Source organism: Mustelus asterias, chromosome 6 (genome assembly GCF_964213995.1).
Source record: "Mustelus asterias chromosome 6, sMusAst1.hap1.1, whole genome shotgun sequence".
NCBI lineage: Eukaryota > Metazoa > Chordata > Chondrichthyes > Carcharhiniformes > Triakidae > Mustelus > Mustelus asterias.
The window spans coordinates 34,960,712-36,114,144 of NC_135806.1; the positions used below are offsets into that span (position 1 = coordinate 34,960,712).

At 46.0% G+C, this 1,153,433-nt stretch overlaps 5 protein-coding genes and 1 non-coding gene across 6 annotated transcripts in view; 4 read left to right on the plus strand and 2 right to left on the minus strand.

Annotated features, from left to right (window-relative positions):
- Nucleotides 1–19,817, minus strand: part of mboat4 (membrane bound O-acyltransferase domain containing 4) — a 22,458-nt gene extending 2,641 nt beyond the window's left edge. The window contains exons 1-3 of the mRNA XM_078213850.1: nt 19,756–19,817; nt 18,934–19,062; nt 16,623–16,847 (exon numbers count right to left, since the gene is read on the minus strand). Coding sequence (XP_078069976.1) covers nt 16,623–16,847; nt 18,934–19,062; nt 19,756–19,817 — 416 coding nt within the window. The remainder of the gene's footprint in view (nt 1–16,622; nt 16,848–18,933; nt 19,063–19,755) is intronic.
- Nucleotides 19,818–31,218: 11,401 nt separating this feature from the next.
- On the plus strand, nt 31,219–31,967 carry LOC144494795 (claudin-23-like). The gene has a single exon (XM_078214144.1). It carries the CDS (start codon nt 31,254–31,256, stop codon nt 31,950–31,952), a length of 699 nt encoding a protein of 232 aa, XP_078070270.1. The 5' UTR covers nt 31,219–31,253; the 3' UTR covers nt 31,953–31,967.
- A 114,865-nt stretch (nt 31,968–146,832) lies between these two features.
- On the plus strand, nt 146,833–387,145 carry LOC144494647 (paladin-like). The gene is made up of 19 exons (XM_078213851.1): nt 146,833–146,999; nt 158,549–158,651; nt 167,309–167,488; nt 179,021–179,185; nt 184,069–184,229; nt 188,803–188,878; nt 220,717–220,865; nt 234,821–234,917; nt 244,931–245,035; nt 248,430–248,525; nt 250,406–250,540; nt 261,631–261,747; nt 262,877–263,041; nt 267,210–267,407; nt 272,261–272,401; nt 280,896–280,967; nt 283,490–283,630; nt 357,279–357,434; nt 386,993–387,145. The coding sequence occupies exons 1-19, from the start codon at nt 146,833–146,835 to the stop codon at nt 387,143–387,145; spliced, it is 2,577 nt and encodes an 858-aa protein (XP_078069977.1).
- On the plus strand, nt 337,962–338,363 carry LOC144495214 (histone H2B type 2-F-like). The gene has a single exon (XM_078215285.1). The coding sequence runs from the start codon at nt 337,974–337,976 to the stop codon at nt 338,361–338,363; it is 390 nt and encodes a 129-aa protein (XP_078071411.1). The 5' UTR covers nt 337,962–337,973.
- A 48,354-nt stretch (nt 387,146–435,499) lies between the features above and the next one.
- On the plus strand, nt 435,500–935,569 carry LOC144494648 (A disintegrin and metalloproteinase with thrombospondin motifs 3-like). Its single transcript, XM_078213852.1, has 24 exons — nt 435,500–435,606; nt 439,125–439,221; nt 441,856–441,888; nt 472,404–472,431; nt 473,503–473,885; nt 549,925–550,084; nt 677,553–677,752; nt 737,588–737,671; nt 739,527–739,683; nt 772,947–773,052; nt 814,716–814,859; nt 818,441–818,573; nt 829,416–829,529; nt 837,171–837,316; nt 845,946–846,121; nt 846,216–846,349; nt 864,077–864,200; nt 871,783–871,866; nt 901,920–902,083; nt 917,902–918,067; nt 921,815–921,947; nt 923,328–923,535; nt 927,231–927,348; nt 934,355–935,569. The coding sequence occupies exons 1-24, from the start codon at nt 435,500–435,502 to the stop codon at nt 934,855–934,857; spliced, it is 3,702 nt and encodes a 1,233-aa protein (XP_078069978.1). The 3' UTR covers nt 934,858–935,569.
- Nucleotides 662,549–662,620, minus strand: trnae-uuc (transfer RNA glutamic acid (anticodon UUC)). The gene has a single exon. It is a non-coding gene; the product is annotated as a tRNA-Glu (tRNA).
- Nucleotides 935,570–1,153,433: the final 217,864 nt, after the last annotated feature.

Sequence of the window (1,153,433 nt, forward strand, 5' to 3'; positions counted from 1 at the left end):
ATCTCTACAGCCAGCCAGGTCTTAAAGGTACAGATAATGTGGGTGGAGGGAGCATTCAACACAGGTTAAAGAGATGTGTATTGTCTCCAGACAGAACAGCTAGTGAGATTCTGCAAGATCAGGGGGAAAGCTGTCCTGATCTTGTAGAATCTCACTAGCTGTTCTGTCTGGAGACAATACACATCTCTTTAACCTGTGTTGAATGCTCCCTCCACCCACATTATCTGTACCTTTAAGACCTGGCTGGCTGTAGAGATTTGCATTCTAATTAGTATTCTGTAACTTGATTTCTGTGTCTGTGCACTGTTGGAGAACAGATAACCACTCCATCTGACGAAGGGGCAGCGCTCCGAAAGCTTATGGTATTTGCTACCAAATAAACCTGTTGGACTTTAACCTGGTGTTGTGAGACTTCTTACTAAAAGAACAAACCAAACCTCTCCATCTCCCTACATAATTGAAGTCCCTGCTTGGATCATTCCAGTAAATCTCTCCTGCACACTCACTAAAGCATTGAAATACTTCCAAAGTGTGGTGTCCAGAAATGAACACAATACTCCACCTGAAACCTAACTGCTATTTTATAAAGCTTTAGCATAATTTACTTGGTTTGGTACTCCAATCCTCTGTAACTAAAGCCAAGAATCATATACTTTGATACCAACCTTCTCAATTTGTCCTGCTACATTCTAATTTTTTTGTACTTACACTCCAAGATCTCTCTGTTCCTGCACCTATAGTCCCTTATTCTGCAGTTGTGATCTAATTCAAAGTAGTGCTTAGAATTAATTCTTTTTAATTTAATGCAGACATTGATTTGGTTATGTAGACAAATTATACTGTAAATAGTGGATAGTCTGGAGGGATTTGGTTATGGAGGGACTGGTTATGTAGACTCGGTCTGGAGGGATTTGGTTATGCAGACAAATTACACCGTAAATTGTGGATAGTCTGGAGGGATGTCAGAAGTTACAGAGGGACATAGACAGGATGCAAGACTGGGCGGAGAAGTGGCAGATGGACTTCAACCCAGATAAATGCGTAGTGGTACATTTTGGCAGGTCAAATGGGATGAAGGAGTACAATATTAAGAGAAAGACTCTTAGTACTGTAGAGGATCAGAAGGACCTTGGGGTCCGGGTCCATAGGACTCTAAAATCGGCCCCGTAGGTGGAGGAGGTGATTAAGAAGGCGTATGGTGTGCTGGCCTTTATCAATCGAGGGATTGAGTTTAGAAGTCCAGGGATAATGATGCAGCTATATAAGACCCTCGTCAGACCCCACTTGCAGTACTGTGCTCAGTTCTGGTCGCCTCATTACAGGAAGGATGTGGAAATGATTGAAAGGGTGCAGAGGAGATGTACAAGGATGTTGCCTGGATTGAGTGGCATGCCTTATGAGGATAGGCTGAGGGAGCTCGGTCTTTTCTCCTTGGAGAGATGGAGGATGAGAGGAGATCTAATGGAGGTATATAAGATGTTGAGAGGCATAGATCAGGTGGACTCTCAGAGGCTTTTTCCCAGGGTGGAAATGGCTGCTATGAGAGGACACAGGTTTAAGGTGCTGGGGGGTAGGTACAGGGGAAATGTTGGGGTGAAGTTTTTCACACAGGGTGGTGGGCGAGTGGAATCAGCTGCCGTCAGTGGTGGTGGAGGCAAACTCAATAGCGACTTTTAAGAGACTCCTGGATGAGTACATGGGACTTAATAGGATGGAGGGTTATAGGTAGGCCTAGAAGGTAGGGATATGTTCGGCACAACTTGTGGGGCCGAAGGGCCTGTTTGTGCTGTAGTTTTTCTATGTTCCTAAAAGCAGGATTCCAATACAGTAACTGCAATCCTATTAATCTCAATCTTCAGTGAAGTGATGGAAGGAGTCAGCGCTATCAAGTGGCATTTAACATGCTCACCAATGATCATTTTGAATTCCATTAGGATCACTCTCCTCCAGGTTCACTTGATTTACAGCCTTGTCCAAATATGGACAAAAGAACTGATTCCAGAGGTGAGAATGATTGTCCTGATAGAAGGTGACGATATTTATCTTACTGTGACATTAAGGAGCAGGGCTTGCACAAGAGTATTTTCTGCCCTAGGTGAGTCTTCAGTCTGGCACCCTCACATCCCCACAATTAACTTCTGAAAGTAAATACAGTAAAATGGTCCCACTCTTGCACAACTAGGAGTTCTTGTGAAGCAATAAGTAGCGTCGCCCCCTCTGAGCCAGAAGCTCCAGATTCAAATCCTGCCTCAGGACTTGATGACCAAGGAAGGCACATTCATTACACAGTCAAATAGATCAAGTCTGTAAACCTACAAATCCTTCCAAACACGCTGGTGGTAAAAGTGAGAGAGCCTCTTGGTCAGCCACACTTGATGTGGAGTGGTGCCCCTTGAGCCAGATCAGCTGTCTACTGGATAGGTATTTACAAAGATATTGGGCCATAACTTCCTTGGAGTTGCAATCAGTATATCTGCACTAAAATTCTTAGGCGCTGTCTTGCCTGACCTTCCTGATTCAGTCCTGTTGTGATTCAGCAACACAGCCTCCAGTGTCAAAGTGTAAAAGAAGCAGAGTGATGGAGGACATGGCCCCTTTTACAGTACTAGCTGCCATAAAGAAAGTGAGTTCAAAGATCCCATTCAAAATGACTGGCCTGGAAGAAGATTAAGTGTCTATGGTAAGTTGATGGGATGTGGGATGGTGGAGGTATGGGGGAGGACCAGACATTCGGGGGGTGGGGAAGTGGTCAGACATTCAGGGGGAAACGTCAAACATTAGGTGGTGGAGAGGTCAGACGTTCGGGGGAGGAGAGAGAGGTTGGACAATTGGGGGGGTGGGGGGAGAGATTGTCAGTAATTCGGTGGGGGAGAGGTCAGACGTTTGGGGGGAGAGAGAGGTTGGACCATCGGGGGGGGTGGGGGGAGAAATTGTCAGACATTTTGGGGGGAGAGGTCAGACATTTGGGGGGAGAGAGAGCTCAGACATTGGGTGGGAGAGGGGGTCAAACATTCGAGGAGGGGAAGAGTTCAGACATTTGATGGGGGGGGGAAAGATCAGACATTGAACAGGACAGTGGCACAGTGGTTAGCACTGCTGCATCACAGCTCCAGGGACCTGGGTTCAATTCCAGCCTTGCGCCACTGTCTGTGTAGAGTTTGTACATTCGCCGATGTCTGCATGGGTTTCCTCTGGGTGCTCTGGTTTCTCCCACACTGCACAGGTGCACAGGTTAAGTTGATTGGCCATCTTAAATTGTCCCTTAGTGTCAGAGGGATTAGTGGGGTAAATACATAGGGTTACTGGGATAGAGGCTGGGTGGGATTGTTGTCGGTGCAAGCTCGATGGCCGAAAAACCTCCTTCTGTGTGGTTGGGTTCTATGATTCTAAGTTATAAGGCCCTGGCGACACCCTGGTGACCTGTTCCGTGAATTATTAACTATGGAAACAGATGAAAGTCTGCCTTAGTGAAGAGAATTGGGGAAAGAAAACTCTTGCACTCCTGCTAAGAAATGTCATACTCATGGGTAGTTGTTATCCGTGGCCTGCCCTCACTCTGGTCCCAGCCAAGACCTCAACTAACATCATCACCCAGCAGCTTACGCGAGACCTCAGTCCGCATCACAAGGTCATCCCCCGCAATGTGGGTAAGGATGGTCAACAAGCATGAGCATGGTGTCGTTTGGGAGACCATGAGCATGTGCGGGGAGGGGAATGCTGGGAAAGCTGCTCACTGCTCTTGTCTGCTGGAAAATCCCAGATGAACCGGCAGGAACAGAACTGAAACTGCATAGTGCCCTGTCGCCAGTCACTTTGTTAAGTTGCTCACATATGCTCATAAAATCATATCAATATCATTTTAATGTTTCAGACTTCAGTTTTTAACATGGCTGCTGATCCTTCCCCCCAACAATGGTGGCACTGTGCTCAGCAATGCTGCCTCACTGCGCCAGGGACCCAGGTTTGATTCCGGCCTTGGGTCACTGTCTGTGTGGAGTTTGCATGTTCTCCCGTGTCTGCATGGATTTCCACCAGGTGCTCGGTTTCCTCCCACAGTCCAAAGATATGCAAGTTGGGTGGATTGGCCTTAGTGTCCAAAGGTGTGTAGGTTAAGGAGAATAACCATGGTAAATGCATAGGGTTAAGGGGATAGGGCAGGGTGGACCTGGTTAAGATGTTCGGTTGGAGACCTGGTGCAGACTCAATGGGCTGAATAGCCTCCTTCTGCACTATAGGGATTCTATGATTCTAAATACTCTCACCCCAGACCACTGCCTAGTTTCCCTAATGGTTGCGCCAGCCCTGTCAAAGAGTCCTGGTAAAATGGAAGTGACTGGAGATCAGGGATTAGTTCTCCATTGCCTCAAATTATTTCTAACCCTAAGGAAGATGACTATGGCAGTTGGAGGCCAGTCATCCAGATCCAGCCATCACTATAGGAGATGGTCAAGACAGTATCCAAGACCTATCTAGCTTCACTGCTCCATCAATGAGACTCTGGTCACACGGTTGAATGCTTACATGGTTCTTCAGCTTTGTCAGCTTTAGCTACAGTCTGGGTCCTGACCAGATTGTTATGCCCTGGACTGAAGCACATTTTTCCATTGTTTTAGGATTGTTTGGTGACTGCCAACATTGTCGTTATTGCTTTGTCCTGCAATTGATGCTTACTCCTGGATCTTCATTCCAATAGAAATTCCTCCATTTATGTATCTTCTGACATATAACCCTTCAAATAGATTCTGGACTTCACTCATGTCACATCTGCCTCTGCAATTGTCTTAGGGTGTCCGGTTGTCACTGCCGGTATGCCAGGTGAGCACTGAGAATGTGCCACGTGGACACTGCCCAGCCATGCGCCCAACCACCTGTGGTCTGCAATAGCCTCCAATCCACCTCGGTGTGGCCATCATGCCTGGTCTCTGTTAGTGGCGACCAGTATTCATTCGCACCAGTGTGACGTCTCGCTGGAGAGATGTGAAGCATACGGGAGGACCATCAGAGGATACAGCAGGATATAGATCAGTTGGAGACTTGGGCAGAGAGATGGCAGATGGAGTTTAATCCGGACAAATGTGAGGTAATGCATTTTGGAAGGTCTAATACAGATAGGAAATATACAGTAAATGGCAGAACCCTTAAGAGTATTGATAGGCAAAGGGATCTGGGTGTACAGGTACACAAGTCACTGAAAGTGGCAATGCAGGTGGAAAAGGTAGTCAAGAAGGCATACGGCATGCTTGCCTTCATCAGCCGGGGTATTGAGTTTAAAAATTGGCAAGTCATGTTGCAGCTTTATAGAACCTTAGTTAGGTCGCACTTGGAATATAGTGTTCAATTCTGGTCGCCACACTACCAGAAGGATGTGGAGGCTTTGGAGAGGGTACAGAAAAGATTTACCAGGATGTTGGCCTGGTATGGAGGGCATTAGCTATGAGGAGAGGTTGGAGAAACTTGGTTTGTTCTCACTGGAGCGACAGAGGTTGAGGGGAGACCTGATAGAAGTCTGCAAGATTATGAGAGGTATGGACAGAGTGGATAGTCAGAAGCTTTTTCCCAGGATGGAAGAGTCAATTACTAGGGGGCATAAGTTTAAGGTGCGAGGGGCAAGGTTTAAAAGAGATGTATGAGGCAGATTTTTTACACAGAGAGTGGGGGGTGCCTGGAACTCGTTGCCGGGGGTGGTAATGGAAGCGGATACGGTGGTGACTTTTAAGGGGCGTCTTGACAAGTACATGAATGAGATGGGAATAGAGGGATATGGTCCCCAGAAGGGTAGGGGGTTTTAATTAAGTCGGGTAGCATGGTCGGTGCAGGCTTGGAGGGCCGAAGGGCCTGTTCCTGTGCTGTAATTTTCTTTGTTCTTTGGGAGGGGCAAACATGTGTGCCAACTTGAAATCCAGCTAATCTCATGCTAATAAGCTTCGCGTCCTTTCTGGGCACAAAGCAGTTTGCACCGTTGGAGAGGGGCTGGAAACTGTTTGGTGCCAGGCAGCAATCGGATTTTTACCTTTGCACACTAGTTTCCTGGTTTGCTGTACTGTTTGCCATGTGTGGTAGGTGGTAAAATTGCACCCATCATATTTGACCCCAAAACGAGCTTTCAACCACATCTCTACATTGTCACTAAGACCACCTATTCCCACTTCCGTATCATTACCCAACTCCAGCCCTGCCTCAGGCCCTTCTACTGTTGAAAGCCTCATATCTTATTTAGCTCTAGTCTTGACTATTCTAATGCACTCGCAGCCAACCTGCAATATTCTATTGTCTATAAACTTGGGGTCATTAAAACTGCCCGAGTCCTGACTTGCCCCAAATTCTGTTCTCCAATTACCCCTGTTCTTGCTGACCTATATTGGTTCCTAGTTAAGAAATACTTTGATTGTAAAATTCTTATCCTTGTTTTCAAAATCTTCCGTAACTTGGTCTCTCCCTATCTCTGTGATCACCTCCAGTTGCACCACCCTCTTAGGATAGCTCTACTTCTGGCCTCTCGAGCATCCCCTATTTTAATAATTGCACCACTGATGGCCATGCCTCTAGTTAGCTGAAGCTGTGAAACTCCGTCCCTAAGGCTCTCCAATTCTCTACCTCACTTTCCTCCTTTAAGACATTCCTTAAATCTTTCACCAAACTTATATGTCTTATTGCGGTTTGGTATCATAGTTTTATAATGCCTCTCTGAAGCACCTTGGCCATTTTATTACATTAAAAGCACTTCATTAATACAAGTCTTGTTGTTGAAAGCAGAAGTCAGAATGTTCACTGATGATTGCACAATGCTCATTTCAGTTCTCAACTCATCAGAGAAAGAAGCAGTCTGTGTCACATGGAGCAAAGCCTGGACAACATCAGATTTCAGCCTATAATTGGCAAGTAACGCTTACACTGACCATCTCCACCAAGAAAACATCTAACTACTCTCCTTGGCATTACCATTATCAACATCTCCATCAGCAACATCCTCGCAGGAGTGGACTGACTAGATTTCTCTATGGAGAACTGGCATTTACTTGATGGTTTGAGTGGCCTCCTTTGTTCTGTAAATGATTCTATCACTCTATGAAACACCATTGACCAGAAACTCACTGAGCCAGCACACACCTGCCATGCCACTGGCACAGATTAGAGACTAGGTATTCTGTGGTGACTGACTTCTCTGAATCTCCTGAATTCCCAAAGCCTCTCCATAACCTATAAGACAGAAGTTGGAAGTGTGATGGAATACTTTCTGCTTTCCTGGATTGGTGCAACTACAGCAGTACTCAAGAAGCAACAATTGGCTGCAGGGGTAGGGGGGCGGGGGGAGGGGGGCGGCGGAATTTCAAACATTGGGTGGGGGAGAGGTCAGACAATCGGTGGGGCGGGAGGGGAGAAAGTCAGGCATTATGTCACTATCCAAGGTATAGAAGTCCACTCCCCAGCCACTGTTTCAAGCTCCTTCCCCACTGGTATACTTTGGTAGCTGTCTTGACTATCCTCAGGATGAATTGCAGTAACTCACCAAGATTTAGCACTTCCCAACCCATGTACTCCACTACCGAGAATGATAAGAGAAGCAGGTGCATGGTATTATCACTTCCAAGTTCCCCTTTGGAAGGGAAGAAATCCTGATAGGTTAGTAAAGATGTTGAAACCATTAGACATTAAAACACTGACAGAACTATCAACTTTGAGTTAAATGACTTTATAACTGACATATAAGCTAACAAGAAAGCAGTTTACACACACATGAAATGCAGTAAAAGATTTAAACAATGATTATGATTTAAAAACACATATGCTGATATTTTGAATGTATTAATGTATTTTTAAGAATCATTGTTAAGTTTAGCCAAAGGCAGACTGCTGCAAAGCATCGTGGAAAAGAGCATTAGGACAAAGCCATATTCTAAGAGAATACCGTAACCTTGGAAATATGCAAGGTATTATCAGCAGTGTTTCTAATGGTAAGAACATTCAGAACACCTAATCAGACTTCAGCAAGATTGAGAACACCTAATCAGACTTCAACTGGATTTCAGCAAGGCCTTTGACAAGGTCCCTCATGGGAGGTTAGTTAGGAAGGTTCAGTTGCCAAGTATACATGGGGAGGTAGTAAATTGGATAAGACACTGGCTCAATGGAAGAAGCCAGAGAGTGGTTGTGGAGGATTGCTTCTCTGAGTGGAGGCCTGTGACTAGTGGTGTGCCGCAGGGATCGGTGTTGGGTCCATTGTTGTTTGTCATCTATATCAATGATCTGGATTATAATGTGGTACATTGGATCAGCAAGTTTGCTGATGATACAAAAATTGGAGGTGTAGTGGACAGTGAGGAAGGTTTTCAAAGCTTGCAGAGGGATTTGGACCAACTAGAAAAATGGGCTAAAAAATGGCAAATGGAATTTAACGCAGACAAGTGTGAGATATTGCACATTGGAAGGACAAACCAAAGAAGAACGTACAGGGTAAATGGTAGGACTCTGAAGAGTGCAGTTGAACAGAAGGATCTGGGAATACAGATACAGAATTCCCTAAAAGTGACGTCACAGGTGGATAAGGTCATAAAGAGTGCCTTTGGTACATTGGCCTTTATAAATCGGAGTATCGAGTATAAAAGTTGGAGTGTTATGGTAAGGTTATATAAGGCATTGGTGAGGCCGAATTTAGAGTATTGTGTACAGTTTTGGTCACCTAGTTACAGGAAGGATGTAAATGAGGTTGAAAGAGTGCAGAGAAGGTTCACAAGGATGTTGCCGGGACTTGAGAAGCTGAGTTACAGAGAAAGATTGAATAGGTTGGGACTTTATTCCCTGGAGCGTAGAAGATTGAGGGGAGATTTGATAGAGGTGTATAAGATTTTGATGGATATAGATAGAGTGAATGCAAGCAGGCTTTTTCCGCTGAGGCGAGGGGAGAAAATAACCAGAGGGCATGGGTTAAGGGTGAAAGGAGAAAAGTTTAAAGGGAATATTAGGGGGGGCTTCTTCACGCAGAGAGTGGTGGGAGTGTGGAATGAGCTGCTGGATAAAGTGGTAAATGCTATTGGGGTCAAAGGGGTCACTTTTAACATTTAAGAAAAACTTGGACGGGTTCATGGATGAGAGGGGTGTGGAAGGATATGGTCCAAGTGCAGGTCAGTGGGACTAGGCAAAAAATGGTTCGGCACAGACAAGAAGGGCCAAAAGGCCTGTTTCTGAGCTGTAATTTTCTATGGTTCTATGGTTCTATGACTTCATGAATATGGTTTATTCACTGTCCAGATAAGATGGATGCATGCCCAGATGTGGAATCATGTGGTAATCTGGTGACCTGTGGGGGAATTTATGAGAACTTTCACTTTGAAATTTGTGGCTGGCGTCTGAAGTTACTAGGCAACACAGGACATTGAATTAACCAAAATGGGAAGATATGTCTGGATTTAATAGACAAATAAAATGCAATTATGCCAGAGGATAAGATACGATTGGCTAAAGTACATGACATGTATGATTGTTGATTTATATATATTGAAGATGATTGATTTAAAGCTAATGAAAGGCGGGAGTAATTGAAAAGAAAATTGATAATTGATCTGTTTTGAGTTGTATTCATTAGAATTCATTGGAGAGGTCCAGCTGCTCCATCTCAGGGGCTGCCCTGACCTTTGATGATTTCTCCTAACAGCCAAAACAAACTGAGACACTGGCTTCATGAGTCTTGTATTGTCTGAAATTTCTGACGGTACCCGGCCACCTCAAAAACCCCACCAACACCCTCCAAGTCACACACAGTCCTGACTTGGAAATATATGATGTGGAGATGCTACTTGGAAATATATTCCAGTTCCTTTGTCACCACAGGGTTAAAATCCTGGAACTTAATATCTAACTGCACTGTGGGAGTAATTTCACCACACTGGCTTTCCCAATGTTATGCTAATGGTGTCTTTAAACTTTGATAGCGCATAAACAAAATATGAAAATAAGCTCAAACTGGTGTTTCTACTTAAAGGTTACACAGTATGGATAAATGATGGGAAATGGAAGATAATTGAAATCAAAAAGGTTTACTTAAATAGAACATTCCTTCCAAGTGATAAACAGGCCAGCTCTATATTGTGCCCAGCAACAGCTCATTAGTGGGATATAAATATATGCCTTGTCTTGAGTAAGCTATTTTGATAGACAGAAAGACCGAGATGTTAAGAGAAAAGAAGCATAGTTTGGCATGCCTATGTATTTATGCTTCATTAACTTGAGATCTTCCAGGGCCCTTAAATCGCTGTTAGAAATAATTGCCACTGGAAATAAAGCTTCTGAAGCATGTCTTACCCAGATTGGTCAATTTTCTTTGAATTTAAATTATGTAAGAGTATAAGAGTTTGGAACAACTCCTGGCAGACACACTCAGATTCTATATTTCTTTTTTCATAATCTTTGCTGAGCAGAGGTAAAATGGCACCTTTTACAAGCACAATATTGAAGACAGAAAACAGGAGGTGGTTATAGATTGTATGACTTTCGCAGCCAGTTACAGGCAGAGATATGTGTGCAAATTTGCCTGAGGTTTAGGAAGATGAGATTTAAGTCAGCAAGCTCCAAGATAGACACATGTAGGTAAGATGTATTCAGCCAAAGCAGAGGTTCCAAGTGGAACAGATAACCCTGTCGTGGTAGCGGCTTATCAAAGACAAAGTCACGCCATCTCTCTTGAAACATTGCTATACATCGAGAAATTCAGGGCAAGTGTTGAAATATTGAGTTGCTGGTATAGGGGATCCCTCCTCATGCAGCAATTGGCTGCACTGCACATCAGCAGATGAGAGATTTTCTTAATCTTAATCTCCCAGTATCTGGTCACCTATTAGACAGTTCAGAATTACACGGCAGTGTGAGAAACGTTGGGGACTGACTGACCTTCTGTAGAGACTAATGGGGGAGCCACAGCACATGAGTGAGTGAAGAAAAAAACAATAGTTACTGCAACTGCCCAACAGATATATAATTCTCCTCTCATTGGCTGATCGGTAGCAGAGCAGAAATACCAATCTCTAATTCAAGACCTCTAACTTAGAAACCAAAGAATCCCTACAGTGCAGAAGGAGGTCATTTGGCCCACCAATTTTGCACTGATTTTCCAAAAGAGCATCTTACCTGCAGCCCTTCCCATGACCAATCCACCTAACCTGTACATCTTTGGAGCGTGGGAGGAAACCGGAGCACCAGGAGGAAACCTACATAGACATGGGGAGAATGTGCAAACTCCACACAGACAGTTATCCAAGGCTGGAATTGAACCCGAGTCCCTGGCACTAGGAGGCAGTAATGCTAACTTGCTGCAATTTTATCCAGAGCCCTTATTAATTTGCACCAAGGCGTGAATCTCATCATTCATTCACATTAATACAGGCCTTCTGTACTCAGCACTTGTGTGTTTTTAATTATCATGTTCTTTGATTGTATTGATTTTGGACCATCACTTATTTTGGCTTTTTACTTTCATTAATGGTTTTATTTTCTCTTTCTTTCCCATTGGTGCTGGAAGGTATTTCCAGTGTTGCTGCGTCTGCAGATCCTGATATTTTCCTGTTGTTATTGGGACACATGCTAGAACATAGAAAATAGAACAGTACATCACAGAACAGGCCCTTCGGCCCACGATGTTGTGCCGAGCTTTGTCTGAAACCCAGATCAAGCTATTTCCTCCCTATCATCCCAAAGTACTCCATGTGCCTATCCAATAGCTTCTTAAATGTTCCTGAAGTTTCTGACTCCACTTTCCCTGCAGGCAGTCCATTCCACACCCCAACCACTCTCTGAGTAAAAAACCTACCTCGGACATCCTTCCTATATCTCCCACCATGAACCCTATAGTTATGCCACCTCGTTACCGCTCCATTCACCCGAGGAAATAGTCTTTGAACGTTCACTCTATCTATCCCCCTCATCATCTTATAAACCTCTATCAAGTCTCCTCTCAACCTCCTCCGCTCCAAAGAGAAAAGCCCAAGTTCCCTTAACCTTTCCTTATAAGACCTACCGTCCAAACAAGGCAGCATCCTGGTAAATCTCCTTTGCACTCTTTCCAGTGTCTCCACATCCTTCTTATAGTGAGGTGACCAGAACTGCACGCAATATTCCAAATGTGGTCTCACCAAGGTCCTGTACAGTTGCAGCATAACCCCACGGCTCTTAAATTCAAACCCCCTGTTAATGAACACCTACACACTATAGGCCTTCTTCACGGCTCTATCCACTTGAGTGGCAACCTTCAGAGATCTGTGGATATGAACCCCAAGATCTCTCTGCTCCTCCACATTCTTCAGAACCCTACCTTTGAGCCTGTAATCCACATTCAAATTTGTCCTACCAAAATGAATCACCTCGCATTTATCAGGGTTAAACTCCATTTGCCATTTTTCAGCCCAGCTCTGCATCCTATCTATATCTCTTTGCAGCCTACAACAGCCCTGCACCTCATCCACTACTCCTCCAATTTTGGTGTCATCAGCAAATTTACTGATCCACCCTTCAGCCCCCTCCTCCAAGTCATTTATAAAAATTACAAATAGCAGAGGACCAAGCACTGATCCCTGTGGCACTCCGCTGGTAACCGGTTTCCAGTCTGAAAATTTTCCATCCACCACCACCCTCTGTCTTCTGTTAGATAGCCAGTTACCTATCCAATCGGCCAAACTTCCCTCTATCCCACACATCCTTACTTTCTTCATAAGCCAACCATGGGGGACTTTATCAAACGCCTTACTAAAATCCATGTATATGACATCAACTGCACTACCTTCATCAACACACTTAGTTACTTCCTCAAAAAATTCTATCAAATTTGTGAGGCAAGACTTGCCCTTCACGAATCCGTGCTGACTATCCCGGATTAAGCTGCATCTTTCTAAATGGTCATAAATCCTATCCCTAAGGACCTTTTCCATCAACTTACCGACCACCGAAGTAAGACTAACCGGCCTATAATTACCAGGGTCATTTCTATTCCCTTTCTTAAACAGAGGAACAACATTCGCCACTCTCCAGTCCTCTGGCACCACCCCCGTGGACAGTGAGGACGCAAAGATCAAAGCCAAAGGCTCTGCAATCTCATCCCTTGCCTCCCAAAGAATCCTAGGGTATATTTCATCAGGCCCAGGGGACTTATCAACCTTCAGTTTATTCAAAATTGCTAGTACATCTTCCCTCCGAAAATCTACTTCCTCCAGCCTATCAGCCTGTGACATCCTCTCTTCCTCAAAAACATGGTCCCTCTCCTTGGTGAACACCGAAGAAAAGTATTCATTCATCACCTCTCCTATCTCTCCTGACTCCATGCACAAATTCCCACTGCCGTCCTTGACCAGCCCCAACCTCACCCTGGTCATTCTTTTATTCCTCAGATAATAGTAAAAAGCCTTGGGGTTTTCCTTGATCCGACCTGCCAAGGACTTCTCATGCCCCCTCCTAGCTCTCCTAAGCCCTTTTTTCAGCTCATTTCTTGCTAACTTGTAACCCTCCGTCGAGCCAACTGAACCTTGTTTTCTCAACCTTACATACGCTTCCTTCTTCCTCTTGACAAGACATTCAACGTCTTTTGTGAACCATGGTTCCCTCACTCGGCCATTTCTTCCCTGCCTGACAGGGACATACCTATCAAGGACACCTAGTATTTGTTCCTTGAAAAAGTTCCACTTTTCATTAGTGCCTTTCCCTGACAATTTCTGTTCCCATCCTATGCTTCCTAATTCTTGCCTAATCGCATCATAATTACCTCTCCCCCAATTGTAAACTATGCCCTGCCGCATGGCCCTATCCCTCTCCATTGCAATAATGAAAGACACCGAATTTATGCTCTTCTATCATTCCCCATAAATTACTTGCAATGTGGAGTAGAAGAAGCCTCATCTTAATTTAACGAAAAATTAACGAGAGCAAGCCTGCAGAAAGTAGGACACACACACATGTTAGTAAACATTATACTAACCAGCTTCCTGAAAGAAATGAAGAAAATAAATATTTGCAATCTTTATGCTAAACTATTAATTTATAGTTGGCCATTACATACAATTGTTCTTTTCTTGTACTGTATAATGAAAGGATCGATCAGAGTTAATTTGATCTTTCTAAACTTATTTGAACAGTTCCAGTGAACCGAGTAACACCTCAAACAGTTACTGGGACTTGTTGAATGAAAGTAAATTAACAATGAGCGTAACTGAAGCAATCAAATTAGCGTGTTTACATTTTGAATGCTTTCCTCCTTCGCGGCACAGTAGCACAGTGGTTAGCACTGCTGCCTCATGGTGCCAGGAACTCGGGTTCTATTCCTGGTTTGGTCACTGTCTGTGCAGAGTCTGCACGTTCTCCCCATGTCTGCATGGGTTTTCTCCGGGTGCTCTGGTTTCCTCCCACAGTCTGAAAGATGCGCTAGTTAGGTGCATTAGTCAGGTTAAATTCTCCCTCAGTGTACCTGAACTGGCGCCAGAGTGTGGCGACTAGGGGATTTTCACAGTAACTTCACTGCAGTATTAATATAAGCCGACTTGTGACAATAATAAATAAGCTTAAACTTAAAACAGTTTTCTTTCACAGATTGGAGGATAGCGAATGTGGTCCCGTTGTTTAAGAAGGGTAGCAGGGATAACCCAGGAAATTATAGGCCGGTGAGCTTGACATCCGTGGTAGGGAAGTTGTTGGAGAGGATTCTTAGAGACAGGATGTATGTGCATTTAGAACGGAACAATCTCATTAGTGACAGACAACATGGTTTTGTAAGAGGAAGGTCGTGCCTTACAAATTTGGTGGAGTTTTTTGAGGAAGTGACAAAAACGGTTGATGAAGGAAGGGCCGTGGATGTCGTCTATATGGATTTCAGTAAGGCATTTGACAAAGTCCCACATGGCAGGTTGGTTAAGAAGGTTAAGGCTCATGGGATACAAGGAGAAGTGGCTAGATGGGTGGAGAACTGGCTTGGCCATAGGAGACAGAGGGTAGTGGTCGAAGGGTCTTTTTCCGGCTGGAGGTCTGTGACCAGTGGTGTTCCGCAGGGCTCTGTACTGGGACCTCTGCTATTTGTGATATATATAAATGATTTGGAAGAAGGTGTAACTGGTGTAATCAGCAAGTTTGCGGATGACACGAAGATGGCTGGACTTGCGGATAGCGATGTCGGGCGATACAGCAGGATATAGATAGGCTGGAAAATTGGGCGGAGAGGTGGCAGATGGAGTTTAATCCGGATAAATGCGAAGTGTTGCATTTTGGAAGAAATAATGTAGGGAGGAGTTATACAATAAATGGCAGAGTCATCAGGAGTATAGAAACACAGAGGGACCTAGGTGTGCAAGTCCACAAATCCTTGAAGGTGGCAACACAGGTGGAGAAGGTGGTGAAGAAGGCATATGGTATGCTTGCCTTTATAGGACGGGGTATAGAGTATAAAAGCTGGAGTCTGATGATGCAGCTGTATAGAACGCTGGTTAAGCCACATTTGGAGTACTGCGTCCAGTTCTGGTCGCCGCACTACCAGAAGGATGTGGAGGCATTAGAGAGAGTGCAGAGAAGGTTTACCAGGATGTTGCCTGGTATGGAGGGTCTTAGCTATGAGGAGAGATTGGGTAAACTGGGGTTGTTCTCCCTGGAAAGACGGAGAATGAGGGGAGATCTAATAGAGGTGTACAAGATTATGAAGGGTATAGATAGAGTGAACAGTGGGAAGCTTTTTCCCAGGTCGGAGGTGACGATCACGAGGGGTCACGGGCTCAAGCTGAGAGGGGCGAAGTATAACTCAGATATCAGAGGGACGTTTTTTACACAGAGGGTGGTGGGGGCCTGGAATGCGCTGCCAAGTAGGGTGGTGGAGGCAGGCACGCTGACATCGTTTAAGACTTACCTGGATAGTCACATGAGAAGCCTGGGAATGGAGGGATACAAACGATTGGTCTAGTTGGACCAAGGAGCGGCACAGGGTTGGAGGGCCGAAGGGCCTGTTTCCTGTGCTGTACTGTTCTTTGTTCTTTGTTCTTTGTCTATGCTTTGGCAAAATATTGGTCTTGAGTGAGACTGGGCACATGGCTCAACCTGCTGCTGCTGCTTTTTACACTTGTTATCTTGCTTCCCGTCTTCTGACAGGTAATTGGAGATGGAATAATTGGCTACAGAATTGATTGGTGGTTTTTAGAACACTGCTTCTGGATCAGGGGATGCAGGAGTGCTTCCACCAGCCCCTCAGGCAAACTTTAGCCTGGGTGCCAATCCCCTGTCTAATCTCCAGTCTTTCATGATTGCCGGGGACCTGTAATGAAATAGATCTTCATTTGGACAGTGGGTCTGTGAAATCTGTGTCCACAAACTCTTGGCAGTCCTAATAGCCACGCTGGAGTCCATTGAACAGATGTCTGGATATTAGTGTTGGTTAGCTCTTCCAATACTTGTGTGCATAAAGGAGATCATGAAGATGAAGCATTAGTTTGGAGGCAAAATAGTAAAATAAAGAGGCCAGAAGAACCAGCAAAACAGCTACAAAGGAAAAGTAATAGGACCAGGCAAGATAGAACATAGTTATAACACCATCTGAGAGCAATATTTGACTGAGTAATGGACCAATTAATCACCAAGTGGTATTTGTAATAAGTTCTTATAAATTACATACTTACTTAATGTCTGTTGTTTCTTGTAAATAATAGTCTTTGTAGTGTAGCCAGAGATGGCACATTGTCTGCCATACCATCTGAGTGAGGAGGGTACATTTGTGAACAATTCTGGGCTCCAGAGAAAATATGAATACCACTGAGAGAACAGAAGGTATGAGAACCAGAACAGCATAAGGTCCCATGGAAACAATCGCCATGAGGAGTCCTCCGAACAATAGGAATATATATCTGGAGAAATATGACAAATTCTGTACTTTAAATTTGACCCATATGAACTTCTACTTAAGTGTGCACATCGGCACTTTTTAATTAATTGATTTTTCTAAAACAAATACAAACACAGAGATGCACATGTATGCCAACACATAACCAAACCCACACATACCCACACTGATATATCAAAGCATACACTCAAACATACACCAACATACACACACAGACTTTATGTAGTCACACATATAGACATAGTTACAAGCTCTTATATATACATGTATATATATTTGTTTATAATATACATGCTCTCATGGCAACTCATGTTCATTGACATACATGAACACACAGTGCTCAGCGGTAGCAACTCTTACTTCTAATGCAGGAGTATATCGGTTCAACTCCACTCCAAAGAATTAAACACACAAAGAATTAAACACACATTACCAGATAACATATCAATGAGTTGGGGCGGCACGATGGCACAGTGGTTAGCAGTGCTGCCTCACAGCACCAGGGACCCGGGTTCGATTCCCAGCTTGGGTCACTTGTCTGTGTGGAGTTTGCACATTCTCCCTGTGTCTGCGTGGGTTTCCTCCGGGTGCTCCGGTTTCCTCCCACAGTCCGAAGATGTGCAGGTTAGGTTAACTGGCCATGGTAAATTCTCCCTCGGTGTACCTGAACAGGTGCCGGAGTGTGGCGTCTGGGGGATTTTCACAGTATCTTCATTACAGTGTGAATGTAAGCCTACTTGTGACTAATAAATAAACTTTACTGAGAGAGCATTAAACTAAGGTCTGCCCTCACAGACCGGTGAGAAATCCTAACCAGTATCACTAACACTAGATTATCAAATCATTTATCTCATTGTTGTGTGTGGGTCTTTGCTGTGCACAAATTGGCTGCCAATCACTGTGACTACAATTCAAGAAGCCCTTTGATGCCTATGAAGCACTTCAGAATATCCTGCGGGTGCTACATAACAAAAATTATTTCTCTCGTAGATCCTCCAGAATTAAAATAGATGTCTGCTTGCTCTCACACAGAAAATCTCTATTTAAAACAAATATATAACCATTACTAGAATAAAGCTCATGAACATTTAACCTCTGGTTAATTAATCTTGAAAAATCACCAACATGTCATTGTATCGGTGGAGCTAACTACATAACCAAATTGAGTTTGTAACTTTGACTTACCATAAGGAATAACGCAGGAGAATTACTTGTATTTTATATGATATAATTCAAGCACTTTGAACAATTGAACAGTTTCACAATAATTTCAGCTGTCACAAAACAGCTGACTAAACTTACTTTTTTGGGTTTTTCTTAATATTAAATGAGGCAGCTGCTTGCAAAAGTGCGAGTTCCACTTAGGAAACCCTAATTTCCATTTTGATCAACACAAAAAAGATAATAAAGGACATAATTTACATTCAAATTAAAACTATTATTGTTTGTTCCTTAAATTCCTGATCTATTCTACATAATAACAAAAGAGTGAAAGAAACGATCTACTGTGCTAGATTTTTTTTCCCTACAGACTATTCTCCTTTGTCTTCACAACTCAATTTTTGTACGAAAGTATTGCAAATATTAGAAATCTGAAATAAAAAGACAGAAAATGTGGGATATACTCAGGATGTCAGGCAGCATCTGTGGACAGAGAAAGAGTGTTAACGTTTCAGATCAATAACCTTTCATCAAGGTTCAGAGGAAAGGTCATCAACCTGAAACTTTAACTCAATTTTTGTAGTTTTCTTTTGGATCGGTAAACACTCAAGCTAGTGATTTATAAATGGAACAATCTGCCTGCAAAATAAAGTTACAAGATACTCATCTTCCTTTTGTTCCATTCCAAGATATTTTAATTCAATTTGCCAACCAGACCTTTTATCTAGGAATGCATGTAATTGGATATTGCTGCTTTATTTCAACCTACCAAAGACATTTCACCCGTCCTGTTACCCAACAGTTAACTAAAAATGTACATGTTCACAACAATCAGGTTGTAGAGCGTATGGGGTGCAATTAAGAAATTTTAATGATTAAAAGAGTTAGGACTTGGTATTACTCATTACCGACAAACTAGGCATTCTTACCTTGCTGTCAGAGAAAGATGTCCTATGATGGACAGGTGATAGAACATAAGCGCAGGTGGGACACTCATAATCTGGTAGATGGTGACTGGGTAATAGTCTAACTCAAATTGTAAAAATCCTAAATCCATCCTGGGACACGATTTAAAGGTGTTGAGACGATTTAAACACAGGTCAAAGCAACTTATTCTTACAACTGCAAATATATTCAAGCACAAATGGCAATATTTAAATGGAACCCCAATTTGTACCACACAGCAGCAGCACGAAACTAATGTGACACAAGCTTGTCCATATGTAAACTGAACTTGAGAAAATATGCACCAAGAGAAATGTCAATTGATAAGAAAGGGGAAATGACTGATTACTGCACTCGTTTCCCAGTAACTGAGCAGCTCCAGACAGGAATTCAATCTGGGTGCCAGATAAGCAGCTTGCACTATTTGACACTTAGCATTCCTACTGCGAACAATTGGCACGCTAATTGGCTTCTAGCAATTATAGTATTTGCCTAAAGCTTACATTAAAAGCAAAATATTTTAGTTTCCTTGGCCTGTTTGGAGCAAACCTGTGTGTATCCAGGGAACGTGGGTCCATGCACCATTGGTCTTTCACTTGGTATTACATTCCCCACATTGCATCACCATGGATAAAAGGTAAATATAAATTCAAATTGAAATAATTCAATGTCCTCCATTAGGAGACTATACTTTACATCTGTGGTTCACTGTTTAAATGGTGGAACATACACTCTTGCAATAGACCACAGGTGAGAGATTCGTTTGTGTGGCATCATTAGCAGCAGTGCTACATAGGCCTACTTACCTTCCCTTGGGCAATAGGCAGCGGTGCAGGCCACTCACTATTGGTGTGGTCCACGCAGCCATGTCCCTTGTGTGCAATTCTATCCTGATGCAACAGTCCAACCAGCTGCTGTGATGCGAGGATACCAAACTTGGACAATGGTCGTCCTGGCAATACCTGCATTGTCCAATCCCGGAAAAAGATGCAGGAAGCAGCAAGATGGGCTCTGTGGAAGCACTATTTAAAGGATCAAGCATCCTCATTGCAGGGAACTGAAATCTTTGGATAATATCTGAAAATACTCTGGCAGGTTTTTGGAAGTGTTTTGATCCATTTGCCAGAAAGTATTGCTGTCCCCTTGCAGGGATAGCAGAGGAGTTGGTGACCTGTCCACAATAAGGCTGCAACAGATATGGGGGCAACAGTGACAATGCCCTCTGGATCTGCAGCACCACAGGGGAGCAGAGGCTGCAGAGAGGGCAAGATCCTTGTCTTGCTCTGCTAAGTTGGTGCCAGCCGCTCATGCTCCTTAACAGTGTCAGGAGTCTCACAGCTAACCTGTGTCCATATCTCCATTCAACATTCTCTTGCATGCTACTCCAGTTAGGTCATCATGCAAGTTCTGTGCAGTGGTATTTTCCTTCCACCTCCCTCTCCAGTGAGCTGGTAAATGAATTATCCTTTATCCTTGGCCTGCTTGCAGCCCACTTGTGTCCAGTGGCTCATCATGTGCTGATCCTAACTCTATACTAGCCTTGCCTAAAAGATTAAGTGCAGCCCTGGTACCTGAACTTCTGTGAGCATTAGATCATGTAATTGAGCTGTTTCATCAACACTGTCCTGTTGCTCTCTCCAGTTTTTTCTCCTTGCGCTGCTGTGGCAGTGCAATGGCAATTTGTGGGTTTTACTTAGAAGGGGGAGGTTGATGTGTAGGAATCAGGGGTGGGGTTGAAAACAAGAGATCAATCTGCATCATAATGCGAAATAGCGAATGTGCTCTGAGTTGAAATGGACGAAAGGCAGGGAGGTGCCATCATCCTCAATGTTCTCAGTGACATCAGATGCCATCTGGTTCCATTGCAGCCTGTGTTCTTGTGCCCTATCAATTCTGCTCTAATCCCCTTCTAGTATGTGTCACCTTATCCTGAGAGAGAGATGGCAGAATGTTCCTGATTATTTAGCATTGTGTTTGGTGATATGCCTACCACAGCTGAATAGCTCGTGGCATGTGGAGGCAGTGCAAAGTGGGTGTAAGTTTTGGTGTCTGAGGATGAATTGGAGTATATGGATGTTATCTGTTAGTCCTGACTGACAGTGATTGCTGCTCAGTGAATGAGAAGGGTGTGAGACATTGAGCAGTCTGAGAAGTTGGTTTCTGGTGGGTAGTGGGTAGTCATGTGAAGATGCATTCACTGACGCTAACCACCAATGTGTGATCATTAGATCTCTTGTAAAACTGCTACTGGATCCTTGTGCCAAGACTCTGGGAGTTGACTTAATTTGTTCCCGTTTCTTTTAGGGAGTGATCCTTGTGGGTCTTCTGGCCCTTGGTGAAACAATGTTGTCTCTCCTGCTGCCCAGCTAAATCACTAAATATCTCCAGCACTGCATCTGTCAGCCTAGGTTGCTGGTTTTTGTGATCTATATTAATGATCTAGACTTGGGTGTGCATGGCACAATTTTAAAATCTGCCAATAACACAGAACACGGAAGCATTGTGAATTGTAAGGAAGATAGTGGAAGACTGCAAGAGGCTAGTGGAATGGACAGACATGTGGCAGATGAAAATAACTGCAGAAAAGTGTGAAATGATATGTTTTGGTAGGAAAAAGAGAGGAAAAGCAATATATAATTCTAAAAGAGGTTCGGAACAGAAGGGTGTGTAGGTGCACAAATACTTGAAGTGGGAGGGAAGGTTGAGAAAATGTTAATAAGTTTCACAGGTTCCCGGGCTTTATTATTATAGGCATAGAATTCAAAAGCTTGGGAGTAATAAAACTACTTCATACTTTATAAAACAATGGTTTGGCCTTAACTGGAGCATTGTGTCCAATTATTGGCAGCACAGTTTAGGAAGCATGCAAATGCATTGGAGAGGATGCAGAAAAGATTTACAAGAATTCCAGAATTGAAGGAATTCAGTTACGAGGATAAATGGAGAAGTTAGACTTGTTCTCCATAGAGAAGGCTGAGAGAAGATTTAGTAGAGATGTTCAAAATCATGAGGGTTCTAGACAGAGTACATGGGGAGAAACAGTTCCAGTTGGTGGTGGAAGAGTTGACAACCAGAGGACACCAATTTAACGTGATTGATAAGAGAGCCAGAGGTGAGATGAGGACAATTATTTTTGAGCAGCAATTGGTTAGGATCTGCAATGCATTGCTGAAAGTGTGGTGGACGCAGATTAAATTGTGGCTTTCAAAAGGGAATTGGACATTTCCAGGTCTTTTGGAAAGACAGGCGAGTGGGACTAGCTGAGCTGCTCTCGCAGAGAGTTGGCACAGACACTGTGGGTTGAATGGCCTTTTGTGTTGTAACCATTCTATTATTCTAGATTTTCTGCATATAGGATTTACTGGCAAGGCCAACATTTATTGCCCTCCCAAATTACTCTTGAGAAGGTGAGCCACATTCTTGAACTGTTGCAGTCCATGTAGTGTGAGCACTCCCACAATGCTGTCAGGAGGAGAGTTCAAGCATTTTCACCCAGTGAAAGTGAATGAATAGGAGCTAGTTTCACATCTGCATGGTAACTGACTTGGAGAGAACTTGCAGGTGATAATGTTCTAATGCGCTTGCTGCCTTTGTTCTTCTAGATGGTGGAGGTCATGGGGCTTGGGAATACCCGTTCAAGCAGCCTTAGTGAGTTCCTGTAAACCGTTCCATTGGATTTTTTTTTAATTGATCATTTATCCACAGATATAACAATGAGTTACTTTATGTGGTCTGTTTTAAATGAAAGTAGTTCTGCACCAATTTGAAATCCTTCTTGCAGCCAAATATTGCAGCTGCCGAGATAACAACAAAGTAGATATTTTAATGAGCCCACCATTAAAGATGTGTTCAACAATCCCTTGGGGTAGGAAGTAATTGGCTATATGGCGTCAGCCTTCCATCAGATGTCCAATCTAACTAATGGGCAGACCAAGGGGTGGGAAAACCCAGCAAGCTCTACTGAGAATGCATTTCTGGGCTGGGGTGAGGGCAGAGTTGTGGAGGAAGCCAGTGAGAATGGGAGGTAAGCAGTTTTTGTTGATAGACCAACCTATGGTTGGGAAAGAAGTTACCAATCCTCCAGAATTTTAATGAAAATATTCTTGGAATTTAAGCAGCGCTGAGATTTACTGCCCATTCCATGTTGCCTAGTGACCTGGAAGACTTGCTAAGCTACTTCACAGAGCAGTTAAATGTCAGCTAGATTAATCTGAAACTAGAGGCCAATCCCAGTAAGAATAGTAGGTTTCATTCCCTAAAGACGATTAGTGAATGAGTTGTGTTTTCTTAGTTATCCAGCTGCTTTAGGATCACTTTTACTAATACCAACTTTTTATTTCCATTTTTTTTACTTGAATTCAAATTTTCTAATTGCTATGGTAAGGTTTGAGTTCAAATTGTTTGCATTATTAGTCCAGTAACATATGCTTATATCCTGATCTATGGTCTCCTGGAATTAAGGATTAACCAGCTGCAAGAAAACTCATAGGGTGTTAAAAATATATATTTATTCTTCAACACACTAGTTCTAAAAAAAATTGGAGGTAGAATAAAAGGCAGTTTGACTAATAATAATTGATGAAGAAAAAGTTTGCTTTCTAATCAATTCAGTGAGGATGGAGGTACTAAACAATCACCAATTCTGAGAGCGAGAAAGGAGGGTGGGGCTGGGCACAAAATGCCAGGAAACATGGAATGAACCATCGTGTGATGAACCAGAGTTGTCAATCTTAGGGATGCTCCTACTCACACCCACTTCATATGAATTCAGGAAGAAAAAGATTGAGGGTGGGATTTTCATGTCCCACCAAAATTCCTACCCAAAGTCAAAGTGGCACAATAGCACAGTGGTTAGCACTGCTGCCTCACAATGGCAGGGACCAGGTTCAATTCCCGCCTTGGGTCATTGTCTGTGCTGAATCTGCATGTTCTCCCCATGTCTGCATGGGTTTCCTCTAGGTGCTCCAATTTCCTCCCACAGTCCAAAAAACATGCTGCTTAGGTGCATTGGCCATGCTAAATTCTCCTTCAGTGTACCCAAACAAGGACCGGAGTGTGGTGATTCAGGGGATTTTCACAGTAACTTCATTGCAGTGTTAATGTAAACATACTTGTAACACTAATGAATCAATAAATTTTAAACTAAAAACTTTAAAATGGATGTTTATCTGCTTCTCCAAATCTTTCATCTCACCTACGATAGGTCCCACCACAAACAGAATTATAAAGTCCTGGCTTGAGAAACTGCTGTTAATAAGACACAGTAAGAAGTCTAACAACACCAGGTTAAAGTCGAACAGGTTTATTTGGTAGCAAAAGCCACTACCTGGTGTTGTTAGACTTCTTACTGTGTTTACCCCAGTCCAACGCCGGCATCTCGACATCGTTAATAAGACAGTCAGTTCCAACAAAAACTATAAATTCCTTGACGTACTAGTCCTCCCTGGCATCCCACATCTCAATATTGTTTGTCCCATGGTCCCCAATTAAAATTTTGTTGATTTTTGGAGATGAACAGATGAACTGCACTGTTTTCCTCTTACCACTTGTCTGTAAACAGAAAGTGTTTTGACTTAGTTGTTTTAAAGAATAAGCGGAGGTGATTTTTTTTCCAATCCCTTCATTTTTTTGTAATTCAATTTTACTAATCATCCCACATAAAACTCAAATTAAGATTAACTCAGATGGCAAATTTATTCACACATCCGAAGTCCACGAAAGGAGTGTGTGCAATGCCCCACTCCACATTCACACAGTAAAGGGAGGGGTAGAGAGAAGGAGGTTTACAGCACAAAGATCACAGAGAAACTGAACATTGGTTCACATACTTTTCAGAATCCCAAAGTCCGAGTCCAATGGGAAATTATTTCACAAAAGCATTTAGAATTTGGTTGGCTGGAGACCGGGGTTTTCAGGTGGTGTTGATGTCACAAGATGAAGTAGGCACGCAGAGATTGAGTCAGTTCTGCAGGTGATGGTACAAAATCTTTCAGCAGAGTCAGGATAGATGGGCCAGTTCTTTGGGGCATCTGGACAAATACATGAATAGGATGGGAATAGAGGGGTATGGTACCTGGAAGGGTAGGGGGTTTTAGTTCAGTTGGGCAGCATGGTCGGTGCAGGCTTGGAGGGCTGAAGGGCCTGTTCCTGTGCTGTAATTTTCTTTGTTCTTTGTCCTTTTTTAGTTATCCTGCCTGGACACAGCCAGCTTCTTTGTGGTTAGCCAATAGGAAGGTAAAACAGCAAAATGGGTGTGCAGCTCAGAAAGGTAATATGCAACTGTTCAGAAGGCCAGGGACTTTATAGAATCATAGAATACCCCTACTGTGTAGAAGGAGGCCATTCGGCTCATTGAGCTGGCCCCAACCCCAATCCCACCCAGGCCCTATCCCTGTAACCCCACGTAATTACCCCACTAATCCCCCGACATGACGGGGCAATTTAGCATGGCCAATCCACCTAACCATCTTTGGAGTGTGGGAGCACCTGGAGGAAACCCACGTAGACACGGGGAGAACGTGCCATCTCCACACAGTCACCCGGGACCGGAATTGAACCTGTGAGGCAGCATTGCTAACCACTGTGCTGCCCGTAATGTGACCTTCCTTCTCCTCAATGACTTCAAAAAAGGGGATGTTTATTCAATGCCTAGATTGACTTTGTTTTCAGGACTGATAATGTCTCATTTCTGTTGAGGGCCTGGCATTTGGCAGGTCTCAATAGGCCCACTGACTCCACTAATTAGATTGGCTTATCAAATGCAAATGGCCTTCTGTAATTGAAATTGGTCTACCAACCCCAGGTTGTCTATTACTAGCTCCTTAAGCATAACGAGGTGTGACATTTTCAAAACTGAGAGGAGAATTATTTTGTTCTTCAAACTACCAGTGATAACTTCAGGACAGAGAGTCAACCATCTTAAATGTCTTTGTTTAGCAGAAGGATCCAATTTAAAAATAAGTAATACCAATAAGAATAAATAAATAACATTTCAATATTTATAGTGTTGGTTTTCTGTTTTGTGTCAGCAGAACCCAACAGTAAATACGCTTGTTTATTTTGTTAAAAGTTCTACCTCACATTGTTTTGCAACTTAGTCCTCCATAATGCTCTATGTAGAAGGATTCTACAAAGGAAAAGGTGAATAGTGAGCTTCAAATTGAAAGCCAAGGCACTGCCAAAAGAATAATGGGGGCCTCTTGATTATTGCCCTATCTTTGTCCCATTACTGATGGCCAAGTCGTCAGCTACATAGGCACCCTGTTCTGGAATTAACCCCCCTTAGCTCTTTTGCTTTTGACCAAGTTTTTGCCCCTCCTCCTAATATTTTTTCCTTTGACATAGTGTTGATTTTTTAAAATTACATCTTTGAAGTACTTTCAATTTTTAAAAAATTTGTTCATGAGATATGAGAATCACTAGCAAAACCTGTGTATATTGCCCATCCCTAATTGCCCTTGAGAAGGTGGTGGGGGGCCATCTTCTTAAACCATTGCAGTCTGTGCCTTGAATGTTCTCCCACAGTACTGTTAGGAAGTTTCAAGATTTTGTCCCAGTGCCGATAAAGTAACAGATATATTTCCAAATCAGAATGGTTTGTGACTTGGAGGGGAACATGCAGAGGGGAACCTGTTGCCCTTGTTCTTCTTACTAATTGCTTGTCTCACTTAGTCCTCACTTGCCAGAAATGGCCATTGCCTGGCCCTTGTGTGTTACAAATGTTAGTTACCACTTATTAATTCAAGCCTTAATGTTGTCCAGGTCTGGCTGCATTCAGTCACAAACTGCCTTAGTAACCGAAGAGTTGCAAACACCATGCAATCTTAAACATACATCCCTATTCCTCACCTTGCATTGAAAGGAAGCAACTGAAGGTGGTTTGGTATAGGGAACTGCTCTGAGGAACACCTACAAGAATGTCTTGGCGTGAAGATTATTGGCCTCCAACAATTACAACCATCTTCCTTTCTGCCAGCCAATTGGAGAACTTTCCCCTCGATTTCCAATGACCTTAAATTTTGCCAGTGCTCTTTGATACTGCACTTGGTCAACTAGTGCCTTGATATCAAAGGCAGTAACTCTCATTTCACATCTATTCTTTTGTCCATGTTTCATAGAAATCATATCATAGAAACCCTACAGTGCAGAAGGAGGCCATTCGGCCCATCGAGTCTGCACCGACCACTATCCCACCCAGGCCCTACCCCCACATATTTACCCGCTAATCCCACTAACCTACGCATCTCAGGATACTAAGGGGCAATTTTTAACCTGGCCAATCAACCTAACCCGCACATCTTTGGACTGTGGGAGGAAACCGGAGCACCCGGAGAAAACCCACGCAGACACGAGGAGAGTGTGCAAACTCCACACAGACAGTGACCCGAGCCGGGAATCGAACCCGGGACCCTGGAGCTGTGAAGCAGCAGTGCTAACCACTGTGCTACCGTGCCGCCCCTTGTTTGGACCAAGGCTGTAATTTCAGTGGAGCTGAGTGGCTCTGACAGACCACAAACTGAGCATCTGTGTGCAGGTTATTTCTGAGTAAACATCACTTGATAGCGCGGTCAATGACAGCTTTCAGCATTTTTCTGATGATTGAGATTAGATTGATAGAACAATAATTGATCAGATATAGTTGTTCTGCTTTTTGTGTACAGGACATACCTGGGCAGTGTTCCACATTGCTGGGTAGATGCCAGTGTTGTAGCTGTGCTGGAATAGCTTGGTTAAGGGCATGGCTAATTCTGGAGCACAAGTCTTCAGTACTATGACTTGTGCTCCAGAACTAGCTAATTCACCTAACCAGCACGTCTTTCAGACTGTGGGAGGAAACTGGAGCACACCCAGGCAGACATGGGGAGAACATGCAAACTCTGCACAGCAGTGACCCAAGCCGGAATCAAACCTGGGTTCCTGGTACTGTGAGGCAGCAGTGCTAACCACTGTGCTACCGTACCGAGAAAAACTATTTTGTCTGGTGAGGGAATCCAGAACAAAGACTTTAAAATGAAACCTTAAACATACGGTTTAGGATCAGGAGTAGGCCACTCAGCCCCTCTAACCTGCTCCACCATTCAATAAGATCACGACTGATCTGACTTTAACCTCAACTACACATTCCTGACTACCTGGATAATGTTTCGCCCCCTTCCTTATCAATAGCCAATCTACTTCTGCCTCAACCATCTTTTGAGAAAGAAGGGCAGCATGGTGGCACAGTGGTTAGCACTACTGCCTCACAGCAGCAGGGATCCGAGTTCAATTCCCGGTTTGGGTCACTGCCCGTGCAGAGTTTGCACATTCTTCCTGTGTCTGCGTGGGTTCCTCTGGGTGCTCCGGTTTCCTCCCAGTCTGAAAGATGTGCCGGTTAGGTGCATTGACTATGCTAAATTCCTCCTCAGTGTACCTGAACAGGCATCGGATTGTGGCGACGAGGGGATTAACTCCATTGTGGTGTTAATGTAAGCCTGCGTATGACACTAATAAAATGAACTTTAAAGAATTCCAAAGTTTCACAAGCCTCTTGAGAGAAAATGTTTTTTCTCATCTCTGTCCTAAACGGGCGTCCCCTTATTTTAAAACAGTGAGCCCGAATTCTAGATTCTGTCATTCTAGGCCATTCAAGGCTGATGCCAGGAAGCTCTTCTTTGCACACAGGACAGTGAAAATACCGAAATTTCTCTCAAAAGATGTTGAAGCTTCAGATCAGCCATGATCTTGTCGAATGGCGGGGCAGGCTCGAGGGGCTAGATGGCCTACTCCTGCTCCTATTTCTTCCGTTCTTAAGGTAAGCCATTTGAAAATCTCAAAGCTGAATTTGTTAAGACTTTTGCTAAATAAGATGTGACGATATATTCGTGGAGGCTTCTTAAGTTCAATAAATGAATTTTATTTACAAGATTGCTTCATTAGCTGCATGTTTGGAGCTAGTCCAGAGTACACACTTTCTAACCAGAAAACTCCAGCCCGCCGCCCCAGAGATTGCCTATGCTAGGTGCTGATTGGTTGTTCAGGCCATGTGACCCTTAAGGTTGGTCTTACAGTGACCATCACCACAAAGTCACTAAGGGATTAGGGAACCAAGGTAAATGGATTTTAAGACACAGATCAGCCATGATCTAATTGAATGAGTGAACGGGCTCATGAGATTGACTGGCTGCACCTGTTCCTAAAAGACTTGCCCCCTCTATACCACACCTTTTGTCTTGTGCAATTCTTTTACTATTTAGCTCATACTGTGCATTTCAGAATGCAGATGAGCTATGCTTGTGTAAAAACAGGAGCAATTTAGGATGTTGACCTTCAAACTGGGGTGTTACTGACGTGACAGACAAAGTGACACCAACCAGATATTTTGTACAAATCACTCTTTATTAATAGTTTAAAGCACTCGATAAACACTGAACATTCATTAAATGAATTAAGTGATTCACTGAAATCACTTGTTAAACTACTTGTTATCTGTTTAAAGCACTTGACAAACACTGAACTGCTCTTTATTTCATTAGAATACTGACTATTTGTTAGTTACAATGAATCACAAGACTCATGGCTTGAATACTATCCATTGCAAGGTTTTTGATTTGATTTTTATCGCATTTGTTACTATACAGTGAAAAGTATTGTTTCTTGCGCACTGTACAGACAAAGCATACTATTCCTAGAGAAGGAAAGGAGTGCAGAATGTAGTGTTACAGTCATAGCTAGGGTATAGAGAAAGATCAACTTAATGCGAGGTAGGTCCATTCAAAAGTCTGATGGTGGCAGGGAAGACACTGTTCTTGATATGACCTCAGATTTTTGTATCTTTTTCGCAACGGAAGAAGGTGGAAAAAAGTATGTCCTGGGTGTATGGGGTCCTTAATTATGCTGGCTGCTTTTCCAAGACAGCGGGAAGTGTAGACAGAGTCAGTGGATGGGAGGCTGGTTTGCGTGATGGATTGGGCTACATTCACAACCTTTTGTAGTTTCTTGCAATCTTGGGCAGGGCAAGACCATACCAAGCTGTGATACAACCAGAAAGAATGCTTTCTATGATGTATCTGTAAAAGTTGGTGAGAGTCGTAGCTGATGTGCCAAATTTCCTTAGTCTTCTGAGAAAGTAAAGTCGTTGGTAAGCTCCCTTTGATGAGTCTCCCTCTGAGTCCTGAGCTCAGGGCGGTCTTCTTAAGCGATGGTTGATCCGAGAGGTCTTGCTGCTGAGGCTATTAACTTGTTCCTTTTTATCCAGTTTCTTCCAGCATGGAGAAAGTTATTTTGCCATGTACAGGGATGACCTTGTTACCTGTTTTCCTCAATGCTAGCTTGTAAAAGCAGCTTTCATCTGCTGGCCCTATTCTCTTTGTTGAGTAGAACTTATCACACTTGCAAGATTCAAGCCCTGTGTTGTGTAAGGTTGGCTACTTTTCCCATCATGCTTTGCAGAAGTTAATCAGGCTACAAGAGTTAAAACCAGAAAATGCTGGAAATAATCAGCAGGTCAGAAAGCTAACCTTTGGATTCATGAACTTTTCTTAGAATTGGAATGATTAGAGGCATGACAGTTTTTAAAGAATATTCTGTTATTGTTCTTTATTCTTGCCTTCTACCTCACTACAATCTTTCCTTTTTCTTCTTCCCTGTTCCTATTCCAACGGTTACATCTCTAACAACTTCCAGTTTTGACAAAGATCAGCAACTGGAAAGGTTAATCCTGTTTTTCTCTCATTTATTCAGCAGGTGCTTCCTGGTCTGCTGAGTATTTCCAGCATTTTCTCTTTTTAATTCCTAAATGATTGATTTGTTTTTAAATATTTAGAGGCAAGGTTGTGCGTTCTGAACTCTTCACTGCCAAATATGTGGTAAACCGGTCGATGCAATTCTCATTCCTCTCCGCATACCAGTTCAACATGAAATGTGTCGTGGAATGCAAGCCAGTATTGACCGAAACCTCAACAGCAACTTCTCATACTGGGACGCTGAGCTGTACATACATCCTGGGATAATGGCTGCACACTTTGATTAGATCTCCCTTCCCCCTACAATAAACATGACATTTCTCACTCAATAAATTTGACTTCATTTATTAACAAGACCCTTTTCCCGCTTTAATCGGGATTGCAATCCACCTGCGCGCTGGCATTGAAAGGGGAGAATGAGCTCAGCATTGTGTTGAGTGCCAGAGGGAAACCTGTCTTTCTGGTTTCTGTGTAATCTGAGAGTTGGGCTCGCCCTGCACTAGTATTTGGGGTTTTACACAGCTAGCTCACATCCTGGAGCGCCGGACTGAAGAGCTGAGTTGTTGGGGTTGACAGTTCTCAGCATGCGGACCCCAGTAGTGATGATCTTGGGGCTGGTCTTCGCCCCCTCGGGCTATGTGCTGATCCTCACCTGCATTGTGGCTCCTGCCTGGAGAGATGTGTCCGGCATTCCCAATGGGGCTCTGGATGAGATCCACCACCAGGGGCTGTGGGAGATCTGCAAGGACGAGCAATCGGTGCGGGAGTTGACCTGCGGACAGAGCGACGATGCCTATTTTAACTATCAAGTGATATCTATCGCCAGGGGCCTCATGATCGCCTCCATGGTGGTGTCTGCTGCTGGGCTCCTGGTCACAACTTTAGGAGTTCGCTGTTGGACGGAAGTTCCCAACTACACGGTCTCTGGAGTAGGAGGGATCATTCTTGTGATCGGGGGGAGCCTGACCCTGATTCCGGTCTCCTGGTATACAGATCGACTCAGGCAGATCCCCAACACTGCTCTTGGGACCCAGCTCTCTGTCGGATACGCCGTTGTCCTTGGCTTCATCGGCGGTTGTCTAATAGTCATAGCTGGTATTCATCTGCTGTTTAGTTTCGGCAAGTCGTTTAAAGGCAAGACTCCAGCGGAGAAGAACTATTACCCGAAAAGCTCAGCCTATCCTGCCAGCAAATATCCCACTGGGATTTCCAACCCCGTCACAGTCATAGATTTACCACAGAACAGTCCCTCAACTCCGAATCCATGGGATGACGATCTGTAGACAGACTTGATGATGGATGGTGGTTATCGGTATGGATTTAACAACTTTGAATTTAAATGTTTACACATAAACTGGCCCACCCTCCGGAGGAACCTCGTCATCTATCCCTTTCAAAATATCCTTTTATTCCTTTCCTCTTGCTGTTTGCCTGGTTTCCCCCTCCCCCACCCCGCCCCGCCCCACGGAAAGTTTCACATTCTAGTCACTGTCTTGGTTTAAAAAAAAAGTTCCTCCTGAATCCCTTATTGGATTTACTGCATTAGTGACTACCCAATATTTATTTAAAGCCCTTGGTTTTGGAATCGACCACATTTTCTCTGGCACTATCCTGTTTGTCATAAACTTAAAGGTCATCTTTCGGTCTTCTCATTTTACAGAAAAGAAACCCAGGCTGTTAAGAGCTTGTACCTATCAGTAAAGACTAAAGTATAGGTATCCTTCTTATAAATCTTCTTTGTGCCTTCTCCAGTGCCTCTATATCCTTTATATAATTTGACAACTAGAACAGCACACGTATTATACTTTGACAATAGATTGCCACTTACACACCCAATCTGCATCTGACTGTATTTATCACAGTCCTCGTTGTCCATATATCCCCCAATTAATTGTCATTAGCAGATTTTGAAATTGTACTTCTGATTTAGGAATCTACATCACTACCGGTGAACACCAATGATCGCAGCACCAATCCCTGTGGAACATGATTTCACACCTTAGCCATTTAGAGTAGCTACCCTTAAAGCCCAACTCTCTACTTGCTCTTTTGTGGTCAGCTAGCTATGTATTCTGCTGCCTGTGCCTTGGCTCCACATCTGATCTTATTCATGCAGCTGCTATACATTATCAGAGTCCTTTGGAAACACCAAATAAATTATACCTGCATTGCCTTTGCCGAGTCGTATCTGCTACTTTTTCAAAGGATTCAGTAAACTTGGTCAACTATGCAATCCATGATGACTATTTGATGTTATCATTTTTCATATTTTTAGATGTTTTTCCAACAGTACAATTTGAAGTGATTCAGTTGTGATTATCCTCTATTTCAGGGATCATTAGCATTTGTTCCCGTGGCTCAGCAGCAGAAAATAACTATATGTTTTCAGACTGTTTCTTCAGCAACATCTACCTAACATGATACCTCCACCATCCAGAAGAACAAGAGCAGCAGTTTCACCATTAACTCCCAAGTTCCCCTCCAAGTTACACATCTCAAATTGGACAGATATCACCCTTCATTGTTGCTGGGTCAAAATCCTGGAATACCCTATCTAACAACACCTTGGGAGTGCCTCCACCACAAGGCTAAAGGCAACTAATCATGATCTTCACTAGGACTACTTGAAATGGATAATACCAGCCTTGCCAGTGATGTGTGTAAATGAAAATTAGTTTAAAAAAACTTTACATTCATTGGTGAAGAATTAGGGTTAGGGAAGTAGCAATGAAATATATTTCTTCAGTAAATTCAGAGAGGAAGCAATCATTAGTCAGCATTTTAAAGTAACTGTGCCATTTTCACAAACATATAAGAAGCTGGCCAGTGTTTGACAATGTCATCCACCATTTGTCAGTACTTGCTCAATGTAATTTTTTTTATGAACACAAGCCAGAAGTTTGCATTAAAAACTAATGTGAATGATTAAAAAGACTTGTTGAAATCTAGAGCTGACAAGATCAAAATTAAAAGTTATTTTGCAGAATTGTAAAATTGACTCTGTGGCCAGTATAAGTGGAAGGTGGAAGAAATGGAATTTGAAATACATTTGGTCAGTGAATTCATGTTGAAATGCTGTTGTCATTAGCTCCAGTTATTCAGGCAAGCAAGATAGTGCATACGGCTTTTCTAACTACAATATCTAATGAGGGAACCACTGGGTTATGCGAACATCAAGCAAAACTGTTCCACCCCCTACCCTTCTCCCCGGTGAAGGGGCACAATTATTAAATAATAAACAGGAAGATGACAAAGAAAGTGCATAAAGTTAAATACTATTTCCAGTGCCCAGCATACACTTTAATCTCTGTGGAGCACACAGGTTACTGAAAGAATGTGTGCATCTGTCTAACATAGACTGGTACTGTCATAGTGTTAAGGGCTTAGATGGGGTAAAACTTGTTAAGTGTGTTCAGAAAAGTTTCCTCAGGCAATATGTCAAGGGTCCTACTCAGGAAAGGGCAAAACTTGACCTCTACTTGGGAAATAGGGCAGGGCTGCGGTGACAGTGGGGGACCACTTTGGGACCAGTGACCATAGTTCTATTAATTTTAAAATAGTCATGGAAAGGGACAAAACTGGTCCACAGGTGCAAGTTCTAAATTAGGGCAAGGTGAATTTTGATGGAATTAGACAGGAGCTTGCAAGGGTTGATTGGAGTAGCTTGTTTGAGGGCAAAGGGACCTCCGGCAAATGGGAGGTCTTTAAAAGTGAAATAGCTAGAGTTCTGGGTCTATATGTTCCTAGTAAGATGAAGGGTAAGGCTGGCAGGAGTTGGGAATCCTGGATGACAAAACATATTGAGGTTTTGGCCAGGAAAAAGAAGGCATGGCTCAGGTACAAGCAGCTGGAACCAAGGAATTCCCTGGAGGTGTACAGGGGATACAGGACTATACTCAAGAAGGAAATTAGGAGGGCAAAAATGGGGCATGAGATAGTTTTGGCTGAGAGGATTAAGGTGAATCCAATGGTGTTCTTTAAGTATATTAAAGGAAAAAAGAACTAGAGAGAGAATAGGACCCCTCAAGGACCAAAGTGGACACATGTGGAACCGCAGGAGATGGACGAGGTTCTCAATGAATATTTCTCCTCTGTGTTTGCCGTGGAGAAAGACATGGAGACTTGGGAACCTGGGAAAGCTAGTGGCATATATTTGGGACAGTTCGCATTACAGTAGAGGGGGTGATGGACGTATTCAAATGTTTGAAGGTGGATAAATCCCCTGGCCCTGACCAGGTATATCCAAGAACACTGCGTGCGGCTAGAGAAGAAATTGCTGGAGCCCTGGCTGAAATATTTTCATCATTGTTAGCTAGGGTGAAGGACCAGAAGACTGGAGGGTAGCAAATGTTGCGCCCTTATTTAAGAAGGGCTGCAAAGAAAAACCTGGAAATTATGGACCACTAAGCCTAACATCTGTGGTGGTAAGTTATTAGAGAGGATTCTGAGGGATAAGATATACAGACATTTGGAAAGACAGGGTTTGATTAGGAGTAGTCAGCATGGCTTTGTGCATGGGAGATCATGCCGTACAAATTTATTAGAGTTCTTTGATGAAGTGACCAGGAAGGTTGATGATGGCAGGGTGGTAAACATATCTATATGGATTTCAGTAAGGCCTTTGATAAAGTTCCACATGGTAGGCTGCTCTGGAAGTTTAGATCACATGGAATCCAGGAAGAGCTGGCAAATTGGATATACAATTGGCTTGATGGTAGGAAGCACAGGGTAATGGTGGAAGGATGCTTGTTGGACTGGAGGCCTGTGACTAGTGGTGTGCCTCAGGGGTCAGTGCTGGGCCCATTGCTGTTGGTTATCTATATGAATGATTTGGATGAGAATGTACAAGGCATGATCAGTAAGTTTGCAGATGACATTAAAATAGCTGGTATTGTATGTAGACAGTGAGGAAGGTTATCAAAAATTGCAACAGAATCTTGATCAACTGGGGTAGTGGGCCAAGAAATGGCAAATGGAGTTCAATACAGATAAGTGTGAGGTGTTGCACTTTGGAAAGTCAAATCAAGGTAGGATTTTCACGGTGAATGACAGGACCTTGGGGAGTATCGTGATACAGAGGGACCTTGGAGTTCAGGTGCATGGTTCTCTGAAGGTGGAGCCACAGTAGATAGGGCAGTGAAGAAGGCTTTTGGCATGCTGGCCTTCATCAGTCAGGGCCTTGAGTATAGAAGTTGGGAAGTTATGTTGCAGTTGTACAGGACGTTGGTGAGGCCGCACCTAGTGTATTGTGTTCAGTTTTTAGGAAAGATGTTATTAAACTGGAGAGAGTGCAGAAGAGATTTACAAGGATGTTGCCATGACACAAGGGACTAAGTTATAGGGAGAGCTTGGACAGACTAGGACTTTTTTCTTTGGAGTGTTGGAGACTGAGGGGTGATCTTATAGAGGTGTATAAGATCATGAGGCATGGATAGGGTGAATGCACTGTCTTTTTCCCAGACTTGGGGAAATTGAGAACTAGAGGGCATAGGTTTAAGTTAAGGGGAAAAAATTAATGAGAACCCGAGGAGCTGCTTTTTTTTATGCAGAGGGTGGTACGTATGTGGAGGAAATGGTTGAGGCAGGGGCATTGATAACATTTCAAAAGCATTTGGACAGATACATGAATAGGAAAGGTTAAGAGGGATATGGACCAAATGCAGGCAAAAGCGGTTAGTTTAGATGGGCATTTTGGTCGGCATGGACCAGTTTGGACTGAAGCACCTGTCTCCGTGCCGTAGATTCTATGATCTGTACTTATACCGGTATTCTCTGCAGGGATTGAAGGTCATGGAATTGGATCACACTCCCATCAATCGCAGAGTCACTGTTGAGAATGCAGATTTAGCCAATTAATGTATTTCTTTTACCCAGTATCTTTACAAAATAGCAGGCAGGTTTCAGGCAATATGTTCACTATGCCATCAACTGTGGTTGAAAACAGGCTCCAAGTGAATTAAAGTCACTTAAGTAACTTAAATTCTGAAGTGTGAAGGCAAGCAGACAATTTACTTTTAACTGCTCTATGGAGCGGACTGCAAATAGAGATGGTGTCATCAAAGTTCAAAGTGAAAGGGGGAAATTGGGTAAATTTGAGGGATCGAGAGATATTTAGAATGGCAATGCCTTTCAATTCTGTTGTGAGTGTGATGTCTACAATGTTTTTCATGTTGTACATTTTTCTGCATGTCTATTGTATATTTCATGTTAGAGTGACATTGAAGAAATAATGATGAGTTCTACCGCACCCTTGCCAGCACCAGGAAGTAGCTAAGTATACAGACAGAATTGAATGTATACGAGAACAGTTCCACAGTTGCAATGAATGTGAACCAATACTATAATGAACTGATATAATCTATTGTTGTAGCTTGTATCTGTACAATTGTCTTAAATAAATTCTATTATTCATTTTAGAATGACTGATATTTAATACCAAATGACATACAATGATGTAGAGAAAGGATGATAAAACGATAATTGTTGAGCCTATAACACCCCATGCCATTTGAACCATATACAACTTTTAATTCAAGGGCAATACTGTCTGCTCCTGAAAATGCCTTTTTGAGAAGAGTGGTAAGGAAAGAAGCCCCTCATTGTAACATTGGAGTTTGATATTCAGCTAAGAAAACCAAAGGCAGTGCACCATCTGATTCAAGTGGAGTGTTTAGTAGGAGGGAGACAAGAAGCAGATGCCAAAATACTGCAATAAGGTAGAGCTGGATAGGATGGCTTCCTAATTTTGCCAAATTTGAGCTGGAAGCAGTAATGGCCAATTTATTCCCAGCTTGACTTCAAATATTTAATAGAACAAGAAGAACAGAATAAAAGACAAAATGGTTAGTGTTGCTCACATAAGAAAGCTGACAAAATGGGTGACGTTAACAATACAACCTCAGCATGGTGGAAAACTAGAATTTATATTTGGAGAAGATAACTTTTCCTTTTTCTGGAATTACCTGTAAATGTAAGTGTACAATCAGGTACGGCTCAACAAAGTTATTAGGTGAATTTTGGTGAGAGCTAGACAACTGTTTCAGCAGCTGTAGGATAACTAAGTTTTTAAAAATCCATGCCTCTTACCCAATATCATTTTAAGCAAAGCAATATTTGGACAGTAGGAGGCTCAGGTGTGTAGCAAAGCAAATAATGGAGGTGTTGTGGGAAAAATGCCACTTCGGAGTCAGACTGGAGGTTTCAACAATACAGTTTTATTTTAACGAAGCTTCGTGGAGAAAAGGCACTGGCACTCCGCAGTGCTTCTAGACAGCTACCTTCTCTCAATGAGACAATAGGAGCGGTCCATCTTTATACCCTTTACACAATAGATGGACCGGACATCTAGCCATTATCACATCGTTGTCATCAAGTAGGTGATCGATCGTTAACACATCATTATAGACAAATACAGATATAAGCATGTTAACATCGCATTGTTCTATGAATGGAGACATTTCCTATGTCAGTGACTATCAATGGTTTGGTTTCGGTCTATTCATACAGTAATTGGTTTTCCTGCATTTATGTGTTCCCATTCCCATTTTTGGCTAATCTCTTTAACAGACCCTTTTGTCCCGGGACTGTCCTTTATCTAAAAGTGCCTCAAGCCCTGGCTTCCTGCAGCATTTGTTCCCTGCATGTTTTAACTTTAAATAACTGTCTGCACTAAAAGTCAGTGCCTGTTTAATGTCTCTTTTCCCAGGTGACCGTTTATCATAGAAATCATAGAAACCCTACAGTGCAGAAGGAGGCCATTCGGCCCATCGAGTCTGCACCGACCACAATCCCACCCAGGCCCTACCCCCACATATTTTACCCGCTAATCCCTCTAACCTACGCATCTCAGGATTCTAAGAGGCAATTTTTTTTTTAACCTGGCTAATCAACCTAACCCGCACATCTTTGGACTGTGGGAGGAAACCGGAGCACCCGGAGGAAACCCACGCAGACACGAGGAGAATGTGTAAACTCCACACAGTGACCCGAGCCGGGAATCGAACCCAGGACCCTGGAGCTTTGAAGGAGCAGTGCTAACCACTGTGCTACCGTGCCACCCGGTCCGGTTATGGGCCAGGCAGCCATGTTGTGTACTCCTCTCCATGTTTTCCCCACTTCAGAGGCATTTTGGGTAAAATAAAAATCAATACTCTGTTGACCTGACACCACCTGACCACCCTGTTAACCACCCGACTACCCTCACACTCACCCACATCCACCCACCCACTTGCCTGACCTGACAAGCACCCTGCTTGACTACTCATCTCCACCCTACCCACCTACCAACATACCCAGCTGTCACTGCAGTCACCTACCACCTCATCCACCTGCCACTTCACTCAACTGTCACTACATCCACTGGAGAGGCGATAGCCTAGTGGTATTGTCGCTAAACTATTAATCCAGAAACTCAGCTAATGTTCTGGGGACCCGGCTTCAAATCCTGCCACGGCAGATGGTGTAATTTGAATTCAATTTTTAAAAATCTGGAATTAAGAATCTACTGATGAGCATGAAACCATTGTCAATTGTTGTGGTTTAATAATGTCCTTTAGGGAAGAAAATCTGCGGTCCTAACCTGGTCTGTGATTCCAGAGCCACAGCAATGTGGTTGACTCAACTGTCCTCCAAGGGCAACTAGAGATGGGCAATAAATGCTGGCCAGCCAGCAACTCCAATAGTCAGCGACAATTGGAGGAGCAAATCAGCGGAGAGATAGCTGACAACTGCAAGAAACACAAAGTTGTGATAGTAGGGGATTTTAATTTTCCACATATAGATTGGGACTCGCATACTGTTAAAGGTTTAGACGGGGTAGAGTTTGTAAAATGTGTTCAGGAGAATTTTCTACATCAGTATATAGAGGTGCCTTCTGTGATCTTATGGAGCGGATCTCTAAACCTAAAATAGTTTTGTTCAGCTGCTCTGCATTTTCCAGCAGCCAGCATGTGGATGTTTCATTCCTGTTGTGGCATTGGTTTTAAAATAAGAGAGAATGAACTGGAAAGACTAGGTTATGTCTTCTAAAACTCTGCATTGTGGAAATAAACAGCAAATGTTCAAAGCCTACATCAAAAGAACAAGGATGAGGACAATTAAATCCACCTCTAGCAGGAGATGGGTGAAATTTTTAATGAATATTTCTCCTCAGTGTTTATGGAGGAGAAAATCATGGGTGCTAAAGAAATAAGGAAGGCAAGTGGTGATGTCTTGGGCCACATGCATATTACTTGGAAGGAGGTATTTGCAGCCTTAAAGCGCATTAAAGTGGATAAATCCCCTGGGCCTGATCAAGTGCATCCTCGGATCTTGTGGGAGGCTAGGGAAGAAATTGCAGAGGCCCTTGCAGAGATATTTGCTTCATCTCTTTCCACTGGTGAAGTTCTGGAAGACTGGAGGGTGGCTAATATTGTTCTGTTGTTTAAGAAGGATAGCAAAGACAAGCCAGGAAATTACAGGCTGGTGAGCTTGACATCATAGAAACCCTACAGTACAGAAGGAGGCCATTTGGCTCATCGAGTCTGCACTGACAACAATCCCCATTACCCCACACATTTACCCCACTAATCCCTCTAACCTGCACATCCCAGGACACTAAGGAGCAATTTTAGCACAGCCAATCAATCTAACCTGCACATCTTTGGACTGTGGGAGGAAACCGGAGCACCCGAAGGAAACCCACGCTGACACAGGGAGAACATGCAAATTCCACACAGACAGTGACCCGAGCCGGGAATCGAACCCAGGTCCCTGGAGCTGTGAAGCAGCAGTGCTAACCACTGTGCCGCCCACGGTTGTGGGTAAATTTCTGGAGGGGTTCTGAGGGACAGGATCTACTAACATTTAGATGGTCAAGGTCTGATTAGGGATAGTCAGCATAACTTTGTGCATGAGAAGTTTTTTTTGATAAATCTTTGAGTTTTTCAAAGAGGTAATCAAGAAGATGGATGCAGGTAGATCAGTGGATATTGTCTATCTGGACTTTAGCAAGGCCTTTGACAAGGTGTCGCATGGCAGGCTAGCCTGGAAGGTTATGTCGCATCGGATCCAGGGAGAGCTAGCTAATTGGATTCAAAATTGGCTCGATGGCAGGAAGCAGAGGGTGATAGCTCAGGAACAGGCCCTTCGGCCCTCCAAGCCTGTGCTGATCGTGTCCTATCTAGACCAACCATTTATATACCTCTATTTCCCATCTGTTCATGTGTCTATCCAGATAAGTCCTAAATGTCACTAACATATCTGCCTCAACCACTTCACTTGGCAGTGCATTCCAGGCCCCCACCACCCTCTGTGTAAAAAACCTCCCCCGCACATCTCCACTGAACCTTTCCCCCCATATCTTGAACTTGTGCCCCCTTGTAATTGTCAATTCTGCCCTGGGAAAAAGCTTCCAATTGTTCATCCTATCTATACCTCTCAAAAGTTTATAAACTTCTATCAGGTCGCCCCTCAGCCTCCGTCTTTCCAGGGAGAACAATCCCAGTTTATTCAATCTTCCCTCATAGCTATTACCCTCCGTACCAGGCAACATCCTGGTAAACATTTTCTGTACTCGTTCCAAAGCCTCCACATCCTGATGGTCGAAGGTTGTTTCTCAGACTGGAGGCCTGTGACTATTGGTGGGCCTCAGGGGTCGGTTTTGGGACCCTTGTTATTGGTTATTTATATAAATGATTTGGATGTGAATGTACAAGGCATGGTTAATAAGTTTGCGGATGATACTAAATTGGGAGGTATCGTTGATAGCAAAGAAGGTTATCAAAAATTACAGGGGGATCTTGATCAATTAGGGAAATGGGCCAAGGATTGGCAAATACAGATAAGTGTGAGGTGTTGCATTTTGGAAAGTCAAACCAGGGTAGGACTTATACAGTGGATGATAGGACCCCAGGGAGTGTTGAGGAACAGAGGGACCTAGGACTGCAAGTACATAGTTTATTGAAAGCAGTGCCATGGGTAGAAAGGGTGGTGAAGGAGGCTCTAGTAACACTGGCCTTCATCAGTCAGGGCATTAAATATAGGAGTTGGGACTACGTTACAATGTTATATGTCATTGGTGAGGCCACACTTGGAGTATTGTGTACAGCTTTGGTCACCCTGTTAGAGGAAAGCAATTGATAAACTGGAAAGAGTGCAAAGAAGATTTACGAGGATGTTGCCAGGACCAGTGGGCATGAGTTAAAGGGAGAGGTTTGCCAGGTTAGGACTTCACTCCTTGGAATGTAGGAGAATGAGGGGTAATATTAACTTAGAGCTTGGATTAGTATTTGGAACTACGCTGTTGTTGCTATTACAGAGACTTGGTTAAGGGAAGAACAGGATTGGCAGCTTAACATCCCAGGATACAGATGTTTCAGGTGGGATAGTGGGGGATGTAAAAGGGGTGGGGAGTTGCACTACTGGTTAAGGAGAATATCACAGCTGTACTGCAGGAGGACACCTCGGAGGGTTCATACAGCGAGGCAATATGGGTAGAGCCCAGGAATAGGAAGAGCGTAGTCACAATGTTGGGGGTTTACTATAGGCCGCCCAACTGCCAGCGGGAGATAGTGGAACAGATATTTAGGCAGATTTTGGCAAGGTGTAAAAGTAACAGTGTTGTTGTGGTGGGAGATTTTAACTTCCCCTATGTTGACTGGGACTCACTTAGTGCTAGGGAAGTGGATGGGGCAGAGTTTGTAAGGAGCATCCAGGAGGGCTTCTTGAAACAGTATGTAGATAGTCCAACTAGGGAAGGGGCTGTACTGGACCTGGTATTGGGGAATGAGCCCGGCCAGGTGGTCGATGTTTCAGTAGGGGAGTAGTTTGGGAACAGTAACCACAATTCAGTAAGCTTTAAGATACTGATAGATAAAGATAAGTGTAGTCCTCAAGTTAAGGTGCTAAATTGGAGGAAGGCTAATTACAACAATATTAGGCAGGAACTGAAGAATGTAGACTGAGGGCAGATGTTTGAGGGCAAATCAACATCTGGCACATGGGAGGCTTTTAAGTGTACACTGATAGGGATTCAGGACCAGCACATTCCTGTAAGGGTGAAGGATAAGTATGGCAAGTTTTGGGAACCTTGGATAACGAAAGATATTTTGAGCCTAGTCAAAGAGAAAAAGGAAGCATTTGTCAAAACTCGGATGTGGATGTAAATATGCAGAGTGTTGTTCAAATCGCGATGTTTTGGCGCCAGTTCTAGTATTTGAATGTGCGGTTAGTGCAGTCACGTGATGTTTTTGGCGCCAGTTCTGAAGCAGTATTTAAACTGTAAAAAGCGTGGGAACTGGGTTCAGTCTTCTCTGATGCCTGCAGGCTTTGGTGACCCGCACCATTACGGAAGGCTGACCCAACCAGTTACCTGGAGTTGAATCGATTTTTGTCGAAGCCAAGCTTGATATTTCAAGATTGACATTTGGTGTCAGAAGTGGGATTCCAATGGTCGCCGGACGACAGGAAACGGCGTTAGAGTCAGCAGCACCGAGTCCGGGACTGAGGAATTGGCCACCCAAGTGCGTACCGTTGATACAACCACTTGGTTTTTCTCTGCCCTGTAATTCTGGTGTTTCTTGACCTTTCGTTTGTTGTCGCTAGCCGCCCCGATGGAATAGCCTGTGATTTCATCAGCTTGTGCAACTCCAGGTCGGGTATTATTTGGGTCACTGTGAAAACGGTGAGGTAAAAATTAATTAGCCAGTGAATAATTGGCCAGAACCGTAATTCACTGAGGGTCGCCGTTGATCGGCGAGGGTCACCAGGGAACTGGTGAGGTGGTGATAGAATTGTTAGAGCTCCAATTGAATTTACCGGGGTATTGAGTGAATACAACAGTTTGTTTTAAAATGGGGAACTATTTGGATACAACCAATCAGACAAATTCAGCCTTACAAATGCTTTGCGAAAAATATCCGGATAAAGCCACCAAATTGAGACAATTGTCGGGGGCGTTGACCCATAAATTAGGGCCATCCGAATGGCCCCATAGGAGGGACCAAAAATATCCAACTTGTTAAAGCTGCGCAGCAACAAATTTGGCGAAAGAATATGGGAAGGAAGATGAAGGAGCTTATAATATTGGATAGTGGTGCGAAGGAAGTCTATTATAATAATACGGGGCAAGGACACATCGATTTGATACTTTAGGCGGTCAGTCGCACTTTGCAGAAGCCTGTTGATTTGTCCAAGATATTGGAATTGAAACCCTGGAAGAGTGAAGGAGCAGAAGAGTTCCTCGAAAGGTTCCACGAAATCTATGAAACTCAGTCAGGAGACCAGAGGTTTACGGAGGGGAACCCTTCGCCGCAGCGCTGCTCAATCCTTATGCATTGTCTCCCTTCCATGGTGGCGACAGCCATAAAGACCAATAACATCGATTGGGCAGACAGCTCCCCCATGCGGATGTCCCGTGCTGTCAAAGCCTTCTGGCCAAACTCACAAGGGGACACTAGAAGTGAACCTCAAGGCCTGAAAGAGGAACCTCAGGCTAAGGTCAAACCTGAAAAAACTGAATATGTAATGAAAGAGGAACCGCGGCAGCCTCCTATCAGAGGAGACCCTGATCAGGTGCATTATCAAATGGAACCTCACTTTTATCATCCAGGGTGGGTAGGCCAGCAGGAATATGGATATAGAAACCATCCAAGTGGCCCCACAGCTCCCTTCTATGGCCTGCCATATACTCATTACCCACCTTATAACCTGCATCGAGGACATGAGAGAACCCCACGGGGCCGGAATAATGCCAGATCTGGTGGCTGTTTTAACTGTGGCCGTCTGGGACATTACAGCAAGGAGGCAGACTATGGGAGGTGATAGATGCGGACCCTACACTCCATTTTCCCAGCAGAATCCCTTCTGACAACGTATGCTGTTACTGACGGAGTCCCAATCTGACCAAGAACCCTTATTGATGTTGAAGCTCTACAATCACTGGTATCCGTTTCTGGTAGACACTGGGGCAGCTGTGTCCTCCGTACAAGCCACCTTGAAGTTACCCCAATCGAAAAAAACCCAAACACTTTCCGGACTCCAGGGTCAGGTTCTGCAATATGCGGTGTCAGAAAAGGTCCCGGTGTCCTATCAGAGCGAAACCGTGGATCATCAATTTGTTATCACCACTGGAATCGATTGCAACCTAATGGAGAGAGATTTGTTGTGTTCCTTTCAACTTCAGCTCCGCTGTTCAGAGGCTGGTATCCAAATTGACATGTCACAATCTCCTCGAACGTGTTACGTCGCATCAGTTCCCCAGTGATGGACCTTAGATCTGGTGGGTGCCATGCGCCATGTGACCCTTGCCTACGATCGCTGTGGCCAGAATCACGATTTGGCAGAGTTTTTCAAGGATTTTGAAGGTACATCATGGACCATTGAGACCCGTGCCTGGGTTCAGGGACCGGAGGGTGAAGCTGATTATGTCAATGTCCCTCTCCAATTGTGGAAACAGCCGTCTGGAGTGGCCCCGCATATTACCAGATCCGTCACCCCACCCAATCATGCCAAAGATCTGGGCCCCATGGTGCACAGAGCGATGGAATTAGCTGACCCACGCAGAACGGACAAACAAGAGCTCCCTGGGAACCTGTATATCCAATTTTATCACCACCCGCAGGTCTCCACTGTGGTCCTCCATCGACACGAGGGAAAGGACATTATAGAATACACTAACCCCTCTGTATGGGCGATGGACTCTGTGCAGGTTGGATTTACAGATATTGAACCCATCGAGATCTTGGTGCAACCTAATGTGACTTTTCCGTCAATCCGGCAATATCCTCTAAAGGCGCAAGCTGTTCCGAGTATCACTCGACTGATCGATAGCCTTTTACATCGTCAGTCCCCATGTAATACCCCAATCCTTGCAGTCCCTAAACCAGGAAAGCCAAATGAATATCACCTCGTCCAGGATTTACGAGCCATTAATTCTATCGTCCAGTCTTTACATGCCTTGGTGCCCAACCCAGCCCATATCCTGGCCTCCATTCCAGCTAATGCTCGGGTGTTCGCGGTCATTGATTTTCAGCATGCCTTTTTCTCCATCCCATTACATTCAAATAGTCAGTTCTTGTTTGCCTTTTCCCACAACGGCCAACAATATACCTGGACTCGACTACCTCAGGGCTTTATTAACTCGCCTACCCTCTTCTCGCAGTGTCTCCAGAAACAATTACAGAATTTAACCCCTGCTAGTGGATCAACCCTCATCCAATACGTTGATGATTTCTTATAGCGAGTTCGGGCGAATGCAGTAATAGAGAAGATGCCGTTCAGGTCCTGAATGACCTGTCCTACTTAGGCTACGTTGTGTCTCCCGGTAAGGTCCTGATTGCTCAGACCACTGTTAAGTTCTTAGGGGTCCTGCTGTCCGCTGACACTCGTCACCTGGAAGAAAGCCGAATTGAACCAATAACACACTTCCCCAGTCCCACTGATGCCAAGCAAGTCCGACAGTGGTTGGGTATGATTAATTACTGCCGGCAGTGGATCCCCAATGTGACCTTGTTAACAAAAAAACTAACCCCTTATACGGCTAAGGAGGGATCCTTCGTCCTTTCTGCAGAAGCAGAAGAGGCTTTCAGTGAATTAAAACAGTCCTTAATACAGGCACCAGCCCTGGGGAGGCCTTTATACGATCGACCCTTTCAACTCTTCTGTACGATCATCGACGACTGCGCTACTTCGGTTTTGACTCAACTTCATGGTGACCGACACCGATCGGTTGCCTATTTTTCCTCTAGACTGGACCCTGGCGCTCGGATATCTACACTGCACCCAAATCCTTGCGGCTATTTACCTCAGCTTGAAGGCGGCTGCAAATCTGAATTTACAACAGCCCATCATCATATATACCACTCATGCGGTGGCAGCACTGTTGGGCCAGTTACAGACACAACATCTGACTGCGGCCAAACAGAACCGATATGAGATTTATTTGCTTAATAATCCTCAACTTACCTTTAAGTATTGCACTGTTATTAATCCAGCCAATTTCCTGACCCATCCTCCCCGGGTCGCTGATTCCTCTCCACATGACTGTTCCGTCCTTCTCAGGGAAGACACCACCGTGCGCCCCGATCTCTCTGAAATTCCCCTGATGAACCCCGATCTCATCATGTTCACCGATGGCAGTGCCTCCATTGACGAGAGAGGCCATTGGCTCTCAGGGTACGCTATTGTGAATGACCGGGGGTTATTTTGGAGTCAGCAGCTTTTGAGACCCCTTTCTCGACTCAGCAAGCCGAACTGTTTGCCCTCATCAGAGCTTGTGTCCTGGGTCGGAGTTTGAATGTTAACATCTACACGGACTCCCAGTATGCTTTTGGAGTTGTCCATGACTTTGGACAACTGTGGAGGAATAGAGGCTTCCTTACATCATCCGGCGCCCCTATTTCACACAAACAACTGGTGTCTGACTTATTACAGGCCCTTCTTCTGCCTGCACGCATTGCAGTGATTAAGTGCACCGCCCATACCGCCGGTAAAGACCCTGTCACTTTAGGTAACCATAGGGCAGATGAGGCGGCCAAATTGGTTTCTAAAACTTAACATAGAACATAGAACATAGAAAGCCACAGCACAAACAGGCCCTTCGGCCCACAAGTTGCGCCGATCACATCCCCACCTCTAGGCCTATCTATAGCCCTCAATCCCATTAAATCCCATGTACTCATCCAGAAGTCTCTTAAAAGACCCCAACGAGTTTGCCTCCACCACCACCGACGTCAGCCGATTCCACTCACCCACCACCCTCTGAGTGAAAAACTTACCCCTGACATCTCCTCTGTACCTACCCCCCAGCACCTTAAACCTGTGTCCTCTCGTAGCAACCATTTCAGCCCTTGGAAATAGCCTCTGGGAGTCTACCCTATCCAGACCTCTCAACATCTTGTAAACCTCTATCAGGTCACCTCTCATCCTTCGTCTCTCCAGGGAGAAGAGACCAAGCTCCCTCAACCTATCCTCATAAGGCATGCCCCCCAATCCAGGCAACATCCTTGTAAATCTCCTCTGCACCCTTTCAATGGCTTCAACATCTTTCCTGTAATGAGGTGACCAGAACTGCGCGCAGTACTACAAACTTGTCAGATGATTGTGCCCCGAATGACGAGGCAGGGGAAAAGTCCGGACGCAGATGGCCCTGCCTCTGAGAAACCCATGCCAACCATTGATGATGTTCTTAGATCGCAGCAAGAAGCCTCCCCTCGCGACAAAGATTCATGGAATGCACTGGGCTGTAGGGTGGACCCAGAATCCGGAGTCTGGATCACCCCTGCTAACCAAACCTGTATGTCCGATACTTTGGCTTTCTGGGTAATTGATTGTGTACACTTTGCAACTCACTGTGGTGCAAGGTCTCTTAGTGATTTACTCCTCACTTCCTGGTGGCATCCTTGCCTACAGGACATGGCACAAAGTCTAAGTGTCCACTGTTTGATATGCCAACAGCATAATCCGGGCAAGAGTGCGCCCTGTGATCTGGGTAAGACTCCCCTGCTGGCAGGCCCCTTCGAGACCTTGCAGATGGACTTCATTGAGTTGCAGAGATGTCAGGGGTATAAATATGTCTCAGTAATCGTGGATGTCTTTAGTAAGTGGATTGAAGCGTATCCTACATCAGATAACAAAGCAACAACTGTCGTCAGGATTTTACTGCGCGAAATTGTGCCTCGATTTGGCGTACTGACCTGCCTGAGTTCTGACAATGGCCCACATTTTATTGCATCGGTCAATAAGGAACTGTGCGCCCAGCTGAATATTCGCCAACAGCTCCATTGCGCTCACCATCCCCAAGCTGCTGGTTCGTCGAACGTTCCAATCAAACGCTCAAAACCAAGCTGGCTAAACTTGTTGAAACTTCAGGTCTGTCTTGGGTCAGACTGCTCCCTGTAGCTTTATTTCAAATACGAACCACCCCTGCAGGACCGCCCCGTCTCTCGCCCGCGGAGGTCTGGTATGGTCGACCCCTGCGGACCCCTTGGGATGATGGGTCAACGACGCCTGTTCATTTCCATCAAATGACGGATGAAATGACCTCATATATTCTCTCCCTTACCCACTCTTTACGTCATCTTCATTCGCAAGTCCGGGCTGCTTATGGTAAACCACCTACCTTATCCACTCCCACTCAAGTAAAACCGGGCTCATTTGTCCTTGTCAAAAATTGGACTCGCAAGCATTTAAAGCCGCGGTGGGAGGGCCCATTCCAAGTCTTGTTAATCACCCCTACAGGGGCTAAGGTGGCGGGACGCGAGGCTTGGGTCCACCTCCACCACTGTAAATTGATCGGACAAGCCGATCCCAAAAAGGATTTGACGGATGATTAGTATGAGAGGCGGTACCGGGTGACATGTTCTTTACTCTGTGGTTGTTATGCTTGTCGTTATGTTTTTGTCCTCTTCAGGTAGTGGTCAAGTAAGGACGAACCAACATGAAATTGACAAAAATACTCTTGGAGCTCATCAGCTTGATGTTCTGTGCTGTAAGCACAGGGGAATGTGAAATCAGCCAGCCTAATCAGACCCCTGTTCCTGGAAGAGATGTCCACAGTCGGAGACGAAGGAGCACCGGGGATAGTGTATTTCAGGTTGAAGGGTTATTAGAGAGACTGGACAATCCATCCCCAATTAAAAGGCAAGAGCACCCTCTGGGAAACTGGTTTGTACAAGCCCATCATACCATCCATGGAGCTTCTACTATAGCATGCTATCCTTTCCCCAAAGACGTAAATTCCCTGTTCACAATTACTCCCTCTTGTTATCGAGAGGGATGATCCTTTGAATGTGCAGAGCAAGATGCAACTCTCCCTCGGGGATAACTTTCCGGTACGACCCCGCCTGTGCCCCACCCACGGATTGCTACCATCCTCCTCGTGAGTCCAAGGTTAGGTAGGGGACTAATGACTGGTGGAAAATTTCCCTCTGGTGGGAACAACAGGCCAATGGGACAGCGGTTCCCGAGGATAATCAAAGCTATGAGAACTGCTTTAAAGGGAGGGGTTGGGGATGCTCCACAGTTTATGTGTGCCTGGATCACCCCTGCCTGAGCAAGCATTGCCATCAGCATAAATGTGGGTACGAAGTCCAGAGAGATGAGGTAATCTGTAAGTGTTTGAATTCAACCTGCATATGAATGGCACCCACCTCATGCTTACGGTAGGAACTTTACGATAGTACAGATTAATGCAGAAGGAAGACGGACGGTACCATCCTGTACAGGTTCCAGATCCCTGTTCTTGGGAACCGATGATACTTAACACCAGGTTCGAGCCAACGGGACATGGCAAAAGTGTTCACAGACCATGTACACTGAAACAGGGTATTTCTTCTTTTTCAATGGTACGGCCACCAATTATTTGTCCTACCCTTACCCCCAGGTGGTGGCAATAGGGACCATACTTCCCAGCATGGTTCCTTGTCCAAGCCATTGGGGGCCTTCATGTCATCACCACAGAAGGCCAGAGCGGGAGTTATCGGAGGATTTTTGCACTGACTACAAGGAAATAACTGCCCTCACTCCTGGTCAGGCTGCTGGCGATGGAGCAGCAGGTTTCTTTTCTTTTGGAGCCGTCCCAGGGCGAATGGCTGCAGATAATCGTAATTACATTGCTTGTGGCCTTACCGCCTTGGGGAACGCTACAACAGGGGCCCTCTGGGTCATCACCATCCAATTAGAGTTTTTGGCACCAGTTCTGAAGCAGTATTTAAACTGTAAAAAGCGTGGGAACTGGGTTCAGTCTCTGATGGCTGCAGGCTTCGGTAACCCGCACCATTACAGAAGATTGACCCGACGTCATTAAAGGGAATAAAGTAGTTAACTAGTTACCTGGAGTTGAATTGATTTTTGTCAAAGCCAAGCCAGATAAGGAGTACTTCAAGATTGACAAGGTGGCTGGGAACACACGAAGCAAGTGTGGAATACAAGGAAAGTAGAAAGAAACTTGAGTAAGAAGGGCTAAAAGAGGTCACGAAAAATCATTGGCCAGCAGGATTAAGGAAAATCCCAAAGCTTTTTATACTTATATAAAGAGCAAGAGGGTGGCCAGGGAAAGGGTTGGCCCACTCAAGGATAGGGGAGGAAATCTATGCATGGAGCCAGAGGAAATGGGCGAAGTATTAAATGAGTGCTCTGCATCAGTGTTCACCAAAGAGAAGGGCTGGTGGATGATGAGTCTGGGAAAGGGTATGCAGATAGTTTGAGTCACATTGAGATCAAAAAAGTGGGAGGTATTGGTGTTCTTGAGAAACGTTAAAGTAGACAAGTCCCTAGGGCCTGATGGGATATACCCCAGACTACTGAGAGACCTCTTTTTAGGGGCAAGGGAGGAAATTGCTGGGGCCTTGAGAGATCTTTGTATCCTCACTGGCTACAGGGGAGGTAATGATATGAGATGCCGGCGTTGGACTGGGATAAACACAGTAAGAGTTTTAACAACACCAGGTTAAAGTCCAACAGGACAGCCAGCGAGATTCTGCAAGTCCAGGAGGCAAGTCGTCCAAGTCCTGGACTTGCAGAATCTCACTGGCTGTCCTGTCTGGAGACAATACACATCTCTTTAACCTGTGCTTAATGCTCCCTCCACTCACATTGTCTGTATCTTTAAGACCTGGTTGGCGCTAGAGATTCGTATTCTAATCAGTATTCTGTAACTTGATTTTGTGTCTCTGTGCCCTGTTGAGAGCAGATTTCCACTCCATCTGATAAAGGAGCAGCATTCCGAAAGCTAATGGCATTTGCTACCAAATAAACCTATTGGACTTTAACCTGGTGTTGTTAAAACTCTTACAGGGAAGGTCCCAGAGGATTGGAGAATAGCCAATGTTGTTCATTTGTTTAAGGATAGCAAGAATAATCCAGGTAATTACAGGCCAGTGAGCCTTGCGTCAGTGGTAGGGAAATTATTGGAGAGGATTCTTCGACACAAGATTTACTCCCACTTGGAAATAAGTGGACATATTAGCAAGAGGCAACATGGTTTGTGAAGGGGACGTTGTGTCTCACTAACTTGATCAAATTTTTTGAGGAAGTGACAAAGATGATTGATGAGGGTAGGGCAGTGGATATTGTCTACATGGATTTCAGTAAGGACTTTGACAAGGTCCCTCATGGCAAACTGGTGCAGAAGGTGAAGTCGCATAGGATCGCAATTAGAGGAGGGGTCACCTGTGGTTGTCCCACTCCAAAACAAGTATATTGTTTTGGATAGTGTGGGGGAGGATGACTCTCCAGGGGTAAGCCACAGTGACCAGGTCACTGGCACACAGTCAGGCTCTGTGGCCCGGAAAGGAAAGAGGGGTTAGGAGAGCGATAGTGGTGGGGGATGCATCGGTTAGAGGCACAGACAGGCGATTCTGTGGGAGCGAACGGGACTCCAGGATGGTAGTCTGCCTACCTGGTGCTGGGGTCATGGATGTCTCTGAGCAGATAGGAGGCATATTAAAAAGGGGAAGATAAAGAAACGGATGTCATTGTACACATTGGTGCAAATGACGTAGATAGGAAGAGCAGGGGGATCCGACAAGAGCAATTCAGGGAGTTGGGAAATAGGCTAAAATGTAGGGCCTCTAGGGTGGCCATCTCTGGGCTGCTCCCAATGCCTCATGCCAGTGAGGCTAAGAATAGAGAGTTAGTAAAATTGAATGCTTGGCTAAAGAACTGGTCCAGGAGGGAGGGCTTCATTTTCCTAGATCAATGGGAAGTTTTCAGGAGAGGATGGCACCTGTACAAGAAGGACGGGTCACAACTAAGTTGGAAGGGCACGAATATCCTGGCTGGGAGTTTTGCTAGTGCAGTTCGGGGGGGGTTTAAACTAGTATGGCAGGGGGGAGGGGATCAAAATATTAGGTCTACAAGTGTAGAGGCTGGGGACGAGCTTGGGGCTGGGACAAGGCTGGCAAAGAAGAGCACTCTGGGGGAGGATGACCTCACTGGGCCTGGAGGTCTGGACTGCTTATACTTCAATGCAAGGAGCGTAGCAGGTAAGACAGATGAACTTAGGGCCTTAATGCTCACAAGGAATTTGGATGTGGTTGCGGTGACGGAGACTTGGTTGAAAAGAGGGACAGGACTGGCAGCTGAATATTCCAGGGTACAAGTGTTTTAGGCGAGACAGAGGAGGGGCCAAAAGAGGTGGGGGAGTAGCAGTATTAGTTGGAGAGCATATTACAGCGGTGCAGAGGGAGGACAATTCAGACGGGTCGTGTAACGAGTCACTCTGGGTGGAGCTTAGAAACAGGAAGGGCGCAGTCACTATGTTGGGGGTGTACTACAGGCCCCCCAACAGCCCAAGGGAAGTGGAAGAATGGATATGTCAGGAGATACTGGATAGGTGCAGGAAAAATAGGGTTGTAGTGGGAGACTTCAATTTCCCTGGTATAGACTGGAAATCACAGAGCAGGGACTGAATGGGGAGGAATTTGTAAAATGTGTACAGGAGGGTTCTTTGGAACAATATGTAGATAGCCCGACTAGAGAGGGGGCTATACTGGACCTCGTACTGGGGAATGAGCCCGGTCAGGTCTTCAAAGTTTCGGTAGGGGAACATGTGGCAAATAGTGACCACAATTCTGTTAGCTTTAGGATAGTGATGGAAAAGGATGAGTGGTGTCCCAAGGGTAAGGTGTTGGATTGGGGGAAGGCTAACTTTAGTGGGATTAGGCAGAAATTGGCAGCTGTTGATTGGGAGAGGCTGTTCGAGGGTAAATCCACATCTGGCATGTGGGAGTCTTTTAAGGAACAGTTGTTAGGGCTACAGGACAGGCATGTGCCTGTTAAAAAGGATAGGAAGGGTAGGATTCGAGAACCGTGGATAACCAGGGAAATTGAGGGACTGGTCAAAAGGAAAAGAGAGGCGTATGGTAGGTCCAGGCAGCTAAAAACGGAGGGAGCTCTGGAGGAGTACAAAGAAAGTAGGAAAGAACTCAAACGGGGAATTAGAAGAGCAAAAAGGGGCCACGAAACGTTCTTGGCAGACAGGATCAAGGAGAATCCCAAGGCATTTTATTCATATGTTAGGAACAAAAGGGTTGTCAGGGAAAAAAAAAAATCGGACCTCAGGGACAAAAGTGGGGAATTATGCTTGGAGCCCAAAGAAGTAGGGGAGATCCTAAATGAATACTTTGCGTCAGTATTCACAAAGGAGAGGGATGTGTTGACTGGGAGTGTCTCGGAGGGGAGTGTTGAACCGTTGGAGAAAATCTCCATTACAAAGGAGATTTGGTTTGTTAGAGAATTTAAAGATTGACAAATCCCCAGGGCCTGATGGAATCTATCCAAGGCTGTTCAGGGAGACGAGAGATGAAATCGCTGGGCCTCTGACGCAAATCTTTGTCTCATCACTGGACACAGGTGAGGTCCCAGAGGATTGGAGGATAGCTAATGTGGTCCTGTTATTTAAGAAGGGTAGGAAGGATAACCCAGGTAATTATAGGCTGGTGAGCTTGACGCCCGTGGTGGGGAAGTTGTTGGAGAAGATTCTTAGAGATAGGATGTATGCGCATTTAGAAAGGAATAAACTCTAACGATAGTCAGCATGATTTTGAGAGGGAGGTCATGCCTCACTAACCTGGAGGAGTTTTTTGAAGTGACCAAAATGGTTGACGAGGGAAGGGCCGTGGATGTCGTCTATATGGACTTTAGTAAAGTGTTTGACAAAGTCCCTCATGGTAGGCTGGTGAAAAAGGTTGGATCTCATGGGATAAAGGGGGAGGTGGCTAGATGGGTGGAGAACTGGCTTGGTCACAGAAGACAGAGGGTGGTAGTGGAAGGGTCTTTTTCCGGCTGGAGGCCTGTGACTAGTGGTGTTCCGCAGGGCTCTGTATTGGGACCTCTGCTGTTTGTGATTTATATAAATGATCTGGAAGAAGGTGTAACTGGGGTGATCAGTAAGTTTGCAGACAACACAAAATTGGCAGGACTTGCAGATAGTGAGGAGCATTGTCAGAAGCTACAGAAGGATATAGATAGGCTGGAAATTTGGGCAAAGAAATGGCAGATGGAGTTCAATCCTGATAAATGCGAAGTGATGCATTTTGGTAGAAATAATGTAGGGAGGAGCTATACAATAAATGGCAGAACCATAAAGGGTGTAGATACGCAGAGGGACCTGGGTGTGCAAGTCCACAGATCCTTGAAAGTGATGTCACAGGTGGAGAAGGTGGTGAAGAAGGCATATGGCATGCTTGCTTTTATAGGACGGGGCATAGAGTATAAAATTTGGGGTCTGATGTTGCAGATGTATAGAACATTGGTTCGGCCGCATCTGGAATACTGCATCCAGTTCTGGTCGCCACACTACCAGAAGGACGTGGAGGCTTTGGAGAGAGTACAGAGGAGGTTTACCAGGATGTTACCTGGTATGGAGGGGCTTAGTTATGAGGAGAGATTGGGTAAACTGGGGTTGTTCTCCCTGGAAAGACGGAGGATGAGGGGAGACTTAATAGAGGTGTATAAAATTATGAAAGGCATAGATAGGGTGAACAGTGGGAAGCTTTTGCCCAGGTCGGTGGTGAGGTTCACGAGGGGTCATAGGTTCAAGGTGAAGGGGGGGGGGGGGGGAAGGTTTAACACAGATATCAGACAGACATATTTTAGAGGGTGGTGGGGGCCTGGAATGCACTGCCAGGCAAGGTGGTGGAGGCAGACACACTGGGAACGTTTAAGACTTATCTAGACAGCCATATGAATAGAGTGGGAATGGAGGGATACAAAAGAATGGTCTAGTTTGAACCAGGGAGCAGCATGGGCTTGGAGGGCCAAAGGGCCTGTTCCTGTGCTGTATTGTTCTTTGATCAGAGGTGAGCTGGCAAGGGTGGATGCAGAACTGGCTCAGTCATAGAAAGGAGTTTAACAACACCAGGTTAAAGTCGAACCTGTTGGACTTTAACCTGGTGTCGTTAGACTCCTTACTGTGCTTACCCCAGTCCAACACTGGCATCTCCACATCATGTCGGTCGTAGAAGACAGAGGATAGCAGTGGAAGGGTGCGTTTCTGAATGGAGGGCTGTGACAAGCTGCGTTCCTCAGGGATGAGTGCTGGTACCTTTGCTGTTTGTAATATAAATAAATGATTGAGGAAAATGTAGCTGGTTTGATTAGTAAGTTTGCGGACGACAAAGGTTTGTGGAATTGTTGATAGCTTTGAGGACCGTCAGAAGATACAGCAGGATATAGATCGGCTGCAGACTGGGTGGAGAGATGGCAGATGGAGTTTAATCTGGACAAATGTGAGGTAATGCATTTTGGAAGGTTTACTAAAGATAGGAAATATACAGTAAATGGCAGAACCCTTGAGCATTGATAGGCAGAGGGATCTGGGTGTACAGATACACAAGTCACGGAAAGTGGCAACGCAGATGGAGGTGGTCATCAAGAAGGCATGTGGCCATCAAGAAGGCATGTGGCATGCTTGCCTGCCTTCATCAGCTGGGGCATTGAGTTTAAAAATTGGCAAGTCATGTTGCAGCTTTAGAACCTAACCTCGGCCACACTTGGAATATAGTGTTCAATTCTGGTCACCACACTACCAGAAGGATGTGGAGGCTTTGGAGAGGGTACAGAAAAGATTTACCAGGATGTTGCCTGGTATGGAGGGCATTAGTTGTGAGGAGAGGTTGGAGAAACTTGGTTTGTTCTCACTGCAACAACAACAGAGGTTGAGTGATGACCTGATAGAAGTCTACAAGATGATGGGCATGGACAGAGTGGATAGTCAGAAGCTTTTTCCCAGGGTGGAAGAATCAATTACTAGGGGGCACAGGTTAAAGTTGGAGCCCCAAGGTTTAAAGGAGATGCAAGAGGCAAGTTGTGTTTTTTTTTTAAATACACAGAGGGTGGTGGGTGCCTGGAATTAGCTGCCAGGGGAGGTAGTGGAAGCAGATACAATAGTGACTTAAGAGGCATCTTGACAAACACATGAATAGGATGGCAATAGAGGGATATGGTTCCTGGAAGGGTAGGGGGCTTTAGTTCAATTGGGCAGCATTGTCGGTGCAGGCTTAGAGGACCAAAGGGCCTATTCCTGTGCTGCAATTTTCTTTGTTCTTTATTATTGAGGTGGATAAAATCATGAATGGCATCATAGAAACCCTACAGTACAGAAGGAAGCCATTCGGTCCATTGAGTCTGCACTGACAATAATCCCACCCCAGGCCCTATCCCCACAACCTCTCACATTTACCCCACTAATCCCTCTAACCTATACATCCTGGGGCACTACGGGACAATTTAGCATGGCCAATGCACCTAACCCACACATCTTTGGACTGTGAGGAAACCCACGCAGACACGGCGAGAACGTGTAAACTCCACACGGACAGTGACCCAAGCTGGGAATTGAACCCAGGCTCCTGGAGCCGAGAGGCAGCAGTGCTAACCACTGCCACCCATAAATAGATAGGATGAACACAGTACTTTCTCTCTCTTCTCTCCTCTCTCTCTCTCTCTTCCACCCCCCCCTCTCCCACCCAAGGAGTAACTTCTTCACAGAGGGTAGTGTGTATATGAACTGCCAGAGAAAATGGTTGAGGCAGGTTCAATAACATTTTAAAAGCATTTGGATAAGCTCATGAATGGGAAAGGATTGGAGGGATCTGGGCCAAACACAGGCATTTGGGGCTAGCTGGGAAGGCACAATGGTTGGCTTGGACCAGCTGGACCAAAGGGCCTGTTTCTGTGCTGTATTGCTCTATGACTGACTGTATTTTCTTTGCTTCTTACCTTATCTTTCACAATGATGGTAGGAGGCGGGGGAATTAATTCTCGAGCCTGCTACCACCAAATCACCAACACGTACCTGCCCAATGGGTCTGGTATTAAAATCACAAATGACATCCTATGTGACTGACAAAAGTAAGCTTTCCCTCCTCCTCCACATCCTGTCTGCTGCCTTTAACAGTTGACTACACCATCTTACTCCAGTGCCCCTTCTATTATCTAGGCAGGGAGAATTGTCGTCACATGGTTCCATTCTTATCCATTAATTGTAGCCATAGAATCCGTTAGTGGCTTGTCTTCCTGCATCAAGCAAAGCTCTACTGTTGCCCCCCCTCCTATTTCTCACGAGTCTTGGAGCACAGCATTCAAAGGCACATCAGTTTTCACATGCATGCTGAGGACTCCCAGCTCAAACTCATTGCCATCTTTTGATTCCTCCACTATTGCTAAATCAGACTGCTTATCAAACATCCAGCACTAGTGAAGAGAATTTCATCAAGTTAAATCTTGGTAGATTTTTGGACCCTGCTCCCTTGCTACATCCCTATCCCAAGCAACAGGCTGAGATTAAACAAATCTGCTTGCAGCCTTGGGGTTGGATCCTTAGGTGACCTTTAAGCCATCACTAAGACCACATTTCTAACGCCACTTTATCTCCCGACACCCTGCTGCTTACTTTCCATGCCCCTTGACCCCTTTAGCTGCAAGGGACATGCCCAGCTCCCTCTTACATAACTGATTTGATTTATTATTGTCACATGTATTAGCATAGTGAAAGGTATTGTTTCTTGCATGCTATACAAACAAGGCATACCGTTCATAGAGAAGGAAAGGAGAGTGCAGAATGTAGTGTTACAGTCATTGCTAGGGTGTGGAGAAAGGTCAACTTAATGCAAGATAGGTCCATTCAAAAGTCTGATAGCCGTTTTCCAATCAGCTGGCACTACCCCAGAGTCCAGTGAATTTTGATAAATAACCACTAACGCATCCACTATTACCTGACATTTTTCAGTACCCTGGGATGCATGCCATCTGGGCCCAGGGACTTGTCCACCTTCAGTCTCATTAGTCTACCAAGCACTGCCTCTCTAGTAACAATAATTGTATTGAGTACCTCTCCTACCAACACTCCATTAATATTCAGTAAACTATTTGTGTCTTCCACCGTGAAGACCAAAAAACCTATTTAAAGTCTCAGCCATTTCCTCGTTTTCCACTATTAAATCCCCCCCCTCTCATCCTCCAAGGGTCCAACATTCACTCCAGCCACTATTCCTTTTTATACATTTGTAAAAACTTTTACTATGTTTAGAGCTAGTTTAGTTTCATAACCTATCTTTCCTTTATCACTTTGAGTCATTCTTTGTTGTTTTTTTAAAGCTTTCCCAATCTAAGTCTCCACTATTTGTGGCCACTATTTTTGCAGTGGGGGGGGGGGGGGTAGAGTTCACCAGACACCATAGCTCAGATTGCAGTCACGAACTGCAGGAAAAATGGAAAAAACAGCTGTGACTTGCCCAAACTGCCTGCAGCTGATCTGCCCCAAGGGAAAGCTCCATAAAACCCAAGAATGGACAGACTGGAAGTGTAGGAATGGCCTCTAGGAAGACAGCTCCCCATTTTGGATACTGACCTCACCAGGTTGCTGGAGGCAGGATGTCATCCGAGGAAGGGATGGAAAAACAGCCTGGGAGGCAGTGGCAGCATGCATTAGTGGCAGGGACTGGCCAGGAGAACTGGAAAGCAGTGCTGCAAAAACCTGAATGATTTAATCCAGGCAGGGCGAGTGTTTCACCTCATCTAGCATCTTCCCCCAAATAACCCCCAGATTTTCTTCACCCCTCTGCATGCTTTCAGCCTGACATCCAAGCAACTCCCTGCTCCCACCCAAGAGTATCACAACACTTGCCCTCTAGTTGCATCATGCCCAATTTTATGACATTTCCCCGCTGCAAAACAGATGCTGTTGTAAAATTCCACCTCGTCGGTGCAGCAAGTCAATCTAGACTTTATGACCATTGTTTGTTTCATGAATCTTTTTTCTACCCCTCATTTTGCAGATCAAGTTGACTGCTGTCTTGTTACTTGCCTGCAGCAGGACATGGAAGGTCATCCACAGGATCCATCTGCTGGAATGCTCCCACCACCAAGCTCACCCCAGGGAAGATTTCATCCATTGAGACAAGTTCCAAGAACCAGGAAGCCAGTTTGTATGCTAGGGGAAGTGAGCCAGGACATCCTAACAAAGCATTAAGTCAATTTCAGCCACAAGCAGATATTCATTGTGGTCATCCTAGTCAAAGATAGAGGCAATTCCAAAACTTGGGCCTTGAGGTAATTGAAATCAGATGGAGATTCAATTTAGAATTGTAAATGAAACATGGCAGGTTTTTGCCTTTGTTCTGTACAAGGCTTCACCATGTCCCTCAATGCTGGAAAGTCTCCAGTGTCAATTGGTATAAAGATAGCAGTAGGTGAACATAGTATCTTAATTTATTTGCCCCTTTAAGCAGAACTGAACCATCAAGTTTCAGCAGAAAGCTATAAAAATGATAGCATCCATTTTTGCTAAATATTTGGTGTTTAGGCTTAGAAATTACATGGCTACATATTGATTTGTATTTCAAATTAGAGGTCTATTACACACAGGAACCTGCTTCAAGGTGGATTTGCCTGAAGCCAACATCTGGAGGTATGTTACTGATCCCTCAAGGCAAGTTTGACAACAAGAGGGAAACAAGGATGCATTGCAGCAGTTTATTGAACAACCTTCCAGAAATTATATTGAAAAAGTTCGGATAAAAAGGTTCTGTAAGCTTCAGCTTGATGTCGGAGGTTCCTGCAGAAAGATAGCAATAATCAAAAAACCTGAATCCAACCCAAAACGACATTGAAGCAAGGAGCTTGTACAATCCTAACCCTGGGCTATTTCTACTATCAAACCAAAGAAAGATCCACATCCAGAAAGAGTTTTCCCCATTTGTATGCAAACATGGAAGTCAATTAAAGAATTTCCAATTAGTCAAGTTACAAGGTGATGGAAGTCAGTTTTGCCAGAGGTGGCCCCTTGTCAGTGATTGAAGGGTGAAGGTACAGCTACTGGCAGATTTAGAGGCCCACTGCCAGATGGATGCAGAAGCCACTACTGCAGGTGGTACTCATCTCCACACCCAACCCACCTACCAGGTGGCCTGGCTGCTGAAGCCATTGAATGCTTTGAAATTTTGAAATACCCTCCTTCCATTGTATACTGCTTTGATTAGCATTCCAAGCAAAAGCAAGAACCTGGCATTATGGGTCAATAAATGCTGGCCAGCCAGTGATGCCCATGTCCCAAAAAATGAATAAAATGAAATAAATGGATGATTAATTGGTCTCTGCTAAAATTCACATCCACTATGATTAGAACCAAACCCTTAATAGAATGCTAAATGGTTCCAAGTTCACTTTTACTTTACCTCTGGCACTTCTACAAAAGCGTCATTCCTATAGATCTGGCTCCCATGGCCTGTTGCAGTCAGTTGCAAGTTGGCTCTGGCTGTCCTGCATCAGAAAAATCAGAAAGTGCTGTTTCATTTAAGGCAACATGAATGGTTTGATACAATTTAATTGTTCCCTCCTACAGAGCAGTTAAATTTACTTTAACACTTGTGACCAAGGCAGTAGAGGGAAAACAGGCATCTTGTGTTTATTGGTCTTCTATCCTGGCTACCATGCTGCACTGGTTAGGAGCAAGTTACCCTTTACCTTGAAGAGGAATAGTCATGTGCCTATTAGTGTTCCCTTCTGAACACAGGAAAATATATTTGCTCTTGAAAAAGGTGTAACAGTTTAGGAGCTAGGATATTCTGAGTGATTCAAACCAAATCCATTTATCCTGTCCAATTTCTTGTTCTATTGGATTAGGAATTTGGGAACTGTTAAGTGAACATCCATCTAGTTTGCTATGCAAGTGGTTTTTGTCTACTAGTCAGTTTCATTATGTATATCTATACAAACCTTCTTGAAGCCACCTTCTTTCGATAGAAGATTGTTCCAATAGCAACAAGCAGTACTAAAATAAGTATTCCCACAATGAGGAAAACACTCATTCCTGGCATTGTTTGGTCTTCACAGAATTTTCCAGTGTAGCCCTCCTGGCATTTACACATTACCAAATCATTGGCCAGATAGCACCTTCCACGCATATTGCACATCTCAGCTGTACAGGAGCTGGATCTACCTGCATCTTCAGTTGCATGGAAATCACCCATTTGATCTGTTGAGACATTTTCTATTGCAGCAGAAATGTTAACATACTGCAGGGACATGCCATAACTTGTAGCTGTGACAGTATCTATATTACTGGGAGGAGAGTAGTACTGGCTTTCTCTATAGGATGTGGCAGTGATAGGAAACCATTTTGAAGTAGCCAAATGTTCTTGAGTGGAGGGGGAGACTTTGGGAGCTGCAGTACTAGGAAGTGCATGTGTTGCCAATGCAGATTGCTCCCATGTTCCATAACCTGTAAAAATAAGTTGAAGAAATTAGAATGCACAGAACAAGATTGATTTAATTCTGCAACTAAATGCTTTGATCAGGAGTGCATAAAATTAAGAACCCGTCACATTATCAGGAGTAAGGCTATAATATTTGAATCCAATACCAAGTAGCCTATAGTTAAATGTTTGTACTTCAATAGTACAAGTGTCCATGATGGCATACATTCCCTATCGGCCTCTTCAGAACAGTTAGTTTCAAGCCAGAATTCTGGCTTGGAGGACAATTCATGCCTAGCACAGATCAAAAAACAGAAGCAACCCGTAAAGGTTTTCCATTCCATGCAGCTTCACATCAAGCTGAAAACCATTCTGCATAGTTAACTAGCCCAAAGGGCTGCACAAGACAAGCATCCAATTTTCTGCCAAATTTACCTGGCTGCTGCCAACCTAAAATGAGGAATATTGCTGGTGTGGATTAACATGCATGCAGTTGCCAAAATATCACTAGAGCAGTCTCTGCCTGTAGTGTAGAGACTTTAGAAATTGGCAAGGAACACAGGAGATTTTTACACAAATTCAGTTTATAGCAACTTTTGAAAAGAGGAACTAGAGTTCAGAAACAGAAAATGCTGGAAAATCTCAGGTTAGACATCTGTAGGGAGAGAATAGAGCCAATGTTGAGTTTAGATGACCCTTCGTCAGAGCCATTTTGTGTTTGTTTCAGATTCCAGCATCCAGTATTTTGCCATTTTAATTAGAGCTCAGTTGCATGGCTCTTTCCAAGAACAAGCTGTGTTGAGTGGCCTCCTGTGCTATTTGAGGATGCCAAACGTGGAAGAAAGGAAGATTTAGATTAGATTCCCAAATTACAAGTGGAGACTTACATTCCATCTCATCTGATCCATCAGCACAATGTTTTTCACCATCACACACTTGTTCATTCAAGACACAGTTCAATCCATCTTTGCACTGCCAAGCCCCAGGAAGGCACTGCACAGCTTCACAATTGCTGCCATTGACGAGTTGATATCCTGTGGAACATCTACATGTTCTTCCTCCTGGGTGTGCTAGACACAAATGGTTGCAGCCACCATTCTTCTCAGAACAGAGATTGTACCCTGTGAATTTAAGAATGCACAATCTTTATAACCACATCAGGAAAATGCTCTGCATGCACTATTGTGGGATCACTGGGTTGCAAAGCAACATAGAGTTCATGCAACAATTCATTTCTAGCACATGGCTATGGTATGCTCATAGTTTTAAACTAGATTTCTAATTTGGAAACCATAAAGGGAGGTTCCACTAGTTCATGCTACAAGTGTTAAACTATTAATGTGCAAATTGGTCAGCATGTTCAAGGGGAATTGCCAATTTAATACTTGGACAATGAGTCACTTCTCCCCTAGCTTCCAAGTACATGCTTAACAGTTTGGTCTCAAGTGAATCTCAAGAAACTTGTTTAATAGCATTTCTTTATTCCAATTCTCATCTTCACCAAGATAACTTGATACACAAGACAGAAGGTGTTACATAAGTTTTGAACTGAAAGGTGCAGAAAAAACCAAACATGCAAGGTGATCCACTTCAGCAAGATTTGGCCCATTCTGTTACATGTGTGAACTGACCTTGCTGCTGATGTCCACTGTACAATTTCAAACCCACAATGTTCTGCTCAACTTCAAACCACTGTTGCTTCTGTCCCACCATACTGTACCACAGCCTTGTGTAACCTGTCAATTACAGCTTGGAGTTAGGATTGAGGCCACAAAACAGATTAGAAACTCATGGGATTGTTAGTTTACCATTGTGCACAGTTGTCCAGAAAAGGATGCCCTCGCCATATGTAAACATAGACTGGGCTTCAAGGTCTGCTTGAACTTCTCGGAATTCTGAGCCATCCACAAGGACACTGTCAATGACATTGTGATCTACAAATAGGACAAAGTTTGTCATGTCAAGATAGTAATGTGACAAACTTGACTAGTGTTCAGTGTTGGCCATTATATAGAACCCAAAACACTTCAGCCACTGATGCTTGGAAAGAAACATTACAGGGGAATAGTAGCATGCCACCCTATTGCACTTCTCATTTGCTCAATAGTTTATATTAATGCAAATTGGCAGCATATGAACAGAGCAGGTCACTTGACTCTTACCCAAATCAATCCAATAAAGCCGAGTGCCAGATTCTGCAAGGAGCAGACCTGTAGGGAGACGACACTTTTTCCACAGTACTTTTCGCTTTTGCCCATCCATATTGGAACATTCAATCCTTGGGCCACTTCTTTGGTCTTCTGATCCCCAGTCAGAGAAACACATGACACCAGTAGGTGGATGTAATGCAAGGGATGTTGAACGAGAGAGATTCTCTATCAGTACAAGCCTATAAGAGCCATTTGCAGATGCCACTTCAATTACACTAGGTATGCTGGTGATCCAATATAGATTACCACTCAACCAGTCTACTGTTAGAGATATTATGTCATCATTAACCTGGAGAATCATTTGACCAGAGGATACATTTGATCCCAGCATAAATTTTCCAATGAGGCCTTCATCTGAATCTGCAAAGTAGATTAGCTTCTCTTTCCAGATGTAATCTGCTGAAGACACTTGGTTGTTAATCAGCTGATGCACATGGTGTTCTGGTAAAGCCTTTAATCCTGTATCTGACTGTAGGTGCTTCAGGTATACCTGGGGGGCAGGGGGAAGAAAATAGGAATTGCAGTTGGAATAGGCAAACAACTTCAGCTTAAGCAACTAGAATAAGGAACAAGTACAATGAAAAAAGAAATGGGAAGTGCAGAAAGGTTGTATGATCAAAACACCACAGGATTGGGTACAAAGTCAGACAGTTCATGTACATTTGAGTTAGAGTTGAAATGAACATGGAAGTTGAGCTGCTTGTTGCTGTCAAGTTTTTTTAGGATTTGAGCAACTTATCCTTATTTGAATGCAATACAGTAGGCCAATTCGCTGAAAAAGGAATTAAAGGAATCAAAGATTACAGGAGAAGGCAGGAAGTGGAATGAGGATTATCACAGATCTATGATCTCATTGGATCTGCGCTGCCATTCAATGTGCTGAAAATTGTTACTTCCATCTCATGGAAAAGAAAATGCTACTAAGGTTGTTCTGTCTGATGACATTGTCGCCTTGCCTTTTGGGCAAGCTCAATTTGTTCAAAACAAACAAAATGGTTGCTTTTGGTCAGAATCTCTTTCCAATTCTACAACCCTCCCCAAAAATTTCTATAGCCTTCACGACAAAGCTCATTTTCAATTCAGGAAATCAAAAACAGTTAAGTGGCTTCTCAGTGAACACTACTTTTAATAAAAACAAATTTCAAAATAAAGAGGATTAATAAGAATCAGTTAATGTTAAAACAATTGAATTCACAGCAAGATAAAGTTTGAGAATAGTTTGCTTGGGGGACAAAAATTCAAATAAATTGTCCTATTATATTGCTGTTCAAATTGGATGCATTTTCTACAACAGCAAAGCACTTGGTCGTCAAGATGCTATAGGTTTTATCTTTCAGGTTTTACCTGGGTAAGGACAGTAGGAGATATCAAGAGGAGAAAAGGCTCATCAGTTGATTTCATACAGGTCACACCATCGTCAGCAAGCAACATGCCCTGTCCACATCGGCAGCTCCCCTTCAATCCAGGGCCTAACAAACAGGAGTGCTTACAACCCATTTCCTCACATGGATTCAAAACCTGTGGCTGCAGAACCTCATGCATCATCTGGAGGTAGAAATATAATATTGGCTTACTTTTGTTCAAAGTGTTACCTTCAGATTATTATTCTGCTTTGTTCACACCAGGATTCCAAAATCCCCTGGATTTAGAGCAATAATTTAAATGCAGTTACTCAGATGTTGAAATGCAGGCCAATTGTAAAATTAACTTTCTTCCTCACCTAATATGGGGGGGGGGGGGGGGGGGGAGAAGGAAAGAAAGCTTTCTCTATGGAATCCATTTGTTTCTTTCCCTGCAGGGAGGGATTGGCTAACTGGTTAGGCAAATGATAATAACCTAGTGCAAAGTTCAGGCGACAAGAATGAACATTTTGGTTAGTGACCCTTGTTCAAATTGAGCCATGTGTTCACAGCCAATTAATGTTTCATTCTTCCAACCCCATGTAACCAAATCTAAAAACTTCAACTTAACCAGAAATCCTCCTGGAACAAATCCTCAGCCCAATAACTACTCACTGGGTGTCTCTAGTCTGCTGAACAGCTACATTCCATTATAACTTGGCAAAGAGAAGCAAGACAACTTGAAGAATGGATAGGTATCAGATCCAGTATGGCAGATCATGAAGGCTATCCATCTTACCACAAGTTGGGTAATTTTGGCATATTCAAAACTGGTTTACTCATTAAATACATTTTTCTAGGCTGTATGCATTCTGCCACAACTAAATTACCTTTAATCCATATGGTTGAACATTGCGTTTCAGGAGGACAGTCCTGTTCTTTCCTAGTCTGTCAACTTTTTGAACAGTTCTCAATTCCACATCAGACCAGTAGATTCCATCCTCAAACACAGCTACAGCAAATGGTCTGCGAGTGTGCACAAGCTGAAACAGCTGATATAAACATTGTTATTCAATTTCATGGTTTAGTGACATTAGCATTTTAATAATTTAAATTCTGTACCTTCATAGCTGTGCCATCCAAATTAGCCACACCAATACAATGCAGCTTGCCATCAGCCCATAGTAACTTCTTGCCAATCAGGTCGAGAGTCAAGCTAGCTGGCCAACCAAGTCCACTTTTAATAAGGAGTTTCCTGTTCGTTCCATCCATGCCTGCTCTCTCAATGTGTGGCTCACTTCCAATTTCAGCCCAGTACATTAACCTACATGTACAACACAGGTTAGATGATCAGATTTTTGAAGAGGTAATCTCTCCCGTAGGGATTCTGGGCAAAAAGTTAACTGACCATTCACAATGGAATAGTCTGTTTGTATAAAAAGGCATCAAAGTATAGTAAAGTATAATTTATCTTGCAACTCCAGCTATAAGAGGAAACAATATGCAGGTACAGACCTGCATGTCCAATTTCACAATTTGTTTAATAGTCTCACCCGTTAAGTGGCTGCAGAACCAACGAATGAGGTTGATCAATAGCAGTGTCAAATACAACTGTAATATCTTGAGGTTTACTCCATGTGCTGTTCAAATTGACTGCCAGAATACAACCAGCAACTCCATCAGTCCAATAAAGGTTGCGGCCCACCCAGTCCACAGCTATGCAGTCTGACTGGATTCCTGCAGTGTAAAACAACTGAATTTTAAAGGATTGACAGAGATTATAGTCCTGTGTCTTCACTGCTCAAAGGTTTATTCTGTTCCCAGAAAAACCTTTTAGATGATCCTCCAGTTTTGCTATCAAAATATTTCCTAAAGAATCAGTTAAACAGCAATATAACCAGAATAACGTTCACCAGATGTGGCAAAGTTAAATCTGCACAGGTCTGACTGTGGCATGTTACTCATGTTGTTCTGGGAAGTGATGATTGTATCATGTCAGTTGACACGTTTTCCCATGTAATTCATCAATCCACACATCAAATCTGATTTAAATATCAGGAAAGTCTCTTCATATTCATCTACTTTCCCAATCAATTGGAATCTGCATGTCACCTCTATCACTAATGATGCACCTTCAATCTTAATCCCTTGCCATTGAAGTTGTTCAAAAATCATTTTCCAAATCTACCACTGAACATTTGCCTCTATTCCTTACACAACATCCTTTACTAACCAGTGGTCCTCATTCCTGAACTTCTTCATGACACAAGTTGCCAAGCCAAGGTTTGCTCCTCCATTTCATTTAGCCACTTATTCCCCAAGGAAAGCATCTTGATGTGGAGCAGGGGAAGATGACAACTACTGAAGATTGTGGCATCAAGTAGAAAATATTGGGAGCATTTCTGGTTAGGTAGCATCTGTTGAGTTAACCAAGGCTGATGGAAAAGTTATTGGATTAAATGTTGGCCTAGTTTTTGATTAAAAAAGCAACTTGTTCTTCATCTCTGGCTGCCTACATCAGGGATTGTGTTGATATTTGTACCAAAGATCAAGTTAAAGACATCTCCAGATGCCAAGTGACGTTAAATACTTCAATATTGAGTAGTCACACAGCAAGCCAGCCAAGAGAAAATTCATTTTCCAGGGCCAGAAAGGTTGTTCAGTGGTTCATGACATATTACATAGTTAACTTTTTCAATTTTAGTGCAAGGAAAGTTTGAGCTCTTGTTTAATGAGTTTCTGCATGTAACAAATTTCAGACTCCAAAGTGGTTACCAGATTAGGTCATACAGTACTATTACTGCGAAAACCCCAGCCATTAATTCTCTCCAGATGCTGACTTTTCTCCTCCTAGTATTGTTTACTCGGAAATAAACCTTTGCATAATGGAATCATGCAGACCAACTAGTAGAGCTATAGGCTGAAATCCTCTAGCTGGTCACACCAGTGGCACACCCCCTGCTGTGGTTTCCTGGCAGCTTGGGGTGACAGGACTAGGAGCTGCTGCTAGCAAACAGCATACTGTTTCTTGCCACTGAGAAAAACACCAGTGACAGAAAACCTCACCAAGTTAATCAGTAACAGACTTAGACAACTTTGGATGCTGCCCTCTTTTTAGGTCAAACCAAATAAACAAACTCAGATTAAGTCAGGTCAAAGTAAAAGGGGCAGCTTCCCAAAAGGAGGGGGAACAGCCCGAACAGAAATCAAAGTACAGGTAATGTTTAGAATTGGCATCTTGCTTTTGTCCAATTTGATTGGCTTGGTTGGAGTAAGCTAGCTCAATTTTATAAACTAACCTTTGATCAGTGTTCCCTTATCTTGTTGATCTAGCTTCATCCACTTTATACTTTCAGAATACGTGTCAACCCAAAAAACTACTCTCTCCTTCCAGTCATAGTCCATGGAGAAGATAGCATTTTTTGAAATAGCAGGAAGAATGTCCTTTTTAGCACTATGCAATCCATACAGCAGGAGATCATGGTGAATGGAGACAAGTAGAACTGGCTCAGCACCTGCATTTAAAATAGAAAAATGCAAGACAAAAATTCAGAAAGTTACTGCAAATATCCATGTTCCAAACCACAAACTTTTCTACTGGAATGATCAGAATGAGGTTCTGCCATCAAATGACAGCATTAAAAATAAGTCATAAGCTTTGTACCAAGCATCCAAGGGGTATACCATGAGAATTAAAAGCATAACGCGATTCAAACATTTTCCCACAAGTCTGCATAACATTTGGCATAAAGTACCGCCAGTAAATTAGCAGCCTGTTCAGTGCATGCAAAATCATGGGTTTACCAGCATAGTTGTCCTGCATTGTTGATTGGAAGAGTAGCAAGATGATCAACTCACTGGCAGGAATATGGCAATCAAATTTAAAACAAAGTATAGTTTATTTTCTCCACCTGGTGCTTAGTGTATCCTGATAGCCAAGATCTGATTGGTAAGTGGGAGGCCTTCAAAGGAGAAATTGAGTGCAGAGTTTGTATGTTCCTGTCAGGATTAAAGGCAAAGGAATCAGGAATAAGGAATCTTGGTTCGAGGGATATTGGAACTCTGATAAAGGAGAGAGAGAGAGAGAGAGATGTATGACAACAGGGAACAAATAAGATGCTAGAGTATAAAAAATGCAAGAAACTACTTAAGAAATCAGGAGGGCTAAAAGATGACGAGGTTGCTTTGGCAGACAAGGTGAAGGATAATCCTAAGAGCTTCTACAGGTATATTAAGAGCAAAAGGATAGCAAGGGATAAAATTGGTCTTGAAGATCAGAGTGGTCAGCTATGTATGGAACCAAAAGAAATGGGGGAGATATTAAATGGGTTTTTTGCATCCGTATTTACTAAGGAAACTGGCATGGAGTCTATGGAAATAAGGCAAACAAGTAGGGAGGTCATGGAGCCTATACAGATTAAAGGGGAGGAGGTGCTTGCTGTCTTGAGGCAAATCAGAGTAGCTAAATTCCCAGGATCGGACAGGGTATTCCCTCGGACCTTGAAGGAGACTAGTGTTGAAATTGCAGGGGCTCTGGCAGATATATTTAAAATGTCAGTATCCACGGGCGAGGTGCCCGATGATTGAGGATAGCTCATGTTGTTCCATTGTTTAAAAATGCTCAAAAAGTAATGCAGGAAATTATAGGCCAGTAAGTTTGACGTCAGTAGTAGGTAAATTATCGGAAAGAGTACCAAGATAGGATCTACAAATATTTGGATAGACAGGGGCTTATTAGGGAGTGTCAACATGGCTTTGTGCATGGTTGGTCATGTTTAACCAATTAGAGTTTTGAGGAGGTTACCAGGAAAGTGGATGAAGGGAAGGCAGTGAATGTTGTCTACATGGACTTCAGCAAGGCCTTTGACAAGGTCCCACATGGGAGGTTAGTTAGGAAGGTTCAGTCACTAGGTATATATGGAGGGGTAGTAAATTGGATTAGACATTGGCTCAATGGAAGCCAGAGAGTGGTAGTGGAGGATTGCTTCTGAGTGGAGGCCTGTGACTAGTGGTGTGCCACAGGGATCAGTGCTGGGTCCATTGTTGTGTCATCTATAATCAATGATTTGGATGATAATGTGGTAAATTGGATCAGCAAATTTGCTGATGATACAAAGATTGGAGGTGTAGTGGACAGTGAGGAAGGTTTTCAAAGCTTGCAGAGGGATTTGGACCAGCTAGAAAAATGGGCTGAAGAATGGCAGATGGAGTTTAATGCAGACAAGTGTGAGGTATTGCACTTTGGAAGGACAAGCCAAGGTAGAACATAAGGTAAATGGTAGGACACTGAAGAGTGCAGTAGAACAGAGGGATCTGGGAATACAGATACATAATTCCCTAAAGTGGCATCACAGGTAGATAGGGTCGCAAGGAGTGCTTTTGGTACATTGGCCTCTATAAATCAGAGTATAAGAGTTGGAATGTTATGGTGAGGTTGTATAAGACATTGGTGAGGCCAAATTTAGAGTATTGTGTGCAGTTTATCACCACCCAATTACAGAAAGGATATTAATCAGGTTGAAAGAGTGCAGAGAAGGTTTACAAGGATGTTGCCGGGACTTGAGAAACTGAGTTACAGAGAAAGGTTGAATAGGTTAGGACTTTATTCCCTGGGGCGTAGAAGAATGAGGGGAGATTTGATAGAGGTGTATAAAATGATGGGTATAGAGTGAATGCAAGCAGGCTTTTTCCAGAGGCTAGGGGAGAAAAAAAAGCAGAAGGCATGGGCTAAGGGTGAAAGGAGAAAAGCTTAAAGGGAATATTAGGGGGGGCTTCTTCAGAGTGGTGGGAGTGTGGAATGAGGGGCCAGATGAAGTGGTGAATGCAGGCTCACTTTTAACATAAAAACTTGGACAGGTACATGGATGAGAGGGGTGTGAAGGGATATGGTCCAGGTGGTCAGTGGGACTAGGCAGAAAAATGGTTCGGCACAGCCAAGGGGGGCCAAAAGGCCTGTTTCTGTGCTGTAATGTTCTATGGTTCTATCTGGACATAATACTTGGAATTTAAATGCATGGACTGAGATTAGACCCAATGACACTTGCCATTGCAGCCTGAATGCATTTACTGAAGTCAACCTGAAATGCATAAAAATAGTGGGAAAAGCAGTGAATTAATAGTATGGATCTGGTTGACAGGCAAGTAGTGGATACTGGACTAAAATGAAGACTGGTTTAGAACTAGAAATGCAGTAGATGGCATCTTGTTTGAGGGAGTGATTTTTTTAACACTAGTTTTTGGTCAAACTGATGGTTGGCTTTTAAATTGGGTTAAAGAAATCTTCAATTTCTGCAGAGTTATCTGCTTCTTCAGTGTAAACCCAAAGAATTAGTTTGCTGGTTAAGTTAGTAGTGAGGACAGGAAACAAACCTACGCAAATCATTTTGCTTAAAAAATGCCAAGATTTCTACCTTCAAGCAAAGTTAAACACCATATCTAGTATTTCTTAATTGGGATTAGTCCAGGTGTGATAAATCCTCGTTTAAAAAAAGGTGTTGCTACTTGTTATTTCAGATTTTGCTTCTATGCTATTTAGGTTTGTGCAACCTCCATTTCCTTGCCAATAATACCTGTAAATTTTATGCTGAATTATCCACATCATGTAGATTTCATAGAATCATAGAAACCCTACAGTGCAGAAGGAGGCCATTTGGCCCATCGAGTCTGCACTGACCACAATCCCACCCAGGCCCTACCCCCACATATTTACCTGCTAATCTCTTTAACCTACGCATCTCAGGATTCCAAGGGGCAATTTTTAACCTGGCCAATCAACCTAACCCACACATTTTATAGAAACCCTAGTGCAGAAGGAGGCCATTCGGCCCATCGAGTCTGCACCGACCACAATCCCACCCAGGCCCTACCCCCACATATTTACCCACTAATCCCTCTAACCTACGCTTCAGGACTTTAAGGGGCAATTTTTAACCTGGCCAATCAACCTAACCCGCACATCTTTGGACTGTGGGAGGAAACCGGAGCACTCGGAGGAAACCCACGCAGACACAAGGAGAATGTGCAAACTCCACACAGACAGTGACCCGAGCTGGGAATCGAACCCGGGACCCTGGAGCTGTGAAGCAGCAGTGCTAACCACTGTGCTACCATGCCACCCCTTTGGACTGTGGGAGGAAACCAGAGCACCTGGAGGAAACCCACACAGACATGAGAATGTGCAAACTCCAGTGACCCAAGCCGGGAATTGAACCCAGTTCCCTGGAGCTGTGAACATAGAACATAGAAAGTCACAGCACAAACAGGCCCTTCGGCCCACAAGTTGCGCCGATCACATCCCCACCTCTAGGCCTATCTATAGCCCTCAATCCCATTAAATCCCATGTACTCATCCAGAAGTCTCTTAAAAGACCCCAACGAGTTTGCCTCCACCACCACCGACGTCAGCCGATTCCACTCACCCACCACCCTCTGAGTGAAAAACTTACCCCTGACATCCCCCCTGTACCTACCCCCCAGCACCTTAAACCTGTGTCCTCTCGTAGCAACCATTTCAGCCCTTGGAAATAGCCTCTGAGAGTCCACCCTATCCAGACCCCTCAACATCTTGTAAACCTCTATCAGGTCACCTCTCATCCTTCGTCTCTCCAGGGAGAAGAGACCAAGCTCCCTCAACCTATCCTCATAAGGCATGCCCCCCAATCCAGGCAACATCCTTGTAAATCTCCTCTGCACCCTTTCAATGGCTTCAACATCTTTCCTGTAATGAGGTGACCAGAACTGCGCGCAGTACTCCAAGTGGGGTCTAACCAGGGTCCTATAAAGCTGCAGCATTATCTCCCGACTCCTAAACTCAATCCCTCGATTAATGAAGGCTAGTACGCCATACGCCTTCTTGACCGCATCCTCCACCTGCGAGGCCGATTTAAGAGTCCTATGGACCCGGACCCCAAGGTCCTTCTGATCCTCTACACTGCTAAGAATGGTACCCTTCATTTTATACTGCTGCTCCATCCCATTGGATCTGCCAAAATGGATCACTACACACTTATCCGGGTTGAAGTCCATCTGCCACTTCTCCGCCCAGTCTTGCATTCTATCTATGTCTCGCTGCAACTTCTGACATCCCTCCAAACTATCCACAACACCACCTACCTTGGTGTCGTCAGCAAACTTACCAACCCATCCCTCCACTTCCTCATCCAGGTCATTTATGAAAATGACAAACAGCAAGGGTCCCAGAACAGATCCCTGGGGCACTCCACTGGTCACTGACCTCCATGCAGAGAAAGACCCCTCCACAGCCACTCTCTGCCTTCTGCAGGCAAGCCAGTTCTGGATCCACAAGGCAACAGCCCCTTGGATCCCATGCCCTCTCACTTTCTCAAGAAGTCTTGCATGGGGGACCTTATCGAACGCTTTGCTGAAGTCCATATAGACCACATCCACCGCTCTTCCTTCGTCAATGTGCTTGGTCACATTTTCAAAGAACTCAACCAGGCTCGTAAGGCACGACCTGCCCCTGACAAAGCCGTGCTGACTACTTTTGATCATACTAAACTTCTCTAGATGATCATAAATCCTGTCTCTCAGGATCCTCTCCATCAACTTACCAACCACTGAGGTTAGACTCACCGGTCGGTAATTTCCCGGGCTGTCCCTGTTCCCTTTCTTGAATATAGGGACCACATCCGCAATCCTCCAATCCTCCGGAACCTCTCCCGTCTCCATCGACGATGCAAAGATCATCGCCAAAGGCTCCGCAATCTCCTCCCTCGCCTCCCACAGTAACCTGGGGTACATCCCATCCGGTCCCGGCGACTTACCAACCTTGATGCCATTCAATAGTTCCAACACATCCTCTTTCTTTATGTCCACATGCTCGATCCTTTCTGTCCTCCGCAATCCAGCAGTACAACCACCCAGATCCCTTTCCACCGTGAATACCGAGGTAAAGTATTCATTAAGCACCTCCGCCATTTCTAACGGTTCCGCACAAACAGTGCTAACCACTGCCACCCCAAACTATTTAAACTATCAATTTTCTTGCCAAATACCTGCATGTATAACAGGACTGTATTAACTTGCATTCCACAAGACCATAAGACATAGGAGCAGAATTAGGCCACTTAGCCCATTGAGTCTACTCTGCCATTCAATTATGGCTGATAATTTTTCTCATCCCATATCAATCAAGAACCTGTCTTACAGACAATGCCCTGGCCTCCACAGCCTTCTGCAGCAAAGAGTTCCAGATTCATTACTCTAGCTGAAGAAATTCCTCCTCATCTGTTTTAAAGGATCGTCCCAGAAGCCCAAGGATGTGCCCTCTGGTTCTAGTTTTTCGTACTAGTGGAAACATCCTCTCCATGTCCACTCTATCCAGGCCTCAGTATCCTGCACGTTTCAATAAGACCCCCCAATCCTCCTAAACTCCAACGAGACAGAATCCTCAACCATTCATACAAGCTCTTCATTCCAGGGATCATTGTGAGCCTCCTCTGGACCCTTTCCAAGGCAAGCACATCCTTAGATATGGGGCCCCAAAACTGTTCAGTACTCCAAATGTGGTCTGACAGCCTTATACAGCCTCAATGACATCCCTGCTCTTGTATTCTAGCCCTCAACATGAATGCTAACATTGCATTTGCCTTCCTAACTGCTGGCTGAACCTGCACGTTAACCTTAAAATCTTGAACAATGACTCCCAAGTCCCTTTGTTTGGTTTCCTAAGCATTTTCCCATTTAGAAAATAGTCTATGCCTCCCTTTCTCCTTCCTAAGTGCATAACTTCACTTTTCCACTTTGTATTCAGAAACCTTAGCCATACAAAGTGGCAAAGATTAGTGGGAACTCTTTAAAGGTCAGCAGAAAGCTACAAAAAAGCTATAAAGATGGATTATGAGCGTAAACTAGCTCAGAATATAACATAAAAGTTTCTACAAATGTACAAAATGAAAAAGTGGCTAAAGTAAACATTGGTTCTTTAGAGGACAAGAAGGGGAATGTAATAACTGGAAATGAGAAAATGGCTGAGGCATTGAACAGGTTGTGTGTCGGTCTTCAGTGGAAGCCACAAATAACATGCCAAAAATTGATGACAGGAAGGCTATGGCAGGTGAGGACCTAGAAACTATTGTCACGAAAGAGGTAATGTTGGGCAAGTTAATGGGGCTAACGGTAGACAAGTCTCCTGCTCCTGATGGACTGCATTCCAAGGTACCAAAAGATGGCAGGAGAAATAGCAAATGCAGTAGTGGCAATTTACCAAAATTCACTGGACTCTGGGACGGTTACCACAGATTGGAAAACAGCAAATGCGATACTGTTTAAAAAAGGAGGTAGACAAAAGGCAGGTAACTATAGTCCGGTTAGCTTAACTTAGTAGTAGGAAAAATGCTTGAGTCGATCAAGAAAGTGACATCTGGATATAAATTGTCCCATTGGTAAGATGCAGCATGGGTTCATGAAGGAGAGGTCATGTTTGACTAATTTGATGGAATTCTTTGAGAACATTACAGTGGACAATTGGGAACCTGTGGATGTGGTGTATTTGGATTTCCAGAAGGCATTTGGCAAGGTGCAGCACCAAAGACTGCTACACAAGATAAAGGTGCACAGTGTTACGGGTAATATATTAGCATGGATAGAGAATTGGTTAACTAACAGAAAGCAAAGAGTGGGGGTAAATAGGTGTTTCTGGTTGGCGATCAGTGACTAGTGGTGTGTCTCAGGGATCAGTGTTGGGACCACAATTGTTTATGATTTACTAGGACGATTTGGAGTTGGGGACCAAGTGCAGTGTGTCAAAATTTGCAGATGACACCAAGATGGGTGGCAGAGTAGTGTGCAGAGGACACTGAAAGTCTGCAAAGGGATATAGATAGTCTGAGTGGTGAGGGTCTGGCAGATGGAGTACAATGTTGGTAAATGCGAGGTCATCCATTTTGGTAGGAACAGCAGCAAAATTGATTTTTTTTAAATGGTAAAAAACTGCAGTATGCTGCTGTGCAGAGGGACCTGGGTGTCCTTGTGCAGGAATCTCAAGGAGTTGGTTTGCAGGTGCAACTGGTAATTAAGGCAGCAAATGGAGTTTTGTCCTTCATTGCTACAGGGATGGAGTTTAAAAACATCGAGGTTATGTTGCAGCTGTACAAGATGCTGGTGAGGCCACACTGGGATACTGTGTACAGTTTGTCTCCTTACTTGAGAAAGGATATACTGGCACTGGAGGGGGTGCAGAGATTCACTAGGTTGATTCCAGAGTTGTATTGGCTTAAAAGAGACTGAGTAGACTGGGGCTATACTCATTGGAATTCAGAAGAATGAGGGGAAGATCTTAGAAACATATTATGAAGGGAATAGATAGCAGGGAAGTTGTTTCCACTGGCAGGTGAAAGAACTAGGGGGTATAACTTCAAAATAAGAGCGCAAACTTAGGACTGAGTTGAGGAACTTCTTGACAAAGGGTTGTGAATCTGTGGAACTCCCTGCCCAGTGAAGCAGTGAAGGCTACCTCATTGAATGTTCTTAAGGCAAGGATAGATACATTTTTGAACAGTAAAGGAATTAAGGGTTATGGTGAGCAGGCAGGTAAGTGGAGCTGAGTCCACAAAAAGATCAGCCATGATCTTATTGAATGGTGGAGCAGGCTCAAGGGGCCAGATGGCCTACTCCTGCTCTAGTTCTTATGTTCTTACGTTCTAACATGCAAAATTGGTTTACTTTGGGTCCTACCAGGGGCACATGGCTTAGTATCCATGAAGGGTTCCTGTTACCAGTTGTGACATGGAACCAGTAGGTCTTTGGTTTTTTGCTTTCTGGCAAAAGCTTTAGATTGAAGCCTAGGTTGTTCCTACCTGTTACTTTACAGCTGTGTCCATCATTGTGAAGCAGAAAACCAGAGTGACAACTGCAGTGGTATGTTCCATTCACATTAAGACAGGTTTGACTGCATGGTCTGGTTGCTAGTTCTTTACATTCATTAACATCAACACATGTTAACAAGTCAGTCATAAGCTTAAAGCCATTCCCACAGCCACATTTCTGCAAAAAAAAGTTCAAATCTTATTCTAGTTATAGATCAACAAGATCCATGCAGCATTGTTTCAAGTTACTCATTGCTTTCCTTGACAATACTAAATGGCTGCCCAAGGGTCAGTAGAGTTAGACAAATTTGCCTTAGCATGTCCAGCTGCAAGATACACATTCCCTTTCTCCAACAGGTATTCTTTGAAGGAACGTGCAGGGAGGGGGTCTAAATTAAAGTTTGAGGTAGGGACAATAGATGCAAAGCTTGCTTGTGTTGGGAAGTGTTAGGGTTGGCAAACAAGCAAGATGCATCTTATTGCCATTCCACACCATCAATTCATCTCAATCCGTTGACAGAACTGGGAAATGAGCTTGTGGTTTTTGAATTTAGCAAAATATAACCAATAATCAAACCAAATTCAGGTTGGACTGGCCATTCATTTACCAAATAAAAGGACACTGAAGGAGTTGAGAAGCTCTCCCAGGATCTTTGCACCACACAAAGGAGGGGAATCTTGATCAAGATTCAACTATCTCGTCTTATTTGGACACATTGGCCTCAGTCATTTTAGTCCTCCATGGAGGTAGAACACCCAATTAAAATTCAGGCTATTTTTGCATCACCCTATACACTGGAAGAATTTTTGGATTTTGTTGCCCTTCAAAATACTTACAGGTCCATGTGGTGTCTTGTAACACATGTGGGTACAGTTTTTGCAATCTTGAGCACCACATTTGCCACCCTCATCTGAGCCATCTGCACAGTCATTCTCCTCATTACAGGCCAAGCTCATGTTGATGCAGTCCAACATGGTACATTGGAATTCAGAGCTTCTGCATGGTCTTGGTTGGCCTGTTAAGGGGCAGGAATTTTTACAAACCAATTCCTGTACACTACCATACAACTGTAAACTATGAGACAGACCTTGGTGGGAACTCACAATTAATCTCATCACTGCCATCTTCACAGTCTTGCTGACCATCACAATGCCAGAAATCAGGAATACACTGAGTGTTGTCTCCACATGGCCACTGAAATTCTCTGCATTTGACTGAAGATTTACAGTTCTGAGGGGGAAAGGAATAGTGAATCAACCTGTAATACGATTCCAAAAACATCAATACTCAAAACAAATTAGAATCCTACAGTGCAAGAGTCTGCAATGACCACAATGCACTTCAAATTTCAACTGCTCATTTGTGGAATTCAGCAATATGACTTTTGGGAGTGCAGTGTTGTGATTTCTCTAATTTTAACATAGTATTCTTGCTTCACTGTTGGCATTTATGGTTTGGGAATACCAATCAGGCATTTTTCTAGTAAGCTTCTGCAAGAGTTGTTCCTTGGCACCTCCAGGTGTCAATTTGCTGTTGACATGGTGCTTATGTGCTGCACAAACTCCACAAGCACTTTCAGGAATGAGTGAAAATTTCTGGCCCAAGTCAGCTAACATTGCTGAGTTGCATGGCTCTGCTTCACATTAGGTGACATCAGTTGCTTATCTGTACTGCATTTACAGATGCTCATCTGACTGAACAAGGCAAACTCTATTCTGAACACCAATGTGACTCAAATAATTACCCCTGGTTTATTTTGCCTGGAAAGCAAGGCAGATTATGCACAAGAGGTCCATGGACTATGTTTACCTGTTCATCCATCCCATCTTCACAGTCCAAATAGTCATCACACCACCATTCCTTTACAATGCACTCCTTGGTGACAGGGCACATCACCTCATCAGGCTTGCATAGAACTTGCTTAGGTTTTGGACAGTTGTGCTCATCAGAGTGATCCCTGCAGTCGTATTTCAAATCACAGCGGAAAGCTAAGGATATACATTGGCCATCATCACAGCTGAAGTCATCCCTGCCACATCCTATACAAACAAAGTTTTAAATGAATTATTTCCTGCAGTAAGCAGCATGTCAATAGTGAGATTTACTGAACACCAATAATAGTTGGATAAACAGTTTGACAGAATTGATCTTGCAAGTAACCTATGGTCTATGATTACTGAATAGCTAGCAGTGCACATTTCCCATGCGCAGTTGGAGACATCTGGAAAAAGCTAGCTTGCATCTAAGTCACTGAAACTATTTGAGCCCACCCAGGAGAAAGCCTACTGATTTACTCAATTAGTAGATCACCAACTTCAAGATACTGCCCATCTCACATCAGGTTAGACAACTATACTGCAACTAGTGAAACACCATACACAGTTTCCATTGCCTGAACATGTTGAGAAGGATGTTGGATGTTTCACAAGGATGTTGCCGGGACTTGAGAAGCTGAGTTACAGAGAGAGATTGAATAGGTTGGGACTTTATTCCCTGGAGCGGAGAAGATCGAGGGGAGATTTGATAGAGGTGTAGAAGATTTTGATGGCTATAGATAGAGTGAATGCAAGCAGGCTTTTTCTGCTGAGGCTAGGGGAGAAAAAAAACCAGAGGGCATGGATTAAGGGTGAAAGGAGAAAAGTTAAGGGAATATTAGGGGGGGGCTTCCTCACACAGAGTGGGAGTGTGGAATGAGCTGCCGGATAAAGTGGTGAATGCTTTTAACATTTAAGAAAAACTTGGATGGGTTCATGGATGAGAGGGATATGGTCCAAGTGCAGGTCAGTGGGACTAGGCAAAAAATGGTTCGGCACAGACAAGGGCCAAAAGGCCTGTTTCTGAGCTGTAGTTTTCTATGGTTCTATGAAATAGCGTTTGGACAAAAAGAAAAAGGGGTGGGGAAGAGAAAGATGGTGTTTGGCAGGCTATGCAGGGATATTCACTGATTAATGCTTACAACTTTAACCTGCACATAGGTTATTAGTTTAAGTCACTAAAGTCAAAACTGCTTTCTTTGCAATAACTGAAAGCTGAACCTTCGCACTTTAAGTTATCATAATGGGCGAGATATAACAGTAATGTCAGCTATATTTAGTGGTTATCCAGTAACAGGGAGCCAGTGAAAACAGCTTCTCTGCTGCCAGACTTCTGACGAAGGAGCTCTGCTCCGAAAGCTTATGGTATTTGCTACCAAATAAACCTGTTGGACTTTAACCTGGTGTTGAGACTTCTTACTGTGCTTACCCCAGTCCAACGCCAGCATCTCCACGCCAGACTTTTGAACAGTCCCATCACCCTATCTGTAACTGCAACACTATTCTGCACACACTCCTTCCCCGTGTACTTCATGAACATGTTTGTCTGTACAGTGCAAAAAATACTTGGTATCCCAAGACACATGACAATAGATTCATTCAATACTTGTGGGATCTGTACAAAACAGGGGATTTGTTGATTTCTATGCTAGCAATGTCTAGTCAGCAATTTATGCAAATAAGTTACTTATGGTTTATGATTAGTTAATTCCATAGCAGCAGGTATGCCAACATTTTAACTTTGGATGAAAAGAACTCTTCACTGGAAGGAGTCACTTCCTCCAAAGGTAGACAGTTAGAAGAGGTCATAGGTATAGGGTTGAGGGGCGGTATATTTAAAACTGAGATGCAGAGGAACTACTTCTTGTAGAGGGTGGTGAATTGGTGGAACTTGCTGCCCTGAAGCATGGAGGAATTTGAATAATGGTTTCAATGGGTTAAAGGGATATGGGGAACAGGGAGAAATCAGCCACGATCGGAGAATGTTCCTGTCTCCAAAAGGGAACAAAGACAAAACCACAACTTCAACAGGGTTAATACAAACTAGGCACTGTCAAGAAAAACGAGGTTAGGAAAATGTAGATCAAGTCAAAGCTAAAATCACAACTCCGTTACTAATTAAGAGATATTAAATGCCAAATAAAACAAACCTTAGCCCCAAGCTAATAGTTAACAGACTAGGGACCAACTTCCTAAATTGAGTGGACCACCACCTTGATAAATGGAGCTTGATGTTAACTGCTGGTCCTCATTTGAACCCTAGTTTCCAATCAGAAAGCAGCAACTGGATTGTAGGGGGAACCCCAATTAAATAGGGCATCTAGAAGGTGACACAGCAGCCTTCTGTGCTTGCAAGTAGATTAGGGTGTTTTTCCCCCCCTTGGTGTAGTCTTGCTTTTCCTGGCACCATTAAACATTTTTGTTGTGGCACAGGATTCAAATATTTGCATGACAGGCCTATTTGTATTAATACATATCCACTATAGTCTAGCAGGAGTTAGAACTCCTGCCAAAACTACAGGAGTCAAATTGGCATGAATATAGGTTCCCTTGCATAGATCAGAAAGATCACATACTTCCCGTTTTAGTACGAGCACGAGTTCATGTGCCCTGAACAAAATCTACATCCAACAGCTACAGATGAAAGCTTGTTGGAATGCATTAACTGCAGTGTTTAAGTTATCGCTCTAATGAACTTGATTCTAAAAAAGGACAGACAGCTCCATGTACATGCACTTAGTGGGACACAAGCAAATAAAGAAATGTAGTTCAAGTACTTTTAAAGTCGGAAAATACAACTGGCTCATCTTACCACATCCAAATTCATCAGTTTTATCAGTACAATCACTACTGCCATCACATATCCAATCAGAAGGGATACATCTCTGGCGATCATCACACCAGAAACCACAAGCATCTGTCACTTCAATGCAGTTCAGTTCATCAGATCCATCTGGACAATGCTCAATACCATCACAGCGTAGCTCCTCCTGAACACATCTGGTCCCAACTAAACATTGAAATGCATCTGAAGGAAAATATGTATAGAATGAAAAATGTGTTAAATGTGGAATAGGGATGGTGGATTGGAAAAATGGAATTAGATGCTCAACTATTGGCAGAACATCTTCCCTTTACCAGTACTTCCCAATTGCCCTGCCCTTCAGTATTTTGCAGAAGACAGCAAGAACAACAAACTAGCATTGTAAGGTGGTTTCAAACAATTAGATACCTGGTTCATCACATTCTTCTGAACACCCAATCTCATCAGACCCATCGGGACAGTCTTGGTCACCATCACATTTGTATTCAAGGCTGACACATTCAGTTCCATCTTCACAAAGAAAGGTGGTACGGTCACACTGCAATGTTGACCCAGAGTCCTGCTGAATGTCCTGTGTGTCTAGAGAACAAAACAATGTCATGCTGCACCTCATCCAGGCAACTGCATCTGGGGGTTATTTTTATATAGAAAAATGCACTAATCTGACAGTTACAGCAAGTTATGCAAAGAGCACAAGGTACTGTCAATATTTTAACCTAAATTTCTGTGGCTGACCATGGTGCACCAGCCTTTTGAATGGACAACTGACATCAAAGACCTCAGCTGCTGAATTCAAAACAGGCAAGGTCCCAATAGCCAGAACATCTACAGCAAGGACTTCATTTCCCCACTCCCAAGTATTCAAGGATCTCCATGTTCAGGAGATACAGAATGTTCCACGTTCAAACCGAATACTCCCAACTTGATCTTGCATGAGACATTCCTGGACGATTCATAATTTTCTCCTAGTTAAAAGTTGGAGATAATGAATGGACTACATAGCAGTTCAAATGCTTCAAATTTATAGTTTAAGTTTCAAATTGTCAGATGTGGCATGCAAGTCTGATTTTCAAGAACAGTTGATACAACTAAGTAATCGAGGAACGTTAGTGCTGTTCCCCCTCATTTTAGCACTGCACACATTGTAGGTTATGAAAGAAGACACTGCCTACAACCTTTTGAAAGGTGTGGTGACTCATTACATATCCACCAGTCAGAAAGCAGCCTATGGCCCTCTGGGGCTTTCATTTCAGAAAGTAATACAAATTTAGCCCAAGCAGCAAATTGTTGTTTCAAGTCTCACTTGGACTTGAACACAGTGAAGGCTGTATTGTAGGGCAAAGCAAAATACTGTGGATGCTGGAAAATCTCAGCAAGTCTGACAGCATCAGCTCTGATGAAAGGTCATCTAGACTTGAAACGTTGGCTCTATTCTTTGCCCACAGATGCTGTCAGACCTGCGGAGATTTTCCAGCATTTTCTGTATTCTAGGGTGTTTTGTTACAGTTAATAGGTCTGTCGTCAAGTCGTTGGGGTACAAGCTGGAAGACAGTTCCATGCCAGGTACACAGCTCTGTCCAAAACTGACTTTTGGTGCAGTCATCATGTCCTTCTACAATCACTGTGGGTGGGGTTGTTACTGTAGTAACGGTCTGGCACATATAGGGTTAATAAAACTGGAGGTTCCATCTTCCAGTTTGGATGTAGATGCCTTTTAAAAAAATGAATTATCCTAGTATCCTGGCCAATATTTATCCCTCAAATCAATAGTACAAAGATTATCTGGTCATTACCACATTGGTGTTTGCTCAGTGCAGATTGGCTGCTGTAACAAACAATGGAGACACAGCACTACATTGTTGACAGTTTACATTAGTCTACAGCGCTAATTTAAATGTTAGGTTAACTTGCTACATTCAAAAAGACATTTACCTGCAGAACAGTCCTCATCTGCTGGACAAAGACAGTAAACCCCATTAGTGTGTTGAACACAGGTGTCTTGTTTTGAACAGCCTCCATTATTAATTGTGCACAGAGAATGGTTTCCTAAAAAAGTGAAAGCATCCACACTGATTCTTTCAAATATTGTTAAAGGTGCAGGAATCACAGCCTCACTAAAGCATGAAATTGACAAACTATGGAAGGTCTAAAGATGGAAAGCACATGGATATGGACAAGCTGGTTTGGGAGTCAGAAATAAATTGAAGTTGAGAATTTATAATTCAATTGCATTGTATTGCAGAAAAGTGGAAAAAGTAGCACAACCCCAATAGACAAAAGCAATTGGAATGAAATTCATAAACTGGATATTGGAAGAGGGGTGATGCAAAAAGAATCAAGTTCTATGTCGAATAGGAAAAAAAAAGGTCAGGAGTTGAACTTTGTCCAATGATGCTTATAAGCTTCAAATCTAAACAAGGCAGTGGTGTCCATGTTTATTCTAGGCATCCAGAGGTAAACAAATCAGACCCAAAGGTGAAGGTGTTTTTTTTTGCTTTCAAGATGAGGAAAAGCAAATTTAAAGCTTTCAGACATCCTAAACACAACTTGGACATACAAATGTAGGAGGCAGTCAGTACTTGGACCAGGTTTCTACATTTATTGCAGTCAGTGATCCAGAAGCACTGCAAATAATGCAAAAGGTGGAAATGTTAGGAGTTAGATTGAACTATAGATAGCATACAAATAAGGCAAACTGGTGCTAGGCTAGTTCTGCCAACATTTTTATTGTTTATCCAAATATGGTTTAAAATAGCATTAGTTACTAAGAACTACACTAGCATTTCCAGTATTAACTCAAAATCCTTAAACCAGCACAACTTATCACATGGTGAACTTACCTTCACATTTTCCAGACAATAGAAATGTTCCTTGTGGACAAGCACACTTGTAGCCTTTAATGTTCACTGGAGAGAGCAAACATATGTGGCTGCATTCTGCTTTTTGACACTGATGATTACCTATAAAAGAGGATAAAGTGACATGAGAAGCTGCCTAGTGACCTGGAATGATTACCTAAAGACTACTTTGCTTCAAGTGCAAGCATGTGGGTGGCACCATGGCAAGCATTGCTACCTCAGCACCAGGTATCCAGGTTTGATTCCCAGCTTGGGTCACGTTTGAGTTGGCACATTCCCCCAGTATCTGCATGGGTTTCCTCCCAGTCCAAAAAAGCATGCTGGCTGTGCTAAATTCTCCATGTACCTGAACAGGTGCCAGAGTGTAGTGACTAAGGGATTTTCACAGTAACTTCATTGCAGTGTTAATGAGGGCCTACATGTGACAATAAAACTTAAACTTAGTCAGGTTTTGTAAATGGTTTAAATTATTGGGGTGGTTCCAAAGGATAACCAATTAGCATCTAGTTCAATAGAAGGTCTGCATGACATTTCCTTAAATGGAAGATTTCATAGAAGTCATTGTAGGATCATGTTACAGGTTGGGGTCCAAAAGCTGATGGAGCCTTGTTCACCCTCTGACGGTCAAAATTATGTTTATCACAAAATAGTGGAAATCTGTGCTCAGATTGGAGATCAAGTTGAGGGTTTAAAAGCTGGAAGATTGCCTAGCTCAGGGATCTCCAGGGTAAGTAGCACTGCAAATGTCAATGGCCTTGCTGGAAAGATGGCCACAGACTTGGACTGATTTCTGCAGAATGGAGTGTCTGCTTAAGGCTGGTCAAAGTGTTAAATGGGCTTATTTGGCAATGGATGTTTTGGGAATGGGGAAGTTTTTCATGCACATTAGCAACATTTAAGAAGCATCTGGAGGGTACATGAATAGGGAGGGAATAGAAACATACAGACCAAGGTTTTTGTTTAAGTTTGCTCATCCTCAGTTGACCATGCAGGAACTCAATATAACAACTATGGAGATGCAGTGATGGCAGCAGGTAGAAATGTTGCCAGAAATCCATTGCAGTTTAGCTCAAGTTGCAAGGGAACAGGACACTACATTGGCAATTGTCAGCTACATTGGCAGAAGGTGAACCAGAGACAAGTTCAATGCCCGTGATTGCACTTGGGCAAATAAAACAAAAATGGACAGAGGCAATTCAGAGTCAGGTTTACAGCATGGAAACAGGCCCTTGGGCCCATCTTGTCCATGCCACCCATTTTCTTTAAACCCCTAAGCTAATCCCAATTGCCTGCATTTGGCCCATATCCCTCTATACCCATGTAACTATCTGAATGCTTTGAGACAAAAAAATTGTACCCACCTATACTATCTCTGGCAGCTTGTTCTAGACACTCACCGGCCTCTGAACACTTCTATCTCTCCCCTTGAACCTATGCCCTCTAGTTTTAGACTCCCCTACCTTTGGGAAAAGATATTGACTATCTAGCTGATCTGTGCCCCTCATTTTATAGATCTCCATAAGATCACCCCTCAGCCTCCTACACGTGAGAAAATAGTCCCAGTCTATCCAGCCTCTCCTTATAACTCAAACCATCAAGTCCCAGTAGCATCCTAGTAAATCTTTTCTGCACTCTTTCTAGTTTAATAATATCCTTTCTGTAATAGGGTGACCAGAATTGCACACAGTATTCCAAGTGTGGCCTTACCAATGTCTTGTACAACTTCAACAAGGCGTCCCAACTCCTGTATTCAATGTTCTGACTGATGAAACCAAGCATGCAGAATGCCTTCTTCACCACTCTGTCCACCAGTGACTCCACTTTCAAGGAGCTATGAACCTGTACCCCTAGATCTCAGTTCTGTAACTCTCCAATGCCCTACCATTAACTGAGTAAGTTCTGCCCTGGTTCAATCTACCAAAATACATCACCTCACATTTGTCCAAATTAAACTCCATCTGCCATTTGTCAGCCCACTGGCCCAATTGATCAAGATCACGTTGCAATTGGAGATACTTTCTTCTGTCCACTATGCCACCAATCTTGTCATTGCAAACTTACTAACCATGCCCCCTATATTTTCATCCAAATCATGACTTTGACTAGCAAAGCATTGGGAGGTATGAGGATGAGTCATTGTTTGAAGTAGCTGCTTGAAATGTTCATTTGGTAAGAATTATACAACTATCCATGAAAAGGAATGCAGGACTTACTTTGGTGATGTTCATGTGTTATGGTCAATATAGAAACCAGTGCTGGTTTTAACAAGATCTCCTTTTGATTTTTCAGATGGTGAGATGTACGTAGCACACTATCTACTTCAGACCAATAGAACCAGTCTTCAAATGCTGAAAATCCTTGAGGTTGTTTAATGTCCAAGTCAGATAATGAGAACCTCCCAGTGCCATCTACCTTGACTGTTTCAACAGACTTTAAAATACACAATAAATAAAGTTTAGCCAGGTAGGATATTATTCAAGGATTCACATGACTTATTCTAGTGTCACAGGATTAAGTTTGCCAAGTCACTGGGCTAAGAATCAAACTAAATTGTACATTGCTCGCTTAACTTGATAGGTCTTTCCTTGCTGTACATTGTTATGCTTTCTGAACTTAAATAGCCTAGCCCTTTGGGAATCATTTACAGAGGTTATGGCCAGAGTTCTGACCTCAACCATGGCTGGGATTCTGTCCTGCTGTTGAGAATGGAGATTTGGCTGAGCACCAATTTCTCCATTTCATGGCAGGGTATGACAGAATTCTGGCCTATATTGACAACTACATCTGTCTACTAAGTGTCTCAATAGTGAAGTGTACTTACTTCTTGATCTTTATTGAACCAGTAAAGTCTCTCTTCTGCATAATCAAGAGTCAGTCCAATTGGTTTCTCTGAATCAAGAACCACAGCTACTTTTCTTCCAGAACCATCCATTCCTGCAGCCTCAATGTGCACCTTGGAGTATATATTATCTCTCTGGTTTACCCAGAACATGTGACTGAAAAACAAGTTCCACATTGATACATTTCACACCTTTAACTGAATTCAAGATTACTCCTACTTCTCTTCCCACCCAACTCCTTACTTGATCAATTCTACAATTGAAGGCACCAAGATTAATGCACTTTCAATTAACCCTCTGCTCAAGACAGTTGCACGCCTTAAAGTTCCTCTAGTGCCTTATCTTTAATGAAAAGCCTGTTCCTCAGCATTCCCTCTGTTCAAAGTTGCTAGTTCCATTTGGTCTATTAATTAAGTGGAAGTAACAGTCTATAGCAACACTGGGGACACCTGGCAGTTAAAGCTCTGTTGCTCTCTGCAAAATCAGCTAGACTTATTTTCCACCTGCTCAGTCAAGGGCAGCCATTGAAAATTCACCTCATTACTGTACAATTGTCCACACATCTCCCTCCATTCTTGGACATTAAATCCTCTAGTTGGTTTAAAGGAACATTTGGCCTCCATCCCTCCCCTAAAAAATCCTCGCTGCATCCTCAACCTTCCTTGCTCTAGTGGAAGGCTATCTTCATTTCCAGGAAAAGGAAATGCTCAATTCTAGGCAAAATTATAAAATAAATTAAATGAGCATGAATCAGAAATTACACAGGAGTTTGTCCAGTTTAAGAGGTAACTGCTGGCAGATCTGAGTATTTCCAGCATGCTTTAGTTAGAATCCAAAGCTGGCCAGCCTGCTGCTCTCCAAACCTTGTAATTATTCAACACCTCAATTCTCTGCAGGGGAAGAAAGCTTATTGAAGGAAGTAGAGCTTTGCTGCAGAGAATTATAAATTGGTGATTTACCACCAAGATACTCACCCTACCACTCATTAATTAAGATGCAATGCAACATTATTCATGAAACTTGAATGAAATTCATCAAAGAGCATGCAGAAAACAAAAGCATTAAATGCAAGGTTTGCATACCTGACAGCTTCTATAAAATGTAATTGGAAACCAAGTTAATAGAACCAGTGTCGAGTGATCAAAATGTTGGTTCTAGGCAGAATATCATACCTTTTTTCTGGAAAAAGAACCAATTGCTCTGGTTTTACATTCTTCTGTAGAATAGTCACAAAACCATTGCCATTTGACATGCCAGCACAAATTTTCTCCTCAAGGTGGTTTGTCCAGAAAATCAGCCCAGTGAACCAGTCAACAGCTATGCTGGTCACTCCTGTGGCATCTGGCAAGGAAGGAATTCAAATGTAGTCAATTAAAGTCACCATCATTAATTTGGATTAGACCAAGGAAATAATATTGCAGGCAAAATAAGTATGGAATGAGATTAAGGGATCAATGAGCATTCACTAACAGTTAAAAGCCAGTGGTCTCACTAGCAGAGATGGTAGTTTTCCCTCCTCCTCATAAGGATTGCGAAGCACAGAAAGGATCAATGATTAATGTAATATTGGCAGCTTTGAAATCAGGAACAGTTTGATCAATACAATTAGTTACAAATTTACACCAGCATCTTGGGGTCAACAATCTCCACCCTTTCCTCATGTTTGTTAGGCTCTGGTCAGGTGTGTGATTGCATTTTATTCATTTGCTCTACTAGTACAGCACACCATCTGCAAGATGTATTGCAGCAATTCACCAGGGTTCCTTCAACAGCAACTTCCAAGCTCATTAAATCTGGAACAAATAGGCATCAGGATGTATGGGTCGGAGTGGCAGGCAATGACCAGTGGGGTACTGCAAGGATTAGTGCTTTTCACAAATTATACACCAAACGTAATATTTCCAAGTTTGCTGATGACAACTTGGTGGAATGGAGGAGGATGCAATGAGACTTCAAGGCTATTTTTTGACAAGTTTAGTGATGAGGCATCATGTGGCTAAATGCAAAGTTTTACACCTTCATGGTGATACATTGGGAAGTGTGACAAAGTGCTCTGGGTGTCCTTACAAACCAACAAGTCAGTGGAGGCAGGTGCAGCAAGCAATTAGAAAGGAAAATGGTACATTGGCCTTCACTAAAGAGGATTTGAATTCAGAAGTAGGGATGCCTTACCAGTTATACAGCACTTTGGTGAGACCACACCGAGTATATTGCATGCAGTTTTGGTCTCCCTTAGGAGGGAATGCAGCAGAGTTTCACTAGGCCAATACCAGGGTTGGCAGGACTGATCCGAGAAGGGAGATTGGTTTGACTGGGCTTGTATTTACTAGAATTTAGAAGGACAACAGAAGATCTGATTGAAATGTATTTAATTCAAACAGGACAGTCTAGATATTTTCCCTGGTTGGGAATCAAGGGATAGTCTCTGGATACATGGTAGACCATTTAGGTCTATGGAATTCAAGGTTGTGGAAGCCAAGTCACTGGAAGTTAAATGGCATCATTTGGGGAAAAAAAGCAGAAATATAGCATTGAGGATCAGCTATGATCATATTGAATGGTCAAGTAGGCACAAAGGGCTGAATGACTTTCTCCTGCTCCTAATTTTCTAAAACTAATGACTGGACAAGGGAGTCAAGTACAGCTGGTGTTCCTGTCAAATACTTTTGACATTGTAACAAAACTAAATTTATGAATTGAGTTGTACATTGTTGATTTGGGCATTAAAGTGCAGTTAATTTATAAATATCACAATTCAAAATTTGTATGAGGCAATTGTGTACAAGCTACTCCAGCCTAATAAACCATTTGAAATTGGCGCAACTATTCCACAGGATGGAGACAAAGTCCTATACAGAAGTGAGCAATACTCATTCTTGCATGTATTGAAGTTAGAAAAAAAGTTACCTGTGTAAATTGGAGAGCTTGAATTCTCTGTTAACGAAAATATGGTCCCTTGTACATCTGCCCAGTAAAAAGCAGACTTTGCCTGGTCATATGCAATAGCCACAACTGTTTTAGCAACTGCAACTGAGGTATAACTCCTGCTGTTCAAGTCCAGTATTCCTAGATTTTGAGATCCTGCTGTCAAAATGAAAGCAGTGCCTTCTGGAAAACATATCACATTTGAATCAGATGCTGATTACTATTTGGTTTTCTGCTACATGGTATATTTTGTACACAGTTGAGGTGCAGGTGCATAATTACCTTCATCTGAAATCAAGAACATTGCAAGAGGAATGGTGGTTAATGCTAGACATGGCTATATTGAACCTTGTCAATTGCTCCCAACGGAAAATTCTCCACTCCTGCTCATTGCAGGCAGTTTGGCACTGGCATGTTGAATAGGCACAAGGGCCAACACTTGAATCCTGCCTGGTGTCAAGCCTGTTGCAATTCTCCTGGCCTGTCCCAAATCAGGTTGCCATCATGAATACAGATCAAATTAATATCTTACTGAATCAAGACCAGATTCTCTGGCTTCCTGATATGCTGCTACTCCATCCAATTCCAAACAGTATAGGTTCTGACAAGTGTGGACCTGGTGCCTTAGACTGGAGTGGGGGAGGGGGTGGGTCCTCCAAGAGACTTGGAGTGGAATTGACCTCTACTCCCCTGGGATGGGAGTCTTGCAGTTGGACTGCCCCTTTCAGCTATGGGAAAAGTGGAAGACAGTGGCAAGCACTGTTGCCTCAGCACCAGGGTCACTGTGCAGACTCCGCACATTCTTCCCTTGTCTGTGTGGGTTTCCTCTGGGTGCTCCAGTTTCTTCCCACAGTCCAAAACATGCACTGGTTAGGTGCATTAGCCATGTTAACGCTCCCTCTATGTACCTGAACAGGCACCAGAGGATTGTCAATAACTTCATTGCAGTGTTAATGCAAGCCTAATAACATTTAAACTTAGAATGGAGACCTTGGGTAACTTGAGAAAAAAATCTTAATTCTTGTGTAACCCATGAAGTGGTCTGGTCACTGATTTGCCCTCTGAAAGCCTTTAAGATCACTGCAGCATAAGGGAACCAGGGGGGTTGGCTTCTAAACTACATGATTTCCACTTCAGAACTCCTCTGATCAACAGCTCCAGGAGCAGATCAAAGTTCATTGTTGAACTAATACAGTAATTCCCTGCTCATCAGCCCTATTCTTTTCACTGTGTTAGAGTCAGAGCCTCCTTTCCAGCCACTTTACAAAATAGGCTTGTTCTGAATGACAGGTCCAGGCTATTTCACAGCCAGCAGGAATTTTCAGTGACCCTGGTGCTGAGTTATGTTATTTTCGATCTGAAGATCTTGGCTGACTCTTCTGTAGGGGAGGGGGGAAAACTAGCACTGCACTGATTTGGGCACCCTTTAAAACCCAGCATCCTGCTCAGTGAACCTAGGGTTGGCTGCCAAATGTTTTATATTTACATAAAGGGGCTGAATTCCACCTGATGGGTGCTGCCAACACCAGTGGAAAAGTCTTCCTGCTGGTGGCAGTACCTTGGGGAGAATTGTGGCCAAAAGTTCAAATGCCCAACAAGTGGCATACACTGAAAAGCCTAATGACCATTTGGAATCTTAACTGAAATGATTTTTAAAACAATTTGCTGTTAGAATTCCAGTTGACTCCACAAAGAGGGAACTCAAATGCACAAGCAATTTATACTTCAGGTCAGGCTTTATGCCATGTCAGTGCAGCCACAAAGTAGCATTGTGCAAGCATCATGGGAAGAGATAACTTGGGAGCCTCATTTCAACATGTACAGCTGGAGATCACAACTGTCTTGTGCTTAAAGCAAGCAGTATTATGGAAAGTCATTGCAGTCCAGGCATACAAATACACTTCTTGACAGGCAGCATCTGGTTAACATTAGAATACAGTATGCACTAACAGATACTAGCAATTAATTCAATCCACAAGTAGACCATTAACCCCCACTGGGGAGGTGCTTAATGTACCAGTCAAATAGTTCAAACTCTGGAGATCTGTTCTGACAAATGCAGTGTTGAAAGATGTAATGCAGAACTTGAACAGTAGCATACTGGCAAAAGTATAGGCATGGAGGTAAGTGAAGAAATTGAGCAAAATGTAGGCAGTGCAAAAGAGAACATGTGCCAGTTGCTAATGTAGGGTCACATTAGGCAAGATCAGGCAAAATGGTTCAGTCTACCCAATACCTCATCTTAGATAACCAGTTTAAATGCATAATGAGATCATAATACCATAAGATATAGCAGAGTTCAGCCCATTGAGGTTGCTCCACCATTAAATGAGTCAAGTTTACAGCATTGAAACAGGCCCTTCAGCTCAACCTGTCCATGCTGCCCAGTTTAATCATTAAGCTAGTCCCAACTGCCCACATCTGTCTATACCCATCTTATCCTGTAACTGTCTAAAATGCTTTTAAAAGACAATTGTACTTGCCTCCCACTACTGCTTGACAGCTTGTTCCAGATACTCACCACTCAGTGAAAAAAATTGCCCTTCTGGACATTTGTATCTCTCCCCTGAAACCCATGCCCTCTGGTTTTAGACTCTTCTACTTTTGGGAAAAGATATTGACTATCTAGCTGATTTATGCCCCTCATTATTTTATAGACCTCCAAGATCACCAAGCCTTCTACGAGAAAAAAGTCCTAGTCTATCCAGCCTCTTATAACTCAAACCATCAAGTCCTGGTAGCATCCTAGCAAATCTTTTCTGCACTTTCTATAATAGGGTGACCAGAATTGCACACAGTATTCTAAGTGTGGCCTTACCAATGTCTTGTACAACTTCAACAAGACGTCCCAACTCCTGTATTCAATGTTCTGACCAATGAAACCAAGCATGCCAAATGCCTTCACCACCCTGTCCACCCGTGACTCCACTTAAGGTGCTATGAACCTGTACCCCTAGATTTCTGTTCTATAACTCAATGCCCTTCCATCAACTCAGTAGGTCCTGTCCTGATTTGATCCACCAAAATGCATCACCTCACATTTATCTAAATTAAACGCCATCTGCCATTCATCTTTCCACTGGCCCAATCGATCAAGATCCCGTTGCAATCCAAGATAACCTTCTTCACTGTCCACTATGCCACCAATCTTGGTGTCATCTGCTAACTTACTAACCACCTCCTATATTCTCATCCAAATCATTAATGCAAACAAATAGTGGACCCAGCACCAAACCCCAAGGTACACCATTGGTCACAGGCCTCCAGTTTGAAAAAACAACTCTACATTCACCCTGTTTAAGCCAATTGGCTACCTCACCCTAGATTCTGAGAGATTTAACCTTATGCAACAACCTACCATGCAGTACCTTGTCAAAGACCTTGTTAAAGTCCATGTAGACAATGTCTACACTACCCTCATCTACCTTCTTGGTTACACTTCAAAAAAAAAGTAACATCTTGAGTGTACATACAACAGGAGGTGCCGGAAGTCTTAAAGTGCATAGAGATGGATAAATCCCTGGGACCTGATGAAATGTATCCCAGGACTTTGTGGGAGGCTAGGGAGGAAACTGCAGGTCCCCTAGCAGATATTTGAATCAACAGCCACAGGTGAGGTGCCTGAAGATTGGAGGGTAGCAAATGTTGTGCCCTTGTTTAAGGGTTGCAGGGAAAAGCCTGAACTACAGACCGATGAGCCTAACATCTTTAGTGGCTCAGTTGTTGGAAGGTATTCAGAGAGACAGGATCTACAGACATTTAGAGAGGCAAGGACTGATTGGGACAGTCAGCATGGCTTTGAGTGGAAAATCATGTCTGTTATATGTACACTCCTCAAGATGTTACGATTTATTCTCAAGCTCCCAACATCCATGCCTTCAACAGCAAGTACTGAAATATTCATTTAGAATCTGCCCCATCTCTTGCGGATCCACACATAGATGACCTTGTTAATCCTCAAGAGGCCCTACTCTCTCCCTAGTTATTTGTTTGGTCTTTATGCATTTGTAGAAGCTCTTTGGATTTTCCTCATCTGTCAAAGACATCTCATGTCCCTTTTTTGCCCTCCTCTCTCAATTCTACTTCAACCTCACTCTAAGGGATACACTTGATCCCAGCTGCCTATGCATATCATATACCTCCTTTCTTACCAGGGCCTCAATATCCTGAGTCATCCAGGGTTTCCTACTTCTACCAACCTGGACCTCGTTTGCCCTGAACCCTGGTTAACACTTTTGAAAGCCTCCCACTTATCAGACATCCCTGGGACACAGAATCATGGCTGATAGAATTCCTCCTCATCTTGTTCTAAAGGGTTATCCCTTTATTCCAAGGTTGTGCCCTCAGATCCTAGACTCTCCTGATGAAAACATCTTCCTCATTTCCACTCTATCCACACCTTTTAGTTTCAATGAGAACCACTCTCATCCTTCTAAACGTCATTGAGTACAGACTCAGTCCTAAACACTCATGTCAAACTTTTCATTCTTGAGCCTCCTCTGGGCCACCAAGGTCAGCACATCCTTCATAGAAATCCTTCCTTAGATACAGGGCCCAAAATTCCCAATATTCCAAGTATGATCTGATCACAGTCAGGGGGCAGAGGTAAATGCAGTGGCCATCACTAAGGAAAACTTACCCAAGTCCAAAGATGTGCAGGTTAGGTTGATTGGCCAGGTTAAAAAAAAAATTGTCCCCGAGATGCGTAGTTAGCGGGTAAATATGTGGGGGTAGTGCCTGGGTGGGATTGTGGTCGGTGCAAACTCGATGGGCCGAATGGCCTCCTTCTGCACTGTCAGGTTTCTATGTTTCTTTGGAGGAGTCTGGGTGAGTTTAGAAGGATGAGGGGGGATCAAATTGAAATTTACAATACTGAGGCCTAGATAGAGTTTCCACTAGTGGAGAGACTCGAACTCGAGAGCACAACTTCAGAGTGAAGAGATGCTCCTTTAAAAGCAGAGATGGAGGAATTTCTTCAGCCAGAGGGTGGTGAATCTGTAGAACTCATTGCATGTCTTTAAGACAGATAGATAGGTTCTTGGTCAAGGGTTATGGGGAGAAGGCAGGAGAGTGGGGATGAGAATCATATCAGCCATGATTGAATGGCAGGGCAGATTCTAGGCCGAATTGCCCAATTCTGATCTTATCTTAAAGTCTTACAAACCCTACAGTGCAGAAAGAGGCCATGTCAGTCCATCAAGTCTGCACTGACAATCCCACTTAGGCCCTATTCCTGTAATACCACATTTACTACACTAATCCCAGGATACTAAGGGGCAATTCATTCCTGCTCTTGAATTCCAGTCCTCTGGAAATGAATGCCAATGCATTTGCTTTCCTCTGTACTTCTGATTTGAATCCTCTCCCCATTTAGAAAATAGTCCATGCCTCTATTCTTCCTACCAAAGTGCATAACCTCACACTTCCACATTATATTCCATCTGCCACCTTTGCTCACCCTAGCCTGTTTAAGTCTTTTTGAGGCAGTATACCATTGATCCCTCCACCTATCTTTATCTGCCAACTTAGCCACAATGGCTACAGTTCCTCCATCTAGAAGATTGATGTATAGTGAAAAATTGTGGCCCCAACACTGACCCCTGCAGAAATGCCATCCTGAAAAGGACCCTTTTATCCCCACTTTCCTTCTGCCAGTCAGCCAACCTTCTATCCATGCTCGCCTCCTGTGGAGCACCTTGTCAAAGGCCTTCTGAAAATCCAAGTAGTGTCAATTGGTTCTTTGTTTAACCTGCTTGTTACCTCCTCAAAGAATTGGATCGTAGCATCAAACAATGCAGAAGGGGCCCTTCAACTGGAGTCTGCACTGACATGCAAGAAACACCTGAACTCCATCTAATCCCATTTACCAGCATTTAGCCCATAGCCTTGTGTTGTGCCAAGTGCTTATCCAGGTACTTTAAGCATGTAAGCAACTCACCTCTACCACCCTCCTAGGCAGCACATTCCAGACCATCACCACCTTCAGGTATAAAGATTTGTGATTTCCAACCATCCCCTCCCCCAGTTCTGCTCCCTGTCCACACACATCAATTAGGTCACCCTTAGCTTTTTCTGCTCCAAAAAACCACCCAAGCCTACCCAACCTCTCTTCATAAATATTCCTCCAAGACACCATGGTGAATCTCCTCCTCCAGTGCAATCACATCCTTCTGTGAATGTGGTGACCAGAACTACACAGTACTCTAGTTGTGGCCTCAAACTCCAACATGACTTCCCTGTTTTCTAACATTTGTCAGGCGTGACTGCCTCTTGGCAAAACCATGCTGATGCTACCCTATTTACCAAGCACTTCAGTACACCAAAATCTCTTTAATCTCTTTCTAAAATCTTAACTATTGAGGTCAGCTAACTGGCTTTAATTCTCCATCTTGCATCCCTCTTCTTAAACAGGGGTGTTACATTAGCAATGTTCCACTCCTCTTGGAGCCTCCCTGACAGATCACCTGCCTCCACTATCTTTTCAGCTATCTCCTTCAGAACGTGTGTAGTCCATCTGGTTCAGACAATCTATCCACCTTCAGATCTTTCAGCTTCTCTAGCACCTTCTCCTTAGTAATGGCCACCACTTAATTTTTGGTATGTTAGTGGTGTCTTCCACTGATGGAACTCACCAGTTCCTCCACCATCTTTGTTCCCCATTACTACTTCATTTTCCAGTAGTTCAATGTCCTCTTCTTCTTTATAAGATCTTGCAATCTTCTACATTGCTGGCTAGCTTATTTTTGATCTTCTTCCAGACAAATGTGAGGTAATGTATTTTGGAAGGTCTCATACAGATAGGAAATATACAGTGAATGGTAAAATCCTTAAGAGTATTGATAGGCAAAGTGATCTGGGTATACAGGTCACTGAAAGTGGCAATGCAGGTGGAGAAGATAGTCAAGAAGGCATATGGCATGCTTGCCTTCATCGGCCAGGGTATGGAGTTTAAAAATTGGCAAGTCATGTTGACACTTTATAGAACCTTAGTGATGCCGCACTTGGAATATAGTGTTCAATTCTGGTTGCCACACTACCAGAAGGATGTGGAGGCTTTGGAGAGGGTACAAAAAAGATTTACCAGGATGTTGCCTGGTATGGAGGGCATTAGCTATGAGGAGAGGTTGGAGAAACTTGGTTTGTTCTCACTGGAGCGATGGAGGTTGAGGGGAGACCTGATAGAAGTCTACAAGGTTATGAGAGGAATGGACACAGTGGATAGTCAGAAGCTTTTTCCCCAGGGTGGAAGAGTCAATTACTAGGGGGCATAGGTTTAAGTTGCAAGGGGCAAGTTTTAAAAGATGTACGAGGCAGATTTTTTTTTTTGAAAACAGAGTGGTGGGTGCCTGGAACTCGTTGCCATGGGAGGTAGTGGAAGCGGATACTGTAGTGACTTTTAAGGGGCGTCTTGACAAGTACATGAATGAGATGGGAATAGAGGGATATGGTCCCCAGAAGCGGAGGGGGTTTTAGTTAAGCCAGGCAGCATGGTCAGTGCAGGCTTGAAGGGCCAAAGGGCCTGTTCCTGTGCTGTAACTTTCTTTGTCCTCTTCCCCAAACCCCCCCCCCCCATTGCTTTAGTTGTCCTTGGTTGGTCGCAAGGTTTCCCACTAATCCAACTTCCCTTGTCAGCCATGGTTGCATTGTCCTCCCCTGGGATGAAATTCTGCTGCATCTCCCAAATTACTCCCAGAAACATCCACCATCTTTCCTGCTAGGCTCCTCTTCCAATCAACTCTGGCTAGCTCCCTCATGCCTCTAGTTACATTTATTCAAGATCCTCAGCCGTTATGCCTTTATTCAAGGTTCCTGGCAGTTGCATCTGATTCCAGCTTCTCCCCATCAAACTGAATGCTCTCATATTATGGTCACTGCTTCCTAAGGATTCATTTACCTCAAACTCCCTGATAAAGTCTGCCTCATTACACATCACCAATCCAGAATTCCCTGTCCAAGTGGGCTCTACCGTAAGCTGCTCACAAAAAAACCATCCCGTAAGCATTCCACAAACTCCTTTTCTTGGGATCCACTACCAACCTGATTTTCCTAGTTCACCTGCATATAGAACATAGAACATAGAACATTACAGCGCAGAACAGGCCCTTCGGCCCACGATGTTGCACCGACCAGTTAAAAAAAAAAACTGTGACCCTCCAACCTAAACCAATTTCTTTTCGTCCATGAACCTATCTACGGATCTCTTAAACGCCCCCAAACTAGGCGCATTTACTACTGATGCTGGCAGGGCATTCCAATCCCTCACCACCCTCTGGGTAAAGAACCTACCCCTGACATCGGTTCTATAACTACCCCCCCTCAATTTAAAGCCATGCCCCCTCGTGCTGGATTTCTCCATCAGAGGAAAAAGGCTATCACTATCCACCCTATCTAAACCTCTAATCATCTTATATGTTTCAATAAGATCCCCTCTTAGCCGCCGCCTTTCCAGCGAAAACAATCCCAAATCCCTCAGCCTCTCCTCATAGGATCTCCCCTCCATACCAGGCAACATCCTGGTAAACCTCCTCTGCACCCTCTCCAAAGCCTCCACATCCTTCCTGTAATGTGGGGACCAGAACTGCACACAGTACTCCAAGTGCGGCCGCACCAGAGTTGTGTACAGTTGCAACATAACGCTACGACTCCTAAATTCAATCCCCCTACCAATAAACGCCAAGACACCATATGCCTTCTTAACAACCTTATCTACTTGATTCCCAACTTTCAGGGATCTATGCACACATACACCTAGATCCCTCTGCTCCTCCACACTATTCAAAGTCCTCCCGTTAGCCCTATACTCAACACATCTGTTATTCCTACCAAAGTGAATTACCTCACACTTCTCCGCATTAAACTCCATCCGCCACCTCTCGGCCCAACTTTGCAACCTGTCTAAGTCTTCCTGCAAACTACGACACCCTTCCTCACTGTCTACCACACCACCGACTTTGGTGTCATCAGCAAATTTGCTAATCCACCCAACTATACCCTCATCCAGATCATTAATAAATATTACAAACAGCAGTGGCCCCAAAACAGATCCCTGAGGTACACCACTTGTAACCGCACTCCATGATGAATATTTACTATCAACCACCACCCTCTGTTTCCTATCCGCTAGCCAATTCCTCCCATGATCACTAACCTTGCCTTTTCTATCTCCTCGTGTATTTTGTGTCCATATCCTGACTACTGCTCAGAGGCATAAACATAACTTTCATTATGGTCTTTTTACCTTTGCTATTCCTCAACTCTACCCACAGATTCTACATCTGCTGACCCTATCACCACTTCTTGCTAATAATTTCATTTCTTACTAAGGTGGTTCCCCTCCCCCCACCAGCCATCTGTGATAAGATGTGTATCCTTGGATATTTAGCTCCCAGCCACATCTGTATCATACCTGCCAATTTCAATCTGCACTCCCAAGCTCATTTTGTATGTTGTGCACATTCAAATACAACACCCTCAGGCCTGCATCCACACCCCTTATCTGCTGTGCCTGAAGTTATAACTCCTGAGCTCTCCTTCCCTTCAACTTTTTTCATAATTTTCCATGCAATTGAACCCACTCCCTCTACTATTTAGTACAGCTCAATTATGTGATTCGCCAGGACTCTGATCCCAGCATGATTCAGGTTGAGCCCATCTCAGAACAGCTCCTCTTTCCCCAGTACTGGAGCCAATGCCCCATGAATTTGAACCCACTTCTCCCACAATCTTTGACACATGTTTACCCCTATCTTGTGCCAGTTTGTGGCTCAGTATTAATCCAGAGATTACCTTTTTGATGCTCATGTTCCCTCATCAAAACCTCTTATCTACCTGCTCTTTAAGGGCAGTACAGTTCAGTGCCTGTGTGGGTTTTCCTCCAGGTGCTCCAGTTTCCTCCCAGTCTGAAAAAGTTGCTGGTTAGGTGGATTGGCCATGCTAAATTCACCCTCAGTGTACCCAAACAGGCACCGGAGTGCGGCAACTAGGGGATTTTCACAATAACTTCATTGCAGTGTTAATAAAAGTCTACTTGTGACTAATAAATAAACCAACTTAGCTTGTTATATTCCCTCAACATATTCCCTTTCCTTTATCCATGTAAAAGATACCCATATGGATCACACCAACTGAATCTTCCCCTCCTACACCAAATTTCTCTGCAGCCCAGAGATGTTCTGAACCCAGGCAGGCTAGAAAGCCTTCAGGACTCTATCCCAGCCAGAGAAGCGTCTAATCCCCAAACTATACTATCCCCAATCACAACTACATTTCTCTTTTCTCCTTCTTGAATGGCTGCCTGAACCAGTGCTATGGTTAGGCTGCTCATTCTCCCTACAGCTCCTGCTCTCATCCACATGGATGAAGAATCTCAAACCTGCTAGAGCCGAGGCCCCTTTAACACTACCTGCCTTGCTTGCAGCCACACCCTCCTGTCTCTGACCCAATTTGATGTGATGCAGTTAATCCAAGGAGGGGTGGCTGCCTCCTGAAACAGTCCAGGTACCTCTCCCCGTCTGATGTGTTGGTGTCTGGAGCTCAGACCCCAGCTCATCAACTGAGCCACAGTTCAAACATTACTGATGCCACAATGGGCTCCACCTGGCCCTGTACCTCTACAGGTGTTTTTTTTAAAAAAAACCTTTAATTTCAGCACAGTAGAACTTTACCATATAGACATGTTCACTCCTGCAACTGATCTGTACACAATACAGATAAACAAGCCATAGCAATACTGCTCAGCTCCCACAAAATGACACTAGCAATTTTTAGTCTCTGCCTCCCCAGTTTAAATAAAGTCTAAACTGGTTTAATAACTGCTCCAAAATAACCCTCTGGCTAGTCCACTAAGGGTCTTTCAGATTCTTCAGATATAAAAAGGTCTTTCCTTTTATATCTGAAGAATTTACAAATTTCCCCAGCAGTTTGGAAACCAGGCAATGAAAATTCAAGGCCAATTCTTTTTAAATTCTACCAACCTCTGACACTTAACTCCCAAGGACACAAAATGGCATTCTGTGGAATGGCACTAGCAATCTTGTAGTATAGTCCCTGCCTTCCCTGTTTAAATAAAAGAACCCCCCCCATTTTTCCCTTTTATTGGAAGGTTCTCCACATTTTTCCCAGCAGGTTGTAAACCAGGCAATTTGTGTTGGTTTTAAATTTTATTCTTTAATTCAAGACCAATTCTCTTTAAATTCCACTAATCTCTCACACTTAACTCCCAAACACTCGAAGTTCACTGCAGGCAAAACAATTGGCTTCCTCCATTTAAATTGTTTGCCCCAAGAAATGCCACTCAATAGCTGGGAACAATATATTAAATGAACAGGTGTTTTACATTCCAGACACGTTTACACCCAATTAATTTTACATTTCCACACTGTACAAGAGACTGGAACCAAAGCCTTGGACAAAAAGAACTGGCTTGAATGATAAAGCAGCTTTCACAGCAACATAAACAACCCAATAATAAAAACAATTTCATGCAGACTATTTTGACAATAAACTAGTAATCCAGACTAATGTTTTTAAAGTGAAAGTCTAAATCCTACACTTCATGAAATTGGTCCATCTGATTGTCTTTAACTTGTCCTGCCTTTCAGTTGTAAAGTGATAAGCAATAAATGCTCACTCATCTTGCTAGTGACACAGGGAACATGGGCAAGGTCCCCTTCTTGAAAACAGATTGACTCAAACACCAGTGTCACACTTGGATTGGCAGATGGCAAGAGGAAAGATACATCCCAACTTGGTGCTTAGTAAATGCAGCCTCCAGTGAGTATCTGTACAGACAAAATTGACCCATTCATACCAGCTAGAAACCTATACTTTACTATAGACAAAAGACTCAAAAGGGTGTACACTACCAGATGCTCTAGGCTGTGCATCTTCCCACCCCCAATTATGTCTCTGCATCAAGTGGATAACTCTACTAGTTTTTACTCCTTGCTTTGAGGACTTGGAAATTTGTCAGCTACAGGTGTAGAATTCAGGTTACTCTTACTTTTGTATATTATGCCATTTATTTAGTGGTGTTCATTTTCTTCAGACTGGGAGGTAGACACTTGGAATAAGAACTGTTTACAAGAATGAAAAATCCATACAATATATAGTGACAGCCTTCAAACAGGAGCACAGAAGCCAGCTTAATAGTTTCACCATGTTAATTACTTACCAGAACAGTTTTTACCATCAGGCTGTAAAATCATGCCAGCTGGGCAAGCACAATGTGCACCCCAAATAGTTTCTTCACACAAGATGCTGCAGCCCCCATTATTGTCCCAACATTTCTTACCTAAAAAAGGTAGGATATCAAGTCAGACAATTTTGCACAACTATAAATTCAGACATCTTGTGATCAGCTATTTGGGTAGTGTAACCCTTTAAGATAGCACACAAGTTTAGTTGACATTAACCAAAGAAAGGTCAACAGTTAATGGAGCAAACAGTGGAACAGACCCATAGAATTGAGCCCTCCCTTTTAATGAATTTAAAATACAGATGGAGCAAGAGAAGGTAAAATCCAATACCAGTGTCTTGTGCTTAAACAAAGGAGACTACACTAAGATGAGGGAGGAGTTGGCTAAGGTAGACTGGGACAATTGAGGAACAGTGGAGGACTTTCAAAGTGATTTTTCAGTGCTCAGCAAGTATATATCAGTGTTAAAGTACATACTGTAGAAAGAGATCAGCCAAGGAGAAGGAAATAAAGGAGGGCATCAAATTGAAAGAAGGCATACAAAGTGGCAAAGATTAGTGGGAAACTAGAGGATTGGGAAATTTTTAAAGGTCAGAAAACCATGAAAAAAAGCTAAAAGCAAGATGGATGATGAGTAAACTAGCTCAGAATATAGAAACACAGCAAAAGTTTCTACAAATAAAACGAAAAAGAGTGGCTAAAGTAAACATTGGTTCTTTAGAGGATGAGAAGGGGCATGTAATACCTGGAAGAGGAAATGGCTGAGGCATTGAACAGGTAGTGTCAGTCTTCACAGTGGAAGACAAATAACATGCTGAAAATTGACAAGGTGGCTATGGCAGGCGAGGACCTAGAAACTTACCATGAAAGGGCAAGTTAATGGGGCTAAAGATAGATAAGTCTCCTGGCCCTGATGGAATGCATCCCAGGGTACTAAAAGATGACAGGGAAATAGCAAATGCACTAGTGGTAATTTACCAAAATTCACTGGACTCTTGCTGTTTTCCAATCTGCAGGAACCATGCCAATGTGACACCACTGTTTAAAAAGGGAGGTAGACAAAAGGCAGGTAACTGTAGGCCAGTTAGCTTAACTTAGCAAGACATCTATTGTCCCATTGGTAAGGCACAGCATGGGTTCATGAAGGGCAGGTCATGTTTGACTAATTTGGTGGAATTCTTTGAGAACATTACATGTGCAGTGGGCAATGGGGAACCTGTGGATGGTATATTGGGATTTCCAGAAGGCATTTGACATGGTGCTGCACAGTGTTACGGGTAATGTATTAGCATGGATAGAGGATTGGTTAACTAACAAAGCAATGAGTGGGGGTAAATGGGTGTTTTTCTGGTTGATGATCAGTGACTAATGATGTGCCTCTGGGATTAGTGTTGGTACTGGAACCGTTTACAATTTACATAGATGATTTGGAGTTGGGGACTAAGTGTAGTGTCAAAATTCACTGATGACACAAATATGAGTGGCAGAGCAAAGTGTGCAGAGGACGCCGAAAGTCTGCAAAGGGATATAGATAGTCTAAGTGAATGGGTGAGGGTCTGGCAGATGGAGTACAACATTGGTAAACGTGAGGTCATCCATTATAAATGGTGAAAAATTGCAGCATGCTGCAGTGCAGAGGGACCTGTGTGTCCTTGTGCAGGAATCACAAAAAGTTGGTTTGCAGGTAATTAAGGCAGCAAATGGAATTTTTCCTTTCATTGCTAGAGGGATGGAGTTTAAAAACAAGGAGTTATGTTGCATCTGTATAAGGTGCTGGTGAGGCAGCGAGGCCACAACTAGAGTATGGTGTACAGTTTTGGTCTCCTTACTTAAGGGCATACTGGCACTGGAGGGGGTACAGAGGAGATTCACTAGGTTGATTCTGGAGTTGAGGGTTGGCTTATGAGGAGAGACTGAGTAGACTGGGGCTATACTCATTGGAATTCAGAAGAAGGAGGGGAGATCTTATAGAAACATAAGATTATGAAGGGAATAGATAGAAACAGGAAAGTTGATTCCACTGGCAGGTGAAACCAGAACTAGGGAGCATGGCCTCAAAATAAAGGGGAAAAGATTTAGGACTGAGTTGAGGAGGAACTTCTTCACCCAAAGGGTTGCAAATCTGTAGAATTCCCTGCCCAGTGAAGCAGTTGAGGCAACCTCAGAATATTTTTTTAAGGCAAAGAGATAATTTTTTGAATAGTAAAGGAATTAAGGGTTATGGTGAGCATGCAGATAAGTGGAGCTGAATCCACGAAGATCAGCCATTATCTTATTGAATGGCAGAGCAGGCTTGAGGGGCCAGATGGCCTACTCCTAGGTCTTAAGTATGCCATACTGAAAATCTGAACAGAGCAAACAGATACAACTTCACATGGTGTTAGAGTTGTAAAAGGCATCAGGAGACAACAAAGGACAGTATGCAATCCATTATGGAGAAGGCACAAAGTTTAGGAAGTTGGACAGGAGGCCCAGATCAAAATCAATATTGGCAGCACTGCTGCCTCAGCGCCAGGGACCCATGTTCAATTCCAGCCTAGGGCTGTGTGGAGTTTGCACATTCTCCATGTCTGCATGGGTTTCCTCCCACAGTCCAAAGATATGAGAGTTAGGTTGATTGGCCGTGGCAAATTGACCCTAATCTCAAGGTTAGCTGGGCAAATGTGTGGGGTTATGGAAATAGGGCCTGGGTGAGATTGTGGTCAGTGCAGACTCAATGGGCCGAATGGCCTCCTTCTGCACTGTAGGGATTCTATGATTCTGATTTAGCTTCCAGAAAAACATTAACCAAAAATAAGTGTTAAATCTTTACCACAAGATGCAGGTTCATCTGTCCCATCAATACAATCTGGTATCCCATCACATATTTCATGCTCAGATAGACATTTGTTGCTGCACTGATATTCTGCACATGTTCCTTTATGCTCAACTTCTGCAATCAAGAGTAGATTAGAACTTTAGTTCACCAATATAAATTTGGGCTGTATAGTCTGACCATCAGCAAAGCATCATTTGATGTGTACAAGTTAGGACCACTATCTCCAATAAATAGTTTATACAAAATATCAAGGTTTGAATTTGGGATTTTGAGCAATGACTAAAGAGACAGCAATTTGAGATATTGCAAATGGCTCTCTATCATGATCATAGAAACTTAGATTGCTCATTCTTCTTGGCCAGGATTGTGTGTTGAATCAGGCCCAGGATGGGGTGCAGTGCCTTGTCAGCATCTCTGTGGGACCAAGAATTGGATTTGAGCAGGTAAGGAGTGGATTTGCATTTGCCTGATCCACTTGGGGAGGGGAGGTGCTATAATTGCTGGACCCAGTGAGGAAAGCTGGCCAACTACAAGTCCTTTTCTCCTCCCAATGTTCTGGAGAAAGTAAAGGACTAGATACCAGAATGTGGTTGCTATGACACCACCTCGGATCAGGCATAAGACAGAAAATTCTTGAACAGATTAAATTACTCCAATTGGAAAACTAAGCACTTGGAGAAATGGTCAGTTGAGTTCATCTGGAAATTTGAAAAGAAATTCAATTTATGAATCTCACTTCAATAAGGTGAATGCATTGAAAAACCTCTAATGATCATCCCATGATCTAGACAAGTCACTTGCTTTGGTGGTGGGGAAGAAATCCTTCGACATCCTGATTGTATTAAATCTCCTACTGTACTCAGGTCTTCAAACACCTGCAGGGAGTATGGCTGCCATTTACTACACGCCCCCCCAATCAATTCAAATTCTGGGTCATAATGGCCAAAAAGTATCACAAGTGTAATACAGGGATCTGGCACAATAAAGTTAAAGACTGAGTACAGTACTGCTGAGAGAGCACAACCTGTACCGAGTCTGTCAGCACTGTGTGCAGACTCCCAAATATGGAGACAGCTCCTTGTTTATACCATTAGCTCTTCAGTTAACCTGCTAAAGACTAAAAAAAAGCCAATGCTCTGCTCTTGTCCACAGATCCTAGAAGCCAATAAAGCCTCAATAGCCAATTAGGCTGAGCCCCATCTAAATGAGAAGCAGAACAAACTTCAAAATCCTCCACCATGAGAAGCAAGTCCACTCATTCAAATTGGTTCTCCCAATTAAGTGTTTTACAAAATTCCATTTACTCAAGTTTACAGCTTTAAATTGTGGGTGGGGAAAGAACCATCTGGTAACAGATCCACCAAAATACAATTGTGTTGTTAGACAGTAGTTTGACTAATGGGACTCCATCATAGCTGAACTGGATTCAGTTCAACACTTCAATGAGTAATCACAGCATTCAGGAGCCAGATTGCCAGTTGACTTTATATCCCCTAAACTTGAAGGCGCGATGATACTGCCATAAACCAGCAATGCCCCACCCAGATTTGAAATTACTATTCCTTCACTGATGGGTCTAAATCCTGGAATTCCCTCCTAACAGCACTGTGGGCATTCCTACACCAGACTAGCTCAACACCACCTGGGGATGGACATTAAATGCTGATGTAGCCAGTGATGTCCACATCCCATGAATGAATTTTAAAAAGTAACCAGTGTAAAATAAAACATGTTTCAGTTAATGTGTAGGCATTATGCTTCAGTTAATGTGTTGGCATTAAAATTAAGCTACTTGACCACTCCCACTTACTACTAATGTTTAAACATTAACCTGGACTGAAAGACTAATTCAATTTAACCAGGTCGCCAAGGACTAATTTTAATGCCAACATTTTAAGTGACATGGAAACAATTTTCTCCAGTGCAATCTGAGCATGCTTCAACACCTTCAAACCCCCAGTGGGTACTAGCGTCATGATATTTAATTCCAATATTGAGCTCACCACAGAATTCCTCATCAGAGTTGTCACCACATTCATCAATGCCATTACACTTAGCATCTTCAAAAAGGCATCGTTGGTTCCTGCATTGCATTCCAAAGCAGGTCTTTAGACAGTTAATTTCATCTGAACCATCATTGCAGTCCACCTTTCCATCACACAAATTCCATTCATCAATGCAGTAAGTGCCAGAGCACTGGATTTTCCCTTTACCACATTTTGAGTACTCTAGGATAGATGAAATCTTCAAAAGTTAAATCTCAACATTTCAGAAGGAAGCAAAAGTTTGATAGCATATTCATCTGTTCAAACCTTCTGGTTTAAATGTAATGAATTTTCCACTGTAATCAAGTACTGGTCATGCTGTAATACAATTTCTCAGCCATACATATAGTCAATGTAGCTGTCAGAGCCAGACTGGGTCAATGCATGAAATAATTTAAATCAAATATCCTGGCATCATAAAAAGATTGAGGTCATTGCACAGCAACAAAAACCATTTACCTCAAAGTTCATCCAGTAAACCCAATATAGCACTTGGTCACTTTAGAATGCTCAACATCTACCATCAAACTTCACTACTCCCTGCAAAACTTTTACTGAACTAACATCTGTGATCTTCTCACTTTTCTTCATGAACATTCCTATAGCCTATCAATTTCTAGTGATAGTTACAGAAGCTGAAATAAAGCCAAGGACCAAATAAGACAAAATGACTTTTGCTCCCATCTACATCAAAGTTAAATATCTCACTGTAAAAAAGGTTCAGCCCCATATACAGCATCATCAGATTTGACCAGTCAGCTAGTTCAGTGCAGTACACAAATTTAAAATTCAACTTACTTGAACCCAAACATGTTAGCTTGATTCACAATATGAGGGGACCAAATGTAAAATCTCCAAATGACAAAACTGGATGGAAGGGTGAGCAGAAATGCTTCAATGTGATTTGGACAAGATGTGGGTAATGCAGTATGTGGATATCCATTTGGTAATAAAAACAAGATGGAGTAGCTATAAATTGAGGAGAACGTGCAATGAGACCTGTGTTCTTGTACACCAGTCACTGAAGGCATGTATGCAGGTGCAGCAGGCAATGAAGGTAAATGGTATGTTGGCCTTCATAGTGAAAGGATGAGCATACAGGAGCAGGGATCCCTTGCTGCATTTATATAGGACCCTTTGATGGGGGTCACACAGAATTTGCATGCCAGAATATTGGGCACGTTTGATCATCTTATCTGAGGAATGATGTTCCTGCTCGAGGGGAAGTGCAGCAAATGATATTCTTGCTCTAGAGGGATGCAGCAAAGGTTCACCAGACTGATGCCTGGAATGGTAGGATTGATATGAGGAAAGATGGAGTCAGTTAGGATTATATTTGCAGGAGTTAAGAATGAGGATGATCTCAGAAACCTACAAAATTCTAACAGCATTAGGCAGGATAGTTGCAAGTGGATGTTCCTAATGGCATAGGTGCTCAATAAGAAGTTTAACAACACCAGGTTAAAGTACAACAGGTTTACTTGGTGTCAAATAAACCTGTTGGACTTTAACCTGGTGTTGTTAAACTTCTTACTGTGTTTACCCCAGTCCAACACCGGCATCACCACATCATAGGTGCTCAATACAGAGCAAGCCATTTAGGAGTGAAATGAGGAGAATTTCTCCACCCAGAGTGGTGGGCTTGTGGAATTCACGACCGCAAATCAGTTGAAGCCAGGACATTGTACCTTTGAGAATGAGGGAACTGAGTTAGATACAATTCTTGGGGCAAAGGGGGTCAAATATTTGGGGGGGGGCGGAGGGAGAAAAAGAGAACAGATCAGGCTAGAGTTAGATGATCAGCCGTGATCATAAAGAATGGTGCAGCAGGATCAAAGGGCCAAATAGCCTAATCCTTTTACTACGTTAGTCACCACTGCTCTTTTTACAGAGCCTACCACACCCACAACCTCCATGTAGAAAGATAAGGGCAACAGATGCAAGGGATCATCATAACCTGCAAATTCCCTCCAAACCACACATCATCCTTTACCAAAAGTGGGTAAAAATCCTGGAATGCCCTTAACAGGAATGTACCTACACTACCAAGACACGGGCAATAAATGCTGGCCTAGCCAGCGACAGATCACATTCCGTCAAATAATAAAAACAAGCTACTTAGTTAGGCCTGTCCAACAACATTTAGATTCTGCAAATGAATTCATTCCCTTCACATTGTGCTTACTAATGTTGTGCCTTCATTTGCTCCAGAAATCTCCAGACTATTCAAATCATCCTTCATTAAAGTGATTTCAAATGGCACTTTCCGTCCCAGCAACCTGTCTCACCTTGTCACCCCTCATTATGCTGCAATAGCTTGAACCACCATAGTACACGTTCCCTGACTCCCATGACAGCTAATTAATCCGCATTTGAACAGCATTGCTGTCCCGCATTTTCTGTTTTGCCCCATCGACGTTCTTCTCCACGCTTAAGCGCAGTAAGGTCATCGTTAAAATTTCAAATTCAACTCACTACATCGTTCGTCAACACCACCTGGGCAATCTTCATCCCCATCACAGAGCCAAGAAAGCGGGGCACAGCTATTTCCACAGGAAGTCTGGTGGAATAATCGACATCTATCTACATCTACAGAATAAGTCGAGATTCAGTGAAAGAGGTAAATAATCAGAAGCTAGCTACCAAAACACTTTAAAAACTTATGGCGTGTCTCACGGAGTATGAACGAGAAACAGTGACTATTAGATTAAACCTCAACCAGAGTGCAAATAAACTTTTCACCTTTTCCTAAATTAATCTACCGAGTGTCAGAGAATTGTCACTCAGTTTAGAGTCACCTTGTTTTTTTTGTGTCAATATCATAATAACTTACCCACGGTATTAACATTCATTTCAGAAAGAATCAAACAGTTTGTAACTATCCCCAGGCGTAACCACGTTACAATAAGCCAGTCCATTTTTTTTGCCCCCTTCCTGAGCTGACTTAAGCCAGCACCCAATTTATTGAATAAAAGCTACAGAAGGAAAGCCTTCATATAGGGAATCACTCATTAGCTCCGATTTCAACAGAAACCTGCTATTCGCCACATTTGTAAAGCGCCCTATTAACGCCAATTAGATAGTTTCGTCCGTTTACTTTAGTCTTTGTGGGCGGGAGAATCACCAGCATTTGGAGATCAGTTTATTTCACTGGTCTTCCGATAAAAGTATGTTAATGTTATTCTTCCGCTTAAAATTTAATTAGTTCAGAAGGATATTTATCATTGGTTTAAAGAGAAATAAATTGTTAATTGATGTCACGAGCATTATAGTTGCGCAACAGCCGCGTAATTACATCACAAGAATCAAAACTGAATTATACCATATAATCATTAATTGAATATCAATCACTGAAACCAATGAGCAGTCACAGAACAGCCATATATCATTACACCCTCTTTATTTTTGAATTATACTTTGTATAATTATACCATATCCTCCTGGGCCTGGCGAGACGCGCCATCAATAGGTCCAGGCAGCGGGCGATCGACGGGGCCGTCCACCCCGACTGTCTGCCCCTCTACCGCGGCTACATTCGCGGCCAGGTGTCTCTGGAGAGGGAGCATGCGGTGTCCACGGGCGCGGTTGACGCCTTCCGCGACCGCTGGGCGCCGCAGGGGCTGGGGTGTATTATCGACCCCGATAATCACCTTTTGGTTTGACGTTTTAAGTTTCCTTTCGACTTTGTTTTTGGTTCGGGCTGTTCCCCCCTTCCTTTTGGGGAGCTGCCCCTTTTACTTTGTCCCTAAGTTAATTTGAGTTAGTTTATTACGTTGGTACCTTAAAAGAGATACCATATCCCATATAAATACAACATATGTAAAATTACTTGTATGGTACCATCACAGCTATGAATGATTGCATCACAATTATGTTAATTTACAATGATATATTTGGGGCTTTTTGATCTTTTTTAATGGTAGATTTTCCAGTTATATTTTAGATCACTCTCACAGGATGAAATGTAACTGCTTAGGCCTTTGAGAATCTTCTCTAGCCTCACTTCTTCAGTTCTCTGCCCAAAGGCAGGTCTGACCCATAGCACCACAACAATCACCACAGGTAAGGCAAGGGGGCAGATCCCAAATCCATCACAAGCAGAACAGTGATTGAACTCTGTGCTGCTGGCACCCATTTGATCCACACTGCCCATCCAGCCAGCTACAATCCAACCAAGAATAGACTTTTACATGCATGTTGCCACCTGACTATCCATAGTGAAGGTAGAGGCTCCAATTTATTTCCTTCATTGGCACTGTACTCACCACCTTAAACATTCACATCCTTCGCCATCTTTGCCCAGTGGCAGCAAATGTATATATCTACAAGATGCATTGCAGCAACTCACCAAGACTCCTTCCAAGCACCTTCCAAACATACAATCTCTACCACCTCAAATAACAAGGGTAGCAGATGCATGAGAATACTGTTACCTGCAACTTCCCCTCCAAGCCACATCTCCATCATGATTTGAAACTATATCACTGGATCGCTCCACTGGCACGAGGTCAAAACCAACAGTGGGGGGAAGAGGCTTTAACAGACGCTGCCAGTTAGGACTCAGAAAAGCCCTCAGAGCCATTCAGTGCAACTATGGGTTGCAATTTGGATATTGTGTGGTTTACAGCTCATAGAGAAGCCCTGGGAGCTGTTTGGTACAGTTAGAGCTCAGAGGAAGTCCTGGGGAGCTGAGAAGGTGGTGGAAGGTTGTTGGTTCCATGCTGGAGACATTTAATATTCAGAGAAACCCTGGAGCCATTGATAGTTCTGTGCAGTCAGGGGACTGGAGTCTGGAAAAATCCAAACTAGTGCCAACTTAGTGAAGTTAGTGGTCTGCAAAAGAATTGCAAGTGTTTTGGTAATTAGAGGCAGGATTATAACTTTAATCCTGTGGGATGCAATCTCAGGGGGAGAGATTAAACTGTTGGAAGGTGAGCAGTCATTGAGGCAGCTTTTGAGGGTTTTCAAAGGCTTGATCTTCAAAAGTGAAATTTGGAATCCCTGATGAGGGAAACAAAGTTTTAATAAGATTTTGTGACTCACAGTTGTCACTGACAGCTGGGGCATTTGCTGACAAATGTGGGATTTGCCTTAATCACATCTGCCATTTAATGTGCAGTGTGCTGCGTTTAGCCACAGGCTGCCTGTTAATTCATATTTAACTCTTGTTAGTTCTGAATGTTGGAATATAAGCTAGATACTGACCCGAATTCTTCAACCTTGTCTGCAGTTGGGATTCTCCAGTCCGATTGCAGTGAATGGAATTTTGTCTGAACGCCAAATTCTCCCTTCTCTCTGGCAGCGATGGTGGAGTGAATGAGAGAGAAGAATTCTGGCCATTGTAATTGTTTTACTTTTAGAAGAAACATAGAAATGTAGAAAAACTACAGCACAAAACAGGCCCTTCGGCCCCACAAGTTGTGCCGAACATATCCCTACCTTTTAGGCCTACCTATAACCCATAGAACTGATGTTGTGGAGTAAAGTTTATTTTGTTTGTTTAAAATTGTGAAATCTTGTGGCTTCATTCTCCTGGTGGCTAACTGGGATTTCAAACTTTGTCTTCTTTAAACAAATAGGTACTGGTTCCTTAATGGATTGTAACATAAATTGGGGACTTGTCTGAAATTTCAAATCTGCTGACAGATATGGGCACATTTCCTAACCCACCAGTTTTTGTGTGATCCAATTTTATATAACGACACAGTAAGAAGTCTCACAACACCAGGTTAAAGTCCAACAGGTTTATTTGGAATCACGAGCTTGCAGAGCGCTGCTCCTTCATCAGGTGAGTGGAAGGGTAGGTTTCACAAACATGGCATATATAAACAAAGACACAATTGCAAGATAATGGTTGGAATACGAGTCTTTTCAGGTAATCAAGTCTTTACAGGTACAGACTGTGCGAGTGGAGAGAGGGGTAATCACAGGTTAAAGACAACTCTTTCAGAGCAGCGCTCCGAAAGCTTGTGATTCCAAATAAACCTGTTGGACTTTAACCTGGTGTTGTGAGACTTCTTACTGTGCCCACTCCAGTCCAATGCCGGCATCTCCATATCATTATATAATGACTCCACAGCAAACCCAAGATAGGAGGAACTCAAAGGGTTAGTTTATTTGCACACACTCAAAACACAGTTGGAGGGTCACAATGTTGCCTCCACACTCAGACAGTAAAGAGAAGGATAGAGAAAAGAGGGATTTGCAGTAAAAGATAAAAATGTCCTACATGAATCAGGTGGGTTTTTATGACAATCAACAATGGTTTCATGGTCATCACCAGATTTTTGATTCCAGATTTTTATTGAATTCAAATTTCACCATTTGCCATGATGTGATTCAAACCCAGGTCCCCAGAGCACCACCCTGGGTCTCTGGATTACTCGTCAAGTGATGATACCACTACGCCAGTGCCTCCCCATAAATTTAATTAAAGATTTACTCTTTCTTACACAGAAACATTAAATTAAACCCACTTAAAACTATACCTTATTTTTAATATTTACAAATTCAAAGATAAATCCCTTAAAACTACCTTCGTTTTCCTAACAGCTGACAGATGCTAGTTTGGCAGGGGGTGGGACACTGAGCAAGAGAGGGGCTAACGAGAGCAAGTTTAGTAGTCAGGATAGCCAGGGGCACCAGGGAGAGAAAAGACTTTTGGTTTAAACTGAATTTATTTCAATGCATAAGGCTTAACAGATAAGGCGGACAAGCTCAGGGCATGGATTGGCTCTGGGGACTAGGATGTTATCACCATACAGAAACATGGCTGAGAGAAGGGCAGGACTGGCAGCTCAATGTTCCAGGATACAGATGCTACAAGCATGACAGAGGTATGTGAGGAGGGGAAAGTTGCGTTTTTGATGAGGGAGGGCATAACAATGGTCCTCAGAGAGGATATTCTTGGGGGTTCATCAAATCAGGCCATATGGATAGAACTTAGAAATAAGAAAGGGATGGACTTTCTGATGCGACTGTATTATAGACCCCCCCAATAGCCAGCAGGAACGAGAGGAGCAGATGTGTAGTGATGTTGCAGATAGTTGTAAGAATAATAGGGTCGTATGAGTGGAGGATTTTAATTTCCCCAGTATCGACTGGACCATCCAGAGTGCAAATGGCCTGGATGGGGTGGAATTTGTTAAATGTATCCAAGCAAGTTTCCTGAATCAATATATAGAAGGCCCTACTCGGGAGGGTGCAACACTGGACCTCCTCTTAGGAAACAAGTGCAAGTGACTGAAGTGCCAGTCGGGGAGCACTTTGAGTTCAGTGACCATGACACTATTAGTTTTAAAATAGTTATGTAATAACAGGACCTAAGCAAGAGCTGGGCCAATTTTGGGGGCATTAGGCAGGATCTAGCAGAGGTTGATTGGGTGAGTCTGTTTGAAGGGAAAGGAATGACTGGAAATTGGAAAGCTTTTAAAAGTGTGATAGCAAGAGTCCAGGGCAGTATATTCCTGTTAGGGTGAAGGAAAAGACTGGCAAGTTCAGGGATCCCTGGCTGACAAGGGACATCGAGGCTCTGAACAGGAAAAAGGAGGAAGCATACATTGGGTTTAGGCAATCAGAGACAGGCATATAAAGACACAAACTCAATTTACAAAATAATGGTTGGAATGCGAATCTTCCAACCATTACGCACATTCCAACCATTATTTTGTAAATTGAGTTTGTGTCTTTATATACCCTGTTTGTGAACAGAACTCCCAATTACCTGACGAAAGCTAGTGGCTTGTGCTACCAAATAAACCTGTTGGATTTTAACCTGGTGTTGTGAGACTTCTTACTGTGCTTACCCCAGTCCAACACCGACATCTCCACAGCATGTCTGTGTGGAGCCATAGGAGATGGGTGAGATTTTTAATGAATATTTCTTCTTGGTGTTTACTGAGCAGAAAATCATGTGCGCTAAAGAAATAAGGGAAACAAGTGGTAATATCATGGACAACATGCATATTACTTGGGAGGAGGTATTTGCAGCCTTAAAGCACATTAAGGTGGATAAATCCCCTGGGCCTGATCAAGTGCATCCTCGGATCTTGTGGGAGGCTCGGGAAGAAATTGCAGAGGCCCTTGCAGAGATATTTGCTTCATCTCTTTCCACTGGCGAAGTTCCGGAAGACTGAGGGGGTCACTAATGTTGTTCCATTGTATAAGAAGGGTAGTAAAAACAAGCCAGGGAATTACAGGCTGGTGATCCTGACATCAGTGGTGGGTAAGTTACTGGAGGGAATTCTGAAGGATATGATCTATCAATGTTTGGATAGTCAAGGTCTGATTAGGGATAGTCAGCACAGCTTTGAATGTAGGAAAACACATTTGATGAATGTTTTAGAGCTTTTTGAAGAGGTAACCAAGAGGATGGATGAATATAGGGCAGTAGATGTTGTTTATATGGATTTTAGTAAGGCCTTTGACAAGGTCCCGCATGGCAGGCTAGTCTGGAAGGTTAGGTTGCATGGGATCCAGGGAGAGCTAGCTAATTGGATTCAAAATTGGCTCGATGGTAGGAAGCAGAGGGTGATGGTCGAAGGTTATTTCTTGGACTGGAAGCCTGTGACTAGTGGTGTGCCTCAGGGGTTGGTGTTGGAACCCTTGTTATTGATTATTTATATAAATGATTTGGATGTGAATGTACAAGGCATAATTAGTAAGTTTGCGGATGATACTAAATTAGGAGCTATCATTGATAGCAAAAAAGCTTATCAAAAATTACATGGGGATCTTGATCATTTGGGGAAGTGGACCAAGGATTGGCAAATGGATTTCAATACAGATAAGCGTGAGGTGCTGCATATGGGAAAATCAAACCAGAGTAGGACTTATACAGTGAATAGCAGGGCCCTGGGGAGTGTTGAGGAACAGAGGGACCTAGGAGTACAAGTGCATAGTTGTTGAAAGCGGCGTCACAGGTAGACAGGGTGGTGAAGAAGGTATTTAGCACACTGGCCTTCAGCAGTCAGGACATTGAGTATAGGAGTTAGGACATTATGTTACAGCTGTATAAGTTGTTGGTGAGGCCGCACTTGGAGTATTGTGTATAGTTTTGATCACCCTGTAATAGGAAAGACATTGATAAACTGGAAAGAGTGCAAAAATGATTTACAAGGATGTTGCCAGGACTAGTGGGCTTGAGTTATAGAGAGAGGTTGACCAAGCCTGGAATTTATTGTAGGAGAATGAGGGGTGGCTTTATTGAGATGTATAAAATCATGAGGGGAATAGATAGGATAAATGCACATAGTCTTTTTCCCAGGGAAAGGGAATTGAAAACTAGAGGTTTAAGGTGAGGGGGAAGATTTAAAAGGGACCTGAGAGGCAACTTCTTCACACAGAGGGTGATATACATATATGGAATGAGCTGCCAGAGAAAATGTTTGAGGCAGAGACAATAGCAACATTTAAAAAGCATTTGGATAAATGCATGGATGGGAAATGATTAGAAGGGCCAAACATGGGCAATTGGGACTAGCTGGGAGAGCAGCATGGACCGGTTGGGCCGAAGAGCCTGTTTCCTTGCTGTATTGCCCTATGACTCAATGGCACAGTTTCAATCAATATAAGGATTTTTGTTCCGTTTTTAAAATTTTAGAAGTAGCCATGAGATATACAGTGTGAGGTCTAAGCCCCTCACATTAGGTTAATCACTTCAGCAGAAGAGTTAAAGTTAGAGTTCAAAGCAGGGGCTAAGATAACAGACATAGTTGAGGGAATACCACAACTTCTGAAATTAGATCAAAAGCCTGACACAGGTATAATACAGATTGAGTTAGCTAGATGAAACAGCTTGAAATAGAAAAACAAAAAGAAATGAAGCAACTTGAGACAGAAAGATATAGAGAAAAGCCAAAACCTGAACTTGAACTCCAGAGAGAAAAGGAAAGAGAGCTTCAATGAGAGAGAAGCCAGACAGCATGGACTAGTTGAAGAAATGCTTCGGTTACGTGTTGTGAAAGTCTAATACTTCAAATGATGAGTAGGGTTCCACTCAAGCTTTGATATGATGAGGAATATTTCCTCGTGTGTAAATTCACTGTGGATGGAGTTGAGAGATATTTGATCTCATTTGAAAAGATCAAGGTGGAACTTTGCAGAGCTAAAGTAGTCAAAGGGCACATAAACTCTCATTCTGCAAAATGTTTTGATTGGGAAAACTATGGATGTGTATTCGAGACGATCAGAAGAATAACCCTCAGATTATGTGCGACTTTATGCTTGTCGTCAAAATATATCAGTTAAAATTTTGGACTTTATAGAAAAGACTGAATGGAATGTTTGCAGAATTTGCTCAGGAGAAAGGAATGTTGTGGGATTGGTGGTTCTGAGCACCAATGGACCCCAAAGCAAGACCTTGCCTCCAAGTGATCTGGTCAGCTGCAATGTTTCCCCAAGTGAGGTTGTCTTCAAGAGAGGTGGCTCTTGAGTTTGACATGTAACTTTGTTCATACCTAGCAAGTTGATTTATGATGTTTTGTCGAGATCTTTAAACTCAGCTTGGCATAATCAGGCAGTGGTCTATTCTGAAGTCAGCACTTTGCATGGCATGAATTATCTTGACATCAGCTTTTTCCTCTTGTTTGACAGAGCTAGTCAAAGAGATGTCAGTGGTTAGATTGTGGATGTTGCCGGGTTGTCTTTTATTTTCCTTTCAGATGGAGCATGGTATGGACTATGGCAAAGTCATGCTTGGCATGTGACAAAAAACAAAGAATTCTGTTTGATTTTTTTTTCCAATTTTATGTTGACAGAGAATGCCTGCATGTCCAACTTTGACATTGAAACTGCCAATAACGATAATATTGTCATCCTTAAGGATTGATGGTCCAGATCATCCTCAAATCTTTCCTTTTCATCATCACTGTTGGTCATGGTGGGGGCATTTGCTCTTATGAGTGTTGCATGTTTCCCATGTTGTTGCAGGGGGAGGTATGTACTCATCAGGTGATTCATTCATGCTTTTGTGACGTTTTTCAAAGGTTTTGCAGATCCAGGGTGGTTGGCATTGCTGCCTCACAGCACCAGCCTTGGCTCACTGACTGTGTGGAGTTTGCACATTCTCCCCATGTCTGCGTGGGTTTCCTCCGGGTGCTCCAGTTTCCTCCCACAGTACAAAGATGTGCGGGTTAGGTCGATTGGCCATGGTAAATTGGCCCTTAGTGTCAGGGGATTGGCAGGGTAAATATGTGGAGTTACGGGAATAGGGCCTGGGCGGGATTGTGGTCAGTGCAGACTTGATGGCTGGACTTGCAGATAGTGAGGAACATTGTCAGAGGCTACAGAAGGATATAGATAGGCTGGAAATTTGGGCAAAGAAATGGCAGATGGAGTTCAATCCAGATAAATGCGAAGTGATGCATTTTGGTAGAACTAACGTAGGGGGGAGCTATACGATAAATGGCAGAACCATAAAGTGTGTAGATATGCAGAGGGACCTGGGTGTGCAAGTCCACAGATCCTTGAAGGTGACGTCACAGGTGGAGAAGGTAGTGAATAAGGCATATGGCATGCTTGCCTTTATAGGATGGGGCATAGAGTATAAAAGTTGGGGTCTGATGTTGCAGTTGTATAGAACGTTGGTTCGGCCGCATTTGGAATACTGCGTCCAGTTGTGGTCGCCACACTACCAGAAGGACGTGGAGGCTTTAGAGAGAGTGCAGAGGAGGTTTACCAGGATGTTGCCTGGTATGGAAGGGCTTAGTTATGAGGAGAGATTGGGTAAACTGGGGTTGTTCTCACTGGAAAGATGGAGGATGAGGGGTGACCTAATAGAGGTGTATAAAATTATGAAAGGCATAGAACATAGAACATAGAACATAGAACATTACAGCGCAGAACAGGCCCTTCGGCCCACGATGTTGCACCGACCAGTTAAAAAAAAAAAAAACTGTGACCCTCCAACCTAAACCAATTTCTTTTCGTCCATGAACCTATCTACGGATCTCTTAAACGCCCCCAAACTAGGCGCATTTACTACTGATGCTGGCAGGGCATTCCAATCCCTCACCACCCTCTGGGTAAAGAACCTACCCCTGACATCGGTTCTATAACTACCCCCCCTCAATTTAAAGCCATGCCCCCTCGTGCTGGATTTCTCCATCAGAGGAAAAAGGCTATCACTATCCACCCTATCTAAACCTCTAATCATCTTATATGTTTCAATAAGATCCCCTCTTAGCCGCCGCCTTTCCAGCGAAAACAATCCCAAATCCCTCAGCCTCTCCTCATAGGATCTCCCCTCCATACCAGGCAACATCCTGGTAAACCTCCTCTGCACCCTCTCCAAAGCCTCCACATCCTTCCTGTAATGTGGGGACCAGAACTGCACACAGTACTCCAAGTGCGGCCGCACCAGAGTTGTGTACAGTTGCAACATAACGCTACGACTCCTAAATTCAATCCCCCTACCAATAAACGCCAAGACACCATATGCCTTCTTAACAACCTTATCTACTTGATTCCCAACTTTCAGGGATCTATGCACACATACACCTAGATCCCTCTGCTCCTCCACACTATTCAAAGTCCTCCCGTTAGCCCTATACTCAACACATCTGTTATTCCTACCAAAGTGAATTACCTCACACTTCTCCGCATTAAACTCCATCCGCCACCTCTCGGCCCAACTTTGCAACCTGTCTAAGTCTTCCTGCAAACTACGACACCCTTCCTCACTGTCTACCACACCACCGACTTTGGTGTCATCAGCAAATTTGCTAATCCACCCAACTATACCCTCATCCAGATCATTAATAAATATTACAAACAGCAGTGGCCCCAAAACAGATCCCTGAGGTACACCACTTGTAACCGCACTCCATGATGAATATTTACTATCAACCACCACCCTCTGTTTCCTATCCGCTAGCCAATTCCTGATCCAATTTCCTAGATCACCCCCAATCCCATACATCTGCATTTTCTGCAGAAGCCTACCATGGTGAACCTTATCAAACGCCTTACTAAAATCCATAGATAGGGTGAACGGTGGGAAGCTTTTTCCCAGGTCGGTGGTGACGTTCACGAGAGGTCATGGGTTCAAGGTGAGGGGGGGGAGGTTTAACACGGATATCAGAAGGACGTATTTTACACAGAGGGTGGTGGGGGCCTGGAATGCGCTGCCGGGCAAGGTGGTGGAGGCAGACACACTGGGAAAGTTTAAGACTTATCTAGATAGCCACATGAACGGAGTGGGAATGGAGGGATACAAAAGAATGGTCTAGTTTGGACCAGGGAGCGGCGCGGGCTTGGAGGGCCGAAGGGCCTGTTCCTGTGCTGTATTGTTCTTTGTTCTTTGATGGGCCGAATGGCCTCCTTGTGCACTGTAGATTCTATAATTCTTTGTAATCTTTATCTTGATGGCAAAGCAAACCCCTGCCTCTCTACATCTGTAGGAGGTAGGCTGTTCCAAAAGAAAGTGTACCCTGCTCCTTTTTCTTTAAGCTGGCCTTCTCCCATTAGCCTTGTCTCACTAAGAACAGTTGTGTTTACATCATACTGGCTAAGTTCCCTGTCTATTAGAGTGGAATGGCATTCAAGTTCACTGCTGGTTTGACATTCCAGCATGACGTTGTCATGATTGGTGACTTTTTGATGGTCTTTGCTTTCTTGCTGCTGGGTTGAGTTGCTCCAAGCTACCTTATGCAGGCAGTAACATAAGAGGCTTTATTTAGGCCTCCTTTTATCAGTGCTTCCATTGTAGATCAGCTCTACATAACAAGCAGGGTTACATAGTGCTGCCTGATGATGATGCTGCTTCAAGGTTCATGTAGCAACTGATTATCATCCAAGGACCTCCCACATGAAGATTCTGACTTTCAGTGTGACTGCATCTGTCACTTTATCCACTTTCCATCGCTATAGGACTTGGTTGTATGTCTTTAATTCACAATTCACAACTAACCGCTGAGGAATTTGATTATAGTGAAAGAAGTGTACCCTAGGTAGCTTTGTAGCTGTAATGGATGGTTGCTAAAAGTGTTTCTCATATTTTACCCTTTTTTGCAGTCCACCTTGATTGCCATTGAGCCACATCTGCAGAAAGCACCAATTAGTTGGAGACATTGCCTTCAAGTCACAGTGTACTTGTTTTATTCTTCCAACATCTGCTCCTCCAATGTGAGGTAGTGGTGAATAGGTTCACCGTGAGAAAATGTGGACGGAGTTGAAGTGCCTGAATGGGTGGTGAAATCAGATTTAATAGCAACTTTCAAGAAGAACTGAATTGAAAAGGAAACCCATCAGGTACCAACTTAGCCAGGAAATTTGCTCTTCCAAAGCCAATAGATAGAAAACCAAAATAATCAAAAGGCAATTACTGGTTTTTAAGACCTGTAGCAGATCCTAAATTTCTGCCCAGGTGATTGGCTTTGTTAAGACAGACTTTAGCTGAATCTGAAGAGGGATCCAGGCATCTTTAACAACAATTAACTCAGCTAGTATCATCAAACTGGTGCTGTTGGCCTGGAGGCAGTCTGTTGAAGTTGCAAATTGTTCTTGAACAGCCTGCATGTTGTGCCTAGGTAAGACGGTGCTGTTGGTTTTGTAGCTGGATCAGAATCGAATTTCTGGTCTCATTATTAGTGCTGCAGATGCTGAGCTTTGTTCATCGCCTCAGGGTACTGGCTTGGCAGCAAGCAGCTTGTGTTGTTCAATTGGCATTAGCTTGCCTGGAAATTCTTGCTTGTGCTACTGGACTAAGATAAACCTATGGTTGCTGACCTACCTTGCTTCCCAGTATATCAATGCCTTATATATTCTCACACTCATGTTCAAAACTATCCGTGGCCTTGCTCATCCCTATATCTCTGTAACCTCCACCAGCCCTCCAGCCCATATACATTTTTCCTACTCTGGTCTCTTGCTCTACCATTGGCAGCCACCTAGATCCTAAGTTCTGGAATCCCCTCCCAAAACCTCTCTGTTTCTCCATTTCTCTCTCGTTTAAAATGATCCTTCAAATCTACCTTTTTGAAAAAGCTTTAGGTCACCTCGTAATTCGGTGCAGTGTTAACTTTTTCCTTATTACACTCTGGTGAAGCAGTTTGATCTATTAATATGTTAGATGAATGTGTTGCTGTTGAAAACACAAATTTAATCACAGAAGTTGACCTATAGCGCAGAACTTAAGAAGTTTACAGCAATGGGAACATCACGGTAGCACAGTGGTTAGCATTGTTGCTTCACAGCTCCGGGACCTGGGTTTGATTCCCGGCTTGGGTCACTGTCTGTGTGGAGTTTGCACATTCTCCTCGTGTCTGCGTGGGTTTCCTCCGGGAGCTCCGGTTTCCTCCCACAGTCCAAAGATGTGCGGGTCAGGTTGATTGGCCATGCTAAAGATTGCCTCTTAGAGTCATGAGATGTGTAGGTTAGAGGGATTAGCGGGTAAATGTGTAGGGATATGCGGGTAGGGCCTGGGTGGGATTGTGGTCAGTGCAGACTCGATGGGCCAAATGGCCTCCTTCTGCACTGTAGGGTTTCTATGTCTGCTACCAGCTCCTTGCGAGAGCAATTGAAAACTAATCCCACTTTGAACTATTCCCTGCCATGACTAATTAGCCACTTCTTACTTAAAAGTTTTAAGTACTCTCTGTGATAGAAGATTCCAATATAGTAATAACTTTCTAGGGAGGCAGTGACATAGTGACTCCAGATCCACAGCAATGTGGTTGACTCTCAGATGCCCTCTGCAATGGAGGGCAGTTAGGGAGGGACAATAATTGCTGGCTCGGCCAGTGACACCCAGATCCCATAAATGAATTAAAAAATACTCTTGTAACCATTCTCCTCACTCTTTTAGAGACAGTTCTAAATTGTTCACTCCTCATCACTGGTACCCCATCTGGATAAAATAATATTTCCCTATTAACTCAATTAATTATAATTTTAAAACTTCAGTTATGTTTCCCCTTAGCTTCCTTCCAGCGGAAATAATCTCACCATTTTAAATCTACCTATGTAAACACGGAAAACTATATACTGCCCTATATAACATAATGTATGTATATACCACAGGGATAAACATTTATCCTGCACTCTACAATGTAATCATCAAAATACTAAAGAAGTGAACCTATATCTGACACTATAGATATATAGCGAACCTATATCATGCGCATATTGTACTTTAATATACACCGCACTGAGCTCATATCCTCCGTTTCATGGTATACTACATAATGTGTTGATTTTGCAGAGCCTATGTCCTTTGCTGCATAGTGTAATCCAGTGCCATACAGTCACTTTGTATCATCTCGTTTGATATATTGGTGATTCTGGTTGAAAATGCCAAACACAAATTTCACATAAAATTATTCTGTAGTATATTATGCCATATATTTTAGGATATATACAATGGATAAACGTTAACAATCCATTCACATCTGACATATGGGTTTGTGTATGTCTCACTGTGTATCAGTCAGATGTGAACTGGGTAAGTTATATGTTTGCCATATCGGAAAATAAAACTGGTTAGTGATGCATGTTACAGTTCAAGGTGGTGTCAAGATGACCAGCCGGGAAATGGGGGTTTAGGAACAAAGTTAATAGGGCAGAAGTTGGACATTGTTGTATTTATTTTATGGGCTTAAAGCGGGAGCAATAAGATCAGTTTTGCAGACAACTTTGCTGTGCCCAAATAGAATAGAGAGAAGTAGAACCAACATGGTAAGGTTCATTCAAAACCTTGTGCTTTTTTTCTTGCTTTACATACTATCTTGCCAAGTACAACATTTAAACTAAGTCTCGAAGGGCTTTGCCTCTTGATCAGATATTTTGTGAGTGCAGCGAAAATCTTTCACTCAAAGCACTGTTGCTACGATGGGTAATTTATGACTGACAGTTTGAAGAAAAATGCTGACTTGTGGAAACAAGTTGAGACTTGTTAGTTGATTTTATTTTTCACATGATTGAGTTCCGAACTGTGTCTCTGAGGCATTGCTGCAAATTATTTCTCTGACTGGGTAATCTAGTGATGTATTTTTTAATGATGGAACAAACTACTTAAATTTGTTTGTTCATTTGCCATAACACACCTCTTGCACCCACAGCTAGTTGAAGGAATAGGATTGGCCTTTTAATGATGAGAAGGCACATCTTATAAATTGGGGGAGTAAAGTGAAAGCCAAGAGTAAACAATGGATAAACGTTAACAATCCATTCACATCGGACATATGGGTTTGTGTATGTCTCACTGTGTATCAGTCAGCTGTAAACTGGGTAAGTTACATGTCTGCCATATCGGAAAATAAAACTGGTTAGTGATGCATGTTACAGTTCAAGGCGGTGTCAAGATGGCCAGCCGGGAAATAGGGGTTTAGGAACAAAGTTAATGGGGCAGAAGTTGGACATTGTTGCATTTATTTTATGGGCTTAAATCGGGAGCAATAAGATCAGTTTTGCAGACAACTTTGCTGTGCCCAATGATGCCTGAAAGACACTCAACCTGAAACAGGATTGGGCCTTTTTCCAGGTGACCCTATGGTTGTCAACAATGCAAGAAACTGCAGAAGATCATAGACAGGGTGAGGAGTGAGTAAGAAGTTTAAAAGTTTATTTATTAGTGTCACATGTTGGCTCACATTAATACTAAAATGAAGTTAATGTGAAAATCCCCTGGTCGCCACACTCTGGCGCCTGTTCAGGTACATTGAGGGAGAATTTAGCATGACCAATGCACCTAACATCTTGTGGACTGTGGGAGGAAACCGGAGCATCCGGAGGAAACCCATGCAGACATGGGGAGAAAGTGCAGACTGCACACAGACAGTGACCCAAGCTGGGAGTTGAACCCAGGTCCCTGGAGCTGTGAGACAGTAGTGCTAATCACCGTGCCATCGTGCTGTCCACAAGTTAGGAGAGTGAGTGGGTTAGGTGATTGAGCAGAGGGAGGAGTGGGTAAGTTAGGAGTCTGAGTGGGTTAGGTGATTGGGCAGAGTGAGGAGTGGGTAAGGTAGGAGAGGAGTAGGTTAGGTGATTGGGTAGATTCATGAAGTGGGCAGGGAATTTCCAGAGTTTAGGACCTTGGTAGCTGAAGGCATGACCACCAATGGTGCAGTGATTAAAATGGGAGATGCTCAAGAGGCTAGCAGCATTTGAGGAACATCGATACCTCAGGGTAACCTGGGACATATGTGATTAGAGGAAAGGAGGGGCAAGGTCATTGGAGGGGTTTAACATAAGGGTGGGAATTTTAAAATTGAATTTTTAAATATCAGGACCCAGTGTGGATCAGCATACATAGGGATGATTTGTTAATGGGACTTAGGGTCTAGTTCTCCCAGGCTGGCACTAAGTCCCGTGGTGAGACAGGAACATGAAGTGTTTGCCACTGTGGGGGCCAGCAGGGAAACACGCTAAATCATCTGGCCCTGATCTCATTAATTATGCAGTCAGGGATTTTGTGCCATAGTCCACGACAAGGCACACTTGATGGCACGAAGTCTGCTGTTGTCTCCAGGCACCATATTGAAAATATATCTAACATTACTGACCCATTATTGAGGAAAGAAGATGGATGCCCAGAAAATGCAGATGGGTCTCCTGAGAAAGCAGGTGGATCTCCAGGAGTATTCTGAGACTGGAAGATGGACCTCCTCCAGGACACCAAATCTGGAAGATCCAGCTGTAGATACTCCCCCTCCCCACCCCACTTCACTGCTATTCTGTTCCAGGGTACAAGGTGCTGGCAACCTCCACCCCAAACTCTGGAGGCAACCTCAGACATTTTCCAGGTGAGTCCCAACATCTGCACGCCATGTTGTTCCAGATGTGCTTTGCACCAGAGTGTTTTCCTGTTGATGTTGTGGAGAATCAAGCCTCGGGGGGGAAGAGAGGGATGCAAATCAGTTTCATGCCAGGCTCCAGTGGGTTTCCCGATCCGCCATGCTGGGCACCAGCGGAAGATCCTGCAGAAAATTCACGCCAGTGGAAAACCAATTTCTGGACCTCCCACCAATCTCCCCGCATCCCCTGCTATTGAACCCGCTAGTGGAGACATGGGAAAATTCCACCATCAGTGATAGGTAGGTTAAGTGATTGGACTAGTAAAGTGATTGGGTAAGTTAGGATAGTGAGCAATACAAGTGTTTGGGCAGATTAAGATAGCAGTATGGTTGACAAGTGGTGCATTTGGTGGTTATTTTATGATGTTTTGCGGATGATGAAAATCCAATGATATATTTACCTTATTTGCAATCTTATCTGCTGGGCATGAGTGCATTCCGAACATCCAGCAGAGATTTAAAAGGATGATTTTCCTATTGTAAATATTCGACTCGAGTAAAGAAACAACACAATCACAAAACAGGGAAAATTTCTTATTTCTTTAAAATGTTGAGATGTGGATTTTTTCAATTGTGATGTGACCAGGCTTAGTAATGTGCCCAGAACTTACATAGCAATGCACAGAACTCCCACCTTTCCATATTCGCAATGTTAGAATAGGACAAGAAGAAATTTTGGACTTACCTTTGTCGCAATTATACTAGCTGATCAATCATTCATTGTCGATGGCACAGAATGTTTGATGTGCCAGGAGGGGGAGCAAACAATGTCTATTGGCATGAGTGCAGATTCCATCTTCTGTAACCGGTGGATACAGGAGTGGCTTGAGTGAATCATTAACCCTGAAACCAAATTTTAATCAAATTGCTAAGTTCCATTTCATTAAAAAAATAATGTTTACTAGTTTTGCCCCTTTAAGGGTGCACTTGTTACCTAATAATGATGATGCTTAGGGGCTGCACAGTGGCACATGAGGCAGCACAGTGGTTAGCACTGCTGCCTTACAGTGCCAGAGATCAGTGTTCAATTCTGGCTTGGGTGGAGTCTCCATGGAGTTTGAATATTCTCCCCATTTCTGTGTGGGTTTCCTCCGAGGGCTCCACTTTCCTCCCACAGTCCAACAGTCCAAAGAGGTGCAGGCTAGGTGGATTGGCCATGTTAAATGGTCCCTTTGTGTCTCAAGATGAGTAGGTTAGATGGATTAACAATGGTAAATGCATGGCGTTATGGGGATAGGGCGGGGGAGAGGGCCTTGGTAACATATTCTGTCAGAGAGTTGGTGCAGACACGATGGGCTGCATGGTCTCTTCTGCACTGTAGGGATTCTATGGGCCCAATTTTACCATTTTGATTCTAAGTGCTGGATGGACTTGAATCTGGGAGTGTTTCAGATCCGACTTTTAAATCCGTTCTCCGGCGCCCCCATATGACTGCCATGTACATCACAGGCCACGGGGCGAGGTAGGCAGCTGGCCCCCTCCACCTCCAATGTACATTCTGGGGAGTCACTGAGATGTACTGGTAGGCCACATAAAGTTAGGAAGTTGTAGTTGCACTGAGATGGCACGGGTGAAGGGCTGCACCAGTTAGAAAGATATTTGGGGGGCACGGTAGCACAGTGGTTAGCACTGCTGCTTCACAGCTCCGGGGTCCCGGGTTCGATTCCCGGCTCGGGTCACTGTCTGTGTGGAGTTTGCACATTCTCCTCGTGTCTGCGTGGGTTTCCTCCGGGTGCTCCGGTTTCCTCCCACAGTCCAAAGATGTGCAGGTTAGGTTGATTGGCCAGGTTAAAAATTGCCCCTTAGAGTCCTGGGATGTGTAGGTTAGAGAGATTAGCGGGTAAATATGTGGGGGTAGGGCCTGGGTGGGATTGTGGTCGGTGCAGACTCGATGGGCCGAATGGCCTCCTTCTGCACTGTAGGGTTTCTATGATTTAAGCACCGTAACATTTTCTGTTCATAAGTTTTTATGTTAGAATGTCTTATTTTAACAATTATATGTTTTTTCACCGCCCACCTGTGACTAATTTGGTTCGAATAGGAATCCTCTTCCATTGATGATCGCCAGAACGATGCTTCATGTTGATGTCAGTTGGGGAGGCTCCTCAATGCTGTATCACTGAGAAAAGGAAGCCATTGGTTCCCCAGACCCCACGAGTGATTTCCTCCCATCCCCCACCCCACCCGCCCCATGGGGGTTTCAGATCCCTTACCCACTACAGAGACGTGGGCCCAGGTGCCAGCATGCATGTGGAGCTCAGGTAGGAATCAGGCTAGTTTGCATCAGGGCATCATCACAATGTGTCATTAGCCTCCTGCCTGCCAAAAAACTCGCTAACGCAGAGTACCCAGGCTCACCACTCTAGTGTGACAATGTTGCAGGATATAGAAGGAATTTGCGGGGTGAACAAAGAACAAAGAACAGTACAGCACAGGAAACAGGCCCTTCGGCCCTCCAAGCCTGTGCCGCTCCTTGGTCCAACTAGACCAATCGTTTGTATCCTTCCATTCCCAGGCTGCTCATGTGACTATCCAGGTAAGTCTTAAACGATGTCAGCGTGCCTGCCTCCACCACCATACTTGGCAGCGCATTCCAGGCCTCCACCACCCTCTGTGTAAAAAACATCCCACTAATATCTGAGTTATACTTCGCCCCTCTCACCTTGAGCCCGTGACCCCTCGTGAACGTCGCTTCTGATCTGGGAAAAAGCTTCCCACCGTTCACCCTATCTATCCCCTTCATAATCTTGTACACCTCTATTAGATCTCCCCTCATTCTCCGTCTTTCCAGGGAGAACAACCCCAGTTTACCCAATCTCTCCTCATAGCTAAGACCCTCCATACCAGGCAACATCCTGGTAAACCTTCTCTGCACTCTCTCTAACGCCTCCACGTCCTTCTGGTAGTGCGGCGACCAGAACTGGACGCAGTACTCCAAATGTGTCCTAACCAGCGTTCTATACAGCTGCATCATCGGACTCCAGCTTTTATACTCTATACCCCGTCCTATAAAGGCAAGCATACCATATGCCTTCTTCACCACCTTCTCCACCTGTGTTGCCACCTTCAAGGATTTGTGGACTTGCACACCTAGTTCCCTCTGTGTTTCTATACTCCTGATGACTCTGCCATTTATTGTATAACTCCTCCCTACATTATTTCTTCCAAAATGCATCACTTCGCATTTATCTGGATTAAACTCCATCTGCCACCTCTCCGCCCAATTTTCCAGCCTATCTATATCCTGCTGTATTGCCCGACAATGCTCTTCGCTATCCGCAAGTCCAGCCATCTTCGTGTCATCCGCAAACTTGCTGATTACACCAGTTACACCTTCTTCCAAATCATTTATATATATCACAGACACAAACCCCTAGCGAGCGAACGACCTGGTGATCAGAGCCTCCCTTGTCACCCTCGCATGCCTCATTTCAGCTGCCAGCCTTCGAGCGCCTGTTTGGTGTTCCTCGGCATGCTCTTCCTCATCTTCCTCCTCCTCCTCGTCCTGCTGGTCATCCTCCCCAGAGACGCCCAGCTGGTCAGCCTCCACGTCCTCCTCCAAGAGGTCACCTCTCTGTAGAGCCAGATTGTGCAAGGCACAGCATGACCACTATGCGGGAACAGATCACTGGGTTGTATTGGAGGGCCCGCCAGATCGGTCCAAACACCAGAATCTCATTTTAAGGAGCCCAATGCACCTCCCCACTATCGTGTGAGTGGCTACATGAGCCTCATTATAGTGGGTCTCCGCCGCTGACACAGGTCTGCGCACAGGCGTCATCAGCCATGTCCAAAGCAGGTAACCCATATCATCCACGAGCCTGGGTGCCTCCTCAAATGCCTCTGGGATGTCTGAGCTCCTGACAATGAAACTGTCATGCACGTGCATGATGGTCATACTATGGTCTCACACTAGCTGAATATTCAGGGAGTGGAACCCCTTCCTTTTTACAAATTTCTGCGGATTCTGTAGGAGGACCTTGATGGTGACATGTGTGCAGTCAATCGCCCCCTGCACGTTAGGATCCCTGCAATGGCTGTGAACCCTGTAGCCCAGGCTTCCTGCTGCGCTGGTAAGGTTGAAGTTGATGAACGGGCCAGCCTGGGCAAAGAGGGTTTCAGTGACCTGCCTCACACAGGTGTGCATGGCAGATTGGGAGATGCCAAATACATCTCCGCTGAGGGTCTGGAAACGGCCAGTAGCACAGAAGTTTAGAGTGGCCATCAATTTGACAGCCACTGAGAGTGGGGAGGGGAGCTGGAGAGGAACAGATGTAGAGGTTATGGAACACTGCTTGCCCCTAGAATCTCACTGTCTATTTTCCCAATTCCCCCAGCCACATGCTCCCCACAATCACAGCCCCCCCCCATTTCCCCCAGCCACATGCTCCCCACAATCACAGCCCCCCCCATTTCTCCCAGCCACATGCTCCCCATAATCACAGCCCCCCCCATTTCCCCCAGCCACATGCACCCCACAATCACAGCCCCCCCCCAATTCCCCCAGCCACATGCTCCCCACAATCACAGCCACCCCCAATTCCCCCAGCCACATGCTCCCCACAATCACAGCCACCCCCAATTCCCCCAGCCACATGCTCCCCACAATCACAGCCACCCCCAATTCCCCCAGCCACATGCTCCCCACAATCACAGCCCCCCCGCAATTCCCCCAGCCACATGCTCCCCACAATCACAGCCCCCCCCATTTCCCCCAGCCACATGCTCCCCACAATCACAGCCCCCCCCATTTCCCCCAGCCACATGCTCCCCACAATCACAGCCCCCCCCCAATTCCCCCAGCCACATGCTCCCCACAATCACAGCCACCCCCAATTCCCCCAGCCACATGCTCCCCACAATCACAGCCACCCCCAATTCCCCCAGCCACATGCTCCCCACAATCACAGCCACCCCCAATTCCCCCAGCCTCATGCTCCCCACAATCACAGCCCCCCGCAATTCCCCCAGCCACATGCTCCTCACAATCACAGCCCCCCCCCATTTCCCCCAGCCACATGCTCCCCACAATCACAGCCCCCCCCATTTCCCCCAGCCACATGCTCCCCACAATCACAGCCCCCCCCATTTCCCCCAGCCACATGCTCCCTACAATCACAGCCACCCCCAATTCCCCCAGCCACATGCTCCCCACAATCACAGCCCCCCCCCATTTCCCCCAGCCACATGCTCCCCACAATCACAGCCACCCCCAATTCCCCCAGCCACATGCTCCCCACAATCACAGCCCCCCAATTCACCCAGCCTCGTGCTCCCCACAATCACAGCTCCTTGCAAAGTTGAGAGGCTGCAGCAGTGCAATTTGCAAGGGCTTTGTGCACATCCTTCAGCTGGAAGTGCGCTGAGTGTACTATGACCCAGCAGCTCCGCAAGACCCGAGGTCAGTGCTGAGTCCCGGGTTCGTGCTGCAAATCAAAAATGGAGACCCTGCAGAGCAACAGCCCCCCACACCCCCCCCCCCCCCCCACGCAATCGCAGAGCTGCTACTGACTCGAGACAGAAAATGGCCGCAACAACAGGACACCCGTGAGTAACAGAGAGCTGTCGGACGCTATGCACTTACCTCCTCCCTAACCCTCACTGATGGAGCGCCGAAATTGGACTTTTATTGAGCATGTCTGATCCGCGCCGATTCCCGATTGGCGAACGCGGTGGTAAAGGGGGAAGTGCTGGGAAAGTTGGGCATTCAGCCCATTAATTCAATTTAAATACATTCAAATGCCATTTTCAGCCATTGGTAAAAGGGGAACTGGCATGGAGGCTGTTGTGGGAAATTTACCACTTCGGAGTCAGACTTGGGGGTTCAACAAAACAGTTTTATTCTGGATAAAGCTTTGGGAGAAAGCACTGGTACTCCGCAGTACTTGGCAGCTACCTTCTCAACTACACAATGGTAGTTGACCATCTTTATACCTTTTAGACAATAGGCAGTATGGACATTAGCCGTTAACACATCGTTACAAGTTGAGTAGACAGATATGGACATCAACAGTTAACACATCATTACAGGCAAACAGATACGGACATGGACAGTTAACATATCATTGTACGTAGACTGGATACATTTATGCAGTTATGTCCTCTATCGATGACTGGTTTTGATATATACATTCAGTGGCTGATCTTGTTACATTTATGCATTTATGTCCCCATCAGTGGCTGACATTATCAAACTCATTGTTCTGGGTCTGCTCTTATCTAAAGTGCCTCAAGCTCTGACCAGTTTCCTGCAGCAATTCAGATACTGCAGGTTTTAACTTTTTGTGTAATTGTCTGTGCCTAAAGCCAGTGCCTTTTAATGTCCCTTCCCTGAATCCATTTTGTGTGTCAGGTAACCATTTTGTGTCCATCACTTTAATTTCATCATAACAGCTCCCCCTTTTTGGTCAGGATTATTATTTAATAATCCCCTAGAGGTCCATCTTCTTCTTTCCTTCTTTGTAGTTCTCGACGTCTTCAGGGGTTGCCATCATGTATTCTTCCTCGATGGTTACACTGGCTCCTGGCACAATTCGTGTCACCATTGCTTTACACCAGACATTAAGGCATCCAACAATTAGGCAACAGACAATTACTATTGCAATGAGTATGATCAGTCCATGCATTAAATAGGATCCCTAGGATCCCCCCACTAGCCATTCCAGCCCTTTCTTGGGTCCATGTCTGAAGTTATCAAGCTGTTTTCTGATGTTATTAATGACTTGGGTAATGTTATAGGATTCATCTGTGACATGGGTTATGCATTTGTCTCCTATGATTGTACATACTCCCCCCTGTTGTGCTAGCTGGTAGTCTACTGCATATCGTGTCTGCTGTGCATACAATCTCAGTTCAGCCAATTCTTGGTTGACAGCCTCCAGTGCTTTTGATGTACTGTTTCCCAGGACTGTAAGTCCACAGACAATATGATTTCTATTTTTTGCACTAATTACTCCCCCCACCTAGAGATAGGGCTCCAAGGAACCCGTATCCCAGTGATGATCCCATTGTGCCCGGGGTTTCCCAATCAGCACAGAATTCTTTGCTGATCGCCCAGGTTACTATCTTTCTCCGGATATACCCCTTCTGAGGGCATGGAAAAGTGAGTGGTCCTATTGTTCCGACTGCAAAAAGGATCGGGAGGGTTGGTGTTGCTGTTGTGTAGGTACCATTGAAGAGGAATACAAATCCCTTCTTAGCCCAGTAGCATTTAGTGTCCTGATTATTAGTTTGTGTATACCGCCAATTGCTCGGTTTACTTGACTCCCCGTTTGATCCCACCACTTGGTAAGTATCAAATGGGTATGTCTATTCGGCTGAGCTGACATGAATCCCATTACACTGTCCACAAATGAGCTGCCTCCCCGTGGTTACATTCAGGCATTTCTGCTCATCACAGGTGCAAGTAAACTGACCCCTATTTACCCGACAGTGCTGATGGACACACTGTGTCTGTACGCAGGAATCATTCTTGGGGACCAAGGCATAGGCACATCCCCATCCCTGCCCCGAAAAACAAAGCGGATAGCTTTCATTATCCTCCCACCTCTTGGAGCCCCCTGCACACAGGATCTGTGGGATTTACAAGTTCCACAGATCTTCCCTGTATACCCCTTTTATATTTGCCAATTTGTCCCTTACAGGGTGTGTGTGATGTATCTACTGTATATAAGTCATGGGGGTCCACCCAGGGGTGGCCACAAATAGGGCTTCTACAGATTGGGCTAACGGGTAACATACAGTTCAATTCCCGTGTAAGTGTATATGAGCCTTGTAAAATAGATTATCCTCCAGCCCAGTCAAGTTTACAGTCGCGACAACACAAAGTAATACAGTTACATATGCGATTTCATACATGTCCGCAACAAGCAAGTATCAATCTTATTACTTCAAGTTATACAATTTTCAAAAGTTATACTGTCAACCCAAACGCATCAGTTACTCTTGCTTGCAATCATCACCTGTTTTGGGGAAAGCAATCTGGTCACTTTAATTCATTTATTCATTCCTTGTGTAATTTCAGCTGAGTCCAATGTTTCCAGATATCTTTCCCTCGTATGTCTAGACAGGCACAGGTGTCTCCATTAATTACAACTTCATATGGCCCAATCCATTTTGGTGCAAACCCTGGTTTTTCGGGTAATGTTTTTACTAGGACGCGACTTCCCGCTGTTGGGACGTCAGGGAGCATTTCAAGCTCTCTCTCAGTGCATCTCTTTCTTCCTGATTATCTTTTACCAATTTGCGCATCCCTTTTAGTTGGGCGCTTAGTTCCAAAACATATCTTTTGATTTTATCTTTTAGTGGACCTACATCGGTCCCACCTGTTATGATGCTTTCTGGTAATTGCATCGCCCGTCCTGTCATTAGCTCATAAGGGGTTAATCCGGTTGTCCGGTTTGTGGTGGCTCTGATTAGACCAGAATATGAAGCCTCTTCTCTCTGTCCATTCCTCCTCTATCGAAGTACAAAGCCAGGACAGTAAAACTTGAAAAGTTACAGATTCAGACATAAGAAACAGCAAGTCATATTAACTCTTAGAATACTGAACACTGAAGTAAAACTTAATTATAAAATCTTGCTCTTTGCATAATAATTTAAAGAAATATTCTCTAGCTCTGTACAATTCTTGATTAAACCCCCAGTATTTAAATTTGAAGTGGATCACTTTTACCAGCGTCAGGGAGAGGGACAGTATGTATTCAGTACTCGGAAGCTCCCCTCCCCCCCCCCCCCCCCCCCCCTCCATAGAAAGCTTAGTGTGAATCAAATAACACTTTGCACTCGCTTTTTGGCTGCAGCTAGACATCCAGTCATTTGTATATAATCCTATCAAAAGACATCGCTTTCCCCATTAAAATCACATGCCATACAGCTCCAATCTTTATATGATGTACTCTTACATTATATCTAATTTGATCATTTGTTTGCGTGCAAGCGCCGCATTACAGTACTTCACAAAATGCCACTACCCTACCTACAAAGAAGTGCATTGAAATGCTTAGCACCAACATTTAGCAGCGTTGTGCAAGTTATTACAAACTATGGGAAAGAGTGGTTAAATGCTTGGAATAAATAGCCTTTTCATGGAGGAAAACAGGAAGCTCCTACAGAATTATGTTTTGATTAATACACAATATATAATATATAAATATATTATATAAAATTGGTTAAGGTTTTTCAGGATTTGATTTTGTTCTCGGGTCTATATGGCAGTGCTATACTGTACAATAAAAATAAGCAAGCGGCAGTTGTATCATACCACTTTACACATCATAACCGTGATATCCAAACCCTTTTAATTTAAGTTGTTTCTATTTTTAACCTGAGTTCAGCTTTGCAGTGTTTTTATATTTGGCAAACATTGAACAATAGATGTCACATGAAATTCCAACGGCAGTACATAATTTTAACCAGTTACAGAATACTAAACTATCAGACGTTCGTAAATCACTATATTCTGTGGACCTTAACACTGCATTCTAACTGGGCAATTTGCATTGGTAAGACAATACATTTACCTCATTCTTTTGTTCCTGCTTTTCTACTTTTCCACAAAATTACTTATTTTCTTCTCCTAACTTATCAACTAACTCTCTCATAATTTCTACTTCAAGACAAAGGAAAGAGCACATGGTTCCCTCCAAGGTTTAAATCTTTTCTTAAATTTCAATTTACTTTCCAATTTTTATTTAAACGCTGTATCAAACCCACTGTTGTAAAATCACAATTAGGGGAAGAACATGAAAACATTAAATCAAACAATAAAAACATCCACGCAACCACTTTATTAAACACACACTGACACACATGGAAGCTTCCAACATTCATTCCACAGCACTTCCTCTTTCATTCAAACTTAACATTTTGAACTGGGTTGAAAGTAAAACATTTAAAGAGAATGCAGAAAGTTGATTAAGACAGTCGCTTTTATTCTTCTTTCTTCCAAACTGTAATTAAACTCAAAAACAGAAGTAAATTCAAGAAATCTTATACTTAAATCTTTAACAGTTTTAACACTTCTCCAGCCCACCCGAAGTTAAACCAAAGTGCAAAGCACCGCATCCACTGCCTGCAACAAACATTCCACAAGAACAAACAGGCTTCAACAACTCCTGCTCTCAATCTAATGCAACAACAATCACCTACATTCGACAAGCAACCAGACCACACAAACACACTGAAATACAAAAACTAAGGTTTCTCCTCTCCGCCTCCCAGTATGCCACTAGCCCATTCCACTAGTTCATCATAATCCTGGGACATAATCACTCCCATTTTTAGGATGGTTTGGTGAGCGCTAGTGAGCCCATCCTTGAAAGCCTGGATGAACGCTCGATCCCCACGACCTGGGTTTCCTTGCCCTGAGCATTCCTGGTATACTTGGAACAACCGTTCCCCATACTCAGAAACTCCTTCCCCCTTTAGCTGCTTGGTCGTTGTAATTCTGCTCCAGTTAGTAGGAGCATTTCCTAAAACTCTCTGAATTTCTGTCTTAAACTGGGTGAAGGGTGCCTGTTGGGCATCTATTTCTGCTGTTAGGGCGACTACATATGTCCAACGTCCCCCACTATAATCTTGTGCTGGAGGAGCGGCGCGTCTACCTGCTACCTGTCTCCACTTATCCGCTGGACAGGCTGCTTTGACCAGTTGGTGTACGTCTCTCAGGTGTAATTGGTGTCCGACCCAAATTGTATCTAATTCTTCCCAGAATTTAGTGTTTGCGCTTCTAGGTTGTAATTTACCCAGGGAAGCCATTATCCGCTGTCTTTCACTTGGGGTGAATGGTTTATAATTTGCTTTTGGCTGCGCATCTGTTCCCCCTCGGGTTACTGGCGTTAAGTTGTGTTCTAGCACTTCCCACTCCTCTGGAGGAGCGGTTGGTCCCTGTCGTGTGGACTCATAAGGAGGTAGAGGAACAGTTTCCCCTCCCCATCAATTCTCTTCTAACACTTGGTTTTGTTTCTCCAGTTCCCTTACTCTGGATTCTAACTCTCTAATCTTCTCTTTATCTTCACTCCACTTTTTAGTTTTTTGAAGAAGTGACCAGAATGGTTGACGAGGGAAGGGCCGTGGATGTCGTCTATACGGACTTTAGTAAAGCGTTTGACAAAGTCCCTCATGGTAGGCTGGTGAAAAAGGTTGGATCTCATGGGATAAAGGGGGAGGTGGCTAGATGGGTGGAGAACTGGCTTGGTCACAGAAGACAGAGGGTGGTAGTGGAAGGGTCTTTTTCCGGCTGGAGGGTTGTGACTAGTGGTGTTCCGCAGGGCTCTGTATTGGGACCTCTGCTGTTTGTGATTTATATAAACGATCTGGAAGAAGGAGTAACTGGGGTGATCAGTAAGTTTGCGGACGACACAAAATTGGCAGGACTTGCAGATAGTGAGGAGCATTGTCAGAGGCTACAGAAGGATATAGATAGGCTGGAAATTTGGGCAAAGAAATGGCAGATGGAGTTCAATCCTGATAAATGTGAAGTGATGCATTTTGGTAGAAATAATGTAGGGAGGAGCTATACGATAAATGGCAGAACCATAAAGGGTGTAGATACGGAGAGGGACCTGGGTGTGCAAGTCTGTGTGACGTCACAGGTGGAGAAGGTGGTGAAGAAGGCATATGGCATGCTTGCCTTTATAGGACAGGGCATAAAGTATAAAAGTTGGGGTCTGATGTTGCAGATGTATAGAACGTTGGTTCGGCCGCATTTGGAATACTGCGTCCAGTTCTGGTCGCCACACTACCAGAAGGACGTGGAGGCTTTGGAGAGAGTACAGAGGAGGTTTACCAGGATGTTGCCTGTATGGAGGGGCTTAGTTATGAGGAGAGATTGGGTAAACTGGGGTTGTTCTCCCTGGAAAGACGGAGGATGAGGGGAGACTTAATAGAGGTGTATAAAATTATGAAAGGCATAGATAGGGTGAACGGTGGGAAGCTTTTCCCCAGGTCGGTGGTGAGGTTCACGAGGGGTCATAGGTTCAAGGTGAAGTGGGGGAGTTTTAACACAGATATCAGAAGGACATATTTTACACAGAGGGTGGTGGGGGCTTGGAATGCGCTGCCAGGCAAGGTGGTGGAGGGGGACACACTGGGAACATTTAAGACTTATCTAGATAGCCATATGAACGGAGTGGGAATGGAGGGATACAAAAGAATGGTCTAGTTGGACCAGGGAGCGGCATGGGCTTGGAGGGCCGAAGGGCCTGTTCCTGTGCTGTATTGTTCTTTGTTCTCTTTGTTCTTTAGTAGAGGCGACTACTTGTTCAATTAGTCCAGCGAACTGATGTACTAATAATACCCGTCTTCTTTGTCTTGTTTCTCTTTTCCCCATCTATCCACTTTCTCTGCTGTTCTAAGGTCTGAGAAGCATCCCAGCCATCCCTTTGCTTCCTCTTTATTAACGATTGTCTATCTGTCATGTACACTTCAATAAGAGATCCTGCAGGTCCTCTCTTAACTTCTTTATCTGCCATCTCGCAGACTTCACTACCCCTGGTCACTATTGCCTCCTGGGCAATGTGTTTTAGGCACCGTACGGCCACGATTACTCCCTGGTAAAGTGTGCTCTCTACCGTAGGGACGTCACTACTCCCGGCCACTATTACTACTCTAGCACCGTGTTTCACTACCATCTCAGGGTTTCAATTTATACTCACGGCTCCACTATTACTGTCTCGGCAATGTGTTTCTCCACTGGAGTCCGGCTCTAGGTCAGAGTTGATCAGCTCCTTTTCCGCACCGCTGTACAACATTGACAGTCCAGTCCCCAACTATACAAACTTTCATGTAAACAGGTGGCAAACTCTGCGTTTGTTCGCCACTACAGAAACATAGAAACATAGAAAACTACAGCACAAAACAGGCCCTTCGGCCCCACAAGTTGTGCCAAACATATCCCTACCTTTTAGGCCTACCTATAACCCTCCATCCTATTAAGTCCCATGTACTCATCCAGGAGTCTCTTAAAAGACCCTATTGAGTTTGCCTCCACCACCACTGACGGCAGCCGATTCCACTCGCCCACCACCCTCTGTGTGAAAAACTTCCCCCTAACATTTCCCCTGTACCTACCCCCGAGCACCTTAAACTGTGTCCTCTCGTAGCAGCCATTTCCACCCTGGGAAAAAGCCTCTGAGAGCCCACCCGATCTATGCCTCTCAACATCTTATATACCTTTATTAGGTCTCCTCTCATCCTACGATTCTCCAAGGAGAAAAGACCGAGCTCCCTCAGCATATCCTCATAAGGCATGCCACTCAATCCAGGCAACATCCTTGTAAATCTCCTCTGCACCCTTTCAATCTTTTCCACATCCTTCCTGTAATGAGGCGACCAGAACTGAGCACAGTACTCCAAGTGGGGTCTGACGAGGGTCTTATATAGCTGCATCATTATCCCCGGACTCCTAAACTCAATCCCTCGATTGATAAAGGCCAGCACACCATACGCCTTCTTAACCACCTCCTCCACCTGCGGGGCCGATTTTAGAGTCCAATGGACCCAGACCCCAAGGTCCTTCTGATCCTCTACCGTACTAAGAGTCTTTCCCTTTATATTGTACTCCTTCATCCCATTTGACCTGCCAAAATGGACCACGACGCATTTATCTGGGTTGAAATCCATCTGCCACTTCTCCGCCCAGTCTTGCATCCTATCTATATCCCTCTGTAACTTCTGACATCCCTCCAGACTATCCACAAACCCACCAACCTTTGTGTCGTTATCACTGCTGCTGCACAGCTCCAGGGATCTGGGTTCGATTCCCGGCTTGGGTCACTGTCTGTGTGGAGTTTGCACATTCTCCTCGTGTCTGCGTGGGTTTCCTCCAGGTGCTCCGGTTTCCTCCCACAGTCCAAAGATGTGCGGGTTAGGTTGATTGGCCATGCTAAAAAATTGCCCCTTAGTGTCCTGAGATGCGTAGGTTAGAGGGATTAGCGGGTAAATGTGTAGGGGTATGGGAGTAGGGCCTGGGTGGGATTGTGGTTGGTGCAGACTCGATGGGCTGAATGGCCTGTTTCTGCACTGTAGGGTTTCTATGATGAACCCATCCCTCCACTTCCTCATCCAGGTCATTTATGAAAATGACAAAAAGCAAGGGTCCCAGAACAGATCCCTGGGGCACTCTGGGGCAGAGTTTGATGTTAACCGACCTTTGCCACTTGTGCTTCACAATCCTAAGTGCCCTTGGTGCCTCTACGCCCACTTCAGGGTCCTGACCTTCACGTGGGGGATTTCCCCTCTTAACAACCGGTCTAAGGCTGCATGTTTGAGACAGGCACTTCCTTGTCCTTTAGTCGGTCAGCACAAGTAACAGTAACTTATCACTATACCATCAGCAGTTAGTACTTATTTCTATAATACCATATTCAATCAATACTTATCACTATGAAGACCCCTTAATTTTACCCCTTTTAAACTGTATTATTGACCTCGTCTGACTCCCACAGATTCAGTGATCTCTACCCCGGCTTTCCGATCGTGGCCAATCGATCGAACTTACCAGCAATGAGATCCTTGCCGACTACGCCAATTATTGTGGGGAATTTACCACTTCGGAGTCAGACTTAGAGGTTCAACAAAACAGTTTTATTTCGGACAAAGCTTTGGGAGAAAGCACTGGTACTCCGCAGTACTTGGCAGCTACCTTCTCAACTACACAATGGTAGTTGACCATCTTTATACCTTTTAGACAATAGGCAGTATGGACATTAGCCGCTAACACATCGTCACAAGTTGAGTAGACAGATATGGACATTGACAGTTAACACATCGTTACAAACAAACATACAAAGGTGTAACAACCCCACCCTGTACCGGGTACACACGGGTTACAAACAAACAGATACGGACATGGAGGGCCGAAGGGCCTGTTTCCTGTGCTGTACTGTTCTTAACATATCATTGTACATAGAATGGATACATTTATGCAGTTATGTCCTCTATCAATGGCTGGTTTTGATATATACATTCAGTGGCTGATCTTGTTACATTTATGCATTTATGTCCCCATCAGTGGCTGACCTTATTATCAAACTCATTGTTCTGGGTCTGCTCTTTTCTAAAGTGCCTCAAGCTCCGACCAGTTTCCTGCAGCAATTCAGATACTGCAGGTTTTGACTTTTTGTGTAATTGTCTGTGTCTAAAGGCAGTGCCTTTTAATGTCCCTTCCCAGAGTCCATTTTGTGTGCCACATAACCATTTTGTGTCCATCACTTTAATTTCACCATAACAGAGGTGGTCATGGATCGCGCTACTCGCCTCACGCCCGACTTTGCCAAGTTTTCGCGCCCAAAAATGGCTGCAACTTGATGGTAAAATTGGGCCCTATGAGTCACTAATCCACAAATGAAACTTATAAAAGAGAAGTTGTATAGATTGTGTGTTCCAGCAACTGTAAATTGTGTGGCGTTGTTAGAAATTAACATAGCTGGCAGGGCACTACAGAACGGGTACACACTAATTAATCTGCACAATTTTCAACAAGAGTGGACTATAGATGTATACTCATAACCAGACTACAATGTGTCATGTTCAACAAGTTGCAGAAACAAGAAGTTTATTTTTTAAATAATCTTCACCCTGTGGGTGCTATGATCAGCAAGAAAGAATTGTCATGCTCTGGATGTTTAGAGTATGACAGTAACTGGTCTTACAACTTAAGCACCTCTGCTTGGTGCTTTCCATTTATCTGAATGTGACGATGACAGGAGATCATCAGCAATTTCCCTCACAAAGAATGCAGCTGTGGCTTGTCAGGACATGAAGTACTGGAATCAGTCAGTATATGTGTCTGACTCCTCTGTCCAGCTTAATAAGATGAACAATTGGCCACACATCAGACAAATGTTTTTAATGATATTCAGCTGACTAGTTATAGAGATGAATATGTACTTGTCGTTCACATGCATATCTCTGCTTTTATGCTATCAGCTCTCGCCACTGTGCCTTTACTTCTATTACAAGTGCTACTGGCTCATTCTTTAATTCTATTTCTTGCACCTGCATCTCAAATTCCATGTGTTTTCTTGCTTTGGTCCTGTGTTTCTACAGTTTTAGTCCTGTGTGCCATTAGTCCTGGTCTTATGTATCTTTAGCCCTAGTCCTGTGTACCTTTAGTCCCGGTTGTGTGTGTATAGTTCTAGTCTTTTGTACCTTTAGTTTTAGACCCAGGTATCTGTAGCTCTAGTCCCTGTGTGCCTCTAATCCAATAATTTCTCTTTCTAGTTGCAGTCTTTGTGCTTGGTTCTGTATCACCTCATGCCACTGGTTTAAGCCACATGCCTTAAACTGTTCACATCAATGCCTCTAGCTCTAATCCTTGTGCCACTTCAACCTTAAATTTGACTGCGATTCTCCCAAATTGGGACTAAGTGACTGCACCAGCAGGAAATCTGAAGGGTTTCCTACTGGCTTTAACAAAGTCTATTAGAATGGGATTCTGCCACCTGGTAGCTATTAATTTATGCATAGCGGACAAGCCACCAGCCAGCCCTGCAGTTTTATAAATGGCAACATGATCACTGTGCTTGGAGACAGGCCCCCTATCTACAAAAAAAATGATGGCCCCACACTGACTAGGGGAACACCACCAACCCCTCTCCAAAGAGAGGCATCCTTCCCCACACTCACAAATAATGGGTAACTACCCCCACATCATGCAGGCATGAGGGTGACCCGACCTGATGCAGGCATGATTTGACCTGATTCCACACCCACCAATCCCCCCCCGCCTCACTCAGACCCCTTCTCCCTCAGAACCCCCACTCAGCTTCCCTTCAGGCCACATGCCTTGGCAGTGTGAACAATGCACTGCCCACAGCACTCTGGCACTCACACCCTGGCCTGGCACCTTAGGCCCTGTGGGAGCTTGAGGAGGTAGGTCCAGTAGACATTTGCCCCTCTGCTGATGTCAGGCTGCAGAGGAAAGGTCCCCCAAAGATCCTGGGTTTTGGGTGCGCTTGGGCTGGGGGCAAGGGATTGACCTCCCCACAGTGATGGGGGTCTCATGGCTGGATCGCCTCTTCTAGTCCTGGCAGACCTGAAGATCATCTCTAGCATGGTGATTCCAGGCAGCTCTGTGATCAACAGCTGCATTCCTGTCTGTCAGCTGTGAAAATTCTGAAGTGGCCAGGTCACTTTAACCTTCATGTCTCCTGGTCACTTAGCAGGATTTTAAATTGCTGCAGTACTCCATTCTGCAGCAGAGACTTTCCTTTCTCCCTTTCAGAAGCTGCTGATGTGAGCAAACCCCTTTGAAGTCCTCTGAAGTGGGGTGTCTGAGGGTGAAGAGGAACTAAGCGGGGTATCTGAGGGTGAAGGTGGGCTGAGCGGAGTATCTCACAGGGAAGGGTAACTGAGTGGGGTTCTAATGGTGGAGGTGGCCTGAGGTAGGGTTTGGGTTGGATAAACCTCATGTCTGTGTCATTTGGGTCTGGTGGGGTGCCTCTCATTGCTGAGGTGTTTGTGGTGCTTCCTCGACCCTCAGGATCAAACACTCCAGGCTCTTGCGAGTGAGGACCTGTTTGAAAGCCCGTCCGGTGCCGATCCCGCTGGGGAGGCGGGTGAATAGCGAGAGCTTTTGGAATCAGGCTTCAAACTATGGGCAGGAACCTGATCGGGGCTGGCAGTGTAACATGGGAGGGTGGCAACGGATTTGGCGACCGGCGTGAAACTCATTTTTCCGCCGACGCGCGATACTCCAGGCCATCATGATACCTGCCGGGAGCTAACGGACCTGGTGAATCCCCCGCAAGGTTTCTCTCTTGCTCTGTTCAGCATTTTCTGTTTTTCCTGCTATTCATCTTGGCGTGAATCAAACCAGCAAACAGTTCGGAGGGCATCGCAGCTGAATGCAGTTTCTGACTAATCTACAGACTAACAACATGGACATTCCACCAGGGGTCACCAGACACAATCAGAGGTGCGATTATTTGTTGAGATTTTCTCTCCTCTGGCTAAAAACATTGAGATCAAAATGCAGAAACGTTGTTAAGATTACTGTCTGAACTGAGATAAGATTTCTCAACACCAGGTTAAAGTCCAACAGGTTTATTTGGTAGCAAAAGCCACACAAATAAAAGCTACCAAATAAAACCTGTTGGACTTTAACCTGGTGTTGTTAAATTTCTTACTGTGTTTAACCCAGTCCAACGCCGGCATCTCCACATCATAAGATTTCTCAGCAGAGACTCAGGACCAAGTTATGGGACATTTTAGTCAACAAGCCTAAAGACCAAACTATGTATTCCCTGCACTGACAAATCATTTGGGAACAACACATTTTTTCTGCTTGAGAACAATAACATTACTATCAGGAACTAGAGTAAGCCACTTATTTCTTTGGGCTTTTTTAAAATTCATGAGTGGGACATGGGTGTCACTGGCTGGCTAGCTTTTATTATGTGGAGATGCCAGCGTTGGACTGGGGTAAACACAGTAAGAGTTTTAACAACACCAGGTTAAAGTCCAACAGGCTTATTTGGTAGCAAATGCCATTAGCTTTTGGAGCGCTGCTCCTTCGTCAGAAGGAGTGGAAATCTGCTCTCAAACAGGGCACAGAGACACAAAATCAAGTTACAGAATACTGATTAGAATGCAAATCTCTACAGCCAACCAGGCCTTAAAGATACAGACAATGTGAGTGGAGGGAGCATTAAGCACAGGTTAAAGAGATGTGTATTGTCTCCAGACAGGACAGCCAGTGAGATTTTGCAAGTCCAGGACTTGGACGACTTGCCTCCTGGACTTGCAGAATCTGGGGTAAACACAGTAAGAAGTCTCACAACACCAGGTTAAAATCCAACAGGTTTATTTGGTAGCACAAGCTTTCGGAGTGTCGCTCCTTCTTCAGGTGAGTGAGGAGTTGTGTTCACAAACAGGGCATTTATAGACACAAACTCAATTTACAAGATAATGGTTGGAATGCGAGTCTTTACAAGTAATCAAGTCTTAAAGGTACAGACAATGTGAGTGGAGAGAGGCTTAACCCTGGCATTAAGACTCGCATTCCAACCATTATCTTGTGCTACCAAATAAACCTGTTGAATTTTAACCTGGTGTTGTGAGACTTCTTACTGTGTTTACCCCAGTCCAACGCGGGCATCACCACATCATGAGATCATCATGCCAGGGATAATCTTCAGGTCTGCCAGGGCTAGAAGGAGCAAAGAGGCCCTTCGGCCCATTGACTCTGCATCACCACATGAGAAACACCTGAACTCCCATCTAATCCCATCTACTAGTGCTTGGCCCATAGCCTTACTTTTTAAAGGATATGAGGCAATTCGCTTCTACCACCCTCCCAGGCTGTCAGACTGTCACCACCCTCTGGGTAAAAACCTTTTTCCTCACATCCCCCTCTAAACCTCCTGCCCCTCACCGTGAACCTTGGGACTGACCCTTCAACTAAGGGGAACAGCTGCTCCTTATCCACTCTGTCCATGTTCCTCATAATCTTGTACACCTCAATCAGGTCGCCCCTCCGGCTTCTCTGCTCCAACAAAAACAACCCAAGAGTATCCATCCTCGCTTCATAACTTAACTGTTCCATCCCAGGCAGCATCCTGGTGATTCTCCTCTGCAACCCCTCCAATGCAATCACATCCTTCCTGTAATGTGGCGATCAGAACTGTACACAGTAGTCCAGCTGTGGCCTCACCAAAGTTCTATACAACTCCAACATGACTTCCCTGCTTTTGTAATCTATGTCTTGATTGATAAAAGCAAGTGTCCCATTTGCCTTTTTACCACCCTACTAACATGCCCTTCAGAGATCTGTGGACAAACACACCAAGGTCCCTTTGTTCCACAGAACTTCCTAGTGTCCTGCCATTCATTAAGTACTTCTTTGTCAAATTACTCCTTCCAATGTGTATCACCTCACACTTTTCAGGGTTGAATTCCACCTGCCACTTATCTGCTCATTTGACCATTCTTTCTATATCTTCTTGTAGCCCAAGACACTCGCCCTCACTGTTAACCACCCGGCCAATCTTTGTGTCATCTGCAAACTTATTAATCCTATCCCCCACATAGTCATCAATGTCATTTATATAAATTACGAATAATAGTGGACCCAGCACACATCCCTCTGGTACGTCACTGGACACTGGCTTCCAGTCATTAAGTGGAGATGCCAGCGTTGGACTGGGGTAAATACAGTAAGAGTTCTAACAACACCAGGTTAAAGTCTGTTGGACTTTAACCTGGTGTTGTTAAAACTCTTACTGTGTTTTCCAGTCATTAAAGCAGCTTTCTGTCATCACCCTCTGTCTCCTACAACTGAGCCAATTTTGAATCCTGCTTTCCTTATTGTGTGACAAATTCTGCACCAGACACCAACCATTTTCTGTTAGAGGTATGTTCATTTGCTTTAACTAATGCTTTGGATTGAATGTAAAGATATTGACTAGTTATGTCACAGAGAAGCTGAATGTTATTGTTTAATTTCAGGACTGAAAAAGATAATTTTAAAAATTGTTTCGTTTAGCTACTAATTAACCATGGGCACCACTGCAAGTACCAACAAGCACGTTGCACCAGCAGTCCAAGGGCAATGTGACAGGGATGCCAAAGCATCTGGAGTTGACAGTCACACTGAAGATATCAACACTGCTGCAGGCTTGGCAAAGTCCATCATCACCAATAAAGTGGCACCCGTTGTAATTACGTAAGTAACAGCAGTCAAAAGTAGGACACTGCTGATGTGAAGGTTTAATGGCCAAAATAATATTTCATCCTGGTCCAATCATCTATCAGCCTGACACCACTGACCCCTTCCCGCAGCACCTGTGAGCACAGGAGATATAACTCCTGACCTTTCACCTCTTCTCTTTTCACCATCCTAAACATTCCTTCCAGGTGGACCAGTGATTTACATGTCACCAAAAAAGAAAATGCTGGAAAATCTCAGCAGGTCTGGCAGCATCTGTAAGAAAAGAAAAGAGCTGACTTTTCGAGTCCAGATGACCCTTTGTCAAAGCTAAAAGGCATAGAAAGGGGGAGATATTTATCATAGCCACAGAAACAAGGGGCCAGGCTGCTAATGGCAGCCCATAGAGAGAATAGAAGGTGTGAATGACCGTTCACTCATAATGGAGATGACTCGTCTTTCATTCTCTCACCCTACAATATAAATATCTCCCACTTTCTATGCCTTTTAGCTTTGACAAAGGGTCATCTGGACTTGAAACGTCAGCTCTTTTCTCTCCTTACAGATGATGCCAAGCCTGCTGAGATTTTCCAACATTTTTTCTTTTGGTTTCAGGTTCCAGCATCCGCAGTAATTTGCTTTTATCCAGTGATTTACATGTACTTCTTTCACTTTAGTTCCCTGTATTTACTGCTCACAATATAGTCTCCTTGACAATGCAGAGACCAAACACAGATTGGATGAATGTTTTGTAGGATGCTTCCATTCAGTCTGCAAGCATGACCATAACCTTCTGATGGCTTACCCTTTTAATTCTTCTCAATATTCCCTGTCATCTCTGTTCTCAACCTGCTGCAGCATCCAATGAGGCTCAACACAAACTGAAGGAACAGTACCTAATCTTTTGATTGGGTGTTTTACAGCTTTGTGGACTCAACATTGATTTCAACAATTTCAGAGCTAATCTCTGACCCGCATCCATACCCACACCCCATTTTGTTTCATTTTCTTTACATGTTTCAGTCTTAACCTTTGATTTGATTTGATTTATTATTGTCACATGTATTATCATACAATGAAAAGTATTGTTTCCTGCGCGCTATACAGACAAAACATACCGTTCATAGAGAAGGAAACGAGAGAGTGCAGAATGTAGTGTTACAGTCATAGTTAGGGTGTAGAGAAAGATCAACTTAATACAAGGTAAGTCCATTCAAAAGTCTGACAGCAGCAGGGAAGAAGCTGTTCTTGAGTCGGTTGGTATGGGGTGACCTCAGACTTTTGTATCTTTTTCCCGAAGGAAGAAAGTGGAAGAGAGAATGTCCGGGGTCCTTAATTATGCTGGCTGCTTTTTGAGGCAGCGGGAAGTGTAGACAGAGTCAATGGATGGGAGGGTGGTTTGCGTGATGGATTGGGCTACATTCACGACCTTTTGTACATCCTTGCGGTCTTGGGCAGAGCAGGAGCCATACCAAGCTGTGATACAACCAGAAAGAATGCTTTCTATGGTGCATTTGTAAAAGTTGGTGGGAGTCGTAGCTGACATGCCAAATTTCCTTAGTCTTCTGAGAAAGTAGAGGCATTGGTGAGCTTTCTTAACTATAGTGTCGGCATGGGGGGACCAGGACAGGTTGTTGGTGATCTGGACACCTAAAAACGTAAAGCTCTCGACCCTTTCTACTGCATTCCCATTGATGTAGACAAGGGCATGTTCTTCTTTACGCTTCCTGAAGTCGATGACAATCTCCTTCGTTTTGTTGACATTGAGGCAAGATTATTGTTGCCACACCAGTTCACCAGATTCTCTATCTGTCTTGTCCTTGTCTTTCTCCTTTTTGCTTTCAGATGACAGCTGTTCATAATTCTGCCATTTACACTTCCTCTAGACACATCTATTATTTCTTTCCTGGTCTCATTACAAACTCCCTTTGGCTATTTCAATCAACATTTTTGTTGGGTGGGGAGGACTGGAACATTTCGGGCCTCCCACTTTCTGCCCTATTACCGGTTTCCTCCCACACTCCAAAGATGTGCGGGTTAGGTTGATTGGCCATGCTAAAAAAAAATTGCCTTAGTGTCCTGAGATGCGTAGGTTAGAGGGATTAGTGGGGGAATTATGGGGGTGGGGCCTGGGTGGGATTGTGGTCGGTGCAGACTCGATGGGCCAAATGGCCTCTTTCTGTACTGTAGGGTTTCTATGATTTCTTTCTATGATTTTTATTACAGACCCTCCTTTTTTCTACACTCTTCCCCCATTCATCTCCTTAAAATCTAATACATTCCTAACGTTTCCCAGTTCTAATAAAAGGACACGACTGGAAATATGTAAGATTTTAAGGGTTGGCGGCTGGTGGATTAACATGGGTAGATTGGAACAAATTAGGTTATTCAGTCCTTGAGCATGTCCACCATTTAGTTAGGTTATGACTGGTCAATAACTTTATTGCACCTAGCCATCTCAGTTCTATATAACTCAATACCTTTACAGCTATCTCAGTTCTATATAATTCAATTACAGAACAAAACAAAACAAATCAGTGTTGAAATTTTCAATTAGCATGGCCTCTACAGCTTTTTGGGGGAGTGATTTCCAAATTTTATGAGCCTTTATGTCAAAAAGTACTTCTTGATATCACTCCAGAATGACTTAGCTCTAATTTAAAATTTGTCCTGAACTCCTCTATCTGAGGTAAGAGTGACCTTTTTTCTACCATTTCAACTCATTTAATTACCTTAAACAACTCAATTAGATTACCTCTTCATCTTCTATTCTCAAGGGGATACATGCCAAGTCTGTGCAATGGGTTGTAATATTCTAGAAAGGATGATGAAGTTGATGCAATATTGACTTTTAAAAGAGAATTGGATAAATACTTGAAAAATAAAAAAAAGCAGTGATTTGAGGGAACGATCAAGGGAGTGAGACTAATTGGATAACTCTTTCAAAGAACCAGCACAAGCACGATGGGGGTAAATGGCCTCCTTCTGCATTATTTTTGTGGTTCTATGAAATTATCCTTAGCATTTAACTCTTTAAGGTCTGCGCTAAATCTTGTATTGGGTAAATTTCAATGTGAGGTAAATTAGGACAGGCTGGGAAAAATGAAAAGACTATGGACTACATTAAACAAATATAGGATAAATGAACAGGGTATCAGGTAGATTGACAGAACAAGAAGTAAACAAACACAGAATTATGATAAAAGTAACATGAGCAAAATAAACTAACACTGTGAGGTAGATTAACACAGTGTAGGATAAATTAGCATAGTGCTGAGTAAATTAGCACCATAGGAGGTAGATTAACAAAGTATGGGGTAAATGAACACAATATAAGGTAATTTAAAGACAAAAGAAAATATGGCACCTCTCACGACCTCAGGGCTGCCCAAAGGGTGGGATTCTCTGGCCCTGCCCAATGCGGCGATCATTTGCCAAATCTCCTGCGGCGGTTCCCGTCACAACGGGGCCAGAAAATCCTGGCCAAAGTGTTTTATAGATAAAATTAATTATCTAGATTCATAGATTGTTTCAAACTATCACAGTGTAGCTGGAATTAATACAGTATGGGTTAAATTACCATGTTATAGGATGCATTAGCTTCATATAGACAGTTACTAACAAATTAGCATATGCTGCATCAATACAGTATCAAGGGAGCAGTGGTGGAGGAGGAATTATTTGAATGCTTTTGAGATAGTTTCTTAGAGCAGCATATTCTGGAACCAACCATAGAGCATAGAGGATTTGGCTTGTGTAATGTGACAGGATTAATTAATGATCTCAGAATAAAGGCATCCCCACGTAGGACTGACCACAATATGATTGAATTTTACATCCAGTTTGAAAGGGAGAAGAGTGGGTCTAAGACTAAATTTTAAAGCTATATAAAGGCAAAGATCTGGGTATGAAAGCTGAGCTAGCTAAAGTGAACTGGGACATAAGGCGAGAGAATGGATCAATAGAGAAGCAATTGCAGATATTTAAGGCACTGTTTCAAAATACTCAGGGTGGAATTTTACCGGCACATCCGCTGAGATTCGTACGATCCCACCTGAGGCCAATGGAGAATGTCTTTCTCCGAGCCGAGCCTGCTCCAGGAATCGGGGCGGGCACACTGGTAAAATTCTGGCCTCAAAATAAGTTTATTTCTACTATAAAGAAAAATCCTAAGGGATGGACCCACTATTTGTGGTTAATTAAAGAAGTCGTGGTTTGTGGTTAATTAAAGAAATTAAAGAAAGTAACAATCATAAGGAAAAAGTGTCTAATGGCACAAAGATAAGTGGCAAGCCAAATGATTGGTCAAAATTTAAAGAATAGCAGAGAATGACTATAAAAGATCAATCAGGAGAAATAAATTAGAATTTGAGAGGAAGATGGCTAGAAATGTAAGAAAGGATAACAAGATTTCCCACAGGTATTTAAAAAGGAAAAGAGTAGATAAAGGGATTGTTAATCCTCTAGAGAGTTAGAATGGGAGTTAATAATAGATATTAAGGAAATGGCACATGAAATGAATAAATAGTTTGTTTCTGTCTTCACTATAGGGGATAAAAGAAATTACAATAATAACTGTACCTCACGAGGTGGTGGAAGGGAGAGAGGAACTTGGTCAAATTATAATCACTAGGGAAGTGGTACTGAACAATTGATGGGCTGACAATTCTTGGGGTCCTGATGGAATTCATCCTTGGATCTTAAAATAGGTGGCGAGTGGCTAGAGGTGGCTCTGATGTTAATTTTCCAAAATTCCCTAGATTCTTGAAAGGTTCCATCAGAGTTAAACGAAACAAATGTAACCTATAACCCCTGTGTTCAAGAAAGGGAGGGAGGCAGGAAACTTTAGGCCAGTTATCTTGATGTCTGTCATGGCAAAGGTGTTAGAATCAATTATTAAAGAGGTTACAGTTGGACACTTAGAAAAACGCGAGGTAAATGGAAGGAGTCCACGTAGTTTTATGAAAGGCAAATCATGTTTAACCAATTTATTAGAGTTCTTTGAAAGAGTAACATATGCTGTGGATAGAGGAGCCTATACTTGGATTTCCAGCTTGGAGGTGGAGTCAGGAACTGGCCTGCCCCGGTGGAGTAATGAACAGAACATCAGGAGCAACGAAGTATTATGGCAGAAACATAGAAACTAGAAGCAGGAGTAGGCCATTCGGCCCTTCAAGCCTCCTCCCGCATTCATTATGATCATGGCTGATCATCAAATTCAATATCCTGATCCCACCTTCCTCCATATCCCTTGAGCCCTTTAGCACTAAAGAGTTATATCTAATTTCTTCCTGAAATCAGACAATGTTTTGGCCTCACTTACTTTCTGTGGTAATGAATTCCACACATTCACCACTCTCTAGGTGAAGAAATTTCTCCTCACCTCAGTTCTTATCCTCAAACTATGACCCCTAGTTCTGGGCTCCCCCACCTTTGGGAACATTCTTTCTGAATCTACCCGTCTAACTCTGTTAGAATTTTATAAGTTTCTCTGAGATCCCATCTCACTCTTCTAAATTCCAATGAATATAATCCTAACTGACTTAGTCTCTCCTCATATGATGGACCTGCCATCCCAGGAATCAGCCTGGTAAATCTTCGTTGTACTCCCTCTATAGCAAGGACATCCTTCCTCAGATAAGGACACCAAAGTTGCTCACAGTACTCCAGGTGTGGCCTCACTAATGCCCTATACAATTGCAGTAAAACAGCCCTATTCCTATATTTGAATCTTCTCATGATGAAGGCCAACATACCATTTGCCTTCTTTACTGCCTGTTGTATCTGTGCGCTTACTTTCAGTGACTGATGCACGAGGATACCCAGGTCTCACTGAGTTTCCAACTATCTTAATTTACACCCATTCAAGTAATAATCTGTCTTCCTATTATTGCCATCAAAGTTTGGCATGTCAGCTACGACTCTCACCAATGTTTACAGATGCATAATAGAAAGCATTCTTTCTGGTTGTGTCACAGTTTGGTATGGATCCTACTCTGCCCAAGACCGCAAGAAACCCCAAAATGTCGTGAATGTAGCCCAGTCCATCATGCAAACCAGTTTCCCACCCATTGACTCAATCTACACTTTCCGCTGCCTCGGAAAAGCAGCCAGCATAATTAAGGACCCCATGCACCCTGGACATAACCTTTTCCACCTTCTTCCGTCGGGAAAAAGATACAAAAGTCTGAGGTCACGTACCACCCGACTCAAGAACAGCTTCTTCCCTGCTGCCATCAGACTTTTGAGTGGACAAAGAACAAAGAACAGTACAGCACAGGAAACAGGCCCTTCGGCCCTCCAAGCCTGTGCCGCTCCTTGGTCCAACTAGACCAATCGTTTGTATCCCTCCATTCCCAGGCTGCTCATGTGACTATCCAGGTAAGTCTTAAACGATGTCAGCGTGCCTGCCTCCACCACCCTACTTGGCAGCGCATTCCAGGCCCCCACCACCCTCAGTGTAAAAAACATCCCTCTAATATCTGAGTTATACTTCGCCCCTCTCACCTTGAGCCCGTGACCCCTCGTGTACGTCACTTCTGATCTGGGAAAAAGCTTCCCACCGTTCACCCTATCTATCCCCTTCATAATCTTGTACACCTCTATTAGATCTCCCCTCATTCTCCGTCTTCCCAGGGAGAACAACCCCAGTTTACCCAATCTCTCCTCATAGCTAAGACCCTCCATACCAGGCAACATCCTGGTAAACCTTCTCTGCACTCTCTCTAACGCCTCCACGTCCTTCTGGTAGTGCGGCGACCAGAACTGGACGCAGTACTCCAAATGTGGCCTAACCAGCGTTCTATACAGCTGCATCATCAGACTCCAGCTTTTATACTCTATACCCAGTCCTATAAAGGCAAGCATACCATATGCCTTCTTCACCACCTTCTCCACCTGTGTTGCCACCTTCAAGGATTTGTGGACTTGCACACCTAGGTCCCTCTGTGTTTCTATACTCCTGATGACTCTGCCATTTATTGTATAACTCCTCCCTACATTATTTCTTCCAAAATGCATCACTTCGCATTTATCCGGATTAAACTCCATCTGCCACCTCTCCGCCCAATTTTCCAGCCTATCTATATCCTGCTGTATTGCCCGACAATGCTCTTCGCTATCCGCAAGTCCAGCCATCTTCGTGTCATCCGCAAACCTACCTCATACTAAGTTATCTTTCTCTACACCCTAGCTATGATTCGGTAACACTATTATTCTGCTCTCTCTTCTTTTCTTCTCTATGAACGGTGTGCTTGGTCTGCATAGCATGCAAGACACAATACTTTTCACTGTATATTAATACATGATACAATAATAAATCAAATCAAGTGGATAACCTCACATTTATCCACATTATACTGCATCAGCCATGCATATGCCCAAACACTCAGCCTGTCCAAATCACGCTGAAGCATCTCTGCATCCTCTTCATGCTCACCCTCTCACCATCTGCAAATTTGGAGATAATACATTTATTTCCCTTGTCCAAATCATTAATATATAATGTGAACAGTTGGGGTCCTAGCACAAATCTTTGCGGTACCTCTCTATTCACTGCCTGCCAATCAGAAAAAGACCCATTTATGCCAACCCTTTGCTTCCTATCTGCTAACCAGCTTTCTATCCATCCCAAGACATTACCTGCAATCCCATGCGGTTTAACTTTACATAGTAGTCTGTTATGTGAAACCTTGTCGAAAGCCTTCTGAAAGTCTAAATAAATGACATTCACTGGTTCTCCTCGATCAACTCTACCAGTTACATCTCAAAGAATTCCAATAGATCCATCAAACATGATTTCCCCTTTATTGATCCATGCTGACTTTGTCTGATTATACCACTGCCTTCCAAATGTTGAGTTATGAAACCCTTGATAATGGACTCCAGCAACTTCCCCTGTACAGATGTTAGACTCACAGGTCTGTAGTTCCCTGTTTTCTCTTTATGTCCCTTTTTGAATAGCGACTTACATTAGCTATCCTCCAATCTATAGGAAGCAGTCCAGAGTCCAAAGAATTTTGTAAAATAACCACCAATGGATCTACTATTTCTAGGGCCACTTTCATAAGTACTCTAGGCAGAATGATGTTGCACCCCAACCTGAAGTCTCTGGTGAACTGAGGACCGCCTTATGCCTGCCAGCAGGAAGAATGACCTGCCTTAAACTTGCTATTGGGAGAATTGCAACATGATTTTGCACTGGTGGCTTTCTGACATTTTGGCTCCTGCCAGATTTACTGCACTCACTGCCATATAATTCGCCATCGGCTGGTTGGGAAAAGTCCACCCAAGGAGTTTGCAGAGGGAAATAGATAGTTTGAAGGAATGGCAGATGGAGTATCATGTGGGAAAATGTACTTCAGCAGGAAGAATAAAAAAGGCAGAGTATTACTTAATCAGAGAACAGTCCCAGAATTCTGAGCTGCAAAGCGATCAAGGTTTTCTCATACAGGATTCACCAAAAGCTAGTGTACAGGTACAGTATTAATTAAGAAGGCTAATGGAATGCTATCCTTTATTATGAAAGTAATTGAACATAAAATTAAGGATATTATGATTCAGTTATAGGGCATTGGTGAGACTGCATCTCAAACACTGTGTGCAGTTTTAGTCTCCTTATTTCAGGGATAATGTAAATGCATTGGCGGTGGTTCAGAGAGGTTTAGATTGATACCTGGTATGAGTGGGTTGTCTTATGGGGATAGGACAGGCTGGGTTTGTTTACACTGGAGTTTAGAATAGTGGGGGTGGGAGGGGGGGGGGCGGCTGGTGACTTTAAGGGTTTAACTCTTGAATGGTCTTGAAAAGGTGGAGCTTGAAAGGATATTTCTTCTTGTGGGTGAGTCTAGATCTAGGGGACACTGTTCTAATAGGGCAGAGATTAGGATTTTTTTTCTCTCGAGGGTTGTGTAACTTTGAAACTCTCTGCCTCAGAAGGCATTGGAAGTGGATTCACTGAATAATTTGAAGGTGAGGTAGATAGAATCTTGTAAGGGAATCATATGTTATTGGGATAAATGGGAATATGGAACTCAAAACACAAACAGATCAGCCATGATTTTATTAAATGGTGGAACAAGCTCAGTGGGTCATATGGCCTACACCCACTCCTATTTCTTACATTTCTTATGAACTAGATTAACACAGTATGATTTACTTTTTCTGTGTATTTACTGTGAGATAAATATCTTATTATCCTTGTTCATTTATTTATTTTGAACACATTTAGCTTATGTGGGATTTTCACTCATTCACAATGCAGTTATTAATTTTATTTGGGATTACTTTGACTGGGTAGTGCCAGTGAGCTTGTGAATCACTTTACCTTCCAAAACAACAATAATTATAGATTATTGGTCGTGAAAGACTGCTACATAAGATAAAGGTGCACGTTGTTATGGGTAATGTATTAGCATGGATAGAGGATTGGTTGACTAACAGAAAGCAAAGAGTGGGGGTAAATGGGTGTTTTTCTGGTTGGCGATCAGTGACTAATGGTGTGCCTCAGGGATCAATGTTGAGATCACAATTGTTTACGATTTACATAGATGACTTGGAGTTGGGGACCAAGTGTAGTGTGTCAAAATTCACAGATGACACTAAGATGAGTGGCAGAGCAAAGTGTGCAGAGGACGCTGAAAGTCTGCAAAGGGAAAAAGATAGTCTGAGTGGGCGAGGGTCTGGCAGATGGAGTACAACGTTGGTAAATGTGAGGTCATCCATTTTGGTAGGAATAACAGCAAAATGGACTATTATTTAAATTGCAGCATGCTGCTGTGCAGAGGGACTGGAAGTTCTTGTGCATGAATCACAAAAAGTTGGTTTGCAGGTAATTGCCCTTCATTGCTAGAGGGATGGAGTTTAAAAACAAGGAGTTACATTGCAGCTGCATAAGGTGCTGGTGAGGCAGTGAGGCCACACCTAGAGTACTGTGTACAGTTTTGGTCTCCTTACTTTAGAAAGGGTGTACTGGCACTGGAGGGGCTACAGAGGAGATTCACTAAGTTGATTCCAGAGGTGAGAGGGTTGGCTTATGAGGAGAGATTGAGTAGACTGGGGCTATACTCATTGGAATTCAGAAGAATGAGGGGAGATCTTAATAGAAACATATAAGATTATGAAGGGAATAGATAAGATAGAAGCAGGGAAGTTGTTTCCACTGGCAGGTGAAACTAGAACTAGGGGGCATAGCCTCAAAATAAGGGGAAGCAGATTTAGGACTGAGTTGAGGAAGAACTTCTTGACACAAAGGGTTGTGAATCTGTGGAATTCCCTGCCCAGTGAAGCAGTTGAGGCTACCTCATTGAATGTTTTTAAGGCAAGGATAGATAAATTTTTGAACAGGAATTAAGGGTTATGGCGAGCGGGTGAGTAAGTGGAGCTGAGTACACGAAAAGATCAGCCATGATCTTATAGAATGGCGGAGCAGGCTCGAGGGGCCTACTCCTGCTCCTAGTTCTTATGAAAGACTTGGGAGGTCTGAAGGAGGTAATGAGGTGCTGTTATAATTGGAAGTTTTTTCTTACTGTACTTATTGAAATGAGGGATGGTGCTGGGAGAGGAAACTTTTGTTGTTCATTAACAACACCCTGAGCTCCCCAGACCAGCTGTGTTACTAGCGATGTGCATACAGTGGAATTTGTAATATTGATTTCTTGTCAGGAACATAGATAATGTGATTCATGAAGGCTCAGTCTTTATGAATTTGTCACATTGCTGGATTTAGTGCAATTCTACATGGCAGTTTTGTAACACTGCAGATTTTCCTCATTCAGCTGAAATTTGGAAGGATACTGGGCACTAGTGCCTTCCTTCTGTTGGGGATACTCAACAGACATGATAAAATGAATAAGTGGCATTTATACAGTCTTTCACAACCTCAGGATAATACAATTCACGTCACGGCGAAATAAGTAGCTTTTTGAAGTATAATCACAGCTGTAATGTAGGAAATGTTAAAGTCAATTTGTGAATAGATAGGTCCCACAACAACAATGAGATAATGGCCAGATTATCTGATTTTTAATGATGTTGTTTGGACAATATCAGTATGAGGTAACTTAACACAGTATGGCTATAAATAATGGTGTCAGTTAATACAATATTGGTTACTAGGACACCAGAGAGTTCCCTCCACCCTGCCCAACTTCAAACCTACACCATTGAATCTTTACCTGAGATGGCAGACAGGGCCTCAGTTCAACATCCCATCTGTTAAGCGGGACATCTGATAGTGCAACACACCTTCACTACTGCATTAGAGTTCAGTTGATACTACACTCGACATCAGGAGCAGGGTATCGATGAGGAAAGAGATCTCATGACATTTTTATGTGCAGGTCCATCGGCAAGCTTTTAGTACTCTTCTAACACAGGCCGTGATTGTGGCCCGGCAGAGACTGGTCCTGGAATGTACAGCAGGTAGCAATCAGCAGGTTACAGCCCTGAGCATCTTTCCAGTAAAGATTAGCCACTTTTCCTCATTCACAGGCCTTGTACAAAAACTTTCCTCCCCAAGCACTCTAATTTGTTTCTGCTGAATTCTCATATTTCTGCTTGTTTCCAAGGTACAATTTGAAGGAAGAATTTCAAGTTCATGATGACTTTCATAAGGCCCATTATGTCACTGGCCGAATGAATGACAGTTTACCTGAGCACTATCTTGTGCAGGTAAGTTATTGGGCCTTCTCTGCAGCATGTGCTGTACAGTTTGAACATTTATTAATTTCTCCAAGAGTAAAGTTACATTAGTAAATGTGGTAGTGTGGTCCCTTTTAGGGGACAACCGCTGAGGACCATGTGATCAGGCCAGACCCTATGGATAGCCAGTGCAGGATGCTGAACCAATCAGGAGCAAGAGCGCGTATCCAAGGCCAAGAAAGAACCTCAGTTGGAGCCAGGGAGTGGAGAGTGTAGTTGTGTCTTTAGTTCTGTCTGATCATTGCTTGAAATACATATTTATAATGTTGGTAATAAACCCTAACATAAAGTCACAATGAGGTGCCCTCAAAGTTATGATACTGGCGACAAAAAAAAAAATGTTTATAGTTGTCCGGCATTCACAATGTGCAGCTAGAGGGGGAGGAATGTCAAAGCTAAGATGAAGGAAGGTACAAAAGCCACATAAAAAACTTTTAATTGGAAAAATTAAGGGGGCGATTTTGAGCCCGCACTTGCTGCACAGGCGCAAAATCCAGGGAGATATGGAAAACGATATTCTCACCAGCGAGATTGCAATTTCCAATTTTCCAGCCCCTTGCTGGCAGTGTAGCATGAAACATGCCGCAGGATCCCAGGAACCTCATTTTAGTACATTAGCAAGCACTCTCTCCGGAACTTCCCCCCACACCGGATATTCAGTGGGCGCAGGTGTGATGTCATGCCGGCACCATTTACAACAGCTCTACATAAACATGAACCTGGTGCCTTCACCTCCGAGGGGGAATCTCGGAAGTGAGTGCTCATGCAGGCATCACCCTTCAGGGTATTCACTGCTCAGGGGGTACTGGAGAGGATGCAGAGAATATAGAAACACAGAAAACTACAGCACAAAGCAGGTCCTTCGGCCCCACAAGTTGTGCCGAACATATCCCTACCTTTTAGGCCTACCTATAACCCTCCATCCTATTAAGTCCCATGTACTCATCCAGGAGTCTCTTAAAAGACCCTATTGAGTTTGCCTCCACCACCACTGACGGCAGCCGATTCCACTCGCCCACCACCCTCTGTGTGAAAAACTTACCCCTAACATTTCCCCTGTACCTACCCCCCAGCACCTTAAACCTGTGTCCTCTCGTAGCAGACGTTTCCACCTTGGGAAAAAGCCTCTGAGAGTCCACCCGATCTATGCCTCTCAACATCTTATATACCTCTATTAGGTCTCCTCTCATCCTGCGTCTCTCCAAGGAGAAAAGACCGAGCTCCCTCAGCCTAGCCTCATAAGGCATGCCACTCAATCCAGGCAACATCCTTGTAAATCTCCTCTGCACCCTTTCAATCTTTTCCACATCCTTCCTGTAATGAGGCGACCAGAACTGAGCATAGAATATAAATAAGTTCAACTCTGGACTGGGGGTGGGGGGTCACAGAATCACCATCTCGGGGAGAGGGGTCACTTACAGGCCTTGCCTTCTCTTCATTTCGGGTGCCTCTTGCTCTAAGGGGGCTGTGAAGGCTGGTATGCAGGCAGCGCTTTCCGTGTCCTCCTTAGTGGGTTCCTGTCCATATTGCAGCTGAGGCAGCCTCCTTCCTTAGTGGGAACTGGCAATGGAATGGGAGGAGTCGAAAACAAGAGGCTGAGCACTGGGGATGACTGTGAGATTCCTGGGTGGGGTTCCATAAGAGACTGGGCTGTTTGGGAAGAATGGGGGATTCAGGAATGGGCTGCATCTCCTTTTATGCGGCCTGAAGGGGAGGATGGCTGCAGTGTGATTGGAACTCACACTCAAGCAGCAGGGTGAGGACAAAGGGGAGAAGCTGCCTAGAAGGAATGCTTGACTGGAACAGTAGATTTCTGTGGGTCATGGAAGGCTGTCAACTCTGCACCTCTCGTGACTGAGGGAAAAGGGTGTCCTCAGGAATGAACTTGACATAATTGTTGGCCTCACACGATTCAGCTGTACCTCATCCACCACAAGAGGGAGACACTTGGCTGAACAGACTCTTGGAAGAGAGTATTCCCAAGAAACTAACCGGTGCAGAAATTATGTATGTTTCCAAGATAATCAGAAGGGTCTTTGCGAGCATGGTGTAAAGTGAAGCAGTCAGCTCAGAACATGCAATAAAAATAACACTTAGTGCAACTCCATTAAAAAATCTAGATGAAGAGCCCGACAAGGGCCCCATTTGTATACCTGAAACCAGGTCCAGCTAAACAAAGTGCCTCCTATAGAGATAACTCCGATGATAAATCTCTTAAAAAGGAGGTCAACTCAGGAGCCAGGGGAACTCAGTCACAGGGGAATAGACATTTTGTTACCAGCAAATAGGCCTTCAACAATTGAGATTGAGTGATTCAGGAGCCATTTTGTCTCCTTATACAGGAGAGACATTGAAGACAATAGGGTCAGCAGTAGTTACTTTATCCTATAGAAACCAAACAGCTCGACAACCTGTTCTAGTAATTGAGGGTCATAGACCCTGCCTAATGTGTCAGAATTGGTTGAAACAGATTAAACTAAATTGGTTGGGAAATATTAAATCTACCAGATGGATGAGGATTCTCAGAAGATAGTTACTATCAACACCCATAAAGGACTACACCAGTACACACAATTACCTTTTGGAGTCTCATCTTGTGCCATTTTCCAACGTATGATGGAAAGTTTATTACAAGATATACCTAACATAGTGGTGTAACTAGACAAAGAACAAAGAACAATACAGCACAGGAACAGGCCCTTCGGCCCTCCAAGCCCGCGCCGCTCCCTGGTCCAAACTAGACCATTCTTTTGTATCCCTCCATTCCCACTCCGTTCATATGGCTGTCTAGATAAGTCTTAAACGTTCCCAGTGTGTCCGCCTCCACCACCTTGCCTGGCAGCGCATTCCAGGCCCCCACCACCCTCTGTGTAAAATATGTCCGTCTGATATCTGGGTTAAACCTCCCCCTGTCCTGATTATGGGAGCTTCACCTTGGGAACACGGGTCAAACTTAGAAGAAGTTTTAAGAAAATTTAAGGGAGCAGGAGTTCATCTGAAATGAGAGAAATGAACTTTTCAAGCGGATGAACAACAAAGAACAAAGAACAAAAAAAATTACAGCACAGGAACAGGCCCTTCGGCCCTCCAAGCCTGCACCGACCATGCTGCCTGACTTAACTAAAACCCCCTACGCTTCCGGGGACCATATCCCCTCTATTCCCATCTCATTCATGTACTTGTCAAGACGCCCCTTAAAGTCACTACCGTATCCGCTTCCACTACCTCCCCCGGCAACGGTTTCCAGGCACCCACCACTCTGTGTAAAACATCTGCTTCGTATATCTCTTTTAAAACTTGCCCCTCGCACCTTAAACCTATGCCCCCGAGTAATTGACTCTTCCACCCTGGGAAAAAGCTTCTGACTATCCACTCTGTCCATGCTTCTCATAATCTTGTAGACTTCTATCAGGTCTCCCCTCAACCTCCATCGCTCCAGTGAGAACAAACCAAGTTTCTCCAACCTCTCCTCATAGCTAATGCCCTCCATACCAGGCAACATCCTGGTAAATCTTTTCTGTACCCTCTCCAAAGCCTCCACATCCTTCTGGTAGTGTGGCGACCAGAATTGAACACTATCTTCCAAGTGCGGCCTCACTAAAGTTCTATACAGCGTCAACATGACTTGCCAATTTTTAAACTCAATACCCCGGCCAATGAAGGCAAGCATGCCGTATGCCTTCTTGACTACCTTCTCCACCTGCATTGCCACTTTCAGTGACCTGTGTACCCATATACCCAGATCCCTTTGCCTATCAATACTCTGAAGGGTTCTGCCATTTACTGTATATTTCCTATCTGTATTAGATCTTCACATTTGTCCGGATTAAACTCCATCTGCCATCTCTCCGCCCAAGTCTCCAACTGATCTATATACTGCTGTATCCTCTGATGGTCCTCATCGCTATCCGCAAATCCACCAACCTTTGTGTCGTCCGCAAACTTACTAATCAATCCAGTTACATTTTCCTCCAAATCATTTATATATATTACAAACAGCAAATGTCCCAGCACTGATCCCTGAGGAACACCACTTGTCACAGCCCTCCATTCAGAAATGCACCCTTCCACTGCTACCCTCTGTCTTCTTTGACCGAGCCAGTTTTGAAGTTACATACTTTTGAAGTTACATACTTGGTCTTCAGGATAAATGCTAAAGGTTTACATCATTAGGGGCGGCACGGTAGCACAGTGGTTAGCACTGCTGCTTCACAGCTCCAGGGACCTGGATTCAATTCCCGGTTCGGGTCACTGTCTGTGTGGAGTTTGCACATTCTCCTCGTGTCTGCGTGGGTTTCCTCCGGGTGCTCCGGTTTCCTCCCACAGTCCAAAGATGTGCGGGTTAGGTTGATTGGCCATGATAAAATTGCCCCTTCATTTCCTGAGATGCGTAGGTTAGAGGGATTAGTGGATAAAATATATAGGGATATGGGGGTAGGGCATGGGTGGGATTGTGGTCGGTGCAGACTCGATGGGCCGAATGGCCTCTTTCTGCACTGTAGGGTTCTATGATTCTATGATCCTTTGGAGGATAAAGTTAAAGCCATAAAGGAAGTACTTTAGCCTAAAAATGTGTCTCAATTAAAATCATTCCAAGGAATGGTAAACGTAGATTCTTGAAAAGTGTACTTACAATTTTAGCCCCACTGCCCCAGCTTTTGAAGAAGCGCCAGTGTTAGAAATAGGGGAAAGCCCAGATGGAAGCGTTTACAAAGTGAAGCAGGCCCTGAGTTTGGCATCAGAATGGCACAATGTTTGGGTGCCATTCTTACCATCATGGAAGCAATGGGCAATGGCAGTACTGCCAGGCTGATCCATGATGAAGCCCCTGCAGGCTTCTTTCACTGCAGCGCAGATGGAGACCCCCGATATCTTTGTGTTGCAATGGAAGCTCAGACAGAGGCCATAAAATCCCTGGCTGCCTTTTAGGGTCAGGTTGCTACCATTCAGTCTGCTGCCATTATGGATGCTGATCTCATTGCTCACCAAGGCATGCAGGCTCTCACAGCAGTCCAGCAACCTATGCTGCTCAGATTGAGAACTGCTGACATGCTGTCTCAAGGGATAGCAGTTGTTTGGCAGAGCACACTGTCCTCTCTCAGGATGAGTTTTAACAACACCAGGTTAAAGTCCAACAGGTTTATTTGGTAGCAAATATTTGAAACATAGAAACATAGAAAAACTACAGCACAAACAGGCCCTTCGGCCCACAAGTTGTGCCGAACACGTCCCTACCTTCTAGACCTACCTATAACCCTCCATCCTATTAAGCTCCATGTACTCATCCAGGAGTTTCTTAAAAGTCCCTATTGAGTTCGCCTCCACCACCACTGACGGCAAACGATTCCACTCGCCCACCACCCTCTGTTTGAAAAACTTACCCCTAACATCTCCCCAGTACCTACCCCCCAGCACCTTAAACCTGTGTCCTCTCGTAGCAGACATTTCCACCCTGGGAAAAAGCCTCTGAGAGTCCACCCGATCTATGCCTCTCAACATCTTATATACCTCTATTAGATCTCCTCTCATCCTCCGTCTCTCCAAGGAGAAAAGACCGAGCTCCCTCAGCCTATCCTCATAAGGCATGCCACTCAATCCAGGCAACATCCTTGTAAATCTCCTCTGCACCCTTTCAATCTTTTCCACATCCTTCCTATAGTGAGGCGACCAGAACTGAGCACAGTACTCCAAGTGGGGTCTGACGAGGGTCTTATATAGCTGCATCATTATTCCCGGACTCCTAAACTCAATCCCTCGATTGATAAAGGCCAGCACACCATACGCCTTCTTAACCACCCCCTCCACCTGCGGGGCCGATTTTAGAGTCCAATGGACCCGGACCCCAAGGTCCTTCTGATCCTCTACAGTACTAAGAGTCTTTCCCTTTATATTGTACTCCTTCATCCCATTTGACCTACCAAAATGGACCACGACGCATTTATCTGGGTTGAAGTCCATCTGCCACTTGTCCGCCCAGTCTTGCATCCTACCTATGTCCCTCTGTAACTTCTGACATCCCTATTTGCTACCAAATATACCTGTTGGACTTTAACCTGGTGTTGTTAAAACTCTTACTGTGTTCACCCCAGTCCAACGCCGGCATCTCCACATCATGACTCTCTCAGGATGACAGCATTCATGCTCTCACCAATGCCACTCTATCAAAGCACTTGCTGATGCCTCTCAGCCAGCCTACCAGCCCTGGCTGCTCCTGCCTCTGCTGAATTGGTGCAGTCTGAAGCCTAACTTCTTTGATGGTCAGCAACCATCTACCAGCCCATGCTGCAGTCATTGGGATAGAACTGTGCAGGATCAATAGACCAGATAAGGGCATCCTTATACACTGTGGCTGGTTAGGCCACATTTGGAGTACTGCGTCCAATTCTGGTCGCCGCACTACCAGAAGGACGTGGAGGCGTTAGAGAGAGTGCAGAGAAGGTTTACCAGGATGTTGCCTGGTATGGAGGGTCTTAGCTATGAGGAGAGATTGGGTAAACTGGGGTTGTTCTCCCTGAAAAGACGGAGAATGAGGGGAGATCTAATAGAGGTGTACAAGATTATGAAGGGGATAGATAGGGTGAACGGTGGGAAGCTTTTTCCCAGATCAGAAGTGACGTACACGAGGGGTCACGGGCTCAAGGTGAGAGGGGCGAAGTATAACTCAGATATTAGAGGGATGTTTTTTACACAGAGGGTGGTGGGGGCCTGGAATTCGCTGCCAAGTAGGGTGGTGGAGGCAGGCACGCTGACATCGTTTAAGACTTACCTGGATAGTCACATGAGCAGCCTGGGAATGGAGGGATACAAACGATTGGTCTAGTTGGACCAAGGAGCGGCACAGGGTTGGAGGGCCGAAGGGCCTGTTTCCTGTGCTGTACTGTTCTTTGTTCTTTGTTTATTTTTATCCACAGGATAGACACTAAGGAAATTTGAAACGTAATCAGTTTTTTTGTATTATTGATGTATTGCTGGATAAATCTGTTATGTGAAGGTTATTCTGTTTGTCCTTATTGAGTAATGTAGACCAAGTGAACTTTGTAATGGAGAATGGGAAGTGGATGTTTTGTAAGGGATGGTGGGTCCATGATGGGAGTGGGAAAGTTCCTTATAGCTGAGGTAAAGCTTCACTATATGATGCCTCTTGCTCTGTCCAGTTGCAGTTGGTCCATGTGATTTCCTTTCTTCCTCCTCTACCTGCTGTTGTTTCCTCTTCCATTGTTTCCTTCACCAAATCCCACAATGTCTCCCTTACAAAGGTTCCTTTCTCTTCCTGCCAATTCTACCGAAGGCTTAAACCTGAAATGTTGACCTATTCTTCTGTTTCATTTTCTGCTCTTATTTTGGATTTCCAACCATTATGCTTTTCCTTCTACGTTTTAAAACTCTTTATCCATGAGGTGTAGCTTTGCACTTAATTCCTATCCACTCTGTCTTCAACACTGCAGCTAGGGAGTTGGGCTCTGATACGAATGTTTGCGGCGTTTGGATTCAGAGAGAGGGCTTGTGAGCAAGCCACTGTGCTTACGAAATAACATCCAACAATCCTGGCAGCAGAATCCTAGAACAAGTTTTACACAAGCTAAAATTCCCAGCTGGAGGAGATTAAACTGTAGAATTTACAGTGGCAAGCATCACTATTGGTATTCAGCCACTTCCAAAGATGCCTTAAATAAGTTTGTGATGTGGAGATGCCGGCGTTGGACTGGGGTAAATACAGTAAGAAGTCTCACAACACCAGGTTAAAGTCCAACAGATTTATTTGGTAGCAAAAGCCACTAGCTTTCGGAGCGCTGCTCCTTCATCAGGTGAGCGGGATTTCAGTTCACAAACAGGGCATATAAAGACACAAACTCAATTTACAAAATACTGGTTGGAATGCGAATCTTTACAGGTAATCAAGTCTTAAAGGTAGACAATGTGAGTGGAGAGGTTAAAGCACAGGTTAAAGAGATGTGTATTGTCTCCAGCCAGGACAGTTAGTGAAATTGTGCAAGCCCAGGCAAGTCGTGGGGGTTACAGATAGTGTGACATGAACCCAAGATCCCAGTTGAGGCCGTCCTCATGTGTGCAGAACTTGGCTATCAGTCTCTGCTCAGCGACTCTGCGCTGTCGTGTGTCATGAAGGCCGCCTTGGAGAACGCTTACCCAAAGATCAGAGGCTGAATGCCCGTGACCGCTGAAGTGTTCCCCAACATGAAGAGAACACTCTTGCCTGGTGATTGTCGAGCGGTGTTCATTCATCCGTTGTCGTAGCGTCTGCATAGCCTCCCCAATGTACCATGCCTCGGGACATCCATTCCTGCAGCGTATCAGGTAGACAACGTTGGCCGAGTTGCAAGTGTATGTACCGTGTACCGTGAGGATGGTATTCTCACGTGAGATGATGGCATCCGTATCAATGATCCGGCAACTTAAATAAGTTTCACATGATACTTTCCCATTGAGTTTATTAGCACATTAAATGTACAATTGGAAATGCAGAAGTTGAACTCCATCTTTGATTGTCCCAGAGTTATAAAGAAGATAAAAATCCTTCTGTGCATCAATTTATTAGTGAACTATTTGCAAAACTCTCCAATAGTTGGTGTGTGTTGGGTGATACAATATTTTATTGTATTTGCTTACAGGGGAAATATTTCATGGTCAAAGATCTCAACAAGAAAGTTGATGCCCTTCTTACCATGAGTAATTATGGGGCACCAAACTTTCACCAGACTCACCTTGGTTATCCAGTGTATGGCATGGGACAGCCAACAATGAAAGGATTCTGCAAAGTATTGCAAAGACTGAAGGAGGAAGGACATCAGGTGAGAAATGCATTCAGTGCTAACCAGTGCTCCTCTCTTATGTATGACTGGCACCGCAAGTGCTAGACTGAAATGAGCAGAGTCATAAATGATGAGGCAGCTGTTTTTGGCAGTGCTGTGATTATATTACGGATTGGCTGAGGGCAAACATCCAGCAGACATCTACCCTCTGCCAAGTGTCTCATCACATCTGTCTTGTCCTGGCTGGGTGCTGTTTCTCTATCCTTTGCCCATATATTTCATTATCTGTCTCAACAAGTTGGCTGTCCTTTTATTTTTGCTTAGTGCTTTTCCCCTCCTATGAACCAAGACAGATACAATATTTTCCCTAGTATACAACTTTTTAGTGATTCCACTCCTTTAAATTTGAACAATGGTGAGGTAGTCACTGGTAAGGTAGCCAAATGGATACAAAATTGGCTTGATGACAGATTTTTCAAATTGGAGCCCTGTGACCAGTGGTGTGTCTCAAGGATCGGTGCTGGGTCCACTGTTATTTGTCATTTATATTAATGATGTGGATGAAAATTTAGTAGGCATGATTAGTAAGTTTGCCGATGATACCAAGATTGGTGGCATAGTGGACAGTGAAGAAGATTATCTAGGATTGCAACAGGATCTTGATCAATTGGGCCAGTGGGCTGACGAATGGCAGATGGAGTTTAATTTAAATAAATGCGAGGTGATGCATTTTGGTCGATCGAACCAGGGCAGGATTTACTCAGTTAATGGTAGGGCCTTGGGGAGAGTTATAGAACAAAGGAATCTAGGGGTACAGGTTCATCGCTCCTTGAAAGTGGAGTCACAGGTGAACAGAATGGTGAAGAAAGCATTCAGCATGCTTGGTTTCATTGGTCAGAACATAGAATATAGGTGTTGGGACGTCTTGCTGAAGTTGTACGAGACAATGGTAAGGCCACAGTTGGAATACTGTGTACAGCTCTGGTCACCCTATTATAGAAAGGATATTATTCAACTAGAAAGAATGCAGAAAAGATTTACTAGGATGCTACCGGGACTTGAGTTATAAGGAGAGGCTGGATAGACTGGGACTTTTTTCTCTGGAACGTAGGAGGCTGAGGGGTGACCTTATAGAGGTCTATAAAATAATGAGGGGCATAGATCAGCCAGTCAACATCATTTCTCAAAGGTAGGGAAGTCTAAAACTAGAGGGCATAGGTTTAAGGTGAGAGGGGGGAGGTACAAAAGTGTCCAGAGGGGCAATGTTTTCACACAGAGGGTGGTGAGTGTCTGGAACAAGCTGCCAGAGGTAGTAGTAGAGGCAGGTACAATTTTGTCTTTTAAAAAGCGTTTAGACAGTTACATGGGTAAATGCATATGCAAAGAACAAAGACAAAGAAAATTATAGCACGGGAACAGGCCCTTCAGCCCTCCAAGCCTGCACCGACCATGCTACCCAACTTAACTAAAACCCCTTACCCTTCCGGGATCCATATCCCTCTATTCCCATCCTATTCATGTACTTGTCAAGATGCCCCTTAAAAGTCACTACCATATCCGCTTCCACTACCTCCCCCAGCAATGAGTTCCAGGCACCCACTACTCTCTGTGTAAAAAATCTGCCTTGCACATCTCCTTTAAACCTTGCCCCTTGCACCTTAAACCTATGCCCCCTAGTAATTGACTCTTCCACCCTGGAAAAAAACTTCTGACTATCCACTCTGTCCATGCCTCTCATAATCTTGGAGACTTCTATCGGGGGATAGAGGGATATGGGCCAAACGCGGGCAAATGGCACTACCTTAGGGATTAAAAAAAGGGGTGGCATGGACAAGTTGGGCCGAAGGGCCTGTTTCCATGCTGTAAACCTCTATGACTCTATGACTCTAATCATTATCACTGTAAGTAGATAATTACATTTTCCATATCGTTGATGAGTCTCAGTTCTAGCATAAGACCAAAGCTGAATTGACAATTTCGGGCAAAATGTTTATATAATGTTTAGCAGGTGGGCAGAGAAAATTCACTACAGAGGGGTACAATGAAGTAAAAATGGAAAATATACTTAAGGTGGAATTGGCCAGGTCTCATAAACACCAACAATGTTATTCTGCTGATATCAGTGAATTTGAATGTTTTAGGGCTTTTTCAGATCATATTGACAATGAGTAGATTTTGTTGTAGCCTGCAATAATAGTTTGTGGTTTGATTATTGATTATTGACAGCTGTACATTCACCAGTTTAAACCCCAACCTCTGAAATTCCTCTCTATGTCTCATCCTCCCTCTTCCATTATGCTGGCCCTCAAAATTGACCTCTTTGACCAAGCTGCTTGTTACATGCCTCATCGCTCCTTATATGTCTCGCTGTCAAATTATTTCTGAGACTGTATGAAATACAATGGGACATTTTACAGCATTAATGATGCCATATAAATACAAATTCTTGATGTTTTACCTGGCAGGGTTACCTTCTGTACTTTACTCCTAGAAGCAATTATCACCGGTAATAGTAATTCCTCTAATTAAAAATTTACAATCAAGTGATTAAATGTCAAGGAGCAGAGGATCTCAAATTGCCCTGCTGATAGCTTACCTAGTGGCCTGAGCTCACTGACTGGCCATTGCAGGCCATGATTTAAATCACTCGTGATCATTGCCTGCTCATTGCAACCAATAAACTGACTGAGAACTAAGCTAAGGCCAAGGGTTTGTAGGATGGTGATTCTTTTGCAGAAACTCATTGAACTTTTTGGTTGAAAGCTCTTTCCTTGGCAGCCACTCCATTTATGTCAAACACATCAGTTCAGCTTGGATAATTACACATTGTTTAACACGGTGACCATGACCCCATCAACTATGACATCCATTAGATGTGAAAATATGTTTTTTTGAACCATTTTCAAACTTTACCATAATAAATGCAAATTACTGCAGATGAATCATAGAATCATAGAAACCCGACAGTGCAGAAAGAGGCCATTTGGCCCATCGAGTCTGCACCGACCACAATCCCACACAGGCCCTACCCCCATATCCCTACATATTTACCCATTAATCCCTCTAACCTATTCATCTCAGGACACTGTTTCTGATCTATTTATTTGGCGAGTCCAAATGCACTTAGGAAAAAAACAGTAAAAACCATCTCTCGCCTGTCGGGGGAGGGGACATGGCTTAAATCATCCAGAAGCCGGCAACTCGGTTGGTCTCGGTTGGGACTCAATGGTCAGAGGTACGGACAGGAGGTTCTGTGGTCGGGACAGAGACTCCCGCATGGTTTGTTGCCTCCCAGGTGCCAAGGTCAGCGATCACGTGCACAGCGTTCTAAAGTGGGAGGGTGATCAGCCAGATGTCGTGGTACATATCGGTACAAATGACGTAGGAAGGAAGAGTGAGGAGGTCCTAAAGAGTGAGTACAAAGAGCTTGGAAGGAAGTTAAAAAGCAGGACCCCGAGGGTAGTAATCTCAGGATTGCGACCTGAGCCACATGCCAGTGAGGGCAGGAGTAGAATGCTTGGGCGGATGAACACGTGGCTGAGGGACTGGTGCAGGGGGCAGGGTTTCCAATTCTTGGATCATTGGGACCTCTTCTGGGGCAGGTGGGACCTGTACAAGAGAGATGGGTTACACCTAAACTACAAGGGGACCAATATACTTGCAGGGAGATTTGCTAGTGTTATTGGGGAGCGTTTAAACTAGATTTGCAGGGGGATGGGAACCAGAGTGCCAGAGCAGATAGTGGAGCAGGGGTAAAAAGACAGCTTAGTTCGATAATCTTTTGAGGTGTGTCTATTACAATGCCAGGAGTATTGTGGGGAAGGCAGATGAGCTGAAGGCATGGATAGACACATGGAAATATGACATTATAGCCATTAGGGAAACTTGGCTACAGGAGGGGCAGGACTGGCAGCTCAATGTTCCAGGGTTCCAATGTTTCAGGCGGGATAGAGGCAGAGGGATAAAAGGTGGGGGGGTGGCATTGTTGGTCAGGGAAAATGTTACAGCGGTACTCAGGCAGGATAGATTAGGGAGCTTGTCTACAGAGGCCCTATGGGTGGAGCTGAGAAACAGGGAAGGTATGACCACATTAATGGGGTTGTATTATAGACCACCCAATAGTCAGCGAGAATTGGAGGAGCAAATCAGCGGAGAGACAGCTGACAACTGCAAGAAACACAAAGTTGTGATAGTAGGGGATTTTAATTTTCCACATATAGATTGGGACTCGCATACTGTTAAAGGTTTAGACGGGATAGAGTTTGTAAAATGTGTTCAGGAGAATTTTCTACATCAGTATATAGAGGTGCCAACTAGAGAGGATGCGATATTGGATCTCCTATTGGGAAATGAGTTAGGGCAGGTGATGGATGTGAGTGTGAGGGAACACTTTGGATCCAGTGATCATAATGCCATTAGTTTCAACCTGATCATGGATCTGGTCCTCGGGTTGAAGTTCTGAACTGGAAAAAGGCCAAATTTGATGAAATGAGAAGGGATCTGGGAAGTGTGGATTGGCACAGGCTGTTCTCTGGTAAGGATGTAAATGGAAAGTGGGAGGCCTTCAAAGGAGAAATTTTGAGAGTGCAGAGTTTGTATGTTCCTGTCAGGATTAAAGGCAAAGTAAATAGGAATAAGGAACCTTGGTTCTCGAGGGAGATTGTAACACTGATTAAGAGGAAGAGAGAGTTGTATGAAATGTACAGGCAGCAAGGAACAAATCAGATGCTCGAGGAGTATAAAAAGTGCAAGAAGCTACTTAAGAGGGAAATCAGGAGGGCTAAAACAAGACATGAGGTTGCTTTGGCAGACAGAGTGAAGGAAAATCCAAAGAGCTTCTATGGGTATGTTAGGAGCAAAAGGATAGTGAGGGATAAAATTGGTCCTCTTGAAGACCAGAGTGGTAGACTGTGTATGGATCCAAAAGAGATGGGGGAGATACTAAATGGTTTTTTTGCATCCGTATTTACTGAGGAAACGGGCATGGACTCTACGGAAATAGGGCAAACAGGTAGGGAGGTCATGGAACCTTTACAGATCAAAGGGGAGGAGGTGTTCGCTGTCTTGAGGCAAATCAGAGTGGATAAATCCCCAGGACCAGACAGGGTATTCCCACGGACCTTGAGGGAAGCTAGTGTTGAACCTGCAGGGGCCCTGGCAGACATATTTAAAATGTCAGTATTCACGGGGGAGGTGCCGGATGATTGGAGGGTGGCTCATGTTGTTCCGTTGTTTAAAAAAGGTTCCAAAAGAAATCCGGGAAATTATCGGCCAGTAAGTTTGACGTCGGGGTGGGCAAGTTATTAGAAGGTGTGATAAGGGATAGGATCTACAAATATTTGGATAGACAGGGACTTATTAGGGAGAGTCAACATGGCTTTGTGCGTGGTAGGTCATGTTTGACCAATCTATTAGAGTTTTTCGAGGAGGTTACCAGGAAAGTGGATGAAGGGAAGGCGGTGGATGTTGTCTACCTGGATTTCAGCAAGGCCTTTGACAAGGTCCCTCATGGGAGGTTAGTTAGGCAGGTTCAGTCGCTAGGTATACATGGGGAGGTAGTAAATTGGATTAGACACTGGCTCAATGGAAGAAGCCAGAGAGTGGTTGTGGAGGATTGCTTCTCTGAGTGGAGGCCTGTGACTAGTGGTGTGCCTCAGGGATCGGTGTTGGGTCCATTGTTGTTTGTCATCTATATCAATGATCTGGATGATAATGTGGTAAATTGGATCAGCAAGTTTGCTGATGATACAAAGATTGGAGGTGTAGTGGACAGTGAGGAAGGTTTTCAAAGCTTGCAGAGGGATTTGGACCAACTAGAAAAATGGGCTAAAAAATGGCAAATGGAATTTAACGCAGACAAGTGTGAGATATGGCACATTGGAAGGACAAACCAAAGTAGAACGTACAGGGTAAATGGTAGGACTCTGAAGAGTGCAGTTGAACAGAGGGATCTGGGAATACAGGTACAGAATTCCCTAAAAGTGACGTCACAGGTGGATAGGGTGGTAAAGAGTGCCTTTGGTACATTGGCCTTTGTAAATCGGAGTATCGAGTATAAAAGTTGGAGTGTTATGGTAAGGTTATATAAGGCATTGGTGAGGCCGAATTTAGAGTATTGTGTACAGTTTTGGTCACCTAATTACAGGAAGGATGTAAATAAGGTTGAAAGAGTGCAGAGAAGGTTCACAAGGATGTTGCCGGGACTTGAGAAGCTGGGTTACAGAGAGAGATTGATTAGGTTGGGACTTTATTCCCTGGAGCGTAGAAGATTGAGGGGAGATTTGATAGAGGTGTATAAGATTTTGATGGGTATAGATAGAGTGAATGAAAGCAGGCTTTTTCCGCTGAGGCTAGGGGAGAAAAAAACCAGAGGGCATGGGTTAAGGGTGAAAGGAGAAAAGTTTAAAGGGAATATTAGGGGGGGCTTCTTCACGCAGAGAGTGGTGGGAGTGTGGAATGAGCTGCCGGATAAAGTGGTAAATGCGGGGTCACTTTTAACATTTAAGAAAAACTTGGACGGGTTCATGGATGAGAGGGGTGTGGAGGGATATGGTCCAAGTGCAGGTCAGTGGGACTAGGCAAAAAATGGTTCGGCACAGACAAGAAGGGCCAAAAGGCCTATTTCTGAGCTGTAATTTTCTATGGTCCTATGGTTCTATGGTTTGGAGGCCCCAAATGCGCATATGCGCAGAAAGCACCAAAATGACCTCCCCCCCCACCCCCCAAACAAACCCCCCTGCACCCCACCCTCGCACACTCTCTCTCTCGTACCCCCCGATTGCAGAATGAGCCTTTCCTCCTCATCCGATTGAATGTGCACACTCTCCCTCTTCCCCATGTCCCCAATGAGTGTCTCTCACTCTCACCTTCTCCCCTCATGTCACTGATGACTGTCTTATGCTCCGCCCTCTCCCCTCCCATTTGCAGAGTCTTCCTGTCACCCCTCCCATCACCATAGTAGCATATTCCTCCCCTCCTCTCTCGCTCTCCCCTCCCCCACCCCCTCCATCTCCATCACCACATCTACAAGTGTTGCCTTGGCTTCCTCCTCAGTAGAACAAAGCAAGCTGCATGTAATCTTGCTGGAATGCCCCAACAACCATGATACTTGTCCAAACTGCTTGCAGCTGAACTGTCTTAACAAGGACGACCTGTATATAAGCTCCAAGGATGGACAGGCAGGCAGGGCAGGAAGGTGGCTTCCAGAAGGATAGCACCCAGATTCTCGGAGGGAGAGCTGGCACGGTGACTGGATGCGGTAGAGGAGAGATACTTTATTCCCCCTGGATGGGCGTCGAGCCAGAGAAAGGGAAGACAGACGGGCCTGGGAGGCAGTCACTGGCACGGAGAACCGACCACCAATGCAGAAAAATACTGAAAGACCTCATTTGGGCAGCAAGGGTGAGTGCAAATCCTGTTCTGGTATCGTTCCCCTACGTGATCCCTGCTGTATGGATCCCCCTCCAACACCCTGCAGGCTTCCAGCTTCTGACCTCCTAGCACCTGCCCCCGACCCCGGAGTCAACCCTCGAGTCTCCACACAACCCCTGCCTTCTGAGGCCCACCCCCTGACACCCTGCTGGCTTCCTGCTATCAGCATTTACATGCCTCCTTCTGTCCCCACAGGAGAAGAATGCCCATAATCAACAGGAGTGGCAGAAGACAGGGTGGTGTGCCCAATCTAAGAATCCTCATGCCCTTTGAAGAGCGTGCACTGGATCTGGAGGGGGAGGATGACGACTGTACCATCAGTGACAGCCAGGTCGGGCTGTGCCACAGACGTGAGCACCTGCTAGTCCTCCAAATGTTTGAGTTATCTCAATTACCTTGCATGCAGCCCAGATTGCTGTCCCTCTCTTGCACTCAACCGTGTGTCCTGTGTTGCAGGAAACAACCCTGATGCACTGGGCCCATTTGGCATCACCCCCCCCCCCCTCCCCGCCCCACCGCCCCCCCCACCGCCCCCGACCCCGCTGCTCCCGCCGAGACTCCTCAAGTCAGCTCGGAAGACATCTCGGAGGAAGGGCAAGAAGAAACCTCCAAGGCCAGCACCAGTTTCTCGACACAGACTTCCACATCACAGTTCACCTTCCTAGACTCTCACATCGGCAGGTCAAATTAGTGGTGAGGCTTCTGGGTCACTCTGTGGTGTGCACAACACATCCCACATCCATTGATGTACATTGGGTGGAGGAGAGAATGTCTGAGGCCTCTGGCTTGCGGAGCCTGCTGGAGGTGAGTACTCAGCTAGCCCCATGCCAGATGTTGTGATCTGTGATACTTCTCCCTCAGCTGCTGGAGATGCAGCAACAGAGCCCGGGAATACAAAGGGGCTGACAACCACACTGGACCAACTGTAAGGCTGTTGGGAGGAGCCCTAAAACTTTCAGATGGATCAGCTATTGCCGGGTATTGCGTGGTACCCAGGCCAACATTGCAAGGGTGTCATCCATGGTGGAAAGTCTGGGGAAATTATCGCCATGAGTGGCAGGGTCCAAGCCATGGTCGAGTCACAGCAGGCCACAGCTGAGGCACTCGGGAGACTTACTGAGATTCTGTGGCCCATGGCTGAGAGGCTTGACAGGTTGCAGGAGATGCAGCAGGACAGCACTGAGACACAGCGGGCTATGGCCGCAACACTTGAGAGCATGGCCCACTCACAGCAGGGCATGGCTAAAGGGCTGCAGAATGTGGCCCAGTCTCAGAGGCAGTTGCTGCTGCCATCGACAGTGGCCCCAGGCTCAGGGAACCATCGCAGAGGGCTCGACCACTATGGCGCGAATGCAGGTGGCCCTCCAGGACTGGCAGAGCCAGGTGACGCCAGAGCTTTTGGAGCTCAGTCCAGAAGCTCCACCATCCATGGAATGAGCCAGGGACCCATTGACACCCCAAGGGAGGAGGAAGAGCTGCAGCTTGTGCTAGGCCTTCTACCCAGGAGACAGCAGCCGTCGCTACTCCTTCTGACTCCTCCCCTCCCCTCCATTCCTGATTCTGGTGCAGCTCAGGGGCAGCGGGATGAACAGGGTGACAAGGATACATCTATGACACCAGAAAGCCAGCCTGGGCCCTCCAGGTCCCAGCCCTGCAGGGGACATCCGCCAAAGGCATCACAGGTCACGAGGCACAGAACGCAGCTGACCGCCTCCTCCTCTGTACATCCTGGGGACACCCTGAGATGTAGTGGGAGGCCACATAAGATTAAGAAGTTGTAGGGTCACCAAGAGGGCACGGGTGAAGGAGTGTACCAACTAGATTGAGGGAATTGGGTACAGTTAGGTTTCATGAGCACATGTTAAATACGATCACATTGAGTTATTGCACACTTAATGACAATAATAAATGTAATTGCACCCGATTATCCTCCAGCAGGCATTACCATATGCTAACCTTAGCTGGAGGGGATGTGAATGTTGTTGTGCAAGGGGGAGGGCCCTCGGCACCCCGCTACTGCGATCCCAAATTCAGGCGCATGTTACTTACCTGTCACTGTACTTACAATCGAGGCGCTTGAAACCATCAGTGCCAGTTCCAGGTGCCATGCAGGGCCTCTGAGTCACTGAAGCTGCCATGGCATCCCTAGAACCAAGCAGACACTGGATACCCCCCTTCCCACAATGTCCGGAGGCCCTACAGCGGCAGCTGGTGTTCCCTGACCCCCACCCAGATGTGGGCCCAGGTGCCAACATGCATGCAGAGTTCAGGTAGGAGTCAGACTTGTTTGCACCAGGACACCATCACATTGTGCTGTAAACCGAGTTGTTATCACCGTCCTACCTACAACAGGAGCTTGCTAACACAGCCCAGCCAGGCCCATCACACTGGTGTTACCATGGCATGGGAGAGTGATTAAAGTTATCGGGGGGAGGGAGGGCGGGGAATTGGTTTCCACCTGTTGCAACACACTAGTATGAGAACCTGGTATGGGGCTGCACAAAGGCACAGCGGTTAGCACTGCTGCCTCACAGCGCCAGAGACCTGGGTTCAATTCCGGCCTTGGGTGACTGTCTGTGTGGAGTCTGCACGCTCCCCCTGTGTCTGCATGGGTTTCCTCCGGGTGCTCCGCTTTCCACCCACAGTCCGAAAGACGTGCTGGATAGGTGCATTGGCTATGCTAAATTCTCCTTCAGTGTACCTGAACAGGCGCTGGAGTGTGGCGACTGGGGGATTTTCACAGTAACTTCAATGCAGTATTAATGTGAGGGATGATGAGATGAAGCCTTTACAGACAGAACCACATTCTTTGGAACAATGAAACCACAGAATGTACAGAAGTACTTATCAATGGAAGTTACTAACAATAAGGTTCTCAGAGCCCCTTTATGAATAAGGTTATTTACACTGTCCAGATAAGACAGGTCTTCGCAGACCTTTGTAGCGAAGCATCAGGGGTTGCTAGGAATAGAGGAAGAAGCATCAGCAATAGGGAGAAGAAGCATCCGGATTCTATGGACCATTGAAATCCCACGATGTCAGAGAATAGAATACAATTGGCTAAAGTATATGACAGGTATTAACAATGATTGATTTGTACTGAAAATGACTGATTCATAACGAATGGAAGGCAGGAAAAAGTAAGCTTGAGAAATGTATAATTGATCTGTCCGAAGCTTTGTTACCTCAGAATGGTATTGGAATATTTCAAGGCCTTCTCTTCTAGAGAGGCATTGGACTGCCCAGTGCTCAATCTCTCATTAGTCATTGGTCAAATAAAGATACGTCCTTAACTGGGACACTGGCTTTCGTGAGTCTTTGTATTGGCTGAAGTCTTTGGCGATACCTAACCTCCAGAGAACTCCACAACAACCCCTTAAACTCCCCTATTGTATCTGCCTGCACCAGCACTCCTGACAGCGTGTACCAGATACCTACACTCTCTGTATAAAAAAACTTACCGCTCACATCTCCTTTGAACTTTCCCCTCTCATCTTAAGTGCATGCCCACTAATATTCGACAATTCAACTCTAGGACAAAGATTCTGACTGCCAACCCTATCCACGCCTCTCATAATTTTATAGACTTATATCAGGTCTCCTCTCAGCCTCCGCTGCTCCAGAGAAAACAACCCTAGTTTGTCCAGCCTCTCCCTATAGCTTATACCCTCTAATCCAGGCAGCATCCTGGTAAACCTCTTCTGCACCCTCTCCAAATCCTCTACATCCTTCCTGTAATGAGAGGTGACCAGAATTGAAAGAAATACTCTAACCAGCGTAACTAAAATTTTATAAAGCTGCAACATGAAAAGGGTTAGGAAGAAAGAGCAGCAAAGAGAAACTGATTAGGTCATTTTTTACAAAGAACTGGCATAAGCATGATGGGCCCAATATTTCTGCTCCCAATATTTTTATGGACGAATGACAGCTTATGACCTACTCACTGGACAACATGGAAATTTGATGAGCTGGAGACTAAATGTAGAATTATTTTGCCAAAAGCTCCAGATTGTTTAACTGAAAGTTCTTTACGTGTGATATTGTTGAATGAATACTCTTTAAGACTTGAATATATATTTATAATAAATAATTTTCTTCACATTCATCTAAAATGCCTTTTTCCAAACCTTCAAACTCCAGGAAATCATTTGCTTCAATGTTCGAGAGGAACCTGTCATTTTGTTTCACCAAGATAATGATTTTATTCCTTACACCCCACGTGATCGCAGTGACCTGCAGGAAAATCTCTATAGCCTGACTACAAGAAGTCAAGTGGAAAATCTGGAATTAATCATTAAAAAGGAGGTATGAGATTTTCCAAAGTTCTCCAAAGTTTACTAAGTGTCACTTAATATCTGTCAGTTACGTTGATTGTGCAATTGTTAATTGAATTTAATTACTGTTTGGTTATCAGTAAAGTGAAGCTTTTAAAGCTTTTACGATTAATTGCATCTTGTTGCTCTAGTGGGACACAATCTCTAATTGTGGACTTGGTCTATACTGCGATGATCACTGTACTACTTCTGAAATCTGAAATGTAATTTGTTATTAATTTGTGGTATGTGGATGTTGCTGGCAAGGCCGATATTTATAATTCATCCCTGGTTGCCTTGAGAAAGTAGTGTTGGACCGGCTTCTTGAATCGCTGCAGCCATTCGGTGGCACGGTAGCACAGTGGTTAGCACTGCTGCTTCACAGCTCCAGGGTCCCGGGTTCGATTCCTGGCTTGGGTCACTGTCTGTGTGGAGTTTGCACATTCTCCTCGTGTCTGTTTGGGTTTCCTCCGGGTGCTCCGGTTTCCTCCCACAGTCCAAAGATGTGCGGGTTAGGTTGATTGGCCAGGTTAAAAATTGCCCATTAGAGTCCTGGGATGTGTAGGTTAGAGGGATTAGCGGGTAAATATGTGGGGGTAGGGCCTGGGTGGGATTGTGGTGGTGCAGACTCGATGGGCCGAATGGCCTCCTTCTGCACTGTAGGGTTTCTATGATTCTTTATTGCAGTTTGTTACAACTCTGTGGCTTTTGAAGTCACTTCAGATGGCAATTAAGAGTCAGTCACATGAACTGGAATCATATATAGGCCAGAGCTGATAAGATGAGCAGGCTTCCTTCCCTAATGGACATTGGTTGGAATGTAGGAACAGGAATAGGTCATTTAGCCCCTTGTACCTTCCTGCTGACCTGTCATCCAACTCCATAAGGCTGCCTTTGCCCCATATCTTAATCCATTTGGTTAACGAAAACCTAACTCACCTGGTTAGGTTGATTGGCCTTGCTAAATTGCCCCTGAGAGTCCCAGAATGTGGAGGTTAGAGGGATTAATGGGGTAAATATGTGGGGTTACGGGAATAGGGCCTGGGTGGGATTGTGGTTGGTGCAGACTCGATGGGCTGAATGACCTCCTTCTGCACTGTAGAGATTCTATGATTTAAAACTTGATGTAGCTTCAGTTGCTGTTTGCAATGTTTGATTCCCCAAACTTCCATCAATCTTTAGAACATAGAACATAGAACAGTACAGCACAGTACAGGCCCTTCGGCCCTCGAAGTTGTGCCGAACCTTTTCCGAAACCAAGATCAAGCTATCCCACTCCCTATCATTCTAGTGTGCGCCATGTGCCTGTCCAATAACCGCTTGAAAGTTCCTAAAGTGTCCGACTCCACTATCACAGCAGGCAGTCCATTCCACACCCCAACCACTCTGAGTAAAGAACCTACCTCGTACATCCCTTCTATATCTTCCACCACGAACCTTATAGTTATGTCCCCTAGTAACAGCTACATCCACCCGAGGAAATAATCTCTGAATGTCCACTCTATCTATCCCCCTCATCATCTTATAAACCTCTATTAAGTAGCCTCTCATCCTCCTCCACTCTGAAGAGAAAAGCCCTAGCTCCCTCAACCTTTCCTCATAAGACCTACCCTCCAAACCAGGCAGCATCCTGGTAAATCTCCTTTGCACTCTTTCCACATCCATCTTATAGTGAGGTGACCAGAACTGCACACAATATTCCAAATGTGGTCTCACCAAGGTCCTGTACAGTTGCAGCATAACCCCACGGCTCTTAAACTCAAACCCCTTGTTAATAAACGCTAACACACTATAGGCCTTCTTCACGGCTCTATACACTTGAGTGGCAACGTTCAGAGATCTGTGGATATGAACCCCAAGATCTCTCTGTTCCTCCACATTCCTCAGAACCCTGCTGTTGACCCTGTAATCCGCATTCAAATTTGTCCTACCAAAATGAATCACCTCACATTTATCAGGGTTAAACTCCATCTGCCATTTTTCGGCCCAGCTCTGCATCCTATCAATGTCTCTTTGCAGCCTACAACAGCCCTCCACCTCATCCACTACTCCACCAATTTTGGTGTCATCAGCAAATTTACTTATCCACCCTTCAGCCCCCTCTTCCAAGTCATTTATAAAAATCACAAATAGCAGAGGACCCAGCACTGACCCTTGTGGTACACCGCTGGTAACTGGTCTCCAGTCTGAAAATGTTCCATCCACCACCACCCTCTGTCTTCTATGAGATAGCCAGTTACTTATCCAATCGGCCAAATTTCCCTCTATCCCACACCTCCTTACTTTCTTCATGAGCCTACCATGGGGGACCTTATCAAACGCCTTACTAAAATCCATGTATATGACATCAACTGCTCTACCTTCATCGACACACTTAGTTACCTCCTCAAAGAATTCAATCAAATTTGTGAGGCAACACTTTACTTCATGAATCCGTGTTGACTAGCCTGGATTAAGCTGCATTTTTCCAAATGGTCATAAATCCTATCCCTCAGGACCTTTTCCATTAACTTACCGACCACCAAAGTAAGACTAACCGGCCTATAATTACCAGGGTCATTCCTATTTCCTTTCTTGACCAGAGGAACAACATTCGCCACTCTCCAGTCCTTTGGCACTATCCCCGTGGACAGTGAGGACCCAAAGATCAAAGCCAAAGGCTCTGCAATCTCATCCCTTGCCTCCCAAAGAATAATAGGATATATCTCATCTGGTCCAGGGGACTTATCGACCTTTAGGTTTTTCAAAATTGCTAATACATCTTCCCTCAGAACATCTGCCTCTTCCAGCCTATCAGCCTGTATCACACTCTCATCATCAAAAACATGGCCCCTCTCCTTGGTGAACACTGAAGAAAAGTATTCATTCATCACCTCTCCTATCTCTTCTGACTCTATACACATGTGTGTGAAGAAGTGTATCCTAAATTTACTCCCGAAAGGTATTGCTCTAATTTTTACACTATATTTCCTGACCTAGGGCTGGAATTTGGCTACGTAGGCAGGTAGCTCAAGGTAGCAAATCTCCCAGTTTGCTGGGCCTTGGTAAAAAATGTTCCAAATTTTGAGGTTTTCACTCCAAGGAAGTGGGTATGGGGCAGGTGTGGGATGCAGTTGGGCCTGCCAAAACCAGAAATACATGTTAGTAGGACATGGTGGGGTGGGTGCATGACTACACAGGCAGATTAGAAGGCCCATCATTGTCATGGTTGTATTAGAAGATCTTATGTTCTCTAGTCCTTAGCCCAACATCCCTTTATGCCTCCCCCAAGGGCCTTTATATCCCTCCTCCAACTCACTGCAGTTCATGCTTCTCACCCACCGCTATGGCCCCTCATAGCCCCATGCCAACTCAATGCCAATTTATCCAGTATCCACCATGAGTAAATATCAGGATCCATTAGAAGATGAAAAAAATTAAACTTCAGAAAATCAAATAGAGCTTTCACAGAGATTTGAGAGTGAAACAAACACCCTCTCATGAAAACAATAAAGCTTATAAAAAACAAACTTCTTCTCATATTCCTAATCATTTAATAGCCTCTTAGAATTGTAAATCAAACTGCGAAATTTGAACATTCCTGCTGAGATAATTGTAGCTTTTGCAATCCTGTCAAGCATTCACAATGAACAGCGCTTAGGGGAATGTCAACAAAGAACCTTATTGAACTGCTAGAACAAATTCTACACCAATTGTCTTGCCAATCAAAACAGGCCAGCAGAATTTTTTTAAATAATCATTGACAGTTGTAGCCAGTTTTGTTTTACAGTATTTCAAATGGGGGATATTTAAAAAATGCTTCAGATTATGATGGTTAAACACATTATCTGTCTTTCAAGAATGTTTATGTTTTTCTATCAATTTGTGATTCCAACACTGTGATTTAAGGTTCTTGGAACTACCAAAATGAGCTCTGTTTGAACTCAGCACAAGGCTTAAATGGTTCTACTCTGAGTATAGATTTCCTGCCTACATGAACCACATCTCAGTCCCTTTCCTATGCCAGCAGAAAATTGGATTTGTTGGAAATGGGAATGGTACTTCCATATCTGGATCCTCCATGCTATTTGTAAAGATCTGTGGAGTCTTCCTGACTCTGAAGAAATCCAGCCCATAGACTCCCTGATCAGTGAAAATAGTTCTTTACCATAACATCTTGAATATTTTGATTAAAATCACACCATTGAGCACTAAATTCTAGAGAATACAACAGTGGTTTGTGTAATCTTTCCTCATAATATAACACTTGAAATCCAGGTATCAATCATGTAAACTTATGCAGCACTCCCTCCAAGGCATATGTCCTTCTGAAGTTGTGGGGCCCAGAACTGCATTACTCCATGTGTGGTCTAAACAGACCTTTGTTTAGCTGAAACATAATAGGTGGAAATTTCTGCACTTACACCAGTACAACCACACTTGGTGTGAAACACCTGACACTTAGCAGGTAGGGCAATCTATGTACAATGGATCAGTTAATGTACTGCTGGCTCAGGCTCAGCTAGGATTGGAAACATAGAGAAATAGGAGTATCTACCTGTGCACTGTTTGCGATTCAGAACCATTTGAAAAAATGGGAATCTCATGACTATTATTGCTCATGAAGAGAAAATTTGAGTGAAGACTCAGAGTCAGGGAAAGGCTGGGAAGTTGAGAGAGTCAAAAGTAGGGGTACCCCAGGCAATGTGCCAAGTTCATCACACAGCCTGAGGCAGCAACCAGACTTTGGACTGAGGAGGATCCAGCGACAAATAGAATTGATAATGCCATGAAGGAAATATATTATAATTCTCTACCTTGTAGAGGAAACCTAGGTCTGAACCCTTGGAAAATCCATACAAGGCAAAGTAATGTTTCCTTTTCTGATACATTTAGCTGATGGATTTTGCCGCATTGAGCAACAAAACTTACTTTGTATATGATGGTACTGAGCAATTTGTCGCAGAGGCATTCCCAAGGACAATTGAGAATGAAGATGATGTTCGTATCTCAGAAGAGATCTATAGATGCCACACCTTTATGATGCCTTCCTTCAGGTAGTTTTTTTAATTTGTATTTTGGATACAATGTTTGAGATTCACCTCCAACTGACTCAACCTTTCTTACCTTTTCCCTGACATTTTCTGCTGCTACTGTTATGGGTTCTTCACCAGTTTGCAGCTTTTGCATTGTTTAACTACAGCGTCCTCCTCCAATGTCTCTATTCTGTCATACAACTATGTCGGGCTGCCCTCTCTTGATTTTGTTTTAATCTGCTGAATCATGACCAGATAATCAGCCACAGTGAGCTCTCTTCCTGCTCCCGCACTCTCTCTGTCGTCCCCCAAGATTCTATCCTGGGCTCCTCCTGTTTCTTGTCTTCATGCTGCCTCTGCAACATCATCTGTAAACAGAACATTGTGTTCCACTTATATGACACCCCACTTTACTGCACTACCACCTCTTTCAACTGTCCAAGGTCTCTGATTTGTCATGCTGCTTGTCTAGTCCTGGATGAGCAGAAATTTCATAGAATAACACCAAATAAACAGTATACAAACAGACCATTCAGCCCAGTCCAGTCCATGCTGGCATTGATGCTCCACTTGAATCTCCTCAGATCCTATCTTATCCACCTCTATCAGCATAATCTTCAAAACTCCTCTGCATCATATGCTTATCAAGTCTCCCCTTAAATGCATCTGAACTATTAATTTCAACCACTCCCTGTATAGCAAGTTCCAATCACTCATCTACTCTGGGTAAAAATCTTTCTTCTAAATTTCCTATTTCATTCCTTAGTGATTACATAGAACATAGAACATAGAAAGCCACAGCACAAACAGGCCCTTCGGCCCACAAGTTGCGCCAATCACATCCCCACCTCTAGGCCTATCTATAGCCCTCAATCCCATTAAATCCCATGTACTCATCCAGAAGTCTCTTAAAAGACCCCAACGAGTTTGCCTCCACCACCACCGACGTCAGCCGATTCCACTCACCCACCACCCTCTGAGTGAAAAACTTACCCCTGACATCTCCTCTGTACCTACCCCCCAGCACCTTAAACCTGTGTCCTCTCGTAGCAACCATTTCAGCCCTTGGAAATAGCCTCTGAGAGTCTACCCTATCCAGACCTCTCAACATCTTGTAAACCTCTATCAGGTCACCTCTCATCCTTCGTCTCTCCAGGGAGAAGAGACCAAGCTCCCTCAACCTATCCTCATAAGGCATGCCCCCCAATCCAGGCAACATCCTTGTAAATCTCCTCTGCACCCTTTCAATGGCTTCAACATCTTTCCTGTAATGAGGTGACCAGAACTGCGCGCAGTACTCCAAGTGGGGTCTAACCAGGGTCCTATAAAGCTGCAGCATTATCTCCCGACTCCTAAACTCAATCCCTCGATTAATGAAGGCCAGTACGCCGTACGCCTTCTTGACCGCATCCTCCACCTGCGAGGCCGATTTAAGAGTCCTATGGACCCGGACCCCAAGGTCCTTCTGATCCTCTACACTGCTAAGAATGGTACCCTTCATATTATACTGCTGCTTCATCCCATTGGATCTGCCAAAATGGATCACCACACACTTATCCGGGTTGAAGTCCATCTGCCACTTCTCCGCCCAGTCTTGCATTCTATCTATGTCTCGCTGCAACTTCTGACATCCCTCCAAACTATCCACAACACCACCTACCTTGGTGTCGTCAGCAAACTTACCAACCCATCCCTCCACTTCCTCATCCAGGTCATTTATGAAAATGACAAACAGCAAGGGTCCCAGAACAGATCCCTGGGGCACTCCACTGGTCACTGACCTCCATGCAGAGAAAGACCCCTCCACAGCCACTCTCTGCCTTCTGCAGGCAAGCCAGTTCTGGATCCACAAGGCAACAGCCCCTTGGATCCCATGCCCTCTCACTTTCTCAAGAAGTCTTGCATGGGGGACCTTATCGAACGCCTTGCTGAAGTCCATATAGACCACATCCACCGCTCTTCCTTCGTCAATGTGTTTGGTCACATTTTCAAAGAACTCAACCAGGCTCGTAAGGCACGACCTGCCCTTGACAAAGCCGTGCTGACTACTTTTGATCATACTAAACTTCTCTGATTATCTTATATTTATGGTCACTAGATTTGCTCTTCCTCATATGTAAAAAAAACCTTGGCTGGAATCTTTTACCTCGCTTGCAGCTGAGATTCCCCCATCCCACTGCAGTGAACGGAGATTTGGCTGAGCGCCAAATTCTTCTTCCTCTCTGGCAGCGGTGGTGGGGTATGAACAGCCAGAGAATTCTAGCCTCAATCTTCCTCTCTCTCAGTTCACTCCATCAATACCTTTCATAATTTTAGTGACATCTATTAGTTCACTCCTTAGCTTCCTCTTTTCTCGGGAAAAGATACCCAGCCTGTACATCTTTTTCTGACAAGTGCAGTCTCCTATGAATGTTTTCCACCCTCTCCAGTGTTTCTCTATTCTTTCTATAATATAGTGAACAGAACTGTGCACAGCATGCCAATTGTAGTCTAATTAAGCTTTGATGCAGACTTAGTAGAATTCTCTACTTTGAATTCTATCTCTCCAGAAGTAAACCCTATTAGTCTTGTTTTGCTTTTTTTAATGGGCTTATTAAGCTCCGTCATTTTTAGTGATTTATGCATTTGTATTCCCAGATCTTTTTGCATCTCTACACCAGTTAGATTCTTAGTTTCCAAGTAATATCAGACCTAATTATTTTTCTTTCCAGAATGTAATAACTTATCTATGTTGAAATTCATTAACCCTCAAGTATATACACATCCTGCGAGTGTGTTGATGTTTTCCTGTAATGTGTTGCAGTTCTTCGCAGTATTGACTATTCCCTCCAATTAGGTGCCATCTGCAACTTTGGAAATTGTCTTTTGGTCCCAAAGTCAAAATGGTTAATATAAATTGTGAACAACAGTGGTTCCAGCACTGACCCTTATGGAATCATAGAATCCCTACAGTGCAGAAGGAGGCTATTCGGCCTTTCAAGCCTGCACCAACAACAATTGCACCCAGGCCCTATCCCTTTAACCCCATGTATTTACTCACTAATCTCCCTGACACTAAGAGCAATTTAGCATGGCCAATCATCTAACCTATAATTCTTTGGACTGTGGGAGGAAACTGGAGCACCCGGAGGAAACCCATGCAGACATGGGGAGAATGTGGAAACCCAATTTCTACATTCCATCACACAGTAGCTACCTTTTGCCCCTACTCTCTACTTTTTGTCTTGCAAAAGCTAACTTATCCATTCTGTTACTTGGACCCTAACTCCACATGCTCTGACTTCATTCATTGGTCTATTACGTTGTATCTTATCGAAGGCTTCTGGAAATCAGGCTAAACTACATTTACTACCCTGGAACCTCTTGAAAGAATTCAATGAGGTTGGTCAAGCAAAACTTTCCCTTTTGAAATCAATGCTGACTATTCATTATTATGTCACTGTCTGTGTGGAGTTTGTGTCCCTGTGTCTGCACTGGTTTCCTCCCACAGTCCAAAGATGTGTGGGTTAGCTTGATTGGCCAAGTTAAATTAGTGCCCCTTAGTGTCAGGAGGATTAGCAGGGTAAATACGTGGGATTGTGGGGATGGGTCTGGGTGGGAATGTTGTCAGTCGGGCTCGATGGGCCAAATGGCCTTCTTCTGCTCTGTAAGGATTCTATGATTTCTGTGATTATAGTTTTGGTTTTTAGATCTTCTCAATTGGTACAGGTTCCGTTATTATTTCTCCCACATTGTTAAGCTGACTGATTTTAGTTCTCTAGACATCTCCCTTGAATATAGTTGGCACTATGTCTTTTTCTAATGAATTATTCAATATGTGTCTTCACTATTTTCCTTTAAAATGTGCAGATCTGATCCATATGACCTGGGGTTTTATCTTTCAGTTTGACTAGTTTATTCATTATTTCTCCTAATTTTAATTTGAATATGGTTATATTATTTCTGGTCCACCATTGTGACATTCATCTGATCTGTCTGTCTGATAAATGTTGAAGCAAAGTAATTAGTAGATACTTTTGCCATGTCACTATCACTGTGTGTGATTTTATTGTGTACATCCCTTCATGGCTCTATTCCCATCCTGACTCTTTTTATTAACCTGCGTATAGAATATTTTACGATTTTGTTTTATATTCCTTGATAAATGGCTCAGTTGGCAATATGCTGGTGTCCGAGTCAGAAATTGTTGAGTTCAAACTCCACTCCAGGACTTGAGTGTCTAATCCTTACTGACCTTCCAGTGTGAGGAAGTCCTGCATTGTGTAAGGTGGATGTGATGTTAAACTAAGACCTATCTGGTTCAGGTTAATGGCAAAAATCTCAGAGCACCTAGGAGTACAGTGGGAGTTCTCCTGATAGACCAACCTACATCCCTGTTTTAATTAGCATCATTAAAAACAGATTGACTGATCATTACTGTATAAAGGACCCTGTGTAAAAGGCAGCCATTTTTCTTATATAACAATCAGAGTAATGCAATGTGAAACACTTTAAAAATGATTAACTGCAACTTTATTTGGGCATGTAAATAAAACACATAATTGGCCAAAGTGCAGCTTACTATATTAATAACTGCTCTTATATTGTTTCCCAGATATAAACGGTTACCTTTGCCTGTTGATACTGCACTGGAAGAAGCAGACTTAGATGTCTTCATTAGTACAATCAGGGTAAGTCAGTGCATTTAAAAAGGATAATGAGAAATGTGATCAAATAAATAATGGTTTCATTTATTTTAGTTAGGATGGTTGCCAGACATGAAGCGATTAAAGATCTCCAGATGTCTCAGGCACAAAGAAATTACTACCTCACCAGATGTTGCAGGGTGAAAGATTAAACTTCACCAGATGTTCCAGGCTCAGAGATTGCAATCTCACCAGATGTTCTCAGCTAAAAGAAGTTGAACCCTGCCAGATGTTCAGGCACTTTGGGATTGAGTATCTGCTGCAGGTCTACATTCTGTTAGGCAAAAACAAAATTCAGAAAAGGAGCAAAAACTTCTTTCCAAATACAACATTGCAATCTAAGCAATTAACTGAATTTGTACACCAGAAAAAATGCATTATGACTTACCATCCCATTTTCAAGATAATAATGGTCACCATTTTAACTTCTCACCACAGTATGGTGACTGAGGAACGCAGCTCACTTGTTTATGCAAATTGCAGTCACATTACACCAATGTGATCCTGATTGAACCTGTATCCTGTTAATTGTATAAATTAAGGTTATGGGCAGAATTTTACGAGATTTTTTCTAAGTGTCGGGCGGGTGTGAGACTGGGAGAGTTCCAGATCCAATTTTTTGGGCACATTTTCAGGCCCAATCTTTTACACTCTGTCTTTAAAATTTTGACTGAGTCTGTTTCTTGCTACAGAAGACAATAGGCGAGGCTTAACGTGCCGGACAGTCTGTAGAGGGAGGTATTGTGTATGTGCAGACCTCTGATGGAGCACATGTGCATTAACAGTAGCAGGGGTCTGACAGACAAAGAGAGAGCTGTCAGGCCCTTACTCCTGCAGGCAGCCTCAACTAGCTCCCTTCCCCTCCCGCAATAGCGGGGGCCTGCAGCCCGAGATGCAGCCCCCCCCACCCCAGTGGTCATTGCCCAGGTGCCAGGCTGGTATTGCCAAGGTGCCAGGGTGGCACTACTAGTCTGGCACTGCCCAAGGGGCACCCTCGCCTTGCCCTCAGCCTCCCCAGGGGTACCTCAATGGCCTCCGGTTCCACTTGCGAGGCCAACACAACTGTTCCTGGTTCATGGGGAGCAGGTGTTTTCCTCGCTGGACAGAACCTCTCTTGGCGAGGCAATAAAGGCGAGCAAGCTCGAATGATTGAGCACCGAGCTCACTAGACACATTCAAAACCCTATTTTAATAAATTTAAATAAACTAATCAGCCTCTCGCCCATTTCCAGCGAGAGGCTGACCCTGCCGGAAATCTGGATGTCGTAAAATTGCGCCGGTCGCAAAGACCATTTATGCTAGCTAATTTATGTCCGATATTACAGCATTTTCTCGCCGCAAAACAGCGTAAAGCAGTGGTAAAATACTGCCCTATGTGTCTGCAGGTCCAGGCACACCTCAGATCTGATTTTATCAGAATAGTATAAAGAAGCACTCTGCATGGGTCTGGAATGCATCATCAGACCCCAAAATACTGAGCGTGATTCTCTGGTCTCATTCGTGGCAGGACCTATTGTGAGTGAGAATGGAAAATTTGGCGTTCCAGCTAAAACTCCATTCACTTTCAGGCATTGGAAATTCTCAGCTGTGAATGTGGATGGAAGATTTCGGCCATCATTTTAACTTAATTTTGCGAAAATTCCATGTAGTTTTTCCTTTGAGTTACAGTGACCAGTTAAGGGGCTGTCAATTTGTTATGAGTTAATTTGTTTTATTGGTATATTCAAAAGATATAAATAGACACTGTCTCTACATGGGAGTCCTCCCTTTTTCTATTGAGGCTTTGACGCCGAGGGTGTTGCACACAGCAGTTCCATGTAATGGAAGGTTTAGTCAGTACTCAGACTCCCAGGCTGCCTGCAATTTCTGTAGCCTTGAGGAGTCTGCGTTCCATGTTTATATAGGTTGTGCGAATTTGCAGCCCCTGTTCCACTATATGAGGGGACTACTCCTCAGGTTTTGGTTGCAGTTCAGCTCCAGGCTCCCCCGTGCTGAGAGGTTCAGGGTGGGCCCATTTGTTATTGTTCCAGGGCCTGGCAAAGGTGAAATCCCACTCACCTGATGAAGAAGCAGTGCTTCAAAAGCTAGTGGCTTTTGCTACCAAATAAACCTGTTGGACTTAACCTGGTGTTGTGAGACTTCTTAAGGTGGTCATAAACAGACCCAGATAGAGGGTGTCACTTGGCCCAACTAACTGCCTGTCCCACTTCCATGCATGCCTGGGTATCCTGGGGGAGGTTCCATGAGGTGTTCACTAGTATGCTTGAGGCCATCCACAATCATTGGATACTACATGGGCTGCTGTGCATCATCTCTCCCCAAAATGTTGTTTTAAGGGGTAGTTTGTTAATGAATTAGTTTATTTGTTTAATTGGTGTACTCTAGAATGTATAAAGAGACACTAAATGACACTGATGATGGGTTGGAGAGTTAGGGGCTTCACATTTGTAACGTCTCATATTGTGAATGAATTGAAAAGAGAGTAAAGATTGATCTTCTGGTCCCCCAGTTCATTGACTGGCTAGAAGAGGTTTAAAAGGGTTCTTTTGTGAAGAATGGCTGAAAGCAGGTGTAAATTGTCAGGGTATGATTACTCATCAATGCCCTCAGAGATGGAACTTTATGACCATTGAAAGAATTAAGCGAATATGTGGGCATGTATTATGCATATTAAAGAGTCAAAAATGTATGGCCTTGGCATGTCTTTTTCAAACAAATGTAAAATCAGAAGCAATGTATTTTGTGCTTTAGAAGCCTGTCAGTTGGATACTGAGGATAGTTTGGCTCTTCTATTATGTTTTATGCATGAAATTTAACCTGGAACAAATAATAGCATCTGTCCCAACTCAAGTTTGAGGGCCACATCGTAGAGTTATACTTAGGGAGCGAACTTATGAAAAAAATTCAAAGTCCAGAACAAGCGTGAAAATGGAAGATTTTTGGATCCATTGCGCATGTGCAGGTCTCTCTGCTCTGAGCAGCAGAGAAACTTGTCACACAGCCTCTGCTGCTTTCAGCAGGCATCCATGGCTTAAACCAGGCACCATCCCACGCTACCGCGGGGCCGCACGCCCAATCATGAGAAACCCCCACTGGTTGGACCAATCAAACCCTGGCTGGACCAATCGACTCCCGTACGCCCCTCCCCTTTCCCCCCCACCCGCAATGCTATGCAGATTGGCAGTGATATCATCATAGAAGAGGATATCATAGAATCCCTGCAGTACAGAAGGAGGCCATTCAGCCCATCGAGTCTGTACCGACCACAATCCCACCCAGACTCTATTCCCCATAACCCTCATTTACCTTGCCAATCCCCAGGACACTAGAGTCAATTTAGCATGGCCAATCAACCTAACCCGCACATCTTTGGACTGTGGGAAGAAACCGGAGCACCCGGAGGAAACCCACGCAGACACAGGGAGAATGTGCAAACTCCACACAGACAGTGACCTGAGGCCAGAATTGAACCCAGGTCCCTGGAGCTGTGAAGCAGCAGGGCTAACCACTGTGCCACCATGCTGCCTGATGTCCCCCCTCCCACCGATTACAACTGCAGAGTGCGCTGTGGGCCCAGTGGTCAGTGCCAGGGTACCTGACTGGCACTGCCCAAAGGGCACCCCACTTAGCCCCAACCTCCCCGGGGGCTTCAGTTGCCTCTAGTCCTACTGGCAAGGCCATCACATCTGGTCCCCGTTGCTGGGTTCCAGCTGGGATTCTTGCCGAAGAGAACCTCCCTCAGCGAGGCCGCACAGTCAAGTGATCTCAGACGATTGAGTCCTGGGCTCGTGATTTTCATTTAAATGATATGGTAATTCAATTCAAATAATTTATTCAGCCTTGCTCCAGAAATGAGCGCGAGGCTGATCGCGCCAGATATCCAAGCCAGTAAGATTGGGTGCGAACCCGATTTCTTGGCTCTCTTGCAATCTTACCAGCTCACTCCGCCCATTGGCCAGTGGGGCATGATTGTAAGATCGTCCCATTAGTCTCCAGGATATTGGACTGGTTAGGGAACTTGACATTAAAACTGTGATGACAGGTTCTGCTCCTAAAGCCACACAAGAGAAGACCATAAAGATAATCTTTTGGATACCTACAAGGCATTGTCAGGCTTTGATAGATTTTGAGAGATTGGACTGTCATTTTCTGGAGGAATATATCATGGCCCTTACAGACTGTATAAAAGATTGCAGTAATACAATTTGGAAATTCCTTGTATTGTGCTCACACTTAAATTACTAGATTGTACTAAGGTGTTGCACATGGACAGGCTCCAGGCATTGACTGAGGATCAGTTCTAGTAAAGAGACTCTTTTCTTGGAGTCTGCTGCCTTGAAAAGATTTCTAGGGAAGCAGACATTTCCAACAACCTTTCTAGCACAAATGTGCATTCTGCAGCTTTACAAAGGTTGGAGGACTCAATGGCTGTATTTTTGAGATTGTCCAGATTGTGGACACAGGTACGAGTATTAGGAAGTGTCTCAGGCAGAAAGAATGAGGTGGAAGCATTTTTAGCAAAACAGGATACCACAGCAGATGACAGAATTGGAACAGAAATGGTAGGCGAATGAACACCAGGAATGCCTGGGGAACAGTTGCTTCAGCTGCGACTCAAAATATCATAATGCGATGAACTGCCCAACATGGAACAGCAGAATTCTCAAAGTGATCCACGACACAGAATTTGTTGGCTAAAAATGTTGAGAATGAACAGTGTAAAGGAATTGTATTAGTCAAAAGAAGCATTCGCCTGATCATGAGTGTGTTATTTGTAGACTTATTTAACTGTGTGACGCTTGATAGTGATTGCACCTTGATATTGCGTAGAACAGACTTTCTCCATCCCACCAGTGATGTAATTCAGCTCCCACCCAAGAGGTCGGGGACCTTGGCCACGATTCTCCTATTGCGGCCCGCCACTTTTCTGGCGGGTCTGGCCAGGAGACGCATGTCTGCGGCCTTGAACGGGCATGCGCATCTCCCAGAACCGGTGTACAGTCGCCGGCCACACCATGCTGGAAACCGGCGGGAAGGCAGGTAAGTCATTTAAATCTGTTATTAATCTATTTTAAATATGTATATTTGTTAATTATCAGGACCTGAATCTCCCACCCTGCCAGGAGTACTTCATTCCAGCAGGGTTCAGACTAGCTCCCCATGTTCGGGGAGTTAGCGGGAGACTCCGCCGGAATGAAGGGGGAAGAAGGAGAAGGGGAGCGCAGACATGCGTCTCCTGGCCAGACCCGCCAGAAAAGTGGCGGGCCGCAAGAGGAGAATCGTGGCCAAGGTCCCCGACCTCTTGGGTGGGAACTGAATTACATCACTGGTGGGATGGAGAAAATCTGTAGATGGGTCTTTTTCAGCATGGAGGTCGGTCGCCAGTGGAGTACCCCAGGGATCTGTTCTGGGACCCTTGCTCTTTGTGATTTTTATAAATGACCTGGATGAGGAAGTGGAAGGATGGGTTGGCAAGTTTACTGATGACACAAAGGTTGGTGGTGTTGTGGATAGTGCAGAGGGATGTCAGCAGTTGCAACGAGACATAGATAAGATGCAAAACTGGGCGGAGAAGTGGCAGATGGACTTCAACCCAGATAAGTGTCGAATAGGATGAAAGAATATAATATTAAGGGTAAGATGCTTGGCAGTGTGGAAGATCAGAAGGATCTTGGGGTCCGGGTTCATAGGACGCTCAAAGCAGCGCCACAGGTAGAGGCTGTGGTTAAGAAGGCGTATGGAATACTGACCTTCATCAACAGAGGAATTGAGTTTAGAAATCGGGAGATAATGCTGCAGCTGTATAGGACCCTGGTCAGACCCCACCTGGAGTACTGTGCCCAGTTCTGGTCGCCACATTACAGAAAGGATGTGGAAGCCATAGAAAGGGTGCAGAGGAGATTTTCAAGGATGTTGCCTGGATTAGATGGCATGCCTTATGAGGATACGTTGAGAGAGCTAGGTATTTTCTCCTTGGAGAGGCGAAGGATGAGAGGTGACCTGATAGAGGTGTATAAGATGTTGAGATGTATTGATAGAGTGGATTCTCAGAGGCTTTTACCCAGGGCTGAAATGGTTGCCACAAGAGGTCACAGGTTGAGGGTGCTGGGGAGTAGGTACAGAGGAGATGTTAGGGGTAAGTTTTTCACTCAGAGGATGGTGGGTGTGTGGAATCGGCTGCCAGTAGTGGTGGTGGAGGCGGATTCGATAGGGTCTTTTAAGAGACTTTTGGATAAGTTCATGGAAGTTAGTAAGATAGAGGGTTATAGGTAAGCCTAGTAGGCGCCATGTTTGGCGCAACTTGTGGGCCGAAGGGCCTGTTTGTGCTGTAGCTTTTCTATGTTCTATGTTCAATCAGAGTCCCCCCAGCGGGTCGGGCGGCTGGGGGGGTGGTGCCCCCTAGGCATGGGCGTCCTGGCAGTGCCAGTCTGTGCCCCCTGGTACTGCCCAAGGGTCAAAGTGTCCATGCCCAGGGGGCACCTTAGCACTGCCCATCAGGCATTGGGCAGTGCCAAGGAGGCCTGCCTCCCGGGGAGGGGGGCATCTGCCGGGGTGAGGGAGGATCGCCACTGCTGGGGGGTGGGGCAGGGTTGGCCTGGGAATTGTTGTGGGGGCCGCGATCGGGCCATGGGGGGGCTGGAGGGGCAGCACTGCAGTGGTCCCAGGCTGGCCAGCGATTGGGCCACAATTGTCAAACTCCGGCCCCGCCCCTGGGTTTTTAATGAGATTCATGACTGGGACCTCTGTAATGCACAGTGTGCGGAGATTCAGGTGAGAAGCTGAACTGGCAGAACAGTTGGGATTTAGAACAGTTTTCCCACCAATTCAGCACTTTTGGGAGAATCGCCCCCCCCCCCTTATTTCAACACATTTAAATATAAATTGAGGTATTGTCGGCCCCCCGTAGTAATTTCCCCTATCCAATATGGCAGCATATTAGCAAGGTTTACAACTGATCTTTAAAACTGTGAACCAGGCAAAGGGAGGAGTAGAGTCCAGGGGGAGAGGGACATGGCACACAGAAACACCCCCACACACATGGGCAATCCCATTCCCCACAATGGGCTCCTCCAACCCCACAGACATGGGGCATCCCCACCTCCCCCCCCCCCCCCCCCCCATCCCTTGTGGATTAGGGGTTCACATATTTTTATTGGAGATTGGGATAGAACATAGAACATTACAGTGCAGTACAGGCCCTTCGGCCCTCGATGTTGCGCCGACCAGTGGTACCAATCTAAAGCCCCTCTAATCTACACTATTCCAATATCATCCATATGTTTATCCAATAACCACTTGAACGCTCTCAACGTTGACGAGTCCACCACTGCTGCAGGCAGGGCATTCCACGCCCTTACTACTCTCTGAGTAAAGAACCTACCTCTAACATCTGTCCTATATCTCTCATCCCTCAATTTAAAGCTATGTCCCCTCGTGCTAGCCAACACCATCCGAGGAAAAAGGCTCTCACTATCCACCCTATCTAATCCTCTGATCATCTTGTATGCCTCTATTAAGTCACCTCTTAACCTTCTTCTCTCTAACGAAAACAACCTCAAGCCCCCCAGTCTTTCCTCATACGATTTTCCCACCATACCAGGCAACATCCTGGTAAATCTCCTCTGCACCCTTTCCAACACTTCCACATCTTTCCTATAATACGGCGACCAGAACTGTACGCAATACTCCAAATGCGGCCGCACCAGAGTTTTGTACAATTGCAGCATGACCTCCTGGCTCCGAAACTCAATCCCTCTACCAATAAAAGCTAACACACCGTACGTCTTCTTAACAACCCTATCAACCTGGGTGCCAACTTTCAGGGATCTATGCACTTGGACACCCAGATCCCTCTGTTCATCCACAGTACCAAGTATCTTACCATTAGCCCAGTACTCTGTATTCCTGTTACTCCTTCCAAAGTGAATCACCTCACACTTTTCCGCATTAAACTCCATTTGCCACCTCTCAGCCCAGCTCTGCAGCTTATCTATGTCCCTCTGTAACCTGCCACTTCCCTCCGCACTGTCTACAACTCCACCGACTTTAGTGTCATCCGCAAATTTACTAATCCATCCTTCCACGCCCTCATCCAAGTCATTAATAAAAATGACAAACAGCAGTGGCCCCAAAACAGATCCTTGCGGTACACCACTAGTAACTGAACTCCAGGATGAATATTTCCCATCAACCACCACCCTTTGTTTTCTTACAGCTAGCCAATTCCTGATCCAAACCACTAAATCACCCTCAATTCCATGTGTCCGTATTTTCTGCAAAAGCTTACCATGGGGAACCTTACCAAACACTTTGCTGAAATCCATATACACCACATCAACCGCTTTACTCTCATCCACCTCTTTGGTCACCTTCTCAAAGAACTCAATAAGGTTTGTGAGGCACGACCTACCCTTCACAAAACCGTGCTGACTATCCCTAATCAAATTATTCCTTTCCAGGTGATTATAAATCTTATCTCTTATAATCCTTTCCAATACTTTGCCCACAACAGAAGTAAGGCTCACCGGTCTATAATTACCAGGGTTGTCCCTACTCCCCTTCTTGAACAAGGGGACAACATTTTCTATCCTCCAGTCTTCTGGCACTGTTCCTGTAGACAATGACGACACAAAGATCAAGGATGCCCTTTCCCCATCCTGGGATTCCCGATGTCATTGGTTTTTTCCAGCCCTGCCCCACTAGCTTGACGGTGTGGGTCATTCCTCCATTTGTTTTGTGCAGAGCGCTGCACAATGTGGTGTGAAAAGCAGGCAGAGCAGCCTGGTGAGCTACACACCAGTTTTCTCACCTCAGCCAGCACTCTTTGCAGAAATGGAAAAATTCCACCCTTTGTCTGTTCATCGTTAAGACAGTTTGTTCAGTCTTCTTGCCAAAGATTAAAACTCCTGCTGAAGGATGTAGGTATGAATGATAAGGAAAATAGAAAGCTCAAAAAGAGATTAATGCAAAATGGGAAATAACTAATAAGTATTGGAGGAACCGCCATGTACTATTCTAAGCCTCTCATTGGCATTTGACTTAAATGAGATGGCTGCTATGGATCTAAAGGTATGGGACAAAAACAGAAATATTGGCCCAAATCTCCCAGTTCTTTCGAAGACCCACCTTCCCCTGCAAAATGCACTAAAGGACTATCTGCAAGTCCCAGTGCACTGACTCTATGAGAATTGCCTGGGAAGTTTGAATTCTGTGGAATCCTCAAAATACCTCCATCACTGAGTTACGATCAAACTTTGGATGATTCCAATTTGCTTACCTGAACAATTGCTCAGAAATTGCTAGTCAGAAAATTCCTAGTATAACTCCTGGGTAACTATACAGCTGACCCCTTGACTAGATCTTCCTAACCCTCACACCTCCTCTCCCCAACAACATGGCCTGACTAGCCCTTCACACCGACTCCCTCCACTAAACTTGACTATCCTCAGACCTGTTGACTCCCCCATCTGACTAGCTCCCACCCCTTGACTCTCCTGATCTGATCTGACCCATCTTTCTACCACCCTACACAGCTGCCACCCTTCCCTCATCCACCCTTCCCCCTTGCCCACTTCTCTCACCCACCCTTACACATTCACAGAACATTAAAAAGCTGTTTTACTGTCCCAAAGTTATGTGGCGTGTTAGTGAGCCCTTGATGATTGTGGTGAAGCATTGTTGGTTCCCACTAGATAGTACTGAGCCAGGGTCTGGCCAGTACTACAAGTATGTATATATGTTGCTGTTGGGGTTAGGGATGGGTTGTTCTACTTGTTACTGTTGGGGTTAGGGTTGGGCTGTTACACCTTGTATTATAGTTATTGTGGTACATCCCAGTCGGGCTCCGCCTCCTGGGAGAGGTATAAAGGTCTCTGCTCTGTCTGGGACCCCTCAGTCTAGGATCGTGTATATAATTAGTAGCTTCGTTGTACAGCAAATAAAAGCCTTTATTTCCTGAGCATCTCAAGCCTCGTGTGTGATAACGCGCATCAATTTTATTTGCTGTAAATAAACTCTCGTCGGAAAAAAAAACGATATAGAGAGAGTATGGAGCAGATACTGAAGCCTGAACGCCTTACACTAGATCCACGTGCGGCGGGCGCCTCTAACACTGGTTGAAATGTTTTGAGGACAACCTGGCAGCCTCCGCAGCGGTCACCACAGATGATGACAGACTCCGGGTCCTCCATGCGAGGGTAAGCGACACCGTCTACCTCGCGATCCATGCGGCCACCGACTACACAAAGGCCCTCGAGCTTCTTAAGAAGCGTTATATTAAACCGCCCAACGAAATACACGCTCGTTACCTCTTAGCCACTCGACGACGGCAGTCCGGCGAAACGATGGAGGAATACGCGAACGAGCTCCTACAGCTAGCCAGGGGCTGTAACTGCAAAGCAGTGTCGGCAGAGCAGAATATGAACGACCTCGCTCGAGATGCGTTTGTGGCGGGAGTCGGATCATCTTACATCCGACTCAAACTACTGGAGAAAGGTAATCTTGACCTCACCCAGGCAATAGAACTAGCGGAGATGCTGGAGACGGCCTCCAAAAGCCTAGTATTGTATCCTGAAGACCACGTGGAGACAACGTGGCAGGAGCAGTCGCTGATCCCTCCTCGTCCCTCGGGTTCGAAAAGCTGCGTGATGGCATGCTCACACTCGGGCCAGACGACGGCAGCAGCTCCGGGCGGCCCGCGGTGTCACTTCTGTGGGGGAGCGAAGCATACTCGGCAACGGTGTCCCGCTAAAGCTGTGTTGTGCTCCGCCTGCGGTAAGAAGGGGCACTATTCAAAAGTGTGCTGATCTAAACCTGCTTCTCGGAACAGCAGTGCGGCCTGCAATTCCTCAGAGCCCGGTTCTTCGTCGTCGACATCGTCGAGGGTTTCATCCATGTGCGAGGCCAGGACGACGCCATTATGGTCGACGGAGTCGGAGATGTGTGACCACTAGGGGTCGCTGAGTTTGGCGCCATCACCCACGTGCGACCTATGGGAGCGGCCATGTTGGTCGGCACCGACCGCGAACGACCAGCAGGGGTCATCCTCGTCAATCTCAGCTGCCTGCAGTGGCGCTCATGAACCAACGGTGGCGTCGATCATCCTGGACCAGGCCAAGCCTCATAGACTTGACAAGTCTATGATGGACATTCAGGTAAACGACCACTTGATTTATTGTCTGTTTGACAGCGGGAGCACTGAGAGTTTTATCCACCCAGACGCTGTGAAGCGGTGTGGACTCCGGATTCAACCTGTCAAACAGACAATTTCTATGGCATCAAGGTCCCGGTCTGTCACTGTGCTAGGGAGTTGCGTGGTAACTTTAACGGTGCAAGGCACAGTTTACGAGCGTTTCAAGCTCCTGGTGTTGCCATACATTTGCGCGCCAATACTTCTCGGACTAAACTTCATGGTCCACTTGAGGAGTGTAACCCTACAGTACGGTGGGGCACTCCCTTCGCTTTCAGTGGGAGAACAGCAGCCTCCAAATTGCCCAACGCGCCCCGCCTGTAGCCTCTCGACGCTGAAGATTACCACACCCTCCCTGTTCCAGAATCTTGTGCCAGGCTGCAAGCCCATTGCGACTAAGAGTAGGCGTTACAGTGCTGAGGATCGGATCTTCATTCGATCTGAAGTTCAGCGGCTCCTCAAGGAAGGGATCATACAATCTAGCGCTAGTCCGTGGAGAGCGCAGGTCATGGTGGTCAAGAGTGGGAACAAACCCCGGATGGTCATTGACTACAGTCAGACCATTAATAGATACACGCAGCTGGATGCGTATCCCCTCCCGCGCATATCTGATATGGTCAATCAGATTGCGCAGTACCGGGTGTTCTCCACCATAGACCTCAAGTCTGCCTACCACCAACTCCCCATTCGTCCAGAGGACCGACAATACACGGCTTTTGAGGCGGATGGTCGCTTGTATCACTTTCTCAGGGTTCCCTTTGGTGTCACCAATGGGGTCTCGGTCTTCCAGCGTGCTATGGACCGAATGGTGGACCAGAGCGGGCTGCGGGCTACCTTCCCGTACCTGGATAACGTCACCATCTGCGGCCATGACCAGCAGGACCACGACACAAATCTCCTGAATTTCCTACGCACTGCATCTCGCCTGAACCTTACCTACAACAGGGAGAAGTGTGTGTTTCGTACGCGCCGTTTAGCCATCCTCGGATACGTGGTGGAAAACGGGGTCATTGGCCCTGATCCAGACCGTATGCGTCCCCTCTTTGAACTTCCCTGCCCACTAGTGCAAAAGCACTGAGAAGATGCTTAGGCTTCTTCTCTTATTATGCACAGTGGGTTCCCAATTACGCGGACAAAGCCCGTCCGCTCATCAAGTCCACTTCATTTCCCCTAACACCAGAGGCCCGATTGGCCTTTGATAAACTAAAAGCCGACATCGCGAAAGCTACGATGCACGCGGTTGATGAGTCCATCCCCTTTCAGGTGGAGAGCGATGCATCTGATTTTGCCCTGGCCGCCACACTTAACCAGGCGGGCAGGCCCATCGCCTTTTTTTCCCGCACCCTCCAAGGCCCCGAAATTCGGCATTCAGCGGTGGAAAAGGAGGCCCAGGCCATTGTGGAGGCCGTCAGGCACTGGCGCCATTACTTGGCGGGAAAACGGTTCACCCTGATCACGGACCAGCGGTCCGTGGCGTTCATGTTTAATAACACGCTGAGGGGCAAGATCAAGAACGACAAGATCTTGCGATGGAGAATTGAACTCTCCACCTATAACTATGACATCATGTATCGTCCAGAGAAACTCAATGAGCCCTCGGATGCCCTTTCGCGTGGCACATGCGCCAGTATACAGGAGGACAGTTTGCAGGCTCTCCATAATGACCTATGCCATCCTGGGGTCACTCGGCTCTACCACTTTATGAAAGCCTGCAATCTGCCCTACTCGGTGGAGGATGTCAGGTCCATAACAAGAAGCTGTCGGGTATGCGCGGAATGCAAACCGCACTTTTACCGACCTGACCGGGCACAATTAGTCAAGGCCACTCGTCCCTTCAAAAGACTGAGTGTCGATTTTAAGGGCCCCCTTCCCTCAACAGATCGGAATGTGTACTTCCTCAACATCATTGACGAGTACTCGAGATTCCCTTTTGTTACTCCCTGCTCTGATACATCCGCTGCCACGGTTATCAAGGCATTCCGTGATCTTTTTACCCTGTTCGGGTACCCCAGCTACATTCACAGCGACAGGGGCTCGTCGTTCATGAGCGATGACTTGAGGCAATACCTGCTCTCATACGGGATTGCCTCTAGTAGGACCACGAGCTACAACCCTAGGGGTAACGGACAGGTGGAACGTGAGAATGCTACAGTCTGGAAGGCTGTCTTACTGGCGTTGAAGTCAAAAAGCCTTCCAGTCTCCCGTTGGCAAGAGGTGTTCCCTGATGCGCTCCATTCCATACGCTCACTCCTGTGTACGGCAACCAACGCTACTCCCCATGAGAGGCTGTTTTCATTCCCTCGGAAGTCTTCCTCTGGGACCTCATTACCGTCTTGGTTGACGTACTCAGGACCTGTCCTCCTGCGGCGACATGTAAGGGCCCGCAAGTCCGACCCGTTGGTCGAACAGGTCCATCTCCTCCATGCCAACCCTCAGTATGCCGATGTGGCATACCCTGACGGGCGAGAGGACACGGTCTCGATCCGAGACCTGGCGCCAGCAGGGGACGTAGAAACCCCTGTCGCTCCCATACCCCCTGTTACAAACCCCATAACTCTTGTTTCCCCTCCGGACACGGCGCGGGCAGCATCGGGACCATTACTTAACCCTTTTACTCCCGTGTACAGCTTGCCTGAGTCCAGAGGATGGTCGCCACTTCAGGACGTGTCGGAACTCCATGGATTACCATCACCCCAGGGTCAACTGGTCCGTGAGTCTGTGGAGGAACAGTTGGACATCGCCTTGGGGAGAATGCCACCGCGAGTGCCTACTCCGGTGTCATCGCCGGTATTGAGGAGGTCACAACGACGGTGCGGTCCCCCTGACCGTCTGAACTTATAGACTGATGACAAATTATTCTGTTTTTTTGTACCCCGCCGGCCTTTGTCTTCAAAGGAGGGGTGAATGTGGTGAACCATCGTTGGTTCCCACTAGATAGTACTGAGCCAGGGTCTGGCCAGTACTACAAGTATGTATATATGTTGCTGTTGGGGTTAGGGATGGGTTGTTCTACTTGTTGCTGTTGGGGTTAGGGTTGGGCTGTTACACCTTGTATTATAGTTATTGTGGTCCATCCCAGTCGGGCTCCGCCTCCTGGGAGAGGTATAAAGGTCTCTGCTCTGTCTGGGACCCCTCAGTCTGGGATCGTGTATATAATTAGTAGCTTCGTTGTACAGCAAATAAAAGCCTTTATTTCCTGAGCATCTCAAGCCTCGTGTGTGATAACGCGCATCACTGATACACAGCAGTTGGTGCTGGACAAAGGGGGCATGGCTTCTGTGGGAATTTCTTCACTGATATGTTTGACCTTTCCTGTGCTGAGTTCTGTCAGATACTCCATTGGAAAATTGACTAGATAAATCGGAGGAAATTAAGTGGGTACATTTTTGTGCATCAGGATTGGAAATTGGGGTTCTGACGATGCTTGCAGATTTGAGCCACTTTCATTTTACATGTATAGTCGTGACAATCAGATTTAGGCTGCGATTTTCCTAAATTGAGACTAAGTGCCAGTGGGAAGCCTGGAGAGTTTCCTGCAAACCACTTCAAAGACGAAGTTAAACCACAGATCGTCAATCAGGCTTAGACTCAGTCAATATTGTGGTCAGGATCAATGGGGTACTTGAGATCCATTCAATCGTGAAAGGAAATAAAAATAAACATGGGAGATGGCGGCAGTGCCTGATCCACGGGATTCGCGCTGGGCCCTGAGCGCATCTCCCAGCACCGGATTTCCAGCGTCATCAGCTTCGCAACAGAAATAGGCACAAAGTTGAATAATTTATATTAATGCCAATTTTAATCTAATTTCAATGCTATTAGTGGGCACAGGACTGAAATCTCCGGCTAGCCTCTCCCTCCCCACCAGGAGTATTTCATGCCAGCAGGGTTTACAGTAGCTCCCCACTTTCAGGAAGCTGGCGGCCCGACCCCACTGGAGTGAAGTGGGGACAATCCGGGCCCCCGAGAGGGTCGGGAGCCAGGAGGGGTGCCCCTAGACGTTGGCACCTTGGCATTGTCAGCTTGGGCCCCCTAGGACTGCCCAAGGCACAAAGTGCCAATGCCCTGGGGACACCTTGGCACTGCCCACCAGGCATGGGGCAATGCCAAGGGGGAGGAGCCTCCAAGGGAGATCGGTGGGTGTGGGGGGTCCCGGTGCCACTCTGCACTTGGGCTGAGTGACAGAGGGAGGGAGGCCAATGATCTGGGCTGGCAATTGGGGTGGGGAACAGCCTGCTGGGAGGGGGGGGGGGGGGTTGGGGCTGAAAGGAGGGGGGGGGGGGTCGTCACTGTGGTGGGGGGGGGGCAGTATCAGGACTCCGTTGGGCGGTGTTAGGATATCTGGGGGGGGGGGGGTGGGGGCTCGGCAGGAGATTAGGAAGGGGTGTCGGAGCTGGATCCAGGCATGTTTGGGGAACTAGCAATCGGGCTGTTGGGGGGAGGCCGTATGGCTGGCGATGCGGGGGTCATGGGGCTGGCCAGCAATCAAGCTGGCCAGCGATCAGGAGGCGGCAGATCTCGGCACTGACTGATCGGTGCTGTGCAGCGGCCCTCTCAGCGCTGTGCTGCCAGACTCTCCAGTGGGGTTATGTCCCGCCCACAGATTTTTGAAATGTTATTTACGCTAATGCACTCTGCAGTGCACAGTGCGTGGGAGATTCTTCTCTGAACTCCCACTGAAAAAAACCAGCGTGATTAACTCCAGTTTTCACGTGGATAATTGGAACACATTCTGGGGAAGGTGGGACCTGTACAAACAGGACGGGGTGCACCTGAACCAGAGGGGCACCAATATAGAACATAGAACATAGAACATAGAACATTACAGCGCAGAACAGGCCCTTCGGCCCACGATGTTGCACCGACCAGTTAAAAAAAAAACTGTGACCCTCCAACCTAAACCAATTTCTTTTCGTCCATGAACCTATCTACGGATCTCTTAAACGCCCCCAAACTAGGCGCATTTACTACTGATGCTGGCAGGGCATTCCAATCCCTCACCACCCTCTGGGTAAAGAACCTACCCCTGACATCGGTTCTATAACTACCCCCCCTCAATTTAAAGCCATGCCCCCTCGTGCTGGATTTCTCCATCAGAGGAAAAAGGCTATCACTATCCACCCTATCTAAACCTCTAATCATCTTATATGTTTCAATAAGATCCCCTCTTAGCCGCCGCCTTTCCAGCGAAAACAATCCCAAATCCCTCAGCCTCTCCTCATAGGATCTCCCCTCCATACCAGGCAACATCCTGGTAAACCTCCTCTGCACCCTCTCCAAAGCCTCCACATCCTTCCTGTAATGTGGGGACCAGAACTGCACACAGTACTCCAAGTGCGGCCGCACCAGAGTTGTGTACAGTTGCAACATAACGCTACGACTCCTAAATTCAATCCCCCTACCAATAAACGCCAAGACACCATATGCCTTCTTAACAACCTTATCTACTTGATTCCCAACTTTCAGGGATCTATGCACACATACACCTAGATCCCTCTGCTCCTCCACACTATTCAAAGTCCTCCCGTTAGCCCTATACTCAACACATCTGTTATTCCTACCAAAGTGAATTACCTCACACTTCTCCGCATTAAACTCCATCCGCCACCTCTCGGCCCAACTTTGCAACCTGTCTAAGTCTTCCTGCAAACTACGACACCCTTCCTCACTGTCTACCACACCACCGACTTTGGTGTCATCAGCAAATTTGCTAATCCACCCAACTATACCCTCATCCAGATCATTAATAAATATTACAAACAGCAGTGGCCCCAAAACAGATCCCTGAGGTACACCACTTGTAACCGCACTCCATGATGAATATTTACTATCAACCACCACCCTCTGTTTCCTATCCGCTAGCCAATTCCTGATCCAATTTCCTAGATCACCCCCAATCCCATACATCTGCATTTTCTGCAGAAGCCTACCATGGTGAACCTTATCAAACGCCTTACTAAAATCCATATATACCACGTCCACTGCCTTGCCCCCATCCACCTCCTTGGTCACTTTCTCAAAAAACTCAATAAGGTTAGTAAGGCACGACCTACCTGCCACAAAACCATGCTGACTATCACCTATCAATTCATTACTCTCCAAATAACTATAAATCCTATCCCTTATAATTTTTTCCAACATCTTGCCGACAACAGAAGTGAGACTCACCGGTCTATAATTCCCGGGGAAGTCTCTGTTCCCCTTCTTAAACAATGGGACAACATTCGCTAACCTCCAATCTTCTGGTACTATACCAGAGGCCAACGACGACCTGAAGATCAGAGCCAGAGGCTCTGCAATCACTTCTCTTGCCTCCCAGAGAATCCTTGGATAAATCCCATCCGGACCAGGGGATTTATCTATTTTCAGACCCTCCAGAATATCCTGCACATCCTCCTTATCAACTGTAATACTGTCTATTCTACTCCCTTGCAACCCAGTGTCCTCCTCAGCTATATTCATGTCCCCTTGCGTGAACACCGAAGAGAAATATTGGTTCAATGCTTCACCAATCTCCTCCGGTTCCACACATAACTTCCCTCTGCCATCTATAACTGGCCCTAAACTTGCCCTAACCAACCTTCTGTTCTTGACATACCTATAGAACGCCTTAGGATTCTCTTTAACCCTATCCGCCAAAGTCTTCTCATGTCCCCTTTTAGCCCTTCTAAGCTCGCTCTTCATAGAACATAGAACATAGAACATAGAACATTACAGCGCAGAACAGGCCCTTCGGCCCACGATGTTGCACCGACCAGTTAAAAAAAAAACTGTGACCCTCCAACCTAAACCAATTTCTTTTCGTCCATGAACCTATCTACGGATCTCTTAAACGCCCCCAAACTAGGCGCATTTACTACTGATGCTGGCAGGGCATTCCAATCCCTCACCACCCTCTGGGTAAAGAACCTACCCCTGACATCGGTTCTATAACTACCCCCCCTCAATTTAAAGCCATGCCCCCTCGTGCTGGATTTCTCCATCAGAGGAAAAAGGCTATCACTATCCACCCTATCTAAACCTCTAATCATCTTATATGTTTCAATAAGATCCCCTCTTAGCCGCCGCCTTTCCAGCGAAAACAATCCCAAATCCCTCAGCCTCTCCTCATAGGATCTCCCCTCCATACCAGGCAACATCCTGGTAAACCTCCTCTGCACCCTCTCCAAAGCCTCCACATCCTTCCTGTAATGTGGGGACCAGAACTGCACACAGTACTCCAAGTGCGGCCGCACCAGAGTTGTGTACAGTTGCAACATAACGCCACGACTCCTAAATTCAATCCCCCTACCAATAAACGCCAAGACACCATATGCCTTCTTAACAACCCTATCTACTTGATTCCCAACCTTCAGGGATCTATGCACACATACACCTAGATCCCTCTGCTCCTCCACACTACTCAAAGTCCTCCCGTTAGCCCTATACTCAACACATCTGTTATTCCTACCAAAGTGAATTACCTCACACTTCTCCGCATTAAACTCCATCCGCCACCTCTCGGCCCAACTTTGCAACCTGTCTAAGTCTTCCTGCAAACTACGACACCCTTCCTCACTGTCTACCACACCACCGACTTTGGTGTCATCAGCAAATTTGCTAATCCACCCAACTATACCCTCATCCAGATCATTAATAAATATTACAAACAGCAGTGGCCCCAAAACAGATCCCTGAGGTACACCACTTGTAACCGCACTCCATGATGAATATTTACTATCAACCACCACCCTCTGTTTCCTATCCGCTAGCCAATTCCTGATCCAATTTCCTAGATCACCCCCAATCCCATACATCTGCATTTTCTGCAGAAGCCTACCATGGTGAACCTTATCAAACGCCTTACTAAAATCCATATATACCACGTCCACTGCCTTGCCCCCATCCACCTCCTTGGTCACTTTCTCAAAAAACTCAATAAGGTTAGTAAGGCACGACCTACCTGCCACAAAACCATGCTGACTATCACCTATCAATTCATTACTCTCCAAATAACTATAAATCCTATCCCTTATAATTTTTTCCAACATCTTGCCGACAACAGAAGTGAGACTCACCGGTCTATAATTCCCGGGGAAGTCTCTGTTCCCCTTCTTAAACAATGGGACAACATTCGCTAACCTCCAATCTTCTGGTACTATACCAGAGGCCAACGACGACCTGAAGATCAGAGCCAGAGGCTCTGCAATCACTTCTCTTGCCTCCCAGAGAATCCTTGGATAAATCCCATCCGGACCAGGGGATTTATCTATTTTCAGACCCTCCAGAATATCCTGCACATCCTCCTTATCAACTGTAATACTGTCTATTCTACTCCCTTGCAACCCAGTGTCCTCCTCAGCTATATTCATGTCCCCTTGCGTGAACACCGAAGAGAAATATTGGTTCAATGCTTCACCAATCTCCTCCGGTTCCACACATAACTTCCCTCTGCCATCTATAACTGGCCCTAAACTTGCCCTAACCAACCTTCTGTTCTTGACATACCTATAGAACGCCTTAGGATTCTCTTTAACCCTATCCGCCAAAGTCTTCTCATGTCCCCTTTTAGCCCTTCTAAGCTCGCTCTTCAACTCCCTCTTAGCCAATCTAAAGCTTTCTAGTGCACTACCCGAGTGCTCACGTCTCATCCGAACATAAGCCTCCTTTTTCTTTTTAGCCAACAAAGAAACTTTTTTGGTGCACCACGGTTCCCTAGCCCTACCAATTCCTCCTTGCCTGACAGGGACATACCTATCACAGACTCGCAGTAGCTGCTCCTTGAAAAAACTCCACATGTCGGACGTTCCCAGTCCCTGTAATCTCCTAGTCCAACCTATGTTTCCTAATTCTCTCCTAATAGCCTCATAATTACCCTTCCCCCAGCTAAAACCATTGGCCCGAGGTTCATGCCTATCCCTTTCCATCACTAAGGTGAACGTAACCGAATTGTGGTCACTATCACCAAAATGCACACCAACTTCCAAGTCTAGCACCTGGTCTGGCTCATTTCCCAGCACCAGATCCAATATAGCCTCACCTCTAGTTGGCCTGTCTACATACTGAGTCAAAAAACCTTCCTGCACGCTTTGAACAAAAACTGACCCCTCTAACGAGCTAGAGCTATAACAATTCCAGTCAATATTAGTCAAGTTAAAATCCCCCATAACAATTGCCCTATTACTTTCACTCCTAAGCAGGATTGACTCCGCAATCCTTTCCTCAACCTCTCTAGAACTTTTAGGAGGTCTATAAAATAATATACATCTGCATTTTCTGCAGAAGCCTACCATGGTGAACCTTATCAAATATCCTAGGAGGGAAATTTGTTACGGCTCTTCAGGGGGTTTAAACTCATTTGTCAGGGGAGTGGGAAAAGGAGTTGTAGTCCAGAAGTCAGTGAGGGTGGTGAGGTATTGGGGAAGGTATCAGGGTCAAGGGTGGGTACCGGTAGACAGGAAGATGGGTTGAAGTGTGTCTACTTCAATGCAAGGAGCATCCGGAACAAGGTAGATGAACTTGGGGCGTGGATTGGTACTTGGGACTACGATGTTGTGGCCATTACGGAGACGTGGGTAGAACAAGGACAGGAATGGTTGTTGGACGTTCCGGGGTATAGATGTTTCACTAAGTGTAGGGAAGCTGGTAAAAGAGGTGGAGGAGTGGCATTGTTAATCAAGGATAGTTTAACGGCTGCGGAAAGGCACTTCGAGGGGGATCTGCACACTGAGGTAATATGGGCTGAGGTTAGAAATAGGAAAGCAGCAGTCACGTTGTTAGGAGTTTACTATAGGCCCCCAAATGGTAATAGAGATGTGGAGGAAGAAATTGCTAAGCAGATTATGGATATGTGTGGGGGCCACAGGGTAGTTGTCATGGGGGACTTTAACTTTCCAAATATTGATTGGAGCCTTTGTAGGTCAAATAGTTTGGATGGGGCAGTTTTTGTGCAGTGTGTGCAGGAGGGTTTCCTGACACAATATGTGGATAGGCCGACAAGAGGTGAGGCCACATTGGATTTGGTACTGGGAAATGAACCGGGCCAAGTGTTAGATTTGGTTGTGGGAGAGCAGTTTGGAGATAGTGACCACAATTCGGTGTCTTTTGTTATTGCAATGGAGAGGGATAGGGCCGTACGGCAGGGCAAGGTTTACAATTGGGGGAGAGGTAATTATGATGCGATTAGGCAAGAATTAGGGGGCATAAGTTGGGAACAGAAACTGTCAGAGAAAGGAACTAATGAAAAGTGGAACTTTTTCAAGGAACAAATACTGGATGTCCTTGATAGGTATGTCCCTGCCAGGCAGGGAGGAAATGGCCGAGTGAGGGAACCATGGTTCACGAAAGAGGTGGAATGTCTTGTGGAAAGGAAGAGGGAAGCTTATGTAGGGATGAGGAAACAAGGTTCAGATGGCTCGATTGAGGGTTACAAGTTAGCAAGGAATGAGCTGAAAAAGGAAGAGGAGGAGGCGGCGGTTCAGGAGGTGGTGGGCGTGGAGAGACCACTGCAAGAGCAGTCACCACGAGATCCTCAGGAAGGAGGGCAGGGGGCTGCCGCCGAGGGCCAGGAGGTGGGTGAGCAGGCTCCCGAGAGGGTGCACAGAAGGTGGAGCGTGCCGAGGCCAAGGAGGTACAGGGCCCACAATTCCTTCGAGACCCTCTCGGAGGAGATTGCCGGCTGCGCTTGTCCAAAACCACAGTGCGTCACATTTGTGAGGTGCTCTCACACCTGGAACCTTGGGGGAGCGGCGGCCACCCGCTCCCTGTGGACGTGAAGGTGACGGCAGCCCTCAATTTCTCTGCCTCCAGGTCATTCCAGGCTCCCAGTGGCGGCCTAGCTGGTATCTCCCAGGCCTCACAGATGTGTGCGGCAGGTCGCCGATGCCCTGTGTGCCTGGGAGGGCAGTTCACTAATTTTGATGTGGGCTGTGCACAGCAGGAGGCCCAGGCTCTCAGCTTCGCCTCCACCGCCGGGATCCCGAATGTGCAGGGGGCAGTTAATGGCACGCACATCGCCTTGCGGGCAGCGATTTGTGAATCCAAAGGGGTTTCACTCCCTGAATGTCCAAATTGGCTGCGACCATCGGCTGAAGATCATGCAGGTCGATGGACGTCACCCAGGGAGTGTCCATGACAGCTTTGTGATCCGGCAGTCGGACATCCCTGGGCTCTTTGAAGACCAGCCCAGGATCCCGGGATGGCTACTGGGTGGCAAGGGTTACCCGCTAAGGTCATGGCTGATGACGCCTGTGCGGAGGTCCGAGACCGAGGCGGAGACCCACTACAGTGAGGCCCATGCAGCCACCCGTCCATCGTTGAGCAGTGCATCGGCCTGCTGAAAATGCGGTTCCGCTGCTTGGACCACTGTGGGGGGTTGCGGGGGGCGGTGGGGGGGGCGCCCTCCAGCATGACCCTGTGCGGGCTCCACGCATCATCATCGTTTGCTGTGCTTTTCACAACATTGCCCAGCAGCGGGGAGACCAGCTGGAGCAGGAGGAGGAGGAGCGGCGAGGGGGCAAGGTGGGCGCCCCACCACATGAAGAGCCGGAGGAAAGACAGTGGGCGGCGATGGCAGGTGTCCGGCAGGGAAGGGCAGTGAGGGATACCTTGATTGCAGCCCGCTTCACTGCTGTGCAGTGAGGGAGGGTGCAACCAACACACATCCACCACACCCCAGGAGCAAGTGTAGCCACTATTCCCCCTCTAAACCAACCTGGGCCCTCAAACCAGCACATCACCCTTCCCCTGTTCTTGTCATCCCACCACGCTTTCCCCCAGAAACATCCCACCCTATTAATGGGCCTGGGCTGGCAATGGTTGCAAGTCTTGGTTGAAGGTTGGAGAATGATGATGACTCGCTGTTGTGCATACTGGGATCCTGCTTCCGGTGCAATTCAAGTCTGACTCCTACCTGTACTCCGAATGCACGCTGCCACCCTGACCCACGTGGTTGTAAGGGTTGGGGACACATGTTTTTTGGTCAATGGTGGGGGCGGGCACTTGCACCAAGAGTCTGGTGGATGTTGGGGAAGGTAGGGCAGGCACTCTGAAACATGGGCTCAGTCTGCAAGGCTCAACAGACAGCATCTCTATGTTTGGGAGTTGGAAACACTGAGCTATGGGCGGGGGCATGGGAGCGAAGAGAATCAGAGACACATTAGTCACAGCTGTGAGGTGCAATTAATAGTTTATTGTGCTCTTAACATAAATGATTACCAAACCCTGACAGATGCTGACCTTAACCCGTGCCCTCTAGTGAACTACAACTTTCTAACTTCTGTGCTGTCTACTGCTTTTTCTGGGTGCTACCCCAGGATGCACATCGGAGGTGGAGGTGTCCAGCTCTTGGTGTCCTTGGCGGACGTCCCCTGGGTGACTGGGACCTGGAGGGCCCCAGCTGACTTGCGGGTGGCACTGTTTTGGTGCCACCCTATTCATTTTGCTGGCCCTGAGATGCCCCAGTGTGAGGAAGGGGGGAATCGGAAGGTCTCTGGACATCCGTGATCTCCTGGATGGAAGACACCATAAGAACATAAGAACATAAGAAATAGGAGCAGGAGTAGGCCATCTAGCCCCTCGAGCCTGCCCCGCCATTCAATAAGATCATGGCTGATCTGACGTGGATCAGTACCACTTACCCGCCTGATCCCCATAACCCTTAATTCCCTTACCGATCAGGAATCCATCCATCTGCGCTTTAAACATATTCAGCGAGGTAGCCTCCACCACCTCAGTGGGCAGAGAATTCCAGAGATTCACCACCCTCTGGGAGAAGAAGTTCCTCCTCAACTCTGTCTTAAACCGACCCCCCTTTATTTTGAGGCTGTGTCCTCTAGTTTTAACTTCCTTTGTGTCCTCTAGTTTTAACTTCCTTGGGCTCAAGCCCTTCCTCCTCCCTTGAGGTGCCCAGAGGCCCTGGGGGCACTCCATGGGATGCCAGGGGAGCTGGGCTGAGCTCCAGTGTCACCTGGCTCTGCCAGTCCTGGAGGCCTAGATGCGTCTGCCCATAATGTGTGATCCCTCAGCCCTGGCCCTCTGAGACTCGGCCAAGCTCCAGAGCCCCTCTGCTACAGCATTCTATAAGCAAGCCAGGCTTTGGAGCCCTTTAGCAGTCGCCCTCTGAACCTGGGCTAAGTTGTCGAGGCTCACAGCCACTGCCTGTTGTGTCTCCAGAATGCCAGCGAGAGTCCCAGCCATGGCCCGCAGTGTTTCCCACCTGATACAGACACCCATGGCCATCGAACGCTGTGCTTCCTGGATGCCGGAAACACACTCGCCCGTGGCCCATAGTGTCTCCAGGGTAGCCTGGACCCTGACACCCATGAGGACAGACCCCTGAGCCAGACTTTCCACTGCGGTCACCACCCTTGCAGTGTTGGCCTGGGTCTCATGCTGTCTCAGCACCACCTCCTGCAACAGCATTCTGTTTGACTCCCCTAAACAGCCTTGCAGTTGCAACATGGTTGCTGACAGCCCTTCCACAACTCCCCAGGTTTCCTGATGCATCTCCACCAGCTTTGGGAGGAACAAACCCAGAGGCCCAGCAGCTGGCTTGGGGACAGCTGAATCCTGGCCTCTGGCAGACGTCTGTGTGCCCGAGCCCTCGGATGTGCCCACCTCCACCCGATGTGCCCGCCTCCACCCGATGTGCATCAGCGGCTATGATATGCTCACCAGATCATGGCCTAGAAGGCTCAACACTTGTGGTGAACCATTGTTGGTTCCCACCGGGTAGTGCTGAGCGAGGGTCTGGCCAGTACTATGAGTCTGTATATATGTTACTGTTGGGGTTAGGGTTGGGCTGTTCTACATGTTACTGTTGGGGTTAGGGTTGGGCTGTTCTACCTGTAATATAGTTCTTATGGTACGTCTCAGTCGGGCTCTGCCTCCTGGGAGAGGTATAAAGGTCACTGCTCTGTCTGGGACCCTTTAGTCTGGGATCATGTATTATATATGGTAGCTCGATTGTTGTAGTCAATAAAAGCCTTTATTTCCCCGAGTACCTCTAGCCTCGTGAGTTATATCGCGCATCAATTTTATTGACTACAATTGAACTCTCTTCGTTGAAAAAAAAACGACACAGAAAACATGGAGCAAATGCTTAAACCCGAACGGCTTACGTTGGACCCACGTGCGGCGGGCGCCTCAAACACCTTCAACCACTGGTTGAAATGCTTTCAGGATTACCTCGAAGCCTCCGCAGCGGTCACCACTGACGCCGACAGACTCTGGGTCCTCCACGCGAGGGTAAGCGACGCTGTATATTTAGCGATCCGTGGGGCCACTGACTACAAAGGGGCCCTCGAGCTTCTTGAGAAGCGCTACATTAAACCGCCGAACGAGATGTATGCTCGATATCTCTTAGCCACTTGACGGCGGCAGCCCGGCGAAACGACGGAACAGTACGCGTGCGAGCTCCTACAGCTAGCCAGGGGCTGTAACTGCAAAGCAGTGTCGGCAGACCAGAACATGAACGGCCTCGCTCGAGATGCGTTTGTGGCGGGAATCGGCTCGTCTTACATCCGCCTTCAGCTGTTGGAGCAAGATAATCTCGATCTCACTAAGTCCATAGAGCTAGCGGATGCGCTAGAAACGGCCTCCAAAAGTCTGGCGACGTACCCCGACGACCAGGAACTTGAGGAGGAACTTGAGGAGGAACTTCTTCTCCCAGAGGGTGGTGAATCTCTGGAATTCTCTGCCCACTGAGGTGGTGGAGGCTACCTCGCTGAATATGTTTAAAGCGCGGATGGATGGATTCCTGATCGGTAAGGGAATTAAGGGTTATGGGGATCAGGCGGGTAGGTGGTACTGATCCACGTCAGATCAGCCATGATCTTATTGAATGGCGGGGCAGGCTCGAGGGGCTAGATGGCCTACTCCTGCTCCTATTTCTTATGTTCTTATGTTCTTATGACCACGTGGAGGCAGCGTGGCAGGGGCAGTCACAGACCCCACTTCATTCAGCGGGACCGAAAAACTGCGTGATTGCGTTCCCACCCTCGGGCCTGACGACGGCAGCAGCTCCAGGCGGCCCGCAGTGTTACTTCTGTGGGGGAGTGAAGCACCCTCGGCAGCGATGTCCCGCTAAAGCGGTGTTGTGCTCCGCCTGCGGCAAGAAGGGGCATTATTCGAAGGTATGCCGATCCAAACTTCTATCCAGGAACAGCAGTGCGGCGTGTGACTCCCCGGAGCCGGTTTCCTCGTCGTCGGCATTGTCAAGGGCTTCTTCCACGTGCGAGGCCAGGACGTCGCCATTCCAGACGACGGAGTCGCAAGAGACGCGCGACCACCAGGGGCCGCTGCTTTTGGCGCCATCGCCCACGTGCGACCTATGGGGGCAGCCATTTTGGTCGGCACCGACCGCGAATGACAGCAGGGGTCATCATCATCCATCTCAGCTGCCTGCAGTGGCGCCCACGAACCAACGGTGGCGTCGATCATCCTGGATCAGGCAAAGCCTCACAGACTCGACAAGTCCATGATGGACATACAGGTAAACAAACACACGATTTATTGTCTGTTTGACAGCGGGAGCACGGAGAGCTTCATTCACCCAGACGCCGTGAAGCGGTGTAGCCTCCGGATTCAGCCTGTCAAGCAGACAATTTCGATGGCGTCAAGGTCCCGGTCTGTCACCGTGCTAGGGAGTTGCGTGGTAAATCTGACGGTGCAGGACACGGTTTACGAGAGCTTCAAGCTCCTGGTGTTAACCGCACCTTTGCGCGCCAATACTCCTAGGACTAAATTTCATGGTCCACTTGAAGAGTGTAACCCTACAGTACGGTGGGCCACTCCCTCCGCTTTCAGTGGGAGACTCGCAGCCTCTAAATTGCCCAACGCGCTCCATCTGTAGCCTCTCGACGCTTAAGATTACCACACCCTCTTTATTCCAGAATCTCGTGCCAGGCTGCAAGCCCATCGCGACTAAGAGCAGGCGTTACAGCGCTGAGGATCGGATCTTCATTCGATCTGAGGTTCAGCGGCTCCTCAAGGAAGGGATCATACAACCTAGCGCTAGTCCTTGGAGAGCGTAGGTCGTGGTGGTCAAGAGTGGGAACAAACCCCGGATGGTCATAGACTATAGTCAGACCATTAACAGATACACGCAGCTGGATGCGTATCCCCTCCCGTGCATATCTGACATGGTCAACCAGATTGCGCAGTACCGGGTGTTCTCCACCATCGACCTAAAGTCTGCTTACCACCAGCTCCCCATTCGCCCAGAGGACCGACAATACACGGCTTTTGAGGCGGATGGTCGCTTGTACCATTTTCTAAGGGTTCCTTTTGGTGTCACGAATGGGGTCTCGGTCTTCCAGCGTGCTATGGACCGAATGGTGGACCAGAACGGACTGCGGGCTACCTTCCCGTAACTGGATAATGTCACCATCTGCGGCCATGACCAGCAGGACCACGATGCCAACCTTCTTAGATTCCTACGCACTGCATCTCGCCTGAATCTGACCTACAACAGGGAGAAGTGTGTATTTCGCACGCGCCGCCTAGCTATCCTCGGATACGTGGTGGAAAATGGGGTCATTGGCCCTGATCCAGACCGTATGCATCCCCTCCTCGAACTTCCCCTGCCCACTAGCGTAAAAGCACTGAGAAGATGCTTAGGCTTCTTCTCTTACTACGCACAGTGGGTTCCCAATTACGCGGACAAAGCCCGTCCGCTCATCAAGTCTACCTCTTTTCCCCTAGCACCAGAGGCTCGTTTGGCCTTTGAAAAACTAAAAGCCGACATCGCGAACGCCACGATGCACGCTATCGATGAGTCCATCCCCTTCCAGGTGGAGAGCGATGCATCGGATTTTGCCCTGGCCGCCACACATAACCAGGCGGGCAGGCCTGTCGCCCTTTTCTCTCGCACCCTCCAAGGCCCCGAAATTCGACATTCGGCGGTAGAAAAGGAGGCCCAGGCCATTGTGGAGGCCGTCCGGCATTGGCGCCATTACTTGGCGGGAAAACGGTTCACCCTGCTCACGGACCAGCAGTCCGTGGCGTTCATGTTCAATAACACGTTACGGGGCAAGATCAAGAACGATAAGATCTTGAGGTGGAGAATCGAACTCTCCACCTATAATTACGACATCATGTATCGTCCAAGGAAACTCAACGAGTCCTCGGATGCCCTGTCGCGTGGAACATGCGCTAGTATGCAGGAGAATTGATTGCAGGCTCTCCACAATGACCTCTGCCATCCGGGGGTCACTCGGCTCTACCACTTCATAAAAGCCCGGAATCTACCCTACTCGGTGGAGGATGTCAGGTCTATAACCAGAAGCTGCCGGGTATGCGCGGAATGCAAACCGCACTTCTACTGACCTGACAGGGCACAACTCGTTAAGGCCACTCGTCCATTCGAAAGACTGAGTGTAGATTTTAAGGGCCCCCTTCCCTCGACAGATCGGAACGTGTACTTCCTCAATGTGGTTGATGAGTACTCACGATTCCCCTTTGTCATTCCTTGTTCCGATATGACCGCTGCCACGGTTATCAAGGCATTTCGTGATCTTTTCACCCTGTTCGGGTACCCCTGTTACATCCATAGCGATAGGGTCTCGTCGTTCATGAGCGGTGACTTGAGGCAATTCCTGCTCTCATACGGAATTGCCTCTAGTAGAACCACGAGCTACAACCCTAGGGGTAACGGACAGGTTGAACGTGATAATGCTACAGTCTGGAAGGCTGTCTTACTGGCGTTGAAGTCTAAAGGCCTTCCAGTCTCCCGTTGGCAAGAGGTGCTCCCTGATGCGCTCCACTCCTCCACTCCATACGCTCACTCCTGTGTACGGCAACCAACGCTACTCCCCATGAGAGACTGTTTTCATTCCCTCGGAAGTCTTCCTCTGGGACCTCATTCCCGTCTTGGTTGACGTACTCAGGACCTGTCCTCCTGCGGCGACATGTAAGGACCCGCAAGTCCGACCCTTTGGTTGAACAGGTCCATCTCCTCCACGCCAACCCTCAGTATGCCTATGTGGCATACCCTGACGGGCGAGAGGACACGGTCTCGATTCGAGACCTGGCGCCAGCAGGGGGCTTGGAAACCCCTGTCACTCCCATACCTCCTGTTAGAGACCCCCCAACTATTGTTTCCACTCCGGACACGGCGCGGGCAGCATCGGGACCATCACTTAACCTTTTTACTCCCGTGTACAGCTTGCCTGAGTCCAGGAGATGGTCGCCACTTCAAGGCGTGCCCGAGTTCAGCGGATTGTCACCACCTCGGGATCTACCGGCCCGTGAGACATTGGAGGAGCCGTTGGACACCGCCTTGGGGAGAATGCCACCGCGAGTGCCTACACCGGTGTCATCGCCGGTGTTGAGGAGGTCACAATGACGGTGCGGTCCCCCAGACCGTCTGAACTTATAGACTGATGAACAATTGTTCTGTGTTTTGTACCCCGCCGGCCTTTGTCTTCAAAGGAGGGGTGAATGTGGTGAACCATTGTTGGTTCCCACCGGGTAGTGCTGAGCCAGGGTCTGGCCAGTACTATGAGTCTGTATATATGTTACTGTTGGGGTTAGGGTTGGGCTGTTCTACATGTTACTGTTGGGGTTAGGGTTGGGCTGTTCTACCTGTAATATAGTTCTTATGGTACATCCCAGTCGGGCTCCGCCTCCTGGGAGAGGTATAAAGGTCACTGCTCTGTCTGGGACCCTTTAGTCTGGGATTGTGTATTATATATGGTAGCTCTATTGTTGTAGTCAATAAAAGCCTTTATTTCCCCGAGTACCTCGAGCCTTGTGAGTTATATCGCGCATCAACACTAAAGGTACCCACCGTGGTGATCGTCTCTGTGTTGGTGGGTTGTGTGGCACATGCTGGTGACGTTTCTGTGGTGCTGCCCTTGGAAGATTCCTCAGTGCCTCCCTCCGAGGTGTCATCCAGGAAGTTGTGGGCAGTTTGTTCTAGAGCAGCAGGGGGTGGCGGCAACACCCGAAGGGCCAGGCTCCTCTAGGTCCAGAGTTGGAAGAAAGAACACACATTAGGGGGAGGGAGGCAAAACATTCCATGCAGCATCGCACTTACTTAAAGGAGGACCAGGATTGAGAATGCGCTTCTGCTCACTTGCATACTGTACACTGACCTGGCTGTCGGTGACCATTCGTTTTGGCCCATCACCCCCTACCAGATCCATGACACACTCCTCCATGCTATTCAGCTGCCGCAGGTCAGGCACACCGCCACCAGACTGTGTCGTCTCCCGTGCGATGCGGATTTTCTTTTCCTGTGGGAACATAAGGTGGATAGCAAGCATTAACATATTGCAGTGCACAGTGCGCAATGCGTGCCTGTGTCTCGGGTGTTGTGCTGACAGTTTTGGGGAAAGCGGTCACCACTGACAGGTGCTCATTGAGGGGTGAGGGGAAAGGGTTAGATTCTGTTCCTGGGGGAAGGGTAACCTGTTGCATGCCCTTCAGGTGTCTAAGCAGGGTTGGAGATCCGTGCCAAGCATGCGCAGGATTCCAAGTGGGATGCTCACTCACCCTTGCTGCTCGCAGAAGGTTGTACATTTTTTTGCGGCACTGCCTGTCAGAACGTGGTGTCAGCTCCTGGAATTCACCGCTTCTGCCACCTCCTCCCACAATGCCATGACAGATGTACCCCTTGGGTGAGGGCTCTGGCCAGGCAACAGACGATGACGCTTCTCCTCCACGGCATCTAGCAGGTGCTCCTGGTCTACCTCCGAAAATCTGGGAGCCGGTTTCCAAGCAGCCATCTTTGTGATGTGACTGGCTTTGTGTCCATTCCTGCAGCTTATACACAGCTCTGGCTTGTTCGGGGAGTGCAGGTGCAATGCGTTTGGCCAGTCAAGGGCCCCTTGGCAACAAATACTTGTGAGAGATTTTGTAGGCTGCATTCATTTGAGTGTCATTCATCTCTTGGGGTGCTGATTGGCTGCCATTCAATAGGCGGGTGGGGGTGGGGGTGGGGGTGGGGGTGGGAGTGTTTAATGATATTCATGACTGGGACCTCTGCAGTGCACAGAGTGCGGAAATTCGGGTGAGAAGCTGAACTGAGAAAACAATCGGGATTTAGAACGGTTCTCCCACCAATTCAGCACTTTTGGGAGATTCGCGGCCAGGTTTTCGCACATTGGGCTGAATTTTTCCAAATACCAGGTTGATCTGGCACTGGGACTGAAAGTGAGTCCTGAACCCGTATGGCGGTACCCTCGAAGGCCAGGTAAACTTTTCAATTTAATGTAACAAGATCAGGAAGAAAGAACCCAGCAATAACAGGCTGCAGGGCAATCCTTGCTGCTGGAGACTCCTCTGCCGGCTAAAGCACAGCCATAAAGGAAGGCCACTTGCCTGGGAACCCATTGAGAGACGTTTAAGGTTTACCTGGCAGTCTCCCCATGTGGTGGGGGCTTGTCTTAACATTAGTCAAATACCAGTAGAGTGGGAAATGACTGCTAATTGGCCAATTAATTGGTTTAATTGGCCACCCACCATTACGTCCGGTTCACTTCCCAATGTCTTCCACCACCATTTTATGAAGCCTCTCGTCTTTCAACCCATCTCCAGGGGCTGGTAACATTAACGTTTATTACCTCTCATTGGAATATCAAGTAAATAAATTATTTTGATATTTCTGGTGGTGTCTGTCTTTTCTGAGTTTTTTGATGTTCTGATTTTCCAGGAGTGTCCAAGCATCACCTTCAAGGACAGTTACAAAGCACCTCCTGCCCTACTCTTTAACTGTCAGACAGGAGTGGGACGTTCCAATCTTGGAATGATAATAGGTGCACTGATGATGGCTCACAGAACAGCATTTCCCCAGATAGAAAGGTAAGGCATTTGAGAAGATCTAACATCGTACAAAATAGTGATTGAAACATGTATTGTTCTTTACTCAAAGAGTACAAATTTTCATTCACGTCTTAGAACCTAATTAATCTGAGTAAATAAAATAATAATAAAAGCAGAGATTTGATCACGCTCTTTGAATTGCTGGAGAGGTTCTTCCAATATCCTGAAAAATACCACTTCCATGTAGAGCAGAGACATTTTCAACAGTTACTAAACCTTTGACAGGATTTGAACATCTCTTGAATTTGCAGCACCGATCCAAGAAATGCAATTGCAACACTTTTTTGGCAATTTTCATACAATCATTCCAAAAACAATGCAAATTGGATATTTCAACTAAGTAGAAGGATGAGATTAATTTATCTTGTGTACTGCATTCACCTCTTTTGCTGGAATCCAATAATTCTGCTAAACTGCTGGGAAGTTAAGAATTGTGTGTCTTGTTTGTCACATATTCCTGTCCTACCTCTGGGGTGGAAATGCTGGCGTTGAACTGGGATGACACAGTAAGAAGTCTCACAACACCAGGTTAAAGTCCAACAGGTTTATTTGGAATCACGAGCTTTCGGAGCACAGCTCCTGATGCACGATTAAATCACTCGGGAGGCTAGATCGTACCCGGGAAATAAAGGCTTTTATTACTAACAAGAATGGAGCTCACTATATACAATACAATCCCAGACTAAAGGGTCACCAGGCAGTGCAGTGACCTTTATACTTCCCCAGGTAGGCGAAGCCAACTGGAGTGTACCACAGAACAATATCAACAGGTAGAACAGCCCAACCCTAACCCCAACAGTGACAACAGTAACATATCTACAAACACCCATAGTGCTGACCATCCATGGCTCAGCACTCATAAGTGGTAACCATCTATGGTTCACCACATTCACCCCTCCTTTAAAACAAAGGCCGGCGGGGCAAAAAAAAACAGAACAACTGTTCATATATTCACAAATTCAGTCGTATTGGAGGACCGCACCGTCTCTGCGACCTCCTCAACACTGGCGGTAACGCCGGTTCTGGTAACCGTGGTGACCTTCTCTCCAAGGCAGTGTCCAGTGACTCCTCCAGTTCCTCACGGACAGGTGGACCTCGAGGTGGCGACAATCTGCTGGACTCGAGCACGCCTCGAGGTGGCGACAATCTCCTGGACTCAGGCAAGCTGTACACGGGAGTAAGAGGATTAAGTGGTGGTCCCGATACTGCCCGCGCCGTGTCAGGAGGGGAGATAAGGGTCAGGGGGTCCCTAACTAGGGGTGTGGGAGCGACTGGGGTTTCCAAGTCCCCTGAAGGCGCCAGATCTCGAATAGAGACCATGTCCTCTCGCCCGTCAGGATATGCCACATAGGCATATTGAGGGTTGGCGTGGAGGAGATGGACCTGTTCAATCAAAGGGTCGGACTTGCGGGTCCTAACATGCCACCGCAGGAGGACAGGTCCTGAGTACATCAACCAAGACGGTAATGAGGTTCCAGAGGAAGACTTCCTAGGGAAGGAAAACATCCTCTCATGTGGAGTAGCGTTGGTTGCCGTACACAGGAGTGAGCGGATGGAATGGAGCGCATCAGAGAGTACCTCTTGCCAACGGGAGACTGGAAGACCTTTAGACCTCAACGCCAGTAAGACAGCCTTCCAGACTGTAGCATTTTCTCGTTCAACCTGTCCGTTACCCCTAGGGTTGTAACTCGTAGTTCTACTTGAGGCAATCCCTTTTGAGAGCAGGTATTGCCTCAAGTCGTCACTCATGAATGACGAACCCCTATCACTGTGGATATAGCTGGGGTAACCGAACAGGGTGAAAAGATCCCATAATGCTTTGATAACCGTGGCAGCGGTCGTATCAGAACAGGGAATGACAAAAGGGAATCGTGAGTACTCGTCAATCACATTGAGGAAGTACACGTTCCGATCTGTCGAAGGAAGGGGGTCCTTGAAGTCCACACTCAGTCTTTCAAAAGGGCGAGTGGCCTTAATGAGGTGTGCCCTGTCAGGTCGGTAGAAGTGCGGTTTGCATTCAGCACATACCTGGCAGCTTTGGGTTATGGACCTGACATCCTCCACTGAGTAAGGTAGATTCCGGGCCTTTACGAAATGGAAGAGCCGAGTGACCCCCGGATGGCAGAGATCATTGTGGAGGGCCTGTAATCGATTCTCCTGCACACTTGCACATGTTCCACGCGACAGGGCGTCTGAGGGCTCATTGAGCTTCCCTGGACGGTACATGATATCATAGTTGTAGGTGGAGAGTTCGATTCTCCACCTCATGATTTTATCATTTTTGATCTTACCCCGTAACGTGTTGTTGAACATGAACGCCACGGACCACTGGTCCGTGAGCAGGGTGAATCGTTTTCCCGCCAAGTAATGGCACCAATACCGAACGGCCTCCACAATGGCCAGGGCCTCTTTTTCCACCGCGGAGTGCCGAATTTCAGGGTCTTGGAGGGTGCGAGAGAAAAAGGCGACGGACCTGCCCGCCTGGTTAAGTGTGGCAGCCAGGGCGAAATCAGATGCATCACTCTCCACCTGAAAGGGGATGGTCTCATCGACAGCGTGCATCGTGGCTTTCGCTATGTCGGCTTTTATCCCTTCAAAGGCTAAGCGAGCCTCTGTTGCTAGGGGAAAGGAGGTAGACTTGATGAGCGGACGGGCTTTGTCCGCATAATTGGGAACCCACTGTGCGTAATACGAAAAGAAGGCTAAGCATCTTCTCAGTGCTTTGATACTAGTGGGCAGGGGAAGTTGAAGGAAGGGACGCATACGGTCTGGATCAGGGCCAAGGACCCCGTTTTCCACCACGTATCCGAGAATTGCTAGGCGGCGCTTGCGAAATACGCACTTCTCCCTGTTGTAGGTCAGATTCAGGCGAGACGCAGTGCGTAAAAATCTAAGGAGGTTGGCATTGTGGTCCTGCTGGTCATGGCCGCAGATAGTGACGTTATCCAGGTACGGGAAGGTAGCCCGCAGCCCGTTCTGGTCTACCATTCGGTCCATTGCACGCTGGAAGACTGAGACCCCATTCGTGACGCCAAAGGGAACCCTTAAAAAGTGATAAAGACGACCATCTGCCTCAAAGGCCGTGTATTTTTGGTCCTCTGGGTGAATGGGGAGCTGGTGGTAAGCTGACTTCAAGTCAATGGTGGAGAACACCCGGTACTGTGCAATCTGGTTGACCATGTCAGATATGCGCGGGAGAGGATACGCATCCAGCTGCGTATATCTATTAATGGTCTGACTATAGTCTATGACCATCCTGGGTTTGTTTCCAGTTTTAACCACCACTACTTGCGCTCTCCATGGACTAGTGCTAGGTTGGATGATCCCTTCCCTGAGGAGCCGCTGAACTTCAGATCGAATAAAGATCCGATCCTCAGCGCTGTAATGCCTGCTCTTGGTTGCGATGGGCTTGCAGCCTGGCACGAGATTCTCAAATAAAGATGGTGGGGTGATTCTGAGTGTCGAGAGGCTACACGTGGAGCGCGCTGGACAATTTGGAGGCTGCTGTGCTCCCACTGAAAGTGGAGGGAGTGGCCCATCGTACTGCAGGGTCACACTCCTCAGGTGGACCATAAAGTCTAGTCCCAGGAGTATCAGAGCGCAAAGGTGCGGTAACACGAGGAGCCTGAAGTTGTCGTAAACTGTGCCCCGCACCGTTAGGTTGACCACGCAGCTCCCTAGCACGGTAACAGACCGGGACCTCGATGCCATCGAAATTCTCTGCCTGACAGTCCGTACTCGGAGACCGCACCATTTCACGGCGTCAGGGTGAATGAAGCTCTCCGTGCTCCCGCTGTCAAAAAAACAATGAATTTGGCGTCCATTTACCTCTATGCCCATCATGGACTTGTCGAGTCTGTGAGGCTTGGCCTGGTCCAGGATGATTGACGCCACCGTTGGGTCTTGGGTGCAACTGCAGGCAGATGAGATGGTTGATGAAGATGACCCCTGCTGGTCGTCTGCGGTCGGTGCCGACCAAAATGGCTGCGCCCATGGATCGCACGTGGTTGGTGGCGCTAAAAGTGGCGTCGCTCTGGAATCGCACGTGGTGGAAGACCTCAAAGACGCTGGAGACAAGGAGACAGGCTCTGGAGAATCACACGCCGCGCTGCTATGTTTGGAGAGTGGTTTGGTCCTGCAGACTTTGGCATAATGCCCTTTCTTTCCACACGCGGAGCACAATACCGTTCTAGCTGGACATCGCTGCCGAGGGTGTTTCGCCAATCCACAGAAGTAACACCGCGGGCCTCCTGGAGCTGCCGCCGTCGTCAGGTCCGAGGTTGGAAACACAATCGCGCAGTTTTGCGGGGCCGCTGAATAAAGTTGAGTCGGTGGCTGTACTTGCCACGATGTTCCCACGTGGTCGGTGGGGTACGTTTTTAGACTTCTGGAGGCCGTTTCCATAGCGTCAGCCAATTCTACTGTCTTAGCGAGGTCTAGATTACCTTGCTCTAGCAGCCGAAGGCGAATATACGACGAGCCGATTCCCGCCACGAACGCATCTCGGATCAAGTCATTCGTATACTGGGCTGCCGACACTGGCTTGCAGTTGCAGGCTCTGGCTAACTGCTGGAGTTCACACAGGTACTGTTCTGTCGTTTCGCCGGGCTGCCGCCGTCGAGTGGCTAGAAGGTGTCGAGCATGGATCTCGTTTGGCGGTTTGTTGTACCGTTTCTTAAGTAGTTCGATGGCCCCTATGTAGTCTTGGGCATCGCGGATTGATAAGTATACGGTGTCGCTTACCCTCGCATGGAGGACCCGCAGTCTATCGGCGTTGTTTTGAACGGCTGTTGAGGCATCGATGTAGTCTTGAAAACACTTTAACCAATGGTCGAAAGTGTTCGACGCTCCCGCTGCACGTGGATCTAAAGTAAGCCGCTCGGGTTTCAACATTTGCTCCATGGTTTTTTCAAAATTTTGTCAGTAATAAAATTGATGCGCGATTAAATCACTCGGGAGGCTAGATTGTACCCGGGAAATAAAGGCTTTTATTACTAACAAGAATGGAGCACATTATATACAATACAATCCCAGACTAAAGGGTCACCAGGCAGTGCAGTGACCTTTATACTTCCCCAGGTAGGCGGAGCCAACTGGAGTGTACCACAGAACAATATCAACAGGTAGAACAGCCCAACCCTAACCCCAACAGTGACAACAGTAACATATCTACAAGTACCCATAGTGCTGAACATCCATGGCTCAGCACTCATAGTGGTAACCAACTATGGTTCACCACAGCTCCTTCATCAGGTGAGTGGAAGTAGGTTCACAAACACGGCATGTATAGGCAAAGACACAACTGCAGATAGTTACAGACTGGAATGTGAAGAATGGTTGGAATGCGAGTCTTTTCAGGTAATCAAGTCTTTATGGGTACAAACAGTGTGTGCAGAGAGGGATAATCATAGATTAAAGAGGTGTGAATTGTCGCAAGCCAGGACAGTTAGTAGGATTTTGCAAACCCAGGCAGTATGGTGGTATGGTGGGGGTTACAGGTCGTGTGACATGAACCCAAGATCCCGGTTGAGGCTGTCCTCATGCGTGCAGAACGTGGCTATCAGTTTCTGCCTGGCGGTTCTGCATTGTTGTGTGCCTTGAAGGCTGTCTTGGAGAATGCTTACCCGAAGATTGGATGCTGAATGCCCTTGACAGCTGAAGTGCTCCCGACTGGAAGGGAACATTCCTGCCTGGCGATCGTTGCGCTGTGTCCATTCATCCATTGCTGTAGAATCTGCATGGTCTTGCCGATGTATCATGCCTTGGGACATCCTTTCCTGCAGTGTATCAGGTAAACACAGTAAGAAGTCTCACAACACCAGGTTAAAGTCCAACAGGTTTATTTGGTAGCAAAATAAACCTATTGGACTTTAACCTGGTGTTGTGAGACTTCTTACTGTGTTTACTCCAGTCCAACGCCGGCATCTCCACATCATGTGTATCAGGTAGACAATGTTGGTTCTTCCTTGGGGTCTTCTCCAATTTTCCTGTCTACTGCTGTTTTTGTTTCTTCTTGCTTTAAGTGCATTGTCTTATTAAATGTATTACCACTTTGCTGATTGCTGAGGCAATGCATTTAATCAGCAATCAGCAGCTGCTGATTCTCGCCATGTGCTTTTCCTGCGCTCTTGAAGTTTTGGCAGGAATCCTGGCTGCTCCTTTTTGAACTTTTTTGAAAACCTTTAAAACTTCTCTTTTGCTGGTACAAAGCCTTTCTAGTGATCCTTTTATTCCTTTGGCTGCATGGAGAGTCCATTCTCCTTCCTCTCACAATGTGTCAGTTTCGCTTGTCAATTTCAAAGCGAGATCCAGCATGTTCTGTTTGAGGCTGTTTTTTCAAAACTTTTAAACTTTTAAAAAAATTGGTTGGGGAATTCTCTTCTCCCCAAAACTTCAGAACCTCGCTGTCTGCAGTCCGTCAGTGCAGGAACTGCACAGGTCCTGCAGTTCCCTGGGGCATTTTTACCTCTTCACCTACAACACTGTTCTCTGTGCTCTTTTTTTCTTTAAAAAAACTCTGCAGCAACTCTTTTTAAACTTAAATTCCACTTTTTCTTAAAGTCAAAATCACAGCTCTTGCTTCTGAATATTATCCTCTCTTGATTCTTTTCTTCTATATGTTTTTAAACTTTTGACTGCATCGGCCAATTCAGGTTCGCTCTGCGTCCATCCTTCAGGTATTTCAACATCTCAAATGGGTCTGTTCGCCCAGACATTTTTCAGGTGATACCTTTGTTGGACCACAGGCATTGCCATCAATAATCTATTTTATCCTCATCGCCAATGTAATGACGCAAAAGGCATTTATTAACAAGAAAGAACTGTACGGAGACCTGCTGCCCCAGAGTGCCCACTTATGTCCCATTTGGACCCTCAAGCCAGGTGGTCCTCTTCTTCTGCAATCACCACAAGTCGTTTATCTAATTTGATGTTTGTGGATACAAATCAGCTGCTGCCCCTGCCTACAAAACATCAGTGACTGCATATGATAAATCTTCGTCCATGAGGCACCTTGAGGGCACTTTGTCCTGAGTCTTTTGAGGACTGACAATCATTGTCAGATTACCATTGCTGTTACCTTTCTGTGCCACACTGGAACTCTGCGCTTCTGGCTGGGACTTCTGATCCGGTTTCTCTAGAAATGCTGAGTGTACTGGAAATGACAGTTTCTTCATAGCACTGGATTGTTGAGGAAGGCAGGCCATGGCCCCTTTTTACAACACCAGCTGTCATATTCACAGTGGGGCGGCACGGTAGCGCAGTGGTTAGCACTGCTGCTTCACAGCGCCAGGGACCCGGGTTCGATTCCCGGCTTGTGTCACTGTCTATGTGGAGTTTGCACGTTCTCCCCATGTCTGTTTGGGTTTCCTCTGGGTGCTCCGGTTTCCTCCCACATTCTAAAAGACGTGCTGGTTAGGTGCATTGACCCGAACAGGTGCCAGACTGTGGCAACTAGGGGAATTTCACAGTAATTTCATTGCAGTGTTAATGTAAGCCTTACTTTTGACTAGTAAAAAACTTTAACTTTATATTCTGGTAAGTAAAGAGTTTAAATGTCCCAAAACTTTTTTAAAAAGCTACAGAGAGAATCTGGCTGGGTGAGGGGGTAGGTTATGTGAGGTAAGCGTGTAAAGGTGGCAGGTGGGTAGGTAGATAAGGGGCGCAGTCGGGCAGGGTTGCAGATGAGTAAGGTGATAGGTGGGTAGGTTGCCAGGGTGGCATCTGGCAGGGTGGGAGGTGGGTGAGGTGTTAGGTGGGTTGGGGTAGTTGGGTCAGGTGAGGAGGCTGTCAGGTCGTGGGCTTGTCGGATTGGGGGAAGTTGGGCAGCGGGGGCTAGTCAGTGTGTGGCAGGGGTTAGTCAGGTCTGGTTCTGGGGTTATCAAGCATTAGGAGGTGTTTATGGGGTCAGGTCAGGTGGTCAGGGCTAATCAGGTCAGGTTGGGGAAAGTCAAACAGATAGGGGGAGTCATGGGGGCTAGTCAGAGGGGCTTGGGGTGGAACTAGGCTACAGAGGGAATCGAGGGGTGAGTGATGGGGGGAAATGTCAGCTGTATAAGTACCCAGGAGTTAGATGAGTTTTTTTTTCTGTCTCACATTTCCTGCGTAACTGAAGCGGAGGTTTTCTCTCAGGTGCTAAGTATTGAGTTAAACACAAAGACTCGCGAACGACAGTCTGCTGGTTAAAGACATACTTATTGACCAACACGTGCTGGAAGAAAGACAGACAGACACGCCAACTTCTTTCTGAAGTTTATAATGCAAAACAGTTATACATTTTTAAACATTCACTTCTCATGCCTATCCTGTCATTCTAACTGGATGCTCCAATCGCATTAATACACTTTATTTACCTTGGCCAATTGCATTCTACCTCCTAGCAGAATTAGGAATTCATTGGTCTATAGCACCAGAAGGTCCTACCCACTGTTACTAAGCAACCTAATTTACATAAATCCATAAGGTTCAAAGGTTGCTTTCTCACTGTAAACCATAGAGTTGAAAAGGTGACATTCCCACTGTCTCGTTCTGCCTTATTATCAGTAAGAATTGAATATTTTAATCAGTGGAATTGAATACTTTATATACTTTGTGAATACTTCTATTCATTTTCTAAAGTATGAGAATTTGAACTCTCCATGACTTTTCTGATAACTTCACTGTATTCTGTGGCTTATTGTTCCCAAAGAATGTGGCCTGTCTAGTTTAGTTTCCCATTATGCTCCAGGGCAGTTTGTATTTTGACCAAGGTGCACAATACATTCAAAAATACTTGTTTAAATCTAAAATATGTTTAATTTCCATCGCAGTAGTTATGTGAGTGTCAATGCAAGTAGTACCTTTGTAGAAAATAAGTATAAGGCACATTGTGGTCCTTATTCTAAGCTAATTTCCCTTGTTTAGTAATTTTAATAGTTTTTAAATCCCAGGGTTTTCTGAACCCCTCTAACAGTAACTATCCAGGTGAGTCAGTCAGCTGTTCAAACTCTAATTCAGATTTCATAGAATCATAGAAACCCTACAGTGCAGAAGGAGGCCATTCGGCCCATCGAGTCTGCACTGACCACAATCCCACCCAGGCCCTACCCCCACATCCCTACATATTTACCCGCTAATCCCTCTAACCTACACATCTCAGGACTCTAAGGGGCAATTTTTAGCATGGCCAATCAACCTAACCCACACATCAGATTTGAAGACTTTTTTGGAGGGTCCTGGGCAGTTCAACTTCTGAGCACTTTGATCCAGAGACTGGAAGATCTACACACTTGAGTACATAAATGCTGCTAGATTAAGTTGAAAGCACTATCTTTCTGTACTTCATTGTTCACAGAGACACAGCAGAGACCAACATTGCTTCCTTTGAACTGAATAGATTCTTCATAATATAATCTTGCCTCAGTCCATCTGTTGCTGAAAATGTAATTTCAGCTTTTGTTATCTCCAATCTCACTAATTCCGATACTCTTCAGACCAATCACCCACCTTTCACCCTCCAGAAGCTTAAACACTGCTTCCTTGATCCTAAATCACAACAAGTCCTATTCACTTATCACCACTTTCTGTGCTCCTCGTCCAAAATTCTCATCCTCATATTCAAATCCTTTCATCGCCTCTGTCTTTTCCATATCTCTGTAACCTCCTCCAACCTGACAAACCTTCGAGGACAATGCGTTCCTCCAATACTGGGTTTTTGGAGCATCTCTACTTTCTTTGTTCCACCGTACCTTTAACTACCTGGGTCTTAAACTCAGGAATTCCATCCCTATATCTCCACTTCGCTCACCTTCTCAACAACACCCCTTTAAACTTACCTCTTTGGCCAAATTATGGCTAACCTGTCCTAATATTGCCGTCTTCTGCTCGTTGTTAATTTTTGTTGATTACCCCCATGCTTTGAGATGTTTCACTACATTAAAGGCACGAGGCTAGATAAATGCAGATAGTTGTTTTTGAAATCCTGCTGCAGGAATTTCTCCTCAGGAAGGCGATGGTATTTGAGATTGATGGTCCCTTCCAGGAGGCAGTTGAATGGAGGGTGGTCTCAGACTCAAACTTCGCAGTCACCCATGTCCCTTGTACCTGACAGCAAATGGAGAAGAAAGTATTGATATCAAGGATAAAGTGTTCCTCCATTTTTCAGAGCCCACCAAACCTGGCATAAACCCAAATTGGGAACTCCCCAAATCTTCTGGCAGTACCTTTGGAAGCACTGCCCACAACTATTGCTCCTTTCCATGAATTCTAATTTTTTTCTGGCGTCCTGAAAATAATTTGATCACCTTCCATTGTCTAGGTTGTCAAGTCAGGAACCATTTCTTTAGATTGGAAAATTGTGCATGTCATTTCTCTGTTTATAAAAGGTGAGGAAGGGAAACCAAGAATTATAGACCATTTAGCCTAACGTCTGTTTTTTGGGAAATTGCTGGGGTCTATGATTAAGGAGAGAGTGACTGAACACCTTGAAAATTTTCATCCAGTATGAATTTGTAAAGGGTAGACTATACCTGAAGAATCTGATTGCATTTTTTTTGAAAGGGTGACTAAAGTAGAGTCTATAGGTGGAATTTGTCAAAAAAATTCAAAGTGCCGAACATGCTAGAAAACAGTAGAGAATGGCGTTGTTTTTTTGGGTAAGTTCCGAGTCACAATCTTATGGCTCTTGTGCAAAAAAGGAGCCAGGATGCAATTTTCGCCAGTAGGGGGAAGGGTGGAGCCTAATCTCACCAGTAAACTGGCTGCTGAGCTGTTTTACCCAGTGTATCCCCAACTTGGGGACCCCCAACCCAAGTCATGTTGCAGCTTTATAGAACCTTAGTTAGGCCGCACTTGGAATGTAGTGTTCAATTCTGGTCGTCACACTACCAGAAGAATGCGGAAGCTTTGGAAAGGGTACTGATGCGCGATTAAATCACTCAGGAGGCTGGATCGTACCCGGGAAATAAAGGCTTTTATTAGTAACAAGAATGGAGCATACTATATAACAATACAATCCCAGACTAAAGGGTCACCAGGCAGTGCAGTGACCTTTATACTCCTACAGGTAGGCGGAGCCAACCGGAGTGTACCACAGAACAATACCAACAGGTAGAACACCCCAACCCTAACCCCAACAGTGACAACAGTAACATATGTACAAGTACCCATAGTGCTAACCATCTATGGTTCACCACAGGTCCATAAAAGATTTACCAGGATATTGCCTGGTATGGAGGGGATTAGCTATGAGGAGAGGTTGGAGAAACTTGGTTTGTTCTCACTGGAACGACGGAGGTTGAAGGGCGACCTGATAGAAGTCTACAAGATTATGAGGGGCATGGACAGAGTGGATAGTCAGAAGCTTATTCCCAGGATGGAAGAGTCAGTTACTAGGGGGCATAGATTTAATGTGCAAGGGGCAAGGTTTAAAGGAGATGTACAAGGCAAATTTTTATATGCAGAGTGTGGTGGGTACCTGGAAGTCACTGCCGGGGAGGTAGTGGATGCAGATACAATAGTGACTTTTAAGGGGAATCTTGACTGATACATGAATAGGATGGAAATAGAGGGATATGGTCCCCGAAATGGTAGGGGGTTTTAGTTCAGACGGGCAGCATGGTCGGTGCTGCTTGAAGGGCCGAAGGGCCTGTTCCTGTGCTGTAATTTTCTTTGTTCTTGCTGATTGCTCCCTGTGCCAGTGTCAACCCCCCCATTCTCCCCTTTGCAGTTCCCCCCATCGTGCCCTTTTCCAGAGTTCCCTTCCCTCTCCGAACGCTCCCTTTGCAAGTTCCCCACATGTCCCCAATCGCCATCCCTGCAGAGTTTCTCCCTTCCCTCCCCTGAACTGCAGAGCTCCCCCTTGCTTCTCCCCACCCCTCTCAGGCCCCATCCCCTTCGCACTGTCCAGTCTTGCCCCTGACCACCCGGGGGCTGCAATGGCCGTCAGTCTCACTGGTGAGGCCATCACGTCTGGTCCCCGTTGGTGGGGACCGTATGTGATTCTCACCGGTGGAGAGCTTGACTGGTGAGCAGGTAAGTTCAAGTAAGCTTGGACGATAACGTCCAAGACTCATTAATGACATTTAAATGATGTTTCAATATTGTAATCAGCTTAGTACAAAGTTGATTTTGCCAACAAAACAGTGCCCGTATGATTAGCAGAGGCAAGAAATTGGGCGGGAACCCGATTTTTCTTTTTTGCCACTTGCCCTGTTTTACTGGCTTGCCACGCCGATCAACCAGCATGGTGAGCCAATAAGATTGTGCCCATGAATATTATTCAGTTGGACTCCCAGAAAGCATGAGATAAAGTCCGTCATAGGAGACTTTCAGCTAAAGTTGAAGCTCATCGACTGAACTAAATAATTGACCTTGTTAGGAAATTTGTTGAGCACGTGAATAGGAGGTAGTGAATAATGGTCAGGTACTCTCAACAGCCAAGATCTGACTTGGTGTCTACTAGATTAGTATTGGGACTTTGACTATTCAATATATTTCCTAATTACTTAAATGATTGCATAGGAAGTTCCATCCAAGTTCACTGTTGACATAATGATGGGCAGTAAAGGCAGTGTGGATGGAAGCAGAACATTATTAGATACTAATAAATTAAATGAATGTAAAAATGAGGTAAATGGATTCCAATGTAGGCAAATGTAAGGTCGTCTACTTTGGATCTACAAAGGATAGGAGAAAGTACTTTTTAAATGGTGCAAAGCTAGAAACAATGGAGATCCAAAGAGTCTTGGGGATTGGGGATCCAACTACAAAGATCATTGAACAGAGATCATAAACAGGCGTAGAAAATATGCTGGCCTTTACATCAAGGAGAATCAAATACAGGGGGTTAGAAGTTACGTTACATCTATACAAAGCCCTGGGGTAAGTGGAGTGCTGAGATCACTTCTAGATAATAAACCTTAGGAAAGATATATCGGATTCAGAGACAGTGCAGGTCTGAAGTACAAGGAGGGATTACCCAAATAGATTATTTTCTCTGGCATTTAGAAGGTTAAGGAGTGATTTGATCTAAGTAGTCAAATATTAAAGGAAACTAATGATGTGTAGAGAAATGAATTATTTCTGTTCATACCTCTGAACTCAGAGGTATGGTCAGCAAAACTAAAGGTGGTCAGGAGTGAAGTGAGGAAATACTTCTACATGAAGAGAATTGTAGATATTTAGAACTCTCTCTGCAAACAGTAATTGATAGTTAATTTTAAATCTGAGATGGCTGGTATTAAGGAATATGAGTTATGTTACAGATCAGCTATAATCTCATTGAATAGGCTTGAGAGGCTGAATGGACTATTTCCATTCCAGTGCTCCTATGATGAAAGATTCATGTCCCTGGAGGCACAAGTTAAAATGAGGAAGTTGAAAATAGGAAGGGAAGCCCAGTAAAATACTTTCACCCAAGAGTTAATGCTTTGAATTAACTAAAAGAGAAGGATACTGAAGTGTACAATATACATGGTGGTCAAGAGACTTTTCAGTGAATTACCAGAGTGGGTAAGGATTGAGGAATATGTGGAGAAAGTTGGTTGGTTGGATGGAGCGATGTAGGAGAAGGTCAGTAGATGGAACGAACGTCAATAGATGAGATTGAGATTTAGGAAAAAAGTGGGTCGGTAGAGTTGGTATCAGAAAAATAAATAGATTTGTTACACTGAAGGGCCTTTTACTGTTTCTAAAAATGCACCTGTTCTGCTTTTATTTTAAAAATGAATGAATTATTTCCTGATATCATTCAGTTTCATACACCTTTCATCGAAATAGAATCGTTTTTAATTCTGTTCAAGGTAAACTACTTGGGCAAAATGTCCTTTGAGTTTAATTATATTATTAATAACTAATAATGTGCATTATTAAATCTTTTCAATGAGCCATCTCCTTAAACTGTAAACATATGGTTAAATGTTAATGAATGATTGATAATCATGTTGTTATAAAATTAGATCTGAAAAGAGAAGAATTCCTGGTCAAGAAAGCCACTTCCAGATCATTGAAAGCTACAGAACTTCATTCCCAAATGGAAGGAAAATTGTTGAAGAAGTGAGCACACTTTATTCTCTGTATTCTTATTATTTTCTGTGGGGTAATCTTGTGTCTGCATTATCCTATCATCTCATTAATCTACTGGTCCTATTTCAGCTGTGCCGCAACTGTCAGCTCACCTCTTAATCTTCTCACCTCCAGTGGAAGAAATCCTGAAGTCATTCTTCAATACTGTATATCTGTTCATACAGCATTTGGTAACATCCTGGTGAATCTATGGCTTGAACCCACAACCTTCTGACTCAGTGGCAAGAATGTTACCATTGAGCCAAGGTTGACAGGTATCTCGCTTGTCTGTACATTGCAACTGGTGAAATATGGAACAAAATATGAAGATAAGCTTGGAAAACAAATCTGAACTACTCTTTATCTTGACTGAATTTAAAAAAACAACCACCAACTTAAAACCTCATGGGCCCTATTTTACCATTCTCATTCTAAGTGCTGGGTGGACTTGAAACTGAGAATGTTTCAGATCTGACTTTTAGACCTGTTCTCAGGTTGTCAGGGAGAAAATCGGAGCTCTCAGGGACAAAGGAGGGGAATTATGCTTAGAACCCAAGGGAATAGGGGAGATCCTAAATGAATACTTTGCATCGGTATTCACGAAGGAGAGGGGCGTGTTAACTGGGAGTGTCTCGGAGGGAGGTGTTGACCCGTTAGAGAAAATCTCCATTACAAGAGAGGAAGTGTTAGGTTTTTTAGGGAACATTAAAACTGACAAAGCCCCAGGGCCTGATGGCATCTATCCTCGACTGCTCAGGGAGACGAGAGATGAAATTGCTGGGCCTCTGACGGAAATCTTTGTCGCTTCTTTGGACACGGGTGAGGTCCCTGAGGATTGGAGGATAGCGAATGTGGTCCCGTTGTTTAAGAAGGGTAGCAGGGATAACCCAGGAAATTATAGGCCGGTGAGCTTGACATCCGTGGTAGGGAAGTTGTTGGAGAGGATTCTTAGAGACAGGATGTATGTGCATTTAGAACGGAACAATCTAATTAGTGACAGACAGCATGGTTTTGTAAGAGGGAAGTCGTGCCTTACAAATTTGGTGGAGTTTTTTGAGGAAGTGACAAAAACGGTTGATGAAGGAAGGGCCGTGGATGTCATCTATATGGATTTCAGTAAGGCATTTGACAAAGTCCCACATGGCAGGTTGGTTAAGAAGGTTAAGGCTCATGGGATACAAGGAGAAGTGGCTAGATGGGTGGAGAACTGGCTTGGCCATAGGAGACAGAGGGTAGTGGTCGAAGGGTCTTTTTCCGGCTGGAGGTCTGTGACCAGTGGTGTTCCGCAGGGCTCTGTACTGGGACCTCTGCTATTTGTGATATATATAAATGATTTGGAAGAAGGTGTAACTGGTGTAATCAGCAAGTTTGCGGATGACACGAAGATGGCTGGACTTGCGGATAGCGAAGAGCATTGTCGGGCAATACAGCAGGATATAGATAGGCTGGAAAATTGGGCGGAGAGGTGGCAGATGGAGTTTAATCCGGATAAATGCGAAGTGATGCATTTTGGAAGAAATAATGTAGGGAGGAGTTATACAATAAATGGCTGAGTCATCAGGAGTATAGAAACACAGAGGGACCTAGGTGTGCAAGTCCACAAATCCTTGAAGGTGGCAACACAGGTGGAGAAGGTGGTGAAGAAGGCATATGGTATGCTTGCCTTTATAGGACGGGGTATAGAGTATAAAAGCTGGAGTCTGATGATGCAGCTGTGTAGAACGCTGATTAGGCCACATTTGGAGTACTGCGTCCAGTTCTGGTCGCCGCACTACCAGAAGGACGTGGAGGCGTTAGAGAGAGTGCAGAGAAGGTTTACCAGGATGTTGCCTGGTATGGAGGGTCTTAGCTATGAGGAGAGATTGGGTAGACTGGGGTTGTTCTCCTTGGAAAGACGGAGAATGAGGGGAGATCTAATAGAGGTGTACAAGATTATGAAGGGTATAGATAGGGTGAACAGTGGGAAGCTTTTTCCCAGGTCGGAGGTGACGATCACGAGAGGTCACGGGCTCAAGGTGAGAGGGGCGAAGTATAGCTCAGATATCAGAGGGACGTTTTTTACACAGAGGGTGGTGGGGGCCTGGAATGCGCTGCCAAGTAGGGTGGTGGAGGCAGGCACGCTGACATCGTTTAAGACTTACCTGGATAGTCACATGAGCAGCCTGGGAATGGAGGGATACAAACGATTGGTCTCGTTGGACCAAGGAGCGGCACAGGCTTGGAGGGCCGAAGGGCCTGTTTCCTGTGCTGTACTGTTCTTTGTTCTTTGTTCTTTGTTCTCAGGCGCCCCCATATACACTCTGCCTGCAAAAATATCAGCGATTTCGAATCGCGCTGCACAAGTCTGTGGGCGGGGATTTAAGCTCCCGAAATTCTGCAGCTCCAATCGGCACCTCCAGATGCGCATGCGTAAAAAAAATGATAGAATAACACTCCCAGCCACATCCCTCCTGGGCCGGATAATGCCTCCCCCTGGCCCTGACAGATATTGCCCCATCCCCACAACATTAATGCCCCCTTATGCCCCCACCACCCAGACCGACTGCAGGCCCCTCCCCCTTCCTCCCCACTGATCTGAGGCAGAGTGGCAGCGGACTCCCCTTCCCTCCCACCAATCTCAGGCAGAGTGGCAGAGGACCCCCATTCCGCCCCCCCCCCTCCCCCCCCACTGATCTCAGGCAGAGAGATCCACCCTCCGCGCTCCACCCTACAGATATCAGGCAGAGAGATCCTCCTCACCCCCACCCAGGACCCTCCTGCACAAGGCCCCTTTCTCCTCCGGAATCCAATGGCTGGGTGATACCTCCTTCTCTCTCCTCCGTCCCCAATCATTGACACACTGATCCACCACCCCCGCCTCCCCATCAGCACACCTGCAAGTGCTCATTGCCTTCTCCTCAATGGTAACAAGCAAACTGCTGGAATGTTCTGCCAAACTGGCTGCAGCTGGTCTGCCGTAACGAGGGGCAGCTCCATTAAAAACTCAAGAATGGACAGGCAGGCAGGCATTCCTGCACAAGATGTGCGCACGACCAGCCCCCCAATTTACTGAGGGCGACCTGGGGCGGTTGCTGGATGCAGCAGAGGCGAGGCGGGACCCCTCTTCCCCCGAGGAGGACGCAGACCAAGGGGGGCTGATGGAAATGCAGCCTGGGAGGAAGTCACCATCTCGGTCAGTGCCAGGGCATTGGCCCCCCCGAACCCGGAAGCAGTGCTGGAAAAAAGTAAATGACCTCATCCGTGCAGCAAGGGAGAGCGATGAACCCCATCTTGCATCTTCCTCCAAATCTCCCCCAGATCCTCCCATCCCCAGCACCCTGCATATTTCCAGCCCCTAACCCCCAAGCAGCTCCTTCCTTTCCCCCCAAGAGCCCCACTGCGCTTGCCTTTTAAAGGCCACGACTTGATACTCTGCAGGAATCAAGCCACCGTTTCTTTCATGGCTCCTTCTGTCTCTACAGGAGAAGACCGAGCATAACACCCGTGAGAGGGCGAAGACAGGAGGTGGTGAGCCAGACCTCTGGGTCCTCACCCACTTTGAGGAGCGGGTGCTGGAGCTCTCAGGAGAAGGGGAAGTGTGGGCTGTCAACAACAGCATGGTCGGGCTGCCGTCAAGCTGTGAGCACCTGTCATTCCTCCACTCACTTTGAGGTAACTTCTCGGGGGCATGAGTTTCGGGTGCAAGGGGCAAAGTTTAAAGAAGATGTATGAGGCATGTTTATTTGCACAGAGAGGGTAGTGGGTGCCTGGAACTGCTGCCAGGGGGAGTTCATGGATGCAGATTTGATAATGAACTTTAAGGGGCATCTCTACAGCTATGTGAATGGGATGGGAATAGAGGCATACGGTTCCCGGAAGGGTAGGGGGTAACAAATCAGATGGGCAGCCTGGTTGCCACAGGCTTGGAGGGCCGTAGGGCCTGTTCTTGTGATGTAATTTTTTTGGTGGTTTGTTCTATGTTCAATGGAGAAATGTGAATCACGTGTTTGGCATCCCGGATTCCTCTCCCTCCCTTGCACTTAACCTTGTGTCCTGTGTTGCAGGGACACATCTGGATGCTCCGGGGCCTTCTGGATTCTAAACCCGCACTGCAGATCCCACCCATCTTGGTTCAGACAGCACGGACGAGTCCTCGGAGGATATGGGTGAAGGGGCCTCTGAGGGTGGCACCGTTTATCTGTCAGCTTCCACCTCACAACTCACCATCCCAGATACTGACACGTCGGTGGGTCCAGTTAGTGGTGAGGCTTCTGGGTCACTCTCTGGTGAGCACGACACATCTGATAACGCACATCGGGTGGAGGAGGGAACGTCTGAGGCCTCTGGCATGTGGGGCCCTGCCGGAGGCGAGGACGCATCTGGCCCCAGGCTACATGCTGGGCCTCTGAGATCACTTCCCCCTCAGCTGCTGGAGATGCAGCAACAGAGCCAGGGAATGCAGGAGGGGCTGATAACCACACTGGACCAACTGCGAGGCAGTTGGAAGGAGTCCCAAAGCTTTCAGGCGGACCAACTATTGCCTGTCTTGTGTGCTTCCCAGGGCAACACTCCCTCTGTGGCCTCTGCTTACCTCAGGCGGGACACCCTCTTCCCCCGAGGAGGACGCAGACCAAGGGGGGCTGATGGAAATGCAGCCTGGGAGGAAGTCACCATCTCGGTCAGTGCCCCCCCCCGAACCCGGAAGCAGTGCTGGAAAAAAGTAAATGACCTCATCCGTGCAGCAAGGGAGAGCGATGAACCCCATCTTGCATCTTCCCCCAAATCTCCCCCGGATCCTCCCATCCCCACTCAGGTGGCCTCTGAGGGACTGAACAAGATTCTCGAGGTTCTGCGGCCCATGGCTGAGAGGCTCGAGAGCTTCCAGGAGACCCAGCAGGACAGCGCTGAGACACAGCAGGCTATGGCAGCAGCCATTGAGAACGTGGCCCAGTCACAGAGGGTCATGGCTGAGGGGTTACAGATATGGCCCAGCCTCAGAGGGCCATGGCTGAGCTATTGCAGAGTGTGGCCCAGTCTCAGGGGCAGCGGGATGAAGAGGGTGTCATGGAAACATCCCAGACACCTGGAAGCAGGCCAGGGTCCTCAAGGTCCAGGGCCTCCAGAGGACGCCCGTCATGTGCATCACAGGCAATGGGGCGAGGTAAGCAGCTGGCCCCCTCACCTCCGATGTACATTCTGGGGAGCCACTGAGACGTAGTGGTAGGCCATGTAAGGTTAGGAACTTGTAGTTGCACTGAGATCGAAGGGCTGCACTACTTAAAAAATAACATTTTTTGTTCACACATTTTAACATTAGAACGTCTGAATTAAACATCTTTATTGCAATTAAAGTGTTTTTTCACCACCCACCTGTGACTAACTTGTCTCGAATAGGAATCGTCTTCCAATGCTGATCGCTGGAACGATGCTTCATGTTGATGTCAGTTGGGGAGGTCCCTCAATGCTGTGTCATTGAGGAAAGGAAGCCATTGATTCTCCAGACCCCACGAGCGATTCCCACCCGCCCCAGTGTCCTGTATGGGGGTTCAGATCCCTTACTCACCACACACACGTGCGCCCAGGTGCCAACATTTATGCGCAGCTCAGGTACCAGGGCATCATCATAATGGTGATTAGCGAGTCGTCATCACCTTCTTGCCTGCCAAAAAACTCGCTAACACAGAGTACCCAGGCCCACCACTCTGGTGTGACAATGTTGCAGGAGATAGGAGGAATTTTGGCAGGGGGGAGGGAAATGGAACCCACAGACACAAACCCCTAGCGACTGAACCGCCTGGTGATCAGGGTCTCCCTCGCATGCCTCATTTGATCAGCAAGCCCTCCAGTGCCTGGGTGGTGTTCCTCGGCGTGCTCTTCCTCTTCTTCCTCCTGTTGTTCATCCTCCCCAGCGACGCCCAGCTGGTCAGCTCCACGTCCTCCTCCAATATGTCACCTCTCTGTAGAGCCAGATTGTGCAAGGCACAGCACACGACCACTATGCGGGAAGAGATCACAGGGCTGTATTGGAGGCCCCACCAGATCAGTCCAGGCACCGGAATCACATTTTGAGGAACCCAATGCCCCTCTCCACTATCGCGCGGGTGGCTACATGGGTCTCATTATAGCGGGTCTCCGCCTCAGTCACAAGCCTTTGCACAGGCATCGTCAGCCATGTCCAAAGCGGGTAACCCATATCACCCACGAGCCACTCCCGTAGCCTGGACTCCTCCTCAAATGCCTCTGGGATGTCCGAGCTCCTGACAATGAAGCTGTCATGCACACTACCTGAATGTCTTGCGCAGACAAGCATAATGTTCATCTTATGGTCGCACACTAGTGGACCCCTTTCTGTTGATGAATCTCCGTGGATTCTGTAGGGGGGGCCTTGAGGGCGACGTGTGTCCAGTTGATGGCCGCCTGTATGTTAGGTATCCCCGCAATGGCTGCAAACCCTGCAGCCCGGGCTTCCTGATGGGCCTGGTCCAGGTTAAATTTGATATACTGCCCAGCCCAGGCATACAGGGCTTCTGTGACCCGCTTGCCACAGGTGTGCATAGCTGATTGGGAGATACCACAGACATCTCCGCTGAGAGTCTGGAAGGAGCCAGTCGCATAAAAGTTCAGAGCGGCCGTCAATTTGACAGCCACCGAGAGTGGGTGCCCCCACCCCCGCTTCTAGGTGCCAGGTCCTACAACAGGTTGCACTGTCTGTTTTCGGAGGCAAAGACATCGGTGGCACACTATGCCTGTAAAAATATCAGCGATTCCAAATCTCGTTGCACAAGCCTGTGGGCGGGGATTAATGTGCTTGGAACCCTGCAGCTCCGATCGGCACCTCCAACCGTGCATGCACAGGAAAAAAAATGATAGAATGCTGCTCCCCTGCCACATCCCTCCTGGGCCGCATAATGCCTCTCCCCGGCCCCCACAGACATTGCCACACTCCCCAAAATTACTGACCCCCTTATCCCTCCACCCCCATTGATCTCAGGCAGAGTGACAGCGGACCCCCCCATTCTCCCTCAGTGATCTCAGGGAGAGTGGCAGCGGATCCCCCCTTCCCCCTCACTGATCTCAGGCAGAATGGCAGCAAACCCGCCCCCCCCCCCCCCCCAATCTCAAGCAGAGAGCCGTCAGACGCTCAGCACCTATCTCCTCACTAACTGGAGCGCCCAAATCAGACTTTTGTGGAGCATGTCTGTTTCACGCTGATTCTGGATGGGCGAACGCGGTGGTAAAGGGAGAAGTGCTGAGCGTGCAGCCCATTAAGTCAATTTAAATGCATGCAAATGCATTTCTCCAAATACTCTGTCCAGATCCCTCATGATTTTGAATATCTCTGTCAAATCTCCTCTCAGGATTCTCTTCTCCAAGGAGACAGTCCGAACTTCTACAATCTATCTATGTAACTAAAGTTCTTCATCCCTGGAACAATTCTTTTCTGTGCTCTCTCTGATGCCTTCACATCATTCCTAAAGTATATACAAACATAAAAATTGGAGCAGAAGTAGGCCATTTGGCCCTTCAAGATTGCTGTGCCATTCCATAAGATCATGGCTGATTTGTTTGTGTTGAGTGCAATATTCCCATCTACCCAGATAACCTTTGATTGCCTTGCCTATCAGGAAGCTATCTACCTCTGCCTTAAAAATAGTCAGTGGATCCACTTCCACCACCTTCTGAGGCAAAGAGTTCCAAAGTTTAACAACCCTCTGAGAGAAAAACATTCTCCTCATTTCTGTCCTCTAAGGATACCCCCTAATTTTAAAACAGTGCCCCTAGATCTGGACTTGTCCACAAGAGGAAACATCCTTTCAATGTCCACCTCACTGTTTAAGATATAACTGATGCGCATCAATTGGACACAAGGCACAAAGCTTCGGTAAAAGAAGGCTTTTATTAACTAACAATGGAACTATCAGAACTTTAACACACTATCCCAGACTGAAGGGGTCCCGCCCGAGCAGGGGATCTTATACCTCTCCCAGGAGGCGGAACCCGACTGGGATGTGCCACAACAGTTACAACCACAGGTGTATCAATCCCACCCTAGCCCAACAACAACATTAGAACAACCCAACAACAACATTAGAACAATCCCACAGTGGGAACCAACGATGGTTCACCACAATAACATACTTCAATCAAGACACCCCTCGCTCTTCTACGCTCTAAAGGAAACAAGTCCTTCCTTTCCAAGTCGGAATGGCCTGGGACTGGATGAAAAATTCCGCTTGAGGCCAAACCTATGTTTCATACAATTTTAACATAAACTCCTTGCTCTATATTCCATGCCATTTTTAATAAAGCTTAGGATATTGTATGCTTTATTACTTGTGCTCTGAACCTGCTCTGCCACATTAAGTGACTTACGCACCCGTTCACCCAAATCCTTCTGCTCCTGAATTGTACCCTTCATTTTACATTGTCTCTCCATGGTCTTCCTGCCAAATTTAATCACTTCACATTTCTCTGCCTTGTATTTCATCTGTCATTTGTCTGCCCATTCCACCAACTGTCTATGTCCTTTTGTAGCTCTACACTATCCTCTTCACAGTTCACAAAGTTTCCAAGTCTCATTTGATTCACAAATTTTGAAATTGTACCCCCTGTACATCAGGTCCAGGTCAGGGTTTCCCAAACTTTTTCGGCCATGGAACACTTTTGGCCTCCCAACAGTCGTGAAGGAACCCTAAGAAACAAACATTCTTATTATGTTCAAGAGTTAAACCACAAAAAATTGATTGTTTTTGCGCACTAGGTACAAACATTGTACAAAAACAAATTTATAAAATGTTTCTATGCATACATTTTTTATAATTAAAAGTTCTCTCATTTAACAAAGCAGTTATGTCTCATCTTTTTGAGATTTTTGATGGGAGAATGATATTGCTTCTTTTGTTCACAAATTTGTTTAATATTAGGGGAGCTACTGGAGGACTAGATTCTCATGTCAGATATATATGCATACACATGTACTCTCTCACACACAAACACACATTCACACTCACTTCTGTCTCGCCCATACACACTCACCTCTCTCCACATGCATCCCTCTCCACACATACACACACATGCCTTTCTCCCCACACACACACACACACACTCACGCCTCTGTCCACACACACACATGCACATTTGTTTGCCTTTGTTACGCTGCTCACTCAGCTTAGCTCTATTGTCTACTCATCTTCACTGCATTGCTGACTCTCCTTCACTCTTGCCCTTCCCTAGGATTTTGAATACTCACATTGCCACTATTTCCAGCTCATCTAATCAGAGACTGGCTTCTCAGTACATTAGCTGTTGGTAAGCTGACCAGTCCACCAACAGTAGTGAATGCAGGGTGAAAACCGCCGCCAATTGGACAAGTTGGAAGGACTGCTTTTCTCAAATTTACAAAAGGTCAGATCTACTGCAGGACCCCTGGATGTTTCCTACAGAAGCCCAGAGCTCTGTGGAATCCAGTTTGGGAAAAGCCTGGTCTATTAATGTATATCAGGAAAGGAAAGGGTTCCAAAATCGAATCCTGGGAAACTACACTACAACCTTCGAATCATAGAATCTACAGTGCAGAAGGAGGCCATTTGGCCCATCGAGCCTACACTGACAACAATCCCACCTAGGCCCTATCCCCGTAACCCCATATATTTACCTCCTAATCCCCCTGGCACTAAGGGGCAATTTATCATGGCCTATCAACCAACCCGCACATCTTTGGACTGTGGGAGGAAACCGGAGCACCCAGAGGAAACTCACACAGACACTGGGAGAATGTGCAAACTCCACACAGATAGTGACCCGAGGCTGGAATTGAACCCGGGTCCCTGGCGCTGTGAGGTAGCAGTGCTAACCACTGTGCCACCAACCTTCCTCCAGTCCGATTCAGTCTCTTCATTATTTGCCAATTACTGTCATTTAAGGAAGATGGGGACTGAGGAGGAAGAGTCCTCCTCTAATATGGTGAACAATGAAAGTTCTGTTGTAAATACAACAGGATAACTTTAAGAAAATTGAATTTGCAGGTGGACAGCATTGTGAATATTTGTTCAGAAATGCATGATTTGATGGAAACGATCTACTTGTACAAAGATAAAGTAAAAAAGCTCTCAGAGGAACGTCAGAGCCAGGTAATTTTCTACAATTCAAATTACTTTTCTCTTATAAATTGAAACAAATCAATCTGTTGTTTTGTGGAGATAGGATTAGAATCTAGTTCTCTGTGATTTGGAGAGTGTTGAGGGTCATAGTTCTAGCATACTGCAGGATTGGACAACTCAGGAGGTTTATCAAGCAAAACAAACAGTTTAAAGTTTATTTATTAGTTTCACAAGCAGGCTCACGTTAACACTACAATAAAACAGTACAATTAAACTGGACAATAATGAAATACAAAGGAGTGAATTTTCACTCTCTGGACAAAGTAGATAGATCAATTGCCCAGGGCAAAGTAGATAGACCAATTGCCCAGAAGATGCTGTGAACAATTCACTCTGTTTCAATAGCCAAGCCTCATTTAAGTGTAGTGTGTGAGGTGCCCACTCAGTTTATGCATCCAGAGGCAGATCCCGCAGTTCCAATTCTCACCAAGAGATTGATACCTGAAAAATCAATTTGTCTTTACTATTTACAGATGCTGCTGAGTGTTTCTAGCTTTATCTGGTTTTGTTCACTAAAGGCATCAAGGGGCATGGGGAGAGAACGTTGAGATAGAGGATCAGCCATGATCACATTGAATGGCAGAGCAGGCTCAATGGGTCAAATGGCCCACTTCTGCTCCTATTTTTTGTTTCATTTTTTCAAGTTTTGCCTTTGTACCTCTTTTATCAAGCTTTTGGACAAGTCCTCCTAATATCTCCTTCTCAATCTCTGTCCATTTAAAAAAATCTGGTTATGCCTCTGTGAAAGAGCTTGACATAGTAAGAAGTTTAACAACACCAGGTTAAAGTCCAACAGGTTTATTTGGTAGCAAAAGCCACACAAGCTTTCAGAGCTGCAAGCCCCTTCTTCAGGTGAGTGGGAATTCTGTTCACAAACAGAGCATATAAAGACACAAACTCAATTTACATGAATAATGGTTGGAATGCGAATACTTACAACTAATCAAGTCTTTAAGGAACAAAACAATGTGATAGTTTGTAACACTAAGGACAGAGAAATTGATATATAAATGAAGCATCTGAGCTATGAGGAGAGCTCAGGTGTCCTGCGAATCTTTACCCTGGGGAAGGGTGGATTCAGAGGTAATGTTACTCAAATAGTCATGATTTTTAAGGGAAAGGGTACATTGATTTTATCAAGCTTTTGGACAAGTCCTCCTAATATCTCCTTCTCAATCTCTGTCCATTTAAAAAAATCTGATTATGCCTCTGTGAAAGAGCTTGACATAGTAAGAAGTTTAACAACACCAGGTTAAACACCAGGTTAAAGCTCAGATGCTTCATTTATATATCAATTTATCTGTCCTTAGTGTTACAAACTATCACATTGTTTTGTTTCTTAAAGACTTGATTAGTTGTAAGTATTTGCATTCCAACCATTATTCATGTAAATTGAGTTTGTGTCTTTATATGCTCTGTTTGTGAACAGAATTCCCACTCACCTGAAGAAGGGGCTTGCAGCTCCGAAAGCTTGTGTGGCTTTTGCTACCAAATAAACCTGTTGGACTTTAACCTGGTGTTGTTAAACTTCTTACTGTGTTTACCCCAGTCCAACGCCGGCATCTCCACATAAAGAGCTTGACATGACAGTGCTATGACAGGCTACTCATGGGAATGCTGTTGTTTCCATTAAAGAAAAAGCTATAAACTCACTGTATAATGGAAAAGAGCCACAATTGTTTATACCATTAGACACTGGAATAAGAACAGAGAACTCATTAATGTTTGTCATGCAGTATGAGATAATATGTCAACATGGGGAAAATACAGCACTAGAAAAGATTGCTGGCCAGCTCCAAAAACTTAATTACCTCAAATATCCTTCCAACCTTTCTGTACTATTTGCCTCCCTGGCCAGTCTATTTCAGCATTCACTTCCTTCTGTGTAAATCTAAACTGTCTACACAGCTTTCCTGCTCAATGTTTGCAATCTCTAACATATTAGGAATCAATGTACCCTTTCCCTTAAAAATCATGACTATTTGAGTAACATTACCTCTGAATCCACCCTTCCCCAGGGTAAAGATTCGTAGGACACCTGAGCTCTCCTCATAGCTCAGATGCTTCATTTATATATCAATTTCTCTGTCCTTAGTGTTACAAACTATCACTATCAGCCTTGGTTTGGTGGTGATGCTTTCACTGTTGAGTCAGCAGATTGCTTCAACTCCAGTGCCTTGAGCACAATACCAAGGCTGACAATTCGGTGCAGTACAGCAGGAGTGTTGCATCACTGAAGGCACTGTCTTTCGGATGAGCAGTGGGATTTTATAGCCTCCTTCGTCCTGAAACCGTAAAATCCCGCCTGAGGTCAATGGACCTTTCCATGGTTCCCCCCCTCACCTGCTCTGATTCCCGTGGCTGGCGGATGGTAAAGTTCCGGCCGAGATGTTAAGCGATCCCTCGGCTTCCTCCTCATATGAATGTAAACAATCCCAAGGCACTGTTCAAAGGAGCTTTCCTAGGGTACTGCCAATGAATATATAATCCTAAAATAACATCACTTAAAAAGGTTACCTGGTCTTGTCTCATTCATGTTTCTGGGACCTTACTGTGTACGAACTGGCTGTCATGTTTCCTCACATTATAACAGTGACTGCCTTTCAATAAATGCTCCATTGGGTATAAAGTATTTAGGGTGGAATCAAGGTGGGGAAAGGCACTGTACAAGTTATTTTTGTCTCTTGATCTTTTTCAAGATCCATATTGTTTTTCCCATTCTCCCTGGCTTTATTCTCCTCAAAACATGTTCATCAGTTTAAGGGTAGATCAGTCTGTAGTCATTAGAGCTACTAGGGTAACCAGCTCAAAGGACTTGATCGTCTAACTCTGTTCCTCTGGTCCTAATCTTTCTTTAGTCTATGCTAAAATAAAAGCAGAAAATTCTGGAAACACTCAGCAAGCCCTGCAAGAACTGTGGAGAGAGGAACATAGGGTTAACTTTTTCAGCATTTGTAGTATATTGATATTTATCTTCTCCCCTGCTAATCCCACTCTCATACTTTCTTTGGACTATACCCAAGCCTCCAGATAATGTTAATCTGTTTTTCAGATGTGAAAAATAAATTGCAGTAAGTCTCCGGAAATTCAATGGCAATCAAGTTCTGTATTTTTAGTGCTTATATAATGAAATGTATGCACTAATTCTTTATACAATAATGTTGGCATGTTATTTGTGATATTCTTGGCCTTGTATATATTGGGTCTTGGAGATATGACTGATGGATGTTAATAGTTTGTGTTCAAGTCAGAAAGCTGCCCTCAAGAATGAATAGTGAAATCTCTTCAAAACTGTTCAAACATATTGTGTAATTTTGTCAAAACTAACATGAATATTTGGAAAAATTGTCTCGCACTGTTTTAGGAAATCAGCTCACGAGAAAACTTGATCAGCAAAACTTTCCAGATCTTTCAGAGATATTTTTACCTCATTGCTTTCAACAGCTACCTCCATGAACAGGTCAGAAATATTACTTTGTATACGTATCTCAATATGGATCGAGACATTATAGTGTGGATCATATTGGTAAGAAGTTGAATGCTCAAATTAATTCACAAACAATAAAGATACAGAGGCCTCTGAGATTCCACCTGAAATGGAATAGGATTAGGATGGAAAAATAAAAGATAAAAGCATAGGCTTAGGATGGATTACATACATGGTGCATCAAAAATTTTGATGGATGAGACTTGCTGGGAGCAAGAAAGAAAGAGTTTACATGTATAGCAGCCTCTGGGAGTGAAATGACCACAGGATGTCCCAAAGCATTTTACAACCAATCAATTACTTTTGAAATGTAGCCATTGTTGCAAAATATGGCAGCTAACTTAAATATGCACCCAGATGTCACAAACCAACAATAAGATAATGAAGTGGAGATGCTGGCTGGACATTGCTGTGAGCGATTGGACCTCCTGCTTCCCTCTCTGCCTGCCGTCCTTAATTACAGCACAGTGGTTAGCACTGCTGCCTCACAGTGCCAGGAACCTGGGTTTGATTCCTAGCTTGGGTGACTGTGCAGACTCTGCACCTTCTCCCTGTGTCTGCATGAGTTTCCTCCGGATGCTCCGGTTTCCTCCCGCAGTCCGAAAGACGTGCTGGTTAGGTGTATTGGCCATGCTAAATTCTCCCTCAGTGTACCCAAACAGGCACCAGAGTGTGGCAGTTAGTGGATTTTCACACTAACTTCATTGCAGTGTTAATGTAAGCCTACTTGTGACACTGATAAATAAACTGAATTGGATGGGGATTCTGCAGGCGACTTCTTTCTGGGAAGATTGCAACCAATGTCTTGCCATGGCCATTTCTGGGTTCCTGATGCAGAATTGAAGCCAGCTTCAAGATTAGAAGTCAACTTGAAAAATTCAATCTAGGTTCTTGGTTTAATTTCTCATCAAAATACAGCACCTCCATCTGTATAAAACTCCATCAGTACATTGGAGCATCAATTTAGATGGTGTGTTCAAATCTCTGGTTCGGGGCTTGAACCTACAACCTTCAGACTTGGAGGTAAGAACAAAGAACAATACAGCACAGGAACAGGCCCTTCGGCCCTCCAAGCCTGCGCCGCTCATGTGCCCACTAGACCATTCTTTTGTATCCCTCTATTCCCAGTCTGTTCATGTGGTTATCTAGATTAGTCTTAAACGATCCAAGCGTGTCCGCCTCAATCACCTTGCTTGGCAGTGCATTCCAGGCCCCCACCACCCTCTGTGTAAAATACGTCCCCCTGACATCTGTGTTGAACCTTGCCCCCCTCACCTTGAGCCCGTGACCCCTTGTGTTCGTCACCTCCGACCTGGGAAAAAGCTTCCCACTGTTCACCCTATCTATTCCCTTCATAATTTTATACACCTCTATTAGGTTGCCCCTCATCCTCCGTCTTTCCAGGGAGAACAACCCCAGTTTACCCAATCTCTCCTCATAGCTAAGACTCTCCATACCAGGCAACATCTTGGTAAACCTTCTCTGTACTCTCTCCAAAGCCTCCACGTCCTTCTGGTAGTGTGGCGACCAGAACTGGACGCAGTATTGCAAATGTGGCCTAACCATCGTGCTGTACAGCTGCAACATCATATGCCAACTTTTACATTCTATGCCCCGTCCAATAAAGGCAAGCATGCCATATGCCTTCTTCACCGCCCTCTCCACCTGTGCTGCCACCTTTAAGGATCTGTGGACTTGTACACCCAGGTCCCTCTCTGTGTCTATACTCCTGAGTGCTACCACTAAGCCAAGGCTGACATCTTGGAACATAAGGTGATTCGGAAGACATTAATCATTCCGTGTCTTTAGTGTATGAAAATGTTTTTATGTGAACTGCTTTTATCTATTTCCAGTATCGATTGGCTTTCTCAGTCATGTTCAGTACTTGGATGCGTAGGAAACCTTTCTTCTACAAGTTACTAAGTGCTATGCCCAGATTGGAGATGAAGGCTCCTGCTAATCTCATCAGTGACCGACTTTGTGTTCTAGTAAGTCAGTCTCATTCATTGAGAACTCAAACAGCTGTTTTCAAGTTAGACTAATTCAGTGACAGGGAAACATCTGTGTACATACTATGTATGAGCGTGGGGTATTAAGGAGATACGTAACACTATTTGTGTATGTACATACATGTTGAGTTTGTGCACTGTACCTATGTACTGAAAATGAAATGTTGCCACAGTCTCAGAGGCTGGCTGTGATTTAACTTGAGGATCACCACACCTCAGGGCAAGGTTGAGAAGACATGGCCTTCATGAATAATCTCAGCTGGTACGAGAATTGAACCTGTGCTGTTGGCGTCACTCCGCAGCATGAACCAGCTGTCCTGCCACCTGAGCTAACTGATCCCCTCACATATGTAGCATGTGCAGATGCAGTGTATAAATGCTGATTTTGTGCATGAGTTGTGTGGCATGTATGTGTTCTGTGTGTATTCTGTATATATATATATATATATATATATATATAGAGGTGTTGACTTTCATCTACATGTGACCTCTCAGCCACATCATTCAAAAACAGGTCAGATTTCACAATTATACTGAGACCACCTAGCTCTATGTCACCATCACCTCTCTCAATCTTTTGCTTGTATCTGATTTGTCACAGTGCTGGTCTGACATTCAATATATTGTATGACCAGGAATTTCCTCCACTTAAACATAAGAACATAAGAACATAAGAAATAGGAGGAGGAGTAGGCCATCTAGCCCCTCGAGCCTGCCCCGCCATTCAATAAGATCATGGCTGATCTGACGTGGATCAGTACCACTTACCCGCCTGATCCCCATAACCCTTAATTCCCTTACCGATCAGGAATCCATCCATCCGCGCTTTAAACATATTCAGCGAGGTAGCCTCCACCACCTCAGTGGGCAGAGAATTCCAGAGATTCACCACCCTCTGGGAGAAGAAGTTCCTCCTCAACTCTGTCTTAAACCGACCCCCCTTTATTTTGAGGCTGTGTCCTCTAGTTTTAACTTCCTTACTAAGTGGAAAGAATCTCTCCGCCTCCACCCTATCCAGCCCCCGCATTATCTTATAAGTCTCTATAAGATCCCCCCTCATCCTTCTAAACTCCAACGAGTACAAACCCAATCTCCTCAGCCTCTCCTCATAATCCAAACCCCTCATCTCCGGTATCAACCTGGTGAACCTTCTCTGCACTCCCTCCAATGCCAATATATCCTTCCTCATATAAGGGGATCAATACTGCACACAGTATTCCAGCTGCGGCCTCACCAATGCCCTGTACAGGTGCACCAAGCCATCCCTGCTTTTATATTCTATCCCCTTCGCAATATAGGCCAACATCCCATTTGCCTTCTTGATCACCTGTTGTACCTGCAGACTGGGCTTTTGCGTCTCACGCACAAGGACCCCCAGGTCCCTTTGCACGATAGCATGTTTTAATTTGTTTCCATTGAGATAGTAATCCCATTTGTTATTATTTCCTCCAAAGTGTATAACCTCGCATTTATCAACGTTATACTCCATTTGCCATATCCTCGCCCACTCACTCAGCCTGTCCAAATCTCTCTGCAGATCTTCTCCGTCCTCCACACGATTCACTTTTCCACTTATCTTTGTGTCGTCTGCAAACTTCGTTACCCTACACTCCGTCCCCTCCTCCAGATCATCTATATAAATGGTAAACAGTTGCGGCCCGAGTACCGATCCCTGCGGCACGCCACTAGTTACCTTCCTCCAACCGGAAAAACACCCATTTATTCCGACTCTTTGCTTCCTGTCGGATAGCCAGTCCCCAATCCACTTTAACACACTACCCCCAACTCCGTGTGCCCTAATCTTCTTCAGCAGCCTTTTATGGGGCACCTTATCAAACGCCTTTTGGAAATCCAAAAACACCGCATCCACCGGTTCTCCTCCATCAACCACCCTAGTCACATCTTCATAAAAATCCAACATGTTCGTCAAGCACGACTTTCCCCTCATGAATCCATGCTGCGTCTGATTGATCGAACCATTTCTATCCAGATGCCCTGCTATCTCCTCTTTAATAATGGATTCCAGCATTTTCCCTACTACAGACGTTAAGCTGACCGGCCTATAGTTACCCGCCTTTTGTCTCCTTCCTTTTTTAAACAGCGGCGTAACATTAGCCGTTTTCCAATCAACCGGCACTACCCCAGAATGCAACGAGTTTTGATAAATAATCACTAACGCATCCACTATTACCTCTGACATTTCTTTCAATACCCTGGGATGCATTCCATCCGGACCCGGGGACTTGTCCACCTTCAGTCCCATTAGTCTACCCAGCACTGCCTCTCTGGTAACATTAATTGTATTAAGTATTTCTCCTGCTGCCAACCCTCTATCGTTAATATTTGGCAAACTATTTGTGTCCTCCACCGTGAAGACCGACACAAAAAACTTATTTAAAGACTCAGCCATATCCTCATTTCCCACTATTAACTCCCCCCTCTCGTCCTCCAAGGGTCCAACATTCACTCTAGCCACTCTATTCCGTTTTATATATTTATAAAAACTTTTACTATCATTTTTTATCTTAATTGCTAGCCTAGCTTCATAGTCTATCCTTCCTTTCTTTATCGCTTTCTTAGTCTCTCTTTGTTGTTTCTTAAATTTTTCCCAATCACTTGTTTCTCCACTATTTTTGGCCACTCTGTACGCAGCTGTTTTTATTTTAATACTCTCCTTTATTTCCTTCGTTATCCACGGCTGGTTCTCCCTTTTCTTACAATCCTTGTTTTTTGCTGGAATATATTTTTGCTGAGAACTGAAAAGGATCTCCTTAAAAATCCTCCACTGTTCCTCAGCTATCCTACCTGCCAGCCTGCTCTCCCAGTCTACCTTAGCCAATTCATCCCATCATATTTCCCTCTGTTCAAACAGAGGACACTGGTTTGGGACCAAACTTTCTCCTCTTCCATCTGAATCAGAAATTCGACCATATTGTGGTCACTAGACCCAAGAGGGTCCTTCACAATAAGATCCTTAATTCTACCTACCTCGTTACACAATACCAGATCCAAAATAGCTCGTTCCCTCGTCGGTTCCGTAAACATTGGGAAGACCAAAACCATTTGTCTTTCTCTCCTGCCACAATCTCTGTTCCTTAGCCAACCAGCAACAGCAACTTTCACTTATACCTGTCAAGTGCTTTTAATGTAATGAAACATCCCAAGAACATTATGAAACCAAATATGACACCAACCACATAGACATATTAGGTAGATGATCAAAAGATTGGCCAAAGAGGTTGGTTTTAAGGAGAAAAGCCAAGGGAATTCCAGAGTTTGGGGCCTAGGCGACTGACGGCATGGCAACCAATGATGGAGCAATTATAATTGGGAATGTACCAGAGGCCAGATTTAGAGGAGTGCAGATATATCAGAGGGTTGTAGAACTGGAGGAGATTACAGAGAAAGGCCAAAAGGATCTGAAAACAGAGATGAGAATTTTAAAGTCATGACGTTGCTTGAATGCAAACTAATGTAAGTCACTAAGCACAGGGGTGATGGAGGAATAGGATTTGCTATGAGTTAAAACACAGCAGCTGGGTTTTGGATGACTTCAAGTTTACAAAGAGTAGAATACAGAAGATTAGCAAAGAATGTTCTGGAGTAGTTAAGTATAGTGTAACAAAGTGATGCGCGTTATCAAACACGAGGCTAGATGCTCGGGAAATAAAGGCTTTTATTTACTGTAATGAAGTAGCCAATAATTATATACACGATCCCAGACTGAGGGGCCCCAGCCAGAGCAGGGACTTTTATACCTCTCCCAGGAGGCGGAGCCCGACTGGGATGTACCACAACACTACAGTACAAAGGTATAACAACCCTAACCCCAACAGCAACAAGTAGCACAACCCAACAGTAACATTTGTACATCCTTGTAGTACTGGCCAGACCCTGGTTCAGCACTATCCAGTGGGAACCAACGATGGTTCACCACATTCACCCCTCCTTTGAGAACAAAGGCCGGCGGGGTACAAAAAAACAGAATAAAGTGTCATCAGTCTATAAGTTCAGACGGTCAGGGGGATCGCACCGTCGTTGTGACCTCCTCAATACCGGCGGTGACACCGGAGTAGGCACTTACGGTGGCGTTCTCCCCAAGGCAGCGTCCAGCTGTTCTTCCACGGACTCACAGGCCGGTTGACCCTGAGGTGACGGTAGTCCATGGGGTCCTGACACGCCCTGCAGTGGCGAGCATCCTCTGGACTCAGGCAAGCTGTACATGGGAGTAAAAGGGTTAAGCAATGGTCCCGATGCTGCCCGCGCCGTGTCCGGGGGAGAAACAAGAGTTAAGGGGTTTGTTACAGGGGGTATGGGAGCGACAGGAGTTGCTATGTCCCCTGCTGGCGCCAGGCCTCGGATCGTAACCGTGTCCTCCCGCCCGTCAGGGTATGCCACATAGGCATTCTGAGGGTTGGCGTGGAGGAGATGGACCTGTTCGACCAACGGGTCGGACTTGCAGGCCCTTACATGTCGCCGCAGGAGGACGGGTCCTGAGTACGTCAACCAAGACGGTAATGAGGTCCCCGAGGAAGACTTCCGAGGGAATGAAAACATCCTCTCATGGGGAGTAGCATTGGTTGCTGTACACAGGAGGGAGCGAATAGAATGGAGCGCATCAGGGAGCACCTCTTGCCAACGGGAGACTGGAAGACTTTTTGACTTCAACGCCAGTAAGACAGCCTTCCAGACTGTAGCATTCTCACGTTCCACCTGTCCGTTACCCCTAGGGTTGTAGCTCGTGGTCCTACTAGAGGCAATCCCGTATGAGAGCAGGAATTGCCTCAAGTCATCGCTCATGAACGACGAGCCCCTGTCGCTATGGATGTAGCTGGGGTACCCGAACAAGGTAAAGAGATCACGGAATGCCTTGATAATCATGGCAGTGGATGTATCAGAGCAGGGAACAACAAAAGGGAACCTAGAGTACTCGTCAATGATATTGAGGAAGTACACATTCCGATCTGTTGAGGGAAGGGGGCCCTTAAAATCGACACTCAGTCTCTCGAAGGGACGAGTGGCATTGACTAAATGTGCCCGGTCAGGTCGGTAAAAGTGCGGTTTGCATTCCGCGCAAACCCGACAGCTTCTTGTTACGGACCTGACGTCCTCCACCGAGTAGGGCAGGTTGAGGGCTTTTATAAAGTGGTAGAGCCGAGTGACCCCAGGATGACATAGGTCATTATGGAGAGCCTGCAAACGGTCCTCCTGTATGCTGGCGCATGTTCCACGCGATAGGGCATCCGAGGGCTCATTGAGTTTCCCTGGACGGTACATGATGTCGTAGTTATAGGTGGAGAGTTCAATTCTCCACTGCAAGATCTTGTCATTCTTGATCTTGCCCCTCAGCGTGTTATTAAACATGAACGCCACGGACCGCTGGTCCGTGATCAGGGTGAGCCGTTTTCCCGCCAAGTAATGGCGCCAGTGCCTGACGGCCTCCACAATGGCCTGGGCCTCCTTTTCCACCGCTGAATGCCGGATTTCGGGGCCTTGGAGGGTGCGGGAAAAAAATGCGACGGGCCTGCCCGCCTGGTTAAGTGTGGCGGCCAGGGCGAAATCAGATGCATCGCTCTCCACCTGAAAGGGGATGGACTCGTCAACAGCATGCATCGTGGCTTTCGCGATGTCGGCTTTTAATTTATCGAAGGCCAACCGGGCCTCTGGCGTTAGGGGAAAAGTCGTGGACTTAATGAGCGGACGGGCTTTGTCCGCGTAATTGGGAACCCACTGCGCATAATAAGAGAAGAAGCCTAAGCATCTTCTCAGAGCTTTTGCACTAGCAGGCAAGGGAAGTTCAGAAAGGGGGCGCATACGGTCTGGATCAGGGCCAATGACCCCGTTTTCCACCACGTATCCTAGGATGGCTAAACGGCGCGTACGAAACACACACTTCTTCCTGTTGTAGGTCAGGTTCAGGCGAGATGCAGTGCGTAGGAAATTCAGGAGATTCGTGTCGTGGTCCTGCTGGTCATGGCCGCAGATGGTGACATTATCCAGGTACGGGAAGGTAGCCCGCACCCGTTCTGGTCCACCATTCGGTCCATAGCACGCTGGAAGACCGAGACCCCATTGGTGACGCCAAAGGGAACCCTGAGAAAGTGATACAAGCGACCATCCGCCTCAAAAGCCGTGTATTGTCGGTCCTCTGGGCGAATGGGGAGTTGGTGGTAGGCAGACTTGAGGTCTATGGTGGAGAACACCCGGTACTGCGCAATCTGATTGACCATATCAGGGGCGGCACGGTAGCACAGTGGTTAGCACTGCTGCTTCAGAGCTCCAGGGTCCCGGGTTCGATTCCCGGCTCGGCTCACTGTCTGTGTGGAGTTTGCACATTCTCCTCGTGTCTGCGTGGGTTTCCTCCGGGTGCTCCGGTTTCCTCCCACAGTCCAAAGATGTGCGGGTTAGGTTGATTGGCCAGGTTAAAAATTGCCCCTTAGAGTCCTGAGATGCGTAGGTTAGAGGGATTAGTGGGTAAATATGTGGGGGGTAGGGCCTGGGTGGGATTGTGGTCGGTGCAGACTCGATGGGCCGAATGGCCTCCTTCCGCACTGTAGGGTTTCTATGATTCTATGATCTATGATTTCTATGATATGCGCGGGAGAGGATACGCATCCAGCTGCGTATATCGATTAATGGTCTGACTATAGTCAATGACCATCCGGTGTTTGTTCCCGCTCTTGACCACCACGACCTGCGCCCTCCACGGACTAGCGCTGGGTTGTATGATCCTTTCTTTGAGGAGCCGCTGAACCTCAGATCTAATGAAGATCCAATCCTCAGCGCTGTAACGCCTACTTTTAGTCGCGATGGGCTTGCAGCCTGGCACAAGATTCTGGAACAGGGAGGGTGTGGTAATCTTCAGCGTCGAGGGGCTACAGGCGTGGCGCGTTGGGCAATTTGGAGGCTGCTGCTGTTCTCCCACTGCCAGTGAAGGGAGTGGCCCACCATTCTGTAGGGTTACACTCCTCAAGTGGACCATGAAGTTTAGTCCGAGAAGTATTGGCGCGCAAAGGTACGGCAACACTAGGAGCTTGAAACGCTCGTAAACTGTGCCTTGCACCGTCAAAGTTACCACGCAACTCCCTAGCACAGTGACAGACCGGGACCTCGATGCCATAGAGATTGTCTGTTTGGCAGGTTGAATCCGGAGTCCACACCGCTTCACAGTGTCTGGGTGGATAAAGCTCTCAGTGCTCCCGCTGTCAAACAGACAATAAATCACGTGGTCATTTACCTGGATATTCATCATAGACTTGTCAAGTCTATGAGGCTTGGCCTGGTCCAGGATGATCGACGCCACCGTTGGTTCCTGAGTGTCACTGCAGGCAGCTGAAATCGATGAGGAGGACCCCTGCTGGTCGTTCGCGGTCGGTGCCAACCAACATGGCCGCTCCCATAAGTCGCACGTGGGTGATGGCGCCAAACTCAGCGACCCCTGGTGGTCACACACCTCCGACTCCGTCGACCGTAATGGCGTCGTCCTGGCCTCGCACGTGGACAAACCCCTCGATGATTTCGATGACGAAGAGCCGAGCTCTGAAGAATCGCAGGCCGCACTGCCGTTCCTAGATTTAGATCGGCACACTTTCGAATACTGCCCCTTCTTACCGCAGGCGGAGCACAACACAGCCTTAGCAGGACACCGTTGCCGAGTATGCTTCGCTCCCCCACAGAAGTAACACCGCGGGCCGCCCGGAGCTGCTGACATCGTCTGGCCCGAGTGTGAGCACGCCATTACGCAGCATTTCGAACCCGAGGGACGAGGAGGGATTGGCGATTGTTCCTACCACGTTGTCTCCACGTGGTCTTCCGGATACAATACTAAGCTTTTGGAGGCCGTCTCCAGCATCTCTGCTAGCTCGATTGCCTGGGTAAGGTCAAGGTTACCTTTCTCCAATAGTTTAAGTTGAATGTACGACGATCCGACTCCCGCCACAAACGCATCTCGGGCGAGGTCGTTCATGCTCTGCTCAGCCGACACAGCTTTGCAGTTACAGCCCCTGGCTAGCTGTAGGAGCCCGTTCGCATATTCCTCCATCGTTTCGCCAGACTGCCGTCGTCGAGTGGCTAAGAGGTAACGAGCATGTATTTCATTGGGCGGTTTGATATAACGCTTCTTCAGAAGCTCGAGGGCCTTTGTATAATCGGTGGCCGCACGGATCGCGAGGTAGACAGTGTCGCTTACTCTCGCATGGAGGACCCGGAGTCTGTCATCATCTGTGGTGACCGCTGCGGAGGCCTCCCAGGTAGTCTTCGAAGCACTTCAGCCAGTGGTCGAAGGTGTTAGAGGCGCCCACCGCACATGGATCTTATGTAAGGCGTTCCGGCTTCAGGATCTGCTCCATACTCTCTTTTTTTTTCCGACGAGAGTTTAACAACAGTAAATAAAATTGATGCGTGTTATCAAACACGAGGCTAGATGCTCGGGAAATAAAGGCTTTTATTTACTGTAATGAAGCAGCCAATAATTATATACACGATCCCAGACTGAGGGGCCCCAGCCAGAGCAGGGACTTTTATACGTCTCCCAGGAGGCGGAGCCCGACTGGGATGTACCACAACACTACAATACAAAGGTGTAACAACCCCACCCTAACCCCAACAGCAACAAGTAGCACAACCCAACAGTAACGTATGTACATCCTTGTAGTACTGGCCAGACCCTGGCTCAGTACTATCCAGTGGGAACCAACGATGGTTCACCACACAAAGGCATGAATGAAGGCTTCAGCAGCTGATAAGCTGAGACAGTGGCAAAGTCGAGAATGTAATGGAGGTGTCAGGAGGTAGTTTTAGTGCCGGCATGAACACATGGTTGGAAGATCATCTCAGGTAAAATCTTACACCAAGACTGCGAACACACTGATGAACATAAGAACATAAAAAATAGGACCATGAATAGACCATTTGGCCCTTCAGATCTGCTCTGCCATTCGATAAGATAATGGCTGATCTGATTGTGACCTTAATTCCACTTTCCTGTCTGCTACTGACTCTCTTGTAGATCAACTTCAGACTGCTGCTAGGGAGAGGAATGCATTCAGTAGCTAGGAGACTGTTCACAATATTTGTGTTATATTTGACCTGAAAGTGCAACCTTATGTTGTCTCCATCAGCAACACTGCCTGCTTCCTGCTTAGTTGTTTGGTAGCACTAACCTTGAATACTGGTGAAGAGAGAGACATGTTGCTGAAGTTTTTCATCTTGCATTCATCAGGACAAGTGCAAGAATGCCAAATTTCAAACAATCACAAAAATGTATACTATATGAGAAAAGGCCTGGCAAATTATCTCTGATTGGCTGAGGCATTGCTAACCCATACCCTTGAAATCCTTATCATGCTGCTGTCATCTCCATACTCAACTCATTCAATGCCCTCTTGGTTAAGCCTTTCATTTTCCATTGTCCATGAACTTCAATTTATCCAAACTTTGCTGCTTATATCTTAACTTGCACCAAGTCTCATTCACCCATCCTCACCTACATTGGCTCCTGGTTGAGCAATGCCTCAAACATAAAATTTTTGCGGTCCCACATCTGCTTAATATCTGTAATCTCCTTCAACTTTCTAAGAACTCTTTTGTTTCTCCAATTCTGGTCTCTTGCACATCCCAATTCCCTTTGTCTCTCCATTGTCAGCTGCGCCCTCAATTGTTTAGGCCCTTACCTTTGGAATTCTCTATTTAAACTTTTACACATCTTTCTCTTCCCACTTTAGATGATCTTGAAGACCTATCTTTATGCCAAGCTTTTGATTTTCTGTCTTTACCTCCTTTGATAGTTGGGTGCCAAATTTTGTCTGATAGTGCTCATATGAAATACATGGGATATTTTGCTGTGACAAAGGAGCTAAATCAATGCTAAAGGAGCTAACTCAATTCAAGTTATTGTTGTTGTTTGACATTGGAAATGCACTGCATAGTAGAGATCATGAGCAATACATTGAAGAATTGGATCAGTGTTGCATGATGCACTCCAAACTTACCACTAATGCCTAAATGTAGATCTTTCCACATTGTCACCCACCATTTTCCAATATGGTAACAGAAAACACTCAAAAGATAATTATCTTATAAAATTCCTAACAATACCTGAAAAACAGTTGTGCTTTGGTCACTCTGAATGATTCAAACGTATGAATGCATTTGGATGCATTTTGGAGGATCACATTTAGCTGTGAATTTAAGGCAGAACCCTTAGGAACATTAACCTGGGCGTGCAGGTCCACAGTTCTCTAAAGGTGGTAACACAGGTTGCCAAGGTGCTTAAGAAAGCATGTAGCATGCTTGCCTTCATCGGCCGGGGCATTGAATACAAGAGTTGGCAACTCATGTTGCAGCCATATAAAACCTTGGAGTATTGTGTGCAGTTCTGGTCACCACACTACAAGAAGGGTGTGAAAGCATCGGAGAGAGTGCAAAGAAGGTTCACCAGGATGTTGTCTGGTCTCGAGGGCATTGGCTATGAGGAGAGGTTGAATAAACTAGAATCTTTTTCACTTGGAAAGACAGAGGCTGAGGGGAGACCTGATAGAGGTCTACAAAATTATGAGAGGCATAGACAGGGTGGATAGTCAGAGGCTTTTTCCAAGGGTGGAAGTGTCAATTACAAGGGGAAAAGGTTTAAGATGAGAGGGGGAATGTTTAAGGGAGATGTGCGGGGGAAGGTTTTCATGCAGAGAGTGGTGGGTGCCTGCAACGCACTGCCAGAGGAGGTGGTGGAAGCAGACACACTAGCAACATTTAAGAGGCATCTGGATGAGTAGATGAATAGGAAGGGAATAGAGGGATATGAACCAAGTAAGGGCAGAAGGTTTTTTTTTAGTTTAGTTAGGGCATCATGATTGGCATGGGCTTGGAGGACCGAAGGGACTGTTCCTGTGCTGGAACTTTGTTCTCTTTGTTCATGAATAGAACATAAGAACTAGGAGCAGGAATAGGCCATTTGGCCCCTGGAGCCTGGTCCACCATTCAACAAGATCATGGCTGATCTTTTTGTGGACTCAGCTCCACTTACTCACCCGCTCACCATTACCCTTAATCAACTTTCTGCTTCTCCCCTGCAGCTTGCTGACGAGTCCCTGGATCTTGATGAAATGAGCAGTCTAAAACAGATGAAAGTGGCAAACTACAGGAAAGTTTCCAAAATGCCTGTGTGTGGAATGGCACAACCCAATCCAGAGGTCAGCAGTGCCATTCTTTTCACCATGATTCAGATTCAGTAGAACAGCCTCATTAGACTAATTGAAAGCTCTGTTCTACAGCTCCTTTATAAATTCCTCCACAATCCTGTATATATTGTATGCTCAGGCAAAATCTCTATATACTATCAGCTGCTCCCTTGAATGGCGCTTGTTGCAATATATAAAATTGTGGTAGGTTGATTTACTGGTGGTAGATTTGCATTCGGGTTGAAACTCCTTCAAATACTAGTCTTTAACCCCTGAATAAATTTGTGGACTCTATTGTGGTAGAGAGCTTATCTGGCTACAGCTGGACAGATTTAATATGTAATGGCCAAAGGCTCCTCTAAGTACCTGTCAGCAGTGTTGCTTATCTATTGACTGAAATGTCCTCTAAATACTGGTTAGCAGCTCTGCTATATAATTGTGGATGTCTCCTCTATATCTTGATGAACACCAGTGTGTTGTTTAATTCTGTATTCTAGCAGTTAATACCCCATATATATTAATGAACAGTTTCTCTACACACCAGTATGGACTGCCCTCGATATATGGGTGGATAGTTAATTTACATATTAGTGGGTAATGCCCTTTAACAGCTCCTCTACCAGTGGGTAGGTCTTCTAAATATTGGTCATTTTAGATACTCATGGGCTACTCCTTATAGACTGATTGCCAAATCCTCTATACATTGGAGGACATTTGTTTCTGGGAGCTTAAGGACTTAATTGTGGGTTGAATGCTAAATAACAAGAAAACTGGGGCACACGGTAGCACAGTGGTTAGCACTGCTGTTTCACAGCACCAGGAACCTGGATTCGATTCCTGGCTAGGGTCACTGTCTGTGTGGAGTTTGCACGTTCTCCCTGTGTCTGTGTGGGATTCCTCCGGGTACTCTGGTTTCCTCCCACATTCTGAAAAGACGTGCTGGTTAGGTGCATTGACCTGAAAAGGTGCTGGACTGTGGTGACTAGGGGAATTTCACAGTAACTTCATTGCAGTGTTAATGTAAGCCTTACTTGTGACTAATAAATAAACTTTAAACTTTGAAATACTGAGGCACTTATGCTAAGATAAGTCGGAGAACAGAGTAACCTGAGACTTGAAAATAAAATAATTTTGATTACAGGGATTGGCACATATTCTGTCTTACCTGTCAGATGATCGCAGGAAGTTTACCAGAGTTTTGTGTCTGAACCTGCGAGAGGAGGCAGTACTGGAAGGAGATGGCAAAACCTACTCACTCAGGGAGGCCAACAACCTCCAACAGGAGATCATCATTCCAGCTGCAACAGTAGGACAACTAGAGGTGCATACAAATTGTTTTTACTTACTAAGTAAATGGTGTTTTTTCATATTAATACCTCCAAAAGCAGGTTGGCTACATTGAGACGCTGCTGCTTATAAACAGCTTTCAGATAAAAGTTAGATTTGCTTACATTGGATATCCTTAATTTCATTCCACACATTCATTAACAAGACTGGTTACCTTTTCTATAACTGAGTCCCGTGAATACCAGTAATAGACCCTATGATTCTATTCTGCACCATTTCCAATCACTAAAACTTAATGCAGCCGACAAGATGCTACCTGCCCAGATCAGCACACTTCACAACCACCCCATGATGCCTAGGATAATAAAGCTCTACTCTGCTGACTAATGAGGCTCCATGCTAGCAGCAGAATCATAGGCCATAAAATAAAATAATTTTATGTAGGACCTGAAAATAGGTGGAGGAATCACATGTGACTAACCCCACACCACCCATTGCGTCCAATGCAGCCAAGCACAAACTTTTACAGCCTGCTCTTTTAAATGATTGTAGTGTGCAATCCATACTAAATGTGCTGTTGAGTAGTCACATGATTGAGCAGGCGCCATAAAATCGTGAGAGGCCAGCATGAATTCAAGTTAGTCTGTACTATTTAAAGCCAACCTGCAACATTTAAAGGGGAGATGCATGTTGCCTCGGGCAGTGTTGGGAGGCATTTTAAAAATGAGTTTGACCTGGGAAAGACACAGAATAGTGCAGCATGACAGACAGCAAGCCAGACAGCAAGCTCCAAGGTTATCTGAGTTGCACTGAATTCTTTGGTTTTGGAGGTGCAGAGGAGTATGGAGTAGGTGGACCTCAACAGACATAAGGCAATGGGACCAGATATCTCTGGTGGTCAATACTGGGAGTTCAGCCTGGACCTGAATCTAGTGCCGCAAGAAATTCAATGACATCACACAAGCGATGAAGGTCAGTAAATGCATCCTCAAATGCCACATACTGCCAACTGCACCACTATCATCACACACTGATCAATGAACCACAATTCCATCACTAACCTACCAAAGATTTCCATTAATCATCACTCACAACTTACCGTTTATATCTTCACGCTCATACATTCAGCATTGCTGCAAGCCTCACTCATATTTACACAGATGCCAGTTATTCAACCATGATGGCCACATCACACATCAGGGAGATGGTGGTGTAGTGGTAATGTCACTGGTGATACAGGTTCAAATTCCACCATGGCAGCTGGCAAGTTCAATGAATAAAATCTAGTCCCAATAATGATGACTTGGAAACTATCATTGATTATTATAAAAGCCCATCTAGTTCAGGAAAGAAGTCTGCTATCTTTACCTGGTCTGGCCGACATGTGAGTCCAGATGCATAGCAACGTAGTTGACTCGTGAGCGTCCTCTGAAATGGCCTAGTAAGCCATTCAGTACAAATGCAATTCAGCCCATTGAGCCTGTGCCACTATTCAATATGATTTGGACTGATCATCTTTTTGAATACCGTTTAGACCCACTATCACCATAACCCTTTATGTTATTGTTAAGCAGAAATATATCCATCTCTGCTTTATAAATATTCAATAACTGAGCTTCCACAGCCCTCTGAGGTAGAGAATTCTGTGGAAAGAAATTTCTCTTCGTCTTGGTCCTAAGTGGCAACCCCATTATTTTGTAATTGTGTCACCTGGTTCTAAACTCCCCAACCAAGGGAAACATCTTACCAGCATCTACCCTGCCTATTCCTATAAGTATTTTGTAGGTTTCTAAAGGTGAAATTTTGTAAAGGTGCCCATTACACTTGCAGACCTTAGAGTTCAGGTTATGTCACAATGATCGAAATACTTAATCAGGCCAGCGAGTTACCCTCATCTACTGTCCGCTTTCTGAAAGACACTGAGGTCAATTATGGGGTAAAATATGGTGAGGGTTAAGGGGGGGTGTGGGAGTGGAAGTGAGGGTTGAGGTGGATTGGTGTGAGGGTGGGGGGGTGGATTGGGGGTGAGGGTGGGGATGCAGGACGGGAGGTGGATTGGGCTAAGGGTGGGGGTGCAGGGTGAGGGGTGGATTGGGCTAAGGGTGGAGGTGCAGGGTGAGGGGTGGATTGGGCTAAGGGTGGGGATGCAGGGTGAGGGGTGGATTGGGCTAAGGGTGGGGGGTACAGGGTGAGGGGTGGATTGGGGTTGAGGGTGGGGGTGCAGGGTGAAAGGTGGATTGGGTGTGAGGGTGGGGGGGTGCCAGGTGAGGGGTGGATTGGGCTAAGGGTGGGGGGTGCAGGGTGAGGGATGGATTGGGGGTGAGGGGTGGATTGAGCGTGAGGGGTGGATGGGGGTGAGGGGTGGATTGGGGGTGCAGGGTGAGGGGCGGATTGGGGGTGAGGGTGGGGGGGTGCAGGGTGAGGGTGGGGGGTGCAGGGTGAGGGGTGGATTGGGCTAAGGTTGGGGGGTGCAGGGTGAGGGATGGATTGGGGTGAGGGGTGGATTGAGGGTGAGGGGTGGATTGGGGGTGAGGGGTGGATTGGGGGTGAGGGTGGGGGGTGCAGAGTGAGGGGTGGATTGGGGGTGAGGGTGGGGGGTGCAGAGTGAGGGGTGGATTGGGGGTGGGGGATGCAGGGTAAGGGGTGGATTGGGGGTGAGGGTGGGGGGTGCAGGGTGAGGGATGGATTGGGGGTGGGGGGTGCAGGGTGAGGGGTGGATTGGGGGTGAGGGTGGGGGGTGGGTGGGGGGTGGATTGGGGGTGGGGGGTGGATTGGGGGTGGGGGTGCAGGGGTTTGAGAAAGCTGAAGAGAAACCACTTCAAGGATGTGCGGGTTAGGTTGATTGGCCATGCTGGGTTGCCCCTTAGTGTTGGGGGACTAGCTAGGGTGAATGCATGGGGATGGGGCCTGGATGGGATTGTGGTCAGTGCAGACTCGATCGGCCAAATGGCCTCCCTTTGTACTGTAGGGATTCAAGAGGCAACTAGATAGATACATGAATAGGCAGGAAATAGGGATATGGACCACACACAGGCAAGAAAATATTAGATTAGAGAGGCATCTGTATCGGCACAAACTTGGGCCGAAGGGCCTGTTCCTGTGCTGTACTTTTCTTTGTTCTTTGTTCTTTGTTTCAATGAGGTCACCTCTCATTCTTCAAAAATCCAAAGAATACAGGCCCAGTTTGTCCAATCCCTCTTCAGACAGTCCCGCCATCCACGGAACAAGTCTGGTGAACCTCCTTTACACTCCTATAGAGCAATAATATCCTTTCTGAGATAAGGGGACCAAAACTGTACACAGCTCTCCAGCTTTGGTTGAATCGAGCTTCTGTACAATTGAATCAATATCTCATTACTCCTGTACTCAAATCCTCTTGCAATAAAGGCAAACATTCCATTAGTCTCCTAATAGCTTGCAGCACTTGCATGCGAGTTTTCAGTGATATATGGACAAGGCCACCCAGGTCCCTATGTACATCTATAGTTCCTAATTTCTTAACATTTAGGAAATACTCTGCATATCTGTTCCTTCTACCAAAATTGATTATCTCGTATCTTTCCACATTATATTCCATCTGCCATGTTCTTGCCCGCTCACTAAGTTTGTCTAATTCCTCCTCTAGCTGCTTTGCATCTTCCTCACAACAGACATTCCCGCCTAGCTTTGTATCATCTGCAAACTTGGAAATATTACATTTGGTCCTCAAAACAGGTGCACAACTTTTAATAATGTTGATAAAGGCCACAATCTCACTGGCCATTCATGCCTTGCTGCTACTGCAAGTGAGGACAAAGAATTTGACGCCCAGCCAAATCTCCATTCACTGCAGTGGGACTAAAAAATCTCGCCGGTGTGAACGGCCAGAAAATTCCACCCAGTGTGTGTTTCTTTTGAAGTCCAGATTTGCAACTTGCTGTTTGGACAAAATCATCATTGCAGATCGATTGACAGTTTTAAGAACTGCTGAAATTTGTTTTCCATTGAAACCAAATGGTCACTGAGCCAAAATGAAGATTAGGCCCAGGTGGCCAGTTGAAAATCTACTCCTTTACTTTGTGACTTGGGTATCAAAGAAGCAATCTGCTGCTTGTAGAAGTCATGAAGAGCTCCAAGTAAGGAGTTGTCCTCTGTCTTATGATGGTTGAGGCTTCAAGTTCAACTTGTTTCTCATTTGTGTGGTGCAGGAAGTTGAGGATGCTTCCAAAATGGACGTGTTGAACTCCAAGAACGCCATAGAGACATGGCATGAGGCAACAAAGCAGATGAAGCAGTTCACCTCCTGCAGCACTCTACAGGAAGTTTATTGTCAGATAGCCATGCAGTATCCTCAGCTGCAGTATCAGCGTATTCCAATAACAGACTGTGCAGCTCCCAGAGAAGAGGTACATTTGTGCGGCTTATTCACCTTAGTTGATTTTCATTCTGTTTGCGGTTGCTAATCTTTGTTTTCCCAAAGAGTAAAGAAGAGAAGACTTGTGCTTTGCAACCTCAGCATGCCTCAAATATTTTCACAACCAATTAGATATTTTTGCATTGCAATCACTGTTGTACTAGGAAACACTGCACCCAATATGCACACAGAAGGATCCCACAAACTGTGCTGGATGACTGATCAGATAATTTTAGTGCTGTTGGTTGAGGGATACATGTTGGCCAAGACATTGGGGAGAATGACGCTACTCTTTGAACATAAGAAATAGGAGCAGGAGTAGGCCATCTAGCCCCTCGAGCCTGCCCCGCCATTCAATAAGATCATGGCTGATCTGATAGTGGTTTAGTTCCACTTACCCGCTCGCTCACCATAACCCTTAATTCCCTTATTGATCAGAAAACTATCTACCTGTGACTTAAACATATTTAATGAGGTAGCCTCCATTGCTTCAATGGGCAGAGAATTCCAGAGATTCACTACCCTCTGAGAGAAGAAGTTCCTCCTCAACTCTGTCCTAAACTGACTCCCCCTTATTTTGAGGCTGTGTTCTCTAGTTCTTGTTTCCTTTCTAAGTGGAAAGAATCTCTCTGCCTCTACCCTGTCTAGCCCCTTCATTATCTTATATGTCTCTATAAGATCTCCCCTCAGCCTTCTAAACTCCAGCAAGTACAAGCCCAATCTACTCAATCTCTCCTCATAAGATAACCCCCTCATCTCCGGTATCAACCTGGTGAACCTTCTCTGTACTCCCTCCAAGGCCAATACATCCTTCCACAAATAAGGGGACCAAAATTGTACACAGTACTCTAGTTGCGGCCTCACCAGTACCTTGTACAATTGCAGCAAGACCTCCCTGCTTTTATACTCCATCCCCTTCGCGATAAAGGCCAACATTCCATTTGCCTTCTTGATCACCTGCTGCACCTGCAAACTGAGTTTTTGCGATTCATGCACAAGGACCCCCAGGTCCCTCTGCACAGTAGCATGTTGTAATTTTTCACCATTTAAATAATAGTCCATTTTACTATTATTCCTTCCAAATTGGATAACCTCACACTTGTCAACGTTATACTCCATCTGCCAGATCCTCGCCCACTCACTTAGCCTATCCAAATCTCTCTGCAGACTTTCCGCATCCTCCACGCAATTCGCTTTCCCACTCATCTTTGTGTCATCCGCAAACTTTGTTACCCTACACTTGGTCCCCTCCTCCAGATCGTCTATGTATATGGTAAACAGTTGAGGCCCCAGCACCGATCCCTGCGGCACGCCACTAGTCACCAACTGCCAACCAGAAAAGCACCCATTTATTCCAACTCTCTGCTTCCTGTTAGATACAGTAAGAAGTTTAACAACACCAGGTTAAAGTCCAACAGGTTTATTTGGTAGCAAAAGTGTGGCTTTTGCTACCAAATAAACCTGTTGGACTTTAACCTGGTGTTGTTAAACTTCTTACTGTGTTTACCCCAGTCCAACGCCGGCATCTCCACATCCTGTTAGATAACCAATCCTCAATCCACGCTAACACTTTACCCCCAACTCCGTGTACCCTAATCTTCTGCAGCCACCTTTTGTGAGGCACCTTATCGAACGCCTTCTGGAAATCCAAAAACACCACATCCACCGGTTCCCCTCTGTCAACCGCACTCATTACATCTTCATAAAAATCCAGTAAATTCGTCAAACATGACTTTCCCTTCATGAATCCATGCTGCGTCTGCTTGATCAAACCATTTTTTTCCAGGTGTCCTGTTATTTCTTCTTTAATGATGGATTCCAGCAATTTCCCAACTACGGACGTTAAGCTAACTGGCCTGTAGTTACCCGCCTTTTGTCTACCTCATTTTTTAAACAGTGGCATCACATTAGCTGTTTTCCAATCAGCTGGCACTTCCCCAGAGTCCAGCGAATTTTGATAAATTACAACCAACGCATCCGCTATTACTTCTGCCATTTCTTTCAGTACCCTGGGATGCATTCCATCCGGGCCCGGGAACTTGTCTACCTTTAGTCCCATTAGCCTACCAAGCACCACCTCTTTAGTAATAGTAATCGTTTTAAGGGCCTCACCCCCTACAGTCCCACGAACATCAATTTTCGGTAAGCTATTTGTGTCCTCTACCGTGAAGACCGACACAAAACACTTGTTTAAGGCCTCGGCCATTTCCTCGTTTCCCATTATTAAATCCCCCTTCTCGTCTTCTAAGGGTCCAACATTTACTTTAGCTACTCTTTTCCTTTTTATATATTTGTAAGAACTTTTACTATCAGTTTTTATATTTTGTGCTAGTTTAGTTTCATAATCTATCTTTCCTTTCTTTATCGCTTTCTTAGTAGTTCTTTGTTGTTTCTTAAAGCTTTCCCAATCTTCTAATTCCCCACTAGTTTTGGCCACTCTGTACGCATCGGTTTTTAATTTAATACACTCCTTTATTTCCTTAGTTATCCACGGCTGGTTATCCCTTTTCTTACATTCCTTCTTTATCATAGGAATATATTTTTGCTGAGTACTGAGAAAAATCTCCTGAAAAATCCACCACTGTTGCTCAGCTGTCCTACCAACTAGTCTGCGCTCCCAGTCTACATTAGCCAATTCTGCCCTCATTCTATTGTACTCCCCTCTGTTCAAGCAGAGGACACTGGTTTGGGACCCTACTTTCTCACCCTCCATTTGTATTAGAAATTCAACCATATTGTGATCACTCATTCCAAGAGGATCCCTCACAAGAAGATCATTAATTTTACCTGTCTCATTACACAGGACCAGATGCAAGATAGCTCGCTCCCTCATAGGTTCTGTAACATAGAACATAGAACATAGAACATTACAGCGCAGTACAGGCCCTTCGGCCCTCGATGTTGCGCCGACCAGTGCTACCAATCTAAAGCCCCTCTAATCTACACTATTCCAATATCATCCATATGTTTATCCAAGAACCACTTGAATGCTCTCAACATTGACGAGTCCACCACTGCTGCAGGCAGGGCATTCCACGCCCTTACTACTCTCTGAGTAAAGAACCTACCTCTAACATCTGTCCTATATCTCTCACCCCTCAATTTAAAGCTATGTCCCCTCGTGCTAGCCAACACCATCCGAGGAAAAAGGCTCTCACTATCCACATATCCAGTAACATACTGAAAGATATGATAGGATTATTTACATCCACCTGAGAAGGTAGATGGAGCCATGGTTTAGCATCTAATATAAAAAATGGTATATTTGACAGTGTTGCACTAATGTTAGCCTAGATTATGCACTGGAGTCATTGGAGTGGGTTTTGAGCCTCTAACCTTCTGAATTAGTGGTAATAAAACTATCACTGATCCAAGATTGACAGCTTGTGGCCTTTCTTTCATTGCACAATGGCACAGTGGTTAGCATTGCTGCCTCACAGCGCCAGGGACCCGGGTTCAATTCTGGCCTTGGGTGACTGTGTGGAGTTTGCACATTCTCCCCATGTCTGAGTGGGTTTTGTGGGTGCTCCAGTTTCCTTCCACAGTCCAAATATGTGCAAGTTAGGTCGATTGGCCATGCTAAATTGCCCCTTAGTATCCAAAGATGTGTAGGTTAGATGATTAGCCGTGGTAAATGTGCGGGATTATGGGGATAGGGTAGAGGAAATGGCCTGGGTAAGGTACTCTGTCAGAGAAAGTCAGTGCAGACTTGATGGGCTGAATGGCCTCCTTCTGCACTGTCGGGATTCTATGAATCTAAGGGGTTGGGATTCTGTACTTCTTCAAGGGATAGCATGAGAGTTGTATCACTCACTCATGCTGCTGTTCAGACCCTCTGTGCCATTCTTTTGCAAAACTTCCTTCAAACTTTCATGTGTGGTTGAAATATTCCCTTTAAATCGTAACCTTAAGAGTTGTGCAGGATACAATACCCCCAAATTGAGTGGAAGCAGGCCCAATCAAAGCAAAGAGAATAACATGAGTGATTAATTAAGTCTGTCCATAAGGTCAGCCATTCAAGCAAAAATCTCACAATACTCTGGTTTCACCAACTTTGAACTAGGGCTAGAAAAGAATTGCTACTGTGTTTGCCTCTCAGACAAATCCATTAGATTTGCATAGTGACCTACCATTAAGCCATAGAAATGTTGGCTGTCAGTAAGAATTGGTTTTCACCCAGGCAATTCTTCTCTGGTTTATGGAATTTTAAGGCCTGGTTCTAAACCCTTCTACCTCCTGGAACTGTATGGGCAGGAAGGCAGTTCAAATCAGGGTAAAAACTTACCCCCTGATTCAGGTTTTTTGACTCATTACAAGACTGCAGGATTCAGTTTTAAATATGTAGATTCGAGCCCAACGGCCATTTTAATTCCAGGGCCTATAAGAGGAAGTGCTCTGCTGGGCCCCATAAGGAAACCTTAGACCTCCCCCATATCACCTCAATCCTCTCCTCATCACTTACTGGAGGAATTAATCTCTGGTTAAATCTGGCCCCAGTGGTAACCTTGTGCCATTCACATTGAGGGGCCAGCTGACGATGTCTGATGTGTAGGTTAGATGAATAGCCGTGGTAAATGTGCGGGATTATGGGGATAGGGTAGAGGAAATGGCCTGGGTAAGGTAACATAGACTGGAGCCTAAGCAGATGTGCCCTCCAGAGTAACATTTTCACCTTCCTTAGTCAGCGGAGGGTTCCATGTATCCCTTAGCATCTGAATCTGCATGAGACCTGTTGGGAGTTAAAATCCAGGCTTGCAATGCCCTTTCTATTTCAGACAAGGCCTGAAATGAGATAAAATCTAATTTATCTGATTATCACTTTGATAGTTTTTTTTGTATTTACAGGATTTTGATGACTTCCTTAAGGTCGTGAGATCAAATTTAACCATAGATCAAAACTCAGCCATTGTCTTAAACTGTCACAATGGCAAAGAAAGGACCACAGTCGGCATGGTCATTTGCCTGCTTCTGACCTGGCACATCATTGTGAGTTTGAGCATTCCTGCAGAGCACTTTTAGATTTGTCTGTTTAACATATATATATCTATATATTTTTTTTTAGATTCTTGTTTGGAAATAGAAAGTGTCATCAATGCATACGACAGCTGCATCTTTCATTGTCACCTGGATATTCAATATATTTGAGCTAATGCTGTTTTTATTTAGAATTTTCTGTAGTTTGACTTAAAGAAACACAAAAAAGTGGTGCATATAAACGAAAGAAACAGAATTTAACCGAACAGAGCAACATACTGTGAGCCGTTCTATCATGGAGAGGCACGAAATCACATTTGCTGTTAAAATGGCCTTACAAAATAGTTTATTTCATGTTCAATTGTTTTGCTTTAATATCTTTTCTATAGAGGTCTAGGGTGGTAGTGTTCCTGCCTCTGAACCAGACATTCTGGGTTCAAATCCCATTTGATGACCAAGAATTGGTGCTTTTATATTGTAACTAAATGTCAATGGCAGGTGGTGAGAATGGGTATGATTCCTCGTCAGTGTGCTGAAAAGAAATTGGAGCATCCACCATTGCTATCCCTAGCCGCCAGATGACAACATGCTTGCAAAAAGTGTACATTGCCACAGCAACTTGGACTCCTTGGGGGTCTGGATGGCTATTATAGATGTGGAGATGCCGGCGTTGGACTGGGGTAAACACAGTAAGAAGTTTAACAACACCAGGTTAAAGTCCAACAGGTTTATTTGGTAGCAAAAGCCACACAAGCTTTCGGAGCTCCAAGCCCCTTCTTCAGGTGAGTGGGAATTCTGTTCACAAACAGGGCATATAAAGACACAGACTCAATTTACATGAATAATTAGCGGTCACGGGCATTCGGCCTCTGATATTCGGGTAAGCGTTCTCCAAGGCGGCCTTCACGACACACGACGGCGCAGAGTCGCTGAGCAGAAACTGATAGCCAAGTTCTGCACACACGAGGACGGCCTCAACCGGGATATTGGGTTCATGTCACACTATTTGTAACCCCCACAGCCTGCCTGTACCTGCAGAGTTTCACTGGCTGTCTTGTCTGAAGACAATACACATCTTTTTAGCCTGTCTTGATGCTCTCTCCACTCACGTTGTTTGTATCTTAAAGACTTGATTAGCTGTAAGTATTCGCATTCCAACCATTATTCATGTAAATTGAGTCTGTGTCTTTATATGCCCAGTTTGTGAACAGAATTCCCACTCACCTGAAGAAGGGGCTTGGAGCTCCGAACGCTTGTGTGGCTTTTGCAACCAAATAAACCTGTTGGACTTTAACCTGGTGTTGTTAAACTTCTTACTGTGGCTATTATAGGTCAGATTGGTGTCAACAGTGATGCGCGTTATCATACACGAGGCTAGATGCTCGGGAAATAAAGGGTTTTATTTACTGTAATGAAGCAGCCAATAATTATATACACGATCCCAGACTGAGGGGACCCAGCCAGACAAGGACCTTTATACCTCTCCCAGGAACCCGACAGCTTCTTGTTACGGACCTGACGTCCTCCACCGAGTAGGGCAGGTTGTGGGCTTTTATAAAGTGGTAGAGCCGAGTGACCCCAGGATGGCATAGGTCATTATGGAGAGCCTGCAAACGGTCCTCCTGTATACTGGCGCATGTTCCACGCGAGAGGGCATCTGAGGGCTCATTGAGTTTCCCTGGACGGTACATGATGTCGTAGTTCTAGGTGGAGAGTTCAATTCTCCACCGCAAGATCTTGTCATTCTTGATCTTGCCCCTCTGCGTGTTATTAAACATGAACGCCACGGACCGCTGGTCCGTGATCAGGATGAACCGTTTTCCCGCCAAGTAATGGCGCCAGTGCCTGACGGCCTCCACAATGGCCTGGGCCTCATTTTCCACCGCTGAATGCCGGATTTCGGGGCCTTGGAGGGTGCGGGAAAAAAATGCGACGGGACTGCCCGCCTGGTTAAGTGTGGCGGCCAGGACGAAATCAGATGCATCGCTCTCCACCTGAAAGGGGATGGACTCGTCAACAGTGTGCATCGTAGCTTTCGCAATGTCGGCTTTTAATTTATCAAAGGCCAACCGGGCCTCTGGCGTTAGGGGAAAAGTCGTGGACTTAATGAGCGGACGGGCTTTGTCCGCGTAATTGGGAACCCACTGCGCATAATAAGAGAAGAAGCCTAAGCATCTTCTCAGTGCTTTTGCACTAGCGGCCAAGGGAAGTTCAGAAAGGGGGCGCATACGGTCTGGATCAGGGCCAATGACCCCATTTTCCACCACGTATCCTGGGATGGCTAAACAGCACGTACGAAACACACACTTCTCCCTGTTGTAGGTCAGGTTCAGGCGAGATGCAGTGCGTAGGAAATTCAGGAGATTCGTGTCGTGGTCCTGCTGGTCATGGCCGCAGATGGTGACATTATCCAGGTACGGGAAGGTAGCCCGCAGCCCGTTTTGGTCCACCATTCGGTCCATAGCACGCTGGAAGACCGAGACCCCATTGGTGACACCAAAGGGAACCCTGAGAAAGTGATACAAGCGACCATCCGCCTCAAAAGCCGTGTATTGTCGGTCCTCTGGGCGAATGGGGAGTTGGTGGTAGGCAGACTTGAGGTCTATGGTGGAGAACACCCGGTACTGCGCAATCTGATTGACCATATCAGATATGCGCGGGAGGGGATACGCATCCAGCTGCGTGTATCTATTAATGGTCTGACTGTAGTCAATGACCATCCGGGGTTTGTTCCCGCTCTTGACCACCACGACCTGCGCCCTCCACGGACTAGCGCTGGGTTGTATGATCATTTCTTTGAGGAGCCGCTGAACCTCAGATTGAATGAAGATCCGATCCTCAGCGCTGTAACGCCTACTTTTAGTCGCGATGGGCTTGCAGCCTGGCACAAGATTCTGGAACAGGGAGGGTGTGGTGATCTTCAGCATCGAGAGGCTACAGGCAATTTGGAGGCTGCTGTTCTCCCACTGACAGTGAAGGGATTGGCCCACCGTACTGTAGGGTTACACTCCTCAAGTGGACCATGAAGTTTAGTCCGAGAAGTATTGGCGCGCAAAGGTACGGCAACACTAGGAGCTTGAAACGCTCGTAAACTGTGCCTTGCACCGTCAAAGTTACCACGCAACTCCCTAGCATGGTGACAGACCGGGACCTCGATGCCATAGAGATTGTCTGTTTGGCAGGTTGAATCCGGAGTCCACGCCGCTTCACAGTGTCTGGGTGGATAAAGCTCTCAGTGCTCCCGCTGTCAAACAGACAATAAATCAAGTGTTCATTTACCTGGATGTTCATCATAGATTTGTCAAGTCTATGAGGCTGGGCCTGGTCCAGGATAATCGACGCCACCGTTGGTTCATGAGCGCCACTGCAGGCAGCTGAAATCGATGAGGAGGACCCCTGCTGGTCGTTCGCGGTCGGTGCCGACCAACATGGCCGCTCCCATAGGTCGCACGTGGGTGATGGCGCCAAACTCAGCGACCCCTGGTGGTCACACACCTCCGACTCAGTCGACCGTAATGGCGTCGTCCTGGCCTCGCATGTGGACGAACCCCTCGATGATTTCGACGACGAAGAGCCAAGCTCTGAAGAATCGCAGGCCACACTGCCGTTCCTAGATTTAGATCGGCACACTTTCGAATAGTGCCCCTTCTTACCGCAGGCGGAGCACAACACAGCCTTAGCGGGACACCGTTGCCGAGTATGCTTCGCTCCCCCACAGAAGTGACACCGCGGGCCGCCCGGAGCTGCTGCCGTCGTCTGGCCCGAGTGTGAGCACGCCATTACGCAGCATTTCGAACCCGAGGGACGAGGAGGGATTGGCGACTGCTCCTGCCACGTTGTCTCCACGTGGTCTTCAGGATACAATACTAGGCTTTTGGAGGCCGTCCCCAGCATCTCCGCTAGCTCGATTGCCTGGGTAAGGTCAAGGTTACCTTTCTCCAGTAGTTTAAGTCGAATGTACGACGATCCGACTCCCGCCACAAACGCATCTCAGGCGAGGTCGTTCATACTCTGCTCAGCCGACACAGCTTTGCAGTTACAGCCCCTGGCTAGCTGTAGGAGCTCGTTCGCATATTCCTCCATCGTTTCGCCAGACTGCCGTCGTCGAGTGGCTAAGAGGTAACGAGCATGTATTTCAATGGGCGATTTGATATAACGCTTCTTCAGAAGCTCGAGGGCCTTTGTGTAATCGGTGGCCGCACGGATCGCGAGGTAGACAGTGTCGCTTACCCTCGCATGGAGGACCCGGAGTCTGTCATCATCTGTGATGACCGCTGTGGAGGCTGCCAGGTAGTCTTCGAAACACTTCAGCCAGTGGTCGAAGGTGTTAGAGGCGCCCACCGCACGTGGATCTAGTGTAAGGCATTCCGGCTTCAGTATCTGCTCCATACTCTTTTTTTTTCTTCGACGAGAGTTTAACAACAGTAAATAAAATTGATGCGCGTTATCATACACGAGGCTAGATGCTCGGGAAATAAAGGCTTTTATTTACTGTAATGAAGCAGCCAATAATTATATACACGATCCCAGACTGAGGGGTCCCAGCCAGAGCAGGGACCTTTATACCTCTCCCAGGAGGCGGAGCCTGACTGGGATGTACCACAACACTACAATACAAAGGTGTAACAACCCCACCCTAACCCCAACAGCAACAAGTAGCACAACCCATCCCTAACCCAACAGTAACATATGTACATACTTGTAGTACTGGCCAGACCCTGGCTCAGTACTATCCAGTGGGAACCAACGATGGTTCACCACAAACAGCATGGGCTTTGATTCTTGTTCAGGGTGGATTCAGAACCTGCCTCCTTGCCCTCCCCACGGTGAAGGTTGTAATGCTGTGAGTCAGACTGGCTTTTGACAGAGAACTCAAGATATCCTTTTGGTGCGGCTGTTTCTAATTTTGTGTTGACACTATTGTCAGCTTGCTTTGAACTGTCTTCTGTGACGATACACTAGCAGCAAATGATGCCAACATTTATTTGCATTTGTGAACATACATTAAATTAAATAAGACATTTTTGAAGGCAGTGGGTTTAAAAGTGGTGGTCTGTTATCATAGAAAATCATAGAAACCCTACAGTGCAGAAGGAGGCCATTTGGCCCATCGAGTCTGCACCGACCACAATCCCACCCAGGCCCTACCCCCACATATTTACCCGCTAATCCCTCTAACTACACATCTCAGGGACAATTTGTAACCTGGCCAATCAACCTAACCCGCACATCTTTGGACTGTGGGAGGAAACCGGAGCACCCGGAGGAAACCCACGCAGACACGAGGAGAATGTGCAAACTCCACACAGACAGTGACCCGAGCCAGGAATCGAACCCAGGACCCTGGAGCTGTGAAGCAGCAGTGCTAACCACTGTGCTACCATGCCGCCCTTCTATCCTCCCAATTCCATTCGTCCAATCCCAACCCCTCAATCCCAATCCCATTCACCCAATCCAAAAACCTGCAATCCCAATCACCCAATCCCATCCTCCCAATCCCAACCCCTCAGCCCCAACCTCTCAATCCCAACATCCCAATTCCATTCACCCAATCCCAACCTCTGAATCCCATTCACCCAATTCCAATCACCCAATTCTACCCTCCAAATCCCATCTACCTAATCCCAACTGTCCAATCCCAATCTTCAAATCCCATTTACCCAATTCCAACCCCTCAATCCCAATTGTCCAATCCCAACATCCCAATCCTATTCTCCCAATCCAATTATCCCAATCCCAACTGTCCAATCCCATTCTCCCAATCCCAACTGTCCAATCCCATTCTCCCAATCCCAACTGTCCAATCCCATTCTCCCAATCTCATTCTCCAATCCCAACATCCCAATCCCATTCATCCAATCCCAACCTCTGAATCTCAATCACCCAGTTCTACTCTCTGAATCCCATCTACCTAATCCCAACTGTCCAATCCCAATCTTCAAATCCCATTTACCCAATTCCAACCCCTCAATCCCATTCTCCCAATCCCAACTGTCCAATCCCAGTCGCCCAATCCATCCAGCCAATCCCAGTTTCAGCTGTGCCTCATGGTAGCACTTAAGTCTCTTAGGCAGGATTAAAGTCCCACTCTAAAGATCTGAGCATGGGTTTCAAGATGAAACTTTAGTGGAGCATTGCTGTCCGGAAGGGAATTCCAGGGTGATGACCTTGTGCCAGTGAAGGAATGGTGGCGCTATATTTCCAAGTCTGGATGGCTTGGAGGGAACATGATGGTGTTCCCATGGATCAGTTTCCCTTGTCCTTCTGGGTAGTAAAGATTGCAGGTTGAAAGGTGCTGTCAAAGGAACCTTGGTGAGTTGCTGCAGTACATCTTATAGGTGGCACACAGCTGCTGCTGTGCATTGGTGTTGGAGAGATTGAATGTTTAGGATGCACATAGAGTGCCAATCAATGGGCTGCTTTGTCTTGGATGGTGTCGAGTTGCTTGAGTGTTGTTAGAGCTTGTTCAAGCAAGTGGAGAGTATTTCATCACATTCCCAATTTGTGTCTTGTAGATGGTGCTTTGGGGAGTCAGGAAGTGATATACTCACGTCAGAATTCCCAGGCTCTGACCTGCTGGTGTAGCCATAATATTTATATGACTAGTCCAGTTCAGTTTCTGGTGGGAAGTTGATAGTGGGGGATTCAATGACAGTAATGCCATTCAATGTAAAGGGAAGATGGTTGATTCTATCTTGGAAATAGAATTTGTCTGGCACGGATGTTACTTGCCACTTGTCAGCCCAAGCCTGCATATTGTCCAGGTGTTGCTGCTTATGAACAAGGACTCCTTCAGTATCTGAGGAGTTGCAAATGAGTCTGAACAAAATGCAGTCACCAGCACACATCCTGACTCCTGACCTTGCGATGGAAAGGGAAGATCATTGATGAAGGAGCTGAAGATGGCTGGGCCTAGGACACCATCCTGAGGAACTCCCTTAGTGATGGCCTGGAAATGAGGTGATTGACCTCCAATCACCACAATATCTTCCTTTGTGCCAGGTATGACTCCAACCAGTGGAGCGTTTACCCTCGATTCTCATTAATTCCAGTTTTGCTAGTTTTGCCCCTTGATGCCACACTCGGTCAAATGCTGCCTCGATGCTAAGGGCAGTCACTCTCTCCTCACCTCTTGAGTTCAGCTCTTCTCTTCATGTTTAGACCAAGACTGTAAAGAGGTGAGAAGCTGAGTGACCCTGGCAGAACTCAAACTGGACATCAGTGGACAGGTCATTGCTGAGTAAGCGCTGCTTGACACTTTACATCACTTTGCTGATGATAAGAACATAAGAACATAAGAAATAGGAGCAGGAGTAGGCCATCTAGCCCCTCGAGCCTGCCCCGCCATTCAATAAGATCATGGCTGATCTGAAGTGGATCAGTTCCACTTACCCGCCTGATCCCTATAACCCCTAATTCCCCTACCGATCAGAAATCCATCTATCCGTGATTTAAACATATTCAACGAGGTAGCCTCCACCACTTCAGTGGGCAGAGAATTCCAGAGATTCACCACCCTCTGAGAGAAGAAGTTCCTCCTCAACTCTGTCCTAAACTGACCCCCCTTTATTTTGAGGCTGTGCCCTCTAGTTCTAGTTTCCTTTCTAAGTGGAAAGAATCTCTCCATCTCTACCCTATCCAGCCCCTTCATTATCTTATAGGTCTCTATAAGATCCCCCCTCAGCCTTCTAAACTCCAACGAGTACAAACCCAATCTGCTCAGTCTCTCTTCATAATCAACACCCCTCATCTCTGGTATCAACCTGGTGAACCTTCTCGCACTCCCTCCAAGGCCAATATATCCTTCCACAAATAAGGGGACCAATACTGCACACAGTATTCCAGCTGCGGCCTCACCAATGCCCTGTACAGATGCAGCAAGACATCTCTGCTTTTATATTCTATCCCCCTTGCGATATAGGCCAACATCCCATTTGCCTTCTAAATGATAAAGAGTAGGTTGATGGGGGGTACTTGGCTGGGTTGGATTTGTCCTGCTTTTTGTGGACAGTACATACCTGGGAGATTTTCCACATTGCTGGGTAGATGCCAGTGTTGTAGTTGTACTGGAACAGCTGGAACTCGCCGCTCTCCCTGTGGAATGATTGCGATCCAGACCACGCCTGACAGACTGGCATGGATCACTCCAGTTTTTTCACCATTATGGTTTTGGGAAAATCACAGCCAGAGTTTTGTCTTTTTCCTTTGTACAATCGTATACATACATAATTACCTTGTATGTGATGTGATAATCTCTGTCCATTTTGACTTATGGTAAAGCATTCCATGTTTAAAACACCCTCTGTGTAAAAGTGGTTCCTCTAACTTCCCTGAGTATTTTAGGACTTAACTTCCATGGAACATGGAAACAGTCTTTTACTACTTAGCCTCCATTTATTCTCCTTCTTTCAAGCATTAATATTTTTTACGTGGACTTCATTTGAAAACAATATGTAATTTTTGTTTAAGCTGAATTAACTTTGAATTTGATTACTTCTGTCCATAGGGGTTTCCAGAGCCTTTTGTTGAGGATATGGTCAGCATCCCTGATGCCAAGTATACTAAGGGTGAATTTGAGGTAAGAAGTTACAATATTTCTGAATATGATTATTCAGAAGATTGCCAACCTTCATTAAAGTATAGATTTAAGGTTCAGTTTTCATTGGTCAGGCTGAGAGCAAGGAATTTTGCTGTGACTTTTGATCTCTGTTGGTGACTTACTGGTAATTGCTCACCACTGGTAAATCCTTTAGATTTATCATAGAATCCCTACCGTGCACCGACTATTACTCAGGCTTACCCCGTAACCCCGCTAACCTAAGGGACAATTTAGCATGGCCAATCAACCTAACCTGCACATCTTTGGACTGTGAGAGGAAACCGGAGCACCCGGAGGAAACCCATGCGGACAAGGGGAGAACGTGCAAACTCCACACAGGCAGTCAACCAAGGCCGGAATTGAATCTGGGTCCCTGGTGCTGTGAGGCAGCAGTGCTAACCATTTAGGCCACAATCTTTAAAATAAAGGCATCTAAAGTTACAAATGATTCCTGCTGCTATTAAAAGACAGATAATGATAACATTTCAGTCTCTTATCCTCTGATGGAGGTGTTAACCCAGTAAACACAATCCAGTTAATGCCTGTGCTAAAACACACCAGGAATAACTTACATTTCTATAGTACTGTTAACTCTAAAAGATCCAAGACACTTTTTGGGAGCATTATCAGGCATAATTTGACTCTGAAACACACAAGGAGATTTTAGGACAAGCAACCAAAATCCTGGTCAGAAAAGAGAGTTTTAAGTAGCAAATTCGAGACTCAGGCAGAGTCCACTCATCAGGCAAGCTGGAGTACTACTGCTACAGCCCAATCTAAACTGGCTCTTTAAAAATACAACTTTCTTCTAATGCTTACCTTTTCCTTTCATAAAGTACACGTAACTTGAATTGTATCAGGCAGTATTAAACTTTTCCTCCACATCAAAAGTCCTCATGCTGGCTATGTCACTGTCTGAGATGTTCTCATTGGCATACTACCTTCTACAAAATGAGAGCTATAAACAGAACATCTCGTGTTTTGTTTGAACAGGATCACAGAACATCCCGCATTTTTTTTTAAACAGAACATCTCTGAAGACTAGGAATAATGGCAACGCCGGAGATATCAGAGGCCACTGAAGTCGCCAGGTGGTCGGTGGAATGGTCTGGCACTGCCCATCTGGCCTGGCAGTGCCAGGTTGGGCACCTAAAGTGTGCCAAGGGCAGTGCCAGGGGTGTGGCCTAAGTGGGGTGTGAATGGGGCTATGAGCAGGGGGGGGGATATGGACAATGACAGGGGGCCTTATGCGGGCGGGGCTCATGCAGGGTGGGTCCCTGCAAAGCAGGGCTGCGTAAGGGGGCTCTATGCAAGGGAGGTGTGTGCAAGGGGGGAGGCATGGGGAATCTGCCAGCGAATTCATCGGGACGATCCTGATGCCCTGATGCTGGTGTGGGGGGAGAACATGCCATCGATGGGGGTCCGATGTCCGTGGGGTTGAGATGGGAGGAGGTCCCTCAGTGCACTGGAAGATAGGGGCTCCCTGGGCAATGGTTCCCAAGAACTCTGAAGCCTGTTTCCCTGGCTCTGATATTAACATTATGGCTGGAATTTTACCACCTCGCACACCCCAGAATCGGGACGGGTGAGGCTCCCAGAACGAAATTCTCCGTTGGCCTCAGGCGGGATTTTAGGAGCCTCGTCCGAGCAAGGTCATAAAATCCTGGCCATTGTCCCCTCATTCTTGATTCCCCCAAAAGAGGAAATAGTTTTACCCTACTGAACATGTTTAATATTTTAAACATCCTGATCAAATCATCCCTCAATCTTCTCATTGAAATTAATAGAGGAACCTGTTAAAAGTATGATCAGAGGGCAAAGGACTTAAAAAAATACAGTTCCCGAGGTAAATGTAACAGGCGCTGTTAACAGAAGATGCAGTTAACAAGTGTGAAGTCGCTATATATCTGGGAACAGAGGAAACTGTCAGATCCAGCTAGTTCTCCAGCTATTGATACAGATCTCGAGCAGCCAGTTAGAAGAATGGGGAATCTCAAAACTGGATAAAATGTCCATTCTTGTGTGGCCTTTTTGCAACATAATACCAAAAAACAATGCATTTATGATACAATTATATAAGAGTCAAATCCTCGGTCTTCGTAATCTGTATATTCATAGCTTCAGTAAATTGGCTGTTATTAGAATGTTGAATATCAATGTAAAATATGGAATGAAGAGTCACATGATTTTCCAAAACAATAACGTCTGAAAATATGAACTAGATGACCTCCACCGTTTGCACTTGCCTTTGTGACAGGATTTTGGGTAAGATTAGGAAAGATAATATTTTATGGTTTGGTAAATATTAGACTGTAAAGTAATCATATTGCAAATACAGACCAAAGGAAAATATGTCCCCATGATCAGATATGTGAAAAATCACTAACAGCATGCCCACGATTGCCTATACAGCGAGTGGTCGAAATTTGTCATTGGTGCAGAGGCAGAAAATGATCCCCTGAGCTTCATTTTTTTGTACCTCCATCTATTTTTTCCCACAGGCCATTCTTAATCTGGTTCGCCTTCTTCCCAATGGTGATGAGATGAAGAAGGAAGTGGATAGAGCTCTTGATGCAGTAAGTGATTCAATGACTCCCATGATGCATCACCTAAGAGAGCTCATTATCAACACATATAAGAAGGTAACACTTTACTTGTCATTTCTATATTCTAAATGGCAGTGTGCCACTTATTACCAGCAAAGAATTTCATGTGTTTATTTCTCATTTTCTATTATTTTGACAATTTATTAAAATTAACATATTGGGCTGATTTTCACTTTCTTTGCCTGGCATGAACACTGTCAAAGTGCCCGACTCCATTTTGAAAAGGGCCTACCCCCAGTGTCCAAAGCACACATCTGTTTTGGGTGATTGTTCCTTTTTGTTAGGGAAATTGGGATGTCAAAATCACGGGGCCTCTTTGTGCCACTGAAATGGATGGTTGACCTGTGCACTCTCCCAGTCAGAAGTCAAATTATACACAATTTGACAACATTTTCTAGTTATCTATAGTTGGTGTGAAAGCAGAATGATTGGCGATTTTGCACAGAAAGTACATTAATGTTCAAAAGATTTGGTTTATATTACGCAAAATCAGAGAAATCACAATTAAACCAGCCAAATGGTCAAAGCAAAGATGCATTCTCCGGAACCCCCTGCTTCTGTTATATTTTTAGAGCAATGATCTAAGCTCTATCCCAATATTTTTAAGTTTTGTGCACAGCAAAGAGACAGTTTCTGTCGGAAACCCCACATTTTCTATAAAATAAAACGTGCGAATGACACGAACTGATGGACTGCCACGGGACAAATAACGATCCTTTCACACCAGAGGCAATGTGACCACTTTGGATGGCCATTCCAAAATGTGATAAATGTCACACAGTCAGATGGTTACATTCATACTAAATCTGAAACTTTATTTACAGTGAGTTAATTACACTCAGCAAGATAATAGGAACATAAGAAATGGGAACATAAGAAATAGCACCTGGTTAAGGCCACTTGGCCCTTGGAGGCTGCTCCTCCATTCAATACAATCATGGCTGATTTGCTTCCTCAACTCTATCTTCCCACATTATCTCCTTATCTCTCAATTTCCTTGCTATTTAAAATCTATTAATCTCAACCTTGAATATACATTTGCGCTGAGCGTGAACCGGTCTCATGCCAAAAGCCATCTTCCCAGTTCTCTTTCTGCGATCGATTTAAATATTAATGTAATCACAACCATGATACTTACCCGTCTGATACGGCCATTTCTGGCCTCCCTCTTGCCGACAAGAATCACTCACGGTCCCCATCAACAGGAACCAGACATGATGGCCATACTGGGAGGATTAGAGGCCATTGATGCTCCCAAATGGTCAGGGGCATGGCTAGGCAGTGCCCATCAGACACTGCCAGCTTGACAGTGCCCAGCAGGCACCATAACCGTGCCACGGCAGTGCCAAGGGGATGGGAACTGAGTGGGGTGGAGCTATGATGGGGGGAAAAAGAAGATGGGGAATTCTGCAAGGGGGGAGCTCTGCAGGGGGTGGGGAGTATGCAAGGGGAGGAGCTCTGTGGGGGGTATACAACAGGGGGAACTCAGTGGGGGTGGGTATGCAAGGGGGAGAGTATGTGTGAGGGTATGCAAGGGGAGTGATCGGCTGACGGGGGGGATCATCGGCAGACGGCGGGTGATTGGCAAGGAGAGGGATATACAGGGGGGTCTGCAGAGGGGTGAGCCGTGGAGGGGGTCGTGAAGGGGGACTGATTCCCCAAAGCTGGTGACCCGTGTTGCTATTTGTGGGATCTCACACTGCTGCTGATGAGGGGGTTGAGGGTAGGTGGCAAGAGGTCTCCCAGTGCAATGGGAGATTACGGCACCAGTCCAATGGCGCCCGAGCACTCTGCAGCCAGCTTCCCCAGCTTGCATAGGCTCCGCCTCCTCCCCCACACCTTCTGGCGTGAATCTCCCAACTGCCAAAAAAAGTTACGGAGTGTGGAAAGATTGCACTACCAAACTCGCTCAAAATACCAGAGTGAAAAACTTCGATTTGCAGACTTTTTTTGCCACTTTTCTTGTTACGATTGCGCCCTTAGAATTTTTTTGGTAAGATTGTGCTCCTTATATAAATACAAGTTGTAATTGTTGTTTGATTCTTCCACTAACACTTTTGACTCTCATCAAATATACAGTGTGAAGCAGAGAACTATGAGTCCTTGAGCTCACAACCATTATATCCCTTTCTCTGTATGATTTTTAAGCAGACTTATTTAAAGGTTGAATAGATTCCTGTCAAAGTTCAGGCAATTAAGAAGTTAACCATTTTCCAAACCTGACATTTCTCACCTGGTAATCTTGACAAACATTCATTTATTTACTATACCCATGTGGCGAACCATCGTTGGTTCCCACTGGATAGTACTGAGCCAGGGGCTGGCCAGTACTACAAGGATGTACATATGTTACTGTTGGGTTGTGCTATTGTTGCTGTTGGGGTTAGGGTGGGGTTGTTACACCTTTGTACTGTAGTGTTGTGGCACATCCCAGTCGGGCTCCGCCTCCTGGGAGAGGTATAAGAGTCCCTGCTCTGGCCGGGACCCCTTCAGTCTGGGATAGTGTATATAAGTTCTGGTAGCTTCGTTACAGTAAATAAAAGCCTTTCATTTACTGAGCTTCAAGCCTCGTGTTTGAATAGCGCATCAACCCAGTCACAAGTTCAATCATAGTGTATTATCTTTAAAGATTCAGAAAAATAAAGCTGGAAGGTTATATAAAAATGTATGTAAAACATGAGGGAACTTTGAACAAAGAACAAAGAACAGTACAGCACAGGGAACAGGCCCTTCGGCCCTCCAAGCCTGTGCCACTCATTGGTCCACTAGACCATTCGTTTGTATCCCTCCATTCCCAAATTGCTAGTTGCTTCCAATTGCTGCTAGCAAAAAGAAGGTGATGGCAGAAAATGGGAAGAACTAGCACACAGCAGGTCCTTGTTCTAAAAATAGCTAAGAAGTTCTTCCCATGATAGAAGAACTGGGTTGCAGTTTTATCTGCCACATGAAAGCCTGATATCACAAAAAGAAACAAGGCAATGTAGTAGCAAATACAAACAGAAAATGCTGGAAATACTCAGCAGGTCTGGTAGCATCGAAAGAGAAAGAATGGCATGCCTGGTAGTGCAGTTCTCCTAGCACTGACAAAGGGTCATTTCAAATTGATGACCTTCTGTCAGATTTAATGAGTTTACACACATGAAAGAGGGAAGGCTGGGGGCAAAAAGTCCAAATGGGAAGGTCTCTGATCAGGTGGAAGGCAGGAGAGATTGAATGACAAAAGGGTTTGTGGTGCAAGGCCAAATGGAACGGTAATGGGACTTGTAAGGAAACAAAAGATATGTCTAGAGGAGATGTGAGTGGCAGGATCCTGAAAGCAAAAAGAGAAAAACAAGGGAAAAAAAGTCAAAACCAGCAAAGTAAAAGGGAACAAACTGGGATCACAGGTTGAAATTTCAATTCGTTGAACTTAATGCTGAGTCCGCAAGGTTGTAAAGTGCCTAATTGAAAGATGAGGTGCCTTTTCATCCAGATGAGGTGAATATTCCTTTATTCACCAGGACACAGAAATAACTTTTCTACTCCCCTTTCGAATAGTGCTGAGAGACCTTTTATATTCAACTGGAAAGGCAACAGAGCATCAGTTCAACCTTTCATCTGAAGGATAGCATGCCTGGTAGTGCAGTTCTCCTAGCACTGACGAAGGGTCATCCAGACTTGAAATGTTGGCTCTGTTCTGTCTCCACAAATGCTGTCAGGCCTGCTGAGATTTTCAGCATTTTCTGTTTTTCTGTTAATGCAGTTCTCTCTCCTTTTCGCATCACAGTGTCAGTCTGAATAATGTGCTCAGGTTTCTAGAGTAGGACACACAGTCTTCTAATATAGAGCTAAGGTTAAAATTTTAGTACCACACTAACCCTCAGTCATCCCCTGATGCAGATTCCATTCCTTGTGAATATGCCAATGGATTGTTTGGAGCAATTTCAAGGCTTTTCTCTGTACTGCATTCAGACTTTGAATGTCTCACTGTGTCTTCATGGCTATATTTTGTCTCTGTAAAGAAAAGTAACTTCTGCTGCAATTTCTGCTCCCCCTCCCCCCCCCCCCCCCCCCCACCCCTCTTCTTCCTTTGCCCTGAATATACTGGATACTGATTCAGTACAGTCAACCATTATAAGTGGGGGCCACAGAAGTGTTCAAGCCAGGGCCATGGAGCGCAACTCTCCGGATAAGAAAAATCTGCCCAGCATAAAATCAGCCATCACTGTGGTCAACTTAGCAAAAAAGAAAAAAATATGATACTACTTGTACAGGGACTACAAGCCAGAGAAAGTCAAGCTTCAACTGCACAATACTTTGAGTACTGTATCCAGTCAAGGCCATGGAGACACAAAGAGATATTCAGGACCTGAATGAAGTACAGAGAAAAGCCACAATTACTCCAAATAATCCATTGGCATCTTCACAAGAACTGAATATATATCAGTTGAGGAGGAGGACTGAAGGTTAGTGTGGTATTAAAATGTTACAGTAAGAAGTCTCACAACACCAGGTTAAAGTCTCTCCAAGAGACCACTCCATCTGACGAAGGAGCAGCAAGCTCCGAAAGCTTTGGTATTTGCTACCAAATAAACCTGTTGGACTTTAACCTGGTGTTGTGAGACTTCTTACTGTGCCCACCCCAGTCCAACGCCGGCATCTCCACATCATTAAAATGTTAACCTAAGCTCAATGGTAGTATTCTGTATTAGAGAATTGTGGGTCCCACTCCAGAAACTAGAGCACATTATTCAGGCTGACATTTTGATGTGATACTGAGGGGGAACTCCACTGCTAGGTATGCTGTCTTTCAGATTAGCTGTTCAACCTTTGCCCCATCTGCCCTCCCAGGTGAACTATTTCATAGAATAGGAAAGTTCTCCTGGCCAATCTTCATCCTTCAACAAACTTAAATGAAACAAAAACCTTTCCATTATCATCCTTCTGGGAACTTGATGTGGGAAAGTGGTCTGCTGTGTTTTGCAATTGTAGAGTGCTTGAGGTGTTCTGAGGTTAACAAGGGCTCTGTATAAATGCAATTCTTTCACTTCTTCATTTCTTTAAAAACACTAGTTGATTGTGTTTTCTCTCAGGAGAGGCTGAGAAAGGAAAGTAGTGTTCCCTGAAGCAGTGAGCTAACTCTGTCTGGAAGGGGAGTTATTGATGAATAGTTGGAGATAGTTATTAAATGCAATCACATGATCAGTTGAATGAATGACTGATCACACATGGAGTCTGGAGAGAGCTGAGCTGAAAAGTGTTGTCTACATGGACTTTAGCAAGGCCTTTGACAAGGTACCGCATGGTAGGTTGTTGCATAAAGTTAAATCTCACGGGATCCAGGGTGAGGTATCTAAATGGATACAAAATTGGCTTCTTGACAGAAGGTGGTTGTAGAGGGTTGTTTTTCAAACTGGAGGCCTGTGACCAGCGGTGTGTCTCAGGAATCAGTGCTGGGTCCACTGTTATTTGTCATTTATATTAATGATTTGGATGAGAATATAAGAGGCATGGTTTGTAGATGACACTAAGATTGGTGGCACAGTGGACAGTGAAGAAAGTTATCTCCAATTGCAACGGGATCTTGATCAATTGGGCCAGTGGGCTGACAAATGGCAGATGGAGTTTAATTTAGACAAATGCGAGGTGATGCATTTTGGTAGATTGAACCAGGGCAGGACTTACTCAGTTAATGTTAGGGCGCTGGGGAGAGTTACAGAACAAAGAGATCTAGGGGTACGTGTTCATAGCTCCTTGAATGTGGAGTCACAGGTGGACAGAGTGTGAAGAAGGCATTTGGCAAGCTTGGTTTCATGAATACAGGAGTTGGAATGTCTTGTTGAAGTTGTACAAGACATTGGTAAGGCCACACTTGGAATATTGTGTGCAATTCTGGTCACCCTATTATAGAAAGGATATTATTAAACTAGAAAGAGTGCAGAAAAGATTTACTAGGATGCTACCGGGACTTGATGGTTTGAGTTATAAGGAGAGGCTGGATAGACTGGGACTTTTTCTCTGGAGCGTAGGAGGCTGAGTGGTGATCTTATAGAGGTCTATAAAATAATGAGGGGCACAGATCAGCTAGATAGTCAATATCTTTTCCCAAAGGTAGGGGAGTCTAAAGCTAGAGGGCATAGGTTTAAGGTGAGAGGGGAGAGATACAAAAGTGTCCAGAGGGGCAATTCTTTCACACAGAGGGTGGTGAGTGTCTGGAACAAGCTGCCAGAGGTAGTAGTAGAGGCGGGTACAATTTTGTCTTTTAAAAAGCATTTAGATAGTTACATGGGTACGATGGGCATGGAGGGATATGGGCCAAATGCGGGCAATTGGGATTAGCTTCGGGGTTTTAAAAAAAAGGGCAGCATTGCCAAATTGGGCCGAAGGGCCTGTTTCCATGTTGTAAACCTCTATGACTTCTATGACTCTATGTCAGGTACACAGGGCGATATGAATTGAACTATTCATCATATTTTAACGAGAGAAAATACATCAACATCTCCTTGACTAAAAATAGCAAAATGAGAAAAACATAATCCTAAAAGGGCCTTACCCTTTCTGTCCTGCAAAGACCTTCTTAAATGCCTGTTGTTGATCATTTTTCAATGATCTGTCTCCATTATGTATGCAATTTTCCAATGAAAAACATTGTGCAATATAATTTAAATAATCAGAATTACAGTAAAAGCAACCTTCATTATACACCTATAAAAATGATCATTTCACTTTTTTCAACCATCTAAATAAGGTGTCTTTTTTTAGCGCTGTTCATGACCCAGGACATCCCAAGGTACTTCACAGCCAAGGGAATACTAGTTAAAGTGATAGTGGAGTCAGACACTTTAGGAACATTTAAGCGGTTATTGGATAGGCACATGGAGCACACCAGGATGGTAGGGAGTGGGATAGCTTGATCTTGGTTTCAGATGAAGGTCGGCACAACATCGTGGGCCGAAGGGCCTGTTCTGTGCTGTAATGTTCTATGTTCTATGTTCTCTATGTTCTAAGTGCAGTCGCTGTTGCATTGTAGAAAATGTGGCGGCTAATTTGCACACCCAAAGATTCTGCAAACAGCAATATATTAATGGCCAGATAATCTGATTTAGTGAATATGGGAGAGGGATAAATATTGGCCTGTTTTTCTTCAGTTAATGCAATAGAATGTCCACCTGAAAGGCCAGACTGTGCCCCGTTTTGATCCCTAATCCAAAAGGCAACACCTCTGTCAGTGCTGCACTCCCCCAATACTGCACTGCAACGTCGGCCTAGATTATCTTTGGAGCAGGACTTGAACACACTCAGAGGTGACAGCATTACCAACTGAGCCACGCTGGCAGATAAAGTTTCAGTGCTGAGGTTCAGCCCCATGACAGTGGCATAGACTCCATGGAAGGGGATTTTTCTGCTCTCTCAGCTTGAGAAGATGCCTAGCCCCATGCTACGCTCTCACACTTGTTTGTGCCAGATCAGAGTCTGATTGTCACACAGGCTGCTGAGGTATGACATTCTGCAGGTAGAGCTGTTCAACAACTTTCAATGGAAGTTCAATGGCCTTCCAGCTCCAAAGCTGTGTCTTCATTGCCACTCTTTAAGCGAAAACTGGAAGTGGGCTGCTAAGGAGTCTGGGAAGGGTTGTTATTTTAACGTTAAAAGTCAGTTACCTGGGAGGTTCCCCCTCATTGTTCCACTGGAGCAAGCTGAGAGGGAGTGATTGGAGGCAGGAGTGCTGGTGAGAGATTGATTGAATTAATTATTTATTTAATCAGTCAGTTAGTGTGGTTTCTTTTTGGCCTTTACTTTTGTAGTAGTATTTTTCTTAAGTTCAAAGTGAAAACTGGAAGTGGGCTGCTAAGGAGTCTGGGAAGGGTTTTTTAAGCACGCGAAGTATAAAAGGTAGGCTGCAGTATACAGCGGGCAGCGTCGGGAGCGGGCAGTGTAGTGTGTGGGAAGCAGAGTGTGAGCTATAAGGGCTTTGGCTCACAGGGCTTCAGGGGATAGGGCGAGGCAAGGTAAGTTATTTTTATCCAAACCTATATAGGATAAGGGTACCTATGAGTGGTAGGCCAGTTCGGCGCTTCCGGTGTGGGATGTGGGAGTTCCTGGAAACACCTAGCCTCCCGGAGGACCACATTTGCGCCAGGTGCATGGAACTGCAGCTCCTGAGGGACCGCATCACGGAACTGGAGCTGCAGATTGCTGACCTTGGTCCAGTCAGGGAGAATGTGAGAATAATTGACATGAGTTATAGGGAACTAGTTACACCGGGGCATCGGGAGGAAGACACATGGGTCACAGTTAGGAGGAGTAAAGGTCAGAAGGGTAACGTACCAGAGAGTATTCCAGTGGCTGTCTCTCATAATAGGAAGGGCTCGGCGACAGGTGTGAGAGGGGAGGGGAGTGAGCAATTAGTGGAGGAGTCACCTGTGGTTGTCCCACTCCAAAACAAGTACATTGTTTTGGATAGTGTGGAGGAGGATGACTCTCTAGGGGTAAGCCACAGTGACCAGGTCACTGGCACAGAGTCAGGCTCTGTGGTCCAGAAAGGAAAGAGAGGTGTTAGGAGAGCAATAGTGGTGGGGGATGCGTTGGTTAGAGGCACAGACAGGAGATTCTGTGGGTGCGAACGGGACTCCAGGATGGTAGTCTGCCTACCTGGTGCTGGGGTCATGGATGTCTCCGAGCGGATAGGAGGCATCTTAAAAGGGGAAGATAAAGAAACGGATGTCATTGTACACATTGGTGCAAATGACGTAGATAGGAAGAGCAGGGGGATCCTACGAGAGCAATTCAGGGAGTTGGGAAATAGACTAAAAAGTAGGGCCTCCAGGGTGGCCATCTCTGGGCTGCTCCCAATGCCTCGTGCCAGTGAGGCTAAGAATAGGGAGTTAGTACAATTGAATGCTTGGCTAAAGGACTGGTCCAGGAGGGAGGGCTTCATTTTCCTAGATCAATGGGAAGTTTTCAGGAGAGGATGGCACCTGTACAAGAAGGACGGGTCGCAACTAAGTTGGAAGGGCACGAATATCCTGGCTTGGAGTTTTGCTAGTGCAGTTCGGGGGGGTTTAAACTAGTATGGCAGGGGGGTGGGGATCAAAATATTAGGTCTACAAGTGCAGAGGCTGGGGACGAGCTTGGGGCTGGGACAAGGCTGGCAAAGAAGAAGAGTACTCTGGGGGAGGATGACCTCACTGGGCCTGGAGGTCTGGAGTGCTTATACTTCAATGCAAGGAGCGTAGCAGGTAAGACAGACGAACTTAGGGCCTTAATGCTCACGAGGAATTTGGATGTGGTTGCGGTGACAGAGACTTGGTTGAAAGAGGGACAGGACTGGCAGCTGAATATTCCGGGGTACAAGTGTTTTAGGCGAGACAGAGGAGGGGCCAAAAGAGGTGGGGGAGTGGCAGTATTAGTTGGAGAGCATATTACAGCAGTGCAGAGGGAGGACAATTCAGAGGGGTCGTGTAATAGTCGCTCTGGGTGGAGCTTAGAAACAGGAAGGGCGCAGTCACTATGTTGGGGGTATACTACAGGCCCCCCAACAGCCCAAGGGAAGTGGAAGAACGGATATGTCAGGAGATACTGGATAGGTGCAGGAAAAATAGGGTTGTTGTAGTGGGAGACTTCAATTTCCCTGGTATAGACTGGAAATCGCTGAGAGCAGGGACTCTGAATGGGGAGGAATTTGTAAAATGCGTACAGGAGGGTTCTTTGGAACAATATGTAGATAGCCCGACTAGAGAGGGGGCTATACTGGACCTAGTACTGGGGAATGAGCCCGGTCAGGTCTTCAAAGTTTCGGTAGGGGAACATGTGGCAAATAGTGACCACAATTCTGTTAGCTTTATGATAGTGATGGAAAAGGATGAGTGGTGTCCCAAGGGTAAGGTGTTGGATTGGGGGAAGGCTAACTTTAGTGGGATTAGGCAGAAATTGGCAGCTCTTGATTGAGAGAGGCTGTTTGAGGGTAAATCCACATCTGGCATGTGGGAGTCTTTTAAGGAACAGTTGTTAGGGCTACAGGACAGGCATGTGCCTGTAAAAAAGAAGGATAGGAAGGGTAGGATTCGAGAACCGTGGATAACCAGGGAAATTGAGGGACTTGTCAAAAAGAAAAGAGAGGCGTATGTTAGCTCCAGGCAGCTAAAAATGGAGGGAGCTCATACGTTAGGAACATAAGGGTTGTCAGGGAAAAAATCGGACCTCTCAGGGACAAAAGAGGGGAATTATGCTTGGAGCCCAAAGAAGTAGGGGAGATCCTAAATGAATACTTTGCGTCGGTATTCACAAAGGAGAGGGATGTGTTGACTGGGAGTGTCTCGGAAGGGAGTATTGAACCGTTGGAGAAAATCTCTATTACAAGGGAGGAAGTGTTAGATTTGTTAGAGAATATAAAGACTGACAAATCCCCAGGGCCTGATGGAATCTATCCAAGGCTGCTCAGGGAGACGAGAGATGAAATCGTTGGGCCTCTGACGCAAATCTTTGTCTCATCACTGGACGCAGGTGAGGTCCCAGAGGATTGGAGGATAGCTAATGTGGTCCCGTTATTTAAGAAGGGTAGGAAGGATAACCCGGGTAATTATAGGCCGGTGAGCTTGACGTCCGTGGTGGGGAAGTTGTTGGAGAAGATTCTTAGAGATAGGATGTATGCGCATTTAGAAAGGAATAAACTCATTAACGATAGTCAGCATGGTTTTGTGAGAGGGAGGTCATGCCTCACTAACCTGGTGGAGTTTTTTGAAGAAGTGACCAGAATGGTTGACGAGGGAAGGGCCGTGGATGTCGTCTATATGGACTTTAGTAAAGCGTTTGACAAAGTCCCTCATGGTAGGCTGGTGAAAAAGGTTGGATCTCATGGGATAAAGGGGGAGGTGGCTAGATGGGTGGAGAACTGGCTTGGTCACAGAGGACAGAGGGTGGTAGTGGAAGGGTCTTTCTCCGGCTGAAGGCCTGTGACTGGCGGTGTTCCGCGGGACTCTGTATTGGGACCTCTGCTGTTTGTGATTTATATAAACGCTCTGGAAGAAGGTGTAACTGGGGTGATCAGTAAGTTTGCGGACGACACAAAATTGGCAGGACTTGCAGATAGTGAGGAGCATTGTCAGAAGCTACAGAAGGATATAGATAGGCTGGAAATTTGGGCAAAGAAATGGCAGATGGAGTTCAATCCTGATAAATGCGAAGTGATGCATTTTGGTAGAAATAATGTAGGGAGGAGCTATACGATAAATGGCAGAACCATAAAGGGTGTAGATACGCAGAGGGACCTGGGTGTGCAAGTCCACAGATCCTTGAAGGTGACGTCACAGGTGGTGAAGAAGGCATATGGCATGCTTGCCTTTATAGGACGGGGACTTTATAGAGTATAAAAGTTGGGGTCTGATGTTGCAGATGTATAGAACGTTGGTTCGGCCGCATTTGGAATACTGCGTCCAGTTCTGGTCGCCACACTACCAGAAGGATGTGGAGGCTTTGGAGAGAGTACAGAGGAGGTTTACCAGGATGTTGCCTGGTATGGAGGGGCTTAGTTATGAGGAGAGATTGGGTAAACTGGGTTTGTTCTCACTGGAAAGACTTAATAGAGGTGTATAAAATTATGAAAGGCATAGATAGGGTGAACGGTGGGAAGCTTTTCCCCAGGTCGGTGGTGATGTTCACGAGGGGTCAGAGGTTCAAGGTGAAGGGGGGGAGGTTTAACACAGATATCAGAAGGACATATTTTACACAGAGGATGGTGGGGGCCTGGAATGCGCTGCCAGGCAAGGTGGTGGAGGCGGACACACTGGGAACGTTTAAGACTTATCTAGACAGCCATATGAACGGAGTGGGAATGGAGGGATACAAAAGAATGGTCTAGTTTGGACCAGGGAGCGGCACGGGCTTGGAGGGCCGAAGGGCCTGTTCCTGTGCTGTAGCGTTCTTTGTTCTTTGTTCCTCCACTACCTCGCTTGGTTGACTGAAAGGAAAAAAACACAAGTGTAAGGCTGTCATGAGACGGATGGGGGGGCGGTGCGGGGAGCGGTAAGAGATATATACTTACTCCATCTGCAGCTTGTAAATTGTAGGGGAATATAGGATAAGGGGGAAGTTGGATGTGAGAAGGATTTAGTATGAGGACACTGAATTTTCAATGGTTTCAGCTCTGCTGAAAGTTGAGCAACACTCTCTCCTTCGACAGAGGGAAGTGTGTCAGTGAATGTGATGCAGTCAGCTTGGATGATGTGCCTGTCATGGTTAAAGCTGGCAATAGATGCAACATGTAAGATGTGGCGGCAGTGCTAAGTGTGTGAGGGTGAGATGAAGCATCTTTATGTTAGCTTTCAGTTCTGATTGATGAAGATACAAGATCTGGAGAGTTTAATGTACATCAAGCAAGCTTTAAACATACCTGGAGTGCAGTTGCAAAGAGAGAACTTCGAAAGTCTGGCTGGAAAGGGTTATTTTTAGATTCCTTCCTGCCAATTGGAATTTACTGTGTGCTCAGCAGGGCAGGGGCTGTGGATTGCAGCTCTGTCTGCAAACTCTCTGTTCTTTTTTCACCCAAAAAAGGGTGACTTAAAGTGGGAAGCAGGAGCCACTGAGATCCCTCTATGTGTCTCTCCTCTCCAACTCTTCCACGAAGACCTCTAGTGCTGCGTCCAAACATCTTGCTCTCCTCTGGTGTGTCATTTTTCAGTCTTACCTCATCAAATTCCCTTAAACCATGACTCCAGCAACTGTTCCAGCCCTAATGCAGATCTCCTTAAAGAGGTGCAGGCTAACTTTAAGCAGAGCAGGCTAAATTTAAATAGTGCTAGCCAGTAGTGATATTGCCCCCTTCTCCCACTGAAATGTGCAGCCATTGAACTGTGCCTTTAGCACTGATTGGACCAAGAGACTGTGGAAATGAGCAGGCAACATGAAGCTTGCGTGCAGCCTGCATTGCAATTAACAAACCCCATTCTTGTTCTTGGGGGCTCTCTCATTTATGGGTGCAATTGATCTTTGCTGGAAGTACAGGATGTGGAGTAACATTTGGAAGTACATTGAACTTTAGTGGAAAAGAAATCCGTACCAAGTGATGGAATCCTTATTGGCCATTTTGCCCAATCGCTGAAATCCAATTTCATCCTGGAGATGTCTTACAATACTACACCAATAGATGGCAGTGTTACTTCACACACATTCCATTCTCACCGAAGATTCCGATCATTTGCAGATAGATGATCAGCAGAATTTTACATAGTTCATGTTAACTCCAACTCTTACAAAAATCATGTCATGAATAGAAAAGCAAAATACTGAAGATGGAAATCAGAAATAAAAATCAGAAATGTTGGAAATACTCTGCCAGTCAGGCGGCATCTGTGAAGATAGAAAAACAGAATTAACATTTCAGGTCAATGACGTTTCATCAAGAACTGGGAAAAGTTAGAAATGTTAACAGGTTTTGAGCGGGTGAAGAGGGGAATGTGGCAAAAATAATGAAAGTGAAGGTCTGTGAGAGGGCAAGGGAGATTAAATGACACATATTGGTGGTGAAAGGCCAAAGGCCTTGAGACAAGTAAAGAAACAAAGAGCCGTAATATCACCCCCGTAGTTTCCTTTATCTTTACATATTTTGGTTTTATTCTCATCTTTACAATAACATCTTAATAAAACATCTGGAATTAAAACTCTAATGATGACCATGAAACCATTGTCGATTGTTGCAAAAACCCAACCCATTCACTAATGTCCTTGCGGGAAGGAAATCTGCCATTCTTACCTGGTCTGGCCTTTGTGACTCCTGATCCACAGCAATATGGTTGACTCTTAAATGCCTTCTGAAATGGTCTCGCAAAACTGCTCAGTTATATTCAATTGCTACAAAGAAAACAAAGGATCACCCAGCATCAACCTACGCACCAGAAGTGACAATGGCAAACCCAGCCTTGCCAACCCTGCAAACTGCTTTTTACTAACATCTGGGGTCTTGTGCCAAAATGGGGACAGCAGTCTCATAGACTAGTCAAGCAACAACCTGATGTAGTCATACTCGTGGAATCATACGTTTACAGATAAAGTCCCAGATACACCATCACTATTCCTGTGTATGTCTTGTGTTACCAACAGGGCAGAACCAGCAGAAGTGGCAGCATGGTGGTATACAGTCAGGAGGGAGTTGGGCTGGGAGTTCTCAACATTGACTCTGGACGTCATGAAGTCTCATGGCACCAGGTCAAACATGGGCAAGGAAACCGCCTACTGTTTACCATGTACTATTCCCCTCTCAGCTGAATCAGTACTTCTCCATGTTAAACACCACTTGGAGGGGAATCAAAGATGGCGCTGGTGTAAGAGGAAGCATGATCCACAGGTGACAAGATCCTTCTTGAAATCCGGCTCTTGGTTGAGATCTGGAGAGTTTAATGTACATCAAGCAAGCTTTAAACATACCTGGAGTGCAGTTGCAAAGAGAGAACTTTGAAAGTCTGGCTGGAAAGGGTTATTTTTAGATTCCTTCCTGCCAGTTGGAATTTACTGTGTGCCCAGCGGGGGAGTGGCTGTGGATTGCAGTTCTGTCTGCAAACTCTCTGTTCTTTTTTCACCCAAGAAAGGGTGACTTAAAGTGGGAAGCAGGAGCCACTGAGGTCCTGCTGCAAATTGCAAGCTGCTATTTCTACTTTTGGATTGCTTCATGTTGGGACTTGCAGTTCAGCCTGGAACCATCATGTAGTTTTTTCACTCAGTCAAGTGTGAATTGGTTTAGGATGGGGGGCAGCTCAGGGAAGAATTCTTGTGTCATAAAAACTGCAACTGTCAGATCAACCTGGGGACACTGCTGTTTCTTTTTTCACCCAACCAAGGGTGAATTAAAGTGAGGGAGAAGAGTTGCAACTTCCAGCTCAGCTGGGAACCCTTTGCTGCTTCTGTTCACCCAGTTAAAGGTGAAGTAAGATGTAACAATTCTGGTAGATCGAACAGCAAGACAACTTGATACATGGACCAAGAAATAGCGCTCCAGGCTAGAGGAAATGGGTAAGCCCACGGGCGCTGGCAAAATGGCAGGAGGCAAACCAAAATCGAAGAGTGGAACCACAGGGGCAGAGGGGGGGACCCTGCCATGCTCTCCTGGAGGTGTCCCTGAAGAGAACATGCTGAGTGAAAGGACAGGAGAAGCTATTATGGAGGCCATGCAAAAATTGGACCGTAAGTTGGACTGGTGGACCACTGAGTTGCAGGCCAAGATAGACGAGCTGAGAGAGGAGCTCGGATCATCTGTTAAATCTCTCCAAAGTGTCACCGTCGTCCATGAGAACTGCTTGAAGGAGCTTGAGGACTCGGAGGCATTTAGTGGAAACACTATCTCCGAGCTGAAGAGCCAATTTCCCATTTGACATTGGAGGTTAAGTCCCTAAGGGAGAAATGTGATGAGATGGAAGGACACCAAAGACAAAATAACATCCGTCTAATAGGCCTTCCAGAGGGAATCGAGGGCCCAAATATCACAGACTTTGTCACCTGGCTGTTGAAGAATGTGCTGGAACTTGAGGATGAGCTGCTTCTGGATCGCGCACACAGAGTTCTACAGGCAAAGCCCAGACCAGGAGAAGCTCCTCGGCCCATTATTGCATGAGACAGAATTCTGCGTAAGCAGCACAGGTTACCACTCTGAGGTACCAGGAAAATAAGCTATTGATATTTCCAGATAATTCCAGTGGTGTCAAGGAGAAGGGCGGCCTTCACTGATGTCAAACGACTTCTGTGTGACTGTCTTGGGGTCAGGTTTGGGTTCGCTTTCCGGCCTGCTTGAGGACTACTCTCAACAATGGAACCGAGCACAAGTTCATGGATCCGGCAGCGACGATGACATTTGTGGAGCAGACTTTTGAATCGGGTGACCACACGGTGGATGTAACCTGATATTTGTTTTTTATGAACCTGCATTCTATACCCGGATCGAATTGTCGGCCAGGAAAGGATAATGGGGTTTGCGACTATTAGGTTAAGTGTTTGGTATTTATACAGACCTTTTCAGGTTGTAGCACCTGTGACCGCGATGGGAATGGAGGTGGAGATCGTGTCCCATGCGGAGTGCTGTGAAAGCGCCGCGATGAGGAGGTGTTGGAGGCACAGGCGCCCTGTTTGGGAGGGTGCGTGTTGGGGGGAGGGGGACACACACCGTGTTTGTGGGTTTGGTCTGCGTGGGTGTTTCTGTGTCTTTGCTATATCTTTTTTTCTCTGTGGATGTGGCTTGGCCTCTTCCACCTTCTGTTTCTCGTGGTTGGTTCCCCACGGCTGGTGGGGAGGATGGGGGGTGAGGCCCTGGGGTGTGGCATCTGCCAATGTCAGCGGTTAGAGGGAGACTCCCCAGTGAGGAGGGATACCAGGCTACTGTTAGGAATGTGGGATGCTGGCTAGGAGGCCCTTAGGATACAGATGTTTCAGGCAGGATAAAGGGGGATGTAAAAGGGGTGGGGGAGTTGCACTACTGGTTAAGGAGAATACTGCGGGAGGACACCTCGGAGGACTCATACAGCGAGGCAATATGGGTAGAGCTCAGGAATAGGAAGGGTGTAGTCACAATGTTGGGGGTTTACTATAGACCGTCCAACAGCCAGCGGGAGATAGAGGAACAGATATATAGCCAGATTTTGGCAAGGTGTAAAAGTAACAGGGTTATTGTGGTAGGAGATTTTAACTTCCCCTATATTGACTGGGACTCACTTAGTACTAGGGGCGTGGATGGGGCAGAGTTCGTAAGGAGCATCCAGGGGGGCTCCTTGAAGCAGTGTGTCGATAGTCCAACTAGGGAAGGAGCCTAGTTTTGGGGAATGAGCCCGGCCAGATAGTTGACGTTTCAATAGGGGAGCAGTTAGGGGACAGTGACCACAACTCACTAAGCTTTAAAGTACTGATGAATAAAGATAAGTGTAGTCCTCAAGTGAAGGTGCTAAATTGGGGGATGGCTAATTACGACAATATTAGGCAGGAACTGAAGAATGTAGATTGGGGGCAGATGTTTGAGGGCAAATCCACATCTGGTATGTGGGAGGCTTTTAAGTGTAAGTTGATAGGGATTCAGGACCGGCACATTCCTGTAAGAGTGAAGGATAAGTATGGCAAGTTTTGAGAACCTTGGATAATGAGAGATATTGTGGGCCGAGTCAAAGAGAAAAAGGAGGCATTTGTCAAAGCTAGGAGGCTGGGAACACATGAAGCAAGTGTGGAATACAAGGAAAGTAGAAAGAAACTTAAGCAAAGAGTAAGGAGGGCTAAAAGAGGTCATGAAAAGTTATTGGCCAGCAGGATTAAGGAAAATACCAAGGCTTTATGTATTTAAGAACAAGCGGGTCACCAGGGAGAGGGTTGGCCCACTCAAGGACAAGGGAGGGAATCTATGTGTGGAGCCAGAAGAAATGGACGAGGTATTAAATGAGTACTTTGCGTCAGTATTCACCAAAGAGAAGGACTTGGTGGGTGATGAATCTGGGAATGGGTGTGTAGATAGTTTGGGTCATGTTGAAATCAAAAAGGAGAAGGTATTGGGGCTCTTGAAAAACATTGAGGTAGACAAGCCCCAGGGCCTAATGGGGCCCAGAATACTGAAAGAAGCAAGGGAGGAAATTGCTGGGGCCTTGAGAGAAATCTTTGTATCCTCACTGGCTACAGGGGAGGTTCCAGAAGATTGGAGAATAGCCACTGTTTGTTTAAGAAGGGTAGCAAGAATAATCCAGGTAATTACAGGCAGGTGAGCCTGATGTCAGTGGTAGGGAAATTATTGGAGAGGATTCTTCGAGACAGGATTTACTCCCACTTGGAAATAACTGGACGTATTAGCGAGAGGCAACAAAGTTTTGTGAAGGGGAGGTCGTGCCTCACTAACTTGATCGAGTTTTTCGAGGAAGTGATGAAGATGATTGATGAGGGTAGGGCAGTGGATGTTGTCGAGAACAAAGAACAAAGAACAATACAGCACAGGAACAGGCCCTTCGGCCCTCCAAGCCTGCGCCGCTCATGTGCCCACTAGACCATTCTTTTGTATCCCTCTATTCCCAGTCTGTTCATGTGGCTATCTAGATAAGTCTTAAACGATCCCAGCGTGTCCGCCTCAATCACCTTGCTTGGCAGTGCATTCCAGGCCCCCACCACCCTCTGTGTAAAATACGTCCCCCTGACATCTGTGTTGAACCTTGCCCCCTCACCTTGAACCCGTGACCCCTTGTGTTCGTCACCTCCGACCTGGGAAAAAGCTTCCCACTGTTCACCCTATCTATGCCCTTCATAATTTTATACACCTGGATGAGGTCGCCCCTCATCCTTCGTCTTTCCATGGAGAACAACCCCAGTTTACCCAATCTCTCCTCATAGCTAATACCCTCCATACCAGGCAACATCCTGGTAAACCTTTTCTGTACTCTCTCCAAAGCCTCCAAGTCCTGCTGGTAGTGTGGCGACCAGAACTGGACGCAGTATTCCAAATGTGGCCTAACCAGCGTTCTATACAGCTGCAACATCATATGCCAACTTTTATATTCTATGCCCCGTCCAATAAAGGCAAGCATGCCATATGCCTTCTTCACCACCCTCTCCACCTGTGCTGCCACCTTTAAGGATCTGTGGACTTGTACACCCAGGTCCCTCTGTGTGTCTATACTCCTGATGGTTCTGCCATTTATTGTATAGCTCCCCCTTAAAAAGGGCTTACCTTGGAGGTTTCAGCCTCACTGTTCCACACAGAGAGCTGAGGGTAAGAGAGAGTGTTTTTTAGTGGAGATTCATTGATTTATTTTTCAGTTAATTTTGTGTGTAAAATTGGAGGTTTTTTTTCAAAACCAGAAGTAGGCCTGGGGAGGTTTGTTGCTGGCTGTAAAAGGCGGGCAGCGTCGGGAGTGGGCAGTGGAGTGAGTGGGAAGCAGAGTGAGAGCTGACAGGGCTTTGGCTCACGAGGGCTTAGGCGGTAAGGGCGAGGCAGGGTAAGTTATTTTTATCCAAACCTATAGAGGAAAAGGGTAACTATGAATGATAGGCCAGGTTGGTGCTTCCAGTGTGGGATGTGGGAGTTCCTGGAAACACCTAGCTTCCCGGAGGACCACATTTGCGCCAGGTGCATGGAACTGCAGCTCCTGAGGGACCGCGTCACGGAACTGGAGCTGCAGATTGCTCACCCTGGTCTAGTCAGGGAGAATGTGAGAATAATTGACATGAGTTATAGGCAACTAGTTACACCGGGGCATCGGGAGGAAGACACGTGGGTCACAGTTAGGAGGAGTGAAGGTCAGATGGGTAACGTACCAGAGAGTATTCCAGTGGCTGTCTCACATAATAGGAAGGGCTCGGCGACAGGTGTGAGAGGGGAGGGGAGTGAGCAATTAGTGGAGGAGTCACCTGTGGTTGTCCCCCTCCAAAACAAGTATCTTGTTTTGGATAGTGTGGAGGAGGATGACTCTCCAGGGGTAAGCCACAGTGACCAGGTCACTGGCACAGAGTCAGGCTCTGTGGCCCGGAAAGGAAAGAGAGGGGTTAGGAGAGCAATAGTGGTGGGGAATGCGTCGGTTAGAGGCACGGACAGGCGATTCTGTGGGTGCGAACGGGACTCCAGGATGGTAGTTTGCCTACCTGGTGCTGGGGTATTGGATGTCTCCAAGTGGATAGGAGGCATCTTAAAAGGGGAAGATAAAGAAACGGATGTCATTGTACACATTGGTGCAAATGGCGTAGATAGGAAGAGCAGGGGGATCCTACAAGAGCAATTCAGGGAGTTGGGAAATAGACTAAAAAGTAGGGCCTCCAGGGTGGCCATCTCTGGGCTGCTCCCAATGCCTCGTGCCAGTGAGGCTAAGAATAGGGAGTTAGTACAATTGAATGCTTGGCTAAAGGACTGGTCCAGGAGGGAGGGCTTCATTTTCCTTGATCAGTGGGAAGTTTTCAGGAGAGGATGGCACCTGTACAAGAAGGACGGGTCGCAACTAAGTTGGAAGGGCACAAATATCCTGGCTGTGAGTTTTGCTAGTGCAGTTCGGGGGGGTTTAAACTAGTATGGCAGGGGGGTGGGGATCAAAATATTAGGTCTACAAGTGTAGAGGCTGGGGACGAGCTTGGGGCTGGGACAAGGCTGGCAAAGAAGAAGAGCACTCTGGGGGAGGATGACCTCACTGGGCCTGGAGGTCTGGAGTGCTTATACTTCAATGCAAGGAGCGTAGCAGGTAAGACAGACGAACCTTAATGCTCACGAGGAATTTGGATGTGGTTGCGGTGACAGAGACTGGGTTGAAAGAGGGACAGGACTGGCAGCTGAATATTCCGGGGTACAAGTGTTTTAGGCGAGACAGAGGAGGGGCCAAAAGAGGTGGGGGAGTAGCAGTATTAGTTGGAGAGCATATTACAGCGGTGCAGAGGGAGGACAATTCAGACGGGTCGTGTAACGAGTCACTCTGGGTGGAGCTTAGAAACAGGAAGGGCGCAGTCACTATGTTGGGGGTATACTACAGGCCCCCCAACAGCCCAAGGGAAGTGGAAGAACGGATATGTCAGGAGATACTGGATAGGTGCAGGAAAAATAGGGTTGTTGTAGTGGGAGACTTCAATTTCCCTGATATAGACTGGAAATCGCTGAAAGCTGAGACTCTGAATGGGGAGGAATTTGTAAAATGCGTACAGGAGGGTTCTTTGGAACAATATGTAGATAGCCCGACTAGAGAGGGGGCTATACTGGACCTAGTACTGGGGAATGAGCCCGGACAGGTCTTCGAAGTTTCGGTAGGGGAACATGTGGCAAATAATGATCACAATTCTGTTAGCTTTAGGATAGTGATGGAAAAGGATGAGTGGTGTCCCAAGGGTAAGGTGTTGGATTGGGGGAAGGCTAACCTTAGTGGGATTAGGCAGAAATTGGCCGCTGTTGATTGGGAGAGGCTGTTTGAGGGTAAATCCACATCTGGCATGTGGGAGTTTTTTAAGGAACAGTTGTTAGGGCTGCAGGACAGGCATGTGCCTGTAAAAAAGGATAGGAAGGGTAGGATTTGAGAACCGTGGATACCCAGGGAAATTGAGGGACTGGTCAAAAAGAAAAGAGAGGCGTATGTTAGGTCCAGGCAGCTAAAAACAGAGGGAGCTCTGGAGGAGTACAAAGAAAGTAGGAAAGAACTCAAACGGGGAATTAGAAGGGCAAAAAGGGGTCACAAAATGTCCTTGGCAGACAGGATTAAGGAGAATCCCAAGGCATTTTATTCATACGTTAGGAACAAAAGGGTTGTCAGGGAAAAAATCGGACCTCTCAGGGACAAAAGAGGGGGATTACGCTTGGAGCCCAAAGAAGTAGGGGAGGTCCTAAATGAATACTTTGCGTCGGTATTCACAAAGGAGAGGGATGTGTTGACTGGAAGTGTCTCGGAGGGGAGTGTTGAACCGTTGGAGAAAATCTCCATTACAAGGGAGGAAGTGTTAGGTTTGTTAGAGAATATAAGGACTGACAAATCCCCAGGGCCTGATGGAATCTATCCAAGGCTGTTCAGGGAGATGAGAGATGAAATCGCTGGGCCTCTGATGCAAATTTTTGTCTCGTCACTGGACACAGGTGAGGTCCCAGAGGATTGAAGGATAGCCAATGTGGTCCCGTTATTTAAGAAGGGTAGGAAGGATAACCCGGGTAATTATAGGCCGGTGAGCTTGACGTCCATGGTGGGGAAGTTGTTGGAGAGGATTCTTAGAGATAGGATGTATGCGCATTTAGAAAGGAATAAACTCATTAACGATAGTCAGCATGGTTTTGTGAGAGGCAGGTCATGCCTCACTAACCTGGTGGAGTTTTTTGAAGAAGTGACTAGAATGGTTGACGATGGAAGGGCCGTGGATGTCGTCTATATGGACTTTAGCAAAGCGTTTGACAAAGTCCCTCATGGTAGGCTGGAGCAAAAGGCTGGATCTCATGGGATAAAGGGGGAGGTGGCTAGATGGGTGGAGAACTGGCTTGGTCACAGAGGACAGAGGGTGGTAGTGGAAGGGTCTTTTTCTGGCTGGAGGCCTGTGACTAGTGGTGTTCCGCAGGACTCTGTATTGGGACCTCTGCTGTTTGTGATTTATATAAACGATCTGGAAGAAGGTGTAACTGGGGTGATCAGTAAGTTTGCGGACGACACAAAATTGGCAGGACTTGCAGATAGTGAGGAGCATTGTCAGAGGCTACAGAAGGATATAGATAGGCTGGAAATTTGGGCAAAGAAATGGCAGATGGAGTTCAATCCTGATAAATGCCAAGTGATGCATTTTGGTAGAACTAATGGAGGGAGGAGCTATACGATAAATGGCAGAACCGTAAAGGGTGTAGATACGCAGAGGGACCTGGGTGTGCAAGTCTACAGATCCTTGAAGGTGACGTCACAGGTGGAGAAGGTGGTGAAGAAGGCATATGGCATGCTTGCCTTTATAGGACGGGGCATAGAGTATAAAAGTTGGGGTCTGATGTTGCAGATGTATAGAACGTTGGTTCGGCCGCATTTGGAATACTGCGTCCAGTTCTGGTCGCCACACTACCAGAAGGACGTGGAGGCTTTGGAGAGAGTACAGAGGAGATTTACCAGGATGTTGCCTGGTATGGAGGGGCTTAGTTATGAGGAGAGATTGGGTAAACTGGGGTTGTTCTCCCTGGAAAGACGGAGGATGAGGGGAGACTTAATAGAGGTGTATAAAATTATGAAAAGCATAGATAGGGTGAACGGTGGGAAGCTTTTCCCCAGGTCGGTGGTGACGTTCACGAGGGGTCATAGGTTCAAGGTGAGGGGGGGGGAGGTTTAACACAGATATTAGAAGGACATATTTTACACAGGGTGGTGGGGGCCTGGAATGCGCTGCCAGGCAAGGTGGTGGAGGCAGACACACTGGGAGCATTTAAGACTTATCTAGACAGCCACATGAACGGAGTGGGAATGGAGGGATACAAAAGAATGGTCTAGTTTGGACCAGGGAGCGGCACGGGCTTGGAGGGCCGAAGGGCCTGTTCCTGTGCTGTATTGCTCTTTGTTCTTTGTTCTTTGTACATTAGATCTACCGAAATGCATCACTTCGCATTTATTTGGATATCTACATATCTACAGGCTAATAGGCTGGAGGAAATAGATGTTCGGAGGGAGGATGTACTGGCAGTTTTGAATAAACTGAAGGTCGATAAGTCCCCTGGGCCTGATGAAATATATCCTAGGATTCTTTGGGAGGCAAGGCATGAGATTGCAGAGCCTTTGGCTTTGATCTTTGGGTCCTCGCTGTCCACGGGGATGGTGCCAGAGGACTGGAGAGTGGTGAATGTTGTTCCTCTGTTTAAGAAAGGGAATAGAAATGACCCTGGTAATTATAGACCGGTTAGTCTTACTTCGGTGGTTGGTAAATTGATGGAAAAGGTCCTTAGGGATGGGATTTACGACCATTTATAAAGATGCGGATTAATCAGGGATAGTCAGCACGGATTCGTGAAGGGCAAGTCGTGCCTCACAAATTTGATTGAATTTTTTGAGGAGGTAACTAAGTGTGTTGATGAAGGTAGGGCAGTTGATGTCATATACATGGATTTTAGTAAGGCGTTTGATAAGGTCCCCCATGGTCGGCTTATGATGAAAGTGAGGAGGTGTGGGATAGAGGGAAAGTTGGCCGATTGGATATGTAACTGGCTATCTGATTGAAGACAGAGGGTGGTGGTGGATGGAAAATTTTCGGACTGGAGGCAGGTTGCTAGCGGAGTGCCACAGGGATCGGTGCTTGGTCCTCTGCTCTTTGTGATTTTTATTAATGACTTGGAGGAGGGGGCTAAAGGGTGGATCAGTACATTTGCTGATGACACCAAGATTGGTGGAGTGGTGGATGAGGTGGAGGGCTGTTGTAGGCTGCAAAGAGACATAGATAGGATGCAAAGCTGGGCTGAAAAATGGCAAATGGAGTTTAACCCTGATAAATGTGAGGTGATTCATTTTGGTAGGACTAATTTAAATGTGGATTACAGGGTCAAAGGTAGGGTTCTGAAGACTGTGGAGGAACAGAGAGATCTTGGGGTCCATATCCACAGATCCCTAAAGGTTGCCACTCAAGTGGATAGAGCTGTGAAGAAGGCCTATAGTGTGTTAGCTTTTATTAACAGGGGGTTGGAGTTTAAGAGCCGTGGGGTTATGCTGCAACTGTACAGGACCTTGGTGAGACCACATTTGGAATATTGTGTGCAGTTCTGGTCACCTCACTATAAGAAGGATGTGGAAGCGTTGGAAAGAGTGCAGAGGAGATTTACCAGGATGCTGCCTGGTTTGGAGGGTAGGTCTTATGAGGAAAGGTTGAGGGAGCTAGGGCTGTTCTCTCTGGAGCGGAGGAGGCTGAGGGGAGACTTAATAGAGGTTTATAGAATGATGAAGGGGAAAGATAGAGTGAACGTTCAAAGACTATTTCCTTGGGTGGATGGAGCTATTACAAGGGGGCATAACTACAGGGTTCATGGTGGGAGATACAGGAAGGATATCAGAGGTAGGTTCTTTACGCAGAGAGTGGTTGGGGTGTGGAATGGACTGCCTGCAGTGATAGTGGAGTCAGACACTTTAGGAACATTTAAGCGGTTATTGGATAGGCACATGGAGCACACCAGGATGATAGGGAGTGGGATAGCTTGATCTTGGTTTCAGATAAAGCTCGACACAACATCGTGGTCCGAAGGGCCTGTTCTGTGCTGTACTGTTCTATGTTCTATGTTCTACATGGACTTCAATAAGCCCTTTGACTGGCAGAAGGTGAAGTCGCATGGGATCAGAAGTGAGCTGGATACAGAACTAATTCAATCATAGATGTCAGAGGATAGCAGTGGAAGGGTGCATTTCTGAATGGAGGGCTGTGACAAGCTGCATTCCTCAGGAATCAGTGCTGGGACCTTTGCTGTTTGTGATATATATAAATGATTTGGAGGAAAATATAACTGGTTTGATTAGTAAATTTGCGGACGACACAAAGATTAGTGGATTTGCGGATAGCGATGAGGACCATCAGAGGATACTGCAGGATACAGATCAGTTGGAGACTTGGGAGTAGAGATGGCAGATGGAGTTTGATCCGGACAAATGTAAGGTAATGCATTTTGGAAGGTCTAATACAGATAGGAAATACAGTAAATGGCAGAACCCTTAAGAATATTGATAGGCAGAGAGATCTGGGTGTACAGGTACACAGGTCACGCAGGTGGAGAAGGTAGTCAAGAAGGCATACGGCATGCTTGCCTTCATCGGCCAGGGCATTGAGTTTAAAAATTGGCAAGTCATGTTGCAGCTTTATAGAAGCTTAGTTCGGCCACACTTGGAATATAGTGTTCAATTCTGGTCGCCACACTACCAGAAGGATGTGGAGGCTTTGGAGAGGGTACAGAAAAGATTAACCAGGATGTTGCCTGGCATTAGCTGTGAGGAGAGGTTGGAGAAACTTGGTTTGTTCTCACTGGAATGACGGAGATTAAAGGGCGACCTCATAGAAGTCTACAAGAATATGAAGGGCATGGACAGAGTGGATAGTCAGAAGCTTTTTCCCAGGGTGGAAGAGTCTAGGGGGCATAGGTTTAAGTTGTGAGGGGCAAGGTTTAAAGGAGCTATACGAGGCAGATTTTTCACACAGAGGGTGGTGAGTGTCTGGAACAAGCTGCCAGAGGTAGTAGTAGAGGCGGGTACAATTATATCGTTTAAAAAGCATTTAGATAGTTACATGGGTACGATGGGTATAGAGGGATACGGGCCAAATGCGGGCAATTGGGATTAGTTTAGGGGTTTAAAAAAAAAAGGGCGGCATGGGCAAATTGGGCCAAAGGCCTGTTTCCATGCTGTAAACCTCTATGACTCTATACACACTATGAGCATGGGGACAAGGCAAGCAAGCTACTAGATCTTCAGCTGCGCCAATTCTCTGCCAAAAGTCTAATATCACAATTGCAGACTCCAAATGAGGTCTCTACTGATCCACAGCGGATAAATGAATTGTTTAGGGACTTTTACTCAACCCTCTAAAGCTTGGAGAGTACCGCCAATGAGGTGGACTTTTAGGAGTTCTTTGGGGCACAGAATCTCCCCGTGGTGGACAGGGCTGCAGCACTGGACAAACCAATCGACGTTGAAGAAATTGTTAGGGCAGCCAGAACTATGCCAAGTGGGAAATGTCCGGGACCAGATTTCTACAGAACATTTATGGATAGGTTGGCTTCCCTGCTACTGCACATGATCAATGATTCATATGAGAACCGCTCTCTCCCGCAGACTTTGAGACAAGCGACAATTTCACTTATCCTTAAAAAGAATAAGGACCCACATCTGCAGCTCTTATAGACCGATCTCATTGCTGAATGTGGATCTCAAACTGATCTCTAAGATTCTGGCCATTTGCATGGAGGACATTCTGCCCTCTATCATCTCGCCTGACCAGTCTGGGTTCATTAAAAATAGGCATATGTGCTCGAATATTTGGCAGCTGTTTAACATTATGTATATACCTGCCACCTCCAAGCTACCAGAGATGTTAATCTCGCTGGACGCTGAAAAAGCGCCTGATCGGGTGGAATGGGATAATTTATTTTATGCTCTCGGGAGATTTGGGTTCGGCCCAAAACTCATCTCCTGGATCAAAATACCGTACTCCGCCCCTCTAGCCTCAGTCCACACAAACAATGTGCATTCCGCTTTTTCCCTTTGTCCTGTGGCACTAGGCAAGGATGCCCCCTCTCCCGCCTGTTATTTGCCATTGCTATTGAACCTCTTGCTGTGGCTTTTCGCAATAGCAAACGAGTGGTGGGGATTGGTCAGGAGGGAATCGAACGGAGAGTATCGCTGTATGCGGACGACCTACTATTGTATGTCAGTGACCCGTCCAACTCGATTCCCGAGGTCTTATCTACACTAGAGAGGTTTGGTCGTATTTTGGGGTACAAGCTTAACTTGAATAAGAGTGAGCTCCTTCTTAGAAACTTAGAAACTTAGAAACCCTACAGCACAGAAAGAGGCCATTCGGCCCATCGAGTCTGCACCGACCACAATCCCACCCAGGCCCTACCCCCATATCCCTACATATTTACCCGCTAATCCCTCTAACCTACACATCCCGGGACACTAAGGGTAATTTTAGCATGGCCAATCAACCTAACCCGCACATCTTTGGACTGTGGGAGGAAACCGGAGCACCCGGAGGAAACCCACGCAGACACGAGGAGAATGTGCAAACTCCACACAGACAGTGACCCGAGCCGGGAATCGAACCCAGGTCCCTGGAGCTGTGAAGCAGCAGTGCTAACCACTGTGCTACCGTGCCGCCCTTCCTTTGAAAGCAGCGGCTCATAGCCTCCCGCTCCACACCCTGCCTTTCAAGATTGTCACTAGGCAATTTACTTACTTGGGAGTGCAAGTGATCAGCAAATTTAGTGGGCTCTTTGGAGCTAACTTTACTTCATTCATGGGGCGGATGGAACAGGACGTCAAACGTTGGTCCATCCTCCAGTTATTGTAAGCGAGTCGTATCAATGCAGTGAAGATGAACATGCTACCTAAGTTTTTATGTCTTTCAGTGCATCCAGGTGTTCATCCCCAAATCCCTTCTCCACAGACTTGATCGGCTCATTTCAAGCTTTGTCTGCAATAGGAAAAGCCCAAGAATGCGGAGGACAGTCTTGCAAAGCCCTGAGCGGGAGAAGGGTTTGGGATTGCCCAATTTTCTATTTTATTATTAGGCAGCCAATATGAGAGCGGTAGTGTGCTGGGTACAGAGAGAGAGGCAACAGGAGGTTCCTTGTTGGCTGCAGTTAGAATCCTCCTCCTGTGCTCAGTCTTCCCTGACTGCCTTGATATGTTCCCCGTTAAATTTTCCCTCCTTCCAGTATACTAGGAGTGCACTTGTCAAGTCAACTCTTAGAATTTGAACGCAATTTAGACGCCACTTTGGGTTTCAGGCCTGGTCACTGGCCTCTCCAGTATTGGCTTACCATTTATTCCCTCCATCTGTTTTGGACGGTGCCTTCAACATATGGGTCAAGCACGGGATTAGAACATTCCGGGACTTGTATCCGGACGGCGTATTTGCGTCATTCCAGCAGGTGGCGGATAGGTTTGCTTTACCTGCAACGCACTTTTTCAGGTATTTGCAAATTCGAGACTTTGTGTGTTGGGCCTTCCCCCAATTTCCGACGCTCCCACCTTGTGCCCCCATTGACATCTTCTTAGTGCCTTCTATTACTATGCATGATATAATTTCTGTTCTTTATTCTCAAATTCTGTCCCAACAAAACTCTCTCAGCGGTTAAATCTTTCTGGGAATGAGATCTGGGGGAGGAGTTCTTGGAGGAGGATTGGGACATAGTGCTGCATCGAGTACACTCCTCCTCAATATGTGTCAAGCTGGGTGTGATACAATGTAAGCTCCTTCACAGAGCATACTTAACTAGGGTTAGACTCTCTAGAATGTACCCAGGCACAAGCCCCATTTGTGAATGGTGCCAGCAAGCTCCCGCCACCCTCTTACATATGTTCTGGGCTTGCCCGTCACTGTATAACTACTGGACATCGATAGTTGAGATGATTGCGGCAACGCTGGAGCGGGACATAAGTGCATCCCCCCCGGCTGCCCTGTTTGGGGTCATGTCTCTAAATCTGCCGCTGCTGAAATTTCAAGCGGATTTTGTAGCTTTCACTACACTCATGGCAAGACGACTAATCCTGTTTAGGTGGAAATCAGGTGCACCCCCGATGTACTCAGTGGGTGAAGGAGGTGGTAGAGACCATTAAGCTAGAGAAGACGAGGTGTACCCTACATGGGTCCACTGCTAGGTTCTATAAGACCTGGCAACCATTTATAGTCAGAAGTTTAACAACACCAGGTTAAAGTCCAACAGGTTTATTTGGTAGCAAAAGCCACACAAGCTTTCGGAGCTCTAAGCTCCTTCTTCAGGTGAGTGGGAATTCTGTTCACAAACAGTTCTGTTCACTGTCCTGTTTGTGAACAGAATTCCCACTCACCTGAAGAAGGGGCTTAGAGCTCCGAAAGCTTGTGTAGCTTTTGCTACCAAATAAACCTGTTGGACTTTAACCTGGTGTTGTTAAACTTCTTACTGTGTTTACCCCAGTCCAACGCCGGCATCTCCACATCATGACAGCCATTTATAGCCCATGTTGGAACACTGCAGTTGGAGCCGAGTGAGGAGATATCCAATGGCCCCAGGACCCCGGTTGCTCCCACAGAACCTCCCCCCCCCCCCCACACCACCCCCAATTGGTGGACGCGCCCTGGCCCTTTACCTGAGTACGGCCGTCCACCCTGCCGAGGTGTGGGGACCAACACAAGAACTTTCCTCTTTTCCCTCTCACTCTCTTTCTTCTCTCTCTTTCTTTTTTCTGCTCGCTAGTTTATAGCCTGGGCTGTTTGGGTGCTCAGTTGGTTCTCCAGCAGTGTTCCTCTGCCTTTTTGTTTTTATATTATAACCGTCATTACTGGTGCAATCAGACGGGACTTGGGCGGGGTGGATGCCGGAGGTACCGGGGCTTGTCCCCTGGCCACAGGGAGCTCTGTGGCCAGTCACATTGGAACGTACACGTGAGCATTGTGTGGATCTGCATCTGTATTTGTTTGCTACGTAAAATATAAGAACATTTTCAATAAACATATCAAAAAACACATCAGTTGGAGGAAGCACTGTGGGTGGCAAGTGTGCAGAATGTATTCTGGGTGGGGGACTTCAATGTCCAACAGTTGCTTGCCGAGCTGGCTGAGCCCTAGAGGACATAACAGCTAAACTGGAGTATGGCAAGTGATGAGGGAACTAACAACAGGGAAAAACATGCTTGATCTATTCCTCACCAATCTGCCTGCCGCAGATCTATCTGTCCATGACAGTATTGCTAGGAGTGAACAATGCACAGTTCTTGTAGAGGTGAGGTCAATGAGGCACAGTGGGCTATCGGCAGCACCAGAATTATACTCAACCACAATCTGTAGCCTGATGGTCTGGCATATCCCCAACCAAGCCAGGGAATCCACCCTAGTTCAAAGAAAAGTGCAGGAGGGCATGCTAGGGGCAACAGCAGGGATGCCTAAAAATAAGGCGTCAACCTGGTTAAACTACAAAACAGGACTACTTGCATGCCAAACAGTATAGGCAGCAAGTAATAAACAGTGGTAAGTGATCCCACGACCAACAGATCAGATTTAAACTCTGCAGTCCTACCACATCCAGCCGTAAATGGTGGTGGACAACTAAACAACCTACTGGAGGAGGAGGAGGCTCCACAAATATCCCCATCCTAAGTGATGGAGAGCCCAGCACATCAGTGCAAAAGATAAGGCTGAAACACTTGCAACAATCTGCAGCCAGAAGTGGATTATCCATCTCGGCCTCTTGTGGAGGCCCCTAACATCACAGATGTCAGTCTGTAGGCAATTTGATTTACTCTACGTGGTATCAAGAAACAGCTGAAGGCACTGGATACTGCAAAGGAAATGGGCCCTGCCAATATTTTGACAATAGTCGTGAAGACTTGAGCTCCAGAACTTGCCACAGCCCTAGCCAAGCTGTTCCAATACAGTTATTGCACTGGCATCTACCCGACAATGTGGAAAATTGTCCAGGTATGTCCTGAACACAAGAAAGAGGACAAATCCAACCCGACGAATTACCGCCCAATCAGTCTACTCACAATCATCAGCAAAGTGATGGAAGGGATCATCAATAGTGCTATCAAGCAGCACCTGCTCACGGACGCTCAGTTTGGGTTCCGCAAGGGCAACGCAGCTCCTGACCTCATTACAGCTTTGATCCAAACATAGACAAAAGAGCTGAATGCCAGGAGGTGGTGAGAGTGATTGCCCTTGACAACAAGGCCAAAATCAAAACAAAACCAGAATCAATTGGAATCAGGGGAAAACTCTCTGCTGGTTGGAGTCATACCATGGCACAAAAGATGGTTGGAGGTCAATCATCTCAGCTCCAGGACAGTACGACAGGAGCTCCTTTGGGTAGTGTCTTAGGTGCAACCATTTTCAGCTGCTTCATCAATGACCTTCCTTGCATCAAAACACCAGAAGTGGGGATGTTCGCTGATGACTGCACCATGTTCAGTACCATTTGCAACTCCTCAAATACTGAAGCAGTCCATGTCCAAATGCAACAAGATCTGGACAATATCCAGGCTTGGGCTGACAAGTAGCAATTAACATTCGTGCCACACAAGTACCAGGCAACAACCATCTCCATCAAGTGAGGATCTAACCATTGTCCCTTGGCATTCAATGGCATTTCCACTGCCGAATCCCCCACTATCAACATTCTGGGGTTATCATTGACCAAAAACTGAATTGAATTAGCTATATAAATACTGTGGCTACCAGAGCAGATCAAAGACTAGGAATCCGATGGAGAAAAACTCACCTCCTAACCCCCCCCCCAAGATCTGTAGGAACTCACTAAAGCTCTTTAGGAAGCACCTTCCAAATTCATGACCATTACCTTCTAGAAGGATAAGAGAAGCAGATACCTGGATGTTCAACACCACCTGGATGTTCCCCTCCGAGTTGCTCACCATTCTGCCTTGGAAATATGTAGCTGTTTCTTCACTGTTGCTAGGTCAAAATCCTGGAATTCCATCCCTTATAGCACTGTGGATATATCCACAACCTCCAGGATTGTGGCTGCTCAAAACCACTTTCTGAAGGGCAACAAGGGATGGGCAATAAATACTGGCCTAGCCAGCGATGCCCACATCCTGTAGATGAATAAAAACAAATTATTTTTGTGCTGTTCACCATCCTGTGATATGTACCCCCTCCAGGCACAGGTTTTGCTTCTTTACTTGTCCTATTACCACTACATGTGGCTTGAAAATACACAATTGGCCCTTTGTTGAGGACCAGGAGGAGTTGGAATGCTTTTCCAAGCCTCATAAAGAAGCCTTGAGCTCCCAAGCCCCATCTTCACTACTTAGCTAACTGTTGGGCACCTAATCTCCTGCCATTGAATTCCTGCTCCCTCCTGTTGGACAGGTAGTGAAATTGGCTACATTCAGGTGGGAGTGGGAGAAAATTTATACTGACTGCTTGTGGAGTGGGGGTTGTAGTTTAGAATAAGTAATAAAAGAACGGAAAATCCATGATAGCTTTTGAAAGATAAACAGGTAAATAATTGATGAAAATAACTTCATGACGATATAAAAAATGCTATTAAGTGTGTAGCTCTTTTAGAGAGCCAACACAGATGTGATCAACTGAATGACCTCCTTTTGCACTGTAAAATTGTATATAGGATGAATTTATCCTGTTATATTCCTTGTGTTTCTACGGTTCTCCTGGCACAGTTATGGTGGATGAGTGTGAGAACCCTTCTGAAAATTCAGTTGCAATCAATTCATTTGATTCCCAGTGACCACTTGATATCTCACTGAAGTGACCTGATGGTTTTTTGCTACACAATAGTGCACTTTGACATTTTTACAATTAATTCTTGAGATGTAGATGCCACTGGAAAGCTGCCATTTGCTGCCCATTCCTAGTAACCTGCTAGGCTGTTTATTTTCCTTTATTCTTTCATGTATTGTGAGCATCCCACTGGCAAAACCAGCATTTGTTGCCCATCCCAAATTGCCCTTGTTAGGAGTCAACCAAATTGCTGCGGAGTCACATGTAGGTCAGACTATGTAAGGATAGCAGATTTCCTTCCCTTAAGAACATTGGTGAACCAGCTGGATCTTTACGATATTCAGTGATAGTTTTGTCACCATTACTGAGACTAGCTTTCTATTCTAGCTTTAATTCATTAAATTTAAATATCATCAGCTGCTGCCACCACCTGGGCCTCTGAATTACTAGTTCAGTGACATGATCACTACACCACCAGTGATTCAGACAGCAATTAAAGTTTAATAATGTTGATGTCAGACTGGAGTCAGATTTTGGCCAGAGTGAGTTTTTACTTCCAGGTTTGTTTTTTTTTAAAAACTGTATTCAAACTCTCAAACTGTCACATTCTTTGTATTGTCAAGATGTCAACTTATCATAGTTAGTAGTTCCCTTTTGCCATGAGTTATCATGGTGTGGGAGAAAGTTCCAAACTAGATACTTGAGCACATAACCCAAGCTGGCATCTGAAAGCAATATGAGGGAGTGCTGCACCATTGGAGGTGCTGTCTTTTGCTTGAGGTGATAAACTGTGACCCCTGTCTATTCTTGCAGGTGGATGATATAGCACTATTTAGTCAGAGAGGTTTACAGCATGGAAACAGGCCGTTCGGCCCAACTTGTCCATGCAGCCCTCTTTTTTTAACCGCTAAGCTAGTCCCAATTGCCCGCATTTGGCCCATATCCCTCTATACCCATCTTACCCATGTAACTGTCTAAATGCTTTTTAAAAGACAAAATTGTACCTGCCTCTACTATTATCTCTGGCAGCATGTTCCAGACACTCACCACCTTCTGTGTGAAAAAATTGCCCCTCTGGACACTTTTGTATCTCTCATCTCTCACCTTAAACCTATGCCCTCTAGTTTTAGACTCCCCTACCTTTGGAAAATGATGTTGACTATCTAGCTGATCTATGCCCCTAATTATTTTACAGACCTCCATAAGATCACCCCTCAGCCACTCCCTGGTGGCCTAACCAATATTTATCTCCCAGTCAACATCATTGAAATAGATTATCTTCTCATTATTGCATTGCTTCTGGAGTCTTGCTGTGGGCATATTGATTGCAATATTGGCTGCTGTATCTCCTACGTCACGACAGTAACTAGAATTTGAAAATACATAATTAGCCGTAAGGTACTTTGAGGTGTCCTGAGGCACTACATGAATTCAAGTTTTTATTCTTTCTCCCCTTTTTATTTGTCTGGGTCTCTGGATTACTTGTTCAGTAATATGACCACTATATTACCATACATGACATTCAATCTCAGTGTCAAACTAATCAAAACGGGTTTTGTAAATGCCTGCAAATACACAGTTCACATCTGTATAGGGAAAAGATAGATTATGATGTTTCGGGTATGAACCCTTCCACAGAACAGAAATTCCAGTATTTACAGTCTTTTTATTTTATTTGCACTTTTGCTTAAAGGCTACCCTGTTGAACCGAGGAGCAGTCTTCTGGCCAAGCAATGAATGACATATTTTGTTTCAGTTTACAAGAGTAACTTGTATTATCAACCCTCTATAATCTTTGAGTGTCACAGTACTTTATTTTCTGAATCATCTCTATAATTTATAGTGACCTGAAGACTATTTCCCTGAATGAGGCCCTGTACTTCAGTTGTTTTTTATGAGGCACAGTGGTTTACTTTGGATCTGCACTCACTGAAGTCAGCAAATGTTTTCACACATGAAAATTAATCCAACAGATGTTGACTATGTTGATAACAGTCAATGGTTCAGTTGTGATGAGAACACCCTGTGATGTAGGAATCAAAAGTATTTTTGGTGCAGTTAAAAGATTGAGATTTAAAAGCAGAATTCTTTTTTAAGAGGTCAGCAAATTCTCTGAAGTTCACTTACAGTTGAATCAGCTCCATGAATGGGGACAGTAACATCGTGTTAATGTTGCTGGACTAGTGCTCCAGAGGCCTGCAGCTAATACTCCGGGGACATGAGTTCAAATCCCACTACAGAAGCTGGAGAAAATTTAAATTCAACTGATGGATAAATTTGGAATAAAAAGCTACTCATTAGTAATGATGATCAAGAAACTACTGGCTTGTTGTGAAACTCACCAGGTTAACTAATCTCCTTCAGAGAAGGAAATCTGCTGTTCTGTCTGACATGTGACTCCATGTGGCTAAGGGAAAGACAGGACTGGCAGCTCAATGTTCCAGGGTACAGATGCTATAGGAAAGATAGAACAGGAGGTAAGAGAGGAGGGGGAGTTGCCCTTTTGATTAGGGAAAACATCCCGGCAGTACTGAAAGGGGATATATCCGAGAGTTCGCCACTGAGTCTATATGGGTTGAACCGAGAAATAAGAAGGGGGAAGTCACTTGATGGGGTTGTACTATAGACCCCTAAATAGTCGGCGGGAAATTGAGGAGCAAATATGTAAGGAGATTACAGATAGCTCCAAGAAAAATAGGGTGGTAATAGTAGGGGATTTTAACTTTCCCAACATTGACTGGGACAGCCATAGTATTAGAGGCTTGGGTGGAGGGAAATTTGTTGAGTGTATTCAGGAGGAATTTCTCATTCAGTATGTGGGTGGCCCGACCAGAGAGGGGGCAAAACTTGACCTCCTCTTGGGAAATAAGGAAGGGCAGGTGGCAGAACTGTTAGTGAGGGAACACTTTGGGACCAATGACCATAATTCCATTAGTTTTAAGATAGCTATGGAGAATGATAGGTCTGGGCCAAAAGTTAAAATTCTAAATTGGGCAAGGCCAATTTTGATGGTATCAAACAGGAACTTTCAAAAGTTAATTGGGGGAGTCTGTGCAAAGGCAAAGGGATGTCTGGTAAGTGGGAGGCTTTCGAAAGTATGTTAACCAGGGTTCAGGGTAAGCACATTCCTCTTAGAGTGAAGGGCAGGGTTGATAGAAGTAGGAAACCTTGGATGACTCGGGATATTGAGGCTCTGGTCAAGAAAAAGGAGGCGTATGACATGCATAGGCAGCTGGGATCAAGTGGATCCCTTGAAGAGTATAGAGGGTGTAGGAGTAGAGTTAAGAGAGAAATCAGGAGGGCAAAAAGGGGACGCGAGATTGTTTTGGCAGATAAGGCAAAGGAGAATCCAAAGAGCTTCTACAAATACATAAAGGCCAAAAGAGTAACTAGGGAGAGAGTAGGACCTCTTAAGGATCAACAAGGTCATCTATGTGTGAATCCACAAGAGATGGGTGAGATCCAAAATGAATATTTCTCATCAGTATTTACTGTTGAGAAAAGCATGGATGTTAGAGAACTTGGGGAAATAAATAGTGATGTCTTGAGGAGTGTACATATAACAGAGAAGAAGGTGCTGGAAATCTTAAAGCACATGAAGGTAGATAAATCCCCGGGACCTCTTCAAGTGTATCCCAGGAGACTGTGGGAGGCTGGGGAGGAAATTGCGGGTCCCCTAGCAGAGATATTTGAATCGTCGATAGTCACAGGAGAGGTGCCTAAAGATTGGAGGAGGGTGGCAAATCTTGTGCCTTTGTTTAAGAAGGGCTGCAGGGAAAAGTCTGGGAACTACAAGCCAGTGAGCCTCACATCTGTAGTGGGTAAGTTGTTTGAGGATATTTTGAGAGACAGGATCCACAGGCATTCAGAGAAGCAAGGACTGATTAGGGACATCTTTTAGAGAGTCGCCATGGCTTTGTGAGTGGAAAATCATGTCTCACAAATTTGATTGAGTTTTTTGAAGGGGTAACCAAGAAGATAGATGAGGGCAATGCAGTTGATGTTGTCTATACAGACTTTAGCAAGGCCTTTGACAAGGTACCACATGGTAGGTTGTTGCATAAGGTTAAATCTCATGGGATCCAGGGTGAGGTAGCTAAATGGATACAAAATTGGTTTGATGACAGAAGACAGAGAGTGGTTGTAGAAGGTTGTTTTTCAAACTGAAGGCCTGTGACCAGTGGTGTGCCCCAGGGATTAGTGCTGGGTCCACTGTTATTTGTCATTTATATTAATGATTTGGATGAGAATTTAGTAGGCATGGTTAGTAAGTTTGCAGATGACACCAGGATTGGTGGCATAGTGGACAGTGAAGGAGATTATCTAGGTTTGCAACGGGATCTTGATCAATTGGGCCAGTGGGCTGACGAATGTGTGAGGCAAGTTTTTTTTACACAGAGGGTGGTGAATGTCTGGAACGCGCTGCCTGGGGAGGTGATGGGAGCAGGTACGATTGTGGCATTTAAGGGGCAACTAGACGAATACATGAATAGGATGGGAATGGAAGGATATGGACTCCATAAGTGCACACGGTTTTAGTTTAGGCAGCATCATGATTGGCGCTGGCTTGGAGGGCCGAAGGGCCTGTTCCTGTGCTGTACAGTTCTTTGTTCTTTGTTTTAACACCGACAAATTCCTGTGCTGTACACTTTTTACTCTGTGCTGCTCCTGTCTATTACCTGCTTTGAATTTTCCCTCAGGTTCCCATCCCCCTTACAATTTAGTTCAACGACCACCACCCTCCCCCCAACTCCCCACCCACCCAATAATACTTGCAACCCTCCCTGCAAAGATATCCCAGTCCTGTCTGACTCAGTTCTCCTCTATGTTGAACACCATTTGGAAAAAACAGAGGGAGGCATAGGCACAGAATGTGGTCTGAGTGGGAGACTTCAATTTCCATCAACAAGAGTGGCTTGGTGGGACAACCACAGACTGAGCTGGCTGGGTCCTAAAGAACAATGCTGCTGGACTGTGACTGCGGCAAGCGATGAGGGAACCCATAGGAGGGAAAAACAAACTTGACTTCATCCTCTCCAACCAGTCTGCCACAGATGCATCTGTTCATGACATTATCAATATAGTGACCACTGCACAGTCCTTGTGGAGATGAAGTCCTATCTTAACATTGAGGATACCCTCCATTGTGTTGTGTGGCACTACAACTGTACTAGATGGGATAGATTTTGCATAGATCTAGCAACTCAAGACTGGACAACCCTGAGATGCTGCAGGCCATTACAAGCAGCAGAATTGTACTTAACCACAATATGTAACCTCATAGCCCAGCATATCCCCCAATCTACCATTAGCACCAAGCCAGGGATCAACGCAGGTTCAAAATACAGTGCAGGAGGGCATGCCAGGAGCAACATCAGGCATACCTAAAAATGAGGTGTCGACTCAGTGAAGCTACAACACAGGAATCCTTGCATGCCAAACAGCATAAGCAGCAAGATAGACCGAGGTTGCCAATTCCACAGCCAATGGATCAGATCTAAGTTCTGCAGTGCTGCCATATTCAGCCATGAATGGTGGTGAACAATTAAAAAATTCACTGGAGGAGGAGGCGCCACAAATATCCTCCATGATTGGAGAACCCAGCACATTAGTGCAAAAGATAAATCTGAAGCATTTGCAACAATCTTCAGCCAGAAATGCTAAGTAGTTGATCGATCTTGGCCTCCTCCGGAAGTCCCTAGTATTACTGATGCCAGTCTTCAGCTAATTCAATTCACTCCAGGTGATATCAAAAAACAGCTGAAGGCACTGAATAGTGCAAAGGCTATGCGCCCTGATAATATTCTGGCAAAAGAACTATAGAAATGATGCAGCACAGAAGGGGGACATTCAGCTTATCTTGTCCATGCCGACCCAAAGAAACCCAGGTGCCTTTTCTAATCCCATCTTCTTGCACACGGCCCAAAGCTATGCAGTTTACAGCACTTAAGGTGCAGAGTTTAGGGTCTCTGCCTCTACCACCAACTCAGACATACGAATTCCAGACACCCACCACCCTCTGCATAAAAAGATTTTCCTCATGTCCCCTCTAATCCTTCTGTCACTTAGCTTGAATCTATGACCCCTGTTTTTTGAACTCTCTGCCAAGGGAAACAGGTTCCTCCCATCTACTCTATATCTACCCTTCACAATTTTCTATACCTCAATCATGTCACCCCTCAGCCTTCTCTGTTCCAAGGAAAACAACCCAAACTTCTCCAAGACTTGTGCTCCAGAATTTGCCACGTCCCTAGGCAAGCTGTTTCAGAACAGCTACAGGACTAGCATCTACCACTGTGGTTAACCAACCCAATCACCACTCCATCAGTTTACTCTTCATTATCAGATATGAGATGGAAGGTGGTCACCAACAATGCTATTAAGTGACATTTGCTTACATATGACCTGTTCACTGACACTCAGTTTGAGTTCCAGCAGGGTCACTCAGCTCCTGATCTCATTACAGTCTTGGTTCAAACACAGACAAGAACTGAACTCCAGAGGTGAGGTGAGAGTGACTGACCTTGACAACAAGACAGTATTTGGCTGGGTATGGCATCAAGAAGCCCTAGCAAAACTGGAATTAATGGAATCAGGGGAAAAACTCTCCCCTGGTTTGAGGCATAGTTAGCATAAAGGAAGATGGTTGTGGTTGTTGAAGGTCAATCATCTCATCTCCAGGACATCACTGCAGGAGTTCCTTTGGGTAGTATCCTAGGCCCAGCCATCTTCAGTTGCTTCATCAATGCATGAAGACCTGGACAATATCCAGGCTTGGGCTAACAAATGGCAACTAACATTCGTGCCGCACAAGTGCTAGGTGATAACCATCCCCAATGAGACAGGATCTAACCAATGCCACCACATTCAATGGCATTACCATTGCTAAGCCCCCACTATCCAAACCCTGGATTACTATTGACCAGAAATTGAACTGGACTAGCCATATAAATATGTTGACTACCAGAGCAGGTCAAATGCTAGGAATCCTAATAACTCACCTCCTGACTCCCAAAGCCAGTCCTCCAGCTACAATGAGTGTAATGGAATAGTCTCCACTTGCCTGGATGACTGCAGCTCCAACAACACTCAAGAAGCTTGACACCATCCAAGACAAAGTAGCCCTTGCTACCCCTTCCACAAACATTCAAAACCTTCCATCACCATGAACAGTGGCAAATATGTGTACCATCTACAAGATGCACTGTAGAAACTCACCAAGGCTCCTCAGACAGCACCTTCCAAACCCATGACCATCTAGAAGGACAAGAGCAGCAGATACCTAAGAACACCACCACCTGGAGGTCCCCTTAAAGCCATTCATCCTCCTGACTTGGGAATATATTGCTGTTCCTTCACTGTTGCTGGGTCAAAATCCTGGAACACCCTCCCTAACAGCATTGTGGGTGTACCTATACTACCTGGACAGCACTGGTTCAAGAAGGCAGCTCACCACTCCCTTCTCTAGGGCAACTAGGGATGAGCAATAAATGTTGGCCTAGCCAGTGATGTTCACATTCTGTAAATGAATTTTTGAAATAAATGCAAAGACAAGGCTGAAGCATTTGTAACCATCTTCAACCAGAAGTGCTGAGTGGATGATCCATCTTGGTTTCCACTTGAGACCCTAACATCACAGATGCCAGTCTTCAGTTAATTTGATTCACTCCATGTGACATCCAGAAGCTGCTGAAGGCATTGGATATAGTGAAGGCTATGGGCTTTCTTTGCATTGAGCTTACCTATCAGATTCTAGTGGAAAGCTGATGAGGAAATCAAACAATTTTATGTGCTACAAATCCACATTATTAACATAATCAGTAACTGATAACTTACACTATTATCTTGTATGAAATAAAATAAATTTGTTGTCTCAGTTGAAACCAAATGAAGAATACACTTGGCATATGGACAGTTGCTCATTTTGGATTAAACGATAGGGAGGTGATGGTGCTTGAATGAATCCTCCATAGCGTTCTCTTCATACCAACATGAACAATATACTAATCAGTTGAATATGGTGTTGCATTATGATTTTGCATGGCTCAAAGGGGTCTTGAAGGTATTGGCTGTCAGATATAAGGACCACCTGTCCAAAACATATCAATATCTCACATCCAGGTAGGTACCATCTCCAGCCCAGTCTTTGGTGATTGTACTAAGAAAGCTTTGGTTTTTCACATTTGTCTCCAATAACAGCTCAGTCTAAGTGGAGGTTAACCTTTTGAGTGAATAAACTACTCCACAGAGCTGTTTAAATGGTACAGAACTGGCCATGTAATGGAAAGGCTTCTTTCAGCTTTTGTGCAAAGCTGCAAGATTAAAATATCAGGTTGATTTGGTTTGATTTATTATTGTCACGTATTAGTATGCAGTGAAAAGTATTGTCTCTTGCGTGCTATACAGACAAAGAATGCTGTACATAAAAGGTAGATTTGTGGCAGAAAGGAAGAGAGACTTTTTGTCATTGTAAGATGTCAGCCTTGATTTAGAAGAAGCATACCTACTGCTGAGCCAGCAGGTCAAGATATCAAGCCTCGCTTCAGAGTCTTGGGCACATAGCCTAGGCTGTACCGAGGGTGTGTTGCATTGTTCAAAGAGCCATCTTCTACACGATAGATTAAACTGAGTCAGCTCTTTCAACGAGACATAAAGAATCCCAGGGCACTATTCAAAGAACAGGGTGTTCTCTCCTGGTGTCCGGGCCAACATTTATCTCACAACAAAATCACTTGGTCATTATTATCTCATCGTTGTTTGTGGCAGTGTGCTGTTTGCAAATTGGCTGCAGAGCTTCCTAATTTACAAAAGTAGCTACACTGCAACATTAGCTGTCATGCATTTGTGGACATCCTGAGGTTGTGAAATGCATCAGCAAAATGTAAGTCTGTATCTTATTTATTTCTTCCTGTCGGTCTTGTAAATGTCTAAAAATCCCATGTTGAACAGACAGTGCACATGTAATAGTGTCTCATCTACAGTCTCTCATTATTGATCTCATGTCCAACTGTCAGGAAGGAGGTAGGAGGAGGGCAGTTTGTGGTGTTGCTCAAAGACTAAGCTATTAATTACATCCCTTAGAATGATTATCCATATTTCATTTGTTTCTTCGATTGCATATCATTCAGCAAAACAGAAACAGATGTTCAGCAAAAACAGACTTTAAACCAGAAAAAATAACATATTGGTCTGGCTGTGGGATGAGTCGGGGGAGTCCATTGAGTGCTTGGGCTGCTGTACCCAGGCCCAGGTATGTTCCTTTGGCCTGGCTGTGGGGTGAGCTGGGGAAGTCCAATGTGTGCTGGGATTTTTTGGGGGTGGGGAGGGGGGGTTTGACGTGCTGCTTGAGGGCTCCGCAGGTCGGGGAGCAGCTATACCCAGGCCCAGGGATGTTACCCCAGGGGGTGCCACATGAGTTGCACCACCAACCCCATGACTATTGACCTGCTTCCCGCAATCTGTATGCTGGACATGCACTGTGGATGTCTCCAGAACTTAGATCCCAGGGCCCACTAACAGTAACAGGCAGCAGGTCTGGGAGCTGCTGCCCCAAGCAGGGGAACTCACCAGGTGTTACCCTTAAGAAGGGTAGCAGGGATAACCCGGGTAATTATAGGCCGGTGAGCTTGACGTCCGTGGTAGGGAAGTTGTTGGAGAGGATTCTTAGAGACAGAATGTATGTGCATTTAGAACGGAACAATCTCATTAGTGACAGACAGCATGGTTTTGTAAGAGGGAGGTCGTGCCTTACAAATTTGGTGGAGTTTTTTGAGGAAGTGACAAAAACGGTTGATGAAGGAAGGGTCGTGGATGTCGTCTATATGGATTTCAGTAAGGCATTTGACAAAGTCCCACATGGCAGGTTGGTTAAGAAGGTTAAGGCTCATGGGATACAAGGAGAAGTGGCTCGATGGGTGGAGAACTGGCTTGGCCATAGGAGACAGAGGGTAGTGGTCGAAGGGTCTTTTTCCGGCTGGAGGTCTGTGACCAGTGGTGTTCCGCAGGGCTCTGTACTGGGACCTCTGCTATTTGTGATATATATAAATGATTTGGAAGAAGGTGTAACTGGTGTAATCAGCAAGTTTGCGGATGACACAAAGATGGCTGGAATTGCGGATAGCGAAGAGCATTGTCGGGCAATACAGCAGGATATAGATAGGCTGGAAAATTGGGCGGAGAGGTGGCAGATGGAATTTAATCCGGATAAATGCGAAGTGATGCATTTTGGAAGAAATAATGTAGGGAGGAGTTATGCAATAAATGGCAGAGTCATCAGGAGTATAGAAACACAGAGGGACCTAGGTGTGCAAGTCCACAAATCCTTGAAGGTGGCAACACAGGTGGAGAAGGTGGTGAAGAAGGCATATGGTATGCTTGCCTTTATAGGACGGGGTATAGAGTATAAAAGCTGGAGTCTGATGATGCAGCTGTATAGAACGCTGGTTAGGCCGCATTTGGAGTACTGCGTCCAGTTCTGGTCGCCGCACTACCAGAAGGACGTGGAGGCATTGGAGAGAGTGCAGAGAAGGTTTACCAGGATGTTGCCTGGTATGGAGGGTCTTAGCTATGAGGAGAGATTGGGTAGACTGAGGTTGTTCTCCTTGGAAAGACGGAGAATGAGGGGAGATCTAATAGAGGTATACAAGATTATGAAGGGTATAGATAGGGTGAACAGTGGGAAGCTTTTTCCCAGGTCGGAGGTGACGATCACGAGGGGTCACGGGCTCAAGCTGAGAGGGGCGAAGTATAACTCAGACATCAGAGGGACGTTTTTTACACAGAGGGTGGTGGGGGCCTGGAATGTGCTGCCAAGTAGGGTGGTGGAGGCAGGCACGCTGACATCGTTTAAGACTTACCTGGATAGTCACATGAGCAACCTGGGAATGGAGGGATACAAACGATTGGTCTAGTTGGACCAAGGAGCAGCACAGGCTTGGAGGGCCGAAGGGCCTGTTTCCTGTGCTGTACTGTTCTTTGTTCTTTGTTCTTAACACAGTCCCTCACATTGCATGGATTCTGCAGTGCTGCTTTGAATGGGAACCCATTTTGTGATAGTCAGGAGGCCGTGAGGCTGAACTGCAGCACATACCCAGCACACCCACCTGTATGCTTCCCTGCCTGCCATGGGCAGGTTGTCAATGGTAGGCAACCCATTCAGGTAACGCATGGCACCCGGATGGCATTGAGTTGCCAACGTCCACACATGGGGACACCCGGGGAAGGAGGAGGCAGAGACCCAGGGTCTACAAGACAAGGAAGTCTTTCTCTTTTTATTATTTTATTATGTAAGTAGACTTACATTAACACTGCAATGAAGTTACTGTAAAAATCCCCTAGTCGCCACAGTCTGGCACCTGTTCGGGTACACTGAGGGAGAATTTAGCATGACCAATGCACCTAACCAGCATGTCTTTTGGATTGTGGGAGGAAACCGGAGCACCCGGAGGAAACCCACGCAGACACGGGGAGAATGTGCAGACTCCGCACAGACAATGACCCAAGCTGGGAATCAGACCCAGATACCTGGCGCTGTGAGGCAGCAGTGCCAACCACTGTGCCGACCTTTCGAGGGCATGCCAGAAGCCATGTGCCGGTATGGGCTCCGGCTAAGCAAGGAGACAGTGTGGCACCTGTGTCAGGTCGTCGCAGACGTGGCACCTTAGTGTCAGGAGATTAGCAGGGCAAATAAGCGAGGTTAGGGGGATAGGGCCTGGGTGAGATTGTGGTTGAAGTAGACTTGATGGGCCAAATGGCCTCCTTCTGCACTGTGGTTCTATGATTCTATGGTTCACCTCGGGGACGGGAGGACACCCGCTCCGAGTTTAAGTTAAGATAATGTTGGGCCTCAACTTCTATGACACAGGCTCTTTCCAGGCATCCAATGGGGACATATGTGGCATTTCTCAAGCATCCATGCAGAAGTGTGTCCGCCAGGTCACAGACGCCCTGTACACCCAGGCTGGCCAATACACTTTGATGTTGCCCAGGCCCAACAGGAAGCCTGGGCTGTAGGCTTTGCTGCCGTCACTGGCATGCCCCTTGTGCAGGAGGTTGTGGATGGCACGCACATCACCCTGCAATCCCCACAAGATGAGGGACAGGGCTTGATTAATAGGAAAACGTTCCACTCCCTCAATGTACAGATTGTGTGCGACCACAGGCTCACTATCATGCCTAGTCTCCAGGGAGCAGTCGGAGGGGGGAAGCAGAGCTGTACAGTGAGTATCAAACTAACTTATCTCGGGGATCTGCGGCCTAGTCTCCAGGAAGCAGTCGGAGGGTGGAGCAGAGCTGTACAGTGAGTATCAAACTAACTTATCTCGGGGATCTGCGGCCTAGTCTCCAGGAAGCAGTCGGAGGGGGGAAGCAGAGCTGTACAGTGAGTATCAAACTAACTTATCTCGGGGATCTGCGGCCTAGTCTCCAGGAAGCAGTCGGAGGGGGGAAGCAGAGCTGTACAGTGAGTATCAAACTAACTTATCTCGGGGATCTGCGGCCTAGTCTCCAGGAAGCAGTCGGAGGGGGGAAGCAGAGCTGTACAGTGAGTATCAAACTAACTTATCTCGGGGATCTGCGGCCTAGTCTCCAGGAAGCAGTCGGAGGGGGGAAGCAGAGCTGTACAGTGAGTATCAAACTAACTTATCTCGGGGATCTGCGGCCTAGTCTCCAGGAAGCAGTCGGAGGGTGGAGCAGAGCTGCAGAGTGAGCATAAAACTAACTTCCTGAAAAGTGTCACCACAGGAAAGCTGTGACCTGATTGGCTGGGAGGAAATTTGTGTTAAATTTGAAAAAGAACACTGCAAAACTAATTAATAAATGAATTAGCAAAGTAGGCTGGACAGGTGATGTGCTGTAGTTGTATGATGTGGGAGCTGACAGATTCCATTGCGAGCTACAATGACCCCATCTGCAGCAAGTGTTGGTTGCTCAAAGAACTTCGGCTCAGAATTAATAAGCTGGAGTCTGGGCTTCTCACGCTATGGCACATCTGGGAGGGGGGAATTACCTGGACACTTTGTTTCAGGAGGCGGTCACACCCGGTAGATTAAGTACCTAAACTTCGGCCAGTAGTCGGGGACAGCAGGGTGCAACTTCAAGTAAGGCAGGTAGGGGATCCTAAATTCAGGAACAGAGGAGCCTCAGCTCTTGACCTTGTCCAACAGGTATGAGGTACTTGCTCTCTGTGTGGATGAGGAAGAGGGCTGTAGGGAGGATGAGCGAGCCGACCACTGCACCATGGTACAGGAGGCCATTCAAGAGGGGGGAGCAAAAAGACAAGTGGTAGTTGTAATTAGGGGGATTGATAGCATCCTTTGTAAGCCGGGTCATGAGTCCCACATGGTATGTTGCCCGGTGCCAGGGTGAGGGACATCTCTGATCGGCATAGAACATAGAACAGTACAGCACAGAACAGGCCCTTCGGCGCACGATGTTGTGCCGAGCTTTATCTGAAACCAAGATCAAGCTATCCCACTCCCTATCATCCTGGTGTGCTCCATGTGCCTATCCAATAACCGCTTAAATGTTCCTAAAGTGTCTGACTCCACTATCACTGCAGGCAGTCCATTCCACACCCCAACCACTCTCTGCGTAAAGAACCTACCTCTGATATCCTTCCAATATCTCCTACCATGAACCCTGTAGTTATGCCCCCTTGTAATAGCTCCATCCTCCCGAGGAAATAGTCTTTGAACGTTCACTCTATCTATCCCCTTCATCATTTTATAAACCTCTATTAAGTCTCCCCTCAGCCTCCTCCGCTCCAGAGAGAACAGCCCTAGCTCCCTCAACCTTTCCTCATAAGACCTACCCTCCAAACCAGGCAGCATCCTGGTAAATCTCCTCTGCACTCTTTCCAGCGCTTCCACATCCTTCTTATAGTGAGGTGACCAGAACTGCACACAATATTCCAAATGTGGTCTCACCAAGGTCCTGTACAGTTGCAGCATAACCCCACGGCTCTTAAACTCCAACCCCCTGTTAATAAAAGCTAACACACTATAGGCCTTCTTCACAGCTCTATCCACTTGAGTGGCAACCTTTAGAGATCTATGGATATGGACCCCAAGATCTCTCTGTTCCTCCACAGTCTTCCGAACCCTACCTTTGACCCTGTAATCCACATTTAAATTAGTCCTACCAAAATGAATCACCTCACATTTATCAGGGTTAAACTCCATTTGCCATTTTTCAGCCCAGCTTTGCATCCTATCTATGTCTCTTTGCAGCCTACAACAGCCCTCCACCTCATCCACCACTCCACCAATCTTGGTGTCATCAGCAAATTTACTGATCCACCCTTCAGCCCCCTCCTCTAAGTCATTAATAGAAATCACAAAGAGCAGAGGACCAAGCACTGATCCCTGTGGCACTCCGCTAGCAACCTGCCTGCAGCCCGAAAATTTTCCATCCACCACCACCCTCTGTCTTCGATCAGACAGCCAGTTACCTATCCAATCGGCCAACTTTCCCTCTATCCCACACCTCCTCACTTTCATCATAAGCCGACCATGGGGGACCTTATCAAACGCCTTACTAAAATCCATGTATATGACATCAACTGCCCTACCTTCATCAACACACTTAGTTACCTCCTCAAAAAATTCAATCAAATTTGTGAGGCACGACTTGCCCCTCACGAATCCGTGCTGACTATCCCGGATTAATCCGCATCTTTCTAAATGGTTGTAAATCCCATCCCTAAGGACCCTTTCAATTTACCAACCACCGAAGTAAGACTAACCGGTCTATAATTACCAGGGTCATTTCTATTCCCTTTCTTAAACAGAGGAACAACATTCGCCACTCTCCAGTCCTCTGGCACCATCCCCGTGGACAGCGAGGACCCAAAGATCAAAGCCAAAGGCTCTGCAATCTCATCCCTTGCCTCCCAAAGAATCCTAGGATATATTTCATCAGACCCAGGGGACTTATCGACCTTCAGTTTATTCAAAACTGCCAGGACATCCTCCCTCCGAACATCTATTTCCTCCAGCCTATTAGCCTGTAACACCTTCTCTTCCTCAAAAACATGGCCCCTCTCCTTGTTGAACACTGAAGAAAAGTATTCATTCATCACCTCGCCTATCTCTACTGACTCCATTCACAAGTTCCCACGACTGTCCTTGACCGGCCCTAACCTCACCCTGGTCATTTGAGCCATCAATCGAGCCATCTGAACCTTGTTTCCTCATCCCTACATAAGCTTCCCTCTTCCTTTTCACAAGACATTCCACCTCTTTCGTGAACCATGGTTCCCTCACTCGGCCATTTCCTCCCTGCCTGACAGGGACATACCTATCAAGGACACGCAGTAATTGTTCCTTGAGAAAGTTCCACTTTTCATTAGTGCCTTTCCCTGACAGTTTCTGTTCCCAACTTATGCCCCCTAATTCTTGCCTAATCGCATCATAATTACCTCTTCCCCCAATTGTAAACCTTGCCCTGCCGCACGGCCCTATCCCTCTCCATTGCAATAACAAAAGACACCGAATTGTGGTCGCTATCTCCAAAGTGCTCTCCCACAACCAAATCTAACACTTGGCCCGGTTCATTTCCCAGTACCAAATCCAATGTGGCCTCACCTCTTGTCGGCCTGTCCACATATTGTGTCAGGAAACCCTCCTGCACACACTGCACAAAAACTACCCCATCCGAACTATTTGACCTACAAAGGTTCCAATCAATATTTGGAAAGTTAAAGTCCCCCATGACAACTACCCTGTGACCCCCACACATATCCATAATCTGCTTAGCAATTTCTTCCTCCACATCTCTATTACTATTTGGGGGCCTATAGTAAACTCCTAACAACGTGACCGCTCCTTTCCTATTTCTAACCTCAGCCCATATTACCTCAGTGTGCAGATCCCCCTCGAACTGCCTTTCCGCAGCCGTTAAACTATCCTTGATTAACAATGCTACTCCTCCATCTCTTTTACCAGCTTCCCTACACTTACTGAAACATCTATACACCGGAACATCCAACTACCATTCCTGTCCTTGTTCTACCCATGTCTCCGTAATGGCCACAACATCGTAGTCCCAAGTACCAATCCACGCCCCAAGTTCATCTACCTTGTTCCGGATGCTCCTTGCATTGAAGTAGACACACTTCAACCCACCTTCCTGTCTACCGGTACCCACCCTTGACCCTGATACCTTCCCCAATACCTCACCACCCTCAACACTGACTTCTGGACTACAACTCCTTTTCCCACTCCCCTGACAAATTAGTTTAAACCCCCCTGAAGAGCCGTAACAAATTTCCCTCCCAGGATATTGGTGCCCCTCTGGTTCAGGTGCACCCCGTCCTGTTTGTACAGGTCCCACCTTCCCCAGAATGTGTTCCAATTATCCACGTGTCTGAAACCCTCCCTCCTGCACCATCCCTGCAACCACATGTTTAACTGCACTCTCTCCCTGTTCCTCAACTCGCTATCACGTGGCACCGGCAACGTACCAGAGATGACCACATGTTTTGTCTTGGCTCTCAGCTTCCAGCCCAGCTCCCGAAATTCCTGTTTTAAATCCCCGTCCCTTCTCTTACCTATGTCGTTGGTACCAATGTGTACCATGACTTGTGACTGTTCCCCCTCCCCCTTAAGAATCCGGAAAACACGGTCCGAGACGTCACGGACCTTGGCATCTGGTAGGCAACATACCACCCGTGAGTCTCTTTTGCTGCCACAGAACCTCCTATCTATCCCTCTAACGAGTCCCCAATAACTATTGCCCTCCCGCTCTGCCCCTTACCCTCCCGAGCCACAGAGACGGACACAGTGCTGGAGATCCTCTCACTGCGGCTCACCACTGGTATGTCGTCCCCCTCAACCGTATCCAAAGCGGAATACTTGTTGCAAACGGGGAACGACCACAGGGGATCCCTGCACGGACTGCTTCCTCCCAGCCCCTCTCACCGTCACCCATCTGTTTTCATTCCTCGGAGTAACTGTATCCCTAAAGCTTCTGTCTATGGCCACCTCTGCGTCCCTAATGATCCTAAGTTCATCCAACTCCAGCTCCAGTTCCCTAACATGGTTTTGGAGGAGCTGCAGATGGGTGCACTTCCCACAGGTGTAATCAGCAGGGACACTGATGGAGTCCCTCACCTCAAACATAGTGCAAGAGGAACATAGCACTGCCTGTACACCCATCCCCTCGAGATACCTTGCCAGTACCAGGTAGAAACAACAAAAATGAATTAAACTCACCCCTGCTCGCCCTGTCCCCCGAAGCCCTGTGAGCCAAAGCCCTTATAGCTCACACTCTGCTTCCCACTCACTACGCTGCCCGCTCCCGACGCTGCCCGCTGTATACTGCAGCCTACCTTTTATACTTTGCTCGCTTAAAAACCCTTCCCAGACTCCTTAGCAGCCCGCTTCCGGTTTTCACTTTAAACTTATGAAAAATACTACTACAAAAGTAAAGACCAAAAAAAAACACAACACTAACTGACTAATTAAGAACATAGAACATAGAACAGTACAGCACAGAACAGGCCCTTCAGCCCACGATGTTGTGCTGAGCTTTATCTGAAACCAAGATCAAGCTATCCCACTCCCTATCATCCTGGTGTGCTCCATGTGCCTATCCAATAACCGCTTAAATGTTCCTAAAGTGTCTGACTCCACTATCACTGCAGGCAGTCCATTCCACACCCCAACCACTCTCTGCGTAAAGAACCTACCTCTGATATCCTTCCTATATCTCCCACCACGAACCCTGTAGTTATGCCCCCTTGTAATAGCTCCATCCACCCGAGGAAATAGTCTTTGAACGTTCACTCTATCTATCCCCTTCATCATTTTATAAACCTCGATTAAGTCTCCCCTCAGCCTCCTCCGCTCCAGAGAGAACAGCCCTAGCTCCCTCAACGTTTCCTCATAAGACCTACCCTCCAAACCAGGCAGCATCCTGGTAAATCTCCCCTGCACTCTTTCCAGCGCTTCCACATCCTTCTTATAGTGAGGTGACCAGAACTGCACACAATATTCCAAATGTGATCTCACCAAGGTCCTGTACAGTTGCAACATAACCCCACGGCTCTTAAACTCCAACCCCCTGTTAATAAAAGCTAACACACTATAGGCCTTCTTCACAGCTCTATCCACTTGAGTGGCAACCTTTAGAGATCTGTGGATATGGACCCCAAGATCTCTCTGTTCCTCCACAGTCTTCAGAACCCTACCTTTGACCCTGTAATCCACATTTAAATTAGTCCTACCAAAATGAATCACCTCACATATATAAATAAATAATTCAATCAATCAATCTCTCACCAGCACTCCTGCCTCCAATCACTCCCTCTCTGCCTGCTCCAGTGGAACAATGAGGGGGAACCTCCCAGGTAACTGACTTTTAAAGTTAAAATAAAAACCCTTCCCAGACTCCTTAGCAGCCCACTTCCGGTTTTCACTTTAAACTTAAGAAAAATAGTACTACAAAAGTAAAAACCAAAAAAAACCACACACTTGAAAGGATATTGGAGTGAGAGGGGGAGAATCCAGTTGTTGCAGTCCACAATGGGACAAACAACATAGGCTAGACTCGGAAAAAGGATTTATTTGGGGATTATCAGGCACTAGGAGCTAAATTAAAGAACAGGTCCTCAAGAGTTATAATCTCTGGATTACTATCTGAGCCACGTGCGAATTGGCATAGGGATGAGAAAATTAGGGAAGTGGACATGTGCCTAAAGGAGTGGTATGGGAAATAGGGATTCCATTTCATGGGCGTTGGTATCAGTATTGGAACAGGAGGGATCTGTACTGTTGGGACGGTCTTCACCTGAACCAATCTGGGACCAGCGTTCCAGCGGAAAGGATAAATAGGGTGATCACAAGGACTTTAAACTTGCAAGCTGGGGGAAAAGGAAGGGTAAAACTTTCGGAAGTATAATGATTAATAGGAAGCAAAGCAGCAGGTTAGCCTATGGGGAGGAGATTTCAACTACATGGGAAATTACAAAAAAAGTTAAAAGGGAGAACTCAGGAGATATTATTAATGGAGATGTTAAGATTCAAAAAGAAGGTATTAAAAACTAGCATAAGGGCACTTTACCAAAATGCTCGTAGCATTCGAAACAAGGCAAATGAATTGACAGCACAAATCATCACGAATGAGTATGATTTAGTGGCCATTACAGAGAAATGGTTGCAGGGTGGTCACAACTGGGAATTTTCTTTGTTCTTTTCTTTGTTATTTCTTTGTTCTTTTCTTTGTTTTAGTTCAGTCGGGCAGCATGGTTGATGCAGGTTTGGAGTGCCGAAGGGCCTGTTCCTGTGTTGTAATTTTCTTTGTTCTTAAATATCCAGGGGTATCAAACTATTCGGAAGGGCACATAGGAAGGTAAGGGAGGTGATGTAGTTCTGATATTTAAGGATGGCATCAGCACAGCAGTGAGAGATGATATAGGTTCTATGGAGAAAAGCGTTAAATCCATTTGGGTGGAAATTAGAAATAGTAAGGAGGAAAGGTCACTGCTAGGCGTGGTCTATAGGCTGCCAAATAATAACATTACGGTGGGATGAGCAATAAACAAGGAAATAACTGATGCATATAAAAATGGTATGGCAATCATCATGGAGGACTTTAATCTACATGTCGATTGGTCAAATCAGGTCGCTCAAGGCAGCTTGAGGAGAAGTTTATAGAATGTATCCACGATAGTTCCCTCGAACAGTATGTAATAGAACAAAAGAACAAAGAACAGTACAGCACAGGAAACAGGCCCTTCGGCCCTCCATGCCTGTGCCGCTCCCTGGTCCAACTAGACCAATCGTTTGTATTCCTCCATTCCCAGGCTGCTCATGTGACTATCCAGGTAAGTCTTAAACGATGTCAGCGTGCCTGCCTCCACCACCCTACTTGGCAGCACATTCCAGGCCCCCACCACCCTCTGTGTAAAAAACGTCCCTCTGATATCTGAGTTATACTTCGCCCCTCTCACCTTGAGCCCATGACCCCTCGTGATCGTCACCTCCGACCTGGGAAAAAGCTTCCCACTGTTCACCCTATCTATCCCCTTCATAATCTTGTACACCTCTATTAGATCTCCCCTCATTCTCCGTCTTTCCAGGGAGAACAACCCCAGTTTACCCAATCTCTCCTCATAGCTAAGACCCTCCATACCAGGCAACATCCTGGTAAACCTTCTCTGCACTCTCTCTAACGCCTCCACGTCCTTCTGGTAGTGCGGCGACCAGAACTGGATGCAGTACTCCAAATGTGGCCTAACCAGCGTTCTATACAGCTGCATCATCAGACTCCAGCTTTTACACTCTATACCCTATAAAGGCAAGCATACCATATGCCTTCTTCACCACCTTCTCCACCTGTGTTGCCACCTTCAAGGATTTGTGGACTTGCACACCTAGGTCCCTCTGTGTTTCTATACTCCTGATGACTCTGCCATTTATTGTATAACTCCTCCCTACATTATTTCTTCCAAAATGCATCACTTCGCATTTATCCGGATTAAACTCCATCTGCCACCTCTCCGCCCAATTTTCCAGCCTATCTATATCCTGCTGTATTGCCCGACAATGCTCTTCGCTAATGGAACCTACGAGGGAGAAAACTATCCTAGATCTGGTCCTGTGTAATGGGACAGGAATAATTAATGATCTCACGGTTAGGGATCCTCTCGGAAGGAGTGATTACAGTATGGTTGAATTTAAAATACAGATGGAGCGTGAGAAGGTAAAATCCAATACCAGTGTCTTGTGCTTAAACAAAGGAGACTAGAATGGGATGAGAGAGGAGTTGGCTCAGGTAGACTGGGAGCAAAATCTTTATGGTGGGACAATTGAGGAACAGTGGAGGACTTGCAAAGCAAATTTTCACAATGCTCAGCAAAAGGGTATACCAGTGATAAGGAAGGACTGTAGAAAAAGGGATAATCGGCCATGCATATCTAAGGAAATAGAGGATATCAAATTGACAAAAATGCATACAAAGTGGCAAAGATTAGTGGGAAACTAGAGGATTGGGAAATCTTTAAAGGGTAACGAAGTTTGCAGAAGGGTAACGAAGTTTGCAGACGACACAAAGATAAGTGGAAAAGTGAATCGTGTGGAGGACGGAGAAGATCTGCAGAGAGATTTGGACAGGCTGAGTGAGTGGGCGAGGATATGGCAAATGGAGTGTAACGTTGATAAATGCGAGGTTATACACTTTGGAGGAAATAATAACAAATGGGATTACTATCTCAATGGAAACAAATTAAAACATACTACCGTGCAAAGGGACCTGGGGGTCCTTATGCATGAGACGCAAAAGCCCAGTCTGCAGGTACAACAGGTGATCAAGAAGGCAAATGGGATGTTGGCCTATATCGCGAGGGGGATAGAATATAAAAGCAGGGATGTCTTGATGCACCTGTACAGGGCATTGGTGAGGCCGCAGCTGGAATACTGTGTGCAGTATTGGTCCCCTTATATGAGGAAGGATATATTGGCATTGGAGGGAGTGCAGAGAAGGTTCACCAGGTTGATACCGGAGATGAGGGGTTTGGATTATGAGGAGAGGCTGAGGAGATTGGGTTTGTACTCGTTGGAGTTTAGAAGGATGAGGGGGGATCTTATGGAGACTTATAAGATAATGCGGGGGCTGGATAGGGTGGAGGCGGAGAGATTCTTTCCACTTAGTAAGGAAGTTAAAACTAGAGGACACAGCCTCAAAATAAAGGGGGGTCGGTTTAAGACAGAGTTGAGGAGGAACTTCTTCTCCCAGAGGGTGGTGAATCTCTGGAATTCTCTGCCCACTGAGGTGGTGGAGGCTACCTCGCTGAATATGTTTAAAGCGCGGATGGATGGATTCCTGATCGGTAAGGGAATTAAGGGTTATGGGGATCAGGCGGGTAAGTGGTACTGATCCACGTCAGATCAGCCATGATCTTATTGAATGGCGGGGCAGGCTCAAGGGGCTAGATGGCCTACTCCTGCTCCTATTTCTTATGTTCTTATGTTCTTATGTAACAGAAAGCCATGAAAAAAGCTATAAAGAAAAGTAAGATAGATTATCTTTGTCTCTGAAGTTAACTGTGACAATGGTTGAAGAGAAGAAGGCGCCGGTTTCCAAGAAGGGTGCCAAGAAAGCGCAGAAAAAGGTGCCAGCAAAGGGCGGCAAGAAGAGGAAAAGATCGAAGAAGGAGAGTTACTCCATCTACATCTACAAAGTGATGAAGCAGGTTCACCCTGACACCGGCATGTCCTCCAAGGCCATGAGCATCATGAACTCGTTCATGAACGATATTTTCGAGCACATCACAGGTGAGACTTCTCGCCTGGCCCATTACAACAAGCGCAGCACCATCAACTCCCGGGAGATCCAGACCACCGTGCGCCTGCTGCTGCCCGGGGAACTGGCCAAGCATGCCATGTCGGAAGGAACAAAGGCGGTAACCAAGTACACCAAGTACAACTCAACAATGGACTGAAAAGCACCCCAAACACAACAAACTAGCTCAGAATATAAAAACAGATAGCAAAAGTTTCTACAAATATGTAAAAAAAAAGAGTGGCGAAGGTAAATATTCGTCCTTTGGAGGATGAGAAGGAGGATTTAATAACGGGAAATGAGGAAATGGCCGAGGCATTGAACAGATATTTTGTGTCGGTCTTCACAGTGGAATACAGAAATAACATGCCAAAAATTGATGACAGGAAGGCTATGGCAGGTGAGGACCTAGAAACGATCATTATCATTAAAGAAGTAGTGTTCGGTAAGCTAATGGAAATAAAGGTAGACAAGGCTCCTGGCTCTAGTGCAATGCATCCTAGGGTCCTAAAAGAGATGGCAGGGGAAGTAGCAAATGCACTAGTGGTAATTTACCAAAATTCACTGGACTCTGGGGCGCTTCCAGCAGATTGGAAAACAGCAAATGTGCCGCCACTGTTTAAAAAAGGAGGTAGACAAAAGGTTGGTAACTAAAGGCCGGTTAGCTTAACTTCTGTAGTGGCGAAAATACTTGAATCTATCATCAAGGAGGAAATAGCGAGACATCAAGATGGAAATTGTCCCAAGACACAGCATGGGTTCATGAAAGGCAGGTCTTGTTTGACTAATTTGGTGGAATTCTTTGAGGATATTACGAGCACGATGGACAACGGGGAACCGGTGGATGCGGTGTATCTGGATTTCCAGAAGGCATTTGACAACATGCCGCACAAAAGGCTGCTGCATAAGGTAAAGATGCATGGCATTACAGGTAATGTATTCGCATAAATAGAGGATAAGTTAACTAACAAAAAGCAAAGAGTGGGGGTAAATGGGTGTTTTTCTGTTTGGCGTTCAGTGACTAGTGGTGTGCCTCTGGGATCAGTGTTGGGACCACAATTGTTTACAATTTACATCGATGATTTGGAGTTGGAGACCTAATGTGTCAAAGTTCACCGATGAGTGGTAGAGTGAAGTGTGCAGAGGACGCTGAAAGTCTGCAAAGGGATATAGATAGTCTAAGTGAGTGGGCGAGGGTCTGGCAGATGGAGTACAATGTTGGTAAATGCGAGGTCATCCATTTTGGTAGGAATAACAAAAAATGGACTATTATTTAAATGGTAAAAAATTGCAGCATGCTGCTGTGCAGAGGGATCTGGTGTCCTTGTGCATGAATCACAAGGAGTTGGTTTGCAGATGCAGCAGGTAATTAAGAAGGCAAATGGAATGTTGTCCTTCATTGCGAGAGGGATGGAGTTTAAAAACAGCGAGATTATGTTGCAGCTGTATCAGGTGCTGGCCACACCTGGAGTACCGTGTACAGTTTGGGTCTCCTTACTTGAGAAAGGATATACTGGCACTGGAGGGGGTGCAGAGGAGATTCACTAGGTTGATTCCAGAGTTGAGAGGGATGGCTTATGAGGAGAGACTGAACAGACTGGGACTATACACACTGGGCGGCACGGTAGCACAGTGGTTAGCACTGCTGCTTCACAGCTCCAGGGCCCCGGGACTGTCTGTGTGGAGTTTGAACATTTTCTTTGTGTCTGCGTGGGTTTCCTCCGGGTGCTCCGGTTTCCTCCCATAGTCCAAAGATGTGTGGGTTAGGTTGATTGGCCATGCTAAAATTGCCCCTTAGTGTCGTGAGATGCGTGGATTAGCAGGTAAATATGTAGGGATATGGGGGTAGGGCCTGGGTGGGATTGTGGTCGGTCCAGACTCGATGGGCCAAATGGCCTCTTTCTGCACTGCAGGGTTTCTATGATTCTATACTCATTGGGATTTAGAAGAATGAGGGGGTATCCTATAGAAAAATATAAAATAATGAAAGGAATAGATAAGATAAAAGCAGGGTGGTCGTTTCCACTGGCGGGTGAAACGAGAATTAGGGGGCATAGCCTCAAAATAAGGGGGAGCAGATTTAGGACTGAGTTGAGGAGGAACTTCTTCACCCAAAGAGTTTTGAATCTGTGGAATTCCCTGCCCAGTGAAGCAGTTGAGGCTACCTCGTTGAATGTTTTTGAGGCAGAGATAGATAGATTTTTGAACAGTCAAGGAATTAAAGGTTATGGCGAGTGGGCAGGTAAGTGGAGCTGAGTCCAAGAAAAGATCAGCCATGATCTAACTCAAACAGGGAGTTAGAAGGGCAAAAAGAGGTCACGAAATGTTCTTGGCAGGCAGGATTAAGGAGAATCCTAAGGCATTCTATTCATACGTTAGGAACAAAAGAGTTGTCAGGGAGAAAATCGGGCCTCTCAGGGACAAAGGAGGGGAATTATGCTTAGAACCCAAGGGAATAGGGGAGATCCTAAATGAATACTTTGCATCGGTATTCACGAAGGAGAGGGGCGTGTTAACCGGGAGTGTCTCGGAGGGAGGTGTTGACCCGTTAGAGAAAATCTCCATTACAAGAGAGGAAGTGTTAGGTTTTTTAGGGAATATTAAAACTGACAAAGCCCCAGGGCCTGATGGCATCTATCCTTGACTGCTCAGGGAGACGAGAGATGAAATTGCTGGGCCTCTGACGAAAATCTTTGTCGCTTCTTTGGACACGGGTGAGGTCCCTGAGGATTGGAGGATAGCGAATGTAGTCCCGTTGTTTAAGAAGGGTAGCAGGGATAACCCAGGAAATTATAGGCCGGTGAGCTTGACGTCCGTGGTAGGGAAGTTGTTGGAGAGGATTCTTAGAGACAGGATGTATGTGCATTTAGAACGGAACAATCTCATTAGTGACAGACAGCATGGTTTTGTAAGAGGGAGGTCGTGCCTTACAAATTTGGTGGAGTTTTTTGAGGAAGTGACAAAAACGGTTGATGAAGGAAGGGCCGTGGATGTCGTCTATATGGATTTCAGTAAGGCATTTGACAAAGACCCACATGGCAGGTTGGTTAAGAAGGTTAAGGCTCATGGGATACAAGGAGAAGTGGCTTGATGGATTGGAGAACTGGCTTGGCCATAAGAGTCATGATGTGGAGATGCCAGCGTTGGACTGGGGTAAGCACAGTAAGAAGTCTCACAACACCAGGTTAAAGTCCAACAGGTTTATTTGGTAGCAAATACCATATTTTTTGCTACCAAATAAACCTGTTGGACTTTAACCTGGTGTTGTGAGACTTCTTACTTGGCCATAGGAGACAGAGGGTAGTGGTCGAAGGGTCTTTTTCCGGCTGGAGGTCTGTGACCAGTGGTGTTCCACAGGGCTCTGTACTGGGGCCTCTGCTATTTGTGATATATATAAATGATTTGGAAGAAGGTGTAACTGGTGTAATCAGCAAGTTTGCGGATGACACGAAGATGGCAGGACTTGCGGATAGCGATGAGCATTGTCGGGCAATACAGCAGGATATAGATAGGCTGGAAAATTGGGCGGAGAGGTGGCAGATGGAGTTTAATCCGGATAAATGCGAAGTGATGCATTTTGGAAGAAATAATGTAGGGAGGAGTTATACAATAAATGGCAGAGTCATCAGGAGTATAGAAACACAGAGGGACCTAGGTGTGCAAGTCCACAAATCCTTGAAGGTGGCAACATAGGTGGAGAAGGTGGTGAAGAAGGCATATGGTATGCTTGCCTTTATAGGACGGGGTATAGAGTATAAAAGCTGGAGTCTGATGATGCAGCTGTATAGAACGCTGGTTAGGCCACATTTGGAGTACTGCGTCCAGTTCTGGTCGCCGCACTATCAGAAGGACGTGGAGGCGTTAGAGAGAGTGCAGAGAAGGTTTACCAGGATGTTGCCTGGTATGGAGGGTCTTAGCTATGAGGAGAGATTGGGTAAACTGGGGTTGTTCTCCCTGGAAAGACGGAGAATGAGGGGAGATCTAATAGAGGTGTACAAGATTATGAGGGGATAGATAGGGTGAACAGTGGGAAGCTTTTTCCCAGGTTGGAGGTGACGATCACGAGGGGTCACGGGCTCAAGCTGAGAGGGGCAAAGTATAACTCAGATGTCAGAGGGATTTTTTTTACACAGAGGGTGGTGGGGGCCTGGAATGCACTGCCAAGTAGGGTGGTGGAGGCAGGCACGCTGACATCGTTTAAGACTTACCTGGATATTCACATGAGCAGCCTGGGAATAGAGGGATACAAACAATTGGTCTAGTTGGACCAAGGAGCGGCACAGGCTTGGAGGGCCGAAGGGCCTGTTTCCTGTGCTGTACTGTTCTTTGTTCTTTGTTGTTGTTCTTTGATCTTATTGAATGGCGGAACAGGCTCAACGGACCAAATGACCTGCTCCTGTTCCTAGTTCTTATGTAAGTGTGCGCACGCCAACCGGGAAACATGCAAGATGGTTACATCCTCTGGAATTTGGACATCCCTGGGCTCTTCAAGGACCGGCCCAGGCTGCCGGGATGGCTCCTGGGGCACAAGGAATATCCATTAAGGTCACGGCTGATGATGCCTGTGCGGAGGCCCAAGACCAAGGCGGAGACCTGTTACAATGAGGCCCACACTGCCACCTAGTCCATCGCGAAGTGGTGCATCGGGCGCCTAAAGATGCGGTTCCGCTGTCTGGACCACTCTGGGGGTGCCCTCCAATACAGCCTCCCGCATCATTGTTGTATGCTGTGTGCTCCACAACTTGGCACAGCAGTGGGGAGCCCTCCTGAAGGAGGAGGACGAGGAGCGCCACCCTCAGGATGCGGAGGAGGAGGCCGATGAAGAGCCGGAGGATGGAGGACAGGCGGTGTTTGCAAGGGTGGCAAGGGAGGCATTCATCACCGCCAGGTTTACTTGCTAGCTGTCGTGCAGTACAGTAGCTGCTGCCATCACCCACCCACCACACCCAGAGAGATGTTACAGCCCCACCCCCGCAAACCCAACCAGACCCCCGACCCCCCTCCATTAACCATCCCCTCCATCCTTTTGAACCCCACCAATCCCCCCCATGGGTCTGAGTCACATCACAATGGGGTGAGGGGCCTGGGTTGGCCGTGCTCGCGAGTCTTTGGTCAAGGCTGGAGGATGATGATGACTTGCTATGAGGCACTCTGGGATGCTGTCCTGGTGTCAGACAAGTCTGACTACGACCCGTTCTCCGACCGCACACTGGCGCCTGAGCCCATGTATGAGTAAGGGTTGTGGGCACAACCCGTGGCCATAGACCGATGTGCCTTCAGAATGCCTGTGCCGAATCACTGGTGCTATGCTTGGAGGATTCCACATGCCTCCCTCCGAGGTGTTATCTGAGCTGTCCTGGAGCATCTCAGCAGGAGGAGCCAGTGGTTTGGGGAGGGTTGGTGCACGGGCGCGACCCCAGAGGTGCCTGTGCAATTGGGTCATCTCCTGTAACAAAGGACACAAGTTACTGGAAGGGAGGACAAGTGTCTGGCCAGCATACCACTTACTTCTAATAAGTCCTTGGGTCCAGAATTCAGCTGATGTTCACTTGTATGCTGGACACCGACCTGTTGGTCCATCACCATTCTCTCCTCTGCTTCCCCAGCCAGCTCCATGTCACGCTGCTCAAAATCAGTGAGCAGGCGAAGCCCGGGACACCACTGCCAGTCTTCTCTGGTGGGTTCAGGCACCGGTGGGGGGGGGGGGGGCGGATGCGCATGCACACAGGCCACCTCAGCGCTCTGCTGCCGGCTTCTCTGGCGGGTTCAGGCACTGCCTACCCCCATCACTGCAAATCCCCTGACTCTGCGATGCACATAGTGCGGAAATTCATTGTATTACGCTCACCCTCAAAACGGGCCTGTTGGCATCGCGCCCATAATATCTGGAACAAAATGGTGTCGGATATATTTCTGTGAAATTCCTAGGTATACAAATCATGATTTTCCATTGTGCTGTATTTTCAATTATATTAAATTTCAATGAAATTTTTAATGAAACAGGCTGTTTAACTTGTATGGACTGTAATTAACACAGGAGCATAAGAAGGTAAGAATTAGGAGCAGGAGTCGACCATACAGCCTGTCAAGCCTGCTCTGCCATTCAATATCGTCATGACTGACCTTGGGCTTCAACTCCACTTTCTCACCTGCTCCCCATATCCTTTAATTCCCTGACAGTCCAAACATCTGTCTATCTCGGACTTAAACATATTCAATGATGGAGCATCCACAGCCCTTTGAGGTAAAGAATTCCAAAGACCCGTAACCCTTTGAGTGAAGAAATTTCTCTTCATCTCAGTCCCAAATAATCAGCCTCTTGTTCTGAAACTGTGTCCCCTTGTTCCACATTCCCCAGCCAGGGGAAACAACTAACAGTATCGATTCTGTCAAGTTCCTTCATAATCACAATGTTTCATTCTGTCAAGTTCCTTCATAATCACCTCTCATTATTGTAGACCAGGAATTATAGACCCAGGTTACTTAGCCTATCATCAGGACAACAGTCTCATCTAAGGGATCAAACTAGTGAACCTTCACTGTACTACCTCCAATGCTGGTATATTTTTCCGTTAATGTGAGACCAAATTGCTCACAGTATTCACAATTGTAGCAGGAATGATGACAAGTAGTTAGCACTGCTGCCACAGCACCAGGGACCAAGGTTCAATTCCGGCCTTGGGTGACTGTGCGGAGTTTAGACATTGTCTGCGTGGGTTTCTGCATGGGTTTTCTACAGGTGTGATGCGCGTTATCACACACGAGGCTTGAGATGCTCAAGGAAATAAAGGCTTTTATTTACTGTTACAACAAAGCTACCATATATAATACACAATCCCAGACTGAGGGGTCCCAGACAGAGCAGTGACCTTTATACCTCTCCCAGGTACTATCTAGGGGGAACCAACGATGGTTCACCACATTCACCCCTCCTTTGAAGACAAAGGCCGGCGGGGTACAAAAAAACAGAATAATTTGTCATCAGTCTATAAGTTCAGACGGTCAGGGGGACCGCACCATCGTTGTGACCTCCTCAACACCGGTGATGACACCGGAGTAGGCACTCGCGGTGGCGTTCTCCCCAAGGCGATGTCCAACGGTTCCTCCACAGTCTCACGGGCCGGTTGACCCCGAGGTGATGATAATCCGTTGAGTTCCGACACGCCCTGAAGTGGTGACCATCTCCTGGACTCAGGCAAGCTGTACACGGGAGTAAAAGGGTTAAGTGATGGTCCCGATGCTGCCCGCGCCGTGTCAGGAGGGGAAACAATAGTTGGGGGGTCTCTAACAGGGGGTATGGGAGCGACAGGGGTTTCTACGTCCCCTGCTGGCGCCAGGTCTCGAATCGAGACCGTGTCCTCTCGCCCGTCAGGGTGTGCCACATAGGCATACTGAGGGTTGGCGTGAAGGAGATGGACCTGTTCGACCAACGGGTCGGACTTGCGGGCCCTTACATGTCGCCGTAGGAGGACAGGTCCTGAGTACGTCAACCAAGACGGTAATGAGGTCCCAGAGGAAGACTTCCGAGGGAATGAAAACAGCCTCTCATGGGGAGTAGCGTTGGTTGCTGTACACAGGAGTGAGCGTATGGAATGGAGCGCATCAGGGAGCACCTCTTGCCAACGGGAGACTGGAAGGCTTTTTGACTTCAACGCCAGTAAGACAGCCTTCCAGACTGTAGCATTCTCACGTTCCACCTGTCCGTTACCCCTAGGGTTGTAGCTCGTGGTTCTACTAGAGGCAATCCCGTATGAGAGCAGGTATTGCCTCAAGTCATCGCTCATGAACGACGAGCCCCTATCGCTGTTCGGTACCCGAACAGGGTGAAAAGATCACAGAATGCCTTGATAACCGTGGCAGCGGATGTATCAGAGCAGGGAATAACAAAAGGGAATCTCGAGTACTCGTCAATGATGTTGAGGAAGTACACATTCCGATCTGTCGAGGGAAGGGGGCCCTTAAAGTCGACACTCAGTCTTTCGAAGGGACGAGTGGCCTTGACTAGTTGTGCCCGGTCAGGTCGGTAAAAGTGCGGTTTGCATTCCGCACATACCCGACAGCTTCTCGTTATGCACCTGACACCCTCCACCGAGTCGGGCAGATTGCGGGCTTTTACCAAGTGGTAGAGCCGAGTGACCCCAGGATGGCAGAGGTCATTATGGAGAGCCTGCAAACGGTCCTCCTGTATACTGGCGCATGTTCCACGCGACAGGGCATCCGAGGGCTCGTTGAGTTTCCCTGGACGATACATGATGTCGTAATTATAGGTGGAGAGCTCGATTCTCCACCTCAAGATCTTGTCGTTCTTGATCTTGCCCCGCAGCATGTTATTGAACATGAACGCCACGGACCGCTGGTCCGTGATCAGGGTGAACCGTTTTCCCGCCAAGTAATGGCGCCAATGCCTGACGGCCTCCACAATGGCCTGGTCCTCCTATTCCACCGCTGAATGTCGAATTTCGGGGCCTTGGAGGGTGCAGGAAAAAAAGGCGACGGGCCTGCCCGCCTGGTTAAGTGTGGCGGCCAGGGCAAATCAGATGCATCGCTCTCCACCTGAAAGGGGATGGACTCTTCAACAGCGTGCATCGTGGCTTTCGCGATGTCGGCTTTTAGTTTATCAAAGGCTAATCGAGCCTCTGGTGTTAGGGGAAAAGAGGTGGACTTGATGAGCGGACGGGCTTTGTCCGCGTAATTGGGAACCCACTGTGCATAGTAAGAGAAGAAGCCTAAGCATCTTCTCAGTGCTTTTGCGCTAGTGGGCAGGGGAAGTTCAAGGAGGGGACGCATACGGTCTGGATCAGGGCCAATGACCCTGTTTTCCACCACGTATCCGAGGATGGCTAAACGGCGCGTACGAAATACACACTTCTCCCTGTTGTAGGTCAGATTCAGGCGAGATGCAGTGCGTAGGAACTTAAGGAGATTTGTGTCGTGGTCCTGCTGGTCATGGCCGCAGATGGTGACGTTATCCAGGTACGGGAAGGTAGCCCGCAGTCCGTTCTGGTCCATCATTCGGTCCATAGCACGCTGGAAGACCGAGACCCCATTGGTGACACCAAAAGGAACCCTGAGAAAGTGATACAAGTGACCATCCACCTCAAAAGCCGTGTATTGTCGGTCCTCTGGGCGAATGGGGAGTTGGTGCTAGGCAGACTTGAGGTCTATGGTGGAGAACACCCGGTACTGCGCAATCTGGTTGACCATGTCAGATATGCGCGGGAGGGGATACGCATCCAGCTGCGTGTATCTATTAATGGTCTGACTATAGTCAATGACCATCCGGGGTTTGTTCCCACTCTTGACCACCACGACCTGCGCTCTCCATGGACTAGCGCTAGATTGTATGATCCCTTCCTTGAGGAGCCGCTGAACCTCAGATCGAATGAAGATCCGATCCTCAGCGCTGTAACGCCTACTCTTAGTCGCAATGGGCTTGCAGCCTGGCACAAGATTCTGGAACAGGGAGGGTGTGGTAATCTTTAACGTCGAGAGGTTACAGGCGGGGCGCGTTGGGCAATTTGAAAGCTGCTGTTCTCCCACTGAAAGCGGAGGGAGTGGCCCACCGTACTGTAGGGTTACACTCTTCAAGTGGACCATCAAATTTAGTCCGAGGAGTATTGGCGCGCAAAGGTGCGGTAACACCAGGAGCTTGAAGCGCTCGTAAACCGTGCCCTGCACCGTTAAATTTACCACGCAACTCTCTAGCACGGTGACAGACCGGGACCTTGATGCCATCGAAATCGTCTGTTTGACAGGTTGGATCTGGAGGCCACACCGCTTCACAGCATCTGGGTGAATAAAACTCTCAGTGCTCCCGCTGTCAAACAGACAATAAATCAAATGTTTGTTTACCTGAATGTCCATCATAGACTTGTCGAGTCTGTGAGGCTTGGCCTGGTCCAGGATGATCGACGCCACCGTTGGTTCGTGAGCGCCACTGCAGGCAGCTGAGATAGTTGAAGATGACCCCTGCTGGTCGTTCGCGGTCAGTGCCGACCAACATGGCTGCTCCCATAGTTCGCACGTGGGTGATGGCGCCAAAATCAGCGACCCCTGGTGGTCACGCATCTCTTTCGGCTCCGTCGACTGTAATGGCGGCGTCCTGGCCTCGCACGTGGACGAAACCCTCGACGATGCCGACGACGAAGAACCGGGCTCTGGGGAATCGCAGGCCGCACTGCTGTTCCTGGAAGTAAGTTTGGATCGGCATACCTTCGAATAGTGCCCCTTCTTACTGCAGGCAGAGCACAACACAGCTTTAGCGGGACATCGCTGCCGAGTGTGCTTCACTCCCCCACAGAAGTAACACCGCGGGCCGCCCGGAGCTGCTGCCATTGTCAGGCCCGAGTGTGGGCACGCCATCACGCAGCTTTTCTAACCCGAGGGATGAGGAGGGATCAGCGACTGCTCCTGCCACGTTGTCTCCACGTGGTCTTCGGGATACAATACTAGGCTTTTGGAGGCCGTCTCCAACGTATCCGCTAGTTCTATCGACTTAGTGAGATCAAGATTACCTTGCTCCAACAGTCTGAGTCGGATATAAGATGATCCGATTCCCGCCACAAACGCATCTCGAGCGAGGTTGTTCATGTTCTGGTCTGCCGACACTGCTTTGCAGTTACAGCCCCTGGCTAGCTGTAGGAGCTCATTCGCGTACTCTTCTGTCGTTTCGCCGGCCAGCCGTCGTCGAGTGGCTAAGAGGTATCGAGCATGCATCTCGTTTGGCGGTTTAATGTAACGCTTCTTAAGAAGTTCGAGGGCCCTTGTGTAGTCGGTGGCTGCACGGATCGTGAGGTATACGGTGTCGCTTACCGTCGCGTGGAGGACCCGGAGTCTGTCGTCGTCTGTGGTGACCGCTGCGGAGGCTGCAAGGTAGTCCTCAAAACATTTCAACCAGTGGTCGAAGGTGTTAGAGGCGCCCGCCGCACGTGGATCCAGTGTAAGACGTTCGGGTTTTAACATCTGCTCCATACTCTCTGTATCGTTTTTTTTTTAACGACGAGAGTTTAATTAACAGTAAATAAAATTGATGCGCGTTATCACACACGAGGCTTGAGATGCTCAAGGAAATAAAGGCTTTTATTTACTGTTACAACGAAGCTACCATGTACAGTACACGATCCCAGACTGAGGGGTCCCAGACAGAGCAGTGACCTTTATACCTCTCCCAGGAGGCGGAGCCCGACTGGGATGTACCATAATAACTATAATATAGGTGTAACAGCCCAACCCTAACCCCAACAGCAACATGTAGAACAACCCATCCCTAACCCCAACAGCAACATATATACATACTCGTAGTACTGGCCAGACCCTGGCTCAGTACTATCTAGTGGGAACCAACGATGGTTCACCACAGGGTGTTCCAGTTTCCTCTCACAGTCCAAAGATGTGCCCACTCCATTAACCTATCTATATCTCTTTCAGTCTCTTTGAGGGGAATTTTCCCATCCCACCTGCCACAGGAATCGTAGCGGGCGGGGGGCAGACCATGCACAGGTCTGTTGACCTCAGGCTGGAATTTCCGGTTTTGGGGTGAGCGCAGCCGGAAAATCCCATCTTTTGTGTCCTCCTCACAGTTTGAATTCCTGCCTAGCTTTATGTCATCAGCAAACTTAGATACCTTTTGTAAGTAATTAATATAAATTGTAAATAGATGAGGTCCCAGGACTATTCCTTGCAGCACTCCAGTAGCCACAGTCATTAACTTGAAAATGCCCTATTTATCGCTACTCTCTGCTTCCTGTCCGTTAACCAATCTTTTCTCCATGCTAATATATCACTCCCAACGCAATGAGCCCTTGTGTATAAACCTTTTATGTGGCACTTTATCAAATGCTTTTGGAAATCCTTGGAGAAGAGAGTGTTGAGTTATTGGCAAGTGGACTCTATAGCAGCAACACATCACCTGTCCTAGTATCTTTATTGTATTTTATTCAACTATTTAGGTTTCAAGTTTAAAAATATCACACAACTATTGTCTATTATATTAAATGGTTAACTGATTAAGCTATACATTTTGTACAATTTTTACTCTCCTATTGGTTTAAACTACTGCTCCCATTTAGAGAGAGAAAATCTTAAAATTCCCCAATCATTCACCCACCTACTCAGCCAATTAATCCCTTTGAACACTCATCAGATACTGGAGGCTGAGGAAAGATATGAAAAGCAGCACATCCTTCCCCCTCTAAGCCAAATTCCCAAGTTCACACTTGTTCCTTGTGACACACAGCCTCTCCATCTCCATTCTGTGCCCCACTCTCCATGTTGTCCAAAGTCCAATTTTACTGTGATTATGTTGCATTTTCTGTTATGATATCTGTTGATTTTCTTTCATTTAAAGGAAACAAGCCATTGAGTGATGGTTTCAGGAAAATAAATCCCATTCCCTAATTTGAAACCATATAATTTCCCTGTCCATTGCTTACAGTACCGATATTATACTCTGTTTTGGTTGCCACAAATATCTCTTTTACTTTCGAAATCTAATTTGAAAACTCTTTTACTCAAAAACAAATAGAAAATTAAGAATAGCACAATACTCGACAAAGGATCAAATCCATTCAAACTTCAGAAATGTTCTTTTCCCTCTGTCTCTTTACCATAATTTTCTTGCTTTCTATCAGCAATCACAACTTGCACTATATAGCATCTTTAAACATAATGGAATTTCCTGTGGCACTTCAAACAAAATTTGACACTGCTTCATACTAGAACAAGTGACCAAACACTTCATCAAAGAGGGAGATATTAACATTACCTTAAAACAAGAGAGAGAAGTAGACAGGGGGATAGGTTAAAAGAGGGAAATTCATGGCTTAGGCAGCAATAAAGAGAGTGGACAAGAACAGAGTAAATGGAGTATGATGTGGGAGAATATGAAGTTTCTTGGAAGGGAGAATATGAAGTTTCTTGGAAGGAAGAATAGAAAAGCAGGGCATTTTTAAATGATGAGAGACTGTGAGACATTGATATCCAGAGTGACCTAGTGTCATTGCATGCAAATTGCAGGACGTTAATATGCAAGCCTAGCAAGCAATTAGGATAGCAAATTGTATCTTAGCTCTTATTGTAAAGGGATTTGAGTAAATAAGTGAAGACAACTTACTGTAATTGTATAGGGCCTTGGTGAGGCCATACCTGGAGCACCATGTGCAGTTTTGATCTCCTTACCTACAATAGACTGATTCCCTGGGGAGTGTAGAATTAGAAGACAGTCTCAGAATAAGGGATTGACCATTCAAAACTGAGATAAGGAGAAATTTCTTAACTCAAAGGATGGCGGATCTTTTGAATTCTCTGTCCCAGAGGACTGTGGATGCCTCGTCATTGAGTATTTTCAAGACAAGATGATAGATTTTTGGATACTAAAGGGATTAAGGGATATGAGAATGTGTGAGAACGTAAGAATTAGAAGCAGGGGTAGAATATTTTGCCCCTCGAGTCTCCTTCACCATTCAGTAGGATCATGTCTGGTTTCATTATGGCCTCAACGCCACTTTCCTGTATGCCTCCCATAATCCTTGACTCCCTTGTGAACAGCTTACCTTATGTAACTTAAGTAACTGAGGCCTGTCAGAGCTTACCATGCAGATGTTACTTTCTTGTCTTATTATCTTTGTTACCATCAAGTAATCAGAAGGGCGCTCACACCATCTATGGTAGAATGGTCAACATCCAAGAGGAAATGTGAGGTGTGACATTAATGTTGAATAAAAATATAGTAGCTTGAGACCCCAGATTATAGCAAGTCTGGAAACATCTACTTAAAAGCCTTCTGAAAATAAATGTTTACCTTATTTATCACATTTCTTCATCTATCCAGTTTGTCCTTTTTGAAAAAATATTGGGTGGAATTTTCCCCCAAAACTTTCCCCCAAAACTGTGAGAGGGTGAGAGTGGTTTGCGGTGTTAAAGGTATGTTTATATTCAATGAGGTTCTTCGCTCTGGTCGGTGTGCGAATGGAGGATTTGTTGCCTTGCTTGCAGTTCCTGCGACCAACGACCATCAAAGAATCCATCAAAGAAAGTCGTGCAATGTTGGTCTGAGAAATCAGATGATCTCCTACTGGGCTGCTTAGAGTCAGTGGACTTGTCAGTATTTAAAACCTCTGCGACCAGCCTGAACGAGTACGTCACTATAGTAACTGATTTCATTAGTTAGTGTGTAGAAGACTGTGTGCCAAAGAAGCAAATCCGTGTGTTCCCCAACCGGAAACCATGGATGAACAGGAATATCCACTGCTTGCTGAAGTCCAGGTCTGAGGCATTTAAGTTAAGCAACACTGACCTATACAAGAAAGCCAGATACGATCTAAGGAGATCCATCAAAGATGCCAAAAGACAATACCGGACCAAGCTAGAGTACCAGGCTAGCCACACCGACCTCCGCTGACTATGGCAAGGTCTGCAAGACATAACAGGCTACAAGATGAAGACATGTAAAATCGTTGGCTCCAACGCACCCCTCCCTGATGAGCTCAATGCATTCTACGCCCATTTTGAGCAAGAAGTCAGCGAGAGCATGCCCTCCTCCCTGGAAGCCCTGGAAGAACCTGTATCTAGGGTCACCATTGCAGATGTCAGAGCAGCTTTCTTGAAGGTCAACCCACGGAAAGCAACTGGCCTGGATGAGGTATCCAGATGTGCACTCAGATCCTGCGCAGATCAGCTGGCAGAGGTATTCACAGACATCTTGAACCTCTCTTTACAACAATCTGAGGTCCCTATCTGCTTCAAGAAGACGACCATCATCCCGGTACCTAAGAAAAACCAAGCAGTGTGCCTTAATGACTATCGGCCGGTGGCTCTGACACCCATCATTATGGAGTGCTTCAAAAGGTTAGTCATGGCATGAATCAATTCCAGCCTCCCGGACCACCTGGATCCACTACAGTTCGCCTACCGCTGCAACAGGTCCACAGCAGATGCCATCTCCCTGGCCCTGCACTCAACCCTGGAACACCTGGGTAACAAGGACATCTATGTCAGACTCCTATTTATTGACTACAGTTCAGCCTTCAACACTATTATTCCCACAAACCTCATCTCCAAACTCCGTGGTCTGGGCCTCGGCACCTCCCTCTGCGACTGGATCCTGAACTTCCTAACTCACAGACCACAATCAGTAAGGATAGGAAGCAACACCTCCTCCATGATTATCCTCAACACCGGTGCCCCACAAGGCTGTGTTCTCAGCCCCCAACTATACTCCTTATACACCTATGACTGTGTGGCCAAATTCCCCTTCAATTCAATTTTTAAGTTTGCTGACAACACCACCATAGTGGGTCGGATCTCAAACAATGATGAGACAGAGTACGGGAATGAGATAGAGAACCTGGTGAACTGGTGCAGCAACAATAATCTCTCCCTCAATGTCAACAAAATGAAGGAGATTGTTATCGACTTCAGGAAGTGTAAAGGAGAACATGCCACTGTCTACATCAATGGGGACGAAATAGAAAGGGTCGAGAGCTTCAAGTTTTTAGGTGTCCAGTTCACCAACAACCTGTCCTGGTTCCTCCCATGCCAACACTAGTTAAGAAAGCCCACCAATGCCTCTACTTTCTCAGAAGACTAAGAAAATTTGGCATGTCAGCTACGACTCTCACCAACTTTTACAGATGCACCATAGTAAGCATTCTTTCTGGTTGTATCACAGCTTGGTGTGGCTCCTGCTCTGCCGAAGACCGCAAGGAACTACGAAAGGTTGTGAATGTAGCCCAATCCATCACGCAAACCAGCCTCCCATCCATTGAGTCTGCCTATGCTTCCCGCTGTCTCTGCAAAGCAGCCAGCATAATTAAGGACCCCACGCACCCTGGACATTCTCTCTTCCACCTTCTTCCTTCGGGAAAAAGATACAAAAGTCTAAGGTCATGTACCAACCGACTCAAGAACAGCTTCTTCCCTGCTGCTGTCAGACTTTTAAATGGACTTACCTTGCATTAAGGTGATCTTTCTCTACAACCTAGCTATGACTGTAACACTACATTCTGCACTCTCTCATTTCCTTCTCTATGAACGGTATGTTTTGTCTGTATAGCGCAAGAAACAATACTTTTCACTGTATGTTAATACATGTGACAATAATAAATCGAATCAAAATCTAAATGTCATAATGGTGAGAAACATGGGGTGAATTGCGCCAGTCTCTCAGATGCGCTCTGCATCGCAATCTTTCGACAGTCACTTTTTTTGGAGAGTTGGGAGCTAAACATGCCGGTGAAACTGGCTTCAGAGCGCTTGGCTGCCATTTCGCAAGGGCACCCTGATCTCATGGTGCACTTGGAGACCCCTTCCCACCCCTCCACCCTTCATCGGCGGCATGTTTTCCTTCTACCCTGACATGGACCACCTGCATTGGGGCATCAGGGATCTCCAGTTAACCCCCAACATGCCCCCCATCATGACACCTGAAATGCCCCCTCCTCTTGACCCCCTTTGCCATCCACTGTGCCTGACCCGCAGTGCATAGCCTTCTCCCCTTGCCACCATCATTGTCCCCACCAGCCTGATATCCATTGCCAGGGTGCCTGATGGGCACTGTCAGGGTGTCTGTTGGGCACCGTCAGGCCATACTCCCAACCACCTGGGGGCTTTGATGGCCTCCGAGCCCCCTGCCATGACCAGCTCACCATGTTTGCGTGAGTGTAGACCAGTAGTGATTTGGGCCAACGTGATGTGTCGGAGGAAAGATGGGAAGCATCCAGGAAGGGGGAAGCTTGCGTGCTGAACCCCTAATGATAATGAACTCCAGTCAATCTCATGCTAATAAGCTTTGTAGCCTTTTTGGTCATGAAGTGGCTTGTGCCATTCAGAAGGGGCCAGGAAGATCAGAAACAGTTTCGCGCCAAGCGCGAATCGGATTTTTAGCTTAGCACGCTATTTCCCCAGCTCGCTACGCGGATCGCCGGCTGCAGCAAGGTGGTAAAATCACACTCATTATGTTTGTCATTCACAACTTGCTTTTAACAAGTCCATCTGTCCTTGATTTCTCTATGTATTTCCAAATCTTGAAAGATAGATTCTAATTCTTTGTTCACTATAAATAGCCACATTATCCTGCTCTCTCTTCATGGGCAGAGGTGGAACATGTCGTCTATATGGACTTTAGTAAAGCGTTTGACAAAGTCCCTCGTGGTAGGCTGGTGAAAAAGGTAGGATCTCATGGGATAAAGAGTGGAGAACTGGCTTGGTCACAGAAGACAGAGGGTGGTAGTGGAAGGGTCTTTTTCCGGCTGGAGGCCTGTGACTAGTGGTGTTCCGCAGGGCTCTGTATTGGGACCTCTGCTGTTTGTGATTTATATAAACGATCTGGAAGAAGGTGTAACTGGGGTGATCAGTAAGTTTGCGGACGACACAAAATTGGCAGGACTTGCAGATAGTGAGGAGCATTGTCAGAAGCTACAGAAGGATATAGATAGGCTGGAAATTTGGGCAAAGAAATGGCAGATGAAGTTCAATCCTGATAAATGCGAAGTGATGCATTTTGGTAGAAATAATGTAGGGAGGAGGTATACGATAAATGGCAGAACCATAAAGGGTGTAGATACACAGAGGGACCTGGGTGTGCAAGTCCACAGATCCTTGAAGGTGACATCACAGGTGGAGAAGGTGGTGAAGAAGGCATATGGCATGCTTGCCTTTATAGGACGGGGCATAGAGTATAAAAGTTGGGGTCTGATGTTGCAGATGTATAGAACGTTGGTTCGGCCGCATTTGGAATACTGCGTCCAGTTCTGGTCGCCACACTACCAGAAGGACGTGGAGGCTTTGGAGAGAGTACAGAGGAGGTTTACCAGGATGTTGCCTGGTATGGAGCGGCTTAGCTATGAGGAGAGATTGGGTAAACTGGGGTTGTTCTCACTGGAAAGACGGAGGATGAGGGGAGACTTAATAGAGGTGTATAAAATTATGAAAGGCATAGATAGGGTGAACGGTGGGAAGCTTTTCCCCAGGTCGGTGGTGACGTTCACGAGGGGTCATAGGTTCAAGGTGAAGTGGGGGGAGGTTTAACACAGATATCAGAAGGACATATTTTACACAGAGGGTGGTGGGGGCCTGGAATGCGCGGCCAGGCAAGGTGGTGGAGGCGGACACACTGGGAATGTTTAAGACTTATCTAGATAGCCATATGAACGGAGTGGGAATGGAGGGATACAAAAGAATGGTCTAGTTTGGACCAGGGAGCGGCACGGGCTTGGAGGGCCGAAGGGCCTGTTCCTGTGCTGTATTGTTCTTTGTTCTTTGTTCTTTGTTATTAGCAACATGGGATACTATCCAGTCTCCTGACAAAACTTGACTATCAAAGGATTGATAATTTATAATCAGAGCATCAACTGTCTTTTCTGTGACATCCCTCAGTGCATGCCATCAAGATTACCCACCTTGAATTGTGTTGATGTTTTGTGAAGGAATTGCTTTTTAAGGACCTAGGATAAAGATTCACCTCTTTCACCATTAAAATTCTGGTAGCCACATCATACAACATTAATGATTCTGCTGAATAATCATAGCAATCAATTCATATTAATTGCTGTGGTTGGGTTTATCACTGGGAAGATGCTGTTTAAAGATGGTTTCAATCTCCTCTATAGGAGCTGTTCACGTAGGAGTGGCCCTTTTTACTATTTGGACCCTTTGTTGGGCACAGGGTGCCTGAACAAGAGGGACCCCACACCCACCTCCTTGAGCCTGCAGCCAGGCTATACGAGTGGTCTTGCCGTGTGTTTTGAACACCCCTCAGCGGGGGCTGGAGGGCATCATTTGGTGGTCAGTAATTGGGCCATATTGGCCTAAAGGCAGGTGGGCTGCCTGACACCTATCCTGACACTGGTATTCAATTTCATGATCACCTCTCCCCCCTCCATACTTGCAGTTCTGCACTTTAAGTGGAATGCGCATCCTCCCCCATATCCCAGTGCTCTCTAGCGATATCTACATGAACAACTCCACAAGTGAGGTGCTAGCATTAGTACAAATGGTACAGAGTTGAAAATTGATCCTGTAACAAGTATTAATCAGCATTGCTAACTTTTCAAAATATTATTCATTTCCTTTATTTCAGTCGAAAGGGGCAAAGGATAAAGATATTGCGGCAGGCTTACACTTACGCAGCTTGCAGTACTTGGAGAGATACTTCTACCTTATTCTTTTTGACACTTATCTACACCTAGAGAAACCAGGGAAATGGGAAAGATCCTTCAAAGAATGGATGGCTGAGGTATGAGGTCAAAGTACTGTTTGATTTCTGTTTAATAAATTCCCCTTTTTTCCTGAAGTGTAAATTATTGTGAACCTTTGAAATTTGGCATTCCAATGTTTGTCCTGAGTGCAAGATGAAACTAGTCTCTCTTTTTCTTCTTCCTAACTAACCTCATGGGAGGTTAGTTAGGAAGGTTCAGTCGCTAGGTATACATGGGGAGGTAGTAAATTGGATTAGACACTGGCTCAATGGAAGAAGCCAGAGAGTGGTTGTGGAGGATTGCTTCTCTGAGTGGAGGCCTGGGACTAGTGATGTGCCGCAGGGATCAGTGTTGGGTCCATTGTTGTTTGTCATCTATATCAATGATCTGGATGATAATGTGGTAAATTGGATCAGCAAGTTTGCTGGTGATACAAAGATTGGAGGTGTAGTGGACAGTGAGGAAGGTTTTCAAAGCTTGCAGAGGGATTTGGACCAACTAGAAAAATGGGCTGAAAAATGGCAAATGGAATTTAACGCAGACAAGTGTGAGATATTGCACTTTGGAAGGACAAACCAAAGTAGAACGTACAGGGTAAATGGTAGGACTCTGAAGAGTGCAGTTGAACAGAGGGATCTGGGAATACAGGTACAGAATTCCCTAAAAGTGATGTCACAGGTGGATAGGGTCGTAAAGAGTGCCTTTGGTACATTGGCCTTTATAAATCGGAGTATCGAGTATAAAAGTTGGAGTGTTATGGTAAGGTTATATAAGGCATTGGTGAGGCCAAATTTGGAGTATTGTGTACAGTTTTGGTCACCTAGTTACAGGAAGGATGTAAATAAGGTTGAAAGAGTGCAGAGAAGGTTCACAAGGATGTTGCCGGGACTTGAGAAGCTGAGTTACAGAGAGAGATTGAATAGGTTGGGACTTTATTCCCTGGAGCGTAGAAGATTGAGGGGAGATTTGATAGAGGTTAAAAATTGCCCCTTAGAGTCCTGAGATGCGTAGGTTAGAGGGATTAGTGGGTAAATATTTGGGGGTAGGGCCTGGGTGGGATTGTGGTCGGTGCAGACTCGATGGGCCGAATGGCCTCCTTCTGCACTGTAGGGTTTCTATGATTTCTATGAGGTGTATAAGATTTTGATGGGTATAGATAGAGTGAAGGCAAGCAGGCTTTTTCCGCTGAGGCTAGGGGAGAAAAAGACCAGAGGGCATGGGTTAAGGGTGAAAGGAGAAAAGTTTAAAGGGAATATTAGGGGGGAGGCTTCTTCACGCAGAGAGTGGTGGGAGTGTGGAATGAGCTGCCGGACAAAGTGGTAAATGCATTTAAGAAAAACTTGGACGGGTTCATGGAAGAGAGGGGTGTGGAGGGATATGGTCCAAGTGCAGGTCAGTGGGACTAGGCAAAAAATGGTTCGGCACAGACAAGAGGGGCCAAAGGGCCTGTTTCTGAGCTGTAATTTTCTATGGTTTCTGTGGTTCAGCAATTTTCAGGTTCTGTACCACCAAGTAACTTCTATCTGTGTGGATAGGAAAATTATGTACGCTGTACAGTGGGCATTGTTGTGTGTGCCATCAATAAACCGATGGGGTACTTGAACATTTCAAACTACTTTTGTTATTCATTCTCAGGATATGGGCATTTCTGGCACAGCCAATATTTACTGGCCATTCCGAGTTATCCTTGAGGTGGTGGGAGTGGAGTTTCTTCTTGAACCATTGCATTGCAGCTTCTTTGGCCTCTTTGGAGGACAGTTATTAATCATCCACATTAATATGGAGGTGGAGTCACATACAAGCCAGATTGGACAAGGACACAAGGGATGATGAACTGGAGAGTTGGGGATTGGGCAATGTTGATGGGGAAAAAGAGTTATGTGGCAATTGGCAGAGGGGAAGTTGTGGGGGCACGGCTAATTGGTGAATTATATGAACTTGCATTCAATCTCACTGGATTACTAACCAATTGCATAACCACTGCACTACTGTACCCATATTCTAGCATTATATATGATGCAGGCATCATATGGGTTTGTATATCATTGGCATAGGGGATGGCTCAGTTGATGAGGCCAGAAAGTGTATTAAATGGATTAAAGTGCAAAATCAGCGACAAATGGGTTCTGACCAATGCTTACCAATGCTTACATAAGATAGCAACATAAATACTGTGAGAGAAATATTTCATATTTTAAGAAACCCTGACCTAATTCTCTGAGACTCCTTGGAAAATCACAGAATCTTCAAAGTGCAGGAGGCCATTCAGCCCATTGAGTCTGCGCTCTCTTTCAGAGCATTTTAGCTAGTCCCCCTCCCCTTCATTATCCCTGTAACCTTGCAAATTCTCTTTTCAGATAGCAATCTAATTCCCTTTTCTGATCAAACCTGCTTTGAACACCCTCTCACAAAGTTTGTTTCAGACTCCAACCACCCTCTGGGTAAAAAAGAAATCCACACATCACTTTTACTCTTTTTGCCAATTATTTCGAACCTGTGTCCTTTAGTTTTTGATATTCATAGAATCCCTACAGTGCAGAAGGAGGCCATTCGGCCCATCGAGTCAGCACCGACCACAATCCCACCATTCCTAGCCTTCCTTGTTAAACTCTGGCCTCTACTGCTGTGTCAGTCTCAAGTTTAACAACACCAGGATAAAGTCCAACAGGTTTATTTGGTAGCAAAAGCCACACAAGCTTTCGGAGCTCCAAGCCCCTTCTTCAGGTGAGTGGGAATTCTATTCACAAACAGAGCATATAAAGACACAAACTCAATTTACATGAATAATGGTTGGAATGCGAATACTTACAACTAATCAAGTCTTTAAGAAACAAAACAATGTGAGTGGAGAGAGCATCAAGACAGGCTAAAAAGATATGTATTGTCTCCAGACAAGACAGCCAGTGAAACTCTGCAGGTCCAGGCAACTGTGGGGGTTACAAATAGTGTGACATGAACCCAATATCCCGGTTGAGGCTGTCCTCGTGTGTGCGGAACTTGGCTATCAGTTTCTGCTCAGCGACTCTGCGCTGTCGTGTGTCACGAAGAACGCTTACCCGAATATCAGAGGCCGAATGCCCGTGACCGCTGAAGTGCTCCCCAACAGGAAGAGAACAGTCTTGCCTGGTGATTGTCGAGCGGTGTTCATTCATCCGTTGTCGCAGCGTCTGCATAGTTTCCCCAATGTACCATGCCTCGGGACATCCTTTCTTGCAGCGTATCAGGTAGACAACGTTGGCCGAATTGCAAGAGTATGTACCGTGTACCTGGTGGATGGTGTTCTCACGTGAGATGATGGCATCTGTGTCGATGATCCGTCACGTCTTGCAGCGGTTGCTGTGGCAGGGTTGTGTGGTGTCATGGTCACTGTTCTCCTGAAGGCTGGGTAGTTTGCTGCGGACAATGGTCTGTTTGAGGTTGTGCGGTTGTTTGAAGGCAAGAAGTGGGGGTGTGGGGATGGCCTTGGCGAGATGTTCGTCTTCATCAATGACATGTTGAAGGCTCCGGAGGAGATGCCGTAGCTTCTCCGCTCCGGGGAAGTACTGGACAACGAAGGGTACTCTGTCCACTGTGTCCCGTGTTTGTCTTCTGAGGAGGTCGGTGCGGTTTTTCGCTGTGGCGCGTTGGAACTGTTGATCAATGAGTCGAGCGCCATATCCTGTTCTTATGAGGGCATCTTTCAGCGTCTGGAGGTGTCTGTTGCGATCCTCCTCATCCGAGCAGATCCTGTGTATACGGAGGGCTTGTCCGTAGGGGATGGCTTCTTTAACGTGTTTAGGGTGGAAGCTGGAGAAGTGGAGCATCGTGAGGTTATCCGTGGGCTTGCGGTACAGTGAGGTGCTGAGGTGACCGTCCTTAATGGAGATGCGTGTGTCCAAGAATGCAACCGATTCCGGAGAGTAGTCCATGGTGAGTCTGGTGGTGGGATGGAACTTGTTGATGTCATCATAGAGTTGTTTCAGTGATTGTTCACCATGAGTCCAAAGGAAGAAAATGTCATCGATGTATCTAGTGTATAGCATCGGTTGAAGGTCCCGTGCGGTGAAGAAGTCTTGTTCGGACCTTCAACTGATGCTATACACTAGATACATCGATGACATTTTCTTCCTTTGGACTCATGGTGAACAATCACTGAAACAACTCTATGATGACATCAACAAGTTCCATCCCACCATCAGACTCACCATAGACTACTCTCCGGAATCGGTTGCATTCTTGGACACACGCATCTCCATTAAGGACGGTCACCTCAGCACCTCACTGTACCGCAAGTCCACGGATAACCTCACGATGCTCCACTTCTCCAGCTTCCACCCTAAACACGTTAAAGAAGCCATCCCCTACGGACAAGCCCTCCGTATACACAGGATCTGCTCGGATGAGGAGGATTGCAACAGACACCTCCAGACGCTGAAAGATGCCCTCATAAGAACAGGATATGGCGCTCGACTCATTGATCAACAGTTCCAACGCGCCACAGCGAAAAACCGCACCGACCTCCTCAGAAGACAAACACGGGACACGGTGGACAGAGTACCCTTCGTTATCCAGTACTTCCCCGGAGCGGAGAAGCTACGGCATCTCCTCCGGAGCCTTCAACATGTCATTGATGAAGACGAACATCTCGCCAAGGCCATCCCCACACCCCCACTTCTTGCCTTCAAACAACCGCACAACCTCAAACAGACCATTGTCCGCAGCAAACTACCCAGCCTTCAGGAGAACAGTGACCATGACACCACACAACCCTGCCACAGCAACCTCTGCAAGACGTGCCAGATCATCGACACAGATGCCACCATCTCACCATCCACCAGGTACACGGTACATACTCTTGCAATTCGGCCAACGTTGTCTACCTGATACGCTGCAAGAAAGGATGTCCCGAGGCATGGTACATTGGGGAAACTATGCAGACGCTGCGACAACGGATGAATGAACACCGCTCGACAATCACCAGGCAATGTTGAGGTGGGGAGGGCTATAAACAAGCAGATAAGGGATGCGTGTAAAAACGGAACGGCAATAATCATGGGGGACTTCAACATGCACATTGACTGGCAGACTCAAGTCGGTAAGGGTGGAATGGAGGAAGAGTTCTTAGAATGCTGTCGGGATAGTTTCCTTGAACAGCATGTTACGGAACCGACGAGGGAACGAGCTATTTTGGATCTGGTATTGTGTAACGAGGTAGGTAGAATTAAGGATCTTATTGTGAAGGACCCTCTTGGGTCTAGTGACCACAATATGGTCGAATTTCTGATTCAGATGGAAGAGGAGAAAGTTTGGTCCCAAACCAGTGTCCTCTGTTTGAACAGAGGGAAATATGATAGGATGAGGGATGAATTGGCTAAGGTAGACTGGGAGAGCAGGCTGGCAGGTAGGATAGCTGAGGAACAGTGGAGGATTTTTAAGGAGATCCTTTTCAGTTCTCAGCAAAAATATATTCCAGCAAAAAACAAGGATTGTAAGAAAAGGGAGAACCAGCCGTGGATAACGAAGGAAATAAAGGAGAGTATTAAAATAAAAACAGCTGCGTACAGAGTGGCCAAAAATAGTGGAGAAACAAGTGATTGGGAAAAATTTAAGAAACAACAAAGAGAGACTAAGAAAGCGATAAAGAAAGGAAGGCTAGACTATGAAGCTAGGCTAGCAATTAATATAAAAAATGATAGTAAAAGTTTTTATAAATATATAAAAAGGAATAGAGTGGCTAGAGTGAATGTTGGACCCTTGGAGGACGCGAAGGGGGAGTTAATAGTGGGAAATGAGGATATGGCTGAGTCTTTAAATAAGTTTTTTGTGTCGGTCTTCACGGTGGAGGACACAAATAGTTTGCCAAATATTAACGATAGAGGGTTGGCAGCAGGAGAAATACTTAATACAATTAATGTTACCAGAGAGGCAGTGCTGGGTAGACTAATGGGACTGAAGGTGGACAAGTCCCCGGGTCCGGATGGAATGCATCCCAGGGTATTGAAAGAAATGTCAGAGGTAATAGTGGATGCGTTAGTGATTATTTATCAAAACTCGTTGCATTCTGAGGTAGTGCCGGTTGATTGGAAAACGGCTAATGTTACGCCGCTGTTTAAAAAAGGAAGGAGACAAAAGGCGGGTAACTATAGGCCGGTCAGCTTAACGTCTGTAGTAGGGAAAATGCTGGAATCCATTATTAAAGAGGAGATAGCAGGGCATCTGGATAGAAATGGTTCGATCAATCAGACGCAGCATGGATTCATGAGGGGAAAGTCGTGCTTGACGAACATGTTGGATTTTTATGAAGATGTGACTAGGGCGGTTGATGGAGGAGAACCGGTGGATGCGGTGTTTTTGGATTTCCAAAAGGCGTTTGATAAGGTGCCCCATAAAAGGCTACTGAAGAAGATTAGGGCACACGGAGTTGGGGGTAGTGTGTTAAAGTGGATTGGGGACTGGCTATCCGACAGGAAGCAAAGAGTCGGAATAAATGGGTGTTTTTCCGGTTGGAGGAAGGTAACTAGTGGCGTGCCGCAGGGATCGGTACTCGGGCCGCAACTATTTACCATTTATATAGATGATCTGGAGGAGGGGACGGAGTGTAGGGTAACGAAGTTTGCAGACGACACAAAGATAAGTGGAAAAGTGAATCGTGTGGAGGACGGAGAAGATCTGCAGAGAGATTTGGACAGGCTGAGTGAGTGGGCGAGGATATGGCAAATGGAGTATAACGTTGATAAATGCGAGGTTATACACTTTGGAGGAAATAATAACAAATGGGGTTACTATCTCAATGGAAACAAATTAAAACATGCTACCGTGCAAAGGGACCTGGGGGTCCTTGTGCATGAGACGCAAAAGCCCAGTCTGCAGGTACAACAGGTGATCAAGAAGGCAAATGGGATGTTGGCCTATATTGCGAAGGGGATAGAATATAAAAGCAGGGATGTCTTGATGCACCTGTACAGGGCATTGGTGAGGCCGCAGCTGGAATACTGTGTGCAGTATTGGTCCCCTTATATGAGGAAGGATATATTGGCATTGGAGGGAGTGCAGAGAAGGTTCACCAGGTTGATACCGGAGATGAGGGGTTTGGATTATGAGGAGAGGCTGAGGAGATTGGGTTTGTACTCGTTGGAGTTTAGAAGGATGAGGGGGGATCTTATGGAGACTTATAAGATAATGCGGGGGCTGGATAGGGTGGAGGCGGAGAGATTCTTTCCACTTAGTAAGGAAGTTAAAACTAGAGGACACAGCCTCAAAATAAAGGGGGGTCGGTTTAAGACAGAGTTGAGGAGGAACTTCTTCTCCCAGAGGGTGGTGAATCTCTGGAATTCTCTGCCCACTGAGGTGGTGGAGGCTACCTCGCTGAATATGTTTAAAGCGCGGATGGATGGATTCCTGATCGGTAAGGGAATTAAGGGTTATGGGGATCAGGCGGGTAAGTGGTACTGATCCACGTCAGATCAGCCATGATCTTATTGAATGGCGGGGCAGGCTCAAGGGGCTAGATGGCCTACTCCTGCTCCTATTTCTTATGTTCTTATGTTCTTATGTTCTTAAGACTGTTCTCTTCCTGTTGGGGAGCACTTCAGCGGTCACGGGCATTCGGCTTCTGATATTCGGGTAAGCGTTCTCCAAGACGGCCTTCGCGACACACGACAGCGCAGAGTCGCTGAGCAGAAACTGATAGCCAAGTTCCGCACACACAAGGACGGCCTCAACCGGGATATTGGGTTCATGTCACACTATTTGTAACCCCCACAGTTGCCTGGACCTGCAGAGTTTCACTGGCTGTCTTGTCTGGAGACAATGCACATCTTTTTAGCCTGTCTTGATGCTCTCTCCACTCACATTGTTTTGTTTCTTAAAGACTTGATTAGTTGTAAGTATTCACATTCCAACCATTATTCATGTAAATTGAGTTTGTGTCTTTATATGCTCTGTTTGTGAATAGAATTCCCACTCACCTGAAGAAGGGGCTTGCAGCTCCGAAAGCTTGTGTGGCTTTTGCTACCAAATAAACCTGTTGGACTTTAACCTGGTGTTGTTAAACTTCTTACTGTGTTTACCCCAGTCCAACGCCGGCATCTCCACATCGTGTCAGTCTCTGTCAGGGTTACTAATCTCAGCACTCTGTTCTCTGTTAACATAAATTCGGTCACAGATTCATGACCTTTTTCTGGGTCCACAAGTGCTCACTGATTCATCCTCAAAACTTAAATCTTGCTTTTTTGGTTTCTATGTTTCCACCCGATTTTCCCAAACTATAGCTTTTGCTTTTTGCCCTTACTCTTGGACGTTGAGCCAGTGTTTATATTTTCCTGAGGCTTTTCCGATTATAATGGCATCCCTCCACTCACTTAACCCTTCGGGTATATCATAGAAATCATAGAAACCCTACAGAACAGAAAGAGGCCATTCGGCCCATCGAGTCTGCACCGACCACAATCCCACCCAGGCCCTACCCCCACATCCACCCACTAATCCCTCTAACCTATGCATCTCAGGACACTAAGGGCAATTTTTAGCATGGCCAATCAACCTAACCCGCACATCTTTGGACTGTGGGAGGAAACCGGAGCACCCGGAGGAAACCCACGCAGACACGAGGAGAATGTGCAAACTCCACACGGACAGTGACCCAAGCAGGGAATCGAACCCAGGTCCCTGGAGCTGTGAAGCAGCAGTGCTAACCACTGTGCTACCGTGCATATATACCACTATGCCCACTTTGGGTAACTGAACCTTTGAAGTAAGTAATTTCCTGCCTTACTGTTCCTTGACTAATCGTCAGATTTTCTCTTGTCTATAGCTATCTGATCATCATAGCTGCTCAAGGTATGTGTATGTGAAGTACAAAGTGCTTCTTGTATTTCTACATCTTATTCAGATGCTCCAAATTCGTAATCAGTTCCCATTACTCTCGCAGAGTGGGCTCGTACTATTTGGTTACCGTGTTGTGGTACCATCTGTCCCTATCACTTTACCCAGTCCTTTCCACTCTTTTAGGCCCTCTCTTTTATAGTAGACCACATCCCCTTTTTCAAAATGTACTCCCAAAGGTCTTACGTGATGCCGTAGTGCTCGTCGTATCCACTCTGAAACCTCGACCTTAGTGAAGGCCTTTTTCCCTGCATGCATGGCATTCAGATGTGTGCTCTCTCCCTGGTTTCAGAGAGGGAGCGAGGAGGACAGAGGAGCAGGAGGGAGAACGAGAGACAAAGCACTGAGGTGAGCTAGTGCCCCAGGTCAGGAGGAGAGGAGGGCGGGCGGGGTGCCGGTGTTGGGGGCAGCAGCAATAGGTGGCGGACTTTTAATCTTCAGCCCTTTGAGCCTAACAAAAAGTCCAGGGTGTCTGCACCCCCCATCCCTGTAGATGGGAAAGATTTTCTGTCTTCCGCCGCCCGCCACCCCCCACTCCATTTCAGGCACCGACCTTTGATGAATGGGGGCACCAGCCTACCAACTCAGTCCTTTGATGCTACTTTCTTTGCTTTGTTGGCTGTTTCCTCCCTCCTGCAGATGAAAGCTGGGCCTTGAGCCTCTAGGCCCAAGGCCTCTGATCTTTTTGGCCTCTCTCTCTCTCTCCCTCTGTCCCTCTCCTCTCCCAGGGAGAGAGCACCAGTGGCTGGAGGTTTTGGGGGGATGGCTTTTCCTTCCTCCTTCCGGTTGAACACTCCACGGAGGCAGAAGTCCCGTCACCAAGTTACTTTATTTACACCATACATCTGTACACAGCCAGCCCTCCAGTTGCTCCCTGCTGAATGCAGGCTGGGAGTCTGACATACTTTAAATAGGGAGCATGAGGCTCCCTGATTAACCATCAATACTTATCAGGTATCTCTTTTAAGGTACCAACGTAATAAACTAACTCAAACTAACTTAGGGACAAAGTAAAAGGGGGAGCTCCCCAAAAGGAAGGGGGGAACAGCCCGAACCAAAAACAAAGTCGAAAGGAAGCTTAAAACATCAAACCAAAAGGTGATTATCGGGGTCGATAATACACCCCAGCCCCTGCGGCGCCCAGCGGTCACGGAAGGCGTCAACCACGCCCGTGGACACCGCATGCTCCCTCTCCAGAGACACCTGGCCGCGAATGTAGCCGCGGTAGAGGGGCAGACAGTCGGGATGGACGGCCCCGTCGATCGCCCGCTGCCTGGACCTATTGATGGCGCGTCTCGCCAGGCCCAGGAGCAGGTTCACGAGGAGGTCGGCATCCCGACCCGCCCCTCTCTGCACAAGGTGCCCATAGATCAGGAGCGTGGGACTGAAGTGCAAACAAAACATCAATAAGAGGTGTTTGAGGAAACCAAAAAGGGTGTGCAGCCTAAAACACAGAACGTAGACATGGTCCACGGACTCCACGAGGCCACAGAAAGGGCAGTCTCGGGAGCCCGTGTACCGGAAAAACCTACGGTTGCACAGCACTGCTGCGTGCAGCACCCTCCACCCCAGGTCCCCGAGATAATTGGGGGAGATCCCTCCGTAGAGGGACCTCCACTGGGGACCTCCGCCGCCCGGCGGCAACAAGGCCCGCCAAGGTGTATCCGGGCGACAGGCGAGGACGCGGTAGTGAAAGGTGTGCAGCAGCAGCCCGTACAGGAAACGCCTCCGCGCGGTGGAAAAGGGCACGGAGGGCATTTCCGCGAGGCAGCACACGCAGTGGGGCACCTGACCCGGGGGGGGGGGAGGTCTAGGCTTCGGGCCAATGTGAAATTCCGTCCGAGCAGGGGAACGCTCGGGCGGGATCCCACCGCACGCCTGCGCCGCCTCCAGACCGCGTGCGCACACGGGGCCGAGCACGACTGTCCTAAGGTCTTAGATGGCTTTGGCCGCGCGCCAGACGGCGGCCCCCGCGCGCTCAGCCAGCACGTCGGGGCTCATCCAGCCCGCTCCTCCGCCATCCAGCACGTCCCCGATCCTGGTCACCCCGGCGTCCACGGCCCTCCTCTCCGCCAGCCACCTGAAGTTATACGGCTGGAGGTGCAGATTCCTGAGCAGCGGCTCTCGCACGAGAGCCACTACTCCTGACGGGGGAGAGCCGCGTCGCGAGGCGACCGTGTTCCAGACCGTGAGGAGGTCCTGGTAAAAGACGGGCAACGCCTGCAAGGAGGTCGGAATACGCCCCAGGTTGATCTGCAGGAGCTGCACATCGTAATTCAGGCCGTGCAACTGGCGGAAGAAATACGTCGCCAGGGCACACCATCGTGGAGGAGGCTCGACGTAAAGGTATCGCTGCAGGGTCTGGAGGTGGAAGGTCGCTACCTGTGTGCGGAGACACACCAGACCTTGTCCGCCCTCCTCAAGCGGGAGATGCAGAACCTCGGCAGCGACCCAGTGCAGTCGGTTGTCCCAGAAAAACCGCATGAGGGCTTTCTGCATGTCGGTGACAAAGCCGGGGGAGGGGTCAAAGGGGCCGATACCACAGCATGGAGGAAAGCAGCTGGTTTATGACGAGAACGCGCGCCCTGTAGGACAGCACTCGGAGCAGTCCTGTCCAATGACTCAGACGGGTGGAGGATTTGGCCTCCAGCTCCCGCCAGTTCGCCGGCCAGGATTCCTCGGCTGGGCAGAGATGGACCCCCAGGTAGAGGAGGTTGGTCCTGCTCCAGGTGAAAGCCCTGAGTTCCTCTGGAAGGAGGTCCGTCTCCCACGGACCGACCAGGAGTCCGGAGCACTTGGCCCAGTTGATCCTGGCGGAGGACGCGGCGGAGTACACCGCCTGGCATTCTCGCATCCTCCGCAGGTCAGCCGGGTCCGTGAACATGAGGAGCACGTCATCGGCGTAAGCCGACAGGACCACCCCTACGTCCGGGCCATGCAGAGTCAAACCCGACAACTTCCTCCGCAAGAGGTGCAGGAATGGCTCCACGCATATAGAATACAGTTGGCCGGACAAGGGGCAGCCCTGCCGCACTCCTCTCCCAAAGCGAAGGGGTGCCGTCAGGGACCCGTTAACTTTAATCAGACACTCTGCGGCAGAGTACAGTAATCGGATCCGGGCGACAAAATGTGTCCCGAACCCAGATGCCCGCAGAGTTCTGAGTAAATACTCGTGCTCCACCCTGTTGAACGCCTTCTCCTGATCTAAAGACAAGAAGGCGCTCGACAGACCAGCCCTCTGGGAATGGTGGATCAGGTCCCGGACCAGATGGAGATTATCATGTATTGATTGGCCCGGGACTGTGACGGACTGGTCAGGATGGATCATGTGGTCCAGCACGGGTCCAGAGCGTGAAGCCATTGCCCTGGCAAAGATTTTATAATCCGTGCTGAGGAGGGAGACCGGGCGCCAGTTCTTTAAAAGCATGGGATCCCTCTTCTGACAGGACTGGCAACTGAATATTCCGGGGTACAAGTGTTTTAGGCGAGACAGAGGAGGGGCCAAAAGAGGTGGGGGAGTAGCAGTATTAGTTAGAGAGCATATTACAGTGGTGCAGAGGGAGGACAATTCAGACGGGTCGTGTAATGAGTCACTGTGGGTGGAGCTCAGAAACAGGAAGGGCGCAGTCACTATGTTGGGGGTATACTACAGGCCCCCCCAACAGCCCAAGGGAAGTGGAAGAATGGATATGTCAGGAGATACTAGATAGGTGCAGGAAATATAGGGTTGTTGTAGTGGGAGACTTCAATTTCCCTGGTATAGACTGGAAATCGCGCAGGGCTGGGAGTCTGAATGGGGAGGAATTTGTAAAATGCATACAGGAAGGTTCTTTGGAACAATACGTAGATAGCCCGACTAGAGAGGGGGCTATACTGGACCTAGTACTGGGGAATGAGCCCGGTCAGGTCTTCAAAGTTTCGGTAGAGAACTGGCAAATAGTGACCACAATTCTGTTAGCTTTAGGATAGTGATGGAAAAGGATGAGTGGTGTCCCAAGGGTAAGGTGTTGGATTGGGGGAAGGCTAACTTTAGTGGGATTAGGCAGAAATTGGCAGCTGTTGATTGGGAGAGGCTGTTTGAGGGTAAATCCACATCTGGCATGTGGGAGTCTTTTAAGGAACAGTTGTTAGGGCTGCAGGATAGGCATGTGCCTATAAAAAAGATGGATAGGAAAGGTAGGATTCGAGAACCGTGGATAACCAGGGAAATTGAGTGATTGGTCAAAACGAAAAGAGAGGCGTACGTTAGGTCCAGGCAGCTAAAAACGGAGGGAGCTCTGGAGGAGTACAAAGAAAGTAGAAAAGAACTCAAACGAGGAATTCGAAGGGCAAAAAGGGGTCACAAAATGTCCTTGGCAGACAGGATTAAGGAGAATCCCAAGGCATTTTATTCATACGTTAGGAACAAAAGGGTTGTTAGGGAAAAAATCAGATCTCTCAGGGACAAAAGTGGGGAATTATGCTTAGAGCCCAAAGAAGTAGGGGAGATCCTAAATGAATACTTTGCGTCAGTATTCACAAAGGAGAGGGATGTGTTGACTGGGAGTGTCTCGGAGGGGAGTGTTGACCCGTTAGTGAAAATCTCCATTACAAGGGAGGAAGTGTTAGGTTTTTTAGGGAATATAAAGACTGACAAATCCCCAGGGCCTGATGGAATCTATCCAAGGCTGCTCAGGGAGACGAGAGATGAAATCGCTGGGCCTTTGACGCAAATCTTTGTCTTGTCACTGGACACAGGTGAGGTCATGATGTGGAGATGCCGGCGTTGGACTGGGGTGAACACGGTAAGAAGTCTCACAACACCAGGTTAAAGTACAACAGGTTTATTTGGTAGTGATGCGCGTTATCATACACGAGGCTTGATGCTCAGGAAATAGAGGCTTTTATTTGCTGTAACGAAGCAGCTAACAATTATATACACAATCCCAGACTGAGGGGTCCCAGCCAGAGCAGGGACCTTTATACCTCTCCCAGGAGGCGGAGCCCGACTGGGATGTACCACAACACTACAATACAAAGGTGTAACAACCCCACCCTAACCCCAACAGCAACAAGTAGCACAACCCATCCCTATCCCAACAGCAACATATGTACATACTTGTAGTACTGGCCAGACCCTGGCTCAGTACTATCCAGTGGGAACCAACGATGGTTCACCACAGGTAGCAAATATCATAAGCTTTCGGAGCACTGCTCCTTCGTCAGATGGAGTGGAAATGTGCTCTCAAACAGTGCAAACAGACAAAATCAAGTTGCAGAATACTGATTAGAATGCGAATCCTACAGCCAGCCAGGTCTTAAATGTACAGACAATGTGGGTGGAGGGAACATTAAATACAGGTTAAAGAAATGTGTATTGTCTCCAGACAGAACAGCTCGTGAGATTCTACATGCCCAGGAGGAAAGCTGTGGGGGTTACTGATAATGTGACATAAATCCAACATCCCGGTTTAGGCCGTCCTCATGTGTACGGAACTTGGCTATCAGTTTCTGCTCAGCGACACTGCGCTGTCGTGTGTCGTGAAGGCCGCCTTGGAGAACGCTTACCTGAAGATCCAAGGCTGAATGCCCGTGACTGCTGAAGTGCTCCCCCACAGGAAGAGAACAGTCTTGCCTGGTGATTGTCGAGCGGTGTTCATTCATCCGTTGTCGTAGCGTCTGCATGGTTTCCCCAATGTACCATGCCTCGGGACATCCTTTCCTGCAGCGTATCAGGTAGACAATGTTGGCCGAGGTGAGATCCCAGAGGATTGGAGGATAGCTAATGTGGTCCCGTTATTTAAGAAGGGTAGGAAGGATAACCCGGGAAATTATAGGCCGGTGAGCTTGACGTCCGTGGTGGGGAAGTTGTTGGAGAGGATTCTTAGAGATAGGATGTATGCGCATTTAGAAGGGAATAATCTCATTAACGATAGTCAGCACAGTTTTGTGAGAGGGAGGTCATGCCTCACTAACCTGGTGGAGTTTTTTGAAGAAGTGGCTAGAATGGTTGACGAGGGAAGGGCTATGGATGTCGTCTATATGGACTTTAGTAAAGCGTTTGACAAAGTCCCTCATGGTAGGTTGGTGTAAAAGGTTGGATCTCATGGGATAAAGGGGGAGGTGGCTAGATGGGTGGAGAACTGGCTTGGACACAGAAGACAGAGGGTGGTAGTGGAAGGGTCTTTTTCCGGCTGGATGCCTGTGACTAGTGGTGTTCCGCAGGGTTCTGTATTGGGACCTCTGCTGTTTGTGATTTATATAAACGATCTGGAAGAAGGTGGAACTGGGGTGATCAGTAAGTTTGCGGACGACACAAAAATGGCTGGACTTGCAGATAGTGAGGAACATTGTCAGAGGCTACAGGTGGATATAGATAGGCTGGAAATTTGGGCAAAGAAATGGCAGATGGGGTTCAATCCAGATAAATGCGAAGTGATGCATTTTGGTAGAACTAACGTAGGGGGGAGCTATACGATAAATGGCAGAACCATAAAGGGTGTAGATACGCAGAGGGACCTGGGTGTGCAAGTCCACAGATCCTTGAAGGTGACGTCACAGGTGGAGAAGGTAGTGAATAAGGCATATGGCATGCTTGCCTTGATAGGACAGGGCATAGAGTATAAAAGTTGGGGTCTGATGTTGCAGTTGTATAGAACGTTGGTTCAGCCGCATTTGGAATACTGTGCCCAGTTCTGGTCGCCACACTACCAGAAGGACGTGGAGGCTTTAGAGAGAGTGCAGGGGAGGTTTACCAGGATGTTGCCTGGTATGGAAGGGCTTAGTTATGAGTAGAGATTGGGTAAACTGGGGTTGTTCTCACTGGAAAGACGGAGGATGAGGGGTGACCTAATAGAGGTGTATAAAATTATGAAAGGCATAGATAGGGTGAACGGTGGGAAGCTTTTTCCCAGGTCGGTGGTGATGTTCACGAGGGGTCATAGGTTCAAGGTGATGGCCGGGGGTGGGGGGAGGTTTAACACAGATAGCAGAAGGACGTATTTTACACAGAGGGTGGGGGGGGGCCTGGAATACGCTGCCGGGCAAGGTGGTGGAGGCGGACACACTGGGAACGTTTAAGACTTATCTAGATAGCCACATGAATGGAGTGGGAATGGAGGGATACAAAAGAATGGTCTAATTTGGACCAGGGAGCGGCGCGGGCTTGGAGGGCCGAAGGGCCTGTTCCTGTGCTATAGTGTTCTTTGTTCTTTGTTCTTCGGCAGCAGGGCAATAATCGCCCAGCAGCACGAAAGGGGCATCTCCCCGGTAGCTATGCTCTCCCCCAGGACCCCCGTGTAGTCGTTCCCCAGGACATCCCAGAGCACCCTGAAGAACTCCACGGTCAGCCCGTCCAGCCCTGGGCCTTGCCCTGTTGGAAGCTGTTGAGGGCGCTGGTCAGCTCAGCCATGGTGATATTGGCCTCAAGCCTGCCGACGCCCTCCGGGCTGACCTGCGGCAGGTCCTGCCACAGAACTCTATGGGCATCCTCGCTGGACGGATCCGGAGAGAAGAGGGAGGTGTAATAGTCCTGGGCAATAGCCCGGATGCCCTCCGGATCCGAGACGGGGGAACGGTTGTCGGCCAGCAGCGTAAGGAGCTGCTGACGGTTAGCCCGCCCTTTTACCAGCGAGTAGAAGAAGGGGGAGGCGCATTCCTCGAGCCTGGATTTCCGCCTCCTTTTCGACCCCCTCGCGTACTCCTGACAGAAGGTACGGATGTGAGTCTTGCCCACATCCCACCATAGCCTCAAGGAGGGGAAGCCTCCCCGCTTCCTTCTCCAGCCGGCCCAGAATCGACGAAACGAGTCCTGGAAACGCTCGTCCTCCAGCAGCGTGTTGTTAAAGTGCCAGTACGCGGACCCCCCCCCGGATGCGAGGAACAAATTCCACCCACACCAGGTGGTGATCCATGCACGGCACCTGCCGCATGGAGGCCGACAGGACGCTGGACGTGTCCGCCCTCGAAATATAAAGGAGGTCGAGTCTGGATGCTCCGCCTCCAGAGAGAGAATGAGGGGGGGTGGGGTGGGTGTGGGTCTAGGTGCTCTCTCCCTCATTTTAGAGAGGGAGACGGAGGAGCAGGAGGAAGGACGAGAGACAAAGCACTGAGGTGGGCTCGTGCCCCAGGTCAGGAGAGGAGGGTGGGGGTGCGGGGTGCCGGTGTTGGGGGCAGCAGCAGTGGGTGGGCGGACTTTTAGTCTTCAGCTCTTTGAGCCTAACAAAAAGTCCAGGGTGTCTGCAGCTCCCACCCCTGTAGATGGGAAAGATTTTCTGTATTCTTCCCCGCTCCCACCCCCCCCCCCCCCCCCTCCCTTTCAGGCACAGACCTTTGATGAATGGGGGCACCAGCCCAACAACTCAGTCCTTTGATGTTACATTCTTTCCTTTGTTGGGTGTTGTCCTCCCTCCAGGCCCAAGGCCTCTGGTCTTTTTGGCCTCTCTCTCTCTTTCTCCCACTGTCCCTCTCCTCTCCCAGGGAGAGAGCACCAGTGGCTGGAGGTTTTGGGGGGATTGCTTTTCCTTCCTCCTTCCGGTTGAACACTCCACGGAGGCAGAAGTCCCGTCACCAAGTTACTTTATTTACACCATACATCTGTACACAGCCAGCCCTCCAGTTACTCCCTGCTGAATGCAGGCTGGGAGTCTGACACACTTTAAATAGGGAGCATGAGGCTCCCTGATTAACCATCAATTAATAGTCATCGTGTACTTTTTGGGGCTTCTTTTTGGGAAGACTCATCAGGTAGTTCATACACTAGCAAGCCAATTTCATTAGCCTGGCTGAGGTCACCACATATAGCTAAAGGCAAAACAAGCTCAAGAGGCCGAATGGCCTACTTCTGATCCTATATTCCTATCTGCTACCCCTCTGCAGCATTATCTGACAACACATCAGGATCCACATGGGTGCTGATGACGTCCAGCTTTGCCTCACTGCCATCTCAGCCAAGCCCTCCATTACTTTCTGTGTTGTTGTGTTGCTTGTCTTACATTGATCCTAAATAAGCCTCGATTTTCATTTGATTAAACATTGAGAAAACCAAAGCCATTTTATTTCAGCCACCACCATAAACGTCATTCCCTTACGGATTCCATCTCCCCTCTCGGGCAATTGTCTGAGACTAAGTCCGATCATTCACAATCGGCGGCACGGTAGCACAGTGGTTAGCACTGCTGCTTCACAGCTCCAGGGTCCCGGGTTCGATTCCCGGCTGGGGTCACTGTCTGTGTGGAGTTTGCACATTCTCCTCGTGTCTGCGTGGGTTTCCTCCGGGTGCTCCGGTTTCCTCCCACAGTCCAAAGATGTGCGGGTTAGGTTGATTGGCCAGGTTAAAAATTGCCCCTTAGAGTCCTGAGATGCGTAGGTTAGCGGGATTAGCGGGTAAATATGTGGGGGTAGGGCCTGGGTGGGATTGTGGTCGGTGCAGACTCGATGGGCCGAATGGCCTCCTTCTGCACTGTAGGGTTTCTATGATTCTATGAATCCCACAGGGTTCTATTGGACCCTAACCTGAGTTCTGAGTTCACACCCTCTCCATCACAAAGATCACCTACTTCCATTTCCATTATGCAATCTGTCCCCAAACCTGCTTCAACTCATTGAAACACTCATCTATGCTTTGCTAACTCCAGGCATGACTACTTCAATGCTCCATGACCAGCCTTCCATCTTCCACCCTCAATAAACTTCAGCTAATCCAGGAATTTAAGAACTGAATTATTTCAGTGTAATTTTCATGGAGATCTGAATCGTTGGAGGTGCTATATTTTGAATGAGATGTTAAATTGTGGCTTGGGCTGCCATCTCGATTGGATGTAAAAGATTTCAGGCACCATTTGAAGAAGAAGTGGAGAGTTCTCCTGATGTTCTGGTCAATATATATCCTTCCACCTGCGTCTCCAAAACAGATTAACTGATTAGCTATCTGACCCGAAGGCTTGCTGTGCACAATTCAGCTACTCTGATTATCTACAAAGCAAGGGTAAATACACTTCACAAATTATTCATCAATGGTGAAGTGCTTTGGGGTGGCCTGAGGATAAGAAAAACGCAATATAAATGCAAGTTTATTTCCTTCTTTCATTGCTGTCCATGGGTCCCGCTGTGTATATATTGGTTTCCACAGTTGCCTAACGAACAACAGTGAGTGCACTTCAGAAATACTTCAGATTGGTTGTAAGTTTATATGTGGAGGTGATGTGGAATGAACTAATGTTGAATTTTCAATAGACTACACATTACTATCACGATAAGGTTTTTCAAATCCGATGAATACATTCTGATTGAATTTCTTGGAGTGACTGAGAGCCCCATTGTGGAATGTGATGTGTGTGGAATTGGTTTCTACTGGAGCCTCTGTTACTTTAAAGACTTTGTATATAATAGTTCAAACCCTTCAGTGGTTTGAAGCTATAATGGTTCTGTTGAAGCCTGTTTCATGCTTTCTAAATATAAGAAAACCAACCCAACCTCAGAGATCCTTCAAAGTCCCAAGTATATTTTGAAAGAATAAGATATTTTTTAAGTTTTTAAGTTTATTTACTAGTGTCACAAGTAGGCTTACATTAACATTGCAATGAAGTTACAGTGAAAATCCCCTAATCACCACACTGGCGCCTGTTCGGGTACACTAAGGGAGCATTTAGCATGGCCAATGCATCTAACCAGCACGTCTTTTGGACTATGGGAGGAAACCAAAGCACCCAGAGGAAACCCACGCAGACACGGGGAAAATGTGCGGACTCTGCACAGACAGTGATCCAAGCCAGGAATCAAATTCGGGTCCCAGGCACTGTGAGGCAGCAGTGCTAACCACTAATATAGAACCATAGAAAATTACAGCTCAGAAACAGACCTTTTGGCCCTTCTTGTCTGTGCCGAACCATTTTATGCCTAGTCCCACTGACCTGCACTTGGACCATATCCCTCCACACCCCTCTCATCCATGAACCCGTCCAAGTTTTTCTTAAATGTTAAAAGTGACCCCGCATTTACCACTTTATCCGGCAGCTCATTCCACACTCCCACCACTCTCTGCGTGAAGAAGCCCCCCCTAATATTCCCTTTAAACTTTTCTCCTTTCACCCTTAACCCATGCCCTCTGGTTTTTTTCTCCCCTAGCCTCAGCGGAAAAAGCCTGCTTGCATTCACTCTATCTATACCCATCAAAATCTTATACACCTCTATCAAATCTCCCCTCAATCTTCTACGCTCCAGGGAATAAAGTCCCAACCTATTCAATCTCTCTCTGTAACTCAGCTTCTCAAGTCCCGGCAACATCCTTGTGAACCTTCTCTGCACTCTTTCAATCTTATTTACATCCTTCCTGTAACTAGGTGACCAAAACTGTACACAATACTCCAAATTCGGCCTCACCAATGCCTTATATAACCTTGATGTGGAGATGCCGGCGTTGGACTGGGGTAAGCACAGTAAGAAGTCTCACAACACCAGGTTAAAGTCCAACAGGTTTATTTGGTAGCAAATACCATAAGCTTTCGGAGCGATGCCCCTTCGTCAGATGGAGTAGTTATCTGTTCTCCAACAGTACACAGACACAGAAATCAAGTTACAGAATACTAATTAGAATGCAAATCTCTACAGCCAGCCAGGTCTTAAAAGGTACAGATAATATGGGTGGAGGGAACATTAAACACAGGTTAAAAAGATGTGTATTGTCTCCAGACAGAACAGCTAGTGATATTATGCAAGATCAGGGGGAAAGCTGTGGCGAGCTGTGGGGGTTACTGATAATGTGACATAAATCCAACATCCCGGTTTAGGCCATCCTCATGTGTGCGGAACTTGGCTATCAGTTTCTGCTCAGCGACTCTGCGCTGTCGTGTGTTGTGAAGGCCGCCTTGGAGAACGCTTACCTGAAGATCCAAGGCTGAATGCCCGTGACTGCTGAAGTGCTCCCCCACAGGAAGAGGACAGTCTTGCCTGGTGATTGTCGAGCGGTGTTCATTCATCCGTTGTCGTAGCGTCTGCATGGTTTCCCCAATGTACCATGCCTCAGGAAAGGATGTCCCGAGGCATGGTACATTGGGGAAACCATGCAGACGCTACGACAACGGATGAATGAACACCGCTCGACAATCACCAGGCAAGACTGTTCTCTTCCTGTGGGGGAGCACTTCAGCAGTCACGGGCATTCAGCCTTGGATCTTCAGGTAAGCGTTCTCCAAGGCGGCCTTCACAACACACGACAGCGCAGAGTCGCTGAGCAGAAACTGATAGCCAAGTTCCGCACACATGAGGATGGCCTAAACCGGGATGTTGGATTTATGTCACATTATCAGTAACCCCCACAGCTCGCCACAGCTTTCCCCCTGATCTTGCATAATATCACGAGCTGTTCTGTCTGGAGACAATACACATCTCTTTAACCTGTGTTTAATGTTCCCTCCACCCATATTATCTGTACCTTTTAAGACCTGGCTGGCTGTAGAGATTTGCATTCTAATTAGTATTCTGTAACTTGATTTCTGTGTCTGTGTACTGTTGGAGAACAGATAACTACTCCATCTGACGAAGGGGCATCGCTCCGAAAGCTTATGGTATTTGCTACCAAATAAACCTGTTGGACTTTAACCTGGTGTTGTGAGACTTCTTACTGTGCTTATATAACCTTACCATAACACTCCAACTTTTATACTCGATACTCCGATTTATAAAGGCCAATGTACCAAAGGCACTCTTTACGACCCTATCCACCTGTGACGTCACTTTTAGGCAGCCTTCACTGTACAAAACTCAAAGTTTATAGTTATTGTGTGTTGAATGAACAGCTCTGAAGTCTCAAGGGCTGATGAGTTAGGAGAGCATTACCATTAGCCATGGGGGAGAGTTTTGAATTTGGAGTGTAAGTTCCAGGAGATTGTACTTTTTGTAATAGCAATGTTTTTTGGTTTTGCGGCAGGATTTTGCCTTTTGGGTTGGGTTTCTGACATCAGAGTCAGATGGGAGTCACAACCCCACACTATGATTTACTTTGGAAGGAGTAACAAGAATACAGAGTACTGGGCAAATGGTAAGCTACTTGATAGTGTGGATGAGCAGAGAGATCTCGGTGTCCATGTGCATAGATCCCTGAAAGTTGGCACCCAGGTTGATAGGGTTGTTAAGAAGGCGTACAGTGTGTTAGCTTTTATTGATAGAGGGATTAAGTTTTGGAGCCATGATGTCATGTTGCAGCTGTACAAAACACTGGTGCGGCCGCACTTGGAGTATTGCGTACAGTTCTGGTCGCTGCATTATAGGAAGGATGTGGAAGCATTGGAAAGGGTGCAGAGGAGATTTACCAGGATGTTGCCTGGTATGGTGGGAAGGTCTTATGAGGAAAGGCTGAGTGACTTGAGGCTGTTTTCGTTAGAGAGAAGAAGGTTAAGAGGTGACGTAATAGAGGCATACAAGATGACCAGAGTATTAGATAGGGTGGACAGTGAGAGCCTTTTTCCTCGGATGGTGATGGCTAGCACGAGGGGACATAGCTTTAAATTGAGGGGTGAGAGATATAGGACAGATGTCAGAGGTAGGTTCTTTACTCAGAGAGTAGTAAGGGCGTGGAATGCCCTGCCTGCAGCAGTAGTGGACTCGTCAACATTAAGGGCATTTAAAGGGTCATTGGATAAACATATGGATGATATTGGAATAGTGTAGGTTAGATGGGCTTTAGATTGGTTTCACAGGTCGGCGCAACATTGAGGGCCGAAGGGCCTGTACTGCGCTGTAATGTTCTATGTTCTATGTTGGAAACTCACTTGGTGGTCATTTCTTCTGAATTGGCCAAATAGTGACCGGAGGGCAAGCTCGCCTTCCAAGTAAGAACGGCTGGTGGGCGTTCAAAGCTGGAGGAGTAATAGGAGGCCCCCCATCTTGAAGGAGATAAAGCCTGCAGTTCAGAGAAGAGAGCGTGGCTCATTTAAAAACTTTTAAATAAAAAATGGACTCAGCAGCTGTGCCGCCATCGAGAAGATGAGCCCCTCCATGAGGATGCCTGTAGATTTAGCTGATGTCTGGCAGGTGGGGAGGGCCTCAAAACCTCCTGGAACACTGGTTTCTCAGTCTGCAGCTGGGAGGCCTCCTTCAGGCAGATGCCTCTTTCCTGCATCCTCCATCAGTCAGTAGGCCAAATGGAAAATTCTAGTTGGTCCCGATCATAGCCATTAAGTATCATTAATTGTTTACCCACCACTTGCACGTGGTTAGCTTTTGGCCACCAATTTAGTTTCCAGGAAAATGGTCCAGGGTGGCATAGTGATAGCAACTCAACACATTGGCTTGCAACACAAGGTTTCATGTTCTCCCATTGCTATCTCTATCCCTGTTATAATCGGCATGCTTCCAGCTGTGATGATAGATGATTGATTATATTGATTGGAACCTTTATAGGTCGAATAGTTCGGCTGGGGCAGTTTTTGTACAGTGTGTGCAGGAGGGTTTCCTGACACAATATGTGCATAGGCCAACGAGAGGTGGGGCTACTTTGGATTTGGTACTGGGTAATGAACCGGGTCAAGTGTTAGATTTGTTTGTGGGAGAGCACTTTGGATATAGTGACCACAATTCGGTGTCTTTTACTATTGCAATGGAGAGGGATAGGGCCATATGGCAGGGCAAGGTTTATAATTGGGGGAGGGGTAATTATGATGCTCTTAAGCGGGAATTAGGGACCATAAGATGGGAACAGAAACTGTCAAGGAAAGGCACAAATGAAAAGTGGAGCTTGTTCAAGGAACAAATACTGCATGTCCTTGAGAGGTATGTCCCTGTCAGGCAGGGAGGAAATGGACGAGTGAGGGAACCATGATTCACAAAAGAGGTTGAATGTCTTGTCAAGAGGAAAAGGGAAGCGTATGTAAGGATGAGAAAACAAGGTTCAATTGGGTTGCTTGAGGGTTACAAGGTAGCAAGGAATGAGCTAAAAAAAGGGCTTAGGAGAGCTAGGAGGGGGCATGAGAAGTCCTTGGCGGGTCGGATCAAGGAAAACCCCAAGGCTTTTTACTCTTATGTGAGAAGTAAAAGAATGACCAGGGTGAGGTTAGGGCTGGTCAAGGACAGTAGTGGGAACTTGAGCATGGAGTCAGAAGAGATAGGAGAGGCGATGAATGAATACTTTTCTTCAGTGTTCACCAAGGAGAGGGGCCATGTTTTTGAGGATGAGAGTGTGATACAGGCTGATAGCTGGAGGAGGTAGATGTTCTGAGGGAAGATGTATTAGCAATTTTGAAAAATCTGAGGGTCGATAAGTCCCCTGGGCCAGGTGGGATATATCCTAGGATTCTTTGGGAGGCAAGGGATGAGATTGCAGAGCCTTTGGCTTTGATCTTTGGGTCCTCACTGTCCACGGGGATAGTGCCAGAGGACTGGAGAGTGGCGAATATTGTTCCTCTGTTCAAGAAAGGAAATAGGAATGACCCTGGTAATTATAGGCCAGTTAGACTTTCTTCAGTGGTCGGTAAGTTAATGGAAAAGGTCCTGAGGGATAGGATTTATGACCATTTGGAAAGATGCAGCTTAATCCGGGATAGTCAACATGGATTCATGAAGGATAAGTCTTGCCTCACAAATTTGATTGAATTCTTTGAGGAGGTAACTAGGTGTGTAGATGAAGATAGAGCAGTTGATATCGTATACATGGATTTTAGTAAGGCAATTGATAAGGTTCCCCATGGTCGGATCATGAAGAAAGTAAGGAGGTGTGGGATAGAGGGAGATTTGGCTGATTGGATAAGTAACTGGCTATCTCATAGAAGACAGAGGATGGTGGTGGATGGAAAATTTTCAGACTGGAGACCAGTTACCAGCGGTGTACCACAGGGATCAGTGTTGGGTCCTCTGCTATTTGTGATTTTTATCAATGACATGGAGGAGGGGGCTGAAGGGTGGGTCAGTAAATTTGCTGATGACACCAAGATTGGTGGAGTAGTGGATGAGGTGGAGGGCTGTTGTAGGCTGCAAAGAGACATTGATAGGATGCAGAGCTGGGCCGAAAAATGGCAGATGGAGTTTAACCCTGATAAATGCGAGGTGATTAATTTTGGTAGGACAAATTTGAATGCAGATTACAGGGTCAACGGCAGGGTTCTGAGGAATGTGGAGGAACAGAGAGATCTTGGGGTTCATATCCACAGATCTCTGAAGGTTGCCACTCAAGTGGATAGAGCCGTGAAGAAGGCCTATAGTGTGTTAGCGTTTATTAACGGGGGGTTTGAGTTTAAGAGCCGCGGGGTTATGCTGCAACTGTACAGGACCTTGGTGAGACCACATTTGGAATATTGAGTGCAGTTCTGGTCACCTCACTATAAGAAGGATGTGGAAGCATTGGAAAGAGTGCAAAGGAGATTTACCAGGATGCTGCCTGGTTTGGAGGGTAGGTCTTATGAGGAAAGGTTGAGGGAGCTAGGGCTTTTCTCTTTAGAGCGGAGGAGGATGAGAGGCGACTTAATAGAGGTTTATAAGATGATGAGGAGGATAGACAGAGTGGACGTTCAGAGACTATTTCCTCGGGTGGATGTAGCTATTACTGGGGGGCATAACTATAAGGTTCATGGTGGGATATACAGGAAGGATGTCCGAGGAAGGTTTTTTACTCAGAGAGTGGTTGGGGTGTGGAATCGACTGCCTGCTGTGATAGTGGAGTCGGACACTTTCAGAACTTTCAAGCGATTATTGGATAGGCACATGGAGCACACCAGAATGATAGGGAGTGGAATAGCTTGATCTTGGTTTCGGACAAAGCTCGGCACAACATCGGGGGCCGAAGGGCCTGTACTGTGCTGTACTGTTCTATGTTCTATGATAAGACATGCAGCAAATCAAACCTGTGGGGATGGGGTAGCTTCAACAAGGCACACTTTTGCTGATGGCTGAAGAGACCAATTTATGAGAGGCAGATACGCACAAATAGAACATAGAACAGAGAGCATAGAGCAGTACAGCACAGGAACAGACCCTTCGGCCCATGGTGCAATGCCGAACATGACGCCCAATTAAACTAATCCCTTCTGCCAGTCCTTGGTTCATATCCCTCTATTTCTTGCATATTCATGTGCTTATCTAAAAGCCCGTTAAACACCCCTATCATATCCGCCTGCACCACCACCCCTGGCAGTACGTTCCAGACACCTACCACTCTGTGTAAAAAAACTTGCTCCTCACATCTCCTTTGAACCTCTCACCTTAAGTGCATGCCCACTAGTATTTGACATTCCAATTCTGGGAAAACGATTCTGATTGTCAACCCTATCTATTCCTCTCATAATTTTATAGACTTCCCCTCAGCCTCCGCCGCTCCAGAGAAAACAACCTTAGTTTGGCCAGCCTCCCCTTATAGCTCATACCCTCTAATCTAGGCAGCATCCTGGTAAACATCTTCTGCATCCTCTCCAAAGCCTCCACCTCCTTCCTGTAGTGTGGCGACCAGAATTGAAGGCAATACTCTAAAGTGCAGCCTAACCAAAGTTTATAAAGCTGCAACATGACATCCTGACTCTTTTTCTCAAATGTAGTGTTACAACGCAGAGGTTGACCCCCTTTTGAGAAACCTTGCCGAATTCCCCCAAAAGATGAAAACCTTGCTTCGTAATCTGTTAAAAGTGTTTGGTAGGGTGTGGGAACTGTTCTTCATTAACGTTTAGAGGTTCATTAACAGAAGTACCTGACACTTGCTTTAAGTGAACAATTAACAAGTTATTTATTTAACCAACCGGGAACTTTAACTAAGTAAGTAACATATGGATTAAAGTAAGATACTTTTGGAATGTTGTCCAAATAAATACAAGGTCCATTCACTACCCAAAAAAAAAGAAATTTAGTCACTCTCAAAAAATATACAACCAGCTGTCTTGGCTTTGGAAAAACCTTTGGAGTTCTTCTGTCAATTCTGCTAACTGTAAGCTCTTTCTGATTTTGGTACCCTTCATTAGATAGATGGAGAGTTCTCTTAAGAGATTTTCTAAGCTGGCAGGAGCCATTCTTGCCCTCTCTAGGTGTTTAGAGATGGCTCTTCAATTGAACTAACTGAACTGTAGGCAGGCAGTTGAGTTCCTCTTTATAATTATGATGATCTAATCAACTTTCCTACACCAGGATTGGTCTGATTTTGTCAACAACAGCAAATTCAAATTTGATAGGTTCCTGATAGCTGAGTATCTTCTTTAAACTGATAGGCTGTCAAAATTCAAAAGCCTGCAAAACCTGTTACCAAGGCAACCTTTTATATCCATAACATCTTCCAAAATCATTTCATTTGACATGTGGTCTCTGTTCTCATGTCAGGAAACACAGCAGGAAAATTGCACACAGCAAGATCCCACCAACAGCCATGAGGTAAAGGAACTGACCAACTGTTTTGGTAGCACTAATTGAGAGATAAACATTATGCAGACTGAGGGAATACTCCTTTGATATGCTTTGAAATAGTGTTATTCAAATTTGAATCTTGTTCTGCCTACCTGAGAGGCTGACAATGCCTTAACCGTTACAGATAGCACAGCACTCCCTCACACCAAAGTGCCAGTTTAGATTGTGAGTGCCCAGGTTTCTGGCAACTCAACTCTCAGCCTTCTGACTTGAAAGTGAGGCGTGGGAGCACTGACATGAAGAAGGAGATGCTCTTTGGATGATAATCAAGATGTTACAGTGGTCACCAAAACTGGATATTCTCAATCTTTAAGAAATCTGGTGTGATTAATTTCTTGGCAGAAAACAAATTTGTTCAACACTGCTCATTTATGATCAAGCCTGATTTCAGACAGTCTGCTCTCAGGAAACTTTGCCCTGGCAATCAGTGAAAGAGTTTTCATTGCTAAAGTAAAGAAACATATTTCGCCGTCTAATTTTTCCCGGGTTTAGACAACCATTTCAGTTGCAGTTTATTTGTACCACTCTATATACTTTAATCTGTGACAAAGGACACTTATACAGAGCAGCAGTCCTCCTGGAAACACCAAGCACCGGGAGCTCAATTCATACTTTCAGGGCCTCTTTGGTATTAAATATCAGTCTCTCATTATGCAAACTGTGAAGGCCAGCTTGAAACCTCATTATAAATGATGGAGGATTCGTGTCCGTGCTGCACACATGGAAATAAATCTCATTTCACTCTTAGTCTTTTAATAATTAATATTTTTCCAGATTTATTATTTCTAGCTGTGACTGAGAAAACTTGTCACCATTTTGTGTGTCTCTAGATTTGTCAGCTAGTATTTACCAAACGTCAGGGATGTTTGCAGATGAACGTTCTCAAAATATCATCACAGATTGGTGCTTGTTATTTTTTGAAGGGGAATGTATTGTGTAAATTTAATTCTGTTTGCAAAAAGCTGCAGCTACTTCACATTTCGTTGATATGTGAACTCCTCCTGCATGACATCAGAACAACATGTTCACAGGGAAGACAAACCAGTACCCCAGAGACATGAACCTCTGTCAACATTAATCTAGTGTAAAAATTAAAGTACTTGTATGTTGCATGTGGAAAATTAAACAACGGGGGTAATTCTCCTAAAAAGATTCTAAGTGCCAAATCTCATGAAAACTGAAGTAACTCCCGCCAACCCTGCATCGCTGCCCCAGCAACTCCTCCACCCCCCCACCGTTGGCCTTCTGGACCAATCCAGGCTAGCTCCGATGTCTTTCTCCACCCCCCCCATCCCTCCAGTCCCAATCTCCCCGATGCACCCCCCCCCCCCCACCCCTGCCAGCAGTCCTTACACACCCTCCCCCCAGCAGTCCCAACCCGCCGACCCCTCCCAACGCACCCAGATGGCCAGTCCCGGTCACCCTCTTCCTTTCCTCTGCCACCGATCCTTCTGCAGAGTAGAAGCAGGACCCCCACCGATCGCCCCCCCATAGGCCCTGCTCACCCAATAGGCCCCGCCCCCTTGGCACCACCCAATGCCCAGTGGACAGTGCCAAGGTGTCCCATAGGCAGTGCCAGTCTGCCCCTTGGGCAGTGCCAGGCGGTCAGGATGGCACTGCCCAGAGGCACCCCCTTCCTTGCCCCCAACCTCCTGGGGCGGCCTCCATGGCCTCTGTTCCCTCCAGCAGGTTAGGCCACCACTTCCCCATTGGGGGAGGGGGAGAGAGGGAAGCAACGCTAGGGGGTCCGGAAACTTCAGTCCCGAGCCTGCTAATTGGATGTAAATAGGAATTTAAATATGGAAATCAGCTCCGTGCTGGAAATCGGCGCAGAGCTGGTTATGCGAAAAATCTTCATCTGGGAAACACATGAAGTCCATGGCGCCAAGCGGGGAGCCCGTTAAACGACTTCCGCTGATGTCTCCTGGCATCTGCTGGGAGAATCACCCCCAACATACTAATTTCATCATTATTCCAGGAAATTCATCATGAAGCTGAGTGTGTTTCCCAGAAAGTGGTGGTGATACTCTGGAGGTTTCCCACGACCTTGTCTGTGGATTCCTTTTCCCTGTAGTCGACTCCAAACAGGCCCCCTGAGCTGAGGCCTTCAGTGGGACAGTTCTGGTCAGCTTTGGGGTGCTTCTGCCCCCTTTAAGGGCCAAGCTGTCATATCACTGAGATTCTTCTGCCTGGTACTGGGAGGCTCCCTCTTGATGACGATGGAGCCTGGCTACAGGCTTGCAGCCACAGTTAAAGAGCCCGTGCACAGAAAGATGGGTCAAAGCTGGGATGGAAGAAGTAGCACAGGCCCAAACCTCCATTCCAACTGGGACACTTCGCCACTCATAATTCTATGTCTCATAATTCCTATATTTGTTCATTACAGGTGGCGGCTCCAGCAGGTGTCTTTGAAATCTTGGACAGGCTGGGATTCTCTGAGTTTGAGGACCCAGAATCTACACCACTATGCAGGATGCGCTATAGATGGCAACAGCAGCAAGGTTACAAGGTCCCTACCTTCGGGGATATGATTGAATAATTTGCAACTAAGCAAAGTAACCATCAATTTTTATTGTCTTTCCAAATTGCAATATCTTTCAGCTTCCCACTTTCATTACAGGGAACTATTAAAGTCAAATAGTGTGGCAGGAGTAGGAGGGGTTGTTAATTCAGATTACTTAAGCGAGAAGGCTAATAATTGTCATTGGTTTTCTGTATACACATTCCCAGATGCACCTATAATCTGGATGCCAATCAATTGCGTAGCTTAAAAAGTCATGGGTATTTGGGTGTAAGTGAATTCTGCGCGGATGTACAATACACCCAGGTATCCATGATCTTTTATGTCTGTCCATCAAACCCTCTATTCAACTGAATCTCGGTCCACAGGACTGACCATGTCCACCTCTTAAATGCAAATATCCTCCAACTGACCATACTCAGAAAGGGGTTTCTCAACATTGACAGATGTTCAGGCATAGCAGGAAAGAAAGTAATTTTTCTGCTCCTTGAGTTGCAATCTTTCTTCGCTTGGTCCTCACTGAGACCCGCTCTATCTTTTTTGCATCTTTCAATGCATCAACAAAGGCACATTAAAAATCCAAAAGCTTCCCAATTGCAGGTTACTAAACATGTCCCTGACGCACATGAATGATATTGAAATGAGTTGAAATATATACTTTAAGTCTCCAAGAAGAGATATGTAGTATGGATTCAGTCTTTTATTGGGTCACAATTGTTCATGGTGATTATGTTCATTTAAAGTTTAGGTACATTCTAATGAGATTGGGCAGATACTTTAATTTAATTTGGCATGACTTTAAGTGCATTTCGACCTATTGTACGGTTATCATAGAATCAGAGAATCCCTACAGTGCAGAAGGGGACCATTCAGCCCATTGCGTCTGCACTGACCACAATTCGACCCAGGCCCTATCCCCATACCCCCATGCATTTACCCTAGCTAGTCCCCCCTGACACTAAGGGGCACTTTAGCATGGCCAATCCACCTAACCCACACATCTTTAGACTGTGGGAGGAAACCAGAGCACCCAGATGAAACTCATGCAGACACAGGGAGAATGTGCAAACCCCACACAGACAGTGACCCAAAACAGGAATCGAACCCAGATCCCTAGCGCTGTGAGGCAGTAGTGCTAACCACTGTGCCACCATGCCGCCCTAAGGCATGGTGTAATATAAACACAGAGGTATTAAACTCTTCCCAGTGTTTTTAATTTTCATTTGCATCCACCATGATATATTATGCCAGCTACATTCATCGCATCCAATTAAATGCTCTGAAATGAGGCTGATTGATATTGACATTACCCTCAATATGTATGGAATTACTTCACTATTTTAGTAAAGGCAACACCCATTTAAAATAACTATGCAGCACCTTTGCTAAAATGGTGGACTTATTCTAAAACAGTATTTTGAGACTTCAGAATATTCAAAGATAAAGATACATAGCGCACTTATGCTATTGACTGAAAACAACCACAAAAGAGGCGGAGGAGACAGAGAGAAATAGAGGGTGATAAATAGAAGGAAATTTGGATCGGTGGAGAGGGAAGGAGGATGACAGAAAGAAAGGAGAAAGAGAGAAAGAGAGAGGAAAAAACATGTGGAATGGAAGGAAGGAAGGATCAAGGAAGGGAGCAATAGTGATGGGTAAGAGAGGGAAGGCAGGAGAAGGTAAAGAAGGCAGGAGGGAGAGAAGGGGAAGCAAAAGCTATTAGAAAAAGGCAATAACAAAGAATTACAAGGTGTTGGGATAAAATTGCAATTCTATTTTCCTAATCTGCATTTATTGTTTCGCAAATAGCATTTCAGTCAGATAATCTTAATTAGTTGCAGCAGTTACATTTTGCCTTTTGTAATTTTACCTTTTGCAAATTGCTGTTTTGTGTGCATCATATTTTCTCTCTAAAGAATGTGGACGATTGACTAGTACGCAACACTAGGAGGAGTGAAAGCTTGTTCGGTTTACAGTGACCTAAGTTAACATACGCTGAATTTTTCAATGTAAAAAATGCTTTACATGGGGCTAAGCCTAAGTACTTAAAATTTATTGTGTTACAGAACACATGTCCAGTTAACCTGTTAAAAAACTTGAAATGTGTTTCGCAAGTCAGGTGGTTTAGTAGTGGAAAATATTAAAATTGGCAGAGGTCAAAATTAGTTTTAAATGATGTCTGAATGTGTTGTGCAATATTTTCAACTGAATTGTATCACTACATCAAAAAGTGTGCAAGGAATGCTTCCTACTCCTTCCTTTATTAGGTTCACCTTAACTCTTGAGTCTTGGCATGATTAGAGAAGCTAAGTTTGAAGCATTCCTGATACCTGTGGACTCTGGACTCATTAGGCAGCCAAGTTGGCAGAGAAGTGCCCAGGATGTAAAAGATTCCATTCAAAGGTCAGAGAATTCTTCTGGTGCTCTGGCTGTTGTGGGGAAATTTCAAGAGGTGGCCAATTGTGTCCTACGACAATTCAAAACTCACAAGACAAATATCTCTGTGCAAAAGATGTAACAAATTTATTTAACATGAAACATGAAAACACAAGACAATACAAATGTAGAGCTGACCGGAGTCTCATGAAGGGTAATACAGCTCTAAAGACGGAGCTACAGAACCTCTCCGGAAGAACTGAGCTATGGAGTCAAATACAGATCAGTTATACTTTTTCATAATCAATAATTCCACCTTCCATTAGCTTAGAATCAATTTCCATTTAACAGTCATACATCAATACAAATCTTTGTCAAATACCTCTGCCAATCATAAAATACTTAACAGCATGGTGATATCTTATTTGTCCAATTGATTCCGGAAGTAGCCTCCCCTCTTGGCACTAACTACATCCCTGTCACTCGGTAACGGCAGACGCTATCGCAAGGTGAAAATGGATGTTCCCACCGGCTCACTGCCAAGTTGAATAGACATGTATTCCTGCGTTCGGGTTCATATCTATTTCGTGTCTGGGCAATGAATACGTTTATTCACAATGTTGCATAATGTGTTCCCTCTAGGAATGCCACTCGATAAGACTTCCTGACTGACCTGTTTCCAGACCTTTGGTTTCAAACTATTGACTTCAACCGCCATGCCTTTCAGTAACTTTGCTTGACCAAAGTGAACAATGCATTTGAAATAGTTAAAATATCAGCATATATATTTTAAAATCATAACTATTTGTTTGACTCATTTACTGCATCCACAAATGCTGTAAGCTGTCTGTGTTAGCTTGCCCAATAATCATTTAACTCTTTACTGATTCCTTGTCCTCTGAAAGACTGCATTCTGCTTATAAATCTCATTAGCGAGTTAGAAATCCCCTTCCACACTGGCAAACATGTATCCCTCAAGCAACATCACTCAAAAACATGATCTGGTTATTAACTCTTGCTGTTTGTGGATCTTGTGTGCTGCATTTCCTATATATTTTTCCTTTATTTTTTCATGGGATGTAACCTATCTCTTATTGTCTCGCTCATTTCACAAAGCATTTATGGTTCATTAAAATGGTTCATAGCATTGTACCTCATGCATTGTATATGCCTCATGTTTCTGTTATAGATTGGTGCAATCGCATTAGAATTGAAAATGATAACTTACAGCAGCAGGTCTCTTGCTACTAGTGGGAATGAGAAGGTGGACTTCAGGATGGGTGGGCATGATGCAGAAATCGATTCACGTGGGGGAAGTGGAAAGAAATGTGATAGTAACAGGGACTTATGACAGGGCTACTCAGCTCTAGACGTTATTGCAGCCTTGGTACAAAGATGGAAACAGGAGCTGAATTCAAGAGATGAGGTGAGAGTAAATGCTCTTGATATCAAGGCAGCATTTGACAGAGTGCGGCATCAAGGAGCCGTGGCAAAACTGAAATAAATAGGAATGGAAAAAACTTTCCACTGGTTGGAGTATTACCTTGCACAAAGGAAGATGGTTGTGGTTATTGGACACTGATCATTTCAACCCCAGGACATCACTGTGGCAGCTCCTCAGAGTACTGTCCTTTGTCCAACCATCTTCAGCTGCTTCATCAATAACCTTTCTGCCATCATGAGTCATTGAGTAATACAGCAAGAAACAGGGCCTTCGGCCCAACCGGTCCATGTTGACCATGGTGCCCTCCCAGCTAATTCCAGTTGCTCACGTTTGGCCCATATCCCTCTAATCTTTTCCCATCCATGTACTTATCCAAATGCTTTTTAAATGTTGTGGAGAACATTTTTAAATGTTGCTATTGAACCTGCCACAACCACTTTCTCTGGCAGCTCATTCCATGTACAAACCATCGTCGGTGTGAAGAAGCTAATTGGCACACTGTCAAAAAGATTAAGGAGGTAAATGCGTGGCTCAAAGATTGGTGTGGGAGGAATGGGTTTGAATTCATGGGACATTGGCACCAGTATTGGGGAAGAGGGGACCTGTTCCGATGGGACGGTCGTCATCTGAATCGTGCTGGGACCAGAGTCCTGGCGAATCATATAACTAGGGCTGTAGATAGGGCTTTAAACTAAATAGTGGAGGCGGGAGGGTTCAGTTGTATGGAGAATTAGAAAATCAAAGTTAAAGGAGAGCGTGGAAGTTCAGGTTAATGGAGCTGAGAGCTCAGGAGAGATTAGTAAAGTTTCCAGACCATGTAATAGAACAGAGAGTATAGAAGGTGGCAGGAATCTAACCTCAGGCAGAGCAAAAAAGATGATAAGTATGAGAAGGGAGGTGGTCAATGCGGGACTGAGGGTGTTGTACCTAAATGCGCACAGTGTATGGAACAAGGTAAATGAGCTTATTGCGCACATTGAAATTGGCCGGTATGATGTTGTGGGCATCACAGAGACGTGGCTGCAAGGAGATCAGGACTGGGATCTAAATATTCAAGGATATGTGTCCTATCAGAAGGAAAGCCAGATGGGCAAAGGGGGCAGGGTTGCATTGTTAATAAGGAATGAAATTAAATCGATAGCAAGAAGTGATATAGGATCAGAAGGCATGGAATTTCTGTGGGTAGAGTTGAGGAATCGCAAAGGTAAAAAGACCCTGATGGGAGTTACGTGCAGGCCCCCTAGCAGTAGTCAGGATGTGGGGCAGAAAATAAATCAGGAGATAGAAAAGGCATATAAACAAGGCAATATTACAATAATCATGGGGGACTTCAATATGCAGGTGGACTGGGAAAATCAGGTACGTAGTGGATCCCAAGAAAAGGATTTTGTGGAATGTCTAAGTGATGGTTTTTTGGAGCAGCTTGTGACAGAGCCTACTAGGGAACAGGCAATTCTGGATTTGGTGATGTGTAATGAGGCAGAATTGACAAGGGAACTTAAGGTGAAGGAACCCTGAGGACGCAGTGACAACAATATGATAGAATTTACCCTGCAGTTTGAGAGGGAGAGGCTGGAATCAGATGTAACGGTATTACAATTAAATAAAGGTAACTACAAAGACATGAAGGAGGAGCTGGCCAGAGTTGATTGGAAAGGAAGCCGAGCAGGGAAGACAGTGGAACAGCAATGGCAGGAGTTTTTGAGAGTTATTCAGGAGGCACAACAGAAATTCATCCCAAGGAGGAGGAAACATGCTAAGGGGAGGACAAGGCATCCATGGCTGACGAGGGAAGTTAAGGACAGCATAAAAGCAAAAGAAAAAGCATACAAAGTGGCGAGGATTAGTGGGAGGCCAGAGGATTGGGAAGCCTTTAAAAGCAAGCAGAGGATAACTAAAAAAGCAATAAGGGGGGAGAAGATGAAATATGAGTGTAAGATAGCTAGTAATATAAAAGAAGATAGGAAGAGTTTTTTCCAATATATAAAAGGTATGAGAGAGGCAAAAATAGCCATTGGACCACTGGAAAATGAGGTTGGAGAAGTAATCATAGAAAACAAAGCAATGGCAAAGGAACTGAATAGTTACTTTGCATCAGTCTTCACGGTGGAAGACACCAGTGGGATGCCAGAGCTCCAGGAGAGTCAGTGGGCACAGGTGAGTGTAGTGGCCATCACTAAGGAGAAGATTCTGGGGAAACTGAAAGTCTGAAGGTGGATAAATCACCTGGACTGGATGGACTACACCCCAGGGTTCTAAAAGAGATCGCTGAGGAAATTGTGGAGGCATTGGTGGTGATCTTTCAGGAATCACTGGAGGCAGAGAGGGTCCCAAAGAACTGGAAAGTAGCTAATGTAACGCTGCTGTTTAAGAAGGGAGGGAGGCAGCAGACGGGAAATTATAGGCCGGTTAGCCTGATTTCAGTCATTGGCAAGATTTTAGAGTCCATTATTAAAGATGAGATCGCAGAGTACTTGAAAGCGCATGATAAAGTAGGACTGAGTCAGCACGACTTCGTCAAGGGGAGGTGATGTCTGACAAATCTGTTAGAGTTCTTTGAGGAGGTAACAAGGAAGTTAGATAAAGGAGAACCAGTGGATGTGATTTATTTAGATTTCCAGAAGGCCTTTGACAAGGTGCCGCATAGGAGACTGTTAAATAAGTTAAGTATCCATGGTGTTAAGGGTAAGATCCTGACATGGATAGAGGATTGGCTGACTGGCAGAAGGCAGAGAGTGGGGATATAGGGGTCTTTTTTAGGATGGCAGCTGGTGACTAGTGGTGTGTCTCAGGGGTCAATACTGGGACCACAACTTTTCACAATATACACTAACGATTTGGAAGAAGGAACAGAAGGCACTGTTGCTAAGTTTGCAGATGATACAAAGATATGTAGAGGGACAGGTAGTATTGAGGAAGCAGGGGAGCTGCAGAAGGACTTGGACAGTTAGGAGAGTGGGCAAAGAAGTGGCAGAATGGAATACAATGTGGAAAAGTGTGAGATTATGCACTTTGGAAGGAGGAATGGTGGCATAGACTATTTTCTACATGGGAAAATGCTTAGGAAATCAGAAACACAAAGGGACTTGAGAGTCATTGTTCAAGATTTTCTTAAGGTTAACGTGCAGGTTCAGTCAGCAGTTAGGAAGGCAAACACAATGTTAGCATTCATGTCGAGAGGGCTAGAGTACAAGAGCAGGGATGTACTTCTGAGGTTGTAAAAGGCTCTGGTCAGACCCCATTTGCAGTATTGTGAACAGCATTGGGCCTCATATCTAAAGATCTGCTGGCCTTGGAAAGGGTCCAGAGGAGGTTCACAAGAATGATCCTTGGAATGAAAAGTTTGTCACAGGAGGAACAGCTGAGGACTCTGGTTCTGTACTCGTTGGAGTTTAGAAGGATGAGGGGGGATCTTATTGAAACTTACAGGATACTGCGAGGCTTCGATAGAGTGGATGTGGAGAGGATGTTGCCACTAGTAGGAAAAACTAGAACCAGAGGGCACAACCTCAGACTACAGGGACGATCCTTTAAAACAGAGATGAGGAGGAATTTCTTCAGCCAGAGAGTGGTGAATCTATGGAACTCTTTGCCGCAGAAGGCTGTGGAAGCCAGGTCATTGAGTGTCTTTAAGACAGAGATAGATAGGTTCTTGATTAATAAGGGGATCAGGGCTTATGGGAAAAGGCAGGAGAACTGGGATGAGAAAAATATCAGCGGAGCAGACTCGATGGGCCAAGTGGCCTAATTCTGCTCTTATGTCTTATGGTCTTACGAAGAAGTTGCTCCTCAGGTCCCTTTTAAATCTTTTCCCTCTCACCTTAAACCTCTGTCCTCGAGTTTTCAATTCCTCTACCCTGGAAAAAAGACTATGGTGGGGTTTTACGACCTTGCTCCGATTCCCATGGCGGGTGGGACGATAAAATTCTGGTCTATGTGTGTTCATCCTATCTATGCCCCACATGATTTTATACACCTCAATAATGTCACCCCTCATTCTCCTATATTCCAAGGAATAAAGCCCTAGTCTGGCCAACCTCTCCCTATAACTCAGGCCCATTAGTCCTGGCAATGTCCTCGTAAATCTTCTATGCACTTTTTCCAGTTTATCGAAGTCTTTCTTCTAACAAGGTGGCCAAAACTGTACACAATACTCCAAGTGCAGCCCCACCAATGACTTATACAACTGTAACATAATGTCCCAACTCCTATAGTCACTGTCCTGACTGATGAACGCCAGTGTGCTAAATGCCTTCTCCACCACTCTGTCTACCTGTGACGCTGCTTTCAACGAACTATGTACTTGTATTCCTAGGTCCCTCTGTTCCTCAACAGGGCCCTACCATTCACTGTATAAGTCCTACCCTGGTTTGATTTTCCAAAATGCAACAACTCACACTTATCTGTATTGAAAACCATCTGCCAATTCTCAACCCACTTCCCTAACTGATCAAGATCCCTCTCTAATTTTTGATAGCCTTCTTCACTATCAACGATACCTCCTAATTTGGTATAATCCACAAACCATTAGATCAGAAGTGGGGATGTTTGCTGATGATTGCACAATGTTCAGTACAATGTGCAACTCCTCAAATACTGAAACCGTCCATGCCTACATGCAGCAAGACTTGGACGTCATTCAGGCTTGAGTTGATAAGAGGCCAGTAACATTTGATCCATGCAAGTGCCAGGCAATGACCATTGGTATGATTTTCATGGAGGCCAACGGCAACTGGCGCGGATGGGGTACCTGGCCGAGCACTCAGATCCTGCGCAGATCAGCTGGCGGGGGTATTCACAGACATCTTCAACCTCTCTTTACAACAATCTGAGGTCCCTATCTGCTTCAAGAAGACGACCATCATCCCGGTACCTAAGAAAAACCAAGCAGTGTGCCTTAATGACTATCAGCTGGTGGCTTTGGCATCCATCATTATGAAGTGCTTCGAAAGGCTAGCCATGGCACGAATCAATTCCAGCCTCCCGGACTAGCTGGATCCACTACAGTTTGCCTACTGCCACAACAAGTCTACACAGTAAGAATTTTAACAACACCAGGTTAAAGTCCAACAGGTTTATTTGGTAGCAAATACCATTAGCTTTCGGAGCGCTGCTCCTTCATCAGATGGAGTGGAAATGTGCTCTCACACAGGGCACAGAGACACAAAATCAAGTTACAGAATACTGATTAGAATGCGAATCCCTACAACCAACCAGATCTTAAAGATACAGACAATGTGGGTGGAGGGAGCATTAAGCACAGGTTAAAGAGATGTGTATTGTCTCCAGCAGACACCATCTCCCGAGCCCTGCACTCAATCCTAGAACACCTAGATAACAAGGACACCTATGTCAGACTCCTATTTATTGACTACAGCTCAGCCTTAAACACCATTATTCCCATGAAATTCATCTCCAAACTCCATAGCCTGGGCCTCGGCACCTCCCTCTGCAACTGGATCCTGAACCTCCTAACTCACAGACCACAATCAGGAAGGATAGGCAACAACACCTCCTCCGCGATCATCCTCAACACCGGTGCCCCACAAGGGTATGTTTTCAGCTCCCTACTATACTCTTTATACACCTATGACTGCGTGGCCAAATTCCCCTCCAATTCGATTATTAAGTTTGCTAAGGACACCACCGTAGTGGGTCAGATCTCAAAGAATGATGAGTCAGAATACAGGAATGAGATAGAGAATCTGGTGAACTGGTGAGGCAACAATAATCTGTCCCTCAATGTCAACAAAACGAAGGAGATTGTCATCGACTTCAGGAAGCGTAAAGGAGAAAATGCCCTGTCTACATCAATGGGGATGAAGTAGAAAGGATCGAGAGCTTCAAGTTTTTAGGTGTCCAGATCACCAACCACCTGTCCTGGTCCCCCCATGCCGACACTATAGTTAAGAAAGCCCAGCAACGCCTCTACTTTCTCAGAAGACTAAGGAAATTTGGCATGTCAGCTACGACTCTCACCAACTTTTACAGATGCACCATAGGAAGCATTCTTTCTGGTTGTATCACAGCTTGGTATGGCTCCTGCTCTGCCAAGACCGCCAGGAACTACAAAAGGTTGTGAATGTAGCCCAATCCATCACACAAACCAGCCTCCCATCCATTGAGTCTGCCTATGCTTCCCGCTGTCTGGGCAAAGCAGCCAGCATAATTAAGGACCCCACGCACCCTGGACATTCTCTCTTCCACCTTCTTCTGTCAGGAAAAAGATACAAAAGTCTGAGGTCATATACCAACCGACTCAAGAACAGCTTCTTTCCTGCTGCCATCAGAATTTTGAATGGACTTACGTTGCATTAAGTTGATCTTTCTCTACACCCTAGCTATGACTGTAACACTACATTCTGCATTCTCTCGTTTCCTTCTCTATGAATGGTATGCTTTGTATAGCGCACAAGAAACAATACTTTTCACTGTATGTTAATACATGTGACAAATATAAATCAAACTAAATCATTAGAACAGTACAGCACAGAACAGGCCCTTCGGCCTACAATGTTGTGCCGAGCTTTATCTGAAACCAAGATCAAGCTATCCCACTCCCTATCATCCTGGTGTGCTCCATGTGCCTATCCAATAACCGCTTAAATGTTCCTAAAGTGTCTGACTCCACTATCACTGCAGGCAGTCCATTCCACACCCCAACCACTCTCTGCGTAAAGAACCTACCTCTGATATCCTTGCAGTATCTTCCACCACGAACCCTATAGTTATGCCCCCTTGTAATAGCTCCATCCACCCGAGGAAATAGTCTTTGAACGTTCACTCTATCTATCCCCTTCATCTTTTTATAAACCTCTATTAAGTCTCCCCTCAGCCTCCTCCGCTCCAGAGAGAACAGCCCTAGCTCCCTCAACCTTTCCTCATAAGACCTACCCTCCAAACCAGGCAGCATCCTGGTAAATCTCCTCTGCACTCTTTCCAGCGCTTCCACATCCTTCTTATAGTGAGGTGACCAGAACTGCACACAATATTCCAAATGTGGTCTCGCCAAGGTCCTGTACAGTTGCAGCATAACCCCACAGCTCTTAAACTCCAACCCCCTGTTAATAAAAGCTAACACACTATAGGCCTTCTTCACAGCTCTATCCACTTGAGTGGCAACCTTTAGAGATCTGTGGATATGAACCCCAAGATCTCTCTGTTCCTCCACAGTCTTCAGAACCCTACCTTTGACCCTGTAATCCACATTTAAATTAGTCCTACCAAAATGAATCACCTCACATTTATCAGGGTTAAACTCCATTTGCCATTTTTCAGCCCAGCTTTGCATCCTATCTCTGTCTCTTTGCAGCCTACAACAGCCCTCCACTTCATCCACTACTCCACCAATCTTGGTGTCATCAGCAAATTAACATGAAAGAATCAAACTTTCCAAAGGAGCCCAATGACAGAAACCAATGGACAAGATTTCACTTTTAAAAACTTTTACTGTAACAATCATACTAAAATGAACGTAGATTAAACCTGATCTGGCAAGCAAATCGTATTCAGTATTCAGTCGAGCGAGGGAACCGTGGTTTACTAAAGAAGTTGAATCTCTTGTGAAGAGGAAGAAGGAGACTTATGTAAAGATGAGACGTGAAGGCTCAGTTAGGGCACTTGAGAGTTACAAGTTAGCCAGGAAGGACCTGAAGAGAGAGCTAAGAAGAGCCAGGAGGGGACATGAGAAGTCTTTGGCAGGTAGGATCAAGGAAAACCCTAAAGCTTTCTATAGGTATGTTAGCAGTAAAAGAATGACTCGGGTAAGATTAGGGCCAGTCAAGGACAGTAGTGGGAAGTTGTGCGTGGAGTCCGAAGAGATAGGAGAGGCGCTAAATGAATATTTTTCATCAGTATTCACACAGGAAAAAGAGAATGTTGTCGAAGAGAATACTGAGATACAGTCTATTAGACGAGACGGGATTGAGGTTCATAAGGAGGAGGTGTTAGCAATTCTGGAAAGTGTGAAAATAGATAAGTCCCCAGGGCCGGATGGGATTTATCCTAGGATTCTCTGGGAAGCTAGGGAGGAGATTGCAGAGCCTTTGGCTTTGATCTTTATGTCATCATTGTCTAGAGGAATAGCCATGATGTGGAGATGCCAGCGTTGGACTGGGGTAAGCACAGTAAGAAGTCTCACAACACCAGGTTAAAGTCCAACAGGTTTATTTGGTAGCAAATACCATAAGCTTTCAGAGCGCTGCCCCTTCGTCGAAGGGGCAGCGCTCCGAAAGCTTATGGTATTTGCAACCAAATAAACCTGTTGGACTTTAACCTGGTGTTGTGAGACTTCTTACTAGAGGAATAGTGCCAGAAGACTGGAGGATAGCAAATGTTGTCCCCTTGTTCAAGAAGGGGAGTAGAGACAACCCTGGTAATTATAGACCAGGGAGCCTTACTTCTGTCGTGGGCAAAGTTTTGGAAAGGATTATAAGAGATAGGATTTATAATCATCTAGAAAGGAACAATATGATTAGGGATAGTCAATACGGTTTTGTGATGGGTAGGTCGTGCCTCACAAACCTTATTGAGTTCTTTGAGAAGGTGACCAAAGAGGTGGATGAGGGTAAAGCAGTTGATGTGGTGTATATGGATTTCAGTAAAGTGTTTGATAACGTTCCCCATGGTAGGCTATTGCAGAAAATACAGAGGCATGGGATTGAGGGTGATTTTGCGGTTTGGATCAGAAATTGGCTAGCTGTAAGAAGACAGAGGGTGGTGGTTGATGGGAAATGTTCATCTTGGAGTTCAGTTACTAATGGTGTACCGCAAGGATCAGTTTTGGGACCACTGCTGTTTGTCATTTTTATAAATGACCTGGATGAGGGCCTAGAAGGATGGGTTAGTAAATTTGCGGATGACACTAAAGTCGGTGGAGTTGTGGACAATGCGGAAAGATGTTGCAGGTTACAGAGGGACATAGATAAGCTGCAGTGCTGGGCTGAGAGGTGGCAAATGGAGTTTAATGCGGAAAAGTGTGCGGTGATTTACTTTGGAAGGAGTAACAAGAATACAGAGTACTGGGCTAATGGTAAGATACTTGGTAATGTGAATGAGCAGAGAGATCTCGGTGTCCATGTGCATAGATCCCTGAAAGTTGGCACCCAGGTTGATAGGGTTGTTAAGAAGGCGTACAGTGTGTTAGCTTTTATTGGTAGAGGGATTGTGTTTTGGAGCCATGATGTCATGTTGCAGCTGTACAAAACTCTGGTGCGGCCGCACTTGGAGTATTGCGTACAGTTCTGGTCGCCGCATTATAGGAAGGATGTGGAAGCATTGGAAAGGGTGCAGAGGAGATTTACCAGGATGTTGCCTGGTATGGTGGGAAGGTCTTATGAGGAAAGGCTGAGTGACTTGAGGCTGTTTTCGTTAGAGAGAAGGTTAAGAGGTGACGTAATAGAGGCATACAAGATGATCAGTGGATTAGATAGGGTGGACAGTGAGAGCCTTTTTCCTCGGATGGTGATGGCTAGCACGAGGGGACATAGCTTTAAATTGAGGGGTGATAGATATAGGACAGATGTCAGAGGTAGGTTCTTTACTCAGAGAGTAGTAAGGGCATGGAATGCCCTGCCTGCAACAGTAGTGGACTCGTCAACATTAAGGGCATTTAAAGGGTCATTGGATAAACATATGGATGATATTGGAATAGTGTAGGTTACATGGGCTTTAGATTGGTTTCACAGGTCGGCGCAACATTGAGGGCCGAAGGGCCTGTACTGCGCTGTAATGTTCTATGTTCTATGTATATGCTATGAATTACATTTTAAATAGCTAATACATGAGAGATAAATCTCTCAGGTTTCACAAGCAGCACTCTTAGCACATATGGGTGGAGCTGAGAAACAGGAAAGGTATGATCACATTAATGGGGTTGTATTATAGACCACCCAATAGTCAGCGAGAATTGGAGGAGCAAATCAGCGGAGAGATAGCTGACAACTGCAAGAAACACAAAGTTGTGAGAGTAGGGGATTTTAATTTTCCACATATAAATTGGGACTCGCATACTGTTAAAGGTTTAGACGGGGTAGAGTTTGTAAAATGTGTTCAGGAGAATTTTCTACATCAGTATATAGAGGTGCCAACTAGAGAGAATGCAATATTGGATCTCCTATTGGGAAATGAATTAGGGCAGGTGATGGATGTGAGTGTGAGGGAACACTTTGGATCCAGTGATCATAATGCCATTAGTTTCAACCTGATCATGGATAAGGATAGATCTGGTCCTCGGGTTGAAGTTCTGAACTTGAAAAAGGCCAAATTTGATTAAATGAGAAGGGATCTGGGAAGTGTGGATTGGCACAGGCTGTTCTCTGGTAAGGATGTAAATGGAAAGTGGGAGGCCTTCAAAGGAGACATTTTGAGAGTGCAGAGTTTGTATGTTCCTGTCAGGATTAAAGGCAAAGTAAATAGGAATAAGGAACCTTGGTTCTCGTGGGAGATTGTAACACTGATTAAGAGGAAGAGAGAGTTGTATGAAATGTACAGGCAGCAAGGAACACATCAGATGCTCGAGGAGTATAAGAAGTGCAAGAAGCTACTTAAGAGGGAAATCAGGAGGGCTAAAAGAAGACATGAGGTTGCTTTGGCAGACAGAGTGAAGGAAAATCCAAAGAGCTTCTATAGGTATGTTAGGAGCAAAAGGATAGTGAGGGATAAAATTGGTCCTCTTGAAGACCAGAGTGGTAGACTGTGTATGGAACCAAAAGAGATGGGGGATATACTAAATGGTTTTTTTGCATCCGTATTTACTGAGGAAACGGGCATGGAGTCTACGGAAATAGGGCAAACTGGTAGGGAGGTCATGGAACCTTTACAGATTAAAGGGGAGGAGGTGCTCGCTGTCTTGAGGCAAATCAGAGTGGATAAATCCCCAGGAACGGACAGGGTATTCCCACGGACCTTGAGGGAAGCTAGTGTTGAACTTGCAGGGGCCCTGGCAGACATATTTAAAATGTCAGTATTCACGGGGGAGGTGCCGGATGATTGGAGGGTGGCTCATGTTGTTCCGTTGTTTAAAAAAGGTTCCAAAAGAAATCCGGGAAATTATCGGCCAGTAAGTTTGACGTCGGTGGTGGGCAAGTTATTGGAAGGTGTGATAAGGGATAGGATCTACAAATATTTGGATAGACAAGGACTTATTAGGGAGAGTCAACATGGCTTTGTGCGTGGTAGGTCATGTTTGACCAATCTATTAGAGTTTTTTGAGGAGGTTACCAGGAAAGTGGATGAAGGGAAGGCGGTGGATGTTGTCTACCTGGATTTCAGCAAGGCCTTTGACAAGGTTCCTCATGGGAGGTTAGTTAGGAAGGTTCAGTCGCTATACATGGGAGGTAGTAAATTGGATTAGACACTGGCTCAATGGAACAACGATGTGGAGATGCCGGCGTTGGACTGGGGTAAACACAGTAAGAAGTTTAACAACACCAGGTTAAAGTCCAACAGGTTTATTTGGTAGCAAAAGCCACACAAGCTTTCGGAGCTGCAAGCCCCTTCTTCAGGTGAGTGGGAATTCTGGTCTATCAATGGAAGAAGCCAGAGAGTGGTTGTGGAGGATTGCTTCTCTGAGTGGAGGCCTGTGACTAGTGGTGTGCCTCAGGGATCGGTGTTGGGTCCATTGTTGTTTGTCATCTATATCAATGATCTGGATGATAATGTGGTAAATTGGATCAGCAAGTTTGCTGATGATACAAAGATTGGAGGTGTAGTGGACAGTGAGGAAGGTTTTCAAAGCTTGCAGAGGGATTTGGACCAACTAGAAAAATGGGCTGAAAAATGGCAAAAGGAATTTAACGCAGACAAGTGTGAGATATTGCACTTTGGAAGGACAAACCAAAGAAGAACGTACAGGGTAAATGGTAGGACTCTGAAGAGTGCAGTTGAACAGAGGGATCTGGGAATACAGGTACAGAATTCCCTAAAAGTGACGTCACAGGTGGATAGGGTCGTAAAGACTGCCTTTGGTACATTGGCCTTTATAAATCGGAGTATCGAGTATAAAAGTTGGAGTGTTATGGTAAGGTTATATAAGGCACTGCTGAGGCCGAATTTGGAGTATTGTGTACAGTTTTGGTCACCTAGTTACAGGAAGGATGTAAATAAGGTTGAAAGAGTGCAGAGAAGGTTCACAAGCATTTTGCCGGGACTTGAGAAGCTGAGTTACAGAGAGAGATTGAATAGGTTGGGACTTTATTCCCTGGAGCGTAGAAGATTGAGGGGAGATTTGATAGAGGTGTATAAGATTTTGATGGGTATAGATAGAGTGAATGCAAGCAGGCTTTTTCCGCTGAGGCTAGGGGAGAAAAAAACCAGAGGGCATGGGTTAAGGGTGAAAGGAGAAAAGTTTAAAGGGAATATTAGGGGGGGCTTCTTCACGCAGAGAGTGGTGGGAGTGTGGAATGAGCTGCCGGATAAAGTGGTAACTTTTAACATTTAAGAAAAACTTGGACGGGTTCATGGATGAGAGGGGTGTGGAGGGATATGGTCCAAGTGCAGGTCAGTGGGACTAGGCATAAAATGGTTCGGCACAGACAAGAAGGGCCAAAAGGCCTGTTTCTGAGCTGTAATTTTCTATGGTTCTATGGTTGTATATGTCGTACCACTTGCAGTCTCAAGGTTCTTTCCAGTGTTCTGGTGGAGTTCAACCACTGTTTGCCATGCCAGGTTTAATCTTCAAGTTGCGTCTGACAACCGCTTTACTCCATCTGATATCCACAGTTAGGATTTTCACCAACAAGGAATACTTTTGTGGGACCTCTCACTCAAGTCATGACAGATCAGAATGTACATAGCTTTCCCAAAATCCCCTTCATCTGACTACTCAACAATGCCCTAGTATATGGTATGGTTGGTTCTGATAAAACCTACTCAGTTCTTCAGATACCTAGAGTTCACATAGTTTTTTTTAGCTAGCTTGCACACTGCTTCACCAAAAGCCCCTGTTTCTGCTCTCGTTCTGCTGAACATAAACCAAGCTTTTTGACTTTGTCTGTTCTAATTGCACCCCAAGGCTTGATTCTTCTTCCAATTCACTCTTTTCTTAGCAATGGAAGACACTGCTTCATTTCTCAATGGCTCTTACGTAACAGCCAGAAAAACTAAGATAGCGCTTGCTCAGAAATCTGGACCTGGTCCCTATTCCAACTAAGAAACTCAAAAAATATAGACATTGAAACAATTTCTTTGCACCCTCTCTGCCAAGAAAAAATCCAACCATCTCCCTTTGATATTCATGGCATTATGCTCTCGGAATCCATCACCATCAGGATCTTGGGGCATTATCATTAACCAAAAATTTAACTGGACCAGTCATAGTTGCTACAAGAGCAGATCAGGGGCTAGGAATTCTGCAGTGACTAACCCATCTCCTAATGCCGCAAAGCCTGTCCACCATTTACATGGACCAAGTCAGGAGTGTGACAGAATATCCTCCTGTTACCTGGATGAATGCAGCTCCAACACTCAAGGCACTCAATATGGTCTGGAGCAGAGCACCATGCTTGATCAGCACCCCATTCACCACCTAAACATTCATTTGCTCTACAACTGATGCACAGTGTGTCCCATCTACAAGATGCACTGCAACAAACTGCCAAATCTCCTTTGATAGTACCTTTCAAACTCAAGACCTCTATCACCAAGAATAACAAGGAGGAGGTGCATGGGAACGCCACCAATTGCAAGTTTGTCTCCAAGTCAAACACCAACCTGACTTAGAACCATTACTATTGCTGTGTCAAAATCCTGGAACTCTCTCCATAAAAGCACAATGGATAAACCTAAATCACATGGACTGCGACAATTTGTCTCAAACACCTTCTCAAGGGCAATTAGGGATGGGTAATATATGCTGGCTTGGTCAGTAAGAATACTGTCAACGAATAAAAGAAAATTTAAGGGATGAGATACTGCAGTCATGACTGGGAGTTTTGAAGATTATGTAACCTGCCTGGTGTCAGCGTTAAAGACACCTGACTACTGAATAAGAAGAAACACGGAGCGGACAAATTCAGTTTTTGTGGCGATTCTTTTAATTCATTTCTGTGATGTGGGTGTCACTAGCTGGGTCAACATTTATTGCCCATCCCTCATGTGCTTCATCTGAGTTGCCTGCTCAGCCATTTCAGAGTCAATCATATTGCTGCAGATCTGTAGTCACATGTAGGCCACACCAGGTAAGGATGGAAGATTTCCTTCCCTAAAGGACATTTGTGAACCAGATGGGTTTTTACAACAATCAATTCATGGTCATAGTTAGACTTTTAATCCAGATTTTTATTGAATTTAAATATCCTTGGGTCATTTGAACTTAGATCTCCAGATCATTACCCTGGGTCTCTGGATTACTAGCCCAGTGACAATACCACTGTGCGACCGCCTCCCCCCATCCATAAAGGAACTGAACACGTGGGAATCATGCTCAGCTGAGAGAGTTTGGGAAGTTATGGTCTACCTTTTTTTTAAAAACTCAAAAGTAACAATACTTTGGTTTGTTACCCGAGCCACCACCAATTGGCACAGTCTTAGAAGTTAACTGTTTGTCTGAAAGAGTGGAATGGGAGGCAGGGGTTTTGTTTTATCGGCCACTAGCACCAATACAAGGGAAAAATGGAGACCTGGTGCTGAACATGGGCTCCACTTAAATCAAGCTGGTACGAGTAGCCTGGTGATTCAAATAGGGAAGGCAGTAGACAGGACTTTAAACAAAGAATGGGGTTAAGGAAGAATTTCAGGCAAGCATAAATTTAAAAGCAGCAAGAAAAATAGCAAGAGATTAGATCAAGGCAGTGGTTTGGATAAAACTAAGCAGAGTGGCTCAGAATGGGACAGAGTAACAAAGTTAATAGTGCATGAATGATTCAGGTGACATCAGAGAAAAATAGCAAAAAGCCAAAGCTAAAAGTAATATCTAAATGCATGGAGCATTTGCAACAAATCAGATGAAATAGCACATCTAGAAATTAAATAGGAAGGTAAATTGTATAAAAGCAAAATACTGTGTTCAGATGCTGGAATCTGAAACAAAAACTAATTGTACATTGGTGTAAAGGTATTTGTTCATCAGTTTAGGAAAAATGCAACTCATTTATTTACAAGTTAAAACTATACAGAAGCTTTCAGCCTCATGGTTGCAATTACTTCCTGAGGTGACACTGAGGACTGAAGCCTACGCTTAACAGAGTGATCCCCCACTATGCTCACCGATTGGTTCCTTGGATCATGTGACCCTTACACTGCATATTGATCCTTAAAGGGACAATCACCACATCCTTTCCTTATACATTATACAAATGTCAAAACTCAATTTATTCAGTCCCAGATAATTAAACATTAGTACACACTTTACTCATTTATGAATTAAGTCCTTCGGTTGAGGGGATTTCCTGAATCTTTGGTGGAGTGGAGTAACTCCTCTGTCTCGTATGCTTCCATAGGATTGCTGTCTGCCAAAACCACAGGTATCTCCTCCACACAGGCAGTGCAGTTCTATCTGTTTCCATGGAGACGTTGGTTATGCCTGCCACAGAACAACCAGGTATTTCAGTTAAAACAGTCAGCAACATTTCTTGAAGTCAATATGCCTCTTGGTGGTAAAATTAGCTGCTGGGGCATCTGCTTTTTTCTCAAATGGTCTATGTGTTTTCAGAGAATCCTTCCTTCTACATCTACTTGATAAGACAGGGCCAATAAGCTATGTTTCAAGAATCCTCAGAGGCCGAAAAAATTGAGAAAGAAGGTTATCAATAGTTTTTGGTGTCAAGAAATTCCACCAGTACTTTGCCATCATTTTTGACCACAAGTCGCACTTCGATCTTTTTAAAGAAAACAAGGCTATTCCGCCAATTGCATCGGCAAGAATTCAACATTGAGCGTTGATTCTGTCCACTTACAAATATATATTCAAACATTGACCTTGAACATGCGTAGCAAACATGGATACACTTAGCCACCTACTTTTACAAGAAAGTGTTCCAGCTGCCCATGTACCACAGGGAATTGTCATGGCATTGAATTTTTGTTGCCAGTCTCAGCAAAGCAATCAGGCACTGGACCAGTTGGGATCCACTTCTGTCCAAAGTGAGACACAAGATACTTACGGGTTGGACCAATAAGTCAGTTTCTGAAGAAATTAAACCATTTGTACCACAAGGATATATTGAGTTGCCAGGATGACATCATACTCTGGGGAGCAAGAGTAGTTGGCGCTGAACTAAGCAGAGAGCTGCTTCTAATGGAATTACACAGTACTCATCTGGACATCTCAAAGATGAAGATGCTTACCTGAAGTTATATGTGGTGGCTTGGCATTGATACCAGCATCGAGAGCCGAGTCAAGCATTGTTAACAGTGCCATTTGCAACAAAGTTCGCCTGATGCAGCCCACTACACCCTTTGGAATGGCCTGACCGGTCATGGGTACGAGTCCATATTGATTATGTTGGTCCATTTATAGACACAATATTTCTGCTCATTGTTGATGCACATTTGAAGTGGATGGTCATTTTTGAGATGAAGTCTCCGACATCACATGCTACCATTGAAAGATTACACCAATGTTTTTCCACCACATTAGAGCTGAGTTTCAAAACTTCACCACATTCAATGACATAAAGCATAGTAAATTGTACCTTACCACCCAACATCCAACAGACTAGCTGTACAAGTTATCCAAACTTTTAAGTCTGGCCTAAAGAAGTAGTCAGGAGGAACTCTGGAGACCAGATTCTCATGCTTCCTTCTTGGCTACTGGACCAATCCACATGCAACAACGGGAGTCCTTCCAGCAGAGTTGTTAATGAACCGTAATTTCAGAATGAGATTGAGGCTTGTATTTCCAAATTTGCCAGGGAGGGTAGAGGCCAGCCAAAGCAGTCAGAAGGCAAGACATGATTCATGTCATTCAGGTTCATGTATGTTGAATGACGGTTTACATGTGAGGAATTTTGGTCGAGGGCAATTTGGGTCCCTGGAATCATTGTATCTAAAACATTGCATCTACACAGTACCCTAGGTAGGTTGACACCGTGTATTGAAAAGTATATTTCTCCTCTTGAGGTGAATATTCTGTCCAGCCTTTTGAAATCTCTTCAGCTAAGTTTGCTAGATGTTCAGCTTCTGTTAATCCAGTTATGAGAACATCATCAAGGAATATCACAACTTGAGGCAATCCCTGCAGCAGACTCTCCATTGTCCTCTAGAAAATTGCACATGCTGAAGACATACCAAAAGGCAGGCATGTATATTTGAACAAGCCTTTGTATGTATTACCACTTGGGCGGCACGGTGGCACAGTGGTTAGCACTGCTGCCTCACAGCGCCAGGGACCTGGGTTTGATTCCCGGCTTGGGTCACTGTCTGTGTGGAGTTTGCACGTTCTCTCCGTATCTGCGTGGGTTTCCTCCGGGTGCTCTGATTTCCTCCCACACTCCAAAGATGTGCGGGTTAGGTTGATTGGCCATGATAAATTGCCCCTTAGTGTCCCAAGATATGTGGATTAGGGGGATTAGCAGGGTAAATACTTGGCGTTACGGGGAACAGGTCTGGGTGGGATTTCCCCTTACTGTCAGGGGATTACGTGGAGTTACAAGGGTAGGGCCTGGGTGCGATTGTTGTCAGTGCAGTCTCGATGGGCCGAATGGCCCCCTTCTGCACTGTAGGGATTCAATGTATTCTATGTATAACCTATGCCTTAAGTCACCTCTCCAATGACAAAAAACACGAGCCTTCTTAGATCTGCAGGCTCAGAAGAATGGTTACCTTCACATCAGTAACATTTGATTCAAACTTGGCTGTTTGATTGCCTCTTCTAAATCTTGTCTTATTTGTGGCTGAACTAGTTTCCTGCCTCACGGCTACTTCTTCAGTTTTGAGGCCACTTCTGACTGCAGGTTCCCAACCTAATTGGGGAATGGCAATTTGCACAATCCATAACTCTTGTGCACCCTTTCAATGCTTTCCATTGCCAGAGCAATCGCCACTTCTTGTTTAAAATTTATATCAAACTCTGCAAGTAATCTCCGTTGAATCACCTCGTTATTCACCCCATAGACTAATCTGTCCCGTAACATGTCATTGCAATACTCTCTGAAAGCTGTTACAATTTAGTCATGTCAGTTGCAATTGATTCACCTCGGGCTTTCCCCCTTGAATTAAACTTGAATCTCTGGAGTATGACTGATGGGTTTTGGTTGGAAATATGACTTCACCTATTCCACGAGCTCACTGAATGATTTGGAGTCGGATGGCTTGGGGCTGTGAGCCTGTGAATCAGACTAAAAGTTTGGGTTCCATGCGCATTCAGAAGAATTGCCTTGCACTTTGCCCCCTCCCCTATTTTATTCATATGGAAGTAATACCCAAGGCTAGCTACTTATTGTGCCCAGTCCTCTGCAGAGGAGTAAAATGGATCTATCCATTCAAATGGAGACACCTTGTTAAGTTCTCTTTTCTCAGCCTCATTCAACTTCAATGTAAACTGGATACTCACAATCTGAGGATATTTTTATTTTTATTTTCAAAGAACAAAGAACAAAGAAAATTACAGCACAGGAACAGGCCCTTCGGCCCTCCAAGCCTGCACCGACCATGCTGCCCAACTTAACTAAAACCCCCTACGCTTCCGAGGACCATATCCCTCTATTCCCATCTCATTCATGTACTTGTCAAGACGCCCCTTAAAAGTTACTACCGTATCCGCTTCCACTACCTCCCCCGGGAACGAGTTCCAGGCACCCACCACTCTCTGTGTAAAATATCTGCCTCATACATCTCTTTTAAAACTTGCCCCTCGCACCTTAAACCTATGCCCCTGATGCGCGATTAAATCACTCGGGAGGCTGGATCGTACCCGGGAAATAAAGGCTTTTATTAGTAACAAGAATGGAGCATACTGCTTAACAATACAATCCCAGACTAAAGGGGGACCAGGCAGTGCAGTGACCTTTATGCTCCGACAGGTAGGCGGAGCCAACCGGAGTGTACCACAGAACAATACCAACAGGTAGAACACCCCAACCCTAACCCCAACAGTGACAACAGTAACATATGTACAAGTACCCATAGTGCTAACCATCTATGGTTCAGTACCCATAGTGGTAACCATCTATGGTTCACCACATTCACCCCTCCTTTAAAACAAAGGCCGGTGGGGCAAAAAAAACAGTACGAACTGTCCATATATTCACAAGTTCAGTCGTATTGGAGGGCCGCACCGTCTCTGCGACCTCCTCAACACTGGCGGTAGCGCCGGTTCTGGTGACCGTGATGGCCCTCTCTCCAAGGCGGTATCCAGTGACTCCTCCAGTTCCTCACGGACGGGTGGACCACGCGGTGGCGACAATCTCCTGGACTCAGGAACGCCCCGAGGTGGCGACAATCTCCTGGACTCAGGCAAGCTGTACACGGGAGTAAGAGGATTAAGTGGTGGTCCCGATACTGCCCGCGCCGTGTCAGGAGGGGAGATAAAGGGCAAGGGGTCCCTAACCAGGGGTGCGGGAGCGACGAGGGTTTTCAGGTCCCCTGCAGGCGCCAGATCTCGAATAGAGACCGTGTCCTCTCGCCCGTCAGGATATGCTACATAGGCATATTGAGGGTTGGCGTGGAGGAGATGGACCTGTTCAACCAAAGGGTCGGACTTGCGGGTCCTAACATGCCGCCGCAGGAGGACAGGTCCTGAGTACATCAACCAAGACGGCAGTGAGGTCCCAGAGGAAGACTTCCTAGGGAAGGTAAACATCCGCTCATGTGGGGTAGCGTTGGTTGCCGTACATAGGAGGGACCGGATTGAATGGAGCGCATCAGAAAATACCTCTTGCCAACGGGAGACTGGAAGACCCTTAGACCTCAACGCCAGTAAGACAGCCTTCCAGACTGTAGCGTTTTCTCTTTCGACCTGCCTGTTACCCCTGGTGTTGTAACTCGTAGTCCTACTTGAGGCAATCCTTTTTGAGAGCAGGTATTGCCTCAAGTCGTCACTCATAAACGACGAACCCCTATCACTGTGGATATAACTGGGGTAACCAAACAGGGTGAAAAGATCCCGCAATGCTTTGATAACCGTGGTAGCGGTCATGTCTGAACAGGGAATGGCAAAAGGGAATCGGGAGTACTCGTCAACCACGTTGAGGAAGTACACATTCCAATCTGTCGAAGGAAGGGGGCCCTTGAAATCAACACTCAGTCTTTCAAAAGGGCGAGTGGCTTTAATGAGGTGTGCCCTGTCAGGTCGGTAGAAGTGCGGCTTGCATTCAGCACATACCTGGCAGCTTCGAGTTATCGACTTGACATCCTCTACGGAGTAGGGTAGATTCCGGGCCTTTACAAAATGGAAGAGCCGAGTGATCCCCGGATGGCAGAGATCATTGTGGAGGGCCTGTAGCTGGTCCTCCTGCACACTGGCACATGTTCCACGCGACAGGGCATCTGAGGGCTCATTGAGCTTCCCCGGACGGTACATGATATCATAGTTGTAGGTGGAGAGTTCGATTCTCCACCTCAAGATTGTATCATTTTTGATCTTACCCCTTAACGTGTTGTTGAACATGAACGCCACGGCACCGCTGGTCCGTGAGCAGGGTGAATCGTTTTCCAGCCAAGTAATGGCGCCAATGCCGTACGGCCTCCACAATGGCCTGAGCCTCTTTTTCCACAGCGGAGTGCCGAATTTCAGGGCCTTGGAGGGTGCGAGAGAAAAAGGCGACGGGCTTGCCCGCCTGGTTAAGTGTGGCGGCCAGGGCGAAATCAGATGCATCACTCTCCACCTGGAAGAGGATGGACTCATCAACAGCGTGCATCGTGGCTTTCGCGATGTCAGCTTTTATCCCTTCAAAGGCTAAGCGAGCCTCTGCTGCTAGGGGAAAAGAGGTAGACTTTATGAGCGGACGGGCTTTGTCCGCATAATTGGGAACCCACTGTGTGTAATACAAAAAGAAGCCTAAGCATCTTCTCAGTGCTTTGATGCTAGTGGGTAGGGGAAGTTCAAGGAGGGGACGCATACGGTCTGGGTTAGGGCCGAGGACCCCGTTTTCCACCACGTATCCGAGAATTGCTAGGCGGCGCTTGCTGAATACACACTTCTCCCTGTTATAGGTCAGATTCAGGCGAGACGCAGTGCGTAAAAACTTTAGGAGGTTGGCATCGTGGTCCTGCTGGTCATGGCCGCAGATAGTGACGTTGTCCAGGTACGGGAAGGTAGCCCGTAGCCCGTTTTGGTCCACCATTCGGTCCATTGCACGCTGGAAGACCGAGACCCCATTCGTGACGCCAAAGGGGATCCTTAAGAAGTGGTAGAGACGACCATCCGCCTCAAAGGCCGTATATTTTCGGTCCTCTGGGCGAATGGGGAGCTGGTGATAGGCTGACTTCAAGTCGATGGTGAAGAACACCCGGTACTGCGCAATCTGGTTGACCATGTCAGATATGCGCGGGAGAGGGTACGCGTCCAGCTGCGTGTACCTATTAATGGTCTGACTATAGTCTATGACCATCCGGGGCTTGTCTCCAGTTTTAACCACCACGACTTGTGCTCTCCATGGGCTAGTGCTAGGTTGAATGATCCCTTCCCTGAGGAGCCGCTGAACCTCAGATCGAATAAAGATCCGATCCTCAGCGCTGTAACACCTGCTCTTAGTTGCGATGGGCTTGCAGCCTGGCATGAGATTCTCAAATAAAGATGGCGGGGTGATTCTGAGTGTCGAGAGACTGCACATGGAGCGCGCTGGGCAATTTGGAGGCTGCTGTTCTCCCACTGAAAGTGGAGGGAGTGGCCCATCGTCCTGCAGGGTCACACTCCTCAGGTGGACCATAAAGTCTAGTCCCAGGAGTATCGGAGCGCAAAGGTGCGGTAACACAAGGAGCCTGAAGTTCTCATAAACTGTGCCCCGCACCGTTAGGTTTACCACGCAGCTCCCAAGAACGGGAACAGATCGGGACCTCGACGCCATAGAAATTGTCTGTCTGACAGTCTGTACTCGGAGACCGCACCGTTTCACAGTGTCAGGATGAATGAAACTCTCCGTGCTCCCGCTGTCAAACAGACAGTGTATCAGGCGTCCGATAACCTCTATGTCCATCATGGACTTGTCGAGTCTGTGAGGCTTGGCCTGGTCCAGGATGATTGATGCCACCGTTGAATCTTGAGTGCAACTGCAGGCAGCTGAGATGATCGATGATGATGACCCCTGCTGGTCGTCTGCGGTTGGTGTCGACCAAAATGGCTGTGCCCATGGATTGCACATGGTCGATGGCGTTGAAAGTGGCGGCACTCGCAGGTCGCACGTGTCTTGCGTCGTCGTCCTCAGGAATGGCGGCGCTCGTGAATCGCACGTGGTGGAAGACCTCGACGAAGCTGGAGACGAGGAGACAGATCCTGGAGAGTCACACGCCGCACTGCTTGGCTTCGAAGGTGGTTTAGCTCGGCACACTTTAGCATAGTGCCCTTTCTTCCCACACGCGGAGCAAAATACCGTTCTGGCTGGACATCGCTGACGAGGGTGCTTCGCCAATCCACAGAAATAGCACCGCGGGCCACCTGGAGCTGCCGCCGCCGTCAGATCCGAGGTTGAAAGCACGATCGCGCAGTTCCTAGGAGCCGCTGGGTAGAGTTGAGTCGGTGGCTGTACTTGCCACGATGTTCCCACGTGGTCGGTGGGGTAAGTTTCAAGTCTTCTGGCGGCCGTTTCCATCGCATCAGCCAATTCCACCGTCTTAGCTAGGTCTAAGTTACCTTGCTCTAGCAGCCGCAGGCGAATATAAGATGAGCCGATTCCCGCCACGAACGCATCTCGGATCAAGTCGTTCGTATACTGGGCCGCCGACACTGGCTTGCAATTGCAGGCTCTGGCTAGCTGCTGAAGTTCGCGCAGGTACTGTGCCGTCGTTTCGCCGGGCTGCCGCCGTCGAGTGGCTAGTAGGTGCCGAGCATGAATCTCGTTTGGCGGTTTGTTGTACAGTTTCTTAAGTAGTTCGATGGCCCCTTTGTAGTCTTGGGCATCGCGGATTGTTGCATACACAGTGTCGCTTACCCTTGCGTGGAGGACCCGCAATCTATCAGCGTCGTTTTGAATGGCTGTTGAGGCGTCGATATAATCTTGGAAACACTTCAACCAATGGTCGAAAGTGTTCGACGCTCCAGCTGCACGCGGATCTAAGGTAAGCCGATCGGGTTTTAACATTTGCTCCATGGTTTTTTTTTCAACCAAAAATTGTTACTAATAAAATTGATGCGCGATTAAATCACTCAGGAGGCTGGATCGTACCCGGGAAATAAAGGCTTTTATTAGTAACAAGAATAGAGCAAACTGCTTAACAATACAATCCCAGACTAAAGTGTCACCAGGCAGTGCAGTGACCTTTATACTCCTACAGGTAGGCGGAGCCAACCGGAGTGTACCACAGAACAATACCAACAGGTAGAACACCCCAACCCTAACCCCAACAGTGACAACAGTAACATATGTACAAGTACCCATAGTGCTAACCATCTATGGTTCAGTACCCATAGTGGTAACCATCTATGGTTCACCACAGCCCCCTAGTAATTGACTCTTCCACCCTGGGAAAAAGCTTCTGACTATCCACTCTGTCCATGCCTCTCATAATCTTGTAGACTTCTATCAGGTCTCCCCTCAACCTCCGTCACTCCAGTGAGAACAAACCAAGTTTCTCCAACCTCTCCTCATAGCTAATGCCCTCCATACCAGGCAACATCCTGGTAAATCTTTTCTGTACCCTCTCCAAAGCCTCCACATCCTTTTGGTAGTGTGGCGACCAGAATTGAACACTATATTCCAAGTGCGGCCTCACTTTTCATTGCCAAATGTAAAGATGCTAATTCACCAGTTCAGGGAAAACAAAGCTCCTTTACTTACAGGTTAAAACTATGTAGAGGCTTGCAGCCTCATTGCTCCAATTATCTTCCAAGATGACTCAGGGTACAAAGTACACGCTTACAGGAGTTATCCCCACCCTGCTCCCCTATTGGTTCCCCAGGTCATGTGTCCCTTATTCTGTAGATTGATCCTTAAAGGGACAATTGCCACAGTTGGCCTTTACTGCAATATTTGAGGAGTAAGGTGGTCTTTCTGCAATCGCATAGATCCTTGGTGAGAGTGCGCCGGGAGTTTTGTTCACAGTTTTGGTCTCCTTACATAAGGAAAGATATACGTGCCATAGATGGAGTGCAGCAAAGGTTCACCAGACTGATTCCTGGGGTGACAGGGTGAACGGCTAGTTTCTTTATTTTTTTCTTTTTTTGGCCTGTGTAGGTACAAAGGGCTGGATGGCCTCTTTCTTGCTGTAACTTTCCTATGATTCTCTAGCTATTATAGAGGCATGGTTGCAAAGGATACAAGGTTGGGAACAAAATATTGCAGAATACATTACCTTTAAAAGTGATAAGCAAAATGGAAAAGGCAGAGGGGTAGCCCTGATAACAAAGCATATGATAAATATAGGAGAGAGAAAAGATTTTGACTCAGAATGTTACAAAATAGAAACAGGTCAGGTTGAGCTAAGAAAGGGCAGAAAACATTGTTGGGTGCTGTTTATAGGTGCTGTAACAGTAGTTGTAGTGTAAAAAAGTGTATACATCAGAAAATCCAAGCTGCATGCAATAAGTGTAATACTGTAATCATGCGGGACTTCAAACCTCATTCAGACTGGGCAATATTGTGGAGGATGTATACAGAATGGAAATAAGATAGCTATCTAAATCACTGAGCCAACTGGGAAACTAGTTATTTTGGATCTAGTATAGTTCAAAGAGAAAGGATTAACGAATCAATGAGTCTGCACACGCCAGTGGGAGAGAGACTGCAGTCGAAGTGAGTTTTAGCCAGTGTGAGGGTATCGGGAATTTGGAGCTGAGTGGAAATTCGGTGCTGAGGGAAAGAGGTGCTCATCTTCTGGGGGAGTGGAGAGACGGACCTGTGAGGGAGATTCGAGGGCATGTAAGAGGAGAAAGAAATCGAACCAGACGTCACAACCAGCATGTAAGTGATTGGCTGGTGACTGACTTCAGGAACGGAGCTGAGTGTGGGCAAGCTGGAGTGCAACCTGAGAAGGGAAGGGATTCTGAGTGTTTCGACTGGAGGGGGAACTGAAAAGTGACGTCACATTATGGCTGACATTTGATTGGCTAATAGGGAATCTGCAAAATTTGAATCTGTGTAAAATTACTGGTTATGTAAGTTGTGTTTAGATTGAGATAATAAGCAGATATAAAAAACAGTTAAAAAATTTAAAGAACCAAATTCAAAACTAATTAAAATAAGGATGGAGGGTCAGGTGATCTGTTGTTTCTGCATGATGTGGACCCCATTGTGGTTCCCAGTGACCACATCTGTAGTAAGTGTTGGTTGCTTGAGGAACTCCGGTTCAGAATTGATAAGCTGAATTCTGAGCTTCGGAATCTGCGACACACCAAGGAGGGGGAGAGTTACCTGGGGACGTTGTGTTTCAGGAGGCAGTCACTCCCCTTCGACTAACTAACTTGAATTCGGCCAGTGGAAAGGGGCAGGAAGGTGTGGCTGCAAGTGAGGCAGGTAGAGGGACCCAAGAGGTAGGGTTGCAGGAGCCTCAGCACTTGTCCTTGCCCAACAGGTTTGAGATTCTTGCTCCCTGTGTGGATGGGAATGGGTACTGCAGGGAGGATGAACCAACTGACCACAGCACCGTGGTGCAGGGGGGAGAGAAAAGAAATGTAGTTGTAATTGGGGATAGTGTAGTTAGGGGCATAGACACTGTTCTCTGTGACCAAGATCGAGAGTCCTGAAGGTTGTGTTGCTTGCCTAGTGCTCGGGTTCGGGATATCTCATCAGGGCTACAGAGGAACTTCGAGTGGGAGGGTAAATATCCAGTTGTTGTGGTCCAGGTCGGGCCCAACGACATAGATAAAACAAGGACAGAGGTTCTCCTAAGGGAGTATGAACAGCTAGGAGCTAAATTAAAAAGCAGAACCAAAAAGGTAATAGTCTCTGGATTACTACCTGAGCCACGAGCTAATTGGCACAGGGTCAATAAGATTTAGCCATGCAGGTAAATACGTGGCTAAAATGGGTTTGAATTCATGGGACATTGGCACCAGTATTGGGGAAGAAGGGACCTGTTCCAATGGGACGATCTTCATCCGAATCATGCTGGGATCAGAGTCCTAGCGAATCGCATAACTAGGGCTGTAGATAAGGCTTTAAACTGAATGGGGCGGTGGGGGTGGGGGGGGGGGGGGGAATTAGAGAACCCAAATTGAAGTTGGAGATAAGAGTGCAGGTTAGCAATCTGATTGATGGTTACCAGACAATAAAAGAGAGGGACAGAATGGGTGAATGTCTTTATGCATCAAGGAATTATAAAAGAGTAGGGAAATTTACCAGTAGACCAAATTTAAAAGCTTTGTATCTAAATGCACGAAGCATTCGGAACAAAATTAATAAGTTAATGGCGCAAATAGAAACAGATGGGTATGATTTGGTGGCGATTACTGAGACATGGTTACAAGGAGACCAGATCTGGGAATTGAATATCCAAGGGTACTCAGCATTTCAGAAAGATAGACTGAAAGGAAAAGGAGGTGGTGTAGCTTTGCTAGTGAAGGAGAGGATCAGTGCTGTCATGAGAAATGACTTAAGCACAGGAAATCAAGATGAGGAATCAGTCTGGGTAGAAATAAGAAATAGGAAAGAAGTACTTGGTAGGTGTAATCTATAGGTCCCCAAGTAGTAGTTCTGCAGTGAGGCACAGTATAAACCAGGAAATACTGGGGGCTTGCAAGAAAGATACGGCGATAATCATGGGTGATTTTAATATGCTCATAAATTGGAAGAGGGTAGCCTGGAGGCAGAGTCCATTGAATGTGTTAGAGACTGTGTCTTGGAGCAGTATGTTGTGGAACCAACCAGGGAGCAGGCTACTCTCGATTTGGTATTGTGTAATGAGGAGGGATTCATTGATGACCTCATAGTTAAGGATCCTCTAGGGCGGCATGGTAGCACAGTGATTAGCACTGCTGCTTCACAGCTCCAAGGATCTGGGTTCAAATCCCAGCTCGGGTCACTGTCTGTGTGGAGTTTGCACATTCTCCCTGTGTCTGCGTGGGTTTCCTCCGGGTGCTCCGGTTTCCTCCCACAGTCCAAAGATGTGCGGGCTAGGTTGATTGGCCATTCTAAATTGCCCCTTAGTGTCCCGGGATGCATAGGTTAGAGGGGTTAGTGGGTAAATATGTAGGGATATGTGGATAGGGCCTGGGTGGGATTGTGGTTGGTGCAGACTCGACGGGCCGAATGGCCTCTTTCTGCACTGTAGGATTCTATGATTCTATGAGTAGTGACCATAGTATGATAGAATTCAAAATTCAGTTTGGGGGTGAGAAAGTGGAGTCCCACTAGTGTTCTGGAATTAAACAAAGGAAATTACATCGGCACGAGGCCAGATCTGGCCCGAGTAGAGTGGGCAGGAAGGCTGAAAGGTAGGACAGCGGATGAGCAGCGGCAGTTGTTTAAGGAGATACCCAAGTCCTCACAACTAAAATATATCCCAGTGAGGAAGAAAGATGGTAAGGGAGGTAAAAAACATCCATGGCTAAACAAGGAGGTCAAGGACAATATGCACAGTAAGTCGTCTCACAACACCAGGTTAAAGTCCAACAGGTTTATTTGGTAGCACGAGCTTTTGGAGCGCTGCTCCTTCATCAGGTAACTCACCTGGTATTAAAAAGTGGTGGCGGAGATAATGGATCCATTGGTTATAATATTCCAAAATTCCCTGGACACAGGGAAGGTTCCAATGGATTGGAAAAATACCCTTATTCTAAAGAGGGAGGGAGGCGAAATGTGGGAAATTACAGACCAGTTAGTTTAACATCTGTTGTTCAGAAAGTGTTAGAATCAATTATCAAGGAAGCAATATCAGGATATTTGGAAAGTCAAAACACTATCCATCAGAGTCAGCATGGTTTTATGAAAGGCAAATCATGTTTGACTAATTTGCTAGAGTTCTTTGAGGATGTAACAAGCAAAGTGGATAATGGGGATCCTGTAGATGTAGTATATCTGGACTTCCGGAAGGCGTATGATTAGGTGCCACACAAAAGGTTAATTCACAAGGTTAGATCACAGGGGATTAGGGGCAATTTATTAGCTTGGATAGGTGACTGGCTGATGGACAGAAGACAGAAAGTCAGGATAAATTTTTTTTTCTGGATGGCAAGAAGTAACTAGTGGATGCCACAGGGTTCGGTCCTTGGGCCCCGGCTATTTACAATCTATATTAATGACTTGGATACAGAGATATAAGGCTCTACAGCCAAATTTGCAGAAGACACAAAAATAGGTGGGACAGTAAGTTACAATGAGGAAATAAGAATCTTACAAATGGATATAGATAGGTTAGGAGAGTGGAGTTTAACGTGGATAATGTGAGGTCATGCATTTTGGTCGCAAAAATGGGAAGGCGGCTTATTATCTAAATGGGGAGAGACTTCAGGGTGCTCTGATGCAGAGGAATCTGGGTGCCCTCATTCATGAATCACAGAAAACTAGCATGCAGGTACAACAGATAATAAAGAAAGCAAATGGAATGTTGCCATTTATAGCTAAAGGAATAGAATATAAAGGTAAGGAAGTATTGTTCCAACAATACAAGGCATTGATGAGGCCGCACCTGGAGTATTGTTCACAGTTTTGGTTCCCTTATTTGAGGAAAGATGTAGTGGCGTTGGAGACAGTTCAGAGGAGGTTCACTAGATTGATTCCAAAGAACAAAGAACAATACCTCACAGGAACAGGCCCTTCGGCCCTCCAAGCCCGTGCCGCTCCCTGGTCCAAACTAGACCATTCTTTTGTATCCCTCCATTCCCACTCTGTTCATATGGCTATCTAGATAAGTCTTAAACGTTCCCAGTGTGTCCGCCTCCACCACCTTGCCTGGCAGCGCATTCCAGGCCCCCACCACCCTCTATGTAAAATATGTCCTTCTGATATCTGTGTTAAACCTCCCCCCCTTCACCTTGAACCTATGACCCCTCGTGAACGTCACCACCGACCTGGGGAAAAGCTTCCCACCGTTCACCCTATCTATGCCTGTCATAATTTTATACACCTCTATTAAGTCTCCCCTCACCCTCCGTCTTTCCAGTGAGAACAACCCCAGTTTACCCAATCTCTCCTCATAACTAAGCCCCTCCATACCAGGTAACATCCTGGTAAATCTCCTCTGTACTCTCTCCAAGGCCTCCACGTCCTTCTGGTAGTGTGGCAACCAGAACTGGATGCAGTGTTCCAAATGCGGCCGAACCAACGTTCTATACATCTGCAACATCAGACCCCAACTTTTATACTCTATGCCCCGTCCTATAAAGGCAAACATGCCATATGCCTTCTTCACCACCTTCTCCACCTGTGACGTTCACCTTCAAGGATCTGTGGACTTGCACACCCAGGTCCCTCTGCGTATCTACACCCTTTATGGTTCTGCCATTTATCGTAGAGCTCCTCCCTACATTATTTCTACCAAAATGCATCACTTCGCATTTATCAGGATTGAACTCCATCTGCCATTTCTTTGCCCAAGTTTCCAGCCTATCTATATCCTTCTGTAGCCTCTGACAATGCTCCTCACTATCTGCAAGTCCTGCCAATTTTGTGTCGTCCGCAAACTTACTGATCACCCCAGTTATTCCAGAGATGAGTAGTTTGTGATATGAAGAGAGATTGAACAGTTTAGGCCTATACTGTCTGGAATTTAGAAGAATGAGGGGAGATCAAATTGAGGTATTCAAGATGATAAAAGCTATGGATAAAGTAGATGTGGAGCGAATGCTTCCGCTGGTGGGGCATTCTTGGACGAGAGGTCATAGTCTTAGGATAAGGGGTAGCAAATTTAAAACAGAGTTGAGGAGAAACTACTTCTCCCAAAGGGTTATGAATCTGTGGAATTTGCGACCCCAAAGTGTGGTGGATGCTGGGACAGTGAGTAAATTTCAGGAGGAGCTAAACAGATTTTTAATTAGTAATGGATTGAAAGATTATGTGGAGGAGGCAGGAAAATGGGGATGAGTAGCTTATCAGCCATGATCGAATGGTGGAGCAGATTTGATGGGCCGAATGGCCTAATTCTGCTCCTATATCTTTTGAACAATCTTATAGTAAAGAAGCGCCTAGAGAAGGCTGAATATAACATGGTAGAATTTTAGAGTTTAAAAGTGAACCAGAACAAGCAAATACAGTAATAAATGAGGGCTCTCCCATTTAAGACTGAGATGTGGAGGAATTTCTTCGCCCGGGGTTGTTAATATTTGGAATTCTCTTCCCTAGTGAGCAGTGGAGGCTGGGTCTTTGAATATATTCAAGACTGAGATTTCTAATAGACGAGGAAGTCAAAGATTATGTAGGATCGGCAGGACCGTGGATTTAAGGCCACAGTCAGATCAACCATGATCTTATTGTATAGAGGAGCTGACTCAAAGGGCCAAGTGGCCTACTCCTTTCCTTATTTCTTAAGCGTAAACAAAGTTAACTCGATAATTAGTTGGCGAAGGTAGATTTTAAAACCAGATTTAAAATGATGGCAGATAAGCAACTGCTAACATTTCAATAATTAAACACTATATTTCCAGCAAATGTACAGAAAAATGGTCCTACGGCAGCTGACAAGAGAAATTAACGGTTGCAGTCTTCAAAAGAAGGACCTTATGATGTTAACAAAAAGAGTAGTCAGACAGAGGATTGGGAAACTGTTAGAATGCAGCAAAGGAGGACCAAGAAATTAATAAGGAAAGAGAAAAAAGATGAGAATAGATGAGCGGCAGGGTAGCACAGTGGTTAGCACTGCTGCTTCACAGTGCCAGGGACCCGGGTTTGATTCTCGGCTTGGGTCACTGTCCAAGTTTGCACATTCTCCGTGTCTGCATGGGTTTCCTCCGGGTGCTCTGGTTTCCTCCCACATTCTCAAAGACGTGCTGGTTAGGTGCATTGACCCAAACAGGCACCGGACTGCGGTGACTAGGGGAATTTCACTTAGAACCATAGAAAATTACAGCTCAGAAACAGGCCTTTTGGCCCTTCTTATCTGTGCCGAACCATTTTATGCCTAGTCCCACTGACCTGCACTTGGACCATATCCCTCCACACCCCTCTCATCCATGAACCCGTCCAAGTTTTTCTTAAATGTTAAAAGTGACCCCACATTTACCACTTTATCCGGCAGCTCATTCCACACTCCCACCACTCTCTGCGTGAAGAAGCCCCCCCTAATATTCCCTTTAAACTTTTCTCCTTTCACCCTTAACCCATGCCCTCTGGTTTTTTTCTCCCCTAGCCTCAGCGGAAAAAGCCTGCTTGCCTTCACTCTATCTATACCCATCAAAATCTTATACACCTCTATCAAATCTCCCCTCAATCTTCTACGCTCCAGGGAATAAAGTCCCAACCTATTCAATCTCTCTCTGTAACTCAGCTTCTCAAGTCCCGGCAACATCCTTGTGAACCTTCTCTGCACTCTTTCAATCTTATTTACATCCTTCCTGTAACTAGGTGACCAAAACTGTACACAATACTCCAAATTCGGCCTCACCAATGCCTTATATAACCTTACCATAACACTCCAACTTTTATACTCGATACTCCGATTTATAAAGGCCAATGTACCAAAGGCACTCTTTACGACCCTATCCACCTGTGACGTCACTTTTAGGGAATTCTGTACCTGTATTCCCAGATCCCTCTGTTCAACTGCACTCTTCAGAGTCCTAACATTTACCCTGTACGTTCTTCTTTGGTTTGTCCTTCCAAAGTGCAATATCTCTCACTTGTCTGCGTTAAATTCCATTTCATTGCAGTGTTAATGTAAGCCTGACTTGTGACTAATAAAATAAATTGTAACTTTGAGTAAGAGACAACAAAAATGTAAATAAGAGATGGCTGAAAGTAAAATTGGGCCCACTGCAGGCAGTGAGATGTGAAATTAAAATGGAAAATAAGGAACTGGCAGGGACATTAATCCGTTACTTAGGCCGAGACTTCCATCAATTTGGGACAACTCAGGAGAACTTTAAAAATAAAGGTGAAACCCAATTCCAGCATTCTCATTTCCAAATATTTTTGCCGGCACAGGGTAAAAGTATGGGTTCACTGCCAGCATGCAGCATTCCCACCCCTGCTGGCTCCATTGTGATGGTGTAGGCAGTTTAAACTAACCTACAATTTTAGTTGAGTTGAGCCCCTTCAATAACATAGAAACATAGATGGTAGGAGCAGGAGGAGGCCATTTGGCCCTTCGGGCCTGCTCCGCCATTCATTCCGAGCATGGCTGATCATCCAACTCGATAGCCTAATCCTGCTTTCTCCCCATAATCTTTGATCCCATTCACCCAAGTGCTATATCTAATCGCCTACATTGAATACATCCAATGTTTTGGCATCAACTACTTCCTGTGGTAACGAATTCCACAAGATCTCCACTCTTTGGGTGAAGAAATGTCTCCTCACCTCCATCCTAAATGGTCTACCCCGAATCCTCAGACTCCCCCACCATCGGGAATATCCTCACTGCATCTACCGGTCTCGTCCTGTTAGAATTTTATAGGTCTCTGTGAGATCTCCCCTCATTCGTCTGAACTCCAGCGAAAACAATCCTATCCTAGTCAATCTCTCCTCGTACATAAATCCCACCATCTCTGGAATCAGCCTTTGATGCACTCCCTCGAGAGCAAGAACATCCTTCCTCAGAAAAGGAGACCAAAACTGCATAAAATACTCTGGGTGTGGCCTCACCAAGATCCTGTATAACTGCAACAACACATCCCTGCTCCTGTACTCGAAACCTCTCACAATGAAGGCCAACATACCATTTGCCTTCTTTACTGCCTGTTGAACCCACATGCTTGCCTCCAGCGACTGGTGCACAAGGACACCCAGGTCCTGCTGCACACTCCCCTCTCCCAATTTACAACCATTCAGGTAGTAATCTGCCTTCTTGTTTTTGCTTCCAAAGTGAATAACGACACATTTATCCAAATTATACTGCATCTGCCATTGATTTGCCCAATCAACCAACCTGTCCAGATCATGCTGAAGGATCTCTGCATCCTCATCACAGTTCACCCTCCCACCCAACTTGGTATCATCTACAAACTTTGATATGTTACATTTTGTTCCCTCATGCAAATCATTAATATAGAGTGAATAGTTGGGGTCCCAGCACTGATCCCTGTGGCACACCAGTAGTTACCAAGTCTCTATGAGATGACTGATTTGAAAAGGACCCATTAATTCCTATTCTCTGTTTCCTCTCTGCCAATAGTTTTCTATCCATCTCAATACACTTCCCCCAATCCCATGCGCTTTAATCTTGCGTGATAATCTCTTGTGCGGGACTTTGTCAAACGCTTTCTGAAAGTCCAAATATACCATATCGACTAGCTCCCCCTCGTCAACTCTACTAGATACATCTTCAAAGAATTGCAACAGATTTGTCAAGCATGATTTCCCCTTCACAAATCCACGCTGACGCTGTTTGATCCTGCCACTGCTTTCGAAATGCTCCGCTATGAAGTCCTTGATAATGGATTCGAGAATTTTCCTGACTACCGATATTAGGCATACTGGTCTATAATTCCCTGTTTTCTCTCTACCTCCCTTTTTGAATATTGGAGTGACATTAGCTACCCTCCAATCTGCAGGGACTGTTCCAGAGTCTACAGAATCCTGGAAGATGACCACCAATGCATCCACTATTTCGAGAGCCACTTCCTTAAGTACTCTGGGATGTAGATTATCAGGCCCTGGGGATTTATCCGCCTTCAATCCCAGCAATTTTCTCAGTACCATTTCTCTACTAATAATGATCTCCCTCAGTTCTTCCCTCTCACTAAATCTTGCATTCTCCAACATTTCTGATATCTGATTGTGTCCTCTTTTGTGAAAACAGAACAGAGACAGCATGTATTCAGTTGCTCAACCATTTCTATTTTCCCATTTCTGTCTGTAAGGGACCTACATTCGTCTTCACTAAACTCTTTCTCTTCACGTATCTATAGAAACTCTTGGGGGCGATTTTACCATTGTGTTGCACCCATTTTCAGGCACGAAAACGTGGTAAAGTCGGGCGTGAGACAAATAGGGCAATCCATGCCTGTGCCGAATCCCCCTTTACCAAGGCCTGAAAATGGCCACCATCAGCACCGTGCCCGAAACAGGCACAACGGTGATTTAAATGCATTTGCATGCATTTAAACTGAATTAATGGGCTGCCCACCCAACTTTACCAGCACTTCCCCCTTTACCACCACGTTCACCAATCCCGAATCGGCGCGAAACAGACATGCTCAATATAAGTCCGATTCGGGCGCTTCATCAGTGAGAAGGTAGGTGCATGGCGTCCGTTGGCTCTCCGCTACTCACAGGTGTCCTATTGTTGCGGCCATTTTTTGTCTCGGGTCGGTGGCGGTTCTGTGAGTGTGTGGGGGGTTGGGGGGCTGTTGCTCTGCAGGGTCTCCGATGTTTGTCTTGCAGCACGAACCCAGGTCTCAGCACTGACCTCGGGTCTTGCAGGTGGTGCTGGGTCCTAGCGCACTCAGCTCACTTCCAGCTGAAGGATGTGCACAAAGCCCTTGCAGAGTGCACTGCTGCAGCCTCTCAACTTTGCAAGGAGTTGTGATTGTGGGGAGCATGTGGCTGGGGGATTTGGGAGGGGGGCTGTGACTGTGGGGAGCATGTGGATGTGCTAAGGGCAAGCAGCGTTGCATAATCTCCACATTTCTTCCTGTCCACCTTCCCCCCCCCCCCCGCCCCTTCAGAGTGACAAGATGGCTTTTGCGATGCAACCAATCGATCTTGCTGTTCTTTTGGTTGCTGCTGGAGCTGAGGAGGAGAAGCAGAAGGAAGAATTGCGAGCACAGGAGGCCCAGGCCTTACCACTTCCAGGACCAGAGGGAGATGACCACCAGAAGCAGGAGGCGTCCACCATTCACCCAAGGGGTGGGGGGTAGAGCAGAGACCCCGGCAGTTCCATGCAAGAGTGTCCTTCAAGCAGATGCCAGATACTGTGTGCCGCTAACGTCTCCCACTCCAAAAGGAGACCGTGCGACACCTGTGCAACCTGTTGCAGGACCTGGCACCTAGAGGCGGGGGGGGGGGCACCCACTCTCGATGGCTGTCAAATTGACGGCCGCTCTAAACTTCGACGCGACTGGTTCTTTCCACACCCCGAGCGGAGATGTTTGTGGCATCTCCCAATCTTCCGCGCACACCTGTGTGAGGCAGGTCACTGAAGCCCTGTATGCCTCGGCTGGCCAGTTCATCAACTTCAACCTGGACCAGGCCCATCAGGAAGCCCTGGCTGCAAGGTTCGCAGCCATTGCTACTCCTCAATCTCCTCAAGGCTTGAGGAGTAAGCCATTGCAATGCCGAACATGCAGGGGGGCGATCGACTGCACACACTTCGCCCTCAAGGCCCTCCTACAGAATCCATGAAGGTTTGTTAATAGGAAGGGGTTGCACTCCCTGAATGTTCAGCTAGTGTGCAACCATTACATGACCATCACGCACGTCTGTGCCAGACATGCAGGCAGCGTGCATGACAGCTTCATCATCAGGAGCTCGGACATCCCGGACGCATTCGAGGAGGAGCCCAGGCTGCGGGGGTGGCTCCTGGGTGATATGGGTTACCTACTTTGGACGTGGCTGATGACACCTGTGCGGAGGCCTGTGTCTGAGGCGGAGACCCGCTGTGGTGAGGCCCTTGTAGCCACCTGTACAACAGGGGAGAGGTGCATTGGGCTCCTCAAGATGCGATTCCGGTGCCTGGACCGATCTGGAGGGGCCCTCCAGTACAGCCCCCTTATTTCCTCCCACATTGTGGTGGTGTGCTGTGCCTTGCACAATCTGGCTCTACAGCGAGGTGACCTCTTAGAGGAGGAAGAGGATGTGGAGGATGACCAGCCGGTGTCACTGGAGAGGATGACCAGCAGGAGGAGGAGGAGGAAGAACACCAGCCAGGTGGTGGAGGGCCGACAGCTCAACTGAGGCATGCGAGGGCAGCAAGGGAGGCCCTGATCACCAGGCGGTTCAGTCGCTAGGGGATGGTGTTTGTGGGTTCCATTCCCCCCACCACCCCAATGTCTTCTATATATCCTGCACATTGTCACACCAGAGTGGTGGGCCTGGGTACTTTGTGTTAGTGAGTTGTTTGGCAGGCAGGAGGGTGATGACGACTCGCTAAGCACCATTATGATGATGCCCTGGTGCAAACTACTCTGATTCCTACCTGAGCTCCGCATGCACGCTGGCACCTGGGCCCACGTCTGTGTAGTGGGTAAGGGATCGGAAACCCCCATACATGGCCCTGAGGTGGGTGGGAATCGCTCGTGGGGTATGCGAGACCAATGGCTTCATTTTCTCAGGGACACAATTTGAGGGGCCTCCCAAACTGACATCAGCATGAGGCATCCATCAGGTGATCATCAATGGGACAGGAATCATAATCAAAGAACAGCAAAGAACAAAGAACAATACAGCACAGGAACAGGCCCTTCGGCCCTCCAAGCCCATGCCACTCCCTGGTCCAAACTAGACCATTCTTTTGTATCCTTCCATTCCCACTCCGTTCATGTGGCTATCTAGATAAGTCTTAAACGTTCCCAGTGTGCCCGCCTCCACCACCTTGCCCGGCAGCGTATTCCAGGCCCCCACCACCCTCTGTGTAAAATACGTCCTTCTGATATCCGTGTTAAACCTCCCCCACCTCACCTTGAACCTATGACCCCTCGTGAACGTCACCACCGACCTGGGAAAAAGCTTCCCACCGTTCACCCTATCTATGCCTTTCATAATTTTATACACCCCTATTAGGTCTCCCCTCATCCTCCGTCTTTCCAGTGAGAACAACCCCAGTTTACCCAATCTCTCCTCATAACTAAGCCCTTCCATACCAGGCAACATCCTGGTAAACCTCCTCTGCACTCTCGCTAAAGCCTCCACGTCCTTCTGGTAGTGTGGCGACCAGAATTGGACGCAGTATTCCAAATGCGGCCGAACCAACGTTCTATACAACTGCAACATCAGACCCTAACTTTTATACTCTATGCCCCGTCCTATCAAGGCAAGCATGCCATATGCCTTATTCACTACCTTCTCCACCTGTGACGTCACCTTCAAGGATCTGTGGACTTGCACACCCAGGTCCCTCTGCGTATCTACACCCTTTATGGTTCTGCCATTTATCGTATAGCTCCCCCCGACGTTAGTTCTACCAAAATGCATCACTTCGCATTTATCAGGATTGAACTCCATCTGCCATTTCTTTGCCCAAATTTCCAGCCTATCTATATCCTATCTATATCGAGACAAATTAGTCGTAGGTAGGTGTTGAAAAAACATTTATTTACAATAAAGGTGTTTAGATAAGCTGTTGTAACATAAAACTTGTGAACAGAAAACGTTAAGGTGCTTACATTTCTTTCTAACTAGTTCAGCCCTTCACCCGTGCCATCTCAGTGCAACTACAACTTCCTAACCGTACGCGGCCCAGCACTACGTCTCAGTGACTCCCCAGACTGTACATCAGAGGTGGTGGGGGCCAGCTGCCGACCTCGCCCCGTGGCCTGTGATGCGTGTGGCGGGTAGCCTCTGGCAGCCCTGGACCTTGAGGGCCCTGGCCTGTTTCCAGGTGTCTGGGATGTGTCCATGACCCCCTCTTCATCCCGCTGCCCAAAATGCCCCAATGTCAGGAAGGGGAGAGTCAGAAGGTGTTGCCACAGGCACAGTCTCCTGGCTAGAAGGCCCTGGCATGGGCTCGAGCCCTTCCTCCTCTCTTGTGGTCCCTGTTGGCCCCTGAGTCACTCCATGGGACAGTGGTGCTTCTGCAGTGAGCTCCAGAAGCTCCGGCGTCACCTGGTACTGCCAGTCCTGGAGGACCACCTGCATCCTACCCATGGTGGTTGACCCCTCTGTGATGGTCACTTGAGTCTGGGGTCATCTCTCAGAAGCAAGTGCCTTCTGAGACTGAGCCATGCTCTGCAAGCCCTCAGCCATGATCCGCTGAGACTGGGCCACGTTCTCAAGGGTTGCTGCCATAGCCTGCTGTGTCTCAGTGCTGTCCTGCTGGGTCTCCTGCAAGCTTTCGAGCCTCTCAGCCATGCGCCATAGAATCTTGAGAATCCTGTTCAGTCCCTCAGCTGTGGCCTGCTGTGACCCGGCCATCGCTTGGAGCCTGCCACTCATGTTGAGGATCCCCTGCCCCAGGCTTTCCACTACAGATGCCACCCTTGCAGTGTTGCCCTGGGAACCACGCAAGACAGGCAATAGTTGGTCCACCTGAAAGCTTTGGGACTCCTCCCAGCAGCCTCGCAGTTGGTCCAGTGTGGCCGTCAGCCCTTCTTGCATTCCCTGGTTCTGTTGCTGCATCTCCAGCAGCTGAGGGAGAAGTGATCCCAGAGGCCCAGCATGTAGCCTGGGGCCAGCTGAGTCCCTACCTCTGGCAGGCCCCCGCTTGTCAGAGGCCTCAGACGTTCCCTCCTCCACCTGATGTACATCAGCAGATGTGTCGTGCTCATCAGAGAGTGACCCAGAAGCCTTAACACTAACTGGACCCACCGACATGTCAGTTTCTGGGATGCTGAGTTGTGAGGTGGAAGCTAACGGATAAATGGTGCCACCCTCGGAGATCCTTCACCCATATCCTCCGAAGAGTCGTCCGAGCTGTCGTGCTCAGGATGGGTGGGAGCTGTAGCCGGGGCCTGTGGTCTAGAAGGCCCCGCGGCGTCCGGATCTGTTTCTGCAACACAGGACACAAGGTTAAGTGCAAGGGAGGGAGAGGAATCCGGGATGCCTAACACATGATTCACATTTCCACATTGAACATAGAACAAAGCACCAATAAAATTATATCACATGAACAGGCCCCTCAGCCCTTCAAGCCTGTAGCGAACAGGCTACCCATCTGATTTGTTACCACCTACCCTTCCGGGAACCATATGTCTCTATTCCCATCCCATTCACATAGCTGTAGAGATGCCCCTTAAAGGTCACTATCGTATCTGCATCCACAACCTCCCCCGTCAGTGAGTTCCAGGGACCCACTACCCTCTCTATGCAAATAAACATGCCTCATACATCTCCTTTACACCTTGCCCCTTGCACCCGAAACTCGTGTCCCCGAGAAGTTGCCTCAAAGTGAGTGGAGGAATGACAGGTGCTCACGTCTGGATGGCAGCCTGACCATGCTGTCACTGACAGCCCGCATCTCCCCACATCTCCCCTTTACAACAGACCGATTACTTGAGGAGATTAACATTTTTGAATGGGTTTTATAAATAAGAGTTTGTCTCAGTAGAAAATGTGATCAAGTGAGAGTTCTATTAGTTAGAAAAAACTTCCCACCTCTATTTCAAAGGCAGATGAAGGGTATAGATAGAGTGAACAGTGGGAAGCTTTTTCCCAGGTCGGTGGTGACGATCACGAGGGGTCACGGGCTCAAGGTGAGAGTGGCGAGGTATAACTCAGATATCAGAGGAACGTTTTTTACACAGAGAGTGGTGGGGCCCTGGAATGCGCTGCCAAGTAAGGTGGTGGAGGCAGACACGCTGGCATCGTTTAAGACTTACCTGGATAGTCACATGAGCAGCCTGGGAATGGAGGGATACAAATGAATGGTCTAGTTGGACCAAGGAGCGGCACAGGCTTGGAGGGCTGAAGGGCCTGTTTCCTGTGTTGTACTGTTCTTTGTTCTTTGTTCTTGTTCTTGGCATGGTTCTTGTGGTCTGCCCACAGTGGATACTGAGTGACTATTGTTGCGGACAGTATGATTCAAGTGACCCACAAACAAAGTTTGTTTAAGAACACAGTTAGAATATAATAAAAAGCATTAGCATAACTTTTACCAATTACAAGATTTAAATATGACATAGGATAACTACTCCTAACAGCTAGCTATCTCTGTTGTTCCAAGTTAAAACAATATCCTACAGACATACATCCTTCTTCAGAGTTAGTTAGCACAAACACAAGTTTGCTCACGTGATGCAGGATTTTTCCAGCTTTGTAATACCTATGGACAGAAATCCAAGCCAGCAGTTTTCAGAAAAGGATATATCCTCAAAAACAGCAAAATCTCAGAAGCAAACCCAGCCTCTGGCAGTTCTTATTCTCCGGCTTCCAGAGACATAAAAGGATACCTCTCCATCCGCAGCTTCAAAAGCAGCAATTCTCATGCAGCAGAATCTCCAAAAAAGATTTATTTCCTGGCAGATTCTAGTCTCCAACTTCAGAGTGGGGTAAAGAGAGAGACTTCCCTCTCAACTGAAAAGCAGCATCTAATCTGGAATATTCTGTGAAAAAGCCCAACTTCCCCGTCACATGACCTTACCTACCAAGCAGCCCATGAAGCCCCACTCCGAAAAATCCCAGGGAAAAACTGCAGAACAGCATTAGTTCAGATTAAAACTAACATTCTAGACATTAGAAACAATTAGGCTGCTGCAACAACAATACAGCATGCTGGTGGGCACAATGGGTGGGATGTTACGCCTCGCTCATCCCGAAACCGTAAAATCCCACCCAAAGTCAACAGACCTTTCCATTGTCTGCCCCTCGCCCGCTCTGATTCCCGTGGCAGGCGGGCGGGGCGGTAAAATCCCGGCCTACAGCTGCGAGTGCATAAAAACTGCTACAACAGATCCTGCCCAAGAACATGGCTCAAATATATTTCTCAAAGGCATAGTATTGTCACAAGTTATCCTCATGGAAGGTAAAGTAAACACAAACCGAATATGCTGAAATAACGCGAGACTGAGAAATGTTTGCATTCAAAGGAACCTCAGTGTTCTTGTACATGAATTACAGAAGATTAACATGGAGGCACAACAAGCACTGGAAAGGTAAATCATATGTTAGCTTTGTTACAAACGTTTAGAGTAGAAGAGTAAAGAAATCTTATCACAATTATACAGGGTGAGACCATGGAGTACTGCATGCAGTTTTAGTCTCTTTACCTTGCTCGAGAGACCAGGGTGGGGAGAATGGTAACAATAAGGTGGGGAGGACAATATAAATTGATAATGGATACCAGGTTGAGGAAGTGGATGAGTAACGGGTTAGAAAGTTGTGAAAATTGTAAGTGATTTAAGGGTTAGTAGCTTAATCATGTCTGAAAACATGGCCAGTAACCTGCATTGCTATATAAGGTCAATGCTACTCAAGTGAATTAAGGCTAGCTGATGTTCTGAGGTTAATCCACTTTTTTTGAGTTAAGTGCTCTATTTGAAGAAAAATAATGGGTGGCATTTTCCCATCTTGCCCGCATGGGAATCCTAGCGGGTGGGACAGAAAATATGGCAGACCAGGTAAAGATTTGTTGACCTCACGTGGGAATTTCCGGTCTTGGGGCACATCCGGTCGGAAAATCCCATTCAATGAATGCATTTTGCTTGAGATATTATTCTGCACCTTGGTAGAGATGTTGGCAATCCGCCTGTTTCTTTGATGATGTTGACCATGATAACATCAATTGTCACAACAATGAAACTGAAAGAAATTACTGGAGGCAGTCTAGTCTGGATATTGTCTTAAATTTATCATAACAAGTGCTTAAAACAATGAAGTTGCATGAACAACAAAAAAATATTTGTACAGTACACGTTGCAATAGATTGACATATCAGAGCTTCACAATATGGTCAGCAAGATTGGCACGGTAGCACAGTGGTTAGCACTGCTGCTTCACAGCTCCAAGGACCTGGGTTCGATTCCCGGCTTGGGTCACTGTCTGTGTGGAGTTTGCACACTCTCCTCGTGTCTGCGTGGGTTTCCTCCGGGTGCTCCGGTTTCCTCCCACAGTCCAAAGATATGCGGGTTAGGTTGATTGGCCATGCTAAAATTGCCCCTTAGTGTCCTGAGATGCGTAGGTTAGAGGGATTAGTGGGTAAAATATGTAGGGATATGGGGGTAGGGCTTAGGTGGGATTGTGGTTGGTGCAGGCACGATGAGCCGAATGGCTTCTTTCTGTACTGTCGGGTTTCTATTCTATGAAAAAAAACAGAGGGAGAGGAAAGAGAAAAGGTGGATGGTAAAAGTGCAATACAAAAAAAATAAAGCACCTTAAGAATTATTTTAAAAGCAGGGAGGGCTATAACAAGGAGAAATCGAGACAGCTCCAAAGGTTGGGACATGGTAGCTGAATGAGTTGCTGCTAATAGTTGGATGGGATTGTAAAGACAAGGCAAAAGATCTTCAAATCACGTTATTAGTGCAGAGCCAATGGAACTTGGGAAGATTTGGAATTCTGAGCCTGAGAGCCTTTATATCATGATGTCAGAGGGTTCAATGTTTGGGTTAAATTGTATTTCAGGGAAGCTGAAAAAGGATGTAACCAAGCAAGGACAGCACTGGAAATTCCATGCATCAAGGCATTGTTACAAACATAGCAGAACCCACCGTGGTAGTAATTGTCCATTCATTCGAAAATAGTGAGTTGTGCCTGATTGAAACCTGGCAACTTTGAGTGAGAAAATAATCGAGTTATATCTGATTAACGTGTGTAGTAGGAGCATGTCTTAAACTATTGATTGGGGGGTGCAGTTCATTGTTGCAGTTTCTTCCATAAATTAACCCTTCACTGGTCTTTGAACATAATGGGTGGGATTTTACAGCCCAGCTCGTCCCAAAACCGTAAAATCCCACCCAAGGTCAAAGGATCTTCACATTGTTTGCCCCTCGCCAGCTCTGATTTCCGTGGCGGGCGGGGCAGTAACATTCCAGTGAATGTCCTTTGTAATCATTCTGCTGTCCTGTTTGAATTATTCACACTGATATATACGGAAGACACAATCAGCTTTCACAAAAATGAAAATTGAACTCTTCAAAATTATTTTTCCAAAAAATCTTCAGCAAAAACTCTTTAACACTTACTAACATAGAGAACATCGAATTAGCATTGTAAATTATAGTTGGAGGAAGTTTATCTTACTGTAACACTATGTTAAAGATTATGGCCGGGATACTCCCAAAAAAACCAAGTTTCCAACGTGCGGGAAAATGGGAGTATTTAGCGCCCGTTTTTTTGGCTTACTTACCAGAAAGAATCTCCGACACTCTGTGCATCACAGAGTGCCATCGCGTGATTCACTCTGAAAAGTGGCGATTGGGGCCTCATCCTGCCAGAGAGGCTGGAATCAGCGTGCTGAGCGGGCCACTGCGCATGTGTTGATCTCGCAGTATACTGGGAATTCAGTCCTCACATCCTCCCCGTGATAATATTGCTGGCTCTCACACCACCGCCCCCGCCCTCTCCACGGACATCACTGGCCTCTCACACCCTCTAACCTGGACATCGCTGGCCTCCCAACACTACAAACGACACCACCACCCCCAACAACCGAGGCTCTCCCACTCTGTGCTGTGCTGCCAGGCTCCCCTTCACCCACAATGTGCTGGCCCCACTGCTCCCTTTCACCCACAGTGTGCGGGGCTGCCATGCACATGTCCTCCCTGCGAGCATTCCTCTTTGCTGAGTGAGGCCCCTGAGCATTGGGGGCCCCTCCCCCCAAACACATTACCTGGTTGAGTTAACCCAATTAACGCCTTTGCAGATGGCTCCCCCTTTACTGAAAGCAGGCAGCCTGTACATTATTCTCAATGAAATATACTTAATGGCTGCATGAGTGGCCCGAACCGCCTGCACCTGGACTCCCTTAAGAACGTAAGAACATAAGAAATAGGAGCAGGAGTAGGCCATCTGGCCCCTCGAGCCTGCCCTGCCATTCAACAAGATCATGGCTGATCTGAAGCGAATCAGTTCCACTTACCCGCCTGATCCCCATAACCCCTAATTCCCTTACCGATCAGGAATCCATCTATCCTGATCGGATTAAGGCGGCAGAGCACTATAAAAGTTATAAGGATGGACACACAGGCAGTCACACCAGGATGATGGCACAAAGAAGAAGTTCCCCCAGGTTTTCAAATGGCGAGCAGGCCGGCTGTTGGGTGCCGATGAGGAGAGACGCGAGCTGCTCTACCCAACGGAGGGACGTCATCCAAGGGGTTGCACAGCCAATACTGTCTGGGACGCTGTGGCTGCAGCTGTACATCAGACCAGCAACCAGTGACGCAAAAAAAAAGACCTTGTTCAGGCAGGAACGGCGAGTGTGCATCCCATTCTGAATCCCGTCACATTTGTTGCACTTGCAATGTGAAGCCATCCCCAGACACCCAAAGGGCCTCCACCACCGAACCCTCCCCCCCGCCACTGCACGCCTCCAACCCTGGTGGCATCCCCCAATCAATACCCCATCAGTCATGACTTTAGCAGGTAGCCCTTGTCCCCCACGAGCCATCCCTGCAGCTAGGCTGGTCTTCAGAGAGTCCAAGAATGTCCAAACTCCTCAAGACGGAGCTATCATGGACGCTCCCTGGGTGCTCACACCTGCATAATTATCATTCTGTGGTCGCAGACTATCTGCACATTTAGTGATTGGAAGCCCTTCCTGTTGATAAGTGGTTGTCCCTCACCTTGCAGGACTGCAGGGCGATGTCCGTCCCATCCACAACCTCTTGCACATGGGGCATGCCAGCGACGGCAGCAAAGCCTGCAGCCCGGGCCTCCTGCAGCCCGGGCCTCCTGCTGTGCCTGGCCAGCATCAAAGTTGATGTACTGGCTTGCCCGGGCCATCTGTAACCTGGTGGATAAACCTGTGCACAGATGCCTGTGATATGCCACAGATCATAGAGTCATAAGACCATATAGCGCAGAAGAAGCCATTCAGCCCATCGGGTCTGCACTGACACATTAGAAACACCTGAATTTACATCTAATCCCATCTGCCAGCACTTGGCCCACAGCCCTGAATGTTATGATGTGCCAAATGGTCATCCAGATACTTCATAGAGGAGGAGGCAATCCACCTCTACCACCCTCCCAGGCAGTGCATTCCAAACCGTCACCATCCTCCAGCTAAAACGTTTTTCCTGACATCCCCCCTAAATCTCCTGCCTCTCACCTTGAACCTATGTCCCTTTGTGACTGACCCTTCAACGAAGGGAACAGCTGCTCCTTATCCACTCAGTCTATGTCTCGCATAATTGTGTACACCTCAATCAGGTCACCCCTCAGTCTTCTCTGATCCAACAAAAATAACCCAAGCTTATGCAACCTCTCTTTATAACTTAAATGTTAAGTAACTTAAACCCCCGTCCCAGGCAGCATTCGGCGTGAAAACTCACCTGAAAAACAGATCATGAATTATCCCGTTTTCACGTGAGCAGGATACTTAGAAAAAAAATCTTGTAAAATTCCGTTCCCCCCTTTCATAAAGAAGGAAAGGAGAGGGTGCAGAGTGTAGTGTTAGCTTAATAGTAGAGAAAGATCAACAAACAACAAAGAACAAAGAACGATACAGCACAGGAACAGGCCCTTCGGCCCTCCAAGCCCGCGCCGCTCCCTGGTCCAAACTAGACCATTCTTTTGTATCCCTCCATTCCCACTCCGTTCATGTGGCTATCTAGATAGGTCTTAAACGTTCCCAGTGTGCCCGCCTCCACCACCTTGCCTGGCAGTGCATTCCAGGCCCCCACCACCCTCTGTGTAAAATATGTCCTTCTGATATCCGTGTTAAACCTCCCCCGCCTCACCTTGAACCTATGACCTCTCGTGAATGTCACCACCGACCTGGGAAAAAGCTTCCCACCGTTCACCCTATCTATGCCTTTCATAATTTTATACACCTCTATTAGGTCTCCCCTCATCCTCCGTCTTTCCGGTGAGAACAACCCCAGTTTACCCAATCTCTCCTCATAACTAAGCCCCTCCATACCAGGCAACATCCTGGTAAACCTCCTCTGCACTCTCTCTAAAGCCTCCACGTCCTTCTGGTAGTGTGGCGACCAGAACTGGACGCAGTATTCCAAATGCGGCTGAACCAACGTTCTATACATCTGCAACATCAGACCCCAACTTTTATACTCTATGCCCCGTCCTATAAAGGCAAGCATGCCATATGCCTTCTTCACCACCTTCTCCACCTGTGACGTTACCTTCAAGGATCTGTGGACTTGCACACCCAGGTCCCTCTGCATATCTACACCCTTTATGGTTCTGCCATTTATCGTATAGCTCCTCCCTACATTAGCTCTACCAAAATGCATCACTTCGCATTTATCAGGATTGAACTCCATCTGCCATTTCTTTGCCCAAATTTCCAGCCTATCTATATCCTTCTGGAGCCTCTGACAATGTTCCTCACTATCTGCAATTTCGTGTCGTCTGCAAACTTACTGATCACCCCAGTTACACCTTCTTCCAGATCGTTTATATAAATCACAAACAGCAGAGGTCCCAATACAGAGCCCTTCGGAACACCACTAGTCACAGGCCTCCATCCGGAAAAAGACCCTTCCACTACCACCCTCTGTCTTCTGTGACCAAGCCAGTTCTCCACCCATCTAGCCACCTCCCCCTTTATCCCATGAAATCCAACCTTTTGTACCAACCTACCATGAGGTACTTTGTCAAACGCTTTACTAAACGTAATATAAGTTAGGTCCATTCAAAGTTCTGATGGCAGCAGGGAAGAAGCTGTTCTCGAGTTGGTTGGTACGTGACCTTAGACTTTTGTATCTTTTTCCGGATGGAAGTAGGTGGAAAAGAGTATGTCCAGGGTGTGTGGGGTCCTTGATTACGCTGGCTGCTTTTCCGAGGCAGAGGGATGTGTAGACAGAGTCAATGAATGGGAGGCTGGTTTGCGTGATGGACTGGGCTTTGTTCACAATCCTTTGTGTAGTTTCTTGCGGCCAGGGAGATGGTGTGGAGATGCTGTGGACCTGTTGAGGTGATAGGTGAACTGTAGTGGATCCAGGCAATCTTGGAGGCCGGGACTGATCCGTACCATGACAAACCTTTCAAAGCACTTCATAATGATTGATGTCGGAGTCACCGGGCGGTAGTCATTAAGTCACGCAGGCTGGCTTTTTGTTGGTACATGGATGATGATTGTCTTCTTGAAGGAGGTAAGGACCTCAGATTGGTGCAACATACTTTGAAACCAAAAGATCCAGCTAGAACCAATGATGATACCATGGAGCTATGAGGAAGGATTCATGTTCTTGAATGTAAATTAAAACATGATGAAAGTCACTCGTTCATGAGAATAAATTGAAAAAACGTGCTTCATGGGAAGGTGAAAATCAAAACTTACTTTTTGAAAATTCCTGAGTTGACTAGAAATGAGTAATGAGATTTTTTTTTCTAATCACCAAAATAACCTTAATGTCATATAGCAGCTAAGGAGGATTCTATTTGGCAAAAAAATTAAATATTGGAACAGAAAGAGACAGTGTTAAACTTGCAGTGCTGGAAAAGAACACTGAAAGTTTAAATCAAGAAAATAAACTTACAGATAAATGTAATCCTACATTTAAACAGGAGGAGGACTTTCTTGATATACTTGGACACTCAAAAAAACTGCAGAGATAGAAGGGACTGGAAATCAGGGTGGTTCAAAGACAGCATAATCTTGCTGCCAAAATTATTCTGACAAAGTTAAGCAGACCAAACCAAGGACAATGTTCTAACCCAGGACATGGAAATGTTGTAAAAGAAAATATGCAAAATAAGAAGGGAAATTTGTCATGACAGTGTATCCATCAGTAGTAAAGTGGACACTTGTTTGCAAGTGTGTTGAACAAACTGAACTTTAAATTCTAACTGTCACATGAGATTGGATATAACAGGTTAAACACTATCATGATGCCAAGATAGACTGCTTAATGGTAAAATGTGGTAACAGTGAAGAGAATATTACCTGAACTCTGTGTAGTGAATTAGTTGCTAAGGTGTTTACAATGTTATATATTGACAGTGTTGTAGAAAAATTCTTACTGTGGGGGAGCTATAAGTGTGGGATTTTATAAGATGGTTATGTTTTAAACGATGTTTGAATTCAAGATAAAATGGAGCATGTGATCTCTGACTAGTTCTGTCTGGCAACAAGCCGTTATGATCTGCTTGCCATGAGGGACTAGGTTAAGTCCACTGAAATTCAAGTGCCAGCTTTCACATCTGAACACAAAAGAAAGATAGGTTGTTCTTGCTGCTTGTGGAATTACTGACTCAGAGTCCCTGGTCAAAGACAGAGTCCCGGAAAAAATACTATTGTGGCCAACAGGAGAAAAGGCTGTTCTCTGTTAACCACCAGGCAGAAGTGGATGGAAGCATATTCCCCGGTTGAGGAGATGGAACCAGTGGACACTGGAAGATTCACCCAGGTGTGGCTGGGAGAACGAATCACTGGGGTAGGCCTTGCTGCTGGAAGTTACTTTGGGATTCTCAGAAAACTAAAGGAAATTTTAATGACCAATTCTGGACATTGTGACTCAATGAAATGGGAAGTCTGTTGGAATCTGAGTAACTTTGGACTGACTCCTTTAAAGATTGCAATTCTGTGGAGAATGCAGTGCAATATGCAAACACAGCATGTTTCCAGTTGTCGTAGGAAGTTAAGTGGGACATCTTTTTTGTACTTCACTGCATTAGTTGCCCACTAAGTGATATTTAGTCAATGTTAATTTTAATTTGTTTGTGACAGTAAAAATCTTGAAACCTGAAACCTTATGTGATCCTTTGAGTAGTTCACTGGGAATTTAAATCTGTTTTTTAAAATATTTTTGATCTCAACACTAAACATAACACAACCAACATCAATAAAACAGATAGACTGGTCACTTACCACATTGCTGCTTGTGTGACCTTGCTATGTGTAAATTGGTTACTGTGCCTCTACATTACAACAGTGACTACACTTCAAAAGTAATTCATTGTTGCAAATTGCTTTGAAATGCTTTGAGATCATGAGGAGTGCAATGTTCATAGAGTTACATAACATGTACAGTGCAGAAATAGGGCATTTGGATTGTTTATGTTCCATATGGGCTTCTTTCTATCCATCTTCATTTAACTATATCAACATTTTCTCCTATTACTTTTCACCCAAATTTGCTTTTCTAGCTTCCCCTTGAATGCATCTATCCCGTGGAAGCAAGTTCCACATCCTAAACATCCTCTGTGTAAAATTGTTTCTCTTTAATTCCTTACTAAGTATTTGTCTGTTGAATGACACAATGCAAGTTGTTGGCTCTTTTTAATAGTTACCGTTTCTAATGTTAGAAATATAGAAACATAGAAAAACTACAGCACAAACAGGCCCTTCGGCCCACAAGTTGTGCCGAACACATCCCTACCTTCTAGACCTACCTATAACCCTCCATCCTATTAAGCTCCATGTACTCATCCAGGAGTCTCTTAAAAGACCCTATTGAGTTCGCCTCCACCACCACTGACGGCAGCCGATTCCACTCGCCCACCACCCTCTGTGATGAAAAACTTACCCCTAACATCTCCCCTGTACCTACCCCGCAGCACCCTAAACCTGTGTCCTCTCGTAGCAGACATTTCCACCCTGGGAAAAAGCCTCTGAGAGTCCACCCGATCTATGCCTCTCAACATCTTATACACCTCTATTAGGTCTCCTCTCATCCTTTGTCTCTCCAAGGAGAAAAGACCGAGCTCCCTCAGCCTATCCTCATAAGGCATGCTACTCAATCCAGGCAACATCCTTGTAAATCTCCTCTGCACCCTTTCAATCTTTCCCACATCCTTCCTATAGTGAGGTGACCAGAACTGAGCACAGTACTCCAAGTGGGGTCTGACGGTGTTATTGATGTTAATTGTATACTTAAAATGTACTAAAGAGAAGGTGAGGGAAAACATTACAGAAGTTTTGGCTGTTGTGTGAAATCAAGCATTACAGGTAGCACCTGTTGACAGGGTCAGAGCTTTCACATGCTCAGTGATATCTCAACAGCGCTTCGGGAGCACAGATGTGCCAACTGTGTCAAAGTTGTGTCACACCATCTCTACCAGTAGTACATTTGTATGAAACCAACTCCAGCAGTACAACAATGTCACACCACCTCCACTAGTGCAATGCTGCTGCCCTATCTTCAGCAGTACAGTTAAATACATGCTCTTTTTTTTCCCCCTCGGAAAGGTAGACCAGTTCTTTTACTGTCTTTCCCCTGGGCCTGCACTGAGCCCCATCAACTTCCCAGCACTGTCACTCCATCCTCTCTCCCAGACAATTGCACAGCTATTAACGTCTTGTACTCAATCCTTTTATTTAAACAGTCAACATGGTTAAGCACATAAAAGTTTTGCACTGAAGTCCTGCTCCATCGCTATCATGGTGGAGGTCTGAGATCTCAGACCTGCAGTTCACTAAAAGAAAAGGACTTTATCTTGCTGACTCATTGCATATTTCCAACATTTTCTAGTTTTATCTTTGATTTCTGGCATTTTGTTCTTTGTGTTTATATGTTTTCAGCCTCTCTGATACAGAGTAAAATATTGAGTGCAGGCAATGCAATATCTGCAAGAATTCTGAACAATTAAAAATAGGAAACAAAAATTAGCATGATTTTAATGAAGCCCAGATTTATTTGATAATATTTAATCAAATCCCAATCTGCTTTACAACAGGAGCTAAAGACCCCAGGAAGCTATCCATAAATTGTAAGTCGGATTAGATACAGTTTCATTACTAGTTTCAACAAGGATTTCCATAAAACTGATTCACATTTTCTCCACTCCAGATGCACTAGTGATTATTTGATTAAAAATTCTTTGCAGGTCAGATTTCTCTCTCTCCTCATTTGTATCTGCATTGCACTCACCCACTCAAAAACTTTCAGACAAACCTTGTTGCCTACTGCTCATTAATTCAATTCCTTTGTGCAACATGCGAATGCTTGTGCTCCTTGTTAGTATAGTGCCTTGCTGCTGAGCTGGGCGCTTCTGTGTGTTTTGAACCTAACTCCACTGTTCTCCCCCATTTCTGAACTTTTCTCTGTTTTTTGTCCCTATTTCATCAGTCTTTTGGCAGAGAACCCCAAAAGAAATTCCAGGTACTTAATTGCCAGATTCCATTCAAAGTAAAAGAGAAGGTCCTCCTTGGTGCACTGGCCATTATTTATCCCTTGACCAATACCTGAAACAGATGATCTGGTCATTTATTTAATTGCTGTTTGTGGGAAAATTGGACATCACGTTTCCCTGTATTACAATAGTGAACATTGGTTGTGAAGTGCTTTGGTAATGTATTTCTTTTTCTCTCTCATTTACTCTCTTCTTTCCTCTTTCTATCTTTCTTTCCTCCCACACTCCTCCCTTCTTCCAATACCAGTAGGTTGAGACTGGCAGGATCTGACCCAGCAGGCAGACTATTACTAAGTATTGTCTGGATTTACTCACAATATCTTTCAAAAATCACATCAACAAAATTCATGTCCAAATTAAACTGAGACCAGCAGCACAAGGCTCAAGTTTAGGGCACTTCAGCAGTATGGGTACAACTTCAAAAGCACATGGAGGAGAGTTATAGGTCATGCTACCAACAAACTAATTCCAGCGCAGCTGTAGTTGATTTCAATGGGGAAAAAAGCAGCCTAATGATTGTTCAGGGTGGATCCCCTCAGTATCATTGGCCAGAATTTTTCAGCCCTGTCCCACCCAGGGATCTTCCGGTCCCATCAAAAGCCAATAGGCAATGGAAAGTCCTGACCATTGTCTTTAGGCTCAACAGCAGCACTGGGCTTATTTCAATCTAGCAACTTGACCTAAGCAGTACCTAGAGGAAAGTGTGAGAGGAGGACACTGGGACAGACAGCAGCACCTAGAGGTGAGTGCGAGAGGAGGACACCGGGACAGACAGCAGCACCTAGAGGTGAGTGCGAGAGGAGGACACCGGGACAGACAGCAGCACCTAGAGGTGAGTGCGAGAGGAGGACACCGGGACAGACAGCAGCACCTAGAGGTGAGTGCGAGAGGAGGACACTGGGACAGACAGCAGCACCTAGAGGTGAGTGCGAGAGGAGGACACCGGGACAGACAGCAGCACCTAGAGGTGAGTGCGAGAGGACACCGGGACAGACAGCAGCACCTAGAGGTGAGTGCGAGAGGAGGACACTGGGACAGACAGCAGCACCTAGAGGTGAGTGCGAGAGGAGGACACCGGGACAGACGGCAGCACCTAGACCTGAAGTAGAGGTACAAAGGAGAGAGCTGATTGTCTGGAGATTGAAAACAGTGCGAGACTGCGAGGGGAAATCTCAGTGCTAGCTTGGAGTTTGAAGCTTCTGATTGGGTGAGTACGGTCAGGTAAGTATTTACTACTGTCATTGCTTATACTTTATAAGGTCTTTATTTTGTGGATTAAAGTTTTAAGGGCTATATTCTGTAGTAAAGAGGATCAGGGCCTTAGACTAATTTCGTATTAATTCGTTTCAAGTATCCTCCAAATGTTTAATTTAAAGGGGTAAGTAATGGCAGAAGATCTCAAAGCTGTGGTTTTCTCCTGTTGCTCTATGTGGGACACTGGGAACCTATCCAATGCCTGGGGCCAGCATGTGTGTAGGCAATGTCACCAGCTGCAGTTGCTGAAAGCCTGGGTATCAGAGCTTGAGCAGTGGCAGGGGACACTGTGGACCATCTGTGAGGGGGAGAGTATCATGGATTGCATGTATAGAGATGTGGCCACATCATAGGCTAAGATTCCATAGGCAAGAAGGGAATAGAAACATAGAAGATAGAAGCAGAAGGAGGCCATTTGGCCCTTCGAGCCTGCTCCGCCATTCATTAAGATCATAGCTGATCATCCAACTCAATAGTCTAATCCTGCTTTTTCCACATAATCTTTGATCCCATTTGCCCCAAGTGCTATATCCAGCCGCCTCTTGAATGCATTCAATGTTTTGGCATCAACTACTTCCTGTGGTAATGAATTCCACTGGCTCTCCACTCTTTGGTTGAAGAAATGTCTCCTCACCTCCGTCCTAAATGGTCTACCCTGAATCCTCAGACTGTGAGCCCGGATTCTGGACTCCCCCACCACCGGGAACATCCTTCCTGCATCTATCCTGTCTCGACCTGTTAGAATTTTATAAGTCTCTATGAGATCCCCCCTCATTCATCTGAACTCCAGCAAAAACAATCGTAACTTAGTCAATTTCTCCTCATACATCAGTCCCGCCATCCCCGGAATCAGCCTGGTGACCACCAGGCAGAGCAAGAGGACTGACTAGGCAGGCAGTGCAGGAAGCACCTGTGGCCATTCCCCTGCAAAACAGATATACAGCTTTGGATACTGTTGTGGTGAATGGCCTCTCAGGGGAAAGCACAAACAGACAAATTCATCGCACTATGGTTGGCTCTGCCGCATCGGAGAGGAGTAAAATGTTGCGAATTCAATTGTTATAGGGGATTCAATTGCAAGGTGAATCATAGAATCAACTGTGCCGAAGGAGGCCATTTGGCCCATCGAGTCTGCATCAACAACAATCTCACCCAGGTCCTGTCCCCGTAACCCCACATATTTACCCTCCGACTCCCCTGACATTAAGGGCAATTTATTGTGGCCAGTCAACCTAACCCGCACATCTTTGGACTTCAGGAGAAAACCGGAGCACTTGGAAGAAACCCATGCAGACATGGGGAGAACATGCAAACTCCACGCAGACAGTGACCCAAGGCCGGACTTGAAAATGGGTCCCTGGCACTGTGAGGCAGTAGTACTAACCACTGTGCCCCATCGAATCGGTACGAATTTCTGTGGCCACAAATGAGACTCCAGGATGGTATATTGCCTCCCTGATGCTAGGGTCAAGGGTATGTCAGAGCAGCTACAGGACATTCAGGAAAGGGAGGGGAGCAGCCAGTGGTCATGGTACATATTGGTCCAAACAACATAGGTTAAAAACAAAAGGATGAGATCCTAAAAGCAGAATATCGGGAATTAGGAAGTAAGTTGTAAAGTAGGAACTCAAAGGTTAGTGATCTCAGAATTACAACCAGTGCCATGTGCTAGTCAGAGCAGGAATAGCAGGATATATCAGATGAATATGTGGCTGAAAAGATGGTGCAAGGGGGATGGTTTCAGATTCCTGGGACTGATTCTGGGAAAGGTGGAACCAGTACAAACTGGACGGGTGGTATTAGGGCAGACCGGGTCTGATGTCCTCGGATAGGTATTTTCTAGAGTGGTTGGGGAGGGTTTAAACTGGAATAGCAGGGAGATGGGAACCTATGCAAGGAGTCAGAGAAGGGGAAACAAGAATAAGAACAAAAGACAGAAAGGGGAAGAAAAGAGATAGGCATTGGGCCAGAAACAAACAAGGCCACAGTGATGGGAATGGGACATAGAATGTTAAAAAGACAAGTTTTCTGCCTTAATGCGCAGAGCATTCACAATAAAGTGGGTGAAGTGATTATACAGATAGATGTAAATGGATGTTATAACCAGGATAATGGAGACATGGCTGCATGATGACTAGGGATGGGAACTGAACATCCAGGGGTATTCAGTATTTAGGAAGGACAAGCAAAAAGGAAAAGGCAGTGGGGTTGCATTGTTGATTAAGGAGGAAATTAACGGAATAGTGATGAAGGATATTAGCTCTGACAATGTGCAATCTGTATTGGTAAAGCTGAGAAACATCAAGAGGCAAAAAACCTTATTGGGAGTTGTATATACACCCCCCATTGTGGTGGTGATGTTGGAGATGGCATTAAACAGGAAATTAGAGATGTATGAATAAAGGAATAATCTGTAATTAAAGGTGACTTTAATCTGCATATAGATTGGGCAAATCAAATTAGTAACAATACCGTAGAGAGGAATACCTGGAGTGGATATGGGATGGTTCTCTGGACCAATGCATTAAGGAACCAACTAAAGAACAGACCATCCAGGGCTGGACATTTTATACTGGGAAAGGAATAATTGGCAATCTAGTTGTATGAGGCCCCTTGGGGATGAGCAAACATAATATGATAGAATTCTTCGTCAAGATGGTGAGTGATGTAGTTCATTATGAGACTAGGCTCCTGAATTCAAATAAAGGAAACTACAATGGTATGAGGCACGAGTTGGCTATGATGAATTGGGGAACATTATTTAAAGGGATGATGGTGGATAGGCAATGACAAAAATTCAGTGAGCATATGGGTGAACTCTCACAATTATTCATTCCGTCTAGTACAAAAATAAAATGGGAAAGATGGCCAAACCATGGCTTTCAAGGGAGAGATAGTATTAGATCTAAGGAGAAGGCAGACAAATTGGCCAGAAAAAGCAGCAGACCTGAGGTTTGGGAGCAGTTTAGAATTCAGCAAAGGAGGACAAAGGGAATGATTAAGAAGGGGAAAAGTATATTTTGAGAGTAAGCCTACAGGGAACATAAAAACTGTTTGTAAAACTTTTATAGGTATGTGAGGAGAAAGAAATTGGTGAAGACAAATGCACATCCATTGTTGGGTCCATTGTTGTTTGTCATCTATATCAATGATCTGGATGATAATGTGGTAAATTGGATCAGCAAGTTTGCCGATGATACAAAGATTGGAGGTGTAGTGGACAGTGAGGAAGGTTTTCAAAGCTTGCAGAGGGATTTGGACCAACTAGAAAAATGGGCTGAAAAATGGCAAATGGAATTTAATGCAGACAAGTGTGAGATATTGCACTTTGGAAGGACAAACCAAAGAAGAACGTACAGGGTAAATGGTAGGACTCTGAAGAGTGCAGTTGAACAGAGGGATCTGGGAATACAGGTACAGAATTCCCTAAAAGTGACGTCACAGGTGGATAGGGTCGTAAAGAGTACCTTTGGTACATTGGCCTTTATAAATCGGAGTATCGAGTATAAAAGTTGGAGTGTTATGGTAAGGTTATATAAGGCATTGGTGAGGCCGAGTTTGGAGTATTGTGTACAGTTTTGGTCACCTAGTTACAGGAAGGATGTAAATAAGGTTGAAAGAGTGCAGAGAAGGTTCACAAGGATGTTGCCGGGACTTGAGAAGCTGAGTTACAGAGAGAGATTGAATAGGTTGGGACTTTATTCCCTGGCGCGTAGAAGATTGAGGGGAGATTTGATAGAGGTGTATAAGATTTTGATGGGTATAGATAGAGTGAATGCAAGCAGGCTTTTTCCGCTGAAGCTAGGGGAGAAAAAGACCAGAGGGCATGGGTTAAGGGTGAAAGAAGAAAAGTTTAAAGGGAATATTAGGGGGGGCTTCTTCATGCAGAGAGTGGTGGGAGTGTGGAATGAGCTGCCAGATAAAGTGGTAAATGCGGGGTCACTTTTAACATTTAAGAAAAACTTGGACGGGTTCATGGATGAGAGGAGTGTGGAGGGATATGGTCCAAGTGCAGGTCAGTGGGACTAGGCATAAAATGGTTCGGCACAGACAAGAAGGGCCAAAAGGCCTGTTTCTGAGCTGTAATTTTCTGTGGTTCTATGGTACAGTCAACAATAGGGGAATTTATAGGGGAACAAAGAAATGGCTGACCAACATACTTTGGCTGTGTCTTCACAAAGAAGAACACAGATAATGTCCCAGAAATGTTGGGGAACTCAGGGTTTAGTGAGGGGCGGGGAGAAACTGAAGGAAATCAGGATTAGTAGGAAATTGTGTTGGGAAAATTGATGGGATTGAAAGCCAATAAATCCCTGGGACCTGATGATCAACATGTCAGAATACTTAAGGAAGTGGTGCTAGAAATAGTGGATGCATTGGTGGTCATTTCCAGGATTCTATAGACTCTGGAACAGTTCTACAGATTGGACGACAGCTATTGTAACTCCACTATTTAATAAAGGGAGATAAAGAGAAAACAGGGAATTATAGACCAATCAGCCTGACATTGGTAGTAGGGAAAATGCTAGAATTCATTATACAAGATTTAATAGCAGAGCACTTGGAAAATAGTGGCAGGTTTAGACAGAGTCAGCATGGATTTACAAATGGGAAATCATGCGTGACAAATCTACTGGAATTCTTCGAGGATTTAACTAGTAGAATTGATATGGGGAAGCCAGTGGATGTGATTTATTTGGATTTTCAGAAGGCTTTCAACAAAGCCCCACATAAGAGATTAGCACATGGGATTAGGGGTAGTGTATTAAGATAGATAGAAAGCTGGTTGGCAGATAGGAAACAAATAAACAAGTCTTTTTCCAAATGGCTGGCAGTGATTAGTGGGGTATCGCAGGGATCAGTGCAAGCACCCCAGCAATTCACAGTGCACATCAATGACTGAGATGTGAGAACAAGATGTAATCGCCAAAATTTTACCATCCCGCCATGGGAATCTGAGCAGGCAATAACGTTCCCCAATTCATCATAGCCAAGGAAAGCTCCTTTGACATCGGGTGAGATTTTACGGTTTTGGGATGAGCAAGGCTGTAAAATCCTGCCCAAAATCTCCAAATTTGCAGATGATGCAAAATTGGATTGGAGGGTGAGCTCAGAGTAGGATTCAGAGTTGCTTCAGTCTGATTTGGACAAGTTGAATGAGTGAGCAAATGCATGACCTTCACCCCATTTCCATGTATTTTATTTAATTTCTTTCTTTATCCCATTCATCTATTTTTATCACTTTTTATACTTCTTCTATTTTCCCACTTCTCCAAATTCACTCTCCAATTTGTCTCGCATCGCCCCCCACCCCCCGTGCTCTAATATCTCTCACACACACGCTGAAACTCTCACACACACAATCCTCTGAATCTGGTTTTCTCCCTTCCCAAAACTAATTAAGAGTGAAGAGACATTGATTCCGACTGTGTACGTACATTTACCAGCCTCAAAGCACCCGTGGGACAGATTAGTATTTCTTACCGGCCACTCACATACTTTTAAAGGTGGGTGGCGCTCTATTTACTCGACATGACTTTGAACAGTGTTTCTCTTTCCATCTCATAACACAAATCCCAAAGCCAAAAACGGGGTCTAGTTATTTGGCAGTGCACCCGGCACGTTTGATCCCAACTTCCTGAGAAACAATATGGGGAAATCGGAAATGTTTTGAATTTTAAAAGTTTTCAAATAGTGATTTTATTAAGTTTAAACAAACCAATTGCAGCGGTGGAAGAGAGCAAGCTGTAATTTTGAATGGGTGCCATCAAGATCTAGGTACACAACATTTATTATCGCTGATAATCTGTCTATTATTGGCACACATCAAAGGGGTTCCATAGCCTGAGCATACGTTCTCTTTGCCAGCCTTCATTAAGTGGGCAGAAGGAGCTGAAACAATTTTTAAAAACGTTGATGGGGGCAGCTCCGAACGCCAATCACTCCAAATTTACCAAAATGGGGAAATACAGCAGGGGACAAGAGTCCTTGGTTGTAATAATCTCAATTTTGGTCCACTCGTACAGTAGTGCAGTTTCCTTCGCTGAACAGTGCCTTGATTCAGTGAATCTGATTTGGATTTAATTCGGTGCCTAATTGACACTGTTCGGACAAAGGCAATGGTTATGCCGGAAGCTAAAGAACACTTGTCAATTTGGATAATCGCACTTGACCTGGGTTGACCACCCAATGTTTCTGATGGCACAGATTAATAATGTTGCCCAGTGTGATTGTTCAAAACTATACTACACCCATAGATTGCTCAAATCTCGAATTCAAAATTGGACAAAATAACCTTACTGATTTTTAAACAGACACTATTCCTTTGATATAGTCATGATGTGGAGATGCCGGCGTTGGACTGGGGTAAGCACAGTAAGTCTCACAACACCAGGTTAAAGTCCAACAGGTTTATTTGGTAGCAAATACCATAAGCTTTCGGAGCGATGCCCCTTCGTCGGACTACTCCATCTGACGAAGGGGCATCGCTCTGAAAGCTTATGGTATTTGCTACCAAATAAACCTGTTGGACTTTAACCTGGTGTTGTGAGACTTCTTACTGTCCTTTGATATAGCACAGAACATAGAAAACATAGAAAACCACAGCACAAAACAGGCCCTTCGGCCCCACAAGTTGTGCCGAACATATCCCTACCATTTAGGCCTACCTATAACCCTCCATCCTATTAAGTCCCATGTACTCATCCAGGAATCTCTTAAAAGACCCTACTGAGTTTGCCTCCACCACCACTGACGGCAGCCGATTCCACTCGCCCACCACCCTCTGTGTGAAAGACTTCCCCCTAACATTTCCCCTGTACCTACCGCCCAGCACCTTAAACCTGTGTCCTCTCAGAGCAGCCATTTCCACCCTGAGAGTCCACCCGATCTATGCCTCTCAACATCTTATATACCTCTATTAGGTCTCCTCTCATCCTACGTCTCTCCAAGGAGAAAAGACCGAGCTCCCTCAGCCTATCCTCATAAGGCATGCCACTCAATCCAGGCAACATCCTTGTAAATCGTCTCTGCACCCTTTCAATCTTTTCCACATCCTTCCTGTAATGAGGCGACCAGAACTGAGCACAGTACTCCAAGTGGGGTCTGACGAGGGTCTTATATAGCTGCATCATTATCCCCGGACTCCGAAACTCAATCCCTCGATTGATAAAGGCCAACACACCATATGCCTTCTTAACCACCTCCTCCACCTGCGGGGACGATCTTAGAGTCCTATGGACCCGGACCCCAAGGTCCTTCTGATCCTCTACAGTACTAAGAGTCTTTCCCTTTATGTTGTACTCCTTCATCCCATTTGACCTGCCAAAATGGACCACTACGCATTTATCTGGGTTGAAGTCCATCTGCCACTTGTCCGCCCAGTCTTGCATCCTATCTATGTCCCTCTGTAACTTCTGACATCCCTCCAGACTATCCACAACCCCACCAACCTTCGTGTCGTTGGCAAACTTACCAACCCATCCCTCCACTTCCTCATCCAGGTCATTTATGAAAATGACAAACAGCAAAGGTCCCAGAACAGATCCCTGGGGCACACCACTGGTGACCGACCTCCATTTAGAAAAAGACCCATCTATACCCACTCTCTACCTCCTTTGGGCAAGCCAGTTCTGGATCCACAGGGCAGCGGCACCTTGGATCCCATGCCCTCTCAGTTTTTCTAGAAGCCTTGCATGGGGGACCTTATCAAACACCTTGCTAAAATCTATATAAACCACACCTACCGCTTTCCCTTCGTCAATGTGTTTAGTCACATTTTCGAAGAACTTCACCAGGCTCGTAAGGCACGACCTGCCTTTGACAAAGCCATGCTGAGTATTCTTGAGCATACTAAACCTCTCTAAATGCTCATAAATCTTGTCCCTCAGGATCTTCTCCATCAGCTTACCAACCACTGAGGTTAGACTCACTGGTTGGTAATTTCCTGGGCTATCCCTATTCCCCTTCTTGAAAATAGGAACCACATCCGCAATCTTCCAATCCTCCGGCACCTCTCCCGTCTCCATTGACGACGCAAAGATCATCGCCAGAGGCTCTGCAATCTCTTCCCTCGTCTCCCACAGTAACCTGGGGTACATCCCATCTGGACCCGGCGAATTATCTATCTTGATGCCATTCAAAGATTCCAGCACATCCTCTTTGTTAAAGTCCACATACTCAATCTTTTCAGTCCACAGCAAGCGCCGCACTATATCCACCCAGGTCCTTCTCCTCTGTGAAAACCGAGGCAAAATACTCATTAAGCACCTCTGCCATTTCTACTGGTTCCGTACTGATTTTCCTGCCTTCACCTTTTATAGGCCCTATTCCTTCACGTCTCATCCTTTTACTCTTCACATATTTATAGAACGCCTTAGGGTTTTCCTTAATTCTACTTGCCAAGGCCTTCTCGTGACCCCTTCTGGCTCTCCTAATTTCCTTCTTTAGTCCCTTCCTACAAGCCGCATACTCATCTAGATCCCTATCTTCGCCAAGCTCTCTGAACCTTTTGTACACTTTCCTTTTCTTCTCGACTAGGTCCCGCACAGCTTTCGTGCACCACGGTTCCTTTGACCTACCAACTCTTCCCTGTCTGCTCGGAACATTGTCCTGTAGAACCCTAGACAGACATTCCTTGAAAAACTGCCACCTCTCTTCAGTAGATTTCCCCGAGAATACCTCCTTCCAATTTACCCCTCTAATTTGCTGCCTTATGTCTTCATAGTTCCCCTTACTCCATATAAACGCTTTCCTAGCTTGCCTGATCCTCTCTTTTTCCAATGCAAGCATAAAGGAGAGAGAGTTATGATTGTTATCCCCAAGATGCTTTCCCACTGAGAGATCTGACACCTGGGAGGGTGAGGGCAGGAATGGAGTGAGGTGGAGGATGAATGTGTGGCTGAGGGACTGGTGCAGGGGACAGGGATTCAGGTTCCTGGACCATTGGGACCTCTTTAGGGGCAGGTGTGACCTGTGCACAAAAAACGGGTGGCACTTGAATCCCAGGGGGACCAATATCCTGGCGGGAAGGTTGGCTAAGGCTACTGGGGAGAGTTTAAACTAGATAGGTTGGGGGGAGGGGATGAGACGAGGTGACTGGGAGTGAGGAAGTTAGCTCGCAAACAGAGAAGGGTCATAGACGGTGCAAGAGGGAGGATGGACAGGGGATAGAGAAGGGGAGAGCTCAGACCAAAGGATTGAGATGTGTTTACTTTAACGCCAGGAGTATAGTGAATAAAGGGGATGAGCTCAGAGCGTGGATCGATGCCTGGAAGTGTGATGTGGTGGCCATTACGGAGACTTGGATGTCTCAGGGACAGGACTGGATACTACAGGTGCCGGGATTCAGATGTTTCAGGAAGGACAGGGAGGGAGGCAAGAGAGGTGGTGGAGTGGCACTGCTGATCAGGGATAGTGTCACAGCTGTAGAGAACGTGTATGCTGTGGAGGGATTGTCTACAGAGTCTCTGTGGGTGGAAGTTCGGAGTGGGAAGGGGTCGATCACTTTGCTGGGAGTTTTCTATAGGCCGCCCAATGGTGACAGGGAGGTGGAAGAGCAGATAGGGAAACAGATCCTGGAGAGTTGCAATAATAGCAGAGTTGTTGTGATGGGAGACTTTAATTTCCCAAACATAGATTGGAATATCCCTAAGGTAAGGGGATTGGATGGGGAGGAGTTCATTAGGTGTGTTCAGAAGGGTTTCCTGACACAGCATGTGGACAAGCCTACAACAGGAGAGGCTGGACTTGATCTGATACTGACCAATGAACCTGGACAGAATAGTTAACCTTATTTCTGACAGATCACTGCACAAAATACTACAATTTAACAGTAAACTGTCGATGAACGAAATGGTCCAGACACTGGACAAATTTATGTAATTTTTTTCACACCAACCAGAATTACAACCAAATTAAGGTATAAAGAACAGCTAAGGCTGGATCCGAGCAATACCGCCCAAATTGTATTGGAAATCAGAGGACTGGAGACTTCGCAACAGCAACACAACATTAAATGAGCCAACACTTTCTCTGCTCAAATGTAATTTAGATGATGAGAGCTCAGGTTGGAAGTACGATCCGCAATCTTCAAAACAACTTTGAGAATAGACACACACGTAGACAACACAAAACCACTTCTTTGGGGCTTTTAACCACGTTTCTATCAAGATAGAACTCCAAATGCCATTTAATCTCATACATTTAACAGACACAAAATGGATTCAGTACCTCCATCCTCATTTCGATCTCTTCAACCAACATCCCGTGGTCTTCTATCTTTAAGAGCCCATGTGGCAGGCTCGTTACCCGGGTGATGCTGAGAGCCTGCAAGGGGCCGTGCGGGACATGCTGTGCTCATTCTTCTGCTGCGACTTCTCAGTCCTGAGGTTTTATTCGGCGGAATTTCATAATTTTGTCTTTTTTTAAAACACAAAGCCAGATCTAAACGATTGCTTTAGATGTGAATATAAATGACACAACTGTTATTTAATATCGCCGTGGAAAAAATCTTACCCTGAACAAAATCATCTCAACGACTTTGGATCAGTTTTTTCCCGCTCTAAGGAGACTTGACCAATCAGAGCACGACATTGCTCTGCATCGTCCGCTGATCGGCAAGCTATCAGGGCCTGATTGGAGCCCCCAGGTAACGGCCAGTGCCCACCCGAGTTGGTGGGGCCCCTTTGTAAGTCCTCTTAGAAACATAGAAAAACTACAGCACAATACAGGCCCTTCAGCCCACAAAGTTGTGCCAAACATGTCCCTACCTTAGCGATTACTAGGCTTCCCTATAAGCCTCTATCTTACTAAATTCCAGGTACTTATCTAAAAGTCTCTTAAAAGACCCTATCGAATCCGCCTCCACCACTGTTGCTGGCAGCCCATTCCACGCACCCGCCACCCTCTGAGTGAAAAACTTACCCCTGACATCTCCTCTGTACCTACTCCCCAGCACCTTAAACCTGTGTCCTCTTGTGGCAACCATTTCAGCCCTAGGAAAAAGCCTCTGACTGTCCACTCGATCAATACCTCTCAACATCTTATACACCTCTATCAGGTCACCCCTCATCCTTCGTCTCTCCAAGGAGAAAAGGCCGAGCTCACTCAACCTATCCTCATAAGGCATGCCCCCCAACCCAGGCAATATCCTTGTACATCTCCTCTGCACCCTTTCTATGGCTTCCACATCCTTCCTGTAATGAGGCGACCAGAACTGAGCACAGTACTCCAAGTGGGGTCTGACCAGGGTCCTATATAGCTGCAACATTATCTCACGACTCCTAAACTCAATTCCTCGATTGATGAAGGCCAATACACCATACGCCTTCTTAACCACAGCCTCAACCTGCACAGCTGTTTTGAGCGTCCTGTGAACACGGACCCCAAGATCCTTCTGATCTTCCACACTGCCAAGAGTCCTACCATTAATATTATATTCCGCCATCCTATTTGACCTGCCAAAATGAACCACCTCACACTTATCTGGGTTAAACTCCATCTGCCACTTCTCCGCCCAGTCTTGCATCCTATCAATGTCTCGCTGCAACTTCTGACATCCCTCCACATTATCCACAACACCTCCAACCTTTGTGTCATCAGCAAACTTACAACCCATCCCTCCACTTCCTCATCCAGGTAATTTATAAAAATCACTAAGAGTAAGGGTCCCAGAACAGATCCCTGGGGCACTCCACTGGTGACCAACCTCCATGCAGAATATGACCCATCTATAACCACTCTTTGCCTTCTGTGGGCAAGCCAGTTCTGGATCCACAAAGCAATGTCCCCTTGGATCCCATGCCCCCTCACTTTCTCAATAAGCCTTGCATGGGGCATCTTATCAAATGCCTTGCTGAAGTCCATATATACTACATCTACTGTTCTTCCTTCATCAATGTGTTGAGTCACATCGTCAAAAAATTCAACCAGGCTTGTAAGGCAAGATCTGCCTTTAACAAAGCTATGCTGACTACTCTTAATCATATTATACCTCTCCAAATGTTCATAAATCCTGCCTCTCAGGATCTTCTCCATCAACTTACCAACCACTGAGGTTAGACTCACTGGTCTATAATTTCCAGGGCTATCTTTACTCCCTTTCTTGAATAAAGGAACAACATCCACAATCCTCCAATCCTCCGGAACCTCTCTGCCTCCATTGATGATGCAAAGATCATCGCCAGAGGCTCAGCAATCTCCTCTCTCAGTAGCCTGGGGTACATCTCATCCGGTCCCGGCAACTTATCTAACTTGATGCTTTTCAAAAGCTCCAACACATCCTCTTTCTTAATATCTACATGCTCAAGCTTTTCAGTCCGCTGCAAGTCTGCACTACAACCACCAGGATCCTTTTCCATAGTGAATACTGAAGTAAAGTATTCATTAAGTACCTCTGCTATTTCTTCCGGTTCCATACAAACTTTCCCACAAAGTTTCCAAACAAACTTTCCTCTTCTGTTCAAAAAAGTGGTTTGGCATATTCAGAAGCCAGGAGAGGCACAATTTAAATGCAAGCCTTTTTTCTTTGCATTTCAAATGTTCTCTGAACACCATTAAAAGGAAAATTGGAACTTTGAAATTGTCAGTCAGGTTAATCTGCCAGTGAAATAGTAAGGTGCCATGTTTAAATCTAGCCAAAGCCATGGGATGAAAATGCAGTCACACTGGTGCAGGCTGTCCACATTAAGATGTGACACTGGATTACAAAGGACCTAATTGGGCAGAAGACTTCTTACTACACAACCGTGACATTAATTAATTTGAGTGAGTGTTTTAATATTGAGGACTTAGATCTCTAACTTGCCAATCTATGTCCAGCATTAGTTTAATGATGAAACGAGATAAGGAGAGATTGAGAAAGTTTATATGTATTTAAAAACATCACATACATTACTGAACAATTTCTTGAATATGGAATCCTTAAGTCTATACCACATTTTTCCATTGATACTATTTATTGACAGTATAGTATAATAAAGCGTATCCTTGGCAGTTCACGGTTCCATGATGCATTCTTCCTGGCAACACCTCTACCAATCAGATTCCAACTGGGTCAATTAGCATCCTCTTCTCATGCAGCATAAATATTGTTCCCTTTGAGATTTGGTCTTAATCAGCAGACTATATTACGGATATAAATATTGTGAAATGCATAATCTTTTTGCATAGGAACGTAGCAGCTGGTAATGGAGAAATAGGCCATCCGGCCCCTTGTGCCTGAGCTGAGTTGTTCAATTAGATCGTCACCTCCCTTCTCTTTCTCCATAGCCCTCCATTTCTTTTCCTTTTGCAGTATATATTCAAGGCTCCTGTGAAAGTTAGGACTTAATCAGTTTCCCTCGCCCTTTCACCTTTTGCATTCTCATCTCTCAGAAGGTCGTAAGTTCAAGTCCCACTCCAGAGACTTGAGCATAAAATTCTGGCTGACAGTTCATCGTTGTAATGAAGGAGTGCTGCACGGGTGGCGGTGCTGCCTATTAAAACATTCTGTATTCCTGCTCAGGTGGGTGCAAACGATCGTGTGGCAGTATTAGAGAAGAACTAGGTTTTTTTCCCCCCTATGTCCTAACCAATATTTATTCATAAATTAACCTCAGGGAAACATTTATCTGTCCTTTATCACACTTCTGGGATACTGCTGTGTGTAAATGTGCTGTCAGCGTCTCCTATTTTCCAACAGTAAATGTACTTCAGTAAAATACTTCAGTGGTTGTAACGCGCTCTGGGACGCCGTGAAAAACTTTCAGTCAATCCAAGTTATTTTTTAACTCTCTCAATTCTACTTGTCCCTGCAATCCGTTCTGCTGCAGGGTTTAAGAGCGCTTTCCCCGTTTAATGGTGGGGTGGGGTGGTCCTTGGGAGTGCAGCGTGCTCAACGGCAAGTAAGCGATCCTTATCCATCTTCTGTCTGAATCAAGTCTGCCTTTTTGGCAGCTCAGTGTGAGCATGTGGTTACACTCTGGAGTGCTGACGTCAGGCTTCTGGTGCTTTGGAGTTTATTACCCGGGTACGGAGAGCAGGGGCAGGGCTGGGCTGGGAGCGGAGCGCCAAGAGCCGGCGTCTGGAAGTGGTGTGAGTTCGAGACTTTCTCAACATCTTTGTGTGGGCTCCCTTCAAACACACCCTCAACATCGCCAGCCCCGGAGACCGGCACAGTCATAAAATCCCCACCGGATCCTTTTTTTTTCAAAGAACAGTCTTGATATTAGAAATTAATCGACGCGGTTATGGTTTTCCTGTCACTCTGGTTTGTAGCTGGGATATTAGTGGTGAGCTTGACTACATCGGGACGTGTAAGTTACATGTATCTTTCTTTCATTTGCCGAGTTCGAAGAATAACAATTTACCGATTTCTGGGATATTTCATTGAAGATTAGAGTTCTGGACACCGAATAGAATATATCAAGAAGTCTGTGTAGTGTAACTATTTCAGCTTTTTGAGATAGTGTAACTTTTAAATAGTTCTGGGGTATGCAGGGGTAACAATTTAAAACTCTGGACATAAAAAGGGTAACTTTTTAAAAAAATACTTCATTGAATGTGGACATTGCTGACAAGACCAGCATTTGTTTCCCAACCCTAATTGCTTTCGAATGGAATGGCTTGTTAGGGTATTTCTACAGACAGTTAAATTGTTACCCAAAGGATTCCAGAACTTTTAAAAGGTGGGTCTAGAGATATTTGTAGATAAGGATGGCAGATTCTTTTCCCTAAAGGGTATGAGTGAACCAGATGGATCTTTACAACCATAGTTGCTATGGTCACCATTACTCAGACCAGCTTTCAATTCCAGATTCATTCATTGAATTGAAATTCCACTAATTGCTGTGGTGCAATTTGAACCTGTGTCCCCAGAGCATTAGCCTGGGTCTCTGGATTACTAGTTCAGGTGTCATTACCACCACACCACTGTCTCCTCCTGATCTGTCGTCTCGCCCCTTTTACTCAATGGTCTGCTGCTTTCAGAGTGGAGACGGTCTAAAGCTACAGATGGATGATCTATCTGTTCTTCTGGAGATGAGCTGTAAGGTTCAATTCTTTCTTTATAATCTCTCTCTACAGATGCTGCATGACCTGCAGAGTCTTCCCACCCAGCTTTTTCTGTTTATATAACAGTTTAAAAGCTCCTTGGGTATTCAAAATATCAATGTCAGTAACTAACCAGGTGGTAACTAAGGGTGTTTTTAAAAATTGATTTAGGATATAGGTGTCGCTAGTTAGGCCAGCATTTATTGGCAGTGGATTTTATTTATATGGACTTCTAGAAGGCATTGGAAATGATTACGCCTCAGACTGTTAACAAAATGTTCATTGAATTGTAGGCAGCCTGTTTAGGGTCAGTAGGATATTTTAAGACCACAAGACATAAGAGCAAAATTAGGCCATTCAGCTCATTGAGTCTGTTCCACCATTTGATCATGGCTAACATGTTTCTCAGCCACATTCTCCTGCCTTTTCCCTGAAACCTTTGACCCCCTTACCAATCAAGAACCTATCTATCTTTGTCTTAAAGACCACAACTATACAGAGGGAGGACACCTTCGTGGAATGATGCAGAGAGGCCATATGGGTAGAACTCGGGAACAGGAGCAGTGCAATCACACTGTTGGGGTTGTACTACAGACTTCCTAACATGAACGTGAAGTGGGGGAACTGATATGTCAGCAGATTATGGGAAGATGTAAAAACAACAGGGTTGTTGTGATGGGCGGTGGGCAATATATACTGGGATTCCTTTAGTGGGCTTGGATAGGGCAGAGTTTGTTCAGTGTTTCCAAGGGAGCTCCTTGAGGCAATATGTAGATAACCCCTCCCCAAGTTGGACTATCTTAGACCTGGTCTGGGAAACGAGCCCGGACAGGTGATTAATGTTTCAGTGGGGGACCATTTTGGGAGCAGTGACCACAATTCTATAAGTTTCAAGATACTTGTAGAAAAGGATAGAAGTAGTCCCAGAGTGAAAGTACTAAACTGGGGAAAGGCCAACTACAGCAGTATTAGGCAGGAGCTAGGGAATGTAGACTGGGGGCAGCTGTTTGAGGATAAATTCACATCTAATATGTGGGAGTCTTTTAAAAGTCAGTTGTTAACAATTCAGCACAAGTATGTTCCTGCAAAAATGAAGGATAAAGATGGCAAGATTCAGGAACCCTGGATGACGAGATATTGTGAGCTTAGTGAAAAAGAAGGAGGCATACATAAATTTCAGGAAATTGAAAACTGATAAGGCTCTTGAGGAAAACAAAGATAACAGGAAAAAGCTTAAACAGGGACTTAGGAGGTCAAAAAAGGGCAATGAAATGTCCTTGGCAGACAGGATTAAGGAGAATCCCAAGGCATTTTTATGCATATATAAGGAGGAAGAGGGTAGCTGAGGAAAGGGTAGGTCCACTCGTACAGTTGAGGGAATTTGTGTGGATCCAGATGAGGTGGGGGAGGTCCTTAACGAGTACTTTGCATCAGTATTCACAAAGGAGAAGGATGTGGTGGATGGTGAGTGTAAAAAGGAGGATGTTGAGATAAAAAGGGAGGAGGTTTTGAAAAACATTAAGGTAGGCAAGTCCCCAGGGTCAGATAGGGTCTATCCCAGAATACTGAGAGAGGTGAGGGAAGAAATTGCTGAGGCCTTGGCCAAAATCTTTGTATCCTTGTTAGCTATGGGTGAGGTACCAGAGGATTGGAGAGTAGCTAACATTGTTCCTCTGTTTAAGAAGGGCAGAAGAGATAATCTGGGAAATACAGGCCTGTGAGCCTTACATCAGTGATGGGGAAAATATTGGAGAAGATCCTTAGGGACAGTATGTACTCGCATCTGGAAGAGAATAGGCTTATTAGCGATATGCAGCATAGAGTCATAGAGGTTTAGAGCATGAAAACAGGCCCTTTGGCCCAACTTGTCCATGCCGCCTTTTTTTTTAAACCACTAAGCTAGTCCCAATTGCCCATATCCCTCTATACCCATGTAACTGTCTAGACACTTTTTAAAAGACAAAATTGTAACTGCCTCTACTACTATCTGTGGCAGCTTGTTCTAGACACTCACCACCCTCTGTGTGGGGGGGGCGGGGGGAAATGCCCCTCTGGACCCTTTTGTATCTCTCCCCTCTCGCTTTAAACCTATGCCATCTAGTTTTAGACACCCCTACCTTTGGGAAAATATATTGACTAACTAGCTGATCTATGCCCCGTGTTGTTTTATAGACCTCTATAAGATCACCCCTCAGCTCCCTATGCTCCAGAGGGAAAAGTCCCAGTCTATCCAGCCTCTCCTTCTAATTCAAACTAGCAAGTCCTGGTAGCATCCTAGTAAAGCTTTCCTGCACTCTTTCTTTCTAGTTTAATATCCTTTCTATAATAGGGTGACCAGAATTGTGCACAGTATTCCAAGAGTGGCCTTGCCAATGTCTTGTACAACTTCAACAAGACGTCCCAACGCCTGTATTCAGTGCTCTGACCAATGAAACCAAGCATGCTGAATGTTGTCTTCACCACTGTCCATCTGTGACTCCACTTTCAAGGAGCTATGAACTTGTACCCTAGATCTTTGTTCTATTACTGTCCCCAATGCCCTATCATTGACTGAGTAAGTCCTGCCCTGGTTCGATCTACCAAAATGCATCAGCTCGCATTTACCTAAATTAAACTCCATCTGCCACTTGTCAGCCCACTGGTCCAATTGATCAAGATCCCGTTGCAATCCTCAATAACCTTCTTCAGTGTCCACTATGCCACCAATCTTGGCATCTGTAAACATACTAACCATGCCTCCCAAATTTTCACCCAAATCATTAATATAAATGACAAATAACAGTGGACCCAGTACTGATCCCTGAAGCACACCGCTGGTCACAGGCCTCCAGTTTGAAAAACAACCCTCTACAATCACCCTCTGTCTTCTGTCATCCAGCCAATTTTGTATCCATTTGGTTACCTCGCCCTGGATCCCGTGAGATTTGGGAACGGTGATCACAATTCTATAAGTTTCAAGATACTTGTAGAAAAGGATAGAAGTGGTCACAGCATGGTTTTGTGAAGGGGAGGTCTTGTCTCTCAAACATGATTGAGTTCTTTCAGGAAGTGACAAGAAAAATTGGGTAGGGTAGTGGATGCTGTATACATGGACTTTAGTAAAGCTTTCAATAAGGTTCCTCATGGCAGGCTGACGCAGAAGGTGAAGTCATGAAGGTAGTGCAGTTGATGTCATATACATGGATTTTAGTAAGGCGTTTGATAAAGTCCCCCATGGTCGGCTTATGAAGAAAGTAAGGATGTGTGGGATAGAGGGAAGTTTGGCCGATTGGATAGGTAACTGGCTATCTAACAGAAGACAGAGGGTGGTGGTGGATGGAAAATTTTCGGACTGGAAACCGGTTACCAGTGGAGTGCCACAGGGATCAGTGCTTGGTCCTCTGCTATTTGTCATTTTTATAAATGACTTGGAGGAGGGGGCTGAAGGGTGGATCAGTAAATTTGCTGATGACACCAAGATTGGTGGAGTAGTGGATGAGGTGGAGGGCTGTTGTAGGCTGCAAAGAGATATAGATAGGATGCTGAGCTGGGCTGAAAAATGGCAAATGGAATTTAACCCTGACAAATGCGAGGTGATTCATTTTGGTGGGACAAATTTAAATGTGGATTACAGGGTCAAAGGTAGGGTTCTGAAGAATGTGGAGCAACAGAGAGATCTTGGGGTTCATATCCATAGATCTCTGAAGGTTGCCACTGAAGTGGATAGAGCCGTGAAGAAGGCCTGTAGTGTGTTGGCGTTCATTAACAGGGGGTTTGAGTTTAAGAGCCGTGGGGTTATGCTGCAACTGTACAGGACCTTGGTGAGACCACATTTGGAATATTGTGTGCAGTTCTGGTCACCTCACTATAAGAATGATGTGGAGACACTGGAAAGAGTGTAAAGGAGATTTACCAGGATGCTGCCTGGTTTGGAGGGTCGGTCTTATGAGGAAAGGTTGAGGGAACTTGGGCTTTTCTCTTTGGAGCGGAGGAGGTTGAGAGGAGACTTGACAGAGGTTTATAAGATGATGAGGGGGATAGATAGAGTGAACGTTCAAAGACTATTTCCTCGGGTGAATGGAGCTTTTCCAAGGGGGCATAACTATAGGGTTCATGGTGGGAGATATAGGAAGGATGTCTGAGGTAGGTTCTTTACGCAGAGAGTGGTTGGGGTGTGGAATGGACTGCCTGCAGTGATAGTGGAGTCAGACACTTTAGGAACGTTTAAGAAGCTATTGGATAGGCACATGGAGTACTTCGGGATGATAGGGAGGAAATAGCTTGGTCTGGGTTTCAGACAAAGCTCGGCACAACAACGTGGGCCGAAGGGCCTGTTCTGTGCTGTACTGTTCTATGTTCATGGTATCCGGGGCGAGCTGGTAAGATAAATACAAAACTTGCTTGGGCATAGAAAGCAGAGAGTAGCAGTGGAAGGGTACTTTTCTAACTGGAGGTCTGTGACAAGCAGTGTTCCACAAGGATCAGTTCTGGGGCCGCTGTTGTTTGTAATATATAAATGATTTGGAGGAAAATGTAGGTGGTCTGATTAGTAAATTTGCAGATGATACAAAAATTGGGGGAGTAGCGGATAGCAAGGAGAATTGTCAGAGGATCTAGCAGGATATAAATCGGCTGGAGACCTGGGCCAAAAAATGGCAGATGGAATTTAACCTGGACAAGTGTGAGGTGATGTAATTTGGAAGGTCTACTGCAGAAGGAAAATGTACAGTAAATGGTAGAGCCCTTAGAAATACTAGCATACAGAAGGATCTAGGCATGCAGATCCACAGTTCCCTGAAGGTGGTAACTCGGGTGGACAAGGTGGTCAAGAAGGCGTATGGCATGCTGGCTTTCATCAGTCAGGGCATTGAGTATAGGAATTGGAAAATCATGTTGCAGCTGTATAAGACTTTGGTTAGGCTGCATTTAGAGTATTGTGTACAATTCTGGTTGCCACACTACTGGAAGGATGTTGATGCATTGGAAAGGGTGCAGAAGAGATTTACGAGGATGTGCCTGGTTTGGAGGATATGGACTATGAAGAAAAGTTGAACAAACTTGGATTGTTTTCATTGAAGGGTTGGACGATGTGGGGGGATCTGATATGTTTACAAGATTATGACAGGCTTAGATAGAGTCTTTTTCTCAGGGTCGAAGGGTTAATTACTCAGGGGCATAGGTTGAAAGTGAGGGGGCAAGTTTTTCAGAGGATGGTGAATGCCTGGAACGTGCTGCTGGAGGAGGTGGTGGAAGCAGATTCTATAACAACATTCAAGAGGCATCTGCATAGATACATGAATAGGCAGGGATATGGACCATGTAAGAATAAGAAAATATTAGATTAGAGGCATTTGTCGGCCCAGACTTGGTGGGCCGAAGGGCCTGTTCCTGTGTTCTACTGTTGTTTGTTCTACTCAATGACCTGACCTCTGCAGCCTTCTGTGACAATGAATTCCACAGACTCACCACCCTCTGGATGAAAAAATTCCTCCTCATCTCGGTTTTAAAGGGTCAGCTCTTTATTCCTAGGCTGTGCCTTTGGATCCTAGTCTCTTCTACTCATGGAAACATCTTCCGCACATCAACTCTATCCAATCTTTCAGTATTCTGTAAGTTTCAATGAGATCCCCCATCCATCAAAAGTTCCTCATAAATGTCAAGCCTTTTATTCCCGGGATCATTCTCGTGAAACTCCTTGGACCCTCTCCAAGGTCAGCACATCTTTGCTTAAATACGGGGCCCAAAATTGCTCTCAGTATTCTAAATGTGGTCTGACCAGAGCCTGAAAAAGCCTCAGCAGTACATCCCTGCTTTTGTATTCTAGTCCTCTCGTAATAAATGCTAACATTGCATTTGTCTTCCTACCATCTCAACCAACAACTTAACCTTGAGAGAATCTGAACTAGGACTCATAAATCCCTTTGTGCTTCCAATTTCTGAATTCTCTCCCCATTTAGAAAATAGTCTCTGCCTCTATTCTTCCTGCCAAAGTGCATAACCTCATACTTTCCCACATTGTATTCTATCTGCCACTTTGCCAACTCTCCTAACCTGCTGCCTCCTCAATACTACCTGTCCCTCCACCTATCTTTGTATCATCTGCAAGCTTAGCCACAATGCCCTATGTTCCTTTGTGTAGATCATTGATGTATAAAGTGAAAAGTTATGGTCTCAACACTGACCCCTGCAGAACTCCACTAGTCACCGGCTGCCATCCTGAAAAGGATCCCGACTCTCTGCCTCTGCCAGTCAGCCAATCTTCTATCCATGCTAGTACCTTGCCTCTAACACCCATGGGCTCTTATCTTATTCAGCAACCTCCTGTGCGGCACCTTGTCAAAGAACAGCTGGAAATCCAAGTTGATAATGTTCACTGGCTCTGTTTTGCCTAACCTGCTTGTTACCTCAAAGAATTCTAACAGATTTGTCAGGCATGACCTCCCGTTGACGAAACCATGTTGACTTCACCCTATTTTACCAAGCACTTCGAGTATACTTCTTATCTGTATTAAACCTTTCAAAATGCATTACCTCACATTTGCATTATTATAGGTAATTATAGGCTGGTGAGCTTGATGTCCGTGGTGGGGAAGTTGTTGGAAAAGATTCTTCGAGATAGGATGTATGCGCATTTAGAAAGGAATAAACTCATTAACGATAGTCAGCATGGTTTTGTGAGAGGGAGGTCATGCCTCACTAACCTGGTGGAGTTTTTTGAAGAAGTGACCAGAATGGTTGACGAGGGAAGGGCCGTGGATGTCGTCTATATGGACTTTAGTAAAGCGTTTGACAAAGTCCCTCATGGTAGGCTGGTGAAAAAGGTTGGATCTCATGGGATAAAGGGGGAGATGGCTAGATGGGTGGAGAACTGGCTTGGTCACAGAAGACAGAGGGTGGTAGTGGAAGGGTCTTTTTCCGGCTGGAGGCCTGTGACTAGTGGTGTTCCGCAGGGCTCTGTATTGGGACCTCTGCTGTTTGTGATTTATATAAATGATCTGGAAGAAGGTGTAACTGGGGTGATCAGTAAGTTTGCGGACGACACAAAATTGGCAGGACTTGCAGATAGTGAGGAGCATTGTCAGAAGCTACAGAAGGATATAGATAGGCTGGAAATTTGGGCAAAGAAATGGCAGATGGAGTTCAATCCTGATAAATGCGAAGTGATGCATTTTGGTAGAAATAATGTAGGGAGGAGCTTTTCGATAAATGGCAGAACCATAAAGGGTGTAGATACGCAGAGGGACCTGGGTGTGCAAGTCCACAGATCCTTGAAAGTGACGTCACAGGTGGAGAAGGTGGTGAAGAAGGCATATGGCATGCTTGCCTTTATAGGACGGGGCATAGAGTATAAAAGTTGGGGTCTGATGTTGCAGTTGTATAGAACATTGGTTCGGCCGCATCTGGAATACTGCGTCCAGTTCTGGTCGCCACACTACCAGAAGGACGTGGAGGCTTTGGAGAGAGTACAGAGGAGGTTTACCAGGATGTTACCTGGTACGGAGGGGCTTAGTTATGAGTAGAGATTGGGTAAACTGGGGTTGTTCTCCCTGGAAAGACGGAGGATGAGGGGAGACTTAATAGAGGTGTATAAAATTATGAAAGGCATAGATAGGGTGAACGGTGGGAAGCTTTTCCCCAGGTCGGTGGTGACGTTCACGAGGGGTCATAGGTTCAAGGTGAAGGGGGGGAGGTTTAACACAGATATCAGACGGACATATTTTACACAGAGGGTGGTGGGGGCCTGGAATGCGCTGCCAGGCAAGGTGGTGGAGGCGGACACACTGGGAACGTTTAAGACTTATCTAGACAGCCTTGATGCACCTGTACAGGGCATTGGTGAGGCCGCAGCTGGAATACTGTGTGCAGTATTGGTCCCCTTATATGAGGAAGGATATATTGGCATTGGAGGGAGTGCAGAGAAGGTTCACCAGGTTGATACCGGAGATGAGGGGTTTGGATTATGAGGAGAGGCTGAGGAGATTGGGTTTGTACTCGTTGGAGTTTAGAAGGATGAGGGGGGATCTTATGGAGACTTATAAGATAATGCGGGGGCTGGATAGGGTGGAGGCGGAGAGATTCTTTCCACTTAGTAAGGAAGTTAAAACTAGAGGACACAGCCTCAAAATAAAGGGGGGTCGGTTTAAGACAGAGTTGAGGAGGAACTTCTTCTCCCAGAGGGTGGTGAATCTCTGGAATTCTCTGCCCACTGAGGTGGTGGAGGCTACCTCGCTGAATATGTTTAAAGCGCGGATGGACGGATTCCTGAGCGGTAAGGGAATTAAGGGTTATGGGGATCAGGCGGGTAAGTGGTACTGATCCACGTCAGATCAGCCATGATCTTATTGAATGGCGGGGCAGGCTCGAGGGGCTAGATGGCCTACTCCTGCTCCTATTTCTTATGTTCTTATGTTCTTATGTTCTTATGAACGGAGTGGGAATGGAGGGATGCAAAAGAATGGTCTAGTTTGGACCAGGGAGCGGCGCGGGCTTATCATAGAATCATAGAAACCCTACAGTGCAGAAGGAGGCCATTCGGCCCATCGAGTCTGCACCGACCACAATCCCACCCAGGCCCTACCCCCACATATTTTACCCACTAATCCCTCTAACCTTCGCATCCCAGGACTCTAAGGGGCAATTTTTTTAACCTAGCCAATCAACCTAACCTGCACATCTTTGGACTGTGGGAGGAAACCGGAGCACCCGGAGGAAACCCACGCAGACACGAGGAGAATGTGCAAACTCCACACAGACAGTGACCCGAGCCGGGAATCGAACCCGGGACCCTGGAGCTGTGAAGCAGCAGTGCTAACCACTGTGCTACCGTGCCGCCCCACTTGGAGGGCTTGGAGGGCCGAAGGACCTGTTCCTGTGCTGTATTGTTCTTTGTTCTTTGTTGCCACTCACTATACTGACTTGAAAATATCTGTCACTGGGTCTAAATCCTGTAACTCCCTCCCTAATCGCACTGTGGGTGCATCTGCAGCCCATGGACTGCAGCGGTTCAAGAAGGCAACTCACTACCAGCTTCTCAAGGGCAATTAAGAGATGGAAATAAATGCTATCCTAGCTTGCAATGCCCACATCCCATAAATGAATTTTTAAAAAATGAAATTCTCCAGAATACAGAGATTGTAACACTAAATAGTCCAGACCATTGGGACATAGCAAAATAATAGGCAGAGACCTTTCAGCCCCTTGACCTTATTCCTCTACCTCACTGATTCCTGCTGTAACTCATTTTTTTTGCCTTCTATCTATCTTGTTTAATATCCTTGTCTCTCAAAAATGGTCAATCTCAGTTTTGAATTTTTATTTGCCTTAGCCTCAACACCATTTTGGCATTAGCATTCCAGTTTTCCACCACCCATGTGTGAAGAATTGCTTCCTGACTTCTCCCCTGAATAGCTCTAATTTTAATGTTATGTAACTTTGTTCGGGTCTCCTTCACCAGCGAGTGGTATCATAGTTAGAAGGAAACTACCAACTATTAAATCATCTTAAATGCCTCAACTAGATCACTCAATATTCCATTCCCAATGAAATTCAAGACTCATCTTTGCAGCCAGTCCTCTCACATTTAATCCTTTTATCCTTAATTTGCATTGTATTCCCTCAAAGGGGGAATCCTGAGATGTGGTACCCAGAACAGAAAACCTCTAAGTGAGGTCTATCTTTATGTAATAGCAATATAACCGGGCAGCACAGTGGTTAGCAGTGCTGCCAGGGACCCGGATTCGATTCCCGTCTTGGGTCACTGCCTGTGTGGAGTTTGCACATTCTACCCGTGTCTGCGTGGGTTTCCTCCGGGTGCTTTGGTTTCCTCCCACAGTCCAAAGATGTATGGATTAGGTTGATTGGCTATGCTAAATTGCCCCTAGTTTCGGGGGAATTAGCAGAGTAAATATGTGAGATTATGGGGATAGGATGGGATTGTTGTCAGTGCAGGCTCGATGGGCCGAATGGTCTCCTTCTCTACAGTAGGGATTCTATGATTTTATAACTTCCTCCCATTCTATTCTAGTTCCCTTGAGATAAAGGCCAGAATTTCATTAAACTTATTAACCAAGGGGATAGGGCCTTGGTGGGATTGTTGTCAGTACAGACTCGATGGGCTAAATGCCTCCTTCTGCACTGTAGGGATTCTGTGAATTATTTTTTGTACCTGTTCACTTGTTTTTACTGATATCAGGTCTTGAACCCCTAAATCGGTCTGCTGCTCATAGTTCATTACTACTTCACTACCTAGTAAATATTTGGATCATTCTTCCTTGGGCCCAAAGTGGATAACATTATGCTTCCCTGTTTTGAACTTCATCTGCCAGAATTATCCCAATGGCTCTTTGCAACTTTCTATTCCCATTTACACTATTGATTGTCACCTGACTTTAGCATTATCGGTTAAAGTCATGTAGGAGGTCTTTATGTTGCGGTAGAGAACCCTTAAGAGTATTGATAGAGGGATCTGGGTGTATAGGTACACAGGTCATTGAAAGTGGCAAGGCAGGTGGAGAAGTTGTCAAGAAGTCATATGGCATGCTTGCCTTCATCGGCCGGGGCATTGAGTTTAAAAATTGGCAAGTCATGTTGACGCTTTATGGAACCTTAGTGAGGCCACACTTGGAATATAGTGTTCAATCCTGGTCGCCACACTACCAGAAGGATGTGGAGGCTTTGGAAAGGGTACAGAAAAGATTTACCAGGATGTTGCCTGGTATGGAGGGCATTAGCTATGAGGAGAGGTTGGAGAAACTTGGTTTGTTCTCACTGGAACGACGGAGGTTGAGGGGTGACCTGATAGAAGTCTACAAGATTGAGTGGATAGTCAGAAGCTTATTCTCAGACTGGAAGAGTCAATTACTAGGGGGCATAGATTTAAGGTGCGAGTGGCAAGGTTTGAAGGAGATGTTTGAGGCAAGTTCTTTTTACAGAGGGTGGAAGGTGCCTGGAACTCGCTGCCGGGGGAGGTAGTGGAAGCAGATACGTTAGTGACTTTTAAGGGTTGTCTTGACAAATACATGAGTAGGATGGGAATAGAGGGATACGGTCCCCGGAAAGGTAGGGGGTTTTAGTTCAGTCGGGCAGCATGGTTGGTGCAGGCTTGGAGGGCTGAAGGGCCTGTTCCTGTGCTGTAATTTTCTTTGTTCTTTGGAGGGGAACTTCCAGGTGATGGTGTTCCCATCTATCTGCTGCCCTTGTCTTTCTACATCATGGGTGGTCATGGGTTTGGAAGGTGCTGCCTAAGGAACCTTACTGAGTTCCTGCAGTGCATGTTGTAGGTGGTACACACTACTACCATTGTTCATCAGTGGTGGAGGGAGTGAATGTTTGTGGCAGGGTGCCAATCAAGTGGGAGACTGTAGTGACTTGAAAATATATCACACTTGCTTCATTGTCACTGCATCTAAAATCCTGGAGCTCCCTCCTTAATAGCACCACGGGCATATCTACAGCTCATGGACCGCAGCAGTTCAAGAAGGCAACTCACTACCACCTTCTCAAGGGCAATTAAAGGTGGCCAGTAAATGCTGGCTTAACTTGCGATACCTATATTCCGTAAATGAATTTTAAAAAAACTCCTGGAGCTGGGATGAACAACTTCCAGCCACCATAACCATCTTCCTTCACGCTAGGTATTACTCCAACCAGTGGAGGGTTTTCCCCCATATTCCCATTGACTCCAGTTTTTCTCAGGCTCCTTGATGCCATATCTGGTCAAATGCTGCCATGATGTCAAGAGCAGACATTCTCACCTCACCTCTGGAACTCAGCTCTTTTGTCCATGTTTGAACCAAGGTTGTAATGAGGTCAGTAGTTGGGAGACCCTGTCAGTGAGCAGGTTGTAGCTAAGTAACTGCCACTTGATAGTGTTATTGATGACCCCCTTCCGTCACTTTACTAATGATCGAGAGTAGATTGATGGGGTGGTAATTGGCTGGGTTGGAATTGCCTTGATTTTTGTGTACAGGACATACCTGGGCAATTTTCTACATTGTGGGGTAAATGCCAGTGTTGTAGCTATACTGGAACAGCTTGGCAAGTTCTGGAGCACAAGTCTTCAGTACTGTTGCTAGAATATTGTCAGGGTCCATAGCCTTTGCAGTATTCACTTCCTTCAGCCATTTCTTGAGATCTTTTGGGGTGAACTGAATTCGTTGTGATACTGTGGACCTCCGGAGGAGGCAAAGATGGATCATTCACTTGGCACTTCTGACTGAAGGTTGTTGCGAATGCTTCAGCCTTATCTTTTGCACAGATGTGCTGGTCTCCTCCGTCATTGAGGATGGGATATTTGTGGAGCCTCTCCTCCAGTGATTTATCTAATTGTCCATCACCATTCATGACTGAATGTGGCAGGGCTGCAGAGCTTAGATATGATGTGGCGATGCCGGCGTTGGACTGGGGGAGGCGCAGTAAGAAGTTTCTCACTACCAGGTTAAAGTCCAACAGGTTCATTTGGTAGCACAAGCTTTTGGAGCGCTGCCCCTTCAGGTGAATGCAGGATTTGGTTCACAAACGGGGCATATGTAGACACAAACTCAATTACAAGATAATGGTTGGAATGCAAGTCTTAACAGGTAATCAAGTCTTTACAGGTGCAGACAATGCGAGTGGAGAGAGGAATAATCACGGGTTAAAGAGGTGTGAATTGTCTCAAGCCAGAACAGTTCGTGAGATTTTGCAAGCCCAGGCAAGTCGTGGCGGTTACAGATAGTGTGACGTGAACCCAAGATCCCGGTTGAGGCCGTCCTCGTGTGCGGAACTTGGCTCTCAGTTTCTGCTCGGTGATTCTGCGTTACCGTGTGTCGTGAAGGCTGCCTTGGAGAACGCTTACCCAAAGATCAGAGGCTGAATGCCCTTGACTGCTGAAGTGTTCCCCGACAGGAAGCGAACACTCCTGCCTAGTAATTGTCGAGCGGTGTACACTCATCCGTTGTTGTAGCGTCTGTATGGTCTCCCCAACGTACCATGCCTCGGGACATCCTTTCCTGCAGTGCATCAGGTAAACAACGTTGGCCGAGTCGCAAGAGTATGTACCTTGTACCTGGTGGATGGTGGTTTCACGTGAGATGATGGCATTCGTGTCGATGATTCGGCACGTCTTGCAAGGTTGTGTGGTGTTGTGGTCACTGTTCTCCTGAAGGCTGGCTAGTTTGCCGTGTACAATGGTCTGAGGTTGCATGGTTGTTTGAAGGCTAGTAGTGGGGGTGTGGGGTTGGCTTTGGTGAGATGTTCGTCTTCATCGATGACATGTTGAAGGCTCAGGAGAAGATGTCGTACCTTCTCCACTCCAGGGAAGTACTGGATGACGAAGGGTACTCTGTCCGCCGTGTCTTGTGTTTGTCTTCTGAGGAGGTCAGTGCAATTTTTCGCTGTGGCACGTCGGAACTGTTGATTGCTGAGTTGAGCGCCATATCCTGTTCTTATGAGGGCGTCTTTCAGCGTCTGGAGGTGTCTGTTGTGATCATCCTCCTCATCTGAGCAGATCTTTGTGTATACGGAGGGCTTGTCTGTAGCGGATGGCTTCTTTAACATGTTTAGGGCGGAAGCTGGAGAAGTGGAACATCGTGAGGTTATCCTTGCAGTGTAGTGAAGTGCTGAAGTGACCATCCTTGATGGAGATGCATGTGTCAAAGAATGCAACCGAATCTGGAGGGGTGTGTGTGTGTGTGTGCCTGTGTACATGTTAAATCAAATCAAACATTGCTGTCGGTCTGAATTCACATATACTCTAAAGGACATTAGTGAGCCAGATGGGGTTATATGACAATCATATCATGGTCATCATTTGACTTTTAATTCAAATTTATTTTCTTCAACTCAAATTCCACCACCTGTATGGTGGAGAACTCAGTGTTACAGTCACAGTATTCTGAGCTATGTTCAGTGTTATAATTTTAGTGTTCTAGGGTCTTCAGTTTAACAGTCACAGTATTCCGCACTTTTCAATGTTACAATCCCAGTGTTCTGGGATATTCAGTGTAATAGTTTAAAAACGTTGGGGTTTTCAGAGTAACTGAGTGCTCTGCTTTCTGGGTTCTGAGATATTTAGGGGAGACTTGTGGCCTATTCAGCTTCTTGGGGTAATGTTTTATATTTATACAAATGTTAGATATTCAAGGTGAAGCCTCAGATTTGTATTTAAAGTTTTTTATGGATTCTGTTTCATAGCATAGACCTTTAGTTTGTGTCTGATATTTTTGGTTTTTTATTTCTGCAGGCTGGATCAGATGTAACTGAGAGTGCAGGTAGGTGTGTTAACGTTTCATTGCCATTTCTCCTGATTACTCTGGAATAGGGGAAAATAAACAGGAACATTTCACAGTACCATTAAACACAAGGCAGCAAGGAAATTTTGTAAGATTGATAGGGGAGGATTTGATGGACAGGATGAGAAACAGAAAGGAGTGTTTAATTGACATGAGAGAGAGACTAGTTAGCAAGAGGGAGTGAATAATCATAGGTCATTGCTATCGAGGGAGTTTAGCAAAGGTTTACCAGACGGATGGCGGAACAGACATGAGGAGGGACTGAATCAGTTAGCATTATATTCGTTGAGTTCAGAAGAATGAGGGGGATCTCAGAGCAACCTATAAAATTATAACAGGACTAGACAGGGTAGATGCAGGAAGGATGTTCCTAATGGTGGGAGAGTCCAGAACCAGGGGTCATGGTCTAAGGATACGGGGTAAACCTTTTAGGGCTGAGATGATGAGAAACTTCACCCGCAGAGTGGTAAGCCTATGGGATTTGCTACCACCGAGAACAGTTGAAGATAAAGCATATGTTTCCAAGAAGGAGTTAGATGCAGCTCTTGGGTGAAAGGGATCAAAGGATATGAGGGAAACGTGGTATCAGGCTTTTGAGCTGGATGATCAGCCATGATCATAATGATGGAGCAGGCTCAAAGGGCTGAATGGCCCTGTCCTGTTCCTATTTTCTGTGTTTCCACCAACATGAGGGAAGGAGTTGTTACCGATGACAGAAGCAATTGATGGGCATTAGTGATTGGTTAATAGAGATTGGTTAATGAATGGGAGGAAATGATTGAAGGGCAGAAGTGTTTGATTAAGTAACAGGAAAGAGTGATTGATAGTAGGGAATGATGATGGATTGGAGGGAGTTATTGACAGTAAGGACTAATTAACTGGTGGGGGTAATTGATGGGCACATTTGATTGTTGGGCAGGAGACAGAAAGTGATAGATGGATAAGAGGGAGAGTGATAAAGAACAGTGAATGACTAACAATCACTATGTTTAACGGATTACTTGGTAATTGCAGCATTGGCTGAATTTTTTCCCTTGGTTCATTCTGCAGCAATTTTGCGGAGGTTCGCTGCTCTGGGACAGGAGTTCGGGCTGGTCACTCCACTCAGAACAGACTCTCGGGGTCGCTTTGTGTCTCACCTGGTGTCAGGCTCCGGAGTCAGGAGGAAAAGGCAGAGTGGCCCTGAGTCCATCATCCCTGGGGAGGAAGAGGAGACAGAGATCCACCCTCTTTTCTTCAATGTCACTGTCTTTGGCCAGAGCTGGCAGCTCAGATTGGAGCCCAGTCACCGGCTGGTGGCCCCAGGAGCAGTACTGGAGTGGCAGGGGGATGGGCAAAGCTACACTGAGTTGCTGAGTGAGGACTGCATCTATACTGGAGATATCAGCCACATCCCTGGAGCCACGGTGGCCGTCAGCAACTGTGATGGACTGGTAAGGAGTTAATGGCTCATCTCTCACTTCGGGGAAGGAGCAGTTGAGTGTCTGGGTACATTGGTCTCTGGGGTGGAGTATAAAGCCTGAGGAGCTACTGGGGTTTTGGGAGGGGAGAGACATTGAGGTGTTAAAGGGTGTAAGGGTCTCAAAGATGGTAGCAAAGTCTTTGGAAGACATTGCGGTCTTAGTGGGAGGTCATTAGGGTTTGAAGGAAAAAGCTTAAAGGTGGAAAGAGGAATGATGCTAACATGAATTACAGGGTAAGGATAACTAGCTAAGGTCTATATTATCCATATACATGTTGTGATTCATGTAAGAGAAGCACTAAGGTGTAATACTGAGTTTTGGTATCAATTAGAACTTATACAGACAACATTACAGCCAGGTGCTCGGATGGAGAGCAATTTATTAGATGTGTCCAGGAGAGCTTTTTGATACAGTATATTGACAATCCAACCAGGGAGGGCGCCATAGTAGACTTGGTATTGGGGAATGAGCCGGGCCAGGTGATCGATGTTTCAGTGGGGGAGCATTTTGGGCTGAGCGACTATGATTCTGTGATTTTGGGTAGTCATGGATAAAGACGAGTGGCCCTTGGGCGAAGGTGCTAAAATGGGCGACGGCCAATTACATCCAAATTAGACAGGAATTGGGGAATGTGGATTGGGAGCAGCTATTTGAGGACAAATTCACTTCTGGCATGTGGGAGGCTTTTAAAGGCCAGTTGATTGAAATGCAGGGCAGGTATGTGTCCGCAAAAATTAAAGATAGAAATGGCAGGATTCAGGAACCATGACAAGGGAAATTGTAAGCTTAGTAAAAAGAAAGCATACGATAGATCTAGCATCTAACAACTAATTAAGTCCTTGAGGAATATAGTGAAAGTAGGAAGGAACTTAAACGTGGAATTAGGAGGCTAAAAGGGGCCGTGATATGTCTTTAGCAAACAGGGTCAAGGATTTGGAGTTGGGACCAAGTGTAGTGTGTCAAAGTTTGCAGACGACACTAATATGAGTGGTACAGCAAAGATCATCGCCAGAGCCTCAGCAATCTCTTCCCTCGTCTCCCACAGTAACCTGGGGTACATCCCATCCGGACCCGGCGACTTATCTATCTTGATGCCATTCAAAGATTCCAGCACAACCTCTTTCTTAAAGTCAACATACTCAATCTTTTCAGTCCACCGCAAGCGCCGCACTATATCCACCCAGGTCCTTCTCCTCTGTGAAAACCGAGGCAAAATACTCATTAAGCACCTCTGCCATTTCTACTGGTTCCGTACAGACTTTCCCGCCTTCACCTTTTATAGGCCCTATTCCTTCACGTCTCATCCTTTTACCCTTCACATATTTATAGAACGCCTTAGGGTTTTCCTTAATCCTACCTGCCAAGTCCTTCTCGTGACCCCTTCTGGCTCTCCTAATTTTCTTCTTTAGTCCCTTCCGACAAGCCGTATACTCATCTAGATCCCTATCTTCGCCAAGCTCTCTGAACCTTTTGTATGCTTTCCTTTTCTTCTCGACTAGGTCCTGCACAGCTTTCATGCACCACGGTTCCTTTGACCTACCAACACCTCCCTGTTTGCTCGGAACGTTATCCTGTAGAACTCTAGACAGACATTCCTTGAAAAACTGCCACCTCTCTTCAGTAGATTTCCCCGAGAATACCTCCTTCCAATTTACTCCTCTAATTTGCTGCCTTATGTCTTCATATTTCCCCTTACTCCATATAAACGCTTTCCTAGCTTGCCTGATCCTCTCTTTTTCCAATACAAGCCTAAAGGAGATAGACTTATGATCGCTATCCCCAAGATGCTCTCCCACTAAGAGATCTGACACCTGTCCAGGTTCATTGGTCAGTATCAGATCAAGTACAGCCTCTCCTCTTGTAGGCTTGTCCACCTGCTGTGTCAGGAAACCCTCCTGAACACACCTAACGAACTCCTCCCCATCCAATCCCCTTACCCTAGGGCTTGAGAAGCTGAGTTACAGAGAGAGATTGAATAGGTTGGGACTTTATTCCCTGGAGCGTAGAAGAATGAGGGGAGATTTGATAGAGGTGTATAAGATTTTGATGGGTATAGATAGAGTGAATGCAAGCAGGCTTTTTCCGCTGAGGCTAGGGGAGAAAAAAAACCAGAGGGCATGGGTTAAGGGTGAAAGGAGAAAAGTTTAAAGGGAATATTAGGGGGGGCTTCTTCACGCAGAGAGTGGTGGGAGTGTGGAATGAGCTGCCGGATAAAGTGGTAAATGCGGGGTCACTTTTAACATTTAAGAAAAACTTGGACGGGTTCATGGACGAGAGGGGTGTGGAGGGATATGGTCCAAGTGCAGGTCAGTGGGACTAGGCATAAAATGGTTCGGCACAGACAAGAAGGGCCAAAAGGCCTGTTTCTGAGCTGTAATTTTCTATGGTTCTATATTCCAATCTATGTTTGGGAAATTAAAGTCTCCCATCACAACAACTCTGCTATTATTGCATCTCTCCAGGATCTGTTTCCCTATCTGCTCCTCCACCTCCCTGTTACTATTGGGCGGCCTATAGAAAACTCCCAGCAAAGTGATCGACCCCTTCCCACTCCGAACGTCCACCCACAGAGACTCTGTGGACAATCCCTCCACAGCATACGCCTTCTCTACAGCTGTGACACTATCCCTGATCAGCAGTGCCACTCCACCCCCTCTCTTGCCTCCCTCCCTATCCTTCCTGAAACATCTGAATCCCGGCACCTGGAGTGTCCAGTCCTGTCCCTGAGACATCCAAGTCTCCGTAATGGCCACCACATCACACTTCCAGGCATCGATCCACGCTCTGAGCTCATCCCCTTTAGTCACTATACTCCTGGCATTAAAGTAAACACATCTCAATCCTTTGGTCTGAGCTCTCCCCTTCTCTATCCCCCGTCCATCCTCCCTCATGCACTGTCTATGACCCTTCTCTGTTTGCGAGCTAACTTCCTCGCTCCCAGTCACCTCGTCTTGATCCCCTCCCCCCAACCTATCTAGTTTAAACTCTCCCCAGTATGATTCAAATAACTCACGAGGGAGCTTTAATTAAACAAAGTTTATTTAAGAACACAGTTAACCCATAGAAGGAAAATTAGCAATAACTTTTACCAATTACAAAGAGGCAAAAAAAACCAACCATGATATTGTATAAGCCTCAACTGCTATGAATACTGTTCCAGGGTTTCCTCCCACAGTCCAAAGATGTGCGGGTTAGGTTGATTGGCCATGCTAAAAATTGCCCTTAGTGTCCTGAGATGTGTAGGTTAGAGGGATTAGTGGGTAAAATATGTAGGGATATGGGGGTAGGGCGTGGGTGGGATTGTGAGCGGTGCAGACACGATGGGCCGAAGGGCCTCTTTCTGTACTGTAGGGTTCTATGTTTCTCTGTAACACAACATTCTTACCAACAGAGGGGCACCAATATCCTGGGAGGGAAATTTGCTACGGCTCTTCAGCGGGGGAGCGGGGGGGGGGGGGGTTAAAATAATTTGTCAGGGGGATGGGAAAGCGAGCTGTAGTCCAGAAGCCAGTGTTGAGTGTAGTGAGGTACTGAGGAGGGTATCAAGGTCGCAGGAGTGTACCGGCAGACAGGAAGGTGGGTTGAAGTGTGTCTACTTCAATGCAAGGAGGATCCGGAATAAGGGAGGTGAACTTGGAGCGTGGATTGGTACTTGGGACTGCGATGTTGTGGCCATTATGGAGACATGGTTAGAACAGGGACAGGAATGGTTGTTGGAAGTTCCGGGTATAGATGTTTCAGTAAGTGTAGGGTAGCTGGTAAAAGAGGTGGAGGAGTAGCATTGTTAATCAAGGATAGTTTAACGACTGCAGAAAGGCAGTTCGAGGGGGATCTGCCTACTGAGGTAATATGGGCTGAAGTCAGAAATAGGAAAGGAGCGGTCACGTTGTTGGGGGTTTTCTATAGGCCCTCAAATAGTAATAGAGATGTGGAGGAAGAAATTGCAAAGCAGATTATGGATAGGTGTGGAGGTCACAGGGTAGTTGCCATGGGTGACTTTAACTTTCCAAATATTGATTGGAACCTTTATAGGTCGTATAGTTCGGATGGGGCAGTTTTTGTACAGTGTGTGCAGGAGGGTTTCCTGACACAATATATGGATAGGCCGACAAGAGGTGGGGCCACATTGGACTTGGTACTGGGTAATGAACCGGGCCAAGTGTTAGATTTGTTTGTGGGAGAGCACTTTGGAGATAGTGACCACAATTCGGTGTCTTTCATTATTGCAATGGAGAGGGATAGGGCCATACGGCAGGGCAAGGTTTATAATTGGGGGAGGGGTAATTATGATGCGATTAGGGAGCATAAGATGGGAACAGAAACTGTCAAGGAAAGGCACAAATGAAAAGTGGAGCTTGTTCAAGGAACAAATACTGGATGTCCTTGATAGGTATGTCCCTGTCAGGCAGGGAGGAAATGGCCTAGTGAGGGAACCATGGTTCACAGAAGAGGTTGAATGTCTTGTCAAGAGGAAAAAGGAAGTGTATGTAAGGATGAGGAAACAAGGTTCAGTTGGGTTGCTTGAGGGTTACAAGGTATCAAGGAATGAGCTAAAAAAAAAGGGCTTAGGAGAGCTAGGAGGGGGCATGAGATGTCCTTGGCAGGTTGGATCAAGGAAAACCCCCAAGGCTTTTTACTCTTGTGTGAGAAATAAAAGAATGACCAGGGTGAGGTTAGGGCCGGTCAAGGATAGTAGTGGGAACTTGTGCATGGAGTCAGAAGAGATAGGAGAGGTGATGAATGAATACTTTTCTTCAGTGTTCACCAAGGATATAGGCTGGAAGAGGTAGATGTTCTGAGGGAAGATGTATTAGCAATTTTGAAAAACCTGAGGGTCGATAAGTCCCCTGGGCCAGATGGGATATATCCTAGGATTCTTTGGGAGGCAAGGGATGAGATTGCAGAGCCTTTGATCTTTGGGTCCTCACTGTCCAAGGGGATAGTGCCAGAGGACTGGAGAGTGGCGAATGTTGTTCCTCTGTTCAAGAAAGGAAATAGGAATGACCCTGGTAATTATAGGCCGGTTAGTCTTACTTCGATGGTCGGTAAGTTAATGGAAAAGGTCCTGAGGGACAGGATTTATGACCATTTAGAAAGATGCAGCTTAATCCGGGATAGTCAACACAAATTTGATTGAATTCTTTGAGGAGGTAACTAAATGTGTAGATGAAGGTAGAGCAGTTGATGTCGTATACATGGATTTTAGTAAGGCGTTTGATAAGGTCCCCCATGGTTGGCTCATGAAGAAAGTAAGGAGGTGTGGGATAAGGGAAATTTTGGCTGATTGTCTTCTATGAGATAGCCAGTTACTTATCCAGAGGGTGGTGGTGGATGGAAAATTTTCAGACTGGAGACCAGTTACCAGCGGTGTACCACAGGGATCAGTGCTGGGTCCTCTGCTATTTGTGATTTTTATTAATGACTTGGAGGAGGGGGCTGAAGGGTGGATCAATAAATTTGCTGATGACACCAAGATTGGTGCAGTAGTGGATGAGGTGGAGGGCTGTTGTAGGCTGCAAAGAGACATTGATAGGATGCAGAGCTGGGCCGAAAAATGGCAGATGGAGTTTAACCCTGGTAAGTGCGAAGTGATTAATTTTGGTAGGACAAATTTGAATGTGGTTACAGGGTCAACGGCAGGGTTCTGAGGAATGTGGAGGAACAGAAAGAGATCTTGGGGTTCATATCCACAGATCTCTGAAGGTTGTCACTCGAGTGGATAGAGCCGTGAAGAAGGCCTATAGTGTGTTAGCATTTATTAACAGGGGGTTTGAGTTTAAGAGCCGTGGGGCTATGCTGCAACTGTACAGGACCTTGGTGAGTCCACATTTGGAATATTGTGTGCAGTTCTGGTCACTGCACTATAAGAAGGATGTGGAAGCATTGGAGAGAGTGCAAAGGAGATTTACCAGGATGCTGCCTGGTTTGGAGGGTAGGTCTTATGAGGAAAGGTTGAGGGAACTTGGGCTTTTCTCTTTCGAGCGGAGGAGGATGAGGGGGCGACTTAATAGAGGTTTATAAGATGATAAGGGAGATAGATAGAGTGGATGTTCAGAGACTACTTCCTCGGGTGAATGTAGCTGTTACTAGGGGGCATAACTATAAGGTTTATGGTGGGAGATATAGGAGGGATGTCCGAGGTAGGTTCTTTATTCAGAGAGTGGTTGGGGCGTGGAATGGACTGCCTGCTGTGATAGTGGAGTCGGACACTTTAGGAACTTTCAAGCGGTTATTGGATAGGCACATGGAGCACACCAGGATGATAGGAAGTGGGATAGCTTGATCTTGGTTTCGCACAAAGCTCGGCACAACATCGAGGGCCTGTACTGTGCTGTAGTGTTCTATGTTAACATTTCCCCCCACTCCCCGGTTTTGGTTTAGCACAGAAAATATGTATGCTCATGTGATGCTGTATCTTGCAGCTCTGCAACACCTGCTGTGAATTAGTCCTTTGGATGGAGAATTGAAACTCTGACTTCCCCATCCTGGAGCCCCCAGCACATCTCAAGACGGAGATAGAGCCACTTTTTGCCTCTAGCTAGCAAACCACCAACAGCAAAATTTTCACTCCGGAAAGACTGCTTCCAATTAGCCAGTTGAATTTCTAATACCAGGGAGAGACACAAAAAACATTGCATCCAGCCTGGAATCCAAACACCTTCACACTAAAATTGAAAGTAACTCGGGATTTCCCTATTGGAAAAAAAACTGTCCAAAGTACCTGACCTGCCAAACAGTCGTAAATCAACAATTCAAAAAGGTTGTAAACTCCAGGAGAGTGCATTAGGCCCAAATTAAAAATAAAACACCCATTATATACTCTAACAACAATAAAAGGACATCAGCTCAGACAGCTTGGCAAGCAACACAAAAGGCCAGGCAGAGAAACATGATTAAAATACATGTCTTGAAGGCACAGTAGTGTCATGAGAGGGATGGGATTGTGTACTCCATGGATCAGTGTGAGAATGAGGGTAGGGGTCATCGTTACTGTTGGTGAACTACACAAGCCAATTTCAGGTGATGGGGAAGGTGGACGTTACTCTTGGACTGATGGGAAAGTGTAATGGTATTGGACCAGCGGGTAGGTGTTGTGCTGTTTCCCTTGAATGTCAGGTTAGGTTAGCTGTAATTCTGAATGCTCGATAGGCCAAATGTGCTTCTCTCATTTTTCTCCATTTTCTTTCATTGTTAATGTTTAATATATAGTAGAGGTAAACACTATACTCCCAGCCAGGAAGATCCACTCAAACGGAGGGTGGGTGGGTGGATGAGCTACTGTAGAGTTTTTACAATTCTTTAACCTGTGCTTCCTTACAGCATTGCAGCCTTCTGGGATTGTGGGTTTGTCAGCCTTCAGGACCTATGTAACAAGTTACTCATAACAGTTGTTGCTGTCATCACTCACTCATATTGTATACTGTGAATAAATAATTTATAGATTTTTGGTATTTGTTCTATGAATTGGGTTTAAATGCTACCACCCAGTGATACTGAATCACATTTTAGAATTGTAGAAACTATACGTCTATGAAGGTGGTTGGCCTCACACTGTCAACAATTTGTTCTTCCGTCTCTACCTATAGTGAAAAGCTAACTTCTAATTTCCATTCTGTTGTGGGAAATTTACCACTTCGGAGTCAGACTTGCAAGTTCAACAAAACAGTTTTATTTCAGACAAAGCTTTGGGAGAAAGCACTGGTACTCCACAGTACTTGGCAGCTACCTTCTCAACTACACAATGGTAGTTGACCATCTTTATACCTTTTAAACAATAGGCAGTACGGACATTAGCCATTAACACATAGTTACAAGTTGAGTAGACAGATACGGACGTGGACAGTTAACATATCATTGTACGTAGAATGGATACATTTATGCAGTTATGCCCTCTATCAATGACTGGTTTTGATATATACATTCAGTGGCTGATCTTGTTACATTTATGCATTTATGTCCCCATCAGTGGCTGACCTTATTATCAAACTCATTGTTCTGGGTCTGCTCTTATCTAAAGTGCCTCAAGCTCCGACCAGTTTCCTGCAGCAATTCAGATACTGCAGGTTTTAACTCTAACTGTCCGTGTCTCTTAATGTCCCTTCCCAGAGTCCATTTTGTGTCCATCACTTTAATTTCACCAGAACAATTCCAACCTCATTATTTCCCTTGCTTGCCCACCTACAATGTGCCAGAATGAACTGTGGTAAAAGCTAAAAAATATCGGAGGCCTGTGCATTCCTTTTGGAATTGCGTGGTCGCTCATCATTCCATTTCACCAAGGTCTGCTGTTACTTTAGTTTCGTTAAGTACTGAATGAATAAACTGCTGTTCTATATTTTTAAATGGACTCTATTCTCCAGATCAAATTTCCATGCTAGTAAACCAGGAAGCAACTTTATGAATGGAAAAGCAGTGTGGTGTACATTGATCCCATCGCAGTTTGGTTTTACAGGCGCTGCTCAATGGCTCAACTAAATGTCAGACTGCTGAGCAACTTTAAAGAGACGCAGGCTGCCAGGCTTCACTGCTGGCATAGAAACACAGCTGAAGCAAGCATAGATCAGAGACGGGACTGCAAATTATCAAGGCTCCAATTCTGCCTGTACCTCCATCAACTCCCCCACATCACACTCAACCTTTACTGTGGAGACCAATGAAACCTCATGCCAGCAGACAATTTCTGCCCTTAACTGTTCTATGGATGTGAGAGATTGTGCCCACTTGCCAGCTTTGCAATTAAATGTGGAAGCAGTCAACAGTAGCTTGACTAAGAAAATTATAGCCTTTAATCCCTTTGAAATATTGTCAGCCTCTACTTATCTTTTGTTAGTTATAAAACTGTAGAAGAAAAGAACTTGTGTTCACAGAACAACTTGTCGCTTTTCTCAGGAAGAGCAAAAGTACTTAATTTACAATAATTTCCTTCTGAAGTTCTGTTGCTGTGATTAAACTCTGGACATTTTGACATGAGACAGTAAACTAGATCCTGTGATACATGGCAAATAAAATAAAATGTAGATGCCTCGGACATACAGCTGCTGAAACCTATATTCAGGGTTTTGTTACATAGAGACTAAATTATTGCATTGCTTCCCTGACCAGCCTGCCATCTTCCACCCTTCATAAACCTGAACTCATCGAAAATCCTGCTGTCCATACCTCGAATTGCACCAAACCCCATTCACCCATCACCCCGTGCCTGCTGATTTCATTGGTTCCCAGTCAAGCAATGTCTTGAGTTTAAAATTCTCATTGTTGTGTTCAAATCCCTCTCTCTGGTCTCACCCTTCCCTATTTCTGTTACCTCTTCTGACCATAAACTTTCTGATACCTCTGTATTCCTCCAAGTCTGGTTTCTTGTGCAGCCATTGATTCTATTTCCCCACCGTTACGGCCACACCTTCTGTTTATTTAAGCCCTAAAGGGCTGAAATTCTTTCTTTAACCTTCTCCAAAGCTTCAGCTCTTGCTCCACCTTTTAAGATGCTCCTTAGAACTTAACAATGTGTTCAAACATTCGGTCACCTTACCATGCGTCTCCTTCTTAACTCAATGTTAATTTGATGAGCACATTGGGACATTTTGTTACTTCAAAAGCACTATATTAATACAAGTTGTAAATGCTCAGAATATCTCATAGCTTCTCCTCATTGGTGGATGATCAGTGCAAACAGGATTTCCACTGATGTTTTGACTAACGATCATGGAGAAATCCCAAGGAAAGTTCAGATTTTCTTTCAATCATTCATGGGGTGTAACTGCTCCCAAGGCCAGAATTTACGTCCATCACTCATTGACCTTGTGTTGTTAGTGGTGAACTGCTGCCTTGAACCGCTGCAGCCCATGTCGTATAGGTGAACCTGTTGTGCTGTTAGTAATAGAGTTCCAGGATTTTGGCTCAGACACTGAAGGAACATGATTCCAAGTCAGGATGATGAGTGACTTGAAGGTGAATTTGCAAGTGATAGTGTTCCCATGCATCTGCACCCTTGTTTTTCTGGATGCAGAGATGACAAATTTGAAGTGCCATTGAGGAGCCTTGGTGAAGTGCATCTTGTGGAGGGTGCACACTGCTGCCACTGTGTACTGATGGTGAAGGGAGGGAATCTTTAAGGTGGTAGATGGGGTGACAATTCAATGGGCTGTTTCAACCTGAATAATATCTAGCGTCTTGATTGGTGTTGGAGTTGTACGCATCCAGGCAACTGGAGAATATTCCATATCACACCTTGTGTCTTGGTGAAAAGGCTTTGGGGAATCAGCAAGTCAGTCACTTATTGCAGGATTCCCAGTCTGACCTATTATTGCAGTCATGGTATTTATGTGGCTAGCCCAGTTAGGTTTCTGGTAAATGATAACCTTGGGATGCTAATGGTGGAATCATGCAATATAATGCTATTGAATATTGTGGAGAGTTGGTCAGATTCTCTCTCATTAGCGATGGTCATTGTTTGGCACTTACATGGCTCAAACTGAAATAATGTCCAGGTCTGGCTGCATAACGGCATGGACTGCTTCAGTATCTGAGGAGTTGAAAATGGTACTGAACAATATGCAGTCATCAACAGACATCTCACTTCTGACCTTATGGTGAAGCGAAGGTCATTTTGAAGCAGCTGAAGATGGTGACAGGATTTTTAGGGTTGCACAGAATTATTGATGGATGGCACCAATATCGTTCGCAATATTTCAGATCAACATTGATATAATCATTGCAAAGAATAATATCGGGATACCCTCTCCAGTGACCCACCTTGCTGATAAATAAAAGAAGGAAATATTTGTGTTAATATAACACTTTTCATAGTCTCCAGATGTTTGAAAGTCATTTTTAGCCAATGGAATATTTTTGAAGTGTAGTTAATTGTTGCAATGTAAAACATTTGACAGCTAATTTACGCATAGAAAATGATAACCAGATCATCTGTTTTGTGATTGAGGGATTAGGATTGGTCAGGATACCAGTGATCGGAGATCTTGTGGTGCAGTGGGTGGGTTCCTGCCTCTGAGCCAGAAGCTCCAGGCTTGAGACCCACCCCATGACTTGATGGTCAATAACACAGCCAAATTGGTTGAGTATCAACCTGCAAATCCTTCCAACGCACTAATGGCAGGCAGTAAGAACGGGAGAGACTCCTGGTCAGCTACGTTTGATGTAGAGTGGCGTCTCAAGCTATATGCCTCTGGTGACAGCTAAGCGAACTGTTCCGGGAATTACTAGCTCTGGAAACATGAAAGTCTGCCTTAGTGCATCACTGAGTGCGGGAAGAGAACGGGAATGATAAATCCCCCTGCTCACCTTTGAAATTCTGCCATAGAATCTTTTACATCTCCCCAGGCTGGCAAAGTGGTTAAATGTCTCATCTGACATGACAGCACCTGGATTAACACTGCAACTCTGGAGAGTCAGCCTAGATTTCTGTGCGCAAAATCCTGGAATAGGTCTTGAACAAAGCACATTGTAATGTAAATGGTGGTGGCATCAATCTCCACTGATACAGCTTTTTAATTGTTGGTTAAAAGATTGTAACTTGGTTTTGCATTATTGCTTAAAAAACAAAGACTTGCATTCAAAACTTCTTGTCTTATTCTCATCAGTACAGCTCTCAAGAAATGTCCATCAGTAAGGGGGGAACAACAATTAGTACTGCTTGAGAAGAGTGCTGATTGTAACTCAGAGGCAAGAGTGCTACCTGCTGATCTAAATCTGACACAAAAGGTGTAGGCCATTCTGCCCTTCTGGCCACATCCTGTGGTGTTCTCGCGTGAGATGATGGCATCCGTGTCGATGATCCAGCACATCTTGCAGAGCTGTGTGGCAGGGTTGTGTGGTGTCATGGTCACTGTTCTCCTGAAGGCTGGGTAGTTTGCTGTGGACAATGGTTGTTTGAAAGCAAGAAGTGGGGGTGTGGGGATGGCCTTGGCGAGATGTTCGTCTTCATCAATGACATGTTGAAGGCTCAGGAGAAGATGTCACAGCTTCTCCGCTCCGGGGAAGTACTGGACGACGAAGGGTACTCTGTCCGCCGTGTCCCGTGTTTGTCTTCTGAGGAGGTTGATGCGGTTTTTCGCTGTGGTGCATCGGAACTGTCGGTCGATGATTCGAGCGCCATATTGTGTTCTTATGAGGGCATCTTTCAGTGCTGAATCTCACATGAGAACACCATCCACCAGGTACACGGTACATACTCTTGCAACTCGGCCAACGTTGCAGGAAAGGATGTCCAGAGGTGTGGTACATTGGGGAGACCATGCAGACGCTACGACAACGGATGAATGAACACGGCTCGACAATCACCAGGCAAGAGTGTTCTATTCCTGGTTGGGGAACACTTCAGCGGTCACAGGCATTCGGCCTCTGATCATCGGGTAAGCATTCTCCAAGGCGGCCTTCACGACACACGACAACGCAGAGTCGCTGAGCAGAGACTGATAGCCAAGTTCCGCACATGTGGACGGCCTCAACCGGGATCTTGGGTTCATGTCACACTATCTGTAACCCCCATGACTTGCCTGGGCTTGCAAAATCTCACTAACTGTCCTGTCTGGAGACAATACACATCTCTTTAACCTGTGCTTAACGCTCTCTCCACTCACATTGTCCGTACCTTTAAGACTTGATTACCTGTAAATACTCACATTCGAACCATTATTTTGTAAATTGAGTTTGTCTTTATGTGCCCTGTTTGTGAGCAGAACTCCCACTCACCTGACGAAGGAGCAGCGCTCCGAAAGCTGGTGGCTTTTGCTACCAAATAAACCTGTTGGACTTGAACCTGGTGTTGTGAGACTTCTTACCGTGAGTAATGTGTACAGCAGGTCACTGACTCCTGACTGTAGTATACTGGTGTATACAGCAGATCACTGATCCCAGTCTAGTGTATACTGGTTGGCTTCCTTATTTATGCTAGCATCAGTATGGAAGAACCAGGACAGGTTGTTGGTGATCTGCACACCTAAACTTGAAGCACTCAACCATTTCCACTTCATCATTGCTGATGTAGACATGGACATGTCCTCCACTATGCTTCCTGAAGTCGATGATTATCTCTTTCATTTTACTGACATTAAAGGAGAGAGTATTGTCATTGCACCATTTCACCAGATTCTTTGACTGGAATTTTCCCATCCCACCTGCCACCGGAAGCGTAGCAGGCGGGATACTGACCATGCAAAGGTCAGTTGACCTCGGGCAGGACTTTCTGGTCTTGGGGCGAATGCAGCCAGAAAATCCCACCCTCTATCTCTTTCCTGTACTCCATCTCGCCATTGTTTGAGATCCGACCAATGCTTCTTTGCCAATTGTCATCAGAAAACTTGAAAATGGGGTTGGAGTCAAATTGACTAAGGGGTTGAAGACACAGCCTTGCAGAGTATCAGTGTTAAGGAGAATTGTGGAAGAGGTGTCAATGTCTATCCTAACTGATTGCGATCTGTGGGTCGGACATCTAAGGAAGCCCACCAACGCCTCTGCATTCTCAAGAGACTGAAGAAAGTCAGCATGTCAGCTACGACTCACCAATTTTTATCGATGCAACATAGAAAGTATCCTTTCTGGATGTATCACAGCTTGGTATGGCTCTTGCTCTGACCAAGACCAAAAGAAACCATACAGGATTGTGAACATAACCCAGTCCATCATGCAAACCAGCCTCCCCTCCATTAACTCCGTCTACATTTCCCGCTGCCTCGGAAAAGTAGCCAGCATAATGCGTAGATAAATGCGTAGTGGTCCATTTTGACAGGTCAAATGGGATGAAGGAGTACAATATAAAGGGAAAGACTCTTAGTACTGTGGAGGATCAGAAGGACCTTGGGGTCCGGGTCCATAGGACTCTAAAATCGGACCCGCAGGTGGATGAGGTGGTTAAGAAGGCGTATGGTGTGCTGGCCTTTATCAATCGAGGGATTGCGTTTAGGAGTCCGGGGATAATGATGCAGCTATATAAGACCCTCGTCAGGCCCCACTTGGAGTACTGTGCTCAGTTCTGGTCGCCTCATTACAGGAAGGATGTGGAAAAGATTGAAAGGGTGCAGAGGCGATTTACAAGGATGTTGCCTGGATTGAGTGGCATGCCTTATGAGGATAGGCTGAGGGAGCTCGGTCTTTTCTCCTTGGAGAGATGTAGGATGAGAGGAGACCTAATGGAGGTATATAAGATGTTGAGAGGCAAAGATCGGGTGGACTCTCGGAGGCTTTTTCCCAGGGTGGAAATGGCTGCTACGAGAGGACACCGGTTTAAGGTGCTGGGGTGTAGGTACAGGGGAAATGTTAGGGGGAAGTTTTTCACACAGAGGGTGGTGGGTGAGTGGAATCGGCTGCCGTCAGTGGTGGTGGAGGCAAACTCAATAGGGTCTTTTAAGAGACTCCTGGATGAGTACATGGGACTTAATAGGATGGAGGGTTATCGGTAGGCCTAAAAGGTAGGGATATGTTCGGCACAACTTGTGGGGCCGAAGGGCCTGTTTTGTGCTGTAGTTTTCTATGTTTCTATAATCAAGGACCCCATGCAGCTTGGACATACTCTCTTCCACCACTTTGACTGGGTTGTACTATTGGCCCCAAATAGTCAGCAAGAAATTGAGGAGCAAATATGTAAGGAGATTACCAATAGCTCCAAGAAAACTAGGGCGGTAATAGTAGGGGATTTTAACTTTCCCAGCATTGACTGGAACAGCCATAGTATTAGAGGCTTGGATGGAGAGAAATTTGTTGAGTGCATTCAGGAGGAATTTCTGTGGATGGACCGACTAGAGAGGGGCCAAAACGTGACCTCCTCTTGCGAAATAAGGAAGGCAAGTGACAGAAGTGTAAGTAAGGGTTCACTTTGGGACCAGTGACCATAATTCTATTAGTTTTAAGATAGCTATGGAGAATGATAGGTCTGGCCCAAAAGTTAAAATTCTAAATTGGGCAAGGCCAATTTTGACGGTATCAGACAGGAACTTTCAAAAGTTAATTGGGGAATCTATTGGCAGGCAAAGGGCATCTGGTAAGTGGGACGCTTTCAAAAGTGTGTTAACCAGGGTTCAGGGTAAGCACGTTCCTCTTGGTGAAGGGAATGCTGGATAACTCGGGATATTGAGGCCCTGGTCAAGAAGAAGGAGGAGGCATATGACATGAATAGGCAGCTGGGATCAAGTGGATTCCTTGAAGAGTATCGAGGGAGTAGGAGTAGAGTTAAGAAAAATCAGGAGGGCAAAAAGGGGACACGGGATTGCTCTGGCAGATAAGGCAAAGGAGAATCCAAAGAGCTTCTACAAATACATAAAGGTCAAAAGAGTAACTAGGGAGAGAGTAGGGCCTCTTAAGGATCAACAAGGTCATCTATGTGTGGATCCACAAGAGATGGGTGAGATCCTAAAAGAATATTTCTCATCAGTATTTATTGTTGAGGGAGCCCGGGAGGAAATTGCAGGTCCCCTAACAGAGATATTTGAATTATCGATAGTCACAGGTGAGGTGCCTGAAAATTGGAGGGTGACAAATGTTGTGCCTTTGTTTAAAAAGGGCTGCAGGGAAAAGCCTGGGAACTACAGGCCAGTGAGCCTCACATCTGTAGTGGGTAAGTTGTTAGATGGTATTCTGAGAGACAGGATCTACAGGCATTTAGAGACGCATGGTCTGATTAGGGACGGTCAGCATGGCATTGAGTGGAAAATCATGCCTCACAAATTTGATTGAGTTTTTTGAAGGGGTAACAAAGAAGGTAAATAAGGGCAGTGCAGTTGATGTTGTCTACGTGGACTTTAGTAAGGCCTTTGACAAGGTACCGCATGGTAGGTTGTTGCATAAGGTTAAATCTCATGGGATCCAGGGTGAGGTAGCCAATTGGATTCAAAATTGACTTGATGACAGAAGACGGAGGATGGTTGTAGAGGGCTGTTTTTCAAACTGGAGGCCTGTGACCAGCGGTGTGCCTCAGGGATCAGTGCTGGTTCCACTGTTATTTGTCATTTATATTAATGATTTGGATGAGAATTTTGGAGGCATGCTTAGTAAGTTTGCAGGTGACACCAAGATTGGTGGCATAGTGGACAGTGAAGAAGGTTACCTAGGATTGCAACGGGATCTTGATCAATTGGGCCAGTAGGCTGACGAATGGCAGATGGAGTTTAATTTAAATAAATGTGAAGTGATGCATTTTGCTAGATCGAACCAGGGCAGGACTTACTCAGTTAAAGGTAGGGTGTTGGGGAGAGTTATAGAACAAAGAGATCAAGGGGTATAGCTCCTTGAAAGTGGAGTCACTGGTGATCAGAGTGATGAAGGCTTTCAGCATGCTTGGTTTCATCGGTCAGAACATTGAATACAGGAGTTGGAATGTCTTGTTGAAGTTGTACAAGACATTGGTAAGGCCACACTTGGAATACTGTGTGCAATTCTGGTCACCCTATTATAGAAAGGATATTAAACTAGAAAGAGTGCAGAAAAGATTTACTAGGATGCGACCGGGACTTGATGGATTGAGTTATAAGGAGAGGCTGAATAGACTGGGACTTTTTTCTCTGGAGCGTAGGAGGCTGAGGAGTTACCTTATAGAGGTCTATAAAATAATAAGGGGCATAGACAAGGTAGATAGTCAATATCTTTTCCCAAAGGTATGGGAGTCTAAAACTAGAGTGCATAGGTTTAAGGTAAGAGGGGAGAGATACAAAAGGATCTAGAGGGGCAATTTTTTCATACACAGGGTGGTGAGTGTCTGGAACAAGTTGCCAGAGGTTGTAATAGAGGCAGGTACAATTTTGTCTTTTAAAAAGCAATTGGAAAGTTATATAGATAAGATGGGTATAGAAGGATATGGGCCAAATGCAGGCAATTGGGACTAGCTTAATCGTTTTTTAATAAAAAGGGGTGGCATGGACCAGTTGGGCCGAAGGGCCTGTTTCCATGCTATAAACCTCTGTGGCTTTTGTTACATGTAGGATAGGAAATATACAGTAAATGGCAGAACCCTTAAGAGTATTGATAGGCAGAGGGAACTGAGCGTACAGGTACACAGGTCACTGAAGTGGCAATGCAGTTGTAGAAGGTGGTCAAGAAGGCATACTTGCCTTCGTTGGCCGGGGCATTGAGTTTAAAAATTGGCAAGTCATGTTGCAGCTTTATAGAATCTTAGTTAGGCCGCACATGGAATATAATGTTCAATTCAGGTCACCACACCATCAGAAGAATGTGGAGGCTTTGGAGAGGATACAGAAAAGATTTACCAGGATGTTGCCTGGCATGGAGAGCATTAGCTATGAGGAGAGGTTGGAGAAACTTGGTTTGTTCTCACTGGAGCGACGGACGTTGAGGGGCGACCTGATAGAAGTCTACAAGATTATGAGAGGCATGGACTGAGTGGATAGTCGGAAGCTTTTTCCCAGGGTGGAAGAGTCAATTACTAGGGGGCATAGGTTTAAGGTGCAAGGGGCAAGGTTTAAAGGAGATGTACGAGGCAAATTTTTACACAGAGGGTGGTGGGTGCCTGGAACCCGCTACCGGGGGAGGTAGTGGAAGCAGATACGATAGTGAGTTTTAAGGGGCATCTGGACAAATACATGAATAGGATGGGTATAGAGGGATATGGTCCCCGGAAGAGTTGGGGTTTTTAGTTCAGTCTGGCAGCATGGTCGGTGCAGGCTTGGAGGGCCGAAGGTCCTGTTCCTGTGTTGTAATTTTCTTTGTTCTTTGACACTCTGACCTCCCATTGAGGAAAAAAGATACAAAAGTCTGACAACATGCACCAACCATCTCGAGAACAGCTTCTTCTCTACTGCCTTTAGACTTTTGAATGGACCTTCCATTTATTAAGCTGATCTTTTTCTACATCCTGTGACTGCAACATTATATTCTGCACCCTCTCCTTTCCTTCTCTCCTTTGTACTCTATGAACAGTGTGTTTCGTCTAGCATGCAAGAAAGAGAATACTTTTCACTATCCCAATACACGTGACAATCAATCAAATCGCTGATTCCTTACCTGCACTGATCTGGTTCATACGTGTGTGTTGCTCTCTTCAGTTTACTCATGCAATCTGCAGACTTTTTGATCCACATGGAAACTGATTATACCTGTCCAAAGAAAGCAGCCAAGAGTGGTGAGGTTGTTGAATCTCCTCAAGAGATCAGGGCTTTATTAATGTAACCACTATTAATGGCCAACAGGATCTGCTCCTCTTCTTTACCTCACTTCAGCAATGATTTTGCTACCTGCTAAAGTTCATCTATAGCTATCCTTTGCCTTGGATAGATGTCACTGTGCTCATGTGTGAAAACTTCTGTGAGAATGTTACTGGTGACTGGGTGCTGCGGCCTATTCTGGACCCCTGGAAGTGTTGATAGGCTGTTCTTCCAGATCTGTCATGAAAGGAAAATAATAGTTAAAATGCCAGCTTCAGTGCACCCTTGAAGCAGAGGTGGAAATGCAAGAATCTGTTTACCAGTGTGAACATGAGCAAGAAAGGGACAGAAGAGCAGAATGAGGCCTGAGCTTGAGCAAAAGAGTTTGATGTTTGGAGCCCTGCACCTTCACTACTTTCTACTTGTTCCCCATTGTGATATCAGATGTTTCTGGGGATTTCCATGGGAATGAAACTCCAGCATAATACTGAATGCTGGTTCGAGGAGATAAGATTTTAAACCAAGAGCCTGTTCTGCCCCTTCAAATGGATATAAAATGTGGATGGAATTATATCAAAAAGAGCACCCGGATGTCCTGCTCAATGTTTACATCTCAAACAGTGTCAATAAACAGATTATCTGGTCGATTTCATAATGTTGTTTGTGGGACCTTGCATTGCGTAAATTAACTGCCACATTTTTACATTACAACAGTGAAGTGCTTTGCAATTTCTTGAGGTTTTGAAAAGGGCTGTGAAAATGCATATTTATTTAATAGTGTGAAGACGTGGTGTGGATGAGCAGCAAAATGCATTAGCAGGCTACAACCTTGTCATGTAGTCTTGGGCCTTTGACTTAGAGTCAGAGGTTTACAGCATGGAAACAGACCCTTTGGCCCAACTTGTCCATGCCGCCCTTTTTTTTTTAAAACCCCTAAGCTAATTCCAATTGCCCGCATTTGGCCAATATCCCTCTATACCCATTATACCCATGTAACTATCTAAATGCTTTTTAAAAGACAAAATTATACCTGCCTCTACTACTACCTCTGGCAGCTTGTTCCAGACACTCACCGCCCTCTTTGTGAAAAAATTGCCCCTCTGGACACTTTTGTATCTCTCCCCTCTCGCCTTAAACCTATGCCCTCTAGTTTTAGACTCCCCTACCTTTGGGAAAAGATATTAACTATCTAGCTGTTCTATGCCCCTCATTATTTTATAGACCTCTATAAGATCATCCCTCAGCCTCCTATGCTCCAGAGAAAAAAGTCCCAGTCTATCCAGCGTCTCCTTATAACTCAATCCATCAAGTCCCAGTAGCATCCTGGTAAATCTTTTAACATAGAACATAGAACATAGAAAGTCACAGCACAAACAGGCCCTTCAGCCCACAAGTTGCGCCGATCACATCCCCACCTCTAGGCCTATCTATAGCCCTCAATCCCATTAAATCCCATGTACTCATCCAGAAGTCTCTTAAAAGACCCCAACGAGTTTGCCTCCACCACCACCGACGTCAGCCGATTCCACTCACCCACCACCCTCTGAGTGAAAAACTTACCCCTGACATCCCCCCTGTACCTACCCCCCAGCACCTTAAACCTGTGTCCTCTCGTAGCAACCATTTCAGCCCTTGGAAATAGCCTCTGAGAGTCCACCCTATCCAGACCCCTCAACATCTTGTAAACCTCTATCAGGTCACCTCTCATCCTTCGTCTCTCCAGGGAGAAGAGACCAAGCTCCCTCAACCTATCCTCATAAGGCATGCCCCCCAATCCAGGCAACATCCTTGTAAATCTCCTCTGCACCCTTTCAATGGCTCCAACATCTTTCCTGTAATGAGGTGACCAGAACTGCGCGCAGTACTCCAAGTGGGGTCTAACCAGGGTCCTATAAAGCTGCAGCATTATCTCCCGACTCCTAAACTCAATCCCTCGATTAATGAAGGCTAGTACGCCATACGCCTTCTTGACCGCATCCTCCACCTGCGAGGCCGATTTAAGAGTCCTATGGACCCGGACCCCAAGGTCCTTCTGATCCTCTACACTGCTAAGAATGGTACCCTTCATTTTATACTGCTGCTCCATCCCATTGGATCTGCCAAAATGGATCACTACACACTTATCCGGGTTGAAGTCCATCTGCCACTTCTCCGCCCAGTCTTGCATTCTATCTATGTCTCGCTGCAACTTCTGACATCCCTCCAAACTATCCACAACACCACCTACCTTGGTGTCGTCAGCAAACTTACCAACCCATCCCTCCACTTCCTCATCCAGGTCATTTATGAAAATGACAAACAGCAAGGGTCCCAGAACAGATCCCTGGGGCACTCCACTGGTCACTGACCTCCATGCAGAGAAAGACCCCTCCACAGCCACTCTCTGCCTTCTGCAGGCAAGCCAGTTCTGGATCCACAAGGCAACAGCCCCTTGGATCCCATGCCCTCTCACTTTCTCAAGAAGTCTTGCATGGGGGACCTTATCGAACGCTTTGCTGAAGTCCATATAGACCACATCCACCGCTCTTCCTTCGTCAATGTGCTTGGTCACATTTTCAAAGAACTCAACCAGGCTCGTAAGGCACGACCTGCCCCTGACAAAGCCGTGCTGACTACTTTTGATCATACTAAACTTCTCTAGATGATCATAAATCCTGTCTCTCAGGATCCTCTCCATCAACTTACCAACCACTGAGGTTAGACTCACCGGTCGGTAATTTCCTGGGCTGTCCCTGTTCCCTTTCTTGAATATAGGGACCACATCCGCAATCCTCCAATCCTCCGGAACCTCTCCCGTCTCCATCGACGATGCAAAGATCATCGCCAAAGGCTCCGCAATCTCCTCCCTCGCCTCCCACAGTAACCTGGGGTACATCCCATCCGGTCCCGGCGACTTACCAACCTTGATGCCATTCAATAGTTCCAACACATCCTCTTTCTTTATGTCCACATGCTCGATCCTTTCTGTCCTCCGCAATCCAGCAGTACAACCACCCAGATCCCTTTCCACCGTGAATACCGAGGTAAAGTATTCATTAAGCACCTCCGCCATTTCTAACGGTTCCGCACAAACTTTTCCCCCTTCACCTTTTAAGGGTCCTATGCCTTCACATCTCATCCTTTTACTCTTGACATATTTGTAGAAAGCCTTGGGATTCTCCTTAATCTTACCCGCCAAGGTCTTCTCATGACCCCTTCTCGCTCTCCTAATTTCCTTCTTAAGCTCCTTCCTACATCGCGTATACTCCTCTAAATCCTTAACACCTCCTAGCTCTCTGAACCTTCTGTACGCCTCTCTTTTCTTATTTACCAGGTTCATCACAACCTTCGTGCACCACGGTTCCCGTACCCTACCAACACCCCCCTGTCTCATCGGAACGTTGTCATGCAGAGCTCCAGACAAACATTCCTTGAAAATCCTCCACTTTCCTTCGGTACTTTTCCCCAAGAATGCCTCCTTCCAATTTACCCGTCTAATTACCTCCCTGATGACACTGTATTTCCCTTTACTCCAGAGAAACACTTTCCTAGCCTGCCTGACCCTATCTCTTTCCAATGCTATCGTGAAGGAGATAGAATTATGATCGCTATCCCCAAGATGTTCACCCACCGAGAGATCCTCCACCTGTCCAGGTTCATTAGCCAGCACCAGATCAAGAACAGCCTCTCCTCTAGTAGGCTTATCCACATACTGTGTCAGGAAACTCTCCTGGACACACCTAACAAACTCCTCTCCATCCAAACCCCTAGCCCTAGGGATATTCCAATCTATGTTTGGGAAATTAAAATCTCCCATCACGACAACTCTGTTATTCCTACATCTCTCCAGGATCTGTTTCCCCATCTGCTCCTCAACATCTCTGTTACTATTGGGCGGCCTATAGAAAACACCCAGCAAAGTTACCGACCCCTTCCTATTCCTAACCTCCACCCACAGAGATTCCGTAGTCAGTCCCTCCACGGCGTCCACCTTTTCTGCACTCTTTCTAGTTTAATAATATCCTTTCTATAATAGGGTGACCAGAATTGCACACAGTATCCCAAGTGTGGCCTTACCAATGTCTTGTACAACTTCAAGACATTCCAACTCCTGTATTCAATGTTCTGTCCAACGCCGGCATCTCCACATCATGACTGACCAATGAACACAGTAAGGAGTCTAACAACACCAGGTTGAAGTCCAACAGGTTTATTTGGTAGCAAATGCCACTAGCTTTCGGAGCGCTACTCCTTCGTCAGGTGAGTGGGACTGACCAATGAAACCAAGCATGCCGAATGCCGCCTTCACCATTCTGTCCACCTGTGACTCCACTTTCAAGGAGCTATGAACATGTACCCCTAGATCTCTTTGTTCTGTAACTCCCCCCAATGCCCTACCATTAACTGAGAAAGTCCTGCCCAATCTACCAAAATGCATCACCTCGCATTTGTCTAAATTAAACTCCATCTGCCATGACTTGGTGCAGAGTACTGCTTGCTAGCCTTACCTTACCACATCACTTAAAGAACACAGTTTTGTTTTTAACGTTGGAGTGAATTTACATTAAAGTTTGTTCAATATTTTCACCTTGCTTGCAGCAGAGATGAATATGGTTTTGGAAATCCTTTAGTGTCTTAAGTAAAAGTCGAGTAAAGTGTGTCCTGTAAAATCTTTGCAAATTTTAACGACATACTTCATTATTGGGAAGTGGTATTTATTTCAGTTGCCCTGTAGTTTGCCATTGAATTTCTATCTGTTTCACTGTCTTGGTGTATCACGTCCTTGCATCAGTTCAGTGGCTGGTTTTTCTAGGATTCTGCAAAGCAGCTAAGAGAAACTGAAATAATGTTTCTGGCACTCCACAGTTATTACAAATTATATATGCCCAGACTCCCTCCTGACCAAACGATGCATGAAAATCGTGAACATTGACAAACAGCGCAACAAAACCTTGAAACTACTCCTCGCATTATGTAGAAGCAAATAACTGAACAAATGCCATTTGCACCATAGTGAATGTATTGTCTATCTTGGTTTCTAATGTCGTCATCATTCAATGGATACTTGTGTGGTCCCCACAGACATTTGGTGGCTAGATCGACATAGATAATGGAAGCATTTTATTTTCGCTTCATAGTCACAGATTTTTCGGAGCATTTCTGATACAAATAGTTAGGGGTGGCACAGTGGTTAGCACTGCTGCCTCACAGCGCCAGGGACCGGTTTTTGATTCCTGGCTTGGGTCACTGTCTGTGTGGAGTTTGCACATTCTCCCCATGTCTGCGTGGGTTTCCTCCGGGCGCTCGGGTTTCCTCCAGGCGCTCTGGTTTCCTCCCACAGTTCGAAAAATGTGCTGATTAGGTGGATTGGCCATGCTAAATTCTCCCTCAGTGTACCTGAACAGGCACCGGAGTGTGGCGACTAGGGGATTTTCACAGTAACTTCATTGCATGTTAATGTAAGACTACTTGTGACTAATAAATAAACTAACTTTAACTTTAGCAGCTCAGTGGCAACGCTCTCACCTCTGTGGTTGGAGATTGTATGTTCAAATTGTATTCTTAAACTCCTTGCCCCTGCTTGCTCCACCTTCACCTCTTTTGTGGCCTAGATTGAGACCATCCAGCCAAGTGCAGCCTCTGCAGATTCCCTCTCTTCCTTTACCCCAACAAGCTACATTTCCCCTAACGTACCCCCAGCTCCCCCAATCTAACCTAAGCCCTGAACTTTTATCTTTATCTCTTTATCTTCCCACTTGCACTCTCCAGGCTCATTGTGTCTGTAGGTCCACCTTCTTCTGCTTCCTCAATTCTATTCCCATCAAATAGTTCACCACCCACCATCCCTTCCTTTCTAGGGGTGATGTTTAATATGGAGTAATATGGTTTTCAGCTGGTCTGTCCCTTTTGTAGTTCTAGATGCCATAAAATTCCACAACTTTTATTTTGAAATACCCAACCACTATGAACTGTAATTAAACATTATATTGTTTACCTTCCTTAGATAATATCAGTGTTTATTTCAAATTGCAATGATATATGATCACCCAGGAATTCAAAGGAAGAAAATAAAGCAGAGGGGAAATAGAAATGCAGTCTCACTGATTAAATACTTTTGCAGTTTGTGGAAGAAGGGGAAAATCCCATTGGGCCAGTGTTGCAGTGCAGCTGTATGTCAGCTTCCCCAGGAACTGAAAGTGACATAGGTTTTGTGTTTCACTGGGGGAGTGAACAAAGAAAATTGCAGCACAGGAACAGGCCCTTCGGCCCTCCAAGCCCGCACCAACCATGCTGCCCGACTGAACTAAAACCTCCTATCCTTCCAGGGACCATATCCCTCATTCCCATCCTATGCATATATTTGTCCAGGTGCTCCTTAAATGTCACTATCGTATCTGCTTCCACTACCTCCCCCGGCAGCGAGTTCCAGGCACCCACCACAGTCTGTGTTTTTTAAAAAAAACTTACCTCGTACATCTCCTTTAAACCTATGCCCCCCAAGTAATTGATTCTTCCACCCTGGGAAAAAGCTTCTGACTATCCACTCTGTCCATGCCCCTCATAATCTTGTAGACTTCTATCAGGTCGCCCCTCAACCTCTGTCGTTCCAGTGAGAACAAACCAAGTTTCTCCAACCTCTCCTCATAGCTAATGTCCTCCATACCAGGCAACATCCTGGTAAATCTTTTCTGTACACTCTCCAAAGCCTCCACATCCTTCTGGTAGTGTTGTGACCAGAATTGAACACTATATTCCAAAATGAAACTAACATACAAAACACAAGTCAGAATCTCTCTAAGATTAAGATGCTTGTACTGAACAGGGGTCCTTGGAAAAAATATTTTTTTGGTGTATGTAGGTCTTAACACCCAATGTGATTGGGTATCTATGCAGGCAAGTATGCCTTCTTGACTACCTTCTCCACGTGCATTGCCACTTTCAGTGACTTGTGTACCAGTACACCCAGATCCCTCTGCCTATCAATACTCTCTTAAGGGTTCTGCCATTTACTGTATGTTTCCCATCTGTACTAGACCTTCCAAAATGCATTACCTCACATTTGTCTGGATTAAACTCCAGCTGCCAAGTCTCCAACCGATCTATATCCTCCGGTCCTCATCGCTATCTACAATTCCACCAACCTTTGTGTCGTCCACAAACTTACTAATCAAACCAGTTACATTTTCTATATAAACAGCAACTGATCCCTGAGGAACGCCACTAGTCACGGCCCTCCATTCAGAAATGCACCCTTCCACTTCTACCCTCTGTTTTCTATGACCGAGCCAGTTTTGTATCCATCTTGCCAGCTCACCTCTGATCCTGTACCAGTCTGCCATGAGGGACCTTGTCAAAGGCCTTACTGAAGTTCATGTAGACAATGTCCACTGCCCTACCCCCAATCATCTTTGTCACTTCCTCGAAAAACTCAATCAAGTCAGTGAGACACTACCTCCTGTTCACAAAACCATGTTGCCTCTCGCTAATACGTCCAGTTATTTCCAAGTGGGAGTAAATCCTGTCTCGCAGAATCTTCTCCAATAATTTCCCTACCACTGACGTAAGGCTCACCGGCCTGTAATTACCTGGATTATCCTTGCTACCCTTCTTAAACAAAGGAACAACATTGGCTATTCTCCAATCTTCTGGGACCTCCCCTGGAGCCAGTGAGGATACAAAGATTTCTCTCAAGGCCTCAGCAATTTCCTCCCTTGCCTCTCTCAGTATTCTGGGGTATATCCCATCAGGTCTTGGGGACTTGTTTACCATAATGGTTTTCAAGACTGCCAATACCACCTCCTTTTTGATCTCAACATGACCCAAACTATCTGCACACCCTTTCCCAGACTCATCATCCACCAAGTCCTCTTTGGTGAATACTGATGCAAAGTACTCATTTAATACCTCGCCCATTTCCTCCGGCTCCACACACAGATTCCCTCTCCTGTCCTTTGAGTGGGCCGACCCTCTCCCTGGCTACCCTCTTGCTCTTTATATATCTATAAGAAGCCTTGATATTTTCCTTAATCCTGCTGGCCAATGACTTTTCGTAAACCCTGTTAGCCCTCCTGACTCCTTGCTTAAGTTTCTTTCTACTTTCCTTGTATTCCACACTTGCTTCATGTGTTCCCAGCCTCCTAGCCTTGACAAATGCTTCCTTTTCCTTTGAGTAGGCTCACAATATCTCTCGCTATTCAAGGTTTCCCAAAACCTATCCTTCATCCTTACAAGAATGTGCCGTTCCTGAATTCCTATCAACTTACACTTGAAAGCTCCTACATGCCAGATGTTGATTTGGCCTCAAACATCTGCCCCCAGTCTACATTCTTTAGTTCCTGCCTAATATTTATTGTAATTAGCCTTCCCCCAAATTAGCACCTTCACCTGAGGACTACACTTATCTTTATCCATCAGTAAGGTGACCAAAGAGGTGGATGAGGGTAAAACAGTTGATGTGGTGTATATGGATTTCAGTAAAGCGTTTGATAAGGTTCCCCATGGTAGGCTATTGCAGAAAATACGGAGGCATGGGATTGAGGGTGATTTTGCGGTTTGGATCAGAAATTGGCTAGCTGTAAGAAGACAGAGGGTGGTGGTTGATGGGAAATGTTCATACTGGAGTTCAGGTACTAGTGGTGTACCACAAGGATCTGTTTTGGGGCCACTGCTGTTTGTCATTTTTATAAAGGACCTGGATGAGGGCGTAGAAGACTGGGTTAGTAAATTTGCGGATGACACTAAAGTCGGTGGAGTTGTAGACAGTGCGGAAGGATGTTGCAGGTTACAGAGGGACATAGATAAGCTGCAGAGCTGGGCTGAGAGGTGGCAAATGGAGTTTAATGCGGAAAAGAGAGAGGTGATTCACTTTGGAAGGAGTAACAAGAATAGAGTGTACTGGGCTAATGGTAAGATACTTGGTAGTGTGGATGAGCAGAGAGATCTCGGTGTCCATGTGCATAGATCCCTGAAAGTTGGCACCCAGGTTGATAGGGTTGTTAAGAAGGCATACGGTGTGTTAGCTTTTATTGGTAGAGGGATTGAGTTTCGGAGCCATGATGTCATGTTGCAGCTGTATAAAATTCTCTGGTGCGGCCGCACTTGGAGTATTGCGTACAGTTCTGGTCGCCGCATTATAGGAAGGATGTGGAAGCATTGGAAAGGATGCAGGGAAGATTTACCAGGATGTTGCCTGGTATGGTGGGAAGGTCTTATGAGAAAAGGCTGAGTGACTTGAGGCTCTTTTCGTTAGAGAGAAGGTTAAGAGGTGACTTAATAGAGGCATACAAGATGATCAGAGGATTAGATAGGGTGGACAGTGAGAGCCTTTTTCCTCGGATGGTGATGGCTAGCACGAAGGGACATAGCTTTAAATTGAGGGGTGATAGATATAGGACAGATGTCAGAGGTAGGTTCTTCACTCAGGGAGTAGTAAGGGCGTGGAATGCCCTGCCTGCAGCAGTAGTGGACTCGTCAACATTAAGGGCATTTAAAGGGTCATTGGATAAACATCTGGATGATATTGGAATAGTGTAGGTTAGATGGGCTTTAGATTGGTTTCACAGGTCGGCGCAACATTGAGGGCCGAAGGGCCTGTACTGTGCTGTAATGTTCTATGTTCTAAGGCGGCCTTCACAACACACGACGGCGCAGAGTTGCTGAGCAGAAACTGATAGCCAAGTTCTGCACACATGAGGACGGCCTCAACCGGGATATTGGGTTCATGTCACACTATCTGTAATCTCCACAGCTTGCCTGGACCTGCAGAATCTCACTGGCTGTCCTGTCTGGAGACAATACACATCTCTTTAACCTGTCTTAATGCTCTCTCCACTCACATTGTTTGTACCTTTAAGACTTGATTAGCTGTAAGTATTAGCGTGTAAGGGCGGCACGGTAGCACAGTGGTTAGCACTGCTGCTTCACAGCTCCAGGGACCTCGATTCGATTCCCGGCTTGGGTCACTGTCTGTGTGGAGTTTGCACATTCTCCTCGTGTCTGCGTGGGTTTCCTCCGGGTGCTCCGGTTTCCTCCCACAGTCCAAAGATGTGTGGGTTAGGAACTCGTTGCAGTGGGAGGTAGTGGAAGCGGATACGGTAATGACTTTTAAGGGACGTCTGTCTCACTGTCCACGGGGATACTCTGTGTAGAAAACCTGCCTCGTGTATCTCCTTTAAACCTTGCCCCTCGCACCTTAAACCTGTGCCCCCTAGTAATTGCCTCTTCCACCCTGGGAAAAAGCTTCTGACTATCCACTCTGTCCATGCCTCTCATAATCTTGTAGACTTCTATCGGGTCTCCCCTCAACCTCTGTCGCTTCACTGAGAACAAACCAAGTTTCTCCAACTTCTCCTCATAGCTAATGCCCTCCATACCAGGCAACATCCTGGTAAGTCTTTTCTGTACCCTCTCCAAAGACTCTACATCCTTCTGGTAGTGTGGCAACCAGAATTGAACACTATATTCCAAGTGCAAGGGAAGTTCAACGCAGTGTCCAGGTGACTTCCCATCAGTTGGAAACACTGGGGGAAGGGATTAACTATATGCTACTGTCATTAAATTCTGAATCCCACAAACAGTCCAATTAGAGTGCTTAATGAATCCATGTTAGATGTCCACAGGTGTGTTTGTATTGCAGGGCTTGTCTTGCTCACCAATCTGAAATCTACAGTGTTTATCACCTATTCCCAAAGACAATTTCCATGTTATAATGAGAGTGCCATCTTGTGACATTATGCTAATTACCTAATTAACTTTGATATTTGTCATAGGCCCTCTCCCCCGTCCTATCCCCGTAACCCCACACATTTACCATTGCTAATCCATCTAACCTATATATCTTGGGACACTAAGGGGCAACTTAGCCAATCCAGCTAACCTACACATCTCTGGACTGTGGGAGGAAAGTGGAGCACTCGGAGGAAACCCACGCAGGTATGGGGACAATGTACAAACTTTACACAGTCACCCAAGGTCAGAATTGAACTTGGGTCTCTATAGCTGTGAGGCAGCAGTGCTGACCACTGTGCCACAGTGCTGCCCTTTGACCTATTTTAACCTGGCCTTTTGTTTTAGTTCAGGAGGTATAAGCTTCTGACATTTCCTTTTTTGATCAGCAAGGACATTGTTCCTGTGAGGATCCATCACAAACAAGAGCTGGAAGTTCTTCAGATTTCATATTTGAGGAAACGGTATAGGACAGAGCATTTCCTTATGGAACCTGTAGACATCAGCTTTTCATATGTCTTGTCTGCGGTTGCAGCCACCTAAGAATACAACACCTGCACATCTACACATAGTTGGCTGATTGTTCAGTGCTGTCTGATGTGACTTCGTTGACTTTCATCCAGCTGTTACTTGGAGATGTAATTTCTTTACTGGAAGTCCTGACATGTGCATTCACAGGATCCTGTGTTCGTAGGATGATAGCAATCTCAGCACAGGAGATGACTTAGAGTCATAGAGGTTTACAGCATGGAAACAGGCCCTTCGGCCCAACTTGTCCATGCCGTCCTTTTTTTTAAAAACCCCTAAGCTAATCCCAATTGCCCGCATTTGGCCAATATCCCTCTATACCCATCGTACCCATGTAACTATCTAAATGCTTTTTAAAAGATAAAATTGTACCCGCCTCTACGACTACCTCTGGCAGCTTGTTCCAGACACTCACCACTCTGTGAAAAAATTGCCCCTCTGGACACTTTTGTATCTCTCCCCTCTCACCTTAAACCTATGCCCTCTAGTTTTAGACTCCCCTATCTTTGGGAAAAGATATTGACTATCTACCTGGTCTATGCCCTCATTATTTTATACACCTCTATAAAGATCACCCCTCAGCCTCCTACACTCCAGAGAAAAAAGTCCCAGTCTATCCAGCCTCTCCTTATAACTCAATCCATCAAGTCCCAGTAGCATCCTTGTAAATCTTTTCTGCATTCTTTCTAGTTTAATAATCACCTTTCTATAATAGGGTGACCAGAATTGCACACAGTATTCCAAGTGTGGCCTTACCAATGTCTTGTACAACTTCAACAAGGCGTCCCAACTCTATATTCAATGTTCTGACCGATGAAACCAAGCATGCTGAATGCCTTCTTCACCACTCTGTCCACCTGTGACTCCACTTTCAAGGAGCTATGAACATGTACCCCTTGATCTCTTTGTTCTGTAACTCTCCCCAACGCCCTACCATTAACTGAGTAAGTCCTGCCTGGTTCAATCTACCAAAATGCATCACCTCGCATTTGTCTAAATTAAACTCCATCTGCCATTCGTCAGCCCACTGGCCCAATTGATCAAGATCCCGTTTCAATTGGAGGTAACTTTCTTCACTGTCCACTATGCCACCAATCTTGGTGTCATCTGCAAACTTACTAACCATGCCCCCTATATTCTCATCCAAATCATTAATATAAATGACAAATAACAGTGGGCCCAGCACTGATCCCTGAGGCACACCGCTGGTCACAGGCCTCCAGTTTGAAAAACAACCCTCCACAACCACCCTCTGGCTTCTGGATCCTATGAGATGTAACCTTATGCAACAACCTACCATGAGGTACCTTGTCAAAAGCCTTGCTTAAGTCCATGTAGACAACATCAACTGCACTGCCCTCATCTACCTTCTTGGTTACCCCTTCAAAAAAACTCAATTAAATTTGTGAGACATGATTTTCCACTCACAAAGCCATGCTGACTGTCCCTTATCAGTCCTTGCATCTCTAAATGCCTGTAGATCCTGTCTCTCAAAATACCTTCCAACTTGAACAATTGTGTCTGTGCCAGTTCCAGGGAAATATTAAACAGGTTCCTCCTGCATAACTTTGCTGGAAAATAGAAAGAAAGGACTTAGATTTACATTGTGTTTTTCATTACCTCAGGATATCCCAAAGTGCTTTCCAACTAATAAAATACTTCTGAAGTTTAGTGACTGTCTGCTACGCAGGAAAGATGACTTCAAATTTCTGGATGGGTCAGGGACAATATACTGCACAACTCCTTTTGAATTCCAAAATGATTAGTTGTCACTGGCTGCAAACTCCATTCATTTTTTGTACATGGCAGAGTAGGAGGAGGATCTAGAAACATTGAGAGCAGGAAGTAGATTATGATCACATGGAGCCTCTTTGCCTGTGAGTCACAAGGTTGTGAGTTTCAGTCCAGGAACTTCAACACAAAATCGAGACCAATATTTTCAACAATATTGAGGAATGCCCTGTCAAAGGAGTGGTCTTTTAGCTGAGATATTAAACGGAGGTCTATCAGCCCTCTTAGATTTAAGATTTCGTGGCATAACTTTGAAGAAGAGCAGAGAAGTCCTCCCCAGTCTCTTGATCAAAAGAACAAAGAACAGTACAGCACAGGAACAGGTCCTTCAATCCTCCAAGCCTGCGCCGATTATGATGCCTGCCTAAACTAAAACCATATGCACTCATGGAGTCCTATCCTTCCATTCCCATCCTATACATGTATTCTTGTATACATCTATACATGTATGCCCTTTAAATGCCGCTATCGTGCCTGCTCCCACCACCTCCTCGGGCAGCGCATTCCAGACATTCACCACTCTGTGTAAAACAACTTGCCTCGCACATCTCCTTTAAACTTTTCCCATGCACTTTAAACTTATGTCCCCTAGTCTTTGACTTTTCTATCCTAGGAAAGAGCATCTGACTATCCACACTGTCCATGCCACTCGTTATCTTGTAAACCTCTATCAGGTTGCCCCTCAACCTCCGTCGTTCCAGTGAAAACAAATCGAGTTTATCCAACCTCTCCTCATAGCTAATACCTTACAGTCCAGGCAACATCCTGTCAATATTTATTCCTCAAACAACATGATTATTGCAGTTGATCTGGTCATTGTCAAGCTCCTGTTTTTGGAATCTTGCTGTGTGTGGTTTGGTTGCCATGTTTCTTACAATAAGAGAGTGTTTACAATTTTAATGCATTTTATCATGTTCAAAATGCTTCAGGACATCCTGAAGTTGTGAAAAGTATATATATATATATTCACAAATTCTTCCTTTTTATACTAACAGCAACTCCTACACTGAAGCATTTGCCTAATTAAGTTATTTCAATCATCATCTTTTCATTTCCAGACAGTCTTAGAAGTAGTTTTTCATTTCTCAGACAGATTCCTAATGCCATGTAGAAAGGTTCAGACTCTTTGGGCAGTCAGAGGGCACTGGGTGCGTGCATGGGTTTGGGTGTTGGTGAGGTGAAATCCTGGAAAGATGCTGGGTTGTTGCCTCCAACTCACCATCTTTCACATTTTACTTCATTATGTTATGCAGCTTATGTGCAACCCCTTTGGGAGTGATGGATCGTCAATTTCAGTCAGTTAATTGCTCAGTTGGAGTGATGTTGACATGAGTTTTGTAATTTAACTTTAGTTCTGTGTGTCTGCTGGGCCCCCTGGAACTCGCCAGTGAACTGGCAGGTGAGAACTCAGTGGCAGTTGTGGGGGAAGGACACATGACAGAAAAACCTGTCACTAAGTACTGAGACCTCAAAGCTGCTTTCTAACCCTTCCGTGGGGAAAGGATTAGTTCACAGTTGCTGAGAGGTTAATTTTCTCACTTTGGAGGTGTCACCATTGGAGGTTTGATCTGCAATTTGGAACTCTGATCTACCAGAGAAGCATGTCTGGATGAGGATCAAGATGACCAGCAGCAGGAGCTGTGCTAACAGAAATTCTTTCACAGAATCACAGAATCCGTACAGTGCAGATGGAGGCCATTCGGCCCATCGAGCCTGCATCGACAACAATTTCACCCAATCCTTATCCCATAATCCCACATATCTACCCCCCCTGACATTAAGGGGCAATTTAGCATAGCCAATCAACCTGACCCGCACATCTTTTGGAGTGTGGGAGGAAACTGGAGCACCCAGAGGAAACTCATGCAGACACAGGGAGAACATGCAAACTCCATGCAGACAATCACCTGAGGCCGGAATCGATCCTGGGTCCCTGGTGCTGTGAGGCCACAGGTCTGCAGCTCCACAGGAGAGAGGGGATCAGCAGAGAAGTGCACCACTCAAGAGGCCATATGTAGACACAGGGTCAAAAGGTAGAGGATAAGCTTCTTTACTATGTTGGAACACTAATGTTGAGGAGGCTCATGAAGTTACATCAGGTGACATCAGCAGATATTGCAGCTGGGGCAAGAGGATGAGGAAAACTAGGAGGAAGGAATGGAGAATGGAGCAGAGGAGTAGGAGAAGGAGGTGGAAGGTGATGCATCACCGGCAAGGCACATTACTCTCTGGGATGTCCTCCTTATTGTGAGGTTCCACCTGTGCACCCATCTAACAACCACATGCAAAAGCCATCTTTTTGCAACTCAATCTTTCACTGCCACTAACATAAACGGTTCTGCAGACATCCAAGCCTCCATTTCACAGCCCCCATTTCTTGCCATTAGTACATATTTCCCCATTCATTAGACAACTGAAAGGTCACATGACAGACAACAACTAAAAATGGGCAAGATGGAAAAGTATTAAAGAGTAATATTGATGTGGCTCAAACATAAACCTGAAATTTACCAACCTACTGTTGTGTAGCACATGTAACACACCTCTAGGCATACACTTGTGTAACTACAATTTCTACTTCTCCTTTTCCTACCAATTCTCCCTGTGGCTCTAGCAGGAGTAGAGGCAGGTAGCTCAGGAGGTGGTTAAGAAGGCGTATGGTGTGCTGGCCTTTATCAATCGAGGGATTGAGTTTAGGAGTCTGGGGATAATGATGCAGCTATATAAGACCCTCGTCAGGCCCCACTTGGAGTACTGTGCTCAGTTCTGGTCGCCTCATTACAGGAAGGATGTGGGAAAGATTGAAAGGGTGCAGAGGAGATTTACAAGGATGTTGCCTGGATTGAGTGGCATGCCTTATGAGGATAGGCTGAGGGAGCTCGGTCTTTTCTCCTTGGAGAGACGTAGGATGAGAGGAGACCTAATAGAGGTATACAAGATGTTGAGAGGCAAAGATCGGGTGGACTCTCAGAGACTTTTTCCCAGGGTGGAAATGGCTGCTACGAGAGGACACAGGTTTAAGGTGCTGGGGGGTAGGTACAGGGGAAATGTTAGGGGGAAGTTTTTCACAGAGGGTGGTGGGTGAGTGGAATCGGCTGCCGTCAGTGGTGGTGGAGGCAAACTCAATAGGGTCTTTTAAGAGACTCCTGGATGAGTACATGGGACTTAATAGGATGGAGGGTTATAGGTAGGCCTAGAAGGTAGGGATATGTTCGGCACAACTTGTGGGGCCGAAGGGCCTGTTTTGTGCTGTCGTTTTTCTATGTTTCTATCCCTGCTGTGATTGCTGGGATGCTCCTGGCTAAGATCTTCTGGGGTTTGAAGTCCCTGCTAAAGACTGCTCCAACTGCTCCTCCGCAGAGTTAAACTCTGGCACTGGGTTACATTAGTCGCATATGTCAGATTCTCACTGAGCTGAGGACAATGGGTGCGAAGTGGCTGTTTATTGAGTTCACTTCTCACTTCCACTATCCCTTTCAGCATCTTCCTTATGGTTCAGCTCCCACTACCTGTAAACACTGGAGAACACTGCTGAAGATCAGTGGGGCAATGAATGGCCAAGGCTAGGATAACATTTTAAATTGGCATTCATAGTGTGTAAGCTATAATAAAAATCCTGCATGAATGGAGCATCATTGTTAATGCTCCTTGCAGGCGGACACTCAAAAACAAAGACATCATCGCAAAGACCTGCGACATCATGGCACTCCTGTTTGAGACCGTTTTCTCCAAAATTGTCTTCAAGAATAGAGTGCAGCTGGGACACCTGGCAGTATTGTACATTCTCTGCTGCTGTTCCAGAGTATCCAGTTTGTCGACAGCCCCGAGAATCAACACTCCATCTGGCTGAGCAGAGCTTCTTCCCCTGACGTGGATCTCCACTGCATGTTCTGCCTCTCTGATGTGGAGATGCCGGTGTTGGACTGGGGTAAACACAGTAAGAGTTTTAACAGCACCAGGTTAAAGTCCAACAGGTTTATTTGGTAGCAAATGCCATTAGCTTTCGGAGACATTGTTCACTTAATGGGAGACATTGTCTGTATCTTTAAGACTTGATTAGCTGTAAAGATTCGCATTCCAGTCAGTATTCTGTAAATTGATTTTGTGTCTCTGTGTGCCTTGTTTGGGAGCAGATTTCCACTCCATCTGACGAAGGAGCAGCGCTCCGAAAGTTAATGGCATTTGCTACTAAATAAACCTGTTGGACCTTGACCTGGTGTTGTTAAAACTCTTACTGTGTTCTGCCTCTACCAGCTACTCTTGTTCACTGGCAATCTGTGAATCAGCAAGTGACTACCCAGGTGAAAGTCTTTTACTGTTCCCACTGAAGTGTGAGTATCTGAGGATGGGATTCACGCCAATGGGATTCTCTGGTCCCCCTGCAGCGAACGGAGATTTGGCTGAGCGGCAAATTCTCCGTCCTTGCTGACAGTGGAGACAGGGCATGAACAGCCAGAGAATTCCAGCCGGAATTTCTGCATGGCCAGCAGGAGTCCTGAAATGGTGCATTCGCAGAATATATGACCATCAGTAAACATATACAGTAAATGGCAGAACCTCTAAGAGTATTGATAGGCAAAGGGATCTGGGTGTACAGGTACACAGGTCACTGAAAATGGCAATGCAGGTGGAGAAGGTAGTCAAGAAGGCATGCGGCATGCTTGCCTTCATCGGCCGGGGTATTAAGTTTAAAAATTGGCAAGTCATGTTGACGCTTTATAGAACCTTAGTTCGGCCGCACTTGGAATATAGTGTTCAATTCTGGTCGCCACACTACCAGAAGGATGTGGACGCTTTGGAGAGGGTACAGAAAAGATTTACCAGGATGTTGCCTGGTATGGAGGGCATTAGCTCTGAAGAGAGGTTGGAGAAACTTGTTTTGTTCTCACTGGAGCGACAGAGGTTGAGGAGAGACCTGATAGAAGTCTACAAGATTGAGAGGCATGGACTGAGTGGATAGTCAGAAGCTTTTTCCCAGGGTGGAAGAATCAATTACTAGGGGGCACAGGTTTAAGGTGCGAGGGGCAAGGTTTAAAGGAGATGTACGAGGCAGATTTTTTTTACACAGAGAGTAGTGGGTGCCTGGAACTTGTTGCCGGGGGAGGTAGTGGAAGCGGATACGGTAGTGACTTTTAAGGGACGTCTTGACAAGTACATGAATAGGATGGGAATAGAGGGATATGGCCCCCAGAAGGGTAGGGGGTTTTAGTTAAGTCAGGCAGCATGGTCGGTGCAGGCTTGGAGGGCCGAAGGGCCTGTTCTTGTGCTGTAATTTTCTTTGTTCTCCGAGGAGTCGTTGTACCACGGTACCACGGGCGGCACGGTAGCACAGTGGTTAGCACTCCTGCTTCACAGCTTCAGGGACCTGGGTTTGATTCCCGGCTTGGGTCACGGTCTGTGTGGAGTTTGCACATTCTCCTCGTGTCTGCGTGGGTTTCCTCCCACAGTCCAAAGATGTGCGGGTGAGGTTGATTGGCTATGCTAAAATTGCCCCTTAGTGTCCTGGGATGCGTAGATTAGGGGGATTATCGGGTAAAATATGTAGGGATATGGGGGTAGGGCCTGGGTGGGATTGTGGTCAGTGCAGACTCGATGGGCCAAATGGCCTCTTTCTGTACTGTAGGGTTTCTATGATTTCTATGATTATGTGCCAAACATAAGACACCTAAAGGTTCTGTAGGAGATTAAAGACATGAAATAAAACTGTCAAGGGAAGAATCTTTTAAGTGAACATTATATACATGAACATATTTCATTCATCACTGTCATCAAGTTAACATGAGTGAATATTGTCCGTCATGTGGCCGATTGAAATTTAATTCTGCCACCAGGTAGAACATAGAACATAGAACATTACAGGGCAGTACAGGCCCTTCGGCCCTCGATGTTGCGCCGACCAGTGGTACCAATCTAAAGCCCCTCTAATCTACACTATTCCAATATCAACCATATGTTTATCCAATAACCACTTGAACGCTCTCAACGTTGACGAGTCCACCACTGCTGCAGGCAGGGCATTCCACGCCCTTACTACTCTCTGAGTAAAGAACCTACCTCTAACATCTGTCCTATATCTCTCACCCCTCAATTTAAAGCTATGTCCCCTCGTGCTAGCCAACACCATCCGAGGAAAAAGGCTCTCACTATCCATCCTATCTAATCCTCTTATCATCTTGTATGCCTCTATTAAGTCACCTCTTAACCTTCTCTCTAACGAAAACAACCTCAAGCCCCTCAGCCTTTCCTCATACGATTTTCCCACCATACCAGGCAACATCCTGGTAAATCTCCTCTGCACCCTTTCCAACACTTCCACATCTTTCCTATAATACGGCGACCAGAACTGTACGCAATACTCCAAATGCGGCCGCACCAGAGTTTGTACAGTTGCAGCATGACCTCCTGGCTCCGAAACTCAATCCCTCTACCAATAAAAGCTAACACACCGTACGCCTTCTTAACAACCCTATCAACCTGGGTGCCAACTTTCAGGGATCTATGCACATGGACACCCAGATCCCTCTGTTCATCCACACTACCAAGTATCTTACCATTAGCCCAGTACTCTGTATTCCTGTTACTCCTTCCAAAGTGAATCACCTCACACTTTTCTGCATTAAACTCCATTTGCCACCTCTCAGCCCAGCTCTGCAGCTTATCTATGTCCCTCTGTAACCTGCCACTTCCCTCCGCACTGTCTACAACTCCACCGACTTTAGTGTCATCCGCAAATTTACTAATCCATCCTTCCACGCCCTCATCCAAGTCATTAATAAAAATGACAAACAGCAGTGGCCCCAAAACAGATCCTTGTGGTACACCACAAGTAACTGAACTCCAGGATGAATATTTCCCATCAACCACCACCCTTTGCTTTCTTACAGCTAGCCAATTCCTGATCCAAACCACTAAATCACCCTCAATCCCATGTGTCCGTATTTTCTGCAAAAGCTTACCATGGGGAACCTTATCAAACGCTTTGCTGAAATCCATATACACCACATCAACCGCTTTACCCTCATCCACCTCTTTGGTCACCTTCTCAAAGAACTCAATAAGGTTTGTGAGGCACGACCTACCCTTCACAAAACCGTGCTGACTATCCCTAATCAAATTATTCCTTTCTAGGTGATTATAAATCCTATCTCTTATAATCCTTTCCAATACTTTGCCCACAACAGAAGTAAGGCTCACCGGTCTATAATTACCAGGGTTGTTCCTACTCCCCTTCTTGAACAAGGGAGCTGGGAGGTTCCCCGTCACTGATGATCAGGCACACAGACTCCATTGGTTTTCAGTGCTTGCTCTACAGTTGTTAGCTGTGAGATGATAGAAAGGTCAACTCAAAATCCCTGGCCCTCCCTTGTGTTCCTTTCTCATGCAAGTAAGAAGAAACCTATGGGTTAGAGTAATGACATGTTAACCAGCCAAATGGAGAGCCTCTGCTGAGAGTGAAAGCGAGGGAGAGGCATGGTAATGCATATGGATGGAAAATGAGAATGTGAGGGAGTACAAAGACAAAGGGATGGGGGCACCTGCAGGGTAAATTGATGTGAGAAGTGATGTCCTGGAGTTAGCTTAAGAAGGCAGTGCGAGGGTGTTGGGGTGGTACACACTCAAGAGTTTAGAAGGCTGAGGGGTGATCTTATAGAGACATACAAGATAATGAAGGGGCTGGATAGGGTAAAGGTAGAGAGATTCTTTAGAGAGAACCACGGTGGCACAGTGGTTAGCACTGCTGTCTCACAGTTCCAGGGACTTGGGTTCGATTCCCGGCTTGAGTCACTGTCTATGTGGAGTCTGAAGGAGCTTAAGGCTCCGAAAGCTTGTGGCTTTTGCTACCAAATAAACCTGGTGTTGTTAAACTTCTTACTGTGTTTACCCCAGTCCAACGCCGGCATCTCCACATCATGCGGAGTCTGCACAGGTTTCCTCTGGGTACCCTGGTTTCCTCCCGTAGTCCAAAGATGTGCGGGTTAGGTTGATCGGCCATGCTAAATTGCCCCTTAGTGTCTCAGGATGCGTAGGTTAGAGGGATCAGCAGGGTAAATTTGTGGGGTTACGGGGATTTGTGGGTTGTTGTCAACACAGTAAGAGTTTTAACAACACCAGATTAAAGTCCAACAGGTTTATTTGGTAGCAAAAGCCATTAGCTTTCGGAGCGCTGCTCCATCGTCAGATGGAGTGGATATCTCTAACGGGTTGTTGTCAATGCAGACTTGATGGGCTGAATGGCCTCCTTCTGCACTGTAGGGATTCTATGATAGGATTGTTTTCGCTGGAGTTCAGATGACTTAGGGAGATCTCACAGAGACTTATAAAAATTCTAACAGGACTAGACCAGGGAGATGCAGGGAGGATATTCCCGACAGTGGGGGAGTTCAGAACCAGGGGTCACAGTCTGAGGATTCAAGGGAGACCATTTAGGACAGAGGTGAGGATTCACATCTTCACCAAAAGAGTGGTGAGCCTGTGGAATTCATTACCACAGGAAGTAGTGGATGCCAAAATATTGAGTGTATTCAAGAGGTGGCTGGATATAACACTTGGGGCGAATGAGATCAAAGGTTATGGGGAAAAAGCAGAATTAGGCTATTGAGTTGGATGATCAGCCATGATTGTAATGAATGGTGGAGCAGGTTCAAAGGGCCAAATGGCCTCCTCCTGCTCCTATGTTTCCATGACCCATTTATCCCAACCCTCTGCTTTCAATCTGTTAGCTAATCCTCAATCCAAGCCACTACTCTACCCCCAACCTCTTGATAGCTAACCTTCTGGATCAGTCTCTTGTGTGGTACCTTATCAAATGCCTTCTGGAAGTCCAGATAGATCATATCCATAGGATCCCTGTTATCCACCTTGCTGGTTACATCCTCAAAGAAGTCTAACAAGTTTGTCAAACAAGTCTTGCTCTTCTCAAAACCGTGCTGACACTGATGTATTGAGCTTTGCTTTTCCAGATGCTCAGTCACCTCCTCAATGATTGACTCCAGCAACTTTCCCACCAGAGGTTAAGCTGACTGGTCAATAGTTTCACATTTTTTGCCTCTCTTCTTTCTTGAATAAGGATGTCACATTAGCATGTTTCCAATCTACTGCTATCTTTCTGGAAGAAGTTTAACAACACCAGGTTAAAGTCCAACAGGTTTATTTGGTAGCAAAAGCCACACAAGCTTTCGAGGCTCTGAGCCCCTTCTTCAGGTGAGTGGGAATTCTGTTCACAAACAGAACTTATAAGACACAGACTCAATTTACATGAATAATGGTTGGAATGCGAATACTTACAACTAATCCAGTCTTTAAGAAACAAAACAATGGGAGTGGAGAGAGCATCAAGACAGGCTAAAAAGATGTGTATTGTCTCCAGACAAGACAGCCAGTGAAACTCTGCAGGTCCACGCAACTGTGGGAGTTACAAATAGTGTGACATAAATTCTGATTCTAGGATCGCATGATAAAGACTCAGGAGGAAAAAAGCAGAAATATTTATGTGAAATAGTGTGACATAAACCCAATATCCCGGTTGAGGCCGTCCTTGTGTGTGCGGAACCTGGCTATCAGTTTCTGCTCCGCGACTCTGCGCTGTCGTGTGTCGCGAAGGCCGCCTTGGAGAACGCTTACCCGAATATCAGAGGCCGAATGCCCGTGACCGCTGAAGTGCTCCCCAACAGGAAGAGAACAGTCTTGCCTGGTGATTGTCGAGCGGTGTTCATTCATCCGTTGTCGCAGCGTCTGCATAGTTTCCCCAATGTACCATGCCTCGGGACATCCTTTCTTGCAGCGTATCAGGTAGACAACGTTGGCCGAGTTGCAAGAGTATGTACCGTGTACCTGGTGGATGGTGTTCTCACGTGAGATGATGGCATCTGTGTCGATGATCCGGCACGTCTTGCAGAGGTTGCTGTGGCAGGGTTGTGTGGTGTCTTGGTCACTGTTCTCCTGAAGGCTGGGTAGTTTGCTGCGGACAATGGTCTGTTTGAGGTTGTGCGGTTGTTTGAAGGCAAGAAGTGGGGGTGTGGGGATGGCCTTGGCGAGATGTTCGTCTTCATCAATGACATGTTGAAGGCTCCGGAGGAGATGCCGTAGCTTCTCCGCTCCGGGGAAGTACTGGACAACGAAGGGTACTCTGTCCACTGTGTCCCGTGTTTGTCTTCTGAGGAGGTCGGTGCGGTTTTTCGCTGTGGCGCGTTGGAACTGTTGATCAATGAGTCTAGCGCCATATCCTGTTCTTATGAGGGCATCTTTCAGCGTCTGGAGGTGTCTGTTGCGATCCTCCTCATCCGAGCAGATCCTGTGTATACGGAGGGCTTGTCCGTAGGGGATGGCTTCTTTAACGTGTTTAGGGTGGAAGCTGGAGAAGTGGAGCATCGTGAGGTTATCCGTGGGCTTGCGGTACAGTGAGGTGCTGAGGTGACCGTCCTTAATGGAGATGCGTGTGTCCAAGAATGCAACCGATTCCGGAGAGTAGTCTATGGTGAGCCTGATGGTGGGATGGAACTTGTTGATGTCATCATAGAGTTGTTTCAGTGATTGTTCACCATGAGTCCAAAGGAAGAAAATGTCATCGATGTACCTAGTGTATAGCACCGGTTGAAGGTCCCGTGCGGTGAAGAAGTCTTGTTCGAACCTGTGCATGAAGATGTTGGCATATTGAGGTGCAAATTTGGTCCCCATGGCTGTTCCGTGTGTCTGGATGAAGAACTGGTTGTTGAAGGTGAAGATATTGTGGTCCAGGATGAAGCGGATGAGATGTAAAATTGCATCTGGAAACTGGCAGTTGTTGGCGCTGAGCACTGAGGCCGTTGCAGCAATGCCATCGTCATGGGGGATGCTGGTGTAGAGTGCTGAGACATCCATTGTGACGAGGAGCGCTCCTGGTTCAACTGCTCCATGTGTGCCGAGTTTCTGTAGGAAGTCCGTCGTGTCGCGACAAAAGCTGGGGGTTCTTTGTACAATGGGTTTCAGGATGCCCTCGACGTAGCCGGAGAGGTTCTCGCACAGGGTCCCATTGCCCGATACGATGGGACGGCCGGGTGTGTTTGCCTTGTGTATCTTCGGGAGGCAGTAGAGATCTCCAACGCGGGGAGTACGTGGGATGAGAGCACGGAGGGTGTTCTGAAGGTCCGGATCAAAGGTCTTGATCAGAGTGTTGAGTTGACGGGTGTGTTCTTTGGTCGGATCTGCAGGTAACTGTCTGTAGTGTTCCTCGTTGTTGAGTTGTCGGTACACTTCTTTGCAGTAATCCGTTCTGTTCAGTATGACGATGGCCCCTCCTTTGTCTGCTGGTTTGATGACAATGTTGCGGTTGGTCTTGAGAGCGTGGATGGCGTTACGTTGTGCTTGGGTGATGTTCGGGGCTGTCTTGTGAGTGCGGCTGATGAATTTGGTGTTGACGCACCTCCTGACGGCTTGGGCATACACGTCAAGTCGAGGGCAGCGGCCTTCCGGAGGAGTCCAATTCGACTCTTTCCTCTTCGGATGCACTGCGGATCTCTCTGTCGGCTGTTCCAGTTCATTGGCTGTCTCATTGTGTTCGTTGTTGGCCTCTTGGGGTTTGTGGAAGAACTCCCTCAGCCTCATTCGCCTGATGAATTCCTCTGTGTCTGCTGCGAGACTGATGGGGTCTATTTTGGTGGTGGGGCAAAAATTAAGCCCTCGGCTGAGAACTTCGATTTCATCTGGTTGAAGTGTGTAGTCGGACAAGTTGACAATGGACTTCCCTGCAGTGGGACTGTTTCCTACTGTGGTACCGGGGGAGGCTTGGTTGCTGTTGGTGGTGATGCCGAGTTTCTCAAGTTTCCTGTTCTTGGTGTGCATGTAGATGGTGTAGTTCCTTTGTCTCGTCTGCTTGGCAGAGTTTCGCAGCTGGTCTGCGTCCTGAGCGCAAGTTGAGAATATGGATTCGATCTTGGTTTCCAGGCTGCGGCGTTTGCTGTAGAGTTGGTGTATGAGGTGGTTGAGGAGGGTGAGAGAGGTGCGACGGCAAAGTCTCTCAGCGTAGTCTGTGTTATAGGTTGACCTGAGTGGGTTCGTGATCTGTAGTCCTTTCGGTATCTTGTCTGCTTTCTTGCATCTTTGTAGAAACTTGATGTCTGTGTCGATATGCGCGATCTTCTTGTCGATCCTCTCCACTTGGAGCCGGCAGTTTGCGGTGTCTATGGTAGTCATGATGTGGAGATGCCGGCGTTGGACTGGGGTAAACACAGTAAGAAGTTTAACAACACCAGGTTAAAGTCCAACAGGTTTATTTGGTAGCAAAAGCCACACAAGCTTTCGAGGCTCTGAGCCCCTTCTTCAGGTGAGTGGGAATTCTGTTCACAAACAGAACTTATAAGACACAGACTCAATTTACATGAATAATGGTTGGAATGCGAATACTTACAACTAATCCAGTCTTTAAGAAACAAAACAGTGGGAGTGGAGAGAGCATCAAGACAGGCTAAAAAGATGTGTATTGTCTCCAGACAAGACAGCCAGTGAAACTCTGCAGGTCCACGCAACTGTGGGAGTTACAAATAGTGTGACATAAATTCTGATTCTAGGATCGCATGATAAAGACTCAGGAGGAAAAAAGCAGAAATATTTATGTGAAATAGTGTGACATAAACCCAATATCCCGGTTGAGGCCGTCCTTGTGTGTGCGGAACCTGGCTATCAGTTTCTGCTCCGCGACTCTGCGCTGTCGTGTGTCGCGAAGGCCGCCTTGGAGAACGCTTACCCGAATATCAGAGGCCGAATGCCCGTGACCGCTGAAGTGCTCCCCAACAGGAAGAGAACAGTCTTGCCTGGTGATTGTCGAGCGGTGTTCATTCATCCGTTGTCGCAGCGTCTGCATAGCTTCCCCAATGTACCATGCCTCGGGACATCCTTTCTTGCAGCGTATCAGGTAGACAACGCTCAGGACGCAGACCAGCTGCGAAACTCTGCCAAGCAGACGAGACAAAGGAACTACACCATCTACATGCACACCAAGAACAGGAAACTTGAGAAACTCGGCATCACCACCAACAGCAACCAAGCCTCCCCCGGTACCACAGTAGGAAACAGTCCCACTGCAGGGAAGTCCATTGTCAACTTGTCCGACTACACACTTCAACCAGATGAAATCGAAGTTCTCAGCCGAGGGCTTAATTTTTGCCCCACCACCAAAATAGACCCCATCAGTCTCGCAGCAGACACAGAGGAATTCATCAGGCGAATGAGGCTGAGGGAGTTCTTCCACAAACCCCAAGAGGCCAACAACGAACACAATGAGACAGCCAATGAACTGGAACAGCCGACAGAGAGATCCGCAGTGCATCCGAAGAGGAAAGAGTCGAATTGGACTCCTCCGGAAGGCCGCTGCCCTCGACTTGACGTGTATGCCCAAGCCGTCAGGAGGTGCGTCAACACCAAATTCATCAGCCGCACTCACAAGACAGCCCCGAACATCACCCAAGCACAACGTAACGCCATCCACGCTCTCAAGACCAACCGCAACATTGTCATCAAACCAGCAGACAAAGGAGGGGCCATCGTCATACTGAACAGAACGGATTACTGCAAAGAAGTGTACCGACAACTCAACAACGAGGAACACTACAGACAGTTACCTGCAGATCCGACCAAAGAACACACCCGTCAACTCAACACTCTGATCAAGACCTTTGATCCGGACCTTCAGAACACCCTCCGTGCTCTCATCCCACGTACTCCCCGCGTTGGAGATCTCTACTGCCTCCCGAAGATACACAAGGCAAACACACCCGGCCGTCCCATCGTATCGGGCAATGGGACCCTGTGCGAGAACCTCTCCGGCTATGTCGAGGGCATCCTGAAACCCATTGTACAAAGAACCCCCAGCTTTTGTCGCGACACGACGGACTTCCTACAGAAACTCGGCACACATGGAGCAGTTGAACCAGGAGCGCTCCTCGTCACAATGGATGTCTCAGCACTCTACACCAGCATCCCCCATGACGATGGCATTGCTGCAACGGCCTCAGTGCTCAGCGCCAACAACTGCCAGTTTCCAGATGCAATTTTACATCTCATCCGCTTCATCCTGGACCACAATATCTTCACCTTCAACAACCAGTTCTTCATCCAGACACACGGAACAGCCATGGGGACCAAATTTGCACCTCAATATGCCAACATCTTCATGCACAGGTTCGAACAAGACTTCTTCACCGCACGGGACCTTCAACCGGTGCTATACACTAGGTACATCGATGACATTTTCTTCCTTTGGACTCATGGTGAACAATCACTGAAACAACTCTATGATGACATCAACAAGTTCCATCCCACCATCAGGCTCACCATAGACTACTCTCCGGAATCGGTTGCATTCTTGGACACACGCATCTCCATTAAGGACGGTCACCTCAGCACCTCACTGTACCGCAAGCCCACGGATAACCTCACGATGCTCCACTTCTCCAGCTTCCACCCTAAACACGTTAAAGAAGCCATCCCCTACGGACAAGCCCTCCGTATACACAGGATCTGCTCGGATGAGGAGGATCGCAACAGACACCTCCAGACGCTGAAAGATGCCCTCATAAGAACAGGATATGGCGCTAGACTCATTGATCAACAGTTCCAACGCGCCACAGCGAAAAACCGCACCGACCTCCTCAGAAGACAAACACGGGACACAGTGGACAGAGTACCCTTCGTTGTCCAGTACTTCCCCGGAGCGGAGAAGCTACGGCATCTCCTCCGGAGCCTTCAACATGTCATTGATGAAGACGAACATCTCGCCAAGGCCATCCCCACACCCCCACTTCTTGCCTTCAAACAACCGCACAACCTCAAACAGACCATTGTCCGCAGCAAACTACCCAGCCTTCAGGAGAACAGTGACCAAGACACCACACAACCCTGCCACAGCAACCTCTGCAAGATGTGCCGGATCATCGACACAGATGCCATCATCTCACGTGAGAACACCATCCACCAGGTACACGGTACATACTCTTGCAACTCGGCCAACGTTGTCTACCTGATACGCTGCAAGAAAGGATGTCCCGAGGCATGGTACATTGGGGAAACTATGCAGACGCTGCGACAACGGATGAATGAACACCGCTCGACAATCACCAGGCAAGACTGTTCTCTTCCTGTTGGGGAGCACTTCAGCGGTCACGGGCATTCGGCCTCTGATATTCGGGTAAGCGTTCTCCAAGGCGGCCTTCGCGACACACGACAGCGCAGAGTCGCGGAGCAGAAACTGATAGCCAGGTTCCGCACACACAAGGACGGCCTCAACCGGGATATTGGGTTTATGTCACACTATTTCACATAAATATTTCTGCTTTTTTCCTCCTGAGTCTTTATCATGCGATCCTAGAATCAGAATTTATGTCACACTATTTGTAACTCCCACAGTTGCGTGGACCTGCAGAGTTTCACTGGCTGTCTTGTCTGGAGACAATACACATCTTTTTAGCCTGTCTTGATGCTCTCTCCACTCCCATTGTTTTGTTTCTTAAAGACTGGATTAGTTGTAAGTATTCGCATTCCAACCATTATTCATGTAAATTGAGTCTGTGTCTTATAAGTTCTGTTTGTGAACAGAATTCCCACTCACCTGAAGAAGGGGCTCAGAGCCTCGAAAGCTTGTGTGGCTTTTGCTACCAAATAAACCTGTTGGACTTTAACCTGGTGTTGTTAAACTTCTTACTGTGTTTACCCCAGTCCAACGCCGGCATCTCCACATCATCTTTCTGGAATCCAGGGAATTTTGGAATATCATAACTAATGCATCCACTATCTCTGCTGTCACCTCCTTTAATGACCTCGGGTGTATGTAGGCCATCAGGTCCCAGGAACTTATCTACTTTTAAACCCTTCAGTTTACTGAGTACCTTCTCCCTGTTAAAATAATTTCACCAAGTTCCATTGTAGGGGGCTCATCCGAGCCCAAGGATGTTGCTACTATAGATCTTTGCAGCTCTTGCGCACCTTTCTCCATATTTTTCATGAGATAAGACCAGCTCTATGGTTTAACTTTATCAAAAGCCGTCTTTGGGTTGCAAGATCATTTATGCCACATACTAAATGGTCTCAGCATTAATGCTGGGCCAACTTCACAATGTTCTGCCAGTTTTCTTAGTTGCATCAGGAAATCTGTCACTGATTTCCCTGCAAATCTAGTAGTCATATTAAACCTGTACTGTTGCAAAATCACAGAAGGTTTAGGATCGTAATGATTTTCCACCAACTCAAAGATCTTGGAATCTGATGTTGCTGGATATGTCAGACTTTTATAATACTGAATGTTGCAACTCCACACACAGTCATTAGGATCCTGATTATCTCCTTCCCTAGCCTAAAAGAAGTACCTCATCCTCTCAGCATATTGTGGCCAGTCCTCATTACTTGCATTGTATGGCTCCAATTTTCCGAAAAATGGCATTGCAAAAACTGAACGATACAGGCTTACCAGGATCTGATGAGCAGAGTTACTGAAATGTTCCTTTCACCTTGTTGCCAGTATAATAACTCCAGAAGTCAGCTATAAAGGAACAGTGCTTTATTGTACAAAATATAGCAAAGCCACAAGCCTGTGGTGAACACAAACGGGTCACAACTGGGACAGTGCAATAACGGACCCACTCAGGAGCCTGCTTTATACAGGAATCAGTATGCGAGTTCCACCTGGTGAGTTAATTACCAATCCCCAGAGAGCTTGTATTCAACAAGTTCTACAGTGAGGTTAATCAGTGATACCCCATGCAAGCCCTGAGATTTATCATAGGGGTAGAGAATTCCAAAGACACACAATCCTTTGAATTAAGAAATATCTCCTCATCTTAATACTAAATGATTGACCCCTTATTCTGAAACTGTGCCTCCTTGTTCTAAATTTCCCACGATGTGGAGATGCCGGCGTTGGACTGGGGTAAACACAGTAAGAGTTTTAACAACACCAGGTTAAAGTCCAACAGGTTTATTTGGTAGCAAATGCCATTAGCTTTCGGAGCGCTGCTCCTTCGTCAGATGGAGTGGATATCTGCTCTCAAACAGGGCATACAGAGACACAAAATCAAGTTACAGAATACTGATTAGAATGCGAATCTCTACAGCCAACCAGGTCTTAACGATACAGACAATGTAAGTGGAGGGAGCATTAAGCACAGGTTAAAGAGATGTGTATTGTCTCCAGACAGGACAGCCAGTGAGATTCTGCAAGTCCAGGAGGCAAACTGTGGGGGTTACTGATAGTGTGACATAAATCCAAGATTCTGGTTTAGGCCGTCCTCATGTGTGCGGAACTTGGCTATCAGTTTCTGCTCAGCGACTCTGCACTGTCGTGTGTCTTGAAGGCTGCCTTGGAGAACGCTTACCCGAAGATCAGAGGCTGAACGCCCGTGACCGCTGAAGTGCTCCCCACAGGAAGAGAACAGTCTTGCCTGGTGATTGTCGAGTGGTGTTCATTCATCGGTTGTCGTAGCGTCTGCATGGTTTCCCCAATGTACCATGCCTCGGGACATCCTTTCTTGCAGCGTATCAGGTAGACAACGTTGGCCGAGTTGCAAGAGTAGGTACCGTGTACCTGGTAGACGGTGTTCTCACGTGAGATGATGGCATCCGTGGTCGATGATCTGGCACGTCTTGCAGAGGTTGCTGTGGCAGGGTTGTGTGGTGTCGTGGTCACTGTTCTCCTGAAGACTGGGTAGTTTGCTGCGGACAATGGTCTGTTTGAGGTTGTGCGGTTGTTTGAAGGCAAGAAGTGGGGGTGTGGGGATGGCCTTGGCAAGATATTCGTCTTCATCAATGACATGTTGCAGGCTCCGGAGAAGATGTCGTAGCTTCTCCGCTCCAGGGAAGTACTGAACGACGAAGACTACTCTGTCCACCGTGTCCCATGTTTGCCTTCTGAGGAGGTCGGTGCGGTTTTTCGCTGTGGCGCGTCGGAACTGTCGATCGATGAGTCGAGCGCCATATCCTGTTCTTATGAGGGCATCTTTCAGCGTCTGGAGGTGTCTGTTGCGATCCTCCTCATCCGAGCAGATCCTGTGTATATGGAGGGCTTGTCCGTAGGGGATGGCTTCTTTAATGTGTTTAGGGTGGAAGCTGGAGAAGTGGAGCATCGTGAGGTTATCCGTGGGCTTGCGGTACTGTGAGGTGCTGAGGTGACCGTCCTTAATGGAGATGCGTGTGTCCAAGAATGCAACCGATTCCGGAGAGTAGTCTATGGTGAGTCTGATGGTGGGATGGAACTTGTTGATGTCATCATATAGTTGTTTCAGTGATTGTTCACCATGAGCCCAAAGGAAGGAAATGTCATCGATGTATCTAGTGTATAGCATCGGTTGAAGGTCCTGTGCGGTGAAGAAGTCTTGTTCGAACCTGTGCATGAAGATGTTGGCATATTGAGGTGCCAAATTGGTCCCCATGGCTGTTCTGTGTGTCTGGATGAGGAACTGGTTGTTGAAGGTGAAGACATTGTGGTCCAGGATGAAGCGGATGAGTTGTAAAATTGCATCTGGAAACTGGCAGTTGTCGGCGTTGAGTAGTACTGAGGCCGTTGCAGCAATGCCATCATTGTGGGGGATGCTGGTGTAGAGTGCTGAGACATCCATTGTGACGAGGAGTGCTCCTGGTTCAACTGCTCCATGTGTGTTGAGTTTCTGTAGGAAGTCCGTAGTGTCGCGACAAAAGCTGGGGGTTCTTTGTACAATGGGTTTCAGGATGCCCTCGACATAGCCGGAGAGGTTCTCGCACAGGGTCCCATTGCCCGATACGATGGGACGGCCGGGTGTGTTTGCCTTGTGTATTTTCGGGAGGCAGTAGAGATCTCCAACGCGGGGAGTACGTGGGATGAGAGCACGGAGGGTGCTCTGAAGGTCTGGATCAAAGGTCTTGATCAGAGTGTTGAGTTGACGGGTGTGTTCTTTGGTCGGATCTGTGGGTAACTGTCTGTAGTGTTCCTCGTTGTTCAGTTGTCGGTACACTTTGCAGTAATCCGTTCTGTTCAGTATGACGATGGCCCCTCCTTTGTCTGCTGGTTTGATGACAATGTTGCAGTTGTATCTTTAAGACCTGGTTGGCTAACGAGATTCGTATTCTAATCAGTATTCTGTAACTTGATTTTGTGTCTCTGTATGCCCTGTTTGAGAGCAGATATCCACTCCATCTGACGAAGGAGCAGCGCTCCGAAAGCTAATGGCATTTGCTACCAAATAAACCTGTTGGACTTTAACCTGGTGTTGTTAAAACTCTTACTAAATTTCCCAGCCAGAGGAGACAACCTCTCAGTTTTTACTTTGTTAAGTCCCTTCATTGGATGTTTCATTGAGATCACCTCCATAGAATATAGACCCAATTTATCAGCCTCTCTTCAAAGGACAATATTTTCATTCCATGGACCAATTTAGTGAACCCTTGGTGTAAGTGCCATCAATATGTATAACCTTCCTTAAAAATTGAGACCAAAATTACTTAGTCATCCAAGTGTGGTCTCACCCTAAAATGGAGGGATTTGTCAGATTTTAGTCTTTTAAGTTTCTTCAGTACTTTTTCTCTGCAGATATCAATTGTAGGAAGACTTGTTATTCCTGTAGTCCAATTCCTTGCAATAAAGGCTAACATGCCACTTGCCTTCCTAACTGCTTGCTGTACCTGCATGTTAACATGGTGTGCTGGTTAAAAGAATTAAATCTGTTGTTAACTGAAGGACTCTCAGCAGTGAATTTGACTTACCTGACTTGAGTTCATTCGGGGTATAAACTCTAATGGGTGTAGAAGGAAATGTGATTTCAATAGGTCAGTTTCGAATATAAGTAACTGAGTTCATTACTTTTGTTATCTTTAATATAACTATTCAAGAAAGATGCTGCAAATTTGTGCCCATGTTCACTGTGAGCCCACTGTCAGTGGCATAATGAGGTTCCCGCCCATGAAAGGGTGAAATAAGTGAAGGGAACACAGGAAAGTAAATCCCCCAGGGGGAGAGGTGCTTGTGCGGTCAGTACACTGGCATTGCCCCTGCCACAGTATCAGGCGGCAGTGCCGGGGCCCCTCTGGAGAGTCCAATTAGGGGGGTTCATAGAACATAGAACAGTACAGCACAGAACAGGCCCTTCGGCCCACGATGTTGTGCCGAGCTTTATCTGAAACCAAGATCAAGCTATCCCACTCCCTATCATCCTGGTGTGCTCCATGTGCCTATCCAGTAACCGCTTAAATGTTCCTAAAGTGTCTGACTCCACTATCACTGCAGGCAGTCCATTCCACACCCCAACCACTCTCTGCGTAAAGAACCTACGTCTGATATCCTTCCTATATCTCCCACCATGAACCCTATAGTTATGCCCCTTTGTAATAGCTCCATCCACCCGAGGAAATAGTCTTTGAACGTTCACTCTATCTATCCCCTTCATCATTTTATAAACCTCTATTAAGTCTCCCCTCAGCCTCCTCCGCTCCAGAGAGAACAGCCCTAGCTCCCTCAACCTTTCCTCATAAGACCTACCCTCCAAACCAGGCAGCATCCTGGTAAATCTCCTCTGCACTCTTTCCAGCGCTTCCACATCCTTCTTATAGTGAGGTGACCAGAACTGCACACAATATTCCAAATGTGGTCTCACCAAGGTCCTGTACAGTTGCAGCATAACCCCACGGCTCTTAAACTCCAACCCCCTGTTAATAAAAGCGGAGAAGCTACGGCATCTCCTCCGGAGCCTTCAACATGTCATTGATGAAGACGAACATCTCGCCAAGGCCATCCCCACACCCCCACTTCTTGCCTTCAAACAACCACGCAACCTCAAACAGACCATTGTCCGCAGCAAACTACCCAGCCTTCAGGAGAACAGTGACCATGACACCACACAACCCTGCCACAACAACCTCTGCACGACGTGCCGGATCATCGACACGGATGCCATCATCTCACGTGAGAACACCATCTACCAGGTACACGGTACCTATTCTTGCAACTCGGCCAACGTTGTCTACCGTATACGCTGCAGGAAAGGATGTCCCGAGGCATGGTACATTGGGGAAACCATGCAGACGCTATGACAACGGATGAATGAACACCACTCGACAATCACCAGGCAAGACTGTTCTCTTCCTGTGGGGGAGCACTTCAGCAGTCACGGGCATTCAGCCTTGGATCTTCCGGTAAGCGTTCTCCAAGGCGGCCTTCACAACACACGACAGCGCAGAGTCGCTGAGCAGAAACTGATAGCCAAGTTCCGCACTCATGAGGATGGCCTAAACCGGGATGTTGGATTTATGTCACATTATCAGTAACCCCCATAGCTTTCCCCCTGGTCTTGCAGAATCTCACTAGCTGTTCTGTCTGGAGACAATACACATCTCTTTAACCTGTGTTGAATTCTCCCTCCATCCACATTGTCTGTACCTTTAAGACCTGGCTGGCTGTAGAGATTCGCATTCTAATTCGTATTCTGTAACTTGATTTCTGTGTCTGTGCACTGTTTGAGAGCACATTTACACTCCATCTGACGAAGGAGCAGTGCTCCGAAAGCTTATGGTATTTGCTACCAAATAAACCTGTTGGACTTTAACCTGGTGTTGTGAGACTTCTTACAATAAGAGCTAACACACTATAGGCCTTCTTCACAGCTCTATCCACTTGAGTGGCAACCTTTAGAGATCTGTGGATATGGACCCCAAGATCTCTCTGTTCCTCCACAGTTTTCAGAACCCTACCTTTGACCCTGTAATCCACATTTAAATTAGTCCTACCAAAATGAATCACCTCACATTTATCAGGGTTAAACTCCATTTGCCATTTTTCAGCGCAGCTTTGCATCCTATCTATGTCTCTTTGCAGCCTACAACAGCCCTCCACCTCATCCACCACTCCACCAATCTTGGTGTCATCAGCAAATTTACTGATCCACCCTTTAGCCCCCTCCTCTAAGTCATTAATAAAAATCACAAAGAGCAGAGGACCAAGCACTGATCCCTGTGGCACTCCGCTAGCAACCTGCCTCCAGTCTGAAAATTTTCCATCCACCACCACCCTCTGTCTTCGATCAGATAGCCAGTTACCTATCCAATCGGCCAACTTTCCCTCTATCCCACACCTCCTTACTTTCATCATAAGCCGACCATGGGAGACCTTATCAAACGCCTTACTAAAATCCATGTATATGACATCAACTGCCCTACCTTCATCAACACACTTAGTTACCTCCTCAAAAAATTCTATCAAATTTGTGAGGCACGACTTGCCCTTCACAAATCCGTGCTGACTATCTCGGATTAATCCGCATCTTTCTAAATGGTCGTAAATCCCATCCCTAAGGACCTTTTCCATCAATTTACCAACCACCGAAGAAAGACTAACCGGTCTATAATTACCAGGGTCATTTCTATTCCCTTTCTTAAACAGAGGAACAACATTCGCCACTCTCCAGTCCTCTGGCACCATCCCCGTGGACAGTGAGGACCCAAAGATCAAAGCCAAAGGCTCTGCAATCTCATCCCTTGCCTCCCAAAGAATCCTAGGATATATTTCATCAGGCCCAGGGGACTTATCGACCTTCAGTTTATTCAAAACTGCCAGGACATCCTCCCTCCGAACATCTACTTCCTCCAGCCTATTAGCCTGTAACACCTTCTCTTCCTCAAAAACATGGCCCCTCTCCTTGGTGAACACTGAAGAAAAGTATTCATTCATCACCTCGCCTGTCTCTACTGACTCCATACACAAGTTTCCACTACTGTCCTTGACCGGCCCTAACCTCACCCTGGTCATTCTTTTATTCCTCAGATAATAGTAAAAAGCCTTGGGGTTTTCCTTGATCCGACCCACCAAGGACTCCTCATGTCCCCTCCTAGCTCTCCTAAGCCCCTTTTTCAGCTTATTCCTTGCTAACTTGTAACCCTCAATCGAGCCATCTGAACCTTGTTTCCTCATCCCTACATAAGCTTCCCTCTTCCTTTTCACAAGACATTCCACCTCTTTCGTGAACCATGGTTCCCTCACTTGGCCATTTCCTCCCTGCCTGACAGGGACATACCTATCAAGGACACCTAGTATTTGTTCCTTGAAAAAGTTCCACTTTTCATTAGTGCCTTTCCCGGACAGTTCCTGTTCCCAACTTATGCCCCCTAATTCTTGCCTAATCGCATCATAATTACCTCTCCCCCAATTGTAAACCTTGCCCTGCCGTACGGCCCTATCCCTCTCCATTGCAATAACAAAAGATAACATAAGGTTCCCCTCATACATTGCGGTAGATTGCTCTTCTACGCCCCTTCCCCCTGTTCCCTCTCAGCTACAGAGTCAATAATAGCAACACACACACACGGCATCCCCAGCTCCCATGTTTGCTCCCCGCCACCACCACATAACAGCGAAATCTCCCACTTCCCCCTTGAGCCTCCCGTTGGGGGTCTGCCCCTGGTGCTGCCCCCTGGCACAGGTTGACACTGCCAGCTTGACATGGGCATAGTGCCAACCTGTGCCAGGGATAGTACCAGGTGGCATTGCTAATCACAGCCTGGTCATGTCCCTATTTCCCAGGAATTATACTCACCTTTACGCTCCCCAGGGAATACCCTAAACAGGTTCACTAATGGATGAAGGGTGACGAAAATCAGAAGTCGTGATTTGGCCGGCGAGATCCGCAGCTCCTTTGAATCCCTTCCAGTAATCTCAAGGTATAAGAAGTAGTATTTCCTGCTCCGTCACACTCAGTCCTTGTTGTTTCCACTCTGTGATGTCACTCTGCGCAATCACAAGATCTGCCCACTTTTATAGAGAGCTGGAGAATCACTCCCCAAGCTGAAACTGCTAAGTCAGATTCTTGCTACAGTAACTAACATTTGTTCAGGCAATCACTTTCAATTGATTGATAGATAAGTGCCACTACTAAGCAAATTCTATTAAACTCGGGTATTTTACTAGTTTGCAGCTTTAAACTTCTAAGTCACAGTCTGACTGTCAATCTAAATTAAACTTGAGAAAAAACTACCAGAGAAATCTCACCTGCACTAAATTCCCAAGCTAGCACTTTTTTCTCGCTACACTCAGTCCTTGACATCATCACTCTGTGCTACCCATCTGACGGGGAAGGAGATGAACACCTTTTCACTTCTCTATTGCAAATGCTTGAAATAATTGTTCCCGTAGGGTGTTGAATTTAGTTTGGTCCTTCACAAAGTTATGTACTTCTCTTTTGAGTGAATGCAGACTTGAGACCAGAAGTTTACAATTTATCTTTACTATTTATTCGTAGGAGGCAGGGGTGCGGGTGGGGAATGCTGATGAGCTCCCAACCACTGATCAAACTTACTTTATTAATTCTTACGCTTCAATCTCAGTTTCTGCCAGAGATGGTTTCTGATCTTACTGTTTGCTGTTGTTTTCTTTATTTATCGAGCTTCAGAAGTGGAATAGAGATTCCACCCTGTGATCTGAACTGACATTAGTTCTTAGGGCTCCAAGATTCAATCAGATGTTTGCACTTTAAAGACAGCTTGCTCATGGAATTTCAATTTCCAAAAATGGGCTTACAGGCAAATGTGTCCAACACTGATAATATCCAGCAAGGAGAAAGTAGTCAGGAATTGTTAAGCATCATTGCTTAGGACAGCTATGTGTTGAGGTAGCATCAAAGATTTATTCAGAGAGCATGATGAAATGTTTGTACTTTAGGTACAATCAATGATTCAGGTGCAACTGCACTGGTTTTAAGAATTTTATTTCCTAATACTTTCTAACTCGATCTTATTTGTATATTGCCAAACATAAATTTTCCATTAACCATTACATTTAAGTAATGTTTATGAATGTAACTTTTTGCGAAAGAATTTATTTGCATTGTAAGATATTTCTTCAAAAGCTTAAGAGCTTAAAGTGATCACCTCGTGCAGCTTTATTAACTCCGATTTATTACAAAAAATTTTTTCATGTCAGTTTCTAATCCATTACCTGTAACAGTGTTTGAAATAGTGAGAATGACATTAAAGAACTATACAGAACCATTCACTAGTTGCATTCATAGACACTCAATTTGCGCAATATTAAAAGGATTATGGTTTATTATGGTTTTTAAAAATGCCTGTTGCATCTTCTGGTAAGAAGTCTCACAACACCAGGTCACCCCAGTCCAACGCCGGCATCTCCACATCATGACTAGCATCTTCTGGTTCCCATTAGTTTGAAGTAAACACACTTTAGAGTCAAAAACATTGGAGCTTATCGAGTGCATTTCTTGCAGTCCGCCATGTAGATTCATACATTTGTTACAAGCCAGGTTGGGTATTTCAAGGTGTTTTATGAAGCTCGCCTGACCTGTAATGTTTTACATTGAATTTGGCTAGGATGAGCATGAGAAGTTTCATTTCAGATGTGTTTCAACTGACCCACGAGCAGCTTTTATCAAAAACAAAGTTTAATTAAGAGTATTGTTGACATGTATAGTAAGACACTTAGCAAGAACTTTTAACAATTACAAACAGGAAACACAACAACCACAATAATGTATAACTCTTAAGGAAATATCCCTAATGTGTTCCAACCAAAGTCAACATCCAATACACAAACTCCTCCAAATAAACACAATACAGCATAGATTAATGCCAATTTGTTACAGGAATCCCGCCTCCTGGGTTGAATGCTGAAAATCCCTTATGAAGAAACTCAGAAGAAATTGTAGTCAAATCTATTTCCCAAAACACAGCTTCTTTAAGGCAGAACCAAACAAAGAGGAGAAGAACAGAGATAGAGAGACTAGTTCTTAGCTTGCTGCTAAACTGCTTCCAAAAACACACTGCCCAAAACAAAAACTAAAAGCCCAAAGGAAAAAAACCCCCTATCACCTGACTGCTACAAACGAAACTGAAAGCCCTATCACCTGACTGCTACAAACGAAACTGAAAGCCCTATCACCTGACTGCCACAGCTTAGCTCCACCGCCCCCCCCCCCCATGACATTGCTGAAGCTGTAAGCTGCATGATTTTAAAAAAAACTTAAAGGTACACTCACCTCCCCCCTTAAGAAAAAAATGAACCATCAACATTCAAAAATGCTTTCATTTTTCAAACCCTTTCAGTTTGACATTACTTGTACTCTCCAATATACATACGTTTTTCAAAAAATCAAAATATGCAAACGTAACAGTAACATAGTCCATATTAGTCCTTGTCTTCCATCATTGAACCTTCCTTCACATTATCATATTAGTGACAAAGCATCAGCAATCACTTCCTGCCACATGTATAATTTTTTAATTAAATGGCTGCAATAATAAACTCCATCGAAACAGTCTGGCATTTTTAGTCTTAAATTTCTTCAAAAACGTCAATGGATTGTGATCAGTATACACCAGTGTCTCTGACGAATTACTGGCAACATAAATGTTAAAATGTTGCAAAGCCAGCACTAAACTTAAGGTTTCTTTTTCAATCATTGAATATTTCTTCTGGTGATCATTCAATTTTTTGGAAAAATACTCAATAGGCAACTCTATTCCTTCGTTGTCTTCTTGCGAGAGAACGGCACCTACGCCCATATCACTCGTATTGATAGCCACCTTGAATGGTTTTGTGTAATTCGGTGTAGCCAACACAGGAACAGTGGTTCGCACAGCCTTCAGGCCATCAAATGTCTGTTGACACTCCGCCATCCACTGAAATTTGCTATGCTTCTTCAGCAAGTCAGTCAGTCAGTGGAGTAACTATGCTGCTAAAATTCAGCACTAATTTACAGTAAAAACCACTCAGGCCCAAAAATCTCATTATTTCCCTTCGTGTCGAGAGTATTGGGAACTCCACAATAACATTTGTTTTTACATCTTGTGGGGCCATCTGTCCATGTCCAATGGTATGGCCAAGAAACGTGATTTGGCCTTTTTCAAACTCTCACTCAGCCAGATTTACCACCAAACCCGCCTCTTGAAGTCAGTCGAGTAATTTCGCCAGATGCTTCAAGCGATCTTTCCATGTCTGACTAAAAATCATCAGATCGTCTATGTGCACCGCACAATTGGGTAATGCTGAAATGACTTTGTCAGTTAACCGTTGAAATGTGGCTGGGGCGTTTTTCATGCCAAATGGCATAACTTCAATGATATAAACCATTTGGTGTCACGAAAGTTGAAATCTACCTTTTGGATAAAGGTACCTGCCAGTAACTTTGAGTAAATCCAGTTTGGAGATAAAGGTTAATTGGTCCAACCTTCTCAATGCAGTCCTTCAGCCGTGGAATAGGATAAGAGTCTGTTTTCGTAACTGCATTAACTTTCCTTTCGTCCACACACAATCGTTGGTTACCATCTGGTTTCGGTACCATCACTATGGGTGAGCTCACTGCAACTCACTTCAATGTCATTCCTAAGCATGTCTTTGTCTTCCCTTTGAACTTGTGCCAATTTTAGAGGGTTAAGTCTATAAGGATGTTGTTTAATTGGAATAGCATTTCCCACACCTACATAATGCATAGTCATTCTAGTACTTCCCAACTTATTCCCACATACTTGTCCATGTGATATTAACAACTCTTTCAGGTCAGTTCGATTTTCCTCTGGAAGGTAACTCAATACTTTATCCCAAATTTTAATAACGTCCTCATTTTCCAATTTAATTTGCAGAATATCAAATTTAGAGTAATCTGGATTCAGTTCTTCCCTCTGGGTTGTAATCACCAAAACTTCCTCCTTCTGCTCTCCTTTCCTATCAAAATATCTTTTAAGCAGACTTACATGACATACTCTGTGAGTTTTCCTTCTATCTGGCGTTCTTGTCAAATAATTCACCTCACTCAATTTCCTTTCAATTTGATAAGGCCGACTAAACCTTGCTTTTAAAGGTTCACCTGCCACTGGTAACAGTACTAAACCTTTATCTCCACTCGCAAAACTATGACTCTATGATTTCTTATCCGCTTCCTGTTTCATCACATCCTGTGCAACTTTTAAATGTTATCTAGCCAATTCACCTGCTCTATTTAACCTTTCCCTAAAATTTGACACAGTCCAATAATGTCGTCTCAGAATGCTCACTCACCAATTTCTCCTTAATCAATTTAAGTGGTCCCCTTACCTCATGACCAAAAATCAATTCAAATGGACTGAATTTGGTTGACTTTCTTAAAGGTACACGCACATAACACATTGTTATTCTGCACATGACTTCATACAGCAATTAGTTCCTAACTCCTGGTGAATATTGACCCCCGTCATATATTGACACCACTTTGGTGTGGTTTACAACAGGTTCACCTGGACATGAACCTGGTGTTGGGGTCTCCCTGGGGTTATAAAGATAGGTATAGCTCTCAGAGGAGAAGGACACGGCCAGACAGTGGACTGGCAATGTCTTCTGGCACTGTTCCTTGGCACAGGTTGGCACCATGGTAACCTGGTAGTGCCAACCTGGCAGTATCAACCTGCACCAAGGGGTGGAACCCAGTGGGAGCCTCATGATGTGGACTTTGTTTCATTTAGATGTGGTGGTGGTGACCGGGAGTAGTTGGAGGAGCTGGGGATGCTAGGGATGGCTGTTTTGGGGGGTGAGCAGAGCTTGGTGCCGGCTGAGACTGAGGTGAGGGGAAGAGAAGGTGGGAAGGTGCCAATGATTGGGGAGGGGGGAAGGTGCTGATGATCAGGATGGGATGGTGGAGAAGTGCCAAATCTGATCAGGGGTGGGTGGGGAGTGAGAGAGAGAGAGGGACCTCTGAGACCTTTGTGGAGGACTGGGGGGAGATTTAAGCAGGTTATGATTAGATGCCTTTTTATAGATGATGCCCTGATCACTGAACAGCTAGGTTTTGCTGGTGTGTTGAGGCCCTGCCCCCCTGCATGACAGCGTGAAACACACCCCTTAATTTTTTTTTGGCTAAGTGACGTAGGATCTGGAGATAAACACGCCCATTTTCTCATCAGAAACACACACTGCTATTTCCTGGTAAGATTTAGCCCAGCGGATTTGACAGCATTTGTTTGAGAGAGAAACAGAGTTAATGTTTCAAGTCTGTATGACTTCTTCAGAGCTCTAAAGGAATGTGATATGGATTTGAAAAGTTAATTCTGTTTCCCTCGCCACAGATGCTGCCAGACTTGCTGAGTTTTTTCAGCAGTTTCTATTTTTATTTCAGATTTTGAGCATCCACAGTATTTTGCTTTTATTCCGCATGCTTTGCCAATGCTGGAATAAAGCAGCTGATGTTATATTCCAGAAAGCACAGAACTGAAATCAATCTTTAGACACTTTTGCAAGCATTTGTTTACTAAGTTGCACAATACAAGCATACATCTGCTAACTCAACAGCCACTGTTTCAGTTTGTGTATATTTCTAGGGGCACCAATGAATCATTAATGCCTGTTAGTGCCACTACTTGTATATAATTAAACATAAAATTCAACTAACATCAAACTGAATGTTTTCTCACCTTGTATTGTAGAAGAATGAGGGGCGACCTGATCGAGGTGTATAAGATTATGAAGGACATGGACAGAGTAAATAAGGAGCAGCTGTTCCTCTTAGTTGAAGGGTCAACCACAAGGGGACATAGGTTCAAGGTGAGGGGCAGGAGGTTTAGGGGGATGTGAGGAAAAACTTTTTTACCCAGAGGGTGGTGATGGTCGGGAATACGCTGCGTGGGAGGGTGGTGGAGGCAGGTTGCCTCACATCTTTTTAAAAGATATCTGGATGAGCATTTGGCATATCATAACATTCAGGGCTACGGGCCAGGTGCTGGCAGATGGGATTAGGTGGGAGTTCAGGCGTTCCTAATGTGTCAGTGTGGACCTGATGGGCCGAAGGGCCTCTTCTTCTCTGTATGATGCTCTGATTCTATTGTCTGCCTTTGGAAAGATCAAAGGAGCAAATGACTGGACTGCTTTAGGGAATGACCTCCACCAGAATGAATGGACCCACTAATCTGAGAGCTACTGTGGTGCTATCAGTAGTCCAATCTTACAGTATTCTTTGGTTCCATGATAATGATGTTGAACCTCAGAGCCTTGTTGCACACCATTCAGGCACAGTGTATACACCCTGGACTGTGCATGCCCAAATGTATACTCACTGTGACTGTAAAGCCATGTTATTTTTTGCTACATGTTCCTATTCGTATGAAATAATTTGTGTTTTGTCTTTGTGTTCCTTACTCAAAGCTGCCAATGGTCACAATCGATGAATGTTGGTGGAGGCTGGGTCATGAAATATTTTTAAGGCAGGGTAGATCGATTCTTGTTAGACAAGGGAATCAAAAGTTATCAGAGGTAGATGGGAATGTGAAATTTGAAACTCAGACAAATTAGCTGTCTTCTTATCTAATAGTGGAGCAAGCTCGAAGGACTGAATAGCCTACTTCTGCTCCTATTTCATATGTTCCTGTGTTTTTATGTTGTTTGAATTAGTAAAGAAAATATTTTGAAAATTATTCGACATATTGCAACTTCATAATCTTTGGAAATACTAGAGTATGAAATTCCTTAAAGATTTAGTAAATTAATGTTTGACGTGGCTTTTCGTCATCTCTGCTGCCCATTCTATAATTTGTACCAAATCCTGCTCAATCATCAGCCATGTACTCATTGACCTACATTGATTCCTGGAATGCTTTCCGAAAGGGGCTATGTAAATTCAAGTTGTTATGCCACAAGGCTTGGTGACCATTTTTGTTCCCTGGATTCAATTTATCTCTGGACTATTGCTATTGTACAGTTGGCAGTGTCTCTTATTAACTGACAGGGAGCAAGTCAGGACTGCTCAATATTTTGCTTACCCCTGTGAGCAGATGTCTGGTCTTTGCTCAGTGTCTCCCTTGTAGTAGTACAGATGAGATTCGGACCTTGGCTGAGTGAAGGGTTGGGGCCTGCATTTCACTGCATAAACCATGACATTGCTTTGTTATGAACAGCTTAACCTCATATGGTCAGTAGAATTAAACATCCAAAATAATTACAAAATCAAAAAGATGCTGTACCTGTCTGTAAAATCGGGATACAAGATTGAGAAAGACTGTTTATCAGACTGTGACTGTGTGCAGTTGTTACAGTGGTGAAAGATACGTTTCCATGTTTTCCCCTTTCATATAAGTCAGACAGCTGTCTGTGCTTCTGAAGGTTTCTGTCTGCAGCTTAGTGATGGGATTCAGCAGGTAAACCCAAAGAAATCATGCACAGGTTCTGCTTAAAAACGGTCCCACGCCCAAGACAGTGAAAGGTGCCAGTGTTTAAGTTGAACCTGTTTTGCAGTGTAACTCCACTTTGTTAATAAATGCACATTTATACCAGCTCCTTAAAATGTTTGGACTGAATGACCCGTCTCTGAAAGTTGGCCTCTCTGGCTGATTCCCACATGTTTGTGTTGGCAGGGCTGCAGTGTCTGGTTGGCTGACACTGATTCTCGGATACTAAAGCTGATGGAACACAGAGCTCTTGATCCTTTTCAGAATGACTTTATTTTTGGGCTAATGTCCCAAAGCTGTCCTTGGCACCTGTGATTCCTCGAAAACATTATACATGTGCTGTGAAAGTGATCTCATTAGTCCCTGAGGAAAGACTAGCAGCAGGACTTAACTGCTAGCATTTGTAATTGTGAATTCAGGAACACCTTTTGCTAATTGCCTTCATAGTTTTATGCAGCAAAAATATGTAAACCTAAGAGTTACATATTCAACTGTAACTTGCAAAAAGGAGTTGCATATTTCTTGAACAAGAATATTCAAGGGAGTAATGAGGAAAGAGCAGGAGAGTGGGACTAAATAGAAAGTTATTTCAAAGAACCAGCACAGGAATGAAGGGCCAGAATGTAGCCATGCAGAACAGGGACTGGAAAAAAGCTTGATTAATGATTGCAGTAAAGTAAGAATCTGGTGGGCTAGGAAAGTAGTTAAAATATGCTAATAACAACCCATACAACAAGTTTCTTGAAGTTAAAGTTCATAAGATCATTTGTGATAGACCATAGAAGATGAGAAACTACCTTTATTGGCCAACCTGTTTATCGAGAATGATGTGGATCCATCACAAGTCACACAGCTTTATGGACAGATTACTCAGGGTAGTAATTTTGCTAAGGGCCCTGTTAAAGACCATTCTGTGACCTTTCTAGTGTAGATTGGTTTTCAGTCAGGATTTTCATGATTTTCTTTAGAACAAACTTTGGGACTCTAGCTATGATTCCAGTTTTGTTGACTTATATCCATCTGGATCATTGACTTTGTTAAAATCTTTGTTCTTTGTTCTGATAGCTGAGCCTGTTTCTGGCTGGGGCAGAGATTACAAAATGCAGATACTGAATAGAATTCAGTGCCAGAACAAAACCAGTGGAGTCTTTTAGACTAGTTTTAGTTGCCTACATTTTCCTGTTTTAAGAGAATCAAGAGTGCTCCTCCTAGCCCATCCTGACCAACTGTCAGCATACTCAAAGTCTCTCAGTATCGATCTTCTCCCACTTCTCCCATCAGCTCAACATTCTCCAGGACCTGACCTGCCTGTACTGTAATCATTATTGTGGGTCTTAGAGGGGGGGATTATTCATGATTTAGACTTACAGATAGTGGGCGACATGATGGCACAGTGGTTAGCACTGCTGCCTCACAGCGCCAGGGACCCGGGTTCAATTCTGGCCTTGGGTCACTGTCAAAGAACAAAGAAAATTACAGCGCAGGAACAGGCCCTTCGGCCCTCCAAGCCTGCACCGCCCATGCTACCCGACTTAATTAAAACCCCCCACTCTTCCGGGGACCATATCCCTCTATTCCCATCCTATGCATGTATTTGTCGAGATGCCCCTTAAAAGTTACTATTGTATCTGCTTCCACTACCTTCCCCGGCAATGAGTTCCAGACACCCACCACTCTCTGTGTAAAAAATCTGCCTTGTACATCTCCTTTAAACCTCACACCTTAGACCTGTGCCCTCTAGTAATTGACTCTTTCACCCTGGGAAAAAGCATCTGACTATCCACTCTGTCCATGCCTTTCATAATCTTGTAGACTTCTATCAGGTCACCCCTCAACCTCCATCGTTCCAGTGAGAACAAACTAAGTTTCTCCAACCTCTCCTCATAGCTGATGCCCTCCATACCAAGAAACATCCCGGTAAATCTTTTCTGTACCCTCTCCAAAGCCTCCACATCCTTCTGGTAGTGTGACGACCAGAATTGAACACTATATTCCAAGTGCGGCCTAACTAAGTTCTATAAAGCTGCAACATGACTTGCCAATTTTTAAACTCAATGCCCTGGCCGATGAAGGCAAGCATGACTAGCTTCTCCACCTCCATTGCCACTTTCAGTGACCTGTGTACCTGTATATCCAGGTTCCTTTGTCGGCAAGATGTTGGAAAAAATTATAAGGGATAGGATTTATAGTTATTTGGAGAGTAATGAATTGATAGGTGATAGTCAGCATGGTTTTGTGGCAGGTAGGTCGTGCCTTACTAACCTTATTGAGTTTTTTGAGAAAGTGACCAAGGAGGTGGATGGTGGCAAGGCAGTGGACGTGGTATATATGGATTTTAGTAAGGCGTTTGATAAGGTTCACCATGGTAGGCTTCTGCAGAAAATGCAGATGTATGGGATTGGGGGTGATCTAGGAAATTGGATCAGGAATTGGCTAGCGGATAGGAAACAGAGGGTGGTGGTTGATAGTAAATATTCATCATGGAGTGCGGTTACAAGTGGTGTACCTCAGGGATCTGTTTTGGGGCCACTGCTGTTTGTAATATTTATTAATGATCTGGATGAGGGTATAGTTGGGTGGATTAGCAAATTTGCTGATGACACCAAAGTCGGTGGTGTGGTAGACAGTGAGGAAGGGTGTCGTAGTTTGCAGGAAGACTTAGACAGGTTGCAAAGTTGGGCCGAGAGGTGGCGGATGGAGTTTAATGCGGAGAAGTGTGAGGTAATTCACTTTGGTAGGAATAACAGATGTGTTGAGTATAGGGCTAACGGGAGGACTTTGAATAGTGTGGAGGAGCAGAGGGATCTAGGTGTATGTGTGCATAGATCCCTGAAAGTTGGGAATCAAGTAGATAAGGTTGTTAAGAAGGCATATGGTGTCTTGGCGTTTATTGGTAGGGGGATTGAATTTAGGAGTCGTAGCGTTATGTTGCAACTGTACACAACTCTGGTGCGGCCGCACTTGGAGTACTGTGTGCAGTTCTGGTCCCCACATTACAGGAAGGATGTGGAGGCTTTGGAGAGGGTGCAGAGGAGGTTTACCAGGATGTTGCCTGGTATGGAGGGGAAATCCTATGAGGAGAGGCTGAGGGATTTGGGATTGTTTTCGCTGGAAAGGCAGCGGCTAAGAGGGGATCTTATTGAAACATATAAGATGATTAGAGGTTTAGATAGGGTGGATAGTGATAGCCTTTTTCCTCTGATGGAGAAATCCAGCACGAGGGGGCATGGCTTTAAATTGAGGGGGGGTAGTTATAGAACCGATGTCAGGGGTAGGTTCTTTACCCAGAGGGTGGTGAGGGATTGGAATGCCCTGCCAGCATCAGTAGTAAATGCGCCTAGTTTGGGGGCGTTTAAGAGATCCGTAGATAGGTTCATGGACGAAAAGAAATTGGTTTAGGTTGGAGGGTCACAGTTTTTTTTTTTAACTGGTCGGTGCAACATCGTGGGCCGAAGGGCCTGTTCTGCGCTGTAATGTTCTATGTTCTATGTTCTATCAATACTCTTAAGGGTTCTGCCATTTATTGCCTTTTTGTATTAGACCTTCCAAAATGCATTACCTCACATTTGTCCAGATTAGACTCCATCTGCCATCTCTCTGCCCAAGTCTCCAACTGATCTATATCCTGCTGTATCCTCTGATGGTCCTCATTGTTATCTGCAAATCCACCAAACTCTGTGTGGAATTTGCACATTCTCCCCGTGTCTGCATGGGTTTCCTCCGGGTGCTCTGGTTTCCTCCCACAATCCAAAGATGTGCGGGTTAGGCTGATTGGCCATGCTAAATTGACCCTAGTGTCAGGGAATTAGCAGGGTAAACATGTGGGGTTACGGGAATAGGCCCTGGGTGGAATTGTGGTCGATGGGCCAAATGGCCTCCTTCTGCACTGTAGGGATTCTATGGCCAGAATTCTCCCCAAAAAATTCTAAGTGTCGAATTCGTGGGAAAACTGGAGTAAATCACGCTGGTTTTTTCAGTGGGAGTTCACACTAGAATCTCCCACACTAATTTTAAAATCCTATAACAATTGGCTCTTCCAGTGATTCTGCACTCTCAATAGAGAACCATGTTTGTGATAGTCCCATAGCTTTCCATTTGATTCCAAGCATGGCATGCCACTACATGTGAACAAATACTAACCCACCTTGGAGATGGTTTTGTGATATTGAGTCTGAGTGAGGCTTGGATGCCACAATAGATTTAGACTCCTATCTTCACTCTCATTATGAACTCTCACTGGACAGAAACAAGGAGAACTGATTCAAACAAATCCTTCCCAAACAAACCCTGATCCTGACCCATGCTTCCACTCAGCGGGACTCAATTCTTGTGAGTGCAGCCTCACCAAATGACGCTTGAGATTGTAATGACCAGAGTGCTGGGTTGTAAAATATGTTACAACCAGATGAAAAGGGCTCAAGGCTGCCCTCTATTCAACCTCCTTTGCCCTCTATTCAACCTCCTTGGTTAGTCACAAGAATTTTTTTTCACGAGGGTATGTCTTTTCTAAATCGGAACTATTAATTGTTTAAACTGTGAGCAATAAGAGCCAAAGTAACAAGATTTTCATAAGTTAAAGAAAGAGTAAATTTAACCACTAAATCTGACAAGAATAATAAAAGCACAACGTCAAGCATTTGGCCTTCATGTAATCAGTCAGGCCCACACATTCACACATATGCCCACATCGCACATACACACACACACACACACCGGAACTAAGGAGAGTCAGAGTCTATTAAAAAAAGGTAAAAGAATATACAGCTAAGTGTCCTTTGATTGTCATTGAAGCATAGATTTTAAACACTATGATTGATTTAGATTAGATCAGGTCAGACGTGGAAGGTATTGTAATTATTACAAGGTTTTGGTCCTTTGGTAGAGATGGCTTCTCGAAACAGGTGATGCTCTTATTCTAAAAGAGAGAAGGGGAGAGAGCAGCCTTTGGTCTGTTTCCTTTGTTGAAGACAATCCTGACACTGCCTGTGTCACTTGCTATCTCTCTTAAGTGGCTGGGCAGCAATGCCTTGAAATACTTCACCCATTGTGCATTTACAATGGCTTTGGGTGGGCCTGTCTGTGACAGCCATTGTTCCAATCTCCAGTACTTTAATGTCTCTTCTTTAGTCAGTTCAAAGTTTTGATGGGTGTCTGGATTATAGGAAATGTCTCTCTCTTCACATTCCCCTGTGGGTGATTTGTTGATTTCTCGCCTTCACCTTAGAATGTGGCCTTGCATGATTAAGCAGTTTGCTATGTCTTAGTTCAAATTGCAAAATTACTAATCAGTTGAAAGTTATAAAATTAAAACCAAAGGGGCCCGTCCTCATGACAAATGGTTCTTCTAATGAAGACTGGAATAAAATGAATCGGTCGTTTCCTTTTCCCAACAAGAGTTTTTATCTCGAAAACTCAGAGTTTCTGCTCTGCCGTCAGTAGTTTGACAGATGGACATTTAATGCTGGTAATGACTGATATGGACCTAGTGTGCTGAACTCCAAGGAGGTTCAAAGAGCTCCAGTGGCCAGTTGCCCCTCTGCTGCTGGGAGGCTGCAAAGGGAGTGTCCTCAAGAGTCCTGAGGTTGGGTGGCCTTGAGCTGGGGGGCAAAGGGATGACCCCAACAATCTCCCCCGGGATGGGGGTCTTGTGGCTAGACTGCCTCTTTTAGCCCTGATGTGGAGATGCCGGCGTTGGACTGGGGTAAACACAGTAAGAAGTTTAACAACACCAGGTTAAAGTCCAACAAGTTTATTTGGTAGCAAAAAGGCTCTGAAAGCTTGTGGCTTTTGCTACCAAATAAACCTGTTGGACTTTAACCTGGTGTTGTTAAACTTCTTACTGTTTTTAGCCCTGACAGATCTGAAGATTATAGTGATTTCAAGCAGCTCTGTGATCAGCATTGTCATTTCTGCCTGCCAACTGTGAAAAATTTGAAGTGGCCTGCTCACTATAATTTCCATGTCCTTGGACAGCTGGCAGGCTTTTAACTCACTGCAGCTCTTCATTCTGCAGCAGAGATTTCCCTTTCTCTCTGTCAAAAGCTGCAGATGTGAGCAGACCGCTTTGAAGTCCTCTGGCAGAGAGGAGATGTCAGTTTTACTGGGACCGGAGTTTCCTTCTCTACAGCTATTCATTCAGCCCCAATATATTCACACAGTTTTTATCTGAAGTCTCTGAGCCTTCCTAGAAAGGACAAATGCTTTGAACCTCTCTCTATTCCATTGAAAACTTTTGGGCCAGTATTCTCTGGCTGTTCATGCCAGCGGGATTCTCTGGTCCTGCTGCAGTGAATGGAGATTTGGCCGAGCACTCAAAGGGCCCTATTTTACCATTTTGATTCTAAGTGCTGGGCGGACTTGAAACTGGGAGTGTTTCAGATCCAACTTTTAGAGCCATTCTAAGGCCGCCCCCCCCCCCCCCCCCCCCCCCCGCTCCCCACATGCACTTTGCCTGCAAAAAATATCAGCGATTCCAAATTGCGATGCACAAGCATGCGCAGAAAAAGAAATGATAGAATGCTGCTCCCCTTCCACATCCCTCCCGGGCCGGATAATGCCTCCCCAAGGCCCTCAGACATTGCCCCACCCCCACAACATTATTGACCCCCTTATCCCCCCACCACCCAGACAGATCGCGGGCCCCTCCCCCCACTGACCTCAGGCAGAATGGTAGCGGACCCCTCTTTTCCTCCCCCACTGATCATAGGCAGAGTGGCAGTGGACCCCCTTCCCCCCCAATGATCTCAAGCAGAGTGGCAGCAGACCCCCCTTCCCCCCCCAACGATCTCAGGCAGAGTGGCAGTGGATGTCCTTTCACCCCCACTGATCTCAGGAAGAGTGGCGGCGGACCCCCCTCCCCCCCCCACCGATCCGAAGGGGAGTGGCAGCAGACCCCCCTTACTCCCCTCCTCCCCCACCGATCCCAAGGAGAGCGGCAGCGGACACCCATTTCCCTTCACTGATCTCAGGCAGAGTGGCAGCGGACCCACCTTCCTCCCCCACCGATCTCAAGCAGAGATCCGTCAGACGCTAGGCACCTACCTCCTCACTAACTGGAGCACCCGAATTGGACTTCTATGTTTCGCGCCGATTCTGGATGGGCGAATGCGGTGGTAAAGGGGGAAGTGGTAAAATTGGCTGTGCAGCTCATTGAATCAATTTAAATGCATGCAAATGTATTTAAATATCCGTCGCGCCTGTTTTGGGTGCAGTCCCAATCGCAGCCATTTTCAGGCCTTGATAAAGGGGGAACTGGCGCGGATCGCGCTACTCGCCTCATGCCCGACTTTACCAAGTTTTCACGCCCAAAAAGGGGCACAACGCAATGGTAAAATCTGGCCCAAATTCTCCGTACTCGCTTCCATTGAAGGCAAAGTGTGAACAGCCGGAGAATTCTGGCCCCAGTCTCTCAATTTCTTAATGTATTGCTTTGAAATAGGTGTTGACTGACAGTTTAGTGGTTTTCTACTCCGACTCCCATAAGCTGTGTTTATTTACCTTTCCCTTCAGGCTTGAATGATCTCAAGTACCCCCATTGTTTCTAACTGCAATGTTTACAAATATCCTAAGCATCATTGACAGATGTGGTTTCTTCAAAGGGGTTAAGTGGCTTCACTTCCTCTTTTGCAGACCACTTAAAGTGGTGCCCTGATCTCTGAACAGCCAGGCTGATTCATGGGATGCATAAATTTGCCTGTCAAGTGGGTTAATCCCACCTGACAGACACACTCAGTGCCAGTGCAAAACCCTCCTGTTTTCATGCCAGCAGGAGCATTTAGCTTGAAAATGGGATAATTGGGCCCCTAATCTCTAACCCCTAGAAACTCCAGGGTAACAGGTACATAGGACCATCTTCAATATCATCTCCAAGTCACATGCCATTTGATTTGGATATACATCATTATTCTTTCACTGTTACTGGATCAAATTCCTGGAACTCCCTATCCAACTGCATTGTGGGTCAACCTTCGTTTTACAGCCTGTAGCAGTTCAAGGTGAAAGTTCACCATAGGGATGATAGGAATGGGTCATGGTGGTATTGCCAGCAACACCCATATTCAGGAATGAATAAAAATGACTTGTTCTGCTTCAATTATTATAAAAGAAAAGGAACAAGGGATCGTGCTGTAACTTAGCAACTGCAGAGAGTATACCCAATCATACCAGTGAAGAAAGGAGCAACAACTATGACATTTAGCTTGGAAACACCTTGTGCATGCAACAATGATTCCGATCAGAGGGGAAATTTCAAAGCAAGTGAAGTGAACCATGACAGTAATTCATTAAACCTTTGACATAAAAGTAATGAAATGAATGCAGAAGAAATGCAAGTTCTAAACCATGTTGACCAAATCTATTTTTAAAAAGAAAATGATGAGTGAAATATTCCGCTGGTGGCACCGGTGTCGCTGGGGTGGAGTGGCAATCGTTGAGAAACTTGGGGATGAGCCATTTCTTCAATGGTGTTGGTGGGAGATGAGTCTATGCAGGGGGCAATGGAAGTGTTTGGTATAACCTGCTGCGATGTGCAAGGTCTGTGATTTCATTTGCTCTGATCTCATCTTGGAAAAAGTCTATAATAAACAGAAAAGGAACAAGTTTTGCAAAACTTCTCCTGAATACTACCTTAAATAAAGAGCTAAAACTGCAAGGTGATTTGTGCACTATGCCCTTGCTCAGTGAATATAGTGCCTGCAGTGAAGATTAAAGAAATGAGAGGACTTAAAATAATAGGGGGAATTTGCTGGTTTGGTGCAAGCCTCGTTTTAAAGCTATAACTCTCACCTCTGAAGCAGAAAGTCCTGGTTTAAGTCATATTTCAGAAAGTTGAGCACATAATCAAGGTTGATATTTTTGACAGAAAAATAAATTCCAGCATTTAGCACCAGAGTTGTCGTTTTTGAATGGATTTCGGTAATGGTGGAAAATGTTCATAGAAACATAGAAAATAGGAGCAGGAGGAGGCCATTCATCCCTTTGAGCCTGTTCTGCCACTCATTATGATCATGCTGATCATACAATCCAATAACCTGATTTTGCCTTCCCCACCCCCATATCCTTTGATCCACTTCATCTCAAGTGCTTTATTTAACTGTTTCTTGAAAACATACAGGGTTGAATTTTCCCATCCCACCCGCCACGGGAATTGTAGTGGGCGGGACATGGACCATGCAAAGGTTTGTTGACCTCAGGTAGGATTTTCCAATCTTTGGGTGAACGCGGTCGGAAAATCCTTCTCACAATGTTTTGGACTCAACTACTTTCTGTACTGACAAATACCACAGGCTGACCACTCTCTGGGTGAGGAGATTTCTCCTCATCTCAGTCCTAAACAGTCTACCCGGTATCCTCAGACTGTGACCCTTCGTTACATCATCGTCCATCATCGGGACCATCTTCCTTGCGTCCAAACCTGTTAGAATTTTATAGGTTTCTATGAGATCCCCCGTCATTCTTCTGAATTCCAGCAAATACAATCTCAACTAACTCGGTCTCTCCTTATACGTCCCAGGAATCAGTATGGTAATCTTTCTCTGCATTCCCTCTGGAGCAAGAACATCCTTCCTCAGATAAGGAGACAAAAACTGCACACAATATTCCAGGTGTGGCTTCACCAAGGCCCTGTATAATTGCAGGAAGACATCCCTGCTCCTGCACTCAAATCCTCTCACTATGAAGGCCAACATACCATTTGCCTTTTTTACTGCCTGCTGCACCTGCATGCTTACCTTTAGCAACTGGTGTACAAGAACACCCAGGTCTTGTTGCACATTCCCCTCTCCTAATTTATGGTCATTCTGATAGTAATCTGCCTTCCCATTTTTGCTACCAAACAGGATAGCCTCACATTTATCTAAATTATACTGCATCTGCCAGTCATTTGCCCACTCATTCAACTTGTCCAAATCACACTAAAGGATCTCTGCATCCTCCTCACAGCTCACCCTCCCACCCAGCTTTGTGACATCTGCTAATTTGGAGACATTCCCTCATCTAATGATGTGTTGACTGGGAGTGTCTCGGAGGGGAGTGTTCAACCGTTGGAGAAAATCTCCATTACAAGGGAGGAAGTGTTAGGTTTGTTAGAGAATATAAAGACTGACAAATCCCTAGGGCCTGATGGAATCTATCCAAGGCTGCTCAGGGAGACGAGAGATGAAATCGCTGGGCCTCTGACGCAAATCTTTGTCTCGTCACTGGACACAGGTGAGATCCCAGAGGATTGGAGGATAGCTAATGTGGTCCCGTTATTTAAGAAGGGTAGGAAGGATAACCTGGGTAATTATAGGCCGGTGAGCTTGACGTCCGTGGTGGGGAAGTTGTTGGAGAAGATTCTTAGAGATAGGATGTATGCGCATTTAGAAAGGAATAAACTCATTAACGATAGTCAGCATGGTTTTGTGAGAGGGAGGTCATGCCTCACTAACCTGGTGGAGTTTTTTGAAGAAGTGACTAGAATGGTTGACGAGGGAAGGGCCGTGGATGTCGTCTATATGGACTTTAGTAAAGCGTTTGACAAAGTCCCTCATGGTAGGCTGGTGAAAAAGGTTGGATCTCATGGGATAAAGGGGGAGGTGGCTAGATGGGTGGAGAACTGGCTTGGTCACAGAAGACAGAGGGTGGTAGTGGAAGGGTCTTTTTCCGGCTGGAGGCCTGTGACTAGTGGTGTTCCGCAGGGCTCTGTATTGGGACCTCTGCTGTTTGTGATTTATATAAATGATCTGGAAGAAGGTGTAACTGGGGTGATCAGTAAGTTTGCGGACGACACAAAATTGGCAGGACTTGCAGATAGTGAGGAGCATTGTCAGAGGCTACAGAAGGATATAGATAGGCTGGAAATTTGGGCAAAGAAATGGCAGATGGAGTTCAATCCTGATAAATGCGAAGTGATGCATTTTGGTAGAACTAATGTAGGGAGGAGCTATACGATAAATGGCAGAACCATAAAGGGTGTAGATACGCAGAGGGACCTGGGTGTGCAAGTCCACAGATCCTTGAAGGTGACATCACAGGTGGAGAAGGTGGTGAAGAAGGCATTTGGCATGCTTGCCTTTATAGGACGGGGCATAGAGTATAAAAGTTGGGGTCTGATGTTGCAGATGTATAGAACGTTGGTTCGGCCGCATTTGGAATACTGCGTCCAGTTCTGGTCGCCACACTACCAGAAGGACGTGGAGGCTTTGGAGTACAGAGGAGGTTTACCAGGATGTTGCCTGGTATGGAGGGGCTTAGTTATGAGGAGAGATTGGGTAAACTGGGGTTGTTCTCCCTGGAAAGATGGAGGATGAGGGGCGACTTAATAGAGGTGTATAAAATTATGAAAGGCATAGATAGGGTGAATGGTGGGAAGCTTTTCCCCAGGTCGGTGGTGACGTTCACGAGGGGTCATAGGTTCAAGGTGAAGGGGGGGAGGTTTAACACAGATATCAGAAGGACATATTTTACACAGAGGGTGGTGGGGGCCTGGAATGCGCTGCCAGGCAAGGTGGTGGAGGCGGACACACTGGGATCGTTTAAGACTTATCTAGATAGCCATATGAACGGAGTGGGAATGGAGGGATACAAAAGAATGGCCTAGTTTGGACCAGGGAGCGGCACGGGCTTGGAGGGCCGAAGGGCCTGTTCCTGTGCTGTATTGTTCTTTGTTCTTTGTAAATCATTAACGTATATAGTGAATGGCTGGGGTCCTAGCACTGATCCCTGTGCCCCACTGATCGCTGCCTGCCATTTCAATACACTAATCCCATGTGCTTTAATATTTGCACGCTAATCTCTTATGTGAGACTTGTCAAAAGCCCTCTAAAAGTCCAAATGAACCACATCCACGGGCTCCCCCTCATCAACTCTGCCAGCTATATCCTCAATTGTTAAGCATGATTCCCCTTTCATAAATCCATGCTGACTGTCTGATCCTGCCACTGTTTTCCAAGTGTTTTGTTATAAAATCTTTGCTAATGGGTTCTAGAATTTTCCTCACTACCAACATCAGGCTTCCTGGTCTATAATTCCCTATTTTTCTCTACCTCCCTTTTTAAATAGTGGGGTTACATTAGCTGTCCTCCAGTCTGTAGGAACTGTTCCAGAGTCCATAGAATCTTGGAAGATGACCAGCAACGCATCCACTATTTCTCAGGCCACTTCCTTAAGTACTCTGAGATATAGATTATAAGGTTCCGGAGATTTATTGGCCTTCAATCCTATCAGTTTCCCCAACACGATTTTTCTACTAATATTGATCTCCTTCAGTTCTTCTCCCTGAACCCTATTTTGCCCAACATTTCTGATATCTTATTTGTGTCCTCCTTTGTGAAGACAGAATCAAAGTATATATTCAGTAGCTCAGCTTTTTCTTTGTTTCCCATTATAAATTCCCCTGTTTCTGACTTTCACCAATCTTTTTCTCCTTACATGCTGACAGAAACTTTTAGTCAGATTTATGCTCCCCTGCAAGCTTGCTCTCATACTCTATTTTTCCTTTCTTGATCAGTCCCTTGGTCTTCTTTTGTTGAATTCTAAACTGCTCCCAATCCTCAGGTCTGTTGTTTTTCTTGGCCAATTTGTGTGCCTCTCCCTTGGATCTAATACTATCTCTAATTTCCCTTGTAAGCCATGGGTTGGCCACCTTTCCAATTTTACTTTTGTGCTAGACAAAAATAAACAGTTGTTGCAGTTCACCCATGTACTCCTTGAATGTTTGCCATTGCCTATCCACCATCATCCCTTTAAGTAATGTTTCCCAATCTATCATAGCCAACTCGCGTCTCATATCATCATAGTTTCCTTTATTAAGATTCAGGACCCTAGTCTCAGAATCAACTCACCATCTTGATGAGAAATTATATCATGCTATGGTTACTCATCAATTGTCGAATTCACTACCACAGAAAGTAGTTGAGGCCAAAACGTTGTCTGATTTCAAGAAAAAATTAGATAGCTCTTGGGGCTAAAGGGATCAAGGGATATGGGGGGGCAAGGGGGGGAGAATTATATATTGAATTTGATGATCAGCCATGATCAATAAGAATGGTGAAGCAGGTTCGAAGGGCCGAATGACCTACTCCTGCTTCTCGTTTCTATGTTTCATTGCCAAGAGGTCTCGCACAACTAGATTGCCAATTATTCCTTTCCCATTACACGATACCCAGTCTAGAATGACCTGTTCTTTAGTTGTTTCCTCAACATATTTGTCCAGAAAACATCCTGTGTACACTCCAGGAATTCCTCCTCTGTGGTATTGTGACTAATTTGATTTGCCCAATCTATATGCGGATTAAAATCCCCCATAATTACAGATGCTCCTTTATTGCATGCATCTCTAATTTCCTGCTTAATGCCATTCCTAACATCACCACTACAGTTTGGGGGTCTAGATACAACCCAATGACACCATCAAAACTCTCCATAGGTAGAGTTACCAATCCAAAAATATTGATTAATGCTTCCACCAAAAGTGTTGAGTGAACAAGTTCAGATGTGTTTTTAAGCTGATATCCCCTAATTTCAGAGGTTAATTTAACTATGCCAGTTACACAAATTTCCCACATGTAAATTGGTGAATAAGTTCTCCCAAGAAGAAAAATTAAATAGCTATAAATATTTCTGAATCAAATGAAATTTGCAGATATTTTTAATTTTCATTTGAAAAGTAATAATTGGGATGAGCACTTCTCTGTGCTTTGAATTTTATTACCCTTCGCCACATCAGTATTTGACTTAGAAAACCTGCTTTGGATTTGTTCATAACATACTTTTGACTCTCCCATCAGGCTGGAATGATCCGAACGGACCAGGAGGAATATTTTATTGAACCACTGGAAAAGGGCAAACAAGCAGAGGAAGAAGAGAATGGCCGAGTTCATGTGGTGTACCGTCGATCATCAATACAGCATTCAAATCCTGAAATCCCTGTTGACTTCTATCAAACAGGTTGGTATCTGATCTAATCTTTGGAATAATGTTAATTCAGTTTGCTTGTTCATCCGGAAACAATTAGTGAGCAGATGATGAGACCCAGCAAAGAGTCTTTATTTTTGGTGGGTTTAAAAAGGGCTTACCTTGGCAGTTTCAGCCTCATTGTTCCACAGGAGCAGGCTGAGGGTAAGAGAGTTTGTTTCTAGACTTGATTTATTTATTTATTTTTCAGTGGTTTTTGGGTTTAAAATCGGAGGTTTTTTCCAAACCCGGAAGTAGGCCCAGGAGAGGCCTGGGAAGGTTTTTGGTAGGTTTAAAAGCAGGCCGCACTTTTGAGCGGGCAGCGTTGTAGCGGGCAGTGGAGTAAGCAGGGAGCAGAGTGAGAGCTGTAAGGGCTTTGGCTCACAGGGCTTCGGTGAAAACAGGCGGAGGCAAGGAAGGTTGTTGTTGTTTTTTTCCCACAACTATAAAGGAAATGGCAGGTATGAGTAAGAGGCCAGTTCACTGCATTCAGTGTGGGATGTGGGAGTTCCTGGAGACGACTTGCCTCCCGGAGGTCCATATCTGTGCCAGATGCATGGAACTGCAACTCCTGAGGGACCGTGTAAGGGAGCTGGAGCTGCGGCTCGATTACCTCAGTTTAATCAGGGAAAGTGAGAAAATAATAGATAGAAGTTATAAGCAGGTAGTCACACTGGGGCCTCAGAAGGAAGACAAGTGGGTCACAGTTAGGAAGGGTAAAAGTCATAAGGGTCATGTACCAGAAAGTACCCTAGTGGTAGTCTCCCATAATAGTAAGGGCTGGGCAACAGATGGGAGAGGGGAAGGGAGTGAGCAGTCAGTGGAGGTATCCCCTATGGTTGCCCTCCAAAATAGGTATATTGTTCTGGATTCTGTGGAGGGGGATGACCCTCCAGGGGTAAGCCACGAGGACCAGATCGCCTGCACAGAGACAGGCTCAGAGGCCCAGAAGGGAAAGAAGGGGAGAAATAGTGGTGGGGGATGCGATGGTTAGAGGCACGGACAGGCGGTTCTGCGGGCGCGAACGAGACTCCAGGATAGTAGTCTGCCTCCCTGGTGCCGGGGTACTGGATGTCTCTGAGAGGGTGGGAAGCATATTAAAAAGGGAAGGTAATCAAACAGATGTAATTGTACACATTGGTGAAAATGATGTAGGTAGAAAGAGCAGGAGGGTCATACGAGAGCAATTCAGGGAGATGGGTGCTAGGCTAAAAAATAAGGCCTCTAGGGTAGCAATCTGTGGAGTGCTCCCAGTGCCTAGTGCTAGTGAGGCCAGGAACAGGGAGATTCTACAATTGAACACGTGGCTAAAGGACTGGGGGGGGCGGGGGGGGGCGGGGCAGTAAGTACTGAGGTTGGGGTCGAGCTGGGGTCCAGGGCAAGGCGAGCTAAGAAGAAGAGCATCCTGGAGCAGGATGACCTGAGTGGGCCTCAAGGTCTGGAGTGCATCTGCTTCAATGCGAGGAGCGTAACGGGTAAGAGAGACGAACTTAGGGCCTTAATGCTTAAGCGGAATTTGGGTGTGGTTGCGGTGACGGAGACATGGTTAAAAGAAGGACAGGACTGGCAGCTGAATATTCCGGGGTATAAGTGTTTTAGGCGAGACAGAGGAGGGGCTAAAAAAGGTGGGGGAGTAGCGGTATTAGTTAGGGAGCATATTACAGTGGTGCAGAGGGTGGACAATTTAGAGGGGTCATGTAATGAATCGCTGTGGGTGGAACTCAGAAACAGGAAAGGTGCAGTCACTATACTGGGGGTATACTACAGGCCACCCAACAGCCCACGGGAAGTGGAGGAAAGGATATGTCAGGAGATTCTGGATAGGTGCAGAAAAAATAGGGTTGTTGTAGTGGGAGACTTCAATTTCCCTGTTATAGACTGGAAAGTGCTTAAGGCTGGGGGTCTGGACGGGGAGGAATTTGTAAAATGCGTACTGGAAGGTTCTTTGGAACAGTTTGTAGATAGCCCAACTAGAGAGGGGGCTATACTGGATCTAGTTCTGGGAAATGAGCCCGGTCAGGTCGTCAAAGTTTCGGTAGGGGAACATGTGGCAAATAGTGACTACAACTCTGTTAGCTTTAGGATAGTAATGGACAAGGACGAGTGTTGTCCTAAGGGTAGGGTGCTAAATTGGGGGAAGGCTAACTATAGCCGGATTAGGCAGGAATTGGTGGCCGTTGATTGGGAGAGGCTGTTCAGGGGTAAGTCCATGTCTGGCATGTGGGAGTCTTTTAAGGAACAGTTGATAAGGCTGCAGGACAGGCATGTGCCTGTAAAAAGAAAGGATAGGAAAGGTAGGATTCGAGAGCCGTGGATAACCAGGGAAATTGAGGATCTGATCAAAAAGAAAAGAGAGGCGTACGTTAGGTCCAGGCAACTGAAAACAGATGCGGCTCTGGAGGAATACAGAGAGAGTAGGAAAGAATTCAAACGGGGAGTTAGAAGGGCAAAAAGCGGTCACAAAATGTTCTTGGCAGATAGGATTAAGGAGAATCCTAAGGCATTTTATTCATATGTTAGGAACAAAAGAGTTGTCAGGGAAAAAGTCGGACCTCTCAGGGACAAAGGAGGGGAATTATGCTTAGAACCCAAGGGAATAGGGGAAATCCTAAATGAATACTTTGCATCGGTATTCACAAAGGAGAGGGACTTGTTGACTGGGAGTGTCTCGGAGGGAGGTGTTGACCCGTTAGAGAGAATCTCCATTACAAGGGAGGAAGTGTTAGGTTTTTTAGGTAACATTAAAACTGACAAATCCCCAGGGCCTGATGGCATCTATCCTACACTGCTCAGGGAGACAAGAGATGTAATTGCTGGGCCTCTGATGGAAATCTTTGTCTCTTCATTGGACACAGGTGAAGTCCCTGAGGATTGGAGGATAGTGAATGTGGTACCGTTATTTAAGAAGGGTAGCAGGGATAATCCGGGTAATTGTAGGTCAGTGAGCTTGACATCCGTGGTAGGGAAGTTGTTGGAGAGGATTCTTAGAGACAGGATGTATGCGCATTTAGAACGGAACAATCTCATTAGTGACAGACAGCATGGTTTTGTAAGAGGGAGGTCGTGCCTTACAAATTTGGTGGAGTGTTTTGAGGAAGTGACAAAAACGGTTGACAAAGGAAGGGCCGTGGATGTCGTCTATATGGATTTCAGTAAGGCATTTGACAAAGTCCCTCATGGCAGGTTGGTTAAGAAGGTTAAGGCTCATGGGATACAAGGAGAGGTGGCTAGATGGGTAGAAAACTGGCTTGACCACAGGAGACAGAGGGTGACAGTCGAAGGGTCTTTTTCCGGCTGGAGGTCTGTGACCAGTGGTGTTCCGCAGGGCTCTGTACTGGGGCCTCTGCTATTTGTGATATATATAAATGATTTGGAAGAAGGTGTAACTGGTGTTATCAGCAAGTTTGTGGATGACACGAAGGTGGCTGGACTTGCGGATAGCGATGAACACTGTCGGACAATACAGCAGGATATAGATAGGCTGGAAAATTGGGCGGAGAAATGGCAGATGGAATTTAATCCAGATAAATGTGAAGTGATGCATTTTGGAAAAACTAATGTAAGGGGGAGTTATACAATAAATGGCAGAGCCATCAAGAGTATAGAAACACAGAGGGACCTAGGTGTGCAAGTCCACAAATCCTTGAAGGTGGCAGCACAGGTGGAAAAGGTGGTGAAGAAGGCATATGGTATGCTTGCCTTTATAGGACGGGGTATAGAGTATAAAAGCTGGAGTCTGATGATGCAGCTGTATAGAACGCTGATTAGGCCACATTTGGAGTACTGCGTCCAGTTCTGGTCGCCCCACTACCAGAAGGACGTGGAAGCTTTAGAGAGAGTGCAGAGAAGGTTTACCAGGATGTTGCCTGGTATGGAGGGTGTTAACTATGAGGAGAGATTGGGTAAACTGGGCTTGTTCTCCCTGGAAAGACGGAGAATGAGGGGAGACCTAATAGAGGTGTACAAAATTATGAAGGGTATAGATAGGGTGAACAGTGGGAAGCTTTTTCCCAGGTCGGAGGTGACGATCACGAGGGGGCACGGGCTCAAGGTGAGAGGGGCGAAGTATAACTCAGATATCAGAGGGACGTTTTTACACAGACAGTGGTGGGGGCCTGGAATGCGCTGCCAAGTAGGGTGGTGGAGGCAGACACGCTGGCATCGTTTAAGACTTACCTGGATAGTCACATGAGCAGCCTGGGAATGGAGGGATACAAACGAATGGTCTAGTTGGACCAATGAGCGGCGCAGGCTTGGAGGGCCGAGGGGCCTGTTTCCTGTGTTGTACTGTTCTTTGTTCTTTATTCTGCTGAAAGGAGGAGTCGATAGTTTGTGGTGGTTAAAAATAACTATAAAACATGTTTTTGCAGCGTGGGGAGTGCATTACATATCAACAACATGGTAATAAAAGAATTTTTCCATTGCATGTCTTTTTTCTAATATGTAACAAAACAATGTTTCCTTATGCTGCTGGAAAACCTTGGGTTTTATTATTGCCGTGTGACTGAATTGCAGTGTGTTTCTCAGTTCAGAAGGCTGCCATTGGGATCACTCGGCAACGTGACTGAGATAGAGTCACTGACAATGACATAATTATGGGATAGGTAGTCTTGGAAGTGGCATTAATGGGATGCATATTCTCAGAATGAATGCTCCGGTTAGAGTGCTCACAGGATAGGCATTCAAAAATTGGATGCCCAAAGGAGGGATGTTCATTGGACCATTATTCATGGGTGTTCATGGAAGTGCACATGTTGAATCTGTTTGGTACTTATAGGATGGCCATTTGTGGGAGGGTTGCTCATAGGATTGGCACTTAGAGAATGGGTGATCACACCTCCTGTGCATGAGTGAAATTTATTGTTTCAGTCTGTACGTCAATTACAAACCAAGCACTTACATGATGAAATAAATCCTTTATCCTGGGCTTAAAAATAGATGCTGGACAACCATTCTTTTTGATAGGGAGGCCTGATACCTAAAATGACTATTGTTGCAGAGAACAATAATTAAATAGTGCAAAGATCAACAAGTGTTCAAGTTCCATTTTGCCTATTTGCAGGCCTATTCTTTAATTCGGCCTCAGTGCATGTACAATATTATTAAAAGTACTGACATTACTTCACACAACAGATCAGCAGCATTTTGCAATCTTCTTTACATTTTCCAGCAGTTATTGCAAGACTCTGGCAGCACAGAGCACCTTATTGGGGTTTCATTTCCGAATTCCAATAAAGTGATGCCTGTGGCCACTATGACCTACAATTGGACATAATTACAATCACTGCACTGCATGCTATTTTAACTTCTTAGCTTTTTCTAACCAACTGTGGTGGTGTTGGCAGCCCAGAAATATGGCTGACAGCAGAGCATGTTTCATGGAGGAGCAATACACAAAGTGCTTCACTGAAAATAAATTAACTTTCAAGTCTACAAAGGGTTGGGATAGCAGTAAGAAGAATTATGTCATGTGTGCTCTGCCTAAAGGCAGGTCCTTAGCTCATTGTCTGCTGACGTTGCATCCTAAGCCGTTTCTCTTGGCAGTTTGTGTCAGTGGTGGTTTGCCATTGCCCCTCCTAGGGGCAGGAAGAGGAGGAGGAGGTAAGTCCCAAACCTACATCAGCTGGAAGGGGATTTGAACCCACACTTGTTGGCATTATTCTGAGCCACATGCTAGCCATCAAAGCTAACCTACCCCGAAGGATGTGTATAATAATTATAAAAGGGGATGAGAAATGATACAACATTGATTTAAAAAAAATTTGTATCTGGAATGACAAAGCAACTGTCAAAAGAGTGGTGATAACAGGAAATATGTGAGAAAGATAATTCATCAGTTATTGAAAGAGTAGGAATAGCAGCACAAGGGGATAGATTGAAACAATTTGGATAGATCTGAGTAAGAGTAGATGGATGGGGGAGGAATTCCTAGTTATAACTGGGTTAGTTGAACAGCTGGATGGGAAGCTGTTTGCCAGATAAAGAAACTGTCAGACATTATGCTGCATAAATTTCAACATCAGCGAGGTCAGGGCCAATGTGAAAAGAGGCAGTGAGACTAAAGACAGATTCACTGAGACAAGCAACATTTAACTGATTTTGGACAAGGATCTCTTGCTCTTATAAATCTGTTTTCTCTAGTAATAAGTGTGTCGAGAGGGAAAGTGAAAGGACTTAAAACTAATTAGAGAATAAAGATATTGAGCAGAATTTTCAGTCTTATTTCAAAGTGTAGTTGTGGGTGAAAAAGTGGAGGAACCTGTCCTACTTGGGCTGAAACAGTGCCCTGATTTTAAAAAATTAAAGTAAAACCACAAATACCCCAGGGGAAACACACCAGAGGAAACACCCCCCTCCACCCCGGGAAGCCCCACACAGAAATGGGACCACTCCCCCCCTCCCCCCACCTCCAGGGAACACCAGCCTCCACAGCCATAGGGTGTCCCCCACCGTGGAGCCCTCCAAAATTACATGGGACACCCCCTAGAAACCCCGTCACCCCCAAGCCTTCCCAAAATAGCCCCTCCCCCCTAGAATTAGCAAGAGGCACGAAATGAATGTTTCAACTCTGCTAGATTATAAGTGGGTCTATTAAAGAATAAATTGGTTGCTGATATTCTAGATGATCAGCATAGAGAATTTCTATTGAATGAATACTTTACATCTTTAGACCACTCTACCTAGAAAGAACTAGAAAGAGTGCAGAAAAGATTTACTAGGATCCTTCCGGGACTTGATGGATTGAGTTATAAGGAGAAACTGGTTAGACTGGGACTTTTTTCTCTGGAGCGTAGGAGGCTGAGGGGTGATCTTATAGAGGTCTATAAAATAATGAGGGCCACAGATCAGCTAGATAGTCAATATCTTTTCCCAAAGATAGGGGAGTCTAAAACTAGAGGGCATAGGTTTAAGGTGAGAGGGGAGAGATACAAAAATGTCCAGAGGGGTAATCTTTTCACACAGAGGGTGGTGAGGCGAGTACAATTTTGTCTTTTAAAAATAATTTAGATGGTTACATGGGTATGATGGGTATAGTGAATAGAAAGGGCTTTTACTCTCTGAATGTGCAGGTTGTGTGTGACCAAAAGTATGAAACACTGCAGGTTTGTGCCAGGTATGCAGGATCTGCCAAGATGCTCCTGCATCACTCCCAAATGTGGGCAGTTGGGACTAGCTTAGGGGTTTAAAGAAAAAAAGGGCGGCATGGACAAGTTGGGCCAAAGGGCCTGTTTCCATGCTGTAAACCTCTATGACTCTATAACCTCTCAGTTTTATTACTCACTACCTCTCTCAATCTCCGTTCCACTCTATCTCATGGGCCAGAACTTTACCTTTGCCATGGACATGTGGCAGGCAGGAGCATCACAAAATGGGGTGTGATGATGTTGGGAGCCTTCCTGATGTTTTTTGGTTGGTGGGTTTGCTTGCAAATTGGAGGTGCGCCCACCAACAATTAAAGAGCCAATTAAGGCCATTAAAGTTCCAACACATTGTGGTTTTGAGTGGACCGTGCACTTTTAAGTATGGCACATGGGCTAGTTGGCCAGGCAGCCTTCACGTTTCTCATTCATTCAAATCCAGGTTGTGATAAAAGGCCCAGCAGCTAAAGGCCAGCCAGGCAGAGTGAGCCACAGGTTTGGCTGCAAAAGCAGAATTTCCACAAATTCAGGGAGCCGTTGACATGTGCCGATCAAGGCACTAGTGGGGGAGCTTTGTGAATAGAAAGGGCTTTTACTCTCTGAATGTGTAGGTTGTGTGTGACCACAAGTATGAAACACTGCAGGTTTGTGCCAGGTATGCAGGATCTGCCATGATGCTCCTGCATCACTCCCAAAGGATGTCCCGAGGCAAGTTCTGCACACATGAGGACGGCCTCAACCGGGATCTTGGGTTCACGTCACACTATCTGTAACCACCACGACTTGCCTAGGCTTGCAAAATCTCACTAACTGTCCTGTCTGGAGACAATACACATTTCTTTAACCTGTGCTTAACGCACTCTCCACTCACATTGTCTGTACCTTTAAGACTTGATTACCTGTAAAGACTCGCATTCCAACCATTATTTTGTAAATTGAGTTTGTGTTTTTATATGCCCTGTTTGTGAACAAAAGTCCTCACTCACCTGATGAAGGAGCTTGAGACTCAGAAAGCTAGTGCTGCCAAATAAGCCTGTTGGACTTTAACCTGGTGTTGTGAGACTTGAAATGATTAGCCTCTCGACGCTGGACAAGTTGGCTTGGAAGAGGGCACTGCTGTTAGACTGCCATTCTTGCCATTATATTTGGAGCATCATGTGCAGGCACCTTTGATGGTAGTTCTCCAGCGCTTTGGGTTGCCTGCTGTAAATTGGCCAAGTCGCTCGGGGAACGTCAAACCCAGCTCATGAACATTTTAATTACCTCAGTCACTTTGAGCATTTTTTGGCTTGTCTGAATACACTATGCTTTGGAGCATTGCACAAAGACATTTGCATTTATATAACACCTTTATGACCACAGGATTGACCAAAACCTTAAATGAAGTACTTTTGAAGCATAATCGCAGTTGTAATGTAGGAAATATGCCATTACCAAGTTCCACATACAGCAATGAAGTAACTGAGCAGGTAAACTGTTTTATGTGTTGGTTGAGGGGTTAACCAGGACATGGACCAAATCTCCTGCTCTTTGTATAGTGTTGTGGGATCCTTTACATTAATCTAAGAGGGCAAATTGGCCTCAATTTAACATTCCATCTGAAACAGCACCTACGGTAGTACAGCAGGAAACCTGCGTTGATTATATGCTTAAATTTCTGCATGGAGTTTGAATTCACAAATTCAGAGTTTGGATGGCATTGTGGCATTGTTGACATGCAATTACTAGAAGTACTTGTTCCAAACCTTACCTGTGGAAAAAAAAGGTCAAGAGATCACAAAGTGTGACAGTTCTTTATTCAGTCTCTTGTGTTGCAGTCCCTTTAAGGGCTGGGTGTTTGTAGGTCACAGGACACTCCTGGTGCCTATTGAGAGGAATCGCGCAAACAGTGTTAGGGCGTGGATCCTGGTAGGAGGGAACCTCTCATGTGAGACTGGAAGTAGATGGAACTAGACATGTACCTGCATTGAGTTTGTTTGTATATAGTTTTTCCTTCAATAAATCATTGTTGTGATTCAAGGCTTCCTTGTTGTGATACCTTGTGCAGTTACTGTTGACAATCGAGTATGATAAAAATTTGAGCTTTATCAACAGAGACAGGGCGCTCTATCACAATTTCAACTCGTTCTCTCACTCACAGTTCTAGACATTCAGCTGGTGGGGTAACTTAAAAGTTGCTGCATTGGCATTCAAAAACTGAAGAATGAATAAGCAAGATGCCCTGTTCTACTTTGTCTTTAGCTGAGAGGTGAAAATATTGAAAGCAGGATAGTGTATGCATACGCTGGTAGACCACCCACACTACTGTGCCTGACTGCTCTAATTGCATCTGTTTTTAAACTTCTCAAATTGCAGACATTTTGTGATCCTTTATCCCTCTGTTAGATTCCCAGGAAAGGTATGACATGTATCATGGAATTCTTGTAGGATGGCATGCTTTACAAACCTGTCTATGATACACTGGTGAGAGTATAAAGGAAAACCTCTTCCTTAGTGAATCCCCTTATGAAATCCCTGCGATCCAAAGGAATTGTTCCCTTTTTTCCCCAGTATTCTATTTTATGCAGGAACTTTGCAAAACAAAGTTAAATGGTTGAGAATGTTTGTTGGCGCAATTCCAGTAAACAGTTATACATCAGCCAGAAATACGTGGACAAAGTTGCTGAAGGAAGAATACTTTTTACTGAATATGCAGATTTACTTTTAGTGAAAGAACACTGCACATTTTAAAATGAAGTAAGACAAGACTTTGTAACAGTTCAGAGGTTCATTTTAGTTGTCCAATATTTTAAGTGCATTTTGAGTAAGATGTTGCTTTCATTAGTTCTGACATGAAAATGGGGTAAATTCAATGAGACGAGGTGCAGGAATTTTGAGAAAACTTCGCAGAGAAACATGTGGCATGGGCTATCTTAATTAATAGGTCTCATAGGAATTGCTCTAGAATTTATCCCCTGCCAAAGTGAGGATGATGTTAAAGCGGATTAAAAGTGGAAAAGGTTGGATGCATTCATCAAATCAGCTGGAATCTGTGGAGAGAAATAGGTTCTGGTGAAAGGTTACTGACCTAAAATTTTAATTATTTTCTCTTCATAGATGCAGAAGACCTGCTAAGTGTTTCCAGGATTTCCAGTTTTTATTTCAGATTGCCAGCTTTTGCAGTATTTTGTTTTTGTTCATGACATAAATTTGATTGTGGGGAAAGGAGGTGGTCATTTTCAAATGGGATTCGATGCTGGAAGACAGAGGGAAGCCCACAGGTTCCCTGTGTGAGCCTGAAGTAGTACCAATACTCCTCTTCATCCATAACGAATCCTCACTGAAATTATAAGAACAATTATTTTCTTTGCCTCTTCTAGTCAGTCTGCCTTCTGTTAGGTATTGTGCAGGCCTTAAGATTTTTCTAGTTAAAATCTTATTGAGGTGCTGATAACATCACTGAGTCACGACTTTTAAACATTAAGCATGTCTCCCACTGCCAGGCACTGGTTGTCCTCCTGAACAATTTTCTTGCTGAATAACAATGGGAGGTGGCAGAAACTCAATGTAAACCCTCCCAACTGCCATCTACCTGCCTGCCCTGTTTGGGCCAATGCTGGATTAATTGGGGTTACAGTTTCCATATCCATAGCCAAGAAACTATGTTGCTACTCTGGGTTACTAACATGGGGAAATTCTAATCAAATCCCAGGAACTGAGATTTTTCCTCAGGCTTCCTCAGGGCGGCACGGTAGCACAGTGGTTAGCACTGCTGCTTAACAGCTCCAGGGACCTGGGTTCGATTCCCGGCTTGGGTCACTGTCTGTGTGGAGTTTGCACATTCTCCTCGTGTCTGCGTGGGTTTCCTCCGGGTGCTCCGGTTTCCTCCCACAGTCCAAAGATGTGTGGGTTAGGTTGATTGGCTATGCTAAAATTGCCCCTTAGTGTCCTGAGATGCGTAGGTTAGAGGGGTTAGTGGGTAAAATATGTAGGGACATGGGGGTCGGGCCTGGGTGGGATTGATGTCGGTGCAGACTCGATGGGCCGAATGGCCTCTTTCTGTACTGTGGGGTTTCTATGATTTCTGAATAAATGGCTAAGCCTCCTACTCAAACCTGACTCAAACAGCAGCCAAATAATCTGTTCTTTTTGCTGGTGTTGGTTATGAGATACATATTAATCCAGACATCAGCCCCTGCTCTACTTTGAATAGTGCTGTGGGATCTTTTACATTCACCTGAGTGGACAGTTTAATATCTCACCCAAAAGATGGCCCTTACAACAATACAAAATTCCCTCAGGTACTGTTTGCCTAGATTATGCACGTAAACTCTGGAGTATGACTTGATGCGATATCCCTCTGACTCTTGGGCAACAGCGCCACAGGTTTCATCCTCCAAATTTAAAGTGTTTCAATAGTTTGGGTGTGGATAGATATCATAAACATTTATTTGTATCTTCATTCAAAATGATCAAGTGTTTATGTCAAGTCAAGGGGCGAAACAGTGGCTAGCACTGCTGCCTCACAGCACCAGGGACCCGGTTCAATTTCGGCCTCGGGTGACTGTGTGGAGTTTGCACATTCTCCCTATGTCTATATCTGGTTTCCTCCCACAGTCTAAAGATGTGCGGGTTAGGTTGATTGCCCGTGCTAAATTGACCCTAGTGTCAGGGGGATTAGCAGGGTAAATATGTGGGGTTACGGGAATAGGACCTGGGTGGGATTGTGGTCAGTGCAGACTCGATGGGCCGGCACGGTAACGCAGTGGTTAGCACTGCTGCTTCACAGCTCCAGGGTCCCGGGTTCGATTCCCGGCTCGGGTCACTGTCTGTGTGGAGTTTGCACATTCTCCTCGTGTCTGCATGGGTTTCCTCCGGGTGCTCCGGTTTCCTCCCACAGTCCAAAGATCTGCGGGTTAGGTTGATTGGCCAGGTTAAAAATTGCCCCTTAGAATCCTAAAATGTGTAGGTTAGAGGGATTAGTGGGTAAAAATGTGGGGATAGGGCCTGGGTGGGATTGTGGTCGGTGCAGACTCGATGGGCCGAATGGCCTCCTTCTGCACTGTAGGGTTTCTATGATTTCTATGACTCGATGAGCCGAATCGTCTCCTTCTGCACTGTAGGGATTCTATGATTCTCAACTTTGCAGTGGGCAGGCAACAAATGGAATCAAAGGTTCAGATTGGTATTTTAGCATCTTACTACCAAATAATGCTTCTGATGTTCACAGTTCTACCAATAGGATCTAGTTGTGAACAGATTGACAACCATGCTCTTCAGGGTAATGCCTGAGACCTGACTTCAGTGAGAGGATAGTACTGAATTAACAGCTGGAATAAAGCAGCCTTGGAAAACATGGCCCCAAGATTTATGGAAAGATTTCTACTAAGCTAGCCATTCAGTTTTGTATATTCTCCTTACTCTCCTGCCATTATTCTCATTGACCATTAGTTTACTCTACACCTCTCCCACTTCCCACAATATCCCATCAAGGATGGACAACAGAAAGCTGGAGAAACTGGGTGATGGGTGAATAAGACTTGCAGTGAGTTAGGCTCTGGGCAACAACATTATGGATGATCTTAAGTTTCTAAGGGATAGGAGATAAGAGGTCAACCAGGAAAATATTGGAATAATTTAACATGGAGATAACAATAGTATGGATGAAGGAAAAGCCACTGAATTTACATATCGTAATGTACAGCGGGCTGGAGGCAACAATTTGCTCTAAGATCAATCAATATAAAAACCGGCTGACCTCAAGCATATTATCAGGATGACGGATAGATCACTCGTGTTTTATTTGTAATATGGACATCACAGAATTGTTTCAGTGCAGAAGGAGGCCTTTTAACCCATTGTGAATGCACCGGCTTGCCAAACAAGCATCATGACTTAGTGCCATTCCCCTGCCTTTTCCCTGCACCTCTGCATATTGTTTCTATTCAAATAATCATCTAATGTCCTTTGGAATACCTCGATGGAACCTGCCCCCACAACATTTCCAGGCAGTGCATTCCAGACCCGAACCACTCGCTGTTTGCACCAACTAGTATGCTTTTAAAAAATCGGAACTGTGTGCTGTGGTGTAAAAACCAAATGAGCCTGGAATTATGCTGTTTATGGACATTCAATACTTACCTCTGATGTCAGAAGCTCAATAATCAGAACTGGTATCTGGTTGCAATTTATGAATTGATCTAGAGACTCAAATTATTATTTTTTCATGGGATGTACACCTCACTGGAAATGTCAGCATTTGTTGTCCATCCCTAATTGTCCTTTGAGGTACTTAAGACTCAACCACATTGATGTGGGTCTGGGGTCTGGGGATGACCTTACCTGGTCTAGCCAGACCAGGTAAGGTCATCAGATTTCTTTCCTTAAAGGACATTAATGAACCAGACATTCAATGAAGGTTTCATGGTCACCATTACGCAGACTTGTTTCATTCCAGATTTTTTTTGCTTACTTAATTGATTTTATTATTTGAATTTTAATTCCACCAGTTGCTCTGGTGGGATTTCAATCCACATCCTAGAGCTTAACCCTGACAAATGCGAGGTGGTTCATTTTGGTAGGACAAATTTAAATGTGGATTACAGGATCAAAGGTAGGGTTCTGAAGAATGTGGAGGAACAGAGAGATCTTGGGGTTCATGTCCATAAATCTCTGAAGATTGCCACTCAAGTGGATAGAGCCGTGAAGAAGGCCTATAGTGTGTTGGCGTTCATTAACAGGGGGTTTGAGTTTAAGAGCCGTGGGGTTATGCTGCAACTGTACAGGACCTTGGTGAGACCACATTTGGAATATTGTGTGCAGTTCTGGTCACCTCACTATAAGAAGGATGTGGAGACACTGGAAAGAGTGCAGAGGAGATTTACCAGGATGCTGCCTGGTTTGGAGGGTAGGTCTTATGAGGAAAGGTTGAGGGAACTTGGGCTTTTCTCTTTGGAGCGGAGGAGGTTGAGAGGAGACTTGGTAGAGGTTTATAAGATGATGAGGGGGATAGATAGAGTGAACCTTCAAAGACCATTTCCTCGGGTGAATGGAGTGGTAACTAGGGGGCATAACTATAGGGTTCATGGTGAGAGATATAGGAAGGATGTCCGAGGTAGGTTTTTTACTCAGAGAGTGGTTGGGGTGTGGAATAGACTGCCTGCAGGGATAGTGGAGTCAGAAACTTTAGGAACATTTAAGAAGCTATTGGATTGGCACATGGAGTACTTCGGGATGATAGGGAGGAAATAGCTTGATCTGGGTTTCAGACAAAGCTCGGCACAACATCGTGGGCCGAAGGGACTGTTCTGTGCTGTACTGTTCTACGTTCTATGTTCTATCCCCAGAACCTTAATCTGGGCTTCTGCTTTACTCATCCAGTGAGGTTACCTGTCTGCCACTGTCTCCCCGTGATAGATTAGCAACATGCAGTTCATAGCATATTAAGTAGTTTTCTTCTATTTGTGTGTGGCAATCAGAACTGCAGCTGCTTGTGAACAGAAGGAAGTTGCCTACAATAATTATATGCATGCTTTTAGAGGTCCAAGGGGAACCCTGGGCTTTCTGAAACTTGGCAAAACATAGGACTTGTTAGACCTTAAGAAGTAACAGCTTCTGTAATTGATTGAATTTAGGTCAGATTTCCATGGCAACATTTTATTCTGGCTAACCAGCAACACTGCATTGTTAAAAATAAATGTTTGTTCCCACTTTGTTATCAATCAGTCATAGTTTACCTCCCTTGACAACAATGATGGTGTTGTGGCATTCCTTGAGAAAAATCACAACCAATTCAAGATTACAACAATAAAAATCTTGACTTGCTGAGCGAAAACGATTTGGATTGTATGGCAAACATTTGTTTCACCTTTCTGGAGCAGATATTTTAGGTTTGTTTAGGATTTGTAAACTACTTGAAAGGAAAATTCAGCAACGTTTTAATTCCTTGTATGAAGTATGAGTCTACGCTCAAGGATAAAAATCTGTATGAAGACGTTTAGCATTCTTTACACACAGTGACCAGATGAAATAAATATGAACACATTTACCTTTTTTGTCATATTTGTTGCATCATAACTATGGTACAAATCAGAAATTACACTTGGCAGTCCAGGAATATCTGTGGGAAATGTATTTACATGTCGACATTAATTTAGTTATTGCCACGCACAAATTTGAACTGAAGCATTACTAATCCATTCCCGTGGGCAGCACGGTGGCACAGTGGTTAGCACTGCTGCCTCACAGCGTCTAGCACTGCTGCCTCACAGCGCCAGGGACCCGGGTTCAATTCCGGCCTCGGGGACTGTGTGGAGTTTGCACATTCTCCCCATGTCTACGTGGATTTCCTCCGGTTTCATAGTCATAGAGTCGTAGAGGTTTACAGCATGGAAACAGACCCTTCGGCACAACTTGTCCATGTCGCCCTTTTTAAAAAAAACTCCTAAGCTAGTCCTAATTGCCCGCATTTGGCCCATGTCCCTCTATACCCATCTTACCGATGTAACTGTCTAAATGCTTTTTAAAAGACAAAATTGTACCTGCCTCTACTACTACCTCTGGCAGTTTGTTCCAGACACTTACCACCCTCTGTGTAAAAAATTGCTCCTCTGGATCCTTTTGTATCTTTCCCTTCTCATCTTAAACCTATGCCCTCTAGTTTCCCTCCAGACAGATAGTTTCCCTCTAGACAGGGAAATTATTGGAGAGGATTTAGGGAAATTATTGGAGAGGATTCTTCGAGACAGGATTTATTCCCACTTGGAAATAAGTGGACATATTAGTGAGAGGCAACATGGTTTTGTTAAGGGGAGGTCGTGTCTCACGAACTTGATCGAGTTTTTTGAGGAAGTGACGAAGATGATTGATGAGGGTAGGGCAGTGGATGTCGTCTACATGGACTTCAGTAAGGCCTTTGACAAGGTCTCTCATGGCAGACTGGTGCAGAAGGTGAAGTCGCATGGGATCAGAGGTGAGTTGGCAAGGTGGATACAAAACTGGCTCAGTCAAAGAAGACAGAGGGTAGCAGTGGAAGGGTGCGTTTCTGAATGGAGAGCTGTGACAAGTGGTGTTCCTCAGGGATCAGTGCTGGACGGGACCTTTGCTGTTTGTAATGTATATAAATGATTTGGAGGAAAATGTAACTGGATTGATTAGTAAGTTTGCAGACGACACAAAGGTTCGTGGATTTGAGGATAACGATGAGGACCATCAGAGGATACAGCAGGATTTGAATCAGTTGGAGCCTTCGGCGGAGAGATGGCAGATGGAGTTTAATCCGGAAAATGTGAGGTAATGCATTTTGGAAGGTCTAATACAGATAGGAAATATACAGTAAATGGCAGAACCCTTGGGAGTATTGATAGGCAAAGGGATCTGGGTGTACAGGTACACAGGTCACTGAAAGTGGAAATGCAGGTGGAGAAGGTAGTCAAGAAGGTATACGGCATGCTTGCCTTCATCGGCCGTGGTATTGTGTTTAAAAATTGGCAAGTCATGTTGACGCTTTATAGAACCTTAGTGATGCCGCACTTGGAATATAGTGTTCAATTCTGGTCACCACACTACCAGAAGGATGTGGAGGCTTTGGAGAGGGTACAGAAAAGATTTACCAGGATGTTGCCTGGTATGGAGGGCATTAGCTATGAAGAGAGGTTGGAGAAACTTGGTTTGTTCTCCCTGGAGCGACGGAGGTTAAGGGGAGACCTGATAGAAGTCTACAAGATTATGAGAGGCATGGACAGAGTGGATAGTCAGAAGCTTTTTCCCAGGGTGGAAGAGTTGACTCTTCTAGGGGGCATAGGTTTAAGGTGCGAGGGGCAAGGTTTAAAAGAGATGTATGAGGCAGATTTTTTACACAGAGAGTGGTGGGTGCCTGGAACTCATTGCCGGGGGTGGTAGTGGAAGCGGATACGGTAGTGACTTTTAAAGGGCGTCTTGACAAGTACATGAATGAGATGGGAATAGAGGGGATATGGTCCCCGGAAGCGTAGGGGGTTTTAGCTAAGTCAGGCAGCATGGTCGGTGCAGGCTTGGAGGGCCGAAGGGCCTGTTCCTGTGCTGTAATTTTCTTTGTTCTTTGTTTTAGACTCCCCTACCTTTGGGAAAAGATATTGACTATCTAGCTGATCTATGCCCCTCATTATTTTATAGACCTCTATACGATCGCCCCCTCAGCCTCCTACGCTCCAGGGAAAAAGGTCCCAGTCTATCCAGCCTCTCCTTATAACTCAAACCATCAAGTCCCGGTAGCATCCTAGTAAATCCCTTCTGCACTCTTTCTAGTTTAATAATATCCTTTCTATAATAGGGTGACCAGAACTATATACAGTATTCCAAGTATATGGCCTTACTAATGTCTTGTATAACTTCAACAACATGTCCCAACTCCTGTATTCAATGTTCTGACCAATGAAACCAAGCATGCTGAATGCCTTCTTCACCACTCTGTCCACCTGTGACTCCACTTTCAAGGAGCTATGAACCTCTGTGCGGGTTAGGTTGATTGGCCATGCTAAAATTGCTCCTTCGTGTCCTGAGATGCGTAGGTTAGAGGGATTAGTGGGTAAATATGTAGGGATATGGGGGTAGGGCCTGGGTGGGATTGTGGTCGGTGCAGACTCAATGGGCCAAATGGCCTCTTTCTGCACTGTAGGGTTTCTATGATTCTATGAACCTGTACCCGTAGATCTCTTTGTTCTGTAACTCTCCCCAACGCCCTACCATTAACTGAGTAAGTCCTGCCCTGGTTCAATCTACCAAAATGCATCACCTTACATTTATCTAAATTAATCATAATTTATCTAAATTTTCATAAATGACCTGGATATTTTCATAAATGACCTAGATGAGGAAGTGGAGGGATGGGTTGGTAAGTTTGCCGTCGACACGAAGGTTGGTGGGGGTTGTGGATAGTCTGGAGGGATGTCAGAAGTTACAGAGGGACATAGATAGGATGCAAGACTGGGCGGAGAAGTGGCAGATGGACTTCAACCCAGATAAATGCGTAGTGGTCCATTTTGGCAATTCAAATGGGATGAAGGAGTGCAATATAAAGGGAAAGACTCTTAGTACGGTAGAGGATCAGAAGGATCTTGGGGTCCGGGTCCATAGGACTCTAAAATCAGCCCCACAGGTGGAGGAGGTGGTTAAGAAGGCGTATGGTGTGCTGGCCTTTATCAATCGAGAGATTGAGTTTAGGAGTCCGGGGATAATGATGCAGCTATATAAGACCCTCGTCAGACCCCACTTGGAGTACTGTGCTCAGTTCTGGTCGCCTCATTACAGGAAGGATGTGGAAAAGATTGAAAGGGTGCAGAGGCGATTTACAAGGATGTTGCCTGGATTGAGTGGCATGCCTTATGACGATAGGCTGAGGGAGCTCGGTCTTTTCTCCTTGGAGAGACGTAGGATGAGAGGACACCTAATAGAGGTATGTAAGATGTTGAGAGGCATAGATCGGGTGGACTCTCAGAGGCTTTTTCCCAGGGTGGAAATGGCTGCTACGAGAGGACACAGGTTTAAGGTGCTGGGGGGTAGGTACAGGGGAAATGTTAGGGGGAAGTTTTTCACACAGAGGGTGGTGGGCGAGTGGAATCGGCTGCCGTCAGTGGTGGTGGAGGCAAACTCAATAGGGTCTTCTAAGAGACTCCTGGATGAGTACATGGGACTTAATAGGATGGAGGGTTATAGGTAGGCCTAAAAGGTAGGGATATGTTCGGCACAACTTGTGGGGCCAAAGGGCCTGTTTTGTGCTGTAGTTTTCTGTTTCTATGTCTATGTTTCTAAACTCCATCTGCCATTCATCACCCCACTGGCCCAATTGATCAAGATCCCGTTGCAATCCGAGAGAACCTTCACCGTCCACTAAGCCACCAATCTTGGTGTCATCTGCAAACTTACTAACCATGCCGCCTATATTCTCATCCAAATCATTAATATAAATGACAAATAACAGTGGACCCAGCACTGATCCCTGAGGCACACCGTGGGTCACAGGCCTCCAGTTTTTCCTCCCATACTCTGAAAGATGTGCTGGTTAGGTCCATTGGCCATGCTAAATCCTCCCTCAGTGTACCTGGACAGGCGCTGGAGTGTGGCGACTAGGGGATTTTCACAGTAACTTCATTGCAGTGTTAATGTAAGCCTACTTGTGACGCTAATGGATAAACTTTCTGAACCAGAATGAAGAGACTACAATACCTTAAAACCACCAGTCCTAAGTTACAGGGCCCTTATTTCGAGTCTGAGTTTGCTGCTGCCTGTTGTTTTTTGTCTTGCTTCAGCAGTATTGAGATGTTAAGACATTTGAAGATTGACTGGAGTGACATACACCTGCAATCCAGCTGGTGTGAGAGGACCTGAGCAAGTATCTTGCAAGTAAGGCTGCATTCTGAGGTGTTTTTGAGATTTTATAAATGGTAAAGTGATAACCATTTAATTTGAAGTATAGATGGCACACAGTATCTCTTTGTGCCACCTGTACACACATGTAAAGAATGGAAAGAGCTGCTTTCTGAGGGCTCAGTATTCAATTTGAATCATGGTTTAACTTAGTGACAGTAAATGCTTTGTGCAATGCAAGCTTTGCTCATCCCCTTGGTATGATGAAATATTGCCGAGACACAGCTTGACTGACTTCCTGAGGTCATTAACCTTTATTTCTCATCTGCTCTCATATCCTTTGACTGCCTTACACACTACTTACTGTGTCTTTTAGTCCTATTCTTCCAAGAGTTATCCAAACAGTATCTCCTTGAAATAATAAGAACATTGTGAAATGTCGGCCAATGAAATCGTCATGGCTGGTTCTAGTTTCTTGGACTTGAAATCCCACATGGCCGTTTGCCCTGATGAGCTAGAACTTCCATCCATCTATGTACTCCAGCGGTGACCTCGCTCAGCCAAGGTCACTGGATCCAATGTAACACAGGAGTACTGTGTGGAGGTGGTGGTGAGTGGTGGGAGGGAGTTGGGGGTGACATTTTAAACTGCTGCTTTCAAAAATCCAAAAATATTTGATGATTTCATCCATGGGCTGGAGAGCAGCAGGGTAAGTTGTGTTGTCAAAGGTATAATCTTTCCCTTAGCATATTCCTGTTGGCTCTCCTGTCTAGACCCATATTGTATAAGTGGCTAATTTTCACCCAGATTATTGTTTCTAGAAGCTTCCCCACCATTGATGTTAAAGTGACTGTCTTGTAATTGCCAATAATAACTGAAGCAAAATTAGTCGTCAAGTTGGAAAAATATGGCTGGGAGCTAACATGTTAATGGTTGACCAATCTGATTGAGTCCTTTAAGTAAAGGTGAGGGTTGATGTTGTGCACATAGACTTTCAAAAGATGTTTGATAAACTTCTGCATAATGAGTTTGTTGGCAATGTTTAAGGCCAGGACTGAAACTGCAGTAACAGTGGGGATATAAAATTGGCTAAGAGATAAAAAGTAGAGAATAGATTTCTGGTGGGGGCCAGTGGAGAGTGGGGTGAGGAGAAGTGGAGTTTGTGTTTGGGGGGAGGGGAGAGGGGTGGTGTTATGTCCCCAGGGGTCAGTATGAGGATCAGTGCTCTCTCTCTCTCTCTATCTACATATATAGACCTGGATTTGAAAATACACAGATTAATTCCAAAATTTGGAGATGACACAAAAATTCAAAATGTATTTAACAATAAGGAGGACAGTAATAGATTCTATGAGGGCATTGACAGACTGATGAAATAGTAATGACTTGGCAATTGCAATTTAATGTAAAGAAGTGTGAAGTGATGGGGGTGTCCAAGTCCGCTAGCTCTGAACACGAATCACGATGGCCCAGAGAATTGGGAGTCGATGGAAAAACAGGTTCTGTTCCTGGTTCCAAACCCGCTGCAACCCCCCCAGGCCGTACTGTGGCCCCAATTGGGCTCTTGCCCGCCAATGCATATTCAAAAACAGACATTTAAATATAATTAATGTGTTTGCAGCCCAAGTCAAATGGTCCTCGCTATTCACCCACCCCAACAGCAGGATTTGCAATGGACAGGCTTTTGTACAGGTCCTCACAAGCGAGAACCTGGCGAATTGGACTCCAAGAGCCAAGGAAGCACCACCAACCTATCAGCAATGAGAGGCATCCTTACCACCCCTCACTGCAATGAGATTTATCCGACCTGACACCCCACTAAGGCCTCCTCCCCCCTCAAAGGCTCCACACAGCCCTCCTCCCCCTCAGAACTCCCACACAGACCCTTTCCACCTTAGACTCCCTACACAGTTGCCGTTCCCCCTGAGACCCCCCTCAAGCTCCCTTCAGGCCAAGCACCTTGACAGTGCCAACATTGCACTACTTCCTGGCACCCTGATCTGGTGCCTTGGGCCCTGTGAGTGCTCATGGAGGCAGGTCCAGTGGCCATGTGACCCTCTGGTACTGGTCCATCAAGGGTCCTGGGGCTCAGCTGGGGGCAAGGGATTGACCTCACCACCCTCCGCCGAGATGGGGGTGTCATGACTTTTTTGCCCCTTCTAGCCCAGGCAGACCTAAAGATCATCCCTAGCATGGTGATTTCAGGCAGCTCTGTGATCAATTTCTGCATTCCTGCCTGTTAGCTGTGCAAATTCTGAAATGACCAGGTAATGTTAGCCTCCATCCCAAGCACCCCCCTACCCCAGTCACCTAGCAGGACTTTAAATCATTGCAGCATTCCATTCTGCAGCGGAGATTTTCCTTTCTCCCTATCAGACGCTGTAGGTGAGAGCAGACCCCTTTGAAGCCCTCTGACAGAGAGGAGATGTGAATTTCATCCGGGAGAGGGCGGTTCCAGTTTGCCTAGATCTGTACTCAGCCCCAGTGAATGCACACAGCTTTGATTTGAAGTTGTTAAGGTTTCCCAGCAAGCAGGAATTGTTGAAACCCTCTCCATTGCACTTGAAGCCTTTGATCTGTAACAGTGGGGGGTGGCACGGTAGCACAGTGGTTAGCACTGCTGCTTCACAGCTCCAGGGACCTGGGTTCGATTCCCGGCTTGGGTCACTGTCTGTGTGGAGTTTGCACATTCTCCTCGTGTCTGCGTGGGTTTCCCCCGGGTGCTCCGGTTTCCTCCCACAGTCCAAAGATGTGCAGGTTAGGTTGATTGGCCCATGATAAAATTGCCCTTAGTGTCCTGGGATGCATAGGTTAGAGGGATTAGTTGGTAAATATGTAGGGATATGGAGGTAGGGCCTGGGTGGGATTGTGGTCGGTGCAGACTCGATGGGCCGAACGGCCTCTTTCTGTACTGTAGGGTTTCTAAGATTCTAAGAAATTCAAGGTTCAGTGCCTCATAAAAGATTCAGCTGTCAGATCAATGGATTTCTATAATCCTCCAGTTACCTGTGTTTATTTTGATTTCCCTTCATGATTGACTGTATCTCAAGTACCCCACTGATCCTGACCACAATGTAGATTGACAGCCTGTGGTTTCACTTCTTTTGAAAACCAAAAAGGGGCCTAAAGGGGAAGGAGAGCTACTGAGTGGACAATCTGACGGGGAAAGGGGGACTGAGTGGGGGTCTGAGAGTGGAGTGGTGGTCTGAGGGGGGAAGGGGGGGCTGAGTGGGGGATCTGACATAGAAAGGAAGCCTGAGTGGAAATCTGAGGAGGAAGGGGGGCTGAGTGGGATGGGAGAGCCAGGTTGGGTCACTCTCATGCCTGCATGGTTTGGGGAGGGTTACCTGTTACTTGGGTGGGGACGGGGAGGATGCCTCTCTTTAGAAAAGGGTTGGTGATACTCTCCTGGTCTGTGTGGGGACCACCATTTTCTTTGTGGGGGTTGCCTGTCTCTGAGCGCGGAGTTTGGGTCGCCCTTTAACATTGCTGGCGGGTTGTCCGATATGAATAAATTAGCATCTATTACGTGGGAGAATCCCTAGTCCCAATTCAGGAGAATCGTGGATGATATATCTTAGCAGGAAGAAAGAGGAGAGGCAATATTAACTAAATGATGCAATGTGGTTGACTCTTCACTGCCCTCTGAAATTACTTAACAAGGTCAATTGAAGGGCAGTTAGGGATGGGCAATAAATGTTGGCCCTGCCAGCAATGCTCTCATCCCATGAATGAATAAAGAAAAAGGCAATTAAAAAGGTATTTAGAACCTTTAGCTTCATAGAATACAAAAGTAAAGGAAGGAAATTATGCTAATATTTTATAAAATTCTAGTCAAGCCTCTGCTGGAGGAGTGTGTCCAATTCCATCCACCACACTTTAGGGAATATTAGGTCTTGTGAGGGGTACAGAAGAGACTTACGAGGATAGTGCCAAGATGGGTTAGACCTTTAAGCTTAACATCGGTAGTGGGGAAAATTCTTGAATCCATTATCAAGGGCTTTATAACAGAGCATTTAGAAAGCATTGGCAGGATCAGACAGAATCAGCATGGATTTATGAAGGGGAAATCATGCTTGACAAATCAGTTGGAATTCTTTGAGGATGTAACTAGTAGAGTTGACAAGAGAGAACCAGTCGATGTGGTATATTTGGACTTTCAGAAAGCGTTTGACCAAGTCTCACACAAGAGAGTATCGTGCAAGATTAAAGTGCATGGGATTGGAGGAAGTGTATTGAGATGGATAGAAAACTGGTTGGCAGAGAGGAAACAAAGAGTAGGAATTAATGGGTCCTTTTCAAATTGGCAGACAGCAACATGTGGGGTGCCACAGGGATCGGTGCTGGGACCCCAGTTATTCACAATATATATTAATGATTTGGATGAGGGAACAAAATGTAACATCTCAAAGTTTGTAGATGATATCAAGTTGGGTGGGAGGGTGAACTGTGATGAGGATGCAGAGATCCTTCAGAATGGTATGGACAGATTGGGTGAATAGGCTAATCAATGGCAGATGCAGTATAATTTGGATATGTGTGAGGTTATTCACTTTGGAAGCAAAAACAAGAAGGCAGATTACTACCTGAATGGCTGTAAATTGGGAGAGGGGAGTGTGCAGTGGGATTTGGGTGTCCTTGTGCACCAGTCACTGGAGGTAAGTATGCATGTGCAGCGGGTGGTAAAGAAGGCAAATGGCATGTTGGCCTTCATTGCGAGAAGTTTCGAGTACAGGAGCAGGGATGTGTTGTTACAACTGTACAAGGCCTTGGTGAGGCCTAGAGTATTGTGTGTAGTTTTGTTCTCCTTTTCTGAGGAAGGATGTTCTTGCTCTCGAGGGAGTGCAGTGAAGGTTTACCAGGCTGATGGTGGAATGATGTATGTCATAGAGGTTTACAGCATGGAAGCAGACTCAACTTGTCCATGCCGCCTTTTTTTTAAACTCCTAAGCTAGTCCCAATTGCCTACATTTGGCCTATGTCCCTCTATACCCATCCTACCCATGTAACTGTCTAAATGCTTTTTACAAGACAAAATCGTACCCGCCTCTACTACTACCTCTGGCAGCTTGTTCCAGACACTCAGCACTCTCTGTGTGAAAAAATTGCCCCTCTGGACCCTTTTGTACCTCTCCCCTCTCACCATAAACCCATGCCCTCTAGCTTTAAACTCCCCTACCTTTGGGAAAAGATATCGACTATCCAGCTGATCTATGCCCCTCATTATTTTATAGACCTCTATAAGATCGTCCCCTCAGCCTCCTACGCTCCAGAGAAAAAAGTCCCAGTCTATACAGCCTCTCCTTATAACTCAAACCATCAAGTCCTGGTAGCATCCTAGTAAATCTCTTCTGCACTTTTTCTAGTTTAACTTCAACAAGACGCCCAACTCTTGTATTCAATGTTCTGACCAATGAAACCAAGCATACTGAATGCCGCCTTCATCACTCTGTCCACCTGTGACTCCACTTTCAAGGAGCTATGAACCTGTACCCCTAGATCTCTTTGTTCTGTAACTCTCCCCAACGCCCTACCATTAACTGAGTAAGTCCTGCCCTGGTTCGATCTACCAAAATGCATCACCTTGCATTTATCTAAATTAAACTCCATCTGCCATTCGTCAGCCCACTGGCCCAATTGATCAAGATCCCGTTGCAATCCGAGATAACCTTCACTGTCCACTATGCCACCAATCTTGGTGTCATCTGCAAACTTACTAACCATGTCGCTATATTCTCATCCAAATCATTAATATAAATGACAAATAACAGTGGACCCAGCACTGATCCCTGAGGCACACCGCTGGTCACAGGCCTCCAGTTTGAGGAGAGATTGACTAGGTCAGGATTGTTTTCACTGGAGTTCAGACGAATGAGGGGGGATCTCATAGAGACTTATAAAATTCTAACAGGTCGAGACAGGATAGATGCAGGGAGGATGTTGCCGATGGTGTGGGAGTCCAGAACCAGGGGTCACAGTCTGAGGATTCAGGGTAGACCATATAGGACGGAGGTGAGGAGACATTTCTTCACCGAAAGAGTGGTGAGCCTGTGGAATTGATTACCACAGCAAGTAGCTGATGCCAGAACATTGAATGTATTCAAGATGCGGCTGGATGTAGCACTTGGGGCAAATGGGATCAAAGATTATGGGGAAAATGCAGGATTAGGCTATGAGTTGGATGATCAGCCATAATCATAATGAATGGCGAAGCAGGCTTGAACAGCCAAATGGCCTCCTCCTGCTCCTATCTTCTATGTTTCTATGGCAGGGCTAAAGTTATGGGGAGGGATGAGACAATCCAGGGTTGTTCTCTTTAGGGCAGGAAATCTGAAGAGGAGTGTTCAAAATCATAAAGTTTCTCCTTACTCTCTCAATATTAAGGTAATTGGCAAAAGAATCAAAGGTAAAATCACCGAATCCCTACATCAACAACAATCCCACCCAGGCCCTATCCCGACAACCGCAAGTATTTATCCTGCTAGTCCTCCTGATACTAATGGTCAATTTAGCCTGGCCAATCTTTGAGGTGTGGCAAGGAAACCGGAGCACCAGGAGGAATCCACACAGACACAGGGAGAACGTGCAATCCACACAGACAGTCACCAGAGGCTGGAATTGAACCCAGGTCCCTTGTGCTGTGAGGTAGCAGTGCTAACCAGTGTGCCGCCCAAAACAGGATTTTGTTTTATTCAGTTAGACCTGATTTCGAAGCAGGAGATTTATTTAATTTATCCTGTGAATTTTTGTGATCTGGAATGCACTGCCTAATAAGCTGGTGGAAGGTCATTCAATAATAACTTTGAGAAGGGAATTGGATAAATACTAGAAGGGGAAAATTTTGAAGAGCTGTGGGGAAGAGGCAGAGGGATGAGGCTAATTGAACATCGAATGGTCTCCTTCTGTACAACAAGACTCTAACGATATTGACGTTAGATCCATATCATGAAGGAGTACAGTTTTTAAACACCTTGCATCCTACTCTTATACAAGAGTGAGACAATTTTCATAAATGTTAGATGCATATAGAGGGATAATGGATGGCAGTAGGCCCAAAAATCTACCAATGATGGGCCTGAATTTGTGACAATATATCCCTTCTGTTTTAAAAGCCATCTTGAATGCTTTTAAAGATGTCTGCACAGATGTTAGAGCCAGTAAGAAGTTTAACAACACCAGGTTAAAGTCCAACAGGTTTATTTGGTAGCAAAAGCCACACAAGCTTTCGGAGCTCTAAGCCCCTTCTTCAGGTGAGTGGGAATTCTGTTCACAAACAGAGCATATAAAGACACAGACTCAATTTACATGAATAATGGTTGGAATGCGAATACTTACAACTAATCAAGTCTTTAAGAAACAAAACAATGTGAGTGGAGAGAGCATCAAGACAGGCTAAAAAGATGTGTATTGTCTCCAGACAAGACAGCCAGTGAAACGCCGGCATCTCCACACACAGATGTTAGAGCAGCAGAGCAGTATGTTCCTTACACTAATGCACAGTGAACTCACAGGACCCTAGATTTCATAAAGAATTCATAGTGCATGATGGTGTAGTTTAATACATCATTGTTGCTCCTCCCTTGTGTTCACCCAAAGTGCCTGAAATCTGATCCTCATGAAGTGAAACTTTCTTTGTGGGATCTTTCATAGTTGATAGGTCAGGGTGTGACAGAGCTGCTTCCTGCTCCGCTCTGGTGCCAGCATCCATGACTTGGGAGTTTCGATTTAGAGTAAAATTATCCAGTTAGTACTAATTTTGTGGTCAATAGTGTCTCAGTCCTTTAATTACTGAATGAGCTGACCCAGTAAGTAGAATTCAGCAGTGCTGGCTAACACTATTGTGAACAATATATGTGCACTGCACACCGTGAACACAGCCTGTTTTTGAAACCAAATGAGTAATTGCCCTTAATTAGTCCAGTTTTCTGCCACCACAACTTTCTCATAATAGGATTTGCTCTTTATGCACAATGGGATCTTCTTGTAGTATTGTAACGTTGCATTCTCTTGTACCATTGTATTAAGTGAGATATAGAAACACAGAAACATAGAAAAACTACAGCACAAACAGGCCCTTCGGCCCCACAAGTTGTGCCGAACATATCCCTACCTTCAAGGCCTACCTATAACCCTCCATCCTATTAAGTCCCATGTACTCATCCAGGAGTCTCTTAAAAGTCCCTATTGAGTTTGCCTCCACCACCACTGACGGCAGCCGATTCCACTCGCCCACCACCCTCTGTGTGAAAAACTTCCCCCCAACATTTCCCCTGTACCTACCCCCCAGCACCTTAAACCTGTGTCCTCTCGTAGCAGCCATTTCCACCCTGGGAAAAAGCCTCCGAGAGTCCACCCGATCTATGCCTCTCAACATCTTATATACCTCTATTAGGTCTCCTCTCATCCTATGTCTCTCCAAGGAGAAAAGACCGAGCTCCCTCAGCCTATCCTCATAAGGCATGCCACTCAATCCAGGCAACATCCTTGTAAATCTCCTCTGCACCCTTTCAATCGTTTCCACATGTTCTTTGTTCTTTGTTTATAGAGATCCTTTCGTACTTGAGTGCCACTGTTCTGTCCATTGCTCTAAAAGGTCAGGTATAGATATTTTAAAAATAATGCCTGATTTGTATCTTTCTGTGATTGCATCGCACACATTCCCAGTGCCCATCAAAGGAACTGGAGCCCGAGAGTCATGACTTATCTTTATATTAAAAATTTTTGCTTCCTCTTCCCAGTTTAACTTTTCTCGATTGCTTTTGAAATATCTCTCCGAAATATCCTGAGTAAAGGCAAATTAATTTACTTCTTCTCGGTGGGAAAATAAGGAAAGTAAAGTTTTTTTGCGTTTCTCAATTTTCCCTATAGAACCAAGAGCTCTTTTTACTGTTTATGTTTCCATGGCATTATCTTTGTTCCAGGGGGAAACATGCAGGACTATTGCATATTTTGTAGTTGCTTGTAGTTGCTAGGGAATTCAGGCTGTGGAACACAAGGAGAGACAAAGGGATGACTGTGGGTTTCTGTGAGACTGTAGGAATTTCTCAGAGCAACAGCTAGTCACAGTGACTGCAGAATGGGTGGTAAGGCTAACAAGTTATTTTCAAAGCTTTCAGTTGTTCAAATTAAAAGCCTTGAAATACATATGAATTACAGTGTGCAATTTGAATGACACTGAGCCCCATTTAGAGACGTAACTTTAGAAATAAAAAGTAGAACATGTTCCATTTGTAAACCCGTTGCATACTGACTGTATAAAAGCAAATTAATGCATTGAGGGGAAAATTCTTACCTTCACAAAAAAGCAAAGTATCATTAAGCTCTCAAAGCACTTCATAACCAACGGATTATCTTTGATGTGTGGTTAATTTCTCAATCAGATAGGGAAATTGGGCAGGACACTTGGAGAACTTCCATACTCTTCAAATAGAGCCATCCACTTCAACAGACAGACAGCGGGGGGGGGGGGGGGGGGGGGCACAATTCACCTGAATCGGCTCTAAGTGCCCATGCTAGAGGGAAAACCGGAATGTTTCCTGCTGTCTTTTAGCAGTGAATCTGGTAGGATTCACCTACCTGATCGATGCAAATTTATGCATCACGGGGAACAGGACAGCCAGCCCAGCATTTCTGAGATTGGGGCGCCCTTTTTAAAGGATGTCCCGATCTTGGTGTTCAACAACAAGTCCCCTTATCCCCACCAACAGAAAAGGCAGCCCACCCTCTGCTGATCAGGGGAGCACCCCCAAACCCTTAGCACAGGCAGTGACCCTCCTCTACATTACTGAGAGAATGGATCAACCCCCACATGATACAGACATCAGGGTGACCCAACGCCCCTCCACACCCCAAACAGACAAAGACTCTGATATAGGGTCCCCTTAGGTCCCTTCCCCACTTCAGGGCACCGTCCCTGCCTCCCAGCCCTTGTCCCCTCCCCCGGGTCCCCCACCCCTCCGGGTCCCATTCATTGGCAGTGCCATCCTTGCATTGCTCCCGCACTGACAACCTGGCAGTGACACCCTGATCTGGCATAGTGAACCCCAAGAAGGGTCAAGGAGGTTAGTACTCTGCCCATGTACCTTTTTGCCATTGTCAGGCTGCAGACAGCAAGTACCCCAAGGGACCTGGGGATTGAGGGGGCTTCGGTTGGGGGAAGGGGGTTAACCTTGGGACTCTTCCCCGGGTCTCGTGGCTGGGCTTCCCTTCTAGCCCTTGGTAACCTGAAGATAAGAGGAAAAGTGGAAGTAAAAGCTCTTAGCTGCTTTGAGGTTGCCTGCAGCTGTCAAGCAGAACTAGAATGTTTATAAATATTGTGGTTAGGAACAATGGGGTACTTCAGATATATTCAATTGTGAAGGGAATGGTAAATAAACAAATCTCAAGCAGGCTGTTTATAAATATCAAAGGCTAGTTTAAGGTACTGGACCGTGAAATTGAATGAAAGGAAAGTTTTTCAAAGGTCAGCAATGGATTTCTAAGGACGTGGCAAAGGATTTGATTTCCGCTTTCTCGGAAGACTCAGAAATTTGATAAAGTGCAGTGTTAAAAGAATGGGGCTGAGTGAACAGCTGTGGGGAAGAGAATTCCACCCCTATTGAAAGTTACTTCTCCTGTGATTAGAGAACTTCAAAGGGGTCTTCTGACACCTGCAGCTTCCTAGAGAGAGAAAGGGGAGTCCCTTCTGCAGAATGGAGTGCTGCTGTGATTTGGAAGACTCCCAAATTATGTCCAGGTTAAATTAAACAAGTCACTTTAAAGTTTTCACAGTACACAGGCAAGAATGAAGATTTTGATCAGATAGTACCTGAAATCATCAGGTCAAAAGTGATCGTGTGGTTTCCCAGGGTTAGAAGTGCAGTTCATCCATAAGACCCTCATCCCGGGGAAGAGTCCCGAGGTCAACCCCTTGCCTCCAGACTGAGCCTACAAAATCCCCCAGGTCCATTAGGGGTCCTTGCCTCTGTAGCCTGGCAATTGCAGAGGGGCACATGGGCACTGCATTTACTTTCTTGTCCCTCCTTGGAATCCACCGCGTCAGGTCCACGATTGTCAGGACCATCCCCTAAGTCCTTCTGGTGCAGTTCTCGCTGGAAGGTGGGTGCATTGCAGGAGGGCTTGAATTGGGCTTCAAGACCGATGAATACATTTAAACAAGGGGTTTTGCAAAGGGCAAGAACCTGATTGGGGCCAGCGTTGAATGGCAACAGGTTTTCAGCCTCGCTGGGATCCGGATTTAGCATGTTGCCCAATTCAGCAGGCCATTGGTATTCTCACCAGCAGTGAACAGGACCGGTGAAGCCCCCAAGAGACTTTACTTAACAGCCAGAATTTGCTGGCTGTTCATGCCGGTGGGTCCCCACCACAGTGACAGAGGGTGGATGCAATGGGAAACCACATTGATAGCTGCAGGACCAAAACATGCTGCCACTGGCCAACAGCAGGCTGTTTTCCCTTGCCAAAAAATATGCTGCAGGGGAGGGGGCCTGAAAATCCCACCGACCATCTTTTTTCTAAAGATGGCACCTTAAACACCTTTCACAGAGGAGAAAGACCTGGGTGGATGTACTGCGGGCGTGCGGTGGACTGAAAGGATTGAGTATGTGGACTTTAAGAAAGAGGTTGTGCTGGAATCTTTGAATGGCATCAAGATAGATAAGTCGCCGGGTCTGGATGGGATGTACCCCAGGTTACTGTGTGAGGCGAGGGAAGAGATTGCAGAGCCTCTGGCGATGATCTTTGCGTCGTCGATGGAGACGGGAGAGGTGCCGGAGGATTGGAGGATTGCGGATGTGGTTCCTATTTTCAAGAAGGGGAATAGGGATAGCCCAGGTAATTACCCACCGGTGAGTCTAACCTCAGTGGTTGGTAAACTGATGGAGAAGATCCTGAGGGACAGGATATATGAGCATTTAGAGAGGTTTAGTATGCTCAAGAATACTCAGCATGGCTTTGTCAAGGGCAGATCGTGCCTTACGAGCCTGGTGGAGTTCTTCGAAAATGTGACTAAACACATTGACGAAGGGAAGGCGGTAGATGTGGTTTATATGGATTTTAGCAAGGCGTTCGATAAGGTCCCCCATGCAAGGCTTCTAGAAAAAGTGAGAGGGCATGGGATCCAAGGGGCTGCTGCCCTGTGGATCCAGAACTGGCTTGCCCAAACAGGCAGAGAGTGAGTATACATGGGTCTTTTTCTAAATGGAGGTCGGTCACCAGTGGTGTGCCCCAGGGATCTGTTCTGGGACCCTTGCTGTTTGTCATTTTCATAAATGACCTGGATGAGGAAGCGGAGGGATGGGTTGGTAAGTTTGCCGACGACACGAAGGTTGGTGGGGTTGTGGACAGTCTGGAGGGATGTCAGAAGTTACAGAGGGACATAGATAGGATACAAGACTGGGCGGACAAGTGGCAGATGGACTTCAACCCAGATAAATGCGTCGTGGTCCATTTTGGTAGGTCAAATGGGATGAAGGAGTACAACATAAAGGGAAAGACTCTTAGTACTGTAGAGGATCAGAAGGACCTTGGGGTCCGGGTCCATAGGACTCTAAAATTGGCCCCGCAGGTGGAGGAGGTGGTTAAGAAGGTGTATGGTGTGCTGGCCTTTATCAATCGAGGGATTGAGTTTAGGAGTCCGGGGATAATGATGCAGCTATATAAGACCCTCGTCAGACCCCACTTGGAGTACTGTGCTCAGTTCTGGTCGCCTCATTACAGGAAGGATGTGGAAAAGATTGAAAGGGTGCAGAGGAGATTTACAAGGATGTTGTCTGGATTGAGTGGCATGCCTTATGAGGATAGGCTGAGGGAGCTCGTTTTTTTCTCCTTAGAGAGACGAAGGATGAGAGGAGACCTAATAGCGGTCCATAAGATGTTGAGAGGCATAGATCGGGTGGACTCTCAGAGGCTTTTTCCCAGGGTGGAAATGGCTGCTACGAGAGGACACAGGTTTAAGGTGCTGGGGGGTAGGTACAGGGGAGATGTTAGGGGTAAGTTTTTCCACACAGAGGGTGGTGGGCGAGTGGAATCGGCTGCTGTCAGTGGTGGTGGAGGCGAACTCAATAGGGTCTTTTAAGAGACTCCTGGATGAGTACATGGGACTTAATAGGATGGAGGGTTATAGGTAGATCTAGAAGGTAGGGATGTGTCCGGCACAACTTGTGGGCCGAAGGGCCTGTTTGTGCTGTAGTTTTTCTATGTTTCTATGTTAAACAATGCACCACTTACTCAGCACTGGGGTTTCATTATTATACCAGAAAATCTTCACAAAGTCATTTACAAAACACATTCCAGATGATAATTTTCATATGGATTGGACTCATCAAATTGTAAATGGCTTGCAAGGGAATTAATTCATAAAGTGCATTCGGGATGGTTTTCTGGAGCATTTTGTTATGGGGACAACTAGGGACCAGGCTGTTTTGGATCTGGTAATGTGTAATGAGATAGGTTTAATAAATGATCACAAGGTTAAGGATTCCCGAGGAAGTACTGATTACAGTGTGATAGAATTTAGCATTCAGTCTGAATGTGAGAAAATTGAGACTGAAATATCAGTGTTAAACCTAAAGAAGGGGAATTACAAAGGTATGAGGGTGGAATTGGCCAAAGTGGATTTGTCGGTAGGTAAGACAATAGTTCAGCAGTTGCAGACATTTAGGGAAATAATTCATGACTTCTTGCAAATTACATCCCACTGAGGAGGTAAAACTTTAAGGGGAGGAAGAACCTACCATGGATAACCAAGGAAGTTAAGGATGGTACATAGAACATAGAACATAGAACAGTACAGCACAGAACAGGCCCTTCGGCCCACGATGTTGTGCCGACCTTCATCTGAAACCAAGATCAAGCTATCCCACTCCCTACCATCCTGGTGTGCTCCATGTGCCTATCCAATAACCGCTTAAATGTTCCTAAAGTGTCTGACTCCACTATCACTGCAGGCAGTCCATTCCACACCCCAACTACTCTCTGCGTGAAGAACCTACCTCTGATATCCTTCCTGTATCTCCCACCATGAACCCTATAGTTATGCCCCCTTGTAATAGCTCCATCCACCCGAGGAAATAGTCTTTGAACGTTCACTCGATCTATCCCCTTCATCATTTTATAAACCTCTATTAAGTCTCCCCTCAATCTCCTCCGCTCCAGAGAGAACAGCCCCAGCTCCCTCAACCTTTCCTCATAAGACCGACACTCCAAACCAGGCAGCATCCTGGTAAATCTCCTCTGCACTCTTTCCAGCGCTTCCACATCCTTCTTATAGTGAGGTGACCAGAACTGCACGCAATATTCCAAATGCGGTCTCACCAAGGTCCTGTACAGTTGCAGCATAACCCCACAGCTCTTAAACTCCAACCCCCTGTTAATAAAAGCTAACACACTATATGCCTTCTTCACAGCTCTATCCACTTGAGTGGCAACCTTTAGAGATCTGTGGATATGGACCCCAAGATCTCTCTGTTCCTCCACAGTCTTCAGAACCCTACCTTTGACCCTGTAATCCACATTTAAATTAGTCCTACCAAAATGAATCACCTCACATTTATCAGGGTTAAACTCCATTTGCCATTTTTCAGCCCAGCTTTGCATCCTATCTATGTCTCTTTGCAGCCTACAACACCCCTCCACCTCATCCACTACTCCACCAATCTTGGTGTCATCAGCAAATTTACTGATCCACCCTTCAGCCCCCTCCTCTAAGTCATTAATAAAAATCACAAAGAGCAGAGGACCAAGCACCGATCCCTGCGGCACTCCGCTAGCAACCTGCCTCCAGTCCGAAAATTTTCCATCCACCACCACCCTCTGTCTTCGATCAGATAGCCAGTTACCTATCCAATCGGCCAACTTTCCCTCTATCCCACACCTCCTTACTTTCATCATAAGCCGACCATGGGGGACCTTATCAAACGCCTTACTAAAATCCATGTATATGACATCAACCGCCCTACCTTCATCAACACACCTAGTTACCTCCTCAAAAAATTCTATCAAATTTGTGAGGCACGATTTGCCCTTCACAAATCCGTGCTGACTATCCCGGATTAATCCGCATCTTTCTAAATGGTCGTAAATCCCATCCCTAAGGACCTTTTCCATCAATTTACCAACCACCGAAGTCAGACTAACCGGTCTATAATTACCAGGGTCATTTCTATTCCCTTTCTTAACGTATTAAGTTGAAAGCAGCAAAGGTTAGTGGGATAGATTCAGAATGCAGCAAAGATGGACTAAAAGAATTATCAGGAAGGAGAAAATTAGCTATGAGGGGAAGTTAACAAGAAACATAAAACAGACAATAAGAGCTTTTCTTCTGTACATTAAAAGAAGAGAAAAGTAAAAGAAAACATTGGCTCCTTAGGGAATGAAACTGGGGAATGAATAATAGAGGAGTTAAATAGATATTTCACATCGGTCTTTACTGTAGAGGATACTACAAGCACCCCAGAAATAGTAAAAAATACAAGGGGAGGAATTAAACATAGTCACCATCACCAGAGAATTCGTCTTAGGCAAACTAATGGGGTTAAAGACTGGCAAGTCCCCTGTACATGAAGGTTTGCACCCCAGGATCTTAAAGGAGGATCGTGGATGTATTGTCATTTTCTGAAAATCCTTGGATTCTGGAACTGTGTCAAAGCATTGAAAAACTGCCAATGTGATACCCTTGTTCAAAAAGGGAAGGAAGCAAAATGCATCAAACGATAGGTCAGTTAGTCTAACTTCAGAAAAATATTAGAATCATGACCTGATCAGGCAGATGGTTTCATGAAGGGGAAATCATGTCTGACAAATTTACTAGAGTTCATCAAGGAAGTATCAGCCAAGGTAGATAGTGGAGAACCAATCAATGTTGTATATTTGGATTTTCAAAAGGGTTTGATAAGGTGCCACACAACAGGCTGTTATGCAAGATAGGAGCTTATGGTATTCTGGCATGAATGGAGGATTGGCTAAATCCAGAGGAAGCAGTGAGCAGCGATAAGGGGCCCTTTCTCAGGTTGGAGAGCAGTAACCAGTAGAGTGCCACAGAGATCAATGCTGGGACTGCAGCTCTTCACAATAAATATTAATGACTTGGAGGAAGGAACAGAGTGTACTGTTGCCAAATTTGCGAATAATACAAAGGTGGGGGTGGGGAAAGCAGGTTGTAGGGAGGATATAAATAGCATACAGAGATATTGATAGGTTAAGTGAATGGCCGGAAATTTTGTCAATGGAACTCAATGTTCATTTTGGAAGAAATAAAAGGCGGCATAGTGGCACAATGCTGCCTCACAGCGCCAGGGAGCCGGGTTCAATTCCAGCCTCGGGTCACTGACTGTGCGGAGTCTGCACATTCTTCCTGTGTCTGCATGGGTTTCCTCCCACAGTCCAGGTGCACTGGCCATGCTAAATTCTCCCTCAGTGTACCCGAACAGGCACCAGAGTGTGGTGACTCAGAGATTTTCACAGTCACTTCATTGCAGTATTAATGTAAGCCTATGTGTGACACTAATAAATAAACTTTAAAAAGCTTTAAAATAATGAGAAGGAGTATTATTTAAATGGAGACTACAGAAAGCTGTAGCACAAAGGGACTTAGGGGTCCTTGTTCAGAAAACTAGCATATAGGTGCAGAAGGTAATAGGGAAGGCAAGTGCAATGGTGATTTTTATTTCAAGGAGACTGAGCGTAGGGTGGCACGGTAGCACAGTGGTTAGCACTGCTGCCTCAGCGCCAAGGACCTGGGTTCGATTCCCGGCTTGGGTCACTGTCTGTATGGCGTTTGCACATTCTCCCCTTGTCTGCGTGGGTTTCCTCCGGGTACTCCAGTTTCCTCCCACAGTCCAAAGATGTGTGGGTTAGGTGGATTGGCCATGCTAAATTGCCCTGAGTGTCAGGGGGACTAGTTAGGGTAAATGCATGGGGTTACGGGGATAGGGCCTGGGTCGGATTGTGGTCAGTGCAAATTCAATGGCCGAATGGCCTCTTTCTGCACTGTAGGATTCTATGATTCTAAAAAAGAAAAGAGGTGTTGCTGTACCAGTACAAGGTACTAGTGAGGCCAAATTTAGAATATTGTGCACAGTTTTGGTCCCCTTATTTAAGGAAAGATATATTATCAATAGAGGCAAAACAGAAGAGATTTACTGGGATGATCCTGGGTATGGAGGGACTGCAATATGAGGAAAGATTAAATAGGTTGGTTCTGTATTCCTTGGAGTTCAGAAGAAAGAGAGGTGATATAATTGAAACAAATATGATTCTTAGGGAGTTAGACAGGGTAAATGTTGGGTGGATGTTTCCACTCATGGGAGAGTGTGGGACCAGAAGGCAAAGTCACAGAATAAGGGGTGCTCATTTAAGATGGATTTGAGGAAGAATTTCTTTTCTCAAAGAGTGGTGAATCTTTGGAATTCTTTACCACAGGAAGTGTTTGAGGCCGAGTCCATGAACATTTTCAAAGTTGAGATCGATAGGTTTTTAATTAGTTGGGGAATTAAGGGTTATGGAGATAAGGCAGGAAAGTGGACATAGTGAGCGTTAGATCACCATGATCTTGTTAAATGGTGGAGCAGGGTCAAAGGGCTGAATGGCCTACTCCTGTTTCTATTTCTTATGATCTTATGATCTAATCATACACCATGGGAGGCATGGTAGCACAGTGGTTAGCACTGCTGCCTCACAGCCCCAGGGACCCGGGTTCAATTCCTGGCTTGGGTCACTGTCTGTGTGGAGTTTGCACGTTCTCCCCGTGTCTGCATAGGTTTCCTCCGGGTGCTCCGGTTTCCTCCCACAGTTCGAAGATGTCTGGGTTAGGTTGATTGTCATGATGTAGAGATGCCGGCGTTGGACTGGGGCGAACACAGCAAGAGTTTTAACAACACCAGGTTAAAGTCCAACAGGTTTATTTGGTAGCAAATACCATTAGCTTTCGGAGCGCTGTTTGAGAGCACATTTCCACTCCATCTGACAAAGGAGCAGCGCTCCGAAAGCTAATGGTATTTGCTACCAAATAAACCTGTTGGACTTTAACTTGGTGTTGTTAAAACTCTTGTTAGGTTGATTGGCCATGCTAAATTGACCCTAATTTCAGAGGGATTGGCAGGGTAAATATGTGGAGTTACGGGAATAGGGCCTGGGTGGGATTGTGGTCGGTGCAGACTCGATGGGCCTCCTTCTGCTCTGTAGGGATTCTGTGATTCAATTAGAAAATAATTGGGTTTGTAAACAATTTGAAGATTCCAAAAGAATCAGCATTCAAATGAGATGATATTATGGAATTTGTAGATCAGTTATACTAACATTTATGAAGAGATATTACTGTATTAAGTTATTTACATTGGAATTGTGACAGTTTTGGTGGGCCTCCCATCTTGCACCCTCAGTAAACTTGAGTTCGTTCAGAAATCTGCATCATTAATTTGCACCAAATCATGCTCAACAATCAGCTCACTAACCTATAAGCTTCAGATCAACCAAAGCTTCAGATTAAAGCTTAAAACATTCATTCTCATGGTCATAAATCTCCATGGCCTTCCCCTTCTTTATCTCAGTGAACTCTTGCAGCCCTACAGGAACTCTGCATTTCTTCAACTCATGCCTGTTGAGTATCCCCATTTTCATCACTGAACCATTGTCCGCTGTACCTCAAGCTGTCTAGGCCCTGAGCTGTGGAATTCTTTTCCTATTCTTGTCTACCCTTCACAGTAACTTCATTGGATTGTTAACGTATGCCTACTTCTAACTAATAAATAAACTATTAACTTTTACCTCTCGACCTCTCACTCCAGCTTTAAGATGCTCCATTAAATCTACCTCTTTGACCAAGCATTTCACATGTCCTAATGTTTTTTTTTGTTTATATCCGATTCAATCCAATCATAGTCCAATTCAAAGTCTCAGCAAGTGAGACATTCCAGATCCAAGCTGACAAGACAGGCTGGCCGCTTCCTGTCTTGGGCTTGACCTACATGATCCAAGTTGGTTGGAGCAGGCATTGCATCTCCTCAAGACTTGATCTCATTTGCATCTTAGCCAAAAGGCCTAGATGCCGCTTTAAAAAATTGCTTCAAATGAAGCCTCAGTGTAACCTCATGACTTCAACCAAGTGCAGGACAACAAAACAGGGATCTGTTTTGGGGCCACTGCTGTTTGTAATATTTATTAATGATCTGGATGAGGGTATAGTTGGGTGGATTAGCAAATTTGCTGATGACACCAAAGTCGGTAATTCACTTTGGTAGGAATAACAGATGTGTTGAGTATAGGGTAATTCACTTTGGTAACTCACTTTGGTAGGAATAACAGATGTGTTGAGTATAGGGCTAACGGGAGGACTTTGAATAGTGTGGAGGAGCAGAGGGATCTAGGTGTATGTGTGCATAGATCCCTGAAAGTTGGGAATCAAGTAGATAAGGTTGTTAAGAAGGCATATGGTGTCTTGGCGTTTATTGGTAGGGGGATTGAATTTAGGAGTCGTAGCGTTATGTTGCAACTGTACACAACTCTGGTGCGGCCGCACTTGGAGTACTGTGTGCAGTTCTGGTCCCCACATTACAGGAAGGATGTGGAGGCTTTGGAGAGGGTGCAGAGGAGGTTTACCAGGATGTTGCCTGGTATGGAGGGGAGATCCTATGAGGAGAGGCTGAGGGATTTGGGATTGTTTTCGCTGGAAAGGCGGCGGCTAAGAGGGGATCTTATTGAAACATATAAGATGATTAGAGGTTTAGATAGGGTGGATAGTGATAGCCTTTTTCCTCTGATGGAGAAATCCAGCACGAGGGGGCATGGCTTTAAATTGAGGGGGGGTAGTTATAGAACCGATGTCAGGGGTAGGTTCTTTACCCAGAGGGTGGTGAGGGATTGGAATGCCCTGCCAGCATCAGTAGTAAATGCGCCTAGTTTGGGGGCGTTTAAGAGATCCGTAGATAGGTTCATGGACGAAAAGAAATTGGTTTAGGTTGGAGGGTCACAGTTTTTTTTTTAACTGGTCGGTGCAACATCGTGGGCCGAAGGGCCTGTTCTGCGCTGTAATGTTCTATGTTCTATGTTCTATGTTCTAAAACTACATTTGATCTTAGCCAAAAGACCGAGAAGCAACATGTCCTAATGTCTGCTTCTTTGCCTCAGTGTCAGTTTTTAGTTAATCATGTTCCTGTTAAGCGCCTTCAACATTTTGCTATGCTTAAACACGTTATATGTAGTGATTGTTGCTCATGTTAACACTCAGGGGATTTGATTTCAGTAGAATTTGAAATGATGGACAGTGTGACCTTTTCATGGTTCATGCTTTCTGATATTTACAGTATTACATGTTGCTTCTTTTTATTAAAAGAAAATACCCCATAGGCCGTGATGTTCTTATGTTCTCATTACCCTTTGTTTTGTTTCTGGTCCGTTCATTCGAGATCTTTGCTTCATGCAGCATTTTTCCAGAGAAATTAATCAACAAAGCATTAAGCAACGTTGCTGGAATTTTGATCCACTGCATAGTTCACTCTTGCATTACACTTTGGTTGAACATTTACTTTTGTCGTTTAGATCTGTAGTCACTCCTATTAAGCTACAGTTATGTTGGGCTGAATTTTCCCACTTTGAAACATTTTGTCTATCAAGATCATTTCCGGATCTCTAACCCCAGCCGACAGAGCAGCATGCCTTCCGGGTCAATTTCCCAAAGGGCAAGCAATTATCAAGCAATTACTAGGGTCACCATCCAGTCATGAATAGCAGGCGGCTTGATGAGGTGCGTGATGGCAGGGTATTTTCACATTAGGTTGTGGGTGATTAGTTGGCTATAGAATTGGACATCAAGTTCTTTCCTGGCCTTCGATTTGTCAGGTAGAAGGCTGAAACAGCAGCCTTGGTAGTGTTTGGATGAAGTCTCCATTTTCTGAGGTAGTCTTCCAGTGAGTATTTTCTCAATGTCCTGAAGTTCTTTAGCCTTGAAAGCCAAAGTCAATCTGTCAGTATATGTGAAGGGCCATCACTGTGTGGAAGGAGATGACCGGTATATATATTGAAAAAAGCTGATGTGAGGACTGATCTCTGGAGCCTGTTGTTTGTTATTCATGAAAGGCTGATTTGATCTCCAAGGTATGCAGTTGCTGGTTGTAGGGTTTTTCACTCTGCTGATTTTAGAGTGTTTCAATAGCATGTTCCAACAGCATGCTGTATGTCACAGGGGAAGTCAACACAAGTGATTCCTGCCTTCAGACATTTCTGCAAAGCAGCCTTGATGTGTGAGGTTTGCGTCAGGACCCACTCAGAGCAGTTGTTGGCTGATAACTGCCTTTTGAGGCAAGGTCATGAAAAGTCCTTGGCAATTAGGATTAAGGAAAATCCTAAGGCATTTTATACTTATGTAAAGAGCAAGAGGGTAGCCAGGGAGAGGGTTGGCCCACTCAAGGATAGTGGAGGGAATCTATGCATGGAGCCAGAGGAATTGGGGGAGATACTAAATGAATACTTTGCCTCAGTATTCACCAAAGAGAGGGACTTGATGGATGAGCAGCCTAGGGTAGGGTGTGCAGATATTCTGGGTCATGTCGATATCAAAAAGGAGGAGGTATTGGGTGTCTTAAAAAGCATTAAAGTAGATAGGTCCCCAGGACCTGATGGGATCTACCCCAGAATACTGAGGGAGGCAAGGGCGGAAATTGCTGGGGCCTTGACAGAAATCTTTTTCTATCCTCATTGGCTGCAGGTGAAGTTCCAGAGGACTGGAGAATAGCCAGTGTTGTTCCAGTGTTTAAGGAGGGCAGCAGGGATAATCCAAGAAATTATAGGCTGGTGAGCATTACGTCAGTGGTAGGGAAATTATTGGAAAAGATTCTTAGGGATAGGACTTACTCACATTTGGAAACAAATCCACTTATTAGTGATAGACAGCATGGTTTTGTGAAGGGGAGGTCATGCCTCACTAACTTAATCGAGTTTTTCGAGGAAGTGACGAAGATGATAGATGAGGGAAAGGCAGTGGATGTTGTAGACATGGACTTCAGTAAAGCCTTTGACAAGGTACCTCATGGTAGACTGGTATAAAAGGTGAAGTCACATGGGATCAGAGGAGAGCTGGCAAGATGGATACAGAACTGACTTGGCCATAGAAGACAGAGGGTATCAGTAGAGGGGTGCTTTACTGAATGGAAGGCTGTGACTAGCGGTGTTCCACAGGGATCAGTTCTGGGACCTTTGTTTTCGTAGTATATATAAATGATTTGGAGGAAAATGTAGCTGGTCTGATTAGTAAGTTCGCAGACGACACAAAAATTGGTGGGGTTGTGGACAGTGAAGAGGATTGTCAGAGGATACAGCAAGATATAGACTGGTTGGAGACTTGGGCGGAGAAATGGCAAATGGAGTTTAATCCGGACAAGTGTGAAATATTGCATTTTGGAAGGTCCAATGCATGTAGGAATTATACAGTAAATGAAAGAACCCTTAGGAGTATTGACAAGGCAGAGAGATCTGGGCGTACATGTCCACCGACCACTGAAAGTGGCTATGCAGGTGGATAAGGTAGTCAAGAAAACATATGGCATGCTTGCCTTCATCGGTTGGGGCATTGAGTATAAAATTTGGCGGGTCATGCTGCAGCTGTACAGAACCTTAGTTAGGCCTCATTTAGAATATTGTGTACAATTGCTCTCCAAAGTATCCACTACCAGAAGGATGTAGATACTTTGGAGAGGGTACAGAAAAGGTTTACCAGGATGTTGCCTGGTCTGGAGGGATTAGCTATGAGGAGAGGTTGGATAAACTTGGTTAGTTCTCACTGGAATGATGGAGGTTGAGGGGTGACCTGATAGAGGTCTACAAGATTATGAGTGGCATGGATAGAGTGGATAGTCAGATGCTCTTTCCTAGGGTAGAAAAGTCATGTACTAGGGACATAGGTTTAAGGTGCGTGGGGAAAAGTTTAGAGGAGATGTGCGAGGCAAGTTTTTTACACAGAGGGTAGTGAATGTCTGGAACGCGCTGTCTGGGGAGGTGGTGAGAGCAGGTATGATAGCGGCATTTAAGGGGCAACTAGACGAATACATGAATAGGATGGGAATGGAAGGATACAGACTCTGTAAGTGCATACGGTTTTAGTTTAGGCAGCATCATGATCGGTGCAGGCTTGGAGGGCCGAAGGGCCTGTTCCTATTCTGTACTTTTCTTTGTTCTTTGCTAGGGGTGGTGGTGGGACATTGCTGCTTCCAGTGTGGGACTAAGTCTATATATTCAAGTTAATTTGACATTCCCTAAAGATAGGAAGAAAGGCAAAGGGGAAGGGGACCCAGTATCCAGCATCGGAAAATCTGGAAGGATCTGAAAACTGGATCCTGTCCTGGAAACTACAATTCCCATCAAACATTGCTGATCAGGTCATAGCACACTCAACCCTGCCACCTGAATTAACGATGGAAACCAGACTAGTCTGCCCTTCGTCCCTTCCTCACTGGCAAGGTCCAGCACTGTGGAGAAGGCATTAAATTATTCCATTCTTTCTACCTCCCCACCCCAGGGCCCAAAATCCAAAAAATCCCCAGATCTGGTACAAATCCGGTCCCGAGCTTCCCGAATATGGGGTCTATAGTGATTAATTGCAAGGAGCATTGGATCCCTCTGCACATGCGCCCTCTGCTAAGGGCGCAATAGGTAGAATACATGCATCTTCTCAGACTTGCAAGTGCCAACAGGAAGTGATAACTGGAAGTGGGATCTGCCTGCCGATGTATTTTGGTTTTCCATGGCTGTTATATAAATGGGTCTGAGGCATTGCTTGGTAGAGAATAAGAACCAGGTGATAAGCTGACGCTTCCTGCCTTCAGGCTCAGCTAAGCAATGTAACAGGCTTGGGAACAACATGCTTTGGAACAGGGAACCAAAATGGGAAGCATATTGTTGCTGTTTCTGGCCTTGTTGCATTGCTGAGCCTGGAGCCTGAAAATGAGGTCTCCCTGCTGAAGCACATCATTCTCAAGCTTGGAGTCAAGAGGCTGTAAACAGCTGGTGAAGCTGCACATCTCCAACTGGTGGTATAATATTATCATACTGCAGTCCAATGGGTAGCAGTAATGCACTCATGCATTTAATAGTGTATTATGTTGCTTTTCAGGGTACGTAGTTTGTGGTTCCCACCAAGGGAAGTTCCTGATCTACATTGATGAGCTTTGTCATAACAGTTACTGGTTATTCTCTTTGTGGCAGCAGTGGGGATAAGGTGGAAGGGGATGAGAGGGGGAGATAAGCATTTTGAGATTGATGCTGTTCCAATATGACAATGGTGGACACAGTGATATCTAAACCATGGGCAGAAATTTTCAAGATTGAACTGAACGCTGGAAATTCATGTGCTGGGAAATACAAGAGCAGAAAACCCCAAACACGGATTGAAATTGATACCTTCAAGCCAAGTGACCAACATTGATGTAACTAGGAGTTTCATCAGAGTGTGTGACGAAGGGTCATCTAGACTTGAAACGTTGGCTCTATTCTCTCCCCACAGATGCTGTCTGACCTGCTGAGATTTTCCAGCATTTTCTGTTTTTGTATCAGATTCCAGCATCCACAGTATTTTGCTTTTATCATCCTGGAGATGAAGCGGGCCATGAAAGAGACAGTTGCTGGCATTTTGGAGGTACATCGGGCCATAGCCAAGGGTGTCGGATGCATGTTGGAGACTCAGCTGGTAATGGCTGAGGCTCTTGCAGGCATTCTGGAGACACAGCAGGCCCTGGCTGTGGGCCTTGCCAACTTAGCCCACTCTCATGGAACTAATGCTGAGAGACTTCAGAGCTTGGCTCGCTCACAGAATGCTGTAGCAGAGGGGCTCCAGAGCTTTAGAGCTTGGCCCAGTCTCAGAGGGCCAGTGCTAAGGGATCTGATGCATCTGAGCCTCCAGGACTGGCACAGCCAGGTGTGCCAAGGCTTCTGGAGCTCAGTCCTGCTGCCCTGGCGTCCCATGGAGTATCCCTGGGCCCTATGGGCACCCTGAGGGAGGAGGAAGTGCTGGAACCCATGCCGGGACATTTCACATAGGAGACTCCAGATGTTGTCAGACCTTTCGAATCTTCTCTTCCTCACACTGGGGCATCTCGGGGGCAGCTGGATAAATAGGGTGGCATGGAAACATCAGTGCCATCCACAAGTCAGCCAGGGTCTTCCAGGTCTTGGCAACCCCAGGGGACGCTTGCCAAGGGCATCACAGGCCACGGAGTGCAGATCACAGCTGGGTACCTCCACCTCCAATGTGCATCCACAGGGGATCAACTAGATGTAGCAAGAAGCCTTGTAAGATAAGGAAGTTTCAGGGTCACTAAGAGGGCAGGGGTGAAGCTCAGCACTAATTTGTACACGTTAAAATCACTATTAAATGTTTCTTGCACCCCACAGCTGGGAATAATCTGTCTCTGATTCTCCCCCCACAGGGATGACCATGCCCTGACCCTGCGCATCAAGGCATTGAGCGTTGTGCTGCGTGATATCGGCCCTTTGGTCAAACGTGGTTTCCCCAGCATCCACCGGACCCAGTGTCAAACACCACCCCCCAGGCATCTGCCTTCTTTCCCAAGCCCCTGGCCCATTGGCCCTCAACCCTTACTCAAACGTGGGCCCAGGCACCAGTGTGCAGTCGGAGAACAGGTCGGAGTCAGGCTTGTGTGTAGCATCCCAGCATGCCTCGCAGCGAGTTGTCATCACCCTCCAGCCTTGACCAAAGATTTGCTCGCATGACCAACCTAGGCTCCTCACCCTATTGTGCTGCACACTGGAGGGTTGGGTGGGGTGAGAGGGTGGGGGAGTGGAAGGATAATGGAGGGAGGTTGAGGGGGCAGTTTGGGGTTGGAGTGGTGCAGCTGCAACATCTCCTAGGGTATGGTAGGAGGATGGTGGTAGCAGCCGCCGCATTGCACGACAGCAACCAAGTGAACCTGGCTGCAATGAGTGCCTCCGCCAACACCGCCTATCCTCCATCTCCTCATCGGCCTCCTCCTCCACATCCTGCAGTTGGTGCTCCTCCTCCGCCAGCTGGTCTCCCCACTGCTGCGCAAGATTGTGGAGCATACAGCACACAACGATGATGCGGGGGGCCCGCACGGGGCCGTGTTAGAGGGCACCCCTGGAGCAGTCCAGGCACCGGAACCGCATCTTCAGCAGGCCGAAGCACTGCTCCACAATGGACTGGGTGGCAGCGTGGGCCTCATTATAACGGGTCTCCGCCTCAGACTCGGGCTTATTATAACGGGTCTCTGCCTCGGTCTCGGGCCTCTACACTGGCGTCATCAGCCATGGCCTTAGTGGATATTCCTTGTCTCCCACGAGCCATCCCGCAGCCTGGGCTGGTCCTCAAAGAGCCCAGAGATGTCCGAACTCCTCATGATGTAACTATCGTGCATGTTGCCTGGGTGCCGTGTGCACATTTGCATAATGACTAGCCACAATGCTGGCCATCTCAATATTGAGCAATCCGAAATCCATCTGTGCGGTGGGGTTACAGAAAGAGAGAGAGATGTTTTTCCTTTTTATTATCCCGGGACCGCCCACTCCCTCACAGGGACCAGTGTCCCCACTTGTGGATGCTGGCAACACAACACCATGGGGGTGCCATGCGTCACCTGAATAAGTTGCCTACCATTAGCATCGTGGTCATGGAAGCCAGGGACAGCACACAGGTTGATGTGTGGGTGTGGCTATTGTGCACCTTTGAGCCGTTACCATGGGTGCTACTGCTGCATTGCCTTCCAGGTATGTGTTGCAGTTCAGCCACATGGCTTCCCATTCAAGCAGCACTGCAGAATCTATGAAGGCTGATTGGCTGTGTTAACATGAGCTCCCCTGCTTGGGTCATCAGCTGCCTGACTTACTGAGCTCTCAAGCAGCACATGGCGCCCTGCTCCCCCCGACCTCCCCAAAGAAACCCCCCAGCACTCAGTAAAGTCCCTCACCCCACCCCACAGCCCGGACAATGGAATAGCCCTGTCCTGAGAACAGCAGTCCTTGCACTCAATAAACTCCACCACCCCATCCAGCAACTTTGCAGTGCCTGCCTCCACTTCGCCTCACACTCTGGAGGTCTGCAGCTACTCCTCACTCCTCTTCAGTGCCGACTTTAATTGAACAGTTGTAAACGACCCTGAGGGGGGGGGCGGGGGGAGACGCTAACCGGGGCATGTGGGGGGGGGGGGGTAAGAGGAGACTGCTGTCATGAACCTGATGATACATAAATGTATGTAAATGCATTTAAATTCCCATCGCATCAATTTACGAATTTACGGCACGATCCTGGTCATGCTAAAAACACACAGTGGGCTGAAAGAATCGAGCCCAGAGCCTTTTATTTAATCAGGCAAGGACAACTATAATTACTATTGCAGGAGATTAGATAACAGAAGATTTTCACAAAACTAACTATAGTTCACTTTGCGCAATTCTCTCATAAGAACATAAGAAATAGGAGCAGGAGTAGGCCATCTAGCCCCTCGAGGCTGCCCCGCCATTCAATAAGATCATGGCTGATCTGATAGTGGTTTAGTTCCACTTACCCACCCGCTCACCATAACCCTTAATTCCCTTATTGATCAGAAATCTATCTACCTGTGACTTAAACATATTTAATGAGGTAGCCTCCACTGCGTCAATGGGCAGAGAATTCCAGAGATTCACTACCCTCCGAGAGACGAAGTTCCTCCTCAACTCTGTCCTAAACTGACTCCCCCTTATTTTGAGGCTGTGTCCTCTAGTTCTTGTTTCCTTTCTAAGTGGAAAGAATCTCTCTGCCTCTACCCTGTCTAGCCCCTTCATTATCTTATATGTTTCTATAAGATCTCCCCTCAGCCTTCTAAACTCCAACGAGTACAGGCCAATCTACTCAATCTCTCCTCATAAGCCAACCCCCTCATCTCCGGTATCAACCTGGTGAACCTTCTCTGTACTCCCTCCAAGGCCAATATATCCTTCCGCAAATAAGGGGACCAAAATTGCACACAGTACTCTAGTTGCGGCCTCACCAGTACCTTGTACAATTGCAGCAAGACCTCCCTGCTTTTATACTCCATCCCCTTTGCGATAAAGGCCAACATTCCATTTGCCTTCTTGATCACCTGCTGCACCTGCAAACTGAGTTTTTGCGATTCATGCACAAGGACCCCCAGGTCCCTCGGCACAGTAGCATGTTGTAATTTTTCACCATTTAAATAATAGTCCATTTTACTATTATTCCTTCCAAAGTGGATAACCTCACACTTGTCAACGTTATACTCCATCTGCCAGATCCTCGCCCACTCACTTAGCCTATCCAAATCTCTCTGCAGACTTTCCGCATCCTCCACGCAATTCGCTTTCCCACTCATCTTTGTGTCATCCGCAAACTTTGTTACCCTACACTCGGTCCCCTCCTCCAGATCGTCTATGTATATGGTAAACAGTTGAGGCCCCAGCACCGATCCCTGCGGCATGCCACTAGTCACCAACTGCCAACCAGAAAAGCACCCATTTATTCCAACTCTCTGCTTCCTGTTAGATAGCCAATCCTCAATCCACGCCAACACTTTACTCCCAACTCCATATACCCTAATCTTCTGCAGCAACGTTTTGTGAGGCACTTTATCGAACGCCTTCTGGAAATCCAAGAACACCACATCCACCGGTTCCCCTCTGTCAACCGCACTCGTTACATCTTCATAAAAATCCAGTAAATTTGTCAAACACGACTTTCCCTTCATGAGTCCATGCTGCGTCTGCTTGATCAAACCATTTTTTTCCAGGTGTCCTGCTATTTCTCCTTTAATGATGGATTCCAGCAATTTCCAAACTACGGACGTTAAGCTAACTGGCCTGTAGTTACCCGCCTTTTGTCTACCTCCTTTTTTAAACAGTGGCATCACATTAGCTGTTTCCCAATCAGCCGGCACTTCCCCAGAGTCCAGCAAATTTTGATAAATCACAACCAACGCATCTGCTATTACTTCTGCCATTTCTTTCAGTACCCTGGGATGCATTCCATCCGGGCCCGGGGACTTGTCTATCTTTAGTCCCATTAGCCTACCAAGCACTGCCTCTTTAGTAATAGTAATCGTTTTAAGGACCTCACCCCCTACAGTCCCACGACCGTCAATTTTCGGTAAGCTATTTGTGTCCTCTACCGTGAAGACCGACACAAAAAACTTGCATAAGTCATATCACCATCCTCACAAGATTTGTTACATTCTCAGTCACAGTGTTTAATCACAACACTGTGAACTCTGAAGTTTGCCTGCCTTGACAAGGACTGGATCAAATTATACATTAGAGTCAATGTGTTGGGTGTGTCTTCCCCTCCAAGGAAACCATTCAGGAATTTGGCCCAATCCACTCCATCGCGACCATACATGTGGGCCAAACTTGTTTGATGCAGAACTAAATTCATTTTGTATATGTCTTATCCATGTAGGTCCCAATCACTGTAGGTTGTAACAATCAGCACTTCCCTCCGGCTGTTCACATTAGGTTTTTTTAATAGAATCTCTCCAGTACAGAAGAGACCATATGGCCCACCGCGTCTGCAGTGACTCTCTGACGGAGTATCTTACCCAGGCCCTAACTCCCGCTCTTTGCCTGTAACCACACATTTATTTTGGCTAATCCATCTAACCGACACATCTTAGGATACTAAGAGGCAAATTAGCATGACCAATCCGCCTAACCTGCACATCTTTGGACAGTGGGTGGAAACTGGAGCACAAAGAAGAAACCAGTGCAGACATAGAGAGAACATGTAAACTCCACGTAGTCACTCAAAGCCAGAATCAAACCCGGGCCCTGGCACTGAGGCAGCAGTGCTAACCACTGTGCCACCATGCCACTCTGACCTTACTTAACCAACCTGTGCTTGCAACTCTCAGAATATGAATATGCTTCCACAATAGGGAAACACTTGCAATTCTGAGAATTACACCAATAAAATGCACCAGATTGAGCAACTTCTGCCCAGGCAATATCTGATTTTGATGCCAGGATTACAATGGCAGAAGGTGCCAGGATTACCATGGCAGAAAGCATCAGAAAGCATGGTGGAGAAGAGCATGCTGAAGTGGATTAGCCATGATGTGGCGATGCCGGCATTGGACTGGGGTAAGCTCAATAAGAAGTCTCACAACACCAGGTTAAAGTCCAACAGGTTTATTTGGCAGCACTAGCTTTCGGAGCCTCAAGCTCCTTCTTCAGGTGAGTGAGGACTTGTGTTCACAAACATAAAGACACAAATTCAATTTACAAGATAATGGTTGGAATGCGAGTGTTTACAGGTAATCAAGTCTTAAAAGTGGCAATACAGGTGGCCAAGGTGCTTTCAAGAAGGCTTATGGCATAAAGTCATAGAATCCCTACAGTACAGAAGGAGGCCATTTGGCCCATCAAGTCTGCACTGACCACAATCCCACCCAGACCCAATCCCCGCAACCCTACATATTTATCCTGCTAATCCTCCAGACAGGAGGGTCAATTTAGCATGGCCAATCTGACCTGCACATCTTTGGACTGTGGGAGGAAACCAGAACATCCGGAGGAAACCCCCACAGACACGGGGAGAATGTGCGAACTCCACACAGACAATGACCTGAGGCTGGAATTGAACCCAGGTCCTTGGCGCTGTGAGGCAGCAGTGCTAACCATTGTGCCATCATGCTGCCCTTGCCTTCATTGCCTGGGGCATTGAGTACAAGAGTTGGGAAATCATGTAAAATCATGATTTTTACCAAAGAATTTGGTCATCTGGACTCGAAACGTCAGCTCTTTTCTCTCCTTACAGATGCTGCCAGATCTGCTGAGATTTTCCAGCATTTTCTCTTTTGGTTTCAGATTCCAGTATCCGCAGTAATTTGCTTTTAGAACATAGAACATAGAACATAGAACATAGAAAGCCACAGCACAAACAGGCCCTTCGGCCCACAAGTTGCGCCGATCACATCCCCACCTCTAGGCCTATCTATAGCCCTCAATCCCATTAAATCCCATGTACTCATCCAGAAGTCTCTTAAAAGACCCCAACGAGTTTGCCTCCACCACCACCGACGTCAGCCGATTCCACTCACCCACCACCCTCTGAGTGAAAAACTTACCCCTGACATCTCCTCTGTACCTACCCCCCAGCACCTTAAACCTGTGTCCTCTCGTAGCAACCATTTCAGCCCTTGGAAATAGCCTCTGAGAGTCTACCCTATCCAGACCTCTCAACATCTTGTAAACCTCTATCAGGTCACCTCTCATCCTTCGTCTCTCCAGGGAGAAGAGACCAAGCTCCCTCAACCTATCCTCATAAGGCATGCCCCCCAATCCAGGCAACATCCTTGTAAATCTCCTCTGCACCCTTTCAATGGCTTCAACATCTTTCCTGTAATGAGGTGACCAGAACTGCGCGCAGTACTCCAAGTGGGGTCTAACCAGGGTCCTATAAAGCTGCAGCATTATCTCCCGACTCCTAAACTCAATCCCTCGATTAATGAAGGCCAGTACGCCGTACGCCTTCTTGACCGCATCCTCCACCTGCGAGGCCGATTTAAGAGTCCTATGGACCCAGACCCCAAGGTCCTTCTGATCCTCTACACTGCTAAGAATGGTGCCCTTCATATTATACTGCTGCTTCATCCCATTGGATCTGCCAAAATGGATCACCACACACTTATCCGGGTTGAAGTCCATCTGCCACTTCTCCGCCCAGTCTTGCATTCTATCTATGTCTCGCTGCAACTTCTGACATCCCTCCAAACTATCCACAACACCACCTACCTTGGTGTCGTCAGCAAACTTACCAACCCATCCCTCCACTTCCTCATCCAGGTCATTTATGAAAATGACAAACAGCAAGGGTCCCAGAACAGATCCCTGGGGCACTCCACTGGTCACTGACCTCCATGCAGAGAAAGACCCCTCCACAGCCACTCTCTGCCTTCTGCAGGCAAGCCAGTTCTGGATCCACAAGGCAACAGCCCCTTGGATCCCATGCCCTCTCACTTTCTCAAGAAGTCTTGCATGGGGGACCTTATCGAACGCCTTGCTGAAGTCCATATAGACCACATCCACCGCTCTTCCTTCGTCAATGTGTTTGGTCACATTTTCAAAGAACTCAACCAGGCTCGTAAGGCACGACCTCATAGAAATCATCATAGAAACCCTACAGTGCAGAAGGAGGCCATTCGGCCCATCGAGTCTGCACCGACCACAATCCCACCCAGGCCCTACCCCCACATATTTTACCCGCTAATCCCTCTAGCCTACGCATCCTAGGACTCTAAGGGGCAATTTTTAACCTGGCCAATCAACCTAACCCGCACATCTTTGGACTGTGGGAGGAAACCGGAGCACCCGGAGGAAACCCACGCAGACACGAGGAGAATGTGCAAACTCCACACAGACAGTGACCCGAGCCGGGAATTGAACCCGGGACCCTGGAGCTGTGAAGCAGCAGTGCTAACCACTGTGCTACTGTGCCGCCCTTGACCTGCCCTTGACAAAGCCGTGCTGACTACTTTTGATCATACTAAACTTCTCTAGATGATCATAAATCCTGTCTCTCAGGATCCTCTCCATCAACTTACCAACCACTGAGGTTAGACTCACCGGTCGGTAATTTCCCGGGCTGTCCCTGTTCCCTTTCTTGAATATAGGGACCACATCTGCAATCCTCCAATCCTCCGGAACCTCTCCCGTCTCCATCGACGATGCAAAGATCATCGCCAAAGGCTCCGCAATCTCCTCCCTCGCCTCCCACAGTAACCTGGGGTACATCCCATCCGGTCCCGGCGACTTACCAACCTTGATGCCATTCAATAGTTCCAACACATCTTCTTTCTTTATGTCCACATGCTCGATCCTTTCTGTCCACCGCAAACCAGCAGTACAACCACCCAGATCCCTTTCCACCGTGAATACCGAGGTAAAGTATTCATTAAGCACCTCCGCCATTTCTAACGGTTCCGCACAAACTTTTCCCCCTTCACCTTTTAAGGGTCCTATGCCTTCACATCTCATCCTTTTACTCTTGACATATTTGTAGAAAGCCTTGGGATTCTCCTTAATCTTACCCGCCAAGGCCTTCTCATGACCCCTTCTCGCTCTCCTAATTTCCTTCTTAAGCTCCTTCCTACATCCCGTGTACTCCTCTAAATCCTTAACACCTCCTAGCTCCCTGAACCTTCTGTACGCCTCTCTTTTCTTATTCACCAGGTTCATCACAACCTTCGTGCACCACGGTTCCCGTACCCTACCAACACCCCCCTGTCTCATCGGAACGTTGTCATGCAGAGCTCCAGACAAACATTCCTTGAAAATCCTCCACTTTCCTTCGGTACTTTTCCCCAAGAATGCCTCCTTCCAATTTACCCGTCTAATTTCCTCCCTGATGACACTGTATTTCCCTTTACTCCAGAGAAACACTTTCCTAGCCTGCCTGATCCTATCTCTTTCCAATGCTATCGTGAAGGAGATAGAATTATGATCGCTATCCCCAAGATGCTCACCCACCGAGAGATCCTCCACCTGTCCAGGTTCATTAGCCAGCACCAGATCAAGTACAGCCTCTCCTCTAGTAGGCTTATCCACATACTGTGTCAGGAAACTCTCCTGGACACACCTAACAAACTCCTCTCCATCCAAACCCCTAGCCCTAGGGATATTCCAATCTATGTTTGGGAAATTAAAATCTCCCATCACGACAACTCTGTTATTCCTACATCTCTCCAGGATCTGTTTCCCCATCTGCTCCTCAACATCTCTGTTACTATTTTCAGAGACATCCCGGACCCCTGCACCAGGGAGGCAAACCAGGATCTGTTTCCCCATCTGTTATTCCTACATCTCTCCAGGATCTGTTTCCCCATCTGCTCCTCAACATCTCTGTTACTATTTTCAGAGACATCCCGGACCCCTGCACCAGGGAGGCAAACCACCATCCGAGAGTCCCGTCTGTGTCCGCAAAAACGCCTATCTGACCCCCTCACCGTAGAGTCCCCAATTAGCACTACCCTCCTTTCCTTACCCTTTTGCACTACTGGGCCAGGCTCAGCTCCAGAGACACTGCCACCGCTGCTTCCCCCAGGTGGGCTGTCCACCCCAGTAGTACTCAGACAGGAGTACTTATTATTAAGGGGCACATCCACCGGGGTGCTCACCATCAACTGAGCTTTCTCCTTCCTCACTGTTACCCAGTTACCCTCCTCCCGTGGTCCCGGTGTGACCACCTGCCGATAGCTCCTGTCAATGACCTCCTCACTATCCCTAACCCGGCGAAGGTCCTCGAGCTGCAATTCCAGTTCCCTAACATGGTCCCTTAGGAACCGCAGCTCAACACACCCAGCACAGATATGGTCGTCCGGGAGGCTAGGAGCCTCCAGGACCTCCCACATCCTACATTGGGAACAACATACTGGCCTCACACTCATAATTGCCCCTTTAAACACACAGGGAAAAAAAAAGTGAATGAAAATTTTAAACTTACCTTTCCTCCTCCTGTTTTCTCCAAAGCCCTGCTCTCACTGGGTCTTTTTTTTTAGGTTAGAGGAGGAGGGAGGGTGGGATACTCTACAAGTGTAGAGTATCGGGATTCCTCTCTGTTCCAATTTATTGGGGAAAAAAAAAAATCTCTCTCTCCCAGACCTCCCTGCGCGACCACTTCCGGGTTTAGATATTTTTAAAGAAAAAACCCGCGAAAAAGTAAGTTAAAAATAACAGCGCTTACCCGCAGCACTCCTCTCGCGAATCTCTCCCTCTCTGCTGCACTTCCAAGACTTTTATGCTATATAAAACCTTTGTTCGGCCGCATTTGGAGAATTGCATGCAGTTCTGGTCGCCACACTACCAGAGGGACATGGAAGCTTTGGAGAGAGTGCAAAGAAGGTTCACTAGGATGTTGCCTGGTCTTGAGGGTCTTGTCTATGAGGAGAGGTTGAATAAACTTAGATTGTTTTCACTGGAAAGACAGAGGCTGAGGGGAGATCTGATAGAGGTCCACAAAATTATGAGAGGCATAGACAGGGTGGATAGTCAGAGGCTTTTTCCCAGGGTGGAAGTATCAATTACAAGGGGACACAGGTTCATAGTGAGAGGGGGAAGGTTTAAGGGAGATGTGCGAGGGAAGTTTTTCACGCAGAGTGGTGAGTGCCTGGAATGCACTGCCAGAGGAGGTGGCGGAAGCAGGCAAATTATGAACATTTAAAAGGTATTTGGATGGGTACATGAATAGGGAAGGAATTGAGGGATACGGACTGAGTAAGGGCAGAAGGTATTTTTGTAGTTTAGTTCGGGCATCATGATTGGCACGGGCTTGGAGGGCTGAAGGACCTGTTCCTGTGCTGTACTTTTCTTTGTTCTTTAATCTCGCTCAGTAACTCACTGTACAAACCAGCATATTTATTTATAATTTAAAAAGTGGTATGTATATTCAAGTTATGTAAGATAATTTAATATTAACATCTATTAAAATTTCACAATGCCTCTTTAGAAGTGATTGGCATTCAAAGCAGAGGAGAACTTTATTAAAAGTAAAATTTGCATGTATTTTCGTGTGTGTTGAAATGTTATACAATGTACATGTTTACATTCTGCGAACCAGTTTAAAAAGTTCTCATACAATCTTTTCAGAAACTCTTGCCTTGAACTAAGTTCAGGATTTTCTGTATTGCCGTTTTCTTGCTGCCTTTTCTTCTTGCATTTTGGCAGGAAGTAAAAGATTTTTCTCTTTCTTTATCCTGGGCGCTCTGCCATTTGAGTCTACACTGTACATATATGAGATTCATTATTTTTATTCCTGTCTGTCCCCACAATGAAAACCACATTGGCTAGGATAGAAATGTGCCCTTTTCCACAGATAATCTTTTTCTTAGGAGGATGGTTCCAACATTATTCAGTTTGAGAGAACAGTGCATTCTTTGTCGGGAGCTGATGTGAAATCTTGAGGTCAATTTTAACTCTCAGCCAGTTTTCGGCAGTAAACCAAGGGAGTCGTTTACTATTGAACCTGCCCTTGGGAAGCATAAGTCCATGTCAATTTTAACCACCAAGCCTTATTACCATGTTGGTGGTCCTTTTCTCCATTTCTCACCAATATTGGGAAAGCAATATATAATTGAATATCTTTTAGCTGTTTATACCATCTTGCAGTTCCAAGTTTTGAGGAGGGGTCATCTAGGAAGCAAAGGGAAGGGGCTGTGGAGGTATGTCAGCCTATAGTCTTACTCCTTTTGGCTCCACAGGAACCAGGGCCTCTTCATGTTTGGATTCTCTGCATTTGCTTGAGTATAATGGCTTCCCCATTCAGGCCTGAGCAAAATTCACAGCTTGTTGCTTCAGAATAGCAGGTTAAAATAAGGATTTGCATGTCTTTTCAGAGGTTCAACTTTCTCTCATCTGAAATGGCTTTGTGAAAATTCTAATGTAACGTATCAGATAACATGGGTTTGGGCAAGGATGTCACAGCAGCAATTTGGTCAACGGTAAAGAGTAAATTTTTTAAAAATCCGAACTTTACTGAACTGAAATGTAATTCTCAGGCCTGACTTTTCATGCAGGCAGTGAGGCTCCCAGTCTTTGCAGAAATGCCAGTGGAGACTTAGATCTGGGAGGCCTAGATCTGACAGTCCCGCCTCCAAACCCGACCCCAGTTTTTGCAGGGTGGGGATGGGGACAGGTTCTAATTTGCATGGAAGGTGTGAGGGGTCATTGGGGGTAAGTAAAGGGACATGGAGGGTATGAGGATCCATTGGGAATGGGTGGGGGGGCATGAGGTGGCATACATGGGCATAAATAGGGCATGGGAAGGGGTGTGAGGAACGAGGGCTGGAGGGCAGATTTTGCTTTATTGTTTATTTTAATAGTCTTGACAAAATGTGGGTGCACGAAGGCCAGTCTTTTGTCCAGCAGCCTCAGATCTCTTTCTGGGCAAGTTCAGGTTTCAGTTTATATTCATTTCCAAAGTGAACAAAAAAAACGTAACAGCAAATCAACCAACAGAATATACAACCGTATTCGGCAACCAATGAAATGCACCTGTGTATTCAAAAATTGGTCAGATACATCACTGGATACAACACCAGCAAAATGCATGCTTATATTTCCTCCCCGTCTCAGTTCATCGTTCCTGCTCGCCCATGCCTGTTGTCTCTAAACCAGTGGGTCTCAACCTGTGGCCTGCAGACCACTAGTGGTCCACTACAGATTGTCCACAGGGTAAAAAATGCAATTACATGTACATTGTGTAGACTAATACTTTTTTGAAGACATACAAAAGTGAGATGAAAAAAAAAAGTTACAAAGGTATTCAGCGTACCTGATGTTGTGTGACAAGGAGTGAGTCTCAAAGATTCAATTGCTGAAGAATTAAGCAAGACAGCTGGAAAGGCCTTCGACTGCAGACTTAAGAAATACGATAAGTATTATGAAAGGTACGAGAATGAGCCCAGCCTTGACAAGTGCTGCAGTGCCATCGTGCCCAGATATCATGATGTTGCTTATCCATGTACCTCACCTGGTTATGCAGGAGGAGCTACAAAGCCCTGCTCCTGTGTTCTCACACTTGGAGGTGGTTCCACTGGCTCCAACACTGAGCCAGCCTTTAGTGCCACTGCTGTCTGTTCCTCGGAGTCTAAGGGACACAGACAAACTGAAACCTATCTGATTCAAAAGGGATGAAGGATAAATGGATGGGAGGTGTGTAGAGCTTCACTGCAGTGGCAGACGATCAGTGATGTCATTTGAGTTAAGCTGCCAGTGGGATCTTGCACAATATAGAGGATTTAACTACAGAGATTTGACCTGACTAAGAAATTGTTCCTGTGATGAGCAATACAGTTGGAGATAGAAGAGAGCTGCAAAGCTCCCTTGATAATAACTAAACAATCATGGTTGAAGATGCATCATTGGCTATCAAGTACCAGAGGCAGATAGAATTCCCGTCTATTACCTGCAAAAGCACATACAGGTAAGCAATGAGTCAACACAGCTCAACTTCCTCAGCACTGTTGATCACTCATCTGATCAAAATGTGAAGATTACATGAGGGCATGAGGTGCCTACAATACTGGAGATCTCCAAGGGGTTAAATGACAGATTGTTTTCCACCTTTCAGTTGGTGGACGTCATCTCAAGTAAATACACAGATGAAGCTCATGACAAGCCACCCAACCTTGACCTTTTGCTCGATTTCTATTTGAAAGGTCAAAAGAGAATGAGCTGGAAGCAGGTCCAGAACTGGCCACAGCAGCCACATTTCCCAAGAGCTTTTGTCAATATATTCCATCTCCAACAGAAATTAAATTTGGTCAACTCACTCGTCATTGTTCAGAGATTGCTAATGGTGATGAAAGGACCCAATCCGTGCAAAATTATCAACCTGGGTAGTCAAACAGCGATTCCCAGTCTGCGAACAACATCAGCCTTCTCACGAGGTAAGCGTTATCTGTTTCCACTGATAGGCCTACTGCATTTAAATATGCTGTGACGAGTGCAATGTATTTATGAGTGTGAATCATAAACTATTAGAAACAGCTGCGTCTTTAAATACCCGCTGATAGAAGTTTGACACCTGTCATCCATAGGCTGTGTAAAAAAATGTTTAAAGTGGCTTGCGTACATTGTGGTTCACAAAAACATTTGATGATGATCTAGTGATTCACATAAAGGAAAATGTTAGGAACCACTGCTCTCAACTCAATTACTCCAATGCGCTCCTGTCTGGCCTCCCATCTTTCAACCTGCATAAACTTGAGGTCACTCAAACCTCTCTGCCCATATCCTAATACATACTTATCCAGTGTCCTGGCACAATACCTCAATTCTCAGCCTGTATTCAAATTTTTCTATGGCCTCACCCTCCCGATCTGTAACCCACTGGCCTTCAGCTGCCTGGAACCTAGGTTCTGGAATTCCTTCCCCAAACATGTTTGTTTCTCAATGTCTCTCTCATCCTTTAGAATGATCCTTAAAATCTATGTCTTTGACTACGCTTTTTGTCAACTGTCTTAATATCACCCTGGTGTCACATTTTGTTTGATACCCCCCCCAACTCCCTGAGTGATGTGGGGTATTTTACTATCTTAAAAGTGCTATATAAACGCAAGTTGTTGTTGATATAACAACCAGTAAAAACATGACTAGATGCAGCAACAGATGATTAAAAGTTGCATCGGGAGGTAAGTTGGGAAGAAGATACAGAGAGATGCAAAGGGATATAGACAAGTTAAGTGATTGGGCAAGAAGGTAGCAGATGGAGTATAATGTTAGAAATGTTAAATGTATCCACCTTGATAGGAAGAATAAAAATGCAGATTTTTCTTTAAAAGGTGAAAGATTGTTAAATATTGGTATGCAGAGAGATTTGGGTACACAAACCACAAAGAGTCAGGATTTGAAATTAAGAAGGCAAATTGTATGTATTTATTACAAGGGGGTTGGAATACAAGAATAAGGAAATCTTGTTGCGACATTGTGACATAGGATGGAATTTTCCAGTCCCGCCTGCCATGGGAATCGTAGCGGCTGGGTGACGGACCATGAAAAGGTTTCCAGTTTTGGGCGAGTGCAGCTTGAAAATCCTGCCCAGAGTTTTGGTGAGATCACTTCCAGTGTACTGTGCACAGTACTGGTCTCCTTAGCTGTGAATGGATATACTTGTCTTAGAGGTGATGCAATTAAATTTCATAGAATCCCTACCATGCAGGATGCCATTCGGCCCATCAAGCCTGCACTGACAACAATCCCACCCAGGCCCTATCCCTGTAACACCAAAAATTTACCCTGTTAATTTCCCTGACACTAAAGGGCAATTTACCGTGCCAATCAACCTAATCCACACATCTTTGGACTGCAGGATGAAACCGGAGCATCCGGAGGAAATTCACGCAGACACAAAGAACAAAGAACAATACAGCACAGGAACAGGCCCTTCGGCCCTCCAAGCCCGCGCCGCTCCCCGGTCCAGGATTGAATCCAGAATCCAGGATCCCCGCCCAATTTTCCAGCCTATCTACATACCAATATCCTATCCACCGAGCTGTCCCTCACAGCTACGATGCTTTGTTCATTACAACCTATTAACTCACCCCCACCCCCCCATTCCAGACCATGTGATCTCCAGGGAGAGGCGAAAACCCAGAGTGAAAAACCCCAGGGCCAATATGGGGAAAAAAAAAATCTGGGAAATTCCTCTCCGACCCCCTGAGGCGATCGAAACGAGTCCAGGAGATCACAATGGCCCCGATCGGAAAATGCTTCCCAACCCTAGTCATTTCCACTTCCACGAACACCATATGAATTCCCTGCCCCTGAGACAGGTTCCCAACTATCCGCAGTCTCGCTCTGTACTGGCACCAGCAAGATGATCATAGAATGAAGCCTTGAAACGAGAAACAAGGAACAATTAGCCCGCGCCGCTCCCTGGTCCAAACTAGACCACTCTTTTGTATCCCTCCATTCCCACTCCGTTCATATAGCTGTCTAGATAAGTCTTAAACGTTCCCAGTGTGTCCGCCTCCACCACCTTGCCCTGCAACACATTCCAGGCCCCCACGACCCTCTGTGTGAAATATGTCCTTCTGATATCTGTGTTAAACCTCCCCCCCCACACGGGGAGAACGTGCAAATTCCACTCAGTCACTAAATTGATTCTTGGAATCAGAGGATTTTTCAGCGAGGGAAGGTTGATTAGAATGAATTTATATTGCCTTGAATTTAAAAGAGTGAGAGTAGACAAACCAAAGTAGAACGTACAGGGTAAATGGTAGGACTCTGAAGAGTGCAGTTGAACAGAGGGATCTGGGAATACAGGTACAGAATTCCCTAAAAGTGACGTCACAAGTGGATAGGGTCGTAAAGAGTGCCTTTGGTACATTGGCCTTTATAAATCGGAGTATCGAGTATAAAAGTTGGAGTGTTACGGTAAGGTTATATAAGGCATTGGTGAGGCCGAATTTAGAGTATTGTGGACAGTTTTGGTCACCTAGTTACAGGAAGGATGTAAATAAAGTTGAAAGAGTGCAGAGAAGGTTCACAAGGATGTTGCCGGGACTTGAGAAGCTGAGTTACAGAGAGAGATTGAATAGGTTGGGACTTTATTCCCTGGAGCGTAGAAGTTTGAGGGGAGATTTGATAGAGGTGTATAAGATTTTGATGGGTATAGATAGAGTGAATGCAAGCAGGCTTTTTCCGCTGAGGCTAGGGGAGAAAAAGACCAGAGGGCATGGGTTAAGGGTGAAAGGAGATAAGTTTAAAGGGAATATTAGGGGGGGCTTCTTCACGCAGAGAGTGGTGGGAGTGTGGAATGAGCTGCCGGATAAAGTGGTAAATGCTTTTAACATTTAAGAAAAACTTGGACGGGTTCATGGATGAGAGAGGTGTGGAGGGATATGGTCCAAGTGCAGGTCAGTGGGACTAGGCAAAAAATGGTTCGGCACAGACAAGAAGGGCCAAAAGGCCTGTTTCTGAGCTGTAATTTTCTATGGTTCTATGGTTCTATCTCATTGAAATGTGTAAAGTTCTTACAGGACTTGATAGGGTAGATGCTGCGAGGCTATTTCCCCGAGCTGGAAAGTTGAAACGAGGCATCATGTGGGGTAGAAATGCTTTTAGGTCATGGCAGAAAATTGATGATATTTGATGGTCCGTTCTTTATGTGCAGGGCCATAACAATCTACGTCTCGAGTCTCGCAATTTAGAGCATGAATCTATGGAGTAAATAACTTTACAGCACTGCTTATGGACATGGAGGAACAGAAAGGTTTCCTCCAGACCCAACAAGGTATACCCCCATTCCCCCAATCAACTATCTGTCCACTCCCGAGCTCTCTTCCACCCGACCAACAGTCAAAGCCTCCTGGATTTCCATTGGATTCCCTATCCCGGGCCTATGATTAGGACTAAGATAGGAGAGTTCATAGTCTGAAGCTGTTGAACCCAATGTTGAGTTCAGAGGCTTTAAAGTACCTAATCGAAAGATGAGGTTCTGTTGGACTTCATTGGAACATTGCAGCAGGCAATTCTCAAAGAACAATACAGCACAGGAACAGGCCCTTCGGCCCTCCAAGCCCACGCCGCTCCCTGGTCCAAACTAGACCATTCTTTTGTATCCCTGCATTCCCACTCCGTTCATATGGCTGTCTAGATAAGTTTTAAACGCTCCCAGTGTGTCCGCCTCCACCACCTTGCCTGGCAGCGCATTCCAGGCCCCCACCACCCTCTGTGTAAAATATGTCCGTCTGATATCTGTGTTAAACCTCCCCCCCTTCACCTTGAACCTATGACCCCTCGTGAACGTCACCACCGACCTGGGGAAAAGCTTCCCACCGTTCACTCTATCTATGCCTTTCATAATTTTATACACCTCTATCAAGTCTCCCCTCATCCTCCGTCTTTCCAGGGAAAACAACCCCAGTTTACCCAATCTCTCCTCATAACTAAGCCCCTCCATACCAGGCAACATCCTGGTAAACCTCCTCTGTACTCTCTTCAAAGCCTCCACGTCCTTCTGGTAGTGTGGCGACCAGAACTGGACGCAGTATTCCAGATGCGGCCGAACCAACGTTCTATACATCTGCAACATCAGACCCCAACATTTATACTCTATGCCCCGTCCTATAAAGGCAAGCATGCCATATGCCTTCTTCACCACCTTCTCCACCTGTGACGTCACTTTCAAGGATCTGTGGACTTGCACACCCAGGTCCCTCTGCGTATCTACACCCTTTATGGTTCTGCCATTTATCATAGAGCTCCTCCCTACATTATTTCTACCAAAATGCATCACTTCGCATTTATCAGGATTGAACTCCATCTGCCATTTCTTTGCCCAAATTTCCAGCCTATCTATATCCTTCTGTAGCCTCTGACAATGCTCCTCACTATCTGCAAGTCCTGCCAATTTTGTGTCGTCCGCAAACTTACTGATCACCCCAGTTACACCTTCTTCCAGATCATTTATATAAATCACAAACAGCAGAGGTCCCAATACAGAGCCCTGCGGAACACCACTAGTCACAGGCCTCCAGCCGGAAAAAGACCCTTCCACTACCACCCTCTGTCTTCTGTGACCAAGCCAGTTCTCCACCCATCTAGCCACCTCCCCCTTTATCCCATGAGATCCAACCTTTTTCACCAGCCTACCATGAGGGACTTTGTCAAACGCTTTACTAAAGTCCATATAGACGACATCCACGGCCCTTCCCTCGTCAACCATTCTGGTCACTTCTTCAAAAAACTCCACCAGGTTAGTGAGGCATGACCTCCCTCTCACAAAACCATGCTGACTATCGTTAATGAGTTCATTCCTTTCTAAATGCGCATACATCCTATCTCTAAGAATCTTCTCCAACAACTTCCCCACCACGGACGTCAAGCTCACCGGCCTATAATTACCCGGGTTATCCTTCCTACCCTTCTTAAACTAAATTAACTCTGTCATCCATCTTTTAGCCCTCTTTTTGTCCCAATGTTGACCTCTTCCAACCAGAGGGCCATCTGTCAGAATGCTGATCTTTATTCTGCTGTTAACACATTCTGCTGTCTTAACTTTATGCCATTATCAGCACCATCTTTTGTCTTTAACACTACCATTAACACTCCCTTTGTTTGTGCCCATAGCAACTTTGTCAAATTTCTCCTACCTCTCACCTATCACTAACCTTCTACTCTGCTCTACCCGCTCTTAAACAATATAAAATTCGTCACATTTCTCCCTCTCTTTCACTCTGAAGAGTCATACTTGAAACATTAACTCTGTTTCTGTCTCTACAGATGCTGTAAAAAGTTTAACAACACCAGGTTAAAGTCCAACAGGCTTATTTGGTTGCAAAAGCCACAAGCTTTCGGAGCGCTGCTCCTTCATCAGGCGAGTGGGAATTCTGTTCACAAACAGGGCATATAAAGACACACACTCAATTTACAGAATAATGGTTGGAATGCGAATACTTACAACTAATCAAGTCTTAAAGGTACAAACAATGTGAGTGGAGAGAGCACCAAGACAGGTCAAAGAGATGTATATTGTCTCCAGACTGGGCAGCCAGTGAGACTCTGCAGGTCCAGGCAAGCTATGGGGATTACAGGTAGTGTGACATGAACCCAATATCCCGGTTGAGGCCGTCCTCATGTGTGCGGAACTTGGCTATCAGTTTCTGCTCAGCGACTCTGCGCCGTCGTGTGTCGTGAAGGCCGCCTTGGAGAACGCTTACCCGAATATCAGAGGCCGAATGCCCGTGACCGCTAAAGTGCTCTCCAACAGGAAGAGAACAGTCTTGCCTGGTGATTGTCGAGCGGTGTCCATTCATCCGTTGTCGCAGCGTCTGCATGGTTTCCCCAATGTACCATGCCTAGTGACATCCTTTCCTGCAGCGTATCAGGTAGACAATGTTGGCCGAGTTGCAAGAGTATGTACCGTGTACCTGGTGGATGGTGTTCTCACGTGAGATGATGGCATCTGTGTCGATGATCCGGCACGTCTTGCAGAGGTTGCTGTGGCAGGGTTGTGTGGTGTCGTGGTCACTGTTCTCCTGAAGGCTGGGTAGTTTGCTGCGGACAATGGTCTGTTTGAGGTTGTGCGGTTGTTTGAAGGCAAGGAGTGGGGGTGTGGGAATGGCCTTGGCGAGATGTTCGTCTTCATCAATGACATGTTGAAGGCTCTGGAGGAGATGCCGTAGCTTCTCCGCTCCGGGGAAGTACTGGACGATGAAGGGTACTCTGTCCACCGTGTCCCGTGTTTGTCTTCTGAGGAGGTCGGTGCAGTTTTTCGCTGTGGCGCGTCGGAACTGTCGATCGATGAGTCGAGTGCCATATCCTGTTCTTATGAGGGCATCTTTCAGCGTCTGGAGGAGTCTGTTGCGATCCTCCTCATCTGAGCAGATCCTGTGTATACGGAGGGCCTGTCCGTAGGGGATGGCTTCTTTAACGTGTTTAGGGTGGAAGCTGGAGAAGTGGAGCATCGTGAGGTTATCCGTGGGCTTGCGGTATAGTGAGGCGCTGAGGTGACCGTCCTTAATGGAGATGCGTGTGTCCAAGAATGCAACCGATTCCGGAGAGTAGTCCATGGTGAGTCTGGTGGTGGGATGGAACTTGTTGATGTCATCATATAGTTGTTTCAGTGATTGTTCACCATGAGTCCAAAGGAAGAAAATGTCATCGATGTATCTAGTGTATAGCACCGGTTGAAGGTCCTGTGCGGTGAAGAAGTCTTGTTCAAACCCGTGCATGAAGATGTTGGCATATTGAGGTGCGAATATGGTCCCAATGGCTGTTCCGTGTGTCTGGATGAAGAACTGGTTGTTGAAGATGAAGACATTGTGGTCCAGGATGAAGCGGATGAGTTGTAAAATTGCATCTGGAAACTGGCAGTTGTCGGCGTTGAGTAGTACTGAGGCCGTTGCAGCAATGCCATCATTGTGGGGGATGCTGGTGTAGAATGCCGAGACATCCATTGTGACGAGGAGCGTTCCTGGTTCAACTGCTTTGCATCTTTGTAGAAACTTGATGTCTGTGTCGATATGTGCGATCTTCTTGGAGATCCTCTCCACTTGGAGCCGGCAGTTTGCGGTGTCGATCGTAGTCATGATGTGGAAATGAGAACACCATCCACCAGGTACACGGTACATACTCTTGCAACTTGGCCAACGTTGTCTACCTGATACGCTGTAGGAAAGGATGTCCCAAGGCATGGTACATTGGGGAAACCATGCAGACACTGCGACAACAGATGAGTGGACACCGCTCAACAATCACCAGGCAAGACTGTTCTCTTCCTGTGGGGGAGCACTTCAGCGGTCACGGGCATTCGGCCTCTGATATTCGGGTAAGCGTTCTCCAAGGCGGCCTTCACGACACACGACAACGCAGTTGCTGAGCAGAAACTGATAGCCAAGTTCCGCACACATGAGGACGGCCTCAACCGGGATATTGGGTTCATGTAATCCCCACAGCTTGCCTGGACTTGCAGAATTTCACTGGCTGTCCAGTCTGGAGACAATACACATCTCTTCGACCTGTCTTGGTGCTCTCTCCACTCACATTGTTTGTACCTTTAAGACTTGATTAGCTGTAAGTATTCGCATTCCAACCATTATTCTGTAAATTGAGTTTGTGTCTTTATATGCCCTGTTTGTGAACAGAATTCCCACTCGCCTGACGAAGGAGCAGCGCTCCGAAAGCTTGTGGCTTTTGCTACCAAATAAACCTGTTGGACTTTAACCTGGTGTTGTTAAACATCTTACTGTGTTTACCCCAATCCAACGCCGGTATCTTCACATCATGTCTAGAGATGCTGCCAGACCTGCTGTGCAGTTCCAGCATTTTCTGTTTTATTTCAGGTTTCCAGCATCCACCAGTCTTTTGCTTTAATTTTAGTGTATAGATCAGAAAAAGGTAACAGAGCAATCTGTTCCATCAGATGAATACAAGGGATGAAGAGGAAAATTATTCCCAAGAAGTTTCAAATGTGCAGCAGGTTGATTAGCATCTAAAAGAGGATTGACAGACTCATTATTGACATATATGTCAGTTCATGCCAGACAATAAACGGTGTGGTCTATGTCTTCATATTTCTGTCCTTTCTAAACTCACCAGCGCTGTGTGCTCAACTTTTATGCAGCTCAAATTTTTCCTCTGCAATCAACTGAGGATTTGTCAGACATAAACATAGTTTAAGTAATGCCTAGTTTGTGTCCTGCTGCACATCTAATCTAATTCCTTACTCTTAATGTGTTGGAACATCCAAATTCAGAGCTCTTTCTATCCCATAGGACCATATCGAAGAAAAACAGGAATGTTCTACCCAGTTTCCTTGCCAACTACTACCTCTAAACGAATGATCTGGTTATTTATCCATTTGCTGCAGAAAATTGATTGTTGTGTTTGCTACATTATCACCACAATTATACTTCGAAAGTACCAATAGTTTTTTTGCTATAAAGCACTTTGTGGGACATCTTGAGGCTGTGAAAGGTGCTGCATAAATGCAAGTCCTTACTATTTGTAGAAGGAGGGTGCGGGCTTGTATATGCAACTCGTGCAATTTATAATGGGAACACGTGTGTGAAGTTTAGTTCAGATCAGTTTACATGGAGGAATTTAATGAGCTGGCAGGAAATACCTGAAAAGGATATTTAAGAAATTAAATGAAAAAAATTAAGAATGAAACAGCTGTCTATGATATTCATTCTGTTCAAGCTTCGTTGTTTCTGTTTGACTTTGAGAGGCTACTTAGGTTGCACACATAAACACCCCCTTGACCTTTACTACTACTTATGATCTACATAACAACTAAGAACATGCAGAATCGTGCCTTTTTCTCACTCACTATTTACATGTTAACACAGCAGTGGCACTTTCTGTTGATGTAGGGAAGACTGCATCCCTCAACTGCACAAATAGTAACAAGGAAGGGCACAGTGCAAATGCCATATAAATCAACAAAGCTGTGCCTGCATTATACACTGGTCCGATATCCTTTATTTGTTCACAAAGCTGCTGGCTCTTGTGGTGAACTGTCATTGTTCATATGTTTGTAATGTTTTGACATTTGGCATCTGCCATGTAGTATTTACTCAAGCTCATCTGGACTCAGTCAACGATGTTTCCTGTTGGTGTCTTGAAATACTCAGATGTGTGGAAATCAAACAAAATGGTCTTCTTCACTTCCTCCATGTTATGAGCTAAAGCAGTTTGCTAATTCAATGAAACACATCTTCATTTTTTTCCCCCATCTCTCATTTAGCAAACACATGGGACACAGGTTAAGTTGGATTGCAGTAAGCATACTGCAGGGTATTGTTTCAGATTATGCTATTGGACTAATAATCCAGAGGCTGGATTCAGAATCCAGGAAATATGAGTTAGATTCTACCATGTTTGCAAATTTGAATTCAATTAGGAAAATATGGCTCCTGCATTACCCAAGACTGCAAGAAACTACAAAAGGTCATGAATGTAGCCCAATCCACCACACAAACCAGCCTTCCATCCACTGACTCTGTCTCGGAAAGGCAGCCAGCATAATTGAGGACCCCATGCACCCCGGACATACTCTCTTCCACCTTCTTCCGTAGCGAAAAAGACGCAAAAGTCTGAGGTCATGTACCAACCGACTCGAGAACAGCTTCTTCCCTGCTGCCGTCAGACTTTTGAATGGACCTACCCCGCACTAAGTTGATCTTTCTCTACACCCTAGCTATGACTGTAACACTACATTCTGCACTCTCTCCTTCCCTATGAATGGTATGCTTTGTCTGTATAACATGCAAGAAACAATACTTTTCACTGTATACTAATATATGTGACAATAATCAAATCAAAGTCAAAAGCTTCTGCTAGTTAAATGACCGTGAAACTTGTCAAAGCTCAGCTAGTTCAGTAATGTCCACTGAACAAATGCTGTTTTTCAGATGAAGGATTAAGTTGAGTTTGCTCTCAGTTGGATGCAAAATGCACAATGACACCATTTGAAGATGAGCAGGAAATTTCCTGGTTCAGATTTATCCCTCAACCAGCAATGTGCAAATTGTCGGTCAGGTTTCCTTTCTTTCTTCTAAGGCAGGATTTCCAGCCGCGCTCACCTCAAAACCAGAAAATCCCACCCAAGGTCAACGGACCTTTGCATGGTCTGCCCCCCCCCCGCTACGATTCCCATGGCAAGCAGGACAGAAAATTCCCCCAAATGTATTTAACTAGCTGTTAAAGGTTTTGGGACATCTTGAGTTTAAAGAGATGCTAAATAAAAAGGTACGGTTTCTTTTTTTGTGGAGAAAATTGATTTTCTCTGGGGTTGATTATCCATGGTTTCTGAGATTTATACAGTAAGAAGTGTAACAACACCAGGTTAAAGTCCAACAGGTTTATTTGGTAGCAAAAGCCACACAAGCTTTCGGAGCTCCAAGCCCCTTCTTCAGGTGAGTGGGTTAACCTGGTGGTGTTAAACTTCTTACTGTGTTTACCCCAGTCCAACGCCGGCATCTCCACATTCTGAGATTTATGTCAGACTTTCCTAGCATCTTAGCTGCTGTGTGCTCCTCTCAGACCTGCCTAACCAGTATTATGTGTAATTCCCAGAATAGCCATGAAACTCATTGAGACGCCATGCTTTTTTGGGTGGGAGAGAGAGGATAGAACAAAAAAAACACACGATAACCTCCCCCTCCCCTCAACCCCCACAAAACTCTCCCTTACCATGGTGAGATGGTTCCAATGATAATCTCACATTTTTAACCAGGGCTTGACTGCATTATCGGTCCCCTTATTATTGAATTTGAGAAAATGATTGGCTGCTGATTTGCTAAATGTACCTTTTTGTTTCGATGGTAGGTTTTGCTAATTCCTGGTTTGTTGTAGCTCATTCCTGTCACATTTGTGCGGGATCACAACACGTCAGAAATCACCTAAAGCACAAGACAGTGCAACGAGCACAGATAAGTGACACGGGAAACTCTGCCCCATGCTTTATGCCTGGGAGCTTAGTATTCCTCAGATGTAAACTGGAGAGATCTGCAGCATGCTCTTTTAAGTCCAGCGTTGAATTTATCACTTTTCTGTTGACAGGCTGAAGGGAGTTAACAGCCACGGCATTGCAACAGTTTTGAACACACGCAGCGTAGAGAAATTCTAGCGTGAATCACTCTGCAAACTACGAAGATTATTTCTTCTCATTTTTGTTGATTTTTATTTCCAAGTGAGTTCAAACAGCTTGAGTTTTTCTGAGAGAAATTACTTTACAACAATTGTTTTAACCTCTAGGCAATACTGAGACCAATTCAAGTGTTTGTACTGTTGTCGTTGGCTGGGGCCAATGCAATCAACAGAGAATGCAGACTGAATCTTGGCTTTCCCAGTTCCCTGTAGCTCACGGCTGCATCACTTAATGCATTCTGAAGTCAAATGTATGGGGTATTCACAGGTATGGCACGATAATTTAGAATTTCATGGGTTGTAACAATAGACTTGTGTGTTAATGATTGCGAAAATTTGCTTTTGTAAATGCAGTTTAAAAAAAACTACTCCTCTGAAAGTGATATTCTTTTTGCACTTTCTTTCTGAGAAGGAAATTGCCTCTCTTTATAGCTACTTGCTTTGAGGCCATTTCCTCTCCTCTTCCAACAAGAAATGGATGCTTTAATGAGCTGAATAATATATTTTTACTGGAACAGAACTTACTTCATGCAATAACAAAGGGGAAGAAATGCTTTGAGGTGCAGTAGGTTGGGAGTCATGCCGAATTTGTAACAAGATATTGACCCGCTTTTTATGAATGTTGAGGTCCACAAGACAATAAAACAGTAGTGGGTGAGCAATAAACTGAGCTTGACAGGAAAAGCTTGGGCAGGCGATGACTGTTGTCATTGATTAGTTTCAGGTATTGAATTCAGCTGTGTGGAAGGGGCGGAGTTTGGCCAATAACCAGCAGCAATTATTATAGTTCCAAGGCCCATAGTCTGATCTGTCTTCAAGTGTTAATAATATGGGGTGGATTTGGATTGAACATCAACTTTCATTGTCACGCATCACGTTACCATTGCCAATGCCTTGCTCGTGACCGCTATGTTCTCAGTGCCAAAATGATTGTGATTAACAATGGTGAGACTACGGCCATTGAATAGAGTATCCTCCAAAGTGAAAATTATTCCAGTCTGGCACCGAGACTTAAATTAAAATTAATATTGACATTGGCGGGGCTGGAAGATCCCACCAGCGGGAGAGGCTGGAAAATGCCACCTTTCTCTTACTGTGAGCCTCTCTCCACTTTTTGGCTTCTACAAGATTGCGAATCATGCGTAAGATTAAATGATCTGGCTTAGTGCCATCTGGATCTTTCAAAGTTAAATAAGATCTGTCAATCAGAAATAGGTGATTTGTTGCTAGGTCATTTCCCTTGGTCAGATGGTCAAATAATTCAAGGCTTGTTGTTGATATCACTGGGTGGATTGGGCAGTAGGTTATTAAGAATCACATGCTTAATTGAGGGGCAGTACTGGCAGCTCAATGTTCCACGGTACAGATGCTGTAGACGGAAGGGGGAGTTGCGTTTTTGATTAAGGAGAACATCACGGCAGTACTGAGAGGGGATATATCTGAGGGTTCGCCCACTGAGTCTATATGGTTAGAACTGAAAAATAAGGGAGACATCAATTTGATAGGATTGCACTACAGGCCCACAAATAGTCAGCGGGAAATTGAGGAGCAAATATGTAAGGAGATTACAGATAGCTCCAAGAAAAATAGGTTGGTAATAGTAAGGGACTTTAACTTTGCCAACATTGACTGGGACAGCCATAGTATTAGGGGCTTGGATGAGAAAAATTTGTTGAGTGTATTCAGGAGGAATTTCTCATTCAGTAAGTGGACGGCCCAACTAAAGAGGAGGCAAAACTTGACCTCCTCTTGGGGAATAAGGAAGGGCAGATGACAGATGTGTTACAGGGATCACTTTGGTAACAGTGACCATAATTCCATTAGTTTTAAGATAGCAATGGAGAATGATAGGTCTGGCCCAAAAGTTAAAATTTAAAATTGGGGCAAGGCCAATTTTGATGGTATGAGACAAGAACTTTCAAAAGTTGACCGGGGAAGTCTGTTGGCAGGCTGGTAAGTGGGAGGCTTTCAAAAGTGTGTGAACCAGGGTTCAGGGTAAGCACATTCCTTCTAGAGTGAAGGGAAAGGCTGGTAGAAGTAGGGAACCATGGATGACTCAGAATATTGAGGCCCTGGTCAAAAAGAAGAAGGACGCATATGACATACATAGGCAGCTGGGATCAAGTGGATCCCTTGAAGAGTATAGAGTTGTCAGAGTAGAGTCAAGAGAGAAATTAGGAGGGCAAAAAGGGGACATTAGATTGTTTTGGCAGATAAGGCAAAGGAGAATCCAAAGAGCTTCTACAAATACGTAAAGAGTAACTAGGGAGAAAGTAGGGCCTCTTAAAGATCAACAATGTCATCTATGTGTGGATCCACAAGAGATGGGTGAAATCCTTAATGAATATTTCTCATCGGTATTTACTGTTGAGAAAGGCATGGATGTTAGGGAGCTTGGGGAAATAGATAGTGATGTCTTGAGGAGTGTACATATTACAGAGAAGGAGGTGCGGGAGACTTAAAACGCATCAAGGTATCCCTGGAACCTGATGAAATGTATCCCAGGATGTTGTGGGAGGCTAGGGAGGAAATTGTGGGTCCCCTAGCAGAGATATTTGAATCATCGACAGCCACAGGTGAGGTGCCTGAAGATTGGAGGGTAGCAAATGTTGTGTCTTTGTTTAAGAAGGGCTGCAGGGAAAAGCCTGGGAACTACAGACTGGTGAACTTAATATCTGTAGTGGGTAAGTTGTTAGAAGGTATTCGGAGAGACAGAATCTACAGGCACTTGATTTGATTTATTATTGTCACATGTATTAACATACAGTGAAATGCATTGCTTCTTGCGCACTACACAGGCAAAGCATACCGTTCATAGAGAAAGAAATGAGAGAGTGCAGAATGTAGTATTATAGTCATAGCTAGGGTGTAGAGAAAGATCAATTTAATGCAAGGTAAGTCCATTCAAAAGTCTGACAGCAGCAGGGAAGAAGCTGTTCTTTTGTCGGTTGGTACGTGACCTCAGACTTTTGTATCTTTTTCCTGATGGAAGAACGTGGAAGAGAGAATGTCCAGGGTGCGTGAGGTCCTTAATTATGCTGGCTGCTTTGCCGAGGCAGCAGGAAGTGTAGACAAGAGTCTGTGGATGGGAGGCTGGTTTGCGTGATGGATTGGGCTACATTCACGACCTATTGTAGTTTCTTGCAGTCTTGGGCAGAGCAGGAGCCATACCAAGCTGTGATACAATCAGAAAGAATGGTTTCTATGGTGCATCTGTAAATGTTGGTGAGAGTCGTAGCTGACATGCCAAATTTCCTTAGTCTTCTGAGAAAGTAGAGGTATTGGTGGGCTTTCTTAACTATAGTGTCAGCATGGGGGGGACCAGGACAGGTTGTTGGTGATCTGGACACCTAAAAACTTGAAGCTCTTGACCCTTTCTACTTCATCCCGTTGATGTAGACAGTGGCATGTTCTCCTTTATGCTTCCTGAAGTCGATGACAATCTCCTTCATTTTGTTGACATTGAGGGAGAGATTATTGTTGCCGCATCAGTTCACCAGATTCTCTGTTTCATTCCTGAACTCTGTCTCATCATTATTTGAGATCACTTAGAGAGGCAAAGACTGATTAAGGACAGTCAGCATGGCTTTGTGTGTAGAAAATTAAATTTCACAAATTTGAATGTGTTTTTGAAGGGGTAACCAAGAAGGTAATTGAGGGCAGTGCAGTCGGCGTTGTCTACATGGACCTTTAGCAAGGTCTTTGACAAGGTACCGCATGATAGGTTGTTGCTTAAAGTTAAATCTCACGGGATCCAGGGTGAGGTAGCCAATTGGATACAAAATTGACTTGACATCAGAAGACAGAGGGTGGTTGTAGAAGGTTGTTTTTCAAACTGGAGGCCTGTGACCAGCGGTGTGCCTCGGGGATCGGTGCTGGGTCCAATGTTATTTGTTATTTATATTAATGAGTTGGATGAGAATTTAGGAGATATGGTTAGTAAGTGTGCAGATGACAGCAAGATTGGTAGCATAGTGGACAGTGAAGAAGGTGATCTAGGATTGCAACGGGATCTTGATCAATTGGGCCAGTGGGCCGATGAATGGCAGATGGAGTTTAATTCATATCGATGTGAGGTGATGTATTTTGGTAGACCAAATCGGGACAGGACCTACTCAGTTAATGGAAGGGTGTTGGGAAGAGTTATTGAACAAAGAGATCTAGGGGTACAGGTTCATAGCTCCTTGAATGTGGAGTCACAGGTGGAAAGGTGTTGAAGAAGGCATTCGGCATGCTTGGTTTCATTGGTCAGACCATTGAATACAGGATAAAAGCAAAATACTGCGGATGCTGGAATCTGAAACCAAAAGAGAAATTGCTGGAAAATCTCAGCAGGTCTGGCAGCATCTGTAAAGAGAGAAAAGAGTTGACGTTTCGAGTCCAGATGACTCTTCGTCAAAGCCGCTTTCACAAAGGGTCATCTGGACTTGAAACATCAGCTCTTTTCTCTCTTTACAGATGCTGCCAGACCTGCTGAGATTTTCCAGCATTTTCTCTTTTAGTCATTGAATACAGGAGTTGGTCCGTCTTGTTGAAGTTATACAAGACATTGATGAAGCCACACTTGGAATACTGTGTATAGTTCTGGTCACCCTATTAAAGAAAGGATATTATTAAACTAAAAAGAGTGCAGAAAAGATTTACTAGGATGCTACCGGGACTTGATGCTTTGAGTTATAAGGAGAGGCTGGATAGACTGGGACTTTTTTCCCTGGGACATAGGAGACTTGGGGGTGATCTTATAGAGGTCCTGTATCCTTGTTTCTTGTACCCACTATAGAAACATAGAAAACTACAGCACAAAACAGCCCTTCGGCCCCACAAGTTGTGCCGAATATATCCCTACCTTTTAGGCCTACCTATAACCCTCCATCCTATTAAGTCCCATGTACTCATCCAGGAGTCTCTTAAAAGACCCTATTGAGTTTGCCTCCACCACCACTGACGGCAGCCGATTCCACTTGCCCACCACCCTCTGTGTGAAAAACTTCCCCCTAACATTTCCCCTGTACCTACCCCCAGCACCTTAAACCTGTGTCCTCTCGTAGCAGCCATTTCCACCCTGGGAAAAAGCCTCTGAGAGTCCACCCGATCTATGCCTCTCAACATCTTATATACCTCTATTAGGTCTCCTCTCATCCTACGTCTCCCCAAGGAGAAAAGACCGAGCTCCCTCAGCCTATCCTCATAAGGCATGCCACTCAATCCAGGCAACATCCTTGTAAATCTCCTCTGCACCCTTTCAATCTTTTCCACATACTTCCTGTAATGAGGCGACCAGAACTGAGCACAGTACTCCAAGTGGGGTCTGACGAGGGTCTTATATAGCTGCATCATTATCCCCGGACTCCTAAACTCAATCCCTCGATTGATAAAGGCCAGCACACCATACGCCTTCTTAACCACCTCCTCCACCTGCGGGGCCGATCTTAGAGTCCTTTGGACCCGGACCCCAAGGTCCTCTACAGTACTAAGAGTCTTTCCCTTTATATTGTACTCCTTCATCCCATTTGACCTGCCAAAATGGACCACTACGCATTTATCTGGGTTGAAGTCCATCTCCCACTTCTCCGCCCAGTCTTGCATCCTATCTATGTCCCTCTGTAACTTCTGACATCCCTCCAGACTATCCACAACCCCACCAACCTTCGTGTCGTCGGCAAACTTACCAACCCATCCCTCCACTTCCTCATCCAGGTCATTTATGAAAATGACAAACAGCAAGGCTCCCAGAACAGATCCCTGGGGCACACCACTGGTGACCGACCTCCAATTAGAAAAAGACCCATCTATACACACTCTCTGCTTCCTTTGGGCAAGCCAGTTCTGGATCCACAGGGCAGCAGCCCCTTGGATCCCATGCCCTCTCACTTTTTCGAGAAGCCTTGCATGGGGACCTTATCGAACGCCTTGCTAAAATCCATATAAACCACATCTACCGCTTTCCCTTCGTCAATGTGTTCAGTCACATTTACGAAGAACTCCACGAGGCTTGTAAGGCACGATCTGCCTTTGACAAAGCCATGCTGAGTATTCTTGAGCATACTAAGCCTCTCTAAATGCTCATAAATCTTGTCCCTCAGGATCTTCTCCATCAGCTTACCAACCACTGAGGTTAGACTCACCGGTCGGTAATTTCCTGGGCTATCCCTATTCCCCTTCTTGAAAATAGGAACCACATCCGCAATCCTCTGGCACCTCTCCCGTCTCCATCGATGACGCAAAGATCATCGCCAGAGGCTCTGCAATCTCTTCCCTCGTCTCCCAGATGTGTTTCATACAGACCTTAATGGGCAGGTGAGCAGCTTAATGGCTGGCAGTGAGCAACAGTTATTGACTACAAGCCCACCAACTCCCACAACTACCTCAACAATAGCACTTTGCACCCGATGTCCTGTAAGGACTTTATCCCATTCTCACAGTTCCTGTGGCTCCATTGCATCTGTTTCAAAGATGCCACTTTCCAAAATGGCACTGCTCATATGTCTTCCTTCTTTTTTAATTGTGGTTTCCCACCCACTGTGGTTGACAGGGTTTTTAACCGTATCTGACCCATCTCCCCTGCCATTGCTCTCAACCCCTCCCCTCCATGCAGAACCAGGATAGGATCCCCCTTGTCCTCACTTTCACCAGCTTTCGCATTTAAAGGATCATCCTCTGCCATTTCTGCCAACTCCAGCATGATGCTACCACTCAATACATCTTCCTCTCGCTCTTCCTATCGGCATTTCACAGCGACTGTTCTCTCTGGAATACCCTGGTCCACTCCTCCATCACGCCCAACACTCCAGCCCCTTCCCATAGCATCTTCCTATCCAAATGCAGAAGGTGCAACACCTGTCCCTTTATCTCCTCCCTTCTCACCATCCCATGCCCCAAACACTCTTTTCAGGTGAAGCAGTGCTTGACGTGCACATCCTATAATCTGGTCTATTGCATTCGCTGTTTGCAATGTAGTCTACTCTACAACGTAGAGAACAACGCAGTCTGGTGCAGAACACCTACAAACATGATCGAGACCTTCCTGTTGCTTGTCATTTTAACACACCATTCTGCTCTTCTGTCCACATGTCCATCCTTGGCCTTTTGCAATGTTCCAGTCAAGCCTAATATAAACTGGAGGAACAACACCTCATCTTCCAATTAGGCAAGTTGCAGCCTTCTGGACTGAACAATGAGTTCAACAACTCTCTCCTCCACTTTCACCCCATTTCCACCAATTCCTTTTATTTATTTTTTAATTGATTTTCATTTTTTCCATTGTTTTATTTTTCAATTTTTAAATCTCGTTTTCCACCATTATTCCCTTTCCCACTGTCTCCCCTCCCCCCATCCCTTTAGCGCCATCTGTTACCTGTTTCAAGTTGTCCTTTGGCACTCTGCTTACCTTTGTTCTGCCATTTACACATTTGGATCTCTTAATGACTGCTATTAACACCATTTTTATGCCATGATCACCACCATTTACATTCCCTTTGTCTTTTTGTCTATGACATCTTTGTCAATCTCTTCCCCAACCTCTGGCTCTCTCTCTATCCAGTTCCTACAGCTTCTGCCCCTCCCTACCTCCTCACCACAACAGTATAAATCTCATCCTATTTTCTTTGTCTTCAGCTCTGACAAACGGTCATTCAGACTCAAAACATTTGCTCTATTTCCTCTCCATAGGTGATGTCAGACCTGATGAGATTTCCCAGCATTTTCTGTTTCGTTGCTTGATATTTGCATGTTTTCTTCCATCATTATTGCCTCTATGTGACTAGTTGATAAAATCATTCACTGGTAATTGTTTTTAGTCTAAAAGGCCTCATGGGTTAGAAATTGTTGCACTTGGTGATTTGGTTATTTGGCATTTGATTTGACAGTTCCATTTGAATTTGCCCATTTAACCAGCCAATAAATGAATTTCAAACATTTCAAACTCTCAAGACAGTGACAGTTGGTGGTTCTCCAGTCAGGCAGCTCCTGATGAGCATATATGTGCATTTCAGTAAAAGTAGTCTTTTTACTTCATTGACACGTAATACCTGAACTAAGCAGTCAGATCAGTGAATAGGATTTTGCTAAGAATTAGTGAGGATAGGGCGAATGCAGGGTGTTTTCTGACTTGTATGTGATAAGAGTGTGCGTTTATTTGAGTCAGTGAAAGTATGTGTCTATGTGTGACAGCTAGGGCTGATTTTTCAGGTCCCTCTACCCCAGGGGCAGGAACGGAGGCATCAAAAAATGTCAGCACTGACCAATATGACACTTTCAAGAAGCTATTTCCAGATCTTTCGATGTTCACCAGGGTGATGGTGTTCACCTCTTCACCGAGGCCTATTAAAGTACTTAAAAAGTTTGTTAGGAGCAAAAAAGGGGGATGATGGAATTTTTGAATGTGGCGCGTGCACTTCAGGAGCTGTCCATTATAGATCAGCTGAAGGGAGATGGGGACAGAGTGGAGGGCAGTCATGGCTGCCCCAGGAAATTACTCTGGGACCATAAGGGAATCAGAGTGCCACAGGCAGACTCAACATTTGATAAGAAGGTGCCCTTGGTGCTGTGCAGGTGGCAGGGAGAGTGGGCACTTAGTGTTCGGGAATTGAACACCAGTTCCCACCATCGCGGGAGTAAGGTCAATTGAGTGATCATGTGTCCACAAGGAGCCACAGCTGGATATGGGGACACAACTGTCAGACTTTGGGCCCAGTGGTGATGAGGGACAACATCCTCCACAAGAAGAGTGGAGCCTTGAGCATCAGGGGAGCATGGGAAAAGTAGGAGGTGCAGGAACGCAACAGAGGCCATACCCTCAATGCAGGGTCGATCGCCGAAGGCTGAGCTACTTGGAGATGACCAAGAACCAGTGCCACAGGAGGTGGTGACTCTGCAGGGAGATGGACGGCACGGTGGCGCAGTGGTTAGCACTGCTGCTTCACAGCTCCAGGGTCCCGGGTTCGATTCCTGGCTCGGGTCACTGTCTGTGTGGAGTTTGCACATTCTCCTCGTGTCTGCGTGGGTTTCCTCCGGGTGCTCCGGTTTCCTCCCACAGTCCAAAGATGTGCGGGTTAGGTTGATTGGCCAGGTTAAAAATTGCCCCTTAGAGTCCTGGGATGCGTAGATTAGAGGGATTAGCGGGTAAATATGTGGGGATAGGGCCTGGGTGGGATTGTGGTCGGTGCAGACTCGATGGGCCAAATGGCCTCCTTCTGCACTGTAGGGTTTCTATGATTTCTATGGTCACAGACATGTGACCCCATCACTGAAGTTTTCACAACAGTAAACTCCCCTATTAAGAACACACTGCCATAGCTACATGCTTGTCTGATTTCTGCATTTGTATAAACTACCTTGTACAAATTCCCCTCCAAGTCATGCACCAACCTGACTTGGAAATATGTCGATGTTCCTTCATCATTGCTGGGTCAAAATCTTGGAACTCTCTTCCTCACAGCACCTTGAACACATGGACTGCAGAGGTTGAAGAAGGCAGCTCACCAGTCACTTCCTAAGTGCAATTCAGGATGAACATTAAATGCTGACTTTGCTACCCGCCACCCACTTCATGGCGCGTCCAATGAATAAATAAAAATAGTTACAGAAAAGCTAATCACCTAAGCATGCAATGAAATATCATTTTGGTTGATTATAGTTTTAAGAAACATGAAGAGATGATGATTTCAACTCAACATTCTTATAAAAATTATCTTTGAAAATCAAAATGTCAGTCAACATTTGACAACTAATTGAAGAGTAGAACTGAAACTTGTACTTGGAACTGGGGCAAATGATTCAAGGCCTTGCTCCAAACTTTCATTTGATTCATATTAGCATCTGGGAAAACCAAAGGGTCAGGAATAGGCTGTGTTGATTGCTATGCCCAAATCTCTGACCTACACTCTCCCTAAGCAGCAACATATCATATTTTATTTGTTACACGTTCCTGGCTTGATATTGAATTTTTAATCCAGAATATCTTTTAGATATATCTTTGCCAAATTATGTAATTTTAAGGAGAGACTAAAAGTGAGTGCGTGAAATGCTGTTATCATAGAATCCCGACAGTGCAGAAGGAGACCATTCGGCCCATTGAGCCTGCACCAAGAACAATCCCACCCAGGCCCTATCCCTGTAACCCTACATATTTACCCTCCTAATTTTCTGTGACACAGAGTGTCTTTTATCTGCTGAGCATGAGTTAGCGCATGACAAGTGTATCCTTGTTAGGTTTCTATTTTTCAATTAATCCCCAACATCATGAGAACATATTATCTAGTCATAATCTCACTGTGGTTTGTGGGAGCTAGCAGTACACAAATTGGCTGTCACCTTTCCTCCATTACAACATGCCTACTCTTGAAAAAGAATGGTTGTGAAGCATTTTGGAATGTCCTGAGGTTTTTTTTTAAGTGTATTTTCACACACACCCTTTTTCCCCTTTGGGGAATACTGGGAAAGTGATGGAAGGATTTCCAAGATGATTATCAGCCCATTAAACATTGATATGAATACACCTTCCATGGCCAACAAGTCCTGCCATTGGACCTGAACCTGGAACTTCTGGTCCGAAGATGGGCGATGCTACCACTGTGTCCCGAGGTTGTGAAAGGTATCAAATAAAATGCAAGATCTTTCTTTTATTCAATCATACACTTTACTATATCATGCATTTGAAACTTTTACCCAAGGAACTACAGCCTCTCTATGAATGCTGCAGGGCCTCAATTGCATATATCCTCACTAAAGATTTTCCATAATAAATATCTGCTTTGAATTGGATGCAAGGCAGCTGGTACTGAAAATTTTGTCTGCATTTGCTCCACCACTGGATCTGAGGTTGCAGGATGCTAGGGATGCAAGGAAAGAGGCATTAAATCTTCTGCAATCTCAGGAACGTGCACTTGGAAGTGTGGGAGAAAACACACTTCTCTGTTGGATTGAGCCACAGTGGGCTTCTTACTCCTGTGTTCACTACTCTTCGTATCGCCTGTAGGATCAATGAGCTGGGGTCAAGGCCAAGACCTGGGTTGTGATTAGGCTATGCAAAATGCATTCCCTCAAATTCTGTGACCTGGACAGATGCAGTGAACGTCAGGTATGTTCTGTCCATCCAGTGTCCTGGCAAAAGTGAGGGGCAGGGAAGGTTAGGATATCAGTTAAAGCTCTTGAAATAAATATTGTGTTATTATTTCTAAGTAAATTATACCTAACTTACCATTTTCCTTCACAAAATGGTTATTAAATGAGATCAGAGTGAAATCAAGCTTGATGGCGGCCTTTTTCACTACTACAGGGCTCATTAAAGTCCAAAATGATGTGCCCTGCATTGCAGGTGTTAGACATCACATTGCTTGTGCACACCTGATGTCAGCCAAAAGTGTGCAGAGTAAACACATCCCCCGGAACTCTACCGCCACGGACTGGGAGCGGGCGAGGGACGGACAAAGGAAATGTCCGTTGATCTCGGGAGGGAATTTCCGGTCTCCCTCGAGCGAGGCCGTGAAATCCTGCCCATCATGTCAATCAGCATGCAACACTGCGTTGATATCAATATTGCAAATTTAGAATTTCACACCCAACCTTCTATATACTCTGCACAACTGAACATGTGTTCAACAGCATAAAGAACTCCTTCCCCTCCTCCCTGTGCTATTTAAAGAGATAATCAACTACCGACAGGTTAGTTGCTAGATATTTCTTCCAACTTGCTGGTTCAATTCTACACATTTTGGGTACTTTCCTGTGTTAAATGTTTCACAAGTCTTGTAGGTGCTGAAATATTTATTTGGTAATTTAAGCTGCTAGACGAGGAAGGAGGAGAAAGGCTCTTAGGGCCCAATTCTCCTCTCTCAACTGTTAACAACAACCAAGGTTTGAGTTAGCCACACTTTACGAAAGAGATTATCATCTGATAACTGCTGCAGTCACAACTAAAATTTCAGAGCAGAATAAGGACGACATTACTAATGGCTGTGAAGGTTTATGCATCTGGGTCCTTCTAGGTTCATGCAGGAGAAATTAGCTACAGGTTGCAGTATGCTGTCGCATTAGGGAGATCATGTGCTCTCTATGCAAGAAGAAATTAATTTCATTCTCTATTATCAGGCAGAAGCATGTGGAATGTGCATGAGAGTTTATTAAAGATTACAAGCTAACTCATGCAGGATGCCTTTACATTGCTTGTGCCTCATGTCAACAGAGGTATATCTGAACCAACAGAAATTCCACTTCCTCAATGTGTCATTGGCATGTGACCAAAATGCCAACATGCTAACAAATGGCTGGTATCCTGGCAGCAATCAGGATATCCTCATTCTCCAAAAGTCCTCAGTTATTCCCACCAGAAATAGCTACTAGGTAACTAGGAGTACCCACTGATAACATTGCTCATGACTCTGGTTTGCAACTCACACAGGTATGTAACAAGAGCCATGCAAGCACAGGAGATCTAATAGCGCAGACCATTAGTGCCCTGAAATGATTCCACAGTTCCACAGCCTCAGCTGAGTGTGTCTCAAGATTTGTCATTGTGAGCTCCATGCAGCACAACCTGGCCATCATGAAGGAACAGCACTTATCGAGACCTATCAGATGAGGAGCGAGTGGAAAAGGAAGGAAACGAAGGGAAGCTACAGCTTAGATATGCATTTCCTGGTCAGGCTGTACATGGACAATTAATATAATATAATACAATAGTATTACCAGTGCCCCAAACTCAATTTCCCAATTCACCACAACCTCACACTCCTTACTGTTTCTTTGACACTGACTATGGCTGGTGGAAAGCAGTAAATTCACTGGAGAAGACTGCAAATAGCCTTAGAGGATGATCTTAGGGAGTTCTGGGCCTATATGCACTGCTTCAGCCTGCACCTTCTCAGCATAGGCAGCAGCTGACTGGCCTGGTTGGCTGTCAGGCAACAGCAAAGTCACAGGTGCAGTGGCAAGGGTGTTTGCACAAATGCTGCCATACTCCATAGAAGCAAAGCCAATCTCCCAGGCTAATGCTTCAGCAATGCTAGTAATCCATTGCAGACAGGTTGATGAGTTGCTATGACATTCTACAAGCCCATTTGCTGCCTTCATGGTTCTGGATACCAGCATTTAATCTGAGCTTCCAGTGTAGCACTCTGACAATGGGTGGGTGCTGCCCCTAGTACAGGAGAAGTAGAGACATCAGCTATTAGATGTTGCATCACAGTTGGTTCGACAAGCATGTTGATGGAGTTGACCAGCCTTTCCAGAAAGAATGGGCTTCAAGCTCAGCAGAAAAAAAAGGCCTAGATCTTTCAGTGTCCGGATGGTCATACCCCAAACCTACACCTGAAGATGCCCTGGAGGACTCCTTGGAAGTTCTAACACAAGGACTCTATGGGATGTTTAAAGGACAATTCCCCTGCATCCAGAAAAATGACGTGGCTGTCATGTTGAATAGCTGGCAGTGTGTATAAGTTGTGAAATCTGGATCATGAGGCTTGTGATAGTCCTAACTTGATTTGATTTATTATTGTCACGTATTAGCATACAGTGAAAAGTATTGTTTCCTGCGTGCTATACAAAGCATACCATTCAAAGAGAAGGAAACGAGAGAGTGCAGAATGTAGTGTTACAGTCATAGCTAGGGTGTAGAGAAAGATCAACTTAATGCAAGGTAGGTCCACTCCAAAGTCTGATGGCAGCAGGAAAGAAGCTGTTCTTGTGTCGGTTGGTTTGTGACCTCAGACTTTTGTATCTTTTTCCCGACAGAAGGAGGTCGAAGAGAGAACGTCCGGAGTGCGTGGGGTCCTTAATTATGCTGGCTGCTTTGCCGAGGTAGCGGGAAGTGTAGACAGAGTCAGTGGATAGGAGGCTGGTTTGCGTGATGGATTGGGCTACATTCCCAACCTTTTGTAGTTTCTTGCGGTCTTGGGCTGAGCAGGAGCCATGCTAAGCTGTGATACAACCAGAAAGAATGCTTTCTATGGTACTTCTGAAAAAGTTGGTGAGAGTCGTAGCTGACATGCCAAATTTCCTTAGTCTTCTAAGAAAGTAGAGGCATTGGTGGGCTTTCTTAACTATAGTGTCGACATGGGGGGACCAGGACAGGTTGTTGGTGATCTGGACACCAAAAGACTTGAAGCTCTCGACCCTTTTCTCTTCGTTTCCGTTGATGTAGACGGGGGTGTTTTCTCCTTTATGCTTCCTGAAATCAATGACAATCTCCTTCATTTTGTTGACATAGAGGGAGAGATTATGGTTGCCGCACCAGTTCACTAGATTCTCTATCTCATTCCTGTACTCTCTCTCATCATTGTTTGAAATCCGACACTATGGTGGTGTCGTCAGCAAACTTGAAAATCAAGCTGGAGGGGAATTTGGCCACACAGTCATAGGTGCATAAGTAGTATAGGAGGGGGCTGAGAACATAGCCTTGTGGGGCATCGGTGTTGAGGATGATCATGGAGGAGTGTTGTTGTTGCCTATCCTCACTGATTGTGGTCTGTGGGTTCGGAAGTTCAGGATCCAATCACAGAGGGATTAGCTGAGGCTCAGGCCTCGGAGTTTGGAGATGCGTTTCGTAGGAATAATGATGTTGAAGGCCGTGCTGTAGTCAATAAATAGCAGTCTGACATAGATGTCTTTGTTATCTAGGTGTTCCAGGGTTGAGTGCAGGGCCAGGGAGATGGCATCTGCTGTGGACCTGTTGCGGCGGTAGGCGAACTGTAGTGGATCCAGGTAATCCAGCAGGCTGGAATTGATTCGTGCCATGACTAACCTTTCAAAGCACTTCATAATGATGGATGTCAGAGCGACCGGACGATAGTCATTAAGGCACGCTGCTTGGCTTTTCTTTGGTGCTGGGATGTTGGTTATCTTCTTGAAGCAAATAGGGACCTCAGATTGTTGTAAAGAGAGGTTGAAGAAGTCTACAAATACCCTTGCTGGCTGATCCGCGCAGGATCTGAGTGCTCGTCCAGGTACCCCATCCGGGCCAGTCGCTTTCTGCGGGTTGACCTTCGAGAAAGCTGCTCTGACATCTGCAATGGTGACCTTAGATACAGGTTCATCCAAGGCTTCCAGGGTGGAGGGTATGCTCTCGCTGACCTCTTGCTCAAAACAGACGTAGAATGCTATGAGCTCATCGGGGAGGGGGGGAGAGGGAGGGCAGCGATTTTACATGCCTTCATCTTGTAGCCTGTTGTGTCTTGCAGACCTTGCCATAGTCGGCGGGGATCTGTGTGGCTAGTCAGGGACTCTAGCTTGGTCCGGTACTGTGTTTGACTTCTTTGATGGATCTCCTTGGATCATATCTGGCTTTCTTGTGTAGGTTAGGGTTGCCTGACTTGAATGCCTCAGACCTGGACTTCAGCAAGCAATGGATATCCCTGTTCATCCATGGTTTCCAGTTGGGAAACACGCAGATTTGCTTCTTTGGCACACAGTCTTCCACATCCTTACTAATGAAGTCAGTTACTGTAGTGATGTACTCGTTCAGGCTGGTCGTAGAGTTTTTAAGTACTGACCAGTCCACTGACTCCAAGCAGCCCCATAGGAGATCATCCGATTTCTCAGACCAACATTGCAGAATTTTCTTTGATGGATTCTCCCGCTTCAGTTTTTGCTTGTAAGCCAGGAGCAGGAGCACAGCCTTGTGGTCTAATTTGCCAAAGTGTGGGCAGACAATAGTGCGGTAGGCTTGTTTGATATTTGCGTAGCAGTGGTCGAGGATGTTTGGGCTTCTGGTGGAACAGGAGACGTGTTGGTGGTAACTTGGTAGTACACTCTTGAGCTTGGCCTGATTGAAGTCCCCGGCCACGATGAACAAGGATGTTTTGTTTCAAGGCTATTTGTGGTGGTGTATATTTTGTCCAGCATGGTCTTTACATCTGCATGGGTTGGGATGTAAACTGCCATCAGGATAACGGAGGTGAACTCCCGTGGAAGGTTGTAGGGGCGGCATTTTAGCATCAGGTATTCTAGGTTTGGGGAGCAGAAACTCACCAGTGTTGCTACATCTAGGCACCACGAGGTGTTGACTAGAAAGCTGACCCCACCTCCCCTAGCTTTGCCTGAGGCCGCTGTACAGTCCATTCGATGGATTGAGAAGCCCTCTGCTTGTAGGGCACAGTCCGGTGAAGCAGGAGTGAGCCACATCTCTGTGAAACAAAGCGCACAGCAGTCCCTCAGTTCTCTTTGGAAAGTGAGCCTGGTTTTAAGTTCGTCTAGCTTGTTTTCATACATAAGTGTATGTGGGTGAGGTGAAACTATTAATATTAGTTATGAGTCCTGACTGATAGACACCGATCATTAAGCCATGGGAATGTGGTGAATTGAGTAGTGACTAATGCTAAGAGTGCAGTTGGTAGGTTCTGGCATTTGAAGAAATAGGCTGCAATTCTCCAGCCCTGCGCGCTCATGTGCAGATTGTGCATGAGTGTGTGAGGGACCGGAGAATTCAGGGTCCAAGGCGACAGGCCAGGGTATCAGTGCCAGGGTGCCTGGGGACATTGTACTATTGGCACTGCCAAGGGGTCAGGGCTGAAAGGCAGGCCTGATGGGGATCTGAGGACTATGGGGGGCTAAGGAGGGAGGAGGTCTGAGGGGGAAGGGGAGCTGAGGGGGTCAGGTGAGGTCACCCTCCTGCTTGCATAGTGTTGGGGCGGAGGATGCCCCTCTTTGTTAAGGGTTTCAGTGGTGCTCCCCTGGTCAGTGGAAAGGGGGGTCACTATTTCCATTTTTGGGGGGAGGGAGGCCTAAGTGTCAGCATGGAGATGGGGTCGCCATTTAAATCTCTGAACAGTGGGGCTGGCCGACGTGATTCCCAAAATGCATTTATTTGCATCTTTTGGGTGTGTGAATCCACTTGACAGATGGTTTTCTTGCTGGCATGGGCACTTAGAGTCAATTTGGATGAATCGTGCCCTTAGAAATTGTTTTGGACAAATTGTGCCCATATCACTGGTTTTGACCACTTGTGTGGAGTCATTAAAATTCTGATGCTGCATGCAGGTCCTTGTGTCTTGACTCTGGCAATTATTCTTCATGGCTCTCAGTTTCCACTACTGTTTCATTGGAGGCTCCTGACTCCACGAGGATATAGGACATCTCTCCTTCTTTTGCGCCCCTCCAACAAAATCTTCAGTGCAATGCAGTGACCAAAAATCTGGGGGGGGGGAGGGGCTGCACTTTGACATGGCTAACCATTCTTCTTTCTTACCCAGGTTAGGCCTGTTTCAGTATGATTCCCGGCACTTGCTATAGCAACAATGCACCTCCCCTTTAGGAGACACAGGCTAACTGTAGGTAGTACAAGTTAGTAATGATACTGAGCCCCTGCTTGACCTGTGCAGTCAGTGAACTGTATGGGGAATGCTGGCTGCACACGCAAATCATTGTAATTGGCAGGCAACTTGAACTTGGTGTGTTGCCTGCATTCCACTCAATAGGCTCAGGTTTATTGCACATTGCAACCCCCAAGGCCATTTCTGAGTGCTAATCAATTTATCATTTAGTATATCTGGAATATCTCAAAACTCTTCTTTATCTGGATAATATTTTCCAACTACAACATTGTTATGAATTCCAATCTGTCGCTATTCAGATTCAGTGGTACCAGTTGCACCTTTAAACTGTCTGATTACTTGTCATTTTTTTCTACATAAATTGGCTTAATCTGTCCCTGTACCTACTGGAGTGGTCATCTGACAGTAAAAACCTCCTTGTTATCTGTGTCCTAAGCATGTATTTGATTCCTCCAAAGGTGGATTAAGTGAGTGATAAGCTATTTGTTTTGGTTGGTGCATTGCTTCAGATAAAATTGACAGAATGCTGATTATGATAAGATGCACTCAGTATATTTCTGATTGTGCCCTGTTATAGGTTATGGATTCTGTTAGATTCTCGTCTCTGGATTCTGTGTTACAAAAAAAAGGGGCATTTATTCCATTAATCCACTTTGGGGAATCTTAATGTAAAATGGATAGTACTCCCTCTCACACATAACAGGGATGAAGTTATTTTTTTCCCTCAGTCTTGCTGATGGCTTGATTGCCTACAGTCAAGATACTCGAGATGCTGATTTTGCAAAACCACATTCCTCCTGTGAGAATAGACTAGTTGTGAATTTAGATGCAGCTAGCCACGATTTTCTTTCTGCCCTAGGTAGGATTCGATGGAAAATCGTGGGATGGTCTGCATTCCTAATTTCCCTGAGCAAAGCTTCCCTTAGAGTGCAGTTGTTTAAAGCTGGTCTGACCTGAAAGGAACTGTATTGTGTCGCCTTTTGCTTTAGAAATGGCTGTTCAGCTTTAATATGGAACTATTTTCCACAAATTTATCCAAGGAAAATGCCTTCATTATTCATTGGACTAATCAAATGTAGTGACAGTTTCTGTGAAATGGGGGGTCCCATCGTCTTCTCAAAGCGGGAGGTCTGCCAGACACTCAGTGTGGCTTTGTGCCAGAGCGGTGGTGGAAGTTACCCAACTAACAGAGGCTTCTCATGGTTTAAAATTATTTCATTAGCATGAAGACACAAAACATATTTTGTTTTACTTTCACTGATTCAGTGCTTCAGTAGAGACTGGAATAGTTCCAAATAGACATTCTTTCGTAAGTCACCTGACTATTAAAGAGGAAATGGTTAGTTCTGTGAAGTGACAGGGGCTCTTCCCCAAGGGGGTTACTGTGTTGGCTTCAGTTACAGTGGGAACAATAAATAATATTTCTTGATCACATAAGGGAAGCTCTGCTCAGGAAAATTAGGAATGCAGATATTCCACGATTTTCCATCGTATCCTACCTAGGGCAGAAAGAAAATCGTGACCAGCTGCATCCAAATTCACAGCTAGTGTATTCTCACAGGAGGAATGTGCTTTTGCAAAATCAGCATCTCAGGTATCTTGACTAGGCAATCAAGCCATCAGCAAGACTGAGGGAAAAAAATAACTTCATCCCTGTTTGTGAGAGAGAGTAGCTATCCATTTTACATTAAGATCACCCATTGCTTACATTTGCAATATAATGTTTGGTTACTCTGCCAATGTTTGATCCTAACATTTGTTGTTTCTATTGCTTCACTATCCCACTTCTCAACGTTTGTTGAGAGAAAGTTTGTAATTTAAATTCACCAACTGCCTAGCCATTTGCCTCAGATCTTCCAAACTGTTCTGAAATGTTCACTCCATAGTTGTAGAACTTATACACAGATTCATTTCCCCCCAGTGGCTCCTAAAGACTGGAAGGCAGAATCATAATAATAGTTTGTTTGGAATTCTGTCCTTTGCTTTCAGGTGTCAGCCTTGGCTCAGTTGGTAGTACTTTTGAATTTGTGTCAGGTGGTTACAGGTTCAATTCATAGCAGAGGCCAGATAAAGGCCAATCAACCTCATGGAACAAAAAGCATCGATGAAGAATTAGTCCATCATACCACTCCTCTGGTATTTCCCCATACCTCTATAACTATTTTCCACTTCAACTGTTTATTCAATTCCCTTTTGAAAGTCAACTTTAAATCTGCTTCTGCAGATGCGCATTCCAGATCACAACTTGCTGCAACAAAAATGATTCTCATCTATCCCTTATATTCTCTGCAATTTTCTCAGATCTGCAACTTCTGGGTGTCAATTCCACAGACCTGAAGGATCGTGTAAGGGAGCTGAAGCTGCGGCTCGATGACCTCAGTTTAGTTAGGGAACATGAGAGATTAATAGATAGAAGTTATAGTCAGGTAGTGACACCAGGGTCTCGGAAGGAAGACACATGGGTCACAGTTAGGAGGGGTAATAGTCAGAAGATGTGATGTGCCAGAAAGTACCCCAGTGGCAGTCTCCCATAAAAGAAAGGAATGGGCAACAGATGGGATAAGGGAAGGGAGTGAGCAGTCTGTGGAGGGATCCCCTGTGGTTGCCCCCTCCAAAATAGGTATATGGTTTTGGATTCTGTGGAGGGGGAAGACCCTCCAGGGGTAAGCCACGAGGACCAGATCGCCTGCACGGAGACAGGCAAGGGGGACCGGAAGGGAAAGAAGGGGTCTAGGAGAGCGATAGTGGTGGGGGACGCAATGGTTAGAGGCACGGACAGACGATTCTGTGGGAGCGAACGAGAATCCAGGATGGTAGTCTGCCTCCCTGGTGCCAGGGTACTGGATGTCTCCGAGAGGATAGGAAGCAAATTTAAAAAGGAAGGTAGTCAAACGGACGTAATTATACACATTGGTGAAAATGATGTAGGTAGGAAGAGCAGGGGGGTCATACGAGAGAAATTCAGGGAGATGGGTGCTAGGCTAAAAAGTAAGGCCTCCAGGGTAGCAATCACTGGACTGCTCCTGGTGTCTAGTGCAAGTGAGGCTAGGAACAGGAGATTCTACAGTTGAACGCGTGGCTAAAGGACTGGTGCAAGAGGGAGGGTTTTAAATTCATAGATAACTGGGAAGCCTTCAAGTCAGGATGGCAACTGTACAGAAAGGATGGGTTACACCTTAACTGGAAGGGAGCAAATATCCTGGCTGGGAGTTTTGCGAGAGTGTTTCGGCAGGATTTAAACTAGTGTGGCAGGGGGGTGGGGAACAAAACAGTAGGTCAGTAAATACTGAGGCTGGGGTTGAGCTGGGGGCCAGGGCAAGGCTAGCTAAGAAGAGGAGCACTCTGGAGGAAGATGACCTGAGTGGGCCTGGAGGTCTGGAGTGCATCTGCTTCAATGCGAGGAGCGTAATGGATAAGACAGACGAACTTAGGGCCTTAATGCTTACGTGGAATTTGGATGTGGTTGCAGTGACGGAGACTTGGTTAAAAGAAGGACAGGACTGGCAGCTGAATATTCCGGGGTATAAGTGTTTTAGGCGAGACAGAGGAGAGGCTAAAAAAGGTGGGAGAGTAGCGATATTAGTTAGGGAGCATATTACTGCGGTGCAGAGGGTAGACAACTTAGAGGGGTCATGTAATGAGTCACTGTGGGTGGAACTCAGAAACAGGAAGGGTGCAGTCACTATGCTGGGGGTGTACTACAGACCACCCAACAGCCCACGGGAAGTGGAGGAAAGGATATGTCAGGAGATTCTGGATAGGTGCAGAAAAAATAGGGTTGTTGTAGTGGGGGACTTTAATTTCCTTGGTATAGACTGGAAAGTGCTTAGAGCTGGGGTTCCGGATGGGGAGGAATTTGTAAAATGCATACTGGAAGGTTCTTTGGAATAGTATGTAGATAGCCCAACTAGAGAGGGGGCTATACTGGACCTAATTCTGGGAAATGACCCCGGTCAGGTCGTCAAAGTTTCGGTAGGGGAACATGTGGCAAATAGTGACCACAACTCGACTGCTCAGGGAGACGAGAGATGAAATTGCTGGGCCTCTGACGGAAATCTTTGTCGCTTCTTTGGACACGGGTGAGGTCCCTGAGGATTGGAGGATAGCGAATGTGGTCCCGTTGTTTAAGAAGGGTAGCAGGGATAACCCAGGAAATTATAGGCCGGTGAGCTTGACGTCTGTGGTAGGGAAGTTGTTGGAGAGGATTCTTAGAGACAGGATGTATGTGCATTTAGAACGGAACAATCTCATGAGTGACAGACAGCATGGTTTTGTAAGAGGGAGGTCGTGCCTTACAAATTTGGTGGAGTTTTTTGAGGAAGTGACAAAAACGGTTGCTGAAGGAAGGGCCGTGGATGTCGTCTATATGGATTTCAGTAAGGCATTTGACAAAGTCCCACATGGCAGGTTGGTTAAGAAGGTTAAGGCTCATGGGATACAAGGAGAAGTGGCCAGATGGGTGGAGAACTGGCTTGGCCATAGGAGACAGAGGGTAGTGGTCGAAGGGTCTTTTTCCGGCTGGAGGTCTGTGACCAGTGGTGTTCCGCAGGGCGCTGTACTGGGACCTCTGCTATTTGTGATATATATAAATGATTTGGAAGAAGGTGTAACTGGTGTAATCAGCAAGTTTGCGGATGACACGAAGATGGCTGGACTTGCGGATAGCGAAGAGCATTGTCGGGCAATACAGCAGGATATAGATAGGCTGGAAAATTGGGCGGAGAGGTGGCAGATGGAGTTTAATCCGGATAAATGCGAAGTGATGCATTTTGGAAGAAATAATGTAGGGAGGAGTTATACAATAAATGGCAGAGTCATCAGGAGTATAGGAACACAGAGGGACCTAGGTGTGCAAGTCCACAAATCCTTGAAGGTGGCAACACAGGTGGAGAAGGTGGTGAAGAAGGCATATGGTATGCTTGCCTTTATAGGACGGGGTATAGAGTATAAAAGCTGGAGTCTGATGATGCAGCTGTATAGAACGCTGGTTAGGCCACATTTGGAGTACTGCGTCCAGTTCTGGTCGCCGCACTACCAGAAGGACGTGGAGGCGTTAGAGAGAGTGCAGAGAAGGTTTTCCAGGATGTTGCCTGGTATGGAGGGTCTTAGCTATGAGGAGAGATTGGGTAAACTGGGGTTGTTCTCCCTGGAAAGACGGAGAATGAGGGGAGATCTAATAGAGGTGTACAAGATTATGAAGGGGATAGATAGGGTGAATGGTGGGAAGCTTTTTCCCAGATCAGAAGTGACGTTCACGAGGGGTCACGGGCTCAAGGTGAGAGGGGCGAAGTATAACTCAGATATTAGAGGGATGTTTTTTACACAGAGCGTGGTGGGGGCCTGGAATGCGCTGCCAAGTAGGGTGGTGGAGGCAGGCACGCTGACATTGTTTAAGACTTACCTGAATAGTCACATGAGCAGCCTGGGAATGGAGGGATACAAACGATTGGTCTAGTTGGACCAAGGAGCGGCACAGGCTTGGAGGGCCGAAGGGCCTGTGTCCTGTGCTGTTTTGTTCTTTGTTCAACTCTGTTAACTTTAGGATAGTAATGGACAAGGATGAGTGCTGTCCTATGGGCAGGGTGCTAAATTGGGGGAAGGCTAACTATAGCCGGATTAGGCAGGAATTGGTGGACATTGATTGGGAGAGGATGTTCGAGGGTAAGTCCACGTCTGGCATGTGGGAGTCTTTTAAGGAACTATTGATAAGGCTGCAGGATAGGCATGTGCCTGCAAAAAGGAAAGATAGGAAAGGTAGGATTCGAGAGCCGTGGATAATCAGGGAAATTGAGGATCTGATTAAAATGAAAAGGGAGGCATACGTTAAGTCCAGGCAACAGAAAACAGATGGAGCTCTGGAGGAATACAGAGCGAGTAGGAAAGAACTCAAACGGGGAGTTAGAAAGGCAAAAAGCGGTCACGAGATGGCAGGCAGGATTAAGAGAATCCTAAGGCATTCTATTCATACGTTAGGAACAAAAGAGTTGTCAGGGAGAAAATCGGACCTCTCAGGGACAAAGGAGGGGAATTATGCTTAGAACCCAAGGGAATAGGGGAGATCCTAAATGAATGCTTTGCATCGGTATTCACGAAGGAGAGGGATGTGTTAACCGGGAGTGTCTCGGAGGGAGGTGTTGACCCGTTAGAGAAAATCTCCATTACGAGGGAGGAAGTGTTAGGTTTTTTAGGGAACATTAAAACTGACAAAGCCTCAGGGCCTGATGGCATCTATCCTTGACTGCTCAGGGAGATGAGAGATGAAATTGCTGGGCCTCTGACGGAAATCTCTCTCGCTTCTTTGGACACAGGTGAGGTCCTGAGGATTGGAGGATAGCGAATGTGGTCCCGTTGTTTAAGAAGGGTAGCAGGGATAACCCGGGAAATTATAGGTCTGTGAGCTTGACGTTCGCGGTAGGGAAGTTGTTGGAGATGATTCTTAGAGACAGGATGTATGTTCATTTAGAACGGAACAATCTCATTAGTGACAGACAGCATGGTTTTGTAAGAGGGAGGTCGTGCCTTACAAATTTGGTGGAGTTTTTTGAGGAAGTGACAAAAACGGTTGACGAAGGAAGGGCTGTGGATGTTGTCTATTTGGATTTCAGTAAGGCATTTGACAAAGTCCCTCATGGCAGGTTGGTTAAGAAGGTTAAGGCTCATGGGATACAAGGAGAAGTGGCTAGATGGGTGGAGAACTGGCTTGGCCATAGGAGACAGAGGGTAGCGGTCGAAGGGTCTTTTTCCGGCTGGAGGTCTGTGACCAGTGGTGTTCCGCAGGGCGCTGTACTGGGCCCTCTGCTATTTGTGATATATATAAATGATTTGGAAGAAGGTGTAACTGGTGTTGTCAGCAAGTTTGCGGATGACACGAAGATGGCTGGACTTGCGGATAGTGATGAACACTGTCGGACAATACAGCAGGATATAGATAGGCTGGAAAATTGGGCGGAGAAATGCCAGATGGAGTTTAATCCAGATAAATGTGAAGTGATGCATTTTGGAAAAACGAATGTAGGGGGGAGTTATACAATAAATGGCAGAGCCATCAAGAGTATAGAAACACAGAGGGACCTAGGTGTGCAAGTCCACAAATCCTTGAAGGTAGCAACGCAGGTGGTGAAGAAGGCATATGGTATGCTTGCCTTTATAGGACGGGTTATAGAGTATAAAAGCTGGAGTCTGATGATGCAGCTGTATAGAATGCTGGTTAGGCCACATTTGGAGTACTGCGTCCACTTCTGGTCGCCGCACTACCAGAAGGACGTGGAGGCATTAGAGAGAGTGCAGAGAAGGTTTACCAGGATGTTGCCTGGTATGGAGGGTCTTAGCTATGAGGAGAGATTGGGTAAACTGGGGTTGTTCTCCCTGGAAAGACGGAGAATGAGGGGAGATCTGATAGAGGTGTACAAGATTATGAAGGGGATAGATAGGGTGAACGGTGGGAAGCTTTTTCCCAGATCAGAAGTGACGTTCACGAGGGGTCACGGGCTCAAGGTGAGAGGGGCGAAGTATAACTCAGATATTAGAGGGATGTTTTTTACACAGAGCGTGGTGGGGGCCTGGAATGCGCTGCCAAGTAGGGTGGTGGAGGCAGACATGCTGACATCATTTAAGACTTACCTGGATAGTCACATGAGCAGCCTGGGAATGGAGGGATACAAACGATTGGTCTAGTTGGACCAAGGAGCGGCACAGGCTTGGAGGGCTGAAGGACCTGTTTCCTGTGCTGTACTGTTCTTTGTTCTCCTACTATTGGCAATAATCTTTCCTTATCTGCTGAACAATAAGGATTTTTTTTTCACGTTGCGAATCTGTGAAATTCTTTACCATGGCAACGTACGGATGCTCAGTTGTTGAGTATATTCAAGACTAAGAGCAATGTGAGGATAATGCAGTAAAGTGGAGTTCAAGTCAATGATCAGGCCTGATCTTTTTGAATGTTGGAGTGACCTCAATGTGCTGTAAGGCATACTGTCTCTTCTATTTCTTATGTTTTTACATGCTCTGTCAAAATTCCTCCTCAATTGGTGGTGGAAGCTTGCTTTCAATGTGCTAACATGCTCTTAAGGAATTGTTACGTTCAGCTGAGGAGGAGTCAAATGACTCCTCTTTTGACCACAACAGTTTTTGTTGTGCCAATTCTGAGAAATTGTTTAACCATTTATGTGCTGTGACTGTAAAGGACATGGCCAACAGGTTTTCTTGAGCTTTTTCAAAAAGGAAAGAGAATAGTTTTATTGTACTAACCCAGTCTAAATGTTTTAGAACATAGAACATTACAGCACAGAACAGGCCCTTCGGCCCACGATGTTGTGCCGACCTTCATCTGAAACCAAGATCAAGCTATCCCACTCCCTACCATCCTGGTGTGCTCCATGTGCCTATCCAATAACCGCTTAAATGTTCCTAAAGTGTCTGACTCCACTATCACTGCAGGCAGTCCATTCCACACCCCAACCACTCTCTGCGTGAAGAACCTACCTCTGATATCCTTCCTATATCTCCCACCATGAACTCTATAGTTATGCCCCCTTGTAATAGCTCCATCCACCCGAGGAAATAGTCTTTGAACGTTCACTCGATCTATCCCCTTCATCATTTTATAAACCTCTATTAAGTCTCCCCTCAATCTCCTCCGCTCCAGAGAGAACAGCCCCAGCTCCCTCAACCTTTCCTCATAAGACCGACACTCCAAACCAGGCAGCATCCTGGTAAATCTCCTCTGCACTCTTTCCAGCGCTTCCACATCCTTATAGTGAGGTGACCAGAACTGCAAGCAATATTCCAAATGCGGTCTCACCAAGGTCCTGTACAGTTGCAGCATAACCCCACGGCTCTTAAACTCCAACCCCCTGTTAATAAAAGCTAACACACTATATGCCTTCTTCACAGCTCTATCCACTTGAGTGGCAACCTTTAGAGATCTGTGGATATGGACCCCAAGATCTCTCTGATTTTCTTTTAAAACACATTCTGACTTACACACACACACACACGTTGGTGACTTTTTTGGCTTCTGGCAGAACAGCCTTGCTTAAGTTTATGAATCTTTTGATAGCAGAATGAGGATTGTCCCTAGGTGAGTTCAAGAGAAGAAATGAGTTTGGCATTGAGACATATTAAAGCTATACACAGATAATATATCTGTTCTTCAGGAGACAACAGCTTGAGTTCTTTGGAAATTGGTCAGCGAAAGTCAAAATCAGCAGGCAGGGTTCAAAACTTGAAAGTTGGATGGAGAGAGAGAGAGAACCCACTCAGTTTTGTTGCTTCAACATCTCTTGCTTGTCCAGTTCTGCAGAGAACACAGGTGGTTGAACACACAGGATTGGCTTGTCACATGATCTTCTTTCTCCAACTGCCCAGTGATTTGGATGGTCATGGCTAGTTTACTCCAGTTGTAACTGAATTAGACTATGGCTGGGAATTTCTCTGTCAGCTGGAATTTCATTATTCAAGTGACTATGATGGTTTGTGTCCACTCATTTGAGTATCCTGGTGATTGTGTGCTTTGTGCTGCTTTGCTAACAAAATATGAGATGGCACCCATCATACATCTCCAAAGCAGCTGTCCATGGTGTGGTTTTATAGACAGATTGACTCCATTTCAATGGTTGAACAGTCGGGCTGAATGATTTCCTCAACCGTCTGCTGCCTGGACCTGTTTATGACAACCGAGGGGAGTAGGAGACCCTCCTATCTGCCTGTCGCTCTCTGCACCAGGTGGCCAAAAATCAGAGGCATGGAGCTGAAGTGCAACCATCACGGGCAAGGAGCTGAAGTGCAACAAAAATAGTCATAAAGAGGCTGCAACCTCACGCAAACTAAATAAATATAGAACATACATTCCTGGAGGCTGCAAAAAAGATAAGCAGTCTGGGAGTCTGTGAACCACTTTAGCCTTTAGTTGTACAGGACTGCTGGATGCAACATCCTCCATATCATTATTCCCAGTGGTAAAGGGAGGACCCTGCTGTCGAGAGCTGAGCCGCCCCACCATGGACCATCACCAGGCGGGAGGATAGAACATCATGCCATGTCTGGATGATCGATGAGGGTGAGGAGGTGAAGAGTGTGCAGCAATAGCACATACAGGAAACGCACACAGGAATGGAAACTTAACTAACTAAACCAAACGTCATTCCCCAGGGTAATGATGCATCCCAGCCCCCCGCTGTGGGGCCCACTGACCAAAGAAGGCCTGAAGCATGCCGGTGGACACCACAACCCCCCTCTCCAAGACCACCCAGCTGTATTAACACCGAGTGAGGATTATGCACGTTAAAAGTTTCACTCTTCAATTTATTCACACTGCTCCCTCTCAGTCACATTTTGGTTTGATATTTTAAATTTCCTTTGTGATTTGATTTTTCTTTATGCAGTATCCCTTTAAGGGACTGCTCTTTTCATTCGCCCCTCAGATTGTTTAATTTAGTTTAACTGACTGCATTCAAAAGAGGAAGGTCATCCAACCCGATTGTAGCCACAGTAGAGGGGCAGACAGTTCGGTTGGATGACCACCTCAGCTGCATGCTCCCTCAAAGATTCTCTTTTTACGCTCTTTAAATAAACAAATGGTCAGTAAATTAAACTAAAATGATAAGGGAAGACAGCCCCTCATGGGGCACAGTAACTGAAACAAAATGTCAAAGGAAATCTAGACTAACTAAACTAAAATCTTGTTCCCCGGGTGATGATGCACTTCAGCCTCTGTGGAGCCCACCAGTTACGGCAGACCTCAGTGTGCATGTGGTGTCCACTGGGACGAATCTCCAAGACTACCAAACCATGAACATCGCCACAGTAGAGGGGCAGACATTCGGGTTGGATGACCCTCTTTTGAGTGCAGCCAGTTAAACTAAATTAAACAATCTGGGGGGCAAATGAAAAGAGCAGCCCCTTTAAAGGGACACTACATCAAAGAAAATTGAATCACAAAGGAAACTTAATACATCAAACCAAAATGTGACTGAGAGGGAGGGGTGTGAATAGATTGAAGAGTGAGATTTTTAATGTGCATTATTCTCACTCAGTGATGATACAGCTGACTCTTAATCAAGTCTCTTCTCTGCGAGGCTGTACCACATCCACTAATTTTTGAGGAATTTTGTTTATTTCTATCTCATCTCAGTCTTGCTTAAGTTTATGAATCTTTTGATAGCAGAAAGAGGAGTTCAAGAGAAGAAATGAGTTTCCTTTAAATTAAGCAACTTATATGTGATGGGGAATCAGAATCCATGATAGAATAATTAGGTAATGCGCTCTGGATGGAGGATGAATAACACACTTATCAGACACCCAGTGAGACTGATGTGTTGAAAAATATAATAATCAGATTCAGGGATACTGTTGAGCTGAATGATATTATAATCAGACATAGAACGTGACTGAAGAGTTTGAATGATTCAGAGAATACAAAATAAGGAGGTTATGGTGAACCTTTCTGGAACACTGGTTCACCTACAACCTTTTTATTCTTTCATGGGATATGTACAATGCTGGTAAGATCACCATTTGTTGTCCACTAATTGCCCTTGAAATGAGTGACATGCTCAGGCATTTCAGAGGGCAGTTAACAGTCAACTTAGACTCTTGACTCTTAGAGTCAAAAGAGGGGCACAGTGGTTAGCACTGCTGCCTCACAGCAACCAGGGACCCAGGTTCGATTCCCAGCTTGGGTCACTGTCTGTGCGGAGTTTGCACGTTCTCCCCGTGTCTGCGTGGGTTTCCTCCAGATGCTCCGGTTTCCTCCCACAGTCCAAAGATGTGCGGGTTAGATGGATTGGCCACGCTAAATTGCTCCTTAGTATCAGAGGGATCAGAAGGGTAATACGTGAGGTTGTGAGGTAGGGCCTGGGTGGGATTGTTGTCAGTGCAGACTCAATGGGCCAAATGGCCTCCTTCTGCACTAGGGATTCTATGGGTTTGCTATGAGTTTGAGTCATGTGTGGGCCAGGTAAGGACAACAGATTAACTTCCCTGAAGGGCAATAGTGAACTAAATGGATTTTTATGACAAACAATGGTGGTTTCACAGTCACCATTACTGAGACTAGCTTTTAATTCCAGATTTTTAAAAATTGAATTCAAATTCCACCAGCTGGCATGGTAGGATTTGAACCTATATCCTGGACCTCTGGGTTACTAGTCCAGTGGCATTATGACACCATCTTCCCTACCTGGAATCCAAGGCACCAAAATTTAGGAAAAATGTGAAGGTATTAGAAAGAATGTAGAAAAGATTTACAAGAATGGTGCAGTGATGAGGGACTTCAGTTAGGTAGATAGATTGGAGAAGCTGGGGTTGTCCTCCTAGAGAAAAGAAGATTGAGAGTTCAAAATCATGAGGTATCTGGACAGAGTAGATAGGGAGAAACTGTTCCCATTGTGGAAGGATTGAGGTGATTGCAAGTGGTCTGTATGTGTGTGCATGCGCACAAGTACGTGCGGGATGCGCCGAGAGTGTGACCAGATGGAAATAATAGGAGAGTTGCTCTTCCAGAGAGCTAGCAGACAGGACAGGTTGAATAGCCTCCTACTGTGGTATACCATTCTCTCTATAATAATTAGATACAGAGCAGGACTGATAGGCTGAATGGCCTTTTCTTGTTCTTCCCTTCCCTTTATTGTGAATCTGAAAGAATAACAGCCTTATGTAGAGAACAGCTGAGCTCTAAACCATGTCAAATGACCCAATATCCTCATGAACTAGTCTTTTGTGAAATGAAACCAAAGATTTATAAATGGTCTGGATTGTGAAACATATGTAAGTCCATCCTTTTCTGTGTATTAGTTTGTGGCCTTTCAGACTTGTGAATTCCCTTTGATAAACTATGTTGTTTATTAAAATCAAATCTGAATTTTATAAACCATCTTTCTTGGAACAAAATCTTGGCAAAATCTTCCACTAATATCAGAAAGAAAACAAATCATTTAACTGTGAGACTGAAAAGAAGTTCTTTACATAAAAAAATGTGCTTTGGATTGCACTTGATGGGAAACTGTGAAAGAGGACATATGGACATACAAACAAGGAGCAGGAGAAGCCATTCAGCTCCTCGAGCCTACTCTGACATTTAGCAAGATCATGGTTGATCTGACCTCTAATCTGCACTCTGCCTGCTCCCAATAATCTATCACCCCCGTGCTTACCTAGGACAAGTTACTGCAAACTGTTACTGTAAGAAAGCATTCTGGTATGTTTTATATATAATATTATAAATATACACACACATATCTGGTTATCACAAACTTATATATTGACATAAGTTCAGAATTAAAATTTAATTATAGATTTTCAAGTGTACAGATAAGTACTTTCATCTGCTTATGGGACAAATGCTGGGCTTAAGTACTCTTGGCACAGAACCGCACAGCAAGAGTGAGTACGAGGTGCAGAGGGCGGCAATAATCCTAATGTTTCCTCATCTTCTCTGGAATCTTGGGTTTAATATATAGAGGAATTGTGTGCAAAAGCAGAAAGCAATGCTGAACCTTAAGAACAGTAAGAAGTCTCACAAAACCAGGTTAAAGTCCAACAGGTTTATTTGGTAGCACAAGCCACTAGCTTTCAGAGCGCTGCTCCTTCATCAGGTAAGTGGGAGTTCTGTTCACAAACAGGGCATATAAAGACACAAACTCAATTTACAAAATAATGGTTAGAATGCGAATCTTTACAGATAATCAAGTCTTAAAGGTACAGACAATGTGAGTGGAGAGAGGGTTAAGCACAGGTTAAAGAGATGTGCATTATCTCCAGCCAGGACAGTTAGTGAGATTTTGCAAGCCCAGGCAAGTCGTGGAGGTTACAGATAGTGTGACATGAATCCAAGATCCTGGTTGAGGCCGTCCTCATGTGTGCGGAACTTGGCTATCAGTCTCTGCTCAGTGACTCTGCGTTGTCGTGTATCGTGAAGGCCGCCTTGGAGAACGCTTACCCGAAGATCAGAGGCCGAATGCCCGTGACCGCTGAAGTGTTCCCCAACAGGAAGAGAACATTCTTGTCTGGTGATTGTTGAGCGGTGTTCATTCATCCGTTGTCATAGCGTCTGCATGGTCTCCCCAATGTACCATGCCTCGGGACATCCTTTCCTGCAGCGTATCAGGTAGACAATGTTGGCCGAGTTGCAAGTGTATGTACCGTGTACCTGGTGGATGGTCTTCTCACGTGTGATGATGGCATCCGTGTCGATGATCCGGCGCGTCTTGCAGAGGTTGCTGTGGCAGGGTTGTGTGGTGTCGTGGTCACTGTTCTCCTGAAGGCTGGGTAGTTTTGCTGCGGACAATGGTCTGTTTGAGATTGTGCGGTTGTTTGAAGGCAAGAAGTGGAGGTGTGGGGATGGACTTGGCGAGATGTTCATCTTCATCAATGACATGTTGAAGGCTCTGGAGAAGATGTCGTAGCTTCTCCGCTCCAGGGAAGTACTGGATGACGAAGGGTACTCTGTCCGTTATGTCCCTCATAAGAACAGGATATGGCGCCCGACTCATCGATCCACAGTTCCGACGCGCCACAGCAAAAAATCCGACCTCCTCAGAAGACAAACAGATACCGAACATCCCCACTTCTGACCTTATGATGAAAAGATGGTCGGGCCGAGGACATTACCCTTGGTGCATATCAAAGTGTTTTTTAAAAATGTGTATTAAATGTCGATTTCTGCCTCTACCATCTTTTCAGATCCCCATAATCCTCCGAGGGACCAAATTATTTCTCAATGCCCCTCTAATCACACCACTGCTGCATTTTTTGCAGTGTAAGCTGACTTTTTTCACCGGTAGATCAGGCATTGTCTTATATCTTGCTTTTACTGACCTACCGCTTACTCATTGAATCAGATCAGACTTGTATCTTAGTGGATTTTAGACATCCACACCTTTTGAATTGTGAGAATAAATATAAGCAAGCCCCATGCCTCATAGCAGAGTGCCTCCAGTCAAGTCACGACCATCCTATACTGCACCATTCAAACTGAATGTCGTGCACTACGCAGAAGAAAATGGCGGGAACAAGGCTGTTCACCATAAATATGGAGTCAGCGAGAAAATAGAATTGGTCAGACTGTGCATGGAGCAGGCTCTGACAAGTCCCAAGGAGGCTTGCTATTTAGGCTGTAAGATCTTGATTTCATAAAATGAGTCCTTTTGCCTGTATTGGGCCTATTTTTGAGGCTGTTATCAAGCGCTTATCACCACGTTATGTCAGTGAAGGTCCAGTAGAATTTTTCCTGGTTTTCAATATTCAGGAACAATTCTGTGAAATGGCACTCCTCCTTCCTGTTAAGCTGTGATTACACACTGTTGTTGTGATGCCACAACAATTCCAAAAATCTAGAAGGGCAACCCAGCAGAGCAAGGGTCACCTAGCCTGGGGGACCAATGGGGACTCAGAGTAGGAATCACCCCAGGGGGTGGAGTTCTCTGAGAAAAAGAGACTTTTTGGAGCTAGCTGCAGCCATGCGGCTGTTAATAAATCCTTTTTATGTTCACTAATAGAGTCTATGAAATGATTAAACAATCAATTTTCCAAGTGATTTTCCTTATTTCATACAAAGTATTATCTATGTTAAGGATACAAGTTGGCCAATGAAGGAATTACTTTTTTGAAAGCAAGCCAATGTAACAATTTGAGCAATGTCATTGAGTTATTGACAGCACAGACAGAGGCCATTCAGCCCATCGAGTCAATGCTGGTTCCTGGTGCAGGAAGTCAGTCAGTCCTCTGCTTATTTCCCAGATTCTGACAAGTACCCATCCAGTTTCTTTTGGAGATAATTTTCTTCATATCCGTCATGGGCAGAGTTCCAGGTCATTACCACTCGCTGCATAAAAAGGTTCTTCCTCACATTCCTCTTGCATCTCGTGCCCAAAATCTTAAATCTTTGGCCCCCTTCTCCTTCTACTATTTGCTAATAGGGGAAACTCCCTCTATCACATTCCTACTTCAGTGCTGAAGAAAGTCATCATAGAAGTCATCATAGAAACCCTACAGTGCAGAAGGAGGCCATTCGGCCCATCGAGTCTGCACCGACCACAATCCCACCCAGGCCCTACCCCCACATATCTACCCGCTAATCCCTCTAACCTACGCATCTCAGGACTCTAAGGGGCAATTTTTAACCTGGCCAATCAACCTAACCCGCACATCTTTGGACTGTGGGAGGAAACCGGAGCACCCGGAGGAAACCCACGCAAACACGAGGAGAATGTGCAAACTCCACACAGACAGTGACCCGAGCCGGGAATCGAACCTGGGACCCTGGAGCTGTGAAGCAGCAGTGCTAACCACTGTGCTACCATGCCACCCTAGTTCATACTGTGCGTTAACTCTGCTTCTCTCTCCACAGAAGATGCTGGTACTGTGCGATTTTCCAGCACATTCTGTTTTTATTTCAGATTTCTACCATCAGGAATGTTTTACTTTTAATTAAAAGTTTTGCCATGTGTCCCTTATCTAAGCCTATCAATCTTGTATGCTGCTATTAAATCACCCCTCAATTCTGTTTGTCCCAGACTTTCCAACCTAACCTTGTAACTTAAACTCCCTTAATGTACTGAAGTTGTGCAATTTCTTCATGGAAGTCACTCAAAAATTCTCGGAATTGTTTAGCAACCTATGGTACATAAGCAAGTAGGCTTATGGCAAAGAAAGTTACTACCTTGTTAAATGCACAAGAATTACACATTGTGGCATTGAGATGCCCAGCAAAATGATGTCTCAGACTTTTGCTGATGTAGTTATTCAGGAGGACATATTTAGTGGAGGAGATAGTCTGGGCTTTTTCATACAAAGCTGCTGATATTTAAGAAAAAAATCCAGAGACTATTAAAAATCCCATTATTTTAGGCAAAACACCTAAAAACATAATTTCTCTGTAAAAAGCTGCAAGTTCAGAGTGTGTTCCCCCATATGAGGAACAAGCTTTCCTTGTTCCTCTTTCAAACTTCCACTGTCACTAAGTTGTCAGACTGTTTGCTCTGAATCCAGTACTGGATGAGCAGAAATTTCCTCCAATTCAATATTGAGAAAAACAAGGCTACTGTCTCTGGTGCCTGCGACAAACCCCACGCCCTAGCCACAGTCTCTATCCCTCTCCCTGGTATATGCCTGAGGCTGAACTAGACTGTTCACAACCTTTTTTAAAGTTTTAAAGTTTATTTATTAATGTCACAAGTAGTCTTACATTAACAATGAAATTACTGTGAAAGTCCTCCAGTCGCCACACTCCGGCACCTGTTCCGGTACACTGAGGGAGAATTTAGCACAGCCAGTGCACGTAACCAGCATATCTTTCGGACTCTGGGAAGAAACCGGAGCACCTGGAGGAAACCCACATGGACACGGGGGAGAACGTGCAGACTCCGCACGGACAGTGACCCAAGCTGGGAATCGAAACCGGGTCCCTGGTGCTATGAGGCAGCAGTGCTAACCACTATGCCTCCTTGATGTCATCCTTGACCTGAGACCAGCTTCCAACCCTACATCAACGCCATCACTAAAGTTACCTATTTCTACATCCGCAATAGAATCTAACCCCGACCCTGCCTCAGCTCAGCTGCTGCTGAAACCCTCATGCATATCTCTGTTAACCTAAACTTGACAATGCTTTCTTGGTCATCTTCTCACTTTCCATCATCCATAACTTAAGGTAATCTAAAACCTCGTTGCCCCGTGGCCTAACTCGCGCCAAAGCCCATTCCATTAGTGAGTCTGTCTTCAACTTTCTAGACCCTAAGCTCTGAAATTCCCTCCCTAAATCTTTCTGCCCCATTGCCTCACTTTTAACTCAATTCGGAGAACCTACCTCTTTTTGATGATCGGAGTTAATATCTGGTTATGCGGTTCATTATCACCTTTTTTTGTATAACACCATGGCACATTTTATTACTTCAAAATGTGTAAGTTGTTGTCTCACATTCCTTTTACAGAATAAATCATAGAATGGTTACAGCACAGGAGGCCATTCCACTGGCTTTTCCATGCCAGCCCTCTGCAAGAGCAACTCAGCCAGTCCTACTAACCTGCTCTTTACCCCCAACTCTGTAATTTCTTTCCTCTTCAGATAATTGTCTAGTAACCTTTTGAAAGCTATGAATATATGTGCTTCCGTCACACTCTCTGACAGAGCAACCCGGATCTTAATCACCCATTGTGTAAAATGGTTCCGCCCCAACATCACCATTGGTTCTCTAGCCATTCATTAAAAAGTCAATGTCCTCTGTTTCCTTTCTACCTAGTCTGTTTAGAGCCCTCATGATTTTAAACATCATTATCAAACATCCTCTCAACCAAAAACAAAAACTGCGGCTGGATGATGGAAATCTGCAGTAAAAACAGAAGAGTCTGGAAATATTCAGCCAATCTGGAAGTGCTTGGAGAAGGAAAAATAGTTAATGATTGGGATTTTCTGGCCCAAGCCACAGCTGGATTTTCTGTTCTTGCTGAAAGGCAATGGTCTTTAGGCTTCCTCTCCAAATTTTCTATTCCCTGCTGTGACAGTTCCTGCTGCGAGTGGGACTGTAAAATCCCCACCAATGTTTCAGGCCATTAGTTCTGATGAAAGGTCACAACGTCAAATGTTAATTCTGGCCTGGATATTTACACTCACGTTGGAAGTATAGTGTTGGAGAAAGCCCCAATGCCAAACCCCAACTCAGGAGAAACTGCCGGATGTGCTAGTTCTCATTCTGATGGAGCGGAGATTAATGGGAGTTGGGCCCGCCACCCCTGGAAATAGTATGGAGGCAACTACAGGTGTGTAGGTGGGCTGTGAGAAAGGTCCACCTTAGTGATATGGGAATTTGTCCCAGGTGTAACACATTAGCTATGATGGAAAATTGGCTGGCTGGTAGAAAACACAGTATTTATAAATGGGTATTTTTCTGATTAGTAGGATGTGATGAATAAAGTCCCAGAGTGGTCTGTGCTGGGGCCTCAAACGTTTACATCAATAACTTAGGTAAGCATTGCAACAGCTTGGTAGTTAAATTTGCAGATGACAAGATAGGTAGGGACGTACGTTGTGAAGCAGACATAAAGATATGCAGGCTGGGTGAATTGGTCATGCTAAATTACTCCTTAGTGTCCAAAGATGTGTAGGTTAGATGGATTAGCCATGGTAAATGTGTAGGGTTACAGAGATAGGATGGGGGAGAGGGCCTGGGTAAGATACTCTGACAGAGAGACAGTGCAGAGTGGATGGGCTGAATGGTCCCTTCAGTACTGTAAGGATTCTATGATAAGGAGTCTGTAAATAGATATAGATAGGTTGAGTGAGTGGGCAAAATCTGGGAGATGGAGTATAAATGTGGGAAACCGTGAAGTTGTTGATTTTGGCAGAAAGAATCAAAAAGCAGAATACTTCTTAAACAACTGCAGAATTTCGGGGTACAAAGGGATCAAGTTCTAGCGTATGAGTCACAAAAAATTAGTATGCAGGCATATCATGTAGTCAAGAAGGCTAATGGAATGCTGTCCTTCTTTCTGAGAGGAATTGAACATCAAAATAATGCATCTGTTATATAGGACAATGATGAGACTGTACCTTGAATACTGTGTGCAGTTTTGGTCTCCTTATTTAAGGAAAGATAAAAATGTGTTGGAGGCAATTCAGAGGAGGTTTACTAGATTGACACTTGGAATTAGTGGGTTGTCTTATGAGGAAAGGTTGGACAAGTTCGTCTTATTCCATTGAAGTTTAGAAGAGTGAGGGATGACTTGATTGAAGTATGTAAGATCCTGAGTGGCCTTGACAAGGTTGAGAGGAAAGGATGTTTCCTCTTAACCTTGATGTTGCAGCTGTACAGCTGTATAGAACGATGGTTAGGCCACATTTGGAATACTGCGTCCAGTTCTGGTCGCCACACTACCAGAAGGACGTGGAGGCTTTGGAGAGAGTACAGAGAAGGTTACGAGGATGTTGCCTGGTATGGAGGGTCTTAGCTATGAGGAGAGATTGGGGTTGTTCTGGGGTTGTTCTCCCTGGAAAGACGGAGGATGAGGGGCGACCTAATAGAGGTGTATAAAATTATGAAGGGCATAGATAGAGTGAACAGTGGGAAGCTTTTTCCCAGGTCGGAGGTGACGAACACAAGGGGTCACGGGTTCAAGGTGAGGGGGGCAAGGTTCAACACAGATGGGATCGTTTAGGACTTATCTAGATAACCACATGAACAGACTGGGAATAGAGGGATACAAAAGAATGGTCTAGTGGGCACATGAGCAGCGCAGGCTTGGAGGGCCGAAGGGCCTGTTCCTGTGCTGTATTGTTCTTTGTTCTTGTTCTCTTGTGGGTGAGTCCAGCATTAGGGGTTACCCATTTAGGAGAGAGAAAAGGAAAAACATGTTCTCTTTGAGGGTCTGTAACTTCATAGGTCTGCCTCAGAAGCTGGTGGGAGCAGGGTCATTGAATATTTTTAAGGTAGAAGGAGCCAGATTCTTGATAGGCAAGGCAATCAGAGGTTATTGTGGGTAGATGGGAATGTGGAACTCAACACAAACAGATCAACCATGATATCACTGAACGGCAGAACAAGCTCAAGGGGTTGAAAAGTCTACGTAGAACCATAAAAAAGTTACAGCACAGAAGGAGGCCATTCAGCTCATCTTGTCCATGCCAGTCCGAGGACAATGAGGTGTCCTCCCTAATCCCACCCTCCTGCACTTGCCCCAGAGCCCTGGAGATTACAGCACTTAAGGTGCAGATCCAGGTACTTTAAGAGTTTAAAGACTCTGCTCCACCACCAATTTGAGCAGCAAATTCAAGACATCCACCACTCTTTACATAAAAAAAGTTCTTCCTCATGTTCCCTCTTCATCTACTGCCACTCATTTTGAATCTATGTCCCCTGAATTCTCCACAAGGGAAACAAGTTTCTGTTCATTCTGTCTCTTCCCCTCATAATTTTGTACACTATTAAGTTATCCCTCAGTCGTCTTTGTTCCAAGGAAAATAACCTCAAATGTATCCAATCTCTCCTCATAGCTACACTTTTCTAGCCCTGGGAAAATTCTTTTAAAGCTCCTCTGCACTCTCTCCAGAGCAATTACGTCCTTCCTACAATATGGTGACTAGAACTGCACACAATACTCCAATTGTGACCTCACCAGTGTTTTACATGATTCCAACATGATATCCTTACTTTTATATTCTATACATCTATGCCAATGAAGGAGAGAATTCCATATGTCTTCCTTACCACCTTGTCTACTTGAACTACTGTCTTTAGGGACCTGTGCATACCAAGATCTCTCACTTGGTATAGAGGGATATGGGTCAAACGTGGGCAATTGGGACTTGCATAATGGTAAAAGTTGAACATGTTGGGCCGCAGGACCTGTTTCTATGCTGGAAACCTCTATGACTCCATGACTTATCTACCCCCTTAGTATATTTCCATTTATTCTGTATTCCCTATAATTGTTTGACCTCCCTAAGTGACCTCACATTTCTCTATGTTCTCCATGAGCGGGCCACTATGCATGTGCCAATCTCCCAGTAGGGAGATGAGCACATGTGAGCTGGCCCCCCCTAGCCTACCTCCTGGTGGCTTCCAGCTGCCTCCCCCTCCCCCCGCACCGGCCTCAACAACTCAGTGTGCAGAGGGCGCATCAACAACTCAGTGTGCAGAGGGCGCAGCGGCCCCCCCCCCCCCTTGAAAGCCCTGTCCCCTTGGCACTGCCTGGTGGGCAGTACCAGGGTGCTGAGTGGACAGTGCCAGTGTGCCAGGCTGGCAGTGCCCCTGATCTCCCAGGGAGGCCTCGGTGGTCTCTGCCCCCACCAGCAAGGCCATCACGCCTGGTCCTTGTCACTGGGGACCAGCTTTAAACCCTGCTGGTGGAAACCTCCCCCGGCAGGGTGGGAAGCCCGAACGATGCCACCCTGGGCTCGCTAATGACATGGAAATGTCAATTTTCGTATGATAATCAGCCTTGCACGGTTTCCCAGCATGAAGCTGATTATGCCATAAAAAATGGCCTGGGAAAGTTGCGAGCAGCTGGACACCGGTCATGAATCCCGTTACAACCCTCCAGCTTACATTTCCTACACTGCTGCACTACTCGAGCTGTAAGAAGTTTAACAACACCAGGTTAAAGTCCAACAGGTTTATTTGGTAGCAAAAGCCAAACTCGAGCTGCGCAGCAGGCCGGGAAAATCACACCCTACCACTTTTGAGGTGCCGCATGTCAGTCTCCTTCCTTTCTCTAAGAAATACCCTGAAGATGTGTAAGCTTTACAAAGATAAACTCTTAAGTGCAGTCACCATTGTCACATACACAAATCCAGCACCAAATTTGTTGGTCTGAGGAATCGGATGATCACCTACGGGGCTGATTGGGGTCAGTGGACTGGTCAATATTTAAAAACTCTGCGACCAGCCACGATAGTAGCTGACTTCATTACTAAGTGTGTAGAAGACTGTGTGCCAAAGGAGCAAATCAGTGTGTTTCCCAACTGGAAACCATGGATGAACAGGGATATCCATTGCTTGCTGAAGTCCAGGTCTGAGGCGTTCAAGTCAGATGACACTGACCTATACAAGAAAGTAAGAAGTCTCACAACACCAGGTTAAAGTCCAACAGGTTTATTTGGTAGCAAATACCATAAGCTTTCAGAGCACTGCTCCTTCGTCAGATGGAGTGGAAATCTGCTCTCAAACAGTGCAAACAGACAGAATCAAGTTGCAGAATACGGATTAGAATGCGAATCCTACAGCTAGCCAGGTCTTAAATGTACAGACAATGTGGGTGGAGGGAACATTAAACACAGGTTAAAGAGATGTGTATTGTCTCCAGACAGAACAGCTAGTGAAATTCTGCAAGTCCAGGAGGCAAGCTGTGGGGGTTACTGATAATGTGACATAAATCCAACATCCCGGTTTAGGCCGTCCTCATGTGTGCGGAACTTGGCTATCAGTTTCTGCTCAGCGACTCTGTGCTGTCGTGTATTGTGAAGGCCGCCTTGGAGAACGCTTACCTGAAGACCCAAGGCTGAATGCCCGTGACTGCTGAAGTGCTCCCCCACAGGAAGAGAACAGTCTTGCCTGGTGATTGTCGAGCGGTGTTCATTCATCCGTTGTCGTAGCGTCTGCATGGTTTCCCCAATGTACCATGCCTCAGGACATCCTTTCCTGCAGCGTATCATTCATCATCTCCACATCATGACTATACAAGAAAGCCAGATATGATCTAAGGAGATCCATCAAAGATGCCAAAAGACAATACCAGACCAAGCTAGAGTCCCAGGCTAGCCACATTGACCCCTGCTGACAATGGCAAGGTCTGCAAGACATAACAGTCTACAAGATGAGGACATGTGAAATTGCTGGCTCCAACGCACCCCTCCCTGATGAGCTCAATGCATTCTATGCCCGTTTTGAGCAAGAGGTCAGCAAGAGCATGCCCTCCATCTTGGAAGCCCTGTATGAACCTGTATCTGGGGTCACCATTGCAGATGTCAGAGCAGCTTTCTCGAAGGTCAACCCACGAAAAGCGACTGGCCCAGATGGGGTACCCGGATGAGCACTCAGATCCTGCGCGGATCAGCTGGCAGGGTTATTCGCAGACATCTTCAACCTCTCTTTACAACAATCTGAGGTCCCTATCTGCTTCAAGAAGACGACCATCATCCCGGTACCTAAGAAAAATAAAGCAACGTGCCTTAATGACTATCGTCTGGTGGCTCTGACATCCATCATTATGAAGTGCTTCGAAAGGTTAGTCATGGCACGAATCAATTCCAGCCTCCCGAACTACCTGGATCCACTACAGTTTGCCTATCGCTGCAACGGTCCATCTCCCTGGCCCTGCACTCAACCCTGGAACATCTAGATAACAAGGACACCTATGTCAGACTCCTATTTATTGACTACAGCTCAGCCTTCAACACTATTATTCCCAGGAAACTCATCTCCAAACTCCATGGCTTGGGCCTCAGCACCTCCCTCTGCGACTGGATCCTGAACTTCCTAACTCATAGACCACAATCAGTAAGGATAGGCAACAACACCTCCTCCACGATCATCCTCAACACCGGTGCTCCACAAGGCTGTGTTCTCAGCTCCTATACACCTATGAATGTGTGGCCAAATTCCCCTCCAATTCGATTTTCAAGTTTGCTGACGATATCACTGATGCGCGATATAACACACGAGAGGCTGGATGTACTTGGGAAATAAAGGCTTTTATTGCCAACAATAACAGAGCTACTATATACAGTATACGATCCCAGACTAAAGGGTCACCAGGCAGAGCAGTGACCTTTATACCTCTCCCAGGAGGCAGAGCCAACTGGGGTGTACCATAGGACTATATTAACAGGTAGAACAGCCCAACCCTAACCCCAACAGTAACATATCTACAGACTCATAGTACTGGCCAGACCATGGCTCAGCACTACCTGGTGGGAACCAACAATGGTTCACCACATTCACCCCTCCTTTGAAAACAAAAGCCGGCGGGGTACAAAACACAGAACAATTGTTCATCTGTCTATAAGTTCAAACGGTCCGGGGGACTGCACCGTCGCTGTGACCTCCTCAACACCGGCGATGACACCGGTTCAGGCAATCGCGGTGACGTTCTCTCCAAGGCGGTGTCCAGCGACTCCTCCAGTGCCTCACGGGCCGGTAGACCCCGAGGTGGTGACAATCCGCTGAACTCGGGCACGCCTTGAAGTGGTGACCATCTCCTGGACTCAGGCAAGCTGTACACGGGAGTAAGAGGATTAAGTGGTGGTCCCGATACTGCCCGCGCCGTGTCAGGAGGGGAAATAATGGTTGGGGGGTCCCTAACAGGAGGTGTGGGAGCGACAGGGGTTTCCACCCCCCTGCTGGCGCCAGATCTCGAATCGAGACCGTGTCCTCTCGCCCGTCAGGATATGCCACGTAGGCATACTGAGGGTTGGCGTGGAGGAGATGGACCTGTTCAACCAAAGGGTCGGACTTGCGGGTCCTAACATGCCGCCGCAGGAGGACAGGTACTGAGTACGTCAACCAAGACGGTAATGAGGTCCCAGAGGAAGACTTCCTAGGGAATGAAAACATTCTCTCATGAGGAGTAGCGTTGGTTGCCGTACACAGGAGTGAGCGTATGGAGTGGAGCGCATCAGGGAGCACCTCTTGCCAGCGGGAGACTGGAAGACCTTTAGACCTCAACGCCAGTAAGACAGCCTTCCAGACTGTAGCATTCTCTCGTTCAACCTGTCCGTTACCCCTTGGGTTGTAGCTCATGGTTCTACTAGAGGCAATCCCATATGAGAGCAGGTATTGCCTCAAGTCATCGCTCATGAACGACGAGCCCCTATCGCTGTGGATATAACAGGGGTAACCGAACAGGGTGAAAAGATCACGAAATGCCTTGATAACCGTGGCAGCGGTCATATCAGAACAGGGAATGACAAAAGGGAATCGTGAGTACTCATCAACCACATTGAGGAGGTACACGTGCCGATCTGTCGAGGGAAGGGGGCCCTTAAAGTCCACACTCAGTCTTTCGAAGGGACGAGTGGCCTTAACGAGGTGTGCCCTGTCAGGTCGGTAGAAGTGCGGTTTGCATTCCGCGCATACCCGGCGGCTTCTGGTTATGGACCTGACATCCTCCACCGAGTAGGGTAGATTCCGGGCCTTTATGAAGTGGAAGAGCCGAGTGACCCCCGGATGGCAGAGGTCATTGTGGAGAGCCTGCAATCGATTCTCCTGCATACTAGCGCATGTTCCATGCGACAGGGCATCCGAGGGCTCGTTGAGCTTCCCTGGACGGTACATGATATCATAATTGTCATCATAGAAATCATAGAAACCCTACAGTGCAGAAGGAGGCCATTCGGCCCATCGAGTCTGCACCGACCACAATCCCACCCAGGCCCTACCCCCACATATTTTACCCGCTAATCCCACTAACCTACGCATCTCAGGACTCTAAGGGGCAATTTTTGTTTAACCTGGCCAATCAACCTAACCCGCACATCTTTGGACTGTGGGAGGAAACCGGAGCACCCGGAGGAAACCCACGCAGACACGAGGAGAATGTGCAAACTCCACACAGACAGTGACCCGAGCCGGGAATTGAACCCGGGACCCTGGAGCTGTGAAGCAGCAGTGCTAACCACTGTGCTACCGTGCCGCCCTAAATCGACATTCCCTGACCGGGAATCGAACCCGGGCCGCAGCGGTGAAAGCGCCAAATCCTAACCACTAGACCACCAGGGTAGGTGGAGAGTTCGATTCTCCACCTCAAGATTTTATCATTCTTGATCTTACCCCGTAACGTGTTGTTGAACATGAACGCCACAGACCGCTGGTCCGTGAGTAGAGTGAACCGTTTTCCCGCCAAGTAATGGCGCCAATGCCGAACGGCCTCCACAATGGCCTGGGCCTCCTTTTCCACCGCCGAATGTCGAATTTCAAGGCCTTGGAGGGTGCGAGAGAAAAAGGCGACGGGCCTGCCCGCCTGGTTAAGTGTGGCGGCCAGGGCGAAATCAGATGCATCACTCTCCACCTGGAAGGGGATGGACTCATCGATAGCGTGCATCATGGCTTTCGCGATGTCGGCTTTTATTCTTGCAAAGGCTAAGCGAGCCTCTGTTACTAGGGGAAAAGAGGTAGACTTGATGAGCGGACGGGCTTTGTCCGCGTAATTGGGAAACCACTGTGCATAGTATGAGAAGAAGCCTAAACATCTTCTCAGTGCTTTGACGCTAGTGGGCAGGGGAAGTTCGAGGAGGGGACGCATACGGTCTGGATCAGGGCCAAGGACCCCGTTTTCCACCACGTATCCGAGGATAGCTAGGCGGCGCATGCGAAATACACACTTCTCCTTGTTGTAGGTCAGATTCAGGCGAGATGCAGTGCGTAAGAATCTAAGAAGGTTGGCATCGTGGTCCTGCTGGTCATGGCCGCAGATGGTGACGTTATCCAGGTACGGGAAGGTAGCCCGCAGCCCGTTCTGGTCCACCATTCGGTCCATAGCACGCTGGAAGACCGAGACCCCATTCGTGACACCAAAAGGAACCCTTAAAAAATGGTACAGGTGACCATCCGCCTCAAAGGCTGTGTATTGTCGGTCCTCTGGGCGAATGGGGAGCTGGTGATAAGCAGATTTTAAGTCGATGGTGGAGAACACCCGGTACTGCGCAATCTGGTTGACCATGTCAGATATGCGCGGGAGGGGATACGCATCCAGCTGCGTGTATCTGTTAATGGTCTGACTATAGTCTATGACCATCCGGGGTTTGTTCCCATTCTTAACCACCACGACTTGCGCTCTCCAAGGACTAGCGCTAGGTTGGATGATCCCTTCCTTGAGGAGCCGCTGAACTTCAGATCGAATGAAGATCCGATCCTCAGCACTGTAACGCCTGCTCTTTGTTGCGATGGGCTTGCAGCCTGGCACAAGATTCTGGAATAGGGAGGGTGTGGTAATCCTAAGCGTTGAGAGACTACATGTGGAGCGCGTTGGGCAATTTAGAGGCTGCGGTTCTCCCACTGAAAGCGGAGGGAGTGGCCCATCGTACTGCAGGGTTAAACTCTTCAAGTGGACCATAAAATCTAGTCCTAGGAGTATTGGCGCGCAAAGGTGCGGTAACACAAGGAGCCTGAAGTTCTCGTAAACCGTGCCCTGCACCGTCAGATTGACCACGCAGCTCCCTAGCACGGTGACAGACCGGGACGCCATCGAAATTGTCTGCTTGACAGTCCGAATCTGGAGACCACACCGCTTCACGGTGTCCGGGTGAATGAAGCTCTCTGTGCTCCCGCTGTCAAACAAACAATAAATCGGGCGTCTGCTTACCTGTATGTCCATCATGGACTTGTCGAGTCTGTGAGGCTTGGCCTGGTCCAGGATGATCGACGCCACCATTGGTTCGTGGGTGCAACTGCAGGCAGCTGAGATGGTTGATGACGACCCCTGCTGGTCATTCGCGGTCGGTGCCGACCAAAATGGCTGCCCCCATTGGTCGCACGTGGACGATGGTGCCAAAACCTGCGGCCCCTGCAGGTCGCACGTGTCTTGAGACTCCGTCGTTCGGAATGGCGACGTCCTGGAATCGCACGTGGTAGAAGACCTTGAAGACGCAGAAGACAAGGAGGCCGGCTCCGGGGAGTCACACGTCGCACTGCTGTTCTTGGATGGAGGTTTGGACTGGCATACTTTGGAATAATGTCCCTTCTTGCCGCAGGCGGAGCACAACACCGCTTTAGCTGGACATCGCTGCCGAGGGTGTTTCACCCCCCCACAGAAGTAACACCGCGGGCCACCTGGAGCTGCTGCCGTCGTCAGGTCCGAGGCTGGGAACGCAATCGCGCAGTTTTTCGGTCCCGCTGAATGAAGTGGAGTCTGCGACTGCCCCTGCCATACTGTCTCCACGTGGTCGTCGGGGTACATCGCCAGACTTTTGGAGGCCGTTTCTAGAGTGTCAGCTAACTCTATGGTTTTAGTGAGATCGAGGTTACCTTGCTCCAACAGCCGAAGGCGGATGTACGACGAGCCGATTCCCGCCACGAACGCATCTCGAGCTAGGTCGCTCATGTACTGGTCTGCCGACACTGACTTGCAGTTGCAGGCTCTGGCTAGCTGCTGAAGCTCGCACGCGTACTGTTCCGTCGTTTCGCCGGGCTGCCGCCGTCGAGTGGCTAGAAGGTGTCAAGCATGGATCTCATTCGGCGGTTTGTTGTATCGCTTCTTGAGAAGCTCGAGGGCCCCTTTGTAGTCGGTGGCCCCACGGATCGCTAAGTATACAGCGTCGCTTACCCTCGCGTGGAGGACCCGGAGTCTGTCGGCGTCGTCGGTGACTGCTGTGGAGGCGTCGAGGTAATCTTGGAAACACTTCAACCAGTGGTCGAAAGTGTTCGATGCTCCCGCCGCACGTGGGTCCAACGTAAGCCGTTCGGGTTTAAGCATTTGCTCCATGTTTTCTTTTGTCGTTTTTTTTTCAAAAAAAAGAATTTACTTGTTGGCAATAAAATTGATGCGCGATATAACACACGAGAGGCTGGATGTACTCGGGAAATAAAGGCTTTTATTGCCAACAATAACAGAGCTACCATATACAGTATACGATCCCAGACTAAAGGGTCACCAGGCAGAGCAGTGACCTTTATACCTCTCCCAGGAGGCGGAGCCAACTGGGGTGTACCATAGGACTATATTAACAGGTAGAACAGCCCAACCCTAACCCCAACAGTAACATATCTACAGACTCATAGTACTGGCCAGACCATGGCTCAGCACTACCTGGTGGGAACCAACAATGGTTCACCACAATCACTGTCGTGGCTCAGATCTCAGAAATGACGAGGCAGAGTACAGGAATGAGATAGAGAATCTGGTGAACTGATGCGGCAACAATAATCTCTCCCTCAATGTCAACAAAACGAAGGAGATTGTCATTGACTTCAGAAAGTGTAAAGGAGAACATGCCCCTGTCCACATCATGATGTTGAGATGCCGGCATTGGACTGGGGTAAGCACAGTAAGAAGTCTCTCAAACACCAGGTTAAAGTCCAACAGGTTTATTTGGTAGCACAAGCCACAAGCTTTCAGAGCGCTGCCCCTTCATCAGGTGAGTGGGAGTTCTGTTCATGAAGAGGGCATATAAAGACACCAACTCAATTTACAAAATAATCGTTGGAATGCGAGTCTTTACAGGTAATCAAGTCTTAAAGGTACAGACAATGTGAGTGGAGAGAGGATGAAGCATAGGTTAAAGAGATGTGTATTGTCTCCAGTCAGGACAGTTAGTGAGATTATGCAAGTCTTTCCCACTCACCTGATGAAGGGGCAGCGCTCTGAAAGCCTGTGGCTTGTGCTACCAAATAAACCTGTTGGACTTTAACCTGTCTACATCAACAGCGACGAAGTAGAAAGGGTCGAGAGCTTCAGGTTTTTAGGTGTCCAGATCACCAACAACCTGTCCTGGTCCCCACATGCCGACACTATAGTTAAGAAAGCCCACCAATGCCTCTACTTTCTCCAAAGACTAAGGAAATTTGGCATGTCAGCTATGACTCTCACCTCCTTTTACAAATGGACCATAGAAAGCATTCTTTCTGGTTGTATCACAGCTTGGTATGGCTCTTGCTCTACCCAAGACCGCAAGGAACTACAAAAAGTCATGAATGTAGCCCGGTCCATCACGCAAACCAGCCTCCTACCCATTGACTCTGTCTACACTTCCCGCTGCATCGGCAAAACAGCCAACATAATTAAGGACCCCACGCACCCTGGACATTCTCTCTTCCACCTTCTTCCGTCGGGAAAAAGGTACAAAAGTCTGAGGTCACATACCAACCGATTCAAGAACAGCTTCTTCCCTGCTGCTGTCAGACTTTTGAATGGACTTACCTTGCATTAAGTTGATTTTTCTCTACACCCTAGCTATGACTGTAACGCTACATTCTGCACTCTCTCACTTCCTTCTCTATGAACGGTATGCTTTGTCTGTATAGCACGCAAGAAACAACACTTTTCACTGTATGTTAATACATATGACAATAAATCAGATCAAGTAAATCAAATCAAATTGTTCACAGGAAGGTTGCACAAGGACAGTGAGGTATATTCCCATTTAATACTGTACATCTTTGGCTGTGCTGATTATTTTTAGGATTTTTGTTGAGAAATCATGGGGATTAGGTAGCTTGAAGGCACGGAGCAGGGAATCCGTATTTTTAGAGCACATGGCCATCGATTCACCCTCGTACTACAGTGCGTCCCCATCATTGGCTACCACTCCTGCTGGTGCTGCTGACCTACCAACTATCTGATTGTCCGGCAGCTCTTGGGGCAAGTGACCATCCTTAATAGAGAAGGAAGCTCAGGAGATGTGGTCCTGGGTCCCACTGGCCACTGAAGTGGATTCGCGCTCCCCACCCCCACTTTCAGCCTCAGAGGGAATGCCTGGCATCAGTATTAAATTCAGCTCTTCACTCTCCATTGCTGAGCCTGACAGGAGCTGACTAATCTAAATTGCGTTCGACATGCAACTGTGGTGTTTTTGTGGTCTTCCATCACTCTGCTAACACATGTTCAGTGCTCTTAACTGATGGGAGTGTTTATCTCAATGTTGATATTTTTGTGTAGAAGAAGCAGAGCAAAGAGGCCTGTTTCTTCTCACTCAGCTTCTGTGTAGATTGCTTGTTCAGGCGAGAGCCCCTGCTACATATAGGAATGATCATCGACCTCAATCCCAAAAGGAGAAAAATATTTGACTTTATATTGTGAACAATGAATGTAAAATGGTTTTGAAGAATACTTTTATTTCTCCTGAGCATGCCTACATTAACCTTGTTGATTTGTGCAGTTTTTGGATGCTGAGATGATTAATCTTCTTTCCACATGTGTGCAATTATCACACTGAACTGTTGAACTAATCGTATCAACACCGAGGCTGAGTTATACTAACACTCCAGTCTCCTATTTGACTCTGGCTGAGCTTGCAAAAGAGTTCAGGCAAACTCACATATTTGATTTGATGTTACTTGTGTAGCATGTTCCAGTCTGCGCTGCTGGAACTCAGGAGAAATTTGCAATTTGATTCTCTTTTTGCTGCAATAGCCAACGAAAACAATGTATCAGCTGTAAACAGACAGTGACCCTTTGGCACACCCATTCAGCCAGCTGCTAATGGGAGGACCCCTCGCAGACACCACTCCTCATCCCTAACCCAGTCAGCGGGGAGTGAGGCATTATGAAAGGTGGGGGTGAATTTTCCCATTCCACCCGCCACGGGAATCATCGCAGGCGAGGAGCTGACCGTGGAAAGGTCCATTGACCTCAGGTGGGATTTTCTGGTTTCGGGGTGAGCACGGCTGGAAAATTCCGCCCGTGGTGTCATCTGAGAAACATTCCTATATTCCAACAGTAACTATACTTCAAACATATTTCATTCGACATTAAGTGTTTGGAATATGCTGAGGTTGAGAACAACACTAAATGCAAGTTCTTTCTGTAGAATATGAAATGCTTTTGGGTGTACTGAGGTCCTGAATAGTGCCTTAATGCCAGTTTTTCTTTCCTTAATTTATATATTAACAAAAACAGTAAAGAGATCAAAGAGGAAGTATTAAAGAAAAGGGAAAGAAAATCACATTGGAATAATGTTGCAAAAGAAACAAATGTGATGTGAAAATAAACTTTTCCACACGAGTGGTTTGGGTCTGGAATGCGCCACCTGGAGGTAGGTTCAATCGAGGCATTCAAGAGGGCACTAGATAATTACTTGAATAGAAACAGTGTGCAGGGGTATGGGGAAAAGGCAGGAGAATATGCTCTAAGCCACGATGCTCGTTGAGAGAGCCGGTGCTGGCAGATGGACCAAATGGCCTCCTTTTGTGCCATAATGATTATGTGATTCTGTAATAATGAAGCTAATGTTGGGGGTATTCAAAAATGAATATGGTGATGTTTTTAAAAATTGGTAGTGTTGCTTAATTAATACATTGCTCTCCTTTGCAAATACTGAAGCAAAGGAAATCTTCAAGGGTTATGGTTGAGCAGATAGAAGCTAAGCAAAAACAGATGGCTTAGAAAATAAGCAAGTCTTAAGGGTCTGAGAATGTTTAGCCATGCTAAATATCCAGGTACAGATATTTTGCACCCATGAATAAGGGCCGGGATTTTCTGCGCCACCCCTCCTCCCCGACAGCGTGTTTCTCGACGATGGGAGGTGGCTCGCCATTGGCCGGTGGCAGGATCTTCTGGTCCCAATTTGATTTCCCATTGAATCCAATCCCCGCTGCCAGGAAACCTATGCCATCAGTGGAACCAGGAGATCCCGCTGGTGTGAACAGCAGGAAGATCTCGCCCATTGAAGAGAGTGAACAATGAGATTTACAGTGTTTTTTCAGAAATGAATTTGTGAGTAGTATTAAAGTGCTACAGGTGGCACATTTAACCCCTTGTTGACAAAATAGGAAAGGGCAATGATCAACCAGCTAACCTTGTGTCACAAATTTACAATTAGGGGCAAAATAAATGAAAATTAGAAGGGCACAAACTGATGAGAGACAATCAATGTGGGATTGCAAAATATAGTTTATACAAGCAATGGGTAGCTATAGTTCATATGAATTTCCAGAAAGCAACAGCAACAACTTGCATTAGATCACCACAAAGGTGTTTAAGTCGGACATTATGGCTGGATTTTCTATTCCCACCCGCCCTGGGACTGAAAATCCTTGCCCGAGGGCCCACCCTTGCTGATTGGTCATCCTACTGCCTCACCCACCAACCTGCCACTGTACCCCACCACCCACTCCCCCTCCCCACTGTCAACTATCCACTCAACCACTTACTTGGCAAACTTACATTTTTTGTATATTCTCAAAATAGCTTTGAGATCTTTAAACTCTCTGCTTACTGGAATAATACAGCGAGAGTGGTAAAAATTGGGCGTGGTGAGGCTTCTCCTGACAATTGCCCTATGAAGAAAGACTCCAGATCAGGTATGCTCTGCATTCACAAAGAAACACAGTTCAGAAGTCTGGGCAGGAAATGTAGAGCTCTGGAATAGTAAGAAAATAGGTCTGAAAAGGCAAGTGACAGCCAATCTTTGGAAAATTCAGCCCATTGTTTAAGTCTCATGCATCACCAATGGACCAGATTTTGCTTCAGTAGCAATAAGAAAAGTGTTAGCTTTTGCCATCATCATTCCTTTGAAACTGACAAATTCAGGAGTTTGTACATCACAATTAAATACAGTAAGAAGTCTCACAACACCAGGTTAAAGTCCAACAGGTGTATTTGGTAGCAAATACCATAAGCTTTCGGAGCACTGCTCCTTCGTCAGATGGAGTGGAAATGTGCTCTCAAACAGTGCAAACAGACACAAAATCAAGTTGCAGAATACTGATTAGAATGTGAATCCTACAGCCAGCCAGGTCTTAAAGGTACAGACAATGTGGGTGGAGGGAACATTGAACACAGGTTAAAGAGATGTGTATTGTCTCCAGACAGAACAGCTAGTGAGATTCTGCAAACCCAGGAGGCAAGCTGTGGGGGTTACTGATAATGTGACATAAATCCAACATCCCGGTTTAGGCCATCCTCATGTGTGCGGAACTTGGCTATCAGTTTCTGCTCAGCGACTCTGCGCTGTTGTGTGTCGTGAAGGCCGCCTTGGAGAACACTTACCTGAAGATCCAAGGCTGAATGCCCATGACTGCTGAAGTGCTCCCCCACAGGAAGAGAACAATTGTCTACCTGATCCGTTGCAGGAAAGGATGTCCCAAGGCATGGTACATTGGGGAAACCATGCAGACGCTGCGACAACGGATGAATGAACACCGCTCGACAATCACCAGGCAAGACTGTTCTCGTCCTGTGGGGGAGCACTTCAGCAGTCACGGGCATTCAGCCTTGGATCTTCAGGTAAGTGTTCTCCAAGGCGGCCTTCACAACACACGACAGCGCAGAGTCGCTGAGCAGAAACTGATAGCCAAGTTCCGCACACATGAGGACGGCCTAAACCGGGATGTTGGATTTATGTCACATTATCAGTAACCCCCTCAGCTTGCCTCCTGGGCTTGCAGAATCTCACTAGCTGTTCTGTCTGGAGACAATACACATCTCTTTAACCTGTGTTTAATGTTCCCTCCACCCACATTGTCTGTACCTTTAAGACCTGGCTGGCTGTAGGATTCGCATTCTAATCAGTATTCTGCAACTTGATTTTGTGTCTGTTTGCACTGTTTGAGAGCAGATTTCCACTCCATCTGACGAAGGAGCAGTGCTCCGGAACCTTATGGTATTTGCTACCAAATACACCTGTTGGACTTTAACCTGGTGTTGTGAGACTTCTTACTGTGTTCACCCCAGTCCAACGCCGGCATCTCCACATCATCACAATTAAACACAGCAATCTGAAAGCTGCTGTCACACTTCTCCTAATGTGCACTGTTGAAGTGCTCACATTTTGCAATCAAGTAGAAATTACAAAGTTGATGAGAACATGCCGCCAGGCAGCAGTGGTTAGCACTGCTGCCTCACAGCGCCAGGGACCCAGGTTCAATTCCGGCCTTGGGTAACTGTCTGTGTGGAGTTTGCACATTCTCCCCATGTCTGCGTGGGTTTCCTTCAGGTACTCCAGTTTCTTCTCACACACCAAAGAGGTGCAGGCTAGGTGGATTGGCCATGGTAAATTCCCCTTAATGTCAGGGTGATTAGCAGGGGTAAATATGTGGGGCTTTGGGGATAGGGCCTGGGTGGGATTATTGTTGGTGCAGGCTTGATGGGCTGAATGGCCTCCTTCTGCACTGTAGGGATTCTATGATATCAAACTTCCTGTAAAAACTTAGGATAAGTTACATCTTGTTGAATCAGGTGTAACTGGTGTTTAGTGGCACACTGGCTTCATAATCACTGCTGAACAAACTTTGAAAACTAATACAACTGTGGAATGTCAATTTTCTCATGACAAAAAAATCATATTGATAGTTTTCATTACAGGTTTGTTTATATTTCAGCTTTGACCTTGTGCATTCCCCAACCATTTAATTTGCTCTATCTAAAATGTTAATTTACAGTGAAGAGTGATCAACACAATTACTTGCTGTCTGTTAGAATACTTCAATGTTATTAGCTCTTTGCCCTACTTGATGACATCACTGTCATGGGACTCGTGCAGATTCCCTTAACTTGGTGCCAGGTTCAAACTTGCGTTAGAAAAGGGAGCTCCACTGAGCTTGCTTCACCTTTGAGGGAAGCGTCCTTTGAATTTAGTGGCAAGTGTCATCACTTTGCTGTTGACCACAAAATGTAGGGGATGGGCACAATTGAAATGTGGAGCTTGTTCAAGGAACAGCTACTGCATGTCCCTGTCAGGCAGGGAGGAAGTGGTCGAGTGAGGGAACCGTGGTTTACGAAAGAAGTTGAATCTCTTGTGAAGAGGAAGAAGGGGACGTATGTAAAGATGAGACGTGAAAGCTCAGTTAGGGCACTTGAGAGTTACAAGTTAGCCAGGAAGGACCTAAAGAGAGAGTTGAGAGCCAGGAGGGGACATGAGAAGTCTTTGGCAGGTAGGATCAAGGAAAACCCTAAAGCTTTCTATAGGTATGTCAGCAGTAAAAGAATGACCAGGGTAAGATTAGGGCCAGTCAAGGACAGTAGTGGGAAGTTGTGCGTGGAGTCCGAAGAGATAGGAGAGGCACTAAATGAATATTTTTCGTCAGTATTCACGCAGGAAAAAGACAATGTTGTCGATGAGAATACTGAGATACAGGCTGTTGGACTTGACGGGATTGAGGTTAATAAGGAGGAGCTGTTATCTATTTTCACACTTTCTAGAATTGCTAAGTCCCCTGGGCCGGATGGGATTTATCCTAGGATTCTCTGGGAGGCTAGGGAGGAGATTGCAGAGCCTTTGGCTTTGATCTTTATGTCGTCATTGTCTACAGGAATAGTGCCAGAAGACTGGAGGATAGCAAATGTTGTCCCCTTGTTCAAGAAGGGGAGTAGAGTCAACCCTGGTAATTATAGACCAGTGAGCCTTACTTCTGTTGTGGGCAAAGTTTTGGAAAGGATTATAAGAGATTGGATTTATAATCATCTAGAAAGGAATAATTTCATTAGGAATAGTCAATATGGTTTTGTGAAAGGTAGGTCGTGCCTCACAAACCTTATTGAGTTCTTTGAGAATGTGACCAAAGAGGTGGATAAGGGTAAAGCAGTTGATGTAGTGTATATGGATTTCAGTAAAGCGTTTGATAAGGTTCCCCACAGTAAGCTATTGCAGAAAATACAGACACATGGGATTGAGGGTGATTTAGCGGTTTGGATCAGGAATTGGCTAGCTGTAAGAAGACAGAGGCTGGTGGTTGATGGGAAATGTCCATCCTGGATTTCAGTTCCTAGTGGTGTACCGCAAGGATCTGTTTTGGGGCCACTGCAGTTTGTCATTTTTATAAATGACCTGGATGAGGGCATAGAAGGATGGGTTAGTAAATTTGCGGATGACACTAAAGTCGGTGGAGTTGTGGACAGTGCGGAAGGTTGTTGCAGGTTACAGAGGGACATAGATAAGCTGCAGAGCTGGGCTGAGAGGTGGCAAATGGAGTTTAATGCAGAAAAGTGTGAGGTGATTCACTTTGGAAGGAGTAACAAGAATACAGAGTACTGGGCTAATGGTAAGATACTTGGTAGTGTGGATGAGCAGAGAGATCTCGGTGTCCATGTGCATAGATCCCTGAAAATTGGCACCCAGGTTGATAGGGTTGTTAAGAAGGCGCACAGTGTGTTAGCTTTTATTGGTAGAGGGATTGAGTTTCGGAGCCAGGAGGTCATGTTGCAGCTGTACAAAACTCTGGTGTGGCCGCATTTGGAGTATTGCTTACAGTTCTGGTTGCCGCATTATAGGAAGGATGTGGAAGCATTGGAAAGGGTGCAGAGGAGATTTACTAGGATGTTGCCTGGTATGGTGGGAAGGTCATATGAGGAAAGGACTCAAGGTTGTTTTCGTTAGAGAGAAGGTCAAGAGGTGACTTAATAGAGGCATACAAGATGATCAGAGGATTAGATAGGGTGGGTAGTGAGAGCCTTTTTCCTTGGATGGTGATGGCTAGCACGAGGGGACATAGCTTTAAATTGAGGGTTGATAGATATAGGACAGATGTCAGAGGTAGGTTCTTCACTCAGTAGTAAGGGGGTGGAATGCCCTGCCTGCAGCAGTAGTGGACTCGCCAACATTAAGGGCATTTAAATGGTCATTGGATAAACATATGGATGATATTGGAATAGTGTAGGTTAGATGGGCTTTAGATTGGTTTCACTGGTCGGCACAACATCGAGAGCCGAAGGGCCTGTACTGCGCTGTAATGTTCTATGTTCTATGTGTATTTGAACATTGGTGCATCAAATTTTACAGAAGTGAGACAATTTGTTAGATGCTATTTGCTGGCCTGCCATATTTTCAGTATATAAACACAACTGTTAAGAACCTTGCCAAGCATGTGTTGCGACACGGAGGTGATTTTTTTCCTCTGCTTGGTTTTGGAACCATCCAAAGGGATACTCCTTACTTTGTAATCTTTTACGAGTGTGTGTGAGGTAATAGAAAGTTACTGTTTTTGGTAAATTAAAGCAGGATCTGACACTCTTTATCATGAACAATTAACAGGTCTTTATTTTTAAACAGGTGACAACCTTATTAAAACAATTAACAAACTGAGTAAAATCCCAATAGAACGCTGTTCAAGTATTACAAGACTCCTTTAGGAATAATGAAATAAATCAATACAGAATTCAGTCACTCTCAATTAATATACAAACAAGAGTCTTTTGGAAGTAAGAGGTTTCCCTTTCTGGAATAGTTATGAGTTGGTATCTCTCTCTATTTAGATGGTGATTTTATGAAGACATACATGAAAACTGCAGGATTTACACGAGAGCCTCGCCTTCCCTCTTTCCGACTCAAGAGGTGGCAAGCATACTCTTGACAGTTACCCCCTTCTCTGGGTTTATATACCTGGAATTACCTCAATATTCCTGTGATCTGAGTGATTTATGGCTGCCAACAACCCTCACATTTGAATTCCATTGGTTCTGTGTCTCTGCGTGCTTGCTTTAAACTCATTGGTCCAATTCAAAAGCCTGTTTTGTTCGGTTGGAACACTGATTATTAGGCTTTAATGCAAATGTTGCAAAAACCTGCTTCTGCAGCTTACACTCTGCAATTTAAAATCCATGCATAAAGACACCTGCTTTTTAAAGAGACAATGATATATGATTTCTTCTTTTGGTTTTGGCATTTCTTTTCACTACTTACATTTGTCAAACACCACATTTTTAACCTTTTTAATACAGCTTCACAGTACATGTTAACGCAACCTTTTGCTTTTGACACAAATTCGTAAATAAAACCTGAGAATTTTAGGAATTTGAAACCACAGATGATAAATATGGTTAAATAACTGATCAAACCTCTGTGTTCAGCCTGACCTCAACAAGCAGAATTGATAATTTTTCTGGCCTAAATTGTATGTTATCACTATCTAAAAATGAAGTCAGATGTTTAGATCTATTTTGCTAAAGATCTTGATACCTGACAAAGAGAATGAGCTAATGACAACAATGTGATGGTGGGTTAGGTTGGGATTTCTGAGCAGGTATATTAAAATCATTTATCTGGGTCCAGAATTTCACATGAACTCACAAAAGACAGCTGGCACGTTTGTGCACAATGACTTTGCCTGGGATTTCTGGGCAGCATGGTGGCACAGTGGTTAGAGCTGCTGCCTCACAGCGCCAGGGACCCAGGTTCAATTTCAGCCATGGTGACTGTCTGTGTGGAATTTGCACCTGTGTCTGCGTGAATTTCCTCCCACAATCCAAAGATGTGCAGGTTGGGTTGATGGAGGCAATTTAATATAGCCATAGTGGCCCAAGATGTGTAGGTAAGCAGGGTAAATATGTGGGGTTTCAGAGATCGGGCCTGTGTAAGGTCCTCTGTCCGAGAGTTGGTGCAGACTCGATGGGCCGAATGGCCTCCTCCTATACTGTAGGGATTTTATGATTGTCTTTTCACCTAGGAGTCAGGTTTACAGTGCATTGAGCAAGCCCTAATGGAGTGCTTGAGGAGTATGGGTGCAGCATCAGGCCAGTTAGAAGGCCCACTTCTGTTCCCCAACAGGGCATCTCAGTTCCCAACATCATTTAAAGACCTCCTAATCCACATCCCTACCCTCACCCCAATGCCAAACCATTCCCCCTCATCACCCACACCACCTCCACAAAGAGGTTGAGAACCCCTGAAATACAACACCATGCACAATTGTAAGGGTCGATTAGTTTCCATTTGTTGTCATATTCAAGCAGCTGAATGTTTGTTTTGTGAGTGGGAAATAGGAGCTGGGACTCTGTGGGTCTGAACCCACCCCCAGAAGGAGAAGCAGCCATTCTTTAGGATTGCGATAGGTTTACTGCGGAAAGAAAGCTAACAGGTGGGCTGTCAAAGCTGGAGGGCCATTCAGAGAAAAAAAAACTATTTATACCTAGTAAAGGAAAAGAGAACAACTGGTGCCAGCTGTAAAAGGGAGTGGGTGGGTGTCCTCACTAGTTGATCTGGGGATGAATTTTCATCATGGAGGCAGGAATTGTGCAGAGTTCCAGACTCTGCTGAAAACAGTCAGAATTGGAAATGGGAGCACAAAATCAGGCCCCTAATCTTTGGACTGTGGCCAAAGCTTAGGCACTGAATCCAGTGACACTTACTTTAGCACTGCTGATACTATGTTGCTAATGATTCCCATAGAACAAAATGGCAATGATGGAGTAACATCAAGGCAGTGAGAGAAGTCAGGACACAAGAGGAAACATGAAAGCAAATTTAATTCACCTAGACCCTAAGATTGGTGTCCAATCTTGCCTCATCCTGTCCCTTGGGTAAAGAGATGAGATGCTGAGTGCGAGAGAGTATGAATGTGAGTGAATATGAGAGTGAGAGAGAGATTAGGTCAAGTCTAAGAATAAGTGAGCCTGAAAAAAAGTAGTGAATATGAGTGTTAAAACATTGGCTTACTGAATGAAGGGAAGGTACACATGAGCGAACCATTGAAAGAGCGAGTGAGTGAAAAAATAAGCGGTTGATCTAAAATGAGGTGTATAAAATGAAAATGACTTAGTAGAGAATAGATTCAGAGAAACTATTTCCCCTCGTGGATGATTCAACAACAAGGGAGCACATTCTTCAAATCAGAGTCAGCCATTTAAGGAAAGTGAAAATTTGGAACTCCCCCCCCCCCCCCCCCAAAGTATGTTGAATCAAGGTTTTCTGATATCAATTGATTTCTATTAGGTTAGGTTAAGGATATTGAACAAAGGTGGGCAAATGGACTTGTGGTGGAGATCAGCCAAAGTGAAAGGCAACACAGGCTCACGGGGCTGAATGGTTTACTCTCTTATGCTGTTTAATTTTTTTTTAGCCATTTCCTCCAATTCAACCCCCCCCCCCCCCCCCACACCTTAGTTTGGGCATCTGGAAATATGACTGCTTTTTACTGACGTTCATGTTACTGAGACCTACCACATGGAGATGCATGGAGCGTGTTATCTATATAACACTCAAATGTGAGCTGCAAAATACTTCATATCTGGTAAGGTTACACTCAAATTCAGGTTGTACTAAACACAGCTCTTGTTTGTTGACAGGATCTCAGTTTGGTGTGGCTGCTGACCTGGACAACATGTATGACAACATTGGCAAGCAGTTGGATGAAACCCTGAGGCGACGTAGACATGCAAAAGATGGTGACTACAACATCGAGGTGCTGTTGGGAGTGGATGACTCGGTGGTGCGGTTTCATGGGAAAGAACATGTCCAGAACTACCTATTGACCTTAATGAATATAGTAAGTGTCTGTGGTGTGTTAGTGTTTTCAAAACCTCTGAAGTCAGGGATAAAACAAAAAAGAAGTCCAAACTCTGAATTCACATAGGCAGTGCAGTAATTTGCATGAGATTCAAGGCCATGTTGGGAGCTGGATTCACTAGTTTTTTTGGGGAATATTATATAACAGTTAAGAACATAAGCAATAGGAACAGGTGTAGTCCACATGATCCATTGACCCTATTCCACCATTCAAGAGAATCATGTTTGAACTTTTCCTATTCTATCCCTATATCTATTGATTTCCTTAATGCCCAAATATCTCTCAATCTTTAGTGTTAGCTGGACTCAGTGGTTGCAATCTTATGTCTCAATCTTTTCTAAAACTACAGATTTACAGCACACAAGATTATTTGGTCCATTGCTCCCGTGCCAGCTCTTACTAGATCAATTCAAATCATCATATGACCCTATTCTCTCCCCTTAGCCCTGTTTCTCCCTCTGCTTTGAATATTTAAACAGTTTTCCCCTTTAAATCAGAGAGCTGAACCATCTCTGCCTCAGCTCCACACAGCAAACCATTTCAAGGTTCAAAAACTTTGTAAACGGGTTTCTAACTTCCCTTAGTCAAAATTTTAAATGGATGATCCCTAGTGAGTTTTCGAAATTATTTCATGGAATGTGAGCATCACTGCCAAAGCCACTGTTGCTTATCCCTAATTGCCCTAGATATGGTGGTGAGTTGCCTCCTTGAAACTCTGCAGTCCATCTGGTGCAAGTACACCTACAGTGTTGTCACGGAGGGAGTTTCAGATTTCAGTAACAGTGCAGGAACAATGATATAGTTCCAAGTTAGGATGGCGTATAGTATGTCCTGGAAAGGATTTTGAGGGGGAAATGCTCCCATGCATTTGCTGACCTTGTCCATCTAGCTGGTAGGGCTCACAGCTTTGGAAGATGCTGTTGAAGGTCTATAAAATAATGAGGAGCACAGATCAGCTAGATAGCTGTCGTATCCCGACAGATTTACCCACTAATCCCTCTAACCTACACACCTCAGGACACTAAGGGCAATTTTTTTTTTAGCACGGCCAATCGACCTAACCCGCACATCTTTGGACTGTGGGAGGAAACCGGAGCACCCGGAGAAAACCCACACAGACACGGGGAGAATGTGCAAACTCCACACAGACAGTGACCCAAGCCGGGAATCGAACCCAGGTCCCTGGAGCTGTGAAGCAGCAGTGCTAACCACTGTGCTACCGTGCCGCTCCGAAAGCTTGTGGCATTTGCTACCAAATAAACCTGTTGGACTTTAACCTGGTGTTGTTAAACTTCTGACTGTGTTTACCCCAGTCCAATGCTGGCATCTCCACATCATGTCCCTGGTGGCCAGAGAAGAATTAAAAATTTGGGTCAGAGCCCTTGCAATTTCCTCCCTCACCTCCCACAACAGCCTGGGACACAATTCATCTGGACCTGGAGATTTGTCCACCTTTAAGCCCGCCAATACATCGAATACCTTGTCACTCCCTATGACAATTTGCTCTCGTACCTCAGTCTCTCCCAGAGTTCCATCACTATCTCTTCATTCTCATGGGTGAAGACAGATGTGAAATATTCATTTAACACCCTACCAATGTCTTCTGCTTCCACCCAGATTTCCCCCTGGATCCTACTCTTTCCCTGGTTATTCTCTTCCAATTGATATACTTATAGAATATCTCAGTATTTTCCCTACTTTTACCAGCCAGAGCTTTCTCTTATCCCCTCTTTGCTCTCCTAATTTCTTAAGCTCCGTCCTGCACTTTCTGTACCCCACAATGCCTCCGCAGACCTATTCCCCTTATACTTGTTCAAAGCCTCTCTTTTCCTTTTCATTGTATCCTGAATGTCTCTGGTCATCCATGGTTCTCTGGGTTTGTTACACCTTCCAATTACCCTAGAGGGAACATGTTGGGCCTGTACCCTCCCCATTTCATCTTTGAATGCCCCCCACTGCTCACCCCCACTGCTCTTCCCCACAAGTAACTCATTCCAGTCTACCTTGGTCAGATCCTGCCCTATTTTGTTAAAATCAACTCTTCCCCCAATCCTAAACCTTTTTCTGTCACTTGTCTATTTCTTTGTCCATACAAATTTGAATTGAACCATGCTGTCGTCACCATCACCAAAATGCTCCCCCACCCACACATTAACCACTTGTCCGGCTCATTCCCCAGAATTAGGTCCAGCACTGTGCCATCCCTTGTTGGATCCTTTACATATCGACCCCAAATATTTTCCTGTGTACATTTTAAGAACTCTACTCCATCCAAGCCCTTAACATGATGGCTATCCCAATTAATGTTGGGAAAGTTGAAATCACTTAATATAATTACCCTCTTATTATTTTTACACTCCTCCGCGAATTGCAGACATATTTGCTCTTCAATTTCCTGCCGACTATCTGGGGGTCTATAATAAACATCTGTCAATGTAGCTGAACCTTTTTTATTCCTAAGCTCCACCCACAGAGCTTCATTTGTTGCCCCCTCCAAGATATCATCTCTCCTTACTGCAGTAACTGCCTCCTTAACTAATAATGCAATGCCTCCTCCTCTTTTACACCCTCCCTACTGAACAACAGACCCAGCTGTGGTGCCACTGCACTGGCTGCTGCCTTTGCCTTTGTTTTCCCCCTATAGGCCATCCACCAGAACAATATCCAAAGTGGTATACTGTCAGAGGGGGACAGCCATGGGGGAATTGCTTCACTGACTGCCTGCCCTTTCTAGTGGTCACCCATCTATCTGCCTGCACCTTGGATGTGACCACATCTCTAACTCCTGTCTATGATGCTTTCCGCCACCCAAGTGCATCCACCAGCTGCTCCAACTGAATCACGCAGTCTGTGAAGAGCTGCCATTGGGTACACTTCCTGCAGATGTAGCCATCTGGAACACTGGAAGTGTCACGGATCTCCCACATCTCACAGTTAGAGCACTGCACCCTGCTGACTGACATTTCTAGTGTTAATCAATGTCAAAATAAATAGTTATTAAATTTATTACTAATTAAACCCTTCTTTCCTGGCCCTCATCCAACCAATTCCAGCCCTTACAGATTATGAATCACAATTCAAATCATAAAAAGTGATAATAGTTGTAAAGACTTACCAACCTGTTCCACTACTTACCAATCCATATTCTCCCTTGCAGCCTCTGCTGCCTGTTTCATCTAATTCCCTGTTTCCACCCAACTCCAAAAGCACTCTCACTCAGCCAAGCAGCACTGAGAGGCGTCTGTTTTTATAGTTTTCAACTTATGATGCCCTGTAACTGGTTTGAACCAGTTGTACAATTAACCAACCAGAGCTACAGGAGAGCTAACTCCTCTTTCAGGAATGCACAAACTAAAGTGCAGTGTTTAACTACCCAATTAAGGAACTAATTAAGCTAACCCTGAAAGCAAGTTTAATGACTACTCACCCCTTGTAACTCACCATTGAACTCCATTTCCACCCAACTCCTAATGCACTGTCACTGAGCGAAGCAGCACTCACAGTGCAGACGAATAAAACTGATGTCCTTATGTTGCTGGTGCAGCTCCGGCTCAAAGGAAGTGTCATCTCTCTTTGGGTGGCACAGTAGCTAGCACTGCTGTCTCACAGCTTCAGGGACCAAGGTTCAATTCTGGCCTTGAGGGACTGTGTGGAGTTTGCACATTCTCCTCGTGTCTGTGTGGGTTTCCTCCAGGTATTCCAGTTTCCTTCCACACTCCAAAGATGTGCAGGTAGAGTTGATTGACCATGCTCAAGTGTCCCAAGATGTGTAGGTCAGGTAGATTAGCCATGGGAAATGTGTGGAGTTACGGGGATAGTACAGCGGGGAGGACCTGGGTGGGATGCTCTTTCAGAAAGTTGGCGCAGACTCGATGAGCCGAATGGCCTCTTCTGCACTGTAAGGATTGTAAGAACAAGAGATTTTAAACACATTGGAGAGTGAATTAATCAGATACCAGGACAGAGAAAAGCTCAGACACGAGGAGAGAGAAATTAAAACAAAGATTGAGTATATGGACTTTAACAAAGAGGTTGTGCTGGAATTTTTGAGTGGCATCAAGATAGATAAGTCGCCAGGTCCGGATGGGATGTACCCCAGGTTACTGTGGGAGACGAGGGAAGAGATTGCAGAGCCTCTGGCGATGATCTTTGCGTCGTCGATGGAGACGAGAGAGGTGCCGGAGGATTGCAGATGTGGTTCCTATTTTCAAGAAGGGGAATAGGGATAGCCCAGGAAATTACCGACCGGTGAGTCGAACCTCAGTGGTTGGTAAGCTGATGGAGAAGATCCTGAGGGACAAGATTTATGAGCATTTAGAGAGGTTTAGTATGCTCAAGAATACTCAGCATGGCTTTGTCAAAGGCAGATCGTGCCTTACAAGCCTCGTGGAGTTCTTCGCAAATGTGACTGAACACATTGACGAAGGGAAAGCGGTAGATGTGGTTTATATGGATTTTAGCAAGGCGTTCGATAAGGTCCCCCATGCAAGGCTTCTAGAAAAAGAGAGAGGGCATGGGATCCAAGGGGCTGCTGCCCTGTGGATCCAGAACTGGCTTGCCCAAAGGAGGCAGAGAGTGTGTATAGATGGGTCTTTTTCTAATTGGAGGTCGGTCACCAGTGGTGTGCCCCAGGGATCTGTTCTGGGAGCCTTGCTGTTTGTCATTTTCATAAATGACCTGGATGAGGAAGTGGAGAGATGGGTTTTTTTTTTAGAACAGTACAGCACAGGAAACAGGCCCCTCGGCCCTCCAAGCCCGTGCCGCTCCTTGGTCCAACTAGACCAATCGTTTGCATCCCTCCATTCCCAGGTTGCTCATGTGACTATCCAGGTAAGTCTTAAACGATGTCAGCATGCCTGCCTCCACCACCCTACTTGGCAGCGCATTCCAGGCCCCCACCACCCTCTGTGTAAAAAACGTCCCTCTGATGTCTGAGTTATACTTTGCCCCTCTCAGCTTGAGCCCGTGACCCCTCGTGATCGTCACCTCCAACCTGGGAAAAAGCTTCCCACTGTTCACCCTATCTATACCCTTCATAATCTTGTACACCTCTATTAGATCTCCCCTCATTCTCCGTCTTTCCAAGGAGAACAACCCCAGTCTACCCAATCTCTCCTCATAGCTAAGACCCTCCATACCAGGCAACATCCTGGTAAACCTTCTCTGCACTCTCTCTAACGCCTCCACGTCCTTCTGGTAGTGCGGCGACCAGAACTGGACGCAGTACTCCAAATGTGGCCTAACCAGCGTTCTATACAGCTGCATCATCAGACTCCAGCTTTTATACTCTGTACCCCGTCCTATAAAGGCAAGCATACCATATGCCTTCTTCACCACCTTCTCCACCTGTGTTGCCACCTTCAAGGATTTGTGGACTTGCACATCTAGGTCCCTCTGTGTTTCTATACTCCTGATGACTCTGCCATTTATTGTATAACTCCTCCCTACATTATTTCTTCCAAAATGCATCACTTCGCATTTATCCGGATTAAACTCCATCTGCCACCTCACCGCCCAATTTTCCAGCCTATCTATATCCTGCTGTATTGCCCGACAATGCTCTTCGCTATCCGCAAGTCCAGCCATCTTCGTGTCATCCGCAAACTTGCTGATTACACCAGTTACACCTTCTTCCAAATCATTTATATATATCACAAATAGCAGAGGTCCCAGTACAGAGCCCTGCGGTTGGTAAGTTTGCCGATGACACGAAGGTTGGTGTGGTTGTGGATAGTCTGGAGGGATGTCAGAAGTTACAGAGGGATATAGATAGGATGCAAGACTGGGCGGAGAAATGGCAGATGGACTTCAACCCAGATAAATGCGTAGTGGTCCATTTTGGCAGGTCAAATGGGATGAAGGAGTATAATATAAACGGAAAGACTCTAAGTACTGTAGAGGATCAGAAGAAACTTGGGGTCCGGGTCCATAGGACTCTAAAATCGGCCCCGCAGGTGGAGGAGGTGGTTAGGAAGGTGTATGGTGTGCTGGCCTTTATCAAATCGAGGGATTGAGTTTAGGAGTCCGGGGATAATGATGCAGCTATACAAGACCCTCGTCAGACCCCACTTGGAGTACTGTGCTCAGTTCTGGTCGCCTCATTACAGGAAGGGTGTGGAAAAGATTGAAAGGGTGCAGAGGCGATTTACAAGGATGTTGCCTGGATTGAGTGGCATGCCTTATGAGGATAGGCTGAGGGAGCTCGGTCTTTTCTCCTTGGAGAGGCGTAGGATGAGAGGAGACCTAATAGAGGTATATAAGATGTTGAGGCATAGATCGGGTGGACTCTCAGAGGCTTTTTCCCAGGGTGGAAATGGCTGCTACGAGAGGACACAGGTTTAAGGTGCTGGGGTGTAGGTACAGGGGAAATGTTCGGGGGAAGCTTTTCACACAGAGGGTGGTGGGTGAGTGGAATCGGCTGCCGTCAGTGGTGGTGGAGGCAAACTCAATAGGGTCTTTTAAGAGACTCCTGGATGAGTACATGGGACTTAATAGGATGGAGGGTTATTAGGTAGGCCTAAAAGGTAGGGATATGTTATGTTCGGCACAACTTGTGGGGCCGAAGGGCCTGTTTTGTGCTGTAGTTTTCTATGTCTATGTTTCTACAACAGGAGAAATAGTAAGAGAGAAGCAAAGGCATATAGAGAGAGAGAAGGATGAAGGTTTAAGGTGCGAGGGGCAAGGTTTAGAGATGTACGATGCAAATTTTTTTTTTTTAAGAACAGAGGGTGGCGGGTGCCTGGAATTCATTGCCGGGGGAGGTAGTGGAAGCAGAGAGTGACTTTTAAGGAGTGTCTTGACAAATACATGAATAGGGGGGAATGGAGGGATATGGTGCCCGGAAGGGTAGAGGGTTTTGGTTCAGTTGGGCAGCATGGTCGGTGCAAGCTTGGAGGGCCGAAGGGCCTGTTCCTGTGCTGTAATATTCTTTGGTTCACTTGTATGCAGAATGGAAATAGTTAAGAGTGATATGGAGGGATGTTCAGCCACTGTCATAGTCAGAGAAGTACAAAGGCTCTGAGCAGTGAAGTGGTAGTTATGACAGGTTCAGAAGCAGTAGGAGGAAGCTTGAGGTCATGGGAAAGAAGAGAAATAGGAATAAGAAGGGGGTCGTCACAATGTTGGGGTTTACTATAGGCCACCCAACTGCCAGCGGGAGATAGGGGAACAGATATGTAGGCAGGTTTTGGCAAGATGTAAAAGTAACACTGTTGTTGTGGTGGGAGATTTTAACTTCCCTATATTGACTGGGAATCACTTAGTGCTCGGGGAGTGGATGGGGCAGAGTTTGTAAGGAGCATCCAGGAGGGCTTCTTGAAACAGTATGTCGATGGTCCAACTAGGGAAGGCGCCCTACTGGACCTGGTATTGGGGAATGAGCCTGGCCAGGTGGTTGACGTTTCAGTAGGGGAGCAGTTCGGGAACAGTGACCACAATTCAGTAAGCTTTAAGGTACTGATGGATAAAGATAAGTGTAGTCCTCAAGTTAAGGTGCTAAATTGGGGGAAGGCTAATTACGACAATATTAGGCAGGAACTGAAGAATGTAGATTGGGGGCAGATGTTTGAGGGCAAATCAACATCTGGCATGTGGGAGGCTTTCAAGTGTAAGTTGATAGGGATTCAGGACCGGCACAGTCCTGTAAGGATGAAGGATAAGTGTGGCATGGATCTCCCACATCTCACAGTTAGAGCCTTGCATCCTGCTGACTGACATTTCTATGAGCCTAGTCAAAGAGAAAAAGAAAGCATTTGTTAAAGCTGGGAACACACGAAGCAAGTGTGGAATACAAGGAAAATGGAAAGAAACTTAAGCAAGGAGTAAGGAGGGCTAAAAGGGGTCACGAAAAAGTATTGGCCAGCAGGATTAAGGAAAATCCCAAGGTTTTTTATGCATATTTAAAGAGCAAGAGGGTAGCCAGGGAGAGAGTTGGCCCACTCAAGGACAAGGGAGGGAATCTATGCGTGGAACCAGAGGAAATGGGCGAGGTATTAAATGAGTACTTTGCGTCAGTATTCATCAAAAAGAGAAGGACTTGGTGGTTGATGAGTCTGGGAAAGGGTGTATAGAGTCATGTTGAAATCAAAAAGGAGGTGGTATTTGGAGTTCTTGAGAAACATTAAGGTAGACAAGTCCCCAGGGCCTGATGAGATATACCCCAGAATACTGAGAGAGGCAAGGGAGGAAATTGCTGAGGCCTTGAGAGAAATCTTTGTACTGTGATATTGGGTTCATGTCATCTACATGTAACCCCACCATTCTGTTCGGTGGGGGGGGAAATCTCCATGACCTGTTTTGACATCATGTACACCTTGATTATAGGTGATGATCTCTCTACCTGAATTAGTTTGCATAGTGTTTAGCACCATCTCATTCTTTGATTGGCTACAGGGGAGGTCCCAGAATATTAGAGAATAGAGAATGTTGTTCCTTTGTTTAAGAAGGGTAGCAAGAATAATCCAGGTAATTACAGGCCGGTGAGCCTTACATCAGTGGTAGGGAAATTATTGGAGAGGATTCTTCAAGACAGGATTTATTCCCACTTGGAAATAAGTGAACGTATTAGTGAGAGGCAACATGGTTTTGTGAGGGGGAGGTCGTGTCTCACTAACTTGATTGAATTTTGAGGAAGTGACGAAGATGATTGATGAGGATAGGGCAGTGGATGCTGTCTACATGGACTTCAATAAGGCCTTTGACAGACTGGTGCACAAGGTGAAGTTGCATGGGATCAGAGGTGAGCTTGCAAGGTGGATACAAAACTGGCTCGGTCAAAGAAGACAGAGGGTAGTAGTGGAAGGATGCGTTTCTGAATGAAGGGCTGTGACAAGTGGCATTCCTCAGGGATCAGTGCTGGGACCTTTGCTGTTTGTAATATATATATTTGGAGGAAAATGTAACTGGTTTGATGAATAAGTTTGCAGACGACACAAAGGTTGGTGGATTTGTGGATAGCGATGAGGACCATCAGAGGTTACAGCAGGATATAGATCAGTAGGAGACTTGGGCAGAGAGATGGCAGATGGAGTTTAATCCGGACAAATGTGAGGTAATGCATTTTGGAAGGTCCAATACAGATAGGAAATATACAGTAAATGGCATAATCCTTCAGAGTATTGAGTAAAGGGATCTGGGTGTACAGGTACACAGGTCATTGAAAGTGGCCTCGCAGGTGGAGAAGGTAGTCAAGAAGACATACAGCATGCTTGCCTTCATTGGCCGGGGCATTGAGTTTAAAAATTGGCAAGTCACGTTGCAGCTTTATAGAACCTTAGTTTGGCCGCATTCGAAATATAGTGTTCACGCTACCAGAAAGTTGTGGAGGCTTTGGAGAGGGTACAGAAAAGATTTACCATATGGAGGGCATTAGCTACGAGGAGAGGTTGGAGAAACTTGGTTTGTTCTCATTGGAACGACAGAGGTTGAGGGGCGACCTGATAGAAGTCTACAAGATTATGAGAGGCATGGACAGAGTGGATAGTCAGAAGCTTTTTCCCAGGGTGGAAGAGTCAATTACTAGGGGACACAGGTTTAAGATGTGAGGGGCAAGGTATAAAGGAGATGTACGAGACAGATGTTTTACAGAGGGTGATGGGTGCCTGGAACCCGCTGCCGGGGGAGGTAGTGGAAGCGGATACGGTAGTGACTTTTAAGGGGCGTCTTGACAAATACATGAATTGGATGGGAATGAAGTGATATGGTCCCCGGAAGGGTAGGGGGTTTTAGTTAAGTCAGGTAGCATTGTCGGTACAGGCGTGGAGGTCCGAAGGGCCTGTTCCTGTGCTGTAGTTTTCTTTGTTCAATCCACAGAGAGAAATAGCTTATTTAGTGAGAAGAATGCAGGGGAGGCTGGTATCTATATCTAGCAAATGGAGGAAAGACATGTTGGTTAGGTGCATTGACCATGCTAAATTTTTCCTCAGTGCACCCAAACAGGCACTGAAGTGTGGCGACTAGGAGATTTTCATTGCAGGGTTAATGTAAGCCTACTTGTGACACTAATAAATACATTTTAAGAGGGCGAGAGAGAAGACAGAAACAGAAGACAGAAACAGAGAATTCCCAGGATATGGATGATGAAGGAGCAAGTGGGAGGAACAACATGATGGGAAGAATCAATGGAGATAAAGCAGTTGTAGAAAATTGTGGCAGGTGTATTAGATGGACTGACTGCATTAAAGATATTTTTCCTCTCAGATATCTACATTGTTTCCCCACCAGCTGCATAAATAGCTAATGTAGATGTAAGTAAAATGTTTTCATTTTCAAGCTATAACCTTTGGGTCTAAGCTACCTTGTTCACACTTGCAAATCAGGTGTTGGCAGATGTGGTAAAGGCAGCAAATGCCAGATCACCAGCATTGTAGCAACCAATTTTTGTGGACCTATAGTGGGAAGGACTTCAGTTGTCTTTTCCACAGCCAAAATTGTATTGTCTGTTTTCTTTGTTCCATGATGTGGAGATGCCGGCATTGGACTGGGGTAAACACAGTAAGAAGTCTCACAAACACCAGGTTAAAGTCCAACAGGTTTATTTGGTAGCAAACGCCACAAGCTTTGAGCACTGCTCCTTCATCAGGTGAGTGGGATTTCAGTTCACAAACAGGGCATATCATGACAAACTCAATTTACAAAATAATCGTTGGAATGCGAGTCTTTACAGGTAATCAAGTCTTAAAGGTACAACGTTGTCTACCTGATACGCTGCAGGAAAGGATGTCCCGAGGCATGGTACATTGGGGAGATCATGCAGACACTATGACAATGGATAAATGAACACTGCTCGACAATCACCAGGCAAGAGTGTTCTCTTCCTGTTGGGGAACACTTCAGCGGTCACGGGCCTCTGATCTTCGGGTAAGCGTCCAAGGCGGCCTTCACGACACACGACAACACAGAGTTGCTGAGCAGAGACTGATAGACAAGTTCCGCACACATGAGGACGGCCTCAACCGGGATCTTGGTTTCATGTCACACTATCTGTAACTCCCACGCCTTGCAAAATCTCATTAACTGTCCTGTCTGGAGACAATGCACATCTCTTTAACCTGTGCTTAACCCTCCCTCCACTCACATTGTCTGTACCTTTAAGACTTGATTACCTGTAAAGACTCGCATTCCAACCATTATTTTGTAAATTGAGTTTGTGTCTTTATATGCCCTGTTTGTGAACTGAAATCCCACTCACCTGATGAAGGGGCAGCGCTCCGAAAGCCTGTGGCTTGTGCTACCAAATAAACCTGGTATTGTGAGACTTCTTCCTTTGTTCCACTCAGTGATCTGGGTATTAAGAAGAGCCAAGCATATGGAATGCTGTCAGGGCAGATGTGAACCCACCAGCATTTCCAGCCTGCATCCTAATCAAAAAGAATCCAGTTATGCGATCTTGATCAACCCTCTTAGTGATTACTAGTAAGCTCCCCTCAAAAAAGGCTCTGTACGTGGTTCTGCCTTACAAATTTTGCCCTATATCTTAGAGTCAGCTGTGTTTAATTCTGCAGGGAGAAAGGGTTGACTGACATTGAGAAGAGATTGAGAGCTACATTGCAAGGTGAATAAGAGATGATCACTCAACAAAGGAAGAGACATTTTGTAGTGAGAATGTTAGTACAACCTCTGAAGCTATTCATGGTTTTTGCATAAATTCATTCCTTGGTGAATAATGCACCCAAACAAAGAATGGGTTGATGTGAACCAGAACATCCTTTCAGCTAATTTGACATAAAAACAGTTGCGAATGAATGCAGTTCAGTACCTCCAGGATGGAAGTCATTATGGTCAGCTGACTGTTGGGAATGTAACACAGGAAGCAGGGAATTGCTCTTTACTGGCCAGGAAGGGGTTTATACTGTGGAATGATTTACAAATCTATGTTCCTTTAACATTTTGCAGTTAACAAAAGAACTAGATCATACTTTTGAGAATTTTGTGAAAATTGGAATTGTGAAAACACCACATGAATGGCAGTTTAGATTGATGCCATTTCATTCTGACTATTTTTGGTTGCTAGGTACAAATCCAGACATGATAATTAAATACAGCCTGTTTCACATAGCATACAGAAGCTTTAGTATTTCCTCTCGTGGTATGTTTTCAATTATCTGTCTTAGATCTGACCTTGTTAAAAAAGTTACACATCTTGGATTTTTCCCTTTTCAGATTTTCCTTTTCAACATAGGCTTAAGCCTCAGTAGAAACTATAGTCAGAATTTTCCTGCCCTCCGAGGCAGGGTTTCCAACTGCAGAGGCCACACTAAATTGACCATTGGCAGGATCTTCTAGGCTTGTCCATCCCATTGCCAGGAAACCCATGGTTGGGATTGATTTCAGCAGGACCGGAAAATCCTGCCTTAACAGCCTCATTATGTCTCTGCTGCCCCAGCTCAATTCATAGAATTAACACTGGGTTTATCATCTCACGTAGAAAGAGTACTTTAAAAAACTTAGGAAAAGAATATAATGACCGGATTTTGCAGCTGTAATAAGGATGTCGCTATCAACATTCACTGTTACTGCTCAACTGAAACTGACAGCAACTTTGGGAGTTCACATGCTCACAAAATAATTCAATTTACTGTCAGTAGGCAGGATGTTCTGGCCACACTCGCCCCAAGAACAGAAAATCCCACCTGAGGTCAATGGACTTTTGCATGGTCCGCGTCCTGCCTGCTATGATTCCCATGGCGAGCGGGACAGGAAAATTCTGCCCAGTGCGTCTACCCTCTTCCATAGACTGCAGCAGCGGGATTCTCGCAGATAGCAAAACGAAGGAGATTGTCATCGACTTCAGGAAGTGTAAAGGAGAATGTGCCCTTGTCTACATCAATGGGGACAAAGTAGAAAAGGTCAAGAGCTTAAAGTTTTTAGGTATCCAGATCACCAACCTGTCCTGGTCCCCCCATGCCGACACTATAGTTAAGAAAGCCCACCAACGCCTCTACTTTCTCAGAAGACTAAGGAAATTTGGCATGTCAGCTATGATTCTCACCAACGTTTACAGATGCACCATAGAAAGCATTCTTTCTGGTTGTACCTCAGCTTGGTATGGCTCCTGCTCTGCCCAAGATCGCAAGGAACTACAAAAGGTCGTCATTGTAGCCCAATCCATCACGCAAACCAGCCTCCCATCCATTGACTCTGTCTACACTTCCCACTACCTCGGCAAAGCAGCCAGCATAACTAAGGACGCCACACACCCCGGACATTCTCTCTTCTACCTTCTTTCATTGGGAAAAAGATACAAAAGTCTGAGGTCATGTATCATCCGACTCAAGAACAGCTTCTTCCCTGCTGCTGTCAGACTTTAGAATGGACTTACCTTGCATTACGTTGATCTTTCTCTACACCCTAGCTATGACTAACAGTACATTCTGCACTCTCTCGTTTCCTTCTCTGTGAACGGTATGTTTTGTCTGCATAGCTCGCAAGAAACAATACTTTTCACTGTATGTTAATACATGTGACAATAATAAATCAAATCAAAAGCAATCACTATTGCAAACAGGATTTGATGAAAATATTAAACCAAATTGATTGAGGCATAGCGGTCTTTAACTGTATTTGTTTTATCCAATGTTGTCCCAATTCAGGAACCATCCCTTTATATTGGAGAATTGGGCATGTCACTTCACTATTAAATAATGTCGTGAGAAAGAAACCAGGGAATTGTAGACCAGTTCGCACAATGTAATAACTCCAGGAGTCGGCTGTGAAGGAACTGTGCTTTTATTGCACAAATGAAAATAAACAATAACCACAAGCCTATGGTGGACACAACAGGGACTAAATGGTTAATGGACCCTCCCAGGATCCTGCCTATATAGGGCTCGGTGTACAAGCTCTACCTGGTCGGCTAATTTCCAGTCTGCAGGGAGCTTGTATCCAATGAGCCCAACTGGGAGGTCAATTAATGATTCCCCATGCAGATCATTGGTGTTATCACACATAACATATGTTGCCGGACAATTAGTAGAGTCCATATTAGAATTGGATGACTGAAAATTCACCTTGAGGTTTTCAGTTGATCAGAGAGCCATTTGTAAAGGCTAGGTTATGCCTAATGAACCGGATTAAAATATTTTGGAGAGGTGACTAAAGTAATGGACAGGAGAATGTCGATGGATGTTATTCATGTGGATTCCTTGGAGTCATTTGATAAAGTTCATCATGTGACAGTACTGTGCCTTTAAGAAATGTATTTTAATCATGTTTCTCTGCAGAATGTTTTATCAGTACCGTTCTGTCTGTAGCCGATATCCTTTCTTGTTACTGAAGCAGTATAATTGATATTACGTTGATTTTAATCTGAACTGATGCAGTGTTCTGTGGTTTAAAAATTTCCCCTGGGATTGCAGAGTAGAGTTTGATTTGGGATAATTGACAGGTCAGGTGACATGTCTGGAGACAACTATTTTTCACAGAGCATTCCAATTTTTAGTTTAGCTTTCAGAAGCAGCTTGAAGCTGAAAAGCAACAATTTTTTTTTCTCTCTTTGGAATTGGAGTTTTTGCTGTTTAAATGTTGCTGTGTTGGAAGCTGCCAGAGACTGCGTTTACCTCTGAGGTTGTGCTATTTTGAGGATACATCCATCTCTGCAAACAGTTGGCTTGGATTTCTGTCCATCGGTGTTACAAAGTTGAAAATCTGCCATCACATGAGCATACTTTGATTTGTTATTGTCACATATATTATTATACAGTGAAAAGTATTTTCTTGAATGCTATACAGACAAAGCATACCATTCATAGAGAAGGAAAGGAGAGAGTGCAAAATGTAGTGTTACAGTCATAGCTAGGGTGTAGAGAAAGATCAACTTAGTGGAGATAGGTCCATTCAAAAGTCTGATGGCAGCAGGGAAGAAGCTATTCTTGGGTTGGTTGGTACATGACCTCAGACTTTTGTATCTTTTTCCAGAAGGAAGATAGTATGTTTGGGGTGTGTGGGGTCCTTAATTATGCTTGTTTTTGTGCTAACTAATGCTGGAGAAGTGGGTATGTCTGTGGGATATTGCTTGATGTTGGAACAACAGAAATAACTAGCTCTTAGGAGTTATACTGTGTCATATTTAAGTCTTGTGATTGGAAAATATGCTAATCTTTTGTTATATTTTAACTGGAGGGCGAGCTGTGAGGATGATGCAATGTGATTTGGACAGGCTGAATGTGTGGGCATGTGCACGGCAGATGCAGTATAATGTGGATCAATGCGAGGTTATCCACTTTGGTAGCAATAATAGGAACTCAGATTATTACTTGAATTGGTGTAAATTGAGAGAGGTGGATACTCAGTGAGACCTTGGTGTCCTTGTGCATCAGTCACTGAAAGTAAGCGTGCAGGTATAGCAGGCAGTAAAGAAGGCAAATGCTAGGCCTTCATAGCGAGAGGATTTGAATATAGGGATGTTTTGCTGCAATTGTATAGGGCAAAAGGGAGGCCACACCTGGAGTAGTGTGCAGTTTTGGTGTCCTTATCTGAGGAAGTCTGTACTTGCTATAGAGGGAATACAGCGAAGATTTACCAGCCTGATTGCTGGAATGACAGGTCTGTCATATGAGGAGAGACTAAGTTGGTTAGGATTATATTTCACTGGAGTTTAGAAGAGTGAGGAGATCTCATACAAACTTATAAAATTCTAACAGAGTAGATTCAGAAAGAATGTTCCCAATGGTGGGGGAGTCCAGAACTAGGGGTCATAGTTTGAGGATAAGGGGTAAACCTTTTAGAACTTGAGGCGAGGAGAAATTTCTTCGCCCAGAGGGTGGTCAATGTGTGGAATTTACTACCACAAAATGTAGTTGCGGTCAAAACGTTATCTGATTTCAAGAAGAAATTAGATATAGCTCTTGGGGCTAAAGGAATCTAGGGATCTGGGAGGAAGGGGTGATCAGCCATGATCAAGATGAATGGCAGAGCAGGCTCAAAGGGCCGAATGACCTACTCCTGCTTCTAGTTTCTATGTAACTCCTGGGTATCTATATGCCTGGGGCGGCACGGTAGCACAGTGGTTAGCACTGCTGCTTCACAGCTCCAGGGTCCTGGGTTCGATTCCCGGCTCGGGTCACTGTCTGTGTGGAGTTTGCACATTCTCCTCGTGTCTGCGTGGGTTTCCTCCGGGTGCTCCGGTTTCCTCCCACAGTCCAAAGATGTGCGGGTTAGGTTGATTGGCCAGGTTAAAAATTGCCCCTTAGAGTCCTGGGATGTGTAGGTTAGAGGGATTAGCGGGTAAATATGTGGGGGTAGGGCCTGGGTGGGATTGTGGTCGGTGCAGACTCGATGGGCCGAATGGCCTCCTTCTGCACTGTAGGGTTTCTATGATTTCTGACCACCTTCTCGCTCCCCATGAGACTCCCCTCACACCCCCACTCCCCAACTCATCTTATACACACCCCCTCCAACTTCTCTCCATAGAGTGTGAAAGTAGCTGGGACATTTAAATACACCAGCTTGTGTCACAAATAGGGGATGTGACTTCGTTCCCTTGATACACTCACACTCTTGAGAGAAGAACTCCAGAAGGAGTTATACTGCATATTTCTCAGCAGGCTCGGGTCAGAAACCCTGGCGAGAAATGTGGAGCTCGGTTGTAGGTAAGAAAATAGGAGCAGAGCTGCAGTTCAATAATAATTGCCATGCCACGGAAGATGCAGCCTACTGGTGGATTTGGTGAAGGGTCAAACATTTGACAAATAGATTTTAGTGTAGGTAGCATAAGGTCGCTCAACTTTGGACGGGAAAATGATAGAACCCAATACTTTCTAAAAGAGAAAAAGCTGGAAACAGTGGCAGTCCCAAGAGTCTTAGGGGTTCAGATACACAGAATGTTAAAATACCATTAACAAACACAGAAAATAATCAAAATGGCTCACAGAATGCCGGCCTTTGTATAAAAGGAATAGAAATTGTGCTTTACAAAGCCCTGGGGTTTGACTGCCCCCTAAGGAGTGTACCTTAGATTTACTGCAATGATACTGAGAGTCCAAGGACTAAATTACGAGGAGAGTTTACACAAACTAAGATTGTACTCCCTGGATTTGAAGGTTAAAGGATAATTTGATCCAAGCTTTCAAATATTGAGAACTAAGAAGATAGATAGAAGAGAAGCTATTTTTGCTAGTTGCAGAGTCCAGGACAGGAGGCACAGTTTGAAAAAATTGGTGCTAGACCTTTCAGGGGTGAAATTCGGAAACACTTTGGCCTCAGTTTGCGCTCCTGGCTCTGCCAACCTGACCAGGGAAGAGGGGCCCAGAAAGTTGAACTTTTGTTCTGGGGTGGGCTGGTTTAAATATCGGGCCTAATGCCCCCGGAATGTGTGTGAAGGTTGCTAGGTGTGGAGGCAGACAGGCCTGCCTCTGTGCTCTAGCACTTCGTTGAAGTTCATTAAAAAATGACCAAAACAAAAATCCATCCCTCCTTTGGCAGTTTGACTAGTTCCAATAAATCTGTGCACATTTTACGCACAATGTCTGATTTTAATCTTCCCAAAGGGCATCTGCCCTGTTCCAAATTGGAACTTACCTCTCTCAAAGGTGTCCAGGAACCATATCTCAAGAGGTACGTTACTTCAAAATAACTTTAACATCTGTCCCCATTACTTTCCTGGGTCCTTTCCACTCTTTTAGGCTAGACCATATCCCCTTGAAGTATACCCCCGACAGTTTTAGGGCCTGTCTTATCTGTTCTGAAACCTCAACATTAATAAAAACATTTCTTGCTGCATACATAGCGTTTAAGTGTGCAGAAAACATGGAATTAATGCTTGTCCTTCCTAGTGCTGCAGGAGCATCTGATAATACTGATGGCAATTTTGGATTTCTCCCGTACACCAACTGCCCCCCACCCACCATTTGCAAAGAATTTTTCGCTTGCAATGCCTATGCTAATGCAACCTGCAATTCACAGCCTGGTTGATCTGCCAAAGTTTTATCATAGAAACCCTACAGCGCAGAAAGAGGCCATTTGGCACAGAGTCTGCACCGACAACAATCCCACCCAGGCCCTATCCCCATATCCCTACATATTTACTCACTAATCCCTCTCACCTACACATCCCAGGACACCAAGGGGCAATTTAGCATGGCCAATCAACCTAACCCGCACATCTTTGGACTGTGGGAGGAAACTGGAGCACCCGGAGGAAACCCATGCAGACACAGAGAATGTGCAAACTCCACATAGACAGCGACCCAAGCTGGGAATTGAACCCAGGTCCCTGGAGCTCTGAAGCAGCAGTGCTAACCACTGTGCTACCGTGCCACCCAACATGTCACCTATAACTTCCTTTCAGAGGCCATTGCTGAATGGGTTCTCTGCTGCAATGTGCATTATTACAATATTTAAATTTGATTTATTATTGTCATATGTATTAACAAACAATGAAAAGTATTGTTTCTTGCACGCTATACAGACAAAACATACCGTTCATAGAGAAGGAAACGAGAGAATGCAGAATGTAGTGTTACAGTCATAGCTAGGGTGTAGAGAAAGATCAACTTAATGCAAGGCAAGTCCATTCAAAAGTCTGACAGCAGCAGGGAAGAAGCTGTTGGTGCGTGACCTCAGACTTTGTATCTTTTTCCCAAAGGAAGAAGGTGGAAAAGAGAATGTCCGGGGTACGTGGGGCCTTTAAATATGCTGGCTGCTTTGCCGAGGCAGCGGGAAGTGTAGACAGAGCAGTGGATGGGAGGTTGGTTTGCGTAATGGATTGGGCTACATTCATGACTTTTTGCAGTTTCTTGTGGTCTTGGGCAAAGCAGGAGCCATACCAAGCTGTGATACAACCAGAAAGAATGAGTTCTATGGTGCATCTGTAAAGGTTGGAGAGAGTCATAGCTGACGTGCCAAATTCCCTTAGTCTGAGAAAGTAGAGGTGTTGGTGGGCTTTCTTAACTATAGTGTCAGCATGGAGGGGGAAACCAGAACAGGTTGTTGGTGATTTGGACACGTAAAAGGTTGAAGCTTTCGACCCTTTCTACTTCGTCCCCATTGATGTAGACAAGGGCATGTTCTCCTTTACGCTTCCTGAAGTCGATGACAATCTCCTTCGTTTTGTTGACATTGAGGGAAAGATTATTGTTGCCGCACCAGTTTCTCTATCTCATTCCTGTACTCTGCCTCGTCATTGTCTGAGATCCGACCCACTATGGTGGTGTCGTAAGCAAACTTGAAAATCAGATTGGAGGGGAATTTGGCTGCACACATTGATGTATAAAGGAGTATAGTCGGGGGCTGAGAACACAGCCTTGTGGGGCACCGGTGTTGAGGATGATAGTGGAGGTGGTGTTGTTGCCTATCCTTAATGATTGTGGTCTGTGAGTTAAGAAGTTCAGGATCCAGTCGCAGAGGGAGGTGCTGAGGCCCAGGCCATGGAGTTTGGAGATGAGTTTCGTGAGAATAATAGTGTTGAAGGCTGAGCTGTAGTCAATAAATAGAAATCTGACATAAGTGTCCTTGTTATCTTGGTGTTCCAGGGTTGAGTGCAGGGCCAGGGAAATGGTGTCTGCTGTGGACCTGTTGCGGCGATAGGCAAACTGTAGTGGATGCAGGTAGTTCGGGAGGCTGGAATTGATTTGTGCCATGACTAACCTTCCGAAGCTCTTCATAATGATGGATGTCAGAGCCACTGGCCGATAGTCATTAAGGCACACTGCTTGGTTTTTCTTAGGTACCGGGATGATGGTTGTCTTCTTGAAGCAGATAGGGACCTCAGATTGTAGTAAAGAGAGGTTGAAGATGTCTGTGAATACCCCCACCAGCTAATCCACGCAGGATCTGCGTGTACGTCCACGTACCCCATCCAGGCCAGTTGCTTTTCGTGGGCTGACCTTCAAGAAAGTTGCTCTGACATCTGCAATGGTGACCCCCAGATACAGGTTCGTCCAGGACTTCCAGGGTAGAGGGCATGCTCTCGCTGACCTCTTGCTCAAAACGGGCATAGAATGCATTGAGCTCATCAGGGAGAGGTGTGTTGGAGCCAGTGATTTTACATGCCTTCACCTTGTAGTCTGTTATGTCTTGCAGACCTTGCCATTGTCGGCAGGGGTTGGTGTGGCTAGCCTGGGACTCTAGCTTGGTCCGGTATTGTCTTTTGGCATCTTTGATGGATCTTCTTAGATCGTATCTGGCTTTCTTGTATAGGTCAGTGTCGCCTGACTTGAAAGCCTTAGACCTGGACTTCAGCAAGCAGTGGATATTCCTGTTCATCCATGGTTTCCGGTTGGGGAACACACGGATTTGCTTCTTTGGCACACAGTTTTCTGCACACTTACTGATGAAGTTAGTTACTGTAGCAGCGTACTTGTTCAGGCTGGTCGCAGAGTTTTTAAATACTGTCCAGTCCACTAACTCCAAGCAGCCCAGTGGGAGATCATTAGATTCCTAAGAACAACATTGCACGACTCTTTGATGGATTCTCCCGCTTCAGTTTTTGCTTGTAAGCTGGGAGCAGGAGCACAGCCTTGTGGTCTGATTTGCCAAAGTGTGGGCGGGCGATAGAGCGATAGGCATGTTTGATATTGGTGTTGTGGAGATGCCGGCGTTGGACTGGGGTAAACACAGTAAGAAGTCTCACAACACCAGGTTAAAGTCCAACAGGTTTATTTGTAGCAAACGCCACTAGCTTTCAGAACCGGCTGTTCCTTCGTCAGGTGGGTGGCGTTTGCTACAAATAAACCTGTTGGACTTTAACCTGGTGTTGTGAGACTTCTTACTGATATTTGTGTAGCAGTGGTCTAGGATGTTTTGGCCTCCGGTGGAACAGGAGACGTGTTGGTGGTAACTTGGTAGCACGATCTTGAGCTTAGCCTGATTGAAGTCCCCAGCCACGATGAACAAGGCCTCGGGATATTTTGTCTGAAGGCTATTCGTAGTGGTGTATATTTTCCGCACACATCTTGAAACTCCATTTGCAAATTCACCCCCACTGTCCGTCAAAAATATTGATGGTGCCCCTAACCATAATGCTGCAGCTTTATAGGACCCTGGTTAGACCCCACTTGGAGTACTGCGCGCAGTTCTGGTCACCTCATTACAGGAAAGATGTTGAAGCCATTGAAAGGGTGCAGAGGAGATTTACAAGGATGTTGCCTGGATTGGGGGGCATGCCTTATGAGGATAGGTTGAGGGAGCTTGGTCTCTTCTCCCTGGAGAGACGAAGGATGAGAGGTGACCTGATAGAGGTTTACAAGATGTTGAGAGGTCTGGATAGGGTAGACTCTCAGAGGCTATTTCCAAGGGCTGAAATGGTTGCTACGAGAGGACACAGGTTTAAGGTGCTGGGGGGTAGGTACAGAGGAGATGTCAGGGGTAAGTTTTTCACTCAGAGGGTGGTGGGTGAGTGGAATCGGCTGACGTCGGTGGTGGTGGAGGCAAACTCGTTGGGGTCTTTTAAGAGACTTCTGGATGAGTACATGGGATTTAATGGGATTGAGGGCTATAGATAGGTCTAGAGGTGGGGATGTGATCGGCGCAACTTGTGGGCCGAAGGGCCTGTTTGTGCTGTGGCTTTCTATGTTCTATGTTCTATGTTCTAACCCTATTCCAATCCAGTGGGTCATAATTTTATCTATAATAGTCTTTTTATCTTTTCTGTAAATCACCGTGGATATGCTAAACCAGGTGGCCATACCCATGAAATGCAATAGATAGACACCTTTGTCCTTGTCCCATATCTTTTGATTCATCGCCACTACATCATTAAAATCTCATGCTAATGGTAGACTCACGACTGGATGCGGGGGTGTCCTTCTATATTTTATGCAAATTTCACACTGGGCTGATTTGTTCTATGACATAATTATATCCTTTATTCAGCACACCTCCAGCAGTGCTCTGTCTCTATGATGCTGGATGACCAAACTGCTTATGGAATTTCAGAATAATCTTTTTGACCATCATGCTGTTGTCTGTAAGTGACACTAATGTGTCATGAATCCTTTGGTCTGATAATTTCAGTTCGCTTAAGGGAAGACAGTTTTGGACAGATCTTGTAAAGTGTAGGTCCACAGTTTTCCCCAAATACCATGGCTTTATCCTGTTTCAAATCAATGGTCATCTGAGCTTTTTTCATTGCAGTCCTGCTTAATAACAAGGGTATATCACTGAAAACTACATCTGTACTTATGAATAAACTGATTCCCGCAATTCTACAGGGAAGTCCATCCTTTTGGAAGATGTTAAAATGTTGTTATCGCCAAACCTAAAAGCAGGTAGAACTATCATGTTCTTTCAATCTTTATGATCAGGAAACCTTGAACAACAATTTAGTCAATCTTAGCTGCAGACAGTGGATGTACATCCACTATCTAAAACAGCACCGTTGAAAGAGTCCTTCAGGACGCTCATTATGGGACTCAACTTTTCTGCCATCAAAACAATGCCTTCCTGGTCCTTATCCTTGTCACTGTCGGTTTCCCCATATTCTGTGTCACATGTAGTTTCAAAGACACAATTTTCTCTTTTCAGGCGGTTTATTATATAGTGGTGAGGGGAAATCGCATTGGAAACAGCGATTCACAATCCCTTTAGCATTCCTTTGATTTAAACATCTTTTATCAGTTCCTATTTACGTTTTTTTCCTCCATTTTCAAATCAGTTATATCCAGTTTCAACACTAAGTCTGTTATTAGCATAACTGTCTCTGTTCAAGGGCCTTCGTGAACCATTTGGTTTGGCATGCGGCTGAGTTACCATTGACCCCTCCATTCTGGGCACTATGGCATTCCAGTCTGTATTGAACAAGGTGGTAGGGAACAATTGTTTCTCAAAAAACTTTAATGATGTTTTCATTTGATCAAAGAGGGGCTCTGTTCCCCTTAATTGTATTCCAGTCATTACTAAAAGAGTGTCCATTTGCAAAAGACATGCACAGTCCAACAACTTAAAGGCCAGGACTGCATCTGGAATCTCCAAGTTAAAGTTCATTAGCCTATTTCAGCCCCTATCAAAATCCATGATGCACTCTTCCATAGACTGGGCATCTTGTCTCCTAATCCTGTCAAGATCATCCATCCTTCATAATTCTCCAAGAACTCACCTTTTTGGTAAAATATATTTAAGTATCGTAGGAGCTATAGCCCTTCTTTATTTAGAGCATCTGCCGTCCAATCGGAAAATACTTTGCTCCTTATCGTAAATGACAAAGATAATAAGAACATAAGAACATAAGAAATAGGAGCAGGAGTAGGCCATCTAGCCCCTCGAGCCTGCCCCGCCATTCAATAAGATCATGGCTGATCTGACGTGGATCAGTACCACTTACCCGCCTGATCCCCATAACCCTTAATTCCCTTACCGATCAGGAATCCATCCATCCGCGCTTTAAACATATTCAGCGAGGTAGCCTCCACCACCTCAGTGGGCAGAGAATTCCAGAGATTCACCACCCTCTGGGAGAAGAAGTTCCTCCTCAACTCTGTCTTAAACCGACCCCCCTTTATTTTGAGGCTGTGTCCTCTAGTTTTAACTTCCTTACTAAGTGGAAAGAATCTCTCCGCCTCCACCCTATCCAGCCCCCGCATTATCTTATAAGTCTCCATAAGATCCCCCCTCATCCTTCTAAACTCCAACGAGTACAAACCCAATCTCCTCAGCCTCTCCTCATAATCCAAACCCCTCATCTCCGGTATCAACCTGGTGAACCTTCTCTGCACTCCCTCCAATGCCAATATATCCTTCCTCATATAAGGGGACCAATACTGCACACAGTATTCCAGCTGCGGCCTCACCAATGCCCTGTACAGGTGCATCAAGACATCCCTGCTTTTATATTCTATCCCCTTCGCAATATAGGCCAACATCCCATTTGCCTTCTTGATCACCTGTTGTACCTGCAGACTGGGCTTTTGCGTCTCATGCACAAGGACCCCCAGGTCCCTTTGCACGGTAGCATGTTTTAATTTAGAACATAGAACATAGAACATTACAGCGCAGAACAGGCCCTTCGGCCCACGATGTTGCACCGACCAGTTAAAAAAAAAAACTGTGACCCTCCAACCTAAACCAATTTCTTTTCGTCCATGAACCTATCTACGGATCTCTTAAACGCCCCCAAACTAGGCGCATTTACTACTGATGCTGGCAGGGCATTCCAATCCCTCACCACCCTCTGGGTAAAGAACCTACCCCTGACATCGGTTCTATAACTACCCCCCCTCAATTTAAAGCCATGCCCCCTCGTGCTGGATTTCTCCATCAGAGGAAAAAGGCTATCACTATCCACCCTATCTAAACCTCTAATCATCTTATATGTTTCAATAAGATCCCCTCTTAGCCGCCGCCTTTCCAGCGAAAACAATCCCAAATCCCTCAGCCTCTCCTCATAGGATCTCCCCTCCATACCAGGCAACATCCTGGTAAACCTCCTCTGCACCCTCTCCAAAGCCTCCACATCCTTCCTGTAATGTGGGGACCAGAACTGCACACAGTACTCCAAGTGCGGCCGCACCAGAGTTGTGTACAGTTGCAACATAACGCTACGACTCCTAAATTCAATCCCCCTACCAATAAACGCCAAGACACCATATGCCTTCTTAACAACCTTATCTACTTGATTCCCAACTTTCAGGGATCTATGCACACATACACCTAGATCCCTCTGCTCCTCCACACTATTCAAAGTCCTCCCGTTAGCCCTATACTCAACACATCTGTTATTCCTACCAAAGTGAATTACCTCACACTTCTCCGCATTAAACTCCATCCGCCACCTCTCGGCCCAACTTTGCAACCTGTCTAAGTCTTCCTGCAAACTACGACACCCTTCCTCACTGTCTACCACACCACCGACTTTGGTGTCATCAGCAAATTTGCTAATCCACCCAACTATACCCTCATCCAGATCATTAATAAATATTACAAACAGCAGTGGCCCCAAAACAGATCCCTGAGGTACACCACTTGTAACCGCACTCCATGATGAATATTTACTATCAACCACCACCCTCTGTTTCCTATCCGCTAGCCAATTCCTGATCCAATTTCCTAGATCACCCCCAATCCCATACATCTGCATTTTCTGCAGAAGCCTACCATGGTGAACCTTATCAAACGCCTTACTAAAATCCATATATACCACGTCCACTGCCTTGCCCCCATCCACCTCCTTGGTCACTTTCTCAAAAAACTCAATAAGGTTAGTAAGGCACGACCTACCTGCCACAAAACCATGCTGACTATCACCTATCAATTCATTACTCTCCAAATAACTATAAATCCTATCCCTTATAATTTTTTTCCAACATCTTGCCGACAACAGAAGTGAGACTCACCGGTCTATAATTCCCGGGGAATTCCCGGGGAAGTCTCCATTGAGATAGTAATCCCATTTGTTATTATTTCCTCCAAAGTGTATAACCTCGCATTTATCAACGTTATACTCCATTTGCCATATCCTCGCCCACTCACTCAGCCTGTCCAAATCTCTCTGCAGATCTTCTCCGTCCTCCACACGATTCACTTTTCCACTTATCTTTGTGTCGTCTGCAAACTTCGTTACCCTACACTCCGTCCCCTCCTCCAGATCATCTATATAAATGGTAAATAGTTGCGGCCCGAGTACCGATCCCTGCGGCACGCCACTAGTTACCTTCCTCCAACCGGAAAAACACCCATTTATTCCGACTTTTTGCTTCCTGTCGGATAGCCAGTCCCCAATCCACTTTAACACACTATCCCCAACTCCGTGTGCCCTAATCTTCTTCAGTAGCCTTTTATGGGGCACCTTATCAAACGCCTTTTGGAAATCCAAAAACACCGCATCCACCGGTTCTCCTCCATCAACCGCCCTAGTCACATCTTCATAAAAATCCAACATGTTCGTCAAGCACGACTTTCCCCTCATGAATCCATGCTGCGTCTGATTGATCGAACCATTTCTATCCAGATGCCCTGCTATCTCCTCTTTAATAATGGATTCCAGCATTTTCCCTACTACAGACGTTAAGCTGACCGGCCTATAGTTACCTGCCTTTTGTCTCCTTCCTTTTTTAAACAGCGGCGTAACATTAGCCGTTTTCCAATCAACCGGCACTACCCCAGAATGCAACGAGTTTTGATAAATAATCACTAACGCATCCACTATTACCTCTGACATTTCTTTCAATACCCTGGGATGCATTCCATCCGGACCCGGGGACTTGTCCACCTTCAGTCCCATTAGTCTACCCAGCACTGCCTCTCTGGTAACATTAATTGTATTAAGTATTTCTCCTGCTGCCAACCCTCTATCGTTAATATTTGGCAAACTATTTGTGTCCTCCACCGTGAAGACCGACACAAAAAACTTATTTAAAGACTCAGCCATATCCTCATTTCCCACTATTAACTCCCCCCTCTCGTCCTCCAAGGGTCCAACATTCACTCTAGCCACTCTATTCCTTTTTATATATTTATAAAAACTTTTACTATCATTTTTTATATTAATTGCTAGCCGAGCTTCATAGTCTAGCCTTCCTTTCTTTATCGCTTTCTTAGTCTCTCTTTGTTGTTTCTTAAATTTTTCCCAATCACTTGTTTCTCCACTATTTTTGGCCACTCTGTACGCAGCTGTTTTTATTTTAATACTCTCCTTTATTTCCTTCGTTATCCACGGCTGGTTCTCCCTTTTCTTACAATCCTTGTTTTTTGCTGGAATATATTTTTGCTGAGAACTGAAAAGGATCTCCTTAAAAATCCTCCACTGTTCCTCAGCTATCCTACCTGCCAGCCTGCTCTCCCAGTCTACCTTAGCCAATTCATCCCTCATCCTATCATATTTCCCTCTGTTCAAACAGAGGACACTGGTTTGGGACCAAACTTTCTCCTCTTCCATCTGAATCAGAAATTCGACCATATTGTGGTCACTAGACCCAAGAGGGTCCTTCACAATAAGATCCTTAATTCTACCTACCTCGTTACACAATACCAGATCCAAAATAGCTCGTTCCCTCGTCGGTTCCGTAACATGCTGTTCAAGGAAACTATCCCGACAGCATTCTAAGAACTCTTCCTCCATTCCACCCTTACCGACTTGAGTCTGCCAGTCAATGTGCATGTTGAAGTCCCCCATGATTATTGCCGTTCCGTTTTTACACGCATCCCTTATCTGCTTGTTTATAGCCCTCCCTACCTCAACATTATTATTTGGGGGCCTATATACCACACCTACTAGTGTCTTTCTCCCTCTACTATTCCTCATCTCTACCCATAATGATTCCACGTTTTGTTCCTCAGAGCCTATGTCATCCCTCAGTACTACCCTGATATTATCTCTTATTAATAGCGCGACCCCACCACCTTTTCCTTCCTGTCTATTCTTCCTAAACGCCTGATACCCCTGGATATTCATCTCCCAGTCCTGGTCACCTTTCAGCCACGTTTCTGTAATGGCCACTAGATCGTACCCACTCGTGCTGATTTGCACCATCAACTCATTTACCTTGTTCCGAATGCTTCGTGCATTCAGGCAAAGTGTCCTTATTCCAGCTTTTATCTGGACCCGCTTTGATGAGTCGCGAACACCCTCTCCCTCTACTCCCTTATCTAAATTACCGCCTTCATTAATTTTGTAATTCCCCTTACCCCTGCATCCTCCACCCCATCAATTAGTTCCTTGATCCTAGTCAACTCTTCTAGCTCCCCTCCTTGCCATACCTTGCTTTTTTTTCAGTATTGTGGTGACAAGAGTCCACATTTCCACTCTGCCTTCCATTGTCGATATTGTTCAGCATTTGAAAAGACAGGGACAATCAAATCCCTTCAGTTTACTTCAACCTTCTGCCATAGTTGCAGTACTTCTTCAAAGACAAACACCAAGTTACAATTGGCTCTCCTCTGTTTCCAATGTTAATCCAGAAAGAACTCTTCAAATGTAGACAATGAAAATATAACAAAACTTACTCCAACTTATAAATCAAAGAAAAGGTTTAATTAAGAAACTTCATTACTCCAAACTTGCAGCCTCACTCTGAGCCATTCCAAGTTCCCCACAATTCCCAACTTGTTCTAATTTATACTGAGTCAGTTGGTCAGCTGATCATCACATCATTCTGTCATTGGTTACATGGTTTACTGTTTCAGCTGACCCTTACAGCTTGTTACCATTGGTCACATTACAACAGATCCAATATTATCACTGGTTACATTCTAACATTCACTGCTTGCTGGGGAGAGAATTACAAACAATAATGACTCAGAGAAGGAATCCCTTCCCATCCCCATTTCATCTCAATTATTAAATGAGAAACCGCTTATTTTGAAACTGTGCCCCCAGTACTAGGTTCCCCCACCAGGGGAAACCTCCTCTCAGCATCTATCCTGTCAAGTCCCTTCAGAATCTTATTTGTTTCAATAAGATCCTCTTCATTTTTATGAATTCCAATGAATATAACCCTAACTTGCCTAACTTTTCCTCATGAAATAATCCCTATTCCAGGAACCGGCAGAGTGAATTTTCTCCCAACTGCTTCCAGTATGAATATGTCCCTCCTCAAATAAAGCGACAAAGACTACATAGTCCTGTAGGTAAGGTATCAGCAGTGCCTTACACAGTTACAGCAAGATTTCCCTCCAACCATCTGCCTTGTAAGAAAGGCCAAATTTCTTGTTGGACCCATATGCTAACATTTTGAGATTCGGGTACAAGGGACCCAGATTGCTCTGTACTGCAGCATGCTTCAGTCTTTTTCAATTTAAATAATATTCTGCCTTTCTATAATTCCTACCAAAGTGGAGAACCTCACATTTTCCCACCTTATTTTCCATCTGCAAAATCTTTGTCCACTCGTTTAACCTATCTATAATTTCTTTGCAGACATTTTGTACCCTCCTCACAATTTGCTTTCCTACTTCTCTGTAGGCTATGGGCCAAGTGCTGGCAAGTAGGATTAGGTGGGCAGGTCAGGACCTTACATGCACCGGTGCAGACTCGATGGGCCAAAGGGCATCCTCTGCACTGTAGGATTCTCTCTTTGTATCATTAGCAAATTGGTTTGCAATACAATCACTCCCTTCATCTAAGTAATTAATGTGTATCGTAAAGAGTTGAGACTCCAGCACTGATTTGATTTGATTTATTATTGTCACATGTATTAACATACCGTGAAAAGTATTGTATCTTGTGCGCTATACAGACAAAGCATACTGTACACAGGGAAGGAAAGGAGAGAGTGCAGAATGTAGTGTTACAGTCATAGCTAGGGTGTAGAGAAAGATCAACTTAATACGAGGGAGGTCCATTCAAAAGTCTGATGGCAGCAGGGAAGAAGGTGTTCTTGAGTCGGTTGGTTCGTGACCTCAGACTTTTGTATCTTTTTCCCGATGGAAGAAGGCGGAAGAGAGTATGTCCAGGATGCATGCGGCCCTTGATTATGCTGGCTGCATTTCCCAGACAGCTGGAAGTGTAGACAGACTCAATGGATGGGAGACTGGTTAATGTGATGGACTGGGCTTCATTCTTTGTAGTTCTTTGTGGTCTTGGACAGAGCAGGAGCCATACCAAGCTGTGATCAAGCCAGAAAGAATGCTTTCTATGGTGCATCTGTAAACGTTGGTGAGAGTTGGACCGGACATGCCAAATTTCCTGAACCTCCTGAGAAAGTAGAGTAGCGTTGGTGGGCTTTCTCAACTATAGCATCGGCATGGAGAGCCCAGGACAGGTTGTTGGTGATCTGGACATCTAGAAACTTGAAGCTCTCGACCATTTTCACGTCACCCCCAGAGATGTAGACAGGGGCATGTCCTCCACTACACTTCCTGAAGTCAATGACTTTCTCCTTTGTTTTGTTGACAATGAGGGAGAGATTATTGTCGCTGCACCAGAGTCTCTATCTCATTCCTGTACTCTGTCTCGACATTGTTTGAGATTCGACCCACTACGGTCATGTCATCAGCAAACTTGAAAATCGCGTTGGAGGGGAACTTGGCCACACAATCATTGCTGTATAAGGCGTATAGTATGGGGCTGAGGACACAGCCTTGTGAGGCACTGGTGTTGAGGATGACGTGGAAGAGGTGTTGTTGCCAATCCTTACTGATTGCAGTCTGTGGGTTAGGATATTCAGGATCCAGTCGCAGAGGGAGGAGCCAAGCCCCGGGCCATGGAGTTTGAAGACGAGTTTTATTGGAATAATGGTGTTGAAGGCTGAGCTGTAGTCAATAAATAGAAGACTGACATAGGTGTCCTTGTTATCTAGCTGTTCCAGGGTTGATTGTAGAGTCAGGGAGATGGCATCTGCAGAGGACCTGGTGTGGCGATAGGCGAACTGTAGTGGATCCAGGCAATCTGGGAGGGTGGAATTGATTCATGCCATGACTAATCTTTCGCAGCACTTCATGATGATGGATGTCAAAGCCACCAGACAATAGTCATTAAGGCACACTGCCTCACTTTTCTTAGGTACCAGGATGTCTTCTTGAAGCAGATAGGGACCTCAGACTGGTGTAAAGAGAAGTTAGAGATGTCTGCGAATAACCCCTCCAGCTGGTCCGTGCAGGATCTGAGTGCTCACCCGAGTACCCCATCCGGGCCAGTGGTGTATATTTTGTCCAGCGCGGTCTTCACGTCCGCATGGGGTGGGATGTAAACTGTTGTCAGGATAACAGAGGCGAATTCCCATGGAAGGTAGTAGGGGCGGCATTTTAGCATCAGGTATTCTAGGCCTGGGGAGCAGAAACTCGCCAGTGTTGCTACATCTAGGCACCAAGAGGTGTTGATTAGGAAGCAGACCTCACCTCCCGTAGCCTTGCCTGAGGCCGCTGTACGGTCCATTCAGTGGATTGAGAAGCCCTCTGGTTGTAGGGCAGTGAATCAGGAGTGAGCCATGTCTCTGTGAAACAGAGTAAACCACAGAATCTCACTGATCCATGTGGCCCTCCATTATTTATTGTGTGCCATTTTGAAAATGACTCATTGATCCTGACTTTGTTTCCTGTTAGTTTGTCAATCTTCTATCCATACTAATACCCACAACACTAAAAGCTATTCCGTTGTGCAATAACTTTAAATGTGGCATCTTATTGAATGCCTTTTAGAAATCCAAATATACCACATATAGTGGGCGGCACGGTAGCACAGTGGTTAGCACTGCTGCTTCACAGCTCCAGGGTCCCAGGTTCGATTCCCGGCTCGGGTCACTGTCTGTGTGGAGTTTGCACATTCTCCTCGTGTCTGCGTGGGTTTCCTCCGGGTGCTCCGGTTTCCTCCCACAGTCCAAAGATGTGCGGGTTAGGTTGATTGGCCAGGTTAAAAATTATCCCTTAGAGTCCTGGGATGTGTAGGTTAGAGGGATTAGCGGGTAAAAGAAATATGTGGGGGTAGGGCCTGGGTGGGATCGTGGTCGGTGCAGACTCGATGGGCCGAATGGCCTCCTTCTGCACTGTAGGGTTTCTATGGTTTCTATCTACTGGTTCCCCTTTATCCACCCTGCTTGTCACATCCTCAAAAATGTAATAAATTAATCATTCATGATTTCCCTTTCACAAAGCGATTTTCAATCTTCTTGATTGTATTGTTTTTTAAATGTCTTGTTACTACCTCCTTAACAATGAATTCTAGCATTTCCCAATTACAGACATTAGGCTAATTGGCCTATATTTTCCTGCTTTCTGACTCTTCTTCTTTGACTAAAGGTTCATTTGTAGTTTTTCAATCCACTGGGACCTTCCTGGAATCTAGGGAATTTTGAAAGATTACAGGGGAATGTTCCTGTCCTGCTCACCATGGGAATCGTAGCAGGTAGGGGGCAGATCATGCAATCCGTTGACCTCTGGCAGAATTTTCCGGTTTTTGGGCGAGCATGGCCAGAAAATCCCACCCAACATGTCTGCGTGGGTTTCCTCTGGGTGCTCCAATTTCCCCCCACAGTCTGAAAGACGTGCTGGTTAGGCGCATTGGCCATGCTAAATTCTCCCTCAGTGTATCCGAACAGGTGTCGCAGTGTGGCAACTGGGGGATTTTCATTGTAGTATTAATGTCAGCCTACTTGTGACACTAATAAATAAACTTAAACTTAAGCAATGCATCCAATATCTCTGCAGTCACCTTCCTGCCCACCCCTGTCCTGTCTTCAACTTATAGGGAGGGGGTGAAGGAGGCATTGGGTGGTCTGCTCATACTTGGATCTTTTGAGGCCCTTAAATGACCAATCAATGGCCTCTTGGGTACCTCATCTCAACCCTGTCACTGTTTTACCCGCAGCAAGTGGAGGCCCAGGCCAAGTAGGTAGCCCAACAGGTATTGTTAGGTGGGCTAGTGTTGGGCATGAAGGAGCGGGGAAACATCTTTTGGGAAACCCATTTGCCCATTGGGGTCATCTGACCCCAAGGTTCCCTCCCCTTTCATCCTCCCCCCACAAAGCCTCTCAATTCCCACCTCCCACCTCCCTCATCCCCCGCACTGGGCCTGCCAGCCTGACATAGCAATATTCCAGACTTTCCTGAAGTCTGCCCTCCATGAGGGAGGGTCCAATCACAATATTCAATATTATTACCTTAGCCAATAACGTTCCACCTGTCAACAGGAATAGGAGATTATTAGCTTATTGCCTATGTAGGTGCCTTCCCCTTTACCTAGGAAACCAAACCCATGTACCGGGCGGGACGGTAGCACAGTGGTTAGCACTGCTGCTTCACAGCTCCAGGGACCTGGGTTCGACTCCCGGCTTGGGTCACTGTCTGTGTGGAGTTTGCACATTCTCCTCGTGTCTGCGTGGGTTTCCTCCGGGTGCTCCAGTTTCCTCCCACAGTCCAAAGATGTGCGGGTTAGGTTCATTGGCCATGGTAAAATTGCCCCTTAGTGTCCTGGGATGCGTAGATTAGAGGGATTAGTGGGTAAAATATATGGGGGTAGGGCCTGGGTGGGATTGTGGTCGGTGCAGACTCGATGGGCCGAATGGCCTCTTTCTGTACTGTAGGGTTTCTATGATTCTATGATCTATGATGACTTCCTTTTCTTCAGGTTCTGACTGTAGTCCCAGAAGTGGCTACAACTTGAACCTGGTGCTGCAGGGTCTACAGAACTGCTGGCCCCAATTTGTTGGGCCGGCAGCTCTCTGAGGCAGAACTTTGTCACTAGCTGGGGACAGAAGTCTTGCCTCGAGCCAATTAATGGCCCTCTAAGTGTAAAATGGCTGTGGGCATCTAATTTTTTCATGGGTGGGCTCCCAACTGACATTTATTTGGGGGAGTTGGGGGGCGGTGGGGGGGGTGGGGGGGGGGGGGGGGAGCGGGGGAGTGGAATGAGGGAAAAGACATCCTATAAAATTGAGCTGCTGGAAATGACAGGGAATCAGTGCCAAAAGAGACTGACTCTCTGGATAGATGATCACAGACATTTAGGGGCGGCATAGTGGCACAATAGTTAGAACTGCTGCCTCACAGTGCCAGGGACCCTGGTTCAATTCCAGCCTGGGTGACTCTGTCTGTGTGGAGTTTGCACGTTCTCCCCGTGTCTACATAGAACATAGAACAGTACAGCACAGTACAGGCCCTTCGGCCCACGATGTTGTGCCGAGCTTTGTCCAAAACCAAGATCAAGCTATCCCACTCCCTATCATTCTGGTGTGCTCCATGTGCCTATCCAATAATCGCTTGAAAGTTCCTAAAGTGTCCGACTCCACTAACACAGCAGGCAGTCCACTCCACACCCCAACCACTCTCTGAGTAAAGAACCTACCTCGGACATCCCTCCTATATCTCCCACCATGAACCTTATAGTTATGCCCCCTAGTAACAGCTACATCCACCCGAGGAAATAGTCTCTGAACGTCCACTCTATCCCCCTTATCATCTTATAAACTTCTATTAAGTCACCCCTCATCCTCCTCCGCTCCCAAGAGAAAAGCCCCAGCTCCCTCAACCTTTCCTCATAAGACCTACCCTCCAAACCAGGCCCGGTAAATCTCCTCTGCACTCTCTCCAATGCTTCCACATCCTTCTTATAGTGAGGTGACCAGAACTGCACACAATATTCCAAATGTGGTCTCACCAAGGTCCTGTACAGTTGCAGCATAACCCCATGGCTCTTAAACTCAAACCCCCTGTTAATAAATGCGAACACACTATAGGCCTTCTTCACGGCTGTATCCACTTGAGTGGCAACCTTGTCTGTGGGTTTCTTCCAGGTGCTCCGGTTTCCTCCCACACTCTAAAGATGTGCAGGTTCGGTGGATTTGTCATGGTAAATTGCCCCTTAGTGTCAGGGTGATTAGCAGGGTAAACACATGAGGTTACAGAGATAGGGCCTGGGTGGGATTGTTGATGGTGCACGTTCAATGGACCTAATGTCCTCCTTCCACACTATAGGGATTCTATGATTTGTGACCTTATCAGTGTAGACCTCAACGGCATCTCAAAGGTAGCTGGACCCTGATGCATCACCTAGCTGACAGATGCATAGCAGACCACCACAATGACCAAGACGCTTGCAGGAATGTATTGCAGAGCACCAGTCCAAAGTGACAGATGCCCTCTTCACTATGGCTGGCCCAACACATCAGATTCATACCTAATGGGGCATCACAGCCATTGGTTCTGCTGCTTGCTCCTGGTCATTGTGTTGGTCTGCTGCCCATACACGGCCTGCCAGAGATTCGTGGACTTTGAGGGCAGCGAGACCCTTGAAACATAGAAACCAGGAGTAGGCCATTTGGCCCTTTGAGCCTGATCCGCCATTCAATGTTATCATAGCTGATCCTTGTCTCAAAGCCATATTCTTGCTTTCTCTTCATGCCCCTTGATACCATTAAAATCTCCAAAAAAATCTTTCTTGAATACACTCAGTGACTTGTCCACCACAGCCTTCTGTGGTAGAGAATTTCATAGGTTCACTACCCTTTGAGTGAAGAAATATTTCTCCAACTCAGCCCTAAATGGTCTGCCCCGTGTGCCTTTGTTCTAGGTTCCTCAACCAGGGAAAACATCCTTCCTGCATCTAGTCTGTCCAGCTTTGTTAGAATTTTATACATTTCAATCAGATCTCCTCTTATCCTTCTGTGAACTTCTGCTGTACTCCCTCTATGATAGGGAGACCAAAACCGCACTCAATACTCCAGGTGTGGTCTCACCAAGGCCCCATATAACTGCAGTAAGACTTCACTTTCATTGATTAGTGTATAAGGACACCCAGATCCCTTTGTACCTCTACACTTCCCATATGTCACTGTTAAATAATACTCTTACTTTTTGTTTTTCACATTGAAGTGTATAACTTCACATTTAGCCACATTATACATAAAACTTCCATGAGTTTGTCATGAGTGTCTAAATCCCTTGAAGCCTCCTTGCATCCTTCTCACAACTCACAGTTCCACCCAGTTGTGCGTCATCAGCAAACTTGGAAATTTACATTTGGTTCCCTCACCCAGGTCATTTATATATATCATGAACAGCTAGGGCCCCAGCACTGATCCCTGCGGTACTCGACGAGTTACTGCCTGCCATTCGGAAAAAGACCCATTTGTTCCCTGAAGGGCAACTCATCGGGGGAGGAGCAGGAGGTAGACTGGGAGGCAGAGGGAGATGTTACTAAACAGAGAGGTGCCCTTGCCACAGGACGAGATGGCCTACCATCCATTAGGAAGAGGATCTCCCTTCTCTCCTTCATGAGTGTTAGGTCTTTGGCTCCCTTGTGACATCTCACTTACCTGTGGTGTAGTGGCAGCTTTGACACAAACTCACTCTCTCATGACAACCAGCCTCAATGATGGCTACCTTGGGGGGGTCTCAAACCTGGCTCCATTCCTGACCCCACCAGTTTTAATTGGACAAGAAACTAGTCCCCATTTCAATGGAGGGATCATCCCCCGAAAAAATCAGTTTTCACTGGAAGCAAGTTTCTGACACAGAAACAGAGCATAGCCATGGTGAAAACCATAGAACCATAGAAAATTACAGCTCAGAAACAGGCCTTTTGGCCTTTCTTGTCTGTGCCAAACCACTTTATGCCTAGTCCCACTGACTTGCACTTGGACCATATCCCTCCACACCCCTCTCATCCATGAACCCGTCCAAGTTTTTCTTAAATGTTAAAAGTGACCCCGCATTTACCACTTTTTCCGGCAGCTCATTCCACACTCCCACCACTCTCTGCGTGAAGAAGCCCCCCCTAATATTCCCTTTAAACTTTTCTCCTTTCACCCTTAACCCATGCCCTCTGGTTTTTTTCTCCCCCAGCCTCAGCGGAAAAAGCCTGCTTGCATTCACTCTATCTATACCCATCAAAATCTTATACACCTCTATCAAATCTCCCCTCAATCTTCTACGCTCCAGGGAATAAAGTCCCAACCTATTCAATCTCTCTCTGTAACTCAGCTTCTCAAGTCCCGGCAACATCCTTGTGACCCTTCTCTGCACTCTTTCAAGCTTATTTACATCCTTCCTGTAACTAGGTGACCAAAACTGTACACAATACTCCAAACTCGGCCTCACCAATGCCTTATATAACCTTACCATAACACTCCAACTTTTATACTCGATACTCCGATTTATAAAGGCCAATGTACCAAAGGCACTCTTTACGACCCTATCCACCTGTGACATCACTTTTAGGGAATTCTGTACCTGTATTCCCAGATCCCTCTGTTCAACTGCACTCTTCAGAGTCCTATCATTTACCCTGTACGTTCTTCTTTGGTTTGTTCTTCCAAAGTGCAATATCTCACACTTGTCTGCGTTAAATTCCATTTGCCATTTTTCAGCCCATTTTTCTAGTTGGTCCAAATCCCTCTGCAAGCTTTGAAAACCTTCCTCACTGTCCACTACACCTCCAATCTTTGTATCATCAGCAAACTTGCTGATCCAATTGACCACATTATCATCCAGATCATTGATATAGATGACAAACAATGGACCCAACACCGATCCCTGCGGCACACCACTAGTCACAGGCCTCCACTCAGAGAAGCTGGCTCAAAGAGTCTGCAAAAAATTATAGATAGGTTAAGTAACTGGGGGAAAAAAAGGCAGATAGAGAAAATTGTGGGGAAAATGTGAGTTTGTTTACTTTGGCAGAAACAATATAAAAACAAAATATAATTTAATTGGAAAAAGACTGCAGAATGCTCTGGGAAAGAGGGATCTGAATGCATTCAAACATGAGTCACAAAATGTTAACACACTGGTACCATAAGTAATTGGGAAAGCAAATTGAATGTTGGGTTTTATAGCAAGGGAGGATAAAATGAGGGAACTCTTGCTACAACTATGGAACTGCACCTTGAGTTTATATTTTGGTATCCTTATTTAAGAAAGGTTCTACTTGCATTGGAAGCAGTTCAGAGATGTGTCACTATGGGGGGGAGGGGGGTGGGGGGGCTTTCCCAAAAAGAAACTAAGTGCCCAACAGGTGGAAAAATGGGAGATTTTCTCGCCCGTTTTTTGAGCGTAATCTCTTGAATTTCCAGCACTCTGCATCACAGAGTCCGCTGGGCTTTTAACACTAGTGAGCGGGTCGGGGGGGCAGTGCCTAATCCCGCCTGAGATGCCAGCATCAGCGTGCTGAGGGGGCCGTTGCGATGTGCAATCTGTCAGTAGGGAGATCAGTGCATGTGCACTGGCCCTCCTATCACTGCCCTCCCGATCGCCGGCCTCCTGATGGCTTCCCCAAACCACCTACCCCCAACCCCCACAATGACCAGTCCCAGTTACCCCTCCCAACCTCGCTGATCCCCAATGTGGAGTGTGCAGCAGTCCCTCCCACACTACCTGCACCAATCAGCTCATCCCCTCAGGCCCTGCCCTCTCGGCACTGCCCAATGTGCCCAGCTGGCACTGCTAAGGTGCCAGGCTGGCACTGCCCAAGGGCCACCCCCTGCCCCCAACTTCCCATAGTGGCCCAATGGCCTCTACCCACACCAGCAAGGCATCACACCTGGCATCCCCGTTGATGGGGACCAGCTTTAATCCCAGCTGGTGGGAACCTCTCTCAGCGGGGATGGGGGGAACATAAGTGAGCCCGGAAAGATTGAAATTAAGATTTAAATATGGTAATCAGCCTCGCACTGTTTTCTGGCATGAGGCTGATTACGCCATAAAAATGCCCCAGGAAAGTCACAATCAGATGGATGCCGGTTGTGAATCCTGCTACACCCCCCTGCAGATACGACCATGACTTTTAAGGGGTGTCTGGACAAATACATGAATAGGATGGGAAGAGAGGGAAATGATCCCCGGAAAGGTAAGAGGTTTTAGTTCAATCAGGCAGCATGGTCGGTGCAGGTTTGGAGGGCCAAAGGGCCTGTTCCTGTGCTGTAATTTTCTTTGTTCTTTGAAGAGGCTTTCTAGCAAGTCAAAACCTTTGAAACCCTTTCTATTCCATTGGAAACCTTTGATTTCTGTCAATTTCAATGGACAGTGCTTTGAAAGAGGCCTCCATGGACAGCTTAATGGATTTTTACTCCTACTTGAGTCAGCTGTGTTTCTTCACATTTCTCTTCATGCCTGAAAGCATCTCAGCTATCTCCAATGATCCTAACCACAATGTTTACAACGATTCTAAGCCTGATTGACAGCTGTGGTTTCTTCAAAAGGAATAAGTGCTTTGCAAAAGAAGAAAGAAAACCACGTATTTCTTAAATAAGCATTTAAATTTCATGCCAGACTCTCCCTGCTCTGGGGATTATCTGACCCTTGCAATGGGAACCTTGTGTGAACCACTACTGGTCTGCAGAAATGGAGAACAGGCATAATGGCCACACAGGGGGGGATCCGGGGGCCACTGAAGCACCCGGTAGGTTGGGTACATGGCTGGCCCATGTCATGTCCATCTGGCACTGCCAACCTGGCAGTATTACCTGGCACACTGGCAGTGCCAACCTGGCAATGCCAATGTGCACCTTGGCCAGGGTTGCAGTGCCACAGTGGGAGTGCCTGGGGTTGCAGCACTAGAGGGGCAGTACCAGGATGCTGGGGACAGTGCCAAGGGGGTGGAACCTGAGAGGGGTGAGGCCTGAAGGGGATCATGAATGGGCTGGAGCATGAAAAGAGGGTATAAAGGAGGTAGAGTATGAAGGGGACATGTAGGGGCGGATGAAGCGGACCATTTGGGAGGGCCCCAATGTGAGCAATCTGTTGGGGAGAAGTGGGGAGAAGCAATGGGGGGGGTGGTGCCCCAATGTCTGTGGGCAGAAGGAGGGGGTCTTCAATTTCACTTTGAGATTGGTCCACCCTTTAAAAACGGCACCTGATCTCTGTGATACCGGGCTTGCCGGCGTGTTTAGGCCCCGTTCCCCTCAGAACCAGTGCAAAAATCACCCCTCTCCCAAAATCTTAGAATCCCTACAGCACTGAAAGAGGCCATTCGGCCCATCGAGTCTGCACCGACCACAATCCCACCCAGGCCCTACCCCCATATCCCTACATATTTACCCACTAATCCCTCTAACCTACGCATCCCAGGACACTAAGGGCAATTTCTTTTTATTTTAGCTTGGCCAATCAATCTAACCCGCACATCTTTGGACTGTGGGAGGAAACCGGAGCACCCCGGAAGAAACCCACGCAGACACAAGGAGAATGTGCAAACTCCACACAGACACTGACCCAAGCCGGGAATCGAACCCAGGTCCCTGGAGCTGTGAAGCAGCAGTGCTAACCACTGTGCTACCGTGCCGCCCCAAAAAATGACTAAGTGCAGGAAAATCGCAGTCTGATTTGTGCTGGACATACCATTAGTCATTTTTTGGGAAAATTCCACCTGCTGTTTGTACATTAAGTTACTCCTACATCAATTTGCAGATTTGAAGGTTGCTTTCTTCATTGTGCATCCTGCACTCATGCTGGAGTGAGACAGTTCCTGGAGATGATATTTTTTTAAAAATCACATGAAATACAAATTTAAGCTAATAAAAAACAATTAAAGGGAAGTTTTTGAAACATCATTCCTTTGGGCTGGCTAGAATATGACATTTTCTACCACAAATTGTCATTAAAACAGAGTCCATGAATTTGAAAGGAAATTAAAGAGTTACTTGAAAAAGATTAGTATCAAAGAGCATGAGAGTATGCAGGAGAGTGAAGTTAGACTGGGTCATGTGAAGGAAAGTGCCGAGCACATATATAGGTGAGTATGTTTCTTTATGGAGGATGCTGTCTTAAAAGAAAGATAGGCCTCCTAACACCAAGGACTAATCTTTCTTTTCCATTTCTGCATGAAGTGCACATTGTTGCCAAAGAAATGCGTTATGAACCTTCCATTCTTTTTAAAAATTATTTGTTCATGGGATGTGGGCATCGTTGGCTGGGCTTGCATTTATTGCCCAACCCTGTTTACCCAGAACTGAGTGGCTTACTAACGCATTTACGAGTCAATCACATGAGTGTGAATCTGGAGTCGCACGTAGGACCAACTGGGTAATTCTTTCCCTGAAGGACTTGACTGAACCATGGGTTTTTCTGACAATTGGCAATGATTTTATGGTCATCATTAGATTTTGAATTCCAGATTTTTATTTCAAAATTCACATTTCAACATCTGCCATGGTGGGATTCAAATCGAATTCCCAGATCATTACCCTAGGTCTGGAGATTACTAGTCCAGTGACAATAATGTTTTGACATTGCCTCCCTTAAAGTTACTTTCTAAAAATTCATTTATAGGTTGTGGACATCGCTGGCTAGGCCAGCATTTATTGACCATCCCTAGTTGCCCTTCAGAAGGCAGTGGTGAGCTGCTTCTTAAACAGCTGCAGTCCTTAAGGAATAGGTACACCCACAGTGCTGTTCAGGAGACAAATCCTAAATTTTGACCCAGCAACAGCAAAGGGACAGCGATATATTTCCAAGTCAGGATGGTGAATGATGGGGACCCTTCAGGTGGTGATGTTCCCAGATATCTACTACTCTTGTCCTTCTGGAGGGCCGTCGTAGTTGGTTGAGAGGGTGCTGTCTAAGGAGCCCTGGTGAGTTCCTGCAGTGCATCTTGTAGATGATACACACAGCTGCCATTGTTCATCGGTGGTGGAGGGATTGAATGTTTGTGGAAGGCAAAAATCCTCTTCAAGCAGGTTGCTGTGTGCTGGATGGTATGTTGAGCTTCTTGTATGTAGTTGGAACTGTGCTCTTCCAGGCAAGTGGAGAGTATTCCATTACACTACTGACTTATGCCTTGTAGATGGTGGACAGGGACAGGCTTCGGGAGGGGGGGGGGGGGGGGGCGGGCAGGACTCCTAGCCTTTGACCTGCTCTAGTAACCACAGAGTTTATATGGCTAGTCCAGTTTTGTTTCTGACCAATGGTAACCTCCAGAATGTTGATAATGGGGGATTCAGCGATGGAATGTCAAGGAGGAATGGTTAGATCCTTTCTTGTTCTAGATGGTCATTGCCTGACACTTGTGTGGCACATATGTTGTTTGCTATTTGTCAGCCCAAGCCTGGATATCGTCCAGATCTTACGACGTTTGGACATGGACTGCTTCAGTATCTGAGAAGTCATGAATGGTGCTGAATATTGTGCAGTTATCAGTAAACATCCCCATTTCTGACCTTAAGATGGAAGGAAGGTCATTGATGAAGCAGCTGAAGATGATTAGGCTGAGGACACTAAGTTGAGAAGCTCCTGCAGTGATGTCCTGGAACTGAGATGATTAACCTCCAACCATCGAAGCCGTCTTCCTTTGTGCCAGGAATAACTCCAGCCAATGGAGAGTTTTCCCTTTGAATCTTTTGTGTTCAGTTTTTCTAGGGCTCCTTGATGCCACACTCAATCAAATTCTGCCTTGATGTCCAGAGCAGTCACCCTCACCTTATCTCTGGCATTCCGTTCTTTTGTTCATGTTTGAACCCAACGCTGTAATGTCGGGAGATGCATGACTCTGGCGGAATCCAAACTAGAGTGTCCATGAGCAGGTTATTGCTGAATACGTGCTGCTTAATAGCTCTGTTGATAACTTCTTCATCGCTTTATTGATTAGAGTAAATTGATGGGGGGGGGGGGGGGTGGTAATTGGCCAGGTTAGATTAGTCCTGCTTCTTGTGTACAGGACATACTTCGACAATTTTCCATATTGCCTGGTCGTTAGCAGTGTTCTAGCAGTACAGGAACAGCTTGGCTAAGAGTGCGGCAAGTTCTGGAGCACAAGTCTTCAATATTTTTGGTGGAATATTGTCAGGACCCATAACCTTTGCGCTATCCAGTGCCTTCAGCCATCAATATCATGTGAAATGAATTAAATTGGCTGAAGACTGACATCTGTGATGGTTGGGACCTCTGGAGGGAACCGTGATGGTTCAGCCACTCGGCAATTCTGGCTGAAGAGTCATAGAGGTTTACAGCATGGAAACAGACCCTTCGGCCCAACTTGTCCATGCGCCCAGTATTTACCACTAAGCCAATTCCAATTACCCGCATTTGTCCCATATCCCTGTATACCGATCTTACCCATGTAACTGTCTAAATGCTTTTTAAAAGACAAAATTGTATTTGCCTCTGCCACTGCCTTTGGCAGCTCATTTCAGACATTCTCAACCCTCTGAGTGAAAAAATTATCCCTCTGGATCCTTTTGTGTCTCTCCCCTCTCACCTTAAACCTATGCCCTCCAGTTTTAGACTCCCCTACCTTTGGGAAAATATGTTGACCTTATCTATGTCCCTCATTATTTTATAGACCTCTATAAGATCACCCCTAATCCTCCTACGCTTCAGGTAAAAATGTCCCAGTCGATCCAGCCTCTCCTTATAACTCGAATCCGGGTGCATCCTAGTAAATCTTTTCTGCACTCTTTCTAGTTTAATAATATCCTTTCTATAATAGGGTGACCAGAATTGCACACAGTATCCCAAGTGTGGCTTACCAATGTCTTGTACAACTTCAACAAGATATCCGAACATCCGTATTCAATGTTCTGACCAATGAAACCATTCATGCTGAATGTCTTCTTCACCACTCTGTCCACCTGTGACTCCACTTTAAAGGAGCTATGAACCTGTACCCCAGATCGCTTTGTTCTATAACTCTCCCCAATGCCCTACCATTAACTGAGTAGGTCCTGCCCCAATTTGATTTCCCAAAATGCATCACCTCACATTTATCTAAATTAAACTCCATCTGCCACTCATCAGCCCACTGGCCCAATTGATCAAGATCCCATTGCAATCCTAGATAACCTTCTTCACTGTCCACTATACCACCATTCTTGGTGTCATAGAATCATAGAAACCCTACAGTGCAGAAAGAGGCCGTCTGGCCCATCGAGTCTGCACCGACCACAATCCCACCCAGGCCCTACCCCCTTATCCCTACACATTTACCCGCTAATCCCTCTAACCTACGCATCTCAGGACACTAAGGGGCAATTTTAGCATGGCCAATCAACCTAACCCGCACATCTTTAGACTGTGGGAGGAAACCGGAGCACCCGGAGGAAACCCATCTGCACACTTACCAAACATGTCTCCTAAATTCTCATCCAAATCATTAATATAAATGACAAATAACATTGGACCCAGCACCGATCCCAGAGGCACACTGCTGGTCACAAGCCTCCAGTTTGAAAAACAACTCTTTACAACCGCCCTCTATCTTCTGTCGTCAAGCCAATTTTGTATCCAATTTTTGATTTGATTTATTATTGTCACATGTATTAGCATACAGTGAAAAGTATTACTTCTTGCATTCTGCACAGTAAAGGCATACCATTTATAAGAAAGAAACGAGATAGTGCGGAATGTAGTGTTACCGTCATAGCTAGGATGTCGAGAAAGATCAACTTAATGCAAGATAGGTCCATTCAAAAGTCTGAAAGCAGCAGGGAAGAAGCTAAATAATAAGAACATAAGAAATAAGAGCAGGAGTAGGCCATCTAGCCCCTCGAGCCTGCCCCGCCATTCAATAAGATCATGGCTGATCTGATAGTGGTTTAGTTCCACTTACCCGCCCGCTCCCCATAATCCTTAATTCCCTTATTGATCAGAAATCTATCTACCTATCAAGCTGTTCTTGAGTCGGTTGCTACATGACCTCAGACTTTTGTATCTTTTTCCCAACGGAAGAAGGTGGAAAAGAGAATGTCCGGTGTGTGTGGGGTCCAAAACTATGCTGGCTGCTTTGCCGAGGCAGCAGGAAGTGTAGGCAGAGTCAATGCATGAGAGGGTGATTTGCGTGATGGATTGAGCTACATTCACGACATTTTGTAGTTTCTTGCAGTCTTGGGCAGAGCAGGAGCCATACCAAGCTGTGATACAACCACAAAGAATGATTTCTATGGTGCATCTGTAAAAGTTGGTGAGAGTCATAGCCAACATGCCAAATTTCCTTAGTCTTCTGAGAAAGTAGAGGCGTTGGTGGGCTTTCTTAACTATAGTGTCAGCATGGTGGGACCAGAACAGGTTGTTGGTGATCTGGGCACCTAAAAACTTGAAGCTCTCGATCCTTTCTACTTTGTTCCCATTGATGTGGACAGGGGCAAGTTCTCCTCTACGCCTCCTGAAGTCGGTGACAATCTCCCTCGTTTTGTTGACCCTGAGGGAGAGATTATTGTCACTGCGCCAGTTCACCAGATTCTCTATCTCATTCCTTTACTCTGTCTCGTCATTCCCTACCTCACCCTGGATTCCATGAGATTTAACCTCATGCAACAACCTACCATGCAGTACCTTGTCAAAGCCTTGCTAAAGTCCATGTAGACAATATCGATTGCACTGCCCTCATCTACCTTCCTGGTTACCCCTTCAAAAAACTCAATCAAATTCATGAGACATGATTTCCCATTCACAAAGCCATGCTGACTGTCCCTCACCAGTCCCTGCCTCTCTAAATGCCTGTAGATCCTGTCTCTCAGAATACCTTCTGACAACTTACCCACCACAGATGTTAGGCTCACCGGTCTGTAGTTCCCCGGCTTTCCCCTTCAGCCCTTCTTAAACAAAGGCACAAAATTTGCTAGCCTCCAATCTTCAGGCACCTCATCTTTGGCTATCGATAATTTAAATATCTCTGCTAGGGGACCTGCAATTTCCTCCCTAGCCTCCCACAACATCCTGGGATACATTTAATCAGGTCCCAAGGATTTATCTACCTTATTTACCTTAGAGCAATAGTTATAGGGGACTCTAGTTAGGGGTGCAGATAGGCGTTTCTGTGGATGTGAAAGAGACTCCAGGATGGTATGTTGCCTCCCTGGTGCCAGGGTCCAGGATGTCTCTGAACGGGCAGAAAGCATTCTGAAGGGAGAAGGTGAACAGCCAGAGGTCGTGGTATATATTGGTAGTAACGACATAGGCAGGAAGAGTGATGAGGTCCTACTTCAGCAGTTTAGGGAGTTAGGTAGAAAGTTAAAAAGCAGGACCTCTAGGGTTGTAATCTCAGGATTACTCCCTGTGCCACGTGCTAGTGAGGCTAGAAATAGGAAGATAATGCAGCTCAACACGTGGCTAAACAGCTGGTGTAGGAGGGAGGATTTCAGATATCTGGACCATTGGGGTCTCTTCCGGGGCAGATGGGACCTGTACGAGAAGGACGGGTTGCATCTAAACTGGAAGAGCATAAATATTCTGGCTAGGAGGTTTGCTCGTGTCACACGGGAGGATTTAAACTAGTTTGGCAGGGGGGTGGGAACGAAAGCAAAGGTGAATTAGCTGAAGGGGAGCCAGAGAGTAGGGCCAGTAAGACTCAGAGAAACAGCAGGCAGGGTGGGATTGCTAATCAGAGAGGGTCTGGTGGACTGAAGTGCATTTGTTTCAATGCGAGAAGTGTAACAGGTAAGGCAGATGAACTTAGAGCTTGGATTAGTACTAGGAACTACGATGTTGTTGCCATTACAGAGACTTGGTTAAGGGAAGGACAGGATTGGCAGCTTAACATTCCAAGATACAGATGTTTCAGGTGGGATAGACGGGGATGTAAAAGGGGTGGGGGAGTTGCACTACTGGTGAAGGAGAATATCACAGCTGTACTCCGGGAGGATACCTCAGAGGGCTCATACAGCGAGGCAATATGGGTAGAGCTCAGGAATAGGAAAGGTGTAGTCACTATGTTGGGGGTTTATTATAGGCCGCCTAACTGCCAGCGGGAGATTGAGGAACAGATTTGTAGGCAGATTTTGGCAAGGTGTAAAAGTAACAGGGCTGTTGTGGTGGGAGATTTTAATTTCCCCTATATTGACTGGGACTCACTTAGTGCTCGGGGCGTGGATGGGGCAGAGTTTGTAAGGAGCATCCAGGAGGGCTTCCTGAAACAGTATGTAGATAGTCCAACTAGGGAAGGGGCCATACAGGACCTGGTACTGGGGAATGAGCCCAGCCAGGTGGTCGATGTTTCAGTAAGGGAGCAGTTCGGGAACAGTGACCACAATTCAGTAAGCTTTAAGGTACTGATGGATAAAGATCAGTGTAGTCCTCAAGTTAAGGTGCTAAATTGGGGGAAGGCTAATTACAACAATATTAGGCAGGAACTGAAGAATGTAGATTGGGGGCAGATGTTTGAGGGCAAATCAACATCTGGCATAGAAACATAGAACAGTACAGCACAGAACAGGCCCTTCGGCCCACGATGTTGTGCCGAGTTTTGTCTGAAACCCAAATCAAGCTATTTCCTCCCTATCATCCCGAAGTACTCCATGTGCCTATCCAATAGCTTCTTAAATGTTCCTAAAGTTTCTGACTCCACTATCCCTGCAGGCAGTCCATTCCACACCCCAACCACTCTCTGAGTAAAAAACTCACCTCGGACATCCTTCCTATATCTCCCACCATGAACCCTATAGTTATGCCCCCTAGTTACCACTCCGTTCACCCGAGGAAATAGTCTTTGAACGTTCACTCTATCTATCCCCCTCATCATCTTATAAACCTCTATCAAGTCTCCTCTCAACCTCCTCCGCTCCAAAGAGAAAAGCCCAAGTTCCCTCAACCTTTCCTCATAAGACCTACCCTCCAAACCAGGCAGCATCCTGGTAAATCTCCTTTGCACTCTTTCCAGTGTCTCCACATCCTTCTTATAGTGAGGTGACCAGAACTGCACACAATATTCCAAATGTGGTCTCACCAAGGTCCTGTACAGTTGCAGCATAACCCCACGGCTCTTAAACTCAAACCCCTTGTTAATGAACGCCAACACACTATAGGCCTTTTTCACGGCTCTATCCACTTGAGTGGCAACCTTCAGAGATCTATGGATATGAACCCCAAGATCTCTCTGTTCCTCCACATTCTTCAGAACCCTACCTTTGACTCTGTAATCCACATTTAAATTTGTCCTACCAAAATGAATCACCTCGCATTTGTCAGGGTTAAACTCCATTTGCCATTTTTCAGCCCAGCTCTGCATCCTATCTATATCTCTTTGCAGCCTACAACAGCCCTCCACCTCATCCAGTACTCCACCAATCTTGGTGTCATCAGCAAATTTACTGATCCACCCTTCAGCCCCCTCCTCCAAGTCATTTATAAAAATGACAAATAGCAGACGACCAAGCACAGTTCCCTGTGGCACTCCGCTGGTAACCGGTTTCCAGTCCGTAAATTTTCCATCCACCACCACCCTCTGTCTTCTGTTAGATAGCCAGTTACCTATCCAATTGGCCAAACTTCCCTCTATCCCACACATCCATACTTTCTTCATAAGCCGACCATGGGGGACTTTATCAAACGTGGGAGGCTTTCAAGTGTAAGTTGATAGGGATTCAGGACCGGCACATTCCTGCAAGGATGAAGGATAAGTATGGCAAATTTTGGGAACCTTGGATAACGAGAGATATTGTGAGCCTAGTCAAAGAGAAAAAGGAAGCATTTGTCAAAGCTAGGAGGCTGGGAACACACGAAGCAAGTGTGGAATACAAGGACAGTAGAAAGAAACTTGAGCAAGGAGTAAGAAGGGCTAAAAGGGGTCATGAAAAAGCATTGGCCAGCAGGATTAAGGAAAATCCCAAGGTTTTTATACAAATATTAAGAGCAAGAGGGTAGCCAGGGAGAGAGTTGGCCCACTCAAGGACAAGGGAGGGAATCTATGCGTGGAGCCAGAGGAAATGGGCGAGGTATTGAATGAGTCCTTTGCGTCAGTATTCACCAAAGAAAAGGACTTGGTGGTTGATGAGTCTGGGAGAGGGTGTATAGATAGTTTGAGTCATGTTGAAATCAAAAAGGAGGAGGTATTTGGAGTTCTTGAGAAACATTAAGGTAGACAAGGCCCCAGGGCCTGATGGGATATAGAACATAGAACATAGAACAGTACAGCACAGAACAGGCCCTTCGGCCCACGATGTTGTGCCGACCTTCATCTGAAACCAAGATCAAGCTATCCCACTCCCTACCATCCTGGTGTGCTCCATGTGCCTATCCAATAACCGCTTAAATGTTCCTAAAGTGTCTGACTCCACTATCACTGCAGGCAGTCCATTCCACACCCCAACCACTCTCTGCGTGAAGAACCTACCTCTGATATCCTTCCTATATCTCCCACCATGAACCCTATAGTTATGCCCCCTTGTAATAGCTCCATCCACCCGAGGAAATAGTCTTTGAACGTTCACTCGATCTATCCCCTTCATCATTTTATAAACCTCTATTAAGTCTCCCCTCAATCTCCTCCGCTCCAGAGAGAACAGCCCCAGCTCCCTCAACCTTTCCTCATAAGACCGACACTCCAAACCAGGCAGCATCCTGGTAAATCTCCTCTGCACTCTCTCCAGCGCTTCCACATCCTTCTTATAGTGAGGTGACCAGAACTGCACGCAATATTCCAAATGCGGTCTCACCAAGGTCCTGTACAGTTGCAGGATATACCCCAGAATACTGAGAGAGGCAAGGGAGGAAATTGCTGAGGCCTTGAGAGAAATCTTTATATCCTCACTGGCTGCAAGTGATACAGACAATGTGAGTGGAGGGAGCATTAAGCACAGATGCTTAATGCTCCCTCCACTCACATTGTCTGTATCTTTAAGACTTGGTTGGCTGTAGAAATTCGCATTCTAATCAGTATTCTGTAACTTGATTTTGTGTCTCTGTATGCCCTGTTTGAGAGCAGATATTCACTCCATCTGACGAAGGAGCAGCGCTCTGAAAGTTAATGGCATTTGCGACCAAATAAACCTGTTGGACTTTAACCTGGTGTTGTTAAAACTCTTACTACAAGGGAGGTCCCAGAGGATTGGAGAATAGCCAATGTTGTTCCTTTGTTTAAGAAGGGTAGCAAGAATAATCCAGGTAATTACAGGCCGGTGAGCCTTACATCTGTGGTAGGGAAGTTATTGGAGAGGATTCTTCGAGAACAGGATTTATTCCCACTTGGAAATAAGTGGACGTATTAGTGAGAGGCAACATGGTTTTGTGAAGGGGAGGTCGTGTCTCACGAACTTGATCGAGTTTTTCGAGGAAGTGACGAAGATGATTGATGAGGGTCGGGCAGTGGATGTTGTCTACATGGACTTCAGTAAGGCCTTTGACAGACTGGTGCACAAGGTGAAGTCGCATGGAATCAGAGGTGAGCTAGCAAGGTGGATACAAAACTGGCTCGGTCAAAGAAGACAGAGGGTAGCAGTGGAAAGCTGTGTTTCTGAATGGGGGGCTGTGACAAGTGGTGTTCCTCAGGGATCAGTGCTGGGACCTTTGCTGTTTGGAATATATATAAATGATTTGGAGGAAAATGTAACTGGATTGATTAATAAGTTTGCGGATGACACAAAGGTTGGTGGATTTGCAGATAGCAATGAGGACCATCAGAGGATACAGCAGGATATAGATCGGTTGGAGACTTGGACGGAGAGATGGCAGATGGAGTTTAATCCGGACAAATGTGAGGTAATGCATTTTGGAAGGTCTGATACAGATAGGAAATATACAGTAAATGGCAGAACCCTTAAGAGTATTGATAGGCAAAGGGATCTAGGTGTACAGGTACACAGGTCACTGAAAGTGGCAATGAAGGTGGAGAAGGTAGTCAAGAAGGCATATGGCATGCTTGCCTTCATCGGCCGTGGCATTGAGTTTAAAAATTGGCAAGTCATGTTGCAGCTTTATAGAACCTTAGTGATGCCGCACTTGGAATATAGTGTTCAATTCTGGTCATCACACTACCAGAAGGATGTGGAGGCTTTGGAGAGGGTACAGAAAAGATTTACCAGGATGTTGCCTGGTTTGGAGGGCATTAGCTATGAAGAGAGATTGGAGAAACTTGGTTTGTTCTCACTGGAGCGACGGAGGTTGAGGGGACTTGATAGAAGTCTACAAGATTATGAGAGGCATGGACAGAGTGGATAGTCAGAAGCTTTTTCCCAGGGTGGAAGAGTCAATTACTAGGGGGCATAAGTTTAAGGTGCGAGGGGCAAGGTTTAAAGGAGATGTACGAGGCAGATCGTTTACACAGAGAGTAGTAGGTGCCTGGAACTCGTTGCCGGGGGAGGTAGTGGAAACGGATACGGTAGTGACTTTTAAGGGGCATCTTGACAAGTACATGAATAGGATGGGAATAGAGGGATATGGTCCCCGGAAGGGTCGGGGGTTTTAGTTAAGTCAGGCAGCATGGTCGGTGCAGGCTTGGAGGGCCGAAGGGCCTGTTCCTGTGTTGTAATTTTCTTTATTCTTTGTTCTTTATTGCGCTTTCAGACTTACAGCATCTCCTTCTCTGTAATATGTATACTACTCAAGACATCACTGTTTGTTTCCCCAAGCTCCCTAACATCCATGTCTTTCTCAATAGTAAATGCAGATGGGAAATATTCATTTAGGATCTCACCTATCTCTTGTGGATCCACACACAGATGACCTTGTTGATGCTTAAGAGGCCCTACACTCTCCCAAGTTATTGTTTTGCCCTTTATGTATTTGTAGAAGCGCTTTGGATTCTCCTTTGCCTTATATGCGAAAGTAATCTCATGTCCCCTTTTTGCCCCCCTGATTTCTCTCTTAACTCTACTCCAACAAACTTTATACTCTTTAAGGGATCCACTTGATCCCAGCTGCCTATGCATGTCATATGCTTCCTTCTTCTTTTTGACCAGAGCCTCAATATCCTGAGTCATTCAGGGTTTCCTACTTCTACCAACCTTGCCGTTCACCCTAAAAGGAATGTGCATACCCTGAACCCTGGTTAACACACTTTAGAAAGCTTGCCACCTACCAGCCATCCCTTTGCCTGCCAACAGACTCCCCCAATCAACTTTTGAAAGTTTTGCCCCCTCTCTATTCGGGCCATCCACATACTGAATGAGAAATTCCTCCTGAATGCACTCAACGAATTTCTCTCCTTCCAAGCCCCTAATGGTATGGCTGTCCCAGTCACTGTTGGGAAATGCTCTCCTGCACTCTTCATTGAACCAGGTTGATCCCCTGCCTCGGTTGTAATGGTAGAGTGGGGAGACGACAGGCCATGAGATTGCAGATTGTGGTTGAGTGCAATTCTGATGCTCTGATGGCCCACAGTGCCTCATGCGTGCCCAGTCTTGAGTTGCTAGATCTGTTTGACGTCTATCCCATGGTGGTAGTGCCACATAGTGCAACGGAGGGTATCCTCAACATGAAGATGGTACCACAAGGACTGTGCAGTGGTCACTCCTACCATTATTGTCATGGACAAATGGAGTAGGCAGGTTGGTGAGGAATAGTTTTTTCCCTCTTATTGATCCCCTCATCACCTGCTGCAGTCCCAGGCTAAGCAGCTATATCATTGAGGACCTGGCCAGAGCGGTCTATTGTGGTACTATCATGCCACTCTTGGTGATGGACATTGAATCCTCCACCCAGAATACATTCTGTGCCCTTGCCAGTCTCAGTGCTTCCTCCAAGTGGTGTTCAATATGGAGGAGTACCGATTCATCAGCTGAGGGGAAACGGTATGTGGTAATGTGCAGGAAGTTTCTTTGCCCATGTTTGACCTGGTGCCATGAGACTACATGGGGTCCAGAGTCAATGTTGAGGACTCCCAGGGCAACTCCCTCACAACTGTATACCACTGTGCCACCACCTCTGCTGAGTCTGTCCTGCCGGTGAGACAGGAAATACCCAGAAATAGCGATGGTGGTAACTTTGAAAGATATTATATTTCCATCTAACTTGATTCCCTTATTGATCAAAAATCTATCTATCTCAGCCTTAAATATGCACAATGACTCTGCCCACACAACTCTCTTGAGTAAAGAAATTCTTCCTCATCTCAGTGTTAAATTGGTGCCCCATAATTCTGAGACTATGCCCTCTGGTCTTAGACTCTCCCATGAGGCGAAACATCCTCTCAGCATTTACCCCGTTAAGCCCCTTAAGAATCCTATAAGTTTAAATAAGATCACCTTTCATTCTTCTAAATTCTAATGAGTGGAGTCCCAACCTGTTAAATCTTTGCTCATTAGACAATCCCTCCATACTGGGGATCATCCTCGTGAACCTTCTTCAACTGCCTCCAATGAAATAATATCTTTCCTTAAATAAGGACATTAGGAAAGAGGATGTGTTGGAGCTTTTGAAAAGCATCAAGTTAGATAAATCGCCGGGACTGCATGGGATGTACTCCAGGTTACTGTGGGAGGCGAGGGAAGAGATTGCTGAGCCTCTGGCGATGATCTTTGCGTCATCAATGGAGACGGGAGAGGTTCCGGAGGATTGGAGGATTGCGGATGTGGTTCCGTTATTCAAGAAAGGGAGAAGAGATAGCCCGGGAAATTATAGACCGGTGAGTCTAACCTCAGTGGTTGGTAAGTTGATGGAGAAGATCCTGAGAGGCAGGATTTATGAACATCTGGAGAGGAACAGTATGATCAGAAATAGCCAGCACGGCTTTGTCCAAGGCAGATCATGTCTTACGAGCCTAATTGAATTTTTTGAAGATGTAACTAGACAAATGGACGAGGGAAGAGCGGTAGATGTAGTTTATATGGATTTCAGCAAGGCGTTTGATAAGGTGCCCCATGCAAGGCTCATTGAGAAAGTGAAGGGGCATGGGATACAAGGGGACATTGCTTTGTGGATTCAGAACTGGCTTGCCCACAGAAGGCAAAGAATGGTTGTAGATGGGTCTTTTTCAGCATGGAGGTCGGTCACCAGTGGAGTGCCCCAGGGATCTGTTCTGGGACCCTTGCTCTTTGTGATTTTTATAAATGACCTGGATGAGGAAGTGGAAGCTTGGGTTGGCAAGTTTGCTGATGACACAAGGTTGGTGTGATGTGGATAGTGTAGAGGGATGTCAGCAGTTGCAACGAGACATAGATAAGATGCAAGACTGGGCGGAGGAGTGGCAGATGGACTTCAACCCAGATAAGTGTGTGGTGGTTCATTTTGGCAGGTCGAATAGGATGAAAGAATATAATATTAAGGGTAAGGCGCTTGGCAGTGTGGAAGATCAGAAGGATCTTGGGGTCCGGGTTCATAGGACGCTCAAAGCAGCGTCGCAGGTAGAGGATGTGGTTAAGAAGGCATATGGAATACTGGCCTTCATCAATAGAGGAATTGAGTTTAGAAATCGGGAGATAATGCCGCAGCTGTATAGGACCCTGGTCAGACCCCACCTGGAGTACTGTGCCTAGTTCTGGTCGCCTCATTACAGAAAGGATGTGGAAGCCATAGAAAGGGTGCAGAGGAGATTTACAAGGATGTTGCCTGGATTGGGTGGCATGCCTTATGAGGATAGGTTGAGAGAGCTAGGTCTTTTCTCCTTGGAGAGGCGAAGGATGAGAGGTGACCTGATAGAGGTGTATAAGATGTTGAGGGGTATTGATAGAGTGGATTCTCAGAGGCTTTTGCCCAGGGCTGAAATGGTTGCCACAAGAGGTCACAGGTTTAGGGTGCTGGGGAGTAGGTACAGAGGAGATGTTAGGGGTAAGTTTTTCACTCAGAGAGTGGTGGGTGCGTGGAATCGGCTGTTTAACATGTCAGCTTCCCTATAACTTGGTTTCTTAGGAATCTTAGAAACCCTACAGCACAGAAAGAGGCCATTTGGCCCATCGAGACTGCACCAACCACAATCCCACCCAGGCCCTACCCCCATATCCCTACATATTTACCCACGAATCCCTCTAACCTACACATCCCAGGACACTAAGGGCAATTTTAGCATGGCCAATCAACCTAACCTGCACATCTTTGGACTGTGGGAGGAAACCGGAGCACCCGGAGGACACCCACGCAGACACGAGGAGAATGTTCAAACTCCACACAGACAGTGACCCAAGCCGGGAATCGAACCCAGGTCCCTGGAGCTGTGAAGCAGCAGTGCTAACCACTGTGCTACCGTGCCGCCCTTGTCATTTAATTTTTTTCTTTGATTGACTGCTCAGCCATCTGTTCAAACTTTGAAGAGTTGAAAAGATGACTGAGATATTTTTTTAAAAACATCAATGGTTTTAACATAGCCAGCTCTGGAAATTTTATTGACACTGCTGTGCAGTGGAATTCCATTATGAATACTCGTTTGAGATCCAAACCGACTAATAGATTTAGCTCAGCAGGGGATGTTGACATAGCTTTCAAGAGATGTGAGCTTTGTTTTGATTGGAAGTTTTATGAGAAGTAAACATGTTTAAGGTTTTCGAAGACGTTTTTTAATGTCTGTTTGTTTTGACAGTTTTATAACCACTTAAGAAAAGTAAATTTTTTTCATTTGAAGTTTGAATGCTTGTGCATTTGAGTGACAGTTTCATGAACTCTGAAGGGGATTTAGTTTCTTGAAGAAATTTTGAAGGCTGTAATAAACAGACTTAAGAAAGGACATAGACCAGTGATATGTGGTGTCAGGCGTGTGGTGGATGCAACTTAATGTAGAGAACTGTGATGGGATTCTTGAATGAAGGAATAAGGGGGCAATTCAAACCAAAAGATATAATTTTTAATGAAATGTAGGAATGGACAAAAGTGGGAAATTAGGTAATAAATCTTAGAAGGTAGCAGGGCAAGTTGATTGGGCTGTTAAAAACATTGGCATCTAGTTCTTGGAAATGAATGGGGAGCAAGTTGGATGTATTACAGTGGCAAAAAATGGATAATAGTGATCACAATGTAATTTTGGTTTATAGCAGTTAAAGAAAGGAAACAAATCTCAAATGGAAAAGAATCAATTTCGGTGACTTGAGTAAAAACCTAACATAAATGAACTGGAAACAAAGATTGCCTTCAAGATCTGCTTTGTTCATGAACTGATTTTGTAGCCAGAGGTACTTCAGGCACAAACCAAGCTCCTTGAATGATAAAGGAAATAGTGGTTAAAATATCACAGAAAAAGGAATTTATGGCAAATGTTAGGTCGAGAATACAATAGAAAACCAGACAATAATCAGGGAGTGTAGGTAGAAACTGAAAAAGGCAGAGATAGCTAAGAAGGTATATGGGACACTTGCTTTCATCAGTCATGGAAAGACTATAAGAGCAAGGAGGTAATGTTGGAATTATTCAGAGCATTGGTTAGGCCACAGCTGGAGTACTGTCTGCAGTTCTGTTCACCTCACTATATGAAGGATGTGGTTGCACTAGAGAGGGTACAGAAGAGGTTCACCAGGAATGGAGCATTTAAAGTTAAAAGTTTATTTATTAGTCACAAATAAAGCTTACATTAACACTGCAATGAAGTTACTGTGAAATTCCCCTAGTCGCCACAGTCCGTCGCCTGTTTGGGTCAATGCACCTAATCAGCGCGTCTTTCAGAATGTGGGGGGAAACCGGAGCACTTGGAGGAAACCCACGCAGGTACGGGGAGAACGTGCAAACTCCACACAGACAATGACCCAAACTGGGAATCGAACCAGGGTCCCTGGCACTGTGAAACAGCAGTGCTAACCACTGCTACCGTGCTGCCCCATTTGAGCTGTAAGGAGAGACTAGATAGGCTTGAATAGTTTTCTTTAGAGCAGAGAAGGTTAAGGGGGGGGACATGATTGAGGTGTATAACTTTATGAGGGGTGAGTCGGGAGCAGCTGTTTCCCTTGGTTGAAGGGTCAATCACAAGGGGGCGTAGTTTTAATGTAAGGGACAGGAGATTCAGAGGGGTTTGAGAAAAAACTTTTTCTCTCAGCCGGTGATGGGAATCTGGAATGCACTGCCTGCAAAGGTAATCGAGGCCGGAAATCTTACAACCTTTAAAAAATATTTGCACGAGTACTTGAAATATCATAATATTCAAGGAAATGGAAGAAGTGCAGGAAAGTAAGGCCTTTAGTGGTAGATATTGTCGGTGCAGACTTGATGGGCTGAAGGGCCATTTCTGCACTGTATGACTCTATGATTCTATAAGGGCAATTTTCGGCTGTTGGAGAATGGTGGGAAAAGGACAGAAGTTGCAAAATGGTTCTATGCTGGCAGGATTTCCCTACTGGATTGTCCCCACACCCTGCCTATGACGTAATGGGATCCCAACTTTAAAAGTCCCCAGCTGGGAGAGGGTCACGCTCAGGTAATAAGCTGGCACTGCCTGGGCAGTGCAAGGGGCAGTGCCTGGGAGGCTTCCGGGGGTGTAGGTGTCAGGGTTTCCGTGTGCGGTGGGTGGCATGAACATGTCATTGATGGGGAGGGCATTATTAGTTGGGGGATTCTTTTTCTATTTTTATCAAGAGCCTGCATGATGTTGTCTTCAGTTTTTTTTCAGAATGTCTAAAACTATGGTGGGAAAAGCCAGCAGTGCAGGTAGCAGCTACACTCAGCTTTCCCTGCCTGAGTTGGCACTCTGAAAAAATAAACATAAAATTCTGACTGAAGTCCTTGAAAAGGTGAACAAGTATTGTAAAATTGAACCAAAAATATATTTTATTAACAGAGGAAAGTAAATGGAAAGTTAACTGAATGCTATGACCTATTAGGGACAGAAAGGGAAATCACCTTTTGGAGGCAGAGGGCATGACTGAATATTGATTGAGTACTTTGCACAGCCTTCACAACGAAAATAAAGTTAATGGGTGGGATTTTCTGGTCAATCCTACCAGCAGGATATTCTCTATGCCCTCATGCAGCTAGACATTCAGGCTTGGGCTGAAAAGTGGCAATTAATGTTTGTGCCACACAAGTTCCATGCAAAGACCATCGCCAACAAAAGAGAATCTAACCATCTCCCCTTGGCTTTAAATGGTCTTATTATTGGAGAATCCTCCAACATCAATATACTGGGGCGAGGGGGTTGCCATTTAGCAGACACTTAAAAGGACCAACCACAAGAATACTGTGGCTACAAGAGTAGGCTAAGTATTCTGCAGCAAGTAACCTACCTCGACTCATTTACAAGGTATAAGTCAGGAGTGTTATGGAATACTTTCCACTTGCCGGGATGAGTGCAGCTGCATTAAGGCTCAAAAGGCACAACAACATCCAGGACAAGGTAGCCCACTGGATTGACATCCCACCCATTACTTTAAACCTTCACTCCCTCCACAACCAGCACGTCATGGTTGCAGCATGCCTACAAAAGGCATTGCAGTAATCTTATTATAGCTGCATTATCGTGATCCTTGAGGATATTATTACCAGTAAGAAACATCTCAAATACGCACTAACACCTTTTGGTCATGGTTATACACTCCAGTCACTCAACACTATCTGACACAGCCATCTTTGAAGGTCAGTCCACCCATGTGTATAAAAAAGCCTTTTCTCCAAGAGCAGGTTTTTAAGTCTATTTCTCAGCTCGAAAATCTCACAGTTCCTCTGCCTTTCGAGCCCAAACTTATTCAGTTGGGCAAACCTATAGTCCCTCTCTTGTCACCAGATTGTGATATCTTTGCATGACAGACACACTGGTGCCTAAAACATATGTCGACATTCCACCACCCGCCGCCAAGGAATCGGAGCAGGTGAGGGGTGGACAACGGAATTGTCTTGACCTCAGGCGGGAATTTCCGATCTTGCTCGAGTGAGGCCGTAAAATCACGCCCATAGTTCAAATACTCAGTTGAACTGGTTTATTTCAGTTTTGGTTTAGATACATAGCTACACAAATGGCCAAAGGAGGGTGCTATCACAATGATCATGATCTGGAATATATTTCCTGAAAGGGGAGTGGAAGCAGATGCAATAGAAACCTTCACAGGGAATCAGATAAATACTTGGTCGGGGGAAACAGTTAAAAAACTGGGGAAATGAGCAGGGTAAAGTCAAGGGCTGCACTCCTGCTCTTCCTGACTTGACAACAATTTTAAAAATCTACATTTTTTGGCTGATCAAGGCTTAGGGACTGTTAAAGAATCCTTAGTGCATGAGGCTTCAATGCACATTGGATTTCAATTTAACAAAGGAATTCTATATCAACTGATAGCTCCCTAATTTATTTATATAATGGGCTTAATGTTCACTTTGGGCAGCTAGTCAGGAAAGACTGAATAATAGCACGACTCTCTATTGGGTTGGACATCTGTCTTTTTTATTTATTCATTCATGGAATGTAGGCATTGCTGGCTCGGTCAGCATTTATTGCTCATCCCTAATTACCTTTAAGGGGAGGTGGTGGCATGATGGTATTGTCTCAGGGCTAGTAATCCAGAGACCCAGAGCAAAGCTTTGAGGACCCAGGTTCCAATCCCACTGCAGATAGTGAAGTTTGAATTCAATAAAAATCTGGCATTAAAAGTCTAATGATGAGCATGAAATCATTGTCAATTGTCGTAAAAATAAATCTGGTTCACTAATGTCCTATCTGTGTTAGGGATTGTGGGTTTTAGAAAGAAAAGAATGTGGTTTGCACATGTAGATTCAAATAAAAACATAACAGGTTTTATTGAAAGCTGTTCACTGCTCTGCATCAGTACTGAACACACACATCAAATCATGTGATTAGCTCTTTAAGCAACCTGCAACCCTTTTTAAATACATAACAGAAGGGAAATCTGTCATCCTTACCTGGTCTGGCCTACGTCTGATTCCAGATCCACAGCAATGTGGTTGACTTTAATGCTGATTCAGCCAGCGATGCCCATATCGCATGAAAGAATAAACAAAAATTGGTGGTGAACTGCCTTCTTGAACGGCTGCAGTTCATGTGATATAAGAACACCCAAAGTTAGAGTTAGACATCCTACTGATGTGTTTTGCTAGCGACCAAAATCCGCCCTTTTTACATTGGTTTTATGACCATAAAGTGGGTGCATTAAGTTCTAATTTTTACTATCTTGTGCCTTTGTGGTCTTTCTCAAGTTGGACCATTTCTTCTGAACCAGTCAGAGCCTCCAAGTGGATTCAATGAAAGATATGCAATATGCAATGCATCAATGAACTCAATCATCATTGGCCAATGCACTGCAGCACGTCACTACTTAAACAATATCATAGAAATCATAGAAACCCTACAGTGCAGAAAGAGGCCATTTGGCCCATCGAGTCTGCACCGACCACAACCCCACCCAGGCCCTAACCCCATATCCCTACATATTTACCCACTAATCCCTCTAACCTACGCATCTCAGGACACTAAGGGCAATTTTTAGCATGGCCAGTCAACCTAACCCGCACATCTTTTTGGACTGTGGGAGGAAACCGGAGCACCCGGAGGAAACCCACGCAGATACGAGGAGAATGTGCAAACCCCACACAGACAGTGACCCAAGCCAGGAATCGAACCAGATCCCTGGAGCTGTGAAGCAGCAGTGCTAACCACTGTGCTACTGTGCCGCCCAGTTCAATATTCCATGGGGTATAAAAATCCGAGTTGCTCGGAGAAATGTCACAGGAGATACTTCAATTATTTAACAAAGCTTGACCTGACATATGTATTTAAATTGGTGAGTCATAAAATCGTTCTATTTTAAATTTAAGAATGGGTTAACACTTGTGTAGGGGGATCCAACTAAGATCATGCCGTAATGAGATCAATTATTTTAAAGCTGACATTTGCATTTAAGCGTGAAATTGAGGTTCGGCTGAAAATTCAGCAGGAAATAATGATGCAAACAGCTCCCAGAAACAATTGGGCAATTTGCAAACTGGAATAACGTCAGTTCTGTTCTCTTTTTTCACTGCCAGGTTAATGAGATTTACCACGATAAATCATTGGGAGCTCACGTGAATGTAGTACTGGTGCGAATGATCATGCTGGGATATGCAAAGGTAAGACTAGATCGAGGCTGTTCACAGTCTATCACATTTTAAATATTTTCCATTCTAACAAGGTGCTGTAGAAATGGTCTAGAAAGAACTTGACATATGAAAAAGTGAGAGCTGTTTCTGTCCCATCTTGAGATATCTTTACATTTCAAATTGGGACATCGTTCATTCTTCACCTCTCTGTGTGTTGTATTTGTTTGCACATTATTTGGATATTAAAAAAATGCCCAAAGAGCAAAATTTATGGGAGCTGGTAGCTATATTGAGAAATTCTGTTCAGAAAATAGTTGACTAATAAAAATATCCAATCAATTCACCCCTCTAGCTTATTTGAAAAGGTGCAATATCACAGGTGGAAAGTGATTCCATCTTTTGCGGAGCCTCAATTATTCAGGGATTGGTGACACGCCTCGATTGTAAAGTATCTAAGCAAAGAATGCTGCTTATAATTGTGGTACATTTTTGCTCTTCAGCCAGAAAGAGGAAATATGGCTGGGCCTTGTCATTCGGACAGGCTGCTGTCCTGAGTTCTGACATACTCCTTCTGTGGTTTGCTTATAAAGTAACTGCTAGTACACACCTCTTTGTGGCTGATCATACAATGAATCTATCTGAGAAAAGAGCATCAAAACCTCTGCGATTTCCCCATAGTGAAGATCTTTCTTTCTCCAAGTTGATTGAGTCTAAAATGGCAGGTTTCCTTGGATAGTTGACCCGGGGCGGCATGGTGGCACAGTGGTTAGCACTGCTGCCTCACAGCGTCAGGGACCCAGGTTCAATTCTGGCCTCGGGTGACAGTCTGTGTGGAGTTTGCACATCTTCCCCTTGTCTGCATGGCTTTCCTCCGGGTGCTCCGGTTTCCTCCCACAGTCCAAAGATGTGCGGGTTAAATTGATTGGCCATGCTAAATTGCCCCTCAGAGTCAGGGGGATTAGGAGGGTAAATATGTGGGGTTACGGGGATAGGACCTGGGTGGGATTGTTGTCGGTGCTGGCTCGATGCTCTTTCTTCATAGAATCTCTACAGTACAGAAGGAGGCCATTCAGCCCATCAAGTCTGTACTGACCACAATTCCACCCAGGCCCTATTCCCGCAAAAATGTGACCTCATGCCATGATCAGGAAAAATCAGAGCATTGTACAAAAAAAACCCATACTGACCAGTGACCTGCCCATTGGGATTTCCACTTCAACCAAATGATGGTCCGCCATATTATGAATTTGAATTGATGGAGGTTTTTATCCCACGGATGTATGTAATCAGTTACTTCTCCTAACTTTGAGATATATGTCTCCATCCTGTCCAGCTTCCTTTCCACTGACATTGGCCACTTCAGTCTGCCAATGCTACTGAAGTTTGATGTTTGGTTCATTGTTCTGTGTGCCAATGTGTCTCTTATTTGATGCTCTCAGACTGTTGACCCACTCACTGCCCTCTCCAAAACACTTCCATTCAGTGATGATTGTGTCCCATGGGTCCTTGGTGAGTGTTCCTGTCCTGGTGACTCAGTAGGCTGTGGAGGCACAGGTGACTCTTTGTCTGCATGGTTTTGTTTTTCAGTAGTGGTACAGGTGGTTGGGGTTTGTATCTTTCAATGTTGTGCATGACATACTAGTACTCGGGAACCTGGATGATCCAAGATGTTCTAAGAGGAAAATTTGAGAATTTCCAGCCTCCTATTTATTGTAGGAACCGTGAATACTAAGTCTCGCAGGTTGCCTGAAATATGTCAGAAATGTTGATCTGAATTATGTTGGTGAGGGTCAATGTTGCCAAGCAGCAAATCTTGGTCCATCCACTTAATTTTGAGTGCAACATCTCAGCGACTGAACACTTAATGAAATCAAAATACTCTCAGTCCATTAGCTTGATCGAAAGAGGCAATCCATCTCGAAGTTTGGAGAATGTCTGTCGTTGGGCTAACTCTCAGCAAAAAGCAAACCCAAATCATTCAGAGCACCACGACCATGCCATCTTTTTAACAAGGCAAGATTTCGGTCCGGCGGGTATGCAAGGTACTGTATAAGACTACTGACAGGTATGGTGAATACAGCAATAAGAATTACAGTCCAGTTCAAAAAAAATGCTATTATTGACCATTCCTTTTAAATTCCATTAAATTTAAATGAAAAATGAAGAAATCACATTTCTTTCACCCAGAGTCATAAGCAAAACTAAATCTATGCCTACCAAGACAGAATCTCATCCCAAAGTGACAGGACTGGTTAGGTGCATTGGCCATGCTAAATTCTCCCTCAGCGTTCCTGAAGAGGCGCTGGAGTGGGGCGACTGGGGGATTTTCACTGTAACTTCATTGCAGTGTTAATGTAAGCCTACTTGTGACACTAATAATAAAAAAGAAAATGACAGAATTGGTCTGATAATGACAATCATAGAATCAGAGAAACCCTATAGTGCAGAAGGAGGCCATTCAGCCCATTGAGTCTGCACCGACCACAATCCTACCCAGGCCCTATTCCCGTGTCCCCACTACCCTGCTAATCCCCTGACAATAGGGTCAATTTAAGCATGGCCGATCAACCTAACCCGCACTTCTTTGGATTGTGGGAGGAAACTTGAGCACCCAGAGGAAACGCATGCAGACACGGGGCGAATGTGCAAACCCCACACAGTGGAGTGACCTGAGGCCGGAATTAAACCTGGATCCCTGGCGTTGTGAGGCAGCAGTGCTAACCACTGTGTCACCTTGCCGCCACAAAATTCAGGGAGAATTTTACAGCCACCTGTCAGCAGATTTGAAGGTGAGGGGGGCTCGTAAAATGCAGCATCTAACCTGCCTGCTGCCTACCTGACATTTCCCTGACCTGTCTTCCATTTTACATGGACATGATAGAAGCATTAGCTGGCCCACCCACCTTTGGGCCTATTGATCAAGGCCCTTAAGTAGCCAATTAATGACCAGCTAAGTCATTCTACCCCTGCCACTATTTTACCTACTGTAGGGGGACGCTCATGCTAAGCATGCAATCTCTCAGCATTAACAGCCTGGCTAGAATCAGGTAAAGTGGGTGTGTACATCCCTTATGAAGCCCCTGTGGCCATCAGAGGCATCGCCCTAGGACATAACCCCCTTTAACCAACCACCCCTCCCCCAATGCCAGAACTTTGATGCCGTAACACCAGTACCTGGTCACCATAACACTGGGACCTGGTCACCATAACGCCGGGACCTGGTCACCATAACGCCGAGACCTGGTCACCATAACGCCGAGACCTGGTCACCATAAACCCGTGACCTGGTCGCCATAACGTGGGGACCTGGTCGCCATAACATGGGGACTTGGCCCCTATAATGCCGGGACCTGGTCCCTATAACTCCAGGACCTGGCCCCTATAATGCAAGGACCGGGTCACTAAAATGCCAGGATCGGGTTGCTAGAATGCCAGGACCGGGTCGCTAGAATGCAAGGACCGGGTCACTAAAATGCCAGGACCGGGTTGCTAGAATGCAAGGACCGGGTTGCTAGAATGCCAGGACCGGGTCGCTACAATGCCAGGATCAGGTTGCTACAATGCCAGGACCGGGTTGCTAGAATGCCAGGACCGGGTCGCTACAATGCCAGGACCAGGTTGCTAGAATGCAAGGACCGGGTCACTAAAATGCAAGGACCGGGTTGCTAGAATGCCAGGACCGGGTCGCTAGAATGCCAGGATCAGGTTGCTAGAATGCCAGGACCGGGTTGCTAGAATGCCAGGACCGGGTTGCTAGAATGCCAGGACCGGGTTGCTAGAATGCAAGGACCAGGTTGCTAGAATGCAGGACCGGCTCGCTAGAATGCAAGGACCAGGTTGCTAGAATGCAAGGACCGGGTTGCTAGAATGCCAGGACCGGGTTGCTAGAATGCAAGGACCGGGTCGCTAGAATGCAAGGACCGGGTTGCTAGAATGCAAGGACCGGGTTGCTAGAATGCCAGGACCGGGTTGCTAGAATGCCAGGACCGGGTTGCTAGAATGCAAGGACCGGGTTGCTAGAATGCAAGGACCGGGTTGCTAGAATGCAAGGACCGGGGCACTAAAATGCCAGGACCGGGTTGCTAGAATGCAAGGACCGGGTCACTAAAATGCCAGGACCGGGTCGCTAGAATGCAAGGACCGGGTTGCTAGAATGCAAGGACCGGCTCGCTAGAATGCCAGGATCAGGTTGCTAGAATGCCAGGACCGGGTTGCTAGAATGCCAGGACCGGGTTGCTAGAATGCAAGGACCGGGTTGCTAGAATGCCAGGATCAGGTTGCTAGAATGCCAGGACCGGGTTGCTAGAATGCCAGGACCGGGTTGCTAGAATGCAAGGACCAGGTTGCTAGAATGCCAGGACCGGGTTGCTAGAATGCAAGGACCGGGTTGCTAGAATGCAAGGACCGGGTTGCTAGAATGCAAGGACCAGGTTGCTAGAATGCAAGGACCGGGTTGCTAGAATGCCAGGACCGGGTTGCTAGAATGCCAGGATCAGGTTGCTAGAATGCAAGGACCGGGTTGCTAGAATGCCAGGACCGGGTTGCTAGAATGCCAGGACCGGGTTGCTAGAATGCAAGGACCGGGTTGCTAGAATGCCAGGACCGGGTTGCTAGAATGCAAGGACCGGGTCGCTAGAATGCAAGGACCGGGTTGCTAGAATGCAAGGACCGGGTTGCTAGAATGCCAGGACCGGGTTGCTAGAATGCAAGGACCGGGTTGCTAGAATGCCAGGATCAGGTTGCTAGAATGCAAGGACCGGGTTGCTAGAATGCCAGGATCAGGTTGCTAGAATGCAAGGACCGGGTTGCTAGAATGCAAGGACCGGGTTGCTAGAATGCAAGGACCGGGTCGCTAGAATGCCAGGATCAGGTTGCTAGAATGCAGGACCAGGTCGCTAGAATGCAAGGACCGGCTCGCTAGATTGCCAGGATCAGGTTGCTAGAATGCAAGGACCGGGTTGCTAGAATGCAAGGACCGGGTTGCTAGAATGCAAGGACCGGGTTGCTAGAATGCAAGGACCAGGTTGCTAGAATGCAAGGATCAGGTTGCTAGAATGCAAGGACCAGGTTGCTAGAATGCAAGGACCAGGTTGCTAGAATGCCAGGATCGGGTTGCTAGAATGCCAGGATCAGGTTGCTAGAATGCCAGGATCAGGTTGCTAGAATGCCAGGATCAGGTTGCTAGAATGCAAGGACCGGGTCGCTAGAATGCCAGGATCAGGTTGCTAGAATGCCAGGATCAGGTTGCTAGAATGCAAGGACCAGGTTGCTAGAATGCAAGGACCAGGTTGCTAGAATGCCAGGATCGGGTTGCTAGAATGCCAGGATCAGGTTGCTAGAATGCCAGGATCAGGTTGCTAGAATGCCAGGATCAGGTTGCTAGAATGCAAGGACCGGGTTGCTAGAATGCAAGGACCAGGTTGCTAGAATGCCAGGATCAGGTTGCTAGAATGCAAGGACCGGGTTGCTAGAATGCAAGGACCAGGTTGCTAGAATGCCAGGATCGGGTTGCTAGAATGCCAGGATCAGGTTGCTAGAATGCCAGGATCAGGTTGCTAGAATGCCAGGATCAGGTTGCTAGAATGCAAGGACCGGGTCGCTAGAATGCCAGGATCGGGTTGCTAGAATGCAAGGACCGGGTTGCTAGAATGCAAGGACCGGGTCGCTAGAATGCAAGGACCGGGTCGCTAGAATGCCAGGATCGGGTTGCTAGAATGCCAGGATCAGGTTGCTAGAATGCAAGGATCGGGTTGCTAGAATGCCAGGATCAGGTTGCTAGAATGCAAGGATCGGGTCGCTAGAATGCCAGGATCAGGTTGCTAGAATGCAAGGACCGGGTTGCTAGAATGCCAGGACCGGGTCGCTAGAATGCCAGGATCGGGTTGCTAGAATGCAAGGACCAGGTCGCTAGAATGCCAGGATCGGGTTGCTAGAATGCAAGGACCGGGTTGCTAGAATGCAAGGACCGGGTCGCTAGAATGCCAGGATCGGGTTGCTAGAATGCAAGGACCAGGTTGCTAGAATGCAAGGACCAGGTTGCTAGAATGCAAGGACCAGGTTGCTAGAATGCCAGGATCGGGTTGCTAGAATGCAAGGACCGGGTTGCTAGAATGCAAGGATCAGGTTGCTAGAATGCCAGGATCGGGTTGCTAGAATGCAAGGACCGGGTCGCTAGAATGCCAGGATCAGGTTGCTAGAATGCAAGGACCAGGTTGCTAGAATGCAGGACCGGGTTGCTAGAATGCCAGGATCAGGTTGCTAGAATGCCAGGATCAGGTTGCTAGAATGCCAGGATCAGGTTGCTAGAATGCCAGGATCGGGTTGCTAGAATGCCAGGATCAGGTTGCTAGAATGCAAGGACCAGGTTGCTAGAATGCCAGGATCGGGTTGCTAGAATGCCAGGATCAGGTTGCTAGAATGCCAGGATCAGGTTGCTAGAATGCCAGGATCAGGTTGCTAGAATGCCAGGATCGGGTTGCTAGAATGCCAGGATCAGGTTGCTAGAATGCCAGGATCAGGTTGCTAGAATGCCAGGATCAGGTTGCTAGAATGCCAGGATCAGGTTGCTAGAATGCCAGGATCAGGTTGCTAGAATGCAAGGACCAGGTTGCTAGAATGCCAGGATCGGGTTGCTAGAATGCAAGGACCGGGTCGCTAGAATGCCAGGATCAGGTTGCTAGAATGCAAGGACCAGGTTGCTAGAATGCAGGACCGGGTTGCTAGAATGCCAGGATCAGGTCGCTAGAATGCCAGGATCAGGTTGCTAGAATGCCAGGATCAGGTCGCTAGAATGCAGGACCAGGTTGCTAGAATGCAAGGACCAGGTTGCTAGAATGCCAGGATCGGGTTGCTAGAATGCCAGGATCAGGTTGCTAGAATGCCAGGATCAGGTTGCTAGAATGCCAGGATCAGGTTGCTAGAATGCCAGGATCGGGTTGCTAGAATGCCAGGATCGGGTTGCTAGAATGCCAGGATCAGGTTGCTAGAATGCCAGGATCAGGTTGCTAGAATGCCAGGATCAGGTTGCTAGAATGCCAGGATCAGGTTGCTAGAATGCCAGGACCAGGTTGCTAGAATGCCAGGACCAGGTTGCTAGAATGCCAGGATCAGGTTGCTAGAATGCCAGGATCAGGTTGCTAGAATGCCAGGATCAGGTCGCTAGAATGCCAGGACCAGGTCGCTAGAATGCCAGGATCAGGTTGCTAGAATGCCAGGATCAGGTTGCTAGAATGCAAGGACCAGGTTGCTAGAATGCAAGGACCAGGTTGCTAGAATGCAAGGACCAGGTTGCTAGAATGCAAGGACCAGGTTGCTAGAATGCAAGGACCAGGTTGCTAGAATGCAAGGACCAGGTTGCTAGAATGCCAGGATCAGGTTGCTAGAATGCAAGGACCAGGTTGCTAGAAAGCAAGGACCAGGTTGCTAGAATGCAAGGACCAGGTTGCGAGAATGCAAGGACCAGGTTGCTAGAATGCAAGGATCAGGTTGCTAGAATGCAAGGACCAGGTTGCTAGAATGCCAGGATCAGGTTGCTAGAATGCCAGGATCAGGTTGCTAGAATGCCAGGATCAGGTTGCTAGAATGCCAGGATCGGGTTGCTAGAATGCCAGGACCAGGTTGCTAGAATGCCAGGATCAGGTTGCTAGAATGCAAGGACCAGGTTGCTAGAATGCCAGGATCAGGTTGCTAGAATGCCAGGATCAGGTTGCTAGAATGCCAGGATCAGGTTGCTAGAATGCCAGGATCAGGTTGCTAGAATGCCAGGATCAGGTTGCTAGAATGCCAGGATCGGGTTGCTAGAATGCCAGGATCAGGTTGCTAGAATGCCAGGATCAGGTTGCTAGAATGCCAGGATCAGGTTGCAAGAATGCCAGGATCAGGTTGCTAGAATGCCAGGATCGGGTCGCTAGAATGCCAGGATCAGGTTGCTAGAATGCCAGGATCGGGTTGCTAGAATGCCAGGACCGGGTTGCTAGAATGCCAGGATCAGGTTGCTAGAATGCCAGGACCGGGTTGCTAGAATGCCAGGACCGGGTTGCTAGAATGCCAGGACCGGGTTGCTAGAATGCAAGGACCAGGTTGCTAGAATGCAGGACCGGCTCGCTAGAATGCAAGGACCAGGTTGCTAGAATGCAAGGACCGGGTTGCTAGAATGCCAGGACCGGGTTGCTAGAATGCAAGGACCGGGTCGCTAGAATGCAAGGACCGGGTTGCTAGAATGCAAGGACCGGGTTGCTAGAATGCCAGGACCGGGTTGCTAGAATGCCAGGACCGGGTTGCTAGAATGCAAGGACCGGGTTGCTAGAATGCCAGGACCGGGTTGCTTGAATGCAAGGACCGGGTCGCTAGAATGCAAGGACCGGGTTGCTAGAATGCAAGGACCAGGTTGCTAGAATGCAAGGACCGGGTTGCTAGAATGCAAGGACCGGGTCACTAAAATGCCAGGACCGGGTTGCTAGAATGCAAGGACCGGGTCACTAAAATGCCAGGACCGGGTCGCCAGAATGCAAGGACCGGGTTGCTAGAATGCAAGGACCGGCTCGCTAGAATGCCAGGATCAGGTTGCTAGAATGCCAGGACCGGGTTGCTAGAATGCAAGGACCGGGTTGCTAGAATGCAAGGACCGGGTTGCTAGAATGCCAGGATCAGGTTGCTAGAATGCAAGGACCGGGTCACTAAAATGCAAGGACCGGGTTGCTAGAATGCAAGGACCGGGTTGCTAGAATGCCAGGATCAGGTTGCTACAATGCCAGGATCGGGTTGCTAGAATGCCAGGACCGGGTTGCTAGAATGCAAGGACCGGGTTGCTAGAATGCCAGGATCAGGTTGCTAGAATGCCAGGACCGGGTTGCTAGAATGCCAGGACCGGGTTGCTAGAATGCAAGGATCAGGTTGCTAGAATGCCAGGATCAGGTTGCTAGAATGCCAGGACCGGGTTGCTAGAATGCAAGGACCAGGTTGCTAGAATGCCAGGACCGGGTTGCTAGAATGCAAGGACCGGGTTGCTAGAATGCAAGGACCGGGTTGCTAGAATGCAAGGACCAGGTTGCTAGAATGCAAGGACCGGGTTGCTAGAATGCCAGGACCGGGTTGCTAGAATGCCAGGATCAGGTTGCTAGAATGCAAGGACCGGGTTGCTAGAATGCCAGGACCGGGTTGCTAGAATGCCAGGACCGGGTTGCTAGAATGCAAGGACCGGGTTGCTAGAATGCCAGGACCGGGTTGCTAGAATGCAAGGACCGGGTCGCTAGAATGCAAGGACCGGGTTGCTAGAATGCAAGGACCGGGTTGCTAGAATGCCAGGACCGGGTTGCTAGAATGCAAGGACCGGGTTGCTAGAATGCCAGGATCAGGTTGCTAGAATGCAAGGACCGGGTTGCTAGAATGCCAGGATCAGGTTGCTAGAATGCAAGGACCGGGTTGCTAGAATGCAAGGACCGGGTTGCTAGAATGCAAGGACCGGGTTGCTAGAATGCCAGGATCAGGTTGCTAGAATGCAGGACCAGGTCGCTAGAATGCAAGGACCGGCTCGCTAGATTGCCAGGATCAGGTTGCTAGAATGCAAGGACCGGGTTGCTAGAATGCAAGGACCGGGTTGCTAGAATGCAAGGACCGGGTTGCTAGAATGCAAGGACCAGGTTGCTAGAATGCCAGGATCAGGTTGCTAGAATGCAAGGACCAGGTTGCTAGAATGCAAGGACCAGGTTGCTAGAATGCCAGGATCGGGTTGCTAGAATGCCAGGATCAGGTTGCTAGAATGCCAGGATCAGGTTGCTAGAATGCCAGGATCAGGTTGCTAGAATGCAAGGACCGGGTCGCTAGAATGCCAGGATCAGGTTGCTAGAATGCCAGGATCAGGTTGCTAGAATGCAAGGACCAGGTTGCTAGAATGCAAGGACCAGGTTGCTAGAATGCCAGGATCGGGTTGCTAGAATGCCAGGATCAGGTTGCTAGAATGCCAGGATCAGGTTGCTAGAATGCCAGGATCAGGTTGCTAGAATGCAAGGACCGGGTTGCTAGAATGCAAGGACCAGGTTGCTAGAATGCCAGGATCAGGTTGCTAGAATGCAAGGACCGGGTTGCTAGAATGCAAGGACCAGGTTGCTAGAATGCCAGGATCGGGTTGCTAGAATGCCAGGATCAGGTTGCTAGAATGCCAGGATCAGGTTGCTAGAATGCCAGGATCAGGTTGCTAGAATGCAAGGACCGGGTTGCTAGAATGCAAGGATCGGGTTGCTAGAATGCCAGGATCGGGTTGCTAGAATGCAAGGACCGGGTCGCTAGAATGCCAGGATCGGGTTGCTAGAATGCAAGGACCGGGTTGCTAGAATGCAAGGACCGGGTCGCTAGAATGCAAGGACCGGGTCGCTAGAATGCCAGGATCGGGTTGCTAGAATGCCAGGATCGGGTTGCTAGAATGCCAGGACCAGGTTGCTAGAATGCCAGGATCAGGTTGCTAGAATGCAAGGACCAGGTTGCTAGAATGCCAGGATCAGGTTGCTAGAATGCCAGGATCAGGTTGCTAGAATGCCAGGATCAGGTTGCTAGAATGCCAGGATCAGGTTGCTAGAATGCCAGGATCAGGTTGCTAGAATGCCAGGATCGGGTTGCTAGAATGCCAGGATCAGGTTGCTAGAATGCCAGGATCAGGTTGCTAGAATGCCAGGATCAGGTTGCAAGAATGCCAGGATCAGGTTGCTAGAATGCCAGGATCGGGTCGCTAGAATGCCAGGATCAGGTTGCTAGAATGCCAGGATCGGGTTGCTAGAATGCCAGGACCGGGTTGCTAGAATGCCAGGATCAGGTTGCTAGAATGCCAGGACCGGGTTGCTAGAATGCCAGGACCGGGTTGCTAGAATGCCAGGACCGGGTTGCTAGAATGCAAGGACCAGGTTGCTAGAATGCAGGACCGGCTCGCTAGAATGCAAGGACCAGGTTGCTAGAATGCAAGGACCGGGTTGCTAGAATGCCAGGACCGGGTTGCTAGAATGCAAGGACCGGGTCGCTAGAATGCAAGGACCGGGTTGCTAGAATGCAAGGACCGGGTTGCTAGAATGCCAGGACCGGGTTGCTAGAATGCCAGGACCGGGTTGCTAGAATGCAAGGACCGGGTTGCTAGAATGCCAGGACCGGGTTGCTAGAATGCAAGGACCGGGTCGCTAGAATGCAAGGACCGGGTTGCTAGAATGCAAGGACCAGGTTGCTAGAATGCAAGGACCGGGTTGCTAGAATGCAAGGACCGGGTCACTAAAATGCCAGGACCGGGTTGCTAGAATGCAAGGACCGGGTCACTAAAATGCCAGGACCGGGTCGCCAGAATGCAAGGACCGGGTTGCTAGAATGCAAGGACCGGCTCGCTAGAATGCCAGGATCAGGTTGCTAGAATGCCAGGACCGGGTTGCTAGAATGCAAGGACCGGGTTGCTAGAATGCAAGGACCGGGTTGCTAGAATGCCAGGATCAGGTTGCTAGAATGCAAGGACCGGGTCACTAAAATGCAAGGACCGGGTTGCTAGAATGCAAGGACCGGGTTGCTAGAATGCCAGGATCAGGTTGCTACAATGCCAGGATCGGGTTGCTAGAATGCCAGGACCGGGTTGCTAGAATGCAAGGACCGGGTTGCTAGAATGCCAGGATCAGGTTGCTAGAATGCCAGGACCGGGTTGCTAGAATGCCAGGACCGGGTTGCTAGAATGCAAGGATCAGGTTGCTAGAATGCCAGGATCAGGTTGCTAGAATGCCAGGACCGGGTTGCTAGAATGCAAGGACCAGGTTGCTAGAATGCCAGGACCGGGTTGCTAGAATGCAAGGACCGGGTTGCTAGAATGCAAGGACCGGGTTGCTAGAATGCAAGGACCAGGTTGCTAGAATGCAAGGACCGGGTTGCTAGAATGCCAGGACCGGGTTGCTAGAATGCCAGGATCAGGTTGCTAGAATGCAAGGACCGGGTTGCTAGAATGCCAGGACCGGGTTGCTAGAATGCCAGGACCGGGTTGCTAGAATGCAAGGACCGGGTTGCTAGAATGCCAGGACCGGGTTGCTAGAATGCAAGGACCGGGTCGCTAGAATGCAAGGACCGGGTTGCTAGAATGCAAGGACCGGGTTGCTAGAATGCCAGGACCGGGTTGCTAGAATGCAAGGACCGGGTTGCTAGAATGCCAGGATCAGGTTGCTAGAATGCAAGGACCGGGTTGCTAGAATGCCAGGATCAGGTTGCTAGAATGCAAGGACCGGGTTGCTAGAATGCAAGGACCGGGTTGCTAGAATGCAAGGACCGGGTTGCTAGAATGCCAGGATCAGGTTGCTAGAATGCAGGACCAGGTCGCTAGAATGCAAGGACCGGCTCGCTAGATTGCCAGGATCAGGTTGCTAGAATGCAAGGACCGGGTTGCTAGAATGCAAGGACCGGGTTGCTAGAATGCAAGGACCGGGTTGCTAGAATGCAAGGACCAGGTTGCTAGAATGCCAGGATCAGGTTGCTAGAATGCAAGGACCAGGTTGCTAGAATGCAAGGACCAGGTTGCTAGAATGCCAGGATCGGGTTGCTAGAATGCCAGGATCAGGTTGCTAGAATGCCAGGATCAGGTTGCTAGAATGCCAGGATCAGGTTGCTAGAATGCAAGGACCGGGTCGCTAGAATGCCAGGATCAGGTTGCTAGAATGCCAGGATCAGGTTGCTAGAATGCAAGGACCAGGTTGCTAGAATGCAAGGACCAGGTTGCTAGAATGCCAGGATCGGGTTGCTAGAATGCCAGGATCAGGTTGCTAGAATGCCAGGATCAGGTTGCTAGAATGCCAGGATCAGGTTGCTAGAATGCAAGGACCGGGTTGCTAGAATGCAAGGACCAGGTTGCTAGAATGCCAGGATCAGGTTGCTAGAATGCAAGGACCGGGTTGCTAGAATGCAAGGACCAGGTTGCTAGAATGCCAGGATCGGGTTGCTAGAATGCCAGGATCAGGTTGCTAGAATGCCAGGATCAGGTTGCTAGAATGCCAGGATCAGGTTGCTAGAATGCAAGGACCGGGTTGCTAGAATGCAAGGATCGGGTTGCTAGAATGCCAGGATCGGGTTGCTAGAATGCAAGGACCGGGTCGCTAGAATGCCAGGATCGGGTTGCTAGAATGCAAGGACCGGGTTGCTAGAATGCAAGGACCGGGTCGCTAGAATGCAAGGACCGGGTCGCTAGAATGCCAGGATCGGGTTGCTAGAATGCCGGGATCAGGTTGCTAGAATGCAAGGATCGGGTTGCTAGAATGCCAGGATCAGGTTGCTAGAATGCAAGGATCGGGTCGCTAGAATGCCAGGATCAGGTTGCTAGAATGCAAGGACCGGGTTGCTAGAATGCCAGGACCGGGTCGCTAGAATGCAAGGACCAGGTCGCTAGAATGCCAGGATCGGGTTGCTAGAATGCAAGGACCGGGTTGCTAGAATGCAAGGTCCGGGTCGCTAGAATGCCAGGATCGGGTTGCTAGAATGCAAGGACCAGGTTGCTAGAATGCAAGGACCAGGTTGCTAGAATGCAAGGACCAGGTTGCTAGAATGCCAGGATCGGGTTGCTAGAATGCAAGGACCGGGTTGCTAGAATGCAAGGACCGGGTCGCTAGAATGCCAGGATCGGGTTGCTAGAATGCAAGGACCAGGTTGCTAGAATGCAGGACCGGGTTGCTAGAATGCCAGGATCAGGTCGCTAGAATGCCAGGATCAGGTTGCTAGAATGCCAGGATCAGGTCGCTAGAATGCAGGACCAGGTTGCTAGAATGCCAGGATCAGGTTGCTAGAATGCCAGGATCAGGTTGCTAGAATGCCAGGATCAGGTTGCTAGACTGCCAGGATCGGGTTGCTAGAATGCAAGGACCGGGTTGCTAGAATGCAAGGACCGGGTCGCTAGAATGCCAGGATCGGGTTGCTAGAATGCAAGGACCAGGTTGCTAGAATGCAAGGACCAGGTTGCTAGAATGCAAGGACCAGGTTGCTAGAATGCCAGGATCGGGTTGCTAGAATGCAAGGACCGGGTTGCTAGAATGCAAGGACCGGGTCGCTAGAATGCCAGGATCGGGTTGCTAGAATGCAAGGACCAGGTTGCTAGAATGCAAGGACCAGGTTGCTAGAATGCCAGGATCGGGTCGCTAGAATGCCAGGACCAGGTTGCTAGAATGCCAGGATCAGGTTGCTAGAATGCCAGGATCAGGTTGCTAGAATGCCAGGATCAGGTTGCTAGAATGCCAGGACCAGGTTGCTAGAATGCCAGGATCGGGTTGCTAGAATGCCAGGATCAGGTTGCTAGAATGCCAGGACCAGGTTGCTAGAATGCCAGGATCAGGTCGCTAGAATGCCAGGATCGGGTTGCTAGAATGCCAGGATCAGGTTGCTAGAATGCCAGGATCAGGTTGCTAGAATGCCAGGATCAGGTTGCTAGAATGCCAGGATCAGGTTGCTAGAATGCCAGGACCGGGTTGCTAGAATGCCAGGATCAGGTTGCTAGAATGCCAGGACCGGGTTGCTAGAATGCCAGGACCGGGTCGCTAGAATGCCAGGATCAGGTTGCTAGAATGCAAGGACCGGGTTGCTAGAATGCAAGGACCAGGTTGCTAGAATGCCAGGATCGGGTTGCTAGAATGCCAGGACCAGGTTGCTAGAATGCCAGGATCAGGTCGCTAGAATGCCAGGATCGGGTTGCTAGAATGCCAGGATCAGGTTGCTAGAATGCCAGGATCAGGTTGCTAGAATGCCAGGATCAGGTTGCTAGAATGCCAGGATCAGGTTGCTAGAATGCCAGGATCAGGTTGCTAGAATGCAAGGACCGGGTTGCTAGAATGCAAGGACCAGGTTGCTAGAATGCCAGGATCGGGTTGCTAGAATGCAAGGACCAGGTTGCTAGAATGCCAGGACCAGGTTGCTAGAATGCAAGGACCGGGTTGCTAGAATGCCAGGATCAGGTTGCTAGAATGCAAGGACCGGGTTGCTAGAATGCAAGGACCAGGTTGCTAGAATGCCAGGATCGGGTTGCTAGAATGCAAGGACCAGGTTGCTAGAATGCAAGGATCAGGTTGCTAGAATGCCAGGACCAGGTTGCTAGAATGCCAGGATCAGGTTGCTAGAATGCCAGGACCAGGTTGCTAGAATGCCAGGATCAGGTTGCTAGAATGCCAGGATCAGGTTGCTAGAATGCCAGGATCAGGTTGCTAGAATGCCAGGATCAGGTTGCTAGAATGCCAGGATCAGGTTGCTAGAATGCCAGGATCAGGTTGCTACAATGCCAGGATCAGGTTGCTAGAATGCCAGGATCAGGTCGCTAGAATGCCAGGATCAGGTTGCTACAATGCCAGGATCAGGTTGCTAGAATGCAAGGACCGGGTTGCTAGAATGCCAGGATCAGGTTGCTAGAATGCCAGGATCAGGTTGCTACAATGCCAGGATCGGGTTGCTAGAATGCAAGGACCGGGTTGCTAGAATGCCAGGATCAGGTTGCTAGAATGCCAGGACCGGGTCGCTAGAATGCCAGGACCAGGTTGCTAGAATGCCAGGATCAGGTTGCTAGAATGCCAGGATCAGGTTGCTAGAATGCCAGGATCAGGTTGCTAGAATGCCAGGACCAGGTTGCTAGAATGCCAGGATCGGGTTGCTAGAATGCCAGGATCAGGTTGCTAGAATGCCAGGATCAGGTTGCTAGAATGCCAGGATCAGGTTGCTACAATGCCAGGATCAGGTTGCTAGAATGCAAGGACCGGGTCGCTAGAATGCAAGGATCAGGTTGCTAGAATGCCAGGACCAGGTTGCTAGAATGCCAGGATCAGGTTGCTAGAATGCCAGGATCAGGTTGCTAGAATGCCAGGATCAGGTTGCTAGAATGCCAGGACCAGGTTGCTAGAATGCCAGGATCGGGTTGCTAGAATGCCAGGATCAGGTTGCTAGAATGCCAGGATCAGGTTGCTAGAATGCCAGGATCAGGTTGCTAGAATGCCAGGATCAGGTTGCTACAATGCCAGGATCAGGTTGCTAGAATGCAAGGACCGGGTCGCTAGAATGCAAGGATCAGTTTGCTAGAATGCAAGGACCGGGTCGCTAGAATGCCAGGATCAGGTCGCTAGAATGCCAGGATCAGGTTGCTAGAATGCAAGGACCGGGTTGCTAGAATGCCAGGATCAGGTTGCTAGAATGCAAGGACCAGGTTGCTAGAATGCCAGGATCAGGTTGCTAGAATGCCAGGATCAGGTTGCTAGAATGCCAGGACCGGGTCGCTAGAATGCCAGGATCGGGTTGCTAGAATGCCAGGACCGGGTCGCTAGAATGCCAGGATCGGGTTGCTAGAATGCCAGGATCAGGTTGCTAGAATGCAAGGACCGGGTCGCTAGAATGCAAGGACCGGGTCGCTAGAATGCAAGGATCAGGTTGCTAGAATGCAAGGATCAGGTTGCTAGAATGCAAGGACCGGGTCGCTAGAATGCAAGGACCGGGTCGCTAGAATGCAAGGACCGGGTCGCTAGAATGCAAGGACCGGGTCGCTAGAATGCCAGGATCGGGTTGCTAGAATGCCGGGATCAGGTTGCTAGAATGCAAGGATCGGGTTGCTAGAATGCCAGGATCAGGTTGCTAGAATGCAAGGATCGGGTCGCTAGAATGCCAGGATCAGGTTGCTAGAATGCAAGGACCGGGTTGCTAGAATGCCAGGACCGGGTCGCTAGAATGCAAGGACCAGGTCGCTAGAATGCCAGGATCGGGTTGCTAGAATGCAAGGACCGGGTTGCTAGAATGCAAGGTCCGGGTCGCTAGAATGCCAGGATCGGGTTGCTAGAATGCAAGGACCAGGTTGCTAGAATGCAAGGACCAGGTTGCTAGAATGCAAGGACCAGGTTGCTAGAATGCCAGGATCGGGTTGCTAGAATGCAAGGACCGGGTTGCTAGAATGCAAGGACCGGGTCGCTAGAATGCCAGGATCGGGTTGCTAGAATGCAAGGACCAGGTTGCTAGAATGCAGGACCGGGTTGCTAGAATGCCAGGACCAGGTTGCTAGAATGCCAGGATCAGGTTGCTAGAATGCCAGGATCAGGTTGCTACAATGCCAGGATCAGGTTGCTAGAATGCAAGGACCGGGTCGCTAGAATGCAAGGATCAGGTTGCTAGAATGCCAGGACCAGGTTGCTAGAATGCCAGGATCAGGTTGCTAGAATGCCAGGATCAGGTTGCTAGAATGCCAGGATCAGGTTGCTAGAATGCCAGGACCAGGTTGCTAGAATGCCAGGATCGGGTTGCTAGAATGCCAGGATCAGGTTGCTAGAATGCCAGGATCAGGTTGCTAGAATGCCAGGATCAGGTTGCTAGAATGCCAGGATCAGGTTGCTACAATGCCAGGATCAGGTTGCTAGAATGCAAGGACCGGGTCGCTAGAATGCAAGGATCAGTTTGCTAGAATGCAAGGACCGGGTCGCTAGAATGCCAGGATCAGGTCGCTAGAATGCCAGGATCAGGTTGCTAGAATGCAAGGACCGGGTTGCTAGAATGCCAGGATCAGGTTGCTAGAATGCAAGGACCAGGTTGCTAGAATGCCAGGATCAGGTTGCTAGAATGCCAGGATCAGGTTGCTAGAATGCCAGGATCAGGTTGCTAGAATGCCAGGATCAGGTTGCTAGAATGCCAGGACCAGGTTGCTAGAATGCCAGGATCGGGTTGCTAGAATGCCAGGATCAGGTTGCTAGAATGCCAGGATCAGGTTGCTAGAATGCCAGGATCAGGTTGCTACAATGCCAGGATCAGGTTGCTAGAATGCAAGGACCGGGTCGCTAGAATGCAAGGATCAGGTTGCTAGAATGCCAGGACCAGGTTGCTAGAATGCCAGGATCAGGTTGCTAGAATGCCAGGATCAGGTTGCTAGAATGCCAGGATCAGGTTGCTAGAATGCCAGGACCAGGTTGCTAGAATGCCAGGATCGGGTTGCTCGAATGCCAGGATCAGGTTGCTAGAATGCCAGGATCAGGTTGCTAGAATGCCAGGATCAGGTTGCTAGAATGCCAGGATCAGGTTGCTACAATGCCAGGATCAGGTTGCTAGAATGCAAGGACCGTGTCGCTAGAATGCAAGGATCAGTTTGCTAGAATGCAAGGACCGGGTCGCTAGAATGCCAGGATCAGGTCGCTAGAATGCCAGGATCAGGTTGCTAGAATGCAAGGACCGGGTTGCTAGAATGCCAGGATCAGGTTGCTAGAATGCAAGGACCAGGTTGCTAGAATGCCAGGATCAGGTTGCTAGAATGCCAGGATCAGGTTGCAAGAATGCCAGGATCAGGTTGCTAGAATGCCAGGATCGGGTCGCTAGAATGCCAGGATCAGGTTGCTAGAATGCCAGGATCGGGTTGCTAGAATGCCAGGACCGGGTTGCTAGAATGCCAGGATCAGGTTGCTAGAATGCCAGGACCGGGTTGCTAGAATGCCAGGACCGGGTTGCTAGAATGCCAGGACCGGGTTGCTAGAATGCAAGGACCAGGTTGCTAGAATGCAGGACCGGCTCGCTAGAATGCAAGGACCAGGTTGCTAGAATGCAAGGACCGGGTTGCTAGAATGCCAGGACCGGGTTGCTAGAATGCAAGGACCGGGTCGCTAGAATGCAAGGACCGGGTTGCTAGAATGCAAGGACCAGGTTGCTAGAATGCCAGGATCGGGTTGCTAGAATGCCAGGATCAGGTTGCTAGAATGCCAGGATCAGGTTGCTAGAATGCCAGGATCAGGTTGCTAGAATGCAAGGACCGGGTTGCTAGAATGCAAGGACCAGGTTGCTAGAATGCCAGGATCAGGTTGCTAGAATGCAAGGACCGGGTTGCTAGAATGCAAGGACCAGGTTGCTAGAATGCCAGGATCGGGTTGCTAGAATGCCAGGATCAGGTTGCTAGAATGCCAGGATCAGGTTGCTAGAATGCCAGGATCAGGTTGCTAGAATGCAAGGACCGGGTTGCTAGAATGCAAGGATCGGGTTGCTAGAATGCCAGGATCGGGTTGCTAGAATGCAAGGACCGGGTCGCTAGAATGCCAGGATCGGGTTGCTAGAATGCAAGGACCGGGTTGCTAGAATGCAAGGACCGGGTCGCTAGAATGCAAGGACCGGGTCGCTAGAATGCCAGGATCGGGTTGCTAGAATGCCGGGATCAGGTTGCTAGAATGCAAGGATCGGGTTGCTAGAATGCCAGGATCAGGTTGCTAGAATGCAAGGATCGGGTCGCTAGAATGCCAGGATCAGGTTGCTAGAATGCCAGGACCGGGTTGCTCGAATGCCAGGACCGGCTCGCTAGAATGCAGGACCGGGTTGCTAGAATGCCAGGACCGGGTCGCTAGAATGCAAGGACCAGGTCGCTAGAATGCCAGGATCGGGTTGCTAGAATGCAAGGACCGGGTTGCTAGAATGCAAGGTCCGGGTCGCTAGAATGCCAGGATCGGGTTGCTAGAATGCAAGGACCAGGTTGCTAGAATGCAAGGACCAGGTTGCTAGAATGCAAGGACCAGGTTGCTAGAATGCCAGGATCGGGTTGCTAGAATGCAAGGACCGGGTTGCTAGAATGCAAGGACCGGGTCGCTAGAATGCCAGGATCGGGTTGCTAGAATGCAAGGACCAGGTTGCTAGAATGCAGGACCGGGTTGCTAGAATGCCAGGATCAGGTCGCTAGAATGCCAGGATCAGGTTGCTAGAATGCCAGGATCAGGTCGCTAGAATGCAGGACCAGGTTGCTAGAATGCCAGGATCAGGTTGCTAGAATGCCAGGATCAGGTTGCTAGAATGCCAGGATCAGGTTGCTAGAATGCCAGGATCGGGTTGCTAGAATGCAAGGACCGGGTTGCTAGAATGCAAGGACCGGGTCGCTAGAATGCCAGGATCGGGTTGCTAGAATGCAAGGACCAGGTTGCTAGAATGCAAGGACCAGGTTGCTAGAATGCAAGGACCAGGTTGCTAGAATGCCAGGATCGGGTTGCTAGAATGCAAGGACCGGGTTGCTAGAATGCAAGGACCGGGTCGCTAGAATGCCAGGATCGGGTTGCTAGAATGCAAGGACCAGGTTGCTAGAATGCAAGGACCAGGTTGCTAGAATGCCAGGATCGGGTCGCTAGAATGCCAGGACCAGGTTGCTAGAATGCCAGGATCAGGTTGCTAGAATGCCAGGATCAGGTTGCTAGAATGCCAGGATCAGGTTGCTAGAATGCCAGGACCAGGTTGCTAGAATGCCAGGATCGGGTTGCTAGAATGCCAGGATCAGGTTGCTAGAATGCCAGGACCAGGTTGCTAGAATGCCAGGATCAGGTCGCTAGAATGCCAGGATCGGGTTGCTAGAATGCCAGGATCAGGTTGCTAGAATGCCAGGATCAGGTTGCTAGAATGCCAGGATCAGGTTGCTAGAATGCCAGGATCAGGTTGCTAGAATGCCAGGACCGGGTTGCTAGAATGCCAGGATCAGGTTGCTAGAATGCCAGGACCGGGTTGCTAGAATGCCAGGACCGGGTCGCTAGAATGCCAGGATCAGGTTGCTAGAATGCAAGGACCGGGTTGCTAGAATGCAAGGACCAGGTTGCTAGAATGCCAGGATCGGGTTGCTAGAATGCCAGGACCAGGTTGCTAGAATGCCAGGATCAGGTCGCTAGAATGCCAGGATCGGGTTGCTAGAATGCCAGGATCAGGTTGCTAGAATGCCAGGATCAGGTTGCTAGAATGCCAGGATCAGGTTGCTAGAATGCCAGGATCAGGTTGCTAGAATGCCAGGATCAGGTTGCTAAAATGCCAGGATCAGGTTGCTAGAATGCAAGGACCGGGTCGCTAGAATGCAAGGATCAGTTTGCTAGAATGCAAGGACCGGGTCGCTAGAATGCCAGGATCAGGTCGCTAGAATGCCAGGATCAGGTTGCTAGAATGCAAGGACCGGGTTGCTAGAATGCCAGGATCAGGTTGCTAGAATGCAAGGACCAGGTTGCTAGAATGCCAGGATCAGGTTGCTAGAATGCCAGGATCAGGTTGCAAGAATGCCAGGATCAGGTTGCTAGAATGCCAGGATCGGGTCGCTAGAATGCCAGGATCAGGTTGCTAGAATGCCAGGATCGGGTTGCTAGAATGCCAGGACCGGGTTGCTAGAATGCCAGGATCAGGTTGCTAGAATGCCAGGACCGGGTTGCTAGAATGCCAGGACCGGGTTGCTAGAATGCCAGGACCGGGTTGCTAGAATGCAAGGACCAGGTTGCTAGAATGCAGGACCGGCTCGCTAGAATGCAAGGACCAGGTTGCTAGAATGCAAGGACCGGGTTGCTAGAATGCCAGGACCGGGTTGCTAGAATGCAAGGACCGGGTCGCTAGAATGCAAGGACCGGGTTGCTAGAATGCAAGGACCAGGTTGCTAGAATGCCAGGATCGGGTTGCTAGAATGCCAGGATCAGGTTGCTAGAATGCCAGGATCAGGTTGCTAGAATGCCAGGATCAGGTTGCTAGAATGCAAGGACCGGGTTGCTAGAATGCAAGGACCAGGTTGCTAGAATGCCAGGATCAGGTTGCTAGAATGCAAGGACCGGGTTGCTAGAATGCAAGGACCAGGTTGCTAGAATGCCAGGATCGGGTTGCTAGAATGCCAGGATCAGGTTGCTAGAATGCCAGGATCAGGTTGCTAGAATGCCAGGATCAGGTTGCTAGAATGCAAGGACCGGGTTGCTAGAATGCAAGGATCGGGTTGCTAGAATGCCAGGATCGGGTTGCTAGAATGCAAGGACCGGGTCGCTAGAATGCCAGGATCGGGTTGCTAGAATGCAAGGACCGGGTTGCTAGAATGCAAGGACCGGGTCGCTAGAATGCAAGGACCGGGTCGCTAGAATGCCAGGATCGGGTTGCTAGAATGCCGGGATCAGGTTGCTAGAATGCAAGGATCGGGTTGCTAGAATGCCAGGATCAGGTTGCTAGAATGCAAGGATCGGGTCGCTAGAATGCCAGGATCAGGTTGCTAGAATGCAAGGACCGGGTTGCTAGAATGCCAGGACCGGGTCGCTAGAATGCAAGGACCAGGTCGCTAGAATGCCAGGATCGGGTTGCTAGAATGCAAGGACCGGGTTGCTAGAATGCAAGGTCCGGGTCGCTAGAATGCCAGGATCGGGTTGCTAGAATGCAAGGACCAGGTTGCTAGAATGCAAGGACCAGGTTGCTAGAATGCAAGGACCAGGTTGCTAGAATGCCAGGATCGGGTTGCTAGAATGCAAGGACCGGGTTGCTAGAATGCAAGGACCGGGTCGCTAGAATGCCAGGATCGGGTTGCTAGAATGCAAGGACCAGGTTGCTAGAATGCAGGACCGGGTTGCTAGAATGCCAGGACCAGGTTGCTAGAATGCCAGGATCAGGTTGCTAGAATGCCAGGATCAGGTTGCTACAATGCCAGGATCAGGTTGCTAGAATGCAAGGACCGGGTCGCTAGAATGCAAGGATCAGGTTGCTAGAATGCCAGGACCAGGTTGCTAGAATGCCAGGATCAGGTTGCTAGAATGCCAGGATCAGGTTGCTAGAATGCCAGGATCAGGTTGCTAGAATGCCAGGACCAGGTTGCTAGAATGCCAGGATCGGGTTGCTAGAATGCCAGGATCAGGTTGCTAGAATGCCAGGATCAGGTTGCTAGAATGCCAGGATCAGGTTGCTAGAATGCCAGGATCAGGTTGCTACAATGCCAGGATCAGGTTGCTAGAATGCAAGGACCGGGTCGCTAGAATGCAAGGATCAGTTTGCTAGAATGCAAGGACCGGGTCGCTAGAATGCCAGGATCAGGTCGCTAGAATGCCAGGATCAGGTTGCTAGAATGCCAGGATCAGGTTGCTAGAATGCCAGGATCAGGTTGCTAGAATGCAAGGACCAGGTTGCTAGAATGCCAGGATCAGGTTGCTAGAATGCCAGGATCAGGTTGCTAGAATGCAAGGACCGGGTCGCTAGAATGCCAGGATCGGGTTGCTAGAATGCCAGGACCGGGTCGCTAGAATGCCAGGATCGGGTTGCTAGAATGCCAGGATCAGGTTGCTAGAATGCAAGGACCGGGTCGCTAGAATGCAAGGACCGGGTCGCTAGAATGCAAGGATCAGGTTGCTAGAATGCAAGGATCAGGTTGCTAGAATGCAAGGACCGGGTCGCTAGAATGCAAGGACCGGGTCGCTAGAATGCCAGGATCAGGTTGCTAGAATGCCAGGACCGGGTCGCTAGAATGCCAGGATCAGGTTGCTAGAATGCAAGGACCGGGTCACTAGAATGCCAGGATCAGGTTGCTAGAATGCAAGGACCGGGTCGCTAGAGTGCCAGGATCAGGTTGCTAGAATGCCAGGACCGGGTCACTAGAGTGCCAGGATCAGGTTGCTAGAATGCAAGGACCGGGTCACTAGAGTGCCAGGATCAGGTTGCTAGAATGCCAGGACCGGGTTGCTAGAATGCAAGGATCAGGTTGCTAGAATGCCAGGACCGGGTTGCTAGAATGCAAGGACCGGGTCGCTAGAATGCCAGGACCGGGTTGCTAGAATGCCAGGACCGGGTCACTAGAGTGCCAGGATCAGGTTGCTAGAATGCCAGGATCGGGTCACTAGAGTGCCAGGATCAGGTTGCTAGAATGCAAGGACCGGGTCACTAGAGTGCCAGGATCAGGTTGCTAGAATGCAAGGACCGGGTCACTAGAGTGCCAGGATCAGGTTGCTAGAATGCCAGGATCGGGTCACTAGAGTGCCAGGATCAGGTTGCTAGAATGCAAGGACCGGGTCACTAGAGTGCCAGGATCAGGTTGCTAGAATGCCAGGACCGGGTTGCTAGAATGCAAGGATCAGGTTGCTAGAATGCCAGGACCGGGTCGCTAGAATGCAAGGATCAGGTTGCTAGAATGCCAGGATCGGGTTGCTAGAATGCAAGGATCAGGTTGCTAGAATGCAAGGACCGGGTCGCTAGAATGCAAGGATCAGGTTGCTAGAATGCAAGGACCGGGTCGCTAGAATGCAAGGATCAGGTTGCTAGAATGCAAGGACCGGGTCGCTAGAATGCCAGGATCAGGTCGCTAGAATGCAAGGATCAGGTTGCTAGAATGCCAGGATCGGGTCGCTAGAATGCAAGGATCAGGTTGCTAGAATGCAAGGACCGGGTCGCTAGAATGCCAGGATCAGGTCGCTAGAATGCAAGGATCAGGTTGCTAGAATGCAAGGGCCGGGTCGCTAGAATGCCAGGATCAGGTTGCTAGAATGCAAGGACCGGGTCGCTAGAATGCAAGGATCAGGTTGCTAGAATGCCAGGACCGGGTCGCTAGAATGCAAGGATCAGGTTGCTAGAATGCCAGGATCGGGTCGCTAGAATGCAAGGATCAGGTTGCTAGAATGCAAGGACCGGGTCGCTAGAATGCCAGGATCAGGTCGCTAGAATGCAAGGATCAGGTTGCTAGAATGCAAGGACCGGGTCGCTAGAATGCCAGGATCAGGTCGCTAGAATGCCAGGATCAGGTTGCTAGAATGCAAGGACCGGGTCGCTAGAATGCCAGGATCAGGTTGCTAGAATGCAAGGACCGGGTCGCTAGAATGCAAGGACCGGGTTGCTAGAATGCCAGGATCAGGTTGCTAGAATGCCAGGACCAGGTTGCTAGAATGCCAGGATCAGGTTGCTAGAATGCCAGCATCAGGTTGCTAGAATGCCAGGATCAGGTTGCTAGAATGCCAGGATCAGGTTGCTAGAATGCCAGGATCGGGTTGCTAGAATGCCAGGATCAGGTTGCTAGAATGCCAGGATCAGGTTGCTAGAATGCCAGGATCGGGTTGCTAGAATGCCAGGATCAGGTTGCTAGAATGCCAGGATCAGGTTGCTAGAATGCCAGGATCAGGTTGCTAGAATGCCAGGATCAGGTTGCTAGAATGCCAGGATCAGGTTGCTAGAATGCCAGGATCAGGTTGCTACAATGCCAGGATCAGGTTGCTAGAATGCAAGGACCGGGTCGCTAGAATGCAAGGATCAGGTTGCTAGAATGCAAGGACCGGGTCGCTAGAATGCCAGGACCGGGTCGCTAGAATGCCAGGATCAGGTTGCTAGAATGCAAGGACCGGGTTGCTAGAATGCCAGGATCAGGTTGCTAGAATGCAAGGACCAGGTTGCTAGAATGCCAGGATCAGGTTGCTAGAATGCCAGGATCAGGTTGCTAGAATGCAAGGACCGGGTCGCTAGAATGCCAGGATCGGGTTGCTAGAATGCCAGGACCGGGTCGCTAGAATGCCAGGATCGGGTTGCTAGAATGCAAGGACCGGGTCGCTAGAATGCAAGGACCGGGTCGCTAGAATGCAAGGACCGGGTCGCTAGAATGCCAGGATCAGGTTGCTAGAATGCCAGGATCGGGTTGCTAGAATGCAAGGACCGGGTCACTAGAGTGCCAGGATCAGGTTGCTAGAATGCAAGGACCGGGTCACTAGAGTGCCAGGATCAGGTTGCTAGAATGCCAGGATCGGGTCACTAGAGTGCCAGGATCAGGTTGCTAGAATGCAAGGACCGGGTCACTAGAGTGCCAGGATCAGGTTGCTAGAATGCCAGGACCGGGTTGCTAGAATGCAAGGATCAGGTTGCTAGAATGCCAGGACCGGGTCGCTAGAATGCAAGGATCAGGTTGCTAGAATGCCAGGATCGGGTTGCTAGAATGCAAGGATCAGGTTGCTAGAATGCAAGGACCGGGTCGCTAGAATGCAAGGATCAGGTCACTAGAATGCCAGGATCAGGTCGCTAGAATGCAAGGATCAGGTTGCTAGAATGCCAGGATCGGGTCGCTAGAATGCAAGGATCAGGTTGCTACAATGCCAGGATCAGGTTGCTAGAATGCAAGGACCGGGTCGCTAGAATGCAAGGATCAGGTTGCTAGAATGCAAGGACCGGGTCGCTAGAATGCCAGGACCGGGTCGCTAGAATGCCAGGATCAGGTTGCTAGAATGCAAGGACCGGGTTGCTAGAATGCCAGGATCAGGTTGCTAGAATGCAAGGACCAGGTTGCTAGAATGCCAGGATCAGGTTGCTAGAATGCCAGGATCAGGTTGCTAGAATGCAAGGACCGGGTCGCTAGAATGCCAGGATCGGGTTGCTAGAATGCCAGGACCGGGTCGCTAGAATGCCAGGATCGGGTTGCTAGAATGCCAGGATCAGGTTGCTAGAATGCAAGGACCGGGTCGCTAGAATGCAAGGACCGGGTCGCTAGAATGCAAGGATCAGGTTGCTAGAATGCAAGGATCAGGTTGCTAGAATGCAAGGACCGGGTCGCTAGAATGCAAGGACCGGGTCGCTAGAATGCCAGGATCAGGTTGCTAGAATGCCAGGACCGGGTTGCTAGAATGCAAGGACCGGGTCACTAGAATGCCAGGATCAGGTTGCTAGAATGCAAGGACCGGGTCGCTAGAGTGCCAGGATCAGGTTGCTAGAATGCCAGGACCGGGTCACTAGAGTGCCAGGATCAGGTTGCTATAATGCAAGGACCGGGTCACTAGAGTGCCAGGATCAGGTTGCTAGAATGCCAGGACCGGGTTGCTAGAATGCAAGGATCAGGTTGCTAGAATGCCAGGACCGGGTTGCGAGAATGCAAGGACCGGGTCGCTAGAATGCCAGCACCGGGTTGCTAGAATGCCAGGACCGGGTCACTAGAGTGCCAGGATCAGGTTGCTAGAATGCCAGGATCGGGTCACTAGAGTGCCAGGATCAGGTTGCTAGAATGCAAGGACCGGGTCACTAGAGTGCCAGGATCAGGTTGCTAGAATGCAAGGACCGGGTCACTAGAATGCAAGGATCAGGTTGCTAGAATGCCAGGACCGGGTCGCTAGAATGCAAGGATCAGGTTGCTAGAATGCCAGGATCGGGTTGCTAGAATGCAAGGATCAGGTTGCTAGAATGCAAGGACCGGGTCGCTAGAATGCAAGGATCAGGTTGCTAGAATGCAAGGACCGGGTCGCTAGAATGCAAGGATCAGGTTGCTAGAATGCAAGGACCGGGTCGCTAGAATGCCAGGATCAGGTCGCTAGAATGCAAGGATCAGGTTGCTAGAATGCCAGGATCGGGTCGCTAGAATGCAAGGATCAGGTTGCTAGAATGCAAGGACCGGGTCGCTAGAATGCCAGGATCAGGTCGCTAGAATGCAAGGATCAGGTTGCTAGAATGCAAGGACCGGGTCGCTAGAATGCCAGGATCAGGTTGCTAGAATGCAAGGACCGGGTCGCTAGAATGCAAGGATCAGGTTGCTAGAATGCCAGGACCGGGTCGCTAGAATGCAAGGATCAGGTTGCTAGAATGCCAGGATCGGGTCGCTAGAATGCAAGGATCAGGTTGCTAGAATGCAAGGACCGGGTCGCTAGAATGCCAGGATCAGGTCGCTAGAATGCAAGGATCAGGTTGCTAGAATGCAAGGACCGGGTCGCTAGAATGCCAGGATCAGGTCGCTAGAATGCCAGGATCAGGTTGCTAGAATGCAAGGACCGGGTCGCTAGAATGCCAGGATCAGGTTGCTAGAATGCAAGGACCGGGTCGCTAGAATGCCAGGATCAGGTTGCTAGAATGCAAGGACCGGGTCGCTAGAATGCCAGGATCAGGTTGCTAGAATGCAAGGACCGGGTCGCTAGAATGCCAGGATCAGGTTGCTAGAATGCAAGGACCGGGTCGCTAGAATGCAAGGACCGGGTTGCTAGAATGCCAGGACCGGGTCGCTAGAATGCAAGGACCGGGTTGCTAGAATGCAAGGACCGGGTCGCTAGAATGCCAGGATCAGGTCGCTAGAATGCAAGGACCGGGTTGCTAGAATGCCAGGACCGGGTCGCTAGAATGCAAGGACCGGGTTGCTAGAATGCAAGGACCGGGTCGCTAGAATGCCAGGATCAGGTCGCTAGAATGCAAGGACCGGGTCGCTAGAATGCAAGGATCAGGTTGCTAGAATGCCAGGATCAGGTCGCTAGAATGCCAGGATCAGGTTGCTAGAATGCAAGGACCGGGTCACTAGAATGCCAGGATCAGGTTGCTAGAATGCAAGGACCGGGTTGCTAGAATGCCAGGATCAGGTTGCTAGAATGCCAGGATCAGGTTGCTAGAATGCAAGGACCGGGTCACTAGAATGCCAGGATCAGGTTGCTAGAATGCCAGGATCAGGTTGCTAGAATGCAAGGACCGGGTTGCTAGAATGCCAGGATCAGGTTGCTAGAATGCAAGGACCGGGTCACTAGAATGCCAGGATCAGGTTGCTAGAATGCAAGGACCGGGTTGCTAGAATGCCAGGATCAGGTTGCTAGAATGCAAGGACCGGGTTGCTAGAATGCCAGGATCAGGTTGCTAGAATGCAAGGACCGGGTGGCTAGAATGCCAGGACCGGGTTGCTAGAATGCCAGGACCGGGTTGCTCGAATGCCAGGACCGGCTCGCTAGAATGCAGGACCGGGTTGCTAGAATGCCAGGACCGGGTCGCTAGAATGCAGGACCGGGTTGCTAGAATGCAAGGACCGGGTCACTAGAATGCCAGGATCGGTTTGCTAGAATGCAGGACCGGGTCACTAGAATGCCAGGATCGGGTTGCTAGAATGCCAGGATCGGGTTGCTAGAATGCCAGGACCGGGTTGCTAGAATGCCAGGACCGGGTTGCTAGAATGCCAGGATCGGGTTGCTAGAATGCCAGGATCAGGTCGCTAGAATGCCAGGATCGGGTTGCTAGAATGCCAGGATCAGGTCGCTAGAATGCAAGGATCAGGTTGCTAGAATGCCAGGATCAGGTCGCTAGAATGCAAGGATCAGGTTGCTAGAATGCAAGGACCGGGTCGCTAGAATGCCAGGATCAGGTTGCTAGAATGCCAGGACCGGGTCGCTAGAATGCAAGGACCGGGTTGCTAGAATGCCAGGACCGGGTCGCTAGAATGCAAGGACCGGGTTGCGAGAATGCAAGGACCGGGTCGCTAGAATGCCAGGATCAGGTCGCTAGAATGCAAGGACCGGGTCGCTAGAATGCAAGGATCAGGTTGCTAGAATGCCAGGATCAGGTCGCTAGAATGCCAGGATCAGGTTGCTAGAATGCAAGGACCGGGTCACTAGAATGCCAGGATCAGGTTGCTAGAATGCAAGGACCGGGTTGCTAGAATGCCAGGATCAGGTTGCTAGAATGCCAGGATCAGGTTGCTAGAATGCAAGGACCGGGTCACTAGAATGCCAGGATCAGGTTGCTAGAATGCCAGGATCAGGTTGCTAGAATGCAAGGACCGGGTTGCTAGAATGCCAGGATCAGGTTGCTAGAATGCAAGGACCGGGTCACTAGAATGCCAGGATCAGGTTGCTAGAATGCAAGGACCGGGTGGCTAGAATGCCAGGACCGGGTTGCTAGAATGCCAGGACCGGGTTGCTCGAATGCCAGGACCGGCTCGCTAGAATGCAGGACCGGGTTGCTAGAATGCCAGGACCGGGTCGCTAGAATGCAGGACCGGGTTGCTAGAATGCAAGGACCGGGTCACTAGAATGCCAGGATCGGGTTGCTAGAATGCAGGACCGGGTCACTAGAATGCCAGGATCGGGTTGCTAGAATGCCAGGATCGGGTTGCTAGAATGCCAGGACCGGGTTGCTAGAATGCCAGGACCGGGTTGCTAGAATGCCAGGATCGGGTTGCTAGAATGCCAGGACCGGGTTGCTAGAATGCCAGACCGGGTTGCTAAAATGCAGGACCGGGTTGCTAAAATGCAGGACCGGGTCGCTAGAATGCAGGACCGGGTTGCTAGAATGCCAGGATCGGGTTGCTAGAATGCCAGGATCGGGTTGCTAGAATGCCAGGACCGGGTTGCTAGAATGCCAGACCGGGTTGCTAAAATGCAGGACCGGGTTGCTAAAATGCAGGACCGGGTTGCTAGAATGCAAGGACCGGGTCACTAGAGTGCCAGGATCAGGTTGCTAGAATGCCAGGACCGGGTTGCTAGAATGCAAGGATCAGGTTGCTAGAATGCAAGGACCGGGTCGCTAGAATGCCAGGATCAGGTCGCTAGAATGCAAGGATCAGGTTGCTAGAATGCAAGGACCGGGTCGCTAGAATGCCAGGATCAGGTCGCTAGAATGCAAGGATCAGGTTGCTAGAATGCAAGGACCGGGTCGCTAGAATGCCAGGATCAGGTCGCTAGAATGCAAGGATCAGGTTGCTAGAATGCAAGGACCGGGTCGCTAGAATGCCAGGATCAGGTCGCTAGAATGCAAGGATCAGGTTGCTAGAATGCAAGGACCGGGTCGCTAGAATGCCAGGATCAGGTCGCTAGAATGCAAGGATCAGGTTGCTAGAATGCAAGGACCGGGTCGCTAGAATGCAAGGATCAGGTTGCTAGAATGCAAGGACCGGGTCGCTAGAATGCCAGGATCAGGTCACTAGAATGCCAGGATCGGGTTGCTAGAATGCAGGACCGGGTTGCTAGAATGCCAGGACCGGGTTGCTAGAATGCCAGACCGGGTTGCTAAAATGCAGGACCGGGTTGCTAAAATGCAGGACCGGGTTGCTAGAATGCCAGGATCGGGTTGCTAGAATGCCAGGATCGGGTTGCTAGAATGCCAGGACCGGGTTGCTAGAATGCCAGACCGGGTTGCTAAAATGCAGGACCGGGTTGCTAAAATGCAGGACCGGGTTGCTAGAATGCAAGGACCGGGTTGCTAGAATGCAAGGATCAGGTTGCTAGAATGCCAGGATCGGGTCGCTAGAATGCAAGGATCAGGTTGCTAGAATGCAAGGACCGGGTCGCTAGAATGCCAGGATCAGGTCGCTAGAATGCAAGGATCAGGTTGCTAGAATGCAAGGACCGGGTCGCTAGAATGCCAGGATCAGGTTGCTAGAATGCAAGGACCGGGTCGCTAGAATGCCAGGATCAGGTTGCTAGAATGCCAGGATCGGGTTGCTAGAATGCCAGGACCGGGTTGCTAGAATGCCAGGATCAGGTTGCTAGAATGCAAGGACCGGGTCGCTAGAATGCCAGGATCAGGTTGCTAGAATGCAAGGACCGGGTCGCTAGAATGCCAGGATCAGGTTGCTAGAATGCAAGGACCGGGTTGCTAGAATGCAAGGACCGGGTCGCTAGAATGCCAGGATCAGGTTGCTAGAATGCAAGGACCGGGTTGCTAGAATGCCAGGATCAGGTTGCTAGAATGCAAGGACCGGGTGGCTAGAATGCCAGGATCAGGTCGCTAGAATGCCATGATCGGGTTGCTAGAATGCAGGACCGGGTTGCTAGAATGCCATGATCGGGTTGCTAGAATACAGGACCGGGTTGCTGGAATGCAGGACGGCGTCGCTAGAATGCAGGACCGGGTTGCTAGAATGCCAGTACCGGGTTGCTAGAATGCCAGCTCCGGGTTGCTAGAATGCAAGACCGGGTAGCTAAAATGCAGGACCGGGTTGCTAAATTGCAGGACCGGGTTTGCTAGAATGCAGGACCGGGTCGCTAGAATGCAGAACCGGGTCGCTAGAATGCCAGGACCGGGTTGCTAGTATGCCAGCTCCGGGTTGCTAGAATGCAAGACCGGGTAGCTAAAATGCAGGACCGGGTTGCTAGAATGCAGGACCGGGTTGCTAGAATGCAGGACCGGGTCGCTAGAATGCAGAACCGGGTTGCTAGAATGCCAGGACCGGGTCGCTAGAATGCAGGACCGGGTCGCTAGAATGCCAGCTCCGGGTTGCTAGAATGCAAGACCGGGTAGCTAAAATGCAGGACCGGGTTGCTAGAATGCAGGACCGGGTCGCTAGAATGCAGAACCGGGTTGCTAGAATGCCAGGACCGGGTCGCTAGAATGCAGGACCGGGTCGCTAGAATGCCAGCTCCGGGTTGCTAGAATGCAAAACCGGGTAGCTAAAATGCAGGACCGGGTTGCTAGAATGCAGGACCGGGTTGCTAGTATGCCAGCTCCGGGTTGCTAGAATGCAAGACCGGGTAGCTAAAATGCAGGACCGGGTTGCTAGAATGCAGGACCGGGTTGCTAGAATGCAGGACCGGGTCGCTAGAATGCAGAACCGGGTTGCTAGAATGCCAGGACCGGGTCGCTAGAATGCAGGACCGGGTTGCTAGAATGCCAGGACCGGGTCGATAGAATGCCAGGACCGGTTTGCTAGAATGCCAGGATCGGGTTGCTAGAATGCCAGGATCGGGTCGCTAGAATGCCAGGATCAGGTCGATCGAATGCCAGGACCGGGTTGCTAGAATGCAGGACCGGGTTGCTAGAATGCAGGACCGGGTCGCTAGAATGCAGCACCGGGTCGCTAGAATGCAGCACCGGGTCGCTAGAATGCAGGACCGGGTTGCTAGAATGCAGGACCGGGTTGCTAGAATGCAGGACCGGGTTGCTAGAATGCAGGACCGGGTTGCTAGAATGCAGCACCGGGTTGCTAGAATGCAGGACCGGGTTGCTAGAATGCAGGACCGGGTTGCTAGAATGCAGGACCGGGTTGCTAGAATGCAGGACCGGGTCGCTAGAATGCAGGACCGGGTTGCTTGAATGCCAGGACCGGGTTGCTAGAATGCAGGACCGGGTTGCTAGAATGCAGGACCGGGTTGCTAGAATGCCAGGACCGGGTTGCTAGAATGCAGGACTGGGTTGCTAGAATGCAGGACCGGGTTGCTAGAATGCCAGGACCGGGTTGCTAGAATGCAGGACCGGGTTGCTGGAATGCCAGGACCGGGTTGCTAGAATGCAGGACCGGGTTGCTGGAATGCCAGGACCGGGTTGCTAGAATGCAGGACTGGGTTGCTAGAATGCCAGGACCGTGTTGCTAGAATGCAGGACCGGGTCGCTAGAATGCAGGACCGGGTCGCTAGAATGCCAGGACCGGGTTGCTAGAATGCAGGACCGGGTTGCTGGAATGCAGGACCGGGTCGCTAGAATGCCAGGACCGGGTCGCTAGAATGCCAGGACCGGGTCGCTAGAATGCCAGGACCGGGTTGCTAGAATGCCAGGACCGGGTTGCTAGAATGCCAGGACCGGGTTGCTAGAATGCCAGGACCGGGTTGCTAGAATGCAGGACCGGGTTGCTAGAATGCAGGACCGGGTTGCTAGAATGCCTGGACCGGGTTGCAAAATGCAGGACCGGGTCGCTAGAATGCAGGACTGGGTTGCTAGAATGCAGGACCGGGTTGCTAGAATGCCAGGACCGGGTTGCTAGAATGCAGGACCGGGTTCCTAGAATGCAGGACCGGGTCGCTAGAATGCCAGGACCGGGTTGCTAGAATGCAGGACCGGGTTGCTAGAATGCAGGGCCGGGTCGCTAGAATGCCAGGACCGGGTCGCTAGAATGCCAGGACCGGGTTGCTAAATGCCAGGACCGGGTTGCTAGAATGCCAGGACCGGGTTGCTAGAATGCAGGACCGGGTCGCTAGAATGCCAGGACCGGGTCGCTAGAATGCCAGGACCGGGTCGCTAGAATGCAGGACCGGGTCGCTAGAATGCCAGGACCGGGTCGCTAGAATGCAGGACCGGGTTCGCTAGAATGCCAGGACCGGGTCGCTAGAATGCCAGGACCGGGTCGCTAGAATGCAGGACCGGGTCGCTAGAATGCCTGGACCTGGTCACCATAATTACAAGACTTTTTCATCATGATGACAGGAGAACTGGACCAAGCTCTATGATGTCAGGATGTGGGCCTGTAATGACCGGACATAATTGCAGGACTTTGACCATTGGGATGTTGTCAGTGCAGGCCCACATGCAACTCTAGTGTCTCACTGCGTGATTGACTTTTCGTGCTCTCAGAAGAAAAAGACCTATCATCCACAAGCCAAGAACAAATTAGAGAAAGTAAAATAATTAGGAATTTAAGGGCAGTGTGGCTGAGGTAGAGTATGAGCAGCAAATGAGGAGAGAGAGCTCGCAACAATTCAAGAGTAATGAGTATTGTGGATAATATATTTGAGATTGAGTAATGAAAGTGAATGTCCTAGGGTAATAAAATTCAGTTGATGTTAATCAATAGGGAATAGTTCTTATGAGTGAATTTGGTGGCAGGAGGGGCATTTCAACAGATGGGAGGGCACCACTTTCTTACCTCCACGCTGATCAAGTCAGCGAGGTCCATGAAAAGCCTCCCCTCCCTCAAACCCCCGGCAATCGGGCCCCTTCAGTAGGCAATGAATGCGTACATAAGAGCCTCATTCCATTCCGATGGCATTAACTCAGCAGCAGATGTGGGGGCTTGTTGTGTGGATAGCAAGGTAATCAACTCAGGCGTGTTCAAAGGTTTTTGATCTTGGTGAAAGGCCTGCTACTGACCTGTTAAATACCCAAGTAACAGTTAATTTGGCCAGCATTCTTGAAAAGAGGTGACATGGGGCTCCCACTGGCTTTGCAGCTGGTGGCTGAGATCCCCCTCACTTCCATTCAATACCTATGTGGGAGAAAGGTAGTGGTCATAAGTGTTGAGAATAGCCGGGATGGGTCATGAATACTGGGGAAGTGAGCAGTGAGGAGAGAGTGAAATGCTTGGATGGTGGCCACTGGGCACAGGGAAGTCTGGATTATACTGTCACTATACAAATAGAAACCAATCTACACTTTTTAATACAAATCAAAATGCTGCAGATGCTCAAAATCTGAAATAGAAACAGCAAATTCTGGAAATGCTCGGCAAATCAGGCAGCATCTGTGGAGAGAGTTAACACTTCAGGTCAATATCCCTTCATCAGAATCTTATCATCAGCCTGAAACCTTAACTCCAGCCAGAATTTTCTGACCCACCCCCAGCAGCGGGTTTACCCATGGAGGATGTGGCGAGCCATTGGCCGCCAGTAGGATCTTCTGGTCCTGCAAAGGCATCTCCACATCCTGCAAAGGTTTACAGGCTTTTGCATGGATTGCCCACCCCACCACCAGGTAACTTGCCGGGGGGGTCAACTTTAGTGGGACAGGAAGATTCCACCTTCTGTGTCTCTCTCTGATCTACAAAACACTTCCAGGATTTTCTGTTTTTATTTCTGCAATTTAAAAAATTCATTTGTCGGACATGGTCAACATTTGTTGACTTTATGGGTGGTTTGCCTTTTTACCAACCCGCTGCAAACCATGCGGGGGTGGGGGGAGATTCTGCCACAATGCTGTTAGGTAGTGAGTTCCAGGAATTTGAGCTGGTGGTAATTACCTTGGTAATGGACAGCTAGAGATATACTCTGGATTATATTGGCACCGAACAATTAAAGATGAACACTGGATTATACTTCCACTGACAGTGAGAGAAAAATCCAGATTACATTTCATTTTATATGGACTCATGTTCCATTCATTTGAACTATCCTGTCAGTTTTTTTTGTTATTAACTTGCACTCTTGTCGGTTTTCTTTCTCTTGATGACCATCTGCAGGGTATGCTCCAGTGACTGGAATGTGCCACCCAGTTCGAAGTTGTACCCTAAACCATGAGGATGGCTTCTCTTCAGCGTTTGTAGTTGCTCACGAAACTGGACATGTGTAAGTTCTAAACAGTCACATAATAAACCAGCTTTTTGGAGTTCATGTCACCTCCAAACCTGGTAAAGCTAATCACGTTGTCAGCAATTCACTGAGGGTAAATAGGCTTTGAGCTAAATGGGCTGCATAATTCATTGCTATTTATTCTGTTTGCTGTCTCTGTTTCTTATGGGACAATGACCTCCCTGCCGTCATTTACACTGATATCAATATATAGAATTAGAAAGGCCATTTCCTCCACAGACCCACACAAGCCCCACTTATATTGATTACTAAATCCATTCCACCTAGAGGGGACAGAAATTGGTCGCCCTCTTAATAAAGAAACAACCAAGAATTTGCATTTATAAAGAGCTTACCATTTCCTCAGGGCACTAAGAACATTTTACACACGGGCTGTGGAGAAACAATACATGAGTGGCTCTAATTCGATATCTTTTTTAAAGAGTTGACACAAGCACAATGTACACAATAGACCTCCTTCCAGGCTATATAATTCCATGACCACATTTCAATTGTGATCACTGTTATTTTGCGTGGAAGTATGGCACAAACACAACAAAGAATGGCTAAATAATCTGTTTTGACTGGAGTTTATCAAGAGCGAAAACTTGACTAGGGCACTGAAGAATGCCCTGCTTTTCTTTCAATAGTGTCACTGGGCGGAATTTTCATCATCAAGGTGGGTAGCAGGAGTTTTGGAAATTCCTGGCGTGGTCTGCCCGCCTCCTGAGAACCTGCCCTTAAGAATGACATTTTCACTGTGGAGGGGTGAGCGTTAGTGTTGGCTGTGGTCAGGCCAGTTGACCTCGAAAAAGTTCAGAGACAGCCAGCCACAGGAGGCGAGCTGTTTGTTAGCGGGGTTTTCAACGAGATGGCAATTAGACTCAGGAAATCAATGTCACAGTACAAAAGGTAAAAATTTATTAAAAACCGATGATCAATGGGAGAAATTATCTCGATGGTCACAGATACAGAATACCTGGACCTCTCGACAAGTTCTGAGGGTATCAGTAAAAAACAGAACAATTATACATTTTCTTCATCAGAATTCCCTGCCCTTCATTAGTTTAAAATTAATTTCATTTAATATGCAAATCTGTCAGTACCTCAGCCAACTGCATTGTACCTTCTAGTATAATGGTATCTCATTCATCCACTAAATCTGGACGCTAACTCCCTTCTTGGCTAAAGCTACTTTCCTATTGCCAGGTTACACTTGACGCTACCATAAAGGTCAAAGTGGATGTTCCCACTGGCTCACGGCCAAGCTGTATTCCTGCGTCGAGGAGCTTATCTATTCTGCATCTGGGCAGTGACTGAACCATTCTGTTCCTCATAAGAAACTTCCTGATATGAATTCTGCTAACTAACTAAGAAGGGTAGCAAGGATAATCCAGGTAATTACAGGCCGGTGAGCCTTACATCAGTGGTAGGGAAATTATTGGAGAGGATTCTTCGAGATAGGATTGATTCCCACTTGGAAATAAATGGACGTATTAGCGAGAGGCAACATGGTTTTGTGAAGGGGAGGTCGTGTTTCACTAACTTGATTAAGTTTTTCGAAGAAGTGACGAAGGTAATTGATGATGCTAGGGCAGTGCATGTTGTCTACATGGACTTTAGTAAGGCCTTTGACAAGGTCCCTCATAGCAGACTAGTACAGAAGGTGAAGTCGCTTGGGATCAGAGGTGAGTTGGCAAGATGGATACAGAACTGGCTCGGTCATAGAAGACCAAGGATAGCAGTGGAAGGCTGCATTTCGGAATGGAGGCTGTGACTAGTGGCATTCCTCAGAGATCAGTGCTAGGATCTTTGCTGTTTGTAATATATATATAAATGATTTGAAGGAAAATACAACTGGTTTGATTAGTAAGTTTGTGGATGACACTAAGGTTGGTGGAATTGTGGATAGCGATGAGGACCATCAGAAGATACAGCAGGATATAGATCAGTTGGAGACTTGGGCAGAGAGATGGCAGATGGAATATAATCCGGACAAATGTGAGGTAATGCATTTTAGAAGGTCTAATACAGATAGGAAATATACAGTAAATGGCAGAACCCTTAAGAGTATTGATAGGCAGAGGGATCTGGGTGTACAGGTACACAGGTCACTGACAGGCAACACAGGTGGAGAAGGTAGTCAAGAAGGCATACGGCATGCTTGCCTTCATCGGCTGGGGTATTGAATTTACAAATTGGTAAGTCATGTTGCAACTTTATAGAACCTTAGTTAGGCCGCACTTGGAATATAGTGTTCAATTCTGGTCGCCACACTACCAGAAGGATGTGGAAACTTTGGAGAGGGTACAGAAAAGATTTACCAGGATGTTGCCTGGTATGGAGGGCATTAGGTATGAGGAGAGGTTGGAGAAACTTGGTTTGTTCTCACCGGAACGACGGAGGTTGAGGGGCGACCTGATAGAAGTCTACAAGATTATGAGTGGACAGAGTGGATAGTTAGAAGCTTTTCCCCAGTGTGGAAGAGTCAATTACTAGGGGGCATAAGTTTAAGGTGCGAGGGGCAAGGTTTAAAGGAGATGTACAAGGCAAGTTTTTTTACACAGAGGGTGGTGGGTGCCTGGACTCACTGCCGGAGGAGGTAGTGGAAGCAGATACAATAGTGACTTTTAAGGGAGTCTGGACAAATGAATAGGATGGGAACAAAGGGATATGGTCCCCGTAAGGGGAGGGGAAAACCCCCTACCCTTCCGGGGCAGTTTATGCTGCCCAATTCAGTTGGACAGCATGGTCGGTGCAGGTTTGGAGGACCAAAGGGCCTGTTCCTGTGCTGTATTTTTCTTTGTTCTTTGTAAAGGGATCCCAGGCTTTTGGCTCTGAACTATTTGTCTTTACCATCATGCCTTTTGGTAACTTGTTTGGGTTTAATCTCAGTTGTTTGGATTTAATCTCAGTTGTTTGGATTTAATCACAGTCGTTTGGATTTAATCTCAGTTGTTTGGGTTTAATCTCAGTTTGTTTGGATTTAATCTCAGTTGTTTGGATTTAATCTCAGTTGTTTGGGTTTAATCTCAGTTGTTTGGGTTTAATCTCAGTTGTTTGGGTTTAATCTCAGTTGTTTGGATTTAATCTCAGTTGTTTGGGTTTAATCTCAGTTGTTTGGGTTTAATCTCAGTTTGTTTGGATTTAATCTCAGTTGTTTGGGTTTAATCTCAGTTGTTTGGGTTTAATCTCAGTTTGTTTGGGTTTAATCTCAGTTGTTTAATCCCGTTATTTAAGAAGGGTAGGAAGGATAACCCGGGTAATTATAGGCTGGTGAGCTTGACGTCCGTGGTGGGGAAGTTGTTGGAGAAGATTCTTAGAGATAGGATGTATGCGCATTTAGAAAGGAATAAACTCATGAACGATAGTCAGCATGGTTTTGTGAGAGGGAGGTCATGCCTCATTAACCTGGTGGAGTTTTTTGAAGAAGTGACTAGAATGGTTGACGAGGGAAGGGCTGTGGATGTCGTCTATGTGGACTTTAGTAAAGCGTTTGACAAAGTCCCTCATGGTAGGCTGGTGCAAAAGGTTGGATCTCATGGGATAAAGGGGGAGGTGGCTAGATGGGTGGAGAACTGGCTTGGTCACAGAAGTGGAGATGCCGGCGTTGGACTGGGGTAAGCACAGTAAGAATTATCACAACACCTGGTTAAAGTCCAACAGGTTTATTTGGTAGCAAATACCATAAACTTTCGGAGCGCTGCCCCTTCGTCAGATGGAGTCTGACTCCATCTGACGAAGGGGCAGCGCTCCGAAAGCTTATGGTATTTGCTACCAAATAAACCTGTTGGACTTTAACCTGGTGTTGTGAGACTTCTTACCTTGGTCACAGAAGACAGAGGGTGGTAGTGGAAGGGTCTTTTTCCGGCTGGAGGCCTGTGACTAGTGGTGTTCCGCAGGGCTCTGTATTGGGACCTCTGCTGTTTGTGATTTATATAAACGATCTGGAAGAAGGTGTAACTGGGGTGATCAGTAAATTTGCGGACGACACAAAATTGGCAGGACTTGCAGATAGTGAGGAGCATTGTCAGAAGCTACAGAAGAATATAGACAGGCTGGAAATTTGGGCAAAGAATTGGCAGATGGAGTTCAATCCTGATAAATGCGAAGTGATGCATTTTGGTAGAAATAATGTAGGGAGGAGCTATACGATAAATGGCAGAACCATAAAGGGTGTAGATACGCAGAGGGACCTGGGTGTGCAAGTCCACAGATCCTTGAAGGTGACGTCACAGGTGGAGAAGGTGGTGAAGAAGGCATATGGCATGCTTGCCTTTATAGGACGGGGCATAGAGTATAAAAGTTGGGGTCTGATGTTGCAGATGTATAGAACGTTGGTTTGGCCGCATTTGAAATACTGCGTCCAGTTCTGGTCGCCACACTACCAGAAGGACGTGGAGACTTTGGAGAGAGTACAGAGGAGGTTTACCAGGATGTTGCCTGGTATGGAGGGGTTTAGTTATGAGGAGAGATTGGGTAAACTGGGGTTGTTCTTTGTTCTTTGTTCTCCCTGGAAAGACGGAGGATGAGGGGAGACTTAATAGAGGTGTATAAAATTATGAAAGGCATAGATAGGTGAACGGTGGGAAGCTTTTCCCCAGGTCGGTGGTGACATTCACGAGGGGTCATAGGTTCAAGGTGAAGGGGGGGAGGTTTAACACAGATATCAGAAGGACATATTTTACACACAGGTTGGTGGGGGCCTGGAATGCGCTGCCAGGCAAGGTGGTGGAGGCGGACACACTGGGAACGTTTAAGACTTATCTAGATAGCCATATGAACGGAGTGGGAATGGAGGGATACAAAAGAATGGTTTGTTTGGACCGGGGAGCGGCGTGGGCTTGGAGGGCCGAAGGGCCTGTTCCTGTGCTGTATTGTTCTTTGTTCTTTGTTTGGGTTGAATCTCAGTTTAGAGTCTCCCACCCTCCCCCCTCCTCGAACCCATAAAAAAGGATTCGGAGTGAGAGCAGGTAAGCTTTTTTTTTGTCTCTTTCGTTTCTTAGTAAGGGAAGTTAGCAGGGATGTCAGTGCAGGCAGTGCAATGTTCCTCCTGTCGGATGTTTGAGGTGAGGGACACCAGTAGCGTCCCAGCTGAGTGCACCTGCAGGAAGTGCATCCAATTCCAGCTCCTTGAAGACTGTGTTAGGGATCTGGAGCTGGATGAACTTCGGATCATTCAGGAGGCAGAGGTGGTCATAGATAGAAGCTCCAGGGATGTAGTTACTCCGAAGAATGAAGATAGATGGGTGACGGTGAGAGGAGCTGGGAGGAAGCAGTCAGTGCAGGGATCCCCTGTGGTCGTTCCCCTCTGCAACAAATATACCACTTTGGATACTGTTGGAGGGAACGACCTACCAGTGGTAAGCCACGGTGACCAGATCTCCAGCACTGAGTCCGTCCCTGTGGCTCAGAAGGGAAGGGGGGTGAGCAGGAGAGCAATAGTTATTGGGGACTCGACAGTTAGAGGGACAGATAGGAGGTTCTGTGGCAGCGAAAAAGACTCACAGATGGTATGTTGCCTCCCGGGTGCCAGGGTCCATGACGTCTCGGACCGTGTTTTCAGGATCCTTAAGGGGGAGGGGGAACAGCTACAAGTCGTGGTGCACATCAGTACCAACGACATAGGTAAGAGAAGGGACGGGGATTTTAAACAGGAATTTAGGGAGCTAGGGTGGAAGCTGAGAGCCAGGACAAACCATGTTGTCATCTCTGGTTTGTTGCCGGAGCCACGTGCTAGCGAGTTGAGGAACAGGGAGAGGGGGAAGATAAACACGTGGCTGCAGGGATGGTGTAGGAGGGAGGGTTTCAGTTACATGGATAATTGGAACACATTCTGGGGGAGGTGGGACCTGTACAAACAGGACGGTTTGCACCTGAACCAGAGAGGCACCAATATCCTGGGAGGGGAATTTGCTACGGCTCTTCGGGGGGGTTTAAACTAATTTGTCAGGGGGATGGGAAAACGAGCTGTAGTCCAGAAGCCAGTGTTGAGTGCAGTGAGGTACTGAGGAGGGTATCAAGGTCGCAGGAGTGTACCGGCAGACAGGAAGGTGGGTTGAAGTGTGTCTACTTCAATGCAAGGAGCATCCGGAATAAGGTAGGTGAACTTGGAGCGTGGATTGGTACTTGGGACTACGATGTTGTGGCCATTACGGAGACATGGTTAGAACAGGGACAGGAATGGTTGTTGGAAGTTCCAGGGTATAGATGTTTCAGTAAGAGGAGGGAAGTGGTAAAAGAGGTGGAGGAGTAGCATTGTTAATCAAGGATAGTTTAACGGCTGCAGAAAGGCAGTTCGAGGGGGATCTGCCTACTGAGGTAATATGGGCTGAAGTCAGAAATAGGAAAGGAGCGGTCACGTTGTTGGGGGTTTTCTATAGGCCCCCAAATAGTAATAGAGATGTGGAGGAAGAAATTGCAAAGCAGATTATGGATAGGTGTGGAGGTCACAGGGTAGTTGTCATGGGTGACTTTAACTTTCCAAACATTGATTGGAACCTTTATAGGTCGAATAGTTTGGATGGGGCAGTTTTTGTACAGTGTGTGCAGGAGGGTTTCCTGACACAATATGTGGATAGGCCGACAAGAGGTGGGGCCACATTGGACTTGGTACTGGGTAATGAACCGGGCCAAGTATTAGATTTGGTTGTGGGAGAGCATTTTGGAGATAGTGACCAGAATTCGGTGTCTTTCATTATTGCAATAGAGAGGGATAGGGCCTTACGGCAGGGCAAGGTTTATAATTGGGGGAGAGGTAATTATGATGCGATTAGGCAAGAATTAGGGAGCATAAGATGGGAACAGAAACTGTCAGGAAAAGGCACAAATGAAAAGTGGAGCTTGTTCAAGGAACAAATGCTGCGCGTCCTTGATAGGTATGTCCCTGTCAGGCAGGGAGGAAATGGCCGAGTGAGGGAACCATGGTTCACAAAAGAGGTTGAAAGTCTTGTCAAGAGGAAAAAGGAAGCGTATGTAAGGATGAGGAAACAAGGTTCAGTTCAGTTGCTTGAGGGTTACAAGGTATCAAGGAATGAGCTAAAAAATGGGCTTGGGAGAGCGAGGAGGGGGCATGAGAAGCCCTTGGCGGGTCGGATCAAGGAAAACCCCAAGGCTTTTTACTCTTATGTGAGAAATAAAAGAATGACCAGGGTGAGGTTAGGGCCGGTCAAGGATAGTAGTGGGAACTTGTGCATGGAGTCAGAAGAGATAGGAGAGGCGATAAATGAATACTTTTCTTCAGTGTTCATCAAGGAGAGGGAGCATGTTTTTGAGGATGAGAATGGGATACAGGCTGATAGACTGGAGGAGGTAGATGTTCTGAGGGAAGGTGTAATCGCTATTTTGAAAAACCTGAGTGTCAATAAGTCACCTGGGCCAGATGGGATATATCCTAGGATTCTTTGGGAGGCAAGGGATGAGATTGCAGAGCCTTTGGCTTTGACCTTTGGGTCCTCACTGTCCACGGGGATAGTGCCAGAGGATTGGAGAGTGGCGAATGTTGTTCCTCAAGAAAGGAAATAGGAATGACCCTGGTAATTATAGGCCTGTTAGTCTTACTTCAGTGGTCGGTAAGTTAATGGAAAAGATCCTGAGGGATCGGATTTATGACCATTTGAAAAGATGCAGCTTAATCCGTGATAGTCAGCACAGATTCGTGAAGGTAAGTCTTGCCTCACAAATTTGATAGAATTCTTTGAGAGGGTAGAGCAGTTGATGTCGTATACATGGATTTTAGTAAGGCGTTTGATAAGGTTCCCCATGGTAGGCTCATGAAGAAAGTAAGGAGGTGTGGGATAGAGGGAAATTTGGCCGATTGGATAAGTAACTGGCTATCTCATAGAACAGTAAGAAGTCTCACAACACCAGGTTAAAGTCCAACAGGTTTATTTGGTAGCAAATACCATAAGCTTTCGGAGCAATGCTCCTTCGTCAGATGGAGTGGTCTCTCCACTCCATCTGACGAAGGAGCATTGCTCCGAAAGCTTATGGTATTTGCTACCAAATAAACCTGTTGGACTTTAACCTGGTGTTGTGAGACTTCTTACTGTGCTTACCCCAGTCCAACGCCGGCATCTCCACATCATATCTCATAGAAGACAGAGGGTGGTGGTGGATGGAAAATTTTCAGACTGGAAACCAGTTACCAGCAGTGTACCACAGGGATCAGTGCTGGGTCCTCTGCTATTTGTGATTTTTATCAATGACTTGGAGGAGGGGGCTGAAGGGTGGGTCAGTAAATTTGCTGATGACACCAAGATTAGTGGAATAGTGGATGAGGTGGAGGGCTGTTGTAGGCTGCAAAGAGACATTGATAGGATGCAGAGCTGGACTGAAAAAATGGCAGATGGAGTTCAACACTGATAAGTGCGAGGTGATTCATTTTGGTAGGACAAATTTGAATGCGGATTACAGGGTCAACAGCAGGGTTCTGAGGAATGTGGAAGATCAGAGAGATTTTGGGGTTCACATCCACAGATCTCTGAAGGTTGCAACTCAAGTGGATAGAGCCGTGAAGAAGGCCTATAGTGTGTTCGCGTTTATTAACGGGGGTTTGAGTTTAAGAGCCGTGGGGTTATGCTGCAACTGTACAGGACCTTGGTGAGACCACATTTGGAATATTGTGTGCAGTTCTGGTCACCGCACTATAAGAAGGATGTGGAAGCATTGGAGAGAGTGCAGAGGAGATTTACCAGGATGCTGCCTGGTTTGGAGGGTAGGTCTTATGAGGAAAGGTTGAGGGAGCTAGGGCTTTTCTTTTTGGAGCGGAGGAGGATGAGGGGCGACTTAATAGAGGTTTATAAGATGATTAGGGGGATAGATAGAGTGGACGTTCAGAGACTTATTTCCTTGGGTGAATGTAGCTGTTACTAGGGGGCATAACTATAAGGTTCATGAAGGGAGATATAGGAGGGATGTCCGAGGTAGGTTCTCAGAGAGTGGTTGGGGTGTGGAGTGGACTGCCTGCTGTGATCGTGGAGTCGGACACTTTAGGAACTTTCAAGCGGTTATTGGATAGGCACATGGAGCACACCAGAATGATAGGGAGTGGAATAGCTTGATCTTGGTTTCGGACAAAGCTCGGCACAATATCAAGGGCCGAAGGGCCTGTACTGTTCTATGTTCTATGTTTTGTTTAACTTGCTGTGGCTAAAGTGAACAATGATTCATACAATACTTAAAATGCATTTAAAATATCCACCTTTTTGTTTTAAAATCGTTGTTACTTGTTTAATTCTCTTACCGTAATCACATATCTGTAAGCTACTCTCATGCTTTAAGAATCATTTAACTCTTTATTGTTAGCTCTGTCAATACCTTATTTTTACTGTCTAAAAACTAAGAAAAATGTAAAATAATCGCTTTCACTGTTTCAAAGGTCCACCTTGGTGCTGTGGGACTTCATCCCAATTATGATGTAATTTAAAACAGAAACGTCCTCTAGCCCTCACCGCTCAAACCCCTTCACTCCCTACACACTCCCCATGCCTCATTCATGCCACCTCATGCCCCACCCACCCACCCCCCCTATGGCTCCTCATGACCCCCATATCAAGCTATGCCCCCCACACAACCCCACTGGTCATGTCCCCCATGCAAAGGCATTCTCCCACTGATGCCCTGTGGCCCCTCATGCCAGGCTATGGTACTTCCATGCCCATTCACACACTCTTTACTATTTAGAAGCCATGAGCCATATAATGACAATAGGATGTGTAAAAAAGTTGAAACAAAATTATTCATAACATTCCACTTTCCTAAAAAAGAGCTCCACTTTCCCAAAACTGAGTAATAGTGTCAATCATCCAGCCCCTTTAAAGTATCAATAACCAAAACTGCAAGCACTTGTGTAAATAAGCAATGTGAAATTTACAGCAAAGATCAACAGGCGGATGGATTTCAGCCAATTGTTGAAATACCTGAGCCATAGGGAAAACATTGCTTAATTGACAGTTCTGGCTCTCTGATCTATACTGTCAATTTCACAGTGTTTATTTGCACAAGATAAAGATGTTTCAAGTGCTTGCAGTTTCGGCCATTGGTATTTTAAAGGGTCTAGATGATTGATTGATTTGATAGGGCTATAATAAAGAGGAGATTTCTTTTAAGACAGTTATCAATAAATGACTGTTTTCTTTTCGAGGGTTTTTCACACATCCTGCATTATTATAGAGCTCATTGCTTCTCTGCAGTGTATAATGAATGGGCATGGACATGCCATAGTTTGACATGGGGCCATGAGGGGCCTGAGTGGGTGGGCAGGGAGCATACCTTGATTTGCGGGCATGAGTAGGAGTTTTTGAGCTTTGCTATCAAATGTTTCCCTCATGCAGACCATGGTTCATGATAGTTCGGAGGTGCTGTAAACCACAACTTTTTAAAGGGCTCCTGAGTCGTCCCAACTGGATGAAAATGCGGGCCGATTGGATCTATTACATGGCACCTGAGGAGCTAATGGGTCTTGGTTAAGAAAGCAGTCATTTTATTAATATAAATTCCTATCCAGTTTCCGGCAAGCACAGAGTTATTACATTCAGTTTAATTAAATTTGACCAAGCAAGTTTCCAGAATTCACCATTATTTAGTTCATATGCCAAACTTGGAAATTTGACTTGAGTCACTCATCCTCGCCACATCAGTGCTTGGTTCTTGCAGTTTTGATCATTTACATTTGTCATTGTCTTTTAAACCTATAGTCCTGTTGCAAACCAATTAAAAAATCCATGAATAGGGGATCTATTCTTCATTGATTATTAAGTGCCAAAGAAAATCAACATTCCAGTGCAGAGATTGCAACTCTACTGGATGCATTGCGCTGGATTCTCCAACCTTGCCTGCAGCTTGGATTCTCCAACCTCGCCTGGAGATGGGATTCTCCGGTCTTGCTGCTGTGAATGGAGTTTTGGTTGAGCACCAAATTCTCAATTTTCACTGGCAGCAGCAGTGGTGCGTGCAAGACCGGAGAATTCTGGCTATCATCTTTCAGATGAGATATTGAGGAAGGCGAAGGCCTAGCGGTATTATCGCTAGTCTATTAATCCAGCAACTCAGCTAATGTTCTGGGGACCCGGCTTTGAATCCCGCCACAGCAGCTGGTAGTTCAAATATCTGGATTTAAGAATCTACTGATGACCGTGAAACCATTGTCAATTGTCGGAAAAACCCATCTGGAGCGAGAAGGGGTCATGAGAAGACCTTGGCGGGTAAGATTAAGGAGAATCCCAAGGCTTTCTACAAATATGTCAAGAGTAAAAGGATGAGATGTGAAGGCATAGGACCCTTAAAAGGTGAAGGGGGAAAAGTTTGTGCGGAACCGTTAGAAATGGCGGAGGTGCTTAATGAATACTTTACCTTGGTATTCACGGTGGAAAGGGATCTGGGTGGTTGTACTGCTGGTTTGCGGTGGACAGAAAGGATCGAGCATGTGGACATAAAGAAAGAGGATGTGTTGGAACTATTGAATGGCATCAAGGTTGGTAAGTCGCCGGGACCGGATGGGATGTACCCCAGGTTACTGTGGGAGGCGAGGGAGGAGATTGCAGAGCCTTTGGCGATGATCTTTGCATCGTCGATGGAGACGGGAGAGGTTCCGGAGGATTGGAGGATTGCAGATGTGGTCCCTATATTCAAGAAAGGGAACAGGGACAGCCCGGGAAATTACCGACCGGTGAGTCTAACCTCAGTGGTTGGTAAGTTGATGGAGAGGATCCTGAGAGACAGGATTTATGATCATCTAGAGAAGTTTAGTATGATCAAAAGTAGTCAGCACGGCTTTGTCAAGGGCAGGTCGTGCCTTACGAGCCTGGTTGAGTTCTTTGAAAATGTGACCAAACACATTGACGAAGGAAGAGCGGTGGATGTGGTCTATATGGACTTCAGCAAGGCGTTCGATAAGGTCCCCCATGCAAGACTTCTTGAGAAAGTGAGAGGGCATGGGATCCAAGGGGCTGTTGCCTTGTGGATCCAGAACTGGCTTGCCTGCAGAAGGCAGAGAGTGGCTGTGGAGGGGTCTTTCTCTGCATGGAGATCAGTGACCAGTGGAGTGCCCCAGGGATCTGTTCTGGGACCCTTGCTGTTTGTCATTTTCATAATGACCTGGATGAGGAAGTGGAGGGATGGGTTGGTAAGTTTGCTGACGACACCAAGGTAGGTGGTGTTGTGGATAGTTTGGAGGGATGTCAGAAGTTGCAGCGAGACATAGATAGAATGCAAGACTGGGCGGAGAAGTGGCAGATGGACTTCAACCCGGATAAGTGTGTAGTGATCCATTTTGGCAGATCCAATGGGATGAAGCAGCAGTATAATATGAAGGGTACCATTCTTAGCAGTGTAGAGGATCAGAAGGACCTTGGGGTCCGGGTCCATAGGACTCTTAAATCGGCCTCGCAGGTGGAGGATGCGGTCAAGAAGGCGTACGGCGTACTAGCCTTCATTAATCGAGGGATTGAGTTTAGGAGTCGGGAGATAATGCTGCAGCTTTATAGGACCCTGGTTAGACCCCACTTGGAGTACTGCGCGCAGTTCTGGTCACCTCATTACAGGAAAGATGTTGAAGCCATTGAAAGGGTGCAGAGGAGATTTACAAGGATGTTGCCTGGATTGGGGGGCATGCCTTATGAGGATAGGTTGAGGGAGCTTGGTCTCTTCTCCCTGGAGAGACGAAGGATGAGAGGTGACCTGATAGAGGTTTACAAGATGTTGAGAGGTCTGGATAGGGTAGACTCTCAGAGGCTATTTCCAAGGGCTGAAATGGTTGCTACGAGAGGACACAGGTTTAAGGTGCTGGGGGGTAGGTACAGAGGAGATGTCAGGGGTAAGTTTTTCACTCAGAGGGTGGTGGGTGAGTGGAATCGGCTGACGTCGGTGGTGGTGGAGGCAAACTCGTTGGGGTCTTTTAAGAGACTTCTGGATGAGTACATGGGATTTAATGGGATTGAGGGCTATAGATAGGCCTAGAGGTAGGGATATGATCAGCGCAACTTGTGGGCCGAAGGGCCTGTTTGTGCTGTGATGTTCTATGTTCACTAGTGTCCTTTAGGAAAGGAAATCAGCTGACCTTACCTAGCCTACATGTGACTCCAGAGCCACAACAATGTGGATGATTCTCTGAAATGGCCTAGCAAGCCACTCAGTTGTATCAATTGCTACAAAGTCAATTAAAAGGAATTAAACCAGACAGACCACCTGGCATTGACCTAGGCACCGGAAAAGACAATGACAAAAAAACAACCCTGTCGACCTTCCAAAGTCCTCCTTACTAACATCAGGGGGTTGGTGCCAAATTTGGGAGAGATGTCTTGCAGACTACTCAAGCAAGAGCCTGACATAGCCATTCTCATGGAATCATACCTTACAGACAACATCCCAGTCACCACCATTACCATCCCTGGATATGTCCTATCCCACTGGCAGGACAGACCCAGCAGAGGTGGCGGCACAGTGGTATACAGTTGGGAGGGAGTTTCCCTGGGAGTCCTTAACATTGACTGTGAACCCCATGAAGTCTCATGGCTTCAAGTCAAACATAGGCAAGGGAACATCTTACTGGTTACCACGTACCGTCCCCCTTCAGCTGATGAATCAGTACTCCTCCATGTTGAACAACACTTGGAGGAAGCACTGAGGGAGACAAGGGCACAAGATGTACTCTGGGTGAGGGATTTCAATGTCCACCACCAAGAATGGCTTGGCAGCAGTACTACTGATCAAGCTGGTTAGGTCCAAAAGGATCTAACTGCAGAACTGGGTCTGTGACAGGTGATAAGGGAACCAATAAGAGGGCAAAACATACTGGACCTCATCTTTACCAATCTGCTGGCTGCAGAGGCATTTGTCCACGACAGTATCGGTAATAGTAACCACCGCACAGTCCTTGTGGAGAAGTCCTGCCTTCACATTGAGAATAAACTCCATCATGTGGTTAGGTTGATTGGCCATGCTAAGAATTGCCCTTAGTGTCCTGAGATGCGTAGGTTAGAGGGATTAGTGGGTAAATATGTAGGGATATGGGGGTAGGGCCTGGGTGGGTTTGTGGTCGGTGCAGACTCTTTCTGTACTGTAGGCTTTCTATGATTTTCTATGATTATGTTGTGTGGCATTATCAGCATGCTTAATGAAACAGATTTCGAACAGGTCTAGCAATTCAAGACTGGGCATCCCTGAGGCGCTGTGGGCCATCAACAGTAGCAGAACTGTATTCCAGCACAATCTTCAACTTCATATCCCCCACTCAACCATTACCATCAAGCCCGGGGATGAACCCTGGTTCAATGGAGAGTGCAGGAGGACATGCCAGGAGCAGCACCAGGTATGCCTAAAAATGAGGTGTCAACCTGATGAAGCTAGCAAACAGGAATACTTGCATGCCAAACAGCATAAGCAGCAAGTGATAGACAGAGCTAAGCGATCGCATAACCAACAGATCAGATCCAAGCTCTGCAGACCTGTCACATCCAATCGTGAATGGTGGTGGACAATTAAACAACCCACTGAAGAAGGCTCCACAAATATCCCCATCCTCAGTGATGGAGGAGGCCAGCACATCAGTGCAAAAGATAAGATAAGACTCCAAAAATGTGCAGGTTAGGTTGGCCATGCTAAATTGACCCTTGTGTCAGGGGGTTTAGCGAGGTAAATACATGGGGTGACGGGGATAGGGCTTGGGTGGGATTGTGGTCGGTGCAGACTCGATGGGCTGAATGGCTTCCTTCTGCACTGTAGGGATTCTATGATAAGGCTGAAGCATTCGCAGCAATCTTCAACCAGAAGTAAAGAGTGGATGATCCATCTTGGCCTCCTCCAGTGGTCCCCAGCATCACAGATGCCAGTCTACAGCCAATTCGATTCACTCCATGTGATATCAAGAAATGGTTGGAGATACTGGATACTGCAAAGCCAGTGGGCCCTGACAACATTCCAGCAGTAGTACTGAAGACTTGTGGTCCAGAAGTTGTCACTCCCCTAACCAAACTCTTCCAGTACAGTTACAGCACTGGCATCTACCCGACAATGTGGAAAATTGCCCAGGTATGTCCTGTACTCAAAAAGCAGGACAAATCCAATCCAGCCAATTACTGCCCCATCAGTAAGCTCTCAATTGTCAGTAAAGTGATAGAAGGGGTCATCGGTAGTGCTATCAAGTAACACCTGCTCAGCAATAACCTGCTCAGTGATGCCCAGTTTGGTTTTTGCCAGGGTCACTCAGCTCCTGCCCTCATTCCAGCCTTGGTTCAAACATGGACAAAAGAGCTGAATTCCAGAGGTGAGAGTGACAACCCTTTGACATCAAGGCCTCATTCGAACGAGTGTTGCATCAAGGACCCTCAGCAAATCTGGAATCAATGGGTATCGGGGGGCAAACTCTCCGCTGGTTGGAGTCATATGTGGCACATAGAAAGATGGTTGTCATTGTGGGGGGGTGGGGGGGGGGTCAGTCAACTCGGCACAGGACATCTCTGCGGGAGCCCCTCAGGGTAGTTTCCTAGGCCCAACCTTCTTTAGCTGCTTCATCAATGACTCTCCCTCCATCAGAAGGTCAGAAGTGGGAACGTTCACTGATGATTGCATGATGTTCAGCACTATTGGCGACTCCTCCGACACTGAAGCAGTCCATGTTCAAATGCAACAAGATCTGGACAATATTCAGGCTTGGGCTGACAAGTGGCAAGTAACATTCACGCAGCACAAATGCCAGGCAAAGACCATCACCAATAAGAGACAATCTTACCACCACCCCTTGACATTCAATGGTGTTACCATCACTGAATCCCCTACTGCCAACATCTTTGGGGTTACTATTGACCAGAAACTCAACTGGACTCGTCACATAAACACAGTGGCTACAAGAGCAGGTTAGAGTTTACAAATACTGCGACGAGTAACTCACCTCCTGACTCCCCAAAGCCTGTCCACCATCTACAAAGCACAAATTAGAAGTGTGATGGAATACTCCTCACTTGTCTGAATGGGTGCAGCTCCAACAATACTCAACCTGCTACTCAATGCTCCAACTATCTACAAGATTCACTGCAGACATTCACCAAAGATGCAGAGATATTTGAATCATTGACAGTCACAGGTGAGGTGCCTGAAGATTGGAGGGTGGCAAATGTTGTGCCTTTGTTTAAGAAGAGCAATAGGGAAAAGCCTAGGAACTACAGGCCGGTGAGTCTCACATATGTAGTGGGTAAATTGTTAGAAGGGATTTTGAGAGACAGGATCTACAGGCATTTAGAGATGCAAGGACTGATTAGGGATAGTCAGCATGGCTTTGCGAGTGGAAAATCATGTCTCACAAATTTGATTGCATTTTTTGAAGGGATAACCAAGAAGGTAGATGAGTGCAGTGCAGTTGATGTTGTCTACATGGCCTCAGGGATCGCTGATGGGTCCACTGTTATCTGTCATTTATATTAATGATTTGGATGAGAATTTAGGAGGCATGCTTAGTAAGTTTGCAGATGACACCAAGATTGGTGGCATAGTAGACAGTGATGAAGGTTATCAAGGATTACAATGGGATCTTGATCAATTGGGCTAGTGGGCTGACGAATGGTAGATGGAGTTTAATTTAGATAAATGTGAGGTGATACATTTTGATAGATTGAACCAAGGCAGGACCTACTCGGTTAATGGTAGGGTGTTGGGGAGAGTTATAGAACAAAGAGATCTTGGGGTACAGGTTCATAGCTCCTTGAAAGTGAAGTCACAGGTGGACAGAGTGGTGAAGAAGGCTTTCAGCATGCTTGGTTTCATTGGTCAGGACATTGCATACAGGAGTTGGGACGTCTTGTTGAGGTTGTATAAGACATTGGTAAGGTCACACTTGGAATACTGTGTACAGTTCTGGTCACCCTATTATAGAAAGGATATTATTAAACTAGAAAGAGTGCAGAAAAGATTTACAAGGATGCTACCAGGACTTGATGGTTTGAGTTATAAGGAGAGGCTGTATAGACTGGGACTTTTTTCGCTGGAGCATAGGAGGGTGATCTTATAGAGATCTGTAAAATAATGAGGGGCATAGATCAGCTAGATAGTCAATATCTATTCCCAAAGGTAGGGGAGTCTAAAACTAGAGGGCATAGGTTTAAGGTGAGAAGGGAGAGATGCAAAAGGATCCAGAGGGGCAATTCTTTCACACAGAGGGTGGTGAGTGTCTGGAACAAACTGCCAGAGGTAGTAGTAGAGGCGGGTACAATTTTGTCTTTTAAAAACCATTTGGACAGTTACATGGGTAAGATGGGTATAGAGGAATATGGGCCAAACACGGGCAATTGGGACTAGCTTAGTGGTTAAAAAAGGGGGCAGCATGGACAAGTTGGGCCAAAGGGCATGTTTTCACCCCTAAGTCTCCTACACTCCAGGGAAAAAAGTCCCAGTCTATCTAGCTCTTATGTATACTTGCAGATCAGCTTCTCTCCCAAATGTTATGCTCAGGCATGACTAGGAGCACAGATCAAAATACACAAAGATTGACAATTGGAGGAGCAGGAAGCTGGGCCCAGTTTACTGTTCAAATCTAATAGTCAGTGGGGAGCATGACAAGGGAGAACAGGAAGAAATTAGGAGAAAAGTAAAAAAAAGAAAGGCAAAGAAGATCTATGAAATTAAATTTTTAAAGAACATAAAACTAGAGTAAATTATAATACAGGCACATAAATTTAAAAAAGGAAAGTCAGGATGCGAATAGGACCAATGAGGGATAGACAGGATAAAATCACAACAGCAACAGCGAGATGGCAAATATATTTAATAATTGCTTTGCTTCAAAAGGAGACAGATTAGGTATGATATGAAGACGTGAGAAATCATACAACTGCATTTAGAATAAAGAAGAAAAACATTAAATATACTAATTCAACTCTGGGGGTCTGTACTGATAGCACCTGCAAATTTTGAAATAATCAAGAGCAGAGATAGCAGAGACACTATTACACATGTTTAATAAGTTTTTAGGAAAGGCACGATGCCAGAGAATATTAGATAGCTAATGTTATATTAATATTGAAGAAGAAAGATAGAACATGTCCAGGGATCTAAAGATCAGTTTGCTTAATACTGATGGTAGAAGATCTAATGGAATCCTTACCCAAAGAAGAAAATAGAAAATTATTATATTTTTATTTATAAATGTATTTAATAGGCAACATAGATTTCAAAAAGAAAAGTCTTGCTTGACCATCCTCATTGACTTATTTGAAGAGGCAACAAAGAGAATAGACAAGGGCAATGCAATGATTGCCATTCCCCAGATTTCCTAGAGCCCTTTGATAAAGTGCCACATAATAGGACAAATGAATAAGGTCAGACTATACCCAGTTAGGGGATAAGTAGCTAGTGGCTAGATAGCTGGCTTCAAGATAAAAAGCAGGGAATAGGGATACAAGGTAGCTTACAGAGTGGAAGAAGATGGAAAGTGAGGTTCACAAGGATCAGTGCTACAGTCATCTTTGATCACAATTTATATTAATGATTGAGACATTAAATCACAATTTCTCAATGTGCTGATGTCATTAAATTGGTAAGATGGTCAATACTGAAGAGGTTTGCAATAAATTGTAAGAAATAATCAATAAACAAACAGAATGGGCAAATAATTAACCAATAAATTTCAACAGATACAAATGTGTGGTATTACATTATGGCGTAAATGGGGTAGAGTTGTAAAGGAATCTGGGAGTACAAGTATACAAATCATTAAAAAGCACTGACAGAGGCTAATAAGGCCTTCATCAAAGCAAACTGAACACTTCATGCTTGCCTTCATCGGCCGAGACATTGAGTTTGAAAATTGGCAAGTCATGTTGCAGCTTTATAGAACCTTGGTTAGGCCGCACTTGGAATATAGTCGCACTACCAGAAGGATGTGGAGGCTTTGGAGAGGGTACAGAAAAGATTTACCAGGATGTTGCCTGGTATGGAGGACATTAGCTATGAGGAGAGGTTGGAGAAACTTGATTTGTTCTCACTGGAATGACGGAGGTTGAGGGGCGACCTGATAGAAGTCTACAAGATTACGAGCGGCATTGTGCAGAGTGGATAGCCAAGCTTTTTCCCAGGGTGCAAGAGTCAATTATGAGGGAGCATAGGTTTAAGGTGCGAGGGGCAAGGTTTAAAGGAGATGTACGAAGCAAGTTTTTTACACAGATGGCGGTGAGTGCCTGGAACTCGCTGCCGGGTAAGGTAGTGGAAGCAGATATGATAGTGACTTAAGGGGTTCTGGACAAATACATGAATAGGATGGGAATAGAGTGATATGGTCCCTGGAAGGGCAAGGGGTTTTAGTTCAGACGGGCAGCATGGTCGGTGCAGGCTTGGAGGGCCGAAGGGCCTGTTCCTGTGCTGTAATTTTCTTTATTCTTCGTTGTTCTAGTGTTTATTTCGAGAATAAAACATCTAGAGTAGTTGTTACTAAACGTGTATCAAACTTTGGTTTAACTGCGCTTGGTTGCCATATTATAAAAAAGGATATAGAGGATTTACAAGGATGATCACCAGAAATGCAAGGTTATACCGACTAGGAAAGGATGAGCATACAAGGTCCTTTTTCTTGAATTATGAAAGGCTTGGATAGAATGATACAGAATGACTGTGTGAAAGAGTAAAAGTAGAAACCATCAATACAAGATAGTCACTAAGCAATCAAACAAGGAATCCAGAAGACTTCTTTCTCCAGAGCGTTAAGAATGTGGAACTTGCTACCAGATGGATTGGTTGAGATGAATAACATGGATGTATTTAAGGGGAAGCCAGATAAGCATATAAGGGAATTAAGAATTATTGTGGTCAAGTTAAATGAGGAAAGATAAGAAGAGGTTCAAGTAGTTTTCAGCGGAGGTTAGATAAGCACATGGGGGACTGAAGAATTATTCTGGTAGAGTTAAATGAGGAAGGATCAGAGGAGGTTCAAGTGGAACATTTCTGTGTTTTATATTCCATGCAGTTTCGGGTGACAGATTTGGTTAGGGACATAATTCTTTGATTTGTGCTCCCATTGGGTGAGACTGCAAGGGAGAGTTTTTCTGTCCTGTCCACCATGGGAATCGTAGCGGGGGTGGGGGGGGGGGGGAGGGGGGAGGGGAGGGGAGGGGCTGCTGTGGTGACCATGAATGGTCTGTTGATCTCAGGCGGGATTTTCTGGCCTTGGGGCGAGCACGGCTGGAATATCCTGCAGTGCATGTCAGGAGCAGAGTCCCAGAAAATTAACCTGATCTGCTTCTAAATTCAGTGAACCTTCTGATGGCTGAAAATTGCTAACTCATTTGCTTCTATTGGCTTGATTTGTGACTTCCATCCACCTTGGGCATTTAGAAGAGTGTCCTTAGCTCTCAGGGACCAACCTGAACAAGTACGCCGCTACAGTAACTGAATTCATTAGTAAGTGCATAGAAGACTGTGTGCTAAAGAAGCAAATCCATGTGTTTCCAACCAGAAATCATGGGTGAACAGGGATATCCACTGCTTGCTGAAATCCAGATCTGAGGCATTCAAGTCTGAGGACCAGTGTTGGGACAGCAATTGTTTACGATTTACATAGATGATTTGGAGTTGGGGACCAAGTGTAATGTGTCAAAATTCGCAGATGACACCAAAATGAGTGGCAGAGCAAAGTGTGCAGAGGACGCTGAAAATCTGCAAAGGGATATAGATAGTCTAAGTGAGTGGGCGAAGGTCTGGCAGATGGAGTACAATGTTAGTAAATGTGAGGTCATCCATTTTGGTACGAATAACAGCAAATTGGACTATTATTTAAATGGTTAAAAATTGCAGCATGCTGCTGTGCAGAGGGACCTGGGTGTCCTTGTGCAGGAATCTCAAGGAGTTGGTTTGCAGGTGCAACTGGTAATTAAGGCAGCAAATGGAGTTTTGTCCTTTATTGCTAGAGGGATGGAGTTTAAAAACAGCGAGATTATGTTGCAGCTGTATAAGGTGCTGGTGAGGCCACTGTACTGTACTGTGTACAGTTTTAGTCTCCTTACTTGAGAAAGGATATACTGGCACTGGAGGGGGTGCAGAGGAGATTCACGAGGTTGATTCCGGAGTTGAGAGGTTTGGCTTATGAGGAGAGACTGAGTAGACTGAGGCTATACTCAGAAGAATGAGGGGAGATCTTATAGAAACATATAGGATTATGAAGGGAATAGATAAGATAGAAGCAGGGAAGTTGTTTCCACTGGCGGGTAAAACTAGAACTAGGGTGCATAGCCTCAAAATAAGGGGGAGCAGATTTAGGATTGAGTTCAGGAGGAACTTCTTCGCACAAAGGGTTGTGAATTTATGGAATTCCCTGCCTTTGAAGCAGTTGAAGCTATCTCATTGAATGTTTTTAAGGTAAGAGAAGATCCTGAGAGGCAAGATTTATGAACATCTGGAGAGGAATAGTATGATCAGAAATAGCCCGCACAGTTTTGTCCAAGGCAGATCATGTCTTACGAGCCTAATTGAATTTTTTGAAGATGTAACCAGACACATAGACGAGGGAAGAGCGGTAGATGTAGTTTATATGGATTTCAGCAAGGCGTTTGATAAGGTGCCCCATGCAAGGCTCATTGAGAAAGTGAAGGGGCATGGGATACAAGGGGACATTGCTTTGTGGATTCAGAACTGGCTTGCCCACAGAAGGCAAAGAGTGGTTGTAGATGGGTCTTTTTCAGCATGGAAGTCGGTCACCAGTGGAGTGCCCCAGGGATCTGTTCTGGGACCTTTGCTCTTTGTGATTTTTATAAATGACCTGGATGAGGAAGTGGAAGGATGGGTTGGCAAGTTTGCTGATGACACAAAGGTTGGTGGTGTTGTGGATAGTGCAGAGGGATGTCAGCAGTTGCAACGAGACATAGATAAGATGCAAGACTGGGCGGAGAAGTGGCAGATGGACTTCAACCCAGATAAGTGTGTGGTGGTTCATTTTGGCAGGTCGAATAGGATGAAAGAATATAATATTAAGGGTAAGATGCTTGGCAGTGTGGAAGATCAGAAGGATCTTGGGGACCGGGTTCATATGACGCTCAAAGCAGTGTCGCAGGTAGAGGCTGTGGTTAAGAATGCGTATGGAACACTGGCCTTCATCAATAGAGGAATTGAGTTTAGAAATCGGGAGATAATGCTGCAGCTGTATAGGACCCTGGTCAGACCCCACCTGGAGTACTGTGCCCAGTTCTGGTTGCCTCATTACAGAAAGGATGTGGAAGCCACAGAAAGGGTGCAGAGGAAATTTACAAGGATGTTGCCTGGATTAGGTAGCATGCCTTATGAGGATAGGTTGAGAGAACTAGGTCTTTTCTCCTTGGGGAAGCAAAGGATGAGAGGTGACCTGATAGAGGTGTATAAGATGTTGAGAGGTATTGATAGAGTGGATTCTCAGAGGCTTTTACCCAGGGCTGAAATGGTTGCTACAAGAGGTCACAGGTTTAGGGTGCTAGGGAGTAGGTACAGAGGAACAAAAGAGTTGTCAGGGAGAAAATCGGACCTCTCAGGGACAAAGGAGGGGAATTATGCTTAGAACCCAAGGGAATAGGGGAGATCCTAAATGAATACTTTGCATCGGTATTCACGAAGGAGAGGGGCGTGTTAACCGGGAGTGTCTCGGAGGGAGGTGTTGACCCGTTAGAGAAAATCTCCATTACGAGAGAGGAAGTGTTAGGTTTTTTAGGGAACATTAAAACTGACAAAGCCCCAGGGCCTGATGGCATCTATCCTCGACTGCTCAGGGAGACGAGAGAGGAAATTGCTGGGCCTCTGACGGAAATCTTTGTCGCTTCTTTGGACACGGGTGAGGTCCCTGAGGATTGGAGGATAGCGAATGTGGTCCCGTTGTTTAAGAAGGGTAGCAGGGATAACCCAGGAAATTATAGGCCGGTGAGCTTGACGTCCGTGGTAGGGAAGTTGTTGGAGAGGATTCTTAGAGACAGGATGTATGTGCATTTAGAACGGAACAATCTCATTAGTGACAGACAGCATGGTTTTGTAAGAGGGAGGTCGTGCCTTACAAATTTGGTGGAGTTTTTTGAGGAAGTGACAAAAACGGTTGATGAAGGAAGGGCCGTGGATGTCGTCTATATGGATTTCAGTAAGGCATTTGACAAAGTCCCACATGGCAGGTTGGTTAAGAAGGTTAAGGCTCATGGGATACAAGGAGAAGTGGCTCGATGGGTGGAGAACTGGCTTGGCCATAGGAGACAGAGGGTAGTGGTCGAAGGGTCTTTTTCCGGCTGGAGGTCTGTGACCAGTGGTGTTCCACAGGGCTCTGTACTGGGACCTCTGCTATTTGTGATATATATAAATGATTTGGAAGAAGGTGTAACTGGTGTAATCAGCAAGTTTGCGGATGACACAAAGATGGCTGGAATTGCGGATAGTGAAGAGCATTGTCGGGCAATACAGCAGGATATAGATAGGCTGGAAAATTGGGCGGAGAGGTGGCAGATGGAATTTAATCCGGATAAATGCGAAGTGATGCATTTTGGAAGAAATAATGTAGGAAGGAGTTATGCAATAAATGGCAGAGTCATCAGGAGTATAGAAACACAGAGGGACCTAGGTGTGCAAGTCCACAAATCCTTGAAGGTGGCAACACAGGTGGAGAAGGTGGTGAAGAAGGCATATGGTATGCTTGCCTTTATAGGACGGGGTATAGAGTATAAAAGCTGGAGTCTGATGATGCAGCTGTATAGAACGCTGGTTAGGCCGCATTTGGAGTACTGCGTCCAGTTCTGGTCGCCGCACTACCAGAAGGACGTGGAGGCATTAGAGAGAGTGCAGAGAAGGTTTACCAGGATGTTGCCTGGTATGGAGGGTCTTAGCTATGAGGAGAGATTGGGTAGACTGGGGTTGTTCTCCTTGGAAAGACGGAGAATGAGGGGAGATCTAATAGAGGTATACAAGATTATGAAGGGTATAGATAGGGTGAACAGTGGGAAGCTTTTTCCCAGGTCGGAGGTGACGATCACGAGGGGTCACGGGCTCAAGCTGAGAGGGGCGAAGTATAACTCAGACATCAGAGGGACGTTTTTTACACAGAGGGTGGTGGGGGCCTGGAATGCGCTGCCAAGTAGGGTGGTGGAGGCAGGCACGCTGACATCGTTTAAGACTTACCTGGATAGTCACATGAGCAGCCTGGGAATGGAGGGATACAAACGATTGGTCTAGTTGGACCAAGGAGCGGCACAGGCTTGGAGGGCCGAAGGGCCTGTTTCCTGTGCTGTACTGTTCTTTGTTCTTTGAGATGTTAGGGGTAAGTTTTTCACTCAAAGGGTAGTGGGTGCGTGGAATCGGCTGCCAGTAGTGGTGGTGGAGGCGGATTCGATAGGTTCTTTTAAGAGACTTTTGGATAAGTTCATGGAAGTTAGTAAGATAGAGGGTTATAGGTAAGCCTAGTAGGTAGGGACATGTTTGGCACAACTTGTGGGCCGAAGGGCCTGTTAGTGCTGTAGATTTTCTATGTTCTATGTTCTATGTAAGGATAGATAAATTTTTGTACAGTAAAGGAATTAAGGGTTATGGCAAGCGGGCGGGTAAGTGGAGCTAAGTCTACAAAAAGATCAGCCATGATCTTATTGAATGGCGGAGCAGGCTTGAGGGGCTAGATGGCCTACTCCTGCTCCTAGTTCTTAAGTCAGGCGATGCTGACCTATACAAGAAATCCAGATACGATCTACGGAGACCCATCAAAGATATTAAGAGACTGTACTGGACCAAGCTGGAGTCCCAGGCTAGCCACACGAACTCCCACTGACTTTGGGAATGTCTGCAAGACATAACCGGCTACAAGATGAAGGCATGTAGAATTGCCAGCACCAATGCACCCTCCCCAATGAGCTCAACGCATTCCATGCTCGTTTTAAGTAAGTCAGTAAGAGCACGCCTTCTGCCACGGAAGCCTCAGCCGAACCAGTATCCGAGGTCACCATCACAGACATCAGATCGGCCTTCTTGAAAGTTAAAGGCGTTCTATAAATATGTGAAGAGTAAAAGGATGCGATGTGAAGGAATAGGACCTATAAAATGTGAAGGTGAGAAAGTCTGTACAGAAACGGAAGAAATAGCAGAGGTGCTGAATGAATATTTTACCTCGGTATTCACGGTGGAAAAAGATCTGGGTGGTTGTACTACAGGATTGAGGTGGACTGAAAAGATTGAGTATGTGGACATCAAGAAAGAGGATGTGTTGGAAATTTTGAATAGCATCAAGATGGATAAGTTGCCGGGACCGGATGGGATGTACCACAGGTTACTGTGGGACGCGAGGGAAGAGATTGCAGATCCTCTGGCGATGATCTTTGCGTCGTCGATGGAGACGGGAGAGGTGCCAGAGGATTGGAGGATTGTGGATGTGGTTCCTATATTCAAGAAAGGGAATAGGGATAGCCCAGGAAATTACCGACCGGTGAGTCTAACCTCAGTGGTTGGTAAGTTGATGGAGAAGATCCTGAGGGACAGGATTTGTGAACATTTAGAGAAGTTTAGTATGCTCAAAAGTAGTCAGCACGGCTTTGTCAAAGGCAAATCGTGCCTTACGAGCCTGGTGGAGTTCTTTGAAAATGTGACTAAACACATTGACGAAGGAAAAGCGGTAGATGTGGTTTACATGGACTTCAGCAAGGCATTCGATAAGGTCCCCCATGCAAGACTTCTCGGGAAACTGAGAAGGCATGGGATCCAAGGGGCTGTTGCCTTGTGGATCCAAAACTGGCTTGCCTGCAGAAGGCAGAGAGTGGTTGTAGATGGGTCTTTTTCTGAATGGAGGTTGGTCACCAGTGGAGTGCCCAGTTCTGGGACCCTTGCTGTTTGTCATTTTCATAAATGACCTGGATGAGGAAGTGGAGGGATGGGTTGGTAAGTTTGCCGACGACACGAAGGTTGGTGGTGTTGTGGATAGGTTGGAGGGATGTCAGAAGCTGCAGCGTGACATAGATAGGATGCAAGACTGGGCGGAGAAGTGGCAGATGGACTTCAACCCGGATAAATGTGTAGTGGTCCATTTTGGCAGGTCAAATGGGATGAAGGAGTATAATATCAAGGGTAAGACTCTTAACAGTGTAGAGGATCAGAAGGACCTTGGGGTCCGCGTCCATAGGACTCTAAAATCAACCTCGCAGGTAGAGGAGGTAGTTAAGAAGGCGTATGGTGTGCTGGCCTTCATCAATCGAGGGATTGAGTTTAGGAGTCGGGAGATAATGATTCAGCTTTACAAGACCCTCGTCAGACCCCACTCAGTTCTGGTCGCCTCACTATAGGAGGGATGTGGAAATGATTGAAAGGGTGCAGAGAAGATTTACAAGGATGTTGCCTGGATTGGTTGGCATGTCTTATGAGGATATGTTGAGGGAGCTAGGTCTTTTCTCCTTGGAGAGACGAAGGACGAGAGGTGACCTGATAGAGGTGTACAAGATGTTGAGAGGTATAGATCGGGTGGATTCTCGGAGGCTTTTTCCCAGGGCTGAAATGGCTGCAACGAGAGGACACAGGTTTAAGGTGCTGTGGAGTCGGTACAGAGGAGATGTCAGGCGTAAGTTTTTCACAGTAAGAAGTTTAACAACACCAGGTTAAAGTCCAACAGGTTTATTTGGTAGCAAAAGCCACACAAGCTTTCGAGGCTCTGAGCCCCTTCTTCAGGTGAGTGGGAATTCTGTTCACAAACAGAACTTATAAGACACAGACTCAATTTACATGAATAATGGTTGGAATGCGAATACTTACAACTAATCCAGTCTTTAAGAAACAAAACAATGGGAGTGGAGAGAGCATCAAGACAGGCTAAAAAGATGTGTATTGTCTCCAGACAAGACAGCCAGTGAAACTCTGCAGGTCCACGCAACTGTGGGAGTTACAAATAGTGTGACATAAATTCTGATTCTAGGATCGCATGATAAAGACTCAGGAGGAAAAAAGCAGAAATATTTATGTGAAATAGTGTGACTATTTCGTGTCGCGGAGCAGAAACTGATAGCCAGGTTCCGCACACACAAGGACGGCCTCAACCGGGATATTGGGTTTATGTCACACTATTTCACATAAATATTTCTGCTTTTTTCCTCCTGAGTCTTTATCATGCGATCCTAGAATCAGAATTTATGTCACACTATTTGTAACTCCCACAGTTGCGTGGACCTGCAGAGTTTCACTGGCTGTCTTGTCTGGAGACAATACACATCTTTTTAGCCTGTCTTGATGCTCTCTCCACTCCCATTGTTTTGTTTCTTAAAGACTGGATTAGTTGTAAGTATTCGCATTCCAACCATTATTCATGTAAATTGAGTCTGTGTCTTATAAGTTCTGTTTGTGAACAGAATTCCCACTCACCTGAAGAAGGGGCTCAGAGCCTTGAAAGCTTGTGTGGCTTTTGCTACCAAATAAACCTGTTGGACTTTAACCTGGTGTTGTTAAACTTCTTACTGTGTTTACCCCAGTCCAACGCCGGCATCTCCACATCGTAAGTTTTTCACTCAGAGGGTGGTGGGTGAGTGGAATCGGCTGCCGTCAGTGGTGGTGGAAGCAAACTCGATCGGGACTTTTAAGAGACTTCTGGATGAGTACATGGAACTTAATAGGATTGAGGGTTATAGGTAAGCCTATATATAAGCCTTGGTAGGTAGGGACATGACCGGCGCAACTTGTGGGCCGAAGGGCCTGTTTGTGCTCTATTTTTTCTATGTTCTATGTTCTATAAATCAAGGAAAGTAACTCGCCCAGATGGGGTACCCGGATGAGTACTCAAATTCTGCATGTACCAGCTGGAGCGGGTATTCGCAGACAACCTTAACCTCTCCTTACTCCACTCTGAGGTCCCTATCTGCTTCATTGAATCATAGAATCCCTACAATACAGAAAGAGGCAAGTCAGCCGATCGAGTCTGCACCGACCACAATCCCACCCAGGCCCTACCCCCATATCCCGACATATTTACCCACTAATCCCTCTAACCTACGCATCTCACGACACTAAGGGCAATTTTAGCATGGCCAATCAACCTAATCCGCACATCTTTGGACTGTGGGAGGAAACCTGAACATCCGGAGGAAATCCACTTCAAGAAGACAACCATCATCTCTGTACGAAAGAAAAGCCAAGCAGCGTGACATAATGACAATCGCCCAGTGGCCCTGACATCCATCATCATGAAGTGCTTCGTAAGGTTAGTCATGGCACGGATCAATTTCGGCCTCCTAGATTGCCTGGATCCACTATAGTTCATCTATCGCCACAACAGGTACACAGCAGGTGCCATCTCCCTGATTGGCTCTACAATCAACGCTGGAACATCTGGATAACAAAGACACTTATGCCAGACTCCTATTTATTGATTACAGCTCAGCCTTCAACACCATTATTCCTACAAAACTCATTTCCAAACTCCATGGCCTGGGGCTCGGCTCCTCCCTCTGTGACTGGATCCTAGACTCCCTAACCCACAGACTGGAATCAGTAAGGATAGGCAACAACACCTCCTCCACGATTATCCTCAACACAGGTGCCCTACAAGGCTCAGTCCCTTACTATACTCCTTGTACACCTATGACTGTGTGGCCAAATTCCCCTCCAACTCGATTTTCAAATTCGCTGATGACACCACCGTAGTAGATCGGATCTCAAACAATGATGAGACTGAGTACAGGAAAGAGATAGAGAATCTGGTGAATTGGTATGACGACAATAATCTCTCTCTCAATGTGAGTTAAAAAAAGGAGATAGTCATCGACTTCAGGAAGCGTAGTGGAGGTCATGCCCCATCTACATCAATGGGGATTAAGTGGAAATGGTCGAGAGCTTCAAGTTTCTAGGTGTCCAGATCACCCAACAACCTGTCCTGATCCCTCCATGCTGATGCTATAGTTAATAAATCCAAACCGACGCCTCTACTTTCTCAGGAGTCTAAGGAGATTCAGCATGTCCGCTACGACTCCTATGTCCTACGACAGATGCACCATAGAAAGCATCCTTTCTGGTTGTATCACAGCTTGGTATGGCTCCTGCTCTGTCCAAAACTGCAAGATACTATAAAGGGTCATGAACAAATCCCAGTCCATCATGCAAACCAACCTCCCATCTATTGACTCTGTCTACACTTCCCACTGCGTCGGAAAAGCAGCCAGTATAATCGAGGATCCCAGGCACCCCCGATATACCCTCTTTCACCTTCCTCTGTCGGGCAAAAAATACAAAAGTCTGAGATCGTATACCAACCTCCTCAAGAACAGCTTCTTCCCTGCAGCCATCAGACTTTAGAATGGACCTACCTTATATTAAGTTGATCTTTCTCATGAGCTGCCCTGACAACAGGAATCACAACCCCTCATTGCCTGTCCTGATACCAGGATTTCAAGGCTTCTCATAGTTGCCATAATAAAGAACAAAGACCAATACAGCACAGGAACAGGCCCTTCGGCCCTCCAAGCCTGCACCTATCATGTGTTCCTAACTAGACCATCCGTTTGTATCCCTCTATTCCCAGTCTGTTCATGTGGCTATCTAGATAAGTCTTAAATGATCCTAGCGTGTCTGCCTCAACCACCTTGCTTGGTAGGGCATTCCAGGCCCCACCACCCTCTGTGTAAAATACGTCCCCCACATATCTGTATTGAACCTTGCCCCCCTTACCTTGAACTTGTGACCCCCCGTGTTTGTCATTTCTGACCTGGGAAAAAGCTTCCAACTGTTCACCCTCTCTATGCCCTTCATAATTTTATAAACTTCTCTTAGGTCACCCCTCAACCTCTGTCTTTCCAGGGAGAACAACCCTAGTTTAATCAATCTCTCCTCATAGCTAATACCCTCCATACCAGGCAACATCCTGGTAAACCTTTTCTGCACTCTCTCCAAAGCCTCCACGTCCTTCTGGTAGTGTGGCGACCAGAACTGAACGCAGTATTCCAAATGTGGCCTAACCAACGTTCTATATAACTGCAACATCATGTGCCAACTTTTATACTCTATGCCCCGTCCAATAAAGGCAAGCATGCCATATGCCTTCTTCACCACCTTTTCCACCTGTGCTGCCACCTTTAAGGATCTGTGGATTTGCACACCCAGATCCCTCTGTGTGTCCATATTCCTGATGGTTCTGCCATTTATTGTATACCTTCCCGCTGCATTAGATCTACCAAAATGCATCACTTCGCATTTATGTGGATTAAATTCCATCTGCCATTTCTCCGCCCAATTTTCCAGCCTATCTATATCCTGCTGTATTCTCTGACAATGTTCATCACTATCCGCAACTCCAGCAATCTTTGTGTCATCCGCAAACTTATTAATCAGACCAGCAATAATGGCAGGAGTCATAAGCCCTTCACAGTTTTTCCTGGTCGCAGGAGTTACAGACCCTTCAAAAGAGCGGCACAGTGGTTAGCACTATTAAGCTGATCTTTTTCTACACCCTGGCTATGACTGTAACACTACATTCTGCATCCTCCTTTCCTTCTCTATGAACGGTATGCTTTATCTCTATAGTGCGCAAGAAACAATACTTTTCATTGTGTACCAATGCATGTAAGAAGTCTCACAACACCAGGTTAAATTCCAACAGGTTTATTTGGTAGCAAAAGCCACTAGCCTTCGGAGCGCTGCTCCTTCGTCAGGTAAGTAGGAGTTCTGTTCACAAACGGCATATAAAGACACAAACTCAATTTACAAAATAATGATTGGAATGCGAGTCTTTACAGGTAATCAAGTCTTAAAGGTACAGACAATGTGAGTGGAGAGAGCGTTAAGCACAGGTTAAAGAGATGTGTATTGTCTCCAGACAGGACGGTTAGTGAGGTTTTGCAAGCCCAGGCAAGTCGTGGGGGTTACAGATCGTGTGACATGAACCCAAGATCGCGGTTGAGGCCGTCCTCATGTGTGTGGAACTTGGCTATCAGTCTCTGCTCAGCGACTCTGCGTTGTCGTGTGTCATGAAGGCTGCTTTGGAGAACGCTTACCCGAAGATCAGAGGCCGAATGCACGTGACCGCTGTAGTGTTCCCCAACAGGAAGAGAACACTCTTGCCTGGTGATTGTCGAGCGGTGTTCATTCATCCATTGTCGTAGCGTCTGCATGGTCTCCCCAATGGAGCATGCCTCGGGACATCCTTTCCTGCAGCGTATCAGGTAGACAACGTTGGCCAAGTTGAAAAAGTATGTACTGTGTACCTGGTGGATGGTGTTCTCACGTGAGATGATGGCATCCGTGTCGATGATCCGGCACGTCTTGCAGAGATTGCTGTGGCAGGGTTGTGTGGTGTCATGGTCACTGTTCTCCTGAAGGCTGGGTAGTTTGCTGCGGACAATGGTCTGTTTGAGGTTGTGTGGTTGTTTGAAGGCAAGAAGTGGGAGTGTGGGGACGGCCTTGGCAAGATGTTTGTCTTCATCAATGACATGTTGAAGGCTCCGGAGAAGATGTCGTAACTTCTCCGCTCCGGGGAAGTACTGGACGACGAAGGGTACTCTGTCCACCATGTCCCGTGTTTGTCTTCTGAGGAGGTCGGTGCGGTTTTTCACTTTGGCACGTCCGAACTGTCGATCGATGAGTTGAGCACCATATCCTGTTCTTATGAGGGCATCTTTTAGCGTCTGGAGGTGTCTGTTCCGATCCTCCTCATCTGAGCAGATCCTGTGTATACAGAAGGCTTTTCCATAGGGGATGGATGGCTTCTTTAACGTGTTTAGGGTGGAAGCTGGAGAAGTGGAGCATCGTGAGGTTATCCGTGGGCTTGCGGTACAGTGAAGTGCTGAGGTGAATGTCCTTGATGGGGATGCATGGTCCAAGAATGCAACCAATTCCGGAGAGTAGTCCATGGTGAATCTGATGGTGGGATGGAACTTGTTGATGTCATCATATAGTTGTTTCAGTGATTGTTCACCATGAGTCCAAAGGAAGGAAATGTCTTCGATGTATCTAGTGTATAGCATCGGTTGAAGGTCCTGTGCGGTGAAGAGGTCTTGTTCGAACCTGTGCATGAAGATGTTGGCATATTGAGGTGTGAATTTGGTCCCCATAGCTGTTCTGTGTGTCTGGATGAAGAACTGGTTGTTGAAGGTGAAGACATTGTGGTCCAGGATGAAGCGGATAAGTTGTAAAATTGCATCTGGAAACTGGCAGCTGTCAGCGTTGAGTACTGAGGCAGTTGCAGCAATGCCATCGTCGTGGGGAATGCTGGTGTAGAGTGCCGAGACATCCATTGTGACGAGGAGTGCTCCTGGTTCAACTGCTCCATGTGTGCCGAGTTTCTGTTTTCTGAGCTTCCGAGTTTCCAACGCTCTCTCCACTCACATTGTCTGTACCTTTAAGACTTGATTACCTGTAAAGGCTCACATTCCAACCATTATTTTGTAAATTGAGTTTGTGTCTTTATATGCCCTGTTTGTGAACAGAACTCCCACTTACCTGACGAAGGAGCAGCGCTCAGAAAGCTCGTGGCTTTTGCTACCAAATAAACCTGTTGGACTTAATCTGGTGTTGTGAGACTTCTTGCTGTGATTATCCCAGTCCAACGCCGGCATCTCCACATCATTACTAATACATGTGACAATCATACATCATATCAAATCAAATCAAATCAAAGTGTCTAAACCATGCCTTTCTGCACCCAGAACCTATTAAAATGAGAATGATGCATCAAATGTGTAAAATCAACACACTTCGCTTCAGCAGATGACCTATGTCATTTTCTCATGGTCCAGGGCAGCTACTTTCCAGGATTACACACATAGCCCCATCACCTCAGGTTAGTTACTGAGACATTTCTCCAACTATTTACATGTGTTGATTCGCTCAGTTAAGAGAAGTGGATGGCTATACTACTCATCCAGTTCTCCATGGAGAAAGACATTCTTTGAACTTCGTCTTTCTTCTTGGATGAAATGATTTAACTCCCATGTTCACATCTGAGTTATTCCTAGAGTGTGTGAGAGACATTCACTCTCCTTTAATGTATGTTTTGATCTGTTTTGTGATCCTCTGTGCAATGCTGCAGCTTCTTTTGGTGTTTAAGGTGGACAGTCTTTTGTAATTTAGCTATTGCTGCACCAAACTTTATAATCTTGTCAAGAGGACAATGAGTGCTAGGTAGGGCCAAGTGGGTGTCACTGCTTATTGTAAACAGAGCATCTTTGGCCTCCCTGCAGTTTCATTATTAAACATAGAAGATAGGAGCAGGAGGAGGCCATTCGGCCCTTCGAGCTTGCTCCGCCATTCATCACGATCATGGCTGATCATCCAACTCAATAGCCCAATCCTGCTTTCTCCCCATAACCTTTGATCCTGTTTGCCCCAAGTGCTATATCTAGCCGCCTCTTGAATACATTCAATGTTTTAGCATCAACTACTTCCTGAGTAATGAATTCCACAGGCTCACCACTCTTTGGGTGAAGAAATGTCTCCTCATCTCCATCCTAAATGGTCTAATTATGTTATTTTCTTTCTTAAAATTATTATGCCATTATTCTTCGTGCTGTAAACGAGTGATTTGTTTCTGATGTTATCTTGGTAATTGGTGTGTTTCATTTGTAATGGGGTCAGTCTTGGGACAGTGGTAATACTCCTGCCTTTAGGTCAGCAGGTCATGGGTTCTATTGCCATTCCAAAGCATCTATTCTGACATTTCAGTGGATTATTGAGGGAGTGCTACACTTTTGAAGATGCCATCATTCAGATGAAATATTTATCGCACGTCCCGCCTACCCCTTCATATGTATGTCGAAGAGCATGGAACTTCTTCCTGTCTTCTGATCCAACATTCATCCCTCAATCCCCCATCATTAAAACATTATTCATCTGTCTCAAAAGAACATAGGAGCAGGAGTGGGCCATTCAGACCCTTGCATATGGTCAATTGTGAATGATCTATATCTTAACTGTATTTACCTGTCTTGGTCATATTCTTTAGTATCCATTTCTAACAAAATATCAATCACAGTTTTGGAATTGTCAATCAATTTGTACTCATCAATTTTTTTAAGGGAGAGCGGCAGACTTCCACTCCCCTTTTGGCAGAGAAGTGCCTTCTGACGGCACCCTAATTTTAAAAATGTGCCCTTTTGTTCTCGTCTCCCCTACAGAGAAAATGTTTTACTCTATCTACCCAATCAAATCCTTTCATCATTTTAAGCACCTTAATTAGATCAGTCCTCAATCATTTCCATTCAAGGGAATGCAATAATCAGTGCAATTTATCCACATAATTTAACATTCCTAGCCCTGCTATCATTCTTATGTCTGCATACCAAGTACAATTTATGGTGGTGGGGTCCCCAGACTGAGCATCAGGTGCTGTATAACCAGATTTTTGTACAACTGTATTCTAACCATTTTGGAATAGTTCTCATAGTTGTTTTTGGGGACCTTGCCGTGCACAATTTGGCTGCCTCATTTTTTACAACAATAACTATACTTCAACAGTATTATTTGATTTGATTTATTATTGTCACATGTATTAACATACAGTGAAAAGTATTGTTTCTATACAGACAAAACATACTGTTCATAATGAAGGAAACGAGAGAGTGCAGAATGTACTGTTACAGTCATAGCTAGGGTGTAGAGAAAGATTAACTTAATGCAAGGTAAGTCCATTCAAAAGCCTGACAGCAGGAGGGAAGAAGCTGTTCTTGAGTCAGTTGGTACGTAACCTCAGACTTTTGTATCTTTTTCCCGAAGGAAGAAGGTGGAAGAGAGAATGTCCGGGGTGCTTGGGACCCTTAATTATGCTGGCTGCTTTGCCGAGGCAGCGGGAAGTGTAGACAGAGTCAATGGATGGGAGGCTGGTTTGCGTGATGGATTGGGCTACATTCATGACCTTTTGGAGTTTCTTGCAGTCTTGGGCAGAGCAGGAGCCACACCAAGCTGTGATACAACCAGAAAGAATGCTTTCTATGGTGCATCTGTAAAAGTTGGTGAGAGTCGTAGCTGACATGCCAAATTTCCTTCATCTTCTGAGAAAGTAGAGGCGTTGTTGGGCTTTCTTAACTATAGTGTCGGCATGGGGGGACCAGGACAGGTGGTTGGTGATCTGGACACCTAAAAACTTGAAGCTCTCGACCCTTTCTACTTCGTCCCCATTGATGTACACAGGGGCATATTCTCCTTTACGCTTCCTGAATTCGATGCCAATCTTTATCTTCATTTTGTTGGCATTAAGGTAGAGATTATTGTTGCCTCACCAATTCACCAGATTCTCTATTATATTGACAATGAAGTGCTTTGGGATATCTTGAGGTCATGAATGCAAGTCTTTCCTTCTAATAGTTTCTGCGAGGACCCTGCTGTTTCTTACCAATAGGTTTTTAGCCAATAAGGGAATTAAGGGTTATGGGGAGCGGGCAGGTAAGTGGAACTGAACCCACTATCAGATCAGCCATGATCTTATTGAATGGCGGAGCAGGCTTGAGGGGCCAGATGGCCTACTCCTGCTTCTATTTCTTATGTTCTTATGTACCAAGCGTACTATTCATGTTTATTGGTGAAATGAAGGCCATGCTGAAAAGATTGAAGTTACATCTCCAAATCAGTAGCAGCAAATGTATCATTTTGAATTAAACATATTCTCATATGATGTGAAGTCTTACAGATCAATGATTGGCAGGCTCTGCCCCAAATTGAACATTCTGCTTTAGTACACATTGTGACTTGTCTTTTAAGACATTTCAATATTTCAGTTTAAGTTCATTTATTAGTGTCACAAGTAGGCTTACATTAAAACTGCGATGAAGTTACTGTGAAAATCCTCTAGCTGCCACACTCTGGCACCTGTTCGGGTACACTGAGGGAGAATTTAGCATGGCCAATGCACTTGACAGCCGCCTTTTGGACTGTGGGAGAAAACCGGAGCACCCGGAGGAAACCCATGCAGACATAGAGAGAACTTGCAGACTCCGCACAGACAGTGAACCAAGCTGGGAATCCCTGGCACTGTGAGGCACAATTCCTACAATGGAATTCATTGCACCAACATTTTTCAGCAAATACATAAATAGTCTTAGATGGAAGTGACAGTCAGCAATCATAGAATCCTACAGTGCAGAAGGAGGCCATTTGGCCCATCGAGTCTGCACCGACCACAATCCGACCCTGGCCTATCTCCATGCATTTACTCTAGCTAGTCCCCCTTATACTAAGGGGCAATTTAGAACAAAGAAAAGTATAGCACAGGAACAGGCCCTTCAGCCCTCCAAGCATGCGCCGATCACGATGCCTGCCTAAACTAAAACCATATGCACTTATGGAGGTCATATCCTTCCATTCCCATCCTATTTATGTACTCGTCTAGTTGCCCCTTAAATGCCACTATTACACCTGCTTCCACCACCTTCCCAGGCAACGTGTTCCAGACATTCACCACCCTCTGTGTAAAAAACTTGCTTCACACATCCCTTCTAAACTTTTCCTCTTAAACCTATGTCCCCTAGTACTTGACTTTTCTACCCCAGGAAAGAGCATCTGACTATCCACTCTGTCCATGCCACTCAATCTTGTAGACCTCTATCAGGTTACTTCTCAACCTCCATCGTTCCAGTGAGAACAAACCAAGTTTATCCAACCTCTCCTCACAGATAATACCCTCCAGACCAGGCAACATCCTGGTAAACCTCTTCTGCATCCTCTCCAAAGCATCCACATCCTTCTGGTAGTGTGGTGACCAGAATTGTACACAATATTCCAAATGAGGCCTAACTAAGGTTCCGTACAGCTGCAGCATGACCCAGCAATTTTTATACTCAATGCCCCGACCGATGAAGGCAAGCATGCCGTATGCTTTCTTGACTACCTTATTCACCTGCGTTGCCACTTTCAGTGGTCGGTGGGCATGTACACCCAGATCTCTCTCTATTTCAATACTCAAGGGTTCTACCATTTGCTGCAAAATTCCTACATGCATCCTTCCAAAATGCATTATCTCACATTTGTCCAGATTAAACTCATTTGCCATTTCTCCGCCCAAGTTTCCAACCGGTCTATATCTTGCTGCATCCTCTGACAATCCTCTTCATTGTCCGCAACTCCACCAATTTTTGTGTCATCTGCAAACTTACTAATCAGACCAGCTACACTTTCCTCCAAATCATTTTTATATACTACAAACAACAAAGGTCCCAGAACTGATCCCTGTGGAACACCGCTAGTCATAGCCTTCCATTCAGAAAAGCACCTACTGCTGCACTCTGTTTTCTATGGCCAAGCCAGTTCTGTATTCATCTTGCCAGTTCTCCTCTGATCCCGTGTGACTTCACCTTTTGTACCAGTCCACCATGAGGTGTCTTGTCAAAACCTTTAGTGAAGTCCATATATACAACATCCACTGCCTTTCCATCTTCTTCGTCACTTCCTCGAAAAACCCAATGAAGTTCGCGAGGCACAACCTCCCCTTCACAAAACCATGCTGTCTATCACTAATAAATCCATTTCTTTCCAAATACGAGTAAATCCTGTCCCTAAGAATCTTTTCAATAATTTCCCTACCACTGACATAAGGCTCACTGTCCTATAATTTCCTGCATTATCCCTACTGCCTTTCTTAAACAGTGGAACAACATTGGCTGTCCTCCAGTCTTCTGGAACTTCACCTGCAGCTAATGAGGATACAAAGATTTCTGTCAAGGCCCCAGCAATTTCCACCCTTGCCTCCCTCAGTATTCTGGGGTAGATTCCATCAGGCCCTGGGGACTTATCTACTTTAATGCTTTTTAATCCAATATCTCCTTTTTGATATCGACATGACCCAGAATATCTACACACCCTACCCTAGGCTCCTCATCCATCAAGTCCCTTCTTTGGTGAATATTGAGGCAAAATATTCATTTAGTATGTCACCCATTTCCTCTGGTTACATACATAGATTCCCTCCGCTATCCTTAAGTGGACCAACCCTTTCCCTGGCTACCCTCTTGCTCTTTACATATGTATAAAATGCCTTAGGATTTTCCTTAATCCTGTTTTCCAAGGACTTTTCATGACCCCTTTTAGCCCTCCTAACTCCTTCCTTAAGTTTCTTCCTACGTTCTTTATATTCTTCAAGGGCTTCATTTGTCCCAAGCCTTTTAGATCTTATGAATGCTTCCTTTTTCTTTTTGACAAGGCTCATAATATCTCCCGTTATCCAGGGTTCCCGATACTTGCCACACCTATCCTTCAGCCTCACAGGTACATGCTGATCCTGAATTCCAATCAACTGACATTTGAAAGACTCCCACATGTTGGATGTTGATTTACCCTCAAACAGCCTCCCCCAATCTACATTCTCTAGATCCTGCCTAATGTTCATAGAACATAGAAATCATAGAAACCCTACAGTACAGAAAGAGGCCATTCGGCCGATCGAGTCTGCGCCGACCACAATCCCACCCAGGCCCTACCCCCATATCCCTACGTATTTACCCACTAATCCCTCTAACCTATGCACTAAGGGCAATTTTAGCATGGCCAATCAACCTAACCCGCACATCTTTGGACTGTGGGAGGAAACCGGAGCACCCGGAGGAAACCCACGCAGACACGAGGAGAATGTGCAAACTCCACACAGACAGTGACCCAAGCCGGGAATCGAACCCAGGTCCTTGGAACTGTGAAGCGGCAGTGCTAACCACTGTGCTACCGTGCCGCCCTGTTGTAGTTAGTCTTCCCCTAATTTAACACCTTTGCCCAAGGACCACTTTTGTCCTTATCCGCAAGCACCTTAAAACTTCTGGAATTATGATCACTGTTCCTGAAATGGTCTCCTACTGAAACTTCGATTACCTGTCCGGGCTCGTTCCCCAATACTAGGTCTAATATGGCTCCTTCCCAAGTTGGGTTATTTACATAGTTTCAAGAAATGCTCCCAGACGCTCCTCACAAATTCTGCCCCATCCAAGCCGCAAGCTGTAAGTGAGTCCCAGTCAATATAGGGAAAGTTGAAATCACCCACCACAACAACCCTGTTGTTTTTGTATCTTTCCGAAATCTGTCTGCGTATCTGCTCCTCTATTTCCCGCTGTAATAAACCCCAACTTTGTGACTGCACCCTTCACGTTCCTGAGCTCTACCCATATTGCCTCACTGCCTGAACCCTCAAAGGTGTTCCCCCTCAGTGCAGTTGTGATATTCTCCTTAACTAGTAATGCAACTCCGCCACCCCTTTTACACCCCGCTCTATCCTGCCTGAAGCATCTAAATCCTGGAATGTTTAGCTGCCAATCCTGTCCATCTTTCAACCAAGTCTCTGTAATAGCAACAACATCATAGTTCCAAGTACTAATCCAAGCTCTAAATTCATCTGTTTAACCTGTTATGCTCCTCACGTTGAATGAAACAAATGCACTTCAGACCACCAATCTTGCTGTGTTCAACAACTGCTCTTCCTCTTAATCATACAATCATAGAAACCCTACAGTACAGAAAGAGGCCATTCGGCCCATCGAGTCTGCACTGACCACAATCCCACCCAGGCCCTACCCCCATATCCCTACATATTTTACCCACTAATCCCTCTAACCTACGCATCTCAGATCACTAAGGGGCAATTTTAGCATGGCCAATCAACCTAACCCACACATCTTTGGACTGTGTGAGGAAACCGGAGCACCCAGAGGAAATCCACGCAGACACGAGGAGAATGTGCAAACTCCACACAGACAGTGACCCAAGCCGGGAATCGAACCCAGGTTCCTGGAGCTGTGAAGCAGCAGTGCTAACCACTGTGCTACCGTGCCCCCTTAATCTTCTTACTGGCCTTAGTCTGTAGCTCTCCCTCAGTTATTTCTCCTGCTGACTTATTGCTCTGGTTCCCAACCCCCTTCCATATTAGTTTAATCCCGCCCAAGTGACTCCAGCAAATCTACCTGCCAGGATATTGGTGCCCAAAAGAGAAACACTGGAAAATCTCAGCAGGTCTGGCAAGATCTGTAAGGAGAGAAAAGAGCTGACATCTTGAGTCCAGATGATTCTTTGTCAAAGCCCCTCCAGTTTAGGTGTAACACCTCCTTCTTGTACAGGTCCCACCTGTCCCAGAAGAGATCTCAATGATCAAGATATCTGAACCTCTCCCTCCTACACCAGCTCTTTAGCCACATGTTTTGTTGCACTATCTTCCTATTACTAGCTTCACTGGCACATGACACAGGAAGTAATCCTAAGATTACAACCTCGAGGTCCTCTTTTTTAACTACTACTTAACTCCCTGAACTTCCCTTGCAGGATCTTGTCACTCTTCCTGCCTATATCGTTAGTACCAATGTGTACCACCAACTCTGTCTGTTCACCCTCCTCTTTCAGAATGTTCCATGCCCATTCAGAGACATGATTTAGCATGACCAATCTACCCAACCCGCACATCTTTGACTGTGAGAGGAAACCAGAGCACCCAAAGGAAACCCACACAGACACGGGGAGAATGTGCAAACTCCACGCAGTAAGTGACCCAAGCCGGGAATCGAACCCAGGTCCCTGGCACTGTGAGGCAGCAGTGCTAACCACTGTACCATCATGACGCCCCGTATGGCCAAACTGCCCCACCTTTACTCCTTTCCTCCTCTTATTCCTCTTTTTCAAGGCATTGCATCCTCTTTCTTTGACTCCAGGATCACCTGCACAGAGCTTCACACCAGCATGTGATATTCTGATGTGCTGACGCAACACTGGGCTGGAAGAGCCTGACACCAGGGGTAGCTCTAAGCTGCCCTGCGTGTAATTGTTGGCTTAATTTGGCTGGATGTCATGGTGTAAAACCAACTTAAAAATGGTTCAGAATTTCTTTGGGCACCTAACCTGGCCCTTCTCCTACTGGGGTGGGACAGGGAGAAGATTAGGGGGAGGGAAGAGGGTGGAATGTGCTAGAATTGTAATTCATGAGCACTGCCTGTTGAGGGACTCGCTGCTTGTTAAATTAATCAGCAATGTTAAAACATTTATATAGTTTTTCGTCACATCCCTAGAGTTTTCTAAAGCACTTTGCAGCAAGTTACTTTTGCAGTGCATTGTTATTATGCGAGTAGCAGCTTGCACATAGCAAAATTCTACAAGCGGCAAGTAAGTGTGTTTGTGGTGCTAAGGTTGATGGTGGGTTGTTGGCCATGACCAAATGTAGCCTATTGGCATGGGATCTCTGCAGTCCCTGGACCAGCAGATTGCAGGGTGGTGGGGCGGTGGATTTTTCACATGCCCTCTATCCATGGTGTATTTTGCAACGGCAGAGGTAGCCCACCATTAGCCAATGGTGGGATCTTCTGTTCCCCTTGCTGTCAACAGGTTTTCCTGGTGCTCGTACCCTTCATCACTGAGGAACCAAAGTGGGGGCTCAATGCAGTTGGACCGGATGATCCCGCTGGCAGAAACAGCCGGAATATTCAGCCTTACTTTTGATTTAACGTATCACCTCCAATCATGCAGTATTTGCATTAAAGTGTCAGCCTGGATAACGTGCCCTAGTCCTGGATAGGGGCTTGAAGCTTAACTGTGACTCAGACAGGGATGGGTGCATTTTCATTCATGTTACAGTGGTTAGCATTGCTGCCTCACAGCGCCAGTGACCTGGGTTTGATTCCCAAAGTGTGGCGACTAGGAGATTTTCACAGTAACTTCATTGCATTGTTAATGTAAGCCTACCTTATGACACTAATAAATAAACTTAAATTTAAAGCAATGTGATCAGATTCTCTTTTTAAAAAATGTAAACTGTTCATCTTTCTAACAAAGTTTTACTGAAACTCTTGTAGTCTGGGAATGGAACATGATGGTCAAGGAAACCGGTGTGGAGATGAAACCAGCATGGGAAGTGTTATGGCACCTTTGGTCCAGGCTGCATTTCACCGATTTCATTGGTCTCGGTGCAGTGGGCAAGAGCTCAAGCGATATCTTAAGTGAGTACATCAACATGCTGTCAAATCATTGGCCCTGGTGTTGCTTGAATTTATTGAAAATGAATTCTTCTAGGAAGGTGCTGCAGTGAGATAGGAGGGAAAGACTGGTGTTTTGGGTTTGGTGCCTGCAATACCCATTTCTGATGACGTATTGTGAAAATAATTTTGGATTAGCACCTTTACAGTATCCCAAACTAATGTAAACAAAGTAAGTGGAGTTAATGTCTTGCTGTAACCTGAGAAGTAGTAACATTATCAAAGAACAAAGAAAAGTACAGCACAGGAACAGGCCCTTTGGCCCTAAAAGGCCATGCCGATCATTTATGACCAACTAGTACTCCCTCTATCAAGGGTGGTGGGGCGGTGGATTTTTCACATGCCCTCTATCCATGGTGTATTTTGCAACGGCAGAGGTAGCCCACCATTAGCCAATGGTGGGATCTTCTGTTCCCCTTGCTGTCAACAGGTTTTCCTGGTGCTCGTACCCTTCATCACTGAGGAACCAAAGTGGGGGCTCAATGCAGTTGGACCGGATGATCCCGCTGGCAGTTGCAAGCTGCTACTGGGTTGCTGAAATGCAGACCTAATTAGGAATGAGATTGGTGAAGACCTGCTCATTGACCTTTGGTTCGTATTTAGAAAATAGAAAGGAGATCTTATTGAGCTTGCACAATACCTTAATTAGGGTGCAGATTTGGATATTCCATTGTAGAAAGGATATAAAATCAATGAGAAAAAGCAAAGCATACATTCATTCGGGTGTTTCTAGGGATATGGGCTTATAGGTACAAAGATAGGCTTGAGATATTAGAGCTATTTTTCATTATGGATGGAATGTTTAAACATTGGTTAGCCTCAAAGCACAGTAGAAAGGTCAGAGAGAATGTACAGTGCAGATCCACAAGGATGTTTGTTGTCAGTGAAAATAAATCATAATATCAAGAAGAAACCTGAAGCAGTGAAAGTTAAGATGAGATTTAATGGAGGTTCTTCAAATGTTGAAGGGTTTTGACACAGTGACAAGGTAAAAATCCGGTTGGTGAGTCTGGAACAATTAAAATTGCCACTGAACAAATGATGAGGGAGGCTGTGAAGAAAAATCTCTATGCTGGGGTTTTTAGAAAATAACATTTTGTGATAGAATACATTTGAGACATAACAAATGGTAGGGGTAACAAGTTTAAGAGAAAAAAGGGGACTTTGGGCTTAAAGTTCCCAAGGTTGGCTGCTCCTGGTGTTTTTCTTGCTTCAGGTCTGAATTTGTTGTAGGCTATTGATAGAGACTGATTGCCATGAATGGCCAACAACTTCATTTTTATTGTATCATTCAGCTATTAGGACAATAGAAGGCACTATCTTTATTTTGTCCAGCAATGAATATGTTTCTGATGCCTGCAGTGCATTTATGTGTCACCAGAGCTTTCAGTAAACAGATTGTATGTGCGATCAAAAGGAGTGAAATCATAGCATTCTGAGTGCTGGTAAAGGCACTAGTCATTGAGGCAGGCAATTTCCATCACTGCTTAGAGTCATAGAGGTTTACAGCATGGAAACAGGCACTTCGGCCCAACTTGTCCATGCCGCCTTTTTTTAAAATGACTAAGCTAGTCCCAATTGCTCCAGTTTGGCCCATATCCCTCTATAGTCATCTTACCTAGTAACATGTCTAAACACATTTTAAAAGACAAAATTGTACCCGCCTCTACTACTACTTCTGGCAGCTTGTTCCAGACACTCACCACCCCCTGTGTGAAAAAATTGCCCCTCTGGACCCTTTTGTATCTCTCCCTTCTCACCTTAAACCTATGCCCTCTAATTTTAGACTCCCCTATCTTTGGGAAAATATATTGACTATCTAGCTGATCTATGCCCCTCATCATTTTATAGACTCTATAAGATCAGCCCTCAGCCTCCTACACTCCAGAGAAAAACATCCCAGTCTATCCAGCCTCTCCTTATAACTCAAACCATCAAATTCCGGTACATCCTAGGCTGGTGCAAAAGGTTAAATCTCACGGGATCAAAGGTGAACTAGCTAGATGGATACAGAACTGGCTTGGCCATAAAAGACAGAGGGTAGCAGTGGAGGGGTCTTTTTCTGATTGGAGGTCTGTGACGAGTTGTGTTCCGCAGGGCTCTGTACTGGGACCTCTGCTGTTTGTGATATATATAAATGATTTGGAAGAAGATGTAGCTGGTCTGATTAGTAAGTTTGCGGACGACACAAAGATTGCTGGAGTTGCGGATAGTGATGAACATTGTCAGAGAATACAGCAGGTTATAGATAGGCTGGAAAATTGGGCGGAGAAATGGTAGATGGAATTTAATCCAGATAAATGCGAAGTGATGCATTTTGGTAGATCTAATGCAGGGGGGAGCTATACAATAAATGGCAGAACCATCAGGAGTATAGACACACAGAGGGATCTGGGTGTGCAAGTCCACAGATCCTTAAAGGTGGCAGCACAGGTGGAAAAGGTGGTGAAGAAGGCATATGGCATGCTTACCTATATTGGACAGGGCACAGAGTATAAAAGATGGCATATGATGTTGCAGTTATATAGAATGTTGGTTAGGCCACATTTGGAATACTGCGTCCAGTTCTGGTCGCCACACTACCAGAAGGACGTGGAGGCTTTGGAGAGAGGGCAGAAAAGGTTTACCAGGATGTTGCCTGGTATGGAGGGTATTAGCTATGAGGAGAGATTGAGTAAACTAGGGTTGTTCTCCCTGGAAAGATGGAGGTTGAGGGGCGACCTAAGAGAAGTTTATAAAATTATGAAGGGCATAGATAGGGTGAACAGTTGGCAGCTTTTTCCCAGGTCAGAAATGACAAACACAAGGGGTCACAAGTTCAAGGTAAGGGGGGCAAGGTCCAATACAGATTTGTGGGGGACGTATTTTACACAGAGGGTGGTGGGGTCCTGGAATGCACTACCAAGCAAGGTGGTTGAGGCAGACATGCTAGAATCATTTAAGACTTATCTCGATAGCCACATGAACAGACTGGGAATAGAGGGATACAAATGGATGGTCTAGTTCGGACACATGATGGGTGCAGGCTTGGAGGGCCAAAGGGCCTGTTCCTGTGCTGTATTATTCTTTGCTTCTTTGTTAAATCTTTTCTGCATTCTTTCTAGTTTAATAATATCCTTTCTATAATAAGGTGACTAGAACTATACACAGTATTCCAAGTATGGCCTTACCAATGTCCTGTACAACTTCAGCAAGACGTCCCAACTCCTATATTCAATGCTTCCTGCTATGGGATAGCCCCATGTCTATAGTGACTCCATTGAAAGAAACAAAGAAATTGTCAAGAAGTATCAGCAGAGTCCATGCAGGAAGTTCAGGCCTGCTTGAACCGAAAGTATGCATTGAGGAAAATATTTGTTGAATTGGTCTTTCCAGATGTGTGAGCACTCATAGAGGAATCCTCTGGAAATGATGGATGTGGAATGATCCAATTGCTGTAGCATCCCAGGGGTTTTATTGGAATAATCTAGAAAAGTTTGAACAATTGGGATGAAAATTCTAGTGAACTGATCATAGATTCAGTCAGCTTTTTGTTCTTCCTACAGCTCCTATGACTGCCTCCTGGATGATCCATTTGCACACGATTGGCCCAAACTTCCAGAACTGCCAGGGATAAACTACTCAATGGATGAACAATGCCGTTTTGATTTTGGTGTGGGCTACAAGATGTGCACAGCTGTATGTTTTGCCAAAATAATCACCCAATGTGAAATAGAGGGGTTAAAATAACACTCCAATGTGAGATGAGACAATTAGAAATAATTATTCTAGATTAGAGGTGGAAACTCTTTCATGGTCAACTATATCATGTGGTGTGAGATTATGCTTCAAGTTTGATTCATTGTTTTGTGTTAAATCATCAGACTTTAACTGGTTTAACAATTGATCTCAGTGCAGTGCCATGGTGGATGTCCAACTCAGATTGACAGAAGTGTCCTGATTTGCATGTTGGCCAAGGACAGGATCAGACTTGATTCTAAAGTTTCCTCTCTCTGATCAAGCCCTGGCCAACACTCACTGCCTCAGCTTTCAGATGAAAAATGACTATTTCACTGAGGCACCACAGGGCTGTTTGCTTGCAGCTGCCTGTTCTGGCAAGAGCCAGTGCTGACATAAGATGGTGGGGCAAAGGAACAGAAATAAGGAAGCTGAGCACTCATGCCTGGCCAAATACTTCAGTGTTTCTTTTACAGTTCAAAACAAAATTCCAGGGTAAATTCTGCAAGGCTGCAGATTCACAGCAACTATGAATGGTGATCGGGTTTGTTCCATGCAATAGGCATTATTCAGTAAAGGGCAAACACAAAGACGGAACTCTCCTAGTGGGTGGTCAATGTCAATGTCAGGGTTGGTAGATGGTGTGCAGGTTAGGCTTTCACACCTAAACCCTACCTCTGAACTTTTCTTACATGTAATGAGACGTGCTGTGAGTAAGATTGCATTCAGTTTCCCCATCACACCATAAGATTAAAAAAGGCATGCCTTTAAAAAGAGCCTTCAAAACATTCCAAAGTGCTTTATAGAAAATTCATTATTTTTGAAGAGTCACTGTTGTAATGTGAGAAATGCAACCAATTTGTGCACAGCAAGCTCTCACAAATAGCAATGTGATAATGACCAGTTTATATTTTTGTGATGATGATTAAAGGAACATTGTCCTAGACGCTAGGGACAACTCTCCTGCTTTTCCTCCAAATAGAATCTTCTTTGTCCACCTGAGATAGCAGGCTCAGGCCCCATAAACAAACCAGATTGCTGTCTGTTTCAATTTGCCAAGAAGAAACAGAAGTTTATTAATTACTATCATAATAGAGCATTTTGTTTACACATAGCAGCTCAGGTAGCATATTGAGTGAGGAAGGTAGGGTTATTGTACTTTCTGATGGAGTGGCAATTGAGTCAGATTGCCAGTTGGACCTTGTGGGGGTTGGGGGAAGGAGTGGGTGGGTGTTGGGTCAGGCCCTGGAGGGGTAATGTCAAGTTTTGTTTTGGAGAGGGAGTGTCAGATTGTGTTGTGTTGAGTCTTGAGGGGGGAGCTTGCGAGTCTGGCCTGGTGGCAGTGGTGGGGGGGATCCCTGTGAGGGGGTAGAGAGTCCCAATGGGATTGTGGAATCCTGTGAGGGGTAGAGTGAATCTGGTGGGGGTGAGGGGAATCCCATGGTTTGCGGCATGGAATCCCTTGGGGTTGGGTATTCCTGTGGTGCGGGTGGGTGTTGGATGGAGTTGGATGCAATCTGGAAAATGGAGCCTGCCTGGGGTATCAGGGGGTGGGGAGAACTATGGCAGGTTGGTATGGGTCTGCACAATAGTTAATAGTTTTAATTCTTGTAACTTTTTCTGGGTAACTATTTGCTGTCAGATAGTCAGAACCATCTGCGATTTAAGTGCATTTTCGGATGGTTCCCAGTGAAGGGTAATTGCCCATCAGAAGTTCGCACTTACAAACTATTGCCATACAAAGCTGACCTGGGAACATTAAGTGGGGGAGGTTCCCCAACACATTTTTGGGGTATCCCGAATTACACTGTCCTGGAGCTTGGAAGTTACGGCCATTATTTCTGGTTGATGACTTTTCTTCAGAAATGAAAAATGTGACAGATAAACAACTTCTGAGGAGACAACGAGCCAGCAAAATGCTACTGGGAAGGAATGTTGAGTACAGGAAATGATTGATGATAATTGAGAGAAGGTAGAGAAATAATAGCAGACTCAGAAGATATGTGAACGGTGGCAGTTGAATGGTGGCAGAGAAGGATAATATCGGAAATGTGACAAGTGCTGAAGGCTTCATTGGCCCAGGATATGCTGGAAGAACAAAGGAGATAGACACCAGAGATGCTGATAGCCCCACCAGTTGCTTAGTGATGGGGATTCCCAACTCAGTGGCTCCCCCATTCTTGGAAGTGCCACTGCACCCAAACTGCATTATCAGCTCATACGATCTGAGAGTAAACAGGAATTGTGGTTAATGTCTGAAGTTGTTAAAGCCAATCTTAAGGTCGGAGGTTTACGAATGAGCTAATAATGAGGATGGGATGGTGGCCTTTGAGCTTGTGATAAGTTTCATTAAAATGGTGTAGGAAAACAAGGACAAAGGCATCAGTGTGTGAGTGGAACGGAGAATTAAAATGGCAAGCAACTGGAAACACGTATAGGTGAGATGGAGGTGTTTCAGCAAAATGATCATCGTTCATCATCATTTGACTTTTTCAATGTAAAGGAAGTTGCATGGTGAGCTGTAAATTCAGTACACGAGATAGATTGCTGTGTCATCCAGAAGGAGCGTTTGAAACTCTAGATGTTGGTATTTGTAGAGGTGAAAGATCAAGGCTGGAATTCTCTGGCCATTCACACCCCACCCCCGTTGCCAGCGAGGATGGAGAATTTGGCGCTCAGCGAAATCTCCATTCACTGCAGCAGGATGGCTGCGAGTGAGGTCAGAGAATTCGGCCTCAGGTTTTACATCTGTTGCTGTTACATGGGAAGTTATGATGTGGAGATGCCGGCGTTGGACTGGGGTAAACACAGTAAGAAGTTTAACAACACCAGGTTATATGTGTGGCTTTTGCTACCAAATAAACCTGTTGGACTTTAAACTGGTGTTGTTAAACTTCTTACTACATGGGAAGTTGCCAGAGGAAGAAAAGCAGCTGTTAGGGGCTATGGAAGAAAGGCTCCTGCAGAATTTTGAAAGGGGAAGGTAATGGAGATGAGATCACCTTGAGTGTATTGATGGATTTGGGGGTCCTTGTGCATAAATCACAAAAAGATCACATGCAAGTTCAACAAAAATATAGGGAAGGCAATTGGAATGTTGGTCTTTAGTTCAAAGGGAACTGAATATAAAAATCCTACGAGAGCAATTCAGGGAGTTGAGAAATAGGGTAAAAAGTAGGGCCTCCAGGGTGGCCATCTCTGGGCTGCTCCCAATGCCTCGTGCCAGTGAGGCTAAGAATAGGGAGTTAGTACAATTGAATGCTTAGCTAAAGGACTGGTCCAGGAGGGAGAGCTTCATTTTCCTAGATCAATGGGAAGTTTTCAGGAGAGGATGGCACCTGTACAAGAAGGACGGGTCACAACTAAGTTGGAAGGGCACGAATATCCTGGCTGGGAGTTTTGCTAGTGCAGTTCGGGGGGGTTTAAACTAGTATGGCAGGGGGGAGGGGATCAAAATATTAGGTCTACAAGTGTAGAGGCTGGGGACGAGCTTGGGGCTGGGACAAGGCTGGCAAAGAAGAAGAGCACTCTGGGGGAGGATGACCTCACTGGGCCTGGAGGTCTGGAGTGCTTATACTTCAATGCAAGGAGCGTAGCAGGTAAGACAGACGAACTTAGGGCCTTAATGCTCACGAGGAATTTGGATGTGGTTGCGGTGACAGAGACTTGGTTGAAAGAGGGACAGGACTGGCAGCTGAATATTCCGGGGTACAAGTGTTTTAGGCGAGACAGAGGAGGGGCCAAAAGAGGTGGGGGAGTAGCAGTATTAGTTGGAGAGCATATTACAGCGGTGCAGAGGGAGGACAATTCAGAGGGGTCGTGTAACGAGTCACTCTGGGTGGAGCTTAGAAACAGGAAGGGCGCAGTCACTATGTTGGGGGTGTACTACAGGCCCCCCAACAGCCCAAGGGAAGTAGAAGAACGGATATGTCAGGAGATACTGGATAGGTGCAGGAAAAATAGGGTTGTTGTAGTGGGAGACTTCAATTTCCCTGGTATAGACTGGAAATCGCTGAGAGCAGGGACTCTGAATGGGGAGGAATTTGTAAAATGCGTACAGGAGGGTTCTTTGGAACAATATGTAGATAGCCCGACTAGAGAGGGGGCTATACTGGACCTGGTACTGGGGAATGAGCCCGGTCAGGTCTTCAAAGTTTCGGTAGGGGAACATGTGGCAAATAGTGACCACAATTCTGTTAGCTTTAGGATAGTGATGGAAAAGGATGAGTGGTGTCCCAAGGGTAAGGTGTTGGATTGGGGGAAGGCTAACTTTAGTGGGATTAGGCAGAAATTGGCAGCTGTTGATTGGGAGAGGCTGTTTGAGGGTAAATCCACATCTGGCATGTGGGAGTCTTTTAAGGAACAGTTGTTAGGGCGACAGGACAGGCATGTGCCTGTAAAAAAGGATAGGAAGGGTAGGATTCGAGAACCGTGGATAACCAGGGAAATTGAGGGACTGGTCAAAAAGAAAAGAGAGGCGTATGTTAGGTCCAGGCAGCTAAAAACGGAGGGAGCTCTGGAGGAGTACAAAGAAAGTAGGAAAGTACTCAAACGGGGAATTAGAAGAGCAAAAAGGGGTCACGAAATGTTCTTGGCAGACAGGATCAAGGAGAATCCCAAGGCATTTTATTCATACGTTAGGAACAAAAGGGTTGTCAGGGAAAAAATCGGACCTCTCAGGGACAAAAGTGGGGAATTATGCTTGGAGCCCAAAGAAGTAGGGGAGATCCTAAATGAATACTTTGCGTCGGTATTCACAAAGGAGAGGGATGTGTTGACTGGGAGTGTCTCGGAGGGGAGTGTTGAACCGTTGGAGAAAATCTCCATTACAAAGGAGGAAGTGTTAGGTTTGTTAGAGAATATAAAGACTGACAAATCCCCAGGGCCTGATGGAATCTATCCAAGGCTGCTCAGGGAGACGAGAGATGAAATCGCTGGGCCTCTGACGCAAATCTTTGTCTCGTCACTGGACGCAGGTGAGGTCCCAGAGGATTGGAGGATAGCTAATGTGGTCCCGTTATTTAAGAAGGGTAGGAAGGATAACCCGGGTAATTATAGGCCGGTGAGCTTGACGTCCGTGGTGGGGAAGTTGTTGGAGAAGATTCTTAGAGATAGGATGTATGCACATTTAGAAAGGAATAAACTCATTAACGATAGTCAGCATGGTTTTGTGAGAGGGAGGTCATGCCTCACTAACCTGGTGGAGTTTTTTGAAGAAGTGACTAGAATGGTTGATGAGGGATGTCGTCTATATGGACTTTAGTAAAGCGTTTGACAAAGTCCCTCATGGTAGGCTGGTGAAAAAGGTTGGATCTCATGGGATAAAGGGGGAGGTGGCTAGATGGGTGGAGAACTGGCTTGGTCACAGAAGACAGAGGGTGGTAGTGGAAGGGTCTTTTTCCGGCTGGAGGCCTGTGACTAGTGGTGTTCCACAGGGCTCTGAATTGGGACCTCTGCTGTTTGTGATTTATATAAATGATCTGGAAGAAGGTGTAACTGGGGTGATCAGTAAGTTTGCGGACGACACAAAATTGGCAGGACTTGCAGATAGTGAGGAGCATTGTCAGAAGCTACAGAAGGATATAGATAGGCTGGAAATTTGGGCAAAGAAATGGCAGATGGAGTTCAATCCTGATAAATGCGAAGTGATGCATTTTGGTAGAAATAATGTAGGGAGGAGCTACACGATAAATGGCAGAACCATAAAAGATGTAGATACGCAGAGAGACCTGGGTGTGCAAGTCCACAGATCCTTGAAAGTGACGTCACAGGTGGAGAAGGTGGTGAAGAAGGCATATGGCATGCTTGCCTTTATAGGACGGGGCATAGAGTATAAAAGTTGGGGTCTGATGTTGCAGATGTATAGAACGTTAGTTCGGCCGCATTTGGAATACTGCGTCCAGTTCTGGTCGCCACACTACCAGAAGGACGTGGAGGCTTTGGAGAGAGTACAGAGGAGGTTTACCAGGATGTTGCCTAGTATGGAGGGGCTTAGTTATGAGGAGAGATTGGGTAAGCTGGGGTTGTTCTCCCTGGAAAGACGGAGGATGAGGGGAGACTTAATAGAGGTGTATAAAATTATGAAAGGCATAGATAGGGTGAACGGTGGGAAGCTTTTCCCCAGGTCGGTGGTGACGTTCACGAGGGGTCATAGGTTCAAGGTGAAGGGGGGGAGGTTTAACAGATATCAGAAGGACATATTTTACACAGAGGGTGGTGGGGGCCTGGAATGCGCTGCCAGGCAAGGTGGTGGAGGCGGACACACTGGGAACGTTTAAGACTTATCTGGACAGCCATATGAACAGAGTGGGAATGGAGGGATACAAAAGAATGGTCTAGTTTGGACCAGGGAGCGGCGCGGGCTTGGAGGGCCGAAGGGCCTGTTCCTGTGCTGTATTGTTCTTTTTTTTTGAAAGTTTTGTTAAAACTATTCAAGGCATTAGTTAGACCACACCTGGAATACTGAGAACAGTTTTGGCCCCTTTATCTAAGGAAAGATATACTGGCATTGGAGGCAGTCCAGAGAAGGTTCATTAAGTTGATCACGGGTATGGAGGGATTTTCTTTTGACGAATGGTCAAGTAGGTTGGATCCATATTGACTGGAGTCTGGAAAAATGAGAGGTGACCTTAATGAGACAGACAGGATTCTCAGAGGGTTGACAGGGTAGATGCTGAGAGGTTGTTTCCCCTTGTGGGAGTGTCTCGGAGCAGAGGCATAATCTTAGAGTATGGGGTATAAGACAGAGTTGAGGGGGAATTTATTCTCTGGAGGTAGTTAATCTGTGTATTTCTTTACCACAGAGGACTATGGAGGCTGGGTCGTTAAGTATGTTCAAGGCTGAGATAGACTGATTTTTAATCAGTAAGAGAATCAAAGGTTACGGGAATAAAGTGGAGAAGGCGATTTGATGATTATTACATCAGATCATATTGAATGGCCTACTTCTGCTCCTATGTCTTATGGTCTTAAGCAGTGAAGGAATGGCACTATAATTCCCACTCACCTGATGAAGGAGCAGCGCTCCGAAAGCTAGTGGCATGTGCTACCAAATAAACCTGTAGGACTTTAACCTGGTATTGTGAGACTTCTTACTATAGTTCCAAGTCAGGATGGTGTGAGGCTTGGAGGGGATCTTGCAGGTGGTGGTGTTCCTATGCATCTGCAGTCCTTGTTCTTCTGTGTGGTAAAGGTCGTGGGTTTGAAAAGTAGTTTCTATGAAGCCTAGGTGAGCTGCTGGCAGTTGTTGCAAAGCCCAGCTTTATCCTGGATGGTGTCGAGCATGTTGACTGTTGATGGAACTGCACTCAGCTTGTCAAGTGGAGTGTATTCCATCACACTTCTGACTTGTGCCTTGGATATAGTGGACAAGATTTTGGGAGTCAGAAAGTGAGCTATTATGAGTTGCCACATAATTCCGAATCTCTGACTTGCTCTTGCATTCGCAGTATTTATATGACTTGTCCAATTCAGTTTCTGGTCACTGGTAACCCCGAGGATGTTGACTGTGGGAGATTCAGCGATAGTAATGCAGTTGAGTGTCATGGGGAGATAGTTAGATTCTCTCTTATTGGAGATGATCATTACCTGTGTCATATACAGGAAGGAGTTTAACTGAAACAGCCCTGCTTTCTCCTCTCCCCATCTATCTGTAAACAGAAAGATGTTTTGGATTTTTGACTTCCCACTAAAAGTGATGGCATTTGTCCCAAACCCTCAGTTTTGGTGTGATCCAATTTTCTATTAATTACCCACAGCAAAATTCCGATTGGATAAACTTAGAGGATTCCCACTAATGGGAAGAGGGTTCACAACTCCCCCATTTCTGCATTCATACAGTAAAAAAAGGATAAAGAAAAGGAGGTACAGGGCAAAGACTACAGAGTCTTATAGGCAATGGAACAGAAGTTCCAGGAGAAAAAGCATAGGTGGTGCCAGTCATTCAAACCTGCGCTACTGAATTGACGATGGAAGATGGCAAACAGAACTTTGAGCTCCAAGAGACAATATTATAGTTTCCACCAGCTTGGAATTTGAGAGATGTGTGTTTGGGGAGTGGGGGGGGGGGGGGGGGGGAATCATGTGGCTGCAATTTCTCCACTTTGGCTTTGACAAAGGATGTATATTCTTTAATCTGGATTCTTGAAACTGTTACAGTTTTAGCCATTAAGAATTTCCAAAGGTGTTTCAAGGTCCTTTGGCCTAGCAGATGGGTAGACTCTGTTGGCTAGGCCTGAATTTTAGAAATGTAAATGGCCTTTGCATGATTCACTTGGAAGTTGGTCTTCTGAAACTCACCAGGCTATTAATACCTCTTCAGAGATAAAGATGTGTCAGTTTCTCTGAGTCATAGTCAGCCATAATTTCAGTTATTTTAAAGACTTAGTACATTTTTAAAAAATGTATAAATTACTCATGATAATAAATATAATAAAAATATAGGAGACAATTCTTGCGGGTCGGATCAGGAAATGCGCGCGTGTGCTGATCTGCATGTGCGTCTCCCACCGCCGGAAATTCGGCATGGTCAGTATCATGCAGGAATCCGGCAGGAAGATCAGATAAGTAATTTTAATCTATTTTTAATGTTATTTGAATGACATTATCAAGCCAGGGACTGAATTCTCTGGGACCCAATAGCATCTCCCACCCCGCCAGTACAAATTCACTCCGGTAGGGTTTAGAGTAGCTCCCCACTTTTGGGGAACTACTGGGCAGCCACGCTGGAGTGATTGGGGGGGGCAATCGGTGCCCCCAGGGGGTCAGGCAGCAGGGGGGTGATGCCCCCGGGCATCGGCACCCTGGTAATGCCAACCTGTGCCCCTGGCTCTGCCCCAGGGGCAAAGTGCCCATGCCCAGGGGCACCTTGACACTGCCCATCAGGCATTGGGCAGTGCCAAGGGATAGGGCCTATTGGTGTGGGTCTTAGGGTTGGGGCCTGATGGGGGCAAGGCCTAGGGGGTGATCGATGGATATGGTGGGTTGCCGCTGCCACTCTGCATTGGGATCTGGTCAGGGCTGGAGGAAGGCCAGCGATTGGGGCAGGCTGCGGGTGGGGGTCTGCAGGGGGGGGGGAAGTCTGGGAGGATGGGGGGATCGCCACTGGTGGGGAAAGGAGCTGGAGACCGGGTCGCTTCGGGACAGGGGTTGGGTTGGGGCTGGGTCGGGAATGTTTATGGGAGCCGCGATCGAGCTGGCCAGCAAAGCGCAGGCTGACAGTTCAGGGCCACTGCACATGCGCAGAGTTCCGGAACTGTCAGACTCTAGCGTGAATAGGCCCCGCCCCTGAGCTTTTAACGATATTCCCAATTGTGACCTCTGCATTGCACAGAGTGTGGGAGATTCTTGTCTGAAGTTGCACTGAAAAAAATCGTGATTTACACCATTTTGCCCATGAATTCAACACTTAGAATTTCTGGGGGAAAATCGCCCCCATAAAATAAGGTCTTCGCTGTACCTTCCCCTGCCCCCCAACACCTAGCGTTTGTGTGCCACGAATGATTCTTGCCAATCATTGGCCCCAAGTATTGAGCAGCTATTCAGACACGGAGGGCCTAAGACTTTTTATGCAAGGTTTGATTTTTGTCAGATCACCCATATAATTTTACCATTACCTCAACAGGGCCAGAAATATAGTCACATCGATATATAAACTGAATCAATTATTACTTACTTACATTATGCCTTGAAAATATAAAGGCAGCACACAACCACCTTCTCAAGGACAATTAGGAATGGGCAATAAATGCTGGCCAAGCCAGTGACACCCACATCAAATGAACCAATATAATAAGAAGATATCCAATAATGAGGGTGCTTTAGATAGGTCCTGTGTGACCATGGCAATATTGTCACACTGTGATATATCAAGAGATGTATAAATTATCCATTTTATTTGCATATTATACATATATGAAAGTTGACTGAACCAGTGCTCATAGCAGAGAGTGGTGCCTATTTTACTTGGTAACTTCATTAACAAGAGAAATAAAAGTCAAAGGTACAAAAGATAATTTTGTGAAGCAGAGATTCCAAAATTAAAGAGCACAAGTCATAGCATCAGTCCTGCAATGTTATACCCAGATCTCCATCACTGCCAATGTGGAGGCTAGCTAGACAGGAGCATGGATCAGCAAATCAGCCCAACAAATAATGTAGCCTTATCTCCACTCTACTCCCAATGTCAAGCCTCATCAGATCAAAGCACTTGAAACAGCCCTATAGAATTAAAACCCTAACTCTTGTCTTAATAGTGTCCTTCAGTAGACAGGAGCACTCAATTGGTCATTAATTGTTTGACTGACACACAGTCCTGATCTAGAAGTTTTCGCAATGGGACAGGGCACTTATAAAATGACTCATATATTTACCATCATTTTCCAAAAGGTGGAAAAAACATATTTTGATTTTGAGCCTTAAAACCCTATGGCACAGTGGCACAGTGGTTAGCACTGTTGCCTCACAGTGCCAGGGACCCAGGTTCAATTCCCGCTTGGGTCACTGTCTGTGCAGAGTGTGCATATCCTCCTTGTGTTTGCGTGGGTTTCCTCCGGGTGCTCCGGTTTCCTCCCACAGTCCGAAAGATGTGCTGGTTAGGTGCATTGAACATGCTAAATTCTCCCTCAGTGTACCCGAACAGGCGTCAGAGTGTGGCGACTGTGGAAATTTCACAGTAACTTCATTACTGTGTTAATGTAAGCCTACTTGTAATACAAATAAATAAACTTTAAAAAATAGCAATCAGCTAATTATTATGGGCCTTCTAGCAAGAAAAAAGGCAATTTAATTTTCCTGTGGTTACAGTTTCGCACCTTTGATCCATGTAAGCAGTTATGGTGCAGCCATCCTGACAACCCATTCTTCTGCAAGACAAAGAAAGGACCTCCTTTAGATGGAACAGATTGTGGACCTGGAAAGGTAAGTTGGCTCTGAAACACTGTTACTTGTTTTGGACAAAATTAATGATTTGCATATTACACACCTGATCCTGGATTGAATGGACCACAGAGTCAAGAATGTTTGGAAACTGCAATATATCTCCAGCTAAACTACTGATCAGTGTAATAGGGTAGAACACTGAGATGAATTACACTTCCACTGAAACAATGTCCTCTCTCAAAAGTTGCCATAGATCCATTGAAGTTTTTAAACAATCCGAGTGTATAGGATAAAAAGAGTTCCAAACTCTGTCCAAGAGCATAGATCGGTTTAGAAATTTGTTGGAAGCTCTCACTGTAGTTCTGACCATGGACATAAGCTCCTACATAAACAATTAAATCAGTGATGCATGTTCTAACTGGTACATCCAAGCTCAATTTCAATTTTCAATTTCTCAGAAGACAGAGGGTGGTTGGAGAGGGTTGTTTTTCAAACTGGAGACCTGTGATCACGGATAAAAACAAAATACTGCAGATGTTGGAATCTGAAACCGAAAGAGAAAATGCTTCAAAATCTCAGCAAGTCTGGCAGCATCTGTAAGGAGAGAAAAGAGCTGACGTTTCAAGTCCAGCTAGGGTCATCTGGACTCGAAATGTCAGCTCTTGCTGAGATTTTCCAGCATTTTCTCTCTTGGCCTGTGGCCAAGCGATGTGCCTCAGGTATCAGTGCTGAGTCCACTGTTATTTTTCATTTATATTCATGATTTGGATGAGAATTTAGGAGGCATGGTTAGTAAGTTTGCAGATGACACCAAGATTGGTGGTATAGTGGACAGTGAAGAAGGTTATCTTGGATTGCAATAGGATCTTGATCAATTGGGCCAGTGGGCTGACGAATGGCAGATGGAGTTTAATTTAGATAAGTGTGAGGTGATGTATTTTGGTTGCTCAAACCAGAGCAGGACTTACTCAGTTAATGGTAGGGCGTTGGGGAGATATATAGAACAAAGAGATCTCAGGGTACAGGTTCATAGCTCCTTGAAAGTGGAGTCACAGGTGGACAGAGTGGTGAAGAAGGCATTCGGCATGCTTGGTTTCATTGGTCAGAACATTGAATACGTCTTGTTGAAGTTGTACAAGACATTGGTACGGCCACACTTGGAATACTGTGTACAGTTCTGGTCACTCTATTATAGAAAATATATTATTAAACTACAAAGAGTGCAGAAAAGATTTACTAGGATGCTACCGGGACTTGATGGATTGAGTTATAAGGAGAGGCTGGATAGACTGGGACTTTTTTCTCTGGACCGTAGGAGGCTGAGGGGTGATCTTATAGAGGTCTGTAAAATAATGAGGGGCATAGATCAGCTAGATAGTCAATATCTTTTCCTAAAGGTAGGGGAGTCTAAAACTAGAGGGCATAGGTTTAAGGTAAGAGGGGAGAGATACAAAAAGGTCCAGAGGGGCAGTTTATTCACACAGAGGGTGGTGAGTGTGTGGAACAAGCTGCCAGAGGTAGTAGTAGAGGCGGGTACAATTTTGTCTTCTAAAAAGCGTTTAGACAGTTACATTGGTAAGATGGGTGTAGAGGGATATAAGCCAAATGCGGGCAATTGGGACTAACTTAGTGGTTAAAAAAAGGGTGGCCTGGACAAATTGGGCCGGAGGGCCTGTTTTCATGCTGTAAACCTCTATGACTCGAATTCACTGTTTGCCAGCAAAACTCAAATAGTGTTGAATTATTGTAAATGGAGAGTTGTACCTGATCAAAGACAATATTTTTTTCACAGCGGCAATGATCCTTGAATAGTCATGTCTGTGCTCAATTGATCTTGGATATATGATTCAATTAGATAAAAACACTTCTCTAGAATGACTATGGCCCAGGTTTTTGCCCCCGAGTCAGATAGCAGGAGTTGGAAAATCCTTTTATGGTTGGTCTGGGCTCTCAGTCAAGCATGATGCACAACGAGATTGAGCAGAGAGCCTTGACTCCCATAAAAAGGTTTACTTTGTTAAGACAGATGCAGGGAAGGGAAATCTTTTCATTGATTGACAGCTTTATGATGTTATAGAACATAGAACATAGCGCAGTACAGGCCCTTCGGCCCTCAATGTGCGCCGACCTGTGAAACCAATCTAAAGCCCATCTAACCTACACTATTCCAATATCATCCATATGTTTATCCAATGACCCCTTAAATGCCCTTAATGTTGACGAGTCCACTACTGTTGCAGGCAGGGCATTCCACGCCCTTACTACTCTCTGAGTAAAGAACCTACCTCTGACATCTGTCCTATATCTATCACCCCTCAATTTAAAGCTATATCCCCTCGTGCTAGCCATCACCATCCAAGGAAAAAGACTCTCACTGTCCACCCTATCTAATCCTCTGATCATCTTGTATGCCTCTATTAAGTCACCTCTTAACCTTCTTCTCTCTAACGAAAACAGCCTCAAGTCACTCAGCCTTTCCTCATAAGACCTTCCCACCATACCAGGCAACATCCTGGTAAATCTCCAGCGACCAGAACTGTATGCAATACTCCAAGTGCGGCCGCACCAGAGTTTTGTACAGCTGCAACATGACATCATGGCTCCGAAACTCAATCCCTCTACCAATAAAAGCTATACGCCTTCTTAACAACCCTATCAACCTGGGTGCCAACTTTCAGGGATCTATGCACATGGACATCAAGATCTCTCTGCTCATCCACACTACCAAGTATCTTACCATTAGCCCAGTACTCATAGATCATAGAAACCCTACAGTACAGAAAGAGGCCATTCAGCCCATCGAGTCTGCACCGACCACAATCCCACCCAGGCCCTACCCCCATATCCCTACATATTTTAACCCGCTAATCCCTCTAATCTACGCATCCCAGGACACTAAGGGGCAATTTTTAGCATAGCCAATCAACTTAACCCGCATATCTTTGGACTGTGGGAGGAAACCGGAGCACCCGTAGAAACCCACGCAGACACGAGGAGAATATGCAAACTCCGCACAGACAGTGACCCAAGCCAGGAATCGAACCCAGGTCCACTGGAGCTGTGAAGCAGCAGTGCTAACCACTGTGCTACCGTGCCACCCACAGAATACTCTGTATTCTTGTTACTCCTTCCAAAGTGAATCAGCTCACACATTTCCGCATTAAACTCCATTTGCCACCTCTCAGCCCAGCTCTGCAGCTTATCTATGTCCCTCTGTAACCTGCAACATCCTTCCGCACTGTCCACAACTCCACCGAATTTAGTGTCATCCGCAAATTTACTAACCCATCCTTCTATGCCCTCATCCAGGTCATTTATAAAAATGACAAACAGCATTGGCCCCAAAACAGATCCTTGTGGTACACCACTAGGAACTGAACTCCAGGATGAACATTTCCCATCAACCACCACCCTCTGTCTTCTTACAGCTAGCCAATTTCTGATCCAAACCGCAAAATCACCCTCAATCCCATGCCCCTGTATTTTCTGCAATAGCTTACCGTGGGGAACCTTATCAAACACTTTACTGAAATCCACGTACACCACATCAACTGCTTTAACCTCATCCACCTTTTTGGTCACCTTCTCAAAGAACTCAATAAGGTTTGTGAGGCACGACCTACCTTTCACAAAACCATATTGACTATCCCTAATCAAATTGTTCCTTTCTAGATGATTATAAATCCTATCTCTTATAATCCTTTCCAAAACTTTGCCCACAACAGAAGTAAGGCTCACTGGTCTATAATTACTAGTGTTGTCTCTACTCCCCTTCTTGAACAAGGGGACAACAGTTGCTATCCTCCAGTCTTTTGGCACTATTCCTATAGACAATGACGACATAAAGATCAAAGCCAAAGGCTCTGCAATCTCCTCCCTAGCTTCCCAGAGAATCCTAGGATAAATCCCATCCGCCCCAGGGGACTTATCTATTTTCACACTTTCCAGAATTGCTAACACCTCCTCCTCATGAACCTCAATCCCGTCTAGTCTAATAGCCTGTATCTCAGTATTCTCTTCGACAACATTGTCTTTTTCCTGTGTGAATACTGACAAAAAATATTCATTTAGCGCCTCTCCTATCTCTTCGGACTCCATGCACAGCTTCCCACTACTGTCCTTGACTGGCCCTAATCTTACCCTAGTCATTCTTTTATTCCTGACATATCTATAGAAAGCTTTAGGGTTTTCCTTGATCCTACCTGCCAAAGACTTCTCATGTCCCCTCCTGGCTCTTCTTAGCTCTCTCTTCAGGTCCTTCCTGGCTAACTTGTAACTCTCAAGTGCCCTAACTGAGCCTTCATGTCTCATCTTTACACAAGTCTCCTTCTTCCTCTTCACAAGAGATTCAACTTCTTTAGTAAACCACGGTTCCCTCGCTCGACCATTTCCTCCCTGCCTGACAGGTACATACTTATCAAGGACACGCAGTAGCTGTTCCTTGAACAAGCTCCACATTTCAATTGTGCCCACCCCCTGCAGATTTCTTCCCCATCCTTTGCATCCTAAATCTCGCCTAATCGCATCATAATTTCCTTTCCCCCAGCTATAACACTTGCCCTGCGGTATATACCTATTCCTTTCCATCGCTAAAGTAAACGTGACCGAATTGTGGTCACTATCACCAAAGTGCTCACCTACCTCCAAATCTAACACCTGGCCTGGTTCATTACCCAGTACCAAATCCAATGTGGCCTCGCCTCTTGTTGGCCTATCTACATACTGTGTCAGGAAACCCTCCTGCACACATTGGATAAAAACTGACCCATCTAAAGTACTCGAACTATAGCGTTTCCAGTCAATATTTGTAAAGTTAAAGTCCCCCATTACAACTACCCTGTTACTTTCGCTCCTATCCAGAATCATCTTTGCGATCCTTTCCTCTACATCTCTGGAACTTTTCGGAGACCTATAGAAAACTCCCAACAGGGTGACCTCTCCTTTCCTGTTTCTAACCTCAGCCCATACTACCTCAGTAGACGAGTCCTCATCAAACGTCCTTTCTGCCACCGTAATACTGTCCTTGACTAACAATGCCACACCTCCCCCTCTTTTACCACCTTCCCTGATTTTACTGAAACATCTAAACCCCGGAACCTGCAACAACCATTCATAGAAATCATAGAAACCCTACAGTACAGAAAGAGGCCATTCGGCCCATCGAGTCTGCACCGACCACAATCCCACCCAGGCCCTACCCCCATATCCCTACATATTTTACCCACTAATTCCTCTAACCTACGCATCTCAGGACGCTAAGGGGCAATTTAGACTTGCCAATTAACCTAACCTGCACATCTTTGGACTGTGGGAGGAAACCGGAGCACCCGGTGGAAACCCACGCGGACACGAGGAGAATGTGCAAACTCCACACAGACAGTGACCCAAGCCGGGAATCGAACCCAGGTCCCTGGAGCTGTGAAGCAACAGTGCTTTCTGTCCGTGCTCTATCCATGTCTCCGAAATGGCCACAACATCAAAGTCACAGGTACAAACCTATGCTGCAAGTTTACCCACCTTATTCTGGATGCTTCTGGCATTGAAGTAGATACACTTCAAACCACCTTCCTGTCTGCCGGTACACTCCTGCGACCTTGAAACCTTATTCATGACCTCACCACTCACATCCTCCTGTACACTGGAGCAACAATTCAGGTTCCCATTCCCCTGCCGAATTAGTTTAAACCCTCCCGAAGAGCATTCGCAAATTCCCCCCCCCAGAATATTGGTACCCCTCTGGTCCAGGTGAAGACCATCCCGTTTGTAGAGGTCCCACCTACCCCAGAATGAGCCCCAATTATCCAGGTATCTGAATCCTTCCCTCCTGCACCATTCCTGTAGCCACATGTTCAACTGCTCTCTCTCCCTATTCCTCTCCTCGCTAGCACGTGGCACGGGTAACAAACCAGAGAAAACAACTCTGTTTGTTCTAGCTCTAAACTTGCACCCTAACTCCCTGAATTTCTGCCTTACATCCCCATCTCTTTTCCTACCTATGTCATTGGTGCCTATGTGGACCACAACTTGGGGCGGGCCCCTTCCCCTTTAAGGATCTCAAAAACACGATCCGAGACATCACGGATTCTGGCACCTGGGAGGCAACACACCAACCGCGAGTCTTTATTGCTCCCACAGAATCTCCTATCTGTCCCCCTAACTATGGAGTCCCCAATGACTAATGCTCTACTCCTCCCCCACTTTCCCTTCTGAGCAACATGGACAGACTCTGTGCCAGAGACCTGTACCCCATGGCTTACTCCTGGTAAGTCGCCCTCCCCAACAGTATCCAAAACGGTATACTTGTTATACAGAGGAACGGCCACAGGGGATCGCTGCACTGACTGCTTCTTATCCCTTCTAACAGTCACCCAAGTATCCTCATTCCTAGGAGTATGAACCTCCCTGTAGCTTTTATCTATAACCGTCTCTGCCTCCCGAATGATCCTGAGTTCATCCAGTTCCAGCTCCAGATCCCTAACACGGTCTTCAAGGAGCTGGAATTGGGTGCACTTCCTACAGGTGTACTCAGCTGGGACACTAATGGTGTCCCTCACCTCAAACATCCCACAGGAGGAACATTGCACTGCCTGCACTGACATCCTACAGGAGGAACATTGCACTGCCTGCACTGACATCCCTGCTAACTTCCCTTACTAAGGAACGAAAGAGAAAAGAAAAAGAAAAAAAAAGCTCACCTACTCTCACACCGAGTCTTTTTTTTAGGTTAGAGGAGGAGGATTTCTGTGATCTCTTTTGTCGATGACTCAATGTTTATTTGAGGAGTCAAGTGCTTACAGAATCTGTTATTGATACCTTAAAGGTCTAGTTGATTTATACTTTTATAGGATTGTAGCAACAGCAGTTTGCCTGAAGAAAATTATGAATGTTTTCTGAGCAGTTCCACACGTCATTGTTATTATCAATTCATTTGTTTTAATACACAGTATATACTGAGTTAACCATCATGGAAATGCCGTGAGTTGGCAAGGATGGCACTGCGGGGCATGCAGAAATGAGTGTGGGCATGAGCTGACATGAAGTTGGAATGGTGGTGGACATGAGTTGGCATGGAGGGTAATGGTGCCATTTGGGTTGATGGGGGGCATGAGTTTGCATAGAGGTGGCATGAGAAATGTGTAGTGGGAGGGATTGTGAAAAGTGAGGGCGAGAGGGCCTAAAATCTAAGCAAACAACTGGGCAAATTCCCAGAGAATCCATGTGGGCTGGTTCAAAGGTCCGTCACCCACCCCTCGCCATTGCTGCTTTGATCCGCTTCCTGAGGCAGCAAGCCGATTCCATCCTGCACCTACGTCCTCAGTGAAAATTTGTCTTATGGTGCAAATAAAGATCCAAAGTCACTATTTTTGAATGAATGTGTTATCAATCTGGCAATGCAGTGACAATGTAATCATGGTTATTGTAGCCAGTGTAGTTATGCGTTGATTGAACTGATGTGCAATAAGATACTGTCAATGCAAACGTGCACTGTGACAACACACCAACAATGTAGTAATGTGACCCCGATATAACAATGCATTGAGTGTGTAACAGTGCATAATGCAACAACATATTGTCAGTGTAATAATGTGCAATGCACTAATAACCTTCAAATATTTATAATTAGACTTTCAATGAGAGTAAATGATCTCATCACTGTTTGTCTTCAATTTGAATTATCAGTGGTGCTACCAGGGTCATTGTTTGTGGAAGACTTCAGAGCAGTTACGGGTGGATGGCAACTGGGGACCATGGAGCAAATTTGGGTCCTGTTCTCGAACCTGTGGTTCTGGTGTCCGATTTAGAACTCGACAGTGCAATAACCCAGTGTAAGTGCCTTCTATAGTGATGGATAATTTTATTGTGAACATCACTAATAATGAATCAAGTGATGTTATTCTAAAAAAAATGCTTTTCCCATAACACAATTAAGTAATAGCTGAGAAATGTTGTCATATTGTGATAGCTATTATATAAGGCGGGTGAAATTGACTAATGCCTGGAGCACAGAACTGGGCTGAGAGTGAATTGGCAGCCCAATTTACACCTCACTTGATTTTCCATTGACTTCAGTGGAAAAAAAAATGACATGCTGCTGATTCGCTTTCAGCTGAATTTGCAATAGTGGCATTGATTAATTCCTCTTCCCTGGTAACTTAATTAACCTTTTTCTCTCTGATTGAAGGTATTGTGAATATTAACAAAGATATCGAAATTAACAGCATCACTAGAAAGAAAATTGTCCATGGCACTGGGGAAGATTTTGAAAGCTGAATTCACAGTCTTCTTATTAAGGGGGTCTACAAAATTCAAAGACTGACAAATGGCTGCTTCAGATACCCATTTCATGCAATTGCTAGATAGAATCCAATAGTTGACCTTGACTGAATTAAGTCTGGTAGAATAAGGACATAGAACAAAGAACAATAGAATTACAGAATAGGCCATTTGGCCCATTGATCCTGCTCCATCATTTAGTAAAATGAGCAGGTTAGGTGGATTGGCCATGCTGAATTGCCCCTTGATGTCAGGGGGACCAGCAGGGTAAATACGTGGTGGGATTGCTTTCGGTGCAGGCTCAATGGGCTGAATGGCCTTTTTCTGCACTGTAGGAATTCTATGATCTTATGATACAGAATACATTCTGTATTTTCCCCTGAATTCCTTTAGTAACTGAAAATCTTATCAATCTCTGTCTTAAATATACTAAGTTAAAGTCCAACAGGTTTATTTGGTAGCAAAAGCCACACAAGCTTTCGAGGCTCTGAGCCCCTTCTTCAGGTGAGTGGGAATTCTGTTCACAAACAGAACTTATAAGACACAGACTCAATTTACATGAATAATGGTTGGAATGCGAATACTTACAACTAATCCAGTCTTTAAGAAACAAAACAATGGGAGTGGAGAGAGCATCAAGACAGGCTAAAAAGATGTGTATTGTCTCCAGACAAGACAGCCAGTGAAACTCTGCAGGTCCACGCAACTGTGGGAGTTACAAATAGTGTGACATAAATTCTGATTCTAGGATCGCATGATAAAGACTCAGGAGGAAAAAAGCAGAAATATTTATGTGAAATAGTGTGACATAAACCCAATATCCCGGTTGAGGCCGTCCTTGTGTGTGCGGAACCTGGCTATCAGTTTCTGCTCCGCGACTCTGCGCTGTCGTGTGTCGCGAAGGCCGCCTTGGAGAACGCTTACCCGAATATCAGAGGCCGAATGCCCGTGACCGCTGAAGTGCTCCCCAACAGGAAGAGAACAGTCTTGCCTGGTGATTGTCGAGCGGTGTTCATTCATCCGTTGTCGCAGCGTCTGCATAGTTTCCCCAATGTACCATGCCTCGGGACATCCTTTCTTGCAGCGTATCAGGTAGACAACGTTGGCCGAGTTGCAAGAGTATGTACCGTGTACCTGGTGGATGGTGTTCTCACGTGAGATGATGGCATCTGTGTCGATGATCCGGCACGTCTTGCAGAGGTTGCTGTGGCAGGGTTGTGTGGTGTCTTGGTCACTGTTCTCCTGAAGGCTGGGTAGTTTGCTGCGGACAATGGTCTGTTTGAGGTTGTGCGGTTGTTTGAAGGCAAGAAGTGGGGGTGTGGGGATGGCCTTGGCGAGATGTTCGTCTTCATCAATGACATGTTGAAGGCTCCGGAGGAGATGCCGTAGCTTCTCCGCTCCGGGGAAGTACTGGACAACGAAGGGTACTCTGTCCACTGTGTCCCGTGTTTGTCTTCTGAGGAGGTCGGTGCGGTTTTTCGCTGTGGCGCGTTGGAACTGTTGATCAATGAGTCTAGCGCCATATCCTGTTCTTATGAGGGCATCTTTCAGCGTCTGGAGGTGTCTGTTGCGATCCTCCTCATCCGAGCAGATCCTGTGTATACGGAGGGCTTGTCCGTAGGGGATGGCTTCTTTAACGTGTTTAGGGTGGAAGCTGGAGAAGTGGAGCATCGTGAGGTTATCCGTGGGCTTGCGGTACAGTGAGGTGCTGAGGTGACCGTCCTTAATGGAGATGCGCGTGTCCAAGAATGCAACCGATTCCGGAGAGTAGTCTATGGTGAGCCTGATGGTGGGATGGAACTTGTTGATGTCATCATAGAGTTGTTTCAGTGATTGTTCACCATGAGTCCAAAGGAAGAAAATGTCATCGATGTATCTAGTGTATAGCACCGGTTGAAGGTCCCGTGCGGTGAAGAAGTCTTGGTATGTTTTATTATTCAGAAAGAGTTAGGAATGATTGCTCTGGTGAAGACAGGTGGGCTGGAGGGAGTGATATGATTATGCTGGATTGGTGGACTGGTTTAAACATAGCGCTGGGATCTTCGAACCCGTCAGCTGAGAGGAGTCAGCCTGCCATTTTGAGACTAAGGGCAGCATTTTCCGATCGCGCTCGCCTCGAAATCGGAACATCCCGCCCAAGGTCAACTAACTTTTCCATGCTGCCCACAATGGTAGAATACCAAGCCAGGAGAGTCTGACTGGAACTCAGCTGTGCATAATTAATGCGGTTCTGAGCACAGAATTTGGCTTGGTATTTTACCATTCTGAGGCATGGTACATTGGGGAAACTATGCAGACGCTGCGACAACGGATGAATGAACACCGCTCGACAATCACCAGGCAAGACTGTTCTCTTCCTGTTGGGGAGCACTTCAGCGGTCACGGGCATTCGGCCTCTGATATTCGGGTAAGCGTTCTCCAAGGCGGCCTTCGCGACACACGACAGCGCAGAGTCGCGGAGCAGAAACTGATAGCCAGGTTCCGCACACACAAGGACGGCCTCAACCGGGATATTGGGTTTATGTCACACTATTTCACATAAATATTTCTGCTTTTTTCCTCCTGAGTCTTTATCATGCGATCCTAGAATCAGAATTTATGTCACACTATTTGTAACTCCCACAGTTGCGTGGACCTGCAGAGTTTCACTGGCTGTCTTGTCTGGAGACAATACACATCTTTTTAGCCTGTCTTGATGCTCTCTCCACTCCCATTGTTTTGTTTCTTAAAGACTGGATTAGTTGTAAGTATTCGCATTCCAACCATTATTCATGTAAATTGAGTCTGTGTCTTATAAGTTCTGTTTGTGAACAGAATTCCCACTCACCTGAAGAAGGGGCTCAGAGCCTCGAAAGCTTGTGTGGCTTTTGCTACCAAATAAACCTGTTGGACTTTAACCTGGTGTTGTTAAACTTCTTACTGTGTTTACCCCAGTCCAACGCCGGCATCTCCACATCTTAAATATACTAAACAACTGAGCATTCAGAGATCTATAGGGTAGAGAATTCTGAAGCTTCCCAGCCCTTTGGGCAGAATTCTCCCATTTTGAGACTAAGGGCAGCATTTTCCGGCCGCGCTCGCCTCAAAATCAGAAAATCTCGCCCAAGGTCAACTGACTTTTCCATGCTACTCAGAATGGTAAAATACCAAGCCAAATTCTGTGCTCAGAACCGCATTAATTATGCACAGCTGAGTTCCAGTCAGACTTTCCTGGCTTGGTATTCTACCATTGTGGGCAGCATGGAAAAGTTAGTTGACCTTGGGCGGGATGTTCCGATTTCGAGGCGAGCGCGATCGGAAAATGCTGCCCTTAGTCTCAAAATGGCAGGCTGACTCCTCTCAGCTGACGGGTTCGAAGATCCCAGCGCTATGTTTAAACCAGTCCACCAATCCAGCATAATCATATCACTCCCTCCAGCCCACCTGTCTTCACCAGAGCATGCAGGATGTCAGCAACCCAGAGGGAAAAGGCTAGCGGCCTCAAGAGGAAGCCTGTTTCTTGATTCAACCACCCTCCCCCCAAGCTCAACACCTGCGAGGCACCCAAAGCTCATTTGGACCTCTAGCCGCCATATCAGGAATCTCTATCCATCCCCTTTCAGTAAATGATGTGATATCCCTTTGACCCCTATGTTTGTGAACTTTTCATGCAGCCTTGTTGGGGTTCAATGATCAGTGATCTAGATGAAGGAACTGAGGGCATTGTGGCTAAGTTTTGCAGTTGATACAAAGTTAGGTGGAGGGACAGGTAGTATTGAGGAGGAGGGGAGGCTGCAGAAGAACTTGTACAGGTTAGGAGAGTGGGCAAAGAAGTGGCAGATCATAGAAACCCTACAGTGCAGAAGGAGGCCATTCGGCCCATCAAATCTGCACCGACCACAATCCCACCCAGACCCTATTCCTGGAACCCCACATATTTACCCTGTTAATCCCCCTGGCACTACAGGGCAATTTAGCATGGCCAATCAATCTAACCTGTACATCTTTGGACTGTGGGAGGAAACCGGAGCACCCGGAGGAAACCCACCCAGACACGGGGAAAATGTGCAAACTCCACACAGGCAGTGACCCAGGCCGAGAATTGAACCTGGGTCCCTGGTGCTGTGAGACCACCCTTAATACAATGTGGGAATGTGTGAGGTTATGCACTTTGGTAGGAAGAATAGAGGCATAAACTAATTTCTAAATGGGGAGAGAATTCAGAAATCGGAAGCGCAAAGGGACTTGGGAGTCCTGGTTCAGGATTCTTTTGAGGTTAACTTGCAGGTTGAGTTGGTAATTAGGAAGGCAAATACAATGTTAGCATTCATTTTGAGAGGACTAGAATACAAAAGCAGGGTGTACCGCAGAGGCTTTATAAGGCCCTGGTCAAGCCACATTTGGAATATTGTGAGCAATTTTGGACCACATATCTAAGGAAGGATGTGCTGGCCTTGGAGAGGATCCAGAGGAGATTCACAAGAATGATCCTGGGAATGAAAGGCTTGACATATGAGGAGCATTTGAGGACTCTGGGTCTGACTCAGTGGAATTTAGAAGGATGAGGGGGATCTCATAGAAACTTACAGAATATTGAAAGGCCTAGGATAGAGTGGATGTGGATAAGATATTTCCATTAGTAGGAAAGACTAGGATCCGAGGGCACAGTCTTAGAGTAAAGGGACAAACCTTTGGAACAGGAGGAATTTCTTCAGCCAGAGGGTGGAGAATCTGTAGAATTCATTGCCACAGAAGGCTGTGGAGGCCAAGCCATTGAGTGCATTTAAGACAGAGATAGACAGGTTCTTGATTGGCAAGAGGATCACAGGTTACAGGGAAAAGGCCACAGAAGGAGGTTGAGAAACATATCAACCATGAAAACATGCTACCGTGCAAAGGGACCTGGGGGTCCTTGTGCATGAGACGCAAAAGCCCAGTTTGCAGGTACAACAGGTGATCAAGAAGGCAAATGGGATGTTGGCCTATATTGCGAGGGGGATAGAATATAAAAGCAGGGATGTCTTGATGCACCTGTACAGGGCATTGGTGAGGCCGCAGCTGGAATACTGTGTGCAGTATTGGTCCCCTTATATGAGGAAGGATATATTGGCATTGGAGGGAGTGCAGAGAAGGTTCACCAGGTTGATACCGGAGATGAGGGGTTTGGATTATGAGGAGAGGCTGAGGAGATTGGGTTTGTACTCGTTGGAGTTTAGAAGGATGAGGGGGGATCTTATGGAGACTTATAAGATAATGCGGGGGCTGGATAGGGTGGAGGCGGAGAGATTCTTTCCACTTAGTAAGGAAGTTAAAACTAGAGGACACAGCCTCAAAATAAAGGGGGGTCGGTTTAAGACAGAGTTGAGGAGGAACTTCTTCTCCCAGAGGGTGGTGAATCTCTGGAATTCTCTGCCCACTGAGGTGGTGGAGGCTACCTCGCTGAATATGTTTAAAGCACGGATGGATGGATTCCTGATCGGTAAGGGAATTAAGGGTTATGGGGATCAGGCGGGTAAGTGGTACTGATCCACGTCAGATCAGCCATGATCTTATTGAATGGCGGGGCAGGCTCGAGGGGCTAGATGGCCTACTCCTGCTCCTATTTCTTATGTTCTTATGATCGACTGGCAGAGCAGACGCGATGGACCAAATGACCTAATTCTTATGGTCTCATGGTTCAGCTTCCCTCCCCTCAGCCTTCCCTCTTCCTTTCATTGCTCAAGTTCTTCATTGACCTTCTTGTCCCTCTGCCATTGTGAGCCCTTACCTTTCCCACACTCCTCGTACTGCCCTCATCCACATTGCTTCCCTTTTCTTTATCAGGTCATGCACCCCCACATCTCCTCTCCTCACTTTGCACTCCACTCCCGGACAAACTTCGGACCTTTGTTGCAATGGCTGCATGAGTCCCACAGCACAGTGCTGTCCAGATAGACACTGGTGTGTTGCACCAGTGGGGGGGTGGAGACACCTTGTACTTCCCAACCCCAGGTGCGGTACTGAATGAACCAAGACACAGGAGGGTCCATGGATCCAGCAGTATGATACTGTCCATGAACAACAACTTGGCATGGAAGTGGAGGGCAGTATGCCCCAGAAGAATGTTGGAGAGCATATCAGGAGCAGCACAGCACTATGGCAACTATTGCTGAACTCACCTTTAAGCCTCTTGTAGTCCGCCATTGGAAGAATTGCAATGTGATTTGCAAGTTTCTGACTTTTTGGCTCCTGCCAGATTCTCCATACCCATCCATCACCAAACCCGCTATGGGTGGGATAGGAGAATTCCATCCCAGAAATTAAGGAATATCTCCTAATCTCAGTCCTAAATGACCAACTCCTTATTCTGAAACTGTGACCCTGTATTTTAGATTTCCAAGACAGAGGAAACTTTTTCTCAACACACCCTGTCAAGCCCTTTAAGCATTTCTGTGTTTCAATTGACAGAGTCATAGAGGTTTACAGCATGGAAACAGGCCTTTCGGCCCAACCTGTCCATGCCGCTCAGTTTTTACCATTAAGCTAGTCCCAATTGCCCATGTTTGGCCCATATCCCTCTATACCAATCTTACCCATGTAACTGTCAAAATGCTTTTTAAAAGACAAAGTTGTATCTGCCTCTACTAGTACCTCTGGCAGCTCATTGGCAGGCCAATCATCCAGCTGGCAGGTGGCGTGAACATCATTTGCATTCCATGCTCATTGAAACAGCTGCCTGCCAGTGTCCCGTCGGACCTTTCAGTCTTGTGTCACACCAGCGGGAAAACTCAACAGCATCAAACCCAATTGCTAGAGAGTGGCATCCCCACCACCCTCTGTGTGAAAAAATGCCTCTCTGGACTCTTTTGCATCTCTCCCCTCTCAGCTTAAACCTATGCCCTCTAGTTTTAGATTCCCCTATCTTTGGGAAAAGATGTTGACTATCGACCTTATCTATGCCCCTCGTAATTTTATAGACCTCTATAAAGTCACCGTAAACCTCCTACGCTCCAGGAAAAAAAAGTCCCAATCTATCCAGCATCTCCTTATAACTCAAACCATCAAGTCTCGGTAGCATCCTAGTAAATTTTTTCTACTCTCTTTCTAGTTTAATAACATCCATTCTATAATGGGGCGACCAGAATGACACAGTAATCCAAGTATGGCCTTACCAATGTCTCATACAACTTCAACAAAACGTCCCAACTCCTGCATTCAATGTTCTGACCAATGAAACCAGGCATGCCGAATGCCTTCTTCACCACCTCACCATTCGATCACCTCAAATTCTTCTAACCTCAGAATGAAGGCCGAGTCTACTCAATTTCTCATAGGATGAACTCCTCATCACAAAAACTAGTCTTGTGAACCTTTATTACATTCCCTCTGGGCAAATATATCCTTGCTTAGATAACAAGATCAAAACTGCACACAGTACACCATATATGGCCTCACTAATGTTCTGTGTAATTGTAGAAAGACTTGCCTCTACTCTGTGCTCCAATCTCTTTGTAACAGAAGCTAATATATCATTTGGCTTCCTCATTGCTTCCTGTAGCTGTACATTAACTCTCTGTGATGCATATACGAGGCATCTGTGAATGCAAAAAGCACTTAGTCTGTCACCATTCAAAAAACATTCAGCTTTCCTATTTTTCTTAAAAAAGTGGATAACTTCACACTACACCATAAAAAATGAATGCTCCAAACCAAAATTTCCAATGACATACTGACTTGTGAATGATAACTTCAAATTTTCAGAAATGTACCAAAAGCTATTTAACTGAAGATTCATTGATATGTCAGTGAATATACCTCACCGCCCATCTTGGAATCATAGATTCATAGAATCCTACAGTGCAGAAGGAGGCTATTCAGCCCATCGAGTCTGCACTGACCACAATCCCACCCAGGCCCTATAACGCCATGCATTTACCTTAGCTAGTCCACCTGACATTAAGGGCATTTTAGCCAAGCCAATCCACCTAATCCGCACATCTTTAGACTGTGGGAGGAAACCGGAGCACCCGGAGGAAACCCATGCTGACACGAGAAGAATGTGCAAACTCCACACAGACAGCCGTGAATTGAATCCGGATCTCTGGCGCTGTGAGGCAGCAGTGCTAACCACTGTGCCACTGTGCCGTCCCATCTTTGTGTATAATATCTTGTTGCCTGTCTGTTTAAAGTATATAACAATGTTACTTCTTGGTTGTGACTCAGCCCTGCCAATGATGGTCAGGATTGCCCTGGTGTAAACTATGAATACCAACTGTGTAACAAAGAAGATTGTCCACGTCGTTTTGAGGATTTCCGAGCACAACAGTGTCAGCAACGGAATTCATTCTATGAATATCAGAGGACTAAGCACCACTGGCTTCCATATGAACATCCTGATGGTAAGTTTTCAATCTTTATGTTCATCAAGACAAGTTTCAAGTTTCAAATATACTTGAAGTATCTAAGCAACATAACCTTGTTCATTTTTACTAGCAATAAAAAGATGCCATCTGTACTGCCAATCCAAAGAAATGGGAGGAGTTGTCTACATGAAACAGTTAGTCCATGATGGTACTCGCTGTTCCTATAAAGATCCATATAGTATCTGCGTAAGAGGTGAATGTGTGGTAAGTAAAATTAGTAATGTGTTCCAAATGATTATATGGAAAACTTCAATGTCTACTCAGTTCCAGTTGCTGAAATCTTGCTGCCGTTGACGCTGGCGAGATGTTACAGTCCTGCTGACGGCGCACCCCCGTCGCAGGTTTCCCAGCAGCAAGGGGTGCATTCAACAGGAAGCTCCATTGACAGCGACAGGATCATCAAATCCCACTACCAGTGAGTAGTGTGCCACCTCTCGCTGCCAGAAATACACCGTGGTGAGGAGGAAAATTCCACCCATCATCACATGAATTAAGCTGCTGAAGGTCCTCTGACGCGTTATTTCCAGTGAAGAGTCCTACCTTGCAAAAGGTACAAACTGCAGAGTCAGTGCAACTATCTCGTAATCGAATATCTGCTCAAAGTCTACTGGGAGTGCAACATCTATGCTAAATGCATAGAATCTCAGAATCACCCTGTAAATGCAAGAATAAGTTTATTTATTTCTGTTACCCGTAAACAATTACAGTCAATTCAATGTTTCAAGAAAGAGGGGAAAAATCAGAGATCCTTTCTCTAAGATTCATATGATAAGCTGTAAGCTTATCGCAGCATATAACTGTATTTTGAGCTTCATGCAATGTTCCATTTTCCCCACTTGTCATCAAGCAATTGCATGTACACGAGTGGAAATTGGGTTCAAAGATTTTAAACTCAAGTCAGGTTGGTTTTAGCACCCGCCAATACTACTAGCGATGCTTGCTAGAGCTTCTTATACCAAACCATTGATGTATTCATCCCTGGCGAGGCCCACCGGCCACTGAAGGCCTCGATTGTGCCAGCACTCACATTCTAGGGACACCTGACTGTAGACGTCATCACAACAAAGGGGCAGACAGTCAGGCCATATGGACCTCTCAACTGCCCATTGCCTGCATTTGTTAATGGCCAGCTTGACCAGACCATAATTATCTCTATATGACTCCAGGTCTATTTGAATATCGTTAGCTCTTCACAGCCCTCTGAAATGGCCTAACAAAACAATCAGTTATATCAGACAGAAGAAATTTCACCACAACCTACTCAGGGTAACTAGGCTGGGCAATACATGTTGACCAGTGACATATCTAAAGAATCAATGATTAAAAAAAACACTGCACAACTTTGAGCCCATACATGGGTCCATACATACCTCGAGCCTTACATACATAACACAACTTTGAACGCTGCAAACTACACTGTACAAATTCTCACTAAGTGCAAGAGAGCGAAGGGAGAACAGGTTAAAGGGAATTCTCACCTTTTGATGATGGAGCTGAATAGGTAGTGCTTCCATACATGTATCACTGGAGCTTCCTCAACTTGATTTGGCTATAAGAAATTACTTTGCCAGGCAAATTAAATCCTGATCAAACCTAGAAAATGGAGATCCAGAATCTACACATACCCTACAAATATAGACTGAGAAGTAAATCTGGGAACAAAACATAAAATGCTGGAGAACAGAGCTAACATTTTGAGTCTGGATGACTCTTCTTCAGAGCTCTGACAAAGAGACCTCCAGACTGGAAATGTTAGGTCTGTTCTCTCCCCAAAGATGCTGTTGGACCTGCTGAGATTTTCCAGCATTTTCTGTTTTTCTTTCCATTTCCAGCATTCACAGTAATTTCCTATGATCTTAGTCAGTCTAAGTTCAGATTATGTTGCTTCATATGCTGTAATCTTTTTACTCGGCATCACTCATTAATCACACGCCCTCACCAAAATGCTGTGTGCTCTGTTTCATGGAGACATAGCTCACTCCTGCTTCACCAAACTTGCCCTACAACCGGAGGGTTTCTGAATTCACCAAATGGACTGCACGGCGGCCTGAGGCAAGGCTACGGAATGTGGTGTGTGCCTTCTAATCAACACCTCTTGGTGCTCAGACATAGCAACAGTGGTGACTTTCTACTCCCCGGACCTAGAGTACCTGATGCTGAAATGCCACCCCTACTACCTGACAGCAGTTTACATCCCACGCAAGCAGACAGGAAGACTGTGCTGGATGAAATATATACCATTACAAATAGCCTTGCGATGAAATATCCTGAGGCCTTGTTCATCGTGGCAGGGGACTTCAACCAGAGATTATTGTTGTTGCACCAGTTCAGCAGATTCTCTATCTCTTACCTGTACTCGTGTCTTGTCATTGTTTGGGCTCCGACCCACCACAGTGGTGTCATCAGGAAACTTCGAAATCGAGTTGAAGGGGAATTTGGTCACACAGTCATAGGTGTATAAAGCGTATAGAAAGCGGCTGAGGGCACAGCCTCGTGGGACACCAATCTTGAAGATGACCGTGGAGAAGATAATGTTGACTAGCCTTACTGATTACGGTCATAGAAAGAAATCATAGAAATCATAGAAACCCTACAGTGCAGAAGGAGGCCATTCGGCCCATCGAGTCTGCACCGACCACAATCCCACCCAGGCCCTACCCCGCATATTTACCCACTATTCCCTCTAACCTACGCATCTCAGGACTCTAAGGGGCAATTTTTAACCTGGCCAATCAACCTAACCCGCACATCTTTGGACTGTGGGAGGAAACCGGAGCACCCAGAGGAAACCCACGCAGACACGAGGAGAATGTGCAAACTCCACACAGACAGTGACCTGAGCTGGGAATCGAACCCAGGACCCTGGAGCTGTGAAGCAGCAGTGCTAACCACTGTGCTACCGTGCCGTGCCGGTCAGTTGGATAGGAGGTCTAGGATCCAGTGGCAGAGGAGGAGCCAAGCCCTAGGCCATGGAGTTTGGAGATGAATTTTGTTGGGATAATGGTGTTGAAAGCTGAGCTGTAGTCAATAAATAGGAGACTGACATAAGTGTCCTTGTTATCCAGGTGTTCCAGGGTTGAGTACAGGGCCAGGGAGATGGCATCTACTGTGGACCTGTTGCGGCAATGGGCGAATTGTAGTGGATCCAGGCAATCTGGGAGACCAGAATTGATTCGTGCCACGACTTGAAGCACTTATAATACTTGATGTCGGAACCACCAGGCAGTCGTCATTAAGGCAGGCTACCTAGCTTTTCTTTGCTACAGGGATGACGGTCATCTTCTTGAAGTAGGTAGGGACCTCAGATTAGAGTAAGGAGAGGTTAAAGATGTCTACAAAATCCCCTGCCAGCTGGTACCAGCAGGATCTGAGTGCTTGTCCAGATACCCCACCTGGGCCAGTTGCTTTCCATGGATTAACTTTCAAGAAGGCCTATCTGCCGTCTGCAATGGTAACCTCGGATATCGGTTCGACCGAAGCCTCCGGGGCTAAAGGCGTCCTCTCGCTGATCTCTTGCTCAAAACGTGCATAGAATGCGTTGAGCTCATCGGGGAGACTGCTATGTTGCTGTCAATTCTACACACTTTCACCTTGTAGCCTGTTATGTCGTGTAGACCTTGCCATAATCAGTGACTGTTCATGTGGCTAGCCTGGGACTCTAGCTTTGTCTGGTACTATCTTTTGGCATCTTTGATGATTCTACATGAATCATATTTGGATTTCCTGTATAGGTCAGGGTCACCTGACTTGAAAGCCTCAGACTTCGACTTCAGTAAGCAGTGGATGTTCCTGTTCATCCATGGTTTCCGGTTGGGAAACACACAGATTTGCTTCTTTGGCACACAGTCTTCTACCCCAGCTCAAGAGTGTCCTACCAAGATATTGCCAACAGGTCTCTTGTCCCACCAGAGGCCCAAACATCCTCGACCACTGCTACACAAACATCAAACATGCCTACTGCTCTATTGCCCGTCTACACTTTAGCGAAATCAGGCTACAAGGCTGTACTCATGCTCCTTGCTTACCAGCAAAAACTGAAACGAGAGAATCCGATAAAGAAAGGTATGCATTCTTGGTCTGAGGAATTGGATAATTTCTTACGGACCACTTCGAGTCAGTGGACTGGTTAATATTTAAGAACTTAGCAACCAACCTGAATGAGAACGTCACTACAGTAGCAGACTTCATTAGTAAGTGCTTAGAAGAGTGTGTGCCAAAGAAGCAAATTCATGTGTTCCCCAACTGGAAATCATGGATGATCAGGGACATCCATTGCTTACTGAAGTCCAGGTCTGAGGCGTTCAAGTCAGGTGACCCTGATCTATACAAGAAATCCAGATAGTGTCTACGGAGAACTACCAAAGATGCCAGGAGACAGTACTGGACCAAACCAGAGTCCCAGGCTAGCCACGTCGACACCAATCGATTACAGTAAGGTCTACACGATGTAACAGGCTACAAGGTGAAGGCGTGCAGAATTGCTGGCAACATAGCAGCCCTCCCTGATGAGCTCAGCGCATTCTTTGCCCGTTTTGAGCAAGAGGTCAGCAAGAGCACGCCTTCCGCCCCGGAAGCCTCAGTCAAACCAATATCTGAGGTCACCATTGGAGGTTAACCCTTGGAAAGCGATTGGCCTAGATGGAGTACCCAGACGAGCACTTAGATCCTGTGTACCAGCTGGCAGGGGTATTCACAGACATCTTTAACCTCTCCTTATCCAATCTGAGGTCCCAACCTGCTTCAAGAAGAAAACCATCATCCCTGCACCAAAGAAAAGCCAGGCAGTAGTGCCTTAATGATTACTGCCCAGTGGCTCTGACATCCAACATTATGAAGTTCTTTGAAAATGTAGTCATGGTACACATCAACTCTGGTCTCCCAGATTGCCTGGATCCATGACAGTTTGCCTGTTGCCGCAACAGGTTTCAACAGACGACTCCTCCCTGCCCTCCACTCAACCCTGGAACACCTAGATAACAAAGACACTTATGTCAGACTCCTATTTATTGACTACACCTCAGCCTTCAACACCATTATCCCAACAAATCTCATCTTCAAACTCTATGGCCTAGGGCTCAGCTCTTCCCTCTGCGACTGAATCCTAGACTTCCTAACCCACAGATTGCAATCAGTAAAGATAGGTAATTACCTCCTCCACGATTATCCTCAGCACTGGTGCCCCACAAGTTTTTGTCCTTAGCCCCTTACTGTACTCCTTATAAATCTATGACTGTGTGGCCAAATTCAGCTCCAATTCCATTTTCAAGTTTGCTGATGACACCACTGTAGTGGGTTGGATCTCAGACATTGACGAGACAGAGTACAGGAAAGAGATAGAGAATCTGGTGAAATGATGCAACGACAATAATTTCTTCCTCAATGTCAGTAAAACAATTGAGATAGTCATCGACTTCAGGAGTGTGGTGGAGGACATGCCGCTATCTACATTAACGGTGACTAAGAGGAAATGGTTGAGAGCTTCAAGTTTCTAGATGCCCAGATCACCAATAACCTAGCCTGGTCCCTCCACGCTGCTATAGTTAAGAAAGCCCACCAACGCTCCTATTTTCCCAGGAGGCTAAGGAAATTTGGCATGTCCACTAGGGCTTTCACCAATCTTTACAGATTCACCGTAGAAAGCATCCTTTCCGGATGTATCGCAACTTGGTATGGCTCCTGCTGTGACCAAGTTGGCCGATTGGATAGGTAACTGGCTATCTGATCGAAGACAGAGGGTGGTGGTGGATGGAAAATTTTCGGACTGGAGGCAGGTTGCTAGCGGAGTGCCGCAGGGATCGGTGCTTGGTCCTCTGCTCTTTGTGATTTTTATTAATGACTTAGAGGAGGGGGCTGAAGGGTGGATCAGTAAATTTGCTGATGACACCAAGATTGGTGGAGTAGTGGATGAGGTGGAGGGGTGTTGTAGGCTGCAAAGAGACATAGATAGGATGCAAAGCTGGGCTGAAAAATGGCAAATGGAGTTTAACCCTGATAAATGTGAGGTGATTCATTTTGGTCGGACAAATTTAAATGTGGATTACAGGGTCAAAGGTAGGGTTCTGAAGACTGTGGAGGAACAGAGAGATCTTGGGGTCCATATCCACAGATCTCTAAAGGTTGCCACTCAAGTGGATAGAGCTGTGAAGAAGGCATATAGTGTGTTAGCTTTTATTAACAGGTGGTTGGAGTTTAAGAGCCGTGGGGTTATGCTGCAACTGTACAGGACCTTGGTGAGACCGCATTTGGAATATTGCGTGCAGTTCTGGTCACCTCACTATAAGAAGGATGTGGAAGCGCTGGAGAGAGTGCAGAGGAGATTTACCAGGATGCTGCCTGGTTTGGAGTGTCGGTCTTATGAGGAAAGGTTGAGGGAGCTGGGGCTGTTCTCTCTGGAGCGGAGGAGATTGAGGGGAGACTTAATAGAGGTTTATAAAATGATGAAGGGGATAGATAGAGTGAACGTTCAAAGACTATTTCCTCGGGTGGATGGAGCTATTACAAGGGGGCATAACTATAGGGTTCATGGTGGGAGATATAGGAAGGATATCAGAGGTAGGTTCTTCACGCAGAGAGTGGTTGGGGTGTGGAATGGACTGCCTGCAGTGATAGTGGAGTCAGACACTTTAGGAACATTTAAGCGGTTATTGGATAGGCACATGGAGCACACCAGGATGGTAGGGAGTGGGATAGCTTGATCTTGGTTTCAGATGAAGGTCGGCACAACATCGTGGGCCGAAGGGCCTGTTCTGTGCTGTACTGTTCTATGTTCTATGTTCTAAGTACGCAAGAAACTACAAAGGGTTGTGAACATAGCCCAGTCTATCACACAAACCAGCTTCCCACCCATTGGACAGAATTTTACTGGCACGTCCGCCCAAGGTTCGTACGATCCCACCTGAGGCCAACAGAGAATGTCGTTCTCCGAGCCTCGCCTGCCCCCAGAATCATAGAAACATAGAAGATAGGAGGAGGCCATTTGGCCCTTTGAGCCTGCTCCACCATTCATTACAATCATGGCTGATCATCCAACTCAATAACCTAATTCTGCTTTTTCCCCATAACCTTTGATCCCTTTCGCCCCAAGTGCTATATCCAGTCGCCTCTTGAATATATTCAATGTTTTGGCATTAATTACTTCCCGTGGTAATGAATTCCACAGGCTCACCACTTTTTGGGTGAAGAAATGTCTCCTCATCTCCATCCTAAATGGTCTCATTATGTTATTTTCTTTCTTAAAATTATTATGCCATTATTCTTTGTGCTGTAAACGATTGATTTGTTTCCTCACCTCCATCCTAAATGGTCTACCCTGAATCCTCAGACTGTGACCCCTGGTTCTGGATTCCCCCACCATTGGGAATAACCTCCCTACATCTACCCTCTGTAGTCCTGTTAGAATTTTATAAGTCTCCATGCGATTCCCCCCTCATTCATCTGAAGTCCAGCGAAAACAATCCTGACCTCGTCAATCTCTCCTCATACATCAGTCCTGCCATTCCTGGAATCAGCCTGGTAAACCTTCGCTGCACACCCTCGAGAGCAAGAACATCCTTCCTCAGAAAAGGAGATCAAAACTGCACACAATACTCGAGATATGGCCTCACCAAGGCCTGCTCCTGTACCCAAAACCTCTCGCAATGAAGGCCAACATGCCATTTGCCTTCTTTACCGCCTGCTACACCTGTATGTTTACCTTCAGTGACTGGTGCACAAGGACACACAGGTCCCGCTGCACACTCCCCTCTCCCAATTTACAGCCATTCAGGTTGTAATCTGCCTTCTTGTTTTTGCTTCCAAAGTGAATAACCTCACATTTATCCAAATTATTACTGTATCTGCCATTGATTTGCCCACTCACCTAACCTGTCCAGATCATTCTGAAGGATTTCTGCATCCTCATCATAGTTCACCCTCCCACCCAACTTGGTATCATCTGCAAACTTTGAGATGTTACAAAAGAACAAAGAAAATTACAGAACAGGAACAGGCCCTTCGGCCCTCCACACCTGCACCGACCATGCTGCCCGACTTAACTAAAATCCCCTACCCTTCCGGGGACCATATCCCTCTATTCCCATCCTATTCATGTACTTGTCAAGACGCCCCTTAAAAGTCACTACCATATCCGCTTCCAATACCTTCCCCGGCAACGAGTTCCAGGCACCCTCTACTCTCTGTGTAAAAAATCTGCCTCGTACATCTCCCTTAAACCTTGCCCCTCGCACCTTAAACCTATGCCCCCCAGTAATTGACTCTTCTACCCTGGGAAAAAGCTTCTGACTATCCACTTTTGTTCCCTCATCCAAATCATTAATATATATGTGAATAGTTGGAGTCCCAGCACGATCCCTGTGGCACCCCACTAGTTACTGCCTGCCAATTTGAAAAGCACCCATTAATTCCTACTCTTCATTTCCTCTCTGCCAACCAGTTTTCTATCCATCTCAATACACTTCCCCCTATCTCATGCGCTTTAATTTTACACGATAATCTTTTGTACGGGATTTTGTCAAACATAGAACATGGAACATAGAACACTACAGCACAGAACAGGCCCTTCGGCCCACGATGTTGTGCCGAGCTTTATCTGAAACCAAGATCAAGCTATCCCACTCCCTATCATCCTGGTGTGCTCCATGTGCCTTTCCAATAAGCGCTTAAATGTTCCTAAAGTGTCTGACTCCACTATCACTGCAGGCAGTCCATTCCACACCCCAACCACTCTCTGCGGAAAGAACATACCTCTGATATCCTTCCTGTATCTCCCACCACGAACCCTATCGTTATGCCCCCTTGTAATAGCTCCATCCACCCGAGGAAATAGTCTTTGAACGTTCACTCTATCTATCCCCTTCATCATTTTATAAACCTCTATTAAGTCTCCCCTCAGCCTCCTCCGCTCCAGAGAGAACAGCCCTAGCTCCCTCAACCTTTCCTCATAAGACCTACCCTCCAAACCAGGCAGCATCCTGGTGAATCTCCTCTGCACTCTTTCCAGCGCTTCCACATCCTTCTTATAGTGAGGTGACCAGAACTGCACACAATATTCCAAATGTGGTCTCACCAAGGTCCTGTACAGTTGCAGCATAACCCCACAGCTCTTAAACTCCAACCCCCTGTTAATAAAAGCTAACACACTATAGGCCTTCTTCACAGCTCTATCCACTTGAGTGGCAACCTTTAGAGATCTGTGGATATGAACCCCAAGATCTCTCTGTTCCTCCACAGTCTTCAGAACCCTACCTTTGACCCTGTAATCCACATTTAAATTAGTCCTACCAAAATGAATCACCTCACATTTATCAGGGTTAAACTCCATTTGCCATTTTTCAGCCCAGCTTTGCATCCTATCTATGTCTCTTTGCAGCCTACAACAGCCCTCCACCTCATCCACTACTCCACCAATCTTGGTGTCATCAGCAAATTTACTGATCCACCCTTCAGCCCCCTCCTCTAAGTCATTAATAAAAACCACAAAGAGCAGAGGACCAAGCACTGATCCCTGCGGCACTCCGCTAGCAACCTGCCTCCAATCCGAAAATTTTCCATCCACCACCACCCTCTGTCTTCGATCAGACACAGTAAGAAGTTTAACAACACCAGGTTAAAGTCCAACAGGTTTATTTGGTAGCAAAAGCCACACAAGCTTTCGAGGCTCTGAGCCCCTTCTTCAGGTGAGCCAGTTACCTATCCAATCGGCCAACTTTCCCTCTATCCCACACCTCCTCACTTTCATCTTAAGCCGACCATGGGGGATCTTATCAAAGGCCTTACTAAAATCCATGTATATGACATCAACTGCCCTACCTTCATCAACACACTTAGTTACCTCCTCAAAAAATTCAATCAAATTTGTGAGGCACGACTTGCCCTTCACGAATCCGTGCTGACTATCCCGGATTAATCCGCATCTTTCTAAATGGTCGTAAATCCCATCTCTAAGGACCTTTTCCATCAATTTACCAACCACCGAAGTAAGACTAACCGGTCTATAATTGCCAGGGTCATTTCTATTCCCTTTCTTAAACAGAGCAACAACATTTGCCATTCTCCAGTCCTCTGGCACCATCCCCGTGGACAGCGAGGACCGAAAGATCAAAGCCAAAGGCTCTGCAATCTCATCCCTTGCCTCCCAAAGAATCCTACAATACATTTCATCAGGCCCAGGGGACTTATCGACCTTCAGTTTATTCAAAACTGCCAGGACATCCTCCCTCCGAACATCTATTTCCTCCAGCCTATTAGCCTGTAACACCTTCTCTTCCTCAAAAACATGGCCCCTCTCCTCGGTGAACACTGAAGAAAAGTATTCATTCATCACCTCTCCTATCTCTACTGACTCCATACACAAGTTCCCACTACTGTCCTTGACCGGCCCTAACCTCACCCTGGTCATTCTTTTATTCCTCACATAAGAGTAAAAAGCCTTGGGGTTTTCCTTGATCCGACCCGCCAAGGACTTCTCGTGTCCCCTCCTAGCTCTCCTAAGCCCCTTTTTCAGCTCATTCCTTGCTAACTTGTAACCCTCAATCGAGCCATCTGAACCTTGTTTCCTCATCCCTACATAAGCTTCCCTCTTCCTTTTCACAAGACCATTCCACCTCTTTCGTGAACCATGGTTCCCTCACTCGGCCATTTCCTCCCTGCCTGACAGGGACATACCTATCAAGGACATCCAGTATTTGTTCCTTGAAAAAGTTCCACTTTTCATTAGTTCCTTTCTCATCACTTTCTGTTCCCAACTTATGCCCCCTAATTCTTGCCTAATCGCATCATAATTACCTCTCCCCAATTGTAAACCTTGCCCTGCCGTACGGCCCTATCCCTCTCCATTGCAATAACAAAAGACACCGAATTGTGGTCACTATCTCCAAAGTGCTCTCCCACAACCAAATCTAACACTTGGCCCGGTTCATTTCCCAGTACCAAATCCAATGTGGCCTCACCTCTTGTCGGCCTATCCACATATTGTGTCAGGAAACCCTCCTGCACACACTGCACAAAAACTGCCCCATCCGAACTATTTGACCTACAAAGGTTCCAATCAATATTTGGAAAGTTAAAGTCCCCCATGACAACTACCCTGTGACCCCCACACATATCCATAATCTGCTTAGCAATTTCTTCCTCCACATCTCTATTACTATTTGGGGGCCTATAGTAAACTCCTAACAACGTGACCGCTCCTTTCCTATTTCTAACCTCAGCCCATATTACCTCAGTGTGCAGATGCCCCTCGAAGTGCCTTTCCGCAGCCGTTTAAGTATCCTTGATTAACAATGCCACTCCTCCACCTCTTTTACCAGCTTCCCTACACTTAGTGAAACATCTATACCCCGGAACGTCCAACAACCATTCTTGTCCTTGTTCTACCCACGTCTCCGTAATGGCCACAACATCGTAGTCCCAAGTACCAATCCACGCCCCAAGTTCATCTACCTTGTTCCGGATGCTCCTTGCATTGAAGTAGACACACTTCAACCCACCTTCCTGTCTACCGGTACCCACCCTTGACCCTGATACCTTCCCCAATACCTCACCACCCTCACTGACGTCCGGACTACAACTCCTTTTCCCACTCCCCAGACAAATTAGTTTAAACCCCCCTGAAGAGCCGTAACAAATTTCCCTCCTAGGATATTGGTGCCCCTCTGGTTCAGGTGCACCCCGTCCTGTTTGTACATAAGAACATAAGAACATAAGAAATAGGAGCAGGAGTAGGCCATCTAGCCCCTTGAGCCTGCCCCGCCATTCAATAAGATCATGGCTGATCTGACGTGGATCAGTACCACTTACCCGCCTGATCCCCATAACCCTTAATTCCCTTACCGATCAGGAATCCATCCATCCGCGCTTTAAACATATTCAGCGAGGTAGCCTCCACCACCTCAGTGGGCAGAGAATTCCAGAGATTCACCACCCTCTGGGAGAAGAAGTTCCTCCTCAACTCTGTCTTAAACCGACCCCCCTTTATTTTGAGGCTGTGTCCTCTAGTTTTAACTTCCTTACTAAGTGGAAAGAATCTCTCCGCCTCCACCCTATCCAGCCCCCGCATTATCTTATAAGTCTCCATAAGATCCCCCCTCATCCTTCTAAACTCCAACGAGTACAAACCCAATCTCCTCAGCCTCTCCTCATAATCCAAACCCCTCATCTCCGGTATCAACCTGGTGAACCTTCTCTGCACTCCCTCCAATGCCAATATATCCTTCCTCATATAAGGGGACCAATACTGCACACAGTATTCCAGCTGCGGCCTCACCAATGCCCTGTACAGGTGCATCAAGACATCCCTGCTTTTATATTCTATCCCCCTCGCAATATAGGCCAACATCCCATTTGCCTTCTTGATCACCTGTTGTACCTGCAGACTGGGCTTTTGCGTCTCATGCACAAGGACCCCCAGGTCCCTTTGCACGGTAGCATGTTTTAATTTGTTTCCATTGAGATAGTAATCCCATTTGTTATTATTTCCTCCAAAGTGTATAACCTCGCATTTCTCAACGTTATACTCCATTTGCCATATCCTCGCCCACTCACTCAGCCTGTCCAAATCTCTCTGCAGATCTTCTCCGTCCTCCACACGATTCACTTTTCCACTTATCTTTGTGTCGTCTGCAAACTTCGTTACCCTACACTCCGTCCCCTCCTCCAGATCATCTATATAAATGGTAAACAGTAGCCGCCCGAGTACCGATCCCTGCGGCACGCCACTAGTTACCTTCCTCCAACCGGAAAAACACCCATTTATTCCGACTCTTTGCTTCCTGTCGGATAGCCAGTCCCCAATCCACTTTAACACACTACCCCCAACTCCGTGTGCCCTAATCTTCTTCAGCAGCCTTTTATGGGGCACCTTATCAAACGCCTTTTGGAAATCCAAAAACACCGCATCCACCGGTTCTCCTCCATCAACCGCCCTAGTCACATCTTCATAAAAATCCAACATGTTCGTCAAGCACGACTTTCCCCTCATGAATCCATGCTGCGTCTGATTGATCGAACCATTTCTATCCAGATGCCCTGCTATCTCCTCTTTAATAATGGATTCCAGCATTTTCCCTACTACAGACGTTAAGCTGACCGGCCTATAGTTACCCGCCTTTTGTCTCCTTCCTTTTTTAAACAGCGGCGTAACATTAGCCGTTTTCCAATCAACCGGCACTACCCCAGAATGCAACGAGTTTTGATAAATAATCACTAACGCATCCACTATTACCTCTGACATTTCTTTCAATACCCTGGGATGCATTCCATCCGGACCCGGGGACTTGTCCACCTTCAGTCCCATTAGTCTACCCAGCACTGCCTCTCTGGTAACATTAATTGTATTAAGTATTTCTCCTGCTGCCAACCCTCTATCGTTAATATTTGGCAAACTATTTGTGTCCTCCACCGTGAAGACCGACACAAAAAACTTATTTAAAGACTCAGCCATATCCTCATTTCCCACTATTAACTCCCCCTTCTCGTCCCACCTTCCCCAGAATGTGTTCCAATTATCCACGTATCTGAAACCCTCCCTCCTACACCATCCCTGCAACCACAAACGCTTTCTGAAAGTCCAAATATACCACATCGACTGGTTCCCCCTTGTCAACTCTACTAGTTACATCTTCAAAGAATTGCAACTGATTTGTCAAGCATGATTTCCCCTTCATAAATTCATGCTGATTCTGTCTAATCCTGCCACTGCTTTCTAAATGCTCTGCTATGAAGTCCTTGACAATGAATCAGGGCGGGCGTGCCAGTAAAATTCCAGCCATTGACACTGTCTACACTTCCTGCTGCCTTGGAAAAGCAGCCAGCATAATCAAAGACCCTACACACCCCAGACATACGGGGGGCAATTCTCCCAGCCCGCTGCGCTGCTCGAGCAATGCAACAGGCCAGGAGACATAAGCAGAGGCCATTTAGCAGGCTTCCTGCTGGGCATCACGACCTCCATGCATCTCCGTGCCCTGGATTTCTGGCGGCACCAGCTCCAGTGTGGAGCTGATTGAGATATTTAAATCAGCATTTGAATGTGATTGGCGGGCCCAGGGCTGAAGTCTTCAGGCCCATTAGCCTCTCCAAAGTTGGGAGGAGAGGGGGTCAGCCTGCCCGGGCAGAAAGGCTCTGCGGGGCGGGGGTGGAGGTGGGCTGCCAGTGGGGGAGGGGATTCGGAGACCGGAGGGGGGTGAGATTGAGGCAGGCTGGGGTTGTCTACGAGGCTGGTGGTCAAGGAGTGGGAGGATCAGAAGTGCAGCCATGCGGTTTCGCAGAGTTGGCCAGTGATCAAGCTGGCCAGCAATTGGGAGGCCTGCAGTATGGGGCCACTGCGCATGCGTCCATCCCCATTCTGACAGATCGGTGCATGCTCAGAGCTATACTGCCGGCCTCTCCTGCAGGAATAGGCCCCGCCCATTGATTTTTATTATGATTCACATTAGGGCAGCCTGCAGTGCTCAGCATGTGGGAGATTCATTTTGAAAGTCCCACTGAAAAAGTCACTTAGAATCGACACTTAGGATTTTTTTGGCAGTGCTGAATTCGCACAAAAATTGGAGTAAATCCTGCTGGTTTTTTCAGCGGGATTTTCAAAATGTATTTCCCACACCACACTGCAGAGTGCTCTAGCGTGGATCTTGCAAAAAATCAAGGGTTGGGCCGAGCAGTCCCAATCTCCCACCCCCCACCACCACCACACCCCCCCCCCCTCCCCCCCCCACCCCCCAAACACCCAAGAACATCTTCTTCCCTGCTGTCATCAGACTTTTGAATGGTCCTACCTTGCATTAAATTGATCTTTCTCTGCACCCTAGCTATGATTGTAGCACTACATTCCGTACTCTCTCGTTTTCTTCTCTATGAACGGTATGCTTTGTGCAGCGAAAAACAATACTTTTCACTGTATATTAATACATGTGACAATAATAAATCAAATCAAATCCTTGCTATTCCCAATCCTGGCCACACCCACTCATCATCTCTCCCCGTCTTCGCCTCTCCCACTCTTCGCCTCTCCCACTCTTCGCTTCTCCCATCCTTCACCACTCCCAGTCCTCGCCATTCCCACTTTCACCATACTCATTCCTCGCCACTCCTACTCCTTGTCTTAGATTTGATTTGATTTATTATTGTTACATATATTCGTATACAGTGAAAAGTATTGTTTCTTGCGCACTATATATAGAGAAGGAACTGCGCACTGTACATAGAGAAGGAAAGGAGAGGTTGCAGAATGTAGTGTTACTGTCACAGATTGGGTGAAGAAAAAGTTCAACTTAATATAAGGTAGATACAAAGAACAAAGAAAATTACAGCACAGGAACAGGCCCTTCGGCCCTCTCAACCTACACCGACTATGCTGCCCAACTGAACTAAAAACCTCTACCCTTCCGAAGACTGTATCCCTCTATTCCCATCCTACTCATGCATTTGTCCAGACACCCCTTAAAAGTCACTATCATATCTGCTTCCACTACCTCCCCCGGCAGCGAGTTCCAGGCACCCACCACCCTCTGTATAAAAAACTTGCCTCGTACATCTCTCTAAACCTTGCCCCTCGCACCTTAAACCTATGCCCCCTAATAATTGACTCTTCCACCCTGGGAAAAAGCTTCTGACTATCCATTCTGTCCATGCCCCTCATAATTTTGTAGACTTCTATCAGGTCACCCCTCAACCTCCGCCGTTCTAGTGAGAGCAAGCCAAGTTTCTCCAACCTTTCCTCATAGCTAATGCCCTCCATACCAGGCAACATCCTGGTAAATCTTTTCTGTACCCCCTCCAAAGCCTCCACATCCTTCTGGTAGTGTGGTGACCAGAATTGAACACTATATTCCAAGTGTGGCCTCACTAAGGTTCGATAAAGCTGCAACATGACTTGCCAATTTTTAAACTCCATGCCCCGGCCAATGAAGGCAAGCATGCCGTATACCTTCTTGACTACCTTCTCCACCTGCATTGCCACTTTCAGTGACTTGTCTACCTGCACATCCAGATCCCTCTATCTAGCAATACTCTTAAGGGTTCTGCCTTCAATTCAAAAGTCTGATGGCAGCAGGGAACAAGCTGTTCTTGAGTCGGTTGGTATATAATCTCAGACTTTTGTATCTTTTTCCCAACAGAAGGTGGTTGAAGAGAGTATGTCCAGGGTCCGTGAGATCCTTGATTATGCTTGCTGTTTTGCCGAGGCAGCGGGAAATGCAGACAGAGTCAGTGGAAGAGAGGCTGGTTTGAGTGATGGCCTGGGCTTTGTTCACAACCCTTTGTAGTTTTTTGCGGTCTTGGTCAGAGCAGGCACCATACCAAGCTGTGATACAACCAGAAAGAATGCTTTTTATGGTGCATCTGTGAAAGTTGGTGAGAGTCATAGCAGATGTGCCAAATTTCCTTAGCCTCCTGAGAAAGTAGAGGCATTGGTGGGCTTTCTTAACTATAGCATCAGTGTGGAGGGACCAGGACAAGTTGTTAGTGATCTGAACACCTAGAAACCTGAAGCTCTCGACCATTTCCACTTCATCCCCATTGATGTGGACAGTGGCATGTTCTCCACTATGCTGCCTGAAATTGATGACTATCTCCTTTGTTTTACTGACATTGAGGGGGAGATTATTGCCATCACACCACTCCCACTTCTCGCTATTCCCAGTCCTCGCCACACCCACTCCTCTTCGCTTCCTCTTCTCTCCCAGTCTTCACCTCTTCCACTCCTCGCCATTCCCACTCCTGCCATTCCCACTGCTTGCCCCTCCTCGACGCTGTCACTTGCCACTCCTCACCACTCTCACTCCTCGTCTCTCCTGCTCCTCGCCATTCCCATTCCTTGTCTCTCCCAGTCCTCACCAGTCCCATTCCTCTCTCTTCTAACTTCCCACCCCTCCCATTCTTCACTATTCCCACTCCTCACCTCTACCACTCATCACCTCCCTTTAGGGAATCCAGAAGCAGTGCATAATCTTAAAATTAGAGTCACTCAAGAGTGAAAAAAGAAAGCACTTTTTCATAGAAATTGTAGAAGAAATCTGAAACTCTCTTCTTAAAAGACAGTGGATAGGAGGTCAACCTGAACTTTCAAAGTTAAAATCAATATAATCTCTGTTAGGTATGGGGAATAAGGGATATGGAGCAAAGACTCTTGAATTGGCCTCGCAGGTAGAGGAGATGGTTAAGAAGGCATATGGTGTGCTGGCCTTCATCAATCGAGGGATTGAGTTTAGGAGTCGGGAGGTAATGATTCAGCTGTATAGGACCCTTGTCAGACCCCACTTGGAGTACTGTGCTCAGTTCTGGTCGTCTCATTACAGGAGGGATGTGGAAATTATTGAAAGGGTGCAGAGAAGATTTACAAGGATGTTGCCTGGGTTGGTTGGCATGCCTTATGAGGATAGGTTGAGGGAGCTCGGTCTTTTCTCCTTGGAGAGACGAAGGATGAGAGGTGACCTGATAGAGGTGTACAAGATGTTGAGAGGTGTAGATCGGGTGGATTCTCGGAGGCTTTTTCCCAGGGCTGAAATGGCTGCTACGAGAGGACACAGGTTTAAGGTGCTGGGGAGTAGGTACAGAGGAGATGTCAGGGGTAAGTTTTTCACTCAGAGGGTGGTGGGTGAGTGGAATCGGCTGCCGTCAGTGGTGGTGGAGGCAAACTCGATCGGGTCTTTTAAGAGACTTCTGGATGAGTACATGGAACTTAATAGGATTGAGCATTATAGGTAAGCCTATATATAAACCTAGGTAGGTAGGGACATGACCGGCACAACATGTGGGCCGAAGGGCCTGTTTGTGCTGTATTTTTTCTATGTTCTATGTTCTAAAGACTAGTAAGCACTAATTAAATTGCGAAGTAAGCTAGAGAAGCTGAATAACCTATGTCTGTTCCTTATGTTCCTGTACTCTATTTTAAAATTGTATTTTGCTGTTGTGTTGATTCACGTTTTATCTCTACAGAAAGTGGGATGCGACAAACAAATTGGTTCAAACAAAGTGGATGACAAATGTGGAGTATGTGGTGGGGACAATTCCCACTGTAGAACAGTGAAAGGAACATTCACCAGAACACCAAAGAAATCGGGTAGGAATATTCTGATTTACAGTGAACTACGTCATTGAAATATGATAGGAATATTGTAGTGGAATTTTAATGAATGTTTTCCAATCTCCCACAGCTTGAGAAAACTCATGTGGAAGTTAATAGTAATTTTAATCCGCGTGTTCTAATCAAGAGAAACGTGGTTGGAATATCATCCAGGAGTTTTCTCAACTCTAAACTGTGGCAGAAGATGAACTTAAACTTATAATTGTGACTCTGTCCCAATCTTTGGGTGATGGATTGGGAAAACATGAGAAAATTCATGGTTAATCATAATCTACATCTTTCTAGATATCAGAGAAAAAGGAAGAGGATATTACAGCATTCACTGTTCTACATATGAGAAAGATGCTGTGAATACATCCCACAGGAACACTCACTCCAACTCAGAAGCAACATTTAATTAAAGTGTTATTTTTTAATCACATTTGGATAGATTTCTCCTGTCCATAATTCACACTGAAAACATTCCTTTCAAAACTGAGTGGTTGCAGATGAACCAGCCTTGTTGAGTACCATGGAGAGAATCACGACACCACCAAAGTTATATAAAGGGAATGCTTACTCCCTTACTGTTTGACTGCACAGTGAGATTTCCCTTCTCCATCTTCAATTGATTTAACAGAGGGGATTTTACCTTCAGGCTTGGTTACAAAGAACAATACAGCACAGGAACAGGCCCTTCGGCCTTCCAAGCCCGCGCCGCTCCCTGGTCCAAACTAGACCATTCTTTTGTATCCCTCCATTCCCACTCCGTTCATATGGCTGTCTAGATAAGTCTTAAACGTTCCCAGTGTGTCCGCCTCCACCACCTTGCCTGGCACCGCATTCCAGGCCCCCACCACCCTCTGTGTAAAATATGTCCTTCTGATATCTGTGTTAAACCTCCCCCCCTTCACCTTGAACCTATGACCCCTCGTGAACGTCACCACCGACCTGGGGAAAAGCTTCCCACCGTTCACCCTATCTATGCCTTTCATAATTTTATACACCTCTATTAAGTCTCCCCTCATCCTCCGTCTTTCCAGTGAGAACAACCCCAGTTTACCCAATCTCTCCTCATAACTAAGCCCCTCCATACCAGGCAACATCCTGGTAAACCTCCACTGTACTCTCTCCAAAGCCTCCTCGTCCTTCTGGTAGTGTGGCGACCAGAACTGGACGCAGTATTCCAAATGCGGCCGAACCAACGTTCTATACATCTGCAACATCAGACCCCAACTTTTATACTCTATGCCCCGTCCTATAAAGACAAGCATGCCATATGCCTTCTTCACCACCTTCTCCACCTGTGACGTCACCTTCAAGGATCTGTGGACTTGCACACCCAGGTCCCTCTGCGTATCTACACCCTTTATGGTTCTGCCATTTATCGTATAGCTCCTCCCTACATTATTTCTACCAAAATGCATCACTTCGCATTTATCAGGATTGAACTCCATCTGCCATTTCTTTGCCCAAATTTCCAGCCTATCTATATCCTTCTGTAGCTTCTGACATTGTGTTCCCATTGTGGCATCTTTTGGCTTTCTGCTATAAGCCTGGTTATAGTTCAATGTGTATTTTTCATTACCTTGCCTGATTGACCATGTGATTGATTCAGTAACCTGGGAAAGTTTTCTAGTATCCCTGCATATCTAGAGATTACAGTGTGAGGTTTGTGGGGAGTTAACATCACCAGCTCAGTTAATTCGTTACATTGTCCTTCTTCTGCATTTCCAAAAATGCTTTGAGCATTCTGGATGGAAGCGAGTGGTGAAATAGCAGAGCAGCAGCTCTTTGGAACTGCTGCTCTTTGAATACAGTGGCCAGAATATTCCAGGAAATCCCATTGACAACAGTGGGGCCAGAATATCCCACTGCCAGCCAATGGCAGTCCATTGTGCAGAAAATGTGCAGAAAGAGTGCAGAAAAGATTTACTAGGATGCTACCGGGACTTGATGGATTGAGTTATAAGGAGAGGCTGGATAGAGTGGAACTTTTTTCTCTGGAGCGTAGGAGGCTGAGGAGTGATCTTATAGAGGTCTATAAAATAATGAGGGGCAAAGATCAGCCAGATAATCAATATCTTTTCCCAAAGGTAGGGGAGTCTAAAACTAGAGGGCATAGGTTTAAGGTGAGAGGGGAGAGATACAAAAGTGTCCAAGGGGCAATTTTTTCAGTGGTGAGTGTCTGGAACAAGCTGCCAGAGGTAGTAGTAGAGGGGGGTGCAATTTTGTCTTTTAAAAAGCATTTAGACAGTTACATGGGTATGATGGGTATAGAGGGATATGGGCCAAATGTGGGCAATTGGGTGTAGCTTAGGGGTTTAAAAAAAAAGGGCGGCATGGATGAGTTGGGCTGAAGGGCCTGTTTCCATGCTGTAAGCCTCTATGACTCTATCTCCACCACTGCGAAACACATGGCGTGGTTTGTGCGGAAAATCCCGCCCATTGCAGCTTGCTGTGACTGACTATTCAAGATGCAATCTTTTGTAGGGGCAAGGAGCCAGAACCTCAATGAGGAGAATTTGGTCATTTTGTCAGGAGGCATGAGTCAAAGGAGGTTTACCATAGTTGGGGCTGAAGGTTTCCCTCCTCTGTAATCCCATGTGCACAATGCCATGCCCATGCATTATAGCCGTAGAGAAGAAATAATTATGTGCTGTGAGGAAGAGCACGAAAGCAAAGCTGCCTACAGCTTGACAGCTCAATTTAAACCCACACTCCTGTACAAGCACTGAAACCCCAGTGTGGCGCAATACCAGTACTGGCATAGAGAAAGCTCAGGCATTATCCCCTCACACAGAATCATACAATGCTGCAAGAGGCCATTTAACATGTTTTGTGCTTGTCTAACTATTTGAAAGAGCTATTTGAAGAGCTATAAGGCGGCATGGTAGCACAGTGGTTAGCACTGCTGCTTCACAGCTCCAGGGACCTGGGTTCGATTCCCAGCTTGGGTCACTGTCTGTGTGGAGTTTGCACATTCTCCCTGTGTCTGCGTGGGTTTCCTCCGGGTGCTCCGGTTTCCTCCCACAGTCCAAAGATGTGCGGGCTAGGTTGATTGGCCATTCTAAATTGCCCCTTAGTGTCCCGGGATGCATAGGTTAGAGGAGTGAGTGGGTAAATATGTAGGGATATGTGGATAGGGCCTGGGTGGGATTGTGGTTGGTGCAGACTCGATGGGCCGAATGGCCTCTTTCTGCACTGTCGGATTCTATGAATTGATGCCAGCCCACCTTTAGAACTATAGAACTATAGAAAAGTTACAGCATAGAAAAAAGTTACTCAGCCCACCGTGCCTGCACCGGCTGAGAAATAAAAAATAAACATCTGGCTACTGATTCTAATCCCACCTGGTCTGTGGCCTTGCAAGATACAGCACTTGGGATGTGGATCCCTTTTAAATGAGTTGAGGGTTTCTGTCTCCACCACCAAATCAGGCAGCAAATTCCAATTACCCACCACCCTCTAGGTGAAGTTTTCCCTCATGTCTCCTCTAATCCTTCTACCAATCACCTTAAATCTGTGCTCTGTGATAATATCCTCTCCACCCAGGGAAACAGGGCATCCCTGTCTACTTTAGCTGGGCACCTCATAATTTTGTACACTTCTATCAGGTCATCCCTCAGTTCGAAGGAAAATAACTCCAGCCTGTTCTTTCCTTATATCTTCATTTTCCAAGCCCTGACAATATTCTTGTAAATCTTCTTTTTACTTTCTCCAGAGAAATTATGTCCTTCCTGTAATGTTGCGACCAGAACTGTGCACAAAATCCCAGCTGTGGCCTAACCAATATTTTATAGAGTTCCATCATTAAATTCCTGATTTTGTTTTCTACACCTTGTCCAATAAAGGAAAACATTCTATATGCTTTCTTTGCCATCGTATCCACCTGTCCTGCCATCTTCAGGAACCTGTGGAAATGAACTCCAGGGTTTCTCACTTCCTCAACCTCTCCCGATATCCACAAATTTATTGTGTATTCCCTTGCTTTGTTCGCTCTCCCCAAATGCATTACCTCACGGTTATCTGCATTGAATTCCATCTGTCACCTTTCCGCCTACTCAACCAATCCATTGATATAATTGTGGAGACAAAAGCTATCCTTTTCACTATCGACTACACAGCCAATTTTGTGTCATCTGCAAATTCTCAATCATACCTCCCACATTTAAGTGCAGATCAAAAATATATTCAACAAACTGCAAGGGCCCCAAGACTGAACCCTGTGAAAGGCCACTGGAAACCATTTTCCATTTGCAAAAGCATCCATCAGCCATTGAGCCAATTTTGGATCCAACTCGCCACGTTCCCCTGTATCACAATAGTCTTTTACTTTTCTGACCAGTCTGCCATGTGGGGCCTTGTTAACTGCCTCACCAATCCTCCATATCACTGCCTCAAAAAATTCTATTAAGTTGGTAAGACACAATCTTTCCCCAACAAAACTATGTTGACGATTCCTGATCAGTCCATGCCTATCTAAGTGACAGCTTACCCTGTTTTTCTGAATTGTTACCTATAATTTCCCGACCACTGAAGGGACTGACTGTCCTATAGTATTCTGGGCAACCCTCGCATCCTTTAAAAATAATGTTACAAAGTTCGCAGACCTCCAATCCTCTGGTACCTCATCTACATCTAGTGTGAATTGGAAAGTAACCCTAAGAGGATCTGCTATTTCCTCCCTGGCTTCCTTTAACAGTCCGGGATAAAATCTATCTGGCTGTAGTGATTTCGCCAACTTCACGGATGCCAGTCCCTCCAGTACTCCCTCTCTCACTGTGCTTATTGTATCTAATATTTCACATTCCTCCTCTTTAATCATCCCTCTTTTTAGTGAAGGCAGAGACAAAGTACTCATAGAGAATCCTGCCCATATCTTCAGCATCAGCGTATAGCGTATATATCTCTGATAGGTCCAACCCTTCCCTTAGTTATTCCCATGCTCTTAAGGGATTGGTAAAACATATTTGGGTTTTCTTTGATTTACCCTGATAACATTCTGTCATATCAGACAGAACTCTCCATCCATGTTCACAGCTGGGATTTTCTGGTGCCGCTGAAAATGAATGGAGTCTTGGTTGGAACGCCAAATTTTCTGTTCTTGCATGCAACAGGTCCCGCCATGGAGATTGGAGAATCCCACCCATCCTTTCAAAGCTTTCCTAATTAACTCACCCCTGCACTTTCTTTACTCCTCTCAGCTTTCTACAGTATTACATTTTTTTGTGACTGATATAAGACGTCTTTTTCTGCTTTATATACCTTGTATGCTTCTAGATAACCCAAGCAAGGGGGTCTAGATTTGGCAGTACTGCCCTTTTTCTTTGGGTGCTCCTATCTACACTATGCCACAGAATCTCGCTTTTGAATGCCTCTCAGTGGTCTGTTACTAATTTCCCTTCAAGGAGCTATAACCAGTCCACCTTTGTCAGATCATCTCTCAGCTTTGTAAGATTTGTCTTGCCCCCAATTTAGAATTTTTACTCCTTTTTTATTTTTTATCCTTTTCCATAATTATGCTAAATTTAACTGCATTATGGTCGTTAGTTCCAAAAGATCACCCACTGTCACTTCAATTGCACTCTGTCTTGTTGGGCCTGTTACTTGCTGGCTAAAAGGGTTCTCTTAAATGCAACTCAATAATTTTGTGCCCTCTATGCCTATTACACTGTTCGTATCCTAATTAACATTCAGGTAGTTGAAGTCCCCAACTATTACTCCCTATTTTACATATTTGCTCTTCTATCTCACTATCTGGGGGTCGAGAACCCTGTTCCAAAAACCTGCATCTTCTACATCATAGCCATGTGAGAAGGCACCATGGGAGGAGTGGGCTACCACTGCAATTTCCTGCCCCACTGAGGTAGTGCATAGAAGGAGAATAAGATTAGGAAGATGACACCAACCATGCACACGCAAATACTATACATACTTCTACATGAAACAGAAACAGAGAAATAAACTAGTTGGACCTCCCTTAAAATGTAGAATTCAAATTTATTACCAGAAATGGTACGTTAATATTTGACATAGTCAGACAGTAGAGGAATGCAGTTCTGGTTCAGTAGACCATGTCCACCCACTATATAATGTAAAAAAATGCAGGACTCTTCCAGCATGGCCATATTTATAGATGTTAACTTAAAATCCTGTCGGTGAATGGTTAGCATACTTCCTCATTTCACATCATTGTCCATTTCTGCGTTTTCTTCTTCACCAATATAGCAGGCTATCCTGTCTAATTCTCTTAATGTAAAATTCTCCATCTCCAGCTAGCAAATTTAATGCAGATGCAATTGATGTTGATAGTCTCCAACACTGTCTTAGGCTTGTAGAGCAAGACATCCAGCTAATATTAGTTCAACTAAACTTCTGTCGAAACAAACTAATATTGTATTTGGTTAGAGGCATTGCGCCTTACTGTATTTTTTAGTGACCGCTCTACAGAGTTCCTCACTCTTTTGTGAATAGTCTGCTTCCCCTTTGCCAGCAATATTGATTGGTTCAAAATAAAGACGTGGTGGCTACTTCCAACATATCACACTGTCGCCTGTGTCATGATCTAACGCCGTTTCTGCACTGATGAAAGTCTTTCTTTTTCACGTATATTATGGGTTGTTGTTATTGATCTTGATTGCAACATGTGAATTATCAATTTGGGAAAGTAGTTGGTGCAAAAATTCAACCTTGATCTTGTTGAATGTTGAGCAGGCTCAAGGGTCTGTGTAGACTAATTTTATGTTTTTACAACAGCTGATCAAATGCTTGTGACTTCTCATTTCCATGGGGTATATAACAAAACTGTTTCTCCAGAAACACAGCTTCTCTAAGCTGTTTGACTCAACAGTGAGCTAACGTCAGCCTAATGTCATAAAGGTGGATGGATCTGATTGAAAAAAAATGGTGAAAACTTTTACAGAAATAGACAGAATTGTCTATTCTTGTTATGATACCTGGATGTCCATTTCAAGTAACTTTTTGACATTCTCTTGAAGGCACACATCATGAGGATAAATCTCTCTGAACATGTGGAAGTAACTTTGCCTATGTTGCAAAACTTGGATGTTGAGCAGAGGCAGGCCAGCACTCTGTGTTAAGAACTCAAAAGCCTAGCACAAATCCTATGTTTGTTGCTTGTTTCTATAATGAGGATGTTGTACAGTAATACGAGAACTTCATATATTGTGGTAAAGGCAGAAGTCACGAAGTTTCAGAAAAGACTGTTTTGACCTTGGCTTATGGGGTCTCTTGCTGCAGCTAACCAATACCCAAACTCTTTCAACAGGTAAAAAATTAAGCAAGAGATACCAAAATGAACTTGGAACCTTGGGAAAACATGTTTGCAAGTATCCAGTCTGGCCTGAGCTGGACGTTTCTCACACTTTTGATTTCAGTCATTTGTTTTTACATTAACATGTTCTAGTAGCTGTTTCTGGTGTCTTTCACTGGATACATGTGCCATTAACTCTTCCTCATTCGAGTCAGAGTTATTTTGTTTTACATAATGATCACATAGGTTGACAATGAAAAGAAAACAGTTACCAGTAAAATTGATAAAACCATTTTGTTTAAGGGCGAACCAGGGGAGCATTCATTTTACCCAAAGGAGCTAGAAACCTTGATATCTCTGAATCAAGGCACTCAAGAGTTCTTTTCGGTAAGTACTCATGAGAGGCGAGGAAGAGGCATCAAAGCATTCATTTTGCAACATTGCTCATCATTCAGTCCATCTACTGGCTCAGTGATCAAGGCTAGTAGGTCATCACATCAGAAGCTGAACAGTCAATGGACCTTGTGGCAAACACATATGTTGTTTTTCCTCCTAGGGACAGAGAAACATTTAACCAATGTGTATGTGTGCAGCATGTCACAAGCCTGGTTGGCTATTTTAGCCAAAATTTGCAAAATGTATATTAGCCTTTTGATGCCTACCCAAACCAAAATTTCACTAGAATGCCATAGTAACCACTACTATGTTTTCTTTCCTTTTGCTCCTATCATTGACCTTAACACATGCAAAGGCTACTTAAAGATGTTTGACATCCCATCTGGTTCTAGACATGTGTTCATCCAAGAAGACGAGGTTTCTCCTCACATTCTTGGTAAGTACTAACTTGTTGCTGCTTGTCAAGTTTGCTCATTGAAGCAACTGATTACATTTTAAGCACTAATCTGAATGCATTCACTGCTTGTACAAAGATCTCCTATTGGTAAACGAAATATATTCAAAACATACAATGCTTCCTTCTGCTGAACTCTATAGGCCTCATTTTACAAAATTTACCCTGCCAATGTAGGCTTGTACTTGTGCAGAATGGTATCAGGAATGCAGACACCTGTCATCACATGATTTTTCAACAATGGACAGAAAATCATTGGTGGATCATGCCTAAATTCCTGATATGTATTCCCAATTATCAAGACTTTGCAACAAAAGTTACTTAATAAAATTAGTCCTACTGTTAAAATAAAATATATATTGTTTTACTCACTAAACCTGTTACTTTTATTATCCGAATAATTCAATGACCTGATTGTTGAGAATTCTGCAAGGATATTGCTCAGAAATAACATGTCGCTGTGATAAGAGATCTATAAGTCCATTTGTGCTGAAATGCAAAGCTATGCTATCTCCACATTTTGCTGGTTTTCTTCATAAGGTGATGTCTCCTTGCTGGGGTACCGTTCTAAGAATACTGCTGTACTGACCATATCTTGTTCAAGTGCCCATTATTTATGTCAGAGCCAAGAACAGCTGCCTTCTGGTCAAAAACTGCATAACAGGCAAACCCCTACTGGATCTCATGCAGTTCCAAGCTAAGACAACAGATCACCAGAGAACTCAGGTTTGGGTACAAAAGGTTTGGGATGGGCAAGTAGAGAGCTCGGGTTCGGGGTGGGCAGACAGAGAACTCGGGTTTGGGACATGCAGACAGAGAGCTCGTGTTTGGGATGGGCAGACAGAGAGCTCATGTTTGGGACGGGCAGACAGAGAGCTCGGGTTTGGGACGGGCAGACAGAGAGCTCGGGTTTGGGGCGGGCAGGAAGAGAGCTGGTGTTTGGGACAGGCAGACAGAGAGCTTGTGTTTGGGATGGGCACATAGAGAGCTTGGGTTTGGGATGGACAGGAAGAGAGCTTGGGTTTGGGATGGGCAGACAGAGAGCTGGGTTTGCAACATACGGATGGAGAGCTCCACTTTGTGACGGGCTGACAGGGCTTGGGTTGGGATGGGCAGGAAGAGAGCTTGGGTTTGGGATGGGCAGGAAGAGAGTTTGGGTTTGGGATGGGCAGGAAGAGAGCTTGGGTTTAGGATGGGCAGGAAGAGAGTTTGGGTTTGGGATGGGCTGACAGAGAGCTTGGGTTTGAGATGGCCAGGCACCTTGGGTTTGGGACAAGCAGACAAAGGCCTGATTTGGGACAGGCAGACAGAGAGTAAACGTCAGTTTTCAGCTGGTTATCAGCCAGAAAACCTAGGATGGACTTGGAATTAATGGGCTGTGACTGACGGTACAGAAAGGAAAATTTTTATCTTGAATGGTGAGCTGGCAGTCACATTTGTATATTGCTGTGCTACAAACAAATGCAGATTAGGCATTCTTTTATTTATACATTTATTATGCAAACTGATTTTCTCTGCATTTGGCACAAGTGAATTCTGAGATCATGCTGGGACAAATATGTTTAATGGATACTGTGTAATTTGTTTTGTCGGACTGTAAATCCATCTCTTTGTATTTGGTGCTATGTGATCACCATTGCAGTTATATATCGATGACACTGCAGCGAGATCACTGCATGCAGTAATAAATTAGTGGAATTTGTACAGTACTGTAACAAATTTCTCAACTGAATTACAGATTATTGGATGTAGTAGCAGGTTGGTTGACTCGTCACTGAGTTTGTAGTAATCTTGGATTTAGCGGTAGATTACTGGGCATTGTAGTACACTGGGCATAGCAGTTGACCAACAACATTTCAAATAGATTACAGATGATAGTATGGACGACTAGTCAAATTAGTGGAGTATTGACTGTATAGTAGCGGATCATAAATGGGCTTGTTCACTGATGATGGCACAATGTTCAGCTCCATTTGTGACTCCTCAGATACAGAACCAGTTCATATCCATATGCAGCAAGAACTGGACAACATTTGAGCTCGGGCTGATAAGCTGTAAGTAACATTCACACCACAAAAGTACAAGCAATGACCATCTCCAATAAGAGAGAATCCAACCATCTCCCCTTGACACCCAATGGTATTGGATCCCCCATTAATATCAAGTATGCTGGAAACCTCTTACTGGTTCCCTTACCAGCTGCCTTAGTCCCAGTCTAGCAGCAAGGTCCTTTAGGACACTGACACCTCAGTCTGTGGTAGTACTACCGAGCCACTCTTGTTGTAACACCTCCCCGATTGTATAACACTGTGCCTCTGCCTCTGCTGTGTCTGCCTTGCAGGTGAGACAGTTCATAACCAGGAATGGTGATGGTAGCGTCTAAGATATTATCTGTAAAATATGATTCTGTGAGTATGATTATGTCAGGCTGTTACTTGACTAATCTGTGAGGCAGCTCTCCTGATTTTGGCACAAGCCTCCAGATGTTAATGAGGAGGACTTTGGAGGGTCAACAGGGCTGCATTTATCGTTGTTTCAGGTGCCTAGGTCAATGCCTGTTGGGTCATCTGGTTTCATTCCTTTGTGTTTTCTTTGTAGCAGTTGAATATAACTGAGTGGCTTGTTAGGCCATTTCAGAGGGTATTTAAGAATCAATCACATTGCTGTGGATCTGGAGTCGCATGTTGCCCAGAACAGGTAAGGACAGCAGGTCTCCTTCCCTAAAAGACATTGGTTAACTTCCCTGCCAGTTCTTGCTTTCTCAATTCTCAAATGGCCAATATTCTGGTGAGGACAGGAAAATATTTCAAAGACACATAGAAGTTCTCCTCGCAGTGTGGAAACATTGACATTAATGCCTCAGAGGAGCTTGTTACCAATTGTTCAAAATGGAGACAACTTGTCCATCAATCTGCATCAATGTTTGGAGTTCCAGTGCCTTAATGATGAGGCAGAACGGTGGCAGAGAAGGAAAGAAAGAGAAGCAAATCCTGAACACTGGTTCCATGACCTCATGAGGTGTCTTGTCCCATGTACCCAAAGATCCAGGGATCAAGAATTGGCCTGTTCAGTCATATGAAGACCCATAACAGAAACTTACCATTCTGAGCAGACATCATCCTCAAATCACCACACAGATTTAAAGCAAGAACTTGCATTTATTGATTTGATTTGATTTATTATTGTCACATATATTAGTATATAGAAGTGTTAGGTTTGTTAGAGAATATAAAGACTGACAAATCCCCAGGGCCTGATGGAATCTATCCAAGGCTGCTCAGGGAGACGAGAGGCGAAATCGTTGGGCCTCTGACGCAAATCTTTGTCTCGTCACTGGACGCAGGTGAGGTCCCAGAGGATTGGAGGATAGCCAATGTGGTCCCGTTATTTAAGAAGGGTAGGAAGGATAACCCGGGTAATTATAGGCCGGTGAGCTTGACGTCCGTGGTGGGGAAGTTGTTGGAGAAGATTCTTAGAGATAGGATGTATGCGCATTTAGAAAGGAATAAACTCATTAACGATAGTCAGCATGGTTTTGTGAGAGGGAGGTCATGCCTCACTAACCTGGTGGTGTTTTTTGAAGAAGTGACCAAAATGGTTGACGAAGGAAGGGCCGTGGATGTTGTCTATATGGACTTTAGTAAAGCGTTTGACAAAGTCCCTCATGGTAGGCTGGTGAAAAAGGTTGGATCTCATGGGATAAAGGGGGAGGTGGCTAGATGGGTGGAGAACTGGCTTGGTCACAGAAGACAGAGGGTGGTAGTGGAAGGGTCTTTTTCCGGCTGGAGGCCTGTGACTAGTGGTGTACCGCAGGGCTCTGTATTGGGACCTCTGCTGTTTGTGATTTATATAAATGATCTGGAAGAAGGAGTAACTGGGGTGATCAGTAAGTTTGCGGACGACACAAAACTGGCAGGACTTGCAGATAGTGAGGAACATTGTCAGAGGCTACAGAAGGATATAGATAGGCTGGAAATTTGGGCAAGGAAATGGCAGATGGAGTTCAATCCTGATAAATGCGAAGTGATGCATTTTGGTGGGAATAATGTAGGGAGGAGCTACACGATAAATGGAAGAACCATAAAGGGTGTAGAGACGCAGAGGGACCTGGGTGTGCAAGTCCACAGATCTTTGAAGGTGACGTCACAGGTGCAGAAGGTGGTGAAGAAGGCATATGGCATGCTTGCCTTTATAGGACGGGGCATAGAGTATAAAAGTTGGGGTCTGATGTTGCAGATGTATAGAACGTTGGTTCGGCCGCATTTGGAATACTGCGTCCAGTTCTGGTCGCCACACTACCAGAAGGACGTGGAGGCTTTGGAGAGAGTACAGAGGAGGTTTACCAGGATGTTGCCTGGTATGGAGGGGCTTGGTTATGAGGAGAGATTGGGGAAACTGGGGTTGTTCTCCTTGGAAAGACGGAGGATGAGGGGAGACTTAATAGAGGTGTATAAAATTATGAAAGGCATAGATAGGGTGAACGGTGGGAAGCTTTTCCCCGGGTCGGTGGTGACGTTCACGAGGGGTCATAGGTTCAAGGTGAAGGGGGGGAGGTTTAACACAGATATCAGAAGGACATATTTTACACAGAGGGTCGTGGGGGCCTGGAATGTGTTGCCGGGCAGGGTGGTGGAGGCGGACACACTGGGAACGTTTAAGACTTATCTAGACAGCTATATGAACGGAGTGGGAATGGAGGGATACAAAAGAGTGGTTTAGTTTGGACCAGGGAGCGGCGCGGGCTAATTGTTCTTTGTTTCTCGTTTCAAGGCTTCATTCTATGACCAACTTGCTGGTGCCAGTACAGAGCGAGACTGCGGATAGTTGGGAACCTGTCTCGGGGGAAGGGAATTCATATGGTGTTCGTGGAAGTGGAAATGAATAGGGTTGGGAAGCATTTTCCGATCTGGGCCAGTGTGATCTCCTGGACTCGTTTCGATCGCCTCAGGGGGTCGGAGAGGAATTTCCCAGATTTTTTTTTTCCCCATATTGGCCCTGGGGTTTTCACTCTGGGTTTTCGCCTCTCCCTGGAGATCACATGGTCTGGAATGGGGGGGTGGGGGTGAGCTAATAGGTTGCGATGAACAAAGCATCGTAGCTGTGAGGGACAGCTCGGTGGATAGGATATTAGTATGTAGATAGGCTGGAAAATTGGGCGGGGATCCTGGATCCTGAAGGGCCTGTTCCTGTGCTGTTTTGTTCTTTGTATCCAGTGAAAAGTACTTTTCTTGCACGCTAACAAAGCATACTGTACATAGAGAAGGAAAGGAGAGAGTGCATAATGTAGTGTTATAGTCATAGCTAGGGTGTAGAGAAAGATCAACTTAATACGAGGAAGGTCCATTCAAAAGTCTGATGGCAGCAGGGAAGAAGTTGTTCTTGAGTTGGTTGGTACGTGTCCTCAAACGTTTGCATCTTTTTCCCAACAGAAGAAGGTGGAAGAGTATGTGGGGTCCTTAATTATGCTGGCTGCTTTGCAAAGCAGTCAGTATAATTAAGGACCCACGCGCCCCGGACATTCTCTCTTTCACCTTCTATCGTTGGGAAAAAGGTACAAAAGTTTGAGGTCACATACCAACCAACTCAAGAACAGCTTCTTCCCTGCTGCTGTCAGACTTTTGAATGGACTTACCTTGCATTAAGTTGATCTTTCTCTACACCCTAGCTATGACTGTAACACTACATTCTGCACTCTCTTGTTTCCCTCTCTATGAACGGTATGTTTTGTCTGTATAGTGCGCAAGAAACAATACTTTTCACTATGTTATACATGTGACAATCATAAATCAAATCAAATCAAAATGTCTCTGGTGTTTAGAGTCCTTGATTACGCTTGTTGCTTTTCCGAGGCAGCGGGAAGTGTAGACAGAGACAAGGGATGGGAGGTTGGTTTGTGTGATGGACTGGGTTTTAATCACGACTCTTTGTAGGTTTTTGCAGTCTTGGACAGAGCAGGAGCCATACCAAGCTGTGATACAACCAGAAAGAATGCTTTCTATGGTGCATCTGTAAAAGTTGGTGCCAAATTTCCTTAGCCTCCTGAGAAAGTAGAGGCGTTGGTGGGTTTTCTTAACTATAGCTTCGGCATGGAGGAACTGGGACAGGTTGTTGGTGATCTGGACACCTAGAATCTTGAAGCTCTTGAACATTTCCACTTCGTCTCCGTTGATGTAGATAGGGGCATGTCCTCCTCTATGTTTCCTGAAATCGATGACTATCTTGTTTGTTTTATTGATATTGAGGGAGAGATTATTGTCGTCGCACCCGTTCACTCCATCTCATCATTGTTTGAGATCCGACCCACTACAGTGGCTTCATCAGCAAACTTGAAAATCGAGTTGGAGGGGAGTTTGGCCACAATGTCACAGGTGTATAAGCAGCATAGTAAGGAGTTGAGGACACAGCCTTGTGGGACACCGGAGTTAAGAATTATCTTGGAGGAGGTGTTATTGCCTATCCTTACTGATTGTGGTCTGTGGGTTCGGAAGTCTTGGATCCAGTCGCAGAGGGAGGAGCCGAGCCCCAGGCCACGGAGTTTGGAGATGAGTTTTGAAAGAATAATGGTGTTGAAGGTTGAGCTGTAGTCAATAAATAGGAGTCTGACATAGGTGTCTTTGTTATCTAGCTGTTCCAGGGTTGAGTACAGGGCCAGGGAGATGGCGTCTGCTATGGACCTGTTGCGGCCATAGTTGAATTGTAGTAGATCGAGGCAATCTGGGAGGCCGGAATTCGGAATTAATTTGTGCCCTGACTAACCTTTCGAAGCACTTCTTAATAATGGATGTCAGAGCCACCAGACAATAGTAACTAAGGCACGATGTCTGGCTTTTCTTTGGTACCGGGATGATGTTCATCTTCTTGAGGCAGATAGGGACCTCAGATTGTTGTAAAGAGAGGTTGAAGATGTCTCCGAATAACCCTGCCAGCTGGTCCGCTCTGGATCTGAGTGCTCATCCGAGTACCCTATCCGGGCCAGTCGCTTTCCATGGGTTGACTTTCAAGAGGGCTGCTCTGATGTCGACGATGGTGATCTCAGATACAGGTTCGTCAAAGCCTTCCGGGGCGGAGGATGTGCTCTCACTGACCTCTTTCTCAAAACGGGCATAGGATGCATTGAGCTCATCAGGGAGGGGTTTATTGGAGCCAGTGATTTTACATGCCTTCACCTTGCAGACCTCAGTGGGAGTCGGTGTGGCTTGCCTGGGTACTTCTTTTGGCATTTTTATTTATTTATATTTATATTGCACTAAGACATCCTCAGTATAATTAAAGGCGCTTTGCAGCCAATTAATTACTTTGCAAGTGCATTTGCAATTGTTATATAGGGAAATGAGACATCAATTATGCACAACAAGGTCTTAAAAATAGCAGTTAGATGAGTAACCAACATTGGAGTCAGTTGGCCATCGCACCAGGTGATTATTGCAATTGGATCATGCAGTGTGCTCATTTAATATCTTTCCTGAAAAGCCTCTTGGTGTGGCACTGTGACAGTGGTTAGCACTGCTGCCTCACAGCACCAGGGACCTGAGTTTGATTCCAGCCTCTGGTGATTGTCTGTGTGGAGTTTCCACATTCTCCCTGTGTCTGTGGATTTCCTCCGAGTGCTCCGGTTTCATCCCACAATCCAAAGATGTGTGGGTTAGGTTGAATTGCTATGCTAAATTGCCCCTTAGTGTCAGGAGGATTAGCAGGTAAAAATGTGGGGTTACAGGGATAGGGCCTGGGTGGGATTGTTGTCGGTGCAGGCTCGATGGGCCGAATGGCCTCCTTCTGTATTGTAGGGATTCTATGATGATTCCATGGTGCAGCTCTCAAAGAACAAAACAGCACAGGAACAGGCCCTTCGGCCCTCCAAGCCCACGCCGCTCCCTGGTCCAAACTAGACCATTCTTTTGTATCCCTCCATTCCCACTCTGTTCATGTGACTATCTAGATTAGTCTTAAACGTTCCCAGTGTGTCTGCTTCCACCACCTTGCCCGGCAGCGCATTCCAGGCCCCCACCACCCTCTGTGTAAAATACGTCCTTCTGATATCCGTGTTAAACCTCCCCCCCCTCACCTTGAACCTATGACCCCTCGTGAACGTCACCACCGTTCACCCTATCTATGCTTTTCATAATTTTATACACCTCTATTAGGTCACCCCTCATCCTCCGTCTTTCCAGTGAGAACAACCCCAGTTTACCCAATCTCTCCTCACAACTAAGTCCTTCCTTTACCAGGCAACATCCTGGTAAACCTCCTCTGCACTCTCTCTAAAGCCTCCATGTCCTTCTGATAGTGTGGCGACCAGAACTGGGCGCAGTATTCCAAATGCGGCCGAACCAACGTTCTATACAACTGCAACATCAGACCCCAACTTTTATACTCTATGCCCCGTCCTATAAAGGCAAGCATGCCATATGCCTTATTCACTACCTTCTCCACCTGTGACGTCACTTTCAAGGATCTGTGGACTTGCACACCCAGGTCCCTCTGCGTATCTACACCCTTTATGGTTCTCTCCTGAGGCACTCACCGAAGTTTCAGCCTTGATTAATTGGTCCAGTTCCTGAGTAGAACTGTAACCTATGATCTTTTGTTTTGGTCAAGAAACCATAATTGAGTCAGGTGTAGAATGAGATTATTGGACTTAGTGGTAAATTATTGTCTTTATTGGAACATTGCTGCTTTTAGTAATAAATTACCTGATTAATGAACAGATTATTTGTTTAGTTAGCTACTTGTTACTTGTTGTAGGTGACTGGATTACCAGGTAATTTATTGCAATAACTCCCACTGCCTCTCTACCCAATTCGATTCACTCCACGTGAGATAAAGAAATGGTTGGAAGCATTGGATACTGCAAAGGCAATGGGTCCTGATAACATTCCGACAATAGTACTGAAGACTTGTGCTCCAGAATGTGCCGCTCCCTTCGCCAAGCTCTTCCAGTATAGTTACAACACTGGCATCTACCCAACAATGTGGAAAATTGCCCAGATATGCCCTGCACAAAAAAAGCAGGACAAATCCAACACAGCCAATTACCGCCCAATCAGTCTACTCTCAGCCATCAGTAAAACTGATGGAAGGGGTCATCAACAGTGCTATCAAGCAGCACCTGCTCAGTAATAACCTGCTCAGTGACGTCCAGTTGGGTTTCGCCAGGGTCACTCAGCTCCTGACCTCATTACAGCCTTTGTTCAAACATGGACAAAAGAGCAGAATTCCAGATGTGAGATGAGAGTGACAGTCCTTGACATCAAGGCCACATTTGACCGAGTGTGGTATCAAGGAGCCCTAGCAAAACTGGAATCAATGGGTATCGGGGCAAACTCTCCGCTGGTTGGAGTCATATCTGGCACATAGGAAGAGGGTTGTGGTTGTGGAGGGTCAGTCATCTCAGCTCCAGGACATCTATGCAGGAGTCGCTTAGCCTAACTGATGCCTAACTGATGCCTAACTTAGCCTGTCCTCGGCCTAACCATCCCCAGCTGCTTTATCATAAGGTCAGAAGTGGGGATGTTCGCTGATGATTGCACAATGTTCAGCACCATTCGCGACTTTTCAGATATTGAAGCAGTTCATGTTCAAATGCAATAAGTTCTGGACAATATCCAGACTTGGACTGACAAATGGCAAGTAACATTCGCGCCACACAAATGCCAGGCAATGACCATTACCAATAAGAGACACTCTTAACCACTGCCCCTTGACATTCAATGATGTTACCATCACTGAATCCCCCACAGTCAACATCCTTGGCGTTACCATTGACCAGAAACTCAACTAGACTCGCCACATGAACACGAGCAGGTCAGAAACTAGGAATGCTGCAAAAAGTAACTCACTTCCTGACTCCCCAGAGCCTTTCCACCATCTACAAAGGACAAGTCAGGAGTATGATGGAATACTCCCCACTTGCCTGGATGGATGCAGCTCCAACAACACTCAAGAAGCTTGACACCGTCCAGCACAAAGCAGCCCACTTGATTTGCACTACATCCACAAACGTCCACTCCCTCCACCACCGACACTCAGTAGCAGCAGTGTGTATTATCTACAAGATGCACTGCAGCAATTAACCATCCTTAGAAAGCACCTTCCAATCCCATGACCACTTTCATCTAGAAGGACAAGGGCAGCAGATACATGGGAACATCACCACCTGCAAGTTCCCCTCTAAGCCACTCACCATCCTGACTTGGAAATATATCATTGTTCCTTCATTAGTCGCGGTCAAAATCCGGAACTTCCCTTCCTAACGGCATTGTGGGTCAACCCACAGCAAGTGGACTGCAACATTTCAAGAAGGCAGCTCAAGGGCAACTCGGGATGGGCAATAAATTTATTTACTTTATTATTTATTAGTGTCACAAGTAGGCTTACATTAACACTGCAATGAAAATCCCCTAGTCGCTACAGTCCAGCGCCTGTTTGGGTACACTGGAGGAGAATTTAACATGGTCAATGCACCTAACCAGCACGTCTTTCAGACTGTTGTGAGGCAGCAGTGCTGCACTCTTCCTCTGTTCACATTGGTCCTACCCACACTCCAGGTTATTCTGGAGCTTTTTGTTTCATTCTTCTAGTTCACACTGGCACTCACTGCTGCCTCCTTTGTGACATCAATCATAGCTTTCACCCTTCCCTTTGTTTTCAGTTAGCCTCAATTAACTACTCCCAAGTTTGGACCACCCATCTTGCTACTGCAGTAGCTTCTGTTTTTGCACGAGATAAATCATATGGAGTTAGATTGCCGCACAGCCCCGATCCTATTGAATGGAGAATTAGGCTTGGTGGGCTAAATGGCTTATTCCTTCTCTTCTGGTCCCAGAGCATCAACCGTATCAACCAAGCCCTTGAAGAATATAAAGAGCATAGGAAGGAACTTAAGGAAGGAGTTCAGAGGACTAAAAGGGGTCAAGAAAAGTACTTGGCAAACAGGATTAAGGAAAATCCTAAGGCATTTTATACATATGTGAAGAGCAAGAGGGTAGCCAGGGAAAGGGTTGGTCCACTCAAGGATAGTGGAGGGAATATGTGCATGGAACCAGAGGAAATGGGCGAGATACTAAATTAATACTTTGCTCAGTATTCACCAAAGAGAGGGACTTGATGGATGAGGAGCCCAGGATAGGGCATGGAGATATTCTGGGTCATGTCGATATCAAAAAAAGAGGAAGTATTGGGCATCTAAAAAGCATTAAAGTAGATAAATACCCAGGGCCTGATGGGATCTACCCCAGAATACTGAGGGAAGCAAAGGCGGAAATTGCTGGGGCCTTGACAGAAATCTTTGTATCCTCATTGGCTACAGGTGAAGTGATGTGGAGATGCCGGCGTTGGACTGGGGTAAACACAGTAAGAAGTTTAACAACACCAGGTTAAAGTCCAACAGGTTTATTTGGTAGCAAAAGCCACACAAGCTTTCGAGCCTCGAAAGCTTGTGTGGCTTTTGCTACCAAATAAACCTGTTGGACTTTAACCTGGTGTTGTTAAACTTCTTACAGGTGAAGTTCCAGAGGACTGGAAGATAGCCACTGTCGTTCCAGTGTTTAAAAGGGCAGCAGGGCTAATCCAGGAAATTATCAGCCGGTGAGCCTTATGTCAGTGGTAGGGAAATTATTGGAAAAGATTCTTAGGGACAGGAATTACTCACATTTGGAAACAAATGTAGTGATAGACAGCATGGTTTTGTGAAGGGGAGGTCGTGCCTCACTAACCTGATAGAGTTTTTTGAGGAAGTGACAAAGATGATAGATGATGGAAAGGCAGTGGATGTTGTATACATGGACTTCAGTAAAGCCTTTGACAAGGTACCTCATGGTAGACTGGTACGAAAGGTGAAGTTACGTGGGATCAGAGGAGAGCTGGCAAGATGGATACAGAACTGGCTTGGCCATAGAAGACAGAGTGTAGCAGTAGAGAGGTGCTTTTCTGAATGGAGGGCTATAACTAACAGTGTTCCACAGGAATCAGTTCTGAGACCTTTGTTGTTTGTAATATATATAAATGATTTGGAGGAAAATGTTGCTGGTCTCATTAGTAAGTTCACAGATGACACAAAAATTGATGGAGTTGCGGACAGTGAAGAGGATTGTCAGAGGATACAGCAAGATATAGACCGGTTGGATACTTGGGCGGAGAAATGGCAAACTCCCACTCCTCACCTTGAACCTATGTACCCCTCATGACTGACCCTTCATTTAACAGTTGCTCCTTATCTCACACTGGACAAGTTTGAGACAATACATTTTGGAAGGTCCAATGCATGTCGGAATTATACGGTAAATGGAAGAGTCCTTCAGAGTATTGACAGGCAGAGCGATCTGGGCGTACATGTCCAGATCACTGAAAGTGGCTATGCAGGTGGATAAGGTAGTCAAGAAAGCATACAGCATGCTTGCCTTCATCAGTTGGGGCACTAAGTATAAGAATTGTCAGGCTGCAGCTGTACAGAACCTTAGTTCGGCCTCATTTGGAATATTGTGTACAATTCTGGTCACCACACTACCAGAAGGATGTGGATTCTTTGGAGAGGGTACAGAAGAGGTTTACCAGGATGTTGCCTGGTCTGGAGGGTATTAGCTATGAGGAGAGATCGGATAAACTCGGTTTGTTCTCACTGGAACGATGAAGGTTGAGGGGTGGACTGATAGAGGTCTACAAGATTATGAGTGCCATGGAGAGAGTGGATAGTCAGGTGCTCTTTCCTAGGGTAGAAAAGTCACGTATTAGGGGACATAGGTTTAAGGTGTGTGCGGAAAAGTTTAGAAGGGATATGTGAGGCAAGTTTTTTACACAGAGGGTGGTGAATGTCTGGAATGCGCTGCCTGCGGAGATGGTGGGAGCAGGTGGGATAATGGCATTTAAGGGGGCAACTAGACGAAAACATGAATAGGATGGGAATGGAAGGATACGGATTCCACAAGTGCATACGGTTTTAGTTTAGGCAGCATCATGATCGGCACAGGCTTGGAGGGCTGAAGGGCCTGTTCCTGTGCTGTATTTTTCTTTGTTCTTTGTAGTAGATAGGAGTCAGGAGCAGTAACAGGAGATGTCATTGCAAGCCAAACAGTTATTTTTAGCAGATTGCATGATAAAAATACAGCGCTCCTGCTTATAGCCCTTTGCTTGGTTCAGTTGGTATCGGGCTCAACTGAGTCAGAGGTTTTGTGGGTTCAAATCCCATTCTAAGACTTGAGAACATAAACTAGGCTGACACTTCGATGCACTGCTGAGCGAATGCTGCACTGTTGAGGTGATGTCTTTTGGATGAGGCATTACATCAATGCAAGATCTGTCCCCTTAGGTGACTATGAAAGATCGAAAAATTTGAAGGGAGTATCTTGGCCTATGTTCCCTCTCAGCCAACATATTTCTTCGCATTTTCTCTGTGCTTTGTACACATTGGCTGCTGGATTTGCTGGGAAAAAGTGATCAGCCATTTGAAGGAGTTATTACATGATTTGATTATTGCTAATAAAGAGACATGCTGTAGAATATTTTTGTCATCTGGACAGGGCGGCACAGTAGCACAGTGGTTAGCACTGCTGCTTCACAGCTCCAGGGTCCCGGGTTCGATTCCCGGCTCGGGTCACTGTCTGTGTGGAGTTTGCACAGTCTCCTCGTGTCTGCGTGGGTTTCCTCCGGGTGCTCCGGTTCCCTCCCACAGTCCAAAGATGTGCGGGTTAGGTTGATTGGCCAGGTTAAAATTGCCCCTGAGATGCGTAGGTTAGAGGGATTAGCAGGTAAATATGTGGGGGTAGGGCCTGGGTGGGATTGTGGTCGGTGCAGACTCGATGGGCCGAATGGCCTCCTTCTGCACTGTAGGGTTTCTATGATGATTTCTATGACAGATGCAAGAATGTCAGATTTCAAAGGGAGCAATAATTAATAGGACATGAGAAAAAGGTGCTTATTGGTTGGCAAGTCAGTTGTGTGTGTTAAGAATTGCACTAACAGCCAATTTAAATCAGTCAGGCTCATAATTACACTTGCTAGAAACCACACACATTCAAATCATAGAACCACACAGCGCAGAAGAGGCCCTTCGGCACATCAAGTCCGCACCAACACATTAGAAACACATGACCTCCCACCTAATCACATCTGCCAGCACCTGGTCCATAGCCCTGAATGTTACGATGTGCCAGGTGCTCATCCAGATACTTTTTAAAGGATGTGAAGCAACCTGCCTCTACCACCCTCCCAGGCAGCACATTCCAGACGGTCATCACCCTCTGGATAAAAAAAAGTTTTTCCTCATATCCCCTAAATCTCCCAGTCCTCACCTTGAACCGATGTCCCCCTCATGACTGACCCTTCATTTAACAGTTGCTCCTTATCCACTCTGTCTATGTCCCTCATAATCTTGTACACCTCGATCAGATCACACCTCAGTCTTCTCTGCTCCAATGTAAACAACCCAAGCCTACCCAACCTCTCTTCATAACTTAAATGTTCCATCCCAGGCAGCATCCTGGTGAGTCTCTTCTGCACCCCCTCCAATGCAATCACATCCTTCCTATAACATGGTGACCGGAACTGCACACACTACTCTAGCTGTGGCCTCACCAAAGTTATATAAAACTCCAACATGACTTCCCTGAGTTTATAATCTATGCCTCAACTGATAAAGGCAAGTCCCCCATATGCCTTTTTAATCACTCTACTAACATGCTCTTCCACCTTCAGAGATGTGTGGACAAAAACATCAAGGTCCCTTTGATTCACAGAACTTCCTAGTTTCCCACAATTCATTGAATACTTCCTTGTCAAATTACTTTTTCCAAAGTGTATCACCTCACACTTTTCAGGGTTAAATTCCATCTGCCACTTACATGCCCATTTGACCATTCCATCTATATCTTCTTGTAGCCCAAGAGACCATGCCTCACTGTTAACCACACAACCAACCTTTGTGTCATCTGCAAACTTACTAATCCTCCCCCCACGTAGTCATCTCTGTCAACTATATAAATGGTGAATAATAGTGGGTACACCACTGGACGCTGGTTTCCAGTCACTAAAGCAGCCTTCTGACATCCACCCTCTGTCTCCCACAACTGAGCCAATTTTGAATCCACTTTATCAAATCACCCTGTATCCCATGTGCATTTACCTTCTTTGCAAGTCTCCCATGTGAAACCTTGTCAAAGGCTTTGCTGAAATCCATATAAACTACATCGATTGCACTAGGCTGCTGCGGGAGGCATCTCATCTACACACCTGGTCACCACCTCAAAAGATTCAATCAAATTTGTTAGGCATGACCTCCCTCTGATGAAGCCATGGTGACTCTCCCTGATCAAGCTTTTCCTCTCCAAGTGGAGGTAGATGCTCTCCTTCAGAAGTTTCTCCAATAGTTTCCCTACCACTGACATGAGACTCACTGGTCTGTAGTTCCGTGGTTTATCTCTACAACTCTTCTTAAATAGTGGAACCATATTCATTGTTCCACTGGAGCAAGCTGAGAGGGAGTGATTGGAGGCAGCAGTGCTGGTGAGAGATTAATTGAACTGTTTATTTATTTAATTAGTCAGCTAGTGTGTGTTTTTGTTTGGCCTTTACTTTTGCAGTAGTATTTTAAGTTTAAAGTGAAAACTGGAAGTGGGCTGCTATGAAGTCTGGGAAGGGTTTTTTAAGCGCGTGAAGTATAAAAGGTAGGCTGCAGTATACAGTGGGCAGCAGAGTGTGTGGGAAGCAGAGTGTGAACTATAAGGCTTTGGCTCACAGGGCTTGAATGTGTGGGAAGTAGAGTGTGAGCTATAAGGCTTTGGCTCACAGGGCTTGAGTGTGTGGGAAGCAGAGTGTGAGCTATAAGGCTTTGGCTCACAGGGCTTAGGCAGAAAGGGCGAGCAGGGGTGAGTTTAATTCATTTTTGCACTTTCTACCTGGTACTGGCAAGGTATCTAGAGGGGATGGGTGTGCAGGCAGTGCTATGTTCCTCTTGCACTATGTTTGAGGTGAGGGACGACGACAGTGTCCCTGCTGATTACACCTGTGGGAAGTGCACCCATCTGCAGCTCCTCCAAAACCGTGTTAGGGAACTGGAGCTGGAGTTGGATGAACTTAGGATCATTAGGGACACAGAGGTGGCCATAGACAGAAGCTTTAGGAATACAGTTACTCCGAGGAATGAAAACAGATGGGTGACGGTGAGAGGGGCTGGGAGGAAGCAGTCCTGATGTGGAGATGCCGGCGTTGGACTGGGGTAAGCACAGTAAGAAGTCTCACAACACCAGGTTAAAGTCCAACAGGTTTATTTGGTAGCAAACAGTCCGTGCAGGGATCCCCGGTGGTCGTTCCCCTTAGCAACAAGTATTCCGCTTTGGATACGGTTGAGGGGGGTGACATACCAGTGGTGAGCCGCAGTGAGAGGATCTCCAGCACTGTGTCCGTCTCTGTGGCTCAGGAGGGTAAGGGGCAGAGCGGGAGGGCAATAGTTATTGGGGACTCGTTAGTTAGAGAGATAGATAGGAAGTTCTGTGGCAGCAAGAGAGACTCACGGATGGTATGTTGCCTACCGGATGCCAAAGTCCGTGACGTCTCAGACCGTGTTTTCCGGATTCTGAAGGGGGAGGGGAAACAGTCACAAGTCGTGGTACACATTGGTACCAATGACATAGGTAAGAGAAGGGACGAGGATTTAAAGCAGGTATTTCTGGAGCTGGGCTGGAAGCTGAGAGCCAAGACAAAACATGTGGTCATCTCTGGTACGGTGCCGGTGCCACGTGATAGCGAGTTGAGGAACGGGGAGAGAGTGCAGTTAAACATGTGGTTGCAGGGATGGGGTAGGAGGAAGGGTTTCAGATACGTGGATAATTGGAACACATTCTGGGGAAGGTGGGACCTGTACAAACAGGACGGGGTGCACCTGAACCAGAGGGGCACCAATATCCTAGGAGGGAAATTTGTTACGGCTCTTCAGGGGGGTTTAAACTAATTTGTCAGGGGAGTGGGAAAAGGAGTTGTAGTCCGGAAGTCAGTGAGGGTGGTGAGGTATTGAGGAAGGTATCATGGTCAAGGGTGGGTACCGGTAGACAGGAAGGTGGGTTGAAGTGTGTCTACTTCAATGCAAGGAGCATCCGGAACAAGGTAGATGAACTTGGGGCGTGGATTGGTACTTGGGACTACGATGTTGTGGCCATTACGGAGACATGGGTAGAACAAGGACAGGAATGGTTGTTGGACGTTCCGGGGTATAGATGTTTCACTAAGTGTAGGGAAGCTGGTAAAAGAGGTGGAGGAGTGGCATTGTTAATCAAGGATAGTTTAACGGCTGCGGAAAGGCACTTCGAGGGGGATCTGCACACTGAGGTAATATGGGCTGAGGTTAGAAATAGGAAAGGAGCGGTCACGTTGTTAGGAGTTTACTATAGGCCCCCAAATAGTAATAGAGATGTGGAGGAAGAAATTGCTAAGCAGATTATGGATATGTGTGGGGGTCGCAGGGTAGTTGTCATGGGGGACTTTAACTTTCCAAATATTGATTGGAACCTTTGTAGGTCAAATAGTTCAGATGGGGCAGTTTTTGTGCAGTGTGTGCAGGAGGGTTTCCTGACACAATATGTGGATAGGCCGACAAGAGGTGAGGCCACGTTGGATTTGGTACTGGGAAATGAACCGGGCCAAGTGTTAGATTTGGTTGTGGGAGAGCAATTTGGAGATAGTGACCACAATTCGGTGTCTTTTGTTATTGCAATGGAGAGGGTTAGGGCCGTACGGCAGGGCAAGATTTACAATTGGGGGAGAGGTAATTATGATGCGATTAGGCAAGAATTAGGGGGCATAAGTTGGGAACAGAAACTGTCAGAGAAAGGAACTAATGAAAAGTGGAACTTTTTCAAGGAACAAATACTGGATGTCCTTGATAGGTATGTCCCTGTCAGGCAGGGAGAAAATGGCCGAGTGAGGGAACCATGGTTCACGAAAGAGGTGGAATGTCTTGTGAAAAGGAAGAGGGAAGCTTATGTAGGGATGAGGAAACAAGGTTCAGATGGTTCGATTGAGGGTTACAAGTTAGCAAGGAATGAGCTGAAAAAGGGGCTTAGGAGAGCAAGGAGGGGACACGAGAAGTCCTTGGTGGGTCGGATCAAGGAAAACCCCAAGGCTTTTTACTCTTATGTGAGGAATAAAAGAATGACCAGGGTGAGGTTAGGGCCGGTCAAGGACAGTAGTGGGAACTTGTGTATGGAGTCAGTAGAGATAGGCGAGATGATGAATGAATACTTTTCTTCAGTGTTCACCAAGGAGAGGGGCCATGTTTTTGAGGAAGAGAAGGTGTTACAGGCTAAGAGGCTGGAGGAAATAGATGTTCGGAGGGAGGATGTCCTGGCAGTTTTGAATAAACTGAATGTCGATAAGTCCCCTGGGCCTGATGAAATATATCCTAGGATTCTTTGGGAGGCAAGGGATGAGATTGCAGAGCCTTTGGCTTTGATCTTTGGGTCCTCGCTGTCCACAGGGATGGTGCCAGAGGACTGGAGAATGGCAAATGTTGTTCCTCTGTTTAAGAAAGGGAATAGAAATGACCCTGGTAATTATAGACCGGTTAGTCTTACTTCGGTGGTTGGTAAATTGATGGAAAAGGCCCTTAGAGATGGTATTTACGACCATTTAGAAAGATGCGGATTAATCCGGGATAGTCAGCACGGATTCGTGAAGGGCAAGTCGTGCCTCACAAATTTGATAGAATTTTTTGAGGAGGTAACTAAGTGTGTTGATGAAGGTAGGGCAGTTGATGTCATATACATGGATTTTAGTAAGGCCTTTGATAAGATCCCCCATGGTCGGCTTATGATGAAAGTGAGGAGGTGTGGGATAGAGGGAAAGTTGGCCGATTGGATAGGTAACTGGCTGTCTGATCGAAGACAGAGGGTGGTGGTGGATGGAAAATTTTCGGATTGGAGGCAGGTTGCTCGCGGAGTGCCGCAGGGATCAGTGCTTGGTCCTCTGCTCTTTGTGATTTTTATTAATGACTTAGAGGAGGGGGCTGAAGGGTGGATCAGTAAATTTGCTGATGACACCAAGATTGGTGGAGTAGTGGATGAGGTGGAGGGCTGTTGTAGGCTGCAAAGAGACATAGATAGGATGCAAAGCTGGGCTGAAAAATGGCAAATGGAGTTTAACCCTGATAAATGTGAGGTGATTCATTTTGGTAGGACTAATTTAAATGTGGATTACAGGGTCAAAGGTAGGGTTCTGAAGACTGTGGAGGAACAGAGAGATCTTGGGGTTCATATCCACAGATCTTGGGGTTCATATCTCTAAAGGTTGCCACTCAAGTGGATAGAGCTGTGAAGAAGTCCTATAGTGTGTTAGCTTTTATTAACAGGGGGTTGGAGTTTAAGAGCCGTGGGGTTATGCTGCAACTGTACAGGACCTTGGTGAGACCACATTTGGAATATTGTGTGCAGTTCTGGTCACCTCACTGTAAGAAGGATGTGGAAGCGCTGGAAAGAGTGCAGAGGAGATTTACCAGGATGCTGCCTGGTTTGGAGGTAGGTCTTATGAGGAAAGGTTGAGGGAGCTAGGGCTGTTCTCTCTGGAGCGGAGGAGGCTGAGGGGAGACTTAATAGAGGTTTATAAAATGATGAAGGGGATAGATAGAGTGAACGTTCAAAGATTATTTCCTCGGGTGGATGGAGCTATTACAAGGGGGCATAACTATAGGGTTCGTGGTGGGAGATACAGGAAGGATATCAGAGGTAGGTTCTTTACGCAGAGAGTGGTTGGGGTGTGGAATGGACTGCCTGCAGTGATAGTGGAGTCAGACACTTTAGGAATATTTAAGCGGTTATTGGATAGGCACATGGAGCACACCAGGATGATAGGGAGTGGGATAGCTTGATCTTGGTTTCAGATAAAGCTCGGCACAACATCGTGGGCCGAAGGGCCTGTTCTGTGCTGTACTGTTCTATGTTCTATGTTCTCCAGTTGTCTGGCATCTCCCCCCGTAACCAGAGAGGAATTGAAAATTTGGGTCCGAGCCCGTGCAATCTCTTCCCTTGCGTCCCACAGCAGCTTTGGGCACAATTCATTCGGACCTAGAGATTTGTCCACTTTTAAGGCTGCCAACACCTCCAATATCTTGTCCTTCCCTCTGTCAATTTGCTCAAGAACCTCCCAGCCTCTCTCCCTGAATTCCATACCATCGTCTTCATTCTCTTGGGTGAAGACGGGTGTGTAGTATTCATTCAGCGTTCTACCAGTGTCCTCTGGCGCCACCCACAGGTTGCCCCCTCAGTCCCTTATGGGCCCTACTCTTTCCCTGGTTATCCTATTCCTATTGATTAAATTACACTTAAATAATATCTTGGGATTTTTCCTACTTTTACCAGCCAGAGCTTTCTTATATCCCCTCTTTGCTTCCCTAATTGCTTTCTTAAGCTCCACCCTGCACTTTCTGTACCTCACTGATGTCTCCACTGATTTGCTGCCCTTATACTTTTTAAAAGTCTTTTTTTTCCTTCTCATTGTACTCTGAATATCTCTGGTCATCCATGGTTCTCTGGGCTTGTTACTCCTACCTATCACCTTCGAGGGAACATGCTGGGCCTACACACACTCCATTTCCTTTTTGAATCCCACTGCCGTTCTGTCGATGTTCCCGTTAGCAGTTGTTCCCAGTCTACCATGGCCAGATCCTGTCTTATTTTACTAAAATCTACTCTCCCCATAACTTTTTTTTCCAGCTTGTCTATTTCCCTGTCCATAACAAGCTTAAATTGTACCATGTTGTGATCGCTATCATTAAAATGCTCCCCCACCACCACTTCAACCACCTGTCGGGCTTCATTCCCCAGAATCAGTACCAGCACAGCTCCCTCTCTTGTTGGACCCTCCACATATTGATTTAAAAAGTTCTCCTGCACACTTTTCAAGAAATCTACTCCATCCAAGCCCTTAAAGCGATGTATCTCACAGTTAATGTTGGGAAAGTTAAATCACCTCATTATAATAACCCTATTATTATTTTTACACACCTTCACAACTGAGCACATATTTGCTCCTCAATATCCCTCTGACTATTTGGTAGTCTATAATAAACACTTAACAATGTGGCTGCCCTTTTTTATTCCTAAAAAGCTTCATTTGATGTCCGCTCCAAGGTATTACCTTCACTTAATGACTCTTTAACTAATAATACGATACCTCTTCCTTTTTTACCTCCTCCTCTGTCTCGCCTGAAGATTCTGTATCCCGGAATGTTTAGTTGTCAATCGTGTCTTTCCCTCAACCATATCTGTGTGATGGCTACTATATCACACTTGCAGATGTCAATCATCGCCCTCAACTCATCCGTTTAAACTGCAATACTCCTGGTGTTAAAGTAGAGCACAGTAAGAAGTCTCACAACACCAGGTTAAAGTCCAACAGGTTTATTTGGTAGCAAATACCAAAAGCTTATGGTATTTGCTACCAAATAAACCTGTTGGACTTTAACCTGGTGTTGTGAGACTTCTTACTGTGCTTACCCCAGTCCAACGCCGGCATCTCCACATCGTTAAAGTAGAGGCCATCCAGCCTGGCCTTACTTTGTTGAAACTTGATACATGTAGTAACAGTGGTTCACCACAGCTGTATGTACCTGGACACACCCATGCTGCACCTGGCCCGAGACTCCTCTCTTTCCACCTGGGACCCCTCCCTTTCCACCCAGAGTGGGGTATAAAGGTGATGGTCCCTCCTCCTTGCCTCAGTTCAGACCAGGTCAGCTACAAGGGTGTGCTCCTGTTCTCAGTGAATAAAAGCCTATTACTTTTCCCTCACTCTCAGAAGTCTCCGCGTTGTAATTGATAGCGCATCAATTTTATTCACTGAAAGAAAAAACAGGATGGAGCAGCTTTTAAAGCCTGACACTCTAAATTTGGATCCACAAGCGCCTGGGGCAGCCAACAGCTTTAATCACTGGCTGAAGTGCTTCGAAGCCTTCCTCGGAGCCTCCACGGTCGTCCAGTCCGATGCAGACAAGCTACACGTGCTCAACGCCCGGGTAAGCGACGCAGTTTTTGCCACCATCTGTGACGCAGAAACGTACGCTGATGCGCTAGCGCTCTTAAAGAGCCAATACAGCCAACAGACGAACGAAGTCTACGCCAGGCATCTGCTAGCTACCCATAAACAGCGGCCGGGGGAATCAAATGCACAGTTCCTCCGCGAACTCCGTGCGCTCAGCAGTGCTTGTAACTGTAAGGCCGTATCTGCTGCGCAGTATACAGAAGACTTGATCCACGATGCCTACGTTACGGGCATCGCATCCAACTACATTCGACAGCGCCTGCAAGAACAAGGTGGGCTAGATCTTCCAAAAACTGTAGCGCTCGCTGAATCCCTTGAAGTAGCATCACGTAACCTCGAGGCGTACACGCCCGACCACGCGGCATTGTGGGCCTCACGGCCAATATCATCCCAGTACCTAGGGGGGCCTCCGACTTATGCCACACAGCGCCCCACCAATGACTCAACGGCCGCGGCAGCCCCGAAGTGTTATTTTTGCGGCCTAGCGAAACACCCCCGACAACGCTGCCCGGCAAGGGAGGCGTTCTGCTCAGGGTGTGGAAAGAAAGGCCACTACGCGAAAGTCTGCAAGGCAAAGTCGAAACTGAACAGCGCAGCATGCGACCCAAGGGAACAGAAAACCCGATCGCCATCAGCCGCGTGGGAGTCAAGGGGGCCGCCATCTTGGACACCAGCGACCACGTGTGAGCCCGGGGAGCCGCCATTTTGGATGCCATCGGCCGCTGGGGAGTCAAGGGGGCCGCCATCTTGGATGCAGCCGACCGCATGCGAGACAGGGGAGCCGCCATCTTGGACGCTGGCTGATGACTCTTCGGGATCTACGGTGGCAGCAATCCAGCTGGACTAGTCTTGTCCACATCAGCTCGCCAGGTCCATGATGGACATACAGGTAAACGGCCGTGCGGGAAATTGTTTGTTTGACAGCGGGAGTACGGAGAGCTTTGTCCACCCCGATACTGTGCGCCGCTAAGTCCTTTCGGTATGGCCAGTCAAACAAACCATTTCCTTGGCCTCAAAGTCCCGCTCCGTGGATGTCATCAGGTACTGTGTGGTGACTCTTACGTTTCGGGGGACCGATTACGCAAATTTTAAGCTCCTGGTGCTCCCACACCTCTGCGCTCCCGTACTCTTGGGCCTCGACTTCATGACACATCTTAAGAGCGTCACGCTACAGTACAACGGGCCCCTTTCCCCGATCTCGGTCTGCAACCCTCAGTTCCTGGACTACCCACCGCGCACCACCTGCGGCCTTTCGACCCTCCAAGTCACCCCCCCACCGCTGTTCGAACACCTCACCCCCGAGTGTAAGCTCATTGCCACTAAGAGCAGACGATACAGTGCGAGGGACAGGACCTTCATTAGGTCCGAGGTCCAGCGGCTCCTGAAGGAAGGGATCATTGAGGCGAGCACCAGCCCTTGGAGAGCGCAGGTGGTAGTGGTCAAAACTGGGGAGAAACACCGGATGGTCATCGATTATAGTCAGACCATCAACCGGTACACGCAGCTGGATGTGTATCCCCTTCCGCGCATATCCGACATGGTCAATCGGATTGCGCAATACCGGGTGGTCTCCACAATAGACCTCAAGTCGACCTACCACCAGCTCCCCATCCGCCCGGAGGATCGCAAATATACGGCTTTCGAGGCGGATAGCCGCCTCTACCATTTTCTTAGGATTCCCTTCGGCGTCACCAACGGGGTCTCGGTCTTCCAGCGCGAAATGGACCGAATGGTGGACCAGAACAGGCTGCGGGCTACCTTTCCGTACCTGGATAACATCACCATCTGCGGCCATGATCAGCAGGACCACGACGCCAACCTTAACAAATTCCTCCGTACGGCCACTCTCCTAAATCTGACCTATAATAAGGAGAAGTGTGTCTTCCGCACTCACCACCTCGCCATCCTGGGATATGTGGTGGAAAACGGGGTCATCGGCCCCGATCCCGACCGCATGCGCCCCCTTATGGAACTCCCCTCCCGACCACGCTTAAAGCACTGAGGAGATGCCTGGGTTTCTTCTCATACTACGCCCAGTGGGTCCCTAAATACGCGGATAAGGCCCGTCTGCTTATCAAATCCACCCTTTTTCCCCTGTCGGGAGAGGCCCGCTCGGCCTTCAACCGCATCAAGGTGGACATCGCAAAGGCCACAATGCACGCTGTGGACGAGTCAATCCCCTTTCAGGTGGAGAGTGATGCGTCTGACTTCGCCCTGGCCGCCACCCTCAACCAGGCTGGCAGACCCATAGCCTTCTTCTCACGAACCCTTCAGGGCTCGGAAATCCGACACTCCTCAGTCGAGAAGGAGGCTGAGGCCATCATCGAAGCGGTGCGACACTGGCGCCACTACCTAGCTGGCCGACGGTTCACCTTGCTCACGGACCAACGTTCAGTGGCGTTCATGTTCAACAACGCGCAGAGGGGCAAGATTAAGAATGATAAGATACTGAGGTGGAGGATTGACCTCTCCACCTACAATTATGATATCTTATACCGACCCGGGAAGCTCAATGAGCCTCCAGGCGCCCTGTCTTGCAGAACATGTGCTAACGCGCAGGTGAACCAGCTACAGACTCTCCACAATGACCTTTGTCACCCGGGGGTCACCAGGCGCTACCATTTTATTAAAGCCCATAATCTGCCCTATTCTGTTGAGGACGTCCGGTCTATAACCAGACACTGTCCGGTCTGTGCTGAATGTAAGCCACACTTCTATCGGCCGGACCAGGCACACCTCATAAAAGCCACCCGCCCTTTTGAACGCCTCAGCGTCGATTTCAAAGGGCCCCTTCTTCTGACCGCAACATCTATTTCCTCAACGTGATAGATGAGTACTCCCGATTCCCCTTTGCCATCCCCTGCTCAGACATGACCTCGACCACGGTCGTCAAGGCCCTGCACGGCCTCTTCACCCTGTTCGGGTACCCCAACTATATCCAGAGCGACCGGGGATCCTCATTCATGAGCGATGAGCTGCGTCAGTACCTGCTCTCCAAGGGCATAGCCTCGAGTAGGACTACCAGCTACAACCCCAGGGGTAACGGACAGGTGGAGAGGGAGAACGTGACAGTCTGGAAGGCCGTTCTACTAGCGCTACGGTCTAAAGGCCTTCCAGTCTCCCGCTGGCAAGAAGTACTCCCCGATGCACTACACTCAATCCGGTCCCTCCTGTGTACAGCCACCAACGCCACTCCCCACAAGCGGATGTTTGCTTTCCCGAGGATGTCCTCCTCGGGAATCGCACTACCGTCGTGGCTGGCGTACCCAGGCCCAGTTCTGCTCCGGAGGCATGTACGACCCCATAAGTCGGATCCCCTAATTGAGAAAGTCCAGCTCCTCCACACCAACCCCCAATATGCCTATGTGGCATACCACGATGGGCGGGAGGACACAGTCTCTATCCAGGACCTGGCACCTCCGGGTGCCCCGGAGCCCACGATGACCCCACACCCCTAAACCTCTCTGTTCCGGTAGCACCAGGTCCGCTTACATCTTTGCCTATTGTACGCAGCTCGCCTGAGCCCCCGGAGTCACCACGCAGGACCAGACCAGATGGGACGACGGCGGATTTGAGCGGCTCCACCCTGCCACCGGCAGCAACCCCCCGACCGGTACTGCGGCGGTCACAACGACTAGTCAAGCCGCCCGACAGGCTGAACCTGTGAAGGGCCGACGCCTCACCTCAGCTTGTGACTTTTCTATGTATATATACTCCTGTACATATGGTTCCACCCACCCCGCCGGACTCTTTTTTAAAGGAGGGGTGAATGTGGTGAACCACTGTTACTACATGTATGTACCTGGACACACCCATGCTGCACCTGGCCCGAGACTCCTCCCTTTCCACCTGGGACCCCTCCCTTTCCACCCAGAGTGGGGTATAAAGGTGATGGTCCCTCCTCCTTGCCTCAGTTCAGACCAGGTCAGCTCCAAGGGTGTGCTGTTCTCAGTGAATAAAAGCCTATTAGTTTTCCCTCATTCTCAGAAGTCTCCGCGTTGTAATTGATAGTGCATCAACAGCTGCACTCCCTCTGACTTGTTTGTTTTACTATATGATTCTGTGCCCCCCCCCCCTCTCCTGCCAAATTAGTTTAAACTCCTCCCAACAGCACTAACAAAACATCCCACAAGAATGTTAGTCCCGTTCTGGTTCAGATGTAGACTGTCCCATTTGTACAGGTCCCACCTTCCCCAGCAATGGTCACAGTGATCCAGGAATCTAAGACACTCCCTCCTGCACCAAATCTTAAGCCATGCATCATCTGCACTATCCTCCTATTTCTGTGCTCGCTAGCATGTGACACTGGGAGTAATCCAGAGATTACAACCCGAAAGATCTTGCTTTTTTAGTCTACTGTCTAACTCCTTGAATTCTTGATGCAAGACATCATCACTCTTTCTATATTTGTCATCACCATGACCTCTGCCTTTAACACCCTCCCCCTTCAGAATGCGCTGCAGCCATTTAGTAACATTCCAGATTCCAGCACCAGGAAGGCAACATACTATCCTGGAGTCACGTTGACAGCCACAGTAACGCCTATCTGTACCCCTGACAATAGAGTCCCCTTTTACTATTGCCTTGCCTCTCTTTAGCACCCCCCCCCCCTTCTGTACAGACAGGCTGCCTGTGGTGTCAGAAGCTTGGCTCTGTCTGCACACCCTAGAGGAACCAGCGCTCTCATCAGCCTCCAGAACGGAATACTGATTCGTGAGCGAGACCCCTGGGAACTCCTGAACTACCTGCCTATATCTCTTGGACTGCCTGGTGGTGATCCATTCACTTCCTTCCTCATGTCCATTCAGCTGTGATGTGACCACCTCCCTAAATGTGCTATCCACAATGCTCTTAGACTCGCGGATGCTCCACAGTATCCCCAGTCACTGTTCCAGCTCCGAAACTCAAGCTTCCAGGAGTTGTACCGGACATTCTTCCTGCACACATGTTGGCCCCAGGCACTGGAAATGTGTCTGGCCTCCCACATGGAGCAAGAAGAGCAAACCACAGCTTTGAGCTCTCCTGCCATGACTAAACCCTTTAAGTTGAAAACTTTATAAGACTTTTCTAAAAAGAAATAAATCAAATAATCTCCTATGCTTGCCTAAACAATGAGTTTCAATTTAATATGGTTTGGAAATATCTGCCAGGACTTACTCACTAATCAGCTGCATCCATTGGTCTCACGACACTTTCTGACCTGTAAGGTCTGTGCCCTTTTTCTGGTTAGAGGAGGAAGGAGGGAGAGAGAAAAACACTAATGTAAAGTTTCGGGCTTAACCGTTCCTTGACACCAGTTCTTCTGCAACCTGCTGTTCAGTCGAGGTGACTACGCCGACTTCTCTCAGAATGCTCCTCAGTGAAGTTTCTCGACTGCCCTCTGTTGACACTTGTCCTCTGCAGGCTAAAGGAGCATGCCCAGGCATTGTGTCTTTTTTGAGATAAATAAAAAGAGTGGGTACCAATAGTTTCCTGGTACATTCTCATTGGCTTGATCAATCAGAGTTGACTTGCCAATAAATAGGCACATTTTCTTCTACAATATAAATTGTTGCTCCCTTTGAAATTTGCCATCATTGCATCTGTCCTGATGAGTCCAAGTTGAAAAGTTTTGACAGCATGTATCTTTTCAGCAATACTCAAGTTCTTTACTACCAAACTGTTACTTGATCCTCTTGATCTTCCCCATAGTATTGCAGTTTCAAAGTCCAACTTCCCATTTGTGTCATTTGTTTTTGTAATGTTAATATGTAAAGAAAATGTTAATGTGTAAGAAAAATCTGTCTCATGGAGGCATGACAACCTGAGACTGACTGTTGTTTTCACTTGACCCATAACCATAAAATGTAGGGGTCTAAAAATAGCAGCAGTAGATGAACAGTAATTATTCAAAGCAATGATGTGAGATTTTAAAGCCAATTTTCAGGTCTGTGCTGTGAGCGGCACGGTAGCACAGTGGTTAGCACTGCTGCTTCACAGCTCCAGGGACCTGGGTTCGATTCCCGGCTTGGGTCACTGTCTGTGTGGAGTTTGCACATTCTCCTCGTGTCTGCGTGGGTTTCCTCCGGGTGCTCCGGTTTCCTCCCACAGTCCAAAGATGTGCGGGTTAGGTTGATTGGCTATGCTAAAAATTGCCCCTTAGTGTCCTGAGATGTGTAGGTTAGAGAGATTAGTGGGTAAATATGTGGGGGTAGGGCCTGGGTGGGATTGTGGTCGGTGCAGACTCGATGGGCCGAATGGCCTCTTTCTGTACTGTAGGGTTTCTATGATTTCTATGAGCCGTCCATATTCAAAAGTGAAACATTGCTTTACTGAGGTTTCCATTATGCATTGATGAATAATGTCAACAGACAACTTTAACAATTCCTCCTTGTAGTCGTATGAATGTCAGGAAGTAGAATCATGGTTGAATGCCTAGCAATGAAGTTTCTGAATTTAAAGGGCTCCCCCTAGTAGTTTAACAAGGTTGCTCAGTATGTAAGTGGGTCATCCAGAGCAAAAGGATTGTAGGATCGATTAGACACTCTGCTGAGTTGCCTGATCTGTGCCTAGGCACTAGTATGGATGTTATTGTTAGCTTCAATGCTGACTAGTTGATGATTGAAGCATCAGCTAAGCACTTATTCCTGGCTGCTGCCTGAATATCTCTGCTGGAAGTGGTTGCTGTGCATGAACCCTGCTGGCAAATGCATGGGAGGCTGTCAGATGAGATCATGGTTGAGCTTGGCTATTGAATTGTCTACTGACATCAATGAAGCTCACCTATCAAAATGGCTGTTTGAGAAAAATCATAGAGGAATCCAAGCCTTATGAAACAATATCTCAGCATTCAAGATTAACCACCTTTAATAGGAGAGGGAAAAATATGGCAAAGAGAAAATAATTGCAATGAGCAGAAAAATAACAGAAAGCAAGCATCAATGAATATTTGTGTTCTTTTCCTACATGACTGTAAGGACATAAATATCCAGGGCAAGAAAAGGCCTTATGTCCATTAAAACATACCCTCCACTACTGTAAACATCCAAGCAAAACTCAGCCTCCAGTATCATAATTCTAGCAATGTTTATCCTGTGATATGTAAAATTTCTATTGAAGTTCAGTCTCCGAATAACTTACTTATTTTATTAGACTCATTCATACAGAACTGTAAGTGATTCCTTGATTACCTTAATTCTCATCTAGTCCCTCAGTTAAGGGACCTGCAAGTTTCCTGGTCTTCCATTATCTCTTCCGGGCCATTTTTTTCCAACTGTTTGAATAAAGAGTTTTTCCTGATATCGGTTTAATATGAAGGCCATTCTTGATTAATATATACATTGCTCATAACACATTATTAATGCAAGCAACTCATGCTAACTTTCCTGCATAGTTTAAAATAATATTGAGTGATTACCTTAATCCATACAATATTTTAATTGTATGATATCTGTCATTCAGTATTTCCGAAGCCGAGTTATTGAATCAAATTCAGGCACAACTTTGTTGCAAACAGAAAATAAGATTCTGCGATAACTTTTCTGATGTATGTTATTATGCATTTTTTGAACACAAAAACCTTCATTTTATGTCTCAGCTGTCAAGAACCAGGCTACAGGCCACTACATTCTGAATGGCAAAGGGGACAAACCTAAGACAAAGGTTTTTATTGAACTGGGCATAGAGTGGGCATACACCTTGGAGGATGACATAGAAACTCTTCATACTGATGGTCCTTTGCATCATCCTGTTGTGGTCCTGGTGAGTGACTCTCCTGTCGCCTGATTTAGCTCTCGTGCAAGAATTTTGTTAAGGCTAACGACTTCCAATCTTTGAACATTATCCTGCCCCAAGATCTCCAGATAAGTAGAAATAAAACTTTAGGACAGCATCACTGATCTCCAGCTCCTAACAGGAAGCTGGTCACTAAAGGGACATAGCCACTACAGTGTCCCATATTTGACTCACACTATGTTCAGTAAATATAACCTGTATTGGTATGACAATCATTGGTGTAAGGGAAATTCTAATTGGGCATAAACACTTCAGATCTTTGTGTTTCCTAGATCAGGAAGGGCAATGATGGAGAGCTGTGTATGCATAAGATGTTTCATCTTTTGAGTGACTCAGATTTAGCAGTGTAGCTGTTCTCATTTTACGCAATCCTGAGACTTTCTGCAGAGAAGGGAGGGCTGTGGGTTATGTTTAATCTGTTCCTGAATGTGATGTAAAAGGAATCCTCTTTGCCACATTCCCTCATACTATTTCTTGGATTACAACAGTTTACATTTCCTTGATGCATTTACTATGGTAAAATGTAGTTGAGGCCAAAACATTGTCTGATTTCAAGAAGAATTAGATATAGCTCTTGGGGCTAAAGGGATCATGGGATATGGGAGGAAGGAGGGTGGGATCAGAATATTGAATTCGATGATCAGCCATGATCAAGATGAATGGCGGAGCAGGCTTGAAGGACCAAATGCTTCTAGTTTCTATGTTTCTATGTAAAATATCCCAAGTTGTTCCAGTGGAATGTAATCAGATAAACATTTACAATGAATCAATGAAAGAAACACTCAGGCATGTAAAAGCTTGGTCATGGAGGTAGTAGGTTTTAAGAAACAACAGTTTGGATCAGAATTCATATTTCCCAGTTTTAACTGGTGTTCCATTTTAAGGTATACAAGATCAGTTCAGACCAGTACTCTTATTTCCTGCTTTTACTGATTTTCCTTCTGGGTAAGAAGGGAATTTGAGAGCTTGGAACCCAGAAAGCTGAAGGCACAGTTGCCAATGATGGGTCAAAGGAAGGAGGGATGAATAAGAGACCTGAATTGAAGGAACACAGAATCCTCAGAGAGTTATAGAGCTGGAGGAAGTAGCAAAAATAGGAAGGAGCAAGGGCATGGAGTGTTTGAACATAAGGAATTCTTTAATCAAAAAATCTGACTGACTGGGAACCAGTGTGGGCCAGCAAGTAAAGGGTGATGAGTGAATGGGACCTGAGAGTTATACTGTGGACAGCAGCATTTTGGATGAGCTCAAGTTTATTTTGAGGTTGGAAGACCAGAGGCTGACCAGGACAGCAATGGAATAGTTAGGTTAGCATTGGAATAGTTAGGCAGGGGCAAAGACAGACAATGGAAATGCAGCCTTAATAATAGAGAGAACATGGAAAGGTTAACTCAAGGGGCAACAGTTAATGATGAGGAAGTCTGGGGTGGTTGAAACCATGGAATGATTGATACAGTATGAGCTGCCTGGTTAAGTCATTCCACTATGTGAAGGCAGATGCTCTGAGCAGTGAAAAGACTAATGGGATGTTAGTTTATTTATTTTACATATCACACACGGGGACCAATATCCTGGCCGGTAGGTTGGCTAAGGTTACTGGGGAGAATTTAAACTAGATAGGTTGGGGGGAGGGGAGCTAGAAGAGTTGACTAGGATCAAGGAACTAATTGATGGGGTGGAGGATGCAGGGGTAAGGGGAATTACAAAATTAATGGTAGAGGAGAGGGTGCAAGTGAATGAAGGCAGTAATTTAGATAAGGGAGTAGAGGGAGAGGGTGTTCGCGACTCATCAAAGCGGGTCCAGATAAAAGCTGGAATAAGGACACTTTGCCTGAATGCACGAAGCATTCGGAACAAGGTAAATGAGTTGATGGTGCAAATCAGCACGAGTGGGTACGATCTAGTGGCCATTACAGAAACGTGGCTGAAAGGTGACCAGGACTGGGAGATGAATATCCAGGGGTATCAGGCGTTTAGGAAGAATAGACAGGAAGGAAAAGGTGGTGGGGTCGCGCTATTAATAAGAGATAATATCAGGGTAGTACTGAGGGATGACATAGGCTCTGAGGAACAAAACGTGGAATCATTATGGGTAGAGATGAGGAATAGTAGAGGGAGAAAGACACTAGTAGGTGTGGTATATAGGCCCCCAAATAATAATGTTGAGGTAGGGAGGGCTATAAACAAGCAGATAAGGGATGCGTGTAAAAACGGAACGGCAATAATCATGGGGGACTTCAACATGCACATTGACTGGCAGACTCAAGTCGGTAAGGGTGGAATGGAGGAAGAGTTCTTAGAATGCTGTCGGGATAGTTTCCTTGAACAGCATGTTACGGAACCGACGAGGGAACGAGCTATTTTGGATCTGGTATTGTGTAACGAGGTAGGTAGAATTAAGGATCTTATTGTGAAGGACCCTCTTGGGTCTAGTGACCACAATATGGTCGAATTTCTGATTCAGATGGAAGAGGAGAAAGTTTGGTCCCAAACCAGTGTCCTCTGTTTGAACAGAGGGAAATATGATAGGATGAGGGATGAATTGGCTAAGGTAGACTGGGAGAGCAGGCTGGCAGGTAGGATAGCTGAGGAACAGTGGAGGATTTTTAAGGAGATCCTTTTCAGTTCTCAGCAAAAATATATTCCAGCAAAAAACAAGGATTGTAAGAAAAGGGAGAACCAGCCGTGGATAACGAAGGAAATAAAGGAGAGTATTAAAATAAAAACAGCTGCGTACAGAGTGGCCAAAAATAGTGGAGAAACAAGTGATTGGGAAAAATTTAAGAAACAACAAAGAGAGACTAAGAAAGCGATAAAGAAAGGAAGGCTAGACTATGAAGCTCGGCTAGCAATTAATATAAAAAATGATAGTAAAAGTTTTTATAAATATATAAAAAGGAATAGAGTGGCTAGAGTGAATGTTGGACCCTTGGAGGACGAGAGGGGGGAGTTAATAGTGGGAAATGAGGATATGGCTGAGTCTTTAAATAAGTTTTTTGTGTCGGTCTTCACGGTGGAGGACACAAATAGTTTGCCAAATATTAACGATAGAGGGTTGGCAGCAGGAGAAATACTTAATACAATTAATGTTACCAGAGAGGCAGTGCTGGGTAGACTAATGGGACTGAAGGTGGACAAGTCCCCGGGTCCGGATGGAATGCATCCCAGGGTATTGAAAGAAATGTCAGAGGTAATAGTGGATGCGTTAGTGATTATTTATCAAAACTCGTTGCATTCTGGGGTAGTGCCGGTTGATTGGAAAACGGCTAATGTTACGCCGCTGTTTAAAAAAGGAAGGAGACAAAAGGCGGGTAACTATAGGCCGGTCAGCTTAACGTCTGTAGTAGGGAAAATGCTGGAATCCATTATTAAAGAGGAGATAGCAGGGCATCTGGATAGAAATGGTTCGATCAATCAGACGCAGCATGGATTCATGAGGGGAAAGTCGTGCTTGACGAACATGTTGGATTTTTATGAAGATGTGACTAGGGCGGTTGATGGAGGAGAACCGGTGGATGCGGTGTTTTTGGATTTCCAAAAGGCGTTTGATAAGGTGCCCCATAAAAGGCTACTGAAGAAGATTAGGGCACACGGAGTTGGGGGTAGTGTGTTAAAGTGGATTGGGGACTGGCTATCCGACAGGAAGCAAAGAGTCGGAATAAATGGGTGTTTTTCCGGTTGGAGGAAGGTAACTAGTGGCGTGCCGCAGGGATCGGTACTCGGGCCGCAACTATTTACCATTTATATAGATGATCTGGAGGAGGGGACGGAGTGTAGGGTAACGAAGTTTGCAGACGACACAAAGATAAGTGGAAAAGTGAATCGTGTGGAGGACGGAGAAGATCTGCAGAGAGATTTGCCAGGCTGAGTGAGTGGGCGAGGATATGGCAAATGGAGTATAACGTTGAGAAATGCGAGGTTATACACTTTGGAGGAAATAATAACAAATGGGATTACTATCTCAATGGAAACAAATTAAAACATGCTACCGTGCAAAGGGACCTGGGGGTCCTTGTGCATGAGACGCAAAAGCCCAGTCTGCAGGTACAACAGGTGATCAAGAAGGCAAATGGGATGTTGGCCTATATTGCGAAGGGGATAGAATATAAAAGCAGGGATGTCTTGATGCACCTGTACAGGGCATTGGTGAGGCCGCAGCTGGAATACTGTGTGCAGTATTGGTCCCCTTATATGAGGAAGGATATATTGGCATTGGAGGGAGTGCAGAGAAGGTTCACCAGGTTGATACCGGAGATGAGGGGTTTGGATTATGAGGAGAGGCTGAGGAGATTGGGTTTGTACTCGTTGGAGTTTAGAAGGATGAGGGGGGATCTTATGGAGACTTATAAGATAATGCGGGGGCTGGATAGGGTGGAGGCGGAGAGATTCTTTCCACTTAGTAAGGAAGTTAAAACTAGAGGACACAGCCTCAAAATAAAGGGGGGTCGGTTTAAGACAGAGTTGAGGAGGAACTTCTTCTCCCAGAGGGTGGTGAATCTCTGGAATTCTCTGCCCACTGAGGTGGTGGAGGCTACCTTGCTGAATATGTTTAAAGCGCGGATGGATGGATTCCTGATCGGTAAGGGAATTAAGGGTTATGGGGATCAGGCGGGTAAGTGGTACTGATCCACGTCAGATCAGCCATGATCTTATTGAATGGCGGGGCAGGCTCGAGGGGCTAGATGGCCTACTCCTGCTCCTATTTCTTATGTTCTTATGTTCTTATGTTGGCCTTTTATTTTAAGGACACTGAAACACCATCTGGAAAAAAAATCCTTCAGTTGTATAGAGTTTTGGTCAGACCAAATCTATTTTTCTATTATCTTTTATCTGTAAAATGTATCTTCTAACTCCTCCTTCAGTTTGGTTTTGGGAGAAACCTCTTCCTTAATGAAGATAGATACAAAGTACTCATTTAATTCTTCAGTCATGTCCTCTTCCTCCACAAATAACTGTCCTTTCAGCCCCTAATCAACCCAACCTTATTTTGATTGTTCCTTTAGTATGTATATTGTTGATAAAGACTTTGGGTTCCCGTCTATGTTATCCTCTAATGTATTCTCACACTTGTTCTTTGCCCTTTTTATTTCCCTTTTCAGGGATCTCTGATATATCTTATTTCCTACTGAACCAACAATCTAATATTTATCATAAGAATTATTTTTCTGTTGTATTGTAATCTCTGTTTCTTTGGTCACCTAGGGAGCTCTAGTTTTGGATGCTCTTCCTTTGGAATATGTCTTGTCTATTATCTCATCTTTGAAGGCCTCCCATTTCTCATTTAGTTCTTTACATGCCAATCTTTGATTCCAATCCAACTGGGCCAGATTCACTTGCAGCTTATGGAAATTTACTCTTCTCCAGTTGAGTATTTTCACATTTTGGCCCAGATTTTCACCAAGTTGAGTCAGGCACAGAGCCCTCAGGCAATACTCTTGCATTTGCCAGCTCAATTGCGGGGCTGGACATCTAGCAACTGTGTCAACAGAAGGAGACATCTATTTTTCCAGATTGCTTCATTATGAATCTTTGGCAGAATTCCAAGAATGACTGATGTACTCAACTCAGCAGGCAATATGTGCACAGCTTAAAGGGGAGTGAGAGCTGTTATTTGATTGACAATTCTTGCTAGTGCCTCTTGGTTCAAACCCCACTCCAACAGTGGAATCTTCCGGTTCCACCTGCTAGCAGGATTTACTAGTGCCACCAAGGTCAATGAACTTTTGGCTGGCTCGCCGCATCTGCCACGGTGGGGCATAAAAATCCTGGCCCAAGACTTAATGGCCAAGAAAGATGTGGCCAAACAGGTTGAGTATCAACTTGTAAATAAATTCTTCCAACACATGTCAATCACAGGAGCTATAGAATCTCACAGGGAGAGATTCCTAATCAGCCAAGTGATGGAAAGAAATAGGCGTCTTTACCACCACTATTTATGGCTCAGATTAGCATATATAGAAAAGTACATATTGCTACAGCAACTCGGATTCCTTGGGGGCTAGTTGGATCAGTTGGCTGGACAGCCATTGTGTATCAGATTAGTACCAATAGCACAGGGTTTGATCTCTGTTTTGGCTGGGAAGGATTCAGGAACTGCCTCCTTGCCCTACCTGTGGTGAAGATTGTGGTGCTGTGGGTTGCACCTTTCTTGGGGCAGAGAACTCAAGAAGAAGTGTAAAGTTGCTACCTTTTTCCTCAATTTTAATCTAACTCTGACCTTGAACCTGCATTTATATTATCTCATTCTAATCGTGCAACAATATCATTGCAGTACACTTTCCACCCCTCAACCTTGTTTTACCGCCTATTATTCCTGAAAACTTTTCAGTCAGGAATATTGAATACCCATTCTTCTCCTTGTTGGAGGTGGATATCCATTACTGCCACTATATCATAATGATGTATGGTTAACTGCTCACCAGCCATATTTACCACATTGTCCATTTACACGCATGCATTCTACACCCATCTTTGTCTGCCTCACATATCACCCTGTCTGATCCTCATATTTCTGAACTACTCTTTATATTAATGCTGTTTGTCTCTGTCACTTCTCTGTGAAACTTGTACCTCATCTGTAATGCTTCATCCTAGTGCCCTCCTCCTATCAATTTAGTTTAAACTCTCTCTCAATTACTCGTTAATTGTTCCACAAGGACTGTCCCAGAACTTGTCTCAATGCCCCAGGTATCTGAAACTCTGTCTCCTGTAGCATTTCTGTAGCTATGCATCTGTTAGAACCACTGTTCAATGGGATATTCTATGCGCCCATGAATGAAAATTTATTTTTGCTTGTTCAGGAGATATGAGCACTACTTGCAAGGCCAACATTTGGTTCCCATCCTTAATTGTCCTTGAGAAGGTGGTAGTGAGTCACAAAATTTATGAATGCTATGGAGCTCTCTACAACAAATACCTACCTGTATTTTTCAGTTGTTTAATAACACCATTGTAACTATTAACTAATGGTAATTATGCAAGGCTCTTCTCGAGATCAATGTGAATTAATAAGTGACAGTTAGCATTGAATTATTAAAATTATTTTTGACATAGCTTGATTGAGCCCTTTGATAAAGTAAGAGAGAGAGTGAGTTGATAAAGATAATGTTGTGAATCTGGACTTTCAATAGACACTTTATAAAGTACCACATAATAGATATATTAGCAAAAAAGTCTACAGATTAAAGGGACAGTGGCAGCACATATGCAAAACGGGCTCAGAGACAAAAAACAGAGAGTAGGTGTGAATGTTTGAAAAAACAAAGAACAGTACACTTGACTATCCATTCTATCCAAGCCTGTCATAATCTTGTAAACCTCCATCAGCCCCTCCCCCACCCCCCCTTAATCCTTCGACGCTCCAATGAAAGCAATCCAAGTTTGTTCAACCTTTCTTCATGGTCCATATCTTCCAAACCAGGCAACATCCTGATAAATCTCTTCTGGATCCTTTCCAATGCATAACATCCTTCCGGTAGTGTGGCGACCAGAATTGTACACAATACTCCAAATGCGGCCTAATCAAAGTCTTATACAGCTGCAACATGATTTTCCAATTCCTATACTCAACATCCCGACCCATGAAGGCCAGTATGCCATATGCCTTCTTGACTACCTTGTCCATCTGAGTTGTTATCTTCAGGGAACTGTGGATCTGCACGCCTACATCCTCCTGTATGCTAATATTTCTAAGGGCTCTACCATTTATTGTAGACTTTCCTTCTGCAGTAGACCTTCCAAATCGCATCACCTCACATTTATCCGGGTTAAATTCCATCTGCCATCTTTCGGCCTAGGTCTCCAGCAGATTTATATTCTGCTATATCCTCTGACAATCCTCCTCACTATCCGCTACTTTCCCAATTTTTGTATCAACTGCAAATTTACTAATCAGACCACCTACATTTTTCTCCAAATCATTTATCTATATTACAAACAACAGAGGCCCTAGTACTGATCCTTGTGGAACACCGCTTGACACAGACCGACCAGTTAGAAAAGTACCCTTCCACTGCTACTCTCTGCCTTCTATGCCCAAGTCAGTTTTGTATTCATCTTACCATCTCACCTCAGATCCCATATAACTTCCCATATGGCATCAGCCTCCCATGAGGAACCTTATCGAAGGCTTTACTGAATCCATATATACAACATCTATTGCCCTGCCCTGGTCAATTTTTCTTGTCACTTCCTCAAAGAACTCAATCAAGTTTGTGAGACATGACCTCACCTCCCTTGCTGCCTATCACTAATAAGCCTATTCTGTTCCAGATGTGAGTATATCCTGTCCCTAAGAATCTTCTCCAATAATTTCCTCACCACTGATGTAAAGCTCACAGGCCTGTAATTTCCTGGATTGTCTCTTCTGCCCTTCTTAAACAGAGGAACAATGTTAGCTACTCTCCAATCCTCTGGTACCTCACCTGTGGCTAAAGAGCATACAAAGAGTTTGGCCAAGGCCTCAGCAATTTCTTCCCTCGCCTCTCTCAGTACTCTGGGATAGACCCTATCTGGCCCTGGGGACTTGTCCACCTTAATGTTTTCCAAAACCACCAATAGCCCCTCCCTTTTTATCTCAACATGTCTTAGAATGCCAACATCCTCCTTTCTACACTCACCATCCACCACATCTTTCTTCTTTGTGAATACTGATGCAATGTACTCGTTAAGGACTCCCCCACCTCACCTGGCTCCACAAACAAATTCCCTCCACTGTCCTTGAGTGGACCCACCCTTTCCTTAGCTACCCTCTTCCTCCTTATATATGCATAAAAAGCCTTGGGATTCTCCTTAATCCTGTCTGCCAAGGACATTTTGTGGCCCCTTGTAGCCCTCCTAGGTCCCTGCTTAAGCCCTTTCCTGCTATCTTTGTTTTTCTCAAGAGATTTATAGGTTTTCAATTTCCTGAAATTTATTTATGTCTCCTTCTTCTTTTTCACTAAGCTCACCATCTCTCTTGTCATCCAGGCTTCCCGAATCTTGCCATCTTTGTCCTTCATTTTCAGAATTATTAACAGCTGACTTTTAAAAGACTCCCACATATCGGCTGTGGATTTGCCCTCAAACAGCCGCCCCCCCGTCTACATTCCCTCGCTCCTGTCTAATACTGTCTTAATTCGCCTTTCCCCAGTGTAATACTTTCACTACTTCTTTCCTTTTCTACAAGTATCTTGAAACTTATAGAATTGTATTCACCGTTCCCAAAATGGCCCCCCACAGACATCAATCACCTTTCTGGGCTTGTTTCCCAGAACCAGGCCTAAGATAACCCCTTCTTGAGTTGGACTATCTACATATTGCCTCAAGACCCACTCTTGGACAATGAACAAACTCTGCCCCGTCCAAGCCCTGGCACTAAAGGAATCCCAGTCTATATTGGGAAAGTTAAAATCACCCATCACAACAACCCTGTTGTTTTTACAGCTTCCCATAATCTGCTGACACATCAGTTCCTCCACTTCACGCTGACTGTTGGGAGGTCTGCAGTACAACCCCAACAGTGTGATTGCTTTGCTCCTGTTCCTGAGTTCTACCCAAATGGCCTCACTGCATGGTCCCACCAAGGTGTCCTCCCTCTGTATGGCTGTGACATTCTCCCTAATCAGTAAAGCAACACCCCGACCTCTTTTGTCACCCTGTCTATCTCGCCTGAAGCATTTAAATCTTGACATGCTAAACTGTCAGTCCTGCCCACCTTTCATCCAAGTCTCCATAATTGCTACAACATCATAATTCCATGTAGTAATTCAAGCTTTAAGTTCATCTGCCTTATCTGTCATAAGAACATAAGAACATAAGAAATAGGAGCAGGAGTAAGCCATCTAACCTCTCGAGCCTGCCCCGCCATTCAATAAGATCATGGCTGATCTGAAGTGAATCAGTTCCACTTACCCGCCTGATCCCCATAACCCCTAATTCCCTTACCGATCAGGAATCCATCTATCCGTGATTTAAACATATTCAACGAGGTAGCCTCCACCACTTCAGTGGGCAGAGAATTCCAGAGATTCACCACCCTCTGAGAGAAGAAGTTCCTCCTCAACTCTGTCCTAAACTGACCCCCCTTTATTTTGAGGCTGTGCCCTCTAGTTCTAACTTCCTTTCTAAGTGGAAAGAATCTCTCCACCTCTACCCTATCCAGTCTCTTCATTATCTTATAGGTCTCTATAAGATCCCCCCTCAGCCTTCTAAATTCCAACAAGTACAAACCCAATCTGCTCAGTCTCTCCTCATGATCAACACCCCTCATCTCCGGTAGCAACCTGGTGAACCTTCTCTGCACTCCCTCCAAGCCCAATATATCCTTCCGCAAATAAGGGGACCAATACTGCACACAGTATTCCAGCTGCGGCCTCACCAATGCCCTGTACAGATGCAGCAAGACATCTCTGCTTTTATATTCTATCCCCCGTGCGATATAGGCCAACATCCCATTTGCCTTCTTGATCACCTGTTGCACCTGCAGACTGGGTTTTTGCGTCTCACGCACAAAGACCCCCAGGTCCCTTTGCACAGTAGCATGTTGCAATTTTTTTCCATTTAGATAATAATCCAATTTGCTATTATTTCCTCCAAAGTGAATAACCTCGCATTTGTCAACGTTATACTCCATCTGCCAGATCCTCGCCCACTCACTCAGCCTGTCCAAATCTCTCTGCAGACCTTCTACGCCCTCCACACGATTCACTTTTCCACTTATCTTTGTGTCATCTGCAAACTTTGTTACCCTACACTCAGTCCCCTCCTCCAGATTGTCTATATAAATGGTAAATAGTTGAGGCCCCAGTACCGATCCCTGCGGCACGCCACTAGTTACCATCTGCCAACCAGAAAAGCACCCATTTATTCCGACTCTCTGCTTCCTGTCGGATAGCCAATCCCCAATCCACGCTAACACCCTACCCCCAACTCCGTGTGACCCAATCTTCTTCAGCAACCTTTTGTGAGGCACCTTATCAAACGCCTTTTGGAAATCCAAAAACACCGCATCCACCGGTTCCCCTACGTCAACCGCACTAGTCACATCTTCATAAAAATCCAACAAGTTCGTCAAGCACGACTTTCCTCTCATGAATCAATGCTGCGTCTGCTTAATCAAACCATTCTCATCCAGATGGCCTGCTATTTCTTCTTTAATGATGGATTCCAGCATTTTCCCAACTACAGACGTTAAGCTAACCGGCCTGTAGTTACCTGCCTTTTGTCTATTTCCTTTTTTAAACAGTGGCGTAACATTAGCCGTTTTCCAATCCGCTGGCACTACCCCAGAATCCAACGAATTTTGATAAATAACCACTAACGCATCCGCTATTACCTCTGACATTTCTTTCATACTCCTTGTGTTAAAGCAAACACACCGCAGACCATCAGTCCTGTCATGTTTTGTACACTCTCCCTGTGTTTTATTTCTCTTAGCCTTACTGGACCCATGCACTGAGTTCTCCACAGTCTCTGTACTCTCTGACCTACTGCTAGGGATCGTACCCCCCTGCCTTATTAATTTAAATCCACCTGTACTGTACAATCAAGTCTCTCCACTACGATGTTAGTGCCCTTCCAGTTAAGATGCAACCCATCCTTTTTGTACAGGTCCCATCTGCTGTGAAAGAGATCCCAGTGGTCTAAAAATCTGAAACCCTCCCTCCTGCACCAACTCTCAAGCCACTTATTAAGCTGCCTATCTTCCTATTTTTTTCCTCACTGCCACGTGGCACAGGGAGTATTCCTGAGAATACAACACTGAAGGTCCTGCATGGCAGCTGCTAACTCCCTGAACTCATTTTGCAGAACAGCATTTTCCTTCCTACCTATGTCATTAGTTCCAACATGGACCATGCCTACTGGCTGTTCGCCCTCCCATTTCAGAATGCCCTGTTTTAGGTTCGAGGGGAATATACAGGGCTTTCTGACAGGTGTTGGTATCAGAATCCCTTTTCCATATTTGTCAATGCCCTGGACCTGGGAATACAGAGTGTAATTTCAAAGCTTCAGGCAACACACAACTCAGAAATGTAGTAAACAGTAAGCAGTAGAGTAACAGAATGATGAAATGCACCAAATGTCCTCCTCCTGCAGTGTAGGATGCATATCAGATACAATTTAACAGGGAGAAGTGTGAAGTGATGTATTGTGGTCAGCAGAATAGAAGTTACAATATAACTTTAATTAAATATGTTTAAAAGGGGTGTAGGCACAGAGGGAAGCTATGTTAAGCCTTTACAAAACACTGGTCAGTCCCCAACTGGAGTATTGTGTCCTATTTTATGCACCATGAAGCTTGGCAAGCGGCTTCGAGAGAGCATAGAGGAGATTACAATAAAAGGGGACCAGGGATTAAAAGATTTAATTACATGGAAGGACTGGAGAACCTGGGACTGTTTGCCTGACAGCACAGAAGGTCAAGGAGAGATTTAATAGAGGAGTTCCAAAGATGTGCAGTTCAGGTGGATTGGTCATGCTAAATTACCCCTTAGTGTCCCAAGATAGAGTCATAGAAGTTTACAGCACAGAAAAACGTCCTTCGGCGCAACTTGTCCATGCCGCCCTTTTTTTAAAAACCCCTAAGCTAATCCCAATTGCCTGCATTTGGCCCATATCCCTCTATACGCATCGTACCTATGTCACTATCTAAATGCTTTTTAAAAGATAAAATTGTACCCGCCTCTACTACTACCTCTGGCAGCTTGTTCCAGACACTCACCACCTTCTGTGTGAAACAATTGCCCCTCTGGACACTTTTGTATCTCTCACCTTAAACCTATGCCATCTAGTTTTAGACTCCCCTACCTTTGGGAAAAGATATTGACTATCTACCTTGTCTATGCCCCTCATTATTTTCTAGACCTCTATAAGGTCACCCATCAGCCTCCTACGCTCCAGAGAAAAATGTCCCAGTCTATTCAGCCTCTCCTTATAACTCAATCCATCAAGTCCTGGTAGCATCCCAGTAAATCGTTTCCGCACTCTTTCTAGTTTAATAATATCCTTTCTATAATAGGGTGACCAGAATTGCACACAGTATTCCAAGTGTGGCCTTACCAAGGTCTTGTACAACTTCAACAAGACGTCCCAACTCCTGTATTCAATGTTCTGACCGATGAAACCAAGCATGCAGAATGCCTTCTTCACCACTCTGTCCACCTGTGAGTCCACTTTCAAGGAGCTATGAACATGTACCCCTAGATCTCTTTGTTCTGTAACTCTCCCCAACGCCCTACCATTAACTGCGTAAGTCCTGCCCTGGTTCAATCTACCAAAATGCATTACCTCGCATTTGTCTAAGTTAAACTCCATCTGCCATTCATCAGCCCACTGGCCCAATTGATCAAGATCCCGCTGCAATTGGAGATAACCTTCTTCACTGTCCACCATGCCACCAATCTTGGTGTCATCTGCAAACTTACTAACCATGCCCCCTATATTCTCATCCAAATCATTAATATAAATGACAAATAACAGTGGGCCCAGCACTGATCCCTGAGGCACACCGCTGGTCACAGGCCTCCAGTTTGAAAAACAACTCTCGACAACCACCCTCTGGCTTCCGGCAAGAAGCCAATTTTGTATCCATTTAGATGCCTCACCCTGGATTCCGTGAGATTTAACTTAATGCAACAACCTACCATGCGGTACCTTGTCAAAGGCCTTGCTAAAGTCCATGTAGACAACATCAACTGCACTGCCCTCATCTACCTTCTTGGTTACCCCTTCAAAAAACTCAATTAAATTTGTGAGACATGATTTTCCACTCACAAAGCCATGCTGACTGTCCCTAATCAGTCCTTGCATCTCTAAATGCCTGTAGATCCTGTCTCTCAAAATACCTTCCAACAATTTACCCACCACAGATATGAGGCTCACTGGCCTGTAGTTCCCAGGCTTTTCCCTGCAGCCCGTTTTAAACAAAGGCACAACATTTGCCACTCTCCAATCTTCAGGTACCTCACCCGTGACTATCGATGATTCAAATATCTTCCCGAGGGGCCTCGCAATTTCCTCCCTAGCCTCCCACAACGTCCTGGGATATACTTCATCAGGTCCCGGGGATTTACCCATCTTGATGCGCTTTAAGACTTCCAGCACCTCCTTCTCTGTAATATGTGCACTCCCCAAGACATCACTATTTATTTCCCCAAGTTCCCTAACATCCATGCTTTTCTCAACAGTAAATACTGATGAGAAATATTCATTTAGGATCTCACCCATCTCTTGTGGATCTGCACATAGGTGACCTTGTTGATCCTTAAGAGGCCCTACTCTCTCTCTTGTTACTCTTTTGCCCTGTGTAGACGTGTAGATTAGTGGGATAAATGTGTGGGGTTAGGGGATAGGGTGGGGTGGTGGGCCTGAGGGGGTGGGACAGTGGTTAGCACAGCTGCCTCACAACGCCAGGGACCCAGGTTTGATTCCTGGCTTGGGTCACTGTCTGTGCAGAGTCTGCACGTTCTCCCCATGCCTGCTTGGGTTTCCTCTGGATGCTCTGGTTTCCTCCCACAGTCCAAAGATGTGCTGGTTAGGTTGATTTGCCATGCTAAATTGCCCCTTAGTGTCAGTGGGATTAGCAGGGTAAATACGTGGGGTTATGGGCATAGGGCCTGGGTGGGTGCAGACTCGATGGGCTGAATTACCTCTTTCTACACTGTAGGAATTCTATGATTCTAAATGAGTAAGATGCTCTGTCGGAGAGTCGGTGCAGACTCAATGGGCCAAATGGCCTCCTTCTACACTATAGGGATTATATGATTCCATGAGTAAGATGCTCTGTTGGAGAGTCGGTGCAGACTCAATGGGCCAAATGGCCTCCTTCTGCACTGTAGGGATTCTATAATTTTATGAAAATCATGATTTTGGGTTGAATGGCCTCCTTTGGTGCTATAAGGTTCTATGAAAGTGGTGTCAAGATGGCAAACTCAGTGATGGAAGTTTGCAGCTCGGTGGGGAACATTCAGTAAATCGATACACGAACCAGAGAAGGTCAAAGTCCACAAGATTAACTATAAATAATTGACTAACAATGGCTCATTAATGGAGGGACAGACTTGTCACCGAGACCAAATTCTTCCCACTTAGCTTCAAATGACCCAGCAAGCCATACCCCTGCCTGATAGGGTAGTCCTGGCTTGATAAACAGTGTGAATCTTTGTGAAGGTTGGCATGATTTGGTGACTTAAATTCCAATGGTCCTTCTGTGCACTCATAGTGGTCTCTAAGTCTTGGTTCTGTATGCTTGTGCCTAACTTCTCCAGGCATACTTAGTGGGTCTGTCCCTAGAGAAAGAGAATGTACATTTATATATCAGTCAAATCAAACCCCTGTGTAGATTTCCCAGTGATAAAACAGAATATGCTGGAAACACTCAGCAGATTCGACAGCATCTTTAGAACGAGAAACTGATAATGTTTCAGATCCATGACTTTTCATCAGAACTGGAAGATGTTGAAGATGGACAACTGCTAAGCAGGTACATGACCAGGGGAAGAGGTTGGGAGCTGGTGGTGGGAGGGAGGGCGGAGGGTGCTGAAAAATATCACAAGGGTAAGATCCATAATGGGTGGACAAGTGGCAGGGGTGATTAAATGATGAAAGTGGTGATGATACAAGACAAAAGATATGATAATGAAAGAAGTATGGAAACACAAGATTCCTCAGTGGCTTGGTTTGGAGATTTTTAAATACGATGATGAATTTAGATCAAAATAACACCTGCAGATATTTAGATATGGAATCTTCAGTGATCCATAACATGTGGCTTTGTACTGTGCTTTAAAGCCTTCTGTTTCTTTCAGATTATTCCTCGGAAAAATAGCACAAAATCTACTTTCACTTATAACTATATTATTCATGAGGACTCCTTGCCAACCATCAGCAACAATAATGTACTTCAGGAAGATGTCCATGCGTTTGAATGGGCTTTGAAGAGCTGGTCCCAGTGTTCCAAACTATGTGATGGAGGTAATTCTGTGTGAATTTAAAGTAAAACATGGCCTCTCTTTACTCCAGCGGAGTTGGCTGCCTGCTTTCCGCTAGTGGGAAGCAGTTGTAAACCCTGCTGGAGTGAACCATTCCTGGTGGGGGGCAGAGACGCTAGCGGACCCAGCGACTTCAGTCCCGGGCCCGCTAATGACATGGAAATGCTCACTTCCATATTGTAATCAGCTCCACCCCAGAAATCTTCAGCTGGGAGACTCACAGAGGCTGTGGCGCCCAGAGGGAAGCCCACAAAATGGCCTCCGCTGATGTCTCCCGTCCTGCTGCGCTGCTTTAGCCCCGAAATCTTTCTAGCATTTGCACTTTGATGATTTTTAACTATAAAGTGGTGCCAGTTAACCATTTAGTGCACACAGTACTAACCATGATGTCAGTCATGACTCAATGGGAAGCACTCCCATCTCTGAATCAGATGGTTGTGAATTCTCAAGCTGACAGTTCAGAATTGTACCAAGGGCATGCTAGAGGTGCCATCTTTCGGATTACCAGTTGAAAGGAGTCCCAGATTGTCAATCCTTATTTCAAATAGGGCAAAGGCATTCTTCAAAGGAGTTCTTGTGGCATAGTGGGAAGCTTCCTTGCCCTGAGCCAGCAGTTCTAGTTTTAAATCCCACCGCCGGACTTGATGACCAAGGGAAGTGTGTTCATAATGTGGCCAAGAGGTTGGCGTCAACTGCAAAGTCTTTCCAACATGCCAATGGCAGGAAGTCAGAGCGGGAGAAACACCTCGTCAGTCATGCTTGGAGTGGAATGGTACCCTTCATCTATAAGCCTCCAGTGACCTGTTCCATGTAAAAGAATACTATATACTATGAGAACAGATGAAAAGCTGCCTTATGCGCCACTAGGTGCTGAAAAATAAATGGCAAAGGACTGTCTCTCTGTGTATGGACCAGGATTTAAACCTTATCCAACACCATTAAAACAAATTAATGGACCGTTGTCACATTGACCTGAACTTTAAGATAATGGTGAGCCCACCAGCACTCACAGTTGCTAAAGAGTCACTAGGGCTGTAGTTTCCAATGACGGCACATGCACACTTTGGCACGATAATTGGTAAGTTGCTGTGTGAGTTGCCCTGCTCTTCGAGAAGTTTCACTGCAACTGCAGCTGAAGTGGTGTAAGAAGCCCATCAATGCAGAAAACTGCTGCCCAGCAGTTCAAGATGATGGTGCAACACCACCTTCTCAGGATAACTGATAGGGACAATAAATTGGACCTGTCCAATGACGCCCAGTATCTGACAATGAGTAAGTTAAAAGATGAGGAATTGGATGAAGTGGAAGATAGAGTCATAGAGGTTTACAGCATGGAAACAGGCCCTTCGGCCCAACTTGTCCATGCCGCCTTATTCTTTTTTAAAAACCCCGAAGCTAATCCCAATTGCCCGCATTTGGCCCATATCCCTCTATACGCATCGTACCCATGTAACTATCTAAATGCTTTTTAAAAGATAAAATTGTACCCGCCTCTACTACTACCTCTGGCAGCTTGTTCCAGACACTCACCACCCTCCGTGTGAAACAAGTGCCCCTCTGGACACTTTTGTGTCTCTCCCCTCTCACCTTAAACTATGCCCTCTAGTTTTAGACTCCCCTACCTTTGGGAAAAGATATTGACTATCTGGCTGATCTTTGCACCTCATTATTTTATAGACCTCTGTAAGGTCACCCCTCAGCCTCCTATGCTCCAGAGGAAAACAGTCCCAGTCTATTCAGCCTCTCCTTATAACTCAATCCATCAAGTCCTGGTAACATCCTAGTAAATCTTTTCTGCACTCTTTCTAGTTTAATAATACCCTTTCTATAATAGAGTGACCAGAATTGCACACAGTATTCCAAGTGTGGCCTTACCAATGTCTTGTACAACTTCAACAAGACGTCCCAACTCCTGTATTCAATGTTCTGACCGATGAAACCAAGCATGCAGAATGCCTTCTTCACCACTCTGTCCACCTGTGACTCCACTTTCAAGGAGCTATGAACGTGTACCCCTAGATCTCTTTGTTCTGTAACTCTCCCCAACACCCTACCATTAACTGAGTAAGTCCTGCCCTGGTTCAATCTACCAAAATGCATTACCTCGCATTTGTCTAAATTAAACTCCATCTGCCATTCGTCAGCCCACTGGCCCAATTGATCAAGATCCCGCTGCAATTGGAGATAACCTTCTTCACTGTCCACCATGCCACCAATCTTGGTGTCATCTGCAAACTTACTAACCATGCCCCCTATATTCTCATCCAAATCATTAATATAAATGACAAATAACAGTGGGCCCAGCACTGATCCCTGAGGCACACCGCTGGTTCACAGGCCTCCAAATTTGAAAAACAACTCTCTACAACCACCCTCTTTTTGTATCCATTTAGATACCTCACCCTGGATCGCGTGAGATTTAAATTTATGCAACAACCTACCATGCGATACCTTGTCAAAGGCCTTGCTAAAGTCCATGTAGACAACATCAACTGCACTGCCCTCATCCACCTTCTTGGTTACCTCCTTCAAAAAACTCAATCAAATTTGTGAGACATGATTTTCCACTCACAAAGCCATGCTGACTGTCCCTAATCAGTCCTTGCATCTCTAAATGCCTGTAGATCCTGTCTCTCAAAATACCTTTCAACAATCACCCACCACACATGTGAGGCTCACTGGCCTGTAGTTCCCAGGCTTTTCCCTGCAGCCCTTTTTAAACAAAGGCACAACATTTGCCACTCTCCAATCTTCAGGCACCTCACCCGTGACTATCGATGATTCAAATATCTCAGCTAGGGGACCCGCAATTTCCTCCCTAGCCTCTCACAATGCCCTGGGATATACCTTATCAGGTGCCGCAGATTTATCTACCTTGATGCACTTTAAGACTTCCAGCACCTCCTTCTCTGTAATATATACACTCCTCAAGACATCACTATTTATTTCCCCAAGTTCCCTAACATCCATGCTTTTCTCAACAGTAAATACTGATGAGAAATATTCATTTAGGATCTCACCCATCTCTTGTGGATCCGCACATAGATGACCTTGTTGATCCTTAAGAGGCCCTACTCTCTCCCTTGTTACTCTTTTGCCCTTTATGTATTTGTAGAAGCTCTTTGGATTCTCCTTTGCCTTATCTGCCAAAACAATTTTGTGTCCCCTTTTTGCCCTCCTGATTTCTCTCTTAACTCTACTCCTACACCCCCAGAGCTCTTCAAGAGATTCACTTGATCCCAGCTGCCTATGCACGTCATGTGCCTCTTTCTTCTTCTTGACCAGGGCCTCAATATCGAGTCATCCAGTGTTCCCGACTTCTGCCAGCCTTGCTCTTCACTCTAAGAGGAATGTGTTTACCCTGAACCCTGGTTAACACACTTTTGAAAGCATGCCCCTTACCAGACATCCCTTTGCCTTCCCACAGACTCCCCCAATTAATTTTTGAAAGTTCCTGCCTGATACCATCAATTTGCCCCAATTTAGAATATTAACTTTTGGGACAAACCTATCATTCTCCATAGCTATCTTAAAACTAATAGAATTATGGTCACTTGTCCCAAAGTGATCCCTCACTAACACTTCTGTCACCTGCCCTTCCTTATTTCCCAAGAGGAGGTCAAGTTTTGCCCCTTCTCTAGATGCAGCAAGTTACTTTGTACAGTTTTGTGTATATACAATATGTACAGTTTGTGCTTGTTCATAAAGGGCGCTAAACTTTTGTTACTAGGTTTACAATACACAAAGTATGGATGCCGTAGGAAGACTGACAATAAAATGGTTCATCGTAGCTACTGTGATGCAGACAAAAAGCCAAAGCCCATCCGCAGGATGTGCAACCTGCATGAATGTACGTTGCCTGTGTAAGTACCAATTGTTGCTGATATCTACTCCATTCACCTCCATACTTGAAAATCCACTCTCTACAATAATAATCACTGCCATTTTTTTCTGAATGGCGGTGTTACGATCTCAGCTTATGTTAACACTGGTCAAATCAGATGCCAGAGTGAAACCTGTCTTTTTTTGAAACCACGGTGGGTAGTTACTGGAAAGATTCACAGGGGTCTGCTGATGAACTTTTAACACAAGAAATAAAACATTTATTAAACAGAAAAATGAACTATATTACACCAGACAAAAGATAGGAAAGATTTCAATAGAGACTCCAGTAAATTATTCAAGTCACACTATTCCTTCACCTCAACAACAACTTTACAGATACATCCAAATTTGTAAGGATAACATACTTTTAAATATCTATCTTCTACTCTAATATTCAGTGTAAGTTTGCATAACAAGTAAACTAATAGACAAACTGTGATTGGACACAACCCTCAAAATGAGTGACAGATGCCACCAAACCAGATTCCATGGATTTCTCAACAACCATCCCTGCAGACACTTATCACAATGTAAAACAACTGGTTTCATTGAAATTTTGTTTTTCACGAGGGCTTCCAATCTCCACTCTCAAAGACTGCTCCTTGGAATTCTCTCCTAAACATCACTTCCACTCGGACGCCTTAACAAAAATCCAACTCCAAAGTTTCACTGTTGCCTTCTGATTTTCCTTTCCCCTTGATCTCCACGTACACTCAGACATTCGGCCGTATGGATAGAGTACAGAATATGTACATTATATGTGGATAGTGAACAATGTGTGCAAATACAGTGTGTGAGAGTAGTGTGTGGATCATATATGGTCTGTGTGAGTATAGCGTGTGGGAATAGTGAACAGTATGTGTGGATATTATACTGTCTCTGTGAGTACAGTGTTGTGTGGATCACATTCATGCAGCATGAATACAGTGTGTAGGAATGGTATTCCTGTATGTGTTCCCTAAGTCTCTAAGTACAGTCTGTGGAAGTACAGTGTGTGGATATTATACCATCTGTATAAGTACTGTATGTGAATCACGTATGGAAATATGTTGTATGTGTGGATTTTGTATATAAGGCAGTAGGTACCTCTTCATCTCCAACCTACTATGTTAGCAGATATAAGAGTAAATAAGCCTCACTACAATTCAGTCACTGTGCTGATATAAATTTCTGAGATATTCTTAAACAATTACAGATATTACCCTCAATTAATTAGCTCTTCCTAAGCTGGTTTGAAAGTCCTCAACAATCATTGTGGTCTATTACTGACCTTGTTTGTTCAGTAAGATACATGGTTAATGCTCAGAATGTCACAAGGATCTGTGTAAATTATTTTGATTTGGTGTTGTCCTTTACAGTTGGATAGCAGAGGAATGGGAACATTGTACAAAATCCTGTGGGAATTCTGGATACCAAATCCGCACCGTTCGCTGTGTGCAGCTGCTGACTGATGGAAGGAATCGTTCAGTGCACAGTAAATACTGCACTGGAGAACACTTGGAGAATCGCCGAGCTTGTAATCGAAAGCCTTGCCCAGCACAATGGAAGACAGGGCCCTGGTTAGAGGTCAGTGAACTGACAGCCTTCATATCAAAGGCAACATTTTTTTAAAAATCAACAGGACTTATTATGCATCTCAAGCATTGGTTCTGTTATGGAGTTGCATCTAATGGTGGGGGAGAACAGTAATTAAAATGATGACACCTTCCATGTAGTAAACAAGTGTTCAAAATAAGTAATTACGGTTTTGCAGGTTCTCAGACAGTGCAGACACCCTTTGAAAAAGAGAGTGTGATGCTTTCCCATTACAACAGGAATAAAAGATAGAATACTATTCATATAGGGCGGCACGGTAGCACAGTGGGGCGGCACGGTAGCACAGTGGTTAGCACTGCTGCTTCACAGCTCCAGGGTCCCGGGTTCGATTCCCGGCTCGGGTCACTGTCTGTGTGGAGTTTGCACATTCTCCTCGTGTCTGCGTGGGTTTCCTCCGGGTGCTCCGGTTTCCTCCCACAGTCCAAAGATGTGCGGGTTAGGTTGATTGGCCAGGTTAAAAATTGCCCCTTAGAGTCCTGGGATATGTAGGTTAGAGGGATTAGCAGGTAAATATGTGGGGGTAGGGCCTGGGTGGGATTGTGGTCGGTGCAGACTCGATGGGCCGAATGGCCTCCTTCTGCACTGTAGGTTTTCTATGATATCCCCAATATGCCCCAAAGGGTAACAAGCAAGGGTACAGGTCTGGTGAGCACATACCTGTCACAGTATGATGGGGCAGGAAGGTACAACTGTCTCAGTATAACCTGCTGCTTTTCCTCAACACACAAACACACACACACACACACGTGGGCTTTTAAATCCCTCCTATATTTATTTCAAGAGGACCTAAATACACTAGTCTCATCTTGGTAATAAGTACTTATAAGTGCTTTGTCTGGAAACACACGGAGGGGTTCCATTGCCACTTAGAGACAGACAATAAGGTAAAAGCAGAATACTGCAGATGCTGCAATCTGAAACAAAAACAGAAAATGCTAGAAAATTTCAGCAGGTCTGACGGCATCTATGGGGGGAGAATAGAGCCAACGTTTCGAGTCCAGATGACCCTTGGTCAGGTCTCAGCATTTTCTGTTTTTGTTTTAGATTTCAGCATCTGCAGTATGTTGCTTTATCTTCGTGTTTAACTCACTGCCAGTTCTCTTCTAGGAATGCCTTCTCTCCGACAGAATTTCCGTTTGTCTCTTTCACCCTTTGCATCGTCACTGCTTTCCATTTCCCCCCTGGTGTTTGACAAGTGTTTACCCAAACTAGCTTTCATATTTCCTTCCTTAGCAACTTCTTCATCTCCAACTCACCCCATGTGGATTCCAAATGAAGTTCCATCTCTCATCTTTCAAATCCATCCAGGATTACAGGTACCTCTAGGACACACAACGCTCCTCGGACTGCTGTTCTCGCCACACCCTGAGATTCACGCTCGGTGCCGTGCGCCGCCCTATGCAGACTCTCCATATCTCTCTCCAGCAGCACCGACTCATTATCTCAAAGCTGTACTGGTCCCCAGTTTCTCTGTTAAGGAATGCAAGCTCCAACAGAGCTCTGACAAAGGGTCATCTAGACTCGAAAAGTTGGGCCTACTCTCTCCCCACAGATGCTGTCAGACCTGCTGAGATTTTCCAGCGGTTTCTGTTTTTGTAACCCTGCAGACATTCCTGTCAGTGGCTTATTGCATATTCTTGATCATCCTCAGGACTTGTATCCATTATAAAATATAAAACTCAGGTCTTTTTGAAGTCCAATATTTCTGTGTATAATTCCATGGTCTTTTTTCTACATCATCATAACAAGGGGTACATTGCTGTTATGTACAGGTCTGTTATTGCACTGTAGTGGTGTACAGTACTGATGGATACAGGTTTGCCATTGGTAGATAGCAGGTTTGCTATGGGTACAATTCCTGTTACAGCAGTGGGGTACGGTACTATTGGATACATATCTGTTATTGTACAGCAATCTGGTACAGTACTGATTTGTAAAGATCTGTTATTATACAACAGTGGGATATGATATTGTTGGATGCAGATCTGTTATTGTACCATGGTGGGGTACAGTGCTGGTATGTAAAGGTCAGTTATTGTACAACACTGGGATTAAATACTATTAAGTGCAGGTCACTATATAATACTGGGGTGCACGTTAGTGAGTACATATTCATCACTATAAAAGACACTAAAAAATGCATGAATAAGCAAAACACTGCAGATACTAGAATCTGAAACAAGAATAGAGGGCACTGGAAAAACTCAGCAAGTCTGCCAATATCTAGTAGGAGAGAAATAGAGTTAATGGGTCAAATCTTCCTGTCCTGCCCACCAATGGAATCATAGTGGGCGGGACACGGACCATGCAAAGCTCCATTGACCTCGGGCGAGCGCGGCTGGAAAATCCTGTGCAATGTTTCAAGTCCATAGACTCTTCATCAGAACTGTAGAGAGGGAGAACTGAATTGAAGAAACTTCAACAAGAAGCACCAACTATAAGAACAAAAGATAGATGGCCTGGTGTGAGGTGGGGGGGGTTTACATTGAGGCAATACATGTATGCGATATTAAAAGAAAAGGGGGATTTTAAAATGGAAGAGAAAGTCACAATCTAAAATTGCCGAACTCCTCAAAGTTGAGTCCCAAGGGTTGCAATGTGTCCAACTGCAAAATCAGATGCTGCTCCTCCAGGTAGCACCGGGCTTCACTGACAGACCAAAGATGGACATGTGAGCATAAGACCAAGGTGCTGAGTTAAAGTAGCAAGCAACAGGAAGGTTGGGATCATGCTTGTGGACTGAGCAAAAGTGTTCTTCAAAGCGCTCACCCAGTCTGAATTTAGTCTCCCCAGTGTCGAGGAGACCGCATTGGGAGCAGCGAATACAGTACACCAAATTGAAGGAAGTGCAAGTGAAATGCTACTTAACCTGAAAGGAGTGTTTGGGGTCTTGAATGGAGAGGAAGGGAGAGGTAAAGGGCAGGTGTCGCACTTTTTGCGATTTGAAGGGAAGGTTCCGTGGGAAAGGGATGGGGAGTTGCGTATGATGTGGAGAATGGACCAGGGTATCACGGAGGGAGCAGCCCTGTAGAATGCTTACGGGGGAGTGGGGGGAGCAGTGAGGGGAAGATGTGTTTCGTGGTAGCATCAAGCTGGAGCTGGTGGAAATGGTAGAGGATGATCCTTTTAATGTGGAGACTAGCGAGGTGGAACATGAGGACAAGGGGGATCCAATCATGGGCCAGGAGGGAGGGGAAGAGGTTAGGGCAGACGTACAGGAAATGGGTCGAAACTGTTTGAATGCCTTATTAACCACAGGTAAGGGGCAACCTCAGTTAAGGACAAAAGCAGATTTCCAAATGTGACATCGTCAGAACAGATGTGATGGAGATGGAGAAACTGGGAGAATGGGATAGAGTCCTTATAGGAACCGGGCTGTGAGGAGCTGTAGTTGAAGTAGCTGTGGGAGTCAATGGATTTGTAATGAGATTTGGTGGTCAGTCTATCACCGAATATGAAGACAGAGAGGTTAAAGAAGGGAAGTGAAGTGTCAGAAAGGGACCTTGTGAAGGTGAGAGAGGGGTGGAAAGTGGAAGGAAATTGATAATATTTTCCAAGTCCAAATGAGAGCTTGAAGCGGTACCATACAGTCATTGATGAAACGGAATAAATGTAGATTGGTTTGTTTGTTCTTTCCATTGATGATTGTCCTTCATTCTTTATAGTGTTCTGTAACATGTGGTGAAGGAATTGAACAAAGACAGGCCAGATGTCGTCCAGGTGATCAGTGTGATGGTGAGAAGCCAGAAACTACAAGAGTCTGCAGACGCCCTCCTTGTGTTGGTATGTACGGTACATTCAGCAAGTTTGAAGTTAAAAACCCACCAGGATTCTTTTCAAATTTCCAACAATTAAATATTAATCTGCTAGGCACTGCTGCAAGCAAGCCAGGAGAAAAATCAGAGGGGTGCTAAAAAATGTTTATTTTATCATTTTGTTTGAATATCTTTGCTTATTAATTATAATGTTATTGGAAATAAGGAAAAATGGCTGAAGTGGAATGGATTGTTGTAACTGATGTGTTGAAATCTGCAGGAATAAATCCAATCAAAATTAGCAATCCTATATGTACCCTCATCAGCTTTTATGTGCCCCATTGCTTAGTGAACTAAACTGAAACACCTATCAGCTTTGGCTCTGAAAAAATGTACCAGCCTATTAAAAATTAGCTGCATTTGTGTAACTTACATTATCAAAGAAGACAATTACAGAATAATGTCTGCACTTTGTATCCCTTATTTAATACCCTTACTTAATTTGTTTATGTTGTGCTGCCTTTGTCCCTTGCTTGAAATCTATTGATATAGCAGATTATGAGCAACCTTTGTGGCTCCTGATGTCAGACCAGATTTTCATAGAATCCCTACAGTGCAGTAGGAGGCCATTCGGCCCATTGAGTCTGTGCCAACTCTCCTTCAGAGGATCTTACCCAGACCCTATCCCCGTAAGCCCACGTATTTATTCCGCTAATCCCCCTAACCTACACATCTTGGGACTCTAAGGGACAATTTAGCATGGCCAATCCACTTAACCTGCATATCTTTGGACTGTGGGTGGAAATTGGAGCATTCAGAAAAAACCCATGCAGACACAGGGTGAACGTGCAAACTCCACATAGTCGCCCAAGGCTGGAATCAAACCTGGGTCCATGGCACTGTGAGGCAGGATTTGATTTGATTTGATTTATTATTGTCACATGTATCGAGATACAGTGAAAAGTATTGTTTCTTGTGCTATACAGACAAAACATATTGTTTATAGAGTACATAGGGGAGAAGGAAAGGAGAGGGTGCAAAATATAGTGTTACAGTCATAGCTAGGGTGTAGAAAGATCAGCTTAATATATGGTAGGAGTACTAACCACTGTGCCATCCTTTTGAAGGGTCTGTACCAGAAAATCAATGAGGGGCTTATGACCCCTTCCATTAGAACAGCAATGAAGAGCCTTGAAATCCTGGTATCAGGACAGGCAATGAGGCACCTGTGATTCCTGTTGTCAGGGTAGCTCATGGAGTGCCTGTATCCTCATTAATCAGGACAGACAATTGTAGAATATTTTCTGTACTTCACAGTTCCCGCCAGGTTTTACTTAATACCCTGCGGTAGCGGGGCTTCCAGCAGCCGATTGCAGTGGTGGGGGAAAAGCACTGAGCTGTCAGCCTTGTGGGCCCCTCCCTGGAGGGAGCAGTGTCTTTCACACTGATGCAAAGTCAGGTGCTGTGAGGCAAGGGAGAAAGTAGTCAGGAACTGTGAATTGGCTATGTGGCAGGAGCCTAGGGCAGCTTGGAAGTGCTTTATAGAACATAGAACAGTACAGCACAGTACAGGCCCTCGATGTTGTGCCGAGCTTTGTCCGAAACCAAGATCAAGCTATCCCACTCCCTATCATTCTGGTGTGCTCCATGTGCCTATCCAATAACTGCTTGAAATTTCCTAAAGTGTCTGACTCCACTATCACAGCAGGCAGTCCATTCCACACCCCAACCACTCTCTGAGTAAAGAACCTACCTCGGACATCCCTCCTATATCTCCCACCATGAACCTTATAGTTATGCCCCCTAGTAACAGTTACATACACCTGAGGAAATAGTCTTTGAACGTCCACTCTATCTATCCCCCTTATCATCTTATAAACCTCTATTAAGTCACCTCTCTTCCTCCTCCGCTCTAAAGAGAAAAGCCCCAGCTCCCTCAACCTTTCCTCATAAGACCTACCCTCCAAACCAGGCAGCATCCTGGTAAATCTCCTCTGCACTCTCTCCAATGCTTCCACATCCTTCTTATAGTGAGGTGACCAGAACTGCACACAATATTCCAAATGTGGTCTCACCAAGGTCCTGTACAGTTGCAGCATAACCCCACGGCTCTTAAACTCTTAAACTCAAACAAAACTTTACAGCCAATGAAGTACTTCTGAAATGTATCAATTGTTCTGTCCAGGAAAATTGACAGCAATTTGCACACAGCAAGGTCTCAAAAACAATTAAGTGATGATAATGACCAGATAATCTGGTTTAGTGACGCTGGATGTGAGGTAAATATTAGCCAGGACTCTTTTTCAAAATAGTCACCATCATCCTTTACATGGAACAAAGTGTAGGAAAAGTTAATTCATGAACTGAATTTCAATTTCCAAGTTGCTATGTTGGGATTTGGCCTCATGTCTCTGAATTATTAGTCCAGACATCTAGATTATTAGTTCAGTGACATAACCACTATGTTACCAAACATGAGTTGATAGCTCCTATGCATGCATTAGAGTATTTACAGTATTTTCCCAATAGAACATAGAAACATTGAAAACCTACAGCACAAAACAGGCCCTTTGGCCCCACAAGTTGTGCCGAACATATCCCTACCTTCTAGGCCTACCTATAACCCTCCATCCTATTAAGTCCCATGTACTCATCCAGGAGGTCTCTTAAAAGATCCTATTGAGTTTGCCTCCACCACCACTGACGGCAGCCGATTCCACTCGCCCACCACCCTCTGTGTGAAAAACGTCCCCCTAACATTTCCCCTGTACCTACCCCCCAGCACCTTAAACCTGTGTCCTCTCATAGCAGCCATTTCCACCCTGGGAAAAAGCCTCTGAGAGTCCACCCGATCTATGCCTCTCAACATCTTATATATGTCTATTAGGTCTCCTCTCATCCTACGTCTCTCCAAGGAGAAAAGACCGAGCTCAGCCTATCCTCATAAGGCATGCCACGCAATCCAGGCAACATCCTTGTATAGCTCCTCTGCACCCTTTCAATCTTTTCCACATCCTTCCTGTAATGAGGCGACCAGAACTGAGCACAGTACTCCAAGTGGGGTCTGACGAGGGTCTTATATAGCTGCATCATTATCCCCGGACTCCTAAACTCAATCCCTTGATTGATAAAGGCCAGCACACCATACGCTTTCTTAACCACCTCCTCCACCTGCGGGGCCGAATTTAGAGTCCTATGAACCCGGACCCCAAGGTCCTTCTGATCCTCTACAATACTAAGAGTCTTTCCCTTTATATTGTACTCCTTCATCCCAATTGACCTGCCAAAATGGACCACTACGCATTTATCTGGGTTGAAGTCTATCTGCCACTTCTCCGCCCAGTCTTGCATCCTATCTATGCCCCTCTGTAACTTCTGACATCCCTCCAGACTATCCACAACCCCACCAACCTTCGTGTCATCGGCAAACTTACCAACCCACCCCTCCATTTCCTCATCCAGGTCATTTATGAAAATGACAAACAGCAAGAGTCCCAGAACAGATCCCTGGGGCACACCACTGGTGACCGACCTCCATTTAGAAAAAGACCCATCTCTACCCACTCTCTGCCTCCTTTGGGCAAGCCAGTTCTGGATCCACCGGGCAGCAGCCCCTTGGATCCCATGCCCTCTTGCTTTTTCTAGAAGCCTTGCATGGGGGACCTTATCGAACGCCTTGCTAAAATCCATATAAACCACATCTACCGCTTTCCCTTCGTCAATGTGTTCAGTCACATTTTCGAAGAACTCCACCAGGCTCGTAAGGCACGATCTGCCTTTGCCAAAGCCATGCTGAGTATTCTTGAGCATACTAAACCTCCCTAAATGCTCATAAATCTTGTCCCTCAGGATCCTCTCCATCAGCTTACCAACCACTGAGGTTAGACTCACCAAGCGGTAATTTCCTGGGCTATCCCTATTCCCCTTCTTGAAAATAGGAACCACATCCGCAATCCTCCAATCCTCTGGCACCTCTCCCGTCTCCATCGACGATGCAAAGATCATCGCCAGAGGTTCTGCAATCTCTTCCCTTGCCTCCCACAGTAACCTGGGGTACATCCCATCCGGATCCAGCGACTTATCTATCTTGGTGCCATTCAAAGATTCCAGCACAACCTCTTTGTTAAAGTCCACATACTCAATTTTTTCAGTCCACCGCAAGCCCGCAGTACATCCACCCAGGTCCTTCTCCTCTGTGAAAACTGAGGCAAAATACTCATTAAGCACCTCTGCCATTTCTACTGGTTCCGTACTGATTTTCCCGCCTTCACCTTTTATAGGTCCTATTCCTTCACGTCTCATCCTTTTACTCTTCACATATTTATAGAACGTCTTAGGGTTTTCCTTAATCCTACCTGCCAAGGCCTTCTCGTGACCCCTTCTGGCTCTCCTAATTTCCTTCTTTAGTCCCTTCCTACAAGCCATATACTCATCTAGATCCCTATCTTCGCCAAGCTCTCTGAACCTTTTGTATGCTTTCCTTTTCTTCTCGACTAGGTCCCGCACAGCTTTCATGCACCACAGTTCCTTTGACCTACCAACACCTCCCTGTCTGCTCGAAACGTTGTCCTGTAGAACTCTAGACAGACATTCGTTGAAAAACTGCCACCTCTCTTCAGTAGATTTCCCCGAGAATACCTCCTTCCAATTTACTCCTCTAATTTGCTGCCTTATGTCTTCATATTTCCCCTTACTCCATATAAATGTTTTCCTAGCTTGCCTGATCCTCTCTTTTTCCAATGCAAGCATAAAGGAGATAGAGTTATGATCGCTATCCCCAAGATGCTCTCCCACTGAGAGATCTGACACCCGTCCAGGTTCATTGGTCAGTATCAGATCAAGTACAGCCTCTCCTCTTGTAGGCTTGTCCACATGCTGTGTCAGGAAACCCTCCTCAACACACCTAATGAACTCTTCCCCATCCAATCCCCTTACCCTCGGGATATTCCAATCTATGTTTGGGAAATTAAAGTCTCCCATCACAACAACTCTGCTATTACTGCATCTCTCCAGGATCTGCGCATTTTACTTGTTAAGGCCACACACTGTCTGGTCTCACGCTGCTGCTGCCTGTTGTGCCAGTTTCTTGCAGTTACCGATGACAGTAGATGAACGTACTAGTTCCAAGGCAATTTAAATGCTTTATAGTGTCAGTGATGTTTTAGATAATAACTACATTAATAACCCTTGATTGACCGCAGTGGCAATATGGGAAGAAGGTGCAGTGTGAGCACCTATTGACCCACTGGCCTTTTTACCACTTCACTCTTTCATTACAATACATACAGTAAAATGGAGATTTGACTTTGATCATTACAGTAATGCTAACATTCATGTGATTGGTAGTTTAATAAAACATTGTCCCTTTCTCCATAAATTAAATCCATAAACAAAGGCAACACAAAGAGACAACACATACAATAGTCCAGAATGGTCTCCCTCTGTACTGCAGAAAATGATGTGGAGATGCCGGCGTTGGACTGGGGTAAACACAGTAAGAAGTTTAACAACACCAGGTTAAAGTCCAACAGGTTTATTTGGTAGCAAAAGCCACACAAGCTTTCGAGGCTCTAAGCCCCTTCTTCAGGTGAGTGGGAATTCTGTTCACAAACAGAATTTATAAATTTATAAATTCTGTTTGTGAACAGAATTCCCACTCACCTGAAGAAGGGGCTTAGAGCCTCGAAAGCTTGTGTGGCTTTTGCTACCAAATAAACCTGTTGGACTTTAACCTGGTGTTGTTAAACTTCCTACTCTGCAGAAAATGACCATGGTTGTAAAATAATAGACAAAGAAGTTCCAACAAAACTGATAACTGGCCCGATTCTCCCATCGCGACGCGCTAGTTTTTTTGGCACGTCTTGTTGGGAGTTGCGCGTGTTGGCCATTTTGCGGGATTCGCGTACGCATTCCTGACGCATGCGCGACTCCCACAGCCAGAGAGCAGACGCAGTTGAGACCACGCTGGAAACGGTAGGAAGACAGGTAAGTGATTTTAATCTATTTTTAATGTTATTTAGGTGTCCTTATTGGGCCCGGGACTGAATTCTCAAGGCCCAATAGCATCTCCCACCCTGCCAGGGGTATTTCACTCCAACGGGGTTTAGAGTAGCTTCCCACTTTTGGTGAACTAGCGGGAGACCCTGCTAGAGTGAAGGGAGACAACCAGGGGCCCCCCAGGAGTCGGGCAGCAAGGGGGTGGTGCCCCCTGGGCATGGGCACCCTGGCAGTGCCAGCCTGTGCTGCCGCCACTACCCAAGGGGCAAAGTGCCCATGTCTGGGTGCATCTTGGCACTGCCCACTAGGCATCAGGCAGGGCCAAGGGGGCAGTGCCAAGGGGGCAGCACTAGGGGGTCGGACCTATAGTGGGCAGGGCCTGGGGGCTACCGATGGGGGGGTTCCGCTGCCACTCTGCATTGGGATCGGTCGGGGCTGAGGGAGGCTAGCGATCGTGGTGAGCTGGATGTGCGGGGGCGGGGGGGGAAGGGGTCGTCACTGCTGGTGGGGGTGGGGGGGTTCTGGAGACTGCAGTGCTCCGGGATGGGGGAGAGGGGTCGGGGCTGGCCCGGGAATACTTGTATGGGCCGCAATCGGGCCATGGGGGTGTCACAAGGGGCAGCACTGCGAGGGTCCCGGGCTGACCAGCAATCGAGCTGGCCAACAAGCTGAGTCTGACAGTTCGGGGCCACTGCGCCAGCGCAGAAGGCCGGAACTGTCAGACTCCGGTGTGAATAGGCCCTGTCCCCGAGCTTTTAATGATATTCACGATTGTGACCTCTGCAGTGCACAGAGTGTGGGAGATTCGAGTCTGATCTTCCACTGGAAAACAATCGTGATTTACACCATTTTTCCCGCCAATTCAGCACTTAGAATTTTTTTGGGAGAATTGCCCCCAACATCTTTATATTACTGTGCTTGGCCAAGTGATCAGGCAATTTAATGCATAGTATATAGATTTTAAGTTCTGCACATGGAATATTTTAGCCTTCTTCCAATTTGAAAATCTACTTCATTTCACCTTGTTCACGTTGCAGATGGGCCCTGCCTGCGAGACAAGTCTATATTCTGCCAGATGGAGGTGCTTGCTCGCTATTGCTCCATTCCGGGTTACAACAAACTCTGTTGTGAATCCTGTAGCAAGCGCAATAGCACCCTGCCTCCTCCCTTCTTCACTGGCGCTGCTGAAATGGAGGATATAATGGCTGAAGCTGACCATGAGATGACAACAACTCATCAGCCCGACTCCACATCCTGGAGCAGAGGTCAACAAGCCAACAGGCTGGCCAGAGCAAAGAACAACAAACCAATTGCAGTAACCCCAGGACGTGGCAAGACAAAAGGTGTGAATTCCTCCCAGAAAAAGACTCCTGCAACTGGTAAGCCTCACAGAATAATGACTTCACAGAATCAGCTTCACTTAATTCAAAGCAATCATACTGCCAACAGCAATAGTTCCACAGCTATCCGTGCATCAGTCGGAGCGGCAAAAACACCAGAAAGACATGCTGCGTTACGATCTCTTGTGGTAGAGACATGAAGGAGGCTGATTCTTACATACATCAGACACTTTTGGGGAAAATTACCATATAAAAAGAAACAACTGTAGACATCATGGTGCATGCATTATTTGAAAAGGACTTTCTGCATTGTCAATGAACTTAAACTGTCAGTCGCTTCTTGAAAAATAACACATTTAAGTAAAGTGCTGGCACTTTGCTCTTTGTCAATAAACTGGCCAGCATCCAATTTTTTTGGACTCATTAAACAAACCAAAGATTTTCACAATGAGGAGGAAATATCCAGGTTTGTTGGTGCTGTCTTTGTAAAAAATTAAGACTATATTATGTATGTTCAAAAAATCAAAGGAAGAAATATAAAGAGATGCTCAGTTTCTTTAAGGGTTTACAGTGGTGCATTCATATGAAATAGTATTCAGTAAAGTCAGTTGTTGCTTATATCAATGAAATAATTATTTAAATCATTTGCAACAGTTGTGTAAATACTGTATATGCAAGTCAGTATTATATTTTAAAAATACAGTTTGTTCCACAAGATTTTGTTTACCAATGTTACATAACCATTTCTAAATTTAAAAAATTTAAATTTTAAATGCACCTGATGTTGAAAACTGTCTTGATATACTTCGCAAATTGTAGTGAGGAACAACAGGTATAACGATGGGTCGGGCAAAAATAACTGGTTCCTTTACCAATTTAGCTTGGCAGTAATTACATGCAGATTTCACAATTCCTTTAGTGCTAGTAAAACTAAACTGCAAATCTGAAATAAATGCTGATTTGAAACTGCTTAGCAGGTCAACAAGCAATTAAGCAGAGAATGCCTTGCTGCATAGGACTCTTAAATCGGCCTCGCAGGTGGAGGATGCGGTCAAGAAGGCGTACGGCGTACTGGCCTTCATTAATCGAGGGATTGAGTTTAGGAGTCGGGAGATAATGCTGCAGCTTTATAGGACCCTGGTTAGACCCCACTTGGAGTACTGCGCGCAGTTCTGGTCACCTCATTACAGGAAAGATGTTGAAGCCATTGAAAGGGTGCAGAGGAGATTTACAAGGATGGTGCCTGGATTGGGGGGCATGTCTTATGAGGATAGGTTGAGGGAGCTTGGTCTCTTCTCCCTGGAGAGACGAAGGATGAGAGGTGACCTGATAGAGGTTTACAAGATGTTGAGAGGTCTGGATAGGGTAGACTCTCAGAGGCTATTTCCAAGGGCTGAAATGGTTGCTACGAGAGGACACAGGTTTAGGGTGCTGGGGGGTAGGTACAGAGGAGATGTCGGGGGTAGGTTTTTCACTCAGAGGGTGGTGGGTGAGTGGAATCGGCTGACGTCGGTGGTGGTGGAGGCAAACTCGTTGGGGTCTTTTAAGAGACTTCTGGATGAGTACATGGGATTTAATGGGATTGAGGGCTATAGATAGGCCTAGAGGTGGGGATGTGATCGGCGCAACTTGTGGGCCGAAGGGCCTGTTTGTGCTGTGGCTTTCTATGTTCTATGTTCTATATTCTGGTGAATGCTTACATTCAAAACAAGATATACAACCATTTTCCTTCCATGTACCCATTGGATCGACTGGGCCTTTCCAGAATTTTCTGTTCTTGCTCTTTATCTCATTGGGTAGATTTAAATGTCCTTCTAAAACCAATTGTTTGTGGACAATTATTTACCTAGTTATGGATTTTAAATGTAAAATTGATCTCCATTTTCATTGGAGGCTAAGATGTTCCAGGCTGACTTTCTATCACCTCATAGTCACCTTTGTCCAGAGTAGATGTGTTTGGAAAAGCAATCTAATCTCCATTGATCCAATCAGTCATTCACTCCAGGGCATTATTATACAGTATTCATGTATGTATAACGGAAAACATCAGGATCTAGTAATTTGGTCAGCCAACTGAAATATCCTCACCTGAATGCATTGCCTGAAGGGAGATCAGGGATCCACCAAATTCCATGTTCAAAAACACAGGCAACTGACATTCCACATTGATCTGCAGGGTATATAAAGCAAATTTAAGTACTCGAATAATTGTGGCCTAATTTTATCCCAAAATGGCAATGTTACTATGACCTGCAAAATAGAATTTGGACATTCTAGTGACAATTGACGAGTAACATTATTACTAACTTAAAAACTTACTGGCGGACAGAACTATTTTTAAAGTGGTGAGCCAATAGCATTGAATCAAAAGTACTGAAATGCACAGAAGCAAATGGCAGGGCGGAAAGTTAAAGATAAGTGAGTGCTCCATTGCGTACTCAAAAGGCATAGTTAAGATCTAACAATTGGATGCACATAGTGTATACTATGGAAGAACATTTGCTATTGTCCCAGCAGTAGTCAAATAGGAACCAGTCAACTCAATGCCTTTAAAGATGGCTGCCATTTTCCTGCAAGGTTTTTGAAGGTGAATGAAGCTAGTGTTCAGCTTGTAAAATGACAGCCCCCGAACTTCAGACAGTTTCATAGAATTTATTTAAGACTACAAATGGAAATAATATGAATTACTTTGTCTTTATTTGCTTTCTTTTGTACAATAACATAGGTGCCTGTTTTATTCCGAACGTACACTACTGATGCTGTTTGTTGCATTGGGGAGCACATAGCAATAAAACTAACATCTGAGATAATGTCCTTTGAAGCTATTTGAATTTGATTGTATTTGTGCTTTTTCATTTTCCTACCCCTCCCTTCACGACCAAATTGCCCAGTGACTTTCCCACGCCCATCAGTAAATTTGACTCCAACTTCTGTTGGCCACTTCAAATTATCAGTAGGGTCATTTGTTGATGATATATTAAAATCTTGAGTCTCTCACAACATTCTATTTCCAAAGGCAACATCAACTGAACTTTAATGGCATTTTTGGATTGAGTTTATTTGCAATACCTGTTACACCTATCGACAGTGTGTGACTGACAAGGATGCTCAGTTATTTGCTGATAGTAATCAGTGAAGGCATCTCTTTCACACATGCATCTCACAGTGGGATGCAAAGTCAAATATAGGCCTTTTCTCACTGTTGGTACTCTCATCTGAAGTTGTCGGTTCAAGCCCCACTCCAGAAACTCCCTATACCCAACACCACAGGTGAATGCCCTCCCATCAGTTCTCGCAGATGCCTTAATTTTTGGAAATAGCCACCGAGGGCAACTGTGACTTTGTCATGGCTCTAGGACATACAGGCCAAGATTTTCAACTGAAATGTCCAAACTTTCCAAGTTCCAGCCCCGAACCCAACATTTTTATAAAGTTTATTTATTTGTGTCACAAGTAGGCTTACACACATTTCTCACCTTCGCAGGGGCAGGAATGGAGTCAAGTGGGGCATCCATGTATGAGTGATTTGTAGAGGCAGTTGGCCATTTAACTCTCCACCTGCCTCCACTGAAGTGGGATTTTGGTAGGTCAAGTGTGTGAAGCCCAGTGTGTGTAGATTAGACCAGGTAAGGGGAGGTCTGAACTTGGTAGATTTGTTTGGATAGCTGAAATAAGATACCCCTTTAGATAGTATCCCAGGACCTCCTTAGGAGAGGTAAGACATTCTTTGTGATTGCTAAATCCGAACACGATTATGCACTTTATTCGCAAAAACTCGTTGAAATTGTCCAAAGTTAAAGCTGTCAAACATGACAAGGAAGTGCCCAAGGATACAATGGGTAAAATATGTTTTAATCTGACATTTTCTTAAACAATCAGAATCCATGTTTGGCACTTTATTATTCTGGTATTGGGAACTTGTCAAGCTCATGACTTTGATCATTTCTGATGGCTAAATTGAGGATCATGCATTAGGCCATAAAGATCCCAGGTGAGATTATATTAGAGAAGGTACACGTTCAATCCATCAAGATACTTGGGACAAACCTTTAGAATGCCAATCATTTTTTCTCTATAGCTATCCTTGAGGCACAATCTTCCTCACTGCATCCATTTCAAAGTCCTAGATATTTACAACCACTGCTGTAAGCTCTTGCTCTGAGCAGTCAACTAAACCTGTGATCTGTCTTGGATGGTCAACAATAATGGGATTCTTGATGTTATGTGAATTAACCAGGAACTGGTTTGTGAATTTGCCTGGGATTCTTGCCTTTTCAGCGTGCAAACGATTTCTTCAAGTGCCAAGCCCATTTAATACTTTTTGTCCAGCAGCACAGATTCCATTAACTCAAAGGCATTGATTTGTGCGCAGCCTGTTTGGGGACATTTGGGTTCATAGAAATCATAGAAATCCTACAATACAGAAACAGGCCATTCGGCCCATCGAGTCTGCACCGACCACAATCCCACCCAGGCCCTACCCCCATATTCCTACTTATTTTACTTGCTAATCCCTCTAATCTACGCATCCCAGGACACTAAAGGGGCAATTTTAGCATGGCCAATCAACCTAACCTGCACATCTTTGGACTGTGGGAGGAAACCAGAACACCCGGAGGAAACCCACACAGACACGAGTAGAATGTGCAAACTCCACACAGGCAGTGACCCAAGCCGGGAATTGAACCCAGGTCGCTGGAGTGGGTTGTTGCAAAGGCATGTTGCTTAGAGTGAATCACTCTCTGGATCCTGTCTGCTTTAGCCTCAATTCCAGTGATGAGGTTGGTAATGAACCATATGCCGACCTCACCTCTGTCACGATCCCGGCAACCTTACCTCGATCCTTGTCCCACTGACCTCCCCTCGATCCTAGCTTCACTGACCTCACCTCGATCTCTATTTCACCGACCTCACCTTGATCCCTGTCTCTCCAACCTCACCTCGATCCCCATCTCACCGACCTCACCTCGATCTCTGGCTCACCGACCTCACTTTGATCCCATCTGTCCCCAGGGCCTGATGGGATATGCCCCAGAATACTGAGAGAGGTAAGGGAGGAAATTGCTGGGGCCTTGAGAGAAATCTTTGTATGCTCACTGGCGACAGGGGAGGTCCCAAAGGATTTGAGAATAGCCAATGTTGCTCCTTTGTTTAAGAAGGGTAGTAAGGATAATCCAGGTAATTACAGGCCGGTGAGCCTTACAAAAGATAGTCTGAGATTATATACCAACCCACTCAAGGACAGCTTGTTCCCTGCTGCCATCAGACTTTTGAATTGAAGGCAGGACCCTTAAGAGTATTGATAGGTAGAGGGATCTGGGTGTACAGGTACACAAGTCACTGAAAGTGGCAACACAGCTTGCCTTCATTGGCCGGGGCATTAAGTTTAAAAATTGGCAAGTCATGTTGCAGCTTTATAGAACCTTAGTTAGGCCGCACTTGGAATATAGTGTTCAATTCTGGTTGCCACACTACCAGAAGGATGTGGAGGCTTTGGAGAGGGTACAGAAAAGATTTACCAGGATGTTGCCTGGTATGGAAGGCATTAGCTATGAGGAGAGGTTGGAGAAACTTGGCTTGCTCTCACTAGAACGACAGAGGTTGAGGGGTGACCTGATAGGAATCTACAAGATTATGAGGGGCATGGACAGAGTGGATAGTCAGAAGCTTTTCCCAGGGTGGAAGAATCAATTACTAGGGGGCATAGGTTTAAGGGGCAAGGTTTAAAGGAGATGTACGAGGCAGGTTTTTTTACACAGAGGGTGGTGGTTGCTTGGAGCTCGCTGCCGGGGGAGGTAGTGGAAGCAGATATGATAGTGACTTTTAAGGGGCGTCTTGACAGATACATGAATAGGATGGGAATGGAGGGATATGGTCCTTGGAAGGGTAGGGGTTTTAGTTAAGTCGGTGCGGGCGGTTAGCATGATCGGTGCAGGCTTGGAGGGCCGAAGAGCCTGTTCCTGTGCTGTAATTTTCTTTGTTCTTTGTCCTTTGAGTTTTGTTGGGATAATGGTGTTGAAAGCTGTGCTGTAGTCAATAAATAGAAGCCTGACAGAAGTGTCCTTGTTAACCAGGTGTTCCAGGGTTGAGTGTAAGTCCAGGGAGATGGCATCTGCTGTGGAGCTATTGTGGTGATGGGCGAATTGTAGAGGATCCAGGCAGTCTGGGAGACCAGAATTGATTCATGCCATGACTAACCTTTTCTTAGAATCTTAGAATCCCTACAGCACAGAAAGAGGCCATTCGGCCCATCGAGTCTGCACCGACCACAATCCCACCCAGGCCCTACCCCCATATCCCTACATATTTTACCCACTAATCCCTCTAACCTACACATCCCAGGACACTAAGGGGCAATTTTTAGCTTGGCCAATCAACCTAACCCGCACATCTTTGGACTGTGGGAGGAAACCGGAGCACCCGGAGGAAACCCACGCAGACACGAGGAGAATGTGCAAACTCCACACAGACAGTGACCCAAGCCAGGAATCGAACCCAGGTCCCTGGAGCTGTGAAGCAGCAGTGCTAACCACTGTGCTACCGTGCCGTTTTTGAAGCACTTTTAATGATGGATGTCAGAGCCACCGGGCGGTCATCATTAAGGCATACTGCCTAGCTTATCTTTGGTACAGAAATGATAGGCGTCTTCTTAAAGTAGGTAAGGACCTCAGATCAGAGTAAGGAAAAGTTAAAGCTGTCTACGGATTCCCCTGCCAGCTGGTACCAGCAGGAACTGAGTGCTGATCCAGGTACCCCAACCGGGCCAGTTGCTTTCCATGGATTAACTTTCAAGAAGGCCAATCTCACGTCTGTGATGGTGACCTCGGATATTTGTTTGACCGAGGCGTCGAGGGCGGAAGGTGTCCTCTCGCTGACCTCTTGCTCAAAACAGACATACACTGCATTGAGCTCATCGGGGAGGACTGCTATGTTGCTGTCAATTCTACACGCCTTCACCTTGTAGTCTGTTATGTCATGTAGACCTTGCCATAATTGGTGGGTGTCCGTGTGGCTAGCCTGTGACTCTAGCTTTGTCCGGTACTGTCTCTTAGCATTTTTGATGATTCTACATGGATCATATTTGGATTTCATGTATAGGTCAGGGTCACCCAACTTAAATGCCTCAGACTTTGACTTCAGTAAACAGTGGATGTCCCTGTTCATCTATGGTTTCTGGTTGGGAAACACACTGATTTGCTTTTTTGGCACAGAGTCTTCTACACCAGCTCAAGAGTGTCCTACCAAGATATCACCAACACGTCTCCCGTCCCACCAGAGGCCCAAACATCCTCAATCACTCCTGCTACCCAAACATCAAACATGCCTACTGCTCTATTGCCTGTCTACACTTTGGCAAATCAGACCACAAGGCTGTGCTCTTGCTCCTGCTTTACAAGGAAAAACTGAAGCAAAGGAATCCTATAAAGAAAATCGTGCAATGTTAGTCTGAGGAATCAGATGATCTCCTGCAGGACTGCTTTGAGTCAGTAGACTGGTCAATATTTAAGAACTCAGCAACCAACCTGAATGAGTTTGCCACTACAATAAATAACTTCATTGGTGCAAACCAGAACTGCTGCTTTGTGTGACTGTGATTGCAACTATGCACTGAGATGTGTTTAGCATCTCCCATTCAATGTGAGATGAGATTAAACAGCTTTGCGAGCTGAATCATTCATTCTCCACCTTATTTCCCCAAACAAAAAAGAATGCAAAAGACTTTTGCGGCTGTTCATGCCACCAGGATCTTCTAGTCCTCCTGACAGCACGTCCCGGCTACAGGTTTCCCAGTGGCATGGGGTGCAGTCAATGGGAAATTCAATTGACAAAGGTGGGACCAGAAGATCCAGTTGCCAGCGAACAACATGGGAAAATCCCTTGCAGTTTAACTGAATAGAGGCCAGATAAGAAACTCCCAGGGCGTGAAAATGTCTGCTGAGTTTCCCATACACCAAAGCATGGAAAAGAAAGCACACAAACCATTAAAACAATGTGGAGTAAATGCTTCCAACATGGGGAAAAAACATGATCATGCATAGAAAATGCACAGAATTAAGTCAGGTAGATAGATTTTTCAGCAGCTGTAGTCAGGAATCCTGCATGATGTATTGCTGTTGTTGCGAAGTTAGTGTTTGTAAAACTATTTTTAAAACTAAAAAATGCTAAGAATTGTAAAATTGCATTGTCTGTTTAAAAAAAGGGTAGTTTTTTTTTTTAAGAGAAGCAAGTACATCCAGTACCCAGACTGAAACAATGTATCAGGCAAAAACAACAGGGTTGCTTTGGTAACAGGCTTTAGGCATTTGAATCAGAACAAGTTTTTGAATTTTAACCAATCAATTTGAAATAAGCATCTGAAAGCCACAGCCTTTCGGATTTGAATTTGATGTTTTGATAACATGTAGACCAATCCTATTGTGGGGTTTTTGGTATGTCATCGGGGGTATAAAGGCCACAGATCCCAGGCCCAAACTGCCAGAAGACCACCTGCCAGTGACTGCCACAGATGACAGCTAGAGAGAGAGAGAGACACTGAGAGTAACTGCGACAGCCGCATTTATGTCCTAAAAGAAAGCCTCATCTCAATAGTAAAGGTACCAACAGAAAAACAAGACAGAAGAAAATCAGCAAAAAAGACAGAAGGTTTGGAAGACAACAAACTTGATTGCATTTTGAGTGTGACTAAAGATTCTTTTTTATTGTTAATAAGTGAGAATTGTATTTATCTAAACAGTATTCTATTAGAATAGTGTTTTATTCAGTTTGTTAATAGTCTAGTTAACCTGTTTACCTGTTAGTTAGAAAAATAAAGTGTTACTGTTGATTTTACAGAATCTCAGGTCATTATTTTGATTTAGAAACGTAGAAATATAGAAAAACTACAGCACAATACAGGCCCTTCAGCCCACAAAGTTGTGCCGAACATGTCCCTACCTTAGCGATTACTAAGCTTACCTATAACCCTCTATCTGACTAAGTTCCATGTACTTATCTAACAGTCTCTTAAAAGACCCTATCGAATCCGCCTCCTCCACCATTGCTGGCAGCCCATTCCACGCACCCACCACCTCTGAGTGAAAAACTTACCCCTGACATCTCCTCTGTACCTACTCCCCAGCACCTTAAACCTGTGTCCTCTCGTAGCAGCCATTTCAGCCCTGGGAAAAAGCCTCTGAGAATCCACCCGATCTATACCTCTCAACATCTTGTACACCTCTATCAGGTCACCTCTCATCCTTAGTCTCTCCAAGGAGAAAAGACTGAGCTCCCTCAGCCTATTCTCATAAGGCATGCCAACCAATCCAGGCAACATCCTTGTAAATCTTCTCTGCACCCTTTCAATCATTTCCACATCCCTCCTGTAATGAGGCGACCGGAACTGAGCACAGTACTCCAAGTGGGGTCTGACGAGGGTCTTATAAAGCTGCATCATTATCTCCCGACTCCTAAACTCAATCCCTCGATTGATGAAGGCCAGCACACCATACGCCTTCTTAACCACCTCCTCTACCTGCGAGGCCGATTTAAGAGTCCGATGGACCCGGACCCCAAGGTCTTTCTGATCCTCTACTCTGCTAAGAGTCTTACCCTTGATATTATACTCCTTCATCCCATTTAACTGCCAAAATGGACCACTACACATTTATCCGGGTTGAAGTCCATCTGCCACTTCTCCGCCCAGTCTTGCATCCTATCCATGTCACGCTGCAGCTTCTGACATCCCTCCAACCTATCCACAACACCACCAACCTTCGTGTCATCGGCAAACTTACCAACCCATCCCTCCACTTCCTCATCCAGGTCATTTATGAAAATGACAAACAGCAAAGGTCCCAGAACTGGGGCACTCCACTGGTGACCAACCTCCATTCAGAAAAAGACCCATTTACAACGACTCTCTGCCTTCAGTAGGCAAGATGTGGAGATGCTGGCGTTGGACTGGGGTGAACACGGTAAGAAGTCACGACACAAAGATAAGTGGAAAAGTGAATCGTGTGGAGGACGGAGAAGATCTGCAGAGAGATTTGGACAGGCTGAGTGAGTGGGCGAGGATATGGCAAATGGAGTATAACGTTGATAAATGCGAGGTTATACACTTTGGAGGAAATAATAACAAATGGGATTACTATCTCAATGGAAACAAATTAAAACATGCTACCGTGCAAAGGGACCTGGGGGTCCTTGTGCATGAGACGCAAAAGCCCAGTCTGCAGGTACAACAGGTGATCAAGAAGGCAAATGGGATGTTGGCCTATATTGCGAAGGGGATAGAATATAAAAGCAGGGATGTCTTGATGCACCTGTACAGGGCATTGGTGAGGCCGCAGCTGGAATACTGTGTGCAGTATTGGTCCCCTTATATGAGGAAGGATATATTGGCATTGGAGGGAGTGCAGAGAAGGTTCACCAGGTTGATACCGGAGATGAGGGGTTTGGATTATGAGGAGAGGCTGAGGAGATTGGGTTTGTACTCGTTGGAGTTTAGAAGGATGAGGGGGGATCTTATGGAGACTTATAAGATAATGCGGGGGCTGGATAGGGTGGAGGCGGAGAGACTCTTTCCACTTAGTAAGGAAGTTAAAACTAGAGGACACAGCCTCAAAATAAAGGGGGGTCGGTTTAAGACAGAGTTGAGGAGGAACTTCTTCTCCCAGAGGGTGGTGAATCTCTGGAATCCTCTGCCCACTGAGGTGGTGGAGGCTACCTCGCTGAATATGTTTAAAGCGCGGATGGATGGATTCCTGATCGGTAAGGGAATTAAGAGTTATGGGAATCAGGCGGGTAAGTGGTACTGATCCACGTCAGATCAGCCATGATCTTATTGAATGGCGGAGCAGGCTCGAGGGGCTAGATGGCCTACTCCTGCTCCTATTTCTTATGTTCTTATGTTCTTATGTAAGTCTCACAACACCAGGTTAAAGTCCAACAGATTTATTTGGTAGCAAATACCATAAGCTTTCGGAGCACTGCTCCTTCGTCAGATGGAGTGGAAATGTGCTCTCAAACAGTGCAAACAGACAAAATCAAGTTGCAGAATACTGATTAGAATGCATCCTACAGCCAGCCAGGTCTTAAAGGTACAGACAATGTGGGTGGAGGGAACATTAAACACAGGTTAAAGAAATGTGTATTGTCTCCAGACGGAACAGCTAGCAAGCCAATTCTGAATCCACAAGGCAACAGCCCCTTGGATCCCATGTCTTCTCAGTTGCTCGAGAAGTCTTGCATGGGGGACCTTATCGAACGCCTTGCTGAAGTCCATGTAAACCACATCTACCGCTTTTCCTTCGTCAATGTGTTTAGTCACATTTTCAAAGAACTCCACCAGGCTCGTAAGGCACGATTTGCCTTTGACAAAGCTGTGCTGACTACTTTTGAGCATACTAAACTTCTCTAAATGGTCATAAATCCTGTCCCTCAGGATCTTCTCCATCAACTTACCAACCACTGAGGTTAGACTCACCGGTCGGTAATTTCCTGGGCTATCCCTATTCCCTTTCTTGAATGTAGGAACAACATCCCCAATCCTCCAATCCTCCGGAACCTCTCCCATCTCCATCGACGACGCAAAGATCATCGCCAGAGGCTCTGCAATCTCTTCCCTCGCCTTCCACAGTAACCTGGGGTACATCCCATCCGGTCCCGGCGACTTATCTATCTTGATGCTATTCAAAATTTCCAACACATCCTCTTTCTTAATGTCCACATACTCAATCTTTTCAGTCCACCTCAATCCTGTAGTACAACCACCCAGGTCTTTTTCCACCGTGAATACCAAGGTAAAGTATTCATTAAGCACCTCTGCTATTTCTTCCGGTTCTGTACAGACTTTCTCACCTTCACCTTTTATAGGTCCTATTCCTTCACACCTCATCCTTTTACTCTTCACATATTTATAGAATGCCTTAGGGTTCTCCTTAATCTTACCTGCCAAGGCCTTCTCGTGACCCCTTCTGGCTCTCCTAATTTCTTTCTTAAGTCCCTTCCTACAAGCCGTATACTCATCTAGATCCCTATCATCGTCTAGCTCTCTGAATCTTTTGTACGCTTTCCTTTTCTTTCTCACTAGGTTCAGCGTAGCTTTCGTGCACCATGGTTCCTGTATCCTACCAACACCTCCCTGTCTCATCGGAACGTTGTCATGTTGACTGTTGGATCCCAGAGGCCTTGTGACGAGGGCAGCTGAGTCAGCTGTAGACATCAGTTGTTGTAAAGCAGGTAAATTTAAAAGTCCAGTCACTTTGAGAAGCCAGGGAGAAGGTTAAATTTGGAAGGTAAGTCAGCAGGATGGGGAGTGGTGGCTGGGTGATCAGTGGGGTGGAGGAGATGGAGGGGGGTATTGGATGGTCAGAGGTGGGTAGTCCATTGGGAAGATCAATTGGTCATGCGGGTGGTGGTTAATGGGAAGTTTGGGTGGTCAGTGGGGGTTTAGGTGATCAGTGGGGGTGATAGTCAATGAAGGGTGATTCTGAGGGGTGGTCAGTGGGGGTAGGGATTGTTGGGTAGTATGTGGGGAATTGGTCAGTGGTGAGGTGGTCGAATGCTCAGTGTGGAGTGAGTGAACAACCACCAGAGGGGAAGGAGGACCCACGTTGTTGTCGTGTAGAACCTCCTGGAGTTGGAAAATGTCTGATAGATATACAGTACCAGACATTGAGACATGAACAAAGTCAGAAAGTCAAGGGAAATCAGGAGGAGCCCACACACTGAGCGCTCAGCAGGCAGAGCTGGTCGCAGTGATGTATGTGGTCACACATCCGGAGCGTTTCCCCATTCCATACACCATCTGCTCAGACAGCATGTTTATGTGCAACTCGTGCACGGAGTATCTGGCCATCTGGTCCCGCCGAGGGTACACCTCCTCGGATGGGAAGCCCCTCGCTACAAAACCCCTGTTAGAGAGGATAGTGGCTGCTGTAGGAGAGGGCGGGGATAGGTACATCCATAAGGTTAAAGCCCACTCCAAGACAGAGCCACGGGGTGAGGGGAACCAGAGGGCAGACAGTCTGGCCAGAGAGGGGGCTAGGTACGGGGTAGAGTGGGATCCTTATGGGGAAGGACAGGTGGCAGCAGTCAGGGGACAGCTCCAGAGAGGGGATCCAAGAGTGACCTTGGCCCCAGACCTAGCCACTGTTCAGGCACAGGACCCCGAGTTGAAGACCGCCATAGCAGCCCTGGGTAGGCAGGAAAGGGTAGAGGGTCCTTATGGAGAGAAGGACATGACCTTAAAGGAAGGCATGCTCTTTAGAGGGGACCAGTGGATAGTGCCTTCCCAGCATAGGAGGGAATTCATAGAGGTAGCTCATGAGAGCCCGGGAGCAGGACACCCCGGTCCCGAGACCACCTGGCAGCGGGTAGAGAAGGTAGGATGGTGGCCTGGCCTCCGGGAGGACATTCGCGACTTTTGTGCGAACTGTTTAGTGTGTGCCACGAATAACCCCGATCCCCAAAAGAGGAAGGTTTCGCTGGGGCACATCCGTAGGGTGGAGGGGCCCTGGCAGTCGGTACCGATCGACTATATTGAGGGCCAGGGCTATCTCTGCTTTGGGGTCCCAGATCCCACAACCCGTGAATCTGATGCCCCCCGATACGGAACTGGATCCGTCTACGTATATCTCCCTACCCGTGGGATGCAGCCCTGCCCGAAAACCAAAACCTACCTCCCATACCCCCTCTACGGAACAATGGTGTGGCTCCCCTGGGTACACCAGGTTGGCTGCGAGCTGTGGCTCACTCAGCCCCTTCACCCGTAGCGCCATTTGGGACAACAAGAGAGTCCACCGGGTGATCCTGGCGCTACTGACCGTGCCATCTTTAATCTGGCCGTTTAACAACATTTGGGTTGGGGTGTGATGGGTCAGGAGGGTGATGGGTGCCATTCTAATAAAAACTTGCACCCGCTTCACTGCCCAGTATGTGGCTAGCAGGTGCCGTTCACAGTTGGAGTATGCCCGCTCCACTTCTGTGAGAACTCGGGAGGAATACACCACCGGCCTAAACTTGCCAGGGCACGAATATCCTGGCTGGGAGTTTTGCTAGTGCAGTTCGGGGGGGTTTAAACTAGTATGGCAGGGGGGAGGGGATCAAAATATTAGGTCTACAAGTGTAGAGGCTGGGGACGAGCTTGGGGCTGGGACAAGGCTGGCAAAGAAGAAGAGCACTCTGGGGGAGGATGACCTCACTGGGCCTGGAGGTCTGGAGTGCTTATACTTCAATGCAAGGAGCGTAGCAGGTAAGACAGACGAACTTAGGGCCTTAATGCTCACGAGGAATTTGGATGTGGTTGCGGTGACAGAGACTTGGTTGAAAGAGGGACAGGACTGGCAGCTGAATATTCCGGGGTACAAGTGTTTTAGGCGAGACAGAGGAGGGGCCAAAAGAGGTGGGGGAGTAGCAGTATTAGTTGGAGAGCATATTACAGCGGTGCAGAGGGAGGACAATTCAGAGGGGTCGTGTAACGAGTCACTCTGGGTGGAGCTTAGATACAGGAAGGGCGCAGTCACTATGTTGGGGGTGTACTACAGGCCCCCCAACAGCCCAAGGGAAGTGGAAGAACGGATATGTCAGGAGATACTGGATAGGTGCAGGAAAAATAGGGTTGTTGTAGTGGGAGACTTCAATTTCCCTGGTATAGACTGGAAATCGCTGAGAGCAGGGACTCTGAATGGGGAGGAATTTGTAAAATGCGTACAGGAGGGTTCTTTGGAACAATATGTAGATAGCCCGACTAGAGAGGGGGCTATACTGGACCTAGTACTGGGGAATGAGCCCGGTCAGGTCTTCAAAGTTTCGGTAGGGGAACATGTGGCAAATAGTGACCACAATTCTGTTAGCTTTAGGATAGTGATGGAAAAGGATGAGTGGTGTCCCAAGGGTAAGGTGTTGGATTGGGGGAAGGCTAACTTTAGTGGGATTAGGCAGAAATTGGCAGCTCTTGATTGGGAGAGGCTGTTTGAGGGTAAATCCACATCTGGCATGTGGGAGTCTTTTAAGGAACAGTTGTTAGGGCTACAGGACAGGCATGTGCCTGTTAAAAAGGATAGGAAGGGTAGGATTCGAGAACCGTGGATAACCAAGGAAATTGAGGGACTGGTCAAAAAGAAAAGAGAGGCGTATGGTAGGTCCAGGCAGCTAAAAACGGAGGGAGCTCTGGAGGAGTACAAAGAAAGTAGGAAAGAACTCAAACGGGGAATTAGAAGAGCAAAAAGGGGTCACGAAATGTTCTTGGCAGACAGGATTAAGGAGAATCCCAAGGCATTTTATTCATACGTTAGGAACAAAAGGGTTGTCAGGGAAAAAATCGGACCTCTCAGGGACAAAAGTGGGGAATTATGCTTGTGAAGGAGGAAATTTTCCAGAAAACCATATTTGTATCATCAAACATATTTACATATTGGACTAATTGGCACCACTCATAACGGGCCAACAATGCAGAGGGGCACCCCCGGATGGATATTCGATCGGGTCCCCCCCTGCACAGCTGAGAGACTCACGAATTTCAAAAACTACGGAAGATCCCTAATCTGCCTAGCAACAGCGCGCAGCTGCATTTTAAACTGGCCAAGGACGATCAAGATCCCTACGAAACGAGACATAGAGTGGGCTATCAAAACCAAGCTATCACTGAAATATTACCAATTCGGCCAAGGCAGACATAAAAATCTGATAAACTAAGATATAAGAATAAAAGATTAGAATGAAATACTCCAGACATCCAACAGGACAGGATGACATTAACACTCAATCTCACAAGCAGGAAACACAGACACGAAACAATAAGATCAATTCAGATAAGAGGACACATAGAGAAGATAATGGGAAACGCATTTAGACACCGGGGCAGGACCAAGTAATCCCATTAACACGAACACACACCATACAAATGCTAATCGATGAAACTTCCTAGGGACTTTTTAAACTGACAGACCACTTTATACATATTGTAAAAATGCATAATCAAATGTTCCCGCTTGAATTTGAAACTCTATAAAGATACACCGCTGATGTGATTTAATTGAGATCAACGTGGCCAAGCCACTGTTTCTGAGCTGGCTACGGGGGTCTCCCTGGGATCCCAGTAATTGTACAATAAAGACACGCTTTGAACCTTGATTTGCGACTCAACTTCTATTCTGCACTGGTAAGGGATATTTCCCTACAACAAAATGGCGTAGTCACGGCAGGATTTGATATCTGACTTCTGACTGATGGCCACAGTTTGAAAGTCGGGATCAAATTTAAACGAATCTGATACAAATCCAGAGCAGTCGAAGGCGAGTGCAGGTCTCCGTTCAAAGTGAGGTACCTTTAAGGGTTAGGGTTTGTCTGTTTTAAGTATTGTTGTCTTGTAGAACTGTATAATCTTGCCTAAGTTTTTAAATTGAAACAGAAGTCCGCACTAAAGAGGTACAGGTCAGAACGACCGCGTGGAAGAAGGTAAGTAACTTTTAACTTTAATAGGAGTAAAGGACCAGAGGTAAAGATAACAGGTTTTGGGCTATTTGATAACAGGAATTAAGACTAATATAAAGATAAGTACCGCATGCAGAACTAATTGGTGTAACTAACCCAGGATTGTAAATGAAACCGCTGTCTGTGCCAAGGCAATAGGACAAGGGAGTGCTTGACTCAAGGTGCCCTACCCTAAACTGGACGTTAAGAGGAGAAATCTCCCACGCTAAGGTTGGGTTTTGAAGCGGGCGCTAAGAGGCACAGGCACTCAGGGTGCAAGGCACGGACAGTGTAAATCGGGTAACAACACTGACTCTGAAGGGACGAACAACCTCAGAGTCGATACAGTTACTAACTATAACAGGGGCTTTGATAACAGAATACATGTGTGTAAGTGTTGAGGAAAAGGGGACCCGATCCATCCTGACCAAGGGACACGACGACGGAGGATCCATTAGGGACCCGGGCGGAGTTTGATAACCTTGTTCGTCTGTAGGGAACACCACAGCCCATAGCAGGATACCCGGTTTTGGGGTAACGGATCAACCCTGCTAGTGGGGGTGGTGGCCGAGCGGGAGGCGTTGTACTTAGAGGGGCTGGGAACAGGGGCGGACAAACCCACTAAACAACCAGCACACATCCCAATAAGACAACACAAAATAGTCCAAGCGTGAGGTGTCAGGAATAGTTGGGGGAGCCCAGGGGAAAGAGACCCACTGGAACCTCACTACGAGGCCCTACAGCAATACAGACGGTGCTGGGGCAGTATCAGTGACAGGAGATAAGGGAGAGAGTTGAGGCACTTTTACTGTAGCAGCCAGCATACGGGGGTTGCAGGACTGCTAGACAGAAAAATGGCAGACCACGTTGTTAAGGGAGAAACTGCAGTAGCTCTCATTTTGAAGTATCTGTTAGCCAGAGAAGCGATTGTTGCAAAGATGAAACGGAACGGGTGGAACGCATCACAAACTTTAGAAGATCAAAGAAAGTGGGTAGACGGAGTTAAACGGGACAAAACAAAAGTAATGGGAGTAATATTAGTGACCCAGTTAGCTGGACTAATTGAGGAAGTAAATGCCTCAATGGAGGAGAGACACAAAGAGACAGAACAAATTCAAGTATTACAGGAGAGAGTGAGGGAATTAGAACACAGAAGACACACTGCGGAGATAACGCAGAGATCAGAGGAAACGGACCCTCGGCGCCCATACGAGTCAGTGCAGAAACATACAGCCACTCCAGCATCAGAAGAAAACGTAGAAAATTATAATCTAGCGCCAGTCACGAGAGGAGGGACGTTAGCACAACCAAAGGCAACCTATAAGCCTTTTACGCCAGGGGAAAGGCAGCAGATGGATAGGAGAGATCTTAGTTTTTGTATTTCAGTGTGTTTGTGAGATCTGGTAGCTTGTCGAATGTAGGTGGTTGTTGTTGTAATTAGATTGAGAGCAGGGAGCACTTTGTTCCTGTGGAATGTTTGCTACAGGCAGTGGGTGCAGTGTATTGCACCTTGGTTTAGCCTCAGGGGGCTGGGAGAGTGTTAAAACTGTTAAAGATTAAAGTGATAGGATTTCTTGAATTTACTTCTGCTTTGAGTTAATTACAGTTTGGAAGAAAGAAGAATAAAAGCGATTGTCTTAATCAATGTTCTGTATTCTCTTTGAATGTTTTACACTCATCCCAGTCTGAAATGATAAGTTTGAATGAAAAAGGATGTACTGTGGAATGACTTTTGGAAGCTTCCATGTGTGTGTGTTTAAACAAAGTGGTTGCGTGGATGCTTTGTTGTTGTTTGTTTTAATGTTAAGAAAGGATTTAAACCTTGGAAGGAAGCATGTGCTCTTTCCTTTGTCTTGAAGTAGAAATTATAAGAGTTAGTTGAGGGGTTAAGAGAAGAAAATAAGTTATTTTGTGGAAAGGTAGAAAAGCAGGAACAAAAGACTGAGGTCTATGAATTAGTTTAAAGTGTATCAAGACAGTGAAATACAGTATTAATCGCAGAATATCGCGATTTGCGAACGTCAGATAGTTTAGTATTCTGAACTAGTTAAAATTATGTACTGCCGTCGGAATTTCATGAGCCATCAAGGTTCAAGGTTTGCCAAATATAAAAGCACTGCAAAGCTTAAAACCTAGCCAGTTAAGAAACCAAAATGTTCCTAATCAAATAACTGGTATGTATTGTACCTGCTTTGATTTTGATTCGGCGCCTGTTACTTTTCCTAGAGTGCGGGGGTTTCGATCTGGAGCTCAGTTTAAAAATAGAAACGGCTTGAATTAAAAGGGTTTGGATATCACGGGTACGATGTGTAAAGTGGTATGATACAACTGCCGCTTGATTATTTTTATTATACAGTATAGCACTGCCATATAGACACAAGAATAACATCAAATCCTGAAAAGCCTTAACCAACTTTGTATGATATATTCATATACTATATTGGGCATTGATAAAGACATAATTATTTTGTGAAGTACTGTGGTGTAGCGCTTGCACGCAAACAAATGATCAAATTAGAGATAGTGTAAGAGTACTCATATAAAGATCGGAACTGTATGGCATGTGATTTTAATGGGGAAAGCGATGTCTTTTGATAAGACTACATACAAATGAATGGATGTATCCGACAATACATCCGAGACCTTAGCACCCAATTGAAGGGGATGCGCCGGTCCGTAATTTCTAATCAGGCACAGGTCGACGCAGAGGGGGACTCAGAAATATTACCAGAAGTCCCAAAAGCCGGGAGCCGGGTATTAACAAAAGTGCTTCCTGCAAAACCAGGATTTGCCCCAAGATGGCACGGACCATTGTTAGCGGAGATACCTGTGCCTGTATAGATATAAGGGGACAGGGGGTCTGGAAACACTGGACCCAATTAAAACTATATGAGGACAAATGAACTAAAAAAATACCGTTTTGCTCATTCAACTTCCACAGGAACCAGGACCAGATCTACTATCAAGACGTCGGAACCAACTACTTTTAATTTAATTGCCTGTTTATTTTCTGTATATACTGTAATTGTAAAATACTGTTGAAAAAAAAAAGAGCGATATGGGAACAGGGACATATCTGATAATAACCCTGACCATTGTAAATACACTCCAACATATGGGGGTTAGGGGAGCAGAACCACCAATCATGGAAGGAAACCTATTCCTGAAAACACACATCCAGATCTATGGGAATAGGACCGCTTGTTACCCCTCAGCGCGATCAGTAAACTCCCTATTCATCGCAACACCAGGGTGGCTCCCACAAGAGTTATTCACTATTGACACATCGGGGGCACCCTGCAAAGAACATATTGGGTACTTTAAGCAAGGGATACAAGGAAGGTGTGTAGAGCTCACTGAGCCGGGAATTCTAAGGGGGACGGGACCCCAACCGGAGGAGACACTTGGGAACTACCCACAATGTTTTAAGGGAGAGGGATGGGGGTGCGTGCATGCCTTTGTCCCTAAAAATGATTCGTGCGCTGAGGCACATTGTGCTCTCCAGGAGTGCCGGGTCCGGGAAGGACACTTCACTTGTGACTGCAAGCAACAAAAATGCATTGCAGTCACCGCGGGTAGGCAGCTTATGTGTGGCAAGTGCAACAGCACCCACGTAAGCTCAGCCTCAGGGACATATCCATTTGATTCTCACCAAGAGGTACAATCAAGTGGACAGTCCAGGGGGAGGGAAGGTTCCACAAGATGGGGCCATGCGGTCAAACGACACCGGGGTAATGCATGTTATCGGGTTAAAGACGGGTACGTGTTTTATTTAAAAATGTATATATGACGGCCACAGACAGGCCTCCAAGGTTCTTTTCCGTAGGGACAATCAGACCTCTCACGGTTCCATGCCCAAGCGAAGGGCATGTCCAGAAACGCATAGTGACCAGGGCCATCAGCGCAGAATTTTGCTCCGACTGGCAGGCCCCTGTCACACTAGGGTCTTCTTTAGGATATGGATTTCTGGGGACACTATCCCTGGGAGGCGCCGCAGGGGTGATCAGTGCCAGTAATAGGAACTTCTTCATATGTGGACTGACCATTTTAGGAAACAACACCCTACAAGCATTAGGCGCAATTGACCAAGAACTCGCAGAACTCAGACTATACACACAACAAACGAGATATGCGGTGGACTATCAGCTAGCCAGACAAGGGGGGGTATGCACCATCATCAAGGAAAAATGCATCACATACGTACACGACGAGACACTAAACATAACAGCAGCCATGTCCGGGATACAAAAGCAATTGGATAACTTTAAACAGGGGTTAACAGGGACTGATGGGTGGTTAGGATGGCTGTTTAACACAGTTTGGGGAGCATATATTATGAAGGGATTAATCCTAGTAGTAGCCATCCTGTTCACACTCTGCCTTAGCCTAACCTGTATTAAAGTGATATGTGCAAATATTACATCAAGAATGCTACCCACTGCCAGTATCCAGATGCAAGAACTTAACAACGACACAGAAGAAGAGGAACAACGGCAAGGACAACAGCTGTACAAATCACTGTTCCTCTGAAGGTCGTCCATGGGGGGTGAGCCATGAATGGCACCCCCTGGACGAGAGGAGGGACTGAAGGAGGAAATTTTCCAGAAAACCATATTTGTATCATCAAACATATTTACATATTGGACTAATTGGCACCACTCATAACGGGCCAACAATGCAGAGGGGCACCCCCGGATGGATATTCGATCGGGTCCCCCCCTGCACAGCTGAGAGACTCACGAATTTCAAAAACTACGGAAGATCCCTAATCTGCCTAGCAACAGCGCGCAGCTGCATTTTAAACTGGCCAAGGACGATCAAGATCTCTACGAAACGAGACATAGAGTGGGCTATCAAAACCAAGCTATCACTGAAATATTACCAATTCGGCCAAGGCAGACATAAAAATCTGATAAACTAAGATATAAGAATAAAAGATTAGAATGAAATACTCCAGACATCCAACAGGACAGGATGACATTAACACTCAATCTCACAAGCAGGAAACACAGACACGAAACAATAAGATCAATTCAGATAAGAGGACACATAGAGAAGATAATGGGAAACGCATTTAGACACCGGGGCAGGACCAAGTAATCCCATTAACACGAACACACACCATACAAATGCTAATCGATGAAACTTCCTAGGGACTTTTTAAACTGACAGACCACTTTATACATATTGTAAAAATGCATAATCAAATGTTCCCGCTTGAATTTGAAACTCTATAAAGATACACCGCTGATGTGATTTAATTGAGATCAACGTGGCCAAGCCACTGTTTCTGAGCTGGCTACGGGGGTCTCCCTGGGATCCCAGTAATTGTACAATAAAGACACGCTTTGAACCTTGATTTGCGACTCAACTTCTATTCTGCACTGGTAAGGGATATTTCCCTACAACACTTGGAGCCCAAAGAAGTAGGGGAGATCCTAAATGAATACTTTGCGTCGGTATTCACAAAGGAGAGGGATGTGTTGACTGGGAGTGTCTCGGAGGGGAGTGTTGAACCGTTGGAGAAAATCTCCATTACAAAGGAGGAAGTGTTAGGTTTGTTAGAGAATTTAAAGACTGACAAATCCCCAGGGCCTGATGGAATCTATCCAAGGCTGCTCAGGGAGACGAGAGATGAAATCGCTGGGCCTCTGACGCAAATCTTTGTCTCGTCACAGGACGCAGGTGAGGTCCCAGAGGATTGGAGGATAGCTAATGTGGTCCCGTTATTTCAGAAGGGTAGGAAGGATAACCCGGGTAATTATAGGCCGGTGAGCTTGACGTCCGTGGTGGGGAAGTTGTTGGAGAAGATTCTTAGAGATAGGATGTATGCGCATTTAGAAAGGAATAAACTCATTAACGATAGTCAGCATGGTTTTGTGAGAGGGAGGTCATGCCTCACTAACCTGGTGGAGTTTTTTCAAGAAGTGACCAAAATGGTTGACGAGGGAAGGGCCGTGGATGTAGTCTATATGGACTTTAGTAAAGCGTTTGACAAAGTCCCTCATGGTAGGCTGGTGAAAAAGGTTGGATCTCATGGGATAAAGGGGGAGGTGGCTAGATGGGTGGAGAACTGGCTCAGTCACAGAAGACAGAGGGTGGTAGTGGAAGGGTCTTTTTCCGGCTGGAGGCCTGTGACTAGTGGTGTTCCGCAGGGCTCTGTATTGGGACCTCTGCTGTTTGTGATTTATATAAATGATCTGGAAGAAGGTGTAACTGGGGTGATCAGTAAGTTTGCGGACGACACAAAATTGGCAGGACTTGCAGATAGTGAGGAGCATTGTCAGAAGCTACAGAAGGATATAGATAGGCTGGAAATTTGGGCAAAGAAATGGCAGATGGAGTTCAATCCTGATAAATGCGAAGTGATGCATTTTGGTAGAAATAATGTAGGGAGGAGTTTTTCGATAAATGGCAGAACCATAAAGGGTGTAGATACGCAGAGGGACCTGGGTGTGCAAGTCCACAGATCCTTGAAAGTGACGTCACAGGTGGAGAAGGTGGTGAAGAAGGCACATGGCATGCTTGCCTTTATAGGACGGGGCATAGAGTATAAAAGTTGGGGTCTGATGTTGCAGATGTATAGAACGTTGGTTCGGCCGCATCTGGAATACTGCGTCCAGTTCTGGTCGCCACACTACCAGAAGGACGTGGAGGCTTTGGAGAGAGTACAGAGGAGGTTTACCAGGATGTTACCTGGTATGGAGGGGCTTAGTTATGAGGAGAGATTGGGTAAACTGGGGTTGTTCTCCCAGGAAAGACGGAGGATGACGGGAGACTTAATAGAGGTGTATAAAATTATGAAAGGCATAGATAGGGTGAACGGTGGGAAGCTTTTCCCCAGGTCGGTGGTGACGTTCACGAGGGGTCATAGGTTCAAGGTGAAGGGGGGAGGTTTAACACAGATATCAGACGGACATATTTTACACAGAGGGTGGTGGGGGCCTGGAATGCGCTGCCAGGCAAGGTGGTGGAGGCGGACACACTGGAAACGTTTAAGACTTATCTAGACAGCCATATGAACGGAGTGGGAATGGAGGGATACAAAAGAATGGTCTAGTTTGGACCAGGGAGCAGCGTTCCTGTGCTGTATTGTTCTTTGTTCTTTGTTCTTGGAGGAGTACAGCACTCAGGCTATCACTGCCTGCTGCTACCTCCAGGAAAATTTCCTCCCGGGGCTCAATGGCTCCCAGAGCTGGGGCCTTTTGCAAGTCCTCCTTGAGTCGGACGAATGCCGACTCGCACTTGCTGTCCCACTCCCATTCCACCCTCCTTGTGCAGCAGCCTGAGCAGAGGCGCTGCAGTCGCGGCGTAATCTTCAATGAAGTCACGGCAATAGCCTGTGACTCCCAAAAAGGATCGTACCCCCCTAACGTCTACCGGGACTGGGAGTTCCTGCACTGCCTGTCTCCTGGCCGCATCTATCCCTCTCTCCCCAGCCCTAAGGGTTAAACCCAGGAACTTGACCTCCCTCAACCCGATTTGGGCTTTCTTGGGGTTAACTTTTAACCCTCCCTTATGGAGTAACCCCAACAACTCGTCTACCAGGGGGCCATGTTCCTCGCTACTGTCCGTGAACAGTAGTATATCGTCCACATACTGGACCAGTCTGTGGGGCTCACTAAACTCTTTCAGGCATTCGGCCATGCACTGGTGAAAAATGCTGGGGCTGTTGTGGAAACCCTGTGGGAGACAGCTCCATGTATATTGCTGCCCCTTAAACGTGAAGGCGAACTTATACTGGTCCTCCCGCCTGACTGGGATGGACCAAAACCCATTTGAAATATCCAGCACTGTAAAAACAGAGGCTGACGCTGGAATTTCTCCTAACAGGTCTGCCACGGCTGCTACCGTTGGGGCGCATGCCGGAATATTCTTATTAAGGACTCTGTCGTCCACTGTGGCCCTCCAGGAATTATCTGGCTTCCTCACCGGCCAGAGCGGTGAGTTCACATGTGTGGCAATTGGCCTCAAAATGCCTTGCCTTACCAGTGAATTTAGGGCCACCTCTAAATCTGCCTCTGCTTCCCGGGGGAAACTATACTGTTTCTGAGGTCGGGACATGGGGTCTCCATCTATCCTGACCTCTGTCCCAGTGACCCTCCCGCAATCGTGCTTGTGGGTCGCAAAGGCGGCCAAATTCTTCCGGACATACCCCCTATATTCCTCCGAGGTATTCCCTACCATGGCTTCCAAATCATACCCCTCCTTAGGTTTCACTACACACAAAGCCCCCCTTTCTTGTGCCCTCTCTATGACCATGACCTCTTTCTCAGCCCCTTCCCCTGCTATGCCCCACAAACAGTGGTTCCTCAGGTCCACCAAGACCTGATGAGCCACTATAAAATCGGCGCCTAGGATCCCCTTTCCCTCCTGCTCCCATCTCATCAGGACGCATTTCCACCGCGCCTGGAGTGTCCCCAACCTGATGGACAGGGGAACAGAGAAAAAACCAGTCTTCTCGTTTCCCGTGAAGCCGACAAGACAGTAGGGCGCCCCGCTGGATAGAGGGGATGTTTGGGGATTGTCCGTGTGGACAATGGTACTGGAAGCACCTGTGTCCAGTAGGTAACTCCCGACCACATCCTGGACCTCCATCCTGACCCAGGGTCTCCCGCATGGGCCATACTCTAATGGACATAGGAAGGTGGGCTGCCCCGCTGGCAGTCACAAGGGAGCTCGTGGTGTGGGTGCGGGCTGGCCCTGGCCTGTTGCCATCGCTACCTGCCCGGACCCTGTTGCCTTGGTCTGCAGATAAGCCAGCAGATCCTTTACATCGATCGTCTCCGGGGTAAGTGCTCCTACCACCGGGGTTGGTGTCTTTTTCATGGGAGCCCTTTCCTCCCTGCTCGGGTTCCTACACTCCCTCCTGAAGTGCCCGGGCTTCCCACACCCGTAGCACACCGGCCTCCGGTCTGAGGCCCGGCTGCCTTCCTGCTTCCACTCCCTCCTAGGGAGGGGTGCCGGTGCGACCTCATGCACCTTGCCCTTATGGGGCTTTTCCTCACTTCTCTCCCCGTTGCGATACGCAAGGGTGAGCTTTCTTATTACCTCCGCCTCGTTAAGGTTGGGGTCCAGCGGGTCGAACCAATGCTTGGCCTTTGCCCTAACTCGCGGAAGGCAGTTAGCCACGAGAGTCTTCAGCCAGTGGGCTGTCCTCTCGTCCAGATGTTGCCTGTCTAAGGGAGTCCCACACGCTCCCTCATACACCGTCCACAGCCTGTCTGCGAACATGTCTGGGGACTCTGCGACTTGCTGCCTTGTCTCCCACACCCTCGTGAAGGGACTACCCTGATTTAACCCCATGGCCTGCAGAACTGCTGTCTGTGCCGCTACCCATGTGGCAGGTCTTCCCCCTTCCCTGGAGGTCACTGCCTTACATAGATATGAGTCTAGGGTCAACAGTAATAGTTTTACCCGTTCCACCTCATCACAGTTGTTTATGTCAGCTGCCTGCTGCACCTCCATAAAATGTAATGACGGGTCTCCCGCCCTAGTCAGTCTTGGGATGTGGGTTACCATCCCCCTGAGCACATGTGCCCCATGGGGAATTATTATATCGCTCTCTATCGGTCCCCCTCCCACCGGGGGACCATACTTTCTTTGTCTAACTGGGCACATCTGCCCCACCTGGGGCTGTTGCCCCCCTGCCTCATCGGCATCCGGCTCTCCCTCCATGCTTGATAGCCCCACCACTCCGGGGTGTGCTACCCATGTCGGAGACACCACAACCTGGGGATACTCCACTGACCCCCCCTTGGACCTGCCCCTCCCTGGACGTCCCGAACCCTACCTGCTGACCCGGACACATTACCGGCATCTCAGGCAGCGGTCTGTTCCCTTTCCCAAAGGAATGGTGCGCTATACCCGGCGGACACGCCGCCACCTGGGGGTACCCCGTTGACCCCCCTTGGACCTGCCCCTCTCTGGACAGCCCGAACCCCACCTGCCGACCTGGACACGTTTCCGGCGCCTCAGGAGGCGGTCTATTCCCCTTATCGCCCGGGGAATCATCCGCTGCGAGGAGCCCTCTGCCCCTAGGGGACCCTCCTGGACCTCCCAGGTGCACCCGTCCCCTGACCTTGGACAGAGCCTCCACCAGCTCTTCTATCCGTGCCTGGCATGGCCCATGCTCGCCATCACCTAACTCGTCGCAAGCCACCCTGTATGCTGCCTGGATGTCCCTGAACCTCCCTTCCAGCTCCTTGTACCTCTGCGCACCTTGAGCCAGGAGTTCCTGGGCCTCCCGTTCCCTCTCCTTTGCCTCAACTACCTGGCATTGGAGGAATTCCTTTTCGTAGCGGTGTGACTCGCTAGCTTGTAGGATGCACTGCCTCGCATCAGTTAATTCATTAAATAATTGTTCCTCTGCTCTAGCGCTGTCCCCCCCGCTGGCCCTAACTTTGCTCAACTCTCCCTCCAGAACAGCAATCCTCCTTTCCATTTTGGCTACCTGCTGGGACAGGCAGGCTAGCCAAACTGCCTTTTCCAACCCTTTAGTGTATTCCTTGCTCTCTGTCCATGCAGCCGCAGCCATTACGGGCTGCTCTGCATTGATTAGTGCTAATACCCACGTTTTGGTGAGGTTGACCTTTTTCCACAGATATGAGGAGATTCTCTCCTCCATTTTGCTTCTTTCCCTCACCCCCTCTGACAAGTCACATATTCCAGACCACCGGAGTCCTGTCGCGGTCGCCATTGTAGCGGGATCCCTCTTTTTAACTCCACTGGGCTTATTTTAGGTTTGGTTCTCCATCACCCAAACCCCACCAATGCCCGAGTGATTCTCTCTCTCGCCGATGGAACAATGGCCACCTTGCGTCTACTTCACTAGAGCAGCGCTCCCAAGAGAGAGAAAAGGAAACTGCTGCCTATCCACTACCTGGCAGCCTTTCCTGAGTGGGCGGTTTCGAAACGCCCAGGGTACCCTCAGTTCTAGACTCCGGAATTATGGTAAGGAATATTTATATTGTGACTTAGTCAGAGATCATTGGTGAGAAATTGAAAAGATCAAAACGAACTCCAACGGAAGTCAAAGATATATATATATATTTATTAAAACATCAAGGTCAAAGGTCACCAAACACCAGGAAAACAACACACCATGCCTTATGCTCTATAAGACTATAGCTATGGAAGGAATACTAAAACGGACACAACGGAATTCTTACTTTATACAAGTTTACCACGTCTTAAACTATGAAAGGTACATGCAAAAGCACCCCCCCTTTCCCCAAAGCCTCATCCACTATGATGATCTCGGGAACTTCGCGAATTACCGGAGGGTACTCACAATCCTAGTTTAAATTGCTCAGTGGGCTTCAGGCTGCGTGCTGGAGATGACCGAGAGGCAGGAACAGGAGGAGAGTGGAGAGTGCTGTCATGCTGGTCCGAAGAGAAAAAAAGGAAATGGCCGGCCTGACCATCCTTTTATATTGTAAAACTTGAATTCTTTTCCTGCCAACTCCGCCCCCCTTCCAACCGGCAGTTCCACAGACAAAGGCTTGCTAATGTTATCTGCAGCTGCGATCTTACAGTCCATAGAGACCAGATGGTCCCATCCCAGGTGATAGGTCCCTTGCTGTCCTTTATTGTTCCATCGGAGATCGTTTAATTGTTTTCTCATTAGGGAAATGGGCTTCTCCTCGCTCTGGGACAAGGCCATTATCACCTGTATTGAGTCCAGACCAGATGTATTGTCTTGCTGCCGGCCTAGTCTGGTGAGGTCGTCAGGTCCTTTTTGTGCTGCTGATAACCTAATCAGCAGTCTGTCTGGTTTCTGGCTGCTTGCAATTTTTGGACTGGGCCCCTTCACACACACACACACACACACACACACACACAGGCTGGCTGGGCTCCCTGGGACATTTTTGGTCAAGTCCTGCAGCCAAATGTGGCCACTTTCACAGTTCTTTAGGGTTCAAGTCGTTTTCCCAGCTCATAAAAAAAGGCCTGAGTTGCCCGAAAAACTTACAGTCTCTAATCAAGTCCTCCGTGTTTTGGGCGGCTGTTACGGCCTCACAGTTGCAGGCCCTGCCAAGTGCTCGCAACGCATGCAGGAATTGGTCGCCCGATTCACCTGGCTGTTGTCTGCGAGTAGCCAGAAGATGTAGACCACGTTAGTTTGTTTGCTGTACTGGCCTTTTAAAAGTTCGATTGCATCCTGGTAAGTTTCCACGTCTCGGATCATTGAGAATACTTGATTGCTTACCCGGGCGTGGAACACGTGTAGCTTGTCTTCTTCGGTCTGGACAACTGAGGCGGAGGCGGTGAGGAAAGTTTCGAAGCATCGCAGCCAGTGGTCGAAGCTGTTAGAGGCTCCTACGGCTTGAGGATCCAGTTCCAACTTATTGGGTTTCAATATCTGCTCCATCCCAATTTTCTTTTGTGAATAAAATTGATGCACTATCAATTATGAGGCGACTAGAGAGTACGCAAAAACAAACAGGCTTTTATTCACAAAAGAAAGACTTGGAACACACCCATGCTGATGAACTGGTCGGAACTGGTCCGGTGACTGATTGGGGGGGTGGGAGCAGTTACCTTTATACCCATGGGGGAAGGAGTCTCGGGCAGGGCCGGCAGGGGCGTGTCCAAGCATGTCACACACACACAGGCAATAACTTAGCAGTGGTTTATCACAGCAAGACATTCCACCTCTTTTGTGAACCATGGTTCCCTCACTCAGCCATTTCCTCCCTGCCTGACAGGGACATACCTATCAAGAACACACAGTATTTGTTCCTTGAAAAAGTTCCACTTTTCATTAGTGCCTTTCCCTGACAGTTTCTGTTCCCATCTTATGCCCCCTAATTCTTGCCTAATCACATCATAATTACCCCTCCCCCAATTATAAACCTTGCCCTGCCGTATGGCCCTATCCCTCTCCATTGCAATAACAAAAGACACCGAATTGTGGTCATTATCTCCAAAGTGCTCTCCCACAACCAAATCTAACACTTGGCCCGGCTAATTTCCCAGTATCAAATCCAATGTGGCCCCACCTCTTGTCAGCCTATCCACATATTGTGTCAGGAAACCCTCCTGCACACACTGCACAAAAACTGCCCCATCCGAACTATTCGACCTACAAAGGTTCCAATCAATATTTGGAAAGTTAAAGTCCCCCATGACAACTACCCTGTGACCCCCACACCTATCCATAATAATCTGCTTAGCAATTTCTTGCTCCACATCTCTATTACTATTTGGGACAAAGGGTGAGGACATGCAGTCAAGTAGAAAATGAGGAGCCTACGGATGGTATCAGTTTTGTTCAAATGTTTGTCTATTTTAGGATGTTGGCTTGCAAAGTTCATACAAGGTTTTGAGTTAACCTATCCCCTCCGAGAGTAATCACTGACAATGTCCTTTACAAAACATAGAAGTGAGGGAGGCCCAGCTGAGCCTGCAAGTTCAGCCGTGTCTCACAGATTGGTGAGGATATCATTGGACACTAATATAAACATTCAATAAAGAGTGAAGAAAAAAACACAACACTGTTTCTTCCACAATATCGAAATTGTCCATAACTCCCCTGCAACAAGCAATGCTAGACAACCATTTAGCTCTCTGACTAAGCTAGTTTCAACAAATAACAATGATACACACATGAATAAAATGAAACCCATGTAATGTGAAATATTTACAAGTAAAATGTAATTTTAAAAAGCACAATTGCCATCTTTGTGCTCTCAGGTCTTTTGTTAAATGGTAATGTAATTAGGTAGGAAAGTTGTGGCTGTGATACAGAGCCTCCCTGTATGATCTCAAGACTCTTTAATAGGCCACCTGTAGCTGCAGCATTGTCAGCTGACTATGAACTTCACCAATGAAAAGCTTCCTTGCTGCTAAATTGAATGTTTTATATATACACTTCTGGCATTTAGAATTTTAATTATAATTTTGTGAGAAATAGCAAAAGGAAAGAAAATGGAAGTGGTGCCACAGTTCTGGTTATGACATTGGGAATGGCGCACTGTTGACAAAATCCTGGTCAAGGGATTAGATTTTGTCAGGAGCTTTTAAAAATGGTGAGCAAGATCCAAACGCAGGTCTTCAAAGCTCATTCCCATTCCGGCAATTTTCACTGACACACAATAAGCGTTCAGCCCACACACAGCATACCCTTGCCAGGTACATTGATGGAGTTGAAAGTTAAACCCTCACAGCTTTAGTGGAGTCAGGCCTTTCAATACATAAGAGGAGGTGATGGGAGCCATGGGAGAAGCCAAGTCCCAAATGCAGACCCCCAGAAAAGTCACCTGTTCCTGGAATGCTTTAATTGACAATCTTCGAAATCAACAAAAAAACATGGGGTCGGGTGGGGTGAGGCGGGGGATCATACCAAAGAAACTCCGAAGTGCTGAACACGCATGAAAACAGGAGAGAAACATGCCCATTTTTTGGGTGAGCTCCCAGACACAATTGTATGGCACTTAGAAAAGAAAATGAAGCAAAGTGTGATTCTCACCAGTAAGAAAAATAAGAACATAAGAAATAGGAGCAGGAGTAGGCCATCTAGCCCCTCAAGCCTGCCCCGCCATTCAATAAGATCATGGCTGATCTGATAGTGGTTTAGTTCCACTTACCCGCCCGCTCCCCATAACCCTTAATTCCCTTATTGATCAGAAATCTATCTACCTGTGACTTAAACATATTTAACAAGGTAGCCTCCACTGCTTCAATGGGCAGAGAATTCCAGAGATTCACTACCCTCTGAGAGAAGAAGTTCCTCCTCAACTCTGTACTAAACTGACTCCCCCTTATTTTGAGGCTGTGTCCACTAGTTCTTGTTTCCTTTCTAAGTGGAAAGAATCTCTCTGCCTCTACCCTGTCTAGCCCCTTCATTATCTTATATGTCTCTATAAGATCTCCCCTCAGCCTTCTAAACTCCAACGAGTACAGGTCCAATCTACTCAATCTCTCCTCATAAGCTAACCCCCTCATCTCCAGTATCAACCTGGTGAACCTTCTCTGTACTCCCTCCAAGGCCAATACATCCTTCATGCCGGGAAGCTGGCTGTTATTGTGCATACAGTGCACTGTAGACAAGACATATCTCACTCCCCCACTCCCCAGCCATCGCCCAACACCTCCCCCCACCCCATTGCTGGCTTCAATCCCCCTCTGTCCTGGGCTGATCGCCGCCCCGGCTGATCCCCAATGTAGAGGACACACCCCTCTCTCCCCATCATGGCCCTGCTTTTTAGGCCCTTGCCCCTGCAGTTTCAACAGTGCCCATTCTTCAGTACCGGTGTTGCTGGAACTGCTATGTTGGCTGGCTGTTCTCGAGAGTGGGACCTCTCACACTGTCACACTGAAGGGCAGGAGTCCCCCTCTCAGCCTGAATATTCGAACAGTAGTTTGTTACCGCTGCAGGGCCGCAATATTTTTATGTCTGTTGGTTCCCTGATGACTCTTGACATGGTGGGGGAGGGTGGGGGGGGGTGGAGTAAATATGTCTGCTCTCCTGCATTTGAATGAAAAGTGTATGTTGTTCAGGTGTGGGTCAGGTTGGAGGGGGTGTTCAGGTTGGGGTGGGATTGGAAGGTGGGCTTGGAGAGTGTCACTTGAGTCAGGGGAGTCAGGTCGGGTGGGGCAGCCCTGATGAAGGATCATCCAGACTTGAAAGGTTGGCGCTATTCTCTCTCCACAGATGCTTTCAGACCTGCTGAGACTTTCCATCATTTTCTGTTTTTGATTCAGATTCCAGCATCCGCAGTATTTTGCTTTTAGTGGGTGGGGTCAGGTTGTTGCTTGGGTTGGGGATGGATTGTGTCGGGAGGGGTCGGGACAGTGAGGGTTGAGTTACATAGAAACTAGAAGCAGGAGTAGGCCATTTAGCCCTTCAAGCCGACTCTGCCATTCATCTTGATCATGGCTGATAATCAAATTCAATACCCTGATCCCCCCCTTCCTCCCATATCCCTTGATCCCTTTACCCCAAAGAGCTATATGTAATTTCTTCTTGAAATCCGACAACACTTTGGCCACAACTACATTCAGTGGTAGTGAATTCCACATATTCACCACCCTCTGGGTGAAGAAATTTCTCCTCCACCTCAGTTCTAAAAGGTCAAACTATAACCCCCTAGTTCTGGACTCCCCCACCATTGGGACATTCTTTCTGAATCTACCCTGTCTGACCCTGTTAGAACAGTTTCTATGAGATCCCCTCTCACTCTTCTAAAATCAGTGAATATAATCCGAACTAAATTCTATACCTGACTTGGAGCCTGGTCATATGACAGACTTGCCATCCCAGGAATCAGCCTGGTAAACCTTCGCTGTACTCCCTCTGTAGCAAGGATACCCTTCCTCATATAAGGACACCAAAACTGTACACAATAATCCAGGTGTGGCCTCACCAACACCCTATACAAATGCAGCAAAACATCCCTATCCCTATATTCAAATTCTGTTGCTATCAAGGCCAACATAACATAGAACGGTACAGCACAGAACAGGCCCTTCGGCCCACGTTGTTGTGCCGAGCTTTGTCTGAAACCCAGATCAAGCTATTTCCTCCCTATCATCCCGAAGTACTCCATGTGCCGATCCAATAGCTTCTTAAATGTTCCTAAAGTTTCTGACTCCACTATCCCTGCAGGCAGTCCATTCCACACCCCAACCACTCTCTGAGTAAAAAACCTACCTCGGACATCCTTCCTATATCTCCCACCATGAACCCTATAGTTATGCCCCCTAGTTACCACTCCATTCACCCGAGGAAATAGTCTTTGAACGTTCACTCTATCTATCCCCCTCATCATCTTATAAACCTCTATCAAGTCTCCTCTCCGCTCCAAAGAGAAAAGCCCAAGTTCCCTCAACCTTTCCTCATAAGACCTACCCTCCAAACCAGGCAGCATCCTGGTAAATCTCCTTTGCACTCTTTCCAGTGTCTCCACATCCTTCTTATAGTGAGGTGACCAGAACTGCACACAATATTCCAAATGTGGTCTCACCAAGGTCCTGTACAGTTGCAGCATAACCCCACGGCTCTTAAACTCAAACCCCTTGTTAATGAACGCCAACACACTATAGGCCTTCTTCACGGCTCTATCCACTTGAGTGGCAACCTTCAGAGATCTATGGATATGAACCCCAAGATCTCTCTGTTCCTCCACATTCTTCAGAACCCTACTTTTGACCCTGTAACCCACATTTAAATTTGTCCTACCAAAATGAATCACCTCGCATTTGTCAGGGTTAAACTCCATTTGCCATTTTTCAGCCCAGCTCTGCATCCTATCTATATCTCTTTGCAACCTACAACAGCCCTCCACCTCATCCACTACTCCACCAATCTTGGTGTCATCAGCAAATTTACTGATCCACCCTTCAGCCCCCTCCTCCAAGTCATTTATAAAAATTACAAATAGCAGAGGACCAAGCACTGATCCCTGTGGCACTCCGCTGGTAACCGGTTTCCAGTCCGAAAATTTTCCATCCACCACCACCCTCTGTCTTCTGTTGGACAGCCAGTTACCTATCCAATCGGCTAAACTTCCCTCCATCCCACACATCCTTACTTTCTTCATAAGCCGACCATGGGGGACTTTATCAAACGCCTTACTAAAATCCATGTATATGACATCAACTGCACTACCTTCATCTACATACTTAGTTACCTCCTCAAAAAATTCTATCAAATTTGTGATGCAAGACTTGCCCTTCACAAATCCGTGCTGATTATCCCTGAGTAATCCGCATCTTTCCAAATGGTCGTAAATCCTATCCCTGAGGACCTTTTCCATCAACTTACCGACCACCAAAGTAAGACTAACCGGCCTATAATTACCAGGGTCATTTCTATTCCCTTTCTTAAACAGAGGAACCACATTCGCCACTCTCCAGTCCTCTGGCACCACCCCCGTGGACAGTGAGGACGCAAAGATCAATGCCAAAGGCTCTGCTATCTCATCCCTTGCCTCCCAAAGACTCCTAGGATATATTTCATCAGGCCCAGGGGACTTATCAACTTTCAGTTTATTCAAAATTGCTAGTACATCTTCCCTCCGAACATCTACTTCCTCCAGCCTATCAGCCTGTGACACCCTCTCTTCCTCAAAAACATGGCCCCTCTCCTTGGTGAACACTGAAGAAAAGTATTCATTCATCACCTCTCCTATCTCTTCTGACTCCATGCACAAATTCCCACTGCCGTCCTTGACCGGCCCCAGCCTCACCCTGGTCATTCTTTTATTCCTCACATAAGAGTAAAAAGCCTTGGGGTTTTCCTTGATCCGACCCGCCAAGGACTTCTCATGCCCCCTCCTAGCTCTCCTAAGCCCCTTTTTCAGCTCATTCCTTGCTAACTTGTAACCCTCCATCGAGCCAACGGAACCTTGTTTTCTCAACCTTACATATGCTTCCTTCTTCCTCTTGACAAGACATTCCACCTCTTTTGTGAACCATGGTTCCCTCACTCGGCCATTTCCTTTCTGCCTGGCAGGGACATACCTATCAAGGACACGCAGTATTTGTTCCTTGAAAAAGTTCCACTTTTCATTAGTGCCTTTCCCTGACAATTTTTGTTCCCATCCTATGCTTCCTAATTCCCGCCTGATTGCATCATAATTACCTCTCCCCCAATTGTAAACTATGCCCTGCCGCATGGCCCTCTCCCTCTCCATTGCAATAACAAAAGACACCGAATTGTGGTCACTATCTCCAAAGTGCTCTCCCACAACCAAATCCAACACTTGGCCCGGTTCATTTCCCATTACCAAATCCAATGCGGCCCCACCTCTTGTCGGCTTATCCACATATTGTGTCAGGAACCCCTCCTGCACACACTGCACAAAAACTGCCCCATCTGAACTATTCGGCCTATAAAGGCTCCAATCAATATTTGGAAAGTTAAAGTCCCCCATGACAACTACCCTGTGACCTCCACACCTATCCATAATCTGCTTAGCAATTTCTTGCTCCACATCTCTATTACTATTTGGGGGCCTATAGTAAACTCCTAACAACGTGACTGCTCCTTTCCTATTCCTAACCTCAGCCCATATTACCTCTGTAGGCAGATCCCCTTCGAAATGCCTTTCTGCAGCCGTTAGACTCTCCTTGATTAACAGTGCCACTCCTCCACCTCTTTTACCAGCTACCCTACACTTACTGAAACATCTATACCCCGGAACTTCCAACAACCATTCCTGTCCTTGTTCTACCCATGTCTCTGTAATGGCCACAACATCGTAGTCCCAAGTACCAATCCACGCCCCAAGTTCACCTACCTTATTTCGGATGCTCCTTGCATTGAAGTAGACACACTTCAACCCACCTTCTTGTCTGCTGGTCCCCACCTTTGACCATGATACCCTTCCCAGTACCTCACTACACTCACTGACCTCCGGACTACAACTCCTTTTCCCATCCCCCTGACAAATTAGTTTAAACCCCCCCGAAGAGCTGTAGCAAATTTCCCTCCCAGGATATTGGTGCCCCTCTGGTTCAGGTGCACCCCGTCCTGTTGGTACAGGTCCCACCTTCCCCAGAAAGTGTTCCAATTATCCACATAGCTAAAACCGTCCCTCCTACACCATCCCTGCATCCATGTGTTTAACTGCACTCTCTCCCTGTTCCTCAACTCACTATCCCATGGCACCGGCAACATACCAGAGATGACAACCTGTTTTGTCCTGGCTCTCAGCTTCCACCCTAGCTCCCTGAATTCCTGTTTTAAATCCCTGTCCCCTCTCTTACCTATGTCTTTGGTGCCGACGTGCATCACGACTTGTGACTGTTCCCCCTCCCCCTTTAGAATCCTGAAGACACGGTCGGAGATGTCATGGACCCTGGCATCCAGGAGGCAACATACCATCCGTGAGTCTCTCTTGTTGCCACAGGACCTCCTATCTATCCCTCTAACAAACGGGTCCCCAATAACTATAGCTCTACCGCTCTCCCCCTTTCCCTTCTGAGCCACAGGGACGGACTCAGCGCTGGCGATCTGGTCACTGCGGCTTACCACTGGTAGGTCGCCCCCCGTCACCTGTATCCAAAGTGGAATACTTGTTGCTAAGGGGAACGACCACAGGGGATCCCCGCACCGACTGCTTCCTCCCAGCCCCTCTCACTGTCACCCATCTATTTTCATTCCCTGGAGCAACTACATCCCTGAAGCTTGTGTCTATGGCCCTCTCTGCCTCCCTGATGACCCGAAGCTCATCCAACTCCAGCTCCCTAACGTGGTCTTGGAGGAGCTGCAGATGGGTGCACTTCCCACAGGTGTAATCAGCAGGGACACTGACGGTGTCCCTCACCTCAAACATTCTGCAGGAGGTACATTGCACTGCCTTCACTTCCATCCCCTCCATATAACTTACTGCTACAAAGAAAAAGAATTGCTCCAATGGAACACTGAACCCTTTTTCCCCTTCCTCAGAGTGCACTAGGAAAGAAGTTTAAAAAGCAGGAACACAGAGCGGTGACAGTTTAAAGAGTGGGAACACAGAGCGGCGACAGTTTAAAAAGCAGGAACACAGAGCGGCGACAGATGAAACCCAAAACTGATATTCAATCCAAACAACTGAGATTAAACCCAAACAACTGAGATTAAACACAAACTGATATTAAATCCAAACAACTGAGATTAAACCCAAACAACTGAGATTAAATCCAAACAATGTTTGGATTTAATTTTTTTGTTCGTTTTCCTTTCTCATTTATTCCACTGAATTATTTCCCTCATTTCTAATTATATTGATCCGTCAATTTGGTGTTATAGGCAGCTCTCCCTTTTAGCCCGTCTGGCATCTAATACAATTTTCAACCTTCCCATGTTCAAAATTTACAATAGAGTGTGCTTTCTGTTCAGAACTACTCCAGTTTTGTGGTTGATTAGCTACTTTGCATATCCATGTACACATTTTAACTAGAATACATTATGGCAGTATAATAATTCCCATCATTAAACATGCACTCCCATTCTATCTTATGTAACTCCCCACTAAATGTTCACTCCACTTTCTGTTAGATTTTTGATTTTATGTCTTAAAACCACTGCAAGTCTTACAGCACAAAGATCCATCCTGTCTAGGGCAGAATGGATTAATTCTCTGCTTGTTTCAGAAGGTCCGCGGAGTAAGTTTGCTCAGATTGACGTCATCACTTCAAATACTCCGGAATAATTCTTTCCATTTATTTTTTCATTGTCAGTTCTATCAAGAATATATTTTCGAAAGTAACAACAAGCTTGATCCAGATTAATCCAAAATTAAATTTATTTTTATCACTTTTAAATATCCCTACTAAATTAAAACTTTTAAATTTACTTACAATCTCTCCGCTTAGCTCAAACTTTGCATGGTTCATTATTTCTACAACTTTGTCTCCGTAACCAACACAGGCAAATTCAAGATCAAATCAACTGCGTGCCTAAATGATTAACTCTCCTTACAACTTTTCAGATGTAACGTAACACCATCTTAGAACCATAGAAAATTACAGCTCAGAAACAGGCCTTTTGGCCCTTCTTGTCTGTGCCGAACCATTTTATGCCTAGTCCCACTGACCTGCACTTGGACCATATCCCTCCACACCCCTCTCATCCATGAACCCGTCCAAGTTTTTCTTAAATGTTATAAGTGTTATCTTTTCTTAAATGTTATAAGTGTTATCTTTTCTTAAATGTTATAAGCATTTACCACTTTATCCGGCAGCTCATTCCACACTCCCACCACTCTCTGCGTGAAGAAGCCCCCCCCTAATATTCCCTTTAAACTTTTCTCCTTTCACCCTTAACCCATGCCCTCTGGTTTTTTTCTCCCCTAGCCTCAGTGGAAAAAGCCTGCTTGCAATCACTCTATCTATACCCATCAAAATCTTATACAGCTCGAGCAAATCTCCCCTCATTCTTCTACGCTCCAGGGAATAAAGTCCCAACTTATTCAATCTCTCTCTGTAACTCAGCTTCTCAAGTCCCGGCAACATCCTTGTGAACCTTCTCTGCACTCTTTCAACCTTATTTACATCCTTCCTGTAACTAGGTGACCAAAACTGTACACAATACTCTAAATTCGGCCTCACCAATGTCTTATATAACCTTACCATAACACTCCAATTTTTACACTCGGTACTCTGATTTATAAAGGCCAATGTACCAAAGGCACTCTTTACGACCCTATCCACGTGTGATGTCACTTTTAGGGAATTCTGTACCTGTATTCCCAGGTCCCTCTGTTCAACTGCACTCTTCAGAGTCCTACCATTTACCCTGTACGTTCTACTTTGGTTTGTCCTTCCAAAGTGCAATATCTCACACTTGTCTGCGTTAAATTCCATTTGCCATTTTTCAGCCCATTTTTCTAGTTGGTCCAAATCCCTCTGCAAGCTTTGAAAACCTTCCTCACTGTCCACTACACCTCCAATCTTTGTATCATCAGCAAATCTGCTGATCCAATTGACCACATTATCATCCAGATCATTGATATAGATGACAAACAACAATGGACCCAACACCGATCCCTGCGGCACACCACTAGTCACAGGCCTCCATTCAGAGAAGCAATCCTCCACATCCACTCTCTTCCCAAGTGGCAGAGCTCAAATCTCTGTCAGATTCCTATTCTTGAAAATGATCATGAATCGCACAATTACATCCTCTGTCTCTCTCTGTCATAATGTGGAGATGCCGGCGTTGGACTGGGGTAAACACAGTAAGAAGTTTAACAACACCAGGTTAAAGTCCAACAGGTTTATTTGGTAGCAAAGCTACCAAATAAACCTGTTGGACTTTAACCTGGTGTTGTTAAACTTCTTACTCTCTCTGTCATACACAGAGAGTCTGTGCCTGCTTGTTTCTTTTAACCCTTTATTCCACTCGTTGGTCTATGACGCTTTCGACCAACCAATTTAACCTGTCCCTCTCTCTCACAAGTCTCTCACAGAAGACTTGTACTCCTGGGACCTCTCCTTGCCAGTTCTCTCACATGGCCTTGTTCCTTTTCTACCTCTGGAACCCCTCCCTGTGAGTTCCTTGCGCCCGAGCCCGCCGCCGTCAATACGCACGGTCTAGCCCCTTGACGCTTCTCTAGCTACGCGGCTCTTCGCTCCGCTGCAAACGAGTGTGCGTCCCCAGCACTGCTATGTTTAAGCATAGCTTCTCTGCAAACGCCCCTTCTACCCACGCGGCTTTCCGCTCCGCTCCATAGGAGTTCCGAGTGTCCGTCTCCGGCCTTTCTACGTTAAGCGTGGGCTCTTTACATACACGCTGCTTTCACACCTCTTCCCCAGCCCAAGATACTCAACTTCTGGCTGCCAGACGCATAAACCCCGAGCTACTGGGTGGTATTTAAAGACATGTGCTTACCCACCTTTTGGGAACAGGTCTCGCCACCGGTCACCAGTGAGTACCCTGCTGTCGCAGCGCCAAATTGTAACCCTGCCTCCCCTCGCCATCTGCCTGTCCTTTCGATAGGACACATATCCTTGGATATTCAGATCCCACCTCTGATCCTCCTGCAGCCAAATCTCCGAGATGCCCACAGCATCATACCCACTAATTACAATGTGTGCTTCCAGCTCATTTACCTTGTTCCGTATACTGCATGCATTTAGGTACAGCAGCCTCAGTGCTGGGTTGACTGCCCCCCTTCCCATAGTTGTCCCTTTATCTGCTATGCTTGAAGTTTTATTCCTGCCAATTTCCATACTCTTTACTCTATGACTAGTTCTCATAGAGTCATAGAGGTTTACAGCATGGAAACAGGCCCTTTGTCCCAACTTGTCCATGCCGCCTTTTCTTTTTAAACCCCTAAGCTAGCCCCAATTGCCCACATTTGGCACATATCCCTCTATATCCATCTTACCCATGTAACTGTCTAAACGCTTTTTAAAAGACAAAATTGTACCCGCCTCTACTACTACCTCTGGCAGCTTGTTCCAGACACTCAACACCCTCTGTGTGAAAAAATTGCCCCTCTGGAACCTTTTGTACCTCTCCCCTCTCACCTTAAACCTATGCCCTCTAGGTTTCGACTCCCCTACCTTTGGGAAAAAATATTGACTATCTAGCTGATCTATGCCTCTCATTATTTTATAGACCTCTATAAGATCACCCCTCAGCCTTCTATGCGCCAGAGAAAAAAGCCCCAGTATATCCAGCCTCTTCATATAACTCAAACCATCAAGTCCTGGTAGCATCCTAGTAAATCTCTTCTGCACTTTTTCTAGTTTAATAATATCCTTTCTATAATAGGGTGAACAGAACTGTACACAGTATTCCAAGTGTGGCCTTACCAATGTCTTGTACAACTTCAACAAGACGTCTCAACTCCTGTATTCAATGTTCTGACCAATGAAACCAAGTTCTGGAAACTTCACTAACTTCTACATATTAACTAGTTTAAAGTCCTTATGACTTCCCTATTTAGCCTTTCCGCTCGGATCCTGGTCCCATCCCATCATCCTGGTCCTGGAGCCCATCCCATCATTCTCTTCTGTTCCAATACTGATGCCAGTGCCCCACAAAATGGAACCCCTCTTTTCCACATCACTCCTTTAGCCATGTGTTTACCCCCCTAATCTTATTCTCTCTTTGCCAAATCGCGCGTGGCTCAGGTAATAATCCAGAGATTATAACCCTTGAGGACCTGTTCTTTAATTTGGTTCCTAGTTCATGATATTCCCCAAACAGGTCCTCCAATCTATTCCTGTCTATGTTATTTTCCCAACATGGACTAAAGCAACTGGATCCTCCCCCTCCCACTCCAATATCTTTCAAGCTGATTAGAGATGTCCCTTACCTGTCACTGGGTAGGCAACCATGCACGCCTCTTTATCCTGCTTACAAAGGATGCTATCTGTCCCCTTAGTTATGGAATCTCCTATCGCTACCATTTTTCTTTTTGCTGTACCCTCTTGAGTGGCCTCCTGTACCATGGTGCAGTGATCAGTTGGCTCATTCTCCCTACAGCCCTTTTCCTCATCCACACAGGGAGCAAGTACCTCGTACCTGTTGGACAAGGTCAAGAAATGAGTCTCCTCCATTTCTGAATTTCGGATCCCTTTACCTGCCAGATCACGGATGCCTTGTACGCCCGGCCAGGCCTGTACATCAACTCTGATGTTGGCCAGGCACAACAAGAGGCCCGGGCTGCAGGCTTTGCCGCCGTCGCTGGCATGCCCCACATGCAGGGGGCTGTGGATGGGACGTACATTGTTCTATGATCCCTGCGAGATGAGAGGCAATCTTTTATCAACAGGAAGGGCTTCCACTCGTTCAACGAGCAGATAGTCTGCCCCCACAGACTGATCATTATGCTGGTATGTGCACGCCACCCAGGGAGTGTCCATGCCAACTATGTCCTGAAGCATTTGGACATCCCTGGGCTATTTGAAGACCAGCCCAGGTTGCCAGGATGGGTTGTGGGGGACAAAGGCTAGCTGTTGAGGTCATGGCTGATGATGCCAGTGTGGAGGCCCAAGACCGAGGCTTAGACCCGTTATAATGAGGCCTGTGCTGCACCTGGTCCATTATTGAGCGGCCTGCTGAAAATGCAGTTCTGGTGCCTGGACCACTTTGGGGGTGCCCCCCAATTCGGCCCTGTGCGGGCCTCCCACATTGTCATTGAATGCTGAATGATCGCCAACTGCAGGATGTGGAGAAGGGCAGCAATGGCGTGGGTCCGGCAGGGCAGAGCAGCAAAGGATGCTATAATTGCAGCACGATTCACCTAGTTGCTGCCATGCAGTGTGGCGGCTGCTACCACCACCCTCCCACCACACCCTGAGAGATTCAGCCATGCCTCCCCCCAACCCCAAGCTACCCCCTCAACCCCCCTGACCCTTCCCCTCCCCTCCCCCACCCTCTTTCACCCCAGCCTCCACCCTTCCCCTTCCCTACCCTCTTTCATCTCAATCCCCCCACTCCACCCTCCCCACCCACACAACTCCCCCCCACCACCCTTCACCCCAGTTCCAAGTCACATCACAACAGAATAATGCGCCTGGGCTGGCCGTGCTCGTGAGTCTTTGGTCAAGGCTGGAGGATAATGATGACTCACTGTAAAGCACAATGGAATCCTTCCCTGGTGCCACACAAGTCTGACTCTTATCAGTTCTCTGACTACACACTGGCGCCTGGGCCCACATAGGAGTAAGGGTTTTGACCACAAGTGTGTGGGCCAATGGGCCAGAGGGTTAGGGCAGGTTGGGCAGATGCCAGGGGATGGTGTTTGTCAAAGGGTCTGGTGGATGCCGGGGAAAGCAAGGCAGGCAGTCTGTAACTTTTGGCTGAGGGGCCAGTATTGCGCATCACAGCAGTCTGTGCCTCAATCCGTGGGATTGGGGTATACTCAGCTCTGTGGGGGGAGAATCAGAAACAGATTAGTCACAGCTGTGAGGTGCAAAAACGTTTAATTGTGATCTAAACATTGACAAAAACCTTCACCCTGACTGCTGCTGACCTTGTCCGAGGGCACCATGGAGATTAGGCATCGCAGGAGCTGGGGTGTATTATTGATCCCCTGAATCACCTTTTAGTTTGATGTTTTAAGTTTCCTTTCCACTTTGTTTTCTATTTCAGGCGGTTCCCTTCTTTTTGGGGTCTGCCCTTTTAATTTGTTCCTCAATTAATTTGATTTAGTTTATTCGTTTAGTCAAAAAGATTGACTACTGCTGACCTTGTCCAAGGGCAAAAAAAAAAGGTTGGATCTCATGGGATAAAGGGGGAGGTGGCTAGATGGGTGGAGAACTGGCTTGGTCACAGAAGACAGAGGGTGGTAGTGGAAGGGTCTTTTTCCGGCTGGAGGCCTGTGACTAGTGGTGTTCCGCAGGGCTCTGTATTGGGACCTCTGCTGTTTGTGATTTATATAAATGATCTGGAAGAAGGAGTAACTGGGGTGATCAGTAAGTTTGCGGACGACACAAAACTGGCAGGACTTGCAGATAGTGAGGAACATTGTCAGAGGCTACAGAAGGATATAGATAGGCTGGAAATTTGGGCAAAGAAATGGCAGATGGAGTTCAATCCTGATAAATGCGAAGTGATGCATTTTGGTGGGAATAATGTAGGGAGGAGCTACACGATAAATGGAAGAACCATAAAGGGTGTAGAGACGCAGAGGGATCTGGGTGTGCAAGTCCACAGATCTTTGAAGGTGACGTCACAGGTGGAGAAGGTGGTGAAGAAGGCATATGGCATGCTTGCCTTTATAGGACGGGGCATAGAGTATAAAAGTTGGGGTCTGATGTTGCAGATGTATAGAACGTTGGTTCGGCGGCATTTGGAATACTGCGTCCAGTTCTGGTCGCCACACTACCAGAAGGACGTGGAGGCTTTGGAGAGAGTACAGAGGAGGTTTACCAGGATGTTGCCTGGTATGGAGGGGCTTGGTTATGAGGAGAGATTGGGGAAACTGGGGTTGTTCTCCTTGGAAAGACGGAGGATGAGGGGAGACTTAATAGAGGTGTATAAAATTATGAAAGGCATAGATATGGTGAACGGTGGGAAGCTTTTCCCCGGGTCGGTGGTGACGTTCACGAGGGGTCATAGGTTCAAGGTGAAGCGGGGGAGGTTTAACACAGATATCAGAAGGACATATTTTACACAGAGGGTCGTGGGGGCCTGGAATGTGTTGCCGGGCAAGATAGTGGAGGCGGACACACTGGGAACGTTTAAGACTTATCTAGACAGCTATATGAACGGTTTCCTCCCACAGTCCAAAGATGTGCGGGTTAGGTTGATTGGCTAGGTTAAAAATTGCCCCTTAGAGTCCTGGGATGCATAGGTTAGAGGGATTAGCGGGTAAATATGTGGGGTAGGGCCTGGGTGGGATTGTGGTCGGTGCAGACTCGATGGGCCGAATGGCCTCCTTCTGCACTGTAGGGTTTCTATGATTCTATGAACGGAGTGGGAATGGAGGGATACAAAAGAGTGGTCTAGTTTGGACCAGGGAGCGGCGCGGGCTAATTGTTCTTTGTTTCTCGTTTCAAGGCTTCATTCTATGATCATCTTGCTGGTGCCAGTACAGAGCGAGACTGCGGATAGTTGGGAACCTGTCTCGGGGGCAGGGAATTCAGATGGTGTTCGTAAAGCAGAAGTGGAAATGAATAGGGTTGGGAAGCATTTTCTGATCAGGGCCAGTGTGATCTCCTGGACTCGTTTCGATCGCCACAGGGGGTCGGAGAGGAATTTCCCAGATTTTTCTTTCCCCATATTGGCCCTGGGGTTTTCACTCTGGGTTTTCGCCTCTCCCTGGAGATCACATGGTCTGGAATGGGGGGGTGGGGGTGAGTTAATAGGTTGTGATGAACAAAGCATCGTAGCTGTGAGGGACAGCTCGGTGGATAGGATATTAGGATGTAGATAGGCTGGAAAATTGGGCGGGGATCCTGGATTCAGGATTCAATCCTGGACCGGGGAGCGGCGCGGGCTTGGAGGGCCGAAGGGCCTGTTCCTGTGCTTATTGTTCTTTGTTCTTGTAAGAAAGAATGCACATTAGTGGAAGGGAGGGAAAGCAGCCTGCACAGCATGGCACTTACTTCAAAGAAGACCTTCGGAATAGGGTTCAGCTGATGCTCACTTGCATGCCGGACGCCAACCTGGCTGTTGGTGACCATTCTCTGCTCTGGTTCCCCTGCCAGCTCTAGGGCGCGCCATGAGCAGACACAGCTTGGGTACACCACCATCAGTTTTCTCTCTCTCTACGGTTATGTGCAGATTTCTCTTGTGGGGACATAAGGGTAATTGAAAGCATAATGTATGGAAAGGCACAGGGTGCAATGTATTTCGGGGGTGGAGGTGCTCAGATGGGCTGTACCAGGGTAATGCCTTGCCACTGTGGGGCACTGATTGCGGGGTGCCACAGGGATTGGAGGCAGTGCTGGGGGGGAGCAGTTGGTGGCTGCCCGTGGGGTGTCTGGGGATGGCTTCACATTGTAAGTGTACTGGTACACTTGTACTGGTTTCAGAATGGGATGCACACTCACCCTTGGGCTGCCTGAAGAAGGCCATTCATCTTTTTGTGGCACTGGTCTCCAGAATGATGTGCCAGTGCATGGGCACTTACAGCTGCAGGCACAGCCTCCCAGATGACATTTGCTGCATGACCCTTGGGCGATGTCCTTCAGTGGGGTAGAGCAACTCCTCCCTCTCCTCCACTGCCTCCAGCAGTTGGGCCTGCTCACCCTCCGAAAATCTGGTGGCATTTCTCCCCTGTGCCATCTGGCATGACTGTCTGTGTGTCCATACTTTCAGCTTATATACAGCTCTGCCTTTTTAATTTCTTCAAGCTTATACTATCTTGGATAAACTCTGTAAACTACTTATATGGCTTTCATCCACCTCTTGTCAGGCATCTTGGTTGGGATTCTCCCAAAAAACTCCTAGGGCTGAATTCACGTGAAAACTGGAGTAACTCCCACTGATTTGTTTGCGGGATTTTCAAAATGAATCTCCCACATTCTGAGCAGTCAGTCTGGGCCACTCATGGGCCGTTAGTTAAATTTCATGGCGAATAAGGTACAGGCAACCTGGTTTCAATAGAGGGTGAGCCATCTCCAAAGGTGCTGATTGGGTTACCTCAACAGGGTACTGTGTCAATGGGTGGGGGGGGGGGGGGGGGGTGCAATGCTCAAGGGTCTCACTCAACAAGGGGGATGCTCGCAGACACAGGGTTTGCATGGCAGCCCAGTTCTCTCTGTGTGAAAGGCAGCAGTGAGGCCAGCGCTCTGTGGGTAAACGGGGGAGGGGGGGCAGCGCACTGTGGTGGGACGCGGGGAGGGAGTGGAGGGTTGGGGGCGTGGAGTCTAGCGATGTCCAGGTCGGTGGCTGATGGGGAGTCCAGGAGGCCAGCGATGTCTGGGTCAGAGGGGGATGGGGAGGCCAGGAGGCCAGCAATGTCCATGTCGGGGGGATGGGGAGTCCAGTGATGTCAGGGTCGGGGAGGGTGGATGGGTAGTCCAGCGATGTCCATGTTTGGGGGGGAGGGTTGAGAGGCCAGCAACGAGGCCAGCAATGTTTGTGGAGGAGTAAGAGGCTTGCAATTTCAATGGTGGGAGGATGTGTGTCATGACCTCCCAGAGATCGGCGCATGCGCGGTGGCCGCTCAATTCGATGCTTTCAGCCTTTTCAGCCTAGGCCCCACCTACCAGTTTTCAGGGTGATTCATGCTAGGGCACCCTGCAGTGCTCAGAGTGTGGGAGATTCATTTTGAAAGTCTCGCTAAAAAAATCAGCGAGAGTTAGTCCAATTTTCACGCAAATTCGACACTTAGAATTTGTTTGGGAGAATCCCAACCAAGATACCTGACAAGAGGTGGATGAAAGTCATATAAGTAGTTTACAGAGTGTGGTGAACCATCGTTGGTTCCCACTGGATAGTACTGAGCCAGGGGCTGGCCAGTACTACAAGGATGTACATATGTTACTGTTGGGTTGTGCTATTGTTGCTGTTGGGGTTAGGGTGGGGTTGTTACACCTTTGTACTGTAGTGTTGTGGCACATCCCAGTCGGGCTCCGCCTCCTGGGAGAGGTATGAGAGTCCCTGCTCTGGCCGGGACCCCTTCAGTCTGGGATAGTGTATATAAGTTCTGGCAGCTTCATTGCAGTAAATAAAAGCCTTTCATTTACTGAGCTTCAGGCCTCGTGTTTGAGTAGCGCATCACAGAGTTTATCCAAGATAGTATAAGCTTGAAGAAGTTAAAAAGTGAGTCCTTCATGCTTACAGTGTTCACTTTTGCATTCAAAGAGGTAGTTAGATTATTAACCAGAAAGATCAGGAGATAAAGCAACTGAAACAATCGGTTCAAGATTTAGAACTGTGCAATAAGTACAGAGATGCCTTGTTGCAGCAGCAAAATGTCCCTGACCTGAATGTTAGCACAGTAATGATTGATGCTGCCAGACCTGCTGAGTTTGTCCAGTATTTCAGCTTTTATTTCAGATTCCACAATATTTTGCTTTTATTCTTGTATTTCATTGTCTGGAAGTTTAGCTAATGTCTGCTCGAAGACCAGCTTAACTTTTTTGGATGAGATAACTTTATTTATTCTTTTATAAGTGCCTTTGATCACTGCTAGGTCCATCAAGGTCCTCACACTCCCTAAGGTTCTCGCTCCCAAGACAGGCGTTGGCTTGACTCGCTAACCGGAGACTGAATTTCTCCCTAAAAGCGTTCACGACTTAGCCATTCCCGTCTTAGACTATCATTGTTGTTTTTGGAAGGGTTTCAAGGCCCTATGTATTATGGGAACGTATTAAAATGACATCAGTGCGATAAGGCCCAGATTCTCACCACAACGAGGAGCCTCTGTGTCATGGCAACATTTATGAAGTGGTCAAAAATCTCAGGTCCCACTCCCAAACGCACCACTTCCTATTATTGCAGATGTGGGGAAATGGGGCAAGATGCGCATCACATCTGCACAGTTTACATCGAATCATAGAATCCCTCCAGTGCAGATGAAGGCTATTCGGCCCATTGAGTCAGCACCAACAACAATCCCACCCAAGCGCTATCCTTGTAACCTCACGTAATCCCCTGACACTAAGGGCCTGATTTTACCGAAACTTCACGCCCAAAAAAGGGCGTGAAATCGCGGTAAAGTTGGGCGTCAGGCTTTTAACGCAATCTGCACCCGAATCCGAGCAGATCGCGGCTTTACCGACACCCAATTTGGGCGTGGGTCGATTACAGCGCTAAGTCCCGCCCACAGTGCGGATCGGGCTGGAGCTGGCAAAACGCGTATGAGCGCGCTGGAAAGAGGATTCCAGGCACAGATCTATTTGACGCCCGGATTCGGCACTTAGACTCAAAATGGTAAAATTCCCCTCTCAGGGGAAATCCCACCCAGACCTGTTCCCCGTAACCCCAAGTATTTACCCTGCTAATCCCTTTAACCTACACATCTTGGGACACTAAGAGGCAATTTAGCATGGCCAATCCACCTAACCTGCTCATCTTTGGAATGTGGGAGGAAACCGGAGCACCCGGAGGAAACCTACGCAGACACGGGGAGAACGTGCAAGTCCTACACTGACAGTCACCTAAGGCCGGAATCGAACCCGGGTCCCTGGTGCGGTGAGGCAGCAGCGCTAACCACTGTGCCGCCCCTAGAGACAACTGACCATTTAAATCATCAGCTACTTCCACTGAAGTATGATTTTGGTAGCCTTGGAGTGTGAAACCTGAATTGTGCCGATTCAACCAGGGAAGGAGCAGGTCTGAGCTTTGTGAATTGCTGGATAGTCAGGATACCCCTTTGGAGAAGTTTGGATCTGGTCCCAGGGAAACTCTTGGGGGAGGTAAAGTGCCCTTTGGAATAGTTAAAAGTAGGCATAGCTGTGCATAAAAATACATAAACTAAGTACTGTCAAGCTCATTGGAATTGTCAACAGACCTGACAAAATCAAAAGAACAGGGCTTTGTATATTAATGTATGTTGCTTCCAGTGCACACAAATGTGCCACATTGCAAGCTTGGCTGACAAAAATCTTAAATTGGTTGTCAGTGTAATTCTTAGCACACTTCAGGATTTATATCACCAAGGGGTCTCCACATTCCATTCTTGTCTGTTCTGATGGTAAAAAACAGTTCTTACAGTCTTCAAGGTCTTTTAGCTGCACAAACCTTTTAAAGTTGGCATTAACTCCCAGGATCCCTCTACCCTGACATCATTCCATATGCAGCCCGATTTTACTGTCACGTTGCACAAAAACATGGTAAAGTCAGGCATGAGGAGAGTAGCGTAATCTGCACCCACATCCATGCCAGTTCCTCCTTTACCAAGGCCCGAAAATGGCCACAATCAGGACCGTGCCCAAAACGGGTGCGACGGCCATTTAAATGCATTTGCATGCATTTTATTTGACTTAATGGGCTGTATGGCCAACTTCATAGAAATCATAGAAACCCTACAGTGCAGAAGGAGGCCATTCGGCCCATCGAGTCTGCACCATCCACAATCCCACCCAGGCCCTACCCCCACATATTTTTACCCACTAATCCCTCTAACCTACGCATCCCAGGACTCTAAGGGGCAATTTCTTTTAAACTGGCCAATCAACCTAACCCGCACATCTTTGGACTGTGGGAGGAAACCCACGCAGACACGAGGAGAATGTGCAAACTCCACACAGACAGTGACCCGAGCCGGGAATCGAACCCGGGACCCTGGAGCTGTGAAGCAGCAGTGCTAACCACTGTGCTACCGTGCCGCCCTTTACCAGCACTTTACCAGCACTTCCCCCTTTACCACCATGTTTGCCCATCAGAATCGGCGCAAAACAGACATGCTCCATTTAAGTCTGATTCGGGCGCTCCAGTTACTGAGGAGTTAGGTGCCGCGCTTCCGCTGGCTCTCTGCTTCAGATCGGTGGGGGGGGGGGGGGGCAGTGGGTCCGACGGCTCACTGCTTGAAATCGGTGGGGGGGGGGAGGTAGGTGGGTCTGCTGCCCCTCTGCTTGAGATTGGTGGGGGTGAAAGGGGATCCAGTGACGCTCTGCCTGAGATCAGTGGAGGGGAAGGGGGGTCCTCTGCCACTCTGCCTGAGATCAGTAGGGGGGGGAGGGGGAGGGTGGAGATTGGTGGGGGGGGAGGGGCCGCGATTGGTCTGGGTGGAGGGGGTGTGGGGGGATAAGGGAGGTCAGTAATGTTGTGGGGGCTGGGACAATGTCTGTGGGGGCTTGGGAGAGGCACTATCCGGCCCGGGATGGATGTGGCAGGGGAGTAGCATTCTATCACTTTTTTTCTGCACATCCGCAGTTGGAGGCGCCAATCAGAACTGCAGAGTTTCGGGTGCGTTAAACCCCACCCACAGGCTTGTGTAGCCCGATTCGGATTCGCTGATATCTTTGCAGGCAGAGTGTGTATGGGGGCACCTGAGAATGGGTCTAAAAGTCGGATTTGAAACACTCCCAGTTTCAAGTCCGCCCAGAACTTAGAATCAAAATGGTAAAATAGGACCCATAGTGACCTATTCCTAAGTTTTCCCACTCCACTATTCTACAAAACGGGCTATCAAATAAGTTAAATGTTAATTTCTAATAGAGATAAATGTTAATGTTAGTATGCTTGATAGTAACTAATAATCGTTTAAATAATAGGTATGATTGACTTCAATTATTTCACCCCATGATGACCTCCGTATTCACTGGCAGGTGCCATGACAGTAGGACTAAATTCAACCTAATATGTCGACTGATTCACTTCAGTTATTATTGACAAACAATTATCTTAAACATCATGCAAGAGTAATGGGCTGAAATGGTTGCTACGAGAGAACACAGGTTTAAGGTGCTGGGGGGTAGGTACAGAGGAGATGTCAGGGGTAAGTTTTTCACTCAGAGGGTGGTGGGTGAGTGGAATCGGCTGACGTCGGTGGTGGTGGAGGCAAACTCATTGGGGTCTTTTAAGAGACTTCTGGATGAGTACATGGGATTTAATGGGATTGAGGGCTATAGATAGGCCTAGAGGTGGGGATGTGATCGGCGCAACTTGTGGGCTGAAGGGCCTGTTTGTGCTGTGGCTTTCTATGTTCTATGTTCTATGTTCTAATATACATGTTCAATACTTGCTGTGTATGGATTTAATGAGGCCTGATGAAGGTACCTTTACCAAACCGTTTCACGCCACAGAGTCTCAGCCTTAACAAAACGTATTTGTTTTTATAGTTCTCTTCCTGTTGGATGGAACGCTATCTAACTCTGTATGATCACCCAGTTGCACAAAGCAGCTGCCAAAACAAATGAGAGTCTCCGACCACAATTCTCCCGAACTGGGACTAAGTGGCCACGTCACTAGCTTTAAGCACTGTCTATCAGTGAGATTCTTGCACCTAACAGATGTTAATTTATTCACAGCGCAAAACCCACTGGCCAACCGCGCTGGTCCGAGACCAGGCCTAAGTGGGTCTGAGGGGGAATGGGGGCCTGAGTGGGGAGGTCTGAGGGGAATGGGTCTTGAGTGGGGGGATAGTCAGGTCAGATAAACCTCATGCCTGGATGGTGGGGGAGGCTTCTCATTGCTGAAGGGTTGGTGGTGCTTCCTCAATCCTCAGGTCCAACATGCCAGGTCCTCACTTGTGAGGACCTGTACCAAAGCCTGCTCTATCTGGAGATTGGTGGGGGGGGGGGGGGGCCACGACCGGTCTGGGTGGAGGGGGTGTGGGGGGATAAGGGAGGTCAGTAATGTTGTGGGGGCTGGGACAATGTCTGTGGGGGCTTGGGAGAGGCACTATCCGGCCCGGGATGGATGTGGCAGGGGAGCAGCATTCTATCACTTTTTTTCTGCACATCCGCAGTTGGAGGCGCCAATCAGAACTGCAGAGTTTCGGGTGCGTTAAACCCCACCCACAGGCTTGTGTAGCCCGATTCAGATTCGCTGATATCTTTGCAGGCAGAGTGTGTATGGGGGCGCCTGAGAATGGGTCTAAAAGTCGGATTTGAAACACTCCCAGTTTCAAGTCCGCCCAGAACTTAGAATCAAAATGGTAGAGATGTACAAGATGTTGAGAGGTATAGATCGGGTGGATTCGCGGAGGCTTTTTCCCAGGGCTGAAATGGCTGCTACAAGAGGACACAGGTTTAAGGTGCTGGGGAGTTGGTACAGAGGAGATGTCAGGGGTAAGTTTTTCACTCAGAGGGTGGTGGGTGAGTGGAATCGGCTGCCGTCAGTGGTGGTGGAGGCAAATTTGATAGGGTCTTTTAAGAGACTTCTGGATGAGTACATGGAACTTAATAGGATTGAGGGTTATAGGTAAGCCAATATATAAGCCTAGGTAGGTAGGGACATGACCGGCGCAATTTGTGGGCCGAAGGGCCTGTTTGTGCTGTATTTTTTTCTATGTTTTATGTTCTATTACACAATGGAAGTACCATCTACAAGCATCATTGTAACAACTCAGCAAGTCTCATTCAACAGCCTCTTCCAAATCCATGACATCTACCATCTGGAGGAAAGAGGGCAGCTGGCACATGGGAATACCACCACCTGCTGGTTCTCCTCCAAACCACATCATCCTGACTTGGAAATATATTGCTGTTCCTTCACTGTTGCTCATTTAAAATCCTGGTACGCTCTTCCTAAAAGCACCATCAGTGTACCTACATCAGATGGACAGCTGCCATTCAAGAAAACGGCTCGCCACCACTTTCTCAAGAGCAATTCGTGATGGGCAACAAATGCTGCCCTTGCCTATGCTGCTCACATCTCATGAAATAATTTTTGTTTAAATTGCACTCTCAGTTATGAGATGGCCCTTTTCTAATCCCTGTTCTTCTGGGAAATATCTTTCAACTACTTATGCACTTTCTTCAGATTGGAGTTTGTTGTTAACGTGGTTCTTACTAAAGTAAAAAAAATTTGTGTCTTGTCAGACTTAGTCCCATCCTGTATGGGTTCACTCAGATGAGGTGCCTGAAGATTGGAGGGTAGCAAATGTTGTGCCTTTGTTTAAGAAGGGCTGCAAAGAAAAGCCTGGGAGATACAGACCAATGAGCCTAACATCTGTAGTGGGTATTCTGAGAGACAGGATCTACAGGCATTTAGAGAGGGAGGGACTGATTAGGGACAGTCAGCGTGGCTTTGTGAGTGGAAAATCACATCTTATGAATTTGATTGAGTTTCTTGAAGGGGTAACCAAGAAGGTAGATGAGGGCAGTACAGTCAATGTTGTTGATGCGCGTTATCATACACGAGGCTTGATGCTCAGGAAATAAAGGCTTTTATTTGCTGTAACAAAGCAGCTACCAATTATATACACGATCCCAGACTGAGGGTCCCAGCCAGAGCAGGGACCTTTATACCTCTCCCAGGAGGCGGAGCCCGACTGGGATGTACCACAACACTACAATACAAAGGTGTAACAACCCCACCCTAACCCCAACAGCAACAAGTAGCACAACCCATCCCTAACCCAACAGCAACATATGTACATACTTGTAGTACTGGCCAGATCCTGGCTCAGTACTATCCAGTGGGAACCAACGATGGTTCACCACATTCACCCCTCCTTTGAAAACAAAGGCCGGCGGGGTACAAAAACAGAATAATTTGTCATCAGTCTATAAGTTCAGACGGTCAGGGGGACCGCACCGTCGTTGTGACCTCCTCAATACCGGCGGTGACATTGGGGTAGGCACTTGCGGTGGCGTTCTCCCCAAGGCGATGTCCAGCTGTTCCTCCACAGACTCACAGGCCGGTTGACCCTGAGGTGACGGTAATCCATGGAGTCCCGACATGCCCTGAAGTGCTGACCATCCTCTGGATTCAGGCAAGCTGTACACGGGAGTAAAAGGGTTAAGCAATGGTCCCGATGCTGCCCGCGCCGTGTCCGGGGGGGAAACAAGAGTTAAGGGGTTTGTAACAGGGGGTATGGGAGCGACAGGGGTTGCTACGTCCCCTGCTGGTGCCAGGTCTCGGATCGAGACCGTGTCCTCTCGCCCATCAGGGTATGCCACATAGGCATACTGAGGGTTGGCGTGGAGGAGATGGACCTGTTCGACCAACGGGTCGGACTTGCGGGTCCTTACATGTCGCCGCAGGAGGACGGGTCCTGAGTACGTCAACCAAGACGGTAATGAGGTCCCCGAGGAAGACTTCCGAGGGAATGAAAACATCCTCTCATGGGGAGTAGCGTTGGTTGCCGTACACAGGAGTGAGCGAATAGAATGGAGCGCATCAGGGAGCACCTCTTGCCAACGGGAGACTGGAAGGATTTTTGACTTCAACGCCAGCAAGACAGCCTTCCAGACTGTAGCATTCTCACGTTCCACCTGTCCGTTACCCCTCGGGTTGTAGCTCGTGGTCCTACTAGAGGCAATCCCGTATGAGAGCAGGTATTGCCTCAAGTCATCGCTCATGAACAACGAGCCCCTATCGCTGTGAATGTAGCCGGGGTACCCGAACAGGGTAAAAAGATCACAGAATGCCTTGATAACCGTGGCAGCGGATGTATCAGAGCAGGGAACAACAAAAGGGAATCTGGAGTACTCGTCAATGATATTGAGGAAGTACACATTCCGATCTGTTGAGGGAAGGGGGCCCTTAAAATCGACACTCAGTCTCTCGAAGGGACGAGTGGCCTTGACTAAATGTGCCCGGTCAGGTCGGTAAAAGTGCGGTTTGCATTCCGCGCATACCCGACAGCTTCTTGTTATGGACCTGACGTCCTCCACTGAGTGGGGCAGATTGCGGGCTTTTATAAAGTGGTAGAGCCGAGTGACCCCAGGATGGCATAGGTCATTATGGAGAGCCGCAAACGGTCCTCCTGAATACTGGCGTATGTTCCACGCGAGAGGGCATCCGAGGGCTCATTGAGTTTCCCTGGACGATACATGATGTCATAGTTATAGGTGGAGAGTTCAATTCTCCACCGCAAGATCTTGTCATTCTTGATCTTGCCCCTCTGCGTGTTGTTAAACATGAACGCCACGGACCGCTGGTCCGTGATCAGGGTGAACCGTTTTCCCGCCAAGTAATGGCGCCAGTGCCTGACGGCCTCCACAATGGCCTGGGCCTCCTTTTCCACCGCAGAATGCTGAATTTCGGGGCCTTGGAGGGTGCGGGAAAAAAATGCGACGGGCCTGCCCGCCTGGATAAGTGTGGCGGCCAAGGCGAAATCAGATGCATCGCTCTCCACCTGAAAGGGGATGGACTCATCAACCGCGTGCATCGTAGCTTTCGCGATGTCGGCTTTCAATTTATCAAAGGCCAATCGGGCCTCTGGCGTTAGGGGAAAAGTAGTGGACTTAATGAGCGGACGGGCTTTGTCCGCGTAATTGGGAACCCACAGCGCATAATAAGAGAGGAAGCCTAAGCATCTTCTCAGTGCTTTTGCACTAGTGGGCAGGGGAAGTTCAGAAAGGGGGCGCATACAGTCTGGATCAGGGCCAATGACCCCGTTTTCCATCACGTATCCTAGGATGGCTAAACGGCGTGTACGAAACACACACTTCTCCCTGTTGTAGGTCAGGTTCAGGCGAGATGCAGTGCGTAGGAAATTCAGGAGATTCGTGTCGTGGTCCTGCTGGTCATGGCCGCAGATGGTGACATTATCCAGGTACGGGAAGGTAGCCCGCAGCCCGTTCTGGTCCACCATTCGGTCCATAGCATGCTGGAAGACCGAGACCCCATTGGTGACACCAAAGGGAACCCTGAGAAAGTGATACAAGCGACCATCCACCTCAAAAGCCGTGTACTGTCGTTCCTCTGGGCGAATGGGGAGTTGGTGGTAGGCAGACTTGAGGTCTATGGTGGAGAACACCCGGTACTGCGCAATCTGATTGACCATATCAGATATGCGCGGGAGGGGATACGCATCCAGCTGCGTGTATCGATTAATGGTCTGACTATAGTCAATGACCATCCGGGGTGTGTTCCCGCTCTTGACCACCACGACCTGCGCTCTCCATGGACTAGCGCTGGGTTGTATGATCCTTTCTTTGAGGAGCCGCTGAACCTCAGATCTAATGAAGATCCGATTCTCAGCGCTGTAATGCCTACTCATAGTCGCAATGGGCTTGCAGCCTGGCACAGGGAGGGTGTGGTGATCTTCAGCGTCGAGAGGCTACAGGCGGGGCGTGTTGGGCAATTTGGAGGCTGCTGTTCTCCCACTGAAAGCGAAGGGAGTGGCCCACCGTACTGTAGGGTTACACTCCTCAAGTGGACCATGAAGTTTAGTCCGAGAAGTATTGGCGCGCAAAGGTGCGGCAACACTAGGAGCTTGAAACGCTCGTAAACTGTGCCTTGCACCGTTAAAGTTACCACGCAACTCCCTAGCACGGTGACAGACCAGGACCTCGAGGCCATAGAAATTGTCTGTTTGAGAGGTTGAATCCGGAGTCCACACCGCTTCACAGCGTCTGGGTGGATAAAGCTCTCAGTGCTCCTGCTGTCAAACAGACAATAAATCAAGTGGTCATTTACCTTAATGTCCATCATAGATTTGTCAAGTCTATGAGGCTTGGCCTAGTCCAGGATGATCGACGCCACCGTTGGTTCATGAGCGCCACTGCAGGAAGCTGAAATTGACGAGGATGACCCCTGCTGGTCGTTCGCGGTCGGTGCCGACCAACATGGCTGCTCCCATAGGTCGCACGTGGGTGATGGCGCCAAACTCAGCGACCCCTGGTGGTCACACATCTCCGACTCCGTCGACCGTAATGGCGTCGTCCTGGCCTCGCATGTGGACGAAACCCTCGACGATTTCGACGACGAAGAACCGGGCTCTGAGGAATCGCAGGCCGCACTGCTGTTCCTAGATTTGGATCGGCACACTTTCGAATAGTGCCCCTTCTTACAGCAGGCGGAGCACAACACAGCTTTAGCGGGACACCATTGCCAAGTATGCTTCGCTCCCCCACAGAAGTAACACCGTGGGCCGCCCGGAGCTGCTGCCGTCGTCTGGCCTGAGTGTGAGCACGCCATTATGCAGCATTTCAAACCCGAGGGACGAGGAGGGATTGGCGACTGCTCCTGCCATGTTGTCTCCACGTGGTCTTCAGGATACAATACTAGGCTTTTGGAGGCTGTCTCCAGCATCTCCGCTAGTTCTATTGCCTGGGTAAGGTCAAGGTTACCTTTCTCCAGTAGTTTGAGTCGAATGTACGTCGATCCGACTCCCGCCACAAACGCATCTCGGGCAAGGTCGTTCATACTCTGCTCAGCCGACACAGCTTTGCAGTTACAGCCCCTGGCTAGCTGTAGGAGCTCGTTCGCGTATTCCTCCATCGTTTCGCCAGACTGCCGTCGTCGAGTGGCTAAGAGGTAACGAGCGTGTATTTCGTTGGGCGGTTTAATATAACGCTTCTTCAGAAGCTCGAGGGCCTTTGTGTAATCGGTGGCCGCACGGATCGCGAGGTAGACAGTGTCGCTTACCCTCGCATGGAGGACACGGAGTCTGTCATCATCTGTGGTGACCGCTGCGGAGGCTGCCAGGTAGTTCTCGAAACACTTCAGCCAGTGGTCGAAGGTGTTGGAGGCGCCCACCGCACGTGGATCTAGTGTAAGGCGTTCTGTCTTCAGTATCTGCTCCATACTCTCTTTTTTTTTCTTCTTCGACGAGAGTTTATTTACAGCAAATAAAATTGATGCGCGTTATCATACACGAGGCTTGGTGCTCAGGAAATAAAGGCTTTTATTTGCTGTAACAAAGCAGCTACCAATTATATACACGATCCCAGACTGAGGGTCCCAGCCAGAGCAGGGACCTTTATACCTCTCCCAGGAGGCGGAGCCCGACTGGGATGTACCACAACACTACAATACAAAGGTGTAACAACCCCACCCTAACCCCAACAGCAACAAGTAGCACAACCCATCCCTAACCCTACAGCAACATATGTACATACTTGTAGTACTGGCCAGACCCTGGCTCAGTACTATCCAGTGGGAACCAACGATGGTTCACCACAGTTGTCTACATGGATTTTAGCAAGATCTTTGACAAGGTACTACATGGTAGGTTGTTGCATAAGGTTAAATCTCACGGGATCCACGGTGAGGTAGCCAATTGGATATAAAATTGGCTTCACGACAGAAGGTGGTTGTAGAGGGTTGCTTTTCAAACTGGAGGCCTGTGACCAGCGGTGTGCTGGGTCCACTGTTAGTTGTTATTTATATTAATGATTTGGATGAGAATTTAGGAGGCATGGTTAGTAAATTTGCAGGTGATTCCAAGATTGGTGGCATAGTGGACAATGAAGAAGGTTATCTAGGATTGCAATGGGATCTTGATCAATTGGGCCAGTGGGCCGATGAATGGCAGATGGAGTTTCATTTAGATAAATGTGAGGTGATGCATTTTGGTAGATTGAATCGGGGCAGGATCTACTCAGGTAATGGTAGGGCATTGGGGGGAGTTATAAAACAAAGAGATCTAGGGGTATAGGTTCATAGCTCCTTGAAGGTGGAGTCACACGTGGACAGAGTGGTGAAGAAGGCATTCGGCATCTTGGTTTCATTGGTCAGAACATTGAATGTAGGAGTTAGGACGTCTTGTTGAAGTTGTACAATACATTAGCAAGGCCACACTCGGAATACTGTGTACAGTTCTGATCACTCTATTATAGAAAGGATATTATTAAACTAGAAAGAGTGCAGAAAAGATTTACCAGGATGCTACCGGGACTTGATGGTTTGAGTTATAAGGAGAGGCTGGATAGACTGGGACTTTTTTCCTTCAGCACAGGAGGCTTAGGGGTGATCTTATAGAGGTCCATAAAATAATGAGGGGCATAGAAAAGATAGATAGTCAACATCTTTCCCCAAAGGTAGGGGAGTCTAAAACTGGAGTGCATAGGTTTAAGGTGAGAGGGGAGAGATACAAAAGGGTCCAGAGGGGCAATTTTTTCACTCAGAGGGTTGTGAGTGTCCGGAATGAGTTGTTAGAAGTAGTAGTAGAGACTATTACAATTTTGTCTTTTAAAAAGCATTTAGACAGTTACATGGGTAAGATGGGTATAGAGGGATATGGGCCAAATGCGGGCAATTGGGACTTTGTGGTAAAAACTGGGAGGCATGTACAAGTTAGACTGAAGGGTCTGTTTCCATGCTGTAAAACTCTATGACTCTAAGTGTTTCATGCAAATCTTCTCCACGAACTAGCTTAAGAGGTTGTTTTACCCGCTAGATCTCTAATCCTGACGGTGACACACCCATGTCATACCATGTCATTCTGAGCTTTGTACTTTTCTAATTTACTCAGCGTTCAAATATTTGAGGAACAATTTTATCACTGATATTGCTATATGATTCTTATTAAATCAGAGCTGGTCTTTCCTTGATTCAACACCTTTTCTTGGCTCATCAAACTGGTGGATAGGTTCTTTGCATTTTTTTTATTATTCATCCATGGGATGTGGTGTCTCTGGCTGGGCCAGCTCTTATTGCTCATCTCTTCTTGTCCTTGAAATAAGTTTCAGAGGCATTTTAAGAGTCAACTACATCACATTCATATAACTGGAAATAATAATACGGCCTGAATTTTTCACCCATTGGGCACGCAGACCAGGCCAGCCCAGAAGTAGGCAAGGAATGTGCTTTTGGCCATTATCAACCCCCGAACAGGATTTCAGACTGGCTTGTGCCAATTAATGTGCAGCCAGTGCAAACACATGCTGGGAAAGGCTCAGAGCTGCTGGGAGTGGTGGGAAGAGGACGTGCATTGAGGGAGGGTGCAGGCTGGCTCTTGTAATGCGCTCCCCCAGGGAGATGGTGCTGTGGAGCTGCCGCAGGGAGCTGCAAACTTGTGGAAAATAAATAGCAATGGAAATCTATGCAAAGACTGTCTAGGCAGCACAATCACAAACAAACCTCAGTCCTCAAAAACAATTATGGGCGGCACGATGGCATAGTGGTTAGCATTCTGCCTCACAGCTCCAGGAACCTGGGTTCAATTCCCGGCTAGGGTCACTATCTGTGCAGTCTGCTCGTTCTCCCCAAGTCTGCGTGGGTTTTCTCCAGGTGCTCTGGTTTCCTCCCACAGTCTGAAAGATGTGCTGGTTAGGTGGATTGGCCATGTGAAATTCTCCCTCAGTGTACCCACACAAGCACCAGAGTGTGGGGGCTAGAGGATTTTCACAGTAACTTCATTGCAGTGTTAATGTAAGTCTACTTGTGACACTAAAAATAAACTTAAATTTTTAAATTTTATTTCACCTCTGACATTTCATCCCACCCTGGATCGAGGTTGAAGCTAAAATGAAAAGGTTGCATCGCCGATCAGCCAGTCTGCCAATTGCAGAAGCAGTCAGGCCACATAACATTGCATTCACTTGGCCCTGTCATGGGTTAAATTGCTTGCTTGATTGTCAGTAGGTGTGCTTCAGAGTTTTGCACACACCTGTCGACCAAAATATTGCTTGAGTGTGCAATACCATCAGGTCACGCGCTCAATGTTTTCTCACACAATTGAATGCATTTCCAGGTTGGGCACACCCACCTGAGCAATGTAAAATTCTGGCCTATGTCTATTAATCACTTAATCTGTTATTGACAAAAACAATTATCTTAAACAGCCTAAACAACATACAGCGTAACATACAATACCCAAAACTCCCTATGCATAAATTGATTGATACATGAAGGTAACTTTACTATAAGCTGATCCATTTCACAGAGATTCCAAGGTAACAAGAGAAAAAATAGACTTGTATTTATAGAATGTTTTTCACAACCACAGGATGTCCTCAAAACACTTTTGAAGCATGGTCACTGTGGTAATTTAGGAAATGTATTAGCCAATCTGCACACAACAAGCTCCTGAATAAAGAAATATGATAATGACCAGATATTCTTTTTTTGTGATGCTGATTGAGAGAAAAGTAATGGCCAGGACACTGGGGATGACACCTCTCTCTTTCAAGATTTTCACTGAAGAGCTAGTGCATGTCTTTTCTTCTGCCTAAGTAAAAACTTGGCAAGGTGCTTATGTAATTTTCTTTCATATTTCCCTTGTTCACTTCCTCCTTTTCTATTGCCAAGTTGTTCAAACTGACTGCTAAATGGGGATGAGAGCCCCTTGCCTTTTCACACTGGACTGCTAATTCCTAAACAACGGTATTACTGTAAACAATCTTTTGATAGAACATAGAAAAAAAATACAGCACAAACAGGCCCTTCGGCCCACAAGTTGCGCCGGTCATGTCCCTACCTACCCAGGCTTATATATAGGCTTACCTATAACCCTCAATCCTATTAAGTCCCACGTACTCATCCAGAAGTCTCTTAAAAGACCCGATCAAGTTTGCCTCCACCACCACTGACGGCAGCCGATTCCACTCACCCACCACCCTCTGAGTGAAAAACTTACCCCCAACATCTCCTCTGTACCTACTCCCCAGCACCTTAAACCTGTGTCCTCTCGTAGCAGCCATTTCAGCCCTGGGAAAAAGCCTCTGAGATCCACCCGATCTATACCTCTCAACATCTTGTACACCTCTATCAGGTCACCTCTCATGCTTCGTCTCTCCAAGGAGAAAAGACCGAGCTCCCTCAGCCTATCCTCATAAGGCATGCCAACCAATCCAGGCAACATCCTTGTAAATCTTCTCTGCACCCTTTCAATTATTTCCATATCCCTCCTGTAATGAGGCGACCAGAACTGAGCACAGTACTCCAAGTGGGGTCTGACGAGGGTCTTATAAAGCTGCATCATTATCACCCGACTCATAAACTCAGTCCCTCGATTGATAAAGGCCAGCACATCATACGCCTTCTTAACCACCTCCTCTACCTGCGAGACCGATTTAAGAGTCCTATGGACCTGAACCCCAAGGTCTTTCTGATCCTCTACTCTGCTAAGAGTCTTACCCTTGATATTATACTCCTTCATCCCATTTGACCTACCAAAATGGACTACTACACATTTATCCGGGTTGAAGTCCATCTGCCACTTCTCCGCCCAGTCTTGCATCCTATCTATGTCACGCTGCAGCTTCTGACATCCCTCCAACCTATCCACAACACCACCACCTTCGTGTCATCGGCAAACTTACCAACCCATCCCTCCACTTCCTCATCCAGGTCATTTATGAAAATGACAAACAGCAAGGGTCCCAGAACAGATCCCTGGGGCACTCCACTGGTGACCGACCTCCATTCAGAAAAAGACCCGTCTACAACCACTCTCTGCCTTCTGCAGGCAAGCCAGTTCTGAATCCACAAGGCAACAGCCCCTTGGATCCCATGCCCTCTCACTTTCTCGAGAAGTCTTGCATGTGGGACCTTATCGAACGCCTTGCTGAAATCCATGTAAACCACATCTACCACTTTTCCTTCGTCATTGTGTTTAGTCACATTTTCAAAGAACTCCACCAGGCTCGTCAGGCACGATTTGCCTTTGACAAAGCCATGCTGAGTATTCTTGGGCATACTAAACTTCTAAATGTTCATAAATCCTGTCCCTCAGGATCTTCTCCATCAACTTACCAACCACTGAGGTTAGACTCACCGGTCGGTAATTTCCTGGGCTATCCCTATTCCCTTTCTTGAATATAGGAACCACATCCGCAATCCTCCAATCCTCCGGAACCTCTCCCGTCTCCATCAACGACGCAAAGATCATCGCCAGAGGCTCTGCAATCTCTTCCCTAGCCTCCCACAGTAACCTGGGGTACATCCCATCCGGTCCCGGCGACTTATATATCTTGATGCTATTCAAAATTTCCAACACATCCTCTTTCTTAATGTCCACATACTCAATCTTTTCAGTCCGCCTCAATCCTGTAGTACAACCTTGATGTTCTTTATCTGCCCTGCTGTACGGAAAATGGAGGGGAGGAGAGGTAGAAGCAAAAAATAATGTAAACACATTTTAATGTTCTTACAATTCTACATTAGAGGTGCTTCATAATTGTATGTTGTCCATTTGGTTTCAGCTGCTTCTTCCGCGTGTTTCCCAACTAGAAACCATGGATGAAAAGGGATATCCACTGCTGCCCAGGTCTGAGGCGTTCAGGTCAGGTGACCCTGACCTGTATAAGAAAGCAAGATACGATCTAAGAAGATCCATCAAAGATGCCAAAAGACAGTACAGGACCAAGTTAGAGTCCCAGATTAGCCACACAGACCCCCACCATCTATGGCAAGGTCTGCAAGACATAACAGGCTATAAGATGAAGGCATGTAAAATCGTTGGTTCCAACGCACCCCTCCCTGATGAGCTCAATGCATTCTACACCAGTTTCAAGCAAGAGGTCAGTGAGAGCATGCCCTCCACCCTGGAAGCTCTGGATGAACCTGTATCTGGGGTCACCATTGCAGATATCAGAGCAGCTTTCTCAGAGGTCCACCCATGGAAAGCAACTGGCCCGGATATGCACTCAGATCCTGTGCAGATCAGCTGGCGGGGGTATTCACAGACATCTTCAACCTCTCCTTACAACAATCTGAGGTCTCTATCTGCTTCAAGAAAATGACCATCATCCCAGTACCTAAGAAAAACAAGCAGTGTTTCTGAATGACTATCGTCCGGTGGCTGTGACATCCATCATTATGAAGTGCTTCGAAAGGCTCGTCATTGGCACAAATCAATTCCAGCCTCCCAGACTACCTGGATCCACTACAGTTCGCCTACCGCTGCAACTGGACCACAGCAGACACCATCTCCCTGGCCCTGCACTTAACCCTGGAAAACTTAGACAACAAAGATACCTATGTCAGACTCCTACTTATCGGCTACAGCTCAGCCTTCAACACTATTATTCCTACGAAACAAATCTCCAAACTCTGTGGCCTGGGCCTCGGCACCTCCCTCTGTGACTGGATACTGAACTTCCTAACTCACAGACCACAATCAGTAAGGATAGGTAACAACACCTCCTCCATGATCATCCTCAAAACTGGTGCCCCACAAGGCTGTGTTCTCAGCCCCCTACTTATACTCCTTATACACCTATGACTGTGTGGCCAAACTCAATTTTCAAGTTTACTGACAACCCCACCATAGTGGGTCGGATCTCAAACAATGACGAGACAGAGTACAGGAATGAGATGGAGAATCTGGTGAACTGGTGCGGCGACAATAATCTCTCCCTCAATGTCAACAAAACGAAGGAAATCATAGAAACCCTACAGTACAGAAAGAGGCCATTCGGCTCATCGAGTCTGCACCAACCACAATCCCACCCAGGCCCTACCCCCATATCCCTACATATTTTACCACTAATCCCTCAAATCTACGCATCCCAGGACACTAAGGGGCAATTTTAGCATGGCCAATCAACCTAACCCGCACATCTTTGGACTGTGGGAGGAAACCGGAGCACCCGGAGTAAACCCACGCAGACACGAGGAGAATGTGCAAACTCCACACAGACAGTGACCCAAGCCGGGAATCGAACCCAGGTCCCTGGAGCTGTGAAGCAGTGCTAACCACTGTGCTACCGTGCCGCCAGGAGATTGTCATTGACTTCAGGAAGCGTAGAGGAGAACATGCCCCTGTCTACATCAACAGGGATGAAGAGGAAAGGGTCGAGAGCTTCAAGTTTTTAGGTGTCCAGATCACCAACAACCTTTCCTGGTCCCCCCATGCCGACACTATAGTTAAGAAAACCCACCAACACCTCCATCTTCTCAGAAGACTAAGGAAATTTAGCATGTCAGCTACGACTCTCACCAACATTTACAGATGCACCATAGAAAGCATTCTTTCTGGTTGTATCACAGCTTGGTATGGCTCCTGCTCTGCCCAAGGCCGCAAGAAACTACAAAAGGTCATGAATGTAGCCCAATCCATCACGCAAACCAGCTTCCCATCCATTGACTCTGTCTACACTTCTCCTGCCTCAGCAAAGCAGCCAGCATAATTAAGGACCCCACGCACCCTGGACATTCTGTCTTCCACTTTCTTCCATCAGGAAAAAGATACAAAAGTCTGAGGTCACGAACCAACCGACTCAAGAACAGCTTCTTCCTTGCTGCTGTCAGACTTTTGATTGGACCTACTTTGCATTAAGTTGATCTTTCTCTATAACCTAGCTATGACTGTAATAATACATTCTGCTCTCTCTCGTTTCCTTCTCTATGAACGGTTTGCTCTGTCTGTATAGGGCTCAAGAAACAATACTATTCCCTGTATGCTGATACATGTGACAATAACAAATCAAACCAAATCAAATATTCTTCCATGAATGATCCTTAACTGAAACAACCAAAAATAAGCCATAGAACATAGAACAATACAGCGCAGTACAGGCCCTTCGGCCCTCAATGTTGCGCCGACCTGTGAAACCAATCTAAAGCCCATCTAACCTACACTATTCCAATATCATCCATATGTTTATCCAATGACCCTTTAAATGTCCTTAATGTTGACGAGTCCACTACTGTTGCAGGCAGGGCATTCCACGCCCTTACTACTCTCTGAGTGAAGAACCTACCTCTGACATCTGTCCTATATCTATCACCCCTCAATTTAAAGCTATGTCCCCTCGTGCTAGTCATCACCATCCGAGGAAAAAGGCTTACACTGTCCAGCCAATCTAATCCACTGATCATCTTGTATGCCTCTATTAAGTCACCTCTTAACCTTCTTCTCTCTAACGAAAACAACCTCAAGTCCCTCAGCCTTTCCTCATACGATCTTCCCACCATACCAGGCAACATCCTGGTAAAGCTCCTCTGCACCCTTTCCAATGCTTCCACATTCTTCCTATAATGCGGCGACCAGAACTGTACGTAATACTCCAAGTGTGGCCGCACCAGAGTTTTGTACAGCTGCAACATGACATCATGGCTCCGAAACTCAATCCCTCGACCAATAAAAGCTAACACACTGTACGCCTTCTTAACAACCCTATCAACCTGGGTGCCAACTTTCAGGGATCTAAGCACATGGACACCGAGATCTCTCTGCTCATCCACACTACCAAGTATCTTACCATTAGCCCAGTACACTCTATTCTTGTTACTCCATCCAAAGTGAATCACCTCACACTTTTCCGCATTAAACTCCATTTGCCACCTCTCAGCCCAGCTCTGCAGCTTATCTATGTCCCTCTGTAACCTGCAACATCCTTCCGCACTGTCCACAACTCCACCGGCTTTAGTGTCATCCGCAAATTTACTAACCGAGCCTTCTACACCCTCATCCAGGTCATTTATAAAAATGACAAACAGCAGTGGCCCCAAAACAGATCCTTGTGGTACACCACTAATAACTGAACTCCAGGATGAACATTTCCCATCAACCACCACCCTCTGTCTTCTTACAGCTAGCTAATTTCTGATCCAAACCACAAAATCATCCTCAATCCCATGCCTCCGTATTTTCTGCAATAGCCTACCATGGGGAACCTTATCAAACGCTTTACTGAAATCCATAAACACCACATCAACTGCTTTACCCTCATCCACCTCTTTGGTCACCGTCTCAAAGAACTCAATAAGGTTTGTGAGGCACGACCTACCTTTCACAAAACTGTATTGACTATCCCTTATCAAATTGTTCCTTTCTAGATGATTATAAATCCTATCTCTTATAATCCTTTCCAAAACTTTGCCCACAACAGAAGTAAGGCTCACTGGTCTATAATTACCAGGGTTGTCTCTACTCCTCTTGTTGAACAAGGGGACAACATTTGCTATCCTCCAGTCTTCTGGCACTATTCCTGTAGACAATGATACATAAAGATCAAAGCCAAAGGCTCTGCAATCTCCTCCCTAGCTTCCCAGAGAATCCTAGGATAAATCCCATCCGGCCCAGGGGACTTATCTATTTTCACACTTTCCAGAATTGCTAACACCTCCTCCTTATGAACCTTAATCCCGTCTAGTCTAATAGCCTGTATCTCAGTATTCTCTTCGACAACATTGTCTTTTTCCTGTGTGAATACTGATGAAAAATATTCATTTAGCGCCTCTCCTATCTCTTCGGACTCCACGCACAACTTCCTACTACTGTCCTTGACTGGCCCTAATGTTACCCTAGTCATTCTTTTATTCCTGACATACCTGTAGAAAGCTTTAGGGTTTTCCTTGATCCTACCTGCCAAAGACTTCTCATGTCCCCTCCTGGCTCTTCTTAGCTCTCTCTTCAGGTCCTTCCTGGCTAACTTGTAACTCTCAAGCGCCCTAACTGAGCCTTCACATCTCATCTTTACATAAGTCTCCTTCTTCCTCTTCACAAGAGATTCAACTTCTTTAGTAAACCACGGTTCCCTCGCTCGGCCACTTCCTCCCTGCCTGACAGGTACATACTTATCAAGGACACGCAGTAGCTGTTCCTTGGAAAAGCTCCACATTTTAATTGTGCCCAGCCCCTGCAGATTTCTTCCCCATCCTATGCATCCTAAATCTCGCCTAATCGCATCATAATTTCCTTTCCCCCAGCTATAACACTTGCCCTGCGGTATATACCTATCCCTTTCCATCGCTAAAGTAAACGTAACCGAATTGTGGTCACAATCACCAAAGTGCTCACCTACCTCCAAATCTAACACCTGGCCTGGTTCATTACCCAGTACCAAATCCAATGTGGCCTTGCCCCTTGTTGGCCTATCTACATACTGTGTCAGGAAACCCTCCTGCGCACATTGGACAAAAACTGACCCATCTAAAGAACTCAAACTATCGTGTTTCCAGTCAATATTTGTAAAGTTAAAGTCCCCCATAACAACTACCCTGTTACTTTCGCTCCTATCCAGAATCACCTTTGCAATAATACATGATACAAAAATTAAAATTTGTGCTTACAATAATCAAAGTGTAATGAAATTACTGATATTCCAGATCAATTTACAAACAAAGAACAAAGAACAAAGAACAGTACAGCACAGGAAACAGGCCCTCCGGCCCTGCAAGCCTTTGCCGCTCCTTGGTCCAACTAGACCAATCGTTTGTATCCCTCCATTTCCAGGCTGCTCATGTGACTATCCAGGTAAGTCTTAAGCGATGTCAGCGTGCCTGCCTCCACCACCCTACTTGGCAGCGCATTCCAGGCCCCCACCACCCTCTGTGTAAAAAACGTCCCTCTGATATCGGAGTTATACTTCGCCCCTCTCAGCTTGAGCCCGTGACCCCTCGTGATCGTCACCTCCGACCTGGGAAAAAGCTTCCCACTGTTCACCCTATCTATACCCTTCATAATCTTGTACATCTCTATTAGATCTCCCCTCATTCTCCATCTTTCCAAGGAGAACAACCCCAGTCTACCCAATCTCTCCTCATAGCTAAGACCCTCCATACCAGGCAACATCCTGGTAAACCTTCTCTGCACTCTCTCTAACGCCTCCACGTCCTTCTGGTAGTGCGGCGACCAGAACTGGACGCAGAACTCCAAATGTGGCCTAACCAGCGTTCTATACAGCTGCATCATCAGACTCCAGCTTTTATACTCTATAGCCCGTCCTATAAAGGCAAGCATACCATATGCCTTCTTCACCACCTTCTCCACCTGTGTTGCCACCTTCAAGGATTTGTGGACTTGCACACCTAGGTCCCTCTGTGTTTCTATACTCCTGATGACTCTGCCATTTATTGTATAACTCCTCCCTACATTATTTCTTCCAAAATGCATCACTTCGCATTTATCCGGATTAAACTCCATCTGCCACCTCTCTGCCCAATTTCCCAGCCTATTTATATCCTGCTGTATTGCCCGACAATGCTCTTCGCTATCCGCAAGTCCAGCCATCTTCGTGTCATCCGCAAACTTGCTGATTACACCAGTTACACCTTCTTCCAAATCATTTATATATATCACAAATAGCAGAGGTCCCAGTACAGAGCCCTGCGGAACACCACTGGTCACAGACCTCCAGCCGGAAAAAGACCCTTCGACCACTACCCTCTGTCTCCTATGGCCAAGCCAGTTCTCCACCCATCTGGCCACTTCGCCTTGTATCCCATGAGCCTTAACCTTCTTAACCAACCTGCCATGTGGGACTTTGTCAAATGCCTTACTGAAATCCATATAGACGACATCCACGGCCCTTCCTTCGTCAACCATTTTTGTCACTTCCTCAAAAAACTCCACCAAATTTGTAAGGGACGACCTCCCTCTTACAAAACCATGCTGTCTGTCACTAATGAGATTGTTCCGTTCTAAATGCACATACATCCTGTCTCTAAGAATCCTCTCTAACAACTTCCCTACCACGGACGTCAAGCTCACCGGCCTATAATTTCCTGGGTTATCCCTGCTACCCTTCTTAAACAACGGGACCACATTCGCTATCCTCCAATCCTCAGGGACCTCACCCGTGTCCAAAGAAGCGACAAAGATTTCCGTCAGAGGCCCAGCAATTTCATCTCTCGTCTCCCTGAGCAGTCGAGGATAGATGCCATCAGGCCCTGGGGCTTTGTCAGTTTTAATCTCTTGTAATGGAGATTTTCTCTAACGGGTCAACACCTGCCTCCGAGACACTCCCGGTTAACACGCCCCTCTCCTTCGTGAATACCGATGCAAAGTATTCATTTAGGATCTCCCCTATTCCCTTGGGTTCTAAGCATAATTCCCCTCCTTTGTCCCTGAGAGGTCCGATTTTCTCCCTGACAACTCTTTTGTTCCTAACGTATGAATAGAATGCCTTAGGATTCTCTTAATCCTGCCTGCCAAGAACATCTCGTGACCTCTTTTTGCCCTTCTAACTCCCCGTTTGAGTTCTTTCCTACTCTCTCTATATTCCTCCAGAGCTGCATCTGTTTTCAGTTGCCTGGACTTAACGTACACCTCCCTTTTCATTTTAATCAGATCCTCAATTTCCCTGGTTATCCACGGCTCTCGAATCCTACCTTTCCTATCTTTCCTTTTTACAGGCACATGCCTATCCTGCAGCCTTAACAATAGTTCCTTAAAAGACTCCCACATGCCAGACGCGGACTTACCCTCGAACATCCTCTCCCAATCAACATCCACCAATTCCTGCCTAATCCGGCTATAGTCAGCCTTCCCCCAATTTAGCACCCTGCCCGTAGGACAGCACTCATCCTTGTCCATTACTATCCTAAAGTTAACAGAGTTGTGGTCACTATTTGCCACATGTTCCCCTACCGAAACTTTGATGACCTGACCGGGCTCATTTCCCAGAACTAGGTCCAGTATAGCCCCCTCTCTAGTCGGGTTATCTACATACTGTTCCAAAGAACCTTCCAGTACGCATTTTACAAATTCCTCCCCGTCCGGACCGCCAGCTCTAAGCACTTTCCAGTCTGTGCCAGAGAAATTAAAGTCCCCCACTACAACAACCCTATTTTTTCTGCACCTATCCAGAATCTCCTGACATATCCTTTCCTCCACTTCCCGTGGGCTGTTGGGTGGTCTGTAGTACACCCCCAGCATAGTGACTGCACCCTTCCTGTTTCTGAGTTCCACCCACAGCGACTCAGTACATGACCCCTCTAAGTTGTCTACCCTCTGCACCGCGGTAATATGCTCCTTAACTAATATCGCTACTCCCCCACCTTTTTTAGCCCCTCCTCTGTCTCGCCTAAAACACTTATACCCCAGAATATTCAGCTGCCAGTCCTGTCCTTCTTTTAACCAAGTTTCCGTCACCGCAACCACATCCGAATTCCGCATAAGCATTAAGGCCCTAAGTTCGTCTGTTTTACCTGTTACGCTCCTCGCATTGAAGCAGATGCACTCCAGACCTCCAGGCCCAGTCAGGTCATCCTCCTCCAGAGTGCTCCTCTTCTTAGCTAGCCCTGCCCTGGCCCCAGCCTCAGTATTTACTGACCTACTGTTTTGTTCCCCACCCCCCGCCACACTAGTTTAAATCCTGCCGAAACACTCTAGCAAAACTCCCAGCCAGGATATTTGCTCCCTTCCAGTTGAGGTGTAACCCAACCTTTCTGTACAGTTGCCATCCTGACTTGAAGATTTCCCAGTTATCTATGAATTTAAAACCCTCCCTCTTGCACCAGTCCTTTAGCCACGCGTTCAACTGTAGAATTTCCCTGTTCCGAGCCTCACTTGCACTAGACACCGGGAGCAGTCCAGAGATTGCTACCCTGGAGGTCTTACTTTTTAGCCTAGCACCCAATTCCCTGAATTTCTCTCGTATGACCCCCCTGCTCTTCCTACCTACATCATTTTCACCAATGTGTACAATCACATCCGTTTGACTACCTTCCTTTTTAAATATGCTTCCTACCCTCTTGGAGACATCCAGTACCCCGGCACCAGGGAGGCAGACTACCATCCTGGATTCTCGTTCACTCCCACAGAACCGCCTGTCCGTGCCTCTAACCATTGCGTCCCCCACAACTATCGCTCTCCTAAACCCCTTCTTTCCCTTCCGGACCCCTGAGCCTGTCTCCGTGGAGGCGATCTGGTCCTCGTGGCTTACCCCTGGAGGGTCATCCCCCTCCACAGAATCCAAAACAATATACCTATTTTGGAGGGGGACAACCACAGGGGATCCCTCCACAGACTGCTCACTCCCTTCCCTTCTCCCATCTGTTGCCCATCCCTTTCTTTTATGGGAGACTGCCACTGGGGTACTTTCTGGCACATCACCCTTCTGACTATTACCCCTCCTAACTGTGACCCACGTGTCTTCCTTCCGAGACCCTGGTGTCACTGCCTGACTATAGCTTTTATCTATTAATCTCTCATTTTCCCTAACTAAACTGAGTTCATCGAGCCTCAGCTCCAGCTCCCTTACACGATCCTTCAGGAGTTGCAGTTCCACACATCTGGCACAGATATGGACTTCCGGGAGGCAAGTTGTCTCCAGGAACTCCCACATCCCACACCGAATGCAGTATACTGGCCTCCCACTCATACCAGCCATGTCCTTTTTAGTTTTTGGGAGATAAAACAAAAAAGGGGGTGTAACAGAAGAAAAACAAACAACCTTCCTGGCCTTCGCCGAAGCCCTGTGAGCCAAAGCCCTTCAGCTCTCACTCTGTCCCCTGCTCACTCCTCTGCCCGCTAACGACGCTGCCTGCTCAAAGGTGCGGCCTACTTTTAAACCCTCCAAAACCTTCCCAGGCTGCTGCTGGGCCTATTTCCTGTTTTGAAAAAAAAACCTCCGATTTTTTTCACAAATTTAACTGAAAGATAATTAAATAAATTAGTGCACAAACAAGCTCCCTTACCCTCAGCCTGCTCCTGTGGAACAATGAGCATCGAACATCTACACAAAAAAAGATTACTAGTGGGTAAAAAAGCATGTTGTGTGTGGTGTGAACAAGCCTTTGCAATTCATCTAATGATACATCTTCATTGCATACATTCTTATGGGCCATTGTTTAATTGGACTTTTTAGACTTGTACATGATTTTATTCAAATAATTTTAATGAACAGCAGCACAGAAGGATGCCACTAGACAACTGACCATGGGGGCTCTTTGAAAGAACCATCCAATTAGTCCTACTGCCTTGTATTTTTCCTTTTAACCATGTCATTTTTTTCTTTTTGAATATGTATCCAATCCTCTTTTGAAGGTTACCACTGGATTTTTTTCTAGCATCGTTTCAGGCAGAACATTCTAGATCAAAACAATTTTCTGTATTCAAAAGAAATTCTCCTAATCACCCTGCCGGTTCTTTCTTAATGGCCCTAAAATCTGTTGTTGACAGCTTCCTGTCAGTGGAAGTAAGCAGTGCAAAAGTACAAAGAACAAAGAAAATTACAGCACAGGAACAGGCCCTTTGGCCCTCCAAGCCTGCACCGACCATGCTGCCCGACTTAACTAAAACCCCCCATCCTTCCGGGGACCATATCCCTCTATTTCCATCTTATTCATGTACTTGTCAAGATGCCCCTTAAAAGTTACTACGTATCCGCTTCCACTACCACCCCCGGCAACGAGTTCCAGGCACCCACTACTCTCTGTCTAAAAAATCTGCCTCATACATCTCCTTTAAATCTTGCCCCTCGCACCTTAAACCTCCGTCCCCTAGTAATTGACTCTTCCACCCTGGGAAAAAGCTTCTGACTATCCACTCTGTCCATGCCTCTCATAATCTTGTAGACTTCTGTCAGATCTCCCCTCAACCTCCGTCGCTTCAGTGAGAACAAAAAAAGTTTCTCCAACCTCTCCTCATAGCTAATGCCCTCCATATCAGGTAACATCCTGGTAAATCTTTTCTGTACCCTCTCCAAAGCCTCCACATCCTTCTGGTAGTGTGGCGACCAGAATTGAACACTATGGGCCCGATTTTACCAACAATTTGCGCCCGTTTTCGGGCGCGAAATCGTGATAAAGTCGGGTGTGAGGCCTTTATCATGATCCGCACCCACGTCCGCGCAGATCGCCATTTTACTGAGACCCGCGAATGGTGGGGATCCGTTCCACACCCAAATCGGGTGCAACGACGATTTAAATACATTTGCATGCATTTAAATTGAATTAATGAACTGCCCGCCCAACTCTATCAGCATTTCCCCCTTTACCACTACGTTTACCAATCCGGAACTGCGCTTTTAGGGACCTGCTAAATAAAAGTCTGAGTCGGGTGCTCCAGCCTCTGAAGAGCGTGTTCAGTGTTTCCAACAGCTCTCTGACTCAGATCAGTGCTGGGGGTGGGGGTGGAGGTGGGTCAGATCATTCTCTGGTTGGAGGGGGGAGGAGGGGAGTGAGGTCAGATCATTGTCTGGTTGGGGGGGAGGAGGAGGAGGAGGGTCAGATGTATCACTGGCGGGTGGGGGGGGGGGCGATCGTTGTCTGGTGGTGGGAGGGGTGGGGCTGATCATTGCCTGGTGGTGGGGGAGGGGGGCGATCGTTGTCTGGTGGTGTCGGGGGTGGGGAGGAGGCGGGTCAGATGTTCTTCTGGAGGGGAGGGGGAGTGAGGCCAGACTATTCTCTGGGGAGGAGGGGGGTGGGAGTGAGGCAAGTTCATTGTCGGTGGGTGTGTGAGGCCAGATCGTTGTCTTGGGGGGGGGGGGGGGGAGAGGAGGGAGGTGGGTAAGATGTATCTCGGGGGGGGGGGAAGATGGATCTCTGGTGGGGGGGAGATGGATCTCTGGTGGGGGAGGGCAGATGGATCTCTGGTGGAGGGGGCAGATGGGTCTCTGGTGGGGGGGCAGAGGGTTCCGCTGCCACTCTGCGGGTGATCGGTGGGTGGGGGAAGGGGTGCAGGGGTGGTGATCAGTATGGGTAGTGGGGGGGTGGATCGTTGTCCCTCTTGGGCAAGATCGTTGCCTGGTGGTGGGGGGGGGGGGGGGGGGGCGTTCGTTGTCTGGTGGTGGGGGGGGGGGGGGGGGAGGAGGCGGGTCACGCCCCACGATGCACACACATCACTGCCCCCCTTATCCACCCCCCCCACTACCCACACACATCACTGTCCCCCTTATCCTCCCCCCCCCTCAGATACGCCCTTGCTCCCGCTTTTCGCTCCCGGGCCACTTTCTCTGCTTTCTGCGGCTCGGGAGCGATCTGACATGGGCGCGCTTTTTCCAATTTTTTTCTAACTGCGCATGCACAGTTCAGAGCTCTGATCGTTCCGGCCGCGCTAAGCCCCGCCCACAGCATGAATGGGACTGGAGATGGCTGAGAGTGTATGGGGACGCCTGAAAGCAGATTTCTAAGTCAGATCTGTACTACGCCCATATTCGGCACTCAGATAGAAAATGGTAAAATCGGGCCCTATATTCCAAGAACTAAGGTTCTATAAAGTTGCAACATGACTTGCCAATTTTTAAACTCAATACCCCGGCCGATGAAGGCCAGCATGCCGTATGCCTTCTTGACTGCCTTCTCCACCTGCATTGTCACTTTCAGTGACCTGTGTACCTGTACACCCAGATCCCTTTGCCTATCAATACTCTGAATGGTCCTGCCATTTACTGTATATTTCCTATCTGTATTCGACCTTCCAAAATGCATTACCTCACATTTATCCAGATTAAACTCCATCTGCCATGTCTCCGCCCAAGTCTCCAACTGATCTATATCCTGGTGTATCCTCTGATGGTCCTCACCGCTATCCGCAAATCCACCAACCTTTGTGTCGTCCGCAAACTTACTAATCAATCCAGTTACATTTTCCTCCAAATCATTTATATATATTACAAACAGCAAAGGTCCCAGCACTGATCCCTGAGGAATGCCACTTGTCACAGCTCTCCATTCAGAAACGCACCCTTCCACTGCTACCCTCTGTCTTCTTTGACCAAAGCCAGTTTTGTATCCACCTTACCAGCTCACCTCTGATCCCATGCGACTTCACCTTCTGCACTAGTCTGCCATGAGGGACCTTGTCAAAGGCCTTACTGAAGTCCATGTAGACAACATCCACTGCCCTACCCTCATCAATCATCTTCGTCACTTCCTCGAAAAACTCGATCAAGTTCATGAGACACAAAGTAACTTGACACCTTAGGTGAATTAGATCTTAAAGTCACTGGACCACCTCACAATTCCTACATTTCAAATTATGGTGCAGCATTTACCACACTAAAACAATATTTTTCTGTTAGTGAGATCTGATATTGTTGTACTGGAGAGGTTATGTAAAGCTTAACTGCCATTAAACCTCAAAGCTTGTCAAAGAGCATAACCTAATATGAATGCTGTTTAAATTCCTCTGATTTATCTAATTATTCTATGCAATTCTTTTTCATGTCTGTGTACAATTTGAAATCTTCCAGCCTCTCAATAAGCTCCACAAATTTATTTTAAATGCTGCACAAGAATTACATATGGAGATGTAAAAGTGAATTTAGTCACATTGTTAATGGATTGCAGTTACTGATTTACTTTGCATTGGATAAGGGGTCATTTTTAATCTGGTTTTTTGAAACAGTAAGGGCTTTAGAGATCAAGATCAAAGGAGTTGGTGAATGAATTCAACTTGCATGAAATAGCTCATTTATACTAAGCCGTAACTTCCTGTCTCCCCATCATTACATTCGGGGTCTATCCCAATGATGCACTGGAGGATGAATCCCTCTAGGAATTTCCTCTGCAGGCGTTTACCCCGCAATTGTACAGAAGGGCTAATTTCCCTTGGACAATTGTGCAGGGATGGAAACTATTGAACAAAATAATTTAAATTGTTCACTTTGGGTGGTTCTGCCAGTTTTACACTCATGGAGTGGAAGTTACTGATTTATTTTCAAAATGCTGACTCGGACGGGACAATCAGAGGGCAGCCTGCTGCATTTTTGAACTCTTTGAAAAAAAACTGAAGGCGTCAGTCCCATGACGTAATTCTGGCAGCGCAGGTTCTGACTGAGCCCATCCCACCAGTAACTTAGGGGGCACCCCAAGTTAAAAAAGATGAAATACAAACACCCCATCAACCCCAACAGGGAACACTGCCAGGGTACTCTCCGGGCATGAACCACTCCCCCTGATGGTTGTACCTACCTGTGCATCACCAGCAGGGTCTATTCACCAGTTTCCCGTTTTTCAAAGCATGTTGTAAACCCTGCTGACATGAGTCACACCATCGAGATTTTGGGTGGAATTCCCTATGTGGGGGGATGATACAACAGGGAAGCCCGCTAAGTGTATGGTCATGTAATTAATTGTTATATTATGGCATTGGCGTTACGTCTTTGGCGGGGTAGTGGGGACAATCAAGCAGGGAAATTCCACTGGTGTGATAACCACTTTGGGATTCTCACTCAATTTTCCACCCCCACTGTCACTCTGAAACAATTAGACGGAGAAAAAGCACTTCTACCTTCAGACCGAGCCCTGCATGGTACACTCCTCACACCACCAACTCCTCAGTAGAACCCTCACATCCACGCACAACTCAGGACCCAACTCCCCGCAATTTTCTGCATCTGCATGGGATTCCCATTCATCTACCCGTACTGACCCAAAGCGCTCCCCAAATCAAATAACACCTCATAACCCAAACAACCCCTCAAACTGAACAACACTCACTGACTCGACCCTACCCAATCCCATCCCCAACCCAACTTTAGCTCCTTGACAAGAACGGCAACCCCCTGACCCAACCCTCCCAACCCAAACCTTCCCAACCTGAGCCCTCAACCGATCCTTCCCAACGCAAACACTGACACCCCCAACGCAAATCACTTTGTCCAACTGACCCCCCCAGCCCGATTCTCCCAACCCAACCTCCCTTGACCAGCACCCCATGTCACCAGCAACAACCCCAACCCTGCCCCCTCCAAACCAACCCTTCCAAACTCAAACCCCTCCTGACTCGAGTGACATCCCCCGACCCGACCCCTTCCCCAACCAACATGCCTTCCCCTGACCGGAACCATGACCCCCATTGTGAATGACATCCCCTGACCCGAGCCCACCCCCACACCAGCCCTTCCTGACCTGACCTGAATGACATCCCCTGACCCAAACACCCAACCTACCCCCACAACCCAACAACCCCTGGCCTGACCGTCCCACCAACCGAACCTGAACACATGGCTAAAGAACTGGTGCAGGAGGGAGGGTTTCAGATTCGTGGATCACTGGGAATTCTTCCAGGGAGGATGGGACCTGTACAAGAAGGATGGGTTACACCTGAACTGGAGGGGTACCAATATTCTGGCGGGGAGGTTTGCTAGTGTGGTTCGGGTGGGTTTAAATAAATGTGGCAGGGGTTGGGGATCAGAACAATAGGTCAACAAGCGTAGAGACTGAGGATGAGCATGGGGCCAAGACAAGGCTACCTAAGAGGAAGAGCAATCTGGGGGAGGATGAACTCAGTGGGCCTGGAGGTCTGGAGTGCATCTGCTTCAATGCAAGGAGCGTAGCGGGCAAGACAGATGAACTTAGAGCCTTAATGCTTGCGCGGAACTTGGATGTGGTTGCAGTGACGGAGACTTGGTTAAAAGAAGGACAGGACTGGCAGCTGAATATTCCGGGATATAAGTGTTTTAGGCGAGACAGAGGAGGGGCTAGAAGATATGGGGGAGTAGCAATACTGGTTAGGGAGCATAATACAGCGGTACAGAGGGTGGACAATTTGGAAGGATCATGTAACAAGACACCGTAGGTAGAGCTCAGAAACAGGAAGGGCGCAGTCACTATGCTGGGGGTATACTACAGGCCTCCCAACAGCCCACGGGAAGTTGAGGAACGGATATGTAAGGAGATTCTGGACAGGTGCAGAAAAAATAGGGTTGTTGTAGTGGGAGACTTTAATTTCCCTCATATAGACTGGAAATCCCTTAGGGCTGGGGGTCTGGACGGGGAGGAATTTGTAAAATGTGTCCAGGAAGGTTCTTTGGAACAATATGTTGACAGTCCAACTAGGGAGGGGGCTATACTGGACCTAGTACTGAGGAATGAGCCCGGTCAGGTCATCAAAGTTTCAGTGGGGGAACATGTGGCGAACAGTGACCACAATTCTGTAAACTTTCGGATAGTCATGGAAAAGGATGAGTGTTGACCCTAGCCGACAAGAAGGGCCAAAAGGCCTGTTTCTGAGCTGTAATTTTCTATGGTTCTATGGGTAAGGTGCTGAATTGTGGGAAGGCTAACTACAGCCGGATTAGGCAGGATTTGGTGGCTGTTGATTGGAAGGGGCTGTTCGAGAGTAAATCCACATCTGGCATGTGGGAGTCTTTTAAGGAGCAGTTGATAGGAGTGCAGGACAGGCATGTGCCTGTAAAAAGGAAGGACAGGAAAGGTAGGATTCGAGAGCCATGGATAACCAGAGAAATTGTGGGTCTAATCAAAAAGAAAAAAGAGGCATACATAAGGTCCAGGCAGCTAAAAACAGATGAAGCACTGGAGGAATACAGAGAAAGTAGAAAATAACCGAACAGGGAGTTAGAAGGGCAAAAAGGGGTCACGAAATGTCCTTGGCAGACAGGATTAAGGAGAATCCCAAGGCATTTTATACATACGTTAGGTACAAGAGGGTTGTCAGAGAAAGAGTCGGACCTCTCAAGAACAATGAAGGGGAATTATGCTTAGAACCCAAGGAAGTAGGTGAGATCCTAAATGAATACTTTGCATCAGAATTCACAAAGGAGAGGGACACGTTGATTGGTCGTGTCTCAGAGGGATGTGTAGACCCGTTAGAACAAATCGCAATTACAAGGGAGGAAGTGTTAGGTGTTTTAGGAAGCATTAAAGTAGACAAATCCCCAGGGCCAGATAGCATCTGTCCTAGATTACTGAGAGAGACAAGAGATGAAATTGCTGGGCCTCTAACAGAAATCTTTGTTTCTTCATTGGACACAGGTGAGGTCCCAGAGGATTGGAGGATAGCAAATGTGGTCCCGTTATTTAAGAAGGGTAGCAAGGATAACCCGGGTAATTATAGGCCAGTGAGATTGACATCCGTGGTAGGGAAAATGTTGGAGAAGATTCTTAGAGATAGGATCTATACACATTTAGAACTGAATAATCTCATTAGCGATAGACAACATGGTTTTGAACGAGGGAGGTCATGCCTCACAAATTTGGTTGAGCTTTTTGAGAAGGTGACAAAAATGATTGACGAGGGAAGGGCCGTGGATGTCGTCTACATGGATTTTAGTAAAGCATTTGACATGGCAGGCTGGTGCAAAAGGTTAAATCTCACGGGATCAAAGATGAACTAGCTAGATGGGTACAGAACTGACGGCCATAGAAGACAGAGGGTAGCAGTGGAGGGGTCTTTTTCTGATTGGAAGTCTGTGACTAGTGGTGTTCCGCAGGGCTCTGTACTGGGACCTCTGCTGTTTGTGATATATATAAATGATTTGGAAGAAGATGTAGCTGGTCTGATTAGTAAGTTTGCGGTCGACACAAAGATTGCTGGAGTTGCGGAGAGTGATGAACATTGTCAGAGAATACAGTAGGATATAGATAGGCTGGAAAATTGGATGGAGAAATGGCAGATGGAATTTAATCCAGATAAATGCGAAGTGATGCATTTTGGTAGATCTAATGCAGGGGGGAGCTATGTAATAAATGGCAGAACCATCAGGAGTATAGACACACAGAAGGATCTGGGTGTGCAAGTCCACAGATCCTTAAAGGTGGCAGCACAGGTGGAAAAGGTGGTGAAGAAGGCATATGGCATGCTTGCCTTTATTGGACAGGGCATAGAGTATAAAAGTTGGCATATGGTGTTGCAGTTATATAGAACGTTGGTCAGGCCATATTTGGAATATTGTGTCCAGTTCTGGTCACCACACTACCAGAAGGACGTGGAGGCTTTGGAGAGAGTGCAGAAAAGGTGTACCAGCATGTTGCCTGGTATGGAGGGTATTAGCTATGAGGAGCTATATGGAAAATGCTTAGGGCTGGGGGTCTGGAATGTGTACTGGAAGGTTCTTTGGAACAGTATGTCGATAGCCCAACTAGAGAAGGGGCTATACAGGATCTAGTTCTGGGAAATGAGCCCGGTCAGGTCGTCAAAGTTTCGGTAGGGGAACATGTGGCAAATAGTGACCACAACTCTGTTAACTTTAGGATAGTAATGGACAAGGACGAGTGTTGTCCTAAGGGTAGGGTGCTAAATTGGGGGAAGGCTAACTATAGCCGGATTAGGCAGGAATTGGTGGCCGTTGATTGGGAGAGGCTGTTCAGGGGTAAGTCCACGTCTGGCATGTGGGAGTCTTTTAAGGAACAGTTGATAAGGCTGCAGGACAGGCATGTGCCTGTAAAAAGGAAGGATAGGAAAGGTAGGATTCGAGAGCCGTGGATAACCAGGGAAATTGAGGATCTGATCAAAAAGAAAAGAGAGGCGTACGTTAGGTCCAGGCAACTGAAAACAGATGCAGCTCTGGAGGAATACAGAGAGAGTAGGAAAGAACTCAAACGGGGAGTTAGAAGGGCTAAAAGAGGTCACGAAATGTTCTTGGCAGACAGGATTAAGGAGAATCCTAAGGCATTTTATTCATATGTTAGGAACAAAAGAGTTGTCAGGGAAAAAGTCGAACCTCTCAGGGACAAAAGAGGGGAATTATGCTTAGAACCCAAGGGAATAGGGGAGATCCTAAATGAATACTTTGCATCGGTATTCACAAAAGAAAGGGACTTGTTGACTGGGAGTGTCTCAGAGGGAGGTGTTTGACCCGTTAGAGAGAATCTCCATTACAAGGGAGGAAGTGTTAGGTTTTCTAGGTGACATTAAAACTGACAAATCCCCAGGGCCTGATGGCATCTATCCTACACTGCTCAGGGAGACAAGAGATGTAATTGCTGGGCCTCTGACGGAAATCTTTGTCTCTTCATTGGACACAGGCGAGGTCCCTGAGTATTGGAGGAAAGCGAATGTGGTACCGTTGTTTAAGACGGGTAGCAGGGATAACCCGGATAATTATAGGCCAGTGAGCTTGACGTCCGTGGCAGGGAAGTTGTTGGAGAGGATTCTTGGAGACAGGATGTATGTGCATTTAGAACAGAACAATCTCATTAGTGACAGACAGCATGGTTTTGTAAGAGGGAGGTCATGCCTTACAAATTTGGTGGAGTGTTTTGAGGAAGTGACAAAAATGGTTGACAAAGGAAGGGCCGTGGATGTCGTCTATATGGATTTCAGTAAGGCATTTGACAAAGTCCCTCATGGCAGGTTGGTTAAGAAGGTTAAGGCTCATGGGATACAAGGAGAGGTGGCTAGATGGGTAGAGAACTGGCTTGACCACAGGAGACAGAGGGTGACAGTCGAAGGGTCTTTTTCCGGCTGGAGGTCTGTGACCAGTGGTGTTCCGCAGAGCTCTGTACTGGGACCTCTGCTATTTGTGATATATATAAATGATCAGCAAGTTTGCGGATGACACGAAGATGACTGGACTTGTGGATAGCGATGAACGTTGTCGGGCAATACAGCAGGATATAGATAGGCTGGAAAATTGGGCAGAGAAATGGCAGATGGAATTTAATCCAGATAAATGCGAAGTGATGCATTTTGGAAAAACTAATGTAGGGAGGAGTTATACAATAAATGCAGAGCCATCAGGAGTATAGAAACACAGAGGGACCTAGGTGTGTAAGTCCACAAATCCTTGAAGGTGGCAGCACAGGTGGAGAAGGTGGTGAAGAAGTCATATGGTATGCTTGCCTTTATAGGGTATAGAGTGTAAAAGCTGGAGTCTGATGTTGCAGCTGTATAGAACGCAGGTTAGGCCACATTTGGAGTACTGTGTCCAGTTCTGGTCGCCGCACTACCAGAAGGACGTGGAGCCTTTAGAGAGAGTGCAGAGAAGGTTTACCAGGATGTTGCCTGGTATGGAGGGTCTGAGCTATGAGGAGAGATTGGGTAAACTGGGCTTGTTCTCCCTGGAAAGACGGAGAATGAGGGGAGACCTAATAGAGTTGTACAAAATTATGAAGGGTATAGATAGGGTGAACAGTGGGAAGCTTTTTCCCAGGTCGGAGGTGACGATCACGAGGGGTCATGGGCTCAAGGTGAGAGGGGCGAGGTATAACTCAGATATCAGAGGGATGTTTTTTACACAGAGAGTGGTGGGGGCCTGGAATGCGCTGCCAAGTAGGGTGGTGGAGGCAGACACACTGGCATCGTTTAAGACTTACCTGGATAGTCACATGAGCAGTCTGGGAATGGAGGGATACAAGCGAATAGTCTAGTTGGACCAATGAACAGCACAGGCTTGGAGGGCCGAAGAGCCTGTTTCCTGTGCTGTACTGTTCTTGTTCTTTGTTCTTTGAGAGATTGAGTAAGTTCGGGTTGTTCTCCCTGGAAAGACGGAGGTTGAGGGGTGACCTAATAGAAGTTTATAAAATTATGAAGAGCATAGATAGGGTGAACAGTTGGAAGCTTTTTCCCAGGTCAGAAATGACAAACACAAGGGGCCACAAGTTCAAGGTAAGGGGGGCAAGGTTCAATACAGATATGCGGGGGATGTATTTTACACAGAGGGTGGTGGGGGCCTGGAATGCACTACCAAGCAAGGTGGTTGAGGCAGACACGCTAGGATCATTTAAGACTTATCTAGATAGCCACATGAACAGACTGGGAATAGAGGGATACAAACGGATGGTCTAGTTAGGGACACATGATCAGTGCAGGCTTGGAGGGCCGAAGGGCCTGTTCTTGTGCTGTATTGTTCTTTGTTCTTTCTTTGACATCCCCCAAATCTAACCCCCAATCTGATCCATCCCAACCTGACTTCTCCAACCCAAATTAATCATCATAGAAATCATAGAAACCCTACCTCCAACCCAACCTCCATCCAAACCCTCTGACACCCCCGACCTGATCCCCTCCTTGACTCAAACGGCAAACCCTGGCCCTACCTCATCGTCCTAACCCCTCTACCTGACCACCGAACAACATCCCCGACCTGACCCACTGATCTGATCCACTGACCCACCCAACCTGACCCTTCCCGACCCAACTCTATGACTCAAGCAATACCCCCAACCCCACCTGAACCAAACCCCTTGACATGAATGACAACACCAACTTGGGGCAGGCATTTAAAGAACAAATCGGTGAACTCCAGAAATTGTTTATTCATGTTTAGCGCAAGTGTGGTAAAGGAATTGTGGCCAAACCACGGCTTACAAGTGGAATTAGAGATAGCATCAGATTGAAGGAAGAAGCATGCAAATTGGCAAGAAAAAGCAATAGGCCTGAAGATTGGGAGCAGTTTAAAATTCAGCAAAGGAGGACAAAGGGATTGATTAAGAAGAGCAAAATAGAGTATGAAAGTAAGCTAGCAGGAAACATAAAAACTGACTGCAAAAGTTTCTATGGATATGTAAAGAGAAAAAGATTGACAAAAATGAATGTAGGCTCCTTACGGTCAGAAATGGGAAAATTCAAAATGGGGAATAAAGAAATGGCTGAGGAATTAAATTTGTATTTTGCTTCAGTCTTCACAAAGGAAGACATGAATAATGTACCAGAAGTGCTGAGTGAAACATGCTTTAGTGAAGAGCTGAAGGAAATCAGCATTAGTAGAGAAATGGCTTTGGGGAAATTGATGGGATTGAAGGTGATAAATCCCCAGGTCCTGATAATCTTCATCCCAGAGCACTTAAAGAAGCGGCCCTGAAAAGATCCATTGGTGGTTATTTTCCAAAATTCTTTGGACTCTGGAATAGTTCCTACAAATTGGAGGGTAGCTAATGTAAGCCCGCTATTCAAAAAGGAAAGTAGAGAGAAAACAGGGAACTATGGACCAGTGAGCCTAACATCAGTATTGGGAAAGTTGCTAGAGTCCATTTTTGGGGATTTCATGACTCAGCATTTGGAAGGCAGTGGTATAATCAGATAAAGCTAGCATGGATTTACAAAAGGGAAATCATGCTTGACAAATCTACTGGAATATTTTGAGGATGTAACTAGTAGAATTGACTGAGGAAAACCAGTGGTTTATTTAGACTTTAATCAGAAAGCTTTCGACAAGGTCTCACATAACAGACTACTATGTAAAGTTAAATCACATGGGATTGCCGGTAATGTCTTGAGATGGATAGAAAGCTGGTTCGCAGATAGGAAGCAAAGAGTTGGCATAAATGGGTCTTTTTCTGATTGGCAGTCAGTGACTAGTGGAATTTCACAGGGATCTGTGCTAGGACCCCAACTGTTCACATTATATATTAATGATTTGGAAGAAGGAATTGAACGTATTATCCACAATTTTGCAGATGGTACAAAGTTGGATGGGAGGGTGAGCTGTGAGGATGATGCAGAGATGCTTCAGAGTTATTTGGATATGTCAGTGTGTGGGCATTTGCATGGCAGATGCAGTATAATGTGGAGAAATGTGAGGTTATCCACTTTGGCAGCAACAACGGGAAGACAGATTATTACTTGAATGGTTGTAAATTGACAGAGACGGATAGTCAACAAGACCTTGGAGTCCTCGTACATCAGTCGATGAAAGTAAGCAAGCAGGTACAGCAGGCAGTAAAGAAGACAAAAACCTCTGAGGAAGGGGGGAAAGGGTTCAGTGTTCCATTGGAGCAATTCTTTTTCTTTGTAGCAGTAAGTTATATGGAGGGGATGGAAGTGAAGGCAGTGCAATGTACCTCCTGCAGAATGTTTGAGGTGAGGGACACCGTTAGTGTCCCTGCTGATTACACCTGTGGGAGATGCACCCATCTGCAGCTCCTCCAAGACCGCGTTAGGGAGCTGGAGCTGGAGTTGGATGAGCTTAGGGTCATCAGGGAGGCAGAGAGGGCCATAGACACAAGCTTCAGGGATATAGTTGCTCCAGGGAATGAAAACAGATGGGTGACAGTGAGAGGGGCTGGGAGGAAGCAGTCGGTGCGGGGATCCCCTGTGGTCGTTCCCCTTAGCAACAAGTACTCCACTTTGGATACAGGTGAGGGGAGCGACCTACCAGTGGTAAGCCGCAGTGACCAGATCGCCAGCGCTGAGTCCGTCCCTGTGGCTCAGAAGGGAAAGGGGGAGAGCGGTAGATCTATAGTTATTGGGGACCCGTTTGTTAAAGGGATAGATAGGAGGTTCTGTGGCAACAAGAGAGACTCACGGATGGTATGTTGCCTCCCGGATGCCAGGGTCCGTGACATCTCCGACCGTGTCTTCAGGATTCTAAAGGGGGAGGGGGAACAGTCACAAGTCGTGATGCACGTCGGCACCAAAGACATAGGTAAGAGAGGGGACAGGGATTTAAAACAGGAATTCAGGGAGCTAGGGTGGAAGCGGAGAGCCAGGACAAAACAGGTTGTCATCTCTGGTATGTTGCCGGTGCCACGGGATAGCGAGGTGAGGAACAGGGAGAGAGTGCAGTTAAACACATGGATGCAGGGATGGTGTAGGAGGGACGGTTTCAGCTATGTGGATAATTGGAACACTTTCTGGGGAAGGTGGGACCTGTACCAACAGGACGGGGTGCACCTGAACCAGAGCGGCACCAATATCCTGGGAGGGAAATTTGCTACAGCTCTTCGGGGGGGTTTAAACTAATTTGTCAGGGGGATGGGAAAAGGAGTTGTAGTCTGGAGGTCAGTGAGTGTAGTGAGGTACTGGGAAGGGTATCATGGTCAAAGGTGGGGACCAGCAGACAAGAAGGTGGGTTGAAGTGTGTCTACTTCAATGCATCCGAAATAAGGTAGGTGAACTTGGGGCGTGGATTGGCACTTGGGACTACGATGTTGTGGCCATTACGGAGACATGGGTAGAACAAGGACAGGAATGGTTGTTGGAAGTTCCGGGGTATAGATGTTTCAGTATGTGTGGGGTAGCTGGTAAAAGAGGTGGAGGAGTGGCACTGTTAATCAAGGAGAGTGTAACGGCTGCAGAAAGGCATTTCGAAGGGGATCTGCCTACAGAGGTAATATGGGCTGAGGTTAGGAATAGGAAAGGAGCGGTCATGTTGTTAGGAGTTTACTAAAGGCCCCCAAATAGTAATAGAGATGTGGAGCAAGAAATTGCTAAGCAGATTATGGATAGGTGTGGAGGTCACAGGGTAGTTGTTATGGGGGACTTTAACTTTCCAAATATTGATTGGAGCTTTTATAGGTCGAATAGTTCAGATGGGGCAGTTTTTGTGCAGTGTGTGCAGGAGGGGTTCCTGACACAATATGTGGATAAGCCGACAAGAGGTGGGGCCGCATTGGATTTGGTAATGGGAAATGAACCGGGCCAAGTGTTGGATTTGGTTGTGGGAGAGCACTTTGGAGATAGTGACCACAATTCGGTGTCTTTTGTTATTGCAATGGAGGGGGAGAGGGCCATGCGGCAGGGCATAGTTTACAATTGGGGGAGAGGTAATTATGATGCAATCAGGCGGGAATTAGGAGCATAGGATGGGAACAAAAATTGTCAGGGAAAGGCACTAATGAAAAGTGGAACTTTTTCAAGGAACAAATACTGCGTGTCCTTGATAGGTATGTCCCTGCCAGGCAGAAAGGAAATGGCCGAGTGAGGGAACCATGGTTCACAAAAGAGGTGGAATGTCTTGTCAAGAGGAAGAAGGAAGCATATGTAAGGTTGAGAAAACAAGGTTCCGTTGGCTCGATGGAGGGTTACAAGTTAGCAAGGAATGAGCTGAAAAAGGGGCTTAGGAGAGCTAGGAGGGGGCATGAGAAGTCCTTGGCGGGTCGGATCAAGGAAAACCCCAAGGCTTTTTACTCTTATGTGAGGAATAAAAGAATGACCAGGGTGAGGCTGGGGCCGGTCAAGGACGGCAGTGGGAATTTGTGCATGGAGTCAGAAGAGATAGGAGAGGTGATGAATGAATACTTTTCTTCGGTGTTCACCAAGGAGAGGGGCCATGTTTTTGAGGAAGAGAGGATGTCACAGGCTGATAGGCTGGAGGAAGTAGATGTTTGGAGGGAAGATGTACTAGCAATTTTGAATAAACTGAAAGTTGATAAGTCCCCTGGGCCTGATGAAATATATCCTAGGAGTCTTTGGGAGGCAAGGGATGAGATAGCAGAGCCTTTGGCATTGATCTTTGCGTCCTCACTGTCCTCGGGGTGGTGCCAGAGGAGTGGAGAGTGGCGAATGTGGTTCCTCTGTTTAAGAAAGGGAATAGAAATGACCCTGGTAATTATAGGCCGGTTAGTCTTACTTTGGTGGTCGGTAAGTTGATGGAAAAGGTCCTCAGGGATCGGACTTACGACCATTTAGAAAGATGCGGATTAATCCGGGATAGTCAGCACGGATTTGTGAAGGGCAAGTCTTGCCTCACAAATTTGATAGAATTTTTTGAGGAGGTAACTAAGTATGTAGATGAAGGTAGTGCAGTTGATGTCATATACATGGATTTTAGTAAGGCGTTTGATAAAGTCCCCCATGGTCGGCTTATGAAGAAAGTAAGGATGTGTGGGATAGAGGGAAGTTTGGCCGATTGGATAGGTAACTGGCTGTCTAACAGAAGACAGAGGGTGGTGGTGGATGGAAAATTTTCGGACTGGAAACCGGTTACCAGCGGAGTGCCACAGGGATCAGTGCTGGGTCCTCTGCTATTTGTAATTTTTATAAATGACTTGGAGGAGGGGGCTGAAGGGTGGATCAGTAAATTTGCTGATGACACCAAGATTGGTGGAGTAGTGGATGAGGTGGAGGGCTGCTGTAGGTTGCAAAGAGATATAGATAGGATGCAGAGCTGGGCTGAAAAATGGCAAATGGAGTTTAACCCTGACAAATGCGAGGTGATTCATTGTGGTAGGACAAATTTAAATGTGGATTACAGGGTCAAAGGTAGGGTTCTGAAGAATGTGGAGGAACAGAGAGATCTTGGGGTTCATATCCATAGATCTCTGAAGGTTGCGACTCAAGTGGATAGAGCCGTGAAGAAGGCCTATAGTGTGTTGGCATTCATTAACAGGGGGTTTGAGTTTAAGAGCCGTGGGGTTATGCTGCAACTGTACAGGACCTTGGTGAGACCACATTTGGAATATTGTGTGCAGTTCTGGTCACCTCACTATAAGAAGGATGTGGAGACACTGGAAAGAGTGCAAAGGAGATTTACCAGGATGCTGCCTGGTTTGGAGGGTAGGTCTTATGAGGAAAGGTTGAGGGAACTTGGGCTTTTCTCTTTGGAGCGGAGGAGGTTGAGAGGAGACTTGATAGAGGTTTATAAGATGATGAGGGGGATAGATAGAGTGAACGTTCAAAGACTATTTCCTCGGGTGGATGGAGCTATTACAAGGGGGCATAACTATAGGGTTCATGGTGGGAGATATAGGAAGGATGTCCGAGGTAGGTTTTTTACTCAGAGAGTGGTTGGGGTGTGGAATGGACTGCCTGCAGGGATAGTGGAGTCAGAAACTTTAGGAACATTTAAGAAGCTATTGGATCGGCACATGGAGTACTTCGGGATGATAGGGAGGAAATAGCTTGATCTGGGTTTCAGACAAAGCTCGGCACAACAACGTGGGCCGAAGGGCCCGTTCTGTGCTGTACTGCTCTATGTTCTCTATGTTCTATGTAACAAGGTAATAAAAAATATGTTATAGAGGAGCTGATACGAACCAGAGGAGGACAGCATTAAAAGTGGGATTCATTGGATACAAGGGAGACATTTAAAGGAATTTTGAGAAGTAGAACACAGATTAGGTGATATCTCTGGACGAAGGAACAAATTTTTGTTAAAAGAAAGAAAAAATAAGATAAGCAGTAATGGGCAGTTGAAAGCCCACAACAATAGTTTCTGAGTTTTTGATGATTCGGACACAAGAAAATGTGTTGTAAGCAAGTTACCTTAATAAAATGATGTGATTTAAGATAAGATCAAACAATCAAAATAAGTTATGGCCTGGGATAAAATTGAAAGATTTTATCTCTGTTTCAAAGATGTTATTAGGTTATAGAACTCGGGGAAAAAAAGATAATTTCCAGAGGACCGGGGGAAGGTGATGCGCTACTCAAACATGAGGCCTGATGCTCGGTAAATGAAAGGCTTTTATTTACTGTAATGAAGCAGCCAGTAATTATATACACTATCCCAGACTGAAGGGGTCCCGGCCAGAGCAGGGACTTTTATACCTCTCCCAGGAGGCGGAGCCTGGCTGGGATATACCACAACACAACACAGTACAAAGGTGTAACAACCCCACCCTAACCCCAACAGCAACAAGTAGCACAACCCAACAGTAACATATGTACATCCTTGTAGTACTGGCCAGACCCTGGCTCAGTACTATCCAGTGGGAACCAACGATGGTTCACCACATTCACCTCTCCTTTGAGAACAGAGGCCGGCGGGGTACAAAAACAGAATAAAGTGTCAGCAGTCTATAAGTTCAGACGGTCAGTGGGACCGCACCGTCGTTGTGACCTCCTCAATACCGGCGGTGACACCGGAGTAGGCACTTGCGGTGGCATTCTCCCCAAGGCGGCGTCCAGCTGTTCTTCCACGGACTCACAGGCCGGTTGACCCTGAGGTGACGGTAGTCCATGGGATCCTGACACGCCCTGCAGTGGCGACCATCTTCTGGGCTCAGGCAAGCTGTACATGGGAGTAAAAGGGTGAAGCAATGGTCCTGATGCTGCCCGGGCCGTGTCCGGGGAAGAAACAAGAGTTAAAGGGTTTGTAACAGGGGGTATGGGAGCGACAGGGGTTGCTACGTCCCCTGCTGGCGCCAGGTCTCGGATCGAGACTGTGTCCTCTCGCCCGTCAGGGTATGCCACATAGGCATACTGAGGGTTGGCGTGGAGGAGATGGACCTGTTTGACCAACGGGTCGGACTTGCGGGCCCTTACATGTCGCCGCAGGAGGACAGGTCCTGAGTACGTCAACCAAGACGGTAATGAGGTCCCCGAGGAAGACTTCTGAGGGAATGAGAACATCCTCTTGTGGGGAGTAGCATTGGTTGCCGTACACAGGAGGGAGCAAATAGAATGGAGCGCATCAGGGAGCACCTCTTGCCAACGGGAGACTGGAAGGCCTTTTGACTTCAACGCCAGTAAGACAGCCTTCCAGACTGTAGCATTCTCACGTTCCACCTGTCCGTTACCCCTAGGGTTGTAGCTCGTGGTCCTACTAGAGGCAATCCCGTATGAGAGCAGGAATTGCCCCAAGTCATCGCTCATGAACGACGAGCCCCTATCGCTATGGATGTAGCCGGGATACCCGAACAGGGTAAAGAGATCTGCAGAGTTTCACTGGCTGTCTTGTCTGGAGACAATACACATCTTTTTAGCCTGTCTTGATGCTCTCTCCACTCACGCTGTTTGTATCTTAAAGACTTGATTAGCTGTAAGTATTCGCATTCCAACCATTATTCATGTAAATTGAGTCTGTGTCTTTAGATGCCCTGTTTGTGAACAGAATTCCCACTCACCTGAAGAAGGGGCTTGGAGCTCCGAAAGCTTGTGTGGCTTTTGCTACCAAATAAACCTGTTGGACTTTAACCTGGTGTTGTTAAACTTCTTACTGTGTTTACCCCAGTCCAACGCCAGCATCTCCACATCATGGCTTCCAGGTGTCAGGGATGTATCCATGACACCCTCTTCATCCCACTGGCCCTGAGATGCCTCAATGTCAGGAAGGGGGGGGGGGGGGAGTCAGGATGTGTAGCCACAGCCGCAGTCTCCTGGGTGGAAGGCCCCGACACAGACTCGAGCCCTTCCTCCTCCCTTGGGGTTCCTGTAGGCCCCTGGATCACTCCATGGGACGGTGGTGCTTCTGCAGTGAGCTCCAGAAGCTCTGGTGTCACCTAGCCCTACCAGTCCTTGAAGACCACCTGCGTTCTTGCCATAGTGGTCGAGTTCTCTGCGATGGTCCTCTGAGTCGGGGGCCACCTGTCAATGGTAGCAGCAAGTGGCCTCTGAGACTGGGCCACACTCTGCAGTCCCTCAGCTGTGACTAGGCCACGTTCTCAAAGGCTGCAGCCATAGCCTGGTGTGTCAAGCTCTGCAGCCTCTCAGCCATGACCTTTTGTGAGTGGACCACGGTCTCAAGGGCTGCAGCCATAGCCCCCTGTATCTCAGCACAGTCCAGCTGGGTCTCTTGCAAGCTCTCGAGCCTCTCAGACATGGTCCATAGAATCTCGAGAAGCCTGTTGAGCCCCTTGGCTGTGGTTTGCTGTGACTCGGCCGTGGCCCTTTGGGACTCCGCCGTTGCCTGCTGTGACTCGGCCATTGCTTGGAATCTGCCACTCATGGTGAGGATCTCCTGCCCCAAACTTTCCACCACGGATCCCAGCCTTGCAGTGTTGCCCTGGGAACCACATAAGACAGGCAATAGTTGCTCCACCTGAATGCTTTGGGACTCCTCCCAACTGCCTCGCTGCCTCCAGTGTTGCTGTCAGCCCCTCCTGCATTCTGTTGCTTTGTTGCTGCATCTCCAGCAGTTAAAGAAGTGATTGCAGAGGCCAGCTGAGTCCTCACCTCCGACAGGACCCTGCATGCCAGAGGCCTCGGACGTTCCCTCCTCCACCCAACGTACATCAGCAGGTGTGTCATGCGCACCAGAGACTGACCCAGATGCCTCGCCACTAACTTGACCCACCGATGTGAGAGTCTCTGGGACGGTGAGTGAGGTGGAAGCTGACGCAAAACTGGTGCCGTCCGCAGAGTCCTTTCATCGGCTTCCTCCGAGGAGTCTTCTGAGCTGTCAGGAGCAGGATTGGTGGGAGCAGCGGTGGGAGCCACGATGCCAGATGGCCCTGGTGCACGGGGTCCCTTCCTTCAACATTGGACACAAGGTTAAGTGCAAGGGAGGGAGAGGAATCTGGGCTGCATGCAACTTACTTGAGATTTCTCCAACAAGTAAAGGATTGGCAGGTGCTCATTTCTATGCTCCAGCCTGACCATGCTGTCACCAATGGTCCGCATCCAGTTCCCCCCTGCAAGTTCCAGTATCCGCTACTCAAAGGGGGTGTGGACCCAGATCTCAGGCACACCAGCCCCTGTCTTCGCCATCTCCCAGCGATTATGAGTATTCTTATCCTGTGGGGACAGGAGCCAAGTGAAATCTGATGGCACGAGTCCTGTAGAGTTTCAGGGGGTGGCCCTTAGAGGGCAAGGGTTCTGATAATCTTGGGTGGAAGAAGGGAGGTGCTTGGGGCTTAGGGGCTGGAAGCATGCAGGGTGCTGGGGCTGAGGGTTATTTAGGGGGAAGATGCTAGATGAGGTAAAACACTCACCCTTGCTGCCCGGATGAGGTCATTCAGTTTCATGCCGCACTGCTTCCTGTTTCTCCTGGCCAGTGCCCTGGCACTAGTGCATGCTGCCACTGCCTCCCATGCTGCGTTTCCATCCCTTCCTCTTGGACGGTGTCCTGCTGGGAGGCTTTGCCTCCACTGACTCCAGCAACCTGGCCAGATCTGCATCCGAAAAACGGGAAGCTGTCTTCCTGCAGGCCATTTCTTCTTGTACTGCCTGCCTGTCTGTCCATCCTTGGGGTTTTTATGGCACTGTCCCTTGTTAGGGCAGATCAGCTGCAGGCAGTTTGGGTGAGTCGCGCGCCCGTTAGAACAATCCAGCGAGTTTAATGCAATAACCCGATGTCATTGAGCACTTAGGCAATATTTTGGTTGGTGGCCACAAGTGCAGATTGGCTACTTGCCGCTGACAATTATCCAGCTCGTTGAGGTGATGAAATCCCCAATTGACCAAGATTTTAGGTGCCCATGTAATTCCAGGCTTGGTGCACAGAAAACAAAGGCAGGTGGCTGTTCAGTTTTGTTCTTTTAATGTTCTGGGAAAATGTTACATAAGAGACAGGCTCGAATTGTAGGGCAGAATTTCATGAGATTTTTTCTAAGTGTCCAGCTGGCGTGAAAACGGGAGAGTTTGCCTCGTTACCATGGAGGGGAAGCCAAATCAGCACTTGCAGGTGTGCTGATGAGGTGGGGGGAGGGGGTGGTGGTATTTGTGCCTCTGTGATGATCAGGGGCAGGGGAGAGAGAGAGTCATGTCAGTCAGCCATCAGGGCCCTGGGGGGCTGTTCCACGGATGAATGAACACCGCTCAACAATCACCAGGCAGGAGTGTTCTCTTCCTGTTGGGGAACACTTCAGCGGTCACGGGCATTCAGCCTCTGATCTTCAGGTAAATGTTCTTCAAAGCGGTCTTCACGACACGACAACGCAAGATCGCTGAGCAGAAACTGATAGCCAAGTTCCGCACACATGAGGACAGCCTCAACTGGGATCTTGGGTTCATGTCACACTATCTGTAACCCCCATGACTTGCCTGGGCTTGCAAAATCTAACTAACTGTACTGGCTGGAGACAATACACATCTCTTTAACCTGTGCTTAACCCTCTCTCCACTCACATTATCTGTACCTTTAAGACTTGATTACCTGTAAAGACTCGCATTCCAACCATTATCTTGTAAATTGAGTTTGTGTCTATATATGCCCCGTTTGTGATCACAATTCCTCACTCATCTGAAGAAGGAGCGAGACTCCGAAAGCTTGTGCTACCAAATAAACCTGTTGGACTTTAACCTGGTGTTGTGAGACTTATTACTGGGTTGTACCTGGCATAGGGGTGTTCTGTCAGCAGAGCTGTTTTTCTTCCGCTTTTCCTCCCGCTTTTGCCTCCGAACTAAGCTGCAGGCTGTCTGGTGAATTAAGATCTACCCACTACCTCTAGCAGCTAGAAACGGTGTAGCTCTTATTTTCAAAGGCTGAATGCATATGATTGGGCTTGAAAACTCGCCTGAAAAATGGATCAGGAATTCTCCTGTTTTCACACTGGCTGGACGGCTGGCGGGTTCATGAAAGGCAGATCATGTTTGACTAATTTGGTGGAATTCTTTGAGAACATTACATGTGCAGTGGACAATGGGGGAACCTGTGGGTGGGTGTATCTGGATTTCCAGAAGGCATTTGACAAGGTGCCGCACAAAAGACTGCTACATAAGATAAAGGTGCAGTGTTACGGGTAATGTATTATCATGGATAGAGGATTGGTTAACTAACAGAAAGCAAAGATGGGGGTAAATGGGTGTTTTCCTGGTTGGCGATCAGTGACTAGTGGTATGCCTCAGGGATCAGTGTTGGGACAGCAATTGTTTATGATTTACATAGATGATTTGAAGTTGGGGACCAAGTGTAGTGCGTCAAAATTCGCAGATGACACTAAGATGGATGGAAGGGCAAAGTGTGCAGAGGATGCTGAAAGTCTGCAAAGGGATATCATAGAAATCCTACAGTGCAGAAGGAGGCCATTCGGCCCATCGAGTCTGCACCGACCACAATCCCTACCAGGCCCTACCCCCACATATTTACCTACTAACCCCTCTAACCTACGCATCTCAGGACTCTAAGGGGCAATTTTTAACCTGGCCAATCAACCTAACCCGCACCTCTTTGGACTGTGGGAGGAAACCAGAGCACCCGGAGGAAACACACGCAGACACGAGGAGAATGTGCAAACTCCACACAGACAGTGACCCGAGCCGGGAATCGAACCCGGGACCCTGGAGTTGTGAAGCAGCAGTGCTACCATGCCACCCCTATATAGATAGTCTATATAGATAGTCTAAATGATGGAGTACAATGTTGGTAAATGTGAGGTCATCTATTTTGGTAGGAATAACAGCAAAAGGGACTATTATTTAAATGGTAAAAAATTGCAGCATGCTGTTGTGCAGAGGGATCTGGGCGTCCTTGTGCAGGAATCTCAAGGAGTTTGTTTGCAGGTGCAGCAGGTAATTAAGAAGGCAAATGGAATTTTGTCCTTCATTGCTGGAGGGATGAAGTTTAAAACAGCGAGGTTATGTTGCAGCTGTATAAGGTGCTGGTGAGGCCATACCTGGAGTACTGTGTACAGTTTTGGTCTCCTTACTTGAGAAAGGATACACTGGCACTGGAGAGGGTGCAGAGGAGATTCACTAGGTTGATTCCGGAGTTGAGAGGGTTGGCTTATGAAGAGAGACTGAGTAGACTGGGGCTATACTCATTGGAATTCAGAAGAATGAGGGGAGATCATACAGAAACATATAAGATTATGAAGGGGATAAGATAGAAGCAGAGAAGTTGTTTCCACTGGCGGGTGAACTAGGGGGCATAGCCTCAAAATAAGGGGAAGCAGATTTAGGACTGAGTTGAGGGGGAACTTCTTCACACAAAGGATTGTAAATCTGTGGAATTCCCTGCCCAGTGAAGCAGTTGAGGCTACCTCATTGAATGTTTCTAAGATAAGGATAGATACATTTTTGAACAGTAAAGGAATTAAGGGTTAAGGTGAGCGGGCGGGTAAGTGGAACTGAGTCCACAAAAAGATCAGTCATGATCTTATTGAATGGCGGAGCAGGCTCGAGGGGCCAGATGGCCTACTCCTGCTCCTAGTTCTTATGTTCTTATGACACTTAGAAAAAATCTCGTAAAATTCTGCCCTACAATTCTAGCCTGTCTCTTATATAACATCCCCCAGAACATTAAAAGAACAAACCTGAACAGCCACCTGCCTTTGTTTTCTGTGCACCAAACTTGAAATTACATGGGCACCTAAAATCTTGGTCAATTGGGGATTTCATCACCTCAACGAGCTGGATAATTGTCAGTGGGCACATCGTCAACCTGCACCTATGGCCACCAACCGAGTGCTCAATGACATCGGGTTATACTCCCGACATCATCATGCATTATTTAATGCACTTCTAAATTGGGTGCACAACCGGCTAGCAGACATATAATTCGAGCTAGAGATTTGTGAGGTTGTTGAATTCACTGCCAGAAATAGTGATGGAAGCATAGAGTCTTTATATTCAAGAATAGGTTAGGTTGGCAGTTGAAAGAAAATAGAGGTGAAGGCATATGGGAACAGATTTGGCACAGGAGATAAGGAGTACTGCATGGGAAGGATAAAGAAGCTAAATGGCTTCTTTCCACATAGTATGTTTGATATAATTCTATGTAGTTTCAGTTTGCGATTGTTCTGTTCTTAACAGCTGCTTCCAATACTTTGTAAAAAATATGCCCCAAAGACTTGGAGACACAGTGGAGCACTGGGATGCTTTTAACTCAGTAAGAAGTTTAACAACACCAGGTTAAAGTCCAACAGGTTTATTTGGTAGCAAAAGCCACACAAGCTTTCGGAGCTGCAAGCCCCTTCTTCAGGTGAGTGGGAATTCTGTTCACAAACAGAGCATATAAAGACACAAACTCAATTTACATGAATAATGGTTGGAATGCGAATACTTACAACTAATCAAGTCTTTAAGAAACAAGTCTTTAAGAAACCGCACCGACCTCCTCAGAAGCCAAACACGGGACACAGTGGACAGAGTACTCTTCGTTGTCCAGTACTTCCCCGGAGCGGAGAAGCTACGGCATCTCCTCCGGAGCCTTCAACATGTCATTGATGAAGACGAACATCTCGCCAAGGCCATCCCCACACCCCCACTTCTTGCCTTCAAACAACCGCACAACCTCAAACAGACCATTGTCCGCAGCAAACTACCCAGCCTTCAGGAGAACAGTGACCATGACACCACACAACCCTGCCACAGCAACCTCTGCAAGACGTGCCGGATCATCGACACAGATGCCATCATCTCACGTGAGAACACCATCCACCAGGTACACGGTACATACTCTTGCAACTCGGCCAACGTTGTCTACCTGATACGCTGCAAGAAAGGATGTCCCGAGGCATGGTACATTGGGGAAACTATGCACACGCTGCGACAACGGATGAATGAACACCGCTCGACAATCACCAGGCAAGACTGTTCTCTTCCTGTTGGGGAGCACTTCAGCGGTCACGGGCATTCGGCCTCTGATATTCGGGTAAGCGTTCTTCAAGGCGGCCTTCGCGACACACGACGGCGCAGAGTTGCTGAGCAGAAACTGATAGCCAAGTTCCGCACACACGAGGACGGCCTCAACCGGGATATTGGGTTCATGTCACACTATTTGTAACCCCCACAGAGTTTCACTGGCTGTCTTGTCTGGAGACAATACACATCTTTTTAGCCTGTCTTGATGCTCTCTCCACTCACGTTGTTTTGTTTCTTAAAGACTTGATTAGTTGTAAGTATTCGCATTCCAACCATTATTCATGTAAATTGAGTTTGTGTCTTTATATGCTCTGTTTGTGAACAGAATTCCCACTCACCTGAAGAAGGGGCTTGCAGCTCCGAAAGCTTGTGTGGCTTTTGCTACCAAATAAACCTGTTGGACTTTAACCTGGTGTTGTTAAACTTCTTACTGTGTTTACCCCAGTCCAACGCCGGCATCTCCACATCATGCTTTTAACTGGCAGAAGTGCCAACAGTACTCCCCAGAAGGCATTGGCAAAATAACATACCACACAACCGCATCAATTGATCAAAAATTGTGTATAAATCAACAATCTTTTCATACATTTATAGGGGAAGAGAAAGGAAGCAAGTTGTTGAAAAACTCAGGAAAAGTAGGTAATCAACTTGGGGTCCATTACTCAACCAAATGGGAATGAGCCTCTGTAGATTCCAAAAGCTTCCTTCTTGATTTCTTGCGTCAATAAGCCACCACAGCTTTGGCACTTACTTTTAACATGGTTAATATTTTTTCTTTCCCACCTCTGAAATTGGCTATACAAGAATATTTTTAGAAAATTGTGATTTTTTTTTGATTTAATATATACTTAGAATCTTGGAATCATGGAATTCTACAGTGCAGAAGGAGGCCACTCAGATCATCGAGTCTGCACCGAACACAATCCCACCCAGGCCCTATCCCGATAACCCCATGCATTTAACCTACTAATCCCCCAACACTAAGCGGCAATTTAGCATGGCCAAGCCAGCTAACCAGCACATCTTTGGACTTGACCACATGTACCTCAGGGATCTGTTTTGGGGCCACTGCTGTTTGTAATATTTATTAATGATCTGGATGAGGGTATAGTTGGGTGGATTAGCAAATTTGCTGATGACACCAAAGTCGGTGGTGTGGTAGACAGTGAGGAAGGGTGTCGTAGTTTGCAGGAAGACTTAGACAGGTTGCAAAGTTGGGCCGAGAGGTGGCGGATGGAGTTTAATGCGGAGAAGTGTGAGGTAATTCACTTTGGTAGGAATAACAGATGTGTTGAGTATAGGGCTAATGGGAGGACTTTGAATAGTGTGGAGGAGCAGAGGGATCTAGGTGTATGTGTGCATAGATCCCTGAAAGTTGGGAATCAAGTAGATAAGGTTGTTAAGAAGGCATATGGTGTCTTGGCGTTTATTGGTAGGGGGATTGAATTTAGGAGTCGTAGCGTTATGTTGCAACTGTACACAACTCTGGTGCGGCCGCACTTGGAGTACTGTGTGCAGTTCTGGTCCCCACATTACAGGAAGGATGTGGAGGCTTTGGAGAGGGTGCAGAGGAGGTTTACCAGGATGTTGCCTGGTATGGAGGGGAGATCCTATGAGGAGAGGCTGAGGGATTTGGGATTGTTTTCGCTGGAAAGGCGGCGGCTAAGAGGGGATCTTATTGAAACATATAAGATGATTAGAGGTTTAGATAGGGTGGATAGTGATAGCCTTTTTCCTCTGATGGAGAAATCCAGCACGAGGGGGCATGGCTTTAAATTGAGGGGGGGTAGTTATAGAACCGATGTCAGGGGTAGGTTCTTTACCCAGAGGGTGGTGAGGGATTGGAATGCCCTGCCAGCATCAGTAGTAAATGCGCCTAGTTTGGGGGCGTTTAAGAGATCCGTAGATAGGTTCATGGACGAAAAGAAATTGGTTTAGGTTGGAGGGTCACAGTTTTTTTTTAACTGGTCGGTGCAACATCGTGGGCCGAAGGGCCTGTTCTGCGCTGTAATGTTCTATGTTCTATGTTCTATGTTCTATGTAAAGCTATATGAAGAAATGAGCTGACAAATAAGTTGTTTTTTGTTGGTTAAAAAATGTAAGACTTATCAAAAACATTAAAATGTGTTCCGAATCCAGCAACATACACTTGCACACACACACTAGCATGTAAAACAGAACAACTTACAGGGTGGAAAAGGTAGAGTTGATAAGTCCCTAAGAAAGAAAAAATACATCTGTTCCGATGTTCCTTGGGTGGTCTTGAAATTCCAGGTGTTATGGGTGACGGAAGCTGGTTATTTTTCTGGAGACAATCGCTTTAAAACTGTAATTTGTCTTTTTCAAAAGTGGATATTATGGAACTTATGGCACATTTCTCAATTAAAATTCTATCTCTGTGATGTATTCCAAAATTTATCAGAGATAGGGCACTTAACTTGGAAATCACAGGGAAAGAGAAATAATATAACTGGTCCTTTCATCTGATGACAGCAGCTTTTTTCTGCAATTGCTCGCATCAGCTTTCAAATTGCAGTCATTGTTCCCTCTGGCAGTGGGATTTTCTCTCACCTGTTGTTAGAAGCTCTATAGATCAATAGTGGCATCCACCAAAGAACAAAGAAAATTACAGCACAGGAACAGGCCCTTCGGCCCTCCAAGCCTGCACCAACCATGCTGCCCGACTTAACTAAAACCCCCTACCCTTCCGGGGACCATATCCCTCTATTCCCATCTCATTTACGTACGTGTCAAGATGCCCCTTAAAAGTCACTACCATATCCGTTTCCACTACCTCCCCCGGCTACGAGTTCCAGGCATCCACTACTCTCTGTGTAAAAAATCTGCCTCGTGCATCTCTTTTAAACCTTGCCCCTCGCACCTTAAACCTATGCCTCCTAGTAATTGACTCTTCCGCACTGGGAAAAAGTTTCTGACTATCCACTCTGTCCATACCTCTCATAATCTTGTAGACTTCTATCAGGTCTCCCCACAATCTCCGTCGCTCCACTGAGAACAAACCAAGTTTCTCCAACCTCTCCTCCTAGCTAATGCCCTCCATACCAGGCAACATCCTGATAAATCTTTTCTGTACCCTCTCCAAAGCCTCCACAAAGTTTTCATGGGGCATACACATTGGCTAACACCAGGGGCGTCCCATATAATTTACCCGTGACAATGACATATCGGCTATTTGAGTCAGAAATGACATTGGCTACTACCAAGGGTAAGGACTTGTGGATGAGGATTGCCGCCCCCGCACCTTGGTGTGAAAAGTTGAGAGAAAGCATTGACCCCCCCCGCATCCTCTACGGAGCCTAAAATAGTCCACTGGCCTTAGGTGAGTCTCTTGGAGGAATGCAAGTTGGGTACCCAATTGTTGAAGATGTTGAAATATCTTACTGCGCTTAACCAGATGATTTAATCCCCTGACATTCCAGCTAGTGAATTTGATCGCACCGAGGTTGGAGCTTAAGGGCCTCCTAGCCAGCATCCCACATGCTGATACCAGTTGCCTGGTATCCCTCCTCACTGGAGCATCTCCCCCCAACTGCTGACATCAGCAGATGCCATATCCCAGAGCCCCATCCCCCACCTCCCCAAACCCTCCCCGCCGGCTGCGGGGAACCAACCACGAGAAAGAGAGGGTGGGCTTGAAAGAGGCCAAACCACACCCACAGAGAAAAAAAGATATAGCAAGACGCAAAAACACCCACATAGACAAAACCCGCAAACACAGTGTCCCCCCCTTCTCCCCGCATGCGCCTTCCCAAACAGGGCGCCTGTGCCTCCAACACCTCCTTATCGTGGTGCCTTCACAGCACTCCACATGGGACACGATCTCCACCTCCATTCCCATCGTGGTTACAGGCGCTATTACCTGAAAAGGTCTGTAGAAATACCAAACACTTAACACTTAACCTAATAGTCGCAAAACCCATTATACTTTCATGGTGACAATTCAATCCAGGTATGGCATGCAGGTTCATAAAAAAACAAATATCTGTTTACAGCCGCCGTGCGGTCACCCAATTTAAAAGTCTGCTCCACAAATTTCATCACCGCCACTGGATCCGTGAACTTGTGCTCGGTTCCATTGTTGAGAGTAATCCTCAAGCAGGCCAAAAAGCGAAGCCCAAACCTGACCCCAGAACAGTCATGCAGAAGTCGTTTGACATCAGTGAAGGCCGCCCTTCTCCTTGCCACCACTGGGGTAAAATCTGGAAATATCAACAGCTTATTTTCCTGGTACCTCAGAGTGGTCGCCTATGCTGCTTACGCAGGATTCTGTCTTGTGCTGAGGTGTAATGTACTCGGGCACTCATGGGGCGAGGAGCTTCTCCCCGTTTGGGCTCTGTCTGTAACACTGTGCGCGATCCAGAAGCGGCTCTTCCTCAAGTCTCAGCACATTCTTCAATAACCGGGTGACAAAGTCTGTGATATTTGGGCCCTTGATTCCTTCCGGAAGGCCTATCAGACAGATGTTATTTCGTCTTTAGTGTCCTTCCATCTCATCACAACCTCCAATGTCAAATGAGTAACTTGGCTCTTCAGCTCGGAGGTAGTGTTTCCACTAAATGCCTCCGAGTCCTCAAGCTCCTTTAAACGGTTCTCATGGGTGACGATGACACTTTGGAGAGATTTAACAGATGATCCGAGCTCCTCTCTCAGTTCGTCTATCTTGGCCTGCAACTCAGTGGCCCACCGGTCCAACTTACTGTCCAATCTTTGCATGGACTCCATTGTAGCTTCCCCTGTCCTTTCGCTCAGCATGTTCTGTTCAGGGACACCTCCAGGAGAGCATAGCGGGGTCCCCCTCTCTGCCCCTGTGGTCCCACTCTTCGATTTTGGTTTGCCTTCTGCCATTTTGCCAGTGCCCGTGGGTTTACCCATTTCCTCTAGCCTGGAGCGCTATTTCTTGGTCTTTGTATCAAGCTGTCTCGCTGTTCGATCTACCAGAGTTGTTACATGGATTGCTTTTTATCTTACCTCACCCTTAACTGGGCGAACAGAAGCAGCAAAGGGTTCCCAGCCATGCTGCAAGTTGCAACTCTTTTCCCTCACTTTAATTCACTCTTGGCTGGGTGAAAAAAGGAACAGCACAGTGTCCCCAGGTTGATCTGACAGTTGCAGTTTTTATGACACAGGAGTTCTTCCCTGGGCTGCCCCCCATCCTAAACCAATTCACACTTGACTGAGTGAAAAAACTACAAGATGGTTCCAGGCTGAACTGCATGTCCCAACATGCCCCTCATAGAGCTCTAACTGCAAAACAAAATCCAAAAGTAGAAATAGCAGCTTGCAATTTGCAGCAGGACCTCAGTGGCTCCTGCTTCCCACTTTAATTTGCCTTTTCTTGGGTGAAAAAAGAACAGAGAGTTTCCAGACAGAACTGCAATCCACAGCCCCTCCACTGCTGAGCGCACACAGTAAATTCCAACTGGCAGGAAGGAATCTAAAAATAACCCTTTCCAGCTAGACTTTTGAAGTTCTCTTTTTGCAACTGCCCTCCAGGTATGTTTAAAGCTTGCTTGATGTATGATGCACGATTAAATCACTCGGGAGGCTGGATCGTACCCGGGAAATAAAGGCTTTTATTACTAACAAGAATGGAGCATCCTATATACAATACAATCCCAGACTAAAGGGTCACCAGGCAGTGCAGTGACCTTTATACTCCTCCAGGTAGGCGAAGCCAACTGGAGTGTACCACAGAACAATATCAACAGGTAGAACACCCCCAACCCTAACCCCAACAGTGACAACAGTAACATATCTACAAGTACCCATAGTGCTGAACATCTATGGTTCAGCACTCATAGTGGTAACCAACTATGGTTCACCACATTCACCCCTCCTTTAAAACAAAGGCCGGCGGGGCAAAAAAAAAACAGAACAACTGTTCATATATTTACAAGTTCAGTCGTGTTGGAGGACCGCACCGTCTCTGCGACCTCCTCAACACTGGCGGTAACGCCGGTTCTGGTGACCATGGTGACCCTCTCTCCAAGGCGGTGTCCAGTGACTCCTCCAGTTCCTCACGGACAGGTGGACCACGAGGTGGCGACAATCTGCTGGACTCGAGCACGCCTTGAGGTGGCGACAATCTCCTGGACTCAAGCAAGCTGTACACGGGAGTAAGAGGAATAAGTGGTGGTCCCAATACTGCCCGCGCCGTGTCAGGAGGGGAGATAAAGGTCAAGGGGTCCCTAACTTGGGGTGTGGGAGCGACTGGGGTTTCCAAGTCCCCTGCAGGCGCCAGATCTCTAATAGAGACCGTGTCCTCTCGCCCGTCAGGATATGCCACATAGGCATATTGAGGGTTGGCGTGGAGGAGATGGACCTGTTCAACCAAAGGGTCGGACTTGCGGGTCCTAACATGCCGCCGCAGGAGGACAGGTCCTGAGTACATCAACCAAGACGGCAATGAGATCCCAGAGGAAGACTTCCTAGGGAAGGAAAACATCCTCTCATGTGGAGTAGCATTGGTTGCCGTACACAGGAGGGACCGGATGGAATGGAGCGCATCAGAAAGTACCTCTTGCCAACGGGAGACTGGAAGACCCTTAGACCTCAACGCCAGTAAGACAGCCTTCCAGACTGTAGCATTTTCTCTTTCAACCTGCCCGTTACCCCTGGGGTTGTAACTCGTAGTTCTACTTGAGGCAATCCCTTTTGAGAGCAGGTGTTGCCTCAAGTCGTCACTCATAAATGACGAGCCCCTATCACTGTGGATATAGCTGGGGTAACCGAACAGGGTGAAAAGATCCCGTAATGCTTTGATAACCGTGGCAGCGGTCATATCTGAACAGGGAATGGCAAAAGGGAATCATGAGTACACGTCAATCACGTTGAGGAAGTACACATTCCGATCTGTCGAAGGAAGGGGGCCCTTGAAGTCCACACTCAGTCTTTCAAAAGGGCAAGTGGCCTTAATGAGGTGTGCCCTGTCAGGTCGGTAGAAGTGCGGTTTGCATTCAGCACATACCTGGCAGCTTCGGGTTATGGACCTGACATCATCCACTGAGTAGGGTAGATTCCGGGCCTTTACGTAATGGAAGAGCCGAGTGATCCCCGGATAGCAGAGATCATTGTGGAGGGCCTGTAATCGATCCTCCTGCACACTTGCACATGTTCCACGCGACAGGGCGTCTGAGGGCTCATTGAGCTTCCCTGGACGGTACATGATATCATAGTTGTAGGTGGAGAGTTCGATTCTCCACCTCAAGATTTTATCATTTTTGATCTTACCCCGTAACGTGTTGTTGAACATGAACGCCACGGACCGCTGGTCTGTGAGCAGGGTGAATCGTTTTCCCGCCAAGTAAAGGCACCAATGCCGGATGGCCTCCACAATGGCCTGGGCCTCTTTTTCCACCGCGGAGTGCCCGAATTTCAGGGCCTTGGAGGGTGCGAGAGAAAAAGGCGACGGGCCTGCCTGCTTGGTTGAGTGTGGCGGCCAGGGCGAAATCAGATGCATCACTCTCCACCTGAAAAGGGATGGACTCATCAACAGCGTGCATCGTGGCTTTCGCTATGTCGGCTTTTTTCCCTTCAAAGGCTAAGCGAGCCTCTGCTGCTAGGGGAAAAGAGGTAGACTTTATGAGCAGACGGGCTTTGTCCGCATAATTGGGAACCCACTGTGCATAGTATGAAAAGAAACCTAAGCATCTTCTCAGTGCTTTGATACTAGTGGGCAGGGGAAGTTCAAGGAGGGGACGCATACGGTCTGGATCAGGGCCGAGGACCCTGTTTTCCACCACGTATCTGAGAATTGCTAGGCGGCGCTTGCTAAATACACACTTCTCCCTGTTGTAGGTCAGGTTCAGGCGAGACGCAGTGCGTAAAAATCTAAGGAGATTGGCATCATGGTCCTGCTGGTCATGGCCGCAGATAGTAACGTTATCCAGGTACGGGAAGGTAGCCCGCAGCCCGTTCTGGTCCACCATTCGGTCCATTGCACGCTGGAAGACCGAGACCCCATTCGTGACACCAAAGGGAACCCTTAAAAAGTGGTAAAGACGACCATCCGCCTCAAAGGCCGTATATTTTCGGTCCTCTGGGCGAATGGGGAGCTGGTGGCAAGCTGACTTCAAGTCACTGGTGGAGAACACCCAGTACTGTGCAATCTGGTTGACCATGTCAGATATGCGCGGGAGGGGATACGCATCCAGCTGCGTATATCTATTAATGGTCTGACTATAGTCTATGACCATCCGGGGTTTGTTTCCAGTTTTAACCGCCACGACTTGCGCTCTCCATGGACTAGTGCTAGGTTGAATGATCCCTTCCCTGAAGAGCCGCTGAACTTCAGATCGAATAAAGATCCGACCCTCAGCGCTGTAACGCCTGCTCTTAGTTACGATGAGCTTGCAGCCTGGCACGAGATTCTCGAATAAGGATGGTGGGGTGATTCTGAGTATCGAGAGGCTACACGTGGAGTGCGGTGGGCAATTTGGAGGCTGCTGTGCTCCCACTGAAAGTGGAGGGAGTGGCCCATCGTACTGCAGTGTTACACTCCTCAGGTGGACCATAAAGTCTAGTCCCAGGAGTATCGGAGCGCAAAGGTGCAGTAACACGAGGAGCCTGAAGTTCTCATAGACTGTGCCCCGCACCGTTAGGTTGACCACGCAGCTCCCTAGCACGGTAACAGACCGGGACCTCGACGCCATCGAAATTGTCTGTCTGACAGTCCGTACTCGGAGACCGCACCGTTTCACGGCGTCAGGGTGAATGAAACTCTCCGTGCTCCCGCTGTCAAACAAACAATGAATTAGGCGTCCATTTACCTCTATGCCCATCATGGACTTGTCGAGTCTGTGAGGCTTGGCCTGGTCCAGGATGATTGACGCCACCGTTGGATCTTGAGTGCAATTGCAGGCAGCTGAGATGGTTGATGATGATGACCCCTGCTGGTTGTCTGCAGTCGGTGCCGACCAAAATGGCTGCGCCCATGGATCGCACGTGGTCGGTGGCGCTAAAAGTGGCGGCCCCTGCAGGTCGCACGTGTCTTGCGTCTTCGTCGTCAGGAATGGCGGCGCTCTGGAATCGCATGTGGTGGAAGACCTCAAAGAAGCTGGAGACAAGGAGACAGGCTCTGGAGAATCACACGCCGCGCTGCTATGCTTGGAGGGTGGTTTGGCCCTGCAGACTTTGGCATAATGCCCTTTGTTCCCACACGCGGAGCAAAATACCGTTCTAGCTGGACATCGCTGCCGAGGGTGTTTCGCCAATCCACAGAAATAGCACCGCCGGCCTCCTGGAGCCGCCGCCGTCGTCAGGTCCGAGGTTGAAAGCACAATCATGCAGTTTTTCGGAGCCACTGGGTAGAGTTGAGTCGGTGGCTGTACTTGCCACGATGTTCCCACGTGGTCGGTGGGGTAAGTTTCCATCGTGTCAGCCAATTCCACCATTTTAGCGAGGTCTAGGTTACCTTGCTCTAGCAGCCGCAGGCGAATATACGATGAGCCGATTCCCGCCACGAACGCATCTCGGATCAAGTCGTTCGTATACTGGGCCGCCGACACTGGCTTGCAGTTACAGGCTCTGGCTAGCTGCTGAAGTTCGCGCAGGTACTGTCCTGTCGTTTCGCCGGGCTGCCGCCGTCGAGTGGCTAGAAGGTGTCGAGCATGGATCTCGTTTGGTGGTTTGTTGTACAGTCTCTTAAGTAGTTCGATGGCCCCTTTGTAGTCTTGGGCATCACGGATTGATGAATATACAGTGTCGCTTACCCTTGCGTGGAGGACCCGCAGTCTATCGGCGTCGTTTTGAATGGCTGTTGAGGCATCGATGTAGTCTTGAAAACACTTTAACAAATGGTCGAAAGTGTTTGACGCTCCCGCCGCACGTGGATCTAAAGTAAGCCGATCGGGTTTCAACATTTGCTCCATGGTTTTTTTTTTACCAAAATTTTGTTAGTAATAAAATTGATGCGCGATTAAATCACTCGGGAGGCTGGATCGTACCCGGGAAATAAAGGCTTTTATTACTAACAAGAATGGAGCATCCTATATACAATACAATCCCAGACTAAAGGGTCACCAGGCAGTGCAGTGACCTTTATACTCCTCCAGGTAGGCGGAGCCAACTGGAGTGTACCACAGAACAATATCAACAGGTAGAACATCCCCAACCGTAACCCCAACAGTGACAACAGTAACATATCTACAAGTACCCATAGTGCTGAACATCTATGGTTCAGTACTCATAGTGGTAACCAACTATGGTTCACCACAATGTACATTAACCTCTTTACAGATCTCAAACAGCCGGATTTCAAGAAGGATCTTGCCATCTGCGGATCATGCTTCCTCTCACACCAGCGCCATCTTTGATCATCCGGGTTCTGCAGACTTGACTGCTACATGATTGGGAGTGTGGCTTTCACAAATACAAATTAGCAGGTATTTTAAAATTAGTGGGTGCAATTCTCCTATCAGGAGCTCAGTCCCATGCAGGGACAGGGTGTTTCCCACTGTAAAGTCTGGCAAGAAAACACGCCATATTGTCTTATTCAACTGGGTATTTTTCATCATATTCTGTGGTGGAGCAGGCCTGGTGGAGCGTAGTCTGCTGTCGCATCTGGGTGCTATATTGACAAGGCACCCAACATCACCGACACACTATTGAAGAAAGAAAATGGACTCCTGAAAATGAATAGATATTCAGGAACATTCTGAGGCCAGAAGATGAACTGCCTGAGAAAGAAGATGGATCTCCAGGTACGTTCTGAGGAGAGAAGATGGACATCCTTGATGGATCTGGAAGATACACCTGTAGATGCCCCGCACTACCCACTGCTGCGGTGTTCTGGGGCCCAGAGTTGTTGGTGATTCCCATCCTGAATTCATGAGGCAGCCCAGACATTATTCATGCGAAGCCCAATATCTGCACATCACATTGTTTCAGACATGTTATCAATTGACATGTTTTCCTGCTGGTATTGTGGAGAATCAAGTGTGCGTGGAAGATTACAGTTGGGCTTTAATTTGCATCCTATTAGTAGGATGCGAATCAGCTTCACCTTGGCCTCCAATGGGTTTCCTGATCTGATGTGGTGGACACCAGCAGAAGATATCATGGTACATTCAGGACGGCGTGAAACCGATTTTATACCCTTGTCAAACTCTCCCATCCCAATCCCGGCCCCCACCTGCCATTGAACCAGCCAGCAGAGTCATGGGAAAATTCCATTCCATGTCGTTGCTTGCAAAAGTCCTTTTAAAGAAGTTCAATGTGTATATCTGACCAGCCAATGAAATTAAAGATTAATATTGCATAAGGCACATCGTCGTGACAGAACGTTTGTAAAGGTTACCCCGTCAACCTGCACCTTGCATCCCAAAGGGCTTGGAGACACAAGCGAGCACCAGCGTACTTTCACCGGTGGAAGAATGGGGATTACTGCACTTCTCAGAATGCCTACATTCATTCTAAAAAATCTGTAAATACAAGAAAAATTCAGCTGCCTGAATAAAACACTTAGGATTTGTATGGATGATTTTAAATTGTGGAGATGCCGGCGTTGGACTGGGGTAAACACAATAAGAAGTTTAACAACACCAGGTTAAAGTCCAACAGGTTTATTTGATAGCAAAAGCCACTTTTGCTTTTGCTACCAAATAAACCTGTTGGACTTTAACCTGGTGTTGTTAAACTTCTTACTGATTTTAAATTGCCAGTGGAACAAATGTCAGTGTGAAGTGGTTTAAGACAAGCTGTCACTGGATGCTTTTTTCAAATTTGCCTCTTTGAAATACATGGTTCTCAAAGTTAATGACTGGAAAGCGGTCTTTCTGACTAATTCCAACAAAATAAGGAAACCTATCATTGCCAAAGAGGAAAGTGTATATTTACAATCATTTTTTTATTCTTAAATTGATTGAGCACTAAATATATATATGGTTACAAGACCATTATAATGGTAAATGCTACTGAACTGACTTCGAACAGGCAGAGAAGGAATTTGAAAATTGCAAGCATTAAATGAGTCTTTCATATATATTAACCTTCATGGTAGGCTAGTGAAAAAGGTTGGATCTCATGGGATAAAGGGGGAGGTGGCTAGATGGGTGGAGAACTGGCTTGGTCATAGAAGACAGAGGGTGGTAGTGGAAGGGTCTTTTTCCGGCTGGAGGCCTGTGACTAGTGGTGTACCGCAGGGCTCTGTATTGGGACCTCTGCTGTTTGTGATTTATATAAATGATCTGGAAGAAGGAGTAACTGGGGTGATCAGTAAGTTTGCGGACGACACAAAACTGGCAGGACTTGCAGATAGTGAGGAACATTGTCAGAGGCTACAGAAGGATATAGATAGGCTGGAAATTTGGGCAAGGAAATGGCAGATGGAGTTCAATCCTAATAAATGCAAAGTGATGCATTTTGGTGGGAATAATGTAGGGAGGAGCGACACGATAAATGGAAGAACCATAAAGGGTGTAGAGACGCAGAGGGACCTGGGTGTGCAAGTCCACAGATCTTTGAAGGTGACGTCACAGGTGGAGAAGGTGGTGAAGAAGGCATATGGCATGCTTGCCTTTATAGGACGGGGCATAGAGTATAAAAGTTGGGGTCTGATGTTGCAGATGTATAGAACGTTGGTTCGGCCGCATTTGGAATACTGCGTCCAGTTCTGGTCACCACACTACCAGAAGGACGTGGAGGCTTTGGAGAGAGTACAGAGGAGGTTTACCAGGATGTTGCCTGGTATGGAGGGGCTTGGTTATGAGGAGAGATTGGGGAAACTGGGGTTGTTCTCCTTGGAAAGACGGAGGATGAGGGGAGACTTAATAGAGGTGTATAAAATTATGAAAGGCGTAGATAGGGTGAACGGTGGGAAGCTTTTCCCCGGGTCGGTGGTGACGTTCACGAGGGGTCATAGGTTCAAGGTGAAGGGGGGGAGGTTTAACACAGATATCAGAAGGACATATTTTACACAGAGGGCCGTGGGGGCCTGGAATGTGTTGCCGGGCAAGGTGGTGGAGGCGGACACACTGGGAACGTTTAAGACTTATCTAGACAGCTATATGAACGGAGTGGGAATGGAGGGATACAAAAGAGTGGTCTAGTTTGGACCAGGGAGCGGCGCGGGCTAATTGTTCTTTGTTTCTCGTTTCAAGGCTTCATTCTATGATCATCTTGCTGGTGCCAGTACAGAGCGAGACTGCGGATAGTTGGGAACCTGTCTCGGGGGCAGGGAATTCATATGGTGTTCGTGGAAGTGGAAATGAATAGGGTTGGGAAGCATTTTCCGATCAGGGCCAGTGTGATCTCCTGGACTCGTTTCGATCGCCTCAGGGGGTCGGAGAGGAAGTTCCCAGATTTTTTTTCCCCATATTGGCCCTGGGGTTTTCACTCTGGGTTTTCGCCTCTCCCTGGAGATCACATGGTCTGGAATGGGGGGGTGGAGGTGAGTGAATAGGTTGTGATGAACAAAGCATCGTAGCTGTGAGGGACAGCTCGGTGGATAGGATATTAGTCTGTAGATAGGCTGGAAAATTGGGCGGGGATCCTGGATTCAGGATTCAATCCTGGACCGGGGAGCGGCGCGGGCTTGGAGGGCCGAAGGGCCTGTTCCTGTTCTGTATTGTTCTTTGTTCAAGAACTGGACACAGGTCATATGCTCAAATCTGGATCAGCTTCATCGAACAGTATAGAGTTGGAAAAACTCTGCTCTCAATTGAAAGATTGCTGCAAAGTAATGAGAAGCTAAAATTGGCAATTTCTGAGTGTTGTTATAATTGGTTGTCCTGCCCCATTCTGATGCTGCTGTTAGTGAAAGGATGTGAAAACTGACAACATGGAATGACGTGTATAATTTATCGAAGCATTGTCACAGTGATGCAGAAAGCAATTACTTTCAGAAGTGACTGATTGTAAGAGAGAGAAAAAAACTTCCTGAACTAGAAACATATCGAAAACCACTAGAAAGAAGAATTAGAGCAAAGTGAAAATTGGACCCAAAGCAGCAATAGAGATTAATTTTGTTCTCACTTCATACAGCCCAACTTCCATGTCTCTGCTAAACCACCTTTTATGATGTGGAGATGCCGGCGTTGGACTGGGGTAAACACAGTAAGAAGTTTAACAACACCAGGTTAAAGTCCAACAGGTTTATTTGGTAGCAAAAGCCACACGACTGGGCTTTTGCTACCAAATAAACCTGTTGGACTTTAACCTGGTGTTGTTAAACTTCTTACTGTGCAAACCACCGTTTATCCAGGAAAGGTGTGAGGGAGCAGGGAGCTCCTGATAGGAGAATTGCACCTACTGAATTTAAAATACCTGCTACTTTGTATTTGTGAAAGCCACACTCCCCATCATGTAGCAGTCAAGTCTGCAGAACCCGGATGATCAAAGATGGTGCTGGTGTGAGGGGAAACAGCATATTACCCAGGTCCTCACAGCAGGAACAGGAAAGATATCATTATGTGAGCCTGCAAGTGCCTAGAATGTCACTGTCAGGCTGGTTTTATGTGGGATGCTAGCACCAGCCCTGCTGCTTTGCATAGGTATGATTCTTGTGAATTGCCCTGATGAGTGTAAGACAAAAAGTTTAAGTTTATTTATTAGTGTCACAAGTAGGCTTACATCAACACTGCAATGAAGTTACTGTGAAAATCCCCTAGTCGCCACACTCCCGCGCCTGTTCATGTAATAAGCTTTGACAACATGTGTTATTGTTCAGCAATGCTCAAGTTTGAATATTTATTTGGACAAGAATAAAGGATAAAATGGTTAAAGCTTCCATTACTGTTATTATGGGCACGACTCGCCAGTCAAAGCTAAACTGCTGCCACCAGTGGAAAAGTCGGGAATCACGCTGTCCCTGATTCCCCAGGCACATGATTCGCTGGAGTCAGGAATCAGCTGTTCTGGCTTGACAGTCAAGAGCACTTCCTGCTTTTCTGTGAAATGTGATAATGGAGGCATTGATTATATTTTTCAACTGAAAGAAGTTGCAGTATTACTCCCTTGGTTCCTTTTTAATGAAATTTAAAGGAACTCAATTTTAATACTTTTAGTACAAAAATCAAAATGAGGTTGTGAATCTCTCCAGACTCAAAATATATTTTAAACATTTATATTTTAACAACTCAACTAGATATATTCAGAATAGGAGAAGTATTGGAATTGAGTTAAAAAATGATAGAAACATAGAAAAACTACAGCACAAAACAGGCCCATTGGCCCACAAGTTGTGCCGAACATATCCCTACCTTCTAGGCCTACCTATAACCCTCCATCCTATTAAGTCCCATGCACTCATCCAGGAGTCTCTTAAAAGACCCGATTGAGTTTGCATCCAACATCACTGATGGCAGCCGATTCCACTCGCCCACCACCCTTTGTGTGAAAAACTTCCCCCTAACAACTCCCCTGTACCTACTCCCCAGCACTTAAACCTATGTCCTCTCGTAGCAGCCTTTTCCACTCTGGGAAAAAGCCTCTAAGAGTCCACCCGATCTATGCCTCTCAACATCTTATATACCTCTATTAGGTCTCCTCTCATCCTACGTCTCTCCAAGGAGAAAAGACCGAGCTCCCTCAGCCTATGGTTGGTTCAGCCGCATTTGGAATACTGCACCCAGTTCTGATTGCCACACGACCGTAAGGATGTGGAGGCTTTAGAGAGAGTGCAGAGGAGGTTTACCAGGATGTTGCCTGGTATGGAAGGGCTTAGTTATGAGGAGAGATTGGGTAAACTGGGGTTGTTCTCACTGGAAAGACGGAGGATGAGGGGTGACCTAATAGAGGTGTATAAAATTATGAAAGGCATAGATAGGGTGAACGGTGGGAAGCTTTTTCCCAGATCGGTGGTGACATTCACGAGGAGTCATAGGTTCAAGGTGAGGGGAGGGAGGTTTAACACGGATATCAGAAGGACGTATTTTACACAGAGGGTGGTGGGGGCCTGGAATGCGCTGCTGGGCAAGGTGGTGGAGGCGGACACACTGGGAACGTTTAAGACTTATCTAGATAGCCACATGAACGGAGTGGGAATGGAGGGATACAAAAGAATGGTCTAGTTTGGACCAGGGAGTGGCGCGGGCTTGGAGGGCTGAAGGGCCTGTTCCTGTGCTGTATTGTTCTTTGTACTTGTTCTTTGTTCTATGCTCATAAGGCATGCCACACAATCCAGGCAACATCCTTGTAAATCGCCTCTGCACCCTTTCAATCATTTCCACATCCTTCCTGTAATGAGGCGACCAGAACTGAGCACAGTACTCCAAGTGGGGTCTGACGAGGGTCTTATACAGCTGCATCATTATCCCCGGACTCCTAAACTCAACCCTCGATTGATAAAGGCCAGCACACCATACGCCTTCTTAACCACCTCCTCCACCTGCGGGGCTGATTTTAGAGTCCTGTGGACCCGGACCCCAAGGTCCTTCTGATCCTCTACCGTACTAAGAGTCTTTCCCTTTATATTGTACTCATTCATCCCATTTGACCTGCCAAAATGGACCACTATGCATTCATCTGGATTGAAGTCCATCTGCCACTTCTCCGCCCAGTCTTGCATCATATGTCCCTCTGTAACTTCTGACATCCCTCCAGACTATCCACAACCCCACCAACCTTCGTGTCCTCGGCAAACTTACCAACCCATCCCTCCACTTCCTCATCCAGGTCATTTATGAAAATGACAAACAGCAAGGCTCCCAGAACAGATCCCTGGGGCACACCACTGGTGACCGACCTCCATTTAGAAAAAGACCCATCTATATCCACTCTCTGCCTCCTTTGGGCAAGCCAGTTCTGGATCCACAGGGCAGCAGCCCCTTGGATCCCATGCCCTCTCACTTTTTCTAGAAGCCTTGCATGGGGACCTTATCGAACGCCTTGCTAAAATCCATATAAACCACATCTACCGCTTTCCCTTCGTCAATATGTTTAGTCACATTTTCGAAGAACTCCACCAGGTTTGTAAGGCACGATCTGCCTTTGACAAAGCCATGCTGAGTATTCTTGAGCATACTAAACCTCTCTAAATGCTCATAAATCTTGTCCCTCAGGATGTTCTCCATCAGCTTACCAACCACTGAGGTTAGACTCACCGGTCGGTAATTTCCTGGGCAATCCCTATTCACCTTCTTGAAAATAGGAACCACATCCGCAATCCTCCAATCCTCTGGCACCTCTCCCGTCTCCATCGACGACGTAAAGATCATTGCCAGAGGCTCTGCAATCTCTTCCCTCGCCTCCCACAGTAACCTGGGGTACATCCCATCCGGATCCGGCGACTTATCTATCTTAATGCCATTCAAAGATTCCAGCACAACCTCGTTGTTAAAGTCCACATACTCAATCTTTTCAGTCCACCTCAAGCCCGCAGTACATCCAGCCAGTGATAGTTGTGTAAATAGAAAAGGTACAACAAAAATGTTCATTTTCATAGCTCTAGCAAAAGTAATGTACATGGAGATGGAGAAGTGATGCAGGAATGAAATTTGAGCCCATTTTCTGGGCTGGTAGTTACATGTACTCTTTTAAGCCATTGGCAATTCATGAGCTGCCACGTATCTTCCTGCCACGCGATGATAGATCTGTCTTTCAATGTCAGAAAGTAAAGTGCTAGTACCCAGTCGGAACAATTCTAGCTTTAGACAGTTGGTGCCTAGGTCTTTTTTGATCAGTGACAATCAAGTCAATGCATCCTTCGCATTGTGAATACCACCTGCTGGCTTAAACTCAACCTTGTAACCGACCCCCCAATAATAGTAGTCTCTGATGGCTCACACCACCGCTTGGGCAACAGGAAAGATTGCATTCATCCCTTATTTTCCTGGAGATGTTTTAATGAAATCAGAACCTGCCATAATGGCTACTAGACCAGCCTTTTAGATATTTGTCAATGACACCACTTCTCCTGTTTTTAGTGTGGTCTTAATGTGGGCTTCTCCACAGGCATCACGGCGTTGTTGATTCTCGGTATACAGGAGGGTGATGACGATTCGTTAAGCACCATTACGATGATGCCCTGGTGCAAAATAGTCTACCTGAGCTCTGCATGCATGCTGGCACCTGGGCCCACATCTGTGTAGTGGGTAAGGGCTCAGTAAATCCCCATACAGGGCCTGGGGTGGTGGGGTGGGGGAGGGGAGGGAATCTCTCATGGATTCTGGGGATGCCATGCCTTTATTTTCTCAATGACACAGCGTTAAGGGGACTCCCCCACTGACAGAAACATGATGAGTCCCTCTGGCGACTGTCAGAGTAAGAGCATTCCTGTTAGAGGCAAATCTGAGACAAGTTCGTCTCAGGTGGGTGGTGAAAAAACATTTAATGCTGACAATAAAAGTGTCTATTTGCTGAGTGCTAACATAAAAACATGAGTAGGAAATGTTAAAGTGCTTAAATATCTATCTAACTAGTGCTGCCCTTCAGTACATCAAAGGTGGAGGGGGGCAACTGCCTACCATGCCCCATGGCCTTGGTGGGCACCCTCTGGAGTGCCTGGACCATGAGGTGCTTCCAGTTATCTGAGATGTATCCATGACACCCTCTTCATCCCCCTGGGCCCCTGAGGTGCCCCGTGTCAGGAAGGGGCAAGTCAGAAGATGTAGCCATAGCCGCGGTCTCTTGGCTGGAAAGCCCCGGCATGAGCTCAAGCCCTTCCTCCTCCCTTGGGGCTCCTGGGTCACTCCATGGGATGGTGGTGCTTCTGCAGTGAGCTCCAGAAGCTCCGGCATCACCTGGCTCTGGCAGTCCTGGAGGACCACTTGCTTTCTAGCCAAAGTGGTGGAGTACTCTGCGATGACCACCTGAGTCAGGGGCCACCAGTCAATGGCGGCAGCAAATGCCCTCTGAGACTGGGCCACACTCTGCAGCCCCTCAGCAATGACCCTCTGTGACTGGGCCACATTCTCAAGGCTGCTGCTGTAGCCCACTATGTCTCAGTACTGGCCCACTGGGTCTCCTGCAAGCTCTTGAGCCTGTCAGCCATGGACCGCAGAATCTTTAGAAGCCGGTTGAGTCCCGCGGTTGTGGCTCACTGTGACTCAGCCACAATCCTCTGGGACTCAGCTGTGGCCTGCTGTGATTCGGCCATTGCTTGAAGCCTGCCATTCAGGGTGAGGATTCCCTGCCCCAGGCTTTCCACCTTGGACGCCATCCTTGCAGTGTTGGTCTAGGAACCATGCAAGACAGGCAATTGTTGCTCCACCTGGAAGCTTTCGTACTCCTCCCAACAGCTTCGCAGTTGGTCCAATGTTGCCATCAGCCCCTCCCCGGCTTTGTTGCCGCATCTTTCGCAGCTGAGGAAGAAGTGATAGCAGAGGCCAAGCATGTAGCCTAGGGCCAGCTGAGTCCTCGCCTCCAGCAGGCCCACGCATGGCAGAGGCCTCGGACATTCCCTCCTCCACCCAATGTACATCACCAGATGTGTGGTGTTCACCCGAGGGTGACCCCAATGCCCCCAGCACTAACTGAACAAAGAACAAAGAACAAAACAGCACAGGAACAGGCCCTTCGGCCCTCCAAGCCCGCGCCGCTCCCTGGTCCAAACTAGACCATTCTTTTGTATCCCTCCATTCCCACTCCGTTCATGTGGCTATCTAGATAAGTCTTAAATGTTCCCAGTGTGTCCGCCTCCACCACCTTGCCCGGCAGTGCATTCCAGGCCCCCACCACCCTCTGTGTAAAATACGTCCTTCTGATATCTGTGTTAAACCTCCCCCCCACCTCACCTTGAACCTATCACCCCTCGTGAACGTCACCACCGATCTGGGAAAAAGCTTCCCACCGTTCACCCTATCTATGCCTTTCATAATTTTATACACCTCTATGTCCAAGCCTGTGCCGCTCCTTGGTCCAACTAGGCCAATCGTTTGTATCCCTCCATTCCCAGGCTGCTCATGTGACTATCCAGGTAAGTCTTAAACAATGTCAGCGTGCCTGCCTCCACCACCCTACTTGGCAGCGCATTCCAGGCCCCCACCACCCTCTGTGTAAAAAACATCCCTCTAATATCTGAGTTATACTTCGCCCCTCTCACCTTGAGCCCGTGACCCCTCGTGAACGTCACTTCTGATCTGGGAAGAAGCTTCCCACTGTTCACCCTATCTATCCCCATCATAATCTTGTACACCTCTATTAGATCTCCCCTCATTCTCCGTCTTTCCAGGGAGAACAACCCCAGTTTACCCAATCTCTCCTCATAGCTAAGTTGAGAAGATGAGACGGGCTGGACAGGCCATTAGGATTCCCGGCTGGGGCAAACAGACCTGGAGAAGCCCCGGCTAATTGCTCTGTCTGACATTTTTAGCATGTTTTTTTCAAAGAAAATGTTTGAATGGATTTATTTTCTCAGCACTTTTCATTGTTATTATATGGCTCAATATTTCTGTACATGGTGCACACTAGGTGAATGTGAATGGAGGTGGCACAGAGGGCATTAAATTGGTATGGAAGCTATGGAAAGGTGTATCTCAAGGGGGTTGAAATACAAAGGGATGCAAGTAATGTTAAAGTTGTCCAAAGCTCTGATTGGACCTTGGGCGGAATTTTCTCCAAAAAATTCAAAGCGTATGTTCCACACCTGTTTTTTGGGCGAGTTTGGTCCTGTCATCTTTCCACACTCTCAGTTTTTCTGATTACCTGTAAAGACTCGTATTCCAACCATTATATTGTAAATTAAGTTTGTGTCTTTATCTGCCCTGTTTGTCAACAGAACTCCCACTCACCTGATGAAGGGGCAGCGCTCCGAAAGCTAGTGGCTTGTGCTACCAAATAAACCTGTTGGACGTTAACCTGCTGTTGTGAGGCCTCTTACTGTGCTTACCCCAGTCCAACACCGGCATCTGCACATCAAGTTTTTCAGAAAACAGGGAGATTTGTACTGGTTGGCAGGGGGTAGGGGAACCTAAGCACGCTGGGGAAGCCGGCTACAGAATGCCCAGACACCATTGCTCAAGGCATCTTGATTTCTCAGTGAACTGGGGGACTTCCCCCTTTGCAGAACCCCCTTGCAAGAACCCCCTCTGCAGAGGCCCCTCACATAAACCCTACGTGCAGAGTCCCCAGCTGCATAGCACCTCCTGCAAAGATGCCTCCTTGTAGAGCCCCCCCTTTCCCCTTGTAGAGCGCCCCCCACATAAGCCCCACATAATTGTGCATACAACCCCCAGTCATAGCCCCAACACCACTCAGACCTCACTCCCACCCTGACTACACTCCCACTTAAGCCACACATCCCTGGCACTGCTCCTGGTGCACTTATAGTGCCCAACTGGGCATTGCCAGGGTGCCAGGTGGGCTTCAATGACCTCCAAACTCCCCAGCATGGCCATCACGCCTGGTCTCTGCGGGTGACCACATGCCGGTGAGGGGGAAGTCATCCGGGAGGCCAGAAACAGCCATCTCGGATGCATTAAAGGGATTGAAATATATTTTGAAATGTACTTTCTGGGTGCAAAGCCAATCTTGCCGGCAAAACATTGTGTGCAATGCCAAACTGTTTTCCACCCATCTTATCAGCTCGCCATGCCAGTTGACTGGTGCGGTGAGCCAGTAAAATCATGGCCCACATCTGGAATGTTGCATTTAGCTTTAGACATGGCAGCATAAGATGGATGTAGTAAGGGGGTGGAGCACAGATTTACCAGAATGAAGCTGGACTCAAACTGCTTAAATTATGAGGCCTGCTTGCATAAACTAGGCTTGTATTCCCTTCAATATGGAAAATTAAGGGGTATTTGAGGTGTTTAGGATGATTAAATAGAACATAGAACATAGAACAGTACAGCACAGAACAGGCCCTTCGGCCCACGATGTTGTGCCGAGTTTTATCTGAAATCAAGATCAAGCTATCTCACTCCCTATCATCCTGGTGTGCTCCATGTGCCTATCCAATAACCACTTAAAAGTTCCTAAAGTGTCCGACACCACTATCACTGCAGGCAGTCCATTCCACACCCCAACCACTCTCTGCGTAAAGAACCTACCTCTGATATCCTTCCTGTATCTCCCACCATGAACCCTATAGTTATGCCTCCTTGTAATAGGGTGGAAATTTCCAGCCCTTCCAAAAGGGCTCTTTTGGCCCTTCCCGCCAAAGGCAACCTCCCGTGGCAGATCCCTGACACTGGCCAGGGTGAGTCGTCCCTGCTGCCACAAACACTTCGTAGGGGTGAATTTGATTTATTATTGACACATGTATTAGTATACAGTGAAAAGTATTGTTTCTTGCATGCTATACAGACAAAGCATACCGTTCATAGAGAAGGAAAAGAGAGTGCAGAATGTAGTGTTACAGTCATAGCTAGGGTATAGTAAAAGATCAACTTAATGCAAGGGAGGTCCATTCAAAAGTCTGATGGCCACAGGGAAGAAGCTGTTCTTGAGTCGGTTGGTACGTGACCTCAGACTATTGCATCTTTTTCCCGATGGAAGAAGGTGGAAGAGAGAATGTCTGGGGTGCTTGAGGTCCTTAATTATGCTGTCTGCCGAGGCAGTGGGAAGAGTAGACAGAGTTAGTGGATGGGAGGCTTGTTTGCGTATTGGACTGGGCTACATTCACGACCTTTTGTAGTTTCTTGTGGTCTTGGGCAGAGCAGGAGCCATACCAAGCTGTGATACAACCAGAAAGAATGCTTTCTATATCTGTATCTGTAAAGGTTGGTGAGAATCGTAGCTGACATGCCAAATTTCCTTCGTTTTCTGAGAAAGTAGAGGCGTTGGTGGGCTTTCTTAACTATAGTGTCGGCATAGGGGGCCCAGGACAGGTTGTTGGTGATCTGGACACCTAAAAACCTGAAGCTTTCAACCTTTTGTATTTCGTCCATATTGATGTAGACAGGGGCATATTCTACGCTTCCTGAAGTCGATGACAGTCTCCTTCGTTTTGTTGACATTGAGGGAGAGATTATTGTCGCACCATTTCACCAGATTCTCGATCTCATTCCTATACTCTGTCTCATCATTGTTTGAGATCCGACTCACTATGGTGGTGTCGTCAGCAAACTTGAAAATCGAGTTGGAGGGGAATTTGGCCACACAGTCAAAGGTGTATAAGGAGTATAGTCGGGGGCTGAGAACACAGCCTTGTGGGGCACCAGTGTTGAGGATGATCGTGGATTATAGAGTTATCGAGTTATAGAGTTCTACAGCACAGAAAATGGCCCTTTGGCCCATTGAGTTTGTACCAGTCAAAGACAAACTTCCCAATTATTCTAATCACATTTTCTAGCACTTGGCCCATAATCTTATATGCCTTGGCATCGTAAGCGCACATCTAAATACATCTTAAATGTTATGAGGATCTCTGCCTCCAACACCCTTTCAAGCAGTGAGTTCCAGAATCCCATCACCCTTTCAGGCAGTGAGTTCCAGACTCCCACAAATCTCTGGGTGAAAAGGTATGGAGAGTCTTAGCTATGAGGAGAGATTGGGTAAACTGGGCTTGTTCTCCCTGGAAAGACGGAGAATGAGGGGAGACCTAATAGAGGTGTACAAAATTATGAAGGGCATAGATAGGGTGAACAGTGGGAAGCTTTTTCCCAGGTTGGAGGTGACGATCACGAGGGGTCACGGGCTTAAGGTGAGAGGGGTGAGGTATAACTCAGATATCAGAGGGACGTTTTTTACACAGAGAGTGGTGGGGGCCTGGAATGCGCTGCCAAGTAGAGTGGTGGAGGCAGACATGCTGGCATCGTTTAAGACTTACCTGGATAGTCACATGAGCAGTCTGGGAATGGAGGGATACAAACGAATGGTCTAGTTGGACCAATGAGCGGCACAGGCTTGGAGGGCCGAAGGGCCTGTTTCCTGTGCTGTACTGTACTGTTCTTTGTACCATATAACTACATTAAACACATCTCTGTCCCAGGCGAACTTACTGTTCATTTAAACAGCCTTCTCCTGGGAAAACTCCCCCTTTAATTGTGAACATTAGGTAAGAGGCTATCCTATTAGCCAGATAAATAAATGCGACAACCTGAGGGAGCCAAAAGATGTCAATATCTTTGAGAGAGAGAAAGAAAAAGATACCTGGGCCTAATCCTGCTCCTAATTCCGATGTTCGTCTGTAATCGTTCCAGAGTCTGCAGCCTCTCTGAATTAATTGTTCTGTTTTTCCTCACATCCCCTCTCAACCTCCTGCCCCTTATCTTAAATCTATGCCCCTGGTTATTGATACCTTCCACTATGGGAAACGTTTCTTCATGTCTCCTCTATGTATGCCTTCATAGTTTTATATACCTCAATCATGCTCGCCCTCTGCTCCAAGAAAAAGTCTATCTAATCTTTCTTCATAACTAAAACTCTTCAGCCCAGGCAACATCCTGGTAAATCTCCTCTGCTCCCTTTCCAGTGCTATCTCGTCCTCCTATAATGTGGATTCCAGAACTGCACATAATATTCTAGCTATGGCCTAACCAACATTTTATATAGTTCTGGCATAACCTCCCTCCTCCTAAACTCTATTCCTCAGCAAATAAAGGTAAGTATACCATATGCCTTCTTAGCCACTTTATTCACCTATCCTAGTACCTTAAGTGACCTGTGTACATACCACACCAAGGTCCCTCCCATCCTTGGTGCTTCCCAGGGTCCTGCCATTATCATATATTCCCTTGTCTTGTTTGTCCTGCCTAAGAGCATCACCTAACACTTATCCAGATTGAATTCCATTTGCCACTGATCAGCCCATCTAACCAGTCTGTCTAGGAACATTGGAACAGGAATAGGGGCCATTCTTCTCCTCGAGGCCGTTCTGCCATTCAGTAAGATCATGGCTGATCTGTGGCCTAACTACATGTAACTTGTCCGAGGCCCAAATCTATATCCTCCTGTAATCTAATGCAATCTCCCCCACTATTTACCACCCTACCAATTTTCATATCATCCGCAAACTTACTGATCAAGTTGAAATTATAAATAGAAGGGTCCCACTGGACACAATCTTCCAGTTTGAAAAACACCTCTTGACCATCACCCTCTGCTTCCTGTCAGTTAGCTAATTCTGGATCCAATTTGCCAAATTTCCTTGGATTCCATGGACTCTTACCTTCGTTATTAGTCTCCCATATGGGACTTTGCCAAAACCCTTGCTGAAGTCTAAGAAGACTATGTTCAAATGCATTGCCCTCATCTTCACACCTGGTCACCTCTTCGAAAAATTCAATCAAGTTGGTCAGAAATGACCTTCCCTTAACAAAAGCATGCTGACTGTCCTTGATTAATCTCTCCCTCTCCAAATGCAGGTTAATTCTGTTTCTCAGAATTGCTTCCAATAGTTTCCCCATCACTGAGGATATCTGACTGGCCTGTAATTTCCTGATATATCCCTTCCTCTCTTGAATAATGGTATCACATGGGCTGTCCTCCAGTCCTCCAGCACCTCTCCTGTGGCCAGAGAGGAACTGAAAATTACTGCCAGCGTCCCAACTATTTCTTCCCTTGCCTCACTCAACAGCCTGAGATGCATTTCATCCAGCCCTGGACATGTATCTACTTTTAAGCCTGCCAGATCACGCAGAACCTCTTCCCTGTCAATGTTAATTTGTTTAATTGTATCACAGCCCTGATTTCTATACCCATATCGTCTTTCTCACTAGTGAACACCGATACAAAGTACTCATTTAGAACCCTACCTATGTCCTCTGGCTCCACACGGCATGGCTCCACACCCAAATTAGGTCCTTAATGGGCCCTACTCTTACCCGAGGGAGGGATTATGTTGTACACTGTCACCATAAAACAGATTTTCTGGCAAGCTATGGTATGATGATTCAGGCTATTACTTGTTCCACAGAAACATTTCTTGGGATGTTTCCTGCTGTTCTGCAATGAACCTCACTGATGCAAAGAGAAAAATTATAATCATAATTCTGTTCCTCTATAAATTCCATGGCGATGTTCAACTTACTGCATTAACGCTGCTCTGATCACTACTACCTGAGTTGGCATTAGTCATTTGCAGCAAGGTGATTTATTGCTATAGACATCGATTTCCCTTAAATGTAGATGACATTTTACTGAGCTTTGCTGATTTATTTCGTAAATGCAAAGGTAATTGCCTTTCTGTCTCAATGGCTAGAAAATCTTCGCTTATAAGGAATTGAAATCTTGAAAGCCAATTTATGTTTTCATGGATTCGCCAGTCTCTGATGTCTTAACAGTATCAATTACTAATTTTAAGTAGGAATATCAATGTAAGTATGTGTTTCTTTGGGAAGTCACATTGATTACTGTATTCAGTTCCCCAAGAATTGGATATTACATAGGTAAACATTTTGTTGAGACATTAAATGTGAAATGGGTCTATTTAAAGTATTAAAAGTGTTAAATTCAAAGATGATCATTCAATGCCTTGCAGCTGCATCTGCTCTGAATTTAAAGGCAATGATAATGAGAACTGAATTACTAAATAATTCCTTCTTATAGATTCTGCATGGATTTTTAAAAATGCATTTCCTCTGCTAAACACAGGACAGGTGCTTTGAAGTAGATTTTCCACCATCTTCTGAAAAACTTGATTAGCTCAGGTACCTGTGGCAGCATGTGCTGCCCAAGTTACAGTCAAAATATTTCCATAACTTCAGAAAACAAAACAAATTACAGATTTATGGTGACTTTGTGAAATGGAACACAGAGGCCATGTTGTTTTTTTCACAAACCAGAATAAAACTTGGTTGAATCATACGATACTGTCAAAATGACCAAAATCAGAATTGATAGCAGTTATTGCTCCTCTTCTGCTCCTCTTCCGATCTGCCATTAAAAATAGAAGAATTTGAATTTACATGGTGCTTTTCATGACTTTGGGTGGATCCAAAGTATTTTAAAGTCAATGAGATAGTTTGGTGCCGTCATTGTTTTTATGCCGAAAAACAGCAGCTCATTTGCTCACAACATAGTTTCACAAACAGCAATGAGATAGTTACAAGATTATGAGTGCAATCTTACCACCTCACCATACCTGTTGATCAGCATGGCGAGCTGGGAAGAGAACGTGCGAAGCAAAAAATCCAATTCGTGCCTGGTGCTTGACAGATTGCTATCTTCCCGAACCCTTTCGAATGGTGGCAACCGCTTTACATCCTACTTATTAGTATGAATTTGACCGGATTTCAATATCATTAACAAGCTTGGCACAGCTGCTTCCCCATTCCGAATGGCTCTCACCGCTCTGGAGAGACGTCACACCGGCGCAAATCACTGCTGCTCTATAAAAGTGTGGCTCAGGCGCAGCAGTAGTGAAGGGGAGTGAGGAGGTGAACCACTGAGCACCAACTTCTGGGGTGCGGGGGGATCTCAACCACCGCCATGGTGCAAGGTTTGGGTCAGGCTTGTGGCAGTCTAGGGGTCCTCAGTCCAGGGATTACTGCTGGCTTGGGGCATCTGTCACTGGGTGATGCCCGAGGGGTTGCATATTAGGTCACATCCCAACCCCACTAATAGCACTATGGTTGCCCTGACATCTGTCAGCTGTGATGTGGAGATGCCAGCGTTGGACTGGGATAAGCACAGTAAGAAGTCTCACAACACCAGGTTAAAGACCAGCAGGTTTATTTGGCAGCACAAGCTTTTGGAGTCTCGCTCCTTCATCATAGAATCATAGAAATCATAGAAACCCTACAGTGCAGAAGGAGGCCATTCGGCCCATCGAGTCTGCACCGACCACAATCCCACCCAGGCCCTACCCCCACATATTTACCCACTAATCCCTCTAACCTACACACTTTAGGAATCTAAGGGGCAATTTTTAACCTGGCCAATCAACCTAACCCGCACATCTTTGGACTGTGGGAGGAAACCGGAGCACCCGGAGGAAACCCACGCAGACACGAGGAGAATGTGCAAACTCCACACAGACAGTGACCCGAGTCGGGAATCGAACCCGGGACCCTGGAGCTGTGAAGCAGCAGTGCGAACCACTGCGCTACCGTGCCGCCCACATCGCCTGGTGAAGGAGCGAGACTCCGAAAGCTAGTGCTGCCAAATAAACCTGTTGGACTTTAACCTGGTGTTGTGAGACTTCTTTCTGTCAGCTGGACAGGCTCAATGGTTTATTGCTGACATTCAATCTCAGACCCCATGAACAGTAACAAGAATCAGGCCTGGAAGATGTCGCCCCAATCATGGGAGCTCTGCACATGTTAATGTGGCTCCTCACACTGCGTGGACTCTGCAGTTGTCCCTAAAATGGCAACCAGTCACATGAAAATCATGAGGGTGCTTCTCCACTGGCGGCCTGACCTACAGACCATTCCTGGAAGCCAGTGCACCAGACCTTGAGATGGGTGGACGCAGGTCAATGCCTCAAGGGTTCTCAATGGGGACTCCCTCACATTCACCCTTATGTTCTACATGCCCACTGTGGTGAGGATGGGCAAGGGTCAGCCATTGGATGGTGCATGGTAAAGGGGATGATGTCGGGTTGTCAGCATCCTGAGTCATGGGGACACAGGTTGCTGGGAGGGACTGAGGGGTCTGGGATGGATAACCTTAGGGGTTGTCTCTGTCTCTCTCTCTTCTTTCCAACCCCCATCCCAGGAGCAAATATGGATTTTGCATTTGAGCCGGGGGTGGGGGGGGGGGGGGGGGGGGGGGGGTGGGGGGACACGTTGGGCAGAGGACATTGAAAACGGAGACCTAGTGTGTACAGGACTCGAATGTTCTTTAATGAGCTGGCGGACACCTTGTGCCACCGCCACATGCTCCAGTTCAGTAGGAAGACAGTGTGACAGCACCTCATCGGATAGGAAGACGCCCGCTCTCTTTGACAATGAAGGCCAGGGCGGGCCTCAACCTTTACATCACTGAGTCCTTTCAGGCCTCCAGCAGAGACCTCTGTGGCATCTCACAGTCCTATGCAAACAAGTGCATCTGTGAGGCGATTGATATCCTGTACGCCCTGGCGGGCTGTTACATTAATTTTGACGTGGGCTGGGCCCAACAAAAGGAGTAAAGTCTTCACGCTAGAAGCTGGGTGTTCTACTCTCCAAATGGGGGAATGGGTTTTTAAGAACTAATGATATAGGGGGTTAACATATTAGCATGGATAGAGGAAAGGTTAGCTATTAGGAAGCAGAGAATGGGGCTAAGTGGGTCATTTTTGAGTTGGCAAGCTGTAACTTGTAGAATGCCACAGGGATCAGTGCTGGGGCCAAAATTTGGCAGATGGAGAATAATGTGGGAAAATGTGCATATCCACTCTGGCAGGAAAACAGAAAGGCAATATAATTAAAATGGTGAGATATTGCAAAGTCTGGTTGTAGAATGGAATTTGGTGTCCTGGTTCATGAATCACATAAAATTAGAATGAAGGCACAACAATTGATTATGGGCCCTGACAACATTCCAGTAGTATTTAAGACTTGTGCTCCAGAACTAGCTGAGCCTCTAGCCAAGCAGTTACAACACTGCCATCCACTTGACAATGTGGAAAACTGCCCAGGTATGTCCTGAAACAAACAGCAGGCCAAACCCAAATGGTCAATTTTCAATGAAGTGACGGAGGATGCCATAGATATTACTACCAAGCGGCACTTGCAGCAATATCCTGCTCACTCTTGCTCATTTTTGGTTTTGTCAATTCCAGTATTACAACCTTTTTCAAGCGCTGAATTAAAGAGCTGATGTCAGATTGTGCTTAAAACCCCAAAGGTCAGAAGGATCGTGAGGCCCCGCAGTCACTTAATATCATAGTATCCCTACAGTGCAGAAGGAGGCCATTCGGCCTATTGAGTCTGCACCAACCACAATCCCACCCAGGCCCTATTCCTGTAACCCCACATACTTACCAAAGAACAAAGACCCTCCAAGCCTGTGCCGCTCCTTGGTCCAACTAGACCAATCGTTTGTATCCCTCCATTCCCAGGCTGCTCATGTGACTATCCAGGTAAGTCTTAAACAATGTCAGCGTGCCTGCCTCCACCACCCTACTTGGCAGCGCATTCCAGGCTCCCACCACCCTCTGTGTAAAAAACATCCCTCTAATATCTGAGTTATACTTCGCCCCTCTCACCTTGAGCCCGTGACCCCTCGTGAACGTCACTTCTGATCTGGGAAAAAGCTTCCCACCGTTCACCCTATCTATCCCCTTCATAATCTTGTACACCTCTATTAGATCTCCCCTCATTCTCCGTCTTTCCAGAGAGAACAACCCCAGTTTACCCAATCTCTCCTCATAGCTAAGACCCTCCATACCAGGCAACATCCTGGTAAACCTTCTCTGCACTCTCTCTAACGCCTCCACGTCCTTCTGGTAGTGCAGCGACCAGAACTGGACGCAGTACTCCAAATGTGGCCTAACCAGCGTTCTATACAGCTGCATCATCAGACTCCAGCTTTTATACTCTATACCCCGTCCTATAAAGGCAAGCATACCATATGCCTTCTTCACCACCTTCTCCACCTGTGTTGCCACCTTCAAGGATTTGTGGACTTGCACACGTAGGTCCCTCTGTGTTTCTATACTCCTGATGACTCTGCCATTTATTGTATAACTCCTCCCTACATTATTTCTTCGAAAATGCATCACTTCGCATTTATCCGGATTAAACTCCATCTGCCACCTCTCCGCCCAATTTTCCAGCCTATCTATATCCTGCTGTATTGCCCGACAATGCTCTTCGCTATCCGCAAGTCCAGCCATCTTCGTGTCATCCGCAAACTTGCTGATTACACCAGTTACACCTTCTTCCAAATCATTTATATATATCACAAATAGCAGAGGTCCCAGTACAGAGTACCCTTCTAATCCTCCTGATACTGGGGTCAATTTAGCATGGACAATCAACCTAACCTGCACATCTTTGGGCTTGATACCAAGGCAGAACTTGACCAAATGTGGCATCAAGGAGCCCAAGCATAAGTGAAGTCATTAGTGTCAGGAGAGAAATTCATAACTGTTTGGGGTTCTCCCTAGCACAAATGAGGGGGGCGATTCTCTGGGGCTTCTAGCTGCAGGTGAAATTCACGATGACCTATTCAATTGGGTGTGAGGGTCATAACGGGATTCTTGCTGGGTTCCAAGTCTTCTGGCCTGCTCTGCTGGCCCCGATCAGGTTTATAGCTAGAGTGCTGGGAACCTGATGAATTCTCATAAATGTTCATTAACATCTAATTACCAGGTTTGAGACCAGATGTTGAGGCTTTTCGGTATTCTCCTTCTCCCCCCCTCTCCACCGTCAACCCCACCACAGTGGGAAGTCCAGTGGGTGCCAAACGAAGCAGGTTCTAACAAGTGTGGATCGGGTCTTTTGGACTCTGACTGGGCGGGGGGGGCGGGGGGCGGTTGGCGGAGTACGCAATGTGTCCATGTGTCCCTCTGCCACTGCCAGGCTGCAAAGGGAGGGTCCATAAGGGACCTGAATGTTGGGTAGGCTCGGGCTGGAGGGAAGGGGTTGGCCTCAGAACTCTCCCCAGGATGTGTCTCCCCTTCTTGTCCAGAGAAACATAGAACATAGAACATTACAGCGCAATACAGGCCCTTCGGCCCTCGATGTTGCGCCGACCAGTGGAACCAATCTAAAGCCCCTCTAATCTACATTATTCGAATATCATCCATATGTTTATCCAATAACCATTTGAATGCTCTTAATGTTGACGAGTCCACTACTGCTGCAGGCAGGGCATTCCATGCCCTTACTACTCTCTGAGTAAAGAACCTACCTCTAACGTCTGTCCTATATCTCTCACCCCTCAATTTAAAGCTATGTCCCCTCATGCTAGCCATCACCATCCGAGGAAAAAGGCTCTCACTATCCATCCTATCTAATCCTCTGATCATCTTGTATGCCTCTATTAAGTCACCTCTTAACCTTCTTCTCTCTAACGAAAACAACCTCAAGCCCCTCAGCCTTTCCTCATACGATTTTCCCACCATACCAGACAACATCCTGGTAAATCTCCTCTGCACCCTTTCCAACACTTCCACATCTTTCCTATAATATGGAGATCACTCTTAGCGCAGTGATTTCAGGCAACCTTCTGTTAAAAATCTTTATTATTGTCCATGTTCTGTAAAACCTTTGAAGTTGTTTAGTCACAATATCCATGCCCCCTGACACCTGGAAGCCTTCAAAATCACAGCAGCACTCCATTCTACAGGAGGGATTGCCATCGGTTGATTTCAGAAGCCCCATGAGTGACTAGACCACTTTGAAGTACTCTGATTGACATATTCAGTTTCACTGGAGGATTCCCTTGCTTTTTTTCAGAAGCCCCAGGTGTGATGAGACTGCTTTGAAGTATTCTGAGTGGCAGGACATGTGGGTGATAAAAGTCTGATGGTGCCCCTGTCACTGTATTCTGAGATCGGGGTGCCTTTTAAAGATGGTGCCCCGATCTCTGTGAAACCAAGTTAGCCAGCATGTTTCCCCTTGGGGACTTTTTCCCAATAAAAGCTGGTTGAATCCCAACTGGCTAGCACTGCCAGCACTCCGGTTTACCCACTGATAGCAGCATTTTCTTTTTTTTCCAGAGAATTGTGGCCAAAAACATTCAATCCTTCCCCCACCGATGAACAGTGGCAGTTTGTACCATCTACAAGATATACTGCAGCAACTCACCAAGGTTCCTTAGGCAGCATGTTCCAAAACCACGACCACTACCATTAAGAAGGACAAAAGCAGCAGGTATCTGCCAACATCACCACCTGGAAGTTTTCTTCTAAGTCACTCACCATCCTGCCTTGAAAATATATCGCCATTCCTTCAATATTGCTGGGTCAAAATCCTGGAACACCCTCCCTAACAGCACTGTGGGTGTACCTACACCTCAGGGACTGCAGTATTCAAGAAAACAGCTCACCATTACCTTCTCAAGAGCAGCTAAGTATGGGCAATAAAATGCTGGTCGAACTGGTGGTGCTCATATCCTATAAAGAATTTTTAAAATTGAAGATGGTTGTGATTGTTGGAGGCCAATCATCTCAGCCCCAAGACATCACTGCAGGGTACTGTCCTAGATCCAATCATCTTCGTCTGATTCATCAATGACCTCCCTCCATCATAAGCTCAGAAATGCATTTGTTCACAATGCAGGTCATAACAAGTGTGGATCGGGTCTTTTGGACTCTGACTGGGGGTGGCGGGGGAGTACGCAATGTGCCCATGTGTCCCTCTGCCACTGCCAGGCTGCAGAAGGAGGGTCCCCCAAGGGGATAAGTTTCTCAGACACTGAAGTTGTCCATATCTGCGTGCCCTGAACAACTTTCAGCCTTGAACTGATAAAAGGCACGTGACATTCATGCCACACTCATGCCAGGCAATGATCATCTCCAACAGGAGAGAATCTAATCATCTTGACATTCAATGGAATTACCAAGGTTGAATCCCGTGTCATCAACATCTGGAGTTAACACTGAACAGAAACTGAACCAAATCTGAATCAGCCATGCAAAAACTGTGACGAAATGTTCAGAGGCTGGAAATTCAGTCGTGAGTAACTCACCTCCTGATACCCAAAAACCTACCCACCACCTACAAGGCAAAAGTCAAGAGTGTGATGGAATACTTGTAGCACTCAAGAAGTTCAAAAACATCCAGGATAAGGTATCCCATTTGATTGGCACCCCATCCAACATTTGGTCCTTCCACCACCAGTGTACAGTGGCAGCAGCGTGTACCACACATTGAATTCAGTGCAGCAACTAAGCCTCCTTTGATAGCATCTTCCAAACCTACGATCTCTACCACATGAGGACAAGCTCAGCAAATGCGTGGGAACCCCACCATCCACATGTTCCCTTCCAAGTCTCATACCATCCTGACTGGCAACTAAATCAACATTCCATCAATGTTGTTGGATCAAACATTTGGAACTCCATCCTTAACAGCACTGTTGGTATACCTACACCATACCTGCTCGAGCGATTCAAGAAGGTGGCTCACCAAACTTTCTCAAGGGCAATTTGGGGTGGGAAAAAAAGGCAGGCCTTGCCAGCAATACTTCCAACCCATGAATGTTTTTTTTAAGTCATTTAGATCATACAAAACAATCCATGTAAGCTTTCTAATCACTCCTGCAGGTGCAACAGCTTGTGACTATAGAAGCACCTGAGTTGGCAATCTTCTTTGAGTTGCTCTGCAGCTGCAAAATCCAAACCGTGACTGAACGCTTTTGATTGGTTCTTATTATGTGCATAGTTGGAGGTGAGAAAGCCAATTAACCTTTCTTTCAAAGTTAGCTATCACATCAGTGCAAGAATCCAGTTTAAAAAATTGTCAGCAACTCAACATTTATTGAAAATAATAATTAGATTTGTAGTTTGCTGCAGTAATCACTTTCTCTCTCCCAGTGAAGCTAACATTTTATCAATTTGTTACTCTTGTTTCTGAAGTCTGAAAAACTGTATTTGAAAATTTAAGGGCTGCAGGACCACACCAAAAATGAGCACAGTGAGATGATATGAACACACAAAAATAATGAATATGTTCAGGGCAACTGATCCATTGAATCTGCCCCATATTGTGAAGAATCAGACTGAACTCCTTCTGGCCTTGCACCACCACAATCAGTCAGCAGCACAATCTCAGATAGGCAAATAGATAAAGCCACAGGCTGATTACAATTGCTAAGACAAAGGCATATTTAACAAAAATTTGGGTGGAATTTTATTAATACAGTCAGGGTTCCACAGTGGCTGGAAATGCACATCAGAGGCATGCATAAGCGACAGTTGGAGCATCCCCCTCGATTGTACTGGTGACAGCTCAAAAATTGCTCTGTACAGGATGGCTGCATACTCACACCCAAGTGCAACCAGGCTAATCAGAGGACCAGCAGCTCAGCAGTGTTACGAGGAATGGTGGCCATTGCTGAGGTATAGAGGGGCACCACAATAATTGGAAGGTAGGCCCAAATGGTGGCACAGTGGTTAGCACTGCTGCCTTGCAGTGCCAGGGACCTGGGTTGAATTCTGGCCTTGGGTCACTGTCTGTGTAGTTTGCATGTTCTCCCCATGTCTGCGTGGATTTCCTCCGGGTGCTCCGGTTTCCTTCCACAGTCCAAAGATGTGCGGGTTAGGTTGATTGGCCATGCTAAATTGCCCCTTAGTGTCAGGGGGACTAGCAGGGAAAATGTGTGGGTTAGGGGATAGGGCCTGGGTGGGATTGTTGTCAGTGCAGGTTCGATGGGCCAAATGGTCTCCTTCTGCTATGTAGGGATTCTGTGATTCTACGTGATGGAAGGGGCACCCTTCTGAGCAAATTGCTTAGTTTAAAGGGGCTGCCTTCCCTGCCTCTATTTGAATAAAAAATCTTTCCACCCTGTAATGATATTGTGCTATAAAAGAACAAAGAAGATTAAAGCACAGGAACAGGCAATTTGGCCCTCCAAGACTGCACCTACCATGCTGCCTGACTGAACTAAAACTCCCTACCCTTCCAAGGGATCATATCCCTCTATTCCATCCTATTCATGTATTTGTCAACATGCCCTTTAAAAGTCACTATCGTGTCTGCTTCCACTACCTCCTCCGGCAGCAAGTTCCAGGCACCCACCATGCTCTGTGTAAAAAACTTGTCTTGTACATCTCCTTTAAACCTTGCCCCTCGCACTTTAAACCTATGCCCCCTAGAAACTGACTCTGCCACCCTGGGAAAAAGCACTCTGTCCATGCCCCTCATAATCTTGCAGACTTCTGATCAGGTCGCCCCTCAACCTCCGTCGTTCCAGTGAGAACAAACCAAGTTTCTCCAACTGCTCCTCATAGCTAATGCCCTCTGTACCAGACAACCTCCTGTAAATCTTTTCTGTGCCCTCTCCAAAGCCTCCACTCCTTCTGGTAGTGTGACAACTAGAATTGAACACTATATTCCAAGTGTGGCCTAACTAAGGTTCTATAAAGCTGCAACATGACTTTCCAATTTTTAAACTCAATGCCCCGGCTGATGAAGGCAACCATGCCGTATGCCTTCTTGACTACCTTCTCCACCTGCGTTGCCACTTTCAGTGACCTGTGTACCTGTACACCCAGATCCCTCTGCCTATCAATACTCTTAAGGGTTCTGCCATTTGCTATATATTTCCCATCTGTATTAGACCTTCCAAAATGCATTACCTCACGTTTGTCTGGATTAAATGTTAAATTAAATTAAATTCTCAAATGTCACAAGTTGCTTCATTTAAATTGCTGCATCGTTCAATTTTTTTGATCAGCTTAAAGTGTTTTGAATTAACTGGAATATTTTGTTAAGGACCAGATCAGAAACTCCAAGGCTCTTCAAAATCCCACGGCAAAATGTGTTTGGCACACTGGCTGCAAGTGATGAATCCATCTTTAGAAGGACCAAGTAGCTATAGCTCGACGGATGTGCTTTTCTCTAAAGTCACAGTCACCATTAACACATTGATTTGCAGAATTAACTTCTCACTGAACAATTGTCATCGATTACATGGAAGTCGCACCTGTTTAGATAATCTGCCTTTTAACAATGATCCAAGTTGCATTTCTCTTTTCGCCCGCTTTAATGTAGTTCTATGATATGCTACAAGATTATTTTTGGACCTGTAGAGATTAATCAAAGTAGGTGTCAAATATGGGTCCCAACCCTGCATTGTGTCAGGGGCAGTCACCCCTAAGTGATCTATGGCTGGATTGGCCAATTGATGGTCAGAGTGTGCACTTGCCATCTAATGATGATTTAAGGATGACGATGGCTCTCTAAGCTGGACAGCCAACAGGAGGCTCTCCAGCCAGGAAAGAGATGCAGCTTGCCATTACAGGTAAGGGAGAGAGAGTGCCTCCATCTTAAGGTACCCTCTTAGCATTTAAAATAAAAAATGTCTAGAACTGCCAGGCAACAATTATGGAAGAGGAAACCTCTCAATAGGGTGGCCTGTGACCACAGTCCACAGTCACCAGCTGGGTGGGGACCTGAAGGCATTCTGGAATGTTGTCCATTTCTGCCACCTCCAACCTGCTAATGTGACTGAACTAGAAATTCAGATGCCCAGGCTAATGCTTTGGGGCCACGGGTTCAAATCCCACAATGTCAGATGGTGGAATTTAAATTCAATTAGTAAATCTGCAATTGAAAGCTACTCTTAGTTTCAAGGTCACCATTACTATCATTGATTACTATCATTGAAATGACATTTTCAGTTTTCACTGATAAGACGGAGGCTGAGGGAGACCTGATAGAGGTCTACAAAATTACGAGAGGCAAAGACAGGGTGGATAGTCAGAGGCTTTTTCCAAGGGTGGAAATGTCAATTACAAGGGGGCACATGTTCAAGGTGAGAGGGGGAATGTTTAAGGGAGATGAGCAGGGGAAGCTTTTCACGCAGAGAGTGGTGGGTGCCTGGAACACGCTGCCAGAGGAGGTGGTGGAAGCAGGCACATTAGCAATATTTAGGAGGCATCTGGATGGGTACATAAATAGGGAGGGAAGAGAGGGGTATGGACCAAGTAAGGGCTGAAGATTTATTTTAAGTTTAGATAGGGCATCATGATTGGCACAGGCTTGGAGGGCTGAAGGGCCTGTTTCTGTGCTGCACTTTTCTTTCTTTGTTCTTTAAACTCCATCTGCCATCTCTCTGCCCAAGTCCCCAACCGATCTATATCCTGCTGTATTCTCTGACGGTCCTCATCACTATCCGCAATTCCATCAACCTTTGTGTCATCCGCAAACTTACTAATCAAACCAGTTACATTTTCCTCCAAATCATTTATATATTTTACAAAAAAGCAAAGGTCTCAGCACTGATCTCTGAGGAATACCACTTGTCACAGCCCTCCATTCAGAAATGCACCCTTCCACTGCTACCCTCTGTCTTCTATGAACGAGCCAGTTCTGTATCCATTTTGTATCCAGCTCACCTCTGATCCCATGCGACTTCACCTTCTGTACCAGCCATGAGGGACCTCGTCAAAGGCCTTACTGAAGTCCATGTAGACAACATCCACTACCCTACCCTCATCAATCATCTTTAGCACTTCCTCGAAAAACTCAATCAAGTTAGTAAGACACAAGCTCACCTTCACAAAACCATGTTGCCTCTCGCTAATATATCCACTTATTTCGAAGTGGGAGTAAATCCTGTCTTGAAGAATCCTCTCCAATAATTTCCCTGCCACTGACGTAAGGCTCACTGGCCTGGAATTACCTGGATTATCCTTGCTACCCTTCTTAAACAAAGGAACAACACTGGCTATTCTCCAATCTTCTGAGACCTCTCCTGTCGCCAGTGAGGATACAAAGATTTCTCTCAAGGCCCCAACAGTTTCCTCCCTTGCCTCTCTCAGTATTCTGGAGTATATCCCATCAGGCCCTGGGGACTTGTCTGTTAGAATGTAACCGGTGACAACTTTGATTGGATGTAATGTGACCAATGGGAACAAGATGTAAGGGTCAGCTGATCCAGTAAACAATAGAACCAATCACAGAGTGATGTAATAGTCAGCTGACCAGCTGATGCACTATAAATAAGGAACTATGTAGAATTGTTGGGAGTTTGGATTGGCCCAGGGCGGGGAGTAATGATGTTTCTTTATTGAACCCTTTCTTTGATTTATAAGTTGGAGTAAGTTCTGTTGTATTTTCATTAGCTGCATTTTGAAGAGTTCTTTCTGAAGAAATATTGTCTACCTTAATGTTTCTCAAGAACCCCAATACTTCCTCCTTTTTGATCTCAACATGACCCAAACTATCTACACACCCTTCCCCAGAATCATCATCCACCAAGTCCTTCTCTTTGGTGACTACTGATGCAAAGTACTCATTTAATACTTCACCCATTTCTTCTAGCTCCATGCATAGATTCCCTCCCCTGTCTTGAGTGGGCCAACCCTCGCCCTGGCTCCCCTCTTGCTCTTTATATATGTACAAAAAGTCTTGGGATTTTCCTTAATCCTGTAGCCAATGACTTTTCGTGATCCCTTGTTGCCCTCCTTACTTAAGTTTCTTTCTATTTTCTTTGTATTCAACACTTACTTCGTGTGTTCCCAGCATCCTAGCCTTGACAAATGCTTTCTTTTTCTCTTTGACTAGGTTCACAATATCTCTCATTATCCAAGGTTCCTGAGACTTGCCATACTTGTCCTTCATCCTTACAGGAATGTGCCGGCCCTGAATCCCTATCAACTTACACTTGAAAGCCTGGCACATGCCAGATGTTGTTTTGCCCTCAAACATCTGCCCCCAATCTACATTCTTCAGTTCCTGCCTGATATTGTTGTAATTAGCCTTCCCCCAATTTAGCACTTCACTTGAGAACTACACTTATCTTTATCCATCTGTACGTTAAAACTTACTAAATTGTGGTCACTGTTCCCGAACTGTTCCCCTACTGAAACTTCGAGCACCTGGCCAGGCTCATTCCTCAATACCAGGTCCAGTACGGCCCCTTTCCTGGTTGGACTATCTACATACTGTTTCAAGAAGTCCTCCTGGATGCTCCTTACAAACTCTGCACCATCCATGCTCCTAACACTAAGTGAGTCCCAGTCAATATAGGGGAAGTTAAAATCTCCCGCCAAACAACCGTTACTTTTACACCTTGGCAAAATCTGCCTACATATCTGTTCCTCTATCTCCCGCTGGCTGTTGGGAGGCCTATAGTAAACCCCCAACATTGTGACTACACCCTACCTACTCCTGAGCTCTACCCATATTGCCTCAATGTATGAGCCCTCCAAGGTGTCCTCCTGCAGTACAGCTGTGATATTCTCCTTAACCACTAGTGTAACTCCCCACCCTTTTTACATCCCCCTCTATCTCGCCTGAAACATCTGTACCCTGGAATGTTAAGCTGCCAATCCTGTCCTTCCCTTAACCAAGTCTATGTAATGGCAATAACATCATAGTTCCAAGTATTAATCCAAGTTCTAAGTTTATCTGCCTTATCTGTTATATAAGACCCTCGTCAGACCCCACTTGGAGTACTGTGCTCAGTTCTGGTCACCTCACTACAGGAAGGATGTGGAAAAGATTGAAAGGATGCAGAGGAGATTTACAAGGATGTTGCCTGGATTGAGTGGCATGCCTTATGAGGATAGGCTGAAGGAGCTCGGTCTTTTCTCCTTGGAGAGACGAAGGATGAGAGGAGACCTGATAGAGGTGTATAATATGTTGAGAGGCATAGATCGGGTGGACTCTCAGAGGCTTTTTCCCAGGGTGGAAATGTCTGCTATGAGAGGACACAGGTTTAAGGTGCTGGGCGGTAGGTACAGGGGAGATGTTAGGGGTAAGTCTTTCACACAGAGGGTGGTGGGCGAGTGGAATCGGCTGCCGTCAGTGGTGGTGGAGGCGAACTCAATAGGGTCTTTTAAGAGACTCCTGGATGAGTACATGGAGCTTAATAGGATGGAGGGTTATAGGTAGGTCTAGAAGGTAGGGATGTGTTCGGCACAACTTGTGGGCCGAAGGGCCTGTTTGTGCTGTAGTTTTTCTATGTTTCTCTATGTTACACTTCTCGCATTGAAACAAATGCACTTCAGTCCACCAGACCCTCTTTGATCATCAACCACACCCTGCCTGCTCTTCCTCTGAGTCTTACTGGCCCTACTCTCTCGTTCCCCTTCAGTTAATTCACCTTTGCTTTGATTCCCACCCACCCCGCCAAACTAGTTTAAATCTTCCCATGTAACACTAGCAAACCTCCCAGCCAGAATATTTATGCCCCTCCAGCTTAGATGCAACCTGTCCTTCTTGTACAGGTCCCACCTGCCCTGGAAGAAATCCCAATGGTCCAGATATCTGAAACCCTCCCTTGATTAGCAGAAAGCCTAATGGGCTTTTGTTTACACAAGGAAAGGACAGCTGGGGTAGCCAGGGTCATACGGTAATATACTAGAAATGAGAGGAGCTAGGTTTGTAGCAGAGGGAAAACAGCTTTCTGAGTTCAGTTGCTGAAGGTGAAGGCGGCACAATGGTTAGCACTGCTGCCTCACGCGCCAGGGACCTGGGTTCAATTTCGGGTGACTGTCTGTGTGGAGTTTGCACTGTAGGGATTCTATGATTCTATGAAGTGGCTGTTAAAATATAGAAGCTGACAAGCTGCTCTCTCTCGTCTCTCAAATACTCAGTAGAACTTTCACAGCTGCCAGAGCAAGTATACCTGGGATTGCTAAATATACTGAAAGTGTGTTTTAAGTCTATCAGAGATATATTGCTAAATTGGAACGAGTGATAAGTTATAAATTAGAATTGTTTCCTTTCATTTTAAGTATTGTTCAACTGTTAAAAGTTAAGCTACTTCATTTTGTTTGAGCAATATTTAAATTGTGTTATGATTAAAGTTTTGTTTTGATAAAAGAGCCCTAAATTATCAGTAGAATCACATCTGGAGTGAAGCATCCTATCCTCACATTAATGCCAAAATAGGAAAATTGTTGGAATCTGGCTTCATAATATACCTTAGGTCCAGCACCTTAACAGAAACTGGGAGCTCATCTGGGATTAAAACCTATAATTCCATGTTTGGCTTTGGATTATTGAACTCAAAGACAGTAGGTGTAAAGGATCTGGTATTTTATTTTCAGGTGTTGCATTGTGTTAATTTAAATATGGAATGCCTTGTGGAAAAATGGCTCTTTCAGAGGCTAAAGATTTCCTGGGTGTGGAAGAGGTCACACAGAGTAGTTTACAAAGGATTTGGTAAACAAGCTGAAGTTCACTTTGCCTGAAAGGGTGAGGAAGGGTGAGATAATTTCAGCGACGGCTCAGAATTTAAATTTGCCAGGGGGACAGTTTGAGGCATTGGAATTGGCCAAAGTTCAATTAAAAATGAAACAGCTTGAACAAGAACAGAAGGAAAAAGAGAGAAAAGCCCTGGTAGAACAAAAGGGAAGAGAGAGAGTATCAATGGCAGAGGAAAGGGAAAGAGGGATAGAGGCAATGCCCTAGAAAAAGAACAGAGCATTTGAACTTCAGGAACTGAATAGAAAACATCAATTGAAAATGGTAAAAGAGCAAAGGGTTAAACTTCGACATTAGCAGCAGAAGTAGCAGATGATTTTGAATTGGTTCATAAATAATGTTTGGTTTACGACGGTCAATTTCAATCTGTAAGGGATAGAAACTGGGGAAAAGAGAAATCCGAGGGGATCAAGGCAAAGGAGATGTCGTTGGAAATAGTAAGGAAAAAAGAAGCATATGTAAGGATAAGGAAGCTAAAATTGGACAGGACCCGTGAGGAATGTAAAGAAAGTAGGAAAGAAGCAGGGAATTAGGAGAGAAAGGAGGGGCTTTGATATGACCTTGGCAATAGGGTTAAAGAGAATCTCAAAGCATTTTATATATATATTAAAAACAAGAGAATATCTAGGGAGAAGGTAGGACCGCTCAAGGATAAAGAAGGGAACTTGCGCTTGGAGGCAGAGGATATGGACGAGATCCTAAATGAATATTTTGCATCGGTATTCACCAAGGAGAAGGACATAGCTGATAATGAGATTAGTGTGGAGCATGATAATATGCTAGAGCATTTTGAGATCAAGAAAAAAGTGGTGTTGGGTCTCTTGAAGAGCATTAAGGTGGATAAGTCCCCAGGGCCCAATGGGATCTACCCCAAGTTACTGAGTGAGACAAGAGAGGAGATTGCTGGGGCCATGACAATGATCTTTGTATCCTCGCTAGGCACTGGAGAGGACTGGCAAGTAGCTAATGTTACTCTGCTCGAGAAAGGAAATAGGGATAATCCAGGAAATTATAGACCTGTGAGTCTCACATTGGTGGTTGGGAAACTAATGGAGAGGATTCTTAGGGGTAGGATTTACACGTATTTGGAAAGGCATGGCCTAATTAGGGAATGTCAGTGTGGCTTTGTGCGGGGCAGGTCATGTCTTACTACTTGGATTGATTTTTTCAAGGAGCTGACAAAGGTAATAGATGAGGGTAGAGCAGTGGAAGTTGTCCACATGGATTTTACTAAGGCTTTCAACAAGGTCCCTCATGGTAGGCTCATCCAGAAGCTTAAGATAAATTGGATCCGGGGTGGCTTGGCTGCTTGGATTCAGAATTGACTTGCTCATAGAAGTCAAAGAGTAGTGGTGGAAGGGTGTTTTTCTGGCTGGAGGTCGTGATTAGTGGTGTTTTGCAGGTATGCATACTCAGACCTTTTCTGTTTGTGGGTTAGTAAGCTTGCAGGTGACACAAAGATAGGTGGAGTTATGGATAGTGTAGCTGGTTGTCAAAGGATACAGCAGGTTATAGATCAGTTGCAGAAATGGGTGGAGAAATGGCAGATGGAGTTTAATCCGTGCTGCACTTTGGAAGATCAAATGTTAAGGGTAAGTATACAGTTAATGGCTGATGTACAGAGGGATCTTGGGATTCAAATCCATAGCTCCCTGAAAGTGGCCACACAAGGAGATAGGGTGTTAAAAAAGGCATATGACATGCTTGCCTTTATTAGTCGGGGCACTGAGTGCAAGAGTCAGGATGTTATGTTGCAGCTTTATAAAACTTGGTTCGAACACACTTAGAGTATTGCGTTCAATTCTGGTTGCCACATTACAGGAAGGATGTGGAGGCTTTGGAGAGACTGCAGAAGAGGTTTACCAGGATGCTGCCTGGATTAGAGAGTATGAGCTAGAAGAAGAGGCTGGACAAACTAGGATTGTTTTCTCTGCAGCGGCAGAGGCAGAGGGGAGACCTGATGGAAGTCTATAAAATTATGAGCGGCATAGATAGAGTTGACAATCAGAATCTTTTTCCCAGAGTTGAAATGTCCAATACTAGGGAGCACGCACTTAAGGTGAGAAGGGGAAAGTTCAAAGAAGGTGTGAGGGGTAAGCTTTTTACACAGAGAGTGGTGGGTGACTGGTGCCGGGGTGATGGTGCAGGCAGATACAATAGGGGCCTTAAGATAAGAATATGAGTATGCAAGGAATAGAGGGATATGGACCAAGGGCAGGCAAAAGGGATTCGTTTAATTTGGCATCATGTTCGACACAACATCGTGGGTCAAAGGGCCTGTTCCTGTGCTGTACTGTTCTATGTTCTATGATAGTTTGGCTTTGGTTAAAAAGGGAAACATATGAGGGTGGAAGAGCAATAAGAAACCTTAGATGTTTTCATTGTAATAAAGTTGGATACACAAAGTTGCAATGTTGGTGACTTAAGAAAAGTACTGGAAGACAGATGTGTTAAAACAGGATAAGCCAATGGGGTTTGTTAAATTGGCAAAGGAAACAATGGTCGAAGTTGAAGAAATGCAAAATAATGTACAGCCTATTCAGAGGTTGGCTGAGAAGCAGGTGGCAGGTCTTTTTCAAAAAATATTTGTATGGGTAAGTTTACTCATGTGTGCAAGGTGGAGTAGGTAAAGAAATTAAAGTCTTAAGGCATACAGGATCAAGTCAATCTTTAATGCTGAGAGATGAGGAGACATGTAGTTTGGAAGGAGTATGGCCAGAAAAATTGGAAATATGTGAAATTAGTGATAAAAAGAATAATGTTCCACTATGTAAGATAAAGTTGGAGGGTCTGGTGAAAAGTGGTGGCTGGAGTAATAGAGAAATTATTCTTCAGGGTTACAATTTATCCTGGGTAACGATATGGCTGGATCACAGTTGGGAGTGATGCCTACTCTGGTTGAAAAGCCAGTGGAAAATCAAACAACTGAGGTGTTGTAGGAAGCATATCCTGGGATGTTTCGGACTGTGTGGTGACAAGATCACTACGCCACAGATTAGACAGGAGGAGGAGAAATCAAAGAGAAAACTTAATGAGGCTGAGGTTCAGTTATCAGAAATAATCTTTGACCAGACGGCTGCTAAAGAACAAGAGCAGGTGGAGGATGACATGAAACAGACGTCTTTAGTTCAGTAAAACTTGGCTGAATTACAACAGAAAGATGCAGAGATAAAACAGTTGTATCAGAAAACGTATACAGAAGGAGAATCTGAGTGTATACCAGAACGTTATTACCTTAAACATGATGTCTTAATGAGGAAATGGAGACCTTTACATATTCAGGCAGATGAAAATGGGCAGAAGTTCATCAAGTGGTATTACCAGTCGGGTATAGAAAGAAGGTGTTGCGGGTGGCCCATCAAGTTCCAACAGGAGGTCATTTAGGAGCAAGGAAAACTCAAGCGAAAATACAAAAAAATTTCTGTTGACCTGAACTGCATGAAGATGAAAAAGATACGGTTAAGGGATCGTAAATTTGTAGTTTTGTTAGGGGGATGAAGGTATTAGTACTATCACCAGTGGTAGGTGAACCATTAAAAGCAAGGTTTAGTGGGTCTTATCAAATCAAAATAAAATTAAGTGAGGTGAATTATTTGATAAGAACGCTAGATTGAAGGAAGTATTACAGAATGTGCCATGTTAATATGCTCAAACAGTGCTTTGATACGGAAGGAAAGCAGAAGCAGGATGTGTTAGGTGTTAGAACTGAGTGAAGAGTCAAATCCAGATGATTCTGAATTTAACATTCCTCAAATTAGATTGGACAATGAGAAAGTAATCAGAAATTGGGATAAATTGCTGAGTAATTTCCCAAGAAAAATCAAAATTACCTTATTACAATTGCATAAAGCTATATGTGGGAATAAACTGGAAAGTAGCAAAGTAATTGTGAATGATGTAGATGTAGGACATGCTGTTCCAATTAAGCAACGTCTGTATAGACTTAATCCAAGTTGGCACAGGTTCAGAAGGAGAAGCTGATGTTTGCTCAATCTGACATGGAGCAGCCAAAAGTCTCAATCAAACACTACAAAGGGCTGGTGGATAGTTACAAACCTCAGTTAATGAAGACACAAATGGAAGCAGATGAGTGCAATGTGAAACTGGCAAACAAGTTACTGGAAGATTATGTGAATAAGGAAAGTGAGTAGGTGCGGAAACAAATGCAAGAAAAGTTGACTGATTTGGAGCCTGTTCCTGAGTTGCTGAAATTAATTGAGCACGAAATTCAAGACTGTGATCTCAAGATGGAGATTGAGGAACTGAAGCATTTTACTACTCCAGACAGAGGAAAAAGACACCAATGTGAGGTAAGAATGTTTAATGAAGCAGTACCATCCTTTCTAATGAATTGCTGGGATAATGATTCTATAAAGATTTTACAGACATGGATACCCAGGGAGGAGTATTGTTCATAGCTGATGTTTGAGTGTATTGTGATGGATTTTGCAACAGCATGGCTGCCACAATGATCACTAAAACCATAATTACAGCAAATCCTGAAGCCAATCTGCTATATAATTTTGCAAAAGAATATGCATAAAATGATGCTGAAGATCCAGAACAAACAACTGAATTAATAAAGTACATTGGAACTGAAAGATATATTTTTATTTTCACAATGCAAGATTGGTCAATTTACTTCCTCAATGTAGCTTCCTGGGGAAGAATGTGAAAGAGGGCTTTCTAACTGTTTCAGAAATGGGGATCGTGTTGTAATTGAAAATCCACTAGTGCAGGCCAAGGATACAGAAAAAGAAAATCATAACCTGAAGCTAAAAATTGGAGATTCTGGAAAGAATTTTGCAACCGAATGGGGAGTTAGATTACCTGGCAGATGAACTAGGGCCAGTTAAAAAGAAAGGGGACAGGGATAAAGCGAGCCTTATGGATGACCCTGATCACAAGTGAAGCTGAGAAAGCATGAAAAGTGACAGGTTCTCTTTGACAAAGTCTGTGAGCAGCTCAACCTTCTGGAAAAAGATTACTTCAGTTTGACATTTTGGGACTCTGAAAATCAAATGAACAGGTTGGGCTCAGCGAAGGAATTTAAAAAGAAAATCCAAAGTGGTTTGTGGCAGTTTGCATTCAATGTAAAGTATTACACTCTGGACTCTGCCCAGTTCTCTGAGAGCATCACCATGATTAATTTACAATCATGACAACAGCACCAGGCTCGGACTCGGAATTAAAGCTGGATCAAGAACAGAAAGGAGCCTCTGAAAAGGAGGAAGCAACTGACCAACGGGAGCCTCTTGAGCATTAGCAAGAAGAGAGAATGTGATGGCAGATGCTTTATCATGACTATGACATATAAAAGGATGAAACATTCAATGTTGGAAAATAAAGACTGAACTGGATTATACTATTGTCAAATTGGCATGCTTAGATGTAATAAGGTGCATCTTATAGGGTACATGTAACCCCCTGCTGATCACTATATGGGGCTACTATTTAACTGTTCGATTTACAGGATCCTGAATTCCTAGCAGTTGATGGTGAGCTGGCTAAATTTCCTGTTTACCCATAAATGCCAGTACAGGCTTGCATGAAAAGGATTTGAGTATGTTTAGCGCGGTGCCTCCAAAAATGTTATTGAGATAAACCTTATAATGAGAAAAGGTTCGGAACAACAAGGTAAATGGAATAACAAAAATTTTTTAATAACAAATATAATTAGCAGATATAAACAAGTAAAGAATCCCAACTGAAGATTTTCCAATTAACAGTTTCAACCTGAGAAATGTTCAGAAAATCACCAAGCACTTTGAATTTTAAACGTTGGGGCCCATCCGTTGGTGCACATCTGAAGAAAACCACATTCTGTTACCGTTCTTGTCTGATAGTACTCACTTAACCCCGACACACATACAGTCCAGACGGGTCTACGAGAGGGAAGATGATGGAGCAAGCACACGAGGCAGAGGTGCCACGAGCTATCTGTGTAGTAACGCAGGTCCAGTGCGCTGAAGGCTGTCCTCCTCGGCAGTCATGAAAAACCAAGCAGTTCGACCTGAGAAAGATTCACTTCGAACTGAGTTTTTACTGTCTCCGAAAAGCTTTTCTCCAGAAACGTGGCTGTCCCTCTTTTACACACTCCATCCTCAGCTCTGCAGCTGCTTCACTTCCTGGCGCCTTTTTTTTCTCCCGCCCCCAGAGCAATCCCATTGGCCCAGCCCACATCACTCAACCAACAGCATCCTGTTCACTGGAATAAATTGGAATTGCCAGCACCCGCCTGGCAAACAGGACACTGAAACCCACAAGGGACAAAGAGCACTGGTAAATGTCTTTCCCACAAATCTTTCTCAGTCCCTTACATACAAATAGTGTGAAAAACTAGAGACCACATCGCAGGCTTCTCACCCCCTCACCCGTTCACACAGACATTGTTGGTCTCATCGCTGGCCTCTCACATGCCCTCCCCCCGCCCCCCCACACTGCACTGTGTTGCCAGGCCCCTATTCACCCACAGTGCGCTGGCCTCACTACTGTCTTTCACCAACAGTGCCCTGGCCTCACGCTTCCTTTCACCCACAGTGTGCTGGCCTCTTGGCTCCCTTTCACCCACAGTGCGCTGGCTTCACGGCTCCCTTTCACCCACAGTGCGCTGGCCTCACGGCTCACCTTCACCCACAGTGCGCTGGCCTCACGGCTCACCTTCACCCACAGTGCACTGGCTTCATGGCTCCCTTTCACCCACAGTGCGCTGGCCTCACTACTGTCTTTCACCAACAGTGCCCTGGCCTCACGCTTCCTTTCACCCACAGTGCGCTGGCCTCACTACTGTCTTTCACCAACAGTGCCCTGGCCTCACGCTTCCTTTCACCCACAGTGCGCTGGCTTCACGGCTCCCTTTCACCCACAGTGCGCTGGCCTCACGGCTCCCTTTCACCCACAGTGCGCTGGCCTCACAATTCCCTTTCACCCACAGTGCACTGGCCTCACAATTCCCTTTCACCCACAGTGCACTGGCCTCACAATTCCCTTTCACCCAGTGCGCTGGCCTCACAATTCCCTTTCACCCACAGTGCGCTGGCCTCACAATTCCCTTTCACCCACAGTGCACTGGCCTCACAATTCCCTTTCACCCAGTGCGCTGGCCTCACAATTCCCTTTCACCCACAGTGCGCTGGCCTCACAATTCCCTTTCACCCACAGTGCACTGGCCTCACAATTCCCTTTCACCCACAGTGCACTGGCCTCACAATTCCCTTTCACCCACAGTGCACTGGCCTCACAATTCCCTTTCACCCACAGTGCGCTGGCCTCACGGCTCCCTTTCACCCACAGTGCGCTGGCCTCACAATTCCCTTTCACCCACAGTGCACTGGCCTCACAATTCCCTTTCACCCACAGTGCACTGGCCTCACAATTTCCTTTCACCCACAGTGCACTGGCCTCACGGCTCACTTTCACCCACAGTGCGCTGGCCTCACAATTCCCTTTCACCCACAGTGCGCTGGCCTCACAATTCCCTTTCACCCACAGTGCACTGGCCTCACAATTCCCTTTCACCCACAGTGCACTGGCCTCACAATTCCCTTTCACCCACAGTGCACTGGCCTCACAATTCCCTTTCACCCACAGTGCGCTGGCCTCACAATTCCCTTTCACCCACAGTGCGCTGGCCTCACAATTCCCTTTCACCCACAGTGCACTGGCCTCACGGCTCACTTTCACCCACAGTGCACTGGCCTCATAGTTCCTTTCACCCACAGTGCACTGGCCTCACAGATCCCTTTCACCCACAGTGTGCTGGCCTCACAGATCCCTTTCACCCACAGTGTGCTGGCCTCACGGCTCCCTTTCACCCACAGCGCACTGGCCTCGCGGCTCCCTTTCACCCACAGTGTGCTGGCCTCGCGGCTCCCTTTCACCCACAGCGTGCTGGCCTCACGTCTCCCTTTCACCCACAGCGTGCTGGCCTCACAGATCCCTTTCACCCACAGTGTGCTGGCCTCACGGCTCCCTTTCACCCACAGCGCACTGGCCTCGCGGCTCCCTTTCACCCACAGTGTGCTGGCCTCACGGCTCCCTTTCACCCACAGCGCACTGGCCTCGCGGCTCCCTTTCACCCACAGTGTGCTGGCCTCATGGCTCACTTTCACCCACAGTGTGCTGGCCTCACAGTTCCCTTTCACCCACAGTGATCTGGCCTCATAGTTCCTTTCACCCACAGTGTGCTGGCCTCACGTCTCCCTTTCACCCACAGCGTGCTGGCCTCACGTCTCCCTTTCACCCACAGCGTGCTGGCCTCACAGATCCCTTTCACCCACAGTGTGCTGGCCTCACGGCTCCCTTTCACCCACAGTGTGCTGGCCTCATGGCTCACTTTCACCCACAGTGCGCTGGCCTCACAGTTCCCTTTCACCCACAGTGCGCTGGCCTCATGGCTCACACTTCACCCACAGTGCGCTGGCCTCACGGCTCCCTTTCACCCACAGTGCGCTGGCCTCACAGTTCCCTTTCACCCACAGTGCGCTGGCCTCATGGCTCACACTTCACCCACAGTGCGCTGGCCTCATGGCTCACACTTCACCCACAGTGCGCTGGCCTCACGGCTCCCTTTCACCCACAGTGCACTGGCCTCATGGCTCCCTTTCACCCACAGTGCACTCGCCTCATGGCTCACGTTCACCACAGTGCGCTGGCCTTACAGTTCCCTTTCACCCACAGTGTGCTGGCCTCATGGCTCCCTTTCACCCACAGTGTGCTGGCCTCATGGCTCCCTTTCACCCACAGTGTGCTGGCCTCATGGCTCCCTTTCACCCACAGTGTGCTGGCCTTACAGTTCCCTTTCACCACAGTGCGCTGGCCTTACAGTTCCCTTTCACCCACAGTGTGCTGGCCTCATGGCTCCCTTTCACCCACAGTGTGCTGGCCTCATGGCTCCCTTTCACCCACAGTGTGCTGGCCTCATGGCTCCCTTTCACCCACAGTGTGCTGGCCTTACAGTTCCCTTTCACCACAGTGCGCTGGCCTTACAGTTCCCTTTCACCCACAGTGCGCTGGCCTCATGGCCCCCCTTCACCCACAGTGTGCTGGCCTCATGGCTCACTTTCACCCACAGTGCGCTGGCCTCACGGGTCACTCACCCTCACTGCCCCTTCATCCATAGTGCGCTGGGCTGCCATGCACACCTCCTTCCCGCGAGCATTCCCACTTGCTGAGTGAGGCCCTTGAGCATTATATGCCCCCCCCCCCCCCCCCGCCCGCCACTGGACACAGTTAACCCAATCAGTATCTTTGCAGATGGCTCCCCCTCTATTGCAACCAGGCAGCCTGTACATTATTCGCCATTAAATTTACCTAACGGGCACATGAATGGCCCAAACTGACTGCACTGGGACTCCCTTCACAATGTGGAGATGCCAGTGTTGGACTGGGGTAAACACAGTTACTCCCTTCACAAGGCAGAGCTGTATATAAGCTGTAACTTATGTTAGAATGATGGCATGAAGGAGTAGTGCCTCCAGGTTTTCAAATGGTGAGCAGACCAGCTGCTGGATGCCATGGAGGAGAGGTGTGAGCTGCTATACTTGATGGAGGAAAATTACCCAAGGGGTCATACGGCCAATGCTTGTCTGGGAGGCTGTGGCTGCAGCTGTAAGTGCCCATTGTTATACCTATCGCACAGTCTGTTTTAACCCTTATACCGTGGACAAAGAATTGTGAGTAGACTTGTTGTTAGTACAACAATATTTATTTACACACACAATTAATAATCATCCAATCAACAATACATTATCTTACACTAAATACTAAAGTTCAAGTCCAATACTAGACCTTGACTTAACCTTTGTGTGACGTTCACGAGGGGTCATAGGTTCAAGGTGAAGGGGGGGAGGTTTAACACAGATATCAGAAGGACATATTTTACACAGAGGGTGGTGGAGGCCTGGAATGCACTGCCAGGCAAGGTGGTGGAGGCAGACACACTGGGAACATTTAAGACTTATCTGGACAGCCATATGAACGGAGTAGGAATGGAGGGATACAAAAGAATGGTCTAGTTTGGACCAGGGAGCGGCGCGGGCTTGGAGGGCCGAAGGGCCTGTTCCTGTGCTGTATTGTTCTTTGTTCTTGACTGGCAAGTACCCAGGCAGATATTGGCCTTTATCCACATGCTGGTCTCCGTCGTCCTCTGCGTAGCCTGGTCCCTTGGTCTGGTCTGACACTTTGGCTCTGGACTTCCTTCCTTCTTGGGTGTGGTGACTCTCCTCGTGCTGGTTGTTGCTGGCGATGGTCACCATTGTTGTTGCTCGTTCATGGGTCAGAGAGAGAGATTCTTTTGTTGTGTAGCATCCTTTATACCCCGTTGGTTTTCATGCCTCTTTTGGCCATTGCCAATCAATCAATCAATCAGGACTTGATCACCCTGATCGTTAAAGTCCAATCGGGTGCTACCACACCAATCTCTGGCCCAACGACCATGTCTGTAGGTGCTGGTGGCATGTAGGTCACATACCTCCCTTCCAAATAAGGGGTTAAGGCACCCCTATGTCTGGTAAACAATCCAGTTTGACCAAAAAGTTTCCTTTGTCCTGGAGATGACCCATATCCTGTGTATTCTAGCTCGAGCAACTGCAGCCTGTCTGTTCCAGCGCTTGTCCAATTATCCCAGCACGCTCTTGCAAATCACCATCTTAGGTGGCCCATTTCATAGAAATCATAGAAACCCTACAGTGCAGAAGGAGGCCATTCGGCCCATCGAGTCTGCACCGACCACAATCCCACCCAGGCCCTACCCCCACATATTTTACCTGCTAATCCCTCTAACCTATGCATCTCTGGACTCTAAGGGGCAATTTTTAACCTGGCCAATCAACCTAACCCGCACATCCTTGGACTGTGGGAGGAAACCGGAGCACCCGGAGGAAACCCACGCAGACACGAGGAGAATGTGCAAACTCCACACAGACAGTGACCCGAGCCGGGAATCGAACCTGGGACCCTGGAGCTGTGAAGCAGCAATGCTAACCACTGTGCTACCGTGCCGCCCTAGTCCCTCCTGTTGATCCTGAATGCAAAGCATGATGGATCACAAACTCAGGACCAATATCTGTCAGGAATTCCCCAGTCATTCAACGGTCAAGCAAGGCCCAGGCATTGGCATGCAAAGTAATAATACACCCCTACAACATATTTACATTCCAGAAGCTACAGACAGCAACATTCTACAAATACAAACAACCACATATTCTAAACATCATCATTACAATAAGCCAATTACAAACCAAAACATTCAAACAAATGTTACAATAAAGTACTCACGAATCTGAGGTACGTTTCAATATTAGGATTTCCAGCAAATCGCAAACTGGCAGGTTTCCTGTAAACATTTCTCCACTGAATTAGAGGGGACCGTGATTCAAGGGCGAATCCTATGTCCTGTCTCCGGGTGATCCTCTTTTTCCATCGGCTGAACTGCACTGTGAGGATGATTAGATATACCAAGGTGAACAAAATCAGTAATACCACCAGGTGTGACATTATGCGGACGAATGGGTGGATTTGGATGTTTGAGCCCCAGTTCCAAAGATCATTCCACCATGAGGTGGCCTTAATTTCTTTAATTTCCCTTTTCACCTCTTGGGGTCTGCTGTATTACTTTGGCGAAGGTTCTGTGGGCTGTAGCCAATTTTATCCAAATTTGGTTCAATCCCTCCAGTACGGGTTTTAGGCTTGTGTCATATTTCTCATGGTACTCCCCTTGGGTCTGTTGGAGCTCGTCAGTGGTGTTTAAATCTACCCTCTCCCTCTTGTGAATGTCTATTAGTTGAATGAGACCCACCCTGGCTGGTATGTCTGGTTTGATGCAGAATATAGTGTTAGTAATGTCGCAATGTGTTGCGCCATACTGATATTGTTTCAGGGAGGTGGTGAGACAGTATTTTCCTGCTTCCTTGTAAGCCACCCAAGTTATGTCTGTGTCCAGGCTACGAGCTTCTACCGAGCAATTTAGGCTAGTGTTTGTTCTGAAGTCACAGAGTGCTCATTTAAATAAACTGGGTATGGGCATGCGATTATTTTGTCAGTTTGCTGACATCTGTCCAGAGTAGTGCCTATGAGTCTCCCTTCTTTCTCCATTGCGTTCAGTAAAGTGCTGTCGTACCCTTTCCAGATATCCTCATGGATAGACCCTTTATTTTCTACTTCAAAGACCCTCAGTCTGACCCGGTCGTCAGTAATTATGGGGAGCCCGAATATCATTCCCAGGGCTTTCCCTGGAGTCCCTTTGCAGTCGTCATTGAACTAGACTTTGGTCAACTGTCACATCTGGCAGCCAGATAATTTGGGTGTTTCTTACCGGTAAATAGGTGTTCCATCTGTTCGTCACTAATCCAAGATGGAACCTGTCCACTGCGTACCTGCTTTAGGTTTTCCCTTAGCTGCTCTATCATCCACTACATAAAGTCCGGTTCTGTTGTCGTTCATCATCCTCCAATTTTCCCTAATAATTTGATTGAGGAGATCAATGTAATTTCTGCTGTTATTGCATCTAATATTTAATGTGTATACATGTATTTACTGACCATGCACCCCCCCCACCCCCATTTTTTTTCTGAACACTTTCGACAGTGGTGTGGTCAGGAGGACCCGGGTATATCCATTGTCACTTGCGTTTTTGTTGTTTTTTTTCCAATTGTGAACCACTGCCGAGCAAAGTTTTGAACAGATCGATAAATGTACGAGTCGAGGAGTGGTCGGAAAAGAGCTTGTTTAAACTGGCCAGCAAAATCAAGGCGGTCTGTTTTACTTTAGCAGCAGTCACTATTGGCCCAAGGGATTCAAATAGCATTGGAATCGGTCTGTAATGACCTGAAGAGATTGTCTTGTGGGACATGGGTCAGATAAGGTGTCCATTCCATGAGTGCCTTGGAGTTTATAGAGCATAGAACAGTACAGCACAGAACAGGCCCTTCGAAAAACGATGTTGTGCCGAACTTTATCTGAAACCAAGATCAAGCTATCCCACTCCCTATCATCCTGGTGTGCTCCATGTGCCCATCCAATAACCGCTTAAATGTTCCTAAAGTGTCTGACTCCACTATCACTGCAGGCAGTCCATTCCACACCCAACCACTCTCTGCGTCAAGAAGCTACCTCTGATATCCTTCCTATATCTCCCACCACGAACCCTGTAGTTATGCCCCCTTGTAATAGCTCCATCCACCCGAGGAAATAGTCTTTGAACGTTCACTCTATCTATCCCCTTCATCATTTTATAAACCTCTATTAAGTCTCCCCTCAGCCTCCTCCGCTCCAGAGAGAACAGCCCTAGCTCCCTCAACCTTTCTTCATAAGACATACCCTCCAAACCAGGCAGCATCCTGGTAAATCTCCTCTGCACTCTTTCCAACGCTTCCACATCCTTCTTATAGTGAGGTGACCAGAACTGCACACAATATTCCAAATGTGGTCTCACCAAGGTCCTGTACAGTTGCAGCATAACCCCACGGCTCTTAAACTCCAACCCCCTGTTAATAAAAGCTAACACATTATAGGCCTTCTTCACTGCTCTATCCACTTGAGTGGCAACCTTTAGAGATCTGTGGATATGGACCCCAAGATCTCTCTGTTCCTCCACAGTCTTCAGAACCCTACCTTTGACCCTGTAATCCACATTTAAATTAGTCCTACCAAAATGAATCACCTCACATTTATCAGGGTTAAACTCCATTTGCCATTTTTCAGCCCAGCTTTGCATCCTATCTATGTCTCTTTGCAGCCTACAACAGCCCTCCACCTCATCCACTACTCCACCAATCTTGGTGTCATCAGCAAATTTACTGATCCACCCTTCAGCCCCCTCCTCTAAGTCATTAATAAAAATCACAAAAGAGCAGAGGACCAAGCACTAATCCCTGTGGCACTCCGCTAGCAACCTGCCTCCAATCCGAAAATTTTCCATCCACCACCACCCTCTGTCTTCGATCAGCCAGCCAGTTACCTATCCAATCGGCCAACTTTCCCTCTATCCCACACCTCCTCACTTTCATCATAAGCCAACCATGGGGGACCTTATCAAACGCCTTACTAAAATCCATGTATATGACATCAACTGCCCTACCTTCATCAACACACTTAGTTACCTCCTCAAAAAATTCAATCAAATTTGTGAGGCACGACTTGCCCTTCACGAATCCGTGCTGACTATCCCGGATTAATCCGCATCTTTCTAAATGGTCGTAAATCCCATCCCTAAGGACCTTTTCCATCAATTTACCAACCACCGAAGTAAGACTAACCGGTCTATAATTACCAGGGTCATTTCTATTCCCTTTCTTAAACAGAGGAACAACATTCGTCATTCTCCAGTCCTCGGGCACCATCGAGGACCCAAAGATCAAAGCCAAAGGCTCTGCAATCTCATCCCTTGCCTCCCAAAGAATCCTAGGATATATTTCATCAGGGCCAGGGGACTTATCGACCTTCAGTTTATTCAAAACTGCCAGGACATCCTCCCTCCAAACATCTATTTCCTCCAGCCTATTAGCCTGTAACACCTTCTCTTCCTCAAAAACATGGCCCCTCTCCTTGGTGAACACAGAAGTAAAGTATTCATTCATCACCCCGCCTACCTCCACTGACTCCATACACAAGTTCCCCCGACTGCCCTTGACCAGCCCTAACCTCACCCTGGTCATTCTTTTATTCCTCACATAAGAGTAAAAAGCCTTGGGTTTTCCTTGATCCGACCCGCCAAGGACTTCTCATGTCCCCTCCTTGCTCTCCTAAGCCCCTTTTTCAGCTCATTCCTTGCTAACTTGTAACCCTCAATCGAGCCATCTGAACCTTGTTTCCTCATCCCTACATAAGCTTCCCTCTTCCTTTTCACAAGACATTCCACCTCTTTCGTGAACCATGGTTCCCTCACTCGGCCATTTCCTCCCTGCCTGACAGGGACATACCTATCAAGGACACCCAGTATTTCTTCCTTGAAAAAGTTCCACTTTTCATTAGTGCCTTTCCCTGACAGTTTCTGTTCCCAACTTATGCCCCCTAATTCTTGCCTAATCGCATCATAATTACCTCTCCCCCAATTGTAAACCTTGCCCTGCCGTACGGCCCTATCCCTCTCCATTGCAATAACAAAAGACACCGAATTGTGGTCACTATCTCCAAAGTGCTCTCCCACAACCAAATCTAACACTTGGCCCGGTTCATTTCCCAGTACCAAATCCAACGTGGCCTCACCTCTTGTTGGCCTATCCACATATTGTGTCAGGAAACCCTCCTGCACACACTGCACAAAAACTGCCCCATCCGAACTATTTGACCTACAAAGGTTCCAATCAATATTTGGAAAGTTAAAGTCCCCCATGACAACTGCCCTGTGACCCCCACACATATCCATAATCTGCTTAGCAATTTCTTCCTCCACATCTCTATTACTATTTGGGGGCCTATAGTAAACTCCTAACAATGTGACTGCTCCTTTCCTATTTCTAACCTCAGCCCATATTACCTCAGTGTGCAGATCCCCCTCGAACTGCCTTTCCGCAGCCGTTAAACTATCCTTGATTAACAATGCCACTCCTCCACCTCTTTTACCAGCTTCCCTACACTTACTGAAACATCTATACCCCGGAACGTCCAACAACCATTCCTGTCCTTGTTCTACCCACGTCTCCGTAATGGCCACAACATCGTAGTCTCAAGTACCAATCCACGCCCCAAGTTCATCTACCTTGTTCCGGATGCTCCTTGCATTGAAGTAGACACACTTCAACCCACCTTCCTGTCTACCGGTACCCACCCTTGACCCTGATATCTTCCCCAATGCCTCACCACCCTCAACACTGACTTCTGGACTACAACTCCTTTTCCCACTCCCCTGACAAATTAGTTTAAACCCCCCTGAAGAGCCGTAACAAATTTCCCTCCCAGGATATTGGTGCCCCTCTGGTTCAGGTGCACTCCATCCTGTTTGTACAGGTCCCACCTTCCCCAGAATGTGTTCCAATTATCCACGTATCTGAAACCCTCCCTCCTACACCATCCCTGCAACCACATGTTTAACTGCACTCTCTCCCTGTTCCTCAACTCGCTATCATGTGGCACCGGCAACGTACCAGAGATGACCACATGTTTTGTTTTGGCTCTCAGCTTCCAGCCCAGCTCCCGAAATTCCTGTTTTAAATCCCTGTCCCTTTTCTTACCTATGTCGTTGGTACCAATGTGTACCACGACTTGTGACTGTTTCCCCTCCCCCTTAGGAATCCGGAAAACACGGTCTGAGACGTCATGGACCTTGGCATCCGGTCGGCAACATACCATCCGTGAGTCTCTTTTGCTGCCACAGGACCTCTTATCTATCCCTCTAACTAACGAGTCCCCAATAACTATTGCCCTCCCGCTCTCCCCCTTACCCTCCCGAGCCACAGAGACGGACACAGTGCTGGAGATCCTCTCACTGCGGCTCACCACTGGTATGTTGTCCCCCTCAACCGTATCCAAAGCGGAATACTTGTTGCTAAGGGGAACGACCACAGGGGATCCCTGCATGGACTGCTTCCTCCCAGCCCCTCTCAGCGTCACCCATCTGTTTTCATTCCTCGGAGTAACTGTATCCCTAAAGCTTCTGTCTATGGCCACCTCTGCGTCCCTAATGATCCTAAGTTCATCCAACTCCAGCTCCAGTTCCCTAACACGGTTTTGGAGGAGCTGCAGATGGGTGCACTTCCCACAGATGTAATCAGCAGGGACACTGACGGAGTCCCTCACCTTAAACATAGTGCAAGAGGAACATAGCACTGCCTGCACACCCATCCCCTCTAGATACCTTGCCAGTACCAGGTAGAAACAGCAAAAATGAATTAAACTCACCCCTGCACGCCCTATCTGCCTAAGCCCTGTGAGCCAAAGCCCTTATAGCTCACACTCGGCTTCCCACACACTCCCCTGCCCGCTCCCGACGCTGCCCGCTGTATACTGCAGCCTACCTTTTATACTTTGTGCGCTTAAAAAACCCTTCCCAGACTCCTTAGCAGCCCACTTCCGGTTTTCACTTTAAACTTAAGAAAAATACTACTACAAAAATAAAGGCCAAAAAAGAAACACAGAACGAAAGACAGAACAAATTTAAAATTTAGCACAAGTACCTCTAGGAATTTAAAATGTAGCACAGTTGCCTTAATGATTTTAAAATTTAGCACAGTCACCTCGATGATTTTTAAAATTTAGCAGTCGCCTTGATGATTTTAAAATTTGGCACAGTTGCCTCGATGATTTTTAAAATTTGGCACAGTTGCCTTAATTTTGTCTTGATTGAAGAAAGATGACCAAAGAGCATGGCGTCAGACTGTGTAGATAACCCAGTTAATCGTACTAGCATTATACAGATGGCATGGGAATGAGTTGGTTGTATTTAACTGTGGACATTTTAATGTCGGTCGGTCACGGTGGACCTGCAGGTTGAGGGATTCTGAATGGGTGTTTCCATCAGAGATTCTTGTAACTTGCATTAGTCTGCATTGTAGACTGAATTTCATCATTTGGAGCACCTTAGATTTTGTCATTCAGCATTTCCGTTAACAAATTGCCCAACAGAGACTCATCCTCTGAATCATTTGTCTCATGGGGCTCCATCATTACCTCCTCACCTGGCCTCCATACCCATGTCTGTTCGTTGGACTGCATTGTGGGGTCTGTGTTTGGATCTGGGTTCGGGGGTTCTTTATCCTCGTCTGTCATCTTAATCAATCATGTGTCTGGTCTCTTACCCAGGTGGGGGGATGCAGTATTGGGTGTCCCCATCAAAATAGCCCGGCGTCGTTTAGTCAGGGCCTCACTGTTGGGCCTGGGGCTAGTAAGGCTTATGTTTGTAGGGGAATCCATAATGCTGCGATGGTTGATATCAAGCGAGTCACGCCAGTCCTCTAGGGTATACAAGTCTCCTGTTATGTCCGGGTCAATCATACCCCAAGGGGCACTTCAGGTGTGGAAGAGGCTCTGGGTTGTAGCGTGGTAGGGATAAGGGTCTGGTTTGAACCTGAAAGTAGATGAGAAGGTGTTGGGGGAAATACGTTTCCTGGGTGAGGCCATTCCGGTTGCCTTGTGCCATCCTCCCCTATCTCTAATGTGAGATGGTGGAAGTGATTATTCTGAGTCCCGTAAGAATCATAGAATCATAGAAACCCTACAGTGCAGAAGGAGGCCATTCGGCCCATCGAGTCTGCACCGACCACAATCCCACCCAGGCCCTACCCCCACATATTTACCTGCTAATCCACGCATCCCAGGACTCTAAGGGGCAATTTTTAACCTGGCCAATCAACCTAACCCGCACATCTTTGGACTGTGGGAGGAAACCGGAGCACCCGGAGGAAACCCACGCAGACACAAGGAGAATGTGCAAACTCCACACAGACAGTGACCCGAGCCGGGAATCGAACCCGGGACCCTGGAGCTGTGAAGCAGCAGTGCTAACCACTGTGCTACCGTGCCGCCCTGAGAAGCTTTCAGTTATGTCGTAAGCTTTCAGTTGATTGACGTGGAACCAACCAGTTTTCCCGTTGGCGATCAGGACCGTATACACTGAGGGGCTTATTTTGTCGGTGATGTTGTGCGGGCCTGCATATCTCGGGGACAAGAAAGAACTGGAATTGTAGAGGGAAATCATCACCTGCTGGCCAACTGTATATTCCACCGAGTGTACCGTTTTATCGAAATATGCCTTGCTCTGTTTCTTTTTAACTCCTAACTGGACAGCCACGATTATCTGGGCTGCTTTAATGTTTCAGTTATTTGCTGGATGGCTTTCTCGTGGGTGAGCGCTGTGATAGCAGGCTCAGTTAAATCAAACCCCAATAAGTATTGAGCTCCCGATAGGTTGGCCAGTCATTAATGTGTGGGGGTGAACCCAGTAGAACTGGAAACGGTGTTAAATAGAACATAGAACATTACAGCGCAGTACAGGCCCTTCGGCCCATGATGTTGCGTCGACCTGTGAAACCAATCTAAAGCCCATCTAACCCACACTATTCCAATATCATCCATATGTTTATCCAATGACCCTTTAAATGCCCTTAATATTGATGAGTCCACGACTGTTGCAGGCAGGGCATTCCACGCCCTTACTACTCTCTGAGTGAAGAACTTGCCTCTGACATAAGAACAAAGAACAGTACAGCACAGGAAACAGGCCCTTCGGCCCTCCAAGCCTGTGCCGCTCCTTGGTCCAACTAGACCAATCGTTTGTATCCCTCCATTCCCAGGCTGCTCATGTGACTATCCAGGTAAGTCTTAAACAATGTCAGCATGCCTGCCTCCACCACCCTACTTGGCAGTGCATTCCAGGCCCCCACCACCCTCTGTGTAAAAAACATCCCTCTAATATCGGAGTTATACTTCGCCCCTCTCACCTTGAGCCAGTGACCCCTCGTGAACGTCACTTCTGATCTGGGAAAAAGGTTCCCACCGTTCACCCTATCTATCCCCTTCATAATCTTGTACACCTCTATTAGATCTCCCCTCATTCTCCGTCTTTCCAGGGAGAACAACCCCAGTTTACCCAATCTCTCCTCATAGCTAAGACCCTCCATACCAGGCAACATCCTGGTAAACCTTCTCTGCACTCTCTCTAACGCCTCCACGTCCTTCTGGTAGTGCGGCGACCAGAACTGGACGCAGTACTCCAAATGTGGCCTAACCAGCGTTCTATACAGCTGCATCATCAGACTCCAGCTTTTATACCCTATACCCCGTCCTATAAAGGCAAGCATACCATATGCCTTCTTCACCACCTTCTCCACCTGTGTTGCCACCTTCAAGGATTTGTGGACTTGCACACGTAGGTCCCTCTGTGTTTCTATACTCCTAATGACTCTGCCATTTATTGTATAACTCCTCCCTACATTATTTCTTCGAAAATGCATCACTTCGCATTTATCCGGATTAAACTCCATCTGTCCTATATCTATCACCCCTCAATTTAAAGCTATATCCCCTCGTGCTAGTCATCACCATCCGAGGAAAAAGGCTCTCACTGTCCACCCTATCTAATCCTCTGATCATCTTGTATGCCTCTATTAAGTCACCTCTTAACCTTCTTCTCTCTAACGAAAACAGCCTCAAGTCACTCAGCCTTTCCTCATAAGACCTTCCCACCATACCAGGCAACATCCTGGTAAATCTCCTCTGCACCCTTTCCAATGCTTCCACATCCTTCCTATAATGCGACGACCAGAACTGTACGTAATATTCCAAGTGCAGCCGCACCAGAGTTTTGTACAGCTGCAACATGACATCATGGCTCCGAAACTCAATCCCTCTACCAATAAAAGCTAACACACTGTACGCCTTCTTAACAACCCTATCAACCTGGGTGCCAACTTTCAGGGATCTATGCACATGGACACCAAGATCTCTCTGCTCATCCACCCTACCAAGTATCTGGCCATTAGCCCAGTACTCTGTATTCTTGTTACTCCTTCCAAAATGAATCACTTCACACTTTTCCGCAATAAACTCCATTTGCGGAGCTCTGCAGCTTATCTATGTCCCTCTGTAACCTGCAACATTCTTCCGCACTGTCCACCACTCCGCCGACTTTAGTGTCATCCGCAAATTTACTAACCCAGCCTTCTACGCCCTCATCCAGGTCATTTATAAAAATGACAAACAGCAGTGGTCCCAAAACAGATCCTTGTGGGACACCACTAGTAACTGAACTCCAGGATGAACATTTCCCATCAACCACCAGCCTCTGTCTTCTTAAAGCTAGCCAATTTCTGATCTAAACCGCAAAATCACCCTCAATCCCATGCCTCCGTATTTTCTGCAATAGCCTACCATGGGGAACCTTATCAAATGCTTTACTGAAATCCATATACACCACGTCAACTGCTTTACCCTCATCCACCTCTTTGGTCACCTTCTCAAAGAACTCAATAAGGTTTGTGAGGCATGACCTACCTTTCACAAAACCGTGCTGACTATCCCTAATCAAATTGTTCCTTTCTCGATAATTATAAATCCTATCTCTTATAATCCTTTCCAAAACTTTGCCCACAACAGAAATAAGGCTCACTGGTCTATAATTACCAGGGTTGACTCTACTCCCCTTATTGAACAAGGGGACAACATTTGCTATCCTCCAGTCTTCTGGCACTATTCCTGTAGACAATGACGACATAAAGATCAAAGCCAAAGGCTCTGCAATGTCCTCCCCAGCTTCCCAGAGAATCCTAGGATAAATCCCATCCGGCCCAGGGGACTTATCTATTTTCACACTTTCCAGAATTGCTAACACCTCCTCCTTATGAACCTCAATCCTGTCTAGTCTAATAGCCTGTATCTCAGTATTCGCTTTGACCACATTGTCTTTTTCCTGTGTGAATACTGATGAAAAATATTCATTTAGCGCCTCTCCTATCTCTTCGGACTCCACGCACAACTTCCCACTACTGTCCTTGACTGGCCCTAATCTTACCCTAGTCATTCTTCTATTCCTGACGTACTGATAGAAAGCTTTAGGGTTTTCCTTGATCCTACCTGCCAAAGACTTCTTATGTCCCCTCCTGGCTCTTCTTAGCTCTCTCTTCAGGTCCTTCCTGGCTAATTGTAACTCTCAAGCGCCCTAACTGAGCTTTCATGTCTCATCTTTACATAAGTCTCCATCTTCCTCTTCACAAGAGATTCAACTTCTTTAGTAAACCACGGTTCCCTCGCTCAACCACTTCCTTCCTGCCTGACAGGTACATACTTATCAAGGACACGCAGTAGCTGTTCCTTGAACAAGCTCCACATTTCAATTATGCCCATCCCCTGCAGATTTCTTCCCCATCCTTTGCATCCTAAATCTCACCTAATCGCATCATAATTTTCTTTCCCTCCAGTTATACCACTTGCCCTGCGGTATATACCTATTCCTTTCCATCGCTAAAGTAAACGTAACCGAATTGTGGTCACTATCACCAAAGTGCTCACCTACCTCCAAATCTAACACCTGGCCTGGTTCATTACCCAGTACCAAATCCAATGTGGCCTCGCCTCTTGTTGGCCTATCTACAGTCAATATTTGTAAAGTTAAAGTCCCCCATAACAACTACCCTGTTACCTTCACTCCTATCCAGAATCAACTTTGCAATCCTTTCCTCTACATCTCTGGAACTTTTCAGAGACCTATAGAAAACTCCCAACACGGTGACCTCTCCTTTCCTGTTTCTAACCTCAGCCCGTACTACCTCAGCAGACGAGTCCTCATCAAACGTCCTTTCTGCCACCTAATACTGTCCTTGACTAACAATGCCACATCTCCCCCTCTTTTACCACCTTCCCTGATCTTACTGAAACATCTAAACCCCGGAACCTGCAACAACCATTCCTGTCCCTGCTCTATCCATGTCTCCGAAATGGCGTCAACATCGAAGTCCCAGGTACCGACCCATGCTGCAAGTTCACCCACCTTATTCCGGATGCTTCTGGCGTTGAAGTAGACACACTTTCAAACACCTTCCTGCCTGCCGGTACACTCCTGCGACCTTGAAACCTTACTCATGACCTCACCACTCACATCCTCCTGTACACTGGAGAAACAATTCAGGTTCCTATTCCCCTGCCGAATTAGTTTAAACCCTCCTGAAGAGCATTCGCAAATTTCCCCCCCAGAATATTGGTACCCCTCTGGTCCAAGTGAAGACCATCCGTTTGTAGAGGTCCCACCTACTCCAGAATGAGCCCCAATTATCCAGGTATCTGAATCCTTCCCTCCTGCACCATTCCTGTAGCCACATGTTCAACTGCTCTCTCTCCCTATTCCTCTCCTCGCTAGCACGTAGCATGGGTAACAAACCAGAGATAACAACTCTATTTGTTCTAGCTCTGAGCTTCCACCCTAACTCCCTGAATTTCTGCCTTACATCCCCATCTCTTTTCCTACCTATGTCATTGGTGCCTATGTGGACCACAACTTGGGGCTGGTCCCCTTCCCCTTTAAGGATCTCAAAAATACGATCTGAGACATCATGGATTCTGGCACCTGGGAGGCAACACACCAACCGCGAGTCTTTATCGCTCCCACAGAATCTCCTATCTGTCCCCTAAAAACTATGGAGTCCCCAATGACTAATGCTCTACTCCTCCCCCCCTTTCCCTTCTGAGCAACATGGACAGACTCTGTGCCAGAGACCTGTACCCCATGGCTTACCCCTGGTAAGTCGTCCTCCCCAACAGTATCCAAAACGGTATACTTGTTATACAGAGGAACGGCCACAGGGGATCGCTGCACTGACTGCTTCTTATCCCTTCTAACAGTCACTCAAGTATCCTCATTCCTTGGAGTATGAACCTCCCTGTAGCTTTTATCTATAACTGTCTCTGCCTTCCGAATGATCCTGAGTTCATCCAGTTCCAGCTCCAGATCCTTAACACGGTCTTCAAGGAGCTGGAATTGGGTGCACTTCCTACAGGTGTACTCAGCTGGGACACTAATGGTGTCCCTCACCTCAAACATCCCACAGGAGGAACATTGCACTGCCTGCACTGACATCCTTGCTAACTTTCCTTACTAAGAAACGAAAGAGAAATAAAAAAGAAAAAAAAAGCTCACTTGCTCTCACACCAAATCTTTTTTTTAGGTTAGAGGAGGGGGGAGGGTGGGAGACTCTACACGTGTAGAGTCTCAGGTTACCTCCCCGTTCAAATTTATTGGGCAAAAAAACCGTCGCAGGTCTCCCTGCGACCTATTTCCGGTTTCCTGTTGCTCAGGAAAAAAAAACAAAAAACAACTCCAAAAACAGTTAGTAAAAATAAATTCATAACCATTAAGATATTAGCCCAGAAGGTGTTTACACGATGGGGTCTTCCCCGCAGCATAGAGTCCGAACAAGGGACATATTTGTGTGGCGTACCATCATTAGGGCAAATGCAAGCACTGTATCCCATGTTGTGTTGTTTTTCTGTACCGTCTTCCTAATGATTCCTTTTAGTGTTCGGTTCATGCGCTCTATGATTCCACTGGATTGTGGGTGGTCGGTGATGTGGAATTTCTGTTTGATGCCAAACATAGCCTTAATGTTCTGCATCACCTGCCCAGTGAAATGTGTCCCTTGGTTGGACTCTATGCTTTGGGGAAGACCCCATCGTGTAAACACCTGCTGGGCTAATATCTTTATGGTGGCTTTAGCTGTGTTGGGTCTAGTGGGGAATGCCTCAACCCATTTGGTGTAAGTGTCTATTATTACCAGGATGTATTTAAATCCATTCCTGCATGGCAGTTGTGAGCTGATGTAATCAATTTGGAGGTTTGTCCAGGGGCCTTCTACTGGGCGTGTGTGCCTTAGCTCTGCTTTTCTGGCATACCTATCTGGGTTGTTTTGGGCGCAGATGAAGCAATTTTCGATATAATGGGTGACGTCATTGTGCAGTTCGGGCCACCAACATAATTCTTTTAATCGCTCAGTTGTTATCTCTGTGCCCTGATGTCCATGTCCGTCGTGGTACTGGTAGATGAACTGATTTCTGTCTTGGGTAGGGACTGCGTACGTACCTGCCTTTAATATTAAACCATCCTGAATCTGTATTTTGTCCTTCCATTTCTCATTTGGGGCTGGGTAGACTCCTCCTAAAATTTGTTTTCGGGAACTGTGAGTGTGTTGCGCTTGGACCAGGTCGGCTATATTAGTTGGCAGATGGGCACAGCATTTACTTGCTCTCCGGCGGGTGGCTGCCAAAACTGTCTCGTACGGGCACCTGCTTCGGCTAATGCATCTGCCTTACAGTTGTCAGGTGGGGAGGTCCTGTTGTGGCTTCTAACTTTAATAATTCCATCGGTATGCCCTACGGTGGCCTGGAGAACATATTTTAATAAGGGGGCTAATGGTAGGAGCTTTCCGTCCGCAGAGCCGAAACCTCAGGCTTCCCATAATGGTAGGAACTCAGTCAAGCTGTTGCACACGTACATGCTATCAGAGTATATGTTGGCGGGGGTTGGAAATAAATCTGGTGACTCACTACATATGCGACTGCTGCTAGTGTGGCAGCTTGAGCACTCAAATGACTGGGTAGTTTGAGAGCTAGTTCTATTAATGGCTGTCCCTGTTGATTTTCCACATAAATGCCACATCCTGTGATTCTGGTCCCATCCCCTATGGTGGATGAACCATCTACATAAATTCTCATGGCTGAGTCTATCTGTGGGGTGGCTGTCTGTTTTGTCTCTGAATGTGCCTCCTGTTGTTTTGGGATAAACGCACCTGTGGGGTCCTTTGTGGCTATTAACTGGCACTCATGTGGATCTCCCCCATAATTTAAATTATCTGCCAGGAACATTGGCACTTTGGTTCGCTTTATGGCGATGTCCCCACCATGTACTGGTAATGTCAAAGGGGTTGCGCGGACCTGGCTTACCGAGCCGTTTTTAAGGTGACCGTCCAGCAGAAGCTGCATTGGGGTGTGTTCTTTGAGAACTGTTATTGGGTTTAATCCGGTAATATAGATGAAATGCTGCACGGCCCAAAATACCCCGAGCAAGTGTTGTTCGCACCTGGAGAAGCCCTGTTCGACTGGGTCTAATACTCGTGAGGCGTAGCCTACTGGGCCTGGTCTACCATGTCTTGTAATAATACTCCAAAAGTGTGTGGTCGGTGGCTGCAATCTTGAAGGTGCATGGTAGATCTGGGGTGGGGACTAGTAAGGCTGGCACTGTGGCGAGGACGCGCTTTAAATCGGTTACTGCAGCTGTGTACTGTGCAATCCACTTCCAAGTTGAGTTTTTCTTTAGCAATTCGGACAGTGGGGCTGCTTTAGTGGCGAAGCCATCTATATTGTTCTGACAGTACCCTACTAGACCTAGGAAAGATCAGAGGGCACTCAGATCTCGGGACAGTAGGAAGTGCACTATGGAGTCTATCCTTTTCTGTTCGATCTCCCTCTTCCCATGGGTAATTACTGTACCTAGGTACATGACTTTGGATGACAAATTTGGGCCTTTTTCAGGTTGACTTTGCAGCCTAATGAGTGGAGCACTACGAGCAATTCATCTAACAATGTTACATAGTCTGTAACAATAAGTCATCTACATATTGGACCAGGCATTCGGGTCGGGAAAACTTTCCTAGTCTGGTAGCTAGTCTTCTGTGGAAGATGGACGGGGAATTGTGGAAACCCTGTGGTAGGCAAGTCCAAGTGTATTGCTGTCCCTGGAAGGTAAAGGTGAACTTGTACTGGCAGGACCAAAGAACAACAAAGAACAAAGAACAATACAGCACAGGAACAGGCCCTTCGGCCCTCCAAGCCCGCGCCGCTCCCTGGTCCAAACTAGACCATTCTTTTGTATCCCTCCATTCCCACTCCATTCAAGAAAAAAGATGGAAAATTATAGGCCAATTAGCCTAACCTCAGTTGTTGGCAAAATTCTAGAATCCATCGTTAAGGATGAGATTTCTAAATTCTTGGAAGTGCAGGGTCGGATTAAGACAAGTCAGCATGGATTTAGTAAGGGGAGGTCGTGCCTGACAAACCTGTTAGAGTTCTTTGAAGAGATAACAAATAGGTTAGACCAAGGAGAGCCAATGGATGTTATCTATCTTGACTTCCAAAAGGCCTTTGACAAGGTGCCTCACGGGAGACTGCTGAGTAAAATAAGGGCCCATGGTATTCGAGGCAAGGTACTAACATGGATTGACGATTGGCTGTCAGACAGAAGGCAGAGAGTTGGGATAAAAGGTTCTTTCTCAGAATGGCAACCGGTGACAAGTGGTGTCCCGCAGGGTTCAGTGTTGGGGCCACAGCTGTTCTCTTTATATATTAACGATCTAGATGACGGGACTGGGAGCATTCTGGCCAAGTTTGCCGATGATACAAAGATAGGTGGAGGGGCAGGTAGTATTGAGGAGGTGGGGAGGCTGCAGAAAGATTTAGACAGTTTAGGAGAGTGGTCCAAGAAGTGGCTGATGAAATTCAACGTGGGCAAGTGCGAGGTCGTACACTTTGGAAAAAAAAAAAGAAAAAAGAATAGAGGCATGGACTATTTTCTAAACGGTGACAAAATTCATAATGCTAAAGTGCAAAGGGACTTGGGAGTCCTAGTCCAGGATTCTCTAAAGGTAAACTTGCAGGTTGAGTCCGTAATTAAGAAAGCAAATGTAATGTTGTCATTTATCTCAAGAGGCTTGGAATACAAAAGCAGGGATGTACTTCTGAGGCTTTATAAAGCACTGGTTAGGCCCCATTTGGAGTACTGTGAGCAATTTTGGGCCCCACACCTCAGGAAGGACATACTGGCACTGGAGCGGGTCCAGCGGAGATTCACGCGGATGATCCCAGGAATGGTAGGCCTGACATACGATGAACGTCTGAGGATCGTGGGATTATATTCATTGGAGTTTAGGAGGTTGAGGGGAGATCTGATAGAAACTTACAAGATAATGAACGGCTTAGATAGGATGGACGTAGGGAAGTTGTTTCCATTAACAGGGGAGACTAGGACGCGGGGGCACAGCCTTAGAATAAAAGGGAGTCACTTTAGAACAGAGATGAGGAGAAATTTCTTCAGCCAGAGAGTGGTGGGTCTGTGGAATTCATTGCCACAGAGGGCTGTGGAGGCCGAGACGTTGAGCGTCTTCAAGACAGAAATTGATAAATTCTTGATTTCTCAAGGAATTAAGGGCTATGGGGAGAGAGCGGGTAAATGGAGTTGAAATCAACCATGATTGAATGGTGGAGTGGACTCGATGGGCCGAATGGCCTTACTTCCGCTCCTGTCTTATGGTCTTATGGTCTTATGTGGCTATCTAGATAAGTCTTAAACGTTCCCATTTTGTCCGCCTCCACCACCTTGCCCGGCAGCGCATTCCAGGCCCCCACCACCCTCTCTGTAAAATATGTCCTTCTGATATCCGTGTTAAACCTCTCCCCCGTCGCCTTGATCCTATCACCCCTCGTGAACGTCACCACCGATCTGGGAAAAAGCTTCCCACCGTTCACCCTATCTATGCCTTTCATAATTTTATACCACCTCTATTAAGTCACCCCTCATCCTCCGTCTTTCCAGTGAGAACAACCCCAGTTTACCCAATCTCTCCTCATAACTAAGCCCCTCCATACCAGCCAACATCCTGGTAAACCTCCTCTGCACTCTCTCTAAATAGCCTCCACGTCCTTCTGGTAGTGTGGCGACCACAACTGGGCGCAGTATTCCAAATGTGGCCGAACCAACGGTTCTATACAACTGCAACATCAGACCCCAACTTTTATACTCTATGCCCCGTCCTATAAAGGCAAGCATGCCATATGCCTTATTCACTACCTTCTCCACCTGTGACGTCACCTTCAAGGATCTGTGGACTTGCACACCCAGGTCCCTCTGCGTATCTACACCCTTTAAGGTTCTGCCATTTATCGTATAGCTCCCCCCTACGTTAGTTCTACCAAAATGCATCACTTCGCATTTATCTGGATTGAACTCCATCTGCCATTTCTTTGCCCAAATTTCCAGCCTATCTATATCCTTCTGTAGCCTCTGACAATGTTCCTCACTATCTGCAAGTCCAGCCATTTTCGTGTCGTCCGCAAACTTACTGATCACCCCAGTTACATCTTCTTCCAGATCGTTTATATAAATCACAAACAGCAGAGGTCCCAATACAGAGCCCTGCGGAACACCACTAGTCACAGGCATCCAGCCGGAAAAAGACCCTTCCACTACCACCCTCTGTCTTCTGTGACCAAGCCAGTTCTCCACCCATCTAGCCACCTCCCCCTTTATCCCATGAGATCCAACCTTTTGCACCAACCTACCATGAGGGACTTTGTCAAACGCTTTACTAAAGTCCATATAGACGACATCCATGGCCCTTCCCTCGTCAACCATTCTGATCACTTCTTCAAAAACTCCACCATGTTAGTGAGGCATGACCTCCCTCTCACAAAACCATGCTGACTATCGTTAATGAGTTTATTTCTTTCTAAATGCGCATACATCCTATCTCTAAGAATCCTCTCCAACAACTTCCCTACCACGGACGTCAAGCTCACCGGCCTATAATTTCCCGGGTTATCCTTCCTACCCTTCTTAAATAACGGGACCACATTAGCTATCCTCCAATCCTCTGGGACCTCACTTGTGTCCAGTGACGAGACAAAGATTTGCGTCAGAGGCCCAGCGATTTCATCTCTTACCTCCCTGAGCAGCCTTGGATAGATTCCATCAGGCCCTGGGGATTTGTCAGTCTCTATATTCCCTAAGAAACCTAACACTTCCTCCCTTGTAATGGAGTTTTTCGCTAACAGGTCAACATTCCCCTCCGAGACACTCCCAGTCAACACATCCCTCTCCTTTGTGAATACCGACGCAAAGTAGTCATTTAGGATCCCCCCTACTTCTTTGGCTCTAAGCATAATTCCCCACTTTTGTCCCTGAGAGGTCCGATTTTTTTCCCTGACAACCCTTTTGTTCCTAACGTATGAATAAAATGCCTTGGGATTCTCCTTAATCCTGTCTGCCAAGGACATTTCGTGACCCCTTTTTGCCCTTCGAATTCCTCGTTTGAGTTCTTTCCTACTTTCTTTGTATTCCTCCAGAGCTCCCTTCGTTTTTAGCTGCCTGGACCTAACATACGCTTCTCTTTTCTTTTTGACCAATCCCTCAATTTCCCTGGTTATCCACGGTTCTCGAATCCTACCTTCCTATCCTTCTTTTTTACAGGCACATGTCTATCCTGCAGCCCTAACAACTGTTCCTTAAAAGACTCCCACATGCCAGATGTGGATTTACCCTCTAACAGCCTCTCCCAATCAACAGCTGCCAATTTCTGCCTAATCCCACTAAAGTTAGCCTTCCCCCAATCCAACACCTTACCCTTGGGACACCACTCATCCTTTTCCATCACTATCCTAAAGCTAACAGAATTGTGGTCACTATTTGCCACATGTTCCCCTACCAAAACTTTGAAGACCTGACCGGGCTCATTCCCCAATACTAGGTCCAGTATAGCCCCCTCTCTAGTCAGGCTAGCTACATATTGTTCCAAAGAACCTTCCTGTACGCATTTTACACATTCCTCCCCATTCAGACTCCCAGCCCTACGCGATTTCCAGTCTATACCAGGGAAATTGAAGTCTCCCACTACAACAACCCTATTTTTTCCTGCACTTATCCATTATCTCCTGACATATCCGTTCTTCCACTTCCCTTGGGCTGTTGGGGGACCTGTAGTATACCCCCAACATAGTAAATCCTGTTTTTGAGCTCCACCCACAGTGACTCGATACACGACCCCTCTGAATTGTCCTCCCTCTGCACCGCTGTAATATGCTCTCTAACTAATACTGCTACTCCCCCACCTCTTTTGGCCCCTCCTCTGTCTCGCCTAAAACACTTGTACTCCGAAATATTCAGCTGCCAGTCCTGTTCCTCTTTCAACCAAGTCTCTGTCACCGCAACCACATCCAAATTCCTCGTAAGCATTAAGGCCCTAAGTTCATCTGTCTTACCTGCTACGCTCCTTGCATTGAAGTAGATACACTCCAGACCTCCAGGCCCAGTGAGGTCATCCTCCCCCAGACCGATTTAAAGAGATGGACCAGAAACCATTACTGATATTCAGCACCATGAAAAGCTTTGCCTGGGCTCCCTGTCTCATCATGGTGACGGGCTTGTAGCTACTATGGGAGCCATGAGTGGGGTAACCTTATTTAATTCCCGATAATCGATCGTTAACCTCCATGATCCATCTGCCTTTTTTACAGGCCAAATGGGTGCATTGTTTGTGGATGCTACCCATCTCAACACTCCCTTTTGTAATAGACTATCAATTACTTTGGCCATCTCTCCTTTTGCCTGTCTGCGGAAACCGCATTGTCTCTCCGGTTTCGGGTCTGGCCCTTCAATTAACACCTCCCCAGGACTCTGGCCACAATCATGCTTATGTTGTGCAAACACCCCATTGTTTCTTTGAAGCACCTCCCTGATGGCTGGATCACTGCTAATCGTTAAGGGATCAAACCAGAATTCCCCTATTGTGCTAACCCTATTAGCATATAAGAACATAAGAAATAGGAGCAGGAGTAGGCCATCTAGCCCCTTGAGCCTGCCCCGCCATTCAATAAGATCATGGCTGATCTGACGTGGATCAGTACCACTTACCCGCCTGATCCCCATAACCCTTAATTCCCTTACCGATCAGGAATCCATCCATCCGCGCTTTAAACATATTCAGCGAGGTAGCCTCCACCACCTCAGTGGGCAGAGAATTCCAGAGATTCACCACCCTCTGGGAGAAGAAGTTCCTCCTCAACTCTGTCTTAAACCGACCCCCCTTTATTTTGAGGCTGTGTCCTCTAGTTTTAACTTCCTTACTAAGTGGAAAGAATCTCTCCGCCTCCACCCTATCCAGCCCCCGCATTATCTTATATGTCCCCGACTAGAATGATTGATGGCGCTCTGCAAATTGTAGCCATCTGCCAAATGCATCGATTAGCTGGATCAAATGAAAGATTACATTTATTCATGTAATCGTACTCAAGCATGTGTTCAGCATTTGGGGGAAGGTCAACTAACACTACTGGATGGTCACACGCCATGTTGCCGAGGTGGACCTATACAGGGACTGTAATGCGTCCCTCCCGTATGTGTCCTGTGAATGCATTGAGTGTGATTGTACCCGTAATTGGCCAAGGGATGTCTATCTTTAATTTTGATACATTCAGGGTAGTTCGGGAGCCTCCGGTATCCCAAAGGACTTCTACGAGGTGGGCTGTTACCTCGCTGTTAACCAGGGGTCTCCTACGCCATCCCACTTGGTACGACAGACCCAGGTTGGAGAGGCCGGACATCGTCAATCAAGGGTTCCATAGGAGGGGACAGTTGGATATAGTGGTGGGTTAGTGCTCACGGTATGCATGGGGTGACCAGGACCTTCTACGGGTGGCGAGCGGTGCTGTCTCTTGTACCTAGGAGCTGGCCTAACTGATGGAGCCGGTGGTCCTGATGGTCTCGGGGACCGTATATATGGTGGTGGATGCCTCCTACACTCAGGCGAAGTGTCCTGGCTGCCCACAATTAAAACATGTCCCTCTATCTCTCCCCGGGGCTGCTGTGTAAGTATGGTGGAGTTGTACCTCTTTGGTGTTGGTGATCCCCTCTACCCTAATTTCTCCATACTGGACCCTGGCTAGCCCTCATCGGAAAGATTCTCGCTTCCCTTTCTGACTGTGACTTTGGGGGTCCCTGAACTTCCTGTTCCCAGACATGAGCTAACCGTTGGAGAACCCATGCTTCATTGTGTGTGGTCTCTCCAGGGTCAAAATTAGCACAGGCTTTCTTGCCTTCCTCTCTGGTGTGCAACACTAATGTCCTAGCCCATTTGGATGAATTGGCTTCATTTAATCTGGCCCGATCTAATTCTCCATATACTCCCGTGAAGTGGATCCATAAATGACCGGCAAAGGCAGTCGGATGTTCCCCTTGCCTCTGTCTACATTTATTTAACCCACCTACAGGATCCCTTTTATTAAACCCTATTACAGTCAATATTGCTTCCTTGATCTCGCTTAAGGCTCCTTCCCCGACATTTTTAGGGGCTGGTAGGGCAGACCGTACAGACTTGCTTAAGCACATGACTATCAGTTTCACTTCTTCCCTTTCATCCAGCCCATGCATTATCTTTTGCTGCTTAACATCTTCAAAGAAACTGTGTGGGTCAGTCGACAGCTCAAAGGTTGTGATTTTATTTGCGATGTCAGCCAATTGTGCCACCGTAAATGGGGTTGTGTATTTAATAGCCGGGCCCTGTGACTCTCCTTCCCGACGTTCTGTCATCACTGGGTGCATCGGTACTGGAAGTGAATCTGGGGGCGCGGTGGATATGACTTCCCCTGGGAAAGATGGTGGTGGACCCCAATCCTTGGTTCGTGTAACGTACAGCTTAGCATTCTCTTTTAACTCTCCCCAATCTGCATTCTCTATCTCCTCTTCCTCTACTGTCCCGAAGGTACACATAAAACCGTTCTGAACCGATAATAGGGATTCCAGCCGTGAAATTTCTTGCTGGCATTTGGAGTGATCAGCAGTTGCCTGTCTCTGTTCCTTACTGGCTTGATGTAGCACTTTTATTGCCGCCTACAGCTCGGTGCAGTTAGCTTCCAATCATGCTACCACCCACTCAGCTTCACCTTTGGCCAAGACTGCACGCTGGGCATCTTGTAGACTTTCTCATACTGGGTTTGAAAATTGCCCAGGTGTAATAAATTTGCCTGGTTGGTTCTTTTTAATTCATGTACCTCTCTGTCCTTTTCGGCTCTTATTTGTTCTATCCTCTCCTGCTTCTGTTCCTTTAGTTTCTTAATCTCTTCCTCCTTTTCTTCCTGTGCCTGCTTCGATTCCTCAAATTCCTTATGAACTGTGTTTAATTCCTTTTCTGTTCCTAGAGCTGTCCTAAGCAGCTCACCATTGCAGTCGCTTTCTCACATTTGTCTGCCCGTTTTCCCTGAACTTTCCTCAGATCGTCCCAATACTTCTGTCCTAGGGATCCCGGTCCTGTCTCAGTATTGGCATAAAATTCTGCCCATCGGGGCCACCCTTTCTTCTTAATACATTCCCTGATTTTTATTTCTCATATGGGACACTTCCCTGTCTCTGTGCTGTTTCCTGCCATTCTATATTTTTGACGACAAGGGGTAGGGAGATGATTGGACTGCGGGTACGGCTTTGGGCTATGTTCCGGTCCTAATCCTTCTGGATTCTAAAGTGTAAACTACGGAGTTTACCGTATTCTCCTCGTTAGTAACAACGCATACACAATAACAATTTCCGGAAAGCAGTAATTTGTCCAATAAGGAATTTACACCTGTTGGCTCTGAGTTTTAAATAATCGTTCAATATAGACCTTCCACTCCCTTCATTTACTTGAAATCCTGGCCATCACGTGGGACATTTGCTGTCTGAATTCGGGCTCAGGCTAAATCTCCAGGAATATTAGGTTCTGTGGGATTTGATATCGGAGCAACAAAGTTACTTCTTGTCGATGTCCCACCAGAGTTGCCAATTTGTTGTGCCTGCCGCAGTCTGTTTTAACATTTATACCATGGACAAAGAATTGTGAGTAGACTTCTTGTTAGCACAACAATATTTATTTACACACACAATTAATAATCACCCAACCAATCTACAATAAGTTATCTTACAGAAATACTAAAGTTCAAGTCCAATACTAGACCTTGACTTACCTTTTGCGTGACTGGCAAGTATCCAGGCAGATATTGGCCTTTATCCACGTGTTGGTCTCCGTAGTCCTCTGCATAGTCTTTTCCTTTGGCCTCGTCTGACACTCTGGCTCTGGTTTTCCTTCCTTCTTGGGTGTGGTGGCTCTCCTCGTGCTGGTCATTGTTGGCGATGGTTGCTCGTTTGTGGGGTCAGAGAGAGAGAGAGAGTGATTCTTTTGTTGTGCAGCGCCCCTTTTGGCCATTGCCAATCAATCGATCAGGACTTGATTGATAAAATCCAATCGGTGCTGCCACACCAATCTCTGGCTGTGTCCCCAACGGTTATGTCTGTAGGTGCTGGGGGTACGTAGGTCACACACCTCCCTCCCAAATAAGGAGTTAAGGCCCCCCCCCCCACCCATGTCTGGTAAGCAATCCAGTTTGACCAGAAAGTTTCCTTTGTCCTGGAGATAGCCCATATCCTGTGTATTCTAGCTCCTGCAGCTGCAGCCTGTCTGTTCCAGCGCTTGTCCAATCATCCCAGCATGCTCTTGCAAACCACCTTTTTAGGTGGCCCGTTTGGCCACACCGTGCACTGGCAGGTTGGACTGGCAAAAAAATGAATGACCTTCTTCAGGCAGCAAGGGTGAGTGTGCATCCCATTCTGAAACCCGTCACATTTGCTGCACTTACAATGTGAAGCCATCCCCAGACACCCCAGGAGCCTCCACCAACCGAACCCCCAAGCATATGCCTCCAATCCCTGTGGCACTCCCCAATCAATACCCATAGTGGCAAGGCATTGCCCCAATACAGCCCACTCGAGCATCCCCATCTCCGACACACAATGCAGCCGTGCTCTCCCATAGATCATGCTTTCAATCCACCTTATGTCCCCATAGAACACAGCACATAATTGAAGAGAGAGAGAGAAGACTGGTAGTGGTATCTCCGAGCTGCGCCTGCTCACAGATTTCGAGCAGCGCGCCCTGGAGCTGGTAGGGGTAGCAGAGGAGAGACAGCCAGTTCGGCCTCCGGCATGCAAGTGAGCATCAGCTGAACCCTATGCCAAAGGTCTTCTTTAAAGTAAGTGCCATGCTGCATGGGCTGTTTTCCGTCCCTTCCACTAACACGTCCTTTCTTACAGGGGATGCTCCTGATGTGCCGGACCCTTATGGTGTGCACCACCCGCCCCACCAAATGCCAGGCCTCTTGGATCAGTCATCCCGAAGCTGCTGGGGATGCATCAGAAGACCTGGATAATTGTGTATGGGTTGTTAGCAACCATGCTGTTGCTGGAGGTGATGCTGGGTGCAAGGGTGGTGTTCACAGTGGAAAACCTGGGTCAGGGATTTGTCCCAATGGGTGACAGGGTGCAGGCCAACCTGGAGACACAGCGGGCCATGACAGAGACAGTGGGCCATGGCCGAGGGTGTTGCTGGCGTTCTGGAGGCATATTGGTCCCTGGCCATGGGTGTCTGAGGCACTTTGGAGACACAGTTGGCTATGGCTGGGGCTCTCGTAGGGATTCTGAAGACTCAGCAGGCTCTGGCTGGGGGCCTTGACAACTTAGCTCGGGCTTACAGGGCTAATGCTCAGGGGCTTCAGATCTTGGCTCAGTTTCAGAGGGCCAGCGCTGAGGGATCACAGATCCACAAAAAGTGGAAGAGAGCAAGTCTGGGGTGCATGGGGTCCTTGATTATGCTGGCTGCTTTTCCAAGGCAGCGGAAAAGCAAGTCAGTGGCAAAGAGATCATATAATAGCAGAAGTTGTCAGGGCATGGCTGCATGTCAGTGACAGACACCCCTCCATCATATCTGACCCCTACGAGGTCCCTGAGCTGCCACCAACTTGTCTGCAGTGTTCATTTTTGCACACAGGAAAAGACAGCATGTAACTGAACAGCAGAACCTACAACAGCCACATATTTTCACCCCTATGGTGGAGGATGTTTTGGAACCAGCATAGCAGTATGGTGGCAGATCTATTCCTAATGTTGAAGCAAAAGTGTCCACTCAAGAGTGAGAGAATGAATGAATTGCAAAAGGATATGCATGCCCCCAACAAAATACAGTGTGCATTTGTCCACCACTGAACACATGAAGCTCCAAGGTAGGGATTGTTGGAATGACACAATGGGAAGTCCATGACCCTTCAATCTATCTGTTCTGTAATGCAGATCAGGGTCAAGCCAAAGAGCTGGGAGTTGGAGGCAGAGAGCTAGCCAGCTGCCACTGAGGAGGGATCCTCACTGCAATATCACATTTTCCTACACTCTCCGCTAGTGCAGATACTCCTATGTCAGTGGATATCCATTTGTACTTAGCTTTGGACACATAACCTGGTGTGCATATCAGACATAGCTGAACAGTGAAGGAAGCCATGGGTGGAATTTTACAAGAAAGATTCTAAATGTTCAGCTGGTATGAAAATGGGAGAGTTGCTGATCTGGTTTGGGAGAGTTTTTATGCGGAATCCTGTGCACATAGTGCATGAAAAAAATGGGCTTGACTGTTTCTAGATGCTGCAGGTAGTGGGCGGGGCTTAATTTGCCAGCCAGCAGCAGGGGGAGCTATTGCGCATGTGCAGACCTCTGTGTCTGCATATGCTCGATTCCAGAAACCCGATCTGTCAGGCTTCTGCTGCTGGAGCCAGCCTGAACCAACGTCATCGTTTCCCCCTCCCCGGCAATTATGAAACCCAAACCACCCAAAAATGTAGCCCCCGTCACCCAGACCAATAGCGCCTGCTCCCTCTTCCCCCAACGATCATATGCAGACTGGCAGTGGGCCCGCCCCTCCCTACCCTCATCCCCCCTCTCCTTCCCCCTTCCTCCCTCTCTTTCACCTCCCCCTCTTCTTCCCCTCATCCCCTCCCAGTCCCCTACTCCTCCCCACTCTTCCCCCTCCCTCCTCCACTCTTCCCCCCTCCTCCTCCACTCCGCTCCCTCCTCCACCCCCCTCCCTCCTTCCCCTCCCCACTTATAGTAGGCAGAGTGCGCAGCAGTACCCCCTCTCTCTCCCATTGGACCGTGCAGGCCTGGTTCCACCCCTTCCAGATGAATGGGATCCAGTGTCTTGGCTGGTTGGATTCAGAATTGGCTTGCCCATAGAAGTCAGGGAGTAGTGGTGGAAAGGTGTTTTTCTGGTTGTACGTCCATGATTTGTGGTGTTCCGCAGGGATCTGCACTGGGACCTCCGCTGTTTGTGATATAAATGACTTGGATGAAAACGCGTAGATGGGTGGGTTAGTAAATTTGCAGACAACACAAAGATAGATGGAGTTGTAAATAAGGTAGAATGTTGTCAAAAGATACAGCAGGCTATAGATCAGTTGTAGAAATGGCACATGGAATTTAATATGGGCAAGTGTGAGGTGCTAACTTTGGGAGATCAAATGTTAAGGGTAAGTATACAGTTAATGACAGGACCCTGAACAGGATTGAAGTACAGAGGAATCTTGGGGTTCAACTCCATAGCTCCCTGAAAGTGGCCACACAAGTAGATAGGGTGGTAAAGAATGGGTATGGCATACTTGCCTTTATTGGTCAGGGCATTGAATACAAGAGCAGGATGTCATGTTGCAGCTTTATAAAACTTTGGTTAGGCCGCATTTAAGAGTATTGCGTTCAATTCTGGTCGCCACATTACAGGAAGGATGTGGAGGCTTTGGAGAGGGTGCTGAAGAGGTTTACCAGGATGCTGCCTGCATTAGAGGGTATGAGCTATAAGGAGAGGCTGAGGGGAGACCTGATAGAAGTCTATAAAATTATGAGAGGCATAGTGTTGACAGTCAGAATCTTTTTCCCCGAATTGAAAGGTCCAATACTAGGGAGCACGCATTTAAGGTGAGGGGGAAAGTTCAAAGGAGATGGGGGGGGGGGGGGGGGGGGCAAGTTTTTTTTACGAGAGTGGTAGGTATCTGGAACTGCTGCCAGGGATGGTGGTGCAGGCAGATGCAATAGCGTTGTTTAAGGAGCTTTTAGATAAGCACATGAACATGCAAGGAATAGAGGGATCTGGACCAAGGGCAGGCAGAAGGGATTATTTAATTTGGCATCATGTTCAGCACAATATCACGTCGGAAGGACTTATTCCTGTGTTGTACTGTTCTATGTTCTAAATATATATAAATATAAACGCAGCAAAAAGCATAAGGATTCACGAATACACAAGCATTCCAGTGCAGTGGATCTTTATTCCCTGACACTGAACATATTAAGTCCAACCAAAAACTTACCTTAAGGAGGCAAACTCATTAAAGAGGCAGGCGGTCAATTGAAATAGAAATCAAACTTTAAAACAAAATCACACAGTCGAGAGTTCAGGTTCAAACCAACCCGACGGTTGGAAGGCAGTTAACCGTTATTCCCGCCCGCAGCACGAGGCTCCGCCCTTCCTCGAGCCTGCAAAAAGATCCCAAGTTACCGCGTGCACGGAGAGGTGTGCGTCCTTTACAACCACCTAACCTGCCAGGGAGCGGCACATGGCGGAGCTCGCCGAGCGATTGCGAGCCTTAGTGCTGAGGCCAGTGGCACCATAAGATACTTATTTTTTTCCAATAGGGAAATTAGGAGATTTATTTTCTCAGAGAATTGTTAGAATGTGAAATTTTCTTTCAAAAGAAAGCTAGCTAATTGCGTGAAGAAATACCATGAGATGAGGTAAATTGAACAAGAGACGACTTGTGATCAATACAAGCTAATTGGTTCGAATTCGGTGCTCCATATGCTGTGGAATTCTACACATCTTCCTGCCGGTAATTATGATTGAGATTTTGCAGAAGCAGCTCCCGTTGTTTCCGAATTTCCAATGATTAATTTTAATAATGTCATACCCACAGGCGCTTAAGAAAGTTTCACGGGTATAAACAGGAAATGCCTTGAAAAAGCAAGGACACATATAAAACATCAAATTGTGATCTGAAGCAGGTTCGAAATGTGAACATGTAAAAGATTAATGTCAACACATGGGTGTCAACCACGGCTCAGAAGCACCCTTATCTCAAAGTTAGATCATGAGCTTGACCCATTTCAGAGATTTAAGCAAATCTAGACAAATATTTCAGTGCAGTACCAACAGAATGTTGGACTGTCAAATGTGCCCATCTTCTGGCTGAAACATCAAACCAAGGCACCCTGTTGTTTCCGGAGAAATTACAAGTTTCAAATGCCACTATTTTGAAGAAGATGAGATTGTTCCTGTCTGGGCCACATTTGCTCCTCAACAAACATCTGAAATAGTTTCAGAAAATGCTGGAAATACTCAGCAGGCTAAGTAGCAACAGTGGAATGAGAAACAGAATTAACGTTTCAGGTCTGTGACCTTGCATTAGAACTAGTACGTTTTGAGCAAGGGTTTGTTGGGACAAGGACAAAAGGAATTTCTGTCAAGTGGTGAAATACTGCAAGATTGAAAGATCAAAGAGGGCCAATGGGGATGGTGATGGGACAAGAAAAGAAAGAGGGGAAAACAAAACAAGCAAAGGAAAACAAAACAAAGTGGGTTATAGTCAGAAATTGTTTAACTCAATGACCAGAAGACTGTAAAATGCTTAATTGAGAGATATGGTACTGTTCCTCAAACTTATGTTGATGAAAGATCACTGACCTGAAACATTAACTCTGTTTCTCTCTTCACAGATGCTGCCAGATCTGTTGGCATTTTCTGTTTTCATTTTAGATTTCCAGCATCTTCAAATTCCACTTTTTGACATGAAATAGGTTATCTATCATTTATCTTCCTGTGGTTTTTGGGAGCTTGCTATGTTCAAATTGATTGTCACATTTCCTATGTTAGGAAATAGAGATGTTTATAGGTAATCTATTTTATTGTTGCGGATTTTCGTAATAAGGTATAGATTTAAGAGAGTTTAATTTAGTGCTTTTTGTGTAAGAAGGGGTAAAGCTCTAGTTAGATTCATGTTAAACAAAGGTGTTTGCATGTTTGTTGTTTCAGTTTTGTTTTGAGTTCACACAGCGTGTACATTAGAATCCTACAGTGCAGAAGAAGCGCATTTGGCCCATCAAGTCTGCACCAACCACAATCCCTCCCAGGCCCTTTCCCCATAACCCCATGCATTTACCCTAGCTAGTCCCCTAATGCTGAAGGGCAATTTAGCATAGCCAGTCCACCTAACCTGCACATCCTTGGACTGTTGGAGGAAACTGGAGCACCTGGAGGAAACCCACGCAGACACGGAGAGCGTGCAAACTGCACACAGTGACCCAAACTGGGAATCAAACCCGGGTCCCTGGTGCTGTGAGGCAGCAGTGCTTGCTACTGTGCTACCCCTGTGCCACCGTGCCACACATTGTGCTTAGAAACTTTACAATGTGCATAAATAATTGTTGTTTTGCAACCAGGGGCCATGTTTTAGGTTAAGAAGGGTTTTTAGTTTTAAACCAAACCTATAGCAGTTGGAGCTAGGAAGCTAGAGAGTGAACAGTTCTCAGCTGCATTAGTAGAAAAACCATACTTTCTTGCCCATTACCCTATTGTATGTCTGGTATCTCGAGGACAGTTTGTTCTATGAACTCGAGAATGAAAAGAAGTTTCCAGGAAGATTGAAATAAAGAGGAACTGCCATTGAACCAAGTTAAAGTCAGAATTAAAATGTGCACACCTGGTGGAGTGAACCAGTGAAAAGTCAGTCATGTCTGAAGCATTCCTAAGGTTCGTGATACCTTACTAAACCTGTGAAGTAAAAGGTTGAAGCAATTGGTGGCTGGATCCTTGAGAGACTGTGTGAAACTTTGAAAGCTCCTGGCTATTCAAGTTGAAGGAATATTGAAAGAAGAGTTGGAAAACCTGGAGGTGGATCCTTGCTAAAAACTGCTGGAGAAGAGGATTGTTTGATAGAAGATTCCAAGGTGTGTCTGTTCGAGAGTGGAGTTTGGAAACACGCATGGAAGCTGGAGTCCGGGGAGATCAGTGGCTCTCAGTGTAATAGTCAGCTGGAGTGATTTGAGAAATCCCCGGAAGATTGATTAAGTGCCTGCCACTTGGATACAGAGTGAGATGTTTGACCACAGTTAGCTTGTCAGGGTACAAGAACTGTATGTTTACTGAAAGAAGTTTAACAATACCAGGTTAAAGTCCAACAGGTTTATTTGGTAGCAAAAGCCACACAAGCTTTCGGAGCTCCAAGCCCCTTCTTCAGGTGAGTGGGAATTCTGTTCACAAACAGAGCATATAAAGCCACAAACTCAATTTACATGAATAATGGTTGGAATGCGAATACTTACAACTAATCAAGTCTTTAAGAAACAAAACAACGTGAGTGGAGAGAGCATCAAGACAGGCTAAAAAGATGTGTATTGTCTCCAGACAAGACAGCCAGTGAAACTCTGCAGGTCCAGGCAGGCTGTGGGGTTCATGTCACACTATTTGGAACCCCCACAGTTGCCTGGACCTGCAGAGTTTCACTGGCTGTCTTGTCTGGAGACAATACACATCTTTTTAGCCTGTCTTGATGCTTTCTCCACTCACGTTGTTTTGTTTCTTAAAGACTTGATTAGTTGTAAGTATTCGCATTCCAACCATTATTCATGTAAATTGAGTTTGTGGCTTTATATGCTCTGTTTGTGAACAGAATTCCCACTCACCTGAAGAAGGGGCTTGGAGCTCCGAAAGCTTGTGTGGCTTTTGCTACCAAATAAACCTGTTGGACTTTAACCTGGTGTTGTTAAACTTCTTACAGGGGAGATCCCAGGGGATTAGAGAATAGCCAATATTGTTCCTTTGTTTAAGAAGGGTAGCAAGGATAATCCAGGTAATTACAGGCCAGTGAGCCCTTTGTCAGTGGTGGGGAAATTATTGGAGAGGATTCTTCCAGACAGGATTTATTCGATATCTGAGCAGCAAAGTTACTTCTTGTCGCTGTCCCACCAGAGTTGCTCATTTGTTGTGCCTGCCGCAAAGTCTGTTTTAATCCTTATACCATGGACAAAGAATTGCGAGTAGACGACTTGTTAGTACAACAATATTTATTTACACACACAACTAATAATCATCCAATCAACAATAAGTTATCTTACAGGAATACTAAAGTTCAAGTCCAATACTAGACCTTGACTTAACTTTTGCGTGACTGGCAAGTATCCAGGCAGATATTGGCCTTTATCCGCATGTTGGTCTCCGTAGTCTGTTCCTTTGGTCTGGTCTAACACTCTGGCTCTGGTCTTCCTTCCTTCTTGGGTGTGGTGGCTCTCCTTGTGCTGGTTGTTGCTGGCGATAGTCACCATTGTTGTTGCTCGTTTGTGGGGTCAGCGAAAGAGATTCTTTTGTTGTGCAGCGCCCCTTTTGGCCATTGCCAGTCAATCGATCAGGAGTTGATTGATAAAGTCCAATCGGGTGCTGCCACACCAATTTCTGGCTGTGTCCCCAATGGCCATGTCTGTCGGTGCTGGGGGCACGTAGGTCGCACACCTCCCTCCCAAATAAGGAGTTAAGGCCCCTCCATGTCTGGTAAGCAATCCAGTTTGATCAGAAAGTTTCCTTTGTCCTGGAGATGTCCCATATCCTGTGTATTGTAGCTCCTGCAGCCTGTCTGTTCCGGCGCTTGTCCAATTATCCTAGCACGCTCTTGCAAACCACCTTCTTAGATGGCCCGTTTGGCCACACCATGCACTGGCAGGTTGAACTGGCAACCAGTGATGCAAAAAAATGAATGACCTTCTGCAGGCAGCAAGGGTGAGTGTGCATCCCATTCTGAAACCCGTCACATGTGCTACGCTTACAATGTGAAGCCATCCCCAGACACCCCAGGGGCCTCCACCAACCGACCCTCCCCCCAGCATATGCCTCCAATCCCTGTGGCACTCCCCAATCAATACCCCATAGTGGTAAGGCATTGCCCCAATACAGTCCACTCGAGCGCCCCCATCCCTGACACACAATGCAGCTGTGCCCTTCCATATATCATGCTTTCAATCATCCTTGTGTCCCCATAGAAATTTTTGGAGAGGATTCTTCAAGACAGGATTTATTCCCACTTGGAAATAAGTGGACATATTAGTGAGAGGCAACATCGTTTTGTGAAGGGGAGATCATGTCTCACTAACTTGATCGAGTTTTACGAGGAAGTGACGAAGATGATTGAGGGTAGGGCAGTGGATGTTGTCTACATGGACTTCAGTAAGGGCTTTGACAGGGTCCCTCATGGCAGACTGGTGCAGAAGATAAGTCGCATGGGGTCAGAGGTGAGCTGGCAAGGTGGATGGTCAAAGAAGACAGAGGGTAGCAGTGGAAGGGTTTCTGAATGGAGGACTGTGACAAGTGGCGTTCCACAGGGATCAGTGCTGGGACCTTTGCTGTTTGTAATATATATAAATGATTTGGAGGAAAATGTAACTGGTTTGATTAGTAATTTTGCGAATGACACAAAGGTTGGTGGATTTGCGGATAGCGATGAGGAAGTTGAGAGGATACGGCAAGATCTCGATCGGTTGGAGACTTGAGCGGAGAGATGGCAGATGGAGTTTAATCTGGACAAATGTGAGGTAATGCATTTTGGAAGGTCTAATACATGGGATATTTCCCACGATGGGAAATGTACAGTAAATGGCAGAACCCTTAAGAATATTGATAGGCAAAGGGATCTGGGTGTACAGGTACAGAAGTCACTGAAAGTGGCAATGCAGGTGGAGAAGGTAGTCAAGAAGGCATACAGCATGCTTGCCTTCATTGGCCACGGCATTGAGTTTAAAAATTGGCAAGTCATGTTGCAGCTTTATAGAGCCTTAGTTAGGCCACACTTGGATTTATGGTGTTCAATTCTGGTCACCGCACTATCAGAGCGATGTGGAGGCTTAGGAGAGGGTACGGAAAAGATTTACCAGGATGTTGCCTCGTATGGAGGGCATTAGCATGAGGAGAGGTTGGAGAAACTTGGTTTGTTCTCACTGGAACGACGGAGGTTGAGGGGGCGACCTGATAGACATCTACAAGATTATGAGAGGCATGGACAGAGTGGATAGTCAAGCTTTTTCCCATGGTGGAAGAGTCAATTACTAGGGAGCACGGGTTTAAGGTGCGAGGGGCAATGTTTAAAGGAGATGTTCGAGGCAGATCTTTTTACAGAGGGTGGTGGGTGCTTGGAACTCGTTGCTGGGGGAGGTAGTGGAAGTGGCTACGGTAGTGACTTTTAAGGGGCGTCTTGACAAATACATGAATAGGATGGGAATAGAGGGATATGGTCACCGGAAGGGTAGGGGGTTTTAGTTAAGTCGGGCAGCATGGTCGGTGCAGGCTTGGAGGGCCAAAGGGCCTGTTCCTGTGCTATAATTGTCTTTCTTCAGTTTGCCAACCTGAAGATGACTCATTTGTCCTCGCTCTATTTTCTATTAGTTAGCCAAACCTTTTTCATGCTAGTATATTACCCAACACCATGAGTTCTTACATTATATAGTATCCTTTTCTGTATTGCCTTATCCAATACCTTTTGGAAATCCAGATACACTGCACTTACTGGTTTCCCTTTATCCACCTTGCTTGTTACATCCATAAATAACTTTTTAATTTTGTCAAACACAATTTCCCTTTCATAATACAATAAAACAGTCAACATGCTTTTATGATTTCCTAAATGACCTGCTCTTACTTCCTCACTGATGGATTCCAGCATTTTCCAAATTGTAGACATAAAGATAACTGGTCAATAGTTTCTGCTTTCTGTTCCTCCTCCCCCCTTTTGAATATAGATGTTACATTTGCAGTTTTCCATTCTGCTGGGACCTTTCCAGAATCTGGGGCCAGAATTTTACACACCCCCAGGCAGATTCTGAGGCAGGGGGATCGTAAAATTGCAAGAAATGGATTCCCTCTGGGATCCCACCCATCCTGATCTGGTCATGATTCTTTGCTGGTTTCTATATTGTTCCCCAACTTCTAACCTATCTTTCTTGTAGAGTCTTGCTTTCCCAGTATAATATATCCCTTTTTGATATTTATGAATTATCACATCAGATGTCTCATTATTTTGTTTACCCTCTTAATTTTGAAGCTAATTTAGCAGTTGACTGTAGCCTACTCTCTCTTCATAAGACCACAAGACATAGAAGCAGAATTAGGCCACTCGGCTCATCGAGTTTGCTCCACCATACCTTTTGTAATTTGATTTATTTAAGTGTAAGACACTAGCTTCAGTCCCAAGTTTGCTCTTCTCAAACTGAATGTGAAATTCTATCCTATTAAGATCTGTCTTCCCTTGAGAATCCTTCACTATGAATTCATTAATTCTGTCCCATTACATATTCCCAGATCTAAAATAGCTTGTTCCCTGGTTGGTTCCAGAATGTATGTTCTCAGAAACTGGCCCAAATGTTCTGTCTGATCTTGACCACAATTCTACTTTGACAATTTGATTTATGTGAAGATTAAATTTACCCACAATTATGGCAGTATCTTTCTTAGCCCAATTATTTTGTGATGTATACTCTGTTCTACTGTGTATCTACTTCCAGGGGGCCTATAAACCACAACCAGTGATTTATTTCCTATGCCATTTCTTATTTCCCCCCCACCACACCCCAAACTACTTCTACTATACTAATCTCATCCCTTATTAACAGAAATATCAACCTCTTTTCACCCTCTTCCTATTTTCTGAACTGCCCATTACCCTGGCTTAAAATATTTAGTTCCCAAACTTGATCATGATGCAACTATGTCTGTGTGATGGTAACAGATCACACTTATCTAATTCCAATTGCACTATTAATTCATCTACTGATCTTTGAGCCATACATTCAACTCTCTGATCTTATTTACCCTATGCCAATTTGCTTGTGGCGTAGGTTATTACTTTTATAATTCTGTTTTTGAATTTAGCCCATAATTTTTTTTAACTTTCTTTCAGAAGCTTTTTAGTTCCACCTATGATGGTACCCTCATACATAATAACTTTAATAATTTTCACTCCAAGTTCCTATCCAGGCTCGAGGAGCTACTCTTAACTATAGCACTGGACAGGTCTTCAGGGCATATGTTCTTGGTTACAGAGAACAGTACCTATCCCCCTAACTCTACTGCTCCTAAAAACTATGATGTGGAGATGCCGGCGTTGGACTGGGGTAAACACAGTAAGAAGTTTAACAACACCAGGTTAAAGTCCAACAGGTTTATTAACAGGTTTAATAAACAGGTTTATCAACAGGTTTAATAAACCTGTTGGACTTTAACCTGGTGTTGTTAAACTTCTTACCCTAAAAACTATTACATTCCTTCTTATCCCCATATCTGAATGTCCCCTATATCCTAGTGCTGTGGTCAGTTTGCCCATCCTCTCTACAGTCTCTTTTGTCCACACAGATCCTGTATTTATAGTAATATTGCAAAGAGCTGAGCTGGGCCTGCTAACTAGTGAACCAGTTCTTGCTAGCCACCTATTTATCGAACCGGAAGAAATTTCAAATTAATGTTAAAGTTAAATCAAATGCTAAATGCAACACTTGACTAGATTTTAATAAGAGATCAACCCTCAAAATACTTACATTCCCTGACTTACCAAATTCCTGACTTCAGTACACTATCTAGCAGTACTCCATTGAGCGGCCTCAGTGCTTTTTAGTACTGCAGCGGAAGCTGAGATGAAGATCACCTAACATTCCATCATGTTGGGTCCACCAGTGCAGTTACAGGGTTAGCCAACACTTCCATGGGGAAAAAAATGGGTTCTAAGCTCTGTGGATGCTTTCTGCCACTTTGGTTCTCCATGCTCCTTGAAACTGAGGAGACTCGCACTGCCCTCCAGCCAATACACCAAGCATCTCAATGTCCTGTAGACCACCCCATTAAGTTCTCACTTGAGTCCCCTGCAGCAGATCTCATCAACAACCTGGTTCTTTCAGGAAGCTGGCCTGACTGGAGCCTACAATGCATGGATCCTGACATTCTAGACTCCAAGGCATGAGTAGTGCCGGTATTGGAGCTTAGTCGCTGCGAGTGTCGGATCAAGTGACGGTACTTCTTTTTCACTGGTATGGAGATGCTTTTCAATTTCCCCCGGCTTGACCTGAGGCTGTTCAGAGGGGGCAGTTCTTGGGAATGAAAGCTAGAAAGTTGGGAATGAGGGTGGGAGGGGAGGGATTGTTCCAAATTTAAAGGTCCATGGTCACGACTTTTGCAGGGAGCTCAGGAGAGTTGGACTTTATTCAGTGTCCTGCCAGTTTTTGGGTCTCCCTGCTGTTACGGATAATCTTAGTCTGCAAGAGAGGGCAGAATGTCAGTACTGTATATGTGATCCACCTGCCATTGCTGAAGTACTGCAGCCAGCAAGATTTTACGCATCCCCATCCCAAAGGATGGTCACGAATTGCAGCCTCCAAGCCTAAATGACAATCTTTAATCAAATTTTTAGCGCAGGATGTCCAATCAGAAATGGTGGTAAAAATAGGAACAGGAGTAGGCCTTTGGTCGAGCAGGCTCGAAGGACCAATTCATTATTGTCATGGCTGATCATCCAACCCAATAGCCTGACCCTACCTTCTCTCTATGGCCGGACCAACGGGGTTCTCTAGTCCCGTTGCAGTGAACGGAGATTTGGCTGAGCGCCAAATTCTCCGACCTTGCTTTCAGTGGCAACAGGGCATGAACGGCCGGAGAATTCTGGCCCATATCAAAAGAACTAGGAGCAGGAGTAAGTCATCTGGCCCCTCAAGCCTGCTCCGCTATTCAATAAGATCATGGCTGATCTTTTCATGGTCTCAGCTCCACTTAGCCGCCTGCTTATCATAACCCTTAATTCCTTTACTGTTCAAAAATCTATCTATTTTTGCCTTGAAAACGTTCAAAGAGGTAGCCTCAACTGCTTGAGGCTACGGTCAAAGAAGACAGAGGGTAGCAGTGGGAGGGTATGTTTCTGAACAGAGGGCTGTGACAAGTGGTGTCCTTGGGGATCAGTGCTGGGACCTTTGCTGTTTGTGATATATTTAAATAATTTGGAGGAAAATGTAACTGGATTGATTAGTAAGTTTGCGGATGACACAAAGGTTGGTGGATTTGCGGATAGCGATGAGGACCATCAGAGGATACAGCAGGATATAGATCAGTTGGAGACTTGGGCGGAGAGATGGCAGTTGGAGTTTAATCCGGACAAATGTGAGGTAATGCATTTTGGAAGGTCTAATACAGATAGGAAATCTACAGTAAATGGCAGAACCCTTAGGAGTATTGATAGGCAAAGGGATCTGGGTATACAGGTACACAGGTCACAAAGTAGCAATGCAGGTGGAGAAGATAGTCAAGAAGGCATACGGCATGCTTGCCTTCATCGGCCGGGGCATTGAGTTTAAAAATTGGCAAGTCATGTTGCAGCTTTATAGAACCTTAATTAGGCCGCACTTGGAATATAGTGTTCAATTCTGGTTGCCACACTACCAGAAGGAAGTGGAGGCATTGGAGAGGGTACAGAAAAGATTTACCAGGATGTTGCCTGGTATGGAGGGCATTAGCTATGAGGAGAGATTGGAGAAACTGGTTTTGTTCTCACTGGAGCGACGGAGGTTGAGGGGAGACCTGATAGAAGTCTACAAGATTATGAGAGGCATGGACAGAGTGGATAGTCAGAAGCTTTTTCCCAGGATGGAAGAGTCAATTACTAGGGAGTGTAGGTTTAAGGGGCAAGGTTTAAAAGAGATGTACGAGGCAGATTTTTTACACAGAGTTGTGGGTGCCTGGAACTTGTTGCTGGGGGAGGTAGTGGAAGCGGATATGGAAGTGACTTTTAAGGGGCGTCTTGACAAGTACATGAATAGGATGGGAATAGAGGGATATGGTCCCCAGAAGGGTAGGGGGTTTTAGTTAAGTTGGACAGCATGGTCGGTGCAGACTTGGAGGGCCAAAGGGCCTGTTCCTGTGCTATAATGTTCTTTGTTTCATTGGGCAGGGAATTCCACAAATCACAATTCTTTGGGTGAAAAGTTCTTCCTCGACTCAATCCTAAATCTGCTCCCCCTTATTTTGAGGCTGTTCTAGTTTCACCCACCTGTGGAAACAACCTCCCTGCTTCTATCTTATCTATTCCCTTCATAGTCTTGTATGTTTCTATAAGATAGCCCCTCATTCTTCTGAATTCCAATGAGTATAGTCCCAGTCTACTCAGTCTCTCCTCATAAACCAACCCCCTCAACTCTGGAATCAACCTAGTGAATCTCACCTGCACCCCTCCTGTGCCAGCATATCCTTGCTCAAGTAATCCTTCGATCCTCTTTGCCCCTTGGGCCTTTTTTAACAACTCCTTGAAAATATACAATGTTTTAGCCTCAACTGCTTTCTGTGTGGCAAATCCCACGGGTTTACCACTCCCTGGGTGAAGAAATTTCTCCTCATCTAAGTCCTAAAAGGTTTACCCAATATCCTTAGATTGTGACCCCCGTTCTGGACACTCCCACCATTGGGGACATCCTTCCCACTTCTACCCTGTCTAGACCTGTTAGAATTTTATAGATTTCTATGAGATCGCCCCTCATTCTTCTAAACTCCAGCAAAGATAATATGAACCGACTCAATCTCCCCATATGCATCAGTCTTACCATCACGGGGATCAGTGTGGTAAACCTTTCCTGCACTCCTTCTATAGCAAGAACATCCTTCTTCAGTCCAAAACTGCACATAATGTTCTAGGGTGTGGCTTCATCAAGGCCCTATATAATTGCAGCAAGACATCTCTGCTCCTGTACTTGAATTAGGGGAGGCCATAGCCCAGTGGTATTATTGCTCAACTATTAATCCAGAAACCCAGATAATGTTCTGGGGACCTGGGTTTGAATCCTGCCACGGCAGATGGTGGAATTTGAATTCAATAAAAAATATCTGGAATTAAGAGCCTACTGATGACCATGAAACCATTGTCGATTATTAGAAAAACCCATCTGGTTCACTAATGTCCTTTAGGGAAGGAAATCTGCCGTCCTTACCTGGTCTGGCCTACATGTGACTCCAGAGCCACAGCAATGTGGTTGACTCTCAGCTGTCCTCTGAAATGGCCTAGCGAGCCACTAAATTGTAACAATCGCCACAAAGTCTCAACAAAGAAATGAAACTGGGCGGACCCCTGGCATCTACCTAGGCACCAGAACAGACAATGGCAAAATAAACAGCCCTGTTGACCCTGCAAAGTCCTTACTAACGTCTGGTGGCTAGTGCCAAAATTGGGAGAGCTATCCCGCAGATTAGTCAAGCAACAGCCTGACATAGTCATTCTCACGGAATCATACCTTACAGATAACACCCCAGACACCACCATTAGCATCCCTGGGTATGTCTTGTCCCACGGGCAGGTCAGACCCAGCAGAGGTGGTGGTACAGTGATATACAGTCGGGAGGGAGTTGCTCTAGGAGTCCTTAACATTGACTCCAGACCCCATGAAGTCTCATGGCTTCAGGTTAAACAGGCAAGGAAACCTCCTCTTAGTGGTTACCACGTAAAGTCCTCCTTCAGCTGATGAATCAGTACTCCTCCATGTTGAACAACACTTGAAGGAAGCACTGAGGGTGGCAAGAACACAAAATGTATTCTGGATGGGGGATTTCAATATCCACCACCAAGAGTGGCTTGGTAGCAGCACTACTGATTGAGTTGGTCGGGTGTTAAAGGGTATAACTTCTAAACTGGGTCTGCAGCAGGTGGTGAAGGAACCAATAAGAAATAACATACTTGACCTCATCCTTACCAATCTGTCGGCTGCAGATGCATCTCTCATTGACAGCATTGGTAAGAGCGACTACGGTGATTGGCCACACAACACGATGGAGGTTATTCTCAATGTGAAGGCAGGACTTCCTCTCCACAGTCCTTGAGACGAAGTCCTGCCTTCATATTGAGAATAGCCTCCATTGCGTTGTGTGGCACTTTCACCGTGCTAAATGGGACAGACTTTGAACCGATCTAGCAACTCAGGACTGGGCATCCATGAGGCGCTGTGGGCCATCAGCAGCAGTGAAATTGTACTCCAGCACAATTTGCAACCTCATGGCCCGACATATCCCCCACTCAACCATTGCCATCAAGCTAGGGGATCAACCCTCGTTCAATGGAGAGTGCAGGAGGGCATGCCAAGAGCAGCAGCATGCATAGCTAAAAATGACGTGTCAACCTGGTGAAGCTACCAAACAGGACTACTTTCATGCCAAATGGCAAAAACAGCAAGTGATGGACAGAGCTAAGCAATCCCACAACCAACGGATCAGGTCTAATCTCTGCAGTGCTTCCACATCCAGTTGAGAATAGTGACGGACTATTAAACAACTCACTGGCGGAAGAGGCTCCACAGATATCCCCATCCTCAATGATGGAGGAGCCCAGCACATCAGTGCAAAAGATAAGGTTGAAGTATTCAGAGCAATCTTCAGCTAGAAGTGCTGAGTGGATGATCCATCTCAGCCTCCTCCAGTAGTCCCTAGCAACTCAGATGCTAGTCTCCAGCCAATTCGATTCATTGTGATATCAAGAAACGGTTGGAGGCACTGGATAATGGGCCCTGATAACATTCCAGCGATTGTACTGAAGGCTTGTGCTCCAGAACTTGCTGCTTCCCAAGCCAAGCTCTTCCAGTACAATTACAGCACTGGCATCTACCCCACAATGTGGAAAGTTGCCAGGTATGTCCTGTACACAAAAAGCAGGACAAATCCAACCCGGCCAATGACTGCCCAATCAGTCTACTCTCGATCATCAGTAAAGTGATAGAAGGGGTCATCAACAGTGCTATCAAGCAGCACCTGCTCAGCCACGCCCAATTTGGGTTTCACCAGGGTCACTGAGCTCCTGACCTCATTATAGCCTTGGTTCAAACATGGACTAAAGAACTGAATTCCAGAGGTGAGATGAGAGTGAAAGCCCTTGACACCAAGGCTGCATTCGACTGAGTGTGGCATCAAGGAGCCCTAGCAAAACTAGAATCAATGGGTATCGGGGCAAACTCTCCGCTGGTTGGAGTCATACCTGGTACATAGAAAGATGGTTGTGGAGGGTCAGTCATCTCTGCTCCAGGACATCTCTGCAGGAGTCCCTCAGGGCAGTGTCCTAGGCCCAACCATCTTGGCTGTTTCATCAATGACCTGCCCTCTGTCACAAGGTTAGAAGTGGGGATGTTTGCCGATGATTGATTGCACAATGCTCAGCACCATTCATGACGACTCATACCGAAGCAGAGCATATTCAAATGCAACAATGTCCAGGCTTGGGCTGACAAGTGGCAAGTAACATTCGTGCCACACAAATGCCACGGAATGTTCATCATCAATAAGAGACACTCTAACCACCGCCCCTTGACATTCAATGGTGTAACCATCACTGAAACCCCCACTGTCAACATCCTTGGGGTTACCATTGACCAGAAACGCAACTGGATTCACCACATAAACACAGAGGCTACAGGAGCAGGTCCGAGGCTAGGAATACTGCGACGAGTAACTCGCCTGACTCCCCAAAGCCTATCCACCATCTACAAGGCACAAGTCAGGAGTGTGATGGAATACTCCCCACTTGCCTGGATGGGTGCAGCTCTAACAATACTCAAGAAGCTTGACACCATTCAGGACAAAGCAGCCCGCTTGATTGGCACCACATTTACAAACATTCGATCCCTCCACCACCGATTCTCAGTAGCAGCAGTGTATACTATTTACAAGATGCATTGCAGCAATTCACCAAAGACCCTTAAACAGCACCTTCTAAACCCATGACCACTTCCATCTAAAAGGACAAGGGCAGCGGATAAATGGGAACACCATCACCTGCAAGTTCCCTTCCAAGCCACTCACCATCCTGGCTTGGAAATATATCACCGTCCCTTCACAGTTGCTGGATCAAAATCCTAGAGTTCACTCCCTAACGGCATTGTGGGTCAACTGCAGCAATTCAAGAAGGCAGCTCACCACCACCTTCTCAAGGACAACTAGGGATGGGCAATAAATGCTGGCCAGCCAGCAACGCCCAGGTCCCACGAATAGCGTCATAGAGGTTTACAGCATGGAAACGGGCCCTTTGGCCCAACTTGTCCATGCCGCCCTTTTTTTTTAAACCCCGAAGCTAGTCCCAATTGCCCGCATTTGGCCCATATCCCTCTATATCCATCTTACCCATGTAATTGCCTAAATGCTTTTTAAAAGACAAAATTGTACCCACCTCTACTACTACCTCTGGCAGCTTGTTCCAGTCACTCACCACCCTCTGTGAAAACATTGCCCTTCTGGACCCTTTTGTATCTCTCCCCTCTCACCCTCTAGTTTTAGACTCCTCTACCTTTAGGAAATGATATTGACTATCTAGCTGATCTATGCCCCTCATTATTTTATAGACCTCTATAAGATCACCCCTCAGCCTTCTACGCTCCAGAGGAAAAAGTCCCAGTCTATTCAGCCTCTCCTTCTAACTCAAAACATCAAGTCCCGATAGCATTCTAGGAAATCTCTTCTGCACTCTTTCCAGTTTAATAATATCCTTTCTATAATAGGGTGATGAGAACTGTACACAGTATTCCAAGAGTGGCCTTGCCAATGTCTTGTACAACTTCAACAAGATGTCCCAACTCCTGTATTCAATGTTCTGACCAATGAAACCACGCATGTTGAATGCCGCCTTCCCTGTTTTGTCCACCTGAGGCTCCACTTTCAAGGAGCTATGAACGTGTACCCTTAGATCTCTTTGTTCTGTAACTCTCTCCAACACCCTACCATTAGCTGAGCAAGTCCTTCCGTGGTTTAATCTACCAAAATGCATCACCTCGCATCTATCCATTCGTCAGCCCACTGGCCCAATTGATCAAGATCCTGTTGCAAATTCGTCAGCCCACTGGCCCAATTGATCAAGGTCCTGTTGCAAATGATTTTTTTAAAAGTCCTCTTGCTCTGGAGGCCAACATATCATTTGCCTTCTTTGTTGCATCTTGTTGCACATTCCCCTCGATTTGAATAGCTATAAATTAACGATCTGTCTTCCTATTTTTGCTACCAAAGTGGATAACCTCATATATTTCCATATTATACTGCATCTGCCATTTATTTACCCATTGAAACATCTCTGCATCCTTCTCACAGCTTGCCCTCCTACCCAGCTTTGTGTATTCTGCAAATTTGGAGATATTACATTTAATTCCCTCATCTAAGTCATTAATATAAATTGTGAATAGCTGGGGTCCTAGCTCCAATCCCTGCAGTGCTCCACTAGTCACTGCCTGCTATTTGGAAAATGACCTGTTTATTCTCACTCTTTGTTTCCTGTCTGCCAACCAGTTTTCTATCCACCTCTATACACTACCGCCAATCCAATGTGCTTTAATTTTACACGCTAATGTCTTATGTGAGACTTTGTCGAAAACTTTCTGAAAGTCCAAATAAATGGACTGGCTCTCCCTCATCAGGTCTACAGGTTACATCCTCAAAGAATCCCAGTAGACTTGTCAAGCATGATTTTGCTTTTGTAAATCCATGCTGACTCTGTCCGATTCTATCACTGTTTATCAAGTGCCCTGCTACAAAATCTTTGATAATGGACTCTAGAATTATCACCGCTACTGACATAGAAACAGAAGTGTGGAAACTCAAAGCAGGAATAGGCCATTCGGCCCTTCAAGCCTGATCTGCCATTCATTTTGATCATGGCTGATCATCAAATTCAATGTCCTGATTTCTGTGTTCCCCCCCCCTCCCCGCTCTCACCCCCCATATCCCTTGATTCCTTTAGCCCCAAGAGCAATATCTAATTTCTTCTTGAAATCAGACATTGTTTTTTCTCAACTACTTTCTGTGGTAGTGAATTCCTCACATTCACCACCCTCTGGGTGAAGAAATGTCTCATCACCTCAGTTTAAAAGGTTTACCCTTTATCCTCAAACTATGACCCCCAATTCTAGACTCTCCACCATTGCAATCATTCTTTCTGAATCTACCCTGTCTAACTCTGTTAGAATTTTATAAGTTTCTATGAGATCCCTTCACTCTTCTAAACTCCAGTGAGTATAATCCTAACTGACTTAATCTCTCCTCATATGACAGACCTGCCATTACAGGAATCAGCCTGGTAGATCTTCCCTATACTCCCTCTTTCGCAAGGACATCCTTCCTCAGAAGGACACCAAAACTGCATGTAACACTCCAGGTGCGGCCTCACCAACATCCTATACAATTGCAGCAAAACATCCCTATTCCTATACTCAATGCTCTTGCTATGAAGGCCAACATACCATTTGCCACCTGCTGTCCCTGTGTACTTGCTTTCAGTGACTGCTACACAAGGGTACCAAGGTCTTGCTGAGTATCCACCTCCCTCAATTTACACCCATTCAAGTAATACTCTGTCTTCTTATTATTGCTACCAAAGTGGATAATCTCACATTGATCCACATTATACCGTATCTGTCATGCAGATGCCCACACACTAAGCTCTGTTCAAGTCACGCTGAAGCATCTCTGCATCTTCCTCACAGCTTACCCTCCCACCCAACTTTGTATCATCTGCAAGTTGACTGGTCGATAATTCCCTGTTTTTGTTTTTCTCTACCTCCATTTTTAAATAATGGGGTTACATTAATTATCCTCCATTCTGTAGCAACTGCTCCAGAGTCTATAGAATCTTGGAATATGACTACTAATTCATCCACTTTTTCTACGGCCACTTACTTAAGTACTCTGGGTTGTAAATCCTGAGGATTTATCGGCCTTCAATCCCATCAATTTCCACAACACCATTTTTCTACTAATAATTTCCTTCAGTTCCCACTCTTCCCGCGCCCCCCCCCCCATGTCACTAAACCCTGTGTTCCCCAACGTGTCTGATATGTTATTTGTGTCATTCCATGTGAAGACAACCAAAGTATGTATTTTGTTTGTCAGCCATTTCTTTATTCTCCTTTACAAATTCCTTTGTTTCTGACTAAGGTACCTACATTTGTCTTCACCAATCTTTTTCTCTTCACGTACCTATAGAAACTTTTACAGTCAATTTTTATGTTCTTAAGACCATAAGACCATAAGACATAGGAGCGGAAGTAAGGCCATTCGGCCCATCGAGTCCACTCCACCATTCAATCATGGTTGATTTCAACTCCATTTACCCGCTCTCTCCCCATAGCCCTTAATTCCTCGAGAAATCAAGAATCTTCACAAGCTGTCTGCACCAACAACAATCCCGCCCAGGCCCTATCCCCATAACCCCACATATTTATCCTGCCAATCCCCCGACACTAAGAGGCAATTAAGCCTGGCCAATCAACCTAACTCGCACATCTTTAGAGTGTGGGAGAAAACCAGAGCACCTGGAGAAAACCCACGGGGAGAACGTACAAACTCCATGCAAACAGTGACCTATGGCCAGAACTGAATATGGGTTCTCGCCACCGTGCCGTTCACCAGGTGAGGGGCAGGTATTATCAGAAAAGGAGATTTTGCTGGCGAGATTCTCGTTTTCTGAGTCTCACGATAGTTTGCGCCTAGATTACCATCTGAGCTTGCAATGAACGCAGGCGCAAAATCATGACCTATATGTTAAAAATATTGGGCAGGAGATTCTGACCCTTCCCATTGGTGGGATCTTCCAGTCCTGCAGAAGGCAACGCCCGTAGCAATTTCCCTGGAGACAGGACAGGCAAGCCATGCAAAATACTGAAGACATCGACTGGACTAGAAGATCCCACTGGTAACCAATGCTATGCCTCCTCCACTGCTGGAAAACATGCCACAGAAGAGCCGGAAAATCCCAATGACTGGCTTCAGGATTGCAAAGATACAGGTGGTCATATGGTGAACATAAAGTTACAAACAATAAATGATGGGAAAGACTTAATGATACAGATGGAACATTAAATAATAATTTAGCATTCATTATGTTACAGTGCACAATTATGAAATTAGATTTTGTTTAGAAAAACTTCTAATGGTCACCTTGGGGACCTTGCTTTCCTCAGATATTAATGCATTTAAAATTTAATGACTGTTCCAAAAGAGTAAACAGAATTTCACTGGGTTGGATTTTCTAGCAACGATGGTAGTTTACCATTGGCTGACGGCGGGATTTCTGGTCCCGTCAGCGTCCATGGTATTTTGCGTGGCTTTCCTGTCCCACAACCAGGGGCCTGAGGAGGGGTGAGGCATGGTAGTATTGTCATTGGACAACTAATCCAGAGACCTAGGCTAATCCTCTGAGGATCCAAGTTCGAATCCCACCAAAGCAGATGGTGAAATTTGAATTCAACAAAGGTCTGAAATTAAAGGTCAAGGGGGCGATTCTCCCAAAAAAACCAAGTGCCCATCTCCTGTATTCCTGCCTGTTCTTTTGGGCGAGCTGAGTGGAATGAAACTCCAGGATCCTGAGTGACGCGATTCACACTGGGAAGGGGCAAGCCTTAACCTGCCCGAGAGGCCAGCCTCAGCGCGCTGAGTCGGCCAGTGCTTGTGCAGCGACCTGTCTGTGCTCCCTCCCTCCCTCCCCCCCCACCCCGCCATGCCTTCCCTGACCACTCCTTCCTTGACCCCCTAAACCTTAATTCCAGCCCCAATTTTGACATGGATGTCTCTATGGCCTCTGTCCCCACCAACAGGTGATCACACCTGGTCCCCATTGGGAGACATTAGTGAGTCCAGACAATGCGATCCTGAGCTTGCTAATGATATTAAAATGCACGAGGCTGATTACACTTGGGAAAGAAAAGGGCCTGGGAGAGTTACAGGCATCCCACTGATACATCCATGATGTCTTAAAAACCCATCTGTTTCACTAATGTCTTTTAGGGAAGGAAATTTGCTGTGCTGACTTGGTCTGGCCTACATGTTACTCCAGATCTACAGCAAAGTGGTTGGTTCATGAAATATGCTCTCAACCTGGCAATTAGGGGTAACTTTAATGAGGTCCACGAGGTGGACCTGTTAGAATGTGAGCTCCCTGTTTGAGGCAGGTCGCCCAACCCTGACTGTCTGTCCCTCCACCGTGACTATATTCACAGCCGGGTGTCCCTGGAGAGGGAGCATGCGGTGTTCGAGGGCACAGTTGATGCCTCCCATGCCAGCTGGGCACCGCAGGGACTGGTATATTATTGACACCTTTAGTCACATTTTAATTTGATGTTTTAAGTTTCCTTTGCGCTTTGTTTTTTGTTTCAGGCAGTTCCCCTCCTTTTAGGGAGTTGCCCTTTTTGAGTTGTCTGGTCGCCTCACTATAGGAAGGATGTGGAAAAGATTGAAAGGGTGCAGAGGAGATTTACAAGGATGTTGCCTGGATTGAGTGGCATGCCTTATGAAGATAGGCTGAGGGAGCTTGGTCTTTTCTCCTTGGAGAGACGAAGGATGAGAGGAGACCTAATAGAGGTGTATAAGATGTTGAGAGGCATAGATCGGGTGGACTCTGAGGCTTTTTCCCAGCGTGGAAATGTCTGCTACGAGAGGACACAGGCTTAGGGTGCTGGGGGGTAGGTACAGGGGAGATGTTAGGGGTAAGTTTTTCACACAGAGGGTGGTGGGTGAGTGGAATCGGCTGCCGTCAGTGGTGGTGGAGGCGAACTCAATGGGGTCTTTTAAGAGACTCCTGGATGAGTACATGGAGTGTAATAGGATGTAGGGTTATAGGTAGGACTAGAAGCTAGGGATGTGTTTGGCACAACTTGTGGGCCGAAGGGCCTGTTTGTGCTGTAGTTATTCTATGTTTCTATGATTTTGTTTATTTGGTTGCACACAAAAAGATGTCCCTGATTGAGATAGTTAATACTGTCCAATCCAGGAGCCCTGCAGAGGTATATAATGTGGGGTATCCGGGGTATTGGCACTCAGTGTGTATGCTCTGTACTGGGAAGTACCTGTCTGAGCATTGTTAACTATAAGCAAATCTGGATTTGGTAAAGGGACACCAGCCTATGGGAGTTATTTCAATAGCAATGAGGTAAAGCAAGATTCTGAAAGAACTCGCTCGCAATAGTTGGCTTATGTTTGGCCTTTATTTGGAAGAGTAGACTCGTTTGACCCTGCTGTCGAGGACTGGGCCCAAAATGTTGAATGCATGTATTGCTTTTTTCGGGCAAATGACATTATGGCAGAGGAAAAACAATGGGTAATTCTCCTGACTGCCCTTGGGACTTCAGCATTTGCTGTCATTCAGAGTTTAACTTTCCCTGAGGCACTGGATACTAAAACCTTTCAAGAATTGACTCAGCTAGTTAGAGAATACTATGACCCCAAACCATCTCTAATTCTGAGATATTACCAGTTTTACTCGACAGCCCCAGGGCCAGGGCAATCGGCTATGGATTTCCTAACCAGGTTGAGACAACTGGAGGAAGCATGTGAATTTGGTTTAAGCCTTACCAGATGCTTAGAGACCATCTGGTATGCGGTATTAATTACGTAACTATTCAAAAATGCCTATTAGCTGAAGCTGAACTGGATTTCAAACAGGCGTTAAGCTGGCCTTATTGTTGGAAAATTCTGCGAGTGGAGCATATGAGTTGCATGTTATCCCAAAGGAAATGGACACCCATGCCAGTTCGACTGAGTTCAGGGACTACCACTTGAGCGCAGGCGATTACATAGCCTCACTCGGGAAGCATCCAGATACACATAACTCCAGGTCTGCCCACAGCACAGCCCCAAAGCAAAGCCAAAATGCGACCAAACGGTCATAAGTTCCTTCAGAATGCCGCCTGGTAGTGCATTGTAATTGTTGCCAGTATGTGGAGTCAAAACATCAAAGGAGCCCTACAAGACCTAGGTTTAGAAAACAACCCATAGGCCGTTATCCAAGAGGCCCGCCTATATCTGATTTAGAATTAAATTATATAGCAATGTCCAATTCGGATCCAATCAAGATAAATGTATGGTTATTTGGAGATCTGGCACTAATGGAGGTTGATATGGGTGCGGCCATATCGGTGGTCGGAGAATCAGTGCTCCATTAAATCCGCTCTGGAATTTAATCAAGACTGAGAACCTATACAGGGGAACCTTTGAGAATTGTGGGTAAAACATCTGTCCCTGTCTCCTATGAAAGGCAACTGGATTGGTTACCAATTATTGTAGTGGAGGGCTCGGTCTAAGCCTAATGGGGACAAAATCTGCACAGTAGGATTCTGTAAATTGTTAGTTATAGAATTCCTACAGTGCAGAAGGAGGCCATACGGCCCATCAAGCCTGCACCGACAATAATCCCACCCAGGGACCGTTCCCATTACCGCACATATTTATCCTGCTAATACCCCTGACACTAAGGGGCAATTTAACATGGCCAATCCACCTTACCTGCACATCTTTGGAGTGAGGGAGGAAACCGAAGCATCCAGAGGAAACATATGCAGACGCGGAGACCGTGCAAACTCCACACAGTCACCTGAGGCTGGAATTGAAGTGGAGATGTGGAGATGCCGGCGTTGGACTGGGGTGAACACAGTAAGAGTTTTAACAACACATTTCCACTCCATCTGACGAAGGAGCAGCGCTCCGAAAGCTAATGGTGTTTGCTACCAAATAAACCTGTTGGACTTTAACCTGGTGTTGTTAAAACTCTTGCTGGAATTGGCAGCAGTGCTAACTACTGTGCCGCCCTAAATTGGTCGCAAGTGAACCATCTAGATTGCCTCAACATTTTTCAGCTGGAAAATGACCTCCTTAGTGAATCCTGCTGAAGTTTTCCAGGAAGGCTGAGGGACTACCAAAGGAGCCAAGGCGACCTTAGATGTTTATGAGGAAGTGATCAAGGCCTGAGCACAAGGCAAATAGTTGAAACTGAAATCTGAAACATGGAGGGATCATTAAACCAGTCCAATTTGCAGAGTGGGCAGCACTGGTCATACAAATTTTGAAGCTGGATGGATCAGTCTGCCTTTGCGGGAGTTTTAAACAAATGGTAAACTGTTTTTCGCAGCTGGATAAATACCTGATCCCTTGGATCAAGGACTTAAATGTGAAGTTGGCAGGAGAACTCTCATTTTTGCAATTTGATATGACTCACGCATACTTATAATTATAGCTAGATGAGAACTCTCAGAGATAGTCAATAATTAATACTCATAAGGGCCTTTACCAAAACACTAGATTGCCAGTTGGGGTATCGTCAGCCTGTGCAGTTTTCCAGCGAACGATGGAGAACATCTTACAAGGTCTACGTTAGGTGGCAATTTATCTGGATGACATCCCCGTAACAGGAAAACGAATAAGGAACAGCTAGGGAACCTCAAGGAAGTTCTAAGTTGATTTTCCAAGGCAGGCATATGCCGAAGAAGGGAGGAATGTGTATTCCAGGTCCTCTAAGTGACCAATCTGGGCTCCAGAATAGATAAGTCTGCACTCTTTGGAAGACAAGGTGCGGGCAATCAAATGCGTCCCAGCTCCCATGTCCATCCAGGAGCTAAGATCAATTCTGGGGTTCTAACCCATCACAGGAAATTTATACCCAACCTTACCTCCATCCTGGCCCCATTACACCAACCACTCAAAACTTATCAGCCTTGGGAGTGGACTTCCGGTCAATCCTTGGCTTAAACCTGTTGGACTTTAACCTGGTGTTGTGAGACTTCTTACTCTGTTTCCCTAAAGTAACAGCTTTCCTCGTCCAACATTCTGGCACATTATGATCCCAGGAAAAAACTACTACTGACCTGTGATGTGTCCCCTTATGGAATCAGGGTGGGATTGGCATATAAGTGGCCAAACTGGAGATGAACGATCAATTGTGTACGCTTACAGGACTTTGGCTACCGTGGAATGCAAATACGGCCACATTGAAAAAGAAGAGTTGGCGTTGATATTAGGAGTTAAGAAATTCCACCAGTACTGTGTAGGTGGAAAATAATCATTATCATCATGGACCACAAACCACAACTAGGACTGCTAAAGGAGGTGGTGCTGCCCATAGCATCGGCCCAAATCCAGCATTGGGTTTTGTCACGGGCTGTCATAAATTATCGATTGGTACACTGTCCAGGAGGCTGAGTAGCTAATGTCTTGAGTTGGTTACCATTGGCAGACACCCCACTAGTGGTACCCCCAATGGAAGAGACAGTGATGAACATGAACCTTTTGGAAACTCCCAGAGGCAGCAAATAATATTTGGTTGTGGACGCAAGAAGACCCAGTCCTCGTGAAATTGACTGATGAGAGAAATATAAAGGCCATTGCAACCCGCATTCCACCCATACTGGAGCCAAAGAGAGCAGCCGACTTTGGAAGATGGCATACTCGTATGGGGTTCCAGAGTAGTAGTCATCGTAAGACAGGGCCGCCATCCTATCCTAGCCGAACTTCACCATGGCCACCCAGGAGTGAGAAAAATGAAGGTGCTAGCAAGATGCTATGTCTGGTGGCCAGGAATGAATATGGATGTAGCCACACTCGTGGGTCAGTGTTGGCAATGCCAACAAGGGCGGAAGCTATTACCAGCAGCTCCTCTGTACCCTTGGAAATGGCCGGGATGGTCGAAGACTCCGCTACATGTTGACTATGCCAGTCCGTTCATGGGTTCAATGTTCATTGTAATGGTAGATGCACACTCAAAATGGATAGAGGTAGACAGGGTGAATTCATCAAATTCAAGAACAACAGTGGAGAAACTTCACACCTCTTTTGCAACGCACGGAATCCCGGACGTGCTGGTTTCCAACAATGGACTGTCCTTTACCAATCCAGAATTTGCTTATTTTATGAAGTCAAATGGATTCGACACGTTAGGATAGTGTTGTACCTGTTAATCTTCAGATACTTTCAACCAGTTTACTTACTCCAAGGTTTTACCCCGGTGCCCTTATTTGCAAGGTGGACAAAGGACAAACACAAGTAAAGGTTCAACAAGTTTATCAATAATAACACTATTAACCTTAAATTATCCACATAAAACAAGAGGATACCCCAGATTCAAGTATACTACCCGTAAAGATGGCTTGGTTAAACTGCAGGCCCGATTCTCTGAGTCCCTCTGGTCTGTCGTCACGAAGGTGAGTCTCGGTGGCAGCTTCTTCCTTCTCTGGTCAGTCTTCCGAATGGTCACAACTGCCTCCCTCGTCGAGTCTTCGCTGCAGTGTGCCTCTGAGTGCGTCCCTTTATCCCCAGCCTGCTTGCCTTTCCAGAAACTTCTCTGGCTTCCGGCCGATGAGATCCCAGGAGGGGGTTCCAATACCCAGTGGGTTTCTTGATGTCTGCCTGACAGGACACCAGGGTCCGCCCCCCAGGTGTCCATCTCCATGTTGTTGAACTTGTTATCAGATAAGGCATCTACAGGAACTCTTGGTGACAGAAAGTCTGGCCCAATCTGGGCTTCTAACAATAGGCCGATGCATTTCAATGAGGTGCCATGATCTCCTGCTAAATCTCAAGTAGAGTGTAACGACCGTTGATGGGTCAGGCGCAGACACATTTGTGTGTTGTACAATTGGCCTGCCTGAGGTTTGACTGTGTTTGATTTTAATATGCCCAATTCTTTAATTTAGGATATCCAATTTTATTAGCCTTAAAACTAGGCCCTGTTTATATCACCACATTGGTGCCATATCACCCATCCTCTAAAGGTCTGGTGGAAAGAGCAGTCCAAATGTTAAAAGAAACAGCCCACAGCTGCCTCGGACACCAAACTGTTTAGATTCCTCTTTGATTTCAGGACGACTCTCCCTGCAGCATCCGGAATAGCCCCAGCCATGTTGTTCACTGGCAGACGGCTCAGCACCAAGTTGAGCCTGATCTTCCCAAACCTCGGGGGAGGAGGGTGGAAAGGCATCAAGGAGCACAGGGCCAAGCACACAACAACATCAGTCAGGAAAGATGCCTAAAGGCAGGCGATAGGGTGATATTAAAGAATCATGGAATGGTCCTGTGTGGTTACAAGGCATAATCGATTCAAGGATTGGACCAGTTTCCTTAAGTCCATGTGGGAGATACCATCCTATGAAAACACCTAGACCATTTAAAAGCCGTTAAGCCCCAGGCCATGCTGGAGCAATCTATACCTAACACGTCAGGAGCCTTGGAAGAAATTCCAGAACCCACGAACTTCCGCTCTCCATCTCCGGTCATTGGAACCTCGGAGTCCGAAATGGACACGGTGGATTTAACCGCATCGACCCCCTTGCTGCCAATGAAGAGAGTAAACTCATGCCTCAACACTTGAGATGAAAGACGCGAGCTCCACTCTGTTACACCCCACCTACCTCTGGCGCAGAGCTGGAGGAACTGTACCCGGCATTGAAACACTTCAAGGCTTGCAAGGTGAACGGCCCATTGAGGTTCCTTGGACTTACAGGGGGAGGGATGAAATGACTTTAAGAGATCCACAAGGTGGACCTGTTAGAATATGAGTTCCCTGATTGAGGCAGTTAATTCTGTCCAATCTGGGAGCCCTGAAGAGGTATATAATGTGGAGTGTCTGGGTTACTGGCACTCACGATGTATGCTCTGTACTGGGAAGTACTTGGCTGAGTATTACAAACTCCCAACCACAGGTGCAGTACTAATCCAACGTGGTGACAGAGGAGGGGCATAAGAACTAGGAGCAGGAGTAGGCCATTTAGCCCCTCGAGCCTGCTCCGCAATTCAATAAGATCATGGCTGATCTTTTTGTGGACTCAGCTGCACTTACCCGCCCACTCACCATAACTCTTAATTCCTTTACTGTTCAAACATTATTCTATCCTTGCCTTAATAGCACCATACTCCTGGATCCAAGCATCCAGGAGTATGGTGCAATGCAGGAAGACCAGTTCATCTTGAAGATCATAGAATCATAGAAACCCTACAGTACAGAAAGAGGCCATTTGGCCCATCGAATCTCTACCGACCACAATCCCACCCAGGCCCTACCCCATATCCCTACATATTTACCCACTAATTCCTCTAAGCTGCACATCTCAGGACACTAAGGGGCAACTTTACCATGGCCAATCAATCTAACCCGCATATCTTTGGACTGTGGGAGGAAACCGGAGCATCCGGAGAAAACCCACGCAGACACGAGGAGAATGTGCAAATTCCAAAAAACAGTGGAGGGAAAGAATTGGTCTGCCCGAGCAGAGTGGTGAACAGCATATCAGGAGCAGTGCAACATTATGCAAAAAGACCTTGTTGCACTCACTTCGAAGTCTCTTGCAAACTGAGGACCACCTTGTGCATGTCCTTCTTTATTAGACCAACATAATTTCCAGCTGGCATAGAAATCATAGAAACCCTACAGTGCAGAAGGAGGCCATTCGGCCCATTGAGCCTGCACCGACCACAATCCCACCCAGGCCCTACCCCCACATTTACTCACTAATCCCTCTAACCTACGCATCTCAGGACTCTAAGGGGCAATGTTTTTTTAACCTGGCCAATCAACCTAATCCGCACATCTTTAGACTGAGAGGGGAAACCGGAGCACCCGGAGGAAACCCACGCAGACACGAGGAGAATGTGCAAACTCCACACAGACAGTGACCCAAGCCGGGAATCGAACCCAGGTCCCTGGAGCTGTGAAGCAGCAGTGCTAACCACTGTGCTACCGTGCCGCCCCATGATGCAAGATTGCAAGGCTTGACAGGATTCTAGTGGGCAGCTGTTTTAATGAGCATTCATAAGATGCAAATAGTGTTTGCATCACTTGCTAAGACCGACCTGCCATTAGGAGAATTTTCACCGGCGGGTTTCTGACCTTTTTGCTCCTGCTAGATTGTCCACACCCACCCGTCACCAAATTTGCCAGGGGCGGGATGGGAGAATTCCATCCTTTATCATTAGTAACTTCCAGAGCAAAAGTGTGAAATAAACAAATCATTTTCCTTTTTAACTAAAAAGACTTTGGCACTGGGTTATTTTAAATTGAATTTCTGACTCTGTGGGTAAGAAAATACAGACACATGCCTATAAATACATTGTTTACGAGCCACTTTCAAAAGACCTTTAAAGCGCCTGTGACATTTACTTCAAAGAAAAAATTAAACTGCGGCTTCCTGGGAGTTGACAATATGATAATCAGAATTTAATTTCTCAATTAGAATTGAAACCAATATGAAAGCAACTGAAGTAAATCTGCTGGGCACCAATTAATTGAGAGAATCTCATAAAGGCAGACACACAGAAACAGCAAAGTTAAGTCCATAGGAACCATAAGTGGGAAGCACAGTGGCACAAAATGAAAACAGAAACCCCCCAAATCTATGTAGTAGCCAAGGGATGAATGACAGCAGGTCAGAGTCAGAGCCCCATCCAGAGTCATAAAAGTATGATTATCTTCGGCACAGAAGCAGACTGAGCTATATTTTGGATTGTGGTAAATGCATAGTACGAGCTGGACATTACACTTGCATCTACCCATAGATTTTCTATGTGGTTTTCCGTTGGAACTTGGTGTAACTTGGAGATCCAAAAATTCAGCTCCTTATACAGGGCATGTGAGACCTGTGTGAACAGGGCAAGCAACAGTTTATTTCTTATCCAGTCAAAATGAAGAATTGTTCATCAACAGCACAGAATCTTAATCACAAAGTCTCAGTTAGAAAATTGATTTCAATATCAAATAAGATATAGAAAGTGAAATTGAGGGGCAAAAAAAAAGAGTATGAGAAACAAGAGACCAGGAGAAAAGGTAATTGAAAAATTCTTCATTCCCCGCCGATTCTTTGGGTGGTGGGGGTGTAAATCATCTAAAAAAAATCTTGCTTCTGTTTCTCTTTCTACAGATGCCACCCATCCTATTGGGTAGAATTTTCCATTTCCACAAAGTGCTGCCCTGAGATGAGAGGACTTGAGTGCAGCTCTCAGGCTAGACAACTGGCTTTTCTCGCCAGTTAATCCAGTTCTCCATACAGAAAAAATCTGCAGGCATGACCCAAGCCGTCATGCTGGCCAGGTGGGGCCATAAAAAGCTGACAGCCGGGAATCCCGAGATCGGGCCCCCCTTTTAAAGGTGCCCTGATCTCTGATAGAAAACACAGGAATTTCCCCATAACTTACACATGGAGAATACACCACACACAGGGAGAACCCCAACCCCGCAGGCAACTGCACCGACTGACCCAGAGGACCTCCCCGCTCATGGGTATGGATGGAATCTCCCCCCCCCCCCCCTCTCCCCCTGCCGCTGGAGCTCTGCAGAGGGGCCTTCTTCTAGCACTGCAGGAGGGGGCATTGCTAGGGACCAATACTAGCGCTGTGCCTGAGCATGTCCTTCTCCACCTGGGGGCTATACTTAGCTGTGCACACCCAGCGATTTCCCTTTGCCTGATTTATGTTTTCAAAAAGCTGTTGGAACCCTCACTGATGTGACATCACGTTGGCGAGGGAGGAATTCCTAATGTAGGAGTAATGATATGGTGGGGAAGCCAATTAGTTATATTTAATTGTACGGAAATAAGGTTCCCAATCTTCCTAGTGGGAATCTCATACCACTGGTGGTGAGAAGTGGGGAGAATCGGAAAACGAGATTTCACCAGCAAAATTCTTCTTTCTCATGTTTCGCGATATTTTGCACTCATGTCATGGTTTGCACTTGCAGCGAATGTGAACAAAGAACAATACAGCACAGGAACAGGCCCTTTGGCCCTCCAAGCCTGCGCTGCTCATGTGCCCACTAGACCATTCTTTTGTATCCCTCTATTCCTAGTCTGTTCATGTGGTTATCTAGATAAGTCTTAAACAATCCCAGCGTGTCCGCCTCAATCACCTTGCTTGGCAGTACATTCCAGGCCCCCACCACCCTCTGTGTAAAATACATCCCCCTGACATCTGTGTTGAACCTTGCCCCCCTCACCTTGAACCCGTGACCCCTTGTGTTCGTCACCTCCGACCTGGGAAAAAGCTTCCCACTGTTCACTCTATCTATGCCCTTCATCATTTTATACACCTCTATTAGGTCGCCCCTCATCCTCCGTCTTTCCAGGGAGAACAACCCCAGTTTACCCAATCTCTCCTCATAGCTAAGACCCTCCATACCAGGCAACATCCTGGTAAACCTCTGTACTCTCTCCAAAGCCTCCACGTCCTTCTGGTAGTGTGGCGACCAGAACTGGACGCAGTTCTGTGGGTGTGGGTGCAAAATCATTGAGTATCTCCAATGTTTTTTGTTTTTATTTAAGAAAGACTTTCGTTTCCCCTCACCCACCTCTATTCAAATTAATTCTTCTATCCACCACCGCCATTCCCCACCAATTGAAATAAAAACCTCTAGCCATTGGTATCTTCTCAATGCTGCTAATCACAGATTTCTGATGGTGTGCACTGTACCTGATTGCTAATGGCAATTACTCTCCTCACTGCTTCAATAAAGGGTTTCAGGATTGTGGAGGAAAGGGTAACATTACTCTTCTCCTGTCCTCACCCCCAAAAAAGAAGGAAATCCTGCACTGGATGAGAAAAGAGTTGCTTATTTTCCTTCCTCACCTGCAGTCCCAGCTAAAATGATATTTTGGACCTCAACCATTCCACAAGATTTTTATAGCCTTTACCCCTTTCCCTGCTCCCTTTTATCTTGATCACCATTTCTATTCTTCTGCTCATCTTACTTCTCCTCTTCCATTTCTACCATGCATACTATTTAACCTCCGCCTTCTCTTCCGCATCCCACCTCTTATTCCCTCTTCTTCTTTCCCCCTTTAATTTCCCCTCTCCTCCTCCATTAAATGGGATAATGTTCCATTACACTCATGCAAAAACAAGTTCTAATGTAAAATGGCATTGAAAATTCCAGCACAGATGAAAACTGTATGAGTTATGTCAGTATTGGCTCTTCATTAGAATCCAAAGTTAATTTCATTACTTTGATCTTTCCCTAGATACTTAATTGATTCTATTTCAAACAATTATCCAATTTTTCATTAAAAGATGCAATGGGCGCTATCACAACCAGACAGCAAAGCATACGCAGTTGCAACAAGATTTCTGTCACTCCATTAAAGTTGACCAATTTTAATTTGGGTCAGATTCCTTCCTCTCTTACCAAATTTTGCTTTACCACAGCCCAGCGATTTTGCCACTAGTCCTGCATTATGTTGCTGTAGCTGTTTCGCTATTGCTCTCTAAATCTCACAACAATTCTCCCCATCATTTTTGCAATTTTTAAAAATTACCAGTGACGCCTGCAATTATAGGACTTTAGGCATATCACAACAGCGCCATGGTGGCACAGTGGTTAGCACTGCTGCCTCACAGCACCAGGGATCCAGGTTCAATTCCAGCCTCGGTCACTGTCAGTGTGGAGTTTGCACTTTCTCCCCATGTCTGCGTGGGTTTTCTCTGGGTGCTCTGGTTTCCTCCCACAGTCCAAAGATGTGCAGGTTAGGTTATGCTAAATTGATCCTAGTGACAGGGGGATTAGCAGGGTAAATGTGTGGAGTAATGGGAACAGGACCTGGTTGGGATTGTGGTCAGTACAGACTCAATGGGCCAGATGGCCTTCTTTGTACGGTAGGGATTCTATGATTTTACTTGCCTTTCACAGCAGGCCTACTGCTTTAATGAGTGTCCTGTAGAGTATCATATTGTAAAGATTCTGAAATCTATGTGTAATTGCATGCTTTGACCAAGAGATGGGAATGCCAATGCTTTTATCAGGTTAGTTACATTTCATTTGAGGTTGGTGGAATGGTGCAGATGCACATGGTAGATTAAAATTAATACAGAAGCATGAAGTGATACATTTTGGTAGGAAGAACAAGGAGAAGCCATGTAGAATAAATAAAAAATAAAATTCTGACGATAACAGGAGAAGCCGGACCTGGATATGTATTTGCATAAATTATTGAAGGTGGCAGAGCAGACCAGGCGGCACAGTGGTTAGCCCTGCTGCCTCACAGCGCCAGGGACCCGGGTTCAATTCTGGCCTCGGGTAACTGTGTGGAGTTTGCACATTCTCCCCTTGTCGACGTGGGTTTCCTCTGGGTGCTCCGGTTTCCTCTCTCAGTCCAAAGATGTGCAGGTTAGGTTGACTGGCCATGATAAATTCACCCTATGTCAAGGGGGATTAGCAGGGTAAATATGTGGGGTTACAGAAAAAGGGCCTGGGTGGGATTGTGGTCAGTGCAGACTCGATGGGTCAAATGGCCTCCTTCTGCACTGTAGGGATTCTATGATTCTATTGATAAAGCAGTTCAAAGGGAATATAGGATCCTTGGCATGGACTATGAAGGCAAGGAAATTATGATGTACCTTTGTAAGGTATTGGTTGGGCCTCAATTGGAGCATTGTGTCCAGTTCTGAGTACTGCACTTTAGAAAGATCTGAAGGCATTGGAGAAGATGCAGAAAAGATTCATGGATATGGTTCCAGTGATGAGGGGCTTCAGTTAAATGGACAGACTGGAAAAGCTGTGACTGTTCTTTAAAAAGAGAAAGTTGAGAAGATATTTGACAAAGCTGTTCAAAAGAGTGGCACAGTGGTTAGCGCTGCTGCCTCATAGTGCCAGGGATGCGGGTTCAATTCTGACCTTGTGTGACTGTGTGGAGTTTGCCTGTTCTCCCCCTGACTGCGTATGTTTCCTCCAGGTGCTCCGGTTTCCTCCCACAATCCAAAGATGTTAGGTGGATTGGCCATGCTAAATTGTCCTTAGTGTCTCAAGATGCATAGGTTAGAGAGTTTCGGGAATAAAGCCAGGGTAAGATGTTTTTCAGAGAGTCAGTGCAGACTCAATGGGCTAACTGGCCTTCTACTGCACTGTTTGGATTCTATGAAATCATTAGGGGTCTAGTCAGAGTAGATAGAGAGAAACGGCTCTCTGACAGAAGGACTGAGAACCAATGGGTACTTAACAAAAAGAGCAAAAGGCAATAAAATAAAAATATCTTTCACAGTGAGTGGTTAGGATTGGGACTGGATTGCCCTACAGTGTGCTGGTGGCAGATTCAATCACGGCTTTCAAAAGGAAATTGGATACTTATCAAAAGAGAGAAAATTTGCAGGATCATGGAGAAAAGGCAGAGAATTGGTCTAGCCAAGTTGCTCTTGCAGACAACCATGGACATGACGGGCTGGATAGCTTCCTTCTACACTGTAACCATTCTATAGTTCTTTGAAAATTTAGTAATTTTGAACTTTCAGCTTTGCAGATATTAACATATCTAAAATGTGCTTTAAACTTTTTTTGGTCTTTTTTAAAAAGTCATTCTTGGGAAATGAACATCATTGACCAGGCCAACATATATTGCCCAACCCTAGCTTTTGAAAAATGGTGCTGGATGCTCTTCTTAAACTGTTGTAACCTGTGTGGTGAAGGTGCTCTCACAAAAGGCATCGTTATGGGAGTTCCTGCTGTTTCAGGTGATGACCAGGGCATTTGGGTGGGCCTGCATTCTTCCTCTCCTGTATTTTTTGAATGCTCTGTTGTGGATGCTGCTTCTGCTCTGGTATGCCTGTTCCCCATCTTTGTAGCACTGTTGAATCATTCTTGCCAGGTGCCATTACTCACTTACCTCATAACATTGCTGCCTCACAGCGCCAGGGACCTGGGTTCGATTCCTGGCTTGGGTGACTGTTTGTGTGGCGTTTGCATATTCTCCCCGTGTCTGCATGGGTTTCCTCCAGGTGCTCTGGTTTCCTCTCAGTCCGAAAGATGTGCTGGTTAGCTGCATTGGCCATGCTAAATTCTCCCTCAGTGTACCCAAACAGGCACCAGAGTGTGGCGACTAGGGGATTTTCACAGTAACTTCATTGCAGTGTTAATGTAAGCCTTCTTGTGACTAATAAATAAACTTTTAACTTTAAGAAACTCTAGTAATAAACTCAAATTCAGTGGTCCTTAAATAAGTATGAATTGTTATCCGCCAGCTTGTACTGTGCCAGTGTTACTCACTGATCCCTGCAATCTCTAGTGGTTGCACAAACATGTTGTCGTCAGTGTTGATCCCTGTCTCATTTGTTATTAGAGGCGCCCATCAGCATCTCTGAACCTTAGTTCTTAGTTTCTTAAGCCATTGCTTAAGGATATAATTTTCTGGCCCACTTTGAGCTACCTTTGCTCCCCAATTCCAGTGTTCTCTTGCCAGAGCAGTCTCCCACTCACCCCTAGACTCCAAGTTAACTGTTCCCCTTCCTGATTTTGGTCTAGCACTGTTTTCTTTAATTCCTCCTTCAAACCCATGGCTTTCATCCATTGCTCATCTGGTCTCTATTTTTGCCCATCTTGTCACATTGCCCTCCTGCAACTCCCCAGGTGTCTGCCACATCTGTGTGGAACACTTAAAGATCACCACAACCAGTATCCTTCATTTCGAAGTTGCTGTTTCAATTAATTATTTAGCTGTAAACAAAATCCTCCACTCTGCTCTTTCCACTAGCTGTCTGCTCAGATCTATCTTTCCCATTATCTACTCATATCTCAGACACTCTGAAATCTACTGTTTGACTGGACTACACTCCACTTAGCTTTGAACTGCCTCAAAAACTGAATCTGTTGCCTCCATCACACACTTTTACACAAAGAAAAATATCACTAACTGAAGTTTTTAGTCTTCCCACCAAATATTTTCAAATCCACTTTATTGCTCTCCAGTGTTCCTCAATATTTGACATAATTACATGCAAAGCTTCACTGTTTATCTGGGTTCCTAAAGCATTAAGATTCCAATAAATCATTCAAAAGACTCTAATAAATCTTCCTAAAAGCAGAGAATTCTACCAGAATTTATTTTATGTACAACTTCAGAATGTACCTTTTTATTAAAAAGGTAAATAACCTGATTTTCCTCAGTTATTAATTAGCAAAACAACATTAACATCCATGGAGAGATAAGATAAAACTTCCCCCTTACCTGATTAACATGTTGCACATGTTGATTGATACAAGTGGGAGATGTGTTGCAAACGATCATATATTGGGAATTATAGAAATAATTTAAATTTACCATTTGACTCTGCTGATTGTTTCCCACATAAGGAATAACTTATCTTAGTGAAGCATAATTGTCTTCCATCTGCAGTCTGACATATTGCATGTACAGTAAAACATCAGTATTTTTGGAATCAGCATGACACACACAGCATGGTCCATGCTACCAATACAACATTGAGTCTCTGTTTGAGAGTGAGAAAGTGAAACTAAGTTAAGTACCAGCTGGTATTTAAAAGCTAACTTTTAAAGAAAGAATTTATTAAGCGAAGTAATAATTCTCTTGAAAGACAAATTAGTAGAAACACAATTTAAAAAACAGATGATCATAGCTGGATGAAGACTCTGCAATCATTGTCAACCACTGAAATTATGCTGATTGTAATTATTTTTATCATTTTTATGTCCTTTTATAAAGATTAAATATGGTTTAATTATCTTTTCAGTCATCGCTAATTATTTCTACCACATTTTCAATGGCTCTTTTTTAATCAGAAATGCTAATTATGGCTACAAGCAGAATAAAATATCCATGTGGTAAAATACCAGTCACGACACCATCTATAATTTTGTTAAATTATTTTTGTTTATGTTGGCAGATCAGTGCATCATCTCCTATCATTATGGCATTCATTAACTGTAAGGTGTGTCCACTAGGAATTGAACTGATTCTGCCTGAATTCATTCCACTTTTTAGTCTTACAGCTGGCAGAAAAAGAACATTTTCATTTCCTCAGTTTGGGCTAGAAATGAAGTGAACTTCGAAAGGTGAATGGATATCTCTCTAAGCCATGTAACTGCTCAGTCCTTAAGTCGAAGGACTGAAAATTGAAGTGGGCAAAATCACATAGCAACAGTTTATCAATGTTGGGTGCACAGTGATAAATATCAGTTTACAAAATATGCTGTATTTAGGGGTGGACTTCAATGCCCCCAACCCCCAAAATAATTTTGGAGACTGAGTAGGCATTTAATCAAATGGGTGGGTGTGGGTGTTTGAACTCCTCCACCTTCACACCTCTGCCCAATTAATTTGCTGATGCCAAAGAAGGGATTTCTGCCTCTAATTGGCCAGCAGATTCTGGAGCAGAGTTTTTGACCCTGGGTTCCTACATCCTGGGAATGCCTATGCTGGCCAGTAAAGTGTACTCTTAATTCAGGTGGGCCTTCCCCAACACATGTGACGCATTGTTCCCTCCAGTTCTCAAACCGATGGGTGAGACTCCTGTTGAAAACCTTAAAATTTACCTGAAAATGAATGCTTTATTACCTGTGTAACAGATGTTGCATACAGTCTCAATGTATAATGAATTATGTTATGAGTATATATGGTAGACTGTATTGCAGTCTCAAAGCATATAATATATACTATTTTGCTGGCTGAATGTATGGAGACTAGAGAAGCTGGGCTTGTTTAAAATCTAGAAGGTTAAAATGCAATTTAATAAAGGTGTTTACAATGATAGGTTTTGACAGAGGGGAAAGAAAGAGAAACTGTTACCACTGACAGGAGGAATGGTAACCAGAAGATGCAGATTTAAGAAAGCCAAGGGCGGAGATGAGGAATTTTTTACGCTGTGATATTTTAATCACCTGAAATGAGCTGCCTGACAGGATCCAGGAAGCAGATTCAATAGCGAATTATTAGTGAATTAGGGAAATATTTGAAGAGGGAACATCTATAGGGCCATAAGAAACAAATCAATTAGATAGTCCTTTCAAAGTGCCAGCAACGGCACAGTCAGCTGAATGGCCTAATTCCAGCATGTATGATTCTATGATATTTTGCCACTCCTGCTTAAACCAACAGCAAGGGCAGAATTTTACATTGAATGAGTTGGAGTGCGCCAGGCCTGAAATCACATGAAATAGCATGTGACGATGTCAGGCATCCTGACCTTGCATTTAACGGTTGGCGGTCACCCGTGGGAGTCAAGTTACGCCTGCAGGCAATTGAGTCCATTTGGATGCATGGCCCATGCGCTTTTAGGTTTGGCGGATGGGATAATTGACCAGGCAGCTGTCATATTTTGTTTCATACTCAATCCAGGGCGAAATAAGATAAAAGATGTTTGAGGGTTGAGGTTTTGTGAACTATTCTGTCAGTTGCTTGAATATGCGTTACTGAGGGAGTTTGCAGCATTTTCTTTCTGCAAGTTTCATTGGAACAATACTGCGGCTCCCCGAGGCAGCTCCACAGCAATTATCAACCTTCAGGGAGCTCGTTGGAAACCCCCACCTGCACCCTCTCCCCCACCAGTGGTGCTGAGCCTTTCTCGGTTAATTGGCCAGGCGGCCTGAAATCGCTGACGCTTTCCGGGCCCACTGAGCAAGCGAGCATAACAAGCGCAAAATTCAGGTCCAAATATTGGCTTTTCAGCAAATTTAAGTTTTCAAGTGTGCATCAAGTCATTAGATCAGTTAACGGTTAACTGTGTTAGATTCAGATTCAGTTTAAGAATATGAAATCAAATCATGGAAGCAAACCTTTGTCCTGTTTCCATTGGAGTATTTACTGCATAATTTTATACATCCTACAGTTAATTACTGCATTTGGCTTTCTCCCAATTAAGATCAAAAACAATTGTAAGATCCGAGAGAGTGGAATTCACTTGCCAGCAACAAAATTAATGTTTGTATATGGTTTAAAAATCATAAAAGATCTCCGAGTCCACAGAAAATAAATAAGAGCCGCAAAAATGGAATATGAGATAAACTTGGAAAGAGATGCGGAGAACACTAAAGATTTTTGCAAGTAAATTAAGAAAAAAACACGTTTAAGAGCAACGTGAACACCTTAAAGACAGACACTATATATTATAGATGGAAATCAGCCAATACTTTTTCTCTGTCTTTACTGTAGAGGAAGAGAACAAAATGTTAGAGATAAAGAAGAAATCAAAAATAAGGGGAAAGGCTTATTAGGTTACAATTATGTGTGAGGAATGATAATGGATCATTTTCTATGACTCTAGGGATGATAATGGAAAAATTAATAGGAGAAATAAACTTGAAGATTACAGGCCTATGATTCTAAAATCAGTTGTGGGGTAGTTGCTATCAGCTGTTATTTTGGACAGTGAATTGGAGCATTTGAAAAATGTGAACTGATAAGAGAGAGCCAACATGGTTTGTAAAGGATAAACAAAAAATCTAACAAATGGGAGGTATCTAACGTTACCTTCTCAATGTTAATGACAATATTCATGATTAGGGGTGCCTATGAATGTTATTTATGTGGGCTTCAAGGCATTTGGCATGGTTCCACACAGGAGATTTAACAAAATTGTGTGCAATGGAATTGGAAGCAACCAATTTACATGGTTAGGGAATTGTTAGGAGATAGGAGACAGAAAATAAGATAATGAAATGTACTCAAATTGGCAGGATGTGACTTATGGGGCCCGATTTTACCATTTTGATTCTAAGTGCCAGATCTGGGTGTAATACAGATCCGAGCCCGGAATCCTCTTTCCAGCGTGCCCATATGCTTTTTGCCAGCTCCAGTCCGATCCGCGCAGTGGGTGGGGCTTAGCGCTGCTGGAACGATCGGAGCTCTGAACTGCGCATGCGCAGTTCGAAAAAAAATCTGAAGCAGCGTGCCTGGGCGGGAAAGAAAAAACAGCAGAGAGAGAGCGGCTCTCTGACACATGGAAGAGTTGGCAATAGTTATACCTGCTCTTGTTAGAGAAAATATTGTTCTCACAATCTGATAACGCTATTAAACTCAAAGCTTTTGTCGAAAGATTACACTTGCATCTATTTCAACTGTCTACTTTAGTCTCAGTAATGAATGTGAGCTGCTTGGGTTATTTTGGGCTGATTGTGTCTACTTGCAGGGCTCAAGTGAAAAATAAAATGTGCATTTTGAGAATCTTCGACCACACAGAACAAAGTACATCCAAATCATTTTGAGTGTCTGTTCATTCCTGTTGTCACAGAGATGTCTCCCCATCAACATATTGTAAAATAAATATATAACAAACCCAGTACTTGTAGCATATATCCTGAAACAACAGTTGTTTAGAAGAAATTTCTAGTCCCAGGAACATCTAGGATATACTTAAACAGTGTCAGAAATTTAATATTTTATATCAAATGAATGTAATGGTAGTTTATGCAGAAAAATAAGTTTATTAACTTTCTCTTTTGAAAAGAAATGCCTTTTACTGTTAAAGGATAGGAATTAAAACATTCAAATGCTTCAATTCCTATCCTTTAACAGTAAAGATAATGAATGGTTTACGTGCCTGGAATGGTTTACGTCCTCCCCCCTGCAACCAGAGATCCATCCTCCTCCCCCCACCCCCCAATCAGAGATCCATCCTCCCCCCCCCCCCAACCAGAGATCCATCCTCCCCCCTCCCCCTCCTCCCACCCCCCAACCAGAGATCCATCCTTCCCCCCTTCCCTCCACACACTCGCAGAGCTGCCACCGACCCGGGACGGCAGAATGGCTGCGACTACAAGACACCCGTAAGTACCGGAGAGCTTTCGGACACCATGCACCGACCTCCTCGCCAACCCTCACTGAGGAAGTGCCGGCTTCCGACTTTTATTTAGCAGGTCGCTAAAGGTGCGGATCCGGATCGGGCCGCGCGGTGGTAAAGTGGAATTTGGCGGTAGAGTTGGGCGGACAGTTCATTAAATCGATTTAAATGCATGCTAATGCATTTAAATCATCGGGCCGCCCGATTCGGGCGTGGACCGGATCCGCGCCTGAATCGGGTGTCAATAAAGCTTGGATTCGGGTGCAGATCGCGTTAAAGGCCCAACACCTGAATTTACCGTGAATCTTTGGTAAAATCGGGCCTATGATGTTCCCCAGGAATCTCTCCTGGAGTTGCAGCTTTTCACTATATTTAGAAGTTACTTAAATAAAGTAATAAAGAGCCATAGATTCAAGTTTGCTGTTCAAAGTATTCATGGGAGCAGAAATTTGCTTCCAAAGGGCCATGAATAAATTAACCATAGTGGCGGATAGGGATTTAATGTCGGAAAGTATGAAGTCATCCATTTCGGTTTAAGAAAGATAGATTAGAGTCTTTTCTAAATTACAAGAAGCTAGGAACTATAGTGTAGAAAGCTTTCACAAAATTGTAGACATTTTACAGCATAGGTGGAAGCCATTTGCAAGTTGAAAATCAGCTATCCAGCCACTTTCTGTTCTTTGTAGCCCTAAAGATTGCTGCACTTTAAGTGCACATCCACATATCATTTAAATGCAGTGAGGGATTTTTCCTCTGTCCGGGGGATGGGAACCTATGTAAGGAGTCAGAGAAGGAAGGAGCAAGGTCAAAATCAAAAGATAGAAAAGGGAATAAGAAAAGTGATGAGCAGAAAAACCAAGGACAAAGTTCAAACAGGGCTATAGAGAAAAATATTGGGAGCGAGACAAACAGTGTTAAAAAGACAAGTTTAAAGGCTCTGTGCCTTAATGCGTGGAGCATTGGCAATAAAGTTACTGAACTAATCGCGCAGATAGACGTAAATGATATGATATAATTGGGATTACGGAGACATGGCTGCAGAATGACCAGGATGGGAAATGGACGTCCCAAGGTATTCAATACTTAGGAAGGACAGGCATAAAGGAAAAGGTGGTGGAGTGGCGCTGCTGGTTAAAGAGGAAATTAACACAATAGAAAGGATATTAGCTCTGACAATGCAGAGTCTGTTTGGGTAGAGTTGAGAAATATCAGGAGGCAAAAAACATTAGTGGGTGTCATATATAGACCTTTAAACTGCAGTGGTGATGTTGGGAATGGCATTAAACACGAAATTAGAGATGCATATGATAAGGGAATATCAATGATCATAGGTGATTTTAATCTGCATAGATTGGGCAAATCAAATTAGCCACAATGCCGTAGAGGAGGAATTCCTGGAGTGTATACGGGATGGCTTTCTTGACCTATATGTGGAGGAACCAACTAGAGAGCAGACCATCTTAGACTGGGTACTGTGTAATGAGAAGGGAATCATTGCCAATCTAGTTGCACGAGACCCCTTGTGGATGAGCGATCATAACATGATAGAATTTTTTATCAAGATGGAGAGTGAAGTAGTTAATTCAGAGACTAGGATGCTGAATTTTAATAAAGGAAGCTATGAGGATATGAGGCGTGAGTTGGCCTTGATAGATTGGGGAGAGTTACTTAAAGGGATGACAGTGGATATGCAATGGCAAACATTCAAGGAATGCATGGGGGAATTGCAGCAACTGCTTATTCCTGTCTGGCACAAAAGCAAAATGGGTAAGAGGACCAACCAAAGGCTTACAAAGGAAATTGGAGAGAGCATCCGATCCAAGGAAGAGTTATACAGATTGGCCAAGAATAATAATAGATCTGAGGATTGGGAGCAGTTTAGAATTCAGGAAAGAAAGACCAAGGGATTGATTAAGAAGGGGAAAATACAGTACGAAAGTAAGCTTGCAGGGAACATAAAGACTGACACTAAGAGTTTCTATAGATATGTGAAGAGATAAAGGTTGGTGAAGACAAATGTAGGTCCCCCACAGACAGAATCGAGGGAATGTATAATAGGGGACAAAGAAATGGCTGAGCAACTGAATACATACTTTAGTTCGATGTGCACAAAAGAGGACACAAATCAATTGCCAGAAATGTTGGAGAATGCAAGATTGAGTGAGAGGGAAGAACTGAGGGAGATCAATATTAATAGAGAAATGGTGCTGGGAAAATTGATGAGATAAATCCCCCAGGGCCTGATAATCTACATCCCAGAGTACTTAAGGAAGTGGCTCTAGAAATGGATGCATTACTGGTCATCTTCCAGGATTTTATAGACTTGGGAACAGTCCCTGCAGATTGGAGGGTAGCTAATGCCACTCCAATATTCAAAAAGGGATGTAGATAGAAAACAGGGAATTATAGACCAGTAAGCTTAACAGCGGTAGTGGGGAAAATTCTCAAATTCATTATCAAGGACTTTATAGCAGAGCATTTAGAAAGCAGTGGCAGGATCAGACAGAGTTAGCATGGATTTATGAAGGGGAAATCATGCTTGACAAATCTATTGGAATTCTTTGAAGAGGTAACTAGTAGAATTGACAAGGGGGAGCCAGTCGATGTAGTATATTTGGACTTTCAGAAAGCTATTGACAAAGTCCCACATAAGAGATTACATAGAACATGGAACATAGAACAGTAAAGCACAGTACAGGCCCTTCGGCCCTCGATGTTGTGCTGAGCTTTGTCCGAAACCAAAATCAAGCTATCCCACTCCCTACCATTCTGGTGTGCTACATGTGCCTATCCAATAACCGCTTGAAAGTTCCTAAAGTGTCCGACTCCACTATCACAGCAGGCAGTCCATTCCACATCCCAACCACTCTCTGAGTAAAGAACCTACCTCGGACATCCCTCCTATATCTCCCACCATGAACCATATAGTTATGCCTCCGAG

Bases quoted from the DNA above. Each gene is read 5' to 3' on its own strand.
- LOC144494795 (XM_078214144.1), top strand. From the start codon at position 31,254: ATGCGGACCCCAGTAGTGATGATCTTGGGGCTGGTCTTCGCCCCCTCG.
- LOC144494647 (XM_078213851.1), top strand. From the start codon at position 146,833: ATGGGCACCACTGCAAGTACCAACAAGCACGTTGCACCAGCAGTCCAA. The intron at 179,186-184,068 runs GTATGAGATTTT...TGATACATTTAG, and splicing joins AATTAATCATTAAAAAGGAG to CTGATGGATTTTGCCGCATT. The intron at 184,230-188,802 runs GTAGTTTTTTTA...ATTGTTTCCCAG, and splicing joins TTTATGATGCCTTCCTTCAG to ATATAAACGGTTACCTTTGC.
- LOC144495214 (XM_078215285.1), top strand. From the start codon at position 337,974: ATGGTTGAAGAGAAGAAGGCGCCGGTTTCCAAGAAGGGTGCCAAGAAA.
- LOC144494648 (XM_078213852.1), top strand. From the start codon at position 435,500: ATGCCAGCGACGGCAGCAAAGCCTGCAGCCCGGGCCTCCTGCAGCCCG. The intron at 439,222-441,855 runs GTAGGCCTTGCT...CTATTTCATCAG, and splicing joins TGGGAGAACGAATCACTGGG to TCTTTTGGCAGAGAACCCCA. The intron at 739,684-772,946 runs GTACTGTATAAG...GACCATCTGCAG, and splicing joins CGGTCCGGCGGGTATGCAAG to GGTATGCTCCAGTGACTGGA.